Source organism: Thermobia domestica, chromosome 14 (assembly GCF_964235325.1).
Source record: "Thermobia domestica chromosome 14, izTheDome1.hap1.1, whole genome shotgun sequence".
Lineage (NCBI taxonomy): Eukaryota > Metazoa > Arthropoda > Insecta > Zygentoma > Lepismatidae > Thermobia > Thermobia domestica.
The window spans coordinates 150,553,326-151,706,758 of record NC_137467.1 but is presented as its reverse complement, the minus strand read 5'-3'; the positions used below and the strand labels follow the sequence as shown (position 1 = coordinate 151,706,758).

Sequence of the window (1,153,433 nt, the reverse complement as noted above, 5' to 3'; positions counted from 1 at the left end):
ATCATAAACACATAATATGCTACGAATACTCTTTTGTGAGAAATACTATTGCTGGTTGGTGAAGAAACAGCTTCACACCAGCAACGCTTACTTTCGAAGACACCGTTTTTAATCGAAATCATATAGATAGGCTTGAATAATTATATAATCTAAAATAATGTGTGAAAATTATATGATAAGTACTTCACCGTGCTCAATATCCTCTAAGAGAATATTACTGCTTCTATTTAGTTAGATATTTCACATGTTTGTTAAAGATATGAAGGTTAAAGATTCTCAGCAGCTTGATATCATCCAAGAGTCACAAGAGAACAGGAGTTTGGGCAGCTCTGTGCCATGTCTACCGAAAGCATTAGAATGAGCATGAACTCTGAGCATGATCTGAATTAGCATGATCTCTTCATTCTTCTTATTGTTCTTCAGGAATGATGTTTAGCCAATAACCCAATATATAAAATATCCAAGGACATGCGATGCATTAGTAATAGACATACTTTTTGTGGTCACAATAAAATATCAGACTACTATAGCAATGTGCATTACATGTTTATGAAAAATTTCACAGTAGAAATTGTACACATTAAAATGTTAACACAAATAAGGAATATCATCAAAGTAATAGAAATACTGTGGAAAAAAGCAAAACCCTCGTATTTTAATCTGCCATCACACGAACTTCTAACTGGAAACGATTCTGATGTAAGGTGCAGTTATATAAAACAGGAATTTAAGAAACTGAAATATTACACAATTAAACTTTAAGGGATTCAGTTCTAAGAGTGATTATAAACAGGAATATTTCGACTCTCCGAAACAAACCATATTTTGGCTGGTGGGGAGCGCGTAGGGTAATATACTCAACCTTATCCCATTGTCTCCCGATCCACATAGTTAGCTGTGTGAATAAATTCATTGTAATCCTGGATTATGATGGTACTTGCAGATAAAAATATAAGATGCTTTCGCAATATTAAATAATGATGTTATAACAGGCAGAGACACCTCCGGCATTATTCAGCAAAGAGTCAGTAGCAATTTAAATTTTGATGTTCACAGCATCATAGAGTCCTCACAATTTATCACTCTTCGGTGGAAACAAAGCAGATCTTAAGTTTTTTTGGTGTTCGACACACATAAACTTAGAATGTGGTTTGAAGTAAAGAAAACGTTGTTCTATCTGATCATATCTAACACTTTAAGACATCAACAATTTGATAGATATATATCAAACAAGCGAAAGAATAGAGAACTTTACGATGGTTTAACTTTAGTATATTGCTTACATCAAATTCAGATTTAAACCTCATTTACATTCGCACTTTTATATTTTATTTTCGGTTTTACAAGCTAAGGTCTCTACGGCATTATTATCAATCAAATATTTTAGTTCTCTATAATGTTAGCATTATAAGTAAGGTGTAAATAGTAATGAACATCTCAATTATATAAGTATCAAATACTATTGATCACGATACAGCATATTTCATACTTATATTAAAAAGATATTATGTAATTAAAAATAAAACATACAGTCTACCAGAAATCTTTATTTTGAAAACGAATCGATAAATACCACATAATATTCCGTTTGAGCAAAAGAAAAACTGAAAAAAATTAATAGTAATTTCATATATCAAACTAATCTTGAAATATGGTAAATGTGTGTAGCGAGTGCAGTAGTTGCTAAAATTATATATCTGTAGGCTGATTGGAATAAATTATTGCTTTCATTACCATCGATATCAGAAGAAGAGGGTTTTTTGCAGTTTTAATGGCAGATAGTTCTTAAGATGTAACTTTAAGCAGTTTTGCAAACTTAACCAATGCTCATCCCTTATCTGGACATATTTAATATCATAATTTGCTGAAACGACATTCTTAACATAACAAATATAGAAACTAAAATACCTGCTTGCATATCATACTTAGCTAAGCATATTTAAGAAATAATTTATTTTGTTAAAAGAGAAATTTTGGCTGTATATTTGAGTTATTACTGTTCTACGTGAATTCAGCATTTGTTTACTTATATATATTCGCTACATTCCTACACGCACGGTTTGTTGCGATGATGTAAAAAAGTTGAATTTTTGTTTTAGATTAAAGTGTTGATTAATATCTAAAAATTGACAGTACTGTTGTTTGAAAAATATAAATTTATGTTTCATTGTAAACACTTGTAAACTAGTAAACAAGGTAACTTTATTACAATATAGAATAATTTCAAGCTTAGAGTTTTCCGCTTATTTTTAAAACTTAAGTTATTGATTGGACAAAAAATATCATATCAGAATCATTGAATGTTTCTAAGAAGACAGTATATTTTTATGAAAAACCTAACATTTTCGTAATTGAGTAGTTTTATGTAATAAGGGCCTATAGCAAGAAACCATGTTCCGATAAAAACGTGAGAACGTTTCAAAGATAGATATATATTCGTTATGGAACTATATACATGTGTGCTGTACAAGACAAACACAGATTTGATCTTTTCGTTCTCCAAAATGCAAAGAAACTAACAGTTTGCTCCATTATTACATAAATATCAGTATCTTTTAAAAAAACAAATACTTCTATAGCGCCTTTCTAGAAAGAACGACTTTGCAGGATTCTCGCGAATACGTATCGCAATAGTCGTGTGATACACTTTGTGAAAACGAATAAACAAACTTAATTGCAAGGTAAGGAAGAAAATAAAAAGTAAGCAGAACAATATGTGTGTAACAGTAACAAATTAAAGTAGTCAATTTATTATGTAGAAACTAGAAATGTAACAATCCTGGGCACTGGAAGCAACTTGTGCATTATGTAGGACTAGTAAAACATACATAAGAAGATCACCTTCTGCATCCCCGTTGTTTGTATCTTGGTTTTCGGTTTGGGCTTGATGGAACATTTCTTCATACCAATCTACAGCATCTGCTTACAGAAAAGGGAACGAACTCCGTTCTTTGGCTTCGTATGTCTACTCTGTGGTAGGAATAACAGCAAAGAATCTTGTTGTTTCTTTGAATCACTTTCGTAAATTTAAGAAGACGACTTTTCTTGTTCGTCAGCATTTAAGTTCTTGCAAAACTTACCTGTACAGCATCTGTCCACTAATACTAATTGCTTTTCTGGAATATCTTTGCAATACTTGTTTTATAGCTCTCATTATGTTTCCTTTCTCTTTCTTTATATTGTGATTATTTTTTACTGTTTCTTCTGTTTCTCCTGATTGTAGTCGAACTCGGGCGAATTCGTGCCATTATACTGTGACATAGTGACATGTTCAACGTTGTTCAAACAACTTTCTCGACAACGTAACTGCAGCAAATACTCGCATTCGTCTCACGACTAACTCTACTCCTTCACTATAGCAACATGAAGATTTTCGATATCACAATGAAATTTTGTAGGAATGTACAATTAATACCAAAGAATTTTAAAATGCAATCATCTTAAAAAGAGTCTATGCTGCTATGGGCCCTTATTACATAGAACTCTTCAATTATACTACCATATTTCTACGTAATCTGTCGTGACTAACAACCACTTACTATCCTTGTCATTTTAGGTGAGACTTAGCTCAACAACAGCGTCAGAATATTTCACAAAGAGAACATTTAAACACTCACTTTTCTACACCCAATATGGATTATGCAATGCGTTCAACACTGCTTTTGTTTCTTCATTCAGGTAAGAAAACTAACCTTACATATAACTAAAACAATATTATTTGGTAACAAAATCAAACATTTTGTTTGAAACATTGTTATCGAAAAATTAAAATAAAAAATTGCCACTAACCATTTCTGAGTATAATCATAATTTGTAGATAACTTCTTAAAATAATTTCATATATATATATATATATATATATATATATATATATATATATATATATATATATATATATATATATATATTATGAATTAATATTATTATATATTAATTACAAATTATTATGTGTTACAATGGAGAATAAATTACTAATTTTAAATTAGAATTTATAGCAAAATTTCAAGGTCGTAAGATTAAACAAACCAATTCACAGCTATAACACTCCGCACTTTTGGTGTGTTATTTGTAAATGAAATAGTTTCTATAAATGATATTTTTGAACCTTTAATACTAAGTGATAAATTTGGAGTTAGGGCGTTTAAAAAGTATGAAAGTGCGTAGAAGCATCCTTCATATCAAACTTGAATACAGTTGTAGCTTTCGTTGCATAACACTTGGGATTTCTCATCTAAGATTTACAGTTCACTGCTGCTAATATATGCGGCTTCTTAAATTGAATAAACTTTTATGTCGGAGCTAGATTCGAAATCACTTATGCATTGTGAGAAAGTTGGTTTTCACACTTTGCATGCGTATTAAATATGCAATCCTGTGTTATGTGTGATTATTTACTCTTTGATATAACGTAACCGTTACTACTACTTAGAAGCTGCAAGCAATGAGTAATTATACAGTTGTTTCATGCTTTTGGATGACATAGCTCCAAAAGTGTTGAATTTTTCTGCACGTCCCTGGAAACATGGTGATTTAATTCTTACGTATTTCTTTTGTGTATCATGTTTCAGCGATATGAGTGACAGTACTAAACGAGAGAACGAAGTGGAAACTTTATTCAATATAGACGAATATTATAGAATATCTGTGTATTATCCAGTTAGGAAATCAAAGGTAACTCTATTGATAGTACTAAAATTCTAGTTCCAAAATAAGTACTTGATGCTCATCTAGAATACTAGAGTATGCATTATTAGAGTATACAGAAAAAATAGATGGCTAAACACTTACAGATGTAAAAGTTGTCATACATTTCATTCTCTCATGTAACTACACTCCTTAGCTTTTACATCATCTACCTAACACTGGTACAAAACTGGTAAAAAATGAAATATACAGTGTAAATCTGTGATCGTAACAAATATGTCAATTAATTACGATCACTGCTACTTACGAAATATATTTGGTACTCTAAGAAAGATCATAACCTTCGTGTTTATACTGGCCACCTTGAACTCTAACAAGGTTAAACGTCAGAGTGTCCATAGCTGTCGGAAAAAAATAAGCTAGTCATTTATGTTTTCCATTTGTATTGATTAAATTGTTGATTTTTGATTTACTGTTGGGAAATTCTTGTATGCGATTGTAGTACTTACCTCTTTGTTGTTCAAGGAAGCAATAGTCGAATTGTTTTTAAGCCTCCACGGAGGGTGACACACCAAAGTTATCTTAACTGTTGGCAAGTTCCCTATTCTCTTGTATTAAGGAATTATTTTGATACTCTCCTCTTCGGAGGCTGAGATTAGTGAAATCGGTTGACGACTTTTTCACCTCTACTGCCTAACGGTTACTCTTCTTGCTCCCTCTTCGGAGGAATAAGCACCTTACTAATTAATAAACTTAGACCATAACTCTACGAAGATACCATTTACAGGGAACGCCAGATCCTCCTTTGTAGTGAGCTGGCGTCGGCTCCCACTTTAGCTATAAAATTGGCTTCTCAGAAGTCACCAATCATATCTGAAATCACAATTGGCCAAATTCCCAGGAGCAGGGGCAAAATAATCAGAGCAACGTACAAACCATAAGGCTTTCTTCTGCTTTAGGCAATAAGATGCACACAACCAGCAAAGTTGAAATCTAAACAAACTACCCTTAAGCAGACAAATGATCCGCAACTATCAATGTAGAATAGCACTGATGATATGGTTTCCACGGTAGTAGGACCACTAACCTTGGCGAATCTTAACAAGGCAGAAAAGCTAACTAGTTGCAATAAAGACTATACGCGTCTTCCAATCATTTAACAAATTCGAATTTTATCATGAGAACAAACAGATAATGCTAATATCAACAACAATACTGCTCTTACTAATAAACTCTACAGTTTCAAGCCGCCTCCGACTTTGATATACGGAATAACCGACACATATACCTTTAAAAAACCTTGTCACGAGCACTGAAGGAGCCTCCCATAACACTGCCCAATAAAGAGCGCCTTCTACGTCAAGAAATTAACAAAGATAATTATAATTCTACTAAAACTTATTGCGAGCAAACGCAGACTAACTATGCCACAGGAGTCCAAACAAATTAAAGGCCTATTAAGGTAGTTTGAAAGTGCCTATTGACACCGACTTAGGTGACCTGAAGAAAGAACTTTCACACCTGGGCTACAATCCACCAACGGCCACAGAATGTCTCGCTAAAGCCAAACAGATGACATGAAACTAATGATGTCATTGTTTTTGGTTGCTTTGAAAGGAACTGCAGCTATTAAGGAAATATACGCTATAAACAACTTGCTCCATTACATGGTTCAAATTGAACCCTACAAGCCTCCTTCAGTTCTGTAATATTACAGATGCCAACGCTAGGGGCCTTCACAACACATCTGGCAAGCCCACTCGCAGTGAGTCAAATGTGGGCAGTTATATTTTACTATCTCCTGCACTAAACCAGAGTTATCCACACCCGCAACATCCGGTAACTATCAGGGAGATCACCCGCCAAATTGTCATGGGTGTCCGGTATTTAAATCCAGTTCTGATTAACTTGCAGGCTCTGCAGCTGAGGAAATTTCAAAATAAAACTAAGCAAAGTTTGTACGAACCAACAAAACAGGTAAATTCCATTCACACTGCTGTTATTATCCAACCTATGGTTACTGATGGAGACATTGAAACTCTTCTTCCCACACCCAATCAGCTCCTGTCCATCAACAAGAGAACACTAAAAAATCTGAACTTAAATTCCTTTCTTCCGTTTCTCAAGGTCTTACATTTTCGCCAAACAATAACTTCTATTAAACGTTATGTTTCCCTTTTCCGACAAGCAGCAGCCTCAAATTCCAAGGATGCAGCAGTAATAGAAACAATAGCGGAAATAGTTGACGTTAGCTGTTTCTAACTCCAGAGTACTACACCACATATCATTGGTACGTGGAATGCAAATGGTCTCTTGGGGCAGGAAAATGCTTATTAGATTTCTTACATACGAGTACCATAGAGTTGACGCCATAACCATACAAGGAAAAAAACTATACTGCTCGAGTCCCTATCTGGAAACTACCCAATCACATTGTGTACCGACAGGATAGAGTGGGCAGACAAAAAAGGATTGCTACTTATTATAAAAAAGGCATTCCCAGTCAAGTTGTATACAATACCACACCTACTTACTTAAGAGGCACTTGCTGTTGAGCTAATAACTGCAGGCGTTCTATTAATATGTGTCACCAGATGCAGGTCCCCGTTCAAAATTAGAACCCACAGACTTTGATACCATCGCTAACTTAAGGCCAAAAGTCATGGTAGCTTGAGATCTTAATGCTAAGCATAGAAAATGGAACTCCATTATTCCGAACATTGCTTTACATCAATATCTACTAACGTCCAACTTCATCATCATTACTCAAACAGATCCAACCCATCATCCACGATTCGGTGGACAGTCGATGTGCTTGATGTTGCTCTTTGGAATGGCGTATCCTTTGCTGTCCACCGTCATGTCATTTCGAATTTAGACTGTAACAATGATCAAGTCATTTTCTCGTCTCACATTGCAAAATTGCCCGCTCTGGCTCTCATCAAGCAAGTAGAAACAATTGAGATATACTTAAAAAAGAATTATACACGATGATTGATGTACTTGATAGGCCTACCAGCATTGAGGACATCGATGAAGTAGTTTCCCACATCACATTTGCACCGTGTATAGGACAGGCAGCGAGTTTCACTACCATAATTTCTCCAACACTACCCAGTCAATGCGACAGTATTCTTCTACAACTCTATATTTATATGCAACGATGGGCTAGGCGATAATGGCAGCAGACACTACACCCAGCATATAAGTCGCGACGTAAAACTTATAGATTTCGTTTCTTCTTTTATTGGACAAACTGTGTCCAAACCTAAGATGCTGACTACACGACAAAGTAAACAGTACTGGGAAGACACTTTTTGAAATGTCGCAGTAAATGATCGCAAAATTTGGAAGCACTCCAATACATTCCAAGGTACTGCAAACGATTAGAAACTCGAGTCATACAAGGACCTCAAGGGCTGATTCAAGACCATCCGACGCAAAGCGGATATTTTCGCTGACTCTTTGGAAGAAGAGTTTCATCCCAATAGAGCAGCTCTCGATCCATATTTCAAACAGCACCACCCAACCACATAATATGCCATAAGTTAACAAATTCCTACATATGGCATCAGGTTAGTAACACTTCGGGAAAAAATGGAACGCCATATCAAATGTGTATGGCAAAAACAGCATCAGAGCCTGATGTGATTTGAACTGAGATACTAAAACATCCAACTCGTAAATTAAAGGTCCTTCTAAAATATTTATTTAAACCATCTTTCAGTTATGCTACCTTTCGAAGACCGGGAAGGAAGCTCGTGTCATCAGCATCCTCAAACCTGGAATGAATCCTCTGCTTCCGGGAAAACTATACGCCAATAAATCTCCTATTTCACTTCGGTAAAATAATTGAACGTGTGTTCATCTGAAGGCTGAAACAGCATGTCGTCAATTGTGTTCTTCTACCTTTCCATCAGTTTGAATTTCGTGCTTAACATAGTACTAGTCCTCAACTCGTGCGAGTAGTAGATCACCTAACATTGGCTTTCAATATAAAACGTCATACCCTTGGAGTATACCTGGGTGTCTCAAAAGCATTTGGTAAAGTCTGATTAGCAGGATTCTTATATGAACTATACATCCAAGCTCTTTAGAGGGCCTTCTCCATTTACTTCGTTCTTACCTAAGCGGCAGAATATTTCATGCGTCTGTTGACATCGCAAATCCTAGTCAAGACCTATTAAATCAGGTGTTCCACAGAATAGTGTACTCTTACAACTTTTATATAATCCGTATATGGCCAATCTACTTACTCTACCACATTGCCTTTTCTCAAAGTACGCTGATAATACTGCCTTTTCCCCGACCAGTAGTTCACTTCAACATTGTTACATCTATATGGAACGTGAACTAAACGATTTTCAGGAATGGACCAGACGTTGGAAGTTTGAAGTCAATGCCGACAAAATTGTGCTGTCATACACAGTAGAAGACGTATCCAGTCATATTCACCCGATTGTAGCAACATGGGCACTGAACGCAACGTCCATTGCACACCACAGTAATATTATCTTATTAGAGCTCGTACTAATGTTACATTCAGCCTCTCTGCGAGAGTTGCAGTTGTAGTGTAACACATCTACCAACTCAATAGTAATACCCGCCTCCCCACCTGCACATCATTGTACCTTATGCGTTTCATCCTCTTTGTGGACTCAAAAGTGACCTCCACTACTTTTGTAGTGATTCACGGAGTCGACAGAGCTTACAGTGATCATAATATTTATGAAAAACATCATTACTGAGGACATACAATCACTGAAGTCATACGAATTTGTAGAAATGTTAGTCCCACTTAAGTGGTGCGCGTCCTTACTTACTCTCAAGACACAACTGAAAACCTGCTCATGGCAGTAACATTTTCAAAATATGAGTTAAAAATTTCTAGTTGACAAGTGTTCATCAATGTAGTGAAGATAACCCAACCCTCTTTCTATATATATATTTTTTTCTCCAAAAGAGCGTTTGGTACATAAATGTACAATACGGGTATTTTAATACAACTTATCGCATTATGGTGTTCACAATGTAATCACTACTTATATTACTTATGCTAATTGAAAATGAGAGTGAGCTTGCCTTTCCCTCTCAGTTTTAAACATACACTATAATAAAACTTTCCCAAAACCTAGTCAATTTTGTCACAACAGGGTACACATGTTTATTACTGTTTCTAGATATATATTCAATTATACACTGACAAGTCCTAATCCTCAACTGCTTGGAAATGAAATTGGCCCGTCAAGGAGGTAGTGATCTCCTCCAGGATTTTCGGTAAATAATATTTCATGCAATTATCTGTCGTATAATTTCCGGTAATAATAATAATAATAATAATAATAATAATAATAATAATAATAATAATAATAATAATAATAATAATAATAATAAAGAAGAAGAAGAAGAAGAAATAGTACAAATAGTTGATTATGAAGTAGTTAGAATGCCATCATAAATATGAAATCTAATTAATATAAAGTTTTCTTTAAGTCAATTTCTTTTCTCACTGAATGTTTCATATCCGCTTGCATGTTCAATGTTACAGAGCGTTTACATGAAATAATTTTGAGCTATGTTGCATTATATTTTCTATATAAAAGATTTTGATATTTTCTTTCTGGTTCTCAAAGTAGTAATCACTTAAGTTGAACATCTTATAATGGACCATTCTAGTTTGATGCATATTATTATTATTTGACACATAATACATGGCGTCGTAGGGCTTTGTAGGTGAGGTTCCTCTCTTTGACCGGGCGTCGTGAGAGGGGATAAGTTTTGTGTGATTTGGTGTCTCTCTCGGTGACCGGGCGTCGAGAGAGAGAAGGAACCCAATGGCCTGGCGCCTTAGGGCTTTAAGTATAGGTATCTCTCTATCGACCAAGCGTCGAGAGAGGGTAAAGTGAACCCAATGGCCGGGCGTCTTGGGGCTTTAGATGGTTATCGCATGATATGAAGACATGCGGAACCTTACAATATTCACCAATAGACGTAGCAAAATAAATAATTGTCTACAGTAAACGTTATTTTCATATCTGGAGAAAAGCTATTCACTTCCTAAATATGTTAATCGCACTCGATAATTTTTGCATTTTCCTATTTCTTTTAGATGTTTCTAGTATCACCGTACGAACTACCAAACAAACAGAGCTCACATATTTCCTACATGTATCACAAGGATGATCCCAACCTAGTTGGAGTAATTTTCCAAGTAATAGCAACAGTTACTTCTCCATCAGTCAGATATTTAAGCGTAAGTCAGAGAAAGTGCCTGTTCAGAGATGAAGTGAAATTAGGCATCTACAGTTTATATTCACTACAATCTTGCCTTACAGATGATTACTACGCACAGGCTATGACGACATGTAAGTGCTTCCTACCAGGATTCTTCGACTCAGGTAATTTTAACTATCAAATGTTCAGCACAAAATTTATTCTCGTTTAATTACTACGCTGGACGAATACGATTCTGAAATAAACTTTTCTATTCAATTATTTCATGTGATTAATGTAGCAGGAAAATTTATGTTGAAATGTATTTTATGAAATAATAAAAAATGTCACAAATATAAGTAAATATATCCTATGGAGATATTGAGTGTAAATAGAATTGATTATAAGTAAAATTCAAATAGAATGCAGGAATAATTTCTGAATGCATTTTAGCATTAAATATTTTGAATGAAATTCATGCATTTCTCATATTTCAATATTCAATAAACTGCTCCACTTACACTTTTCAAGATATATGATGTTTGGAATTAACATAACTGGTAATATCATAGGTATAGTGTAAGATAGTCTGATCCAACTGCAGAAATCTCACCGAAATTTATATTATTTTGCAAAAGAGAATATACTATTCTACACAAAAGATTGACTACATACATCATCACATGTTATGTCAAAGGACGAAAGGAAGCTTATAAAATCATCGGTCATAGCTTCGGTAGACATGAATCCCTCCAATTTGGAGTTAGTTTGCATACTCTACTTCTACATACTGTATGTACAGGTTTTCACTCTTACCGCAAACACCGTAAATTCCTTCGTCCGTCAATTGCTGGTGGAGTTCTCCTTGCCTTTGTTGCAGCATTTCGCAGTATCTCTCTATGGAAAACTTTAACATTGTGTCGACAAGTTATTCTTGCTCACTCAGCTGAGTATAAATGCTTCCTATTGACCACTCTAGGGCAGTGTGCTTAGTGGTACCAAAGGTACACCAACACTCGCACTGCGGCTCTACAAATAAGCTCAATCCATAGAGTTTAGCATTACACAGTGCATATCCTCTTACAAAGTGCAACAGGCCTCTCCTTGCGTTTAAACGGTTCAGAAGTAGACGGTCATCCAAATTTACATCAACGACGTGCATTCCATTTCTCTTATGCGAAGTATTACATTCCTCTTGCCAGATGCTTATTACTCGATTTCTTGTCTGTACTGTAGAAAGACGAGTTAGCCGAGTAAGTCAATTATTGTTTCAGATGAACTACCAGAGATCAATTAGATGGAACCTACTTCTAGTACCTTCAAACCAACAGGGACTATTCGCGGCGCAGCTTAGAGTAACTCTCTGGGGAAAGTCCTGTGTATTTCTATCAATCATTGCACGATTGAGCGTTGGGCACTGTTGGCCTTTGTGATGGCGTCATTGCGTACGGCAAGCATGTGAGCCCATGTGGAAGCAGCATATCCAGGCACTAGTATCCAAAAGCTGTCATTGAGCAATCTCATTTTGCTTCAATGGAGATATAACTTCCTTCCTCCAAGGAAGAAGATCGCCTTTGTGATATTATTAGCTTGGTTGCAGACAGAGTATATATTCTTCTGCATTTAACACACTACGCATTTAGTGCTTCGCACCCCTTTCATGTTTTGTCTTACTAATATGAGAAATGAATCTCACAGGTGCTGCCTTCACCCAAACAGCATGTAGATCGTTTTATTGATTTCGATAGTAAATTTATTCTTTTTATGCCTAGCATCGAGTTACTCAAAAAAACTTTGCCTCCATTTCTCTGCGGAAGTTACCTCCCTTGAGTATTAGCAAGTCATCTGCAAATGCTACAAGATCGAAGAAGTCTATCGTTTGCTAGTGGAGGCATACGGAGGGAATGGTCTATCGAAAGCAAAGTGTAGATTGTGGTATCGACGATTGAAAAACAATGATTTTGACTTGAGCCGAAAAGGTTTTCAGATTTGGACTTAGAGGCACTACAAGAAGAAGGTAAATTTCAGATGCTTAAACAGTTATCTCAAACTCTAAATGTTGATGAATCAACTGTTAGTAAGCGTTTAAAATCCATCGAAATGATCCAGAAAATGTGAACCTTGATGTCACATAAATTGACAGAAAAAGTTATTGCAAAATGTTTGACCTTCTTTGAAGTGCTGCTTCAAAGCCATAAATAGAAGTCGCTTTTGCATCGCATTGTAACCGGCAATGAAATAATAGATTCGTTACGACAATCCCAACAGCAGAAAATCATGGGTGTTACCCAGAGGATTATCAACGCCAACGCCGAAACCGGACATTCATGGAAAGAAAATCATGCTATGCATTTCGTGGGATCAAGTCGGTGAAGTATATTATGAGCTGCTTCCACCCGGTGAAACGGTGATTGGTGATCGTTACTGAATACAATTACTGCATCTGAATCAAGCACTTCAAGAAAACTACCGAAGTATGCCCAGAGATACGACAATGTGATTTTGCTCCATGAAAATGCTAGACTACATGTTCCAAATGGTATGTCTTACAACACCCTCTATAGTTACCAGACGTCACTCCTTCTGAATAACACTTGTATCGATTCATTAACTTTCTTATTAACACTTCAGAACTGTCGAACATATCCAAAACTGGCCGATGGGTGGATTGCCTCACAGGAACCTCCATATTTCTATCGCGGAATATATTTGGTACCCAAAAAGTGGGATAATGTTGTAGTTGCTGATGGACAGTACTTTCAGTACAAGATATTTTCCATTGTTGTGGAATGACAATTTATCATTGATATCAAAAACAGCAGGAATTAATTCAAACACCCAATAATATTAATATCCAAATCTATTGTATATTTTGTTAATCTATTGTCGTACTGAATCTCCATACTGGTTACCTCTTGTTTGCCTTCGTGTGTAATCTGTCGCAGTAAATGAAATTGAAATCCAGTCGATTTTATTATTAAATGACTTACATAGAAACAACATTTTTGCATTATTCGTCGCTCTTCTAGACTTAACATATTATAGTTTAAATTTAAAGATTGACTATTTTATGTTTTCGGTTATATTTGTGTTTCTTTATATGTCAAGTTCGTTAAATACTAAATCTGAATTTTTCTATATAACATATATTTTTTGTGTGTGAGGGTTCCATTAGTGGCTGCCATGTGTGAGGGTTCCATTAGAGGGTTCCATGTATTCGAGTTCTATACGAACGTGGAGCTCATATAGCTCTCGGATAGAGGTAATTCTATTCAAGTCTTTACTGATCTTGATAATGAATCCAAGATTTATGTATGTCCGGTCAATCATGTGATTTATGTGACTGTTAAAAGTTAAATTTCTCTCATACACCACATCTAAGTCCCGAACAATATCCGAGGTTGGTAAAGTGATGTAATTCATCTTGTACGAAACTTTCGTAGGGGTTCTGCGATTTGTAAAGGACATTACATTGCATTTGTTAATGATCATGTTCATGATGTTTTCTTTCAACCATTTCATCGATTCGTTCAAGTCATTTTGAAGCATTTTACAGTCATTTAATGTTTCTATTGGCATGTATATTTTAACATCATCTGCAAACATCAGCGTGTGAGAGTTTTCTATAGTTCTCAGTAGATAATTGATAAAAATTAGAAAAAACAGTTGCACAAAATTTTATCCCTGTGGCACCCCTGATAGTTGAACGTACTCCTGAGATTTACGCCTTCGTACACGACGAATTGTTTACTAATATCCAAGTAAGATTTAAATAGATCAATAAGTTCGCTGCTGAAGTTAAATTGCTTAAGCTTGCCGAGCAATCTATTATGATATAAGGCGTCGAAACGCTTTCGCGAAATCTATGTATATTATATCTACTTGTCCCCACAAATCTACAGTTTGACATATAAAAGTAGACATTAGACTAACATTTGTGAAAGTTGACTTGCCTGTAAGAAAGTCATGTTGTGATTATGATATGGATGGAAGCATGTATGCTATTATCCGCTGGTTTCATACATCTTTGCAAAGGTGCATATGATTGAGAAGGGTCTATAGTTTTTAATTTCTCTCTTATTATTGTTCGATTTCGGAATAGGTGAAACCCATTGTTTTCCACTCATTACAAATTTTTCTGATTTAATTCTAGGTTAAATATGATTTTCAACGGTGTTAGGAAGTGATCTATACAACCCTTATAATATAGCTTGGGATTCCATTAGGCCCTACCGTCCGATGTCATCGTTGTTTATTTATATACTCTTATTAGATAAGAATTCAGCATTTAAATGCCGTGTTTTACTTTTTACAGAATTCCATAATTCGGATGGATTTTGTTCTAAGGATTCCTCGGACATTAATACAAAATTGTTATAAGCATTTCGTATCTCATTTTTGATTTCTCTCCGTAATCTGTTGAACTCTTGCTGATGGAAGCTTTTATTAGCCTTCCTCTTTTTCATTTTCGTATGGTGATATGTTTTTTTTTAATTAATTTTCTTAATTATATCCAGAGTAACCAAGTTGGATAGTTTTACGGTGGGTTTGTTTTCTTTGGAACACAGAGGTCAAGTATGCTATATATATATATATATATATATATATATATATATATATATATATATATATATATATATATATATATATATATATATATATATATATAATCGTAAAAGCATTTAACAGCTTTCACATATATCATTGTATCTTGTAAGGTAGTTTCAGTTTACCCTTCCAAGTTCGTGGTAAAGTTTTTTGAAGTCTGCCTTTCTAAAATTATATCCCGTTACATTACGATTAGATTTTGCCTGTGATTAGATGACCCAATTGTATTTCAACGTTCAAAGTTGGGTAATGTTTATCTTCTTTTACAAAGGGATTCTATCCTCTCTAATCTAAAAATGTATCTTCCTGTCCTACATTTCGAACACATTTCTATGATACTGCTATCCTATGAGACTCCAGAAGTGAGTTAGCCACCAGATATTATTTCGAAGAAATGACCCTGAATTTTTGGACAAATATGCCAAACGACATATTTAGTCGTTGCTACCTTAATAACCCTCAACTCGTAGTTGATGGAGTCTTTATTTGATTTGCGGAAGCTATGCTGTTGAGCTACCATCCCAGGTCTCTGAGAGTCCAACGTCAGTCTCCAGATGAGCAACTTTTCTTGGAAAAGAACCAATGCGTTCAACATTGAAATTTGCCTGTATAATTTTAGATCCTAAGGATCCTTATCACTTTCGCTCAATACAGCAATTTCTGCCTCATTCCAGCCCTCCTGTACCCTTCTTTGATGAGTGTACACATTGTGCAGGATTGTCTTCGTTAGAGCAAGTTCCTTCTATCACTGCCTTACGACCTCATCTTTAATCACATCTATTCCTACAATTTTACCTATTCGGATTGATGAGATCGCCTCCTTGATTTCCGCTTCTAACAACACGGAGGTATCCTCTTCGGCACCGTAGTCGTTAGTGTTTTCATTATGCCTTCTTCATGATTCTGCATCATTCTCTCCAGACGACAATCTCGAAGAACTACTTTCACGTGGAGTTCCCCTGTCTCAGGTCTCTCACCGAGAACGAATATGAAATTTTTGAAGGCTTTGCATGACCTCAAACGCTATATTTTTTTCTGAAAATACTGTCCGGAACTTCCTTGGGATCGTGTCCTGATTTATCCTGAAGCAACTTTCCCTTGAGATGGCCATGATGTTTTTAAGGATATATTCGAATGTCCTCTTCATGTCCTACTTTGCTAGTCTTTCAATTCGGGTTCCCGCGTCTAGTTCGGTTTGATATTGTTTCTCTACCTTCTTCTAGTGGCTCGCAGCCTTGTCAGCCATCGCGTCGAGTAAGACATTGTAACCCCTCATATCTGGTGAAACAGGCGTTTACTACCTTCAATAGTTCGAACAATGGTTTCTCGCAGTCTTCTTGCCGACTCATCTGAATCAAGCACAGTAGCTTGGGTTAGATCCACAACATCCATAAATAATACCCAGGTCATATCTTTAGGGTTATATTTCGGTCTTTCTGGTACTTCTGTCCCAATAAGCAAATATAGTATGGCGGCGGGACGTTAGACTTGTGTTGATCGTGTTCCCAGGAAAATCACAGTATTTTATAGAATGCAGAACGAGATTTTCATGTAAACCTACAATTCTTTGTGTGATAGTGTGTGGGTGCTGTGCTTTCAAATTCGTGAGTTCTAAATATTCTAAGTGAGGACATTTGTCTTGATAAATATATTTCGAAAGCATGGCTCCACAGAAGAAAGTTAGCAGCCCATCTTGTCTCCCGGAGAAGCCCTCTCACGGCGAACTGGCAAAACAAATTTGTGCGGAGGTAAAATCAGTGATACAATCCCCCGAAGTAATGAAAATCATGGTGGACAATATCATTGAAACTGTGACAAGTCTTGTAGTGCAACGTATTGAAGACCTTTTGAAATTCAATACAGAAGTGGTGCATGACTTTGAAGAAAAGCTGAAGAAAAAGGAAGATACTATCAACGATCTTTCTGGAGAAATTTCCAATCTTCACGAGAGAGTACTTCATCTAGAACAGTATTCACGGAGAAATAGTGTACGCATTTTTGGTGTACCACACAAGGCAGGTGAAGATACTACAGAATCAGTGATCTCACTGTTTAAGGAAAACATGGGTGTGGAAGTTACACCAAGTGAAGTGTGTCGCAGCCATCGTGTTGATCCCCATGCCTCAGGCAAACTTAGACCTATCATAGTTAAATTCACCAATTATCAAACCAGGGCCAAGGTGTTTGCAAATAAGAACAAACTGAAAGGAACGAAAATAACAATTCGTGAAGACCTGTGTTCTCAGCGCTTGCAACTCTACAAAGCAGCATCAGCTCGGTTCGGCTTTAAGAACACTTGGACTTACGATGGACAAATTGTAGTGAAACATGGAAATATTAAGCATTATATTAATAGCTTTGCTCAGATGGATAACATATAGGTGCACTCCTGGTAGCACGTTTCTGTGAATAATTATGAACACTTTCTTGAAATATGTTTCTATTCAACATATTTTTTTTATTTGCTGCTAGTTTCGTGACTTATTTTTATAGTTCAGTGTACTTAATGTATCTGTCAATAACTATTTCAATTCGTATTTGTATTCCACTTCATATTGCAAAGCTAGGGATGTCTAAGTTACATATATTTTTCTTGTGCAGTGCCTACAAAATTATCCTGATGTGTCGGATATCTTGTGTGTGTGTAGTTGTGTTGTTTATGTATACAGTGTCGGCAGGAGACGCTTTGTTCTCTCTTTGTGTGTTCATGTTATTACTTTGGTGTTATGTCGGTGTTTTCGTCTTGTTTTTCTCTTTGATGAATATTCTGGTAAGTAGAACTACCGATTATCTTGTACGTATGTACAGTAGAGAAGGGATTCTTGTTAACATTTCAAGTATATTACAATACATTGCATCTGATTATCTTCTCAAGATAGGACAATGAATCACACATTCGCAGATTTAAGTATGGCAACCTTGATTTCTAACTGTTTCAGTGGGCTTGACACTTCCACCCTCATAGAAAGTGACAATGACTTTCCTCCCTCCCCTTTGGAAACTACCTCTCATCACCAGAAACCAGAATTTGCCTAAGGGAACTTCAACGCTATTCATTTCAACGCGCAAAGCCTTCTTTCAAATTTCGTGGAAATTGAAAGCATTGTATCCTCTTTTAAACATGTGCATGCAGTACTTATTTCTGAGTCTTGGCTACAGGATTCCCTCTCAAACAACCTCGTTCATTTATCAGGTTTCCATCTCTTTACAAACAATAGAAAGGGTAAACGCGGCGGGGGTGTGGCAATATACTTACGAGATAACTTCCAGGTCAAACTTCTGTCTCAGTCAGCTGGTGTATATAAAAGTAGTTCAGAATATATTATACTCGAAGTCACTGTAGGTCACCAGACATTGCTTTTGAGTGTTGTGTATCGTCCCTCCCGTACATCTTTCATAAACTTTGTTGACGATATTGCAAAACACTTACCCAATTACCAGCATTCCATAATAATGGGTGATACAAATTGGGATCTTTTAACAACGAAAGACGAAGTCTTGCTATATCGGGATACGATCTCGGGCTTTAACCTTGCTGTCTGTCCTCTTGGTCCAACCCATCACATAAGGACCTCAGAATCATGGATAGATGTGATACTGGTATCCAACGAAGAACACGTAATTAGCCACGGTCAAATCCACACACCCGGCATCTCGTACCATGATATGTTATATATATCCTACAAACTTCGAGTTCTGCAATATAAAACTAAATTCACATCATACAGAGACTTTAGATACATGAATGAAGTAGACCTGAACATCGACGCTGCCTGCTTGCCGTGGCACTCAATAAACTGCCTCCCTACAGTTGACGAGCAGGTAAATACTCTAAATTCTTTAATAATAAATTTGTATGATAGACACGCCCCTGTAGTTAAGAAACGCGTTTCGCGACCTCCATCACCATGGTTAACCGATGAATTACGTTCGTTAATGGCGCGGAGAGATAAAGCTTATAGAGCATACAGGAGACATGTGAAAAATAGTGATCCTTCCAGTGATAGCACAATAAGGCCCAATACAAAATTTGAAAACTATAGAATATTAAGAAACCGTTGCACTCAGGAAGGCAAAACGGCGCTTTGCCTATGAAATACTTGAATTTGAAAATAATGGAGCAGTTTTTTGGAAACGGCTAAAAGTATTAGGTGTTGGGAGAAACATAGCCAAGAACGCAGTTAAATATACGCCAGATGAATTGAACACTTTTTTCTTTCAAAGCCGTATGATACCAGCCTCCATGAAACTGCAAACAATGAATAATATTGTAGCTTCTGAAATTAACTCTCTGTTCTCGTTTTCTCACGTACAGCCTGCACATGTATTTAAAGCGATCCAAAGAATTAAATCTCAAGCCACTGGTACAGATGATATTTCAATAACCATGATCAGGAAAATCCTACCGCATGTACTTAATCCTATCACTAACATATTTAATTACTCTCTTGCCATAGGTACTTTTCCCACAGTATGGAAACTCGCTAAGGTCCGCCCACTTCCAAAGAAGAACAACGCTGACAATATCGCAGGCTATCGTCCTATCAGTGTCCTTCCCGTGCTTTCAAAAGTTTTTGAATATATTGTAAATGATCAAATTCGGGAATACTTAACAACAAATAATTTATTGGATACATTTCAATCTGGTTTTCGAAGTAACCACAGCACATGCACTGCACTAGTAAACGTAACTGAGGATATAAGATAGGCTATTGATAATAGAAAACTAACGCTTCTGACTCTACTTGACTATAGTAAAGCATTTCAAACGATTGATTTTGATATATTACTTCAGAAATTATCATTATTGTTTAATTTTTCTGAACCAGTGGTTAAATGGTTTCATTCTTACCTTCACGAACGTAAACAAAGGGTAGTGATCAATCAGGATCACATATCGACATGGCATTGTATCAACAGTGGAATGCCGCAGGATAGCGTACTAGGTACCCTTCTCTTTGCCCTTTACATTAATGATCTCCCTAAAATTCTCACCTATTGTAAATACCATATTTACGCTGATGATTTTCAGTTATATGCTTCTTTTCCCCCACAAGATATTAATAATGCGATTGAAAAAATAAATACTGAGTTAAACAAAATCAGCGACTGGTCTACGGCTCATGGGTTAAAATTAAGTGCAACAAAATCGCAGTACATCTTAATTGGCTCTCCAAGAATTCTCTCTTCTATTGATATCTATCACCTCCCGAATATAAAATTGTCAAATACTATTATTCCATTCTCCACAACTGTCAAAAATTTAGGAGTCATACTAAATCAAAATCTCTCCTGGTCAGATCAAATAAATGGAGTTTGTAAGAGAGCATTTGGTGCCCTGCATACGTTAAATCGACTAAGAAATTTCTTACCAATATCTCTGAAGATCAAACTTGTCAAGGTACTGGTGTTTCCACATCTTGACTATTGCGACTCAGTCTATTCTGATCTAACAGAAAATCAATCAAAGCGCTTGCAAAGAGTGCAAAATGCATGCGTTAGATTTATTTTCAATATAACTTACAGGGAACATCTCACATCCTTTTATAAAAAACTGTCATGGCTGACGTTAGTTGGAAGAAGAAATTTACATAATCTTACCCTATTGTACAAAATACTTACTACGTTAGAACCATCGTATCTTGCCCGTAGATTTTTATATTTATCAGACTTTCATACTAGAAGCACAAGATCACAAGATAATTTCTTACTCTCCATACCCAGTCACAATTCTGATTCATGCTCAAAATCCTTCACAGTAAGTACTACACGCCTCTGGAACAGTTTACCTCAATTAATACACAACGTTTCCACAGTTGCCAAATTTTAAAAATCTGTAAATTCCCTTCTCTTAAGTAAAGATAAGGATACTGGTAGCTCATGAGTCATCTTCGTTTTACGAGATTATTAATAACCCACATATGAACACACAACCAATAGATAACCTATGTTAATTTGTACAGCTTATATATTCATAGTTCTGGTACCGCTATATGATTTATGCATTTTAAGTTTCTCCGTGTTATTTTTGTTTCCTATATTGTATATTATATTCAATTTTTGTTTTTGAAGTGTTTAACTATTTTTTTTACTTAAGTAGTATATTCTTCTTTTTATGTGGTTCAAAAATTTTATTTTGTAATTGTTAATATTTTCTATATATTGGTGCTTTTTTTAACAAAAATGTATGCACGTGGTTAAGTGCTCGGAGAAGGCTGCAGAGCCTTAACTTCGCCACGTAAAAGAAGTCATAAATAAATAAATAAATAAATAAAGCAAGGTCTTTACAGTTACCAGGGAGAAAGTAACCGCATTGTGGTTACTGTATGTGATTGTGTTATATACCTACCAGTAAGTATGGTGTCAGAAGCAGCGTCATTGAACAGAGTTAAATCAATTTTGAAAATTGATACTTCTCTGTTAAATGAGCACGAATACGACTAGGTTCCTTAAGTGCAGTTCATCTATACTTAGTTATCAATTCTTCTATTCTCCCTCTTCTTTCATCTGTCAACCGTGAGTACCACGTGAGAGTTTGACGTTGGTGTTAAAAAAATTACATGCATATTCAGAAATATTTTCTATATCTTTCGTGCTGTTTCTGAACAGCTTGACGGGATGCCTCAACAGGAAGTATCTCATGCATTATTATTATTGTCGGTTGTGGGCTCTGTACATCCTTACAGGCAGTGTGCTTGCTTGCCTGATAATTTCGAGATAATCGTCATCAGAAGAAAACAATTCAGCAGTAGACATGAAAAAGCAGATAATGAGTATTAAGTACATGAATTTTTTTGAAGTTCTAGTTCTAAAGTCTTTACATTTGTCGAGTATAATTCGGTGTATATATTGCAAAATTATGACTATAATGTTTTAAATCATATATGAATTTCGTTCATTTATTCACTCTTCTTCATTTATTAACTCTCATTAAGTTTCCTTGAATACTGAAAGCAATAATCCCGTTATTTTTATTGCATGATGCATTCTTTATAAAATTAATTGATTATTCTGAATGACATCATATCCTGTAAATTATTGTAAAATAATATTTTGGCAGTGATTTAAAACAGTAAAGTTATAGAGATATAAATAGTGTGTGGTCTGATTCCACTAAATAGTAATTGGGATCGGCAAATGATGGTCATTGTGAACAATAACCTTACAAGCTTATTAACTGTAATTCTTATGTATATATTTGATATTTAATTTTGTAAGAATTCATTTTATTCCTATTATGTTAGATATTTTATTAAAATATATCGTGATTATTTTCCAGGACTATTTAAGGAGTGTACAATTGAAGATCTATTCTGCTACATACATCAATTGAGTTAGTAATATTAAACACTTACTATCTGTAGAAACAGCTGTTATTCAAATAAACTTAAATGAGTGCATGGGTCATCTCATAACACTTTTCTGTTGAATGCATGTATGTTTCAGACCTGATGTACTTTTCGAAGTAATTGGCCTCTTTTTTAACACTAGTTGTAACGCTTCATGTAATAAGTCAAGTAGTTATACAGATGATAGTTCGCATACAGGATTTAAGTTACAAATGTTGATTCCGATAAAATTCTATGTAATTCGTGGAGACTGAACTTATGTGTCTTTTAAGACGAAATAGTATACTAGTCATTCCTAGTACACTAGTAGATTTCCAAAGATAAGTAAATATGTAATTGTTAATCCTAATTCGGTATATAATACATGACAAGATTTAAGTGAAATGAGTTTTAGTTTATGATTAAAACATTACGCACGCATATGTTTTATGATTTGCAACTTATTATTCTCTTTTTATGTATCACACCACTATAAACGTAATTAAAATGTACCATTTTTCTTTAAATTTCAAAAAGTTCTTCTCCCTTTAGAGATTTGGATATTCAAATGCATAATGTTTTTCAGGATCAGGAAATCGTCACAAGAAAAAATGTCTTCCGGCATGCGAATACAATAATGTAATTCAAAGTATAGCCTTTGAAAGCAGGTGAGTCATTTCTTTGACTTGTAATAATTTAAAAAATAACAGTACATGGTCCGCTTATCTCAACTGAAATTGCATTATATATGTGTGTGTCCATTCGGTACATTTTTTTAAAATATGACTTGTAATGCAATAAAAGAACACAATACAATTATTGAACGAATTAATTACCTGTTTATGAATCTAAATATTTACGTTCTGTATTATTTTATACGTAAGGAAGGTGTACGTACTTAATAGGAAGATTTCATTTGGAAATTTTAAAGAGTAGATAATTGCAAAATATAATGATCATAAGTGAAGTTTAAACTATGTTTTAAAGTTTGCAATTTGGTAAAATGTTATTCTTCCGTCTATTCTGTAAAGAATGTAATTTGCTTCTCAGATTTGAATGATTATCTTATCTATTGTTTTGCCTTACAAAACACTTCTTCAATTTTCGTGATCTAGAATGAAGATGGCTAATGGTGTTGCGTATTTAATGGATGATTTTCCGAAAATTAGATATATCCGTGATATACTTTTTGGAAACCTGGAACTAATCGGTATGTTTTTTTGTGTGTGTATTATTTCCTATTCCAGTAACATGTGTCATTGAATATTAAAATATAAACCTAAATCTCATTAAACCCGCAGCGTGCGATGTATGTTGCATCCACTTTTATTTTTTAAAAAAGGAAAATAGGTTATATTAATATTCAGACACTCAATCCAACTGGAAAATCCATCTTGCTCATTTATGATATATTGCACAATCTTAAAAGTAAAATGTTTGAGTATTGAACTAAAACTCCGTAACGTTTAAAACAAATGTAATAAAGTAGTTTAAACTTTATGCTAACCATGTCTGGGATAAAATTAAATATATTGGTGTCATACTGTTGGAACTTTCTCTCTGATTACGTTATTGCTTACAACGAAATTTTCACGATATTTAGTTTACTTTATGATGTTTTAATTTTTCACAAAATGTACATTATAATGATAGCCCAATTTCAAATTACGATTTTCCCCTTCAGAAGTATAACAGCCGATCTCCATGAAAATAAAATAATATATTATTCCTTATTTTTGAGATGTATTCGATGTTGCATAATTATCTTTTGACTTATAATAGCTTTGTCTCTCTCATGAAGTTGATGTTCTGCTTTTAATTGTCATATGTTATTTAACGTAAGGCATTTATGATATTAATCTTAAATATTAGACTACAAACATAATTTCACAGATGGATTATATTACTTGTTTATTTGCTTTGTTTTCCACAGTGTCTTTTGGAGGACTTTGTTCGTTTTGTTTCAGTGGTAGTCTCCTCTCATTGGTGGAGTTAGCGTATTTTCTTATTTTACCTCTCCATAATTACGTATATAGCATAGCGAGACAAAACAATGGGAAAAGTAATAAACTCGGAATATTGCCACTACGAAAAGAAAAGCGTAGAATGCAAAGAGGTATGTTAAATCTTCGTAGGATATTGGGAAGTAATCAGGACAGTAACCAAAGCAGCTTGTCCACCTTATGGAGAAATTTTTTTACATATATGAGAGGACAAAACAGGTAAAATATTCATTAATACTGCTTTGTTAAAACTGATATTTGAAGACATACTAATGTCCATCTAGAAATAATTCTTTTTCAGTTACAAATTCTTTTGGATTTTCAAGTGAACTAATTAATGAAGTTTAAAATATGAACAAACTAAAACCTATAGATCAGTAAACTATCTTACTGAAATTCACAAAATACGTCCTTGAATACTCCATCAAACTTTCTTACCAATTTGAACACTTACTATTGCAAAACAACAAATATTGTACAGAGCTAGTAAATGTAGCCAGTTTCTAAAATTTTAGAACTTGAAAATTGAGAAGTACATAGTGTAGATATGATCTGATCAAAGAGGAGATTGCATAGTCTATTTACATAAATCTATTCTATAAATACATATTCAATACAACATATTTTTTTCTAAAACCTAGAATATCAAATACTCGTCAAAATTATAGAGAACAGTCGTGCAGATTATAGATAAGCATGCTCTTATGAACGGGCTAGAAGGAAATAGTGAATTTAAGTACGTTTTTTCTTATCTAATTTTAATTTACCAATAGAAACTGCAATACTGGCAAAGTTACAGTGAAAAATTATAAATATGCATATTCAAAGTATTTAATTTACAACCTTCTGACCAATATCACATTACTTTAAGGTTGAGCACCTAGTAACATTGTACTTATAGTGGAATGTACAATGTAAACTCGTTAATAATAATTTATTGCTACTTTTGTAGTGTGAGCTCGTGCATCAGTATTAATTGGAAAATGAAGTTGCAGAATGTATTTTCTTCACTCTCATGCCATATTCAGACAGTTTTACAAGAGTATCTTACACATTGCTCTATGGACGGTGTAAAGTATATTTTGAAAGCGCCAAACAGAATGTTAAGGTAGGGTCATTAACATGGTACATCCACTATATATTCTTTAGATTATAATTCTTATACGAGTGGAAACAAAAGTAGATTGTCGATTTGTGAATCAATAAGAGTTGTTTAAAAATATAAAGATATGAAAAATGTTTTAAGTACTAAAATTGTGTCATTTTAATTCTTAACCATAGTCAATTAAGATTTGCACTTGCTTTTCTTAAGCCATTGTCTGGATTATTGTATTACTGTAATAATCCTTTTATGTATGTATGTATGTATCGATAAATGGTATGGTGCGTTTGTATTCGCCTGTAAGTTTTTTGTGTGTCTGCAAGAGAGGATATCGAAACAAAATTACTTTGAACAGTAAAGTAATTGAACAATGCACCCATATGTCACATTTTTTTTTGTAGTAAACTCAAGCCAATTAAGGTGAATATTTAAATATGTTGAAACAATGGGATTAATGTTTCAATCGGAACATGAATCTTCTAATTTGTTAAAGCTACAAAGTATATTGCTTGCTTTATTTCTACAATTTGTTAAAGTCTAATATTTGCATTCGAAGTGGAATGAACTATTAACACCTATTTGGCCTAAAGAATTCATAGAACAGAAAATAGTTTAACACATTCATAAAATATGAAGCTATAAGTAAAGAGGATTGATCTTCATATTCGTCACAACGAACAGTTCCTAAATTGTTTGCATAATTCGTATATCTGTAGGTTTGGTCAGGACTAAGGAATAAACATCATACAGTCAAAATTGTATTATCGTCCCAGTATATGTTAAACTGTTATTTTGAGGTATAAACTGTGAACATTTTCCTTCTAGAGTTTTCTGGCTGCTAGTGTGGGTCACCTTTGCAGCAGTAAGTCTGATGGCAGCTAAATCATTGTGGTACAGCTATTACAATAATGCAGTGTCATATGTTATGGAGAGGAATGACAAGCTTTTCAAAACAACACTACCTGCATTCTGTAATTGTTTCGTTGAAGCTCAGGACACGTTAAGGTGGGTTTCTTTAATTATAAATACGTATTCACTAGAAGATTTTCTACTGTATAGGAACAGGACATAATTATTCTATTTTTTAAGGAATCTTTTATTAAATATTTTAATAAATTAAAATATTTTAAAATCTTACTGGTAATGTCTATTAACTGACAACACATGGTATCAAAAAGAAATTTACAAGTTTGAAAACTCTTATTGATTTACTCATTTATCTTACAGACAATGGGTTTTGTGTCATTTTGTAGAAACATACATAAGTTTTGTCTCACGTAGTACACTAGCTCAGAAACAAGACACCACAAGCGCTAGGGGCAGTTGTAGCAAAGGTGGCTGCTTTACTGGTCCCGAGCGTGCTGGCTCTTTGGTTTTGTTTGAAGAATTCAAGCCAAACACAACTGTACAAGATAATGTTCGTACAAAACGTGTAAAGATCCTCCCAATAGGAGTACTATTTATCAACGATATAGGTGTTTTATTGAAACTGGCTCTTTAGTAAGACACAACAAATCTTTGTGTCGTCCCCTTATGTCTGAAGACGTTGTAGAGAAACTGAGAGAAAGCTTTGTGAACAGTCATACAAAATCAACCCGGCGTGCTTCTAACAGCTAGGCATCCCATACATAACACTTTGGAGAGTGTTGTGAAAAACCGTAGTTTCTGAAACCATATAAATTACTAATGGTGCAAGAAAAAATATAAATTGATAGAAATCTTCGTAATGGTAACCGACTTGAGATGAAATGTGTGACGCTACATCAATAGAAGCAACATGGAGACATAAGGCCAATGAAGGAATGAGGGCAATGATGGAGCCTTTCCTTCACGCGCTAAATCCACAAGAAATAGCTTAATCTACCTCTTACAGTTTTGATGGTAGAGGACCGCGTCTGAAATCGGAACTTACATGAATACAGAAGCTTCCTTTTTTCGACTATAAATATAAAAGTAGAAATAGAATCTATTTCTAGAATACTAAGTACATATTTATGTGTTCTTTTAATTTGAATATATCTAAGATACTTAAAATGTAGCGATATATACATACTTACCACTCGGCGCTACAGCCCTGGGTGGGCTTCGGCCTGTTCCACTATTTACCTTCACTTTTCCTGATGTCTACATTTTTCTTTCCATCCTCGAACCTTCAATTTTTCCAAATCACTTTCCACCCCGTCCAGCTACCTGGTTTTTGGCCTTCCTTTCCTTTTGCTGGAATAGAGTCTTTCTTTCATGATTTTGTATGGTATCCTGTCGCTGTCCATTCTTATTATATGTCCTAGACAGCTTAGTAGATTCGATTTTATAAACCTGACTATATCCTGATTCTCTATTATGTCGTTGATCTCTTCGTTAGTTCTAATTCTCCAGCTTTCTTGTTCTTTAATTGGTCCGTAAATTGTCCTTACTGTTCTCCTTTCGAGGGTTCTGAGTTTTTTCTCAATTTCTTTTGTCGGTGGCCATGTTTCGGAGCCGTATGTTACTACTGGTCTTATTAACATTTTGTATATTCTCATTTTTGTTCCCCTGATTATGTTTTTTTTTTACTTTTTAGCAACTTCATGTTTGCGCAGTATGCTTTGTTACCTAGCTGTATTCTTTCCTTTATTGTATCTTTTATGGAGTTTTTATCTGTGATTGTTAGGACTGAATATTTAAACTTGTCTACTTTTTGAAATTCTTTACCTTCTATTATGATTGATTTTTGGTTTCTTTCTCTTGCGTTCGCTGTTATTGCAATGCACTTTGTTTTCTTTAAATTAGTTCGTAGTCTTATTTTGTTAACCTCTTTCTCTAGCTGTGTGCATGTTTTCCTCATGTCTCTCTCTGCGCGTGTTACTTTGGCTATATCATCGGCATAGGCGCATATTTGTGTGGTTTTCGTGAGTATTGTTCCTGCTTTTTATATGTTGCTGATCGTGGCGTGCAGTGCTATTATGAACAATGTTGTGGATAATCTGTCACCCTGTTTCACTCTTTTATAGTATTTGAAATCTTCTCTTAGACTGTCTCCTATTTTTACTTTTGCTGAAGTTTCCTCTAATATCATCCCTGTGAGTTTTATCAGTTTCCCAGGTATCTTGAATTCCACCATGGCTTTTATTAGTTGCTTTCTGTTCACGCTGTCAAATGCTTTCTCATAATGTACAAATAGGATATGCAATTTTACTACGTGTTTATAGTATTTTTCAACGATCTGCTGCAGCGTGAATAATTGGTCTGTTGGGTTTTTATTAGGTCTAAACTCGCATTGATATTCTCCTAGTAGCTTCTCCGTGTGTTTCTTTATTCTTTCATTGATTATCCCTGTCAGAACTTTATAAGTTGTGTTTAACAGCATGATTCCTGTGTAATTGGAGCATTAAGTTTTACCTCCTTTTTTGTGTAATGGTATGATTATTGTTGTTTACTATTTTTCTGGTATTCTTTCTTCTTCCCATATTTGTTTTATCAGCCTATGCATTTCTTCTTCCATTTGTGTTCCGGAGTGTTTTAGCATTTCCGCGTGATCTGTTGCTTCGTACTTTTCTGATGGCTTTATCCACTTCTTCTTTTGTAGGTTTATTCTCATTGTCATCATTGTCTGTATTATCTGTCTTTTGTTGAGTTCCTTCCTCACTGGAGCTGTTCTGTTCATCAATTTCACCATATTGTGTTTGGAAATATTGTGCCCATCTCTGTAGTATCTTCTTTTCATATCTTATCAGTTCCCCCACTTTTATCCCTGAATCCCATTATTCTTGGTAAGTAGTCTTTGTTCATTCTCTTTATTGCTGCATAGCACTTTCTTGCTTCATATTTTGTGCTCAATGCTTCTATTTCTTGTATTTCACGTTTCATTTTCCCTCTTCATTTTCGGCACATTTTATTAGCTTCTTTTCTTAGATCTCTGTACTCTCATAGTTTCTTGGTGTTCCCTCTGTAGAAGTTTTTGTCTTGCTTCATTCTTCCTGTTTATTATATTCTTACATTCTTCGTCGAACCAGCCTCTGGTTTCTTGCTTGTGTTTCTGTCCGATTGTATTATCTGCTGCTGGTTTCAGCGCCCTCTCTACCAGTTCCCATTTTCTTCTATTGTTGTTCTCTCGTTTGTTTCCCAGTTTTGCACTATTTTGTTTATTTTTCCCTCATATGCTTGTATGTTCTCTTTTGTTTCAAATTTATCTACGTTCCACATTTTTCTTACTTCGTTTTCAATGTTTAGCAACTTGCTTATTTTTTCTTTGAGTTTGACTTTAACTAGAAGGTGATCAGAGTCACAGTTATATCCTCTGTGTGATCTTAGTCTGTTATCGATGTAGCATGTCTTTGGTTGGTGATGATATGATCTATCTGGTTTATAATATTGCTATTTGGCGATTTCCATGTTCCAAGGTGTATTCTGTTGTGCGGGAAATAGGTGCTTTTTATGGTTATTTTGTTTCGTATTGCAAATTCTTTAGTAGGTTTACATTTTGGTTACTTTCATCGTGGAGTGAATATTTTAGAGTAACTTTGTCAACCGTGTCTTTATTTCCGATTTTCGCATTGAGGTCTTCTAGAATTATCACCATGTCGTATTTGGGTATCTTGTCACACGTTCTCTCATGTAAATAATAAAATTCTTCTTTTCTCACCTATTTCCTCTGTTGCAGCGTGTACTGATATTAAGGTTATATTTCTGAATTTTCCCTTGATCCTTAATGTGCACATGCGTTCATTTACTGGATTGAATTACAATACGCTTTTTCTGATTTCTTTCCGTATTATGAACCCCGTACCATATTGTACCTGTTCTTCTGGGTGTGTCACTGAAGTAGACTGTGAAGTTCTTGTTATTTATTCTTCCATGGTTGGGCCTCTTATCTCTTGAATTGCGGTTATGTCTATTTTGTGCTCTGTGACTTCGTTTCCTACTTCTTCCATTTTTGCAGGTAGTAGCATTGTTTGTACATTCCAGGTTGCCAGTATCAGGTCCGTTTTCTTCTTCCCGTCGTCTCCATTCTTCTGTCCTATCCTAGGCAAAAATTATGGAGTGTATGTTATTGTTATTACCGTTCATTAATGTTAAATATATATCGAAATATCACTGTAATTGATATGGTCAATTGAGGCAAGGACTGAAAATTTATTTACGATGAATAAAAAATTCTTACCTGCATCATTGGCCATACAACTCACTTCTACCCCAATCTCCACAATTCGACACAAATGACACTGTGAATAGGCATGACCACGAAAAGCTGACGAAAACCCGAATTCTATTTAGTAGGTCTAGAAGAAGGATATAACCCAATAATCCATCTTGATACGTATCAATCGTTGAGTAGGCGTGCAAGATGTAATGACAATGTAAAAAAATGAGTGGCATATTTCCACAAGCATCAGTCGTTCATTGATTATGAAGTTCACATTGATTAAACGTCAAAATAGTGACCCAGAAAACATTGATGTTGCCTATAACATTATAATTCAGAATCGAAAATCTTTGGTGTTTTACAGCAATTAATGGAATTTTCGTAATAATGCCTTACAAAAATCTTCATATGAGGTACTGAAGCGCAAATCTATGCGTGAACATGAGTGAAATGTTGACGAAACAGATTCGCAAATGTCTTAACTCTTAACACAACTACTGAGTTCAGTGTTGTTTCCAGATATATTCTTAGGCCAATTTTCGCCCCCACTTATTGTGATGTCTTCATGGTCAAACATTTTTTTTATAGGAAAACGTCTGAGTACTCTCTTTTGAACACATCATTTACGTTTTTACAGAAGTTACAAGCAGGTTCTAGTAGCATTTGTAACTGAGGATATAACTTACATCCCCATATTGAAGTGCGGTGAAAACAAGTTTGAGACTATAAGAAACCCCACCACACTGTACTTCCAAAATATTAATGTTATATTGTTCGGAATTGTTCCATGGTTTTTGCATGATATATCTATACCTTAATTGCAACTGCGAAATAGGCTTCTCCATTCAATATGACAATGGAAAATGACCAATTAAATGATAACAAATTTTTAATCAAAGCCCCCAAAAATACAAATAAAACAAACATTATTCCGCACTCAAACGTATGTGTGGCGAATTTTGATTGAATACAAGTGTTCCTCGTTAAATTCTTCAAGTGCCACTGAAATCAAAAATTTATCTTAAATATTCCACAGTTTGAACTTATATGAAAAATAAATCACAATCCACAACACTTATCAGATTCTGTTTCCAATTTCGTCGCCGAAAAGTCAGTTTAAATATTTTAATATACATTCACTGTGTTTCGAAGAAATATTTCTTTTAATTGCCACCGACCAATTCAGCTATTCATGTAGAATTTTGACTATAGTAAAGTCCAAACACTAACAACATATATGTCATTTAACAGTTCACATTGTGCAATTGAGGTCATAATTTCCAACAATAGAATTTAGTTGGATCCAGCCGGTAACATGTTCCTCTGTCGTATGAAGGTTCGTAGCATATCTTTCATGATCACACATTATTGATGTCAGCACCTGTAAGCCTACTTCTACCCACTCACCTGACCGCCAGGAGGCCAAGGTCAAGGTTGGTTTATATAGCAACTGAAACTAACTAACATCTAACTTCAACCTATATTGGCTGTTTTTTAAGGAAATTAAATACAATCACGCAACAGAGTGGGATGAAAGCACATATTTCATGGAGCTCTGGGAAATTCTAGTAATATACTGTGTAACAGACGGTGATACGTGATTAGAGTGTAATGTCAATAATTAATATGACCATAAGGGAAAACAATAAAACTTGATATAATCTTAGAACTAACTCCGAAAACGTTCTGGTGTAAAACTATTATCACCAAAAGGGCTCGTATACGGTAACTCCCGATTTGAAGCAGTATTCCATTTTCCTTACATTTATATATAAAATTATGTTTTTAGTAAGTGGGGATAATAGACCGCAATCCATTTATGGAAATATTTCTTAAATATATATTAAATTAATAAAAATATAACTTTGTTCTTTCGTCGCTCGAATGCGAAAATGAAATTAAATGAAATCTTTAGTTTTACGTGCCACGATAGGACGGTTAGGATTAAGGAGTAGGTGATGAGAAATTAATGTAAAGGGCGGAACGAACAAAGTGGGAGGAAACAGGAAAATCCGACGGAATCCACGCTCACGGTGTTTGTCCAGCACAACGTTCACTAACAGGATCTGTAATTGAACCAGAGACTGCATAGAGCAGAGGTGAACGCTCTACCACTGAGCCAACGCTGTACCGAATGTAAAAAAAAATAGACCTCCTACACCGATAAGTGATGTGATAATCTGTCATTCCAAAAATTTAATAAGTTATGTTTATTTGTTGTCGTGGTAGAAAAAATAGCTTATCCCAGTTTCTTTTATCCTTTTAATACCAGTTTTACGCTACTGTATATTTTAGGCGAATGGTATGATTATCATTCATACACACGTTCGTATTCATGTTCCACGCACCAAGATCTCTATAACTTACTGGTGATGAAAGAACGCATTCTTTATTCCTTACACGGACATGAGAGTATGATCGCATTTATTGCACTTGTGGGTATGACTCTTACCAAACCAAAGATTTTACAATACATTAAAAAGCAGAAGAATAATTTATCAGCATTTCTTATTCTTCTTTTCTATTTCATTCACGGTTTGTTGCTATGATAGTAAAGCTGAATGTTTCGTATGTTTTTCTGTTCCTGACTTACACAAAGGAGAAGTTAGTTGAAGTTGGTCTACTGTGCAAGAACGCGGGGGGAGGAGTAAGCATACTCTAGAAAATCTAGCATAATCTAGAAAAAAACGCTGTTGCCAATGGTACTCCATAATGACTAAATACGTAGATTAAAGGAAAATACGAATAAGTTATTTTCTTATTATATTGTTTCGATTCTTATGAACATGAAAATTATATACTTCGTATAATGCTCTATTAAAGACAACAAGGATGCGATGGGGCGGGATTTGATTTGGTGTCAAAATAGTAGAAGAACTTCTTGTCTGCCATTCTACATACCTAACCACGGAGATTTCTGTAGGTTTATATTTTATTTTAGATTCTTATTGTCTCGTATAGCCACGGAGGGTGTCACTTCCTACCTGAAGACAAGAGTTCTCCTGCTTGTTTCTGTATTTGCGTACGAAATCTTCGCTACAGACAAGAATTAATATTGAGAGACAATCTAGACACTTGATTTAAACTAGTGGATTCAATATTTTAGTGCACTTTCTAGTGCCTTGCCCTAGCTTTTTTATTGGTAATTGTCAATTTCCCTTCAACATTGTGCTTTACTACTGCACACGTCCCTCGAGAGCAGGATAGGCAGATTACACAAAACCGAGCATAGTTTTCTTTTCGCTTATATTTTCATTACTTTAATATATATTTGGGAATATGTCAATAAATGGATTGTTTTCTATTATCTCCACTTACTAATAACACAATTTTATTACAAATGTAAGGCAAATGGAATAATAGAGAAATAAATTGCCCCACGAGATTTAGTGCCCTCAAACCTATTTGTTTCTAATAATAATAATAATAATAATAATAATAATAATAATAATAATAATAATAATAATAATAATAATAATAATAATAATAATAATAATAATAACGTTTTGGAAGTGACCTAGGCATTACTAGAGCTAATAATTATTTCCTCAATTTCTGAAATCCCGTTTTATTTTCAGTTTTACGAAAATTTTACGGACTGATGTAAAAAGTGATTTGTACTAATGAAGAATCACATTGGGTTATATAGAAAAAGTGTTATGACTATGAGCGTTCTTATTTCTGGATACCTTAGAAAGTTGTCAATAACCATCATGTAACATATATACTATAAAATTGCACGGCCAGAATACTTAAAATGTTACACAATGTTAATAATAAGCAAAATTACTCCATGCGATTTGAACCAAGAAACTTAGAAAGTTATTAACCACCATCATGTAACATAAATACTATATAATTGTACGGGCAAAATAACTAAGATGTTACACAATATTAATAATAAGCAAAATCACTCCGTGGGATTTGAACCAGGTTCAAAAAAATGGAACTCCCACGAAAAGGAAAAAAACACACACGGTTATCGAAACTACTACAAAGCCACACTTTCTCCAGTCGTATGAATAAATAACTAACATTTTATTAATATTTGGTATGATTTAAAACGATTTTGGTTGTTGAAAACCGTGGGTGCTTTTCATAAAACCAAATCGTCTTTCATTTTTCCAAGATATTGTTTTATTGTATAACTACATTAAAATAACAAAAGAGAAATTTCGCATTTCATACAGCGAATTTGGTGATGTGTTTGAAAGTTTTGTTATTGTTTTCTAATAACTTTCCCTTCTATTTCTTCGAACGCATTGTCGCCGAACTGACAACTTTAATGCACTTAGAAAATCCAGATGCGCAAGTATACAGTATTTTGAAAAAGACAATATACACTTCAACTTATTTCTGTGAATCTTAAAATGGTAACTGAAATTCGTAATCTAAAGTCACTAGTGTAAAATTATTACTTGCAATTCGATACCTAATTATGAAAACCGATAAATATGCAACAGAAATAATATAAAACGTTTAGCTTTAGATAGGGTAACGTCATAGATGGGAAATTATAATTGGTTCAGTCTGGTAGGCTGATCGACTTTAACGTAAGTTCCATGAATTAGGTAAATAATAAAAACAATTTTCCATAATATGCTCAAACAGACGTCCAACTACTTGAAAAGTTAGTGGTTGAATGAATTTGGAATACTAGGAAAATTACTAGAAATGAACAGATAGCTCTGTTGGATGTACGTCATTTTGTTTTGGCTATCATATGGTAAGTAAAATCTATATTATCATTTATAATTTCGGATTACATTTCAAACTCTTTCAAGTATATTAATCTAATACTTGTTTTAAATAATGTGTGAGCCTCTCTTTGTGCCAAATTTTAGATTAACCCTTTTGGAGTTGTGGTGCTCATTTTTAGGTACTAAAGTACTGTTTTCATTATTCGATTAAAAAGCACCAATAAAACTTTTTAAGTTGCTCTTTTATTTCTTCAAGTCCAGAGACATTGTAGAACACGTTACATATAGTTTCAAGCCTTTCTCAGTCGAGAAAGCAGGTGTGATGACGTTATAACTTTCAAAAAATATTGTTGTTAGGCCAATTTTTATTATTTTTGGTGCTCTTACGTTTGCAACTACATGATTAAAATTTTGCAGAAATAGTCAGCCTACTGACTAGTGTTTATCAGATTTTTTAGATCTCTGAGTTAACTCAGGCGGATTCCAAATTGGCAACAATTTAAAGAAAAGGGGTATTTTTACAAAAAATCCCTTTTTCGGGATTTTCCCATCTTACATACATGCTAGAGACACGGAATTGGTCCCGTTTGAAAGGATGTTCAATTCTGAAGAGAACCATGATCCTACGGCAAATAGAATGTCTCAGGAAATTTTAACCTTGCGATTCTTAATTTTTTCGTTGGGCCTATTTTTATTACTTTATGGCGGGCTTACTTCTCTACCTACATGATTGAAATTTTGCACAAACATTCAGTGCACCGAGTAGTACTTAGCGGAATTTCTCAGATCTCTGTGTTAACACAGGGGCCTCCAGAACGAAAAAAAGTAAAGAGAAGGAATATTTTAACCACACGCCTCAGGTATATGATGGAGATATGTGAAAGGTACCGTTTGAAAGGCTGTTCACTTCTAAAATGACTGAGGTACAAAGTATGAGACTTTAATAAACACGGATCTCTCAGGATTTTTTTATCCTGAAATCAGGGCTTTTCACGGTAACCTGGGGCATTGTGGGGATCATTGGTAAATACTTTCCCGCTCTTACTATTCAAGATAGAACCTTGAAATTTTCTGCACACACCTCTTAGTATTTTGCAGTTGATTTTCAGATCTCTGTGTTAACACAGAGTGCCCAGACGGAGTAAATTTTTTTTTAAAAAATCAGATAAATATCCCGATTTTGCTGAAAATTTCCCGCCTCAGGGATATGATAAGAAAATTCGAATATTACTGTTTGAAAGGACGCTTATTGTAAAGAAAACGGGATATGGTCCATGATTTTGCGATGAACAGGGATGATGCAGTACTTGCTTAACTGAATGTCTATATTTTACTCCTCAAAAAGTCGGAATTTAAACGGATAAAAGCAGACATCAACGAATTCATCGTGTTCTATGATATCCGATATATTTTATAAAGACAAGGTTAATTCATATGAATATCCGTCATGCTAAAATTTCGTATTTTATTGACTAACTTGAAGCAAGCTTTCTGATGATGCCTTATTATAGAAAGTACCAGAAAATTTCTCGCTCTTTTTCCTAAAGAGGGATTTTTTATTTAAAATGTGATTGCTCTTTTAACCCCTAAGATTGAAATATATACACTTAAGTCATCAAACAATATTTGTCCCTCCAAGGCAAAGGTTTGCATTTGAATGACTGGGTAAATTTCAGGTTCTCTTCAATCAGATGAATTATATGAAACTTCGATTTACAGTTTAATGTGAGATCTGAACCACATGAACTCCTTTTCGAGAATTAGATTTGAATCTTCAAAACCTAAGGCACTGACTTTAAGAATATTTCAAGCAGTAAGGTCATGTTATTGCTACGTTTCGTTGGCCTTTATTTAATATTGATAAAAATATAAAGCTTGTCTAAATAAAAGCTAGTTATTTTTTAGAAATTACGAGTTTTGAGAATGACAATAGAGAGACAGAGAGAGGGAAAGAAAGAAAGAAAAATCTTTAGGTTTTACGTAACACAGTTATGCGGATTAGGCTAAAGGAGGCGGTGTTGATGAGGGATGAGTGAAATTGTGGAATGAAGAAAGTGGGAGGAAACGGGAGAACCCCGAGAAAACCCACGAGTACAGTGTTTGTCCACCACAAAGCCCAAACGGCGCGAGCTGGGATCAAACCAGGGACCCTAAGCTCGGAGGTGAACGCTCTACCACTGAGCCACAGCGCCCCAAGAAAGAAAGAGTGTGAGAGAGAAACAGAGGGAGACATCTCTTCATATAACAGATTATAATATATATATAACAGATCATAATCTTGCATGTAAGATAGGTGGCATAACATAAAATGTAAGATTGCAAGTATAAAGTCAAATCTAGAAATCATTCGTGAGGCATATTTACTTCTAATTATATAGTTAAAACGTTTGCTAATCGAGGGGTTGTAGCTTGGAGACATAAAATGAGAGAGCCCACTCTCTTAATTTCTTTTCACTCTCTCTTTACTAAAATAAACGAGTTTTCCTTCAAAAATGTCATTTTCTTATATGTCAATATATAAATTTTGTATAATCCATATAATAAAGCATGTACTATATTTCTTAATTGAGATTTTGTTATGGTTTCTCAATGGATGCTGTTTCTTATACTATTTACTCGTTCGACAGTTTTTTTATTATAATAGCTACTCGATACAATTTGCTTCATTGAATTAATATTCTGTTTTATTAGACCATTTTCATTGCTATCGGGTATGCAAAAATATAATATTGTAAATAGAATAACCAACTTTTTTTTACATTACAAAGTTGAACTTAATGACATTTGTGACTTATAAGTTATATGTATAGATCGTAATTTTTAGCTGCAAAATACATAAAATATATCTTTTTTATTCATTTAGCCCATGTGAAGATGTTATTCTTAAGTGCCGAGTAAATGGGGCGAGTTTTAATTGCTGCTCACACAATGATATCTTACCTTCCACAGGGTTTAATTGCCATTGCTTAAATTCTAAGCAAACCAGGTACGACATAACCCAAGTTCATATCGTACGTCAATTTAAAGATAAATTTATTGCATAGCATTGAAAGCTGATTTTCATGTGTTATAGCATCTAGGGTGTGGGTAATATAATGTTAAGCTACAGTTTGAATGGTAATTACTTGGAAATAAGCAACGATGTATGAATAGATGAATAATAACACTTACTTCCTTTACTTATGTAGCTAATTACTGTTTTAGTAATGCGATTACAAGGCACTTGTGTAAGGAAGTGTAATAAATAATCTTTATAACAATGCCGCGGCTAGAATTAGATAACATTTAATCTGACCAACGTGTGCTTTCCTTCGGAAAATATTGTTAATGATATATATGCGATGAAGAGACAAATGTATAAATGATTTAAAAAAGGACGTTTTCAGACATTTAGATGCCAACATGATAGTCCACGGTCGATTTAAATTCTAAGTTGAATGTTTCTTCTAAGTTGAATTTAGTTGGAGATGTGATTCTTGACATACTACATCAATTCTATGTATCACGAAATTTCTACTAGTTGAATCCATTCTAGATTCTTGGAGATTAGCTGTAGCTTTCACTACTTGTACAAAAATCAGTAACCCTCAGCCCAGGCCAAGTGAATTTTTGTGGTGGACAAACACCGTGTGCGTGGGTTTCCTCGTGGTTCTCCCGTTTCCTCCCACTTTCTTCATTCCACCATTTCATTCATTACTCATCACCACCGTCTCCTTCAGCCTAATCGGCATAACAGTGGGACGTTAAATTTAAAAAGATTTCATTTCATTAAAAAAAAATCAGTAACCAGCAAGAAGTCTATATTTATTTCCCTACAGAGGATCAATCAATAACAATGGGTTGAATTGTAATTCTGCTTTCATACTACGATTACATATGAACAATATGATGTGACATGGAGTTTCTAGATGTCCTATTGATTAATGCTGCATAGCTAGCTGCCAATGTAAAAATTTGTAATCCGAAAATAATATTTTAAAATATTTCAATGAAGATAAGTCATATATAAAACTCTGAAGAGATCTTGACTTAAAACGCCATAAAAATAAAAATTTTAGGGTTTTGAAAACAGACTATTCAAACTGGCACTATTCCTGCTAAATCTTAATGTATGGTAACATCGCGTAATTTAGAAAGTTTTGTGAAGGTATAGCAATTTGCTGGAAACGTAAGCAGTTTAGAGACTATAACAGAAGAATAGGGTAATTCGTTTGCTCTTTCGATTGATTCTGTTCTTGCATGAAGTCAATTAATTATTGAAAATATTCGCAATAATTTTCCAGAATAATAATCTGTTTTATTTTATTTATTTATTGTGTTTTAAATTGATGTCTTTATTATAAATAGTATTGTAATTCATTGAACGTATAATTAGATCATTAACGATTATAATACATGTTAAAACTTATATTCCAGGGTACCAACAATGAATATAGAACTGAAAATAAACCAGGTGGTAACCATCGAAACTATCGAGGCAGTAAATGGAAAACATACAATGGTACATAATTTTGTTTTTCACCCTCATTACATAACCTCAATACGATGGTAACATATGGTACAGAAGGTTAATAATTACTACTTTTATTTCTGTCAAAACATACGAAAACACAAGTTTCAGAACTTGGGTCGTTTTTTTTATTTAATAAATTACAACTTCCTATTCTCTTTTCTCTCTTCTTAACTAAGAAGATGGGTCGAAACCAATGGACCAAGATAATATTTATTAATAACATGTTAGAAATATCTATGAAAATGCTAATACTTGCTTATTAAAAATATACATGTAAAAATAACAAGCAAATTGAAGCCCATAAATTTAATGAATCTTCGTTAAGCCAGATGCTGCTAACTGAGTGAAAGGACTGCATAAGTAATTATTAGGTATATAGTATTATTTTTAACATTCTGGAAGTCGTTATACAGAATGTGTTTTGTAATGTTACCTACAAAATGTGCCAAATACCTAAATTTACCTTAATGGTCTTACTGCTAAGACGTCCTAGAATACTGCATCGAATCTAACATTTACGTATAAATATTAATAGTATCAAATATTGGATAATATTTTTCATAAACACGATATAATCAATGAACATATATATATATATATATATATATATATATATATATATATATATCTCAACCACTAATTTGTAACCGAATTATGTCCGGTTCATTCTTATTTCTTACTGACATCATTCACCTTTCAAACAACACCACAATATTAATTAAGGCATAAGTCACAAATTTAATTTGGAAAAGAAACATTTAGATTCAAGAGTATATCAAGAAACAATAGAAAAAATAACAAATACTGTTTCTTGATAAGGATACATATTTACTATTTTATGTTATTCTGAGTCTCTCACTATAGACTATTGTTCTATTTAATGAGCACAGACTTTTAAAAAAGAGTGTTTCTTTTGAAAAATTCAAGAAACTTATTAATGGTATTCTAATTAGAAAAATAAATATATATCCGCATTTTACACTAAGCTTGAATGGCACATATTACGGTTTAACTGGCTTTGATATATCACAGGTTATAAACTACGAAATTTACCGAATGATATGTATATATATATATATATATATATATATATATATATATATATATATATATATATATATATATTGAATTAATATTGTAATATTTCAACATTGAACAACTTAATCAGAATCACGCTTATGATTTTAAGGTAAATCTGTTCGAACGATTCTTGCGAATTGTCCAGCACCAAAGTTAAATAACATCAGCTGTTGGAAGAGGTTAACAATAAAATCGCCGGGTTTGTACCCAAGACATGCTAGAAGACATGAGAACTCCCACTCATGCTAGAATTAATAAAAAAAATCGTCTGTATAAGATTCAGTTTCGAAGATGGACATTAAATGACGTAATTCCATATCTATAATATATGGAATTATTAATCATAATTAATAAAATAAAATAATGTAATAATGTAAATAAAATAAAATAATGTATAATAAAATAATGTATCATGGCAAAATATTATGATACTTAAGATGGACTTAATCCAATTAATGTTCACCTATCTCCTCCTCTGAAACACACATATGGCTTCAAAAGAATTATAATGTATTTGGTGCAATAAAAACACTATTTCTTGTTACTTTTTATGGAGATCCATCTATGATCACATATAGCTTAATTACGCGGAGGTATGAGCTTTTACAAAAATCTACAAGGGGAGTTTAGTTCGAGACTAGTCGTACAACTGCGAATGGGAAAATATTACCCTAAAGTGTATATTATCCATCCATCTCTGATTGAGAAGAGTGAACGCATTCCGTAATTTTTCAAAATCAATCTCGAGAAATCCCGGCTTCCAAAGATGAAAGAAATATCACATTCGATTCATGAATTTATTAAATCAAGGGTAAACGTTCAGATTAAAGTGTCATATTTCTGTTATAATGTATTTATTCTAAATAGTGTTCATACATCTAAAGATTTTCAAATGACATACTAAATTTATATATAAAATTAATCTTTAATTTTTAGGACGAATCATGTAAGTATTAAGCAGGTTCTAATTTCGTCAATATAGCTAACAATTTGTATACATGTATGTGAAGACAGTCATAAATAAAATTAGCATATTAGTTTTTGCCTACAATATCCATATGGAGCAGGAATACCTCTGTGAAAAACTTTTGGAATTTAATAATATTAGTTTCATCATCAAGATCATATTCTTCCTTCTTGTAGTATGTTAGATTCCTATGTACAAAGATGGATTTAAAGCAAAACACCTACTGACTGCTATAACTATAAGTATGGAAGTGTGTGCCAACGACTAATAGAATTGGCATAGATTACATAGTTAAGCTTAGTTATGGAACGGTTTCCTAACAAAAAGCTGATTAGTAGATAAAAACTTAAATGTTTCTTTGCTTTTCTTTACTTTTCAAAACTAGATCATTCTTTTCAACTGCAAAACGTGATGTCAACAAAATTGGATTTTATGATGTTTCTTATTTCACCCAGTCGTATACAATACTAATTATAACCTGCGTAAAAAGTGTTAGGTTTTGATACATTATTGTTCACATTTTACTTTGGACGTATCATTCATTTCAGCTTGTATCTTTTGAGTTGCTTTAACGATATGTGGATAAAATAAAACAAATTCAACTGAACTTTGAACTTTCCTTAGTGATATAAGGCAAAATATTACAATAATGTTGCTATATCTACTCAGTTTCGAAGCAATTATTAGTATGTTTTGTTTGTTACTCTCTCAACATTATTAAGGGTTTTGAAATATACGAAAACGAATGGTAATAATTAACCAATCCAAGATTTATGTTTACTAGTATATTACGTTTCCATTATGTAATTATATATTCGGATCTGGATTGCAGATATACGTCAATTTAGTCTCGTTCCCAGTAAATTGGCCATCATAATCCGTCCCCTATCAAAACTATTATATATCATTGATCCTTCCACATTCTACGTACAACCCCTACACTGACTGGTCACGTTGGACCACTCTCACTGTGTACCAATCGCTTATGTTTGCCTGGTAGCTCCTACGTTAGTTAAATGATAACGTGTGTTAGAGCAAATTACTTAGAAGGCGGTATAAACGAAGTGCCCACCAAATTGACCAGACTGTGATAGCGTAATATAGACCCCCTGCCTCATTACCTAAAATGGAGAATTCCTATAACTTTCTATGTGGAGTGTGGCTAACGAAAGTGGCAAATGTTAGCTGCCATGGGGGACAGTATTCAATGTGACCACATTCTGCAAAGCCTAGGAAAATATTGAAGAAGTAGAAAACATTTTCTAGACAGTCAGTGAAATTCCACAGAACAATGCGGTTAATTGTCCTTAGTAACTATATAGTCTACTGGGCAAGTGAAGAAAGTATTCATGCAGCAACTTTCACAGACTCTATCAAACTATCAAAATACGCCTCAATTTACATGGAAAGTGCATAACCTACATAACAGAGCTCCATTGATGATATTGAGGACAAGGTACTATAATGGTTGTACACAATTCCAATGTAACCACGATCATACAACCTTGAAATATGGTGGCGTCTCTGTAATCCGCCAACTGCAATATCCGAGTTTTCATCTAGTATTTTGTTCACTTTCACTAGTATTTTCACTGACCGTGATTACGTTGAGTCTTGACGTACCATATGACATGTTACAAATCAGCGGCGGATCTGTTTAAGGGGCACCCGGTCACGTGCCGTGCCATTCATGATCTAAATACAACTGCAATTATCAAATCAGTACTAATACATTAACAGAAGCTTTTTTCTTGTATTTGTTCCGCCACAGCCGTGTTTGCGAGTACAGGAGGCTGTGGTTATGCGCTCTCGTAGGATAAACGAAACTTGGCAACACAGCGACGGTTGTTTTCTGGCTGCGGACTTACAATCTCTATGCTTTGATAGTAGCTCTATCACGAGAGGTAGCAGGGAATGTTATGGCTATGTCCATTGAAAATGGGCACAGTAATGTTGAGACCTGTCGCATGAGGCGCTGTGCTCTGTCTTATGGAACATACAGCGGTAAGAAGGCCGCGACAATTAAACTCAACTCTGTACAGAGGGGAACGGAAGGAGGGGGGAAGGGGAAGGAGGGTCAAGCCATTTTCAGAATTTGGGATGGAAAAGGTTTATATGCTTGGCCTTTCAGGGTATAGCGAATGACATATTAAGGGTTGCCACCATGGCGCAGTTACTTTACAATACATTGACCTTCTAAAGTTTACACGCATAAGTTACCAATCGGCATCTGCAATCGTATTTTCAAATAGGAGCTACACTTTACGTATAAAATGTTTCCCAGAAAAGTAATAAAGAAACCACACATAATTGAAGTAATGGACATATAGTAGTTGAAACAAATTGTTGTTGAAAACAAACAAATAATTCGTTACACAAAATATCAATCAGGGGCGTTTTTACACATGGGTCATAGCCTGGGACGGCGAGTTTTCTGAGACCATTTTTTTTTTAAATACCAGCTTTGGAAATTTTAAGTATTTATTTATTATGCATAGTTAGGGCTATATGACACGGGATTATTGCATTTGTAAATATCAAAAAAGAAGAAGAAGAATCTGCTTGGCAAGAAGTAAGTAATTAACAATCCAGTTATTAATTTACATCAATTATTTCCCTTCCCGTATTGCTGACACCTTATTCTTTTATCGTAATTTTAAAACATTTCCATTGTTGACAAGGGCGCCCATATTGTGGTTTCCAAGGGGGGGGGGCAAGTATAGGCGACATTTCAAATATGGGTTAAAATTTTGTTGTAACTAATGTAAAAATTCTATTGGGTTTTCGATATTCCGAAGTACAATTTCCTCTAGGGGGGCCAGCGCCCCACCTTGGCCTCCTGATAGGCGACCTTGATTGTTGATAAACTTCCAGAATTACCTACAGTTTTCAATCATATCAACCGAGCCGCTAACGCAAGAAATTTGAATGTTTCAATGTTGTATTATTATTCTTGAACTTGACTGATCTCATCAACTTGGTTTCATAATCAGCAACTGTCTCAGAATTTCTATACTGGTATTTAATGTATTGTTATTGACGGAGCGGCATTTTTATAATGGCTAGAAGGCGGCAAAAATGTTAATACGTCCCTGAATATCACGCTACTGATCTTCAACGATGACAGGATTCAAGAGAATGGGCACACTGTTTTCTGTCAGAAATTTAGTAGTCGTTTACTGTTGCAGTATTTTTTTTCTTTTCTTTTCCCCCCATCTTAACAATTGTTCATAACATGGCAACCCTTTAACCTGTCTTGAAATGTGTTCGCGATGGCTTGCACCCGACCGAATTAAACTGCCACCCCCTTAACAATGAAATAGACAGCGCGGACACTGGTGAGCGGGCTTTTTTTTTAAACTATGGTCTTATTAGCGCTTATTCCGGCCTAGTCAGTGTCAGTGTAGTGTGCTTATTTTGCGTAGTGTCATAATTCATCTGAGATGAATCAGGTAAGATACGAACTAAAAACCTAGATTATCAAGATCGTCTTTTAGCAAAAGAATTAGGCACACAAAGACCAGAGCTATCCATAAACCAAGTGTTCAAAGATAAAAATAATTTTCGTACACGCTTTTACTGAAACGTCTATTGTATGTTCTATTAGATTATTAATTATATATATATATATATATATATATATATATATATATATATATATATATATATAACGCCCTAGTATGTAGGTATTTTGGATGTGCCTTACCACTTTTAAATTCCACGAGCCGCTACTGTTACAAATATTGTTTCTGGTTAAAGAAGATACATATCAGGATCATAATTTTCGTAGCTGGACATTTTGCGGCTTGGTTTTATATACATGAAAACGAGGTTAATATCTCTCCCGGTGAGTACAATCACAGTCCTTAACGTACTGGAAAATTTGCAAACAATTCTGGAAAACAATATTGTCAATTCACTCCCAAATATTTCGGACACTATCATCTCTCTTTTTCTGCACTTTGAAAAGCTCAATATTTAACCTGTTACCTATTTAACCCTATTTATGATTTTTTAACCCTATTTTTGGATAGGATGACTCTTTAACCCTATTTATGATTTTTTCGCTTCTTTCTTCGTCACTCAAGAGTGATTCTCAATAAGAGTGTATTTCCTTTAATATATTCAATAATTTATACGATAACATCCATTGTGTAAGGATACTTTTACTAGTCACTATTAAGTATTTCTTTTACTTAGGTTTAGTATAAATTGACAATATGTTGAGAATATTTGATGTAGAGACTATTACTATTGATGTCAATTAATTTCAGGGTAAAGCAATATCTCAAGAGGACGTGATGATGATGAAGCATTTTATTGGTCATTCATTTGCATTCGTGAAAGAAGTGCATCTGCATTATAAAATTACTGAAGAAGTCGCAGATGAAGCAGTCCACAAAATCCCAATTGAGTCTAGAAAATGTAGATTTCCTAACGAGACAGAAGGATTATGGGCTTTTAAATATTATAGCTACAACGCTTGCATTTCCCAATGTATTATTGAAAAGAAAATGAAAAATTGCAATTGCACTGACAAATTAATTGGATATTCAACAGGTATTGACTCTTCTGTTATGCAGCATATTGCTCTTATACTTTAGAACATTTAAACGAAAATTTGTTTAGTTACATTCTGGAATGAAATTATTGTATTAAGTGGGATTGATATATTAAAAATAGTATATGGTTGTACACAATCCATTGCACACACTCATCAAATTTTTCTAAGTACGATTGGAAAGAGGATTTCCCGCGGGTCTATTGCCTAGTGACTATAATACCATAGTTGCGCTGGCATTTTTAGTTAGTTTTCCAGTGGAAGAAAATTGAAATGTCAAGGTATTATGTTGGTTGAGGTTACAACTTAAACACACATTCATGTCTTATATAGCCTTGTTGTTGAAAGCGACCACTAAACTACCAATAATTAACAGAAAGAAATTTTTTGAGCGACTCGTGGAAACATGCGGATATGTCACATTTTCTAATCTTTGAGCAAACTGAAGAAGATTATTGACCATTACAATGGAATCAAAACAATGACACTTATTAACACATTTTTTCTTTTCCTTCTGAAGTTACATTTCTGATATAAAACTACCTACATACTTTTCTGTCGTTCGATCATGAGACATAAGACTTAGTAACTCAATTTCATAAGGAAATCACGCTTACATCATGTTCGCTTGAGCATTTCATATGCAGAGTAGGAAGATTTACTTTGTCTCCATTTCACGTTTCATGGTTATTGTGACCATGGACCACCTAAAAGCAAGATATGTAAGATATGTCACTTAATAAGATTTGAGATAAGGGCGACTTCTGGCGGAAAATCAAAACATCAAAGTAAATCTTAAATTCTTTGAACACACTCTTAAATATATATGCAAAATATATATCACATCAAACCAATCACACTCTATAAGATTTATCTCTTTTAATTCCTTTTTCATATGGATGATAATCTTATATAAAATAGTAATACTGTGGAAACTTGAACTATATTAATAGTTTCACTGTAATAACTTTAATAAATGCATTTAATTTTACGATTGTTAAAATACACCTTCCCCATAAGGAGGTTTCGAATAATATTTAGATTTTACCTTAGAACAGTAATAACATCTAAAAATATTGTGACCTCTCCTGAATATCGATAAAACAAAATGCTTCAAATACACTTTATAGTTCAAATTTAATTAGTATAAAGAATGCGACCACTAATTTGGTATATTTCCCAAATTATAATAACGTGAAAACGGTGAGTATAATAATAAATATTCCAATGTCATGTTACTTACAAATTTCATAAATGCATATATATGTGTGTGTGTGTTAGGTAAATACTTAGAATCTTTATATTGTATCTATATCACTTTGTTGCATCTAACTTACTACAACAGTAAGCTACTCCAAATCACTACTTCATATATCTTCTTGAATCAATTGATTCTTAATCTGTGCCGTATTCTCTCTTCATATAACTGTCATTAGTAACATCAATCTTCTGAAATTATACCTATCTTATAATCGTAATCTGTCTTGTAACCTTATCATCTTAAATCATATATTTGCATAACATCATAAATCTATAACTTCATTACACCTTATATCTTTCTATTTGCACATACTTATGCCCAAATTACCTTAGAAACGGCTAGTGCACCTTTTTAAACACTTTCTATCTATGTACTCTTATATTCCAACATTATATATATATATATATATATATATATATATATATATATATATATATATATATATATATATATATATATATATATATATATAAATTCATTATGCCTCAAATTGGAGTCAATTTCAGGTTCTACACATAGTTTATTTAGATCATAGAATAGAACAAAATGCACGATATAAATTAATATCCAATTTAATTAATCATTTTAATTGAACCCAACTTTCCATAAAATTTAATGAATTATTCACTGTTCTTGTACTAAAACTTCGGCTGGCATATCAAAAGTTAAAAACTGTTGTAGACCTACCGTATTCAAAGGACTGTGTCGTTTCCTTGTACGCTTGACTCTTTCTTATTTCATCTTCAATCATATATACATGGTAGACTTCTTTTCTCTACCGCCAAGCACTTTGACATTGGAGGCATTTTCGTATTCCGCATCCATCTTGCTAGGGAGGATGACCAAAGCAAATGTATCATTCTGGTACCAAAACACCAAAATACCTTCAACAACTCAATGTTACAACGTACAAGATCTTACTTAACAAAATCGTAAAGAATGTTTATTAAAAAAAGAAGTTAGTAATAAGTTATTAATATTTAAAAAAGTTTAATAGTACCTCTTCTGTAAACACTACTATAATAGTATACTTGTATTAATTTTTGTCAGAAAGTCATGAACAGGTAATTACAAATTATTTCAAAATATTGCTGAAACGTTTATTTCTCTTTATTCTCAACCCTGATAATAACATGTTAGTAAATATCTCTTCAGGTACACCACACGATTTCAAGACTACACTACCCAAGTTGTTCTCCATAAATGACGCATTTCGTTCAGTGTTATTCTCTAGAACTAGTTCGTCCCAATAGCAATCCTTATGAATTCAATTACTTCAATTTACGGTAAAACGGAGTGATTTAATCAGGTAGAAAAATTGCTTTGGGTAGCTCAGTTATTACCAGTGAGGAAAAAGGAATTCTGAGAGATCATAGCTCAAAAGACTTCACCATCATTACAACTTGCATCAATAATAATTTGATTTCTTTCTTCTCTGTTATTCTATATAGACCAATTTGTGTATTTCATCATCAGTTCATTAATTGTTAAAAGAAAAATAACAGAGTCGTTTCTAGAAATGGCTATAATAAGACTGAATCTACATTAAGCAAACAAAATCTAATTTCAAAAATATCAAAAAAGCAAATTGTCATATCTAGTGGTTTAGAAACTTTTGAAATAATCTAATATTATAACGACGAAAATACACTACCCACACAGCACAAGGCGTCAAAGGTAATCCCGAGGTGCCAGGATGTTGGGAAGCCATAGGAAATTCAAAAACGTACCAGGCAAGACGTAGGATGTCCTACGGACGTCTCTATGTCAGCCTAGATTCCTGAAAATAGAATCATCCTTCAGGATAAAGTGGTACTATTTTAGGATAGAAAAATTCCCGAAATATTTCCGGTGGGACATCGACAGGGTGTGTGTTGGAAACAGGTCAAAACTCCCACAGCCAAAACCCCCACACTCAAGAAATGTCAAAACGCCCACACAATCGGTCATAACTCCCACAGAAACGGACAAATCTTCCAAATGCACGAACGGTCATAACTCCAACAGCCAAAACCCCCACACTGGTAATCGATCATAACCTACAACGGTCATAACTCCCACACATAGTAACGGTCACAATCCCCACATAAATGGACAAAAACCCCACACAAATGGACAAAACTCCCACATGCAGAAATTGTCACAACTGCCACACAAATGGACAAAACTCCCACACAATCGGATAAAACTCCCACACTCTGAAATGATCCTGGATGCATGTCGTGCCCTTGTACTTTTTAATAACATTTTTTATTCCACTTAAACTGATGTTTGCAACTATTCTTCTTGCACTGTTATCTAATGACAGAAACACTAAAGTGGGCGTCACAAAGAGCCACAACATAAACGTGCAATCACGATGATTTCAGAGTGTGGTGGATTTGTCCGATTGTGTAGGGTTTTTGTCCATTTCTGTGGCAGTTGTGACAATTTCTGCATGTGGGAGTTTTGTCCATTTATGTGGGGATTATGACCGTTGCTATGTGTGGCTTTTTTGTACATTTGGTGTGGGAGTTATAACCGATTGTGTGGGCATTTTGACATTTCTTGAGTGTGGGGGTTTTGGCTGTGGGTGATTTGACCGTTCGTGCGTTTGGGGGATTTTTCCATTTGTGTGGGAGTTATGACCGATCGTGTGGGCGTTTTGACATTTCTTGAGTGTGGGGGTTTTGGCTGTGGGGGTTTTGACCTAGACCCGTATTTCCCAACAAAGTTTCAACAAGCTATTCCACATGGATCCCATTTTGATTTACATGTTCAGAATTTTGGGAACTAAATAACTCCTCCCTAGGACCTCACTATCTGAGTAAACCCAGATAAAAAAAGGATGAATGCAAATTAGATTTCATTTTGCAATTTGCGCAATTCATAGCTACATATGTAATAGTGGGAAATTTGCACCGATTTAAAAATGAAGGATATTATTAATGTATTATATAATACTATATTGTAAATTTTATCGGAATTTTTGGCGTCTATTTATGATTTTAATATTGTTCTCACTTATCGCTACCAAACTTCATAAACAATACTAGTGTGGACTTTCTATTTCCTACTGGTCTATATATATATATATATATATATATATATATATATATATATATATATATATATATATATATATATATATATATATATATATATTACTACTATAAGCAAAATCAATTTAGTAGCTTCGGAGATAATTTGCGAAAATCAGTCATTCATCCAATCAAAGATACATACAGAAATACACTGTATTTTTGTTTAGAATGGTGCTTAAAGTAACATATATGAGTTTTTAAATGTTATTACAAACAAAAGGGTCCAATACATGTCTTTTTTTACAATGTTCATTAATGAAAAATGTAAAACCGAATGTTTCTAAGGCATTTTTTTTTATTTCATTCACCTGACAAAAATGCATAAAATAGACGTATAACTACACCGTGTACAAAAGTAGGTGGGAATATACTATCTCTAAGTTACACCTTACGTCAGTAGAACGTCTAAAATTTGCGTTATAGTTATACCACACGCCATTTGTTCGCACTAGATTTAGAAAACAACATAACTGACCATACATTAAGGACAGTCAAAAAAAAACGATGTAGTCTCTGACCATACGGAACGCTCAAGGAATACCAGTAGAGGAAAGGACTCCCTTCCTCGCCCTTTGGACTCCTGGAAGAAGTTGATTGACGCAACACGTCAGAAAGGTGTATCGTGTTATCATCAGGGTTAAACATGGCCATGATAATGCAAATTAAACATCTATTTTCTATGTAGATCTAAAACAGCAACACATTTAAGCAACCGTATTACATCAGCTCTTGTAATCAAAGCATCTAAGGGTCATTGAAATATGCTACACGTGGTACGTAACTACAGTATTCTATGCTAGATAATGATGGTTCTGGAAGATTGTAACGACAGAATGTGCTGAAAAGTTATCATAGATGCATATTTCTTTGCTGGTATGTTTTGTTATACGGCTGTCGGGCAGGTTATGATCACAAGTTTCACGTAATATTTGAAACCATTGTTACATTGAACAATTGAACCTGTAGCTGTCGGACTAAAATGTGATTCTATGAACTTTTCAGATGGAACGACTAGTGTAACCTAGAAGACATTTAAAGTACAGGTTGGACGACATCGAAATCTCGATACAGTTAGGTCAAAATAGTAGTGTACAGTAACATTGAGGTGAAACTGTAGTATAGTGGGTAATATTTTGTAGGTCAATGCAAGATTTCCGTTTTGAAGGATTCCTTAGCGCGTATTCACCCTGCTGTTTGAAATCCTTTCTGGAGATAACATTTCGAAATATAAATTTTCTAAAAATGCAAATGTTCTGTCAAAGAATGCAATAAAATTTAAATTAGTACGAACATATTATTTTCATTACTTCCTACTTTCTTAATTAGAAAATCACAACTGCCTTTAATACACCTAATATAATTGATCGTACTACGTATTTTGTAAAAGTAAGCAAACGTATCGAATGTTTTGTAAACGATGTAGAATTTGTGTCCCAAATCTTAGAGTACATGAGACACAGTGAATCATAAGGTTCTGACACCTGACAGTTCAAACTCTTATATATAAAAGTAGTGTATGATTTCATTTTCTAAGTATACATAAGCTGAGTAACCTTCCGAAAACTGCTTTCTTTTTTATAATTTTATGCCGATAAAGGCACAAATTCTGCACAGACAAGTGGCGATATGTGTACTGCTTATGAACAACAGATGTTATTAAAAACATCAAAACGATTATTCATTTGCCCTCGATCTAGACCTTTAAATATTCTAGTTGCTTCTTCGAGTGCGCGATCGATCACACCAAAACTGAATGCTATTCTCAAAACATGGATGAAGTGTATAATGTAAAATGTCATGCCGTTGAACTAAATAGTCAGTACCAAACATGTACTATTTTATAGTAAAATCTATGTACAAAGAGACTCTTGACGCTTGAGTGTCACACGGCTCAACTCAAAGATATTTACTTGATACAATATTCTCTTTGCTAATCTTTACTGAAATATAATAAACACCAGCGATTTCTGAACTAATTGATAACGAATACTGAAGAGTGGATATCCCTTTACATCAATTCACAATAAAATATCGTATCTGTGTACGTGCATTTTTTTCCAGGAAGGTTATGTTGTTCGTTTAATTTGATTGGAATAGCAACGTACATGACAAGGTGCAACTGTCGAGCAGATCGTTGAATTGAAACCTGTAATGTTCACAATTAGATAATCTTGAATGGTCAAAATAAAAAAAAAACTACATTGGAGAGTCTGTGTCACATTTGTTAACCATAAATCACATAACTTATACAACAACGGCATTCTTGTGTTGCCCAAATGATTACAGAAGAACATAGATCAAAGTAGTGAATAAGCCTGGAATTTTCAATTTGCAATAAGTGTGCTAAATTCTGACCTTAATGCTTAATGCGCCTAAGATAATCTGATATTAATGTGTGTTATTTATACTGACTTTGAATTCAGACATTATTCTTTTACGACTATTGTTTCATCAAATGACGATTTTCTTACTCGTTTTTGATTTGGTGGAAAAATACATATAATTGTAACAAAACTGTGATAAATTACATAATTTTCATATAAGTAATTTTAATCAACATGCTTGCTTTGCAGCAAACCAGAAATTGTGTGATGAGCAAGGCATTGCTTGTGTGCATGAACTAATGAGTAAGTATTTGCATTCCTAGTTATTTAAAATAATATAACGCGAAATAAGGAAAAAAATCTAAACGGATTGTGATAGTTCTGGTAACTCAGAATGAAGATTGCTCGAGTACATATTACATTATCAAAATTAGTAACTTCCAATAGAGTTTGATATTTTAATTGATAGATGAATAGTGAATATAAGGGCAAAATTGTTATGTTGGGACAAGGATGTATAGCTCTGCATAGACTTTGCAGCTGGCAATCGTCCAATTATTCTGCACCTCTAGATAATAAAGGTAGATACTTCGAATCACAATATGTACAAGTTAACTGAATATTATTTCAAACGATAGACATTGAATTGCTTCAATTGCTAGTTAAAAATAAGGTATTCCTTACAACTTGATTTTATTAAATGGTTTATTCAATTCAAATCGTACATTCCATAACATATCTTATTAGACTGAAATATAATTATCTATTATGTAATATTCATAGATCCAAATTAAATAAGTAATCCTTACTCCATATCGAATTAAATTCAATTTCAAATGAAACTAATTACGTGCTATTAATATTGACTACCGAGCATGCTTATCAACTCGAATTCCATTCCTACCAAATTCCAACAAAAGCAATGCGGTATATCTAATATAAAATTTTCTCAGAAACACGAACTTTTCCTAGATGTAGTATACTTTTTTTCATTCATATTTAGTATAATTTTGTATTTTATTCATATATTATTATTATTATTATTATTATTATTATTATTAAGTATTCTTACTTTCGGCAGGTCCTGGGACTATAAAGGTATTGTTGTTAATTTTTCAATTTCAGATTTAAGCCTGGAATAATACATCCAAGTTTTTCGATTTTCAGCTTGCTCTTTACTCCCAATATTTTCTTCTATTTCTCAAATCATCGGTTAGTTGTGTTCTTCTCCTTCCTATTCGTCACTTTCTTCCCATCTTTCCTTCTATGGTGGTATGAAGAAGGCAGTTTCTTTACAAGATATGTCCAACCCAACTGGCCTTCCTACGAAGGATGCTGGCCAGGAATTTCCTCTTCTCTCCTATCTGTTTTAAAACACCTTCCTTTGTTGTTCTCTCCGCCCATTTTATATTCTCCATCTTCCACCAACACCATATTTCAAAGCTGGGAAAACATTCTTCTATAACTTCTGTAATGCCTACGTCTCTAATTCCTACAGTCCAATGTTCCATATATGGCACTTGACCACCTTCTTCCTAAGTGCAAGTTCTAGCCTGTTAGATAACAGTGATCTTTACTTGTTGAACACTTCCTTGGATATAGCAATTCTTGTTCTTATCTCTTTGGTGCATTATGCGTCTCTAGTCAAAATAATTCCGAGATACCTGTAATTCTCGACCTATTCCAGTTCTCTTTCTTATACCCTGACCAGAATGGGCACGTTTCCTCGGTATATTCTCATGACTTTCTACGTTTCGACGTTGATTAAAATTTCATATTTAAAGGTAACCGAGAAAGTTCTCTTGCTTTTCGTAGAAGTCTATGTTCAATTCGCCCTCACACCATGAGTTACATATGACTCTAGATAAGGCAAAGGTCAGTTGTTGTGGGTATATCGAACAAACAACTTGTTTGTGACAGTTCGGTTACAACGTGAACTTGCATAAGTACAGAGTGAACATTGAATCTCCACAGAGCGTTATAAGAGCGTGTAGGCTAAACGAGTTTAAAATGGGGTCAAACTCCGCTCCAGTAAGGCGGAAAATATGTCAGATCTTTGGTGAGGGTGTTCTGACTACGCGGACAGTGCAGCGTTTGTTTAGGAAGTTTAAGGAAGGTGACGAAACACTCGAAAACACACAATGTCTTGGAAGACAAATACATGTACAAGATTAAGATATTCGGGCAATAATTGAGGTAAGATTTCACAGACATGTGAGGAAATTGACATACAATTCAGTGTGAGTGGAGAAACCATTTGTCACCAACCCCATAAACTTGAGAAGCACTACAAGTTGGGTCGATGTTTCCTACAAGATTTGACTCCGGGATAGAAGGCAACGCGAACAGACAAATGTGTTTCTTCGCTACCTTGTCTGAGGAAGGGCCTATTTCTTGACAGCGTGTTAACATGTGATTCAAAGTGGGTCCTGTACGAAGCTCCACGGCGTTTTCATCATTAGTAAGGTTCCCAAGAACCGGTTTCAAAAAAGCCGAAACGAGCACTGCAATAGAAGAAGGTCCTCCTGTGTTTTGGTGAACTGTTCGTGGCATTGTGTATCGGAAAATGCTATCAGCTGGTCAGAGTATCAATGCAAAATTATACTGACAGCACTTGAGCTGTGTTCAAGAAAAGCTCAACACTCTGAAGCCAGCACTTCTGAATCGCAAAGGGGTCCTCCTGTTACAGGACAACGCTAAGCACATGTGGCTAGGATGACCCGGGACATCATTCTACGCCTTTAAGAAACCACTATTGCGTCCACCATACTACCCGGACATTGCACCGTCCGATTATCACCTGTTCATTTACTTGGACAATCTCCTTAGAAGGCGGCAAGTTCAAATCCCTTTTGGAGGCGTAAAATAAACTTGATACCTTCCTTTACGGTCAGCCAAGGTGTACCGCGATGGAATCCATGGCCCCCCAGAACGTTGGCAAGAGGTCGTCGATACCCATGGGGACTATTTTTGATCTTCCAGGTACATCGTACGTGAAATATCGATGTTCGAAGATGGTGGGTGAAAAAGCGATACAACGTTCATTATTATCTGTATAGTTTTCCTGTGTCAACTATTTTGTCTCCTGTAATTCTTTTCGGTTCAAACTATATTAACTGTATAATCTGGAAACCTGATCTTCTTAATGATATGCCCTCCAATCTTGAAATCCTCAATTCCCATTAAGGCTTCTATCATTAAACATTCACTGTAAATGTTGAATAATCATACCGACATATTACATCCTTGTCTAACTCCAGTTCCAATCTCTACTCTATTGGTTTCTCCTTTATTCAAGTAAAACTTCACTCGTTGTATGACGCACAAGTTTCGAACGAGGCGTCGGTTTCACAAAATGTAAATAATTAGCACAGTCTTAGAGATAAATGTGAAATGCAAAATCAAAATTACTTTTATTGGTTTTCAAAGCATCAACCGCGTTCTACTGTTGCTTGAGCGTTTGAATATTTGCCTCATGATTGTTTGGAATTGTTTTTCTCATAATTCTCATGTAGAATAGATAGCCTCGAAAGCAAAATCAACGTTTTGGTTTCTACTGGGATACTAAAGGCGTGTCCCACTTAAGAATGGGATGCAATATAATTTAATTAACCTTATTTGTAGAGTAGAAAAGTACTGTAGAAGAGAAAAGTACACTGTTTCATAATAATCATTCTATCACTGGCAGGTATACCAACCTGTTCACTAGACTTTATTGTACAAGTAGGTCAGAGCGCTAGATTTATAGTTTTATGTTGTTTGTAATGCGTTAATATAAGTATTCGCAAGATTTAATCTTTTGTTTGAACTGGAGAATGTGAGTAACATATTATCTTTAGTATTCTAAATAAAGGGTGGGGCGTTTTATTTTTGAAATCAATGTCCATGCAGAGATGTTAATATATGTGACTGAAGAGAAGACCCTTTTGCAACTAAGTATAACGAAACAAAAATTGACAATTATTCTATCACTTAATTTTACTGCACCTTAGTTTCAATTATTAAAACAAATAAATGTCACAATTTGTTTATACTTATTTTTGTTTATTATTGTTTTATAGAAGGTTGAACATGGTATGTAATCAGGATTTGCAAAACAATAAAAACAAAGTAATAGGAAAACCCAGTTCATAAATATCATTTTTGTTTTCAGAAACTTTTAACATAAAATTATTTATTTTCATGTGGTATTGATGGAAGCCAAATTCGCCCAGACAATATTAACTGAATAAGCTAATGATAAGTTCTATTTCTTAAGTTTTAGTTGAATGTTTAATTCATTCTTGCTAATAAGTAAATAATACACTAAGTACAAGTTTTCATTAAAATATATCTACTATTGTCTAATTAATAACTCATATCTACTACGTATTTATATAATTGTTAACTTAATATTTGTTACCCTAGTTCTAAAGGCAAACTAACAAGGGAACAATCCAATTTAGTGAATTCAATTGTTGAAAATGATTGCTAGCACAGAATTCAGCACCAAAAGAAACAGAGAATAGAGGGTGTTTAATGGAAGACCGTATACAAAGTGGGAAATAAATTAGAGCAAAGTGCGAAGACAGAACGTAGAAAATGTCTAGAAAAGCCATGTTTAATTTTGAAACGAGCATAGGGATTGAGGCAAGGTGACCAGAACTTTTACTTGCAAAAACGGGACACATACGAATCGGCGACGCGGGGGGAGGGGGATAAATATGTGACTTCCAGATTGTATTTTGGGACTCAACAGTGGTTTCAATTTACAAAATACACAAGTAAGAATGATAACACAGCGTCTCTAACTTAAGTACTACCCAACAATACTTTTAACTACTTGAACACTCAGAAATCGAACTCAATTCCCACTTGAACCACAGAATATTCAATTCTCATTTGAACATTCAGAAGTACCAGACACAGCTCAACCTTCCCAATGAGTGTTGGTACGGAAGAGTGTAGAATTTGCATTGACCATTTATATTTTGAATAATAATTACGGGACACCTGGGTCATTTTTGCTTAAAAACGGGACATTTAGGCATCCCGTTTGAGAATCGGGTAAAAACGGGACAAGGGTTGAGAAAAAGGGACTGTCCCGGCTAAAACGGGACGTCTGGTCACCTTGGATTGAGGTCCAATGTTGGATATGAGGAATGTATGTAGAGCCCCACTGGCTAGATGTAATATGAATCATGGGGGCATCTGAGAAGCAGATTTGTTGGAATAAGTACAGAAAGAGTATACGGGAAAGGACTAATGTGACTTATGGCTCTTGACGCACACCGTCTATTGAAATCAATAGTGGACAATACAGTTTGAGACCTCTGTTTAATTGGAATTGTTATGGAACTTAAGAATGGTAGTGTGGTTGATACAAAAATGGACACAATCTTGGGTACATACAAAAACGATAAAAATCAACAATCGCGCTCGTCACAGCTGTCTACGGTATTGAGATTGAAGCAGTAGTCGACAGGTGTCATGAATGGGCCAAGAGTTGTTTGTAAATATTGGAGAAAGCATATCTAATCATGACCTGGAACATTGGTGTTGTAAACTGAAAGTCGGTGAGTGATTGCAAGTTAATGAAGCTGTCCTGCTATCATAGTTTGAAGCCAGATGACAGAAAAAACGTTGTGTGTTATATATTTTACGAAATTCTTACACGGACGGAAGAAGAATACATCCATCCAACGATTGTATAAGTGACGTAAAACAGTCAGAATAAGGAGTCGGGTAAGTTCAACATAATCAAGTTTCTGCACCACACCTTTATCTTTCAGGGTTGGATCCAGAGGGGGCGATCTTCCCCCAGTAGAGGAAACTTTCTTATTTTCTATATAAACAAAACCCATCCCAAAGTTTAAAGCTCTTAAAAGTAGCTCTAAGTAGCAGTATTACAGCCCACCGCCCTCCCAGATGTCCGTCATGGATCCGCTCTTGTCATCTTCATTGGTTCTCCATGAATGAACGAGGGGCACCAGTTTTGTCTGCTCTATAGAAGGCTAGTAAACGTCAGTAATATACTGTTTCGAGTTGTCCTTGGTCATATTCGCAGCTTTACCAGTATATGAACGAATATTGTGTGGATCGGGACGTTTGTTGGTTGGAAAGTGACCTCATTCACGCTTGTAGTTATTCATCATTCACGTAACCTTTACGACAGTATTAACACATTCCCATAGCATGGAACGCCTCCTGTTACCGAGGTCTCAAACTATATTGGACACTATGGATTTCAATAGACGGTGTGCGTGAAAAGCCGTATGTCACACGATCCTCTTTTTCTCTGTTTATCTTGATGCTGAATCCAGTGCTAGCAATCATTTGCAGAAATTGAATTCACCAAATCGGAATGTTCCCTTGTAAGTATATTTCTTGTTTCAGAGAATGACGAGTCAACGAGCAACTTTGGAAAACGACAACATACGGAATGCAACTGCCTTTCAAATTGTTTGGAGAAGAAAGCCACGATACATTATATGAGAACTGTTAAGTACGTTAGACTACCCTTATTTTATTTATTATTTTTAAAGGTTAATCAGAGGTATTTTGTACAAGTATAAGCAATACTTAAAGTAACATTTTACATGTAGTGAAACTTAGTCTAAAACATTCACATGGTATCAATATATCAGAATGTGGTCAATCATACTTGAGGCAGGTGTTATATATATATATAACATCTGGCTTAAAGCTTTGGGTATTTAGAATTTTTTTTAAAAAAAACTATTTTGTTGAAATTGCAAATTGTTTTCACTTTGAAAACTATGTTTCTATGCATCACAGAAACTGTGTGGCTATATTTGCGACGAAGGATGATAATACACCATTCATTCTCGTCAATAAATAATTTAAATCATATATATATATATATATATATATATATATATATATATATATATATATATGAAAGCGATTATGGTTCTGACTTCACACTGCTTGAACCCTGCGACCAATCTCGATCAAATTTTCAACATATATGAATTTAAGGACTGGAAATATTCTTTATAATTTTGCTTTTATGATAGAAGATGGTGCAGGTGGAGGAGATATACGGAAATAAATAAAATTTAATAGCTCTTGTACCACAAGACCGATCTGAATCAAACTTACGACATGGATGAGGTTTGGGCCTGAACTTTCTTTTGTCGTTTAACTTTTACAGTGCAATTTAGGAGGGGGAGCGAAGGGAATATGTAAAGTACGTAAAAATGAAGATTACTATCTTTTTAACTTAGTAACACTTGAATCACAGAAACTATCTTGATTCAAATTTTCAGCATAAATGAGTTTTGGACTTGTAATGTTTTTATAATTTCACTTTGACTTTTGGCGAGGGAAAAGATATTATAATAAGATCGACATTGAACGATATTCTGTCCATGCAGAGTATTGAGTTATATAAAGAATGGGTTTGAAACTGAACTCATAATGTTATTATGGTAGGTTATTTTTAGAAGTATACCTGCAGATGACATGCCAGCTTTCTTAGTGTATCATTACGTTACATTGCATGGAAGTTTAATTTTTTTTAATTTACTAGAAATTCAGTAAATCTTACATAGCCACGTAAGCCCCTCATATTCACAAACAAACACACACACGCACACACATGTCTCTCTCGCTCTTTGTCTAGTGAGAATTAAGTATTTGCACAAACTGCATTATCTTTTGGTGTCGAGTTATTTCATGGCTACAATATTTGATTACAAAAATAGTCGCCACTCATACTATTCTAATTGATTAGTCAATGATTTAGTTCTGAGTAGTTCTCTATGAGGTTGGGAGTTTGTGACTCGAGTAATCCATAAAGGTACAATACATGACTCGATCATAAGAAACGGTTTGCACTCAGAAGTAGCCAAGATTACGAAAAGGATTCTCAACGATAAGAGAGCTAACAGGAAGATACGGAAGGTGAATAATGAACTGAAATATTTAAGTTTTATGCCCAGTGATTATCCCGTTTAACAGTGGGAAGAATGAATAAATTGCTGGAATTAAAAGAAGGGAGGAAACGTGAGATCTTCAAGGAAACTTATTAATATAGTGTTTGTTCAGTTGATATTTTCTTTGGAGTTACATCGAATTGAAACAACAATGTCACATATTAGAGGTGAACACTTGAATACTAAGTCAACTTTGATTATTACAGACGTTCGTAGGAAATTACCTGCATCATGGAAACACTTCAAGTTTGAACCTTCTTTATGTTGTTTTTTTCGATGGTGACATTTGATACGAAGAAGTCATTGGTTTGTACATTTAGGCTTTATTTTGTTGTGCTGTCTCATCGGATCATATAATCATAAAAAATAACAGCGAATCGTGATCCTTTTGATTCACCATTGATTTTTCGTATGAAGTTCTCTTCAGCTTGTTGTGCAAATTGTTCCATTTCATAATGCCGAATAAAATATGACAGAACTGGGTACTATCGATGGTCTGACTTTATGCGTCATGGTTAGGCAACGCACTTCCTTTTCATTGTTCCAGTGCCTTAGTCCGCTTCTTTGTCATGCCAACAATTTATGATGTAAGATATAATGACGCTAGTCCATTTCTGATTCGTGTAACTGGAGTAAGATTACGAATATATGATAAAACAGATATTCAGTTCTCAGCAACACATAAACACCCCCCCCCCCCACATATATATATATATATATATATATGCAATGATTTCAATAATGAGATTTTTAATTACTTTTAATTATAGTGCAAGAAGTGAAGAGGAGAAGAAGTATATTAAAATGGCAAACGTCATAATGTTGGATCCCTACAAAAGAAGACTCATTGTAATCAGAGATTCCCTCAATATCGTTGGTAAGTTCTCTCTCTTTCACACACACACATATATATACATATACATATTATATATATATCTATATATATATATATATATATATATATATATATATATATATATATATATACATATATATATATATATATATATATATATATATATATATATATATATATATATATATATATATATATCTTACCTTTAGTTACTAGCAATAGTTATTTTCTAACAACATCACACATTAATGATTTTCATGTTTGACGGAGTAATTATTTCCAGTACCTAACTAGTATAATGTTTAGTACTTCTATTATACCACTATGTATATTAAACAATATGTAAAAGGTTGGTTATCTGAGTATATAACTAACTTAAATCCTTCTAATTTTTCAAATGTAAAAATTTTAATCGATATTGACTAGCCTCTCTGTATAACATCGTTCTGCTTATTAAGCAAAGGTTTTCAACAAAAATGAACTATAATGTAGAAGAATGTGCACATTGTCACGCGATCATCATAAGTATGAAGTGTCAACTTGTAAATTATCATGTTCCCACAATCTTTAAGACATATTGGAGTATTTCCCACAAGTAAACGTGGACAAAGTGCTCAATCTGATACTATAGAACACAATTTGCTATTCTCCCTGCAACCACTTGATATCTGGAAAACTGTAAAAACCATATTAAGTGAAAAAAGGGGGAAAAGGAGGGAAGCCAAGAAATGGTTGAAAATGAGTTAACAGCAGAATTATGTAGCCTATAAGGTGTAGTTTCACGGACTAAATCCCACAGTAAGAAGAAGGTTAGTCACTAAGAAATTTAATGCTAAAGATTTCGTGCTCAGGGAAAGAAGAAGATAAGCCAGTGGAAAAGAGGGCAGTTGTGTAAAGTCATAAAAGAACTGAGTTGCCTTCTTTTTCTCCTGTTGTCTTTAAACATGAACTGCCCTTTACATATAGTACATTTTAGCATTAGTGTATACTGTTTCCGGAATGTTACTCTCTTACGATGGCAAAAAAATATAGTACTGTCACGTGCTTATTTGGTGAATCATTTTTTTTTTTTTTCATATGATAGGCACGTTTCCGTGTGGGAATTTTTTAAATTATGTAATTCTTCTCGATAAAGGGCTTGTAAGCAATTCTCTGTTCAGCTAGAAATCAAATGCTTTCGTCATTATTATAAATGTTGTAAAATGATTGAAGTAACAATGGACGTATATGAACACTAACAGCTAGATATTGAAAATTCGTACCCTGAGTAATTGTGGATCGGTAATCATCGTGGTGATAATCACTTGGTCCTAAATGCCTTTTATACCCGGAAGCTTTAATACATATATCAACCAGTATCCGGGTGAGGCTGTGCTGAGTTGCAGCCGAAAAACACCTGAAAAACGAAGAAAATTACAAATGTATACAGGTAACCTGATAGCTACGGGAGGGTACACGTCACGAAGAACACGGGAGATGTGTTAAACAAGTAGGTTTGGCACCCCGATACAAACTTAGATTTTTTCTGAAAGAATGTATACCGTTTTATGACATTTAAACAGTTGGCATAAAAAGTGAAAGACAATAAGCTAAAATTGGGTTATCAGTGTTGTCAAATAAGGAAAATATGAGGCTCTAAAGTCGAGAAATTGTAGGGTCCGTACAATTACACGAACACATGTACAACAACAATAATACTGCTGAAGGAACAAATGTACAGTAGGGAGTAAATTACAGCGTGCACAGCACCAGTGACTAACGGGCTTGATACGTCGTATTGAGTGTACGGCTAGGGTGAGTAATGAAGATTTTGCCATACTATCTATTGCCTTTCTGTTGTACATGTACTGGTGTATTGTGTTAAAATATTTTGAACTTGTATTTTACTGGTAACCTAAATGCAGTGTGTTTTGTCATCATCGTTGTCTCACATACTAACGTTTCGTATACTCTCGACTGACACCTATAGCAGAAAATTAATATTTATGAATACAAAGATCTTTAATCTTAATTCTGACGTACTTTCTTCTCACACATTTCTACCTTTCGTGCCACAGCTTGTTTGTACTGCTTTTAGGTGCTACGCTGTCATTTCTATGGTATGCAAGGCATGCAGGATTTTATACAGTGTAGCAACCCCAAATAGTTCGTTTTATAGATCTCGGGAATGGTTCGAGATATCGATTGCACACAAACGTCATTGACATTGCTGCGCTACAAGAAGACTTACTGTTCACATTTACGAGTGACGTCACGAGTGACTTCTTTTTCCTACGGCTACTCTACCACGTGCCCTTTTTGGATGAATCCAGTACCAAACCCGTTAGTCACTGGATGCTGTGCATGCTGTAATTTACTTTCTGCTGTACGTTTGTACTTTTCGCAGACTTGTTCTTATTCTACATTTGTTCATTTCTCTGTACGGACCCCATAACTTCTCAATTTTAGAGCCTCCTTTCTCCCTGATTTTACAACACCTTTTGCTTCTTTTCTTTTACATTTTATGCCAACTGTTTTAAAGCCATAAAATGGTGCATATTCTATTTGAAAAATTATCAGTTAGAGCTGGGATTGCAACACTGCTTGTGTGACGCTATTGAAGTTTTCTTGGTCATGTGTCCTTCTCCCTTAGGTATCAGGTCACCTGTATACATTTGTCATTTTCTTTCTTTTTCCAGCGTTCTTGGAGTATAATTCGGCACACAATCACCCAGTCACTGGTTTTTATAAAATATGTATTATACGTATCGAATAAACAAGGCATTTCCGGACCGAGTGACTATCACCAGGGTGATTAGCGATCCACAATTAGGCAGGGTAGCAATTTTCATAGATATCTACTAATCTTGGTTCGCATATGTCCCTTGTAAGATATTTCACTTTCCTATAATGGGAACAAATAAATAAAAGTATATTAGTGGCAAAGAGCTTTACTCTGGTGCATAGGATTGCTGGTTGAATACTCCTCAAAGTAAGTTTGTAGTGCAGAACTTTTAGTTCGTAGGTATTCTTGGAGTACTTATACTATCATTTCATAATGATAATCCATGATTTATATTATCCTTTCTGCCATAATCACTCATAATCCGTCGTCCCTTAGGATAAATAGCATACTCGTGCAACGTTAAAGAGAAGGATTTAATTTCACATAATTTTGTACCAGATTGTTATACAAGATGGATATTTAAGTATATGTCCTATTCACCAATTTTTTAATCCCTGGAACTGTTTAAAATTAGTCTAGTACCTTTCAAACCATGCAGTTTTTATTAATATATTTGCAATATATATAAATATAAAAATGTCTTATTCAATTCTTACTTATTCAACACTTTTGTTTTTCATGATCAGTAAGGGATCACTTTACGGAGTGTGATCGTTGGATTTTCGAACATATTATATATAAAGAGTTTACTTTCGAAAAAGTGTACTTGCGTCTCCAGTTTCTTCCGGAATGATATTTAAGGTTTTCTAGAGTTTAAGAATGAGAAAGGCAGATATAATCCTTTCTTTAAACCACGACTTATTTGTACTGTGAATTCTACCAAAACATATTTGTCTGCATAAACAATATTGGTATGCAGACAACGATAATTCCATAGATTCTGGAGCTATCAAGGATCAATTTAGAAGACAATGTAAGGTGGAAACATCTTTTTTTTTTTTTTTAATTAAATCTCTTATATAAAGAATACTTATTTATTCAATATCATGGGTTATTTTATTGGCCATTTTATACCTTGCTTATGAAAACGTATAGTATAATTTTGCTTTTCTTGTAAAAATATTTAATTTATTAAATAAAGATGTAATTTTAAAATTTACTAATCAACCTATAAAACGAGTGAATCATATTTATAAAAAAGGCAACCAAGAAAGATGTGTCGTTTTTCTACTCACGATCTTCGAACATCGATACTTCATCTACGACATACCTGGAAGATAAAAAAAAAAAGTAGTCCCCAACGGCACCGGCAATCTTTTGACTACATTCCGGAAGCCAATGGATCCCATCGCAGAAGCTTTTGGTGGGCCGTGACGGGAAGAAAGTGTCAAGTGCATTTTGCACCCCTACTATCAATTTGAACTGGCGTCCTCTAAGGTGATTGTCCAAGAAATGGAACAGGTGGTAATCGGACGGAGCAAGGTCCACGGAGTATGGTGGATGCAATAGTGTTTCACATCCAAGGCGTGCAATGGTGTCCCGGGTTATCTAAGCTACGTGGGGCTTAGCAATGTCCTGTAACAGGAGGATCCCTGTGCGATTCAGAAGTGCTGGCACCAGAACTTTTAAACTTTTCTTGAACACGAATCAACTACTGACATTGACGACTACTACGACTACGACTACGACTACTGACGAATCAACTACTGAGTGCATTTATGCTCTGACCAGCTGGTAACAGTTTCCGATGGGCGATGCCACGAGCAGTCAACCAAACACACAGGGAGACCTTCTGTTGCAGTGCTGGTTTCGGCTGTTTTGGAACTGGTTCACGGGGCGACGCCATGGAGTTTCGTAAATGTTAACATAATGTCCATTAATAGCTCCTACCTCAGACAAAACGGGAAAGGAAAACACACATATTCTGCTCGCGTTCCTTTCTGGCCCGGAGTCAAATCAAGTGAGACAAATCGACCCAACTAGTTGCTGAAGTTGATTGAGGTGCTGACGAATAGTTTCTACACTCACATTGAATTTTAGTCCAAGTTCCTCACACGTCCTGCCATTGTTCGCCTCTAATTCCTGGTTGAAGATATTGATTTTGTATTTTTCCTTGTATTCCGACAAGTGGCACGTCTTCGACTGTTTCGTCAACGTCCTTAAACTTCTTAAACCACTGCTGCACTGTCCGCGTACTCACGAAACCCTCACCAAACGCTTGGCATATCTCCCATCCCGCTGCAAAGTCATTTTACCCTAGTTTGAACTCGTACAGCATACACGCCGTTATGACAGTCTGTGGACTTCCAATGTGCACTCTGTCCTAACGCAAGTTTGCGTGTAACGGAAGTACTACAACCAGGTAATATATTGGATATACCCACCCCAACAAATGGCCTTCGCCTTATCTACATTCGCACTGAACACACGGTGTGAGAACCAATTAAACACATACCTCAACAATCATCGACAGAAATTACTTGGTTACCCATATATATAACAATGGCGCAAAATTTCTAATGGAAATTTATCAACCATTTTAGGGGTATCTTCTTGCAGTGGTATGATTGTTGAGTTAAACTTCAAAATGGTAGTTTTCCAACAAATATTACGATTTGTTTTATAAGGCTTGCTACTATTCATTACATTGATTGGACTCAGAATCAAGGTGAATTGTGCCCAAAATAAAATTGGAAACAACCGTAAATTATTAAGCATTTATCGTGTTATATTCTTGTTGATATTTTCATGTGAGAATTGATAAAACTTGAAACTATATTCCACCTATAAGAACATAAGAATGTGACCAAAATTAGTAAAATCTCGAAATAATATTTCTAAGGATAATTAAAAATAAGTTTAATTTTTTTTGTTTAAACTTATGAGTCCTAGCAGCATATAATATGTTCTACTTTTTATTATCGACAATCTAAAAATTATCATTGAAAAGTTCCCAATGAAATCTTTGAATTACCTCTACAGTACGAGCAGCTGTGGTTGGGTGGACATTACCACGAATCACAATAACTCCATAACTTGTATTTTTCTCCACCAGGTACAAGTGACACATTCCATATTAGTTAGTGTTCGGCAATATATTTTTTGGTTGTTTTATTATGATTCTGAGAATTGCAGAAGTATTTCATGAGTAATGCACATTTGTCATGATTTGTTGATTCACAGTGTTTATTCGCTTTAATAGCACCAGAGAGCAACTACTAAAATGCTGCTGTTCGAATACCAAGTGGTGCAAGGTATATATATTCCGTCCGTATCAGTATGTATGAAAATACTGCATCCCCTTCCTAAGTTCAACTTGCAGATGAAAAAAAAAATTGCAGCTACAACCCTTTGTGACCTATATCATCAATGTTGAGGCTGACCTCGCACTCAGTTTGTGATAACGGAGGTTATTAGTCACAATTCGACACACTCACTATGATACTACACTTCGATACATTTCTGGAAACTCTCTAGGAAATTCAGTTCTTGTGAACTGAAGATAGTACCTAAATATCTTGTTTACATGTTGCAGCACATAGTACATTAGACATTCCTCTAAATTCATTGTCACAAAATTTGAACGCAATTCCGAAAACTCTCTGCACTGTTTTCTGACTTTCTCTTTTTTATTACTGTCAAGCTCATAATGGTACACAATTCCTGATGCATGCTAACTGTATTCTGTCCGCTAGCATTGAGAAATCATACGACAAATCCACTTTCGAGTGGGCGGTATTTTGCATTAAGACAGACCTTCCTACTAATCTCAGGTAAGCAATTACACTATTCTATCCTTGCTGCAAGCACAGCATACTACGGCATACTTGTGCATATGCTGTTGTGACAATTACGCTCACACACTAAAATTAATTGTTCTTATATTCAAATTAAAACATCTTTATATGTAAATTCAATTTATTTTAAAAAGTCAAGGAAAATTTTATTTTGTTTCATTTAGCAACCGAGCAACCTCTTTCATTTGTCCCAGGTAAAGAAGTTTCTCTGCTTTTCAGAAAAAAAAACATAAGACGGTAACCGCACTAATAGACCACCCACCGTTCTACCTCGCCAGTCGATGGTATTGTTACTCCAGCCATACTGTCGCACTACCTAAGTACCTCGATATCGCAAATATCACGTCACAGACACACAGGAACCAAAATTTTTTATCTACAATCTTCGCAAGTGCTTATGAAACTCTTTAACATCACGTACGAGCCCAGAACAGACGCTAGAAACCCAAGCCAAATTATCAACCGATTTTTGGGAAATGGTGTCACGAACTTAAAGCGGCGAATCAGAATCCGAAATTCAAAATTCACAAAGAGAAGAATGAAGCGTCTATTTTTTTAAAAAAATAAAGAAAGCTGGGAGAACGCCTACACGGAAGAGAGGTTACTCTAAGTCGACACTTCATCGTGAAAACATCACCAACACGCGATTCATAAGCGTACGTCAACTCATATGTACATATATATATATATATATATTTAAGTGTTTAAATTTCAGAAAAATGGCTAGCTAGACACCCGTTAGCAGCCAGTTACTTAAATCACGCGTTATCCACAGCAACTTCGTCGTTACAAGATTATTTATACAAATATTTAAAACATCGACAGATAATTCTTATCATCTTACGGTAACGCTACATAAATGGTGATGTTGAAGTGAGTCTGTGATTCTATATACGTTGATTTCCCGCATAAAGTGCAAAGACAGGAAAAGTAGTGCGATGTATGGCGGATATATATATAAACTGTGCGAGTGAAATTTAAGTGCAGATGGATTTGATAAGTGACGCATCGTTGCATTTCAACAACATGGAGATGAAGGACGGAGACACGGGTTCGATCCCCAATACTCGAGACAGATGCCTTGCCACAGGAAGACCCAGACGCTTCAGACAAACGAGGACCTCTTCTCCGGGAGTTGAATCCAGAGGACAGCGGGGTCTGAGAAGGGACATTAGGAAGCATTGTGACGGTCAGTTAAGTACAGTGCAGTTTTCTTCTGAAGTGTGGAAATATAAGCGGAAGGACTTATTAAGGTAGGACAAAGTATTCTGCTATTTTCTTTATTGAAGAAGGACTATGGCCAATATTTCCGTGATTCGTGATCTCCATACTCACCTTTTCCTAGAAACTTCGGGACATTGTTTATTCATACGGAACTGTCCGTAAACATTTAGAGCATTTTTTTTCTTTCTTTGTAAAAGAAGTAAACAAATAGCCTAATGCCTTGGTTGCATTTCCAAAATTAATTCACTGATATAGGAACTGTTAATTTCATTCTTGAATAAGTACCATAAAATTTTTGATTATTTTACTAGTGAAATTTGTATACTTTGATTTGATCTTCAATCATGCATTTATTTGTAATCGTAATGTGTCAATATTTAGATCCTTGAAGCCGTCATTATAATCATTTATATGCAATCCAGTATTTATTTATATCAAGTATGAATTATCTCTCTTTTAAACATAAATCGCGTTTAAGATGTGTGAATGTAATGTAATTTCTGTTTTGAGTAAACTATGATTTAGCGTCAAAGTCTAGTTTTTCAAATTTTAACATTTGTATAGGTTGTGTTAGGGAAATATGTGTCAGAGCGGTAAACAGGCTTAATATGATTTTATTGTAACTTGTCAATTTTTATTATACTCATTCTTAAAAGAAACAATCAATATAAAGGTTCCAAAGACGTGCTATGTTGAGTAAGTTTCAGACAAATAAGTGTAAACACTCTTATCCCGTAATATCGTTAGAGTCTCGTAAATAAGGTAAACAAATTTAAGATACTCGAGTAAATCCCTTCGGAGGTACCTATCTGAGCAACGAACGCAGATAGGGTCCATAGCTATGGAGAAACGTTTATTTGCAAAAGAAGGAATCACTGAGAAAATCAGAAAGCGTCGACAATGTAATTATTTTGATCAATTGGCCAAATTATAATAATAGTAGTACTATATATATATATATATTTCTGTGTAGTGCATTTGGATATGAAATATTTGTGTAGTTAGTGTTGTGTAACGATTTTTATTGTGAATGGTATTATTTTCCAACTGATATAATATGTATACAAAGCTATGTTTGGTTTATGCAAATCTTTTAATATTGAAAATTCAGTAGAGTTCATTAGAAACAGTGCACTAAATTTTCTCAAAAGCATACTATCGCTTCTAAACTATTTCTCCAGTAAGTCTTGCAAGCAACATAAACCATTAATTCTTTCATTCCGCAATCCGATTCTTAAACTTATTTCCATTTCTTTTATTAATAAAAAGAGGAGTAACTGTGGGCAAATTACTTAATAGTCGTTTATGCCTAGGGGAAAAACAATAAATCATTTTGTTAATTAATATTCAGTTTAATAGAAATTTTTGTTTGTATAACTACGTCATGGTAATTATAAAGAATCGAATATCGTCAGTTTAGTTGAGTAGAAATAGATTGTTGCTAAATTTTACAGTCAAGATTGAATAATTTGAATATTACGTTGTACAGTGAAGAATGTGTTAAGAGAAATCATATTATTTGGTCAAAACAGTCAAAAGTCTGATTCATTTTCAGTAAAGTCAATTAATTCATTTTTTTGTAAATCCAAATTAACTTTCTTGTTGATTTTTGTAAATATAACCTTCTTTCTCGTTAAATTTATTAAAAGTCTATTTGACGTTAGAACCAAAGCATTTATGTGGTTATCATTTCAAAGATATGCCTATTTCTTTAACCAGTATTAACATACCTAGAAGAACAGAAAAAGTTGAAGCACGGTTACATTGACCATCAGAAATTTTTTATCTAAATTAACTCATTTTTTTAACTTTAAATTAAACTTTCCTTGTTTGTTGCTTTTTAACTACTTTTGCTATCTCCACACACTTCTGTGACAAGGTGATAGTCAGTGTAGCCAACTGAACAAGTCATTAGCGAAAAATCTTTCTTTCAGCTTTGCAGCTTGTGAGATTTTTGCTCCGCATGTTTAAACCTATTAACTACGCACCTGTTTTCCTAGCGCCTTGGAGACACCGTTATGGGGAAAACAGGATCGATTAGACTTAGGTCATCTTTCGTTGTATATATATCATTTTTTTTTAATTCCTAACCATCTTAGCAAAACTGTATCTTTACCTTGGAGAACTGAAGTTCGAGCCCCGTGGAGTCAACTTCAATTCTCCAAACTCTCATTCATTTTTTTTTATTTGTGTAATAGGCAGATGAGTTGTCGCTCATCAATACCATTCACTTTTCAAGTACAAGGTCAGGTATTCATTTCTCTGATGCATATTAGGCTCATCCGTGAGTGCCTTAATTATTCGTTCTAGTTCAGATTAAATATGCGAATTAGAGATAAGGAATCGAATTCCGAAAACAATACGTTTCATATTCTTCGTCGCCCAAATACGTAAGATCTGCTTATTCGTAATATCACGCAGTAATTCTATTTGGCAGCCCGAGCAGAAATTTTCCTTTAATTATTAGTTATTTTCAATCGTTGCAAAACTTAGCGCCCGAGACAATAGCATTATCATTACCAAACTTGGCTTCCAATACCGGAACCCCCAGTGTTACAAGAAATGGCGCAACCGAACTAGGACCAAAGTACAGTGTTACAAGAAATGGCTTCCCGAACAGGAACCCGAATGCGTAGTTAATCTTATTTGAAGGACCAACATGCATAGTTAATTTTATTTCAGGACCGAAAAGCGTAGTAAGCGTAAAAAAAAAAAAAAAAAAAAAAAAAAAAAAAAAGGAGGAAATCTTGTTTGGAGAAGCATACATAGTAAATTTCGAACAGCGAACGGAAACAGTAATCAAGTCTATTCCACAATAGTAAACTTAAGAATGGGAAGCGTGATAGGAAATTAGGTAACTTTGTATTCAAAGAATCATTATTTCGAGATTACCCGTAGGGAACGATTAAGCGTTCTACTCCCCCTCGCAACCAATTTTATTTCATTTCAGCACATGCGTAAATAATAATAATAATAATAATAATAATAATAATAATAATAATTGTTCTTACCTCATGTTTGTTTGTTGGTTTGTGTGATTGGAAGAGAAAAGAGATACACCATTTTCTTTGTTAAAAAAAAAAGAAGAAAAGAAGGAAAGAAGAAAACAAAAAGGTAATGCACCAGGTAAGCGATTAATATAAGTGAACATGCAAATTTTTGGCATATTGATGCATAAATTTAGCTAAGTTTGTTTCTAGTGAATAACATTAGTATTAACATAATTATATATTCATATATATTCTATATATTCATATATAGATATAGGTTTAGAATAGGTCAGATTTAATATTTTTATTTACACGTGCATTTTATTACTTAAATATTATTGTGTTTTAGATATTTTATCTGTTAATTAATACACTATTTGTATATGCACATGAATATACATGTGAACAAAAAAAAAAAAAAAAAAAAAAAACAAGAATGAACTAAGTTGTTGTGGAAAACGTGTGGTGATAAAGTAGCTTGGCATGCTACATTGATGAAATAGTAATATTTTTGCGTATTAAGGTGAACTTAGAGTACGAAATTTAGAGTGATTGACAGCATAGGTCAGATAATTAGAATTAATTTTAGACAAATTTTAATAAGAATCATTCTGACAATCCAGTTATTTAAGTCTACTTGCAGATGCCACAGTTGAGGCCATCTACCTTGAGGCAACGACCAAGAAACAGGATGTCTGCCATGGAAGAAGCACAACGTTGTCGCACGTGTGGACGTGACCTATGGGAACAGGATTTGGATCCCACGGATGAGGCTCAAAATTGTCCTGAATGTGGTGACCAGAGGAATACAAGTCCAGTTATGGAAAATGATGTCACTCAAGGAAGTAGAGACAACATTCAACAGCATCACAGGCCGAACAGCACTAATGGCGATTTTCAGGAATCTCTTCTATCAGCGTTACATGAGTTCATGAGACAACAAAAAGAAGAAAACAAGAAAAACGAAGAATTTAGAGAAGAACAGAGGAAGAATATAGAAGAACAGAACAAGAAAATCGAAGAATTTCGAGAAGCACAGAGGAAGAAAATAGAAGAACTAGATAGAAAACTTGACAAGTTCATGGAAAAACAAGACCATTTGGCAGAATACCTCTCGAGGAAACGACAGGAGCAAGCCAGGAGGCTGGACGAACACGCGAAGTCGAACACGGAAGTACTGGAGGAACTTCCATCAGAAGCAATTGTGCAGGATACACACCAGGAAGCCAAACAAACCCCCGCACCTGTAAAGATAAGCACAAGTGTTTCCAACGCTGTGAACGCTCCAAAATTCAAGAGCAAACGTAAACTGTGTGGAAGAATGATCCCTGGTAGGACAAGAATACAACCAAGACGAAACAAAAATACAAGAATGAAAGGTTTCCACGACAAACGTACAGGATGGCAACGCAGCCATAACTACTGCAGGAGGAATAATCACCTGAAGGTACGGAGAAAACAGGCCGAAGACTCCAGAAATGTAGAAGGAAAAGGAGTACTTGAGTTCGAGGACCAAGACTCATGGACAACTTACAACGGCCAGAGAAATCCATGTGACCGGCAAGATACACACAGTCAGGCCAGAGCAGTAGAGACACAGGAGATAAGTGACGACAACTGGCAGAACGAAGCAAATCCGCCAAGAAGTTATTTTCATGATGAAGGCACCAGAGAAGAACACAAGTCAGAAGCAGAATGTAAAAATGGCCAACAGGATACATTGATTGCCAATAGGAAGGTGGTGAGCACTCAGGAAATGAGCAATGACAATTGGCAGTACTCACATTGTATCAAGGAAAGCCTGGAAAATGACAAGAATGGTATCGGCATTGTCACCATTCACCCGGCTATGACATTTGTATACTAAAAATTGACTTGCAACGGTCCAGGTTCGAGTCGAGGTTACGTGACAGCTTGCTGGAAAACAGACTAAGACACACAATGGCATGAAAACTAATGGAAGCACAGAAATACAATGATTGTAGGCAACAAGTAAAGAAAAATTGCAAGAAGATACTGCAAGAAAAGTATAAGTCAAGAATAAAGTACTAGCGCGAAGAAAGAAAACTTAGCAGGAAACTGATGAAAGAAATATAAGAGAATTTTATCTATGGCACAACCCAGTTGAATGTACCTGCATCTCTTATCCAAGCGGCTAACCCTAGAAGTTAAACATAAAGAATAAGAATGTGTACTATATGGAAGAATAATGCCCAGAAATGAATTTGTTTACCAGCATTTGTTTTAACTTTATTTCAGATATCGGATGTGAGGCAATCAAAATTACAGAGGAAGATTGGAAAAAGATGTTCACCAATGTGCGCAACCCAGCATTGAAACCGGCCCAGGAGATGTAATTTTTGTTATGCACGAAGAAGTGCCTTATACGGAGCAATCGGTAGAGATGGATTCCCGATTTGAACTCTCTGAAGTGGAGTTTTGCGTTTAGAGCAGAGACTCAACGCACCCCTTCGCCTTGGTGATGATACCTGCGAAAACGCGCCGAGCCAAAGAATAGTGAGCTACGAGCTGCGAGCAGATGACAAATCCACCAAGATGTTTGCAAGTTCCCACAAGTGGATGTTCGCGACTTGGAACTTTGCCTTAATCATTTTACTCTCCTTATATTTTAAAGTTATGGTACTGAAGATGAATCATGGCCGAAGAATAAAAGCAAAAGTGCGAGCAGTGGCTTTGCCCTCGCACATGGAGGAATTGAAGCTCCATGCCACCCTCTGTAACCCATGCTCTCTTTCCCGATGATACAAGACGCTGAAGATTATTTAATGTTGTTGTTTTGTTACCTAGGGCAGCCAGAACTTTGGAAGAAATAGAAGAAGTTGTATCCCGCGCAGAGAAATTAAAGAAGAACTCCAAGAGACGATTAAGAATAAGGTCATATTATTTAAAACATGCCTCATAAGCTTGTGTCCAGCAGCTTGAACTGACCACCAACTCAATACCTGAGACCTCTCATCCAGATTGAAGATCAGAGAACACGCGGTAAAGAAATAGGGTTCGGATTTTTGGTGAATTTATAAATTTTCTTCAACATAGATTAGGGTTAGGACTTTCATGTATTTGTACTTTTTATCAGAATTTGAACTTTTATATTTATCAAATGTTACTTCTCCTTAGATGCAGCCGTGCCTCACTCTGTTGCAGCACTTGCTACATCTTGGGAGGGGGGTATTGTGACAATTACGCTCACACACTAAAATTAATTGTTCTTATATTCAAATTAAAACATCTTTATATGTAAATTCAATTTATTTTAAAAAGTCAAGGAAAATTTTATTTTGTTTCATTTAGCAACCGAGCAACCTCTTTCATTTGTCCCAGGTAAAGAAGTTTCTCTGCTTTTCAGAAAAAAAAACATAAGACGGTAACCGCACTAATAGACCACCCACCGTTCTACCTCGCCAGTCGATGGTATTGTTACTCCAGCCATACTGTCGCACTACCTAAGTACCTCGATATCGCAAATATCACGTCACAGACACACAGGAACCAAAATTTTTTATCTACAATCTTCGCAAGTGCTTATGAAACTCTTTAACATCACGTACGAGCCCAGAACAGACGCTAGAAACCCAAGCCAAATTATCAACCGATTTTTGGGAAATGGTGTCACGAACTTAAAGCGGCGAATCAGAATCCGAAATTCAAAATTCACAAAGAGAAGAATGAAGCGTCTATTTTTTTAAAAAAATAAAGAAAGCTGGGAGAACGCCTACACGGAAGAGAGGTTACTCTAAGTCGACACTTCATCGTGAAAACATCACCAACACGCGATTCATAAGCGTACGTCAACTCATATGTACATATATATATATATATATTTAAGTGTTTAAATTTCAGAAAAATGGCTAGCTAGACACCCGTTAGCAGCCAGTTACTTAAATCACGCGTTATCCACAGCAACTTCGTCGTTACAAGATTATTTATACAAATATTTAAAACATCGACAGATAATTCTTATCATCTTACGGTAACGCTACATAAATGGTGATGTTGAAGTGAGTCTGTGATTCTATATACGTTGATTTCCCGCATAAAGTGCAAAGACAGGAAAAGTAGTGCGATGTATGGCGGATATATATATAAACTGTGCGAGTGAAATTTAAGTGCAGATGGATTTGATAAGTGACGCATCGTTGCATTTCAACAACATGGAGATGAAGGACGGAGACACGGGTTCGATCCCCAATACTCGAGACAGATGCCTTGCCACAGGAAGACCCAGACGCTTCAGACAAACGAGGACCTCTTCTCCGGGAGTTGAATCCAGAGGACAGCGGGGTCTGAGAAGGGACATTAGGAAGCATTGTGACGGTCAGTTAAGTACAGTGCAGTTTTCTTCTGAAGTGTGGAAATATAAGCGGAAGGACTTATTAAGGTAGGACAAAGTATTCTGCTATTTTCTTTATTGAAGAAGGACTATGGCCAATATTTCCGTGATTCGTGATCTCCATACTCACCTTTTCCTAGAAACTTCGGGACATTGTTTATTCATACGGAACTGTCCGTAAACATTTAGAGCATTTTTTTTCTTTCTTTGTAAAAGAAGTAAACAAATAGCCTAATGCCTTGGTTGCATTTCCAAAATTAATTCACTGATATAGGAACTGTTAATTTCATTCTTGAATAAGTACCATAAAATTTTTGATTATTTTACTAGTGAAATTTGTATACTTTGATTTGATCTTCAATCATGCATTTATTTGTAATCGTAATGTGTCAATATTTAGATCCTTGAAGCCGTCATTATAATCATTTATATGCAATCCAGTATTTATTTATATCAAGTATGAATTATCTCTCTTTTAAACATAAATCGCGTTTAAGATGTGTGAATGTAATGTAATTTCTGTTTTGAGTAAACTATGATTTAGCGTCAAAGTCTAGTTTTTCAAATTTTAACATTTGTATAGGTTGTGTTAGGGAAATATGTGTCAGAGCGGTAAACAGGCTTAATATGATTTTATTGTAACTTGTCAATTTTTATTATACTCATTCTTAAAAGAAACAATCAATATAAAGGTTCCAAAGACGTGCTATGTTGAGTAAGTTTCAGACAAATAAGTGTAAACACTCTTATCCCGTAATATCGTTAGAGTCTCGTAAATAAGGTAAACAAATTTAAGATACTCGAGTAAATCCCTTCGGAGGTACCTATCTGAGCAACGAACGCAGATAGGGTCCATAGCTATGGAGAAACGTTTATTTGCAAAAGAAGGAATCACTGAGAAAATCAGAAAGCGTCGACAATGTAATTATTTTGATCAATTGGCCAAATTATAATAATAGTAGTACTATATATATATATATATTTCTGTGTAGTGCATTTGGATATGAAATATTTGTGTAGTTAGTGTTGTGTAACGATTTTTATTGTGAATGGTATTATTTTCCAACTGATATAATATGTATACAAAGCTATGTTTGGTTTATGCAAATCTTTTAATATTGAAAATTCAGTAGAGTTCATTAGAAACAGTGCACTAAATTTTCTCAAAAGCATACTATCGCTTCTAAACTATTTCTCCAGTAAGTCTTGCAAGCAACATAAACCATTAATTCTTTCATTCCGCAATCCGATTCTTAAACTTATTTCCATTTCTTTTATTAATAAAAAGAGGAGTAACTGTGGGCAAATTACTTAATAGTCGTTTATGCCTAGGGGAAAAACAATAAATCATTTTGTTAATTAATATTCAGTTTAATAGAAATTTTTGTTTGTATAACTACGTCATGGTAATTATAAAGAATCGAATATCGTCAGTTTAGTTGAGTAGAAATAGATTGTTGCTAAATTTTACAGTCAAGATTGAATAATTTGAATATTACGTTGTACAGTGAAGAATGTGTTAAGAGAAATCATATTATTTGGTCAAAACAGTCAAAAGTCTGATTCATTTTCAGTAAAGTCAATTAATTCATTTTTTTGTAAATCCAAATTAACTTTCTTGTTGATTTTTGTAAATATAACCTTCTTTCTCGTTAAATTTATTAAAAGTCTATTTGACGTTAGAACCAAAGCATTTATGTGGTTATCATTTCAAAGATATGCCTATTTCTTTAACCAGTATTAACATACCTAGAAGAACAGAAAAAGTTGAAGCACGGTTACATTGACCATCAGAAATTTTTTATCTAAATTAACTCATTTTTTTAACTTTAAATTAAACTTTCCTTGTTTGTTGCTTTTTAACTACTTTTGCTATCTCCACACACTTCTGTGACAAGGTGATAGTCAGTGTAGCCAACTGAACAAGTCATTAGCGAAAAATCTTTCTTTCAGCTTTGCAGCTTGTGAGATTTTTGCTCCGCATGTTTAAACCTATTAACTACGCACCTGTTTTCCTAGCGCCTTGGAGACACCGTTATGGGGAAAACAGGATCGATTAGACTTAGGTCATCTTTCGTTGTATATATATCATTTTTTTTTAATTCCTAACCATCTTAGCAAAACTGTATCTTTACCTTGGAGAACTGAAGTTCGAGCCCCGTGGAGTCAACTTCAATTCTCCAAACTCTCATTCATTTTTTTTTATTTGTGTAATAGGCAGATGAGTTGTCGCTCATCAATACCATTCACTTTTCAAGTACAAGGTCAGGTATTCATTTCTCTGATGCATATTAGGCTCATCCGTGAGTGCCTTAATTATTCGTTCTAGTTCAGATTAAATATGCGAATTAGAGATAAGGAATCGAATTCCGAAAACAATACGTTTCATATTCTTCGTCGCCCAAATACGTAAGATCTGCTTATTCGTAATATCACGCAGTAATTCTATTTGGCAGCCCGAGCAGAAATTTTCCTTTAATTATTAGTTATTTTCAATCGTTGCAAAACTTAGCGCCCGAGACAATAGCATTATCATTACCAAACTTGGCTTCCAATACCGGAACCCCCAGTGTTACAAGAAATGGCGCAACCGAACTAGGACCAAAGTACAGTGTTACACTGTGCTTCATCAGTGTTGCAGTACCTGCGTAAAAGTTGTGTCCATTTGAGCATGCGCCTCGTATTATTAAATTGTTTATCTGAGTTAAAACTACATCAAATTTACTCTAGCTGATACTTAATAAATTATTTTATATTTCAGTATCCATTGCAGGTGTTATCACACTCTTCCTGGGAGCCAGCCTAACCAGTTTGGTAGAGTTTTTATTCTTCGTTCTTATTCGACCATTCTTTATCAAATACCATAGATCCTTAAAAAAACAATGAACAACGTTTTCGTCAATCTTTGTTGTCCCACTGAAACTTTTACATGAAGACAGGATGTTATTTCAAACATTACTAATGGGTCTTGAATCATATTTATAGAAGATCAAACATCCTAGTACTTTATAGTAGTGCATAGTAACGAATAGTTACTCTATGAAATTAATGTGCTTGTGCTGCAATTTGTAACTCTCACGCTAATATCGAGTTGTGTGTCAATATTTGACCTTTCGAAATGAAAAATGAAGGAAATTAAGTGAAAAATACATTGTGTTAATACATTGAATTGTTCATGGTAGTTACAAGATAGTCACAGTCCTGCTAGTTATAAGGAAGTTCACGCCTTTACTAAAGAAGATTTGTGGTTTGGAAGTAATTAAAAATACAAAACCTTCTCTTATAATGTCAACACTATTGAAATATTTTCGACGGATATGTCAATGTAGGGTTAAAAACAGATGATATCCCTGAGAGCGGAGATCGGTATTATATTTTGATGTTCACGTTTTTATCACCTAGATTATGATAGTTTTATGATAGTTATAATTTCCACTTGTTGGCTAGTTGGTCATGCAACATTGTGCAATTGATTAATGTGGCTTGCAGTCGGAACAGCAGCTGGTAAATAAGAGTGTTCTTTTCTTGTACGTCTGTGCTGTGATAGTTTGATCCGTTTGCAGAATCATTAATAAAATGGCAGTCACCAAACATTAAACATAATCCTCTTTGTTTGGAGAGGTGAGTTTTCCTTGTTGTAAGGTTATTTTTCCGCACCCTACCAACGAAATAATTTTCTGGAGTTTTCTTTTAATGCACAACCCATTTCTCATACGGCGTACAACACGATGCATTAGCGTACCTATCTTGATCATTGAACTAAGTAGCATAAACGCTAAAAATCAATGTTCTGTTGTTCTGTTAATTGTGCGCATATTTATGGATCCAGATAGATAAGCGGCGTCAGTGTTCATAACGTTGCACTATATATATATATATATATATATATATATATATATATATATATATATATATATATATATACTTATACAGTATAGAATGTCATTATAGATAAGAATACGTTGCACTTATAGACTAAATTCTTTCATACATAATTGTTGAACATGGTGTTTTCATCTATCTCTCACGAGACAACGGCTGAATGTACTGATAGAAAACACATACTCTTCCTTAGCTATATCTCGTTTCTGCTAAACATGCGCTTTTGCTCAATGGTGCATAACACTCGAGTTTCCTAAAAAAAAATATATGATAGAAACAAATGACGACATTTTGCTTGTTTCAAATTAAAAATTTCTAAATAGAATAATGTCGTAGAACAATATTTATAGTTTGATCTCAATATTTGCGTGTTTTATAGTAATATATTTTAACGATTAATTTTAAAGTTAAATTAATTTGCTTACAGTTAATTATTCCAGAGAAGGTAGTAGTAACAAAGAATTGACACAAGTTTTGCTGTTTACTTTTTTTTTTTTAGGAAAACAACCAGTAACTGTATTTAAATTTGAATATTGATTTTTATGATACTTTATGTTGGTTGGTATACGAAATAATGAACAACTTTAACTATGTTTTAAATAATTAAGAAGTATTTTAAAAAGCGTAACAAGATCTACAATCTCGTGCACAAAACTAATTAATGAAAAGCAGGAATGTTGTAGAAATGAGGAAAAAGTTCTTGAGTTTGTAATCCTTTTATATACAAGAGATAGCTTAAAAGACGTCTGTATATTTAATCACTTTCTCAGATTCAATACATTTCGTGACAACACATTCGTTAAAATCCAATAATATAGTATATGGTGATAGAGATGTAAATACAGCATTATGTTAGAAATATCATAAATCAAAGTAATATACGAAAGTAGTATTATTATATTGCTTTCAGATTAAATGCTGTTTACTGATAGTTGTATGTTATTACTATTTTGCACATTTTACTTCGTAGGCGTTGAAATAATATTACAAGTTATTACACTACCTATATAAGAAAATGAAAGCAATGATTATGTCAGTTTTGATAATTTCAATTTTTAAAACTCTATATGTAAATTCAGAATACCAGTTTTATAACCTAAAGGGGTTACAATCACTGTTTCTAATTTATGAATTGTGTCGCTAAACCTAGCGATTTGATAACATATTTAGAGATAAGATTTGTGTCGATTAGCATAGTTAAACTAGAAATCTAGCGACTTTTAAAATGTCGTACAGCCAATAAATCAGCATTATTTCCATTTCAGTTAATGCTTCAACGACTTTTCGCAGTACGTTTAGCGACATTATTGTTAAAGTTGTTGTCAACACTGTATAATTGCTATCCATTTGAAAAATGAGAAAAAATAAATGGTAAAATAAAGAATATGGTAAAATGTCTTTAACAGGGTAATCTGTTAACGTTCTCTACAAAATAACTTAAAAAACTGGTTTCAATATATCAAGATTTTGAGTTAGGAAGCATAGTATAATAGGTTATTACTCTGTTTTCAAGCCTAAAAATTTGATCTAATTGACTAAAATGAAACATAACAAAAGTTGTTGTGCATGTATAAATTTCATTAACACATGCTATTCCACATATTTACAAATTACATGATACATTTTTTATAAAATGTAAATAATCTGTAAATATTAAGGGACAATAAAATTCAAATACATAAATTTTCTATTTTTGTTTCGATTGGAATATTGAAAAATCCTTATCAAATTTCAATTTTTGTGTCCCATACAGAAATTAATGTAATTGTTTATTTTCCAAGCTGTATTAAAAAATCAAGAAAGAGAAAGATATGTTGGGAGCAGGTATGTGCGCAAGAGAAAGACATGTGCGAAGATATTTTCCATATGACATCTCTAACGTTTTTAAGACCTGGAAATTTGAAACAAATACTTCAACTTTTAATTATATTAGTGATTAATGTACTGAAAATGTGTTTATATTACACAAATGGATTACAATTACGAAAATATAAAAGTGTATATTAACTGCAACATTCATGTAATAAAAATATTTTCCTTGACAACTATACATTTCTGATATGTAAAATGATAATGTACACTTTATTAGTCTGTACTAAACTAATAGACTGTGTTTTTCATTTAACAGTCACTAATTGAGTACGTTTCCGCTTATAAACGTTTACAATTGCTACAATAATAAACAATGATTATGAATCCCAACCCTAGCAAGTTCAAGATATATTATTACAAATCTTGGAAGAAGGTTTGTTAAGTAGTGTTTCCATTTATATTTTGTTACTATTTATATTTATAATTTTTTTAATTAAATACCTTTTGAGAAATTAATTTGCATACTATTTTTTTTAATTACTTAAATAGTTTCGTCATAAGCTATTGTCCAACGCTAATACAATGCCATACACACATTATCATTTGCAGTAAGGGATAGCACAACCCTTTTTATCTCCTCCAAAAATTAAGCTCTGGTACTCAGAAATTACGCTGTTATAATCCCATCCCATGAATATTGAATGCCGAGAATAATGTTTCAGAAAAAAGTATAGAAGCTTTAAACAAAACAAAACGTGGAAGTGAAATCTTCAAACCTGAATAAATACATACGAATTATTTTATGTATGTAAGATAGTTAATTATTTTACCTTTCTTTTGTTTCTAATCGAAGTTGATTCAATACGAAGAAAACAATTCTACCAACTCTACTATTATTGTGGGAGGATCGGGTTCGATTCCCTTCGGGAGCTCATGTGGTTCGGTTTCCACGTTAATCAGTAGGTCCACGACTCATACAGCCTTGCAGCTGAAAAGGGACTTTAAACTCAAAATCCAACTGTACTATTATTGTTTGCTAGACACAATGGAAGTTCTGTTTTCAGCTGAATCGGATCTACAATGTTGTCTATTCTCAGTGTTGGCAAGTGAAAACCGTAAGAAAGATCTATAGCTAAAATTTACCGGAAAACCCGCTAGATTAGAAAACAGAAATATACGTGCATACCCAGACGCTCAAAGAAGAAAGCTTGAGCCTAATCCGCCAAATAGTAAATCCATGGGTAGTACAATTTGACAATAAGATTGGTTATGATACTGACTTATAAAATACCATATGGAGAGTGTTTTAAGATTGTAGGAGTCCGGGGAATGTAGTCTTGGTGACAGCCAGGAGGCAGGAGTAGCCACCAGGGTAGCGTTCGCCTCCCTTTCCCCCTCTGGCATCGTCGCTCATCTGCACATCATAATTCTTCATATAGATATTAGTCTTTGAAATTTATGATTATGTTTTAGCTTGGTCATTATCAGATGACTTTTATTCATAGCATACGATAAATAATATTCTGTCACTAAATCTAACTAAGATTTTAATAACCCGTAAGTCAGGAAGCAAACACTTACGGTCTTAGTATTATGGTCTATTTACAACTATGAAATACACCAATAATTCGGACCACTATCTTAAGTGTTCTTTGTCCCATCTACAGCTCTTCTCATTTCTCAAAATATATTGAATGTCAACAAATAATATTAGAGTTGTTTTTCGATTTACTTAGTATTTAGAAAATTCTATTTAATGAAAAAGTTTTAATTGTTGATACATTTCAAGAATAAACATTCTATTTTATTCTCAGGTCGTGTGCCTAGAAATTTAATTGGGAAGAACGAATTTCTAAATTATTACCTCAAGTGCTAAGTAGACCTGTCGCTTAAAGTCGCAGACAATAGATTCTATTGCCCTCTTAATTGCTTTATTACCTAACGACTTTTGATGTCAATATGGCCGTGTTGTCCTTGGGGAGGTTTTTGGGGGAAGTGGTTTTATTAGTTGTGCAATAGAGGTTGTTTGGAAAAGTGAAATGACCTCCTTTCTTGTTGAAACACGCTCCTATACGATTCTTGAATCGAAATTTAAAAATTATAATTAAATTAAAATTAAAACTACGATTTAGATAATTAGAGCATTGGTATACGGCTTTGAAAGCGATCCAGCACGTTTTTTTGATTGAGGATACGGCTTTGAACGTGGATCCTAGCTTTAAACATGAACCTATACGTTTCTTGAATCGAAATTTTAACAATTATAATCAAATTAGAATTAAAACTACGATTTAGATAATTAGAACATTAGTATACGGCTTTGAACGCGATCCAACACGATTTTTGATTGAGGATACGGCTTTGAACGCTGTTCCTAGCTTTAAACATGAACCTATACATTTTTTGAATCGAAATTTTAAAATTATAATCAAATTAGAATTAAAACTATGATTTAGATAATTAGAACTTCAGTATATGGCTTAAAACGCGGTACCTAGCTCCCACAAGCTTTTTCCCCATTAATTTAATTATGATCTGACTTGTAAAGCTCGTAACTAATTGAACACTCTTATTTGAACTAGAAAATTATGAATAATGAATATGATTACACCCTTTAAGCTCCAATGTTTAGCAATGATTTTTAATGGTGCTTTGTTTTACGTCGTAAAGTATTAAGATGGAAAAAAGGGAAGGAAAGGAAGAAATATTTATTTATTTTCATTTATTTTTTTCTTGCGAACTGCACTTCTTTCGTTTAGCTTGAATGGTTCTTAACTTTGCTATTTTTCAGCGCTGCTCAGTACAAAATTCGCAGATACGTAGACTGATGTGTTCTTTCTTTAACTTCCATTGCAATACTGAGCGTTGGGAGAATAACGTTTAGTTTCTCACACCCTATGCAAACAACTTTGCGATATGATTGTTCAGGAAAGACCAGTTTGTTCCGCCTCCAATGTTTAACCAAAGCGAGATAGTTACCTGCCAATCATGCCCTCTAGTTTTGAGTGAGTGGAAGATCCCACCCTCCCCCGCCTCTCTTTGCCTCATCAATGTTTTGTGTGAACAGGTTTCTACCTCTCCCCACCCCGCAACAACTGACATACATTCTTCGTCACAAAGGATGTTTACTTCAAACCACTTCTGGCGGTTGGTTCTGGAAACAACAACCTTCCCCGCCCATTCGGACAAACAAACAAGGTGATGGTTGCCAGACTGGCCTTGGACTTAATGGCGATAACCTCATATTGAGTTTGCAAAACAACACACAAAAAAAACTGTAGAATGGTTTCTGTGTATTGCCACATAAAATAATTGTGCTGTTCTTTTCGGCAAAATACAAGTTATTGAAACAGATGTTGAAAATGATAACTATATAGTTTTACTGAATAAAGCCGAAATTTTAAAATGTAGGAACATCGCCGCGTGATTCCAGCTAACGAACTTTATTTCTTTATTGCTTGGTAAACAACTATTTGCCGTGAAAAATACGATAATTTGGCGTCTTTGAGGTACGAATTCAGACATACTGGAATTGTTTTTCAAACTTTAGGCATTGTGTGAAAATTCTCTGGTATTACCTCTATAGAAAAAGAAAGAAAGAAATATTTCCTTCGATTCGGAAAGATACCGACAAACGAAATACCCCAATTCTTTTCTTCTTCTTTGTAGAGTGATGCAATTCTGTATTACAAGGCAAATTCGTTTACTTTATTTTTCTCTCCCCCTATTCCATTCCCCTTATGTTAATAAATAAATAAAAAATATATTATATAAATGCAGTACACATTTCCTGTATTGACAATCTTGCTTGCGAGGACCTTTGCGTTTGCTTCTTTAGTGTTTTTTTCTGGAATTTTTCTGTGTCCTGTTCAAAGAAGAAGATATCATATTCAAGTAAGTTTTATATTATTATAATTGATTAGATATATTTGCATAAGTATCGAATGGGGGACCCATCCTAGAAAATTATCACATATTGTTTTTCTTATGAAAATAATTAACACATTGTAGAAACGAACTAAGAGTTTGCCAATATGTTTCAACTTGTGGGGGACCATAGCGCCCCAAACAGGGGAACCGCGTCTGACTTATATTGACTTCCGTGTTTACCAAAATCGGGGGAACCATGCATGGGGCATAGCGCCCACAGTGTTTGCCAAAATTGGGGAACCACGTTTGACTTATATCACCTTCCGTGTTTACCGAAAATCGGGGGATCCATACATGGGGCATAACGCCCAACCGTGTTTGCCAACACCGGGAAAAGCTAGCTTCCTGAACGGGCTGGCCTACCCCCACGAAGGAACGAAATATTTGCTTTTTAAAAAAGAGATTAGCGCCTCATGAATTGTTTTACGAATAATTAAACTTTTGTTTGAAGACTATGTTTGAGTTTCGATTCCGTTTCGGTTGCGTTTTTGGACAAGTTAACCACAGGAAAGAGTGAAGAATGGAACTAGCATTATTATTATAGTTAAGAATATGTGGGGGAACTTTACACGAGAAAATATCTTGGCAGTGTTAATCTTTTTAGAGAAAAAATGCGTGGTAACATCCCTTAAGAATCGCCAATGACGGATGGACTTATAGTTTACTACAGAATTTTTTTGGCGTTTTTAGAAATGCGTGGTGACATTCCTTAAGAACCGTCAATGACGGATGGACTTATAGTTTACTGTAGAATTTTTGGGGTTTTTAGAAATGCGTGGTGACATCCCTTAAGAACCGCCAATGAGATACTTTATAGTTTTAGAAACGTTTGGCAATGTGCCTTAAGACCCGCCACTGATGGACTTTACGGCAAAAATCAAGTGTGCAATTTCTTTGAATCTTTATAACTGAAATTGTGATTAAACAGAATTGCGTACTGTCCAATATTTTTTTGATGGTAGATTTTATATAAATACATTGTGTCTGAATGATTTGTCGTGAATCTGTATTCATATTGGGAAGTCTTTTCGGAAAATAAGCAATTTACACATAAAGAACACTTTTAGAACAGATACATATTCAATATTTACTACAGATAATGTTCAAAATATATTGTTTAGTGTAAAATAATTAAGTTCAACAGAAAGATAGACATTTGTTTTGCTTGTATCCCTAATATTTAGAAAATCAGTCAGTATTAAGTGCACAGATGTATTCATAAAGTGTTCAGAACTGAGCAAAAGTGTTCAGAACCGCGCAAAAGTGTTTTATAGTGAAAAATGTACTTATATAAAGAGTTCTCACTTGTAGTGGATGCAATTTTCCAAGATACATGCGTATATTGCAATTTTTACGTAAATGTGTAGACTTTTCTTTCCCACAGTTAGACTCGAAAGAAAAGAACTACGTTCATTGGTTCATTTTGGATCATAGCGGCGGACTTCCCCCTTTGCATTCGTGTTAGAATAGCTTGTCTATCACGAAACGTAGTGAATACTTAAATGTTTCTTTTTTTCCAAGACATGACGAATAAACGAATGTAATTGAGTGAGAGAAATTTAAGGTAGATGTTCTTTATTTCTGAATAAGTGTTGGGAATATACTTGAAAAATGTAAGAAATATGAACTTGCGTATTTTAAACATGTGTTTCAGTATTCAGAATCTTAATCATATGCTAGTCACATGCTTTTTGTACATACTAACTTTATATTAAGCAAGGTAATGAGTGAGAAAAATAAATGTTGGAACTACAGAAAAACTAAATGATTGCAACGTGCCTTGTAAAATGAAATGAAATACGAAATATCTTGTTAGGGGGTGCAGAAAGAGAATCCAATGCAGTGTGAACGCTCTCTTTTGCGTAGAGAAGAGGGGGACTATACCCGTGTTTAAGACTGAATTTCCCCTCACAACTTTTCCAAATAGTGAACGCGCTCTTTTTGCGTGGGGAAGAGGGGGACTATACCCGTGTTTAAGACTGAATTCCCCCTCACAACTTTTCCAAATAGTGAACGCGCTCTTTTTGCGTGGGGAAGAGGGGGACTATACCCGTGTTTAAGACTGAATTCCCCCTCATAACTTTTCAATTACTGAATGCACTCTTTTGCGTGGAGAAGAGGGGACTATACTCGTGTTTAAGAGTAATGCCTCCCATTACTGAACGTTACTTGTTTTATACATGGATTTCGCAGTGAGAGAGATGGTGGTTTTACTCCGTCTTTTTGGCACTAGGATTTCAATGTAAACGTATGCAGCAATACTAGTAGAGGGGTCATCCCCCCTGAAATGAGGAGGTAGTGCTTCCTCACTGAAAGACTGGGCTTCATACCCCAGAAATGATGTGTTACCGCACCACTTAACTAAATACTCGTTCTGTCACTGAAAGACTTGGGTTTATATTCCTTATTTAACCCAATAGTTTTACTTATACGTGTTTGATTTTCAATACTTTTATAGAATATTAAGACCAACAGAATATACAAGCATGTGTATTTGAATAAAGTGAATATGTGCTATGGTTTATTACACATTGAAAACATATACTATACTCACCTGAGAAATATACGGAACTCTGTCACACACGCGTCAGCACTGCTCAACTTTCAACGCACAACTAATCTTTAATTATGACTTTTGCCGCTAGGTGTCACTAGTAGTAGTGGTTGTGCAATACATAATAGAACATAAAATAACATGCATTTGGCGTGTGGGGGTATCATTTCCTTTCACGGCAGCGTACGTGTAAGATCAAGGACGAGCTTTAGCGCATTTTAATTAAATAACTATATAGTTTTAATACTATTAAATAAAGTATTAAGAAATTGATTCAAGCGTATTGTATTCCAGACATTGAAGCTTTGCCGAACCTTGAGTGGTGGTAGCAGCACAAATAGAACACCCAGACATATTGTTGTTTAGCCTTACAGCGACGCAGAGTTAACATTTCTTCTTCTTTTTTCTGGTTTTGTGAACGAACAACTAAGGCTTGAAAGGTGTGTATTTCTTACGCTTATTGTGTTTTTATTAAAAAAAGAAATTATACATATTTGAGCTGTATTTAAACAATATTAATGAACAGAGAGAGACTTATTGTGTGTGTGGATATTTTAAAAGAATAGATTACATCTGAATATAAGTGAATACATTTTTCTGATTTTTTTCATAAATTAAACAAATTGCTATCTATTTACATACCATTATTTGACTATAGATTGAAAATAAGTGTTTGATTTTTATTTATATATCATTAAAATATAACTATAGGTTGAAAGTAATTGAATGTGCTCTCTCTCTCTCTCTTATTCAAGTGATATATTAACGTCAACTTGATAACTCAAAATAGTTTTTCTTTGTTTTATTTCTTTCAGATGGATTTCTTCTGCCCAACAGAAGAATTGAATATGGTTGATGAAATTTATCTCCAGGAATTGGTGCTCGGTTTCAACGACTACCTGGTAAGGGTCTTCAGTACCTGGAAAGCCATCATGGAATTGAACAGGCTGGGTTATCGGGGGTCGGGGAGATGCGACGCACTCCTACGCGCCCTTCGTGCCTTCGAAGGTAATGATACATTACTTCTCCAGCACTGCGTAAGCAGTGCTGATATAATAGATTTATTTTTGTATGGATTTTTCCGTACATATGATACTTACGAATCGGCGCAGTCAAAACTCTTTTATTTATTATCATGTGGGGAAGGTCAGGTGGATAGGATAAAAGATACAGAGTTATCGGACTTTTTTGATTTTGGCAAGCGGTTTGTTTTGGAACCGTGCTTAATCCCATCCGCAAATAATGCCATAGTCATGCCCCCTCAAGAAAATCATAACTTGAGTCCTAATAATCTATATCAATTAACAAATGAAGATTTAGCTTTCTTAGATGAAGTAAATGGGATTGGCACTCAAAATTCCGATGAAATACCAGCTGAAGAAATGAGGAGTTTGGTTCAAAACGAGGACAATGCTGTGGTTATACCCACGCAACAAGTCCAGGGAGAAAATCCTGTATACAATCCACCTGAATACTGTGTACAGGATAATCATGACTATGGGGACCAAATGTTTTTTACTCCTCAGCCTAACCCGTCATATGCCAATGTTCCACCAATGGTTGGACATGGCAACATAAACAACAATAGTACAACTGGTACTACTAGTAGTCCTAATAGTGGTAGTACAGGTGGTAGTGGTAGTGATAATAATAATGGCGGGGATAATCAAAGAAATAGTAATTTCGAAGTTGTAAGAGAAAGCAGACAAAGGTTTCGTAAGTTCCATCTTACGGGACATGAAATTGCCGTCAGACCTGTGGGTGATGAAAGGAACATTAATAACCCAGAGGCTTATATCGAAAGTTTAATTAATTTTGCGTTGGAACATGTGATCTCCAATGCACGGCCCTCGGACTACATTGGCTTATACATAGAGAGTAGTAATAGTACCAACAACAAACCAGTGTACGTTCCGTTTAGAAGAAAGGGCAATTTCTCTGCTAGGACAGTCCTCACTTCAATCGAACGTGTATTAAATTCGAATGAAGTGTTCCTTTTGGGGCAAGAACTATTGTTTCGATTCAATATAGCTGAGAGTATGCACGGCCAGGGAAGAAATACTACATCGAGCGCCGTTGACAAATATGCAAAATACCAAGATTACTTAGAAAAGCGATTAATTCGCATTGAAAATAGAAATATTTACTGTCTCCCTATGGCCATTGTATGGGGCCAAGTAAAGCTCCACGGTACAAAACATGATTTGTATAATTTAAAAAGAGAAAACTCCGATACATGGCTTCTTAAAGCAGAAGTTCTCTGCGAGATGGCAGGGGTTAACGTTGAAAGTAAGCAAGGTTGTGACTTTTCCGATTTAGACCTCTTTCAAACATATTAGAAAGGGGAGTATCAAATCGTAGTTTATGAGGAGCATGAAAAGAATAACCGGGAATATATAGTACGTTACCCGGGAGAACCTGCAGAAAATAAGATTTTTATCCTTTATCGAAGAGGTAACACTATTGGTCATTTTGAACCCATTCGTAACATTAGAACTTTCCTCAAGGCACGAAAGTATTGTTATTATTGTTTGGAAGCTTATGATGAAAGGTCACGTGCACACAAGTGTAAAACTCGTTGTACTTTTTGCGAACATACTCACGAACGTGATTATACTGCAAACAGAATTAAATGCAATGCATGCAATAGAGAGTATGCTGAAGGTGAATGCTTTAATAATCATGTGACACGTAATAAATCGGCTAGATCTGTATGTGATAATGTAAAGCTCTGCATCAATTGCGGCGTCATCTTTGATAAGAGAGGGCGAAAATCTGATCACATGTGTGGTGAACATTTTTGTTCAACGTGCCGTGCGTATGTTGATACAAACCATACATGTTTTGTTCAGAGACAGCGACCTGTTCATACGAAAAGGTTTATGTACATCACCTATGATGTAGAGACGATGTTGAAGGCGCCGAATGAGCGCGGTGAAAGGGAAAACGAAGTTGTACTGGTGTGTTGTCGTCATGTTTGTCATGCCTGTATAAGAAAAGGTATCGATGAGCCTTGTAAAACGTGCGGTGACAATATTGGAAATCGTTCGTTTTCTTTTAAGACAATGACGGGTTTTATTAACCATGTGTTAGTAGAGCGTCCTGTCTTTCAGAAGATCGTGGCAATCGCCCATAATGGTAGTCGCTACGATGGCCTCTTCTGTCTTAGAACTCTAATAGAAGACCAGCATATTGTACCTAGTGTCCTTCTTCAGGGTCAAAAGATTTTTAATATCAGCATAGGTAATCGTATCTTTTTCCGCGACTCTTTCCTTTATATTGGCGTGAAATTATCCAAATTACCAAAAACGTTAGGCCTTAGTCAAAATTTAAAGAAGGGAGATTTCCCATATTTGTTTAATACTAAAGAGAATCAAAATTATGTCGGTCCCTACCCTCCACTTGAGTACTATGACCCTGAAGGGCGAAGCACAGAAGAAAGAAAACAACTGGAAGCATGGCACCAAGAACGTGCGGAAAGTGGCGAGGAGTTTAACCTGCAAAGAGATATGCTGGCTTATTGTGAGAATGATGTTAGAATTCTAACAGAAGCGGTCATTAAATTTAGCCATATCATCGAAGAGAAAACGGAGGGTTTGCAATGTTTCATAACATCATCTACCATTGCAAGTCTCGCAATGCGGACATATCGTACCTTGCACTTACCGGAGAATACTATTCCTATCATTCCCCCGTTGGGATTTCATCATAAGACCAAGTATAGTACAAAAGCTTTGCAATGGCTTATGTATATGGAAGACCAATTAGGGATAGAAATCCAGCATGCTAGGAGAGGTGGGGAAAAGTATGCTAGGAGAGGTGGTAGGTACAAGGTCGATGGATGGCACGAAGGACTCAACGCTGCCTTCGACTTTTACGGGTGTTATTTCCATTCCTGCCGCCTTTGTTTTCCCTTTAACCGTGACGCGGTTTTGCACGATGCTCAAGACTCGTACAATACGATGGAGAAACGATATGAGCAAACCATGCGCCGCCGTAGGTACCTGAAAAGTATAGGTGTAAACCTATACGAAATATGGGAATGCTCTTGGGACAATAAGGTAAAGACGGATAAGGAAGTGCAAAAGTTTGTTCAAGAACGTTGTACTAATCTACCTGATTTTCTTATTCCTAAGAACTGTTACAACGGTGGTCGCACGGAGGTCTTTCGTTCCTACGTCAATTGTGCGAGTGATGAGCGAATTTCCTATGCCGATGTAACTAGTCTTTATCCATGGGTGATGGCAAGTAAACCTATGCCGGTTAAATCACCTAAGATTCACACGGGACCGGACTTTCCAGATGTGGAAAGTATTCATGGTGTAGTCAAATGCACAATCGTCCCTGCAAAGGACCTTTCCGATCTTACCATACGTTGCGGGAGGTCGATTACTTTTCGGCCTTTGCCGCACATGCATGGAAGAAGAAAACACTAACGAATGTACCCATAGCGATGCTGAGTGTGCTCTCACAGGAACATTTTGTACACCAGAGTTACACCTTGCTCTTAAAAAAGGTTACAAAATAATCGATATACATGAGATATGGGAATTTGAACTTTTAGATCCTGAAGAGGGGAATTCAGGAGGGCTATGTGAATTCCTTCCTTCAGATGAAGCAGGAAGCCTCTGGGTTTCTTGCTTACTGTACTACTGAAGAAGACAAACAAAAATATATCGATGAATATTATGCACATGAAGGCATACGATTAAATTATGACAATATTAGGATGAACCCGGGATTGAGGCAATGTGCGAAACTATACCTCAATTCATTGTATGGAAAGTGGGGGCAACGCACAGACATGTCGCAGAGTATAATCGTTAGTGATGAGGTTACCTTTCTTAGGTATTTAACTACGGCAAGGTATGAAATTCAAAGTGTGGTGCCAATTGATGATGACCATCTCATTCTCACGTACAGAGACATTGAAAATGAAAACGTTCCGTTGGAGTTTTCCAATGTGATACTAGCCGCATTTATTACTTCGTGGGCTAGACTTAGACTTTACGAACTACTGACGACTGTAGGACCTGACAGAGTAATCTACTGTGAGACTGACAGTATCATGTACTTACAGAAAAAAGATGAGGAACCCTTGTTACCGCTCGGAAACAATTTGGGTGATCTGACGAATGAAATTCCTGAAGGTTGGGAGTTTACAACCTTTATTGGTCTAGGCTGTAAAAATTATGCTATGCGGCTAACAAACGCCCAAGGGGATGTTCGGCATATATACAAAATTAGGGGGATAACACTAAATGATAGGACCTCTCAGAAAATTAACTTTGAGAGTTTCTATAAATTAGTATCTGGACAATTAGAGTCCACAGTAATAGAAAACCCAAATAGCATCCTTCGTAGACCGGGGTTCCGTATCTTTAGCTGTAGAGAGACAAAGACACACCGTGAGGTCAACAAAAAACGAAAACGGATTGACGAACCTGACGTAACCGACGATGAACCAATACGAAAACGTTCAAGTGTACCTTACGGTTATAGGCCCACGAATGAGTGAATGTGACTTGTATGAATGTCTCTTTCGTGTAATGAAACACCGAACCATCATCGAATGTAAAAATATTTATTTTTTAAATTTATTTTTAATTTATTTTAATTTATTCTTAATTTATTCCTAATTTATTTAATTTATTCTTAATTTATTATATTCTTTTTATATTTTCGTTTGCTGTGCAAACAATGTATAAACTAGTCACTTCAGCTTTAATCTTATATCCCAGTGATTTTTTTATCCATTTCATTACTATGTATACTCCGAACAATCAACGATTGTGAAAATATTAAAATTCCCATGGAAACTTGATATTCAATGTATGAGTGTGAGTGTGTATATATAAAGCAGAGTCTCTATTGTTTGCATTCATTTGATTACAAGATGTTAAAGTTTCAACATCCCTCTACTATTTTAATCGCTGGTCCTTCAAGGGCTGGAAAAACTTGTTTTGTAAATCGTTTACTTAATGAACATGATCAAATGTTTAGTATAAAGTTTAATGATATTGTTTGGTGTTATGGTGCAGTAATACCAAAATTAGATGCAAATGCAAAAATACGTTTTGTAGAGGGAATACCTGACATGAATAATTTTGAAATCAAAGAAAATTCATTATTAATACTTGATGATTTAATGTCAGAAACTAATGGCGATGTTGCTAATTTATTTACAAAGTATGCACATCACAAAAAGTTAACTGTAATATTTATTATTCAAAATTTATTTCCAAAAGGAAAACATGCACGTGATATTAGTTTAAATGCGCATTATATTACAATATTTAAAAATCCACGTGATAAATTACAAATACAATATTTAGCAAGGCAAATTATGTCTCGGTATAGTAAAGAAGTCGTGAGTGTGTTCGAAGAAATAACACGAGAGCCTCACACTTATTTATTATTTGACTTGACACAAAAAACAAACGATGCGTTGCGAATACGTACAAATATTTTTCCGAATGAAATCATGTATGTGTACGCTAACGTAAAAGACATGCATACAGAAATTTTTGTTTAGTCTGCATCAAGATGTTGAAGGTGAAACAACACTACACCACGCTCCGTGCGCTGTGCAAATGCAAGAATACCAAACGAAAACAAATTTTACAAAATGCTTCAGGGGATTTAATAAGAACAATATCTCAAGTAGCTAAGAACACAATAAAAGGAACACATCCCTTTAAATTCTCGTCAGAAGCAACGCTTACGTAGACATAAAAAGATCTTACGTGCTCTATCTCAGCAACGTACTGCATTGAATAAAAAGAAAAAGTTGTTACTACAGAAAGGTGGTGCTCTTTTACCGTTAATCTTGGGACCACTTCTTGCAGCAGTGGGAAGCAGTATTTTTAGTCGTTAAGTATGTCAGAATTACGTAAAATGATTTTAGTTCCTGAAAATGCTGTACATGAAATTCAATCGAATATTAAATCCATAGATTCACATCAGTCACGTTTAGATGAAGACATGAATAACATCTTAAAACGTCGTGATCTTAGTGTACAACAAAAATGAAAATTACATCAACAACCTTTGCATCGTTATTTACAGTATACATCTTCTTCACATAAACCTATTACTTTACCTATCATTCAAGAAGAAGAAGAAGAAAAACCATCATCATCAACTTTCAAACAAGATAGCAATACTTCTATTTACCATTTGTAACAGACATTTTACAATCAGTACCGAAAACACTTCGTATGAAAACAGATCTATTATTAAAACAGTTGACAAGTTGTAATAAAATTCAGTGGGATAAGTCTGGTACAGTACGTATTCATGAAAAAACAATACCAGGTTCAAATATTATAAATTTAGTAAATGATGTTGTTCGTACAAGAAAATATTCAAGAAATCCTATAGGTATTCATGAATTTAAAAATTTATTAGAAGATCTTAATGTTCCTAAAGAATTTATTGGTACACCTATTAGCACGCCAGCATCAAAAGTGAAAAGTAGTAGTAGTAGTAGTAGACAACGTATTCGTAAAGTAAGAAAATCTCCTAGTCCTGCAGTAGTAGCTAATTTATTTAAACATTGGAAAGAATATAGTATGTAAAATGACAAAATTATCAAAAATATATTATGATTATTCAAATCCTGATTCTTTATCAAGTATACAAACATTACAACGCAAAACAAAGTTATCTAAAAAGAAAATTAAAAAATTGTTAGCTTCTCAAGATGCTTATACATTACATGCACCAGCTCGTAAAGTTTTTGAACGTAAAAAGTATTATGTTAGTGCACCAAATGAAACATTACAAATGGATTTAGCAGATATGCAAAATATTGCAAAGTATAATAATAATTATAAATATATATTATGTTGTATTGACATTTTTTCACGTTATGCATATTGTGTTCCGTTAAAAACAATGAAAGGTCCTGAAATGGTAAAAGCAATAACAAAAATTTTTAATAATTTCAAGTTACCTGTGTTTAACGTACAAACAGATTTAGGTGGTGAATTCTATAATCGACATGTAAAACAATTGTTTAAAGAATATGAAGTTAATCATTATAGTGTTCATTCCGAAATTAAGTGTGCGTTAGCAGAATGCTTTATACGTACATTAAAAGAAAGATTGTATCGTTATTTTACTGCAAAGAATACTTATCGTTATATTAATGTATTATATCAAATTGTAAAAAATTATAATCATTCATACCATTCAAGTATTAAAATGGCACCTGCACAAGTAAATGATTCCAATGTGAATCAAGTGTGGGAAACATTATACGGAAATAAAAAGAATAAGAAAAATATAACTTGTAAATTTAGTTCGGGTGATTATGTTCGTGTTAGTAAGTATAAACATAAATTAGAAAAGGATATTTACCTAAATGGTCACAAGAAATATTTATTGTTGAATTGTTGACAAATGTATAAAGTCAGATCCTCTCACTTACAAATTAAAAGATTGGAACGGTGAAGAAATTAAAGGAATGTTTTATGCAGAAGAATTACAAAAAGTAATTATAAATTCAAAGAAAACATATCTTATTGAAAAAGTATTGAAACGTAAAAATGGGTGGATGTATGTAAAATGGTTAGGATATCCATCAAGTATGAATTCGTGGATTAGATCAGATTCTATTCAGTCTGCAAAATGAATTCGAACTTTACACACAACTTTTACGTTACTCTTCCTTCAAATGCTAGTAGCAATCTTTTTGATAATAATACAACATCATCATTTCGAGTTAAATTGGCACAACTTATTGATTTACGTGATGGGGAATGGGGTGTTGCATTAACAGAAATTAATATTCCGTGGAGTTTTTACAATGTTGGTGAAAATGAAGAAATTATAATTACTAGTGTTATCGATGGTCGAGTTGAACGCCATCATGTTCCAATAACACCTGGATATTATTCATCAATTGAATCTATTCTACAATTAATTCCTGAAAATGCTCGTATGTTACACTATTTAAAAAATAAAAATCAAATTGTTATTAAACATTCTTTGAAATTAGAAGATCAATGCATGATTGGTGTCACACCAGTATTACAACACATTTTCGGATTTATTAATGAAAATACTAATAATGTTAAAAAAGTTATATACACAAAAGTTAGAAATGTTGATTTAATATTAGCACGTGGAAAATTTCCATGTGATTTAGATTATAATATTCCCAATACAATTAATGTTTGCATTAATATTGTAAAACAACAACAAAATATAGGACCATTAGTTCGAAAACTTAGTGTATATAATGTACAACACGGTCATGTAAAATCTTTTATGTTTCACTCACCACATTATGTTAAAGTTGAAAAGAAATATTTTGATACGATAGAAGTAAACTTAAAAGATAAACACGGGTTAAAATTACCATTTCGTTTTGGAACTTCAAACCTAACACTTCACTTTAAACGAAAATGATTTCTGAAAGTATTGATGATAGTTTTTACATTACACTAGTTTCAAATGCTAGTGCAGATGTATATCCTACAAATAGTCCCACACATTTTATTAATCAATTAAAAAATAATATTCGTTTATCAGAATCCGATTGGCATGTAGGATTAAGTGAAGTACATATTCCATTAACATGTTATAATGTTACCGAAGGGGAAAATGTTATATGGTACAAATTCAAAAACGCAAAACCTATGAAAATTAAAATTCTTGTTGGATATTATCCATCCATTCATCATTTACTAGAGGAATTAAACGCGATATCAAGTTTTATAAGATTTAGTTTTTCAAATGTTGTGCATGTTGAATGTTATGAACGTGTAGAATCAGTTACATTGTCGCCTATATTAGCTTTACAATTAGGTTTTTCTGGAAAATCAGATCTTGTTAGAGAATCTCGTGGATTCGAACAACCATATGTAGATATCGGATATCCACATCAAATTTTTATTTATACAGATATTATACAATATCAATTTTTAGGTGATACAAAAGCACCATTATTACGTATAGCAACAATCTCTGATATTAAGTACGGAAAAGTTCAAACAATTACCTTTGAAGATATTCATTATATGCCACTTGCAAAATTTTGTTTTAACACAATTGAAATACTATTAAAAGATCATGCAGGGCGAAATTTGCCATTTCGTTCTGGGACACTGACCGTAACACTACATTTTAAACGCTCTCCTTCATCTGCTAAATAATAATTATAGAAAAAAGGTGAGAGCAAGACGTGTTACTTATCACCGTGGACGCGGAATACCATATTTTTCAGGACCTGTATATCAAAGGGGACATGGTATAGGTAGTTTCTTTAAAGGATTATTTCGTTTTGCTTTACCATTTCTTAAACAAGGTGCAAAAACTGTAGGACGTCAAGCATTACAAACCGGTATGCAAGTTGCGGGTGATGTATTAGAAAATCGACCATTTAAAGAATCTGTTCGTGCGCGTGTAAAAGAAACTGGTTATAGTTTAAAGACAAAAGCAATTAATAAAGTTGGGCAGTTGCTAACTGGTAACGGCAAGAGACGGTCACGCAAGAGGAAAGCTCCTGCAATTGTAAAGTTTGGACCACCAACAAAATTTAAACATATACACGACATCTTTTCATAATGGCGCTCCTAAATTCAAGTAGTTTTGAATGTTGTACCAATGAATTTGTACCAATGTTGTACCAATGAATGTTGTACCAATGACACAAACAGCTATTGAAGCAACTACAAATGCTGAATATCGTCCTATTTCCACATTAACCTCAGAAGGACCTATTGAATTTGTTATTCCAGGAGAAACAGGGGAATTTATTCATCCTGCATATCTATATCTTTATGTACGTTGTAAAATTACTAAAGCTGATGGTACAACTTTAGCTAATGATGATACTGTTGCAACAGTAAATAATTTCTTAGATTCTTTATTTAGTCAAATTGATATTTCGTTAAATGATAAATTAATTAGTTCTTCATCAGGATCTTATCCTTATCGTGCATACATTGAAACATTATTAAATTATTCTTATGATGCTTCTCAAACACATTTAGCATGTGCATTGTGGCATAAAGATACTGCAAAAAATTTTAATAAATTAGATAATACAAATGCTGGTTTTCAAAAACGTGCTAATAAGGTGAAAAATAGTAAATCTTTTGAAATGTATGGACGTCTTCATACTGATATTGTAAGTTTAGATCGTATGCTTCCTAACAAAGTAAGTTTACGTGTAAAACTACATCGTAGTAAAGATAATTTTTGCTTAATGTCTCCTGAAAATACAAGTTATAAAGTTGCACTTGAGGAAGTTATTCTTCATGTACGACGTATTGATGTAGCTGCAGATTTAGCTATGCAATTAAATACACGAATGGGTTCGGAAACAGCCAAGTTACCTCTGACGAGAGTGGAGACAAGATCTTATACTATACCTGCACAAGTAAAGTCTTACAACATTGATAATCTTTTCCTGGGTAATGTTCCTAAAGGCCTGGTTATTGGTTTCATCTCCAACACAGCCTTCAATGGGAAATCACATCTTAATCCCTTTGAATTTCGAAACTTTAACGTTAACAAACTGCAATTACAAGTCGGCTCAAAATCATTTCCTCCCAACCCCCTCACTCCTGATTTTAATAACAATTTATACCCTCTAAGTTACTATACTTTGATTTCAGGTACTGGTATATATTATCAAAATTATTCACATACTGTTAATCTTGATGAGTATCCAAACGGATATGCTCTGTATGCTTTTATTTTATCTCCAACAGGAACTTTAGATGATAACACGTGGGATGTGGTACGCGATTCCCCTGTAAATTTAAAAGTATCATTTTCAGAAACTTTAACTGAACCTGTTACATGCATTGTGTACGCACAATTCGATTCTTTAGCACAAGTAGACAAAGATAGAAATATTTATACTGATAACACCTTCTAATTTATTCAGTTGAGTACGATGAGGGTTGTTGTACACTTCTCGGCGTATCATGATAACGAAGATGACTTTATTGTAAAAGAATTAGCCATTGTAAATCCTGACGTTCCCTTTCTCCAAAATTGGATTTTTAAACCACCATTTCCTTTAAATAAGTTAGCTGAGCCGATCGTAAGTACAAACAAATATCTAGGTGAGAATGTGTATGGCATTACCTGGCACGAAGGCGATGTAGAATATTCCCATCTTAAGGAAATACTTCAATCATATTGTTCAAATACTACAACAATATACACCTACGGAATAAATAGAAAGTGTTTTCTTCAAGAAATTCTTCAAAGAGAAGTTACAAAATTAGAAGAAATAAACTGTCCAAAGTATACTGCATTAAGTTTTCACGTTCATCGGTGTGCACATTATAAGCATCGTTTCGGACAATATAGGTGCAGTGTTCATGAAGCATTACTGTATAGTGAATATGTAAAAGTGTATGACTATGTCTTACATGTGAATAACAGTGATAGTTACATACCTACTACAATTAAAAATAATAATCTTCATCATGTATAGTGACGAATTGTTAAAAGTGTTACTAAGTGATAAAGTGACTGGTGCAAGTGTTACTGGAATTTACCCTATTGACAGACTTCCTGTAACGGTAGAACCTCCAGCTGCACTTGTGATTAATCTTGATACATCTGATTCTGCTGGTTCCCACTGGGTCGCAGTGTACATCAATAAGAAAAAACATGGGTACTACTTTGACAGTCTTGCTATGGACATTCCCAAAGAAATAAAAAACTTTTTGTCGAAAAATACTAAAATGTACTTTACGAATAATCATCAATATCAACATGATAATTCTGTGTTGTGCGGGTATTTTGTGTTGTTCTTTTTGCATCATATTATCCGCACTCAATCATTTCAAAAGTGTTTAAAAATGTTTAACAAGAAAAATTTGAAAAAGAATGGATGATATCGTTTATAAACATGTGAACAATTTTTTTAAAAAAAGAAAACAGAAATTTTTTTATTTTTTATTTTTTCTTATTATATGTTTACAATTTTTTTTATTTTTTTTATCATATATACAATTTTTTATCAACTTCTTTTTCTTAAATTTTCAATAAATTTTTTTTAAAAACTTACATCCCTGCATTTTATTTACAATTCCTAAGAAAAAACATTACAATCTTGATAATGCATTAGTTAATGCTGTTGATCTTTCATATTTCCACCAATAATTCAACTGTTGTGCATTACGATATGCACATCCTGATTTCTTTGCAATATTTGTATGAAAATTACAATAATCATTAAATGTGTTTGCACATAATTCACTTAATGGTGGACAATGTTTTGTTTCTAAATCAATGACATTATCTAATGCAAATATTCTTTTAATCCAAAGAGATTTCTCTAAACCTTTACAATAAAAGGATGAATTCTTTGAACATAATTGATATACAAGGTTTCGTATGCATGATACAGTATATCCAGTTTTGCTATTCCATTTCAAACCGTGTAAATTTAAAGTTAACCAATCAATTTGTTTTTGACATCCTAATGATAATAAATTATAATCTATTGGTGATTTTACCAAGCAATTGAAATTTACTGTATCATCGCATGCAGTTAAACAAAACTCACGAATGATAAATTCATTATCAGACATTTTAAACCCTTGAATATCGATAATATTTTGATTTACACATGATGAAATTTCATTTGTGTGATAAATGAAAAACGGAATAATCTGTCCAACAAATTCTGTATTTTTTAAAAGATCACAAATTTTACGCATAAACCATATAAATGAGATTTCACTATGTTCTTGTTCAAAAACTTCAAAAAGTTCACTAAGAGTTTTATCAAGAGATAAGTACTTCTTTGCAAATGTTCCAGTATTATGAAGATGAGTACAATCATGAGGAAGATTTAACTTGCATTCCATGCATTCAATTGGATTGGTGTTACGTAAGTATACTTTTATAGTTTTTAATGCACAATTCACATTAATGTTTTCATCACTGCATAACACACATGAAACACTAACTCTATTCGAATACATTTTTTTTTCAATCTGGAATGTCAGATTTCCGTCTGTCTTTTCTTATGAAAATGTCCAGTAATTCCGGAAGATAGTCTGTATCACTTAATAATTCCACATACGTTTCATAGAATTTTTCTCTTGTTAATATTCCAATAATATGGGTGTTTGCATACAAGTAAAACACATCTTCTTCAACACTAGGACTAGCAATAATACTCCATGCACGGGTTTCCAATGACTCTGGGTGTACATTCATACAATCATGCGCAAAATCATGAGGGGCTCCTTCTCTACATCCATCGCATATTAATGTATCGTTGAAATCCCATTTTTCAATAGCCTTCTTTATACATTCACGGTCCACCTTTTGACTATTACAACAACAATCTAAACCCCAAAATTGTGATGTTCTTGATAATACTGCTGGTGATGACGGTGGTGTTGGTGAAACTGTTGTTAGCACTGGTGATTCTATATCATCAAAATCATATTCTTCATCTGACGATGATTCGTATATTTCTGTTTCAGCATCGGATATTGCTTCAGTGTTAACCTCGTAGTGTTCTTCTTTCTCAAAGAGATGCATTGTGTCTCTATATATATTTTCCGCTATGGCCCGTATTTAAAGTATTTTCATAGCCACAAGGTAATCACGTGTTCATGATTCGCCGCGGAAAACTTCTTTTCTATTACCAATTAGCATAGGGGCATGATTCAACATGTTTACCTGGCACAACCTCAATCCTCTTTGTATTCTTCGCCGACAATGTCTTGTGTTCACCTACCATGACGCCAAACTTGTTTTTATTACTCTGTCGGCACTCTGTGTTGTGTACTAAACACGTCGTCGGTTTTCCTTTGTATTTGTCTTCATGTTTTAACACGCATCTGTTACCCAACAACGCCATCTTTCCCTCTTGCCCAACCAGTTTCCAAAAAGCGCGCGAAAAGTTCAGTTCATGTCTTGAGTTCACCAGCGAAAGACGTACAAGAACCACACTCTGTATATGTACCAGCATTGCATATCGTACCGCACTATACATATTTTATACACGACGTCTTTCAGACGGAGAACCCACAATGTGTCCCGCATGAATAAAGTTTATTCCCTCCAATTTATAACAACGAGTATGCTTTAGCATACGATTCATTAAAATACAAGTTGCTATGCAAATGGTCAAATTAATTATTATAATCACAATCAGAGATTGTTCTATGGAGTATGCTTTAGCATACGATTTGGGAAAAAAATAATATGATCACAATCAAATTTAACAACGAGTATGCTTTAGTACACTCACATATTGTTCCGACTAGTTTATTAGGAGAATGCAAATAAGAATGAGCTTCTAATGAAGCGTAAGAATAAAAAAACGATCAAATAAATAATGAGCTTGCTTAGCAAGCGATCCAATAAATAAAAAGTTTGCAGGGCAAGCAATCCGTAAAATAAGATGCTCCGACTAATTTATTAAGAGAATGCAAATAAGAATGAGCTTCTAATGAAGCGAAAGAATGAAAAGCGATCTAATAAATAAGGAGCTTGCTTAGCAAGCGAACCAATACAATTGTTCCGACTAATTTATTAGGAAAATACAAATAAGAATGAGCTTCCTATAAAATAAAAGAATAATTAATTTGATCATAGCATAGCTGTTAGAAACAACCGTATCAAAATCACGTGATACATGTCCTTCAACCTCTTTTCTAGAAACTACTCCATCCCTCCTAACACTCAACCTTTTCCAGGAACCCATCTAACCACCTAACAAACAGGGTAATAAAACCACCTCCCCCTAAAACTTCCCCAAGGCCAGCACGGCCATATTGACATCAAAAGTCGTTAGGTAATTAAGCAATTAAGAGGGCAATAAAATCTATTGTCTGCGACTTTAAGCGACAGGTCTACTGTGCTAAACTGCAGTTTGAAATTTGTAAAAGAGAAATTACAAGCTTATTTATTCTTCTATTTGTCCTTTTTAAACAAGTAAGGATTGAACTAGTTAATACTACCTTCTCACCTGGTGGGTAATGTGGGATTATCTGGATGTTTTCTGGCTTTTCCATAACATTACTTTCGTAGCCAATAGTGTTATCAACAAATTTAATATAATTTTGTTAACTTGTACTGTAAAAGAGAGATCATAACAACGATTGTTAGGGAACATTTGTCCAAGGAGTTTCAGGTGTCCACATTTCAGTAAAGTGAATAGAGTTGTAAAGCTTTCCTTGCACTCCCTCCACGCCCTATAAACCTTAGATAGATAGATAGATAGATAGATAGATAGATAGATAGATAGATAGATAGATAGATAGATAGATAGATTGATTCATTGATATAGATATCTTCGTAGGTTTTACAGATCTAAAGTAGACTACATAGCTGTAATTTGCATTTCTGCCTAGATAGATAGATAGATAGATAGATAGATTGATTGATTGATTGATTGATTGATTGATTGATTGATTGATTGATTGATTGATTGATTGATTGATTGATTGATTGATTGATTGATTGATTGATTGATATAGATATCTTCGTAGGTTTTACAGATCTAAAGTAGAATACATAGCTCTCATTTGCATTTCTGACATGGATACTTCGCAATAAGGGACCCCAAACTTTCTTATTTTAAAAGTAGGGTTTTGTAAAAAAGAAGTAGATGAATAAACAAAATTCAGGCTACGTTTTCCTTACAATGTTAACAATTCTCCCTATCAGCATTGCCAGACTACAGAAACAAATTTATCGTCACAATAACTAAAAATTATCGAATATCGGAAGAAATTATCGTATTTCTCGTACACATGCTATATATATATATATATATATATATATATATATATATATATATACATGTGTGTGTGTGTGTGTGTGTGTGTGTGTGTGTGTTTTCTCACTGCATACTCTGTTTCCATCAAAGTACAGCATAAATGTAAAGACATGAATGTTAAATATTATATAATTTCATTAATATCGACAAAGGAAAAATAAATTATCTATACGTACCTTGTGAGATGTCAATGACATTGTCCAGAAGTTGGTGAACAATACTTGTTTCAATAAATCTGATGTGTTAAATTAAAAATAATAACTGTTTTTTTTAAATAAAAATATGTACACTATATACAGCACCAAGATTGTTCAGTTGATTTCTTCGAAAGCCACTTCCTCCAGTTCACTTTCTTGCAACTGGTTCCAATTTTGTGACCCGCTAACTGGAGTTCCATTTTTGTACAAGTTCGCAGAATTCATATAAGAGAGCATTGCTTCCGAAGGAGCGAATGCAGAACAGCCCCCTTGCGAAGCTACTAACTGCGACGTCAGTAGTAATGATGTTATTGTCTCAGATACAAGTTTGTTTCTTGTTTTTGTTTTCACTAAATTTACTTTAGAGAAAACTCTTTCACAAGCTGCATTTGCATGGGGCAATGCCAGAACTTCAAGGCAAAAGCGCGATAGTTCTTTAAATTCACGTGTTCCATGAAGACTTTCGAATTCACCTAACTTCACATAGAACTCTTCGGAGTCTAAGGTAATCATGTCGGACGGAAAAGTAGTAAAAGCCATCCTACGCCACTGGTCATCTAGGAGTTGCAGAGTTTCTACATCAGTTGGGGGTAAAATTTTTGGCACCAAAGAAGCAAGGGGGCTAGTGAAGCTGCTCTCATTTCTCCTTGCGAGAGAGCACTTGATGGGTGTAAAGTAGACATTTTCGCAAAAAAAAAGCGAATTCTGCCCAAAATCAAATCGCTTTTTAAGTTCTTTACAAGCAACAATGACAAAGTCGCGACATCGACGCCTAAAAGTATTTAGCTGTTGGTGGTTCAGCATGTTGTTTGATGTGTGGCAGTTGATTTTTTGATGTACTTTCACCCCCAAATATATGTTGGTGAGGGTAGAAAATACGTCTTCGTTTTCGGGTTCAATTTTTTCTATGTCCGTTTTTTCGATATAGTCCCTCTTCATGTAAATGTAAAGGAACTCTTTATGAGCGCCACATATCTTCTGGTGAACAACTGTCACAAGCGACTTATCACTTTGAAACAACTCATTTAATTTAGAGAATTTCGGAAGTATCCACTCCAAAAATAGAAAGTACAGCTCTACATCAAGATCATTCACCGTGTCAAATATAACTTTCGCTATTCCAAGTTTGTCACTTAATAATTATGCAGAAAAGTACAATTTAAGAGCTGGCCACTGTTCAACAATGCGCGTGACAACGTTGACAAGTGACAGCCAACGAGTCTGTGATGGTCGCAGCAATTTGTGTGGTTCGACCCCGCAAAAATCTTGGAAGTCACGAAACTCTGCTTGCCTTTTACTACTGTGCGAAAAGTAAGCGTAAATATTTCGCACAAGGTGTTCGCATCTAATAGGTAGCATTTTGCTATACATTTTTGAATAACTATACCAGGTAGAAGTTGCTTCAATTTCTGGGACACAGAATTATCTCCAACCATCATAGTGTTACACCCATCACTACCGAAACCAACTATATTTTCGACAGGAATATTGTCTTCATTGAAAGCTGAAGTTATTAGTTCGAACAGATGTTGGGCTGTGGCTCCAACTGCAGTTTTATCCGTGGGAAACACTTGAAATAGTTTCCAAAACTTTGTCAAAACTCCATTATCGGACGCATATCGGACACAAATACAGAGAGTCTTTACAGCACTTACATCTGTAGATTCATCTATTAGTATAGAAAATTTGTTCCGCGCAATTTGTAAGCCCGATGTTACAATGACACTACGACGTTCGCTCGAGCATTGTAAAATATGTAATGAACGCCACGAGATTAACTAGACAACTACGTTCTTCTAAACTCACGATACAACAATGCACTACACAGTCCACAATAATTTTAAACGTATGTTGGGACTGATTGGAAAAGTTTCTTTTGATATTTGATATGGCGTCGTCTGACCAATCTTTTTCTTTCAGCAAGCTGTTTATTTCCCTTACTAAAGCACGTATTGAACAAACGTTCTTTGTTATTGGTTTACAACCGAACTTCCCTTTCCTTCAAATTGATCTTTTCAAGGAAATAAGGCGGAAAATAAAAAGAACTCTGTTTGCGAATTAAGTATTCCCACCATGACTACATCAACATTTGGTATTAGCATCCTTCTTTTTTTTCCCTCTCTGCTCTCTACATATGACTTGCAAAGCTGCAGAGTGGGAGGGAAAACTGAAAAAGCAGTTAGGATCGTCAATTCGCAATATTTGATGTACCGCTATTCTGTTGGATTTGTCCACCGCCCGCTCCATCCTCTATAGATAGCGAGAGGAGACGGGTGACTCCAGCCAACACCACCTAGATTTGAGGTGGTGTTGCTCCAGCGGGTGGTGGATTTACCAAGCCTGCTCTCTGTTTCTTGTGTAGTGGTTCAAACAAGGAAGAACAACGCTACACTTGTTCCCCTTGCCCACCAAAAAGACAAGCGAGTTTCATTGTGATTTTATGATCATCTTCCTGACCTGAAATTTGTCCGCTGAAGCGGCAAGGGATTCAAAAAGAAAAGTGTCATTTTGTTCCCTCTTTCGTTTTACAGTCGATTTTTTTTTCTTCCTATCTCCGCACAAACAGCTGTTCTTCCTTTTGCACAAAGAAAATACCAATGGAAAAAATATATTCTATCCAATCCTTAAATTATCGTACGTTTGATAATTATTATTTTCTATCAACCGGAGCACAAAATTATCGTATGTTTTGATAATTATCGTACACTCTGGCAACGCTGCTCTCTATTAACTAGCTTATAACAAATTCATGTATAGCACCTTATTATAGAGCAAAGGCATAAAACACCCAAACGCTCCTACAAAAATTTACAAAAGACAAAAAGAGTATGGAGGGTAATGCAATGTTTTTTTTTTTTGTTTTTTTTTTTTTTTTTTTTTTTAGTGCTAGCCGAAGGCTAGCTCCCTTGCGAGGGTTACGCCCTCTATCCGGGGTGAGGAGTGCAGAGACTGGGGAAGGAAGGATATTGGAGGTGGTCTATGGGAAGTAAGAGTAAGCGGAAGGAATCATTTATTTTATTTAGATCATAATTTCAGTTTATTGCTTTTATTGCATTTTATTCAAATTCATTGGACATTATGAACTTTGTTCATAATCATGAGGACTGGGAAAAAAAATGACAATGAAGTGCATATGACAGGACAACACAAGGATATGTTAGTGAGACGAATGCAGATTATCTTCTTGTCCAGGGGCTGCTCTGGACAGTAATGTAGACAAGTGGAGCCCTGTTAGCACAATAGGTTACGGTGCAGCATATGTAGGTGATATATGAAATGGAAGGTGATCAGAAGAATAAGCTGAAGCGACAAAATGATCTGGATGGTCTGGTGGAATGGTTTTGAGATATAAAGCGAAGAGTAGGGATAGAGGGCAAGTAGAAAATTGATATCCTAAATCATAGTGGCGGTCGGCATCCATAGTATCTAGAAGTAATGGATGACGTTGCTGAAACCGGTTTGTGATGAACTTTAGTCGCAACTGTTCAAGATGACGGAGAATGGTAGGAAAAGAGATACGGTCGTAAAGCTCCTGTGTCGGACTGGGAAGCTTGATCCTATAAGCCAGACGAAATGCGTGCCTTTCAAGAACTTGTAATTTCTGATAGAAAAAAGGTAGTGCAGCAACCCAAGCGGGATGACCATAAGTTAGAACTGGACGTAAGAATACCTTATACGTATTAAGGATTGTAGTGGGTTGCAATCCCCATGTGGTACCAACTAGACGTTTTAGTAAATTGAGCCGAGCATACGCTTTACGAATGATTGCTTGAAGATGGGGCCGCCAAGTTAAGTGATGATCGATTATGATTCCAAGATAGGTAACCTGTTTAGTAGGTGATATTCGTGTGCCATGAACCTCTAGATTAAGTAGATTGGGGTTTTTCTGAACTCGAGAACGTTTTCGAGGTGGTATGAAGACGATAGCTTGAGTCTTAGTTGAGTTTATATGAAGGCGCCACTTAGCACACCATCGGAGAAAAGAGTCTATTGCTAGGCGGAGTGCAGAATTGATTTGTTGAATAGTTCTGGCTGTGCAAAGAAAGGCAGTGTCATCTGCATATTGAAAAGTATGAACATTGGGAGGAAGGGTTGGCATATCGGCTACAAACAGAAGGTATAGAAGAGGCGAGAGAGCGGAGCCTTGAGGTACACCAGAATGGATAAAGATCGGATGTGATGAAGAACTATTGATGGTAACATAAGATAGGCGGTTAGAAAGAAAATGGAAAATGAAACGGAGGTAGCAGAGTGGAAGCCTAAAACGGTGAAGTTTGAACATGAGGGCTAAATGCCACACTTTATCAAAAGCCTTCTCTAGGTCAAAAAGAATGAGGCATGAAGGCCGAGCAGTGTTATAATGATTTGTGATTAGGTTGAGAAGTCTGAGCAATTGATCATTGATGCTGAAATTAGGTCTGAAACCAGCTTGGTGTACAGGCAAGAGATTATATTGAGAAAGATGGTGATGTAGTCTGATGACAATGATGCGCTCAAGAATTTTGCTAAAAACGGAGGTTAATTGTATTGGACGGTAAGAAGCAACAGAATCTGGAGGTTTGTTGGGCTTAAGAAACATGAGAGTGGAAGAAGTCTTCCAGTCACAGGGGATGTAGCCGGTCCGGAGAATAAAAGAATATATATATGAAAGAAGCAGAAGAAGACAATAGGGAGCCTCTTTGATATGACGATAAGTTATGTGGTCGATACCAGGAGCTGTGTTGCGCTTGCGGTTTACGGCGGTGGCGATATCAGATGTAGAAATTGGAGCTGTGAGAGGATTGTCGTCTGGAAGAATGTGTGCTGCGCTGGGTTGTAGATATGAAGATGATAAGTTCAAGCGATCAGTAGGATGTCTTTGAACAAAATCAGATGGGAATGGGGTGAAGGTAGTCTGCAGGTGGTCTGCAAAGGCGTTCGCTTTCTCTTCGTCTGTGTGTAATGGTTGGTTATTTACTAACAGCGGATATGGTGTGCGAGTAAGCTTCCCAGTCAACATATGAAATCGCTTCCAATACTTAGTAGGGTGTGAAGTTTCAGCTAAGTTGTTACACGTCTTCACCCAGTTGCGAAGCTTATGTGCCTTGACGTAGTTACGTACAGTGCGCTGAAGTTGGCGATGATGACGAAGAGCCTCTAGGTTACCAGTGCGCTGATATTCGCGAAAGAATTCGCGAGAACGATGTATGAGAGGTAGGTAGTTTGGCGGTAAACGTGGTTGGTACCTGGTTATTTCAGTTGTGGGTATATGAAGGTCAGAAGCGTGATGAATGGAATGAGTGATTTCAGAGACCCGTGCGTAGAGATCATCTTCGGTAGTAGGAGGCTCGATGGTAACCAAATCTTCAGCAATAGTAGTGCGATAGTCATTCCACTTGGCTTTATCAAATCGTGGAACACGACGAGGTTCAGGGAGCGAACGAAGAGTAGGAGCCTGCGGTTGATCGATATGAAGTTTGATAGGAAGGTGATCACTACCTATGGAATCGAGCACTTCAAGAGTGCAACGCTGGAAGAGATTGCCAGAAGAAATAACTACGTCAGGTGTGGTATTCGTGATGGGTCTGGTTGCTTTAGGTATATCAAAAACATGGCCGGTGGTATGAGTAGTAATGAAGTCAAGGAAGCTTTGTTTCTGATTAGCTGGACGGCTGTGAATATTGATGTCGGCCATTATGATATAATATTTAAAGTTATTGGAGATGTAAAGAAAGAATGAGCGTGGGATGGGATGTCCAGGGCGTACATATATGGTAGCTATGGTAACGTAAAGGGAGTGGAAGTACAACGTAGTAATGAGATACTCTGGAACATTAATCAATGCTGGATGATATTGGCGGTGACTAATCGAAGGATGGAAGCCAATGGCCACTCCTCCGTTTGCTCGGCGTGCTGCAATGGTAGAATCTGAACGGAGTAGCGTATAGCGAGGTATCCTGAATGTCATAGATGGAGTAAGGAGAGTTTCGTTCAGAAGGAAAGCCTGAATAGTTTCTTCTAGAAGTAGCTGTTCGAAGAGAGTGTACTGGGAAGTAAGTGACCGAATATTAAGAAACAGTAATGAAATACCCATGATTAAGGTGCAGGAGTAGTGTTGGAAGTGTCGGAGGAGACATGTAATTCGTCAAGAGGGGTGGCATGAAAATAGACATGAGGTCCAGAGTAAGTAGCTTGGAAAGAATATTTAAAGATGATGCGGGCTGCGTGATTGACCACCTGGAGAATATGTTGACGTAGAAAAGGATGAATATTTTGCAATGCGATGGTAAAGAACGAAAGGAGTTGATGGATGGAAATTGCTTCGCCAAGAGGTTGGGGTGGTACATTGTGTTGAATGTCAGGCAGGACGGGTCGCAGCGGAACAGTGAGCTCCGGATTTAAAGGTTCGGCCGTTGGCCGTGCTTTGCAGCGATAGCTATATGTGGGGTGTTGTTCCGGGCACGTAGAGCATTGAGGTGGCTTCGTTAGGTTATTGCAAGCTTTCGTTTCGTGGTTTCCACTGCAGTACCCACACTTGCTTGGCTGCGTGCATTTCGATGTTGGATGTGAGTTGTATGCTTGGCAGCGCTCACATCTTAATGGTAAAGGTGGCGGTGATTTCGATGGCTCTACGCGATGTTTCTTTTTATAGATGAGGGCGCCATGAGTAAGAAGATCATCAATAGTGGTTTGAGAATTGGTTAATATTCGTACCATATAGGTAGCTCCTTGATCGTTTTTAATACGAAGGCATTTTACAATGGAGTGTCCCTCAAGAGTAAGTTCTTCCATGACCTCGTCGTCGGTTAGAGAAGGGTCAACCCCTCTAATGACAACCGAGAGAGCCGGTGTTTTACGTGGTGGCGGTGCTTGACGAAATGTCTTAGGTTCGAGGCGCTTCATATTGGCGTGCTTACCAAAAATTTCAAAGCTGCACTTATTTCGCACAGTAGTTAAGAAAGTAGAATCGTAAGATTTGAAAATGATTCCGTTTCGAGTGCGAACTATCTGTGCTACAGAAGCACGTGGCAGATATTTTACAAGTTGTTGGAAGGCTAGCTTTGTATTGTCAAACTTGGTGTCAAAATTGGTGAGCAGAAATGAATACAGACACGGTTTGGAGGTATCCTGAATAGATGGGAATTCTTTGTCGTCGTCTAGATTCATTGAACTGACAGATTGTTCAGAATCACTTACAGTATGATGGCGTTTAGTCGGTGGTTGATGAGAAGTGCTGTTGGCTTTATCCGGTGTACGAGAGCGGGATCTACCAGTATTCTTGCCTTGAGATGTAGTTTGCTGTCTGCGGTCGGCCTTCTTACCCACCGAGGTAGGTTCGATAGACGGACCCGGAGGTAACGGCGGCAGTCCCGGATGGCCACCTGATGCCATCCCTTGAGATGTTAGACGACTCTGACAATGAAGATGACAGGAAATGCAATGAGATGACGTGCTAGGGGAAGCCCACTGTGGCTCTCACTTGAGGCAGCAATACGTCCTCGCGGAGATGTCGGTCAGTGCGAAACACTGGCCCTCCACAAAATAGATGATGAAGAGAATGGATGATGATGGCCACGGGCTCCCACTTGAGTCAACAATACGGACGTCAAGGGGATGTCGATTGTCTGTAGCAGAGCAATCCTCCCTGAGTGAACAAAAATAATATTAGTAGCTCTCAGAGCGTTAGTAAATCTTCTCAGACCTATGAATCGAAATCGATTCTGACTTCTGAGTTGAGATGTGTAATGCAATGTTTTTTTTTTTTTTTTTTTTTTTTTTTTTTATTTTTTTTTTTTTTTTTAATGCTAGCCAGAGGCTAGCTACCTTTTAGAGGGCTACACCCTCTTTCAAGGAGGAGGTGTGAAGAGAAAAGGAGGCTGTAAAGGATAGGTGTTGGGCTAAGGGAGATAACTATATATCTTTATTTCAGAAACAAAACAAAAAAAAAATATATATATATATATATATATATATATATATATAAATTTGGGACATTATGATCTTTGCGATCATAATCATAATTAAGGTACGGATGATATACAGAATACAACGAATATATAGTTAAATCTAACAAATAATTGAACAAATAATAGTAGTGTAAGTAAGTGCAGGTATAGACTTGAGTAAACTATAAATTAAGTGCAATGTGAAATAAATAGTGCTGTAATAAAATATATATAAATAAATATATATATTGAGAGTAGAAAATAGAATGAGATTGAGGGATGAGGTGAGGTGCAATCACGCCACAACACAAGATGAGAGCGGGTTAGCAGAACGAATGCAGTTACCTTCTGCCTAGGGGCTACTCTAGGCTGATGAAGACGAGATGAACCCTGTTAGTCATGATGAGATCACTGTGCAAAAAAAGATGGAAAAATATGAGGAAGATGAGCATGCAAACGATAATCTTGTAGTATAAGATGGTCCAAATGGTCTGGGGGAAGTGTATAGCAATATAGGGTAAAAAGTAGATGGAGGGGGGTAAAGTGATAGCGTGGCGGTGATGAATAAAGAGCAAGATGGCGCATGGTTTCCAGAAGAAGAGGCTGATGTGTTGTATAGCGACCAGTGATAAATTTGAGACGGAGGGCTTCTAGATGTGAATAAAGAACGGGAAAAGAGATGCGTGAATAGAGTGCACGGGTAGGGCTTGGAAGAGTAATCCTGAAGGCAATGCGAAAGGCATGTCGCTCTAAGATGGCTAATTTGGTATAGTACGAAGGAGGTGCTGAAATCCAGGAGGTGAAACCGTAGGTCAAAACAGGTCGAAGGAAAACCTTATATGTATTAAGAACAGTATGGGGTTTTAGACCCCAGGTGGTGCCTGTTAAACGTTTTAGGAGATTGAGTCGGTTGTAGGCTTTAGTTGCGACATGTTTAAGGTGTTGCTTCCAAGTTAGATGATGGTCAAAGACAATGCCTAAGTATGTGACTGTTTTAGTGGCCAGAATAGGAGTATCTTGTACACGCAGTGACAACAGAGAAGGATTTCTATGGACTTTAGTGCGCTTACGTGGAGGTATGAAAACTATTGCTTGAGTCTTCGCTGCGTTGATCTTGAGATGCCATTTAGTACACCAGTGAACAAAGCGGTCAATTGAGTCCTGTAAGACGATGTTGATGCGAGAGATAGTGTTTCCCAGAGCTAGAAATGCTGTATCATCGGCATATTGCAAAAGATGCACATCGGGAGGGAGATGCGGAAGATCAGCTACGAAGAGAATGTATAAAAGTGGAGAGAGAGCAGATCCTTGCGGTACACCAGATAGAAGAAATATAGGGTGAGACAGTTGGTCGTTGATGGCGATGTAAGAAATGCGTCCAACGAGGAAATGATAGATAATGCGGATGTATGGCAGAGGAAGTTTAAAATGAATGAGTTTATATAGAAGGGCCAGATGCCACACTTTGTCAAACGCTTTCTCCAGATCAAAGAGAAGTAAACAAGAAGGTCGAATGGCGTTAAAATGGTTGGTGATAAGTGTGGTGAGTCGCAACAGTTGATCGTTGATTGAGAAAGCTGGGCGGAAGCCCGCTTGGTGAGTGGGTATTAACTGTCGGTCTAGCAGATATGGATGTAAACGTTTCACAAGGATCCTCTCGAAGATTTTACTGAATGTACTAGTTAATTGTATTGGCCGGTAAGATGATACAGCTGATGGTGGCTTATTGGGCTTCAGAAACATTAGCGTTTTGGAGACCTTCCATTCAACGGGGAAAAACCCAGTACGGAGGATGAATGTATATAGCAATGCCAAGAGAACATGGAGTACCACGGGTCCTTCTTTAATATGTCTGTAGGTAATATTATCGAAACCAGGCGCTGTGTTCCGTTTCCGTTGAAGGACAGATGTGATTTCAGGTACTGTAATGGGGCTGGTAAGGACGTGCTCTGGAAGAGTGTGAGTGGTATTTGGTTGAAGTATGCGAGAAGATGGATTGATTTTTTCGACGGGATGGGTAGAACCTGTGGGCTCTGGTGCTTGAGGTGTGAAGATTGTCTGAAGATAATCTGCAAATGCATTTGCTTTGTCCACATCGGAGTGCAAGGGTGTATCTTGGAGGAGTAACGGATAAGATGGTTTGGTATGCTTACCACAGAGAGCGTTAAAACGTCTCCAATAGCGCGTCGGATGAGAGATGTCGGAGAGATGATTGCAAGTTTTCACCCATTGCCGGAGTTTGTACGCAGAGATGTAATTGCGCACCGTTCGTTGTAACTGATAATGAAGCCTGAGAGCGTCGGGATTGCGTGTACGAAGATATTCACGATATAATTGACGGGATCGACGAACTAAAGCTAGATAGTTAGGAGGTAGTTTCGGGCGATAGGGTATAGATTCGGTTTGCGGAATATATAGTGTAGAAGCCTGTTGGATAGTACTAGTGATGACAGTTACTTGATGTGACAGGTCGCTATCGGTGGTTGGCTCTTCATAGTCGCTTAAGGCGTTAGAAATGTAGGTGCGGTAACCAGGCCAGTCAGCCTTATCATATCGTGGAGAGAAGCGAGGGGAAGGTAATGATTGACGAGTAGCTTGGCCAGTGTGATAGGTGACTTTGATAGGTGCATGATCACTTCCTAGTAAGTCTAGAACTGAAACTGTACAATGATTGACAATACTGGTGGAAATTATTGCTATGTCGGGTGTGGTATCTGAAATGGGACGGGTTGCCGAAGGAAGATCAATGAGTGTACCAGTCGTATTCGCTGTAATGAAATTGGTAAAGGCAGTTTTCTCGGTAGCCGAGCGACTATGAATGTTGATATCGGCAAGGATCATATAATGATGGTATGTGTTGGAAATGTGTGAAAAGAACTCGTGAGGGATTGGAACCCCAGGGCGAACATAAATGGTTGCAAGAGTAATTGTGATATTTTTGAAATAGAGTGTGGTGATGACATGTTCGGGAAGTTGCAGAAGAGGACAGTGGTGATGTCGAAAAGGTAATTTATTTGAGAGACCAATTGCAGCGCCACCATTAGCTCGGAGAAATGGAGGTCGATTATCATGTCGTAATAGTACGTAGCGAGGAATGCTGCATGTGGTAGATGGTTTCAAAAAGGTTTCATTTAAAAGAAAGGCGGAAACGTGTTCTTCTAAAAGTAGCGTTTCGAAGACTGTTTTGTTCTTGAGTAGAGAACGAATATTCAGAAATAGAAATACAATATCCATAGTGGAGGAAGTTAAACGGAAGTTTCAAGCCTGCTGGTATGAAAATAGACGTAGTTGTTGGAATAAGTAGCGTGAAGAGAAACTTGAAATACAGATTTGGCAGCTTGAATGATGTGATGAAGAACGTGTTGTCTCTGAAATGGATGGATGTTTTGGAGGGTGAGGGCGAGAAACTCGAGCAGTTTGCTGATAGTGACAGATTCATCTACAGAGTGGTTGGTAGAAGAATTTGAGGTTTCTGGAGTACGTAGTGGAACAACGAGCTCCGGGTGTGCTGTTTGGGCCGATGGTTTTCCCTTGCACTTATAACTGTAAGCAGGGTGTTGGTCAGTACAAGTGGGACACTTAGGGGGTTGCGTCATGTTTGGACAAGTTCGAGTGGAATGAGGTCCTGAGCAATAGCCACAAACATACGGATTTTTACATGCGGAAGTAGGATGAGAGTTGTATGTTTGGCACTTTTCACATCTGAGTGGTAATGGCGCAGAGGATCGAGATGGTTCAACCCGATGTTTACGACTATAGATATAAGCACCCTGGGTGAGCAGAGTGTCGATGGTGTCTTGCGACGATGTTAGTATCCGTACCATGTAGGTAGGACCAGAGTCATTGCGAATTCGCATAGCTTTGCTCACTGTGTGACCCTCATACTGGAGTTCCTCCTGTATCTCATCATCGCTATACGATGGGTCGACGCCTCGAATGACTACAGAAAGTAGTGGCGGTCGTTTTGGCGGAGGAGGTTGCTTCTGACGGGTAGAGTTCAGTGAACTAATGGATGCCTGTTTGCCAAATATCTCGAATGATGCTTTGTTACGAACCGTGATTGCAAAATTAGGGTCTGGTGACTTTAAAATGATTCCATTTCGGGTTTTAATGACTTCAGAAAGCTGAGCGCGAGGAAGATACTTGCGAAGCTGAATTGTGACAAACTTTTCGTTGGTATACTTGGTGTCGAAGTTTTGTAAGAGAAAGGTATAAAGAGTAGGTTTTTGAGATGAAGATGAGTTGCTTGAATGAGATGAGTGATGAATGGTAGATGGTTCTGCTTCCATATTGGAGTTCTGGTCGTTAACTAAATGCGGTTTCTTTTTTGGTGGAGAGTTTTTCACTCGATCCGCGTAAAGTTCCTGGCCAAGTGGAGATCTGGAACGACTAGATGCGTTCGATGCTGTGGAGGCGTTTGATCGCTCTGAGGCACGTCGTTGGCGTTGTTTGTAGTCTCTCTGCTTCTCCACCTTCGTGGAAACAGCAGGGGGAGCTACGAACACCGGTGGTAAGCCTTCGTGTTTACCAGCTGATGAGAGACCAGGTTGAGAGCCAGGATCCGTCATAGTAAAAACCGCAGACTAGGCACAAGGCCTAAAACTACTCCGGAAGCCGACTGATGAGTATGAGTAGATGAGCAAATGAAGGTAAGACGACCCGTTCGGATAGCCGTCAAGGTGGGATAGTCCCTCTTCTCAATCCCGTAGCTCTATACGCCCTTGGCTGGATCAGTCTGACGTACAGTGCTCTCAGGAATGATTAGAGAAAAGATCCAGGAAAAGGAACAGGAAGGTAATACAAAACACAGCTGATAGACGTTTGGTACGTCAGCAGCTGATGAGAATCGATATAAATATCGATCCTGAGTCCCTAATGCAATGTTCACATCCTTAAACCTAGAGTCCGAACTCTAATCTTTAACTTAGGTGTTTTCTAACATTTCACAAGTATGTGCTCAAATAGTAACACAAATATGCATTGGAGGTACACTCTCTAATTAGTACTATTAGAGAAAACAAAAATGCTGGAAAGAGAATGTCCAGATGTTAACATCAATCACACGACTTAAAATCAGTTGTTAGGTGAAGCGTGCTGCCATCTAGGGAGTACAAATAATACTTGAAACAAGCTATTCCTTTTACATCGTTTATATTAGAGGTTTGTACTCGTCTCATATTTCACGTGATTACTCGTTATTACAGAGTTGTGTCCTGAAAATTATTCCGTAGTTGGCAGACTTACGCTTAACGTTCTCATTCTTAAATTTAAAACCTGTAAATACCAATAAATTGATACTTTCTAAATTAAAATAGTAATTGTAATTGGAAATACTAGAGGCCTGATGCAGTAGTTGCCCTCCCCCCATTGAAACAATAATGGTCAGTTCTAGTGCAATCGTTAATGCTTCGTTAGTGCTTCTTAGAACACCAACTCCCAACATTAGTGCTTCAATAGTTTGGACGCTAGAAGCAAAAAACTTTGGGGGGAGGGCAACTTCACGTCAGCCCCCCAGAAAGCACTAACGATTAAACCTAGTGCAATCGTTAGTGCATCGTTAGTGCTTCCAGAAAACACGAATAGTTTCGTTAGTGCTTCACAATTAGTGTGGCTATGGCCAGTTACATGTCACGAAATTCCCTTAAGGAATACATGGGGAATTTTTAATTGGCTCAAATTCCCAACAAATTCTAAAGCACTAATGACCTCTTCTAGTGCAATCGTTAGTGTTTCGTTAGTGCTTCTGAGAACACAAACCCCAACATTAGTGCTTCAATAGTTTGGACGCTAGAAACAAAAAACTTTGGAGGGCAACTTCACGTTAGCCCCCCAGAAAGCATTAACGACTAAACCTAGTGCAATCGTTAGTGCGTCGTTAGTGCTTCCAGAAAACACGAATAGTTTCGTTAGTGCTTCACAATTAGTATGGCTATGGCAAGTTATATGTCACGAAACTCCCATAAGGAATACATGGAGAATTTTTAATAGGCTCAAATTCCCGCCAAATTCAAAAGCGCTAATGATCTCTTGTAGTGCAATCGTTAGTGCCTCGTTAGTGCTTCTTAGAACACCAACCCCAACATTAGTGCTTCAACAGTTTAGACGCTAGAAGCAAAAAACTGTGAAATGGGGCCAACTTTACGTTAGCCCCCCCAGGAAGCGCTAACGATTAAACCTAGTGCAATCGTTTGTGCATCGTTAGTGCTTCCAGAAAACACTGATAGTTTCGTTAGTGCTTCATTATTAGTGTACATATGGCAAATTGTATGTGACGAAACTCACGTAAGAAAAACATTGGGATTTTTTATTGGGTCAAATTCCCACCAAATTCAAAAGCGCTAAAAAATATCTTCTAGAGCAATCTTTAGTGCTTCTTAGAACACCAACTTCCAATATTAGTTCTGCAATAGTTTGGACGCTAGAAGCAAAAAACTTTGGGTGGCAACTTCATTTTAGCTCCCCCCAGAAAGCACTCATGATCAAACGTAGTGCAATCGTTAGTGCTTCCAGAAAACACTAATGGTTTCGTTAGTGCTTCACTATTAGTTTGGCTTTGGCAAATTACATGTCACGAAACGTCCGTAAAGAATACATGGGGAATTTTTCATTGAGACAAATTACCGCCAAATTCAAAAGTGCTAATGATATCTTTTAGTGCAATCATTAGTGCTTTGTTAGTACTTCTTAGAACACCAAGTCAAAACATTAATGCTGCAATAGTTTGAACGCTAGAAGCAAAAAACTTTGAAGGACAAATGTGAAGTACCCCCCAAGAAGCACTAACAATCAAACCTAGTGCAATTGATAGTACATTGTTGGTGGTCCTAGAAAACACTAATAGTTTCGTTAGTGTGTTATTATTGGTGACGAAACTCACGTAAGAAAAAAAAATGGGAATTTTTCGTTGAGTTAAACTTTCGCCAAATTCAAATGCACTAATGATCTCTTCCAGTGCAATCGTTAATACTTCTTAGAGCACCAAATCCGAACATTAATGCTTCATTAGTTTGGATGCTAGGAGTAAAAAAAAAAAAAGAGGGCTAACTTCACTTCACATTAGTTCCCCAGAAAGCACTAAGGACAAAATCTAGTGCAATTCATAGTGCATCGTTAGGACTTGTAGAAAACAGTAATAGTTTTGTTTGTTTCTCTATTAGTTCGATTTTGGGAGATGAATTTCATTATGTTTCTAATTTTTTCATATGAAAATGTAAACTTTTTTCCTTGGTTCATATATAAACAGTCATTTTATTATTTTTTTTCTTCTGCATTGTTTTACGATACGATAAAAATTAACTACAATTTTTTCCTAATTTTAGTATGTTTAATTCTGTTTGTTGAGTATGTAAAATGGTGTTTACGGGTTTTTGGAACATAACGTTAATTGATCTTTTAAAATAGTATTATTTATTTGTGAACTTTAGGCTTCGTGATTCAAAGTAGTATACGAAGATGAAAATGCTATGAAGACTGTAATTAAAACAATGTAAGTGTCTTTACAGTTAATTAATGTGGAGTAATTAAATAATGTGAAGTAACTGTTATTGATTAACCTTTTTCTTGAACAATTCTTCTAAAGAGATTCCTCTTGTCACCCCGGTTACCCTAGCAGACATCTCCTACGTCAAATACAAATTGTTAACAGGGTTACCAGCAACATACGAAATTTAATGCCATACAGTGTTCTACTAATTATTCAATATACACAAACCAAATAGAAACAAAGAAGGCATACTTCAGTAATTATAAATGTATCAACTTAATGGTGATATGTATACACGACACCAAAAGTGCATTACCACCTGCAATTCTCCTTTTCCTAAAATACCAGGCAACCCATAAAGCGGTTGGGTTGGTTGCAACTTCGAAAAGCGTTGCACTAAACCTCAATTTTCTCAGAAATATAGCAGTGTGGCAAACTGCAAATAAGAGAAAAATAAAAAACTTTCTTATGGTAAATTCTAGTTCAAAGTTCGAAGCACTTGCTTTTGCACTTTTTGTTTTGTTTCTTTTTTTTCAGGGAACAGAAAACTTCTGGCGTCTAAGAAATTATATAATATTGCAAATTTGCAAGTGGATGTATTTACATTGCAATTTGTGGTAATAAAGATATAATGATTGTAAAAAGTAACTTTAATTTATTCATCCATCGCAAGTCTTAGGGGCTCCTTATGGACCTCGTCGCCCCCCGAATATCGATATCGAAAATTTAGAATGATATATTCATGTTCATATATTTGCGATATCGAATGTTGATATATGATAACATAGATATCAACGATAACATTATCGACATAACACAGGCCTAGATCCGAGAAGTGATGCTTGAAATATACTGGAGTCAACAATCAAATTCTAAATAAGTTCTCCATTTCCGTATTCAATGTTGAGGGGAAAGGGTGTGAACCCGAATAGAAGTTTTAAGGAAAAATGTTAAGATAAAAGTAGGTTTTCCGTTTCCCTTTCCATACAAAACTATTAAGAGAAAACTATTACTGTAATTTACCATATACTTCTGTTTCTGATTGTTATCAAAAATAAGCGACAGTACACATACTTTACATAGTATACCAATACACTCTATAACTTTACACAACCAAGCAAGCCGGAAGATGAATTTCCTGTGATATTAAATTGGAATGTTCTACAAAATAGTCATAATTCATTGGCCATATTTCTGTCCGTACTTTGGTACGGACTAAGAGCTACAAGACTAAAAGGCTTCTGCATTTTCCTGTGATTTTCATTTTCTTAATATAAGTCCCCTATCCTAGGCTAATTCTGGCTACCGCGGTTTCGAGGTAATCGGTAAACGAGAGATAAAGTTTGTCGACTCTCAACCCTCGACAGTTTGTGAAAAGATATTTCACAGTTCATGTTGTTATTTCTTCGTTACAAAAACACTTCTAGTTGACTCTATTCATGGTGAATTACTGAAAAACATTTACAATTTTTTGAAAACTTGATAATTATTTTTAAACATAAAAATGTGTTACAGTTCAGTAGAATGCAGTAGTAGATGAAATGAAAGAAAATATTGTTTATTTGTTGAGATGTGCAAACTGAATGTGAATAATCAGTTTATTCACGCATACTCTTCTCGAGAGGCAGATTTACGATGGACTTCTGGGAACTCGGTGGTTTGTAATACTCCTACTTAGAGCTACTTTTAAGAGCTCCAAACTTTGGAATGTGTTTTATTTATATATCAAATAAGAAAGGTTCCCTTTCTGGGGGCAATCGCCCTGTTCGCCCCTGGATCCGCCCCTGCTCTTGTGTAGCATACTTTGAAGACACTTAGTTCGTGTCTACTCCTGACGATACTGATTAGGGATGGCCACATCCGGATAACTTTTTATTCGGATATCGGATAGAAACTTATCCGGATTTGCAATATGCGGATGACATAAAACGGATGCCGGATAATATCCAGATGACGGATAACGGATAATATCCGTATAACGGCTGACGGATAATATTCGGATCACAGATGACTGATAATATCCCGATAACGGATACTATCCGGATGCCGGATAATGGATATCCGGTGAACTTGAGGCTCCTGGAAGCGCTAGTTGTGACCACACATATTCGCATCCTTGATCATCATAAAATAAAAAAACAATTCATATTTCATAACATTCACACACGGCACGATGAAGCACTGACCCTATTGAAAACTTACTACGTAATAATTAATGAGTGATTGCACTTTTTCTTTTAAAGCTCATGGTATAGTCTATCATAATATAAATTGTTACCCATGTAGTGTGTACTAATGTTCAGAAAGATGGATTTCTTTAAAAAGAAGAAGGCTGAAAGGATTAAGGTTGTGTCGAACTGCCGCATAGAAGACATGTAATTTACTAACCTGTCTCGCAATCCACTTGTTTCTAAAGTTAACTGTTGCACCGAACGTGCATCATTAACTTGCTTATCTACTTATTAGTACGTTTCTACTTTTACTCGCTTTTTACTTGTTTAACTTGATTTTCCATTAAACTAGAACGACTGGGACACGCCCACAAAACATCGAGGACAGTTAAATTTCGAAAGCTCTCCCACACGGAATCAAACCCCGGGTCCCGTATACCAAAGGATTTTAAGGCAAAAAATTTGTTAAAATAAAAGTATTTATACTTCCCCATTATTAGAAAGCTATTAATAGAAAACCATTACTGTAATTTACCTTTTACTTCTGTTTCTGATTGTCATCCCAAATCAGCGACAGCACAGGTACTTTACATAATATAGCAATATACTCTATATTTTTTTGAACTAAGTAAACCGCAAGATGAAACTCCTGTGATATTAGAGTGGAATACTCTACAAAATATTCGTAATTCATTGTCCTTATTTCTATCAGTACTTTTGTCACAGACTCACGAGGAATGTCCATAAACCGTGAGAGTTGAATTTTGATGAAAATTTGTGACAAGATTCGGTTCGAGTTGCTAAGTAACATAGTAATAGTCACTCGATACGCAAATGCTTCGTTGAGCTGCTACACCGACGCCATCTTGAAATCCAATAGGCAATGTCCAAGAATACCCTTTCGGCACAAAAATGAAAAAGTTTTTGATAGATCTGACTTCAGTATTGTAAACCAAGGTGGAGCATCTATATGTGGGAATACTTCCAGTGCATGATCGCCATATTAAAAGGCGCCATATTGAATCGCAGTCAAATATGATAAAAGGCAAAGGGGTCATGTGGGGTATCAAATAGCACTGAAATTTATTCGTCAATCCATTTCCGTAACCAAAGTTTGCATATATGTTTTCACTTGAGAGTTAAGAGCTCTCTCGCTCACAGTAACATATAAAAACTGTGCAAGTAAAATTTGTGTTATGAAATGCAGTCGTGCGAGCACTTGCAGGATTTTAACTAATACAGTAGTAGTCACTTGATCTACAATAGCCGCTATACCAAACAGATCTTGAGACTAGTGAGAGAAATCGTTGATTAAATTGAAATTCCTGTAGTGAAAAACGGAATAGCAGCACTGTAACAAATTATAGCTATTTCAAAGTGTGCTATATACAGTATATATATGAGTCTATGTGTGTTGCCTTTATGCATAGCATTTAAATGCTGTAATATAAGTTATGTGCAACGGCACATATGCCTTTACAAGAATATGCCTTGAAGTTATTAGAAAATAAATAGAATAATTATTAGAAAAATAATATAAACAGATGCACATAAGCAAATATTAACCTACTAACTTTTTGCTCTTTAGTTGTGATGATGGAGATCCAAAACGAAGTGATTATCACACAGCATCGTAGAGCAGTACAAACACCTAACAAATGCACTTTCGTCAAAATCTTCATGACCAGAGACAGTATTTTCTACTAGTCTCCAGAACAGAGCTGGATTTCGGTTTAGTGGGGCCCTAATCTACTGAAGATAATGGGACCTTTTATGTGTCCAGATGAACGCAGGACCTTATATACAGAAATGAAGGAACCAGTGATATTTCAGGAAGCAGGCCAGCAGAAGGGACTCCATTACTTACATCATAGGGGCCAACACAAACTGTTGCTATATGTAGATGTTACTTTATTTATTGTTTTTCTTATATTTTAAAAATGTACATTCAATTTTTTCCTTGAATTTTTTGGGCCCCCAAGAGTATGGGGCCCTAAGCTATAGCTTGTTTAGCTTATACGTAAATCCGGCACTGCTCCAGAACATTTGTAAATGAACCAACTATTGCTCCTGTGACACCCACATCTCTGCCATGCATATGTAAGCATGTCCTTTAGGACTGGCGCATAAAATTGATGATACACAACAGAATGCATTTTCATTATGAAAATTCTGCCATATAACTTGTACACCGAACAAGTTAACACCTGCGACAATTAGTTATTTATCACAGTTTTGATATGAAAACTAGTCTTGCCCTTATTATAAGCAAGTGTTTTATCGTTAAAGGTGGAAAGTTGCAGATATTTAATTCTTTAATATTGAAGGATAAAGCAAGAAAGAGGCTTGTTTTATGGATTGCAACTTGGTATTGAATCTTGTAATAATCTTTATTGCCATCTATTCTTAGCTGGTGTGTATGCATTTTCTTATCACTAATAGCAGAACAGACACAAGAAAAGTGAATTCTAAGTTTCCAGGTGTATCTTCTTCTAAGAATGGGCTGTGAACTGATAATTTAAATCCCCTTCATTGTTTAATGCGTCAGCAACAAATCGATTGTATTTAGACAAACTGGCAAAAAATACAATAAAGTATTCTAACTTCGTAATATGCACGATACATTATAGGTTGTCAAGTATGAATATTGGAAAAGAACGCAATATTCTGCAACAATGATGGATTTTGCCTAAGGTTTCAAGATTGGAAAAGAAAACTTAACACACTAAAATTAACTAAAATAGATTTTTGATTTGATTCAGATAAACGTCCTACACTTATGCTTGCTACGCTAAAGGAGACGTGGACCTACTGATTATAGTGGAATCCGAACATTGTGGTCGTTGAACTATAATTCACCAGTTTATATCATTTTTCTAATATATATCAGAACAATCCCTTTGGTATTCTCTGCTCGTCAGTACTACTGTATTAGCCATGTGTTTCATCGACCAGAAGTCTATACCATCGCACTTTGAAATAGGTATAACTTGTAGCATGCTGCTATTCCATTTTTCACTACAGGAATTTCAATTTAATTAACGATTTCTCTTACTAATCTCAAGATCTGATTGTTATAGTGGCTATTGTACTGCATTAACTACTGCATCAGTTAAAACACTGCAAGTGCTCGCACGACCGTGTTTCATAACACAAGTCTAACTCGCACAGGTTTTATATGTTCCTGTAGATAAGAGAGATCGGAACTCTGAAATGAAAACAGATATGTAAACTTTGGTTGCGGAAATGGATTCAGGAGAAAATTCTAGTGCTATTTGATACCCCACATGACCCCCTTGCCATTTATCATATTTGACCGCGATTCAATATAGCGCCTTTTAAAATGGCGATCATACATTCGAAGTACTCGCACATATAGATGTTCTACGTTGGTTTAAAATACTGAAGTCAGATCTATCAAAAACTTTTTCATTTTTGTGCCAAAAGCTATTCTTGAACATTGTCTACTGGATTTCAAGATGGCGTCGGTGTAGCAGGTCAACGAAGCATTTGCGCATCGAGTGACTATTACTACGTTACTTAGCAACTCGAACTGAATCTTGTCACAAATTTTCATCGAAATACAACTCTCACGGTTTATGGACCTTCCTCGTCAGAGCTACAAGACTAACAGAACTAGAAATGAAAGATTTCATTTCTTCTTTTCTCTCAGACTTCTGCCTTTTGTTGAGAATGTCATTCTTTTAAATATAAGCTTCCTATCTCAGGATAATTGTTGCTACTGGATGTTTCAGGGTAATCGGTAGCCGAAAGTGTAAAGTTTGTCGACTCTCAAATCTCAACAGTTTGTTAAAAGACATTTCAAATTTCATGTTGTTATTTCTTCATTACAAAAACACTTCTGGTTAATTCTATTCATGGTGAATTATTGAAATTATACACACGATAAAAATAGTGTGATAGCTAACACCGTGCAGCTAGACTATCCAATATACCCCTTCTTATCCCACAGTCGTGTCTGGTAAAAAGACCACCCCCTTTCTTCTCGTTTCCCTTCTCCCGTATTAGAATCAACAACAACATGAGCACAATTCTAATTTCAAAATATACATGTATTAGTATCAATAAAGTGAAAGAATAAAAATGAGACGAAACGAGATTCGTAATTAATGTAGGGAGAAATTTAAACACTTCTCAAATAAAAATTAAAATGTACAAATATCTGTTAGAGGTACAGAAGTGAGACAGAGAGAGAAAAGGAGACAGAAGAAGAGAATGGAAAGGGACCACAGATAAAAATATTCGACGTAGTAAACGAACTTAACATTATAAAGTTCCGTTCCAGAAAGTCCACCGGTAATATGGGAATAGTTTTTTTTATATTTTTTCAGAACTATTGGAATAAAGAATGCTTGAGAGATTCATTAAGTCACTTTCAAAACGGATAGTAAACTTGGTGGTCAAAATAAATAATTTCCAGTGACACTGTAGTCTTCCGAGACACATCTAGGATCATGCCAAAAATTTAACACACACCTTTTCTTTCCCCGTGATTCGGTTGCAAATCCGGATATTACCGTCGTCGGTCATCCGGATATTATCCGTCAGCCGTTATCCGGATATTATCCGTTATCCGTCATCTTGATATTATCCATTATCCGTCATCCATTTTGTTATCTGTCATCCGCATATTGCAAATCCGGATAAGTTTCTATCCGATATCCGAATGTGGCCATCCCTAATCAGCATCATCAGGAGTAGACACGAACTAAGTGTCTTCAAAGTATGCTACACAAGATCAGGGGTGGATCCAGGGGGCGATCAGGGCGATTGCCCCCAGAAAGGGAATCTTTCTTATTTGATATATAAATAAAACCCAATCCAGAGTTTGGAGCTCTTAAAAGTAGGAGTATTACAAACCACCGAGCCCACAGAAGTCCATCGTAGATCCGCATTTGGAGAAGAGTATGTGTGAATAAACACTTATTATTCACATTCAGTTTGCACATCTCAACAAATAAACAATATTTTCATTCACTTCATCTACTACTGCATTCTACTGAACTGTAACGCCTTTTTATGTTTAAAAATAATTATTCAGTTTTCAATAATTGTAAATGATTTTCAGTTATTCACCATGAATAGAGTCAACTAGAAGTGTTTTTGTAACGAAGAAATAACAACATGAACTGTGAAATATCTTTTCACAAACCAGAGATGGTCATTTTTCCTAACCCTCCTACACCCTCACCCTCAATTGACGCCCCTCACCTTCACTCTACATCACACTCACCCCCCATTGACGCCCTCTCCTCATCCTCCCTCACACTCACCCTCCATTGACGGCCTCACACTCACCCTCCCTCACATTCAACATCCATTGACGCCCTCAACTTCACCCTCCCTCACACTCACCCTCCATTAACGCCCGCAACTTCACCCTCAATCACACTTACCCTCCATTAACGCCCTCATCATCAACCTCAATCGACGCCCACACCCTCGCCCTTGCTCACACCCACACTAAAATGACGCCCTCACACTTACCCTCAAGTAACTAAATTCATCAGGACACGGCAAACTTAAATGTGCCCAATGTAGTACGTGTAAAATAGTACGTACGTGTAATTTCCCTCTAAGGTGTGGAATTTTCAAAAAGCTAAAATAAAGTTACTTTTTATAATAAATTGGGTTCCAAGTTTTATCTTCCTAATTTCAGTTTTATCTTCTCACACTCACCCTCCTAAAATCTGGGAGATACAGTTCCTTAAAGAAAAATAACAACAACCATTTACTCTTTTGGGATACACGTTTCCGAAAATCTTTCCTTATCACTTGTTTTTGTGACAAAAGGATCATTTTATGTAAATTGAACATTCCTCCCTATAGAAATATGGTCTGGCTTATAATGAGTCACTCACTCACTCACTCACTCATATAATAGCATAGTATTGTTATTATTACTGAAGATTTGAAAATTAAATGCTGCATCTGAAATCCCAGAAAAGGCGTGACAAAAAGTACGTATGACAAACAAGCGGGCATTAAACGGGCGGAAAGTATGTAGTAATTACGAAGGGGGGGCGCCAGGTAAAACGATGGGAACCACTGGGCCCTAGGATAAATCTGATAAGATTATTTATTTTAAAAGTGATTGGCGGTTAACAGGAGATATCTTTCGTATCTATACCAATAGCGTACGCGCCTTTGGCCCGGGAGACACGGGTTCGATTTCCGACGGGACCTCATGTGGTTCGGATCCCATATTACGCTGAACGGGATGCTAACTCAAATAAAAAGAATGAAAATAATAGGCGAGGAAAAAGGCTAATTGAATTCGGTTGATTTATTTTAAAGTGAAGAACAGAACTAACTGGCTTTGTGTTGTAACACCAGGTGCTAGTCATTTTATCTTAATTAAATCTTTATTTTTTTTTACTGTGTAGTTAACCTTTCATTTTTTTACCATGTAGCAGGGCCGGCGCGAGGGGAAGTCGAACCGTGCCACCGCCCAGGGCGGCAAGTTTAATGCGTGGCAACATTTGAAGAAAAGAAAAGACTACTATCAAAATAGAATACTTCGTAATAGACCCACATGGAAAAATAAAATTGTGTTTACCTGAAAATGTAATTGACCTTATTTCATTCACATTCAGGAAAATACTCACTCAGGAAATTCAGAGTATCCCCTCATTTTTAATTATCAAACTACTAGCCACAGGTACACTATGTGATCAAAAGTGTTCGGACCCTAAGCCCCAAAAAACATACGTTTTTCATATTACATGCATTGTGCTGCTCCCTACTGCCAGGTACTCCATATCAGCGACCTCGGTACTCATTAGAAAAACTTTTTCTTAGTTACAATTTCAGAATGAATGAATATATGAATATTTATTAGTTTCTCTTCTGAACGAATATATGAAAGAAAAAACATTATTTCCTGAGATCTTCTAGTATTTTTAATGGTTTACTTTCGTTAAACTTTGAAATTTTCGGTAGCCAAAAACTTGCAGTAGATATTTTTATATATTTCGTAATTATTATTTCTATAAAGTGAAAATATATAAATATAGAAAAGTAATAAAGCTATGAGAAACATCTTGTCTTCGCGCATGAAAAGCGCCTGAAACTGATGGAATATTGATATGTCGATTTTCTGTGAACGACGATTAATTCTAAGAAACTACATTACATTTTCTAACATATTTTCCAGAAATGAAGAATTGCAAGATAATTAATTTTATGAACCCTTACCCCCACCCTCAATTGACGCCTTCACCCTCACCTCCCTCACCCTCCCTCACACTCACCCTCCATTGACGCCCTCACACTCACCCTCCATTCATCCTCTCACACTCACCCCCCATTGACTCCCTCACACTCACCCTCCCTCACACTCACCCTCAATTACTTTATCGCCCTCACCCTTAACTACTAAAATGATGGTGAGGTGAGTGTGAGGGCAGCCCTCATGAGGGCAAAATGACCGAGGATAACCATCTCTGTCACAAACTGTCGAGGGTTGAGAGTCGACAAACTTTACTCTCTCGTTTACGGATTACCTCGAAACCGCGGAAGCCAGAATTAGTCCAGGATAAGGGACTTATATTAAGAAAATGAAAATCTCTGGAAAATGCAGAAGTCTTTTAGTCTTGTAGGTCTTTGTCCGTACCAAAGTACGGACAGAAATATGGCCAATGAATTAAGACTATTTTGTAGAACATACCACTTTAATATCACAGGAAATTCATCTTCCGGCTTGTTTGGTTGTGAAAAGTTATAGAGTGTATTGGTATACTATGTAAAGTATGTGTACTGTCGCTTATTTGTGATAACAATCAGAAACAGAAGTAAAAGGTAAATTACAGTAATAGTTTTCTCTTAATAGTTTTGTATTGAAGGGGAAACGGAAAACCTACTTTTATCTTAACATTTTTTTCTTAAAATTTCTATTCGGGTTCACACCCTTCCCCCTCAATATTGAATACGGAAATGGAGGACTTATTTAGAATTTGATTGTTGACTCCAGTATATTTCAAGCATAACTTCTCGGACCTAGGCCTGTGTTATGTCGATAACGCTATGGTCGATATCTATATTATCATATATCAACATTCGATATCGCAAATATATGAACATGAATATATCATTCTAAATTTTCGATATCGATATTCGGGGGGGCGACGAGGTCCATAAGGAGCCCCTAAGACTTGCGATGGATGAATAAATTAAAGTTACTTTTTACAATCATTATATCTTTATTACCACAAATTGCAATGTAAATACATCCACTTGCAAATTTGCAATATTATATGATATAATTTCTTAGACGCCAGAAGTTTTCTGTTCCCTGAAAAAAAGAAACAAAAATTCACGTGCAAAAGCAAGTGCTTCGAACTTTGAACTAGAATTTATTATAAGAAAGTTTTTTATTTCTCTCTTATTTCCAGTTTGCCACACTGCTATATTTCTGAGAAAATTGAGGTTTAGTCCAACGCCTTTCGAAGTTGCAACCAACCCAACCGCCGAGCTGTTTGGGTTGCTTACTATTTTAGGAAAAGGAGAATTGCAGGTGGTAATGCACTTTTGGTGTCGTGTATACATATCACCGTTGATACATTTATAATTACTGAAGTATGCCTTCTTTGTTTTTATTTGGTTCGTGTATATTGAATAATTAGTAGAACACTGTATGGCATTAAATTTCGTATGTTGCTGGTAACCCTGTTAACAATTTGTATTTAACGTAGGAGATGTCTGCTAGGGTAACCGGGGTGACAACAGGAATCGCTTTAGAAGAATTGTTCAAGAAAAAGGTTAGTCTTCATAGCATTTTCATCTTCGTATACAACTTTGAATCACGAATCCTAAAGTTCACAAATAAATAATACTTTTTGAAAATATCAATTAACGTTATGTTCCAAAACCTGTAAACACCATTTTACATACTCAATAAACAGAATTAAACATTTTAAAATTAGGAAAGGATTGTAGTTAATTTTTATCGTATCGTAAAACAATGCAGAAGAAAAAAATAATAAAATGACTGTTTATATATGAACCAAGGAAAAAAGATTACATTTTCATATGAAAAAATTAGAAACATAATGAAATTCATCTCCCAAAATCGAACTAATAGAGAAACAAACAAAACTATTACTGTTTTCTACAAGTCCTAACGATTTCTTTTTTTCTTTTTACTCCTACCATCTAAACTAATGAAGCATTAATGTTCGGATTTGGTGCTCTAAGAAGTATTAACGATTGCACTGGAAGAGATCATTAATGCATTTGAATTTGGCGAAAGTTTAACTCAACGAAAAATTCCCAATTTTTTTCTTACGTGAGTTTCGTCATCAATAATAACACACTAACGAAACTATTAGTGTTTTCTAGGACCAGCAACAATGTACTATCAATTGCACAAGGTTTGATTGTTAGTTCTTCTTGGGGGGTACTTCACGTTTGTCCTTCAATTTTTTTTCTTTTAGTGACCAAACTATTGCAGCACTAGTGTTAAGAGTCAATGCTCTAGGAAGCACTAACGAAGCACTAAAGATTGTATTAAAGATATCATTAGCTCTTTTGAGTTTGTCGGGAATTAGTCCCAGTGAAATATTCCCCATGTATTTATGGGAGTTTCGTAACCAGGGGTGACCACTTTGACCTAACCTCACTCAACCTCACGGTCAAAAAATTAATTTCGACCTCAACTCACAAACTCATTTCGACCTCACGCTCACATCACCAGTCTGACCTCACGCTCAATAAACCAGCCTGACCTCACGCTCACTCAACCTCACGTTCGCATCATCAGTCTGACCTCACGCTCACATCACCAGTCTGACGTCACGCTCACCTCACCTGTCTCACTTAGAGCTTACTCAACCTCACGCTCACATTACCAACCTTATCTCACGCTCACTTCGTGAGGTTGAGGTCGAGTGAGCGTAAGTTTCGAACTCGTGAGCGCCGACCCCGTAAGTTTCGACATCTTTGTGACATATAAATCGGCACTTTACACTAATAGTAAAGCAAATCCAAACCAGTAGTATTTTCTCGAAGCACTAATGATGCACTAACGATTGCACCAGGTTTAATCGTTAGTGTTTCCTGGAGGGTAACGTGAAGTTCCACCCCAAAAGTTTTTTTGCTTCTAGCGTCCAAACTATTGCAGCACTAATGTTTCGATTTGGTGTTCTAAGAAGCACTAACAACACTGAGAGAAATGCATACTCCAGTCGGCATGTAAATGCTGTTTTTACCAGGTTACGCGCGTCACCTCATTAAGTAATGTTGTTTCATCCGTAGTACTGTCTACACCACCGTCCAGCGAAAATTTTGTATTGTAGGACCACCATTTCAAATCTAGAATTAACGCCATACCCATTCCGACGGTGGTAACTTACGTATATAATGTTGTTACCACCTTCCTACGATTGTTCCCTCTTGCTTCTTTCTAAATCTGTGACTCCCTACCTTACGAGAGTAATAGTTTTCAACACGAAACCAATCATGTGAATAAAATTATCCAATCACAGCGAGTCTAGTTCGACGCCGAACTCCAGACTTGGCATGGTGTTCCCACTTGCTGTACTTTTATACATGAAATTACATTACTTAAGGAGCGCACCCGCGTAAATACGATGTATCCACACGGAAATCCTAGTCCTTTTTTTCTCAGTGAAAGCACTAACGATTGCACTAAAAGATATCGTTAGCGCTTTTGAATTTCGCGGGAATTTCTCCCAATGAAAAATTCCCCATGCATTCCTTACGGACGTTTCGTGACATGTAATTCGCCAAAACCAAATTAATATTGAAGCACTAACGAAAACATTAGTGTTTTCTGTAAGCACTAATGATGCTCTAACGATTGCACTAGTTTTAATCAGTAGTGCTTTCTGGAGGGGGGGATAACGTGAAGTTGGCCCCACTTTACAGTTTTTTGCTTCTAGCATCCAAACTATTGAAGCATTAATGTTGGGTGTTGGTTTTCTAAGAAGCACTAACGATTGCACTAAAAGATGTCATTACCGCTTTTGAATTTGGCGGGAATTTGACCCAATGAAATCTTCTCAATATTTTTCTTACGTGAGTTTCGTCACATACAATTGGCCATATGTACACTAATAATGAAGCACTAACGAAACTATTAGTGTTTTCTAGAAGCACTAACGATGCACTAACGATTGCACTAGGTTTAATCGTTAGTGCTTTCTGAGGGGGCTGACGTGAATTCCCCCCCCCCAAAGTTTTTTGCTTCTAGTGTCCTAACTATTGAAGCACTAATGTTGGGAGTTGGTGTTCTAAGAAGCACTAACGAAGCACTAATGATTGCACTAGAAGAGATCATTAGTGCTTTAATGTGGGGGGGGGGCAACTTCTCGGCCGTGTAATAATAGTCCCTCAATCAGATTTAGTAACCAATAACAAAGCAAAAACAAGCCCACAGCCAGCCACAGAAGTTTGGGGCCTACCAGTGCGTTAGGGGAACAGATCTTTCAAAATTCTAAACCGCTCCACTTGAATTTTTGAGAACTTGTATGATAAGCGCTAATCTTGCTTTATTACTTTACTTTATCTTTCGAAAAACTTAAATGAAGTCTTTAAGTTTTACGTCCCAAGTTATGCCGGTTAGACTAAAGGAGACGGTGATTATGAGAAATGAATGAAATGGAGGAATGAAGAAAGTGGGAGAACCCCCGGAGAACCCGGAAAACGAGCACGGTATTTGTCCACCACAAAGTTCACACTGCGCGAACTGTGATCGAACCAGGGATCCCTAGCACCGGAGATGAACGCTCTACCACTGAGTCGAATCCAGTAATAACCAGTATTAGTAATAAGACAAAATAAGACAGGGCGGAGTTGCGTAAGAATGGCCTTTGGGGTCCCTAGGCAAAATACCTAGTGGAGCCTCTTCACCCTTCGAATAAGCCCATGCATGATCATCTATAACTTATGCGTACGTGCAGAAATTGCCATAAACCGAAAATTATCAAGGGAGAGTATTGACCGTTTTCTCTTTTTATATTGTTCTGGTATGTCCTTTAACTTTCAGTTTTTTAAATCGCCAAATTATATACAAAATCAGTAGCGTTCCTTTCTCATTTATTTCTGCAAATTCTTTCATCAAATCAGAGATGTACAATTCATGAGCTCATTTTCGCTTAATACTTAGCATGGCCACACCCGAAAGCAGTGGTGCTACTCTAATTTTTTAACAACCGGTTCTCTCTCTCTCTCTCTCTCTCTCTCTCTATATATATATATATATATATATATATATATATATATATATATATATACAAGGGGTTTGACAAAAAATCTAAAACACTTCATACAGGACACGTAAGTTTGGCCCTCCACTAAACAACACGTGCTGCGGTTGACGATCGCTTTTTGTTTTTAATGTGTCATGTGGACATTCTTCTTCCGTCAGCAGTAACCACTTTACCCGTGAGAGTCGTGGTGTGAAAGTGGTGCGGTAAAATGGACGAACTGACAGACTTCCAAAGAGGCATGGTCGTTGGAGCCCGTCTGGTTGGAGCTTCAGTGGCAACAGTGGCGAACATTGTGGGGGTATCGAAAAGCACTGTGTCCAATGTCACGAAGGCATACACAATTCATGGGCAAACGACGTCTGCAAAGCACAACAGTGATCGAAAGACAATCCTGTCAGATAGGGACCGGAGGGCATTAAAACGGATTGTAGAAACTAAAAAGAAAACCACTGCAATGAAAATTACGTCTGAACTCAATTCCGGCCTACAGAACCCGGTTTCATCCAAAACAATGCGACGGGAACTTCATAGAATGAAAATTCATAGCAGGGCCGCTATCGCCAAACCCCTGGTCACTGCAGTGAATCCGAAAAGGCATATCCAGTGGTGCAAGAACCACAGAGCGTGAACTCATGAGCAGTGGAAACACGTAATGTGGTCCGATGAATCAACCTTCACCTTGTTTCCAACAACCGGTCGTGTTTACGTATTGAGAATATCGTCGCAGGCCTATGATGCAGCCTGTCTGCTCCCAAGTGTAAAGCATGGGGATGGTTCTGTTACAGAATGGGCAGTGATATCGTGGTTTTCTGCAGGTCCCATGATAGCCCTGCATGGAATGATAAATGCTAAGGCGTATGAGGCCATTTTGGGGGACCAGGTTCTACCCATGACCCATATATTATTACCTGATGGTGATAGTATCTACGAAGATGGCTTGGCACCCTGTCACGCTGCAAAAGCAGTGAAATCATGGTTTGACGAGCATGACCAGGAGCTATCACGCCTTCCTTGGGTCCCACAATCACCAGATCTGAACATCATTGAGCCATTGTGGTCTGAGTTAGTAAGGTGTGTTCGGTCTCATTACCCTCCACCAGCGTCCCTTTAGGAACTGGAGCATGTTTCGGAATAACAATGGTACAAAATTCCACACACCACGATTCAGGAGCTGTATACGTCCATTCCACGTTGGATCCAAGCTGTTTTAAACGCAAAAGAAGACCCCCACAATAGGGACGTACGGAGAGGGGAGGACCTGGGGGTCCGGACCCCCTCCGAAATTTCGACTTTTTTAAAATTTAGCCTAATTTTAGGGGCAATTTTAGGAATTTTAATATAAAATACCTTCATTTTTAGTTTGGACCCCCCCGAAATAAATTCCTGGGTACGCTACTGCCCCACACCATACAACGTATGAATTTCACACTTTTCAAACATTTTAGATTTTTTTTGTCTAATCCCTGTATATATCCTGACATGGGTAACTGTTATTATCAGAGCTACAACAAAGTGTTAGAGTGGAAACCGTCTCCAATAATGACGTTTTCAATCTAAAAGTGAAGGATTTAAAAAAAAAAATCGGACGAATCGTTTGGGATGTACACTCTTTTTGCGCCCAATGTTAAATGAAAATGAAACGTTGCGATATACCTGGACCCACAACGTAAGTGAATGTATGTTATGCTAACGTGTCGAGGGCCATCCCCATTTTAAACATGCCCCCCCCCCCATTCACCGTACTTTTACAAAATTGGTCTACTTTCCGTCTCGTCCTTCCCTGCCCGAGTCCCAGGTAAATGGCAACGTTGCATTTTCATATAACATTGGGAGCATAAAGAGTGTACAGCCAAAACGGCTCGTCCGATTAAAAAAAAAAAAATCCTTTACTTTAGATTGAAAACATCATATTTGGGGACGGTTTCCCCTCTTACATTTTGTTGGAACTCTGATAATAGCAGAGTTACCCTATGTCAGGGGACTTTTGAGACACTCTTTATATATATATATATATATATATATATCTTACTGGAGTGATTTTTTTTTACTGGATACCACAAAATATACATCCTGTAATATACATTTTTTATTTTACCTTTACGCTAATTTCTTTCGTTAGTACACAAAAAACGTTCCAGCATTGGTCATGATCTCGAAAATATCTGCATAAAACATGCTTACATTTATTTCAAGTCTCAGGTTTTTATCATTCTTAGATCAAAAGAAATACGCAACCAAACTTTGGGTTGCGGGACTTTACGGACACTCTGTATATCCTAATCCTAATTATATATAAAATTACATGAACTGACATAAAATAACGGCTACCTTCTTTGAAATTTAGCATGATTGTAGCTTTTTCGGAGCAAACTCACAGGAAAATTGCCAAAGGTGAAGAATCTCATGTTTTAGCTATTTAGGAGTGAAATAAAAATTTGAAATTCAGTATGTTTGTACGTTTTCCATAGAACTATTTAACAAAATCACTACGAAAAAAATTCCAATTTTAGTGGCGTGTTACGTTCAATTGAAAAATCTATCCAATGTTATTTATATGGGACATCCTCTCACCCCCAGAATTATAGGGCACTTTCTGTAAGGCTATAATAATTAAATTTCGTATGATTGAAGCTTTTCCGGACTAACCTACAGAAAAATTGACAAAAAAGAATATTTTAAAATTTAGCGGGGTCTAAAGGGGGGATGAACCAATTCGCCATGTTATTTAAATCTGCCTTCTTTGGATATATAATTTCATATTTTAGGTACTTGGCAAGATTAGAATGGTGAAATTTGGCGTGATTGTAGCCTTTCGGGACTAACTCACAGGAAAATTGCCGAAAGTGAATATTTTTAGTTTTTAAGGAGTCTAAAGGGGGATGAAGAAATTCTCATGTTATTTAAATGGGCGTTTTCTTGGGATAAAAAATCTTATCTTTTAGGTAGTTAAAGTAGGAAAAGAAACAAACTTGAAATTCGGTAGAACTGCGGATTTAAGAAGGGATAGGCCGTAGTCCGAGCAAACGCGGGGGTTTGTTGGCAAAGCCCCGAGCTGGCCAAATTTACAAAATATTAAGAGAAACGTACGAAATTCACACTTGATGCAAAGGCTGGTAGATGCAAGGCCGTAGGCCGAGCAAGTACTGGGGTCTGGGCGCATAGCCTCCAGCTATCCAAAGGATAGCCCATATTATAAAATTGAAAGTAACTATGTTTGTGACTCTTAATCCCTTGAACCACCCGACCAATCTCGATCAAATTATCAGCATTGATGAGGACTGGGCCTGGATTGGGTTCAATCTATTTACTTTCACGGTAGAACTTAAGGAAGGAGGGGAATGAGGGAGATATATAAAAATAAATAAAACTTAATAACTTTTGCTGAAATCGACCGACCGACCTCGATCAAATTTACAACATCGAGAGTTTCGGGTCTGGATTATTTTTATTTCACTTTGAGAGAGCAGCATAGGGGGAGGGAGAAGGTGCAGATATATATAAAAATCAATATGTATAAAAATAAAACTGAGTATGTTCGTGACTTAATAACTCTTGATCACCTGATCGATCTCAATCTAATTTTCAACAGGTTAGGTTCGGATTTTTATCATTTTATCTTGACTGTGCAACATAGCGGATAAGAGGGATATATATATATATATATATCCCTCTCATATATTGGACTTGGACAAAAAGAATGTAAAACGTTTGCACAAGTGCGAAAATCATACCTAGTATGGTGTGGGGCCTCTTTTTGCGTCGAAAACAGTTTGGATCCGACGCGGTATGGACGTATACAGCTCCTGAATCATGGTGTGTGGAATTTTGTACCATTGTTTCTCCAAAACGTGCTCCAGTTCCTTAAAGGATGCTGCTGGAGGGTAATAAGACCAAACACATCTTTGTAACTCAGACTACAATGGCTCAATGATGTTCAGATCTGGTGATTATGAGACCCAGGGGAGGTGTGATAGCTCCTGGTCATGCTCCTCAAACCATGACTTCACCGTTTTTGCAGCGTGACAGGGTGCCAAATCATCTTCAGGGAACAATATTTGGGCCATGGGTAGAACCTGGTCCCCCAAAATGGACTCATATGCCTCAGCATTCATCATTCTATGCACGGCTATGATGGGACCTGCAGAAAACCACGATATCACTGCCCATACTGTAACAGAACCACCCTCATGCTTTAAAGTTGTGAGCAGACAGTCTGTATCATAGGCCTGCGGCGGTGTTCTGCATACGTAAACACGACCGGTTGTTGGAAACAAGATGAAGGTCGATTCATCGGGCCACATTACGTGTTTCCACTGCTCATGAGTCCACGCCTTACGCCAAGTCATTGCATCACTGGATACGCCTCTTCGCATTTACTGTTGTGACCAGGGGTTTGGCGATAGCGGCCCTGGCATGAATTTTCAATTTATGAAGTTCCCGTCGCACTGTTTTCGATGAAACTGAGTTCTGTAGACTGGAATTGAGTTCAGACGTAATTTTCATTGCAGTGGTCCCCTTTTTACTTGCTACAATCCGTTTTAATGGCCTCCGGTCCTATCTGACAGGATTGTCTTTCAACTAGTGTTGTGATTTGCAGACCTCGTTTGCCCATGAATTGTGTATGCCATCGTGACATTGGACACAGTGCCTTTCGATACCCCCACAATGTTCGCCACTGTTGCCACTGAAGCTCCAACCAGACGAGCTCCAACGATCATGCCTCTTTAGAAGTCTTCCAAGTCGCCCATTTTACCGCACCACTTTCATACCACGATACTCACAGATGAACAGGTTACTGCTGACGGAAGAGGAAGGTCCGCATGACAGATTGAAATCAAAAAATAATCGTCAACCGCAACACGTGTTGTACAGTGGAGGGCCAAACCTACATGTCCTGTATGAAGTGTTTTTTAGATTTTTGTCGATCCCCTGTGTGTATATATATATATAAAAGTGAAAATAACAGTTTTTGTGACTCCACCACTCTTGAACCACCCTACCGATCTCGATTGCCAAAGGTGAGGTTCAGTCCTGGGATGATTTGTATTTTATCACTTTGACGGTTCAACCTAGGGAGGGGAAGAGGGAAAGACACTTGAAAATGATCGAAAATGACCAATATCAATATCAATGTCGAGTCCATAGTTTTCGGGTCGCTGAGTTGAACAGTGACAATACCGATCCCATTTACATCTAAATTCAACTCATCAACTTTTAGGACGGAGAGAAACAAAAATGATAGAAAATAGTCCCATATTAGCATCGCATCCATAGTTTTCTGGGTCTCTGAAATGAACAGTGACACTTGCAGGGACGGCGCTAAGGGTGGGCGGGGGTGGGCAACCGCCCACCCGATGGATGGCCTCACCCACCCATCCGCCCACCCCAACAGAACAGGGGTGTCATTAAAGGGGGACAGAAGGGGGCAATTGCCCCCCGCAAGATTTTGAGGAATACATATACTTTATCGATTGTCTACTAATATACTAGTGCAAACTGTGGAAGTCTTATGTTGTTAGTGTTCTTGCCCCCTCAAGCGAAGTCTGGAATGACACCCCTGCAACAGAAGAAGAATAATAAAGGTGACCAGTGCCGGATTTCGGTTTGATGGGGCCCTAAACTATTGAAGATAATGGGGCCAATTTATTTCTAGCATTCTTTTTCAGCGACAAAATTTCGCCTTTTCTGTTTGAATATATGCTATATGGTAATTTATGGACCTAATACATATCTATTAAGTAAATACGTTTTCGTGTATATTTCGTTAACTTAACTTACTGTTTTGAATACATTACAGAAAAACTGTAAAATTTGTAAAATTAGCGGTAGTTTAATTTGGTACCAATAAAGTCCCTTGCCGATCTTTTAGCACCAACTATGATCCACGCTCCACGCCATGCTTCTACAATATGTGGAGACCGCATCATTTCTCATTTCAAGTTGTTTCTATTCAGTTTGGTAAAGTTTGAAACGTTTCCAGGGATCCGTGTAAGTAAATACAGTCTAAATATCATCCAGGGTTGGTAATTACTGCCTGAAGCTCAACTAATCGTGCAGCTATTTCCAGGTCAGGTTACTGGAGTAACTCAAAATGGAATGCAACCTTCGAAGATTACACAAGGTGTAATACGACACAAATTCGCTGGAACCAGAGGCGAACTTAGAAGGTTTAAACTGGAGAAGGGGCAACTAAAACCCAGATTATGATAGATATATCGTGAGTTTACTCTAAACTTTCAAAAATATGTAAGTAATGGCTTCAATTATTTTTGTCACTCAAAAAATTGGGATCATAGACCTCTCCGCCCCTGGATCCGCCCCTGCCTTTAGTGATCCATTATCGCACTCTATAGATCACTATATGAGCTCCTCCGTGGCTAAGCGGTTAGCGTACGCACCTTTGGCGTGGGAGACCCGGGTTCGATTCCCGGTGGGAGCTCATGTGGTTTGGATTCCACGTTAATCAGTAGGTCCCGTCTCATGTAGCCTCGCTGCTGAAAGGGACGTTAAACTCAAAATCAACTCAACTCTATAGATCACTATGAAAATCAGTGCCAAGTTCTGAAAGTTATGAAAATACTTCTGCAAACTACTTTTCATACTTACGTACAGCGAAATAAAATAGCTATAATTTCGCGATGTAAATATTATTGCCGCTTAGGGCTGTAATTCCTTTATATTTTACTATTATTTCGCGAGCTTGTCGTTTCATGCCTTCTTCTTAAGCATCCACTGTTACCAGATTCAATTTCTTGTCGAATTCCAAATAGTACAAGAAAGGGTAGCACTAGAGTTCTATCCGCATACAAGATATTGTATCACTTATGCTGTGAAGTCTTATTAAAGTAGCTAAGTGTAATGGCTGGAAAACAGGGTCCCGATTACAAATGGGGCTCTGAAACAAAATCCCCATTACAAGCGGAGCTGGGAAACGAGGGTTCCATTATAAGCGGGACTGGGCAACAGAAATCCCATTGCAGGCGCGTTGGAAAACAGGGTCCTATTACTTGCTTCATGAGAGCTTAATACATAACAGTACAGAACACCGTTGTTGTATGTGCGTTTTATCTTATTTGCTTTTTCTTATTATTTGGAAATGACATTACAGCCAGTTTTTCTTTAAAATTTTTGGGGCCCCCAAGAGAGCTATAGCTTGTTTAGCTTATACGCAAATCCGGCACTGAAGGTGACATCCTGTACTTCACAAGCAATAGGTATTACTTTCGATTGTAATGTAATAGGTTCTATGACTCTGTTTAACTCTGCAATGGACAATGATTTTAAGACAGATACTTGTAGTAATATAATGATGCCAAAAGTCGTGATTAATGAATTGAAGTTTAACACACACGCACAATCGTGCTATTGAAACGCCAGTGTTTGTATGTGCTGCACTGAAAAAAAAAAAAAAAAAAAAAAAAAAGTGCTTTCTAAAAAGCCAACTAAATAATGGACAGAGCTGGCCAGTATTATCTATTGTCTCATTTTGAGAAAGAGAGGGAGGAGAGTAGTGCTTTGTGTCAAGGGCGCCGATCCTGGGGGCCCAAGGGGGCCCGGGCTCCCCCAAAGCCCATGTGCGCCCCCGCATTTTATTTACGAATATACAATATTTGGCATAATTTGAATTCAATTTGTCTTAAAATCCTCATGCATGCCTTCTGCATCTGAATGCCCCCCCCCCCAAATTTACAGAGAAATCGGCGCCCTTGCTTTGTGTTGGCGCGATAGCTTCTTATAAGAGGGTTCCAACTTGCAATTGTTTACAGCAATGTACCACATGTCTTACCCGTGTGGCATTAAACAGATTTGTAAAAACCCTTATTATAGCATTGTTGAGTTGATCTCTGTTGCGTTCAGAAGTCTTGGCGGTCGGTGCTTGTTCAGCTAATATGTCGAAAAAAATTTAGCGATTTCTTCTCAGGCTCGGTGTCTTTCTCGTGTTCAAAGGAGCGCGATTTTCAAACCGTTGATGTTAGTGATAATCCTTCTTCTTCAATGGGGAAAAAGACAAAAAATACAAATATATTTGACAACCAGGATTCGCAATTTGAAGTGTTCGATTTCGAAGAAAGTGAAAATGAACTAGATGTTGGAGAGAGCGAAGACGACAGCATTGCTTCTGAAGTTACTCATTTATATTTTTTGTCTCTTGCTTTCTTGTAATAAATACTTCAAAGATAAAAATGTTTGCAGCAGCCTATTTTATCCTTGTTTTACTTTACCTATTTATTGGGTATTTTATGTTATTAACGAAAAGTAGAGTATTATCTGTTAGTCTGCGTTGTTTGAACCTTCTTTTATTTCTATGCATGCATGTGCATTCTTGGAGGGAGAGGAGTTAAAGCAGTCTTGAACTTCTTCGACTACACAGAACACACCGTTATTATTATTTAAAAAGGTGAAAGTAGAGGTAGTTTGTGTGCCACGCGGAATTCGGTAGGTCGAGCATATTGCCACGAACTCCCGCAGCCCATCCTAAGTCCTGCATTTCTTCAGTCTTACCAGGTGAATGCTGGAATGGCATCTTCTATAAGGCCAACACAGCTGTTTTCCACATCCTTGTTTCTCCCCTATTTCGGTCTGAGCCTTAGCTAACTAAAGAATATAAAAATTGAAATTTAATTATTGTCAAAAAATGTCTACATTGCCCAGTTCTCATTTTCGTTGTCCGCCCACCCGGGCCTCTTTCCGCCCACCCCATCAAGCGTTCCTGGCGCCGTCCCTGGACACTTGTGACAATGTTTAAATTCAAATTCAGCCCCCAACTTGGGGAAGGAGGGGATATATAGAAACTATACAAAGTGGCCAATATCAGTGTTGAATCCATAGTTTTCGGAGTCGGTGAGATGAACAGTGACACTTCCGATGAGGTGCAAATCCAAATTAAGCCACGCAACATGGGGGAATAGATTTAATTGGATTTGATTTTCAGTTTAGCGTCCCGTTCAGCAGCAAGGCTACATGAGACGTGGACCTACAGCTTAAAGTGGAATCTGAACCACGTCAGCTTCCGCCGGGATCGAACCCAGATCTCCCACGCCAAAGGTGCGTATGCTAACTACTTAGCCACGAAGGAACTCCGCAACATGGGGGAGAAGGAGGGAGGAGATATGAAAGTGATTGAAAATGGCATATATCAGAGAGTTCTTTTAATAATAGTAAAAATGGCTGATTAACGAAAGATATTGATATTTTTTTAATTTAACCTAGTGAAGCGGGGGTTATAATTGTAACTAACTTACTTTGCATCATTGTTTATTTATATTAAGATTATTTAGTCATGTAACATTAGCTTACATGTTAATATAGCTAATATACTATACATTATAGGAACATAACTCATGGCAAACGCCGAAGAAAGCTAAAGAAATATGCAAAAGCAAGAATTTTCTGGAAACCTAGAAAAACTTTCCAGCTGCAGACCAATGCAGTTGCACTCCGATCACGTACTTTTGGAAAACAGAGAGAAAGACTGCAAGTGCTTGTATCTAAACACTGTACTAATGTCTAGAAATGGTGCTAAATTAAGTTGGAAAATCTAGAGAGATTATACTAGCTAGTTTTCTTTAATTAAATGTTCTGAACACGACATTGGCGCTAGCGAAGAAAAGAGCAGTCTTTTTGTATTTTTCGTTGCATGGAAATAAGACTGAAGATGAACAATGAACTATGATATCTTCAGCTACTCACGCAAATAATTATTAGAAAACTAAATAATGTCTACCATAATCACAAATTTGGTCAAAATCGGATGAAATCTCGCAACTGTGTTTAGAAAAATCCTTGATTTCAATGAATCAAAACTAATTTTGATGCCTACGATTTTGCGAACGAAAGGTTTATCTACCAAAATATTTCATATTGACTTGGTACGAGCACCATTCTCGTCAAGATTTTTCACCGCATCAAATTTGGTTAACTTCGGATGAGATTTGTTAATATCAATTCAGTATAATTTCTTCTTTTCACTAAACCCAAATTTCATGATCAATAATTTCGTTGAGGTCTATCACCGTACAAATAAAAGAAATCTGATGACTACAAATCAGGAACCAAAGGCCAGCACCTCATAATGTTCCATATGTGTGCTAACCTTGTGAAATTCTATCACCATCCCAATTTTGGTAATGATTGGATGAGTTTTGCATCAAGTGCGAGTTAGAGATATTTTCTAAATTGACTAGATCAAGTCGCGTTTATGTCCAATGGTTCCGAACTAAAGATCTGTAAACCAATTCATACTATGCTCTAACGTATACACAGCTCGTAAACGTATGCTACTATGTAAGGTTACATCAAGATCGAATGGATTTTATCAAAAGCAATTGAACGAAATTTCTTCACTAAATCTAAATTAAGTTTGAATTATATCACTCTCAGAACAAATATATAGATCTATATATTGAAGTCTGAATTTTATAATTTTGCCAAGTTCGGTGAATATCCGATTATATTCGTTGATAGTATTCGATATATAATATCCATTCACTAACTGTAACTCAACTTTGATAGCTTAAATTCAGAAACTACACATCTGCACTCCCAATATCATCGTCCATTTACAACTACAAAATATACATGGGACACGGTGGCTTGCTCGTACAGTCCTTACTTCTGGTGCGTGAAGTTTCTAGTTCGACTCCTGGCGAAGTGGGTATGTACTGGGTAACATTGTGTTCGTGGGTTTTCTCAGGGAACTCCCCTTTCCTTTCACATTTCTATTCCACCAATTCCGTCTTCCTTAAAGTAAAGGATATAATTCTGGGACTTTAACCTGCACGTTTTCATTTCATTTGATTACATTTTTTACAGAATACACTAATAGTCCGTGACCACTATTTGAGGTCTCTTAAATGTTCTGAAGTATAGTATGAAATTTGTAAAAGAGAAATTTCAAAATGTATTCATTTGTTTCTCCTTTCTAAATGAAAGATACGGGTCACTGTACTAAACCTTCTCGCTTCAATTCCTTAAAATAAATTAGGTTGTGCTGTAGTTATTAATGAATCATTTTTATGTCAAGTTCTAACGAAATTATAAGGCGTTTCTGAAAACTTGGTCCAAGGAAAACTCACCTCAAAATAGAATACGCCTTATGTTTTTCATAAGAAATGGCTTATTCCATATGAAGAATTATCAATGGCATTATTTGTTTATCAAATAGTATCATGAATCATATGGAATTTATCATAATTCTTATTTTACAAAATATACATACAAAAATTAAAAAAATAAAAAATCTCACTCTCGAAAGTAAACTACCCCTTGCGAATGTTCTCGTGGATGTGAATTATATATTATTTTAGAAATATTAATGAAATAATAATTCATAAAATAAGAACAAGAGCGTCTGAGTTCTTTTCGGAGAAAGTAATCTGACTAGAAACTCACTCATAAGCGTGAATTAACCCTTTGAATTTTCAGTAAGGCCATACCGTTTAACATTGGATAACAGTATTGAGTTATTAAAAAAATACTTATTTATTAAGTAACAAGAAAAAGCCCTGAGTCGTTTTAAGAAAATCTTTGGATAAAATACCCAACTTAAGAATTAATTACCACTTATAGATTGTCTCAGGACAAATGAGTTATGGCGGAATGTCATGTTGATAATGAAATGTTTAAGAAATATAAACAAATTCGCCTAAATTATTTTTGAGAAAATCGTCCGAGATAACTCACTCTCAAGATTAAACTACCTGTCATAAATTCTTGCAGGAAGAATGAATTATGCCATATTGTTCAGTTATTAATGAAATAATTATGAATAATTTCACACACACAACAGAATTGTGCAATATCACGTAACACATTTCTGACAAAATCATCCGCAGAAACTCACATCTCTTAAACAGACTACCCCTCGTAGATATTTCCACGACAAATGAGTTTGCCATAATGACAGGATGTAAAGGAAATATTAGTTTTTGAATTATGAACAAAATCGCCTGAGTAATTTTCGAGAAAATCATGTTAAAAAATCTCACCACAAAGAATAAATTATCGTTCGTACATTTCTCAGGAGAAATGAGTTATGCCAAACTGTCACGTTATTGATGAAATATTTATTTTTGACAATTTAGTTAGTCATTTTTGAGACCAAAAAACCTAACCATTGAGAATAAATTACTTCTTCTCGAATTTCCACAGAAATGAGTTACACTACAGTATGAAGTTGTTAATTGAAAAATTAATTTATGAAAAATAAACAAAATCGCTGCAGCCGTTTTCCAGAAAATCGCAAATGATTTTTCACCGCGAATGATTTTAAACTAACACTGATTTTAGGGGTAGAAAGAAAAGTAGAAAATGAAAGAAGAAACCTTGAAAATCACATAAAAATCTTAAGTTTAAAATTTATTTGAGACACGGTATGGCCTCTATGAGTGAACTTCGGAACGTACGAACAGACGGACTAAGGTCGAAAAATCACGGCGTGTAAATCCGTTGAAACTCCGAATTCGATTTTTTTCACGATCACCATTATTTCTTCTCTACTTCCCTCGCTCAAAATAATAATAATAATAATAATAATAATAATAATAATAATAATAATAATAATAATAATAATAATAATAATTGAAGTTATTAACGTAAACTTTTGGGCTGGCGGGTAATGTTGGATTATCTGAATATTCGTTCGCTTTCCTACAACATTACCCTCCTACAATGTTGCCAGATTTGGCTACAAGTAGCGGGCTGCGCCATTTCGTAATTGTTCTCTCTACGAAACTATTAAATTAGGCAACACGCTACTTTTAATTATATGCTGGCTATAACTCTAATAAAGGGCTACTTTCTTATTTTTATATACGAAATCACAAACTATTACTTATATATATTACAATGAAAATTTGTTTGTCGAGTATTCTATTTACAATGAAGAATATAGTTTCACTAAAACTAAAATGTTCGATACTAGTTCATTTCTTGTTTTACAACTTTTTAATCTACAGACTGAGCACTAGACTTTTGTTGAGTTTCCGTTCTTGCACTATCACTGACTGTGTTGCTATCTTAGTTAATGCTTGGGCCTAATAGTTGTATAAAGCTGTGTAAACGTGAATATCGCAAATTTAATTTTGCTATTGTATTGTCTATAATAACATAATTAAAGTTAAAATAAAATCTTACAATGTTCATAGTCCCCAGATAAAGAAATTAGCAAATGAATTAAACAAGTGAGGAATAGTAGTAAAAAAGCATATTGTAAACGTTGTAAAATTTATTTCAGAGTCAAGAAATCTAACTTAAGGTAACATGTTTATTTGGAAATCAGAAAGGCCACTCCTTTTTACAGTATTGCGGTCTGTTCAGTTCATTGCACAATGCAGTTCTACTCCTCCAGATGCAGTATTGACTTTGCCCCAACACATCACTGCCAACGTCGGAAACTGCGATCGCTACCTAACCCAGATATGTGACGTATAAATAAAATTAGTAAAAGTGAATAGCTAAAAAGTAATTTATTTCCTTGTTTGAGTTACAAATTAGTGCATACACGATGCTTTTAGAGCATAACATCACTACTTTCTAATCTTCGGATCTGGTAACACTGTTCCTGTAGCGAATAGATGTTCTCGACATATTTGATACAATTTTGTAAACTTGTGTGGTAAGAAATGTTATAGCAGCGAGTAATTTTTAGGCACTAATTGCTCCTTAGCTTCACATATACAGGTTTCAATCAATTGTATAGTCATATATTGTGAAATAGTGAAACATTTATTATATGGTTGTAAAGTCCTCTCTTTACTATCCCCACCCCCTTACTAAATCTAATGAGTTCGTGACTTAAATGCTCGAATTTAGTTTCCGCTTTGGTTACTGGTTTAACTTTGCATCTATTGAAAATGCAACATATCTAACCGTTATATCTATTATAGTATATAGTGTTTCGTTAATTTACATTTATCTTTCTGTGTTTTATAGTTTAAAGCTAGATCGTGTAGCTCTCGTTTGTATTTATGTGACAAACATACGTTGAAATAAGGTGACCCACGGTTTTCTCCTTAACCCTGGAAGCACACCATAGCATTATCATGGCACAAAGTACAAAGTAGGGTCATATACGACACATTAAACAATGTATACTTTTACAAAACACCAGTCGAGTAAGAGCTGGTACCATATGCTACTTTATTTTAGGTAAGACTACAACATGTGTACGTCACACCTACACATCTGAAATTTCTCACAGTCTGACAAGAGCTTTGATTATTGAATACAAATATTGGGTTAATGGTTTACTTTTAAATTTTCGTTTATCTAACTGGTGACTTACCGACGTATATCTATAACTATAACCTATCCTAACATGTATTTTTGCAACTGGTTTGGTTGGTTTAGGTTAGTTTATGCTATTATTATAGATATAGCTCTGTACGTCATCAGTGAGAAGAATACCGATTTATCAGTTCATTAGTTATATTATTTGGATAGTCATACAAATGTTAATATTATTTTCCAATCCAAATTATTTGAAACAGCTACAAAATTTTTGAAAATTCTAATTTGTTCACACCATTAGTGGAAACTCACTTCACATCTTAACAATCACCACAAATTCCAAAGCGATGTTCAGCACATAAGCTGCGTGAACAATATGCAAATCTTGTTTGTCTATTTTTCTCCTTATTACAGGGACAGAAAACACACCGACCAGGTCTTCCACTTGATCATTCTTTCCCAGTTTTAGAATTCCCTATGATATAGGTCTAACTGTAGGGTGACCAAACGTACTAAATTTCGCAGTACAGTACTGTTTCTCAAAGAGCTCTCCTGCGTGTTCCGAAAACGCCTAGAAAATCGAGAAATGTCCTTTTTCTTAAACGTTCTGCGAAATCGCCTGACTCAACCTATTTGGAATACTTTAATGTTTCATTCTTTATTCAGAACATTTTGAATCAGAGAAACTCTTCTTCTCGATGAAACACCATTGTGTTTTTCGGAAGATTATTTAAATGTTTCATTAAAATTTTATGCTTCAACAAACTTAACTTTTCTTTCCCATTAAAATGACTCCTTTATGTACCCCATCAAATTGTTTTAAATTGTTTCACAAATCTTGTATTTACCATTCATGAAAGTATTTGGTGCAATGTTCAATTGCTTCAATACTTTCGTTGAGTATTCTTTTTAAACAAGAATGAATGATGAACTTAAGGTTAGCGTTAAATGAAATAAGGAAATACATATTACCGACGCAATAAATTATCATATATTATTATATCTGTGTCCTACTTTAAGCTTGTCAGAATCTAGTCACCCTTTCTAACTAGGGATGAATCCATACCGGGACCAAGCACCTGCGAAAATCGTATGTATCGTCTGAAAGCTCGTGAAATGAGAAGTACGAAACCGTTTTCAAATCACGGGCAAACCCGCAACCTGATCCTATAAAGAGACCATTTGTTGGTGTTTGTAACCCTAAGTAAGGCATATTCGACAGAAGTAGAAATGAATGTTACGTTCAGTAGTTGATTCAGAAAAAAAGTATTCCGCGGGGACACACTTAGTACTTCGGGGGGACACTATTTATTAAAATACATATTATAGATGAATTATTTTGGCTTACTCTGGGGGCTCACCCTCAGAGCTCCGGGGGAGCAGTGCCCCCCAAAACATGTGTGGAAGAAACACTGGTTACGATGCATTACAAACTTTCGTCAAACGTAAACGTACTTAAGCGCGCAGTATTTGACATTTTTGTTAGATATACAGTTCAAGAGGGGGGAAACTCATGTAGCTATTCTACATGATTTTCAAGAATTCTTGTGCTACTTCTGACAACCTGTATACATTATACAAACGCATATAAGACTTTCGTCAGGGCAACGTCAGTTGGTGTCATGAATGTCCTTGACACCTGTCCCTGATGCGACAGTGACACTCACAGCGACGGAGAAAACAATTGTACAAAGGATACACACTAACATGAAAATAATGATTGTGAAACGTAATCTTGAAGAGGTTGCCATCTGGATAGAAGACATTTTTCTCGTCGACCAGTACGAAAAACTTATGTATGCCTTTTTATAGATAGATAGATAGATAGATAGATATAGATAGATAGATAGATAGATAGATAGATTGATTGATTGATTGATTGATAGATTGATTGATTGATTGATGATTGATTGATTGATTGATAAATGGAAGTGACTATATTTGTAATTTAACAACTCTTGAACCACCCGACCGATCTCGAAAACATTTTCAACATAGATGAGGTTCGGGCCTGGAATGGTCTTCACCATTTCACTTTGAAGGTGCAACTTGGAATAAGGAAGGGGGATATGTATTGAAAATGACCGATATTAGTGTTGAATTCATAGTTCTTGGGGCCACTGAGATGAAATAATCAAAATGCAGCCCCCATTAGTACTCCTAAGGGGGTAGGGTGACATGTAAATGTAATAGAAAATAACCGATACTAGTGTCGAATTCATAGTTGTTGGAATCCCTAAGTTCATTTGTGACAGTTTTGGTACCCTTTATGTCCAAAATGAAACGTATTCTCTCCCTGAGAAGAACAGGTATTCTGGTAGTCTTTAATAATAACGAACGGAAGTTCCACATGTTAAATTCTTTGATTATTTCTCGCTGTTCAAGAGATATCTCCAACCTATGCACTGTTGACTCCCTATTTTTTTGACCAGTGAGTATTTTTTCCTATTCTTATACAAGAAACATAAATACTCAATGACCTTAACAGTAAACTAGTAAATATAAAGTATTAATCCAATGTTCTCGGGATTGCTGCCAGAATGAATGTTGCTGTGCTGAGCTTTCGTTACCGCTGTATGGTAAGGAAAGCTCAGCACAGCTTCACTTTAACGGAAGATCAGCAAACATCCACTCTGGCAGCAGTCCCAAAAACACTGGATTAATAGTAGACGCCAGCAAAACTTCAGGATCATCGTAAATATAAAATAGTTTCCATTTTAAAAGCATAATGTAGTAAAATAGAGAAAAATTTCAATTTTTCTCAAATTTTTTGTTTTTTCCCAAACCCGGGAAAGAAGTTGAAAATCTTTTTTTCTTTTAACCCAAAGTTTCTTTTTCCAGGCCTTCACAACACGAATGTCGACGCCAGCATGCCTTACCACTTTAAAAGATATGGAAAATTGAATGAGTAAATTAAGTTAGTGTCATTCATACCCGTTACTAACGCGAGAACTGAACATATATTTCTGAAGAACAATTACTTTAAAACAAAGGTATAAATCACCTAATTATGCTCCTTCAAATATTATCATTAAAAGGAGCAAAGTTTTACAATACAAACCGTCACGGTAACGGTTACGGTTATTTTTCAGGTTTTGATTCGAGTATCCGGCCGTGACCCTTGACTTGATGAGTTTTGGTTTTAAAAATTTATGGGTTGGGATGATTGATGAGTTGTTTTGATTACATTATTTGTTCTCTACCACTGATGTCTGAGCCAGCAACTGTCGCTGGTCAGGTAATATCAATCTTTTAATTAGTTTGGTGACGGACGGGGGAAGCGACGAACATTGTGATGCAAGTAGGTTGTGCCTATAGTGGCGAGTGCTGCATTGATATGCCTGGGTATTTTTCTCCAGAAGTTGACATGTAGATGTGTGAGGACCTCACGTATCCTCTGTAAGTCTAGATCTTCCTATATTTGGCTGTTTTTGGTATATCTCTCATGACCACGGGCATCTCTGGCTAAGGGAAAGGGGGGACGGATCCTCCCAAATATTTTGAGTATGAGATAAATGGATCAATGCTGAAAGTATTTAGCTGTATATGGAAAAACTAAAAAAACATAAGCAGAACAAATTAAAATTATGTCTTCTTAAACATTAGATTAATGTGATTAGAATGTCCGCCTGACGTGTGTCACTTTCAAAGGAGGATTTTAGAACCCTCAGCAGAGTAGGAATTCACCAGTAGGAATGTCGAGGTGAAGTAATTACCTAAGAACCATATTATATATAAACTTTTTTTTTTTCTTTCGGCAAGTACCCTCGGTAATCTACCGGTGATGGAAGAAAATTATGATGAATTCTGCTGCTAAAGGTAGAAAGAACGGATGCCATTAGTAAAGTAGATTCCAGTTTACTCATAATTTTGACGTAACTTTAGTTGGGGTCTACTAGAATTCTAGTCGTCACCGTCACCGAATAGGTTAAAAATTCTGTAGTATTATAGCTTTAAGGATATGTACTCTTGTTTTACGGCTGAGAGATGCACAGCGTAACATTACGTACAGGGCGGATAATTTGCAGAGTGCTCGTTGTTTAATTTCCGAGACATTGGTAGCAAATGTGAGGCCTTGGTCCAAACGGATTCGTAAATACGTTGCATGTAGGGATTCAGGTATTTATCTCCCTTCAAAGTATAATGTAGGATGATTTTGATGTCTGTTTGGTATTAACTGACATTCTCGGGTCTGGCGATACGTTAAATAAAAACGTTTTTTTTTTTTATGGAGAGAGGATTGGTTGAAATCTTTATTGGATCGCATAATATTTGGAAATATGAAAAACTGCCACTAGAGGGTTTCACCCTCTCTCTTGGCCTGAGATGTGGGAGCATCAATTAACTTTTAGTGCGTTTGTTGTTGGGCGATGAGCTGTTAGACAAAATGTTGACAAGTAACAATTACTAAAACGCAAGAAGTTGCAAACACATATATGTATATTAATCGCCATATCCCGACGAGTAGTATCCAAATTCAGATAATTTATTTGGGCGTTTCGTAGCATTTTCAACCTATGTACTAACATAGGAAAACCAGTCTGCATTCTTGATAATCATCTTTATATGGTACTAGCTGGTTTTGAAATCTACAATTCAGTAAATTTCCAGCCTTCCATTTCAATATCTAATAAAATCCTCTCATACTTTCTGTTTCTTTCTTTTTCTCCTTCCTTTCATTTATCTCTCTCCCTTTATTCTTCCTCGCTTCTCTCTATCTCTCTCTTTTAAAATAGATTTATGCTATAAAAAGTGTTGGATTTGGTATGCAAACATTATAACTAAAATTATGTCGAATGGCATATAGATTTTTCGGTGTACTCTTGTGCGGGTATCAAATTACAGGGCCCATCAGGGGTCACCCAAATCGTTAACTAGTATTTTTTCGTGATTTTTCTGCAAATCCATCAAATTTTCTTTGTCAAACATGTATTTGACTCCACTCGAAAGCCTGTTTTCATTCTGTTGACAACTGTGCAAGAGCTATAAATCCAAGATAATCATAGTGCGTGTAACACCTTCGGAAGTATTTTGGTTCAATTGTAGGAAACTTTTCTTCTATCTTTCATATAGTTCAATAAATCGTTTCGAGTACATTATAGAACCTGGGACGTGTAGACATTTTCGGGGTGCATATCATACAGATATTTAGACCTGAGCTCAGTTAGGAATACTTAAATCGAAGACGTTTCTCGGGAAAGAATCACGAATTTATCGTAAATTTACTTATAATGACATATATGCTAGGTATCGTTCGGAATTTTCCTACGGTCTGGAAACAGTTATGTACGATCCACGAATCTAAGGTAATTAGGATATAGGTTGGCTTGCTCAAGAGCACTTTTTTGTTATTTAGGTTGACCTTGCATTATATCGAACTACCGTATATATCAGACATATTTTCTTATGTTTGTACGTATGGCCGGTAGTTCAAATGTTCGTAAACAATATTGTGGTCAGGATCATTTTTGTTTTATTACTTGTTTTCCAAGGTAATTTTCGTGGACATATCTACCCAATGGGAATCCCTAGGGATGACACAATAGGTTTCTTATAATCATTTTGTTGAAAATTCCCGAAAGAGTACTTCTCCAATTTTAACATGTTATGCAGGAGTGCGTTACTAGAAATTGTGATTCATCTCAAAGATTATAAACTACAAATTCTGAATCCAAGATAATTATTGTACGAGCAGTTAATTACTAAGTTAAATTTTAAAATTATTCTTTAACTAGCATATATTACCCGCTTCGCTGGGATGAAATAAATAATTTAAATGCACATCTTTGTATCTCACGTATTTTATTGCCATTAATTTTTTTATTGTTTATTGCAGCACGCATCTTTACACAGTTTCTGTTAATGTTTGGAAACGGTTATGATGTAGTAACACTCTTTTCTCTTAGTTGTAAATTAAGTGTGATTCATGTTCTAATACTGCAGAAATAACTATTTTTTTCCGTAATTTAATTAGTGTCACTATTCACCTCAGCGACCGCAAGAACTATAGATTCAACACTAATATCGGTCATTTTTGACCATTTATATATATACACAAACTAGCAGCGTTCACCCCGCTTCGCTGCGGTCACCCCGGAACGCAATAAACTTTGTTACTTAGATAATTTTTACTTTTTCGCTTTCAAGTGATATGATAAAAACCATAGAAGATTGCAGTAAATGTTAACATTATATCGCCTGTCATTTATGTTAACCCGCCCCGCTTCGCTGCGGTCACCCCCGAACGCAATAAACTTTGTTACTTAGATAATTTTTACTTTTTCGCTTTCAAGTGATATGATAAAAACCATTATAACGCCTGTCATTTATGTTAACCCGCCGAGTGACACGGTCATGCGGGTTGCATATAAATACGTTTATTTTTATACCTATGATGAACTAACAAAGGATTTGTACGTAATGGACACCTGAATGGTCAATTATCTCAAGACACTGGTAATTGAAAATTAAAGTGATATGATAAAAACCATCTAGGGTCCAAATCCTAATAACCCCCCAAAAATAAAAGAAATTGGTTCAGCCGTATTAGCGTGATGAGCGGACAAAGGATTTGTACGTTCTCTTTTATATATATAGATTAATAACTTTACCTATAATATTAAGAAATCATGTTTACTCATTTTTATTAAATTTTTATTCCTTCACACTGCACTAACATCCACTAACAAGTTTATTCTCTTCAAGGCTCAAAATTGGCTGGTTAATAATCCCTCGTAAATGTTTTCTCGACAAATGATTTATGCCATATTGACAAGCTGTACATCAAATATTATTTTTTGAAATATGAACATTTTTTTTTAAATATGAAATGAAATATGAAAAACAGCACATAAGATAAAATATTCCTTGTACATTTGTTTCAGAATAAATGAGTTAATCCAAATTCTCGGGTCATTGACAAACTATTTACTAGTGACAATTTGCCTTAGTCATTTTTGAGAAAATATTCCGAGAAACCTAATCACTGCGGATAAATTACCCCTTCTCGATTTTCTCCACAGAAATAACTGATACTACAGTATGAATTTGTTCTTTATATATGAAATGAGTTCAATTTGTGAAATGACTAAAATCGTTAGAGCCATTTTAGAGAATATCGCATATGATTTTTCACCTTTCTGTAAATTAGCATTAATTATAAAGGTAGAAAAAATATATAAACTGGAAGATTACATAAAACTCTTAAATTTAAAATTCATTTTTGACACATTAAACGGTGTGGTTACTATGACTGAACATCAAGATCGAACGGACGAACAGACGGACTAGTGTCGTAAAATCACGGCCAGAAAATCTGTTGAAACTTCGATTTCGATTTTTTTTCACGATCACCATTCTTTCTTGTGTTCATCGAAAGTGAAAAGTACGGATGGACGTTATCAACGCATACTTGAGACCTCGTGGGTAATGTTGGATTATGTGAATGTTCGTTCACTTTCCTATAACGCTATTCTCATAGTCAGTAGTTGTTCTCAACATGTTTAATACAATTTCGTATACTTGTATTATGAGAAATGTTGTAACAACGAGTAATTGATAGGCAGTAATTCCTCCTGACCTTGAGATATACACATTTCAATCAATTGTATAGTCATATATTAGTGAAAAAGTGGAACTTTTATTATATAGTTGTAAAGTTTTCTCTGCATAATCCCCTCCCCATTACTAAATAAAAGGAGATAGGGATTCAATGGTCGAAATCAGTTTGCTATTTGGTTAGTGACCTAACTTTGCATCTACGAAAAAGGCAGCATCCTCACATTCTTGTAGTGCATCCTGGATACTGCCTTCATTGTAATGGAGGCTAATGAGGGTCTGGCGACTAATAACACCAGGATAAACATGTTTTAATGAGAGCGGGATGAGGATGTGTTCCTTGTTTTCGTTTGTTATGGCAGTTCGTGTTCGTGCAATTGTGTTGATCCTGACAGAGCAGAAACGCCTCATGCTGATATCCCCATTAAAATTATTAATAATAATATAAATTATCTTAACGTTAATTGTATAACGATATACATTTAGAGGAAGATTACCAAAGAACACGCACATAATATTCATCTTGAAAAAACTCTTAAAATAATGAATCAAAAATTACATAAATTGAACATAATTTTCAATGAAGTTTAGGCTATATTGTAAGAAATGAAAAGCTTTACTACTAAATGTAGAAATGGGAATATACATTAAAAAGTTAAAAAGTCTGAATGCGTACACTTAAGAACTACTGTCCCAAATAGTGAGTTTCGTGGTCTCAAAGAGGGCGCACTCAACACCTATCATACTTGAAACCAAACCCTCTTCGTAAGACGAACACTTCTCAAATCACCATCGTTTACATGTAATGCACTGAATTCATTCTTCGTCAATTGGTTCTTCATACAATTCGTGACGCATTGGACATGAAATTTAGTTGATCTCAGCTGCAGTTTTCTCTGTTGAAGTGAATGGTTCATTGGAATGATCAGAGTTTTCTCTTTTATTTTCCTTTGATTCGTTTGCTCTGGAGGACCTTATGTAATGGAGAACTAGTAAAAACTTCAGATTGATGTTTGGTACGTACAGTTTGACGTATTTTTTTTTTTTTTATTATTATTATTTGGAAAAGAGAATGTCGTATCTCGGATGAACAGATGTGCTTGAAGTTGAAGCTTCTGTATGTCTAAGAAGTTTCCCTTTCCCCATAATAATCGCAGCCATATTTCGATCAGCATCTTCCTCCGAAACTTAGGACGTTGTCATCATACCATGAAAGGTAACGGCAAACTACCATCGATTAACCTTGGCCGGGAACCTTCGGGCAGAACACCACATCGTCATCATGATCATCATCGTAATTTAAGAAATTCTGTAAATTGAAAATGAAATGAAATGAAATGAAATCTGTGAGTTTTACGTCCCACGGTTATGCCGGTTAGGCTAAAGGAGACGGTGATAATGAGATATGAGTGAAATGGTGGAATGAAGAAAGTGGGAGGAAACGGTAGAACCCCGAGAAAACCCACAAGCACGGTGTTTGTCCACCACAAAGTTCACTTGGCGGGGGCTGGGATCGAACCCGGTAAATTGAAAATACTTATAATAGAAGACTTACGGTTGGTGCTTGAATCGAAGACAAACAATTGCAAGTAATTCTACAATCCATTCATACATTCCATTAAACTCTGCTTTCTTAGACTAATTGTAAGAATAACCGTGTAATCTGTAATATGAATGCTGCTACCCACGCACACTCTCAAAGAAATTGTTCCAAAGAGTACTATTTGGTAAGCAGCAGTCAATTCGAGTGAAATTTATCCATCTGGCTGCATATACATGGTAAAAAAGTCATGGTAAAAAATTCTATCTGCATTCATGTTTACTACCATGCAACAAAGGTATTATATCAGAAATAAATTCTTAACTAATAGTACTAAAATATTACATCAAGAATTCAAAAAAGTTATTTTTATTTGTATTTTTTGTTTGAGGCTATACCTCTGTTTTCTTCCTATCAACTCTTACACAAAGACGCATCAAATAGCGTGGCAATAATAATTCTATGTGTTACAATTTCAGCGTAATTATGGCTACACCGCATCAAATAGCGTGGCAATAATAATAATTCTGTGTGTTACAATTTCAGCGTAATTATGGCTACACTCTCTTAGCGCATGCGTGCTCTTTGGTAACCCTCCTCTATGTTTTTGTGTTTTGCAGCTTAAAGGTAGTTAGTGAAACTCTTCTTTGTATTTCTGTGATAAGGAAACGCTGAATTAAGTGACTTATAGTTTGCTATTTAAAACTTTAAACAATTCAATAACCAAATTCAGTTCAAAGTCCGTGCAACTGGCGTCTTTACGATTTTAATTTTCGGTAGGCCCGCTCCTTCGCGTGTGGATACAAACATGGCCTATTAATATATATAGTTTCATTTGGAAATATAAAGTTTTTGTATGTATTTAGAAAAAAAGGTACCACGGTCTCTATAATATTTGCCGTTGGATTAGTAAGTATTGGATGTCTTCCCGTGGAGTTAAGAAAGCTACAAGAATTGCGTTTTAATTGCCACAAAAAATGGTCCAAAAATTTACCTATCGGAACGCAAAATTTCGAGCATAATTTCATTTCTTCTTACAAGAACTCGATATAAGTCCGATATGAGTTAATCTGCCGCTTCAATACAAATTGAGATAACATTTCGCAAAAAAAAAAAAAAAAAAATATCAGAAATCATTATTTAATTGACAGTTCGTAAAATGTCTTTTCTTCTTTTTAATAGTAAGAAATATCATGATTTGATTTGATTTTTTTGAGTTTAACGTTCCATTCAGCAGCAAAGCTATAGGAGATGTAGACCTACTGAGAAACGTGGAACCCGATGAGCTTCCGTCGGGAATCGAACCCAGGTCTCCCACGCCAAAGGCGCGTACGCTAACCGCTTAGCCCCGAAGGAGCTCAGTACGGAATATTAATTAAAAAGAGAGTAATAAGAAACAACTTCTCCTTTTTCCATTGTTTTGCAGTGTAATAAACGAGCGAAGTGCTGTGTTTAGGGGTGTACGAGAACGAACAGGTTTCAGGATTTCTTTAAATGTCATAGCATAAATTTCTTTAAATGTAAATGTGGTATTTACTCTTTTTCAAAGAGTAATAAACATACATATAATAACATGCGTGGAATTAACCCTTTATCAGTTTGTTTGCAATTGAGTGGGCAGAAAATTACGAAAATATGTCTGTGGGGTATTCAGAACACATGACAGCAATAGGCACGTACTTGACATGTTGCAGGAACGCAGCAAATCATCATAGCGGTAAATTAGAAAGCGAAAACAGAATAATACCGCTATCTTTAAAGGGTTGAAAATATAAGTTGCTCATTAACCCTTTTAAATTCCAGCTTTTTTTAGGTAAAGTATAGGCTTTCAGTCAAGTGGCTACAGTATCTTCCTTATTTATCATAGGATCATGGTTCATACCAGGGGCGGATCCAGAACGGACTTCTGGGGGGGCTGTGGGTTGTAGTACTGCTACTTAGAGCTACTTTTAAGAGCTCCAAGCTCTGAGATGGGTTTTATTTATATATATAATAAGAAAAAAATTTCTTCGTCTAGGGAGGAGGGCAATTGCCCCCCCTATCCGCCCCTGGTTCATACCTCCATTTTCAATATACTTTTGCAAAACAAGTCTCATTATTCATTACTGTAATTAATATTTTTATCTTTCTATTTATATGTTTTGCAAATTTGTTATCAAATAATCTAATCACCCAACTTTCCAGACAGAATTTTAAGACGTTCATGAGCGAGGATTCAAATCTGACATCTTCGTTTAAGAGTAGAAAGGGCTAGTACCTACTTGCATTGTCCTTGTCAATTTATTTAATATAATTTGAAATACGATATTTTAACTGAAAAAGATAATATCCTATTAGTTATACAACCTATCGTCAAACAAAGTATTAGAAGCAACCAGGGAAATTAACATTGATATACAACTTTTCCAGATCATGTCTTGTCCCCCTTTTAATGTGCAATTACCGCCACTGGATACATATACACAATTGTTTGATTATTCACACTAGGAAATTACTTTTATAATAGTTTTAATGCTATTCCTGAAATAATTATTATTTAATCATTTACTCTTTATCGTATTTTAGCGTTTACATATTTTTCAAAAAATTTATATAGTGTTTGTACATCCACTAAAACCGCCACTTTCACTTAGTCCGTGTTACAACGTCATTCATTCTTGTTATAAACGAAGCAACTAAATATATAGTTAGAAAAATCCTACTTAAAGCAAAGGCACATAAGGCCTATATATGCTCCTACAAAAATAACAAAAATGGGGCAAATAATGTTAGAAATAATCTTAAACATGCCACATCTTGTCAACTAGTGTCCGTAGTATTCCAATTTATATAGGAGTTTCGTAAGTTTTCGGCGTTATGTACCCAGACAGTACAACCAATATACCTTATAGATAAGGGTTATAAGCAGAACTATTAGAGAAAATGACAAACTTATGGCAACATGTGTAGACATTAACATGAGTAAAATAAGTTAGACTTAATAACAAGCTCAAATGTGCTGCCATCTAAGGAGTAGAATTACAATCCTGAGATTTTGAATATTTGGACTCAAGAGACGAGAATGGGGAATGGCGAAAACTTCATAACGAGTAAATACATAATTTATACGGTTCACCGAACAATTTTGGGGCATCAAGTCTAGGAGGCTCAGGTGGGCAGGTCATGTTGCCAAGTTAGAAGAAAGTAGGACCACTTTCAGTCTTAACTGGAAGACCAACGGAAAACGACCATTAGGAAGCCCTAAGCGCAGATGGGAGGACAATATTAAGATGGATTTCATAGAAATAGAAATACAAAGTAGAAACTGGATCCAGTTGGTTAAATGGAGAGCTTTTCTGAAAGCGGCATTGAACCTTCAGGTTCTATAGGCCATAGATTTTTTTTAGTTAGTTATTAACTGCTATATTATTATATGAGAATTTCGTATACACCTCATATTTTAAAGGATTGCATGTTATTACGATTTTGTTTTCCGAGAATTGTTCCGTAAATTGTGTATTTAAGTTTATCTTTCTCATTCTTAAAATTAAGTCCCAAGTACTAATACATTTTTAGCTTTCGTCATAAAATAGTCACCTAATTTGCCATACTCGAATCTTAACAGAATAGTGTCACTATCACACTCGGAGCTAATAACTAATAACAAAGCAGAACCGAGGATGGGTCCAACCTTAGAAGTTTGGAGATTCATCAATATGTTCGAGGAAACACAACTGTTAAAAATTCTAAACCTCTAAACATCAATAATTACGTAGATCTTGTATGCATCGTAGTAATAATTAATAATAATAATTATTATTATAATCAGTGGTGAAGCGTGCTATTAAGAATTGGATAGACCAACACCAGATACCTATCTATCTACCTACCTACCTACCTACCTATATATATTTGTCTGTGTGTGTGTGTGTGTGTGTCAATATATAATCTCTTGAACTCTTGAACTACTCGACCGATCTCGATCAAATTTTTAACGTAGTTCTGGCCTGGAAGCGTTTTTAACTATTCACTTTGACCGTAGAACTTAGGGGAGGGGGAGGACGGGGAATAATAACAGAAATAAATAAAATTTTATAACTCTTGAGCCAAAAGACCAATATCGATCAAATTTTAAACATAGATGAAATTTTAACATTGATCAACATTAACATAGATATGTTTACTAGACCAAATTTAAAATGAGGTAGTTCTTAAAAAGCTTAGTATGTATATAAAATATTTCTCTGTGAAGGTCTTTAATTCTTAAGTTACTGGCTATTAAACTTGTTGTATGGACTCACATAATTCCAAAACCAGACTTTCCAACTTGGACGGCAAATTATGCGAGAATTAAAGATGTTTCTTGCGAGAATTTGACCATGTTCAATCCTATTTGATGGCGAATAATTCGGGAACTTTAAAGTGTCTTCGACGAAGACAAATTTACTAAAATTCCTATGAATTAGGGTTGCTGAAATTTCTTGATCTCAATGAATCCACATTAAATTTTGATGAACAATGACTGGAAAACTTAAGAGTTGCACATCACAATATTTCATATTATATCAGCATGAACACCAATCTCATTAAGGTTTACCACCACATCAAATTTGGAGAATATCATATGAGTTTTATTAATAGCGATTTAGTGGAAGTTCTTCTTCTCACTAACAAGGCAGGGTACTCCGATGTAAAACGCCGATTTTGATAAGATTGCACAGACATAGAGAACACCGAAAAAGAAGCGACACATATCTTTTTATATCGGCCAACAAGGGCATTGAAACGGTCAAATAGGAGCATAAAAATGGGGTCAAATTTATATTATATGGAATATAGCGAGAACGAGACTAGTTATGGAAAAGATTAAACGTACAAAATACTACCCATAGTCGACACAAGGCATGATGTAGACCACACTCATACGAAAAAAGCAGAACATCCGGAAATGGACCAATCACCTGTACAATATTGTCATAATGTGTTACGGAGTGAAGAGGTTGGCAATGAGCAGGAAGAGAGAAGAAACGAACACAGAAAATACGTGTTTTTGCTTTGGGTACATATGTCGAACGTATGCGAAAGAGATGCAGATTCATCTCACTGCACGAAGATGGGAGAAAACGCAGGAAGGATGCAAATGGCGTTCATATAGACAGCCAGTGAGATAGTACTGTGCAGTGGGTTGCGTATATCGCGGAATGTGAACAACGATGAGATGGATGTTGAAAACGAAAATGTGTGTAGGCAGTAGTAACACAAAAACAAAAATGTTACTACTACTGTTATGTTGTACGTGTATTTTCATAGTGATGTAATGTTGATACTCATGCGTGGTACCAATACTACTGTTTCTGTTTATCTTATGTAGACTACCTGCTGTTACATTCTACTGTCCTATGCATTTTTGTTCCCATTACGCGATATATGCAACCCACTACGCAGTACTGTCTCGCTGGCTGTCTATACGAACGGCGTTTGCATCCTTCCTGTGTGTTCTCCCATCTTCATGCATTGAGATGAATCTGCATCTCTTTCGCATACGGGCGACATATGTATCCAAAGCAAAGAAAGGTATTTTCTGTTTTCGTTTCTTCTTTCTTCTTGCTCATTGCCAACCTCTTCACTCATTTCCGTAACACATTATGACAATGTTGTACACGTAATTGGTCCATTTCCGGATGTCCTCCTTTCTTCCATGATTGTGTTCTACTTCATTGCCTTGCGTCGACCGTGGGTAGTATTTCGTACGTTCAATCTTTTCCGATATCTTTTCTCGTTCTCGCTATATTCCATGTAATATAATTTTGTCCCCATTTCTATGCCACTATTTAACCCTTTTAGTGCGATTGTTGGCCGATATTTTAAAAAAATAAGTGTCGCTTCTCTTTCGATGTTCTCTATGTCTGTGCAATCTTATCTAAATCGGTGTGTTTTACCGGAGTATCCTGTCTTGTAAATGCTAACCCAAATTTGATCATCAGTGATTTCATCGAGGTCTATCATCAAATCAAGATTTTCTTAAACGAACAAGTTTCTTGGATAGAACGCAATATCTAACTTTGTTTCATAAAGTTAAATCCAAAATATGATGATTATAACTCAGGAAACAAAGGCCTGCATACCATAATACAAGTGTGGTTCAAATGAAAATCTTTAATGTGCTATAAAATACCGAAAAATTGTATAATGGAATTGGTATTTGGCAGTACTGTTCCTTGAGTTGCACAAAATGACAGATTGGTAGCGCAGTGATCTACAGCACAGGAGACGGTAACAGCATTAGTACGAAGATAGCCGCGCCACTGGCAATATGAAACGCCTTAGAGGAGATATCCATAATACGTTTTTCTGAATATTGAGCGGTGTTAAACCTACTAAAATTCGTACGGTGATTCATGTTCCTGCAGCAAGTATACTAGTGATGTACAAAGTTTCAGAACGCGTAACGTCTGTCACCGGTACAGGTTCATCGAGTAGTGACGGACGAAAACAGTGATTCAGTGGAAGAGCTTATAAAGAATAACAGGCATATTACTGTGAAGGAAATAGCTACCATTTTGAACATTAGTATTGGTTCAGCTGACAATATTGTCCATAAGGTGCTGCAGTTCAATAAAGTGTCTACAAGGTGGATGCCACGTCATTTGACAGTTGAATTGAAAGATCGTCGCGTCGATGCATGTGAAGAACTGTTACACCTTTTGCACATCGAAGGGTATTCATTTCTGGAAACAATCTTTACATGTGATGAGACCTGGGTTCACTATCACTAACCAGAAACGAGAAGTTCAGTCATGACCGAAACCCAAAACTTCCGCACTCAACCATCAGCGATAAAGTCATACTCACTCTCTGCTGGGATGCAAAGGGAGTCATTTTGGAACGTTATATGGAGAGGGGAGCAACAGTAACCAGCACTTCATATTTATACCTGCTCAAAAAGCCAATTTCGCCCGGCAGCTCGGAGTAAACCACGAGGATTTGTGACTTCAGATGTGTTGTTACAGCAAGATGATAATCCAAAATGCGAAAGACAGTGGCTCCCTCCGAATGAATCGCGATGGGCTAAAGCTAAGCCAGGTTTTTAACCCAGAATGGTGTTTTTGTGTATTTGTGGATTTTAGGATTTAGATTTCTGGGCTTTCAGACTATCGCCATGATAGCATGTTGCGTTTGAGGGATGACGTTCCTCGGCGAGCACACAATCCGGGGAAAGAGAAGGAAGAAAGAATTGGGGAAGGAAGGAAGCAGCCTTCGATAGATATGTTAGGTACCAACTCGGCATTTATCTAGTCTTAATGAGGAAAACCTCATTCAGTACAGCTAGCTCATTTATTATCCAATACATTCTGCTTTGACTTTCATTTTAAAAACAGAAGATAATGTTCGTTATCTTAACAAAAAGGGTAAATTATTACTACAATCAGGGCGTCATTTCAGATCTTACTTATGGAGGGGGGCAAGAGCACAACCGACATAAAACTTTCACGTTTTGTACTAGAATGTTAGTAGATATAAGTATATGTATTCCTGAAAATCTTTGGGGAGGGCAATTGCCTTTTTCTGCCCTCCCTAAATGATGCCTCTGACTACAATATATTTTCTTTCAAATTGATCAATGCTTTAGTACCATTTCACACACCCATATTTCATTCACACTTTATAACACGAATTTCCTGAACCCGGTAGTGCGAGCTACGGCACTCATCTTTGCTATGTGTGGTCTACGTATGGCAAGATAGCCCCCACCCACTTTAGAAAATTGAAACAATGCCTAGGTAATTTGTTTGTACTACGTTTGTACCGTTTGTAACGAAAATATTTTCGTTTGTACTATTTTACTTATAGGGTTATTTGAGAGGTCAACTGGGGGGCCTATCTTGGTAGCAAGATAACCCCCGTATCACAGCACAAAAAATTGAAACACACCATTCGAAAGCAAATCGTTTGTACCGTTTGTACCGAAAAAAGGTATGGTTTGTACCCTGAAAGTTTTCGAGATAGAGGGGATGATTTTTGGGGGACTATCTTGGCGCCAAGATTGTCCCCGCGTATCCCAGCACAAAAAATTGAAATACACCATTCGAAAGCAAATCGTTTGTACCGTTTGTACCGAAATAAGTTTTGTTTCCACCCTGATAGTTTTCGAGAAACAGGGGAGGAGATTCGGGGCAGGGGCTATCTTGGCGCCAAGATCTCACCCCCCCCCCACCCCGTATCATAGCACAAAAAATTGAACTACACCATTGGAAAGCAAATCGTTTGTACCGTTTGTACCGAAAAGAGTTTTGTTTGTACCCTGGTAGTTTCCGAGAAATAGGGGATGACATTTGGGGGCTATCTTGTACGCATGATAGGCCCCGTAATGTGTACTTTTTCCGTGCCCATTAATAAGTATTATGTGTTTATTCATGTGAATTTATGTGTATTTAGAATTCTGGTTGTGCATATCAAAACAAAAAAGAAAAAGAATTTTTCGGAAATAACTGAACGTTATAATTGAATAGGCAAGTAGGAAAACAGTGTGAGTGAAAAATAAGCCATTTTGAAGTAAAGGCAAAAATAACACTAAAGATGTAGAACTACAAGTTGTAATAAAGATCAGTACAATTTGCAAGACCTCGCACGTTATAGCAGAATGCCATAATGTCGACTGTACATTTGTGGCATTAACAAACAAAAGTTCTTTCTTCAAATATCTCAAAGTGCGTTTGAGGACTAGTAGTGTTTTTCCACTCACCGATTCAATTAAATTTTCTCTATTTCTGCCCTTTTTCGTAAGTAAATACGTATTATTCAGCAATGACCTACTTGCTTTTGGCTATTGTCCATGAAAGCTGCAAGCTTCTCGAACCGTTAATGTGACAGATATAAACAGTTAATTTCTTTAGTTGGTGTAAAGCTGAAAAGTGGAAGGACCCAGTTTAGGTGAGTAAACATTTATTTTTTTATTTTTCTTTGTTTAAGATTATTTCTGTAAATCCAGTTTCTTCCTGTATTTGTACACACTTTGTTATTCTTTTTACAATATTTATTTACGGAAAAGGGCAGAAATATAGAAAATTCTATTGAATTGGTGAGTGGAAAAACACTACTAGTCCACAAAACGCATTTTAAGATATTTGAAGAAAGAACTTTCGTTCGTTAATGCAACAAATGTACAGTCGACATAATAGCATTCTGCTATAACGTACGAGGTCTTGTAAATTGTACTGCTCTTCATTACAACTTGTAGTTCTACATCTTTAGTGTTATTTTTGCCTTTACCTGAAAATGGCTTATTTTGAACTCACACTGTTTTCCCGCTTGCCGATTCAATTTTAACGTTGAGTTATTCCCAACAAGCTCTCTTTTTCATTTGAATATGTACAACCAGAGTTCTAAATACACATAAATTCACATGAATAAACACATAATACTTATTAATGGGCATGGAAAAAGTAGACATTACGGGTCCTATCTTGCGTACAAGATAGCCCCCAACTGTCATCCCCTATTTCTCGAAAACTATCAGGTACAAACAAAACTTTTTTCGGTACAAGCTGTACAAACGATTTGCTTCCGAATGGTGTATTTCAATTTTTTGTGCTGTGATACTAGGGGGCTATCTTGGCGCCAAGATAGCACCCCCCTCAGTTGACATCTCAAGTAACCCTATAAGGAAAATGGTGCAAACGAAAATATTTTCGGTACAAACGTAGTACAAACGAATGACCTAGACATTGTTTCAATTTTCTAAAGTGGGGTGCTATCTTGCCAGACGTGTGTGGTCTAGAGGTTGCATCACCAAACAAGTTGGATTCAAAGTCCGATGTTTCGCATAGTTCGCCTCAATTTAAGTACAGTATCTTCAATTAGTAACAGTATTTGATAAAGTTGTAATGCGTTACATAAGCATATATGGAGTGCCATATCATAGATTAAGCTTATTCCTGAGCTCTCAGCAGTACATGCGATCTTTATTCGAGAAGACTAATCATGCGTTCATTACGTTGAAATTTTATATTGATTGAAAATTACTTGCGAAACATGGACATATATATTATATATAAGTATGTAGGTAATTCGAGCTATCTGTATCTATTTTCTCTCTCGCGCCAAAACAAGTGATTCTTAACTTTCTAGTTTTCTTTTGTATTAAAGTTCGTAGTTTTGCTACAATATGAATGATTGAATATTCAAAAATAATTTTCTAGCTATACGACTTTCGGTAAAATTTGGATCCATTGTTATCCTACCTTATCTAGTAAAAGTTATATGTATATCTGAACTTTACAGATAGACTATCCTAAGACACTTTAGGGTCGAAATAGAGCGGGGATGCGGCACAGGATCGACACGGCACAGGATCGACACGGCATACGACCGACAATTCAGCTCAGAAACCTGTTTCGGTCCTGTGCCGTGTCGATCCTGTGCCGTTTCGGTCCTATGCCGTGTCGATCCTATGCCGTGTCGATCCTGTGCCGTTTTGCTCTCACGCCGCTGCTCTGAAATAATTTAACTTTTAATCATGTGCCTAAAAAAATAATATTTTTATTATCTGTTTAATCTTTGCTCTTACAAATTATAAACTCCTGTCGATTCTATGCCTGTGCAAGTTATATGCATAGAATACGTACGATCGAAACGGCATAGAGCCGACACGGCATAGGAACGAAACGGCACAGGATCGACACGGCACAGGATCGACACGGCATAGGAACGAAACGGCACAGGATCGACACGGCACAGGATCGACACGGCACAGGATCGACACGGCACAGGATCGACACGGCACAGGATCGACACGGCGCAGGACCGAAACGGCATAGGACCGAAACGACGCACGATCATCCCCACTGCGTAGTATCTATAAAACCAAATATTTATTTCTCATAAAAGCAATCAGAGACCTGTCAATTGATTTTAAAATATAAGAATTATAAGATATTTACTATATGAATATTAATAATTGTGAGTGACAAAAGAATGATAGTGCTAAATGGACAAAATATAATTTCTTGTGTGCTTGGTCAAAAGCATTTCTATATGTATGGAATACTTATATTTATTATTATTATTATTATTATTATTATTATTATTATTATTATTATTATTATTATTATTATTATTATTATTATTATTATTATTATTACGTTTTAACTCGTTTTGAAATCATGGCCTGATTCCACTAGAAAGCGAAAGCCATGAGAAATGTAAGCTAAGTAGTAATATGGAATACTTTTAATGTTGCTCACTAGAGGAAACATGCTCGCATGTCTTCTCGTCTCGATATCGAGACCACAAGAGACTTTTTTAATAAGAAGCTCAGTTGGGAAGTAATAACTGAGCCGATGGCTCGAGCCGGTTCGCTTGGGGTGAACCATCGGCTCGAGCTGGCTTGATTGGATGAACCATCTGCTCGGTTCGGCTCATCTGGGCCGAAGGCTCTTGCTGACACGGTTCGGTGAGCTGTTGGCTCGGCTCACTTCTCGGTTCGGGTCCATAGTGAGTGAGCTGTGAGCCCAGCTGCTCAAGTTGTTTACAATTGTAAACCCGGGCCGAACAGTTTTGAAGATATTTGGCCAGTGCCCTATAACTTTTAACAATGTTTGGCTCGAGCCCGAATACTCAACCTAAACCCTCAACCCAAATTCACAAGCTCGTGAACAATATCCTTGACTCCTAGAATTCACGACTACCGAGGTTAGCAATCAACTAGTTTTTTAGTATTCAAACACAGACCGCGTTTCTTTCATGTTTAAACACAGTGTTGTTATAATTATAATTATAATTATTATTTATTATTATTAATAATAATAATAAAAGTTGTACTAGTAGTAGTACTAGTATCATTGATAACCTATATTGTCTATGCAAGATACTTGAAGAGAATACTCGAAACTACAAACCAGATTTGTTTCGACTCGACCCGAATTCGAGTCGAGTTGGAGGAAATTTTTCGAATCGCGTTCAAAGATGTCTGTTTTTAGTCGAATCGAGTTTCAAAGAATACTCGCTCGTACTCACTCGTGCCCATCGTAGGATGACCACATTCTAACAATCGAAAAGTAGGACACAAGTATAATAGTACTGTATATGATATCTTACTGCGTCGGCAATACGCATATCATTATTTCAATTAATGTTAACCTTAAGTTAATGAACATTTTTGTTAAGAAGAAGCACTGAACAAAATTATTAAAGGAATTAAACACAACTCCAAATGCTTTGATGAATAACAAATTGGTTTATTTTATGAACGTACAGTCAAAGTTCGTGTTGGGCTAAATAATAATAATAATAATAATAATAATAATAATAATAATAATAATAATAATAATAATAATAATAATAATAATAATAATAATAATAAAAATAATAATAATAAATTTCGAAGCGTGGTATTATTTTAAGAAATGAAAGAAAATTTAGACCGGCACAAAGGAACTTCTATTTAACTTGGTTAGCATCACTGTCATAAGTTCAATAAGAAACCTTTCCTACTTTACCGATATCTCAACAAGGCCTTCTCAGTAAAAGCGATGTATTGTAAAAAATGGTTTGTTGATTGTTCTCCATCCCTAGTCTTCTGAGGAGTGTTAAAAAACACAGCGGTTCATCATTCAGGAAAAGAGTGTGTTTGATTCAAAATATTGTGAATAAAGAATGAAACATTAAGATAAACATTAAGATGCAAATAAATTAACTCTGGACATTTCGCAGGACATTTTAAAGAAGAAGGATATTTCTCGATTTCCTAGACATCTTCGCAACACGCAGGACAGCTCTTTGAAAAACAGTACTGTACTGCGAAAATCAGTACGTCTGGTTACCCTAGCCCATCCGTACGAGTAACGCAGTATGGCATTTTAGCCAATGTTACCTTATATGAAAATATTCATAACTTATAGCTGTCAAGTAAAAATGTGTCCTTGCATTTACATAAAGCAATTCAGAAAGGGCAATAATAATAATAATAATAATAATAATAATAATAATAATAATAATAATAATAATAATAATAATAATAATAAAAGCGATAGTAATAGTAGTACGGAAAATTGAAGTGATAACATTTGTTCACATATTCTAAGTTTCAGACCTAAAAGTAACGCGTTACTTTCGAAGTAAAGTAACAGTTACTTTTTGGGGGCATGTAACGCGTTACATTTTAGGAAAAAGTAAAGTAACTTGTAACGCGTTACTTTTTTACATGTAACTTACCCAAAACTGTCCATGGGAAAATTGTTCACTGCTCGGGCCAAGATTGTTTCTGACTGTCGACAGATGGATGCCGTTTATGGCAGACCTTTGCCTGAAGTACTGCCCAAAGTTTGTAGTCCAACGGGTTAAGATCCGGGCTGCTAGAAGGCCAATCAATGGTAGAAATGAAGTGAGGGACGTTCCGCGACAGCCAGTCCTAAGTTGGTTTCGCTGTGTGGCCTGGAGCGGAATCCTGTTGGAAGGTCCACCTTTCTCCAGGGAACATGGTAGCAGATAGTGGTTACACTATAGGTGTTAGCACTGTGTTCTGGTATACCTTGGCAGATGTTTTAACACCTTGTTCGCAAAAATACAGCTGGGTTGTGCTTGAGTAGCTCACTCCCCACCAAACCATCACTGAGGCAGCATGATGTGTTGGGTGTCATCCAGAAGTCCTAAACGGCAGAACTCCTAAAAATATAGGCACTAGACCTGAATTTTAGTACTTCTGCAGTTTAGGACTTGTGGCACGGTATGATTTTTAGGATTTCTGCCGTTTAGGACTTGTGCCGCGATATGATTTTTAGGACTTCTGGCGTTTAGGACTTCTGCCTTTTAGGACTTGTGCCGTTTAGGTCTTGTGCCTTTTTCATTCACTTGCTTTAGTTCTGAAATTCGCCACCACCCCACGAAATTGCGACGATGCAGCAACTAGTTGGCAATAATGTCACGAACGTAGCTAATTCCAACAATAACAACTATATTTGTACTACTAAGATTATTATTATCACTATCTGTTCTGCACTTATACGTGAATTACATAATACAACTTATTTCATTCTAAGAATTAATTACATAATTAGTTAAGAAATTCGTTTCTTTCGAATGGAGATACGAGAATCCCAAGACAAATTCCTAAAACAAAAATAAATAAATAAAAAATTGAAAAATGTTTAAAAAGCATATTTTACCAGACTTCTGAAAGCAAGAAAACATTCAGAATTTCAATATATACTGTGTGGAGCGAATTTTATTAAGAGTAAGACAAAAATCCACCAAAGTTTACTTAATTAAGACAAAAGCTCACTAGACATTTCACGAGTGAACATTAAATACCAACGATATACATAAAGAACGCAGTAGATTTAAAATTGAACAAAGAACATTTACTATGCAATACATTGGGTGACATTCATAAGTTCTAAACGGCACAAGTCCTAAAAATATAGGCACTAGACCTAAATTTTAGGTCCTGTGCCATTTTTGCAGAAATTACTACATAGTCATTTAGGGGTGTAGCCTGCAATTTTTTCTAGGGGAGCTTGATTTTTATATATTAAAAGCAAATCAAAAGTTTATTTTCAGATTACAAAAGCTTCAATAAGACAATAAATTTATACATATTACACATGTACATAAATACATAATATTATTGTATTTCCAGTTACTTCCTTTTTGAAACCTGGACCTTGACAGAGCGTAAATTTAAAACCACAGCTTGTGGGAAATGTACGAATAAGTTAGTTATAAGAAATCGGAAACTGTTCATGGAAGTCCATTTGTTTGACTGTATTTATCTTCTGTACTCTTATATAAAAGAGTAAAGATGAGTGATTTTTGGGCATACTACTACAAGTAGAGTCGATAAATTTTAGTTATAAAATATAATTTTCTTATGAAAGCAGTACATAAGAAAGAATTTTTGGAAATAAGTATCGTAAAAAGGGCGGGGTAAGATTTTTTTAAAGGGTAGTGTATCTCGCAAGTTTCTAAAGCTAGTAAAATAAAACTTGGCATATAAGCTTTCCTATTAAAAAAAAAAAAAACTGAAAATTGAAAATTGAAAATTGAACACATAAAAGGGAAAGAGCAAAGGGAAGCACATTTTTTTATGTTCGATTTCCCCATTACTTACTCAGAAAATATGTAAATAAATTAAGGAAGGATTTGTTTAAGCTAGATGCGTGAAACTCGGCATTTGAACTTTTAACTAAAAGTAATAAAATACTATATGTTTCAGCGTCTTGAAAATTACACTTCTAAGCGAAAGGAGGGTCAGTTTCTATAATATTAAAATATCCCACTGCTTATGAGATTTGGGCAGAAAACTCTTTTTCCTTTAGGCCTCGGTTCATCCAGTTAAGCAAACGAGAGTACAAAGTGGCTGATTAATTAGGTTCTTTTAATTATTTTAACATGTTGACGTAGTTTAATTCTTTTAAAACTGTATTCTTTCACATTCTATTATAAACATATTTCATTTGCTGTAATTATTAAACACGTTTAATAAACATAAAACAGACTAACCTCCGGTCCCGGCCAGAATATGTTTTTGGTGTTAAGCCATCATTTGCCGTCCGTAACATAACCTTTGATTTAAACTTCACGTACTATCAAGACTCAAGTCTCAGAAATGTAGCATATATGAAATATACTACTTCTACTACTACTACTATACTACTACTACTACTACTACTAAATATTAATAACAATAATAATAATAACAATAATAATAATAATAATATAATAATAATAATAATAATAATAATAATAATAATAATAATAATAATAATAATAATAATAATAATAATAATAATAATAATAATATGTACTTCTGAAATACATATGTATCTATGTGTTATTAATTCTTTCATAATCTTGAAAGAAACTTTTGATTTGTTTTTAGTTTGTAAAAATGAAGGCCCTCTAGTAAAACTTGCTGGCTATACCCTGAATGACTATGTATTGGTTTCTGTACACGTATTGTGTTATCACTTACTAGTCTAGTGTTATTTTTAGAACAAGACAATGGTTCTTGTCTTGGAATATTACTAGTTTGGTTTGGTAGTACAGTGATAGAGTGTGACCTATGATTTTATTTCCCTGTAGGGTATGCTATCTGCAATGCAATAAACTGTATATGCTTCTTCTTCCTAACAAGGCTGGGCGATAAGCCCCTGCAATTCAATTACAAATAAGGACGATATTATTTTATAAACTACTTGGTGAACCTTTGTTAATATAACGCTATTAGTTCTTACAACCTTTTGTTAACCTTATTTAACAATTGCAAAATGGAATAAGAGAGAAAATATATAATGATGATGATAGTTTATTTACATAAGGTATACATACAACAAAAGGAAATCTGTTGGTCACTACTGTGTATCTGCTAAACCAGGGTCGAACTCTGTGTGTCACAAAGGTTAGTTTAACAGAGTTTAAAATAATAATAGATATTTTGTTTGACTTACAAAGATTATCATATTAGCAAAATGATTTGAAATAACACGCCAGACATAGGATAAGCCTTGGGCTATATCGCTTAGAATTGTTTTAAGAGTAAATATATCATTTATGCATTAAATTTCATTACTGGCTACTTACACGTTTCGGCCTCGTATTGGAAGTCAGTTTCTCGTGTTCTTTTCATATTCCACGATAACTGTTTTAATTGCACACTCCGCCAAATTACCTTTCCGACCTTACAATACTTTCTTGGAAAACTTCGGCTAACATATATCACCAGACGTTTCGAAAACCGACATCCTTTACTTCAGGATACAATGCGTTATTTAGCACTTCACCCAACACCTCACCGTTACTATCATTCTCCACTTTCGCTCCTATAATCTACCACCGTTAGATCCCTCTTTACTTATCATCGCCGATTACGTCATTCATGAACATCTTCCTCTCATTCACCCATCATTTCCAGCACAGTGATTACCATTATTTACTAACATGGGACTCATTCATTTTCATCATTGAATAGAGCAGCCTCTAGGCTAAAGATAAGCTCATTTGTCTAACTAATATCACCCACGTGTTGTCCTGTGTATGCATCTCGCCACATCATTCACGCCCATTACTATATCATACGTATCGTGCATTCTATACCTAATCCTTCGTTATGATCATTAATGTTCTTTCCTTATAATATACTGCCTGATTATTTTCTTATTTATCTTCTTACTAATAACAATCATATATATGTAAAGTAACTTGGCTTCAGTTATCGCATCCTTATTGGTATGCAACCGTGCACATCACATTGCATCAGTTTGAGGGAATATTATTGATGAATTGGCAATGGCTTTCATGTTCTTGACGCTAATCCTTACATTTCCGACGATTTGAACAAACGTTTACTGAGTATGAGTGCATTCTGGGGATTTTTCGCAAAGTGTTTCCACACATTTGAATCACCCTGCTTCACTGTTATGCTCTACCGACACTGCAGATGTCTTTCTAGAGCATTTGAGTACAAATTCGCTATACTTAATACTCAGAACATCACTGTTGTCCGGCATCCATACCTGGCGATTATGCAACCACACACAACGGGCATGGTGTCCCCCATTTTATATTTGTTCCAGATATCGACTTAATACAAACGAATTATTGTTACCTGGTACAAGCCTATCAATTCATATCCATTTAGACCAAGTTTCACTTGGAAGATTATCCGGGACTCCCTACGTTCCTTTGGGGAACCCTTGCGCGTGCATGGTAGGATTGTGAAACATGCAAAATTCAATGGAGCAGGTATGACTTCTTCAGTGAATTTTTTACCCGCCCTCTTTATGTTGGTTAGTTTCCGAACTATTGGCGTCCGAAACTCATTTTTCCACGCTTTGTAGATCCGAAACTATGTCCGATAGCCGAAAGTTCAAGAGAACTTTTTTTCTTGTCTCAGTGGCAGGAGTCACCTCTCAAGAGTTGTAACACTTATTTTGCAACACTCGATATCTATCTATCTATCTATCTATATCTATATGTATCTATCTATCTATAGTAGTAGGGGCCCCGTTATGCGCGAATGACTCATCCTCACTCTCTTTTATGACCGGGGTGAAAGGTCAATGACCTGGCCAGGGGTCAATGACCTAGGGGTACTTAGGACCACCCCCTCTAAATTTTGGCAGGGGTACCTTGGCCCACCCCCTAAATTTTGGCAGGGGTACATAGGACCACCCCCCTTAAATTTTGGAAATTGCCAAATTTAAAAATTGGGTGTGGTAGCCTAGGACCATAGTATGTACCTCTATCAGTATTGGGTGTCTATGTCGTTTCCTTTCATGGGTAAAAAATTGCCAAAAATTCACATTTCGGAGGTTTTTGACCTAATTTATCCCCTTTGATGAGGTGTTATTACCCTATATAGTTATATGGGCGTATACAGGGGTCCATTACCTTTCATAAGACATGGGTATATTAATGCACCCCTTGAAAAATTTGGGAGGGGTACCTTGGCCCACCCCTTCAATTTTGGAAATTGCCCAATTTCAACATTGGGTATTATAGTATAGGACCCTAATATGTATTATGATAAATTTGGGTGGTCCACCTCATTCCCTTCTAGGGGTACAAAATTGCCAAAACTATAAACGTAAGCAATACGTTGTACCACGTGTTTGGTTTTTGACCTAATTTATCTCCTTGGATGAGGTCCTATTACCTTATATGATTATATGGTCATGTATAGGGGTCCATTACCTATCATAAGACATAGGTACATTTGTGCACCCCTTTAAATTTTTGGGAGGGGTACCTTGGCCCACCCCCTTTAATTTTGGAAATTGCCCAATTTCAACATTGGGTATTATAGTATAGGACACTAATATAGATCACTATAAATTTGGGTGGTCCACCTCGTTCCCTTTTAGGGGTACAAAATTGCCAAAATTTTAGTACAACCACGTGTTTGGTATTTGGTACATTTTATCCCCCTTTGATGAGGTTCTATTACCTTATATGGTTATATGGTCATGTATAGGGGTTCATTATCTATCATAAGACATAGGTACATTGGTGCACCCCGGTAGGGGTACAAAATTGCCAAAACTATAAACGTAAGCAATACGTTGTACCACGTGTTTGGTTTTTGACCTAATTTATCTCCTTGGATGAGGTCCTATTACCTTATATGATTATATGGTCATGTATAGGGGTCCATTACCTATCATAAGACATAGGTACATTTGTGCACCCCTTGAAAAAATTTAGGAGGGGTACCTTGGCCCACCCCTTTAATTTTGGAAATTGCCCAATTTAAACATTTGGTATTATAGTATAGGACACTAATATAGATCACTATAAATTTGGGTGGTCCACCTCGTTCCCTTTTAGGGGTACAAAATTGCCAAAATTTTAGTACAACCACGTGTTTGGTATTTGGTACATTTTATCCCCCTTTGATGAGGTTCTATTACCTTATATGGTTATATGGTCATGTATAGGGGTTCATTATCTATCATAAGACATAGGTACATTGGTGCACTCCTTTAAAAATTTGGGAGGGGTACTTTGGCCCACCCCTTAAATTTTGGAAATTGAACTATTTAAACATTAGGTATTATAGTACCGGATCCTAACATGTATTATGATAAATTTGGATGGTCCACCTCGTTTCCTTCTAGGGGTACAAAATTGTCAAAATATAAACGTAAGCAATACGTTGTACCACGTGTTTGGTCTTTTGGCCCAATTTATCATCTTGGATGAGGTTCTATTACCTTATATGGTTATATGGTTATGTATAGGGGTCTATTCCCTATCATAAGACATAGGTACACTTGTGCACTCCTTTAAAAATTTGGGAGGGGTACTTTGGCCCACCCCTTAAATTTTAGAAATTGCTCATTTTATATATTTGGTATTATAGTACTGGACCCTAACATGTATTATGATAAATTTGGGTGGTCCACCTCGTTCCCTTTTAGGGGTACAAATTGCCAAAATATAAACGTAAGCAATACGTTGTACCACGTGTTTGGTTTGACCTAAGTTATCCCCTTGGATGAGGTTCTATTACCTTATATGGTTATATGGTTATGTATAGGGGTCTATTCCCTATCATAAGACATAGGTACATTTGTGCACTCCTTTAAAAATTTGGGAGGGGTACTTTGGCCCACCCCTTTAATTTTGGAAATTGCCCCTTTTACATGTTTGGTATTATAGTATAGAACCCTAATATATATTACTATAAATTTGGGTGGTTCACCACGTTTCCTTTGATGGGTACGAAATTGCCAAATTTTAGTACAACCACGTGTTTGGTTTTGGCTCAATTTATCCCCGTGGATGAGGTCCTATTACCTTATATGGTTATATGATCATGTATAGGGGTCCATTCCATATCCCCTTAAATTTTGGAAATTTTCCAATTTAAGCATTCGGTATCATAGTACATGACCTCAACATGTATCATGATAAATTTGGGTGGTCCATCTTGTTCCCTTTCATGGGTAAAAATTACTAAAATATAAACATAAGCAATATGTTGTACCATGCGTTTGGTTTTTGGCCCAATTTCTTCCCTTTGATGGGGTTCTATTACCTTATATGGTTATATGGTCATGTATATGGGTTCATTTCCTATCATAAGACATGGGTACATTGACGCACCCCTTGAAAAATTTGGGAGGGGTATCTTGGCTTATCCACTCGGTTTTAGAAATTGTTTTAATATAAGCATTTGGTATCATAGTACAGGACTTCAATATGTACCACTATAAATTTGGATGGTCCACATCGTTCCCTTTCATGGGTAAAGAACTACCAAAAATCGAATTTCGGAGGTTATTGACACCTATTTAGCACGTTATATGGTTTATTACCTTTATATGTTTATGTTCCCTTTTAAATTTGGGAATTATCAAATAACAAAATTCGGTAAACGTTTTCTAGGACCCATTGGTGTTCCTCTTATGGCCAAATATTCAAACTTTAAATGTTATTGACCGGCTTTATTATTGAATAAGTACAGGATTTATTACTTTTTTCATAAGACACAGGTGTATTTGTGTACCAATCTTAAATTTTGGGAGGGGGTACATTTCTTATTGTCATATCAATAATTGGTAATTGTTCTTTGGGTAAATCATTGTGATCACGTGATCAGTTATTGACCTATGATGGGATTAGGAGTCCAGGACATTGGTACATTGAAACTTTGTAGGATAATTTGAGAATGCGTCATTGGTATTGATTATTACAGCCAAATATAAACGTAAGCAAGACGTTGTACCACGTGATTGACCTTGATGAGGTAGTGTACAGGGATACATAGCTAACCTTATTGAAACTTATGACTCATAGTCTTAAGGGAATACATGCTACAACACTGGCAAAGTTATTGTTGATGCAATTTGATTGGCTGATCACTATCTTTCGTGCAATCTGATTGGTTGATCACTATCTTTCGTGCAATCTGATTGGTTGATGAGTTTCAAATCTTTGCTGCATTCAGTTTTAAGTTTTGTTTAACATTTAAAAATCTTGGTTTCGTTTAACATTTTGCACTCACTGATAAATATGATCAAAACCGTTTATTTGTTAATCGAATAGTTAAAAACCGGATAAAGTTTGACGGTTAACCGTGAAACGTAAATTTTTTTGCTTGAAACTTTTTGTTTGAAAATTCTTGCTTTCAAATTTTTTGTTTGAATTTTTTGTTTCTGAATTTTGTTTGAAATTTTCTTGACAACTTTTGTTTGAAAATTCTTGCTTTCAAATTTTTTGTTTGAAATTTTTTGTTTTAAAATTTGGTTTGAAATTTTTTTTCGTTTCAAAATTTTGTTTGAATTTTTTTCGTTTGAAATTTTTTTTTCGTTTCCAAGTTTTTTTCGTTTCAAAATTTTTTTTTTTCAAACTTTTGTTTCAAAGATTTTTGTTCGAAATTTTTGTTTGTACACTTTTTTGTTTGAAATTATTGTTTGGAAAATTTTGGTTTGACATTTTTTAAGTTTGTGCACTCATTAGTAAAGAACCTGAACTGTTTAGAGCAAAAACCTCTGGCAACATTATGGTGCAATAGTACACGTCAGAACATGATAATGCAACGTCATCAGTTTTGCATCATATATAAGTATCGTTCGAGTTAGTATTCATGATAACGTCATCATGGCTACTTGTCTGCAGTTTCTAAACACACGTGACGTGATGAAATCATTTACCAAGATTACTGATTTACAACAGAATGTACCTTATAGAATCTTAGCTAGCCAAATGATCCCTACAAAGTTTGGATTAAGAATCGTAGTGAAGCTTGGAAATGATAAGAATATAATTTTACCAGCAAGATATTTACCCATGGAAGCATCAAAACAAGAAGAACTGCTGCGTTTCTTAAATACTGGATCTGTATCTTTATGTTACAAAGGATTCTTGGGTCGAAGTCATCAACTTGAATTTAGTACACAGCCAGATTCGTCAGCAATTGTGATGAAATCATGAATTCAAACGTCAGCACATTAGACATAGTTGTATGAATATGGTTGGTCGGCATGACGTCAGCAACTGTGATGAAACCATGAATTCAAATGTCAGCACATTTCTTTTCAATGACGTCAGTAATAACTATAAATCAACCAATATAGTGAAATCATTTGAGCAAGTGCTTTTCAGGAGGAAAGATGTGTACTTCTAACGATAAAGAGTTCATCTTCGCAAGCTATTATCCAATAAATATATTTCAAACAAAACATGTGATGATTGGTATCAGTGCTAGAACATTTGAACCAGTGATTCGATTGGGCAAAGCAGAACAATTTGGTGTACAACTGACCTGTGAAGAATGGCAAATATTATGTTCACGAATCGACCAAATGAACGATTATTTTCATGATGAGCTAAATGTGACCATAGTCAAATCATTAGGCTCAAATCATGAAGTGGTGCTGCGTACAGTCCTCGAAGAGAAGATGGTGCTGTTACGTAAAAAGAGTACATTTCATGTCCCTCGCAATATGGTGTATCTAACGGAAACAGAATGGAACAAATTCATCAGCGTATTTCAGTGTGTGAAACATGCAGTGGAAGTGTGCAACAAAACAAGTATATTCCTGAAAAAGTACTATTTTGAAAAATGTGTTATGCATATTGTACAACATGTGTCTAGATATTGTGATGGTTGTCAACATCGTTCGTGGGTGCATACCTGTATTGATAAACAGTTTATTTGTGATCAAATGGACATTGAGTTTCCACCAATTGATATTGCATTAGACCTTAAAAGACTTCAACTGGAATTAAAATTATACGCTAAAGACAAACTAGTGCAAGAAGTTCAAAATACACTGTATCGACAATATCCAGAACCACTATCTGGTATGGATGTAATAAAATGATCCATTTCAATGAATTGTGTTTTTTCATTTCAAGTACAACCCCAGGTTCTGACGTGTACTATTGCACCATAATGTTGCCAGAGGTTATTGTTCTAAACAGTTCCGGTTCTTTACTAATAAGCGCACAAACTTTTAAAAATGTCAAACCAAAATTTTGAAACAAAATTTTTTAAAGGAAAAAATTTCAAACCAAATTTTCTTTTAAGCAGTTTCGGTTCTTCACTAATGAGTGCACAAACTTAAAAAAATTTAAACAAAAAAAATTTGGAAACGAAAAATTTCAAAACAAAAAAAATTTCGAACAAAAAAAAATTTTAAACAAAAAAAATTGAAACAAAAAATTTACAAAAAAAAATTCAAACAAAATTTTGAAACAAAAATTTCAAACAAAAATTTTTTCAAACAAAAATTTCAAACGAAAAGTTTCAAACAAAATTTTGAAACAAAATTTTCAAACAAAACTTTCGAAACAAATTTTTAAACTAAAAATATCACACGAAAAAATGTCAAACCAAAGTTTCAAACAAAAAATTCAAAAACTTTTTAAATGTTAAAACAAAACTGAATTCAGCAAAGATTTGAAACTCATCAACCAATCAGATTGCACGAAAGATAGTGATCAACCAATCAGATTGCACGAAAGATAGTGATCAGCCAATCAAATTGCATCAACAATAACTTTGCCAGTGTTGTAGCATGTATTCCCTTAAGACTATGAGTCATAAGTTTCAATAAGGTTAGCTATGTATCCCTGTACACTACCTCATCAAGGTCAATCACGTGGTACAACGTCTTGCTTACGTTTATATTTGGCTGTAATAATCAATACCAATGACGCATTCTCAAATTATCCTACAAAGTTTCAATGTACCAATGTCCTGGACTCCTAATCCCATCATAGGTCAATAACTGATCACGTGATCACAATGATTTACCCAAAGAACAATTACCAATTATTGATATGACAATAAGAAATGTACCCCCTCCCAAAATTTAAGATTGGTACACAAATACACCTGTGTCTTATGAAAAAAGTAATAAATCCTGTACTTATTCAATAATAAAGCCGGTCAATAACATTTAAAGTTTGAATATTTGGCCATAAGAGGAACACCAATGGGTCCTAGAAAACGTTTACCGAATTTTGTTATTTGATAATTCCCAAATTTAAAAGGGAACATAAACATATAAAGGTAATAAACCATATAACGTGCTAAATAGGTGTCAATAACCTCCGAAATTCGATTTTTGGTAGTTCTTTACCCATGAAAGGGAACGATGTGGACCATCCAAATTTATAGTGGTACATATTGAAGTCCTGTACTATGATACCAAATGCTTATATTAAAACAATTTCTAAAACCGAGTGGATAAGCCAAGATACCCCTCCCAAATTTTTCAAGGGGTGCGTCAATGTACCCATGTCTTATGATAGGAAATGAACCCATATACATGACCATATAACCATATAAGGTAATAGAACCCCATCAAAGGGAAGAAATTGGGCCAAAAACCAAACGCATGGTACAACATATTGCTTATGTTTATATTTTAGTAATTTTTACCCATGAAAGGGAACAAGATGGACCACCCAAATTTATCATGATACATGTTGAGGTCATGTACTATGATACCGAATGCTTAAATTGGAAAATTTCCAAAATTTAAGGGGATATGGAATGGACCCCTATACATGATCATATAACCATATAAGGTAATAGGACCTCATCCACGGGGATAAATTGAGCCAAAACCAAACACGTGGTTGTACTAAAATTTGGCAATTTCGTACCCATCAAAGGAAACGTGGTGAACCACCCAAATTTATAGTAATATATATTAGGGTTCTATACTATAATACCAAACATGTAAAAGGGGCAATTTCCAAAATTAAAGGGGTGGGCCAAAGTACCCCTCCCAAATTTTTAAAGGAGTGCACAAATGTACCTATGTCTTATGATAGGGAATAGACCCCTATACATAACCATATAACCATATAAGGTAATAGAACCTCATCCAAGGGGATAACTTAGGTCAAACCAAACACGTGGTACAACGTATTGCTTACGTTTATATTTTGGCAATTTGTACCCCTAAAAGGGAACGAGGTGGACCACCCAAATTTATCATAATACATGTTAGGGTCCAGTACTATAATACCAAATATATAAAATGAGCAATTTCTAAAATTTAAGGGGTGGGCCAAAGTACCCCTCCCAAATTTTTAAAGGAGTGCACAAATGTACCTATGTCTTATGATAGGGAATAGACCCCTATACATAACCATATAACCATATAAGGTAATAGAACCTCATCCAAGAGGATAAATTGGGCCAAAAGACCAAACACGTGGTACAACGTATTGCTTACGTTTATATTTTGACAATTTTGTACCCCTAGAAGGAAACGAGGTGGACCATCCAAATTTATCATAATACATGTTAGGATCCGGTACTATAATACCTAATGTTTAAATAGTTCAATTTCCAAAATTTAAGGGGTGGGCCAAAGTACCCCTCCCAAATTTTTAAAGGAGTGCACCAATGTACCTATGTCTTATGATAGATAATGAACCCCTATACATGACCATATAACCATATAAGGTAATAGAACCTCATCAAAGGGGGATAAAATGTACCAAATACCAAACACGTGGTTGTACTAAAATTTTGGCAATTTTGTACCCCTAAAAGGGAACGAGGTGGACCACCCAAATTTATAGTGATCTATATTAGTGTCCTATACTATAATACCAAATGTTTAAATTGGGCAATTTCCAAAATTAAAGGGGTGGGCCAAGGTACCCCTCCTAAATTTTTTCAAGGGGTGCACAAATGTACCTATGTCTTATGATAGGTAATGGACCCCTATACATGACCATATAATCATATAAGGTAATAGGACCTCATCCAAGGAGATAAATTAGGTCAAAAACCAAACACGTGGTACAACGTATTGCTTACGTTTATAGTTTTGGCAATTTTGTACCCCTAGAAGGGAATGAGGTGGACCACCCAAATTTATCATAATACATATTAGGGTCCTATTCTATAATACCCAATGTTGAAATTGGGCAATTTCCAAAATTGAAGGGGTGGGCCAAGGTACCCCTCCCAAATTTTTCAAGGGGTGCATTAATATACCCATGTCTTATGAAAGGTAATGGACCCCTGTATACGCCCATATAACTATATAGGGTAATAACACCTCATCAAAGGGGATAAATTAGGTCAAAAACCTCCGAAATGTGAATTTTTGGCAATTTTTTACCCATGAAAGGAAACGACATAGACACCCAATACTGATAGAGGTACATACTATGGTCCTAGGCTACCACACCCAATTTTTAAATTTGGCAATTTCCAAAATTTAAGGGGGGTGGTCCTATGTACCCCTGCCAAAATTTAGGGGGTGGGCCAAGGTACCCCTGCCAAAATTTAGAGGGGGTGGTCCTAAGTACCCCTAGGTCATTGACCCCTGGCCAGGTCATTGACCTTTCACCCCGGTCATAAAAGAGAGTGAGGATGAGTCATTCGCCCATAACGGGGCCCCTACTACTTCTATCTATCTATCTATCTATATATATATATATATATATATATATATATATATATATAGTAAGTAAAGATCTAAGGTCCCCTTCATTCGCATCCACTGAGTGGAAACACTGAGTTGCGCCACTGCTTATGAAAAGACGAGCAACTGACAGCAGGTACCAAGACTTCTTGTTATTTTCTGTTTCCCCACCCCTTTTATTGCCCATGTTATGAATGGTGTTGCCAGGACACATAGAAATACATGGAACACGCAGAAGCGCACATATAGCTATTCATGGTTCGAGATTTCAGTGTTCATTCGGCGACAATCCGGTTCATATAGTTCGTAGAAGCATTCCCACTGTCTGAAGTTATTCCACTTTGAGAAATAGCTGTTAATAGTAAGCAAGCACTTCTTATTTTGCTGCTCAAAAAGAAGAAACGTAGAGGGAAAAAAACGAATGTCCGTGCATCCTATGCTATCAACGAGATTGCAAACTGGCCTGTATCATACTTTGTATCGTGATCTCTGTGCACACAAAATGAAGTTCTTTAACTACTTCAGGAATGTCGAAAATTTTTCGATATTTAGAACTAAATCCTTTTCATTGAGTGAGTTCCCTGGGTTTTGAAGATGCTGACATGAAGGGGAATATTTTAGATTCCCCGGATGACAGTTGGCCTGAACTAGCTTGAATGAGGTTCCTGAGAATTCACAGGACGGCTCTCTTTCTGCTAAGAGATTTGCCTTAGAGGAGGATTTGCATGAGAGCAATCCTGTCATTAGGACTATATACATATGCATATTATTTCCATACTTTTTTTTTTTTTTGAGGTGTTGCAGTTCCAAAGTCAACATAAACTTTGTAATTAATTTCTCAATTTATATTCTTTTGTTAGACGCAGGTAATACTCTTCCACTTACCTATATTTTTGTTTATATATTTTTATTACTTACTCCGGTGCTTGTGGTCCCTAGTTCGATCCCAGCTCGCGCCGTGTGAACTTTGTGGTGGACAAACACCGTGCTCGTGGGTTTTCTCGGGGTTTCCCGTTTCCTCCCACTTTCTTCATTCCATCATTTCATTCATTTCTCATCATCACCGTCTCCTTTAGCCTAACCGGCATATCCGTGGGACGTAAAACTTAAAGATTTCATTTCATTTTACATTTTTATTACTTAGAGTTCAACTTCATTTCAACACGTACACTACTAGGCTACATGGGACGTAGATCTACAAACCACAGTACCTGCCACCGGAAATCGAACCCGACTCCTGCAAGGGTGCAAGTTCTAAGCATTTAGCTACAAAGAATCCCATAAATATATATTTGGTTTTGTCAACAACATATTTCCGTCCTTTACTTCTTTCCTTAATGATTTAATAATAATAATAATAATAATAATAATAATAATAATAATAATAATAATAATAATAATAATAATAATACATAATTCTGTAAAGACAATAAAGTGGAGCATGCCAATATTTTTTTCAAATTAGTCTGGAAACCAAAAATGGTACATGTGTACCAGGTTTGGTTTTAGTAAACAGATTAGAGTCGAGATGGAATATTATTCTTGGGACACAATTGATTACAGAAAACCGCTTCTCCCTACCTATTACTGTTTTTACCTTATAGTAATCAACGTTTAAACCGGAAGTAGTTGATTTATGCCATTTCTGGTTTAAATAGAGGGCTAAGAGGGGAGATAGTACATTTGAAATGCTAAATTGATTACAAAAACACTTTTCGCTATCTATTATCGTTTTTATTCTATGGCGATCAACACTGAAAGCGGAAATGGTTGATTTCTGCCACTACCGATATGAATAAAGTGTTAAAAGAGAAAATGCGAACTATTCTTAGAACGCTAAGTCGATTCCAAGGAAATCGAACTTGTTCTCTTATCGGTTTTCTTTATATACACCGTAGATTAATATTGAAACCGGAAGTCGTACTGGATTTCTACCACTTCCGGTTTTAATACAGTATTAAGGATGGACATGGAAGATATGCTTGGAACACTTAATCGATTTGAGAAAAAACCCTTTTCGCTATCTATTATGGCTTTCGCTCTATAATGGCAACGTTAAAATCGGAAATGGTTGATTTTTACCACGTCCGGTTGATTAATCGTCTCCATTAACGAACTCGGACGAGATACCATAATCGCTCCACATATCTATTGCAAAAACAGAATATAACAATTTGGCATTTGTCCAAGAGTTATCGTAGGAGTAACGGACGGACGGACTAAGAATATAATATTATAAGTCCCGTTACGTGATAATAATAATAGTTATAAACGTATCCGGAAATAATTCATTTGGCATAAGGGGTGGCTGCTAATCTGATGATGAATGACTAATACCCAAAGAACAAAACATAATAAACGACTAGGCAGAGTTGGATTTACTACTAGGCCCGGGGCGCAACGTTTTGAGGGGAGCGTGGGACGTAAAACTCAAAGATTTCATTTCATTTTCTAAAATATAGCTGTATTGATTTATTGATATATATTTACCTTCAGTTTGTTTGAGAGAAAATTATTACAAGAACTAAAAAGTGTTTCTCTAGTAAATACGTTTTCATAGTTTAGCTATTTACGTTACTAAACAAATTTGGTTTTTTTAATACATAAAATGGCGCCCGTATATATATAGGGTGTAACTTAATTAATATAACAAACGTCGTTAGGTGATTCCTGACACCGAAATAAAACAAAAACTATACAACAACCTGGGTGTAACACCCGAAAATTTGTCGGAAAAATGTATAAACCGCCATAACTCATGAACGAAACGTCGGATTGAAGTCGGGCAAAAGAATGTCCATTGTTTTTAGTCGTAGATTCGATTAGTGTACAGTGACGATGCAAGGATGACTTCCAGAGAAACTGGAGTATTCCTTTGAGTATTTTATCAAACGTTGAATGAAGAAATGATCAATCAAGTACAAGATTTAACATTAAAAAATAATAGTGCATCGTTCAAGTTAGAAGAACACTCAGAATTCGAAAGAAAGAGAGATACACATGTGTGATTCATCTATTTTGTCTCAGTACATAATGACGTCTCGGAAGAAGATTTTAAATGGAACGAAGTCTTTAACGTATCACACTTATATCTTCTAGGCTAATGGTAACGGATGATAAATGAACGGCTTCCTGTCCAAGAGTGTGTGAAAAAGGAAAAATAACTTTGATCCAGATTAGGTTTAAAACGACTGTGCATAGGACAGTCAGGCGGCATGTAAATAAATATAACATCGAAAAATGCAAAGATCATATGTGATGAACGAGTGTACAAGGAATTCTCCACATGACCCAGGGATTCCAAATATTGTGTGAATAGATATGGGGCAAAAGTAAGCTGCATTAAACGGTTTCTTCCTCGTAATATGTAATTCCGTGGAATATGGTACTTCTGTGCACAGAAGCAACAAAAGTGGGGAAACAAGGGATGTTGTACACGTTGCATAACGATACCAAGAAGTGCGCTGGAATAGTAGGCCTATACTTGATTTATCCGTTAGATGAATCTTCTCCCAGGAATACTTTTGATGGCGTTTTCCCCTTCCTTCGAGTTGGCAAACCTCAACTTTTCCCTGAGCTATGAAAAACTTCATTGCTATTGTGAATATACCAAAATACTATCCTAGTGTAGACCACTTACATTTTGATTTCATCATTACCGGAGAAATTTTCTCAAAGGAAGCTCGTTGAAAGTACATTTTAAAAAAAGGATAGTCTTTTTTCGACATTCTAATGTACATACCTTAGAGCTGTATGGAATACCTACACGGAGGAATACCTACGGAACTATCGTCCCTTGTGTGCCAATTGCGAGTGGCTTACAGAAGGCTGTCTTGAAGTTTTATTGTGGAATGGCTTCAGTTAGCATGGCTGAGTTGTAATAAGCATCTACGCAACTTGTGAGTGATATACATAGTCAGATGCTCTACTGTTACACGTGTAATTGCTGTATAACAGGATGGGAAATGTTGTGTTCAACGGTAGAGGGTTGTGTCCAGGTATTTAAGGTCGTGTAAAAGTGTAGACGTTGGTGTTTAAGTAAAATTGATTTTGTTAACCTGTACACGCCTGCGCGATGGAAGATTACCCTGTCCACGAGCTGGCAGATATGCAACTCATTTATGGAGTAGCAAAGTGCAATAGCCCAGAAGTGAGGCGTTTATATCGTGACCGTCGCCCTCAAAAGAGAGTAACTTTCCTTGTATTTTTCCACGCCTCCATATTCGACTTCGAGAGAGGGGTCCCTTCGGTTTCTCGTACGTGAAATCGGAGGAAATAGCCCCATATGGACAGCTGAACTTGAAGACAGCGTACGTCGAATGATCAAAACCGTCTTGAAACTATCATGTGTATGGCGTAAAAACCCACATGCAACTCTAGTAAACGATCAGCAGCAGAAATTTGGTGTGGTGTGGTGGATAATTTTGTGGTAGGATCTTATTTATTATCGGTCTGCCTGTGTGGGAGTACGTATCTTTTATTTTTACGTAATTGTCTCCCAAAATTGATAGAACATGTGCCCTTGAACATAAGACAGCAGATGTGATTTCAGTATGATAGTACACCTGCACATTTTGACAGGAATATGCAGACTTACCTAAATGAAACATTCCCAGATTGGGAGAGAAAAACCTGTGTTATGACAACCTCGTTCATTCTACCTCACGCTGCTTGATTTTTTATTTCGGGGATACGTATGAAACTCCGGCCACGACAGTCGAAGAACTTGTAGCTCGATGTAATATAGCTGCGGCAATCATCTACGAAATTTCAGATGTGCTTGATCACAGGCGGAAAAATTTGCTTCGCCGATGTCATCTTTGCAATGCGGTCAACGGTCGACAATATCAGACTGTGAACTGTTATTCTTCATAGCTGTCTCGTGTACACATACTGCATTGCGCAAATACTGTACAAGGTACCTCTGAGTATTTCACAGTTATCCTACCTTGTACGAAACAGAATAAATCGATAATTTGAAATTGTATTTCTTTCTTTCCTTGTGCAACACGCGCAACACCTTGAGTATCGTCGAATTTCATTCCTTCTGTACTCGTAGTTATTATCTTCCACGGATTTACGCATTACGGGGAGGAAATCTTTTAATCTAGCTTACTTTGGCTCAAATTATATTCACATAATTTGTGGGAATCACTGTTGTTATGTGAAGAATCCCTTATACTCTAGTTCATCGTACATGATCTTTTGCCCCTGACTGTCTTATGCACAGTCGTTATAAACCTACTCTGGATCAAAGTTATTTTTTTCTCATTTTTACACACTCTTAAGTTGGACAGGAAGCCGTTGATTGATCATCCGTTACCATTGGCATAGAAGTTATAATTATGATAAGCTAAAGACTTCGTTTCATTTAAATTCTTCTTCCGAGTCCAGGAATCACCTCCAGACGTTCATTACATTAATGAAGTTACACACTATATATATAATGATAAAAAATAATACCGATATTAGTGTTGATGAAATAGTATTTGGAGTCACTCAGACGAACAGTAACACTCCCGATGCAGTTTAAATCCATACTCAGATTCCATTGCCCTTTATGCTCAAAATGAAACTATTCTCCCCGTGCGAAGAACGGGTATTCTGTTAATAATTTATTATTAAACATCACACCATAAAATACAAAGTGTATCACGTAATGTACACGTTATACTGTTACTTGCTTAATGTATAAATGGAGGATGAAGGACTATTATTGGATCAAAAGATCCAATATATTTCAGACAATAAATCTCTTGTAGGCTTTATATCTGGAGAACAACATATAGTGTACCCAAACCTAAACTATGACTGAACTCAGTATGATGTGCTTAGTGCCTGAATAAAACGAAAGCTCGATTTAGGGGCCATTCAAAAATTCTGTTGCCCTTGATCCAAAAAATCTAATATATTTCATTCAATAAAAAAAAAAATCTTGTACGTCTTATATCTGAAGAACTACATATAGTGCAGCCAAACCAAAACTATCACTTAACTCAGCATGATGTGCTTATTCCGAAAGTAATACGAAACCTTGATTTAGGGACCGTCCAAACGTTTGTAGCCCCTGATCCAAAAAGTCCAATATATTTCATTCAATCAATAATTTTATTGTATGTCTTATATATGGAGAACTACATATAGTGTAACCCAACCCAAGATATCACTTAACTCAGTGTGATATGCTTATTGCGTAAAAAATATGAAAAGTCGATTTAGGGACCGTCCAAAAATTTTGTGGCCCGTTATAAAAAAAATCCAAAATATTTAATTAATCGAAATTTTTCTTGTACTCCTTATACCTGGAGAACTACATATCTGGAGAAAACTCGATTTAGAGACCGTTCGAATATTTTATGGTAACTGATCCAAAAATTAATATTAGCCAAGATCATAATACTTTGATCCATTTTTTAGATCATTCCTAAAATTCTTGTTTTTATCCAATCTTTCTTTTAAACAGTATCACTCTCTTTGTTCTCAATTTGAAATTTATCAAGCAATTATAAAGCATTGCTTATTATCCAATTTGTATTCGGTGTAGAGCTTCAATTTTCTCAAAGTTTCAAATAAGATAATAAAATATGATTTACTATCGGAATTCGTGTCAGGTATTATTATTACTTTTATTGGTGTTTTCCTTTCTTTCAATTGTTAAAACAAGAAACTTCCTTGCACTGTCATAAAATATGTGCTCTTTTCCAATAGCATAATAAGTGCTCATATAATTTTGAACTTAAAATTAAGGATTGAATCAGTACAAGAAGTACAATTTGGATAACGAATGACTTATAATTGATGTTTAGTGGCGTACTGAAGTAAAGGGATTAAGGACTTTAAAACCCCCCTTGAGCAAGGTATTATGCAAAATTAAGCACGTTTATCATATTAGCACGTTTATATATATAAACACTTGATATTATATAAACTTGTGTTCCTAAAGCCCCTGAACCCCCTAAACATTTGCGTAGAGTACTGATTGTGTTTCTCTTATTATTTTAACCGTTTTATGCTTTGAACGAAATTTGAAGTGCAGGAACCCTGTGAAGGTGACCACCTTTACTATAAAAATTTCTTTAATGGTTCTTAATTTTTCTTCAAAACAATCAATAACGAACGAAAAATAAATGATTGAGTTTGATTTTAAATCGAAATTTGAAATACCACCAAAAAGTTGGCCCACCCAACCTTATTTTGTAAATGACTCTTAATAATTTTCAAAACAAACTATTTCCTCTTCAAACCAATCAATACGAAAGGAAAACATGTTATTAGCTTGAGTATTGAATCGATATTTAAAAGCAGAAAAAACAGTATGAAGTTGACCACCAAATGTATCCTGGAAATAGATACATTTTACTGGTTGTTTTGAAACAAGTGATTTTTTCTTCAAAATAAGCAAACCGCCCCGAAACATCACCTTCATCAACATTATTTCTTAATTATATTCTTATGTTTTTCGAATCAAATTACTTTTCTTCCAAACAAGCAACAACAAATCCATATGAAACGATTGATTTTGGTCTTGAATCGAAATTTGTAAGTAAAGGAATCAGATTGAATTTGATCACATTCTAAATTTATTTTGTAAATCTCTTTCTCTATTTTTTCGAAACAAGCGATTTGCTCTTAAAAACAACCAATAAGAAACGCTTGGCTTCGGTTTTGATTCGAGACTTTAAAGTGGAGCCAATATGAAATTCCATCACCCATTTCTCTTGAAAAGACTCTTTATGTTTTTCGAAACAGACTATTCTTTTTCAAAATAATTAGTAGCATACGCATATCAAACAATTGATTTTGATTTTCAATCAAAATGTTAAGTGGAGGAACAAGGGTAAATTTGGCCATATACCAACTTTATTTTGTATACATCTCTTTATGTTTTAAGAAAGATACGATTTTTAATATTTTTCTTCAAAAAAGTCAATAACAAACGAAAAACAAACGATTGGCTTCCGATTTCAATTCGAAATTTGAAAGGAGGCAACTTAACATAGGTGCATTTCTTCGCTTAAAAAAAAGAAAAATCCAAACGCAAATTCTAAGCCTACAGTTTTAAAATTGCAGTTACATGTACATACTTCAACTTAGTATACATAAAAAATTACAGCATTATAAAAATATCAGACAAATAATATTATTTATTCGGTATTGAAAACCTCGAATCAACTATTGGAGTTATTTAGCGTATTTTTTTTTTAATATCACAAAATTAAAGGTGTATTTATTACGACATGGTTATATTACGCACAATATTTTTATATAATTTGTATATATATATATATATATATATATATATATATATATATATATATATATATATATATATATATATATATTAAAAATAGACCATTTAGAATTATTTATCCTTACAATTTTTTATATCCACAAATTCAAGGTGAGGGATATGCGATATTGATATTTTCAGAAAGTGTTGACCACCCTACAGAATGTCGATCCTGTGCCGTGTCGATCCTATGCCGTTTCGGTCCTGTGCCGTGTCGATCCTGTGCCGTGTCGATCCTGTGCCGTGTGGGCCCTGTGCCGTTTCGGTCCTATGCCGTGTCGATCCTACGCCGTTTCGTTCCTATGCCGTTTCGATCGTATGACGGTTCTCTCCTATATATCCTTGAGAAAATAATTGTTACTTAATATTGCGTAATTATAAAATAATGTATTTTTTATTATTTTGATCGTATGAAAGTTCTGCTGTCGATCCTATGCCGTGTCGATCCTGTGCCGTTTCGGTTCTGTGCCGTGTCGATCCTATGCCGTGTCGATCCTACGCCGTGTCGATCCTATGCCGTGTCGATCCTACGCCGTGTCGATCCTATGCCGTGTCGATCCTACGACGTGTCGGTCCTGTGCATGTAACCCAATAGAGCTAAGGGTATTTTTAATAGACTGTGTTTTTTTCTGGTGGAGTAATAATGTAACTCTAAAAGCATCCTACTCCTTTGTAACTACTTAATATATTTTGAAAAACAGTATTATAGGTCTTACTTAAGGAACTGGTATTTCGTTTCTCCCGTAAAGTTAAGGAATTATGACTTGGTAAATCTCCCTGGATTATGATTTCCAGATATGATAAAATCTGGATGAAAGTCTTTCCAAGTCTTCTCTACAACTATTTACCTTCAGCATTTTTTCCAGGTTACTCCCCACTGATTCTTGATTTCGTCACACCTTCTTGTATGCGGACGTTTCCTAGGCTGCTTTTGTCTCGTGGTATGGAGTCTAAAATTGTTTTCGTCCATCGATCATAATTTCTTACAATATGTCCAGCACATTTTCCAGTCTATGTTAACAATTATTTTATTAGTACCAGTCATTAGTTGCCAAATAATTCATTTCTATATATTTGTGCTAAAATAGTTCAAATCCACTACTTGTGGAGCACAGACGCGCTACATTTTATCTTGAGGTCTGGCAACACTGATTGGAAGATTTAAATCAACATAACGGCTAGCACGCTCTACATCGGTTCGCGTGGTCCCGAGTTCGATTCCCGGTGGAGGTACATTTAAATGACCGAAGTGATTCTGATTCTACTATAAGTAGTAGCTCCAGGTCTCCTTCATTCGCCCTAGCATAACCAAGGGACGTTAAACTAAAACAAAACAAACCAAAAATCAGCACAGTGTGTATTACTAAATATAAGTCTTTGAGTTGAGTTGATTATGAGTGCAACGTACTTTTCAGCAGCGAGGCTATATGAGACGAGACCTACTGATTAACGTGGCATCCGAACCACATGAGCTCCCGCCGGAAATTGAATGCAAGTCTGAATAGTTGCATATAGCTATATGATACCGGTATGGATCGAGTTTGAGGTGATTGGTGGTCAACTAAAACCAGTGAAAATGTAATTGAGGTGGAATTACAACTTTTAGTTTCACACGGTTTTAATCTAAAGTTTACACAGTGCCTAAAGATTAGGGGGATCAACTCGTGTTACTGAAAAGTTATGTTATATTTAATTTCAGATAAAATTTGTATTTACTTGTATTGCAAGAACTAAAACTTTTACATTAGCATTATAAGACTATTAAGAACGTCGTCTTTGGAAACATTATTGCTTGGTACAGCAAATTACGAGTAATTTAAAATATTTTGCAGTTTAGCTAGGTTATTTGCACTACATTTAGAATAATACTTAGCATTTTTTAAGTTGGCAACACTGCTTAAAATAATGTACTTGCGACTTGTTGTAATTTAAACCATCAAAAGCTATTGTTGTAGTGTTATAGAAGCAAGGGAAAGTAACAATCATTAAAAAAATATAACACAAATGAGTTAGTTTAAGAAGTATAGCAATCACTATCCATGTATTTGATATCTCTAGAACTGTTTGAAATAACAATTGTTGTAGATGTTGCTATGATCATTTAAGTCTTTTGGAACCTTCTACATGATGATTTGTGGTATGTCAGGACTTTTGGGAAGTAAAGACTACAGAAAATATTAAATTTTTAATTTCTTGTAACTTTGTTCCTTCATTCATTCGAAATACATTATACCATGAATATAGTAATTAACGCTAAGATGCAATTATTGCCCATTGCACCTTCCATGTCATTTGAGTTATTAGAGATTTCCAAAATGTTGAGGATAGTGATATTTTATCTAAATTAGACCTACGTAATACCTTACGCGGTGAATTTGAAAAAGATACAGCTTTATGTGTCATTGGCAACAGTGCTTGTTTATCTAGTTGTATTGCAGAGTACTTACAAGAGTTTCCATTTCAATATTTTACACAACATGGTACAAAATGTCAGCATTATACACATATATATATTTCGATAGATAGATAGATAGATAGATAGATAGATAGATAGATAGATAGATAGATAGATAGATAGATAGATAGATAGATAGATAGATAGATAGATGCTCTCAGATAATAATACTTTTTCCTCCAAGTGGAGGAATATCCTGGCATGTTATGTTTTCGGGAACGTATTTGCTGTCATGTTGGTTGTCCAACTATCAGACATAGAGTGAAACTATTCTGCTACTGGAAAAAGCTATCATTTCTTATGTATCCAACCTCCACTTATTACTGTCGCTGACTGTACAATTACACAGGAAATTGCATTTTATTACTATATAATCATTTCGCAGAAGAATACACCTGTACTCCAACAACGTAGTTTTGGAAAACAGAGAGGAAAAGTGCAAGTGCTTCTATCTAAACACAACACTAACGTCCAGAAATGGTGCTAAATTAAGCTGAAAAATCTAAGAAGACTATATTAACTAGTTTCCCTGAGTTAGAAGCAGGGGCGGATCCAGGGGGGGGGCGAACGGGGCGATCGCCCCCCCATAACAGGAAAACTTTCTTATTTTATATATATAAATAAAAACCATTCTAAAGTTTGGTGCCCTTAAAAGTAGCAGTATGACAACCCCCAACACCCCAGAAGTCGATTTTGGATCTGCCCCTAGTTAGAAGTTCTGAACACTACATTGGCGCTTGCGAGGAAGGGAACAGCCATTTTTTTTTTATTTTTCGTTGCATGGAAATGAGAAAGATGAACAATGAAGTATGATTTCTTCAGCTACTCACGCAAATTATTCGAAAACTAAAAAATATCTACCACAATCACAAACTTGGTCAAAATCGGATAAGATCTGACAATCGTGTTTACTAAAATGTCTTGATGACAATGAATCAATACTAAATTTTGATGTCCAAAATTTCGCGAACGAAAAGTTTATATACCATAATATTTCATACTAAGTTAGTACGAGAACCATTAACATCAAGATCTTCCACAACATCAAATTTGGCGAAGTTCGGAAGAGTTTTATGAATGTCAATTCAGTATAGTTACTTCTTTTAACTAAACCCGAATCCGATTGTCAATAATTTCGTTGAGGTATATCACCATGCAAAGAAAAAAATATGATGCCTACAAATCAGGAACCAAAGGCCTGCACAACAGAATGTAACATATGTGTATTAATCTTGTGAAATTCTATCACCATCCCAATTTTGATAATGTTTGGATGGTGCGAGTTAGTGATATCTTCAAAATTCACCAGATCAACTTACGTCTAAGTTCAATAATTCGGAAACTAAAGATCTGTAAACCATTTCATGCTATGCTCTAGTGTATACACAGCATGTAAATGTTTGCTACTATGTCAAGTTCCACAAGATAAATAGATTTTATCGATCACGATTGAACGAAATTTCTTCACTAAATCTCAACTAAAGTTTGAATGTATATCACTCTCAAACCAAATATATATATATATATATATATATATATATATATATATATATTGAAGTCTAAATTTTATAAGTTGTCAAGTCTGGTGAATATCGGATTATATTCATTGAGAGCATTCGATATATAATATCCGTTCACTAACTGTAACTCTACTTTGATAGCTTAAATTCAGAAACTAAACATCTGCACTCCTAATATCATCGTCTATTTACAACTACAAAATACACGCGGGACACGGCAGCTTATTCGCACAGTCCTTACTTCTGGTGTATGAAGCTTCTGGTTCGGTTCCTGGCGAAGTGGGTTTGTAATGGGTAACGTATGCATGAGTTTTCTCAGGGAACTCTCGTTTCCTTACACATTTCTATCATACCAATTTTTCGCCTGTCATTCACTTGCCTTAATCACCCGTCTCCCTTAAAGTAAGGGATATAACTCTGGGACCTTAAACTGAAAAGTTTCATTTGATATAGTCAGGAACCACTATTTAAGCCACCTTGAGTGTTTTTTGACCGGCGTATAGTTTATCATATTTCTCAAAATATGATGAAAGCCAAGAAATGATTTCAGAATTATTTTAAGCTTTTACTTAGTACTTCGAAAACAGTTTCATTAACTGTATTATATTGCCGATACATTCCCCGTTGCTACGTTATATGTCTTCTAGTTTAATTTAATGTCGTGAGCTTAGAAATTGAACTGGGAAGATGGAATACTTAGCGGAGAGTATTAACTTATATGTTCAAGTATAACTTATATGATAAACTGCAGTATGAAATTTGTAAAAGAGAAATTACGAAACGTATTCTTTCGTTCCTCGTTTCTAAATGAAAGATACGGGCCACTGTACTAAATTTTCACGCTTCAATTCCTTAAAATATATTAGGTTGTGCTGTAGTTATTAATAAAACACTTTTTTTGTGAAATACGAAAAAAATATTGAGTCGTTTCTGAAAACTTTAGTAAAGAACACTCACCCCCGAAAGTAAAATATCCCTCATATTTTTCATACGAAATGGCTCGTTCCATACGATAGAGATATTAATGGCATTATTTGTTTATAAAATAGTAACAAAATATCATGTATCGTATTTTACAAACACACATTAAATAAATATCTCACTATCGAAAGTAAACTACTCTTTGCGAACGTTCTCATGGAAGTAAATTATTTAATATTTTAGAAATATTAATGAAGTACTTCTTTATAAAGTAAGAACAAGATTGCTGGAGTTGTTTTTGAGGAAGTGCTCTGAGTAGATACTCGCTCATAAGTGTAAATCAACCCTTTGAATTTTTCAATAAGGCCATACCGTTTAGCATTATACAGGGTGCGGCACGTAAAACCGGCCCGTAAAGTGAACACATAAAATGAAATGTAATGTATTGAATATGACTACTCACCTTCACAGCAGCCTTCACAGCAGGTGCTGAAAGTGTCCTCCGCCCACTTCAACACACATGTGAGCACGATTGAGGAGATTCATATATACCCTTGTCAGTTCTTGTGTTGTAATGCTATTGGTGACATCCTGGATCCTGGTCTTGAGTTCTTCAATTGTGTGTGGATTTGTTTCGTATACTCTTCCCTTTAACAGTCCCCATAAGTAAAAGTCACACGTAGCAAGTCTGGTGACCGAGGAGGCCACAAGCCTTTGCTGATTGTCCTCTCTGGTGTAAACATCTCCTGCACAAGAGACAATGATGCAGCTGATGTGTAGCATGTTGCACCGTCCTGCTGAAAGTAACATAACTGACGCTCCTCTTTGGTCAAGTGTGTATAAAACTCCTCCAGGATTCCCATATACACGTCACTGTTCACTGTCGTCTCAAAGAATATGGGCCCAATAACGCGTGTGGCGGAAATGGCACACCAAACACCATTCTTCTCATCATGCAAGGGTACCAGGTGGATTGCGTGTGGATTTTCTGTCGACCAATACCGGTTGTTTTGGGAATTTACGTACCCAGACAGGTGGAACCACGCCTCGTCATTCATGATGAGCATTAGTATCGGGTATCGAATACGGCATTATCACACACTGACACTCACCCGGCTTAACACAACGAGGCCTTTTTCTCAACTGGTTTCGACAAGTTTCACTGGCTGCGGCTGCACGTGACTGCTGCAGGTCACGTAAGTCGACCCGACCTTGACACGCCATCTCTTGGTTGGAAGGTAGATTATTTAAGTGTTGCCAAAAACACAATATACCAGAATATTACGACGGGCCGGTTTTACGTGCCGCACCCTGTATAACAGTGTAGAGCTATTAATGAAATACTTATTTGTCAAATAACAAGAAAATCTCCTGAGTCGTTTTAGCAATATCCACGGAAAAATACTCACATTAAGAATAAGCTATCCCGTGTAAATTATCTCAGGGCAAATCAGTTAGGGCCGAATGTTCATGATGAAATGATTAAGAAATATAAACAAATTCGCCTAAATTATTTTTGAGAAAATCATTCGAGATAGCTCTCCCAAGACTAAAGTACCTCTCATATATTCTTTCAGGAAGAATAAATTATGCCATATTGTAAGTTATTTATAAAATAATTATGAATAAAATATGAACAAATTCGTGTAAGACATTTCTGACAAAATCATCCAGAGAAACTCACCTCCTAAAATAGACTACCCCTCGTAGATATTTTCACTGCAAATGGGTTGTCATATTGACAAGCTGTACATGAAACATTCATTTCTGAAATATGAACAAATTCGCCTGAGTAATTTTTGAAAAATCATCCGAAGAACCTAACAACTGAGGATAAATTACCCCTTCTGGACTTTTCCCAAACAAACGACACACTACTGGATGAAGGTATTATTAAAAAAATAATAATTTATGAAAAATAAACTAAATCGTTAGACCCGTTTTCGAAAAAAAAATCCATGGCAAATCATCTAATTTTAAAACATGACTATGCTTCAATGTCTCAGATTCACTTCAAAAATTTTTCATACATTAATACCAATGAAATTATGCTAAATAATCTTTTCCGATTTTTTGGATGAGAGATGGGTGGAGAAATTTCCGGTTTCTTGGGCGGAGAAATTTTTGAAAAATGTGTATTTTGCTTCAATTTCACTTTCCGGCATCAGAATCATGGAACTAAAATTACCATAACTTCCTTATTTTTTACGTTATTGGGCTCATCCAGGTGTCAAGTGAAAACTTAATTCTCTCTCTTTGAGCAGATTCTAAGCCTTGCAAAAAAATACACTGTCAAACATTAATGGACATAGAAATCAAATTTTAGGTATTTACAAATTGTGCCATTGCTCAAAAGTTACAACTATGAAACTTTTGAAACTTGTTTTATACATTCATCCTAACACGTACATGGTATGTTTAAAAGACAAAGATAGTTTTTTTTTTTTTTTTTTTTGTATTTTTGTAATTGTTATTGTTTTATGTACGGAAATATACAGTTTTAAATTTTGTTACAAACTGTGTCATTGCTCATAAGTTACAACTGTGACACTCTCGAAGCTTCTTTTTATAGAATTATTTTGTCAGATACATCATATGGTTAAAAAATAAAAAAAGCGTGCGTTTGGTATTTTACGATTATTATTATTATTATTATTATTATTATTATTATTATTATTATTATTATTATTATTATTATTATTATTTGTGTTTTAAATGTACATAAATATACAGACTTACTGTTGTTAACAGATTATGCCTTTCCTCTGAAGTAATGATGGCCAAATCCGGAATTTTTGCTTTCCGGATTCCGAAAAGTAAAAGCGGAAAAATTCGGAAAAATCTGGAATTCGGAAAAATTACCTATCCCTAAAGTGATATTTCCAAATACGGAAACTTTTGGTAATCTCTACTCTGAAGTGACAACTGTCACACTTTAAAACTTTTTCAAATTATAATCTTAGTAGGTGTTTAAAAATAGAACTGGTGTAATGTGTAATTTTGGTATAATCATAATATATATTTTTTGTACTTTAACGATGACTTTCAACTTTTTTCACAATTGTACCATCGTTTACAACTATCAAATTTTGTAACATTTTATAGGAAGAGTTTGCATTTACTAAGTATGATTAAATAACAGAAAGGTATACATTTTCTGTAATCATCTTGCTGTTTTGTGAATGGAAAATATATGCCCATCAATGTAAGTGGTTGAGGGATTATTACAAACCCTATCAACAGAAATGAGAAAAAATACTAATGTACATAGATGAAAAAATAAACATACATACCAGTAATATATCTTAGAATTAGATACAAAATGTTGTGTCCTATATTTCACATCTCATTCTTTTCATAAGGGGTAATTTGATAAGGGTGTATTGACCTATTTCCGGTGAAATGAGATACATGTATTTTCTGCAAGTTTGAGCTAGTCAGTATGTGTCTGGGTGTTTAGGTAATATCTATGCTCCGCAGCTAATGCCTATCTCCAAAAAAAAAATTTGTATAAACGTTGGTCAATTGGATAAGAGCGTTTGTTTTTCTGCTCTCATGAAAAATTGAAGAATTGCTAGTTACGCCTTTATCCAAATTTAACCTTCAATGTCTTCTTTTAATTTTGCTTTCAGTTGCTTAAGTCCGGGCTGATTGGCTTGTGAAAGATGGGACACGATCATCCCAGATGATATTTTTAAAAGGTATCCAAGAAAAGTCTTCATTTTGTGACTACTGGAATATTGAAGGCCCATAGCGATTCATGAATTGCACTCGCATGTACTAAAATAATAACTACAAAAAAACAAAAGCACACGTTTTAATTTTTAATCGTGTCATGTATGTGCTGAGATGATTCTACTTAAAAAGTTTCAGAAGTTTCATACTTGTAACTTTTGAGCAATGGCACTATTTGTAAAAACCCTAAAATTTCAATTCTATGTCCATTAGTGTTTGACAGTATAACCTTTTGCAAGGTTTCTTAAAATCCACTGAAAGAGCGAACATTAAGCTTTCATTTGACACCTGGATGAGCCCAATAACTTCAAAACTAGGAAGTTATGGTCATTTTGTTCCATGATGCTGAGTGCCAAAAAGTGAAATTGAAGCAAAATTCACATTTCCCAAAAAATTCTCCGCGGCCCATTTCTCATCCAAAAGATCGAAGAAAAAATAATTTAGTATAATTTCATTGGTATTTATGTATTTAAAAAAAATTGAAGGGAACCTGAGACATTGAAGCACAGCACTCTAGGTGATTTGACATGGAATGACCCACTATTTTTCACTCTCGTGTAAGCTAGCATTACCTCCATCGTTTATACTATGCCAACATTGAACTTCCACACCGTCTGCATGCAAAATACTTGGGAGTTATCTTAGATAGAGGCCTTACTTTTGGTCTTCATATCAGGGACATTAAACACCGAGCCCTTCGAAAATTGTCTGCCTTCTATACTATTCTGCGTTGCAGTGCCTTAAGTCATGAAACAAGACTCCACCCGCCTTATGCAGAGTCGTTTTGACGTAGATTAGTGTCTTACTAAATGCCTTACTACTGCAGGAAACATAAGTTAGTCGAACTCTTTAGTAGGGTACTAATCATGCTTCAAAACGACTCTGTATAAGGCCCCACGTCTTTAAAATGGTAATTTTGTCCACAATCACCTACGCATGTCCAGCATGGGAACATGCGGCACTCAGTCACTTGCGCACGGTCGAGAGTGTGCAAACCAGGGCAGCTCGTATCATAACAGGCCATGACCGATATACGCGTAATCGTCAACTTTTAGAGGACTTAAACATATATCCTATCCAGGATGTGTTACATCAACACCATACTCGTTTTTGGGCCAACCTCCCCCGCCACGTCAACCCCGCTATTGCAGCCATTGGCACAGTGCATACAACACCGACGAATTTACAGGACGCCAAGGTTGTAGCATAACTCTTTACCCACACTCTCCCCCTCACTGCGACAGTTGCAGCTGAAGGCTACATGACGTCGTCGTATCTCATATTCTAACTCACCCTTCCCCCCAAAGGTCTAATCAGGAGCGGATCCAGAGGGGGGCGATCGGGGCAATCGCCCCCCCCCCCGTGAAGAGGAAACTTTCTTGTTTTATATATATAAATAAAATCCATCCCAGAGTTTGGAGCCCTTAAAAGTAACATTATGACAACCCACCGCCCACCCATAAGTCGGTCCCGGATCCGCCCCTGGGTCTAATCATCATCTTTTCTATAGCTGTCATCGAGTCAGGGACTTTTGTCCGATAATCGACACAAAACCTCACTTTCAAGCTGAACTGAGCTGAGCTGAGCTAGTATTAATTTTAGGGATAGAAAGAAAAATTTAAAAATGATAGAAACCTGGAGAATCACATGAAAATCATAAATTTATAATCTAGTTTTGTAACTGTATGGTCTCTATGGGAGTGATCATCGGGATGAATGGGCGAGCGTACTTACAGGTGGTCTGGTGTCATAAATCACGACGTGAAAATCTGTTGAAACTTCGATTTTGATTTTTTTTTTCACGATCACCATTCTTTCTTCTATCCTTTACTCGAAAGTAACAAGTAAGGATGGAAGTGATCAGGGACGTACGCAGGAATTTATTTCGGGAGGGGTGTAAAGCGTTTCGGGGATTGTCCAAATACAATTTGAGGCTAAATTATTGTATGCCGCTGGAAGTGATTAACGCTTACTTCAGGCCTTGTGCGTAATGTTGGATTATCTGAATGTTCGTTCGCTCTCCTATATCCTGTTTCTCGTTGTAAGTAGTTATCATCAACGTTTTGGATAACATTTTGTGAACTTGTATTGTGGGAAATCTTATAAAAACGAGTAACTGTTTGGCAGTAATTGCTCCTTAGTGTGAGACATGCATATTCTAATAAATTGTATAGTGATATATTAGCGAAAGCTTTATTATACGGTTCTAAAGTCCTCTCTGCACTATCCCCAACAATCTTGTTAAATCTAAGGAGATCATGACTCAAATGATTGAAATCAGTTTGTGCTTTGGTTACTGGCCTAAATTTGCATCCATGTATAAGAAAACGTATCTTAACCGTTAGATCTACAACGATATACATTTATCTTTGTATGTTTTACAGTAAAGCAGGGGCGGTGGATTGTCATACTGCTACTTTTAAGGGCTCCAAACTTTAGGATGGGTTTTATTTATATATATAAAATAAGAAAGTTTCCTCTTCTGGGGGGCAATCGCCCTCCCCCTGGATCCGCCCCTGCAGTAAACGTAGACTGTGTAGCTCTCGTTTGCACTATTGTGACAAGAATACGTTGAAATAAGGTGAGCCCCTTTGACAAGAATACGTTGAAATAAGGTGAGCCCCTTTTGTTCGTTACAAAAAAATTAACAATTCTCAAAATAAATAAAGTTAAAGCTGTTTTACTTACACCGGCATTCATTTCCGCTATTAATGAAAGGCCTGAATATACATTTATGAAGAACACTTACTTTAAGGCCTGAATATACATTTATGAAGAACACTTACTTTAGAGCAAAGGCATAAATCACCTAATTTTGCTCCTTCAAAAACTAAATGCGAGTTTAATTTAAAAAAATACGCCGGCCCTTCAAATAGTGGCTACTAGTATCTAGATTCCAGAATTTCAGTTAGGAGGTTTATAATGTTGTCGCGCTACATATTTACATAATATAACCAAAATGCATTATGGACACATATTCTAACTAATACTAATAGACCAACCAATAACGTTAACAGAAAATATTCAGATATTACCATCAACAACATCATTGAAAATCACTTAATATACCAAATGCTCTGCCATCTTACGAGCTGAATAAATAGTTTTAATTTTATAACTTTTATATTGTTCCTAGCCTACGTATATTATTATGTGCGATTCGTACATAATGATGGGTAAATTCTCGGCAAGATATTTTTCGGGAATGTTCCCGGGAAGATTCCGAAAAATGGAATTTTCCCAGGAATTTTTTTTACAATCACAAAGAAAATTGCATTTTATTACCATATTATGATTTCAAAGTTAAATTCGTTTTTATATCACACTATATTATTACTGTTGTCTCCAGAGGAATTCTTAAAATGTGTATTCTGAACGGTATTATGTCATTTAATTAATGTTTTATTATATTTACAGAGCACTTATAAGTGTATATTTACTCACAATATGTTCCATACAAGTAATAATGTGTGAAAAAATGGTATAGTAAGCCCACATACTTTTAAACCTCTAATCAATTTAAATTTAGATGGATTTTCGAAATTTGATTCTACTGCTGATATTATAAAAATATTAACTTTTTTAAAATGTTATAAACAAATTAGGTTGCTTGCTGCTAGACAGTGGTGTCCTCCCCTTATGTCCATGACGCACCACCCCCCAATTGTCTATCCGTAGGTGTTCTTCCATGAAAAAAATATTCTTTTCGATTAATTTTTACACCCCCTCAAACATATTTATATAGATTTTAAACCCCCCCAAACATTTCAATGACGCACTTTGCGTCATAGCCCCCCTCTGTGGGCACCCATGTGCTAGAAGACACATGTCAAACAATTTTATCAACATTTGGATGTAAGTATTTATGTTCACAATTTTTGCAAGATATTGACTTATCTTTAGAATTTTGCACGTAACATTGCCACACAGGATATCTCTTCCTACCCATTTCTCGAAATTTCATGCGTTAACTTACATGTAAGAGAAGTCTGAATACCTCATCAGAAACTAGAGTCAGAGAGAGGAGATAGACCGACGTCTATTACTAACGGTGGTTCGGTTTTTGTTTGTTTTTTTTTAAGGCTAGCTCGAAAGCTAGCTATCTCTAAGAGGGGTACGCCCTCTTTCAGGGATGGGAAGTTATAGGAAAATTTTGTTGCATGGATTATTTGTGGATGGTCTAAGGGAGGCTAGAGTACTGAGTTATAATGTTCGTTATATACAGTTATTTATTTATTTATTAAAACAAAATAACATGGACATTATGATCTTTGCGATCGTAATCATTATAACATCGGTAGTGGAAGGAATTTGGGAACATAGACATATTATAATACAATACAAATATTATAGTACGGTACACTGATTATAACACATAATGTAAGCAGGGTATAAGAAGATATTTACGAACAAATTGAAAAGATACATGGGGATGGCAAGGACAAAACAATGAATGAAGCAAAGCGAAGAGAAAAAAGGCGGTAAGATTCTATTTATTCGGCAAGGAAAATATGTTATGAGCATGATAGATGACATGAGGTGCAGACACGTCACAACACTAGGAAGATGTTAAGTAAACGAATGCAGTTAACTTCTGCCTAGGGGCGACTCTAGGCTGATAAAGACATGGGGAAGCCCTGTTAGTAACAGAGGAAATCACTGTGCGATATAAGATGGAAATATACGAGGTAGATGAGCATGAATGCAAAAGTCCTCTATGAGAGCATGAGCTGGATGATTAGGAGGTAATGTGTAATAATATAGCGTGAAGAGTAAATGTAGAGGTGTATAGGTATAGCGTGCTCGGTAGGGATGGAGTGTAAGATAATAAATGGTGTCAAAAAGAAGTGGCTGGTGATGAGTGAAGCGGTCGGTAATGAACTTGCAGCGTAAGGCTTCTAGGTGATACTTGAGAATAGGAAAAGAAATACGAGAATAGTGGTCTTGTGTAGGACTAGGCAATGAGATGCGAAAGGCACTTTTAAATGCATGACTTTCGAGAATGGCAAGTTTTTCGTAATATGAGGTTGGTGCAGAGATCCAGGCGGGAAAACCATATGTCAGTACTGGCCTAAGAAAGATTTTGTAAGTGTTAAGAACAAGATTCGAAGAGAGACCCCATGTGGTACCTGTTAAACGTTTCAGAAGATTAAGTCTGGTATATGCTTTTGCTTTGACTGAATTGAGATGTGGTGTCCAGGTGAGGTGGTGGTCGAATGTGATGCGTAAGAGACCCCATGTGGTACCTGTTAAACGTTTCAGAAGATTAAGTCTGGTATATGCTTTTGCTTTGACTGAATTGAGATGTGGTGTCCAGGTGAGGTGGTGGTCGAATGTGATGCGTAGATAGGTAACTGTTTTGGTAGGATGTAACGGTACGTCATTGACTTGTAAGGATAGCTTGGAAGGATTCCCATGGACCGGCGTTTATTTATAGTACTTCTCTATTTCTACATAATTTCCACATTACTTTACAAACTAGTTCCTTTTCATCATTTGCAAATTAGTACTTTGGTACCTCTTAGTGCAAATGGAAATGGAACTTAAAAAATCATATTGTTAATATATAAAGTACAGTCAACGAATCTTAAATATTTTCACCACCAAATTATTTAAAATCTAGAGGTAAATCATAATAAATGAAAATAAAGTAATTAGTCATATGGTTCTTATAATTTGGAAGATTAGTAAATAAGTTGACATATATTTCTTCCCGGGAATTTATGTGCCAAAGGAAAAACCTGGGAATATTCCATTCTTTATTTTCCATCGGAAATATTCCTACTCCCCATCACTATTTGTACACGCTACATATTTTACGGAGTTACATCTTATTATCTGATTCTCTATTTTACACTTTACCATCGGAATTACCAATTACAGATCTGACAATTTATACTAGGTAAGTTCTGCTTTTCAAATTTAAAACATATAGTCTAAGTGCCAATAAATGAACAGCTTTCCTCAGAATATTGTCATACCGTTGGCAATACTCTAACGTTGAGAGAATAGTGACACCATTAGACTTGGTAACTAATACCAAAGAAGAACCAAGAATGCAACCAGCCATAAAAGTTTGGGAACCCATCAATATGTTAGGAGGATCGCAATTCGTTAAAAAGTCTAAACTGCTCTACTCAGATTACTGAGATCTTTATGCACGGAAGCCACAATTCTTATATTTCTATATTTTATCTTTTCAATCTAATAATAATAAAATTAGTAGTCTATATATGTAGTCACATTACTCATAATTATTTTTTATAAAACAATTCCCGGATGTATTGCATACTGTTCTCAGAATTAAAACGGAGACCATTTCTATAACTTTCCTTTCAGTTTTGTACTTTAAACTATTATTATTATTATTATTATTATTATTATTATTATTATTATTATTATTATTATTATTATTATTATTATTATTATTCAAAAATGTTAATTGAACCATTCTATCTATTCGATGCTTTAAAACGCGGGTGGGGTCGCGACCCCTAAGGCTCCCCAAGAGTGTTTCATGGGATCGCGAAGATAAGTGGAAGAGTTAAATATTACAATCTGATAACGAAAAATATTTTTAAAAATTATTTTGAATTTTGTTCTGCTAGGTATATTTTTATTTTTATACATACTACTGAGAACAACAAAAAAATGCGTCTACTAAACAGTTTCAACAGGTGCAGGGTTGTTTAAAAGTCAATAAAATGAAAAAGATATGATATGAAACCAGTGTTGGGCATAATCAATTGAAATCAATTGCAATTGATCAATCAATTGAAAGTAATTGCTCTGAAAATTAATTGCAATTGATTTCAATTTGTAATTGACAATTAATTTCAATTGCAATTGAATTCAACCATTAAATTTGCAATTAAATTTTCGTCAATTGTTAATTGTTAATTGGTCACCAGGCAATTGAAACTTTTAATTGTTAATTGTCAATTGCAAAGGGTGCAATTGAAACATTTAATTGTTAATTGCAATTGACAATTGAAATTTGTAATTGTTAATTGTAATTGTTAATTGCAATTGAAATCAGCAATTAAAACTGAAGATAAGAAAATGTGTGTACTATATTGTGTTGTCTACTTGTTACTGTTTTACATATTTCAAATAAGGTACTTATAAAAAATGCTGGATAACTACCATCCCTTCGCCTCCCTGGGAAGAAAGCCTTGAAACTAAGTATTTTTAAAATATGTTTATAGTTCTATCCCCCTCGAAAGAACTCTATATGCCCGTCATGCATACAATAGGGATGGGCACGTGCGGGTTCGAGCGACTTTTTTTTTAAAACTCGACTCGACTTGAAGCAGACATCTTTGAGCTCGACTCGAGAACTCGGCTGGAAAAATTTCCCTCAACTCGACTCGAATTCGGATCGTGTTTTCAGTCGAGTCGAGCCAAAACGAGCCAATTCGAGCTAAATCCTTTGTCTAGTTCCAAGTACTACTCTCTTCAAGTATCCTACATAGACAATATAATTATCAATGATATTACTACTACTACTACTACTATAACTAATTATTATTATAACACTGAGTATAAACATGAAATATAGGCGGTTTGTATCTGAATACTAAAAATTAGTTGACTGTCGATTTCGGTCGTCAAGAAATCTTCAGGAGGCAAGGACATCGGTCACGAGGTTCTAGGTTCGAGCTCAGGAGGAGCAAGTATTCGGGCTCGAGCCAAAAATTGTTAAAAGTTATAGGACTCCAGCAAACATGTTCAAAACTGCTCGTCCCGGGTTTAGGGTTGTCAACGACTCAAACGGCTCACTCACAGCTTATTCATTTATCGAGCCGAACCGAAAAGTGAGCCGAGCCAACAGCTCAATCAACCGAGCCAGCTCGAGTCGATGGCTCACACGAGCCGAACCGAACCGAGCTGATTGATTATCCCAACCGAGCCGGTTCGAGCCATCGACTCAGTTGAGCTGACTCGAACCCAGCCTATGGACTCGATTTAACGGAGCTGGTTCGAGCCATAGGCTAGAATCGAGCCAAGTCGATGACTCGTCCCTACCGAGCCGGTTCAAGCCATCGGCTCAATTGAGCCCAGTCGATGGGTCATCCCAACCAAGCCAGCTCAAGCTGTTCGCTCAGTTGAACCGAGCCGAGCCGGTTGACATCACTATCCCGGTTGGGATTCTACTTTGGCTATGAAATTGGACCGTGCAGTTCTCAGTCTTGATGGTAAGAACTACAGTATATACTTATTTGGTGTTCACGGCGTCATTAACTTGTTCCGACACCAATCACTTTCGAGGTACTTGGTTTTGCATCTTTTGTGTCGCTTTATGCGCCTATTCCCACATTTTGTGCGTCACCGTAGTGTGTCAAAATGGGCCTGCAAATATGGCGGAACAAGTTATTGCTATTCCGCCACCAATGAATTTTGATGTCGTTTCCTTCACATCGTTTTGTGCCGTTTTGTGCGTCTACTTCCACGTTTTATGCGTCATGGGAAGTGGGTTAAAATGAGTCCCCAAGGTGGGTTGAAAATGAATCACTGTTCCGTCACCAACGCATTTCGAGGTCGCTTCTTTGGCATCGTTTAGTGCCAGTTTCTTGCCGTTTTGAGCGCGAATTTTCAAGTTTTGTGAGTCATCGGAAGTGAGTCAAAATGGGCTTCCCAGATGGGACGAAAATGATCAAGAGTTCCGCCGATTTCTCTGTAACTTTGAGGGGCCCATTCAGATGCAAGAGGCATATATGAAGATTTTGAGACTAATTGAATTCCAATTATCCCAAATATTGTATATACATAAATAAAATGCGGGGGTTCACGTGAGTTTGGGGGACCCGGGCCCCCTGGGCTTCCTGGGCCCCCAGGATCGGCGCTCTTGTCCACCATATCGAATTTCGAGGTCGTTAATTTCACATCGCGTACCCTTTTGTGCCCTATTTCGACCTTTTGTGCGTCATTGGAAGACGGCCAAAATGGGCCTTGAAAGTGGGACGAAAATGATTCACTGCTCCGCCACTACTGAATTTTTAGGTCCTTCCTTTCGCATTGACTAGTGAATGTTTCGTGCCGTTTCGTGTCCTTATTTTCACGTTTTGTGCGTCACCAGAAGTGTGTCAAAATAGGCCTCCAAAGTGTGACGAAAATGACCCACTGTTCCGCCACTATCGAATTTCTAGGTCGTTTCTTTCGCATCGTTTAGGGTCATTTTTTAAAATTTTCTGCACCTATTTCTCGTCTTGTGCATCACCCGAGGTGAGTTAAACGGACCTTTAAAGTGGGAGTTAAATGGCTCACTGTTCCGGCACTATCGAATTTCGGGGTCGTTTCTTTCGCATCGTTTAGTGCCTATTTTGTACGTTTTGTGCATCACCGGAAGTGAGTCAAAATGGACCTACGAATATAACGAAACAAGTTAATACTGTTCCGCCACCAATGAATTTGGAGGATGTTTCCTTCACATCGTTTAGTGTGTAAATGCGTCAAAATGGTCCATCAATGTGTGAGGAAAAAGAGCCACTATCTAATTTGGAGATCGTTTCTTTCGCGTCGTAGTACCTGTTTTGTACCGTTTTGTGCTCCTATTTTCACTTTAGTGCGACAACGAAAATGGGTCAAAATGGCCTACAAGTATAGCGGAATAACTTATCGCTGTTCCGTCACCATCGCATGTCGAGGTCGTTTCCTTCACATTTTTTATACATGATTTTTGTCGCTTTTTGCATCAGTGGAAGTGGGTCAAAATGGGCCTTGAAAGTGGGATGAATATGTCTTTTTCTTACATATTTGTATGTCCTCTTTGACCCACTTTCGGTGGCGCACAAAACGTGAAGATATGCGCAGAAACGGTACAAAACAGGCACTAAACAATGCGAAAGAAGCGACCTCGAAATTCGATACTGGTGAGACAATGGGTCATTTCTCTTCTAACATTGAATGCCCATTTTGACCCACTACCATTGATTCACAAAACGGGGAAATAGGCTTACAAAACGGTAAAAAAAAAAGAAAAAAAACACGCACAAGATGATCTGAGGGAAACGACCTCGAAATCGTTCCTGACGGAACAGCATTAACTTGTTCCACCATATTTGTAGGATAACCATGACCCATTTACGGTGACACACAAAACGCGGAAATAGGCGCACAAAATGACACAAAAATAGAAATTTGGCTTAATTACATGGAAATTTTAAGTTTGTACGGTACGCTTAATTATATGAAGAAATTTATACATTTCTCCGTTACGTTGGTCTACTTTACGTTGCATTGGGACTTGCAAATTTTATTCTTTTTACCACTGAAAAGTATCTATAATTCAACAAGGAAATAATTATCAATGATAATTATAATAATTATCTATATAATTGAATTCATTGTAATTTGGTCCATGAGAAACACTTTACCATTTCGTACTAGCTGTTATGCCCGTTCTTCGCACGGATCAGATAAAATATCAATGTAAACAAACTGAACAACGGGAGAACAATTAAGAAACATTTCTAAAACTGGATATATTTTGTGTGAATATATATCCAACAACGTACATGTGTTTTCATTGGGAAGGACGATTGAGGCTGAATTTGAACGTAAACACTATCGGGAGTGTCACTATACATCTGGGAAACCCCGATAAATATGGATTCGACACAAATATTGGTCATTTTCTACTACTTTTATATGTCCCGGTGAACGCCCCCTCAGACCCCCTTAGTTCGAATTGTGAAAAAAATCTCCTCTGGCCCCCAGCCGATACCGCAAAAACTATAAATGTGACACTAACATCTGTCATTTTCTACTACTTTTTACATATGCCGGTAAAAGCCCCTATGATCCTCTGGTTCCAATTTTGAAAAAACAACGCCTCTGGCCCGCAGCCGATGGGGGCTGTATTTGGAAGTCAACGCCTGTGGAAGTATCATCATTCATCTCAGCGACAGCGAAAACTATGGATTTGACACTAATATCGGTCATTTTCCATTATTTTTACATGTCTCCCAATTTCCCAGCCCCAGTGACTCCCGGCCCGCATACAATGGTGGTTAAATTTGAAAATTATCGCTAATGAAAGTATCACCATTGATCTCAGCGACCGCGAAAACTATGGATTTGACACTAATATGGGTTGTTGTGGATTATTTTTACATGTCTCGTGATCCCCATTATAATGCCCCCGTTCCTTAGCTGATGGGAGCTAAATGTGAAAGTAAACGCGGTCTTGAGTTTCACTATTGAGATCAGCGACACCGAAAACTATGGATTTGACATTAATATAGGCCTAGGTCATTTTGGATAACTTTTACGTTTCGGTATCCCCCCCCCCTGTTGACGCCCGAATAGGGTGAATTTGGAAGTTAATGTGATCGGAGTTTCACCTTGAGCTCAGCGACCGCGAAAAATATGAAATCGACATTAATATCGGTCATTTTCTAATACTTTTACATGTCCCGGTAAACGCCCCCTGAGATCCCTGGTTCGAATTATTTCAAAAACGTATCGCCTTGACCTAGGGCCTGGACCAAGGTACCCGTGACCAAAATTTGGTTACTCTCGGTCAAGTTGTCTGGTCCCCAGGCCGGTCCCGTTAAACGTCCCCCCTGAGACCCCCTAGTTCGAAATTTGAAAAAAAAAACTCTTCGTCTTGATCTGGGGCCTAGACCAAGCTACCCGTGACCAAATTTTGAAAAAATTCGGTCCACTCATCTGGTCCACAGGCCGCACAAAGATAGACAGACAGACACAAACAAACTCTTTTATTTCTATTAGAAAGGTCAGATCCGCCGTTATTGTAATAGAGCGGTGCTAGAGCGATTGATCGTAGAAATTCAAGCTCCGATGAGTGATAATTTCATAGGCTTGTTTTATTACAAGCTTAAACTCTTTAGTCAGTAGAGAAGAGGGCGTGAATCATGGTTCAGATTTTATGACAATGGGTTTTAGTGGGTCTGTGGATCCCAGTGGGTGAGAGTGGTTCATGGTGGGTGGTGGCTAAGAGTGGGTCACGGTGGGTCGTGGGTCACGATGAGTGGTGAGTCAATTGGTCATGGCTAAAGTTTTAATTGCCCCACGCCCTCTCTGAACTAAAGTGTTGAAAATTAATCAGTGAAAATCAATTGCAATTGATCAATCAATTGAAAGTAATTGCTGTGGAAATCAATTGCAATTGAATTAATTGCCAATTAATTTCAATTGCAATTGAATGACTGAATTCAATTGCAATTACTTTCCACTGCAATTACTTTCAATCAATTGATTAATTGCAATTGATTTTTCATTATTAATGGCCAATTCCAATTAACAATTAGCCATTACTTACTTCAATTGTTAATTGCAATTAATATTTAAATTTACAGATTAATTGTTAATTGTTAATTCAATAGAAATTTGCCCAACACTGTATGAAACTAATGAGAACAGTATATTGAAATACAATAAAAATAAAATTGCAACAAAACCTGCATATTGAAATCCAATTGAAATTGAAAGCTATGAGATACGTGAGCATCGTGTGATTTCACAAGTGATTTTTTCAGCACTTTGATATTGAGATAATACAGAGCCAAAATATTAATTTGCAATAAAAGTATTGTGTTTATTGATAATCAACAATGGACAAATTATTATGTCGGCAATAATGAGGATTATTTTGTTTAGGATCTTTTGTTGTTCTTTGCAGTATTGTTCACCTATGTGCGTGAGCGAATAGTCTTTTTTTCAGCAAGTTGGCCATAACGAATGTATATTTTTGGTGTGGAATATTATTTGTTTCCTAAATTTTAATTGTAAACAAGTTGCTTTTAAAAGTTTTCGTTATTCTGAACACATATACAATAATGTACCAAATTCACAAAAATATTAGGTAACTCAAAGTGGTGGCCTCTTGATAATTAAATACTCAATCAGTGGGGGGGGCCGCGGTGGCTCAGTGGTAGAGCGTTCACCTCTGGTTCTTGGGGTCCCGGGTTCGATCCCTGCCCCCGCCAAGTGAACTTTGTGGTGGACAAACACCGTGTGCGTGGGTTTTCTCGGGGTTCTCCCGTTTCCTCCCACTTTCTTCATTCCACCATTTTCATTCATCTCTGATCATCACCGTCTCCTTTAGCCTAACCGGCATAACCGTGGGACGTAAAACTCAAAAATTTCATTTTTTTCAATCAGTGGTGCCCACCCCCTTCATGTCCATGACGCACCCCCCCTCAATTGTCTATCTGTAGGTGTTCTTCCATGAAAAAACCTTGTCGATTAATTTTTACACCCCCTCAAACATATTTATATAGATTTTAACCCCCCCCCCAAAAAATTTCAATGACGCAGTTTGCGTCATAGCCCTCCCCCCTTGTGGGCACCCCTGTACTCAATAATTTCTTAACAACAATCAAATTTATTTTTAACAAAATATAAATCACTGTATTTTTTTTTATCCTGTGACCAAAATTAAGGGAGTTATGAAGTTCTAAATTTTCAAACGGCCTCCATTTTGAAACAATGACGAATCGGATTTGAACTTGTAATATATGTGAATGATCTGATCAGATATCGTTCTAATCCGTTCAGTTTTAGGGAAGTTACTGTACCCACTATGTACAAGAAATTGATTCTACTGTTATGGAAATAGCTTGATATCGTGAGATCTCCGCAATATTTATACTAGAGTCCCACACAAGCTTATTATGGACCAGAAATTATAAGTGGGTCGTTCGTAAAAAGATGGGATAAGGTGTGATAGGAATGAGATTGGGAACCACTACTTTAAATGCTTCCCTTAATAAAATGGCCTTATCTTTTAAGAAGTTTAGAATTTCAATAGCATAATTGAACTAATTTTCTTTAATTGTCTTATAAAAGTTTTCGTTTTGTCACAATTTCTTTCGTCCCAAATATAAATACATTTTCCCTTAAGTAGGCAAGGTAAGTGCAATGGCTATTAATACTTTTCTTATTAATCTAGTGATTACAAAGCAGAAATTGATTGATGAAGCAAGATCAATATTCTTTACTACTTCAGCATTAATATCCCTGAAATATATTGCAATGATATTTTAAACAAAAGAAAGTCTACTAATGGCAGCAGAGAAGATCATGTGAAATATTTCCATGTATGGGATATGGATGGAAACTTTTAAAGTCACCGTTACCTAATATACGATTTTAACAAAATTTGGAATAATATGATTACCCTAGGTACCTGTTAAAAAATTCAAAACTTTGTTTACATGTATAAGATGTAAAATGTGCTTAACCAGCATTAAAGTCGATGCTGTCTGCTAACACATTAATGAGTTGACTCCATTTAAGAATAGGCCGAGATAATAGCTGTAGCTAGTTGTTGTAACGAACAGAGGTCATAAATTTATTTCCGTGTACGGAATATGGAATATTGATAGACAGCTTTAAACAGTCTATTACTGTTAAAATATTTATGAATTGTCTCCATTACCGTATAATTGACTGAGATAATCACTCTAGCTCTCTACTCAAGAAACAGAGAATTAAAAATATGTCTTTGCAGATATGGAATACGGGGCCTCAGATAGCCACCGTTAAACTCTCAGTTGTTAACATTGACTCTATTAACGAACTTAGTCGAAGTAATTGCTGTAGGTACATCTTCCAAAACATGGAGTTAAAAATTCGCTTACATATATGGAATACTGACACCGTTGAAGTCGCCGTATTCCTTTAATGTAATAACGGATTAAGTCTATTAAAGAATTCGGCTGAGACAATAGATTTTACTGTCTACTAAATAAACCTAAAATCAAAAATTCGCATCCGTTTCAGAGCTATCATGTAGAGTAAAAGGATAGAACCACTGTACTAATCTTTCTCTATTCCTTTTATGTAATTAAATCTAGTCACTAATAATTATTTATCAACTATATACGAATTATAATAGGCGATTTTACAAAACTTATCTTCAAGACTAAAGTTCTATTTGTTAATTTCTTATTTGAAATAACATGTGCCGTGCAATCTTATTATAAGAAGGAAAATATTGCAGTTTGTGAGTAGCCCAACAGTAATTCCAAATAGTTAACAATAGTCGTTTCACTTGAAGGCTCTACCTTCCTAACTGCCTACGTAGGGGAACGAGAAACGATAACAATTAAGATTTAGCGTTTTCGCAGCCTGAAATATTTTCCTTCCATACTAAGGATTATGAAAATTTGATTCGAAAAACAAAATCTGCATTATTTCAGTTTAACCATTTCAAAATAGGTCAAACACCTAACCATATCCACGTTTGACAATTAATATTTATGTAATTCTTCAGTAATATATTTTGACGATTTAGTTGCAGATTAGGCTGCATTGTTTGAAATTATTTGAATATAGGCGATGACGATACTCAATTTGAACCAGGTTGTGAGAAGTGTTGCTGGAGTAACTCCGTTAGTTGCAATGTAGTCGCACGAACGTTCTGACTAACCGTCCGTTTAAAAGCTTGATGGGCTTGCGAGCAAGGGTTCTTGCGATCATAGCTTCAGTTCGCCGATGTGATTTTTCTGTGAGTTTTGTGGAATGTCATCACGTTGAACCCTGTCCCTCGCTAAACAACCAACACATTTACCGCTTTCGTCGCAAGCGCACCACAATTTACCACTATCGACATCAAGACAGGTCCCTAATTTTACACTGTCACTACCCATTCAGTTAACTGCACAATAGGTTCTATTGTACATTTCACAGCCCAGAATTTGATATAACACTGCTATAAATAATCGATCGTTCAAGTCGCCGCCTGACCTTTTACAATCCAGCCTTCTTACGTGGGGGCCGCGGTGGCTCAGTGGTAGAGCGTTCACCTTTGGTACTAGGGGTCCCGGGCTCGATCCCAGCCGCCGCCACGTGAACTTTGTGGTGGATAAGCACCGTGTACGTGTTCTTTCGTTTCCTCCCACTTTCTTCATTCCACCATATCGTTCATTACTCATCATCACCGTCTCCTTTAGCCTAACCGGCATAACCGTTGGACGTAAAACTCAAAGATTTCAAGATTTCCTTCTTACGTGTTTGCAACTCCATATATTTTTATTATTTTGATAACTATCTGCACATGGTGAGAACTGGGTTTAAAATCTACAATCCAGTAAGTTTCCAGTCGTCTATTTCAGTATGTAAATGAAATGTTCTCATATTCTCTCTTTTTTCTTCCTTATGTTTTGTTTTCTCTCCCTCTCTTCACTGTTCGTAGCTTCTCTCTAGGTCTCTTTTTCTGAAAATCGATTTATACTATAAAAATTGTTGGAATAGGTATGCAAACATTATAACTACAATTATGTCACATGACATAGATTTTCACGGTGCATTCTTGTGAGGATATCAAATTATAGGGCCCATGAGGAGGAACAGAAATAGTTAATTAGTAATTTTCGTTATTTTTACGAGAATCCATTCAATTTTTAATTTGTCCAACATGTAATCCACTTCACTCGACAGCTTGGTTTCATTCCCTTGATAACAATGTAAAGACTATGAATCCAAGATGCGTAGAGCCTTCACAAGTGTCTGGCTCAATTGTTGGAATCTTGGTGGTGCGGTGGCTCAGTGGTAGAGCGTTCACCTCCGGTGCTTGGGTTCCCTGGTTCGATCCCAGCTCGCGCCGTGTGGACTTTGTGTGGTGGACGAATACCATGCTCGTGGGTTTTCTCGGGGTTCTCCCATTTCCTCCCACTTTCTTCATTCCACCATTTCACTCATCTCTCATCATCACCGTCTCCTTTAGCCTCACCGGCTTGACCGTGGGAAGTAAAACTTAAAGATTTCATTTCATTTCATTGTTGGAATCTTTTCTTATATCTTTCTTATAGTTCAATAACACTTCCCAGGTACAGTATATTATAGAACCTGGGACATGTAGACCTTTTCGGAATGCGTTCCGTGCAGATACCTAGACCTGAGGTCAGTTAAAAGGACTTAAATCGAAGACATTTCTCGGGGAATAATCCTAAATTTACATATAATGACAAATATGCGAAGTATCATTCTTAATTTTGCTATGTTCCAGAAGCAATGACATACGAACCACGAATCTAAAGTGATATGACTGGACTTACTCAAGGGAATTTTTTGTTGTTTATGATGACCTCGGACTACATAACACAACATATATACAGTAGTTCAGACATGTTTTCTTATCTTCACGTATCACTGATATTTCACCACTCCGTAAACCGTCTAGTTGTCAAAAAGTTTTTTTGTTGTTGTTGTTGTTGTTTATTTGTTTTCTGTTTGTTTTGTACGCAGTTATCCACAACACAAAATCCCTACGGAAGCCATAATAGGTTCCCAATCATCATTTTTTTAGAATTAATCTAAAGAAAGCTTTTTCCAATTTTGAGCCTGGAAAGCATGGGTGCGTTATTCGAAATTGTGATTGATCCCAAATAATATTATAATCTCCACACTGAGAATCCAAGATAATTATTGCATGAGCTGTCAATTACTAAGTTTGTAATGTGCCATTGCAGTCAAGGTAATGACATTTTTGTTTCGGGAGACCCATACTTTTCGAACGTACCGCGTACTGTGAATTTTTCAACACATAATTTTCGGTCTATGTATTAAATTAATTTGTTCTTTACTCAAACCAAAATCAATGTGGGAGCTCCGGAATAATCTAAGAAGAATTATATTTCAGGGAATAATTTCTTTATTTATATATTATTTCATTATAAACCCTGTATATGGGCTTTTCAAATGGATGATTATTGAAATTATACATCTTAATGCGATACAAAAACATAGGTCACCAATTTCACAGAAATTTTGAGATTGTCCACCAATCTGATATTTGTTAGAATAATTTAAACTCCCTTCGTCCTTCTGAGATGCCCATATCGTCCCGAAATCCGGTTCCATCCAGTTTTTACCATTTTTCTTTTGCTTTGTTTTCTAGTAATTTCTGCCGCCAAAATTCTTTGCTCTGATTGAATTATATTTTCCGCCTTACAAGGAAACCGATCCAAGTGTGACACGAAATTGTGGACGACCTTATGCGCAAATAAAGTGCTTTTGTGTAAAATTAAATCCATTAGAGGGAAAAACCCTCGATCTCAACCGTTTCGGAGATATAGAGGAATAAGGGAAAGGCTGGTGCTCCGATATGTTTAGAATTTTTGAATATGTAGCGATGATACAAGTAAAAGATACAATTTTAGAAATTAAGAATTATTTCATCCACGAAACTATAGTAATACGCCGCTTTGACATGAGGATTACAAAGCCGAAGAATCCATAAAAATTCTAGGGTAAGGATGTCTTGGACTGAGAAGGCGAAAATACCAGAGTTCCATTGTTCATGAGATATGCGTGTAAAGTGTCTAGGTTTGTTGGTATGTTGAATCGAATAAAAGCATCATCAGTCAAATAGGATGAAAGATGTAAAAAATGGTGGCTGTCCGGACTTCCCAAACATTTATAATTTCTATATATATTAATCAGGGGTACAGTTAGAGATGCAAGGGCTCGGAAAAAAACGGCTATTTTGGAAAAAACTCGGTTTTTTCTGCTTCGCGTTTTTGCTTGGGAAATTTTGGGTTTTTTTCAAAATTTTGCTTTATATTGATAAAGAAGACTTTGTTTCGCTTCTCTACAACACAAAAACTCATTTAATTAGTGGTTGATGCTGCTAATAATACAAAACCTCTAAAATAAACCATGAATTCGGAAAAGTTTTTTTTTTAATTCTTAACATATTTACATTATGAATTCCAAAGGATTAACCAATATATACAATAAGTTTTTAACCTCCTATATACAAAAGTAAGTACTTTTTTTTAAAAAAAATTATACACACATAACTAACAAACTTGTATGTAATATTTTTATTTCAAAATATCACATACCCTCTTTTTGAAACAAGTTGAGTTGAGTTGACTTTAGTTTAGCGTCCCTTTCAGCAGCGAGGCTATATGAGACGTGGACCTACTGATTAACGTGGAATCCGAACCACATGAGCTCCCGCCGGGAATCGAACCCGGGTCTCCCACGCCAAAGGCGCGTATGCTAACCGCTTAGCCACGGAGGAGCTCTCTTTTTGAAACAAGGAGGGCACGGTGGCTCAGTGGTAGAGCGTTCACCTCCGGTGCTTGGGGTCCCTGGTTAGGTCCCAGCTCGCACCGTGTGAACTTTGTGGTGAACAAATACCGTGCTCATGGGTTTTCTCGGGGTTCTCCCGTTTCCTCCCACTTTCTTCATTCCACCATTTCATTCATTTCTCATCATCACTGTCTCCTTTAGCCTAACCGGCATAACTGTGGGACGTAAAACTCTAAGATTTCATTTCATTTTTTTCTTTTTGAAACAAAAGAAAGTAAAACGAGAGAAATACATTTATATGGTACTCTTAAAGGCTGCACATCAAGAGCTTCGTACATTCACTTGTTCTGTACATTCTTGAAATTTTTCAGTTAAGTTTTAACTTTCATATACATTGTATGAATATTTCGAACGAATTTTTCATTAATTGATCACATACCTAATAATCTGTTACCACCCATCAGGTGCTATGGATCTGCAAAATCGGTAAAGATCCGAATTCTGTAATGCACTGACTGTTCCTTAAGCTTGTTCACAACCGGAAAAGTACCGAATTTTCTGTTCATGGATCATATGCGCGATAGACTGTTCATCTGAGCGTGTGGTTTCCTAGGTTCTAGAATATACAACCACATCACGGTTTACCCAGACCTGAAGGTTTATGAATTTTTAACAAGAGGAATTCAACATATCGTTACGTTTTTCAAAACAAAAAATAGGAAATCTATTCAATACATTCAAGAAGAGTGGAAAGAATCAATCAGTTTCAATTCACAATAAAGGCGACACATTTGATTGTAATAAATTATCGATGCATTTCTCTTAACATTCTATTAACAAGATTGATCCCATACGCAGATGAAATTATTGGAAATTATCAGTGTGGATTTAGTCGAAATCGACCAGATATTTACCATTCGACAAATACTCGAAAAGAAATGGGAATATATTACCCAGTACATCAACTGTTTATTGATTTTAGAAAGGCTTACAACTCGGTTAGGAGGGAATCATTGTACAATATTCTTACAGAATTTGGAATACCGAAAAAGCTAGTTAGATTAATTAAAATGTGTTTAAATGAATCTTAGAGTAAAGTCCAATTAGAAAAATGGGAGCTTCCACATCAAGCATGGCCTGAAACAAGGAGATGCGTTATCGCCATTATTATTCAGCTTTGTTCCGGAGTACGCTATAAGAAAAATCAAAGATAGCAAACAGGGCCTAGAGCTGAATTGTATTCACCAGGTCATGGCGTATGCTGATGATGTAAATCTGATAGGAGACCAATCGAAAGAAATGCAGAGTCCTTATTAAACGCTTGCAGCGACATTGATTTAAAAGTAAATGGAGACAAAACTAAATACATGAAAGTTCACCAGGATCGCAATACGGCAAATTACGAATGCGTTAAAATATTAAATAATAGACCTACTTTTAACAAAGTGGATACTTTCAAATATCTAGGACCAATATTACCAGACCAAAATCATATCCACGAAGAAATTAAATGTGGACTGAAATCAGGGAATTCGTGTTATTATTCAGCTCAAAACCTTTTGTCGTCGTGAATTCTGTCGAGGAATTTAAAGCTTAAAATATATAAAATGATAATCATGCCCGTTGTGCTTTATGATTGTGAAATATGGTCGCTTACGCTGAGGGAAGAACGCAGAGTCCAAATATTTGAGGAAAAAATCCTGAGACGAATATTTCGACCCAAGAGGTACGGGAATGGGGAATGGCGAAAACTTCATAACGGAGAACTGCATAATTTATACGGTTTACCACACATCATTAGGGTCAGAGTCTAGGAGGCTTAGGTGGACAGGTCATGTAGTCCGAATGGAATAAGGTAGGAACGCTTTCAAAGTTTTAACTGGAAATTCAACCGGAAAACGCCCATTAGCAATATCTAGGCGCAGATTGGAGGATAATATTTAGATGGATCTTGCAGAAATAGGATTACAGATTAGAAACTGGATCGAATTGGGTGAGGATAGAAGTCAATGGAGAGCTTTTGTGAACGCGGCATTGAACCTTCGGATTCCATAAGCCATAGAGAAAGAGAGAGAGAATACATTTAAGTTAAGCACAACTATTTAAGCACGACTTTCTTTCTTATTGTTTTTTTTAAAATCGTTGTTATTACTAACTACCAGCGGTGTCGGATTTGCGAAGGGGGTTAGGGTGGGGATGTCTTTCGGATTGAAACCTGTACCCTGAAATTGCGGAATTTCTAGAACAAACTAAATATTAGTTATGCCTTTACTCATAAACTTCAAGCTCTCCTGAAATAAAAAATTAGGAATTTTTAGAAAAACTAAACATTAATAAGAAAGACCCCTCCCAAAATTCTTTTCTAAATCCGTTACTGATTATTATCAGTATATAACGATCTTCAAGGTTGTATCCGGAACATTATTGCTACATATACAAACGAAACGAAATATTTAGTATGCCTGTACTCATAAACTTCAAGCTCCTCCCAAATAAAAATTAGGGATTTTTAGAAAAAACAAATATTAATCAGAGAAACCCCTCCCCAAAACTTTTCTACATGCACTACTGATTATTTCTATCAAATGGTATTCAAGGTTGTATCCGGAAGATTATTCCTAAATTATTGCACAGCTATAGTATAACAGAAATGTGGAAGTACGCTCTGACAGATATATTGAAAAACGTACGCTCTGATGGATATATTGAAAAAAATATGTTTAATTATGTGCTAGAAGCTAGAGTACTTAGCTCTAAGAAATGGAATACGGATGACTAAAAAGAAATGATCTAGAGAAAAAAAGCCGATAAGTCAAAACTTAAAATAAAGTTAAATAGCCTTTAAAATTGCTCTCAAATACTATGCATTTTATGTTCACTTTAATTCATAAAACACGTGCTCCATCCATCATGATGGTGAATTCCAGAGCGAAATATAGCATTTAGGTCATAAAATCTTATTTAACCTTAGAGTATACTATAATAAAGCTATTTAAATAGAAAAATCATGAAAATGAAAAAAGTCAAAATTTCCAAAATTCTCGTTTTTTCCCAAAAAAGCCGGCTTTTTATGTGCAAAAAACCATCGATTCAAAAAAAGCCGGCTTTTTTGCATCTCTAGGTACAGTACATAAGGTATAGAGGTTTACGTTTTTTAAGTGAAAGATACTTGCTTGTTGATTAATACTTTGCGCTTTAATATATGTCACACAACTACACACTCTCGTACTTAAGACTGTAACAATATGTGTTATCCTTCATATTATTTGATTTGTTTCTCCATAGCACTTTGTCACAGAATATGACCTTGTATTTTTGTGCCACAAAGCAGTTGATTTCTGTAAAAAGAAATCCATTTGAATTTGAATGGCACTCAATTTACTATTTGTCAATAAACGTATAATAATTATCACAAATGTAAATAGGACAATATAAAGCTTTCCTCTGTAATTCAGAGTTGACTGGGTTTCAAATACAGTCGGTTGGTTATCAGGCAACAAGATACAAGCATCATGATCATCGTGGGTATATATAGTACTTATGGTAATGCACAGTGTTATTAACCACTGTGGAAAATATATTTGGATATGTTTCTCATGCCACTTGCTTCGTTAGTAAAATTTACATGAGTTAGAAATCAATCAGCTAATAAATACAAGTAAAAAATTTAATGATAATGGCTGATATTCCAAAAAATGGACAAAAAATATATTTGAATTGTAGATCGACTTAATGATAACTTTTACTTTTTACGCAAGGTAGCTTTTCCACATCCTGGAAAGAAGTTTCTATAGTCTTTCACCACTTACAAAAGGAATTGTTTCTGTTCTTTATTTTTAGTTAGAACTGCATTGTGATTTTCCATTAACTTTACGCTCTTTCCGCTGCGTCATTTGTAACATGCAGCTTATCAACTACTTTTTTCCATGCAGCTATCAAAAGAAATTCATCATTTGTCGACCAACAAACCGGATCAAGATCTAGAAAACCTGTAGAAATCCGAAACCTTTCAAGGAACTTCTTCGTGTTTCCTATCACAAAATCAGAGATTTCTTTTTCTTCAATATCATCTATTTCACTAGCGCGCAGTTCAAATCGCTTCATCGTTTCATATGAACTGTAACTATTTTTAATTTTTTCTGCTATTTTGTGTTTTGTTCATTATTGATATCTTCGTCAGAAAATAAAAGTGCTCACACTCCTCTGAGATGTACCAAAGATGTTAGGAAAACTTCAATAAAGTCACTCTCGAGACATCAGAGTTTATGAGTTTGTACGTTTGAAGGTTCTTAAAAAATTGTAAATCTTGATGTGGTGAACGAGATGCACTGGGACAAGAAAACCAAGTAATCCAAGCTTTTTAGAACAAGAAAAGTGCACACTTGACGCAGTCCTTCTTCTTCCCACTCATTTAATTTAAACTGATTACTAAAAAGAAATATTTTTAAACATCATAAGGTTCTTCCCATCCACCTTGCCTGATGTACAGCTCCAGGAAAACGGAAAGAAATACCTCCAGGAGGCGTACTTCCTAGAAAAATTACTGTAAGCTCCAAAAGTTTTCTGTAATCTTTTCTGCATTTCCAAATTTTGAACAGCAAAAACTAGCTTATCTTTCTTCATATTGCAAAGAACTGAATTAACACTTCGATTAGAAATTCATGTAAGAAAATTGTTGTGTTGAAATCTCGGCCACTCTTTCTGGAAACCTTTAAAAATTGGCACCTCTGGAGAGGAAGAAACTGAAACACATTCTTCAAATACACACTTTAATATCAATTCAAAAATGTGATGCCTACACAGAAGATATAAAAGATCTTTTTCCAATTTTTGTTCAAGAAGAATACAAGCTCCATTGATACGTCCAGTATTAGGAGAAGTTGTGTGCCAATGCCTCTGCTGTTGCGATTAATATGCGCATGGAGCTCTATCAATCAATTTATAGCGATCAAAAGCCGCAACGAATCGTGGAGTAACAAAACGTACTTTCCCTCTTCTTCTCGAAGATCCTATCACTATATCATCAGAACCTACTCCTTCCATTGGAATTGTATTTTCTGTGCTATGGTGAGTATCCTTGATCGGTATTTTTGCTCTAGACCAAAACATTTCTGTTTCACGAATTGGTATCCGAACATTACCGAGCTCTAAAAGATAATTTCACATTCGTATGTTATAAAAGAATGCACCGACCAAGTACTTGTCTCTTGGACAGTAACTTACAACCCAATATCTATTCACTCATATTAAGAACGAAGTAAATACCACTACGATAACTGATTTCACTAGACACCGAATACATAATGATCACTTTGTTCATTTAATCACATGTGATGATACAAGACCCCACAATGAAACTTCAATTCCCTAAAAATAAAACGGATTTACAATAACAGTTGTAATTAAAAACAAACGAGACAACGATTTAGTCGTAAACAATAATTGTTTGACATTTATTTATTATTTCCAATTTAATTTTGTTCATAACTCTGCTCCAATTTACTTAAAAAATTGGATTAAATAGAATAATCTAAATCTGTGAATGTATTGCTATCTATAGGAAACTACTGTTTTCTAAATCTAACTCCTATAAATATTAAAATGTCTTTGCGTCACCATTTATCGTTGTCATAACGAACTCAAATTTACAGATAACACTTTTCTCATTAAAAGGAAAAAGATGAAGGGGTGCGGTCTCAGATATACACAACTTGAGAAATAAGGATCACCCTACTGTGCGATGCATCTGCCGATGATGCCGAAGAGCTTCTTCGTTTCTGGTATGTATATATTCTTTATAAAAATCTCTCGAACGTCGTATGAGAGGTAAGTATTGCGGAGGTAACGGAGGACGGCATGGAAAGTTAGCCTTGGTAGTAGGGATGTGTTTCTCCCCGGCGTTTTTAATTGTCGTGCTGATAGCATTTAGTGTATCATACAGTGCCTCTTCGGTTTCAGGACTAGGAGTTTCTGCCAACGCAGTAGTTATGTCATTTCTATAGGCGACCCAGTTCGCTTTATCGAAACGAAGAATGCGTCGAGCAGTAGAATTGGATCGGATTTGAGCAGATTTCGGACATGTAATTGTTAACTTAGTTAGTAAATGATCACTTTCCAGATTCCCCAGAACTGTAACTTTACAGCGATTATGAAGGGAGGCAGACGTAATCACAATATCTCGGGTAATTGAACAGTGTATTTTATTTAACAACCTAGCCAACGGCTAGCACCCTGTTAGAGGGTTGTGCCCTGTTTTAGGGAAGGGAATTTTATGGAGAATGAGTACTGGTTATATGAAGGATGGTCTATGGGAAGGTAGATATCAATTTTATCTTTATTTAGTAAGCTATAAACAAACACAGAACTTAAGGCTTTTGCAGTCTTAACATTTGGGTTGGTAGACATACAAAATAATACAAGATAACATATAATATACATAACATATAATGTACATAGTATGGGAAGAAAAATGTAAAACTCATAGAAAAAGGATAATAAATCAAGAAGCGATGGTTGAGAGACAATGACAGTTATTAGTCAGATGCAAAAGGAAATAATTTAAACACTAGATCAAAATAGTATCGATTTGTATGACGATGGTGGTGAGATATCAGATGAGGTGCAAAACACGCCACAACACATAGGAAATGTTAATTAGACAAATGAGAACATCTTCTTGCCTAGGGGCGGCTCTAGGCTACGATGTGGACAGGGGAGAGCCCATATTAGTGAGAGGAGAATCACTGTGCAGCAGATGGAGTTATGAATGGGTGATGAAAATGAGTATGGAAATCATCGTGGAGGTTTAAGTCGGGGTGATTTGGTTGCAGTGTGTAACAATACAGGATAAATAATAATGACAATGGTGTATGCATATATCGAGAAGGCGTGAGATGAATTGCTAAATGGTGCATGGCATCTATAAGAAGAGGATGATGATCGTGGTAACGTTTAATAAGATAAGTAAGTCTGAGTTTTTCGATATGTTACTGTAATGTAGGGAATGTGATAAGACTGTAAAGATGTTGGGTAGGGCTGGGTAATTTGATTCTATGTGCAATTCGGTGATAAGACTGTAAAGATGTTGGGTAGGGCTGGGTAATTTGATTCTATGTGCAATTCGGTAAGCATGACGTTCAAGTATTAGGAGTTTGTGGTAAAAACTGGTTGGGGCAGATACCCAGGCTGTGTGCCCGTGTGTGAGAGTGGCTTTATAATTAGTGAGACCAGTGGCTGGTTTTAAACCCCAAGTAGTGCCAGTTAAACGATTTAGTAAATTTGAACGATTGTATGCTTTACAACTAATTGATGCCAGGTGCTGCTTCCAAGTTAGATGTCGATCGAATGTTGCGCCTAGATATGTTGCTGTCTTACTGGCTTCTATTGGAATCTGGTCAACCTGAATGGTTAGTCTATTGGGGTTGCGGCGAATTCTAGTTGAGTTTTTGGGTGGTAGAAATACGACCGCCTGTGTTTCTAAACCGTTAATGTGAAGATGCCACTTCGTGCACCAGAGACAGAAATTGTTTATAGCTGTCTGCAGAAGCGTATTAATTTGTTGCATGATATTACCGAGTGCAAGGAAGGCAGTATCGTCAGCGTATTGAAATATGTGCACTTTGTCCGGTAGTGGAGGCATATCGGTGACAAACAGAAGGTATAGAAGTGGAGATAATGCCGAACCTTGTGGAACACCAGAGAGGAGAAAAATGGGATGAGATAACTTATTGTTGATAGAAACATATGCAAGTCGGCCAGTCAGAAAATTGTAAATGATTCGAATATAAAGGATAGGAATATGAAGGCGAATAAGTTTGTAAATGAGATCCAGATGCCAGACCTTGTCAAATGCTTTTTCTAAACCGAACAAAACGAGACAAGACGGTTTGATAGAATTATAATGGTTAGTGATCAAACTAGAAAGACGTAGCAGTTGATCATTGATGGAGAAAGGAGGTCGGAATCCGGCTTGATGAAGAGGTAGTATGTGGTGTTCGGCGAGATATTGATGAAGACGTTTGACCAAGATTCGGACCAGGATTTTACTGAATGTGGATGTGAGCTGTATGGGACGATATGAGGAAACATCGTCCAATGGCTTGTTTGGCTTTGGAAACATCAGGGTTTACGACATTTTCCAGGTGGTTGGGTAATACCCAGTGCGAAGAATAAAAGTGTGAATCGTAGCTAGAAAGGTTAATAAGGAGAGAGGACTTTCCTTGATATGGCGATACGTGATGTTGTCAAAGCCAGGTGCAGAATTACGTTTCCGGGTAACTACGGTTCAGATATCGTCAACAGTAATAGGAGAAGCTAATGGTGTGTCAAGCGGAAGAGAGTGAATTATGCTGGGTTGTAACTGGTAAGCAGCGAGATTGATCTTTTCGACAGGATGAGATGCATGCTCAGGAGGTTGTGTTGTGAATATGCGTTGTAGATTGTCAGCAAAAGCGTTTGCTTTTTCTACATCGTCTTGTGCAGGTGAGTTCTGGATTAAAAGAGGATATGGCGTCCTGGTGTATTTGCCACACAGCGCATTGAATCGTTTCCAGTACTTGGAAGGATGATTAGTGTCTGAGAGTTTGTTGCAAGTTTTTACCCAACATCGAAGTTTTTAAGCACGTATGTAGTTACGTACTGTGCGCTGTAACTGTTTGTGGTGACGCAATGATTCTGGATTTTGGGTGAGAGTATACTCACGATAAAACTGACGTGAACGTGTTATCATTGTGAGGTAATGAGGCGGTAAATTGGGCTGATATGGTCTAGAGGTACTGGTAGGTATGGACAAAGAACTGGCTTTCTGGATGGAAGATGTAATTGCGTTTATGGCAGCGTACATATCGTCCTCTGTTGAGGGCGCTGTAAGATGAGCGGTGGAAGTGGAAAGATGACTCTTGTATCTGTCCCAGTTTGCTTTATCAAAGCGAAGGCTTACGGAAAGAGTAGGTTGGGTTTGATGTGTGTTTGAGCTGTGAGTGTTGATAGAAAGTTTGATTGGGACATGGTCGCTGCCAAGTGGATCTAGAACTTCTATGAGGCTGCGTGAAGCAAGATTTGCCGACGTGATGACTATGTCTGGCGTTGTATTTGATATGGGGCGAGTTGGTTTGGAAAGATCGTGAAAAATCCCAGTGGTATGAGTGGTGATGAAATTTCTGAAGTTCGTTCTGTCCTGCTCTGTCCAACTGTGCATATTAAAGTCAGCCATAATGATATAATGGTTGAAGTTGTCGGAAATAAATTGAACAAATGCGGTAGGTAAAGAGTGACCAGGCCGTATGTAGATTGTTGCAACAGTGACAGTGAGGTTTCTAAAATAGAGTGATATGATAACGTATTCTGGAAGATGAGGAGTATTGCAGATGTGGCGTCGGTGAGGAATCTTATGAAGGAAACCTATGGCCGTACCACCATGGGCACGTTGAGCTGGTAATTTGAAGTCATTGCGTAACAAGGAATATACGGGTATGCGACATGCTATAAAGGGTATTAGAAATGTTTCGTTCAGTAGAAAAGCACTGGCATGTTCTTCCATGAGTAACGTTTCGAAGAGCACTTTGTTTTGTCGAAGAGAATGGATGTTAAGATATAAGAACACCAGAGCCATGGTTGAAAGTATCAGGTATGGAAGTATGAAAATGGACTGTGTTTCCAGAATAGGTGGCAGTAAAATTGATACTGAATGTAGATTTGGCTGCTTGAATGATCTGTTGAAGTATGTGCGGTCGTTGAAAGGGTTGAATGTTTTGCATTGCCAAAGTGAAGAACGTGAGTTGTTGATTGAGAGTGATTGGAGAGTCTGATGGATGATGATGAGTGATAGGTTGTTCAGGAGTACGAAGTGGAACGACAAGCTCGTGATGATCTTTTGTGGTTCAGGTTTGCCTTTACATCTATAACTGTATGCAGGATGTTGTTCTTGACAAGTGGGACATTTCGGAGGAGAGTTTAGATTCGTACAAGCACGTGTAGAGTGTGGTCCGGAGCAATAACCACATTTATGTGTGTTGCGACATTCAGCAGTAGGATGCGTGCAATACTCTTGACATTTCTCGAAACGCACTGGCAATGGTTGTGAGGAACGAGATGGTTCCACTCTGTGTTTGTGTTCAGCATAAAGACATCGCCTTCCGAGTATATCAAATATAACTAGTTACTACCTGGGAGAATTTGCATTGGTATTTATCGTTTAAAATGAGCAAAGCTCTGTGAAATATATTTGGCACTTATGCCAAGTAACGAATAATGTTCTATGTTTTCAGTAATCAGTCACAATAATATTGTTGTAAACCTGTGAATCGTCTGGCAACAGTAACACAGGCAACAGTTCTGCCATCTTCTGTTCATACTTCCTAAGACACAAAAATAACAAATAAAGAGAACAGATGGAAGCACAGCTATCTATGTGATTGTTGTCAGATGATTCACAGGTTTACAACAATATTATTGTGATCGATGACTGAAAACATGGAACATTATTTGTTACTTGGCAGAAGTGCCAAAGATATTTCGCAAAGCTTTGCTCATATTAAACGATAAATACCAATGCAAATTCTCTCAGGTAGTAACTAGTTATTTTTGATATGCTCGGAAGGCGATGTCTGTGCTGAAAGTGCGTCGTCTCCACGATCACTTACAGGCTCACGCTCTTCTACCATTGCATCAAGCAGGATTTCGCCCCAATTTCAGCATTCTGGACCCCCTGCTACGTCTCAGCACCTCTATATACAATCAATTCAACCAGGGTCATCCATCATGTCTGGTTACATTCGATCTAGAAAAGGCATTTGATAAAGTTTGGCACCAGGGTCTTATATACAAGCTATACTCTTTCCAACTACCTCTCTCATACATACGAACTATCCACTCCTTTCTCACAGCCCGACTTGCTTACATATCGATCAATGATGCTCTGTCATTTCCAATATTCCTTAATTCTGGCGTTCCTCAGGGATCTTCTCTCTCTCCTCTGTTGTATTTGCTTTATGTCTCCGACTTACCAACCACTCCTGGTATACAACTTTTCCAATTCGCTGACGATACTGCATTTCTCGCTGCTGGACGGACAATTGCTGGTATCCAACAACGCCTTCAACAGGCAATTGACACATTTGTTGACTGGTGCAACGTTTGGCGTTTGGCAATCAATGCTACTAAAACGCAAGCTATCGTCTTCTTACCATCTGGTCGTCGATCTCGAGTACACCGAAATCCTCATTTATTACGACTTCATGTTGATAACTCACCAGTCACCATCCATAACACTCTTAAGTATCTAGGCATTGTGTTCGATTCCAAGCTTACTTGGACACCGCACCTTCTCACTGTCATCGAAAAAGCCAAAAACAGACTTAACTTACTGAAACGACTAGTTGGTACCACGTGGGGTCTACATTCAAATCTCCTCCTAAACACTTACAAAGTTTTCATGCGTCCGGTCTTAACCTATGGTCACACAGCTTGGTTGCCATCTCCTCCGAGGTACTATCGAAAACTAGCAATACTCGAACGCCATGCATTTCGCTTAGCCTATCGTATCCAGCTCCCGCACCCAACCCGTCTACTCTACGACCGTATCCATTTTCCAACGCTCTTATCCCATCTTGAGGCTCTCCGCTTAAAATACATTACAAAACGCATTGAAACTGCTCATCCAGTATTCCTGAACATTCTCCGCTATGATAGAGACTTCGATACCCCTGCTGTTTATTATCCGACACCTTTACAACATCTGATGACCCTGTATCATTTGAACCTCGGCCGCGAGAACGTCGATCCGGAAGTTTTCGACATTTATCATCCTGGCACAGTTTCACCGCTCATCTATCCATCTCATGCACAGTAAATCAACCACTAACAGGGCTGCCTTTGTCTTCATTAGTTCCTGAGTCGCCCCAGGAACAGAAGCTAACAGCATTCGTCTTACTAACAATACCCATGTGTTGTGGCGTCATAGCACTTCATCCTCATGACATCTACCACTCCTCCTGTCTTGCCTACCGTCTATTTCTGTGATTGCACCGTATGTTTTATAGCTCCTGATGAACCTGAATCACCGCAACTGTGTTTTGGTATTTTCTCTTTATTTCAGGCACCGAAGTTAAGAAACGTCTACGACTTATATGTCAGCCAGACGATCTTCCTTAGAATCCATGGCACATGAAAATTGCCCCACTTAGTTGATGCCCATCCTTCTGAGTAAACTGAATAAAATGTTAAATAAAGATGACGAAACAACACCTAGACCCTCTCATATTAAAATTGATGCTCCTATACCATCCGACCTCTCCCCCGAAGAAAGGGCGCAACCCTTTAAGCGGGTAAACGTAATAAAAAAAAAATCTGTGCTGAATTGACACACAAGTAACACGCTAAAGTGGTAGTCATTTTGTGTTATTTCAACACCATTTTTTGCTGTGTAGGTAAATAATATGTTGAAATAGATCAAAGCTTCAAAGTGAAATGTTTCCCTCTGATATCGCAGACTTTTTGATTTATACATTTGGAGAAAGTGTCAAAATATACTTAACTTGTTTATTATCGGATATTAAATTTAAATAATTCTGGATTTTTTAATTTAGTGCCATCAGTATTACACATTACATTCCAAACGTGTAGGTCTACAGAAATAGTGTTTAAAACTTATGCGGAACCACTCAATTGGATGTTTTCTTGTGTACTGTCAGTGAGTATTTTTAAAGCAAGTAGGAAATATAAGGAAAGATCCAGTGGCGGATCTAGAAGGTAAAAACTGGGGGGACCTACCAGAACCCAACTATGACAGGTATATCATGAGTTTACCATAAACTTTCAAAAATATATAATACTTTAAATTATTTCTGTGACTCAAAAAGAAAAGAACTGTGTTTTCATCATATAATTTATATTTTAGTTACTATAATAAAGTAGGTTATGTTTTTAAAAAGTGCCTCATTTTACCATTACAGAGTTCTTTTGGTTAGATTTAATGTACGTAATATAATGGCATGATTTAACATATTTGTGTTAATGAAAATATAAAACATGCTACTTTCCAATAATGTTTTAAGTATTACAATAAACAATTGTGTGGTGACCTAAAAATATGATTTTTAGGTATGAAATTTCAAAATATTTGTTCTGAGTTTGGGCAGTATCTTTGATGGGTCGTCATTTTAAGGCTTGTCCGTATTTTGGATCAAAAAATTATGGCAACCCTTTAAATAGGAGTCCCATATTCTTAATCTCTTTTTTCCTGCCAACTTTACTTTGTTTTCAAAATATTCTAAAATTTTTATTAACTGTGTTTCTTATTAACAGTATGCTTCATAGTATTTCTATCGATTCATGCACTTGTAAAAAAAAAAAAAAAAAAAAAAAACATGGCTATCACCATGGTAACGAAGAGGAAATAACGACATCCCTATTTCAGTATATTATGTTCTAAACATGTAAGAAACCAAGCAATGCAATTGAAGTGGGAAAATAATAAGTAGAATAACACGCTTTAAAACAAAGAAACCAAACAATGTGAAACAGATTGGGATTTAAAGTGTAAAAATTACAGCAGAAATGGAACCATTATCAAAAAGGTTTACATGCTATGATTTAAACCATTGATAAGATTTAAACCATAAAAATAAATTTTTGATTACATTGTTAATTTAAAAAATAAAGTATTGGTAGTAATATTTAGTATTGAATACATAGGTATACACATAAAATGATTTCGTTAGGGAAATGTTTCTTCAAATTCACGTATTGTTATTTCCTTATTGAGTAGTTTGTGTCTTGTAGGTAACGTGTGTTTTATATCCTCTTAATCTGTGGCAGTCGCGTTTCTTTGTCATTGTCCTGTCCATGTCCAAATTAAAACTATAAATATAAAAATAAATAAATAAATGATGGAAAATATCCAATTATGATACCACGGTTTAAGTACCAGACTGAAGGTGGCTCTGAGAAAAAATGTAAAAAAAAAACATGTGCGCTCGTGTATTGATGGTGATGTGTTGAATTGGAAACAAAACGGTTAGCCGAAGTCTGACAAATACGTCATTTCGTATGTCATTATTTCAAAAGTGTACATTATACAAAAAAAAAATGCAGTTTAAAAAAAATCACTGCGCGTTTGAATTTTGCTGTGTGCGTCAAGGGCCTTTTTGTGCCTGGATACCCATTAGCGATTTCTTGAAAAATGCACTGGGTCTGCGCGGATGCGGATATATATTTGTTTTCTGTGCGGATAGCGGATAAAGTTGCAGATATGGATTCCTACATCTTTTTCTTACCTAAAAAAAAAAAAAAAAAAAAATACGCTATAAAATGTTTTGATGATGTTGGAAAGAGCACTAAGAAACGTTTGTTTTGAATTAAAAGTTTTAAAACCAGTTGAAAAATAACTAAAATCAAAATATAAGCGTGTTTGAAGCTTGTGACTCAGTGACAGCGAAAGGAGAAGACTTGACACGACAGAATTGTCCTTATATTAATCTTTTCAATATTTTTAGCAGTCGTTTAGTAGTGAATGACATCGACAGCAGATACCGAGGCTTCTTGTTCTTTTCTGTTCCCCCCCCCCCCGCTCTTTTATTGCCCATGTTATGAACGGTGTTGCCAGGACTCATAGAGATACATGGAACACGCATATATAGCCATTCATAGTTCGAGATTTCAGTGTCCATTCGGTGAATATCCGGTTCATATAGTTCGTAGAAGCATTTCCACCATCTCAACTTATTCCACTTTGAGAAATGGCTGTTAATAGTAAGCAAGCACTTCCTCTTATTTTACTGCTAAATTGATTACAAAAACACTTTTCGCTATCTATTACGGTTCTTATTTATGGCGATCAACACTGAAACCGGAAATGGTTGATTTCTGCCACTACCGATTTGAATAAAGTGTTAAGAGAGAAGATGCGAACTATTCTTAGAAGGCTAAGTCGATTCCAAGGAAATCGAACTTGCTCTCTTATTGATTTTTCTCTATAAAGATTAATATTAAAACCAGAAGTCGTACTGGATTTCTACCACTTCCGGTTTTAATACAGTATTAAGGATGGACATTTCAGTTATTTTTGGAACCCTCAATCGATTTGAGAAAACCCCTTCTCGCTATCTATTACGCCTTCCGCTCTATAATGGCTACGTTAAAACCGGAAATGGTTGATTTTTACCACGTTTCCATTAACAAACTCGGACGAGATACCATAATCGCTCCACATACCTATTGCAAAAACAGAATATAAAAAGTTGGCATTTGTCCAAGAGTTATCGTGGGAGTAACGGACGAACGTAATAAGAATACAATATTTAAGCCCCGTTACGTAATAATAATAATAATAATAATAATAATAATAATAATAATAATAATAATAATAATAATAGTTATAAGCGTAGATCCGGAAATGTTTCATTTGGCATAAGGGGTGGCTGCAAATCTGATGATTAATATAAATGACTAATACCCAAAGAACAAAACATAATAGAAGACTAGGCAGGGTTGGATTGGCAGGTCCTAGTCTAGGGCGCAATGTTTTGTGAGCACTTCGAATGAAAATTTAATTAGCAAGACAAAGAAAAGTGCAATAATACAATACAAGTACAATAATAATAATAATAATAATAATAATAATAATAATAATAATAATAATAATAATAATAATAATAATAATAATAATAATAATAATAATAACAGAAGTCAAATTAAACAGTCTCCAAATAATAATTGATTTAGCAACTCTATTGGCTTTAGTCATTGGTCGTCGAAACTAAATAGAATTTTAACGTTGTACTTGCAGTAGACAGTAGCAAAGAGGCAGATAATTATGGTATACTGCACTCCCCTCGCAACCCTCCTGTGCATGTGCTCCTCAACACCTTGTCACAATATAAATCTAGATAAATTTCAACTATCCGATTATTTTATTCCTTTTAATGAAATTCTTAGTGTTGAAATATTCAAACTATTACGGACGAAAATTCAAAACCAATTTCTTTCATTACTGCGCCAACGCATATTGTAAAATTCAAACTCATCATTCTCTGTAACTATTTCAAACTACAAGGAAAGATCGTGAATTTGTAGTAATTAAAGTCTTTCTTTACAGCATCTGTAAAATGAAAATTCATTGAAATTTATACTAAAACGAAATAAAGGTATGCATAAAATAAGTTTTTCATTATTACTTTCTATTGTGTTAAAAATTTCCCCCCATCGGGGAGGGGTAGAAAACCCGCGACTAGATCAGGTACGGAAAGATCAAGTGTGCATGTTTCGTCTGATCAGGACTTTTTTTTGATACATACATTAGCATAAAGATACACTGGCAACCTTGTGCGGTGATGGTCACTGCAGCGTCCCCGTGCGAAGACTAAAGCAATGCTTTTCCTCGAGTGACGGAAAATGAGAGTTTGCTCGAGACAGTTGTGCGAGAGGTGTCGGTGACGGCAACCGTTTTAGTGACGACAACTTCAGTTACCTCGTGCGAACTCAACAATTTAAAGCAATGCTTCACAAGCAGTTGTGTCACGGAGTTGCGTCACTCAGTGACTTCATATGAATAAGATCTAAGCTCTACCTAGACGGCAATCAACATTCTCTATATATGTATGATGCACTGTATGCAACAGAAAATCTTTTTACTATAACGCAACTCGGAGCACATGCACAGGAGGGTTGCGAGGGAAGTGCCGTATACCATAATTATCTGCCTCTTCGCTACTGTCTACTGCAAGTACAACTTTAAAATTCTATTTAGCTTCGACGAAAAATGATTAAAGCCAATAGATTTGCTAAATCAATTATTATTTAGAGACTGTTTAATTTGACTTCTGTTATTATTATTATTAGTATTAGTATTATTATTATTATCACGTAACAGGACTTAAATATTGTATTCTTATTACGTCCGTCCGTTACTCCCATGATAACTCTTGGACAAATGCCAAATTTTTATATTCTGTTTTTGCAATAGGTATGTGGAGCGATTATGGTATCTCGTCCGAGTTCGTTAACGGAAGCGTGGTAAAAAATCAACCATTTCCGGTTTTAACGTAACCATTATAGAGCGAAAGGCGTAATAGATAGCGAGAAGGGGTTTTCTCAAATCGATTGAGGGTTCCAAGAATAACTGAAATGTCCATCCCTAATACTGTATTAAAACCGGAAGTGGTAGAAATCCAGTACGACTTCTGGTTTTAATATTAATCTTTATAGAGCAAAATCGATAAGAGAGCAAGTTCGATTTCCTTGGAATCGACTTAGCCTTCTAAGAATAGTTCGCATCTTCTCTCTTAACACTTTATTCAAATCGGTAGTGGCAGAAATCAACCATTTCCGGTTTCAGTGTTGATCGCCATAGAATAAAAACCGTAATAGATAGCGAAAAGTGTTTTTGTAATCAATTTAGCAGTAAAATAAGAGGAAGTGCTTGCTAACTTATTAACAGCCATTTCTCAAAGTGGAATAAGTTGAGATGGTGGAAATGCTTCTACGAACTATATGAACCGGATATTCGGCGAATGGACACTAAAATCTCGAACCATGAATGGCTATATGTGCGTTTCTGCGTATTCCATGTATTTCTATGTATCCTGGCAAAGGACCTGTACTTCCAATAACAATCCTAACTATACTGTGCCTTGTAAACTCCAAAAAATTGAAAGCTGTGTTACTAAAACTACAATCAAACGCAGCACTCACAAGGATCATTAAAAAAATTAAATAAAAACAGCAGTAAATTCCATTCGTATCATTTGATTAATGGAAAATTATATAAGAAGGATAATATGAAAGCTAAGACTTGCCTACCCGAGGTGCCTGTAACTCCTATCTTGAAGTTATATCAGAACCAACGTGGTCACTTCAGTGCGACCAAACTGTATCCGTTAATAGTAAATAACTGTTTGGCGGAATAATGTAAAAGCTGTAATATATGTCAAAAAGCAAATGCACCCAGCTGTTATACGACTGAAAAAATGCAGTCAATAATAAAACAGTTGTGCAAAGACATTTTTTGTGAATATAAACTACAAAACAGAGATGGAGTGGGTCGGTGGTTAGTGGGTCATGGGTCAACATAATGTGACCCACCATCCACCGTGACCCACTGCGACCCATCACCCACTCTGACCAACTGCGACCCACCACCCACCATGACCCACTGCGACCCACCTACTCAGTATGATCTACCGACCCACTCTGTTCACTGCATTGTAGACAGTATCTTCTGAAGACTGGTAGATTTGTCTTCGTTTTATTTTCAAGACCTTCATTTCCCTTCCTTTTCCATTTGTTTCTGTCTACTTACCTAGGGTGAGTTTATCTAACCAAGTGAGAAAGGAACTCCAGGCACTTTTGGATATTGATATTTGTAATTGTAATAGTAGCAATAGGGCTTATACTACTACTTGGCTTTCGAGACCTGTGAGTTTTTAGAGGAGCTAACTACTGGAAAAAATACATCTTTGAATCACTGTAATATATAAATTATTATATAAAAATTGAATGTAACTATGTGTACCTGATCATCACGGTCAAATTGCAAAGTCAAATGAAATTACTTTTGTTAAATAGTTAGGCCTGAATAAAAACTGGGATGTTATATTGCTTTCATTATAATACATAATATCCTAAGGAGGTAGTGAGGATCGGAATTTTTGCGAAAAAAAAAGAGTATCTCGCAAACTGTTAAACTAACGGAGCTGCTGAAATTCAGTGTATTAACTCTTTATTGAAAATAAACAGAATATGTCCTAGCATTTTTTTAAATTCTCCTTTATGTGGGAGGAGAGCACTTTCTATATATGGAAACTTGGTAGTGAGTTGGTTGGTACCACGCTGGCATTTTTAGTCCCTTTTGTGAAAAGGTTGATACTATTCTACCCAATTCAGCACCATTTAACAAATACTTGCCACATTTCCAAAAGTGTCACTAAGATTTTCCCTACATCTCTTAATTTTGGTCTTTCAGGGAAGGTTCTAGGACCCTGTATCACGGACTGCAGACATCCGTTAGTGACGGTGGGTAACCAAACCAGCTTGGAATTCCCATCATCCGTCGTACCTGGACCGGCTTTACTTTTTTTTTTTACAAATGTCAGTTTACTTACCTTATACTCTTCTTACGTTCTATTATTCTCCTTCGGTCGTGAAATGAGCAAGAATAAGGAGCAATAATTTATATTTCAATATTTTATTATAACATACTATTTACACACAAACTCGATGATTTGTTTTTAGTTTTATATTTTTTCATACACTGAGAAAAAATTGAAGGTGGCGTACTTAAAAAGCTAGGTTACGTGCGTAATTCCTGTAGTTTTTGGACTTAACGTACAGCAGACATGTAACTGAAAACGTATGTTTTATAATACTTTCCGTGTAAGTGTTCCATCTATACGTACTTTCCATATGAAACAATATAGGCGTTCAGGATCTCACATACAAGTGGACGTATATAACATATAGCTGAGGAATGTAACATAAGTATATACATGTGATATACGGAAAATTGTTAGATGTTAGGCATCCTGCAACGGCATGATGTAACATCTAAGGGCAGTGCGTATGTAGCACATGGATAACGTATGCTCAATACTGATTTCTGTAGTAAGCAAGAGGATTCCGTATATTTGTACAATATAACGCTTCCGGAGAATGGATTTTTCTCAGTGTATATGGCCATCCTTTTTTGGTTTATTGGTCATTTAGAAATAAAGATGCGTTTGATTTCCTTACAATACATAACCGGAAATTATAACTGTTTTCCCTTTTAATTTGCGTCCCCTGTTAAACTTCCTACGTTCGATAACGATTGTTCGGGTTACTCCTATTTGGATGGTTTTAAAAAGTAATTTTTGAAAAGATTACTTTCTTGGTTTGCATTATTGGAAGAGGGGAGTGGGAGTGTTCTAGAACTTCATCTCTTTTAGTTTCGTGTTTCAGAGTTTTGCCGATAGATGACACTACTCTTCGTATCTCATGTATTTTTTACCTCTCACGAAAATTTACAATTTCTCTTACAAATTTCAACCTAGAGACTTCAAAGTTTTAGAGAAGGAACTTCATAACCAAAAGAAGGCAACAATCCGTGCCGATTTTTTAATTCAGAATTTTCTTCGTTGTTGAAACAATTCCATTGTTAAAAATTGGGATATCGGCCATTCCACGTAAATATGAGCCTAAGGACAGAAAATTGTTTTAAATATATTATGCTCGTTATTTATATAAAAATGACCAGAAAGGTTCAAAATTTACTATGCAGATCGATTTCTTGTTAAAAAGCTTTAGTTTTTTTGTCTTTTTGAGCGATTGAAATTCCTTGCTGTACGAAGCCAGTCGAAGGTAGAATTTACCAACAATATTGGACACCCCTAAACAACACATGATAGGCATTTGATTCAGTTGCACTGCGGTGTAGACAAGCACGTACACTTTAGGAACTGAAGCTCAGGAGTTTTAAGGTTGTTAGTATATTAAGTAGTCTACTATTTGACTACTTTTGGTACCAATGTAATTATGTAACGCCCGTTAGAAAAAATATATATTTTTTTCTATACAACTTGTACTAAAAGTCAGAAGTAGTCTATCTTTTGCAAAAATAAAAATGAGCACATGGGCAATACAACAAGAAAATGAATATCATTATAACTTAAAAGGCAAAAACTGCGTAACGGATGTTACATGTGAATTGTTAGCTTGGTTCGACAGTGATATTTTGTACACTTAGGCTAGCTCTAAGACTCTAAAGAGGGAATTTGAAGTTAGTAAAGTTATAGAGGGTCCTCTTCTGAAGACATGCATTATGGTAAGGGTGAACAGTGTGCGAATTAAGGGACATTGAACCAGAGGTGATGAAGTACACTCCAGAGAAAATAACATCTAGGAGATATCGTAGGATGGGGGACTCCCTCTCATGCCCTCGCTAATCGCACACTCAGGGTAGTGATTAAATGTCATAAAAGCGCCATATTTCAATTAAGTACTCATAACATACTAGAAGTCTACTTTTTTATCAGAAGCCCAATAAGCTGCTTTGGAAGTCTTCGTTTAGCAAATCGTTAGAGGCTGCAGCGCGACAGATTTTAATCAAGAAACCAGAAGAACCCTACACTACAATGATGTGTACACAGCTTCCGAATGAAGTTGTGATCAGCCCTCTGCGGAAAGATGTTTGTGTTGAAATGTTCTCTTGCTGGCAATGAAAGATGAAATAAGTAACAAAGACTATCATCAAGTTGGAATCCGTCAAGGACTTTCGGACGAAAATGGTGATATTGGAGTTATGTTCTTGAAATCTTGTGGTGAAAAGGAATACGAACTACGCCGAAGTTTAGAAAGTATACTAGTGACGTGCCGTAAGGGGGGCTTAGCGGGGCGACGGCCCCGGGCGCCGAAGTAAGGGGCGAAAAATTCGGTAGGAAAAGAAAAGGAAAGAAAAAAGAGAGAAAAAATACTTCACATATCAGTACAAATTAGTATGCACTTAAATCCTCTTCATGTTTTAGAAATTGGTCCTATAATGTTACTCATGTTAGGAAAATGCGTGTGCACATATATAAAATGGAAGGAAAAAAGTAATAAAAAAATCCTCGAAATGAAGGAAAAGCAGGGTTTATTTTGAAAAAGTTTCTTACGGTTTGCCCCAACCATAGTGTCGCTTCGCGGCTGGTCTGTCAACCTCACTAATATGTACGTGGGCGCCGACGTATACTCTCGCCCCGGGCACTGATTTTCCCAGCACGGCACAATATAATTCATTTTTATGACGTGATTGGTAAACTGCCAAATCCGCTTATGAAAATTAAAGAATAACGTAAAGTTGTGTAGCAGTTTAGTTCCAGAGTTAATGTCACTGAAGCATAAGAAGAATAGACTTTTGTTGATGATCAGTTGTAACCATACTTATATTACGTTAATTTCGGTATCTTTTTAATTTCAATTAAACCATATATAATCTCAAATTCGAAAACTAGCGTATATGTATGGGTGGGAGAGGAGAACACATCGATCGGTTTCCCCGATATTAATTATAGTTGTTTCGTAATTCCACTCTGAAATATAGAAAGGATACGTAATCTATTATCGCTACTAACAAGCAATACTATGAAAATAAATCTCTGAATAGTTGTAGTAGGATTTGAGTTCATAAAATAATACTCGTACAACCGATCTCCTTTAGAAATTTAAACAGTATATTTAAACTTTCAAGAACCCAATAATCAACATATATTTAACAATTCAACAATCAGTATTGCATTATGGTCTTCGACATAGCGGAAAGAGAATTTAAATGGATTTTATCTTCAATGGATTCAATCTTAAACTATTATCCAATTAGCAGCGTAAACTATTTGCCTCAGTGACAGCTAACTTGTTCTAATTAGTCACGCCCATTGGTAATTATGCAGGAATCTAATTCAATTGAGGAAAAGTAGAAAAGCTATAGGCAAAGTGCCTAAAACTAACAAAAGGCAAACTGTCCTTTAAATGTAAGAATAATATGATAAAGGAAGGAAAAGCATATAACTTACGTACCTCGCTGCCTTATTAAGCCAATCCGTGCAATCAAATAGAACAATCAGCCGACATGAGGTTACAGCACTCCACTTTAAACTTCATTAATACATTCGAATTTTAAATTTCAACAGAATTATACTTTGAATATCACTCGTAGATTATGTATATAGAATAACCTTTTTGATACAATAACTCGATCACAAATTATGATAATAGTAGCGCTCCCTCGGACGTTCCAGCACAACTATGGCCACCTATAATGAGAGCTCACCCATCGTGCTAGTACGTCCCACCAGAGGGCATAACCAACAAAAACAAAAGAATAGGCAAGAACGAAAAAGCTTTTTCGGTACAAAATAATATAATAATATAAATTATTCCTAGAGACACCTTTTCTAGAAATATCTAATAACCAGTGACATAAAATCCATAAAAACCATGGATTATAAGTTACACAGTGTATCAACAGACCTACATATTTAATACTGAAACTTCCTACATTCTTCTGATTTATATGTTTATTATTTTGTGTTTTTATTTCCTACACTGTACTACATGTGTAATTTTTTTAATCTATTAACATTGTAATATTTTGTTCTTTACATAAAATGTTCATTAAAAGTGAAGTTGGTTTAAGTTCATTCGCACTGTGTAACACCAGTTACAATTTGTGTAACACCCATTACGGTATTGAACATTTTTAAAATAAAAGCCATTACACTTATGGAATTTCTGATTGTAATATTCACAACATCATACTTTCAGAAAAGTGCACTAACGATTGGAAACAAATTTTGAGCTGGACGTTCGCAGAGTTGGGCTCAACTTTACATGCAATTGGAAAGTGCATGTCCAATTGCTGTAACGCCCGTTACGCCACATTTTTCACTCATTGAGTTGTGGTATCATGTATATGTAACAAATTAAGTGTTTACTAAAATACACATAAAAAACGGTGGTTTTGAGGCAGTTTGATGTGCTCTCAAACGGGTCGGGTCAGGTCAACTCGGGTCGGGTTGTCGGGTCGGGTCGGGTTGTCGGGTCGGGATATTCGGGTCGGGTCAATCGGGTCAGCTCGGGTCGGGTTATCTGGTCGGGTCAGTCGGATCAGCTCGGGTCGGGTTGTCGGGTCGGGTCAGTCGGGTCAGTCGGATCAGCTCGGGTCGGGTTGTCGGGTCGGGTCAGTCGGGTCAGTTCACTTTGGTCAACTGAGTTTAGGTTGAACTTAAACTCGGCTGGAGTCGAAAACTGCTGTTTTTCACTAGCTGCCTAATTAAAAATAGCAATTTTCAATTGATTTTATAGAAACCATAAATCTATTTTAAACGCTTGCAGCTAGTGTTTTTATATTAAATGCTTATTTTTGTACTTGTGTGTACTTTAATTTTTAAATATGGAAGATTGATTTTACCAATCGACTGTAATATTAATATCTACGCCAATATGGAGTCTGGATTTAGAACAAAACTAGAAGTTGTTTAAAAAAGGCCAAAAGAAAGATTGGATATGGACGACCTAGCCCAAGCAGGGCTGCGGTGGCTTCAGTGGTAGAGAATTCATCTCTGGTGCATGGTGTCCATGGTTCGATCCCTGCTTGTGCTAAGTAGGTTTTGTGGTGGACAAACGCCGTGGGTTTTCTCGGGGTTCTCCTGTTTCCTCCCACTTTCTTCATTCCACCATTTCATTCATTTCTCATGGTCACCATATCCCTTAGCCTCGGTGCACAATCGAGGGACCTTAAACTGAATATTTCATTTTATTTCACCAAGCCCAAGGACATCGATACAAGAACAAGATAAAGATTGGATATGCAAGACAAATTGCATAGTAACTTGCTCTTGGCCTTGTTTTGGTTATCACCAAGTAGCGATGAGCGTATTTTCTTGCTTTCCGTATAGTATGAAAGACCATAATCAAAATCACACTTAGTCTTCATTTCTACCGATGAGGCGAGCATTCTTGGCTCTTGTATAGCCTGAAAGACCACCAAGAGTACGAAATGCAGGACCAAGACTTGACTGTAAGACAAAGAATAAGACGCAGTATTGATGAGCAAGACCCAGGGAGCGAATTGTTTGAATTTCATTTGTTGGGCTCAAAGTGATGAAATAAAATTAGTACTTTATAATTAAATATCATACTGTATTTTTAAATTTTAAATTACAAAATTCATATTATGTATCTTCTTACGTGCAACTATATATACTGTAAAATACGTTTTAATTACCGAGAAAGAAAAATCTAAGTGGCACGAGTCCCGGAATCATAAGAACCTATTTTGGAATGAAAGTTGAACGGTTGGAAAGAATCACAGGTGTTCTCCTGTTTCCTCAACCCTTATCATTGTAGTTAAACGATTTCCTTTTGTCTCCGCCAAGAGACTCTTGACCAATTCCATTTCAAATCGTCCAGGCAAACCACAATTGGTCCCCATCATAGTCTCAGATTTCATTTATTTTTTATATGGGATCTACATGCAATATTATTAGACCCATATTTTTTCTTTTTGCTGAAAAAAAAATCCTTCGATATACAGCCTTCCAAAATGGCCGCCCTCTTCTTGGATTGCTCGAAAAACTGAAAAATATGTCAAATTAAAAGTTTTGTTGTAGAGAAACGAGAGTACTTTGTAACGTAATCGCAATAGCAGGAAGAATATAAAGTTGTATGTTTCGTTGGAGGGCCAAAATTCGTCCATTGGTCCAATAGGGATCGCGCAATTCACTCGCAATGTTGCCAACTTTGATAATTTTTTTGCTAACTTCAAACATTTTTTTCTGTCCTCACGAGCAATATCAACCATCTGCTTCTAGCATCGAAATCTACTCCATAAGGCCTCTTGAAAATGTAAAGGACTTAACGTTTCTGATTATTACATCCCACGTTATAGCACGATGAAAAGCTGAAAATTTCATTAAGACGCCATGTTTGGACGCCATTTTCTCAAAAAACCCACCTTTTAAAAATCTGAAATTTTTACATGTATTGGAGAAGTACCTAGGTATTTAATATCCGTTAAGCGTTCATGAGGCTGAAGCCCCTAACATTCGCAATTAATTATTGAAATTTCGATTTTTGTACTTGCAATGTAAATATTTCCTATGGGCACTTAGGTCCTATACACAAGACGATTTGAAAGGGAGTGTGAAAATTTTGAGAGATGAATCCTGATATCAAATCCAGTAGAAAAGTTTCTATAAACATGAGTCAAATTCCGCTTCGTTTTCGAGGTACAGGGTTTCCAACTTGGGACCCAAAATCGGCTCGCGACAATGGAAAATAAAATATAAATTTCGTGTTAAATCAGAAACTATGTGCTAAAGTTATGATGAAGTTCAGAAAGTTGATTTGTATCAATATGATAATTTTTACGTGCGTTGCAATTCGGTTGGCAGTGTTGCCAACTTGCTAGAATTTTTATTTGTTTCCAAATGACACTACGTGGTTTTTATTTGATATTTAGTATTCATTAATGAATGCAAACATCGCATGAAGCACAATTTTCCCCACATCACCACAGTTTTCGAAAACTTATGTATTTCATTAAAAAGTTTATCTCGTGCGTTATTGATAGTTTGCAACATTACTTGTGAATTTCATTTCACTTGATGTTTGCCATCATTAGTAAAACCAAAATGTCGAATAAAACTACGTCTGTGTAAGTTATCGTAATAATAATAATAATAATAATAATAATAATAATAATAATAATAATAATAATAATAATAATAATAATAATAATAATAATAATAATAATAATAATAAAAAGAAGAAGAAGAACAAGATACTTTTTTATTTTTGCAAAACCTCTCGTAACTCCACGCATCAAGTTCGAACTTAATCAAGAAGTTCTGCTGCAACCACAAAACAGTTTATTACGAGATTCGGTGTCGTGAACATCGTCCTAGTGTTCTCTGGAACCATGAAAATTGTTTTCACTGGTAACATGACATTGTAGTGCACTAGTTACAGTGTTTGTGTGAATAACAATGGGGAAGTTTTACACAGAGAAAAATCCGCTCTCCGTACAGCGGTATATTGTACAAATATACGGTATTCTCTTGTTTACTATAGAAATCAGTACGGAGCATAAGTTATCCGTATGCTACATAGGCACTGCCCTTAGATGTTACATCATGCCGTTGCAGGATGTCTGACAACTAACAGTTTTCCGTATATCACATGCATATACTTATGTTACCTTCGTCAGCTATATGTTATATACGTCCATTTGTATGTGAGATCCTGACCGCCTACGTTGTTTCATACAGAAAGTACGTATAGATGGAACACTTATACAGGAACTGTTATAAAACATGTATTTTCAGTTATACGTTTGCTGTACGTCGTCCAAAAATTACAGGAATTATGCATGTAACCTATCTTTTTAAGTGCGCCACCTACATTTTTTTCTCAGTGTATTACAGTAAGGACCGTATTAAATGTGTTGATGATTCTAAAAGGCATAAGATAATTGTGTACAGAAAGAATTCTTGACAAACATGTTATCTTGCGGTAAAGTATATGTATTGTGTACAGTGCGTCTGCCAAAACGTAGTATTAGGAGAGGATGATTATTCGTGTAAAGGGTGCTTTGAATATTTACCGTGAACAACGTGAATGTGTGTGATATATTGGTGATCACGAAAGAGGATGTAAATATGAAATTGTGCACCAGCAAGATAAAGAATTTGTTCCTCCGAATGTAGATTTGGAAACCATTAACCAGAGAGTTAACATGCTAAACATGAATGTGCCCCCATTAAAACGGCCGTTATCGGTGAAACCTAGACTAAGGTGAAGGATTCACATCTCAAAATTTTTCATACTGCCTTTCAAATCGCCTTGTGTACAGGACACAAATAATTATCCTCCTCTATAGTACTCGCGCCGAGTCGTGAAGCTTGACCTAGATCTACCGATTTCACCACCCAATAGAACGCGAGGGTGTATTCCAGTCGTCAACCCCCACCCATCAAATTTTGTCAGTGTCTTCTCTCGCGCTACACGGAAAACATCTCCCGAGAGTACAGCGTTGTCGGATTGGCGTCAAGTTCCGTTTTGTTAATTGTTTTTTGTTGCGTTATATTTTCGTTGTTACTATTTGTGCTATTGTTACCATTTTAGAATAGTTGTTACATAGTTATTGTTGTGCAGTGTTACTATTAGCAATTTTTAAATGCCTTTTTTATATACTCGTTTACTATGTCTTCAAAGTCTGGCAACATAGTTGGTGAATTTCAGCTGTTCGACGTTTCCTCAAGTGTGCGCTCGGGAAGCGGCTCCACGAATTGTACCGAAGTTTTCCGATGTTTTGAAGCTCAAGCAAAATATTTCTATGATTGGTTCAGAGCCCAAGCTTCACGACTCGGCGCGAGTACTATAATAGTACGTTTGGGCTGACACGCTGTACGCAATCCATATATTTTACCGCAAGATAATTTTTTTTTTTTTTTTTTGTCTAGAATTCTTTCTGTGCACAATCATCTTACGACTTTTAGCATAATCAACACATTTAATACGGCCCTTACTGTAATAGGACTTCCCCATTGTTATTCACACAAACACTTAACTAGTGCACTACTATGTCATGCTACCAGTGTAAACAATTTTCATGGTTCCAGAGAATACTAGGACGATGTTCACGACACCGAATCACACAAACTATCAATAACGCACAAGATAAAACCTTTTAATGAAATACATATAAGCTTTCGAAAACTGTGGTGATGTGAGGGAAAATTGTGCTTCGTGTGATGTTTGCAATCATTAATGAATACCAAATATCAAATAAAATCCACGTAGTGTCATTTGGAAACAAAAGTTCTAGTAGGGATGCATTCGAGTCGAGTCGAGTCGAGATTTAAGCCTGTCTCGACTCGTCTCGAGAAAATGTTGTCTCGACTCGTGTCTCGACTCGAAAATATGTTTCTGTCTCGACTCGTGTCTCGACTCGACAGTCTCTGTCTCGACTCGACTCGAATTCGAGTCGAGACGTCTCGAAATTCGAGTCGAGACAAAATGTACGAGTTAAAATATACGCACACATCAGCCAGACCATCATGACTACCTACCTAATTGTCAGTATGTCGACTTTTGGCATGGATAAAAACGGCGACACGTCTTGGCATACACGCAATGATCCTTGATAGGTCGCTGGAGAGAGCTGGCACCACATGTGCTCACTCAGGTCACCTAATTCCCGTAAATTCCGGGAAGGGGGGCGATGTGTTCTGACGTCACGTTCAATCACATCCCACAAGGGACATCACTCAAATGTACGGCTCCAATTTCAATGAAACTTTTTTTGCTGATAGAAGGCATGTATGCATCATTACTTGTGATGACAAATTTTTGCCATGGTGCATGTTTTCTATTTTTTTAAATAACTTTTAAGAGTTGTGATGTGGTTATTAGAGATTACTACAGAAGTCCCTTACTACCCTTTGTAAACGGAGCGTTAATGAAGAAAAGTGAAGAAAAACCATGTGGATACATATAAGTCCTGGGGGAAGTCGTATGGTAGATATGACCTTGATGGCAGCCATCTTGAAATCCGCCATTTTGAATTAAGGTCAAGTTTTCAAAATGGGAATAGGGTAATATGATACATAATTTCGGGCTAGAATTTAATTAGAAAAATAATGGTGAGGTTAGTTTTAAGATACACCCATTTGGGGGAAAGTTACAGGCATATTAATTGTTTTTACTTACTGTGTGCGTAAGTCCCTTCTTACTTTCGTCTCAAGACCTGTAAATCGATCGCAACGGCAAAGCCCGGTTTCGCACTAGTGTTTAGAAATCTTTAAACTCACTTGAGGCAATATTTGTTAATTATTGTATTGTATTTTGCCTTTAATTAAATTTGAACCCACTTCATGATCTTGTGTAAAGTATCATTAAAAGAGAATTTCTGTTTTTATGTAGAACGTAAGCATAGCAATTATAAAAGGTGAGTAAGGTGCGTATGTATTATAAGAAAGTTTATTTTACGAGTCTTTTGTGGTTCCGCCAACCTATTCTTTAGTTGTTTTTTTTAAATACTCATATCTCATAAATAAAAGAGCTATTATAAAATCTCTTACCACTATTCTTTAATACTTATAAAATTTTATTTATTGTAAAAGCACTGGCGAAATATTTCTTATCGCCCACTAAAATTATGGTGGAGCTCCTACGTGGCTAACGGTTAGCATACTTGCCTTTGGCGTGGGAAACCTGGGCTTGATTCCCGGTGGGAGTTCATGTGGTTCGGATTCCACGTTAATCAGTAGGTCCACGTCTCACATAGCCTCGCTGCTGAACGGGACGTTACATTGACTACATTATAAAATTGTAATTTGGGACGACTAAAATATCAGAAATTAAAGATTATTCTTTGGGTTTTGGAACATTTTGAAAAACGTGAAAAACTGGTACTGCACCGATACAACACACCTTTTGGATTTGTCATTGTGTAAAGTGATACAAACTAAGTGCGTTTGCACACGGCAACGATAATATCGGAGGAACCACCGATAATGTCGGCGGTGAAATCGACTTCAATGTATTCAAATCGTAGCTTGCACACGCCACCGATATTATCGGCCGATCCTCCGACACGCAAATGCTGTCGGCCAAGCCCCCGATACTGTCGGCGGTACCGCCGACACCGATTTTGTCGGGGGCAATGTTTTCTTATGATTGGATGCACACGCCACCGATAATGTCGGCCGGTCAGCGGGTTAGATGAAGAGAGTGAGTGACAAGGCGCTGTGTATTTTTGTTTCGTTTCTTGTCTTTGGAATTTTGTTGTTTCCATTTTTTCCATTACAATTGTATATTATTATTATTATTATTTTGTCCTATAAACAACGTCGGAACAGCTTATTATTTTTTTACAGTCTGTATTTCGGAGTAGCTATTTCCCTTTATTAAATAAATATAAAATGTGGGAAGTCTGAAGAGTACTGGTTTCCCTCTAAATAGCTATTACCAAATAGAATATAGGAAATTTAGATAACCAATTTCTTGATTATTTTCCACTCCTTTTTTATTTTTGTTCTTTCTCCCTCTCACACACACACACTCTTTGATGGTATATTTTTTAATCTATTAATGCTTTTAAATTTTAATACATTCTGGAAATTAATTTAAGCGTAATTTTTAAAGTTTGATACACTGTGAACATAAGCATATGGAAAAAATCCTGATTATTATTACTTTCTTTTATTTTCATCAGAATTGTTTGCAAATCGCTTTTCCCGGTTCCACTCAATAAGCAATGATTGAATAGAATATTTATTGACAAGTCAAAGTAGAATTATTATTATTTTGAAACGAAACCAGCACAATCAAACACTCTTTCCAAAGCTCCAAGGACAAGTTACTCATTTGGCATTTTCTCAACAATAGGGATGTGACTTCATGCTTCACTTGTTGCAGATTTTTTTCTCTCATTTCCAAAACTATCCCAAATCCCCCTTTTTAAAAATAATTTGTGGAATGGCAATTGAAAACAAAGACCAAAGCTATGCAAGCCTTGCCCAGGATTTTGAGTTCATGGACAAAAAGAAACGAGAAACGACAGGTATGTATGCAACAGCGCAAATCTGTCTTCAACATTGAAGTGGGGGGGGGGGGTAAGATCGTTCCCATATTATATATATAGCGATGTTCAAACTATTTCTGTAGTCGAGAAACAATGCTGTGGAGGATCAGGGGAGCAGAGTTGTCTTCAACATTGGGAGGCGGACAGATTTGAGGCTTATTCTGAGTGGACATTAATTTCATCTCCCTTTCCTGTCTGGCGATCGGACACAATCAAATTTTTCTCCCAAAAAACACATTTCAAATCGGATTATTGGAGGGGGGACAATCTCCCTAGTTCCAAGATTGGAGGGGACATGTCCCCTTCATCCCCCCGGGATTTGCGCCAGTGAATGTATGGAGCAATGTAAAACAGAATTACTAATTCGAATCTGATCATTTAATCTACTATGACATTAATATTAATTGCATGGAAAACAAAATAATATACATACAATATATAACAGTGTTCCAACAAAAATTAAAACTAATATAGTTTGCAATGTACAGCAGCATCAATTCTCATCGAAACGAAAATAATACGTTTACATCATCTATTTAAAACAGCACTGTTAAATCTAAACATGTTTAGGCATAGGGCTATTTTTTCTAAGTTTTGTACCGTCCTCCACACCTCTTCAGAACAATTTTTGTAGTCCTTGTTTTAAAAAATAATTTTCCCAATTATTATTTTTTTATTGGTTTTCATATATGGAGAAGATTTTTTGTGTGTGTCGCTTACTTCGCTCATCACCAGTAACGATATTGTCGGGGCTTCCACCGATATTGTCGGCGACGTGTGCAAAGTACGCCGACACCGACACAGATATTATCGGGGCTTCCACCGATATTATCGTTGCCGTGTGCAAACGCACTAAAGAAGAATTACAACTTTATGAAATTGTATTAGGACTTATTTAGAAATAAACACCAAATAAGTGTAATAGTTCATATCCGTATCAAATACCAAGTTTATGATGAATCAACTACACAACGTAGGATCCAAAAACGCTCATTGCAATTTGTTCCATCCTTCAGTCGAACCAGGAACTGAAACATAAAGAGTGACATTTTCTTTTTAAAGATACTTTGTCCAGCTAAGTATTGTGAAGGTTTATGTCAGTAGAAGGAATTGCATTCCATTATACAAGCGCAATTTCACAACTTTATGTACACATTACTAAATATCGAACACCCTTGTCCATATGATTAGCGTACGCGTCTTTGGTGCGGGAGACCTAGGTTCGATTTCCGATGGGAACTCCTATGGTTCTAAACCCACGTTAATTTGTAAGTTCACGTCTCATATAGCCTTGATGCTGAAAGGGACACTAAACTCTAATCTAATACTAAATACAAATATTTAAAGAAAAATGATGACGAACCAAGATGACGTGAATTTGGCTATCAAATCCATTTTGTGTTTTCAGTTATTTTCTAGTAGTATTTTTTCTAGGCATCCTTTCAAAAGACAGTGATGCAAATTTCGTAACTGCGAATTCCTGTTAGAAGCCATGAAATTATCCGATTAGATGCAAAATTTCCCGTCCACTAAAATAGATACCGTAAGTTTACAATATCTAACAATAAATAATTTTGAAAGGTATCGCTTTCGAGGGAAAAAATGAAGTGAAATCTTTGAGTTTTACGTCCCACGATTATGCCGGTTAGGCTAAAGGAGAGGGGTGATGATGAGAAATTAGTGAAATCGTGGAATGAAGAAAGTGGGAGGAACGGAAGAACCCCGAGGAAACCCATGCACACGGTGTTTGTCCACCACAAAGTTTACTTGGTGCGAGCTGGGATCGAACCAGGGTCCCCAAGCACCAGAGGTGAACGATCTACCACTTCTGTTAGTATGTTAATTATATTGTCTTTATTGTCTTTTATGGTGTGGAAGGGAATGTTATGTTCGAAAAAAAAGTCCTTAACACGATTCTTGTTGCTACACACTGCATGTTCCTAGCCACAGAAAAGATGCAGCGATAGGTAGGCTATTTTTCAATTGCTTTACATTAGTTTGATGTTTCAAGTCTTTTGTGTGTTTCTGAAGTTCACTTTTACCACAAAAGAGCTCAATATTGACATGTCTTACATAGCTTTGGTTCAATTCTCAACACGGACTGCAACTACCCGTTAAATTGTGCATCCGAAAGGCACTCTTTGTTAAACCTCGCTTATCACCGCTCATCTTAATAATATATATATATATATATATATATATATATAACTTCACCGCGAAGCAAATGTTGCATTTCTCTCTTTCATCCTAACACAAAACAAAACTAACCACAGCTGTGACACGAAGGAGCTATTTCGAAAAGAAACAAGCTGTGCTAATAGAGATGTGCACCAAATGATAGAAGTATAAAGTATTGTTTTCTTTCCTGTTTATTGATATCAGTTGGTGTTCTTAATGAGTTTACTCATTAGTTTAGAAATAGTATATATGGAATTTGGACATATGTTGTACGTATTTTCCTGAGAAATTGATGAGACCAGAAAAATTATAAGGACAGATGGAATAGGTTTAAGCGCATCTACGTGACTTTATCAAATATTTATTCTCCATAATGGTACCACGCGGAAAACTTGGTATACTATAATCTTTGCCTCCCTCTGTTAGCTGTTTCGTATCATATATATTGGATGGTTTTGATATTTCTTCTGATCATTAAAATATAGCAATGGTACCTGTGTGCGTGCAGAAATGCAAAAGCACAAGATAACTTCCTATTTGTTTTGGAAACAACAACACCCATTTCACGTGTGCGAGAGAAATTGAGCACAGCGAGATCGGGTGTTTATGTTTACTCACGGTCAGTTCGCAGCAGGAGTCCATGGTAAAAGATTTGGCTAACTATCTCTTCATATTGACGTAAAAACACTCGCAAAACCCTACAAATACAAAAGAATGCGCTTCAAAGAAAGTTTAGACACAGATGTTTCAATTTTCTCTTAGCATCTTTCTTCAGCAAAAGAGTCGGTTCATTGTATTCGAAAAAGGGAAGGGAGAAAGGGTGAATTTATATTTTATGGGGGGGTAACATTGTAAGTAGTATAAACAATACATACCGCTTCCGACTCGACCCTCATCCTACCTCAAGTTGTAAAGTAGAAACTACTAGAAAGGGACAGAAGTATTCAACATGACTGCGACTTGAGTTTCAGTTCACAATACTAAAACCAGTGAGCAAGTAAACAGTCTTTTGTAGGATCGTGTTTTACTTCTTGAATTTATTTTTGAACATTTCTGTGAATTCAACAACAGAACGCAGTAGAAATACGGACTAGTTTTTACTTCAACCATTACTTTCGCTCCAACCCAGGGATGCCACATTTATGATTTCGTATAATACTAGATTTAGTGATTTTACTATTGAACTAGTGATCTAGTACGTACTTTGGGTAAATAGGCACATTCTAGTGATTTTTTTGCAAAATGAAATGAAATGAAATCTTTGAGTTTTACGTCCCACGGTTATGCCGGTTAGGCTAAAGGAGACGGTGATGATGAGTGATGAATGAAATGGTGAAATGAAGAAAGTGGGAGGAAACGGGAGAACCCCGAGAAAACCCACGCACACGGTGTTTGTCCACCACAAAGTCCACTTGGCAGGGGCTGCAGACAAATGACAAGGAAATGGTTCTTAAAATAAAAGGAAGAAGTATATTGCAGTTCAAAACAAATGTAGAAACTTTAAATTATTTTTTTTTCTCTGACTGAGTGAAACCCCTGCTGTGTAACGACCTTAGGTAAACAACGGCTATCTTTGGTCCGCTACCTCCTTTTGTTAGCCGACATGAGATGTGTTACTTTTTTTTAAGAAAGTGAAGAAATAATTATCCAGTACATTTACGTTTTGTCAGGCACACAGACGCAGTCTGTACTTGTTTCCTAACGAATTTTAGCAACATAACATAAATGAAACATGTGTACCAGAAAATAGAGGCAGTACAAACGGACATTTTCATCTGTGACACATTTGATGTGAAATATAGTTAGATGTCACGTGCAAGCACTCTAAACATGTCCTATCCTTTAATTCTATTCGTATGTTTATGTAGGTGAGACTGAGAAATCAAGAAACAATAATAACTGGTTTTCTTCCAGGGCAAAAATCTAAATGTGAAGGGGTGTTACACTGGGACTTTAATTGCGTCCTTTGTACAAGATTGACAAGTAATCGCAATTTTACAAGATTAACAAGTAATCGCAATTTTTTAATTTATTAGTTCTTGGGGAGAGGAAGATGGAAGCGAACCCTCGTAAGGACCTCTGCAAGAAAACATGAATACTATCCGCCACTGTTTGTTACATTACACAAAATAGTTATATATATACAGGGGCGGATCCAGGATATGATCAAGGGAGGGGCTAAACCATATTTTTCCGTTTTATCCAGTGTAAAGCAGGATTGAAGTCCATTTTATCCAGTGTATACCGAGCGTCAAGGGGGGGGGGCTATAGCCCCTATAGCCCCCTTAGACTATAATATTGAGTTTTAGTCAGGGTTTTCATTCTGCAGGAGAGGGGAGGATAGTAATACCTGGCGAACATTTTCTATTCTCAGAGTGTTGCAAATGATAGCATTTCCTTCATTATAGCTTGGCCAAGCTAGTTGCATTATATATAAGGATTAAGTTAGCCTAAAAAGCTTAAATTTTTATGGCAGTTTTACTCTGTAGCCATGTTTCTCATTTTCGGTCTACGGGACTCTGTGTCCGGAAATTTTCGATGGCTTCCAAGTCGGAAAATAAGTGTATCAAAGGCATATATATTATATGTATGGTTATATGAGGCATGGATCTACAGTTTAAAGTGGAATACCGGTAACAACTTCATGAGCTTCCACCGTAAATCGAACCAGAGTCTCCCGCGATCAAGGTGTATGTGTTAACCATACAGCCACGAGGAAATTCACATAAGCACACACACATATATATTGTTGAGTTGATTTTGACTTTACCGTCTCTTTCAGCAGCGAGGATATATGAAGTGTAGACCTACTGATTAACGTGGAATCCGAACTACATGAGCTCGCGCCGGGAATTGAACCCGAGTCTTCCATGGCAAAGACGCGTACACTAGCCACGGAGTTCACACACACACACACAGAATCAGAGTCCTCACACACCAAGGGTGAAAGCTGTGCCACTGAGTCACAGCAGCCACGAGGCTAGGTCGAGTCCACTTTACGTTCATAGTTTCTTAGTACATAAATGTTACGATTATGAAATAGATTTTCCTTAATGAGCTGCATATAAACAAAAGCTCTCGAAATGTGTTAAACAATTAGCTCGATTTGAGTGTGAACTTAAAGTTATATCAGAGTGTAAATACGGATACGCACCAAAGCTCGAAAACTTAATACACTATTTCTCCTATATGGTCAGCATGTACCAAGCAATCGTTCAGCTTTCATTTGAGAGGATGGAAATCGAAGGCTCCTGAACAACTATGTTACTAATGTGCGGAATGTATTTATCTTACAGTGAACTGCTTCGATGCCAAGTGGCCTAACTCCAAAATTGAAATTTTCCAGGAGTGAAAGTTAAAGTTCAATATCTCATGAACAATTCATATTTCTTTTATGTTGGGAACCAAAACCATAACTACTGTATGTAGTTCATTGTTTTATAATTTAGTGTTTACAAAAATCCTTTAAAAAAATACCTATTCACAGAAGTGAAAGGTACTTATCTGTACTAGTTCTTGGCATCCAAGCAGTCCATTTACTGTAATACTAGCTTAATATACCCATTCTTCGCATGGGGGCTGTATTTGGAAGTCAACACCTGTGGAAGTATCACCATTCATTTCAGCGACCGCGAAAACTATGGATTTGACACTAGTATCAATCAATATGGGCTATTTATACATGTCTCGGTATTCCTCACCCGCTGACACCCGGCCCGCGTACAGTGGTAGCTGAATTTGCAAGTCATCGCTTATGGAAGTGTCACCATTGATCTCAGCGACCGTGAAAACTATGGATTTGACACTAATGTCGATCAATTTGGATTACTTTTATATTAGATAAGATATACTGTGTAAAATAGTCTCGTATCACAATATGTGATGTACAACAAATGTTTCATTATATATTATCCGTAGCTCTTGATATGCTGCAACATATTAAAGCCTCAAAATAGTTGGGCAAGCGAATAATCCAGAAGTTACGTAACCCTATTGCGTTCATGGGAACAAAAACAATAATTATAACTATGCTAAATTACTATAGACTATCAACTGCTCATTCAGAGAATTTATGAAGTCCACTTTATCGCAATAGTTCTATACAAACTAGATTTAAACTACGGATAATAGTTTTATACAAACTAGATAATAAATTATTATTATTATCATTATATTTGCAGTACAACCAAATACAACAACATTAACTATTAGTTCTAATTAACTGAATTGAGCTGAAAATTAAATCTTGATCTTTAAAGATTAATTATTAATTTTATGCGTTCTGTGCCTTTCTGAAGGAATAAAAGCTGGAATTGGTTTCAAGGCTGTTTCTGAGTGAATACTTTCTTCAAAATAATATTAAAAATTATAGAAAAATTTTCGAGACATTCGAGTCGAGTCGAGATTTTTAAGAGCCGTCTCGACTCGACTCGTGTCTCGACTCGAAAATTCGAGTCGAGAAATACGTTTGTCTCGACTCGTCTCGAATTTTACAAAGTGTGTCTCGACTCGAATCTCGACTCGAATTCGAGTCGAGTCGAGTCGAGATTCGAGACATGTCTCGACTCGAGCGCATCCCTAAGTTCTAGCAAGTTGACAACACTGCCAACCGAATTGCAACGCACGTAAAAATCATCATATTGATACAAATCAACTTTCTGAACTTTATCAAAGCTTTAACACATAGTTTCTGATTTAACGCAAAATATATATTTTATTCTCTATTGCCCCGAACCGATTTTGGGTCCCAAGTTGAAAACCCTGTACCTCGAAAACGAAGCGGAATTCGACTCATGTTCATAGAAACTTTTCTACTGGATTTGATATCAGGATTCATCTCTCAAAATTTTCATACTCCCTTTCAAATCGCCTTGTGTATCGGACCTAAGTGCCCATAGGAAATATTTACATTGCAAGTACAAAAATCAAAATTTCAATAATTAATTGCGAATGTTAGGGGCTTCAGCCGCATGAACGGTTAACGGATATTAAATACTTAGGTACTTCTCCAATATATGTAAAAAATTCAGATTTTTAAAAGGTGGGTTTTTTGAGAAAATGGCGTCTTAATGAAATTTTCAGCTTTTCATCGTGCTATAACGTGGAATGTAATAATCAGAAACGTAAGTCCTTTACATTTTCAAGAGGCCTTATGGAGTAGATTTCGATGCTAGAAGCAGATGGTTGATATTGCTCGTGAGGACAGAAAAAAATGAAATTAGCAAAAATTTCATCAAACTTGGCAATATTGCGAGTAAATTGCGCGATCCCTATTCGACCAATGGACGAATTTTGGCTCTCCACCGAAATATACAACTTTATACTCTTCCTCCTATTGCGATTATGTTACAAAGTACACTCGTTTCTCTGCAATAAAAGTATTAATTTGACATATTTTTCAGTTTTTCGAGCAATCCAAAAAGAGGGCGGCCATTTTTGGAAGGCTGTATATCGAAGAAAAATTTTCTTCAGCAAAAAGAAAAAAATATGGGTCTAATAATTTGGTATGTAGTTTCTTATTTTAAAAAAATAAGCTAAATCTGAGACAGTTGTGTGGACCACCCTGGACGATTTGAAATGGAATCACTCTCTTGCTACTGCCTTCCGAGAAGACTCCCTCCTGTCTGAGCAGTTGAGAACACTGACCTTGAAGAAAAATTTCGTCACATAGAACTAAAGCAAGAAAGAAATTCTCCCACGTCAGACATTGGTATCAGTTATAAAAAGAAATAACCAAACCTCAAAAGTGCCAAGTATTCATTATGCATATACAAATCCCCCGCTTGATCTAGCTAGTGGTTAACGTGTAAGACTTCGGTACACGTGGTCCGGGTTTAATTCCCAATCGGAGTGCATTTTGGCGTTCACCCAATGTCGTGACCATAGTGCTCAAACGGATCGCGTTGAGCCGACCAGACCCGACGCGGATCGGGTCAGCTCGGGTCGGGTCGGGTAAAGTCGGGTCGGGTTGTCAGGTCAGGCTACTCGGGTCGGGTCAGCTCGGGTCGGGTTATTCGGGTCGGGTTATTGGGCCGGGTCAATCGGGTCAGCTCGGGTCGGGTTGGGTTATTTGGGTCGGGTTGTCGGGTCGGGTCAACCGGGTCAGCTAGGGTCGGGTTGTCGGGTCAGGTCGGTCAGGTCGGATCACGCTTCGGGTCAGTCGGGTCGGACTTCAACCCGACCCGACCTGACCCGTTGAGAGCACTAATTGACCCAGTAAGGACATTTGTATAACAATTTCTAATCGTTCAAATGTAATACCCGTTATAGGACCCATACACGGTCCACGGTTTGTGGAAACAAGGCTGTTTGTACAAACAGTTTGATCGTGTATGGTGCTGTATGAACTGTTTGCGCAAACGTTTGTGCAAACATTTTCCACATCGAACTCGTTCGAAAATTGTTTACACGAACATGATGTTTGCGCAATCACTTAGACCGTGTATGGGCATGTTTTTGCAAACACGAGGTATTTTTCCGAGTAGGAGGCCTAGTGTACAAATGCTTATTTCTTGCGCAGTGGCGTCAATGAATAGCATTCCAGAATTCTGGCGAGAGTTTATTGAACTTTATCGAACTTTATCTGAAATGTGGAAAGTAAAGAGTGAAGATTATAAAAACAGGAATCTTCAAAATGTGGCCTCATATGTTTCTATAATAATTTGTCCAAGCGCCTGGGGTGCATTGTTTGTTTCAAATTTTAGACCTCGTAGTGTTTCCACACACAAGATAACGCAAAGTGGCAAACAACCTCTGCTTGGGAGATGTCACATCTCTCATATTTGTATCCAGTTTTCGAATAAGAGGTGAAACCATTTCCAATATTTCATCAAGTATAATTGAATCCATTCGTAAATAAGTCCACAGTCGAACTTATCTCAAGCTCGGCTATTATATTTTGATGACAAAACTAGACCGTTTCTTGAACCACTCTCATCCACACCCTCTTCTTCCTTTTTCGTTTCACGGGTCTTTCCCCTTCCAAAGCACAAGCGATTACTATCGCTAAATAAGCTGCTTCAGTGGACATGTTTACGCGATCAAACTAAAAATTGAACTGAAGTTTGTGCAAACAGTTGAACCATGTATGGCCGAGTGTTTGCGCAAACACAGTGTTTGCACAAACATGATGTTTGCACAAACCACGGGTCGTCTATGGGTCCCTTTACGATGGAAGGGCCGATATCCATTTCAACAATGAAGAAAATTCTAAATAAAAAATCACCACAGTCTGTTCCCTTCAATAGGTTATGAACTTCCTTCTCTAAAAATTTGAAGTCTCTAAATTGAAATAAGAGAAATTTTCGTGAGAGGTAAAACAATACACGGGAAAGAGACGAAAATTATAGTGTATCCGTTTACACCAACTTAATTTACTTTTACAAGATGCCACTTTTGTGAAGTCTCCGTCAATTTGCTGAATTTTGAGAAAGGTCTAGATCACTACACTCTTATTACAAAGGAGATAAAGCTCTGCGGATATTTCTTCGTTTTTCATTGGAGAAAGAAGCTACTTACCCCATCAGGATCCTGCCGCCTATAGTCGGACAATTTGTGCATGCCGACCAGATGCCGCGGTCGGATTGCCGGCGCCGGACACCGGCGTCTTTCCGCTCGATTTTCGACCGCGACGAGCAAAAAGAGATTCGTTCACCAATAGAAAACAAAGAGAGTTAGAAGGTAATTTGTTGCTTTAAAATACGAATTAGGGCTTATATTTCCCTCGTATAAAGCTTTCTCGAAACAGTCGGCAGACAGTCGGACGACGACTGCAAAAAGAGACTGCCGGCAATTTCTTGAAAAGCGACGTCGGCACGACGTCGGCGAAAGTTGCAATAACGCGTACCAGCGGCAAAGAGTCGAATTTTGGAAAATTAATAGAGCCTGTATCTTCTTTAATGGTGAAGTAAAAATTGAAACTGTCCGAAGGTTTTTCTTGTGGGTGGGCACTAATTCCATAAAATATGTCTTGTGAAAACGGAGTCGGCAGAAAGTCGGCATACAGCGGACGGAACGACATCGTCAAAGGATGGTTGTAAAGACGTCGAAACGTTGACGGCGTGCCGACCACGAAAAAGGTAAATGCATGAAAAGAAATATTGTAAAGGGACTGCACGTAAAGGGTATATGAGAAGTAAATACTTAAAATAAATTACAAGTACGAGAGGATCCTTGACAAACATTTTGCAAGGAGACGGCAAACAGCGGACCGCGACCGCGGCAAATATTGTCGGAAAGACGCCGAAACGTTGGCGGCGTGCCGACAAGTAAAGGAGCCGAAAGAAGGTCGGCAAACAGCGGATGGACCGACCTTGAAAAGATGCTCGGACAGGCGCCGAGCCGCCTTTGCCGCTGAAGAGCCTGATTGCAGAAATCGTAGTCTGGTTGCGCTGCCTGTATGTTCGGTTCGCGTTCTTCATTTGTCACATTGTGATGCAGTGTGGGTAAAGTCCTTCAAAAAAAAAAATTCGTTGAGATAAGTTTACAAATAGGGAAAATAATGTTTATCATAAAAATATTCATTCATTGGAACTGTACGCAGTTGCTAGTTAAGCAAATACCACGAAAACATGAAGTGAGAGAGTGGTGAGTTAATTTAATATTATTCATATACATTTGCATATATTATTGCACTTATTATGCATATACATGGGGTGAGTTAATTTAATATTATGCATATACATTTCAAATTGTCATGAATTTTATATGTTGTGTTACATATGTTAATTGTTGCTGCGCATGAAAAAGATTCGGTTATAGTATGTTCCCGCGCACTGGCGTCTCTGGCATATAAAATTGTTTGGGGGCGGGTATCAAAGAAAGTAATTTAAATGGTACTACCTAGCCCAACCTGTGTATTAACTTCGATTCTATTTGTTGCCTTGCTGCTTACCTTCACGAACCCCCTAAGGTATATCGGCAAGTCATTACTTTAGGCAAGGCAGTGACAATAACCAAGTCATCTGAACTGGTTCCCGCAATTATAGTTACAGTTCCCAAGAAGGAAAGACAGAAAACAAAGTGCCCTGCGGGGCTCTAACCCGCCTTCACTCGCTTACGCTCGTTCGGCAATACTATGTACTGACAGGATATCATTGCCTTGCCCAAAGTAAAGAGTTACCGGTATATCAAGAACTCGCTTACAATTGTAGGGTCCGCGCTGGCTCAGTGGTAGAACGTTCACCTCTGGTACTTGGGGTCCCGGGTTCGATCCCAGCCATCGCCATGTGAACTTTGTGATGGACAAACACTGTCTGCGTGGGTTTCCTCGGGGTTTTCCCGTTTATTTACACTTTCTCCATTCCACCATTTCATTCATTACTCATCATCACCGTCTTCTTTAGCCTAACCGGCATAACCGTTGGACAAAAAACTTAAAGGTTTCACTTAATTTTTATTTACAAAACGAGGGACAGTTAAGAATACATTATTTTCTTCTTGAAATTGCAAAAGTTTACATGTCTTAGTTTTTAAGATAAGTGTCTTCTAACTCAACGCCAATGTATTTCTGCACAGTGTACGAAAGCTGTATTTTATGTTTACAACTGAAGCGTTACTAGTATGAAACCATAAAAAGTGATATTGAAAAATGTATGATTACCAAAGCCCATATGTTTTCACTACCCTCGCTTACGCGTATACCCACCGTCGCTGACGCACTTGTTCCCTTCGGACACACCCCCGCGCTACCGCGCGGGCCCATCAGCGTTGCCCTGCTCTGACTCAGTTATATAGAATTCGTGCTCTTTAGTGGCCAACTAGCACCTGGTGCTAAATTATCTTAGAGAAACGTGGACAATTTCTCATAATGCTTGTGCCATGACAAGGTTTGTGTTCCTTTAGTATTCTCTAGTATTTAGTGTATCTTCAGTAACCTAATAAGATCCACTAGATTATATACTGCAGGACTTGTTTCACATGTGAGCGAAAACTTCCAATTAAAAAAAAAAACAGGAGAAATGAGGTAGTGGTTAAACGCTCTTGTGTACAGGTTTACTTGTGGCGCAATACTAAAAAAAAAAAATGAAAAATTATAATTCTTTCACCAGTTTCTTTTTTATTGTCCCCTAGTCGGTTTCAAATGGGCGGAATATATTTTACTTGGCATAAATAAAATTCAAGGGGACCTCTAGAAGTAATTGTTGAAAAATTATAATTCTTTTACGATTTGCGTATAAATAAGGCTTCCAGATGTCTAGCATAAAAACAGCGCAAAAAAGCACAAAACAATCTGTGCTGGGTGGCCACTAAATAGCACGAATGCTATCGAACCGAGTCAGATAGGGCGAAGCTGGTGGGCCCGCGCGGGAATACGTCCGAAGGGAGCAGGCACGTCTGCGATAGTGGGTATGCGGAGAAGTGAGGGTAGTGGAAGGAAGTGCGTTTTGAGAATAATACAAGTTTCAACAACACTTGTTGTTGTTTCATACTAGTAACTCTCCACTTGTAAACAAAATACAGGTTCTGCTCGCTGTGCAGAAATATGATGCCGGTGTACACGGTGCAGAAATAAGCCGCCCGTGGAAAATAACATCTAATAGAGCCATTTTTCATATGCACTCATTTGTTTTATTCGTCGTAAAGCACTTGTAATGGTTTAACATTAGTAAACGTAAGATACAGTTGTATTACATTGTATGTAATTAAGTTACCTGTAGAAATTCGTTCCTTATAAACATGTCTTTTCATGGAAAGTATTGAATTTTACCTGTAAATCTTCCAAAATGTAGTGCACCAAAACTACACCTGCACCAGACTGTCTTGTTTTGATTTTTTGCTGGCCGCGGTGGCTCAGTGGTAGAGCGTTCATCTCTGGTGCATGGGATTCCTGGTTCAAACCCTGCTCCTATCAAGTGAACTTTGTGGTGGACAAACACCGTGTGCGTGGGTTTTCTCGGGATTCTCCCGTTTCCTCCCACTTTCTTCATTCCACCATTTTCATTCATCTCCCATCATCACCGTCTCCTTTAGCCTAACCGGCATAACCGTGGGACGTAAAACTCAAATATTTCATTTTCATTTTCCGAGTGTTAACCCTTTCTCCTGACACTGTTTCACGATGTGTAGGTACAAAAACTTGGACATCGGAAGTTTGAAAAAATTTAACAATTTAACATTAACATCTGTAGAAAACCATTAGCGACTACTATTAAAACTTTTTTGAGGAGAAAAGCACATCATGAACGAGGGTTTGAAAAAACCCGGGCTTTTTTGAAAAAGCCAAACCCACCTGGGCCCATTTTTTCGGGTGTTTTTCGAGTTTAATTGGGTTTTTTCGGGTTTAATCGTTTTTTTTTTCGAAATAATTCAATGTCTCTGGGGTAAAAGTGTTAAAATGTGATTTATATTTCAATATTGTCATTGTCACAACTTGCAACAATTTTCTACTCACTGCCGTTTTGAAAAAATGGCCGCCATTTTGATTATTTTTTTTTTTTACATTGGACCGCCGAGAAAATCTACACAGCAAATTTAGCATATCTTGTGCTTCTACCGTCAAAATTTCAACTTAAAAGACTGAAAATTGCGCTTCGTAGCGTAGATACTCGTTCATTTGACAAAATGGCCGCCATTTTGATATATTACGTTGGTATGCCGCCAAAATCTAAACAGGGAATTTAGAGTGTCTTGTACTTGTACTCTGAAAATTTTAACTTAAAAGGCCGAAAGTTGAGTTGATTTTGTGTTTAACGTTCCTTTCAGCAGCGAGGCTATATAAGACGGGACCTACTGATTAAGGTGGAATCCGAACCAAGTGAGCTCTCTCCGGGAAGCAAACCCGGGTCACCCACGCCTAAGACGCGTACACTAACCGCTCAGCCATAAAGGAGCTCGGCAGACAAACGAACAAATGTAAAGTTATAGTTTTGTGATTTTTTTTTTTTTTTATAGCGTTTCTCAAAGTTATGTTCATTCGATTGAATTCTTATTACAGATGGTTTGTGTTTTAGATATGTTACTCAAATTGACTCCTAGGAGAACATAAAATATATTTGTTTTGAAACTTTTATCATTTTTGCCCACCTGATCGATTTTACCTGTAGTTTATTTAAGTATATGTGCATTTTATTTGTTCCATTAACAAGGTTTTATTTTAAGATGTAATATTTTGTAATCAGCCGAATGCAAAATTCTCAATTGCCAATACAATAGTGTCGCAAAACCCTGACGCGTATCGAAGTTCTATTTCAAAGTAATATAATGCTATCTTCACTAAATATAATATTCTATTTTAATACATCTTTTTGTCTGGTGAGGGACTTAGGGATTTATTGTTTAACTTGCAGCTTCAAGGTAATGTTTCAAAGATTTCTCAAGAAACTCAAATTCCTACCATTGGATATACTTCAGGATTTCTTTTCTTTTCTGATTTTCGTTTGGGGTGGCGACCGTACTGTTGTAATAAAGATTAAGTAAAAGTTAACTGTTTCGACGTAATTGAATTCTTCATCAGTGACTATAGTTTTCATTACTCTTACAGGTTTTCTTGTAACATATAGCGTCTAACATATAGCGTTGAAGCCGGTTCATTGCAACAAGGTCTATTACACTGTGTAGTTTGGTTTGGTTTTGGTGTGATGAAGTATATTTTCGATTGTAATAAATATACGTGATGTGCCAACGCCGTACACATTGAAGAGTATATTTTACAAAGCATTATATTTGTTCTATTTTAGATAGTTCATTTATTTCTGGAAGCAAGGGGAAATGTTGCTCAAGAAATACAGAAGTGTTGCAATGGAAGAAGACCCACAGAGAGCAGTAGCGTAGCCAGGATGTGTGTTTGGTGGGGCAAGTGCTGTTATAGGTACATATGGAACAATTCCAAACAAAAAATATATAAACATAAAAATATATAAAAAATTACAAACATCAAACTACATTGTCGGACCTCTTTGGGGGCCCGGCCTCTCTGGGCCCCCCTTCCCTACGCCACTAACGGAGAGTATTGACAAAAATCATATGTACTAACATCCTTAAAGATATTTGTGAAGAGTGGTAGGATATATGTGGGACTACAGTTTTTTTTTCCCCTTTTAGAACGGGTGAATTTCATTCAATCATAACATTTGTAAAACATTTCCCATTTTAATGCGGTTTATTTCAAATCACACGGGAATTATGGTCATCACTTACCTTTGAAGCGAATATTGATAATTACGGCTTTGAAATTGATTTTTGTTTTGCCAATATTGCCTTAGTCTCCCTATCCCAGTTTTTGTCGTTAAATTCTTTTTTTATTATTACTTCATCTTTTCTATGCAGTGTTGTAAAATTTTCTGTATCTCTCTATATTCTCACAATCCTGATTCTGAGCTATTTAAATTCTACATTACTATTTCATAGGTTTGAAGTTTTCTTCAATTATAAAGACAACTGTTGTTTGATATTGTTCTTAACTTTTTTTTTTTTTTTTTGTGGAATCAGTTAAGAGAGAAAGTGTAATTATATTTCTCAGAGTACAAGCTCCTTAACGGTGAAGTTCAGTACCATCGCCTCCTTTCTTTTCTATCCCATTGATTTGTAGGGGAAGTATTCTTCCTTTTCTTTGAAATGAATAAAATTTTTGATGTTCTGATTTTACTGATTTCTTCTGAATATCTATTTAAATGTCCCTTGCTTTGTCAAAATGATCTTTTAGTATATATAAGTATATTATTATTTAAATTAGATGTCATTTATGAATATTAAAAACATACAACACAGAATTTTATTTCCACAAAGTAAGAGACATTTAAATAGACCTGAAGAAAAATAATAAAAAGTAAAACCCTTAAAATCTCAAAGAAACAGAGGAAGATTTCCTCGTATATATCAATGGGCTAAAAGAGAAAAATGGCTGAGTTATTCACGACAAAATATGGATAGCAGGAATTCTTTAGAATAATATAGTGCTTTTTTGAACATTGTAATCACTTCATATATATTTGCTTTTCTGATTTTACATACTGTATGAAGGCTATCTGTGTTAAAACTCAATGTTATGGAATGCTACAAATTTCTGTTTAAAAAAAAAAAAAACTAGTAGTACATCCGAAGGTATATTACATATAACTTCTAAATGATTATAAGGTTCATTACATAGGCTAATGTATATAAGTTAATACGATGTGCATTGTATTTTGTTAATACAATTTGGTGTGTTTTTAGTGCTAATATAGACCAGAAAAAATTGTGATCTTCCCTTCATTTATTCTCTTAAAGAATTCCTTTAAAACAAAGGATCTTTGCAAAGTATTATGTTAAAACACTTCATTTTTTATGTAAATGACTTCATTAACCTTTTTTCTCTATATAATGGGTATGCACTATGAGTATACTGTACATGTGGCTGTTTCATTTACGATATAAATTATTTTCTCACATTTTTCTGCTTCATTGTATACAATTAATGTATAAATCATATAGGAACGCATTAAATGAACAATTAGTTACCTACTTAATTGTTATTTTATCTTAATATAATTTCCACTTTTAAAGTGTATTTAAATAAATATTTAAGGCATAGAGTTAGAACTGACAGCTTAGTCGTTAGAACTTGTGTTTAGTGCATTTCAGTGTTTGGTTTCTACGAATATAGTCATGGGTGTAAGCAGACAAGTGATCGCTCCGGCCACTTTTTTTTTTTCTTTTTAAATACCAAAGTTACAACAAATGCAGAGACATTTTGGCTTGGCTGCTTGGATACACGTCTCTGTTTTCCATATATTGACAAACTAACATGGTTACTGTCCACCTTTTCCTTGTTTACTTTAACCTTTTTTTTTTTTTTTTTTTTTGCGTGTAGGCTCGGTTTGAATCTCTCCGCCACCACATACCTTTTATTAAAGTATTTTTATTTATAATTTTTACTTCATTAATTTTTATTTAAATCTCATTTTCCATTGGGAGTGTGACCCCTGTACTTTAAAAAAATTTAGAAAATCATTGACGTTTAAAATCCTTTTCCAATAGTTGATGGGATAACGACAACCTAAAAAGACCGTATTTCCGACGGATTGCTGCGGCTTTTTTTTTTTTTTTTTCGAAGAAAGGGTTTGCAACTAGCAAATTTTGATTGCATAGAACAGTGTTGTTCCTAGTGGTCGTGATAGTGAAAGATGTGCTTTCAGGGGGAAAATGTACTGACTGTTATAAGTTTTTCACATTAGGCGCACAGACATGTTAATTGAATTATTCTTAACGTTCATTATTAGCTGCTCAGTTGTTATTTTTAGTTCGCTTTTAAGCATTTGTAAGTCATTCCCAGATACTTTTCCTCTATATAGCACTTAAATCGTACTGAGAATTGTAGAAATGTACCGCGTATGTACCGAGTGCAATATTACTGGTGAAGGGGGGGCGCGGTGGCTCAGTGGTAGAGCGTTCACCTCTGGTGTTAGGGGTCTCGGGTTCAAACCCTACTCCCGCCAAGTGAACCTTGTGGTGGACAAACGCCGTATGCGTGGGTTTTCTCGGGGTTCTCCCGTTTCCTCCCACTTTCTTCATTCCACCATTTCATTCATTATTCATCATCACCGTCTCCTTTAGCCTAGCCGGCATAACCGTGGGACGTAAAATTAAAGATTTCATTTCATTTTTATTACTGGTGGGAATCCGCCATGATTTTCATTGCAGTGCTACGCATCTTTTCTGCTGTCTGTCGACTGGTCGGAAAGGCAACTTTCCACCGGCGGCGCTGGCGCATTTTATGCGCCTTTCCGGTTGTTTGCCGACTGCTCGAAAGGACCTCTTTTCGATGTCAGCTTCTCAATTCTCCCACAGGCGGCATTCGACCTCTTGCCGCAGTCGAAAAGTAGCCCTATGCCGACTGGATATCAACCCTTCAGGAAGGCAAAATTTTCACCACTTTTTAGAGTAGCTTTGCCTAAGTTTGCATCCGTGCTATGATTTCTCATGAAGGGCACAATTGCTAGTTCTGAAAGTATATAATACTTCCATGTCCCATTCAATTTCTTGTTTTTTGGCTGAAAGTGCTGCAAAAAAGCAAAAAGAACAAATTTTGTACTGGGACACACAAAAAAATGCAAGTATTATACTTCAAGAACTTCCAAGGGTGCTCCTTGTCGAGAAATCATAGCATGGAGGAAGACTTAGGCAAGACTAATGTAAAAGCTGATGAAAATTTTGCCTTCCTGAAGCGTTGATTTCCAGTCGGCAAAGGGCCACTTTTCGACGGCGGCAAGAAGTCGGATGCCGCCAGTGGGAGAATCGTGAAGCCGACGTCGAAAAGAGGTCCTTTCCAGCAGTCGGCAAACAGCCGGAAATGAGCATTAAATGCGCCGGCGCCGCCGTCGGAAAGTTGCCTTGCCGAGCAGTCGGCAAACAGCCGTAAAGGTGCAGTAAATGCGCCGGCGCCGCCGTCGAAAAGAGGCCGGCATAAGGAGTCGGCAGAGGGTCGGAAAGAGGTCTTTCCGACTGTTTTGCCGACTCTGGTGGTCGGCAACAGTCGGCAAAGGGCATTATTTTTTACGATTTTCGACCGCTTGCCGCCTCGGCAAAAGGTCGGCAATTTTGAACAAGTAGATCGTCGTGCCGCCGCGGACGGGTGCCGGCTGCCTACCGGCGGCCTGCCACCGTCGACGGCGGCAATCCCTCTTGCCGACCGCGGCATCCTGATGGGGTATTAGCGCTAAAAGAAACAGAAATTCATCCACAGTTCTCACATAAAGCTAGCTTTTTCATATAATAATAAAAAAATGACTATCAAACGAAGTTTCCAGTTCCACTGTAATTTATACCTTTGCCCATAAACAAGAAATGGGCAAACTCCCAACTTTCAATATGTCGCCTTAGATCATGTTTCAGTATTAACACTATGTTAAAAAAATGTGAACAAAAAAATAATATAAGTGCGTTTGGCACTCTATCGGTGAACAATAAAATTCACCCTTGGCAGCTAACGTGTTAGTCGGAGAGCATTTCCATTTTGGAATTTTGCCAAAATATTCTTACCTTGGCCGACGGAAATACGGATTTCGCACACGCCAAGAGGCTTACGGCTCTCAAGACCGATGGAAATCTTCGACTGGATTTCCCACATATGTGCCGAGAGGCTTATGGCACTTAAAGCTCAGGGAAATCTTCGACTCCCCCCTGTCCCAAGATATAATATATTGATTTGGGTCAATATATTTAAATTGGCCGACGGAAATACGGATTTCCCAAACGCCAAGGGCTTAGGGCTCTCAAGACCGAGGGAAATCTTCGACTTCCCCCTGTCCCAAAATAATATATTTCTGTCAATATATTTTGGCCGACGGAAATACGGATTTCCCACATATGTGCTGAGAGGCTTACGGCTCTCAAAGCCGAAATCTTCGACTTCCCCCTGTCCCAAGATATAATATATTGATTTGTGTCAATATATTTAAATTGGCCGACGGAAATACGGATTTCTCACACGCCGAGAGGCTTACGGCTCTCAAGGCCGAGAGGCTTACGGCTCTTAAGACTGAGGGTACTCTTTGACTTCCCCCTGTCCCAAGATATAATGTTGATTTGTGTCAATTATTTTGAATGAAATTTCAAATTCCACTATAAAGTTAAGATCACATATGGTTATAAAGCTCCACCACAACATTAATGTGTCTGGGCACATTGTTTTGTAAAAACATAAAATCATACGTTCAAATATCACATTATAATCCCAATAATAATAATTGCAACAATAGACTCGTTGCTACCCAACGAAACCACCTGAATAATGTAACTAAAAGGCCTTTCTGAACGCTTCTCATATTAGTCTTAGGCAAGGGCGCCCATCCTGGAGGAACTGGGCCGCCGCATTGTTTTTATGAATAAATAATATATTTAGCATAATTTGATTTCAATTTGTCTTGAAATCTCATATAGGACTTCTACAAGCAAACACAATCTGAATGCCCCCCCCCCCCCCAAATTTACAGAGAAATCGTCGCCCTCCATATTAGGTCTTCGCTTTTGACATTTTCTAAAGCGCTTAGTGGATTCTGTCAGTTTTTAAGAAACACTTGTTGCTAACTAACGAAAGGTAGTAAGATTTGAAGCTTTCCTGGCGGCGTATATGATAAAGTTCTTCTCGGGCAATCAGCCAGGTGAAAACTGGTGGATAGGCCAACGTTTCGAGAACTGTCATCGTTCTCATCATTAGGGCAATTATGTAGAGATCAGCGGATGTAAGTAATATATACTCTGGACTGGCGAAAATGCTGGTTCCTGATTGGCTGAAAATGCTGGTTCCTGATTGGCTGATTCCATCTGAAGACTGGAGCTGTGGTTGGCAGGCTATGTTCCGTAGTTCGTGGTACTGATTGGCTGAGGGTTATCTGGATGTTTGTGTGTCGTTTTCTTTCCTGTGGTACTGATGACCGGGTTCCACAGGGGGCTATATATTACTTACATCCGCTGATCTCTACATAATTGCCCTGATGATGAGAACGATGACAGTTCTCGAAACGTTGGCCTATCCACCAGTTTTCACCTGGCTGATTGCCCGAGAAGAACTTTATCATAACGAAAGGTACTTTTCTGAGTTACGTGTTATTGAAGAGAGAACAAAGGTGGTAAAGTCTTGCGCCGAAAGCGTTTCACTTTTATATTCGACTAGCAGCGTTCACCCCGCTTCGCTGCGGTCACCCCGGAACGCAATAAACTTTGTTACTTAGATAATTTTTACTTTTTCGCTTTCAAGTGATATGATAAAAACCATAGAAGATTGCAGTAAATGTTAACATTATATCGCCTGTCATTTATGTTAACCCGCCCCGCTTCGCTGCGGTCACCCCGGAAGTTTTCGCTTTCAAGTGATATGATAAAAACCATAGTAGATTGCAGTAAATGTTAACATTATATCGCCTGTCATTTATGTTAACCCGCCGAGTGACACGGTCATGCGGGTTGCATATAAATACGTTTATTTTTACCTATGATGAACTAACAAAGGATTTGTACGTTATGGACACTTGAATGGTCAATTATCTCAAGACACTGGTAATTAAAAATTAAAGTGATATGATAAAAACCATCTAGAGTCCAAATCCTAATAACCCCCCAAAAATAAAAGAAATTGGTTCAGCCGTATTAGCGTGATGAGGGAACAAAGGATTTGTGCGTTCTCTTTTATATATATAGATTTAATACAAAGTACAATTTGAGGAAAAGCGGTCTAAATTATGTCGCTTAGCAACGAACAATCGGGATCTTACATTGTTAAGATACTAGCGTTAGTGTTTCAGATTGTGTTTGCTTGTAGAAGGCCTATATGAGATTTCAAGACAAATTGAAATCAAATTATGCTAAATATATTATTTATTCATAAAAACAATGCGGGGGCCCAGTTCCTCCAGGATGGGCGCCCTTGCCTAAGACTAATATGAGAAGCGTTCAGAAAGGCCTTTTAGTTACATTATTCAGGTGGTTTCGTTGGGTAGCAACGAGTCTATTGTTGCAATTATTATTATTGGGATTATAATGTGATATTTGAACGTATGATTTTATGTTTTTACAAAACAATGTGCCCAGACACATTAATGTTGTGGTGGAGCTTTATAACCATATGTGATCTTAACTTTATAGTGGAATTTGAAATTTCATTCAAAATAATTATATTGACACAAATCAACATTATATCTTGGGACAGGGGGAAGTCGAAGAGTACCCTCAGTCTTAAGAGCCGTAAGCCTCTCGGCCTTGAGAGCCGTAAGCCTCTCGGCGTGTGAGAAATCCGTATTTCCGTCGGCCAATTTAAATATATTGACACAAATCAATATATTATATCTTGGGACAGGGGGAAGTCGAAGATTTCGGCTTTGAGAGCCGTAAGCCTCTCAGCACATATGTGGGAAATCCGTATTTCCGTCGGCCAAAATATATTGACAGAAATATATTATTTTGGGACAGGGGGAAGTCGAAGATTTCCCTCGGTCTTGAGAGCCCTAAGCCCTTGGCGTTTGGGAAATCCGTATTTCCGTCGGCCAATTTAAATATATTGACCCAAATCAATATATTATATCTTGGGACAGGGGGGAGTCGAAGATTTCCCTGAGCTTTAAGTGCCGTAAGCCTCTCGGCACATATGTGGGAAATCCGTATTTCCGTCGGCCAAAATAAATATATTGACACAAATCAATATATCATATTTTGGGACAGGGGGAAGTCGAAGATTTCCATCGGTCTTGAGAGCCGTAAGCCTCTTGGCGTGTGCGAAATCCGTATTTCCGTCGGCCAAGGTAAGAATATTTTGGCAAAATTGCAAAATGGAAGTGCTATCCGACTAACACGTTAGTTGTCAAGGATGAATTTTGTTGTTCACCGATAGAGTGCCAAACGCACTTACATTATTTTTTTGTTCAATTTTTTTTTTAACATAATGTTAATACTGAAACATAATCTAAGGCGACGTATTGAATCAGCGTGCTTGAAAGTTGGGGGTCCGATCGTCCCTGCTCGTGTTTTTTTTTTTTTTTTTTTTTTTTTTGTTTGTTTATGAGCAAAGGGATGAATTACAGTTTTTATTATTATGTGATAAGTGTGGATGAGTTTCTGTTGTTTTAGCGCTAATAAGTAGCTTCTTTCTCCAATGAAAATGAAGAAATATCCGAAGAACTTTATCTCATTTGTAATAAGAGTGTAGTGATCTAGACCTTTCTCAAAATTCAGTAAATGGACGGGGACTTCACAAAAGTGGCATCTTGTAAAAGTAAATTAAGTTGGTGTAAACGAACACACTATAATCTTCATCTCCTTCTCGCGTATCTTTTTACCTTTCACGAAAATTTACAATTTCTCTTACGCATTTCAAACTTTTAAAGACTTCAAATTTTTAGAGAAGGAAGTTCATAACCTATTGAAGGGAACAGACTGTGGTGATTTTTTATTTAGAATTTTCTTCAGTGTTGAAATGGCTTGATTCTTGAAGTGGATATCGGCCATTCCATCGTAACGGGTGTTACATTTGGACGATTAGAAACTGTTATAGAAATGTCCTTGCTGGGTCAAGATATATCAAACCTCCTCGAAACATCACCGTTTGTCTGTGTATTTTAGTAAACACTTAATTTTTTACACATACCTGATACCACAACTCAGTGAGAGTGAAAAATGTGGCGTAACGGACGTTACAGCAATTGGACATGCACTTTCAGATGCATGTAAAGTTGAGCCAAACTCTGCGAACGTCCAGCTCAAAATTTGTTTCCCATTATGTGTGCACTTTTCTGAAAGTATGATGTTGTGAATATTACAATCAGAAATTCCATAAGTGTAAAGGCTTTTATTTTAAAAAATTTTCAATACCGTAAGGGTGTTACACAAATTGTAACGGGTGTTACACACACTGTAACCAATAACCGTAAAATAAGTGCCTCCTACATAAAAAATATCCGGTTTACCGTTTTTCTAAAATAATGGTAGGAGACCGTTTTCCTGTCAGATGCTTGTGTCGGGCATGCGCATTGGAGAGAAAAAGCACATGGTCAAAGCGAGGATTGATGGCGCGTAAGTTCGGATGTGTTGTACTTTGTTTTGTGTTGTTTTTTTTCTTTTGTTTGTTTGTTTAGTGTGTGGTTTTCTGGTGTGATATATAAATACTAGTGTTGAAGATATCCTGGAAATTCAACATTAAGCAAGGTAATGTATGGGAAAGCACCATGTTAATATTTGAACTTTGTTCGGTGACAAACAAAACTTTAGTTGGCTATCGTGGCAAGCAGATCGCTCCAAAGTGCAACGATTCGAAACCAACAAGCTGATGGATGTATAAAGTCTTATGATAATGTAGCCAACTACGAGTGGTGGTGAAGCTAGAATTAGAATCACAATGTTGAAATACCTTTTTTTTTTTAATTAGGAAAAGTGCTTCATAGTTTACCGTACTTAGTACAGGATTACATAAATTGTGTTGCATCAACTGGAATTTTTCATGTTACAGAAATAAAAGAATACTGTCACTCATGTGTGCCTGAAGGAGGGGCAGGGGGTCGCTCCCCTAGCTAATGAAAACGTATTAAATTTCTTAATACAAATAAAAAATATCAAATGTAATAAAGTATATAGTAACCAGGGAGATGAGTCCCCTAGAAAGTTTTCATCGGGCGCCCATGCTGTCATTAGTTTTTCTGAATAAATGAATTGTTAGATTTGAAAAATATTTCTGTAAATGTTTTTATCTTTAATTTTGTTCTGAGTACATATAATCTGTTCTGGTGTCTTGTTAATACATTTGAGCGTTTAATAAATATGAAAAAGTCCGATACTCTGGAAGTTTGGTGACTCTTTTTTTTAATAGCATTGATGCCACTGTTACATAATTATGCAAACACGTATTTGTTAATTTGGGATAGCGGATACTGGATACTGTAGGCAGTGTTGTGAGAAGTCATATGGTTTTACACTTGTTTAGTCGTAGTTCTGGCCATTCTAAGCTATGTTGTCGGGTGCCTGCTTGGTTATCTGAAACCGTAATAATGCGACTAATCGAATGAATCGCTGATTAGAATATTTGAGGTCTATTAGTCTACTGGTACTCATAGCGAAAATACATGCGATAAAGCTAGTCTTAACACTGAAACAGAATATCGATTTATGAATATCTTAAAAGGACATGGATGTTTGTTCCAACTACATTTTCAAAGCGTGCGAAAACTCAGCTATAAAATTCAAGAAATAGCTCTTTTTTTTTATGTAATATCGAATCCTCTTCTGGTGTTTTGTTCAATACATGACAAAATTGGTAATTTTGAAAAGAAAAAGCAATGTATGTTCAAGATGATATCAGAACAAGGGTTCGATATTAGAAACTAAGAATTAATTTCAACTTTTATTCTTATGGATATTATGCACGTCGTAGGTGCAACGCTTCTTTCGTTCATTTTTATGTTTTCTTTAGTTAAGTAGTCTTTCAGTGGACCAGCGTGCACTCTAGTTGCATCCATCCAGGAAAAAATTATTGCTAGCTAGTGTGTGTACTGATACAGTTCCAGCAATTCGATGAAACTTGGGTCAATATATATTGCCCAGCAAGAATTCTTACTGGATCTAGCAAGAGGGCACGCTGCACTGGCAAGGACCTCTAGATACGGAATCGGTGTGATAATTACCGTAAATCTTGTACGGTAATAACACACCTGTGCTTTTTTTTTTAAAAAAAAAAAAACGATCCCTAAATTTTACGGTAAATTACCGTAAAATATACGGTACCAAATGTGTTTCTAAATACGGTCAATATTATTTTGCTTCTAAATATACGGTCTGTCGTTTTTATGAAAAAACGATGGTCCGTAAAATTTAGGGTAATCGGATGGCAGCGAGAGTTGACGGTAATCGGTCAGTAAATTTAAGGCGAAATTTTTTACAGTGCAGTGCGAATGAACTTAAACCAACTTCATTTTTAATGAACATATTATGTAAAGAACAAAATAATACAATGTTAATAGATAAAAAATTACACATGTAGTACAGTGTAGGAAATAAAAACACAAAATAATAAACATATAAATCAGAAGAATGTAGGAAATTTCAACATTAAATATGTAGGTCTGTTGATACACTGATCATCAACAAAAGTCTATTCTTCTTATGCTTCAGTGACATTAACTCTGGAACTAAACTGCTACACAACTTTACGTTATTCTTTAATTTTCATAATCGGATTTGGCAGTTTACCAATCGCGTCATGAAAATGAATTATATTGTGCCGTGCTGGGAAAATCAGCGTCCGGGGCGAGAATATACGACGGCGCCCCCGTACGTATTAGTGAGGTCGACAGACCAGCCGCGAAGCGACACTATGGTTGGGGCAAACCGTAAGAAACTTTTTCAAAATAAACCCTGCTTTTCCTTCATTTCGAGGATTTTTTTATTACTTTTTTCCTTCCATTTTATATATGTGCACATGCATTTTCCTAACATGAGTAACATTATAGGACCAATTTCTAAAACATGAAGAGGATTTAAGTGCATACTAATTTGTACTGATATGTGAAGTATTTTTTCTCTCTTTTTTCTTTCCTTTTCTTTTCCTACCGAATTTTTCGCCCCTTACTTCGGCGCCCGGGGCCGTCGCCCCGCTAAGCCCCCCTTACGGCACGTGACTAGTATACTTTCTAAACTTCGGCGTAATTCGAATTCCTTTTCACCACAAGATTTCAAGAACATAACTCTAATATCACCATTTTCGTCCGAAAGTCCTTGACGGATTCCAACTTGACGATAGTCTTTGTTACTTATTTCATCTTTCATTGCCAGCAAGACAACATTCCAACACAAACATCTTTCCGCAAAGGGCTGGTCACAACTTCATTCGAAAGCTGTGTACACATCATTGTAGTGTAGGGTTCTTCTGGTTTCTTGATGAAAATCTCTCGCCCTGCAGCCTCTAACGATTTGCTAAACGAAGACTTCCAAAGCAGCTTATTGGGCTTTTGATAAAAAAGTAGACTTCTAGTATGTTATGAGTACTTAATTGAAATATGGCGCTTTTATGACATTTAATCACTACCCTGAGTGTGCGATTAGCGAGGGCATGAGAGGGAGTCCCCCATCCTACGATATCTCCTAGATGTTATTTTCTCTGGAGTGTACTTCATCACTTCTGGTTCAATGTCCCTTAATTCGCACACTGTTCACCCTTACCATAATGCATGTCTTCAGAAGAGGACCCTCTATAACTTTACTAACTTCAAATTCCCTCTTTAGAGTCTTAGAGCTAGCCTAAGTGTACAAAATATCACTGTCGAACTTAGCTAACAATTCACATGTAACATCCGTTACGCAGTTTTTGCCTATTAAGTTATAATGATATTCATTTTCTTGTTGTATTGCCCATGTGCTCATTTTTATTTTTGCAAAAGATAGACTACTTCTAACTTTTAGTACAAGTTGTATAGAAAAAAATATCTTTTTTTAACGGGCGTTACATAATTACATTGGTACCAAAAGTAGTCAAATTGTAGACTACTTAATATACTAACCCTTAGTCGGTAATATCCGTCTCCCAAGCGGATGTACGATATTCTTTTCTTAAGAGTTGGTACCCATATTCAAGGTATGATCTGGTATTTCACCTATGCTTCAGTTTAGGGTTGACTGTTATGTTTTGTGCAGTTGGTCGCGTGTCTAGCTCATTGTTGCAAACTTCGATGTTTATAAAGTTATTCCATCCCTATTCCGCGGTTTGCAAGCGGATATTACTGTAAAGTAAATATATTATGTCCGTCTAAGGGACGGATATTACGTTATACTGACAACTATTAATATTTGGGTGTTTCTTTCGTTTCGAAAATGTAAATATTTTAAGATGTCAAGTAGCAGATATATATCACAAAGAAGTAGGATTATATTACAAAAGACTACTAGCACTTAGAGATGGCTATAAATCAGAAACTGATTATGAATAGGGGTCCGATAATTCGTATGTTCCTGAACAAGATGATTTATACAAACCAGGTCACGACAGCAATCCAGAAATAGAGTTTAATGATGCCAATAACATAGCTGACGAAGGATACAACAATGATCAGAATAATACGCAAGTACAACAGAAACAGATAGTGTTTATTGCAAAAAATAGTTGTATCAGATGGAGTTGCAAGAAGCCAAATTTGGGTACTAAAACACCTAAGAAAAACGTGATAAAAATTAAATTGTCATCATGGTTGGGACCCCCGAATCAGTTACGGAATTTTCCAAATCTAGAGAACATCTGCCATTTATTTTTATAAAAATTTGGACCGCATTAGTGTAAAATGGAAGTGATTAAAATGAAGTTACTCCTCCTCAAGTTATAAGAATACTGGCAAGACTAAAATTGAAGCGGTTATTGCTTTGATGACTTTGTGCTCCATTTTCAAGTTGGGGCGTGAGAGCTTGGTGTCACTTTTATCAACTGACTGCATTGGACTTTATCCTTTTCGTGCAACCATGTCTCTCAAAAGGTGTGAACGTTTGCTGGCGGCTCTTATGTTTGATGGTTCATCTACTCGTGAACGAAGAAAATGAAAGAATCCTCCAGTAGCAGTATCTAAAGTTTTCAATAAGTTCATTTCTAATTCCCAAACGATATTCCATTGGGATGCATTTATGTGTTGATAAAACTCTATAAGTTATATGTTTAGAAATGGATTCTCAGTGTGAAGCACGTTGTAATGAACTCATGGGTACATCCATAAATGAATTAAGACGTGTTTCATATTCAGTTTATGAATTTTGTTACTTAGAATCAATTCTCTGGGTGTAACTAAACCTAACTGAAAACTGACTTCCACCACTTTGGCTCCAAGCGTCTCAATTGTGTGTGTCCGTCTCTCAGGCGGATGTTAACTGTTAAAGCTTATCTTTTAGATGTTACCAACTAAGGGCTAACAGCCTTAAACCTCCTGAGCTTCAGTTCCTAAGGTATACGAGCTTGTCTACACCGCAATGCAACTGAATCAAATGCCTATCATGTGTTGCTTAGGGGTGTCCAATATTGTTGGTAAATTCTCCCTTCGACTGGCTTTGTACAGCATGGAATTTCAATCGCTCAAAAAGACAAAAACTAAAACTTTTTAACAAGAAATCGATATGCATAGTAAATTTTGAACCTTTCTGGTCATTTTTATATAAATTACGAGCAAATATTTAAAACAATTTTCTGTCCTTAGGCTCATATTTACGTGGAATGGCCGATATCCAAATCTTTAACAATGGAATTGTTTCAACAACGAAGAACATTCTGAATTAAAAAATCAGCACGGATTGTTGCCTTCTTTTGGTTATGAAGTTCCTTCTTTAAAACTTTGAAGTCTCTAGGTTGAAATTTGTAAGGAAATTGTAAATTTTCGTGAGAGGTAAAAAATACATGAGATACGAAGACTGTAGTGTCATCTATCAGCAAAACTTGTCCCTTTAAACTAATCTTAAAGTCATTCAGAAAGCAACACGTAGGTCCGATCGGCCCTACAGAAAGTGCAAATACTTGTTAATTGGTATCAGTGTTGCCACAGTCCTATCTCTGGAGTGTGCTGAAAATTGAAACAAAAATGGCTGAATTCATTATCTTATACCAGCGTAATACATAGCTCTGTAACACGAAACTAAAAGAGGTGAAGTTCTAGAACACTCCCACTCCCCTCTTCCAATAATGCAAACCAAGAAAGTACTCTTTTCAAAAATTACTTTTTAAAAACATTCAAATAGGAGTAACCCGAACAATCGTTATCGAACGTAGGAAGTTTAACAGAGGACACAAATTAAAAGGGAAAACAGTTATCATTTTCGGTTATGTATTGTAAGGAAATCAAACGCACCTTTATTTCTAAATGACCAATAAACCAAAAAAGGATGGCCATATACACTGAGAAAAATCCATTCTCCGGAAGCGTTATATTGTACAAATATACGGAATCCTCTTGCTTACTACAGAAATCAGTTTTGAGCATACGTTATCCATATGCTACATACGCACTGCCCTTAGATCTTACATCATGCCGTTGGAGGATGCCTGACATCTAACAATTTTCCGTATATCACATGCATATACTTATGTTACATTCCTCAGCTATATGTTATATACGTCCACTTGTATTTGAGATCCTGACCGCCTATATTGTTTCATATGGAAAGTACGTATAGATGGAACACTTATACAGAAAGTATTATAAAACATACGTTTTCAGTTACACGTCTGCTGTACGTTAAGGCCAAAAACTACAGGAATTACGCACGTAACCTAGCTTTTTAAGTACGCCACGTACAATTTTTTTTCTCAGTGTATGAAAAAATATAACACTAAAAAAATCAATCATCGAGTTTGTGTAAATAGTACGTTATAATAAAATATTAAAATTTAAATTATTGCTCCTTATTCTTGCTCATTTCACGACCGAAGGAGGAGAATAGAACGTAAGAAGAATATAAGGTAAGTAAACTGACATTTGTAAAAAAAACGGTCCAGGTACGACGGATAGGAATTCCAAGCTCGTTACCCACCGTCACTAACGGGTGTCTGCAGTCCGTGATACAGGGTCCTAGAACCCTCCCTGAAATACATCAAAAGAAAGAGATGTAGGGAAAATCTTACTGACACTTTTGAAAATGTGGCAACTATTTGTTAAATGGTGCTAATTTGGGTAGAATAGTACCAAGTTTTTCACAAAAGGGACTAAAAATGCCAGCGTGGTACAAACGGGCCAATGAATGACAATAAAGTCTGAATTTGGTACAATTGTACCAAGTGTGGCAACAATGAATGATATTCAGCACCTCTAGCGGCCTTAATGAATAACATCTAACAACAAAACCTACAGCATAAATATCACCTATATTATGTGTGATAGAAACACTACAGTTTATTACAGAAATACTGTGGTTATCATATCAGGAGCTAGATCAGTCTAAACTATTTTACTGGCACCATAAATTCGATTATTAGCATAATAAAATGAGGATACGTTAGTTATTATTTTAATAACAAACTATGAAGAAATCTCAAGTTAAAGAATATTAAAAAAAACGTATTGAAGAAGATTTTACAATATCTACGTTCCTTCCTCTGTTCATTCAAATATAACAATTTTCCTTTCATTATGACCTCAACTATTATAAAAAGTACGTATTCAATAATGTCTTGAAAATATTTTACAATATATGCGTTCCTTTCTTTGTCGAATCAAATTTTAACTCCATTTAACTTTTTTATTTTTATTATTCTGTCACTACTGTGTGTTCCAAATGGCAAGTTGAAGGAACAGTAGAAAACTGTTTCTGACATAACATGTTTGATACTGCAGAGAAGCGATGATGAAAAATTTTTATTTTTAACGCTGATTCTTCTTTTTCCAGTTTCTTTTTGTTTCATCCTTCCTTAATTTTCATTTCTGGTTTCGAAGGGCACCACCCCATCCCTTGGCTACGTGCCTTTTTTTTTGCTTAGCATGATCAAAATATAATAAGCAATTAAAACATTGAGATGAAAGTTAAAATTTCTAACCTCCAAAACATAATTATTTGTTTCAAATGTATTTGTGCAACACAATTTTGTAGCAGAATTAGCGTGGGTCAATGAAAACGACCCACGACCCACCACCCTCCATGACCCACTACCCACCGTGACCCAGTCTGACTCACCACCCACCGTGACTCACGCTGACCCACCATGAACCACTCTCATCCACTGTGACATACTCTGACTCACCAAAATCCATCGTCATCAACGCTGAACACGATCCACGGCCTCTTCAGTACTGACTAAAGAGTTTACACTTGTAATAAAACAACACTGTCAAATTGTCACTAATCGGAGTTTGAATTTCTAGTCAATCGCTCAGGCACCACTCTGTTACAATAACGGTGGATCTGACCTTTAGAGTATCAAATGGTAAAGTGTTTATCAGTGAGGAAATTAAAGCACTTCGAGGTGGGGGAAAATTAGTGTGTGCCTAAAATATACTTGTACTAAGAAAGTATTCTTGCAAGTGTTAATTACTCAACGCATTCCAAAAGAAACTTCTATACACAGGAAAATACCCCTGTACAATATGGAAAAGTTATGGTTTGTCAGTTCACAGTATTTTTTCTTACGAAAGACTTGAAAAATCAGTTTTTCATAGTGTATAAAGGTGCTCGGATACCCTATGTGAGAGCATCTCCATAAAGTATGCTCATAATTGTAATTTGTGTAATCACTAAAACACCACGTTAAATTTAAGTTACAAATATGCATAATTGCAATTGTTATGCATATTTATTCAAAGTAGTTTACCTAAAGCAAAGAAGAGACTTATTAAAAATTAGGTACAAAGTTGAATAACAGAAATAAGTCATTAGTAATACAAGTATACATTTTCCATAAATCGTAATTTGCCACCTTAAAACAAATCTGAAATCGGGTTTTCCTGTTGGCCTCCAGAACTTTTTAGTGGTAAATCATCCGCAGCGGAATGATGTCCATCCTTCAGCCAAGAAATATGTAGCTCGTCTACTTTGAGCTTGAAATGAAAAATGAAATGAAATCTTTGAGTTTTACGTCCCACGGTTATGCCGGTTAGGCTAAAGGAGACGGTGATGATGAGTAATGAATGAAATGGTGGAATGAATAAAGTGGGAGGAAACGGGAGCACCCCAAGAAAACCCACGCACACGGTGTTTGTCCACCACAAAGTTCACTTGGCGGGGGCTGGGATCGAACCCGGGACCCCAAGCACCAGAGGTGAACGCTTTACCACTGAGCCACCGCGGCCCCCTACTTTGAGCTTGTCTAGCGGTGGGCCATTAACATTGATGAACAACAAGTTAGACAATGTTTGAGCACTTAATCTATTTCTAATATCAGTCATCTGTAAATTCATAAGGGGAAATCCTCGTTCGCACTCTGCCGTTGAAATTAATAACACTTCTACCCGATTCTGCAACTCCTCATCCATAATGTGCTTGTTAGACTTAAGTCTGATAACGATTTTTCTCTGTCAGTTTTGAAATACTCAGCAAGAAGTATCATCTCTCTATCACCATACAACATTTTTTTCCATATCGACCATGTCAGTTGGCAATTTCGACTCATGGAGAACAGAAACTTCATCTACCACATTTTCGATACTGAATCTCGTGCATAAATTATCAATTAAAGCCTGATAAACTGATGATTTCCTATTTGTTTATAAATTTAATTTTTGTAATTACACATGAAGGTTTGATGGCATTACGAAGTCCCCCCCCCCTCTAGAAAGCGAAAGGGAACGAGGTTCCTGGAAAGTGTTCAGAGGTGAATGGGAATTTCCCTCCTTCTTCCCCTTCAATTACCACACTGCTGTTTGGCATATCCCAAATTACGATGAATTTCAATTAAATTATCATAGTATAATTATTTCCTTGATGAATTATCGATACTTTTCAGTGGAAAAAAGGATGAAATTTGAATGTCCCAAATAAAGGTAAGTAGACCAACGTAAAGGGAAAAAAAAGAGTAAAATTTTCCATATAATTACGCGTACCATCCAAACTTCAAATTTCCGTGTAATTAAGCTTACAGTACAAATTTTATGCCTATTTTTCTCACAACTTTGTGGGTTGATTGCCCTGTGCTGTAAGCGCTCCATATAATAAACGTAAGCTTCAGCAATTATTATAGTAGAAAGCTATGGATATATGAAACAAACACTGTATTTTTTCTGATTTTTTTTTCTTAACTAATATCGATCGTTTTCGAATATTTTTAGAAACCAACTCACTACCAAGTTTCCATATATAGAAAATGCCAGTACACATTCTGTTTATTTTCAATAAAGAGTTAATACACAGAATTTCAGCTCCGTTAGTTTAACGGTTTGCGAGATACTCTTTTTTTTCGCAAAAATTCAGATCCTCACTACCTCCTTAGGATATTATGTATTATAATGAAAGCAATATAACATCCCAGTTTTTATTCAGGCCTCACTATATACCAAAAGTAATTTCATTTGACTTTGCAATTTGACCGTGATGATCAGGCACACATAGTTACATTCAATTTTTATATAATAATTTATATATTACAGTGATTCAAAGGTGTATTTTTTCCAGTAGTTAGCTCCTCTAAAAACTCACAGGTCTCGAAAGCCAAGTAGTAGTATAAGCCCTATTGCTATTATTACAATTACAAATATCAATATCCAAAAGTCCTGAAGTTCTTTTTTCACTTGGTTAGATATACTCTCCTCAGGTAAGTAGACAGAAACAAATGGAAAAGGAAGGGAAATGAAGGTCTTGAAAGTAAGAAGAAGACAAATCTACCAGTCTTCAGAAGATACTGTCTACAATGCAGTGAACAGAGTGGGTCGGTAGATCAGGCTGAGTCGGGGGGTCGCAGTGGGTCATGGTGGGCGGTGGGTCGCAGTGGGTCATGGTGGGTGGTAAGTCGCAGTGGGTCATGGTAGATGATGGGTCGCAGTGGGTCACGGTGGGTGGTGGGCCACAGTGAGTCACATGCTGTTGACCCACGATCCACTAACCCACCGACCCACTCCATCTCTGTTTTGTAGTTTATGTTTACAACAATGTCTTTGCACAACCGTTTTTACTATTGACTGCAATTTTTCAGTCGTATAACAGCTGGGTGCATTTGCGTTTTGACATATCTTACAGCTTTTACAATATTCCGCCAAACTATTATTTACTATTAACGGATACAGTTTGGTCGCACTGAAGTGACCACGTTGGTTCTGATATAACTTCAAGATAGGAGTTACAAGCATCTCGGGTATGCAAACCTTAGTTTTCATATTATACTTCTTATATAATTTTCCATTAATCAAATGATACGAATGGAATTTACTGCAGTCTTTTATTTAATTTTTTTAATGAGCCTTGTGAGATCTGTGTTTGATTGTAGTTTTAGTAACATAGCTATCAATGTTTTCGAGTTTACAAGGTACAGTATAGTTAGGACTGTTATTGGAAGTACAGGTCGTTTGCCAGGACACATAGAAATACATGGAACACGCAGAAACCCACATATAGCCATTCATGGTTCGAGATTTTAGTGTCCATTCGGTGACTATCCGGTTCATAGAAGCATTTCCACCATCTCACGTTATTCCACTTTGAGAAATGGTTGTTAATAGTAAGCAAGCACTTCCTCTTATTTTACTGCTAAATTGATCACAAAAACACTTTTCGCTACCTATTACGGTTTTTATTCTATGGCGATCAACACTGAAACCGGAAGTGGTTGATTTCTGCCACTACCGATTTGAATAAAATGTTAAGAGAAAAGATGCGAACTATTCTTAGAAGGCTAAGTCGATTCCAAGGAAATCGAACTTGCTCTCTTATCGATTTTTCTCTATATAGATTAATATTAAGGATGGATATTTCAGTTATTCTTAGAACCCTCAATCGATTTGAGAAGACCCCTTTCTCGCTGTCTATTACTGCTTTCGCTCTATAATGGCTACATTAAAACCGGAAATGGTTGATTTTTACCACGTCCGATTGATTAGTCGTCTCCATTAACGAACTCGGACGAGATACCATAATCGCTCCACATACCTATTTCGAAAACAGAATATAAAAAGTTGGCATTTGTCCAAGAGTTATCGTGGGAGTAACGGACGGATGTAATAAGAATACAATATTTAAGTCTCGTTACGTGATAATAATAATAATAATGATAATAGTTGTAAGCGTAGACCCGGAAATGATTCATTTTGGTATAAGGGGTGACTGCACATCTGATGATTAACATAAATGACTAATACCCAAAGAACAAAACATAATAGACGACTAGGCAGGGTTGGATTTATCACTAGATCCTAGTCTAGCGCGCAATGTTTTGAGGGGGGCACTTCGAATGAAAATTTAATTAGCAAGACAAAGAAAAGTGTTAAAGTATAATAATAATAATAATAATAATAATAATAATAATAATAATAATAATAATAATAATAATAATAATAATAATAATAATAAGAATAAGAATAATAATAATAATAATAATAATAACAGAAGTCAAATTAAATAGTCTCCAAATAATAATTGATTTAGCAAGTCTATTGGCTTTAATCATTGGTTGTCGAAGCTAATAGAAGTTTAACGTTGTACTTGCAGTAGACAGTAGCGAAGGGGCAGATAATTATGGTATACTGCACTTCCCTCGCAACCCTCCTGTGCATGTGCTCCTCAACACCTTGTCACAATATAAATCTAGATAAATTCAACTGTCCGATTATTTTATTCCTTTTAATGAAATTCTTAGTGTTGGAATATTCAAGCTATTACGGACGAAAATTCATAACGAATTTCTTTCATTACTGCACCAACGCATATTGTTAAACACAAACTTATCATTCTCTGTAACTATTTCAAACAAGAAAATATCGTGAATTTGTAGTAATTAAAGTCTTTCTTTACAGCATCTGTAAAATGAAAATTCACTGAAATTTCTACTAAAACAAAATAAAGGTAGGCTCCTATGCCTAAAATAAGTTTTTCATTATTATTGTCTATTGTGTAAAGCATTTCCCCTATCGGAGAGGGGTAGAAAACTTGCGGCTAGGGCAGGTACGGAAAGATGAAGTGTGCGTACAGAAAGATGAATATTTAACGAGACTTAAATATTGTATTCTTATTACGTCCGTCCGTTACTCCCACGATAACTCTTGGACAAATGCCAACTTTTTATATTATGTTTTTGCAATAGGTATGTGGAGCGATTATGGTATCTCGTCCGAGTTCGTTAATGGAGACGATTAATCAATCGGACGTGGTAAAAATCAACCATTTCCGGTTTTAACGTAGCCATTATAGAGCGAAAGCCGTAATAGACAGCGAGAAGGGGTCTTATCAAAACGATTGAGGGTTTCAAGGATAACTGAAATGTCCATCGTTAATATTATATTAAAACAGGAAGTGGTAGAAATCCAGTACGACTTCTGGTTTTAATATTAATCTTTATAGAGAAAAATCAATAAGAGAGCAAGTTCGATTTCCTTGGAATAGTCTTAGCCTCCTAAGAATAGTTCGCATCTTTTCTCTTAACACTTTATTCAAATCGGTAGTGGCAGAAATCAACCACTTCCGGTTTCAGTGTTGATCGCCATAGAATAAAAACCGTAATAGATGGCGAAAAGTGTTTTTGTAATCAATTTAGCAGTAATATAAGAGGAAGTGCTTGCTTACTATTAACAGCCATTTCTCAAAGTGGAATAAGTTATGTTAGTGCCAGTGAAAGGCAGTATCGTCAGCGTATTGAAATATGTGCACTTTGTCCGGTAGTGGAGGCATATCGGTGAAAAACAGAAGGTATAGAAGTGGAGATAATGACGAACCTTATGGAACACCAGGGAGGAGAAAAATGGGATGAGATAACTTATAGTTGATAGAAACATATGCAAGTCGACCAGTCAGAAAATTGTAAATGATTCGTATATAAAGGATAGAAACATGAAGGCGAAATAAGTTTGTAAATGAGACCCAGATCCCGGACCTTGTCAAATGCTTTTTCTAAATCGAACAAAACGAGACAAGACGGTCTGATAGAATTATAATGATTAGTGATCAAACTAGAAAGACGTAGCAGTTGATCATTGATGGAGAAAGCAGGTCGGAATCCGGCTTGATAAAGAGGTAGTATTTGGTGTTCGGCGAGATATTGATGAAGGCGTTTGACCAAGATTCGTTCCAGGATTTTACTGAATGTGGATGTGAGCTGTATGGGACGATATGAGGAAACATCGTCCAATGGCTTGTTTGGCTTTGAAAACATCAGGGTATTCGACATTTTTCAATACCCAGTGCGAAGAATGAAAGTGTAAATCTTGCTAGAAGGGTTAATAAGGAGAGAGGACTTTACTTGATATGGCGATACGTAATGTTGTCAAAGTCTGGTGCAGAATTACGTTTCCGGGTGCCTACGGTTCTAATATCGTCAACAGTAATAGGAGAAGCTAATGGTGTGTCAAGTGGAAGAGAGTGAGTTATGTTGGGTTGTAATTGGTAAGCAGCGAGATTGATCTTTTCGACGGGATGAGATGCATAATCAGGAGGTTGTGGTGTGAATATGCGTTGTAGATTGTCAGCAAAAGCATTTGCTTTTTCTACATCGTCATGTGCAGGTGAGTTTTGGATTAACAGAGGATATGGCATCCTGGTGTATTTGCCATACAGCGCATTGAATCGTTTCCAGTACTTGGAAGGATGATTAGTGTCTGAGAGTTTGTTGCAAGTTTTTACCCAACATCGAAGTTTATGAGTACGTATGTAGTTACGGACTGTGCCCTCTAACTGTTTGTGGTGACGCAATGATTCTGGATTTTGGGTGAGAGTATACTCACGATAAAACTGACGCGAATGTGTTATCATTGTGTGGTAATGAGACGGTAAATTGGGCTGATATGGTCTAGAGGTACTGGTAGGTATGGACAAAGAACTGGCTTTCTGGATGGAAGATGTAATTGCGTTTATGGCAGCGTACACATCGTCCTCTGTTGAGGACGCTGTAAGATGAGCGGTGGAAGTGGAAAGATGACTCTTGTATCTGTCCCAGTTTGCTTTATCGAAGCGAAGGCTTACGGAAAGAGTAGGTTGGGTTTGATGTGTGTTTGAGCTGTGAGAGTTGATAGAAAGTTTGATTGGGACATGGTCGCTGCCAAGTGGATCCAGAACTTCTATGAGGCTGCGTGAGGCAAGATTTGCTGACGTGATGACTATGTCTGGCGTTGTATTTATTATGGGGCGAGTTGGTTTGGGCAGATCGTGAATAATCCCAGTGGTATGAGTGGTGAGGAAATTTCTGAAGTTCGTTCTGTTTTGCTCTGTCCGACTGTGCATATTAAAGTCTGCCATAATGATATAATGGTTGAAGTTGTCGGAAATGAATTGAACAAAGGCGGTAGGTAATGAGTGACCAGGCCGGATGTAGATTGTTGCAACAGTGACGGTGAGTTTCTAAAATATAGAGAGATGATAACGTATTCTGGAAGATGAGGAGTATTGCAGATGTGGCGTCGGTGGGGAATCTTATGAAGGAAAACTATGGCCGTCCACCATGGGCACGTTGAGCTGGTAATATGGAGTCATCGCGTAACAAGGAATATCCAGGTATGCGACATGTTATAGAGGGTATTAGAAATGTTTCGTTCAGCAGAAAAGCATTGGCATGCTCTTCCATGAGTAATATTTCGAAGAGCACTTTGTTATGTCGAAGAGAACGGATATTAAGATATAAGAACACCAGAGCCATGGTTGGAAGTGTCAGGTATGGATGTATGAAAATGGACCGTGTTTCCAGAACAGGTAGCAGTAAAATTGATATTGAATGTAGATTTGTCTGCTTGAATGATCTGTTGAAGTACGTGCGGTCGTTGAAAGGGTTGAATGTTTTGCATTGCCAAAGTGAAGAACGTCAATAGTTGATTGAGAGTGATTGGAGCGTCAGGTGGATGGTGATGAGAGATAGGTTGCTCAGGAGTACGAAGTGGAACGAAGAGCTCAGGATAATCCTTTTGTGGTTCAGGTTTGCCTTTTCATCTATAACTGTATGCAGAATGTTGCTCTTGACAAGTGGGACATTTCGGAGGAGAGTTGAGATTCATACAAGCACGTGTAGGGTGTAGTCCGGAGCAATAATCACATTTATGTGTGTTGCGACATTCAGCAGTAGGATGCGTGTTATACTCTTGACATTTCTCGCAACGCACTTGCAATGGTGTTGAGAAAAGAGATGGTTCCACTCGGTGTTTGTGCTGATAGATAACGGCTCCGTTTGCTAGCAGATCGTCAATCGTTTTCTGGTGGGACGTCAATACCCGAACCATATAGGTAGGGCCTCGATCGTTCTTGATCCGAATGGTCTTGGTGATTGTATGCCCTTTGAATTTCAATTCTTCTAAGATTTCCTCATCAGTTTATGAAGGATCTACTCCTCGAATGACCACTGAGGGCAAGGGCGTACGCCTAGGAGGAGGGGCCTGTTTACGACGGTTGTCTTGTAATGATGTTAATTGAGCATTTTTGCCAAAAATGTCAACAGAGACTTTGTTCCTAATAGTGGAAAACAGAGATGAATCGGCAGTCTTGAGGATTATACCATTGCGCGTGTGAACTATTTCCGAGATGGTTGCTCGTGGTAGATACCTCCGTAGTTGAAGAGCAACATATTTTGCGTTGGAAAACTTTGTGTCGAAATTAGTTAATAGCATAGAAGAGGTTGATTTTAATGTATTAGAAGTTTATTCGTGAAGTGGATCGGCAATTATCATTTCGTCTGTATCAGAATTAGAGTCTGAATGCAAATGCTGCTTTTTTGCTGGAGGTGAAGCGAGGCGGGCGGCATAGCTCTGAGGAGATCTAGATCGAACTGAGCTGGTAGAAACAACAGAAGTTGTGGATGCTTGTGAGGTTTTCCGCTGTTGTCTATTTGTAGCGCAAGAGTCCGTCCGTGGTTCTGGCTTCGTCGCACGAACGGATGGTCCAGCTACGACGTGCGGGAGATTAGAATACCTGCCATTAGTCTTGGAGCCGGTTGTCTTGCCAGAGTCCGCCATAGTATTGAACAACCCGATGGGCAAGAGCCCAGGATAAAGAAAAAAGCTGAGTCAGATATTTTAATGAGAAATGAATGATTCAGGCGAGAGTACCCGTTTGGATAGTACTCAAGAGAGAGTGAAACTCCTACCAGATTCGTAGCACTGGAGACCCTTGGCTAGATCAGTCTGGACTACAGTGCTCAAAGAAATGGGATGGAGAATCACCCAGGATGAGGAACAGGTAGGAAGTCAAAGTCAAAAAACAGGTGTTCTGACGTCTGGTACGTCACAGCTGATAAATCGATTGATTGAACAATCGATTGGAAGTGGGGCTGAAGTGTTTTTTTTTTTTTTTGCTAGTCGTGGATGACTAGCTCCAGCAAAGGGTACCGCCCTTTATATCGGATAGAAGTGTCTTTTTTTTAAAAGTGCTAGTCGTATGGACTAGCTACTTGTAGGAGGGTTACGCCCTCTTTGAGGTGCGTGGTGGGAAGGAAGAAAGGAGAGCTATGGGAAAGAGTTGGTGAGCTAAGGGATTTTATTTTATTACACTATCATATCGATTTCATTATCTTGTAATAGGTAGGACTTAAGGAACTTCGTTCCATAACATAAGAAACATATCTATATTTATACATAGCGAACACATTACATAAAACATATTTATATTTGTACACAGTAAGCAATGTAACATATTATTATAATAATATAACTTAATAATCGCGAAAATAACGAAATAACAGATGATGTTGGAACATGGAGAAAACGGCAGCCACTATGATGAGAGAGCTAAGGCATGGTAATTGTTAAAATGTAACATGTAAAATGGAGATGAGGTATGAAGCGAGGTGCATTACACAGGACAACAGATAGGTTTTGTTAGTGAGTCAAATGAAGTCATCTTCTGCCTAGGGGCAGCTCTACGCGATAATGAGAGATGAAGGGAGCCCAAAACAGACACAAACGGAATTACTGTGCAGGAAAAGATGGATGAATGAAAGGAAGATGTTCGTGAAGAATGTAATCTCCAATGACTAATAATAAGGGATCTCCGGGCGGTAAAGCATAATGATAAAGGATGAACAGTACCGATAATGGAGGATGATGTCGGTGTGGTGTAGGGTGGAGTGCGAGGTGATGCATTGTGTCTTGAAGTAAGGGAAGCTGAGTGTGTAGGCGTTTACTGATATAGGTAAAGCGAAGTTTCTCGATGTAATATTGTAAAGTTGGGAATGAAATAAGGCGGTATAAATCCTGAGTTGGGTTAATTAATCGGATGCGGAAGGCGATGCGAAAAGTGTGGCGTTCAAGGACTAGCAGCTTATCATAGAATTTAGGTGGAGCGGCTACAAATGCGGTAAAGCCATATGTTAATATTGGACGTAGGAACACTTCATAAGTATTTAGAATGGTGTGCGGTCGAAGATTCCAGGTAGTACCTGTCAAGCGCTTTAACAAATTCAGCCTATTGTATGCTTTAAGGGTGACATGTTTCAGGTGTTTAGTCCAAGTTAGCCCTCAAGTACTATGGACGAAAATAATCACATAACTACTATGGAACGGTCTGTGAGACCGCATCGTTGTTTCACATTTTCTGAAAAGTAGTTTTATTATATAGTTATAAAAATGTTACCCTACATATTTTAGTTGCTTATAGAAGAAAAAGCATAGTAATTTCACTATGTAAAATGAGCTGTACATTTTTAAAACAATGGGAAAGAGAACATACTCAAACTTTGCAACAATGCTTTCACTGTTATTCTAAAATTTTAATTGTTGAAATATTCAATTTATTTCTTTGTTTCTATGTAGTCAAGACAACACTAATTCAAAATATATTGTTGTTATAAATGCACTGATAATAAAAAATACATTAAAAACGGAGAAAAGAACATGGAATTGTAGCTATTTCAAACTTGCAATAAAGTACTGTTATATTTTTGGTTAGTGAAACTAACTTTTCGTTCTTATATGATCGCGAAAGTAAAAAAAAAATGAATTTTATCTGCAAAGAAAACACTATTCTAACATTTCCGACTTCATGCACTTTCTTCGGGTAGGCACTTGGAACTTTTTTGTTACACTGAAAGTTCATGTGCACCCCACACCGCTGACATGAATATCTTGCTTTCCGCTTGGGACGCAGTGGACAGAAGACCACGATTTCCTCTTATCGAACTCTTCACTCGTCCGGGATGGTGGAAAGCTCACTTTCAATCTGCAGTATGATTTTGATTCAAAAACTCAGACTTTGTGCCAGATGTCAGATGAACAAACTTCGTTCCATTTGATGCCTAAGGAGTCCTTTTGCCAACATTTTCATGAAACCAAGTCTCTTCATCACTGCAGACTTAGCCTAGGCTTAATGCAAAACATACGCATTGACACCATACGCAACATCCAGCATACGCAGCAGAAAGAAAATTGTCAATGGCCATCGTCTTCTTCGAAACTTTGCGTATAATTTGTACATTTTTAGTTTACAGTATCCACTCCGCCTTTAGTCATTTTATAAGATATGATTATTTCAGGTTTTCCAGTCTCTGGCTCATTATTTGATGTGTGGGTCCAGACGAGCCACACGGTAAGACACAATCTGCTAATAATTGGCAGATAACGAAAGACTGATAAACCGTAAAATACTCACGTAACTACTATAGTACGTCTGTGAGACCGCGCGACCCCTCCAGTGCCGCGCACAGGGGATCAACTATAACATAAACTTCACAATATGTGTCTATTTGCTAGATAGGAAGGTAGACGAAAGGATCCACTTGTAATGGTAAAGGTGTAGAAAATATAATAATACAAAAAGTCACAGCGGTCTGAGAGACGGTCCATAGTACTTATGGGTTAGGTGTCTGTCGTATGTTATACCTAGATAGGTAACTGTGTGACGTGGTTGGATAGGAACGTGATCAACGTGGAAAGTGAGCAGTCGTTGATTTCGATGAACTCTAGAGTAGCGTCCACGTGGTAAAAACACTATGGCTTGGGTTTTGGCCGCATTAATTGTAAGTCTCCACCTAGTACACCAGGATGTAAAGCAATCTATTGCGGTTTGGAGGAGAAGGTTGATCTGTTGAATGGTTGTAGCCGGCGTAGTGAAATAAATGAGTATGTTCGGGCAGTCGAGGCATATCTGGGACATAAAGAAAGCACAATAAGGATGACAAAGCTGAGCCCTGTGATACACCGGAAAGAAGAAAAATGGGATGAAATAAACAGTCATGAATTGAAATGTATGCCAGTCGATTAGTAATGAAATTATAGATGAGTCGAATGTATACTATGGGCAATCTAAGGTGCAGTAGCTTATAGATAAGTCCAGTATGCCACACTTTATCAAAAGCCTTTTCTAAATCAAAGAGGATTAAACAAGAAGATTGGTTTGAATTGTAGTGTTCTGTGATACGAATTGTGAGTCGGAGAAGTTGATTGTTTATGGACAAGGATGGTATAAAGCCAGCTTGTGTGAAAGGAATGATATTTGGTCGTTCAGATAAGCATGTAAGCGTTTGACTAGAATACGTTCAAAGATCTTACTAAGTGTAGAGGTTAGTTGTATAGGTCGATATGAGGTAATATCCTGAGGAGACTTGTTAGGCTTTCGAAACATTAACGTTTTGCATGTTTTCAAGTGGAAAGGAATGGTATAGGACATACTTTAATATGACGGTAAGTGATAGTGTCAATGTAGGGGGCTGTGCTGCGTCTATTTTGAGTGACTTGAGTTATGTCCTATACGGTGATAGGGGACAGGATAGGTGTATTTTGTGATAAGACATGCTAAAGGTTCGGTTGAAGGAGTGGTGATGATAGGTTGAGAGTATCTGCAGCGTGTGGGGCGTGACCTAGCGCAGTTGGAGTGAAAGTCTGCTGTAAGTGGTCAGCAAAGGCGTCAGCTTTGTTTTTGTCTGTCGAGAGAGCATTGTTGGCGCTTAAGACTGGATACAGAGTTTTGGAGAATTTGCCACATAACGCATTGAAACGAGTCCAATATTTACTAGGGTGTGATATGTCGGAAAGAGAGTTACATGTTTTCACCCAACATCGTAGTTTATAGACATCGATATAATATTTAGTAAGAAAGCCGTTACGTGTTCTTCAAGAAGAAGTTGTTTAAATAGAAGTTTGTTTTTCGGCAAAGAACGAATATTTAGAAACAGAAAAACCAAAGCCATGATGAGGTTATGGGTTCGATATATTTTGTGATTTATGAAAGTGAACGGTGTTGCCAGAGTACGTAGCTCTGAAGGTTGTATGAAACGTCGTTTTGGCTGCATGGATGATTTATTATAGTATATGTGGTCGGATGAATTGATGTATTTTCTGTAGCAAAAGTATTATGAAAGTGAGAAGTTGATCAAGGGTAACTGGTGGTTCAAGCGGATGAGGTGTGTCAGGAGCCTGTGCCGGAGGTCGCAGAAAAACTATGAGTTCAGGATGTTCTTGAGCTGGTTCCGGATTTGCCTTGCACTTATAGCTATACGTCGTGTGTTGTTCGTTACAGGTGGCGCATTTTGGTGGCTGGTGGAGATTGGTGCAAGTGCGCGTATTATGTTGATTAGCACAGTAACCACATTTAATTGGATTCTGACAATCACTGGTTAGATGAGAGTTATAGATCTGGCAACGTTCGCATCGAATCGGCATAGGGGCTGAAGATCGAGATGGCTCCACTCGATGGATGTGATTGTAGATAGAGGCACCGTGTCCTAACAGCTCATCGATGGTGGCTACATGCAAAGAAAGTACTCGAACCATATATGTAGGACCTCGATCATTTTGAATCCGTAGCACCTTGTGGATGGTGTCCTTCGTACTTAGAGCACGTCATGAATTTCTTCATCTCTGTAGGATGGGTCAACCCCACGGATGACGACGGAGAACATCGGTGAACGTCTTGGTGTTTGAGGTTGCTTGCCCCTTGAAGAGGTAAGAGACTGAAGCTGTGCGTTCTTTCGAAAGATGTCAATTGGCACTTTGTTCTTGATGGTGTAGAATCAGAAGTCTTAAAGATTATTCCATTCCTAGTGTGCACTATTTGTGAGATAGCAGCATGTGGTAGATATTTGCGCAACTGGATCGCTACCATCTTAGCATTGCTGAACTTCTGATCGAAGATGGTAAGCAGCATGGAGTGAATTGGAGTTCAGAGTCCATCAGTGTTGGAGGTTCCTACGTCCATCCGGTCAGATTCGGAAGCCGTAGTGGAATCCAGGTGATGCTTCTTGGACGGTGGAGAGTGCTGTACTCTTTCGGCATAATTGGTATTTTTGCCGGACGCTGGAGGCGATCTGGAGCGGATGAAAGCGTTAGAAACGGCTGAGGCAATGGACTCTGCAGAATCATGGCGTTTGTGGCCCTTGGTTTTGCTGGAGCTGGCCGATAGTTGGTCCTTCTGTAGTTGCGCTTTTGTACTATTCCCCGATGCGCCGGTTACCAGTTGAGGGAGATCTGCATGTGTACCTTTCCCTTTGTAATCAGAGACTGTGCGCGGGTCCGCCATGGATAATCTGTCCGTGGGCTACTGCCAAAAGTGTGTATGTGTTAATGTCTGCTAATGGTTTGATGAAACGTGATGTTTGTGAAAGGTAAGACTACCCGTTCGGATAGTAGTCTAGGTGCAGCTAGCTTCCAGTCAGACCTGTAGTACCGTTCGCCCTTGGCTTGATTATTCTGACGAACGGAACTCTTCAGAATGACGAGGAAAGAAAGCCGAGGATGAGCAGCAGGAAGGCATTAAAAAAAAAGCATCTGTTCTGATGTCTGATACGTCATAGCTGATTATGATCATTTAAGCAATCGATCGGAAGTATGTAGAAAGGTATTTTTTTGTATGTGACTAGCCGTTCCGGCTACAACCCTGTTAGAAAGTTATGACATCTCTTAGAGAACTGAAGTATGGGTACAGTAAAGGTGGGTGACTTTAAGAGGGTCTCAGAGTTCTTTATTAAAGCTTCTTATAGCTATCAAAGACTTAAGGACCAGTGCGGGCCTTAATATGAGGCAGGGAAAAGGTGGCAGTGCAATTACATGATGTACATGAACGCTAAGTCTGAACATAGAGGACGAGTAAATAAGATGCATCTTAGTTGTCATTATATAGGTTGTACGCTGTGGAGATGAAGATGGTAGATGAGTCGCAGTGCGCGATTACATCATAACACGGGGAAAAGTTACTTGACGGGTGAAGTTATTCTGTTTTCGCATTCCAATGACTAAAGCTTTCACACCAGCTCTTTGATCCAAATTCAAAATCTACCTATTGGATACAATTTGAGCAAGTCAATAGGGGATGGAACCAGTTCCTTTCCAATCGTGTAAGCAGGTTCTGAAAAAATGAGTCTTTACTTTAGTTCAAGGGTTACGAAAAAATTAATGAATATAATAACGTGATGAAATTGTTGGCCCTCACAAAAGTAACAAAAAGACGCGAACTATCGTCGGCCCACTTGAAGCTGTCCCAATATCATCAAATACGACAGCGAACTTCGGATTACTACTGCTCATTTGTAACCGAAATTGACATCAAAGGAAGTGGCGACTGATTTTCATAAATACTCAGCACCTAGTACTAGCAGTAGTTTTTCCGGAACCTACTGGGCAAAACAACAACAAAAGATGAGGTAAAACTAACATTTTTCTTTGTAGTTTCGTTTTCGTTCACATAAAAAATATTTGATGAAAATCTGTTAACAGGAGGAGGTGGAAAACAAAAGTCAGGAAAGACCATGTCATAGCATTTTTTATTATTTCATTAGAGCCGTTGTACACTTGTAGTAGCCTAACTTCATTTGCTTAGTAGTGTTTAAACTTCCGTTTTGGGTTGACGAATTAAGAGTTGCTTCGCAATTTGAAAGTTGTCCAAAGAGATGTTAGAAAATTGGTTGAAAAGGTAAGGAGACAATAAATGTGTAAATTCCGTTGACGAAAATGTAAAAGCGAAGATATCGAGAAATAAGGAAGGAAAATCCAAAGAACAAGTTAATTTGACAGCTAAAAAGGCGTAAGTATATTAATTTATTAATTAATTGATTTCACATTATAAAGGTTGTTATGCCACCTCCGGCTTGATGACGAAGATGTCAGAAAAATAAGGTCCTTCTTTAAAGACATTGCAAATGAGACTAATTGAGGCCTATAAGTTAGGCACTATTCCGATATTTCCGTGGTGCAAAGAAGAAAAACCTGTGAAGATAGCTGATCTGCAAAGGGATTTCCACACCTTCTTCACTGATTTACTATTATTATTATGATTATAAGAATTTACCGCTGTGTGAACGGTCCAGGTTTAAATTTAGCTGGAAACAGCTATGCGAGTAATTCTATTTTTAAAAAATTGATAGGCGGCCATCCTCATTGTTCTTTCCAAGTTTTTCTTTGACAGATTAAGTGAATGCTGGAATAGTATATCAGCTTATAAGTTCGGACAACGTCCTTTTCCAATCCTTTTGTCTAACAGTGTGCTCAAGGTTTAACAATTTAATAAGTAGTTTTTTTTTACAGGCTAGCCTTACGGGCTAGCAGCCTTGCAGAGGGTTACGCCCTCTTTTAGGAAAGAGACTTGATGGTTAACTATGGAATGAGTATGTTAGATGGGCTAAGTGATTTTAAACTTTATTAGCAACAACATTTACATAAATAAGAAATTTTGGTGGTGGAGACTTTAGGAACATTAATCCTTAACATTTGGTGCAGGTATTTACACAAGGAAAATAAACATACAATATATTGTAAACAAATAAAGGATAACAAAATGAGAATGATCATTAGGTATGGAATTCATGATATGTACAAGTATAGCAATGGGAGTGAAAGATGTGGTGAGGTGCATACACAAGACAACACGTGGATGATAATAATTAGACAAATGAGATTATCTGCAGCCTAGGGGCTACTCTAGGCAATGATGAAGACGAATGAGGCCCATGTTAGTAAAAATGGTAATCACTGTGCTGGAAATGATGGGTGAATGAGAGGAAGATGTTCATGAATGACGTAATCTGTGATTATAAGTAAAGCAGGGTCTAACGGTGGTAGAGTATAATGACATAATGTGAAGAAGAGCGAAAGTGGAGGATGATAATAACGGTGAGGTGTTGGATGAAGTGCTAAATAACGCATTGTGTCCTGTAATAAAGGATGTCGTGTTTCGAAGCGTTTGGTGATAAATGTTAGCCACAGCTTTTCTAGGTAGTATTGTAAAGTCGGAAAAGTAATTTTGCGATATAGTTCCTGTGTAGGACTAGGCAGCTTAATGCGGAACGCTGTACGGAAAGCATGGCGTTCCAGAATTAAGGTTCCTGTGAACTACCCTTGTCCGAGCACTTCGCCTTTTCGCCACCAGATGCTCACTTTTTCATTTAGTAATCACTGCTGGTACCTCTACTGGGAAGAACTGAAAGATCGTACCGCTCAGTTTGAATGTGTCCGGGATATCCACACTTGAAGTGGGCGGGGAGAGGAATCCAACAGTTTTTTTTTTTTTTTTCGTGCACCTGCAGTCAGTCAGAGTCTATTTATACAAGCCGTGTTGTTCAGCCGCAGGGCAAAACCTCAACCATTGATGAGTAACATAAATCTTTTCTTTTTGCAGGTAGGAATAGAGTTTTGTACGAAAAACGGGAATTAGGTTGCAGAGAACGTCATTCACATCGCGTTGACAAATTATCTTTCGTACGTTTATCACATGAAACTCTTTTCTTTTTTTGATTATTACCAGAATATGAGATAAAAAGAACCTAAATGGTTCTTTGTATACAGAAAACAGACAAACAGTACTAATATTTTCTTACATATCAGTATTATATGATTTTTTTTCTGAAGTGTATGATGCATGAAAAATGGACAAAATGAATTTTGACTTTTCTATTTGTCCCTATTCTTCTGAGTAGAGAGAATGATGTGGCGCAACTAAAGGGCCTGCAGGGCCCGCAACATTGAGAGGCCCAGAACAGAAAGAGGCCCATTTCAGTTTCGAAGTTAAACTTTATAATGTTAAGATGTTAAAAATTATGTGATGTTCCAACTATATCTCATTTTTACCTATGAAGACGGTAACACCTGAGCGATTATTTAGTAAATTAAATGCCAACAAAACTTTTGCTGACCAGCGAAAACATTATGATCACTCGCTACTTTTTGAACGAAATCATCGGGCTGAGATAAGAGCTACAAGGCATAACACAACCGCGCGCCAAACACGACAAGAATCTCACTCGATTAGTCAGTGTGATGCTTGTGCCTTGAATGGGGAAGGACGACGATATATCAGGCTGACTAAGTGGCTGGGAGCTTCATTTCGGAAACAACGCGACTTGTCGAGTTTTCGCGATCTGCCGTGCTTATGTATTTCAAAGATGGGAAAAGAACAGTGAAACCAGCATCGAACCAAACAACAAAAAGTGGGACGACCACACCTCATTAAAAATGTCGGATGTCGTAGACTCTCGAATTTGGTATAGCAGAATAGACGAAAACTATAGCACAATATAATAATAATAATAATAATAATAATAATAATAATAATAATAATAATAATAATAATGTGCATTTTTTTTGCATATGAGCAAGTTGTGACTCACTAGATAGAACATAGAAAGTCAAAGCCCATTCGTCCTTACTTACGCTACTGAGAGAATGTAAGGTAAAATAATAACACCTATATATATATATATATATATATATATATATATATATATATATATATATATAGATAGATAGATAGATAGATAGATAGATAGATAGATAGATAGATAGATAGATAGATAGATAGATAGATAATCCTGGCGCAACAGTCCCTTGTGATCTGAGCCTGCAGCGGGCTTATGTTAGTAGTAAGCACAACCACACCCAACGTCGCCGGCTGTCTAGATTGAAGTCCGCTATCTTTTAGTTTCCCAACTTTTCTCTCGATATTTGGTCAACACAGAAATGTTTGAGTGCCACACCGGGAATTAATCCCTGGACGATGCACACCGTATCACTTTCGCTAATCATTTGGTAAAATTCAGGTTAGGGTGGTACTGAATTAATTTTGGAATATGCCATTTCTCATAAGATAAAGTTCAAAAGTATTGTGACATAATTAAAAAGCTCATTATCAACTACGTATTCTTGCCTCTAATATCTCTAAAAGTTTTCGAGTTATGTGTCAAAAATGGTTGAAACACTTGAAGTTAGTTTAGTAACTTGAAGAAGATAGTGGACTTATACATACATGATTAGAATAGCTCCAATTTTTATTTTTATTCTTCTTTCACGTAAAAAAATACAAAATCATAATTTCAACCATTTTGGTACATTTTTCATAATTTGAAGCGCGAACAGCCGGTTTCTTTCCTTACGTTTTGAACTTGGGATTTATATTCTCCTTGTCACTTATCGTGAAAGTCATATAATAACATGGGTCACAAAGCTAGAATATCTTATGCGACAGAGGTAATGACAATTTTTGTCATTTCATCTCTCAAGATCTGTTAAATTTGACATTTGTTGAATGATATCGGTTTTATAATACGAATAAATTTTTCGCAATAAGGTGCGTATAGTGGTCGTAAGAAATGGCAAAAGCTACCACTGACCTTTATAGTTTGACTCATGCTTTTTCGATCATGGTATTCCTCTTAAATTTTGCAAAGGACAGTATCATTTTAATTATCTTAACCTAATTTCCTAAAGCATCTCATTCGTACGCTAAAAGAAAGATTTCTATTTTTTATGTATAAGAATTCAGGGGATGCAAATTTATTCAAAATTCCTTTACAATTAAAGCCGCCTAAACAGATATTCCTTCGAGATTTCTGTATTTTGAAAACAATTCACGATTTCAGTTCTTTGTATTTACTTGTTTCCATGTTTATTTATATCAATACTGTATGATCAGTTCCCAGAATTATTTTAGTTCCCCGGTAAATCCATTTATAACAAGCTCCAAATACTGCTACAATTTAATGTGGTTTCAGGAGAATCTGCATATCTCATCCTTTTGTTACTCTCTATATATTCATCTACTACGTAAACAAACATCAGTGAAACAAAAAGGCTGAGAGCTAACATGTGCTCCGTGAGGAACGTTGTCATACCTTGCACTGATATATCTAGAGTCTAGTGTTGCCACGAGACGAAACGAGACAAGACGAGACTTCTGGCTGTGTCGTCTCGTCTAGAAAAGATGTGTCCGTCTCGTCTCGTATCGAATGGTTCTGTCTCGTCTCGTGGCAACACCAGAAAGGCTGAGGCCCACCAAAGAGCTGTTAAACCAAGTGGTTAAAATTATAACTTTTAACCTAGTTTGGTTAACAGAGCACAACACAAAACACGACTGCAATCCTCCAGCAACGACTGCTTAGTTTCGACTGAACCCGTAATTACTTCGATAGGAACATTTGTCAATACCGTCAGTACAGACGAAAGGCAAGATTTCCCCATTTATTCTGATATCCTTTTTTCAGAACCCCTGGCGCCACTTCAACAAATAAGGAGGCCTATGTAACTTTCCCATTTAAAAAATGGTTTATCTTCGAATAACAGCATAAAAGGATAAAAAAGATAAATTTTATTGTCAAATCAGAATCTTTTTCGAAACTCAGTGTCGAGAAAGGCTGACACGTTTCTGTCTTGGTTCGGAACGAGAAAGACCATGAAACAATAGTTAGTTACTGATAAAATTGCCACTTCTACGCATACTTGTACTTCTATTAAAGGATTTTTATACGTAGATATCTCCACCAGCCCCCGGAATAAAATCTTCTGAAACACTGATCTCAATGAACGCTTTACATTGTATTTGAATCTGGAGCACTATCACAAAATAATTAAACTTGAATCGATTGAAAAATGGAAGTGAAAGCTGTTTGTAAGAATCATTTTTAAAAAGTGCTTTAGGTATTCCCTGTTCTTTGTAGGGTTTGAAACGTTGAATCATTTGGATCATTTGAAATAATAAAAGATGGTATACATTTCGAAGGCAAATAATTTATTCCGAGTTAATAAATTTTTAAGCAAATTCAGAAAATGTGTTTGCATTTTTCGAGACACGAGACAAGACGTTTTACGAAACGTTTCGTATTGTATCGTGTCTCGCTTCAAAGAGTCCTGTCTCGTCTCGTTGCAACACTAAGAGAGTCTTACGCATTATCTTTCCAAGAAAATGAGCTAGAAACTTGAAAAGCACATTCAGTCAATTGTTATCATAGAATATACTATGGGCATAGCCGCTGATGTGTAGAAGGTGACACAGGCGGAATTTGTTTTTGGCGAGTTGGAGCCGTGGGGCTCTATTATTTGGATTGGAAACATTGGTTCAAAAATATTTTACATTTAGCCTACATACATATACACATATCATACGCACACACACACACATACGTACATGTGTGTTACATATACTTTAATTAATGTGTGGATCTAAGGACAAGGTCCGGTTCGCCCACCCAAAAACCGCCTCTGGGAGGTGGATTGGAAGCGCACCTCTGAAACATAGAATTTTGCTAATCGTAATCTTCTGAGATAGACTACCCCCCGAGGAATAAGTAAATAAATAAAAATAGTTTATTAATGTTTATCTTCCGTATACGATTAATTGAAAAATTTTAGTGTCTCAACAATGAGAGCCATATACAGGTGATCCTGCGTTCCTGGCGGAACTTCCCTAGTTGCGGACAAAATTTCATACTATAAACTCTTTTCGGCTCTCTCCCTCACGGTAGTTTTTTTTTTTTTATCTATTATCTACTCCCTTGGAGTAACTGTTGCTCTGTATTTTCACGGGCTTGCAACCGTCAGAATGAATATCTTGGCTGCCTTCCCAGCTACCCAATCAGCATGCAATAGATACATGCAATAACAATCAAATCCCACACAAACTACTCTACCCATCAAATATTTTAACATGGAAAGTTCTTTTACGCAACGTATTTCGTTTGTTTAAAATGGAATAGACCTAAATACATCTTTTTTTTTAATGTTCTTCTGGAGATTCGATAGCGAGACCGCTCACATCAAAAAATGAGAGAATTAGTGCTCTGACAATCTGGTAGAAATACAACATGCCATATGTACATTACTGTGATTACATTGCTATTTATTCAATGATTATTTTGCTTAGAGTTTTCTTACTCTCCAGGGTACTCTTCAAAGATATAAAATTACTCTTCACTTATGTCGCGAAAAAATATTCAGCTTGCAAATTTATTTCGAGAACTCCTCATTCCCTAATACATGTTTATACTCTCAATTTGTGCGTACAACCGACAAACTTACACAGAATCTCAACAGAGTTCAAATGTGAGGTGTCTGCTGTGAAACAAAGGTCAGTTATATGGGAGGGGATTTTAGAGTGCAGCTCTAGGAACACTGTGGGCTTTTAGAGTGTAATTCTAGGAACGCTGTAGGGGGCCATCACGCTCCACCTGAGACCAAAAAAAAAAAAAAAAAAAAGAATGAAAAGAAATCTGGCGGCACACAACTAATTCACACTGGTTACAAAGCAGGCACAACAAAGTTCTGAATGAAATATGTTTATTTTTTTGCACTATTCCATTTTCCGAACAATAACATTTACCGATGACTTGTTAGCCCCTCCACCACAGCCACCATGAAAACAAATTCAATCGGAATTTGGCCAGCTCGTTTGATCACGAATAATTATCGCTTGATCCCAAGCATAATGACGTATTACACACAATTTGGCTAGGGCTTGTTAGCCCTTGATAATCGGCATGTACCATTCCATAGACATTTCAATCGTAAATAGGTAAGCAAAGTTTCGTTAGTTTCTGGTAGAAAGTATGACAGATAAAGTTGATTGTTTATTTAACAATGGTGGCCTCTAACAATGAAACTAACAACAACTGAAATCGACAAGTACCATTTCATAGATAACTCAGTGGTAATCCGATGGGTGTGCCAAGTTTGGTCAGTTTCTGGTACAAAATATAGCAAAGTTGATTCTTTGTTTAACGATGGTGGCCTTCAACAATGAAACTAACAACAATATGTGGAATCAACACGTACTATTTCCTAGATATTTCAATCTTAAATGGGTGTGCAAAGTTTGGTTACTTTGTGGTAGAAAGTATGTAAGATAAAGTTGATTGTTTATTTAACAAAGAAGAAATCCAATGATTGTTTATTTAACAATGGTGATCTTCAACAATGAAACAAAAACAATATGTGAAATCGACACATACCATTCCATAGATATTTCAATCTTAAATGGGTATGCAAAGTTTGGCCAGTTTCTGCTAAAATGTATGGCTGATAAAGATGATTGTTTATTTAATAATGGTTTCCTCTAACAAGAAAACTAACAACAATATGTGAAATCGACACGTACCATTAAATAGACATCTTAATCGCAAATGAGTGTGCTAAGTTTGGTTAGTTTGTGGTAGAAAGTATGGCAGGTAAAGTTGTTTGTTTATTTAACAATTTAGAAATCCATCGATTGTGTATTTAACAATGGTGGTCTTCAGCAACGAAACTAACAACAATACATGAAATTGACACGTAGCATTCTCTAGATATTTAAAACTTGAATTTGTGTGCAAAATTTCGTCAGTTTCTGGTAGAACGTATGACAAAGTTGATTGTTTATTTAACAATGGTAGCCTACAACAATGAAACTAACAACAATTTGTGAAATCGGCAGGTACCATTCTCTAGATATCTCAGTTGTAATCCGATGGGTATGCCAAGTTTGGTCAGTTGGTGGTAGAAAGTGTGGCAGATAAAGTTGATTGTATATTTAACAATGGTGGCCTTCAACAATGAAACTAACAACACTATGTGGAATCCACACGTACCATTCCCTAGATATCTCAATCTTAAATGGGTGTGCAAAGTTTCTTCACTTTCTGGTAGAAAGTACGGCAGATAAAGTTGATTCTTTGTTTAACGATGGTGGCCTTCAACAATGAAACTAACAAAAATATGTGGAATCAACACGTACTATTTCCTAGATATCTCAATCGTAAATGAGTGTGCCAAGTTTGGTTAGTTTGTGGCAGGAAATATGACAGATAAAGTTGACTGTATATTTAATAATGGAGAAATCCAACGATTGTGTATTTAACAATGGTGGTCTTCAACAATGAAACTAACAACAATATGTGGAATCCACACGTACCATTGCCTAGATATTTCAATCTTAAATGGGTGTGCCAAGTTTGGCCAGTTTGTGGTAGAAAGTATGGCAGATAAAGTTGATTGTTCATTTAACAATGGTGGCCTCTAACAATGAAAGTAACAACAATAAGTGAAATCAACACGCACCATTCCATAGATATCTCAATCGTAAATGAGTGTGCCAAGTTTGGTTAGTTTGTGGTAGAAAATATTACAGATAAAGTTACTGTATAATTAATAATGGAGAAATCCAACCATTGTTTATATAACAATGGTGGCCTTCAATAATGAAACTAACAACAATATGTGAATTCGACACATAGCATTCCCTAGATATTTCAACTTTAAATGGGTGTGCAAAGTTTGGTTAGTTTGTGGTAGAACGTGTGGCAGATAAAGTTGATTATTTATTTAACAATGGTGGCCTCTAACAATGAAACTAACATAAATAAGTGAAATCGACACGTACCGTTTCATAGATATCTCAATGGTAAATGAGTGCGCCAAATTTGATTAGTTTTTGGTAGAAAGAGTGTAAGATAAAGTTGATTGTTTATGTAAGAATTTAGAAATCCAAAGATTGTTTATTTAACAATGGTGGCCTTCAACAATGAAAGAACAACAATATCTGAAATCAACACATACCATTCCATAGATATCTCAATCGTTCATAAGTGTGAAAAGTTTACTTAGTTTGTGGTAGAAATTATGACAGATAAAGTTAATCGTTTATTTAACAATAGAGAAATCCAACGAATGTTTATTTAACAATGGTGATCTTCAACAATGAAACTAACAACAATATGAGAAAACGACACATATCTTTCCCTAGATATTTTAATCTTAAATGTGTGTGCAAGGTTTGGCCATTTTCTGGTCTGAAGTATGGCAGATAAAGTTGATTGTTCATTTAACAATGGCGGCCTCTAACAATGAAAGTAACAACAATAGGCGAAATCGACACGTACCATTCCATTGATATCTCAATCGTAAATGAGTGTGCCATGCTTGGTTAGTTTCTGATAGAAAGTATGGGAGATAAAGTTGATTGTTTATCTAACAATGGAGAAATCCAACGATTGTTTATTTAACAATGGCGGCCTCGAACAATGAAACTAACAACAATATGTGAAATCGGCAGGTACCATTCCCTAGATATCTCAGTTGTAATCCGATGGGTATGCCAAGTTTGGTCAGTTGGTGGTAGAAAGTGTGGCAGATAAAGTTGATTGTATATTTAACAATGGTGGCCTCTAACAATAAAAGTAACAACAATAAGTGAAATCAACACGCACCATTCCATAGATATCTCAATCGTAAGTGAGTGTGCCAAGTTTGGTTAGTTTGTGGTAGAAAATATTACAGATAAAGTTAATCGTTTATTTAACAATAGAGAAATGCAACGAATGTTTATTTAACAATGGTGATCTTCAACAATGAAACTAACAACAATATGAGAAAACGACACATATCTTTCCCTAGATATTTTAATCTTAAATGTGTGTGCAAGGTTTGGCCAGTTTCTGGTAGGAAGTATGGCAGATAAAGTTGATTGTTCATTTAACAATGGCGGCCTCTAACAATGAAAGTAACAGCAATAGGTGAAATCGACACGTACCATTCCATTGATATCTCAATCGTAAATGAGTGTGCCAAGCTTGGTTAGTTTGTGATAGAAAGTATGGCAGATAAAGTTGATTGTTTATCTAACAATGGAGAAATCCAACGATTGTTTATTTAACAATGGCGGCCTCGAACAATGAAACTAACAACAATATGTGAAATCGACTGGTACCATTCAGTAGATATCTCAGTTGTAATCCGATGGGTATGCCAAGTTTGGTCAGTTGGTGGTAGAAAGTGTGGCAGATAAAGTTGATTGTTTATTTAACAATGGTGGCCTCTAACAATGAAACTAACAACAATATGTGGAATCCACACGTACCATTCCCTAGATATTTCAATCTTAAATGGGTGTGCAAAGTTTGGTCAGTTTCTGGTAGAAAGTACGGCAGATAAAGTTGATTGTTTTCTTAACAATGGTGGCCTCTAACAATGAAACTAATAACAATATCTGAAATCGACACGTACCATTCCCTAGATTTTGTAACGTCCATTAACCAGATTATATCCGTTTTTGCTTAATTTTTGAACTGTTTATTTTATATTTGATTGTTTTAATTTTATTAGTTGTATATGTTAACATTGGTGGCGGTGGCGCCATCTATCGTTTTAGACACAAACTGTTTGGACGTTCTGAATAACCTTAAAAGTTTATTGTAGAACTTAGTGGGTGCAGCTATCCAAGCAGTAAATCCATATGTAAGGACAGGTCGTAAGAATACCTTGTAGGTATTTAGGATGGTGTGTGCTTTAAGGCCCCAGGTGGTACCAGTCAATCGTTTCAATAGGTTGAGTCTATTATAGGCTTTTGTAGTAATGACTTTCAGGTGTTGGGACCAAGTAAGGTGGCGATCATAGGTAATTCCCAGATATGTGACAGTATTGCTGATTTGAATAGGCACTCCATCAACATACAGAGAGAGATTGCGTGGATTTCTGCGGACTTTGGAAGTTCTTCTGGGTGGTAGGAATATGATGGCTTGGGTTTTAGCTGCATTGATAGTAAGCCGCCAAAGAGTGCACCAAGTGTGAAAGCGATTAATAGCAGTCTGTAACTTAATGTTGAGCTGCTGGATAGTTGCTCCAAGTGCGAGAAGGGCCGTGTCATCCGCATATTGGAAGAGATGGACCTGATCTGGCAGGCGGGGCATATCAGCTACATACAGAAGGTATAGTAAAGGAGACAAGGCTGACCCTTGTGGTACTCCAGAGAACAGAAAGATGGGATGGGACAAACTGCCTCGTACTGAGATATAGGTGATACGATTTGTAATGAAATGGTAAATGAGGCGAATGTAGGAGATAGGGAGCTGAAATTGCAGAAGTTTGTATATAAGCCCCTGGTGCCAGACTTTATCGAATGCTTTCTCAAAGTCAAACAAAACTAAACAGGAAGGATTAGCTGAATTAAAGTGTAAAGTAATGAGCGTTGTGAGTCGAAGTAGTTGATCATTTATGGAGAAAGCTGGTCGAAAACCTGCTTGTGTGACTGGAAGTAGGCCGTGATCTGAGATGAAAATATGTAATCTTTTAACTAGGATACGTTCCAGGATCTTACTGAATGTGGATGTAAGTTGTATAGGCCTATAAGACGCAACATCCTGAGGAGGTTTATGTGGTTTGGCAAACATTAGCGTCTTAGATGTTTTCCAAGCTAAAGGAAAGAAGCCAGTTCGCAATATGAATGTATAGATATTCGCAAGAAGTAGTATTAGTGAAATAGGGCATTCCTTGATATGGCGATACGTCACGTTATCTAAGCCAGGTGCAGTATTTCGTTTATTATTGAGAACTTGAGAGATTTCGTGAGTGGTGATTGGGGCGGAAACAGCAGTATTAGGAGGTAAAACATGAGTAGTATTCGGTTGTAGTTCTGGTGATGAAGTATTGAGTCTGTCTGCAGGGTGAAGTGTTTTCTCAAATGGCGGTGTGAAGATACGTTGTAGGTGATCTGCAAAGGCATTCGCTTTATCGCTATCGGTACTAACAGGTGTATCACCCAATAAAATGGGGTAGGGTGTATTAGAGAATTTGCCACAAAGCGCATTGAAGCGGGACCAGAATTTAGTAGGATGCGATGTTTCAGACAGGGTGTTGCATGTCTTTACCCAGCACCGGAGTTTATATGCTTTGATGTAATTGTGCACTGTACATTGAAGTTGTTTGTGATGTCGGAGTGCTTCTGGGTTGCGAGTGTGGAGATATTCTCGATAGAGCTGACGTGAACGTTTGATCATGGAGAGATAGTGTGGCGGAAGTTTAGGCTGATATGGAACAGATTTCGTTGTTGGAATATACAAGTTGCTGGCTTCCTGGATTGCGGATGTAATGCGATCTACAGTCTGGTATAAATCGTCACATGTGGTCGGTTCTGTTATATCACTGGTGAGGTCCGAAATATGTGAACGATATTGATCCCATTTAGCTTTATCGTAACGCAAGCTCACTCGTACTGGTAAAGAGGAATGGGTTGTAGCTGAGTATGGTTTGTAAACAAGCTTGATTGGTGCATGATCACTACCAAGAAGATCAAGGATTTCTACAGTGCAATGTGAGATAAGATTTGTGGAGACAATGACTATGTCAGGCTTAGTGTTTGAGATTGGGCGTGTAGCTTGTGGAAGATCAATAATAACCCCAGTAGTGTGGGTTGTTATGAAGTTAATGAAATTTGTCCGGTCCCCATCGCTGCGGCTATGCATATTGAAATCGGCCATAATGATGTATCTGTTGAAACTATTGGAGATATACTGTACGAACTGCTGAGGTAATGGATGATTTGGTCTGATGTATATAGTTGCTAGGGTGATGATGACATTTTTGAAATAAACTGTGGCAAGGAGATATTCAGGAAGAGCTGTTGCTGTATACTGATGCTGGCGATAAGGGATGTGAGGTGAAATCCCTATGGCTACTCCCCCATTTGCTCGAAGTGCAGGTACAGGATTTGCAGAATGTAACATGGTATATCGTGGTAAACGGCAAGTACGAGAGTTTGTTAGAAAGGTTTCATTGAGTAAGAATACTGTAACATGTTCCTCCAGAAGAAGTTGTTCAAATAAAACTTTGTGTTTTGGTAGTGATCGGATATTCAAAAAGAGAAAAGTTAAAGCCATGATCTTAAACGAGTGAACTAGCATGTGATTTATGAAAATGAACAGTATTTCCGGAATAAGTAGCAGTAAAATTAACATGAAAAGTGGTTTTTGCTGCCAGAATGATTTGCTGTAGAATATGCGGCCTAATAAAGGGGTGGATGTTTTGCAAAGCTAGCGTTAGAAACGTCAATAGCTGATCTAATGAAACAGGAGCGTCAATTGGATGTGGATGGGTTTGAACTGGTGCCGGCGGTCGCAAGGGCACAACGAGTTCAGGATGATCCTGAATAGGGTCTGGCTTTGCCTTACACTTGTAACTGTAGGCCGGATGCTGTTCATTACAAGTGGCACATTTTGGTGGCAATTCCAAGTTATCACAAGTCCGGGTGTTATGAGGACCAGCACAATAGCCACATTTACTGGAACTTTTACAATCGGTTGTGTGATGGGAATTGTAGACCTGGCAACGTTCACAGCGGACCGGCATTGGAACTGGTGTTCGTGATGGTTCGACTCTGTGCTTGTGATTATAAATGTATGCACCTGACGCTAATAACTCGTCAATGGTGTCTTGATGGTTTGTAAGCACACGAACCATATAGGTAGGACCTTTATCGTTTCGAATGCGTATTACTTTCGTAATAGTGTGGCCCTCTAGCTTGAGCTCCTCTTGGACCTCTTCATCTGTATAGGAGGGGTCAACCCCCCGAATAACGACAGATAACAATGGTGGTCGCTTTGGTGGTGGAGGCTGCTTACGTGTGGAGGAGTTCAGAGATTGAATCTTTGCATTTGGACCAAATGTGTCAATAGGCACTTTGTTTTTTATTGTGGTAAGGAGAGTTGGGTCCGGTGTTTTTAAAATAATGCCATTTCTCGTATGAACAATTTCTGAAATTGCTGCTCGAGGGAGGTATTTGCGCAGTTGTATGGAAACAAACTTCGCATTGCTGAATTTTACGTCGAAATTAGTCAATAACATGGAATGAACTGAAGGTGGAGTGGATCCAATAAGCAGTGTTTTTTTTTTTGTAAGTGACTAGCCCGTCCGGCTAGAGCCCTGTTAGAGGGTTATGCCCTCTCTTAGGGAACTGAAGTGTGGAAATAGTAGCTGTGTATGACTTTGTGAGGGTCTCAGAGTTCTGTATTAACGCTTATTAGAACTATCAAAGACTTAATGACCTTTGCGGGCTTTAACATCAGTTAGGGAATGAGTGGCAGTTGTGGGTGGATTTATTGAGCAACATAGGATGGAAAGATGAGCGGAAGCTGGTCAGGAATTTTGTAGTCAGCAAGTAACTCCAGGTCTAGTGCATCAGGAGGTAGTGTGTAGCAGTACAGAGTATACAGGAGTGAGAGCGGCGGATGGAAATATCGAAATGCTGCTGGGTGGAGTGCCATATGATGCATAGTAGTCAGAAGTAGAGGATGGTGTGCTTCATAACGATTGTGTATGTAGGTGAGACGTAACTTTTCAAGATGAAACTGTAGAGATGGAAACTCAATGCGGTTGTATAATTCTGCTGTTGGGCTAGGTAACTTAATGCGAAATGCAATACGTAGTGCATGTCTTTCTAAGATTAAGAGCTTTTCGTAGAAAGAGCGTGCAGCAGCAATCCAAGCAGTGTGACCGTATGTTAGAGTCGGTCGTAGGAAAGCTTTGTAGGTATTTAAAACTGTAGTAGGTTTCAAGCCCCATGTTGTTCCGGTTAACCTCTTTAGAAGATTGAGTCTATTGTAAGCTTTGGCGGTGACTGTTTGAAGATGTGGTTTCCATGTTAGATGTCTATCGAATGTAATGCCCAGATAGGTCACTGTTGAGCGTGCCTGTATAGGTGTATGGTTGACATGAAGTGTGAGGCGGTTGGGATTTCGACGGACTCGTGAGGTTTTCTTAGAGGGAATGAATACAATCGCCTGAGTTTTCGTGGCATTAATTGTAAGTTACCATCTATCACACCAGCGGAGGAAATCGTTAATAGCTGTTTGCAAAGATTTGTTTATTGATTGGATAGTCGATCCCAAAGCAAGGAATGCAGTGTCATCGGCGTACTGAAAAAGATGGACTTTATCTGGTAGTGGAGGCATATCAGCAACGTAGAGAATGTACAGAAGTGGCGATAAAGCCGATCCTTGAGGAACTCCGGATAGCAGAAAAATAGGGTGTGATAGGCAGTTGTTAATAGAAACATAGGAAAGGCGACCCACTAAAAAGTTGTAAATCAGACGGATATATGTGAGTGGAAAACGGTGCCGTATTAATTTATAGATAAGTGCTAAGTGCCAAACTTTGTCGAACGCTTTCTCTAGATCAAACAGTACAAGACATGATGGCTTGACGGAATTATAATGATGTGTGACCATAGTGGATAAGCGAAGCAGTTGGTCGTTGATAGAATAGCCTGGTCTAAATCCTGCTTGATGGATGGGAAGAAGGTGACGTCTGTCGATGTATGCGTGTAGACGTCGGACAAGAATGCGTTCTAAGATTTTACTGAAGGTAGACGTTAATTGTATTGGGCGATACGATGATACGCTTTCAGGTGGTTTGTGAGGTTTTGGAAACATTAACGTCTTTGAAGTCTTCCACTGGATAGGAAAATAGCCTGTTCGGAGAATGAAGGTAAAGATGCTGGCAAGCAGAGTAAGCAATGGGAGCGGACTTTCTTTGATATGTCGATAAGTGATATTATCGAATCCTGGTGCACTATTACGTTTATTTCGAACAACAGTAATGATGTCCTGAACTGTAATTGGTTCTGTCAAAGGTTGATTAAGTGGAAGAGTATGGTGTGGATGAGGCTGTAAAGAAGGAGATGAAGTATTGACTGTGTCTGCTGGATGGTGATAAGTAGGAGGAGATCCGTTAGGTGTGAACATTGTTTGAAGAAAATCAGCGAAAGCGTTGGCTTTGTCTGTATCTGTTTGAATGCGAGATTCTTCTTGTAACAGTGGGTAAGGTGTTTTGGTGTACTTTCCACAAAGAGCGTTAAAACGTTTCCAATACTTCGTCGGATGATTGACATCAGAGAGAGAATTACATGTTTTAACCCAACAGCGTAGTTTGTAAGCAGATATGTAGTTTTTGACCATCCGCTGAAGTTGCTGATAATGCCGAAGTGATTCAGGATTGCCAGTCCTTTGAAAATCTCTATAAAATTGTCGAGAGCGAGTAACGAATGTGAGATATTGAGGAGGTAATGTAGGCCGGTATGGTGTGGAGGTAGAAACTGGAATGAATAGAGAACTTGCCTCCTGAATTGTGGTGGTGAGATTGTCTATGTGAGCATATAGTTCGTCTTCTGTAGTAGGTGGTTGTAATGGCTCTATAGCTGTCATGAGATGAGCTCGATACTGATCCCAGTTTGCTTTGTCAAAGCGGAGACTAGTGCGCTGGAAATGATTAGAGGAATTCATACAAGTTGTACGGAGCTGAAGTTTAATTGGAACATGGTCACTGCCGACTGGATCAAGAACATCGATATGTACTTGGGAGACCAGATTAGCTGAAGTAATGACGATGTCCGGAGTAGTTTGTGAGATGGGTCTTGTGTGTTTAGGCAGATTATGAATGATGCCAAGTGTATGAGTTGTAATGAAGTTTCGGAATGCGGTTCTGTCGTGTTCTGATCTACTATGCATGTTAAAATCGGCCATGATTATAAATCGTTTATAATTATCTGAAATATACTGAACAAATGAGGTAGGTAGTGGATGACCGGGTCGGATATATATGGTGGCAACAGTGATAGCTATGTTACGGAAGTATAATGTGAGTAGTAGGTACTCAGGAAGACCAGGTAAATTGCAATGATGTCTGCGAGATGGAACACGATGTGGAAAACCCACAGCTGTTCCTCCATTGGCTCGTTTGAGTGGAAGGGAGCTATCCTGCCTAACCAGTGTGTAGCCAGGAAACTGGCAAGAGATGGATGGAGTAAGGAAGGTTTCATTAAGAATAAAGACTGTGGCTCTTTCCTCTAGTAGTAACGCTTCGAATAAAGGTTTGTTTGTGTGAAGTGAACGAATGTTAAGGAATATAAACGTTAAAGCCATGATGAAACAGACAAAGCTAAACAGTGGTTTCCAAGCGAGAGGTATGAAAGTATACATTTTGTCCTGAATAAGTTGCATAGAAGTTAACATGAAAAATCTCTCTTGCTGCGTGAGTAATTTGCTGTAAGACGTGAGAGCGATGAAATGGTTGGATATTTTGTAAGGTAAGCGTGAGGAAAGAAAGAAGATTTCGCACTGTTATAGGTGAGTCCATAGTAGGAGGAACATCCTCGGAATAATTATGTGTGCGCAATGGTACTACATATTCTGGATGATTTACTTCAGGAGCAGGTTTTCCTTTGCATTTATAGCTATATGTTGGATGTGCTTCGTGACAAGTAGAACAAGTAGGTGGCCGTTCTAGATTTGGACAGGCACGTGTTAAATGCTCGCCAGTGCAGTAACCACAGACGTTGGTGTTAGTACAGTTGGCGGTAGTGTGCTGATTGTAAGCCTGACATTTTTCACAACGAACAGGCATTGGTGCAGAGGAGCGAGAGGGTTCGACACGATGCTTCCTGTTATATATATATGCGCCATTTGTCAGCAGACTATCTATGGTGCTTTGCGATGATGTTAAAACTCGAACCATGAATGTAGGGCCTGTAGCGTTACGGATTCTCAGAACTTTCTGGAGAGTGTGTCCTTCGTAGGTTAGTTCTTCTTGAATCTCCTCATCGGTGTAGGAAGGATCGACACCCCGAATAACCACAGATAGCAGTGGTGTACGTCTTGGAGGAGGCATTTGTTTTTGTTTAGATGCATTAAGGCTACTAAGTTGAGCATCTTTGCCAAACGTATCAATAGGCACTTTGTTCTTAATAGTGCTGAGTAAGTTAGGATCCTCTGTTTTAAAGATGTATCCATTTCTAGTCTTGACAATTTCTTTTAACGAAGCTCTAGGGAGATATTTGCGAAGTTGTATGGCGATATGTTTCTCGTTCGCAAATTTAGTGTCGAATTTCGTCAAAAGAAATGAATAAGTTGTTGCAGATGGTGGACTGGAATAATCAGAAGCTGCAGATGGTTCGGTTTCCATGTTGTTGGTACCTATCTGAATATCCAAAGTCTTATGTGGTTTTTTACTAGGTGGTGAAAGCTGCAAACGAGTAGCATAGCTACCTTGGATTCTTGAAGACAGTGATGCAACAGAGTTAATGGAACTTTGAGATGCGCTCCTGGTACGAGCAGTTAGGTCTTTTGAACGCTCTTTTCGTTTTTCCACCTTAGTCGAACATCCGGAAGGTCCTGAAATGAGGCCAGGTAACTTGTGTCGACCGGTTATGGATTTGCCAGTGTCTACGTCAGAGTCCGCCATCGTGAAAGCCGTCTGGTGGGCGAAGCCCGAGTATGAGATACCAAATAAACCGTAAAACCAAGAACAATAGCAGCGTCGTCAATAGATAAGAGCAGTTAGGTGTGTTAGCCTCCGTGGAGGCTTAAATCAACTCGACGGTTGTTTCCTTGAACCTCAAGAGGTAAGTAATCCAACCGTATTTAGAAGTTCGCGATTCAACCAATGGGATGGAAATATCAGGGACTTGCTTATTTTTCTCCGCCAGCTACGGATACCCTATTTTTTTACCTGGTTAGAGATTCCAGGTGGCCAGTTCCATAAGCAGTGTTGTAACACCTTTCAATATCTGAGAAAATGTCTGATCTACCTAGAAGAGCTAGACTTGTGGGTTTTCTTATTTGCTCCTTCGGTTTTAATTTCTAAAACATCTTAAAAATTCAAATTCAAAATAAAAAATTGAAAAAGCTCCTATTTTTTAGTTTACACCTTTATTATTTTTACAAAAGACTTTTAAGAGGAGAGGACTTTTTGTTTTTATCTATTTTTCAATTTTTTCGGGTGTGTATTTATTTTATTTTATTTATGTAACAATCACCAGATACAGCTAAGAGTCCATTCTACTGGATACCCTACAACAATACGAATAACAATGGAAAGGATTTGGGAAGCCATCGACCATGGCCTGTATAGTAGGTACTATCCCGGGATTTTCCTGGTAGGACAGAGAAAAAACCCAGTCAGAATGGTCGGCACTGGGAATCGAACCCACGACCTTCCGAGCAGTCTTACAGACGGGCCTGTGTTGTTATGGCAAAAATTCTGATGTGTGTTGTTACGGAATAATGATAATGATGATGATAATAATAATAATAATAATAATAATAATAATAATAATAATAATAATAATAATAATATCTGTGGTGTAGGCGGTGCCGTAATGCTAATATTTTAGGTTGGTATACCCTCCATCCTTTGTTACATACACACATAAGCAAAACACACACACACACACACATATATATATATATATATATATATATATATATATATATATATATATATATATATATATATATATATATATATATACGTGTTTTAGGGGTGTTATCGCGTGGGGATTGAAATTAGACACGAAAACAAGCACCACAGCGTTTATTACACCGAAGTCGAAAGCGGCGAACTTTCCGAGTTACAGAACTTTGAGCATTAACAGCTTAAAAACTAATAGTGTTAGAAGAAGCTGTAGTATTTGAATTTCAGGGGAAACCATAGCTGTATTTTCGAAAAATAGCAAATTCGAGATATTCGGGAAATTACGCAAGACTTAATTAAACCTTGCAACATTTAATCCACTATTATCTATGAGACCTTGACTCAGTTTTTGAAATTTTGTATCTATTTCCTCGATACTCTTGAACTTGGTATTCCCTGAGAACACAGCTGTGGTTTCTTCTGAAATTCACCACAACGCTTCCTCTAGTACTTATTAGTCTTTGAGCTATTAAGGTTCGAACAACCAGAATATATATATATATGAAGTAACAAAAATAAAAATCTGGATGGAGAGCTACATTTTGGAGAATACTTATGGAATCACTTAATCTATCAACCAGAGACTAAGAAAAAGATTACTTAAAGTATCATAGGTTAATTTAAGATCTTATTTAACTTTCTGCGTTAACTACACTGAGGAAAATCCGTTCTCCGAACAGCGGTATATTGTATAAATATACGGAATCCTCTTGCTTACTACAGAAATCAGTACGGAGCATACGTTATCCGTATACTACATAGACACTGGCCTTCGATGTTACATCATGCCTCTCTGATATCTAACAGTTTTCCTTATATTACATACATACTGTACATGTATGTTACCTTCATAAGCTATTTGTTATATACGTCCATTTGTAGGTGAAATTCTCACAACCTATATTGTTTCGTATGGAAAGTACGGATAGATGGAACACTTAAGCAGAAAGTATTTTAAAACATGCGTCTTCAGTTATACGTTTGCTATACGTTAAATACAAAAACTACAGGATTTACAAATGTAACGTATGATTTTACGTAAGCCACATACATTTTTTCTCAGTGTAGGTCAGGTTGTAGAAATGATTGCACTACCAATTCGAGAGCAATTTATGGCTGAATTGAGTCCTGATGCCAGCTCCGAAGTTAGAGTCGGGTAGTATCGATATACCCATCTAAAACATAAGTATAATAATATCTTTCGGATCGAGGCTTGAGTTTCCCGCAGAAGCAATTCAAAAAGAAAAAAATCACAACCATAATCTTACCGAGTAAAATAGCTCAATTGCTAGAGCGTTCGCCTCAGCTTCGGGAGGTCGTGTGCTCGATTCCCAGTGCGGCCCATCCTGACTGGTGTTTTCCTCAGTCCTACCAGGAAAATCCCGGGATAGTACCTACTAAACAGGCCATTGTCGATGGCTTCTCAAATCCTTTCCATTGTTATTCGTATTGTTGTAAGGTATCCAGTATAAAATGAACTCTTAGCTGTATCTGGTGATTGATACATAAATAAAATAAAATAAATACACACCCTAAAAAATTGAAAAATAGATAAAAACAAAACGTCCTCTCCTCTTAAAAGTCTTTTGTAAAAATAATAAACATGTAAACTAAAAAATAGGAGCTTTTCCAATTTTTTATTTTGAATTTGAATTTTTAAGATGTTTTAGAAATTAAAACCGAAGAAGCAAATAAGAAAACCCACAAGTCTAGCTCTTCTAGGTAGATCAGACATTTTCTCAGATATTCAAAGGTGTTACAACACTGCTTATTAAATTGTTAAACCTTGAGCACACTGTTAGAAAAAAGGATTGGAAAAGGATGTTGTCTGAACTTATAAGCTGATATACTATTCCAGCATTCACTTAATCTGTCAAAGAAAAACTTGGAAAGAACAATGAGGATGTCCGCCTATCAATTTTTTAAAAATAGAATTACTCGCATAGCTGTTTCCAGCTAAATTTAAACCTGGACGGTTCACACAGCGGTAAATTCTTATAATCATAATAATAATAGTAAATCAGTGAAGAAGGTGTGCAAATCTCTTTTGCAGATCAGCTATCTTGACAGGTTTTTCTTCCTTTGCACCACGCAAATATCGGAATAGTGCCTAACTTATAGGCCCCAATTAGTCTCATTTGCAATGACTTTAAAGAAGGACCTTATTTTTTTGATATCTTCGTCATCAAGCCGGAGGTGCCATAACAACCTTTATAATGTGAAATCAATTAATTAATAAATTAATATACTTACGCCTTTTTAGCTGTCAAATTAACTTGTTCTTTGGATTTTCCTTCCTTATTTCTCGATATCTTCGCTTTTACATTTTCGTCAACGGAATTTACACATTTATTGTCTCCTTACCTTTTCAACCAATTTTCTAACATCTCTTTGGACAACTTTCAAATTGCGAAGCAACTCTTAATTCGTCAACCCAAAAACCAAGTTTAAACACTACTAAGCAAATGAAGTTAGGCTTCTATAAGTGTACAACGGCTCTAATCAAATATTCAAAATTTGCTATGACATGGTCTTTCCTGACTTTTGTTTTCCATCTCCTCCTGTTAACAGGTTTTCATCAATTTTTTTAATCTGAACGAAAACGAAAAAACAAAGAAAAATGTTAGTTTTACCTCATCTTTTGTTGTTGTTTTGCCCAGTAGGTTCCGGAAAAATTACTGCTAGTACTAGGTGCTGAGTATTTATGAAAATCAGTTGCCACGTAGTTTGATGTCAATTGCGGTTACAAATGAGCATTACTAATCCGAAGTTCGAAGTGGTATTGGGAACGACGGTGAAAGCTTCAACTAGACCGACGATAGATCGCGCTGCTTTGTTACTTTTGTCAGCTCCAACGATTCTTCACGTTAATATATTCATTAATTTCCTCGTAACCCTTGAACTAAAGTAAGGACTCATTTTTTCAGAACCTGCTTACACGATTGGGAAGGAATGGTTTTATCCCGTATTGCCTTGCTCAAATTGTGTCCAATAAGTAGCTTTTGAATTTGGATCAAAGAGCTTGTGTGAAAGCTGTGGTTATTGCTATGTCAAAACAGAACAACTTCAATGTCACCACCTGGATATACGTCCTGCTCTTTACCCTCCTCAGCACTCAACTCTACCTCCCACTGAACTGTAGAAACAAAAGACTTTCTAGGAGTTTCAAGAAAAATGTTTAGAAACAGCTTGGCTTTATTTTATTATAGTACCAGAGGTTAGCTTTCAGAAGGTAAGGACAGCGTATGTGATATCTTGAGGAAAAACCACTGCAGGTTCAGAGTGATGTTTTCCATTATAGAAGGGATTCTCAGAAAACTCGATTCCCACACCCCGAAAACGCAAACATTTTTTTTTTTTTAATTAGACTTCATTCGCGACCACAACCTGACGACCAGCTGTTTAGTATTTTTTTCTTTTTTGTTTTGAAGTACAGTACATGAAAAGTAGTATTTGTTTTTCCCAATTAAGTCAGTATACTATGAATCGAAAGTATCGTATACCCACGTAGTTTCTGAATTTTAGGTGGCTATACGATAGTTTCCAAAACTAAGAGGTGGGTATACGCCGTATACCCTCGTATACCCTCCATTGCATCCCTTGGTGTAGGAGATTGTGGCAAAACAACAACTTAAAAAGTTGATTTGAAAGAAATAATAAAATGCTAAACTATTCACTACATAGGACTACTTCGTTATGAGAATCCTCTGAAGAATCCATTAGGGGATTAAGAGTGTTAGTTTCTTCGTACTTTACAATATATTGGACTAATGGGTGATAAAACTATTTAAATTATTCATTATTTATTTATTTGTTTATTATTAGATTAAAAAGATAAAGTGAAGAAATATAATAAGAAATTGTTGTTACCAAAAACACAAGATCGGAGTTATTGATGTACAGCAATTAATATTTTTTTAACGATTTGTCTTCCTACTTCATATTGAAGTGCTCCCCCCCCCCCCCAATACTTCTATACCTACTGCTGCCTCGGTTCTCCTTTATTTGTTTTCAAGTGCATTAGTGGAACTATTCTCTCACCGTTAGAGTATTGTCAATTTGTATGACTATTTTATCACGAAAGCTATCGATTTATTGCTACTTATAAGTTTTGAAAATAAGAAAGTTACGCATAGTCCACAATTAACGGGACAATTCTGAGAACACAGCATCATAGTGTCTAATAAGGTGTAATTACGTAAAATTGAGGCATGTGTGAATCCCTCATATAATATTGGAGAATAAGCGAATGTTACGAAATGTTATTAAAATATTACTTCTGCTCGAGAGATGGCAGCACGTGTGAGTAGTTAAGTGATTCTAACGGATGTTATCGGTTTTAAAGTTGTGAAAATTATGTTTCTAGGAGCTTGTTGCCTCTAATTGTCTTCGCTAGAATCTTTATCAGTAATGCATACTGATAATTCTGTTTAAACATATGGCCGAAAAAGTTACGAGACGCCCTACTTCTTTCGTAGCAAAATGACAGTAGTTGTCAGGACCTGCCACAGTTTAAATGTTTTTCTGTTACTGTCATGGCGATTTTTCTGGAATATTAAGTACTTTTTGTAGGAGCTTGAATAGGTGACTTAAACCTTTGCTCTAAAAAAGGTGACACATTCAAACATGGCCCATCAACCAGTGTCGGCTAATATTAGTGTTGCAGTGTTGAGCAACAACCAAAATATTTCAAGAAAAAAAATAAGCAGTATTAGTAAAGAACAGGAAAATGATACTTTCTAATACTCCCATTCTTTAAATAACTTATTTCTTACTTCTTTAACTGTCCGTTCCGTTAATCCATTTTAAAAAGCGAAAAACAATCCGTCACAAAGTCTGTAATTTATATTGTGTTGCAGCGAGCATACAACGACCAGATTCCTTCAGCGCAGCAATTGGAGCGAATGTTAAGTCTCCTTTCCCCTATCTCAGAAGCTAAAGGGTCTGGTCGTTGCAGTGCTTCTGCAATACAGCACGGTTTCCAGTGAACGAGAAGGTTTTTCGCGCTAAATAAGATTTCTCAATTTTATTTCACTACCAATTAACAAATGGAATTTGCTTTTATGCATTGATATTTTTTAATTATGGTACTATCATTCTGAAGGAAGCAAATATAATGAATACTAAAAAAAAAAGAAAAAGAAAGAAAGAAAGAAAAAAGAAAATGTGATTGCAGAATTACAAAATAAGAATGAAAATATGTAGTAGAGCAGAAAACAAATTAAGGTAAACACGCATTTACAAGTTAATTCTTAGCTTATAAAGATAATGAAGGCTTCTTGTACAGTAATTTGTGAAACAAATATTAATAAGGCAATATATAGAATCCACTCTTTGTGGATAGTATTTTAGTATATACTTATTTCTTCTATAAAATAAGTGTATTTTATACTCTTGATAACTTTCCACATAAAACTGTTTGATGGGAAACGACGCATGGAATTTGGCACAAGCTAGCAATGTTCAGGGGCGCAGCCACGAGGGGGTTTCACAGGGTCCGGACCTCCCCAAAATTTCGAAACTCGACTACCATTTGTAGACTTTCCTAACGAACTATACATGTTTAACAAAGATATTATTGATGTAGGTTAAGTATTTTATTTTACGCCTCATCATCTACACTTTCTTTTCTTATAAAAACAATCGTTCTATCATTTTTTCTTAAAATGTAGGAGACAGTAATTAAGAATCACTTTCTTATCGTTTTTTCGGGTGCAGAAGAAGACAGGATCGATATTGGACCCCCTTAAATACTTTGGATCCCTCCAAGCAAACATTTCTGGCTATAAAACTGGTAATGCGTTTGTTTTGATGTTTTTTGACTTTTGCTTCTGTTAAAAAATGAAATCTTTAAGTTTTATGTCCCACGGTTATGCCGGTTAGGCTAAAGGAGACAGTGATTATGAGAAATGAATGAAATGGTGGAATGAAGAAAGTGGGAGGAAACAGAAGAACTCCGAGAAAACGGTGTTTGTTCACCACGGCGCGAGCTGGGATCGAACCAGGGACCTCAAGCACCGGAGGTGAACGCTCTACCACAGAGCCACCGCGCCTCCCTGCTTCTGTTAATGTTGATCCTACACCTGGCGGGTTTCAAACTTTACTTTCCACAATGTATGATATTGATAAGCGTTGTTTCACCTCATGTGGAAGCATATTGTGTTCATCATGCATTGCTTAACAACCAAAAGGAATGATTTGGAATATAATTTTTTTTTACGCACGTGTGTGTGTGTGTGTCTGTTAATGTATGTATATGCACATTCGCAATTCAAATACCGGTACCTCTTTTGTATCACCTGTTTTTTTTAATCCGCTGTTTTGGTTTTTAGTTATTAGATTTAAATGTATTGTGTGTGCTCTAACTCTATAAATAACCTACAAGTTCTGAACGAACTCTATACCATGATTTCTGTAAATAACTTATAATAATAATAATAACAATAATAATAATAATAATAATAATAATAATAATAATAATAATAATAATAATAATAATAATTATTATTATTATTATTATTATTATTATTATTATTATTATTATTATTATTATTATTATAAAGAATTTGTCCAACTTTCAACTGAGGAAAAATGGGCAATTAAGGCTTAGACAAAACAAGCAAAGGGCAATTCAGGAGAATGTTCAGAAAAAATCTGGTTTAAATTCACAGGACATCTTATGGCAGTAATGTTGTTTGCACTAGATATATTTCCACAATTTATTTTTAATTTTTCTAGATAAACTGTGAATAAAGTGTGTTCAATTTACATTTTTTTTATAACACTAATCTGCCACGAACTGTCTTCAGTCTACGCTGCACAGGAATTCAGATCAATATCAGGGACTGGATTTACTAGAATGAATTGTTCGTAATAATCTAGAAAAATTATTCAGTGAATCTAGAAAACCTCTGCAATTTTTAATAACTCTACCTATGACGTCAGCAAAAAAAGAATGTTTTTTTCACATCGAAAAGAATTGACACTTTCAAGAAAATGAATGTCCCAAGAAAGGTTATCACCATTGGTTATGCTTTCCACCGAAAAAGACCTGACAATAAGAATACTAGAGTTCAATTAGCATGTATTAGGCAGATTTGCTCCAATCGAAGATAGGAAAATAAACTTACTAATGAAATAAGGAGATCAATCGGATAAAATGTTCCGCATTATTATTCTTTTTAAAAACAGAATGTTATTTAATTTTACATGTTACGTAGCATTTGCATCTAAAGTTATGCTGATTAGTCAACGAGTCCACTTTATATCTTCTGCCTCCGATCGTTCGTACTGAAACACCCGAAACCACAATCCACCGGCCGCCACTGCCTTTAATGAATAGAAAGTGTGATATTATAAGAAATGACAGAGCTTACTTTCGTTATTGAATCAATGCTAAATCGTCCCTTTTTTAAAAAGTAAACAAACAATGGATTACTTAATTTCAATGTATCCTTGTGACAAAAAAAAAAAAAAAACTAATGAGTGCCACGCGATCTCCGTTTAAGATGCATAGCATACAAAGATAAATGTATCCTCATCGGCAAAAGTTCCTTTACATAGGAGTGAGGGTACGTGACCGCGAAGTACTGCAAGGAAGGGGTGCTAACATAAGAAGTTGTGCTTAATTTTCAAGACTTTTTATTCTGACTAGGAAAATACCGTAGTTACAGCAAGTAAAGTCACACATTTGATACATCAGTTCACTGTCATCTCTGAAAAGATTTTTCACAGTTTTTTTTTTTTTTTTCGATTTATTGTCTTAAATGTTAAGTTAAACACATTGTCTTCACCACAACTAAGTTAAACATGAAGCGCTTTTCACTCTTCAGGAGTTTCCCACGACCTGTGCGCAGGACATTTTTTTAAGTCCTAATTCTGCGTGTGAATTATTTCATTCACCTCACTGTCCTAATTTGAGAATGGAAACTGATTATACTGAACGTGAATATATTTCGCTGTCGTAAAGCAAAGGCCGTAATAAATGTAAATAAGGGTCTAATTATTATATAAAACACAGAAGTATTTATTCCAATTATAGCAAAATATAATGTTGCAACTAAGCAACATAATAATCCAAGGGGAGAAAAAGACCGATATAGAAAAGAAAAGAAATGAAATCTTTGAGTCTTACGTCCCACGTTTATGCCGGCTTGACTAAAAGAGACGGTGATTATAAGAAATGAATAAAAAGGTGGAATGAAGAAAGTGGAAGGAAACGGGAGAACCGCGGGAAAACCCACGCACATGTTGTTTGTCCACTACAAAGTTCACTTGGAGGGAGCAGGGTTTGAACCCGTGCCCGCATGCACCAGAGGTGTACGCTCTACCACTGAGCCACCGCGGCCCCAAGACCGATATAGAGTTTCTGATTTATTGCCCATATATTAAGTTACAACTTTTGTCATTGTTAGCTTATATCGTCTTACTTTCTAAAATCGCCGTTGTAGGCTATTAGTCAGAACATTCATCCCCGGACAGAATGAAGAGAGAAGAGAGACGTATGGCCAGTGGAGTAACTAATTTCACTGCTACCTTGATCGATCGATCACCCATTTACTCATATCCGCCCCCTGAACCACGCTTTTCAGTAGATGCGTTATATATATAGTTCCATAAAGATGGGCTCTGACAAAAGGGCTAGGACAGAAAGGCCCTAGTCAAAACGGCCCCGCGTCAAAAGGCCGTGTGTCAAAAGGATCCGGGTCGAAAGGGAACCGCCACAAAAGAGCCTTGTAAATACCGTTCCACGGCCAAAAAACCTGAGATCAGGGCAGGAGTGGAAATCAGGTATGCACAAGGGGATAGTGTCCCCTTAGTAAGTTGAAGCGTTTGTGCAAAAGAAGGAAGGATAGTGTGAGCGTACTAGCATTCCATGTTCAAGTAATTGGTATAAAGCTGACTTTAGTCTCATTTGATGCAGAATCTACCCAAAATTAACACATTAAAAGTCCACCGCTATCCAAATTGGGATAATGTATACACGGTGGTCCAAAGTTCCTGAAATTACCATATAAAATACTTACATATAATATTGTTGTATAGAATAACTTTACGTTTTAAAAACTGACTTATATAAGGTATTTAATCCCTACAAAGCGGAAGATTGTACAGTTTTACACAAGTACATGTGACTTTCGTTCCTTTAAAGTTGCGTCCATGACCATATACAGGATGATATCAAAAATGACATTGTTCTTTGTATAAAAACAGTCACCAGTGCCAGTCAAACAATATATATACATTTTGGAGTCCAACCATATCCAGAGGTAATCCTACAGGTGGACAAACGTCTCATAAGTTGCAGTTCAGATACCAACAAAATTGGTAGGTTTCAGATGGTGGGATGCACAAGACTTAAAGTTTTAACATATAACGAAGGTCGGAATTATCATGGTACTCATTATAAAATCATTGCTACCCAGGAACTTGATGGTGTGAAAAAACATAAAGACTATCATCGTGACTACACCATCAGTAGAAAAATTAAATAATACAAGAAAGAGCTAAAATCACCGTCCTCTATAAAGAAACGCCTCCGATTTGTGTCAGAGTTCAACTGGAAGATGAAGTGTTTATATTCTTGTGATTTTCATAACCCAGAGCGCCAAACTGTAACATAGCTGTTTTACATAGCTGAACTTCTACAAATTCGCAAAAGTATTCTTTCCCACTACAGCAGCCGCACTGATAAGTAGGGTGGAAGTGACAGAGAACCTTCATACTTGTGATGATCACAAGGATTGCCATGATCGATTTAGCTTGAAACAAACAATGTCGTGTGCAAACGTATACAGAAAGTTGGAAAACGAGCAATCCATTGCAGCGTATACCTGCTTGGAAAAAGAGTAACGAAAAGACGAAGCATTTATTTTGTTTGTTTGTGTGAGTGACTGCAAAATAAATCAGACTGGAACTTAATGAACTTAATGATTGAATAAAAAAAATCTAGATAGGAAAGAAGAAATATTTTTCGTGTAATTGTTAACCCAAAAATTCATAGAACACTGTGTTGATAATCTGTATTTTAGTGCTGTCCCTGATACGCCAGAAGTAGTACGTTTCCGTGACATGGTGAGGTATTTGATCCAAAAATACTGGTACAAAAATTCATACAAAACTTATTAAAAAATTACAAAACTAATAAAAACATAAGAAAATTAGAGTAGTGAAATTAACAGCAAAGATTATAAATGCTTAAATTTGTGAGCACATGTATAATATTAATAGTTACCCAGAAATGGAAGAGATGGGAGATGCCAATTTAAGCAAATCATGGCTACCTACATCATTGCAAACATTGCTGCATGTAACATCCACCTGCACCTAGCCACATCAACTCGAATTCGAACCGAGAGTCTTATTAAAGTGAAATTAAATAATAATAATAATAATTATTATTATTATTATTATTATTATTATTATTATTATTATTATTATTATTATTATTATTATTATTATTATTATTATTATTATTATTATAAAACTGTAGATTTAAACTCATTGAGAAATGGGCCTGGCAGACGAAACTTGGTGACCAGATCACTCTCGTCTCGCTTCGTTAACAACCTTAAGATATGATCCAATATTTCCAAAAAATAATAATTATAAATCAGGGGAAAGACCACACATATACTCAATAAACACCAAAAAGATTTCAAGTATTATAACAATTTTATTCAACAACAATGCAAGGGTGTGTATGTACTTTTGCGTTAGAAGAACATATATACACCAACTATTCAACAAATTAATACCAAAAATATGCAAAATAATAGTGATACGGTTTTTAATTATTTAGAAATTTATTTAAATTCAAAAATTGAAAGCTAAGAAAATGGTAACTCCAAAAGTATAATACTGTATATATTCTCAATTTAATTATTCTGAAAATCTGAATTCATATCAAATTCAACTATTCCCTCTTTTTCAAAATACACCGTTTAATTTTTATTTCAAATTTACAGTCAATAATAAGTATCAATCGACAGTCAACAAGAAAAGGTAGTCGGCCTATCCAGCACAAGTTAGCAATAAATATTCAAAAATTTACAATGAATATCTGACAACTCAGTGCGCATTAAGTCCTCTCAATAATCATGAACAATCTGTATATAGTAAGACAGAATCTTTAATACTCCAGAAACTAATTCTCTCATTCAAGATTTAATTTAAATTTAAGGAGCAAATTGTTTAAACCTATAGACCAAATTTCTAGATTTAATATCACGACTAAATCAACAACTGCTGGAGAAACTAGAAAAATGAATTGCATTAAGCTTAGGAACCCAATTTAATCGTAATGAAAATTTCGTGACCAACAATAGCTGTAAGAAAAAATTATCAATCGAAAATATTGGATCATTTAGAAATATCTTTCAACCAATTTTTCACTTCTGTCCAAGATCGATTAACACAAAAATTCTCTCGTCAATTCTGAGGAAGGACAAAAAGTTATAGCAGTAAAAAACAAGGTCAAAATACTGAAATACTAACCCGAGCGAATTTGAAACAAATTTCACAAACGCACAAAAATATAGTATGATGTGACACTACTACTTGTTACTACAAACATTGATATATCACTCACCTTATTAGAAGTACAATAATGTTTCGTGTTACCTTCAATATTCGTGATATAATTGTACCTTCTGGCCTCTCTCGTCTAAAATTTCCTACTTTCTGAAGCTTGAAGACAATTTGGTATTTTAATGCCAGCGTATTTTTCCGTATAATTATCAAGAAGAATAAGTATATAGGAATTAAACAGAGCACTAAAACGACGCTATTTGGAATCAGCTGAGAACCAGAGAAACGTTCTGCATTTAACACAATTTCACTTTTACAAAACCAAATTTAATATTCCAATTATGGCTTAAAAATATCTTTACTTCTAGTAACAGGCACCTTTTTACAAGCCACAGAGAAATAACAACATTAACAAGAGACATTAACAATATTAATAACATTAACAACATTAACATATAACTCATGATGTCGACGATAATAAGCTTTTAATTCCTTCACATTGCCTGTAGATTGCAATCGTGAAGACCAACCATGAAGCAACCAATTATTTATCTGATTAATCGTAGAATCTAGAGTCGTTTCCTTGCATATTCTGGCGAACAATGGTGGATCAACTGTGATATTAGTAACAAAATTTTGAGATATTTCCCAATCTCCCACTTCTGTCGACAATGGGGACCGAGACAAACAATCCGCTACTTCCACATGTTTGCTATAATTTGTCACATAGTCATAATTAAGTAAGACTAATGCCCACCTTTGCAAGCGGGATGAAGCTAAAGTTGGTATGCATGTTTTCTCTCCACAAATCAATTTTGCTGGTAGCGAATCAGTCTGAATCTCAAAAGGTCTACCAAATAGATATTTGACTAATTTTTCTCAGCATCGGTTAAGGTTGCTGATGCGCAAGCTACAGTATACGGTTTCTCTTGTTTCCTGTTACAAAGTTGAGCTCAACTCCGTACGCTCTACTATCAGTGATCAGAACGACTTCCGCTGATTTTTGAAAAGGTTGGTTCCATTTTGCTTTCATTAGCATTTCTTTTGATAATTGGAATTCTTTATCATGCACATTTGTCCAAACCCATCTCTGCTTCTTTTTTAATAATTCAAATAAGTGAGGAAGTTTTAAAGAAAAATTTGGCAGATGCTTGTGAAATATATTTAACATACCTAAATACGCTTGAGACGCATCTTTTGGCGTTTCACAATTTAAAATTGTCTCTTGATGTTTCACCGTCGGTAAAATACCCCTTGGAGAAATCGTATATCCCAGATATTCAACCTCGGTTTGTAAAAGTTGGCATTTATCCAAACGTGCTTTAACGTGATACTCTTGTAAACGTTTTAGCACATTATTAGTGCGTTCAAAACACTCTTCTCTATCACGCCCAGCTATTAAGATGTCATCTAGAAATGCAAATACACCCGGAAAACCTTTTAAAATTTGCTCTATTACCCTCTGAATTATATGGGAACTACACGTCAATCGAAGTGGAAACCGTTGTGGTTGAAAAAGCCCCCAAGTCGTGTTAACCGTAAGAAAAGGTTTAGATCGATCATCAACCAATATTTGTTGATACGCCATCCGTAAATCAATTACCGAAAAATTGGTCATTCCCAGAAAACTGTTAAAATTATCTGGTTTAGGAAGTGGGTAAACCATTTTTTCTAGTACTTTGTTTAACGTCACCTAAATTATAAATTATAACGTTTAACGTCATAATTTATACATAATATAAATTCTCCATTCTTTTTCTTAACCAATACCATTGGAGTAGCCCAATCCGAGTAGGATACAGGTTTCCAGATTTCTTGTTTGGCTAAAACTTCAACATTCCTCTTCACTTGGTCATTAATTGTATAAGGTAATTGGCAATATTTTCTAAATATCGGAACGGCATCCGACCTAAATGGAATCTGATACTTGAATCCTGCGATTGGCAGACTAACAGAATCCGAGAATACGTCAGATAATTTCTGCTTTAATGTACTCCTAATATAATTCTGCATTTCAGAATTCATATTAACAACCGTATTGTCTACCGGCTTTTGAAACAATTCTCTCCAATTTTTAAACATGACATCAATCCATGGCCTACTCATAATCGGATGATTTAACTTATCTGTGACAATCACTATAATCATCTTCCAAGCAAATGTATTTTTTTGCACTAATACTGTGATTTGGCCTTACACAATTAAAGATGACACTTCCACTACCTTTACATGAATATCTGAAATTTCTAATTGAAGATCACTAAAATATTTGTAATATATGCTAATTGGTACTACTGTGGCTGCAGCTCCTGTGTCAACCTCAAATTTCAGCGGAATGTTGTTGCAAAATAATTGTATCCAACATATATTACTTCTATTTACCATTTGTTTCTCTACCAAACTACTTAAAAAGAGTGAATTAGGCTTTTTTCTATTTTGGTTCGATTTCATCATGCATCGTCGACAGTTGATAACTTTAGACGTTTTTATATAATTCCATAACATAGTAATACATTTCACCATCGATTTACTATAGAACAAGGTAAGCAATGGCACAATTTCACCGGTAGCGTAATAACAATCTGGTATTATAAAAAGCCATGGAACCAGGAATATACAGAAAAACCGTGGGCAAAACCCTTCAGTATGGTTACTTGAAAAGAACGGTGAAAATAGTAATTAATCATTTTACTCTAATAATTCCTTATTTATTCACCCAATAATAAACGACAAGCTCACAGACAAATTAATATAAACACTTTTCTTCTAAATTATTAAAACTTCTACTACCAAAATATGCAACCACTTTCCATCCACTACAGTTTGCAAAGATTTGTCTAAATGCAAGATAAATCAGTTATAAACTAGCTTCGAAAGTATTATTGTAAGAGGGCAAAACTTTAATCTAAGAGGATCTAATTAGGATTACGGAAAGCTAATTGTATGTATCAGAATTTTGACATTTGATTACAAGTTTCAAGTAAACGAGAAGGACAAGGAAACAAATGTGTTAAAAAAGGTGTTACTTGTGATTTGCTACAAGAAAATCTTAACAACTGAGAATTCAAATCTATTACTTTCTCAAAATAATTCAACTTTATGTATCAACAATTCGTGTCCTGAAATTATGTGTTCGATTTTGACTGGAAGGGCTTTCGCTAGAGCCTTCATCGGTAAAATTTTATTCTTCGTCACAATCAAGATAGAAACGGAAAGGAAGGTGCATTTTAACGAATTTCGTGAAGGACATAGGGCTAATAGTGCATTAAGTTCTCTTCACTTCCATTTTAGTAAACATATATTTCTTAATTATATAGTATTTATAACCTTACCTCTCTATATGGTAAAGTATTAATTCACAAAATTGCAGATAGTATTCTAGACGAAGTATATATATACATACCAGGTAAACACTTAAAGTATGTGCAGTTTTGTTCTAATTTCCAAGAACAAGGAAATACAGGAAATTAACCTGTTTCCATTCCTCAAAAATGTCTTCCTCTTTCTTTATGCACAGTTGTCATCACTCTGTCCATTTTGTGGTATGTGGCATAGTCATATTAGGGACTATCTTTCAGATCTTGGAAAATAACGCTTTTGGCCCCTGGGTACCTGACTCAGGACCCATGATCCCTGGCCCGGGGTCAATGACCTAGGGGTACACCCCCTCTTAATTTTGGCAAGGGTACATAGAACCACACCCCTTAAATTTTGGAAAATGCCAAATCTAAATTTTTCGTGGTAGCCTAGGTCCATGGAATGTCCGTCTATTAGTATTGTGGGTAGACTTCGTTCCCTTTCATGGGTAAAAAATTGCAAAAGTCAAATTTCGGAAGTTTTTGACCTAATTTATCCCCTTTGATGAGGTTTAATCACCTTATATAGTTATATGGGCGTATACAGGGGTCCATTCCCTTTCATAAGATATCCGTATATTGGTGCACCCCTATAAAAATTTGGGAGGGGTACATTGGCACCCCTTCAATATTGGAAGTTGCCAAGTTTAGACATTTGGTATCATAGTACTGGAATATAATATATATCACTATAAATTTCGGTGGTCTACCTCGTTTCCTTTTAGGGGTACAACATTGCCAAAAATAGAAACGTAAGCAATACGCTGTACCACGTGTTCAGATTTTGAACCATTTTATCCCTATTGATGAGGTCGTATTACATTATATGATTATATGGGCGTATACAGGGTTCCATTTTCTTTCATAAGACATGGGTATATTAGTGCACCCTTTTTAAAATTTGGGTGGGGGTACATTGACCCACCCCTTCAATTTTGGAAATTGTCCAATTCAAGCATTCGGTATTATAGTATAGGGCCGCAATATGTATCATGATAAATTTGGATGGTCCACCTCGTTCCCTTTTAGGGGTACTAAATTGCCAAAATATAAACGTAAGCAATACGTTGTACCACGTGTTTGGTTTTAGGCCCATTTTATCCTCTTTTGATGAGGTCCTATTACTTTATATGGTTATACGGTCATGTATAGGGGTTCATTCCCTATCATGAAACATAGGTACATTGGTGCACACCTTTAAGTTTTGGCAGGGGTTCATAGGACCACCCCCTTCAATTTTGGAAATTGTCCAATTTAAGCATAGTACAGAACCAGAATATGTATCATGATAAATTTCGGTGGTCCTTTCATGCGTACAAAATTCCCAAACTTTTAGCACAACCACGTGTTCGGTTATTGATTTAATTTATCCTTTTTCATAGGGTTATAAAGTTTGGTTATCTATTTAATTTATCCTCTTTGACAGGATTATAAGGTATGGACGGGTATCCCCTTTCAATTTGGTAGACCCTTAGGGTGTCAAATGCTAGTACGGTCACGTGATCGATGATTAGGTTTTGATGCGCTAGTGTTTGATACGACGACGGCTCCCTGGTCAATTTTCTCTGTGAGTTAGGTGGAAACTTTGAACAAGATTCATGGCATTTAAAACTTTTCCGTGTCAAACAAAAAAAATCACCAAAATTTTCAAAACAAAAAATTGTAACGAAAACTTTTAAACAAAAATCTTCAAACTAAAAAATTCAAAAAAAATTCAAACAAAATTTTAAAAAAATTCAATCAAAAGTTTTGAAACAAAAAATTTTCAAACAAATTTTGAAACAAAAAATTTTCAAACAAAAATTTTGAAACAAAAAATGTCAAACTAAAGAATTTTCAAAACAAAAAGTTTGAAGCAATATTTTTGAAACGAAAAAATTTTCAAATTTAAAATTTAAGAAACAATTTTAAACAGTTTTGATACAAAACATTTTCTACCAAAATTTTGAAACAAAAATTTCAAAACAAAGAAATTTCAAACGAAAAATTTTTTAAATAGAATTTAATATCAGTGATCAACTTTCACGTTTAGCCGTTAAACTTTGTCCGGTTTTTAACTATTCAATTAACAAATAAAGGGTTTGGAACTATTCGACTAACAAATTAACGGTTTTCAACTATTAGATTAATAAATAAACGGTTTTCAACTATTCGATAAAAGATAAACGGTTTTTCCGTTTCCCACCAACATTTACCAGTGAGCGCAAGAATTTACAAACTAAAAGAAAGAATTTCAAGTCTTTTTGAATACGCATCATATTTGAAACAAGGTGTTAGTGTTCATCATGGATACAAGGTGGAAACATCTATTTACCTGTATTCTCGCAGGACCTAGTGGGTGTGAAAAAACGTATTTTGTGAAGCTATTACTGTCACATCTCCGAACCATGATCAATGCGAAATTACGTAAGATATACTGGAATTATGCAGAATGGCAAGACGTGTATGCAGCAATGCCGGTTCCAGTAGAATTTCACGAAGGACTTCCACGAATGAAAGATTTTCACCCTCAAGATGAACCACTTTTGATTATTATTGATGATCATATGCGAGAAGTTAATAGTGATGTTGTTGATAAGTTCACGAAAGGATCGCATCATCGAAATATTAGTGTGATTTTTATAACACAAAATTATTTCATCAAAGTAAAGCAAATAGAAATATGAGTTTAAATTGTTCGGATTTGGTGTTGTTCAAAAATCCACGTGACAAGTCACAAAGCAAGCATATGAGTTATCAAATCATGCCTGAGCATCCACTGTTTCTACAAGAAAGTTATGCAGACGCAACAAGAAATCCACATGGCTATTTACTGATGGATCTTAAAAAAGATACACCCGATGAAATACGATTTCGTACAAATATTTTTCCCGACGATTTGCATCATTATGTTCACGTACCAACAAAACATGTTTAAATTATTGTGCATGTGAAAAGGATGACTTACTGTCACGATGTCTTCTACAGTAAAATACTCTTATCTGCTACGTGCTCTGCACAAAGCTAAACCAAGATTGCGTAAAGCTATTATTGCCAATGCAGACGCTTCATTAATTCATAGTATTTGTGAATGTTGTTATAATGTCTTAAAAGGCAATGTTCCACTGACAAGTGCACAGAAGGCAAGATTAAAGCGTTACAAGAACACGCTTTGGTATCTCGTGGACAATACAAAATCATTGGATAAAAAGAAGAAATATTTAGCCGTACAACAAGGAGGATTCTTACCTGCATTACTTGCACCTATTGTAGGAAGTGTGTTATCCAGTATTTTGTTTAAACAATAATCATCATGGAACATAGCAAGATGATGATTTAAGTGTCACCAGAAATGCTTCAACGAATGCATGCATCATCATCCCGTCCGAGTGAAAATCGAGAATCGAATCTCGATCGGGAAATGCTTTCTATATTGAATACATCGTATCCAAGTAATGAAGAAAAATGGAATCAGTACAATAAAATATTACAGAAATATCTTTACGTTATACGTAAACGAGAAGAACCAATACCACTTACAATTACATCAGTGAAACCTGATGGTGACGTTCCGAATGTTGATGATAGCATGAAGCAAGAAATTTTAGATGCAATACCTCAAATGTACGTAAGAAAGCCGAATTACTATTCCGTCGTTTAAAACAAGATGACGCAATTACGTGGGATCATAAAGGAACAGTGTACATTAACAGTAATAAACTACATAGATCCAATATTGTAGATTTAATTTGTGATGTGACTCAAGGCTGGGAATGTTTTGCAACTACCTTGCATCGTCAAACACACCTCAAGAATTGATTGGTAATTCACGAAGATTAAACTATATTGTCAAACATAATAGTACAACAGCATCTGAAGGATCTGCACCACCAAAACCTGCACCAGAATTATTTTCTTCCGGAGAAGAATAAGAAGAAGAAGAAGAAGAAGATGATGATGATGATGTTTTAGAAATCCGACCAAAAAGAATGGTCAATGTATCATTCCACAATGGTCAATATACAAACCATGAACAGAAAGTTGAAATCCATTTATTATAATCCAGCACATCCTGCATAGTTTTCTACTGCAAAGAAATTATGGCAAGCCACAGGAAAATCTATACCTCTAGCCAAAATAAAACTTTGGTTAAACAAACAACCTCCCTATACATTATCGTCCTGTACGTCGTCGTTTCCGTAGAGATCTTTATCTTGTCAATAATATTGATGATCAATGGGAATGTGATTTAAATGATTTACAATCACTTCAAAACTATAATGACAACTACCGTTATATTTTTACAGTGATTCATGTGTTTAGTCGGTACGGGTGGGCTGTACCACTAAAATCAAAAGGTGCCGAGGATATAGTGAATGCATTTGAAATGATTTTCCAGGACAGGAAACCAATTGTGCTACGTAGTGTTCAAGGAACTGAATTTACCAACAAGACAGTACAAAAGTTTCTCAGGAAACACAACGTGCAACATGTTACAACAAAGGATCCAGATATTAAAGCCAGCATCGCAGAAAGATTTAATCAGACATTGAAACATCGTATGTGGAAATACTTTACCAAATATCAAACATACAATTACATCAAAGTATTGCCTTTACTTGTAAAAGCATACAATGAAAGTCGTCATTCCATTGTTAAAATGGCACCTGCAAACGTTTCTCAGGACAATTTACTGGAGGTGTTACATAACTTACACGACAAAAACTACAACGTTCAAAACAAGATACGGATTTATCTGTTGGTGATACTGTTCGTATTAGTAAAACAAAACGTATCTTTGACAAGGGTTACCTCGAGAACTGGACTTGGGAATATTTAGAGTAAAAGCCATTGTATCAAGAAACCCACCAGTGTATCGACTAGAGGATTTAAATCATCAACTCATCGATGGTGTTTTCTACAGAGAAGAATTACAACCAGTACTGCTCCCTTCGACGTTCCTTATCGATAAAATATTACGTACAAGAACAAAAGGTCGCAGAAAGCAGTATCTCGTCAAGTGAAAAGGATATCCTACCTCATTCAATTCGTGGATCCCTGCGACTTCATTGAAGAAGAAGAATAGAGCCTGATCAAGACTTTTACGTCACACTTCCCAGTAATAGTTCCATGAATTATTTTCCAGAAAATACATTGACTTCGTGTACTAAGAAATTACAACGATGTGTAGAATTTCGCCAGAAATGGGATGTGACAATTGTAGAGATTAATTATCCACTTTTTTTTTACTGAACATTAACAGTGAAAACAGTAAAATATATTACAAATCATCAAGCAGTAATAATTAGGAACCGTGGAAGGTTGTAACGATCTCTGTGTTTTTGGTAGTATTGCAAGTACGGATCAGTCATGACGACGACGACGGAAATGTAGTTTTGTACACACCGTTCCAAAGGTGAATGGCATACGATTACCTGTGCTACAAACCAATTAGTTCAATAGCTGAAAATTCACCAATAGAATTTGTAGTGAGTGGTAGCAGTGATGAATATATTAATTTGCCACAAACCTTATTGTACATCCAAGCACAAATTGTGAAACCAAATGGTTCCTTCTTCACCGAAACGGATAAACCAATTGCACCTGTTAATGATTTTCTAAATGCTATGTTTAGTGAAGTACAAATCTACTTGAACAATAAAATGATTTCATTTCCGCCACATAATCATCCATATCGCTCGTACCTGGAAAAACTGCTCAATTATAGTGATGGAGATAAAAATACACATTTACAAACAGCAATGTGGTTTCAAGATATGGCTGGTCATATGAACGCAACCACCAGCGAGAACAAAGAATTTCAACAACGCTATGAACTGACAAAACAAAGTATGAAATTCGATATGATTGGACATCTTCATTGTGACATTTTTAATCAATATTTTTTTTAATTCATGGAGTGGAATTTCGTGTGAATCTTATCCCTGCAAAACCAAACTTTTGTCTCATGGCCAGTGAAAGTGGTGCCAATGCAAAAAATCAATATTCTAGATGCATCGTTGCAGGTGAAAAAAGTCAGCATTAGCCCTAGTGTCAAATTGGCACACAACAAAATTTTACAATCTACAACGGCAAAGTATCCTTTCACAAGGGTTCAAATGAAACAATTTACCATCCCGAAGGATATACAATCCAAAACTATTGATAACCTGTTTATAGGAACATTGCCAAATCGTATTATTGTAGGATTTACATCGAATGAAGCATCCAGTAGAACTATTACTAGCAATCCATTTGAATTTCAACATCTAAACATTAATTTCTTTACATTGTACGTGGACGGAAAAGCTGTACCTTCAAAACCTTTGCAACCCAACTTTGAAGAAAATCTCTACATTTCATCGTACCACACATTGTTCTCAGGCTCTGGCATACATTTTACCAATACTGGAAATACAATTTCAAGAGCCGACTACAAGAATGGATATACACTGTTTGTATTTGACCAAATTCCCGATTCTTCTGCTGGAGATTGTCACTATAGGAATTTACAACAACATGGAGTCATCCAATTGGAAGTTCATTTCCCAGAGAAATTAGCAGCACCTGCAAACTGTATTGTGTATGGGGAGTTTTCCTCACTCCTAGAGATCGACAACCAGCGCAACATTATCCTGGACTTTTAAATTACAAGGTACGTATACGTTATGTATCATTTCTATTCACGATGTTGAATACATTATAATTAGCTAGTACTTTAAACGGTAGTCCATTATTCAGAAATCATTTTACCGGGGTATTTGCAAGCGATTAGTTGCCCTCACGGATATTTCTTCCTCTGGCAATCATTGTAAATACAGATCCAACCACAAAATTAGGAAGCCATTGGATTGCAATTTATATTGATAATCGCGGTGTTGGAGAATATTTTGACAGCTATGGCCTTCCTCCTTATGTACCCTCGCTTATTTTTATTTGTGCTGTAAAGCTCAAGAAAAATCTCTGCGTGAAATTCAATACATGTTCACAACTGTACCCTCGATTAATTAATAGACTAGTTCAATATATCTTCCAGGTAATTTTATCATATTTATCATTGAGAGTGCATTTGTTTTATCATCATCTATTTCTATAAGGAGCAGGTCTAATGAAGAAACCCAGCTCAATATACAAACATTGTCAATACCTTAGTGTAACAATCAAGAAAAAAGGAAGAAACCAGAAAAAAGAATAAAATACAATTTATGCTTATCTATGTGTTTTTATTTTTCATTCCATTAATATGATACACACAACGTTATCAGATTCAAAGTAATGTTCTCTGCAGTATAAAACGAGAACATTCGTCATGAATCTTGTTCAAAATTTTCACCTAACTCCTAGAGAACATTGACCAGTGACCCGTACCAAAGACTCGCGCATCAAAACCAAATCATCGATCACGTGACCGTACTAGCATTTGACACCCTAAGAGCCCTACCAAATTGAAAAGGGATACCCGTCCATACTTTATAACCCTATGAAAAAGGATAAATTAAATCAATAACCGAACACGTGGTTGTACTAAAAATTTGGCAATTTTTGCACGCATGAAACGACCACCGAAATTTATCAAGATACATATTGAGGTTCTGTACTATGCTTAAATTGGACAATTTCCAAAATTGAAGGGGGTGGTCCTATGAACCCCTGTCAAAATTTAAAGGGGTCCACCAATGTACCTATGTTTTATGATAGGGAATGGACCCCTATACATGACCGTATAACCACATAAGGTAATAGAACCTCATCAAAAGGGGATAAAATGGGCCTAAAACCAAACAAGTGGTACAACGTATTGCTTACGTTTATATTTTGGCAATTTTGTACCCCTAAAAGGGAACGAGGTGGACCATCCAAATTTATCATGATACATATTGCGGCCCTATACTATAATACCAAATGCTTGAATTGGACAATTTCCAAAATTGAAGGGGTGGGTCAATGTACCCCCACCCAAATTTTAAGAAGGGTGCACTAATATACCCATGTCTTGTGAAAGAGAATGGAACCCTGTATACGCCCATATAATCATATAAGGTAATACGACCTCATCAATAGGGATAAAATGGTTCAAAATCTGAACACGTGGTACAGCGTATTGCTTACGTTTATATTTTTGGCAATTTTGTACCCCTAAAAGGGAACGAGGTAGACCACCGAAATTTATAGTGATATATATTATTGTTCAGTACTATGATACCAAATGTTTAAATTTGGCAATTTCCAAAATTGAAGGGGTGGGCCAGTGTATCCCTCCCAAATTTTTATAGGGGTGCACCTATATACCCATATCTAATGAAAGGGAATGAACCCCTGTATACGCCCATATAACTATATAAGGTGATTAAACCTCATCAAAGGGGATAAATTAGGTCAAAAACTTCCGAAATTTGACTTTTTGCAATTTTTTACCCACGAAAGGGCACGAGGTGGACTCCCAATACTAATAGAGGTACATACCATGGACCTAGGGTACCACGAAAGTTTTTAAATTTGGCATTTTCCAAAATTAAAGGGGTGTGGTCCTATGTACCCTCGCCAACATTTAGTGGGTGGGCCAAGGTACCCCTGCCAAAATTTAAAGGGATGGTCCCAAGTACCCCTAGGTCATTGACCCTGGGCCAATGACCATGGGTCCTGAGGCAGGAACCCAGGGGTCAAAGTTTCCTCAGGTGACCCCCTTACCGCTTGCATTTACACGGGGGGGGGGCAAAATCTGTCATAACTATACTATTTAAAATGAACATTTCTTATTTGGAACAGCCTTTATGAGGATGGCAGTTAAATTTACTAAGCTGACCTATTTGAATGCTACCTTCACAAATCATGTTTGTGTTGAATAAGTTGAATGTCACAAGCACAGTGTAGTGGTAAAGCAAATGATGAAACAAATCCCAGCACGAACTGCTTGATTGTTGTCAAACACAAGAACTCAATTCTCCAACAATAGGAACGCTTGTTCCATTTAATTAGTTATCACAGTTCTGATATGAAAACTAGTCTCGTCTTTGTCACAAACATGTTTTTTTATCATTGAAGGTGGAAACAAGCTTTTTTAAAAAAAATTTAACAGATATAAATGGAAAATCAAGAAATAAAGATAAAAGAACTAGTTGCATTAAAAATTGAAAACTGATATATTGAGATTGAGGCTCGATACTGAATTCTATAAGAAGGATTACCATCTTACCTCTACACGTGTATTTGTTTTATCTTTCACTAACATAAGATTATTATTATTTAATGAAAAAACAGACACGACAAGGTTGTAATTATAGTGTTTAAGCTTTTCTGAGTGCAAATGCTTTTTCGTTCCCTTCGTTATTCATGATAGGGTAGCATACTTGAAATCGTGACTTTTAAGATTTGTTCTTTCTGGAGAAAGATGGTTCGTCAAATGATATCATTCCACGGAAAGACAACTTGCCTAGGGCCGGCCCTGGACATTGAGTAATACCACTATTGAATGTTTTAGACGCTTCCTATATTGAAACAGTCTCATGGTGTGAGTAGTTTAGAGTTTTAGTAACATAATGAAAATAATTTTACTTAACCAAGGTTTTGACTTTTTGCTTTGTCACAAATTCTTTCGGGGGCTGCGGTTTTTCAGTAGTAAAGAGTTCATCTATTGTGTATGGAGTCCTTAATTTGATCCCAGCTCCCGCCACCCATGAACTTTGTGGTGGACAAACATCGTGTTCGTGGGTTTTCCTGGGGTTCTCACCCTTCCTCGCACTTACTTCATTCTACCATTTCATTCATTTCTCATCATCACAGTCTCCTCAGACTAAATAGCATAATCGTGGGACGTAAAACTTAAAGATTTTATTTCATTTTCACAATTTCAATCGGTCCAGACGTCATTATTATTATTATTTTTTTTATTATTATTATTTGTTCTAGACCTAAGCAAAGTAAGTGCGAGGGTCAGTAACATTGCTTCTATTAATGTAATGATTATAAAGCGGAAAAATATTTTATCTAATACGGACAATAGTGTTTACTATTTCAATAATATAGAAGAAATCTATAACGATGCGTTTTAATGGTCATAAACCCCGGTAAAGACAGTAAAAAGGATTATGTGAAATATTTCCATGTATCGGATAAGGATGGCAACTGTTAATGTCACCGTGATGCAGGATGATTTTAACAGATTGACTCTATTAACAAATTCAGTCCAGATAATTGCTCTAACTATGGGGTTTACATTCAAAAGAAAACAGAATATAAATATGTGCTTAGATATATGGGAAATGGGTTATAGGTAGACATCATTAAATTCACCTTCATCTATTAATGCAATTAAGAACTTGAAAGTACTCGACGGAAGTAACCGCTCTAGCTATCCATAGCTATATACAGAATTCAAATATCTTTTAACATGTATGGGGTAGCTGCCAAAGTAGCCGTTTTCCGTTAATAAGTCAACGTATTGACTCCATTAACAAACTCAGTCAAGATAGCCTTCTTGCTATTTGTTACGGAGAAGAGAACAGAAAAAGTTAACTTAGATGTATAGGGTACGGGCTGTAGATTTCTACAGCTAATGTTCCTGTTACCAATTAGTACATAAACACATTGACTCCATTAATGAATTAGGCCGAGATATAAACTCTAGCCCTCTATAGCAAAAACATTATTGAAGAATTCGCATCCGTTCAAGGGTTATCGTGTAGAGTAACGGATATTCGGCGTAAGCTCTAAACTCCGATAAACAAAATATTTGTATCCTTCCGCTTGTCACAAATACGATTGGCTAGTGATGTATCACTCCCACTCCCCACGGGGAGGAGCAAATTATACACGTGCATTTTGACGATACTGTCTCGTGTTGTACAGATACTTACAGCAGCAGCAGAAAAGAAAGAAAAGAAACTCGAAAGATTAAAAAAAGAAAAGTATGTGAATTTCGCTCGTAAATAATTGTTGCTTAGTGAGTAAAGGTTTGCCTTTCTGGTGTTTCACCACAACACTCGTGGAACAGAGATTCATTACAGCCATCTTTCAGACTTTAAAAGCAGAACACCCATCCACAGTTGAGTTGGCGCCAGAATTACTGCGCATGCTTAGTGTTTATTTCTATTGTTTCATTAGCCACACTCGATTGCAGTATTATTAGATAATCCGTATTACATTTTTGTCATTTATAATAATATAGCAGTTTTATATGAAGCTTCATAGTAAAAGTAATAATGCAATCACATGAACTATTTTGCGGAGGAGTACAAGCGTCGGTAGGACAACAGCAAATCAGCGAGATTTAGTTTCACGTGGCTTTGTTTATTGCAGTTTAGAGCTTACGCCGAATAATGTTATAGAAGTCTCACTGCGCGATCCTGATAAAGTAAAAGGATGGAACAACCACAATAATATTTGTCGTCCCCATTTATTAAATTAAAACTAGTCACTCTTCATATACTTCTTTATTTATGAATAATGAAGAAATTCTAGAAGGAGTTTTCAGAAAACTTATCTCGAAGATTAAAGTTCTATTTATTGATTTGTTATTTCAAATAGAATGCCATGTTGTTATTGTGTAACGTTATTATAGAAGTAAAATGAGTCCATCAATAAGTAACACTAATAACAAATAGTTAAAACGCGTCGTTCTAATAAAAGTACTGCCTGTCTAACTGCCCACGTAGCGGAGCGGAGCGGGAAACTTTAACAATTAAAACAATTAGCAATTAGCATTATTAGCAATTAGCAATATACAATTAGCATTATTCACAGCCAGAAACATTTTCTTTTTATAATAAGGATTGTAAGAATTTGATTGGAATTTAAAAACTTCACTATTTCAGTTAAATCATTTCAAAATTTGATCGAATTTCACAACTAACATTTGTGTCATACTTCAGTGATATATATACACGATTAAGTTTCAGGTTCGGCTGCATTGCTTGAAATTAATTATTAGAATATAGATAGTGACGATATTGAACATGAAGAAGACTAGCTCAGGGGAGTAATGCTCCCGGAAGTAAGAACGAAATACACAGTTCTGATTGGTTGGCGTTATCTATTTCGTGCCACATTACCTTCAAATAGCAGAAATCAAATAATTGTTGTTGTCGGTCTTCGTGGCCGAGTGAACAAGCGCTACATGCTAGTAACGAATATCGCTTTTAGCGTTAGTTCAAACCCGACCATCGGAAAGCTTTTTTTATTATTTTTCATTTTTAAGCACTTTTATTAAAAATTAAAATAATATGAAAATAATACTCAAAAAAGTGATTTAATTACTTTTATGCAGATAAGTAGTAATAGTAGTAGTAGTAGGAACGGGTTGGAAGCCCCGCAGGGCTCTTTTTGTTCCCTTTGAACTCCATGATAAAAATTTTGTGACAAAGCAGCTGGCTAGGGTAGCGCGCGAAAGAACGTACTTCCGGGAGCATTACTCTCCCGAACGGGTCGTACATGAACCACTTTTCTGTTTATTATTAAGACAAGTGCCCTATACATATTTAGATTTGAGTATTAATATTTGCGCAACTGATCAGGAAAGCAAATAAAACAAATAAAATAAAGTTAAAAACCAAAATTGCAGCATTTGGTTGAGGGCAATTTTAACATATAATGTGCAGGGTGCCGACGTCCTAGAGAATCAGTTATCAAAATATAAACAAAATTGCCTGCGTAATTGTTGAGAACATCTAAAAAAATAATATGCTCTCATTTCTCAGTATTTTAAGAGGAAACAACTTACGCCATATTCCACAACTATTTACAAAATAAAAATAGAATCAACTGATTAATTTTTGAGGAAACTGTCAAAGAAAGAAAATCCACAGAAAGATCATTAAGAACCAGGGGCGGATCCAGGACCGCTTCTGGGGGGAAGCGGTGGGTTGTCATACTGCTACTTTTAAGGACTCCAAACTTTGGGATGGGTTTTATTTATATATATAAAATAAGAAAGTTTTCTCTTCTAGGGGGCGATCGCCCCGATCGCCTCCCCCCCCCCAGGATCCGCCCCTGTTAAGAACTGACTCGAAGAATCTTGTAGTAACTCCGTTGTCAATACATATACAACGGATCCGAATTGCAACGTATTAATCGTGGCATTGTAATCGCAGATGCTGTGTAAATGGTCCGATATGTGGAAGGCTAATCCTCTGACACGTAACGTCGTTTATTCCACATAATTTGCAAAGGGCTATGGTCCCCAAGATCCTCCGACATCTACGAAGCAAATTTCTTTTTGTGAGGTTTACTCAACGACAGGTTGCATGTAAACAAAAAGTATGGTATCACAGTTGAGGAACAACATTTTGACAGATATCACTAACTTCACCGAACTGTATGCAACATCGGTAGCTGCTTGTGCGTGCTATAATGAATACTGACGCATTTCTACAGCGGTTGTAATTCCACTAAACTAGATATAGTGAAACGAAAGACTTATGCGAATTACACTACATGATTAACATGGGGTGCAAAACTTACATGCTTATGTGGTAGCTCATATCGTTCGGCTATACGTTAAGCTGTAAGTACATTTCATGTATACCCTGAGTGGTGAACAGTACACTGAATTCCAAACCCACTTTGCTTCCCTAATAGCCCCCTTCTTAGCAGTAGACATGTTACTTTTAATTACAGTAAATAGAATTACAGCTGCTTTATAAACACTTTAAGTTATGAAACTTTCAAAATTATTTTTGAACGCTATCGTTACGTGGATATCAATAAAGTACCAACATTTGAATTTACCACCAGGAAAAATAGACTCCTTTACTATAAATGGACGACAGATGTCAAATTACGATCAAGTCCAGGGATTGACATAGTGAAGAAGAGTATAAAGCTTCATTCTGATGGTAATCAAATTATGCTGCAACGCTCTAGCTGTGTGAATACGCTGATTCGTCCTGGAATATGGCATTATTTCTCGGAAAATATCCGGAGTATACGATGTACATGGTACTATAAAATGATAAGATAATCACAGGTACTGCTGAGACCTATAAGTATCAGCACAGAGCCAAGTGAAAAGTTGGATATTTCTATCCAGTTTATCAAATAGTCGTCGCAATATTTCACGGTTGGACAGAGACACTGTACGCAAAATGCTTCTTTGGGTGCTCACCACACATAAACACGTCCGGAGGTTTAAAACAGTGTGAATGATGATTTATTCTGCCATATCATATGGCCCCAATTATCAGTGGTCCATGTTGCATGTTCACGGCACGACTGTCTTCATGCTTGCGCTCTCTTATTAGTGGTATTGACCGTGTAACCCATACCCTTATATCCTTGTTATATAACTCACAGTGGACTGTGATACTCACTGCAGCATGTGCGATTTGCTCCATCAATTGCATGTTGATAGTAATTGACAATTCGTTTTAATACTCGGAGTGACTTACTGGTTATCACATGGTGACTACATCTGGTCAATGATGCTACATTGTGTTGACAGTTCCAATTCGACGATACGGTTTTGTCATGAGTTTCCTAGGTGTGATTACATAGAACACTGTCCTTCATTACATAGTCAACACATTTCTACTTTCGTCGCGCTAACATTCACATAACAGCGAGTCAAAACTTTGCCAATTTGGGAGGTCTCTTCATTTATACTATTACGGTCCGTTCACATCACTCCACACTACCATTCTACTACTCTTTGCGTAGCTGAGTTTGTCATAACAAACAGCCTGACACTGTGGTCACCGCCGAATAGTTCCCAACTATCGTAACAGCTGGTTATGCAACCTTCCACTCACCTTAGTTTACGGGATCAATTTCAGTATTAGTACTGCGGATTAGCTAACCTATTGTGTACTTTTTGATAAAAGCACCAAATTTGGCACAAAGGTAGATAGATATAATATGAACAAATTTGGATGTGGAGCCATCGGCCAACTGATCCCTGGCGGCCGTGGTAGCTATTTTCCAAACTGGCCGCCAGTGGACACCCGAAAAACAACATAAATTAGATAAAGTTTGTTGCTGAAAGTTTTAGTGAATGTTTATTGAATGTTTTGAATAAAAACATGCCGTCTTGTAAGATATATATATATATATATATATATATATATATATATATATATATATATATATATATATATATATATATATATATATAGGCGCAACATCTACAACAGTAATACTTCACCTTTCATTCCCATTGCATAACTACAGATACAACCACCATTTTGGAAAAGTTATAAAATACTTTCCCGGTGTGTCACTTGAGATATGATATTACTGGAGGGTAAATTTTGGTGCTTTTATCAGAAAGTGCATAATATGGTGAAATATCCAGCTAAACTGCCGGACTATTATAAACAATCACTAATTTGAGCTAGCTTTGCAATTTCGAAAGATGCTGCTTTTTAATACTAATTTACATATTTACTCATTCTTCCTTCTCTGTTTCGAGAACAATGTCGAAGGTCTTCAAACTCGTGAAGCCTCGTGGTGAAGAAGCAGAAACAGTACAGTCTACCTCCGGCCGAATAGCAAGAACAGAGATAGACTGGTCATTATGCTTCATATGCCAAGAAGTGACGCGAGAGTCGCTAACATGTCCATCCAGGAATACACGTAGAGACAAGGGGAGCAGCTACAGCATTCTCGCAGAATATCTGAAAAGGTTCAATGACCTTGAGCTTCTCCCCAAATCATTTCTTTTTAGCCGACTAGATGAAGAAAGTTGCATTGAAGCAGCATTGTTTGCAAACAATGCGCGATACCATAAAACCTGCATGCTGAGGTATAACAAAACGAAGTTAGAGAGAGCAGAAAAGAGGCACCTGAAAATAGGCGAAGACGATGAAGTACAGAAAGCTACTGACCACAAGTTAAAATGCAGTCTGTCACGACAATCACGTACTGAGCCTAAACAACGAGAAGCGAAATGTTTCTTTTGCGGATAATCTGCTGGTTGTGCCCCTCTTCATGAAGCTGCGACATTCCAACTGGATTCGCGTGACATGTCGTGTGCAATGATTCTGGGCGATATGGACCTACAAAACGATGAGGTATAACAAAACGAAGTTAGAGAGAGCAGAAAAGAGGCACCTGAAAATAGGCGAAGACGATGAAGTACAGAAAGCTACTGACCACAAGTTAAAATGCAGTCTGTCACGACAATCACGTACTGAGCCTAAACAACGAGAAGCGAAATGTTTCTTTTGCGGATAATCTGCTGGTTGTGCCCCTCTTCATGAAGCTGCGACATTCCAACTGGATTCGCGTGACATGTCGTGTGCAATGATTCTGGGCGATATGGACCTACAGACGAAATTCAACGCTGGGGACATGATTGCACAGGATGCGAAGAACCACCGCAATTGTCTCGTGAATTTCTACAACCGCGTTCGGATGATTAAGGAAATGTCTCGTAAAAGTTCAAATGATGAACAAGCAATAGAAGGGCTTGCCTTTGCACAGCTGGTCGTGTTTATTGAAGAAGTTTTAGCGAAAGGCGAGACGGCTCCGGTTTTAAAACTTGCAGACCTAACCCAGTTATATGTTTCGCGGATGGAACAAACGTTGGGAATCAAGTATGAAGGCAGAGTGCACACGACCCGTCTTAAACAGAGACTGCTTGCTTACTTACCTAACATGTTGTACAATATCAGGGGCGCGATGTCCTGCTTGCATTTAATGAAGACCTCGGCGATGCCTTGGCAAAGGCTTGTGAACTGGATACAGATAGTGATGCTGTCCATGTGGCGCGCGCTGCCCAAATTGTGCGTCGGAGATGACAATGTGTTCAATGAATTTCCTCCAGAATGTCAACAGGATTCCGTGCCATCCGTGTTGCTTACCCTAGTCACTATGATCTTGGAAGGATCAAGTATCAAAGACCTTAGAGAAAGCACTACACAACCGGCACTGTCCATCAGCCAACTCCTCAAATTCAATTGTGAAGCACCGAAGAGCCGACATAGGCGGTACATCTCGACCAGTCCGGCACGCCACCACGCAGGAGACGCCACTTCCCATTTATATCGGACTCATGCTACATTCACACACTCGTAAAAGTAAGCTAGTCGACAAGCTGTCACACATGGGAATTTCTGTTTCCTACGACCGAGTCCTGTCCCTCTCCGCACAGTTGGGGAACAGGGCCTGCCGCTCTACCATCAGAAGCAAGTAGTCTGCCCTCCCAAGATGAGAGGCAAAGTCTTCACCACAGCCGCAGTAGACAACATCGACCATAATCCAAGTTCTACGACTTCGAAACAGTCAAGTCATGCTCTTTCGCTGGTGCAACATCCTGCCTTCCATGGAGCCGGTGTTGACCGCTGCATCAATATCCTCGGAGTATCAAACGAAAGAGACCTCCAATCAGTTGACCGTTTGCCATAATACTATACAGACGTTCCATCCGTCAACAGCAGCATCAAGAACACGCAGGTACCAGTTACCAACGTAACATCCCTGAGAGGCAGGAGCGGCCTCAAGCAACATATTGAGACAGAGTATCTTTGGCTACAACACACCCAATTAGCCGTAAAAGAAAGTTTTCCATTAGAAAACACTTCATGGACTGCATACCACGCAAGTCTAAAGTCCAGTAACACAAGTCGGGCTATCTGCCCCACCTCACTACTTCCACTCTTCTTGGAGAGTACCCATACCGTCGCTATGATCAAGCACTCCATGGATGTTGTCAGGAACGCACTGGAACATCTTAACCCTGGCCAGATTCCAGTGCTCAGATTCGACCAACTGCTTTTTGCACTGGCAAAGCAAATCCAATGAAAGTGGCCACAGGTGTATGGTGAAGAGAAGTTCGCCATCCTCTTCGGAAGCCTTCATATCGAGATGGCAGCGCTAAAGACCATTGGTGACTTGTTGCGAGGGAACGGATGGGTGAAAGCACTGGTTGAGGCAGAGATCACCAGTGCCGGGACTGCGGATTCCTTCCTGCGGGCATCACATGTCACTCGAACCAGGAGAGCGCATGAAGTAACAACAGCAGCCCTCTTCACCCTGCAGCAGAACGCATACAACCACTACATTGACCAGTTGCGTGACGCCAGCACCAAGCAGCTTGAGTTCGCAGAATGGTGCCAGCAAAAGGCGGAGACTTGCCCCCAGTTCCACTACTGGGAAACTGTACTGGAATTGGAACTGACGATCTTAGTGTACGTGCGCTCTCTGCGCCAAGCATAGTTTGCTATGTACGTCGATGCCCTCAAAGAACTAGCAGTGTGGTTCCATGCCTTGGATCACACCAACTGCGCGCGCTGGATTCCTGTGCATCTGCGAGACATGGTGGAACTGCCGACTAAACAATGAAATCGCCGATGATTTTTTCGCAGGGAATTTCACAGTCCACAAAATGACTAGGCCGTTCTCCGCCATCCCTACCGATCAGGCCGACGAACAGAACATTGCAGCCATAAAAGGAGACGGAGGTGCAGTAGGTCTGACTGACATTCCCAGCGCAATGCGACGGTGGATGGTGGCAGGACCAGAGGTTGCCAGGCTCATCGAAGAGTTCCAGGAATAACCAAGAACGATCAAAAGACACAAAGCATCATGACCAGACATCGAGTGTGCAAACTGCTTTCCAAAAAGATGTACAGTCAATGATCAAAATGATGGAAGACTTTGGGAATCCATTTGAAGAGGATAGTCAAGATCTGTTGGTACTTGACACCAAGGAGATCGCGCCATGTCGAGCTGTAGACGATCTCCGTCGTGCATATAAAGTTGGACAGGTGCAGTTTGACAAATTTGTCAGAGAACGCCTAGTGGAGAAAACGAAACCCATACATGATCCTATCAAAAGAAACAATATCAAAATATTTGGCCAGCCTACAACAAAACCTCAAGCAAAGGGCAAGCAGCAAATGAAATCCCTCAGAAACGACGTGAACCTCTTCTCTCGTCTGTATATCGGATGCCAGAACCGGGATGGAAATCTAGACGAATTCTTCAAACATGAAAACCAAGCTTTCCCTCCTGCACTATCGGACGGCGGTGGCATCCGGTTTGGTGTAAAGAGTGATCTTCTCAGTTGTCTAGAAGACTTCAGTCAGCCTAGGTCTGAGGTTCCTCCAACAAGCTGCATTGTCCTAAATGGAGCAGTCATCATTAAGTTGCTGAAGACTGCTACTGCAAAAACCTTCAAAGAATATGCCCAACAAGTTTTTGTGCCTCACATACTCTCAAAATTTCAGCAAGCCACGCGACTGGACCTGGTGTGGGACCGCTACATAAGAAACTCGTTGAAAGGTGCAGCAAGAGCCAAGCGGGGAAAAGGGGTGAGAAAACGAGTGGTGGGTAATTCAACTATACCCGGGGACTGGGTCAGCTTCCTCAGAGTCTACGAAAACAAGACAGAGCTGTTCATCTTCCTCTCTGACATCCGTTTCGACTCATTCCAGCTTGAAGATAAGGAGCTGCTCATCACTAAAGGATATGATGTCTTGAGAAAGCCAGCGCTCTTGGATACTTCAGCTCTGGCACCTTGCAACCACGAGGAGGCCGATACCCGTATTATGTTGCATGCCGCCCACGCTGCTCACAATGGTCACAAGAAGATCCTCATCTTCACAGTAGACATTGATATTGTTGTCCTGGCGGTGGCTCTGGCACGCACCTTGAATGAGGAAACTGAAGTGTCGGTATCCTTCGACTCGGGGAAGACGTTCCGCTGTTTGGCAGCCCATGAAATTGCTCGGGCTCTGGGTCCTGAAAAAGCTCAGGCCCTATCGATGTTTCATGCTTTGACGGGCTACGACACGGTCTCCTGCTTCGCCGGACGTGGAAAGAGGACAGCATAGGCAGTGTGAACAGTGCTACCTGAGCTCACGCAGACGCACACTCTTCGCTCCACTGCACCAGATCGTATTAATGAAGACGCCATGCATATAATTGAAAGGTTCATCATACTGCTTTATGACAGAACAAGCACAGAAACGGACATTGACAAGGCACGTCACAAACTGTTTGCAAAGGAAAACAACGTCCAGCTGCTCCCACCGACAAGAGCAGCCCTGGACCAGCACGTCCGAAGAGCAGTATATCAGGGCGGACATGTCTGGGGTCAGGCCATGGTTCCTGCACCAACACTGCCATCATCAACCGACTGGGGTTGGATCAAAACCAGCGGCGTGTATGAACCTCTATGGACAACGCTACCCGAAGCATTCAAGATCTGCTGAGAGCTCGTCTCTTGTAAATACAAAGACTGCATGAAAAAGTGCAAGTGCAAGAAGACCAGTCTGGAATGCACACCACTGTGTGCTTGCGACGGTTAATGCTCTGAAATGTAAAATTATGAACTAAATATATATAACTTACAAATTATCTCTCATACTTTTCTTCAAAGCATCTATTAAAACCTTTAGCAACAAACTTTATCTAACTTCTGTTGTCTTTCGGATGTCCAATGGCGGCCATTTTGGAAAATGGCCACCACCGCCGCCAGGGATCAGTTGGCCGATGGCTCCACATCCAAATTTGTTCATCTTACATCTGTATAGCTCTGTGCCAAATTTGGTGCTTTTATCAAAAAGTGCACAATATGTTGAAATATCCTAGCTAAACTGCCGCACTATATATTATGTATATATTTATAAAAATCTTCATGTACTCTGTATCTCTATTGCTCTTCCTCGCTGCTCTCTCTCTTTCTGAAAATTGATTTATGCTATAATGATTGCTATTCTTGGTGGGAAAAACATTATAATTACGTCCTATGACATGTAGAATTTTCGGGGTACCTTTTTGGATATATCTGCTTCTAGACTGTCTCAAAATGAATCAGTAAGTGGAGAAACAGTACTAGTCCCAAATCAGCTATTTTGAAATAACTACAAAAAGTAACATTAGAAACATAGAACTACACTTGCAATGAAGAACCGTACAATTTGCTAGCCATCGCACGTTATAGCAGCCATAAAACAGTCATATTGCTGAATGAGTGGAAAAGGAGTATCTGTCCTGAACTAGTACTACTGTTCCTCTCACGTATAATCTGGCTTTCAGATGGCGCTAGGGGCGCAGCGCTTCTGGTTGAAAACTAAACTTTTGTATGTGTTGACGCCTATTCCGTCGCTTGCGTAATCCGTTATCGTTTCTCTTGTGATTGGAGTATGTTATTACATTGATGGTTTCAAAATTATGAACAATGAGTGATAGCAGCAGTAAGTCGTCGAGACAAGTTGATGAAGTATGTGCCTAACGAAGCATTACCATTCTACAATGGAATATTTACTTCGAAAACCACCGCAAAAGTACGTGCATTTGACATGGGAGACCCGGGTGTGATTCCCGGCGGGAGCTCATGTGGTTCAGATTCCATGTCAATCACTGGATCCTGTTTCATATTGCCTCGCTGCTGAAAAAGATGATAAACTCAAAATCAACCACCGTGGAAGATGAACACGTCTAAGTTTGTAACATTTTGTGTTTGTTGAATGTTTCACATTTTTCAAGTGTTTGAGTGCCCCGATATTGATTTGTTTACTAAATACTGCTTCATTTGCTTTGTTTAGTATCAAGGATGATTAATTTATTTTCATTAAATGTTATTTCTATATTGTAGTTGTATTATTAACAGTGAAAAATTCCTTAAGTGAAATTGAGTGGAATAACGGTACATGTCCCCCAATAATTAACATTTTATTTAAAACTTTTGGCATATGTTAAGTAACAATTTGGAATAAGCGGACATTCTTATGGGTTAGAATAACAGTTTTAAAAAGTTTCCATTACCATAATATCGACAATATTTATGGTATTTGCAATCAAAATTTGTTTTTGCAAGTACCCCGTTTTCCAAAAATGCGTTTTTCGGACTAGTACTGTTTTTTCCACTTACCGGTTCAAATGTTTTACTACATAAATTAGCTTCTTTTTCTTTAGTCCTCCTATAATCAATTTCTTTGTTTCTGTTACTTGCATAACCGTAAACATCCCTTTCTGTATAAAAAAAAATCTTTCTAAAAAGCAGACATGATTCCAGGAGTTCCGTAGCCCCCTTCTTCTTTATTTTTTGTCAGTGACCTTCCGTGTTGTATTACAAATTCAGAAAAACATTTGTTTGTAGACGATCTCAATATCTATGCAAAAAATCAAAACACGACAATACTTTTATTTATTACAACAAGACTTAAACAATATAATGAATTGGTGTAAAGTAAAAAATATTCCGATGAATGTAGATAAATGTGCATCTGTGACTTTCAATAGGAAAGCATTTTGTTGTTAATATTCGTATTCCATTGGTGCGTTAAATTTAAACAAATCAAACTTAGTGAAATATATGGGAGTAATATTTGATCATAGGTTAATCTTCAATTAACATGTAGATACAATAACTGATGAAGCTTACAGAAGGCTCGGATTCGTAATCCGAATTAGTAATGAGCTTAGAAATGATACAACAGTGAAGACTCTTTACTTTTCGTATGTTAGGGCTAAATTAGAATATGCGTCAGTTATCTGGAAACTATGCGTAAAAACTGAATACCAGAAAGTTGAGCAATTAGGAAAATAAATTTTTGAGATATTTTACCCATAAAAAGACCGATGCGTATTCAACATTTGAGCACTACACCAATCTTATTGATAATTTTTAATTTAGGACGTTAGAACAAAGACGAACATTAACTGACTTAATTTTCTCTTTAGACTCTTGTATAATAAAATCGACTGTCCAGCGTGTCGCAAAATCTATTTATTGAAGTACTGCCCCTCAAAACGCATGCAAGAAACAATAATATTCTTTTGCTGGAAAGCAAAGACAAATATACAGTTTATGTCACGTACTTGGAGGATTAGTGCTGCTTACAATACAATAAGAAGAAGCAATATTTGTTTTGATATATTCACTAATAAAGAACGTGAGTTCAGGAACCAAGTTTTAGATGGAATACGATTTATGGCTTATTTGTACACTATTGCGTTTTATTTGTCTTGTCCTACTATTGTATATTTAAACTCATTTATCATCTTTATTTTTACTGCTTAATTGAACATAAACAAACAGTGTTAACCTTCTCTGACTGGAGCTTTGTACTCCGTTGAGGGTACAAATAAATAAATAAATAAATCGGTAATCAATACTTGTCATTTTCTCGGGTTGTCACTAATTTGCCATTTGCAAAGATGTATTCAACTTTACTCGGAAGTCTGGTTTCATTCTAAAGACATTGATATAAGACCTATGAACACAATTTAAGTACTTTACGTTCAGGATCTTCCAAGTGATTTTTGATTTTTTTTTTTTAAGTAAACGTATATCAAAGAAAATTGACAAGAGGAGTATATAAGCTTGAATATGTAGATTTTCAGTATACAGTAGAATTTCAGTAAGACTCTTCAGTTAAATTTTCAGTAGATACATAATCCTTTTATTCGCCAGGACTGCCTTAATCGAAGCCAACATTTCTCCGGGTAATATCACGCATTTATACAAAATTATTGACACATGTCTGAGGTATCATTGAAAATCGTACTGCGTTCTGAAGACAATGATATACGAATCACGAATCAAAAGTAATTAGGATACAAGTGGTTTTGCTCAAGATTATTATTATTTTTTATTTTTTATTTTTATTTATTTTATTTATTTTTTATTTTTATTTATTTATTTATTTATTTATTTTTGTCGTTTCTGCTACTCTTGAACTATCGCACTACATACATAGTTCAGACTTATTTTTTATCTCCATACCTATTGCCCATATTTCAAATTTCACACAGTGTCTCCAGGTCAGGAAGATTTTGGTTTGTTTATTTCTGCACCGTTTGTTCCCCTAAGGACCCCAAAATAGCTTTGTGATATCGATTTGCTGAACATTTCTCAAAAACAAAACTCTCCAATTTTGAGCTTGGGAAGCATAAGTGTGTTATGAGAATTTGTAATTCATCCCAAATATTGTGATCTAATAATCTGTGAATTTAAGTTAATTATTGTAGAAACAATGTGCTAAGTTAAACTCTAAAGTTATTCTTTAAGTATTTTTTTTATAACAGAAAGAAATCATCTTTGAATAATTTTTATCCAATCTTTATTATAAATACACACTGCACCTACTTCTATTAACAAGCATATTTCAGACAAAACAAAACATTTGCTGGTTAGTAACTCGGTAAACGAAACGTCTTCACGGGAAGAAATTTAAAATGTTTTAGATTCTACAAAGTTAGTATGTATACAAAATATTTTGTGCCGGTATTTTATTCTTAAGTTATAGGTTATTAAAGCTGGAGTTGCGATTCAAAAAAGTGCAAAATCAAACTTTCGAACTTTGATGGCAAATTATTCGAGAATTAAATATTTTTTAACGAGAATTTGATAATGTCCAAACCAAGGATCCGCACACCATAATCTGTACTTCATATAAATATGAAGCTGTTTGAAATGCATCATTACGCAAATTTTGGTCAAATATTGAATAAATTTCATTAAGCATGCGATATATAATATTCCATTAATTCTTGCTCAACGTTAACTGCAGGTATCTCAGGAACCAAACATCTGCACTCCGAATATTATCGTCCATTTACAACTATAAAATACACCAATAGTTTAAGATCCCTATTTAAACTCTGTTAAGTTTTATTTTACCCTGATAGTGTTCTTCACATTTCCCAAAATATGACTAAGGTCAAGCAATAATATTAGAATTATTTTTAGTTTTTCGTGGTATTTTGAAAAAATATATATATATATAATGAAACTAGTTTCATTGTCGAAACATTTTCTGTTGTTAGAGAATACGTCTTCAAGTTTAGTTTCACATTGTGTATTTAGAAATCGATTCTGAAACTACAATGGAAAGTACTGATTTACATGCTAACCCGGAGTTTGAAATCTGTGAAGGAGAAATTACAAAATTTGTTATTTCGTTTGTTCTTTTTAAATAAAATTCACAGGAATTTGCACTAAACTTTCCCTCTGCAACTCTTTAAACAAAATTATGTAGTGCTTCACTTTTTAATGTAACATTTTCGTGTGAAATAAGAACAAAACTATGAGGCAATTTTCGAGAACCTTGTCCAAAGAGAACTCACTCCTAAAGGTAAACTTTTTCTCGTAGGGAAGACCGGGGTATTCCCGAACACTTAAGCTTTCATCAAAATAAACTCTTTTGTTTTTGGAGATAAAATTAAGATTTCTTGTGTATAGAAAGCTTGAAGACTTTCCGTTTACTAAAGTGTAAAGCAAAGCCAAAATTAATATTTTTCAGCAAATCAGTGAGATGTTTTAGAAATGTATCTATGTTTTGGATTGCCCAGTGGTCAGGGTAATCCCGAACATATTGTTTACTTTTAAATTCCTTTACGGAAGAAGCGAAATGCATTAAAATACATAATAATATGCCGTAATTAAGTATTTAAATCTTTAACAAGAATTATAATTACAAACATAACTCAAATTAATGAGAAACGTGACTAGACCTCATCATCTTTGAAACTATTACAAATGAGAGCTAATGCGAAATAGGCAAAACTAACTGTACTCTTATGAAACAAAATTCAGAAATAACGGTGCATTAAGTAAAATATTCGTTAAAATGAAAGCATTATTTCAAATGTAGAAATCACAGATATACACACGAAATGTTTTGCTCCCAAGGACAGTATTCTTTATTAGGTGAATGTTCAAAGTCGGTTAATTAGCTAAACAAAATGTTCTAACTGCTAATAAACGCTACTAGTCTAAATAAATTTGTAAAATACTTTTGTGAATCACATACAGAATAAAATTGCATGGGATATTTCCATGAAAATGAAAACATTATTTTGAAGTTGCCCTACAGAAATCAAACACATGTATGCATTAGTTTTACGTTTGCTGGAACTGCAAGTTTATCAGTCCAATTCGTACAATAGACGTTTGAACATTTGTACCATGTCCTCGAGGTCGCTTTTCTCTTCACTGACTTCTGTTGTAGACATATCTATTTCTTCTGAGGAAGTGTTGTGTGACATCAGAGAAGGCTTGAAAAGCTATTTTTTCTACAATCTTCGAGATTTTTAATGTAGGAGCTGATTTCGTCAAACTCTTCATTTTTTTTTCATTTCATTTTCTTCTAAAGCTTTTTCATTCGTGGGTTCCTGTCACCACGGCATGGCACGTCCTCAGGTTGCGGATCGAGGAGAAGGCCTCTAGATATAGAGGTTAGCTGCGAATATACTGAATAAGCAGTCGCGGACAGACGACTAGGAATGGTCCTCCAGCTTGGGGGTTTGGGTAAGGCTAACAACCTTATTCTGTAAAAACAAAAGGAACTTGTTCAGAAACATTCACAAAAGCCTCGGAAAAGGACTGATAACTTGGCACGACCTCAACAAAAAAAATGAACATGAGATTTAGAAAATGGATATTAGAAGTATTTATAGGGCAGGCGCGTTAAAATCCGTAACGAGTGAGTTAGAGAAATACATGATGGACCTAGTAGGAGTTCAGGAAGTTAGGCGGGAAGGAAATGGATCTGTAAATTCCGGAAATTTTACTTTCTTTTACGGGGAAGGAAGTAAAAATCGCCAGTTAAGAACAGGGCTTTTCGTTCACAAACGAATATTACCAGCAATTAAACGGGTGAAATTTATTACTGACAGACTTTCTTTTATTACTCTTAAGAGACGGTGGTGTGATATTATTGCTTTAAATGTACATGCTCCAACTGAAGATAAGGATGACGATATAAAAGACAGTTTTTACGAAGAAATGGATCGGATAATTGACCAACTCCCGCGATACCATATGAAAATTCTATTAGGGGATTTCAATGCGAAGGTAGAACGAGAGGATATTTTCAAACCGATTATAGGGAACGAAAGTCTGCATAAGGACAGTAATGACAATGGTGTTAGACTCGTGAACTTTGCAATATAGAAAAACCTAATCGTAAAAAGTACAAAATTCCCACATCGCGACGTTCATAAATACACTTGGACACCACCAGACGAAAAATACATAATCAAAATGATCACGTTTTAGTAGATAGAAGAAGGCAATCTAGCATAATTGTTGTCCGGTCATTTAGAGAAGCTGATTGTGACACTGATCACTTCCTGGTAGTAGTGATAATACGAGAGACATTATCGTTGAATAAAGGTAATATTCAATGTCCGAAAATGGAGTGACTTAATTTAAAGAAATTAGAAGCTAGCCAGGAAAGACACGACTACCAGATTGAAGTTTCGAATAGATTCTCGGTTTTAGAAGATTCGGATGGCACTTGTGTTGAGGATACTTGGATTGAAATTAGAGATAGCATTAAAAGTTCAGCAATAGAAAAATTGGGACACGCGGAAATACGTAGGAACAAACCATGGTTCGACCAGGAATGCATTAAATTACCAGAGAAGAGAAAACAGGCAAAATTACACTCGCCACAAAATCCGAATGAAATAACTACACAAAATTTCGCAGATATTAGGCGGGAAACTTCCAAAACTTTTAGAACAAAGAAACGAGATTTTTTGAAAGCTAAAATTAAGCAACTCGAAGATAATACTAAAATAAAAATATTCGGTACATGTATAAGGGGATCAGCGAATTTAAGAAAGGCTATCAACCTCGTGCTTATATATTAAAGAAAGATGACGGAACAGTTCTCACTGATACGGATAGCCTCTTAAATAGATGGAAAGATTTCTTTGATGATTTGTTGAACACGCAGCCAAAAACTAATGTGCGTGGAGAAAAGGAGATACACACTTTAGAACCGTATATTCCAGAACCCATCGAATAGAAGTAGAAACCGCTATAAAGAAATTAAAGAAACACAAATCTCCGGGTGTAGATGAAATCCCCGCTGAGTTAATTTTAGCTGGAGGCGAAAAATTGTAGAACAAGATACACAAACTTATTCTCCGTATCTGGAACAAGGAAGAATTGCCACAAGAGTGGAAAGAATCATTCATTGTTCCAATTCACAAGAAAGGCGACAAAACTGACTATAATAATTAATTATCGAGGCATTTCTCTTCTGTCAACATCCTATAAGATCCTTTCAAATATTTCATTAGCAAGATTGACCCAATACGCAGATGAAATTATTGGAGATTATCAGTCGGATTTACACGAAATCGATCAACTATCGACCAAATATTTACCATTCGCCAAATACTCGAAAAAAGGGGGGGAATACAATACCCCGGTGCATCAATTATTCATTGATTTTAGAATGGCGTACGACGCGGTTAGGAGAGAAACTACAATGGTACGTTGTATATTCGTATTGTTAATCTGTACTGTCTTGTAATTCTGGGTTATAAGATATTTTAAATATGTACTAAGCTGGCTGGTTGTTTGTACTATTAGAAGAAAAAAAGAAAAGATATGTTAATTATGATGTTAATGTAAAAAGATATTCAAGTGTTCATAAATAATGAGATTGTTAATACGTGGTTGACAGGACAACTATATATAAACAAGATATAAAAAATGGAAGGATTATGGTAGATGAGTTCGTCATTTTAAAGGCTTAATAGTAAAATAATAATTTATAAAGAAACAGTATATGATATTTTATCGTTATAAATGGTGCCGAAACCCGGGAGTGAAAAATAATTAGTATCTTTTTTTTTTTTGAAGAATAGTAAAAAAACGATCAATATTGTGCCCAATACTAACTATACTATTTTAAGAAGTGGCCGTGTTATATACAGAAATACCATGAGTGTCGCGCATAATGGAACGATGGACACTAAACTATGAATTCTTCCATGTTGAAAATATTACAAAAAATGTCCCGACAAATTAAGGATCACCAAACCGAACAGTTTACAAAAATGAATCAGCATTTTGATCAAAAATTAGAACAATTTCAGCGATGCAACGACAACAAATGGGAACAGATTCAGGAACAATTGAACCAAGTGAATTAGCATATTGCTGCTAAATTCGGACATTACGACGAAAATATGGAAAAAATAGTACAGAGATGCTCAGAAGTTCAGGACAAAGATATTATAGATATTATGGAATCGACGGTAAATGAGCAGGCAAATCAAATCAAACAGTTACGGGATGAAGTGGATTTTCTTAAAGAAAAGTGTATTCAAGAAGGTGCAGTGCAAGATGGTGGGCACATGAATCATGTATATACATCCTACCTCTGTCGATTGGGAATCTACACGTCATCCCAGAACAATTCTTGAAGATAACCAATCCTCGAGCTGTAAAGAAGATAGTAGAGAAGGAGAGAAAAGAATGAGGCGACCATCGCATCAGAAGCGTAAATACTACAGGTACTTGAGACAAGCAAATGTAAATCGTTAAAGTTTAGTGATGTAAAATCACTTACAAAATTTAGTGGTATACCTGAAGACATAACTGCGAGGGAATTTCTCGAAAAGTTCGAGGACGAGTGTGAACTAATGGGCGTAGACGAATCTCAAGCTACTACCCCATATGTTATTGCCACCGTGTCTAACCTGGTTTAAGGCCATTAGAATAATCTCCGTACCTATTCTGACTTTAAAACCGCATTGTTAGCTAACTATGGAAATGACTTTATGATAGCAAATAGAGATGCTTTGCTAAGAATGAAGCCCTTTAATCCCAAGTGACATAGAAGTATTACAGAATTTGTAGTTTCGACGTTTAACAGAGCGTTAAATCCGGATCATCCAGAATCACGAATTATTTCTTCTATCCGGATATTATTGCCTTTCAGATTACAACAGCTACTAATGTCTGCGCAATGTGTTAACTTTAACCATCTAATAATGCTCGTCCAGAATTATGAAAGCAAATTTGTAGTACAAAACTATAGAGAACAAGACAGAGGTCAGGGCAATTCTGGTCGTAATCATAGACAACAAGTTCCCATTCGCAACTTAAGTATGCAATCTGAAAACACTTTTAATAGTAGAAGAAATCTTTACAACGTTACCGGTAATCAGACGCAACCGAATCATGGAAACGTAAACAGGAATAACAACCGGAATTTCAGCAGGAACAACAATCGTCGCTCATTTATGCAAAATCGAGGTAGAAATGGCGCAAATAACATTGATAGGAGATTTAGAGATGGCAGTAATTACAGACATAGGAATCCGAGTGCTGTAACAATGCATAATCGCCAAGAAAGTACCCAAGAATGTGGAATACAATGTGATCTAATTGAAGCTTATGATCACCGCGGCCTGGGATAGATTGTGTTGATGTGAAATGGATTGAATCCGCGTTCAGGAAAAATGAACATACTTTATGGATATGTGAATCGGTTTATTGTATCTTATTTTATGTTATTTAATCTTGAACTTCATGGCTATGATCGTAATTATTCAATTTATATCACCATATGTCTTAGTGTTATGTGTTTTCCTTAATATTTGTGCTCCATATTATTTATGTGTTTTACTATGATTGCAAAACGCAATATTAATAGTATTATTCGTATTCCATGTTATTGAAGTATATTTAAAAGCATCTTTGTAATGCGAGGATATGTATTGAAGTTAATAAGTTTTGATTCCTATAAGGAATTTGTTGATCATGTAACTTAGACTGGGATTCCGATATTTGTGTTCCATACTATTTATGTGTTTTTCTTATGATTGCCAACATATAATATCAATCTCATTATTCATGTTATGATGTTAATAAGAAGACGTTAATTATTATGTTATATTCGATCATTTTTGTGTTCAAAGAACGACTATATGAATATCACATACATGTTTTTCAAAACCTTCTTCATGATGCCTAAATAACGAATTAATAGCTTGTAACCAGCATTTCATGGACCCGGAAAAGGACCTAAATAACTTGTAAATATAATTTCGAATGTGCCTTATCGTCGTTGAAATGTATAAATAAAGGAAAATAATGATAACGTTTAAAATAAATATGATAATAAATATGATATGATATATATGTATGTTTATATACGAATTGTAATTTCTAAATATACGAGGTGCATTCGAAAACTCGAATGATAAACAGGTATATGTAAACGGTCCAGAAATCTTTTTCTTTTTATAAAGTTAATGAATAAAAAGAAAAGTCCGTCGGACGCCATAATATACAGCGGTACGTTGTATATTCGTATTGTAAATCTGTACTGTCTTGTAATTCTGGGTTATAAGATATTTTAAATATGTACTAAGCTGGCTGGTTGTTTGTACTATTAGAAGAAAAAAAGAAAAGATATGTTAATTATAATGTTAATGTAAAAAGATATTCAAGTGTTCATAAATAATGAGATTGTTAATACGTGGTTGACAGGACCACTATATATAAACAAGATATAAAAAATGGAAGGATTATGGTAGATGAGTTCGTCATTTTAAAGGCTCAATAGTAAAATAATAATTTATAAAGAAACAGTATATGATATTTTATCGTTGTAAAACATTATACAACGTTCTTACAGAACTTGAAATACCGAGAAAGCTAATTAGATTAAATAATATATGTTTAAATGAATCCCAAAGTAAAGTCTGGGTAGGAAAATTTTTGTCCGAGAGCTTTCACGTTGAAAATGGCCTGAAACAAGGAGATGCGTTGTCGCCATTATTATTTAACTCTGTGCTGGAATACGCTATAAGGAAAATCAAAGATAGCAATCAGGGCCTAGAGTTGAACGGTATTCACCAGGCTATGGCATATGCTGATGTAAATTTAATAGCGGATGATAGGAGAACAATAGAAAGAAATGCAGAGATCTTATTAAACACTTGCAGGGACATGGGTTTAGAAGTAAATGCAGGGAAAACTAAATACATGGAAGTGCGTCGGGACCATAATACGGCAAATTGTGGATTCGTTAAAATACTAAATAATCCTTTTGATAAAGTGGATAATTTCAAATATTTAGGATCAAGGTTAACAGACGAAAATCATATTCACGAAGAAATTAAATGTCGACTAAAAGCCGGGAATTCGTTTTATTCTTCGGTTCAAAATATCTTGTCGTCGCGAATTCTGTCGAGGAATTTGAAACTTAAAATATATAAAACGATAATCATGCCTGTTATTCTGTATGGTTTCGAAACATGGTCTCTTACTCTGAGGGAAGAACATAGACTGAAAGTATTTGAGAACAAGATACTGAGACGAATATTCGGACCCAAGGGGAAAGAGAATGCCGGAAACTTCATAATGAGGAACTACATAATTTATACGGTTTACCCAACATTGTTAGGATTGTCAAGTCTGGGAGGCTTAGGTGGGCAGGTCATGTACCTAGAATGGAAGAAAGTAGAAACGCTTTCAGTCTTGACTGGAAGACCAATCGGAAAGCGACCAATAGGAAGACCTAGGCGCAGATGGGAGGACAATATTAAGATGGATCTAACACCAGGGGCGGACTGGCAACCATAGGGCCCACCCTGCTAAACTTAAATGAGGGCCCACTGTATAAAAATGTAAAAAAATATACTTGTCATTCTTCATATGTATTACATATAAAAGTCCATCTTCGAACCCATAAATAGTATCCCATATATTCATACAAAAGGAAAACATTAATTACAAAAAATCTGAAGTAGGAACATTTTAATAGTAACTCATACAGTGTGTAATTGGCATTATCATTTTTTATTGTAAACACACACAATACCGTATTTTGCCATAGCTGATCTGGGGCTCCCCTCCCCCTTGATACGTAAAAAATACCACTTACTTCAGTCGGGAGTCTGCTCGCGAATGTGCCGCAATCTCTCTCTGTACCTGTCTTTTTGGCGAGAAGAAAATGTTATAACCCACTTACACAAACTCGTCAAAATATTGCTGTATAATCTCGAGAAAGTACGCCCCGCTCTTAGCAGACAACTCCTGCCCCCCCTCAAGCGTGTCAGGTGAGACAACAGACATGGCGTCAGTGTTGGAAACTTGAAAAAGCTGTAACTTTGTGGCCTCAGTGCAACACAAAGAATGCGATTGGAGGTAAATTTGCGATAGATTTCGAAACGCAAGATTTTCCTTGTCATAAGTAAGTCATAATATCATATCTTCATGTCGCAGAAAGATTAGATATCGTCTATCGTCTAGTGTAGTCCGTCCATTCCTCGCCTGGTCCCAACCTCTCTTTTCATATGAATACCTACTTTGCACATCACAAATAATTTTTACATTTTACTACACTTTTATTTTAAATTAACTTTAAATAACTAAAGGGAAGTTAACATTTACACGATATACACACTGATTTGACTGACAGCATAAGTGTTCAGCACTTTTAGAAGTTACACCAACGCTTACTGACCTGAGCCCAGTGCCGGCAGCTAGTGCTTTCAAACGGGTCAGGTGAGGCTTCATTAGGTCAGGGCTCGAGTCGAACCTAGTTGGGTCACAGGTCGGGTCAGGGCTGCTCTAGCCACGGGTCGGCTAGGGTCAACTTTCTTATGCGTCGTTTCGGCTAAAACCTATTCGGGTCATGAGTCGGGTCGGGTCGACGTTCAACTCGACCCAACCCTCTCGACCCAAGGATTTAGCCGAAACGACGCATAGAAAGTTGACCCGAGCCGACCCGTGGGTAGAGCAGCCCTGACCCTAGCATAGGTGACCTGACCCGACCCGTGTCTCAAGCAGGTTTGACTCGATCCCTGACCCATGAAAGCCTGAACTGACCCGTTTGAAAGCACTACGCGGCAGCAAACAGTTCAGTTAATTTCGTGTTCGCCTGTTAAAGTTATGTAATTTCAAGTAAAAATAGCCATAAAAGATAAGCCACAATTGACTGAAATCATCCAAAGACGTGGTGTATACATTATAATTTATAAGCACCTTAGACAGAAAAATACCTGGCAACTGTTCTGCAGTACTCGAATGAATCACATAACGCTCATTTGTTTCTTGGGGCTTCACAGATTCAAATAGCCTACCGTACGTTGTTTTGGGTTAGATGCAGCTTTTTGTAAATCACATCTTCGTTTGTGTTCTCGCTTTTTAGCACCAATTTTATATTTTTCTTTACAGTAATCTTACAATCACTCCTACCATCCATACTGACACAACCACATCTGTCTTCCACGACAAACGACACGTAACTGGTGTTCCAATAATAGAATTGCTGCTATTGGATTTGCTCTTCGATGTAATATACAAATAAAACACGAGCCGAGGGCAGCAACGTCATAGTAATTGTTTGAGGTAAAAACAATAGTTGATAGTGGCGACTAATTTCTTTTCGCTTTACCGCACTGAAAAAAAAACAAAAAAAAACAACGAAGCCTGATCCGATTTCTTTCTTCGAAGCTTGGTCTGAGGACAATGCAGTTCAAAAGCGTTCCGGCTCCACCTCCACTTTCCACAATAACAATATCTACGAAACTATTGTTTCTTTAAAACATCGCCATTCGCCGGCTTGTAAAAGGACTGGAGTAGGCAATGATATCCAAATCCAATAATAGCCTGAAATCTACTGTCTTTCTTATATTTTTTTTTTCTTTTTAAAGTAGTAGTTAACGTGCTCGTTTTTAACAGCTGCTGTATCACAAACCCCGCAATGTTTTAGGGTCTGATTGTCTCATAGACGGAACCTTTTCAAGTCGATAAACGTGGAGAAGAATAAGGTCTGTTCATGAAAGTTTAACTTTACGTCTTTTTTATACAAAACACAAGTTTGCGGGAATTACCCTGCCATATTTTTTATGCTGGTAGGTTTAATTGAGCACATCTTTTTAAAATTGGTGGAGGGTTCCCAACTGTTTGGGGGGCCCACCCTGCATTTGCAGGGTAGCAGGGTGGGCCAGTCCGCCCCTGTCTAACAGAGATAGGAATACAAAGTAAGAACTGGATCCAATTGGCTAAGGATAGAAGTCATTGGCGAGCTTATGCGAACGCGGATTTGAACCTTCGGGTTTTATAGACCATAGAGTTATTTAGTTGCATTCGAAACATTTGAATGCTGGCTTTTTATCTCATATTTGAAAAATCACCCTTTCACCCCCGTTAAAAAATCTTTGCTAAATTTCCCTCAAACTAACATTACTGATTAGAGCATAGGCATAGATTGCCTAGTTATGCTCCTACAAAAACTTCAACGGATGAAGATTAAATTATTTTGTAACTACATACAACACGTTTTTTTTTTTTTTAGTGTAATAGGGTTAGGGATTGGAAGGTTGTACTTTATTCATCAGTTTGTAGTTCCAAAAGAAGAATAAATGCTTTTACAGTATGTCTCCTAACCCTAGCCAATAGAGGGTTACGCCCTCTCTTTGGCACAGTATTTATGACATTGATGGATTAAATCATGTAGGATGGTCTAAGAGTAGTTGTATAAACAAACAGTGCTGAAAAATTACAATAAACAAAATATTAGATAACTGAATAAAGAGAAATGTGCATAGAAATAGCAATGAACATCTAAATGGTGCAGGTATAAACAGAAAAAAAAACTTTGGTATAGAAACAATATGTTGTGCGTTTATGAAATAAAGATGATGATCTAAAATGAAATGCAGTGCATACACGCCACAGTCACAAACACAGTGTTAGGTATACGAATGCAGGTTAGTTCTTCTGTCTCGGGGCGACTCGAGACTAATGGAAACAAGGGGGCAGCCCAAGGTTAATATTGAAGTCAGACATTGTGCTACAATGGAAACAAATGAGGAAGATGATCGGGTATATGATATATATTAAAGATGTCGTGTTCTCCAGCTGTAGGATGTGTGGTTTTTAGATATAACGTGAGAAGAATGTTTAATGCTGAATGTAAATATTTATACGGAGCGTCAGTTTCCGCATCGGCTAGTAAAGTATCAAGAAGTAATGGATGGGAGGCTGATAGGCGGGATAGTATGTATTTCAAACGAAGGTCGGCAATGTGTTGAATAAGGTGAGGGAAATTGATATGTTCATATGTCAGGAAGTTCGGATATGGTAGCTTTATACGGTATGCAAGTCGGATGGCATGGCGTTCCAATATCGATAAACGGTCGTAGAACTTTGTTGGAGCATTGCACCAAGCAATGTGACCAAACGTTAAGATAGGCCTAAGGAACATTTTATATGTATTTAGGAGCAATGGGGCGTTTAATCCCCAAGTAGTTCCAGTTAGCCGACGTAGAAGGTTGAGCCGGATATTAGCCTTTTGTGATATTTTTTCAAGATGAGCCTTCCAGTTGAGTTTTGTGTCGAATACAACCCCGAGATATGTTGCCGTAGATGTTGTTTGCAGAGAATGTTCATTAAGCGTGACTTTGAGGTTTCGCGGATTGCGATGAACCTTGGAGCGGCGTTTCGGAGGTAAAAAGACTAACGCTTGTGTTTTATCGCTATTGATAGTAAGTTTCCAAGTTTTACACCATTGCATAAATTCACTGAGAGTGGATTGTAATCTCATGCTAATCTGATGCATAGTTTTGCCAAGAGCTAGAAAGGCCGTGTCATCGGCATATTGAAATAAGTACACGTTTTGCATGGGTTTAGGTATATCAGAGGCATACAGTATATATAAGAGTGGACTGAGGGCAGAGCCCTGTGGAACGCCACAATACGGAAAAATGGGATGTGAGATGGCAGATCCTATGTATACATATCCTATTCGATTAGTTAAAAATGAATATATGAAACGTAAGAAGCAGATAGGGAGGTTTAGTTTCTGTAATTTTTGTATAAGCCCATAATGCCACACTTTATCGAAAGCCTTTTCAAGATCCATTAATACAAGGCAAGATGGAAAGGCCTTGTTATATTGGTTTGTTATTAGTGTAGACAGCCGAAGTAACTGGTCGTTAATGGAAAAAACTGGTCGAAAATCTGCTTGGTGTATGGGCAGTAAGTTATGTTCTTGAATATGTAAATGGAGCCGATGGACAAGAATTTTCTCAAACAGTTTACTGAACACTGTTGTCAGTTGTATTGGGCGATAAGAAGACACAGCGTGCGCTGGTTTATGAGGCTTAAGAAACATGCAAATCTTTGATACCTTCCAATCCATTGGGTAAAAGCCGGTGCGCAGAATGAAGTTGTAGAGAGCAACAAGTAGTGTAAGCAAAGTGAGTGGGGCTTCTTTTAGGAGCCGGTAGGAAACATGATCGATGCCTGGTGCAGTGTTTCGTTTCTTACGAAGTGCGCGTTGAAGTTCTTGAGTAGTGATTGGTGCTGTAAGAGGATGGTCGTTATCTATGACGTGTGAGAGTGATGGTTGAAGAGCTGGGATAGTAGACAAATCTGCGCGGTTATGAGAAATATATGACATTGCAGGCGTAAAGACCGTTTGTAATTGTGTTGCGAATGCGTTAGCCTTATTTTGGTCGGTAAAAAGAGGGACATCATTGTCCAACAGAGGGTACGATAGTTTAGTGCTTTTTCCTGTGAGTCTATGAAAGGTTTTCCAATATCGGTTTGGTGAGGCTTCATCGGTTAGTTTATTACATGCGCTGATCCAGTTGCGACGTTTGTATGCTATGAGATAATTTGTAACAGTTCTTTGCCATTGTCTGTGTTGACGGAGACATTCTTGGTTGCCGGTTCGTTTATATTCTCGAAATTGTTGGCGTGATTTTTGTATTAGAGAAAGATATTGTGGAGGCAATTTTGGCTTAGATGGATAAATTTTCTCCACAGGAATAGCTTGTTGAGCACCAGTATGTAATGCATCTGTGATGTGGTTTACAACATTGTACATTTCGGTTTCTGAAGTTGGTGGTTGAAAAGTGGAAACACTGTTATTTACGGTCTGCCGAAATTGAGGCCAATCAGCTTTATCATAACGGTGGATAAGTTGTGGTTCTAGCTTTTGTAAAGATGGGCGAGTCTTTTTGATGGTTAGTTTGATTGGGCAGTGATCGCTTCCAATCGTATCAAGAACCTTTAACTCGCAGTCATTTATAAGTGCGAGAGACGTAATCACTACATCCGGGGTTGTTTGGCTGGCTGGTCGAGTAGGACCAGGGAGATTATGAATGTGAAGTTGTAGTGTAGTTGAAACAAAGTCTATAAACCGTTGTTTCTCCCTTGCACTTCTGCTATGAATATTTATATCAGCCATGATGATTATGTTTTTAAAGTTATGGGCTATATAATCGAAAAAGGTGTATGGTATTGGGTGGCCAGGTCGTATATATATGGTAGCTACATTAACAGTAAAAGAAGGGTAGTATATAGAGAATAAGAGATGTTCAGGAAGTTTTGCAAATGCAGGAGGATTGTATTGTCTATAAGGACGTTTGGGAGAAAAGCCAATCAACACCCCTCCTTGTGCGCGTGCTCGTACATCGTGGTAGTCGCAACGGTGAAGTTGGTAACCAGAAAGTCGTGCAGAAGAGACTGGTTTTAAAGCTGTTTCGTTGAGAGCTACGATATCAATTTTTTCTTCTAACAGAAGAGGTTCTAGAAGTATTTTGTGTTGTTGAAATGATCTGATGTTAACGAATAGTAAAGTAAGAGCCATAATGTATACTGCCATATTGGTTTTAGACTTATGTCTCTAGAGGTCCGATATGGAAGTGAACGAAAGATCCTGAATATGTAGCAGTAAAGTGAAGATTGAACAAAGATTTAGCTGTTGATATGGCTACACGAAGAATGTGCTCCCGTTGGAAAGGAAAAACATTTTGTAATACAATGGTAATATAACGAAGAAGATCTTCGACAGTGAGAGGTTGAGCAACAAATTGTGAGGGTGGTGTGGCTTTGTCAAAACTTTGTACTGGCACTGTCAGTTCTGGACGTTCCGGTTGTGCCTGAGGTTTTCCCTTACAGCGGTAGCTGTATGTTGGATGATTTTCTTTACAGGTAGAGCAGTGTGGTTGTTGCTGCTGATTTTTGCATGCTTTTGTGTCGTGAGATTCACCACAATAGCCACATTTAGATGGATTTGGGCACTGGCGAGTCAAGTGTGAGTTATAAGTTTGGCATTTCTCACACCGAATTGGCAAAGGTCCCGGTGTCTTGGACGGCTCGACTCTATGGAGTTTCTTATAGATAGGAGCTCCATGTGCTAACAGATAGTCAAGTGTTGTCTGATCTTGGGGCAAAACGCGTACCATGTAAGTAGGACCATTGTTATTTTTAATACGAATGCATTTGTTGACCTCAATGCCTTCTTGTTTGAGTTCTTCTAGAACTTCTTCATCACTGATTTCAGGTATTACTCCACGGATAACAACGGAAAACATGGGTGGTTTTCGTGGAGGAGGCGGTTGTTTTGTCTTCCGATCAGCTTGTTTGGTTAATTTAGCCGTTTTGCCAAAGATCTCGTATGACGCTTTGTTCCTAAGTGTGATACCAAAGTTTGGGTCTTTTGAGCGGATGATAAAACCATTTCTAGTTTTAACAATATTCTCTATACTGGCTCTAGGTAGATACTTGTTTATTTGCAGGAATACCATTTTAGGATGAGTATATTTGGTGTCAAAATCGGTAAGCAAAAAAGAAAAGATTGGTTCTTTAGCTGCATAGAAATTTGAACCTGAACCAGAGGTAGTGTCCATTGCCGAGTCCATGTTAGTTGCTACAGGAGACCGAGATCTGTCACGAGGTCGTTTGGTTGAATGAGCGGAGTCACCAGAATCAGTTCGATCTCTGGGTCTAGTTGCTCGCGAACTGGTTTGACTGCCCCATGAAAGGTGCCTGGTACGCCCAGAACGAGACGAAGTTTCACGTTCTAGTGGAGAGGAACCAGGAGCCGGTGGTCCCACGTACGGGGGTAGGTTCTTGTGCATCGGTCCAAAGACGTGCACAACCTATCCTTGTGATGAAGTGATGATAAAGTGATGACAGAGATGATAATGAAAACACTCCAAAAATATAAGCGACCCTCCGAAAGTGTCAACTTCCGTCAATCCTCTAAATAGCGTATGTCTGTGATGCTCTCAAGTGCGTATGCTACACCTGGTCCTAGCTAACAGATTAACAGCTATAAGAGAGGCTGGGTTCTGCTCAAAGGTAAAGATGTATACAACACGTTTTTTTTTACCGGCCCACCATCGGTGAGCAACTACCCGAAGAGGGTTACGCCCTCTGTAGGGGAAGAGTTGTGAGCTGAACATGAATGGGTTGTAAACATTTGTTGCTGGGAGCTTTGGGGTTTATACATATTTACATTTACCATCGGCTTTATTAAGTATATTACATCATTTGGTCATTATGATCTTTTGATCATAATCATGAGGAAGGGTAGAATTAAAGGAATGAGAATGAAGTGCACTTTCACATCACATCACAGGAGTAAGTGTTAGATAGACAGATGCAGGTTAGCTTCTCGCCTAGGGGCGACACTAGGCATTGATGAGAGACAGTGGGAGCCCTGTTAGATACAATAGGTGTCACTGTGCATGTGATGGCCAAATGTAAGGAAGAATTGCATCAGAGCAATATGGCTGGTAGTAAGCAAAATCTGGGTGGTCTGGAGGAAGAGTAAAGCGATAAAGAGTGAACAGCAGAGCGAGAGGAGTAGGAATAGCCGGTGTAAGCAATGGAGGGGGACTGCGAGCATGTGCTTCAAAAGTATCCTGGAGAAGGGGTTGATTGAGCGCAAGGCGGCGGCAGATATATTTGGTGCGAAGGTCTTCAAGATGGTATAAGATGTGAGGAAAACTGAGTCGCTCATAGAGTTCTCGGGTGGGACTGGGAAGCTTAACTCGATAGGCAATTCGTAAGGCATGGCGTTCAAGAACTTTGAGTTTTTCGTAATACTGAGAGGAAGCAGACAGCCAGGCAGTGAAACCAAATGTGAGGATTGGACGAAGGAAAACTTTATACGTTTTCAGAAGCGTGTCGGCGTTAAGTCCCCAAGTAGTGCCTGTCAGACGCTTCAGTAAGTTGAGGCGAATATACGCTTTATTAGTAATGTCTTTTAAGTGAGGCTTCCAGGTGAGGTGATGATCAAACGTAATTCCAAGATATTTAACTGTTTTTGTAGGTACTAAGGGTGTGTCGTCAACTGAAAGATGGAGAAGAGTGGGGTTGCGTTGGATACGGGAGCGAGCGTGAGGTGGAAGGAAGACTATGGTTTGAGTTTTAGACGCATTAATTTTCAAGCGCCAGCGATGACACCACGTGACGAATGTATCGGTGGCTTGTTGCATATAGATATTAAGCTGATGAACAGTTTTATATGTGGCCAGTAGGGCAGTATCGTCGGCGTACTGGAACAAGTGGACATTTGTTGGAAGAGGGGGAAAATCAGCGACAAACAGAATATAAAGAAGGGGAGAGAGTGCAGAGCCCTGAGGAACACCAGAGTGGATGAATATAGGAAAAGACAAGGTGGAGTTAATGCAAACGTAGGCCAGGCGACAGGTAATAAAGTTAAAGATGAATCGGATGTAAGAGATGGGAAGTTTAAGCTTATTGAGTTTGTAGATCAGTGCAGGATGCCATACCTTATCGAATGCCTTTTCGAGATCAAAGAGAACTAAACAGGAAGGGCGTGAAGTATTGTAGTGATTGGTAATGTAATTACTGAGCCTGAGAAGTTGATCGTTGATACTATAATATGGACGAAAGCCAGCTTGTTGAAAGGGGAGTATGTTTCTAGACGACAAAAAGATATGCAAGCGTTTAACTATGATGCGTTCGAGTATTTTACTAAATGTAGATGTGAGTTGGATTGGACGGTATGACTTGGTGTCGGCGGGAGGTTTCTGTGGTTTCAAAAACATGAGCGTCTTGGAGGTTTTCCATTGAGCGGGAAAGTAACCAGTACGTAGGATGAACGTATAGATGGCCGACAAAAGGTATAGAAGGGAGAACGGACTCTCTTTGATCTGGCGATATGTAATGCTGTCCAGTCCAGGAGCAGTGTTGCGTTTGTTTGCGAGAACGGAGGTTATGTCTGGAACTGTGATTGGTGCTGTTAAAGGAGTGTCAGGAAGTGTGTGATCTATATGGGGTTGAAGATTAGGTGAGCTTAGGTTCAGGCGATCAGCTGGATGTGGGCGATGTGGGTTTGTAGACGGCAGAGGAGTAAAGATATCCTGCAGATAATTAGCAAAGGCATTGGCTTTGTCGAGATCAGTATGTAGAGGTTGATTTTGGTCTATGAGAGGATAGGTGATACGAGTGTTCTGCCCAGTAAGAGTCTTAAAGCGCTTCCAGTACTGACTGGGATGTGCTGTAGTGCCTAATTGATTACAAGTTTTGATCCAAGAGCGTAACTTGTATGCCTTAAGGTAATTGCGGACTGTGCGAAGAAGTTGACGATGATGGTGAAGGGACTCGACATTGCCAGTATTTAAGTAATCTCTGTATAACTGACGGGAGCGTTTAATGAGAGGAATATATTGTGGAGGAAGGGGAGGGCGAGAGAAAGAACATTTAGATGAAGGGATATGTTGGGTTGTGGCAGAAGTGATAGCATTTGTGATAGTATCTACACAAGAATAAAGTTCAAACTCTGAAGTTGGAGGCAAAACAGTATTAACGGTTTTCTGTAGATAGAGTCTGTATTTTGCCCAGTCGGCTCGATCAAAATGCAGCCTAGTACAAGTAGAGGGGTTGGATCGATCAACGGTAGCTGGTCTGGAATGAAGTTGTAGCTTGATAGGAGCGTGGTCACTGCCTATGAGATCTAGAACATCGATTGTAAACTGAGATGCAAGATTAGAGGAGAGTATGACAACATCTGGGGTAGTTCGACTATCTGGGCGAGTAGGTTTCGGTAGAGGAAGTATTATGCCAGTCGTATGACCGGTAATGAAGTTACGAAAGCGGTTTCGTTGTGCTTCGGAACGGCTATGAAGATTAATATCTGCCATTATAAGATAAGTACGAAAGGTGTTAGATATATATTGAAAGAATGGTAATGGAATGTTATGGCCGGGCCGCACGTATATTGTAGCTAAGGTTATGTAGAAGTTCTTATAGTAAACAGTTGTGAGAAGGTGTTCAGGAAGGTTGAGGACAGGCGAAAAATGCTGATGATACGGAATGGTAGGCGAAAAGCCAATAGCAACACCACCACTGGCACGGCGTAAGATATGTGGATTGTCATGGCGGATAAGCTGGTACCCAGGAAGACGACAATGGAGTTTGGAAGTAAGGCAGGTTTCATTCAGAATGAATGTATCAACATGTTCTTCTTGGAGTAAGGCGTGAAACAGTAGTTTATGCTGTTGCAAAGAACGAATATTTAGAAATAAAAATGTAAGCCCCATAATGAAAAAGAACATGTATTGGATAATGAAAGAATTAAACTGCTGTTTCCTGAGTGCGGGAGTAGAAGTAAACATACGGTCCAGTGTATGTGGCATGGAGATTGGCATGAAAAACATATTTGGCAGCTAACTGTATATGATGTAAGATATTAGGTCGCAAAAACGGATGGATGTTCTGTAGTGATAAGGTGATGAAAGAAAGCAATTGGGAAATGGTGACAGGTGCGTCCAATGAAGGTGGTGGTGCTGGTTGAGCTTGTTCCGGGAGACGTAATGGGACAACATTCTCTGGTTTGGACTGATCTGGTGATGGTTTAGACTGACATTTATAACTATAAGTTGGATGTTTTTCTGGGCAGAGAGAGCACTGAGGGGGTTGCTGCATATTGGAGCATGTACGGGTCAGATGCGGTCCTGCACAGTAGCCGCACTTTGGTTGATTATGGCACTGATTAGTAGGATGTTGGCCATAAGTTTGGCAACGCTCACATCTAATTGGCAAAGGTTTAGATGTGTGAGACGGCTCGACACGATGTCGCTTCTTGTAAATATAGGCTCCTAGATCCAAAAGATCGTTAATGGTCTGCTGAGAATTGGTGAGAACCCGCACCATGTATGTCGGGACTTGGTTATTGCGAATTCTCAGGCACTTAAGAATATTATGACCTTCTTGGGTGAGTTCCTCTTGAACTTCTGTGTCAGTGTACGTAGGATCTACTCCACGAATGATCACGGAGAGAGTAGGTGATCTACGAGGTGGGGGTGGTTGCTTTAGACGTGAAGTAGAGAGCGTCTTGAGAGTTGCCTTTGTGCCGAAGATTTCGTAGCTACAGGAATTCAACAGTTTGCGAGAGAATTCTGAATCAGTAGTCTTAATAAGAATTCCATTTCGAGTACGAACTAATTGAGTAATAGCCGAACGTGGCATGTATTTGGTGATTTGCAGAAACAGACGTTTGAGATCCTCATACTTAGGATCGTAGTGTTCTAAAAGAAATGAGTAAATTGGAGGCTTGAGTGTCTCTTGCAAAGTTGGAAACTGGTTCGTGTCAGTCATGTCAACAGACATGCATGAAGTATCTGCTGGAATATTGTCATGAAGCGTGTGTGGTCTCTTGGCTGGTGGTTGTGGAGTACTATTTGAAGCTTTACTAGGTGAGCTTGAACGAGAATTACTATCTAGATTTTTCTCCAGAGATCGTGCCCTCCGTAACCCTGGTTTCCCAGAGGTTGAGGGGGCAAGGAGAACAGGTGGCAGATTAGAATGACGACCAGCCAAAGGTTGAGACGCTATGATGAAGATGCAGGCACTCCGGCCTGATATATGTGTTCACAATGAACCAGCTGAGGTAATAATGTAGGTAAAGAGAACCCCGTTTGGATAGGTTCTCAGGTAGGCTTGAAGTCGCTTTTAGTCTGCGTAGGTTTACTCTGGTATTGGCTAGATCAGTCTGCCAGAACAAACACACAAGCTATCAGCTTCTTCAGCCAGGAAGAGGATAGGATCGCAAAAAACAGCCGTACTGACGTCTGGTACGTCACAGCTGATAAGGGCAATAGTGATATTGACCTGAAGATCTACAACATGATTTTTTTTAAGGCTAGCCGAAGGCTAGCATCCTTTGAGAGGGCTACACCCTCTTTTAGGAAAGGGAGTTGAGAGGACCATTATGGGAAAAGGTATGGGTGGTTGGGCTATGGGCTATTATTTATTATTATATTCTTTATTATTTAACATGTTATTGGAAGGACATTATGATCTTTGCGATCATAAACATACTTATAGGCGTACTGGAACATAAATCATGGTTATACGTGAAACAAAATACTACATATATAATATACGAAATATAGGATACAGAATACAACATTTAATATAGCAAGAAATCTGAAGAACACACATAATATGGCAAGCATGAGAAATCAATCAAACAAAATATAAAGTGAAGGTATTAATAAGCGACATGTAGAAGTCATGATGAAAATGAGAGATGAGATGAAGTGCACTTGACGCCACAGCACAACACAAGAAGTGTTAGAAAGACGAATGCGGTTATCTTCTGCCTAGGGGCTGCTCTAGGCCAATGGAGACGTGGTGAACCCTGTTAGTGAAATGAGATTACTGTGCATATGATGGGAAGATATGCGGTAAATGAATATGCAAACGATAATATTGGAGAATCTGTAGATCGAGATGGTCGGGAGGGACTGTGTAGCAATATAAAGTAAAGAGAAGGTGAAGTGGAGTATGATAGTACCGTGCAGGAGATGAGTGGAGTGCAAGATGATGCATAGTTTCAAACAATAGGGGATGGTGATGTGTGTAGCGTTGAGTAATGAATTTTAATCGGAGAGTTTCGAGATGGTAGGTAAGAGTAGGAAATGATATTAAAGAATATAGGTCTCGAGTTGGACTAGGGAGAGAAATGCGGAAGGCGATGCGGAAAGCATGTCTCTCAAGAATGGCTAATTTCTGATAATGTGAGTAAGGAGCGAAAATCCAAGCTGGAAAACCGTAAGTAAGAACTGGGCGGAGGAAGGCCTTGTATGTGTTGAGAACTATGTGTGATGAGAGACCCCAGGTTGTGCCAGTTAGTCGTTTCAAGAGGTTGAGGCGGTTGTAAGCTTTAGTTTTCACACGGTTGAGATGTGGTTTCCACGTTAAATGATGATCGAATAGTATGCCTAAGTATGTAACGGTTCGGGTTGGGACGATGGCTGCATTATGAACATGGAGTGACAAAAGAGATGGGTTTCGGTGGACCTTGGTACGTTTACGGGGCGGTATGAAAACAATAGCTTGGGTTTTGGTGGCATTAATCTTAAGTTTCCACTTAGAACACCAGTGCGTGAAGCGATTGATGGCTATTTGTAATGAATGATTGATGTTGTGTATAGTTTTGCCAAGTGCGAGAAAAGCTGTATCATCAGCGTACTGGAATAGATGGACGTCAGGAGGAAGATGTGGAAGGTCGGCAACAAAAAGGATATACAATAGCGGGGAAAGGGCGGAACCTTGAGGAACACCGCACATGGGAAAAATGGGATGTGAGAGTTGTTCATTAATGGAAATATAAGATATACGACAGACAAGAAAATGATAAATGAGGCGAATGTATGCCATCGGAAACTGAAATTTAATGAGCTTATAAATTAGCGCCAGATGCCAAACCTTGTCAAAGGCTTTCTCAAGGTCGAAAAGGACGAGACACGAGGGTTGAATGGAGTTGTAATGGTTGGTTATGAGCGTGGTTAGGCGAAGGAGCTGATCAGTAATGGAAAATGAGGGACGGAAACCTGCCTGGTGAGTCGGAAGAAGTTGGCGGTCTTGTAAATATGGATGGAGGCGTTTCACCAGAATGCGCTCGAATATTTTGCTCAGTGTGGATGTCAACTGGATAGGTCGATATGAAGAAACATCTGACTGCGGTTTACCAGGTTTGGGAAACATGAGTGTCTTCGATACTTTCCAGTCCGTTGGAAAAAACCCTGTGCGTAAGATGAAAGTATAAATGAGTGCCAGAAGGGTGAGTAATATAGCGGGGCTTTCTTTTATATGCCGATAGGTGATCAAATCGAAACCTGGTGAGGTGTTGCGTTTGCGCTGAATGACACTGGTGATTTCTGAGACTGTGATGGGATTGGTAAGAGCATGGTTGGGGACTGTATGAGAGATATGAGGTTGAAATGAAGGGCGGTTAATATCGACTTGATCGACTGGATGAGCAATGTTGTCGGACTCTGAGGGTGTGAATATAGTTTGGAGATAGTCAGCAAATGCATTTGCTTTCTCGCTGTCGGAATGTACTGGTGTATCGTGTAAGAGAATCGGATATGGAGTCTTAGAGTGTTTGCCACAAAGAGCATTGAAGCGTTTCCAGTAGCGAGTAGGATGAGTTGTATCGGAGAGTTGATTACAAGTTTTAACCCATTGGCGTAATTTGTAAGCGGAAATATAGTTGCGGACCGTTCGTTGAAGTTGATGATGAAGTCTTAGAGCTTCTGGATTCCTGGTGTGAAGAAATTCGCGGTAAGATTGTCGTGATCGACGGACTAATGTTAGATATTGTGGTGGTAGTTTTGGGCGGTATGGGATTGATTCAGATTGAGGGATATGAAGTGCAGATGCCTGTTGAATGGATGTGGTGATGAGATTGACCTGATGTGAGAGTTCTTCTGGGGTAGTAGGAGCTTCGGAATCAGCCAAAGTGTTTTCGAGATACGTACGATATTGTGGCCAGTTGGCTTTATCGTAACGGAGTGAAATACGTGGTGAAAGTGTGGATTTGACAGAAGCGAGACCTGAATGATAGATTAGCTTGATGGGTGCATGATCACTGCCCATTAAGTCTAAAACATCAATAGTGCAGTGATTAATGATGGTATTTGAGACTATTGCAATATCGGGAGTGGTGTTGCTGATAGGACGAGTACAGCGAGGAAGATTGAGAAGACTACCTGTAGTATGAACTGGAATGTAGTCAGTAAAGGATGATTGATCGGCATTTGAACGGCTATGAAAGTTGACATCGGCCAAAATAATGAAGTGTTTATACGTATTTGAGATGTATGAGAAGAACGCATGAGGTATAGGAAGGCCGGGGCGCACATATATAGTGGCAAGAGTGATGGCAATATTACGGAAATACAATGTGGTGATGAGATATTCAGGGAGATGTAAAAGGGGACAGTTGTGAGAGCGGAACGGAACGGTGTGACGGAAACCTATTGCAGCTCCACCATTGGCTCTGAGGGCTGGCATAGGGCTATCGTGGCGAAGTAATGTGTAACGTGATAGGGAGCAAGATGAAGTGGGTTTCAGAAAGGTTTCATTCAGGAGGAAAGCTGTGACTTGTTCTTCTAGTAAGAGGGTTTCAAAAACGACTTTGTGTTTAGGAAGAGGTCGAATGTTGAGAAACAAAAAAACTATATCCATATTGAGTACAATTATACTGATGTTTCGAGGCGAGTGGTATGAAAATGAACATAGTTATTAGTGTACGTTGCGTATAATGATACATGAAACGTAGATTTCGCTGCGGCAATAATTTGTTGTAAGATATGCTGGCGGTGAAAAGGGTGAATATTTTGCAGAGTAAGAGAAAGGAATTCTAGTAACTTACTAACGGTGACAGGATCGTCAACGGAGTGATCAGTGGAAGTGGATGATTCAGCGGTTCTCAAAGGAACAACAAGTTCGGGATGGGTTTCTTGAGCGGAAGGTTTGCCTTTACACTTATAACTATAAGCTGGATGAGGTTCGGTGAAAGTAGGGCATTTCGGGGGCTGAGTCATGTTTGTGCAAGCACGAGTTTGATGAGGTCCAGAACAAAAGCCGCATACGGTAGGATTTTTACAGGCCGTGGTATGATGTGAATTATATTGTTGGCATTTTTCGCAACGTATTGGTAAAGGGGAGGACGACCGGGAAGGTTCAACACGGTGTCTACGTTTATAAATATATGCTCCTTTAGATAATAAATTGTTGATCGTGTCTTGAGAGGGCGTGAGTATACGCACCATATAGGTGGCACCAGCATTGTTGTTTATGCGGACAGCTTTATGAATGGTATGCCCTTCGAACTGGAGCTCTTCTTGAACCTCCTCATCGGTATACGTCGGGTCATCCCCACGAATTACAACAGAAAGAAGCGGAGGCCGTTTCGGTGGAGGCGCTTGTTTCCGTTTGACAGAGTTAAGGGATGTAAGGGTAGCTTGTTTCCCAAATATTTCAAAAGATGCTTTATTCCGAACTAAGATCGCGAAGTTAGGATCCGGTGATTTGAGTATCATGCCGTTGCGTGTTTTGATGACTTGAGACAGAGGGGCGTTTGGCAGATACTTTCGGAGCTGGATAGTTATGAATTTCTCGTTACTATATTTGGTATCAAAATTTTGAAGGAGAAAAGAATGAACTACCGGAACAGTTGATGAGGAAGATGAAAGATGAGATGAGTCATTGATGACTGTTGGCTGGGCTTCCATGTCTGAAGTATTTGAAACATTATCACGATGTTGTTTTTTCGTCGGCTGCTTAACAGAGTCAGCATAGAGTTGTTGACCGCGTGGAGATCTGGATCTCGTGGATACATTAGAATTGGTGGAGGCAGTAGAACTACCTGACTGCGTACGCTGTCTGTTGCTCATATCCTTCCGCTTGGTCACCTTCGCGGCCGAAGCAGAGGGAACGGCAAACACAGGAGGAAGACCATGATGGCGTCCATCCACCGAGGATCCAGTTGTACTAAGAGAATCAGCCATAATGGAGAGCCGTGAGCCTAAACAATGAAGCAGGAATGTATGAAATGAGATATGAATAATATGAGCAAGGTGGGACAACCCGTTTGGATAGTTGTCCAGGTGGGGCAACTCCCCTGGCTCGATCTGTGGATCCGGCTGCCCTTGGCTAGATAAGTCTGACAGACGGTTCGTAAGAAACAGACAGAAGGTGAGGCCCAGGATGAGGAACAGGAAGGTTTTTCCAAAAATCGTCACCATATACTCAGCGACGCTTCAGAGCGGAGCTCTGGAAAAGTATGCTACAACATGCAACAGCTTCAGCTCAGCTCAGCTTGAAAGTGTAGTTTTGTGTCGAGTATCGGACAAAAGTCCCTGACTCGATGACAGCTGTAGAAAAGAAAATGATTAGACCTTTGGGGGGTGAGTTAGAACATGAGATACGACGACGTCATGTGGCCTTCAGCTGCAACTGTCGCAGTGAGGGGGAGAGTGTGGGTAAAGAGTTATGCTACAAACGTGGCGTCCTGTAAGTTCGTCGGTGTGTATGCGCTGTGCCAATGGTTGCAATAGCGGGGTTGACGTGGCGGGGGAGGTTGGCCCAAAAACGAGTATGGTGTTGATGTAACACGTCCCGGATAGGATATATGTTTAAGTCCTCTAGAAGTTGACGATTACGCGTATATCGGTCATGGCCTGTTATGATACGAGCTGCCCTGGTTTGCACACTCTCGACCGTGCGCAAGTGACTGAGTGCCGCATGTTGCCATGCTGGACATGCATAGGTGATTGTGGACAAAATTACCATTTTAAAGACGTGGAGTCTTGTTTCATGACTTAAGGCACTGCAACGCAGAATAGTATAGAGGGCAGATAATTTTCGAAGGGCTCGGTGTTTAATGTCCCTGATATGAAGACCAAAAGTAAGGCCTCGATCTAAGATAACTCCCAAGTATTTAGCATGCAGACGGTGTGGAACTTCAATGTTGTCATAATATAAACGATGGATGGTTCTATTGCGTCTTTTGCTATAACAGACTGCAACGCTCTTATCCGCGTTGATTTTTAGGCGCCAGGTGGTAGCCCAACGTTGAAAGACATTGAGTTGCCGCTGCATGTAGTGGTAGGAAAGACGAAGATTGCTGCTGTTCGTGAAGAAAGCAGTGTCATCGGCGTATGTTGCAGGAAAACAGTGTGGCACAATGGGTAAGTCTGCGGTGTATAAGGTGTAAAGCAGTGGCGAAAGAACCGCGCCTTGAGGCACACCAGCTTGAATTGGTTTGGGAGCAGACTTGGTCTGTCCCACAGAGACATGGAAAAAGCGATGAAAGAGGTATGAAGTGAGGAGTTTGAGATAAGGTAAAGAGAAACCTTGTAAGCGAAGTTTATAAATGAGGCCTGGTAACCACACTTTATCAAACGCCTTCGAGATATCAAGGTATACACCTACAACATAATGTCTTCGATTAAAAGAGGTAGTCAGATGGTCGACTACCCTCACTAATTGGCTTGTTGTGCTGTGGTTAGCACGAAAACCAAATTGATGGTGGGGGAGTATATCTAGAGTGGTGACGTGCTCCTGAAGTCGGGCGAGAAGCACTCGTTCGAAGAGTTTGCTCACATGAGATAATAGGCTAATTGGTCTATAGTTTTCTGGGAGAGTCGGATTTTTACCTGGTTTAGGGAGAAGAATGACTTTCGCTTCTTTCCAAGCACGGGGAAAGTAGCAAACCTGAAGGATGCCTGTAAATAAAGCAGCAAGATAGAGGAGTAGCTTCCGTGTCCCATGTTTCAGTAGTTCTGGGCGGATCTGATCAACTCCAGGCGCTTTTTTGTTGGGCAAGTGACAAATTTGACGCTCAACTTCCCTTGGTGTTACGACCTCAGGCAGGGGAAGTATTGGTTGAAAATGGAGCATGCGCATAGTGGCCCGAACGTCCTGCCGAATATGAGGAACGACAGGAGTCGCATTAGGTGTAAACTGGCGCTCTAGAGATGCAGCAAATAGGTCTGCTTGCCCTTGGTCGTCATGTATGACCCCATGCGGACCTTGCAGTATTTGAGTTTGACGAGAAGTCTCTCGGCGCTGGAAAAGGCGGGAATACTGCCAGATTTTAGTGTCATTAAGTGTGACCCCACGAAAAAGTGTCTCCCAGTACTGCTCGGTTTGTCTTCTAGTGATTATCTTGATTTTGCGGCTTAAGGTGTTCCATAGTGTTTTGTAGAGCGGGTGTCTAGTGCGCTGCCAAGTACTTCGAGCCCAGCGTTTGAGATGGATATAAAGACGAAGTAATGGAGAGTCACAGTGTGGATCGGACTGCGAGTCAGGAATTATTGATGTGCTGAGGGAGTCAGCCGTACGTAGAGCAATTGTGAGATGGGCGACCGCCTGATCAATTTCCGCAGGAGAAGTTGGACGAGCGGCTATGTCGAGCAAAGAGTTTAATTCCTGCTTATAGACATCCCAGTTCGTAGTTCGGGAGATATGAGCGGGTGCAGGACGGGAGATATGACGATGCGATATTTTGAAAAGGACCGGATCATGATCTGAGTCCAGTGCTGAGATCACGTAAGGACGTGTAGCTAAGATGGTATCTTTGCTTAGAACTATGTCCAACACATCCGGTTCTCCGCCTGCTTTAGGATGGTGAGTTGGATCAGGTGGCCCATAGGCAATGAATGGAGATGTGTGCAGATACCGGTGTAATATTCGTCCGTTTTCGTTGGAACGTCTGGAGTGCCATTCCCCATGTTTTGCATTGAAGTCCCCTGCCAAGATGATCTTGGGGCCCAAGGTCGAGATGGCGTCGAAATCATTGGGATCTAAGTCATGTGCTGGAGAACGGTAGCCCGTGACCAATATGAGAGGAATCCCGGGGAGGAAGACTTCTATAGCAAGAGCTTCTAGTGTGTGTAACTGGGGTAAAAGGAGTTGTCTAGCCTTGAAACTTCGTTTCAGGGCAATCAGTAATCCTCCTTTCCGTCCTTGAACTCGATCGAGGCGAAATAATTGGTAGTTGGGCAGTCTCCAGTGTGTAACCTGGGCAGTGAAGTGAGTTTCCTGTATAAGTAAGATATCGACCTGATGTTCTGCTAGAAAACCAATTAGGAGACTCTTCTGGTCGGTAAGACCATCTGCATTCCAGGTTACAACAGTTATAGTGTGATGAATGAGTGGTTGGTTAGAAGCAGCCATCAGCAATCATGTCAGCAAATGTCTCTATGACGACAGCAGCCTTGGACGCAAGATCCGTGGCTTCCCGAAATCTAGTAAATCCTTTCTTGATATGAGAGATAATGCGGCCAAAGTTGAAGGTTTTGATGTATGTGAGGAGTGAATGGAGATTGAAGTCATTAACGGATGGTGTAGATGCACTATCTGGTGTGCTGGACGTAGAGGGAGCATCCTGATTTGGTGGTGGAGGTCGGTCGATGCGAGGTGCCTTATTGTCCAGTGAAGTTGATACAGTAGGACCGGAGCTGCGGCCAGAAGGAGTTGATTTCTTGAGAGCATCTGAGTATGAGCGAAAGACGGGACAACCGCGATAATTGGCTGGGTGGTCCCCTCCGCAGTTTGCACAGGTTGCTGGCGTAGATGCATCTGGTTTGGCACAGGCTTTCGTAAAATGACTTTGCCCACACTTGACACACTTAGGTTGAGCTTTGCAAGTGTCTTGTGAATGACCAAGACGTTGGCAGCGGTAACACTGCAGAACACTCGGCGGCCGATAAGGCTCAAATGAAACTTTATAATGAAGTAATCCTGATATGTTGTAGATCTCCTGTATATTTGGAGTTTTCTCGAGGGAGATGAGAAAAAGTGGCATGAGGACTCTATCTCCACCAGTGGGGCCCCGACGAGACATTTGATGAATCGTGAGCGGCTTAAAACCTAAAGTGAATAGTGCAGACTGAAGATCAGCGACGTCGGTATCGATGGGTAATTTGCGAACGACAACCTTTACGGGTCGGTCACTTTTGGCGATGCCAGTAGCGTATTCAGTTTTCGTCTGTTCGCAGTAGTTTTTGATAGTTGTGAAATCGTCCCTAGAAGATACCTGAATCACAATACGTTCTTTGTTATGCCGAACCTGAGGTGATTCTCTGAGGGTCTTGGAAAGGCTTTTGGTAAAGTTGTAAGTGTTTTTGATGCCGTAAATGTAAATAGGAGGTGGTTTAATCTCTTTGGTGCTTTTGGGCCGTGGCTCTATCACAGGAGACTCGTCAGCTGTGAGAGTAGATAGAGGCTCAAATCGGTTACTCATCGGTAAAGCAGGGAAGTCTGATGAATGTTGTTGGCTCAGTGTGGACTCCAAGGACGAGCGACGTCGCTTGGGTGTAGTAAACAGGGTAAAGTCCATGGCATTGTCGTCCTGCGGTGGAGCAAGGGATGGAACGTCTGTCGTCGACCGGTTAGTCGAGGATGATCCTGACTTGGCAGTAGTGCCGGAGGTGGAGGGCCGCCCCAGCGGAACAAGGAAGTCCTCAGGCCGGTATTGAGATCGGCTGACTATCTTCGTTGGGATTTTGGTCTTCTTTTTCGAGATGACTGGCTTGGACGTAGCCATCATAGGAGCTCAGATGACGAGTGAGGCTGAGATATCAAATGTATAAGCTACCCTCCGAAGGGGAGAGTAACTTAAGAAATCGTTTAGCCAATAGATTTTGCAAGGTCGTCAACAGATAATATCAACGTGGTGCGTTAACCTCCGTGGAGGTATTAAATATAATTCGACGGTTGTTTCCTCAGCCTCAAAGAGGCAAGTAATCCAACCGTATGTACGAAGATCGCGACTAAAATAAACCAATGGGGATGAATACCTAAGTGACTTGATTATTTTTCTCCGCCAGCTACGGATACCCTATTTTTTTACCTGGTTAGAGATTCCAGGTGGCCAGTTCATGCAACATGTTTTTTTTTTTTTTTTTTTTTTTTTTTTTTTTTTTTTGCTAGCCCGCAGGCTAGCTACCCTGTAGAGGGCTACACCCTCTTGGAGGGAAGTGGTGCAAAGGAAACTATTTTGGATGTGGTAGGACTGGCGTTGGGCTATGGGATGTTCTTTTATTAATAAATACTGCAGTTGGAAGGTCATTATGGGCTTTGCGTCCATAATCATTATTGAGGAAGGTAATACATAACATATATATGAACATATTATTAATCATAACTATAAATATCATATAATTACAAAGCAAAATATAAGAATATTAAAGAATGCAGGATAGTTTGATTATAAATTGTATGTGGGCAAGGATGAAGATGAGGGATGGAATGAGGTGCAGATAACGTCACAACACATAGGAGATGTTAGCAAAGACAAATGCTGGTTATCTTCTGCCTAGGGGCGACGCTAGGCCAATGAAGACGGGGGGAAGCCCTGTTAGAGACGGAGGTTTATCACTGTGCTTGATGCGATGGATATATATGCGGAAGATGAGCATGCAATCGATGGTCCTGCAAGAGTACTAAGTCGGGATGATTGGGCGGCAAGGTATAACAATACAATGTAAACAATAAATTTAGAGGGAGATGGTAATATCGAGGGCGTGCCGATGAAAGTGCAAGGTAGTGCATGGTGGCTAACAGGATTGGTTGTTGTTGCATATAGCGGACAGTGATGAACTTGAGGCGAAGCGATTCAAGGTGATAAAGGAGTGTAGGAAAAGTAATGAGTGAATATAAGTGTCGAGTGGGGCTGGGAAGAGAAATGCGATGAGCAATGCGGAAGGCATGGCGTTCAAAAGTGGCAAGTTTGTAGTAGTAGGAGGAGGGAGCTGATATCCAAGCAGTGAAACCGTATGTAAGGACGGGGCGGAGAAAAGCTTTGTATGTGTTGAGGATAATTGCGGAGCTGGGACCCCATGTAGTGCCAGTGAGACGTTTGAGAAGATTTAAGCGGTTGTAAACTTTGGTTTTAATGTAGTTGAGATGAGGAAGCCAGGTGAGATGATGGTCATAAACAATACCTAGGTAAGTGACTGTTTTAGATGGACGGATCGGTGTACCTTGAACTGACAGAGAAAGAAGCGAAGGATTCCGGTGAGTCTTGGAACGTTTGCGTGGTGGTAGGAATACTATGGCCTGTGTCTTGGAAGCATTGATATTGAGGTGCCATTTGCTACACCAGTGTGAGAAACGATTTATTGATTCCTGTAAGATGATGTTGATATGGCTGATGGTGCGACCAAGGGCAAGGAAGGCTGTATCATCTGCATATTGAAAAGTATACACATCGTCCGGAAGAGAAGGGAAGTCGGAAACAAACAGTAAATACAGCAAAGGGGACAGAGCTGAGCCTTGAGGGACGCCAGAGTTCAGAAAGACGGGATGTGATAGATGATTGTTGATATTAACATATGTGATACGGCAGGCCAAAAAGTGAAAAATAAAGCGTATGTAGGACATGGGCAATCTACATTTGATGAGTTTGAAAATGAGTGCAGGATGCCAGACTTTATCAAATGCTTTTTCTAGGTCAAATAGAACAAGGCAGGAGGGGCGGACTGAATTATAGTGATTGGTAATGAGGGTAGTTAGTCGTTGAAGTTGATCGTTAATGGAATATGACGGGCGAAATCCAGCTTGAAAAGTTGGTATGAGATGGCGGGCACGGAGATATGGATGAAGTCTGTTGACAAGGATACGTTCAAGAATTTTGCTGAAAGTGGAAGTAAGTTGTATAGGTCGATATGAAGAGACGTCGCTGGGAGGTTTATTTGGTTTCGGAAACATGAGGGTTTTGGACATTTTCCATTCAGCAGGAAAGAAGCCAGTTCTAAGAATAAAGGTGTAAATAGCGGCAAGGAGAAGAAGTAGAGAAATAGGACTTTCTTTAATATGGCGATATGTGATGGAATCAAAGCCAGGAGCAGAGTTACGTTTATGTTGAACAACTGTTGTTATGTCAGTAACTGAGATGGGAGATGTGAGTTCATGTGGCGGCAAAAGATGATTATGATTTGGTTGGAAGATAGGATTTGCAGTGTTGACATTGTCGACTGGATGACCAAAGATATGGGTATGAGAGGATGGTGTGAAAATGTCTTGCAGATAATCGGCAAAGGCGTTGGCTTTATCTTGATCAGAAGGTGCGTGGCTGTTGTTAATGATGATAGGGTATGAGGTTTTGCTGTACTTGCCACAGAGTGCGTTAAGACGTTTCCAATAACGTGAAGGATGTGCAGTTTCAGCAAGGTTATTGCAAGTTTTGATCCATTGACGGCGTTTGTATGCTTGGATGTAATTTTTGACTGATCGTTGCAGCTGACGGTGAAGACTAAGAGCTTCAGGATTTTGTGTTCTGACGTAATCTCGATAAGCTTGTCGGGAGCGTTTGACTTGAGCAAGGTAATTCGGAGGTAATTTAGGCTTATATGGTATGGAACTAGTAGTAGGGATATACAGCTCTGATGCATGTGTAATTTCTGAAGTGATGGTTGCAACATGGGCGTAGAGCTCCTCTGATGTAGTGGGTGGATGCAGATGTGCTGTGGCAGTTGTAAGATAGGTACGATAATGATCCCAGTCGGCTTTGTCAAAACGTGGCGATTGAATCGGCGGAGGGACTACATGGGGTCGAGCAGTGCCCATACGATAGGAAAGCTTGAGTGGAGCATGATCACTGCCAAGGAGGTCCAGAACTGTAAGGGTGATGTTAGCAGCAAGCGTGTTGGACGTGATAGCTACATCGGGGGTGGTATTTGTTATTGGTCTAGTAGGAGCCGGAGGAATATGAAGAATGCCAGTGGTATGAGTGGTAATATGGTCGGAAAATTGTGTGCGTTCTCTAGGAGTGCGACTATGGTAGTTGATATCAGCGAGGATGATATAATGTTTATAGCTATGAGATATGTGACTGAAAAAAGCAAGAGGGATAGGATGGCCTGGTCGAACGTATATAGTGGCAAAGGTGATCATGATAGACTTGAAGTATAATGTAGAGATGATATGTTCGGGGAGATGAGGAATGGGACAAATGTGTTGGCGATAAGGTATATGATTGCGAAAGCCGATGGCTACGCCGCCATTTGCCCGTAATGCTGGTACTGTGTTGTCCTGACGTAGAAGTGTATAACGAGGTATGTTACAGTGAATGGTTTTCGTGAGAAACGTTTCATTTAATAAGAATACTGATACGTGTTCCTCAAGCAGGAGTGCTTCAAACAGAGTTTTGTTCGTTGGTAGAGAGCGAATATTAAGAAAAAGAAAGACTAAATCCATGATAAGCATATCTAAACGGCTGTTTCTTGTGGTGATGTATGGAAATGGACATAGTTGTTTGTGTATGTGGCGTAAAAGTTGACATTGAAAACGGATTTTGCGGCCTTAGTGAGTTGTTGAAGAATGTGAGTACGCTGAAAAGGATGGATGTTCTGTACATGCAACATGCAACATCCACGCAACTAGGGTCCAGAAACTGTGTTTCTTCTTAGGCGTTGCGTTACATTTTTCCACAACGTGCTGAAATGGGATTTCAAATGTGCATTATAGATACATATTCTAATGAAACTTATTAGTGGAAGTACGGTACTGACGAGAAAATACCCAAACTGTAACATGTATAACATCAATTAAAATTACTGGCGTTAACATAGATGCTGCCATCTGTGGAGTAGAATTAGTAATTTATATTTTGTAATTATTAATTCCTTCTACATAATAATTTATTTTGTACGCATGGGCGGCGATTAGGGGGGGCAAAGGGGGCCAGTTGTCCCCGCACTTTTATGAAGTAACCACTAATGTATATATTTCATTTTAAAATGTAAAGATTTTGTATGTGTTACTGGTTGCTAGAAAAAAAATGGTGACATATAATAGTTGCCGTTGCGTAAATACGTATTGGTTGTCTTCCCGTGGAGTAAAGAAAGCTACAGGAATTGCGTTTTAATTGCCACAGAAAATAACCCCCAAAAATAACCTATTGGAACACAATTCCAGCATACTTTCACTTCTTCTTACAAGAGCTCGATATGTTAGTTAGCCGCTTTGAAACTAACTGAGAGAACATTATGCAAAAAAGTAGGGCCTATTTCACAAGTTATTCTTTAATTGCACAAAAATTGACAGTTCCTAAAGTGTCTTTTCTTCTTTCTAAAGTAAGGAATATTGATTAAAAAGAGCGTGATAAGAAACAACTTCTACCTTTACCATTGTTTTGTAGTGTAATATGCGAGTGAAGTGTTGTGTTTAAGGGTGTACGAGTGTATATACAATTAAATTTAGTACATTAAACATAATTCTAGGTTTTAAGGTTCTTTTGTATACCGGTAACTGAAGTGTGGATTGATTCTAAGTATTGTTGTGTTTTGATGTGTTTCGAGAAGTTGCAAAAGCAAATATTTCTTTAAATGTCGTAGCATATGTTTGTAGTATTTACTGCCTTTCATTTTCTAAGAGTATTAACATATATTTAATAGCATGTGTGGAATTAAATATTAAGTTTTTCATTAATCCTCAGTTTCGAAATAACTCTTGCAAAACAAGCATCATTATTCATTACTATGATTAATATTATCCTTTCTATTTATTTGTTTTGCAAATTCATTATTAAATAATTTGATCTCACAATTTTCCAGACAATTTTAAGATGTTCATGAGCAAGTTACACTTTCGTTGTTTCACAGTAAAAAGGGCAAGTGCCAACTGCGTTGCTCTTGTCAATTTTACTTAATAAAATATGAAATACAATATACGGTATTTTAACTGAAAATGATAGTATCCTATTAGTTATACAACCTTTCGTCAAACAAAGTGTTAGAAACAACCAGGAAAACTATCATTTATACACAAATATTCAGATCATGTCTTGCCCCCTCACTTTTAACGTCCAACCGCCGCCACTGTTTGTACGTGTGTCATATTTTACGAGATTATTCAACATTATGAGGTTGTGTCTGAAGAATTGTCTCCTAATGTGTGAATTTGCATCTAACGTTCATATTCTCAAATTTTAAACTTGTAACTACCAATAAATCAATAATTAGTGTTACCATAAAAGAGAAGGGTAAAAAAGGGCAAAGCGAACTAGTTAACTCGAATAGCCTCAAGTGACAACGAAAATTAGGACAAGGAAACTAATACTTTGAGGAATACGTATCAACAGTTCTTATTTAACAACACGCCTTAATGCTTCCTTTCGAAGAGTCAATGAACACTAAACAGTCTCCAGTATTTAATCTCATATGGTAGGCCTATATTCAACTTTTCCATCAATCCAGCGACATTGCAACAATATACTGTTTTCTTCTTAACAAAAGTAAGGAATTAAATCTCTTTTCCTTTTCCTAAATTAAGAAAAGTAAGTATCTGTTCCAAAAGTTTTTTCTCCAGTCGAGAACCCAGTAGCTATGCGCATTCCCTTGTAAGACTGAATTTCTAACTAAATCATTAAGTTATTCCTATGAAAATAGCTCAGGCTCACTGTTTCCTTCAACAGCTTCAAACTCGTCTGTATTCTGGTCATGATTTTCTCAGAACTGAAGTTGGTATCTTCTAATGTTTCTCGACGGATTGGAATAGATATTTCTGAGCAATGCTAAACGGTTAGTCTTGCTGAAAGTAGATTTTAGTGCAGTAGATATGAACCAAATAATGTGAAAATATTTCATGACTGGCAGTGTTGGGTAAGTTACTTGTAAAAATGTAACGCGTTACAAGTTACTTTACTTTCTCTTAAAATGTAACGCGTTAGTAACGCGTTACTTGCCCCCCAAAAGTAACTGTTACTTTACTTCGAAAGTAACGCGTTACTAACGCGTTACTTTTAGGTCCGAAACCTTAAAAATGTGAAACAAAATTATGACTTCAATTTTCCGTACTACTATTACTACCGCTATTATTATTATTATTATTATTATTATTATTATTATTATTATTATTATTATTATTATTATTATTATTATTATTATTAATTATAACAACACTGTATATAAAAAGAAAGATAGGTGGTTTGTATTTGAATACTAAAAAACTAGTTGATTGTCAACCTTGGTACTCCTGAAATCTAGGAGTCAAGGACATTGTTCACGAGCTTCTGAATTTGGGTTGAGAGTCTAGGTTGAGTATTCGGGCTCGAGCCAAAAACTGTTAAAAGCTCTAGGGTACTGGCCAAATATCTTCAAAACTGCTCGGCCCGGGTTTAGAATTGTCAACGACTCGAGCAGCTCGGCTCACAGCTCATTCACTATCGACCTGAACCGAGAAGTGAACCAAGCCAACAGCTCACCCAACTGACTCGGCTAGAGCCCTCGGCTCAGTTGAGCCGAACCGAGCAAATGGCTCATCACTACCAAGCCAGCTCGAGCCGATGGTTCACCCCAAGTGAGCCGGCTCGAGCCATTTTCTCAGTTGAGCCGAACCGAGCTGAGCTTGTTATAAAAATCTCTTGTAGTCTCGCTATCGAGACGAGACAAGATGCGGACCGTGTCCCCTCTCGTGAGCAACATTAAAAGTATTCCATACCTGTTTAGCTTACATTTCTCATGGCTTTCGTTTTCCAGTATAATCAGGCCATGACTTCAAGACGACTTAAAACGAACGAGCCATTTATCAAACTCGACGCGAAAAACTAAATCGGCTCGGAACTCGACTCGAGGATATTACCCTTGACTTGACTCGAAACTCGACTTGAATTCGAGTCGAGTCGAGTTTTAGCTTGACTCGTGCTCATCCCTATACGTTAGAAAAAATGGTTGCTTATTATTATTCTGCTAAACTAATTAAATAATAATAACAATGTTGTTATGTAAAATTAAAAATAAAGAATATAGAGAAACATTACACTACTCTATAATCAACGGGACTAGGATAAGCAAACTGATCTGAAAGAACTCGAATATTACATACCATCAGCAAACTATTTTCTAGTAATAAAGTAGGCCTGCTAATCAGAACAGTTTATTCATATTAACCCCTTACTGTAAATCGTTAATTATGGTACCCTAGTTATTGATAAATATTTTCCGTCGTGGCGCTTCAGACACTTTACTTTTAAATTCTGTCCACCATCATCCTCAGCTCTTAAGAAAACAGTATTCTTTCAAATGTTCGAACGGTGAAATATTTTCGTTCTCTATCTTTATAAAAACAACTCCAATCAAAGTAAAATAGACTACCGGTATCATTGCATTCGTAGTTCACTCACTGAATGTATTGATTTGGAGCTGTGAAAATCTACGACAAAATGTTCCAGATGCTTGCAATCAGTACACGTGATTTCCCTAAGGCTGTCCTCATCTTCAAAAACAACAAGTGGCACTATGAATTTATCTGTTTCTCTGTGTGTCTGTGACTGTCGGTCACTGACATACGTAATTCATGCTCGATTGTTTCATTCTGAGAAATTCACTTACAGGAAAGAAACATTTTTTTCCGGAAAAAAAATACATATATTGTAGTTACTCATCTGAAATGTAACGCGAAAAAAGTAACGCAAACTAGGTACGTTACTTAAAAATTTGTAACGCGTTACCGTTACAGTTACTTTGGAAAAATGTAACGCGTTACTAGGAAACGTTACCTAAAAAGTAACGCGTTACAAGTAACGCGTTACTTGCGTTACGTTACTTCCCAACACTGATGACAGGCTACAAGCGGGAAATTTTTCAGGATAAAAGTAGGCCTACACTTACAGCAAATGTGAAAAACACCGGGACACAAGCTGGTAGTGATGTCGCATGGCCACAGTGATATCACAAACATGGCGCCGACCATCAGAAAATTTAAATCATCATAACTCAGGAGTCATTGATCCTACGAATTTAATTCATGCACCGTTGTCACCGGAATCACAAGCTCTACAAAACATTATATCAGAGTTATATTCGTAAAATAATATCTTCATGGAGAAATTTGAATATTTTCATTTTTAACATTCATTTTAGTTTCCATTTTTGCATTTCAACACACAACGGACTCACAAATCAGAATATCTCAGAAATCTTCAATTACGAACACTTCTAAAAAGCTTTCAGAAGAACAAGAAAAATATGGACATAAAAAAAAGAGGGAACAGATATTTAGATCAGTTCTTCAACAAAACAATATTTTCAGTGCAACATTTGCATATCTTGATTTCAGCATGCTTATGCTAAACAGTAATTCCTTTAACTCTTATGATAAACGTGGAACAGTATGTGGATGTGAAATTACAGTTTTGTTACATTATGCTAACAGTTTTCTTATTTATTTACATGTAAATATTTTTTTTTTAAAATAGAAGTGACATCACTTTGTTTTTAGCAAGTACACTAGTCACGGAGAAACATCTGCAGATCGCTTTCTTTCCTGTAATATCTATTATCACACGAGTATCGGACTGGAGCTGTCGGAGCTAAGAGGAGATGGTAACTTAGAGGGGCGCATCACGGACAAATTTATGTAAACCTTTTTGCTTTTAAAATGTCTTTTTAATTTGTTCACAGCATTTAGCATACACACAAAACTACTATAGTATATTACATCTGACAAAAATGTGAATGCAGGATAGATATATTAGTAGTAGCTTACATATTCCAGCAAAGGCAGAAGGGGAAAAAATATCAGTAGGTACAATTGTATGACTATATTAAATTTCACAGCATGAGTAATCGTTTAAGACCTCTTGAGATTTCTGCTATTTCGCTTCCAATAAAATTGTAATCTACAGGAAAATTCTGGACATATTCAGTATTAAGGAGCATTAAATTTTACAGCAGATTTTGCCCCAAAAGTCAAATCAGTTTTATTCAATGATCTTCGCATTAGAAAATAAACGTTCACACGTTGCCTGGGTAGTTGGACGAGTCATACCATATTTGTACGCACAACACAAATTACTATAAATACTTTTATTTAAAATTACCTCATACAAGAGTGCAAACGTACAGTGTGTATGCAACCGCCTTTACAACGGGGAGGATTCAGCTGATCCAGAATTTCCGTTTTGTTTTCATCCCGTTCCTCCCTATTTTGGTCATTAATGAATTAAATGAAAAGGTATTAATTGGGCTAGATTTCTTGACACATTTACGTGCTACAGTGAAACCTCTACTAACGGACACCTCCCATAACGGACATATTTTGTAATCCCCAAACACTATAATAGGAAAAAAACATATTGGCAAACCTCTCTAAAGCGGACACTCTCTAGTACGGACACGGACAGTCTTTCTTGTCTTTTATAGGTATTATTACCTCCGTATTACGGACAGTTTCTCTAGAAACAAGTTGGAAAGTGCAGTAAAAATACACCTTTAGTAATTCATACGTGTGTCACCAAGGAAGAACATGTGGGTGTGACAACATTTTGCCTCCTCAACTGTTTATTCAGCAACCCAGAGGAAGGGTCTCTGTTTCACAACACCCTTATATCCTTTGCTTGCATTCCACTCCCACCCAACCTACTTCAGAAACAAAAGTGATTGACAGTTGCCTACTGTTTGGAATGACACATCATTCTACTGTCCCGCTGCAATCTCTAACCAAACAGAAGACAAGTTTGGTATTTTTGACCACGGGTACGCATATTGTCTTTTTAAAAAGTCATTCCTGGACTACAATTAATTTAGAAATTAAAGCAACACGCCGAAAACGTAGTAAGTAGCGATAAGTGTAAAGTGCAGAGAACTATAACATCTTATTCCCATGTCGTGCCTCGAATTGCATGGAGCAAAATAATGCAGGTACACTAACATTTTGGAATATTCATAAATACATGATTCATGCAAAAATATTTTCTTCTAATTGCATATTACCTTGTTTATTAATTTACGTAAGAAAATATTGAAACCTCTCTAATGCGGACACCTCTCTAATGCGGACATTTTTTCATTCCCCATTGCTTTCCGCTTTAGAGAGGTTTCACTGTATTTTAGATTTGGAAAGAAAACTTTTGCTTTCCGCACGATATTAAATGATATGATTTTCAAGCTTCCAGCATGCTAAACATGCATTTATACAAAAAGTACCGTGGTACTTTATATAACGATGAAATAATATTTTAAGTAAACAATTGGTGTTAAGATCTTTGATTAATGAAAGACAATTTACTTTTTTCTTCCAACAGCTCTTTCGGCGGCCCATGTAACGATGATTTAATACTCAATGCTTTTTATATACAACTTCTCTTACAATTTTACTGTCACACTTATTTCGTTGTAGTATGTATGCAATTAAAGAACTGCATTTCTTCGCGTATCCACAATTATCTTCTTCAACACACATTAAATGACAAAACACCAAACAAAAAAGGAAAATTTGTAGGAATATATAGTTGAGGTGGAAATTGCGTTTTGATCGCCCATATTGGATTCAATATAACGATTTAAAAAATGCCAAATGATATAGTATACAATACAATACCATACACTATATTGTATACAACACATTATTATTCCGGAAGAAAGAAATTTGTTCAGATGATGAGGATGGTTATTGAAATGGTCGAATGTTCCATGACTACACATGACTATAAAAGAAACGGACAATCGAGGAGGATAAGCAAATGCACTTGCCGATAATCTTCAACTCATATTCATACCACAACTTTCTGAGCATTCATCTCATCCCGTCGAAAAGTTCAATCTCACTCTTACCAATTACAACCCAGGATAATTCATTTCCTTCCTCTTGACACACCGTTAGCTTCTCCGATTACTGATGACGATATGAGAACTATAGTCACCCGAAAACGTAGTTCTGCATCTAGGTTTGACAACATCACGTATCGCCATATCAAGGAAAATCCTGTATCCTTATTAGCCCTTCTAGCACTGATTTGCACGTTCATTATTCGAACTGGGTATTATCCAACCACTTGGAAAACATGTTTCCGAAACCGAACAAACCCTTGGACGACGTTTCCTCATATCGTCTCATACAGCTCAACTCAACATTTAGTAAAATCCTAAAACGGATCTTAGTAAAACGCCTTCATACATATCTCACCGAACACCATATACTTCCCATCTATCAAGCGGGATTCCGACCAGCTTACTGTATTAGTGATCAACTGCTTCGTTTTTCTAGTCTCATTATCAATCATTATAATACCATCCGACCATCTTGTCTCTTATTATTCAATTTAGAAAAAGATTTCGACAAGGCTTGACATCTGCCTCTCATTTACAAACTTATTCAACCCAATATTATCCTATACACTCGAAACATTTACAATTTTCTGACTGGCTGGCTTGCATATGTCTCTATAAATGATAAGTTATCTCATCCCATTTTTCTTCTTTCTGGGCTTCCACAAGGTTCAGCATTATCGCCACTCCTGAATCTACTCTGTGTCACTTATATGCTCCACTACCAGACAGAATGCATGTTTTTCAATACGCTGACGATACTGCCTTCCTTGCACTAGATAATACCATGCAACAAGATCCTATAATAAAGATATAAGTATTCAATCATTGTTTTTTTATATACCATCCTGTAACATTGTCGTTTATTTAGTAGATAATATTGGAGAGTCTTGAAATAATTAAATATAGGTATTCATTTCGCTTATTTAGTAATAATAACCGCTTATTTAGTAGTAAATTTGTTAAATTCATTTAGTTGACTGGCGTGTTTGGTTAACACCATCTTTTTCAGGCATAAAGTGTTCTTTAGTTTTTCTTTCAGATGGATGACCTATCTAAACCATGGCCTGAGAAAAGTGCCAATATCATTCCAGTTGGTGAGATAATTTGATCAATGTTTATAATATTCTGTTTTATTTCAGCTATATACCGACTGCGTACAAACAAGTTCATAACTAACTCCTACACACACACACATATCATTGTGTATAGGCCTATATCCCACATTTGAAGCATGTTGATTCTCCGTCCTTGCACTTTGAGGTCCAATCAGTTATTGTACTAACTACCTGTACTAATTACCTTTATAGTTCGTTATAGTAGTTTCAGTAAATACTATTTAGTTAGCATAACAATATTAGCGGCCGCTTTATGTTAAGGTTCTTCCACTATATTGTAGGAATATTGACCCCTTATAGTGTATATTCATTATTCGCTCACGTACTCCTATTGTCCTTTCTATTAAGTTTTACTGTTTACTTTAATGTTATTTATCTTATCAGTTGTCAGCCACTTTGTATCCGCCATCTTGAGTATACTTCCGGGGGGTACAAACACATAGATATGTATATTCCAAGGCTTATGTATTACTTACACCACGTACCATTTTGAACACCCCCCTTGTTTCACTCCACGAACCGAGTTCTTGGTTCGAGTCCGGATCAGGACTTCCATTCTGGTTTCCGGCAGTTGTGCTTCTTTTATCATCCCTATTATTCCCTGCCACCATGTCAACTTGATACTTCTTGAAGTTCACCTGAGCATCTGAGTTCGAACCTTGTCGTGGTTACGCATCTTATATCTACTTACATACTAGAGATGTCCAGTGAAGGGCAACTTACATTTATACATAGTTATTTACAAACACCACCAAGTAATAAGTAAGCTGCCAAGCAAGCTTTGAAGCATACGTTCATAAGCACATATCTTACCTCGCACTGAAACCAAAGACAGTAAGGAAGATTGTCAAGAAAATAGTTTGAAATTGAGCAGTTGCAACTTTAGTTTAGTTTATTTGCTTATTTGGATTACATACGTTGTTATAGTTTGCTGTTTTAATGCCAAGTCAGTCTTATCAATTTAGTTCTATTTGGTTAATTTTATCAATTTAGTTATGAATTGTTTTCTTTAGTTTCTGCATTTCAATAATATATGATTCTAATGATTTATTATCTGCATTTGTGCATTACTATTTTTCTTAAAGGCAAAAAAAAAACAATATTTATATCTGGTTATTATTATGGTGGTTTTCCGTTTTCTTTTATTTTATTTTACTTATTTATTTCTTTACTTATGTTTGCTTGTTCGTGTTCTTTGAGTGTTACCAGCAGAGCGCAACAAACTAATCCAACCCCCCATGTCACTACTATCGTCAATAGGGTGGTGAGTTACTTGCCTCTTCGAGGTACAGTCCTGCTGTTCGCATCCGCCCATTTCTAGCGTATTTTGCTCTGTCTAGGCTTCATTCCACTATCCAGCCTCTTTTATGTTGCACATTTTATATACTGTATTTAGTATTATATGGTATCATATGGTACTGCATTGTTTTGTATAAATTGTGCTCCCATTCCTCTTTCGTAATAATAATAATAATAATAATAATAATAATAATAATAATAATAATAATAATAATAATAATAATAATAATAATACTTATTATTGTGTACAAATCTAATTTCGTTTTTGTTTTGGCCGCTTTGTATTTCAATTCCTGTACCGGAGATAGTGCTCCACAGTGGGAGCCATATTTTTTCCATCGTCACTTTCGTTAGTCGGCCGTTTCCTTCATAGGCTCGGCCAATCACATCATGTTTCTATCAACCAACTGTAATAATCCTCTTTGAGCGTTACATTTTCTCAAAGAGATTATTTCACAGAATCATTTAATTAGCTCTTAGTTAAGTATTATTTCTTTTCCATTTTTATTTTCCCAATTCTCGACCTTTTTGAAGGATTCAAGATGGTCGACAATTGGGCTAGTTTGTTTAGTTGAAGTACGCTACTTCTTTTGTTAGTCTATGGCCCGCATCGAGTTGAATCTTCAAATTTTACCACGAGATGGCGTCAGCAGTATTAACCTGGAAAGTTGTATTTTATTTAGATTGAGTGAATTGTTTGTGGGTGTATTTATTATATAATGATCTATATTAATTTTATTTTCGTTTCATTATATTCAAATCTATGTTAAAATCTTTATTTAGTTTTGCGTTATGCTGCGTAATTAAGAGCAGCCAATCAGAGAGCGAGCGGGATCTCTGAGCGCATTCTCTTTGTTCTACCTCTCTGTACTGAAAATATGGCGTCAAGTAGTAGTTGATAGTGCGCCCTTTTACTTCAATTGGGGACGAAGATTTGAAATACCGACGAAACGATGTAACCAGTTTCTATTAAGAAATTTTGTATAAGAGGATGGTGTAATTGAAGTGAGAATGTAAGAGCTACTTTTCGTGATTGACTGGCCAAGAATTTTACCAACTTGGTTTAACTACGTGCATGGTGATTTTCAACGTGGGAATGTGAGAATTATAATATTTGTAACCCAGTCTGTGGTGGACGTTCTCTGGAATTACGACAGGAACTGTCTTTCCTGTTATCGTTTGGTTTTACTCGCTGTTTTTTAATTATCTCGTCATGACGTCAGTGTAGACGTTTCTGCAATGGTATCAAGAACCATCCTCCTGTTCCAGTTCTGGTCTGGCCCCGCTGCATTTCCTTGGATTATTCGTCTGTGACGTCGTCAGTGCAAGTATTTCTCCGCAGTGGCCTCCCGTTTTCCTCTTACAGTTTGGTCTGCCCCGCTGCGTTTCCTTGGATTATTCGCCTGTGGTCGTCGGTGTGGACTATTTGCTACAGCGACTTTATGCCTACGGTTGACTTACGTCTGTCGCTGAAACTGAGAATATGCTTCCAGTTTATCGTCGATTTTTCTGAAGGTTGCCATCGGGTAAATCTACACCGGGGCTTGAAGTCTGCTGTTGCCTTACGTCGAGTGGCCTGGAAGACTGTTGGAGATTGGTTGTCGTCCGTGATGCTGCCGAAACTGTGCCTCTGGGACTGATCTGCTGTGCTGATACCGTTTCACCAGTGGGATACCGTGAGTAGCCGTCGGACTGGTTTTGATCATCCACTTCCAGGTAACTCTTTATGTTATTTAGTTTTGACGCAGTTGATCAGAAAGTGACTTTTATATTGGAACTGTCCAATGTTGCCATTATTCCATTAGAAAATTAATACTGTCTCAGTTCGTAATTTGTCAGTTAAGTATTATCAATATCGTGTATTTACTCATTTTCCTTTTTCCTACGATGTCTAAAATGTTGTCTATTACCATACGTTCTGTATGTAATATGACTGAGTAAACCGAAGTGAGTTCTCCATCCAGTAAGTCAATCCATACGCCGACGGGGTAGTCCGATGTCAATACCATTTCTCTCTTGCATTAAGTGAAATTAGTTCCTTAAGTCGAGCAGACGTATAATATACCATTTAGTTTATGACTAGCTCATGTTCGTCCCGTTAGTGGGCACTCCGTATTGTTTATTCTATAGTTGTCATGTTTTGGTAAAGTTAAGGGTACATTTAGCGACAGCTAGCTCATGTTCGTCCCGTTAGCAGGCGCTCCGTATTGTTTGCTACAACCCATAGTTTAAAATCCAGTAAGCCACGCAAGGAAAGATTCACGTTAATTCTTGAATATTTATATGTCCAAACTTTAGTTAAGAAGCTACGTTAAATGTAGTCGGACTCGTCGAAGACGGTGGGCATCGCTATTGTATTCACGCCTAGATTTGATGGTGTCAGGGGTAGAGTTCAGGTTGCTGGCTGGTCTAGTACCTCCTGTGAATGTTTCTGCTATATGTATTATTACCGCCGCTGTTTAATTGTAAGCCAGGTCGAGGAGTGGGGCCCTCTTAATACAGTTGGTTGCGGAAGAATAGTGGAAGCGTTATGTTCTTGAGAAGGGGGATTGGTCGACTCTGGCGCATAATTACTCCCCTATAATTACATGTCTTGTAAGCAGTAATGTACCTTTGTATTTTCCCTTCACGTATTACGATGTAGCTTACTAAAGTTATTTGTTTCGAATGTATGTTCAAGAGATGTAAACAATTGTCTAACGTATTATCAAGAATACCATTTAAATATTATTGTCACTGGTTGTTGCATTGCGTTGGTGTGAGAAGTTTCAAAAATCTGAGACTGAAGTACATATGTCAAATTACTTTTTTTTTCTGAACTATGGTTATTGAGTCCAGCTGAACTTTATAATCGCTAAGATTGATATAATTCCTGCAACTATCCGCTGTTCGCTAAAAAGGGTAAATAAATATAATATGCAAATTATATTATGTTATTTTGGAAATGGATTTTCTTTTCTTTCCTTTCATGGTACCGATGATACCATTGGTGTGCAAGAGTCTGGAAACAAATAGCGTTGTCCTTACTGGTCCATAAATTGTAGCATAAGGAAGAAAGTAGTTTCGGCGACCCAACATTTTTTCTTTTCCTTTCTTTCTTTCTTTCCCCAGTTCAGGATTCGAACTTGTACGTCTCAAGTTGGCTCTCCAGCCACAAGATTGTCATAAGGTCGTTACAAGTTGACGTACCCAGAACTTGGCGTGTTACAAGTTAGCTTTCCAGCCATAGGATTTAATTTAGAGCAAATGGCCCTCTTCACAACTACCTTCCGCTTTTCTGTCACGTATTTCGAGCCTATGTGGCCTGTAGCCACACCTAGGCGCCATGATTTTATTTTCGTCGCCCCTCCTTTCTTTCTGCATGACATTTTTCATAAAATTTTGTACTCTCTCTCTCTCTCTCACACACACACACACACACACACACACACACACACACACATATATATATATATATATATATATATATATATATATATATATATATATATATATATATATATATATATATATATATATATATATGTGTGTGTGTGTGTGTGTGTGTGTGTGTAGAGAGAGAGAGAGAAAATTTCATTAAATCTTGATTGATAAAATCTACTTGATGAAACTTGGCATAGTAGCAAACATTTGCGAGCTGTATATACACTCGAGCATAGTATGAAATGGCGTACAGATTTTTAGTTTCCGAATTATTTTACGTAATCTGGGTTTGAGCTAAAGAAACAAAAAGATCAGGAACTCGGGATTGATAGAACTTATCCGATCATGACCTGAATTTGGTTACTCAGAGGTAAGGGATTCAACTCTGGGGCGTTGAGTCCTTGGTTCAATCTCCAATCAAGTATGTTTGTGGTTGACAACATCCTGTCCGTTTGTTTTCTGGGGGTGCTTTCATTTCCTCCCACATTATCATTTCACTTTCCTTAGCCTAAAGGCCATTATCGCGGGACGTTAAACTCATATTTAGACTTATTCAAAAAGCATGCCAGTTTTGTTACATCAAATTATGAACTTTATTTTTTTCAAAACACACCAACAAAATTTATAAACATGTTCATCACACATTCCGATTTAAGGTATGGTGAATGACTGGAGAATTCTCTGTACTGAAGAACATCCTATACCAAATTCTTGGCAACAGCGAAGAATCGATTTCATTAGACTAAAAGCTACACTATTACGAACCACCGCAATGTTTTGCTCAGAACAACCACTACAACGAAATTCAGGACTTTTAATGTTCACTGTTGAACCCAGTTCGATGAACTTTTTCATAAGTCTGTAAACTATTGACTCATTTGGTGCCTCATTTCACCCTAGAACCGCACGAAGATGGCTGACATTTGCTGCATAACTTTCTCCGTTCTGATAAAAAGTTTTCATATTTAGGACACGTTGCGCTATAGTTAATTACTCCATGGGTAAACACACACTGAAAAAATGCAAAAAATCTCATTTTATTTTCATATTTCTCATTTCTTCAAACGTAAATCTGAAACTGTCGTTACCTTCAATTTATTCAAACAAAGTGAAAATATTTTTATATAGGATAGAAAGGAAAAAATATATATAAAATGCAAAGAATATGTACAAAATATTTACTTATAGTTTTCTAGAATAATATAGTTTTAGAATAAAATAGTTTTCTAAGTAAGAGTATACTCCAGAACCATTGTAGAAAACGAGTTTATTTTTTCTGATGGTAAACTAATGTTTTATACTTGAAGGATTGGCCAAATTATTATTGCATTAAATATTAGTTTTGAAGATTTGGTAACACAAAGTATTTATGAACCAAGGAAACGCTTTTCTATTTATTTTAATTAGTAACAACATGTCCACTACTAAGAAAGGGCCATAAGAGGGGGTGTTGATTCGGAGATAAGGGTTCTGTTTAGTACCGTGGCTATACGAGATGTGTACCTGAAGCTTAACGTGGGATCCGAATGACATGGGCTACCGTATGAGCGTGCAAAGTTTGTACACCACGTTATAATGTAATTTGCACAAGTCTTATATATATTACGTTTACTAGAATCCCAACAGATTTAGAAAATGAGGCAGTATTCATCATAGGAGGAGACGAGCTAGGGGCTGGTGCATATCCTCCGGTCAAGTTAATGATATCTGTCAAATTATTGTCATTCAACTGGTGTAAAATGCCTTTTTGTTATAGGTATGCCCTGTCCTCTTGCAAAACATCAACAAATAGAAATCTGCACAAGTCGGAAGATCTTCTGGGCCGCAAAGCTTCACACATGATGATGAAGGAGAAAAAACATTTCGTACCATAGGATTACGCTGCAACTTCTTTGACTATCTACATATCATTTGACCCCACAAGTCTGACAGATTAATATGTTGCAATTCGGACACGATGTATCGATTACGCTTTGGATAGACTCTATTAGAATATCTTTGTATTTTATTATTTTACCTTTGAAGAATGAAATATTAATTGTCGAATCTGAACGTGGTTACGCCCTTGTCTTATTTTGTAATAATTAAGCTGAAATATTGCAGTTTTTAAGTTCCAAGCAAATTTTCAGAATCGTAATTTTGAAAACAAAATGTTTCAGTCCGTGAATAACGCTAAATCCTAATTGTCAATGATCTACCCTCCACTACATAGGCAGTTAGGCAGCAACTCTTAACTGAACCTTAGCTAAACCCCCCGGACCCACCCCTTGGCTACGTGCCTGCCTTAAATCTCCAATATACGGGACAATTCTGAAAAGACAACCTCGTAATAACATGGAATCCCATAAAATATGAGATGTGAATCCCTCAAATAATGTGGGAGTTAACACGTTGCAAAAATTAAAGGAATTAATTCCACTCCAGAGATGGCAGTACATTTATTCTGGTAAGTGAATTTCTTTTATTTTACTGATGGTAAAACCTGATCATTTTTCTGTATGTTTCTTCCTTCTTTTGTAATAGCGTTCATTACAAATTGTATTTATAATGCAAATTGATTGTCTTAGTTGAGCACAGAGCGCGAAAAACTTACAAAATGCCTATATGAAATTAGTCAATTAGGACACTAGTCGTCAAGATTTCGCAGCGTAAGACTCCCTAATGTGCAGAATACTATATCCTTTATAATTTTTATAGGAGCATAAATAGGTGATTTAAGCCTTTGCTCTAAATTAATTGTAATTCTATTTTGAACAGGTTCGTTAATAATAGGAATGAACGACGTTGTAGAGGTCTACGTACTACGGAGCTAGAATTGAGTTTGCTAATTGAATCCCTTAATGTCTTAAAGAGCAAACTATGGGTCACCTTATTTCAACGTATCCTTCTCACAGAAATACAATTGTCACCTACATGAACTACCTTTAAGTTGTAAAACATACAAATATAAATGATATAGTTACAGATTTAATATTAAGATATGTTATATTATTATTATTATTATTAATTTTTAATTGGAACTTCAGCATGAAGCCATTTGCACCTGTTATGATCAACACAATTGCAGAGACACGGACTGTCATAAACACCAACACGAAAAAGCATCATCCCCTCCTCATTATAACATGTTTATTTACTATTACCAGTCACCAGTGCCTCATTAGCCTGCATTACAATGAATGCAATACCCAGGATGCACTAAGAGAAAGTGAGAATGCTGGCTTTTTCATAAATGCAAAGTTAGATCAGTAACTTTTGCACTACCTGATTTCGACCATGTTCGCGCCGTGTGGACTTTGTGGTGGACAAACATCGTATTCGTGCGTTTTCTCGGGGTTCTCCCGTTTCCTCCCATTTTCGTCATTCCATCATTTTATTAATTTCTCATCATCACTTTCTCCTTTAGCCTAACCGGCATAAGCCTGGGACGTAAAACTTGAAGATTTCATTTCATTTTATTTTGATTTCGACCATTTAAGTCACTATCTCCTTAGATTTATTAAGCAGGATAATGCAGAGGAAACTTTATAATCATATAATAGAAGTTCCACTATTTCCCTAATGTATTTCTTTAAAATTGATTAAAACTTGTATATCACAAACTAAGGAGCAATTAATCCCTAACAATTAGTCATTGTTATAGCATTTCTCATAATAGGGCAGTAGTATAGAGCCCTTATCTCACGAGAATTGGAGAACAGTGCAAGATTCTCACGAGAATTGGTGTAAATTCCCCTCATTTTTTACGAAAATTGGTGCAAATTTCCTTTATTTTTACGAGAATTAATGTACAGTACAAAAATCTCACGAAAACTGGTACAAATTTCCTTCATTCTCACAAGAATTGGTCAACAGTACGAATTTCTCACGAGAATCGGTGCAAATTTCCTCTAATAAAATGATCTAATTTTATGAATTTTATCCTATATTTTTTTCGTACAATTTATGGTGATTGCTCACTGTTTTTCCCCAAACCTTTAAGAAACTTGTTTCTTCCTTTCTTATTCCTCCCTCAAGTGTTGAAGAATAGCTAAAGGAACTTCAGAGAATGTCCACAGAGGTTTTTTGTTAATCTTAAATAGAATTGGTGTTGGTATTCAAAAAAACTAATTCAAAGAAAGAAGACACATATGGTGAAAGAATGGGAGGTCCTAAGGTGAGGTAACCAGTGGGGGAAGAGCACAGGAAGAGGGGGAGGAAGTAGGTATATTCCATTATCAGACTAAGCTACGCACTTAGGGGGTCCGGAAATAGGGGGTGGGAGATAAAGAGCCTTAGTATTGGAAATAATAGACCATTATCTAACTCTCACATAAATTTCACTGTTGTGGCTTTGATACAAAAGAAGATATTGATACTTGAAACTGACAGATAGCTTTTGGTGAATACTGTAACTGTGGGAAGTCAAAAGTTAAGGAGAATAGCCTTTTATGTATTGTCACATATGTTACTTGCTTCTATTTAGAAACAACATTACAGCAATTGTTTAAAATGACAGAGAATGATAGCTAAGAGACTGAGGAGATGTAGAAAAAATTGTTTGACGGCATGTAAACAAAGGAATACAGGCAGATATTTTAATGTGTGTGTTCCATAGGATTGGAGGGCGAAGTGTAATGTCCTTTCTTGAGTAAAGGAAGTCCTTTTAATTGGGTTGTGACTTTGTACCTTATGGAGAATGAATAAAGAACAAAAAATGCCAAGTTGAAGAAAGAAATAGCACTCATTATTGTGATGGACAGAGATTTTTAGAAACACATGATCAAATGTTAGATGTCAGTTTGTGAAAGTTATTGCAATGGAAACCGAAAGCCACATACTGGTGGACCACACATAGGATTGGGGAAGTGTGAAGTTGTTTTGTGAGTAAAGGACCGCTCTTTAATTGGGTTGGGACTTGTTACCCAATTGTTAGCGACCTTGCCACCTAAAGGCAGAGGAAGACTGTCTCCTTTTACCTGAGTTTCAATGGAATAAAGAACGAATGAAATTTTTACGTAAGGTGACTTTCCCTTTTTTGCTTTTGGAAGAAGTCTTCAAACAAGATTTCTTTAAGATATTTCTGCATAAATAATTTTATTTTTTAAAAACTAGATTAATGAATTAATTATTTATGAATATTAATGAGCTGGTAATGAAAGGGTTAGAAAGAATGATTTTTCTTGTTTTTCGTATATTTTCGAGGTATATTGGGATATATATAGTATAGAGTAATACATATTGCACATAAATGTATCAGATATTGTGGGAGGAAACGGCCGCAACCTTAAGAAACGTATTTTATGTATTGATATGGTATTTTCAGTAGCTGATATGGGATTTTAGCATAGAATATCATCTTTTGGATACTGTAGGGGTCTAATGGTGTACGAAGCTTAGATGAATGACAAATTAGATGTATATATGAATATATGATTAGTTTGTGAATGGGTACATGTTCCGATATTTGGACAAGAATATATGTATCATATTGTAGACATATTATCTTTCGTTTCCATGTAAGTGTTTTAAGCATGTGTTGTTGGGTTGCATAGCTTGTACCTCTTGGGTTGTATTGTATTAATATTGGATTGTATTGTAGAGTTATATATTGTGACTTTTTATGCATGTAGCCTTATTTTAACGTAATGTAGAGCTGTATATTTTGTTTTGGTGATATGCTAGGTTGCATAACCTCCAACTTTTCGATTATATTGTAGGCTTATATATTGTGACTCCTTATGTATATAAGTGTTTTAGATTACCTTGAATACAATGTTAGGATATATATATGGCGATTTTTACGTACGTAGATGCTTGTTAGCCATGTCCTAGTTGTATTTTAAGCACAAAGGATATCACTGTAGTATAAGCCATTTACTTATTGATATCTTTTAACTAGAGTATTCTAATGAAAATATTGGTACGGTTACTTGCTTCCAAGATGCTTCAGCTTGTAGAAGACATAACGTCAACATGGTTTCCAACTAAGGATGATTTATTGTAGGAACATAAAATATTATAAATACGTATAAATAACCTTATATGAAGCATACGTATTCTTCCTTTATCTTATATAGAATACACATACTTCGTAATATATCAATATTTGTTTGTATATAGGTATAAGAATAAAACATATTATTGTAAATTGTAACGCTTTATTGTGTTTATATCGTCTACAATATTCTATTTCCAATATTGGCATATATATTTCTATATTTTAAAATAAGATATTTACTATACTTAGAATATTCTGTAATAACTTATTCCCATATTTACATTATATATACGTAGAAATATCAACTGATAGGTCTTTTGAAAAAACTTATGGACATATTTGATGATATTATGACTATGTTACAACACCATGGTACCTTTAGACAGTCTACTATTTACATATTTACTTATATACACAAAATATCAATCATTTAACACACTTAATAATTTGATAACCATATGGCAATGTCCTATAGTCAGTAATACTGTTATGATTTAATCGTTGTCTTTTATTTTGAACTTTCTGATGTGTTTAAATTTCAGACTTGGATACGATGACAAACCCTGGTTTACGGACAATTCTCCCTGGATTGTGGACCTTTTTTTTTGTCAGCTTTATCCCGAACTAGTTGATAAAAATGTTCAAAGTTAATTTCTTGACGTGTACGATGATTTAAAGTTATTCCTCTAATTTTAAATACATAATCTACTTTCCCAATTTGAATTTCTTTCATTCTATAGGCATAATTTTTTGGTCCTAAGCCTATAAATGCATTAATTTCCCAGCCATCAGGAACTTCATTAGTTAGTTCCCCCAGATAGGAACCCAAAGAAAGTGGAGGCTTTTCATTACGTCGTTGTACAAACATAATACTATCAATGTCGCAGTACAATACAAGATCAGGATGTACAGCTGTTAGTAGCTCGTAAAGTTTTAGACGTGCCCACGAGGTGATGAATGCTGCAAGGACAACATTGGAAAATTTCCATGGTTTGTTTTTGTTTTCAATGTTTTTATATGATACAATGAGATGTTGCTCTCCAATAGGCAATACAGTTTGTACCTCATATTGTGGTGCCATTAGATAACTTAAAAATTTTTCTGGAGTATCTACAATTACAGATTAAGATAAATCTGTTCGCTGTCCCCATTTTCCGTATAAGGAATTGAGGAGTATTTTGGAAATATACCTTAGACCAGGATTTGATTAAATGTTATTTTCCGTTAACTGAATGCATTCATGGACATAATAGTCTGCAATATATTTCTCTTGGTCTTGTTTAGTTTTGCACCAGCTAGGAAATCCTGAAGACTCCTGTTTCATTTTAAGAAGGAATTGACAATCTTTAAACAGATTATCTTCTGATCCGGATAATTTGAATTCCCAAATTTCGATAATTTGTAGAATTTTGTATCCGAGATCTAAAGCTACATGAAGTTCAGGAGTACAATATGTACCAGTAAGGACAAGTTCGGTATCATTATGCATGCAATTGATGTCACTTTGTTCCATACACGTACGACATAACCCAAACAAAAGGCGTTCATTGCATGTATATGGTAAAATTGGAAAATATGTCTTTTGGAGGTAAGATACTACATTTGACTAATCCATGAATACTTTTTACTTGTGGAAAGTCAGGCCCCTTGTATATTTTTGGTTTGCCTATAGGCAATGGCTTACGTGCCATGACCCAAGGATATAATGAAGTTACATCATAATATGCCACAAACTCTTCGCTGGTACATTCGTACAATGCATTAAACATTCGGTACGTCCACCATGAAAACTATCTAGGTACCAGATGATCGATAAGATCACGACACTGTGTCTGAATAAACTGCTGTAATTTTTTGTCATTTTTTACCATGTGGTCCCATTCACACTCCCACATTTCAATGACATTAAGATTTAATTTTTTAAGAAATGCTATTTTTGTGATGGTGGTTTCATACCGATCTTGTAGTCATGTACCTTGCTTAGAGGTGGAATCTACGGACACGTGTCGTAGTGTAGGATAACAGTTTAAACACCCGTGATAGTAACACCCATGAAATTCGTAAACTGTATTTGTTTTACTTTCAAATCCATCAACCTTATACCTCCCAAATCGTTTTTCCAAGCCATATCCAGAATGAAGATCTTTATTACCAGTAGTACGTTCTAAGTATCGCAGCCAGTACATTGCCTTTAGACTTTGACGATCACGATGGTCAAACCCATAGGGTGGAATAATTGGAATAATTTTTTGGGTAAATATGAGGTACGATACCTTAGTATTGCCAAACTAGCAACAGTTGGCGCGACGATAAAACATTGGATACCATTTGTTTTGTCTTCAATTAAGTTTGAAAATTTAATGACAGCCTCTGCTAAAATTTTAACATCATTCCGAAAATATTCCATCATTTCCTTTTGGAGATTATACTCCTCATTACTTGCAACACGTTTTTCGTGCCAGATAATAAGTTGGTCTCGATCTTCAGTGCTCCTTGAATCAGGATCAAAATATTTTAGCTCAGGAATTTTGCCTATATAATTTTGATTTTCTAATGTATTAAACAAGTACGGGAAATCTCCCTTTCGTAAATTTGCAGAAAGACCTAACGTCTTAGGTAATTTTGTTAATTTAACACCCATATACAAATACGTGTCACGGAAGTAAATCTTTTGTCCTAAACGCATTTCAACAATTTTTTGCCCTGACATTATTACTTCAGGTGTAAAATGATGGTTTATTATCAAACTTTTAGCACAGAATTGCATATCATAATTACTGCCATTAGGGGAAAGTACAATGATTTTTTTAAACATTGGTCGAGTTATTAATACATGATTAACAAATTCATCAATGTTGTGGAAATCAAACGAAAGGAATCCATTTTTATCGCCGCATACAAAGCATGTATTATCAAGTTTCATGTCCTTACACTTGTAACAGGCATGAATACAATTTACGAAATTCACATGATGTTCTTGTTCTTCCTGTTCATTTTTAAAAAGCAACATTGTTTCTACATCAAACATAATGTACAAAAAGGTATCTATAAATACATGTTGCATCGTAGCCGTTTGAACAAACCAAATATGGTCATCGCTTACATATGTATAACACGTTTTTCAATAACGTTCACCACATTCATGTTCAGACTTACCTGAACGCATGTCAACCATATTACCACATTGAACGCAGATTTTTGTTTCGCATAAACTTTTTCCGCAAACAATCATCGTTTTATGATTAGAAAACATGTTTCTGAAGAGCAAAACATGTTGATATATTACGAAGTATGTGTATTCTATATAAGATAAAGGAAGAATATGTATGCTTCATATAAGGTTATTTATACGTATTTATAATATTTTATGTTCCTACAATAAATCATCCTTAGTTGGAAACCATGTTGACGTTATAATGTCTTCTACAAGCTGAAGCATCTTGGAAGCAAGTAACCGTACCAATATTTTCATTAGAATACTCTAGTTAAAAGATATCAATAAGTAAATGGCTTATACTACAGTGATATCCTTTGTGCTTAAAATACAACTAGGACATGGCTAACAAGCATCTACGTACGTAAAAATCGCCATATATATATATCCTAACATTGTATTCAAAGTAATCTAAAACACTTATATACATAAGGAGTCACAATATATAAGCCTACAATATAATCGAAAAGTTGAAGGTTATGCAACCTAGCATATCACCGAAACAAAATATACAGCTCTACATTACGTTAAAATAAGGCTACATGCATAAAAAGTCACAATATATAACTACAATACAATCCAATATTAATACAATACAACCCAAGAGGTACAAGCTATGCAACCCAACAACACGTGCTTAAAACACTTACATGGAAACGAAAGATAATATGTCTACAATATGATACATATATTCTTGTCCAAATATCGGAACATGTACCCATTCACAAACTAATCATATATTCATATATACATCTAATTTGTCATTCATCTAAGCTTCGTACACCATTAGACCCCTACAGTATCCAAAAGATGATATTCTATGCTAAAATCCCATATCAGCTACTGAAAATACCATATCAATACATAAAATACGTTTCTTAAGGTTGCGGCCGTTTCCTCCCACAATATCTGATACATTTATGTGCAATATGTATTACTCTATACTATATATATCCCAATATACCTCGAAAATATACAAAAAACAAGAAAAATCATTCTTTCTAACCCTTTCATTACCAGCTTATTAATATTCATAAATAATTAATTCATTAATCTAGTTTTTAAAAAATAAAATTATTTATGCAGAAATATCTTAAAGAAATCTTGTTTGAAGACTTCTTCCAAAAGCAAAAAAGGGAAAGTCACCTTACGTAAAAATTTCATTCGTTCTTTATTCCATTGAAACTCAGGTAAAAGGAGACAGTCTTCCTCTGCCTTTAGGTGGCAAGGTCGCTAACAATTGGGTAACAAGTCCCAACCCAATTAAAGAGCGGTCCTTTACTCACAAAACAACTTCACACTTCCCCAATCCTATGTGTGGTCCACCAGTATGTGGCTTTCGGTTTCCATTGCAATAACTTTCACAAACTGACATCTAACATTTGATCATGTGTTTCTAAAAATCTCTGTCCATCACAATAATGAGTGCTATTTCTTTCTTCAACTTGGCATTTTTTGTTCTTTATTCATTCTCCATAAGGTACAAAGTCACAACCCAATTAAAAGGACTTCCTTTACTCAAGAAAGGACATTACACTTCGCCCTCCAATCCTATGGAACACACACATTAAAATATCTGCCTGTATTCCTTTCTTTACATGCCGTCAAACAATTTTTTCTACATCTCCTCAGTCTCTTAGCTATCATTCTCTGTCATTTTAAACAATTGCTGTAATGTTGTTTCTAAATAGAAGCAAGTAACATATGTGACAATACATAAAAGGCTATTCTCCTTAACTTTTGACTTCCCACAGTTACAGTATTCACCAAAAGCTATCTGTCAGTTTCAAGTATCAATATCTTCTTTTGTATCAAAGCCACAACAGTGAAATTTATGTGAGAGTTAGATAATGGTCTATTATTTCCAATACTAAGGCTCTTTATCTCCCACCCCCCTATTTCCGGACCCCCTAAGTGCGTAGCTTAGTCTGATAATGGAATATACCTACTTCCTCCCCCTCTTCCTGTGCTCTTCCCCCACTGGTTACCTCACCTTAGGACCTCCCATTCTTTCACCATATGTGTCTTCTTTCTTTGAATTAGTTTTTTTGAATACCAACACCAATTCTATTTAAGATTAACAAAAAACCTCTGTGGACATTCTCTGAAGTTCCTTTAGCTATTCTTCAACACTTGAGGGAGGAATAAGAAAGGAAGAAACAAGTTTCTTAAAGGTTTGGGGAAAAACAGTGAGCAATCACCATAAATTGTACGAAAAAAATATAGGATAAAATTCATAAAATTAGATCATTTTATTAGAGGAAATTTGCACCGATTCTCGTGAGAAATTCGTACTGTTGACCAATTCTTGTGAGAATGAAGGAAATTTGTACCAGTTTTCGTGAGATTTTTGTACTGTACATTAATTCTCGTAAAAATAAAGGAAATTTGCACCAATTTTCGTAAAAAATGAGGGGAATTTACACCAATTCTCGTGAGAATCTTGCACTGTTCTCCAATTCTCGTGAGATAAGGGCTCTATACTACTGCCCTATTATGAGAAATGCTATAACAATGACTAATTGTTAGGGATTAATTGCTCCTTAGTTTGTGATATACAAGTTTTAATCAATTTTAAAGAAATACATTAGGGAAATAGTGGAACTTCTATTATATGATTATAAAGTTTCCTCTGCATTATCCTGCTTAATAAATCTAAGGAGATAGTGACTTAAATGGTCGAAATCAAAATAAAATGAAATGAAATCTTCAAGTTTTACGTCCCAGGCTTATGCCGGTTAGGCTAAAGGAGAGGGTGATGATGAGAAATTAATAAAATGATGGAATGAAGAAAATGGGAGGAAACGAGAGAACCCCGAGAAAACGCACGAATACGATGTTTGTCCACCACAAAGTCCACACGGCGCGAACATGGTCGAAATCAGGTAGTGCAAAAGTTACTGATCTAACTTTGCATTTATGAAAAAGCCAGCATTCTCACTTTCTCTTAGTGCATCCTGGGTATTGCATTCATTGTAATGCATCCTGGGTATTGCATTCCTTTCTCAACCAGCATTCGCAAATCGTCTCAATCATAATACGGGTATTTGCTTCCACATTCTTATGTATTGCTTGTCTAGTATGATAAGTCGATTCTTCACAATCACTTTGTAAAAAGTTTAACTTTGGCTGTAACAGGATTTGAACTTACGCTCGATAACTCTATTATTCATAAGTCCACTACATTACCCCTACACTATCGCGCCATCTGAAATTACAAGCCAAATATTACTTACTTTAGCCCTGTTCTTTAGAACGAACCAAAGTACACAACGAAAATTGACTTATTCGACGGCCTAGAGAGAAATTAGTGCCCACTAATAAAGGAAAAAACATACAATCGAGGAAAATATAAAGAAATAAAACATATTTTGCAGTAACTTCGTTGTGCAAGTTCAAAAGTACGTTAATAATAATAATAATAATAATAATAATAATAATAATAATAATAATAATAATAATAATAATAATAAACGTTCACATTCACAGTATAGTATATTATTATTATTATTATTAACATCAATTATCCGCTTCGTTGGGTTAAATTGAGGCAAAATAGTAATATGTTCTATTACTGAGTCACTGTTTAGGATTACTAAAGCGCTCTTTGATATCGCTCATTTTTTATGTGTTTTATATATCTCCTCCCCAACCTATGTTGTGGGAAACGGCATTTGCAGTGTCATTGTTCATCTCTGCGAATCGGAAAACTATGAATTCGACACTGATATTGGTTATTTCGATCATTTTTATATGTATCCCCCTCCTCCAAGTTGAGGAGCTGAATTTGGATTTAAACAGCATCAGATGTGTCACTGTTAATTTCCGCGACTCCGAAAATTATAGATTCGCCACTTATACCGGTAATTTTTCGTTCTTTTTTAAATGTCGCTCCCCCTCCCCATCTCTTAAGTTACACCAGGTTCGAACTTCATCTAGGTTGAAAATTTGATCGAAATTGGTTTGGTGGTTCAAGAGCTCAGTAAGTTTTATTTAGTTTTATATATCTCACTCTCCCATTCCCTTGCCCAAGGTCTCCCGTGAAAGTGAAATGATAAAAATCATCTCAGGCCCGAACCTCACCTATGTTAAAAATTTGATCGTGATTGATCCATTGTTTCACGAGTTATCAAGTTTTATTTATTCTTTTTAACTCGTCCCTCCCCTCAAACCATAAGCTATATCGTCAAAGTAAATAAATAAATACCATCTTAGGCCCGAACTTCATCTGTGTTGAAAATTTAATCGAGATCGGTCGGGTGGTTCAAGAGTAATGAAGTCAAAAGACAGTCACTTTTATTTTCATTTTGTTTTAAATATATATCTCCCTCTCTCCGGCCCCTACATTGCACCGGTAAACTGAAAGGATAAAAGTCGTCCCAGATCCGAACCTTATCTATGGTGAAAGTTTGGTAGAGATCGGTCTGGTGGTTTAAGAGTTATTACGTTTTATTCATTTTTATATATCAACCCTCGTCCTAAGTTTTACCGTTAAAATGTAATGATAAAAAAGCTTCCCAGGCCCGAACCTTATCAATGTTGAAAATTTGATCGAGATCGGTCGGGTGGTTCACGAGATTAGCAGTCACAAACATAGTTACTTACAATATTATAATATATGCTATTATTATTATTATTATTATTATTATTATTATTATTATTATTATTATTATTATTATTATTATTATTATTATTATTTGCGTACTTTTGAACTTGCACAACGAAATTATTGTAAATTTAACGTACCCTCGGTTTTGTTTGTCTGTTCACGAATGAATTTGTCTTTGTGAAATGAAATGAAATGAAATCTTTGTTTTACGTCCCACGATTATGCCTGTTAGGTTAAAGAAGACGGTGATTATGAGAAATGAATGAAATGGTGGAATGCAGAAAGTGGGGGGAAACGGGACAACCCCGAGAAAACCCACGAGCACAGTGTTTGTCCACCATAAAGCCCACACGGCGCGAGCTGGGATCGAATCAGGGACCCCAAGCACCGGAAGTGAACGCTCTACCACTGAGCCACCGCGTCCCCACTTTGTCTTTGTGAGTGCTTTATAAATTTAATAAATCGCTTAGAAGAGTGGACGAGATATATTTATTGCATTCCAATTCCAAGGAACTTAAAACATTCGTGACGAATTGAATGGGTCAAGAGAGGTTAACTGCACTTGACATGTTTTCGATAGAAAAATGTTCGATCAACATGCCAGATTTTAACTCCAGGGTGATAGAGAAGTTTGCCAGCATGAAGAATCAGAGGATGGATTTCATCTTCCGACTTTAGTTTGTAAATTACAAGTATGAACATTATATATATTGTAGCACGCTTAGTTAATGACAGCACAAGCTGCCACTTAGTCTCACTACTATTTTTCTTTTATGTTAGTTAAACATACCTCTTTTAAAGCGAATTCGCCACATTCGGACCAGTGTTGAAGTCAGACTTTTGTACAAGGGAAGCAATAAAAATTTAAGGGGTGGGGCTCTATTTTAAATTGTAATCGCGACTTGTTACTGTCTGGCCGGTTGCATTAACCAATATATTGCCATTTTTCCTAACTAACATTGTCAAGCGTTTGTGTGCGTCTGTATCTAATTTGCAAGTTTTTTTTATATTTAACTTCGACTTTATACAAAAACGCGGTTTGTTAATTAGAACAATAAGATTGGGCAAAAGAAAAAACTATTTTTCTTTTTTTTAAGAAATTGCTTTTAAAACCTTTATTTCCGTAAAAAAATTAAGCAGAAAAACCAAATATTTTAATGTAAGTATTTAGATACTCTAGAGGGACGGCATACATATTCTAGGGGGCCTCAGCCCCCCTTGAACATGCCTTAATTCAACACTGATTTGTACAGTACCTCTACCTTGATATCTTCTTCCTGAACTTCTATGATTGCTTACTCCCATGCTTGGGGTTCCCGGTTCGATCCCAGCTCGCGCCGTGTGGACTTTGTGGTGGACAAACATCGTGTGCATGGGTTTTCTCGGGATTTTCCCGTTTCCTCCCACTTGCTTCTTCATTTCACCATTTCATTCATTTTTCATCATCGTCGTCTCCTTTAGCATAACCGGCATAATCGTGGGACGTAAAACTTAAATATTTCATTTTCTTTTAACCTTTTAACGTAATTTTATTTCATTTTTGTTTTGTTTTAGTGTCTTTTATTGACATTTACACTTGATTATCGTTAGCAGAAGTTTTGTTTTGAATTTGTAATACAAAGAATGGGTCGGAGAATACTTTTATCGTGACAGGAAGAAATAGCCTCGATATTGATATCCCCATTAAAACCCCAACAATCAATCAATTAATCAACATCAGCAGTCAGTGGCGGCGTAAGGGCGGGACGAGCGGTGCCCCCGCCCCGGGTCTCACTTTGTGTGGGCCCCTGGACGGTAGATAAAAAATAGTAAAGAACCTTGCTGGCATGAGCTATACAGAGGCCGTCAAGATTTATAATCCGCACCGTCCCTAAAAGTAAACGTAATTGATTGTCAATCACTATTACACCAAATAACGAATGAGACAACATAAATATCTATCTAATAAAACTAATCAGTGCCAGATTTCCGTATAAGTTAAACAAGCTATAGCTTAGGGCCTCACACTCTTGGGGACCCGCAAAGAAATTTAAACAAAAAACTGAATATAGATTAAAAATAAATGAGAGTTTCATTATCTTGGAGACTCCCAAAGAAATTTAAAGGAAAAAGCTGAATATACGGGAAAATAGATAAAGTAAATGTTTCGCACCCTTAGGGGCTCCCAAAAAAAATCCGTCAAAATTTGATCCAGTTATGAAGGCACATATTGATTGAATAAGCACTAAGACGGAATAGAACACGATTATCTTACTTTTCACATGATTAGACTTTCTTGGAGGAGAAGTTTGGAGCACATACTTGAAAGCGTGAGAAGAGGAAGGCCGTGTCCAAAAGCGCATAGTGCACACTTCGAGGATGCACACTCAAAGTCTACAAATAGAGTGCACACTAAATAGTGTACTCTTCGTCTTTTGATCCACACTTGTTTACAGCGCCTCATCGTGGTGGAATGTTGAACATTGATAACAAAAGAAGGGAGAATATCAAGTACCAAAAAAATTAACGTGCTTTTTTTTTTTTTTAGATGAATGGCTTTTCAATTATATTAAAGATAAATATATCTAGGCCTACAGATTGACAATGTGGGGTAACCATAAAATGATTTAAGAGTTTCTTTCATGTATGCCAAGAGCTTCAGCTTTGCCGTATTTGCAAATATTTATCAGCATAAAAACCACTAAACTATTGGCGATGTTCTATTTTATTAGGCATGCTTGTGCGAGGGAATATTTATTAATCCCCGGGAGAAAAGTAGCACTGGTGGTTAGGGCGCTGATAACACTGTTGCGAAGTAGCTTAGGAGTTTTATTGCAGGCGAAAGTAGGCAATTTGCAAGAGCGTTAGGTACCGAGGGGAGCGCTATTTACAATAATGTGGCTCAAAACTACTTTGGGAGAGAGTTCATATTGAGTATAATTCCTTTATGTACGGTAGATACACAACAATGACGCTATAATTGTCGTCGTTCTACTATAATGCTTCAGTTACAGACATACTGATTAGTCTATTTCTACCATATTGTGCTAATATTGAGGTTCCTTATATGTTACTCTTTCTTTGTGAATATATAGATTTTACCCGTAAATCATCAAAATAGTGCCTCCATATTCTTAATCTACACCAAAAGTTAACACTTACAAGGATGACAAGGAAAGAAGTAGTGGAGCAGAACAACATGAGGCCCAAAATTTACAAGAAAAGCTATTACGGTATGTCACTATGAAATACCAATTTATAAGGGTCACGTGTACTCAAGGTGGATAACCCTAATTAAAATAATATGTTAAAAAATATATAAAATTACTATCTTATGAGCCCCGCTTATATGGATTCTGTACATTGTATACACTTCAACATTTGCGTGCACTTCACTATGCTTTCGGCGCCCTACATCTTTCTTGAAATATACCCGTTGTCTCTCCTACATGCTTCCCACTACGAAAATGGTTACAGTAACGAAACAAAACCCCTCGTCCAAATATAATCATAAAAAGCTACTATCAATCTAATAAGAATTTTATGAAAATTAAGAGACGGTTTTATGAAAAAATACAGTATACAATGTAGTGGCTCTCATTGTTCAACTATACGGAAGGAATTAGTTGTTCATAATTAATTCATAATGGGTACCGTAATGGGATTATATAAATTAAAAGGAAGGCAAGTCTTTACTTTGGCCATTTCATTCAATGAATCGTTCAATAAACTGGTTCGTAACCAAGACTGAAAAGAACGTCCCCTGCGAGCCTCTAACCTCCTTCACTCGCTGAAGCTCTCTCGGCAATAATATGTAAAATATTAAACTTTGGTATAGAAAGGAATCTAGTTACTAACTTATATATATATGAGCTAACAGGCAAGTTCTCAAAACCGGAACCGACAAATCGCTGAATCGAAGAATAAAAAAAATGAAATGGCCAAAGTAAAGACTTAGCAAGAGGAATTTGTGAAATCTTGGATAAATGTGGAGAAAGAAATTTTTGATCTGTATTTCACATTTTGGCAGCTGTCAAAAATCAAAATGTATGGTAATTGGTATATTATAGTTTCTTAAGTGCAAGGAAATATGGTACTTTTGAAAGGAATTTGTTTAGAATCAAAACTAGAAAATTAGGCCTATCTACCTACGAATTAATATTTGCAGCTTCAGCTGTAGCTGTAGGTATAGAGAAATGAATAATTTAGGTATTCATTATTCTATGATTGAGCTTAACATTTTAATTCATACGCCATTAAAATTTGTCATTTACGTGCAAATAGCTCCATTACCGATAGTATAATTATTTCAATTAAGCTACATAAACCATGTAATATTTAAACACAAATGAATTTATAGCATTATTAAAGAAACTATTTGGTTGCTTCCCCTATACTATTTTAAATTACATTGCATACTCAAAGAACACAACGTAAATACGTTTGTTATTTGCGTAACATTTTTATATTCCACTTGTAAAATCACTGATTTGTATATTTATTAAGTAAACTATTATTAGATCAGCTCACAAATATATTCACCTCAACAAAAGTATTAAGAATATGTCTTTTAAAATTTTACTAAGTCACTTTGACATTATTGTTGCTCCTACTACGAAGAACTCCCATCTTAAGTACGCAAGTGTTCTAACGTAGTGTACATCCTCGCACACTACGTACTATGCACTCGCAGACGTGTGAACTTGGACCTTTTGACGCACACTAGGTGACGTCAGTTCCGGAAATAAGCGTACTTCGAATGCACACTTGTATCTTTTGGACACGGCCGAAAATACTTCAGCATTATATTTGATTTAACTCCTGATTGTTCTCATGTGGAACAGTTGTCAGAAATCATTCGACTTGTTGACATACAACGTGATTCTGTTCAAGTTTGGGAAGCATTTATTGGTTTCAACTTTGTCGAAGGAAATACTCCTGAGAGGATTTCTGCTGAAATACTGAAGAAACTTCGACATGATAGGCTTGATATTCAAGATTGCAGAGGCCCGTCTTATGATAATCAGGCTACAATGGCCGGTCAATATTCTGGAGTTCAAACTTTGATACGGAATGTAAATCTTTTTGCCATTTTCTTTCCTTCTAACAATCATTCATTAAACCTTGTTGGCGTACACGCTGTGCACGTTGACGTTTTGGGGTCACTTTCTTAGGAGTAATGGAACGTTTATCTGTATTCTTTTCCAGATCTACTCACCGATGGAATGTGCTGCAAAAACACGTAAAGATTGGTCTGAAACGTGAAAGTGACACCAGATGGGGTTCAAAAGCAAAAGCTGTGGACTCACTTTCTAGTCAATTGGATGAAAAAAATAATTCGTGTGTTAGAAGAACTGCGCGACACTTCGACTGAAACGCCTGATACGCGAGGAGATGTTGGTTTTCTTCTTGCAAGTATCAAGTCATTTAACTTCATCGCTGTACTGTATTTCTGGTCTGAAGTTCTCCCATATATTGATCGGATCCAAAAATGCCTTCAATCTCAGAATATGAGTTTCAATCAGGCTCTTATTCACTAACAGACCCTGTTTGACAACACCATTGATACCTGGAGAATTGAGCTGGCCGAGGAAATCATATCCGCAGCTGAAGGAAATTCCAGAGAATGGAACATAACTGTGCGTGCACGCAGTAGAAGAAGGAGATGCATGTCTGGAGAATCAAAGGATGAGTCTCTTACAGTACAGGCCGAAGTAAAGCGCTCTATCAATGAAATTTTAGGTGAGATGATACAATAAATGTATGACCATTTTACTCAGATGAGTAACCGAGCTCCTTCGTGGCTAAGTGGTTAGCATAGGCGCCTTTGGCGTGGGAGACCCGGGTTCGATTACCGGCGGGAGCTCATGTGGTTCGGATTCCACGTTAATCAGTAGGTCCACGTCTCATATAGCCTCGCTGCTCAAAGGGACGCTAAACTAAAATCAACTCAACTCAGATGAGTGACCTGAAAGATAGATTTGGATTCCTGTGTTCTATCTCCAACTTTGTGCCGAACTAGATTATGAGAACGAAGAAAGACTAAAAGCATGTTGCTCCGATTCAACTTTATTCTACCCGAATGACTTGGATGGCGTAGAATTATTTCAGGATTGTAAGGATATAATCCGTTCACTAACGTGTGGTCAGAAAACTAAAGAGCAACTTGACTTTTCCTCATAAGGCATACTGAAATACGTGTCTTCAATGGAGCTTGAAGTTGACAAAAGTTTGGCAACCGCTCTTCAGATTTTGATAGCACTGCCCGTATCTGTCGCATCATGTGAAAGGTCTTTCAGCAAAATGAAGCTGATAAAATCATACTTGCGCTACACAATGATTCAAGAAAGACTCCCGAATCTGGCCATTCTTTCTATCGAAAATGAAATAGCATCAACTTTGGATTTTGATAATACAGTTGAGACTTTTGCAGCTACCAAAGCAAGGCAGGTAGCATTCTGAATGCTGGTGGAACACAGGCTAATAAGGTAGAGGAACTATCGTCCAAAGTAATTTCATGTTTCAACTTAAGACAACAAAAATACAAAAGTACCAAAAGAATAATAAAAAAAGCCGTCAAGATACCTGGTAATGGGTGCTAAGAAAAGCAGGATGGTAGACCTACAACCCGTAGTAGAATTCCGTGCTCACATACTTAATCTATGATATATCTCCAATTATTCAACATATTCAGGATTATTTGTTATAATATATTCTAGTACTAAGTATGTTAGTAAGCTGCAATTGAAACAGTCATAAGTGACACAATATAAACATGGTTGAATTATTAAATACAAAATAATATAATCACAAAACAAGTGTGAAATCTATAAACAATAGTAAAAAGACAAGCAGGAGAGAAACATTCTAGTGTTTAACTATCCATTGATATTTCGGCAAAAGCAGTGGGACTAAATAGATCGTATATTATTATCACTGGAGAGAAACCTAGTAAAAAATAAGTGAAGAAGACACGCAGAACAGAAATCTATTCCAGCCATTATTTACTGATAGTTCGGTAAAAAAAAAAAAAAAAAAAAGTATTTAAGTATCGTGTATGATCACTGGAGAGAAATTAAATATTAAAGCGAATGAGGCTAATTGTAGGAGAAAAATGTAATCGTAAACTCAAACAGGTGAAAAACCATGAATAAACTTAACTATATGAGAAATTGCACAAGAGAAACACCGTATCGCTATTTCTTTTTCTATCGTGACCTTTGTTTAAAAATGAATGCAATTATAGCCTTGGTTCGTTTTCTTTCTTTATTTCTTTTTTTCTTTATTTCTTTCTTTTTTTAGATAGCAGCATGAAAGCGGTTCTGAGGATTAAAAAAAAATAGACATGGATGCTGAATGTCACACCCATTTATTTAATATATCCCAGATTAAGATTGTTTAAACGCACACTTCAACGGGAAAAGGATGAGGAATAGAGAGAAAGAATGATTATGCAAATGCAATTTTTTTTTTTTTTTTTTTTACATTCGCTCAGTCGCGTTACTCTTAGTCGGTTACCTAGAGCATTCGAAAACCGACGAGTTATCATCATTGCGAATGATTTCTATAGTAGTTTTGTTTTTTTTTCTTTATTTCCATAAGTGAAAAAAGAAAAAATAGGAAAATTTGGGAGGGAAAGGATAGGGAAGGAAAAGAGACAAAAAAAAGGAAAAACTGCATATCAAAAATAGCAGTGTGCAAATCATGATTGTTCGAGAAGGGGCCCCGATCTACTTCACTGGCTCCGGGCCCCAGTTTGCCTTAAGCCGCCACTGTCAGCAGTACTGAAGACGCAAAGTCAAATATAGATATTACAATTAGGCAAGTACAGTATATTACGTTAAAAAATTTTTATTAGTGTTAATTATTCTTAATAGATGGCACGACATTCGATGTGGTAAATCATTATCAAATGTTTAACTAACATTAACATCCCTACAAAGATTTTTCTAAAATTTATTTCTCATTACACTGTTCATTAAGAAACATAAGTAGAATGTACACTTATGATCCTGTTTGAATACATTAGGAACCAAATCTAAAAGAGGCGTAGTTTTATTTACAACTAGTCAAATATACCTATTATTTGTGGTATAACCTCACGCCATACTTAAGTTGAAATACATTACCCTATCTTGTTACTTTTTGTAAGAGCCTATAGGTGATTTATGCCTTTTGCTCTATGATAAGCATTATATTTAATTCATTCAATGTTATGGGGCGTTTACACTTGGTCGGTTTAGTCGCACGACTAAATCGACGCGCTGCATTTGCCACTAAATCGAAGCAACTAGGCCGAATCAGACCGATGGATGTGTTAATTATTTCAACCACAGAAAATAGAACGTCTTTCAACTCAGTTACCAGTCGATTAGTCGCCTTCGATCAACAAGCGATTAAGTTGAAGTCCTGTTTACACGGTCGATTAAGTTGAAAGTGACGTCAATTCAACTAAATCGAACGCAAATCGACTAAGTGTAAACGCCCCATTACGTGCGACACACCGATTTACAGAGAGAAAGCTGTAAACTGTCTTTACAGATAGGTGCATAGGGGTAAAATTTTTGTAAGCACAAAAATCTGGTTCTGTTTTTACTAATTTGTACTGCGACTGTGTTACTAGTTTATATATTTATGAATGATGATTAATAAACGTAGTCTAATATATGCACAGGGTGGTCCATAAGTCTTAGTACAATGGATTGTTTTGGAAACAAACATGGATAAAGCAAATCTGACTCGCGGAGGGCAGACTGGGTAAAGAAGCTACCGACTGATGCATGCGTGGTGATGGCCGCCATCTTGGATCCAGACTATTTTTTTTAAATGGGAAGGTAGACATGTGACACATCAATTAACACTTATTTTTGCAGGGGAATGCAGTCCAGCAAGCAGGAGTGCATTATCATGTCCCGTTCCAAAGTTATGAGCCCCAAAGTCCCACCTACAGGATGTGTCCCACATGTTGCCCGTCCATTGCAACGAGTCTCTTAATCCAGCCCTCCTGAACCCATTATAACAAAGTGGGGGTGAGGCTATCACAGGCGTTATGAATATGTCCCTGTAGGTGTGCAACATCCCGAATCTTCTCCTGATACACCAGGCGTTTTAAGTATCTCATAAAAAAAAAACAAGAATGTGAGGTCCGGCGACCGGGCTGGCCACTCCACTGGGCCTCGGTGACCGATCTAACGTCCAGGAAAATGCAGATCCAAGCATTCCCGCACATGCGGTGCATAGTGCGGTGGACACCATCTTGCAGAAAATATCACGGCAAGATGGCATCAGAGTGGAGAAGCAACGGAAACACCAACTCCTGTAACATGTCCAGATATCGGACACCATTTAGAGTACCAGGAATGAATAAGGGTCCTATGATCGACGAGTTCCATATGCCACACCACACCATGATATGAGCAGAGGTAATCCTCTCGCAGGGATTGATAGCATGTGGGTTTGCATCCGACCAATATCGCATGTTCTGACGATTCACTTTCCCCAAGTCAATCGCAAAGTAAGAGAAAAGGTAAGCAAAGTAAGAGAAAAACATACAGAAAATAAGAACATTTAAACTTTAGGAGATAGGGCATTACCCCAATCAATTCAGGGGTGGCCAGGGGGTAATTCATCCCCGGGAGCTTTGAAATTTACCCAAACCGTTTGAGATCTGGGCAAAATGTACTGTAAAATACTTATTTTGACACGGTTTCGCTCCCAAACAATTGAAATTCCCCCCGGGGGAAATGCTCTGAATTCAACACTGATCACCCCAACCTAAATCTGTCCCTGATCTCCAAATAAACTTCTTTCCTGCACTAAAATCATGCAAGTTTTATAGAAACCAAGAAATAGAAAGAAGTTTTGCCGGAAATTCAAGACATCACATCCGCCCAATGTAACATATATGTCACAGAGCAGTTTCCGATATGGCTGCTAATTTCTTGATAAATATCAAAGAGGCAAATCAATACTAAATTACTGCCACATTATTCCAAATTACAAAATACACAATGAATTCGTTATGTCATTATTCTAAAACAGTAAAAAAAAATACTCACGTAAGACGTATGTCCTCGAAGCTCATCTTAAGAAGCACTGCTTCCAATCAATCGTCTTCCATTCACACCAACTTAGTGACGCAGTATAAATCACTCGGGTGGCAGACAGGACATCCACGTGACCGCAAATGAGCCTCTAGCCTTACTACGGGGCACTGTGAACATTGGGCGCTTTCTGCAAAAATGGATTTGTCAGTGTGACATATATGTCACATTGGGTGGATCCCGGTTAAATAAAATTCAGCCCTTACAGAAGACACACTAAAACCTTTGTATATATCTAAATAAAAGTACAAAATATTACACTTTAAATAATAGCGTTTAAAGTATACCTATTACGTAAGCTTTCCAAAAATATGCTATACAAACTTATTCAAATGAGCATAGGCTCATGTTCTTAAAAAGACCAGAGTACTGGACAAAGTATTGGTATATGCAGAGTCTCAAAAGTTCAAAAAAATGTTTGGTAATAGTTTACAACAGCTACTTCTCATCTCCTATGCATGTGCATACTTCTTACTGTTGTACTACCTACAGAAATGATTTTATATGATCTACAAGTGGTAATAGAACACACAACAAACCCAGATCATGTTGTGTTCACACTCCAACATGGAGTCTGAATACAGCGTGTTCTCGGTTTGTTATGTGTTCCATTACAACTTATACATCAAATACAATCATTTTGTAGATAGTACAACAGTAAGAAGTATCCACGTGCACGAGACATGCGACATGAGTTCAATCCCCCCACACATAGTCATACATTGAGTACAAGGGCACTAGACAAACATATATACTAAGTACAAGGGCAATATTCAGAAATGCAACGATAAAGAGAATAACGGCCAGGAAGCACTCATTTTCACATAAGTACAAGGGCACTAGACAGTACAAGGGCAAGGAAGTAGCTGTCGTATACTTTAACCTTTCCGTTTTCCGAACTTGGATTCATCTATCTGAACTGTTATCCCTGGACCACCAAGTTTAGTAGAGGAATCCATAGCCCAGCAAACGCAAACCTCACGACAGAAGCTAAACCAATCAACACATGTTTTTCTGCAAATATTCAGATTCATAGTAGCATTACTGATGTTTGGACGGCTATTCAAACACCAATAACCCATAAGGCGCACCACCGTTAAAAAATCGAGATTAGCCCTACAAAAAAACGTTCCCGTGAAAAGCGAGGAGAAAAAACGGCATTTCGTCTTCCTCCTCGAATTTCCAATGAAACGTGTTTTTTGACAGCGAAACACGTTCCTTTCTGTACAAATAACCGCATCCCAACAACATTTAGAACACAACTTACCTAGAGGAAGTACGCCATGCTCCTGCAACAAATGTATCGTATCCTCTTTGTGCTCTTTAGTCGTGATTTCGACCACGTAATACTCAGACAGCGTACAGCCCTCACAAGCCGGCATTTTAATAACTACACCACCTGCTGCCATTTTATTTTCTCTTCAATCTCTTCCCAGATACTATTATAAGCCTAATCACTTATGCCAAGATGGTCAAATTCCCTAGGTAAGAGGCAGAACCGGCACATGTACTCCACAACTACTACTGTCGCCACCTACATGTACAAGTTGCATAATTGACGTAATATCAAACATCTGAAACGCGCTAGTCGTCAAGAAAAATACAGAAACTTCAAAACACAACTTGAGGCGAACCCAGGTTTTATTTTCGAATCACTCAGTAAGTAAATCGAAGTCGCTATATTACCTACTTTTTACCATCCTTGATAGTCAATGAATAATTCCTAAAAGTATGGCGTTTCTCGTCCTTCCCTAAACGGGAAGTAGCTGTCGTATACTTTAACCCAGCATACTTTTTAACCATACGCAGGGCATACAAAATCTTTCCCGGATGCTTGATCATATGATAATTTGTTCATAGTTGTAAATTTTAGATGATACCAACGTTCACAGAAGTCGCATCCTATATTTTTAAGTTCATCTTCAATGTCTAATTAAGTCTTCGGTCCAAGCTGCACACTTAGCATGATCTTTAGATCGGTTCCTCTTCTAAATTATTCATGCTCCTTGGCCTTTGTGTTTTTGTCTTTTAGAAGATTGCTCGGATTTATTCTTAATTTCCAGTCTCCTTTGGTTTTTTTCCATCTTACGACGTGTTTTCTGTTCTTCAGCTCTTCCCTTCTTCAGTCTTTTTAAATCCTCGTAGTTTCTCCATGGTCTTGAAGAAATCACACTTAGTAGTTGTTTGCTAGTTAAAGCCGCTGGTGTCTTGTTTTTTATTGGTCCAAACCAAAAAAGGCGTTTGTTTCAAAATCTGGAAGCGGTACGTTCGTTAAAGATAAGTAGTTTCTTGGATTCTTAGAAATCTCTTGCTCTTCCAAATGGAATACAACATCTGTGTCATGCGTTACAATGTCTAATAATCATAGGCCTATTTCCCTAATAGCATGTTAGTTTGCAGCAAGTCTTTCACTATATTTGATTTTAACTTGCTAGACTTTCCGTGCACTGTTCACCTGCTGCAGGCGTTTTGAAAGAGTTACCCGCAAATGCCGTAATTTGATTTTCACTTGCTAGATTTTACTTGCCTCGAAGGCTTGCTGCAACTTTGTAGCAACTATGTCAGTTCTAGTTTCTACCAACAGGTGGCACAAAAGTCTAATCTTAGAAATCTCCCCGCCAGGCCGCCATTTGTATTAGGTGCAAAGTGTGTGAAGCATTAAAACAGGTGGATAATTACGATAATTACGTAAGTATCCAGTATGTAGAGTAAATTTATATTTTAAACGTTTATTGTTTGACAAAGTTGTTGACTGTGTAATTGTTCGTATACAGTACCGTAAATGTTCGGTTTGTAAAAGGCATGCAATGCAATGCAAGTATATACCTGCAGAAGACTTACTACACTCACTTGCTGAAGACCTGCTGTAGATTTGCAATGCAAGTATACACTTGCAGAAGACTTACTACAAACTTGCTGTAGACTTGCAGTGCAAGTGGTATCCTTGCACAGACTTGCGTCAAACCTGCACTAACTTGCTGTGCACTTGCAGTGCAAGTGGAAACTTGCAGTAGGCTTGCTGTGCAAGTAAATCCCTTGCAGAACCTTGCTTTGCAAACTTACCATACACTTTCACTGCAGGCGTGCTGCAAGTTCGAAGAGCGTCAACTAGGAAGTTTGCATTAAACTTGCATCAAACTTGCAGACTTACATTACAAGTCTGCTAGGCTTGAATTGCAAATCTGATGCAAGTTTGTTGCAAGTCATTTTTGCTATCTGGGTTCATCTGAGTTAATGTTCTCGTTTTCTTCGCTCTCGTTGATCGGGTTCCTTGTTCTGTCTTCATGTTTCTCACTAGGTACTACAAACCAGAAGTGAGTATTTCGTATGTCCCTGCAACAATATTTTCTAACACACCAGATGATACTTCAGTATTCACTATGGCACAGCTAAATTTGATCATCTTGTAAATTTGTGTTGATTTCGTCCAATGATGTGGAAGCAGTTTGAATTTGAAGTTTTCTAGTTTTTGTTCCCTCCGTAATGGAATCAGCAACAACAAATGTTTTAGCATTTGCGATTTCTTCAAGAATTAGATCAACATTCATTTCTTTCTTCTCAAGATTAGTTTTCAAATATTCAACGACTGCTTGCCCTTTAAATTTTAGAGAGAGAATTCAGACCAGCCATAAACCCTTCATCTTTTTTCCTCAGTTCGAGGAAAATACAAGAATTGAAATGGCTGATATTATAATTGGATTATTCTTGCATGAAGGTAAGAAGGCATGCATCTCAGGCTCAAGTCGAAGTGGTTTTGTCCGGTAATTCGAATATTTTTTGTGGAGGTGAAGGTAATGCCAGAGATGATGTTCATAACGAAGAGAATACTTTCGTTCCAGGTACTTCTAGTAGGCACAAAAGGAAGAGATGTTCTTCATGCACATGGAATAGAAAAGATCTTCGCGCAATGACTAATCCGTTTCCTGAGCCAGATTATTCTCATTTCAGAGGAGAATCGTGTGTTGATATGTTTGAGTTATTTTTCACAGATGAAGTGTTAGATTTTCTTATCACAGAAACAAACAAGTATGTCTTATTTTTGAATTACTCAGCCCTAAATGTGACGAAAGAAGAAATGAAAGTGTTTGTTGCAATACTAATACTATCTGGTTATGTTCACGTTCCTTTCAAAAGAAGTTACTGAGAAGATGCGGGGGATGTCTATAACATTATGGTGTCAGAAGCAATATGAGAAGAAATAGATTTCTTGACATTTGTAAAGTTATTCATTGTGCAAACAATACAAAACCTAACCGAACAGATAAAGTATGGAAACTGAGGCCTCTCATGGACTTGCTTAGAAATCAATTTAGAAAACATTTTGTACCAGAACAAAATCTGTCATTTGATGAAAGTATGGTAGCTTATTTTGGACGCCATCCTTGCAAACAATTCATACGGAGCAAACCAATAAGATTTGGTTATAAGATGTGTCTCAATACCCCAGGTGGTTATCTAGTAGATTTTGACATGTATCAAGGTACAAATCCTCGAGGAAACAGGGATTATGAAGTCTTGTATGGGAAGCGCGCTGCTCCTTTGGTATTGATGGTAGATGATCTTCCACGAAATGCCAAGGAATTACCTTTGAATATATTTTTTGATAATCTGTTTACGGGACTGACACTTCTCACTGATTTGGAGCAACGCGGCTACGGAGCGACAGGTACTCTACGCGAGAACAGACTACCAAAAAACTGCCCTTTGGAAACAGTAAAAGAGATGAAGAAGCTAGAAAGAGGTAGCTGCGAATTAGCCTCAAGCGACGGAATCATCATTTGCCGTTGGGTTGACAACGCTGTTGTAACCGTAGCCTCCAATTTCCATGGTGTGAATGGTGAATCCGATGCGAAAAGTTGAAAGATACTGCAAAGAAGAGAAGAAAAGGAAGGCAGTAAATCAACCGAATGTTGTTTGTGCATACAACAAGTACATGGGTGGTACAGACAGGATGGACAGAAATATTGAAGATTATTTAATTTCGGTGCGAGGAAAGAAATGGTGGTGGAGCATTTTCACGTGGCTGATTGATGTGGGCGTTCATAATGCGTGGCAACTGATGCGGAAATCTGGTTGTACTATTTCTCATTTAGAGTTTCGTAGAGTTCTAAGCCAAACATATCTGACCCGCTACAAAATATCAGAGATATGTTGTAGGCGCTCTTGGTTCAGAGGCAAATTCAGAAATAAGTTACGATAGGATTGATCATTTAGTAGACACGATTCCTGATGAGAAAAGGCGACGCTGTGCATCAGAAACCTGCAACTTGGTTGTAAGGACTGAGCGCGTAAAATGCAATGTTGGACTTTGTGCTGGTTGCTTCACTACATACCACAGGAAACAAGCTCAAGATATGTGTTGCTTTTTATAGATAGTTGAGGTTTTTTTGTTTTGTTTATTATTGGTACAAGAATATATGTAATGCATTTTTTAAGGTAAACTATTATCTTGGTTATATCTGCAGGATATTAAATTAAGTTCATAATCTTTCCTGTTTAGCAATTTCGAGGAGTGAACGCTAGTATTCTTTTCAAAATCCATGTATTGAGAATTTAAGTAAATAAAATGACATCATATCCGCCCAATGTAACATATATGTCACACCCCATATCTCGCAAACTGCTGAACAGAACTTCCTAAAACTTTACATTATCATCATACATCGAGTCATCATCACGCCCTGAAAAAGGCAATCTGATCCAAAAGAAAAAAAAAAATTGGGGCGGATCCCGGTTAAGCCTGTATATATACACATCTTTATTTGCGTTTAAATCCGTGATATTGAATGCGGCTAACTACTGGGGTGAATACTGCCTGACCTCTGGGTAACTGGTGGCCGATACTGGATTTTTACAGGTGATTTTCAAAAAATATTAAAAATCGAGTTCATAGTTTACTTTCGCGCATAATCATGTTATATATTCATCTTTTAAGCTTTATTCGTTGTACTCACGCAATGTGGAGATGATGTGATGAGAAAATCTACATGTAATAATTTTTCGAAATGGAATTCACCCTTATAGGACCAACTACTGGCACATTTACCCATGTTTAACTATATTTTTATAGTTTTCATAACCCTACTCATTGTTAGAGTGCGGGCTCGAGAAAACTTCAAGGTCATTTGTCACTGTGATTTGCATCCACTAAAGTGAACAGTGTGGTGTAGCCTCAGAACGGATCATTAGCCCTTATTTCTTTGAAGTTGCCGTAACAGTAACCGGGAAGTGGTATCGCAAGTGATCAGCATTTTTTAAGATCGGCCGTAGCGAATAATCCTGCACACTAGTTTCACCAAGATGGAGCCACTGCTCACACAGCACATGAAACCAAAGCACTACTGACACAATTTTTTTGGAAAGAGTGTGATTTTAAAGTACAAATATTTCATCTGGCCATCACGTTCCCTAGACCTAACAGCCCTCAATTTTTTCTACTGGTTATATCTCAAAGAATGTGTATACTCTATACGTCAACCATCCAGCCACCATAGACCAGCTAAAAATAAAAATTATTCGTACCGAAATTCGTTGAGTTACAACTAGTTGTGAAATACGAATGTTGCGCGAGCACACAACCAGTGTTTTCAAATTTCCGAACCATGTACTTCATATCTGGAACAGGAATAATTGCATGCATTTCCACACACACAAAAAGTTATACATTATTCAAACCCATGCGTGTCTTATGCCCCACCCTTTATATGGCCTCCATTAAAACGGGAATTTTCAGGAACACTAGGTCACGAGTCCTATTATTTTAACGAAAACTGAAAGCATCGTGAGACACTCCATTTTCGCATAAATTTTTAACTCTTCTCACTCCCCCTTTAGGATACTCATTTATTCAAAGTAGCATGATAGGTTACGCCATGGTTCTACAATGAACCAAACATCATCGCAAATCCGTCCCTCCAGCAACCTAGGTGGAGTTCATGAACAAACATCGTTATACTCATTTATATATGCATATAGATATATTAAAAGTGAGAGATATATATAAAGTAGCTTATCACATAATGTCAAATTTAAGTTTGAATGTCTGAACTTCTTCTCAATTTTCCCATTAAATAATTTTACTACGATGAATAAATATCTGAAAATACCACAATTGATAGTGCTTCATTAAGTAGTTCTTGAGAGATTTCGTCTCCTGGACGAACAGTATATTATATACATACATACATACACACACACACATATGTCCAGGAGACGAAATCTCTCAAGAACTACTTAATGAAGCACTATCAATTGTGGTATTTTCAGATATTTATTTCGGGAATAGGCAGACATATGTCCGGGTATAGGCAGACATTTTATTGTTTAGGTGCCTATATATATAGGGTGTTCATTTATTATGTAGCTAAAATCCACTGGTGAAACCTCACACCTAAACAATAAAAAAATTCCATATGAACATAAGGCGAAAAACGCGTTGCTTCAAAGTTACGAGATGCCGAAATCGAGAAAATTGTAACTTTGAGGCTGCCTAGCTAGAAAACTATGAGAGATATCAAAGGTGGTGAAATAAATAGGCCTATTAGAGGAACTAGTACACTGTCTATCTAAATAAACATGTTTCAGAGTTACGACATATCGGCGCAACGGTTTTCATAGAGGGAGCTGCGGTATAGGTTCCGCTCTTCCACCTCTCTCTCTAAAATCATGTGCGTCGTTATAACCAGTGTTTCTTTCAGAAACTATGTTCCGGGAGACACACTTCGTATTCCGGGGGATACTGCTGGTACTATTCTATTTATTATATTATAGACGCATTGTTTTGGTCTCCTCCGGGGGAAAGAAGCACTTCAGAGCTCCGGGGGGACAGTGCACCCCTTAAAACATGTCTGGAAGAAACACTGGTTATAACCCACTCTGAAACAAGTTTATTTAGATAGACAGTGTACTAGTTCCTCTAATAGTTTTCTAACCGCATTGATATCTCTCATAGTTTTCTAGCTAGGCAACCTCAGTTATAATTTTCTCGATTTCGGCATCTCGTAACTAAAACAACGCGTTTTTCGCCTTGTATTCATATGGTAGGATTTCACTAGTGGATTTTGGCTACATAATAAATGAACCCCCCCTCTATCTCCTTATATATATATATATATATATATATATATATATATATATATATATATATATATATATATATATATACAGTACGTTCCACGAATAATATTAAGGCCCGTCTCCTGGTGAAACCAAGGCAGATAGAAACATGAAACCTTTTGTAACCTTCAAGGAATATAAGACAACATTTTGCTGATAAGGATAATCCCCAAAGCGGGGGACTTCAGGGAGTTACGGGGGTAACTATAAAATTTTAAATAGCAATCCCTACCGTGTGGTATCTCGTTTGAAAGCTAATGACGTGTAGAGACCGTTCTAGAAACTGCTTGTCACTATCATGTCCCTATCCATCATGGCTGCCATCCGTAAGTATGGTCGAAGAACGCGTAGTTACCCCCTCGTAATCCCTTCAGGCCACCCTCATGGGGATTTTTCTTATCAGCATAATGTTGTCTTTTATGTCCCTTCAAGGTTACAAAAGCGTTCATGCTTCTATCTGCCTTGTTTTCTTCAGAAGACGGGTCTTACTGTTATGCGTGGAACGTACTTACAAATGGCCGCTATGTTGGACAGGGACACGCTAGCGATATGTAGTTTAAAAATCTGGTCTCTACACGTGATTACCTTTCAAACGAGGTACAACACACACGGAGGGGGTTGCTATTTAAATTTTTGTACTTACCCCCGTTAAGTCCCTTAGCTCCCCTCTTGGGGATTCTCCTTATCAGCATAATGTTGTCTTTTATGTCCCTTCAAGGTTACAAAAGGTGTCATGTTTCTATCTGCCTTGATTTCTCCAGGAGACGGGCCTTAGTGTTATGCGTGGAACGTACTTCGACCGTACTTTACGGATGGCCGCCATGTTGGATAGGGACACGCTAGTGACATGTAGTTTTCTAAATTCGACTCTACACGTGATTACCTTTCAAACGAGGTACCACACAGTGGGAGCTGCTATTCAAAATTTTGTAGTTACCCCCGTAACCCCCTTGAGCGCACCTCATGGTGGTTTCTCCATATCAGTATAATGTTGTCTTTTATATCCCTTGAAGGTTACAAAAGGTTTCATGTTTATACCTATGAAGGACGTTTTGGGATGCCAAACATTAACAACGAAGTTGAAAAGTTTTTTAATTTCCTAAATCTGGTCAAGTTAGGTTTGAAAGACAAAGAGAAAATAGAGGAAGTGACCTTGATGTGTGATAATTACTGAAGTACGAGGATGATTCAGAATGTAATGTCTCCAAGGCAATGCCTTTATTTATGTTTGATAGATAGCACCGATACAGCTTATCAGTGGAAAGTTTGCAATTTCAGCTACAAATGGTGGCACCATTTTAACATAGTCCCCATTACGGGCAACACACTTGCGTCAACGCGAAACAATGTTTTCATGCTGTCGGCAAAGAATTGTGGTGTCTCCTGGCGACACAATTGCCGAACTGCTGCTTCTACCTCCGTAACAACTGTAGCGTTGGCCCTTGTAAGTTAGGGGAAGAGCCAAAAGGAACAGGGCGCAAGATCCGGACTATAGGTAGGATGAGGCATGTCATCACTTTGCCAGCAGATGGGACAACTTTGAATTTTTTAGTGGAGGAGAGGACGTATGGCGGTACACCATCGACTGACGCCATTTCCGGGTCGTAATAGTCTATCCATGACTCGTCGCCGGCGATGAATGTTCCTGGGCGCACAACACTCCCCAGTCAGAAATTCAAACACAGACTGCTGTTTCAACCGGACGTCATTACTGGATGCCATGGATTGCTTCATTACTTTGGAACGAGAAGAGATGGGAAGGTGAAACAAGTGACTTTCTATAGCTTAAACATCAGTACATTAATGATAAACAGTTCAAAATGTTTGCAGTACTATTGCCCAAGTAGTGGGCTTGGAGGCATTACTTTTTGAATCACCCTCGTAGTATGAGATTATTGAAACGTAGGCTGACAAAACCATAAGTTTTAGTTAATAAAATGTGCTGATTAATTGTCGGTTTTACTCAACTATTATTTGTGTGTGTGTGATAAAATATAGTGTTGAGGTTGAATTGAGATGTATACTTCCTAGTTTTTACCATCAACACACAGGAAGTTTACTATAAAAAAAAAAAAAAAAAGAAACGGTGTCTTAAATTACTGTTAAGGCCATTATTCATTTCCAGGAAGAAGGCTATCGTTTCCCGGAAACGATACTAACTAATATACGTATGTTTTCAATACTACGGCATACAGAGGTTGTTTTCGATCTATGGTGACGATTTCAAACTACACTTACCTTAAGAGAAACCATGGTGAAACCATCGACGATGCTCTATTTGGTGGCCCTGCATCTAGGCCATTGCCCAACAGCGAAGTTTCCACTGCAGGAGACTGGCACGCAGTGTAGTCATGTCAAGCCTCAACCACTCCTCCTGACAGCCTCTCCATAGCCCTTCAACATTACGGGGTCCCCTGTGAGACAACGCTCATTTCAGGAGGCTGAAGGCGCAAAAGTCCATCGGTGACGCATCAAGGCACTTCACTGAAATGTTTGTGGATGGAATGGCACGAATTCCAGTTTCTGCTTCTATTTGTTGGAGGAAGAGGAGGGTTGAGCGAGATGTGACTTAACGCTTTGTCTAGATGAACGCACACACGATTCTTGTCCCTCCCGTAGAGGTGTGGAATGACATGGCAATTAAAGGATGTCAAGACGTTAGCATAATATTCCGAATTCACCTTCATATGTTTGGCTACACGATGTATGATCGGCATGCCTTGGTACGAGTATCCAGCAATGATCATGAAACCTCTGCCGAACCTTCCTTGCATTCAGTGAACCATCTTTAAAAGCTCCTGGCACCTGTCGATCGATAAAAAATTGCACATGGCTTGTGATAGTCATCCAGATAAATATATGCCTCGTCCAGTGTTACAACAAACTTCCACTTTTCACCGACCAGGTACAGCTCATACAGCTTTCGACGGTTGGTGCGACGTTCCTAGATGTGTTTTGGCAAGAGCTTATGAGCACGCCCCATCCGTCCCATTACCAACCTCAAATGGCAATGAATGATTGTGTGTACTGTCTTCAGTGATGTCTGTAACAGCTTCGCGATACTCCTTTGTGTGCGTGGATTCTCCCTGCTGACCAAAGCCCCGAATTCTAGCTTCCGTGCAGCTAGTGGCAAGCCGGGGTTTGGCCTGTTTCTGCCTCACACGCTTCGCCTTACCCACTCCTTTCAACATCCGTGATATGCTATTTTCGGACACAGTGAATCCACACTCCTTGCACAGTTTGATAATGGCACTATTTAGCTTAAGTTCACGTCGGAAAGGGCAGTTATATAGTCCTTCCAACAAGCATTTTTTTCGGCGGCATTTGTCTCGATATGTACTTACCACACTTGTCACGCACAGTCAATGGTCTAAAGTGCCCACACAACTAGTAGTTTCCTTCTCTTTCTGCTTGGTGGTGCTCCACAAGGTAATTTCGTTACCACAGATCGGAAACAACTGCTGTAAAACTTTACCGTTTTCCTACGAAGGAATTTTTGTGAATAATAATAATAATATTTAGTACATCTAAAAGATGGGTCAATTATTCCCCTTGAAAATCTGGTCGTCTTAACACTTCCATTAACCATGACCAAGGCACAAGGGAAATCCCGAAAGCTAGGCCATCATCGATTTTTGATCTAACTATTAAAAAGTATATTGCTTGGACTAATAAAATTCCCAACATGCCACAAATTTAATGAAACTGGAAAGTACGAACAGAGGTGAATAAATAAATAAATAAATAAATAAATAAATAAAAAACCTAGGTAACCCACATTTTGTAATTAAGATGTATATATATATATTTCTTACAAAACCTTTGTTTTACTATGTTTACATAAGTTGTCTCTCAACAAGAGAGCTCAGATTTAATCTGTCTATTACATACAACCATATACATTTACGAAGATTTGGAATATTGGAAAATAACTTCTAAGTATTAAAACAAATCTTTACACTGCACCGATAAACAGGTTTTAGCCACAATGTACACTTTTATCTTGTACTAAATAGAATATCCATAATGTAAAAGTTTTGTAAGGCTCATTTGGGAATAATATATTCACCAAAACTCACTACATTGCAAAAAACCCTTTGTTTTTAGTTCTTCGATACCAATAAAGTAAGCAGGATATGGCAAATACATATATACACACACACTGTATGTTCGTGTACATATATATCGATATATTTATATGTGTATCTGAATATATATAAATTCTCATTGCCTCTATCAGTCTCAATATTTAATTATATTTCACATAAACTATGACGAGATAAAAAAAAATGAAATAAATGATAAATTCATTAACATTAGCGTTCAAGTAACATGTATATGCATTACAAAACTAAATATGCGTACAATTACGTTTTAATTCACAATCGCCGAGAGAAGTGCATATTTTCTACATTAACTTCCTGTACCCTTGCACTTGTCAATAACTTAGAAACAAATTGACCAGTTTTCAATAGTTAATGTTTGTTCGAATGTTTTGCCCAATATTTAGTTCTACATCATTAAGCAAGGCAACTAAATCAGCACAGTACAAGTACAGTGGCTAGTTCCATTCCCTAATCCAAAAAGGTACATGGAAATCTAAACTTTAGGAATAAACAACCTGTTTACATACTTTTTTTTTCGTTAACTTGAACTTACGAATGCGTCTAAGTACTTACTTATTAATATAGAAATTTTCAATGGGAATCTTCACCTTCATCAAGTTTTTAATTTTATTTCATAAAGATATAATATCATCATATGTTATGGCTTCCAATATAATAATGGATGAACCACTACCAGTATGGTTAACCTTACCTCTAACATTTTGAAAACAAAATTTATTTATAAACCATAATGTTATAGATAAGCTTCACTACACCGGCAATGCTTATTCTTTATACAATCGAAGTCACGAGATGTGATTAAAACAGCACTGTGTGTTTACGTTAAAAAAAAACTGCTGACGAAGATCGGGTTTCACATTGAAAATTGCGGCATTAATAAATATTTACACACGTTCCTGAGCTTTGTCACAAAGTACACACGAAGAAAACACTTGAAAATAGATAAGTAGATTGTTTACTGATTGATATGATGGGATACATATCCACTAACTGTTAATAAAAATTCTCGTATCTCAAAGCATGCAACTACTTCCAGAAGAGAGATACGAAAGAAGTTATTAAAACAACAAGTTGGCTCATTGTTTGCATTTACAAATTGTTTTTTTACACAGCAAACTTTTCACGTTTAAATATTTCAAGTAATTGCAATATATATTAACACTTTATTGAGCGAATCGCATTTCAAGATGAGCTCCTCCGTGGCTAAGCGGTTAGCGTACGCGCCTTTGGCGTGGGAGGCCCGGGTTCGATTCCCGGCGGGAGCTCATGTGGTTCGGATTATACGTTAATCAGTAGGTCCACGTCTCATATAGCCTCGCTGCTGAACGGGACGTTAAACTCAAAATCAACTCAACTCAACGCATTTCAAGATGGTCTACTGTGATCTTACATAGATTGTACATCATAAGGATTCTTACACGAGATCCGAAGAGAAGTCTTACTATCAAGTTTTAAACTCTTATCTCATCACTTTTAATCTATGAAGAAACAATTTCATATATCCTATCTTTTATGTACACAGTAAAAAATGGTGGTTAATTCAACAATTTTTTAACAAACGCTATGACTACTAACGGCTTTGTGATACGATTTAGAAAACAGAGACGGTGTTAGAAAGCTAAGTGATTGCACGAAGAAACGCGGAAATAGGAACAACGCGATGGTGATATTGTGTTATTAGTCACACACACCAGCTACCATGGTGAATAGAAGCCACTAATATACTCATATTAACAATTGCATTTCAGTTACCTCAAAGGCATCTGTATCAGATAGGTATATCGTTATTGTAATTTATAGTGTGTACATGGCCTTCCGTCCATATTATAAATATTTACTAACTGATGTGAAAATTTGTAGTAGTTTTAAGGTTTTGCAATGAACAAATCTTTCAGTGCTTTATTTGTCGTTTATACCACGTAACGAACAACATACTTTTCCTGTAATTGTTCACGAAAATAACTTTCTGAGAGTATGAATTTTCTCACATTTACGTGTTCCTGTGTACCATTTTCTTCCTCTTAGTTTCCGACTGTATTTCGTTCTTTATAATCATTTATAAATAATTTATGCGATATATTATTATTCCTCCTAAGTCATGGTTGTTTAATAAGAAAAAAGAGAAGTTTTGTAAACGATATGTCTGGTAGCCCAATGGTGTGTTACTAAAGATTCCGCATCATATCAAGTACTGGATTTAACGACTACCATTGTAACAGTTCACTCCAAAATACGAGGGAGGGACTTGAGGTAACAATAGGATTATTGTGTCAAAATTTAACACAACTCAGGTGACACAATGCCACTGTGTTCAACTAACACCACCGGTTTTTACTGTGTAAGTTCCAAGTTTTCCTCAGATGGGTCGACGAAGAGGTGACCAGTGCCTCAAAACTGTACATACAGTTTATGTCTTTTGGACGTTTTAAGATACGAGAATTTTTATTTACAGTTAGCAGTTCACATATTTAATAATTCAAACCATGTGATCTTTACGTATTTTAACGAGTTATGGAAATACGGAAGCTGGAGCAAAGGAAAAACATAAGAAGTAGGATCAGAGAGACTTGTGTAATTATGGCTCATTACATACAGCAAAATACTTGCACATGTCGAGGAAGTCTGACTTCTTATAATGACAAGAAGTTAGATCCTTTATACCTAGAAGTGTAGAACATACAGAAAACTTTTGTATGTACTATGAACAAAAATTGTACCGAAATTGACCCATTTGTTTCGAAGTTCTTGACAGAAAAATATATTTATAGGGAAACGTATTCATTTGTCTAATAACTGCACAATACCATGCACATGTGATATTTGCACACACATATACATAAATTATTTACAAGAAACTTTTTTCAGACTTTAAAAGGGAACAAAAATTATTCAGACCACAGTCTTTCGGCTATGTTGATATATGTATAAGTTTTCGAGAAAGTTAACATACCCTTTTCGATTTAATAAGCAACAGCAGGTCGCGTTGTACATTGGTGTGGTATACCTTTACGTTTGGCGTGTGATATGCTGCAATTAACCGCTATTACAATAGAGTACGACCACTATTCAAGATTGCTATATGGACAAAAAATAAGCATCTTGCATAATATACGCAATCTGAAGTTTGACCTCATTCGTGGTTACAATTAACAAGCTCAACGGTGATGCGGAATACACGAGTCCGGTTTCTCGTGGAAGCTTATGTGGTTCAGATCACACTGTTAAGTGTAGGTCGATGTCTTAATATGCTGTTGGAGCTCCAAGACATTAAACTACAAACCAACAATGAGTTCGTTTTTGGTTATATGGCTAGCATACGCGTCTTCGGCACGGGAGACCCGGGTTCGATTCCCGGCAGAAGTTTGTGGTTCGAATCCCACGTCAAGATGAGGTCCAAGTGTCATGTAGGGTTATTGCTGAAAGGAAAACTGCACTCAAATCCAAACAACCAACAAACTGAGCACAATCTAGAAATTAGCATAATTTGCAAGTAAATGAGGGGAAAAACGACGACTCGATATTATTTTTGTAAATAGCATTGACGTGAATTAGAGGAAAGTCGGATAAAACCGGGACCTGGGTTTTCTGGCTATATTAATGCTGCCATCTGCCGCTCAACGTATGGAATTAGTTTCAAACAGCCGCCATGCGATTCTTAGTTTAAGAGAAAGCTGAGTAAGTGGTTCCTTTGTCGTTGGCGATGTGTTGAAGAATTTGTGTAGAAAAGTTCTGATTTGTCTCCCACCGATAATATACTGCTGTTTCTAACCACAGGAAGATTGATTTATGTAAGTATACGACATATAATAATACCTCCTTCTGCTGTTATTTCGTGTCTCGAATCAGGATTTTTGTGTTCTTTGAGAGCTGCTAGGCCTGTAGTTCTGAGTAATGGCGTGGTAGGATAAAACCAGGACCTCAACAGTCGGACAAAACCGGGTAGTATCCACCCGGTTTTGGACAACTACTCGTTTCGTAACGTGTGTGCAGTGAATGTGTTTATTTTCCTGCAGCGAGAAAAGCACATGTAATCCTTTCATGCTTCCCTCCTCATACGACACATCGCTTATAGTCACTTGATGTGTCTGTGTCCATTACGTGTAAATTATGAACAGGAAGTGAGGAAGTGGTTAATCCGTCACCCTGGTCGTGTTGTTACAATTCAGCGAAGCATATTTGAGAGTAGCGGATTGGCACAGACAGCAATAAGGGGGTTTGAGAAGAGAGAGATATACCCTTTCGACAATGATATATTTCCAGATCATTTGTTTACGCCTTATGACACAACCGAAAGGCCAATGGAAAACGGGTGTAATCCTGTGCCTGAACCATCTCCAGTTGATGCATCAAGCATAAACAATTCATTGGATTTGCAACCTAACGATGCAACAGTAATCGGCGAGAATCCTTTCCCTGGACAGCCTGAAATAGTCACAACAAACAGTGCAAAAACATTAGATGAACAACCTAGTCTCAGAAAGCCAACCTACTAAATGTGATGAATGTGCAAGCAAATGAAGGTCAACAACCTACAACTCTTTTTGGAAAAGGGAATACAGATCTAGTCAAGGTGTCGACTTCGAGGCCATATACACCATTGCTTCAATATACGGCTCAAACACAATATCAAATCGATGATCAGCTATCTTGTTACTCTCCGAGAGTGTAAGGCAGGCTAATATGTCTTCTTTTGCTATATCGCCAACGGAATTAATGCCTCCCCCAGTGCAACAAGGCTCACGAGTTGTGAATAGTTCGACAAGAGGCGATGGAAGGCAGTCATCCATATTTCATCCCCTTATAAGCAAGGATTGGAGTTAGAAGCATAAAAACCCAAGAAACCCCAACCCAGAAACCCAAGAGACAAACCGAAAGCGTAAACAGTTTAATGGCCTTGACTCAAAACCTGTCAAAACCAAGACGAATAGGAAGCCAAACATAGAATTCGAGAATTCAATATGAGATGACGATGACGAGGAAAGTGACTAATCATATATCTTTTGTAATAAATTGTATGTCCAATCAAAATCTAGAGAAGGTTAGATACCCTGTCTTAACTGTAAAGGATGAGCACACGAAGCTTGTAGTAATACGGACGAACATGAAACTTTTCCTTGTGATTTTTGTTCTTAGACGTAACAAAGTCGTGACATCAAGTTATTTTTTCTATGTTATTGGTCTATATAGTCTAGCCCTCTATATTTTCCGTACTTTTTATCTTCACATATTTTTTTCAATTGTATTCAGGGTTGATGTAGTAGTTCTTGGAGTAATTGCATATTTTTCTTGTGAAAGAAAGCATTTTTATAATTATTTTTCTAAATACCCAGTTTTGTCCAACGTGGTCGGACAAAACAGGGTTTTTGCATATCCTTTGAAAAAAAAATGTTTTTGCTCTCGAACTTGTGAGATTTTTCAACTGAAATAAATATTATTGTGTCAATAATAAATCTATTTAGCATTTGAAAACTAATTCAAGCTATACTATCCTTATGGATGCTGAGGAACAAGTAAAAACATTTTGGGACCCGGTTTTGTTCGACTTTCCCCCAATATAGTACTTATCAAATATTACAAAATTCTGTGTTTTGGATTTATAAATAAATAAAACGTAACCGTGGTTATGCCAGTTATGCCAGCCAAGCTAAAGAGACTGTGATGAGAAACAAATGAAATGAAGAAAGTGGAAGGAAACGGGAGAACCCGAGCCTCCACAAAGCTCACTTGGTGCGAGCTGGAATCAAACCAAGGATTAATTTGCATCAGAGGTGAATGTTCTACCACTGAGTCACGATGCCCATAAATAAATAAAAAATATTAATATTTCTAAATCAGTAACTTTTGTTTTGCTATCAGCTTAGTTGTTCCTTCATGCTGTATTTATTTTTTTTTTTTTTTAATTAAAAGTTACACGAAAATCTTACTGGGATGGAATTATAAACATCCCAGACGACGTAACTTTTATTTTGAAAATACTGGCCATTCTATATCGCAAACAAGTCCGCAACATCCAATATAATCGGTGCACAAGTATTATATATGTGAATATCGAACACAATTACTAACATTACGTGGTACACGAAATAAATAGAAATAAGATACTGAATGAAAATTTTATACCAAGGAAGAAAGAAAGAAACAGAGAGGAATTAATTGATCATGAAATTCCTGACATACTCGGATTATTCAAATCAGGTGCGATTAAAAAAAAATCTCGAGTTGATATCTTTATCTTTTGATGATTATGCCATATTTATAAATTTCCAGAAAGATTACTGTGGCTATTTCGTACACTTGAGTATATACACATAGAGACAGAGTGGTGGTGGTAGAATTACATTGTATTCACTGGTTCAATGTAAATACATACAGAATTTCTCCTTTAATTATACGGAAAGATACCTTTAGCTTGGCTCTTTAGGAACTCGCATAGTTCCACAATAAATTATGGCCATATTCTTGTCCGTATTATTATTATATCACTTACCATCAGGAACTGAAATTGTATATGGGGTTCGAGGGCCTGCCAATCCGTCACTAAGATGATCCATATATACTGGAATTACTCTGAAAAGAAATAATTTTTAAAATATAAGGTTCTGGCCTCTTCTGCATCTTGTTTGTTTCGTTTTATTGCAATTTAATATGGGATCCGAATAACATGAAATCCTGAGAGGCTACCAGGTTGACACCACGCGATACTTATGCCAGTCAGTAATATTAACAGGAATTCTCAGTGACTTTTATGTGCTGAAATATCTTAACATTAAGTAAAGATCCTTGAGGAAAATGTTTCGCCAACAAGTAAGTTAGATATGTTCATAAGTTTATAGGATGTTTCGCCCAGCAAATTTTAACGTATTGATATGAGTCATAAATGATAATATTTTCACTGGAAGTTTTCATTTTTAATTCAAGATTAATGTATTACGTAACTCATGATAATATTTTCAGGAACCTTCTCTGTGATACAAAATGTTGAAACACAAGATTGCATGGCTATGTTCAACACTGGTTTTCTTCATAACAATTCAGATTCTACGGTTTGTTCTAATTGTATTGACAAATGAAGTGAATTGTTGTGTACGAAAAGATAGGTGTCAGATCTTTCGATTGATACCAACTGTTGACTAAGTACAATCTTTACAGTTTAACATACAAAACTTCAATGCATTACTTTAGATAAAAGAGCAAAAACTGCTGTTGCGTATATGGTGCCTCGTGCACTTGTATTTTGTTCCAATTTTTTAACAAACTTCACAATTTCCTTTATGTATTAGGACTATTTATTAGAATTCCTTATCGAATTCCTACATATTCATGTTATTCTTCTTGTTTACGGAAAGGAGGATTACTTCAGCACCTTTTCAAGTCTAAATTAAGAAGATTTGTAACGTTTTTACTCTTCTGAGTATTGATAAACTGTACACAGAATGAAATTAAAATTTTCCCTTCTACCGGAACCAGTGCTCCCGCTTAACATTTCCCTTTTCACTATATTTCGTGCCTATCAACGTAAGTGACAAGCCAAAAAAATTAAAATGTTACTGCAGTAAAAAGTGAATAAGTATACAATGAAAAAAGTATTCAAAGAATACAATGAAATAACCATTGCCATTACACTACATAATTTTACAGATGGAATTAGTAGTAAGTGATGATATTGAATTTATATGTAAAAACAATTTACAAAAAGCAGCCGTAAGTTTTATGAAAGGGTTTGAATATAAAACTTGTTGAATTGAGTGTGTGTTTTCGGAATATTTGTGGCTATTTTTCTTTTACAGAACTAGAAACAAAACAACAAAATGTGAGAACAGTGATATTCAGACTTATTTTATAGAAACACGACAGTGGCCACAGAGAAAGTTGAAATATAGTTGAGTTGAATCCAAACCACATGAGCTCCGGCCGGGAATCGAACCCGGGTCTTCCACACGAAAGGCGCGTACGCTAACCACTTAACAACGAAGAAGCTCAAGCCGAAATATAGTAAAAAGAAAGATCCTACTAGAAAGCATCAGTGCGAGTACAAAGTAAGATTTAAATTTTAATAATATGTACTCTATAGAGTTTATTAGTGACTATGACAGAATACTTTACTACCAGAATTTCATCAAAGGAATGGGGGCAAGGGCGCCATTTTTATGAATATGTATTTTTTTATTCTTATACGTATTTTTTTAATGAATATACAATATTTGGCATAATTTGAATTCAATTTGTCTTAAACTCCTCATATATGCCTTCTTAGACCCTTGTCTGCAACCAAACGCACATCTGCTCCTTCCCCCTAAAGTTACAGAGAAATCGGCGCCCGGGAATGGAGTATATCGTCTTAGAATTTTGTACGCAAACTTAATATGACAAACGCTTATTTATTTAATATATTGTTGAAAAGAATGGGGTTAAAACCCGAAAACCCACTACTATGAACGCTAAAAGAGGAATATGACAGCTACCATTCGTTCTGTCTACAGTTATCAATTCTCAGAAGAAGACATACATACAAATCTTACCTGAGCCTTAAAATATGCTGAAGCAATCCTTCTTCCCGTAAACAAGAGGAACAACATGAACACTTAAGGGTTCGAAAAGAGATCCAAAGAAATTGGCCTGCTGTATAAAGCAAATAGTAAGTTTTGTGAAATGTAACAGCAATATACAACTTCATGACGCACCACACACGTAACAATACTTGCTCTTTTATACCCAAGTTTAGTTTTGTTTGAACTTTTGTCCTTTAGTATGCAAATTACGATTTGATATATATCCTCAGCAAATACATCTTGCAACGTATCACAGGCCAAACTACACTAGCCGTGTTCACTTATAATACGTACAATAATGAAGCTGCATATTCTACAAAAATATGTCATTCATTTGTAGGACATTTCTTACAACACACAATTCAATTTTATTCCAAAATTTGATTTATTTTAATCTTTAGTTTTATTGTTCCCCTCTAATATATGAACATATTTATAGTACACAAAATCTTACGTGGGAAATGTACCAGAATTATAAATATAAAATGCTTTTGATAGCTACCATGGAGAGCATTCCATTAAAGAAAGAAAAGTAAAGAAAATAACATTAGAAAACACTTAACACACAGAATATATAAACGAAGATAAATAAATGAATTTCATTTTTTTAAATAACACTTCGTTTCTTTCATAGGCAAATATGCTAAAACAAGTTTTTTTAGTGCTGGCCACGTTTGGTTTCAACAGGTTTTCCTGTACTTCATTCCATTTTCACTATGCAATAAAATAGCCCTACATACCTGACAGATTTCTATTCAACATTTCAATTGTTCTACGAGGGGCGTCCAACAAGTTATCTACCTAAACAGGAAGGAATGCAGATAGGCTCACTTGGTTATCACTGTTTTTCGATTTAGCCCCTTTAGAGGTCTTATGCAACGTCAACACTTTGTGGGCAGCGAATAAATCCCACAGAAAAATAGTCTTTCTCATGGCCTGCAAACCACTGGGAAATAGCCTGTTGGACTTCGTTGTCCGACCTTGGAGGCAGGGAACCGTGATATTTCCACTGCATGGACTCCTCTTGTACTCAGGATCCCAATGGTGGATCCAGATTTTGCTCCCTATCACCAATTGACCCAGGAATTTTCCTGGCCCTCTTCAAAGAAGCCCAAAAAGTCTTGGGACTGCTCAGGGCCAAGGTGTTGTTCCGACTGACCTCAAATTGCGCAGCGGGGTTCCCCACAGTGACCTTGGCGTGTGTATCAGGCGTCATTATTCTTTCTTGTCTAGGTAGATAACTTATTGGACGCCCCTCGTATTTTGGATAATGGTCTTAAAACAAATGATACTGTCAAAATTATGCCACTGAACTGATATGACAAATACCATTTTTATAACCATACATATGATCTTTGTATCTCACACTCCACTATTTCTCGCTAAATCCGCCTAACTTCTATCAAGCTTCCCAGCAATCCTCAGCGACAACCACTAATGAAAGTAGCTTTTTTTCTTTCTTTTTTATCGAGCCAAACACAATAAGCCAAAGTCGTCTTCTATTCTTAATTTCAACTAAGTTGACAGAATATCAAAACAAATAATCTTTACCCCCGCACTAGCTTAGGGGGTGTTTGCCAAAACTAAACATTTCTATATTTCTTACTCAAGTTTGAGCATGTATTCAAACGCGTATAAAATTTAATTATACCTTTCGTAATAATACTACTACATATTTTTAGAGACTTTAATTCATTCAATTGTATAACGAGATAAATAACCCATCTCTGTATTACCATTTATAATTTAACTGAACATCGTTCATTAATTAAGGACTCGTGGGTTGTGAGATAATGCTAGAATACTAAAACTTGCCTTGTTATATGAGTTAGAATTGCTATCGATGAAAAATGGAAATTTCACCATTATTTAGTATGCTCACTTTACTGGGCCCCAACTCGTTACAAGCTGGTGCTCACTAACTTCATTGGGGATTATATTCGCTCCGACTCAGGTAAGAGAAATTAATTCTCTTTTACCGTGTTCTCCTAATATGCTTGGACGACCCTGGGTAAAAATCGGCTAGGATTTCTTTCGATATAAATTGTTGCTATCTTCACTAACGTATTTCTAAATACTGAAGTTAGCATCACACGTTAGCCTTAATACGACGCTAGAAAAGCTTTGAATAGGGGGCCTTATCTCTGTACTCGATAATGTATTTGTGGATATGCTTACGGAATGAATCACTAAAACTTTTAGATGTAACTGTCAAAGCACAATCAGCGAAATTTCGAACTGTCTGTAAAACATCCTAATAGAAATGAAAATGAAATTAAATCTAAGTTTTAGGTCCCACGGTTATGACGGTTAGGCTAAAGGAGACGGTGATGATGAGAAATGAATGAAATGGTGGAATGAAGAAAGTGGGAGGAAACGGGGTCACGGTATTTGTCCACCACAAAGCTTACTTGGCGCGAGCTGGGATCGAACCAAGGACCTCATGCACCAGAGGTGAAGGCTGTACCACTGCGCCACCGTGGCCCCAGCATTCCAACAGAGTTCCCACAGACCTTGCTAATCAGGGAATGTGATTTTTGTCACGGAAAATCAGGAAAATTATTCAAAAGTTCTTTAATATCAGGGCTGGGATTTACAGATCATACAATAAAACAATATAGAATAATAGGTTACAGATGAATGAAGTTATATCAAGATATGCTGTGCCATTATTTGTGGCAGACCAAGACCAAGATAGAATGAGAACCATGTTTAGGTGGACATTTTCCTTACTCCTTCCGTAAGCCGGCAATTCGTTGAATATAAGCCATACATTTCCATTTCGTGAATCTCTATTCTATTTTTGGCATCCTGCTTCTTGTTTCATGTGACTAGGCCAATTAGGGTCTCAGCTACAAACATTTGAAAGTTACTATATGAAATCTGTGTACTCCTAAAACCCAGCCTTAGTTTGCTGAATTGGCTTAGTAACCAAAAAGTTAAACAAAATATTTTAACACTTAAAAGTGAAAAAGCATGGATTTCTCTATTAAAAGGTTATTAAAAGTCCGAGCCCATAGGCCAATTTCCTTATGAGTGATGATACGAAAAACTACGAACGTTAGAAACAGGTGGTTTCCTATTTAAATGGATTTTTTTCAAGTTGTCATGGGCGGAGCTATGGGGCGGGGGGATTGCCTTCCCAATTTTTGACAAAAAATGTTATTCATATTAATTCCACACTCCTCCAGGAAGAATTCCACAGGTCCGAGACCGAACAAAAGGTCCCCCCCCCAACAGACAATTCATAATTCCGCCCATCTAGTTGCCCAATTGTTCGGGCTCAACACTGATAAGGCGTCCTGTGTTAAATGAAAAAAGCAACATTTCTAATTCAGCAGTCTATTCGAACGAAACCTAAAGACATGCAAGAATGGCATGAGGGAAAACGTGCATACTTTTGTGTGAGGGAACCTAGACCTCCTCGGATTAGTTTCTCAGCAATGCTGTATTGTTGGTACGGTGAGGGATCAAGGGAAGAGCCTGCTGAACTGGTAACGTTGCTTGTTTTTTAAAACATAGGGCGCCTTACCAGTGTGGAATCGAAACCCCACCACCATTGATCCCAATTGACTTGGGATTGATTGCAATTATAGTTTCTCAAATATTTAGCTCGGTCCAGACTTTTGGTCACATCATGTGTATCAAACCACTAGCTAATACTTTGTAAGGGAGTATAGAAATCAGTGTATGTGGCTATAACTGGCACTGGGCAAGAGGAGCACTGGATCACAATCTCTACTCTTTCATGTCTTAGGGAAGAGAGAGGGTTCAAATACTTTCGACAAATGTATTCTCCCGTGAGAAGAACGGACATTTCTGCTATGTTTTATGCATATAGACCTCTGCAATCAATACTCTGTATTGTTACAATTTACTACAAAGAAGACGGTTTATATATCTCATGATTTCATTTTCTGAATATCTGCTACGACAGTATAAACACAAAGATATTTAATAAATAAAAGCAGGTGATATTTATATCATCTAGTACATTTCCCAATAGGAGATTCTCGAACATTATCAACAGATATAAGTCCACTTTTACACGGTCCGGATGTTCACCGGGAAAGGCAAACGTGGTACAGTTTCGCCCAGCTATTTTCCACAATTTTAAAATTTCTACACTATCTGTGCTCTTCATCTGTATTACGAGCTGCTGCCTTCCAAAGATTACGATCAAAGCGTTGTGTCATGTATTCTGCACCAAAGCATGCCAAATATTCTTCCGCGTCTCGCTAATTCAGCAATTATAATTGAGGGTTCATTTATTACATTTGGAACAACTTTTGTGCCAATTTTGGATGATACTGATCGACCAATCCATTAAAAATGTATCATTTCTTATCCGAATTCCGGACGTTTGTTCATGTAGGGTGGCTTTTATCAGCACCGTGCAAAAGTGGACAGATATAACATATCCATAATAAAGCTATATTTAATTAATTACATATGAATCGTAATCAACAACAGAGCTGTAACAAACAATGTCAAAAATTTAAATTTCACGCTCATTACATTTTCTTAAACTGCTTTTGTTCTCGTATTATTATTATTATTTTTTTTAATATACAACTTACATGTTAACAATGTAGACAGTACCAGGCTTTCCAATGCTAATGAAAAAAAATATATATATATATATAGGAAATCACGACGAAAAAATATAGGAGGTTTCGTGAAGCTGTGAAAAATTTCCATTATCCAATAAGTAGAAATAAAAAAAAAAAAAATTACACCAATTGTTATATGAATATACATTCTACTCTAAATATAACTAAATGGGTAATTATCTCGTTGCAAAATTCTATACGAGTTTCTTATGTTTTCGTACGTAGCTCACCAGTACTAAGCAAGGACCATAAGGTAATTGTAAAAAGGATCTGCATTAGAAAATCAGTGTTTGTAAGATGTGAATAATTTTATCACTGCAGCTGGCGCTTTTAAGGTAAGATTTGACTATGTGTAACATATTCTACAATTATTTGCCTACATTTAGTGCAAAAAAAGAAAAAAAAAGTATTGATACACCTAAATAAATTATTAATAAATCTTTAAAATCACTACTCCATAGACCTTTTAAATGAATATGACGAAACTAGTTTATTTTTTGCTCCATTTTGTAGGTGTAAATACTTTTTGCACTAACTGTATATTGTTTGGTGTAATTATCTTTAGACAATAAGCAGGAAATGACGAAACACAAAAGTCTCCATTTAACCACCTTACTGTGGAGACAAAAGGCCCTCCAACCATCCACACTTTATTTCCTTATGTTATTTTCACACATGGAAGTAGCAATGCCACAAAAATACAGGAGGTTTCGTTAAAATGTAGGAAATCTTATAGGAAGAGACGCAAATATATAGGATAAAATAGGAAACATAAGAGCACTGGAAAGCCTGCAGTACTTTAAAAGAAATAGTAAAAGAAACACTGCATTGCATTCTAGTCCATTACGACAGAAGATAAATACAGGTACGCAGCACTCAACAGCTTAAAATAATGAAAGGAAAGAACTACCACAAAAGAAAAAAATATATATATCAATACCAAGGAAAGGCTACTTCTTTCATATATATATATGTTCGCATATATAAATTTTTACTCTTGTTATAATAATGAATAACAAACCAACTCGTAGACTTAAAAAAAAAAACCGGAGCTACATTCTCACTGTTCTTATATGTATTCTTTATATATATTTAAATATTTGTGTATTTATATTTTTTTAATTCTTTATTTACCAAAGCACTAATAAAAAGAATCACATATCGTCATATTAAGGATATTTATCTATGGCATTGTACGTGGCCCACGGTTTTTAAGGGATACAAAAATTCCCTTCAAAGGAAGACTTTGGAGCTTTCAAGGAACATATTCCCCCTCTTTAGTGAAAAACAACTTTTCGTTCTTTCTGGCGGTTGATTTTATTTAAACAAAGAAAATGCACACATATGTGTTACCAAAGTTTTTATATACTATCAAATCTTACTCAGGATTTTAAGATGTCCTGATTTTAATCAATTTCATTACTTCTTTTTAAAGAATCCCTGAATTAATGCTTCAACTTCAAACCTACAAAATTCCTTTTAAAAAAAAATTACGTTTCTCCTTAACATAAATCCATTAGTAAATTTTGCTCTTCACGTATCATCAATTCATGATAGTGGATTTATTTTTTATATATATAAAAAAAGTAAACAACAAAAACATATGTAACTATTTACGATATAAAAATACACTTTGTATATGTAAGTGTTATTATATAACAATTATAAATAAAGGTTACAATTTTATAAGAAAGAAGCAATTTCTGTACAACACTGTACAATAAGTAAAGGGTTATTTAAATAAGCGCACCGGTTTTCGATCGTCTGGCAAATTTTTCTTTCTCCGTTGCCGACATTGTTTGGTATGGTTGCTCTACCCACAAACATTCCCATTGTCGCCTTAGTCTGAATTTCTCGAATTTCTCCAGTCTGTGTCTAGCCATGGAGCAGTTTACTATAACGCAATGTGTGCTAATTGTGAAAACAGGAAAAGTTATGCAGGAACTGTCAGGCGACTTCGCGCGGTTCTAGGGCGAAACGAGACACCGAATGAATCAACAGTTGGCAGACTTACGAAAAAGTTCATTGAAACGGGTCCAACAGTGAACATTAAAAGTCCTGGGCGTCGTCGTAATGGTCGTTCTGAGAAAAACACTGCGATGTTTCATGACAGTGTGGCTGTCAGTCAAGCAGTCATAAAGACTTTCACGAACAGAGTTATTGCATGCCGCGCGCAGTAGAGGTCATATGCCCGACGTCATTCACCATACCTGAAATCGGAATGTGTGATCAACATGGTTATGAATTTTGTTAGTGTGTTTTGAAAATTCATAATTTGATGTAACAACCGACGCGCTTTTTGAATAACCCTATATAATTACTATACTTCATTTCTGATGAATCGTAATTATCACTCCCACTTTACAGACCGAAAATTTCTTAACTACTGGACTAATTTAATAAAACATAATCACAGATAGCCCTGAACACATTACATGTTCACTGAACATACTATCGCATTTTTCAATGGTAACGAAAACATCAATTATATAGGTAACAATAAAATCACACAAATATTCGTTTCGTATCAAAAATGTAAGCATGTGAAAATCAAAGATGGCACGTATTTTCACTTCACAACCGAGGGATCATAGGTTCTAATCCCACGGACAGCCAAAATAATTCATATAAACAAGTGGTATTAGATAAGGAAACAATTTTCCTTCTCTCTGAAAAAAAAAAAAAAAAAAATCTTTTGTTACGCAAGTGAAACCAATTACTATCAGTGCGAAAATACTGTATTTTTTAAAATTATGTTTAACATTCAAGAATAATCTTGAATACGTTGAATTTACAGCTCACTTACTACCACATATGCAGTAATAATGAAACTGTGACATCAATTCTAAAATTTAGCTTTTATACTTTTGAGAAAATATATATATGAGTATTATGACATACAATATGAAATCATAGAAAGATTCTCTATTTACGGATGACTCAAACTTCATCGTACTTTTAGCTTCAAATCAAAGCGTCAAAAAGAGTAAAACCTGATTTTCTTACAAGTAGAATAACAGTATACCTGACTGATACAGGTATATAGACAATGATCAAATTGCCTGGCATGTGCATTTTCTTCGTTTAAACACGATCTTTCGAGCCACTATACACCAGAAAATATCTTCTTCAATAAGCACTATAAACTAACCAGGTATATACCAAAACTATTTACAATACAGGAGAGAAACGATAATATGTAACCTTCTTTCTACAGGATTATGTCATGTATATAGGCCACACATATAGTGTTCCAGCACCATCCCTCACAGTTTCTATCGTATCCCGTGCGTAGTGCAGAACCTCTTCTTGTACACTCTGTGTTGTCAACTGCTGCTGGTGGTGGCCTGTTCCCTGTGCTGCTAAGCTACGAGCAGGTACTACGTTAAGATTAATAGGCTGCGTTAAAGTATCGTCAGGCAAAATTGCTTCGGGACCCTCTTGGATTGTAATCTCCGTGACGGGGTTGAGATCCGGGATACTGTGATGAGGAGTCACAGAATGCGGGGTCGAAACAGCTATGCTGTGTGTTTGTGCTATACTGGGCAAGTTACTGGTATTTACTTGTCCAGAATGTCCTTCACGATTGTGTGTTTGCATATGCCGTTTCATGTCAGACCTCACACGGAATGGTTTACCACATACCTCACACGGATGTGGCTTTTCCCCTGAAAAATAAAATGAAATAATTGAATAAAGAATAAAGGATATAAAGTAAATACATTTTCAGTTGTTCGCTGAAATTAATCAAACTGAGCCTGACAACAATATGACTCATTGGAACACATTACAATAATAATTAAAACCAACCTGAATTAAGTTCTTTTCCTGTGTTTATTCAGGTTGTTCAGGTTCAACAGCGGTGTGTATACAGGGTCTGACATAAATGTGTCATAATAGTTAGGGAACAGGTTCCTCACATCAAAATAAATATTTAAAAAAAAAATATATATAAAAGTTCATATGGACCTGTGCTTAAAAAATAGTTTCGGAGTTATAGGGTGTCGAAAACGTGAAATAAGTGAATTTTAAAAGTTCAGAGCTCCACTACTATGGAACCTATCGTAGTCGGGTCAAAAGATCACTCACGAACTTCTATGTGAACTACCCAAATATCCATATTTAAGGTTAGTTTAAAGGGACAAGTTTTGCCGATAGATGTCACTACAGTCTTCGTATCTCTCTCATGTATTTTTTTACCTTTCACGAAAATTCACGATTTTTCTTACAAATTTCAACCTAGAGATCTCAAATTTTTAGAGAAGGAACTTCATAACCTATCGAAGGCAACAATCCGTGCCGATTTTTTATTTAGAATTTTCTTCATTGTTGAAATGGCTTGTTTGTTGAAAGAGATATCCAAACCTTTAACAATATAACTGTTTCAACAATGAAGAAAATTCTAAATAAGAAATCGGCACGGATTGTTGCCTTCGATAGGTTATGAAGTTCCTTCTCCAAAAATTTGAAGTCTGTACGTTAACATTTGTAAGAGAAATTGTAAATTTTCGTGGTAGGCAAAAAATGCATGAGAGAGATACGAAGACTGTAGTGACATCTATTGGAGAAACTTGTCCCTTTACATCAACCTTAAGAATGTTTCAGTACCTGCACACCGATTTTTACAGACGTAGGTGGAGAGTGATCAAGTACTCCCAAACAGCTTCTATAAAAATGATTGTGCAAGTACCGGAGGTTGTGAAAGATGGATATTTGGATAGTTCACATACTAGTTCCTCACTGATGTCTTGACTCGACTACGATAGGTTCCATAGTAGTGGAGCTCTGAACTTTTAAAATTCACTTATTTCACGTTTTGGACACCCTATAACTCCGAAACTATCCATTTTTGAGCACAGGTCCATATGAACTTTTAAATTTTTTTAAAGATTTATTTTAACGTGAGAAATCTGTTACCTAAATATTGTTAACACTTTATGTATATAGATTTTTTTTATGTAAGGACAAAGAATTTGGCATCATTGTGCATACAGGGTTTCAATTCACATTGTGTTGGAAGACATAATTTTATTCGACGTAGCAAATTACAAGATAAAATTCCAAAAATACATACAAAGACGTTTCATTTAGGTGTCAATACACTAACAAAATTATATGGTACTACAGTATACTGAATTTTGTATACAGTAAATATACACACACACCACTATTGATTCACAAAATATGTGAAGACCTGCATAGAAAAACGTCTTAAGCCTAAGCTCAGCGGGAAGCACTTGAAATATAGGCTTAAAAAAACACACACATGAGAGGAAAAATGTGAACAATAGCTTGTTTGTACTAAATTTCTAACTTTTGATCCTCTATACTCTGGCCAAAACTGATGGGTGATTCACCAAGTAGCTCTTCGAGATTTCTTGTTTCCCGGATGGACGAATACATGGACAGAGTAAATATATAAAAGAGTCTGACTAAACCGAATTAGTTAATAAGTCGCTTTATTTATGATTGTCAAAAAAACTGTCTCAGTATGTACTGGAATTTGGGGAAGATTTTTTTCTGGCTCTCGTTAAGGTTTAAATTCCATACTAAAACCTTAATATAATTAATCACAATTACCTTTTATTTAAGGTAGATCACCACCCGGAAGTCAGTACATATTTTAGCTCATTGCTTTAACTACTGCGCAATGAAACGTTGTATATTATAAATATTGTACTATAAGATAGAGTAATGTTTCAGCTACAGCACAACACACTCATTCATTTGGTTGTCTCTCCTGATATCGAAAAATGTAACGAATAAACGAAATTATTTGATTCGTTTTACAATGAGCACACAAGATGGCACTAGCTGTTAGATCTTACTAGAAGTGCTCAGTTTTATGAAATGTTTATTTGTATGTGTAAAGTATTTTAAAGTAACAATCTTATCACGAAATAGATATATTGTTTGAACAGTTTTCGTGTTATGTTTCATATTTTATTTAAATATTAATTTACATTTAAGGAAATAGATTTTGAGACGAAACTTGCGCAGAACGCCATTATGCGTTGTTGCCAAATTTGTACGTTTACTGTAGTAATCACAAAAAAGAAAATTCCTGGATTCTAGCATTGCAGTTCGAGAAGAGGAATCGCGGTAAGGGTCGAAAAATAATTTCTCCAGTAAGTATGTAAGTAGAATTCCATGATTACTCCCTTTATTATCTGGCATCAGTAAACACTCGATACTATCTGGCAATGCCGCACTATTCAAGCAGCGTTTAGCACAGCATCGAGAACACCTAGTGATCCACCTTAAAGAGTCTAACTCTACAGTGATAATACTCGTAAGCAATTATCCATCTTGTAATTAATCAACTATAATATCAACTAACTCTTTTCACAGACTGTGATTATATCGCAACATCTTTTAACTTAATGATCTTGTGATACTGACTAGTAGCTACGTTCCCATATTCACTAGACTTTACTTTCCAACAGATCTGAAGGCTTCTTTCTATTTCTATCGCGACAAATGTTTCTGAATTTAATGACCTATTTCAGTAAGACGATATATGTGACATTAACCCACAGCTAACCATGGAATACGAACAACAGTGGATCAGCAGGAAAGATTATCCGCAACCTCTCTAACAAGGAGGACTGCAACTAAATGTTCAGCGTAAGGAATTGAAGTTTTTCAATTTTACGTCCCACATTTATACTCGGTAAAAGAAACGGTAATGATGAGAAATGAAATGATAGAATAAAGAAAATGGAAAGAAAAAGAGAGAACCCCGAGAAAATCCACGCACAAGGTGTTGTTCATCACAAAGCCCACCCGTCGCGAGCTGTGAGCGAACAAGCGACCCCATGCTCTAAAACAACCACCGTGGGCCTGTTCGACATAAAGTATTGACAGTTATTGAGTATGTTGTTCCCCTGCCGTAACTAAAATGCGTAAATTAGAACGATCCCGAAGTTGTTCGACAATTTAAATTTAAAAAAAAAAAAAAAAAAAAAAACCCTAAAATCCAGATGATACACGAACATGAAAGCGAGACGAACGCGAGTGTACACAACACAAACTAAAATTACTTTATGCAATAAGAACTTTCAGATATGTTTCCTTCCATCTCAGTTAACGAACACTCCTGAACAAGTGTTACAAGGCAGTAATGCTACGATGTTTTTACCCTGTGGTTGACCCCTATCTCGGTAATCGTAATAACCTCATAAATAGATTTCCTTCTCAAATTTTCACGCTCTTTTCTTCCAGGTACTTTTCTTATTTTATTTATTTATTTATTTTTAAATTTCTGATAGAAGTCTGCACAGGCTCGGGCCTACAAAGCATAGATCACTTTAGGCTTGGACCGTAAATTTTTAAATACAGAATCATATTTTTCGGGCCTAACTTTGTAAATATACTTACAACGATATTTATTAGGTTATTCTTTCTGGGGAACTTTTAAAGCACATCTAAATTTGTAACTTCAGACGCCCACACTAAAAATCTATAATTGTGCAATTGAGAGTAACGCTAACTGTGTAGTGGAGACAAAAACTACAAAAACAGAAATAAACATGCTTAGCTTGTCCGTGAGTGAAAGTACTGTTTCTTACATTAAATTAAAGGAACAAAAGCATTCAGAATAAGCTGTCTTGCCTTTTTTTCTTCACGGTGATGTCATTTTATATTTTAGTTATTATTTCTTTCTTTTGCTGATATCGGAAGCATTTCTTAATTTCTGACACAAAACGTAACACGGAAAGTACACACTTTTGCTACACGACATGATATACAAATAAAATTATATTGGAACTTTACTCACCTGTATGTATACGTCTGTGATTCTGAAGATAACTGGACGCCCGGAAACTTTTCCCACAATACTCACACTTGTAATTCTTTTCACCTGTGTGAATACGTCTATGTACAATTAAACTGTATTTCCTCGCGAAATTTTTACCGCAATACTCGCACTGAAATTGCTTCTCGTCCGAGTGAATTGATATGCAATGATATTTGAGATCCCCCCATTGTCTAAAATGACGTCCACAGTATTCACATTTATACGGCTTGTCACCCGAGTGCAAACGCATATGAACTTTCAACGCACTGGCAGCAAAGAAACTTTTACCGCACACTTCACATTGGTGGGGACGTTCACCAGTGTGACTACGGAGATGGTACACTAATGAGTTCCGATGATTAAACACTCGACCACACGTGGGGCACGTCAAATGTTCAGACTTTCGGTTGCCAACTTTACGGACACGTTTCTTCATTTCCGGATGTTCATCTCGTACATGTTGGTTTAGTTCACTTCTTGATTCGAAGTTTTCCCCGCACAAATCACACAAATGATCCGCGGATTCGGAACCTAAGTTGTCCTGAATTTCCAATGTATCGCCGGCAGAATTTTTAATAACACCATCCGCAACGCCAGCAGCGGCCATCATGTCGTCCGGAAACCATTCTTTCCCTGCCGCCTCATCTGCTAGTTCCGCCTCCTCGTCGACTTCATTATGGGACAGCACCATGTGAGTTTCGAATGCCTTTTGTCTTCGAAATGTTTTGTTGCATGTGGGACACGTGAGTGACGTAGGCACTGTTTGTTTGTTAGCCTCCAGTTCCTCCTTCATTGGCTCCTCTCTGCTAGTTGTCTCTTTCTTCGAATTAGAGTTCGGTTCGTAATGAGATTTTAAGTGTTCGAAGAACTTTAGTTGATTGAAGAAACCTTTACCGCAGAGCTCACAGCCAAATGGCTTTTTCATGTGAGATAACTTATGAGCACTATACGTTTGCTGTGTTTGAAACTGCTCTCCGCATTTGTTACATTTGTAACATTTTGCATGGATACGATTGGATTTTTTCGGATGTTTTAATTTTCTAGAGATTCGTTTCTTATGCGGAAGGCTTTTCTTTGAAGATTTCATGTCATTCTCCATATCATAATCAGAGTCATCTTGCATCCCGTCCTCACTATCTTCGTCCCTATCCTCAATATCATCCTCAGCATCATCATCTTCATCTTTTTCACTCTTCACAGACATATTTCCATCATACTCATATTCTTCCTTCACTTCACCGGATAATTCATCCTCGTTTTCGTCATCTTCTAACCCTGGGATATTAATTCTCGGGTCTTGAGTGACTAGTTCAGTCCTAACTATACCTTCATCAATGGGACGCTTGAATCGGTTGCGCAGCGTCTGACTGGAAAGAACCTTTTTTAATGGTGGAAGCACTTGAGGTTTTAATTGTGGCACTAAATCTTGCTGATGCAGAGGGACCGTATCCCTATGTTTCCGCAGCACTATTTTATCGCTCTCAGTCAGTTCATCGCGTGGATCTTCGCGGTGATGCATATAACTGGACACCATCGTAGTCATCACAGGCTTCTCTATTGTCAACACAGAATGATCTGCGTCATGCACTTTTGTCAAAGGTCCAGTCATAATGTTTGATAGCCCTGTATTCATTATTACATTAGAATCGGTACTTGTACTAACAATAAGAGGCACATTAGGTGGCAAATCAGTTTTGGGCATCCCCACGTGTATCGAATGCTGCTGCTGTTTCTGTTGCTGCACCAATTGCACAGCCACTAACGCAGCAGCCAATCGGCGGTCTTCCTCCGTTAAATCATGCGCTAACAAGTCCTCTTCCACGACAGCACCTGTAGCGTCGTAGTGAGACGCGACAGCGGTCGCAGTGAGTTGAGAATCGGGAATGTATGCTTGGGACACTTGGGAGACAGGAATAGTTCGATCATCAGGATCGAGCATTTGTACTCGACCGTGAAGCTGGGCAGAAGCGGCGAAATAAGCCGCATCCTTAATGGCAGCAGTGTGTGTGGGATCTTGGTGTTGTGATTGCATAATATCGACAACCATTGCATGCTGACTGGGAGACATTTGAACAACATGTTGAATCATTTCGCTGTCTACAAGACTAGTTGTGATAGTTTGTGGCTGCGAACATGACACTATCGGCGGCGTGGACTGACTTTTCACCAGTTCTTGCGCCCTATGCACGCTTACAAACTCTGAGTTTACATTGTTGGCTATAAGCTCTGCTTGATCGGCTTCGTCCTGAAGATTTTGACTTTCCTTCAATGTATCAGAATCCAGCTTGGTTCCATCGTTCCTGAGATGAGAAACCATGTCCACATTACCTAAAATGTCCCTTGGCCTCTCGGTGGACTCCATTGTTCGTCCTACTCTTCATTACCAGGGTACTCAAGAATTACTCCACATGTCCGTGATCTGGAATAAATAAATAAATATATAAAAAAGATTAATAAACATGTAATTCAGTATTCAGTAGTTAGGTGTACTAAAGACAAATAGGTATTTACAACTTTAAAACATCCAAATACAAATTATATTATATACTTTAAAAATCATAATCAATGACTGTCACTAAAGGTGGATTTACATGAAACTTTTTTTTTTTTTAATTCTTGCTAAACACTATTAACTCCGTTCTCTTGTATTAAAGTAGCTTTCGGGACAAATAGTCACCACACAATGTGTCGGTCGTTACATTTTTAATCTTTCTCCTTGCACTCAAACTCAATGATAAATACTAAGTACTGATGTCATTTCATGTGAATCTGAGGTGGCTTATACATCTTACTGCAGAACTTTGTATCTTCATATCGCCTGTCCAACAAAGACACTCGTGTTGTACAAGTAGTACGATTAAAACTGAATAGCAATTTAATCTTAAATTACTTAACAGATACGGTACTACAAACTTGACAATTGGTTTGTCAGATATCTGCGTTTGAAGGGACCTTCAGTACGTACTACGTTTTCTATTAATTTCGTAATTTTACCATCATGAATTTTAATCCAAGTTATTCAGCGTAGTTGACTGAAAGGAAAAGTTTACAAAACAGTCGTGAGACCTGTCATATTATATGGATCAAAATTTTGGACGACAAAGAAGAGAGAGGAACAGACGTTGCAAGTTATGGAGATGAAAAATGAAATCTTTGAGTTTTACGTCCCACGGTTATGCCGGTTAGGCTAAAGAAGACGGTGATTATGAGAAATGAATGAAAGATGGAATGAAGAAAGTGGGAAGAAACGGGAGAACCCCGAGAAAATCCACGCACACGATGTTTGTCCACCACAAAGTTCACTTGGCGGGAGCAGGGTTTGAACCCGGGAGCCCATGCACCAGAGGTGAACGCTCTACCACTGAGTTGTGGAGATGAAAATGCTGCGGTGAATGTGTGGAGTGACGTGGAAATACAGAATTTAGAATAAACTGATATGAGGAACAGTAAAGGTGAGACTAATAATAGAAAAAAAATGCAAAGAAGCAACTTCGAAAAAATGAAAAAAAAACATGAAATCTTTAAGTTTAACGTCCCATGGTTATGCCGGTTAGGCTAAAGGAGACGGTGATGATGAGATATGAGTGAAATGGTGGAATAGAGAAAGTGGGAGGAAACGGGAGAACCCCGAGAAAACTCATGAGCACGGTGTTTGTCCACCACAAAGTCCACATAGTACGAGCTGGAATCGAACCAGGGACCCCAAGCACCGGAGGTGACTGCTCTACCACTGAGCCCCCCCCCCAGAAGTAACTTCGAGGGCCTGGACATGTACGAAGAAAACTTTCGGAATGCGTAGCTTACCGAATGGATGCTCTACAAGTAAGTGGAAAATAGCGATGCGAAAAGCCGACTCCAGCTAATTGGGAAAATGGTTAGAAGAGGAAAAAGAAGAATTAGTAAACATATACTGGATTTAGAATTCGACAGCAACATACATTCAAGGGCATTTTAAATATATTCCGAAATCAAGGTTCCTACTGATCTGGAGAAATCTATTTTACTGACTTTCCCTGACCTTTGGCAGGAAATTTCATGACTTTCATGATAGGTGTCGGATGACGTTGACACATAAATAAGGAATATTTATATATGAGAACATGTAATATATAGAGACAACTAGTAATCAATTGCTCATACGTTCATTCTGCTTACCTCCCCATAAATAGGTATTATAGTGGTTGGCTAAGCGGAAATTAGTGTACAATTAATGTTAGAAAAAACATATTTTATAAAATTTCCCTGAGCTTCCCTAACCAGCGAAATTTTTCCTGAGTTTTCCCTGGATTAACTGACCGGCAGGAACCCTGAAAATGACAGTAGGCAGGCATAGGAATTCGCAGTAATAGAATAAGTAAAGTGAATGCCATCGAAGATTGGTAATGTGATGCTCTAGCTGCGATTTCAAAATATTTATTGCTGATCTCGAAGTTTTCTTCTAATTTAATTGCCACACAATAACGTCAAAAGAATTATATGAAAGTATGCAAAACAATGAACAAATACGGTAAATACAATTTCCACTTTAATATACAACGATATACAGGGTGGCAAGTCCGGGCTGTATAGCGATCTCCCAGTGGAAGAATGCATCACTTTTTGTCATATCTTTTACCTCAACCATTACATTAGGGTTAGCTGACAGTCTATCACCGCTGAGTATCAGATAGACTGCGAAACTTACTAAAAAAAAAAGTTATATTTAATAAAGTCTTACACACACCAATCGCGTTTTTTTTTTTTTTTTTTTTTCAATTCAAGTAACATTATTTCGAACAAAAGAACGATAACATAAAATGTCCATGAACAATATGAACTTTATTTCTTCTTTGTGGTAAAGCAGCGGTTCCCAACCTGGAAGACGTAAAAGGCGGGTAAGGGGGCGCAAGCTACTGACAGTTAACTACATTCCTAATTACAGATATTACGAATACTGTAACAAAGAGGAGTTATCTTATATACCACACACACACAAAATAATTATTGAGAAAGAACTGTATAATTTGATTTGATTTTCAGTTTAGCATCCCTTTCAGCAGCAAGGCTATATGAGACGTGGACCTACAGTTTAATGTGGGATCCGAACATGAGCTCCCGCCGGGAATCGAACTCGTAAGACGCGTCTGCTAACTGTTTAGCTACGAGGGAGCTCAGAAAGAACTGTGATTTCATTAAGAACAAAGTTATAATAATAATGCACCATAGTGATATGCATAAATTTTGCTGGTAACAAACATAAAGTAGCAAGAATAATTATTATCAGTGCTCGAAACCTTTCTCCTGACTTAGTCGTCAGTTCTGAAAGCTAAGGGCCATAATAATACAAATTCAGTTTCATACATAAGCCTACATATTTTGATCTTAAATTAGCTACGCACCAGATTTGTATTTTCAGTCGCCATAGCGACCTCGCGTTCAGGAATTTCCGAGCCTTGACTATTATCACTATTGAAAATCTGAGAATTAAATGCTGCATCTGAAATCGCGAAACGAGCCAGACCAACGTGTGGCATAAAGTATGCACGGCTCATGAAGACAGCGTCAGGTAGACAGGGTTGGAATTACTATGCTAAAGGATAAATGCAGTGCAAAACTTACATTCTCTGACTTAGAAAGGAAATTTGGAAAGGCATTACTCCACTTTGCAAAAGAAGGAATACAACTTTGACTTTCCTCCTAAAAATAGATTAAGGAATTTGAAAATACAGTGACAGTGGCAGATCGCCGAAGATTTTCACACTGCTTTAAAAATTTGTTCACACTCGCGCCACATCATCCGAACACTATACTGGATTTTCATTCCCATTCTTTATACGTTGATAAATTTCTGATCTACTAATACCATCTACGAATAAAAGAAATAAATACATAAACAAGTGCTCCCTGGGCCTTTCTCAACCTGCTTCATTACGTGCAACCAAAAAATTATAATTGATTTCAGGTTTAAGCTGATAGGAGATCAAAACAAGTTGTATCCTATAACGATGTTGATATGGACAACAGTCCGTAACGTATGGTAGCATTTTCTTCTATGCACACACCTAAACATTTAATCTATTAAGTTTTGTGGCCAGATATGTATAAACATGTTTTCTAGACACTCCTGATATAATACGTAAAGATGCTATTAATAGTGAATGTATTCTCAATTATAAAGAAGGGATTTTGTAAAGAATAAAAAGGTAAATGCAAAAAAAATCTCCGGAAAATACATCAGTTTAAAATATATTTTATCATTGAACATTTAGTGACTAAACTACGTTTTAATTAGTTCCAGAAATTCTGAAATAACGAACAACAGGGCTAATATATAGATGCTATATAGATCCCTACCATGTTTACACACGTGGTCTGATGAACCTGAATTTTGGTGTTCCTCTTTTCAGTATCAACCGTTGTACACTCATGTCCAAAATTATTGTCGCATGTCTATAAATATGTTGTTGTAGGAATATAATTTGATAACGATTTCGCCCAGTATTTCTTATAATGTTAGCATGTGCATAATCGGCAAAGACATGTATGTGGCAAATTTCATGTCAAAAGAGTAGTAAATAAGAACAATAAAACGAAAATAAAACTTTCTTGTCCATTTAGCAACATTTTGTTTTACTCATTCTAATTTTCGTATTTATAATTCTTTTCCTATTACCACAAAAATGCATTTGCCCACTATACACATAGTATCAGTATTAAAAGTACCCTGCAAAATCATTATCAAATTATATTCTTACAAGAAGACAGTTATAAATATGCGACAATCATTTTGGACATGAGTGTACATGGAGCGGTAGAATATAACTAAAGAATTATTTATAACTTTCATGACAGAATATTTTAAAGCATTTTATAACATTATTCGGTATTAGTTAGATAAATAGCAATCTTTTATTAGGCGTAAATTTAACTAAATTTTTGTTATTAATTTAGTGGTCGAGCTATAATTATTGTACTGCGCTCTTGGGTATATAGCTCAAAACACCTGCTCATGAATAAGGTCCCGGAGAGGACTGACATATTCGAAAGTGAAATGATGCCTGAATGAATGTCTTAAAGAGGATCAGAGCTGAGGCTACATGGTAAGATCTTGAATTTTGGTCTCCGACTTATGCTGATGCTACATAATTCAAAATTCTATCACACTTAAATGTTGGTGCTCAGCTATTCAGATTACACGGATTCCATCACAACTCTTGTTATATTCCAACAGTCCTATATTACAGAACACCTTTAATGGTTGCATAATATATGTAATAAAAGCACCAAATGTTCGATTTCACATCACAACAATTTCTCTATAGACGCGAATTGGTCACTGCATGTCGAATCAACACAAAGTTTCAGATCAACTCTTATAGATTGCAGTGAAAATTTATATTCTGACTGTTATCATCAGTATGTGGAACAAGCGGTAAGCTCAAGTTGAATTATGAACCGGTTTAAAAATTACAGATTCCTATCTAAGTTATAATTTTACCAAGAATTGCGTCAGTGATATTGGTTCGATTGGCATTTGCCTAAAGGATCTACGGCACTTGTAACAAATGGTCCCAAAATAAAACTTTGGGGTTACACTGGTAACGGAGAGAATATTTCCTTTTTATATTTTTTTGAAATTTTTCAAAATACGCCTTCATTCAAAATTTTGCTTTCCCCAGAATTAAAAAAAAAAAAAAATCCCACACGAAAACTCTTCATAAAATTTAACACGAGACCTTAACTAACGACCTAGGTCCTTTAGGTCAGGCCAAATACCAATTGAACAAATGTCACTCATGCAATTTGTGGTAAATTTTGAGAATTTTGGTGGCCTGTAATTTCAAAACCAGTTCACATATCAACCTGAAGTATTAAAGTTTATAATTTCACAGCGGTAACAAGAACTGTCAGAAATCCCATCAAAATCTGACAAGGTAAGATAGGATAGGATTTGTTCGAAAATTGTGTTGATTTGAAATTGAATGACTCGAATTATGGCAATTATTTACAGTTCAACCGTCAAAGGTGTTGTGTAATGTATCGGGGTAGTCCCAAAACTACCCGACCTAACAAAGAAAACACAAAAAATTTCGAAAAACTTATCTTTATTTCTCAACTTGGTGTCATTTTAGTTCTATACACTTTCCAAGAGATGTTCAATAGCTTTGATATCCTGTTTATACTGAGAACCGTCGAGCTCCTCAAAATAGCCATTAATCGCAGACTCCACTTCTTCATTGCTGACATTTTTTTTTTTTTTTTTTTTTTTTTTTTTTTTTTTTTTTTTTTTTTACCACCGGGCCATTTTTTTCAAGTTTGGAAAGAGAAAATAATCAGATGGATTAAAGTTGGCGAATAGGATGTGTAAGGAAGCAATCCGAACTTTAACCCTTTGATTTTGTTCATCGTGATAACGGAAGTGTAAGATGGTGCATTGTCCTCATGAAAGAATACTTCTTTTCGCCAAATGCGGTCGTTTTTTCTTAATTTCATCGCTCAAACGTTGCAGTAACTCTGCATAATAGTCATCGTTAATTGCTTCTTCTTCTTAATAATCAATGAAAATTAGAAAATTATCCCACGTGTATCCTAAAAAACTGTCGCCATACCTTGTCAGCAAATGGAACTGTCTTCGCCTTCTTTGGAGTCGATTCTCCTCTTTCAGTTTAATGTTTTGACCTTTCCTTCGTCTCAGGTGTGAAGTGATGGACCCATGTTTCATCCATGGTTGTGAATCGACGCAAAAACTCTTTGTTTTATTACTGTGAAACATCGCGAAAACACCCGACTGAAACATCCTCACGATGCTGATTTTGTTCCAATGTGGTCAAACGCGACACCCATCTCGCGCACAGTCTTCTCATGTCCAAATTTTCAGTAAATATGCAATGTACAGCACTTTTTGAAGTGTCTCCATGTCTGCTAGTTCGAGCACTTTCAGTCGACGATCAACCAATACCATTTTATGGAATTTCTTCACCATATTTGGCGTGGTCACTTCATTTGGTCGGTCACTGCGATATTCGTCTTTACAGCTCGTACTGTCTCGTTTAAACTGGGCCACCTAATATTTTACTAATGTAAACTGAGGAGCAGACTCCCCTAGAATAGAATCTAGCTTGGCTTTGATATTGGTTGACTGAGACATTTCAAATGACAGAATTGTACCACATGACGATGAACTATTTTTTTCAATGTTTACAAATTCACTGAGAGCGTTCACTATTAATGCCTGCCAAACAAATACTAAACAGCATAGCGTCTTCAAACTTAAGCTTTATAAGGTTGGTACTTTCGACCATTTTTTTTTTTTCAAACCGCCATCTGTACGTCAGGTCAGGTACTTATGGGACTACGCTCGTAGATACTGGTTTGTTCAATCACAACTGTAATACAGTTCAGGGGCACTGGACAGCGTAATGGTTAACTCAGTGGCACCGTAAGCCGAAAATCCAGTTCGAATCCAGGCATCTTCTCGCTCCTTGTATACAGTGGTGTTCTAGAAGTTTCGAGAAGAAAGTAGGCAACAGAGATTTTAGATACAACTGCAAAATATGTTCAAAACCGGATAGCATTTGCACCGTGGAATTAATGGTTAGAAGTTCTGAGCTCAACTAAACCTCTAATTTCACACAACAGCACTCATTTCAATTTTAACAATTTTTACATTCATGTTTTAAGAACTATTGTTGTTCACTTCTTTCCTCAAAATCATTAAAACAATTGTCTTTCGCCCGAATATTCAAATCGGAGGTTATTTAAATCATCTATTTCCGATTTCAATCTTTATCGTCATAGAACAAGAACGGAAACAGTGACATTTTTTAAAATCAATTCCACGTCTTAATCCGCCGTGGTCACACTTATTTTTTGACACGGAAGTCACACTGGGGTCCGATGGACCTCAGAAACTTTTTTTTGTCTTGTTTAATGTTTTAAATATCTTTTTTACAAATTGTTTTATTTTTACTATTCTGTGATAGACGCAGTGTACCAGCCATAACAATAGGCAGTGTTGCCAATTGAATTTACATGGAAGAGAAAGGTTTCAAAAACAACAGGAAAAAATCAGAACTAAACGTAAATATTCTGGGGTCTGTCAGACCCCAGTGTGACCACGGAGGGTTAAGAAAGGGTTTTATCTTGTTTTGTATCTCTCTACTATCAGCGGAAGTATCAGAAATTTGCTGAAATTCAACTCTCACTTTCTTTCTACTGCAGCCGGAAGTTGTAGATCTCTTTCAGTATTGAATTCGCATAGTTTGGAAGTCTGCTGCAGTTTCATAACTGTGAAACGAAACGCACTTTTCTCTGTTAGTGTTTTGGGTTAGTGCGGGATATTTTTTTGTTAATTCTGGATATGTTCATTTTTCGTTTCTCTTTATTCTGAGCCATGTTCTTCAGACGAGGGGAATGATGGTTTAATGTAACATTCTCTTTGACCACGTCGGTTCCACACTGATTTTACGATGAAGGCATGGCTAAGAGAGTAACGTTAATCCTACTCGTGAATAATCCAGTATAACAGTAGTTCTCAAAGTGGGGTCCGCGGGACCTAGCCAGGGGGTCCTCGGCGCCTAAAAATTGAAATGTTGTAATAAAATGGAACTCACAGCTGTTATACAAGAAGTATTTTTTTCAGTTACTAAAAAGAAAGCAATTGGAAATTATACCTACGTTTGTAAATTTAAATGTTTTCCTATTTTACTAAATTTCTGTCCTGTGAATATGAAGAATTGTCTAAATGTGCATTACAACATTTAATGCCTTTCTCTAACACTTACTTATGTGAGCAGATCTTTTCTGCTCTTTGCAGTATCGAAACCTTAAGGCGAAATCTTCATAATGTGGAATCGGACCTAAGATTGATGGTGACAATACTTAAAAACTTATTCCAGATTTCAATGCAATTATGGAAAACACAAAGTATTTCATTCCTCACATTAGTGATCTCACATTTGAGAACGTTGTTTATCAAGTGGATTTACTAATAAATAAATAAATAAATAAATAAATAAATAAATGAAAAAAAGTCTTGAAAATTACTGTATTTTCAACTGAATTTTCAATCACTAGGTAGCAAGCATGTATGTTTAGAATAAATTACTTTTTGCATTATTTTTCTTGATTTTTTTATTGTCAGCGGTAATTCTAATTAGTACTTTTTTTTTAATACAATGTGAAATTTCAGATAGCATTACAAGGGGTCTGCAATCACTTTCCGAATGAACAGCGGGTCCGCGTTATCGGAAAGTTTCAGAACCACTGCAGTAAAATGTTGTGCCGACCTCACAGACAGAGATATATGAGCAAAAAGTCTTCAATTTCGCGTACGGAAGGAAGATTGAAATGATCTCCTGACTGATGACGTAGAGATGGATCAGGTGAAAGAGAAGTAAAGATTCCTTGAAGGTAATTAGCAAAGGTGTTTTCTTTAGTAATATTAGCAAGAGGTTGGTCTTTATCTTGGAAAGGATAACGTGTACGAGAAACCTTAAATCTCAGGTGATTGAGACCGAAACTCAACCTAGTGTAGAGAATGCGAAACAGAAAACTGTATTGATTCCTGTACTTTCATACCTTGTAAAGATACCTAAAAATAAGTTTCAAAAATATAAATAAAAATGGAACTTACCATCTTAATTTAACGATATAATACATGAAAACTTCGACTCCGAAATAATAATTCAGAAAGAATATGCTAACAGTAGAGTGTATCATGTTTGCCTTCAGTTTGTTTCATTGGGGTCCCGTGTTTCGTTTATCGGCTTACCTCAACAAATAAACAGAACGGGGGGGGGGGGGGAGTATTTCCTAAGGAAAACTCTCCAATTTTCTCTGCTTTCCAGTTTAAGTATTATTTTCCTGCACTTTTTAATACGTTCTTTTCCCTGACTTTTCCAGGATTTTCAAATTTGTAACTAACAAATGTTTTATATATATATATATATATATATATATATATATATATATATATATATATATATATAGTGATAGAGCCTGCTACTATCCTATCACAGATTAACAGGAGCCGGAGGAAGGAGCAATTAAAATTAACCTTTTGCATTTTTAGATATTAACTTACACTGATCTAAAAGTCTACGAAGATCACTTTTAATCACGGATTTAAAACCTGTGGGGTACAAACCGGATTTAAAACTCGAATGGAAAAATGTTTAACATCCGTTAAGAATAATCCTAATAAAGCAGGATGCAGGATATACTGTGCGCAACTAATAATTTTACTTAAGTAACATTGGAAAAAATGGTTTTACGTCCCACAGTTATGCCGGCTAGGCTAAAGGAGACGTAATGATGAGAAATGAATGAAACGGTGCAATGAAGAAAGTGGGAGGAAACGAGAGAACCCTGAGAAAACCCACGTACACGGTGTTGTCTACCACAAAGTTCACTTGGCGCGAGCTGGGATCAAACCAAGGACCAAATGCACCAAAGGTGAACACTCTACCACTTAGCCACCGCGGCCCCTTTTAAGTAACATTGGAGTACGGGCTGTCAAAAGTACCTCTAGAGTGCACTACATGTTTCTAAGTTTAAGATGTGTTTTGAGAAGCAGACTACTATGTCAAATCTTTTAAATCAAACTGTAGTGGTATTGGTTACTCAGTGTTCTGCCCTGCTTCCAACATGGACCTATGCAATGCAAAAATACATTTTGTACAATCTTCTGAACACAATGTTCTTCCATGTGGCAGTGAAACCACTGTAAACATGCACTAGTATAAAATATTGCTATAGCTGCTGAAATTATAGTGTTTCAGACTTGTTAGCTGTGAAGATAGTTACAATTCGTGTAGAGATGATGCTATTCTTTTTCAACCCATGTTTCTAGACTTAAGCAGCTCGGAAAAAGTGTGAACATTTTGTTCCTTCGTTTGAGCAGTCATTAAAAAAACTACTGGAAAAGGTCAAATGGAGCTGAATGTACAATTAGGGTACTTGACTACTAATTTTTAAAATCAGGGTTCGTACTGATCTAGAGACATATATTTCCCTGAACTTTGGCAGGAAATTCCCTGACATTCATGACAGGTGTCGGATGACGTTGACATATAAATAAGGAATAAATAATGGTGAATATTTATACATGAAAACATTTATTCTATAGAGACAAATAGTAATCAATTTCTCATACGTACACTCCACTTACCACCCATAAAAATCTGAGCAATGTTGCATACGGTGATAATTAATGGTTGACTAAGATAAAATTGGTATACAATTAATGTTAGAAAAAATTATTTTATAAAATTTCTCTGACTTTCCATGATTTCCAGTCTTTGCCCTGAGTTTTCCTGACCAGAACCCTGTAAATACAGAACAACTGCAAATTATTTGCTCTTGAAAATTAGAGTAGTTTTCGGGGGAAAAAAATGAAATCTTTTAGTCAGGGTTGGCTGGTAGGAATATATTCGTAAAAGTGTAAGTGTTCGTAAAATCTTGATGAACACACATTTGTGGGTTATCACGTTTCACTCCCGTATATTGTTTCACTCCCGTATATTATCTGTATTATATTCAGACCTATTAAATTCTCTATTCATTACTCAACGAGATTATACTACAAAAGCAACTTTTTTTTTGTACGTTTATGAATGCTTCTTTTGTGACTTTTTTTATAGTTTATTATTATTGTTATGCAATTGCAATCAAAGAAAAATTCAAAATATTGTTTCGTTTTAATAATGTTTACTATTGATAGAATACATCGAAATGCCATACTTTGGGGCGGGGGGGGGGGTCATACAAACACCACGAGAGGCATTTATTGAAAACAGAAATATCTTTGGCATCTATTTATGTATAAATGTGTCAGAGCCAAAGTGGACTCAAATAATTCATATCTTTATTCACTTTTCTTACTGCAAATTAAGTCGTCGTATTTCTTTAACTTGGACTAATAAAAGCCGCAGTGAACTAACTTGGACGAAATTAGTTCTTCTGTACTCTGCAGTATTTTGAAATTGTCCATATGTAATTCTGTATAATGGGTTCACTTGTGCAACTGTTTATCCTTTTGTCCTTCTGAGATGACTCTTGACAATTTTATTAACGAATATGTAAAGGTCAGTACAATGTATTTTTATAAGGAGTCCTTCGTAAGTGAGTCGGCAGACATATCGCATTTGTAGTCAATTAGTCCCGGTTTCGAGTTCAAATGGAGGACAATTTCTTTCGGATATAAGCTGAGAAGCGGTTTGGATTCCGCTTTACGCTTATATGACCCCTTCCAGCATAACCCGGTTGTTGCATAATATGACCAAGGAGAAACAAACTTATTTCTGTCCATGTGTGATATAAATACATACAACAAATTATTTAAACTTTTTTTTTTTTTTTTTAGTTATTTTCAATAAAAATCATGGTTTTTGCCAACCCTGCTTTCAGCTTAACGTCCTTCAGGCTAAGGGAGACGATGATTAAGGCAAATGAAAGATGAAAGAAGAATTGATGGAATGAGAAAGTGGAAGGAAAAGGGAGTAACCAGAGAAAACCCATGGACACGATGTTGTTTATCACGAACTTACTTGGCCGAGGTTCGAATCAAGGCTCCCACGCACCGAAGGTAAGCGCTCTACTACTAAGCTAGTGTTCCCAGGTAGTTATCGAATATTAATGAATTTTTGAAACATAAAGGCTACTTGAAGTTGAATTTTTATCCTATCACTTTCATTAAATTGTGTATCCTAAGGGGAGTGGGGATTTATAATTTACATTGAAAATACTGGGTCTCAGGAGCTTCTTGATCTAGCAAAATGAAACTCTGTATATTAGCTCAACATTAAAAATAATTTGACACGCGTTTTAGCGCTTCCGAAAATTCCGTTTTTAAAGTGGAAAATTTCTATATTTTTTTTATTTCACATTCAAGTCGACGTTGTTTGTCTTGCCAACATGAGTAAACGGCTGAACAATTGGAAATGGGTTTTTGAACACAGCAATTGACTGGAGTCGGAATTTTATCATCTCATTTTCATAAATGCGCATATTAACGGGGGGAAGTGTGTTTTAAGTGTATGCTAAAAATGGAGTATCTCACAATTACCTCACGTTAGGAAGATAAAGGCTCCAGTCGCATTTCAAAGTATATATATTCACTCTCTGTTAACATAAAAGTGTGCAAGCTCTCTTGCGACGCGAATCCTCCAAAATGATATTCGTTCACTGCAGAACTCACATGCAACAACTTGCTTTGCTTAGAGCTTGTAAATTCACCAATAAAAGGATGATTATATTACAGGAAATTGAAACTGCTCTTGATAAATGATCACATACATTTGATCAGCCCGACAAGACACGCTGGTTATCTTACAAAGGTAGCGTGGTCGTTATTTGCAAACCCTTCACAGCTATCTACTTATCTCTCGAACATATTTATAGCGATTGTGCGACTACTACTTTGGACTCTGTTGCCAAAGTTATTGAAGCTACCAGCAAGACTATTCCCTGTTCAGCGTAAACTCTAAACTCCGGTAAACAAAGTATTTCTATCCTTCCGCTTGTTACAAATACGATTGGCTAGTGATGTATCTCTCCCACTCCTCACGGGGAGGAGCAAATTATACACGTGCATTTTAACAATACTGTCTTGTGCTGTCCAGATACTTAGAGCAGCAGCAAAAAAGAAAGAAAAAAACTCGAAAGATTGAAAAAAATATTTGAATTTTCCTGGTAAACAATTGTTGCTTAGTGAGTAAGGTTTACTTTGTTGGTGTTTCACAACACTCATTGAACCGGGATTCATGCCAGCCGTCTTTCAGGTTTGAAAGCAGCACACACGTCCACAACTGAACTGGCGCCGTAATTACTGCGCACGCTTAGTGTTTATTTCTATTGTTTAATTAACCACACTTCATTGCAGTTTAATTAGATAATCCGTATTATATTTTTGTCATTTATAATAACGTAGCAGTTTTATATGGAGCTTCATAGTGAAAGTAATAATCAAATCATATGAACTATTTTGCGGAGGATTACAAGCGTCGGTAGGCAAACAGCAAATCAGCGAGATTTAGTTTCACGTGGCTATGTTTACCGCAGTTTAGAGCTTAGACCGAACAGGGTTTAAATAGGATTATTGAAAATACCACGAATAACATTTGTGAAGCCATATCGTTCGTAAATGCTGTTGTATCGGAAGTTTCCTCCTACAATATGGACGAAATTCTTTGTGTGTCAAAAGCAATGGTGTAATATCATCTCCAAATAATAGATGATCAAGATTGAGAGATGTTACAGAGAGAAAATAGTGCAAAATATTAGAGACAGGATCGATGACGACTATTAGGCTCTGGCCTCATTTCAGAATACCAAGCTTTCCCTAATACTGGATATATCTCTGGGAGACATTTCTTTTGATTAGGATTAGGAATTAGATTTCCGGGCTTCCAGCATTTATGGCTATGTTAACCCGTCACGTATGAAGGATGATGTTCCTCGGCGATCACACTATCCGACGAAAGAGAAAGAAGCGGCCTGGAACCTGTATATTAGGTACCATCCCGACATTTGCTTGGTGTGAAGGAGGAAAATCCAACACTCAGGAAGGTGGCCTGTAAAAGCTTTTACGCTTTTTCGACCGAGTGTCCTCACCGGGAATCCAATCCGTGACTGCTCGCACTAGACATTTCTTTTGAGTACATGATTCTACGATAACTACCAGATCTTTCGTGTATGCAATTTCTGTGTGAACTCGTTTCTGATGATCAGAAGAAACCGATGTTTCCATTCTTGTTCCCCGTACTGAAATTGATCTTACCCTCACCTGTTCACACAGCATCTGTGGAAAGGTCATTTTCCATGATGATCTGAGTTTTGTGTACTGAGCGGGCTCGATTTTCACCTGATCATGTGAACACATGATGAAACCCTCGATCAGGGGTCCGAAGATACCTGACGTAAGGGAACAGGATGATGAGGATCTATATAACAACTTCATATGAAAATCATACAATGAATAGCAAAACTCAACGCGCCGAGCGTGCTACCTCCTGGATGGTGTAGGAAAATCACGTAAAAAACGAAAATTACTCAAGCACTGATTAATTTAAGCTTCACTGTTAAACCATCCACTTATACATATAGGCTATGACAGAGTTTGGCAGCTTAGTCTTCCCTGTTCCCGCCACATGCTGTCATCACAACACGTACAGATAACACTTTAATGGGAGTTAAGGTAGTAAACAACGGAACGTTAAAAACTATCAACATGGTTAAAGTATAACGAACTTTATCTCAATAATCTGACAGAAACCATTCATTTTTTTTCTTGGTAATCATATGACCTTTCTGTAAAACCTTTCGGAATTTATGTAGGTCGAAAATTAAACTGGAATGTACACTCATGTCCAAAATAATTGTCGCATATGTATAACTGTATTCTTGTAAATATAATTTGATAATGATTTTGCAGGGTACTTTTAATACTGATACTATGTATATAATCGGGAAATGTATATTTGTGGTAAATTTTATAGGAAAAGAATTATAAATATGAAAATTAGAATGAGTAAAACAAAATGTTGCTAAATGAACAACAGAATTTTATTTTCATTTTATTGTTCTCATTTATTGCTCTTTGGACATGAAATTGCCCACATACATGTTTTTGCCGATTATACATATACTAACATTATAAGAAATACCGGGCGAATTCATTATCAAATTATATTCCTACAACATATTTATAAACATGCGACAATTTTGGTCGCGAACTAAGGACAGCAGTTACTGAAGCCGTGTTTCTTACAGCATATTATCCTTCTTTTTCTCTATTATTTACAGGAGCCGCGGTGGCTCTGTTGTAGAGCGTTCAGTTCTGGTGCATAGTGGTGGTTCGATCTCAGTTCGCGCCAAGTGAACTTTGTGGTGGACAAACACCGTCTGCGTGGGTTTTCTCGGAGTTCTCCCGTTTTCTTCCACTTTCCTCATTCCACCATTTCATTCATTTCTCATCATAACCGTCTCCTTTAGCCCAGCCGGCATAATCGTGGGACGTAAAACTTTCGTAAGATTTCATATCATTTCATTTACTATCATTTACAATACAATATATAGTTGTAGGGTAATTCACCGGGTCCTCAAACTGTCTTGAAATGGAAGAAGAAAGCTATAAGAGCAATAAAGGTTTGGTAAATACTGTATCATGTAGATCATTCTTTACGCAAATGTAGATCATGACAGTTCCTTCTTTCTACATTTATAGATGCCTTTAGAGAAAATCAAGATGTTATTGCAATACTGTTTACTCCTATAATGCAAGACAAAGACGATTTATATACCCCACATGTTACCCAACAACCCAAAGAAGCTATAAAATATACTGGTATGAAATTGTCCAGTGTATTACCAGTATCTATTCGACAGATGTGTAATGTCTATTTTCAAAACCATTTAAAGCATTTTTGTAAATAATTCTATTTATAGTATTAATGAATTTGAAGTATAAATGATAACAAATAATCTGGGTTTTGCATAGGTATTATTAACGCTGTCGGTAAGGATTCAGCTCTTTGGTCTAGCCTAAAAGGATCTGAGCGATTGGAACGGAATTTGCAAAATTCATAGCTTTTTGGCCTGCAATTAAAACGCGAAAGAATATCATTTTCTACTTACAAACACAAAGAAGGATGTTCAAATCGGATGAAATTTGCAAAACTTATTCTGTCTAACGTCCTGGGAACAATATTTTTTCTATCAATATTTAGAGGGAGCAGACCCTCCTTCTTGGCTAGACCCTAGAGCCAAACCATATGATTTCATGGGAGAATATGCACCCTCTAAATGAGGATAAAAGAAATGAAAAATTACTCCTGTTCCCAGGACGTTAGATGGAACAAATTTTGCATGTTTTATCCCATTTGGACAATTTTTTAGGGTCATGCCGACACCCTCTCTTTGTATGTGCAAATCGAAAATGCTACTTTTTTTTTCGCGTTTTAATTTTAGGCCGATGAGCTATGAATCCTGCAAGTTTCGTTTCAATCGCTCAACTCCTCTTAGGCTAGACCCAAGAGCTGAGCATTTACCACGCTGTCTATTGAAGCATCTGTTGTTTAATGACAATAAAAATTACTCTCTTCTACTTTGTTTATCAATTCTTCAACCCTTTGGCATGACAATACCTTGCCTTGAAAGCTTGCCACGGTTTTTTTATTGCTGAAGTTCGTGAACCTTCTAGAGTAGTTTTTATGGGTGTATTTTTCTGTCTATTAGAAACACAGGGTGAGCCCAAGTCCTTAGATACCCTTATAATTTGAAGCCGGAAGGGAATAAGTGAAAAATAAGTATGCCAACTGGTACTGGGTGAGAGACCGCAACTTTTGGGATATATGTCGATCATGCATTCAATCCGATTTTTTTAAATAGAAAGGGGGGCATGTGGCATACTAAATAACACTAGCTCAAGCTCACGAATGCAAAGTTTTTTTTTTTTTTTTGTTTTTTTTATATATATATATATATATATATATATATATATATATATATATATATATATATATATAGCGTTGGATAGTTCGGGATTTGTGAAGGATTAAAGGTGGAAAATGAATTGAAATTGACATTTCTCTTTGTTGCAGGTGATCTAAAATGGGTTTGACAAAGGCACAGAAAGTTATATTCGGGGAACGCAGTTACCGAGCAACTGCAGATAACAACAGACAGCACATACACAGAGAAGCGGTATCGCACATGTGATGACCAAATTCCAGGAGACTGGCTCTCTTGAAAATAGGTCATGTAGTGGGCGACCAAAAACTGTCACCACTGAGGAAAACAGCAACGGCGCTGACAGCATCATTTGTGAAAAGTCCTAAACGCAGTACCCGTCGTGTATCATTGGAATGTGGAGTAAGCCAATTATTCGTGATCCGGATAGTGCACACCTATCACTGGCATCCTTACAAGCTGCAATGCTACATAAACTTAACGAGGGTGTGACTGATTGCCAGTTAGAGTTCTGCATGTGAGTTACCGAACAACAGGAGCGGGATCCTTCGTTTCCGAAGGGCATACTGTTCAGCGATGAGACTTACAGTACTTCACTTTGAACGGGAAAATTGATCGGCATAACTGTCGATACTGGTGTGACGCAAATCCGCACTGGATTGATCCGAGTACAGAATAGTCCAGAAAGGTAATGGTGTGGTGTCGCATATGGGACACCAGCATCATTGGGCCATTTTCATTATCAACACCTTAGCGGCGCAACAGTAAATGATGCTGCTGCAGAATCTTGTGTTTCCTTCCATACTGAACGCAGACGGCAGCTTCCTATTTTATTTTCAGCACAATGTTGCACATCCCCTCCAACCCCCCAGGGTTGGCTGGTTTAAACCAAGGTGGTTTAAACCATGGTTTAAACCAAGGTTTAAACCAGCTGGTTTTTTCAAAAAAACCAACTGGTTTAAACCAAAAAACGAAAAATGTTCGTAAAAGTGTAAGTGTTTGTAAAATCTTGATGAACACACATTTGTGGGCTATCACGTTTCACTCCCGTATATTATTCGTATTATATTCAGACCTAAATTCCCCATTCATTACTCAAAAAGATTATACTACAAAAGCAACTTTTTTAAATATAAGTTTATAAATGTTTGTTTTGTGATTTTTTTGTAGTTATTATTGTTGTGTAATTGCAATCAAAGAAAAATTCTAAATATTGTTTCGTTTCAATGTTTACTATTGATAAAATACATCGAAATGGCATACTTTTGTGTGTGTGTGGGGAGGGAGTCATACAGACCCCACGAGAGGCATTTAGTGAAATGAGAAGTATCTTTGGTATATATTTATGTATAAATGAGTCTGAGCCAAAGTGGACTCAAATAATTCGTATCTTTATACACTTTTCTTACTGATATGCATATTAAGTCGTTGTATTTCTTTAATTTGGACCAATAAAAGTCGTTGTTAACTAACTTGAACTAAATTAGTTCTTCTGTACTCCGTAGTACTTCGAAATTGTCCATATGTAATTCTGTATAATGGTTTCACTTGTGCAACTGTGTATCTTTTTGTCCTTCTGAAATGACTCTTGATAGTTATATTAAGAAACATGTAAAGATCAGTACAACGTATTTTTATCAGGATTCCTTCGTGAGTGAGTCGGCAGACGTATCGCATTTGTGGCCAATTAGTCCTGGTTCCGAGTTCCAATGGAGGACAATTTCTCTCGGATGTAACTCGAGAAGCAGTTTTTATTCCGCTTTAAGCTTATGTGACCCCTTCCAGCATAACCCGGTTGTTGCATAATAACATCAAGGCGAAACAAACTTATTTCTGTCCATATATGATATGAATATATAGAGCAAATTATTTAAACCAAATAAACCTGGTTTAAACCAAAAAAAACCTGGTTTAAACCAAAAAAAAACGGTTTTTTTGGTTTTTTTAATAAAAACCATGGTTTTTGCCAACCCTGCAACCCCCCCACATACACTATGGAGTAGGTGTGTGTGAATGGTTAGACGCACAACTTTCAAAGAAGTGGTTTGGTCGCCGTGGTTCCATGGAGCGGTCACAGATCACCTGACCTAATGTCCCTTGATTTTTATCTGTGAGGGCATCTTAAGCAGAATTCGAAATTTGAGGCACGCATCCAGCACGCCTGTGGCCAAATTTCATCCGACATTCTCCTCCGTGTGGAGAGTGGTTTCAGCGACTAGTTATATAAGTTACAATGGATGGACACCACATAGATTATGTGTTGTAGCATGCACTTGAGAGGTAATTTGCCAAATTTGAAAAATCAAACTCCCGAATCTTTCAACATTAACAAAACAAAAACAAAAAAAAAAAAAAAAAAAAAAAATTACACCACTCCATTCGTGAGCTTGAGCTAGTGTTATTTAATAATTTCACATGACCCCTTCTCATTGAAAAAATTCAACTTAAGTCCAAGATATAGCTTTTAAGATGGTTGCCATGATCGACATACACCCCAAAAGTTGCGGCCTCTCACCTAAAATCAGTTGCCATACTTACTTTTGACCTGTTCTCTTCCATTCAAATTATAAGGGTGTTCAAGGACTTTTGACTCACCCTGTATAATTTCGTTTAAGTTACATTGTTATTCATGTATCAATATCGAAACACCTAGTAAGAAAGAAAAACACTGAAAATTCTGGGAAAACCCCTGACCAAGTCAATTGTGATGAACGAGCGTGTTGTCGTCCCACAAAGCCATTAAATCGGTGCTTAAAACACGTATGAGTGGAAGGTCTATACGCGAACCTGAAATCCTAATTAAGCTTTAAACTCCTTGACTCCCGATATGGTCAATTCCAGAAATTGGACCTGCACCGGTCAATTCCTCGCATTAAACTACATAGGAATCTTTGCAAAATTATTATAACTATTTAACCTGCACCGGTCAATTCCTCGCATTAAACTACATTGGAATCTTTACAGAATTATTATAACTATTTAAAAGAAAACTAAGTACACTTTAATAACTTGTTTCATCAAAGTTAAATAACAAATTTCATATCATAATCCCAGACGTATTTTTTCCCCGAATTCCGTACGTTGTGCAATCATTTTTAATCCTTCGTCAGAACTACCGGCTAAATAACGATTTTACCAATAACTCCTGAAAACATTGGTAGGTAACCACAAAAATATATTCATTTATGCACTGTCATGAAAGCAGTTTAAATCGGCGTGATGCAAAATTGGTTGTTAAAAGTCCATCACTAATCTGATTACAAAAACTTCTTGAAATACTACCTTGCACTACAATTTAAGGACAATGTTCGTGAAAAATATTTGCCTAACACGTTTATACGGAAATATCATAGTCTTTTATGATGATTTCTACTTTATTGAGCCTTAATCATTCACGCCGATCGCTGTTTTAATTTGTATTGAAAGAGTTAACATGAAACGCACGGACTCACAGACACGCACAAAGGACTTAGTTAACACCCGTAGTGGTCCTTTGTTTGATCAATATTTCAACGAAAAGAACATATTAGCTAAGATAGAAACTAGTTTATATCAAAAAGAATGTTAATAATGTTTATTTCTTTAGCTTAATTATAATAATTATTTATTCAAATTTCGCGCATAGTTAAAAAATCATTTTCACTTTGGAAAACTTAAAGGCAAGCCATCTCTGTTGACAAATGACAAGCGGGTGCAGTTGCAAGGTCACTCTTTCGTAGTTTAAAGTTTCTTAATTAAATGGCAAAATGTGTTTGTACGTTATGTTCAGTAAACAACTTACCTTATAGGAATGTTCCCTGTGTGAATTTTCAGTTCTTCTTTTACAAAATGAAGTTCAACAACGATTATTAAGCACAAATAATAACATTCTCTATAACATTCATAGCAAAATATGACAACAATGCCTCCATTAACCGGAAATGGTTGATGAACGCTGACAGAGGGCGACACAATGTGAAAACAAATGAAGTACGGGATAGACAAATAAGATTAAGGAGCGCGAATCACTGACAGAAGCCAATAGAAATTAATTTATAGACATTCTTAATAGAAAACTGAAATCAAAGTTTAAATTTTTCTTGCAGTGATCAAAGAAAAAGGTAGTTGCTGTGGCTTAGTGCAGTGCTTATAGTGTGCAAGGTAATATTTTCATTAATTGTGTGCCGGTTTTGGTTTCATCCCTTATTTACTTTCTCTTTGTATTAGCCAATTTGGTCTAATTAAATTACAATTTACCAAACAAATATCGTAAGGTAACTTGTTAGAGTCATGTTTCGTTTAGTTTTACGAGCTTTTGTCTACATACAAATTATTTTACATATATTTTCTTGCTAGTCTATTATACATTCTAGTCGTATCAGCGCATTACCAAATAATAATTGCGTAAAGAATGTTAATAATCCTGCAACTGGTATACCTTAAAAGCGAGGTGCAGATCTAGTTTTGGTGCACCACATTTTGGTAGATTTACAGGTAAAATTCAAACCTTCGTATGAGAAGACATGTTTATAAGGAACAAATTAAATACGGCGTATTTTAGGTTGACAAGTTTAGGGTTAATGATGTAAAATCAGTATAAGTGCTTTACGACGGATAAAATAAGTGAATGGATATGAAAGATAGTTCCATTAGATGCTATTTTCCACCGGCGGCATATATCTGCACAGTGTACAGAGGCTGTATTTTATTTTTGCAAATGGAGCGTTAGTAGTGTCAAACCATGACAAGTGCTATTGAAACTTGTATCATTGCCAAAAGCCACTTCTTTCTACTATCCTTGCTTGCGTGTATACCCACCATCACTGACGCGCCTGTCCCCTTCGAACGCAATATGCAGGTGCATCAGCTTAGCCCCGCTCTGACTCAATTAGCATTTGTGCATTTTAGTGGCCACCTAGCAGAGATTGGTTTGTATTTTTTCCGCTTTAGTTTTTATACTACACATCTGGAAGCCGTTTTTATACGCAAATCGTAAAAGAATTAGCCAGAGTGCACTTCGAGCAGAACATTCGTAAGGACCATGCCTAAATAAGCCCTGCGGAGTTTCTAACCCTCCTTTGCTTACTGTCGCTCTCTCAGCTGTTTCGTGAAGTAAGTGACACTGACGATCTTATATTTGCAATATTGGGGACGAAACTAAAAAACACCGAAATATCACTTGTTCTACTCAAAGTGCATTCTTACCAAAAATTGTAATTTTTCAACAATTACTTCAGGTAGCTCCCTTGAATTTTATCTATGCTAAGTGAGATGTTTTCATGTTGTACAGTGGAAACCTTTTAGGGGATAATAGGAAGGAAATTAGTGAAAGAATTGTAATTTTTCAACAATTCTTTGTAGTGGTACGTCCATAGTAAACCTGTACGAAAAGTGATTATTGACGCGAAAAGCATACACTAACTTGTGATAGGTCGTCACTACCAGCAACAAATGTATATATTCCCGCTCAGGTCAGGATAATGCCTGATAATGTGAAAAACAGACTCTTTCGTGAATTTTACAACATTTATGTGGACCTAAAATCAGGGTTGGCTAATTTAAACCAGCTTTTTTTTTTTTCCTACAAAAACCAACTGGTTTAAACCAAAAAAACGAAAAATGTTCGTAAAAGTGTAACTATTCGTACAAATCATGATCCTAGACAGGGTTGGCTGAAAAAACGAAAAATGTTCGTAAATCTTGATGAACACACATTTATGGGTTATCACGTTTCACTCCCATATATTATTCGTACTATATTCAGACCTAAATTCCCCATTCTTTACTCAAAGAGATTATATTACAAAAGCAACTTTTTTTATGTAGCCTTATGGATGTTTCTTTTGCGATTTTTTATAGTTTGTTATTATTGTTATGCAACAAAAGGAAAATTCTAAACATTGTTTCGTTTAAATAATATTTACTATTGATAAAATACATCGAAATGCCGTACTTTTTTGGGGAGGGGGGTCATACAAAACCCACTGGAGGCAATTATTGATATAACAAGAATCTTTGGTAACTATTTACGTATAAATGGGTCAGGGCCAAAGTGGACTCAAATATTTCGTATCTTTATTCACTTTTCTTACTGATATGCAAAGTAAGTCGTTATATTTCTTTAACTTGGACTAATAAAAGTCGTAGTGAACTGACTTGGACTAAATTAGTTCTTCTGTACTCTGTAGTACTTTGAAATTGTCCATATGTAATTCTGTATAATGGTTCCACTTGTGCAATTGTTTATCTATGTCCTTCTATCCTAATGGCTCTTGACGATTATATTAACAAATATGTAAAGATCAGTCAACATACTTTTATCAGGAGTCCTTCGTGAGTGAGTCGGCAGACGTATCGCATTTGTGGACAATTAGTCCCGTTTTCGAGTTCAAATGGAGGACAGTTTCTCTTGGATGTAAGCCGAGAAGCGATTTGGATTCCGCTTTAAGCTTATGTGACCCCTTCCAGCATAACCCGGTTGTTGCATACTAACACCAAGGCGGAGCAAGCTTATTTTTGTTCATAAAGTGATATAAATACATAGAGCATATTATTTAAGCAAAAAAAAAAAAAGGTTTAAACCAAAAAGCCTGTTTTTTTGTTTTTTTCAATAAAAACCATGGTTTTTGCCAACCCTGCCTTAAAATAGAATATCACCTATTTAGTTGTGTATCAATGTATGATTCCTAATGTATGACATGGCAATAAGTAAATAAGAGATACAAATATTAATGTATGTAGGCTACGCAGAATTATGTATATGTATAATCTCATATTTTAGATACTTGGAATTGGAATAAAAACTTAAATTCGGTATGCTTGCACGTTTTCGTTAGGGTTGCCTAAGTAAATCACCACAAATAAAAATCTCCAACTTTTAGAATGGTTTTATAGGGAATTGAAAAATCTTTGCCGTGTTATTTATATGAACATCTTCTATACCCCAAAATGTTTAAACACTTTCAGCAGGATCAGAACGATTAAATTTGACATGATTGTAACATTCCGGTATTAACCCACAGGAAAATTACCAAAAGTGAATATTTTTAGTTTTAAAGGGGTCTAAAGGGGGAAGAAGAAACCCCCATGTTATTTAAATGGTCGTTTTCTTGGGATACAAAATCTTATCTTTTAGATAGTTGAAATAGGAAAAGAAACTTGAAATTCCCTAGAATTCTGTCTTTAAGAGGTACGAGGCCGTAGGTTGAGCCAACGCGGGGGTCTGGAGGCGAAGTCTCCAGCTAGCAGAAGGCTAGTCTGAATATAAAATATGAATTCATTGATATCGGCTTTTTATCTTTCCGATGTGTGACTACGAAGGGAGCTAAAGCTGCAGAAGATATTTCAAAAAATACATTACTGAGTGATATCAGTTGAATAATTGTTTCATTTTAACGAAATTATTAATATTTTCAGAGGAAACAAAATGCCTTTGGAGGAGCTTAGTCACTTTGATGAGAAAAGTGGGGTGATTCCATGTTCAACCCCCTGGGGAAAGTGGTGGCAGACAGTAGCAGAGGTCCACATTGAAGTCAATCTACCTGAACAGACCAGAGCGAAGAACGTCAAAGTTTCCGCCAAGCCTAATTTTATTGAATGCGTTGTGCATGGGAATACAGTATTTAAGGTAAGCTTTTAAGACTTCGAAACTATACTATATATGGTTATCATAAGTACTGTAAAACGTCAGTGTCCGGCCGTACTTCAGTCCACAGCTACCAGAGTCAACATGGTAAGATGATAAGATAGAGTGTCTGCTGATATTTGGAATACTGGAAATTATTGTGTAATACTGGAGAAATCTCTTTTGAGACCCTTCAAGACATTCCACCACCTAGTCGTCGCTGTCTAATGGCCAACCACTGAAAAACTAGCTAATTCGAGAAGGAAAATAGAGGCACGGTGCCTCAGTTATAGAACGCTTACATCTAGTTCGTGGATTTTCTCGGGGTACTCCCGTTTCCTCCCACACATAGGCTTTTGTAACAACAGTAGTGTATATGTATATACAGGATGTCTCACAAGTCCCCTGACATAGGGTGACTCTGTTATTATCAGAGTTATAACAAAATGTAAGAGTGGAAACCGTCTCCAAATATGATGTTTTCAATGTAAAATGAAGGAATTTCTTGAATCGGATAAGGCGTTTGGGCTGTACACTCTTAATGCGCCCAATGTTAAATGAAAATCCAACATTGCCATTAATAAGAGGGGATGGGTGAAGGGAGAGCATGGAGGGAGGTGGATAAATTTTGTAAGAGTATGGTGAATGGAAGCATGTTTGAAAAGGGAGCTGGCCATTGACACGTTAGTGTAAAAGACAGTAACTTCATTCACTTATGTTGTGAGTCCAAGTAAGTGGCAACTTTGCATTGCCATTTAACATTGAGTACTTAAAGAGTGTACAGCCCAAACAACCGTCCGATTTAAAAAATTCCCTCACTTTAGATTGAAAACAATATATTTGGAGACGGTTGTCCCCTCTTACATTTTGTTGTAACTCTTATAATAAGGGGGCTATGTCAGGGGGCTCTTGAGACACCCTCTATATATATATATATATATATATATATATATATTGAAAAATGTTGTGTATATTGCAGTATTCTGTAGGTGAAAATCATGTAGACGGGAATTGAACCATTGACCCTTTTGTTATAAAAATGGCATATAATCTTTTGTACAGCGTTTCTGGGAGTTTTTCTTTTTAGTCTTCGATCAATAAAATGCCCTCAGTGTAGATTAGGAACAATCCCTTTCGGCATACGATGTTGCCTTGAGGTAGAAAGGATGTATGTCTTTGCTCACAGGGGCCGTAGACGGGATCAGTTATACTCCGTAGCTCATAGCAGCCCCGGGAGTAGGTACTAAAGGACACCTCCATAGCTCATGGCGGTCTCCGAAATAGGTTTTGTAAGTGAGTGATCAGCACTGGCACTGATAACCTCTTAGTCCCGTCGTATGCTTTTGGAAGGAGGACCTGTGGAAGGGTTGTCGAATTTCTTCTTGGATCTACGTCTCCTCTTCGTTTTTCCTGCAAATGTAGTTTCCTTTTGTTGTCTCCCACTGTTTCTTTACAAGTTGTAAAAACATGTGGGTATACGGATCATTGCAATATATACAGCATTTTTCTGTATAGTATATTTGGTTACTGCCCTAACACGTGCGTAAAGAAGTTCGAAAGAAAGTCATAATAATAATAAAAAAAGCAAATTAGAGATATAAATAGTAACAGATGTGTAGAGAATTGGAAATCGATATTAGACAGAAAACGTTACAAACAATATAACAATCCTTTTAAGAAGAAGAAGCATTAACAGGATTCCTACAAACTCGAAAGTCAGGGAAATTAAAGATAGTCTGGGGAACTAATTGAAAGTCAGCGGAAAATTTCAAGTTTCGTCGAACGTTTTTTTGTTTTGATATATGAAGAACACTTAAAAATCATAGAAATATTGTTAACGAAACTTCAAAACGATTTGCACGTTGCCACCGTGAATCACTGATTTATTATATCAAATCCGTCAAAGGCCCATATCTTGTGAGTGCGTGGATTTTACCACAAGGTATCTGAGCTGAGTCTATCATTGCTTCCACTTACTTATTTACGTTTCGTTTGATCCTTTTCTGTCCAAACTCCCTTCTCAGTTGTTTCACAGTTTATCTTTATTTGTATTTTGGAATTAACTAACAGCAAAGCTTGCCACTAAGTACTTAAAGTACATTGAATTCAGCTTTAAAAAAAAAAAAAAAGTGTGTACAAGTATAAAGAAAGGTCATTCAAAAAACCTTAATAGTTTTATTATAAAAGATGAAGTGTGTAAAGCCGAAATTATTTGGGCTCTTAACTCACTCCCCCCCCCCCCCCTCATAACTAAGGCTTGGGTTTCGGACATGTTATATTTTGTGAAAAACAGTGTCATTAAATTTGTGCAATAACTTAAATATTCAAGATGATGTTGCCCGATAACCAGATTGCCAAAGTGTTCAGTATTGGACCAGAAAAGGCTTTGTGTGTAATTGTTCATGGATTGGGACCAATTTTTCAGGACTAGTTGCTAGACCGCTTGAAAGCATGCGAGTTTCTTGTTACCTGCGTCGATAAGGCTTTAAATAAAGTTACTCAGAAGGCGCAAATATAGTGCTATTAAGTTGATCTGACAAAACCAGAAAATTTTATTGTTATCCAATTATCGACGTTGGATTTACAGCGAAACATTTTCTCTGACAAATAGAAACAGAGGCCGGGGAACACAGAAACTGTAATATTTACATTACTACCGCTGCATCTTCTATGATGGCCAGACTTCAATAGGGAAGTCAGCAGTACAAAGGAGTTCACGGTCTGCTTTCGTTAGATCCTTGAACTTCCTCGTGGTTAAGGGGTTAGCGTACGCGCCTTTGGCGTGGGAAATTCAAGTTCGATTCCCGGCGTGAGCTCGTGTGGTTCGGATTTCACATTAAGCTGTTGGTCCTCGTCTTATATAGTCTCGTTGCTAAAACTGAAAATCAACTAACCAGTTTATTAGATTCTTACGTAATCCAGCATTCACGTCATACAAATTAAAAGAGGTTCTCTCTTCTTCGTGATGAACTTCGTACGTCTGATGTCATAGATAATGTCCTCGCTCAGATCTTCAGGAAATAATGCATCTCTTTCGTCAGTCTAAACAACAGAACTTCAAGAAATCTTCCAGAGTTCTAACGAGTTAAGATTTGTCACTGTGCACAGCAAGTATCTTGCTAGTACAGAAGAATACAAACATTTGTCGAGGATAGCAAAAATTGAGTTGCCATTCTCGCATAGAAACACAACAATGGAAGAAGGGATTTCTCAATAAATCAGCCTTGCATGGAAAGAGTATTTTAGCATAAAGGCATATTCATAACTAGATATAAGAGGCAGGAGGTGTTGAACACGTGCAAATCGCCAGAAGGATGATACTTTACGTAAAAGGCTCCAGGAGACGATATGAATAGTACTTGTACCAGCAGAAGAAAGAGATGAGAGAGCGCAACGAAAAGGAAACTGAGAAGAGAATGTTGCTATGCGAAACTTAGAGCAATAGAGAATACATCTGAAACGGGGAAGTGATGAAACATAGCTAATCAGTGATACCTAACTTAACGTGATCAAGACAGAAAGGACTTCCTTAACGGAAATTGCAATAATTCCTTGCAGGGTGGATTGATTTAAATCAGTCTGATTTAAATCACGATTTTAATCAAGATTTAAATCACTTGATTTTTTAAATAAAAATCGTTGATTTAAATCAAATTCCGAAATGAATTAATTTAAAGTGAAAGTAAGTAAAATCCCGTTTCTCTTCTGTTATTCCGATTATGGAAGATAATAATCATAATACAGTGAGACTCAAATGTATGTAAGCCCAGCATGAAACGAGTATCATGTGGAAACTATCAGGGAAAATCCCGTTTGAACGGGTTACGGGTGAACCCTGCTTTCTTCTCTTTGTAACACAGGGTTTTAAAATTTCTGTTCCAACGGGGAAATCACCATGGACATTTAAGATGACAGCTCTTTTGTGTTCATGTCTATTTGTTTGTTTCCAGATAATAGGGGCGTATTTAGAGGGTTCGATCCCCTCTCCGAAACAAAAAAAAAAAAATAGATTTTAAAATTTTGGGCGAAATTTATGTACTAAATACATACAAGTTCCTCGGGATCGTAATACGACAAATTTTGGATGCGTTAAAATATCGAATAATACTTTTGATAAAGTGGATGCTTGACCCCATTGCAGAACATGCCGCGATCTGCGATGTGATCGCAGAAAATTTGCCGCGCCTGTGCAGGAAAAATTGTAAGAGGAAATAAAATAGCCAACAGAAAAGTATAAAAACGTGCCTGCTATGTATAGATGTGTTAAATGCACGGACAACTCGCATTTGAACTGTTTTTCACGCCACATAAAGCATATTTTTAACAATCACAAGTGTTTTTTCTTCTGGAACTGAGCATCTTGATTTTATATTTTGGAATTCCTGCAGGGAATTCGTGTCATTATTCAGTTCAAAATCTCTTATCATCGCGAATTGTGTCGAGGAAATTGAAGCATTAAAATATATAAAACGATAATTATGCCTGTTGTTCTGTATGGTTGTGAAACATGGTCGCTTACGCTGAGGGAAGAACGCAGACTGAAAGTATTTGAGAATAAAACCCTGAAACGAATATTCGGAACCAAAAGGAACGGAAATGAGAAATGACGAAAACTTCATGATGAGAAACTGCATAATTTATACCATTCACCAAACATTGTTAGGGTCATCAAATCTTGGAGGTTCAGGTGGGCAGGACTGTAGCGAGAATGGAAGAAAGTAGGAACGCTTTCAAAGTTTAACTGGAAGTCCAATCGGAAAACGACCATTAGCAAGACCTATCGCACATGGGAGGGCAATATTAAGATGGATCTCGCAGAAATAAGAATACAAAATAGAAACTGGATTCAGTTGACTAAGGATAGAGGTCAGGAGAGCTTTTGTGAACATGGCATTGAACCTCCGGGTTCCATAGGTCATAGAGTGAGTTAGTTAATTTTAGGCAAAATTTATGTACTTTATATGTATTTCGTGCCGCTAGCTAGTTCCAATTGTTTAAAAATATGCCCCTGCCAAATATCAGTAACTTTCGTGAAAAGAAAAGTGTCATGTTGATATACATTGCTTTACTTTTTCCTTAATGCTTAAGAAACATTGTTTGGGATTGAAATAGGTTAACGATTGGGATTTAATTCAAAATTAAAACCCAATACTTTCACTTAAATGACATAATTAACATTTAATACTAATTCCTAATGTTTTCTCTTCAGTTCGCGACTTGTATCATACGAAGAAAAATATTTGATTTAAATCAAAAAAATCGATTTAAATCAAAAAAATCAACAAAAATGATTTTTTTGAAAAAAATCATGATTTTTTTCCACCTTGATTCCTTGGGACGAAGGTCAGTATTTGGTCACGATTTTGTGTTAATCGTGTTTTTAGTTATAGCTGAATTAGTTTTAATTCAAATAAAGCTCTTGTTTTCCATTTTTATTTTAAAGGTTTTGCCATATTTATACGTATTTGGGTAGATATATGTAATCATGTGTATAGACAGTTGTGAAGTCTTTTTCAAAAACGAGAAAATAGTGACAGTACGGTATATACTCGAATTCTAAGACGTATCCTGGATATTCAATGAAGCAGCTCAGAATTTAACAGTACAAATTAAGTCACGCGGGTTTATTTGTTCAAACTAAACATTCAAATGTCAAGATTAAAAAGAGAACAACGGCTCTATATTACAAATAATGTAAGTAAAGGGCTAATAGTCACCTCAAGAAACAAACCTCGTCAGTAGGAAGTACTTTTGAAGAACATCGTCTTCATCGTCAGCCTACGTGACTATTAGCCTTTTACTTACATTATTTCTAATCATTATCACCGCTCGCAATATAATGATAGTTCTACCTTATAATTTTACTTACGGTGTGAACAGAGGACAATCTGCTTAAACACTTTCACTGTCTGAACACAATCTTCCACTATCATTTTGTATGCAATTGCAAGATGCATCTCCCATTTTATACCTGAAATTTTGGCAGGAAAAGCGCGTCTTGAATTCAAGTATATACGGTATACATGAAAATAAAAACAGAGTCAGTACAAGAAAACATGCTGAAAGGAAATTGTCAAATTGGTGATGAAAGATCGGCTGCAGGGAAGGAGGAGGTCGAGTTCACAGGAATTTCATGTGCTCATGGAATTCTTACGAAGAGTCAGGGAATTCCTATTTCTTTTATCAGAACCTGTAGGAACCGTGATTAATTTGTTTATTACGACTGTGTACGTGTAGTATTGCAATTTTTTTCTGTTTATTTCGGGTGCGATAATTTGTGTACTGGGCCTTATTAATGATTTGTGACTCCAAGGAATTTGGAGGATCAGAACCGGTAAGGAAGCTGAAGATGTTTAATATCCGAGAAGATATTTTAAGGCATCCATATTGAATAATAAGAATATTGAGCCACCAAAGTAGTATTAAGCATATTACTACTATAGATGGGGCAGAGAATTGTACTAATTTAGATGCCTTACAATTAATTATTATAGTTAACAGTTGCATAGAGATATATCAAAACTCGTCTCAGCAACGCTGACAACAAGACTTAAACCAAAACTTCTAAGAGTTTTTTTTTTTTTTTTTTTTTTTTTTTTATGTACACATTGCTACTACTAATTGTATATATTAATTTGTTTTGTAGTGAACGAGCCAGGGCTTTGGCCGGGAAGGAATTGATTTCTTTGTTTGACAGGTTCACGCTTGTGGTGGTGGAAGGAAACTTTATATATATATATATATATATATTTGGTCTAGGAATTAATTCGTGCGGTTGGTACGCACACATTGATGCTGTAGTACAAACACAAAATACATAAATACCTTAAGAAAAATATTGTCCATCGCTAGCCACCACTTTCGCCCATCTGTCAGGCAATGTACGGATTCCGTGGCGAAAGAAGTCCTCATCCTTGGAAGCGATCCAGTCAGAGACCCATGTTTCGATATCTTCTGAAGAAGTAAACCGCTGTCCAATCAAATCGTTGTTCATGCAATCGAACAAGTAGTAGTCCGAAGGAGCAACGTCTGGTGAATACGGCGGGTGGGGTAAAACTTCCCATCCGACATTTTCTAAATAGGTTTTGACCGGTTTTGCGACATGTGGGCGAGCGTTATCATGTTGAACAATAAGTTTATCATGTCTGTTCTCCCATTCTGGTCGTGTTCTGGCCAGAGCTTGCTTCAAACGCATTAATTGTCGTCGATAACGTTCTCCATTCATAGTTTCACCCGGTTGCAGCAGCTCATAGTACACCACACCTTTCATATCCCACCATATGCACAGCATAATCTTTGCACAGTGAATATCTCGTTTTGGTTGTGATGGACCTGGTTCACCTGGTTTCACCCAGGCCTTTTTTCGTTTAGGGTTCTCGTAATGGATCCACTTCTCATCACCCGTAATAATTCGATGCAGAAACCCCTTTCTGCTCTGTCGTTGAAGCAGCAATTCGCAAATGGTTTTTCGTCTTTCAACGTCTCTGTCTTTCAATTCATGTGGAACCCAATGTGACATCTTTTGAATCATTCCCATGGCTTTCAAGCGTTTGGAGACTGTTGTTTGATCAACGCCTAATGCTGCTGCAAGTTGTTCCTGCGTTTCACACGAATCCTGCTCGAGCAATGCTGTCAATTCTTCGTCTTGAAATTTTTTTGGCTGTCCAGCTCGCTCTTGGTCTGCCAAGCCGAAATCACCACTTCTAAACCGTGCAAACCACTTCTGACACGTTCGCTCAGCTAGAGCATGGTCACCATGCACTTCCACCAAAATACGATGACTTTCAGTCGCACTTTTCTGCATGTTAAAGTAATGCAGCAGGACACCCCGCAAAAACACTTTATCAGGCACAAATTGCGCCATGTTCACTTAACTACAAACTGGTGTTGTTGACGCTTTAATCCACTGCCCTATACTACGAACGATACGCGATGACAGGGGTTTGCAACACATGTGTGGATACACGGAACTGTGGGACGCTCCGTTCGTTGCGCCATCTCTTGTCCACCCGCACGAATTAATTCCTAGACCAAATAATATATATATATATATATATATATATATATATATATATATATATATATATATATATATTAGTGTGGTTCTTATTTTACGACTTCGGAGTTTTAGTTTTAGTTTTTAAGTGTTACTCCGTAAACTGGTTCTATATGACCAAAGTAACCTATTAGCAAAACGGCTCAATTGAATTATGTTAAATAATACCCCAAGCACAAAGTTTTTGAATGCTTTTATTGTGCACAATATATGAGATAAATGGTACCGTATAAGTTTGGAACGGGCTAGAGGAAGTGACATCGTATCTTGGATAGAACTAGTGAAGGAGGATCCGCATGTATTATTGTATTGTACCATCAATGCGGCCATCTTGATTTCAGGGATTTTAGGTACAAAACAACCGTTTTGGTATTTCGGTTATAAATATGACACATGAATTTCTTTTTCTTCGTAAGTCGTGTGAATGACGATTCACTTCAGTCGTAATTCTAAAAATGCGTTAAATGTCGTTTTCACTTGAATTCAAGAATATAATCTTATTTCACCCAATAGTGAAGAGTGACATGAGCTACTTGATGCTTTATTCCAAATTTCAAACTATCCGTTCCTAAAACCTTACAAATTGTTAGACTGTGTGAAATATTGAAAATGAATCTGAATGAAATGAAATCTGTCGATTTAACGTCCCTCGATTATGCCCTTTAGGCTAAGGGAAACGGGTAATTAAAGCAAGTGAATGATAATGGAAGAATTGGTGGAATGAGAAGGTGGAAGGAAACTGGAGTATCCCGAGAAAGCTCACAGACACATTGTTGTCCACCACAAACTTATTGGCCAGTAACCAAACCAGGGACCCCAAGCACCAGAGGTAAGCGCTCTATCACTGAGCCACCATGCCCCATTTAAACTATATCAGGGTGTCTACTAACCTGGAATTAGCCTGGAATTCACTTCTGTACCTGGAAAATGTGGGGAAAGCTTGGAATTTAACAACAAACCTGGACTTTTCTCAATATTACTTTTATCACTGCACATAATAGAAAAATCCTCTTTTCTTAAAGGCTTATGTTTTGTGAGTATGTTGATGGCAACTGCTGGGATACCTGAACTGAGTTCTACCACTGCTTCCACTTATTTGTGACACTTTTTTTTTTTTTTTCTTATTTCTGTACTCTTTCCTTCGGCTGAATTCCCATAGAAGTGGAAGGTCTTTGAGTAGAATTTCTGTCCATATTTATTGTGGCAGTTAGGAAACGTTTTTTGCTACAGCATAAATCTAGAAATCAGGGAAATATTGGAAAAGCAAATTTACGCAAAAATAAGGGACCATTGAAAATGGTACTTAAACTGGGAATCAAGGAAAATTGGGAATTTTCGCTCAGGAAGTGCAGTGCTCATGGTTCCTGCTTCAAAATCACGAGAGGCACCGGTTATTAATCACCATAAATTATGGCCAGTGAAATGCTTCGAGAGTCAGGAATCACACTTGCTCTTGAAGCATTTGTGAAAAAGCAGCAAATTGCACCTGTAGTAACAGACACGATGAAACGACGGTATTTGGAATTGTGTTCGAATTCTGAAATTACTCAGAAGTGGACAAATTTCAGTCAAAAAGAAACGAGAGATCAAGTTCTTTCCTACGTGATTTATTCACTAAAGAAGGCGTTTCTAATGCTTTTACAACTTTCATGCACAAAATTTATGTTCTTTTTCACTGTAACGCTGCAGTAGGAGGTATCTTCTCAGATAACAAAGAGTGCTTCGTGGAAAATCTACAGGACAAGAGCTTGGTTGCTCAAAGATGTGTGTTAGATGCAATGATATCCAATGTTAATATAACAAAGTACATGATTTATTATGTTAAAAGGCATCAAGCAGAGAAATGAGTATTTGAAAGACTATACTTAAAAAAAAAAAAAAAAAAAAAAAATCAAGTAGAAATAAAAAGGAAAAAGCTGTTGGATGAAGAAGCAAAAGGAGTTAAAAGTCACGTTGAACTCGTATAAGAATCAAGATTATAATTAGAAACCGGGTGTTTAGGCATTAAAAACCTGGAAAATAGGCATTACAATGTAACTCGAAATAATAAAAATAAATACTCAATGCAATTAAAAAAATCGATTCAGTCATATACCATGTTCAAAGAATATAGAAACATGCCTGCCTGTTAATACCTTCCTTTAATGTATATATAAAAACTAAGTTTCATATGCATTATATATATATGACCGGATTCAGGATTTTCTGGCGAGGAGTGCACCAATAACTACCACTACATTAAATTTGAAATTTTTAAGGTGGTCTTATACCTCTTCGATTAGGTTTCTAACTCTCCATTTGATAACACGTAAATTTTAATATGGTAATTTCTAAGTATTGCAGGTAATGGCTTGAATTTTTTAATAAAAATACAGAAGACCCATATAAATCCAACCACGGTCTCCAATTTACGTTACATGCGTTAGATTAATTGCAATATGTTCTTCAGTAAATTTGACAACAGAGAATAAAAAGTATGTTGTAAAGGGAAGAGGCGGGATTGCTGGCCATCTGTTTGCTTATTAGCGGCTTTTAAAAGGACGATCTTACCAGAAAAATCATGTTGTGATTCTCACTTCTCAGTGGTTAGAATGGACTGCACCAGGCCCGCAACCAGAAGGGGGCTAGGGGAGCTTGCCACTCGAAAACTTTTCGTTGCCCCTCCAGACCTTAACACAAAATGCTATTATTAATACAAAAAAACACAATTTAGCTATTGCTAAGAAAATGTTTAATGACTTGGCCCCCCCTAAACCTCTGTGGCTGGTTGCGGGTCTGGACTGGACTGGAAGAGCCCAAAACCACTTCTTTCTTCCTTTCACGGTTTGTTTGTTTCTTCCACCCCTTACAGTCACAAGAAGGAAACTTGTTTTGGTGAGCATTTTGAATTAGTTGCGTAAAAGCAAAAAGTAAAGGACGGAATGATACTACGGATGGATTAAAGGGAGGGGCGGTCATACCCTTTGAATAATCGGAGTAAGAAACTAGAAATTGCGTAATCTAATAAGAAAAGTTTGTTGAAGTGTACAGATCAAAACGCATTTCAAGTATCATAGCACTGTACTCCCTTCCCCTCCCAATCTCCTTCCAAAGGAGTTCTACGGGGATTTAGGAGTTAGATTTCTGGGTGTCGGCATCTATGACCATGTTAGCGCGTCACGTATGAGGGATGACGTCCCTCGGCCATCATACGGAAAGGGAAGAAGGAAAGAAGATGCCTGGGATTTATATATTAGGTACCACCCCGACATTTGCCTGGTATGAATGAGGAAAATACAGGAAATCCTCATTCAGGATTGCTGGTCTGAGAAAGCTTTTTACACCTACAGGGAAAGGCAAAAGGAAAACCAGGAAAAGGAGGACCAAAGATAGAAAAATCTTCCTTGGAAAAGTTGTACGTCCCACGGTTATGCCGGCTAGGCTAAAGGAGGTGGTGATGATCAGAAATGGTGGAATGTGAAAAGTGAGAGGAAACGTGAGAACCGCGAGAAAACCCACGCACACGGTGTTTGTCCACCACAAAGTTCACGTGGCGCGAGCGGAGATCGAACCAAGGGCTCCATGCACTAGAGGTGAACGCTCTACCAGTGCATCACCGCAGCCCGACCAAGGATTGATATCTTAATTCAGTTACGAAGAAGAGATCTTATTAAATTATAAAACAGTTCTCCCAAAGGAGAGAAAAGTTTTAAAATTTCCATGTTGCCCACCAATCTATGGTTGAGGTGATTATTATTATTATTATTATTATTATTATTATTATTATTATTATTATTATTATCAAGGATGTCATTCCGGGTTTCCTCCTATAAAAATATGCACACATTAGTTACAACTGTGGCTACCTTCCTTTTTACAAATTGGTCTAATTCAATATTGGTATAAATAGTAGTAGTTTTCAAGCTACATATATGAGTTCTTTGACTAACTGAATAGTGCACACCCTTTTTGGCTCACTCACCACTATTTAACATTAAATTTCAGATGCTCGAAATATTTGTATAAGTTTATTCATTTGTAAAATAAACAATATATAAAAAGTCTATTCAAATTGATATCAAGTTTTTCTGACATGTGTGTATTACGTGTATCTTTCTTAATCGCTTTACTCACATCACCACAGAAAACGAACAAATTTTAAAGTTCTGGATAGAACTTCTCTTACAATAATAAGGCTCGGATTTATATGTAAAAACATACTTTTTTTTCAAACAAATACAAGCCCAAAAGAAAGTTTACATATTTTAAACAATTTTCCGTCATTTTATCGTAAATTTCACGATTTCTTTTTTACTTTCACTCGAAAGAAATTAACATCTGGAAAAGAGTAGACTACATAAATATATCCATCGTATTTATAAGCAATTTCCCAGCTGCAGAAACAGCGTCGTCATACTTTTATGTACTTCCTTTCTATATCTTCACATTAATACAAAAATGGGATTAATTAGTGTTAACATATTGCAGAAATAATAATAATTAGTACTGTATCAGTATTGCCCCGACTTCGGGGCAATGCTGATATAGTCAGTTGAATTGCCATTATCTTGACGTGAGTGTCTGTCAGTGGGACAATACTGATACAGCAGAAACGTGCTATTTTAGCTGATTCTGTAGATATGTAATATGATATACTTCTGACAGATTTTGTTCATTTCCATACAGGTCACATGGAAAGTGGAAGTTGTGCAAGACAGAACTTGTATTAGGCGAATTGGGCAACAAAATAGTGTAAATGAACCAAAATAATTTCAGCATGAGACCTTAATGTACCAAGGAGCATGACAATTCTTCAAAAAATAAAACCTGACCAAAATTATACACTCCCAAAAAAAATGAACACTGAAAAACAAATAAAATTAAATACAGCTATCCTGCTTCTGTGAATGCAGTATATATATTAATGAACTTTTGGTGCTGATCCGTTGTGTACAATACCTGTGCCAAATGAAGAAACATGCAGTTCACACAGTAAGTGAAAGAATCAGCATATTACTCGTGCTTGTAAAAAATTACCAGTGCTTAACAGAAGCATAAATGAAACAAAATAAACAGGTTTGCCACAAAAACATTGGACTACCTATAAAAAAATAGCTTATGAACATTTATTTACTGTACATTCAGACCGTCAAATGTAACTAAAAAAGACATAGTAGTGCCCCGTCTGTCTAGCACAGGCTGAGTCAACAGCAGGACCACATCATCAGCGGAAACACTATCCATATCCTCTAGTTCTGGCCAGTAAAACATAGTACCATTCATATTTTTGCGAACAAATCTGACATCATAAAAAGAATAAACTACTTCAATTACTTGGCCAACGAAATGCTTCACTGAATTCTTTCTTAAGTATTTAACTAATAACAATTGTCCAACTTTAATTGCAGTACGATTTTCATGTTCATCATCACTCACTGCCGCATCTGAGTTTTCAGATGACGGTGAGTCCTGTACCATGGTGTATCCCTCTTCTTGATACGATGTTATGGGTCATTATCAGGCACAAAATGGGGCAAGTAAATTAACTAGCTATGAATACATTATTATTGTTCAGCATTGCTCCATTCCGATAACATTTTGCCCCTCTTTGAATAAGGTCATTTTTAGGGAATACAACATGGGTGACCACAACAGTAATAGTTGCAGATAGCGGTACTGATACATTTCCTACAATAATCTGCCTAGAAAACATTTCTAAATATAATTTGTGAGAAAAGTACAGACTTCTTAAATTGACCCACGAAAAATGGCGAAAATTGGCCCTGTACAAAACTTTCTTAGACGGGCAAAGTAGTGCTAAAAATGCCTGTATTACCTTGTTATATATCTGCAGAACTGGTGTATATTTTTAATTTACAGATTTATTGCATGTTTTACACTCAGGGTAAAAACGAAAACTTTTTCCCTTTTTGCTCAGGTTTACCCCATGCGTTCAGCATTGCCCCGGTTGACGGTATTGCACGTGAACTACACCCAGCGCATAGGAATAAGTGTCTGTCAGGAAAATTCGTAAATCAAATTGAAATTCAACTTTAAAACTACACACACTTGCCTTGCACATATCGAATGATTTCATTAATTCCATTTAATCCTACATTTAGAGTATTCTTTAAAGAGCATTGAACGATACGTTTGTGAAGAGAATAAAATTCAATATTTAAGGGAAACCATGATATAGCATATATTGTTACATAATGATTGACAAATATGACAAAATAACGAAAAATGCTAAATTTATATATATCTAAACGACATTTTTACTGGTAATTCTCTTATGATAAATGTGGTAATTAAACTGGCAACACTAACTTTTCAATAGAAATCCAGAAGCCTTTGTAATGGTTTCCAAACTGTAGAATCACCAAACCTACGAAGTAAAGTTACAACTCCATTGTTCCCGTTACCATGACAACCAGTACTAAACCTTCCACTTCCCAGCTCTGCGCAACATCTGAAAAGAATGCTTATCATATACTTAGATAGGTCGAGTCGTCATGTGGAACTAAAGCAGTAAAAGAATCAGTGATGCCAATAGTTAAGATTTAACGTGAGAATGGTTGGTTTTATGAGTATCTAATGGCAATTGGTTGAAAATCAATATGAAAAATACTCGTACTAAATGTAAACAATCACATATGTAATCATTTAAAAAAAAAAATTATATGACAGCGAGTCAATCGCATCAATAGAAGACCGCCATTGACATTAGGTGAGGAACCTCCCAGTCGGGAGAAATATAGTTGTATTTTTACATCATATATATAGACCTGAAAATTTGTAAATCATTTGGAAAATCTGGAAAAGTCGGGGAATTCGTGATCACCAAACAAGTGGGAATCCTGACTGCTGTTTACTTTATTTCTTACACTTCTCTGCTCCCGGTCACGATGTTGCACGTGTTACTTGTAATATGTACGATACTGCTCATAAACAGTTAAAAGAAACAAGATACGATATTATTGTTTCGTATGGCCTATTTAATTTTACAGATCATGTAGTATATAACTTTTAACTGTATTGTATTTCAGGGCAAGTTGTTCAGTAAAATTCATGCCGACGATATCATTTGGACGATTGAGGATGGCAAGTTACTGAGGATAGTCCTTTCCAAAGCCGACCATAAAACAAAAGAAGAAATTTGGGAGTCTTTGTTGGAAGGAGAATTTCTGGCGGATGCTCTAACTTTGCATGAAACAAGGAAGAAACTGGACCTCGAACGGTTCCAGATTGAAGTAAGTTAATTGATACATATATGATATACGAGGGATTTGTTTGCAACTTTTCTTAAGTCACAGTAGGAAAACTACGTGGGGTGACGAAACGGGGATGAAATAAATTGTTCCTTGGATATCGCTCATCCCCCGTACCGAAAGATAGATTCATTCGTTCATTATGGACTAGCAAACGTGAAAATTTAGCGAAGCGCCCGCCAAGTGTGGACTATCTGATGTTTTTCGATTCTCCAGGCGGATGCAGAGTTTCCTGAAATTCAAGATATTGACTGTAATTGAAGCATCCGCCAAGTGTAAAGTACGTAATGCATTCGATTTCTCCAGGGGGCTACTGAGTTCCCAGAAATTCCAGATCAGAGAGTTTAGATATTGACTGTAATCGAAGCGCCCGCCAAATGTGAACTACGCCGTGTATTTCGGTTTCTCTAGGCGGATGCTGAGTTTCGTGAAATTCCAAGATCCGAATTGAGATATTGACTGTAATTGAAGCGCCCCCCAAGTGTGAACTACGTGATGTATTTCGATTTTTCCAGGCGTATGCTAAGTTCGCTCAATTTCCAAGATCAGGCAGTTCAGATCTTAACTGCAATTAAAGTACCAGCCAAGTGTAAACTACGTGATGTATTTTGGTATCTCCAGGCAGATGCTGAGTTTTTTGAAATTCCAAAATCAGACGGTTCAGATATTGACTGGAATTGAAGCGCTCGCCATGTGTGAACTACGTTATGTATTTTAATTTCCCCAGGCGCTGCTGAGTAACCTTAAATTCCAAGGCCAGACAGTTCAAAAATCCTAACCGACGCCTTTCACGAATCACATGATTCATGCGTTGTCTGCCGCCACAGATTTCCAATATTGGCTTCTGTCGCGTACGTAAGTAAGTCCTTTAAATTCTCTGCCGCACTCGTGCACAGATCGATCACTTATAAAGTTCCTGCCACAAACCTTACGTATGCAACGATTATTTGTATCTGTATTATACCCTTCTTACTCTAGGAACTGAATTTCTTCGATTAGTTCGCAGTTGCCAGATGCTTTGATTGCACCCAATGCGTTTTTACGCTCGCTGCTACACAATAATTGAACTACAGAATCTGAACTAGTGTCTTTCGCTATGAGGGATGGACGATGTTCAGTGAATAATTTGTCTTCTGTGTTTCGTCACCTCACGCAGTTCTCTTCTGGTGGCTTAACGGAAGTTTAAAAAGTATACAGTACGAGTCAAAATTATAGTTCCCGATTTCAATGATTTTTTTTTTTGGTTTGTTTGTTTGTTTGTTTTTAATAACATGTATGTGAACATAAATTGCACACACTCATTAATCGACTCAAAACTTTTTTTTCTAACATATAAACTAGCGTCAATTGCCAACTTCAGCGGGTTTTAAATAAGAAAAATCAGTAAAATGTTCCGTTAGTCAGTCATTTTTTACTATTACTGAAGCGCTCTGATATCGGTCATTTTCGATTATTTTTATATATCTCCCCTCACCCAAGTCATGGGGCTGAATTTTCTTTTAAGCTGTATCGTAACTGTTACTGTTCATCTCAGCGACCCAGAAAACTATGGATTCAAAACTAATATCGATCAGTTTTATATATCTTCCCCTCCCTAAGTTGCGGGGATGAATTTGGATTTAAACGGCATCGAAAGTGTCACTGTTTATCTTAGCGACCCCTAAACTATGATTCAATACTAATGTCAGTCATTTTCGATCATTTTTATATATCTAACCCTCCCCCCCCCCCTTTCCTCTTCCCCGAAGTTCTACCGTCAAAATGAAATTATAAAAAACCATCCCAGGCTCAAAACTCATCTATGTTGAAAATTTGATAGTGATCGGTCGGGAGGCTCAATAGTTATTAAGTCACAAACATAATCACTTTCATTTTTATATATACACTATAGATGTTCAATATGGGATTCACAAGTTAAACGACACACATCTAGCCTACACTCAAGTTCCTGTCATGCCCCAACGCAATTCAACCACAGTAGCACAAATACGCGATCTTTGATGAAAACCCAGAGAAAGAAATCGCATGGGGTGAGGTCTAGGGATCTTGCTGGCCATTTCAAGAACACAGAACGTTTTTGCTGACCTGTAAAAGTCACATTGCTCACTCCGACTAAACTGCCTTCTGCTGGACCTCTACGTAACTACGCCTCTACGATAGAAAGAAAAAAACTTTTTGAGATCATATTCCAGAGAAAAGTTATATTGTCAAGAAAAGCTCATTACCATTCGAATAATAAATTAACGAAATCGGAAACATCATTTTGACCCACCCAATATATCCCCCGTATTATTATTCCATGTGAAATCTTTCCTCGTTTAGCACTTATTATCGGAGAAATTAGAAATAAAGCTTCTGTTTCCTGATCAATGCTGTAGGGTGCATACGCATATTTAATATTAAAAAAAAAAAAAAAAAAAAAAATGATGTCTTATCTTACATCGTTATCATAAATTTTAACACACTGTTTCAAGGCTTCACTTGTCTGTGTAGCTTCTTCAGCTGCGCTACTAAACGTATAACATGTTAATTAAATTTTTCATTCTGGAAAAATGTTGTAGTTCGGATGAAATGCTTCTTAAAATTAAACTGTGTGCAACTTCATTCTACACTTCCAAGTTTTGATGCACAGAGCCCCTCTTGCAAATTATTACAAGGCAGAAAAGCGTTTCACAAATAGCTGGTGTACTGGAAATATGTTATACTAGTATATTGGCGTACTAAAAATATTCTGTTATAATAGTAATTATAAATAGTCGTAATTGCAGGAAGTTTGCACTCAAACTTAAGTATCAAATGTAAAGTTAAGTTTGGCACTTCTTACTACTTCGTATGATTAAAGTTCATCCTCAGACTTAAGTAGAAAGTTAAGTGTACTTATATTTGCTATCAAAGCATCCAAATAGCAATTCTACCTGCAAACATTCCAGGGGTGACTTTCCACTTTCCGCAGTACGACCCTTTAAAAAGTTTACGTTGCTTGAAGAATTACGTTATTGGTAGCTTTCCTTCATGTAGAAGTATTATGCTAATGCTCGTTTTATTGCTTGCTTGTTACCTGTGTTTTCTTTGTATTAACTGTAAAAAGAAAAATCTCGATAGAAATATCGGTTTAGGGTTAATAATTTTGTAGTTTAACGTCCTATAATTATGTACCAAGGCTAAGGAAAACAGTGATGATAATGATGGAACGAAGAAATTGAGAGAATCATTGAAAAACCATAGAAAACCATCCACGTGGTGTTTGTCCACCATAAAGGTATAGTGTATTCCTTCAATACATGGACAGTTCGGCAAATTCTTTGAACTTTCCCTGCTGGATTTTACAGCAGTATCTCTTCCTCCCCCTAACCCTCTTTTGACCGCATTTACGGGGTTGCAATGTCGCAGCACCCACTGTGTCTCGTGTCTCTTACTCTCACTCCTAATACTATCACTAATGTGAAACAGATATCAGGCCTCCACATTTTGCTATAATCGAGTATAGTATATATGTATAAGAAAACTATATATGTTGAACAACAATCTTCTAATCAGTGACTGAAAGGACAGCGTTTGGAACTGTGGCAACTAAGTACCCCACGTGGACTTGACGAGCGGTTGTCAAATACTAGAAATGAGGGTTCTGTTGGCCATTTAGTTATCGGGGGGGTGTTTTCCACAAGTTTCCGCGGACGATGACTTATTTATGGCACTAGCCTTCACACGTAGAAGGCGGCATCCTTTATATACAAACTGCACACGTATAGATGGAATACACAATAACTTGGCGTAGGCTGGGGTTAAACTATATCGATAAAATATATTGCACAATATTCATTAGTTTATTACTGTTGAGATACGAGAACAATGTGAAGATTGTGCATAAAAAATACGACCTAAGCCTGTGTGACCCTGACGAAAAATGATGCATTTGAAATATTGAAAAAATTATATATTGGAATGAACATAATTTAAGTGCATAGATAATTATTACAATGTGTTCCATACGCTCAATGAGTAGTGATGATGTAGTTCTTTAAGCAACGTAATTTAAAAAAAAAAAAAAAAAGAAGAAGAAAAAAAGAAAGATACGCACTGAGGAAAGCGCAAACTCGCAGCTGAAATGTCTGCGTATAGAATTGCTATTTGGAAGCTTTAGTAAGTATTAAACCTTTGTTATTACATATGCAGCTTATCCATTCAGTAAGTTCAGGAATGTTCATTTTTGAATATTCCTTATTCTGATTTAACGACTGTTCGATGTTACATTGGTAGTTTAGATTTTGTTGCATGCTATGTTGTCATTCGAAAATATGATGAGCTAGAAACTCTAAGAAGGAAAATATTGGGCCGGTATGGCCACCAGTTTTAATAGCTCAGATATTAGATTCTAACTCATTACTCAATTACTGTGAAATCTTAGACAAAGGGAGGTAAGTGGGAATGAGAATTGATGAGTCACACGGAACTTATATAGTAAAAGAATTACGTTTTAGCATAAATAAAACTCTGTTAAATCAAATTGACAAAATTAAGACTAGCTTGGGTAGAAGGGAAAAGAGAGTGAGATTAACTAAAAGAATAGGAATGAGCACTAGCCTCAAATATTCATGGTCTTCGTTGAGTTCGTCGTCGTTCAGGATGATGAACAGACTTATCTCTTTGCGTTTTCCCACTTCCTGGCTGGAAATTGAAGTACCCAAATGAAATTCTGGAACCGTCTGGATCGAATTCTCGTCAAATCTGCCAGGGGCAATGACTGGAACTGCGTAGTGGTTTGTTGTCAGTTACTGGATAATGGTCTGGACACTCTTTTTGGATTGTTTCTGCGATGATGAATCTTGTCGCCTCTAATCCGAGTGGCCTACAGTACAGGGTGTCCACCCACCGGGAAACCGGGAAATAGCCGGGAATTTCATGAACCTGGAAAATACCGGGAATAAGCCATGAATTTCTCCAAAGAACCGGGAAACACAACGATAATAGCCGAAGAAGGCCGAAAGTTAAAAACGAAAGGCGTAACTCAATTGTTTTCTACCGATAAGTCACTCGGCGTTTCTGAATTCATGATCCGTTGGGTCGGATCTAGCGTCATCCTGTCGGTATCCACCGTTTGGGGCGTCCGAATTCAGCATCAATGATGAATCGCAAGTGAACGTGGCGACGGTGAAACAGGCCATCGCTTGAATCCTATGTTGAGGTTCGCTTATCGACCATGTTAGTTTTGTATTTAGAAAAAAGAATAGTGATGCGTCAAAGGGAGTTGTTTGAAACCTGAAAGAGCGCTATGTTGTAGTCACCAATCATGTGTGCGGTCTGTTGTTTTGGCCTTGGTCTTTTAAGAAAAAAAAAATATGGATATTATTTAACTATAATTCAGCTTTAAGTAGCAGGAATTTTTTCTTTGATATATTATTTTTGTTTAAAATGAATAGCAATGTAAAGATGAATGCGAACAGTAAATGGCGGGAATGAGATTGTCTAGTTGGCAGTTATGATTGCTTGTTTAGTAATAGGTCTGGTTCTGCAATCTCCTGATATCTTTAACCACCAGATAAGTTAGCAGTAATTATTTTACAGTGACGCTGCATCTCGAGCCTTATTAATGATGTTACCTCATTAAAATATATATATATATATAATATTGCGTGTGTCAAGAAGGACAAGAAAATACCTAGTTCGACAACGTTCTTAGTTGTAGAGAAAAAATGCACGACAAAATGCTAGCACCAAAATTAGCATTTTTCTCAACTATTGCTTCAATGGTGGAACCATTTCTGATCGAATTTCAAACAGACCAACCCATGGAACCCTTTTTGCATGAAGAGCTCACTTCTCTCGTACAAAGATTAATGGAAAAAATAGTGAAGGGTGATGTTCTTAATAAAACAGGTGCGTCTGTTCAAAAAATAGATATATATCAGATCCAAACAATCTTCTTCCTGCTAAAGATGTGGACATAGGCTTTGCAAGTAGGGATGCCATGCATGGAATCAAGGAAATAACGGATCTAGACAAGCTAACACTGCGACGAACGTGCAGAGAAGCTATCGCAGCGATGATTAGTAAAATAATGGATAGGTCACCATTGAAATACAAACTTACTCGAGCTATTTCGTGTCTCGATCCTGTGCTTTTGGTCACAACCTGCTCCTAGCGGAGAAGCGTTTGACATTATCTGTGGAGGAGATGGTAGCTAAACGATGGTTTACAGGAAGCAAAGCAGGTAAAATTATGGGACAATATCGGAAGGTATTTTCGTCACCTGAATCTATTCATCAGTACAAAACGTTTAAAAGAAAGAATAAGCGTCTGGATGCATTTTATGTTGAACTTCTTAGCGTATTCAGTGAGGACAGTGTACGAGAGCTCAATGATTTTATACAATGTATTTTGAACTGTCACACGGAAATGCATAAGTAGAGAGAGGATTTTCTGTGAATTCTGAATGCATTTTTGAGAATCAAACAAGAGAGCCTTATTGCCTTGAGACAAGTATATGATGGTGTGAGTGCATTAGGTGGATTGGAGTCAATTAAAATCAGCAAAGATATGATACATGCGGCCAGAAATACACATGCTCGATATACTGAACATTTGAAGAAAAAGGCGAAGGATTTGAGTGAAAAGGAAGAAAAAAGGAAAGAGAGAGAAAACGTGTAACGCGAGAAAGACTGGAATTGGAAGCTAAAAAAGCAAAGGTAATTGCTGAGGCAAAAACAGAAGCTGCTCTTCTAGAAGAAAAAAATCAATGCACTTATCGGGAAGTATCGAAAACAGGTAAGAGAATATAATTTCTTTCGATAGCATAATTTTATATTGTTCGGGTGGGAACTAAATAATAATCCTTCCGCCTCTTTCTTAAAATATTCGTCTTTTAGTGCCCGTTATAACCGGGAATTTATCTAGTAGAGCCGGGAAAACCGGGAATTAACCGGGAATTTGAAAACGCTTTGAGAGTGGACACCCTGCAGTAGAGTCGTCTCCAATTGAGTTTCGTCGTCTTGTTCATTGTCACTCAGATGAAGGATCTACTACGACTACCATTTGAAACATGTCTCCAATGGTTTTGTAGCGAAAGAACATTGACGCTAGCGTTCATTCAATTAAGAAACTTTTGCAATCGGAAGAGAACGTCATGTAGTAAAAAAATGGAGCACTATTCTTTCATTTATTGGCTAATTTACTATAAGGTGAATATACTGATTTACAAATACGTTGTCTGAGAATGTACACACAATAACAAGTTTTGTGAGGCTGAATTAATAAAATGAATGAATTTAAATAATCTGATTTTCAGAATGATTCAAACAGTCCAGTTGATTGTAGGTATGATTGCTTTTGTTAAGTTACAATATAGCAGTAACGTACATTACTGTGAGGTACTGCACAATATAGTGTAATTTGATGTACGTCGAGTATGTACGGTGATCAGAAGTTTTTGCTCTCGCATAGAGTGGAACTAGGAGTTTGAAACTGATACATATTATTTGTCCTTTTCTGCGTAGTCGTCGTGCAAAGTAACACCCATCTCCAAGTGACCTTTCATATACCCAGGCCCGTATTTAGGTAAGCGCTATTCTGTGCTCGAACACAAGCCGGTAGAATTTAGAGGGCGGCAAAATTTTGGATTTTTTTTTTTTTTTTTTTAAAGATTCACAATAAAGTAATATTTAAACCTAGCAACCCGCAGAGTCCTGCGCAAGCTCGAGAAAATATGTTAATGTGTTTAATTACAGTAGTTACTAATTATCTACCTTATCTAATTATTTTTAAGAAGTCATCCTCTCCCACTCCTACCCCAAGGAATGAGGATGAACTTGAACATCATGAAAATTGATACCGTTAAACTCAGAGACTTCGAAAACTATGAATTCAACACTAATATCTGTCGTTTTCTATTACTTTTAAAATCTTGCCCCCTTCCTAGGGAGTGGAGTATGACCTTGAAGTTGAATTGGATTAAAACTCTCTATTCATTTCAGCGATCCCCAAAACTATGAATTCAACTCTAATATTGGTCGTTTTCGATTATTTTAAAAATGCCCCCATGTTATTCTTATGGAGACTTTGCACTCCCATATCTCAGCTCCAGTGTCACTTAGGGACCTGAAACAGGCCATTTGGATCAATTCTCTGAGAACTTTAAAACCTATTAAAATTTCATGTTTCTATCTAGTATTGTTCTCGAGTTGAAAGGGCTACAGACAGACAGCTTATTGTATTATTAATATAGATGCTATTAACTCACTATAATCTTTTAATTATGTAATAAGTTGAGAATAAACAATGTCAAAAACACTGTATAGTTTTTTAATTCTATATTTTACTATTACAATGATAAGAGTAAATATTTAGGAAATTCAATAATAATTCCAAGTGAAATTATAAAATATAAAAATGACATAACGGTTAATTAAGAATTAATAGAATGCATTTTCTCTAGACAGTAAATTAAAATCTACATGAATAAATTTCATGCCACTATTGAGAGAATGTGTCCCCAATGGATAAGCGGTTAAGCTTGTCGCCTTGTAATCAAGGGATCCTGGTTCGATTCCCAGTGGGGACACAAGTAATTCGGATCCCAAGTTAAGCTGTAGGTCCCGTCCTTAGAACGTCATCATCATCTCGTGGAAGGCAATAGCAAACTACCATGGGTTCACTTTGCTCAGGGATCTCGCGTCAAACTCCTACCTTCGGGCAGAGCACCACATCATAATCATCATTGAGAGAGTTAGGCCATTTAAAATTACATTCTAATTTTTGTAACTTGTAGTAACTAAACTGCTACTCAACAAGAACTGGTGTGGTTGCAAAATCCAGCAGGCTTGTTTCCTTGTTTGAGACATAAGTTTGTGTGTGGGGGGGGGGGGCAAATTATGTAGAGCACAGGGGCGCACAATATATAAATACGGACCTGCATATACCATGGCTATTTTTTTGTAGAAAGTGTTACATTGGCTACAAAATCAGTGCTCGACAATGGAAACGTAAGAAAAACGCCTTCCTTTTGGCGATTGCTTTATTTTGGAAAACTAGGAGTCTGACAGCGAAATGTCAGGAAACTTGGAGAACGGGGAATTACCTAATTCAACATTCAGTGAAAGGCTTTGTACAAGATTCAATATTTCATCGACGTCATGAGTGGAAGCATTGTCGATTAACAAAATTTAATCTCTTCCGTAAATATTATTGTTACCGCAGTCGTTGTGTAAAAATATTCTGGAAGCTTCGTGTCTACATCTGTTGACAGTGTGCAAATTACAAGGGGAATGAGGGGGAAATCTTTGGTTATAGCAACATCTAGTATTAGCAAAAGGATTTCCCCCTCAACCCCTTTGTAATTCGCACACTGACAACAGATGTAGACAAGAAAGCGTCAAGAACATTTATTACACAACGACTGTCGTAACCATAATATAATTCGTGATATCAGTATATTTATGGAATAGATTAAATTCTCTTGCTAGTTAACATGGAACATTGAAAGATTTTACAAGTGATTGAAAATTTCTATTGTTTTAATACATTATAAACATATGGCGAATTAATATTTTACTTACAGTTACAAATGGCTACTTTATTGGTTGAAGCAAAAAAAAAAAAACGAAAATAAAAGTTCGACTCGAACCCGGGACCCTTTGCACTTGAGTCTCAGGTTCTTCTCACTCTGACACGCCGTCACTTAATAAGTTTACGCATCTTACGATATATGCGGCGAGCAGAAAACTTTAAGAAGGATTTTCTCGGTTATTTTTGGCCATTGCGCCCTCCCAGTTTGTAATATTAACTCTAAATGTGCACTACCACCTCGCAAAAAGTGGCCCCGAAATTCACTTACCAAAGTCTGCCTTCTCCTTGTGAGTCCTACTGTCTGTAATTCAAGAAGAAAAAAATAATGTCTGAACATAAAACTGTGACGAATTTAATAGTACAGTATAATACGAGATGGCAGCACGAGAGCGCAACAATATTTTAAAAGACATTTTCGTAGCTAGTGTAAAATATGTCTAAAATAGTTTATTACATAATAAATTGTTATTTATACTGGTCGGAGTTAGGTAATTAATGCTAAGATATACCACAATTTGATTGATAAAATAAGACTACCTAGAACACTCAGTGGTAATTGGCGTAATATCAACTACATAGTCGTTATGGTGTAGAGGGTTTTAAGACGAATACATTTAATGGGTTTATACCTTTAATAATTTTTGTAAGGGCATAAATAGGCATTTTAAGCCTTTGTCCCAAATTATCATTTCATCGTAAGTGAGTTTTGTTTGTACTCGCTACTATAGCTGTAGCCCACTTGCATCTCAAACCCTCCCTCCCCCGTGATCAAACTATCGAAATGATGACTGGCAACCGTTATTTGCTCAGACATCAGTGATACAGATCAAAACACAATCATCCCGGCCCATATTTTTTTGAAACAAGAAAAAAACACTCATTGAGTCAAGGGCCACGGCCCGATACTCGAGGCAAAACCTGAAAAATGACCATGACCATGGTGTTTGAAATTGGATGTTGCTAGATTAATTTTTAGAGTAGCACTTTTAGGTATTATGAGTGGTGTTATTCTAATTCTTTAACAACCGATTCTCTCTGTATATATATATATATATATAAAATAAAGAGAAAGATAGTAGGTAGATATAACTCTATTAGGTAACAAACCATACAAGATGGTGTGACGAAATTAAGAAGCACTGTAAATATCTTGGAAACGAATTATCCAAGATATATGGTTGTCAAAAAGTGTTGGAAAGGCCTTAATCCAGTAATGAATCGACAATATTTTGTGGATACTGGTATATACGTTTCAAATATAAATAACCCTCACCGCTACACTCATGTGGTCCCAGTTCTCATTCTTGATATCTGAGCATTATAAACAAATAGACGCTTATATCTTGTTCTGATACATCATCGGCCGTATTCACAATCGTTCTAACGCATGACTAGTGCCAAACGAAAGAGTTCGACTAACAAGTTTCATGCAGTAGTCAGACCCTTAGTATGATATTAATCACACGCTAAAATGACTCCGAATACGGCCCCATATGTTTAACCCTCTAGCTGTAAGAATGTCTGCTGTTCCTGGGTATAACTCAGTAAAATTTACTGTTATGTCTGTGTATAACAAACGTTTCTGCGAACTAGAAATATTTTAACAACCGGGTGAATAGCACCACTGGGTATTATATTCCCGTGCTACGTATGTACAGCAGATGTATAAATTTATTGGATACTCTCTGTTTCGTAAGTTAGGACCTGTAACACAGCATTGCCAAAGTGGATGATAATTGTCGGATCATACGATAATTTTCCATCATGGACAATGTACGATAGTACGATGAATCTCTATTGAGAGTGTATGTGTGTATGTGTCAATGTATGAATCACTGTTAGGAGTACGTAAATGAAATGAAATCAAATCTTTCAGTTTAACCTCTCACGATTATGCCCTTAAGGCTAAGGGAGAGGAATAGCTAAGCAAATGGATGATGATGGAATAATGTTGCCCACTAGAAACTTACTTGGCGTGAGACCGAACCAGAGGTAAGAGCTCTGTCACTGAGCCACCGTGTCCCCTTGTTAAGAATATGTATATCGCTGTTAGTACTACATGTATTGCTGTGAGGAGAATTTGAGTCATAATTACGAGTGTCTGTCACTGTTAGGATTATGTGTATCATTATTAGGAGAATATCTGTCACTGTTAGGATTATTTGTATCACTATTAAGAGAATTTCTGTCACTGTTAGGATTATGTGTATCACTATTAACCCTTTCCAGATTCTGGCTTTTTGGGCTATTTTTTAGACTTTCAGTCAAGCAGCTACTTGTAACGGATGAACGATACACATATAATCTTTAAATAGCCCCACTACTCACAGTCCTGCAAGAACGGACGTCACCCCACTTCCCCCTTTAGAATACAAGAATTTTAAAAGGAGAGAGAAAGGAGAATTCCACTCCCCCACGGCTGAGAATAATGACGACGTGAAGAGTGAGGTTCAATACTGGAAAAGGCTTATACTGTATGCAAAATATCACTATTAAGATAATCAGGAAACTTTCTAGAACTACTTGTAAATGTAAAAAGTTTTCTAACAAAATGGAAAATTTTATTATAACAAATCCGAAACGTGTTATATAAATAGTAATATAGAAAACATTCAACAATTTTAACAAACAATAATATCATTAATCGAAATCGCCGTTAGCAAGTAACATTTTTCCCAAAAGGATTTTTTTTTTTTTTTTTTTCAAGTGACATAAATTTCTGAAGTAAATATTATAACCAATCGTAAATCCAAAATATAGAATTTAGAAACCTATACAACAATTTCATCAAAAATGTATGGAACTCGAAGTTACTGCAAAGTGGCTTTCTTTGGAATGAAAATGTGGGAGAAATGATTTCTTAAATATGGGTCAAAATGCATGAATTACGAGCAACAGCTCAACTGTAATTCTATAAAATCCTTTTTTTTTCTTTCCTTTTCAAAGCGGACCAAAGACATAAATCATTCATTTGAAGTTTCCACTAGCCTTAATATTTTCCGTAATTTCAATATATTAAACTTCCTGACTAGCGACTTTACTCTAGTTTTATCAAGGAAAACAAGAATCAACGTTTTAACTCAAGGCATAACTCTGCCTACACAAAACCAGTAACATGAACTATTCAGTTAACTATTTTTACTTTCTTACTTTTCCTTTCGCAATATTTTTAGAAATAAGTGCTTCTAAATATATTGAGTAATAATAATGTCTTCGAAATAATAACCATAGTCAGGAACTGTTATAGTTCTTAAAAGAAGTTAACTAAACTATACGATTATACGGAAAGAATATTAATTTAATGACCCATTCTCTATTTCGAAGGACCTAACACCCTTACCTCATTTTATACACTGCAAAGCGCTTTCGTCTTCGAGCGAGAACCTCGGCTGCAACGTGACGTCATCCCGATCGCCACGACTCGCGCAATCCAACCGAAGGTTATGCAGTGCTTCCAACTCCAAGAGAAATAACCAACTTAACAGTAAACTGGAGTTTCATCTCACAAAATTTTCCTTTTACAAATTTCATTTTATTATGAAACTTGGGTGGGTTACATACTGCATCGTCACTATTTATCCTACGATCATTGTTCATACCTCATTCTCTTCAGAATAGAGCTGGCTTTCAAGTGGTACCACTTGCATGCTCATACCATTTACCAGGAGCGGGAAAAATGATGTCAAAGAGAAAATTTCGGAGGGAAAATTTTTTCTCGCACTTTGCCCCCCCCCCCCTGGAGCGGCCCTGTGTGAACGTAGCCATCTAAAAAATCTGATAAATAGTACTTGGTATACTGAATGTGTGCGCCAAATTTCAAGTTTCTATCTTGAATACTAAGGGCGGGAGAAATTTTATCAAGAATTCCCACAATGCCTCAAATTACCACAAAACACTATGATCTCAGGGAAAAAAATTCCTGAGACATCCCGAATTACCCTAGGGTCATGTTTCGCCCATCATTCTCTTCAGAATAGAACTGCCTTTCAGGCGGTACCATTCACATGTCTCCATCATGTATCTAAGATGGGAAATTCCCGAAAAAGGGATTTTTTGGTCTAAATATCCCTTTTTTCAACTTTTAGCCCCTCTGGACCCACCTGTTTTAACGCATAAATCCGGAAAAAAATCTGTTAAATACTACTCGGTGGACTGAATGTTTGTGCACAATTTCAATCATCTAGGTGCAAAAATAAGCCCGCCATAAAATATATATACCGACATTGCCCCATATTCCTCTATACAGAAGTACATTTTGATAAAATTTCCCTGACACATCCCTAATTACCCTAGGGTCATGTTTCGCACATCATTCTCTTCAGAATAAAACTGGCTTTCAGACGGTATGACTCACGTGTCTCCATCATGTATATAAGGTGGGAAAATCCCGAAGAAAGGGATTTTTTGGGTCTAAATGTCCCGTTTTTCAACTTTTAGCCCCTCTGGACCCCCTGTTTTAACGCAGAGATCTGAAAAAAATTTGATAAATACTATAGGTAGGCTGAATGTTTATGCACAATTTCAATCTTCTTTTACAAAAGTAAGCCCGCCAAAAATATATATATGCCGACAATGTACCATATTCCCGTATACAGAGGGATTTTTTTAAAAAAAAATCCCTGAGACATCCCTAATTACCCTAGGGTCATGTTTCGCACATCATTCTCTTCAGAATAAAATTGCCTTTCAGACGGTATGACTCACGTGTCTCCATCATGTGTATATAAGGCGGGAAAATCCCGAAGAAATGGATTTTGCGGGTAAAAATATCCCGTTTTTCAACCCTTTGACCCTCTGGTTCCCCCCTTGTTTTAACTCACAAATCTGAAAAAAAAAAATCTGGTAAATACTACTCGGTGGACTGAATGTTTGTGCAAAATTTCAATCTTCTACGTGGAAAAATAAGCGCGCCAAAAAATATTGAACATAGGCTTAATAAATGAAAAAATATATATTAGACTTATGACGTCATCACGTCCTATGTCTGGACGCAGGAAGGTGTGAAACCATACGTAATGTCTTCTACAATGCCTCTGGACTTGAAAAAAAAAAGGACGAAAAAGCTCAAATAGGAGAGTTATAACGCAATGTACCATGAAAAACGCGTATGGTACAAATTGTACCATAAAATCCCCAAAGGGTTAAGAGAACTTCTGTCACTGTTAGGATTATTTGTATCACTATTAGGAGAATTTGTGTTAGGATTATGTGTATCATTATTAGAAGAATTTGTCAATGTTAGGATTATGTGTATCACTGTTAGGAGAATTTATGTCAGTTAGGATTATGTGTATCACTATTAGAATTTATGTCACTGTTAGGATTATGTGTATCACTATTAGGAGAATTTATGTCAGTTAGGATTATGTGTATCACTATTAGGAAAATTTCTGTCACTGTTAGGATTATTTGTATCACTATTAGGAAAATTTCTGTCACTGTTAGGATTATTTGTATCACTATTAGGTGAATTTGTCAATGTTAGGATTATATGTATCACTATTAGGAGAATTTATGTCAGTTAGGATTGTGTGTATCACTATTAGGAGAATTTGTTAGGATTATGTATATCACTATTAGAATTTATGTCACTGTTAGGATTATGTGTATCACTATTAGGAGAATTTGTGTCACTATTAGGAGAATTTGTTACATTTCACAAAATATTTTTTGCCGTAAAGGAATCGAAATTAAAAAGCTATTTGTGTGCTCAGATACAGAGTAAAATTACTACAAAAATTTTCAATTATTACTGGAAATTAATTCTGTCATGTATATCGAACATTTAAAAAAACAGTTTCTAATGTATTGAAATTTCATTTCTTATCGATAGTATGAAATAGTTATAAATTTCCATAACTGTTCTCCAAGTGGACCTGTATACAACCAAAAGTAGTTTTGTCAAGAATAAAAAAAAGTCCAAAATAAGCCTCGTGAAAACAGCTCTTATTTGTAAAAGATTATATATAATGATCGCTTTTGGCTGTTGCAATGGTCTGCCCAACAAGCTTGATAAAATTTCAGCGTAGCATAAAAACAAAAGCTGCTTCTCCTATATGTATATATATTAAAAAAAAAAAAAAAACGGTTGGTAAGGTAAACGTAGAGGGCGCCGAATTCTACTTCGCCCCGGGCGCTGTAATCTCTAGGCACGGCTTTGAGTATCATTGTAAGAAAAATTTCACTCTTTGCAGTACTTATGTTACTTTGGAGTATGTGTGTCACTTAACAGTGTATATCACTCTCAGCAGTACGTGTTACTAAGATTAGGATTAGGAATTAGATTCTTGAGCTTATGTCCATTTAGGATGTCACCTATCAGGAATGACGTTTCTTTTGGAGCACATTGCCCGAAGAATTGGGAGGAAGGAAGCTACCTGGGACCATTGTGAAGGGTACAAATCTCGCATTTGACTTATGTGCATGAGGAAAACCTCTCAGGATGGTTGGTCTGAATAAGCTTTGACTTTTTCGACCGACTGTCCCTACCGGCAATCGAACACGAGACAACTGTTAGGAGTATTTATATCACTGTGTGTCACTCTTAGGATAACGTGAGTCACTGTTGGGAGTGTCACTGTTAATAGTATCTGTATCACTGTTATGAGTACGTATGTCACTCTTTGGAGTATGTATATCACATGTTGGGAGTATGTGTGTCACTGGGATTTGGAATTAAATTTCTGGAGTTTTTGCGTGTATGGCCATTTAACCTGTCACTTATGAGGGATGACGTCCCTCGACAAACACACTGCCTTTGTAATTGGGGATGAAGAAAGTAATGGGGATCGAAGGAAGCAGACTTAGACCATTATATTAAGAACTATATCAGCACTTGTCTCGTACGAATGAGGAAAACCTCACACAGGATGGGTAGCTTGAGTAAGATTTTACATTTTCTCGACAAGTGTCCTTGTTGGAAATTGAACCGAGGACCTTTTTTCCCACCAAAGACGAGAGCGTTAGCGACTGCGCTACAGAGGTCAGTGTGTTCCGCTGTTAAGAATATGTTCGTCACTGTTAGGGTTAAGTGTATCACTGTTAGGAGTATGTGCATCACTGTGACTATTTGTATCACTATTAGGAGTATGTATGTCGCAGTTAAGAGAATGAATGTCATTGTTAGGATTCTGTGTATTGCTGTTAGTACTTGTATCACTGTTAGGATTATATGAATCACTGTTAACAGTGTGTGTGTCACTGTTAAAAGTATGTTTTTCAGTGTTAGGAGTATAACTGTGAGGAGTGGTATATCACTTAAAATATGTGCGTCACTATTATGACTGTGTGTCACTCTTACGAATGTATGTGTCACCGTAGAAAACAAGCAACAATGCACTGAAGCTACTAACTTTACTGCATTTTTTTACGTGTACTTCATCAATACCTATACCTTACAGAATTGCAGATGATGATCCAGATCGTCGTCTGCAATCTGCTGAATAGGCCACACAACTTTTTCGAGAAAATCTTACATTCGCCGTTGACGTACTATTTATTGATGAGACACACTTTTACATGACGGGCGAGATTAACGAAACTAACGTGTGTTACTGGTCGGTATCCATATAGTTTTGACGGATCCACAGGTGTTCCCGGCAGCGAGTTTTGAAAATGCAGCAGACTTTCCTTGTGGGGACTGAATTGAGCCAATCAGGAGTTGGACTGGATATATCATCAAGCTAGTATAAGAAATTTATGCATCAAAAAGTCTCGCGCCTAATAACAGTGAATGTCTGTAAAATGAAAGTATAGATGATAGTTTTACAGCTGTTGTGTATCCATTGAAGTTATTTCAGAAAATAACCAGACTTCTTTCATTTAACACTCGCCTATCATTTTCCAAGAATTTGATTTTATGAGATTTTTACATTATAAACATTGGATTATTGCTTCATCATGAATTAACATTAAACAGGGTAGTAGTACTTGCAGTTTCACCTTGAATTATTTATTTCGTTACTGCTATAAGCGAGCTCTTATATAGTTCGTATTCATAGCACTGTTTTTTTTAAGGGTCCTAAATTGATGGCTGTAGTTTAGGTTCAGCAATACTTCTTATGGTGAAGGTAATAAGTGTTGAGAATCAATTGTCTATGTAAGACCGCGTGCGTTATTCGAAATCATTTTAAAAGGTATTTAAATTAGGTTTGTTCATCACAAAATTACAATTACAATGAAATTTATGATAATTTATGATTTACAAAGAAATTTATGATATTTTTTACAATTACAATGAAATAAAAATATCAATAATAGAGAAAACTTCTTTAGCAAATTGTAAAAACAAAAATATTTCTCCAATTGTAAATTAAATCTTTCAATTTTAGTTCCACGATTACATACCCTGGAAGTTGAAGTAAATGAATGATTATTGAAGTATATGATAACGAAATATATTTATGGAATGAGAATGTGGATGAAAATGTGCAAACTCAGAGAAAAACTACGAACACGATGTTGTTCACCACAGACTCATATTGTTTGGACTCGGACCAGGGACGCCTCGCACCTTAGATATGTATTTTAGCCCTGAGCCACCGTACACCCATTCTTCAGTTGTAAGTTAATATCTTCTCACGTCGTAAACTAATACTCGACTTAACTTACATAGTACTTCCAACCAGTAACGGACGCAGAAATATATCGTGGAGAGCACTAATAATTACCGTAACAAAGAAATACACTTACACATATCCATATACACACACCAAACATTATGTAGTATCACCCGCTGAAATGTGGGCTATATTGTCGACCAGAGTACTTCATGGGCTTTTGTGATACATAGAATTGAGGCGAATTGCACTTGAGATATAAGAAATAAATGATTTTTTTCAGTTTTCTTTAGTAACACATAAAATTTGTATGAAGGTAATAAATTAAAGTTCCTGATGTTATATCCATGAAAGACTGTCCAACCAGATGGCTCACGTTTTACTGGGAGATGAGTTTCAGTACATCGGTTCCCAGATGCCATTATTTCTGGCTGTTTGCACCGGAGTTCGCTACACCGCAATCGCCTCATGATGATGGTTCAATACGAGAAAATTTAATGTTCCTGCCAAGACTTTAACCAGAAACCGTGTACACTGAGGTCGCGCACGCTAACAATTCGCTAAACCGGAGGTAAATAATAATACCTAAACCGGGGAGAAAAAAGTATCATAGTATTTGCACCAGCAGATGATAAATTTTAATGGTTATAGTAACGAAAAAGAGCTGAAAAAGATTAAGAATACAGTATATAACGCTAAAATCTTGTCTAGGTTTAAGAAATGAAGTTACAGGTTATAAGAAGAAAGTTTTCCTTTAAACATGTCTGTGTAACGATTGTTTTTCCGTGACTAATTACAGTCGTAACATGCTTATGTAAAAGTCACCGAGCGGAGTAGCTCAAGTGGTAGAGCGTTAGCTTCGCATTCGGGAGGTCGTGTGTTCGATTCCCGCTGCCGACCATCCTGACTGGGATTTTTCCAGGGTTTTCCTCAGTCCTACCAAGCAAATGCCGGGATGGTACCTACTAAACAGTCCCTGGCCAATACCTTCCCAAATCCTTTCCATTGTTGTTGTTGTTGTTAAATATCCAGTATAAAATGGCCTCTGAGCTGTATGTGGTGATTGTTAAATAAATAAATAACAAATGGAACATAGTGTACGAAAGCAGGATCCATTTCGGTAGCACTGTACTAAGAGGAGAGGACTTGGGCCGAGTCAGCCCTGCCTACGCCATTGATACTGATTAATCAAATTTTTAAATCTTAGTTATCTAGTTGGATGTACACATTAGCTATTTATTAGTCTACTATACTATTGCACAACTATCTGAGAATTATTATTTATTTATTTTTTTTTTCGATTTTTCTCCATTTTTACCATTTTACTTACAAGTGACAATAGGAGAGAAAAAAGTAGGTGATCGTGAAAAAAAGTGGAATTCAAAAATTCAGTTGATTCACACATTTCATTGCCTCCATATGTAAAAATACACTGATTATTAGATCTGTTCGTTCGTCCGGGTGTAAAGATGTTCGTTTGCGTAGGTGTCACAGCGTTCAACATATCAAGGCCAAATTTAAAACTTAAAAGTTTTTATAAGATACTGCAGAGTCGTTATTTAAAAAAAAAAAAAAAAAAAAAACTCTATACCAAAAAATAAGGGTAATCTATTAGATGAAAATTAAAATTTGCGACTTTCTCAAAAACGGCTCTAACAAGTGCGTTCATATTTCATTTTTTAAAAAAATGTTCCAGTCGTGTTTCTAAGACTAAGTCGTAAGACTAGTTTTAGAGGAAGCATTTATGGTAGCAAAAATCGTGTCATCGATATCGTACCGTGTAAAGTAACAAATGCTATAGCATTTCCCATGCCATGGCGTATCCTATGGCATTTCTTGTCGATAGAACCTGCTCTATTTCGTACAGGGTGTCTACTGGTCATGAAAGTCATGAAAGTCATGAATTTTGCTTAGTGGTCATGAAAGTCATGAAAAAGTCCTTTATTTACCCAACTGGTCATGAAAATCTGAAATCTCAGAGTATATTTTTATACTTCATACTTTTATATCTCATACTGCATGTACTGAAACAGTTGTATCAGGTCAGTAATTGTGAGAATTTCCCCCACCAGTTAGTGCTGGCTAACTGGTACTTTACTGTCTTCCTAGCTGCTCCCCATTTCATCTTCTAGTCTCTGTAATATAGTAACAACTTTTTACTGTCCAACTTTGTGATCTGCTATTTCTTTACTTCTAAGAAATGTAAATTGTGTATTTTCGGGCCTTTAGACTTATGCAAATAATATTATTCGTTTCAGTTTGCAGATTTTAAATTTGATGATCTATTTTTTTTAAAACAAATTTCTTTTATAATTTGTTTTGTCTTTGGGCAGTTCTCTGAGTGCTTAATTTTAGACAAATTTCTGCTAGATGGATAATTATACTCAGAATTAAAACTTCAAATACAGTATAGAGTGATTAACTGGTAAGAGCAGGCCCGTATTTAGGTAAGTGCTATTCTGTGCTCGAGCACAAGGCGGCAGAATTTTAGATTCTTTCTTTAAGATTCACAATAAGTGACATTTAAGACTAGCAACCCGCATAGTTCCGATGCACCACTGATGGTAGGGGTTTATTATTACTAATGGTAAATTTTTATCGCCATGGTCATGAAAATTTGAACAAAAAGGTCATGAAAAGTCATGAAAAAGTCATGAATTTACTTTCTGGTATTCCAGTAGACACCCTGTCGTAGCATTTTTGCCAGCATTTCTGATGTGATTGCAACGCCGTGGTGTGTTAAAAGGAAGCGAAAGATTTTGTGCCAAATGTCCATGCTCTTTGCCCACATACTTCTTTGTGGTTGTCGTTTTTTTTAATATAACCGGCGAGAACTGTTGTTACAACCACTATAACTTTAGCTACCTCACGCTTTAGTTTCGGAGCCATAATTGCGCTCTTCTCCAGTGATTTGTTTGCTACGTCACGACAAAATGCTTATCAAAATGCTACGGTGTAAAAGCACCATATTCTCTTGATGCCATAGAATATTATACAAGATTTTTGGCAGCTCATCTGCTACAATAAATGCTTCCGTCTAAAACTAGCCCAACGCACGAAATATTGAAGACATAAATTAAGTTTTGCAAGACGAGTCTTCAAAATAGACAGTAGAAGTGTATAATGTACCGATAAACTTGTTTTCGAGGTCGAAAATTAAAGTTTGTTCAGGTATTAAAGTTAGAAAACGTTGGTAAGATTTTATTTTATACAGAACAATAATAGGTACACCCACCTCAACCTATATTTCTTAAGTACAAGGGGCATAATGTTACTAAATATTATTTCTCTTATCATAAGTTTAATTTATTACTTTTGTCCCTTGTGCATAAGAAAAAGGTTCAGGTGTGTATATCTATCACTGTTCAGTACAAGGTAAAATCTTGCCAACCCTTGTACTTCCATCTTGTTTCAACGGAACTCTCGTAGCTCTTCTACAAGTAAAAGGGACAATTTATTTGGTTCAAAAGTGGCAACACACACAAGTAATGTTCAAGATATAAATTAAGATTTTTAGGCGAAAATTCCCGACATAGAAGTCACAAGTCCATTTGTATTATATACTCGGTGAACAAATTATCTACACATATTGACAAGAAAATACTGTAATTAGCGCACAAAGTAAATTAGAGTATTAACAGAAACGTTCCGATTATAATTCTCTCTTGTACTATATATAGATGCTTTTTCACTTGCTTTTCGATCATATTGCACGTTTAGATTTTTTGCGCAGAACTACTACTTGATTTTATCAACCTCTATCAATGATTACCATATCATTCTAACTTGTACAGCACTCAATTCTGCCTCAAAACAGTATGTGTCAAAAGCATGTTTTAATTGTTTCATCATTCTCGAAGCTAAATTTTATTGGTTTCTGCAAGAATTCCCACCCCGCATTTTTGTTTGTGGTCTCGAGTAAATGAGACTTTTTGATGCATAAATTTCTCATACTAGCTTGATGATATCTCCATTGCAACTCCTGATAGGGTAAACTCAGTCCCCATAAGGAAAGCCTACCGCGTTTCCAAAACTCGCTTCCCGGCAAGGTGATGGTATTGTGTGGCTTATGGAACTCGCGTTGTGAGTCATTTATTTAACAATGGGGCCGTAATGGTGATGGGTTATCGGTGCATGTTAGAAGATAATATGTTGCTGTCAGTACGGTCGGAGGATAGGTCATTTCCTAAGTTTTTGCAGTACAGTACCTGTGTCCGTGAGTATCTCGATCAGCAGTTTCCTAATGCGTGGATTTGTCGGCTAGGTGCTGTGAAATGTCCACCTCGTACCCATGACCTGACCCACTGAATTACTACCTGTGAGGCCTGTGTAGTCTGTTGTGTATACAGTGAAAATTAAAGATGTTCATCATCTCAAGAAACGAATTTTGGTCTAATGCTCCAACGTTGCAACACTTTGCGCAAGGTATTGCCTGAATGGAAACTCAGAATGGATCTGACACTCGACTGGAATGGGGAATGGGTTGAACACGTCCTGTAACAATAAGTGTTCCTTGTCGTATGACTAATCTATTCTGTTCAGAATACAACAAAGAAACAATTATAGCTTCGTAATGGGTAGCTCTAGAGCAGCAACAATAGTGCACTCCACATTCCACGAAAGTTTAGTATTAAAATGTTATATCACATGCTATGGTTTCCAGTTAAGATAACTGCGTAAAATTCAAGATGGCAGACGTCATTGCTGTGTATTCTTAAACATTTTCTTCTACCCCTATTCACAACCTACATTGTTACTTTCGTTATAATTTGCTACGTTCATCACTACTTAGAATGTTTCCAAAGTTTTGGACCAACCTGTATATTAAAATGTAATAATAATAATAATGTATACCATGCAAGAAGGTTACAAAATAGAGGATCTGCCCATATGTGTCTTCATCCTATTAACTCAATGAAGCAAAAAAAAAAGCATCGGCACGTCTCATTGGCTACTTTCGTTTCCACCATGAATGTTGGTCAAAATATTGCGATCTCATTGGGTGGAGTAGATAGATTGGGGTTGGCGAAACTGTTACGTATGGTTTCAAGTTTTTTTTTTTTTTTTTTTTTTTTTTTTTTTTTTTTTTTTTTGTATAGGCATATCCTCTATTTTATAACATCCTTAATGATATGTTAAACTTATATGAAATACCAGGTATTCTACACTAATGGTGATTTTTTTCGTTAAAAAGTCTGTGAGTACATAATCCAGACTTCAATGCAAATTGATGGCATTTTGAGAGGAAAGAAAAGCCTACCGCAGTCTACTTCTGTAGTGAAACCGAACCACTCGTGAAGTTTTTGAAATAATCCACAGAAATCTCATTACAAAAACATGTTCAAACATTATGGTTTTCGAATACAATCTTCACTAACTCTTTTTAACGATTATTCATTAAAAATTAACTCCTGCAAAATTTAATTCATTGAATTAACAAGTAACAAAATTTTAACGGATTGTTATTTTTTAACGGATTAATTCAAAGCGTATAACATATATATTATAAACGAATTTTTTGTTTGTTTCAGAATCCTGGTTTTGATTTTAGTGGCGCCAAGTTGTCCAAGTGCTACGACAAATTACCAGGCTGGTCAGAGGATGCTCTTGCAAGCAAGGCACAAGAAGAAGCAGTGCAGTCTAAAGACTCCTCGGAAAATAAAACAGAAGATAGTTAAAAGTGAAAAATGTACATAACTGCCTATAAGAACTCATTTTTGCAGTATTTCAGTAGAAATACGTTCCGAAATAAACAGTGCCTGGAACTTTTTAATTATTTATTTTCTACATTCATACTTCTTGGTGTATAATGGATGGATGTATATGTATATAGATGTAATAATGTATAAAGAAAATATTGTGAAAGATGAAAAACTAGTTTATTTTTACTAATTCCCAGTGGAAACTCAAAATTATTTCTATCCATTCAGTCCCGTTCTTGAAGCATGAATTAGAGTTCAGCGCTCTTTCAGCAGCTAAGCTATATGAGACGCGGACCTAAGAATAACATGGAGTCTTAACCGCATGGGCTCTCATCGAGAATCGAACCCGGGTTCTAAATGTGTTTGGGTTGAAACCTAACTGAGCCTGCCTATAGAGCCAGTATTAATGATGGTGAGAATTGATTAACTGTGTCTGGTCTACCAGAGCATTTTGTGAGCTATATGCGAGAGAGTTTCAAAATTCAAGTTTCAGTTGTTTGGTAATCCATGATAGCTTTCCACTTCCAAACTGTGCTATGCATCAGGATCGGAAGCCTTATAGAACGGCTATGTCCCTCTATCTGTCGACAACAGAGCAAAAACTGTAACAGAGATCGAGTAGGGTTTTTTTTTTTTTTTTTTTTTTCAATTGATTTAGCGTCCCGACATTGTTCGAACCAAAAGTAGTTGAAATCAATCATTTCCCGTATTAACATTTTTGGCCGTAGAATGAAGGTGGTAATAAATAGCGACAAGCGTTTGTCTTTTTTTAATCGATTCAGCATCCCAACGAACATAACATTCTTCTAAAACCAAAGTGGTTGACATTTACTAGTTCTTTCGGTTTCAATACACAGCAAAAAATAAGGTGTTAAAACAACACAAAATTACTACCATTATACTGTGTTACTTGTGTGTCAATGCAACACCAAGCACATCGCCTTCCGAGCATCAGAAATAACTTGTTACTACCTGAGAGAATTTGCATTGATATTTGTTTGTATGAGCAAAGCTTTGCGAAATATATTTGGCATTCATGCCAAATAACGAATAATATTCTGTTTTCTGTAATCGGTCACAATAATACTGTTGTGAATCTGTGAATCGTCTAAGAACATTACAAGGATAACAGTGCTTTCATCTGTTATTCTTGTGTTTTAGCACGTAAGAACAGAATATGGCAGAACTGTCAGCCATGTAACTGTTGTCAAACAATTCTTATGTAAATTCTTAAGACTGTGATGTACAAAATTCAAAACGTATTTCCCGTAAGTTGTACCTACAACTAGAGATGCAAAAAAGCCGGCTTTTTTGAATCGATGGTTTTTTTCACATAAAAAGCCGGCTTTTTTGGAAAAAAACCGAGAATTTTGGAAATTTTGGCTTTTTTCATTTTCATGATTTTTCTATCCAAATAGCTTTCTTATAGTATATTCTATAGTTAGATAAGATTTCCACGACCTGAATGCCATATTTAGCTCTGTAATTCACCATCAAAATGGATGGAGCACATATTTTACGAATTAAAGCTAACATGAAGAATGTAGTATTTGAGGGCAATTTTACAGGTTATTTAACTTTATTTTAACTTTTGAGTTATCGACATTTTTTTCCTTCTCTAGATCATTTTAGTTTGTCATCCGTGTTTCATTTCTAAGAGCTTAGTACTCCAGTTTCTAGCACGAAAGTTAAATTTACGTTTTTCTATATATCCGTCAAAGCATACGTTTTTCAATATGTCCGTCAAACCGTATTTGCACATTTCTGTTATACTGTAGTTGTGCAATGATTTAGCAATAATTTTCCAGATACAACCTTGAATACTAATTTATACAAATAATCAATAGCGGATTTAGAAAAGTACTTTGGGAGGGGTTTCTCTGATTGTTTCGTTTTCTAAAAAGTCCTAAAATTATTTGGGAGGTGCTTGAAGTTTATGAGTACAGGCATAACTAATATTTCGTTTCGTTTATATGTTTAGCAATAATCTTCCGGATACAACCTTGAAGATCATTTTATACTGAGAATCAGTGGCGAATTTAAAAAAGTGTTTTGGGAGGGGTTTTCTTACTACTAATGTTTAGTTTTTCTAAACATTCGTAATTTTTATTTGACGGGAGCTTAAAGTTTATGAGTAAAGGCATAACTAATAGATATTTCGTTCGTTTTAGACATTCCACAACTTTGGAGAACAGGCTTCAGTCCGAAAGACCGATCCTCTAACCTTCGCAAAACCGTCACTGCTGGTAATTAGTAATAATAACGATTTAAAAACAATAAGAAAGGAAGTCGGCCAACTCCTACACTCCTAGTCGGCCAGTACACGCACTATTTCTACATTCTCGGATGGAATGAAGGAAGGCTTTGTCAGAATGGTCGAATGCTGGGTTGAATCCCGGACTTCCCGATAGAAGCGCAAAAGCCAACCACTCAGTCACGTTTGTTGTGCAGTTGTATTTAGCTTAACTTAAATATATTCCGTAGTCTTTTTTTTTGTTCCGTAATGATATGTTGAATCCCTCTTGTTAAAAATTCAGAAAACTTGAGGACTGGGTAAACCGTGATGGTGGTCAAGGGCGCCCATGTTGTGGTTTTCAAGGAGGGGAAGTATAAGCGACGTTTCAAAAATAGTTTCAAATTTTGCTGTAACTAATGTAAAAATCCTATTGGATTTTCAATATTCTGAAGTACATTTTCCTCTAGGGGGGCAAGCGCCCCCTTAACCCCCTGATGGGCGCCCTTGATGGTGGTTATAAAAAACTTCACTGTAGAATTTCAAGAATATACAGAACCATGTGCAGCCTTTAATTGTATCATACAAATCTAAGTATTTCTCTTATGTTTTATTTTAATTTTATTTTGTTTCAAAAAGAGGGTATGGAATATTTTGAAGTAAAAATACTACATACAATTTTGCTAGTTATTTGTGTATTTTTTGAAAGAAGTTTTTACTCTTAGGGTTGGCTCGTTTACACCAGCTGTTTTTTTAATAACTGGTTTAAACTAAAAAAAATTAAAAGAACAAAAATGCGAATCGTGTGAACTTCATAGTGACGTTTCACATGTCAAACCATCTGCATTAGTCTTATTTCCTTTTCACCTTTTAATCAAGGTGTCCCATGTTCAATTGTCGGTCGAACCACAACCCTTCTTTCATGTGTAAACCAAGTACTCTTTCGGATGTCACTTTAAGCGAAAGTCTTCTCCTTGATAACCTCGGTATTACGTAAGGATGTTAAGCCTAAACATACAAAACGAAACCAAATTATATATTTCTGCATGCCTGTTGTTTTATAAAGAAGCGAAGGTTGCTTAAATATATTGATTAAAATTGGTAAAATTTATCGATTGCCTATTTAGCTTCCAACATTAGCTTGGATTGGACTTTCAATGATACCTACATACTAAATTTGTAATTTAATACCTCAGTTTTAGAAAAATAAACACACTGCTGAACAAGACTGCACTTATTTAATATAAAAACACATTTACACGTGACGTTTCGATCTTCTATCCAAGATCCTCATCAGACGTACACTCACGTCTGATGAGGATCTTGGATAGAAGATCGAAACGTCACGTGTAAATGTGTTTTTAAATTAAATAAGTGCAGTCTTGTTCAGCAGTGTGTTTATTTTTCTGATTTTATTCGCAAGACGTTGACTATGATTGTGTGTCACTCAGTTTTAGCGTACTGATTATAATACGTTGACCTTTAAATTTTACATGCAAATTAAATTTTACAGGATTTTCCCGTTATTGTTTTACATTTAAAAGAATGACGGGATTTTCCCGATGGCTAGGGCGGGAGGTTCTCAATTTAAGAAATTTACTGACCGGACTTCTTTAAGCTTATGGGACCTCTTCCAGCATAACCCCGTTGTTGAATAATAACACCAAGGCGAAACAAACTTATTTCTGTGAATATGTAATACAAATACATAAAGCAAAATATCTAAATCAAAAAACCTGGTTTAAACCCCAAAAAAGCCTGGTTTAAACTGCCCCCCCAAAACGGGTTTTTGGCATTTTCAGAAACAACGATGGTTCTTGCCAACTCTGCTTACTTTTGTATATAGGAGGTTAAAATGTGTTTATTATATACATTGGTTAATCCTTTGGAATTCATAATGTAAAAATGTTGAAGTAAAATTGTTTAAATTATCTTTTCGAAATTCATGGTTTACTTTCGAGGTTTTATATTCTTATCGGCATCAACCACTAATTAAATGACTTTCTGTGTTATAGAGAAGCGAAACAAAGTCTGCTTTATCGATTTAAAGCAGAATTTTGAAAAAAGCCCAAAATTTCCCAAGCAAAAAAGCAAAGCAGAAAAAACCGAGTTTTTTTCCAAAAAAGCCGGTTTTTTTCCGAGCCCTTGCATCTCTACCTACAACATAACTGAATTTTATGGAAGCACCCACGGTTGGGATGGGTGGGACCGATGCCCGTTAAGGTTTTCTGTACTTAAAACAGTTCTTAAACTGCAATGTTATGTTATTGACACAATACGTCTATTATATAAAAATGACAAGAATCTTGTAATCATGCCAAGGGAAAACAGTTGAACCGTTTAAAATTAATTTTTTGATATAGTTATTAACACCTACTTCGAGTTCAATTTTTATCATGTTACTTTGATTTCATTCAAGTCCGTATCCACGGGGGCCGGGGCACTTCTAAATTTTTACTATCTCCCCTAAAATTTTCACTGTAGGCTTGCAGATGACCTATAATATGGATGGATCGCCCTCCCTAACATGTACCGAGCCCCCATACATTTTGGAGCTGACTACGGGCCTGATTTGGTTTGGTTTTGAGTTTAGCGTCCTTTTAAGTAGCGAGGCACTGTAGCTCAGTGGTAGAGTGTGTGGGGTCCCTGGTTCGCTCCCTGGCCAAGTAAATTCGTGGTGGACAACATGTCCGTGGGTTTTCTGAAGTAATCCGTTTCCTCCCACTTTCTCATTCCACCAATTCTTCCATCGTCATTCAGTTGCTTTAATCATCGTCTTCCTTAGCCTACAGGGCTTAATCGTTTGCCATTAAACTAAAATATTTCATTTTATTTCCGCAGCGAGGCTATATGAGACGTAGGCCTACTGAAAACGTAGAACCCGAACTACATAAGCTCCCACCGGGAATCGAACGCCGGATCTCCCACGCCAAAGGCGCGTACGCTAAGCGCTTAGCCACGGGGGAACTCGTTACTTTGATTAAAATGTGTATTGTAAGGGGGATCTGGTCGCCATCATTTTTAGGAAAAAATTAGTTTCTCACGATGTTGTAATAAAATTATAATATTTTTGGCATTGAATTTAAAGTTGTAACACTTTTGCAGTAATTCTAAAAATGTATTGCTATAGCAATTGAGTCTAAAGTTGTATGATAATATTTTGCATTCCGTATTTTGATTCGTTTAGACTGTAATTTGCATATAGCTTTTTTGCATTTGTGATTTATTTTTTCACACTTATTAATAGTAATTTTATTTAGTCTAATTTGTATGTGTATTTTGTATTTAAATTGCATTTTTGTGTTACATCTGTTAATTTGTAATTTGCATTAGTTTAAAAGTGTAACTTCCTGTGATTTTTTAAAAGTTTAATTTGTTAATAGCAGTATGCTTGTAATCTAAAATTGGAGTTATACCTTTTAAATTCATTTTAAGTAATGCATTTAGTCTGATAATACAATTTCAGTTTTTAACTTTCCCCTCTCCCCGTTGTAAAAATATAAGTGAGTCACTGAGTCGTTCAAATGAACCGATTCATTTTAGTGAGCGAACTATTGACCGATGATCTCACAGGTGAATCGGTTTGCCCAACACTATCCCTAAGTGCAAGATTCCAAAAGACACATTTTTGGGTTCCAAACAATACTGTGTTGGGTGAAAGCATAGGCCGCTGTGTATTTTACTTCATTTTCATACAAATGAGTTGCCTTTCCTACCTTATTTTTAATCCCGTAATTGCTTCTTTCGGAAAGTTAAACAAAAATTGCAATTCTTCCTTTCTTTATAGTATTTAGCCTATAAGTCAAAGCATTACGTAACCATTGTATGTCACTTACGTAGCTCACAGGGCAGCAACTATGGGGGGGCAAGCGAAGCATGTGCCCCGGGCGCGTGGTTGGAGGGGCCCCTAAAAGGGAGGTTTATTAGTATTTTTTCTGTCGGTATTTAATATTTTTTTTATCAGAGTGCGAACTAATGAAATCGAAGTGGGAGGAAACTGGAGGACTGAAGAGTAAGAAAAAAATCTCTGCGCACTTTTACACTTCCAAGTTTCAATATAGAAAGTTCACGTATTTGGGCATACATAAGTAGTAAACTATACAAAATTAGGTATTACGAATATACCGCTGACAACTAGTTCACCTAATAATTAAATATGAAATACACGTTGATTATATATGAATTACTGTAATTATTTTGCGAACTTCTGTCATTATTTCATTGTATTATTCCAACAGCGGGGTTTTAGTGGGGGAAATTCCCCCGTTCTCCAAGCAATTGCCAAAGATTTCGCACCTTGGTTTTCAAAATAAATTCCATTATTTCAATTCGATAATGAATAATGAATTTAATGTAGAATCAAGCATTAAAATATGTATTATAATGCATTTTCTCTTCTCAAACCACAGACATTATTCATTGTGGTAGAAAGTCATTCTACAAAGACATTCTCTCAGGCTTTCTCCTCCTTTGCCAGATCCTTGTTCCGCACCCTACGCAAGAAGCTCCAGCGTTTTGCCAACGTCCTTAAAATATTAAGTAGATGAGCTAAGGAGGTATTCGTGTGCAATATTATTCGTTGGGAACAGCATTGACCTTTACGATACTGTTAACTAAAGAGTGGGGCGATAAGATATTTTTTGGTTTGATTTAGTTTAATGTCCCACGATTATGCCCAGTAGACTAAAGGAGACGTGGACCTACTTATTATACGAATCACTTCGGTCGTTCAATGCTCTCCCACAGGAAATCGAACTCGGGACCCCAAGTGCCGAAGGCTCACGTTCTAGCCACTAGACTAGCGGCGAGGGCAAGATTGTTTGTTGGTGGCGATTCAAAGGAGGGAGTATGTTATAAAAATGTAAAAGTATGTCAGAAAGTGAAGAAATATTTCCAGTGAATATTAAATATATGCACAATAAAACATTCATATGTTTCATTCACAATTCAATTCAGGATCCTCTCCATAATATCGTCATGGGTTCAGATTGATTGATTGATTGATTGGGGGTTATAATGGGGACGTCAGCATCAAGGCCATTTGTCCCCGTCCCAGTAAAAAATGTTGTGATGGACGAAAATTGAACTCGAAAGTGGAACAAGGGCTGTTCGTATTCGTATCTCCCACGGGGCATGGAACGGAACGAATATGAAAATAAGGTTGCTGTAATAGTTTTCTATGGGGTTTGTAAAAGTGACTGAGATTTTCGAAACACTTGGCATTTCTTTTTTTATTAAGACTTGGCAATTTCAAGTTTCATCCCTCCTCCCTAATTTTGTAATGCTCGCTACGGCGCTGGGTAAGTTTTCGTACCATAATGCACTGTTGTCTTTAACAGCTTATTTAGGTCCCATAACAGGCATTTAAAGCAGAAATTTTTCTTTTGTTGCTCAAACAGATATGGACTAACACTCCAGATGCATTTTGGAACTAGATGATCAACTTGTTGGCGCCAAATAAGGGCGGGAAGTGTGACATCGCATCTTTATCTTGAGGCAATTTTCAAAAAAAATTCCCACCTTTAGCTTCAAGATATCACACGATTGAAGTTTTGCATACGCATTGTGTACACCTCTAACTGTTTATCAAATTATTTTGAGATCTCTACGTCAACCCGGGCCCGAGGCGCTCAAAATTTTCGAAAAAAGGATATCTTCGGAAAATTGCCCGGATTTTCCCTAATTTTCCATTTTTGTGCGTGATATGGGCACGCGAGTGATTTCCTTTGAACGGTAGCTTTATTCTGAAGAGAATGAGATATGAAGCATGATCGTAGGACAAATAATAACGATTCAGTGAATGTTTACATTATGTGCTGCGTATATAAATCGTACATATGACGTTGTGCGAGCTTTATATATATATAATATATCCTGCACTTGCAATTAGTTCTCAATATGTCAGATAGAAATTTTGTACAAGCATTGTCTACACCACTAAGTACTTTTTTTTCTTGATATTACGTCAACCCAGGCTCGAGCCGGAGGGACCCAAAAGTTTCAGAAAAGGGATTTTTTCGGAAAATTTCCCGAATTTTATTTATTTTCCCCTTCCTAGTGTATAATATGGACAAGTGAATGGTACCGTTGGAAAGGTTACTCTACTGTGGAAAAAAAAAGCTAGGTATAAACTATGATCCTGCGATAAATAGCAATGAAGCAGTACCTGCTTGACTGAAAGTCTAAAAACGAGAATCGTAGTTTTTATAAAACTATGTGTAGTACCTAACAGACATGAGACACGAATAGAGCCTAACTTTTTCTAAGACAGTATCACTCGCTCGTCATTGCATCTCCTTTCGTATAATTACACAAAAATACTGCAAAAAAAAAAAAAAAGGGGGCAATGTTTAGTTGCTTGAGGCCAGCCTTTTTTGGAAGGAGGCTAATTTCTATTAATATTTCATTAGGTTAGTTTTAGTATAAGTTCCCCCCTGGTAATGTCCCACGATTAAAATAGAACAGTGCTAGAATCTTAATTTAGTGAACATACGTGCTCATTTCTTACGTAAACATTAACCTGGCTCCCTTTAACTAACCTCCCCCCAAAAATATACAATTAAGGTATGCGCTTAAAAGAGAAAGGTGCTACAATCTTAATTTAGTAAACATACTGTACATGCCCATTTCTTACAAAAACATAAAGCTGGCACCCTTTAACCACTGGCATCGTTAGCTTTTGTCTTGAGGGATCTCAACTGTAGCAGATACCTTATCAAGATGCTAAGGTATCAAAGTAAAGATTTTTGAAGCAAGGGCATAAAATACCCCTAGCTGCTTCTTCAAATATTATTATAGAACGTGTGAGATAAACCCAATTATACTCTACGCAACTTCCGTTGATGTATTAAAAGCGCTAATATATAAGTAACGAAAATTTAGATCAATGTTCATATTTGTGAGTGAAACGTTAAATATTTTCATATAATTTAAGTTTCTTGAATCATAGTAAATAAATTCTTTACGATTTTGTATTATTTTATGAAAATGTTTTGTACTGTTTATTTACAAGTTATCAATCTTTCTAAACTCATTTGTGCTGCCATCTATTTATCGCACAACACTATTTTCTTTGATAAATTCTGTACGTGTTTTTTTTTCTTCTAAAATGAGGCTTTTGAATCTGCGACTTTAATGGCCAGCGTTGAATTCAGGGGGTGTCCCGGGGGAATCTCCCCCCGAAGAAAATTCATTCCCCCCGGGAGAAACTCAAAGAATTTTAGTCACAAAATGTAGAAATTACTTCACATAATTATTTGCTTTCTTTCCGTGCACGTGCAGACGAAATCCAATCTCTCAATATACACATAAATGACGCAGACTCATTCTATATAAATATTAAACATGTACCGCCTTATGCAGAGTCGTTTTGACTTATGACTAGAGTCATACTAAACGCTTGACTACTGCAGGAATCTTATGTTAGTCGAACTCTTTAGTATGGCACTAATCACGCGTCAAAACGACTCTGCATAAGGCCCGTAACATCTAAGATAGAATACCAAATAGCCAATAAAACTTGTATTTCTTAACGCTATGACCGAGTTTGGCAGAACATGAAATTGTCAACTGTTGAAGAAAGGTTTGTATCTTAGTAGGTAATATACTCTCGCCCTATATTGTATATTTGTAGGTAGCACTAGCACAGGTTGAGATAGGAAAGGAAAGATAGGAAGATCTTTCGATCATTCCATATGATCTCTGATGTCAACAGATTTCAGTTCTTGAAAATGTACAGTTCTTGCATTATTTGAAATAGGGCACCTAAATCCCATTTCTCGCATCGGAAGTAACAGACGTAAATGTGTTTTACGATTGTTAAAGTAAACACACCTTTCTTTAATTAAAAATAATTAAGTTAAAGAGAGAGATTCAGAGGACGTCATTTAGAGGGATCAGGGAGGAACAGTTATCCCTCCTGGATTAGAGACTTATATAGAATTTATCAATATGATAGTAGTATATAAGTGAAAGATCGCTATTGAAGGTGTTGAAGATCCTGCTCAGAGCCGTGCCATGGGGGAGGGGGAAGCGGGGCGACGGCCCCGGGCGCCGAAGTAAGGGGTGCAAAATTCGGGAGGGAAAAAGAAAAGAAAAGAGGGAAAGAAAAACAGAGGAATAAAACACATGTGCACATATTATATAAAATAAAAGAAAAAAGTAATGAAAAGTGCTCAAAATCAAGGAAAAGCATGGTTTACTTTTTAAAATTTTCTCACCTTTGTGGCTGGTCTGTCGACCTCACTCATATATACAGGGGTGCCGTCGTATACTCTCGCGCCAAGCGCTGATTTTCCACGACACGGCACTAATCCTACTGAAGATTTCGTAAACTAAACTGTTGATGTGTATGCAGTGAAGAAACCAAGGCTAATATGCTTGATTTAGAATCAGAAGTGTGAGAAAGAATGATAACTTTTTGTTAAGATATTTCTGTGTGTGTTTGTTTTAGGACAAAAAATATTTGAGTTAATTTAAATCTTTTTAAAAACTTCTACATTAGTAACAAACAATAACTACTGAATATAGGAAATAATAACAAAAATAGCTACTGTAAATAGCAGTTAAAGTTTAGTCTAAAATACTTTTGCCAGTCTTTATTTAACGCTTTAGATGAAATCAAACGATTGTTTTTTTGTTTTTTTTAATTATTATTTCACATTGAATATTTATCAGCAATTAGTCTCAATATTAGGTAAGATGTGTATGTGAATGGAATTGTTAAATATGCTGCTGCTTTCTTGCAAAAATACAGAAAAACAACCGTCCCCCCCCCGAGGAGTTGACATTCCCCCCCGGGTGAAAATGTCTGAATTCAACACTGTTAATGGCAACTCATAAATTAAACTGTATTTAAAACTAGAAACGTTTGAAGAAGCACGTGGTACGCTGTTGCCACTTTGTGCGCATCCCGGTAAGTCATCAACTGGAACTGTCCTGTGAGTCTTAACAAAAAAGAAATATCTCTAAATATTGGTATGTTTGGATGGATGAAAGGGTATATTTGTCGTCCCGGTTTGTGCATGTTGGGAAGGACGGGGTGGTTGTGTGTGGGGGGAGGGGTGTTTGTATATATATATATATATATATATATATATATATATATATATATATATATATATATATATATATATATGCATGCTTTCTAATCACTTCCACGCACAAAGAAAGACTAAAATAGGTTCTTTCCTTCAGAAAACGCGTTTACTAGCGGCAACATTGGAATGTTAAGGTCTGTAGCCAAGGAAACCCTCCACCAGGCACGTAGCCAGGATTTCGTAATAGGGGGGGTCCGAGACATGAAATACTGTGGTTATCACACCAGAGTTCGATTATTCTAAACTATTTTATTGGTAACATACATTTGTTCGTTTAGTCTGGATTTCGTAATGGGGGGGGGGGCAATGTGACATGAAATATTGTGGTTATCACACCAGGGGCTTGATCAATCTAAATTATTTTACTAGCAACACATATTGGTTTGTTAGGACAAGAAAATGCGAACATGTTAGTAAGTATTTTAGTAACAAACTATGAAGAAATCTCGAATAAAAGAATATTAAAAAGATTTAAAAAGATTTTACAATATCTACATTCCTCCTCTGTTCATTCAAATAAAACAATTTTCCTTTCATAATGACCTCAACTATTTTTTTTTTTTTAAAAAAGTACGTATCCAATAATGTAAAATATTTTATAATATCTGCGTTCCTTTCTCTGTTGAATCAAATGTTAACAGAACTTGCTTTCCACATAACTTTTTGTTTCTATTTTTCCGTCGCCTACTGTCTGTTCCAAATGACAAGTTAAAGGAGCAGTTGAAAACCGTTTCTGAAATAACATGTTTGATACCCTACAAAGAAGCGATGATGAAAAATTATTTTTATTTTTCGCTTTTATTTTTAACGCTGATTCTTCCTATTTCTCGTTTCTTTTTGTTTTATCCTTCCTTATTTTTTTAAATTTCTGGTCTTGAAGGGGGGGGTTCGGACCCCCCGGACCCACCCCTTGGCTACGTGCCTGCCTCCACCCACTGTTACTAAAATGACGTTTATGATTCGACCCTCGCTGAGTGACCGCAATAACTATGTGACGTAGATTCCCTTCTTCAAAACAAATCTGACGTGTTTTTGAGCTGTCAATTTGTTTCTAGTTTTGAAAGCACTTTAAGTTTTAGTTACTTAAACTGGATTGGATTAAATTTGAATTTAACGTCCCTTTAATTACATGTGGACCTACAGCTCAGTAGCGTAACCAGAAATTAGGACTGTAAAAAAGACCGAAACCGTTATCGGTACTTTTGATAGGCCTATAGTACGAAATTATGGTAAAACCGAAATATCGATACAACGAAATCCGAAATTCTTCCCCACAAACAAGGCAAAATATATCATCTTCTTTGCAGGTCCGTATCCAGGGGGTCTAGGGGGGCCGGGCCCCCTAAACTTTTTACGGTAGGCTTGCAAATGAACTATAATATGGTTGGATCCCTTAACTTCTACCGGCCCCCCTACATTTTTGGGCTGGCTACCGGCCTGCTTTGTATGCATAAATACATTTTATCAGAACACGACTCCTGGTTCTTTCGTTTTGTTTTATCTTTTAACTGACATATATTGCCTGAACAACGAACGAGTGCGTGCGGCCAGTTTTGAAATTAAAATGAAAGCAGCAGTGTTTCTAACCGGATTACTTGTAATCAATCTATTACAGTTATTTTTGTACTGTTCGTAATAAACCACATCACGCATATGCTCAAGTCAGGGGCGGGGTCGGGACGATTGCTCACCCCCATAATAGAATTTTTTTTTATTTTAAAAATAAAACTTAAGAATTTTCATCTTTGTATTATAAATGTAAAATGAAACCTAAAATAGGTAGCCTAGGCCTTAATTTTTTTTTTTTTTTTTTTTTTTTTTTTTTTTTTACATTGCAGGAGTCAAAGAAAGCAATAAATAACAAGAAATTACTTATAGGAAAGGAGGGCAAAGCGGATCACTTAACTTCAAAGGCCTCAAATGGCAACTAAAATTAAGACTAGGAAACCAAAGTTTTGAGGAAATATTTTATGATTATTAAACTTTCAAATAACAATACAATAGTAACGAGAATTGCATATACATAAATGATATTGCTTAATTACTGAACTACTGCAATTTATTCACTTTGCCCCACCGGTAGGGCAAAGTGAATAAGCAAAATCTCATACATTAAAAGTCAGGGTTTAATACAGATATGCAAAATAGAAATTGTATAGAAGGACAATATATGTGTACACAGTCTAAGATAATTAAAGAATAACATCTAGATGAACTGCTTTACCTACCAGAAGATTAAAATGTTTAATATCTTGTGAGTATTAGCCTAACACATTTAAATATAGAGTTTAGTCTAGACAAAGCTTGCATACACATGATCCCTAAATATGTTTAAAAAGCTCAAGTCCATAGAAGTCTATTTTCTTATCAAGTAGGCATCTAGTATCTAGTTTCTTTGAATCTATAGTAACCCTAGTGAGTACAATGTACTACCATGAGCAAAATAAATGACGCGTCTCTTTATTCTGAAGTTTTTTGAAAATATCTCCATTTTCTTTATATGTTCGAAATTTCGGAAGGTTTCCCCAGCAGGACAGGTTAATAACAAACCCGTTTTTAATATTTGTGTTAGATATTAGCTTAAAATAAATAAATTAGAAGCAAAAAACTTTAAATCGACAGAAATCTCGAGAATTACCAACTCTGCTAAAGTGGGAAATTTTCAAGAACACGAGGGAATTCTGCAGTTCAACACGAAGCAGCGACATCTATGTCATTGAGAGAGACGTGGATTAGATCTACAAACGAAACTTTTAACAAAACATTTCTAATGTGTCTTATTACATGCATTATCAGCGAACTCCAAATATATGAACCTATGCTAAGTATTAACGTATAGATAGAGCAAATAGTGGAAATTACCTATGGAAAAAGACGAATTCTTAGCACAATCGTAATGAAAAATCGTCTTTACCGTAGAACAGGTTCAGTTCACGTAAGAAAACAAGTAGCTCAGTTAGTTAAAGCAACTAGTCTGTATGCCGAAGGTATTGGGTTCGAACCCCATGGAAGTGCCGTTGTAATTTTTATTACTGTGGTTATTTTATTTATTTTTTATGTGGGAAAAATCAAATTGTAACATATGTGTAAAACTCATGACGATACCCCAAAAAATGCCGTTCTCGCACTTGCATTAGTGTTTCTAATTTTTGTTTGCAAAAAGTTTCGTAATAATTTCCCCTGTGCTCACTACTCACTACATGCTCACTGGTGCATAACGAATGTTTTCCAGTAAATGTTAATTCTAATTTGGAGAATTTTATAAAGTTTCACAATGTTTCTCGCTTGATAGTCTTCTATCTACTTTTTGGACACTTTGATAACAGATTTCCCTATTAAATGTTTAATTTCCCCTATATATATTTAATTACAGAAAAGTTTTACATGTATTTGTCTTAAATTGAAATTGTTTTGAATTTACCACATGAGGTAAGTAGCCCGAAGGAGGAGAACTGAAGTAACTGATATTCTACGTAAACGCAACCTATTGTAGAATTATTATGCTTCTTAACATCAGCACATAATCTTTACGTTGGTCAGACAGAGAAAAACCCTGTTTTTTCCTCTCCTGTGACCACTCATCTTAAAGCTCTACATGTAATGATTCGTGTCACATAATTTCGGCTCTCCAAAGACATTTATTATTATTATTATTATTATTATTTTTATTATTATTATTATTATTATTATTATTATTATTATTATTATTATTATTATTATTATTATTATTATTATTATTCCTGAATATGCCACCCTTACATAATGTAACTTTAGATATCTTGGTTTAAAGTGCTTTCTTTAGTAATAATTTGAGCAACCATGTAACAAAATTTAAAATGTATGAGGGGGCACGAAGTTTTATTTCCCCCCCTCTCTCTCTTTTCAGCACCGTCCCAACAGAAAGTATATAATTTCTGACAAGCAGAGTAGACAAAATGAATAAGAAATATATTTAAAGTAACCTTTCCTCCTTCGTGAATGGAATATCACGTAACATTTTTTATTCTACTGAACACGACCCTAGGCCGTTATGGTTAGGTAACAAAAGTTGCTGTGACCAACTGAGTTTCGATTTCTTACGCGAAAGAAGTCTGTTATATTACGAGGCATGCTTTTCATTAGCAAAACTGTTCGAAGTAATACGAACATGGCTCAAGAACAGAGACGGAACTGAGTTACCACTCGATTGACCTTGAGGCCAAATCACCAAAGAGTAGCTATAAACGTAAGTTCAGCATGCATTTCTGTGGAGTTCTGTTCAGTATTCCTATCTGCCAATCACGCTTGTTTGTAAGAGTAATATTTTACAAACCTAACCTTTCGATAGAGCACAATAGCAGAAGAATAAAAGGGAAGGAATTCTTGCCCTTGTGAACGTTGGATACCACCATGTGCAATAAAACTGTCGCGTCTCCTTGAAGTGATATTTTATCGAAAATAACTCTTTTCCCTTTATATATCCGAAGTTTTTGAGGGTTTCAAAATGAGGAAACATTACTGACAAACAAGGACGCATTTAGGGGTGGGTACAGGGGGTCTGGACCCCCTCTGAAATCCCAACTTTTCTGTAAATTTAGCCTAATTTTTGGGATTATCTTTTAAAATTTTATTATAATTTATCCTAATATTGAAGTCGGGCCCCTTCCGAAATAAATTACTGTATACGTGCCTGCTGACAATTTTCAATATATTCGTTAAATAATAAAGTAAAATAATTAAATTAGGAGCAAAAAGCTTCAACACGGGCTAACTTTTGTCCACTGCCAATATTGTTAGAAGGGATATTAATAGCAAAAACTGCTAGTCAATGCTGAACCTTGAAACTTCACCCCGAACAGCAAGCCTATTATTGAGAACTACATATGAAACATTTTATCAAAACTTATCTAGCTTTTATCTGGCATGAAATTATTATATACACTAAAATGCACTATCCTAAAATGTGTATCTAAACATTGCTCTACGTATCTACGAAGCAATGAAAATTTTTTATCGAAATATTTGGGAAAGAAACTCTAACAGCCAGCCATTTTATTTAAATCGTAATAAACCCTGTAACCGTGCGTTAACGTGAAGACAAAGCTTGGTCCATTGGTAATGTGTTGGAAGAATGAAAACTCAATGTTCGTAGGTTCGAATTTATCCACTCACCAGAACATTTTATTCTTATGTGTAACGATGAAATAAGAAAGAAAAAAATGTATAACCGTTAAGACAAAACTCCAACCAAGTCTGAAGAGAACAATACTAAAGTAGTAACACAATGACGTCAACCAAGAATTATTTCATGTAGCGTTTGGACGAAATTACAACTGTCAACAAGTAAAAACAGGCTGATAGGCGTAATGTAGTCTAGACTTCTGAATGCATTTACTTCCTCAAAACTTCCGTCTCGTCATTGGTATGCCGTTAGTCATGGTAAAACCTTTCAATTGGAAGTGAAATGACAAACTAAAACAGTTTTAAATCAATAAATGTCTATGTGTAAAAGTAGGTGTCTCTTATCTGTAGTTCTGAGTTCCTTTTACTTTGAAGTGACAAATGAGAGAAGAAAGTATGGTGATCGAAAAAAAAATCAAATTTGAGATTTCAACGAATTTACACGTATTATAGCCCCTAATAACGAAAAAGTTATTTTTTGATACATGTCTATCTGTTCGTCCGTCCGTTCGCTACACTTTTCTGTGCACTCGCCTAGAGGCCAACCGTTCAACTTATCTGCACCAAATTTTAGTTTAAGATTTTCATAGTATTTCCTATAGTTTCTTTTATTTCCCTCCTACTCCCAAAACAAGGGTAGTTTCCTGTACGATGAAAATAGAAAAAATATATTTTCTAATAACTGGCTCTAACGATCTTGTTTTCTTTCTTTTTTTATAAATCAATATTTAATTAGCAACCCTATTTTGTGGTATAAGGCATTTATCTGAGAAAAATCTACAAGGGGTAGTTTATACTTAGGGGTGAGTTTTTTCTCAGTGATTTTCTCAAAATGGACTCAAGTGTTTTCGTTCATATTTCATAAATAAATATTTCATTAATAACTTAACAATATGGCATAAATAACTCGTTTGTCCTAAAAAAAATGCGAGGGGTAGTTTATTCTTGGTGGAGTGTGTTGTCTGGGTGATTTTCTCAAAAATGACTCAAAAGAGTTTATTCGTATTTCAAAAATAGATATTTCGTTAATAACCGAACAATATGGCAAAACTCGTTTGTCCTGAAAAAAAATATACGAGGGGTAGTTTACTCTTGGGGGTGTTTTTCCTCCACGGTTTTCTCTAAAATGAGTCAAGCAATTTTGTTCGTACTCGGAAATAAATATTTCATTAAAAACCTAATAATATGGAATAACTCGCTTGCCCTGAAAGAATCCTCAAGAGATAGTTTATTCGGGGAGTTATTTTTCCCTCACGATTTTCTCAAAACTTACGTGGACAATTTTATTGATAATTCATAAATAAATATTTCATTAATAACCCTATATTTTAGTATAAGTCATTTCTATGAAAAACAATTACGACGGATAGATTATTTTGGGGGTCAAGGTTTTTCCCAACAATTTTCTCGAACGACAGGCGATTTTGTTCAAATTTCGCAAATAAATATTTCATTAATAAGCAAAAGTATATCTTAACTCATTGTTCGAAACAATTCACAAGAGGTAGGTTACTTCTGACGTGTTCTTTTTGAACGACTTTCTCGAAAATGACTCATTTGATTTTTTCATATTTCATAAACAATTATTGCATTAATTGCTCTATTATATGTCTAATGAAAATGTGCTCAAAGTGTGAGTTAGTTTCGTAGTGTGGATTTTCTTCAATCGAAGTTTTTTATTCGATAATCTGACATTCGATGTATTTGAATAATACGATATTTTTTTTTCGTATTATCCAAATACACACTTCAGTAACAACTGCGGCCTAACACAGTTAAGAAATTGAATTGAAAAAGTTTAGTGCGGTGGCCCTGTAATTGAATATTTTTTTGGTAAACACCCTAGCTATTTGTGGTAAACTCAGGCTTTTCTTTTTCGAGCGACAAAAGAGAGAAGAAAATATGGTGATTGTGAAAATAGTATATCAAATTCAGATTTCAACGGATTTACATACTTCATGGCGTCTACATACCGGAAATGTGATTTTTCGATACCCGTCCTTCCGGTCCGTCCGTTCGGTACACTCTTCTGTGCACTCGCCTAGAGGCCATACCGTTCAACGTATCTACACCAAATTTTAAACTTAGGATTTACATAGTATTCCTACAGGAGATTTTCCCATTTTTTCCCTACCGCCTAAAATAAGTGTGGTTTACTAACAGCCGAAAATCGAAAAAAGCTAATTTCTCCAAAATGGTTTTAACAATTTTGTTTATTTTTCATTAATCAATATTTAATTAACAACCCTATATTGCAGTATCAGATATTTCTCTTAGAAAAATTTACGAGGGGTAGTTTATTCTTGGAGGTGACTTTTTCTCGACGATGTTCTCAGAAAGGACACTGGCAAATTTTGTACACACTTCATAAACAAATATTTAACCTTGCAGCATGGTATAAGTCAATTGACCTGTAGTAGCTTATTCTTGGAGTTGAATTTATTTCCAGTGAGTTTCTCAAACACGACCAGTTGGCAACCCTGTATCTCGACAACGAAGCTGAACTCGAAAACTGCAAGAGGGCTATTTGTCTCCTTTTGATGTCACGAATCATCTCCCGAAGTTTGTGGACATCTTTCAGGTTCACCCTTAATGAAGCTTCTTTTCGAAAAGTTAACTATTAACTTTAGACATTGTTTATTGTTATAAAAAATCACAAATGCCGTTATTAATTTTAAGGCAGAGATCTACTTTTGAGAGAATATATCTTTAAAAATAATTTTAAAACTTAGACTTTTGTTTTCGAGACATTCCAGACAAGACGAGACATTTTAAAAGCTATCTGGTGTCCAAAACATTTGTTACGTCTTCTTTTGGATGTCACAAAGCGCGTCTCGTCTCTTTCTCGAGACATGTCTTATCTCGTGCGCATTCGTTAAGACTTGGGAAGGATTATCTTTCTACTCAAAGCATTGTTTTTATAATGCTTGCATATTTATGATAATTGCCGTCAACATAAATTACAGTTCTTTCAGTTGAATTAATTGTTTATTATTATTATTGAAATTAAAATTAAATGGAATATCTAGTTTAACGTTGCACGATTATGCACCTACGCTAAGGGACATTGATGATGAATGAAATGATGAAATGAAGAAAGTGGGAGGAAAATGGAAAATTCCAAGAAAACCCATACCCATGCACACGGTATTTGTCTACCTCAAATTTCACTTGGCGCGAAGTGGAGTCGAGCCACGGACCCCATGAATGCTCTATTATTATTATTATTATTATTATTATTATTATTATTATTATTATTATTATTATTATTATTATTATTATTAATAATATAATAATAATAATAATAATAATAATAATAATAATAATAATAATAATAATAATAATAATAATAATAATAATAATAATAATAATTAAAGTGAGCTTAACGAGTTTCAACCGTCCGACTCAACCAATGTTTGGGTGCCTGTTCGTTCGTCTACTCCATGACAACTTTTCATAAAAGACATTTCCTTTTAATGAAACTAGTAAGTGCCTTTTAGCTTTGAGAAGTAACTATGCTTGGAATTTGAAATCTGCAAAATATAAGAGGTAAAATTAACCAAATGGTGCAAGTTTACACTAATGTATACAAAACAATTTTGCAATATCAATTACGTGAATCTTGTCCCATAAAGAAGCCGAAACCCCTACACCAAAGAGCCCTCCGAGATTTGATAATTGCCCACAAGAACTGAAATTGTCATTTGAAGCCAAGACTTTAATATGAAGCCAATAATTTCTTTAAAATAGACGAAAAATTCAAAAGTTAGAAACATTTTAATATTTTTGCCTTTTCTCATAAGGGGCCCGTATTAGCCTACACTGAAGAGCCCCACGAGATTTGATCCTTGACCACTGGGACTGAAATTTTCATTTGAAACCAAAACTTTAATATGAAGCCAAAAATTAAACTTTTACATCAATTTAAACTGGCTGGGTTCCAGTTCACCCCACTATTATGTTTAGTTTAGTTAAGTCGTAATTTGTGACAGCTTCACATCATCAAAAGAATCTTTCACTACCCCTCCTCCCAGAAGTTTGTGCTGGATCCGCCACTGGATTCAATAGACATTTTTCCTATTTTTTTATCACCTTGTTGGGGCTCCCTCGTACAAATAAAGAAGCGGTAATATTACAATCAAGGGGCGCTATATATTAGGTATTTCTTTAGTTACCTACCCCTAACCGCACAGGGCCATCTTTGGTAGAATAAAAAAATGCTACGTGATATTCCAATCATGAAAGGGGAGAGGATGCTGTAAATATATTTCTTATTCATTTTGTCTACCCTGCTTATGAGAAATTACTTTCTGTTGGAAGGGTACTGAAATGAGAGGGGCAAAATAAAACGCCGTACCCCCTCCTACATGGATGTTCAATTAATTACTAAAGAAAGCACTTTAGACTAAGATATCTAAGATTTAAACTAAGAAACTAAGATATCCTTACATTATGTAAGGATGGCATATTCAGGATTATTATTATTATTATTATTAGCCTATTATTATTATTATTATTATTATTATTATTATTATTATTATTATTATTATTATTATTATTATTATTATTATTATTATTATTATTATTATATGAATGTTTTTGGAGCACCGAAATTTTGTGAGACGAACAATGGAATGTAGAGGTTTAAGATGGGTGGTCATAGGGAGGAAAAACCAGATTTTTTTTCTGTCTGACTCTCTAACGTGAAGATTATGTGCTGATGGCAAGAAGTATCATCATTCTACAATAGGTAGCTTATACAATACGTAGAATATCAATTACTTGAGTTTTCCTCCTTCGAGCTACTTATCTCATGTGGTAAATTCAAAACAATTTCAATTTAATACAAATACATTGTAAAACTTTTCCGTAATTAAACATCTAGGGAAAATTAAACATTTAATAGGGAAATCTGTTATCAAAATATCCAAACAAGTAGATAGAAGACTATCTAGTGAGAAATATTGTGAAATTTTGTAAAATTCTCCAAATTAGGATTAACATTTACTGGGAAACAACGCGCCAGCGAGCATTACGTATAGTGAGCAGTGAGCACAGGGGAAATAATTACTAAACTTTTTGCAAACAAAATTAGGGATGCTAATGCAAGTGCGACAACGACATTTTTTCTTTTTTTGGTATCGTCATGAATTTTACACATATGTTACAATTTGATTCTTTCCCACATAAAAAAATAAATAAAATAACCATAATAATAAAAATGACAACGGCACTTCCATCTGGATTCGAACCCGCTACCTTCGGCATACAGACTAGCTACTTTAACTAACTGAGCTATTTGTTTCCTTACGCGAACTGACCCTGTTCTACGGTAAAGACGATTTTTCATTACGGTCGCGCTACCAATTCGTCCTTTTCCATAGACAATTTCCACTTTTTGCTCTATCTTTACGTTAATACTTGGCATATATTCATATATTTGGAGTTTGCAGATAATGCACGAAATAAGACATATTAGAAATATTTCGTTAAAAGTTTCGTTTGTAGATTTTATCCACATTTCTCTCAGTGACATAGATGTCGCTGCTTCGTGTTGAACTGCAGAATTCCCTCGCGTTCTTGAAAATTTCCCACTTTAGCAGAGTTGGTAATTCTCGAGATTTCTGTCGATTTAATGTTTTTTGCTTCTAATTTATTTATTTTAAGCTAATATCTAACACAAATATTAAAAACGGGTTTGTTATTAACCTGTCCTGCTGGGGAAACCTTCCGAAATTTCGAACATATAAAGAAAACAGAGATATTTTCAAAAAATTTCAAAATGAAGAGACGCGTCATTTATTTTGCTCATGGTAGTACGTAATAGCAAACATATTGAAAAAAAACAATAATAAGGCTTAGGGTTGAAAATAATATCACATCACACGCTTGGTTTGCACAGATCACAAATGTAAATGTCTTGTCCCTTATAATAATCGGTACATTTTTCGTGAAACCATGACAGACAAATAGAACACTGATTCCAGTCTTCATTAAGTGGATCTGAATAATATTCATGACAGAACTTGCATTGGTAACTACCGTCTCCTTCTGGTGATTTTGAAGGTTTTTTCTTTGTAATTCCAGACGTACTTGGTAGAGCTATAGCCGCAACAAAACCTTTCTTCTTGCAGGAGAACCTTGAATGGTAGATTTCCTTCTTTTCTCTGGTAGTTCATTTACGGAAGTTGCACTAGTACTTGGTTCGGTAGACATAGTAGAATTGCTATACTTCTTCGCACTCTTCTGTTTTAAACATTCCTTGATAGGGGTACTCGTTAGTTTCTCTGCACGTAGAGACCTCGAGCTCCCCCCCTCCCCGAACAAAATTTTACCGTACGCCACTGTAGTCATTAGTACTAAACATGTATGGAACATTTTACGTAAATTGATTCGAGGCAAAAAGTAGAGAAACAAAGAAACAAAGAACTGAAGTTAATTAAAATCATTTTACAAGATGTAAAATCAAATTAATAGTTTCTTAACAGTGGTATAGAATTACATAGTGTAATATAGGATAAGTTGCGTTAATAGCCGCTGCGATTATTTAACGGAACTCCTATCCTAACCCAACTTACTACTACAACAACTACTGATGTTACTCTACTACGACTACCAGCAATACTACTATTACTACTGCTATGTTTTTGTTCGGCGAGTGTTAACGGAACAAATTCAATATGAATTTCAATATTCAAATTAACTGTGTTGCAACGTATACGTACCGTCAATACCACATTTAGTGCCAAACAGATGTTCTAAAACAGTACTGCATTATGCTTGGGGCAAAGTGAATCGCTATTCGCTTTGCCCCTTCTAAAATTATTCTCTTTGCCCCACACTACCACATGAGACAAAAGACTGTCTACAGCATATGGACGACGTATTTACGATAACTCTCAAACATGATAACAAAGGTAAGATCCCACCCTATCCATGCATAGTGTGCTCGCAAACATTCTACGGAATAGTAAGAAAAGATTTCAAAATCCTTACCTCCTGAATTTTTTTTTTTTTTTTTTTTTTTAGCAAAATGCGTATTTTCTTTTCTTCTCCTCTCTCGTCGAAACAAAAACACGTACACACAAAACACCAACGTCCTTCTCTTCTTTCACTAGTGACGTCATAAACTGGGGCAAACATTTCCTGCCCTCTGTTTTCAGTTGACTGTAAATTGCGTTATTCGCTTTGCCTCATATATCCACTTTGCCCCCCTTTCCTCCACCCTGGCGTTCTTGCTCAAAAAATGCCCACCTTCGAAATCGCAGGTGGTCATTTCTGTTCTAGAAATTGCAGACAATAGCTTCTTCCTCTTTTTTAAATTTGTTTTATTTATTTATTTACTTATTTATTTTTGCAATTGCAATACACTCTTACCTTGATTTGACTTCGAACGACCGCCCCCTCCAAAAACATTGAGCCTGGACCCGCCCCTGGCTCAAGTTAAGATAAACAGTTTCAAAAGTTATTGAAGTTATTTGCAGAATATTTTAAGTAACAAGAAAAAAAGTACACCCTTCATATTAACTTGCGAACAAACTAACCTCAGTATTGAACAAAAGATCAGATGCTTTTTGTAGCAACAAATTAAAATTGGTCGATTCGACTCGTTCCGAAGTTTTTGACGAGAGGATATGTAGGATGTGTATTTATTATTTTCTGTGACTGTCTCTAGTATTTTTTTAATTCTATAAAATATGCATAGGGACAAATTCAAAGAAAGCTCGAGGCAAAAAAAAAAAAAAAAACATCGGAGGAAACAAATTGTGGAGTACTCATAAGAAACATTAGAACTTTTGGTATACATACGATCTCCCGTTTTCAAAAATATAGGGTATGCTTACCCTCATATACGCTCCTTCTTCCGTAAATATAAAGTGAGACGAGAATTGAGAAGAGGCGAGAAAATTCTTGAGTCTTGTAGGCAAGACTAATTCACCCAAATGTTACTCCCGAACCTCAAACACTGCTTAATATTTATAATTAGATCAAGTGATTGTATCAACACAATAAAGAGCATTTATCAACGTTTAAAGATACGCAAGTCATTACACAATTTGCTTCAGTAATAAATATAGTTTAAATGTTGTTATATCAATCCTTCCTGGACTCGTCGTAATGTGGAAGAATTCTGATAAATTCTGCATGAAACTAAGACGAAAATGAGGACACATTTTGTACATAAATTTACAAAACGAGACAAGAAAATTTTGATTCGAGGCGAGACTTCTACAAACATTTATGACATGAGACGAGAAAATCTGAGTTTTTCGTTTCGTCTCGTGAACAACGCTATGAGCAAGTGAGTTAGAAATCAAAGAAGCACTATCATGGTTCCTATAATCTGCGCTATCTAAGTAGATAATTGTATTAATTTGATATTACCTGACCAGCGAACGAGTGCGGGTGGACAGTTTTGGAACTAAAATACAAACAACAGTGTTTCTAACCAGATTATACTTGTAATTAATCTATCACAGTTAGTTTTATCCTGTTCATAATAAACCACTTCACGCATATGTTCAAGTTAAGGCAAACACTATTTCAAAAGTAAGTTGTTTCCAGAACATTCCCAGTGTTGTACAAAGAAACACTAAGAATTTCGTAGCATTCGAGTGTAAGGAATTTCTACTTCTCCTATTAACAAAACATGGAAGTTCATCTTTGTGAACGAAAGTTCTATTTTAGCAACTGTGCTTTCATTGTTTAAAGCAAGTTCTATTGTGTAGTTTTGAGATAAGACGTATTCGAAATTGAGATCAAGTTGGACCATGTGATCTCCGATCAATTGTCTAAGCAATATATTGAGTAACAACATTCTTTTGCATTGAAATTATTTTCGGATGCGCTGAAGTCTGTTCAGAGAGAAACTGATAATCTTTGACCGCCATACTCCTAACCACCACCGAAGGAGACTTGGATCCGCCCCTGATTGAGATGGTAGATAAAGATAACTTTTACTGATGTCTAACCTGTCATTATTTAGCATGGTTTGGTAATTTGAAAATCAAGTATTTTTGCCATATTTTGAAAACTTTATTTAAAAGAAATATACCCAATGTTAATTGTGGGGGGTAGGGGAGCGATTAAAGATTAAGTTGGGTACCTGACAATTGAATGTTCCTTATAACTCCAGTGAAATTCAGAAAAATATAATTACGTATTAAAAAAGAAAACATACAAAACACATTTTCAGGGTACCTCTCCCAAGTTTCAAAATTATTTTGTCTATGAATACATTTAGTAGAGTTAATTCTTTGTCACCTGAAACCTAGAGTCTGAAAGAAATTCAGACGGAGTTCAAGGGAAATTTATGTATTCATAAATAAAAGTTGTAAATTTATTATGTGTTGAAGTAATGATACTTATGCTTACATTACTCATACGCTGATGTTTTATCAATACTTTTATTCCATATTTACCAAAAAGCTGGATTTCGGTAATAATCCTAAAAGAAAGATGCATTGTAATCAGATTTTACAAATCAATCCCGAAAGGCAAGCTATCCAATAGCCCTTTAAAGAAAATGAAGGAAAAATTCTTCTTCACCTCCTTTTTCCCAAAAGGGTTTATATTCGTTAAAAAAAAAAAAAAAAAAAACACTAGTTTAACGTCCCATGATTGTGCTCTTTATGCTAAAGGAGACAGACGACTAATGAAAGTGAATGATTATAAAATTAATTTTTGGGCTTTCATTGGGATTTCAACCCAGAACCACGTACAATAAAGGCACATGCACTAGCCAATAGATCAACGAGGAGAACTTCCACAGTTCTCGAGTGGAAACGTATCGATATTCATCCTTTGTTAAAACTCGAGAAAATAATTTGTCAACCGATAAACGTACACTTAAACACAAAAATTGCGAACCTTAACTTGATTTAAACTTACAGTTACAAAGTATTGCTCAAATCTCTAAGCTATCAATCCTACATTAATCTTTTAGTCATTGGCATCGTCATTCCTGCGTTCTACAGGTTGCACCTGTTCTATAATGAAATCGAATAAAACGTAATCAATTTTTATACACATTTGCGTGCTATGTTGTTTTTAAATTGTTAATTTCCGTGCATATGTCATTATACTTAATACATCTGCATTATTACAGGAATGATGAATTTGCATTCAATAAATACTATATAGTTTATGGCGTTCTTTATTAAGCGCAAAATATAGGCTACTTAATAACATGTAAACTGCAAGTTTCAAAAATCGCTGGATACACTGCAGAGCAAGGATCTTATAAAATAGAGGATCTACCCTTACAACAAAATCTTGAAGCCATACATCACAGTTTCGCCACCCCTACTCTGCCCACTCCGCCCAATAAGATCGCAATGTTTTGAGCCAACAATCATGGCGGAAACGAAAGTAGCCAATGAGACGATGGCGGAAACGAGAGTAGCCAATCAGATGTGCCGATGCTCCGTTGTTTTTTGGCTTCATCGATTTAATAGGATGAAGATACATATGGGCAGATCCTCTATTTATAACATCCTTGCTGCAGAGTGACGCTCTCCGCTCCCTGTCCCGCCGCGCTTACAAGGAAACTGATGTAAACACAACAGCAGCGCCATCCTCCAAAAACCGCACTAATATCCTGGTCAGGTAATACAAGTTAGTAAGAAATGATACACACGTCTGAAGGAAGAGAGAAAGAACAACATAATAACCAAATATACATACCTAATCCGAAAGACACTGCACATCTGATAGTCCTTCTTCAGCCTGATTGTTCAGATCTGTTGAACTATCACTTCTTCCTTCACTGGCCATCACAGTTTCACTGTTGTCACTTTCTGAAGAATGGCATTGCATATCACTCTCTTCATCACTACTAACAAGCCCAATATTAACTACAATTCTTTCGATTTCTTTCTCCATTAGTCCATCTCTGCGCCAATATTCATCTTGATTTATCCCAAATTTACATGCCTTCGACCAATCATTTGCAGTTAATTCGTTGATGGCTTTTCGACTAAGCTCTTTCAGTTTACTTATGGGAATTTTAGACATGTTCGCAGCTGCGATCTTCTGTTTTTATCTAATTCCAGATTAATTCTATTGTGTTGAAATCACAATGATAATGGGGAAGTCTGAGAACAGTAAATCCGTTTTCTTTCAAAATTTTATCGGCTGAGTATATAGGTTGTGGTCAAGGGCGCCGATTTCTCTGTAAATTTTAGGGGGGGGACATTTAGATGCAGACGGTATATATATGAGGAGTCACAAATTCCAAACTATTCCAAATATTGTATATTCACAAATACAATGAGGGTGCCTACATAAGCTTTACGGGGGGCCCGGCCCCCTGCCCCCCGGGATCGGCGCCCTTGGTTGTGGTCTGTTTTGTCGTACAATTTCTAAGAGTTCTGTTCTAATCATTTGGTGATCAAATATAATGCCCAAATTTTTTAATGACCCTTCTTTGTTAATATCGATGGTACAAAAATATTCGAAAATTCGAGCTGATTAAAATTCGAATTTGAAGATGTACTCCAGATAATCGAAGTGGCCGAAATTTTGAAATAGCTCTCCCTTGTTTATTTGAATTGTACAATTTTTTTCTTGGGCGGACAAAAATAGGCAAAACAAAATGGACATGATTCTGAGCTAGTTAAATTCAAATTTGAACATGTCGCAATACAACTAAATGGCCTCAGATTTTTCTTTTGATATTCTTATACTGCCACACAATTTCAAATCCACACAACAGTAGCAACTTCCGAGATGGGTAACATGGAAATTTTGTTGTAGGTGATTTGACACCGTTATTTATATCTTCTTCCAAAAAGGTGACAGTTATACATATTGCCGGAAGATGAATCACTCATTCCTTTCTTATTTTCCTTTCATATGACCTTGGTAGATATTCTAAACTGACAACAAGGAACCATTTCAAGATCTTGAATCCATTTATAATTAGAAACTTGAAATTCTATTTATGAAGAAAGTTCTTGGACGTTAAAAATTATCAATTTGGTCGTTCCTTTAAATATGTATTTATATGCAGTAACGACATAAACATGCACCAACCTCCGAAATATGCAAATATATGCACTATAAAACTCTGCTATTTTACTCCAAAGCAGCTGAAACGAATTTCTATTTAAAGAGCATATCAATATCACCTCAGGAAAATAACATGCAAATATGCAAAAATCCGAAGTCTAGTAATGAGAACAAAAGACTGGTCGAAGAGTGATGGCAAGGCAAGTGGATGGGAAGAGGGTTAGAAGGAGACCAAGAAGGAAGTGGATATGATTAAGAATGAGTTCACGGAGAAAAATCTGGCAAGGGAAGAATTCCGGGACAGGACGTAATGGAGAAGACTCATCAGTAACGTCGATCCCACAAATGGGAAAAGGCGGAGAGAAAGAAGACTTGTCTGAGATTATTAGTAACAATAAAGATGGAATGACTATTACGAATAGGTAATTGAACTTAGTTCATTGAACGGAATACATAATTACAATATTTCCGATTATTATTATTATTTAACCTAATTATTAAAAAGTGCATTTAAGTTATTCTTTATCTTTTGATCTTATCTTAAACATTACTTAAAACGAGATAAGGATTTCGCTGAAGCAACATATGCTGACCAAGGCTGTACAGGATCAATGGCCTTTATGCCTTCTCGTGCTCGTAGGACAACGCCCTTTGCAAGAGAATAAACAAGTATTTTTCACTTAGAGAAATGAAATGAAATGAATTCTTAAGTTCAACATTCCTGTACGAACAAACGTCCCATATGTGTCGAGCAGCCCCATAATGGATGTCGTATAGATGTAAGCTCAAAAAACAGTTGAGAGCATCTCGTCTTGAATGTGTGTTGTGAAATCGCTCTCTCGTCTCGAAAAATGTATTCTTTTCTATTGAAAAGCTCTGTCTTGTCTCGAAATATATATATATATATATATATTTAGAATCGTTGTTTCGTTTCTAAAATGTATCTTTTTCTATTGAAAATCTCTTTTCTCGAAAAATGTATCTTTTTCTATTGAAAATCTCTTTTTTCTCGAAAAATGTATCTTTTTCTATTAAAAATCACCTTGTCTCGAAAAATATATCTTTTTCTATTAAAAATCGCTCTCTTCTGTCGAAAAATGTATCTTTTTTCCTATTGAAAATCGTTGTCTTGTCTCGAAAATTGGATCTTTTGTATTGAAAATCGGTCTTTTCTTGAAAAATACTGTCTCATCTTGAAAAATGTATATTTTCTATCGAAAATTGCTGTCTCGTTTCAAATAATGTATATTTTTCTATTGAAAATCGCTGTCTCGTTTCGAATAACGTATCTTTTTTCTATTGAAAATCGCTGTCACATCTCGAAAAATGTGTCTTTTTCTATTGAAAATCGCTGTCTTGTCTTAATCTTGTCCTCATCTCTTGCATAATTCTAATATGAAATATTACCATTTAAAAAGCAAATTTACATGGTCTGTCAAAAAAAGAATTATCGAGAAACATAATTTAGTGCAGATATGCATGCAATTTGTTAAAATTCCTTAAAATACGATCCTTTTTGTGTCAATCTTCTGCCGCTCTTGGTACACCTTCTGGAAATCTGCAATCGGAATCTTCTTCAGGCATCCTGCTCAAGTTGTTGGTACTCTTTTCACCGTTCTATAACGGTATTCTTTCAAGTACCATATCATCAGAAAGATCACAAATACGTCATCTGGGACCAGGTCACGAATGTAGGGAGGGTGTTGCGGTGTTGCCATGTTGTGCTTCGCCAAAGTCATCACTAGAGACCGGATCAAAAATGACGTTTTAAAGTTGATATGGGAGTTATAGTTTCAATGTAAGCCAATTTTATTTTTGGCTATTTTGGCCTATTTCGCCCATTACTGCCTAAATAATTGCTTTAGTATCTAATGTTACCTATTCTATGTTTTGTCTTCAAAATAAGAGTTTATTGGAGGAAATGTATAACTTAGTATTTCAAGAAAGGTTTCTGCTTCTTCCGAGAAATATACGTGCTTTTTGTACTGATAAAATCTCGTAAAATTTTGGACTGCTATGTGTACTGATAAAGTGCTGTAAAACTTTGGACTGGTGTCTAGACTGATAAAATGTATAAAATTTGGATTGTTACATGTAGTGATAAAGTGCTGTAATGAATGTATTTTTCAAATATACATGGAATACATGTCAAGCTTTGTTTTCATATATACAGTAAAAGAAGATACTAACAAACAGGTATGTTTCTATATTCTTTGAACATTATCTATGACTTGAATGTATTCTTTAATTGTATTGAGTATTTATCTTCATTATTTCGAGTTACATTTTAGTGTCTATTTTTAAATTTTAAGTGCCTATTTGCCTGCCTATTTTCCATGTTTTTAGTGTCTAAACATCCGGTGTCTAGTCATCACAGATTCTCACATTGTCCCAAAAAATTAGGCTCAAGGTACACATGTTCCCAAAGTTTATTCTATGAGAAATCGACAAGAGCTTCCTCCTGTTGTACATACAAAATCTTTGGTAACCAATTTAGGACACATTTTCCACATCTGCAAATCGTTTGACACTTTGATTCTTGACGACACTACAACCCAAATGGTCATTTCGTAAACTCTGTAAACACTTAAATGTAACTGATGCGGGTCGCGTTATATACCTGTTATCCTCGACTAACGCCCCGGTCTATGAAGCCCACCTTCCACCCTTTCCTTTTGGGTAAAAAGAAAAGAAAACATTTCCGATACTTTCTGGACACTCTCTGTATGTCATGTAGAAAGCCTAAACATCTTTTATTTATCTAGACTTTATTCGACACATTTTATTTATTTACCATAAAGTCTTTAATAATAAATTAAAATCAATTTTAAGACAGAATGTACCAATCAACACCTACAATGGCAGAAACCATGAATTCTAACCTGATCTAATCGAAGAGTGGTCCAATTCCATGGACATTCATACAGTCAAATGTCTTGTCAGCCTAATAAGGTTGCGAAGCACCATTATAAACCAATGTCCAACCTAAAAAGGACAAGTTATAAAGATTATTTAAAATGAAATGAAATGAAATTTTTGAGTTTTACGTCTCACGGCTGTCCCGGATAAGATAAAGAAGACGATGATGATCAGAAACGAGTGAAATTGTGGAATGAAAAAAGTGGGAGGAAACGGGAGAACCCCAAGGAAACACTCGCATGCGGTGTTTGTTCTCCCATAAAGTTTACTTGGGGCGAGCTAGGATCGAACCAGGGACCCCCATGCACCAGAGGTGAACCCTCTATCACTTACCCACTGCGAACCCTAAAGATTATTTGAAAAATGGTATAGGTGTATCTAGGGTTGCCAACCATGAAAAATAAAATTCCCAGCACCCTCTCATAATCCTTAAAACGGGTGAAGAATATTTGTATTTTAAATCTTGAAGTACATATTGATTGTCAAAGTCTGAACACTCTACTAATATTTCAGAATTGAAAAAAAAAAATGTATCCATATGAAACCTAGTTTGTTGGACTTGTTCTGTAAAATAAACATCATCGCTCATATAAAGAAATTAAAGCATATAATCTTGATGCTATTGAGATAAATTTATTGAGTGTGTTCGCGTTCAATGAAATGCCGAAGCTTAACTGATAAGACCTGTGCAAATTCCAGGCATTTCTAAGCTTTTCGCAGTATGTTTGGCATTTATATCAAGCAACAAATAACGTTCTATGTTCACTGTAATTAGTTACAATAATCATTTTTTTTTTTTTTTTAAGCTTGTGAATAGTCTGACAACAGTTATACGAGTAACCGTTGCGCCATCTATTGTTCTTATGTGCTAAGATATAAGAATAACAGGTGCACTTATCTGCCAAAGTAATTTATCAGTGATTTTTATTCCCTAATAATAAATATTACTAATACTAAGGACAAATATGACAGTACTGCTATTCATGCATTGTGGCTTTGTTGCAATGTTCTTTCTTTTCGGCAATATTTTCTTCGCCTACAGCCTTCCGCTTGGGCTGGAGCTAACGTTGCTATAGTAATCGTGCTCAGTCAAGATATAACTCTGCGTAATTTCGACTGAATAGACAGTAAATAACAAATATGTGTTGTAATTTTTCTAGTACTAAAGTGTCCACGTAAATCAGCTTCTTTTATACTATATGTTTCACGGATCATGACACTTTCCGTTAACCAGGTATGACTCAAGTGTTGGTTTAAAATATTCTACAGTGACATATAGTCATTTTGTTGACCCAACGGTTTATGCAGTCAGAGGCGGAACCAGGACGAACTTCTGGGGGGGAAGGGAGGACACTGGTTGTGATACTGCTACTCAGAGCTACTTTTAAGAGCTCCAAGCTCTAAGATGGGTTTTATTTATATATAAAATAAGAAAATTTCCTCTTCTGGGGGGAGGGGCAATTGCCCCCTGGATCCGCCCCTGTATGCAGTTGGGTTGCAAGTGACCACCCATCGTTCCCAAACAACCAAAAATGGGAATATTCCGGGAATTTATTTGCAATCACAAAAAAGTGGATTCTATTACTGCATTATGATTTCAAAGTTAAAGTTGTTTCTTTATCACAGTGTATTATTACTGTTGTCTCCAGAGGATTCTTTAAAATGTATATTTTAAACGGTATTATGTTATTTTATTAATATTTTATTATATTTTGATAGTACGCATAAATGTATATTTACTTATAATATGTTCTATACAAGTAAATATGTGAGAAAAATGGTATAGTAAGTCCACATACTTTTACACCACTAAACAGTTTAAATTTATATATAAGTGGATTTTCTAAACTTGATTCTACTACTGACGTTATAAACATATTAAATTTTTAAATGATATAAACAAGTTAGTTTGGGTAAGTACCAGAAGACACATGTCTCACCATTTTATAATATTTGCGCATACATTTTTATGTTCACAATATTTGCAAGATACTGACTTACCTTTATAATTTTGCATGTAACATTGCCACACGACCTTACGACCTTTCTTCCTACCTATTTCTCGAAATATCATGCGTTAATTCACATATAAGAGAAGTCCGAGTACCTCTTGAGAAATTCGAATCAGAGACAGGAGACAGACCGACGTCTATTATTAACGGTGGTTCGGGGTATATTGATGCTACACATCTATTTCTACAGAAATTCTACATTACTTTACAAACTGGTTCCTTTTCATCATTTGTAAATTAGTTGTTTGCTATTTTTTAGTGCAAATGGAAATGGAACTTAAAAAGGTCATGTTATTAGTTATATTAAGTACAGTCAACGAATTTTAACTTTTTTAACCTCCAAATTATTTAAAACTTAGAAGTTAATCATAATAAATAAAAATAAAGTAATTAGTCATATGGTTCTTATACTTTGGAAGATAAAGTAAAGATATGGAAATAAATTCCTTCCCGGGAATTTATATGCCAGGAAAAAAAAAACGAAAATATTCCCATTTTTTTTATTTTCCTTCCCACCGGGAATATTCCCACTGCCCATCACTAAGAGAAGCTCTCCAATGGTTTTGAGTCATTATGTAAATAGAAATGTAACCTCTTTGGCAACATACTCTCTTCCCAAATAGAGGGTGTAGCCCTCGCAATGGGTGCTAGCTACACCATAGCTAGCTAACTTAAAAAAAAAAAAAAAAAAACTACTCTCACTGAATTTTAACATTTAGGTAGCCAGTATGTAGAGTCAAAATCGCAATTAAACATACAGCCTCTGTTTTTTTTTTTTTTTTTTTTTTTTTCACTTCGAACACTGGATGAAAGTGCTCTCTGGAACGACGACGCACGAACTTCAAGCATTGAAAGACGAAAAGTTCGAGCTTAGATTTGTTTGTCCAGAATGCTCTCTGTCATTGTTCATCGTTCCAGTCTTTATTTTATTTTATTTTATTCTTTCTTTGGCCCAAGAGTATTTTTTGTAATGTTTCCTGCTTGAAGGAATGGTTTCTTTACCGCAATTCTACTCCAAGCTTATAGATTTGAAGGCGCTGGGCCACCGTCCTATTTGACACCGAATGGAAATAGCATTTCCATAGTTTTGTGAAACAGGCGTAAGCTAGCGGTAATGTTCTTGCTTCCCATTCCTGTAGTCAGAGCAGGATTGACATACACTTGCGACTTAAGGGAGCAGATTACTAAAAACGATAAGCTAACCATTTTTCGTAAGTGAAAAGAAATAATGAAATGTAACTTACCACAATAATAGATAATGTTATGCTACGCCCGCAAATATGAATCGGAATAATTTTCAGTGTTGCCATCCATAGATATTACAGTGTGGCCAGAATATGAATTACCCAAAAATCTAGGTTAAGGCAGCGACTAGCAAAATTAACTCAACGGTAATTGATGACTTATCATGTTGTCTTGGGTTCTTGTTAAGTACTTTTTAAATAATATTTGTATTTATTTTGTAATAAACAGAAAGTTATCAAAATTACACAATAAATTTCAAACGGTTCAGCAGTTTTCTTGTGAAGAAGCCGCATGTATGTAGTTTTCATTCTTTATCTAGAGGGATTTTTAAGCCTGTATAAAATTTTACCACGATATTTGTAAAAAAGAAAATGGTTTTCCATAATCTCTTCAGTTCCTTTACATTATTTGTATGAGTAAAATACAGTGCTAGGATCTTCGTTAATTACAACTAAAGATTAAAAAGTATGTCATTGACTTTTGAAAGGAAGAAAACATGATAAAAATAACATGTTTTTCATATGTAGGTTACGTGAGCTGAGGAGATTGATTGTTATCACAACGGCTACTGATATGTTGATGATATTAGAAAGTACGAAAAGATATTGATAAAAAGGATTATTCGAGACCAAAGAGGAATGGAATGTCCTTGCTAAATATTATAGATGTCGATTAGATATGGTTTTAAAAAATTATGTAATTGTATTCCATTAGCTATAGTTCAGTAACCCTTCAATTTCTTTCTGTACTTCTAATGACGCAAATAGTTTGCATATATAAAAAATCAAGTAGTTAGTCAAAGAACCAGCTTTCTCGATATGACTAATGGTTTTCCAACATAAACACTTCATATTTCTGAAGGTTTTACCACAGATTCGTTACGTGATTATACAGAAGTAATAAGGATACCAGAGGTAATACCAATCTTTCGTTGATAAGCAAATATGACATCAAGCGTTCGTGTCTTGCAATCAGGGCCACTGTAAGTCATTGCATCGAATTAAATGAGTTATACTCCCCGCCGGACTAGTCTTTAGAGCCTTTGGTACACGAAGCCCTTGGTTCGTTCCCTGTGGAAGAACCTTAATTCAAACACATTATGACGGTTAAGATTAACAGTATCTATCTCCCATAAGGGGTTTCATTGTTACATCCAAAATTACCATTTTGCCACCAAAAATATAGTTCCTTTTAAAAATCTGAATTAGTCCTAGAAGTAACAGTCCTATTAGCGACAGAAATTGTTATCTGTCCTATGAGGGCAACCAGCGGGCAAAATAAAATACAAATGTTCCTCTGTTTTGAATATTATGAGAAAGTGCTGGGAATTTTATTTTTCATGGTACACCTATACCATTTTTCAAATAATCTTAGGGTCCGCAGTGGGTAAGTGATAGAGGGTTCACCTCTGGTGCATGGGGTCCCTGGTTCGATCCTACCTCGTGCCAAGTAAACTTTGTGGGGAACAAACACCGCATGCGTGGGTTTCCTTGGGGTTCTCCCGTTTCCTCCCACTTTCTTCATTACACAATTTCATTCGTTTCTGATCATCACCGTCTCCTTTACCTTATCCGGCATAGCCGTGAGACGTAAAACTCAAAAATTTCATTTCATTTCATTTCAAATAATCTTTATAACTTGTCCTTTTTAGGTTGGACATTGGTTTATAATGGTGCTTCGCAACCTTATTAGGCTGACAAGACATTTGACTGTATGAATGTCCATGGAATTGGACCACTCTTCGATTAGATTAGATTAGAATTCATGGTTTCTGCCATCGTAGGTGTTGACTGCTACATTCTGTCTTAAAATTGATTTTCATTTATTATTAAAGACTTTATGGTAAATAAATAAAATGTGTCCAATAAAGTCTAGATAAATAAAAGGTGTTTAGGCTTTCTACATGACATACAGAGAGTGTCAAGAAAGTATCGGAAATGTTTTCTTTTCTTTTTACGCAAGAGGAAAGGATGGAAGGTAGGCTTCATAGACCGGGACGTTATTCGAGGACAACAGGTATATAACGCGACCCGGATCAGTTACCTTTAAGTGTTTACAGAGTTTACGAAATGACCATTTGGGTTGTAGTGTCGTCAAGAATCAAAGTGTCAAACGATTTGCAGATGTGGAAAATGTGTCCTAAATTGGTTATCAAAGATTTTATATGTACAACAGGAGGAAGCTCTTGTCGATTTCTCATAGCCTAAACTTTGGGAACATGTGGACCTTGAGCCTAATTTTTTGGGACAAATGTGAGAATCTGTGATGACTAGACACCGGATGTTTAGACACTAAAAACCTGGAAAATAGGCAGGCAAATAGGCACTTAAAATTTAAAAATAGGCACTAAAATGTAACTCGAAATAATGAAGATAAATACTCAATACAATTAAAGAATACATTCAAGTCATAGATAATGTTGAAATAATATAGAAACATACCTGTTTGTTAGTATCTTCTTTTATTGTATATATATGAAAACAAAGCTTGATATGTATTCCATGTATAATTGATAAATACATTCTTTACAGCACTTTATCACTACATGTAACAATCCGAATTTTATACATTTTATCAGTCTAGACACCAGTCCAAAGTTTTACAGCACTTTATCGGTACACATAGCAGTCCAAAATTTAACGAGATTTTATCAGTACAAAAAAACACGTATATTTCTCGGAAGAAGCAGAAACCTTTCTTGAAATACTAAGTTATACATTTCCTCCAATAAACTCTTATTTTGAAGACAAAACATAGAATAGGTAACATTAGATACTAAAGCAATTATTTAGGCAGAAATGGGCGAAATAGGCTAAAATAGGCAAAATTAAAATTAGCTTACATTGAAACTATAACTCCCATATCCACTTTAAAATGGCATTTTTGATCATTTCTTTAATATTAAAGAATAGGCATTTTGCCTAACGTCCGGTCTCTAGTGATGACTTTGGCGAAGTACAACATGGCAACACCGCAACACCCTCCCTACATTCCTGACCTGGCCCCAGATGACGTATTTTTGACGTTTCTGATGATATGGAACTTGAAAGAACACCGTTATGGAACGGTGAAAAGAGTACCAACAGCTTGAGCAGAGTGTCTGAAGAAGATTGCGATTGCAGATTGCCAGAAGGTGTACCAAGAGCGGCAGAAGAGCTGGAAACATTGTATTGACACAAAAATGATCTTATTTTAAGGAATTTTAACTAATTGCATGTATATCTGCAATAAATTATGTTTCTCGATAATTCTTTTTTCGACAGACCATGTAAATTTGCTTTTTAAATCGTAATATTTCGTATTAGGATTATGCAAGAGATGAGGACAAGATTCAAGACAAGACAGCGATTTTCAATAGAAATGACACTCACTTTTCGAGATGATACAGCGATTTTCAATAGAAAAAGAGAGTTATTCGAAACAAGACAGCGATTTTCAATAGAAAAATATACATTATTTGAAACGAGACAGGAATTTTCGACAGAAAATATACATTTTTCAAGACGAGATGGTATTTTTCAGTAGAAAAACATACATTTTTCGAGAAAAGACCGATTTTCAACACAAAAGATCCAATTCTCGAGATAAGACAGCGATTTTCAATAGCAAAATAGATATACATTTTTCCAGACAAGAAAGCGATTTTCAATAGAAAAAGATACATTTTCGAGAGGAGACAGAGGTTTTCAGTAGAAAAGTTACATTTTTCGAAATGAGATTGCAATTTTCGATAGAAAAAGATACATTTTCGAGAGAAGAAATTGATTTTCAATAGAAAAAGATACATTTTTCGAGACGAGAGAGCGATTTTCAATAGAAAAATATACATTTTTCGAGACGAGGGAGCGATTTCACGACACACATTCAAGACGAGATGCTTTGAACTGTTCTATTGAGCTTACCTCTACACGACATCCATTATGGGGCTGCTCGACACATATGGGACGTTTGTTCGTACAGGAACGTTGAACTTAAGAATTCATTTCATTTCATTTCTCTAAGTGAAAAACAAGAAAAACTTGCTTATTCCCTTGCAAAGGGCATTGTCCTACGAGCACGAGAAGACATAAAGGCCATTGATCCTGTACAGCCTTGATCAGCATATGTTGCTTCAGCGAAATCCTTATCTCGTTTTAAGTAATGTTTAAGATAAGATGAAAAGATAAAGAATAACTTAAATGCACTTTTAATAATTAGGTTAAATAATAATAATTGGAAATATTGTAATACTATATATTCCGTTCAATGAACTAAGTTCAATGACCTATTCGTAATAGTCGTTCCATCTTTATTGTTACTAATAATCTCAGACAAGTCTTTTTTCTCTCCGCCTTTTCCCATTTGTGGGATCGACGTTTCTGATGAGTCTTCTCCATAAAGTCCTGTCGCGGAATTCTTCCCTTGACAGATATTTCTCCGTGAACTCATTCTTAATCATATCCACTTCCTTCTTGGTATCCTACTAACCCTCTTCCCATCCACTTACGTTGCCATTACTCTTCGACCAGTCTTTTGTTCTCATTACATAGCCATAACACTGCAGTTTTTTTTTTAATGTTCTTTGATCTCACTACAACCCTGGTTGTTCCCCTTTCCCTCGCATTCCCTGCTCTGTCGCTTCTTAACCGAAATAAAGAAAAAAAAATAAGACCAATGTATTTATAAAATTGCCTTTTTAAAAAACATTTAGAAAAGTGCGTAAAAAGGAATATGTGTTTGAAGTAAAATTAGGAATTGGTTTTCACACTAGAAAGCATGGATGCGAACGAACTACTTCCCGAATATCCATAAGAACTTTATGCCACCTATTTCAAGAACATATTTTCAAGAACCTATTAAACGTATCGTCATCAGGAATACAAAATATTGAAGAGAATACATGTAATTGTTTTCATGACAATTTGGTTACAAATGCTCTGTGTGGGAACCGTAGATGAATTGACAAATGTCTACAAGATCATCAAAGTACTACCAAACTCACTTTCACATGTCCTTTTTAACTGTGGCTGTTACTTGCTCAATCCTCTCCCTAAGTTCCACATTATAACGTGAAAGAGGAAGAGATAAAGTTAAACAAAATAACAAGGTTCTTCATAAATTCCCACAAAATAAATTACAGGAGGTTAATATAAGACCGCCCAAAGGGCCACTTCATCACACATTGTCATCATTTCCTGCATGATCAATCCAATCGTTAGGAAGCTCTGCGTTTAGAAGTGGTCAAAATCACGGTGAAAATGCGGAGAAACTTCGTCTACTTTCTGGGAGAAGTTTTTATGCTAGGTCCTAAATTTCCGTTGGTTATCTATAACACTTTTTGATTTCTCAAATTGTAGCACACAAAAGCCTTCTTAAATTAAAAAAGCGCCATGATGAATCTGGCACCCTCTAGTGGCAGGAAATGGAACTACTGGAAACACTTCCAATATAAAATAAAGCCAATTTGTTACTCGACAGCGCCAACATTTCCATTTTTTCTTAACTTTTCTTATTAAGGCCATAACACTGAATTACCCCACCAAATGTCCATAAGAAACGAAAGTTATAAAATTTAGTAATTTGACCCGTGTCTACCCTAGCAGTACACTTGGAAGGCCCAAGGTCGGTTGATAGTCTGCATGGTTGGCAATTGGTAGTTGAAAAATAAGCAAGTTAAAAAGAATATGTTGGTCCAATGTAGTTTCAAGTGAATGTTGGTCAACCTACAATTTGTCGTCATTCATCCAACAGTTTTCACCTCGCACTCCCAGTTGCAAAGCTGCAGTCTGACAATCTGTTTGTTTGGCAAATGTTCTTCAAAGTAGTTACTGTTGGCCAACGCCACGGGGTCGCCACTAGGTGATTATCTTATCATTATCAGTGTTGGGTCTACTGTCTATGTTGTTAGGGTTTTTGCCTATACAGAGGTTGCTTTATTTACATTGAGCCTAAGTCAATGTGCAATTATACAGTGCATGAATAATCCATCGTCGTGAGATTGCCACAAGGCAAGCAACAGTATTTCGTTAGTCCCGTATTAGAGCACTGTGTTCGATCGCCTGATGCTACCGAAACTGAACAGATTCTCGGGGTGGGGGCGTTGTGATCCTTTCTGACGCTAAGTTCACGGCGTCATACGTCGTAGAAATCTGTCACGTGTGTAATTTTCGTGTAGGTCGTGCCACTGTGAATCGTATTATATGGGAATATGCGGCACAGAGTCCTGTGCCCATCACACCGACGCTAGCAGCTAGAACCATTTCCCAAAAGGATTCATGATTGTGATCAGTTTCTCGTGTAGGGCGAACTGTGTCTCTGAAAGGTGGAGCGAAACATGAAAATAAATGCTGCGTACTACTATACTGATGTCTTGACTGAAGTGTGCTAGCATGATATCCCAACATTGTACGGACAAGATGTGAACCAGGTTGAACGGCGCCAAGACAAGGCATCCAGCTACACGGTGAAGATATCGCTGCAGTTCTACCACTGCATAGTACAGGAAAATGGAATTTAGGAAATTCTCTTCCCTGACATCTCTGTCAAGAGTCCAGATACCAGTCCAACGGAGTATTGTGCATTTGGACTCCTCAAACGGGCCTGTTCCATCATCGAGTCCAAATCATCACCGTCTGTGGAAAGGATGTAAAGATGAATGGGATGCAATACCCATAAGCCAGCAGCATTGCAGTACCGTGTAACGGAAACTCTTATGCCGGGCAATAGTCAGTAGAGCAAGGTGACCAGACGTCCCGTTTTAGCCGGGACAGTCCCTTATTTTCAACCGTTGTCCCGTTATTTTCTGATTCTCAAACGGGACGCTTAAATGTCCCGTTTTTAAGCAAACATGACCCATGTGTCCCGTAATTATTATTCAAAATATAAATGGTCAATGCAAATTCTACCCTCTTCCGTAGTAACACTCATTGGGAAGGTTCAACCGTGCGTAGAACTTCTGAATATTCAAATGAGAATTGAGTGTTCTGTGGTTCAAGTGGGAATCGAGTGGGAATTCTGAGTGTTGAAGTAGTTAAAAGTATTTTTGGGTAGTACTTAAGTTAGAAACGCTGTTATCATTCTTACTTATGTATTTTGTAAATTGAAAACACTGCTCAGTCCCAAAATGCAATGTGGAAGTCCTTCCCCCCTTTCCCCTCCGTCGCCGATTCGTATGCGTCCCGTTTTTAAAAGTAAAAATTCTGGTCACCTTGCAGTAGAGGTGGCCTGCATATCGAATACAACGGAATTTCCTAGGTAAGTGGCATATTCAAATTCGCCTCAATATAAGTAAATGAACCTCTGCATTTGATTTGATATGAATAGAATAAAGTATTTAATTTGATGGCACTTTGTCTATCTGTTGCACATATGTGTAATGTCGTGCATGTGCATAGAAGACGATAACGAAACAATAAAATAAAAAAAAACACGGCATTTCTTTTGATCATAAATGCACTACAAGAAACCCAGCAACAACAACTATTCACGGATAATTCTGTAACAGTGTGTAGTAGAAGCTTATAAGCAAGGAGTACAGAAGCTGTAAAATATGCATACAAAGTAACACGGAAGCTATTAATAAGTATTCAATAATTGTTGAAAAACATAGAGGAAAAATTTAGGAGATAGTAAAATTACTGAGCAGCTTTGCAAAAATCCTTGTTCAAATTCAGTTACCTTTATGCTTTAAATATACTGCTATTTTTTTTAAGTATTTACACTATTATTTCCGCTCTTTGAAACACATCTAGAATGAAGTTATGGTTGGTTATAAGAGGCTCAGATTGAATTACTGGTCATACCAGCTTGTGGCAGTCAATTACTACTTTTCTATCCAGCACTGTAACCAGAGGAGAAACAAGAATGTTGGCCTCTGCTGGAAACAGGCCTATGGCTAGAGAGGATGCTCTGAAAGGAATTGAAAACCTAAGTAAATATCCAGAGATACAGGTCCTGCAAATGAAGATAAGACAAATAACATGAAATATTTAACGTGCTACGCTTGTGCTCTTGAAGCTAAATAGACGGATGGTTAATGAAAGTGAGTGGAAAAAGGAAAAGATAGAAGCCTGAGAAAAGCCACGGACACGATATTGTCTACCACAAATCCATTTGGCAGGGGATTGAACCAGGGACCACTAGCATTAGTGTTGCCCATGAGATGAGACATACGAGACATGCTGATAATTTTTGCCTCCTATTATTTTTATGTTTTCAGGTGCCTTCAGAAATCGTCGAATGAGGGCAGCAGTGTGACCTTGAGGAGTACCAAGTTTCAGGCCAGTGTGACGGTATTCTGGTGAGCTATAGGTGTAAACATGACAACATGTTTGGATATACGGTTAAAACAGCGGGGGTTTCTCACAGCAGAGGGTGTTTCACCTGTTGATATTAATCGTCGAATGGTGCAAGTGTATGGTGCAGCATGTGTTTATATGAGTAAGAGTAAGGCGTTGGGCCCGGAAGGCCAAGGACGTAGATCCGGGCACGTTATCACTCAGCGATGAACCCCATACAGTAAGACGAGTGAGTGTGACAGATCATCATTATAAACAACGTGTTGATGAATTGATTCGACAGAATCGAAGAATCACACAACAGGAAGTGTCCAATACCCTTGGCATCTCACGTGAAAGGGTGGCAAATATTATTCAATGTTTAGGGTACTGCAGGGGTGCCCGTTGGGTGCCTCGTCTGTTGACAGAAGAAATGAAACAGAAGTGGTTACGCATTTGTCAACGAGTTCTGTAGAGGTTCGAGGTTGAAGGTGATGCATTTCTGCAGAGAATTCTCACAGGTGATGAGTCATGCACCCATCATTATGACCCTGAAAACAAAAAGGCAATCCATGGAATTTCGCCAAAGTGGTTCTCCAAAAACGAGCAGAAAAAGCCAAAACAGTGGCATCAGTGGGAAAGGTGTGCTCCTGATAGTCTTCTGGGATAGTCGAGGTGCTGTTCATTGTGAATTCTTGCACAATAGGAAAAGTGTAATCTCTGAGTCATATGTGGCAACACTGAGAAGATTAAGGACACGTGTCAACAGGGTTCGACAGGGAGTGGGTATCCTCCTACACCATGACAATGCAAGGCCAAACACAAGTACATGACTACAGCTGCTCTTCAAACCATGACGTTTCCTGTGCTACTCCACCCACCTTAAAGTCTTGATCTTGCCCCTAGTAATTTCTTTTGTTTCCAAAATTAAAGGAGCATTTTAAGGTTAGACACTACACCTGTGATGTAGAAGTTGAGACTGTTGTTCACTCTTGGTTGCGGTCACATGACCCTGAGTTGTACGCCGACGAAATGAACTGACTTGTTTATCGTTGGCGCAAATGTATTGCAGTAAATAATGATTATGTGGAAAATGAGTACACAATCTTGTAGAAAATTGTGTAAGCTTTCATTTGATAGTAGATGCATACTCGGCTCTGTGATTTGTAGTTTCAAATTTCAAATTTGAGACGAGAGAAAAGTTTCTCAAATCTCGTGAGCAACACTAGTTTACCCAAATGTTAGACCTTAGACACTGTCTTAGTGTTACGTGATTTATAGTACAAAAATTATAAATTGATAAAGTGATGGTACTAATTGAAAGAAGAGCATTTATCAACGTTTAAAGATAAGTAATTCAGTACAGAATTTGTTCCAACCTAGTATAAATAAAATAAAGAGTTTGTTTGTGTGTTAGTTTGTCTGTCTGTGTGCGGCCCTAGAACCAGACGAGTGGACCGAGAGTTACAAAAATTTGGTCACGGGTACCTTGGTCCAAGCCCCAGATCAAAACGAAGCGTTTTTTCTTAAATTTCGAACCAGGGGTTGTGTCAGGGAGTGGCGTTTACCGGGACCGGCCTGGGACCAGACAAGTTGACCGAGAGTTACCAATGGTCACGGATACCTTGGTCCAGGCCCCAGACCAAGGCGAAACGTTTTTGTCAGAATTCGAACCAGGGGGGCGTTTACCGGGACATGTAAAAGTAGTAGAAAATGACCGCTATCAGTGTCGAATTCATAGTTTTCGCGGTCGCTGAGATCAATGGTGAAACTCCGATCGCATTAACTTCCAAATTCATCATATTCGGCTGTGGGTCGGGGGTCACCGGGGGGGGATAGCGAGACATGTAAAAGTAATCCAAAATGACCGATATTAGTGTCAAATCTATAGTTTTCGCGGTCGCTAAGATCAATGGTGACACTTCCATTAGCGATGACTTGCAAATTCAGGCTACCATTGTATGCGGGTCGGAGGTCAGCGGGAAAGAGGGATACCGAGGCACTTAAAAATAGTCCAAAATGACGATATTAGTGTCAAATCCATAGTTTTCGCTGTCGCTGAAATGAATGTTGATACTCCCATAGGCGTTCGCTTCCAAATACAGCCCCCATGCGAAGAATGGGTATATTCACCTAGTATTAAATATGGTTTGAATGTTGTGATATCATACGCTTGGTATCCTCTCGCGATGATGGTTTCTGACAACTTCTAGATGAAGTAAAGAAAAAAATCAGGGCATAAATTTACCATACGAGACAAGAAAAATTCGAGACGGGATGAGAAAGAATCGAGACGAGATTAGAAAAGCTTATTTCTGGTCTCGTCTAGCCTCGTAGGTAACACTACCTAGCACACATAAAGATTAAGGTTATCATAGGTACACTCATGTCCAAAATTATTGTCGCATGTCTATAAATATGTTCTTGTAGGAATATAATTTGATAACGAATTCGCCCGGTATTTCTTATAAAGTTAGTATTTGTATAATCGGCAAAGACAGGTATGCGGCAAATTTCAAATCAAAGAGCAGTAAGTAAGAACAATAAAAAACGAAAATAAAACTTTCTTGTCCATTTAGCAACATTTTGTTTTACTCATTCTAATTTTTGTATTTATAATTCTTTTCCTATGAAATTTACCACAAATATACATTTCCCCATTATACACATAGTATCAGTATTAAAAGTACCCTACAAAATCATTATCAAAAAATATTCTTACAAGAAGACAGTTATAGATATGCGACAATCATTTTGGACATGAGTGTACGTATACAGGAGGTAGGGCCCGGGGGTCCGGAGCCACCGGAAATTCTTATTTTTCTATAAATTTAGTCTAATTTACTCTGATTTTACAAGTTTTAGAGTAATTTATCCTCATATTGAATCTGCACACCTAGCGAAATACTGCATAGTGCATACATGCCTGGCGTGATGTATCAATTGTCTAAGTGCAATCAGAGACGCTAAATGCAAAACTTCGGTAAAAACCTTGAAGTAAAATTAGGTAGTCTAAAGAAGACAGTGTGAGCAATTTACGAATGACATAAATCATTTTAAGAACGACAAGGTACTGATAAGTATCAAATAAACAAAGGAGAAAGTAAAACTAGAGGAATTTCCGATACTAATTTAAGAATTTAAGGATTACAGTATAACCTCGTTTATCCCACCTAACTGGGACCAAAGGCAATTAGGAAAATCATAAATCCGGGTAATATGGGTAATAAACAAAACAAATCCTTAAATAAGGAAACACCGTTTATTACAATAACGTTTCACGTCATTTCTTACGAAAGAATTGGTTCACTGTCTTCTGTTCCAAAAATGTGTGGCATTTAAATGAAGCACTGAAGTGTTTTCTTAAACTCGACAAAAAAACATTTTATGTACAGTATTTCCATAATTTATTATACAATCTATGAAGGAACTATACATTTAGTCAAAACAAAAAGCGAATATTTGACGTACTTATAGTTACGTTCTTGCTATCATAGTTAAACATTATTATCTATCTGAACATTAAATTTAAAAAATGTCTACAAATCTGACCTAGATTATCCGGACATCCGGATGAACGAGGGCCGGATAAACGAGGTTATACTGTACTTCAAAACTGGAAAGACGTTTGAAATAGCGTGATGTGCTATATAATCAATCTACTTCGCAATACAGGAAATAGAACTAATATCGTCTAATGGATGCACGTTAGCTGATAACTCGATATTCTGTTCTCGCAGTCGTGGAAAAACCCCTGAAAAGACATCCGTGTCAAAATAGAAGAAGGATCATGTTAATCGTTTTCGTGTGTACGTGATATCTGGTGGCCTTGATTACTGTTAATAAATTATATCTACTACACATTCACCTGAAAAAAGGATTTTATCAGAAGAAAATAATTTAAATTTGAGAAAACTGATGGGTCAATGAACTGTTATTCAAGAATCGCATAACAGATCATTGACAAAGGCCTCTGATCGTTAAACAAGTATGAAAGAGTAACATTGTTATCTCAAGAAAATCTGATAAGAAACCATTACCTTTCAGAATGATTCTGTCATAGCATCTGTTTATAACCTATAAAATGTCCCTGCAACACAATCGATGCATTCATTAGTGACAGAGAAGTGTTAGCTACAATGTTGCTCATCAGAGATTTCTTCTTGCCACCGCACGGGATGGTTTCTTTATATTTAGTTTGTATTACTATGCTGCGCGTGTGTCTATCTTTACCGGCCGCACCGATCAAGTACCGGCCAGTGGATTTATCGCAGAGGACGGGTGTGGAAGATGGATTGCTACTTGCAGCTAAAGCCCCCATAGATACATTGCTGAGCATTTTAATGGAATTATACGCACCTGTTACCTCAAAAAACGAATTGTGTAGAAACCACAGTTTGGCATACAAGAATGCAGTGCTCCAGAGGACAGAGTGGGGATTGAGAAGTAAGTTAATTAATTAATTAGTAAATTTGCTTAAATATGTTCGTACAAAAAGAAAATTTAATGCATTAATTAAAACGATTCTTACTGTTTGACTCGATTGGAATTTCTGCGCCTGTCCGCAGGGGCGGCCATTAGGAGGGCAGGAGGGGCAGTTTCTTCCCAGTTTTTTTTTTTTTTTTTTTTTTTTTTTTTTGAAGTGACCAATTAATGTACACAGTTTCATTTGGAAATGTAAAGTCTTTGTACGTATTACTGGTTCATAGAAAAAATGGTGTCATATAATATTTGCTGTTGAGTGAGTACGTATTGGTTACTTGTCTTCCCTTGGAGATAAGAAGGCTACAGGAATTGCGTTTTAATTGCCAGGAAAATGGCCCAAAATTAACCTATTGCAGTGCATCAATTCCAGGGTACTTTCATTTCATCTTACAAGGGCTCGATATGTTAGTTAACCGCTTTGAAAGTAATTGAGATAACACGAAATTTTATGATTACGTAGGAAATGACGTCAGTGTATGGGTCGCATAACCCTAGTTGTTTAAGAGTACAAAGGGCTAGTACCTAGTTGCGTTGCTCTTGTCAATTTATTTAATAAAATATGAAAGACGATATACGGTATTTTAACTGAAATTGATAGTACCCATTAGTTATACAGCCATTAGACAAACAAAGTATGTTAGAAACAACCAGGAAAATGAACATTGATATACAAATATTCAGAACGTCCAATCGCCGTTATTTCCTGTCCGGCTTATCTGTTTCACAATTACTCTTGTAAAACTTATTCGATTTTAATGAAACTTGAACAGTTCTACACGAGTTCTGATTAGGAATCCACTCTGGTTGGGTTAAGTCTGAAGATATATTTTCAACCCGTTTGACATACATAGCTACCATCTATCCCTTTTGTTAAAGTAAAATCACAATAATTAGCTAGGGTCGAATTTAAAGCGATTGAGCAGATTGCTCCCAATTATACCCCGCGTTAGAGTGTATGTATCTTCCTCCAACTTTCCGAAATAAGCCTATTGTTTGGGGTCGCAATCTGTGAAGGAAAAAAAAGGACCGTATCTAACTTATGTTGCAGGATTGAACAAATGCATATAAAACAATTGTTGCAGTATAAGCTACGTAAAAATTATTCGGTTTTGATGAAACACAGTGCATCCTAATGATCCGTACAGCTTAGTGTTAATTTCTGATAAGAATGGAGGATTTGAATTTACCCTTCCTCAATTAAAAAAAAAAAAAAAAGCGTTTATCAATAATTTTCGTAAAAGTATAGATATTTGATACAATACATGGTGTATATTTTGGTAGAAGCTCCCTAATCATTCGATCTCAACGAACTTTAAATCAGTGACAAAAAAAATGTGTGGATTAACCAATGGCGTATGCAGAGTTCGTCAAGGGAGATTTTAAGATCCTAAATTCATTTTAATTTCAGATGTTTATATACATAGCTTATCTTAATATAATAAATGTTATCTATTAGCGGCAGGCAGGCAAGCAATAGTGCGTGTTGTGACATCTATTATGGTCAGACAGGAAAGTGATAGCGCATGTTGTGACATTTATTATCATTGCTGTTTACTAATAGAAATTAGCGTGACGCACAGACCGAGACGTTTACCATTTTTATTACTAGACCATTCTTAACAATTTCAATTAAAATTGTTTCCGATTATTTCACTTTTCTTTTCCTTTTATTAAGACCACGCAATGACTACAGACCAGACGTACTGATTTCAGCAGTACAGTACTATTTTTCAAAGAGCTGTCCCTCGTGTTGCAAAGACGCCTAGAAAATTGAGAATAATGTCTTTCTCTTTTAAAATGTCCTGCGAAATGTTTTGAGTTACCTTATTTGCACTATCTTATTGTTTCATTCTTTATTCGCAACATTTTGAATCACAGACACTCTTTCCCTGAATGATGAGCTGCTGGCCCGTATCCACGGGGGCTAGGGGGCGGGATCCCCTAAACTTTAACTGCCCCCCACCCTAAAATTTTCACGCCAGGCTTGCAAATGAACTAAAATACAATGATGAACTATAATATGGTTGGGTCGGCCCCCCCTAACTTCTACCGGGCCCCCTACATTTTTGGGCTGGCTACGGGCCTGAGCAGGTGTGTTTTTAAACACTCCTCAAAAGATTAGGAAGGGAGAACAATCAATAAACCAATGTTTAACAATACATTGTTTTTACTGAGAAGGGCTTGTTCAGACATCGGTAAGGTAGGAAAAGTTTCTTTTTCAACTTATGACACTGATGATAACCAAGTTCAGTAGAAGTTCCGTCGTACCGGTGTACATTTTCTCTCATTCCTTAAAATAATACCTCGCTTCAAAAACCGATAAAAAAAAAGTCTTTAGCCCAACACGAAATTTCGCTGTACGTTCATAAAAATAATCCACTTTGTCATTCATCAAAGCATTTTGAGTTGAGTTGAATTCCTAAAATACTTTTGTTCAGTACTTTTCCTTTTTAACAAAAATAAATGAATAACTTATGGTTAACGTTATCTGAAATAAGGACATGCGTAGGCTATTGCCGACGCAATGAACTATCATATATTATTATACTTGTGTCCTACTTTTCGCTTGTCAAAATCTGGTCACAACTAGCAATGACACTTATAAGATTGTGATTAATTCATCCGTCCGTCCGTTACTCCACACGATAGTTCTTGAACGAAAGCGAATTTCTAATTCTGTTCTGTGTGATAGACAGCTAGAGCGAGTATCTCGACGAAGTTGGTTAAATTGCTGTTTCAAGCAAAATAATGAATCCGTTAACATCTTCACGAGAAACGGTGACGTTAACGGTGGTTATCCACATCCTTATTCATTCATAAATGTACGTTTCACGCTACGCTTAATATACAAACCTCGCAATACGAAAGTTACGCGGTTGTATAAACATCTACGATAACCTATTTTGATGTTTTTGATACGCAAGCCCAATCATTCATAAATGTACGCTCCGCGTGGTTCCTTTTACTGTCTTTAGCAGAGTTTATTTATGTATTTATTTATTTATTCGAAAAGTACAAATTAGATTTTGTAATATTTAAACATCAATAACAAATAGTAAAAAGACCTTTCTTGTCCTTCGTGAGAGCTCATAAAATTCAGTTTCTAGGTCAGTATATGTAGAATCATGCCTCTCTAGCTTTCTACGAAATATTAGACTATGCGCTGGCATTCAATTATCCATTGTGTAACAAGTTGCTACCATGACTGAGAATCCAGAATTTATATTATAGTGCTCATACATGAATATGATATGCAAATATGTGTGACCAATGTGATTTGACACAATTGAAAAATCCCCACTTATGAGCGAATGGTTTGTAGCAATGTAATGAAACAGGGTTAAGGACACAAGGAACAAATCGATAAGATTGGAGTTAGTCGAGTATTTTGTATCATTCTCATACTTTCTCTAATGGAACGAGAAAGCAAACACAAAATATGTTTATTTTATTGAACACTAGTAGATATGCCCGTTCTTCGCACAGGAGCAACAATGCGTATGAGAAATCTTCGAAAGTGAAGTAATGTGTGAAACATATAATGACGAGCAATGTCTTTCATACTGCCCTTATCGAGTTTCGGATCATGCAACCTGTAACACAGCAGAGTAGTGTATGTTATACATATACGTATTATGAAACTTGATCTCCCCAATCTCTCTTGAGTTGAAAATTGAAGGAAACGAAAATCGAAGAAGACATACTCGTATGCTATTAACTCTGCTGAAGATCTATATGTATACAAAATTTGAAAGTGGTCCCTGGTTGGATTCGATGGGAACACTCGGCCGGTAAGGTGTAAATGCCTTGTAAGGCCATTCACCCTAAGTGAAGTTTCTCCATAACTTTCTTCATTCACACCAGGCAAATGCCGGGATGGTATCTAACATACAGGTCCCAAGCCACTTCCTACTTTACCCACTCCCCAGTAATCGCCAAGGAACGTCATCCCTCATACGTGACGGATGACGTCATAGATGCCGATGTACATTATTTTAGACATTAGACTGGATTAAATATTCACCCTTGGAGACCGAAACTTAACAATAAAACTCATAAAGCTATGTGATTGCTGGTTTCATACCTTCAAGTTTTGATAATTTGTCACTGTCACTAATTTTCGTTATTAATGAATGCTGGCAGCATATCTGTGATATATTGCATAGAAAATTTTAAGTAAACGTTGAAAATGTCCTTCAGAGTCTACTCTAGCAAACTACGCCATACATTTCAAGAACATTCTGTAATTCCTACGAAAAACATGGTGGTTAAATCCTTACAGTATGCATAGCACATCTATACTAGACTAGATAGTAGAAATGAAATTTTACATATGTTATATTAAAATCAATGCTATATTTGAAAGAAAATATTGGATTACGAAGTTTTCAAGTCTACATTAATAAATTTAATTAAAATTCTTATGTTTTGGACAAATCACTCCTCCTATTACCACCGATTTTTTTTCGAGTGGACTTCGCGGCTATTCGTCACAAAACAAGTGTCTCAAAACTATTTGGTTTGCAGAGCTAACCTCTGTTCATCAATCAGTGAACTATATTTATACTGAATTCTCAAACCACTTCTAATTCACTTGTTAATTTCCAATATATATATATATATATAGGGTGAGTCAAAATAAGTGTTACAAGCCAATATCTCGCAAACTATACATCATATAAGAAAAATATTAAGAGACAATGTACAATACAGAGGGGCCTCAGAAATGAGTCAAACATTAGGTTTCCCCCGCCCCCCATTTTGGGGGAGGGGTGAACGTGAAATTTTCAAATGGGAACATAGGTCGAGTGATACTTCGTTCGAAAGAGCTAGAAAAATTGAACAATTTTTGTAGGAAACAATTTTTGATATGGGGCACCGTTTTCAAGATGGGCCCCAAAAATGGTCCTGTATCCGATAAAATTTCCAGTACTTATAAATCGGAAACGTATGAGTAGGAAACGATTAAACAAAAAATGAAAAACGAAAACATCATAGGCAAAGTGGAATGATGTTGTCGTGGTCTCCCCACGGCTCTAATCATGGAGCCCCGGGACCAATTTCAAAATTTCAAATGGGAATATATCTGTAGGTTGAGTGATACCTTGTTTGATAGATCGTGGAAAGCCAAACAGCTTCATACAAAATTTGTTTTCATTTTGGGCAATCCTGTTTCAAAATTGCCGCCAAAAATGGTTCCACATTCAGATAGAAAGTGCAGTGTTCAAATTGAGTATTACACGCAATATCAAGCGAACTACGCATCAAATAAGAAAAGTATTAAAGAGTCAATGTACAATACAGAAAGCCTGAAATTTGTGTTAAAGAAGTTCCCTCGCCCCGCTTTTGTCTGGAGGGGTGTACATGGAATTTTCAAATCGCAACATAGGGCGAGTGATACCTCTTTGATAGATCGTGAAATACCAAACAGCTTACTACAAAAGTTGTTTTGATTTCAGGCAAGCCTGTCACAACAGCATTACCACAACCTAATACCCTGTAAAGTAGTAGAATAACGTTTAGTAATTCTACGGGTATGTGCGATGTTAAAAATTGTAATTTCAATCACTGTAAAGCAAATAATTTCAACACTTACCATGTTACAAATAATGCTCGATATGTCCTCCATCCTGCTCCACACACCTCCGTAAGCGGCGGCATAGGGATGTTCGTACATCATGTAGCATCTCTGGAGTGATAGATGCACACACACCTTGGATACGCGCCTTCATATCATCAGTAGTTGTTGGTACGTTGGACATTACCCGATCCTTAACATAACCCCAGAGGAAAAAATCAAGTGGGGTTAGGTCAGGAAATCGTGGAGGCCAGTGAATAGGACCTCGACGCCCAATCCATTTATTCGCCATACGATGGTCCAATAAGGCTCTGACCTGGCGTGCGTTGTGTGCTGGAGCACCATCATGTTGATACCACATTCTTATACGTTCAGCGAAAGGAATATTCTCTAACAACTCCGGGTATAGTACATCACTGATAAATGCGGCATAGGTATCACCAGTAAGACCTCCATCAAAAAAAAATATGGCCCAATGATATGGTTACCAAGGATGCCACACCATACATTAAGAGATCACCGATGCTGATGAGCAACTTGTCTCTGCCATAGTAGATTTTCCCTAGCCCAATAATGCATATTATGTCGGTTTACGTGTTCTGTGTTTGTAAATGTAGCTTCATCACTAAACAAGATGGTGGATATGAAGTTGCGCTGTCTGTTTTCCATACCTTCCAACGATAGACAAAATTGCAATCTGGCATGAAAATCATTGTGATGTAAGATGATATGATACGGATGAAACATGTACTCGTGCAAAATACGCACTACAGATCTTTGGCTAACTCCACTGGCCTGAGCAAGATGTCTCGTGGTAACATGTGGGTCTACATGCACTGCTGCCAATATTCCTGTTGCACGTTCTTCATTGGTTGCAGAGCGGTAACGACCCCTACCTCGTCCCCGGACAAGACTACCATGTTGCCGCAAACGTCTCTCCAATCGCAGAAATGCCATGTGAGATGTTTGTTGGCGTTGGGGATAGCGCATTGCATACATTAGTGCCGCGTTACGATAGTTTCTTCTACATTCGCCCAACACCAGCATCATATCTACACAATGATCAAACACCGCCATTGCTCTATTCAAACGCTACCCAAACTAATAATATTAATGCGATAGTGTTCGTTTCCTTGTACGGAAAACTTATCACCAAAGTTGATATCCTGTTCTTTCTACGCTTTTGAACCGTTCAACACACAACTACAGCCCCTACCTACAATATCCACACTGCCACTTCCCTTTAAGTCACTAACACTCTCACTAACAGCTAGGCAATGTAACATCAATGATGATTTTACGTTGAACACTACTACTCAACAAGAAAAAAATAATGCCATACTAGTCACACTCAGGGGTGGACTGGCTATGTAAAAAGGGCGCGGTCACATACTCTGGGAGGGCGCCGTCCATCTGAGGCTTTCGCTTGTATGGAATAACCCCTCCTAATAAAAGAAAGTGCCGGGGGCTTCCCTCGGAAAATTAGTACACAAAAAACAACAAAAGATTATGTAGCTATTGCAGTTAATCATGATAGAATTATACAAATTCAATATTTTCATAAACAAACAAAGAGACTTTGAGTACTAAATACGAGGCGTGTTTTTAAGTAAGGTCCGTTTTGTTGTAGATACTAGTAGTTCGCGCGCATACCGCAACTAGCGTGTGCGTCGTGTACCGGCATGCCTCGGGAACAACTGTGCTCAGTTTCAACTCTGTAGCTGACCTGTACGGTTGTGTTCTGTGCTTTCACAATGTTTAAGACTATCAAGTCACCTGCCACGTGTGAGGTTCGCTCAGTGATACGGTTTTTGTCAGCAAGTAACCTGTCTGGTGCAGAAATTTATCGACAGATTTGCGAACGGTGTACGGTGATACTATTATGAGTGCAAGCAAAGTGCGTAAGTGGGTACGAGAATTCAAAAATGGCCGTGACAACGTCCATGATGAGGACCGCTCCGGTCGCCCTTCTTCGATTACAGACGATTTGGTGGCTTCAGTTGAAGCGAGAGTTCGTGAGAACAGGCGCTTCACAATTACGGGTCTCTCAAAAGAATTTCCTGACGTGTCGAGATCAGTGCTTTACAAAATTGTTTCTGAACACCTAAAGTTTAGGAAACTGTGCTCCCGTTGGGTCCCGAAACTCCTAAAGAGGACCACAAAAACCAAAGATTTGAGTGTGCCATAAAGTTCTTGACTCGTTATCACGAAGAAGGTGACGGCTTCTTGAGTCAGATCGTAACTGGAGACGAAACATGGGTTTCGCATATCACGCCCGAATCGAAGCAACAGAGCATGGAATGGAGACACACACACTCGCCTGTAAAGGTAAAGGCCAAACAGACTCTGTCCCAGCGCAAAATCATGGCGTCGGTGTTTTGGAATAGGCATGGTGTTTTGTTGGTCGACTTCATGCAACAAGGAACCACTATCAATGCAGACGCATACTGCCAAACACTGTGAAAGCTAAGCAGAGCGATTCAAAACAAACGACGCGGCATGCTGACAAAGGGAATTGTTCTTCTCCATGACAATGCAAGACCTCACACTGCAGGTCAGACCCGCGATTTGTTGCAGTTTTAGACCACCCACCCTACAGTCCTGATTTTGCGCCGAGCGATTACCATCTGTTCCTCCACCTCAAACAACACCTCAGTGGCAACCGTTACAATGATGACGACGATGTGAAAACGGCAGTGAACTCTTGGTTATCAGAGCAGGCGGCAAGTTTTTATGAAGAGGATATTTTGAAATTGGTTGAGAGGTATGATAAGTGTTTGAACATTCTTGGCAACTATGTCGAAAAATAGAGTAAAGTATGTACTTTCTGAAAATACATTTACTTTTTTGAAATAACCTTTCGTTGTGTACTTATGTTCAAACGGCCTTACTTAAAAAACACGCCTGGTATATTAGGCCTATATAAATCTGCATACTTTAACTGAGGCTACAAAAATCACACCAGTTGTTTGAATTCTTCGGCTACATTTGTTAACAGCCTAATTATAACTGAAGATTTGAGTTAAGTTTGGGGCTTATGCTATTTTTCATACTTCTGTCCTTTTAAAGCTATGTTCATCATAATATTAACTTATTTTTCATCTATTTTTAAAACCGTTAATAAAAAGTATACATGAAACATTTACTACAAATTAACAAAAGTATATTTAGAATTATATACCTACCTAGCGAAAAAAGAAATTCAAAAACGAAACTGGAAAATGAAAGTAAAGTCACTGCTTCATGCTTGAAGGAGCCTTCGCATCTCCTTACTTTTATCACACACTTTGTCAATAATAATATTGTTGTCTTTTTTGGTCAGAATGTCTCTTTCTGAGTTCATCAAGAACAATGATTCCAGATGTTCATCTGTAAGTCTTGAACGGAGTCTTGTTTTTATGTAACGCCACTAGCGCCTCTAACGGCGGGAGTGGGAGGGAGAGACATGTAAAAATGATCCAAAATGACCAAGATTAGAGTCAAATCAATATCTTTCGAAGTCGCTGAGATCATTAATGGTACCACTAAAGCCTAAAAGAGAAAGGGCAAGGCCGTAGGCCGAGTAAAGACGGGATCTGGGGGCGGAGCAGTGGGGGTGAGAGGGTTGATATATAAAAATCATCCAAAATGACCGATATTAGAGTCAAATCTATAAATTTCAGGGTCCCTAAGATCATTATAATGACATTCCCAAAGCCAAAAACAGAAAGAGCGAGGCCGCAGGCCAAGCAAATACTAGGATTTGGGGCGGAGCGTGGGGTTGGTAAGGGTGATATGTAAAAATCGTCCAAAATGACCGATATTAGAGTCAAATCTATATATTTAGGGGTAAATCTAATATCATTAATAGCATTTCCACGCCGAAAACAGAAAGAGCGAGGCCGCAGGCCGAGCAAATACCGGAGTCTGGGGTGGAGCCCTAGCTGGCCAAAGGCTAGCGAATTTATAAAATAATTATGTAGCTTTTTTTTTTTTAATGTGTTCAGATAGGAAACTGTGCGCCTTCCCGAGACTAAGACGGGTCTTAGCCCCTCCCGAGGAGGGCGCAAAGGCACTGATGTGAGGAGGGCGCAGCGGCCATCGGGCCGGTACTTGATTATGGCCAGTCCACCCCTGGTCACACTGCATGAACAAACAACACACAGGTACAGTCAAATGTTCTCAGTAGGACAATGAAAATCACATTCCCCGTCCCCTGTGTGATCGGCTCTATTGACACTTGTGTATACCAGCCATTATTAAGGAGGTAGAGTACTAGCTATTGCTACGTTTCTAATGTCTATTTTCGGGTTTCCGGCACCAGTTAATAACACGTTAAAATGTCTATTTTCTGGAGTTGAGACACCACTAATTTTACTACATTTATTTCTAAGTAGTATCTAGATTGTATCCCGGTTCTTAAACTACGTGACAAACACAATTTACAATTTTCTTAAATTGGTTTTAATACTTAATCTTGAGAAGCGTTTGCATTCCACATTGACATATTTAACAAGATGTCTGCACACTTACACTTACATTTATTACGTTAGCGATTACATTAATAGTTGACGATCAAAAATAATCTAAAGATATTTCTTTGCAACTTTCTTTTCTTTGTATAAAACGGCTCAAATAATTCGCCTTTGATCCTTTTTTTTTTATAAGATGGTACAGATTGTTAATGCAATATACAGCGTTATCGTTGTACTATGTTCCGAAGGCCATCGGTTCCATTCCCCAGGCAATGACGTTGCCGGGCTTTCCTTACTCTAACTGGGCACATGATGAGATGTTGCCTACAAGTAGGGCCTAATAGGTACCTTCCTATCCCTTTCTCATAGGATTGTAGGGATTGAGAAACGACGTCTCTTTGCGCATACGTATTAGTATTAATCATTGTCTTATTATTTTCATTCATATTATTATTATTATTATTATTATTATTATTATTATTATTATTATTATTATTATTATTATTATTATTATTATTAGTTTTATTATTATTTTTCGTAGTAGTATCCTCCTCCTCCTTCTTCTTATTATTATTATTACGTTAACCCTTATAGGTCGATTTTGCCCCCGAACATTTTACTTGTTATTCACCTACAGTATGACGATGGAACCTCGTGTTCGACATATTTTTAGGCCTGTTTGTATTGTACATTGACTCTTGACACTTTTTATTTGATGCAATAATTCGCGGGATATTGGCTTGTAACACTCAGTTTGAACACTGCACTTTCTATCTGAATGTGGAACCATTTCCGGCGGCCATTTTGAAACAGGCTTGCCCGAAATCAAAATATTTTTTCTAATAAGCTGTTTGGTTTTCCATAATCTATCAAACAAGGTATCACTCGACCTATATTCAGATTTGAAATTTTAAAATTGGTTCCGGGGCCCCTTCATGGGGCCCTGGGGCACCACGACAACACCATTCCACGTTGCCTATGGCGTTTACCTTCTTCATTTTTTGTTTCATGTTTTTCTACTTAGCCGTTTCCGATTTATAAGTACTGGAAATTTTATCTGCTACAGGACCAATTTTTGGGTCTATCTTGAAAACGGTGCCCCATATCAAAAATTGTTTCCTACAAAAATTGTTCAATTTTTCAAGCTCTTTCGAACGAGGTATCACTCGACCTATGTTCCCATTTGAAAATTTCACGTTCACCCACCTCCCCCAAAAATGGGGGGGGGGAACCTAATGTTTGACTCATTTCTGAGGCCCCTCTGTATTGTACATTGTCTCTTAATATTTTTCTTATATGATGTATAGTTTGCGATATATTGGCTTGTAACACTTATTTATAAGTACTGGAAATTTTATTGGATACAGGACCATTTTTGGGGCCCATCTTGAAAACGGTGCCCCATATCAAAAATTGTTTCCTACAAAAATTGTTCAATTTTTCAAGCTCTTTCGAACGAGGTATCACTCGACCTATGTTCCCATTTGAAAATTTCACGTTCACCCACCTCCCCCTAAAATGGGGGGCGGGGGAAACCTAATGATTGACTCATTTCTGAGGCCCCTCTGTATTGTACATTGTCTCTTAATATTTTTCTTATATGATGTATAGTTCGCGATATATTGGCTTGTAACACTTATTTATAAGAACTGGAAATTTTATCGGATACAGGACCATTTTTAGGGCCCATCTTGAAAACAGTGCCCCATATCAAAAATTGTTTCCTACAAAAATTGTTCAATTTTTCAAGCTCTTTCGAACGAGGTATCACTCGACCTATGTTCCCATTTGAAAATTTCACGTTCACCCACCTCCCCCAAAAATGGGGGGGGGGAAACCTAATGTTTGACTCATTTCTGAGGCCCCTCTGTATTGTACATTGTCTCTTAATATTTTTCTTATATGATGTATAGTGTGCGATATATTGGCTTGTAACACTTATTTATAAGTACTGGAAATTTTATTTGATACAGGACCATTTTTGGGGCCCATCTTGAAAACGGTGCCCCATATCAAAAATTGTTTCCTACAAAAATTGTTTAATTTTTTAAGCTCTTTCGAACGAGGTATCACTCGACCTATGTTCCCATTTGAAAATTTCACGTTCACCCCCCTCCCCCAAAATGAGGGGGCGGGGAAACCTAATGTTTGACTCATTTCTGAGGCCCCTCTGTATTATACATTGTCTCTTAATATTTTTCTTATATGATTTATAGTTCGCGAGATATTGGCTTGTAACACTTATTTTGACTCACCCTGTATATATATAAACATTTAATATATTTCTGCGTTATACAGGGTGTATCAAAAGTATGGGGCCATAGTCCAACACCGTTATGAATAAAAATATTTAAAAATGGACAAAGAGAAAGTTGTTGTTGGAAATGTGTGCTTTCTAATCTCAAATGGTGGAATTCCTTCAATCACACCAGCCGTTTCGGCTCCACATTATTAACACACACACCCTATGTCAAATGAAAAAGCAACGTTGCCAGTTCGGCAGGTCGTTCCAAAGGAACGTAAGGGCAAGCAAAAATGACACGGTGAACGAGCACATTATGTGAAGAAAACCTAGAACATTTCAAATCCGTTTTCAATAATGCTGTATTGTTGGTATGATAAGAAACCAAGGGAACATATTGCTGAACTGATAACGTTGCTTTTTCGTTTCACATAGAACACCTTACTAGTGTGTATCCCAAACGGCTGGTGTGATTGGAAAAATTCCACCATTTCCAATAATTTTTCTCTCTTTAATTTCGTCGTATCTGTACTCATTACGAAGTAATGCTATGGACCGGAATTTTGACACATCCGGTACAGTTGTTATTCATTGTTGCTTCGTTACAGTGTTGGACTCCTCAACGAAAATCTCGGATGGTTTTTTGGATGGCAACATCAGACAACTGGGGGATTTTGACGAGTGTTTGGAAGTACAAGTGCAACTGGATAAGGAAGAGTTTCCGGATAGCAAGGAGCGAGCATTTGATGGACAATATTGTTTGGCCATGTTTGGAAGTATCAAGGCGAAATACAGCTCTAATACCTCAACTTTTTTCACATTTGTTGCAGAGAAACTTCAGTTAGATAATACTGAGGTAAGTAAATTTATCATCACAATAACTACGGTCACTAACACTTGATCTATAGATAATTAAAATTTTTACACTTTGCCATAGTTTATTGTAAGTCTTGTCGATATATGAACCATTTTCCAATCACGTAGCACTACCATCTAAAGCAGAAGACAGCCCGCTTCTCATTGGCTGTTGATGACTTCCATGTCCTTGAAACAAGGATGTTATAAAATAGAGGATCTGCCCTTACAACAAAATCTTGAAGCCGTACGTCACAGTTTCGCCACCCCTACTCTGCCCACTCTGCCCACTCTGCCCAATAAGATCGCAATGTTTTGAGCCAACAATCATGGCGGAAACGAAAGCAGCCAATCAGACGATGGCGGAAACGAAAGCAGCCAATCAGACGATGGTGGAAACGAGAGCAGCCAATCAGACGTGCCGATGCTCGGTTGTTTTTTGGCTTCATTGATTTAATAGGACGAAGATAAATACGGGTAGATCCTCTATTTTCTAAGATACTTGCCTTGAAAGCACTTGGCTGTTGCCACGTCACCCCAATAAACAAAAGCCGTACAGCTGGGGAGATTCAGGGGACAGTTACTAATTATAAATACTTACCTTAAATCCTATATTTTTCATACTTCATTCTGTATAGTTCATTCCAGTTTTTTTTTTTTTTTTTTTTTTTTTTGCGGGGGAGGGGTGCTGGGCACACTACTATGCTTGTTGATGTAAGTTTAGTTTTACTGGAGTTACATATAAACTCTTATTGTCCCTAAATAACTTTTTACAACATTAAGACCCAGTCAAATCATTTCTTCGCATTCTAAACGAATGGATTCGCCCAATTCATGGAAATCGTACCGAAAGTAAAAATCGAAAATTAGAATATAGTAATAATAATAATAGTAATAAATGTCTCTTTCCAAGGGAATTTCTGAAAACGCTGCAACACATATCGAGTTATTTTTAATGAGGGGTACCGCGTTTCACCTGTCTAGCTTGAGAAGGTCGTGAAATGTTCAATTTAAGCAAACAATTTGAACTTTTATATTCGCTTAGGATACACATTTTAATCAAAACCAAGTTATGTTAAAATACTTTGTAAATTTGATGATAATGTGTTCAAAAATTAATTTGAATCAGTTGGGCCATTTTGTCGTGAAAAGGCGATCATATAAATACAAGTCATTGACATTTCTGCACAATAGATTGATTCGTTGTGTACTTTTTAGAACGTCAATATCATATAATATTGGAAATGTAATCAGCAAAATTACAAACAAATTAGTATTTCTATGAAATAACTTTCTATTACACTTGTATTTTTTAAAAAAAAAATACCTTATTTTCACTACCGTATTATATTGCGTACATCGTACCTAGATATAATGATTTTACATGCCATCCTAATCGGTCAAACTAATACTTTCACCCTTTCTTTGTTGCATGTAACACATTAACCTATATTTGAATGTGACCACGTGTGAGCTTTTATATATTATAGAAACTTTTACGGTAAACAGACTGTTATCAGCATGTGTTTATCAATATTTGCACGAGATATTACTACTATCCTAACATTATACCTTATCACTTTCAAAGATTACATTGGCACATTCTAACACTGTGGATTGTTCAAATTCATTCACTAGCTGATTGTCGTAGTAACATTATTTTGATTGATATAGAGAATTAATACAGTGTGTTGTTCATGTACAGTCAGCGACAAAAATTCTTTCTGTTTGGTGAAATTTATTTTGCGAATAACGGTGGTATTGGCAGGAACGTACAGAAAATTACGATCTTTTCAATCTAGTAAAAACTATGCTCAAATTGTCCTTCCATTCTGAAGTTATTTACGAGACTAATTTCAACGAACGGAAAGAACTTTTGTCGCTCACTGTACAGGGATATTTCACTTTTTGAATAAAACATAGTAAAGTGTTCCCGGTTTGTACACTTCTTTCTTAGAGGCCTGATTTACCAACACTCCTTCATATATTTACTTTGTGCCCCATGCTGTAAGCGTCAGTGGACCACTGATGGACAACTAGCGACATCTCGCAAAAAAATGGCGGTCCCGGAGCGACGATCCGCAGTGGCCCCACTTCCGTTTTGAAAATTATACCACCAGCGGCAGAGATGCGACGAAACGCCAATAAACCACAAAATTATTCCCCGAAAATATGTTAAATCGTCTATATGTGATTTGTTTACATTAAGAAGAGTCTAAAAAACACTTAAGAAAGTACCAAAAAAGTACCGCGGGATGGGCGCGAACCACCAACCTTGTGATTAGAAGGCGAGTGTTCTTCAGACTTCGCCACTGAGGCGATGAAGGAAACCTTTCTTATAGAGAGATAAATCGTTGAGGTCTTTTAAATCTGGTCAATCAGAGTGCTCATTTTACTGTGTATATTTGACGATAACCGTTTGGGATCAGATAAAATGCGTTTGTTATGTAATTTTATAACAGACGAACGCACGTCTATTGACTTTATTTCATAGTTCTCCCATACTCATTTTCTAATGATCGGCGACAGTTGTCATCTAAAGGCATACAATTATACGCACTCATCTCAAGATTTTTCACTTCACGATGTAGAGGCATAGGTTACTCTTGACCCTGGAGCTTACTTTAGGAACAATTTGTCAGGAAAAGAATAATATATAATAATAACCACATGCACATGACTGGCAATAGTTCGTGTTGGTCCCTTTGCGGTTCTCCGTGACGAATCGAAGGAGCGCGGACCAAAATGAAGTTCTCACTGTTACGCGGTGATAACTTCAACACCCCGACTGCAGATATCTAATTTCGACTCGACAAAACCCTGCTGCCAGTGGCACACTAGCGGCAATCCTTCGGCGCGTCGCTGTATCGACGATTGACGTTTACCGGCAAGTTGGGCAGTATATGTTGGCGACGTTTATGGCATGGGGTACGTCCGTGTGTCCATCCGAGAGACAAAATGTCCTAAAAACCATTTTATGGGTCACCGTCAATTTTGTCCAAAATGTAGAGGGTCAAAAATTAGTAATCAAGGTCATTGGTGGAGGTTATGTTCAAACCGGAAGTGGAGGAAATAAACAATATCAAGTTTTCACGTTCATCACTATAGAGCTGAAACGATAATAGATAGCAAGAAATGATTCCCTTTAATCAATTTAAGTGTCCCAAGAATACATTTTAGCTGCATTCCTAAATCCCTACTCAACGAAAGTGAAATCCGTTAGAAATCCGTTGTAACTTCCGGTTTCAATATTGATCTACATAAGAGTGAAAATGATTAGAGGTAGCGAGAAGCGTTTTCTTGGGAATCGACTTAGCGTTCTAAAAACAGGTACAGGCCACAGATGACGAGAAGAATCCTAAAACAGGGGAAGCGGGGAAAGGTCAACGACATGGTCAAGTCCATTTTCGGTTTTTGAGGTGCGGTCTATACTTAAATGTCGTCTGCTACTCCGGGTAAAGTTATATGTGTGCTATTCCGTGGTGTCATTTGAAATCCCCGTGCGAAAAGTGGGCGAGCCCATACCTACGTCACACTACTTCTGCTAGGGTTCTTCTCGTCATCTGTGAGCTTTACAATCTTCTCTCTTGAACCTCTATTGAAACGTTTTAACGTTGATCACTATAGTGTGGAAACGGTAGTAGATAGCACGAAGAGGTTTCCTGCAATCAATTTAAGCGTCTCAAAAATATATTTCATCTGCACTCTTCTCTCGTATATTAAAAGGGGAAAATCTAATACCATTTCCAGTTTCAATATTAATTGAGAAAAAATCACGCCATACACACCAAATTCCTTCATGTGGTGTACACTTAATGTTATTTATGTGTAGATTCTATGGCCAGAAATCATCTTCATTCAATTTTCTTCTCGGCCTATCCAACAATAATTTTAAATAAAGATTTCATTGGATAAAGTATGCTCGATTTTCCACACTCTGGCCTGATGGGTGATAGCGGATTATCACCTACTATAGTAAAGCCTGGGGCACTTCGACCGAGGCGTAGGATAAAGGCTGACGTGTTTTCAACCATCTAGAGAACTACAGTTACAGCTGCCCTACCGGGGGAGGAAAGGCGCCATTTGGTCCCGAAACGCATGTGGTACCTTATTAATAAAAATTAAATTAGGCAGAGCTGCGATTAACAATCCCCCTTGCGTCTCCGCCGGGTTGTGGTCATACCGTAGGATACGGTACCTTGCAAAGCCAAGATGTCTCCTGGTACGAGGGACACGAGCTTGTCTTGACACTCTAGTGCCGACGCTGCAAAACCTCGATGGATTCCCACTCATTAGGTGAGTTCCCTCCACCAGTAGATATAACTGAGAGACGGGACTCAGTCCATTACGAGTAAATGAGTACGGTCCAATGATTCTTATGCATTGACACGTGACGAGCCCATTGTTCTCCCAATATTAAGAGACTAGTCTACAGACTATGGGGTATTCCTTATTCATAACAAATACAATGTAACAATATGAATAAGTTTACGAGGTATTAGCAAATTCTTAATTACATTTTCCATTCATGATGTATTTTAAAGCTTCCTGGGGTATATCAACAATCATTGGACAGTGCACTTGGAGCAGTAACTCCTCAGTGGGCGATGTGTATTCCTTCATCCTGCACCGCTGAAGATTTGCAAACTCATCTACAGTTAAAGCTGGGACAGAATATCAACGTTACAGTCAGCCCTAAAACGTGTACTGTGAAGAAACAAGTTCCGTTTGAGTCCAGAGATTGGGGAATGATGTAAGTATTGAAGGGATATTTGCAGTGCTGTTATTCAGATAATTTAAAAACTGGTTCTATGATTAGGATAGGAAGTTGATTTAATATTATTATGTAGAAGGTGTGTTCGAAAAGTATCAAACCTTTAGTTAGCGAAGGTACATTTATTGATTTGGAAATCCGAAACACTAATCCTTGGTAATGCACACACTTCTCTCAGCGCCAGCATTGTTGGAAACACTTCTGAAACGCAATATTTGCAATGGTGATCAACCTGGCAGCTGCATACCGCATGATGTCTTCTCTTGATTCAAATCGGACCCCTTTTTGTGGCATTTTCAGCTTGGAAAATAACCAAAAGTCACACGGAGCCATGTCGTGGCCAGTACGGAGCCTGACGACACTCAGGAATATTGTGTTTGGCGATAAAAGCCTGAAACAAAGTTCGCGGACACTCTCCTCATACCCAAATTCTCATTAAAAATGTGAGTGTACCGATTCGATTGAATTATTTCCGCTTAGGTATCACCAAGCTTTTGGCAACATTTGCTGTAATATCGTTGCTCGACGACCGGCGAAAGCCAGAGACTGATAGTTTCTGCGGACGGGAAAAAAATCGCGACTGGGCATGAGTGTCCCCTCTGCATCCTCACTGAAGAAAGAGTCTCCCACGCTTCATTGGTTTACGCGGGGAAAATTAAGATTCGGTACGTTTTGAACACACCTCATATTTGTACATTATGATTATGATTATGATTATTATTATTATTATTATTATTATTATTATTATTATTATTATTATTATTATTAATAATAATAATAATAATAATAATAATAATAATAATAATAATAATAGTAGTAGTAGTAGTAGTAGTAATAATAGTAGTGGTACCAGTGGCTGGAGACATTCCTTTTACATTTCTCGGAAAAAATGTTATGAATCAGCAATGGCGTATTTAGGAGGGGCTTCCGGGCTTAAGCCACCCGAAATCTTACTTACTATAGTAAAGAAATATGAAATATCTTCAGAATTTTCATATTTTCAGACAAAGCCGCCCTCCCCGGAACAAAATCGTAAATACGCCACTGTGAATCAGTAATAGTTCTGTATTTGAGGAAGAAGAGGAATGTTAGAACTGCATTCTTCTATGTTGGGTAGTAATGTATGAATCTTCTCGAAAGTGTAAAGATGTACGGTAGGTATTTGTCGGTTTTCTGTAATTCGTGATAGCTTGTGATACCTTTTTAATCTAACCGAGGACAGATTTTAATTGAGCTCATCACTAGATTTGGGGAATAAAAAGATGTTTCTCTCTACAAATTGTATATTACCGCTATCGTATACAAACAACTTAATTTAAACATTTTGCATAATTGAAGTTATTATGCACAACATTTGTAACAAGATGTTACAGCAATTTGCGAAATTTTATGATAAGTAACTAAAAAAAAAAGTCTATTGTGATAAGAGAAAACTGGTATGCTTCAATTTTCTTTCCTTAAACAAGACAATTGATGCATGTTTTTCATTACTTATGTTAGTAAGGATTTTTTTTTTTTTTAATTACAGATCATAATTTAGTAGGTCTAATAAAAGTAATTAATTGTGATAAGCGAGAGATTAAAGCTTTACATTGTATTGATTAATCTTCATAGATATGTTACTATCAATAAAAATGCCTCTATAGCCTATGAAACAATTGCATATATATATATATATATATATATATATATATATATATATATATATATATATTGAAGTTTGATTGACAGATAGATTAGGGTTAACTAGGAACGACAGTAGGATGACTATATATTCCTGTCATGGTAAGCCTAATGGTCAAAACAAAATTTTATAAAAATACGTCAAATAAGACTTTAAAAAAGTATTAATCAAAAATAAGTTAAGGGAGCAGACTACTAAATATTTTTGAAAAGCTAACAATTTTTCTTTTGCCCGTTCTTTGTAAGTGAAAAGAGATAATGAAATGTAACTTACCAATATAGCTAATGTTATTCTATACCCGAAAATACTAATCGGAAGAATTATCAGTGTTGCTATCCATAGAAATTACAGTGTGCCCAGAATTTGAATTACCAATCTAGGTTCAGGATGCGACTAGAAAAATGAACTCAACGGTAGTTGATGACTTATGATGTTGTCTGGGTTCTTTATTTACTACTTTTTAAATAATATTTGTATTTATTTTGTAAGAGCTTACACTAATTATCACAAAATAAATTAGTTATTACAAAATAAATCCAAACATTATTTAAAAAGTAGTTAACAAGGAACCAAGACAACATGACAAGTCATCAATTACCGTTGAGTTCATTTTTCTAGTCGCTTCCTTAACCTAGATTTTTTGGCAATTCAAATTCTGGACACACTGTTATTTCTACGGAGGGCAACACTGATAATTCTTCCGATTCATAATTTCGGGTGTAGAATAACATTATCTATTACTGAGGTAAGTTACATTTCATTATCTCTTTTCACTTACGAGAAACGGGCAAAATAAAATTTGTTAGCTTTTGAAAAATATTTAGTAGTCTGCCCCCTTAAGCAGGATAATAGGATCTAACAAAACAAGAATTTTAGGAATGACCCCCCCCAAAAAAAATGGATCAAAAGATTGCGATCTTGGCCAATAATTAGTTTTTGGATCAGGGGCCACAAAATTTTTGAGCGCCCCCTAAATCAAGTTTTCGTATTTTCTGCGGAATATGAACATCATACTGTGATAGATTTGGTTACACTGTATGTAGTTCTCCAGATATAAGGCATACATAAAATTTTTGATTGAAATTTATTGGATCTTGGATCAGGGCGCCCAAAATTTGCGTACGCTAACCGCTTAGCCACGGAGGAGCTCGATATCAAAAACGAGGACATGTTTTAAACTATTGAAGTGTCAAGTTCCAATTGTTTATTGTATCTATTTATTTGAGAATTTTCAAAATAATATTCAATCAGGTCTGATATAGTGCTTTACGTGAGATTGATCCTATGCTGCATGGAGGACATAAACAAGAAGTAATAATAATAACAATAATAATAATAATAATAATAATAATAATAATAATAATAATAATAATAATAATAATAATAATAATTATTATTATTATTATTATTATTATTATTATTATTATTATTATTATTATTATTATTATAAAAGACTAACATTAGTGCATCACGCTAACTCCTAATAGTAAATCACATTCATACTCATTGTAATAATATAATGCAATAATTTAGATTTGAGCATAGCAACGTATTCTTTAAAATAAAATTATATCCCTATGTGAACCCAGTCCCGGGCTAGAGGGGCTCAAAAATTTCGAAAAAAGATCGGAAAATCTTCCTGTTTTACCCGGTTTTCCCGTTTCTGGTATACAATGCAGACAAGCGAGTAGTACCGTTGGAAAATTTGCTCTAGCTTGAAAAAAAAAAAAAAAAAAACGAGGTATGAACCATGATCCTACGATAAATCGTAAGGAAGCAGTAGCTGCTTGAGTGAAAGTCTAAAATTTACCTCAAAAAGTGGAAATCCTAAAAGGGTTAATAGTATGTAGTGAACAAGTATGTAGAATACGAGACTGTTTAAAATTATCAGCAGTGCGGTGCTGGTTTATAGTGGTAAGCATATCGATGAGCCAGGATAGTATCATGAATTCCCACAGATCAACATGGTGCCTGTCGTCGTGGACCTTTGAAACCACAAGCAGAGTCGATAACGGTCTGCTCAAGTCTACGGAAACACATTCAGCAAAATCACAGGAGGATTAAACTCACCTTGAACTTTCGAAATGTTTTCCAATCAGTACGCTTCAAGATGGATCGTGGAAAATTAGATGAAATGGTGAAGCAAATATTCAATTATTAAATGAAAATTATTGCTGTCACAGAGATTTGGATACATTCTCCACGTCAGGGAACACACGAGAGAAACCGTACTCAGAGATAAGTCAATACTAGAGTACCAACCTGGTTCAGTACGAAAATAAATGACAAGCATGCTTCTTTTTTGAAGGAATTCAGTTATCTAATGATCACGATCGCCAGGTAGGAGAGACTTCCACAAACGAAGCATACTTCGAGATCTGGTACAATCAACGAAAGAAGTTGAATAACAAATAAGTAGTGAGCGACAGGGGAATAAAATTCGCACCGCAACAACTTAGCCTGGAAACCGTGTTAATAGCAAGGATCTTATAAAATAGAGGATCTGCCCTTACAACAAAATCTTGAAGCCATACGTCACAGTTTCGCCACCCCTACTCTGCCCACTCCGCCCAATAGAATCGCAATGTTTTGAGCCAACAATCATGGCGTAAACGAAAGTAGCCAATCAGACGATGGCAGAAACAAGAGTAGCCAATCAGACGTGCCGATGCTCGGTTGCTTTTTGGCTTCACCGATTTAATAGGATGAAGATACATATGGGCAGATCCTCTATTTATAACATCCTTGGTTAATAGATTGAGAATAAAAGTCATCGAATACAGTGATGACTATGCCGTTAGCAACGCGACTATGAGCGTGCTTATCGTACCTGCAAATCATGTAACGAGACAAAATAGAGGAGTGGGTAGGCTGAAACGAATTTCCTGCAAACTGATAACACAAGAGCGCTCAGTGTCTGCGAGAGCTTAACTAGGGATGGGACTTGGGTATTTACCCACTGGGTAGGTAAACAAAAATTGGGCAAATACCCGGTAAATACCGAAATTTTATTTTCCTACCCCAAAATGGGTATTTATTACAAACTGCAAGATTACATAATAAGAAGATGTCGTGGGTTCTAAAATAACACTTGAAGTGAACATGGTACCAAAGAAAGGAAAACCCTTGACGAAGACAATGACATGACACTTTTTCCGTGTGTGAGATAGGTGGAGACATCAGCGGTGATGATGCCATATATTCATTCCATATATCCGATGAAGCTGATGAATAATCTTCGTAGAAATGTCACCTCATAACAAGATAACGTTTTGCACTTAAGCGTATAGCTAGAATATTTCGAGAACGCTGCTAATTCTTTAATGTTCTGTAACTCATTTGTCCTTTTATTAGCTTTATGATAGAAATGCCGTGAATGATGCTGCCAAATGAGATGTTAGAAACCAGAGTGAACTAACGGCATTTTGCCGAATTCTAAATTAAAGCTTGAAATCATTTGAATTAGGCGTATGAATCTGATGCCATCCAATAAGAAACTAATTAAAGAAACTGACGTAATCGTCATGAGAAGCCCATTTTCCAATGGCATTTTATCTATCTTGTTTCCAAGAATGCTAATTTCATGCAAAACATGAAAATACAATTACTTCATTCTGGTTTAAGATAGCTCAATTTTTATTACATTTTGATGTGTAGCTGGCAAGTGTAGTGTAAATGTGAAAGTCACCACTAATACTCCAACTCCTACTGTGTTTTATTTGTAGTTATTAAAGCATGCATAATGTAACAGAAATATATTTCAAATCATGTCAATTTTAATAACTTGTCGCCCATAGTCACTTGTAGAATGTAGATTAAAAGAAAGACACTTATTCGCGTACCATGTTCTATTTTAATTTCCTTATTTGTAGAAAAATAACTGTGGTCTTTATCAGAGTCAACAGTTTTTAAAAATAAGTTTTCTAGAGAAACATACTTGTTTTATGTTACTATTATCAAAACAGGAACGACCACATAACTTATTTGTATTAAGGAAAATAATAAATTTACTGACTTTTGACATTTGTTCTAGTTTCTATTGAATCTACTGTTACTTTTTAATTACTTTTACGTACTGCGAAAGAACGCCTGTCTCACATATAGGGTTGAAAAGGAAAAAAACCGTATATTTACCCAATTTGGGTAAATACCTGGGTATTAACCCAAGGTATATACCCAAAAATATATGCCGGTAAATATCTCATCACTAAGCTTAACAGCCAGTTGTTTCAACTGCTAAAAGTGACAACTGAAGTTGTTAAAGTTCTGTCATATTTGAAAGATCGCCGTTTGAGTTGAACCTTGCATCATGAACCAATTATTTATTCCACCAGTTAGTCTTCCTCTATATCGGATTTCAGCATAACTGAAGGTGGCTTGCGCACTGATGAAAATTTCGATTTCATCTGAAAGACAGCAACAAGGTAGGGAAGACGATGACGTACATGTTGGCTTAATTTGATGCTAGCTAGCATTGTATGTTGAGTTACAATGAGGTGGCGTTAGCCTGACACCACCGCTACGTACAAAACGAAAAGCTGTAAAAGATTTTTTAGATAAAGCACCATCTGAGGTTTCTAGTTCAGTACTCTTATATGCAGCAGCTCAGTTTGCGTGGAAACTGCGGATGTCTGAGTTTAAACAGATTTTCTAAAACTAGTGATAACTATGGCAGACTAGCTCAAGGATAAAGGTGGATTAAGGTTAGGGTGATTTCTATCAACAACACTTAATATCGGCAGCCGAATTTTTTTTTAACAATCATCATATCTCGGACACTCTTTTCTCCTTGAAAGGATTGAGAATCTCTAGCGCAGGCAGAGCAGACGGATTTTCTAACAAAATCGTGCTTGGTCGCTGGACAGAGCACTGCATCATGACTTTCCTAGCCATAGTAAGCAGAAATAGCAGACGACCATTACAGAGCGTGTTCGTGTTCCCGACGCAAAATCCTGGTATTGAAGCAGCGAAGAGTACTGGCAATATAGGAATGAAGTTTGAGATAATAATAAGCAAGCTTAACAAGTTCCAGGAGGTGGGAAGACTGAAGGCAAATCAGTGACTGAGTTGCAACCAGTTCACCAGTTACTTTTGATCCGAGTAACGTCAACATGTTAGTCTGCTAGCTCCTCGGTTACATTGAGGAGATCCCTCCGCGACTGGTATTTAATAGACAATATGCTTTCATTATACCGCGAAGTTGTCCAATGATGTCCAATTTGATGTCCAGCTTCAAAGTCTGTCTTTTGTTTTTAGTTTCCACTAACAGAATACCAATATGAAGCTTTCGAACATCCTTAACCCACCATGCAGCGTAAATAATAACTTCGTTAAATACAAAGAGTGATAAACCATTAATATCGCTGGGACGATTACAGCTAATATATATCCGCTTTCATCAGGATCCTTCTCCTTTATCTCAAGGTAGCACACTGCTGGAGTTGCAACACTTATCTTTCCCACAACGTCTTTAGGAGTAGATATATCTTATTCTTGCTTTCGTATTTTGGACTTCAATCGGGGAAAATTCGGTTCCAAAGAGGTGGAAGAAGATTCCATCTACCGTCCATATTATAAAACTCCACCAACCACCCGCTAGTCCTGTGGCGGTATTCGCAGTACCACAGGCAGAGAACATGCAAATGAAAAGGTGATCAATCCATAATAAAGGAAACCGCCGTCTCAGCTCAATCCATTCCCCAGTACATGGATAAATATTAAAGGGAATATACTGTACATACATATATGTATGTGATTAGAACCATAAAGTTAGATAAAGTTTACAATTGTGATTCAGAAGTTCAGTTGATTAAGTGAATTAACCTCAACGCACATCAATGTGTTTTTCTTAAACTCTATTTTAAGTAAATTTACACATGAATTATAAATACTGTAATATTAAAACGTTGCTCGCAGATTGCATATATTGAAATTAATGATTTTAAACTTTCGTTTCAGGGGATTTCTAATATTTTTTGCCATACTTGTTATCGGAAGTACAGGATACGATTTGCTTGTCTCCGGTGGAAAGAATCAGACCACAAAAGGTAAGAACTTTTCAGATCCAAGAAACCTTAGAGGAATTTACAAAAACAAAGAAAAAAGTTTTACACGTGGGATTCTACTAACGGTTTGGTTTCCCAAATCTCCTTTATATTGAAATGATTTGTAGGTAAAGTCAATAATGAATCAGGAATCTAGCCCTTCACTTCAGAGCAGAATCCAGGGATGTTAGGATAGGTATAGCCCCTTAGTCCAAAGCGACCTCCAGAACTGTAGTGAGTTGGTGATCACGGGTCAACTGATGCCTCCTTCCTCTGTGGTTCCTCTTTTATAGGCCCTCTTCGGGTGGCTCGTCTTCTTTCGGTTCCCTTCGTGTCTTCCTTGTTTGTAAACGTTAGCACGTGTCATCCATAAGCATGTGCTCATGTTGTGATGTGAGGATCCTTACAATATATTTACCCTGTCCGCCAGTTCGGGAGACAAAAATTAGTTAACGGATCGCCATCAATTTTGGCCTGAATGTAGAGGGTTAAAAATTAGGAAACGAGTTCGTTCATGGAGGTAATATTCAAAGCGAAAGTTGTAGAAATAAACCTTTCCGGCTTTACGTTGATCACTATAAAGCAAAAATGGATATAAATAGTGAGAATTTGTTTCTTGCAATCAATTAAGTATCGAAAGAATACATTTCTTCTGAAGCCTTAACTCTCTACTAAAACCGAAGTGATATAAATCCACTACAACTTCTGGTTTCAATATAGATTTACATAACACAGGGCGATAAGAAATCCCAAGGAGGGTGGTAACGAGACCAAGTAAACGAGCGTCAATTTAGAACTAAAAATATCCGACGAGTATGAAACTAACTAACTAACTCTATGGCCTATGGAACCCGGAGTTTCAATGCCGCGTTCACAAAAGCTCTCCACTGACTTCTATCCTTAGCTAACTGCCTCCAGTTTCTACTTTGTATTCCAATCTCTGCGAGATCTATCTTAATATTGTTCTCCCATCTGCGCCTAGGTCTTCCTAATGGTGAAAACAATACAAAAATTGGTTTTGTGGTTGTTGGTTAGGAATCTCTTGCCCGAAGCAGTGCAGAGGTGGGATAGATAGTATCTAATGCCCAGTGCAGCGCGGAGATGGGTTAGAAACCTCTTGCCCGAAGCAGCGCAGAAGTAAGGGTAGGGAGTCTTTCCCGCCCCGAGCAGCTTGGAGAGATAGGTAGGATATGATCAGAGAAACTCTCGTCGTGAAAGTTTAAAACAACGTGAAAACGATAAGAGGCAGCCAGAAACGGTTTTTCAAGTCCATTTAGAGTTCTAAAATTGGTTATAATAGTCTCTCTTAACTCTCTATTCAGATCGGAAGTAGCAGAAATCAACTACTTCCGTTATTAAGATTGATCGCTATAGAGTAAGAACCACAATACGATAGACATAATCAATAAGTGATTTCCTGCAACGAATTAAACATCCCGAGAGTATATTCTATCTCCACTCTAATCTCTCTACTAAAACCGGAAATAGAAATCTACTACCAGTTCCGGTTTCAATATTAATTGAGAAAAGACCATATAAAGTATCAATCGAAAGAATTTCTTTTAACATTGTTTAGAAAATCAACTCGCTGTCACGTCACACAATGAATCAATCAGCGCAAGTGCTGAATATTGTAAGATGTACTAAAAAATTAGCTTCACCTTTGAATGTAGCATATTCTTTTCTACCAGCAAGTTAAATTACCTTTGTTTAAATTTAAGACAAATGGTAAACCATCAAGTTTTTAGTGCTCCCGATCACGGACTCGATATCCGGTGCAGATAGATAATATTAGATTTGTTGACCTGTTCCTTATGCAAACGCGTACAAATAAATACAACTGTAAAATATGTATATCCACTTATACATATATTTCTTTACAGGTACAATGACAAAATACCTTCTTGCATTTTCCTTTTACTCCAATGGAAAACGGCTGCTAAGCACAAATACTTCAGCAGATACCATGGGTTGCATAAACGGAATACGCTTCCTAAGCATGGCTTGGGTTATTCTTGGCCATAAATTCTACTCTATTATAATGAGTCCTGTGATAAATCCATTCAAAATTTTAGATGTAAGTATTTATTTCTTCAGAATTATTTTCTTTTAAAAAAAATCTTTAAAGTAATGGTACAGAATAGGAAAATTTCTGCATGTTCCCGTGAAATATACTTCATTTAGAAAAGTGTCCATTATCCAAGACAGGAAATATTTTACGTTGTAAAACATGTACTTCACGAATCTTACTCAATTAGGTAAGTATCGGTATATCCATACCTACTGTGTATATACAAACGAAATCGGGATGTTACATAGGTAACCAAGAAAGTCCTGTCGCTTTTTCAACCACTAGCTGCGAACATTGTTATGCCATCTGGAATATGAAAAATAGCCCCATCAGCATTGACGACTTTCTGCCAACGTCCTCGGAGGCCATGGACTCCATCCCGATAGAACTTGGTGGGCCCTGAAACGAAGAAGGTATCAAATGCATTTTGCACCTCTACTAGGGATTTCAACTGGTGTCCTTTAAGGTGATTGTTTAAGGACTAGAACAGGTGATAATCGAACGGGTAATGTCCGGGGAACATGGCGGATGCAACAGTGTTTCCCATCCAAGGCGCAGAATGGTGTCCCGTGTCATCCTAACCACGTGGGGCTTGGAGTTGCCCTGTAACAGGAGGGCCCCTTTGCGATTCAGAAGTCCTGGCTCCAGAGTTTTGAGGTTTTCTTGAACACGGCTCAACTGCTGACAGCACACAGTTGCATTGATGCTCTGACCAGCTGGTATCAGTTTCCACGAGCAGTCCATCAAACACACACGAGGACCTTCTTTTGGTGCAGTGCTGGTTTCAGCTGCTTTGGAACCGATTCATGGGATGCTAACCAATGATGATGGCGCCGTGGAGCTTCGTACAGGACCCACTTCTCATCACATGTCTACACCCTATTTAGAAATGCCTTCTTCCTCAGACGAGACAGCAAAGAAACATATATGCCTGCTCGCGTTGCCTTCTAGCCCAGAGTCAAATCATATGGGACTCATCGACCCAACTTGTAGTACTTCCAAGTTAATGGAAGTGCTGCCGAATGGTATCTCCACTCACACTGAATTGTAGTCCCAGTTCCTCACATGTCTGGCCACTGTTCGCCTAAATTGCTGCATGAAAAATCTTCATTTTGGACATGTGTTGGACTCCTGGCACGTGGTGCTTCTTCGAGTGTTTCGTCACCGTCCTTAAACTTGTTAAATCACCGCTGCACTGTCCGAGTAGTCACGACACCCCTACCAAAGGCCTGGCATATCTTCCGCCCCGCTGCAGCGGTGTTTTATCCCAGTTTGAACTCGTACAGCATACACGCCCTTCTGACTTTCTGTGAAGGTCCCATGTTCACTCTGTCCTTACGCAAGTTTGCAGTGTAACTGAACTACCACAACCAGGTATTGTGCTGCCAAAATGTCTTGAGCCGTGGCAAAAATGCAAACTAAAGCTCACACCCTCACACACCCACGCGTTGAGCCAATAAGGGTTCAGCTGTTTCTAATCGAGAGAAAGCGACTGAAATTCCTTCAGCCGATAGCAGCGCTTGCAACGGAAGACTAGGGATCAGGTCAATGTGGTATATCTTTAGTATGTTGGATATATCCACACCAACAACTGACTTTCGCCTTATCTCCATTCGCATTCAATTCACGATATAAGGGCCAATTGAACACAGACCTCCACAAACAGCGACAGAACTATCTTAGTTACGTTTATACGTGTCGCATTTGCGCGAGAAAACTGCCGAATCCTCTGAACTTAATTCTAGAACATAGTTGTACTTGGGTCAAGCAGGATTTTCATGATATTTTCAATGAAATGCGAATTCTAAGCAAAACGTTTAAGCTATTTGTAATAATAATAATAATAATAATAATAATAATAATAATAATAATAATAATAATAATAATAATAATAATAATAATAATAATAATAATAATAATAATAAAGTATCTCAAGAGACCCAGAAATTAGACAGATGAAACTCAATTCATAAGCTCCATGTTAAAAACTAACGTAAAAAACTACTGGGATAAAATAAGAAAAAATAGTAATGTGTTCCGTTAGTCAGTCACTTTTTACTATTACTGAAGAACTCTCTGACATGGCGAGGTGAGAACAGTGACCCCGATTTGGAGTTCGAAACTGAAGAGTCTAGATCAGCGTTTCCAAACCTTTTTCAACTTGCGGCACACTAGGAGTGTAACTTGAATTTTCGCGGCACATTTATAGATATTTTTATTTGTAAATATAAAATACCGTGATATTTTTTTCTGTGACTACTGATCTCCTCACAGAGAACAAAGCTCGATCACTGGTTTTCCCTTGTGGTAAATCATTATACTTATTTTTCATTGTAATTTTAAAATAGAAAACAATTGCAATGAAATATTGAACTAAGGTTTTCAAATATAAGCTTTCTTTTTCGAAAACTGTATCCAACTTTTCACTAAGAAGGAAGATCACTAAATAACGAACGAACAAACAAACTTCTTTTACTTTTGAAACACAATGTAGGTAATTTGTATACATGTTTGCTTTATCGAAAAGATTGAATGATATTTTAAATTTTCAAGATACGAAATAGTCTGCAACAATAAAGGTGCAATATAGTGGTCATAACAATGATAACAAATACATTTTTTAACATTAAAAATATACAAAAAAGTAACACGGTACGAAACAAATTTGTAGATTCATAGTAGTGGTTCATAGTAATGTGAAATACAAATATATATTTTTCCCTATGTTTTGCAATGTGATTGCTTTGGAATTAATCACTTTGTTCCGATTTGCTCGCGGCACACCAGCGGCCCATTCAGGGCACACCAGTGTGCCGCGGCACACCGGTTGGGAAACGCTGTTCTAGATAGATGTGTTATATATTATTGCTATTATTAGTAGTATTATACTTGTTTCTATAATTATCACGTGCATAACGGATACGATAATTTTAAAGACGAAAGTAGATAATTTTGTTTCTCTGAGTTGGCAACTCTGGTTAAACGTCAGTACGTTTGAGCCAGACTTGATTGTAAGTTAAAGAAAAGCATGTAAAAAGGAGTACTTCAAAAACTTACATTGCTTTTCTTAGGATCAGTGATCGAAGTGAGGCGGTATGCGGTGGTATGCCATACCGCCTCTGGTTTTTCAGTAATGAGGACATACCGTCTCTGGTTTTTCAATGATCAAGGCAATATTTAAATAACCGGTATATTGAGTCAAAATCATAATAAAACATATCTGCTTAGGATGATATAAGATTTTGATGATTTTTTTAGGTTGATATATATTACGCAGTTAAGGTTTAGGCCTATTTAGTTCATATTGAGTATCTTATTTATTTATTAACTCTTATTTTAACAAAAAAAACACTGACCAAAGCTTAAAACACACTTTATTTTAAATTATAATAACAGTTTCGGATATCTAACATCGGACTGTTTCAAGAAGGATATGTTAGATATCCGAAACCGTTATTATAATTTAAAATAAAGTGTGTTTTAAGAGTCTCTATCACTGCGAAATTAAAATACCGCTAATTTTGCAGTAATTATGTGATATCTTCAAATAGATAAAAGATAATCGAAAAGTGGATCAAGACCTCCCTAGACGATGTTATTTTGCATGAGTTACCGTTATCACGAGTCACCTAGTAACTTTTCGTTTACTGTTATTTAGAAACGCGAAAATAAATGCCGATATTTTAAATGGCTGGAAATCGAAAGCAGATAAATGAGTCGTGATAACGGTATCTCACGCAAAATAATACTGTCTATGGAGGTCTTGTTGCACTTTTCGATTATCTTTTATCTATTTGAAGATAGCACCATTACTGTAAAATTAGCGGTATTTTAATTTCGCAGTGATAAGACCTGTGTTTCTTTTGTTAAAATAATCAATCCAAAGCCATGGATAGTCTTCTTATTTTAAACAAAGAAGTTAAAGCACGTTGCCTTCTTTTACACTTAACCATTTAATAATTTCATGTGAAAACAGCAAATACAAGAAAAATGTAGAAATCGCCTAGATTGAATTTTAAAATTTTAATTTTTTATTGTTCGAAACTAAGGGAACAAAAAGAATATAGATAAGTTTTCTTTCCTTAGTTTGATGAGACAAAAGTTAAATTTTTACCGATGGACTTCTCTTGAGAGCCGCCACTATAAATGTAAATCAATATTATGAATTCCATAGCTGTGTAGTGTTTACTGTGAAAGATTTCGAATAAAATGTTTATATTATGTCTATATGATTTTATTTTCTCTCCAGATACGTAACCATTGGTACAACATGATTCTGATGAATGGCTTTTTGGCAGTGGACACATTTCTTTACATAAGTGGGTTTCTTCTTGTTTACCTGTTTATGAAAGAAGTTGACCGCTCCAATAGATTCAACCTAATTTCTTTTTACATTCATCGATATTTAAGGTAAAGTTATTTTTTTTTTATTTTCTTAAATAGAAACAAGCTTCCTCGTCGATAAGCTTTTAGCGTACGCACGGCTGACGTGGGAGACCCGGGTTCGATTCCCGGCGGGAGCTCATGTGATACGCATTTCACGTTAACCTTATCTCATATAGCATCGCTGCTTCAAGGGACGCTAAAATCAAATCAAAAATCTTAAATACAAACCTATTTTATTCTCTTATACAAAAGAGCTCCTCCGTGGCTAAGCGGTTAGCGTACGCGCCTTTGGCGTGGGAGACCCGGGTTCGATTCCCGGAGGGAGCTCATGTGGTTCGGATTCCACGTTAATCAGTAGGTCCACGTCTCATATAGCCTCGCTGCTGAAAGGGACGCTAAACAAAAAAAAAAAAATCAAATCAAATCTCTTATACAAAAAATTTTAATGAGTCGTCGTCATTAGTAAGGAGGATTCAGTCTTCTTCACTGAATTTGCTTGGCACAGAATATTATATTATCCATTTGCAGTGTTGGGTAAGTTACTTGTAAAAATGTAACGCGTTACAAGTTACTTTACTTTCTCTTAAAATGTAACGCGTTAGTAACGCGTTACTTGCCTCAAAAAAGTAACTGTTACTTTACTTCGAAAGTAACGCGTTACTAATGCGTTACTTTTAGGTCCAAAACTTTGAATATGTGGAAAAAATCTTATTACTTCAGTTTTCCGTACTGCTATTACTACCGCTATTATTATTATTATTATTATTATTATTATTATTATTATTATTATTATTATTATTATTATTATTATTATTATTATTATTATTAATAATAATAATAATGATAATAATAATAATAATAATAATAATAATAATAATAATAATAATAATAATAATAATAATAATAATAACACTGTGTATAAACATGAAAGATAGGCGGTTTATATATGAATACTAAAAAAGTAGTTGATTGTCAACCTCGGTAGTTGTGAAGTCTAGGAGTAAAGAACATTGTTCACGAGCTTCTGAATTTGGTTTGAGAGTCTAGGTTGAGTGTTCGGGCTCGAGCCAAACGTTGTTAAAAGTTATAGTGCACTGGCCAAATATCTTCAAAACTGCTCGGCCCGGGTTTAGAATTGTCAACGACTCGAGCAGATCGGCTCACAGCTCATTCACTATCGACTCAAATCGAGAAGTGAGCTGAGCCAATAACTCACCCAACCGAGTCGGCTAGAGCCCTTCGCTCAGTTGAGTCGAACCGAGCAAATGGCTTATCCCAACCAAGCCAGCTCGAACCGATGGTTCACCCCAAGCAAGCCGGCTCGAGCCATCGGCTTAGTCAAGCCGAGCCGAGCTAAGCTTGTTATAAAAAATCACTTGTAGTCTCGCTATCGAGACGAGACGAGATGCGAGCAGTGTCCCTTCTCGTGAGCAACACTAAAAGTATTCCATATTACTGCTTAGCTTACATTTCTCATGGCTTTCGCTTTCCAGTGTAATCAGCCCATGATTTGAAAACGAGTTAAAACGAGCGAGCCACTTATCAAACTCGACTCGACTCGAAACTCGACGCCAAAAACAGTGAATCGGTTCGGAACTCGACTCGAGAATATTACTTTTGACTCGACTCGAAACTCGACGCGTTAGAAAAAAATGGTTGCTTATTATTCTGCTAAACTAATTATATAATAATAACAATGTTGTTATGTAAAATTAAAAATACAGAATATAGAGAAACATTACACTACAACTGACAAAATGAGAACACATGAACTGGGGGTGAATCAAAATTGCCAATTACTCTAAAATCGATACATGCTTTTTAAAGCTAGTTGTTCCAAACTCTATAATCAACGGGACTTTAGGATATGCAAACTGATCTAAAAGCACCCTAATATTACATACCATCAACATTACATCAATAAAGTAGGCCTGCTCATCAGAACACCGTTTATTCATATTAAACCCTTACTGAATGTCGTTCATGATGGCACCCTAATTGTTGATAAATATTTCCCGCCGGGGCACAACTTTACTATTAAATTCTGTTCAGCAGTGGCGTACTTACGATTTTGTTTCGGTGGGGCTTTGCCTGAAAATGTGGAAATTCTGCAAGATATTTTATATACTTTACTATAGTAAGATTTCGGGGGGGGGGGGGGCTTAAGCCCGGAAGCCCCACTCCTAAATACGCTACTACTGTTCACCATCATCTTCAGCTTTTAAGAAAAAGTATTCTTTCAAATGTTCGAACGATAAAATATTTTCGTTCTCCATCTTTATAAAAACAACACCATTCAAAGTAAAATAGACTACCAGTACCATTGCACTCGTAGTTCACTCACTGAATGTATTGATTTGGAGCTGTCAAAATCTAAGACAAAATCTTCCAGGTGCTTGCAATCAGTACACGTGATTTCCCTGAGGCTGTCCTCATCTTCCAAAAGCAGCAAGTGGCTCTATATTTTGTTATGTAAATAAACAAATCAACTTGTATCTATGAATCAGGGGCGTCATTTCAGATTTTGCTTGGGGGGGGCAAGACCCCTTGATATAAGTAAAAATTCGCGTATTTCACTGATTTACTACTAGGTAATTGATAAAATCTATAGAAATCTCAAAATCAGGGGAGGGCAATTGCCCCTACCTGCCCCCCCTAAATGACGCTCCTGCTATGAATGTATTTGCAAGCCTACCAACGTAAAGTTCGTAAGGCGAAACGGGAAAATGCACATCGAGATTTCCCGTTCCACCTTGCATTAAGATGAAAAGTGATAACAGGTTTTAAATGCTAATTTCATTGCTAGAGGTCATAAGGCGAAACGGGAAAAGGCGAACAGTGCAGGAATTGTCAGTCACTGACATCGTTCATGCTCCATTGTTCCATTCTGAGAAATTCACTTACAGGAAAGAAACATTTGTTTCCGAAAAAAATATACATATATTGTAGTTACTCATCCGAAATGTAACGCGAAAAAGTAAGGCAAACTAGGTACGTTACTTAAAAATTTGTAACGCGTTACCGTTAGAGTTACTCTGGAAAAAATGTAACGCGTTACTAGGAAACGTTACTTAAAAAGTAACGCGTTACTTGCGTTACGTTACTTCCCAAGACTGTCCATTTGTAATGTTTCTATGCTGTGTTGATTAACTTTCCAACGTCTTATAATATAACACGAGACATTACTAAATAGGGTAAATGCGCGAGTAGTCAGCTGGTTAAGGGTAAATTTCTAACTACTCTTTGGTCTTCATAATCAAGAATTAGAAGGAGTGAAAATTTCAGGACATATGTATAAGATCTTTGGCTGAGCGGTTAAACTGTCGACTCACTAGTGAAAATCCAGTAGTCGCTCCACTTGTTTCTCCGCAACTTTATATCCTGCACATTTAAAATAACTAATAAACACTCACGCACCCTCTTCCCCCGGAAAATGTTATTAAAGCTGAATGTAATAAGGGAAGTTTAACTTTCGTATGAAGTAAAGACGTATATCTAATAATAATAATTATGATGATAATAATAATAATACCGGTAATAATAATAATAATAATAATAATAATAATAATAATAATAATAATAATAATAATAATAATAATTTAAAGTAAAGACTGCCACTTTACGCAATACGAGGCAGGTCTCCTTCACAAAAACTCATTCCACCAGGTGGTACAACAAGGCAGAACTTCTAAGGTTGACTTTCCTAAATTACCATAAATATCTAATAACTGTCAGTGAATATTTGTATTAGTTATTGCTTATTGTTATTAGTAAAATTTTACATATTTGACATGTCTAAGTAATGAACAACGTTTTATAATTCCTGTAATTCTTCACGAAAATAGGATTGTAACCGTATGAATTTTGCAACATTTACATAAGTGCTGCCATCTATTGTTTCTATGTGCACGACAAAGGTGATGACTTTGGTGTTAAAATAACATGCTAACTGTAGTAGATAACTTAAATTGTTTCAACAGCATCGTTTTTTGCAGTTTACGAAGCCTGTTTAGATTTTTATTTTGAGATACGTTTGCTAAGAAACTATGATTTGTTTGTGTTATAACCGACTACTAGGGGATGGCTGAGTACTACCGCATTTGATCTACTTCTTGTTAACTTTTAATTATAAATTATTCAAGCATTGTCGTTAACTAACATAATAAGCACAGTTATTTTATGCCGTTACTCATATCAATGCAGAAGGAGTAATCTTCGTTTATCTTCGGATTTAAGAACATATCAAAAAATATACTATGTACACCCATGTCCAAAATTATTGTCGCATGTCTATAAATATGTTGATCTAGGAATATAATTTGATAATGAATTCGCCTGGTATTTCTTATAATGTTAGTATGTGTATAATCGATAAAGACATGTATGTGGAAAATTTCATGTCAAAAGAACAGTAAATAAGAATAAAGCTTTCTTGTTCATTTAGCAACATTTTGTTTTATTAATTCTAATTTTCATATTTATAATGCTTTTCCTATGAAATTTACCATAAATATACACTTCCCGATTATACACATAGTATCAGTATTAAAAGTACCCTGCAAAATCATTATCAAATTATATTCTAACAAGAAGACAGTTATAGATATGCGACAATCATTCTGGACATGAGTGTACCTACGAGCCAAAAACGGGACACTTAAAAAAAGCGGACATTTACGTCCCATTTACACTTTACCTCCCGTTTGAATTTTACGTATCGTTTGCATTTTACGTCTTATTTACATTTTACGTCCCGTTTACATTTTACACCTCGTTTACATTTTACGTCCCGTTTGCATTTTATATCCTGTTTAGCTTTTACGTCCCGTTTAAATTTTACATCCCGTTAAAAAAACTGTATGTCTGGTCATCCTATATTAGAACCTGCTTTAAATGTATCAATCATGTAACAAGAATGTATCATTAATTGATTAAAAGAGTACCGGTATCTTTTTCCAAAGAGGTAAATCTGCACGTATAGTATTATGGTTTCTGGTTAAGCTAACAATATATTATTCTGTATGAGTAATGACCAGTAACATCCGTGTACTACTCACCATACACTAATGGTGTGAATTATCATTGCTTCAACAATAATTTTTTATACTTTTATCTTTTGTACTTCCAGATTAACTCCAGTGTTTCTAGTAGTAATTGGATTTAACGCTACTTTGATGTATTACTTGGGATCAGGTCCAAATTGGGAAAGTTACGTTGGAGGCACTCGTGAGACTTGCTCTGCAAATTGGTGGAAAAGTCTCACTTACTTAAACAACTATAGATTTCTCTCAAGATATGGTAATCCTGCTGAGGTAAGTCAATCATTTTTACCCATTATGTGATAAAAACGGATATTTGATAAACTATTGTTTAACATTAAGAAACAAGAGTTACACAAAATACTATGATATGATATGATATCATGTACGTTTATTTGACCAAGTCTCTCACTTATCCTCTATCCTAACTTTAATATTTTCATAGAACTTGTAACTACTCGTAAGACATTACGTATTGATATGCAAGATGGCTATATACTATGTTACACACCCTGTTTTTCAAGTAAAACGCTTCCTTCCGTTTTTTTTTGTTTTTTTTTTTGAATGAAAGAAATGATAGTTCTGAACGCTTTTAAAATATTTTTATAATTATTGCGAGATAAAATAATTAGAAGAACTAATATCTCAGACATTGTCAACAACCGAACACAACGTTGCAACTTACAGTATTCAGGAAGAAAGTTAAGATTGATTTGATTAAGGTTTAATGGGGATTTCAGGAAGAAAGTGCAACAGGTTGCGTTCTTATCTCCTATCTAATTGGCGCCCCAACCTTGTGTTTAAGAATAGTTTAGTTATAGCATCTTAGCCTTCATCTGTCAACGCCATCTCGATCATAATGCAGTTTCTGTCGATCGTGGTATTCCATTGACTCCATAACAACATAAAACCTCCAATTTTCAATTAAAATAATTGTACGTTACTATTTGATACCATATATGTGTTTTTATATGTAAATCTTCAATATACAGTATATCGGTAAAACTTTTTTAAAAATCTTCCGTTTTTTCTCTCTGAAAAATTGAAAGTATTCCACTCTTTTTCTCTTAGAAAAATCTGAAAAAAAAAAGTCCGTTTCTCTAATAAATCTGAAAATCGTATTAACTCCAACGTTTCAGCGCTTTTAGATATTCCCCTATAAAGGAAGAAAACGAGTGGATGTTTTAATTGTTAAAATAAGATAATCATATCTCGAACTTTTAGGTTACAGACATGAAAATTGCTATTTAGGCTTTTAATTTAAAATAATTAAAGACGTGTTTCAGCGTTTCTTGATGTTTCCCTTAGTACTTCGGCTATTTGGGGCGATCACAAAGCGCATTTATTGCTCATGCGTACACGTGGAATACGCTGACCATGTATTTAAATATAGTTGGCTAATCACAAACGCGAAAGCAATAAAAACACGAAGAAAACGTCGGCTCGAGCGTATTTGGTGCATTTCGGAACAATAGACTGCCTGTTGAAAGGAAGAAAAAAAAAAGGAAAGACGCGTTGCCAGGCAAAGGGATTGTAGCAAGAAACAGCTGCTTGGAAGACGATTTGCGTAGAGTATTGGAACTCTGCTATTACACACCTGGACCTGGCAAAAAGGCTCGGAAATCCTGACTGGCTCACAGTATGATTTACAACTCTGGTGAAAGTAAAATTACTGAATAGCCACCTTGGCCGCGTTCGCTACAGCCGCTTGGGGGGTAACGATTTCTCGAATAGCCTAAGACTTGGAAGGGAAGAAGAAAGGTGAAAAGAAAAAGGGTGGAGTTGCAATTGTTGTAATAAGATGGACATAATTTAGATTAGAGATAGAGATAGGAATATTGGAGGTGTAATTTACTGGGCCGAGCGAATGCATGGTTGTGAGGGCGAAGTCTCCAGTGAAGTACCCGGCTATTTGAGGCGATCGCAAAGCGTTTTTATTGCTCATGCGTACACTTGGAATACGCTGACCATGTATTTAAATGTAGTTGGCTAATCACAAACGCGAAAGCAATAAAAACGCGGAGAAAATGTCGGCTCGAGCGTATTTAGTGCATTTCGGAACAATAGGCCGCCTGCTGTTTAAAAGATTTCAAAAGGAAGGTAAAAAGGAAAGACGTGTTGGCAGGCAAGGGGATTTTTAGAAAGAAACAGCTGCTTGAAAGATGATTTGTGCAGAGTATTGGAACTCTGTTAGTATAGACCTGGACCTGGCAAAAAGACCCGGAAACCCTGACTGGCTCACATTATGATTTACAACTCTGGTGAAAGTAAAATTACCGAATAGCCACTTTGGCCGCGTTCGCTGAAGTCTAACTGAAGTCTAGTGCTACGGAGTACTGACCGTAGAATTGACGCCAAAGAGATTATGTGGATTTCTACATTTTTTTTAGCACTTCTACATTTTTTTTACAAGATAAAGAACATATGTTTTATTACGTGAATTAACTTAAGGTTTTCTTATTTTTCTGTAGTGTTTAACGCAAGCATGGTATTTGTACGTGGATATGCAGTTATATTGGCTTTCACCTTTATTTCTGTATCCTTTGTGGAAATTGCCTAAATTTGGATTGACTGTTCTTGGAGTTGCCATCTGTGGTTCTATAGCAATTCCTTTCAGCCTTACTTACGCCAAGAATCTACCATGGACCACGGACTATTTTAAGTAAGTATAGGTTATAATAACAGGTTAAATAATTCAACTATAGGCTATGGAGGAAGGGATGCTGTTAAAAAAAATCAGCATGGGAACTTGATAGAAATTTGCCGAACTGCACTTCTGTTGAGTAAACGCACTATATATGTGACAGCTTTTCGAAGTCGGTCGACTCTCAGAAACGCGATCGATCCTTCTAATCTTGACGTAAAAACTTCTTCCTTTCTAATCTCCTACACAGTGCAAAGTTTGACGATTTTTAAAAGAAAATTCTAGGACAAGTATTATGACAATAAACGCACAACTACACCCGAGAATTCTTTTATTTATTTCCTTAATAAATATTGATAGTTCGATACATCGATTTGAACTCTGTCTATTCCTTACAACTTCCTTTCAGTATTGAAGTACAATGTTTACTGTTTCTACTTCAACACTTAAAGCTTGGAATTAACAGATCATAATTAAGTGTAACGTAAATTTAACTCATCCCCATTGATTGATTCAAATTGCAGGGAATGGTATAAAAATTCAGGGTCTTTATGCATTTTTAATAGAAAGACATTTTCTCACAGTATTGAACGTATAACTTAAATTTGATATTAAAATTGCTTTAGTCCGTATAGCAGTTGTAAATTCACATTAAACATCTTATTTTCTTTCTTATTTTTATAGTGCAGAAAACTTCATGGTTTATATGGAGTTTATCTACGTTCCTACATACTCCAGAGCGACTCCATATCTTGTAGGTGCTGTAGGAGGCTACCTTCTTTATCAATACCGAAAGAATCCGGTTTCAATACCGAAAGTAAGTCTAAAATATTTACACATAATTGTGTATGTTTACAATATGTATGTGTGTTTCCTACAAATTACTTTTTAGCATTTCCGGAAATTTCCGTTTCAATACCTAAGTCTAAAACAGATAATTGTGTATGTTTACAACGCGTGTTTCCGACAAATTGTTTTCTCTGTAACTCTTACAAACTGTTGGAATATAAGAGTACGTAGGTAAAAAGGGTTTTAAAATGTCACACTAGCTAAGAAAGGTAGTTATGAGTATGTGCAAATATAGAGATTATGTAGAGATTATAGAGATTAGATGGGAGTTCCGCGGTGATCGTGACAGTGTAAGCATCTCGGATAGTGAGGTGCTAAAGAGGAAGTGGTTAAAGTGGAAAATTTTCATCATTCACCATTTACACTCATCACATTAGAACACGAAAACATTTACACACAATTATAAATAATATACACGCACTCATTTCATTCCTTTTTCACTTTATCCAACATTTCCACCCCGATCACCTGGGTAACAGGCCCTCTTCTTCTCGCTGGAACTCCTTCCCGATTTGACATTTTCACACCAGACTAAGACATTTCAATTATTACCTAAATTTGTCTAATTGATTCTTTATACACCTGACCTTAACTAACGAACAATTATACTTAAAAAACACTTAATACTATATGTTACAGGTAATACGACTAGTAAGTCGACCAAATAAAAATAAAAATGCAAATGGCGGCTTCCGCCATTTGCACGATTAGTTACAAAAGCAATACAAACTTGTCAAATTAATCGCATTTTTAGCATACTTGGCGTAAGCTGATGCTTTTTAATTACACCGATAATGGTGAAGAAGAAAGAAAAGAAAAGAAAGAAAGAGGTTAGATGCATGGAAGATTTTAATGAAGATATTTGGAAGACATAGCTAAGAGGCCGTTGGAGATATTTGAGATATAGTATACGTAAAGCCGCGTCAGTTCCCGAAGGAGCTGGACGCTCATACTTTTAGGGATTATTCATTGAGTATCTACGAACTTACCAAGGGGGTAACAAAGCGACTTTGATTTACTTATCGACTGATACGAAGTACCTGTACTTTATATCTGCATGTGTAGTGCCCTTGTACTTTATCTATGACTATGTGTGTGTGGGGGGGGATTTAACGCATATCGCATGTCTTGTACTCATGGATACTTCTTACTATTGCACTACGTAGAAAATTTATGGTATTTCATGTAGAAGTGGTAATAGAACACAGAAGAAACGCAGATCACGGCGTTCTCATGTATACTATTACCATGATAAATATGAGTAGAAAGGCGGATTTTCAGCCCGCGTTAGAACGGAAGCATCACATGTAGCGTATTCACCGTAAATTATTTTCGTTTTCATACATCTGTGCGTGTATTGCGCCAAATTACTACTCCCTAGCTAATGCGCATGCGTAAAATAGAAAGTTTGCGACTTCCGCCATGTTAGTCAGTGAATACAATAGTGTACGCGCGCTACTTCCGTCAGAATTGAACAAATTTCTACTCTGACGCGAGTGTAGCGCGCCATCTCCGATGCGTGATTTCATTGGCTGTTTAGCACAATCGCTCGCAACTCACGGAGGTAAAGGACACATGAAAATCCGCCTGAAGAGTGTATGATGGTAATGAGTTGTAAAGAAGATAATCAGATAGGCTCTGATTGAGAATAAAGCAACTTGAGAAGATTTGTGAAGTAGTGATTTTGTAGTAGCATTGCTGTAGAAGCACGATAGACATTACTGAGGACATTTTAAGAAAGATCACGAGTCTATAGAAAGAAACTAGAACCTACGGAAAGAAATAATCCCAACACAAACTTATAATTAACTACGTCATTTATACCATTAAAATCTTTTAAAATTTACTTAAATAATCCCAACACAAACTTATAATTAACTACGTCATTTATACCATTAAAATCTTTTAAAATTTACTTAAATAATCCCAACACAAACTTATAATTAACTACGTCATTTATACCATTAAAATCTTTTAAAATTTACTTAAATAATCCCAACACAAACTTATAATTAACTACGTCATTTATACAATTAAAATCTTTTAAAATTTACTTAAATAATCCCAACACAAACTTATAATTAACTACGTCATTTATACCATTAAAATCTTTTAAAATTTACTTAAATAATCCCAACACAAACTTATAATTAACTACGTCATTTATACCATTAAAATCTTTTAAAATTTACTTAAATAATCCCAACACAAACTTATAATTAACTACGTCATTTATACCATTAAAATCTTTTAAAATTTTCTTAAATAATCCCAACACAAACTTATAATTAACTACGTCATTTATACCATTAAAATCTTTTAAAATTTACTTAAATAATCCCAACACAAACTTATAATTAACTACGTCATTTATACCATTAAAATCTTTTAGAATTTACTTATGATGACGATGTGAAAGGTGGAAAACAATGATGTAATAACGCCACATTAAATTGGTTAGTTATTTCGTTTGTCTTCTTCATCATCATAATTTAGAGTAGCATTCGAAAAGAATTTAACAAAAGGTGGATCAAAATATTAGGGGACATCGTATAGTATAGTGGTTAGAGCGTTGAATCTAGTCTATCCCTGGCTAAGCCCTGCCACCAAACACAGCATTTTTTTTATTAACTTGGCTATGGGCTATTTGCCCACCAAATTTGATTCAGATTCGGCCAGGCCAATAGAAACCGAGAAATGAAGTACCACATACACACATACTATACAGTGTGTCCGTAAAGTTGCGTAACCCAAAGTTTGATTGGGTATATCTTTCGATCTAAGGATGATAAAAACATGAGACTTGAAACAAATGTAAGTAGACCTATGTTCTGTGTAGATATTTTCGAGATCATGACCAATGCTAGAACTTGTAATGTGTTTGTGTAGTAACAAAAGAAATTACAGTAAATGTAAAATAAAAAATGTGCAAAATGAAGAAAACCGATATCCAGTTGCAGAAAACTGAGTTTATCATTCGTTATATATACACTGTAAACTTAGAATAAAACTATAACCACAGAGCAAATAGCCCATATCATCCGTGCTGAAATGGGAATCAAAATACTAAAACTTTATTACGTACAATCTTTTTTTAATTATTTTTTTAAATATACCCATCTGTCTTTGTAAAGCCCCGCGCCCTTACCTACAGCTGGAATTCAAACAAATGTGCATTTTCTTTGACCAATTGACATCTTACATACAGTAGTGAAGTATTAGAATGCATGTCTGCCAGAATATGGTTTTTCAAATCAAGTTGGGCTGCCATGATTTTTTTGAACAAGACTGTAGTGAGTAAAATAGACAGTTATATAGTTTTACATTTAGGGAAGTTGTGAGCGTATTTTTGCCAAAATTTCACGTAAATAATGTTCTTTTTTTTTAAAAAAAAAAAATAGTAGAATGAAGACTCAAAATTGTCTTCGTTCCAAGTTCTTGAGAAAATAAAGTATGTAGGTGAATACCCACTTTGTTGGTAACTTAGCAGACACCAAACCTTGGAAAGCTAATCCAGACATCTCGTTACTTCGTCACTGTATCTCAGCAGGGTTTCCTCTTTTTCTTTGAAAAATATGTATTACAGGCATCCCTCCCTAAGTATTGTGTTGCCTTTCCTCTATTCCTAGTTTCCATATATTCTAACATCAGAACATTAATCGCGGCAATTAGAGACCGCCAGGGATATACAGTGTATTCCTTCCGAATTGTAGGCAATTTCCAGTATCCTCGACTGTAATTCGAACCATACATATAAATCTCCTACATCAATATTGAAATGTATGTAGAAAGAGAGGGAGCTCTGGTTACGTAGTAATACTTGGTGAACGACCTAATTTTGATTCGAGATGGAATGGGATCTCTATTTATTTCTCGTTCTTCCTTCATTTCAACTGGACTTCCGAAATTCATCAATTCCCTGGGAGATAGTACCTGGAGAACCTGAGTGGTGCTGACATCAAGTGTAGAGGTTTACTTTCACCACGCCAATTAGCCTTAATGGCCTGAGGAGCATAGTTTTAGTTTGCTTTTATACGGAAGGAAAGAACGAAAGAAATATTAGCGTCCAATAATCGCAGTTTAAAGAAAAGCAAAATTCAACAGCGATTCTTGTTTTCACCAAAATTAATTTAGCATGAAGTCCTCCTTGAACGAATTTGCAAGCCATTCCATATCAGAAGAATATTGCCAAAATTCTTCCGCCTTTACATATGTAACAAATAAACAAACACATCAAAATAAACGGAGTTATAGAGTGTAATAGGATTATGATTTTTGTTTCTACACTCCAGAAATAAAGTATACCTAGGCATTTAAAATATGTATTCAAGTACCAAAGTGTATATAGTTGTATGATAATTTTCATTTTGTTTTTAGGTTTTTGTTTATATGGGTTGGACAATATCCACTGCTGTATGTTTAACTGTCATTTTATCTCTTCGCATCTACTACAGAGAAGAACACGTTTATAATAATATAGAGGCAGCGTTCTATGCAAGCTTCCATCGCTTTGCTTGGGCTGTTTGCATTGGATGGATTATTTTTGCATGTGTCACAGGACACGGAGGTAAGTGTATTCCACATACAATCTTCTGTTAGATGTAAACGCAGACCTTTAATACGTTTTATCCAAATAATTTACTCTTGAATTGTGGAAAAGCAAGTATCCATATTGGTTAGACAAATAGTTTGAAACTTTCTACACCAATCCGCAAGCTCTATAATCGAAGTATTCATGATGATCGAAAACTGACGTTATTTGATTTAGCTGGTTTTACTAGTTCTGGGACATATAATAGACCTGAAATATAGAATAGAATGCTTTTGCAAATTTCGTATGTTGTTGCAACAGTTAAACAATTGTAATTAAATTTTAAACAATCGAATATTATTGGTAACCTAGTAACTATTCGAATTTCGTTTCACTGTGATTTGTCTTAGAAAATAGTTGAACTAGTAGAATAACGCAACCGAGAAAAAAATCGTCCTTTATTGATTTGAGAAAACTTTTATTTTGAATATACAATGTAACAGAAGATTAATCAACATAGGCAACTATCATACGTGTAAAAGTCTACAGTTTCCCACTTGGAAATGCATTTTAATGGGTAGGTTCACAAGGAATTTGAAGTTGATTTCAATACAATATGGCTTCCCATCGTTTGGATCCTTTCTGTTCATTGTGAGTGTACTGGATCCTAAGAGATTCATTGAATTGCGTCCAACAATAAAGATTTCATTCTTACCAATTAATGCGCATGACACCGTACTGATTTTCGGCTATAATTGAAGTGTTGTTCTTGATTTTGTTACCTGTGTGCAGTTTGTGGTGGGTACATTGTTATTCGGATTCAAGCATTTTCATTTTCTGTACCTACAAATAAGCAATAAGAAATGTTTCTGGGCCATGATGAAGAAAACCTAAGAGGTTAAGTATTGGCTAATTTTGATTCGGGTATTAGAGAGTAAGCAGCTCAAAGTCAGTAACTACGCTAAGGTTAGTCAAGGTCGGATGAGTTTTGCTGTACTGAAGCTTCTTGATTTAACAAAGTTAAAACCTAAGTGCCGCTGTGTCCACCTTCATACAACAGGCGTTTAAACTTTGAAGTCCTGTAGAAAATAGCACAATGCTTGAGTAAACATCGTAGTTGATTCATGTCGATTCTAAAGTTTCAAATTTAACACGGTACGTTACTTTAACACTACGTTTGAATTAATGTTGTAGTTGTAGGTTACATGTTGATTTGAAGATATTAACATGTAAATTACTCCAATAGTGAAAATGAATTAATATTCTATTGTGTTTGGGTTTGTTTGATGTTAATATCAAGGAATTTATAAACTTAAACATGTATGGTATGTATGCCCTTCAATTAACATCGAAATTTCGAATTTTCGTATGTCGATTTCAAAGTATTAAATTTAGCATACAAATCATTTTAACTCTTAGTTATATTCAATTAATATTGTAAGTCTGCATTATTTCATGTCGGTTTCAAAGTTTCAAACTTCAACACCTAAGTTATTTCAATACTAGCCTTGAATAATTATTGTGGTTCTTGGATATCCACTTCAAAGTTTTAACATCAAGCTACGTCAGTGACACGCATAAATTTATATTGTAACTGTGGGCTATAGGATGTTAATTTGGAAGATTTTAACTTAAACATCCAAATTACTTAACCAATGTTTAATTTAGTATTGTAAACGTGTCTTATTTCATGTTGATTTCAAGATTTTGGGCGTTAATATGCAGTTATTTCAACGCTACGCTTGAATTAATACTGTAGTTGTAAGTTTTTTTTTTTTTTTTTTATGGAGTTTAAAGTTTTGAAGATCAACAAAATAATATGAATCATAAAAGTTAATGGGCATCATATTCTATTTTAATGATAAATATATTAAAAACAGTAATTGTAATTCTCTTCTAGGTCCTGTAAATGCTCTTTTGTCATGGAAATTATTTCAGCCTTTGAGTAGGCTTACGTATTGTGCCTATCTCACTCACTTTATGGTGTTAAACTACGAAATGGGGGCGACCAGAATACCTAACTATTACTCCTCTTATAATGTGGTAAGTTATACTCAAATCATGCCTTGTTTCAATAAAAAAAATATTTTTTAGTATTAGTAATGTTCCGAGAGAACAAATCCGAAAACTAAAGTTATGCTGGCAGAGTTTTTTTTTTTTTTTTAATAGTTGTTCTTTCCCCAGGTCTTAGGCTCGTACGCAAATTGCCTCCAGATAGCGACATATCTTGGCGCCACGTAGGAGACAGCGCAGCTAGTAACAACTATTAGCCTGACTGTGAACTATTGGGAATCTTGAGTTTATAAGGATTAAAAATATCTAAATATTTTAGCCTAGATGTTCATGCATCTTGTTACTTAAATGTTTTGAAGTTTGCATAGGCCTATTAGAGTTACTCACAGACATATATGTTTTTGCATTAATATCACATATATATTGTAACGATAATCTGTATAAATATTTAGGCCTATATGTTGTTATTGACAATGGTTCGGTACGGAAGAAATCATATTCTTTTACGTTGTACATGTGGCCAGACAGATTCCTAGGCAGTTAAGATATAATACGAAAGGACGCCATTGTGAATGGATGAATGTTTAATTTAAAAAGAAGAAATATTGTAAACAAAATATAAGCTAAATGTTGAAAAGTCTTCGGAAAATACAAAAGTTTAAATTTATTTTATTTTGTGTGAATTACGTCTTAAGTAGTTCAATAATCATATTCTGACGAATGTAGGGCAAATATGTAACTAACTGTCCAAAAATAGTTGAAGTTAGAATCAATGTTACAATATATATATAGTGGCGGATCCAGGATATGATCAAGGGAGGGGCTACACCATAGTTTGCCGCTTTATCCAGTGTATACATGAGCATCAAAGGGGGACTAGACAAATTAATGATTTGAAGAAACTAACTATAGGATTTAAACAACGGTTTGTGTCATATAGTTTTACAGATATGGGTGATAAGTTCAGGTAGATGTTTATGAAAATTTGGGAGATTCAGAAAGCGGAAGAAAACTTCAAATCCCGAGGAAAATCAATCAACAATTTCTATTACAATCCTGTACAGCCTATGATCAAACTTGATGTCTCTCTGACCGACAGTAAATAATTTACCTTTTGTAGTGTGTAAGATTGGAATGTTTGAGCTAGATGGGCATGCAATCCCGTACGACAATGATGTATGAACAAAATATACAAAGGAGTACAAAATAGGATAGATGAAGAATTACTTTTAACCAGGGGCGCCCGAAGAAAATTTTCTAAGGGGGGCATCTCCATAGTCGCTATATTACCTCTGGTATTTGATATACGTGGTTTGCTAAATTACGTATACATTTTCGTGAACCAGGGGGCCGGACCACACCCTGCCCTCCCTCCCCTTCGGGCGCCCATGCTTTTAATATATAAGGAGCAGTAATGGATGGTGCGTTTAGTAATTAATTTTGCTTGTATTTCGTTCAGATTAAACTTAACAATAACATAGCATATGATATACTCGTATCATACAAGGCTTAACGGTGAAGTATGGAGGAAAACGTTCTGACAAAGAATTGTGTATTTATCGAAATAAGAAGTCAATAATGAAACATGTCCCGGAAAACAATATATTAGTACTCATTTTAGGATCACACTGTGGTTGTTGATAACGATGCGTGTTTCTTGGGAACTCTAACATTTCAAATCACGATTTCCTGAAAGAGCTGGGGATTATGGGAAGAAAAAGCACTTTGACCACTAGGGGGCCTAAACGAAATAAAGTGTTGATATTTGTACTTATTACAAGAAAATATTTGCAGGTCTTCACCAAGTTAAAGCTGAAATCTTGATTTTGAATTTTAGTACTGTGTGGAACTCAATGAAACTTCGGTAAACTATTTTCCATTGTGAACACTTTTAATCTAAATATAGATCTACCTAATAAAATCAATACAAGACTGCAATGAGAAATATATTGTTACTTAACAAGGTACTTTCCTACATTTAGTTTTATGTATAATTTGAAATTGATTATTTAATAATATATTGTTAATGTGCAAAGTATGGGAAATGATTTACCTGTTAATGATTCATACCATACTACATATTATTTGCGTATAAAGATAAAACCAAAATTATACACACTTTTCAACTCTTATTAAGAATATTTTTTTTTTTTAAACTAGAAGATAACTTTGTTTAACATAAATGTTGATTTATTTTTACAGGCAATTACCTACATCGGAAATCTAGTTTATGTTTTGGTAGTGGCAACCCTGTTTACATTGACATTTGAGTCACCAATTCTTATTATCGAAAAGGCCCTGCTTAGAAAAGGTAAGGGGATACCAGAGAAATAAAATGTAATGCTAAATTTAAGAGAAAAAAATCACGTAAAAAGTCAATGTTGTATTCTGAGTCGTAAAATTCTTTTTGGGATTAAAAATTCCAATATATTTAAATAAAAAATTTTCTTGTACGCATTATATCTGGAGAACTACATACAGTGTAGCCAAAACCAAACTCAGTACGATGTGCTTATCCCGTAGAATATACGAAAACTCGATTTAAAGGCCCATCAAAAATTTTGTGGCCCCTGATCCAGAAATTAATTATCGGCCAAGATCGCAATCTTTTGATCCATTTTTTGGACCATTCCTAAAATTTTTGTTTACTTCAAGTAAATGATCATACTGAGCTACAAAGAATGATATGAAAGTGCTAATATTTTAATGAAACAATAATTTTATACAAGTTCGAAATTTATTACCAACTACTTCACCATCATTCATTAAATCAGTTAACGATAACTTAATTAGTGACCCGTTAAACGTTTAACGTGAATGTATGATTTATTCTACACTAGAATAATTCATTTACGAGATCTTGTATGCTAGCAATCATGCAATAAATTCTATTACTCATTCCTTTTTACAATGAAAACATAATCTATTATTATTTTCAGGAAACGCGACCAAGGCTGTATCAGTGACGGGACAAAGTAATGAAGTTCGCAAATTGGAAGGAAAAATCAACCAGGCATTTACTCCAGATGAATCCAAAGACGTGAGAATGTCTTAAACTGATCTGTATTTTGACTGACTGAAGTGATATTATATGTGCTCGCAATAGTTCATATTGTATACAGAAGAATGTTTTAGTTCATGAATATTGTACAAATTGTTCTCAAAACTAAACTTCTTTATATCTTAGACTCTCTGATCGACATACTCAAGACAGAATTTTTAAATGCAAGTAAATCATTGGTTGCTCGAATGAACAAAATGGGAGATACTTACGAATTATCCACTCAAAGGTCGTATGTACAGTCAGCGACAAAAGTTCTTTCGTTTGATGAAATTAGTTTAATTAATAACATCAGAATGGAAGGACAATTTGAGTACAGTTTTCAGAAAATTAAAAATAATTTAATTTTCTATACCTTCCAGCCATATCACCGTTATTCCAAAAATAAATTTTACCAAATTGAAAGAACTTTTGTCGCTGACTGTACTATAAGCTCAAAAACCGTATGCAACCTTTTGTGGTTCAGAAATTTAATGCATCTGACTGTTCTGTTATGAAAGATGTATTTGTCCAAAAGATTATAGGAAAAAAATGTTTGTTTACTTTCTAATATGTTACTTTGTTAATTTTTGGTGTAAATATCTATTATCTTTTTTAGTATTTATGACTCAAAATATGCTATCGTATTGTTGAAAAGTGAGACAATACGTGTGTGTGTTTCAAAGGAATAGTCTAAGCTTAACTTCTTAACGCCCAAGAGAAATGTAGTTGAGATATTTTAACGGAACTTATACGTATATATACTAATAACACTATAATTTGAACATACGTATTTATTCATGATAATATCTTATACCCTTCCGGAGATATAGATGTGTACCTTAAAAGGGACACTGGGCTTTTAAGGTGACATTTTTTAACATTACATACTTTCAAAAGACCTTCTGCTTTCTGTGAAATTCTTCGAAACATTCTCTTTCCTGGCACAGGTATACATCGCATTTTTTGCATTCCTAGACATTTCTCATATGTCACAGAACGCACCTGCAACGATTTGCAAATTTGGCGGCAAAGTGTCCAAATGAGCTAAAGAGCACAAACTGTGGGATATTTACTGGCAATTTGCTCCGCCCACCTCCATATGTTACTTGGCGTTTTCTTGTTTATTTTTACATGAAGATCCTCATCCAGAGACCAATATTGCCTTTCCCTCTTCAATGTATGATATCCCGATAAGAGTAAAATAAAAATGAAATTTCTAATCAAGTCTGCAATAACAGTGAACTCGTGATTGTTTTTCTGCCGAGCGTATAGATTTGTCTGCTCGGCAATATGTTCAAATACTTCATCGATCATAAACAAACAAAATATTTCATAGGGCAAAAGATTTTCAGGTTCTCCGTTCATTTTCTGAAACCTTTGTTCACCTCCATTTGTACATTTACATTCCCAATTACTCCCATATACAATATTTCCTTTTCTTCCACTTCGAGAGAGGTTCACTTTGCGAAGTTTTATTCTTAGGTTTGGAACGTTCTCTGTGTTCTTTGAATCATTCATTGTCACCTCCTTCTTCATCTGTGAGCACATTAGCCTTAGGTGGGAAGGAAGTCACATCAGTGGTATCACTCATTATCCACAGAAAAGGTTTCTAATTCATCTAAAACTTCTTGCAATGATAGGAAGCGACGCTGGTGACAAACTCGGCTTGTGTTAGCCAAGTGTGCCAATTTCGCTGTAACTTTGGTGGGGGTGGGTGGGAGGCATTCATAAAAAAATACGGATAACAATAACAAATACTTATAAAAAATACACATTCATAAAATACATGGGAGCCAACATGAGCTTTGGGGGTCCCGGGCCCCCAGGATCGACGCCATCTCCATTATAAAACATCACCGAATGCGATGTCAGAACTGCTGTTAGTGCTAGTAATAGTGTACACAATATGCTCTCACATATTTACGACCAAGAGGAAAATCTCAAACTGATATCGTTAGTGACCAGTGTACCTTTCGAGGAACACCCTTCTTTCTCGCTATCCCACTGGCATACAACACAAGTGAATACTGTATTAACACAACTAACACCACTACAGAGACCTTACAAACATATCTTGATTATTAAAGACAATTGTTCTTATCTTTCTACGAAATTATTGTAAAATTTTTAAAACAAGATGGCGAAATTGAAAAAGATTGACTGTTAAGGAGAAAGTGCCGTCTACATCTTCTTCATTCCAAATTCCAAAGTTTAAAACACAAGTATGAATTTCAGTTATCTCATTTACAAAATTTTGCAAGGCAGTGACATATATGGAGGACTCTGTGTACCAAAATATAACTGTACCTTTAAAGGTACACTGGGCGTTAACGAGTTAAAATTGACAGTTATCAAATTTATCTAATCCTATGTAAAACCTAATTAACAGAAAGAAAAGTGGCAGATTTATTCGTGAGTATATATGTTCCAAGGCCTCTTTCACTGCACAATTTCTACAAGTGACACTCAAAACACAATAAATACGATTAAATGAAGCTAACTGGGGAAGTTTATCGCAAACCAAACGAAATGTTCCGACGATAGGTGCTAAATTTCTCCATGTTATTTAAGGGTTAAGAAAACAAAACGTTTCGTTGACGACAATCTCCTGTGGGATTAATGAATTTAGTCAATTCAGTGAAATTAAATACACTCCACTCACAGAAAATATTGTTAATGAGATTTACTATATCTGTACAAAATTTATCTTAATTATTGTCGGTCCAACTTAGTATTACAAATGACTCTTGCACTGGAGATGCCTCAGTCTGTTACCAAAACATAATATGAAGATCAAATATTTGATTTTTGATGCTGTAAACATAATATGAAGATTAAATATTTGATTCTTGATGCTGTAAACATAATATGAAGATCAAATATTTGATTGTTGATGCTGTAAACATAATATGAAGATTAAATATTTGATTCTTGATGCTGTAAACATAATATGAAGATCAAATATTTGATTGTTGATGCTGTAAACATAATATGAAGATCAAATATTTAATTGTTGATGCTGTAAACATAATATTGATCTTCATATTATGTTTACAGCATCAACAATTAAAAATTTGATCTTCATATTATGTTTACAGCATCAACAATCAAATATTTAATCATCATATTATGTTTACAGCATCAACAATCAAATATTTGATCATATTATGTTTTGGTAACAAACTGAGGCATTTCCAGTTGATTGTTGATGCTGTAAACATAATATGAAGATCAAATGTTTGATTGTTGATGTTATAAACATAATATGAAGATCAGATATTTGATTGTTGATGCTGTAAACATAATATGAAGATCAAATATTTAATTGTTGATACTGTAAACATAATATGAAGATCAAATATTTGATTGTTGATGCTGTAAACATAATATAAAGATCAAATATTTGATTGTTGATGCTGTAAACATAATAAAATGAAATCTTTGAGTTTTACGTCCCACGGTTATGCCGGTTAGACTAAAGGAGACGTTGATTATGAGAAATGAATGAAATGGTGGAATGAAGAAAGTGGGAGGAAACGGGAGAACCCCAAGACCCACGCACACGGTGTTTGTCCACCACAAAGTTCACTTGGCGGGAGCAGGGTTTGAACCCGGGATCCCACGCACCAGAGGTGAACGATCTACCACTGAGCCAACGCGGCCCCCGCTGTAAACATAATATGAAGATCAAATATTTGATTGTTGATGCTGTAAACATAATATGAAGATGAAATATTTGATTGTTGATGCTGTAAACATAATATGAAGATCAAATGTTTGATGTTTGATGCTGCAAACATAATATGAAGATCAAATGTTTGATTATTGATGCTGTAAACATAATATGAAGATCAAATATTTGATTGTTGATGTTATAAACATAATATGAAGATCAAATGTTTGATTGTTGATGTTATAAACATAATATGAAGATCAAATGTTTGATTGTTGATGTTATAAACATAACATGAAGATTAAATATTTGATTCTTGATGCTATAAACATAATATGAAGATCAAATATTTGATTGTTGATGTTGTAAACATAATATGAAGATCAAATGTTTGATGTTTGATGCTGCAAACATAATATGAAGATCAAATATTTGATTGTTGATGCTGTAAACATAATATGAAGATCAAATATTTAATTGTTGATGTTATAAACATAATATGAAGAACAAATGTTTGTTGATGCTGTAAAGATATGAAGATCAAATATTTGTTGAAGCTGTAAAAGGAACTTGTTCTATTTATTTTACATACTAGCGTATAAAATGCACAGATAATTCTTCTGTATCACGTGATGTTAACTCCTCGCTGATTAGGTGCAAAGTCTAGCTATTCAAGAGAATATTCCAAGGACGAAGTTGAATTTCGCTTCAATATCACGTGACTGGGATAAAATTTTGGATTAGTTGAAAGCAGATCAACAACATTATTGCCTAGGAAGACATTGGGAACAGCCAATAAGAATAGAGCGAATTAACATTACCTTATCATTAAAATTAAAAAATGAAAAAGAACTAAAAGCTATGTTCAAACAATGGAATCTTACGAACTAACAAACGAAATATGAACTCTCAAAATTTAAAAAGAATTCTTTAAATTTGCTTAAACTTGAATAAAAGTTTACAGAATTTCTATTTATGATATATGAACGTTAATTTGTAAAAATCATAACGAAAATACTTAAATCTTAAGAAAAATGGAAAATTATTTTTAACAGTTACGATCATGCTAGACGATGGAAAAAGCTGGGTGATTCCAAACTTGTTATCCTTATGTCAACTCAGTGTATCTTACTACGTTCAATTCAATATATAATGAATACAAGGATATAAATGAATATACGGCATGTTATTACCAAGTACAAAAAAAAATATATGAGCACATTTAAGAATAATTGTGCCAAGTAAATATGCAATGATAAATTATAATACATGGTGTTTCAAAAAGAATGACCTTATTTTAAAAGTCCATATGTATTGATAAAAGCACTACAAAAAATGGGATAAATTGCAAAATACACACAAAATCTTCAAGTTTTAGCTATGCTACTACAATGCTCTATGTGTCCACCAAAAGCAGCACCACCATTTCATCGAAATGCGAGGCCGATCTGGACTCTTAACCTGAGCACAAGTATCATGTCTCTTCAAATTAGCGATACCAACGACGAATGATTTTGGGTGCATGCAGGTCAATGCCAAAACGCCGACGAAAAGCACGCTGGATCGAAATCACTGACTCAGTCTTTGCAAACTGCAGCACACAAAACGCCTTCTGTTGAGTGGACGCTATCTTACTTCTGATCGACTGCAAATTGAGAAGACGCATTGACTGACATGTAACGGCGATTTTCTGAAACTCTAGGCCACGCTCATTCAAACAACACTCATTTTCTTGCCGGCACGTCCCATGTTTTGTAATTATTACCGTCCAAAATCAGGTAATTCTTTTTGAAACACGGTGTACTTCTTTATGTGCCTTGACAATGTCTTTTTTATGTTTATACCTGATAAATATGCTTACAAATCTACTTTATCGAAGGTGCTACAATCAAGCATATGATATTTTGTGTCAGAGTTCTTTACTACTAATGCACCTTTCTTTTGTGTAAGTAAAAAATAAAAATAAATAATAAATGTTTTCACAAAATTATACAGCTACCTTTCATTATAATATAAAGAATTATTACTAAAATAGTATTATTACTAAAAACGAAATTTTGGTATTTCTGTAATGTATGAGGAAAATTAAGACAGTCCTATCACTTTTTAATAAAATTGAAACGAAAATGCAAAGATCGAACTACACTAACTTAAATAACCAAAATGGTCCGATTAGCGCTACTTTCTAGTTGAGTTGATTTTTCGCGCGTAAAACAACTTTGGGACACAAGCATTTTCTTGACATATTGCAAGTGATTATTTACAAATATTAGTCCTTAGAGAACACGGAGTTGAGTATTAACAATATGACAGTATATTGTAATACTTTCGTACAATTTAGAAATCTGAAGGCGAATTTAATGGTATCCTAATTGTTGGGACTCAAAATTCCCGTGTAATATCCAAGATCTTGAAAACCATGATTAATTCACTCAATAACTTTTTTAAAGTGCTAAAAGCTTAAGTTCCAGGATTTTGGTATGGTACATCGTCATTTGTTATGAGCGAAATTCGGAAAAAGTGAAACATTTTGAGGAGCCTCCATAAAATGTTAAATTTCAGGAAAATCGGTTGTAAGCTAGAAAGATATAGCATTAGAAAATAATAATAATAATAAAATAAAACTGTATTGCGAGGTTGCATACCCTCATATATTAAAGTTTAAAATCGATACCGAAAATATCAGTGCTAATTGATAAATCCAAAATTTATTTATTCAGGGGGTAATTTTGAAAACGAACAAAATCTTTCATTTAAATGTCTCACGATTATGCCTGTTAGGCTAAGGGAAACGGATGATTAAGGCAAGTGGATGATGATGGAAAAAATGGTGGAATGAAAATGTGGAAGAAAACGGAAGTACCCCGAGAAAAACCTACGGACATGATGTTGTTCACCACAAATTTACTTGGCCGGGAATCGAACCAGGAACCCCACGCATTAGAGGTAAGCGCTCTATCACTGAGCCACCGTGTCTTCTGGGGGTAGTTTTGGCATGTATTGCGAAAAAGTTATTAGCTTCATCTGAGAAAAAAAATCAACAAAAATCTTTAAGTTTTCCGCCACACGGTTATGCCGGCTAGACTAAAGGAGGCGGTCATCATCATAGGTTTTCTGCCCTTACTAGCAGGTCACTTGCAGCAGCTGAGAAGCTTCCATGCTCCACGGTCCTCCGCTAACCTCTTCATCTTCAAGTATGATCTTCCTGTTTTAATATCATTTTTTAATTGTAGTCTCCTTCCCCCCTCCCTCTCTTTCCAGCCACCATACCCTCTAGGACGTCCCTCATGATACAATTTCTTCTTAGAAAGGAGACGGTGATGAGAAATAAATGCAATCATGGAATGAAGAAAATGGAAGGAAACGGGAAAAATCCGTGAAAACCCACACACACGGTGTTTGCCCACCATAAAGTTCACTTGGCGCGAGCCAGGATCTAACCAAGGTCCGCAAGCACCAGAGGTGAACGCTCTACCACTGAGCCACCGCTGCCCCAAATTATCAACGATTAAGCTTAAAGTCACTTAATAAGAGAAAGTAGTATTGTCATCGTTCTGGCTACTACAAGACACATCCAGAAACCATATGAGACAGAATATACATTTAAATTATTAATTATGATCTTATTTAGAAAAAAAATGCTCAGTCTATCACGTGCATACAAAGATTTATTTCAAAACAGATATCATGATAACAAAATAAATAATAATTTAACAAGACACTTCTTTAAATTACTCTCAAAAATATGCAAAAAAAAAATCACTAAATTCAATGCATTGTACATAGTGTTACATGACTAGATAAAAACAGTAATAAATTAGATTAACCAACAAGGAGCAAAAAGTATTCTCCTTATAATGTTATCACTAAAGAGAGGACTTCCAGTTTATACAAGATTTTAAAATATTTACTTTATACCTATCAAAACTACAGAAAATAAAGATGGTCAAAAGTATAAGCTGTCAGGAATTCGGAGTATGTCCATTACAAATTAAATAAAACACGTAATTGGACGGCTTACGAAATGTCATATTTTTTTAATAGACGAATTATTTGAATTGAGTAGAACATAATTACTAAATACAACCTGGGAAACTGCCACTAAATAATGAAAATGGCAAACACGTTTATCTTTTGCCTTGTAACTCTTACAATCGAAAACCAATGTACGACACTGTTTTCCGACACAAATCTTTCGGTAACTTTATATGGAAACCGGTGAATATCAGATCAGACTGCAGATTTATTAATAAAGACAATTCTGAGATTCTCATTTCACTTTTTGATTTGGACAGTATTTGACCGTTTTAATATTCTCAGGTTTGCGGATCTTAGCAGGATGATGCGTTTTCTAGTTAGCCATTTGTCCAAATCTGCTGTAAAACTATAAATTTTCTTTTTGCTCGAAACGGACATTGTACAGATTGCGACAAAGGAAAACAGCATAGTGTATATGAAATATTCTTTTTCCATCGTTGAGTGAACCAAAATCAGAGATTTACGTCTGTATTTAGATCCTCTACAACACTCCTTATTTTAGAGAAAACCAGTAATTTCGTATTTTTACCTCTCGCTACCAGTCAACCTCTCATCTTCTCTGCCATTTCATAAACAGCGCATATCTCATTGCTGCTGTGTCTAATCCGATCTGTGGTGCCATCTAGAAGATTTTCCACGAACTCCGACAGTGAATCTCTCAGTTCGAACATTGATGCTGAAATGATATATCTGTAATGTAATAATGATTGTATTGTATTGTATTTATTTTCGTCCTTTTTTCGTATGTTTAGTGCTGTATTACAATGCATGTGAAGTGGACACGCCATTTATATATAAACACAAAAGTAAAAAGAAATAATAATAATGTAAATTACATGCATTAACAGTGAATGCAGCATTTTTGCTACATAATCTCTTTACAAAATTTCGTGATTGTTGTGTGTGTGTGCTAATGACCCAATTGTACATAATTTCCTGCATAACTTTTTCTCGTCTTGAGTTATCTGTTGCGTTCTCTTCAAGAAGGAAGGAAGATATGATTAATGCTTTACATTTTTATTGTAGCCAAATTATAAAATGTTTAAGTTCTATAGTTCTTCCCAAGTTAGCTTTTATAAATGGGCAGACGAGTCCAGGGGCGAAACATTTGTGCAAGGAAAAAAAGAGAAAAATTAGAAAACGGCCTTATCCTTTAAAAAAAATCGTTAAAAATGACTTAAGTTGGAATAAATATGGAAGATGTGAGACACGTTTCTTATGAATTTATTTTGTCTTACAGTATTCATAACAGTGTACTCTTATTAGGAGTGAAACTGACAGGTAGAAAGTCTCGGCTCTATGCATAGCTAGAATGAGGGCAGCTTGGCCGCACGAATAGATAAGATCGCAATCGGCTAGCCCCTCCTTTCCTTTCCGAACTTTCCATCATCACTTACTGCTTTCACCGAAGAAAGGTCCGTGATCCCGCAAAAAAATAAATATATTTTCATCACCATTACATGAATAATATAAAACTTATATACATTTATTTTTAAAGTTACTGATTTACATTTCCGAAGATGACGCGTTTTTAGACATGAAAAGACTCTTTGCAGGAAAGAAGAGAGAAAATTCAACTCTAAGCAAACTCACAAACTGACATGTCATTGTTCTTATTTGTTGTTATTGTAAGGACTGGAAAAGACATGGTGGGGGAGGGTGGCTGGTAGCAGTGTGACCAGAGAGCTGCTGATGTCAAACGCGGTCGTGGTTTCTCCTTATTCTTTGATTAGATAGTTGTATTTATTAATGCAGGCTACAATTTTGGTACTACTATATACTATTTCACTAATTATAAAATTTCTTACATACCAGAAACTTTAGGAACTGTACAATGTAAGGTAATGCTGAATTTCACTTCAGTGTTCACAAATAAATGTACCGACAGTATTTTGTAATTTTACTGTAAAGTTCATATAATTAAATCAGTAAACAGTTAAATGGTATGACAATGCGTGCGCCATCCTGTACATACTAACCACTGGAAAGCAGGACTACAGTGAACAATAAAGATTAATTTCAAATTATACATCGAAATGCACGGCACATATCTCTGAGCAATAATTTTGAGGTATGGCCATGACTAATTTATCAGTTATTTTTCTCCCACTTATTCATTACAAACATAAACATGTCATTTTTGTTTCATGTGGACAGTCATCTTCATCAAATATAAAGTATATGCTTTCTTCTATTATACCTCGTTCAGATTCCAAATTATGCTCCAACACGAAAAATAAATAAAAATATATTTACATAAAATATGTGCATTCCACATTCTTCAGCAACTATATATGTTTTATGTACTAATACTACCGTTAAGTATTTTTATATCAAACGAAACTTCAAAAACTACATTGTGTGTATACTTACGAAAATACTTCTCTCTTTAATTCTTGCGTTCGTAGGAAAAAAAAATATTTTATTACCTTACAAATATTGGACGGAATGGTAATTACTGCACTTGAATAGGTATATACCTTTGTTAGATTGTGCAATTGACTTAGATTATCACTCAACTGTATTATAAACAATGACACAAACATCGCATTAGCGTAAATTACGCCAATATTTGGCGCCTTTTCATTAAATCTAATACTGTTTTCCTGCCTCTTCTCCATAAAGAGATTGACACCATTGTAAAATAACTCTTCTAAATGATCAACCATTTCTATACAGTTCTCTAATTAGAGGAACATGTTTGTACTACACAATCTTAAAAGGATCAAACGCAACTAACAATATGCAGAATAGACAAAATATATCTTAAGGCAATAATATAATTTCATTATACTTACTCATCTAATTCCTCAATCTGAATTATCACACAATTTTTAGCACTTTGAAGTGTCTCATATCCTACCCTGTAGCTATAAGCAAATACTAAAACATAATTAATTCCTAAGAAAAAATGCTGCTCCTGTCTGTATCCATTTATCTTGATCTCCTGAGCACGGGACATCTAGACTAGCAACAACTTTTTCGCGATCCGCTGTGAAGTAGAGTGGAAGGGTTATCGTCTTTTCGTGCTGATGAACGTCTTGAGTAGACTGAAAAACAGAGAAACGTTCTTGCAACGTGAATCATTATACCAAACAGAACAAGCATGCAGTTATAAATATAAAAAGCCAAAAATTAAAGAATCTTGATTTTTTTCGTTAAATAGATGGCAATCTTCAACTCTCCACTGCTTTCCGTATTTTCAAGGTATTTTCACATATGCAGAAAATACTAGGTAAAAAGTTCGTGCAATCACTTAGAAAGTGACGAATTACGAACCCCTTCGGACATGTATTTTATAGTTAGGTCCTTGTATGTTAAGCATATCAATTCTGGGCTGGTGAGTTTTTTTTTTTTTTTTTTATTTATTTTTATTTTTTAAAGGTAAATCACTGAAGGTGCGAGATAAACTTGAGGCATGGAGCGTTATTAAGTTCCTCCATCTTGATGGGAAATCAGCGAAGCAGACCTACGAAGAGACGAAAGAAGTCCATAGGGATGAAAGACCATCCTGTGACATAGTATCCAAGTGGAAACGGCAATTCTAAACTGGACACATGACCACTGCGAACTGGACGCCTCTAGATCTGGAAGATCATCTTTCACTGATGATGCCACTTTAACGGAGAAAGTTGAGAAGATCATAATGGAAAAGAGGAGGAGAACCATTCAAAGTGTTATGTGCGTAATAGGTCTGCCTAGAATATCATTCAGAACCAGCTGCATCTTCAGAAAGTGACAGCATAGTAGGTGCCACGACTGCTCATACCTTTCCACAAGAGATATCGCGAGGGCGCTGCATTATATGTTGCATCGCTGTGAGATAGATGAAGAGGACTTTTTCGTTAGACTAGTGACAATGGATGAAAGTTGGGTTTATCTTTACGACCAGAAACAAAGGAAATGAGTAAACAATGGAAACGCCAATTCTTCCCCACCCCTAAAAAGGCACGAGTGCCGAAGTCTGACACCAAGGTGATGCTTTCCGTTTTCTGCGACTGTGAATGGGTCATCATGATTGATTACCTACTACAGGGGCAAACTATTATTACAGGATTCGAATTTAGAACCGGCAACTTCATTTACAAAAAAAATCCAGTCAGTCATCCATTGAGAGCTTAACACGCTTCGCTGTTGGAGTTATCGCCTTTAAATGTTACTTACACCGACCATCGACATCGCCAGCTGATATCGTATTTTACAACAAGAAAATAACTAATTACTTACTGTTTGCATTACTACAAGGAAGTTCTTGTATTTGTAAATGATTTGTAATAAATAATGATAGCACTTCCCATTACCTTTTTCCCCTTACGACTCATTACTAAAGTTTCACACGTGTTAGCTTGAAATTAAAATTTGTTTAGATCAGATGCTTTCTCAAGTTTGCTTTTACTGAGCCCTCATTGTCATGCACCAACATCGAATCACCACTTGCTCTGATCATTTACCTGTTAGACACTAACACAATAAGGAAGTATTGTTGTTGAGTAGTAGGTACTTTGTCTCGGAAGTCGCTCTCTTCCTGCTTTTGGTCTATGTCATCCTTACTATGTTAGCAGCCTAGTAGGAAGTATAGCTGCTTTATGTTGTATCATCGACATTGGACATATGCACTTTGGCTGTGCTAATTTGGTAATTGACCATGTGCATGTCCCCTTGTGAGTGTCACCACCTTCGCTTCCTTCATGATGCCAGAGCAACAGTCGAAACAAAAACACCTGAGAAAGTTTGATCGTGGTCTTTGGATCTCAACCACTAGAGAACGCATCGACGTCACCCTGCATTCGATGATATGGTTGTTGGACAAGTCTTCATCATGGATATCATCAAGACGTCTCGAACTACTAGTCTTTGGACAGCGTCTGTCATCACCAATGAGTAAGAGGGAGATGATTGGACAGCTTGGGGTGAGACTGTTCGAAATTAGTTGCTATTTCTTTGCTCTACCATCTTATTCCTTACGCCCTTATAGCTACCATTCAATATCATCAGAATTATGTGTTTCATTTCAATCAAATCTGTCAAAGTTATCCCGCAACTCGTGGGTGCTTTTCATAACGATCCCAACAGGTAAGTCGTTGTTGTTACACTATTATTTCCATCTCCTGACTAAGTTACGAGAGGAACTGAAGAAGGAACATCGTAGATTGGTCACAAAAGGGGATGCGGCTGTTGGCAGACAATGCACCAGCTCATTCCGCCCATGCGTCCATAATGAAGGTAGTGGAATTAGGATACGAAATATTGCATCACCCCCATACTCACCGGACCTAGCATCAAGTGACATCTTTCTCTTGCCAGAAATAAAGGGTCCAGTCAGAGGACGCCATTTTGACAGTAGGGATGACATCATTTCTGAGGTTGAACTGTGGTTTCAAAGCCAAACTGCATACTTTTACAAAACGGGCTTACGGAAAGTAAAGAACTGCTAGGAAAAATGTGTCGCTACACAAGTGACTACGTAGAGAAGGACAAATACTATCATGGTGTTAGAGTTTTCCAGAGTGGATTTCTTCTAAGTGATTGCACGAACTTCTTGATACCCCCTCGTAGTTTACTCAATTTGAACTTACAACACTTGGAAAGAACAAGACAGTGTATAAGTGTTTCGATTGATAAAACTAACCAGTACTTCGTATGTTCCATCATGATTTTCCACCATTAGAAGGAAAGTGTATTATATATAAAATTTAGAATTTCCTCCCGTATCTTTCAATTATCTCATTCTGAGTTTAAAACACCTTCCTTATTATTATTATTATTATTATTATTATTATTATTATTATTATTATTATTATTATTATTATTATTATTATTATTAGAGCAACCCAAAAGTATAAAACGCATAACAGCAGTTTACACATACGGTTGGTACCTTAAACATGGTTGTGGTTGTCTAAGGGTCCAGAACAAACTAATTTTAAAAGCATAATTTTAGAAAATAAAGCATAAAGCATGATTTAAAATATATAGCACAATTCCTAAAAAAAAATCTCTTTAACTACGAGTTTAACATACTGTATTAATATTTTTTAAAACCAATATTTGCAATACAAAATCATTGAGAACATAACAATGCAACAATGAAAAGCTTATTTTTATTTCTGTAAATTTTTTGGTGTAATCCTTTGATGTGGAGAGAAGAAACAAGGAGAAGATGAAAAAAACTTCGGCCAACAATGAATAGTACAGAAGAATTCCACACTATATTGTTATGTGTACCTCTTGAACTTCTTGAGCACTTTCTGTACTTTTTGGTGGCATATTTTATTGTCCCTTTCTGTACATATGCACCTCTAAGGCGCACACAAGTGATAAAAAAAACTGACTCGAGTAAAGCATCTCTTGACAGTACATTAAGTAGAAAGTTCGTTAAATATGAAAGAAACTGGTTGCATAAAATACTAATAAATAGATCAAGATATTTAGAATATTTAATGTATAGTAAATATTATACATTATACACGATTAATGTAAAACAAAAATTGAAATTAATAATAAAGCATAATTAAACGAAAAATAAAGCATAATGTGGGTGGCTTTAATTATTATTATTATTATTATTATTATTATTATTACAATTACAATTAAGGTTGCTACAAAATAAATGATCAGTTTATTATTATTTTTAATTCCCAATTTCTGTGCAAATTTTCAAGCGTATGAGGAACTAACCCCTAGTACATACAATCTGTAATAAAGAAACTTTATTTCTATATCAGAATATTGCGAGCAGGAATGATATTTAGTAAGAAACAAACAAAAAAAGGCTAATACTCACCGCAAAAGAGAGCAGAGTTTTCTTCTCCATGTAAGAAGCGCTTTTGCAAGAACCTTCTTTTATCTTCAGCTTACTTAAAATTCAAAGAGGATTTAAAAACATAAAGGAGAATGTGGAAAGGCAACAAATGGTTAAAAGGATTAAGGAATGTAAAACACAAATCTTTTGTCAAAAATTAAACACATGCGAATAGACACTCACTGATAAAGTGAATAGAGTGAAGAGTGATAGTGAGTGTCTATTCGCATGTACTTAATTATTGACAGAAGATTTGTGTTTTACATTCCTTAATCCTTTTAATCATTTGTTGCCTTTCCATATCGTCCTTTATGTTTTTAAATCCTCTTTGAATTTTAAGTAAGCTGAAGATGGAAGAAGGTTCTTCCAAAAGCGTTTCTTTCATGGAGAAGAAAATTCTGCTTTTCTTGCGGCGAGTATTAGCCTTTTTACTTCTTTCTTACAAAATTTATTTCTATGGGATATAAATGCAATCATCTTCGAACATGATATATTAGTGCACTTACACAATAAGCGTCTGGTCCAAACATCTAAGAAAAGAAAAAAAAAAATCAAATGTATTACCACAGTCAGAGATATTCCGTTACGTAGACACTTGGCTGTACAAGCACAACAAGATCCAATACAGTCCATCTGGCATTAACTGAGCGCTGAGTTCAACAGTGATATATGGCTGTTCAGGAAGCGGATTGGGTAGCGTAATAATTAGCAAAATGGCACAGTAAGCCGAAGACCTAGATTTGATTTTCGATCCAGGCGTGCATCTTTTTCCACTTCTTGTCAGTAGTGCTATTCTAATTTATTAACAACCGATTCTATATATATATATATATATATATATATATATATATATATATATATATATATATATATATATATATATAGGGTGTTCCACCAGGAAAGGGTCATATTTTGAGAAATGATATTAAGAATCATAACAAGCAATCGATCGAGTTATCGATGAAAAGACCGTTCTATTTTGTACACATTGCTTCGAAGGCGCATGTCGCCGGAACTAATAAAGACATCGGAGCAATTAAAAAACAAGTAGGTAGCACACGTAATAGGCATTAGATACGTATCACATTTATTACACTCACAGATCGCAGTATTCCGGTCAAAATTCTGGAATTCATATTCAAATTTCTGTCTGCCCATTGAATTGAAACAATTCAAAGTTGTTTGCTGTCACAACAATGCAAGCGAGCGGAGAAAGTACAAAGGTGTTTTTACAAATTTGTTTGGCTTTTTTCTTTCACTTTTGGCTAGGTATATATATAAATGCGTGAGTGTGTTTTTATGTCTGGGTATAACAAACGGTTCTACTAACTCGAAATATTTTAACAACCGATTATAGCGAACCGACTGAATAGCACCACTGCTCTTTGTATATTATTCTTAGTGTCATTAATATTTTATACCTAACGCAAACGGAATCAAGTCAACATAAAACCTCACCTTAGGAATCCATGCTACAGTACACAAAGGAACAGAAGAAATACTAGGAGAATCTCTTGTATTTGCTGCTAGACTCAAACCGTCGAAAGTAGCTCCTTCCAACTGCAGCGAAGATAACTGTACACTCAACTTTGCTTTTGCTATTCCTGTACGAGCCCAGCTGCTGCTAAGTTTTAGTTCATTAAGAGAGAGTTGATATTCCCTGAAATACAAGTCAGTAATTAACATGATTTGTTTTCATTTCGTTTGTGTAATTATGGTGTACTCACTCCATTATTTTATTTCCTATTCTAGACTACTAGAATCTTTCAAATATAAATTCCTTCGAAAGTAAAATGTGGGGTAGCTTGGAAGGATTATTAATATTTCTATTTTGTCGGAGATCATAACGCCACTCACGAGAATCAAGAAATATTATTATAAAAATAAAATATAGAATTTATAGTGTCCAAATTTCTCATAACCATAATTTACTATCATAAATTCAACATGTTTTAACACTTATTTTATCTTTTTAAATCCCCAAATCCTTCTGCCGATACTAACTGTTATAAACACATTAGGAACTTGGAATTGTTACCTGTTAGTGATTCGCTGTAAGTGTTCCCCGAAGTCAAAAAAGTTTTGAAAAAAAAAAACTTGAATAAAAAAAAATTCTGTTACGACTTTCTTTTTAGCAAGTCGTAGTATAAAAACTTAATAGTTACTCGTACATAAATACACATTGTTATGGGATATTAAGTTCTATTTACTTTTGTACAGCTGTAGTGAACTGTGTTACACGTGTACAAGGGTACGCATCGATGGGATAATTATATTTTCGTTTCAGTACATTGAATAGTTTAGTTCATGTGTAAAAGTAAGTATAAATGTATAATTATTTTTAAATGATTTGCTCGGAGTCGTCAAAATCAGCATATAAATTAACCCCTCAGTTTCGGGTTAAAGGGGGGATTAATCACTGCTTGACCGGACGAGGATTGATCGTATTAAAAGTTTGTATAGTGTGCTTTCTCAATTGGAGTGCAGTTCGACAAATGTCTTTGAAGTTCCCATGCTGAATTTTACAACGGAACTCTGGAAACTAAGAATCCACGTGGATTTGTCAAGCAGCTGTCAATAGTTTGAAATGATGGATCTAGTTGGCCATTTAGTTATCCGGGATGTTTTCCACAAGTTCTTGCGGACAATGAGTTATTTATGGCACGATTCGCCACTCCTAGAAGGAGGCATGCTTTATATACGAGCTGCACTTCAGTTGAAGAAACAAACTATATACCTTTCACTCACATTTCCTCTTTCAAATGCTTATAATTTCACTGAAAATATTCTATGCGAAAGCCACTACGACGTAATGGTGTCGGAGCATGTGAAGAACAGGACGTTGTTACTTCGTAGATAGGTTGTGGCCTGGTGTAGCGTAGTCGCTGACGATTTCGCCTTCGGTGCGAGCGGTCCCGGATTCGGTTCCTGGTAAGGGCAATCGGTCCAAAAGGCCAGGCCAAACATCCTGAATGAATTTTTCCAGAGTTTTCCTTATTCTTACCAGGAAAATAGACCTATGGACAGAGGGTGAGATATTTGGGTAAGAATGAATTTTAGGATTGTTAAAATTATAAGTAATATTCAGGTTATTTTAATCCAACTATGCACATCCCAGACCGCTTCCCCAAATAGTATGCTCGACGAGGGACATCATCCCTCATATGTGGCAGGCTTAGGGCCATAGATGCCAATAATAAACAGAAATATGTATAAATAAATAAATAAGAACCACATAAGTAGTTCGTACTGAGATGTTAAACATGAAGTCAGACACAGATCGTGGTCATCACTTCAGAGTACAACGTAACACTTTATGGAGATAATATCAAAGCCCAAGAAAGGGAACCTTAATTATCATTCAGAAAATATTGAAACTAACCTTGCAGTTTGCTGTTTGAGTGCACAAAGGAAAGTATCAGGATGAAACAAGTCCGCCAAGTCTAGTGGCTCCCTCAAAAGAGAACCCTGCTGAGCTTTTCCCACCCATTTCTCTGTAGCGTGCGTTCGAGTAATGATGGTCCTTAAATAATGCATAGGTTCTTCTGGTCCTTCCCATTTCTTCTGCCAAATTGCTGGAGTCTTGGAAAAACAAAAGAAAGCAAATATAATTTAATACGGAAAATCATGTCAGTTAGAAAGTCCTATCGTTTAGGTAATACATTGTTTATCTGCTAAGTAACGAAAATGTCAATTGTTGTTGAATTAACCAATTAAAAGGAATATAATATTCTTTTTACAAGAATAAAAATGTTCTTACTTATCCCAGAACAAAATGTGCCCAGCTACTTGCAGTGTTTGTGTAGATGTGCATTCCATCTTCTTCTACTATGAAACAGTATTCAATACGCGAGGTTTACAGTAGTTGCATACATTGTTTGTGATGTTCGCGAGGAATTCTCCAACAGTATTCACTGAAATATTATCATATCCTATAGAAATAGAAGGTTTGGGGAAAATGCTAAATTTATAGTATGCCATTGAAAACTAACATTACATTTCTGTATAATGTTACCAAGGATAACGTAGGAAGACTTTTAAGTCAAATCAAGGAATGAGGTCGTGATGGCTCAGTAGCAGCGTGTTTATCTCTGGTCCGTGAGGTCCCTGGTTCAATCCCAGTTCACGCCAAGTGAACTTTATGGTGGACAAACAATGTGAGAGTGAATTTTCCCTGATTCTCTCGTTTGCTCCCCCTCCATCATTTTACCATTATCAGCCATCTCATTATCACTGTCTACCTTAGCTTCAGTACATAATATGTAACTTTACACCCCCCCCCCCCAAAGAAAAAGTCAAATAGTCAAGGAATGTTTTATAAATATGACGGATTTAACAAGTGCCTGTACATTTAGTAGTCATTATATGAAGTAAGAAGTTTATATGAACTGCTGTTGATGAAACGAAGAGTATATCTGAGTAAAATTAATGTTTATAATTTTTTAGTAGAATCGATACTATTGAGGTTTGGAAAAACCGGTAATAGATGAAGGTGTGCTTTATATTACATATATATAACGCGCAGAAAGAAAATTGTACTTCTGACTTTAGAAAGTGCAATACATAACGCAATTGACAAATGGGCAACAGTAAAACAGTACAAAAACATAAGACCACATAATATATAAGAACTATAAAAAATTATTGTAAGAAATCAAGCATATAAATATTTGACTCAGCAAAATGTACTTCTGCAGGCTCATTATGAATTTAGACCTGAAAAATCCACTATTTGTACAGCTGAGTCGCTAATAAATATAAAGGTAACCAAGAAAGTTCTGTTGGTTTTTGTGGAGGTATGTGTTGAATTGGCCCTCACACCGTGAGTTGAATGCGAATGGAGATAAGGCGAAGGTCGGTTGTTGGTGTGGGTATATTCAACATACTACATGGTAGTGACAGTTCAGTTACACCGTGTACTTGCGTATGGACAGAGTGAACATGGGACCTCCACAGAAAGTCAGAAGGGCGTGTATGCTGTATGAGTTCAAATTGGGGTCAAACGCCGCTGCAGCGAGGCAGAAGATATTCCAGACCTTTGGTGAGAGTGTCGTGACTACACAGACAGTCCAGCGGTAGTTTAACAAGTTTAAGGACGGTGATGAAACACTCGAAGACACACCATGTGCCGGAAGACCAAAACATGTACAAAATGAAGATCTTCAGGCAGCAATTGAGGCGAACAGTGGCCAGACATGTGAAGAACTGGGACTACAATTCAGTGTAAGTGGAAAAACCATTCGACAACACCTTCATCAACTTAAGAAGCACTACAAGATGGGTCCCACATGATTTGACTCCGGCCAGGAGGTAACGTGAGCAGACACCTGTGTTTCTTTGCAGTCTCGTCTGAGGAAGGAGCCATTTCTGGACAGGGTGTTGACATGTGATGAGAAGTAGGTCCTGTACGGAGCTCCACGGCGCTGTCATCATTGGTTATTATCCCATGAACCGGTTCCAAAACAGCCGAAACCAGCACTACACCAGATCTTCCTGTGTGCTTAGTGGACTGCTCGCGGAGTCGTGCATCGGGAACTGCCACCAGCTGGTCAGAGCACCAATGCAACTATGTACGGTCAGCAGTTGAGCCGTGTTCAACAAAAACTCAAAACTCTGGAGCCAACACTTCTGAATCGCAAAGAGCTCCTCCTGTTATATGACAACACTAAGCCCCACGTGGCTAGGATGACCTTGGACAGCATTCTACGCCTTGGATGGAAAACACTATTGCATCTGCCATACTCCCCGGACATTGCACCGTTCGATTGTCATCTGTTCCATTCATAGGCGGAGCTAGGAACTGTCTGCTGAGGGGAGGGCGAGAAGACCTTTTGGTCGGTCTCGGAGGTCTTGGTAGGTGGCCATCTTGTAGTTGGCATTTTTATCTTTTGTGAAAAAGTTGGGGGGCAATGCCCCCCATAACTCCGCCCATGGTTACATTCCTTGGATAATCACCTTAGAGCTCAAATCCCTGTTAGAAGTGTAAAGTGCACTTGATACTTTCTTCGCTTCACAGCCCACCAAGTTCTACTGCGATAGAATCCATGGCCTTCCAGAACGTTGACGGAAGGTCGTCGATGCTGATGGGACTATTTTTGATTTTGCAGGTACGTCTTAGATGACATATCGATATTCGAAGGTGGTGGCTGAAAAAGCGACAGAACTTTCTTGGTTACCTTTATAATATAGCATGGTTTCCATATCAATAGTGTGACCTTTATTAAATCATATTTAGAAGAGCGTAAACAGCACAAATTCAAACATCTGGAAGTAAAATATGGGGGTCCGCAAGGTTCTGTCTTGGGTGTCCAATCTTTTTAGTAATGATAAACGATTTACCTCTTAATACTAATACTATATCAATTTTATATGCAGATGATACTACACTACTAATAAGAATACAGGTTTTGAAGAAGTGTATACAGAAGCTGAAAGTGCATTAATGGAAGCAGCAACATGGTTTAAAACAAATGGAGTATCCGATCGAGACAAAACAAAAGGAGTAGGTTTTAGCGTTAATCATTTTAACGATACGAAACAAAAATATAGAAATAATGAAGTTAAAATTTTTGGCATATATTTAGACAGTCAACTGACATGAGAACAACATGTCAAGTATGTATGTACAAAACTTTTCCGAGTGCTTTGCTTATTAAAAAGTCTAAATAACAGTTTGTAAGGGGTCTGTCCTGGTTCGTTTTTAGTAATCTTCAAAATAATTCAAACGTTTTAACACTTTCTTAGCTGGTTTTTAATACTTAACCATGAGAAGCGTACATAATCAACTTTCTGCATATACAACAAGATGTCTACACCTTTATACACACACTTATTTTCTCGACAAGATGTCTACGTACATGTACATTTATTTACGACGTTGCTATAGTAACCACTCTCTTATTTTAGTTACCGATTACAAAAAATAATGTCTCGAAATCTCTATATGTCTTTCTTTTCTTTATACATAATACTGCTCAAATAATTCGCCTCTGATCCCTTTCTGTAAATTGGCACAGATTGTTAATATTACATACAACGTTATCGTTGTAAGTTTTTCATGAATGCATGACAAATTTATATTCATATTTCGCAGTTGGATATCTAGTTTTGCTTTGGAGTAATAGTAGTCACGTGAAAAGCAAAACCTTACAAATATGACAATCAGGGAGGAGGTACATACATATAATACTAGATGGTGTAAGAAAATTGATGTATTCTTTAGTAGATTAACCAAAGTAAGAAACAGTTATTTGATTGTAGGACTGAAGTTGTTTTATAATCTAACAACCTCCATACAGCATTTGCCATTAAAAGCTTTCAAAGAAGTTATATAATTGGTTAATTTTGAACCATTTTATACCAATAAAGAGTTCATTGAATATATGCTGAAAGTATGTTGTAATTTTTATCATATTATTTTATTTTAATTACTTTATTATTACGAAGTTTACTATATTTTGTTATTACATTAACCATCACTGAATTTCATGTATTATGATTGATTATTATTACTGATCAATAACCTTATTTATATTTATATACTAATTGGATCTTGTCTATTACTTGTAAACTTAACAATAAAATACCCTATTCTACTCTAAATCCGTAATATGTGAAAAAAACGTTATAGTTCACATCATAAGCGCTACGGATATTTAACGGGTTCCGTTCGATACGGATACAAAAGCAATTAAACTCACTTGTCAGAATAATGTGCAGAGTGAGAGAAAAAGTGTCGACCAACAATGTGTTGGCTATCTCTGTAGGGTTAGTTTCCAGAGCCCTATCTTCTGGTAACGCAGGCACACTAGAAGTAGTATTATGGCCATTGTTTTAGTGTGTAATGTCACTACGTTACACGAAGTAATTACAACTGGTTGTTAAACTGTTATACGTTAAGTTATATGTAAATTAATTTACTGTTTTTTTTTTTTTTTGTCAAGTTACAGTTGTTGTTGTTATGTTATTTACTATTAGTTAATTTGTAACGTTATTTGTTTCCTATGTCAATTCAATTTTGTATAAATTTATTTCAACTGAGTTTCACTTATTACGGAATTCCGAGCAACAGCATACAAACTATTTTTTATTTATACGTGTGAGTCATAGGTTGCTAGGTGACAGATTATTATTGAACTTAGAATTCTGAAAAACACAATTTGTGAAAGAAATGTGGAACTTATTTTGTTCATAATTTAAAACCAATAACTCTGAATGTAATAATCTGAATAGTAATTAAGAAAGCATAAAAAGGGTAATATTTCAAATTTCTTACTTAACTTCATGTAATTTCCTAAGTTTAAATTACTAATATTGCCTGTGTTTATATACTTTTGCCCAAATAACTGATTAAACATTAATCGCTTTTGGAATTTAGACCAATTTAATGAAGTGAATCATAGTTTTGAGGATCTTGCTCATTAATTTCGACATGTGCCACTAAAAAAGAAGAAATGTCCTCTAAGTTTCAAACTTCACACCATGACTTATCAAGTAACCTACATTTAAAATGTTGTCTAAGTCATGAAAGCTATCTTGATTATACATAAGCTGAATTTTATTACTTTATTGTTTTGCGAAATGAAGTTAATGATAAGATATGCACATTTAAATTTGATTCCGATTCAATAGCTAAATGTAGTGCACAAGATTACTGTTACCAATCATAGTTAATAAGACTTACGATGAAAACTTCCTTCCTGTACTTTAGCAATTAAGTTACTGGATCAAAAGATCCGTTATATTTCATCAAAAATTATCTTGTAGGCCTTATATCTCGAGAACTACAAATAGTATGATGTGTTTATTCCGTAGAAAATACGAAAACTCGATTTGGGGTCCGTTCAAAAATTTTGTAGCACCTAATCCAAAAACTCCAATATGTTTCAATCAAAAATTTTCTTGTACGCCTTATATCTGGAAAACTACATATAGTGTAGACAAACTCAAACTATCACTTAACTTGGTATTATGTGCTTATTCCGTAAAAAAAAAAAAAAAAAAAAAAAAAAAAAAAAAAAAAAAAAAAAAAAACTCGATTTAAGAACCATTTAAAAATTTAATGGCCCTTTATCCAGAAATGCATCAAAAGATTCAATATACATTTTTTTATGTCTGGAGAACTACATATGGTGAAGCCAAACCGAAACTATCACTTAACTCAGTGTGATATGCTTATTCCGTAAAAAAAAATACGAAAACTCGATTTAGGAGCCGTTCAAAAATTTCGTGGGCCCTGATCCAAAAATTAATTATTGGTTAAGATCGCAATCTTCTGATTTTTTTTTTTTTTTTTTAAGCATTCCTACAATTCTTGTTTTCCTGCATTACAATAAAACACCTGTCAAATGACAATTTTATGAACGATTGATCTTTTAATTGTTGTTGTTCAGGATAGCTTTGCTGAATTTCACGTCGATAAATTAATAGGAAATACTATAAAGTTTTTTTTTTTTTTAAATAAAAATTAATATGTACGTAAAAATGAATATATTATGAGTGGAAATTAAAGTAAATTAAACTAGAATAAGCAAAGAAAGTATGAATTTGATTACATTAATAACAGAGCAGCTACGAAACAGTTATGAAAACTTTTTATAATAATGAATCAGGTAGGGGATGAATGTGGGCAAGTTATTACTTTGGTAATTTCATTCAATGAATCGTTCAATTAATCGATTCGTAGGGAACTAGTTCCTCGGAACAATCCATTAAATACTACTAGGAAATAAAATCTGAGTTTTACGTCCCACGTTTACGCCGGGTAAGCTAAAGGAGACGGTGATGATGAGAAATGAATAAAGTGGTGGAATGATGAAAGTGGAAGGAAACGGGAGAACCCCTAGGAAACCCACGCACACGGTGCTTGTCCACCACAAAGTTCACTTGGCGCGAGCTGGGATCGAACCAGAGATCCCATGCACCAGAGGTGAATGCTCTGCCACTTATTCACCGCGGCCCCACATATTACTAGGAAGCAGCTCCTCACCTAACCTAACTAACTTTACCTACACATTAAAGTCACCACGTGACTTTAATACCGGTAACGAATCTACAAGATATATTTTCTCAAAACCGGAACTAAACGATCCAAATCACTGAATCGAATAAAATGATCAAAATAAAAACTTGCCTGAATGTGAAAAAAAAAAAGAGGGCTTGAGACAAGACTAGAGATGCAAGGGCTCGGAAAAAAAACCGGCTTTTTTGAAAAAAAAAAACGGTTTTTTCTGCTTCGCTTTTTTGCTTGGGAAATTTTGGGCTTTTTTCAAAATTATGCTTTAAATGGATAAAGCAGACTTTGTTTTGCTTCTCTATAACACAAAAAGTCATTTAATTAGTGGTTGATGCCGATAATAATATAAAACCTCGAAAATAAACCATGAATTTCGAAAAGATATTTTAAACAATTTTACTCCAACATTTTTACATTATAAATTCCAAAGGATTAACCAATGTATATAATAAAAAAAAAATAAATAACCTCCTATATACAAAAGTAAGCAGAGTTGGCAAGAACCATGGTTGTTTCTGAAAATGCCAAAAACCTGTTTTGGGGGGCAGTTTAAACCAGGCTTTTTTGGGGTTTAAACCAGGTTTTTTGATTTAGATATTTTATTTTATGTATTTATATTACATATTCACAGAAATAAGTTTGTTTCGCCTTGGTGTTATTATGCAACAACGGGGTTATGCTGGAAGAGGTCCCATAAGCTTAAAGAAGTCCGGTCAGTAAGTTTCTTAAATTGAGAAACTCCTGCCCTAGCCATCTGGAAAATCCCGTCATTATTTTAAATGTAAAACAATAACGGGAAAATCCTGTTATTGCTTTCCATGTAAAATTTAAAGGTCAATGTATTATAATCAGTACGCTAAATTGAGGTATTAAATTACAAATTTAGTATGTACATATCATTGAAAGTCCAATCCAAGCTAATGTTGGAAGCTACGTAGGCAATCGATAAATTTTACCAATTTCAATCAATATATTTAAGCAACCTTGGCTTCTTTATAAAACAACAGGCATGCAGAAATATATAATTTGGTTTCGTTTCGTATGTTTAGGCTTAACATCCTTACGTAATACCGAGGTTATCAAAGAGAAGACTTTCGCTTATAGTGACATCCGAACCGCTACTTGGTTTACACATGAAAGAAGGGTTGTGGTTCGACCGAAAATTGAACATGGAACACCTTGATTAAAAGGTGAAAAGGAAATAAGACTAATGCAGATGGTTTGACATGTGGAAACGTCACCATGAAGTTTACACGATTCGCATTTTTGTTCTTTTTATTTATTTTTTTTGGGGGGGTTTAAACCAATTAAAAAAAAAAACAGCTGGTGTAAACGAGCCAACCCTAAAAGTAAAAACTTCTTTTAAAAAAATATACAAATAACTAGCAAAATTGTATGTAGTATTTTTGCTTCAAAATATTCCATACCCTCTTTTTGAAACAAAATGAAATTAAAATACGAGAAATACTTAGATTTATGTGATACAATTAAAGGTTGCACATCTGGAACTTTTGGTTCTGTATATTCTTTAAATTCTACAGTTAAATTTTTTATAACCACCATCAAGGGCTCCCATCAGGGGGGCAAGGGAGCGCTCACCCCCCTAGAGGAAAATGTACTTCAGAATATCGAAAATCCAATAGAATTTTTACATTAGTTACAGCAAAATTTGAAACTATTTTTGAAACGTCGCTTATACCTGCCCCCCCCCCCCCCCTTGGAAACCACAACATGGGCGCCCTTGACCACCATCACAGTTTACCCAGTCCTCAAGTTTTCTGAATTTTTAACAAGAGGGATTCAACATATCACTACGGAACACCCCCCCCCCAAAAAAAAAGGACTACGGAATACATTTAAGTTAAGCTAAATACAACTGCACAACAAACATGACTGAGTGGTTGGCTTTTGCGCTTCTATCGGGAAGTCCGGGATTCAACCCAGCATTCGACCATTCTGACAAAGCTTTCCTTCATTCCATCTGTGAATGTATAAATAGTGCGTGTACTGGCCGACTAGGAGTGTAGGAGTTGGCCAACTTCCTTTCTTATTGTTTTTAAATCGTTATTATTACTAATTATCAGCAGTGACGGTTTTGAGAAGGTTAGGGTCGGTCTTTTGGTCTGAAGCCTGTTCCCCAAAGTTGCGGAATGTCTAAAACGAACGAAATATCTATTAGTTATGCCTTTACTCATAAACTTTAAGCTCCCGTCAAATAAAAATTAAGAATGTTTAGAAAAACTAAACATTAGTAGTAAGAAAACCCCTCCCAAAATACTTTTCTAAATTCGTCACTGATTCTCAGTATAAAATGATCTTCAAGGTTGTATCCGGAAGATTATTGCTAAACATATAAACGAAACGAAATATTAGTTATGCTTGTACTCATAAACTTCAAGCACCTCTTAAATAAAATTAGGACTTTTTAGAAAACAAAACAATCAGAGAAACCCTCCCAAAGTACTTTTCTAAATCCGCTACTGATTATTTGTATAAATTGGTATTCACGGTTGTATCCGGAAAATTATTGCTAAATCATTGCACAACTACAGTATAACAGAAATGTGGAAGTATGGTTTGACGGACATATTGAAAAACGTATGCTTTGACGGATATATAGAAAAACGTAAGTTTAACATTTGTGCTAGAAGCTAGAGTACTAAGCACTTAGAAATGAAACACGGATGACAAACTAAAATGATCTAGAGAAGAAAAAAATGTCTATAACTCAAAAGATAAAATAAAGTTAAATAGCTTGTAAAATTGCCCTCAAATACTACATTCTTCATGTTAGCTTTAATTCGTAAAACATGTGCTCCATCCATCTTGATGGTGAATTACAGAGCTAAATATGGCATTTAGGTCATGGAATTCTTATCTAACTATCGAATATGCTATAAGAAAGCTATTTGGATAGAAAAATCATGAAAATGAAAAAAGCCAAAATTTCCAAAATTCTCGTTTTTTCCCCAAAAAAGCCGGCTTTTTATGGGAAAAAAAACCATCGATTCAAAAAAGCCGTTTTTTTTTTTTTTTTTTCATCTCTAGACAAGACACATAATATAAATTCTAGACCTCCTTTGATGTAAAGTTAATTGTAGCCTATCATTTTACTATTCAGGCAATTATTAACAGGGAGAATAGCAAGATATTAATGCTACGTAAAACTGAGGTATAATTTTGATAAAGTAACAAACATGTAAACTAAGACTTGTTTTCTATACTGACTAACGTAAATTTCCCTTGAATTCTGAAGAGCCGTTAACGAAATCTCTTTAGCCAATACAGGCAGACTGTGGGAATATGATGATTTGTGAATACGATTGTATAGCCAAATCTAACAAAATGAATAAATTTGAAAATATTTTAAATATCAAAACAGTTTCAAGGAAATAATTTCATATTTTAAATTTATATCAATTATCTTCTAAATTAATTACTTGAGTGATTAAGTTAAGAAGGACAAAATTCCAGAGATATCTTACGATTTTGACACGTACTTTACTAAATGTTATATGAATAGTCTATAATCACTACAAATTGAATAATTCTGATACCAATTCTATTACTTCTGAGAGTACTTCCTTTCATGGTAACCCTGCTTGTCAACGAACTTAAGAAGTTCGTCACTGAATTCTCCATGTCTGTCTGTGTATGTGAGTGTGTGTGTCCGTTATTAGCTAGTTTTTCAATTTTGAGCCCTCCATTTGATACAGCGTGAAAAACTATCTTAAAGAAGTCATGGAATTTTTCGTGTCACACTTACCGTTCCCGAGATATTGGCCAAAAAAGTTTGGATTTCGGGAGATTTAAGGAGCCATATCTCGGGAATCGTAAGTCATAGAGAGATGATGTTTTGCCAATTTTTCAATTTAGAGCCTTCCATTTTGAGCATGTGTCTTCGTAAAACAACATATCGTAAAACGTTTTAACAGAACTCTTAAACAAAACACGAGGAAAAAATTTAGTACTCAAGGAAATTCTAAATGGATAGATATATTACAAGAATCGTTTAACGAGTATAAAGTACACAGAACAATTGGTATAAAGCCTGTAGAAGTTAATTCTTTTTAAGTTCGTTCTGGTAATGCTCTTGAAACATTCTCAACTGGTTTGTTTTAAAGATTATCGTAGAAATTTCCGTGCTGGGCATGACATGGGATCGATAAGTGGAAAGATTATGTTCAAGCAAACTCGACGACACACAGCAGACATTAATATTCAACTACTGAGTGACAAGACATAATTTTTACAACTCGGACGCTTCGAAGATTTAATAAGACAACGGGCATGAACATGGAAGCGAGCGGGTGTGGCTCACGGATACCCGCGGACCACAAAGAGATTCGTCGTTGTGGATCTTCGTTTCCGGAAAGAGTGATTGAAGAAATGTGAAACATTAGATCAAATTCTTGCGTACTTCATACAATTATTTCAAGCATAATTTTAAAGTGCAATGACCTATATTGTACAGTAAGTAAAACGCACTTACCTCATTATGCATAAGGGCCTCGGCTAACTTAACCGTATCTGCATTGGGAAGCCATGTTCCTCGAATCACTTTACTTAATGCGGCTAGAGATCTGTGAACATGCTGCACAAGTAATACTGCGTTATAATATTCCAATTCAACAAATGCCACCACAGGTCCCGACTTCTCTTCATTCGGAGGGTGAATTTTCTTTTTGATCAGAGACGAATCCTGTAATAAGATATGCAAGAATTTTATGATTAGGTTTAATTAGTCAGATCAGTATATAATGATGACTATAGTATTCTTTATTAACACAGCACTCAATTGAATCATATCTAATGATTAAAAAGAGGTCTACAAGGTTTTAAGTTTGTGATACTTGAGTTATGATGTCAGTTAGGGGTGCTCATTCTCTTTCCCCAATCTTACCATTCCCCAAAATGTTATCATTCTGTTCCCAAAAATTACCATTCTCCATCCCAAATCTATCATTCTTTTCCTAATATTTACCATTCTTTCCTTGAAATTTACCATTCTGGCACCAAATTTACCATTCTTTCCTCCAAATTTAACATTTTGGCACAAAATTTACCATTCTTCCCTTGAAATTTACCATTCTGGCTCCAAATTTACTCTTTTATAGTTTGACTGTACAATTTTCATTGACACTTTGTTTGTTTATTGAAGTTTAATGTCCCTTTTCAGGGAAGAGATTTTGTGAGACGTAAACCTATAAATTAAAATGGAATCCCATCCACCGTAATGCGTTCAATACTCTTCCACCGGAAATCGAACAATTCTTAAAATAGCAATGTAGGAGTTGTGCAGCACGCAAAGACAAAAAAATCATGAAAAGTATGTCTTGCTTGTTATCTAGCTACAACATCAATTCTCTACATTCTAGCCAAAATTCCATCATTCTTTCATTATTGACCACTTATGTAAATAATATTTCGTATCTTACCGGATTAAGTTTCTTCCATAAATTTAAGAAGGGTGACAGCTCAGCATCCCATTTCTTTTTATCGAATCTTATGACACCTTCAGTAGACCTCATAAGAACTGCAAAGGAAAGATTACAGTCAGAAAGTTAAGATTATTTTTTAATCACACGAAATTTCATTTCCAAGTTTCTTCGGTTCTAAGAACTTTTCCACTAACAAACACTTAGGTAAAACCTGCGGTCAATTTACAATGGAATAATTAACAATTAACAACAATGAAAAAGGAAGTGGAAAGAAGTCGCAAAGACTTATGTCTAAAGACACTATGCCGGAAATGAAAGATAACCCTGGAAAAAGTTCAGTAAGGATAGTTCGGCATCAAATTTGAAGCCGCGATTTCCAACTGCGAAGTATGAACGGTAACCACTAGACTATGTTCACTCGATTCATTCTGCTAAAAGTAATTAGATCCACAGAGCCACATCTCCATCTTGTTTCCAAAAAACGTTCCTATTATTTCTTTCTTGTGACTTTCTTTTGACTCACAAATGACAACACTATGGTTCATTCCAGATAAGGTGATAGATAAAACGTGTATTTTTTTTTTTTTTTAACACGCACACCCATATTACCTGACTGATGTGAAATTTGGTGTTCCTCTTTCCACCACCAACCCTTGGACGTGGAGGTATAACACACACACACATGACACAAGTGATTTTTGTGCATGCCTATGACAGCTTACGTATTATAGGTATTTGCCATGAAGACATGGTCTCGCAACAATAGTTCTTACATAAAGTTTTTACAAATCGGTATTAGTACACACAGAAATGAGCAGCATAGAAATGGGCAAAAATTAAGAAACTTACATAAAAATGTTTTCCAGCCGATTTCCTGCGAAACTTTACCTCAGGAAAGTCCATCGTAAGATCCAGCAATAGTCAAATAACATTGATGCACTTCACTTCCCTTGACAACGCTTTTCCATTTGAGAAATATCCTGGTGAAAGCGTTCACCATGTTCGTCACTAATGCCACCAAGGTTATTCAGGAAGAAATCCAAATGGTCGTTCAGGAAATGCAGTTTAAGTGATATGTTACATCCCATACGGTGATACGATCTCACTAGTTCGTGTACAATATCGCCATAATTCTCTGCCTTATGGTTGCCTAAAAAGTTCTTGTACACACTTACAAAGGACAGCCATGCCATTTTCTCAACATCACTCATCAAGTCAACAAAATTCTCATCATTCATTAATTCCAAAATTTACGGTCCTACAAATATTCCTTCCTTTATTTTAGCATCACTGAACTTTGGGAACTTCTGTCACAAGTACATGAATGCACGTGATGTTTGGTCCATACCTTTAACAAAGTTTTTAATAAGTCCCAATTTAATGTCCAGTGGAGGTAAATACACATTTTTAGGGTCAACAAGAGGACTGTTCGCCACATTTATATGACCAGCACTGCAAGCAGGCCATTTTTTCCACAATAGCTATTTTTTATCTGTCCCTGCTGTCCCACTCGCATAGAAAGCAGTAGTACTTTGGGTACCCCGGCTGCATGCCAAGTAGAATAGCAATTACCTTTAGATTTCTAGATATTCCATTTGTATTTGTCATATTGGATAAGAGTGAGAAGCAGTTTAAAAGTCTCATAAGTCTCCTTAAGGTTAACTGCGTGAGCAATCGGAACAAAAGGGAAGTTTCCATTGTGGAGTGGAACTGCGTTGATACTCAATTTACTGGAATCTATGAACAGGCGCCACTCATTTACACTGTATACATGGCCAAGAGTCTCCATAACGGATTCGATATTGTTACAAAAAATCACGTCACCTTCCTTCGAGAAATATTCAGAAAAAACAGAATGGCGGTCACGAAAAACACTTACTTTTGCACTGGAAGAAAGAAGATTCCATCCTTTCAATCGCGAAGCTAAAAGCTCAGATTGCTGCTTAGACAAATTTAAATCGCAAACAAGATAACTAAGATCACCTTGTGTCAAAATGTGAGGTATTTGATTCACAGGGCAATTCAAATGTTGGGTCGGTATGAGTGAATCCCCCATCTTCTGAACCTTCTTCATGCTCGTTACCAGATTCATCGTCACTTACTATTACATTTTCTGGAGGCACTGGTACCGGTAATTCCTCACTGTGGCATACAGGTCTCATAGCAGATGGTAAATTCGGGTATTGCACACTCTCCTTTGTTTTCGACGTGATTCCAGCTATTTTTGTTAGACAAAAATAACAGTCTGTTGTGTGATCCATTGGGTACCGCCAAATCATGGGAACAACGAACGGTATATGTCATGAACCTTTTGCCCAGCCTGTCAGGAGTCAAGCAGCATACGCGGGTGGCCCATTTCTTGTCTTGGTCACCAATCTTGTACCCGAAATAAAGTTCATAGCACTTCTTTACAAGCGGGGTCAACTGTCGTTTTTGCGACTTGAGAGTCACCTCTCCACATATGCAACAGAAAGAATTTGCACTATTGATACAGATATTTTCTTCTTTTGAATAACTACAACACTCGAAGTTCACAAACCTAGAACATGCAACCACTTCCCACTCTATCAGAACTCACAATGCTGCGACACAGGTGGCAAGAATCACAACGCAATTCTATATGATTGAATATAACTCACTTCCTGGAGTATGTTCCTTGACCTCAGGGAGAATGCACCGGAATTCCTTGCACTTTCCTCGATTTTATCTCACTTTCTCTCAAGTTTATTTCAATCAATAAATCTGCAAGTTACTTAAATTCAGGCATGGTAGAATATACCATATGCAGCGTTTTCACCGATTTTCAAAGATTCCAATAAGGAGGTGGTAGCATGCCACAAGAAAACTGAGCGCGATAGACAAAAAACTAATTTCATTTTCGAATTTAGCACCCTCGACTTAGCTTAGAACACCATTCAGATTCCTTAAACAAGGGTAAAATACTACGTACAAGGGAAACATCCGATTCCCTTAAAAAAGTTATGTGTGTGGAGTCTGCCGGAAAAATTATGGCTTCAATTTTTTGGGATGCAAAAGGTATTTCAGTGTATCTTTTCGATATTGATTATCCTTCACCTGGTAAAACAATCATCGTTGTAAGACTTTTGAACCAACTGTAGAAGAAAACAAAAATGGATTTATCTAAGTATCTGACTGACAACGCTATTTCAAACGGTGACAATTGCATGGACTTTTATAAGTGAGTGAAATTAATTTGAATAAAATCCATACCGTAAGCCAGTATAGAAAAATGAAGCAAAATGGTACTGTTATCAACTAATCATTACTACGTTTAAGAGGAAGACTGAAAGTAGTTATGTGTATACAACACTGAGGTAATGCGATATACAGATTTTATCTTTAAGCTAATAATACTGCCATCACTGACAACACAGACTTTACAAAAATATAATAACATTCACTTTCTGCTATTTACCTTTAATTTTGCTGATCACTTCCTGACTTGTAATACGTTGCCATGATCGGTCCACGTTGGCTGGCAAGCCAAAGAATTCTGGATTATCTGTTTCTGATAGGTGGCTCACTACGTCAATGTAGTCCTAAAATATAATAAATAACTAAATATATAAAATATTAAGTTCCAAAGTAAAATTCATAATTGTCTAAATTTATTATCGTACATTATAATTCAAGTTCGTTTTAATATACTTATTAAGGAAATAAAACATGCCACAAGTATGGGAAGTATAACATATTCTTCATCGCACTCAACATTTGTTCAGAGTTTTAACATAACTTTTCAACACTGAGACTACACAGATATATCGAAAAGTTCGAGATTAGTTTCACAGAGATTTGATCCGCCGACAGACGACTGAATGTGAATGAATACAATGTAATTAGGAACAGAAATTATCGGCACTCAATATTCCGAGTGGTATTATTATGTGAAAATTGGCAGTTGTACAATACGATTGTTTGTGACCATGAGTGCCCTCACATTTTCGATTTCTGCATGAGCGTGAAATTGAAGCAAAGATAGTTTCTGAGAGGAGATTTTTGAAATGTTACGATGTGACATTGAAATGGGCCCGTGAGTTGGGCGAAAGCAAAGTGTTTCGAATGGCACGTGCTTAAAGGCAAAACATCACTTGAAGCTAACTAGTTTCATGAGTTCAATACCTGAAAATATGTAAATATTTCGATGGGGCATAGTCGGATACCTTGCCACAATAACTGTCATACGTGACAGTGCAAGCAATTCGCTGCTCAGTAACAATGTTTCCTCTGACCGAGCTCTTGTGACGAAGCATGGAAGAGATCATATGGAAACTGCAGAAGGTTCTTTGGTACGCTTCGAGAACAAAATTTTCAGCATGCCTTCCAGTAATTATACCGGCCCTGGAATGGATATATTCCTGTACAAAGGGATATTTTGAAGGTGATATTGTTCAAACTTAAACCAGGAATTACATTCTAATCCTGGTCTCATAACTTCTTAATACATCCTCGTATATATATGACATGAACCTGTAGTGAAACTTTCTTACCTTTGGGCTACAAAATAATCTGCAAAGTAGGTCTTCGCATTCTCTACATTAAATGATTACAGAAGGATTACGAAATACAATTATTACTAGAGTGCACATTCAAAATAGTAACTTACCCTAAAGTTGGCAGTCGATGGTAAGTTGATGCCTGGACCAAGTGGTTTTCTCGCATGGCTCTGTCCACCTAACACAGAGTTGCTGAAAAACTCGCGTAGATATGATGCTAATACTCGTATATCATATATGTTATCTACTCGACCACCATAGATAGCTTTCTCAGACAAGCCATGAATAAAGTTCCAGTCGATACCACCAGTTTCTAAGAAAGAAAATAAAAAAATGCTTAGAAACTGAGAAGAGGAAGTTTAAACATTACCCTTAAGGGATTTAAATTTACGGGTAAAGAGCCATTCTGGATATTCAAAATCTTCACGATATAGTGGCAACATTATTTAATACTAAATTTACATTGTGAAGAGATCGTTATTAACACATGTTTTCGTCACTATTCTTCTAATATTAACACACTCCAGCAGTATTTAGTTCATATTCAATTGACGCCTCTGGATATATAACCTTGAACTTAAAGCCGTGCTGACCTACACATATCTTAACTAGCTTTGGTAGTGATTCGCGTGATCGTCTAATTTGGTTAACTAACTTAAGTCTAGCGGACATGTGTACTAACGAACGAACTTAAGTCACCATTACTCGTTAAAATGTTAATGGACTGACTCCACTAATGGATTCAGCAGAGATAATCGCTGTGTGTCTATCTATTGCAAGAAAAGAATTCAAAAATTAAACTTTGTTCATGAGTTTTAGCGTGTACTAACGGACGGACTTAAGTCAGTGTTATCCGTTAAAATGTCAATGGATTGATTCCATTAATGAACTCAGCAGAGATAATCGCACTATCTATCTATTGCAAGAAAATAATTCAAAACTTAAACTTTGTTCACGAGTTTTAGCGTGTACTAACGGACGGCCTTAAGTCACCGTTATCCATTAAGATGTTAATGAATTGATTCCATTAATGAACTGAACTGAGATAATTGCAAAAACAGAATTTTAAAAATGGCTTGCTTCAAGAGTTATCATGTGGAATAACACACATATTAACATTATAATACTGTCAGTCCCACTTGCGTGATTCTGATTCACCCTTAAATATGAAGAGTCAAATTTGCACATTTCAGCCTCAGTTCGTCCTCAAGGAACGGAACACGATTCTTAAACACATTTTGCCTTATTTTTATTTATGTTTTTAATTAGTTTATTTACTATGACAAGAGCATAAAGCATACAGCACAGTGAACCAAATTTACAGGCGCAACTTAACATTGTATGCCAACAGCTTGTGTTAATACATTGACTGCCACAATAGAAGACAAAAAAATCTTTTTCTAGGGGGCACGGTATTTTATTACGAAAATAGATTAGCTGCAATTTCGCGAATAAAACAAAAACAACCTTTATACCTCAATAAAAAATATATATATTTTGTTAAGACTATCACAAACAAATGGAGTATTTTGACTAGAGTGCCAACCACCATGTAACAGAAATGATGTTACAGTATGGTAGTGTGAGTAACATGCACATCAATGTACGCCCGTATCTACGAGGGGCACGGGGGCCGCCCCACTAAATTTTTACTGGCCACCTAAAATTTTCAAGGAAGGCTTGCAAATGAACTACAATATGGCTGGATCGGGCCCCCTAACTTCTACTGCCCCCACCCCCCTCACATTTTTGGGCTGGCTACGAGCCTGCACCAGTGACATTCAAGTTAAAAGACACCTGTGACTTGTATCTGGTTCACAAAAACACGGGTCTAAAACTAGCGTGAGTAAACTCAACTCATATGGCAGGTGATGTGTTAAAATTCTCAAATTAATTTCACTTTAGAAATAAACCAATATTATAATGCTAACAGAAATAAAGCCATATGTTCATACACTATTAATATCAAGACTACAATTAAAAGAAAAGAAGAAGAAGAAGAAAGAATGAATGCAAAACTTACTGCTTTTCTGAAATAACTGATCCATCACTTCAGCGCCTGCTTTCAAATCAGAATCACTGAACTCATAAAACTTGCACCATCCTTGCGGAATATAAGTTCGTCTTTCTTGTACAACAGCGTGGAACCAAGCTAAGGCGAAGAGCGCTTGTGCTCGAATGACGTTATTGGCTTTCCCAACGAACTCTGGACCCCAGCCAGTGTACGTTCTCTGTAGATTTTTCTTTACTCCCTGGGGAGCCTGAAATTTCAACGATTTTACGGTAGGATTGCATAACGAAAGAAACTGGAACTATTTCATTCTGGAAAGTTACTGAACAAACTTTTTGACAGTATTTCTTGTGTTAATACAAATTAGTTCTATTACCACTATTTGACACATGTTACGTGATATTGATTTGCTCATTTCAATATTAATGTACAAGGTTGTAGAGGTCTATAAGTTAGTACCGGTACATTCCTTAATCCTATCTAAATTTGTCATATTAAGGTTAAATAAATGACAAAAACCTTAACCGTAGCTACTTTCAAGGATTGTGGTTCAATGTTTTTACAACTTTCTCATTGTATTTACATTGGGAAACAAACTAATACTTTTGCACATGATTTTTTCAGAGCTAGAGCTAGGCATACAACTGTACATACAAGGGCCAAGTTTTACGTCCCACGGTTATGCCGGTTAGGCTAAAGGAGATGGTGATGATGAGAGATGAGTGAAGTGGTGGAATGAAGAAAGTGGGAGGAAACGGGAGAACCCCGAGAAAACCCACGAGCATGATGTTTGTCCACCACAAAGTCCACACGGCGCGAGCTGGGATCGAACCAGGGACCCCAAGCACCGGAGGTGAACGCTCTACCACTGAGCCACCGCGCCCCCTACATACAAGGGCAATTTTGCAAAAGTACAGCTAAGTATATATATATATATATATATATATATATATATATATATATATATATATATATATATATATATATATATATATATATATATATATATATATATATATATATATATATATCCAATTCTGTCATACTATGCTCAAATGACTGTAAAATCGTACAATGCAAGAATTTGCACACCAATTTGTTTTAAAGAGCGTTATTCATACAACAGAAAGAAACTATATGATTATTCACTAAAAAGTCAAGCTATACTTCTTGAGGGATAATTCAACAGGTCAATATAATGACCTTATGTGACTTGGCTAATACATAGTAATAGAGCCTTTCTATTTCAACTGTGCCCCTGCTGGTGCTGCTGTAGATATTTGATTTCCCGTACCTTTCTCGAAAGAGAAGGGACAAGTTGCTGCGGCCGAGATCTTTCAATTGTTGGATGCGGAAGCGTTGCCACAACGTATTATTTCACGGACTTCGCTGCGTTCTGTGTTGTTAGCCACTCTAACTGAGGTCATTCACTTCTTTTCCCTAAGCAAAGGAAAGATTTCGTCTGCCAGACTATGGTGGGGGTGGGGCTGAAGTATAGTTCGCATATTTACCCAGGGCACAGGTGGAATAGACAGGCTCTAACAAAGAAGTCAAGTAGAAATAACGCTAACGCTGTAAGCACGTACCTTATGGTACATGCTTACGACGAAACGTAGCATGTCTCGTAATTATTACTTGCAATTTATCCAAATAAACAAATTCATATGTAAGATTGTTAATAAAATCTTGATTATGAAGTATAAGCAGAACCGTTATAGGCGATTAAAAGAACGAAAATAAATAAACAAATAAATAAAGAAAGAAAGAAAGAAAGAAAGAAAGAAAGAAAGAAAAAAGAAAGAAAGAAAGAAAAAAAGAAAGAAAAAAGAAAAAGAAAGAAAAAAGAAAGAAAAATAAAAAGAAAGAAAGAGAGAAAAAAGGAAGAAAAATAAAAAAAGAAAAAGAAAGAAAGAAAGAAAGAAAGAAAGAAAGAAAGAAAAGAAGGAAAGAAAGAAAGAAAGAAAGAAAAAGAAAAAAAAGAAAGAGAAAAAAGAAAACAAGAAAAAAGAAAGAAAAGAAAGAAAGAAAGAAAGAAAGGCCCCCGAGGCTTGGTCAAGAGTACGCGGCAGTCCAATACGTTCTCTGAAAACTCAAGACATTCGACAAAAATGTGCTGAATGCTCAGTGGGAGCCAGAATCAGCACATTTCACAATCAATCGAAGTCTCACGCGCGCTTTCGCTCGGTCCTACTCTCACTCTCGACTTGCTCGAACTGACGCGTCTCCACCTGACTCCCAGGTTTTGTAAACCTAGTTGCCAGGTGGAACGCTCTGATTGGTCGAAGGTAGTCGTAGGATCGAGCCAAAGGCTCGTGAGACCCCATTTGCTTTATTTTCCTCTGATGGTACATGAATCACATTAAAATTGTTCAATAAGAATACAATATGTGCAATAGGTAACTAATAATATACACGACATATACGTCTTTGATAACAGTACATAACTGCCATATTATCAGAGGATATTGTAACATTATATGGAAAATAGATAAGAGCAGCGAAAGCTGCAGCTAAAAACTCCGTTACAAAAATTGGAAGTTCACTTCTCTATTCAGTGGGAGCCAGAATCAGCACCTGACTCCCAGGTTTTGTAATACAATCTTCACAATACGACGGTTCAAAGCACCTAACAAATTACTATATGAGAGTGTTAGATAGTGTCTGATACACAAACGCGCCAGAAGTCTTCATTTCTGCGAGTAGAACGAAAGGATGTCTGCCAATATCTCAGGATTGACTTAGTTGAAAGCAGTTTATTTTCATTTGCCTGATTCCAATCTTATCAATGAAAGTACATTAAGGATTTAAAATAGCTACAGAGGTCGGCGGAATGGCGAGACGACGCTCCAATGCAACCTTGCCAAAATGACGTGCTCGACAGCTGTGTCAGTATGTTCGTTTCCCCGAATGCCGACATGATCCGGCAGCCAGCAGACAACAACATAACCCTATTGCTGTAGTTGATGGCATCTCACAAGAATGTTTTGAACAAGGCCACGCTTACTGAAGACAATCTGCAGGCTCATAGCAACGCTCTCAGAGTCTGTGCAAACCAGCACACAGTGAAACAAAAGCGTGAGCGTATAGCTGAAGGCAAGCTTAACTGTAGTGAGTTCAGCAGGGAAAACGAACATAGGCGATGTACACTTATACCCTGGCCGGTGAACGATGATTTCTGACAGTTCAGCTCGCGAGGACGACTGAGGAGTGCGGTGTTGCCATGTGCTTGTCGCGTAAGGGAAGAATCGTCTGCTTCCTCGTTGAGGGTGAGATGGGGTGAATGAAAGTTTGGCAATATATGATGGTTACCATGGAGACGCGACAGGTTCTGAGCCTAAGGTTGGTTGATCTGCTGTCTTCTGCTCGCTCGCCGTGGCCTTGTGCAAACCTGTCAGAAATCATCGTTTACCGGTCGGGGTATAATTCCGAGCTGGCTTCATTCGTGACAAAGGCACAACCAACAAAATTATCATTATTAGAATCGTCCGTATAGAACACATTAAAATTGGGGTACTGAGTGATTCCACAAAATAATGGTACTCTGCATATATATATATATATATATATATATATATATATATATATATATATATATATATATAGCTATATGAGGATAGTGTATATGCATTTTCATTCTCGTAATAAGATAAACCCCAGACAGTACATTCCTGGCGACACAAAGAACAAATAGGTCAGGATATTGAAAAACATTTGATTAAATACAGTATGTCGATTCCAAATAATCTGAAGATCGTGTGTCGACAATCCTTTTCACTTCTCGAGATATTTAACGTTACAGGCATAATAACGAATACACGAAGCGAATGTAAAAGCAACTTTCCCTTTCAGAGCCTATAAAAAGTAGCATCAGCATAAGTGTTATTAATAATAAGTTAAAAGTAAGAGAACATTTGTTTAAATTTTATACTCACCTCGTATGTGATCTTGAGGCAGGATTGAGCTAATATAGGTGAGAACTTTGGATGTGCCTCAGCCGTGAGCCACAATCTAAAGTTCTCGTGGGGTTCAAGCGATTTCAATTCCTTCTCCAATGTTGGAAGCCAATAAGTCATTAGATGAAGATTCTTTAAGCACAACCAATGGCCTAGTTGGGCTGCTGTATACAAGCGATTCAGTGCTAAATCTACCTGTCCTTGTCCCATTGCAACCTGAAACACGAAACAAGTTTATGGATTTAATACCTATAAAACCTGTCTTTAGCGGAATCGAACGGGACTCTCAAAAATTTTCGTTAAGGATAGGTTTCCGGTAACGAAGCTAGACCTACTCAAAAAGAAGTGCATGAATATAATGGACATACTGAGATAAAATAAGTTACTGTACGTACCTTAGTCAATTTAGTATTTATTTTTACTATGCATTAATACAAGCAAAACTTACAATGAACAGAAAAAAGTACTATATACATGTTAACTTAGTTTTTCCAGTAGTCAAGGAGGATTTTCTGTGTACATCGCTGTTTGTCTGCCCAATTTTCCACAAAGACTTTCGCCTGAGAAACCACACTGAACAGTGTCATTTTGACGTAAGGCAAATGCTGCAGTTCCTTTAAACTTTTGACAGAATCTTGATAAGTCTTTAGCCTACACACTTCTTCCAACTCAATGTCTTATTTCTCTTGTTCCTCCACTTCCTCTTCTCCTTTCACATTTTCCGTATACTTCTCAATTAAAGCATTATATCCGTCGTGTTTGCTTCGGTGTGCACATCACTGTCTGTTTTCCTAAAAATATATCTAACCTCTCATAGATGTCTAAAAACTTATAAATCGTGCACTCTGAAACTTGAAAATTTCCGTTAATAGGCTTATTTTGATTTGGTTTGTCCGCGTAATACAGGGTTCGTTTAATGAAGGGAATTTAACACGATTTTTGCCAGTAAATTCACGGAACCGTGAAATATTTCAGTTTAACACAAGTCTCCGTTTAATAAAGGGCCCGTTGAAGACAGGTTTTACTGTATTTTGAAAATTAAAGTTCGAATAATTCTGATTTGAACAGAAATATTATTTGATTAGATATAATAAAATAGTTTACCTTAGAAACATTACAAGCAGTCGACTGGTTATTCTGAGTACAACTACACGATTATGTTTCCAGTAAAGAAATGAAATATTGTAGTGAAGATAACTACTCAAAGCTTCCAAGGCAAAATATTTTATTAATTCTAATTTAGAAGGCGTTACCATGCATTCTTTACTGTTTTATTATTTTAATAATTGTTCGAGCAATTTATTGAAAAAAAATTAATTGTTCAATTGTTAATCAAACAATTTTTGACATTAGTTTATAATGTCACCTTGACAATAATTTCGAAACAATTGAACTAGCTAGAATATAAAATATTAAAATAATTGAACACATACAAGTGTTCTGATTTTTCAAACTATAGGCTGGGAAATCATAAGTTACGTGATACAATCTTCTTTTAAGCCAAATACTAAAATGGGTTCGAAATTTAGACTACTTCTGTGTTAAGTAAACGTAAGACACACAAAATATTACTCAATTTTCAACATTAATTACATATGAATTAGAGCTGAATGTGTTGTGATTAATTTTGAATTTAATAATTAATTAATCTATCTATCTACTGATTGGGACTCCCCCCTGTAACTTGTGCCAAGTAGCAGTTTGAAATGTTTGTTGATGTATGCATTCAAATAGACTATAGTACTATCAAACCCCACTAAATGGTTTTGTTTCTTTCCGTAGGTAGCTCATTGTAGCAGCAGTTGTTCCAATTTGCCAGGACGCTGGTGGACAGCAAAAAGACAGCATGGAAGCAGACACACATGGGCCACGGTGGACAGTGTGGTTTCTCTGGAGGGAAGGATTGAATACTTCAGACATCCACAACAGATTATTAGCTGTATGTGGGGACACAGCATCAAGTCGCAGATCCGTGTTTCGTTCGGTATCTGAATTCAAAGAAGGCAAAGACAGTGCTGCAATAAACAAAAGCACTGGGCGTCCTGCAACTGCACGCAGACCAAGCAATGCCGCGCGAGTGAATGACTTGATAATGGAGCACAGGAGAATCACGTTTGATGAACTAGAGAAAGAAACAGGTCTATCACGGGGTTCCCTCTACACTATCATTCATGAGAATTTAAAGCTGCACAAGGTGTGTGCACAATGGGTGCCTCATGACCTCACCGTTGCACAGAAACAAAAGCGTGTGGAGATTTGCCAGCAGTTGATGCAACAGTACAGTGAAAATCTGACCGAGTTCTTTGAGCGTCTGGTCACCGTCGACGAAAGAAAAATACTCTAAAAATAAACATAAATATCAAAAATAAGTCTTCTAAACAATGCATAAATGGCATATCAGTTTGGTGAAACAAGCTAGAAAACTATAAAAAAATAAAATAAAATAGGAGAGAGGACGTGAAAAGGCGAAAAAAAATTAGTGAATATGAAGACAGAAAACGTAACCGAAAAACAACTAATAACAATAGAACAACGCGCGTCAAAAGTTGCAACTGATACTGACGAGTTACGAAGAAATGCCTCAGAGAAAGATAACTATATCAATCTTACAAATACAAGGGTGATTCAGAAAGCAATGCCTCCAAGCCCACTACTTGGGCAATAGTACTGCAAACATTTCGAAATGTTTATGATTAATGCACTGATGCTTAAGCTATAGAATGTCACTTGTTTCACCTTCCTATCTCTTCTCATTCTAGAGTAATGGAGCAATCCACGGCATCCAGGGGTGACGTCCGGTTGAAACAGCGAGCTGTCATTGAATTTCTGATTGCGGAAGGTTGTGCGCCCAGAAACATTCATCACCGGTGACGAATCGTGGATACACCAAACGGACCTGGAAAGAAGCGTCAGTCGATTGAGTACCGCCACACGTCCTCTCCTCCGCCAAAAAATCCAAGTTGTCCAATCTGCTGACAAAGTTTTGTTGACATTCTGCCTAATCCTGCCTATAGTCCGGATCTTCCGCCTTACGACTTTTCGCTCTTCCCCAAATTTAAGGATCACCTTAAGGGCCAACGCTACAGTTGTGACGCGTAGGTGAAAGCAACAGTTCGGCAATGGTGTCGCCAGCAGCTTTCACAATTCTTCGCCGATGGCATGAAAAACCTTGTTTCGCGTTGGCACAAGCGTGTTGCCCGTAATGGTGACTATGTTGAAAAATGATGCCACCATTTGTAGCTGAAATTGCAAGCTTTCCATTAATACCTGTATCGGTGCTATCTATCAAACACAAATAAAAGTATCGCCTTGGAGGCATTACTTTCTAAATCACCCTCGTATAAGTGAGAATACGTTTACTAAAAACAGGATTACCACCCAAATCCTGACTAATACTGTTCTTTAATTTTAAACGTTCTCTAAAATAATAAATATATCAGTCTCATCGAAACTTATCTATTGTATTCATATTTCCCATAACGAAGATTTGTGTAATACATAGAGCGAGGAGTTTCAAGTACAAAATTTAGATGAAAGAAGTGCAAAATTTTGGTAAAAAAGGATGCAACCGTTTTCGGCTCGGACCTCTCTGCCCTCGCTTTCTGTAAGGGCCCTTCAGACGTGACACCGCCATTCAGAGCACTTACATTGGTAATTGTATATATTACAAGTATAAACACTTACTTCGTAATAATTATCCTCGCCAACCATCTTATGTGTGAGTATTCTCAGTTCTTCGGACGGATCAGCACCAGGCGATATAACTAACAGAATTGGCTCTGTAGATACAGTTTCTTCGAAGATTTGTTGCAAATTCAAAGCAGGAGGCGACAAGTCTTTCAAGCCTTAAAAAAAAAAACAACATGAATTTCAAATGTTGAAACTATTAAGTACATTATGTGTTGACTGACATAAGTGAAACCTATTTAAATTTGTCTCAATAATTCAACAAATTTAACAAGTATCGTGAAACATGAGTTTTCGTAACATGTAACGTGTTTTTCTTCCCCACTGCTCTAGTTGCTAGCGCGCCTTTAGTTCACAGGCTCCCAAGTTTGATTCTCAGTAGAAAAGTCATGAAATATGAACATATTACAATGGTTCCGACTTGATCTTAATCTGTACTTCCATGTTTCATATTCTCGATTCTGAAACGGAATGGTAAACTCCAACAAATACACGGTGTTACAAACACGTGCCACAATATTTTGGGAACAGATTTCTCACATGAAAATAAGAAAAAAAAGTTCATATGGACCTGTGCTCAAAAGTGGATAGTTTCGGAGTTATATGGTGTAAAAAACGAAACAGGTGAACCATTAAAAGTTCATAGCTTCACTACTAGGGGACGGATCGTAGTGGGTCAAGACATCCATGAGAAACTGGTATGTGAACTATCCAAACAAACATCTATGTTTAAGAATGCTCCAGAACTTGCACACAAATTTTTAGAGAGGTAGGTGGAGAGTAATCAAGTACTCAGAAACTGCCTCTCTAAAAATGATTGTGCAAGTACCGGAGGTGAACGTAACGTAGCATATCAAGAAAGTTTTTAAATGGCTTATCATTTACTTGCTTATTTTATTTTATTTTTTTTAATTTATTATTTATTTTGTATGATTGCGGAAACTGCAAGCATAAATGACTTTGGACCATTAAGAAACTATGCTAAATTTCGCCCCTCTGAATTATTATAGATTGTTTTAAAAATTACATTAAACGTCGAATTTTTGTGAATAGATAGTATGGAAATTAAATGTTTACACTCAAATATAAAACACCTCGTTGTTTCACTCCGGAGAATATACATGTCAATTTTCTTCTTCTTCTTCTTCTTCTTCTTGAGTGGTAGGTGACAATGCTATTATCCCAACTTTGGTAGGGGGCACGGTGGCTCAGTGATAAAGCGCTTACCTCTGATGTGTGGGGTCTCTGGTTCGATACCCGGTTTATGGTGGACAATATCCTTGCTCGTGGGTTTTCTCGGGACACTCTCGTTTCCTCCCACTTCTCCATTCGTTAATTCTTCCATCATCATTCACTTACCTTAGTCATAATTTCCCTTAGCCTAAAGGTCATGATCGTGGGACAAACTGAACGATTTCATTTTTTCCAAATTCTGTCCAAAGTGCCCTTATCCAAATTTAATTTTAATCCCTTCGTCCGAATGAAGAAAGTCTTGTATGCCTGTGTTTCTATTAATGATGAAAGCTTTTTCACAAATTTGACATTATCGATGTTGCAGAAGTGTTTTCAAAGACATGATATTTGAAAATTGTTGTATTTGGTATTCTGAATATGTTCTTTCAGTTATAGTATTTGTATGTGCTCCCTTCATCATTCTTATGTAAGTGACAGGATGTACATGAGACTTCAGAGACATCTGGGAGCTCAAGTGTATTAGTGAAGAAACTCTTATAACATAATAAATTTTTCTATGCTTCTTGGAAACATTTTGTAATGCGTCCGAATGACATAAAGGCATATCTATCCATTTTATGGTATCATCCCCCGTTGTTTTAATACCGTCCATTTGGAATGGTATATTGTGATCTGATGTAGCCACTTTTGCAAAGTATCATTTCTGTAACCATTTTTCTTTCCTAGCATATTTAAAAATTCTTGATTACACTATCTCCTTCCCATTTATGACCTCATCCACCTCTTTGAGTCTCTAATGCTTTCAGATAGAATGTTCATTACTACGCCAAAGATAAAGGCACTGAAGGAAGAAATGAAATCTTTGAATTTAATGTCCCACGATTATGCCCTTGAAGCTAAGGAAGACGATGATTAAAGCAAGTGAATGGTGATGATGAAGAATTGGTAGAATGTGAAAGTGGGAGGAAACAGCAGTACCCCGAGAAAACCCACGAGCACGATGTTGTTCACTACAATCTTATTTGGCTGGGGATCGAATCAGGGACTCCGCGCACTAAAGGTAAGTGCTTTACCACTGAGCCACCGTGCTTCCCCTCACTTTCAATATTGATTTACATTGCGAAAAAAAAAAAAAAAGGATAAGAGATTCTGAGGAGGCAGGTAACAAGACTACGCAAATGAGTGTTAATTTAGAACTAAAAATACACCACGTATTCCTGAAAACCGTAGAGAGAAACTCGTCGTGAAAACTTAAAACAACGTGAAAATGAGAAGTGGCAGCGAGCAGCGGTTTCTTGAAATTGATTTAGAGTTCTAAAAATGGATATCATATTCTCTCTTTACTTTCTCAAACCGGAAGTGGCAGAAATCAACCAGTTCATCTCTCTTTACCTTCCCAAGCCGGAAGTGGCAGAAATCAACCAGTTCAACCGACTCAAGGGAGAATCTTGATATAAACTAACTTTTACAGGTATCCAGTTCGTGAAGCCTATACTCTTCTCGACACGTTTCTAGCTCCTTCGCATGGGCGCCCAAAACGGGGGCAGGGTGGTCCACCCCCTGGCTCTAGAAAATGTATACGTAATATAGCCAACCATGTATAGTACCAGACGTAATATAGTAACCGCGAAGATGCCCCCCCCCCCCTAGAAAATTTTCTTCGGGCGCCCATGCTCCTTCGATATATTTTGAGTGAGTGAGGTACGGGCGCATACTTTTCTTGGACACTTCTCTTTTCTCAACACAAATAGAGATCTTTTGGCGCGGTATCCTGTTATAAGTCTTCTCCAAGTCGACAAGCACGAGACACACTGTGACCATATCCGACAGTCTAGTAACTAGAGCGTGCGCCTTTAGTGTATGTCGTTCCGGGTTCGATTTCTGGTGAGAGAGCATTGAAAACATTGAACGCATTATGATAGTTCGCATTCCAACTTAAATTTTAGGTCCTGGTCTCATATAGCCTTCCTGAACTTCACAGAAACGAACAACAAACAAAGTAAATGCTCTGTCCGGATACTAAAAGAAAACATTACATTAACAATTTATTTGTACAACAGTAGTTACAAAGATACGTACCCAATGCCTGAAGTGCGAAATGCGTGAGTGAGCTTTGTAGTCGATCGGGACGTAAATTTTGGACAACCAAAACCTGTTGAAATGGCGTCAGCTTCTTCGCTAGTTGAACCGGGAACTCCTTTTCACACTCACCGCTCATGGCAAAATGTGACCACACGGAACGATCGTCTAAAGTCAGTTCTTTGTACAGCTCAGGTAATGCTTCCTGAAAATCATCAAAACCATACAATATTAAAACCTAGCATTAGACCCTAAATTACGTTTAATCTAATTGTTAACATGTATGACTAAGGTTCGATTTCCAATTACCTAGCATAACGATACAATTTTTGAAGATACTTGAATTAAAAGATAGCGAACGTCAGTGTGGAAAGTAGAAATTACGAATGATGTGTTGACACACACAATTCAACTGTCACTTGCCCAAAAACAGATCTTCATAATGCCAGGAAGCTTATTGCGTCAGATTTTTGGGTTAAGTTTAGAGTTACCCCTCCGCTTTTTATAAAAATCAGGAAAATTTACAGAAGAAATGAGGTAAGAAATGATAATTTAAAGTATTTATTTGATGTTTAGGAATGTAAGTTAGGAGGGAGAGTTATGTTTAATACGAGAAAAGATATGTGGAAGTTAGTACTATTTGCCGGATGCGGAAACATTGCGGAAGGTTTCAACAGCATGGTAGTTGTAAAATATGGCGAATATGGCGAACAGGTGTAAGGGATGCGCAAAAATAATGAAGAAAACCTTTTAAATTTTTTGTGAAGCACACGGAGTACTGAAGTTAAGTGAAATGTAACAATTTTTAATATTTTAAGCACTGTTTTTTGTATGTTGCAAAGTCCAAGGGCACCTTCAGACTGGAGGGGCAACTCTAAACTTAAGCCAGATTTTTACATATACAGAATGTATCAAAAAAAGACTTTACAACTTTCAAAACTCATATTGTTTTATTTATTTAGGTTATAAACATGGTTTTGGTGTCATTTCGTAGCAGAATACATCAAGGTTATTTTTTTTTAACCTTATACCTAAAGAGTTGAGTTCAGTTGATTTTGGGTTTAACGTCCCGTTCAGCAGCGAGGCTATATGAGACGTGGACCTACTGGTTAACGTGGAATCCAAACCACATTAGCTCCCGCCGGGAATCGAACCCGGGTCCTCCACGCCAAAGACGAGTACGCTAACCGCTTAGCCACGAGGGAGCTCATTGTACCTAAAGAGGTTCAATGTGACTTCCTTTGGTAATGCAGCACACATCCCATCTGAAGTCAATATAGCATTTCTACACAAAGTTCCTTACGAGCAATCTATCAGTGTCTTTTAATTCTTGTACCATTTGTAATTTGTATGGTTTGAGAGGCAATCAGTTCTTTAACACACGCCAAGTATCATGTGTGGGACATCCAGCTGTCGAGAAACACGCCGGGTTGATTTTGTAGGACTGTTAAAGCTTTGTCTCAGTTGCTCTACAACGTCTTCAGACGTACGGGGACGACCTGAAGATTTATTGTGTCTTACCGAACATCCAGTTTGAATAAAACATTTATGCCACTGATAAACAGTAGGCCTACTGGGAGGATCTTTGCAATAATTTGTACGAAAAATATGTTACACAAACCAAAACACATAGCTAGCACGCTCGGAACCAGTAAAGGCAGCCATCTTTGCTCCAACTGCTGCTAGCGCTTGCGATGGCTTGTTTCTGAACTAGTGTACTACATGAGTCAAAACTATATGTACTTTGCTACAAAATGTCTCCAAAACTGTCTGTAAGATAAATAAATAAATCAAAATGAGTTGTCAAAAGTTGTCAGGTCCTTTTTGATACACCATGTATAACACAAACAGAAATCTTAAATTCTATTAATAAATGAAGTTAGAACACTGACATATCCAGTCATGAAATCGCATTGAACAGAGCCTTCTTTTCAGAATTTACTACATACTATGTGATTCAACGGAACATATCTCTAGTATCTATCCTCATTACTGCAAGATTTACCAACAATAATGGCATAGGGTTTTAGTTTTCAAAGTAAGACACTACATTTTATGAATTAATACTTTTTTTTGCAGTAATACTTTTCACGATACAGCTGTGAAAGAGATTTTTGTATTAAGAAACGCAAATTTCTTATTTCTACACCGAAAACTTTACTGTATCTGTAAGCTAACTTTTCCACACCCTATAATAAACTTACCTTAAACAAGTAAACGGCCAACGCACGTTCTTCATCAATCCATGATGGAACACTACTACGAAACACACTCATGTCAACTTTCATATCCGACATAAGCTTTCCAGTGAATGCATCCCATTCCTTAAAAATAAACAAAACAGAGAATTAAACCATCATTTGGAATTAAGTGTTAAAATTCATATTTGTGTCTGTCAATCTACAGATTCGCTTAAGTAATAAAATCATAACATTATGGACTATCCCAGACTTGAGAAAATGTCATTGTGCTTATGCGAATAAAACAAGTGTCAAACACAAGGCACTAGGATTAGCGCTGTCAACGTACAAGTGATATTCAAGGCTAATTGAGAAAATATTAACGAGAAAGTACTTGAACTTCCGTGTGTGTTATGGTTGATTTCCTCTTGAAAAAATGTAATTACTTTATAGTTGTATTACCACTGGATTCTGTTTCATTTATCACCCAACTGACACTTTAGTATGGATTTCAGTTTCTAACGGTAATTGTCACTCGTTTGGTGCAAACTGCACTAGAGGACATAATGGTTAGATACGTATCTGGAGTTCCTTATTGCTAGAGAACCGGAAATGGAATTCTACATATCCTTTCGAATATTCAACAATTTAACATATAAACTCAAAAAAACTGCACGTGACATCTCTCTCTCTCTCTCTCTCTCTCTATATATATATATATATATATATATATCAAACAAATGAATATATCGAACGGTTAATTTTATTTCCTAGTGTCCAGCGATTCACGGTTTGACGTTGCATAAAGTGGATTTTCTACTGAAATAATTGCAATTTTGAGGTTTCAATTTAGATAATGTTTTACCAAATAATATGAATATATCACACAATAAATACCTAAATTGAAGAGTGAATTTATGGACAATGGGAATCCGACCATACGTCGAATAGAATCAAAGACTACAAGTCAAAAGGAACCAATCACTAAAGAAATACAAAAAAGATTATATATATATAATTGAAAATCACTATGTTTGTGACTCTAAATCTCCTGAACCGCTCGACCGATTTCGATCAAATTTGTAACAGGGATTAGGTTCGAGGCTGGGTTGGTTTTAAGCTATTCACTTTGATGGTAGAACTGAGGGGTGGGGAGGAGGTATAAAAGTAAATAAAACAACTCCTGAACCACTCGACCGATCTTGATCAAATTTTAAACATAGGTTCAGGCTTAGGATCGTTTTTATGATTTAAATTTGACGGAGCAACGTAGGGGAGGAGAAGGAGGGGGGTATAAAAATCAATTTATACAAGACTGAAAGTGACTATTTTTGTAACTTAATAACTCTTGAATTATCGGACCGATCTCAATCAACTTTCCAAGACATACATAAGGTTCGGATCTGGAAACATTTTTGTGATTTCACTTTAACGGTAGATCCTAGGGAAGGGGGCGTATAAATAAAACCTAATAGCTTTTGAACACCCAACCAATCTCGATCAAATTTTCAACATATATGAGGGACGGGCCATGGGTGTTTTTTTTTATCGTTTCCCTTTGATGAGCCAACATAGGGAAGGGGGAGATATATTTAAAAAAATAAAAATAAAAATGACTGCCTTTGTGAATTCATCACTCTTGAACAACCCGACCGATCTCAATCAGATTTTTCATGTGTTCAGGGCAGGGATTACTTTAGGCAACGTAGGAGAGGGGGGGGGGGGGAGAGAAATTTAAAAATGATCAAAAATGACCGATATTAATGTTGAATCCATAGTTTTCGGGGTCGATGAGAGAAACAGTGACACTTCTGATGCTGTTTCAATCCAAGTTCAGCCCTGGATAGTTGGGGAGGAGGAGTGTACAACGTAGGGAAGGCGGATAAACATTTAAAGAGATCGAAAATGACTAATATTAGTGTCGAATCCATAGTTTTAGGAGTAGCTGAGATTAACAGTGACAATTCTGATGTCGTGTGCCACAGCACGGAGGAGGAGGAGGGGGAGTTATATATAATAATGATCGAAAATGACCAATACTAATGTCTAATCAATAGTTTTCGGAGTCATTCAGATGAACAGTGACATTTCCAACCCGGTTTAAATAAAAAATCAGCCTCACCATTTGGGGGAAGAGGAGAAAGATATATATACATATAAAAATGATCGAAAATGACCGCTATCAGTGTCGAATTATAGTTTTCTGGGTCGCTTAGGTGAACAGTAATACTTTCGATCCCGTTTAAATTCAAATTCGACCCCAATTAATAGCAATAAAATACATCAGACACAAAGATGTGTCTTTAAATTATTTATTTCAACCCAGCGAAGCGGGTAATATATGCTAGTATTATAATAAATATTCTATATACGGTTTGATTCTGATTCTCCATAAATCTTCGCACATACAAACCCAATTTTTCTAAGTCACTTCACGTATTTTAAACCAAATATTTAATAATTCCACTGCAACTTGTTAGACACTAAGATATTCGAACCGTCCTGCATGCATTATTTTGCTATAATGCAAGGAGACGAGGGGTGGCATAGTTATAATTTACTTCCCCTAGGTGGCAGCACTATCATGTGGAACTTTTCAATCAGCAAGAGAAATTGATATTTATAGCTAAAATTGTGCAAAATAATAAAAGGATGGACCTGTCAAACAAAAAAGCTGTTTCAATTTGCAAGAATCAAATTTTCAACGGAGTACGATTTGTCTTTCTGTATTTCTGAGCACAGTTAGCTCTGCACTTCATGACTTGTAGTCTAAACAATCAATTTTGCTTTTAATTTCCAATATCTTTCGACTGCATCCAACGAATTCTCTCTCTCTCTCTCTCTCTCTCTCTCTCTCTCTCATATTTTGTTTTTAGTTTACAACCTTATTGGGGAGTGTGCTACACTTTAAGCAGCGAGTCTAATAAAATCACAATTTGTATCATTTCACCATATATTTTTCATGAAAAAAAAAAAAAAGAAAGAAAGAAAGAAACCCTTTCAAAATTTTAACTGGAAAGCCAATTGGATAAAGACCATTATGAAGACCTAGGCGCGGACAGAACGAAAATTTTTAAGATGGATCACGAAGAAATAGGAATACAAAGTAGAAATTCGGTCCAGCTGGCTAAGGACAAAAGTCAATAGAGAGCTTTTGTGAACGCGGCGTTGAACCTCCGGGTTCCATAGGTCACAGGATTAGTTAGTTAATGCATTCCTCATGCAGAAAACCCAAACAGAGCCAAGATTTGACATATGTTTATGAAATATGTCATATACTTCAATTGTTGTCTTTGAAGAGGATTAATAGATTTATATCTTGGACTTGCAGTAAATAAGGTAAATATGCATTTTTTAAAATAACGCGTCATGTAAGCAGGGAAGCGATTGGTTGTAGAAAAAAACACTCAACACGCATAGTAACCACTGATATTTTATCCGAGTAACTTGTAGTTTACAATGCTGTTTTTCCACTGTGCGGCCATTTGAAATTCAGTTGGAATAAACACGTTAGTAGAAATGTGATCCTATTTTCTCACTGTGAATACGTTTGTATTCCATTCATGATTTGAAAGTAAACAATACTCAACATTATACTATGTGAATTGTTTCATATGGAGAGATTGAGGTTTCGAAGCGACTACTAATAAGATACCATAGTATTTTCTTAAAATTGGATTTAATAAGCACTCACCGTCTAGAAAAATCTTGACCGTAATAATTATTCTGTCCTAAATTCTCTCAACTCTCCAAATTTGAATACAATACTCTGGTAAGCTTTATTTTTGACACAGATATATAATATGACAAGAATATATCAACTCTCCAAATTTGAACACAATACTCTGGTAAGCTTTATTTTCGACACAGATATATAATATGACAGGAATATATCAACTCTCCAAATTTGAATACAATACTCTGGTAAGCTTTATTTTTGACACAGATATATAATATGACAGTTTTATTTAAAATCTCCAAGTTTGAATATAGATAAAGACAAAGGAATATACATGTAAAACGACGACATCATAAACAGCATTACATTAACCCACCAAATTTTGATTTCTGCACGATAACTCAGTATAGATTGTTTCTACAGTGCAGGAAAATTAAGCACTGATAAAAACAATATGTAATTGCCGAAATGTCTACAGAAGAAGATATTTTTAGTCGGGTGCTTACAGTGAGTGCATACTTTGTTAATATTAGAGTCTCATCCTATAAATTCCTCATGTAATCAAATTGGTTATTCATTTTTGTTCAAGTGTGTTTAAATGTCTGAAATGTTCCCCTGATTTTTAAGATAATTATATATTTATATTTTGATTAGGGAATAGGATTTGACGACGATATCACACAGAAGTTCATATGATTATTCAGACCAAATTCACTACGTTCAGAAGGAGTACCATTTTCTTATATTTGATATAAAACGTGCCACTTGCGAAAACATTCGCATATACTATAAACCACGTTAGAAACAAACTCTTGTTGTTAGTCACACGTGTTAATCCTAATAATAAACGGCAAATGTTTCAGACCGTACGTCACGCTAATGCTAATAATATACAGTCACACTAATAAATGTCACTATCTGCAATATCGGGTGTTAAACTGCACATGAAACTTGCCGATTTAAAATTGCACTAATCTTAATAACAAACAGTCACGCTAATAAATATCGATATCTGCGCTATCGGGTGTTAAATTGTGCAAGCAATTTGCCGATTTAACATCACGCTGATTCAATTAAACACTCGCGTTAATACACGTTGCTACTTGGCTAGGGCTTGCAAATCAACACAATGTTGTGTATAATTAAGTCCTTAAATAACTACATAAATATAGTATGGAGTTTAGAATGGTTGGTGGGCAAACTCGAAATAAATACCTAAAAAAAAAAGTGTAAACAATTACATTTTTTAATTAAGCACGATTTTATCTTGCAGTGTACAGTGAGCCGAAGGCTCAGTGGAAACAATTAATTTATAAAAAACCAAAGACGCTAGTGCTAAAGGAAAATTAGAGAATAAATTTAACAATATAATATTACATAATACTCACATTTTCCTTCATCAAGTTCGGAAACATTCTGTGGGCTAAATGCAAGGCGAACATTAGTCTATCCGCTTTGAACAGAGAGCGACTCACATAATGATATGTCAAATGTAGAAGTTTCTTCTGCAGGATTTTTGTTCTTAATTCTGTACTTTCGCCGTCCTAAAAAAAAGTACACATTAGGCTTTATGAATATTAGACAATTCATAATATGATGCTGGCTACATCGCTAATTATTACGCACCTTTCAATTAGGATATCTTGTATGAATAAAATGGTAGTTTTGGAATACTCGTTCTGTCAGAAAAAAAAAAAAAAAAAAAAAAAAAAAAATGCGAAAAGCACTTCTGAAGTTCTTGCAAATTCAATGTATCAAGATACTTGTACATTTCTTACGGTTGACTTTTTTATTCTTTGCGCAACTGAAGTGAAAAATTCTGTTCTGTCAATTTACTGTCAAGACAATACTACGGTGTTGAATACAGTGGAGTCTAATTATCCGACTTTCGATTAACCGAGGTTCTCTCTTATCCGAGCTTAATCCAAACAAACAAAAATTTTAAAAAGTAATCTGATTACAACGATAATCAGTTTACAGGCTTTTGTTCTAACAACAAAGCAAACATAAAGCTGGCATAAAGATGATGACTCCGCCCAATATCGCCACGAATAAGCTTGCGAGCCTTAATTGTTGCGTGTCTTGAGTAGTGATGTGAACCCCTGAAAAAAACGGAAATTTTGGGTATAAAAAAAAGTGTTTTTCTGAGCTTGAAAAAAAAAAAAAAACGAAAAATTTGGGAAAAATTGAAACTTTCGAATATTTTACTACATTATGCTTTTAAAATGAAAACTATTTGATATTTACTAGTTTACGGTTAACCTCACTGAATACTTATATTTCTTGTATCAGAATAGGGAAATTTTGTGGCAACAAATATATGTGCACCACTCCTTTAAAGCTAGCACCGTGATAGAATGGAGTTATGGTTACACAAGATACTAAAATATAATCCTAGTTGGATTAATTAACATAGACGCATTTAAATTATCTTAAGCAATCTTATGAAGTTCCCCTTGGTGGCAGGGAAGTGTTATAATAACGGGACCAGAATCACTTTAGTTCATATTTAAAATCAATATATATATATTTTATAGCTCATTGATTTTTCAAACAGGCCTAACGAGACTACCTGTAAGCTTTGTAACAAATTGTGTGTTAGTTTAAAAGGCCTAGCAATTCACAATAGCAAATGCCAGTGTGATATCAATAAAACCAAACCATGCTCGCTTTCACGAAAGTCGCAATCATCCACTGACAATGTCGATTACCCAAGAAAGATTTTGATCTCCAAATGCAATAAGCTTCTAGCAAGATAAAGTCTTCTACTCCAATGTTGCGCAGGGTACCTCGAGGGGCTAGAGCTACAGTGGCTGACTCTCTGTGCGAGGTATTGCAACAGATACAAACGACCCAGAAGCTTGGATGAATCTTTTCTTTTTACCTTACGTTACACTGTGCGTTCCATCAAAAGCTGACAAAGTGAATAATTTAACATCATGGGTTAAACAAAGAGTGCGATGTTGGTCTGATTCTTACTGTGAATCCCTTCCTAACCACAGTAAAAAATCCTTCAAAGCTCGACGACCAGTAAATTCCACTTTTAACATCAAGAATGTTGAGAACAAATTAGTAGATGGTGATGTCCGCAACGCAGTACGGCTTCTCATCTCAGAAGATATTACAGCTTCTCCGAATGGATCTGTATTGGAAGCATTAAAAGAGAAACATCCGGCTTACAGCCACCCTTTTGAACCTCCCAATCTCATTGAGCCAAGTATTGTAGCGCCTAGAGTATTAGCTGACCAGTTTACGAAGGCATTTAAATCCTTTCCTTCCGGGTCATCAGGAGGTATGGACAGTCTCCGTCCTTCAATATTAAAGGACCTCCTACTCTCCCAAGACTGCAAAACTAAAGACCACCTGACTAACACCATCTGCGATTTTCTCCACCTGATTATTTCCGGTGATGTGCCCACGGAAATTAGACCTATTTTCTTTGGAGAATCACTAATAGCTTTGAGGAAGAAAAGTGGCGGCATTCGTCCCATCGCAGTAGGCAATGTGTGGAGGAGATTGTCAGCCAAAATCATTTGCCAAAGAATTTTCTATCCCCACACCAACTGGGGGTATGCGTCTCACATGGAGCAGAAGCAGCAGTCCACGCTGCTCGTATGTACTACTCTTTTCCACACCAGCAGGAGAAAGTGTTCCTGAAAATAGACTTCAGAAACGCATTTAACGAGTTGAATCGTGACTCTATGCTCATACAGGTTAAAAACAGTTTTCCATCAATTTATCGATACGTCCACCAGTGCTACTCGCAACCGAGCAACTTATACTTAGGAGACGAAATAATCCTGTCTCAGCGTGGCGTACAACAAGGTGACACTCTTGGTTTGTTCGCACTAACTTTACAATCCAACGTTAACAGTATCAATACGGAACTGAACATATGGTATTTGGATGACGGGACTATAGCTGGAGACAAGGATAAATTACTAGAGACATTAGAAATGATCCGTAGACGGGCTAAGATCCGATTGCAAATGAATTTCTCCAAATGTGAGGTCAGCTTTCTCGGAGTCTCCAATGAGCAGTGTAATAACCTTTTGAAGCTGCTTAACGGAGCCGCGCCTGGGATTCAAAGAATGTTGACAGATGACGCCAGTTTATTAGGAGCAGTATTATCTAATGAGGCAAGACGAACAATATTAAAAGACAAAATTTCTAAGTTAGAATTCTTCTTTACACGTGCCTCATTGTCCATGCCAAGGCTACTATACTTTCTTCGCTGTGTTCCTTCTTGGCGGGATGTTGATCTTCTGGAATGCTATGACAACACCTTGAAAACCGGTCTAGAATCTATCCTGAATTGTTCACTCAACAATAACTCTTGGTTGCAGGCGTCCCTCTCTGTTAACCACGGAGGTCTCGGCATTTGCCGCGCCATGGACCTGGCTATTTCATCCTTTCTGTCTTCATTCTATGGCGCTAAGACATTGATCGAGACCATTCTCCAACAAGATCTTAGCCTAGCATCGGATTCGGATGTCAAGACAGCATCTCTAAGTGGTCATCTATCGTGGGATCAGATCCCTCTGATCTTGATAAGAGAGGACTACAATCCTCTTGGGACGATCCTCTTATAAATCATCACTTTTCAGCTCTACTTCAGTCATCCGATAACCCAGAAGATAAGGCCAGACTCCTAGCTACATCATCTCCAGAAGCAGCTCCACGCTATCCCGTCACCTTCTTTAGGATTACATCTTCCCAATGAGTTTTCGAATTGCCAGTGCACTGTGTTTGGGAGCAGATGCTTGCGAGCAACACAGATGTCCTGCCTGTAGAAGTGTCGTAAACAAGAAGGGCCTTCATGGACTCTCCTGTGCCAATAGTTCGGGCAGACATTCACGCCACTTCAGCGTCAACGACATTATCATGAGGGCACTAATTTCAGCAGGCGTTCCTTCTATACGCGAACCGTTAAGATGCAGTCGTGCAGACGGCAAGAGTCCAGATGGTATGACCCTGATACCGTGGAAAAAAGGAAAAGCACTTCTATGGGATTTTACTTGTTCCGACACCTTCGCTCCTTCAAATCTACATTCTTCCTCAGCACAAGCTGGCAACGTGGCTGCTCGCCGTGAAACAGAAAAACGCAAGAAGTACAGCAATTTACTCGACTTTTTTTTTAAAGCCTCTTGACTTATATGGGGTGCCAGACGGATTCAGTATTTCGTTTGGGTATTTGATGTCACGAGATTTGCGTTTACAATATAATTAGTTCTTTGGTTCGTATATCTTTGTTAACGGTTGTGGAGTAATTCAAACGCTTACACTGTTAAGAAAAGTACACAACCTCTACTAGCATTACAACACGCTTACTCTTGAGGTATAAAATAATATATTCTATATTGGTTTCATATACAGTTGGATGAAAAACAATAAATTATTTCGGGCCTTATGCAGAGTCGTTTTGACGTATGATTAGCGTCATTGTGAAGGCCTGACTACTGCAGGAAACATATGTTAGTCGAACTCTTTAGTATGGTACTAATCACGCGTTCGAATGACTCTGCATAAGACCTTAGTGTTTAAACATTTTTTAAGTTTCAACCCACTTGAGATATTTTGTGTGTCCCCAGCTTGCTATACCACTGTTTAAATTATCTCTACTGAAAATCAAATTATTACTTCTAACCATACATTACCTGAGGAACTCTGAATATTTTCTCAAATAATCTCATGAAGGCTGCAACCGAGAATCGATACATATTGTTAACCTTTCCAAGATCTGCCAACACAAAATACAGCGTACTCCCAAACTCAGCCAATGGACGATAAGCATCGCACTCCTTATTTAATTCAGCTTGTAAATGGGTTGATTCAGCGAGGGATTCCGAAATGGCAGCACTGCTGGCCTTCGTTTCATTCAACGATTGCAGTAGTTCCTATAATAAAATGTAAATACATATGAGTCCAAAAACTGTACACACTTCAATACTTGGTTATAAATTGATCTTGGAAATTTTCTCCTTTGGGCTAATAGAAAATGGAAAATCAATACGAAGTCAAGGACAATAACTACTGAAATTTATGAATATGTTCTAAGAAATGAGTGATATTATATTAAATGTTGGGAATTTGCAATTAAAATAGTTTTACAAAATATTTCGATTGGAACCTATGGAAGCGTGTATGGCCTTAAATCAATCTATGAGTCTCTCCGAGATGCACCTTTAGGCCATTAAATGGACGAACGCCCACTGGATCGTCATCAATATTGTCATAACCCAAAAAAATGAACTTAATCTATTGGTATAACGAGAAACCTGCTAAAGGCGTCGATTTTAATGTACTAAACGCATGCTTGTCATGAGATTATTAGTATCCACAGATTTATTCATTCCACCCCTCAGGTTTCAGCAAATAGAAGAGTCAAAAAGTTTCAGGATCTGAATACAGACCCGGTAAGTTACAAAAAAATGAAGTAAATAAATAAAAATGACAGATTGAAGCAATGGAAACGTCGCATCTTGTGGCGTAACTGGACATGTGCGAACATGGCCAACATTTAACGTAAGTTGCTTACAGAAATGTATTGAACGTATTGTGAATATCACAGAAGTAAAAGTGCAATGTTAGGCTGTTCCTCATGTTATAACCTTGACTGTATCCATGAATTTGAATACGTAAATTTAATGGAATAAACACTATAGTAACAATTTGAACATTATCCATTTTAACTTCAGTATGACGCATGTATTAAGTAAACGCTATAATCAAATAGCTTGTGGAAACGAGCGAAGAACTCACGGCAGTCGTCATTAAACTCTGAACTCAACCTCATTGAGCAACTGTAGAATGAGTTACAACGATGTTTGAGATCAAATAAAGCCGCTTAATAAACACCTTAAAGTTGTCTGTTATATTGATGGAGGTTGGAAACAAATGTCTGCAAAGTACTAGTAAGGTAAAGGGAACTCTCGCAACGGAAAAAGAATGACATAATATCTGGTTCAAGATAAACCAATAGCCAGATAATACTGCGAATAATTCTCTATTAACTTGCAATACTAACATATTATCGTTACACATGTGAGAATCCACATTAGAAGCCTCCAGATATTTGTGTTTAGAAGTGTTTAAGTTAGTGCTCATAGTTGAGATGGAAATTGTTTAGTCATTACAGCTAACAAAATACAGCATTTTTTTAAAGCTTTCAAATAAACTCTGTACTACTGTTTTCCACAAAAAATTACTACTAATGTTTTTTGTTGTTTCATTTTGCACCAACCAATTTGTTTCGTAGCCTATTGAGTATACTGAACGAGAGAATGGATGGATTGGAATACAGCGTCTCTGTCAGCAGCGAGGTTGTATGAGACGTGAACCCACATCTTAGCATGTGATTCAAACCACATGAACTTCCACCGGAAATCGAATTCCCTAGCTAGGAGCTCCCTCGTGACAATATGGTTAGCGTACACACCTTTGGCGCGGGAGACCCAGATTCAATTCTCGGTGGGATTGATGGTGTAGCTAATAGGGTTCGGATCCCACATTAAGCAGTAAGCCAACGTCAGATATAGCTTCGTTTTTAAACAGGACTCTTGAATTCAAAATTAACCAAGCAGCGAGGGGAGCTCATGGGCGACAGAAGGCAGGCGAGTAGCACAAAGGAAAAATGAAATGAAATTTTTAGTTTTACGTCCCACAGTTTGGCTAAAGGAGACGGTGATGATGAGAAATGAATGAAATGGTGAAATGAAGAAAGTGGGAGGAAACAGGCGAACATCGAGAAAACCAACGAACACGGTGTTTGCCCACCACAAAGTCCACACGGCGCGAGCTGGGATCGAACCAGGCACACCATGCACCGGAGGTGAACGCTCTACCACTGAGCCACCGCACTTCCGTAGCACAAAGGAAATAGGGCACCAAAAGCGCAGAGGCAAGCAGAATTTCAAGTCACTGTAAAATAATATATAATGGGAACTGAATTTAAGCAACTGAGTACGTACATTGCCTCTCTTGTGAAGAATTATATGAAGTGACCCTTAAATTCTTGTTTCTACTGCTAGCTTATTAATTTAGTTATATGCACGTACCATGCAAAAATAGACCCCTTAAACATTCATCCTTCTCTGTGAAAAAAAAAAAAAAAACATTCCAATGATGATTTAAAAGAACATTTTACACAATCAGCAGGCAAGACACTGAACTTCCAATTCAAATTTTTATTTTTATTTTTTTAATGAAATACGATGGAAGCAGATATCTGAATACTTTATCTATAGTTCGCGCTCTCTCATTATATCATCACTCTCTCTTTACGTATATTTTGTAGAGAAATACATCTGATGGAAAGAATACGCAAGGATTGTTGTCACAAGAAATGGATCTTAAACCTGCTGGATTTGCGTCTGTTGTCTATGACCAACACCTATTTATTCTTGTACTATAAATTTCATAGTATAGTAGAAACGAGAAATAGAATAGTCCCGAATAAGCAATTAACAGCAATAGTTAATAATCTGGGAGCAACATTTCATAGTCGTCAGTTATTTTTCTCCCCAAGACACACGCTTGTGTATGTGAAAGGAGACAGATCATAGATGATCAGTAGACTTTAGAAATCAACCTATATAATAACGGATTCGAATCAAGTCAGAGGATTTCGGAACACTATTGTCCGACCGCATTAGTCGTTTCCATTAGTCGTTTCCATTAGTCGTTTCCATTAGTCGCAGATGGGAGAAGAGTAACGTGAAACTGAAAGATTCATTTTCGCTTCGTGAACCGATTTTTAAGCTGAAACTATTCTTCACTGATAATATCAACAAGACATCCATGAATCACGACCTTACCTGCCTCAAGACAAGATACGCAGTCATCCCCAGTATTTCATATTTAGTGTTGTTTACAAGTTAATTTGATATGACATTTCAGCTGATTCAAACCCCAGGTGTCGAAAGTTTGCGACTGGTAGAGAAAACATCACCGACAAAAGGCGCAGTGGCTGATCCAACAAGGCATACGCAGCTGGGAGATCATAGTCCACCCTCCCTACAGCCCAGTCCTCGCTCCAAGAAGCGACTTTCTCCTGTTCCCACACTTGAAGAAGCACCTAGGGGGCCGTTGCTTCGCTTTATACGTGAAAGTAAAACACTTCGTGACAACGTGACTGAACATACAAGGAGAGGATTTTTACCAGGAAGGAATCCTTAAACTCATCGCACGATGCGACAAGGCCTCAAGCGATATGGAGGTTATGTCGAAAAATAACCTAATATATGTACTATCTGTTGCAGGCACGTAGCCAGGATTTCGTGAAGGAAGGGGGGATTCCGTGACATGAAATACTGTGGTCATCATACCAAGGGCTCGATCATTCTAAACTATTTTACTGGAATATACAATATATTGGTTCGTTTAGCCAGGATTTCGTAACGTAAGGGGGGTGGATGGGGGAACATGAAATTCTGAAGGCCCAGGAGCTCGATTAATCTAAACTACTTTACTATCAACATATATCGGTTTATTAGGACAATAAAATGAGGGTATGTTGGTAAGTATTTCAGTAACAAACTATGAAGAAATCTCGAGTAAAATAATAAAAAAAATATTGAAAAACATTATACAATATTTACGTACTTCCTCTGTTTATTCAAATATAACAATTTTCCTTTCATTATGACCTCAAAATATTATAAAAAGTACATATTCACTATTATAAAAAGTACTCTACTCAATAATGTCTTGTAAAATATTTTACAATATCTGCGTTCCTTTCTCTGTTGAATCAAATATTAATAGAACTTTCTTTCCACATAAATTTTTGTTTTTATTGTTCCGTCAACTACTGTCTGTTCCAAATGACAGGTTAAAGGAGCAGTAGAAAATTGTTTCTGAAATAACATGTTTGATACTGCAAGGATGCGATGACGAAAAATTATGATAAAAAATGTCCACGTTGTTACACAACGGCACTATGCCTTCCGAAGCTTGAAGAAATTTCAAATTCTCTGACTCTTCAAGGATATCTCGCTCACTTCGCCACCATGTATTGCAAGTAATACAAATATCCTCATAAAAAGGGTAACCAAAAGTTTCTTGTAGTTTATTTTTTACTCTGATCCTTCTCTTTCTCATTTCATTTTGTTTCATCCTTTCTTAATATTTTCATTTCTGGCCTCGAGGAGGAAGGGGGTCCGGACCCCCTGACCCCCCCTCCTTGGCTACATGCCTGATCTGTTGGCTGTATTGGTTGTATGAAATAATATATACATGTTTTAACTTCGTAACTTTACTTTCTGATCATTCCTCGTATTATTATCGTATGGATCGGTGCACAGTTTTTTTTTTTTTTTTTTTTTAATATATATCAATGTTTTATGCTATACACTGATATTTTCAAACAGAACTTTAGATTGCTATTAACGAATACATATGATTCGATTTAGTTAAACTAAATATTACCTTATTCTGAAGAATATCTCCTTGTGCATTGGCAAGCTCATGAAGCAATACTTCCTGCAGCTGATCTAATTTCATTTTTAATTCCTCTTCTTGTCTTAATAACTGTCTCCTCCTCTCTTCGAGTTCAGGTTTCTCGTTTTTCAACACTGTCGCCAGTAGCTAGTCAACGAAACAACAATATATTCATACACAGTACACATTGTTACAATAAAATAACATTGAATTGTGACAAAATTCCGAACAACGTGCAAACATATTTTATTAGCATCCAACTGCATAACATAAATTTAGGATTTCTGGAAACTAATTTATGAAATAAACGAAGCGAAATGAAATGAAGGATAGAAAACGTTTCCACTCAGTTTTAACCGTGGTAGTGGTGGTGCTGGATGGTGGTGATGATGATGGTGATGTGCTCTTACAGGGACACCACTTATTAAACAAAAGAAAACCGCTAACCTGTCCTGTGAGACCAGCCAACGTAGTGGTGAAATTAACAAACGTCACAGCCGAAGCGGCATCTGGAGAAATCTCTGGATCAATATCCCGAGTTGCAAGAAACAACTGGAAATTATCGTTATAGTCAATAAGTTTGTCGCCAACTTGGACAACTCTTCGAGGACCTGAAATAGATCACAACACGATTATATACATATATTTAGTACATCGAAGTATAGTTATCACAGAGCTCATTTATTTATTTATTTATTTATTTATTGCAATATCACCTCCCATGCAGCATTGTGATACGGTATTACCTTCAAAAAGAGAGGGAGAGAAGTGGAGTAATTACACGTATGCATTCAAACCTTGAATAGCCACTGTTTCATTTCATGTGAGACACATATTTTTCGTGCATGTTCAAATCAAGTATGGCTGCTTGCAACTCCTCCAATCACTTTGAGTTTCAAAGTTATTAACTTTAGATTTTTTAAATCTCTTGGATAAAATTTCAAGATATCATCAGTAAATCACTAAAAATCTTCAATAATTTTATTATTATGCTGAAGTAATTTAAATACTTTCCTGAGTAGCAGAGCATAGGCACTCAATTACCCGTCTGAGGGATTAAAAAGAACGATCATATTCAAATCTTATTGTGAGTTATTATTTTGCTTTCTATTTTAAAAATGACACGAATGTGTTCCAAAATTATGAATTTGAAGAAAACAACGCAAAAAATAAATAAATAAATAAATAAAAATAACTAAATAATAATAATAATAATAATAACATTCCCTATTAATAATTCTTACTTTTATTACAATAAAAGAAATGAAATCGTATTTAAAATAATAATAATAAATGCTATTTTTCAAAGAGAAAAAATCAGGAAATAGAAGTGTTGGAAGTAAGAAGCTATTAGTAAAATTTTGTAAATAAAAGCAAATAATAATACAGTAGGAAGTCGAAAATCCGAACTAATTGGGACCACAGGTAGTTCAGATTTTCGAAAATGATCAAGAAAATGATATTTAGGCTTAAATATACTGTACGGTATGCTCTTTTACTGATACAGTGGTTATACAGTACATACAGTAATTACAATACCGTACGTAAGGCTACTTACATTTAATGTTTCTGCTCGTATACTAAATTACACTGTTCTGTTAACTCACATTTAAAACTTAACTTGTATAGGTCTAAGGGAAAATAAAAATAAAAATATGCATGACAAACAGTTACATATGAATAAGCTTTTGTAAAAACACTGATTTCACACAAAGAAAATCGAATTAGTGTACTGTCATTAGCTTCTAGGGACCACGTTCGGATTTTTGACGTTTCGGATTATCGACGTCCTACTGTATTATTATCACTGAAATTACTAAATTGTTAGGACGTATTTTCGTATTCGAATAACTGATTAAATATATTCAGTGTTGCAGGGTTACAGTGGTAAATTTGACTACTTACCTTGATTAATGAAATCACCTCTAAGAACTGGAAACAGAACAGGATCTATGGTATCTACTTCTTGAATCACCAAAGTCTTCCCAAACCTAAAAGATAAGGAATTCACCATTATTTTATCATGTGCAATTCTTAATATTTATACGGACCGCGGTGGCGGTAGAGCCTTCACTTCTGCTGCATGGGGTTATTGGTTCGATCTCAGCTCGCGCCAAGTGAGCTTTGTAGTAAACAAACTCCGTGTGCGCGGGTTTTTCTCGGGGTTCTCCCGTTTCCTTCCATTTTCATCATTCCACCATTTCACCCATCCCTCATCACCGTCTGCTTTAGCCTAGCCGGCATAACGTGGGACGTAAAACTTAAAAGATTTCATTTCATTTTTTGTTTCTTAATATTTATAAGTAGTCAGTGTGGAAATTAAGACATCCACTGTAAGATGAAAATGTAACTTTGATTAAAAATTGGGAATGTGTGGCTTTGTCCCCTCTTATACGTAAACTTAACTACAGACAGTACTAGTAACGGGGAAAAGATTCAATGAGAGCTTGCGAGTACCAAGCCACACTGATTTATTCACCCATAAATTACCAGGTGATCAGATTTCTGAAAGCGACAGTATCATTCATAAATGATTTGTGGCATAGATTGCTGTGGGAAAGAAAGCAAGTGTTTTCAGCGAGGACGGGGTAAGCTAAGAACATAATTTAGACGAAAAGGGCAAGATATGTTCCATATTTAGAATTATAAATGCGTACATATGCAAGCGAAGACTTTTACTCATTACACAGAGGGTGTATTTAATGCACTAATAGATTGATTATATGTTTAATGGGAAGTCAGCGTCGAGGTTATTTGTTTCCGTCATGAAAAGAAAGTGTTCTTGGCTGGTGTATCAGGACGCTTATTTCCTCGAAAGTCGACACATCATGGTACCAAGCAGATAACGATGACACAGCCCTGTAGCAAGAATATAAAGAATGGAAAAATGAAATCATTAAGTTTTACGTCTCACGGTTATGCCGGTTAAGCTAAAGGAAACGGTGATGATGAGAGATGAGTGAAATGGTAGAATGAAGAAAGTGGGAGGAAACGGGAGAACACCGAGAAAACCCACGAGCACGGTGTTTGTCCACCACAAAGTTCACTTGGCGGGGGCTGGAATCGAACCCGGGACCCCAAGCACCAGAGGTGAACGCTCTACCACTGAGCCACCGCGCCCCATATAAAGATTGGAATTTATCACTATTATTTACATTATAGTATAATGAATAAATCCTGAAATTTTATATTAGTTTTCGTCAAAACAAACGAACACGTTTCGACGTATAGCACCATGAGCGAAACGCTGAGACAATAGGAGGTAAAGGAGCCTAGGAAAATGAAGTATTAAAATAAGTCAAAAACTCTTTTGTACAAGCTTCCGTAATTGGAGCAGATTTAATTACCAATACCATACACCATATAGATTGGCTACTTCTTTATTCAGTTACACGAAGTTAACGTATCTTCCTGTCCGATAAATACAATGTACCTTTTGTATCATTAAACTAACAGAACAAACCTACGTTTGCAGGTTGATCAACAACACAAGAAGATTTCATTAGAAGCAAACATATTACACTCCTTGCGTAGATTGCTTAATTATGCCATATAACGTTAGTAAATAAACAACGATTGAAGGATTTACCCACAGGCAGAAAAAGATAATCAAGCAAGGAAATGAAAAAAAGTAATCTTCGGAAGATAAAACCCAGCGACCTCGGGATAGTATAGTGATCTTTATTATGAAACTTATTTGGAAAACACTAATTTTACACTGATCCACAAAACTTAAGCAACCCGAGAGAACATGGTAAAAGTGACGTGTGGGGCCCATTCAACACTGGTTAGTGGCATGCACATACACAGAGACACAAAAGCAAGGCGAGCACCCACTCTATCGCATAAGCAGCATCGTTGCAAGCGCGGTGAACAACTTATGCCATGAGGCGTATACCACAGCCCAGTAGTGTCCGAGGCTCCAAGCATTGAGTTAGTGGTTCTTGTGTGGGGTACACACCTTGCAATGGCTGGTAGACGACATTTGAGTGACTTTGAGCGTGGGCGAATAATTGGGCGGTTGGAATTGGGCTGGTCGCAAGTGGAAGTGGCGCAGGACTTCAACGTGAACAAAAGTGTTATGTCGAGGCTGTGGAATCGCTTCCAAAATGGAGGTGAAGTCAGTAGATGTAATGGAGGAGGCTGTCCGAAGAAGACGTCGGCCGTCGAGGACCGATTTCTCACAATTTCTGTCAAATGTAACCGTCAAGCTTCATGCCCTCAACTGGCCAATGTGTTGTTTCAGGCTACAGGACAACGCGTGAGTCGTGAAACTGTTCGTCGGCGGCTCAATAGAGCAGGACTGTATGCAAGAAGGCCTACGCTGTGTGTGCCATTGAAACTGGAGCACAAACGTGCGCGTTACACATAGTGTCAGGAACATGTTGCATGAGGAGAACACCAGTGGGCGCGTGTCATGTTCTCCAATGAGTCGAGATTCAGCCTGTCGTCAGATTCTGATCGGACTTTAGTGTGGAGAGAGCCATGAGGACGCTACCATCCAAACTTCATTGCTAAACGGCCGTCCTATGGCGGTGGTTCCATTATGGTGTGGGGTGGAATTATGCTGAATGGGAAAACGGCCCTCCATATTGTGCAACATGGCACTTTGAGAGCACAACGGTACCGGGATGAAATTCTCAATACACATGTGTGCAGTTTCCGCGGAGCATTTGCCCCAGACTTCCTGTTCATGGATGACAATGCCCACCCACACCGTGCACATCTTGTGTCCGAGTATCTGGCGAGAGAAGACATTACGCGTATTGCATGGCCTGCATATTCACCGGATTTGAATCCCATCGAGCATGTGTGGGATGCTCTTGGGCGGCGAATACAGCAGCGCAATCCACCAGCACGCACTCTCCCTGACCTGCAAAGAGCTCTCCTCGAGGAGTGGCGCCATCTGCCGCAAGATTTGATAAACACTCTGATTTGCAGCATGGAGGCCAGATGTCGTGCCTGTATAGCTATTCGTGGTGGTCACACGCCATATTGACGGCCTATGCCCTCGCACAATCCAGCTTCACCTGTTGAGGTATCGTTGTGCTGAACGTTTTGGTCACCCTGTACATCCTAACTGTATTGTTCGTCTTCACTTGTGTTGCATTGTGCATCTGGACCGTCTGTTTGTTCATTATACTTGGTCCAGTAATCGTGTCGTTTTATTTTCTGCCACTTTCTTCGAGTTGCTTAAGTTTTGTGGAGCAGTGTATTTTGTGCAATGGACTTAACTTACATTACAATGTGCTCTTTGTTCACGTTTAATCCTCACCCGTGTGAATAAAGATGATAACGTGCTCTCATAGACTCTGCTAATACGTCATAATAAGGCTCCAGCCAATGAGAGTACATGAAATGAATAAAAATTTGCATGTGCTGAGGGTTCCGAGATTATATTTTACGCCTGGTTCTAGAACCCGTGGGCGAGGCTTTTTGAGAGAAGCGGGAAGAGTGATATATTATTCTTCAGTATGGACACGAAATAGTGAGACCTGTATATCTTTGTGCTCAAATATCTATGGAGTAATCGAACTTGTATCACATTTTGTATTTAATTACTATACAAGAATATTTTTTAAATCTTGTTAACCGAAACCAAGCAACGTAAGTATGTAGCTGTTATAAACTTGTCAAACTGAATTGCGGATGCATTGGATTCATTGATCCTCTCGTTGTCTATTGTGTGCATAGTCCGCCTATTATAGGTTTCTTTGTATTATGTCTTTCAAGCGAACGAATCTTGCTGAAGTTACTACTTATTCCATAACTTCTAATATAGTGGTTTATTACGGTTGTTTGTGGTGTGGTATACTTCGTTTTGTTTGAATCGTATTACAATTGGCGGGGAAACAGCATTTGTATGTAGAAAGCTTTGTATGTATTCAGGTCGATATTAGTGAAGCTATCAATGCACAGGTGCTGAACGGATTCCAAGTTCGATTCCCGAGCTTGGTTATCACGTTGGTTTCTTTTGCCATCCGCAGCTATTATTATAATAAGAAAGAACAGGCGCTAGCACTCGCGCCACTTTCGCTCGCAGGATATCTTACGAAAAAAGTTAGCCAGTTTGGCTATTGAGAAAAAAAGTTCCAAGGATGAACGTTCAATAATCTATATCTATGAAGCATTGAACAGAAGTATCTATGACGAGTTTAACGGTTTGTTGTGGACAACACGTTCTCCACATTTGAACAGGGTCGATAAAACCACTACATAGCTTATCAGTGTAAGATAACACGTAACTGGCATCATGTTGCTCTCAAAGTAAGTTTTAATACTTCTACTTCACTTGAAATTAATACTTCTTATGAAAACATGTTTAATAGCAAATGCTTACCTAATAGCCAATTCAAGAATAGTTGTGAATTTTTCATTATATTGTGTAGTTACATCAACAGTTTTGTCCTGAAGGTGTACTTTTAACCATTCACTGGCTAACGATGATGGATCTATTAGGAACGGTCTAAGAGTCGTCTGAAATAAAAAGAAAGAAAAATCAGTAAAATAACCGTGGCAGAAAAATGTAATTCATTAAATCGTTAAATCAAGAATTAAAATTCTTTATAGAGCTCCCCTTTGAATATATGGTTAGCGGAAGACCTCATGTGGTTCGGATCCCACGTTAGGCTGTAGTTCCAGGCCTCATATACCTTCATAGTGCTGAAAGGGTTGATAAACTTGAACTGCAACTTAAAATATATAGAAGAATATAGTAGTACTATATACATTATTCTTTCAATCAGTTATCTACATTTCTTTTTATCTCAATTTCTCGTAATGAAAATATACTAATGGAACAAACAAAATTACGGCTTTCCAAGGACGTACCAAGGGGAATGGGAGGTTTAAAACCTTACCCAGAGATTTTTAAGTTAATGCAGAATAAAATAAAATTTTAATTTATTTTCAAGACTTTTTTTTTTAAATATGTATAATCTCTGATTTTTCTCTAGGCTACGGTTTTTTCTATCTAAATAAACTAAATGTTTGTAAGAAAAGCGAATAACTTATCAAAATATGCTGTACTTGGTAAAATTGCTACAATGGTAAAATCTTACCTTCTGTATTGTGGGAACCTGAAGGAAATTTTGGATTTGTTATTTTTTTAATATTCATCTTTAACACATGCAAAGTAGAAAAAGACGAGTATTGAGATTTGCAGTAACGTACGTTCAGCTGTAACCGGAAAGGTTTTTCCTTTGGAGGGGGCCCAAACAGTAATGAAGTGTCTTGAGATAACAATGCAAAAGTACATGAACAAAGCGTTCCTAATTAAAGGTGCCTCTGCAACTATCATAATAATTTGATACATTGCATGTTTCATGTATACTGTTAACAGTTCACTAAAGAGCATACATTGCAATTCAAATATACGAGTTGAGTTGATTTTGAATTTAGCGTCCCTTTCAGCAGCGAGACTATATAAGACGGGACCAACTGATTAACGTGGAATCCGAACTACATGAGGTCCCTCCGGGAATCGAATCCGGGTCTCCCATGCCAAAGGCACTTACGCTAACCGCTTAGCCACGAATGAGCTCTTCAAATATACGAGATAGCATACGTTTGCAGTCTTGATACTAATGGAGATTACATTTAGTATATTGTGAAATTGATGGTGAGTCTGTAGAAAGGGAATGGCATACAATAAAATTCGTGAAAATCATAGCAAATAATCAGAAATCGACTTCAGAAACTGAAAGTTGTGTTACCATATTAAAGAATATGAAAGCATTTAAAGGAGTACTGTAGCTCAAAATCTGTACCTGAGAGCATGAAGTGCGTAAGTCACAAATCCTTGTTTTCCAGAAAACAGCAGAAACATTTTCTTAAGCACTAAATACATATTGGACATACTACATTATATACTTGGTTAATTACCTCATCAACCCGTATAGAACAAAATACAACCAACCATTCGTTGCAGACTTCCGAAAGATATACAAAACTGCTTTTAACTCATTTTCGAATAAATTGGACTTACGCACTTCAAGCCCTCAGGTACAGAATAATCTCAGTGCATTAGCTATAATATCAACAGAGAGAAATTAAAAAAAAAAAAAAAAGAATAAAACTAAACTTCAGAAGAGTTATTGACAAGTTGATTGCCCAGAAGAACATGAGAAGTAATTTCATATAAGAATGGAATGGATCATTTGTTTATAAATTCGTACCTTCATTATGCGTAAATATATATATGATTACTTTCATTGATTTTTTACAGTTTTTCTTATTTAGAATACTGAAAGAATTCTAGAATAGAATTTTCTAACGACTGTGAACTACCGAAAAATTGTCACGAGTCGCCACTGGATATAACGTGAATTTGTCTACGCACTTGCTGCTTAGTGACTGTAAAAACTGTTGCCCTGGGTGACATGAGAAAATATCGTTTATGGATTGAGCCCGGAAGGAAGATTCGTGTATGACTGGCCATGGCAATCCATGATTTGATGATATATTTATCTTCGAGTGTAAAAGTTTCACGGATAGGACACATCACACTCTTTGGACCTGGACACTATTTGCAGACATGTGACAGCAAATAGATTTGTGAGCGAGAAGTCCGGACAACCCTGTAGTCTTATCTTTCTCTATCTGAAATATTTTCTACTTTCAACTTTGAAAAACTACTACATGATTACAGCACAACATGGCGCTTCTCTGAACAATTCACAGCTGTTGTTCTGTTCTATAATTTTTTTCCCCCCTATTTCTTCTCTTTATCTGATAAATCACTAAGCGAAAGTGCTTACAATACACCATTTTAATATTACATAAAACTTTTCGATGAAACGAAGCACTTTATATTATTTTTCTTTTGAGGTTAGTGTAGAAATATTGTTTCTTGGTCATAAATATGGTGCTTCTGTGGATTTACAATTACACTTTTCTGAGAAAACACACAGAAAAGTTTTATTTCTTAAGAAGAGATCAAAGTTGACTCGCCCTTCTTATTATAATTTTCAATATATTCAAAGACAAAAAGGAAACATCAAAAATTAAAAATTAGTCAAACATATATATTATTATCTGACAGTTTATTCCCATTTTTTTTGTGCGTTAGTGCAGTACATGTGATCATACTAAAAAAAAAGCTTAAATAACAAACAAATGTGTTAATTACATTAAAAGCAGCTATACTGATCAAACTATATATATGAAAAGGAGATCATCATTTAAAAAAAATAAATAGATATGTTCCAGGAACAAAAGCAACTGAAAGAGATAGTAATATTTTCTATGAAATTTCACATTCGTTTTCAGACTGCAGTTTTGAACTATTACAATCAGAGGAAAAAGATTTATAAAGATAAATTTTCTAGCTTCATATAATAGAAAAACTACCATGTTCTCGAAATTTTAGTTTTGTATTTCGTCTTAAATTTGATATTAAAAAACAGAAAATGAAAAAAAAGAACCAAAGAAATATGGCCATTTGATAGGAAAGAAAATAAGGCAAATCAGTGGATATATGAATATGTGCCCTATTGCTTCAACCAGTAAACAAACTATTAGGATAATGTTCAGCGACGAATATGTTTTAGTTCATAACAGTCAACGAACATAAGAGGTGGGGAGGAGTTGAGAAGTTTCCGATTTAACATGGGTACAAAAAAGCTGAAAAAAAAAAATATTTTAACTTGAGCAAAAAACAGTAAGTAAATACAGCTTTTGTAGTAGAATTGACCAAATAAGATGCTTTAAACATATGCTTTTTAATTGAGTTTAGAAGTGAGTACGAAACTCAGGAACATGAATTTTATGAAGACAGAGAAGAAAGTTTTGATAACTCATTCTCAAAAGGGAGGTACTGAAAAAGGAACTGTTAAGAATGGCGCTAAAGAATAGATTGCAGTCTTCATGAAAGAAAGGACTTCTATCAAAGATCAAAACTGTTCTGGAAAACTAAAAGCTACTTATCCTCTGAAAATGTCAACTTAGTGCATGAACTGTCAACCCGATGCATTAGTCTCAAACGCATTTCTGATCGTTTACGTATTAGTTTAGGATAAGTGTATCATATTGTACTGCTCGATTTGGCATTGAGAATTAAGATATGAACAGAAAATCCAATCTATTTCAAAGATTTAGCTTCATTTGGGTATTATCTGTTCTTTCAGTTTCTTCTTCTTCTTCTTCTTCTTCTTCTTCTTCTTATTATTATTATTATTATTATTATTATTATTATTATTAATATAATAATAATAATAATAATAATAATAATAATAATAATAATAATAATAATAATAATAATAATAATAATAATAATAATAATAATAATAATAATAAACAACTCAAAGTTCACTTTTATCATAATGAAGACGTATCATTAGCTGCAAACACTTAGTTTGAGGAACAAAACTTTTTCACTAGTATTATTTAAAAGATAATTACGTTGACGAGTTGGCAAGAGTGCTGAAATATCCCTATGAATCTTCAGGCGTAGTACGATAAATTATTATATAAAAAAGTTATCTTTTTTACTTTCGATAACGATGATGATGATTTACTTTCGACATACGGCCGGACACTTTTCAAGCCCTTTTCTTTGTACTTTTATATACACTATATACCAAAAAGTCACCGGTCAGTCTGTTAGGACATCGCCGTAAGGAATCCAGAGCAACCTGCACGACGCCAGTCATTTGTTTCGGTGCAGAAGGCATTATCAGTGATCGTGCGTCATGCGAGGAGTCAGTTTGATAGACAGACAAGAACTGGCTGGCACACTTGAGAATGTTCGATAAGGGAATCATCATCGCCTGTCATATTGCGGGTTTGTCGAATCGTGCCATTAGTATCCGATTATGCCATCCAAAATCAAGGGTGGGTGATGTAATCCTGAAATGGAAACGTAACGGTGTCACCAGTGTCTCTAAACGGTCCGAAAGACCCAAGAAATTGACGGACAGGGACCGGAGAGTGCTGAAACAAGTGGTATCCAGCAATCACCGTCAAACTGCATCTGCCATCCAGACTGAGTTCCACACTGCATCGGGCATATCAGTTTCACTGAACATTGTCAGGACAGAACTCCATGCACTTGGTTTTCATTGAAGAGCAGCTGCCCACAAGCCACACATCACTCCAAAGAACAAGGCCAGAAGGTTGGCAGGATGTAAGGCTCATCGAAATTGGATCCAAGACCAATGGAAACGTGTATTATGGAGTGGTGAATCACGCTACACGTATTTCATGTCAGATGGTCGGGTGTGGATGTGGTGACAACCCTGGGAACGTTATTTACCACACTGCATTGTGCCAACAGTGAAATCTGGTGGTGGCGGTGTAATGGTGTGGGGTGCACTTTGTTGGTTCGATCTAGGCTCGCTTGTTGTTGTGAGTGGTAACATGACAAGTTCAAATTATCTGGGCATTTTGGACAATTCAGTGCTTCCCACATTGTGGAAATTCTTTGGAATTGACCCATGTTACTATCAGGATGATAATGCCCCTTGCTATAAAGCTGCCAATGTCATGTTGTAGTATGACGAGAACAATGTGCCACGACTCCAGTGGGTTGCTCAATCGCCTGATTTGAACCCCGTGGAACATCTGTGGGATGAATTGGAGCGGCGTTTAAGGTCCAAACCAACTCGTCCAAATTCCCCTGCCGCACTTGGAACCGCTTTGCAGGAGTGGACTGCCTTCCTCGGAGGATACATGCTGTGTAGTCCAGGCCATAGGAGGCCCTACCCGATATTAGTTACGTCATGATTTGCTTCATTTCAAAAATTGTTGGGTGACCGGTGACTTTTTGGTAGATAGTATCTATATATATTCATTGTCCTAAACTTTCTTTGAAAGACGTTTTAGATTATGAATAGAAACATGTAAGGCTTGTGAAGAAAGTTATGGAAGCATTCAGGTGAATATTGAGTTTACAGTTTTACCTCATTAACACACACGCAAGTAAAATAAGGAAATCTTGTAACTGTGCATATATTAACACTGGCCGTGAAAAAAATCTAGTTTAACGTTGAACTTTGCAAGAAATTTTAACTTTGCATATGCACTTTATTCGTGCTAAATCTGACTCACGAATTTACCTTTTATGCAAAACTAGATTAAATTGCAAGTTTTTCAAACAATACTCCAGCAACTCAAATGATATTTCCATTCTCACACAAATAAATATGGCAAGGGAAAAATAAAATATAAAAGGAAAAGATTGCATCTGAATTCTGAGTAAATTTAGTGCAAATAAAGCATAGGTGCGGAATGTTATCAATCTTACCCCAGCAGCCAAACATGATATCTGCGAGAAGAAGATACAACAAAATATCACATTAGTTTCTATAACTATACTCTATAACAGTGGTTCTCAACCTTTTCTGACTGAAGACACATTTTACTGAACGTCCGGAACACCACGACACGCTTGTTTTATATTTTTATTATAAATAACAATAATAGCTATTATAATAGTGAAATCGATTAGGTTTTATACTGACTCTATATATCACTCAATATTATTGCCACCGCTGGAGGAGTTGACTGGTACAGTCTATCTCGATTTTAACTAATTATTATTAAATTCTTCATGATTTTTAAATTTTAAAATTTCGCGACACACCTTAGGGAACTGCGTGACACACCAGTGTGTCGCGACACATCAGTTGAGAACCACTGCTCTATAATATATGCAGTAGCTGAAATTTTGTACACTAATTTTATGATGTCACCTCCTACCAATAATGTTACATTTCACTTCTTTTTCCCATTAAGTACAAATGAAGTTTAAAGAAAGTTTACATGAATATTTCATGGTTATGGATAATAAATGTCAAGTGAATTGGTGTAATGGGAATGTGAAAAAACATCATGAAAGCCTCATGGACACAATGTTGCACACCGTAGAATCGAGCCAGAAATGTCTTCCACTGAGCTTGACCAACAATAACTACCTATTTCCTTCAGTAGAATTCTTCTTTCATTTAAAGATGGTACGGTGACTCAGTGGTAAAACGCTTACCTGTGGTGCGAGGCGTCCATGGTTGAATCCCAGACCAAGTAAAATTGTGCTGAAGAACATCGTATCCGATTCTCGAAGTGTTCCCGTTTCCTCCCACATCATCATTCCACCCATTCTTTCATTATAATTCACTTTCATTAAACTGTAATTGATACTACTTGTGCTGTCTGACAGCTCGCTGCGCGCACATGGTGCTCAATGTTATGTTGTCAGCTTTATCGTCGGGTATTGAAACACGAAATTATTCACTGACTGCTAGTAAATCTGTTTTATAAAATTAAATGACACAAAGGGAACTAAAAAGAATGCTCTCAATAACCAGCAGGTCCACTACTCAAGTTGACATTCGACTATGCATTTGTTTATATTTAAATTGGCAACGTGCGGAAAGGGTGTAATGTTTACCATTGCAGACAGGGTTGGCACGGTAATTTACTTGTTACGTATTTTACGTAAATTACGCGTAATTTACTAGTAATATACGTCATGTAGAAAACCAGTTTTTTACGCAGACGTAGAAAACTATATTTCTTTCATTAAAACTAAGATCATTTTGAATAGTCGGTCATAATGTAAGCTTAGTTTTCTTATTTAAGCATTAAAACATTATTATCTTCTAAACATTATATTTAAATGGAATGATTTCATGCCAAATTATAGTAATAAAAGATAATTTTGGATAGCCCTTCGCCGGCCCACTACTACTTTCCACCTATTAGCGCACACCCAAGCACAACCACCCAACATATAAGCACACACATTAAAAATATGTGTTGGTTCGGATATGTTTGAAAGTATCAAGTAACCTTTTGATTATAACAATGTATTGTTGTACCTTTGCAGCTTTTAATATAAAACTCGAAACATTTCAGTATACTTTGAAACTTCTATTAGAAAAGAAAAAGAGATTGAATGTTAGGCTCATTTCACCTTCATATTACACACTAACACACACACATAACTGATACGAAAAATGCTGATCAGAATATTGAAATAATGAAATTTTAGAATAAACTGATCTGTTTTTCTTCCACGTCTCAACGATACTATATATATACCACTTCACTTAGCATTGGGACATATTGAATTTTCGATGTAAAAGTTATTAGATTCTCATTTTAAACACACACAACTGAAAAAATATAAAAGCACCCAACAGATTATACTAAATTTTTCGGAATGAACTCATTTATTTTGCTCTTTTCTTCCAAGTCCAACAACAACACTAAATAGGCCTATATTTCTTCTCTTAGCACTTGACAATCATTTGAATATATAATGAAGACATTTTTCATGCTCATAATAAATAGACAAAACTGAAGAAAATACTCAACAGAATATTGAAATACTTGTTTCTTCGTTTTTTTTTTTTTTTTTAAAGAAACAATTTGTCTTTCTTCCTAGTTCGAATACTGGATATATTTCACTTGGTTTCAATAAAACTGCGTATATCATTTCATTTAAAACTTAGCCATTATTTTAATTCTTAAAAAAAAAAAAAAAAAAAAAAAATACATGCCATTTCCATTATAGTTTAGTACAATTCCAACACAATACTCTTAATCACACTAATATTCATAACTTGAGTGGTCTTGTAATTTGAGGGTGTAGTATATTTGAAGTAGTTTCTTCGAACGTTCGAAGCTGAGCCGGCTTCTTGTGACGTTATGGACAAAGGACCAATTTGAGAAAAAGTCTTTCAATTTGCGCTGAAGATGCTAGGATGTTCAGTAACTTCATATCAAATTCCGACAACTTCTTATGTTGCCGAGTAGCGAAATACCAGAATGTGCGTGGTGTTGTAATTCCCTTCTTCATAAGTTCTTCAAAATTTCCACATTTTCCCCGATTTTGCTGGTAGCTAGTTATTCCTGAAGGGCCGAGGTTTTCTAACAGAAACTCCTCTACTTATTCGTGATGCTTTTCTCAGACATTGCAGAATGTCGTCACAAATGGAGACCACGAAGGCTTACCATTGTTTTTATATTGCACAAGTTTCTTCCATGGCTTCTCTGGCATAAAAATTTTCTCGATTACAGAGGGTTTAAAATATGAAACATGATGAAATGGGTTTTGAACAGTCACGCATGCAAACCGTATTATACAATGCTACTTTACAAAGCCAATACAAAATTCCCAGTTTATGCCTACGGATTTGCAAAATCCAGCTAGATTCCATACAATTTTAGGAAGAATTTTTTTAAAGTTCAGCGCATAGAACGTTTTCTTTTAATTTGTAGACTTGTTTCTAATTTTTTACGTACTTTACGTATTTTACGTAAATTACGCGTTTTTTACGCGTATTTTACACGTCACGTAGAAAACCTTTTTTACGCGTAATTACCCAACCCTGATTGCAGAGCGAGAGAAATGACAGTAAGAGCACTATAATTGGCTGAACGTGCTGTTGCCATAGAAACAATTTTTCTTGCCTGATTGTTATGTCCACGTGCAGGAAGAAGAAAAAAAAAAAAAAAAACAGAAAAGCAACTGTCAGAAAGGAGAAGTTGAATCTAATGGACTATAATCATTCTTTTTTTTTTTTTTTTTTTTAAATCCTAAAGGGTATAACTGTAGAACGTAAATTAGGAATTTACTTTTTTTTTAAAGATGGTATACAATCTTCAGAACAAATACAGTTGCTTTGGTACTTTTCACGTCAATTATTACATCCGTTTCCTGAAAAGCATCGTAAAAGAAAAAAATACTGTTGTTTCGTTTCACCATCTAAAGCTAGGTTTAGGATTTTGTTTATGGTTCTGAATCATTAGTTACTATTCCGATATCAATTTTATATATAATATAAAAAGACAAAACCCACAACAGAAAATTTTCTTAACCAACGTCCCAACCAGTTTCTCTTTCTCTTCTTAATAATATCTAAAATTGTTCTTGTCTTCCCCACTACTTCTAAGGACTCTCTCATTCGTTTTCCGCTCGATCCAGCTAATTCTCTCCATTCTTCTCCACACTAACATTTCGAAAGCTTTCAGTTGTTTTTCATCAGTTTTGCGTAATGTCCATGTTTCTGACCCATACAGTACAATATTCTTCACGGAGCATTTTATGAGTCTTTTTCTCAACTCTTTATTTAAGGTCCCATAAAATAGTATTTTTCCTCCTAAACGTTTCTTTCGCAGTTCCTATCCTTGCTTTTATTTCACGTTCACATTTCATATTATCACTAATAATACTACCCAGGCATCGAAAACTAGACACTTGTTTTATTTCTCCTCTCTTACTTCTATATTTGACACCGATTCCTTCATTTCAGTCACCATGGCTTTTGTCTTTCTAACGGTTATTTTAAGTCCATATTCTTCACTCGCCATACCAGATGATGGAAAAATATGGGTAATCAGACAGAGCTTATGCTAGTTCCTGTGCAATTCCTTCAATCGCTTGAGATAGGCCCCATAGATAGCCAGGGCGTTTTAGAACGTGACGTTTTGCATTTTCGGCGGTGTATAACTCTGAAACGAGGCGTTTTTGATCCATGTTTATTAAATCAAAATTCAAATCTTTCAGTTTTACGTCCCACGGTTATGCCGGCTAGGCTAACGGAGACGGTGATGATGAGGAATGAATGAATTGGTGAAATGAATAAAGTGGGAGGAAACGGGAGAACCCCGAGAAAACCCACATGCACAGTTTTTGTCCACCACAAAATCCACTTGGCGCGAGCTGGGATCAAACCAGGGACCCCATACACCAGAGGTGAAAGCTCTACCACAGAGCTACCGCGGCCCCCATGTTTATTAGAACTATTTTCTTTCACCTGACATAAGGAATTACCTCCCGATGTATTTCTTTTTTAAACAGCATTCAAACTAAACCACAAAAAAGATAGCGTTTTTCCTTTCTTTCGTATGAAACACGGTTCATTCAAGAACAGACAATGTCTGGCTGGAATAGCAGGCTTCAACATACTTTGTTAGATCTCATGAACTTTTTCTACTTTCCCCTTCACTCTCTCACTTTATTGTTTGCAATCAATATTACGTGGGTTGTTTAATATATAAGTTTCCCTAACCTGTAAAAAAATTACTTTTAAGACACAAAAATTACTTTTTAAAAAAATTATACATACATTGTAGGTGGGTCCTTCCTTACCCCTCCACATAATCCCCATTGACATTCTGGCATTTGTCTCACTGTTGTACCAATTTGTCCAAACTCTTTGAAAAAAAAAAAAAAAAAAAGCAGGGCTCTGCTTATTTAGCACTTTCCTCACATTCCACTCCACTTCTTCATCACCAGTTGACAGGAGACCAGATCGCTTATGTCAAACTTGAACTCTTCTTCACGGAAACGCAATTCGACATAAGCGCCCTGATTTCTTCTTCTTGACGATAATGCCCATCCCCATTCAACACGAAAGCAAGACACAAAATTGAAGAATTATGATGGGAACGGTTGCCCCACTCTTCATACAGCCTCAATTTAGCACCGAGTTACTTCTATTTTTTTTTCGGTGTTAAAGTCTGCCTAGCAAGATGAACGTTTCGGAACAGATGAACAAGTGAAGTGGAATATGAGGAGAGCCCTGATTTGTTTCAAAGGGTTTGGCCAAATTGGTACAACAGTGAGACAAATGCGTGAATCTCAATGGGAATTATGTAGAGAGGTGAGGAAGGGCCCACCTATACATGTATGTTTAGTTTACAAATGTATCTTAAAAGAAATATTTTACAGCTTATGGAAACATATACAGGGTGTCTCAAAAGTCCCCTGACAGGGTAACTCTGTTATTATCAGAATTACAACAAAACGTAAGAGGGGAAAATCTAAAGTGAAGGCATTCAGGGGCGTCATTTAGGGGGGCAGGAGGGGGCAATTGTTCTCCCCAAGAGTTTGAGGAACACATATACTTTAATCAATTATATACTAATATACTAGTACAAAACATGAAAGGCTTATGTCGGTTGTGCTCTTGTCCCCCCCCCCCACGAAGTCTGAAATGACGCCCCTGAAGGATTTTTTTTAATCGGACAAATTTTTTTAAAAAAAGATCCTTCACTTTAAATTGAAAACATCATATTTGGAGATGGTTTTTCCTCTTTTATTTTGTTGTAACTCTAATAATAACAGTTATCCTATGTCAGGCGACTTTTGAGACACCCTGTATATTGTACGAACAGTGCCGGATCTAAACCGCAAGACGGACCCTAAGGGGCCCAAGGGCTTTCGAAGGTCCCTCTGCGCCTGTAACTACTAATTTTTTAACACTTAAAAAGGAATGAGATTCTACACAATAGTTTAATTACTTGAACCAAGTAATAAGCTAGTAGGACTGACAACGACGCACGAGATGTCTCTTACTTTCACTAATCAGTCTACGCAAAGGCCAGATTAAATATTTCAGCCATGATATTCAAAAACAAATCGTCCATAGCCTGTCTTCAAACTTAGAAGCTAATTTTTTGAAGAAAATTAACAGAGTACCATTTTTCTAATTAATCATTGATAAGTCTCAAGTTTTATCAAAGATCAAATGAGTTTCATTACTCGCTATGTAAATTTTACAGAAGTAAACGATTGCTTAGAAAACGAAGTTTCTAGACGGATCAAGATGGAAGAAGTGTTTTTAGGATTTTTACATGTAAGAAGAAATCCAACTGCATCCGGACTTGCAAGTCTAATATTGGAGAAATTGGGATTGTCTGTGAAAAAATGCAGAGGGCAGGGATATGATGTTGCTTATGTGATGAGTGCTGCATACTCAGGTGTCCAGAAGAGACTTCAGGAAATTGACGAACTAGCTATATACATTCACTGCGCGTTACATAACCTAAACCTTGTCACTAATGATGCCATCAAAGGTCTAAAAGAAGTTGCCAGTTTCTTCACAAGCTCCAGGATTTGTATATATTTTTGGCCAAAGTATAAATAGGTAAGATATTCTGTCATCATTGACGGGAGAATCAGATGTCATTGGAAAAGTTCAATCCAATCAGATGAAACTCACGGTATCAGTCCATTGTAGCTATCAGGTTGAGGTATGCTGATGGAATGAAAACTTTCCAAAAACTTTCACTCACAAGTAAGAAGGCTAACGAGGTACCAGAAGCAGAGTGATTGCGAAAGTCATGGATTCTTTCGATTTTGTGTTTCTGACTGTGGTGGTCAAAAATCTTTTTACAACTGAGCATCGGATCGTAACTTCTTCAAACTAAAAATTGAGAAAGCTTTACATACTCTTGAAGAGAGCCGAGAAGAATTTAAGAAAATGAGAGAAGAATATCAGCAAATAAATCAAGACGCCACAGCTGTTGCTGCGTGGTGGAAAGTCAACCCTGTGTTCCTAGAAAAAAGGCAACCGAAAGTGGAAAAAATAAAAATACGATCAACTAGTAGGAGATCATTGGTTTTTTAACACAGAGGCTTGCTTCAGGGTTAATGTTTATAATATACTTCTAAATATCGCATACAATGAAACAGAGAACCGAAGTACAGACAATTCTTGATAAATTTTCAATCATATTCCTGAAGGTAATTGTGAACCTTTCAGGCAAAGAAATTTTAGTTAAGGCTGAAGAACTACAAAAGAAGTACCAGCAAGACATTGGAGCGTCGCTACGATTGGAATTAATTTCCCTTTGCACTGGACTTAAAAACCATATTTCAAAGATCAACAAATGTTCTCGAATTGGTCATATTACTGTACGCCGAGTTTAATACAAGTTATCCTGAAGTTTTGACCATTCTTGCTTTATTCCTGACTTTACTCGTGCCTGCAGCTTCCGCTGAAAGGTCATTGTCAGTCTTAAAGAGGATCAAGAGCTATTTAAGGTGTTCAATGACACAGGAGGGAATGAGCAACTTGGGAATGTTGGTAATCAACCATGAGAGGCTTCGACCATTGAAAAGAAAGATCTTATACGGGAGTTTGCGGAGATGAAGTCAAAGGGGAAGGATTTCTTGTAAAACGTAAGTATTTGAATCTCTGTTCCGTAGCAAATACAACACTAGAAATATTTCATTAAAATGTATTATTAAAAAAAAGTATTGAAGCCTTTTCAAATTTTCTTGCGGGGCGGGGGGAGGAGGGCGAAATTTCTAGATCCGGTACTGTGTACAACCCATGTATATCACAGTAGTACTTAAAATCTACATCTCTGAGACTGATAATATTACCACGTTTTTACCAAGCATCGAATCCTACATAGAAAATAATCATGTACCTGTAATATAACCAAAGCATTCTCTACAGAAAGTTCATCTGATGGCAATCCTTCGGACAACCACTGAAGTTGTTCTCTTTCGCTTCCCAGGAACTTCTTCAGTGAAAATTCTGTCACTCCAAGCAATGACTTCCACGACTCCATCTTCTGCTTTCTTGTATCTTCAGATGCCGCAGACAAATATGTGATGAAGGCTGCAGCCAATAGGGAGTTGCGAGGAAGATCTTCCACATCATTAGACAGCTCAGCTAGCTACAAATGGACAAGAAAGAAATTGTACGGAACACTGATATTATCTTTTGTATTGGTGAAATTAAATTCAAACGCACAAAGTCTTCCTTTTGTAAACTGTTATCATTAGAGTAGTTTGCGCATCACTACTAAATCACTACTGCGGATAAAAGATTGCATGCATTATTTATTATATTATTTGGACTAAGTATTTAATTGAAAGCAGCGGCGGATCCAGAGGGGGGCAATCGCCCCCTCCCAGAAGAAGAAACTTTCTTATTTTATATATATAAATAAAACCCATCCCAAAGTTTGGAGCCCTTAAAAGTAGCAGTATGACAGCCCATCACCCCCCCCCCCCCCCAGAACTCGGTCCTGGATCCGCCCTTGATTGAAAGCTGCCATCTTCGGTGAAGGAGATCGGTGTTAGATTTCCGATTGATTGACTGTAATTGAATGGGAACGTCAGCAGCAAGGCTATTTGTCCCCGCCACCAGGGACATACGCAGAGGGTGGGTCGTGGGGTAAGGACCCTCTTCCGAAATTTCAACTTTTGTATAAATTTAGCCTAATTTTAGAGAAAATTTTAGGAATTTAAGTATAAAATACCCTCATATTGAGTTTGGACCCCTTCCGAAATAAATTCCTGCGTACGCTACTGCCCGCCACCATATATACGACAGCTCAAACAGAGACTGCTCGCCACTACTCGACACAAAGGATTAAAATGAAAGTAATAACATATAAGAAAAGAAATTCATTGCTAAAAGAAACAAAATATGAGTTAAGATAATAAATACATGACACAAAACATAGAACAATAACAATAAATAAAAAAAACAATATGAGGGATAGAAAAGTTATAATTGCAGCAGCGATAAACCTAATTATTAAAATGCTTAGAGAACGTGAGCTGGGTCGGATGCGTAGACAAAAGAAAGAACACGGTTAATAAAACCAATTTCATCCGCCAGTACAGAGTCAAGTTCACGAGGCAGTATGTGAGGTTCTTTGACTTGTGAATATTCAGGTCATTCAATAAGGATGTGAATAATACTCAGTGGGACAATACAGTGTACAGAATGCAGGCTATTCAAACCACACAGGAAATAATTATGCGTCACATGAGAGTACCCGACACGCAAAACTGTCAGGAGCACTTCATCTTGGCGACGAGGGCGAGACGATGTTTGTTACTCTCCAAGGAGTGGCTTCATTGTATGAAGATTTTATTTTCATTTCCCTATTCTCAATCTGCTTACCAATCAGAGCGCATCAAGATCGGAAAATAGCTACATGGATCAGAGCGAAAAACAGTATACTCCAATGCAACTCCGGCCAAGGCGGCGTGCTTGGTAGCTGTGTCAGCAGGTTCGTTTGTCCAAATGGAATAGGTGGGGGGTTAATGGGGACGTCAGCATAAAGGCTATATGTCCCAGGGTTGAAAAAAAACATGTTTTTTTTAAAAAAAATCATAAAAAACGTTTTTTATGTTTAAAACATGTTTTTTTTGTTTAAAACGTTTTTAACGTTTAAAACAAAGTACTTTGTTTTAAACAAGAAAAAAACATGTTTAAAACGTTTATTTTGTTTAAAACAATAATCTACATAAGCATATATATTACATTTTTACACTCTTAGGTACTGCTTGCCATCTATATTCAACCGCTATATCAAATTTCGGGAACTTCCCTAATCTCGATCCGCCCAAATGTTCAATTCCGGAGAAAAAATCGGGATTTTCCCGATCTCCGTTCACAGAATATGTAGTTTAGTTTCTTTGTGTTACGTTCTACTGGTCGTCTGCATTCTTCATCTTTAAACTCCCATTGACGCAACTGCTGTGTCAGGGCTTTAAACCTCAATGGCTCAGTCTTAAACCTCAAATTAAGGCTGGAAGATGGTTTTGGTACTAATTTATTCCTCAAAGATGCAACTTTCCTGGTGTGCATTTTATGTATGTGGGAGGAGGGTAAATATCGTTTTCTTTTTGTTTTCAACAGTTTTTTGGGGGCCGTTCCCCCTCTTGGGGGATAGATTCATAAAAATTGTTACATGAAGCAATGAAGTAGGTTACTACATGGTAATATCGTGTTTTTGTACCAGGGTTGGCTGGTTTAAACCAAAAAACGAAAAATGTTCCTAAAAGTGTAAGTGTTTGTAAAATCTTGATGAACACACGTTTGTGGGTTATCACGTTTCACTCCCGTATATTATTCGTATTATATTCAGACCTAAATTCCCCATTCATTACTCAAAAAGATTATACTGCATAAGCAACTTATATATATATATATATATATATATATATATATATATATATATATATATATATATCTAAGTTTATAAATGTTTGTTTTGTGATTTTTTTTGTAGTTATTATTGTTTTTATTTAATTGCAATCAAAGAAAAATTCTAAATATTGTTTCGTTTTAATGTTTACTATTGATAAAATACATCGAAATGCCGTACTTTTTGTGTGGGGGGGAGGAGGGTCAGACCCCACGAGAGACATTTAGTGAAATGAGAAGTCTCTTTGGTATTTATTTATGTATAAATGAGTCTGAGCCAAAGTGGACTCAAATAATTCGTATCTTTATTCACTTTCCTTACTAATATGCAAATTAAGTCGTTGTATTTCTTTAATTTGGACCAATAAAAGTTGCTGTTAACTAACTCGAACTAAATTAGTTCTTCTGTACTCCGTAGTACTTTGAAATTGTCCATATGTAATTCTGTATAATGCTTTCACTTGTGCAACTGTTTATCTTTTTGTCCTTCTGAAATGACTCTTGACAGTTATATTAAGAAGCATGTAAAGATCAGTACAACGTATTTTTATCAGGATTCCTTCGTGAGTGAGTCGGCAGACGTATCGCATTTGTGACCAATTAGTCCTGGTTCCGAGTTCAAATGGAGGACAATTTCTCTCGGATGTAACTCGAGAAACGATTTTTATTCCGCTTTAAGCTTATGTGATCCCTTCCAGCATAACTCGGTAGTTGCATAATAACATCAAGGCGAAACAAACTTATTTCTGTCCATATATGATATGAATATATAGAGCAAATTATTTAAACCAAAAGAACCTGGTTTAAACCAAAAAAAAAAACGTTTTTTTTTGTTTTTTCAATAAAAACCATGGTTTTTGCCAACCCTGATTTGTACTTCTTGCTTATTATGGGGAGCAGGGAGGGGACAAAGTTAGCCAATTTTTGGAGTTTCAGTTTTTTGACGTAAATTACATTTATTTTTACAACAAACATCAATAGCTCAGTCATTAATTAAGCTAGAAAGGTGATTTGGTACCAAAGTATTTTTGAGAGATAAAGCTTTCCGTCACTTGCATTTTATGTATATACGGGGTACGTATGTACGGCCGAGAGGGAGGATGATTTTTTTTTTTTTCATTAATTTTTTTTCATCAGGTTTTAGCGGGTATTCTTCCCCTCTGTGTGATACATCCATAAAAATTGGTATGTGAAGCAATGAAGTAGTCCCCTACATGATAGTAACCTGTATGTGTACTTGTTGTTTATAGAGGAAGAGGGGGTCAAATTTGGTTAATTTACATTTATTTTCGGGACGGTCCCGTATAACACAAGATATATTTCACTGAAGTGGTCTAGAAGCATAATTCTTGTTCGTATACATGATGTGTGCAGCAAAAATGATTTGCATATGGACGTGGTACTATAGTGGGGGAGGGGAGAGAATGTCTAATTCAATGAATGTTTTTCTGCGCATATTTTTTTAAAAAATATTTCCTACATAAAACGAATTCATTGCGCAATGGCAGCAATGGCTACCATTTCTTATATTATTGTCACAAGTATGTGGCCTACACATTAGCATCATTTTGTCAGCGCAGGTAACTGCAAGGGTTGCCAGGGCCCCGCAAAGTCAATATTTTCATATTTTTAATGATTTTTTATGTCTGTTCTTTTTCTACGAATACGGCGGGAATTTGACGCATATTATCTCGTTGGAAGTTGTGGTCTATAAGCTTTTCAATGGTGTATATCTCATGAAATGTTCAAATACTTCACTTGAACTTCTGTTGGTTTAGTTATAAGCACACTGATGTGCAGAATTTCGTTCAGTAATTGCTGTTATAATAAGAATATAACTCTGCTTGTAATTTACTCCATGCACAAACCCTGCGGAGGATGGGTTGTTTGTTAGAAAATTAAATTAGCTTCTTCAATCTGATATTTTAGTTGTTTTAAACATGTCCAACCAGCATCGAAAAAAATCACGTTTAAAACAATTTGTTTAAAACGTTTAAAACAAACTGAATAAAACAACAGCCCTCGTTTTAAACATGTTTTAAACACTTGTTTTAAACATTTTGTTTTAAACATATCAACCCTGATATGTCCCCGTCACGATAAACACGGTTGCTCAGGACGACAAGATTAAAAAGAGAAACAGGCTAAAACGAATAGAATCCGAAGAAACAAAAGCGCTGCTAAATGACAAGAAAAAAATGCAAAGAAGAGGGTAAAAGAATAAATAAGATAAAATATATAACAATAACAATATATAGAGAAAAAACAATACAACCACAGAGAAGATATAACAATTTAGCAGCCGTAAAACAGTAACAACAAACTAAAAAAGCTCAGAGAGTGTGAGCAACCCCAGATGCACGAATAAACTGAAGTACCAAGCCAACAATAACACTAGTATCCCCCAAGACACGGGTAAGTAGAGAAGGCAGTTTGTAACGCTCTCTGAGATTTGAGTATTCAGGACATTCAATAAGAATGTGCTGAATATTCAGGGCGACACATAATACGAATGGACCGTATACGCAGCAAATAACTATGCGTTAGATGAGAGTGTCCGATACGCAACCGCGCCAGGAGCACCTCATCTCGACGAATGAGACGGGAAGACGTTCGCCAATCCCCAAGAACTGGCTTAACTGCGTGAAGTTTATTACCATGTGCTTGGTCCCAAACTGCTTGCCAGTGAGTGCGCATCAAGCTAGAAAAATGACGACAAACATCGGAGCAAGGAAGGCTATGCTCCAGTGCAACTTCAGCCAAGTCGGCGTTCTTGGCAGCCGTGTCAGCACGTTCGTTTCCCCGGATGCCGACATGACCCGGCACCCAGCAGATAACGAAGACACAGTTCTGTTGCTGTAAGTGATGGCATCTCACAAGGATGTCTTGAATGAGGGCATGCGGACTGAAGACATTCTGTAGGCTCATAAAGACGCTCAGTGAGTCGGTGCAAATGGGCACACGATGGATGGAAAGCGTGAGAGCGTGATCCACGGCAAGCTTAAATGCAGTTAATTCAGCGGTGTACACTGAACATAGATGATGCTGTTGGTACTCTGAGCTGCCTTCGTTGGAAACGAAAGCACACCCAACAGAATTCCCATCCTTACAACCGTCCGTATAAAACACACTAAAATCGGGGTACTGGTCGAGTAATGCTGCGAACTCCTGCTGGTAGACCTGGGAGCTGGTATCTTGCTTCGAATAAGAACACAATCGTAAATCAATTCGTGGTGGTCGAAGCATCCAGGGCGGGACAGTACAAAACTGGACTAGCGAGAAAGAGGGCCACACGAAATCAGCAGTGAGAGGACTATCACACGCCCGGACGTACCATGGGCGTGTACCACGAGGACGTGCAGCATAGCGCTCGTAAATCCGACCATCACGGAGACATGATCTACAGGAATGGCCAGGGATACAATGCACACATGCAGAATAATTTAACAGAAGCCTCTCACGACGAAATGTTAACGAAGGTGCGTTGGCCTCAACATATAAGCTGACAACAGGACTAGTACGAAAATCGCCAGTAGCTAGTCGAATACACAGGTGATGAACTGTGTCTAGTTGCCGCAGCAGAGAAGAGCAAGCAGACGAATACACAATACAGCCATAGTCTAACATGGACCGGATTAGACTACGATATAAGCGATGCAGAACAGTTCGATCAGCACCCCATGTGCGGTGGGAAAATAAACGAAGGAGGTTCAGAGCACAGAGACAAGAATACTTAAGAGAGCGAATATGTGATGCCCATGACAATCGACGGCCAAACAGTAGACCCCGGAAACGGACAGTATCAACGAATGACAAACGAGTGCTATCCAGATACAAGTCCGGAACAACAATGCAAGAGCGTTGGCGGCAGAAGTGGACACATTGAGACTTCTCTGTGGAAAATCGAAATCCGATCTCGCTCGACCAGCGAACAAGACGATTGACTCAGCTGAAACTGGCGAGTAATGCCGCGGAGGTGGCGGGAGCGACGGAAAATGAAAATATTGTCAAGATAAAGCAGATCAGAACAGGAGCCTAGATCTGGGAAAGAACGTTGTTGATGGCAACAGCAAACAGCGTGACGCTCAGGACACTGCCTTGTGGAACACCATTTTCTTCGACAAAACGCTTTGAAAGACTGTATCCCACACACAGTCTAAAATGGCGATCATGAAGAAAATTCACAATGAAGTACGAAGATCCCAGTCATATAATTGTTTTAAGATCCCGTTACACCATGTGGTGTCATAAGCCTTTTCGAAGTCAAAAAAATAGAGCTACAAGATGGTCTTCGTGGTGTGAGTGGTCCCAGGTTCGATTCCCGGTGGGGGCACTCGGTCGAAAAAGTGTAAAACGCTTTTTCAGGCCAGCCACCCTGAATGAGGTTTTCCTCATTCACGCCAGGCAAATGACGGGGTGGTACCTAACTTATAGGTCCCAGGCCGCTTCCTTCCTTCCCCAATCCTTTCTTCCTTCCCTTGCCCCGGATTAGGTGCTCGCCGAGGGACGTCATCCCTCAAAACGTGAAGGCCAAATGGCTTTAGATGCCGAAAGCCCAGAAATCTAAAATCCTAAAAGATGGTCTCCGCTGAGAAAGGCGCCTTGAATTTCACGCTCAAGATAAGCAAGGTTGACGGTAGTGGATCGGAAACAACGAAATCCACTTTGAAACTTGCTTAAAAGTGAATTCGATTCCAAATACCACACAAAGCGCTTGTTGACCATGCGATCAAACAGCTTACAGACGCAGATCGTAATAGCAATGGGTCTGTAGCTTGTGGGGCTAATTGCGACTTTTCCAGGCTTTAAGATGGGAAGAACCACAGCCTAACGCCAAGCAGGTGGAAAAAACTCCTCTACCCAGATGCGATTATACAGTTGCAATAAAGCAAGCTGAATATCGCGGAAGAGATGGCGCAACATATCGTGCGAAATAGGTCAAGCCCTGGTGCAGTATTGGAGGATTCACGAAGGGCAGAATCGAACTGAACAAGCGTGAAAGGGGCATTGTAATCCTCACTGTCGGTGCTACGGAAGTTTAACGGGTTTTGCTCTAACCGGGTCCTAATACGATCGAACGCTGGAGGGTAGTGTCCAGTTTTAGAGATAAAAGCAAAATACTGGCCCAAATGGCAGATATCCCTGAAGGGTTAGTCTCTAATACACCATTGACAGATAAAGCAGGGACTCAACAGAATAATTAGTTCCAGTAAGAGAGCGGACTCGACGCCACACAATAGACATCGATGTGCGACTATTGATGGACGAAACATAATTCCAACTTTCGCGCTTCGAGAGCTTAATAAGACGTCTAACCCGAGCACGTAGAATGCGGAAACGCTGGAGATTTTCGTCAGTGGGATGACGATTAAAAGTGGCAAGAGCGCGCCGACGCGACAGAATAGCCTCACGAATGTCCGCAGACCACCATGGAACAGGCCGGCGGGAGACCTCGCCGCCACATTCGAGAATGAAACCATGAGCAGTCAAGAACAGTCTGCTCGAAATCCTCTGTTACAGCATTTGCAGGGAGATCATCACGACAGTGAAAGCCAGTCAGCACGCTTCAGATTGAAGCGCCGCAGAGATAAATGAGGAGTAACAGGGAGAACGTCGAGAAACAATGGAAAGTGATCACTGCCACAAAGATCAGGATGCACTCTCCATGTGAGAGAGGGCGTGGAGAAGTGAGTAAGACTCCCGTCATTAAGGAGGAACAAGCCACTCTCCTCAAGAAATTCCGTTACTTGACGGGCACGACCGTCAGTACGGACAGAGCCCCACAGAGGTGATATGCATTAAGGTCTCCTACAAGCAAGACTGGCAGCTTGAGCTGATGGAAGAGCTGAAGCAGATCGGCGGTTGTAAAGACTTCTGAGTGAGGAACGTATATTGAACAAATTGTAAGCGGACGAGAGAAGAATACTCGCACCGCAACGGCTTGCAGTCGCGATACAATGTGAATCTGCCAAGAATGAAGAGAATCGGAGACACATACTGCCACGCCGCCAGTAGCGTGGTCAGCATCTGTCTTATCACATCGATACATAGTATACCCAGAAAGAAGGAAGGACTGGGTAGGCTTAAAGTGGGTTTCCTGCAATCAGATGAGTACAGGCGAGTGGTCAGTGAGTGGTTGGTAAATTAACTTCGGGGTCGTTTTTTGCAAGGTGATAGCGCACATTTAAAGTGTTCATATTAAATTGAAAGAGCGCAATGGCCTAATATAGCAGAGAAAAAGCGTCTTAAAGGTTTCGACTCGCTGCATATGACGTACGTTACGCAAATTTATCAAGCGACGGTATGGCAGAATCAGTAGCATCCGTATCTCACGTGCCAAGGGTCCCAGGTTCTATTCCGCTGGAGTCAACTTTTTTGTTTTTTGGTTGAACCAATAAAGTAGCCACTTGTAGCTACAAGTAAAATGTTAATTCAGCATATGTTTATAATGAATTTAAAGAATAGAAATATTCAAATCAGTTGTAAAATCTTTTAATGTTCCACTTAACTAACAACGAAATGTAATCTATTTCGTAAATATTTTGATATCACGAGTTATATTATGGTTACCACAGTTGTTGTGTAAAAAATGTTCTTGACGCTTCGTGTCTACATCTATTAACAGTGTGTATATTACAAGCACTGACGCAGATGACAGGGGGGATGAGGGGGACATGTCCTCTCCTATCTTGAAACTGAGCGACTGTCCTGCTAAAAATCAGATTTGAAATATGAGTTTTGGGGAGAAATGTGATGATTTGTGTCCGATTGCCGCAATGGAAAATGACATGAAATTCATAACCCCAGAATAAGCCTCAAACCCGCCCGCCTCCCAATTTTGAAGAGAACTCTGCTCCCATGATTCTCCACAGTTCTGTTTTTCAATTTCATAAATATTTTTAACATCGCTTTAAAAAATTATTGGAACAGTCTTACCCGTCCTCCCCCCAAATGTTGGAAACAATTTTCGCCGCTTATTGCAAGGGAAATAAGGGGGAATCCCCTTTGGTTATAGTAACATCCAGTATTGGCAAAAGGCATTTCCTTCTCATTCTCCTTGTAATTCTCACACTATCAACAGATATAGACACGAAGTGTCAAGAACATTTTTTAACAACTGTGGTAGCCATAATATAACTCGTGATACGAAGATATTTACGAAATAGATTACATTTCGTTGTTAGTTAAGTGGACCACTAAAAGATTTTACAACTGATTTGAATATTTCTATTCTTTAAATTCATTATAAACATATGCTGAATTAACATTTTACTTGTAGCTACAAGTGGCTACTTTATTGGTTCAAGCCAAAAACGAAAAAGTTGACTCCAGGGGAATCGAACCCGGGACCCTTGGCACGTGAGTCACAGATGCTACTGATTCTGCCACGCCGTCACTTGGTAAACTTGCGCAACGTACGGCATATGGGAGAAAATTTTAAGGCGCTTTTTCTCTGCTACATTAGGCCATTGCGCTCTCTCAGTTTGTAATATGAACACTTTAAATGTGCATTATCACCTTGAAAAAAATGGCCCCGAAATTCATTTACCAAAGTATGCTTTCTCCTTGTCAGTAACTTGTCTCTATTTTCTACTCGGTATACACGTTTTAGTTATTTTCAGTAACCTTGAACGACAGGGACACGAACACAAAAACATTGAGGACAGTTAAAATTACAAACTTTCTCCCAGCGGGAATCGAACCCGGGACACCGTACACCAAAAATACACGTGCTAGCCACTATACCGGAGGGGAGAGTGAAATGTATTTTGTAGTGTCTGAAGTTTAAGCCTATTTCACTCTGATGTAATATATCTATTGATCGTATGTTTATGTTCACCGTATTTCTTACTTTGAGGGATGATATAGGTTTGTATACCGACATAATAAAAATAAGTTTGTATACCTTTAGTGTATATATATATATATATATATATATATATATATATATATATATATATATATATATATATATAACGCATCAAGTGAAATGTGTGCGGCAGGGGGTTGGTATGAATAAATTAATGGTCGATCGATCCAGGGCGCAGTAAAACTAGTTACGCCAGTAGTTTCAAGGCATCCTCTTAAATCCGTTTGAAAGCGTTCGAGTCCACACTTAAGTAAAGGCATGGGAGACCCGGGTTCGACTCCCGGTAGGAGCCCATGTCGTTCGGATTCCACGTTAATCAGCATGTCCACGTTTCACATAGCCTCGCTGCTGAAAGGAACGTTAAACGCAAAATCAACTCAAGTAAAGTCAAAAGAATGAGAAAGTTTTCAACTATTTTGGCGTATGCAATTCTACGTTAAATAAAACTATATGTTTGGTAATGGAAGCATTGTCAGTGTTAGCATGTATTTAAATTTCTCACACTTGCTGCAATAGATATTTCTATAAGAAATTTGCATATAAAGTTAGGCTTACTAAATAGGCCTAACTACACAAAAGCATTATCATATATAAATTATAAAACAATCCTGCAAAAGAATCATTAACCAAAATGTACCACTAGACACGTACTTTAATACCAAATATGATTTTCACTGAAAATGACATCAATATACACTCATATATGTAATTTGGTAATATAAACGGATACTTAATATACTCCTGTAAAAGACATATAAACGAACATAAAAAAGCACAGTGAATACAATGCTTTCTTCTTTTAATATGTTTAGGTACATATTGCCATTTCTAATTCACTTAACACATCTTGCCAATCTCCCAACATCCCTCCCCCGGTCTCTGCAAGACAATGTTTTGTACCATCTCCTTTCTTTCATCCTTGGACCAAATTGATCGTCGACCTCTGCACTATCTCCCTTCTTGATCACATACCTTGCCATACTAATTTTGAGCACTAAGCTCCCACTACTTCTGAGCATATAGCTCTTGTTGAGCACTAAGCTATCTGAGCACACAGCTCCACTTACATTTTCGAGCACATCGCTCCTGTTGAGCACTAAGCTCCGAGCACACAGCTCCACTTAAATTTCTGAGCACACAGCTCATGTTGAGCACTAAGCTCTTTGAGCACACAGCTCCTGTTGAGCACTAAGCTCCCTTAAAGCAACTGATAGGGATGCATGCGAGACGAGACGAGACGAGAAATGGAAAAGTCTCGTCTCGTCTCGCAGCCTCAAATGTTGGTCTCGTCTCGCGTCTCGTCTCGTCTCGCAAATGTGAAGTCTTGTCTCGCCTCTCGCATAAAATCTTCAGTCTCGTCTCGCGTCTCGCGCGAGACTTTCTCGCATGGTCTCGCAGTCTCGCATATATTCTAGTCAAAATTTTGCAATGTGTTATTCTATGGCTGTTAATGAATGATGATGTGATATTCTGTCCGAAGGCAGATATTTGACCTAAAAGTCCCTTGGCAAGCTGAATCCTTGGTGATTTGCCATTGCTTTGCATGGGAGGAATGTTCATAACATCCTAAGGAGACGGAGCCTAAAGTTCAACATGGTATCCGAACTTGTGTCCCCTCCGCTCCAAATTAAAAGAAAAGTTGTGCTGGAATTTGATTCTTGGACCATTAGTTTTCGTCAAATTAACCCTTTCCGGTACCCGGCTTGTTGGGCTATTTTTTTAGACTTTCAGTCAAGCAGCTACTGCATCGTCACTATTTATCCTAGGATCATGGTTCATACCTTATTCTCTTCAGAACGAAGCTGGCTTTCAAATGGCTTGCATGCTCATACCATATACCAGGAGCGGGAAAAATGATGTCAAAGGGAAAATTACGGAGGGAATTTTTTCTCGCACTTTGGGCCCCTCTGGAGCGGCCCTGTGTGAACGTACCCATCTAAAAAATCTGATAAATAGTACTTGGTATACTAAACGTGTGTGCCAAATTTCAAGTTGCTATCTTGAATAGTAAGGGCGGAAGAAATTTTATCAGAAATTCCTACCATGCCCCAAATTACCGTAAAACACCATGATCTCAGGTAAAAAAAATCCTGAGACATCCCTAATTACCCTAGGGTCATATCTCGTCCATCATTCTCTTCAGCTTAGAACTGCCTTTCAGGCGGTATGACTCACATGTCTCCATCATGTATCTAAGGCGGAAAAATCCCGTGAAAGGGTTTTTTTGATAAAAATTTCCCTTTTTCAACGTTTAGCCCCTTTGTACCCCCATGTTTTAACACAGAAGTACGAAAAAAATCTCGTAAATACTCCTCGGTGGACTGAATGTTTGTGCACAATTTCAATCTTCTAGGTGCAAAAATAAGCCCGCAAAAAATAATACCGAAAATGTCCAAAATTCTCCTATACAGAAGTATATTTTCATACAAATTCTCTGACACTTCCCTAATTACCCTAGGGTCATGTGTCGCACATCATTCTCTTCAGAATAGAACTGCCTTTCAGGCGGTACCATTCACTTGTCTCCATCATGTATCTAAGGCGGGAAAATCGCGAAGAAATGAATTTTTTGGTAAAATATCCCTTTTTTCAAATTTTTGCCCCTCTGGATCCCCCCTGTTTTAAAATCTGAAAAAATCTGATAAATACTACTCGGTGGACTGAATGTTTGTGCAAAATTTCAATCCGCCAAAAAATAATGAACATAGAGCGGCCCCGCAATATTAAAAGAAAATATATATTTTAGAATTATGACGTCATCACCTCCTATGTCTCGACGCAGGAAGGTGTGAAGCCATAGTAAGATCTTCTACAATGCCTCTGGACTTGAAAAACAAAACAAACAAAAAAAAGGACGAAAAAGCTCAAATAGGAGAGTTATAACGCAATGTACATGAAACATCCCGTATGGTACAGATTGTACCACGGGATCCCCAAAGGGTTAATACCATAATTCACAGCAAAACCAGCATAAATTGTTGCTGGATCCAACATTGTTTTCCAGCTTAGAGGTCTCCAGCAATATTTGGCTCTTCTAAAATATCGTCGCCACTATCAACATTTACACGTTTTGGTCGTTTTCTTGAAGGGTGATTTTCCATTATAAAGATGATTTTATACCACCAAAAGCGCTTGTAGACAACAAAAGAACTCCTCAAAACACAATACGACCCAATTCTTTTGGTTCGTTCGCGCTTGTAGCAATGTTGCATTATCGCATTTTATCAACTTTCGCTTTCAACTTATATAGTGTTGCCAGATCTAGAAAATAAAATTACTGACAGATATAAGGCCATTCATACCATCTCGCATCAAACCTATAGGGCCATCCTACCAAACCAGTGTTTGAATTAAACTTCCGAACTAGAGGGGGATGTTTTTGATAAATATATAGAAAGAAAATACTTATTCCATGTAAAAATATCATGTTATTTCTGCGAGCCGGACCCGGGATAAACTTTGACGAGAGGGGATTTCCCCGCCATCCCCCAACATAAATCGCTAGTAGTAATGTGAAAAAAACAGAAACAACAGAAATATCACATTTTGCAGCAATAGGGAGTCTTATTCGCTTTTCAGACCAAAAAACAGAAGTTCATGTATTCGTGCGCGCCCGCGTGTATGTGTTTGTGTCGCAAAATAAAGTCCTAAATCGATGTTGTAATAAATTTCCAATTTACAAGTAATAAATTTCCAATTTACAAAGCCTTTCTTTTTTAATGATGTTTAGAAACTAAAGAAGGCTTTAATTCTGAAAATCAACCTTGAATAATAATAAATCTCATAAAATGTCTATTGCTCTAATCACATTTTTATTCCTGGAGGCATTAACGCTCAACTTAGAAAATTCAATAAATGTAAAATCACTAAATATATAATTACATGTAATTCATAAATGTTGCGAGACTGCGAGAAGTCTCGCGAGACTTCTCGTGCGAGATTTAACTGAGTCTCGTCTCGCGTCTCGTCTCGCGTCTCGTCTCGCGTCTCGCTTAAAATTTTCAGTCTCGTCTCGAGTCTCGTCTCGCAAATGCGAGACGAGACGAGACTTCTCGCGTCTCGCGTGCATCCCTAGCAACTGAGCACCAAGCCTTTTTTTTAGCACTAAGCTTCCTAGCTTGCTTGTCTGAGCACACAGCTCTTTTAATCACCTGAGCACACAGTTTCTTTTTGAACACCTAGCTCTCATTTTTTCTAAGCACAAAGCTTCGATATCTACACATGCTTCGGATATCATCTTTTTCCTTATGCATCTGGTCGACCTGAACTTTACTTCTGCAGTTAAACTTACTTGCTTTATCAAACTTCATAGCAATTCCCGTGAGCCGATTCCCAAAAGTTATAAGAATGAAACAGGTCCGTCTCAAGCAGGACTGCACCAATGTTAAAATGTCAAAAATTTCATGGGTTACTGCTCCTAAATGTTATTTATGCAGTTTTATCTATTTTTAATGTTAGGCTTATTTTTTAGGCCTAACAATCAGAAATACAGTTTCCAATAGAGCAAACCAGCGACGAAGGTTTGTCTCAATATAAATATACCCATTGAAAGTAGTTGGAAAAGTTACGTAATGCAGAAATGCAATATATCGCGTGTGAACTTGAGGCTTCTGACATAGGAATTTTCATCCATGTAGTGTATGCTAATGTAATTCGTGATTTACAGTCTTAAAAAAATTAAGGAGTGAGGCGGACTCGAACTGCCGCGCAGAAGACATGAAATTTACTAACTCGCCTCGCAACCAACTCAGCCAAATACTTAGGTTACACTGTTCACATTTTTTTTTTCATTCTATCTAAAATAGGTTACTCTTAAATTCGCATTACCGATTCGGGTCTTCTAACGAGAATTATTATGTTGAACCTAATTTGAATGTAAAAGCCTGACTTAGTTAGTATTTAAGGACTTTGCAGTACTATATGCATTAAAATTAAAACAGAAATATTGTGAAATCTCGGTTTCAAATTTCACGTCTACATTGATTCCAAATACCTGTGCTATCATTTCTTTGTTCAGCCAATGTTTGTAGGAGCCGAAAGTTGCTATTGATTTATATTTTTCGCTTATATTATCTTTATTTCCCACTATTTTTGCATAACGTTTTAAAGAAGTATTAGTTACTAACTTCTTTCTTCCATGAACACCCAAAGAAAAAGTAATACATTACGATAACAAAGTTATTGCATAAAAATGTAAGTTACAGTATACGCACCGTTTTTTTGAACACGGTGGCACGTAAGTAAGTAAGTTAGTACTTTGCCCTAACACCACCGCCACAGACCGGCGATTCGGCTGCCACCTAGTTATTGGCAATTGAGACATCTGACGTGTTTTCATTAAATTGAGAAATATTTGTATGTACATGTATGTATGTAAGTTAGTTAGTATAGTTATTTTCTTTGGTTAGATGGTTAAGTTAGTTCCGAGTTTTGCTCCTGGAAATGGAACAATCTGTTGCCGTTCCCTGTACTGTTTCAATAAAAAAAACAGCACAGGAAGGGTTCTGGAGTACTGGATGGCACCCGATCAACAGAGTAATATGTGGTAAGTTCACCAACCCCAACACCATTGTTTTGACCTTCTTAATTCTTCACTTCCTAATTGAAGTACGGTAGCTCAACTGCCTCATGTTGCTCGATAAACACCAAAAAGTGTAAATCTCAACCAAGAATGAAACCCGAGATAGCATTTACCAAAGACACATGCACTAAGCACAATGTTATACTTTAAAATATGAATCAATATTCACTTTAACACGAGGAGCGTCCAGTGAGTTAGTTACCTAGACAGAAAGGGAGGGGCGTAGCGTAATGCCGCCTGACACACACACCAAGGCCATTCTGGGTAATCCCGCTGTGCAATTTAAGGTCAGTCAGAGTAATGCAGTGAACAATGGATTTCCAGAAGTTGGAGCACCGCTCGGTCACCATGTTTCCCACTAATGAAGGGTAAGGATCAAAGCAGATCCACGAGTGACTGGTGAAAGTGTACTAGGATGCAGCACCGTCAGAATTCCAGGTCAAATACTGGTCGAAGCAATTCAAGTGGGGACGGGAGTCCATTGAGGATGACCCTTGCTCCGGGAGATCCGCAGATGGAGTCATCATAGAAATGTAACGGAAAGTTGAGGATATGGTCCTGCAGGATCGCCATATGAAGGTCGCCGAGATTACAGTAGCATGTGGCTTATCCAAAGGATTCGTCCTGACGATTCTGTATAACCGTTTGGACATGTCAAAGGTCTGTGCTCGTTGGGTCCCCAGAATGTTCTCTGGGATTTCCTTTGCTGCCCACGAAGTGGCGACGGTGCATAAGACCTTCATGGGGACTACATCAAAAAATCAGTAATGACCAGGTGAGCCTATCTTCATTTCTTTCTGTCTAGGTAGATAACTTATTGGACATCCCTTGTATTATTCGAGAATTAGGTTCTTCGCACCACCAAGATTTAAAATCATTGCTTCTGATATTGAAGACATTTATATATATATAAACAAGGCGTTAACCTATCATAAATACCTGGTGTTTCCACCTTTCATATTCATCATCAAGCTTCCCCACTAAGCCTTCTGCTGCATTGATAGTTTCCTTGGCTTTGTTTAGGTGGATTTCAATCTCAGCGCCTTCTTTCGTATACGTATTCAGTTGATCCTTCAGTTCAGCAACTTTATTATCAACGTCTTGGAGACCAGTACTCAATTTACCTATTTGATCCTCAAATATTTTCAGGTTTCTGCAATCAAACAAATAACAAATACCAAATGTTAGTTATTTACTTATTATTTACTTACTAACCTACACAGTTCAAATTCTTTCTACTCAAGAAAATCATTTAGCCATTATGATTTTTGAATAAATTTTTATGTTACATTAACCTTCAGAACAATAAAAAAAATTAAATAAAAACATTATATTATTATAAAGGTAACCCAAGAACGTTCTGTCGCTATTTCACCCACCACCTTCGAACATCGATGTGTCACCTAACACGTGCCAGGAACATAAAAAATAGTCCCATCAGCATTGACGACCTTCTGCCAACGTTCTGGAAGACCATGGATTCCATTGCGGTAGTACTTGGTGGGCAGTGAAGCAAAGAAGGTATCAATGCATTTTACACCTCTACTAGGGATTTGAACTGGCGTCCTTTAATTAAGGTGATTGTCCAAGGAATGGAACAGGTGATAATAGGACGGTGCAATGTCTGGGGAATATGGCGGATGCTATAGTCTTTCCCAGCCAAAACGTAAAATGGCTCCAGAGTTTTGAGTTTTTCTTGAACACGGCTTAACTGCTGGCAGTACACAGTTGCATTGATGCATCTGGTAGCAGTTCCCGTTGCATGATGACACGAGCAGTTCACAAACACACAGGAAGACCTTCTTCTCACAGGAGGAACTCAGACCAATCTCAAAATGGCGTAATTTCGTTCTGCTTGGATCAGAGTAACTAGTGCGCATGAGCGGAACTGTGATCGTAGCGCTGCCGCGGAGAAAAATCGAAACGGAACTTATTTTACGAACTTCCTATCGTATTTTCCCCACTTTCAACTGCAGTAGCCAAAAAGGTCAATTGTAATGTTTAATGATCAACTCAAAATAAGCCTACTACATTCTACTCAAAGCAAATACAGTATTTAAACAGAAAACTATTTATACTATATATATAATAGGTTATACTTAACCCTCCACCAGCCCATAGTTTTGCCATTTGGCTACGTTTTGTACATCTTGCTATAGCTGCAATTGTACAACTCCAAACGGCTATATCATGCGTTTACTATGCTCTGCTGTGGTTCTAATTGTAATTTTGCAAATTAAATCTCATGCAATTGAAGTTTGGTAGCGCGTAAATACTAAATGGTAATATAAAAATAGCTAAATAAATAATTTTAAAAAATTCATTCACTGTAGGGTTAATTATATGTAGAAAGACGAATATGGATACTTTCTGGGAAGATTGTGCATTGTGTCTTTCAGTAAATATCTGTCCAATTAAAAAAAAAAAAAAAAAACATTTGCTTACATACAACAAAGCTTAGTGGTACCTAGCTTTCACTTCACCAACTTGAAATAGACGTGAATATACAAATGGTTTTCTCTTAGGAATATAGATCAAGTGAAGATTTCAGGGTTGCCCAGAGGACAAAAATCCCACCGGGGATAATAAGTTTTCCCAGGGACATTTCCGAGATCGGGTTCAACTTGGGTTACCAGTATTTTTTTCAGCCCCTGAAAAGCACGATTTAGGTTTGATTAGGCCCTAAGCTATTGGAGGTAATCCGGTCTTTTATGTGTCCAACTGTCCTTTGTCAACTGATATTTTAGGGGGCAGGCTAGCAGGAGGAGGCCCATTACTTACTTCATAGAAGCACACTGTTGCTGTATGTAGATTTTATTGTGTTTATTTTTTATCTTATTTTTGAAAATGTACATCCAATTTTTTCTTTTAATTTTTTGGCACCCAAGAGAGTGGGGCCTTAATCTATAGCTTGCTTAGCTTATACGTAAGTCCGGCACAGATATCCTGATAATTGGGGTCGCGGTAGCTCAGTGGTAGGGTGTTCATTTCTGATGGTAGAGGTCCCTCGTTCGATCCTAATTCGCGCCAAGTGGGCTTTGTGGTGAACAAACACCATATGTGTAGGTTTTCTGGAGGCTCTAACGCTTTCTCAAGGTTCCTTTATTTCACTATTTCATTCCTTCTTATCATTATCATTTCCTTTAGCCTACACGGCGATAACCATGGAATGTAATACTGAAAGATTTCATTTCAACCCCTGCATATTCAAAGTATCCCTGAGGAAAACTAGAATCATGACAATATTATTAAATGTATGTTGACGTGTCAACTCCCTCTCATTTTCTCCAGCCAAAGGCATTAAACAAGATTAATATTGAATTGAGTTGATTTTGAGTTTAACGTCTCTTTCAGCAACGAAGCTATATGAGACGAGACCTACTGATTAGCGTGGGATCCGAACCACATGAGCTCCTGCCGAGAATTGAACCCGGGCCTCCTACGCCAAAGGCGAGTGGCTAACCGCTTAGCCACGAAGGAGCTCAAGATCAATAAGAATAAAATAGGGCATATTTTAGAATATAATAGGATAAAACAAATATTTCAGTTTAACGTCCCACGTAATGTCCCTTAAACTAAGGAAAACGAATGATTAAGGTAAGTAAAATGATAAAACAATCTGTGGAATGAGAATACGGAAGAAAACGAGAGTACCCCGAGAAAACCCAGGGACATGATGCACACCACAAACTTACTTGGCCGGACATTAAAACCAGAGACACAATGCACCAGAGATAAGAAGTCTACAAGTTAGCCACCGTGCTCCCCATGATAGAATAGAACGGATTGTGAGATAATTTACTTTCATTAATCATACGCCTCTTCTTTACCCTACACAGCATAACTCTAACCAGCGCCAGCGATTAGATGTTAAAAGTAGGGGTAAGATATGATTTGAATATTTGTATATCAAAATTAGTTTTCCTGGTTGTTCCTAACATACTTTGTTTCTCTAATGATTGTATAACTCTTAGGATACTATATTTTTCAGATAAAGTACCGCATATCGTATTTCATTTTCTATTAAGTAAATTGACAAGAGCAACGTAAGTGGGTGCTACCCCTTTGTATTCTTACACAACGGTGTTATGCAATCCATACACTGGCGTATTTTTTTTCACGGAACAATAAAATTTCATGTTCTCTCAATTAGTTTCAAAGCGGCTGACACATATCGAGCCCTTGTAAGAAGAAATAAAAGTAACGCTGGAATTGTTGTGCTCCAATATGTTAGTTTTGGGGCCATCTTCCGTGGCAAGTAAAATATTACTATGGCTTCCTTCTTTCTACAGGAAGACAAATAATAAATACGTCCTCGCGTAACGGCAAATATTATATGACACAATTTTTTTTTCTATGAAGCAGTAATACATACAAAAACTTCACACTTCCAAATGAAATTGTATACATTAAGGGGTCACTTCAAAAAAGTCGGGGACAACTGCCCCCTAATAGCCTCCCCTGACTGTACATGATGTGTCTTTAGAAAGTTTATATGACCTGGGAAAATAACACGTATCAGAAATGAATACAGTAAAGCACCGATTATCCGCGGAAATGGGTAGCGAGACGACCGTAGATGCTGAAAATCGTAGTAACCCGAAAAAGACTATAAATGAGGTTCAAACATCTCAAAGAAACCTAAAACACGACTGAACCCTAAGCACGCTTACTGACAACTGATACCACGGGCAGGGCGAGAGAATACGTAGAAGAAGAAGATTAGTGAACTTGAAAGAGCGGATTGACGCATTCACCCGCTCGGGTCATCACGGTCAGTGATCAGAGAATGTGAAAGTCATGGCCAAAACAAAAGAGCAAGAACCTATCACTTATAAAGAGAAATTGAGAGAAGGCTTGTAGAATTACGATGTCCAAATAAACCTATCAGTAATTTTCGACCTTCGCACTGCAGGGCTTGTATTTTCCCGGTTATTGGCTTCGCAATTAACCCTCTAGTGCGCACCCGCGGATCCCCCACTCCGCTGTCAAAAATTTATGTAATTTGATAGACTACCACGCAAATCACTCTTTCGTTTCCCGTTTTTCATACCTTACGACAATCGGTTTCTGCTTATGAGGGTAGATCTGCACTTTGAAACGTGCACTATTGTTGGAAATATTGATCTTCTCAATGCAATTTGAATGCTGAGTGTCAGTCCGCAGTGACTACATATGAACTACTTACGAAAAATTATTAAGCGGGATTGCAGCAGGGTTTAAAAAAAAATTCACAGTACTCGCGGATAATCCGAACAGCGGATCACCCGGTCGCAGATAATTGAGGCTTTACTGTGTTTCGTTTCATTTATTTACTCCATCTAACCAATACATGGTGTTTGGAGGGTTCAGTTTACATGTACACAGAGCCGTAGCTAGAGATTTCGGCGCCCGGGGCAAGTAGAATTCGGCGTCCCCTACCGTTTTTTTCCTTTTTTTTTTTTTACTTACTTATAAGAAAAGCAGCAGCTATTGTTATACTACACTGAATTTTTATCAAGCTGCTTGGGCAGACCATTGAACAGCCAAAAGTCATCATTATGTAGTCTTTTACAAATAAGAGTTGTTTTCAAGAGGCCTACTTTGGACGTTTTGTTAAACTTGACAAAACTACCTTTGGTTGTATACAAATCCACTTGAAGAACAGTTACACAAATTTACAATATAACTATTTGTAACGTTTTATACTTTTGATAAGGAATGAAATTTCAATACATTAGAAACTATGTGCTTTTAAAATGTTCAAAATGGGTGACAACATTAATTTCCACTAATAATTGTAAACTTTTGTAATTTTATTCCGTATGCGACCACACAAATAGCATTTTAATTTCGATACTTTTAATATCAGCAATTAAACGGGTTGAACTTGTTAATATACTTTCTTTTATTACTCTAAAGGGTCGGTGGTGTAATAATATTGTTTTAAATGTACAGGTCCCAACAGAAGGTAAGGATGATGATATAAACGACGCATTTTAAGAAGTATCACGGGTATTCGACCAAATCCCGCGATACCATATAAAAATTCTATTAGAGGGTTCAATGCGAAGGTAGGGCGACAGGATATTTTCAAACTGGTTATAGGGAAAGTAAGTCTGCATAAGGAAAGTAATGACACCGGCGTTGGTTCCGTGAACTTTGGAACATTCAAAAACCTTATCGTGAAGAGTACAAAATTCCCACATCGTGACGTTCATAAATACACATTGTCCTTGCCAGATGAAAGAACACACAATCAAATTGATCACGTCTTAGTAGATAGAAGAAGATAGTCTAGCATAAGTGATGTTTGCTCGTTCAGAGGACCCGACTGTGACACTGATCACTATCTGGTAGCAGCGATAACGAGAGAGAGGGAGAGAGAGAGATATTATCGTTGAGTAAAGAGAATATTCAACATCTGAAAACGGAGAGGTTTAGTTTTAAAAAATTAGAGGAGAACCAGGCAAGAAGGGAATACCAGATTAAAGCAACAGAGAAATTGGGGCACGCGGAAATAGTAGGAACAAATCATGATTCAACCAAGAATGCACCAAACTAACGGAGAAGGGAAAATAGGCGAAACTGCGTTGGCTACAAAATCCGAAAAATACAACTACACTAAATTTCGTTGATATCAGACGGGAAACTTGCAAAATGTTAAGAGAGAGAAAAGTGATTTTTTGAAATAATTAAATTGAAGGTAAAAGAAAAATCGAGATATGTTCAAGGGCATCAACGGATTTATGAAAGGGTATCAACCCCGCGCGTATATATTAAAGAGAAACGATGGAACAATTCTTACTGATACAGATAGCATCTTGAATAGATGGAACGACTTCTTTGACGATTTGCTTAACACGCAGCCAAAAACTAATGTTCGTGGGGAAAGGCAAATGCAAAGCAGAACCATAAATTTCAGAGCCTAGCCGAACAGAAGTAGAAATTGTTATAATGAAATTAAAGAACCACAAATCTCCGGGTGTAGACGAAATTCTGGCTGAGTAAATTTTAGCTAGAAGCGAAAATTGTGGAACAAGATACACAAACTCATTCTCCTTATTTGGAACACGAAAAAATTACCGTAAGAGTGGAAAGAATGAATCATTGTTCCAGTTCACAAGAAACGCGAAAAGCGGATTGTAATAATTTTCGAAGAATTTCTCTTGTGGCAACATCGTTTAAAATCATCTCAAACATTTTATTAACAAGACCGCTTCCATATGGGGATGAAATTATTGGAGATTATAAGTGTGGATTTAGACTAAATCTATCAACTATGGACCAGATATTTACCATTCGACAAATGCTCGAAAAGAATTGGGAATACAACACCCCGGTACATCAAGGCTTACGATTCTATTAAGAGGTAAATATTATAGAACATTATTGCAGAATTTGGAGTGTGGGAAAGAGCTAGTTAGATTAATTAAGATGTGTTTAAACGAATCCCATATTAAAGTCCGAGTAGGAAAATTCTTGTCCACGAGCTTCCTTGTCGAAAATGGCCTAAAACAAGGAGATGTCGGCATTATTATTCAATTTTATTCTGGGGTACGCTATAAGGAAAATCAAAGATAGCAACCAGGACCTAGAGCTGAATGGTATTCACCAGGTTATGGCGTATGCTAATGATGTAAATCTGATAGGAGAAGATAGGAGAACAATAGAAAGAAATGCAAAGACATTATTAAATGCTTGCAGATTTAGAAGTAAATAAAAAAAAAATCACGGAAGTAAACTGGAATCGTAATACTGAAAATTATGGATGTGTCAAAGTATCAAATAATATTTTCGATAAAGTAGATATTTTCAAACAGGATTGGCTGGTTTAAACCAGCTGTTAAAAAAAAAAAAAAAAAAAAAAACTGGTTTCCACAAAAAAAAAATCGAAATAGTGTAATTGTTCGTAAAACCTTGAAAACACATTTGTGAGTTATAACTTTTCACTCCCATATATTATTCCTATTATATTCAGACCTCAATTCCTCATTCATTACTCAAAGAGATCATACCACAAAAGCCACTTTTTTTTTTTAAAATAACTTTATGAATGTTTCTTTTGTGATTTTTTAATAGTTCGCTATTATTGTTCTGCAATTGCAATCAAAGAAAAATTCTAAATATTGTTTCGTTTTAATAATGTTTATTATTGATAAAATACATCGAAATGCCATACTTTGGGGGGGGGGTCATACAAACCACACGAGAGGCATTTATTGAAATCAGAAGTATCTTTGGTATTTATTTATGTATAAATGGGTCAGACCCAAAGTGGACTCAGATAATTCGTATCTTTATTCACTTTTCTTACTGATATGCAAAATAAGTCGTTGTATTTCTTTAATTTGAACAAATAAAATCGTAGTAAACTAACTTGGACGAAATTAATTCTTCTGTACTCTCCAGTATTTTGAAATTGTCAAAAAAATATGTAATTCTGTATAATGGTTTCACTTGTGCAACTGTTTATCTTTTTGTTCTTCTGAAATGTCTCTTGACAATTATATTTACAAGTGTGTAAATATCAGTACAACATATTTTTTATCAGGAGTCCTTCGTGAGTTAGTCGGCAGACGTATCACGTTTGTGGCCAACTAGTTCCGGTTTCGAGTTCAAATGGAGGACAATTTCTCTCGGATGTAAGCCGAGAAGCGGTTTAGATTCCGCTTTAAGCTTATGTGACCCCTTCCAGCATAACCTGGTTGTTGTATAATAACACCAAGGCGAAACAAATTTATTTCTGTCCATATGTGATATAAAACATAGAGCAAATCATTTAAACCAATAAAAACCTGGTCTAAACAACAACAACAAACTTTTTTTTAAAAAAATAAAAACCATGGTTTTTGCCAATCCTGTTTTCAAGTATCTAGGATCAATATTAACAAACCAAAATCATATCCACGAACAAATTAAACGTCGACTAAAAGCAGGGAATTCGTGCTATTATTAAATTCAAAATCTTTTGTCGTCGCGAATTCTGTCGAGGAATTTGAAGCCCAAAATAGATATAAAACGATAATCATGCCTGTTGTTCTGTATTGTTACGAAGCATAGTCGCTTACTTTAAACAATGAGAATAACACCACTGTATATAACTTTTTTAAGTAATAAGTAGAAACTTGTTGTGACAATTACTGAAAATTTTGGGTTGCGACCGGAGCGAGCAAGAAAATTTTTAACAAATATTTATTTTTTTTCAAACCGACAATATTGATTTAATAGAGCGCCAATTCTTTTAAGGGGCACCGCGTCGTTTACTCTTTTCCGACATTTACTTTCCTCTTGCTCGTTCGGCGCCCCTTTGCTATCAGCGCCCGGGGCAACCACCCCGCTCGCACCCCTCTAGCTACAGCTCTGCATATACATAGAATTTGTATAAGAAAAAAACAATATGATTTACAAAATGTGATTATATTGTTACACATATATTCTTAGATATTCTTTTACACTATAATATTCTTTCTCTGAGATACGATTTTAAGATTTCTTTGAATTTATTTAGGTTTTCCTGTTTTTATATGATTGGGCAAAGCACTAAATATTTTATTTGCCATATGTCTGGGTCCTATCGTACAAGTGTTAATCTAGTAAAGTAAGACTTTTTGTTTTTATCTCCAGTATTATAATGATGAGTTTTCGCCTCTTCACTTTGTGTTACTACTACGGATCAGTCCTACTGCCTTCTGCATTTAGAACCAAATACATGAATCTAGCCTATACATTGTGCTTAGAGTTTATATTCCTCCCTATTAAGATGGGACCGCGATGGCTCAGTGGTAGGGCATTCAACTTTGGTGCATGGGGTCCTTGTTTCGATTCCAGCTCGCGCCAAGTGAGCGTTGTGGTGGACCAACACTGTGTGCGTGGGTTTAATCTGGGTTCTCTCGTTTCCTTCCCCTTTCTTCATTCCACCATTTCATTCATTTCTCATCATCACCGTCTCCTTCAGCTTAGCCGGCATAACCGTGGGACATAAAACTTAATTATTTCATTTCATTTTCCATATTAATATGTACCACAACAAGAAGTTAAAAGGACACTGCCCGTAACCCGTGAAAACCTGATAGAATTAGGGATACCAACTGGCCGATTTTTCACCGGCCCGGCCTGAAATGTTGCTGTTACTTTGATTAAAGACGGTGACTGGTACGAACTTCTTACCAGCCTTTATATGGCTTTTTTTTTTTTTTTCAAATTTGTATTTAGTTCGAAGCAATTTCATTCTGTAACCTTTCACCACCTATCAATCTTTAATGTATTTTGTTCATCTGTTTAGATAATTTTAAAGAGATGGCATGGACTGTATCAGGGAAAATTTGAAATTTACTTGTAAGGAATTTTATACATTTATTAAGAGTGAAAAAGGACTTCTTAACGAAATTTCCTGTAGTTGAGATATAAGTTTAAAGAATAAATTTCATTTTCCAAATTCAAAATTGTCACGTAAAGATTAACATACTTTTGTTTATCTGTTTCGATTATTTTAATGAAATAGTACTTACTGGTAAATACAGTATAATAAAATGTTCAATGCCGATTTCAGTTTCTCATTTATAGCACAATGTATTTACTAATCTTATTAGTGAATGTACTGAGGATATTCAGAATACATGTCGTAATAGTACATTTCCTTCCCATGAGTGGATACGAACAAAGATACTTCACACTTAGACGTATATCATTAGAAATTTTGAGGGGGTGCGAGTTTTTGTTATTTTCCAGAGTTGGCAACCCTAGATAGAGTATATTTCAACAAAGTATATCCTTGAAAACTGATGTTGGAAAAGAAAGAATTAAAAAAAAAAAAAAAGTGGAGATTGCAAGAGCTTTAGTTTTTGCCTGAAACCAGTATGCAAAAATAAGAACGATGAGAATAGAGTAACAGCATTGAAACGTCATAATCCAAGTAAAGCTTTCAATGAATTCCTGAACCACGCACTACCAATGCTGACGGTGTCACTCGGTAAAGATAATACACGAGACTGATTTCGTTACAAAGAATTTATTAAGTTGTGTAGAAAATAAGTGCAGTTACCCAAGCGATTCATATGATCGAATGACTCATTTGTCGAATACAGATGCATAGAATTACTTTTCTTTTTCCGATTTAGGAGTATATTGATCGAAGCAAGGGCATACATTACCCATTATTTGCTTCTCCAAAAATGTTCTAAAACCAGCCGAAGCTGGAAGTCGCATACCGCCAATGTGATACTGACTAGTAGTATCCTTAACCGGCCCTTTCAAATGCGCTTATTTTGTAACTCTTTTCTAATGTTTGTAAATACGAGCTAGATCTTTCTTATTTAGATACATTTGCTTACAGAGACTATTATATAAACTACGAAACTGGTAACATTTGGCTGTAGGCTACGCCTTTGACAGTAACATTAAAGATTTCGTACTAGACACAATGTGCCGCCATCTATTAGACACAATTATACTAAGTAAACTTTTGACATTTTATTTTGCATTTTGAGTGTTGAGCGCAGGTGCATTAAAGGGGAAAGAGGAACATCATCTCACTTGACACTTTTTTTTTTTTTTTTACTTAATAGGAAAATGGAAACAACACAAGCAATCTAATATTTCATTTTCATATAGCACTAGCGTAATTGAATTTTTTTCAGGGGTGGGGCAACGAAGGGTCGGGTATATATCGGGTGATTCCGTTAGTACGTACCAGGCCTTTAAATCGAAAACGGTCCGAGATATCTACAAAGTGAAAAACAAGTATCCCATTACTTGCAAAGGACAACAAAGAAGTAAAGAGTTTCGTCCCAGGGTAACAGACGGGGTCCAACTCAAAACTGTCAAATGGAAAGAGGGGTCAAGTGGTATATCGCTTGAAAGCTCTTGTAAAAAGAAAGCTACAAGTCCCGATTCTCTACGATTAGCCTATGCAAAATGGCGGCGCGTCAAAATGTCATCAAAATTTGCATTGAAAACAGGCCACCCCTATAAATCTGAAAGGGGCAGCCAGACGGAAAAACTGAAAAACAAGTGTCATATGATGTTCAAAGGACAACAGATCGAAGTAAAGAGTTTCGCCGCAGGGTCCCAGGCGGGGTCCACATTTAATTGATTATAGAAAACTGCGTCTCGCTATCTGTGACCGCTATCTGTAGCAATCAATGCTAAAACTGGAAGTGGTTGAATTTGGCCACTTTCGGTTTAATTAGAACTTTAAGAGTTAATGTGGCCCTTACTCTTACAACGCTAAATCAATTCCCACGAACAGCTTGTCACAATCTCTTACAGTTTATGCTCCATTAGATTAAATTGAAACCGGAACTTGTAGTAAGATTCTTCCACTTCTGGCTTTAGTAGAGCGTTAGGGATGAAGATAAATTTATTTCTGAAACGCTAAATCAATTGCCGACAACAACTTGAAGTTATTTTTACCGTATATCTATTACCGTTTTTGATTTATAGTGATCGTTAAAACCGGAAATGACTCATTTCTACCAATTCCGGTGTACGGATCACCTTCATTAACGAACTGCTACTGGATAATCACTGTATGCATCGATTCGCAAAAGACAATTACGAATTCGTATTCATTCAAAAGTTGAGCTCATTCGTAGCTAAGCGGTTAGCGTAAGACCCGGGTTCGATTCCCGGCGGGAGATCATGTGGTTCGGATTCCACGTTAATCAGTAGGTGCACGTCTCATATAGCTTTGCTGCTGAGCGGGACGTTAAACTCAAAATCAACTGAACTCATTCAAAAGTTATCGTCCGGAGTAAGGGACGGAAAGACGGAAGTAATATTACAAGTCCACTTCGTGATCCTAATAATAATAATAATAATTCTGTAGTATTACTTCGGAGAATTTAATATATATATAGCTATATTTTTTCCTTCTCAGCTTCCAAAAGGTTAAGCTGACATGGCCCTCTTGCAGGGTACGTGGCCAGCGACGCTAAAGATGTTTCAACAGTCCAAATGTGCAACAATATATTAGACTGACATCTGTGCTTTTCACAGGAATGCCTTCGAAAAGAATAACACTAACTCAGTTCCTCTGCCACGTCCTGATAAAACCGTAGTGATGTCCTTGCGATATTATTCGAAGTCTTGTCCTGGACAAACAACCTGCTCGTGGGTTCTCACGGGGTTCTCCTGTTTTCTCCTACTTTCTTCATTCCACAATTTCACTCATTTCTTATAATCACCGTCGCCTTTAGCCTAACCGGCATAACCGTGGCACGTAAAACTCACAGATTTCATTTCATTTTTTTTTTTTCGAAGTCGTCCATATGGATCATCACCTGGTTCGCGTCCATTCCATACAATTGTGGAATGTAAGCTATCTCAGATAGATAGGTGTCAAAACAGATTGTTGGATGGATCCTTTACGTCTTTGTCCACCTTACGTATCATCAACTTACCTTCATATCTAAATTCCGTAACCATAATACCAAGAGCAAAACTTTACCTGCACTGACGAAAAAAGTTGCTGTGCCTCTTACCGTCAATATCATGGTATGTGATCGCTGGAATGTGACCATCAGCAGTGGGATGGACTTATGATTATAGTGACAACTTTCTTCCATTTGGAATCCGCCAAGTACTTGAAACTTAAGGTTATTGTGCCCACCCTTTTGTCCGAGCACTTCGCCTTTTCGCCACCAGATGCTCACTTTTTCATTTAGCAATTACTGCTGGCACCTCTACTGGGAAGAACTGAAAGATCGTACCGCTCAGTTTGAATGTGTCCAGGATATCCACACTTGAAGTGGGCGGGGAGAGGAATCCAACATTTTTTTTTTCCTTCGTGCACCTGCAGTCAGTCAGAGTCTATTTTTACAAGCCGTGTTGTTCAGCCGCAGGGCAAAATCTCAACCATTGACGGGTAACAGAAATCTTTTCTTTTTGCAGGTAGGAATAGAGTTTTTGTACGAAAAACGTGAATTAGGTTGCAGAGAACGTCATTCGTATCGCGTTGACAATTTTTTTTTCGTCCGTTTATCACATGAAGTTCTTTTCTTTTTTTTTTCGATTATTACCAGAATATGAGATAAAAAAACCTAAATGGTTCTTTGTATACAGAAAACAAACAATACCAATACTTTCTTACATATCAGTATTATGTGATTTTTTTTTCCTGAAGTGTATGATGCTTGAAAAATGGACAGAATAAATTTTGATTTTTCTATTTGTCCCTATGCTTCTGAGTAGAGAGAATGTTGTGGCGCAACTAAAGAGCCTGCAGAGCCCGCAACATTGAGAAGTCCATTTCAGTTTCGAAGTTAAACTTTATAATGTTAGGATGTTAAAAATTATGTGATGTTCCAACTATATCTCATTTTTACCTGTGAAGACGGTAACACCTGAGCGATTATTTAGTAAATTAAATGCCAACAAAACTTATACTGACCAGCGAAAACATTATGACCACTCGCTACTTTTTGAACGAAATCATTGTGCAGAGATAAGAGCTACAAGGCATAACACAACCGCGCGCCAAACGTGACAAGAATCTCACTCGATTAGTCAGTGTGGTGCTTGTGCCTTGAATGGGGAAGGACGACGATATATCAGGGTGAGTAAATGGCTGGGAGCTTCATTTCGGAAACAGCGCGACTTGTCGAGTTTTCGCGATCTGCCGTGCTTATGTATTTCAAAGGTGGGAAAAGGACAGTGAAACCAGCATCGAACCAAACAACAAAAAGTGGGACGACTACACCTCATTAAAAATGTCGGATGTCGTAGACTCTCGAGGTTGGTACAGCAGAATAGGCGAAAACTATAGCACAATATAATAATAATAATAATAATAATAATAATAATAATAATAATAATAATAATAATAATAATGTGCATTTTTTTGCATATGAGCAAGTTGTGACTCACTAGATAGAACATAGAAAGTCAAAACTGTTCTCTGTAAATTTTACATGACTCATGAATGTGGAAAGAGGGGGTCCGTTTAACATTTTTGCGGGGAGGCCCATTCGTCCTTACTTACGCTACTGAGAGAATGTAAGGTAAAATAATAACACCAATATATATATAAACTGGCGCAACAGTCCCTTGTGATCTGAGTCTGCAGTGGGCTTATGTTAGTGGTAAGCACAACTACACCCAACGTCGCCGGCTGTCTAGATTGAAGTCCGCTATCTTTTAGTTTTCCAACTTTTCTCTCGATGTTTGGTCAACACAGCAATGTTTGAGTGCCACACCGGGAATTAAACCCTGGACGATACACACCGTATCACTTTCGCTAATCTTTTGGTAAAATTCAGGTTAGGGTGGTACTGAATTATTTTCGGAATATGACATTTCTCATAAGGTAAAGTTCAAAAGTATTGTGACATAATTAAAAAGCTCATTATCAACCACGTATTCTTGCCTCTAATATCACTAAAAGTTTTCGAGATATGTGCCAAAAATGGTTGAAACACTTGAAGTTAGTTTAGTAACTTGAAGAAGATAGTGCCCTTATACATACATAATTGCTCCAATTTTTATTTTTATTATTCTTTCTCGTAAAGAAATACAAAATCATAATTTCAATCATTTTGGTACATTTTTCATAATTTGAAGGGCGAACAGCCGGTTTCTTTCCTTACGTTTTGAACTTGGGATTTATATTCTTCTTGTCACTTATCGTGAAAGTCATATAATGACATAGGTCCCAAAGCTAGAATATATTATGCGACAGAGGTAATGACAATTTCATCTCTCAAGATCTATTAAATTTGACTTTTATTGAACGATAGAGGTTTTATAATAGGAATAAATTTTTCGCAATAAGGTGCATATAGTGGTCGTAAGAAATGACAAAAGCTACCATTGACCTTTATAGTTTGACTGATGCTTTTTCGATCATGGTCTTCCCCTTAAATTTTGTAAAGGACAGTATCATTTTAATTATCTTGGCCTAATTTCCTAAAGCCTCTCATTCGTACGCTAAAAGAAAGATTTCTATTTTTTATGTATAAGAATTCAAGGAATGCAAATTTACTCAAAATTCGTTTACAATTAAAGTCGGCTAAACAGATATTCCTTCGAGATTTCTGTATTTTGAAAACAAATTCACGATTTCAGTTCTTTGTCTTTACTTGTTTCCATGTTTTTTTTATATCAATACTGTATGATCAATTCCAAGAATTATTTTAGTTCCTCGGTAAATCCATTTATAACAAGCTCCAAATACTGCTACAATTTTAATGTGGTTTCAGGAGAATCTGCATATCTCATCCTTTTGTTACTCTCTATATATTCATCTACTATGTAAACAAACATCAGTGAAAGAAAGAGGCTGAGAGCTAACACGTGCTCCGTGAGGAACGTTGTCATTCCTTTTACTGATATATCTAGAGAGTCTAGTGTTGCCACGAGACAAGACGAGATTTCTGGCTGTGTCGTCTCGTCTAGAAAAGATCTGCCCGTCTCGTCTCGTATCGAATGGTTCTGTCTCGTCTCGTGGCAACACCAGAAAGGCTGAGGTCCACAAAAGAGCTGTTATACCAAGTGGTTAAAATTACAACTTTTAACCAAGTTTTGTTTGGTAGCACAACACACAACACGGCTGCAATCTCCCAGCAACGACCGCTTAGATTCGACTGAACCAGTAATTACTTCGATAGGAACATTTGTCAATACCGTCAGTACAGTCGAAAGGCAAGATTTCCCCATTTATTCTGATATACTTTTTTCAGAACCCCTGGCGCCACTTCAACAAATAAGGAGGCCTATGTAACTTTCCCATTTAAAAAATGGTTTAGCTTCGAACAACATCATAAAACAATAAAAAAGATAAATTTTGTTGTCAAATCAGCATCTTTTCAAAACTCAGTATCGAGAAAGGCTGACACGTTTCTGTCTTGGTTCGGAACAAGAAAGACCATGAAACAATAGTTAGTTACTGATAAAATTGCCACTTCTACTTGTACTTCTATAACAGGATTTTTATACGTAGATATCTCCACCAGCCCCCGGAATAAAATCTTCTGAAACACTGATCTCAATGAACGCTTTACATTTGTGTTTGAATCTGGAGCACTATCACAAAATAATTAAACTTGAATCGATTGAAAAATGGAAGTGAAAGCTGTTTGTAAGAATCATTTTTAAAAAATTCTTTAGGTATTCCCTGTTCTTTGTAGGATTTGAAACATTGAATTATTTCGATCATTTGAAATAATAAAAGATGGTATACATTTCGAAGGCAAATAATTTATTCCGAGTTAATAAATTTTTAAGCAAATTCAGAAACTGTGTTTGTATTTTTCGAAACACGAAACGAGACATTTCACAAAACGTTTCGTATTGTATCGTGTCTCGCTTCAAAGAGTCGAGTCCCGTCTCGTTGGAACACTAAGAGACTCTTACGCATTCTCTTTCCAAGAAAGTGAAACTTAAAAAGCACATTCAGTCAATTGCTATCATAGAATATACTATGGGCATAGCCACTGATGTGTAGAAGGTGACACAGGTGGAATTTGTTCTTATGGAGCCCTTGGCGAGTTGGAGCCGTGGGGCTCTATTATTTGGATTGGAAACATTGGTTCAAAAATATTTTACATTTAGCATACATACACACACACACACACACACACACACATATATATATATATATATATATATACGTACATGTGTGTTACATATACTTTAATTAATGTGTGGACCTGCGGACAAGGTATAGTTCGCCCGCCCAAAAAAACGCCTCTGGGGGGTGGGTTCGAAGCGCACTCCTGAAACATAGAATTATGCTAATCGTAATCTTCTGAGATAGACTACCCCCCGAGGAATAAGTAAATAAATAAATAAATAAAAATAGTTTCGTAATGTTTATCTTCCGTATACGAGTAATTGAAAAATTTTAGTGTCTCAACAATGAGAGCTGTATACAGGTGATTCTGCGTTCCTGGCAGAACTTCCCTAGTTCCGGCCCAAACTTTCACACTATACCCTCTTTCGGCTCTCTCTCCCACGGTAGTTTTAAGAATTTTTATCTATTATCTACTCCCTTGGAGTAACTGTTGCTCTGTATTTTCACGGGCTTGCAACCGTCAGAATAAATATCCTGGCTGCTTTCCCAGCTACCTATTTAGCATGCAATAGATACATGCAATAACAATCAAATCCCACACAAACTACTCTACCCATCAAATATTTTAACATGGAAAGTTCTTTTACGCAATGTATTTCGTTTGTTTAAAATGGAATAGACCTAAATACAACTTTTTTTAAATGTTCTTCTGGAAATTCGATAGCGAGATCGCTCACATCAAAAAATGAGAGAATTAGTGCTCTGACAATCTGGTAGAAATAAAACATGCCATATATAAACATTACTGTGATTACATTGCTATTTATTCAATGATTATTTTGCTTAGAGCTTTCTTACTCTCCAGGGTACTCTTCAAGGGTATATACTTACTCTTCACTTATGTCGCGAAAAAATATTCAGCTTGCAAATTTATTTCGAGAACTTCTCATTCCCTAGTACATGTTTATTCTCTGAATTTGTACGTACAGCCGACAAACTTACATAGAATCTCAACAGAGTTCAAATGTGAGGTGTCTGCTGGGAAGCACAGGTCAGTTGTATGGGAGGGGCTTTTAGAGTGCAATTCTAGGAACACTGTGGGCTTTTAGAGTGTAATTCTAGGAACGCTGTAGGGGGTCATCTCGCTCCACCTGAGACAAAAAAAAAAAAAAAAAAAAAATCTGGAGGCACACAACTAGTTCACACTGGTTATAAAACAGGCGCAACAAAGTTCTGACTGAAATATGTTTATTTAATTATTATTATTATTATTATTATTATTATTATTTTTTACTATTCCATTTTCCGAACAATAACATTTACCGATGACCTGTTAGCCCCTCCACCACAGCCACCATGAAAACAAATTCAATCGGAATTTGTCCAGCTCGTTTGATCACGAATAATTATCGTTTGATCCCAACGCATACTGATGTATTACACACAATTTGGCTAGGGCTTGTTAGCCCTTGATAATCGACATGTATCATTCCATAGATATTTCAATCGTAAATAGGTAAGCAAAGTTTGCTTAGTTTCTGGTAGCAAGTATGGAAAATAGTTTACTGTTTATTTAAAAATGGAGGCCTCCAACAATGAAACTAACAACAATATGAGAAATCAACATGTACCATTCTCTAGATATCTGAATCGTAAATATGTCAAGTTTGGTCAGCTTCTGGTAAAAAGTATGGAAAATAAAGTGAATCGTTTATTTAACAATGGTAGTCTCCAAGTCTCCAACAACGTAACTAAAACAATATGTGAAATCGACATGAACCAAAGGATAGATATTTCAATCTTACATAGGTACGCAAAGTTTGGTCAGTTTCTGGTAGAAAGTATGACAGATAAAGTTTATTGTTTATTTAACAATGGTGGCCTCTAACAATGAAACTAACAACAACAAGTGAAATCGACAAGTGCCATTTCATAGATATCTAAATCGTGAAGGAGTGTGGTAAGTTTGGTTAATCTGTGGTAAAAAGTATGGCAGATAAAGTTGATTGTTTATTTAACAATGGAGAAATTCAACAATTATTTATTGAACAATGGTGGCTTAAAACGATAAAACTAACAATAATATGTGAAATCGACAAGTACCATTCCCTAGATATCTCAGTGGTAATCCGATTGGTGTGCCAAGTTTGGTCAGTTTCTGGTACAAAATATAGCAAATAAAGTTGATTCTTTATTTAACAATGGTGGCCTCCAACAATGAAACTAAGAACAATATGTGAAATCAACACGTACTATTTCCTCCAAATTTCAATCTTAAATGGGTGTGCAAAGTTTGGTTAGTCTGTAGTAGAAAGTATGGCAGATAAAGTTGATCGTTTATTTCACAATGTAGAAATCCAACGCTTGTGTATTTAACAATGGCGGTCTTCAACAATGAAACTAACAACAATATGAGAAATCGACACATATCTTTCCCTAGATATTTCAATCTTAAATGAGTGTGTAAGGTTTGGTCAGTTTCTGCTAGAAAGTATGGCAGATAAAGTTGATTCTTTATTTAATAATGGTGGCCTCTAACAATGAAATTAAAAACAATAAGTGAAATCGACACGTACCGTTCCATAGAAGTCTCAATTGTAAATGAGTGCGCCAAATTTGGTTAGTTGTGGTAGAAAGAGTGTAAGATAAAGTTGATTGTTTAGGTAACAATTTAGAAATTCAACGATTGTTTATTTAACAATGGTGGCCTTCAACAATAAAAGAACAACAATATGTGAAATCGACACATACCATTCCATAGATATCTCAATCGTTCATGAGTGTGCAAGGTTTACTTAGTTTGTGGTAGAAAGTATGGCAGATAAAGTTGATCGTTTATTTAACAATGGAGAAATCCAACGAATGTCTATTTAACAATGGTGATCTTTACAATGAAACTAACAACAATATGAGAAATCGACACATATGATTCCCTAGATATTTCAATCTTAAATGTGTGTGCAAGGTTTGGCCAATTTCTGGTAGAAAGTATGGCACATATAGTTGATTGTTCATTTAACAAAGCTGGCCTTTAACAGTGAAAGTAACAACAATAAGTGAAATCGACACGTACCATTCCATAGATATCTCAATCGTAAATGAGAGTGCCAAGTTTGGTTAGTTTGTGGTTGAAAATGTGGCAGGTAAAGTTGATTGTTTATTTAACCATGGAGAAATCCAACGATTGTTTATTTAATATTGGTGGCCTCGAACAATGAAACTAAAAACAATATGTGAAATCGACTTGTACCATTAAGTAGATATCTCTGTGCAAATCCGATGGGTGTGCCAAATTTGGTCAGTTTGTTTTAGAAAGTATGCCAGATAAAGTTGATTGTTTATTTAAGAATAGTGGCCTTCAACAATGAAACTAACTACAATATGTGGAATCCACACGTACCATTCCCTAGATACTGCAATCTTAAATGGGTGTGCAAAGTTTCTTCATTTTCTCGTAGAAAGTACGAAAGATTAAGTTGATTGTTTACTTAACAACGGTGGCCTCTAACAATGAAACTAACAATATGTGAAATCGGCACGAACCATTCCATTGATATCTCAGTCGTAAATGAGTGCGCCACGTTTGGTTAGTTTGTGGTAGAAAATATGGCAGACAAAAGTTGACTGTGTACTTAACACTGGAGAAATCCAACGATTCTGTATTTAACAATGGTGGCCATCAATAATGAAACTAACAACAACATGTGAAATTGACACATAGCATTCCGTAGATATTTCAACTTTCAAGGGGTATGCAAAATTTGGTCAGTTTCTGGTAGAAAGTATGACAGATATAGTTGATTGTTTATTTAAAAATGGTGGTCTCTAACAATAAAACTAACAACAATAAATGAAATCGACACGTACCATTCCATAGATATCTCAATCGTAAATAATTATGCCACGTTTGGTTAGTTTGTAGTATAAAGTATGGCAGATAAAGTTGATTGTTTATTTAATAATGGAGAAATCCAACGATTGTTTTAAAATGGTGGCCTCGAACAGTGAAACTAACAACATGTGAAATCGATTGGTACCATTCGTAGATATCTCTGTGGTAATCCGATGGGTGTGCCAAGTTTGACCAGTTGATCCCTAAATATTTCAATCTTAAATGCGTGTGCATAGTTTGGTCAGTTTCTGGTAGAACGTGTGGCAGACAAAGTTGATTGTTTTTTTTTTTTTTTTTTTTTAATGGTGGCCTCTAAGAATGAAAGTAACAACAATAAGTGAAATAGGCACGTACCGTTCCATCGACATCTCACATAGAATTCCATAGATATTTCAACTTTAAATGGGTGTGCAAAGTTTGGTCAGTTTCTGGTAGAACGTATGGCCATTAATGTTGATTGTTTGTTTAACAATGGTGGCCTCTAACAATGAAACAAACATCAATATGTGAAATCGACCCATACCATTCCGTAGATATCTTAATCTTAAATAATTCTGCAAATTTTGGTTAGTTTGTGGCAGAAAGTGTGGCAGAAAAACTTGATTGTTTATTTAACAATGGTGGCATCTAACAATGAAAGAACAACAATATGTGAAATCGACACGTACCATTCCCTAGTTATTTCAATCTTAAATGCGTGTGCAAAGTTTGGTCAGTTTCTGGTAGAAAGTGTGGCAGATAAACTTGATTGTTTTTTTTTTAACAATGGTGGCCTCTAAGAATGAATCTAACAACAATAAGTGAAACCGGCACGTACCGTTCCATCGACATCTCAATCGTAAATGATTGTGCAAGTTTGGTCAGTTTGTGGTAGAAAGTATGGCAGATAAAGTTGATTCTTTATTTAACAATGATGTCCTCTAACAATGAAACTAACAACAATAAGTGAAATAGACACTTACGGTTCCATAGATGTCTCAATTGTAAATGAGTATACCAAGTTTGGTTAGTTTGTAGTATAAAGTATGGCAGATAAAATTAATTGTTTATTTAACAATGGAAAAATCCAGCAATTGTTTGTTTAACAATGGTTTCCTCGAACAATGAAACTAACTACAATATGTGAAATCGACAGGTACCATTCGCTAGATGTCTCTGTGCTAATCGGATGGGTGTGCCAAGTTTGGTCAGTTTGTTTTAGAAAGTGTGGCACATAAAGTTGATTGTTTATTTAACAATGGTGGTCTTCAACAATGAAACTAACAACAATATGTGAAATCGACACGTACCATTCCCTAGATATTTCAATCCTAAATAAGTGTGTAAAGTTTGGTCAGTTTCTGGTAGAAAGTACGGCAGATAAAGTTGATTGTTTAATTAACAATGGTGGCCTTCAACAATGAAACTAACAACAATATGTGAAATCGACACGTACCATTCCCTAGATATTTCAATCTTAAATAAGTGTGTAAAGTTTGGTCAGTTTCTGGTAGAAAGTACGGCAGATAATGTTGATTGTTTACTTAACAATGGTGGCCTCTAACAATGAAACTAATAACAATAAGTGAAATCGACACGTACCATTCCCTAGATTTTGTAACGTCCATTAACCAGATTATATCCGTTTTTGCTTAATTTTTGAATTGTTCATTTTATTTTTGATTGTTTTAATTTTACTAGTTGCATATGTTAACATTGGTGACGGTGGTGCCATCTACCGTTTTAGACACAAACTATTTGGACGTAATGAATAACCTTAAGTACGTACGAAAACTTAACATGGAAAATATTCATTATTTAACTTCCCCTCGGAATTCAGTTTTACCCAGTTTTTCAGCACCCGTTTTAGCGTATTCCTGTACTATAGGGCCCGATATGCGGTCATTTTACGCTTTGACACTAACAAACCACTCCCATACTATTCCATTAATTTCTTATTTTTCAGTTTCCTTAACTTCTATTTTTATTTTCCCATTACTGCAGTTTTCTCACTCCTTCAACATTTATTTTATTTTATTTATTTATTTATTTTTTAGAATCTTGTACCCCTGGGTTTTACCGACGTTGAACATCATGATTTCTTTACATTCAATTATCTCGTTCACTAGCATGAATACTTTTATCCTGGTGTTAAAATCAAACAAAACCCTTGTTTTACAAGCTATAATGACTGCTGCGGAACCAATGTAAAAATGTAAGCTTACAGCTGTATTGGTAAAAGTTTTATTTCAATGTGATTGATCAGGTGTAAAACCGAGAGTTCAGAAGGTCAAGGAAAACAATAAACAGGAAATTACTGTATACTTCTGGAGTATTGGTGGGTCAAGGAACATTTTGTTTCCTTAAATCTGGTATGTACATGTATATGAGATTTCAGAAGCATACCTGCTGAGAGCAAGGGAGAGAGGGTATCAGAAAGGGCAAATGAGAAAGAATGACATAATTCTCTTACATGATTTTTGCTTCAGAGCGAGGTGCATTTCGTCTAAACCTCGCGCGGTATACTTTAGGACAGAAAGGTTTTCTTTGGAATTCTGAAAGTCCTCTGAATTCTTCACTGCTTATCTTCAGGACTCGTTATAGACATTATAACTCCTGCTTTGTTGCTTCAATTCCTTTTTTCCAGAACCTTGTTTTGTTAGTTTTTTTCTCATTTTTGTCGGCTGTCGCTAGTCGCTATACAATCGGAATAAAAGTTCCACCTACAAAAAAGACTGATAGCTGACATGCTTCGTACGTCTAGCGGAAAATTGTGCGAGTGAATATGAATAGTGGCTGGGGAAGGTCAACACTGTCCAGAAAGATATATGTATATAAACAGAAGAACGAGCTTATCACAGACATTGTAATGTATATGTTTGCCCTCTCACAGGATGCCTAAAATTTTTTTAAATGTTGTAGTCCAGAACTAAGAATTTTCGGTTAAACGTTTGTTTTGCTTTCCTTTGTCCACATAACATAGTTTCTGCTAAATGAAGGGACTTTTAAATGCTTTTACTCGAAACTTCATGGGAACGTGAAATATTTTCCTTTTTAGTAGTAACAGAAACCATTTTGTTCCGGTAATTAATTACTATATAGTTATGATAACGTAAAGTTAGAAAGTCCTGGGAATAACCTATACAATAACAACGTTAACGTTATTGATACATACTATATTTCAGTCAATTTTTCTTAACGTTATTTAGTGATAACGGAAAGTATTTCGTTCTTCTAATTCGTCAGAGGCGGATCCAGGACCGACTTCTGGGGGGCGGTGGGTTGTCATACTGCTACTTTTAAGGGCTCCAAATTTTGGGATGGGTTTTATATATATATATATATATATATATATATATATATATATATATATATATATATATATATATATATAAATAAGAAAGTTTCCTTCTCATTGGGGGCGATTGCCCCGATCGCCCCCTCCCCTGGATCCGCTCCTGTAATTCGTCACTATGTAGTTATGCGAAAAGTATAGTAACATTATTATTTTATAACAAATGTAAAAGTTATAAATGGTACACAGCGAAAAAAATTTAAAAATATATTGCTATAGTTAGCTGGATTTCCATCTATTTAGTAAGTCTTGGGAATATCCTATAAAATAATTATGTTATTTCAATATAACATATTCCTATCAACCTTTTCATAAGGTTATTTAGTGATAACATAAAGTAGTTTGTTCCTTTAAGACGTTAGACTACCATTATAGTTATCTGATAAGTATAGTAACATCAGTGTTTCGTAACAAATATATGAAGTTACAATCGGTACATAACGCATTGTGTTAACAAATATATTACGTTACTTCCGTTTATTTCGTTATGTTACAGTTATGTTAAGTTAGAAAGCCCTGTTAGTTAGTTCTTTTACGGCAAATAAATAAATAAATAAATAAAAAATAAAAAAAATTGTGAAATATAACGGAAATTCGGAAGGTTTAGACTGTATGTAGAATGTAGATAGACAAAACAGCACAACTGATATGTATCCTAGCACAGCACAGAAAAAAATATCCTGGCAATACAACTAGTTGATACAACAATGATCCCTTGCTTACCGCAAGCTTGCCTGTCGCTTTTATTTGATTTTATTTCGCTTTGGCTTATAAACAAAAGCTTATTTCTGCTTAGCGCAAGCTGTAGTGCGGGCAACCCATGCTTCACTTGCGAGACGCTTTTCTTTAGATTGTAGTAAAAAGCCAGCGCGCGTTCGATTTTCAGTTGTTCTCAAAAACCACGTGACGCTGACCTCTTAACTTTCGGCGACAAGGTAGTGTTCGCGTTGTTAGCGTCTTGTTAGCATTCAGCTTGAATAAATGACAAACTTAATTATTTTTTTAATTGTGCCGTCTAGTACTCTAGTACTCTAATCCCATGTACCTATAATATCACTCTTTATTTTCTCATATTTCGGTAACCATGAGGCATAACGAATTATAGTATTTATATATAAAGCATAAATGTGAACATAGATGGCAGCAGATATGACCCTACTTATTTTGCGAAAGAATACAGAACTGTTGCAGATATTTTAATATAAACTTCAAGTTTAACTTACAGTACAAACTTTATCTGAACGCTGTGTTTCAAGTATAAACATTTTTCTGCGTTTTTATATAAAAAGGTAGAAATTTGAAATACTCGCGGCTAATATAACAACGTTTTAGATATTTGTAAGAAGCAACGGCGCGTTGCTTGTCACAACTAAAATGTAATAATTATGTTTATTTTGATGTTTTGCAGAAGCGGATCCGAGACTTGGGTGTTTTCACGGTTGTGCATTTGCTTCAATAATTGAGAAGGGGAGGGAAAAACATATTGTAGCATAGATTTAGTCAGACAGTCAGATTATACTGTTTTATCTAAATTCGCTTACTGAAATTCCATATAACTTGTTTGGCGTGTTTTTGCTTGCAATAAGCTTAATAAAGCTTGCCATTGATGAGAATACGCTTATACTTGGATTGCCTTTGAGATAATTTGACTTGTGTTTAACTTGTAAAGACAAGCTTGCGCAAGCCTTGCCCAGATGTAACTAACTAGCTTGCCACAAGCTTGCAGCAAGCTAATTGGCTTGCATAATATAGCTTGCGGCAAGCTAATTGACCTTGCCACAGCAAGCTTGTGGCAACTTGCAGCAAGCTTAAATTGCTGTCTAATAAATTCATTTAAATTGGAAGTATTTCATATGTCAATGGAATTTAAAAAAATCACTGGTTGTGATTAGTCTTTGATAAAGATGAAATTCGTTGGGTTCTGACCCTTTTAGCCCCTGTTCTACGATTTGGAGTATGTTATTATTACCCTTGTTACCCTTGTTTACCTTCATTTTTAACATTCCCGTGCAAACAGCAGCTTGTGTGTACCTCTTCACTCCTACCATTTTCATACGCCTACGTTTATTTTCACCGTCATGATTAATCCGATTGGGTAGAAAAGCATGATTAACTAAGCAAACTCAAAACCATCACAACGCTGAACACGTATTTCAGACTTTGACCGTTTCCGATTTTGAAAACGCTCCTGCGCACTATAAGTCATTACTCGACACCTTGTATATTACATCGTCATTAACGGATCGTATATAACAGTGGTGCAATTAAGCCGGTTCGCACCGGTTCTTTAGAACCGGTAGTTAAAATATTTCGAGATCACAGAACCGTTTGTTATACCCAGGCATAACAGTAAATTTTACCCAGTTATATCGTAATATCGTCGTTTACTCTTTTCCGACATTCTCTTTCCCCTTGCTCGTTCGGCGCCCTTTTGCTATCAGCGCCGGGGGCAACCGCCCCGCTCGCACACCCTCTAGCTACGGCTCTGCATATACATAAAATTTGCATAAGAAAAAAAAACAATATGATTTACAAAATGTGATTATATTGTTACACATACATTCTTAGATACTCTTTTACACTATAATATTCTTTCTCTGAGATACGATTTTAAGTTAACTTTGAATTTATTTAGGTTTTTCTCAGTTTTTATATGATTGGGCATAGCACTGACTATTTTATTTGCCATATGTCTGGGTCCTGTCGTACAAGTGTTAATCTAGTAAAATAAGACTTTTTGTTTTGAACTCTAGTATCATAATAATAAGTTTTCGCATCTTTATTTTGTGTTACTACTACGGATCAGGCGTACTGCCTCCTGCATTTAGAACCAAAAACATGGATGTAGCCTTTACATTGCGCTTAGAGTTCTATACGAGGGTCACTACGAAAGTTTTGAGATACGAATTGTTGAGCACAGTATTTAAATTCCAACAATTGCGTTCGATAATGGTATCCAGAGCGAAGAAGCGAAACGAAATTCAACTCGCCTCGCTTATCGGCGTCGCCGTATCGCCTTCACTTGTCTGTTGATGTGAGCAGTATTTAGCTGTCTAGAATGGAGCTCGAAATGGAACATTTTCGGGCAATGATCCTTTACGGTTTCAAAAGTGGTTTGAACGAGACACAAAGCCTTGACCGTTTGCAGGGGGCATTTGGGGACCTTGCCCCTTCGCATGCTACAATCTCTTAAAGATGAAGAGAGAACTAAACGTACGCCAAAAGCTGTGTCAGATGAAAACATTGTCGCTGTAGAACAAATGATTCGAGAAAATCCTCGAACAACTTTCAAGGACATTGAATCTACAATGAACATTGGATCGCCAGCAGTAACAAAAATTCTTCATGATCATCTTCGGCTCAGTAAGGTTTGATCTCGTTGGGTGCCTCACACATTGACTGAACAGCAGAAGCGCATGCGTGTGAAATTGTGCGAAGAAATGCTTGCAAGATTTGATGGAGGCAATTCTCGACGCGATCTCTGACATTGTTGCTAGTGATGAGACTTGGGTCTATCAATTTGACCCTGAAAATAACCGCCAGTCTACAGTTTGGATCTTTCCAGACGAAAATCTATTCACGAAAGTGAAGCGACCGCAAAGTCAGGGGAAGAAGATGGTCGCTACTTTCTTCTCCAAATCTTGCCGTGTTTAAACTGTTGCACTTGAAGAACAAAGGACTGTTACTGCTCAGTGGTACCCACTGTTTGCCTAACAAAAGTGTTCCAGAGCTTCGGGAACGGCGTCCAAGTACTGGATTGCGTGGGACCTTGCTTCATCATGACAACGCGTCCGCACACACGCCCAACATCACAATTCAGTTTTTAGAATCTACGGAGGTCAAACGTATGACTCATCTGCCGTATAGTCCTGACCTGACCCCGTGTGATTGTTTTCTGTTCCCCAGGATCAAAGATCGCATGCGTGGGAAGAGATTTTGCAACCCTGAAGAAGCTGTAGTGGCTTACGAGAATGAACTTTCAACACTTGAAGAAAAAGACTGGCAACACTGCTTCCAAAAGTGGTTTTTGAGGATGCAAAAGTGTGTACAGTGTAATGGTGAATACTTTGAGAAAATGTAAGTGTTGAATTGATTTTAAGTATGTAAGTTATTTCACATCTCAAAACTTTCGTAGTGACCCTCGTATATTCCTCCATATTAAGATGGGGCCGCGATGGCTCAGTGGTAGGGCATTCAACTTTGGTGCATGGGGTCTTTGATTCGATTCCAGCCCGCGCCAAGTGAGCGTTGTAGTGGACGAACACTGTGTGCGTGGGTTTAATCTGGATTTTCTCGTTTCCTTCCACTTTCTTCATTCCACCATTTCATTCATTTCTCATCATCACCGTCTCCTTCAGCTTAGCCGGCAAAGTCGTGGGACATAAAACTTAATTATTTCATTTCCTATATTAATATGTAAAACAAGAAGTTAAAAGGAATTTAAAAGGACACTGCCCGTAACCCGTGAAAACATGATAGAATTAGGGATACCAATTGGGTGATTTTTCACCGGCCTGGCCGGAAATGATGCTCTTACTTTTATTAAAGACGGTGACCGTGAAAACATGATAGAATTAGGGATGCCAATTGGGCGATTTTTCACCGGCCTGGCCGGAAATGATGCTCTTACTTTTATTAAAGACGGTGACCGGTACGAACTTCTTACCAGCCCCTTTAAGGCTGTTTTTTTTTTTTTTTTTTTTTTTCAAATTTGTATCTAGTTCGAAACAATTTCATTCTGTAACCTTTCACCATCTATCAATGATTAATGTATTTTGTTCATCTGTTTAATTTTAAATAGATGACATGGACTGTTATCAGGGAAAATTTGAAATTTACTTGTAAGGAATTTTATACATTTATTAAGAGTGAAAAAGGACATCCTAAAGCAATTTCCTGTAGTTGAAATATAAGTTTAAAGAATAAATTTCATTTTCCACATTCAAAATTGTCACGTAAAGATTAACATACTTTTGTTCATCTGTTTCGATTATTTTAATGAAATAGTACTTACTGGTAAATACAGTATAATAAAATGATCAATGCCGATTTTAGTTTCTCATTTATAGCACAATGTATTTACTAAGCTTATTGTGAATGTACTGAGGATATTCAGAATACAGGCCGTAATAGTACATTTCCTTTCCATGAGTGGATACGAACAGATACTTCACACTTAGACGTATATCATTGGAAATTTCGAGGGGGTGCCAGTTTTTTTTTTAAATTTATTTTCCAGAGTTGGTAACCCTAACAAAGTATATCCTTGAAAAGCGAAGTTACCAAAAGAAAGAATTTTTTAAAAACGTGGAGATTGTAAGAGTTTTAGTTTTTGCCTGAAACCAGTATGCAAAAATAAGAACGATGAGAATAGAGTAACAGCATTGAAGTCATAATCCAAGTAAAGCTTACAATGAATTCCTGAGCCACTCAGTACCAACAATGCATTGCTGATCGTGTCACTCGGTAAAGATAATACTCGAGACTGATTTCGTTACAAAGAATTCATTAAGTTGTGCAGAAAATAAGTGGTTACCCAAGCGATTCATATGATCGAATGACTCATTTGTGGAATACAGATGCATAGAATTATTTTCTTTTTGCGATTTATGAGTAGGCCTATATTGATCGAAGCAAGGGCATATATTACCCATTTTTGCTTCTCCAAAAATGTTCTTAAATAGCAGTGACAAAAGTCCGCATATCCTCAATTTTTTTTGTCGTCATCCCGTTTAAAGGGTAACGCCCTTTCTTCGGGTTAGAGGAGTAAGGATTATCAGGAGAGGATGAATTATTTGTTGAGGGGTTTGGGTAGTTTTCTTTAATCATTATTATTTTTTATTTTTATTTTTTTATTTTATTTTGGAATATGGGCAAGGATTTGGAAGGTTCTTTCGGCCGGGGCCTATGTTCGGTACCATTCCGGCATTTGCCTGGTGTGACTAAGGGAAACCCTGGAAAACCTTAGTCAGAATGGCCGGCCACAGCAGACATGTGCCTGCTCGACCTTTTGGTTTAGGAAATTTTGGGTGTTCGGTATCCTGGTATAGATTCATGCATAAGACGGGTAGATGTCGGATGATAGTTCTTGAGATCTATAGATGTTTAGAATTTCGGGGTCTATGGTAGCGGGATCTTGGGAAAGATAGCGTAAAGTCATGTAATGTTGGATAGGTGAATCCTGATGGATTGGCGGCGCGTCGTGGTTTGCATCATATTGGATGATGTCTAGGATCATGGGATGGGCGGTTTCGGTTCTATTGTTGATGTATTTTTGGCGAAGGGTTTCAAGGTGTAACAGGATGGGAGGGAAATCTAGGTCGTAAAGCTCTCTCGTTGGGCTGGGCAGGCTTATTCGGTATGCGAGGCGGAGTGCGTGCCTTTCTAGGATGGCTAGTTTCTGGTAGAACTTGTGGTTTGCTGAGGTCCATGCAGTATGACCATAGGTGAGAACAGGTCTTAAGAAGGCTTTGTAGGTGTTGGTGGTTATATGTGCATTGAGTCCCCAGGTTGTGCCACATAATCGCTTTAAAAGGTTTAGTCGGTTTCGGGCTTTTGAGGTAATGGTTTGCAGGTGTGGATTCCAGGTTAGCTTTGAGTCGTAGGTGATCCCAAGATAGGTGAGTGTGTTTGTTGGAGGGATTGGTGTATCATTGACGGTGACATCTAGGAGTCGGGGACTTCTCCGGATCTTGCTACGTGTCTTAGGGGGTAGGAATACTAAGGCTTGGGTTTTGGTAGGATTTATCTTTAGGCGCCAAGTGGAGCACCACCGGGCAAATGTATCGATGCTGGTCTGTAGTGTTTTGTTTATCTGTTGAATGGAGTTTGCTGTTGCGAGGAAGGCTGTGTCGTCTGCGAATTGGAAAAGGATTAGGTTATTTGGGAATTCCGGGAGATCGGCAGCATACAGTATGTAAGGGAGAGGTGATAATGCAGAACCTTGCGGAACTCCACAGTGGAGAAAAATAGGGTGTGAGAAGGCTTCATTGATGGTAACATATGCTATTCTGTCGGTTAGGAAGGAATGTATGAGCCGAATGTAATTGTGTGGTAGGAAGAAATTGTGGAGTTTGTGAATCAGTCCGGCGTGCCAGACTTTGTCAAACGCTTTTTCTAGGTCGAAGGTTACAAGGCATGAGGGTTTTGATTGGTCAAACTGGTTGTAAATTGCTGTGCTAAGACGTAAGAGCTGATCTAGGATGCTATAGTTGGGACGAAAGCCTGCTTGTTCTCGTGGCAACAGATTGTGTATGGATAGATGGGTATGTAAGCGTCGGACCAGAATGCGTTCCAGTATTTTGCTGAATGTAGACGTGAGTTGGATGGGTCGATAGGATTGGGGGTCTTGGGGAGGCTTTTTTGGTTTCAGGAATACTAGAACTTTCGAGACTTTCTACTCAGTTGGAAAGTATCCAGTTCTGAGCATGAAGTTATATATTGCGCAGAGGAGAGAGTACATGGAAGGGGGTGATTCTTTGATATGGCGGTAGGATATGGAGTCACGTCCTGGTGCGGTGTTTTTCTTTCGGGTAATGATGTTATGAATTTCATTTGGTAATATAGGAGCTGTGAGAGGATCTTGTTCATTGGCGGTATGATAATTGCTCGGGGTTAGAGTAGGTGAGTGTGGATCGGATCTTTGGTTGATGATTCGGGATAGATTGCGGGGTAAGGTGCGTCCAGGAAGGGGTGTAAATATATCTTGCAGGTGATCTGCGAATATGTTGGCTTTCTCGGTGTCTGTGGTTGGAGCATGTGTGGATGTGGATAGGATGTGGTGAATGGTTATTTTTGCCTGTAAGTTGGTTGAAGCGCTTCCAGTATTTAGTGGGGTGAGCTTCTGTGGAGAGTTTGTTGCATGTGAGTATCCATTGTCTGCGTTTGTAGGCTATTATGTAATTATGGACTATTCGTAGGTATTGTCGGTGGAGGCGAAGGGCTTCAAGGTTTCGGGTCAATAGGTATTCTCTGTAGGCACGGCGAGAGGCTGTGACTAGGGGTAGGTAATTTGGGGGTAGTTTGGGTTTATGAGGAGTGATATTTTGAATTCGAATATGTTGATCTGCTGCTGTTTGAAGGATATCTGTGATAGATTGGACGGTTTGTGAAAGTTCTTCGGAATTTGTAGGAGGTGCAATATTTGCAATGGAGTGATCTATTTGTTGTCGGTATGAGTTCCAGTGAGCATGGTGGTAGGCGTATATTTTTCCCTTGGTTGGAGTTATCAGGGGAAGGTGGTTAGGAAATTCAAGGGTAACTTTTATAGGAACGTGGCCGCTGCCAATTGAGTCCAGGACCTCGAGGGTTGTATGTTGAGAAAGCGTTGAGGAGGTTATAACTATGTCAGGAGATGTACTGCTAATTGGTCTGGTGGGTTTTGGTAGTACATGGAATTCTCCGTTGGTTTGTTGGTCTATAAAGGTAAGGAAGTCCTCTTTATCGGCTTGGGTTCTGCTGTGGAAGTTAATGTCAGCCATAATTATGTAATGTCTATTGTTCCTATCAATATGTGTGAAGAAATCAGTGCTGATCTGGTGTCCAGGGCGGATGTAAATTATTCCTATTGCGATAGTACGGTGTTTTAGATATAGTATTTCTATGTTGTATTCTGGTAGGGATAGTTGGGGAGAAAGAATGATTTTTCGGTGTGGTATGTAGTTTTTAATGTCTATCAATGTTCCGCCATGGATTCTGTTTCTGTGGGGGCCATCGTGTCTGTTTACGTTGTATTTTGGTATGTAGCAGGATATCTGGGGAGCCAAGTAGGTTTCATTTAGGGCGAAGACAGTTATGTTGTGTTCCTGTAGTAGCTGGGTATACATGATTTGGTGAGTAGGTAGAGATCGGATGTTGAGGAATAGGAAGTTGTATGTTGAGAGAGCTTGAGGTCTTGCCATCATTTAGGATGTCTCGGTAGAATGGATTTCAAAGTGTACATTCGGGCCGCTGTAGGTGGCATGCAGCTGGAGGTTGTACATGCTTCTGGCGCAGAGGATGATTTGGGTGAGAATGTGGTCCCTGTGGAAAGGATTGATGTTTTGGAGTGCAACAGTCATAAAGCGGAGGTCTTCGACTGTCACGGGGTCTTTCAGAGAGTTGCTAGGAGGAGTGGGAGTGTCTATAGGGCGGATTGGTACCACTAATTCGGGTTTGGCTGGGTCGGGAGCAGGTTTACCTTGACAGCGGTAACTGTAGATGGGGTGTTTTTCTCCACAGGTGTTACATTCTGGTGGGTCTTTGAGGTTGGGACAGTTTTTTGTTGGATGGTTTTGCGCGCAATAGCCACATTTGGTTTGGTTGATGCAGGATGAGGTGGTGTGGTCGTTGTAAATCTGGCAGTTTTCGCAGCGTACAGGTAGTGGGGCTGGAGTTTTGGAAGGTTCTACTTTATGTCGGCGTCTATAGATATAGGCGCCGTTGGCAAGAAGATGATCGATGACATCTTGTTGGTTTGTTAGATACGGACTAGGTAGGTAGGTCCTCGGTCGTTTTTGATGCGAAGACATTTCTTCACTTCGAGTCCTTCTAGACGAAGCTCGTCATGAATTTCGTCATCGGAGATGTCGGGATCTACGCCGCGTATAACGACAGATAGGAGTGGAGGCCTTCTGGGAGGTGGAGGAGACTTTGGAGAGCTAGGATTTAAGGGATTCAGGTTTGCTTTCGGTCCAAATATTTCAAATGTGGCCTTATTGCGTACGTGGATGTGGAAATTTGGATTTTGTGATTTCAGAATGAAGCCATTGTTGGTTTTGATAATTTGGTGAAGTTCGGCCCTTGGTACGTACGTTGAGATTTGGAGGAAGATTTCTCTCTCGGATTTATATTTTGAGTCATAGCCGGTCAGTAGGAAGTTGTGAACAGAGGTTGGAGTTGTTGGTGTGTTGTTGGCAGTAGCAGAGGTGGATGGGTTTGGAGATGCGGTATCCATGGGTATTGGAGTTTGATGAAGCTGTTGGTCGGTGGTCTTAGCCTTTTGATGGTAGCGGTTGGAATGGTAGTGTCCTGTGGTGATGTTGGTGTGGGTTGCTTGGAGCGTATGACATTGGAGTACTGGTTTGGTCCCCCCTTAACCCCTTTAGGAGGTTGGTTGGAAGGGTTGACACACGGGGGAAGTCCCTTGTGCATCTTTGGATGGATGTAGGTTTTTAGGTAAAAAGTTAGCCGTTCGGATACTAACTTAGGTGAGCTGACACGTCACACAGTCAAGCGTAGATACTTTCTGCGCTTCACTAGCTCAGTCTCGCAGAAAGTACACACCGCCTGGCAACACTGTGGCAACCAGGATTGAGGACTATGCCTCGGGTGGGTATGCATATCCTAATTTTTTTGTCCCAATGCTGGCGATTAGACAGCATCCGTGAGAAGGTTGCGCCTTCTGTGCGGTACTAGATTTAAACGTATTATTGGATTTCTATATTTTCGATGGGCTAAGGGATGTTCGGAGAGCTGGAGTAGAAGTTTCTATTTGATTGCATTAATAGGGATTTCGGCTGTATAGTATTGGTTTACTGTTGCATTTGTATCCTTTATCTGTAACAGGAGAGAAGAGAATGAAGAATGAAAATGGGAAACATGAAGTGCAGTGTAACAACACAACCCATAGGTAATGATTAGTGTGACAAGTGAGATCTAGCTTCTGTCCAGGGGCGATTCTGGACGTAATGAAGACAAAATGGGTTTCCTGTTAAGACATGAGGTTCTTACTGTGCAGTAAATGAGGGTGCTATGTATGGAGGAACTATGAATGTTGAAAATGCTGCAACTGCGTCCAAATCCGGATGATCAGGAGGGAGTGTATATCGGTAAAGTGCAAACAGAAGGGATAAAGGCGTTTCCAATAGCTTGCGAGGTGGATTGTATGGAATGTCTGCTTGCATGGTTGCGAGAAGTAATGGATATCGGGACTCAAATCTGCTAGTAATACACTTCGATCGCAAAGCTTCAATATGAAATAGAAGGTGTGGAAAAGGCAGGACTTCATAAAGCTCTTGAGTAGGACTCGGGAGCTTTATTCTATAGGCTAGTCGTATGGCATGGCTTTCAAGTATTTTCAGTTTTTCATAATGGGGTTGGAGGGCGGATATCCATGCTGTGAAGCCATATGTCAGGACTGGTCGTAGGAATACTTTGTAGGTATTAAGAACAGTATTAGCTCGTAGTCCCCATGTAGTACCTGTGAGACGTTTGAGAAGATTAAGCCTATTATATGCTTTCTGTATTACATTCTGAAGGTGAGGGCGCCAAGTGAGGTGTTGATCAAAAATAATTCCCAGATATGTGACATGTTTAGTTGGATGAACCCGCGTGTTATGTACTTGGATGGTAAGGAGCGAAGGATTTCGATGTACATGAGATCGCGTTTTGGCGGGAGAAAGACTATAGCTTGGGTTTTATCTGGGTTGAGTTTCAAACGCCATTTCGTACACCAGGTGAGAAAGCTTTGAATTGCTGCATTAATTTCAGTACTGATGCGATGGATTGTTCGGCCCAATGTTAGAAATGCAGTATCATCTGCATATTGAAAAATGTGTGTGTTAGGTGGCAACGGCGGCATATCGGCTACATATAGAAGATAAAGCAAAGGTGATAAGGCAGACCCTTGTGGTACTCCAGAGAAAATAAATATGGGGTGTGAGAGAGTGTCATTAAGAGCGACATATGCAATACGGTTGTGAAGAAAATTATAGATAAATCTGATGTATGATATGGGAAGTGTTAGACGGATAAGTTTATATATGAGAGCTGCATGCCATACCTTATCGAATGCCTTTTCCAGGTCGAAGAGCACTAGACAAGATGGAAACTGTGTATTAAACTGGTTGGTAATAATATTAGACAGACGGAGTAACTGATTATTGATACTAAAACCGGGGCGGAAGCCAGCCTGATGTAAAGGGATGATGTTACGTTCCGATAGATAAGAATGGAGGCGTCGGACAATAATTCGTTCAAGAATTTTGCAATACACGGAAGTAAGCTGAATAGGTCTATAAGAGGAAACAGTATTTGGTGGTTTGTGCGGTTTGAGGAACATGAGAGTTTTTGAGGTCTTCCACTCACAAGGAATAAAGCCTGTACGAAGGATGAACGTATAAAGGATAGCTAGAAGGTATAACAACTGATAGGGCGCTTCTTTAATATGACGATAAGTAATCTCATCAAAACCAGGTGCTGTATTTTTCTTGTTCTGGACAGTGCGAGTGATATCAGTTACGGTAATTGGTTTAGTAAGTTCAGTATTGTGAGAGATAGTATGATGGATGTCAGGTTGGAGACGGAAGGTGTCGAAATTAAGTCTCTCAACCGGATGATGACGCTTAGAAAAGGCAGGCGGAAGCGGAGTGAAGATTCCCTGGAGATACGCTGCAAATGCATCGGCTTTATCCTTGTCATTTTGTAGTGGAGTGTCGTTATCTATTAACGGGTATGAAGTACGGGTGGTTTTCCCTGTAAGCTGATGGAACCGTTTCCAGTATTGTGTAGGATGAGCTGTTTCAGCAAGTGAGTTACAGGCTTTTACCCAGTTTCGGAGTTTATATGCTTTAAGGTAATTAGAGACTGTGCGATGCATCTGCCGATGATGCCGAAGAGCTTCTTCGTTTCTGGTATGTATATATTCTTTATAAAGATCTCTCGAACGTCGTATGAGAGGTAAGTATTGCGGAGGTAACGGAGGACGGCATGGAAAGTTAGCCTTGGTAGTAGGGATGTGTTTCTCCCCGGCGTTTTTAATTGCCGTGCTGATAGCATTTAGTGTATCATACAGTGCCTCTTCGGTTTCAGGACTAGGAGTTTCTGCCAACGCAGTAGTTATGTCATTACTATAGGCGACCCAGTTCGCTTTATCGAAACGAAAAATGCGTCGAGCAGTAGAATCGGATCGGATTTGAGCAGATTGCGGGCACGTGATTGTTAAATTAATTGGTAAATGATCACTTCCCAGATTCCCCAGAACTGTAACATTACAGCGAGTATAAAGGGAAGCAGAGGTAATCACAATATCTGGGGTAGTTTGAGAGATGGGTCGTGTATGCGACGGGAGTGGTTGTATGATGCCTGTCGTGTTTGTTTCAATGAAATTAATGAACCGTTGTTTCTCTCTCGCAGTTCTACTGTGAATGTTAATATCTGCCATAATGATATAATTACGGAAGCTATTGGAGATGTGTTGGAAGAAGGTAAAGGGAATATGGTGACCTGGGCGTATATAGATGGTTGCAAGAGTGACATACAGTTGGCGAAAATAGGTCGTAACTATAAGATATTCCGGAAGATGAAATGAAACGAAATGTCGGATGGCAAGAGAAACAGGGTAGCCAATAGCGACGCCGCCATTCGCACGTTGCGCTGGAACAGTGTTATCGTGACGTAGAAGTTGATAATGTGGGATTTTACAGCTTTGCTTGGATGTAAGGTATGTTTCATTCAATAGAAATGCATTAGCTTTTTCTTCAAGAAGAAGATGCTCAAACAAAAGTTTGTGCGTTAGTAGCGATCGGATATTTAGAAATATAAGTACAAGTTCCATAATCACGTTATGCTTAGACTGCTGTTTCGAGTGGTGCAGCATGGAAATAGACAGATTGTCCTGAATATGTAGCATTTAGGTTAATATGAAAAACATTTCGGCAGCATATTGGATTTGTTGAAGAACATGTGGCCTATCGAACGGATGTGTTTTGAAGAGCGATGGTTATGAAAGAGAGTAGCTGAGCCACATTTACAGTTTGTTCCGTTTGTGTAGGAGGCATTTGAATTTGCTGTGTGGTATGAAGCCGAACTGGAACGACTAGACTTGGTTTTGTGGTGTCAGGTGCTGGGCGTGATTTACATTTAAAGCTGTAGGTAGGATGACTCTCGGGACAGGCAGAACAAACAGGGGCCGTTTTCAAATTCGTACATTGATTAGTAGCATGGGGACCGGAGCAATAACCACATTTCGAGGCGCTCTTACAATTAGCTGTAGTATGGTCGTTATATTTTTGACACCTCTCACACCGAATCGGTAAGGGTTGTGCAGTTCGAGAAGGTTCTACACGGTGGCGTTTCTTAAAGATGTATGCGCCATTGGAAAGTAGGGTGTCAATTGCATCTTGCGAATTGGTTAGCACTCTCACCATGTAGGTCGGGCCTTGGTTATTGCGAATACGCATGCATTTATGGATGTCAATGCCCTCTAGCTTTAGTTCTTCCTCTACTTCGCCATCTTGGATGATAGGGTCGACGCCACGGATAACGACAGACAAGAAGGCTGCTTTCCTAGGCGGCGGAGGTTGTTTAGCAGTTGGTGGTTGTAGATTTTCAAGTTTGGCTTGCTTGCCGAAAATTTCGTAAGAGAATTTATTGCGAATGATGGTTGCAAATCGAGGATCAGTAGATCGAATAATGATGTCATTCCGGGTTTTGAAAATTTCCGATACAGCTTCCCTTCGAAGATATTTAGTGATCTGCTGGAGTAGAAGTTTTGGATTTTCGAACTTAGTATCGTAGTTTGAATGGATACCACTTTGGTTTTAGAGTCGACTCAAGTGTTGGGAAGTCCTGATCGTTATCGATAGTGATGTCATTCGCGTCTCGATTGGTGTGATGGCGTTTTGATGGAGGTGTACCTGGTTGCACAAAATTATCGGAAACAAGTGGTGATCGAGAACGCGAGCGTATCGAACACGATTCGGTATTGCATGAAGAATTAGATGATGTAGAATTTCTTCTGCGAGCTTTGCGTTTTTCACTAGCGGGTGGATCAAAAACCTGAGCAGGTAACCCTGGATGGAGTCCCGTTGCCATGATTGGAAGGATTCGTTAGCCGCATATCCTCAATGTGATACTGACTAGTAGTATCCTAAAGCGCCCCTTTCAGCTGCGCTTATTTTATAACTCTTTTCTAATGTTTGTAAATACGAGCTAGATCTTTCTTATTTAGATACATTTGCTTACAGAGACTACTATATAAACTATGGAACTGGTAACATTTGGCTGTAGGCTACACCTTTGACAGTAACATTAAAGATTTCGTACTAGACACAATGTGCCGCCATCTATTAGACTCAATTATACTAAATAAACTTTTGACATTTTATTTTACATTTTGAATGTTGAGGGCAGGGGCATTAAAGGGGAAACAGGAACATCATCTCACTTGGCACTTTTTTTTTTTTTTTTACATAATAGGAAAATGGAAACAACACGAGCAATCTAATATTTCATTTTCATATAGCAGTAGCGTAGCTAGAATTTTTTCAGGGCGGGAAACGAAGGGTCCAAGAAAATTTTGAGGGGGCCATCTCCAATAAATGTAATATTTTATTTACATAAATACACACACACACACACACACACACACACACACACATATATATATATATATATATATATATATATATATATATATATATATATATATATATATATATATATATGGTATTGCTAAATGATATGGACTCCTGTCACTGACGCCAAAAAAAAGTTCTCTTGAACTTTCGGCTATCGGACATAGTTTGGGATCTACAACGTGCCGAAAGCGTGGGAAAATGACTTTCGAACGCCAATAGTTCGGAAACTACCCTATGTAAAGAGGGCGGGTAAAAAATTCACTGAAGAAGCCATGGCTGCTGTATTGAATTTTCCATGTTTCAAAATCCTACTATGGATGCGCAAGGGATTCCCCAAAGGAACGTAGGGAGTCCCGGATAATCTGCCAAATGAAAATTGGTTTAAATGGATATGAATTGATAGGGTTTCTACCAGGTAGCAATAATTCGCTTGCATTAACTCAATATCTAGAACAAATACAAAATGGCGGACACCTTCATGCCCGTTGTGTGTGGTTGCATAATCGCCAGGTACGGATGCTCGCCAACAGTGACGTTCTGAGCATTAAATGTAACGAATTTGTACTCAAATGCTCTAGAAAGACATCTGGAGTGTCGGTAGAGCACAACAGATGAAGCAGGGTGATTCAGATGTGTGGAAACACGTAACGAAAAATGACCGGAAATGCACTCATACTCAGTAAACATGAGTTCAAAGCGTCGCAAATGTAAGGATTAGCGTCAAGAACATGAAAGCCATTGCCAATTCACCAATAATATTCCATCAATCCGATGTAATATGATGTGCACGGTTGCATACCAATAAGGATACAACAACTGAGGCCAAGTTTAACTTGTGCAAGGGGACTCACAAAGAAACTTAGTAAAGTAAAGGAATGTCACTAGTGGGATCGCATGATCGAAATTGAAATGTTTCCAATGTGTGCGTTGATAACGACATGGACAAATGCAAACATGTCCCACTACTGCTGGGACACCGTCCCACGTGCGAAAAATAGGAAAATAACTACTCGGGTCTTAAATCTGAGGCCGTGGGCTCCCAGTGGTATTGGAAACCGCGACCACGCGAGCGAAGCGAGCGAGCGCTTTAGCCCTGAGGCTCGAGGGAGCCTCACTTTCTCTCCATTCATTTCTTTGAGGAGTACCCACTTTGTTTGGCAAGCGCTCTTCTACAGCCTCCCGACATGCTTATGTGTTTCATTTTGTTAATCCTACTATACAGTTGTAAACAATCAGAGCTTTAAGACGTTTCTTCCTATTTCTCATGTCGTTTTATTTTCCATATATATTGTGTTCCAGCCGTAGTGTTACATGTGCCAAATTGGTTCAATTTCGTCTTTGTCTTGGCATGTGCGTGCACTGTGTGTAATATACGAATTTCCGGAGGTATTTTCCTATTTTTCGAGTACGTCATATATGCCAGAAGACGTGGAACATGATACAAGTTTGTTATTTTCACGCTCTATCAGAATTTGAACCATGGATTAAGAGATTTCTTTTCATGTGTCGACTCTGGGACAATGTCCCAAACAAAGAGGGACATTGATACAATCGTGTTCTAGTTACGTTCTACCAAAAAGTGCACCAGATGTAATAGCAGAATGTACAACGTTATTTTCCTAGTTTTCGCACGTGAGACGGTGTCCCAGCAGTAGTGGGACATATTGACATTTGTCCATTAGCTACATGCTGATATCAACACACACATTGGCCCAGGGGCGGATCCAGGACGGACTTCTGGAGGGGGCGGTGGGTTGTAATACTGCTACTTAGAGCTACTTTTAAGAGCGTCAAAAATAAACTATATATTTTATTTATATATAAAATAAAAAAGTTTCCTCTTCTGGGGAGGAAGCGATCGCCCCGATCGCACCCCCCTGAATCCGCCCCTGCATTGGCCACATTTCTCATATTGATCATGAGATCCCACTAGTGACATTCCTTTACTTTACCAAGTTTCTTTGTGAATCCCCTTGCACAATTTAAATTTGGCCTCAGTTGTATCTTTATTGGTATGCAACCGTGCACATCATATTACATCGGATTGATGAAATATTATTGGTGAATTGGCAATGGCTTTCATGTTCTTGATGCTATTCCTTATATTTCCGACACTTTGAACTCATGTTTACTGAGTATGAGTGCATTTCCGGTCATTTTTCGTTACGTGTTTCCACACATCTGAATCACCCTGCTTCATCTGTTGTGCTCTACCGACACTCCAGATGTCTTTCTAGAGCATTTGAGTACAAATTCGTTATATTTAATGCTCAGAACGTCACTGTTGGCGAGCATCCCTACCTGGCGATTATGCAACCACACACAACGGGAATGAAGGTGTCCGCCATTTTGTATTTGTTCTAGATATCGACTTAATACAAACGAATTATTGTTACCTTGTAGAAACCCTATCAATTCATATCCATTTAAACCAATTTTCATTTGGCAGATTATGCGGGACTCCCTACGTTTCTTTGGGAATCCCTTGCGCGTGCATGGTAGGATTTTGAAACATGGAAAATTCAATACAGCAGGTATGACTTCTTCACTGAATTTTTTACCCGCCCTCTTTACATTGGGTAGTTTCCGAACTATTGGCGTTCGAAAGTCATTTTCCCACACTTTCGGCACGTTGTAGATCCGAAACTATTCTATGTCCGATAGCCGAAAGTTCAAGAGAACTTTTTTTCTTGTCTCAGTGACAGGAGTCACCTCCCAAGAGTTGTAACACTTATTTAGCAACACCCGATATATATATATATATATATATATATATATATATATATATATATATATATATATATATATATATATATATATATCGGGTGAGTCCGTTAGTACCTACCATGCCTTTAAATCGAAAACGGTCCGAGATATGTACAAACTGAAAAACAAGTATCCCATTACTTGCAAAGGACAACAGAGCGAAGTAAAAAGTTTCGTTCCAGGGTCCCAGACGGAGTCCAACTGGTCCAACTCAAAACTGTCAAATGGAAAAAGGGGTAAAGTGGTATTTCGCTTGAAAGCTCTTGTAAAAAGAAAGATGCTACAACAAGTCTCGATTCTCTACGATCACCCTATGCAAAATGGCGGCGGGTCAAAATGTTATCAAAATTTGCATTGAACACAATATGGTTACCCCTATAAATCTGAAACGGACAGCCAGACGAAACACTGAAAAACAAGTGTCACATGATGTTCAAAGGACAACAGATCGAAGTAAAAAGTCTCGCCTCATGGAATCCCGCAGGGTCCCAGGCGGGGTCCACATTTAATTGATTATAGAAAACTGCGTCTCGCTATCTGTGACCGCTATCTGTAGCGATCAAAGCTAAAACTGGAAGTGGTTGAGTTCTGTCACTTTCGGTTTAATTAGAAGTTTAAGAGAGAATGCGGCCCTTACTCCTACAACGCTAAATCAATTCCCACGAACAGCTTCTCGCAATCTCTTACAGTTTATGCTCTATTAAATTAAATTGAAACCGGAAGTTGTAGTAAGCTTCTTCCACTTCTGGCTTTAGTAGAGCGTTAGGGATGAAGATAAATTTATTCCTGGAACGCTGAATCAATTCCCGAAAACCACTTGAAGTTATCATTTTTACCATATCTATTACCGTTTTTGATTTATAGTAATCGTTACAACCGGAAATGACTCATTTCTACTAATTCCGGTGTACCGATCACCTTCATTAACGAACAGCTACGAGATAATCACCGTATGTATCGATTCGCAAAAGAGAATTACGAATTCGTATTCATTCAAAAGTTGAGCTCCTCCGTGGCTAAGCGGTTAGCGTAAGACCCGGGTTCGATTCCCGGCGGGAGCTCATGTGGTTCGGATTCCACGTTAATTAGTAGGTCCACGTCTCATATAGCCTCGCTGCTGAACGGCACGTTAAACTCAAAAACAACTCAACTCATTCAAAAGTTATCGTGCGGAGTAAGGGACAGACAGACGGAAGTAATATTACAATATTATAAGTTCACTTCGTGATCATAATAATAATAATAATAATAATAATAATAATTCCGTAGTATTACTTTGGAGAATTTAATATATATAGCTATATTTTTTCCTTCTCAGTTTCCAAAAGGTTAAGCTGACATGGCCCTCTTGCAGGGTACGTGGCCAGCGACGATAAAGATGTTTCAACAGTCCAAATGTGCAACAATATATTAGACTGACATCTGTGCTTTTCACAGGAATGCCTTCGAAAAGAATAACACTAACTCAGTTCCTCTGCCACGTCCTGATAAAACCGTAGTGATGTCCTTGCGATATTATTTGAAGTCTTGTCCTGGACAAACAACCTGCTCGTGGGTTTTCACGGGGTTCTCCTGTTTCCTCCTACTTTCTTCATTCCACAATTTCACTCATTTCTTATAATCACCGTCTCCTTTAACCTAACCGGCATAACCGTGGGACGAAAAACTCAAAGATTTCATTTCATTTCTTCTTTTTTCGAAGTCGTCCATATGGATCATCACCTGGTTCGCGTCCATTCCATACAATTGTGGAATGTAGGCTATCTCAGATAGATAGGTGTCATAACAGATTCTTGGAAGTATCTAGCATTCACCTTCACGTCTTTGTCCACCTTACGTATCATCAACTTACCGTCATATATGAATTCCGTAACAACCATTATACCAAGAGCAAAACTTCACCTGCACTAACGAAAAAAGTTGCTGTGCCTCTTATCGTCAACATCACGGTATGTGATCGCTGGAATGTGACCATCAGCAGTAGGATGGACTTATGATTATAGTGACAACTTTCTTCCATTTGGAATTCGCCAAGTACTTGAAACTTAAGTACGTACGAAAACATAACATGGAAAAGGTTCATTATGTAACTTCCCCATACTCGTTGATTTTCGGCGCCATTTGATAACACTCACACACCTACAAGGTGACACACAACACCACTCCCGCCTGCAGACCTATAGTTCCAGTATGATACGATAATGCAGCACCGAATCGAATATTGTCGGATATAAGTGAACGACCTATTGTATACATTCTTTTTTAATTTCGTGGACGATGAGCTACTTTCTCACCAAATATAGTTGATATCCGACCAGCAGTTATCGAAAAATAAAACACCACATACAGACACACACATACACCTGGTAAGAACCTATAAGCCCCCGTATACTTACACCTGCATCTAATAATACACATACCTGCAATCATTATTGTATGCATTTTTGTGCTGTTGTATATACATGAAGAGCTACTGTTCTCTATATTTTCTCGTTCTAGCTCGCAATATTTTACCATGTGCAATAAGAACGATATTACAGAAAAGTGAAACCTGTCTGTAGCGGAACCGAGCGGGACTCGCAAAAATTTCTGTTAAAGTCAGGTTTCCGCTTAACAGAGATAGATTTTAACTTAAACAAAATACAATTCAATTTCATGTTCTTCTATTATGGAATGTAGTTTTGCAATACATTCATTAAATATTTCACTCTTTACATCATACGATCACCACAAAATTGGTAAAAAAAAAAAAAAAAAAAAAAAGAAGAAAAAAAACACCTTGATAAATTTTGCGTCAATTTTCTAACTAAACATTGTATGCCTTGAATTCAGTTTTATCCAGTTTTTCAGCTCCCGTTTTAGCGTATTCCTGTAATATAGGGCCCGATATGCGGTAATTTTACGCTTTGACACTAACAAACCACTCCCATACTATTCCATTAATGTCTTATTTTTCAGTTTCCTTAACTTCTATTTTTATTTTCCCATTACTGCAGTTTTCTCACTCCCTCAACATTTCCATTTTTTCTTTAGAATCTCGTACCCCTGGGTTCTACCGACGTAAAACATCTTCATGATTTCTTTACATTTAATTATCTCGTTCACTAGCATGAATACTTTCATCTTCGTGTTAAGATCAAACAAAACCGTTGTTTTACAAGCTATAATGATTGCTGCCGAACCAATGTATAAATGTAAGTTTAGAGCTGTATTTGTAAAAGTTTTATTTCAATGTGATTGATCAGGTGTAAAACCGAGAGTTGAGAAGGTCAAGGACAACAATAAACAGGAAATTACTGTATATTTCTGGAGTATTGGTGGGTCAAGGAACATTTTTCCCCCCTTAAATCTGGTATGTCCATGTATATGAGATTTCAGAACCATACGTGCTCAGAGCAATGGAGAGAGGGTATCAGAAAGGGCAAATGAGAAAGAATGACATAATTCTCTTACATGTTCTGCACATGAATTTTTGCTTCAGACCGAGGTGCACTTCGTCTAAACCTCGCGCGGTATACTTTTAGGACAGAAAGGTTTTCTTTGGAATTCTGAAAGTCCTCTGAATTCTTCACTGATTATCTTCACGACACGTGATAGAGATTATGACTCCTGCTTTGTTGCTTCAATTCCTTTTTTCCAGAACCTTGTTTTGTTAGTTTTTTCTCATTTTTTCGGGTGTCGCTAGTCGCTATAAATCGGAATAGAAGTACACCTACAAAGAAGACTAATAGCTGACATGCTTGGTACGTCCTGCGGAAAATTGTGGGAGTGAATATGATTAGTGGCTGGGGAAGGTCAACACTGTCCAGAAAGATTTATATATATATATATATATATATATATAAAACAGAAGAAGGAGCTTATCGCAGACATTGCAATGTATATGTTTGCCCTCTCACAGGATGCCTAAAATTTTTTTAAATGTTGTAGTCCAGAATTAAGAATTTTCCGGTAAACGTTTGTTTTGCTTTCCGTTGTCCACATAACATAGTTTCTGCTTAATGAAGGGACTTTTAAATGCTTTTACTCGTAACTTCATGGGAACGTAAAATATTTTCCTTTTTAGTAGTAACAGAAACAATTTTGTTCCGGTAATTAATTACTATATAGTTATGATACCGTAAAGTTAGAAAGTCCTGGGAATAACCTATACAATAACAACATTAACGTTATTGATACATACTATATTTCAGTCAATCTTTTCTTAACGTTATTTAGTGATAACGGAAAGTATTTCGTTCTTCTAATTCGTCACTATGTAGTTATGCGAAAAGTATAGTAACATTATTATTTTATAACAAATGTAAGTTATAAATGGTACATAACGAGAAAATTAACAAATATATTGCTATACTTGGCTGGATTTCCATTTATTTCGTTATTTTAAGGTTAAGTTCAATTAGTAAGTCTTGGGAATAACCTATAAACTAATAACGTTATGACAATATACCATATTCCTATCAACCTTTTCATAAGGTTATTTAGTGATAACATAAAGTAGTTTGCTCCTTTAAGACGTTACCATTATAGTTATCTGATAAGTATAGTAACATTAGTGTTTCGTAACAAATATATGAAGTTACAATTGGGACATAACGCATTGTGTTAACAAATATATTACGTTACTTCCGTCTATTTCGTTATGTTAAGTTAGAAAGCCCTGTTAGTTAGTTCTTTTACGCCAAAAAAATATTTTGTGAAATATAACGGAACTTCGGAAGGTTTAGACTGTATGTAGATAGATAAAACAGCACAACTGATATGTATCCTAGCACAGCACAGAAAAAATATCCTGGCAATACAACTAGTTGATACAACAATGATCCCAATAAATTCCTTTAAATTAGAAGTACACCCTCCATTCCAAAAGAAACCGAACGTTTTAAAAAACAAAAAAGCAATGTACATTTTGGAACAAATCATTTTTATTAATCAATGTATTCCTCTTCTGCATCGATACACATATTTGCACGCTCCAACAAGTTGTCAAACGACTTCTCCATGTCCTTTATTGGAATGGTCTTTAGGACAGCGGTCGTCGCCTTCTCAATGGCATCAATCGATGCGTGCCACTTTCCTTTCATCGCCAAATGTAGTTTCGGGAACAGATAGAAATCGCACGGAGCGAGATCTGGTGAATAGAGCGGATGATGCAACCGAATAATGTTATTTTTGACCAAAAATTCAGTTACAAGTCGCGAACGATGTGATGGTGCATTATCGTCCAAAAGAGTCCAACTGCCGATTTCGCGATATTCGGGCAGCAAACGCTTCATGACGCCTAAGTAAAACTCTTCAGTGACTGTCTGGCCGGGTTGAAGAAATTCTTTGTGGATAATTCCTTTTGAATCGTAAAAACAAATCAGCATCACCTTAACTTTTGACTTCACCAAGCGACTTTTTTTGGGTGTTCCTTCATCCGGCGCTCTCCATTCAGCACTTTGCCGCTTTGTTTCGGGCTCATATTCAAAACACCACGTCTCGTCACCAGTTACAATCGATTTCAGGAAGTTTCAATCCTGCCGAGCACTTTTAACGATGTCTTTGCAATGCGCAATTCGATCAACTTTCTGGTCTTCGGTGAGTTTGTGTGGTACAAACCGCGAATTAACCTTCTTAAGGCCCAAAACTTCGGTCAAAATGCGGTATGCGGTTGTTTGAGGAATGCCTAATTCCATTTCAATAACTTCCACCGACGATTTTCTGTTATGTTTGATGAATTCACGCACTTTTTCGATGTTTTCTTTCGATAATCCGGTTCTGGGACGGCCTGATCTTTCGTCGTCATCCAGCGTCTCTCTACCCGATTTGAATCGCCTGAACCACTCGTAAACTTGCGTACGGGATAGACACTCATCACCATATGCAGTTTGTAGCATTTGGTGCGTTTCACTAAAAGTTTTACCCAGTTTAACAAAAAACTCAATTGCAGCTCGTTGTTTGAAACTCATTTTCCGACCGATGTACACAACACACTGACAGTTGAAACGCAATAACTTTGTTGCCATGCATCCAAATGTCATGACATTTATACCAGTTGTCAATGAGGGACTACGCCATCTACCGGTAAAATATTACAACAGATGGTACTAGTGGTACTATTTGTTTTCAAAAGTTCGGTTTCTTTTGGAATGGAGGGTGTACTTCATATGTCAATGGAATAAAAAAGATCACTGGTTGTGATTAGTCTTTGATAAAAGATTAAATTCGTTGGTTTAAGTTCTGACCCTTTTAGCCCCTACTCATGTTATTATTCCCCTTGTTTATCTTCATTTTTAACATTCCCGCGCAAACAGCAGTTTGTGTGTACCTCTTCACTCCTATCATTTTCATACGCCTACGTTTATTTTCACCTTCATGATTAATCCGATTGGATAGAGAAGCGTGATTAACTAAGAAACTCAAAACCATCACAACGCTGAACACGTATTTCAGACTTTGACCGTTTCCGATTTTGAAAACGCTCCTGCGCACTATAAGTCATTACTCGACACCTTGTATATTACATTGTCATTAACGAATCCTATATAACAGTGGTGCTATTAAGCCGGTTCGCACCGGTTCTTTAGAACCGGTAGTTAAAATATTTCAAGTTCACAGAACCGTTTGTTATAACCAGACATAACAGTAAATTTTACCCAGTTATATCGTTATATCGTCCTTTACTCTTTTCCGACATTTTCTTTCCTTTTGCTTGTTCGGCGCTTCCTTGCTATCATCGCCCACGGCAACCGCCCCTAGCTACGGCTCTGCATATACATAGAATTTGTATTAAAAAAACAATATGATTTACAAAATGTGATTATATTGTTACACATATATCTTAGATATTCTTTTACACTATAATATTCTTTCTCTGAGATTAGGGATGCGCTCGAGTCGAGACATGTCTCGAATCTCGACTCGACTCGACTCGAATTCGAGTCGAGATGCGAGTCGAGACACACTTTGTAAAATTCGAGACGAGTCGAGACAAACGTATTTCTCGACTCAAATTTTCGAGTCGAGATACGAGTCGAGTCGAGACGGCTCTTAAAAATCTCGACTCGACTCGAATGTCTCGAAAATCTTTCTATAATTTTTAATATTATTTTGAAGAAAGTATTCACTCAGAAACAGCCTTGAAACCAATTCCAGCTTTTATTCCTTCAGAAAGGTACAGAACGCATAAAATTAATAGTTAATCTTTAAAGATCAAGATTTAATTTTCAGCTCAATTCAGTTAATTAGAACTAATAGTTAATGTCGTTGTATTTAGATGTACTGCAAATATAATGATAATAATAATAATTGATTATCTAGTTTGTATAAAACTATTATCCGTAGTCTAAATCTAGTTTGTATAAAACTATTGCGACAAAGTGAACTTCATAAATTCTCTGAATGAGCAGTTGGTAGTCTATAGTAATTTAGCATAGTTATAATTATTGTGTTTTTGTTCACATGAACGCAATAAGGTTACGTAACTCCTGGATTATTCGCTTGCCCAACTATTTTGAGGCTTTAATATGTTGCAGCATATCAAGAGCTACGGATAATATATAATGTAACATTTGTTGTACATCACATATTATGATACGAGATTATTTTACATAGTATATCTTATCTAATATAAATAAAATAAAGTTTGTGTGTTTGTCTGTCTGTTTGTGTGCAATCTGGGGACCAGACGAGTGGACCGAGAGTTCCCAAAATTTGGTCACTTGTACCTTGATCCAGGTCCCAGTCTAAGGCGAAGCGTTTTTGTCAAAATTAAAACCAGGGGGGTCTCAGGGGGGCGTTTACCGAGACATGTAGTAAAAGTAATCCAAATTGATCGACATTAGTGTCAAATCCATAATTTTCGCGGTCGCTGAAATGAATGGTGATACTTCCACAGGTGTTGACTTCCAAATACAGCCCCCATGCGAAGAATGGGTATATTAAGCTAGTATTACAATAAATGGACTGCTTGGATGCCAAGAACTAGTACAGATAAGTACCTTTCACTTCTGTGAATAGGTATTTTTTAAAAGGATTTTTTGTAAACACTAAATTATAAAACAATGAACTACATACAGTAGTTATGGTTTTGGTTCCCAACATAAAAGAAATATGGATTGTTCATGAGATATTGAACTTTAACTTTCACTCCTGGAAAATTTAAATTTTGGAGTTAGGCAATTTGGCATCAAAGCAGTTCACTGTAAGATAAATACATTCCGCACATTAGTAACATAGTTGTTCAGGAGCCTTCGATTTCCATCCTCTCAAATGAAAGCTGAACGATTGCTTGATACATGCTGACTATATAGGAGAAATAGTGTATTAAGTTTTCGAGCTTTGGTGCGTATCCGTATTTACACTCTGATATAACTTTAAGTTCACACTCAAATCGAGCTAATTGTTTAATGCATTTCGAAAGCTTTTGTTTTTATGCAGCTCATTAAGGAAAATCTATTTCATAATCGTAACATTTATGTACTAAGAAACTATGAACGTAAAGTGGACTCGACCTAGCCTCGTGGCTGCTGTGACTCAGTGGCACAGCTTTCACCCTTGGTGTGTGAGGACTCTGATTCTGTTTGTGTGTGTGTGTGAACTCCATGGCTAGTGTACGCGTCTTCGTCGTGGAAGACTCGGATTCAATTCCCGGCGCGAGCTCATGTAGTTCGGATTCCACGTTAATCAGTAGGTCTACATTTCATATATCCTCGCTGCTGAAAGAGACGGTAAAGTCAAAATCAACTCAACAATATATATATGTGCGTGTGCTTTTGTGAATTTCCTCGTGGCTGTATGGTTAACACATACACCTTGATCGCGGGAGACTCTGGTTCGATTTACGGTGGAAGGTCATGAAGTTGTTACCAGTATCCCACTTTAAACTGTAGATAAATGCCTCATATAACCATACATATAATATATATGCCTTTGATACACTTATTTTCCGACTTGGAAGCCATCGAAAATTTCCGGACACAGAGTCCCGTAGACCGAAAATGAGAAACATGGCTACAGAGTAAAGCTGCCATAAAAATTTAAGCTTTTTAGGCTAACTTAATCCTTATATATAATGCAACTAGCTTGGCCAAGTTATAATAGAGGAAATGCTATCATTTGCAACACTCTGAGAATAGAAAATGTTCGCCAGGTATTACTATCCCCCCTCTCCTGCAGAATGAAAACCCTGACTAAAACTCAATATTATATATATATATATATATATATATATATATATATACAGTGGAGTAGGGAAGCGGGGGGAGGGGCCGCCCCCCAAAAGAGGTCCCACAATGTACTTTGGTACTTTGATCTTTGCAATGTTTTATATATTTTTATGTTTATATATTTTTTGTATGTAATTTTTCTATATGTACCTATAACAGCACTTGCCCCCCCCCAAACACATCCTGGCTACGCTACTGTATATATATACAGGTATAAATATTTTGTGTAATGTAACAAACAGTGGCGGATAGTATTCATGTTTTCTTGTAGAGATCCTTACGAGGGTTCGCTTCCATCTTCCTCTCCACAAGAACTAAGATAAATTAAAAAATTGCGATTACTTGTTAATCTTGTACAAAGGACGCAATTAAAGTCAATGTGTAACACCCCTTCACATTTAGATTTTTGCCCTGGAAGAAATCCAGTTATTATTGTTTCTTGATTTCTCAGTCTCACCTACATAAACATACGAATAGAATTAAAGGATAGGACATGTTTAGAGTGCTTGCATGTGACATCTAACTATATTTCTCATCAAATGTGTCACAGATGAAAATGTCCGTTTGTACTGCCTCTATTTTCTGGTACACATGTTTCATTTATGTTATGTTGCTAAAATAAAACAAGTACAGACTGCGCCTGTGTGCCTGACAAAACGTAAATGTACTAGATAATTATTTCTTCACTTTCTTCAAAAAAAAGAAAGTAACCCATCTCATGTCGGCTAACAAAAAGAGGTAGCGGACCAAAGATAGCCGTTGTTTACCTAAGGTCGTTACACAGCAGGGGTTTCATTCAGTCAGAGAGAAAAGAAAAAAATAATTTAAAGTTTCTACATTTGTTTTGAACTGCAATATACTTCTTCCTTTTATTTTAAGAACCATTTCCTTGTACTTTGTCTGCATCAGAAAAAAAATGCAAAAAAAAATCACTAGTGCAAAATGCTATTTACCCAAAGTACGTACTAGATCACTAGTTCAATAATAAAACCAATAAATCCAGTATCAAAATCATAAATGTGGCATCCCTGGGTTGGAGCGAAAGTAATGGTTGGAGTAAAAACTAGTCCGTATTTCTACTGCGTTCTGTTGTTGAATTCACAGAAATGTTCAAAAATAAATTCAAGAAGTAAAACACGATCCTACAAAAGACTGTTTACGTGCTCACTGGTTTTAGTATTGTGAACTGAAACTCAAGTGCGCAGTCATGTTGAATACTTCTGACCCTTTCTACTTTACAACTTGACGTGGGATGAGGGTCAGGATAGATCTAGTGATATACCGCTAAAGGAAGTGCTTCAGTGCAGAGTCGGAAGCGGTATGTATTGTTTATACTACTTACAATGTTACCCCCCTCATAAAATATAAATTCACCCTTTCTCCCTTCCCTTTTTCGAATACAATGAACCGACTCTTTTGCTGAAGAAAGATGCTAAGAGAAAATTGAAACATTGTGTCTAAACTTTCTTTGAAGCGCAGTCTTTTGTATTTGTAGGGTTTTGCGAGTGTTTTCACATCAATATGATGAGATAGTTAGCCAAATCTTTTACCATGGACTCCTGCTGCGAACTGACCGTGAGTAAACACCTGATCTCGCTGTGCTCAATTTCTAAAACAAATAGGAAGTTATCTTGTGCTTTTGCATTTCTGCACGCACACAGGTACCATTGCTATGTTTTAATGATCAGAAGAAATATCAAAACCATCCGATATATATGATACGAAACAGCTAACAGAGGAAGGCAAAGATTATACCAAGCTTTCCGCGTGGTACCATTATGGAGAATAAATATTTGATAAAGTCACGTAGATGCGCTTAAACGTATTCCATCTGTCCTTGTAATTTTTCTGGTCTCATCAATTTCTCAGGAGAATACGTACAACATATGTCCAAATTCCATATATACTCTTTCTAAACTAATGAGTAAACTCATTAAGATCACCAACTGATATCAATAAACAGGAAAGAAAACAATACTTTATACTTCTATCATTTGGTACACATCTCTATGAAGCATAGCTTGTTTCTTTTCGAAATAGCTCCTTCGTGTCACAGCTGTGGTTAGTTTTGTTTTGTGTTAGGATGAAAGAGAGAAATGCAACATTTGCTTGGCGGTGAAGTTATATATATTATTAAGATGAGCGGTGATAAGCGAGGTTTAAGAAACAGTGCCTTTCGGATGCACAATTTAACGGGTAGTTGCAGTCCGTGTTGAGAATCGAACCAAAGCTATGTAAGACATGTCAATATTGAGCTCTTTTGTGGTAAAAGTGAACTTCAGAAACACACAAAAGACTTGAAACATCAAGTTAATGTAAAGCAATTGAAAAATAGCCTACCTATCGCTGCATCTTTTCTGTGGCAAGGAACATGCAGTGCGCAGCAACCAGAATCGTGTTAAGGGCTTTTTTTCGAACATAACATTTCCTCCCACACCATAAAAGACAATATAATGTTTGTTAAAAGAAAGTGCACATAATATTTTTAAATTTTGTTTGTGATCCTATCATGCATAATTATAAATAATGCCTTTCATACTACGAGAATGAGTTCGACTATACTTCATGGCCCCTCTAAAGCGGGGCCGCGGTGGTTCAGTGGTAGATCGTTCAGCTCTGGTGCTTCGGGACCCTGGTTCGATCCCAGCTCGCACCAAGTGAACTTTGTGGTGGACAAACACCGTGTGCGTGGGTTTCCTCGGGGTTCTTCCGTTCTTCCCACTTTCTTCATTCCACGATTTCACTAATTTCTCATCATCACCCCTCTCCTTTAGCCTAACCGGCATAATCGTGGGACGTAAAACTCAAAGATTTCACTTCATTTTTCCCCTCGAAAGCGATATTTTTCAAAATTATTTATTGTTACATATTGTAAATTTACGGTATCTATTTTAGTGGACGGAAAATTTTGCATCTAATCGGATAATTTCATGGCTTCTAACAGGAATTCGCAGTTACGAAATTTGCATCACTGTCTTTTGAAAGGATGCCTAGAAAAAATACTACTAGAAAAAACTGAAAACACAAAATGGATTTGATAGCCAAATTCACGTCATCTTGGTGCGTCGTCATTTTTTTTTTAAATATTTGTATTGAGTATTAGATTAGAGTTTAGTGTCCATTTCAGCATCAAGGCTATATGAGAAGTGAACTTACAAATTAATGTGGGTTCAAAGCACACGAGTTCCCATCGGAAATCGAACCTAGGTCTCCCGCACCAAAGACGCGTACGCTAATCATATGGACAAGGGTGTTCAATATTTAGTAATGTGTACATAAAGGTGTGAAATTGCGCTTGTATAATGGAATGCAATTCCTTCTACTGACATAAACCTTCACAATACTCAGCTGGACAAAGTATATTTAAAAAGAAAATGTCACTCTTTATGTTTCAGTTCCTGGTTCGACTGAAGAATGGAACAAATTGCAATGAGCGTTTTTGGATCCTACTTTGTGTAGTTGATTCATCATAAACTTGGTATTTGATACGGATATGAACTAAAAACGTAGAAATATAAATTTAAGTCATCCAAGTACCTTTAAACAAAAATTGAATATGAATATATATATATATATATATATATATATATATATATATATCGTTCGTGAAAGAGTCATGTTATTTCTTTAATACAAGTACATGAATACAGTTAGCTCCTCTTAATGAAAATAAGTGGTGGTTGGTCTTTAAAACTAGTGTGGAAAGATTAGTAAAGAATCTGGCATAATTTAGAAAAATATATGGTAATTCAGGCCCGTGTTTGGCATCATCGATTGTCTCAAGAGTGGCAACCCTGACTTAAAGGTTTCGCTTCGAGAATAATGGATTCTCTGGGGTATATCAGATATACAACTCGAGTTGGAGCAGTTTTCTCTATAACAAGCTTTGAAGCAGGCAGCATATCTGTTGAAATAAGTTATTTCTGAGTATATGAGTGGAATATAGAACTATTTTGAGTCAGTTCGACTTGTTTCTAGTTAAGGCAAGGTAAATCAATCCCCGGATAGAGAAATAGATTACTCTTATGCTATTTCTTAGTAGGGAACATCTAACATTTTCACGGGAGACAGTGTCTTTTTATGGATATTGACATTTCCACGTATATTTAAGATTGCTAGCAATACCTGGTTTCCATAGTAACGGAGCAAATCGTAGGGATTTTAGAGTGAGAGCCTTATTTGAATCGTGAGCAAGAAGGATGCTTGCTTGCGTGGTTCAAAGACTGTTTTTAAACCACAGTCTGACTGTATTCAACTGAGTGTGAACTTAAAGAATACTGAACTAGTTCTCGATGCGAACCTAACCTCAAACGAAGATTCTGCTGAAGGCGCTTCACTTCTCTGGTGAGAGGAATTTTCTTATATTCAACCAACTCAATCCTATAAGTAACAGAATTAGCCTTTTTGATGGAGAGTCTGTTTATAGACCATTCCATGTTTAGGACTTTAGGCCAGACAGCTTTCTGATTATTGAAATTGTCTTTTAGATGTTAGGGAGTATGATGTAAGAAAACACATGTTCTGCTCTCTCATGATTAAAGCACTGCTTAGCTGCGTTAAAGAAAATTGATTTGAAGTTATAGTTTCATGAAGGCTTAAGTAGGCGACTTCTTCTCCGGACTGAAAAGTTGGTCTTTTATTTCATGACAGTTAACTTAAAGGAAATTCTTCTCAAATCAGAGCACCATTCTTAAGCACCAAAATATCCTGTATGGACTGTGGAAATGCTTTATTTATCAAAGTTTCCCTAAACATGTGGTATGTACTACTCTGTGCTTGTTAATTACCCTAGACAAACTTACCGGGCAGTTCAAATTTTTACAGTTAAAGAAAACATTACAAGACTAATAGTTATTTACTATATGTTATTTTAAATGCGACACTAGTAGCAATAGAAGCCACGAACTCATTTTCTTTTCTTTTCTTTCTTTCTTTTTTTAATCGCACACACAAGAACACCTGTACACCAAAACGATCATGTTCGACAATGTTCCTGGGTTCATTGCGTGTTTCTATCTCTTGGTAGATGAATGCTTGTCCAGAATCACTATTGGAAAACGGGTTGCAAACCGCGAAATGCATGTTTAACCCTTTGAGACCTGGTGGTAACATTTGCGTACATCATATTTGCGAACACAAAATACTACTTAGTAAATAACCAGTAGTTTTGAAATAGCCTTTGTTACTACTTAGTTTATTATCTAAACAAATTAGACAGAGCACTATGGCTCAGTGGTAGAGCGCTTACCTCTGGTGCGTGGGGCTGCGGTTCGATTCTCGGCAAAGTAGTTTGTAGTGGACAACATCGTGCTCGTGGGTTTTCTCGGGGTACTCCCGTTTCCTCCCACAATTTCATTCCAACAATTCTTCCATCATCATTCACTTACTTTAATCATTATCTCCCTTAGCCTAACAGACATAAACCTGGGACGTTAAACTCAAAGATTTCATTTCATTTTTTTAGAAACCAATTAAATCATAATTAAATTGAAGGCTTATTCTTTTAGTATGGGAAACATATTGACACCCATGGCCGTAATCAGGCTTGAAGATTTGGTCGGACAGACATCATTTAGGGTCAGTCTCTTAAGTATTCTTTTAATTAACAATGCTGAACAAACTAGACAATCGTGTATTAGGATTGTAGAAAACGACCGTGAATTATGTTCAAACACAATGATTATGATATTTATTTCTCTGACTATTGAATCTTTACACAACAGTATTAAACAAAAGAGAATAATTGTTTGTATAATAGTATTCAAGAGTTTTCTCATCATGATTAGTTTTGTAAACAATTCAATTACACTTATTTGGTGTTTATTTCTAAATAATAAGTCCTAATACAATTTCATAAAGTTGTAATTCTTCTTTAGTTTGTATCACTTTACACAATGACAAATTCAAAAGGTGTCTTGTATCGGTGCAGTACCAGTTTTTCACGTTTTTCAAAATTTTCCAAAACCCAAAGAATAATCTTTAATTTCTGTAATTTTAGTCGTCACAAATTACAATTTTATAATGTAGTCAATGTTTATAATTACTGGGCAGTTGGGCGTTTAAACTAATGACATCATAATAAAGTCAACACCATAATTTTGAGTTGAATTGATTCTGAGTTTAACGTCCCGTTCAGCAGCGAGGCTATGTAAGACGTAGACCTACTGATTAATGTGGAATCCGAACCACATGAACTCCTACCGGGAATCAAGCCCAGGTTTCCCACGCCAAAGGCAAGTATGCTAACCGTTAGCCTCGAAGGAGCTCCACCATAATTTTAGTGGGCGATAAGAAATATCTCGCCAGTGCTTTTACAATAAATAAAATTTTATAAGTATTAAAGAATAGTGGTAAGAGATTTTACAATAGCTCTTTTATTTATGAGATATGAGTATTTTGAAAAAAAAAACTAAAGAATACATTGTTATTGGCGGAACCACAAAAGACTCGTAAAATGAACTTTCTTATAAATACATACGCACCTTACTCACCTTTTATAATTGCTATGCTTACGTTCTCCATAAAAACAGAAATTATCTTTTAGTGATACTTTACACAAGATCACGAAGTGGATTCCAATTTAATTAAAGGCAAAATACAACACAATAATCCACAAATATTGCCTCAAGTGAGTTTAAAGATTTCTAAACATTAGTGCGAAACCGGGCTCTGCCGTTGCGATCGATTTGCAGGCCTTGAGAGGGAAGTAAGAAGGGACTTACGCACATAGTAAGTAAAAACAATTAATATGCCTGTAACTTTCCCCCAAATGGGTGTATCTTAAAACTAACCTCACCATTGTTTTCCTAATTAAATTCTAGCCCGAAATTATGTATCATATTACCCTATTCCTATTTTTAAAACTTGACCTTAATTCAAAATGGCGGATCTCAAGATGGCTGCCGTCAAGGTCATACCTACCATACGACTTCCCCCCAGGACTTATATGTATCCACATGGTTGTTCTTCACTTTTCTTCATTAACGCTCCGTTTACAAAGGGTAGTAAGGGACTTCTGTAGTAATCTCTAATAACCACATCACAACTCTTAAAAGTTATTTTTAAAAAAAAAATAGAAAACATGCACCATGGCAAAAATTTGTCATCACAAGTAATGCATACATGCCTTCTATCAGCAAAAAAAGTTTCATTGAAATTGGAGCCGGACATTTGAGTGATGTCCCTTGTGGGATGTGATTGAACGTGACGTCAGAACGCATCGCCCCCCTTCCCGGAATTTACGGGAATTAGGTGACCTGTGGTGTCAGCTCTCTCCAGCCACCTATCAAGGATCATTGCGTATATGCGAAGACGTGTCGCCCTTTTTATCCATGCCAAAAGTCGACATACTGACAATTAGGTAGGTAGTCATAATGGTCTGCCTGATATGTGCGTATATTTTAACTCGTACATTTTGTCTCGACTCGAATTCGAGTCGAGTCGAGACAGAGACTGTCGAGTCGAGACAGAAACATATTTTCGAGTCGAGACATTTTCTGCGACCCACCACCCACCGTGACCCACTGGGACCCAACACCCACCGTGACCCACTGCAACCCACCACCCACCTTGACCCACTGCGATCCACCAAAAACCATGACCCTCTGCGACCCACCACCCACCGTGACCCACTGTGATTCACCAAAAACCATGACCGTCTGCGACCCACCAGAAACCATGACCCTCTGCGACCCACCGACTCAGTATGATCTACCGACCCTCTCTGCTCACTTCATTGAAGACAGTATCTTCTGAAGATTGGTAAATTTGTCTCTGTTTTACTTTCAAGACCTTTATTTCCCTTTCTTTTCCACTTGTTTCTGTCTACTTTCCGGAGTGAGTATATCTAACCAAGTGAAAAAAGAACTTCAGAGAGTTTTGAATATTGATATTTTTAATAGTAATAATAGCAATAGCACTTACACTACAACTTGGCTTTCGAGACCTGTGAGTTTTTAGAGCTAACTACTGGAAAAAATACATTTTTGAATCACTGTAATACATAAATTATTATATAAAAAAATGAATGTAACTATGTGTGCCTGATCATCACGGTCAAATTGCAAAGTCAAATGAAATTACTTTTGGTATATAGTTAGGCCTTAATCAAAATTGGGATGTTATATTGCTTTTATTATAATGCATAATATCCTAAGGAGGTAGTGAGTATCCGAATTTTTGCGAAAAAAAAAATGAGTATCTCGCAAGCCGTTAAACTTACGGAGCTGAAATTCAGTGTATAACTCTTTATTGAAAATAAACAGAATATGTCCTAACATTTTTTAAAATTCTCCTTTATGTGTGTGTGTGTGGGGGGGGTACTTTCTCTAAATGGAAAATTGGTAGTGAGTTAGTAAAAATGATCGAAAACGATGGTTGTTATCGAAAAAAAAATCAGAAACAAAAAATACAGTGCTTGGCTTCATATATCCATTGCTTTCTGCTATAATAATTGCTGAAGCTTATGTTTATTATATGGAGCGCTTACAGCACAGGACAACCAACCCATAAAGTTGTGAGAAAAATAGGCATAAAATTTGTACTGTAAGCTAATTACACGGAAATTTGAAGTTTGGATTGTATGCATAATTGTATGGAATATTTTACAGTTTTTTTCTTTACGTTGGTCTACTTACTTTGATTTGGAACTTTGAAATTTCATCCTTTTTTTCCACTGAAAAGTATTGATAATTCAACAAGGAAATAATTATACTATGATAATTTAGTTGAAATTCATCGCAATTTGGCACATGGCAAACAGCACTGTGGTAATTGAAGTTGAAGAAGGAGGAAAATTCCCATCCACCCTTGAACACTTTCCAGGAGCCTCGTTCCCTTTCGATTTCTAGACGGGGGAGGGAACTTGGTAATGGTATCAAACCTTCATGTGTAAATACAAAAATTAAATTTATAAACAAATAAGAAATCATCAGTTTATCAGGCTTTAATTGATAATTTATTTACAAGATTCCCTATCAAAGGCGCGATAGATGAAGTTTCTGTTCTACATGGGTCGACATTGCCAACTGACATGGTCGATATGGAAAAGATGTATGGTGATAGAGAGATGATACTTTTTGTTGAGTATTTCAAACCTGACCAAGAAAAATCGTTATCAGACTTAAGTCTAACAAGTAGATTGTCGATGAGAAGTTGCAGAAATCGGGTAAAAGTATTATCAATTTACACGACAGAGTGCGAACGGGGATTTTCCCTTATGAATTTACAGATGACTGATATTAGAAATAGACTGTGCTAAAACATTGTCTAACTTGTTGCTTATCAATGTTAATGGCCCACGGCTAGACATGCTCAAAGTAGACGAGCTAGTTATTTCTTGGCTGAAGGATGGACATCATTCCACTGCAAACGATTTACCGCCAAAAAGTTACCAACAGGAAATAAATCCGATTTCAGATTTGTTTTAAGGTGGAAAATTACGAGTTACGGAAAATGTATACTTGTATTACTAATGGCTTATTTGTGTTATTCAACTTTGTACCTCATTTTTAGTAAGTCTCTTCTTTGCTTTAGGTAAACTACTTTGAATAAATATTCATAATAATTGCAATTATGCATATTTGTAATTTAAATTTAACGTAGTGTTTTAGTGATTACACAAATTACAATTATGAGCATATTTTATGGAAATGGTCTCACATAGGGTACTCGAGCACCTTTATACCCTATGAACAACTGATTTTTAATCGCTTTTGTGAGAAAAATACTGTGAACTGAGAAACCATAACCTTTTCCATATTGTACAGGGGTATTTTCCTGCGAATAAAGTTTCTTGTGGCATGCGTTCAGAAATTAACACTTGCAAGAATACTCTCTTAGTACAAGTATATTTTAGGCACACACTAATTTCTCCCTACCTCGAACTGTTTCAATTTCCTCACTGACAAACACTTTACCATTTTATATCGTAAAGGTCAGATCCACCGTTATTGTAACAGAGTGGTGCTTGAGCGATTGACTAGAAATTCAAACTCCGATTAGTGACAATTTCACAGTGCTGTTTTATTACAAGTGTAAACACTTTAGTCTGTTCAGATGAGGCTGTGGATCGTGTTCAGAGTTGATGACGATGGATTTTGGTGAGTCAGAGTAGGTCAAAGTGGATGAGAGTGGTTCATGGTGGGTGGTGGGTCAGTGGGTCGTGGGTCAAGATTTCATTGACCCATGCCAACTCTGGTAGCACAGTATTTAAATTCCAACAATTGCGTTCGGTAGTGGTATCCAGAGCGAAGAAGCGAAACGAGTTTCAACTCGCCTCGCTTATCGGCGTGCCCGTATCGCCTTCACTTGTTTGTTGATGTGAGCAGTATTTAGCTGTCTAGAATGGAGATCGAAAGGGAATATTTTCGTGCAATGATCCTTTACGATTTCAAAAGTGGTTTGAACGAGACACACGAGACACAAAGCCTTGACCGTTTGCAGGGGGCATTTGGGGACCTTGCTCCTTCCCGTGCTACAATCTCTTAAAGATGAACAGAGAGCTAAACGTACGCCAAAAGCTGTGTCAGATGAAAACATTGTCGTTGTGGAACAAATGATTCGAGAAAATCCTCGAACAACTTTGGAGGACATTGAATCTACAGTGAACATTGGATCGCCAGCAGTAACAAAAATTCTTCATGATCATCTTCGGCTCAGTAAGGTTTGATCTCGTTGGGTGCCTCACACTTTGACTGAACAGCAGAAGCGCATGCGTGTGGAATGGTGTGAAGAAATGCTTGCAAGATTTGATGGAGGCAATTCTCGACGCGTCTCTGACATTGTTGCTGGTGATGAGACTTGGATCTATCAATTTGACCCTGAAAATAACCGCCAGTATACAGTTTGGATCGTTCCAGACGAAAATCTATCCACGAAAGTAAAGCGACCGCGAAGTGTGGGGAAGATGGTCGCTACTTTCTTCTCCAAATCTGGCCATATTTCGACTGTTGCACTTGAAGAACAAAGGACTGTTACTGCTAAGCGGTACACCACTGTTTGCCTAACAAAAGTGTTCCAGAAGCTTCGGGAACGACGTCCAAGTACTGGATTGCGTGGGATCCTGCTTCATCATGACAACGTGTCCGCACACACGGCCAACATTACAATTCAGTTTTTAGAATCTACGGAGGTCAAACGTATGACTCATCCGCCGTATAGCCCTGACCTGGCCCCGTGTGATTTTTTCTGTTCCCCAGGATCAAAAATCGCATACGTGGGAAGAGATTTTGCAGCCCTGAAGAAGCTGTAGTGGCTTACGAGAATGAACTTTCAATACTTGGAGAAAAAGACCGGCAACACTGCTTCCAAAGGTGGTTTTTGAGGATGCAAAAGTGTGTACGGTGTAATGGTGAATACTTTGAGAAAATGGAAGTGTTAAATTGATTTTAAGTATGTAAGTTATTTCACATCTCAAAACTTTCGTAGTGACCCTCGTATATTCCTCCATATTAAGATGGGGCCGCGATGGCTCAGTGGTAGGGCATTCAACTTTGGTGCATGGGGTCCTTGTTTCGATTTCAGCTCGCGCCAAGTGAGCGTTGTAGTGGACGAACACCGTGTGCGTGGGTTCAATCTGGGTTCTCTCGTTTCCTTCCACTTTCTTCATTCCACCATTTCATTCATTTCTCATCATCACCGTCTCCTTTAGCTTAGCCGGCATATCCGTGGGACATAAAAATTAATTATTTCATTTTCTATATTAATATGTACCACAAGAAGTTAAAAGGACACTGCCCGTAACCCGTGAAAACCTGATAGAATTAGGGATGCCAACTGGCCGGTTTTTCACAGGCCTGGTCGGAAATGCTGCTGTTACTTTGATTAAAGACGGTGACCGGTACGAACTTTTTACCAGCCCCTTTATGGCTGTATTTTTTTTTTTTTTCAAATTTGTATCTAGTTCGAAGCAATTTCATTCTGTAACCTTTCACCATCTATCAATGATTAATGTATTTTGTTCATCTGTTTAGATAATTTTAGAGATGACATGGACTGTATCAGGGAAAATTTGAAATTTACTTGTAAGGAATTTTATACATTTATTAAGAGTGAAAAAGGACATCTTAAAGCAATTTCCTGTAGTTGAAATATAAGTTTAAAGAATAAATTTCATTTTCAAAATTCAAAATTGTCACGTAAAGATTAAAATACTTTTGTTCATCTGTTTCGATTATTTTAATGAAATAGCACTTACTGGTAAATACAGTATAATAAAATGATCAATGCCGATTTCTGTTTCTCATTTATAGCACAATGTAGTTACTAAGCTTATTAGTGAATGTACTGATGATATTCAGAAAACATGTCGTAATAGTACATTTCCTTCCCATGAGTGGATACGAACAAAGATACTTCATACTTAGAAGTATATCATTGGAAATTTTAAGAGGGTGCCAGTTTTCTTATTTTTATTTTCCAGAGTTGGTTGCCGTAGATAGAGAATATTTCAACAAAGTATATCCTTGAAAACTGTAGTTGGCAAAAGAAAGAATTAAAAAGAAAATGGAGATTGCAAGTGTTTTAGTTTTTGCCTGAAATCAGTATGCAAAAATAAGAACGATGAGAATAGAGTAACAGCATTCAAACGTCATAATCGACGTAAAGCCTACAATGAATTCGTGAGCCACTTAGTACCAACAATGCAATGCTGACCGTGTCACTCGGTAAAGATAATACACGAGACTGATTTCTCTACAAAGAATTCATTAAGTTGTGAAGAAAAAAAGTGCAGTTATCCAACCGATTCATATGATCGAATGACTCATTTGTGGAATACACATGCATGGAATTACTTTTGTTTTTCCGATTTATGAGTATATTGATCGAAGCAAGGGCATATATTACCCATTTTTGCTTCTCCAAAAATGTTCTAAACCCTTTAATCAATGTGATACTGACTAGTGACTAGTAGTATCCTTAACCGCGCTTATAACCGTTTCAACTGCGCTTATTTTATATCTTTTCTAATGTTTGTAAATACGAGCTAGATCTTTTTCATTTACATATATTTGCTCAGAGAGACTATTATATAAACTACAAAACTGGTAACATTTGGCTGTAGGCTACACCTTTGACAGTACCATTAAAGATTTTGTACTAGATACAATGTGCCGCCATCTATTAGACACAATTATACTAAGTAAACTTTTGACATTTTATTTTACATTTTGAGTGTTGAGGGCAGGTGCACTAAAGGGGAAAGAGGAACATCATCTCACTTGGCACTTTTTTTGACCTAATAGGAAAATGGAAACAACACAAGCAATCTAATATTTCATTTTCATATAGCAGTAGCGTAGCTAGAATTTTTTCAGGGGAGGGGCAACGAAGGGTCCAAGAAAATTTTGAGGGGTTGGTCTCCAATGAATGAAATATTTTATTTACATAAATAAATAAACACAACCACACACACACACACACACAAACATATATATATATATATATATATATATATATATATATATATATAGTTGGTGATCAGAAAAATGGAAACACCTGAACGAAATTACAACTTACCAGATTAATATGGTGTTGGGCCACCTTTTGCCTTCTGAACAGCCTTGATGCGACGTGGAATGGAGGCATAGAGCTCGTGAATGGTAGCAAGTGGAATTTTACACCACTCCTCGTGCAGGGCATCGGCCAGTTCTCTGAGAGAGGATGGAGGTGGAAATCGTCGCCGGAGTCGTGTTTCCAAGAGGGACCACAGAAGTTCAATTATGTTGAGATATGGGGATTGGGCGGGCCAGGTGAGGTGTTAAACTTCATCCCGATGTTCCTCAAACCACGCTGCAACAACGCCAGCTGTGTGAATGGGTGCATTATCATCCTAGAAGATGGCGTCATTGTCCGGGAACAACATCTGGACCATAGGATGCAAGTGGTCTCCTAAAATTGCGACATAATAGTTGGCAGTGATTCGTCCGCTGAGTGTGACCACAGGACCCAATGAAAACCATCATATTACGGCCCACAGCATCCCCGAGCCGCCGCCATGTTTCTCAGTTGGGCGGAGACACTGCAGATCAGAAGCTTCTTTGGGCGTTCTCCACACATAAACACGGCCCGTGGTTGGGAATAGGGTGAAGGATGACTTATCCGACCATATCATATGCTTCCAGTCCTCAACGGTCCAAGTTGCATGGTCGCGGCACCATTTGCGGCGTGCGAAAGCGTTATGGTCCCTGATGAGCGGTTTGGCCCGTGCAACACGACCCCGTAAGTTCATGTCATGTAATTCGCGGCGGACTGTGATTGTCGAAACAGGTTGGGGGAGGAGCTGATTGAGTTCCTCCGTCACTTGCACCGCAGTGGCACGAAGGTTCTGCGTGACAATGTGCTTTAATACCCGGCGTGAACTGTCACTCATGATTTTTTTTCCGCCCACTGTTCCGCTTCCCCGATGTGGTTTTCCCGTGTGTTGTGTAGGCCGTCATCATTTTCGACACTGTCCCACGCGACACACCTAACACAGTAGCCACCGCCGTCACACTCACTCCACATAACCGCGCACCATCAATTCGCCCTCTTTGAAAATCTGAGAGGTCTCCCATTTTATACTACCTCCGTCTGCTCCAGCCACTGGACAGTGCTGTTCCACTGCGTCTGACGTAGTATGGAGACCGACCTAACACACCACCACCAGCGGTCCGGCGCTGCGGGCGCCACGACACGACTGCCAACCCATACATCTGACGTGTTTCCATTTTTCTGATCACCATCTATATATATATATATATATATTTATAGGGTGATTCCGTTAGTTCGTACCAGGCCTTTAAATCGAAAACGGTCCGAGATATGTACAAACTGTAAAACACGTATCCCATTAGCTGCAAAGGGCAAGCGAGGGAAGTAAAAAGTTTTGTCCTAGGGGCCCCCGCAGGGTCTCTGACGGGGTCCAACTCAAAATTGTTAAACGGAAAGAGGGGTCAAGTGGTATATCGCTTGAAAGCTCTTGTAAAAAGAAAGTCGCTACAACAATTCCCGATTCTCTACGATCACACTACACTGAGAAAAATGATTGGGTTGAAACGTGACCATGCGGTGTGGTTAAAAAGATTTAAACCAAATTGGGTTTTTTAGGAACGATGGGTGGTCACTTGCAACCCAACTGCATTAACCGTTGGGTCAACAAAATGACTATATGTCACCGTAGAGTATTTTAAACCAACACTTGAGTCATACCTGGTTAACGGAAAGTGTCATGATACGTGAAACATATAGTCTAATCGAAGCTAATTTAAGTGGACTATTAAGTACTACAAAAATTACAACACATGTTTGTTATTTACTGTCTATTCAGTCGAAATTATACAGAGTTATATCTTGACAGAGCACGATTACAATAGCAACGTTAGCTCCGGTCCAAGCGGAAGGCTGCGGAGGGAGAAAGTAGCGCCAAAAAGAAAAAAAATCATTGCATCGAAACTACAATGCATGAATAGCAGTGCTGTAATCTTTTTTCCTAATGTTATTCTTATGTCCTAGCATATAAGAATAACAGATGGCGCCACAGTTACTGTGTAACTATTGTCAGACTGTCCACAAGTTTAAAAAACGATTATTTTGGCCAATTACAGGAAACTTAAAACGTTATTTGTAGCTTTGCACAAATGTTAAATATACTGCGAAAAGCTTTGAAATAACTACTTACTGGCTATGAGAAATGAAAATATTCACAGCCAGTACGTAATTATTTCTGATATACTCGGAAGGCGATATCGTTGGTGTTGAATAAAATTCCAAGTAACACGATAAAGTAGTAATCATTTTATATTGTGTAGTGTTGGGTCACTTATGTAACCAACGCATGGTTTGTTAAATACCGTAACGGTTAATGTGATATTTACTCTTTTAACCCATTATTTCGTCATGTTTTAACTCAACCATGGTCAATTTTATCTCATTGGTGGGTTATTTACACTCCCCTTCTCCAAGCGACTCCACACTGTGGTCATTTTTTACCCCATGTTTATTTACTTTTAACTACACGTTTGGTCAAACGCATTATCGGGTTAATGGAATTTACACTTTGTTGGGTCATATTGTACGTCAAGTTGGGTTAAATCTATTAACCGGTTAAGCGATTTTAAACCAATTGGGTCGTTGGGTTGGACTCCTATATTTAACTACACGTTGGGTTGAATTTATTTCAACCCAATTTAACTAAACGCTTTGACCCTATTTGGGTCGGAGCAGTTTTAGCCACGTGATTGGGTTAAAATATGCACCAATAGGGTCATTTTCAACCCAATCATTTTTCTCAGTGTATGCAAAATGGCGGCGGGTCAAAATGTCATCAAAATTTGCATTGAAAACAATACGGCCACCCCTACAAATCTGAAACGGCCAGCCAGACGGAAAAACTGGAAAACAAGTGTCATATGATGTTCAAAGGACAACAGATCGAAGTGAAAAGTTTCGCCCCATGGTCCCCCGCAGGGTCCGCAGTTTTTTCACTCCTTCAACTTTTCCATTTTTTCATTAGAATCTCGTACCCCTGGGTTTTACCGACGTTGAACATCTTCATGATTTCTTTACGTTCAATTATCTCGTTCACTAGCATGAATACTTTCATTCTGGTGTTAAAATCAAACAAAACCCTTGTTTTACAAGCTATAATGACTGCTGCCGAACCAATGTAAAAATGTAAGTTTAGAGCTGTATTGGTAAAAGTTTTATTTCAATGTGATTCATCAGGTGTAAAACCGAGAGTTGAGAAGGTCAAGGACAACAATAAACAGGAAATTACTGTATATTTCTGGAGTATTGGTGGGTCAAGGAACATTTTGTTTCCTTAAATCTGGTATGTCCATGTATATGAGATTTCAGAACCATGCCTGCTGAGAGCAAGGGAAAGAGGGTATCAGAAAGAGCAAATGAGAAAGAATGACATAATTCTCTTACATGTTCTGCACATGAATTTTTGCTTCAGACCGAGGTGCATTTCGTCTAAACCTCGCGCGGTATACTTTAGGACAGAAAGGTTTTCTTTGGAATTCTGAAAGTCCTCTGAATTCTTCACTGTTTATCTTCACGACACGTGATAGAGATTATGACTCCTGCTTTGTTGCTACAATTCCTTTTTTCCAGAACCTTGTTTTGTTAGTTTTTTCTCATTTTTGTCGGGTGTCGCTAGTCGCTATAAAATCGGAATAGAAGTACACCTACAAAGAAGACTGATAGCTGACATGCTTCGTACGTCTAGCGGAAAATTGTGGGAGTGAATATGAATAGTGGCTGGGGAAGGTCAACACAGTCCAGAAAGATATATATATATATATATATATATATATATATATATATATATATATATATATATATATATATATATATATAAACCAGAAGAACGAGCTTATCGCAGACATTGTAATGTATGTTTGCCCTCTCAAAGGATGCCTAAAATTTTTTTAAATGTTGTAGTCCGGAACTAAGAATTTTCCGTTAAACGTTTGTTTTTCTTTCCGTTGTCCACATAACATAGTTTCTGCTTATTGAAGGGACTTTTAAATGCTTTTACTCGAAACTTCATGGGAGCGTGAAATATTTTGCTTTTTTAGTAGTAACAGAAACCATTTTGTTCCAGTAATTAATTACTATATAGTTATGATACCGTTAAGTTAGAAAGTCCTGGGAATAACCTATAAAATAACAACGTTAACGTTATTGATACATTTCAGTCAATCTTTTCTTAACGTTATTTAGTGATAACGGAAAGTATTTCGTTCTTCTAATTCGTCACTATGTAGTTATGCGAAAAGTATAGTAACATTATTATTTCATAACAAATGTAAGTTATAAATGGCACATAACGAGAAAATTAACAAATATATTGCTATACTTGGCTGGGTTTCCATCTATTTCGTTATTTTAACGTTAAGTTAAATTAGTAAGTCTTGGGAATAACTTATAAAATAATAACGTTATTACAATATACCATATTCCTATCAACCTTTTCATAAGGTTATTTAGTGGTAACAGAAAGTAGACTGATACTGTAATTCGTTACTCTATAGTTATATGATAAGTATAGTAACGTAATTGTTTCGTAGCGAATATATAAAGTTACAATTGGTACATAACAAAAAAGTTAACAAATATATTGCTATACTTGGCTGTACTTCCATCTTTTTCATTATTTTAACGTTACGTTAAATCAGCAAGCCTTAGGAATAACCTATTAGGTAATAACGTTATTACAACATACTATATACCTATCAATCTCTTCATAAGGTTATTTAGTGATAACATAAAGTAGTTTGCTCCTTTAAGACGTTACCATTATAGTTATCTGATAAGTATAGTAACATTAGTGTTTCGTAACAAATATATGAAGTTACAATTGGTACATAACGCATTGTGTTAACAAATATATTACGTTACTTCCGTCTATTTCGTTATGTTACAGTTATGTTAAGTTAGCAAGCCCTGTTAGTTAGTTCTTTTACGGCAAAAAAGAATATTTTGTGAAATATAACGGAAATTCGGAAGGTTTAGACTGTATGTAGGTAGATAAAACAGCACAACTGATATGTATCCTAGCACAGCACAGAAAACATATCCTGGCAATATAAGTAGTTGATGGAGAAATGATCCCAATAAATTCCTTTAAATTGGAAGTATTTTATGTCAATGGAATAAAAAAAATCACTGCTTGTGATTAGTCTTTGATAAAGATGAAATTCGTTGGGTTAAGTTCTGACCCTTTTAGCCCCTAGTCTACGATTTGGAGTATGTTATTATTCCCCTTGCTTATCTTCATTTTTAATATTCCCGCGCAAACAGCAGCTTGTGTGTACCTCTTCACTCCTATCATTTTCATACGCCTACGTTTATTTTCACCTTCATGATTAATCCGATTGGGTAGAAAAGCGTGATTAACTAAGCAAACTCAAAACCATTACAACGCTGAACACGTATTTCAGACTTTGACCGTTTTCGATTTTGAAAACGCTCCTGCGCACTATAAGTCATTACTTGACACCTTGTATATTATATCGTCATTAACGAATCGTATATAACTGTAGTGCTATTAAGCCGGTTTGCACCGCTTCTTTAGAACCGGTATTTAAAATATTTCAAGTTCACAGAACCGTTTGTTATACCCAGACATAACAGTAAATTTTACCCAGTTATATCGAAGAACAGTAAGTTTTAGTTTAGCTATCTTCGTTTTTAGAAGTTCTTACAGCTACAGGGTTAAACATATGATCTTTCAGAACAAGGAATATGCATTTATTTCTCAATCTCAAATATATCAAGAGCTCCTTCTTGGCTAATCGGTTAGCGTACGAGCCTTTGGCGTGGGAGACCCGGGTTCGATTGCCGGCGGGAGCTTATGTATTTTGTTTTCCACGTCTTATATAGCCTCGCTGTTGAACGGGACGTTAAACACGAAAATCAAACAAAAATATCAAGAATGAGAACTGGGATCACTTTAGTGTAGTAGTGAGCACTATTTATATTTCAAACGCATGCATACCATTATCAACAATTGCCGATCCATTGCCGGATTAAGGTGTTTCCAGTACTTTTTGACAACCATCTATCTTGTTTCCAAGATTTTCGTATTGCTACCTAATTTCGTCATGTCACGTTGTATTAGAAAACCGAGAGAGAGAGAGAGCCGGTTGTTAAACAATGAGAATAACACCACTGTATATAACTTTTTTTAAGTAATAAGTAGAAACTTGTTGTGACTCTTACTGACAATTTTGAGTTGCGACCGGAGCGGGCAAGAAAATTTTTAACAAATGTATTTTTTTCCAAACCGACAACAATCCTGATTTAATAGGGCGCCAATTCTTTTAGGGGGCGCCGCATCGTTTACTCTTATCCGACATTTTTTTCCTCTTGCTCGTTAGGCACCCCTTTGCTATCAGCGCCCGGGGCAACAGTCATGGTTGTATATCATTCCGCGTCGCACATGCGCTGACCATGTGGTGAAACACGAACAAAGACGCCATTTTGCAATTTCAAGAACGAAGAGTCTTACCAATTGTGTATATGTCCCAAAAAAACTAGCAAGCATTTATTAAGAACACGGACTCTACATGACCTAATAGAGAAATGTGAAGTTTATTTACGGAAGTTTATGTATTTTCTGGCATGTAAATGACTGTAACATAATTAGCCATGTTTCTAGTACAAATAAGCACATTAGATGGCAGCACTATTACTCTTGTAAATGCTGCCCAAAAGTTCACTTCATAACATTACACTCAAAATGATTACAAGACATATAACACGTTTTATCTTCCGTAGTACATTTTTGAAAAAAAGATATATCTCATAAAGCTTTGCTTATAACAAAAAGGTACGACCAACTCAGATTATCACTGTTACAAGATATTTCAGGTATGAATACAAGGAGTATTGCTAATTTATATATAACAAATATCGTTGCACTGTTTTTTTTACTTGCTCTTGCAGCATTATAGCAGTGTTGTCAGATGGCGGGAAATTCTGCTTGAAAATGAGAAATTCTGTGAACTCTTTCATGCCGTCTCTTTCTCACTCCTTGTCTTCTTCACTTTGCACATGGAATAATATACGGATTGGAAGCGTCTTTGAAGGTCAAAAGAACCAGAACATCAAGATGGGAATCCAAATGGAACTGAGTGTTAATCGCGCAAATATCCATTTTTTGCGAAAAGAAAGAAGGGAAGGAGGGTTTATGGCCCTTTGCTTAGTGTATTTGTTATGGCCAGTCATTCACGGAATGTAAGGGTGAAGTGAGTGAAAAGAAGAAAGAATATAATGTTTCAAAGTAGCACACACACGCATACACAAATGTATATTTCTCTCTATACCAAATCAATTACTAATAGAAAATAGAACGATGACGCTATAATAGATTTCTCCTCCCGGAAGAAAACATGTACTTCTGATTGATTACTCTTAGTTATTTCATTTTAATTTGAAATTATTAATATAATGATTAATTAATTAATCATTAATGATTAATTCAATAATTAACGAATCATATTCTTTCATGGCGGGAAATTTTGCAAGCAGTAAGTACGCCAGAAATTTTTACTTGGGGGGGTGTTCAAAATTAAAGGAGGGGTGTGCTCTCAGAATAGTGATATATTTTTTAAACAAAAACAAGAAATCAGTATATTTTGTTACGCAACTATTTCAATACTACTACTACTAGTAATAATAATAATAATAATAATAATAATAATAATAATAATAATAATAATAATAATAATAATAATAATAATATCAGCTCTTCGCAGTGGTAGGTTCAATAAAGTAAGTTCACACATTTGAGCATTTAATACAGTGAAACCTCTCAAAACGGACATCGGTGGAACCGATTATTTGTCCGCAAATGAGAGTTGTCCCTAAAAGGAAGGGTTCTCTCTCATAACACCACACCACACATATTTATGGCATGGACGAATAAGAAAGTTTGTCCTCTTATGAAGATGTCCACTATTGAGAGATGCCCGTTAAAAGAGGTTTCACTGTATTAGGAATTAACCTCCATTATTTTACCCAGTAATTACATGTGAATTGATTACATACGAATTATTGTAATTATTTTGCGAAATTCTGCTATTATTTCAATTTATTCACCCCAGCAAGTTTTAGTGGGTGATTTTTTTTTTCAAAATATTAATTGGGAAAAAAATTCCTCGTCCCATGCTGAAATCACATTCGTTTAGTAATTAATACTGTACATAGTTTCAATTTCATTATTTTAATATTCTAACTCTATTGTTAACGTTAATCGTTGTAATATTATTTGGTCTCTTAATATCCGTTCCTGCCCCTTCCTGGCTACGTTATTGGCTCTGAATATCTTTCACAAGAAAATTATTCATTGATTTAGTTGTTCCAGAAATCCAGCTTTTCAATTTACAAATATTTTGTATCTTTCTGTTTTGTCTTCTTTAATATACCCTAATTTTAATAATCCCAGCGCTCATAGTGGTCTAATATCTTGTAAATAGTTGAAAAGTGACTAAAAATGGCCAAAAGCATACGAAAAAGTTACCAAAATCTCATCATGCCCCTTTTTTTCCTTGGCCAATTTCTCCATCACCTCTCTCTATGTTTTTTGTTTTGCTTCTTCTTTACTTCTTCTTCTCCTTTCTTAGGTTTTCAGAGTAAGCTTTGTAGTTACGGTAAGCAGACTTAGCAGATGTAAAAAGCTTCTGAGTAAGTGGAACCAGTTCTCGCCTATTAACGAATTTCTTCATCCCAGACATTATATTTTACTTCGCATTAAGAGTTCTCAAAAAAGTGAAATACTCAAATTCATCACCTACTCTTAAGAAGAACATACGAGAAGCATACCACAAGACGAACATGATGAACCACACAAACACACACACACAACGTTGAACGGAACGTTAACTATTACGAGGAGAAAACTAAAAGATTATTATGATAGAAGAAAAGAATAAACACAGAAGGGTTCTCAACCCCGCCTTGAGAGCTTAAGCATCCTCAACCGTCCACTGTGCTTTAGAAAGAATAAAAGCTGAAGTGAGAATAAAGCTAACTGTTTTGCATGTGGCAGCAAGTACTGAAGCTTTCAGAAGAGTAATGAGTAACAAGTTTTTGCCTTTTTCCATTTACTTTTATAATATTTTTCTTAGAAAACTGCCAATGCAAAACATAAAACACACGAAAAAGTCACTTTACCTCTCAAAAAAGTAACTTTTAGTGACAAATTTGAAAAAAGTAACTTTTAGTGACCAACTTAAAGAAAAGTAAATTTTAGTTTAAAAAAGTGACTCGCTATGAGTCCTGTTCCGCTCAATGAATTTACGTGAATAAAAATATATTTTACAAAAAATTAAGCTAGCGCCAAATGCGTTCCTGTATAACACTAGATTCAGTCTAAAATATATATAATTCTTACTTCGATCGATCTCTTCATTTCTAAAAACGTTTTGACTACACCCTTCTAACGTCCGTCCGTTGATACACCACTTGCAGAGCAGGCTCGAAACCAGCCACAGAGCTTTGGGGGGCCATGAATATATTAGGAGGGGCCAAGTCATTAAAAATTCTCTTATAAATATCTAAATTGTGCATTTTGTATTGAGGTCTGGAGGGGACATGAAAAATTTAGGAAGTGCCAGGCCCTCCCTAGCTCTCTTCTGGTTGCGAGCCTGTTGCAGAGTAGCACTTACCAACTGAATCTGTTATAGGCTTATTACTATATTGTCACATTTTTCCTTCCTTGTCACATTTTTCCTTGAGGAGGAGATAGGTGAATGACCGCTCAAGACGTTGCTAATTTCAGTCATCTGCATCTGTCCATCAATCTCTTTTCTCGGAAACGACCGCGGAACCCAGGAGGGTAGGTATCAGCGGTCTGTTTTGTCAATTGTTTCGATCGAAACACCGCCCGAAACAATGAGGTCATGTGGTTCTCGAAGCCGTGCATGAGAAAGAGGTCACTTCGTATTTCGAAGTGAAATAAATAAATAAATAAGAATATTGCCTTCCTTCCTAAACACCTAAACCTTTTTTTAACTTGATGTAATAAATAACCTATATGATACTGATTGATACAATTGGATTTGGCGGAGTATTTCTTTTCCATCCAGGGGTGTGTGTAAAGAAATTTGGAGGGGTGTTAGGGGGGTGTTGGGGGGGGGGTGTAGATTACTCCCTGTTTGCAAGCGATCGAGAAATTTCAAGGCTTTGGGCGGGAAGTCTGTTATTCTGAACCTGACAACACTGCATTATAGTGTGTTTAAAGAGACAATACCGTTCGAATCTTATGGTAAGTGCAGCACCAAATAGATTATTACTATAGCAAGTGCGTACGTTGCAGCAACCATTTTAAGTATGGTTAAAGCAACATGTCTTACATTGCTGGGATAGCTATAATAATTCTTGTGATGGTCTCGACAACCATTATATATGGTATTTCCAACTATATAGCAGCTGTATAGTTGCAAGTACAATAATTGGCATAGTTGTTAATATCATAAATATGTCTAGGACAACCATAAGTTTTGTTGACCCAGCTAGAGTTTTTTAACAATATAATATTGTACTCCCAGTCAGAATTCTTGCTGGCACTATATTAACAATACTGTATAGTTACATTCAACCATAATTATGGTTGAATATAACAATACCGTTTTTAGAGTGTATAAGATACGATTTTAAGTTTTGTTTGAATTTATGTAGGTTTGCCTCAGTTTTTATATGATTGGGCAAAGCATTGAATATTTTATTTGTCATATGGCTGGGTCCTGTCGTACAAGTGTTAATCTAGTAAAGTAAGACTTTTTGTTTTGATCTCTAGTATTATAATGATGAGTTTTCGCATCTTCATTTTGTGTTACTACTATGGATTAGTCGTACTGCCTTCTGCATTTAGAACCAAAAACATGAATGTAGCCTATACATTACGCTTAGAGTTCTATATATTACTCCATACTAATATGGGGCTGCGGTGGCTTAGTGGTAGGGCATTCTGGTGCATGGGGTCCTTGTTTCGAATCCAGCTCGCGCCAAGTGAGCGTTGTAGTGGACGAATACCGTGTGCGTGGGTTTTCTTGGGGTTCTCTCGTTTATTTCCACTTTCTTCATTTCATTCATTTCTCATCATCACCGTCTCCTTTAGCTTAGCCGGCATAACCGTGGGACATTATTTCATTTCATTTTCCATATTAATATGTACCACAACAAGAAGTTAAAAGGACACTGCCCGTAACTAGTGATGGGTAAATTCCCGGGAAGATATTTTCCGGGAAGATTCCCAAAATGGGAATTTATCCGGGAATTTATGTACAGTCAGAAAGAAAATTGTATTCTATTACTATATTATGATTTCAAAGTTGAATTAATTTTTATATCACAGCATATTATTACTGTTATCCACAGAGATTCTTTAAAATCTATATATTCTGAACGGTACTATGTTACTTTATTAAAACTTTACTATATGTAGAGAGTAGGCATAAATTTATATTTATTTACAATATGTTCTATCAATTAAATATGTGTGAAAAAATTATATAGTAACAGTTTAAATTTATATGTAAGTGGATTTGCTCAGCTTGACTCTATTACTGATATTATAAACACATTAAATTTATAAATGTTACAAACCAATTAGATTGGGTAAATGCTACAAGATACATGTCTCGCCAATTTATCAACATTTGCGCATACATATTTATGTTCACAAAATTTGCAAGATACTTACTTATCTTTATATTTTAGCACGTAACATTGCCATACACGACCTTTCATTCTACCTATTTCTCGAAATTCCATACGTTAGTCCGAATACCTCTTCAGAAATTCGAGTCAGAAAGAGGAGACAGACCGACGTCTATTACTAATGGTGGTTCTGGGTTTATTAATAGTACTTCATCTCTATTTCTACATAATTCTAAATTACTTTACAAAATGGTTTCTTTTCATCATTTGTAAATTAGTACTTTGCTAATTTTGGCTGTTCTTTAGCATTCGAGGGCAGCTTTTGCACGTACTTTTTTTGCGATATTCTATTCCGATGGGGTTGTTTTATAGTTTCATACGTTAAATTACGTTGCCAACATTAAATTCAGACATTGCAGAGCGAGCGTTAGCGAATGAAGGCAGGTTAGAGCGCCGCATGGCACGCTGTTTTCTATCATCGTTACCAACAATTCACTTTCTTTTCTCACATAAATCACTTACACTTACCTTTCCGTTTTGTATAAATCCCCTACTGCCTTAAAAATATATGTTCGATACTTTCTTGACTACTTGAACATCACAAACAACTCATTTCCATAAATCATCCTATTTTTAGATAGTTTTGACCTCCAGTACTAAACAATTACCCTACTTTTTAGTGCAAATGAAAATGGAACTTAAAAAATCATATTATTAGTTATATAAAGTACCATCAAATAATTTTAAATTTTTTAACTTCCAAATTCTTTAAAATCTAGAAGTAAATCATCATACATTAAAATAAAGTAATTAGTCATATGGTTCTTATAATTTGGAAGATAAAGTAAAGAAATGGCAATAAATTCCTTCCCGGGAATTTATAGGCCAGGGAAAACCCCGGGAATATTCCCATTTTTAAATTCCTTCCCACCGGGAATATTCCCACTGCCCATCACTACCCGTAACCCGTGAAAACCTGATAGAATTAGGGATGCCAATTGGGCGATTTTTCACCGGCCTGGCCGGAAATGATGCTGTTACTTTTATTAAAGACGGTGACCGGTACGAACTTCTTACCAGCCCCTTTATGTTTTTTTTTTTTTTTTTTTAATTTGTATCTAGTTCGAAGCAATTTCATTCTGTAATCTTTCACCATCTATCAATGATTAATGTATTTTGTTCATCTGTTTAGATAATTTTAAAGAGATGACATGGACTGTTATGAGGGAAAATTTGAAATTTACTTGTAAGGAATTTTATACATTTATTAAGAGTGAAAAAGGACTTCTTAAAGCAATTTCCTGTAGTTGAAATATAAGTTTAAAGAATAAATTTCATTTTCCAAATTCAAAATTGTCACGTAAAGATTAACATACTTTTGTTCACCTGTTTCGATTATTTTAATGAAATAGTACTTACTGGTAAATACAGTATAATAAAATGTTCAATGCCGATTTCAGTTTCTCATTTATAGCACAATGTATGTACTAAGCTTATTAGTGAATGTACTGAGGATATTCAGAATACAGGTCGTAATACTACATTTCCTTCAAATTAGTGGATACGAACAGAGATACTTCACACTTAGACGTATATCATTGGAAATTTTGAGGGGGTGCCAGTTTTTTTTTATTTATTTCCCAGAGTTGGTAACCCTAACAAAGTATATCCTTGAAAACTGAAGTTGGCAAAAGAAAGAATTTTTAAAAACCGTGGAGATTGTAAGAGTTTTAGTTTTTGCCTGAAACCAGTATGCAAAAATAAGAACGATGAGAATAGAGTAACAGCATTGAAGTCATAATCCAAGTAAAGCTTAGGCCTACAATGAATTCCTGAGCCACTCAGTACCAGCAATGCAACGCTGACCGTGTCACACAGTAAAGATAATACACGAGACTGATTTCGTTACAAAGAATTCATTAAGTTGTGTAGAAAATAAGTGGAGTTACCCAAGCGATTCATATGATCGAATGACTCATTTGTGGAATACAGATGCATGGAATTACTTTACTTTTTCCGACTTATGAGTATATTGATCGAAGCAAGGGCATATATTACCCATTTTTGCTTCTCCAAAAATGTTCTAAGCCAATTACGCACATGGGATTCCGATTATCGTCAATGTGATACTGAGTAGTAGCATCCTTAACCGGCCCATTCAACTGCGCTTATTTTATAGCTCTTTTCTAATGTTTGTAAGTACGTGCTAGATCTTTTTCATTTAGATACATTTGCTCACAGAGACTATTATATAAACTACGGAACTGGTAACATTTGGCTGTAGGCTACACCTTTGACACTAACATTAAAGATTTCGTACTAGACACAATGTCCTGCCATCTGTTAGACACAATTATACTAAATAAACTTTTGACATTTTATTTTACATTTTGAGTGTTGAGGGCAAGCGCATTAGAGGGGAAAGAGGAATATTATCTCACTTGGCACCTTTTTTTTTTTTTTTTTTTACTTAATAGGAAAATTAAAACAACACAAGCAATCTAATATTTCATTTTCATATAGCAGTAGCGTAGCTAGAAATTTTTCAGGGGAGCACAAGAAAATTTTGAGGGTGCCATCTCCAATGAATGAAATATTTTATTTACATAAATACATAAATATATATGTGTGTGTTTGTTCAAGGTGGTGAATGTTTTCATCTTTGTTGTTCATGATTTTACTCTTTTACGGTGAAAATGTAAGAATTTACTATTTCAAACATCTAGGATACATTCATAAAATTGATTTCTAATATAAGTACTTATTTAAACGTTGTCTTTAAAATATGTGTGCCTGGTTGATTTAAGTGGAAGCAGAGAAATACACTTTTACAGGTCAAGAAAATAACTTATAGGTTCATGCCTCTACTTAAAAGAGGATCTTTCTATTCTTGTGGGCAGCTGCAAACTTATCAACTTCTCCAAGATCGAACGATTTAGCAATTAACTAAAAAGTAATCATAAGTTTAAAGTAATCCTAAGTTTTTCAACCTATCATCAGTCATTGAGTGAGTAAGTGAGTAGGGGGTTAATGGGGACGTCAGCAACGAGGCTATATGTCCCCGTCACGATTGGTTTGGTTGCTCAAAACTGCACTATTAAAAATGGAAAGGGCTAAAACCAAGAGTGTGCAATAGACGAAAGTGCTGCTAAAGAATAAGGAAAAAACAGAAGCTAAAGAAGATAAAATAATAAATAAGTTAAAAGAGATAACAATAACAATATAACAATATGTTGAATAAAAAATTCAACAATCTAAAATTGCTCAGAGAACGTGAACAACCCCAATGGCAGATACGAACTTAAGTACCCGGCTAACAATATCACTATTATCCCCAAGGCACGGGCAAGTAAACAAGGCAGTCCAAATCGTTCTCTGAGATCCGAGTATTCAGGACATTCAACAAGAATGTGCTGAATACTCAGAGGGACAATATACTCTTCACAATACGAACGGTTCACGTGACAATAAATAGCTATGTGTGAGATGAGCGTGTACGATACGCAACGCGCCAGGAGCATTTCATCTCGACGACAGGAACAAAAAGACGTACGCCACTCTCCAAGTACCGGCTTAACTGCATGTAATTTATTCTCAATGGCCTGGTCCCAATCCGCTTGCCAGTGAGAGCGTATCAAAGAATGGAAATGATTCTGAAGGTCGGAGCAAGGAAGGCGGCGTGCTTGGCAGCTGCGTCAGCACGTTCGTTTCTCCGGATGCCGACATGGCCAGGCACCCAGCAGACAACGACGACACAACCCTGTTGCTGCAACTGATGGCATCTTATTTAAACGTCCTGAGTGAGAGAGTGCATACTGAAGACATTCTGTAGACTCAGAACCACGCTCTGAGAATCGGTGCAAACGAGCACACGACGTAAAGAAAGCGAGAGAGCATGGTCCAAGCTTGAGTGCAATTAATTCAGCTGTAAACACGGAACACAGGCGATGCAAATGGAATTCTGAGCTGCCCTCGTCAGTGACAAAGGCACAACCGACAGAATCACCATCCTTAGAACCGTCCGTATAGAACACATTAAAATCGGGGTACTGATCTAACAGCGCAGTGAACGTCTGCTGGTACACCTGGGAACTAGTAGCCTGTTTCGAATGTAAAGACAAACTGGTATCATAACGAGGTATACGAAGCAGCCATGGTGGAATAGCACAAAACTGAACCAACGAAAGAGAGAGCCACAAGAAATCAGCAGCGAGGAAACTCTCACACGCCCGGATGTACCATGGACGTGTAGAACGAGGACGTGCAGCATAGCGCTCGTAATTCCGACCACCACGGACACGTGGTCCACAAGAGTGGTCTGGAATACAGCGCACATGTGCAGAATAAGTAAGAAGGAGCCTCCTGCGACGATACGCTAAGGAAGGTTCATTGGCTTCAACGTACAGGCTTGCAACGGGACTAGTACGGTAGGTGCCAGTAGCAATCCGAATACCCAGGTGATGCACTGTATCAAGTTGGCGCAACAAGGAATCACGAGCAATCCATAGGCAATACAGCCCTAGTCTAACTTGGACTGAATTAGACTACGGTACAAGCGAAGCAGAACAGTACGATCAGCACCCCATGTGAGGTGGGAAACGACACCAAGGAGATTCAGAGCTCGAAGACAAGTATACTTAGATGACGAATATATGGTGCCCATGTCATCAGTCATTGAATTGCTTATATGTCTTTAATGTTTTCAAAGATGAGAATGGCCTTTCACATGTAGCATTAGAAACTACAGTCTGATATAGTGACAGAGATGATATCTAGCTTGTAGGTTCCTAGGAATGCGTTTTTGTAGACGCAAAGATCAACGAAATTAATCAAGAAATCAACTTTGGTTTTCTCTCGTCTTCATACAACTTAATTGTGTTTGGGAGGATTTTAAGTTCACATTTGAATATTTTCAGATCACTTCCATAATGCTGAGCCATATGCTCCACAATGTTGTAATTTAGAAAGTTTTCACCTTTTGGATGTAGAGTGGTGATTGATTTAATGATTGTGCTATATGATCAAAAGCGTTTTTCTGTCTCAGTGATGGCCTTATCAGGCAGAAAGTGTCTCTTAGTATATTATCTTTAGAAAATTCGTTTTCTGTCTCCAATGAAGGAGGAGATTCATCCAAAATGAATTTGTGATATTTCGATGGCGAATGTCTAGTTCGTTTCCACGAGAAACCCCTATATTCTATCTGTTTCCAGCTCTGGAAATTAAAGACCATTTTCTTTGCATATCCACAAATCTCCTTGATAAACTTGTTCGAATGTTTTTTGTTGAGAGTCATATTCTCCAGACCAGAGCCCTGCACGGGCCGGGCGCGCCCGGTTCGGCCCGGCCCGGCCCGACCCGTTTCAAGTAATATCAAACTGGACCGGGCCCTAACCGGGCCGGGCACATTCCGGGCCGAACCGGGCCGGGCACATTTCGGGTCGAATCGGGCCGGGCACAATTCGGGCAGAACCGGGCCGGCCCGGCTCGGCCCGGATACTCTGAATTACAGTTCGGAAACTAATGTTGTCAGCCTATTTGTTTTTTTTAACGTCCTTCACTACCTCTATTTTTGCCGTGTTTGTACGGTCTTACTGTCAGAATATGTTAATCGTAATGTGTTTGGGAAACTGACTCTTTATTCAAGACTGCGATGTGCTGGTAATACTATTACTATTACTACTTCTACTACTACTATTACTACTTCTACTATTACTACTACGACCACTGCTAATACTACTACAAGTGCTACGACTTCGCGTCAGAGTTGACATGTGTGTTGGTACCGAATTTACCTTCTAAGTACAGAATAAAATGAAGAAATGCTAGTTATTATGGCCGGTCTGCGTAGAATGTGAACCGATACTTGATCTACGAGGAACAACAGTGGCTCAGTAGAAAAAACACTCACATCTGGTGCTAGAGGTCGTTAGATCAATCCCTGCTCATGCTATGTGAGCTTTGTGGTGGACATACACCGTGTGCATGGGAGTTTCTGGGGTGGTCCCGCTTCCTCCCACTATTTTCTTTCCACCAATTCATCCCATCATTATCCGTACAGCCTGAGCCGTAGTTACCTAAAGAACGTATGATAGAGTCAAGTACTTGACCTAGTAAGTATAATTTGGTACGCTACCATTAGACCACGGATGCCAAAACCATGAACTGGCGTGGTCATAAGATCAGTGCAATTTGTAGTAATATTCAATTAGGAAGGCAAATATCGAATGGTGTTACATGTTCATGTATTGTTTACATATAGTATGATGCTACAAATATAACAAAATATCATGATCAAATAAATCACCAAGAAGCCAGAGTCGAGTAGGTGTTCCTGGGACGGTGGCTCAGTGGTTGAGCGTTCACCTCTGGTGTATGGGGTCCCTGGTTCGATCCGAGTTCTCGCCAAGTGAACTTTGTGGTGTACAAACACCGTGTGGGGGGTTCGCGGCGTTCTCCTGTTTCCTTCCACTTTATTCATTCCACTATTTCATTTATTTCTCATCATCACCGTCTCCTTTAGGCTAGTCGGCATAACTATGAGACGTAAAGCTCAAAGATTTCATTTTCATTGTTTTGTTTTCGTATTACTAGTAATAGCAGTAGTGGTATTCGCTGTCGTATTAGTATAGTAACGAAAACAATAAAATCTTACAGTTTTACGTCCCATGCTTATGCTGGTTAGGCTAAAGGAGACGCTGATGATGAGAAATGACTGAAATGGTGGAATGAAAAAGTGGAAGGAAACGGTAGAACCCGAAGAAACCCACGGGCACGGTGTTTGTCCACCACAAAGCTCACATAACACGAGGAGGGATCGATCCGATGACCTCTAGCACCAGATGTGAGTGCTTTACCTACTGAGCCACCATTGTCCCTCGTAAATCAAGCATCGACTCACATTCTACGCAGACCGGCCATAATAACTAGTATTTATTCGATTTTTTTCTGTACTTGAATTGTAAAGTATGTACCACTAGACATCAGGGGTGGATCCAGGGGGGGGGCGATCGGGGCGATCGCCCCCCCAGAAGAGGAAACTTTCTTATTTTATATATATAAATAAAAAACTCATCCCAAAGTTTGGAGCCCTTAAAAGTAGCAGTATGACAACCCACCGCCCCCTCCCCAGAAGTCGGTCCTGGATCCGCCCCGGCGGGTCAACTCTGACGCGAAGTCGTAGCAGTTGTAGTAGTAGAAGTAATAGTAGTAGTAACAATAGTATTAGTAATAATAATAATAATAATAGCAGTAGCAGTAGTAGTAATAATAAGAGTAGTAGAAGTACAGTACTTTACAGTCTTGAATAAAGAGTTAATTTCCCAAACACATTACGATTAACACAGGCTGCCAATATTAGTTTCCGATGCATCTTTCACAGTGTTCGGGCCGAGCCGGGCCGGCCCGGTTCGGCCCGAAATGTGCCCGGCCCGTCGGGCCGGGCCGGGTCGAGCCGGGCACAGAATTCAGATCCATCCGGGCCGGGCCGGGCCGGGCCGTCTTCGGGCCTGGGTTTGCAGGGCTCTGCTCCAGACCTCATCTTCAACAGCGTTTGAACTAGTGAATCTACAAGAATCAAAACTCCCGACATGTCTGCATCTACTTGAGATAAGGTGAAGCTTAAAGTTACAGCATGGCAGCAGTCATCTCAAATTTTAACAGCCCGAAAACCAGGGGCGTCATTTAGGGGGGCAGGGAGGGACAATTGCCCGCAATGCGTTTGAGATTTCTATAGATTTTATCAATAAAATCGTAGTAAATCAGTGAAATACGCGAATTTTTACTCATATCAAGAGGTTTTGCCCCCCCCCCCCCCCAAGGAAAATCTGAAATGGCGCTCTGAAAACATTCCCTGTCGTACAGATCCCACTTATTTGCCGGATGGAATGATCGAAGTAAATAAATATCATAAGTTCCAGATTTGGTTTAATACCGCATAATAATAGTTGTTTGGTAGATAAACTGTATTATTAATAATAATAATAATAATAATAATAATAATAATAATAATAATAATAATAATAATAATAATAATAATAATAATAATAATAATAATAATAATAATAATAATGTAGAAAGTGATGTACAAGGACAAAAGTGCTTACGATACAAACGTCGCACAGAAACAGGAACTGAACTCGAACAAGACACTGATTTGCCGTTCCAGCCCACTTTTAATTATAAGCCTAGCTCTTGAATCTTAAGAGTCACTTTAAAGAAAACTGCCAATAATTATCATGTATTCTTAATATTTCAGAAAAATGTCCCGATTTCACGCTGTAAAAATATGGTAGCCTTATCAGTGACGAAACTAGACATTTGGTGCCCAGGGCAAATTTTTCGATTAGTATCCCTTTCATCTACATCTACACAAATAAATACACATATTAGTTTGCTGGCGCCCGGGGCAACTGCCCCGGTTGCTGCATCTTGTTTTGATCTGTCCGTACTTCAATTATTTTTGGTTACTTTTACCCTTGATTTTAAAACTGAGTAATGTATGTGCCTTTACTTTATTAAAATGATGAAGTGAGCACTCTTTGAAGCAAAAAGAGGAAATGTGTTTTTCTTTCCCTAATATCAAACAGTGTTAGAACATACATTTCAATCGGGAGTCCTTACAGCAAAAGGAGTATACGTGGCCTTTTTCTTTCGTTTGCTTGTTTACTTTTACTAGTTTTTATAATTTGACGTGAATTCAAATACACAAACACCGAATGGCTAAAGTTCACCAGTATAACATCAGCTTAAGATGGTGTGATTGATCCCTCGTGGATAAATATTTCAACTAAGATTACCAAGAATCTTCCTCGGTGTCACAAGGGAAATTTTTATGGCCCTATTGACTCATTTCCCTTATTTCTATCCTCTGTATCTCAGATGTTTCAAAGCCTTAAAATAAATTCAAATGTAGTTGAAAGAACTCTACTATCTTGTAGTCGATGCTAAATTAATATTGTAAGTTTTGAGATTTGATTTGAAGGAGGGGCATTAATTAGTATATCCTGTTGAAAATTCACGTCACCACTGATTTACTGTTCTGCATAATTCCTACAATGTAATTTTCTCAGAAATGCTCAATGCTTAATATTCTCAGAAATGCATATTTTGACGAAGAACAAATATAAATCTGCGACAAAATTTGGTATTCACTGACTGAACTTACTGAATGGAATATCTGTGGGCCAGTTACACAAACTCCTGATATCTCTCTGATTACTAAACATCAGGTAACAGGATGATACAACCTGGTCATGGGAATAGCTACCACTTTTACTGCCGCGAACAAGTTGTATCATCTCGGTATCTTGCCTGATGGTTAGTAATCAAGAGATTGTAGCACTGACTCTGTGATAAATTTCGGAATCTCTAGTAGTAGCAGTTTTGGGATTAAGCTACTGTTAAAATCGTTTAAAAGAAAATACTTCTGAACAATTTATTTATAAAGAATCAGTGATTTTTGTTAGCTTCATTTCCCCAGGCTTTACTTATTAGTATAGGCTCACCAAGTGCTGACTTCGTTTTTCTTGGAGATTGCTAGTATCGCTTATCACAGGGGCGGATCCAGGGGGGGGGCGATCGGGGCGATCGCCCCCCCCCAGAAGAGGAAACTTTTTTATTTTATATATATAAATAAAACCCATCCCAAAGTTTGGAGCCCTTAAAAGTAGCAGTATGACAACTCACCGCCCCCCCCCCAGAAGTCGGTCCTGGATCCGCCCCTGGCTTATCAGCAGAAGTTTCTACTTAGTTCCCACGGCCAAGAGCGTCAGGAAACTAGACGCATTGGAGACAAGACCAGAAGATAGTCGAGAAGGAGAGCCAGTATCAATAATATATAGTAGGTGTTGGTAGTATTCAGTATTTTAATTTTCTCGAACCGCAGAGAGAATGACAGAAATAATAAAAACTTCTGCTCTCTTCTTTTACTGTATATTAAACAAGACGGCTCGATGTTATTTAATAATAATAATAATAATAATAAATTATTTAATGGATGCTATGCATTTGTCCTACGTCGCCAGAATCGATGGAAATTAATTACTTAGTGTACGAAGACTTCTTTCGTCCAACACGAGTGTAAAGCCTCATTGCCACGTTAAATGAATCTTGTAGCTGTCATAAAAAAAGCTTTGAACCCGATATTTCTATTTACTCTTTACATGTTACAACTTCTTGAAGGCAAGAAAGATTTCTCCGCACATGCAGCACTGCTCTAGTGGACATACAGTGAACCTCCTCATTAAAAACGTGTATTTTGGCACACTTCCCCTCCCTGTCCAAAAAAAAAAAAATCAGTTGTTTCGGAAGCGGCGAAACTGGTTTTTCTTTTGTGTCAGCGGGAGGGCGATAGCAGGTAGCAAGCAAGACGTCCCAGAAAGTTGCGCATCGTTCAACTCCTTGCAAGATGAAAAAATGTTTAATGACCCTTTCAAGACTATGTGTATTCTGTGAAATATGGTAGGGTTTCAAGATTTTTTTTTTTATGACAGCTACAAGTTCTTCTGACGTGACAATGTGTCTTAATGTTTTACTGCAGTGCATGCACTGAGAAAAAAAATGTAGGTGGCGTACTTGAAAAGATAGGTTACATACGTAATTCCTGTAATTTTTGGACTTAGGCTAGTTTTAGACGGAAGCATTTATCGCAGCATTTCTCGTAGCAAAAATCGTATCATCGATATCCTACCGTGTAAAGTAGCAAATGCTATAGCATTTCCCACGCCATGTCATATCCTATGGTATTTCTTGTCGATAGAACCTGCTCTATTTTGTAGCATTTCCCCCACCATTTCTGATCCGATTGCAGCGCCGTGGTGTGTTAAAAAGAAGCGAAAGATTTTGTGCCAAATATCCATGCTCTTTGTTTTGTGTGGGAAATTAAATTGTAGTAAAGAAAAATGAATTGGAGTAGGGATTTTCTTTGCCCACATACTTCTTTGTGATTTTCGTTTTTTAATATGACCGGCGAGAACTGTTGTTACAATTACTATAGCTTTAGCTACCTCACGCTTAATTTCGGAGTCATAATTGCGCTTTTCTAGAGTGATTTGTTTGCTACGTCACGACAGATGCTTATCAAAATGCTACCGTTTAAAAGCACCATATACTTTTGATGCCATAGAATATTATATGAAATTTTTGGGAGCACATCTGCTACGAGAAATGCTACGATAAATGCTTCCGTCTAAAACTACCTTAAGGTTATTGTTCCCTCCCCCTTCTCCGAGTACTTTGCCTTTTCGCTACCAGATAATCATTTTTTCATTTAGCAATCACTGCTGGCACCTCTACTGGGAAGAACGGAAAGAACATAGCGCTCAGTTTGAATGTGTCCAGGATATCCACACTTGAAGTGGGTGAGGAGAGGAATCCAACAGTTTTTTTTTTTTTCGTGCACATGTAGTCAGTCAGAATCTATTTTTACAAGCCATGTTGTTCAGCTGTAGGGCAAAACCTCAACCATTGCTAACGTGTGGTCAAAAAAAAAAAAAAAAAAAAACAGAGACAAAGGTTTCAGCAAGTAACTCTTTATTATACACTTACAATAATGTGTCAATGAAAGCATGTAAATGCTGGACATGTACTGCAGACATAGACATCAATGGATTGCACTATCCGGTCCATGTTTAGCAGCTGAGCGCACCTTCCTATGTATGCCTGAGAAAGAGTTTTGCCAATACTGGGAAGGAAGTTTGGAGAAGGTTTTCTTCCACCTCTTGATCAGGGTTTGCTTGGAGTTTGCTTCCCATCCATTGACGTAGACCAAAGCCTTGTGAGTTGCCCAGAAATCCTCAATAGGGACACTTGGAGGGTTGTCTTCTTTGCGAACGTACCGAATTCCCAACTCGTCAAGTTTTGCGACAGTTGCCCTCGCATAGTGTTGCCACGAGACGAGACGAGACGAGACTTCAGGCTGTCTCGTCTCGTCTCGTGCAAAGCATGTCTCGTCTCGTGTCTCGTCTCGAAAAAACGTGCTCGTCCCGTCTCGTGTCTCGTCTCGAGAGGTTCTGTCCCGTCCCGTCTCGTCTCGTTTGTCTCGTCTTGTCTCGTAAAAAAATATAGCAGCATACCATGGGAACGAAAGTAAAATGTACCAGGCTGCACCATGCTAATCAAGATACAACTAAGTTATTACCCAGAACAAACAAGACAAGAAATGTCACGGTCAGAGTTGGCGTGGGTCAATGAAAACTTGACCCACGACCCACTGACCCACCACCAACCGTGACCCACCACCCACCATGACCCACTCTGACCCACCATGACCCATCACCCACGGTGACCCACTCTGACCCACCACTCACGGTGACCCACTCTGACCCACCACCCACCGTGACCCACCACCCACCATTAACCACTCTCATCCACTTTGATCTAGTCTGACTCACCAAAATCTATCGTCATGAAGTCTGAACACGATCCACGGCCTCTTCTGAACTGACTAAAGAGTTTACACTTGTAATAAAACAAGACTGACATTGTCACTAATCGGAGTTTGAATTTCTAGTCAATCGCTCAAGCACCACTCTGTTACAATAACGGTGGATCTGACCTTTACGATATAAAAAGGTAAAGTGTTTGTCAGTGAGGAAACAGTTTGAGGTGGGGGGAATTAGTCTGTGCCTAAAATATACTTGTACTAAGAGAGTATTGTTGCTATTCTTGCTAAGAGAGTATTCGTTAAATTTAAGTTACAAATATGCATAATTACAATTATTATGAATATTTATTGAAACGTAGTTTACCTAAACCAAAGAAGAGAGTTACTAAAAAGTAGGTACAAAGTTGAATAACACAAACAAGCCATTAGTAATACAAGTATACATTTTCCGTAACTCGTAATTTTCCACCTTAAATAAATCTGAAATAGGATTTATTTCCTGTTGGTAAATTTCTGGCGGTAAATCATCCGCAGTGGAATGATGTTCATCCTTCAGCCAAGAAATAACTAGCTCGTCTACTTTGAGCTTGTGGGGAATCTTGCGAATAAATTATCAATTAAAGCCCGCTAAACTGATGATTTCTTATTTGTTTATAAATTTAATTTTTGTAATTACACATGAAGGTTTGATACCATTACCAAGTTCGTTCCCCCGTCTAGAAAGCGAAAGGGAACGAGGTTTCTGGAAAGTATTCAGAGGTGAATGGGAATTTCCCTCCTTCTTCAACTTCAATTACCACACTGCTGTTTGCCATGTGCCAAATTACGATGAGTTTCAGTTAAATTATCATAGTATAATTATTTCCTTGTTGAATTATCAATACTTCTCAGTGGAAAAAGGATGAAATTTCGAAGTTCCAAATCAAAGTAAGTAGACCAACGTAAAGGGAAGAAAGTAAATTTTCCATACAATTATGCGTACAATCCAAATTTCAAATTTCCGTGTAATTAAGCTTACACTACAAATTTTATGTCTATTTTTCTCACAACTTTATGGGTTGATTATCCTGTGCTGTGAGCGCTCCATATAATAAACATAAGCTTCAGCAATTATTATAGCAGAAAGCAATTTATATATGAAGCCAAGCACTGTATTTTTTGTTTCTGATTTTTTTTCTGAAATAACATCGATCGTTTTCGATCCTTTTTACAAACCAATTCACTACCAATTTTCCATGTATAGAAAGTGCGCCCCCCTCCCCACATAAAGGAGCATTTTAAAAAATGCTAGGACACATTCTGTTTATTTTCAATAAAGAGTTAATACACTTAATTTCAGCTCCGTAAGTTTAACGGCTTGCGAAATACTCATTTTGTTTCGCAAAAATTCGGATCCTCACTACCTCCTTAGGATATTATGCATTATAATAAAAGCAATATAACATCCTAATTTGGCTTAAGGCCTAACTATATACCAAAAGTAATTTCATTTGACTTTGCAATTTGACCGTGATGATCAGACACACATAGTTACATTCAATTTTTTTATAAATAATTTATATATTACAGTGATTCAAAAGTGATTTTTTCCAGTAGTTAGCTCTAAAAACCCACAGGTCTTGAAAGCCAAGTTGTAGTGTAAGTCCTACTGCTATTATTACTATTAAAATATTAATATCCAAAAGTGCCCGAAGTTCTTTTTTCACTTGGTTAGATATACTCACCTTAGGGAAGTAGACAGAAACAAGTGGAAAAGAAAGGGAAATGAAGGTCTTGAAAGTAAAACGGAGACAAATTTACCAGTCTTCAGAAGATACTCTCTACAATGCAGTGAGCAGAGAGGGTCGGTAGATCATACTGAGTCGGTAGGTCGCAGTGGGTCACGGTGGGTGGTGGGTCACAGTGGGTCATGGTGGATGGTGGGTCGCATGCTGTTGACCCACGACCCACTGATCCATTTAGAAAACTTGACCCACTTGACCCATTGATCCACTCCATCTCTGGTCACGGTAGCTACATCGTGAAGCATTTACCTCTGGTGTGTGTGGTAGTCGGTTCGATCTCGGTTAGTGCCATGTGAGCTTTGTGGTGGACAAACATGGAGTGTGTGTGTGTGTGTTTTCTCGAAGTTGTCTTGTATCCTATCACTTTCTTCATTCCACTAATTTCCCCATCATCATCTATTCGGAGTGGGCCAAAGTTGCCTGAAGGTCTTAAAAATAAATTCAAATAAGCTGACAAGGTAAGGGCAAATAGTTTACAAGATAATATATCTCTGCTGTCTGAGGCTTCTCGACCCTGGCCTTTTATTTATTTTTATTTTTTTTCACATTTTGAAACATTGAAATTTGTTTTACCAGTTTCAATACACGAATATATAGTAAATTGCTCATAGGTACGTGGAAGATGAAGACACTAATGTCAAATGATGTTTTCACGACAAGCAAAGTCCGATGTAAAGGTGTCACCATCCCCGACACTACCGTATACTACCAACCACCATATAGAGGCCCACTTGCTTTATAGTGTCGGTATATATATATATATTAGATAGATAGATAGATAGATGTGTGTGTACACTTTGATTTCATATATTCCAGCCTTTAGGTTTCACAGTGTTAACCCATACCAATCCAAAAACTACTTTCCATTTTAGCATGTTTAGATTTGTTGCAATTATTACATATATATATATATATATATATATATATATATATATATATATATATATATATTTTAAAAAGGCTTGGAACCAAATAATTTTATTGAGTAATGGAAAGTATTTGATTGAAATTTTATAGGTTACTGCACAGTAAGCTCTATTTGACACATCGGAGGAAAGAATGCTTGGGGCCAGTCTACACCTCCATGGTACAAATCTCTTCCCATACCCGCGGGGTGTGTGCCCCTATATGGTGGTTGCCCCGTTTGTGTAACAAACTCATGACAGTATACCCAGATTAGCTTGTGGTCTAAAAAAAGGATTTTTGGGTGGCCATTTTGGATTAAAGTTTCTTATATTGTCGTGATCTATTCGTAATCATACAACGTACATCTTCATACCAAACCGAGCAGTCTGCGGTGATAGACCATCGGCTTGAAGGCCATGGGTTGAGTCCCGGAAGGGTCATGTGTATGGATTTTAACAGCATTTGTTTTTCCGTATTGTGTCAGGGGGCGAAATCGTACGGAATAAACGGATTTCAGTCTGAAAAATTTGGAGAGAATATCCTGGCCAGGTTACTTTCATGGGAGTACGGAATTAGTAAAAATATAGGATATACATTTTATAGCAGGGTTAAAAATATGGTTTGGGTATCCTATTTCTTTTCTGTTAATTATGTTCTTCAATGTTCGAATTTTGATCATTGTCATAATATTTTCTGCTTTCAACGGAGTTCCATGAATATCATACCAAATGTTCTTTACATTTATTAAGTTCGAAAGGCTTAATGCGCCTGTAAGAAAACATTTTTGAAGATAATTCAGGTCCTAATGAATATTTTTCACTAGGAAAGTGAAGTATTCTTCTCCTCCCAACATAGAAGCAGAGGGCAATTTCGCACTCTGGTCAGATAAAACATTTCCGCGTAACAAAAGGAAGGCCCCCCTGTAAAACCTCTTCAGCTCCAGGGTTATTGTTACTATAGGGGTACCATAAATTTGCTGAAAGCAAACAATTTGAAGGGTTCGTCGACAATATGTTTGCTTTCTTTGTCCTTCGCCGGCTTCCAAACGAAGATGTGAATTTTTCAACATGACTGCTGTAAGCGGGCGATTGGTAAAACGGTAAAAGTGTATTTTTAAGTGTGTGTGTGTGTGTGAGGGAGGGAGGGAGAGAGAGAGGACAAAACTTTAGTTGCAAGATGTACTTCAATTGCCGTTTTCAGTTCATTTAGTAAAAAGAATACCGCCGCGCCACCAGGGAATAAAGACAAGTGTTGTCTGTTTCTTTTTGCCACCTCAGCCAGAACTTTCAACTACAGCCTGTGATGAGTATAGACCTTACCCAGTTTTCAAATTGAATAGCTGGTGGTGGTAGTTCGGTTTCTTGACCTTGTAAAAATCTTCCCTGTCTTTGTTTCGTTTGTCATCATTCCAGCCAGAAATGAAAAAAAAAAAGAGAAATCCTTGGTTTACAGCAAGGAGAATTTGGGACAAGAGACTAAGGATGATATTCCTGGAAGCTCACGTATCACGATTGTTTCATTCAATAGACAGAGGACACTTTTCTATGAAGGCTTTTCAACATGTTTTCTCACAAAGGGGATTTTCCTTTTGCAATCTATATGACCACTGGCAATTTCAATCTTGTCCATTCCCGCCAGCGTTTTGATTTTCGAGACACGAGACGAGAACGAGACATTTCACGAGACGTCCCGTCTCGTCTCGTGTCTCGTCTCGTTTTCGAGACGAGAAAAGTAGTCTGTCTCGTCTCGTGTCTCGTCTAAAAGGGTTCTGTCTCGTCTCGTGTCTCACGAGACGAGACACGAGAAATGTCCCGTCTCGTGGCAACACTACCCTCGCATAATGAGCTGATGCCAAATCAGGCCAAAACACGTATCCCTCATTATTTGGGTAATGTTTCTGTATGTATGATACCAGTCGGGCCTCGATACACTCCGTTATGTATGTATTCGCGTTGATGGCACCCCCAGAGGTCATGAAAAATGGCTCCGAAGCCCCTTTGGGTCCAGCAGCGAGGCATGCCATCAGTTTTGGGCCACAGTTTAGCCTTCCTGTTATATTTGATGTCCGAATTTGTATCCTTTCCTTTCTTCGTGAAGTACTTCAACGGCCTGTTGCATTTGAACGGATAGTAACTCTCATCATCGACGATGACATCAAGTGGAATTGGACGTCCTCTGGTTCCTTTGAAAAGAGTGGCGAGCCTTTGTCGTTGTCTCTTTGCTTGGCCCTCGTTGACTTTGGGGGCATTTCGCTGCTTCCTTTGTATGTACCCCATGCTCTGCACTACTTTTTTCATCGTTGCATGGTGATGACCATACTTCCGTCTCATCCACCTGTACGATACACCAGGCCCTGATGACATTCTGCGTGCAAGAGACCGCCTTTGGTTTTTATACAAAATAGTCCTTGGGCGTCCACTTCCCGCATTCCATTTTGACCCTTGTCCACTCTTGACTCTTCCTATTGTTTTATAAACCCATGACCTGGCATATCCAAGCCATAGGAACTTCTTCACCACTTCCGCAACTGGAACATCAGGGTGCAGTTCAAGGAACAATTCAACTTTTTTCCGCCTTTCCTCTTGTTCCGACGCAGCCATGGCTCTGCACGTGTCTGTTTCCTTCTGAGTCTTTCCTGTTTACTTGTCAAGATATCACTGTACACGTAGGCGTGGCTACGCCCACCACCCTGTTCCCTATACCAGTGTTGCCACTCTGTTTTTTTTTACCACACGTTATGAACAAAAACATAGCAACGGTGACAAAATGGCTGGCGGATAACATAAATCTTTTCTTTTTGCAGGTAGGAATAGTTTTTGTACGAAAAACGGGAATTAGGTTGCAGAGAACGGTCATTCGCATCGCGTTGACAAATTTTCTTTCGTCCGTTTATCACATGAAACTTTTATTATTATTATTATTATTATTATTATTATTATTATTATTATTATTATTATTATTATTATTATTATTATTATCAGAATATGATATAAACAGTGGCGTATTTACGATTTTGTTTCGGGAGGGGCTTTGCCTGGAAATGTGAAAATTCTGCAAGATATTTCATTTACTTTGCTATACTTAGTAAGATTTCGGGGGTGGCTTCCGGGCTTAAGCCATCCCCCCTAAATACGCCACTGGATATAAATAACCTAAATGGTTCTTTGTATACAGAAAAGAAACAAACAATAGTAATATTTTCTTAGAATTATCAGTATTATATGTTGTGAAGTGTGTGATGCATAAAAAATGGACAGAATGAATTTTGACTTTTCTATTTGTTGCTATCCTTCTGAGTAGAGAGAATGCTGTGGCGTAACTAAAGGGCCTGCAGGGCCCGCAACATTGAGAGGCCCAAAACAAAAAGAGGCCCATTTCAGTTTCGAAGTTAAACTTTATAATGTTAGGATGTTACAAATTATGTGATGTTGTAACTATATCTCATTTTTAAATGTGAATATGGTAACACCTGAGCGATTATTAAATAAATTAAAAGCAAACAAAACTTATACTGACCAGCGAAAATATTATGAACACTCCCTACTTTTTGAACGATATCATTGGGCCGAGATAAGAGCTACGAGGCATAACACAACCGCGCGCCAGACGGTGACAGGAATCTCACTCGATTAGTCAGGGTAGTGCTTGTGCCTTGAATGGGGAAGGACGACGATATATCACGGTGACTAAATGGCTGGGATCTTTATTTCGGAACCAGCGCGACTTGTCGTGTTTTCGCATTCTGCCGAGCTTAGTGTATTTCAAAGGTGGGAAAATGACAGTGAAACCAGCATCGAACCAAACAACTAAAAGTGGGGCGATCACACCTCATTAAAAATGACGGATGTCGTAGACTCTCGAGGTTGGTACAGCAGAATAGACGAAAACTATAGCACAATATAATAATAATAATAATAATAATAATAATAATAATAATAATAATAATAATAATAATAATAATAATAATGTGCATTTCTTTGCATATAAGCAAGTAGTGACTCACTTGATAGAACATAGAAAGTCAAAACTCTGTTCTCTGTAAATTTTACGTGAATCATGAATGTGAAAAAATGGGGTCCGTTTAACGTTTTTGCGGGGAGGCCCATTTGTCCTTACTTACGCTACTAAGATAATGTAAGGTAAAATAATAATAATATTAACACACACACACACACACACACACACACAGTGGCGGATCCAGGATATGATCAAGGGAGGGGCTAAACCATATTTTGCCGTTTTATCCAGTGTAAAGCAGGATTCAAGCTCATTTTATCCAGTGTATATCTGACAAGTAAACCTTACGTTTGGGTGAATCGAGTTGCTGACTGAGACACATATGAGAAAGTAGTACTAAATGTGGTCAGTATTTCAGTGAAGTTGTAGGTGCGAAGCTCCAGGGGTTTAGGAGATACAGCTACTAGAACATCACATGGAAGTACAGAATAGTCTTCATACAGTTGCAGGTATAAGCTCTGTAAGACCTCTTGTAACGACAAAAGGTGAATAACAAATATATGGGTACATATTAGGACTAGGGAGAAGTCATATAGTAATGGTATACCTGACGGCGGCCATCTTGAAATCCGCCATTTTGAATTAAGGTTAAATTTTTAAAATAGGAATAGGGTCATGTGATATATGATTTAAGGCGCAAATTTAATCAGAAGAACAATGGTGACGTTAATTTTGATTTACGCGCAATTAGTAAAAAGTTACAGGGAAATTAAATATTGTTGCAGCATATGTATTAGTCCTTTACCCCACCTTGTAAATTTTGTGTTAATGATAATAATAAAATAAAAAGCAGGTGGACAAATACGTATTAGGTCTATGGTAAGAGTTGCCTTGATGGCGGCCATGTTCAAATCCGCCATTTTGAATCAGAAAAACGTTTTAAACAAAACGCATAACATTGACACCTTATTAATAGCAAATTTTACAATAAATCAAACGGTATAACCATTTTTGCTTTATCATTAACCAGCATTTTAAAAACTTTTGTCTGATTCAAAATGGCGGATTTAAACATGGCCGCCATCAAGGCAACTCTTACCATAGACCTAATATTTATCCACCTGCTTTTTATTTAATTATTATCATTAACACAAAATTTACAAGGTGGGGTAAAGGACTAATACATATGCTGCAACAATATTTAATTTCCCTGTAACTTTTTACCAATTGCTCGTAAATCAAAATTAACGTCACCATTGTTCTTCTGATTAATTTGCGCCTTAAATCATGTATCACATGACCCTATTCCTATTTTAAAAATTTAACCTTAATTCAAAATGGCGGATTTCAAGATGGCCGCCGTCAGGTATACCCTTGCTATATAACTTCCCCCTAGTCCTAATATGTACCCATATATTTGTTATTCACCTTTTGTCGTTACAAGAGGTCTTACAGAGCTTTTACCTCCAACTGTATGAAGACTATTCTGTACTTCCATGTGATGTTCTAGTAGCTGTATCTCCTAAACCCCTGGAGCTTCGCACCTACAACTTCACTGAAATACTGACCACATTTAGTACTACTTTCTCATATGTGTCTCAGTCAGCAACTCGATTCACCGAAACGTAAGGTTTACTTGTGAGCTTCAAGGGGGGGGGGGCTATAGCCCCCCTTGGATCCGCCCTTGCACACACACACACACACACACACACATATATATATATATCTACCTATCTATCTATCTATCTATCTATCTATATATATATATATATATATATATATATATATATATATATATATATATATATATATATATATATAAACTAGTGGCGCAACAGTCCCTTGTGATCTCAGTCTGCAGCGGGCTTATGTGAGTGGTCAGCACAACTCCATCCAACGTCACCGGCTGTCTAAGAATTGAAGTCCGCTATCTTTCAGTTTCCCAACTTTTCTCTCAATATTTGGTCAACACAGCAATGTTTGAGTGCCACACCGGGAATTAAACCCTGGACGACGCACACCGTATCACTCTCGCTATTCATTTGGTAAAACTCAGGTTAGGGTGTTACTGAATTATTTTTGAAATATGCCACTTCTCATAAGGTAAAGTTCAAAAGTATCATGACATAATTAAAAAGCTCATTATCAACTACGTATTCTTTCCTCTACTATCTCTAAAAGTTTTCGAGATATCATGTCTCAAAAATGGTTGAAACACTTGAAGCTAATTTAGTAACTTGAAGAAGATGGTGGACTTATACATACATGATTAAAATTGCTCCAATTTTTATTTTTATTCTTCTTTCTCGTAAATAAATACAAAATCATAATTTCAACCATTTTGGTACATTTTTCATAATTTGAAGCGCGAACAGCCGGTTTCTTTCCTTACGTTTTGAACTTGGGATTTATATTCTACTTGTCACTCATCGTGAAAGTCATATAATGATATGGGTTCCAAAGCTAGAATATATTATGCGACAGAGACAATGACAATTTCTATGTCATTTCATCTCTCAAGATCTGTTAAATTTGACATTTATTGGACGACATCGGTTTTATAATACGAATAAATTTTTCGCAATAAGGTGCATATAGTGGTCGTAAGAAATGACAAAAGCAACCATTGACCTTTATACTCTGTAGTTTCACTCATATTTTTTCGATCATGGTCTTCCTTTCAAATTTTGTAAAGGACAGTATCATTTTAATTATCTTGGCCTAATTTCCTAAAGCCTTTCATTCGTACGCTAAAAGAAAGATTTTTATTGTTAATGTATAAGAATTCAGGGAATGCAGATTTATTCAAAATTCCTTTACAATTAAAGTCGGCTAAAAAGATATTCCTTCGAGATTTCTGTATTTTGAAAACAAATTCACGATTTCAGTTCTTACTTGTTTCCATATTTTTTATATCAATACTGTATGATCAGTTCCCAGAATTATTTTAGTTCCCCCGGTAAATCCATTTATAACAAGCTCCAAACAATGCTACAATTTTAATTTGGCTTCAGGAGGATCTGCATATCTCATCCTCTTTGTTACTCTGTATATTCATCTACTATGTAAACGAACATCAGTGAAAGAAAGAGGCTGAGAGCTAAGACGTGCTCCGTGAGGAACGTTGTCATTCCTTTTACTGGCATATCTAGTGAGTCTAGTGTTGCCACGACACGAGACTTCTGGATGTGTCGTCTCGTCTAGAAAATATGTGCCCGTCTCGTCTCGTATGGAATGGTTGTGTCTTGTCTCGTGGCAATACCAGAAAGACTGAGGCCTACAAAAGAGCTGTTATACCAAGTGGTTAAAATTACAACTTTTAACCAAGTTTTGTTTGGTTAACAGAGCACAACATACAACACGACTGCAATCTTCCAGCAACGACTGCTTAGTTTCGACTAAACCAGTAATCTATATATATAAAAGAGAACGTACAAATCCTTTGTTCCCTCATCACGCTAATACGGCTGAACCAATTTCTTTTATTTTTGGGGGGTTATTAGGATTTGGACCCTAGATGGTTTTTATCATATCACTTTAATTTTTAATTACCAGTGTCTTGAGATAATTGACCATTCAAGTGTCCATAACGTACAAATCCTTTGTTAGATCATCATAGGTAAAAATAAACGTATTTATATGCAACCCGCATGACCGTGTCACTCGGCGGGTTAACATAAATGGCAGGCGCTATAATGTTAACATTTACTGCAATCACTTGAAAGCGAAAAAGTAAAAATTATCTAAGTAACAAAGTTTATTGCGTTCCGGGGTGACCGCAGCGAAGCGGGGCGGGTTAACATAAATGACAGGCGATATAATGTTAACATTTAATGCAATCTTCTATGGTTTTTATCATATCACTTGAAAGCGAAAAAGTAAAAATTATCTAAGTAACAACGTTTATTGCGTTCCGGGGTGACCGCAGCGAAGCGGGGTGAACGCTGCTAGTTACTACGATAAGAAAATTTGTCAATACCGTCAGTACAGTCGAAAGGCAAGATTTTCCCATTTATTCTGATATCCTTTTTTCAGAATCCCTGGCGCCACTTCAACAAATGAGGCCTATGTAACTTTCCTATTTCGAAAATGGTTTAGCTTCGAATAACATTGTAGAGTGTTTGCTTCGCATTCGGGAGGTCGCGGGTTCGAATCCCGCTGCCGACCATCCTGACTGAGGTTTTCCAGGGTTTCCCTCAGTCCCACCAGGCAAATGCCGGGATGGTACCTACTAAACAGGCCCTGGCCGATACCTTCCCAAATCCTTTCCATTGTTATTGTTGTTGTTGGATATCCAGTGTAAAATGGTCTCTGAGCTGTCTCTGGTGATTGTTAAATAAAATAAATAAAATAAAAAAATAAAAAAACATCATAAAACAATAAAAAAAACTAAATTTTATTGTCAAATCAGCATCTTTTCAAAACTCAGTATCGAGAAAGGCTGAGACGTTTCTGTCTTGGTTCGGAACGAGAAAGACCATGAAACAATAGTTAGTTACTGATATAATTGCCACTTCTACTCGTACTTCTAAAACAGGACTTTCATACGTAGATATCTCCACCAGCCCTCGGAATAAAATCTTCTGAAACACTGATCTCAATAAATGCTTTACATTGTATTTGAATCTGGAGCACTATCACAAAATAATTGAACTTGAATCGATTGAGAAATGGAAATGAAAGCTGTTTGTAAGAATCATTTTTTAAAAAATGCTTTACGTATTTCCTGTTCTTTGTAAGATTGGAAATATTGAATCATTTGGATCATTTGAAATAATAAAAGATGGTATACATTTCGAAGGCAAATATTTTTTTGCGAGTTAATAAACTTTTAAGCAAATTCAGAAACTGTGTTTGTATTTTTCGAGACACGAGACGGAACATTTCACGAAACGTTTCGTATTGTATCGTGTCTCGCCTCAAAGAGTCCTGTCTCGTCTCGTTGCAATACTAAGAGAGACTTACGCATTCTCTTTCCAAGAAAATGAGCTAGAAACCTGAAAAGCATATTCAGTCAATTGTTATAATAGAATACACTATGGGCATAGCCACTGATGTGTAGGTGGAATTTGTTCTTATGGAGTCCTTGGCGAGTTGGAGCCGTAGGGCTCGATTATTTGGATTGGAAACATTGGCTCAAAAATATTTTACATTTTGAATACATACATACACACACATATATACATATACACACTTACATACCTATATACATACATACATACATGTGTGTTACATATACTTTAATTAATGTGTGGACCCAGGGGTGCCCACAAAGGGGTCTATGACGCAAACTGCGTCACTGAAATATTTGGGGGGTTAATATATATATATATATATATATATATATAAATATGTTTGAGGGGGTGTAAAAATTAATCGGAAAGATTTTTTTTCATGGAAGAACACATACGGATAGACAATTGAGGGGGGTGCGTCATGGACATGAGGGGAGGTGGGCACCATTGTGTGGACCTACGGACAAGATCCGGTTCGCCCGCCCCAAAAACCGCCTCTGAGAAGTGGGTTGGAAGTGCACCCCTCAAACATAGAATTATGCTAATCGTAATCTTCTGAGATAGACTACCCCCCGACGAATAGTAAATATATAAACAAATAAATAAATAAAAATAGTTTGTAGTGTTTATCTTCCGTAAACGAGTAATTGAAAAATTTTAGTGTCTCAACAATGAGAGCCGTATACAGGTGATCTTGCGTTCCTGACGGAACTTCTCTAGTTGCGGCCCAAAATTTCACACTATACCCCCTTTCGGCCCTCTCCCCCACGGTAGTTTTAAGAATTTTTATTTATTATCTACTCCCTTGAAGTAACTGTTGCTCTGCATTTTCACGGTCCTGCAACCATCAGAATGAATATCCTGGCTGCTTTCCCAGCTACCCATTCAGCATGCAAATACTGTATACATGCAACAAAATCAAACCCTACACAAACTACTCTACCCATCAAATATTTTAACATGGAAAGTTATTTTACGCAACGTACTTCGTTTGTTTAAAATGGAATAGACCTAAATATAACTTCGTTCTTTTTTAATGCTCTTCTGGAGATTCGATAGCTAGATCGCTCGCATCAAAAAATGAGAGGATTAGTGCTCTGACAACCTGGTAGAAATACAACATGCCATATATACATTACTGTGATTACATTGCTATTTATTCAATGATTATTTTGCTTAGAGCTTTCTTACTCTCCAGGGTACTCTGCAAGGGTATACAATTACTCTTCACTTATGTCGCGAAAACATATTCAGCTTTCAAATTTATTTCGAGAACTTTTCATTCCCTAATAAATATTTATTCTCTCAATTTGTACGTGTGTAAGCTTGTCTAACAGCCATCAAACTTACACAGAATCTCAACGAAGTTCAAATGTGCTCTGTCTGCTGTGAAACACAGGTCAGTTATATGGGAGGGGCTTTTAGAGTGCAATTCTAGGAACGCTATAGGGGACCATCCCGCTCCGCCTGAGACAAAAGAAAATCTGGCGGCACACAACTAATTCACACTGGTTACAAAGCAACCGCAACAAAGTTCTGTATGAAAGATGTTTTTTTTTTTTTTTTTTTCACTATTCCATTTTCCGAACAATAACATTTACCGATGATCTGTTAGCCCCTTCACCACCACCAACATGAAAGCAAACTCAATCGGAATTTGGACACATCGTTTGATCACGAATAGTTATCGTTTGATCCCAACGCATACTGACGTATTGTATTACACATGATTTGGCTAGGGGCTTGTTAGTCCTTGACCACCGACATGTACCATTCCATAGATATTTCAATCGTAAATAGGTAAGTAAAGTTTGGTTAGTTTCTGGTAGCAAGCCTGGAAAATAAACTTTACTGTTTATTTAAAATTTGTAGCCTCTAACAACGAAACAAACAATAATATGGGAAATCGATATGTACCATTCACTAGATATTTCAAACGTAAATAGTTACGCCAAGCGTTGTCAGTTTCTGATAGCAAGTATGGAAGATAAAGTTGATTGTTTATTTAAAAATGCAGGCCTCCAACAATGAAACTAACAACAATATGTGAAATCGATATGCACCATAGGATAGATATTTCAATTAAACAAGGGTGTGGAAAGTTTGGTCAGTTTCTGGTAGAAAGTATGGCAGATACAATTGATTGTTTATTTAACAATGGGGGCCTCTAACAATGAAACTAACAACAATAAGTGAAATCAACACGTACCATTTCATAGATATCTCAATCGTAAATGAATGTACCAAGTTTGGTTAGTTTGTGGTAGAAAATATGGCAGATAAAGTTGATTGTTTATTTAACAATGGAGAAATCTAACAATTGTTTATTTAACAATGGTGGTCTTAAACAATAAAACTAACAATAATATGTGAAACTGACAGGTACCATTCCAACTAGCGTAGCCAGGATTGTTGTTTGGGGGGGGCTTAGTGTTCATATATATATGCGTTTGTTGCGTCAGAATGTTTACTTTTAATAATAATAATAATAATAATAATAATAATAATAATAATAATAATAATAATAATAATTATTATTATTATTATTATTATTATTATTATTATTATTATTATTATTATCTTTTTCTGAGGTGCTGACTTCTCTAGACTTTTCTTCGTTGCTTCTCAATTGCTGTTTTTGCACACTACTACTATCATTTTTTCGTTCCAGCCGTTTTTCTAAAGCGTTTTGCGAGTCTTCCTCTGAATTAATATCTTGTTTAGATTTTTCTCCGTTGTTTTTTAGTTTCTTTGCACATTTTCCTTACCGAAATTAACACAATTGCCTTTTTTCCCACTGTAACCACTTTTGTAAAGCGTTTTGTGACATTTTGCAATTGCAAAGGAAGTTCCTATTTCGACACACTGAACTCATCTAACTTATGGAAATCTTCTGAACTGCTCCAATTAACTAAACATCAGAGAGTGCTGTGAGATAGTTACATGCTACAAGTGTTTAGTATTGTTCTTCACCCTCTCCTGTTAACATTTTTTCCTCAAATATTTTTCATTTGAATGAAACCAAAACATCAAAGGAAAATCTTTATTTTTATCCTTCCTTTCTTTTATTCAGCTTGTCTACAAACTGTTTAGTGACATGTTTTGTTCTGAAATAGAGTACGTGGAAGGCAATTGCTGTTTCTTCAGAAAAAAAGTACAAACATCAAAAAAACAAAGTAAATTGTCGGAACCCTTTTGGGGGGAGGGCTCGGCCCCCCTGGGTCCACTCCTTCCCTACGCCACCCTAGATATATCAGTGGTAATCCGATGGGTGCGACAAGTTTGGTCAGTTTCTGGTACAAAGTATAGCAAATAAAGTTGATTGTTTATTTAATAATGGTGGCCTCCAACAATGAAACTAACAACCATATGTGAAATCGACAGGTATCATTCCCTAGATATCTCTGTGGTAATCCGATGGGTGTGCCAAGTTTAGTCAGTTTGTGGTAGAAAATGTGGCAGATAAAGTTGATTATTTAACAATGGTGGCCTTCAATAATGAAACTAACAATAATATGTGAAATCAATACATACCATTCCCTATATATTTCAATCTTATATGGGTGTGCAAAATTTGGTCAGTTTCTGGTAGAAAGTATAACAGATGAAGTTCATTATTTAAAAAAAGGGGCCTCTAACAATGAAACTAATAACAATATGTGAAATCGACACACACCATTCTATAGATATCTCAATCGTAAATGAGTGTGCAAAGTTTGGTTAGTTTGTGGTAGAAAGTGTACCAGATAAAGTTGATTGTTTATTTAACAATGGTGGCCTTTAACAATGAAACTAACAACAATCAACACATATCATTCCCTCGATATTTCAATCTTAAATGGGTGTGCAAAGTTTGGTCAGTTTGTGGTAGAAAGTATGGCAGATAAAGTTGATTATTTAACAAAGGAGAAATCCAACGATTGTGTATTTAACAATGGTGGCCTTCAACAATGAAACTAACAACAATACGTAAAATCGACACGTAGCATTCCCTAGATATTTCAATCTTAAATGAGTGTGCAAAGTTTGGTCAGTTTCTGGTAGAAAGTATAGCAAATATAGTTGATGGTTTATTTAACAATGGTAGCCTCCAACAATGAAACTAACAAGAATATATGAAATCGACAAGTACCATTCCCTAGATATCTCTGGTAATCCGATGGGTGTGCCAAGTTTGGTCAGTTTGTGGTAGAAAATGTGAAATAAAGTTGATTGTTTATTTAACAATGGTGGCCGTCAACAATGAAACTAACAATATGTGAAATCGTTGTATGTGTACTGAATTCTCTATGTCTGTGTGTCCGTCTGTCTGTTATTTGCGATTTTTTTCAATTTTGAACACTGCATTCGATAGAGCATCAAAAACTATCAAAGAAAGTAATTACATTTTTCGCGTCCCTCTTACCGTTCCCGAGATTTACAGAAAATTAAGGACCAATACCACGGGAACCGTAAGTCATAGAGAGATTATATTGGTGTTGATCAATATCTTTAAAAAATGGTAAAAATTTTGGTACCAAATAGTAACCGGTGGCCACTGTCCAACTGGCCAATGGCCACCAATTAATGTTAGTACGAAAATGTTTAACGTTCTATTAGGGATTGATTACCACCAATATCATCTCTCTATCATCTATATCTTACCATTCCCGTGATATTGGCCAATTCTACATATTTAACGAGCCATAACTCGGGAACCATAAGTTGTAGAGAGATTATATTGATGTTGATCAATACCTAAGAGGATGGTAAATATTTTGGTACCAAATAGTAACCGATGGCCACTGTCCAACTGGCCACTGGTTTGGGCAATGGCCAGTTCGCTAGTGGTCACCCATTACTATCGGTACAAAAATGTTTACCATACTCTTAATATTGATTAACACGAATATCATCTCTCTGTAACTTACCGTTCCCGCGATATTAACCAAGAAATGGCCAATTTCTAGATATTTAAAAAGCCATAGCTCGGGAACCATAAGTTGTAGAGATATGATATTGATGTTGATCAATACCTAAGAGGATGGTAAATATGTTGGTACCAAATCGTAACCGGTGGCCAACCGGCGGCTTTTTTTCCGAGATGGTGAGCCTGGACCGGATTTTAAAGTTTTGTTGGTATCCATAGAAAGTTTGTATTAAATATACATTTATAAATAGAAAATGTGTGTGAACGCCGCAACTTCACACCGGGGCGCTTGTAAGAAGAACTTACGCTACTCCTCTGGCTATCCCATAAGCATGTCCTCACTGTAGATCACATTGGGACCGACGCGGTCAAGCGGAATGGTACACAAGAAAACCATTTCCGTCAACAGAAATGCATGACACCGGAAGAAGAAGAATAGGACCTGTCGAAAAACAACAAAGAAAAGACTCCACCAACCCACAAAATAACAAAATGTGCGGATTATTTACTTTTTTTTTTTTACTTTTTATGTATTATTATTTTTATATTTTCAGACTTGAACAAAGGATAACAAAAAGTGGACGCATACAACACCAGGCCGGGATGGATGCACGTCCACCCCAGATTGGGGAATACGTTTACAGATCATCCAGTTCCCAACACTCCCACCAAATACCCATGAGTCCGGTACCGGTATTCGCGGCTGAGAAGGCATGCAAGAACATGCGGATGTAGAATGATAAATGAAGCCGTCCTCTCAGCTTCAGCCCCTTCCCGACGTTGAAGGTCCTCTACATGGAGGGGGTGGGTATATATTCGGATAATGGATATATCCAGATGGCGGATAACAGATAATATCCAGATCATGGATATAAATATAGATAAATACATACAATGGAGTACACAAGGAGAGTTTTAGAGTTGCAACCTACATCTACATTGGCAAAATGTTGTGCAAAAATAAACGTCTAGTATATTAAGATATACAAAAAATCGTGTATGTTCTGAAGGGATATGAAGTGAAATCTTTCAGTTTAACGTCCCACGATTATGCTCTTTAGACTAAGGGAATTGAAGATTAAGGCAAATGAATGATGATGGAAGAATTAATAGAATGAGCATGTAGGAAGAGACAGGAGTACCCGAAAAAACTCACGGACATGATGACACAAATTTACTTGGTCGGGGATGAAACTATATGAAATTGAGTGCTTGTCCTCTCTCTCTCTCTCTCTCTCTCTCTCTCTCTCGATATATATATATATATATATACAGAGAGAGACAGAAATGAAATTCTGCGTATGCCACTGTATATATATATATATACCATATTTTAAGAAACTCACCAACATCATTTACCATACAAATTTCTTAAACTCAAGAGCCCAAAATGAGTCTACATTGCAGAGTTAATTTGATTTTGAATTCTTGTAACGCAAACTACACTGCATAGTCCATGTATCAAAGAACGAGAAGTAGCATAGGGAACCGGAAACAAAGGAAGAAGGAACTTATCTCCAACAAAATACAAGTTGCTAACAAGTTTTAACATTACTAAGGATAACTTAAACATTATTAACTTAATAAATTCATTGCTATATCTGTACATCTTCCCTTTCGCAGACAAACACCACAGATTAACTAGAAATGTAAGAATAGCTGAACCTCCTACTTACCTATGAAGTTTGGATTGTTCCTTCTCCAGAGGTTTGATTTTCTCTAAAATTCGAGCGAAAGCAACATTTGCACTAACCCATGAAGCTAAAGGAGCAGCCGCTGCGGAAGCTCTTCTGATATTTTTAGGATCGAAGGAATCTTTTCTTTCTTTTAACAAACTTTCTACTGAACGGAGACTTTCTGGACTGATCTGCCTTGCATCAAAAGACCTGAAAGGTAAAAAAACATAATAAATAAATCGAAATTTGGCAACATAAATATTTGTTTCGTGATGTATGGTTTACATTTATAAAATATACATAAGTAGAGATGCAAGGGCTCGGAAAAAAACCGGCTTTTTTGGAAAAAGCTCGGTTTTTTCTGCTTCGCTTTTTTACTTGGGAAATTTTGGGCTTTTTTGAAAATTTTGCTTTAAACTGATAATGCAGACTTTGTTTCGCTTCTCTACAACAAAAAAACTCATTTAATTAGTGGTTGATGCAGATAATAATATGAAACCTCGAAAATAAACCATGAATTTCAAAAAGATTTTTTTTAATTCTTAACATTTTTACATTATGAATTCCAAAGGATTAACCAATATATGTAATAATATTTTAGACTATTATATACAATAAGTACTTAAAAATGATACATAAATAACTAGCAAAAATTGTATGTAGTATTTTTACTTCAAAATATCACACACCCTCTTTTTGAAGCAAAATAAAGAAAAAAATGAGAGAAATATGCACATCAAGAGCTTCGTTTCGGGTAGCTCTGCACATTCTTGAAATTTTTCAGTTAAGTTTTAATTTTTATATACATTGTATGAATATTTCGAACAATTTTTTCACTGATTGATCACAAACGTAATAATCTGTTACCACCTTTCAGGTGCTTCGGATCTGCAAAATCGGTAAAGCTCCAAATTCTGTAATGCACTGACTGTTCCTTAAGCTTGTTCAGAATCGGGAAAGTACCGAATTTTCTGTTCATGGATCATATACGTAATAGACGGTTCATCTGAGAGTATGGTTTCCTAGGCTGTAGAATATATAACAACCTTCACTGTTTACCCAGTCCTGAAGGTTTCTGAATTTTTAACAAGAAAATTCAACATATCGTTACGAAACTTTTTTTTTTACCAAAAAGAAAAACTATGGAATACATTTAAAAAGCGGAAGAATTAATCACTGTTCCAATTCACAAGAAAGGAGACAAAATTGATTGTAATAATTATCGAGGAATTTTCAACATTCTATTAATAAGATTGACCCCATACGCAGATGCAATTATTGGAGATTATCAGTGTGTATTTAGTCGAAATCGATCAGATATTTACCATTCGACAAATACTCGAAAAGAAATGGGAATATATTACCCAGTATATCGACTGTTTATTGATTTTAGAAAGGCTTACAACTCGGTTAGGGGGAAACATTGTACACTCCGCATAAAAAAATGCGACAGCTAACGCCCTGCAGTTAGACCACCCAATATACACCTCCTTATCCCATAATCGTGTCAGGTAAAGAAACCCCCCTCTCTCTCTCCCTTTCTTCTCTCCTATACTAAAATTAGCTAACAACATGAGCGCAATTCTTATTTCCTTCTCAGAAAGAAACACCACAACATTTGTTAAACAAAGTTGGGCTAAAGAAATCGGTGGTGTAGTGGTAACGTGCCAGACTTCCAAAACGAAAATCTAGGTTCGATTCCCCATCAATAAGTATGATTTTTTCGCATAAAATAATGGCTGCAGAGATTTATCTTCTGATGGAGAACTTACAAGGCATCACTGGCGATAATTAAAATAAACAGTGTGTGCGTTCCATATCATACACTGTAATGATAAGTGTGTTTCATATTTTTATTCGTCCCCCTCTTTCTCTGTCTTGACGTTTCCCTATCCTGTCTTTGCATCTTTCACTTCTGTCCCTCTCACACACACACGCACTTATGTTCCAAAGTTAAAACGGAGCAAGAGCCTGATATACCTGGTCTGGAGAAACTAATTAACTGTTAACTTGGGCGTCGTGTTTTTCGTGCTCTTGGGATGACATCTCCAGTCCTGGTCATCTTTGACAGAAATACTGTTTAAACGCAAGGGAATAAGTAAAATCTCTTTTAATATCCTCTGGGTTACCGAGTACCAGTCGAATTACCGGGTCACTAAGGATTTTGAATTCTCGACCCAGTGGTGGTCTGTAACCTAACTAACATCATCCGACTGACACGATGATCTGTTTGAACTCTTAGCGTGTTCATTCTATCTGTGCAAATTACGTTATATCCGGAAGAGATGAAATCAGTGCTGGATGTTCGGAACAGATAAATCTTCGGATAAGATTAGAAAATGGTAACTCTTTGGTTATTTGAAAACAAAATTTTATCTATACTATTTTGACACAAAATTTGTTCCCATCCTATAATTCAATGTGTTTTATTCACGTTGTAATTTGAAACATGCTATATCTATGAGGAATATAAACTTTTCCTTTCCAACATTTGTAACTTTTCATTACTATACAGTTTGAACTTTTAATATAGGGTATTTCTGATAGAAATTTAGCAGTAAAGTATTACTCTTCAGTTTTCTCTTTCTTTCTTTCTTTTCTTTTTGTTTCGTTTCTTTCTTTTTTATTCATTTTGCATTAGTAGTCTGAAATGGAGGATATGACCAACGCTATCTACTGGGTATATTAGAATGTATTTTGGAACAGTACGTCCAATGAATACCGAATTTGCAATCGAACCACGCGGAAACAAAGCATGTATGTTAAACTTTTGCCATTATTCTGGATTTGTCTCGGAGATCTACAGTTCTACTTCAAATTCAGTATGCTGTCCATTATGAAAGTGACATAATGAAAGTTTGAAGCATCCTCTATATATTCGAATAGTTCTGAAAAATTATGTAAAAACAAATGTTATTTCTATATTACTGTTGGATATCTGGAAGCGGAACATTATAATGTTAGATTCTTTTCTTACTACGTTTGAATTCCACAGTTTTATCTGTTCTCCCTTTTCTTTTTTTTTCTCTCCTCTTCTCTCTCTCTCTCTCTGCCTCATTTCTGAATCTCTGTGTTATAGACATCCATTGGTTTCAATTTTTCATTGTGTGTGTTTCATTTTCTCCCTACATCAACCTATGAATCTTGTTTCGTCTCGGTTTTCTTATTTCATTTTATCGAAACTAATACACGTGTAGTTTGAAATGAGAATTGCGCTCATGTTGTTAGCTAATTTCAGTGTAGGAGAGAAGAAAGGACGAGAGAGAGGGGGTCTCTTTACCTGACACGATTATGGGATAAGAAGGTGTATATTGGGTGGCTTAACTGCAGGGTGTTAGCTGTCGCAATTTTTTGATGCGGAGTGTACAACATTCTTACAGAATTTGGAATACCGAAAAAGTTAGATTTACTAAGTATTTAAATGAATCCCAGAGTCAAGTTCAAGTAGAAAAATGCGAGCTTCCACGTCGAGATTGGCCTGAAACAAGGATATGCGTTATAGCCGTTTATTATTCAGCTTTGTTCCGGAGTACCCTATAAGAAAAATCAAAGATAAGAACCAGGGCCTAGAGTTGAATGGTGTTCATCAGGTTATGGTGTATGCTGATGATGTAAATCTAATAGGAGAACAATCGAAAAAAATGCAGAGGATTTATTAAACGCTTGCAGGGATATGAGTAAATGCAGAGAAATCTTAATACAAGGAAGTTCACAAGGATCGTAATATGACAAATTGTGAGTGCGTTAAAATATCAATTAATACTTTCGACACAGTGGATACTTTCAAATATGCTGAATCAGTATTACCAGACCAAAATCATACCCACAAAGAAATTAAATGTTGACTGAAATCAGGAAATTCTTATTATTATTCAGTTCAAAACATTTTGTCGTCGCGAATTCTGTCAAGGAATTTAAAGGTTAAAATATATAAAATGATAATCATGCCTGTTATGCTTTATGGTTGTGAAACATGATCGTTTACGCTGAGGGAAGAACGCAGACTGAAATTATTTGAGAATAAAATTCTGAGACGAATATTTGGACCCAAGAGAAACGGGAATGGGGAATGGCGGAAACTTCATAAGGAGGAACTACATAATTTATACGGTTTACCAAACATTGTTAGAGTCATCAAGTCTAGGAGGCTCAGGTGGGCAGGTCATGTAGCCAGAATGGAAAAAAGTAGGAACGCTTTCAAAGTTTTAACTGGAAATCCAATCGGGAAACGTCCATTAGGAAAACCCTGGCCGAGATGGGAGGACAATATTAAGATGGATTTAGCAGAAATAGGAATACAGAGTAGAAACTGGATTGAATTGGATAAGGACAGAAGTCAATGGAGAGGTTTTGTGGTCATAGAGAAAGAGAGAGAGAGAATACATGACAAACATGAGTGAGTGGTTAGCTTTCGCGCTTCTATCATGAAGTCCGGGATTCAACCCCGCATTCGACCATTTTGACAAAAGTTTTCTTAATTCCATCTGTGAATGTAGAGGTAGTGCGTATACTGTGAGTCCTGGCCGACTTCCTTTCTAATCGTTTTTAAATCTTTGTTATTACTAATTACCAGCAGTGATGGATTTGCAAAGAGGGTTAGGGGTGGGGATGTCTTTTGGATTGAAGCCTCTACCCTGAAATTACAGAATTTCTAAAACAAACTAAATATTAGTTTTGCCTTTACTCATAAACTTCAAGCTGTCCTCAAATAAAAAAATAGGAATTTTTAGAAAAACTAAGCATTAATAAAACAAAAGCCCCTCCCAAAATACTTTTCTAAATCCGCCACTGATTATCAGTATAAAATGGTCTTCAAGTTTGTATCTGAAAGATTATAGCTGAATATACAAACGAAACGAAATATTTGTTATGTCTGTACTCATAAACATAAGCTCCTCTTAAATAGAAGTTAGGAATTTTTAGAAAAAACAAACATTATTCAGAAAAAAACCCTCCCAAATATTTTTCTAAATCTGATACTGATTATTTCTATCAAATGGTATTCAAGGTTGTGTCCGGAAGATTATTGTTAAATCATTGCACAGCTACAGTATAACGGAAATGTGGAAGTACGCTCTGATGGATATATTGAAAAACATAAGTTTAATTATGTGCTAGAAGCTAGGGTTCTAAGCTCCAAGATATGAAACATGGATGACTAAAAAGAAATGATCTAGAGAAGAAAAAAATGTGGATGATTCAGAAGTTAAAATAAGGTTAAACAGCTTCTAAAATTGCCCTCGAATACTACGTACTTTATGTTTACTTTAATTCATAAACCATGTGCTCCATCCATCATGGTGAATTCCAGAGCGAAATATGGCATTCAGGTTATGAAATCTTTTTTAACTTTAGAGTATACTATAAGAAAGCTATTTAAACAGAAAAATCATGAAAATGAAAAAAGCCAAAATTTCCAAAATTCTCGTTTTTTTCCCAAAAAAGCCGGCTTTTTATGTGCAAAAAACCATCGATTCAAAAAAGCCGGCTATTTTGCATCTCTATACATAAGTATCGAAGTCAGTACAGGATCAGTGTTCAGGATGAGTAGGCTAAAGCCAGAGACGGCATATTTGGCTATTCTGCCTCACCTTACACATTACGGAATACATTAATTTATCATACTAGAAATTTCCTGGCGTTTCTGCATAATAAAATCAAAATGATCCTGATTTATGGATAACCTACCAGGACTTTACGCCACTAGATTTCTTTTAGTGAGGTTCCTAAAGATAAAAGTTATCAACACATACCAAAAACTCGTAAAAGCACAATGGAACGAATCAGAAATTAATGTAGGTAATACAGACATCATCATTCTCTATTACCTACATTAATATGAATATACATATTAACGTCTGGGGAAGATAATGTTACGTTATGGAAACTGTTACGAAATATTTCAAATTGTAATAAAGAAGTGCATACTCTGGTCAGAAAAATATTGACTGAACCCTAAGCCCATCTAGTAGGTCTCCGTGTCATTTTTCTGCCAATAGAATTTAGACTTTTTTTTTATTAGGATGACTATATAAATATGACTATCTTCATTTATGTTCTATAGTGTCTAATGAAGGATATGGTAGGTATCCGAAACTGTAACACATTATAGTTTATAATATTGTGTGTGTTGAAGCTTTGATAAGTATTTCTTTGTTACAATACCCAATCCAAAGCCATTGATATTGTTATTGTAGAAGTAAAATCAACATACAGGGGATAGACAAAAAAAAAAAAAAATCTTAAAATACTTCATACAGGACACGTAAGTTTGGCCCTCCACTGTACAACGCATGTTGCGGTTGCCGATCGTTTTTTGTTTTCAATGTGTCATATGGACCTTCCTCTTCCGTCAGCAGTAACCCGTTCACCTGTGAGTGTCGTGGTGTGAAAGTGGTGCGGTAAAATGGGCGACCTGACAGACTTCCAAAGAAGCATGATCGCTGGTGCCCGTTTGGTTGGAGCTTCAGTGGCAACAGTGGCGAACATTGTGGGGGTATAGAAATGTATTGTGTCCAATATTACGAGGGCATACACAATTCATGGGCAAACGACGTCTGCAAAGCACAACAGTGGTCGAAAAACAATCCTGTCAGATAGGGACCGTAGGGCATTAAAATGGATTGTAGCGGCTAAAAAGATGACCACTGCAATGAAAATTACGTCTGAACTCAATTCCGGCCTACAGTACCCGGTTTCATCGAAAACTGCGACGGGAACTTTATAAAATGAAAATTCATGGCAAGGCCGCTGTCGCCAAACCCTTGGTCACAGCAGTAAATGCGAAGAGGCGTATCCAGTGCTGGAAGGACCACAAGACGTGAACTCATGAACAGTAAAAACACGTAATGTGGTCCGATGAATCGACCTTCACCTTGTTTCCAACAACCGGTCGTGTTTACGTATGGAGAACATCGTCGCAGGCCTATGATACAGAATATCTGCTCCCAACTGTAAAGCATGGGGATGGTTCTGTTACAGTATGGGCAGTGATATCGTTGTTTTCTGCAGGTCCCATCATAGCCCTGCATGGAATGATGAATACTAAGGCGTATGAGGCCATTTTGGGGGACCAGGTTTTACCCAAGGCCCAAATATTGTTCCCTGATGGTGATGGCATCTACCAAGATGATATAGCACCCTGTCACGCTGCAAAAACGGTGAAATCATGGTTTGAGGAGCATGACCAGGAGCTATCACACCTCCCCTGGGTCCCACAATCACCAGATCTGAATATCATTGAGCCATTGTGGTCTGAGTTAGAAAGGCATGTTTGGTCTCATTACCCTCCACCAGCATCCCTTAAGGAACTGGGGCATGTTTTGGAGGAACAATGGTACAAAATTCCACACACCACGATTCAGGAGCTGTATGTGTCCATTCCACGTCGGATCCAAGCTGTTTTGGACGCAAAAGGAGGCCCCACACCATACTAGGTATGATTTTCACACTTTTGCAAACGTTTTAGATTTTTTTTTGTCCAGTCCCTGTATATTTACTTGCTAAACAAAGATGAGCTTACCTGATTTCTTCTTTGACTCCACGTTTCGCCAAGAACGTTTTCATGCTATTCCACGAAGTATCCATAATTCCCATCAGCCTGAGAACTGCTTCTAGTACATCTCTAATAATGTCAGGAGGAGCACGAAGAGAGCGAATTTCAGACAATGCTTCCGATTTTATATTACCAACAGCTGACCTTGCTTCTTGGATCACAGGCTCAATTTCTGCTAACTCTTTATCTATCTCCTTTTTTCTGAAAAGAAATTGAAGAAGAGATATTTTTAAATTATGCCCTACAATGTCATGTAACAGAAACGTCGATTATAAATAAAAAATGGACAGGAATACTGGATTTAAATTAGATCTGAAGGCTATCAGATTAGCTACTATCGACATGTTGGAACTATGCCTAGAAAGCCAAGGATAGGAAAAGTGGATTTAAATGAGATCTGAAGGCTATCAGATTAGCTACTATCGACATGTTGGAACTATGCCTAGAAAGCCAAGGATAGGAAAACTGGATTTAAATGAGATCTGAAGGCTATCAGATTAGCTACTATCGACATGTTGGAACTATGCCTAGAAAGCCAAGGATAGGAAAAGTGGATTTAAATGAGATCTGAAGGCTATCAGATTAGCTACAATCGACATGTTGGAACTATGCCTAGAAAGCCAAGGATAGGAAAACTGGATTTAAATGAGATCTGACGGCTATCAGATTAGCTACTATCGACATGTTGGAACTACGCCTAGAAAGCCAAGGAAAGGGGAAACTGGATTTAAATGAGATCTGAAAGCCATTAGATTAGCTACTATCGGCACGTTGGAACTAAGAATAGAAAACCAAGACACAAAAAACACATTACAAACTCCTGTTTCGCTTTCTACTTCGATTCATAGCAATTTACTGGTTATTTATTAGCTATAATTCACTAGTGAAAATGAAATGAAATCTTTGAGTTTTACGTCCCACGGTTATGCCGGTTAGGCTAAAGGAGACGGTGATTATGAGAAATGAATGAAATGGTGGAATGAAGAAAGTGGGAGGAAACGGGAGTACCCCGAGAAAACCCACGCACACGGTGTTTGTCCACCACAAAGTTCACTTGGCGGGAGCAGGGTTTGAACCCGGGACCCCATGCACCAGAGGTGAACGCTCTACCACTGAGCCACCAAGGTCCCCCGAATTCAAGTTCCTTCATTCAATTCAATTCTCTTCAATTTCCTCACGTTTCTTAGTTTGTCACAATATACCCGTTCCTTTACAATATCTATACAAAAAGAAGTTTGCAGGTGTAAGATCAGGAGATCTTGGAAGCAGCCCCCTTGAGTTTATTCTGTTCTCAACAAAAACTAGCCAAAACCTCCATAAGTTGCAGTTCAGTTTGACAGTGAACCAGTTTTGTCTTCTTCCACTTCTCTGCCCCCAATGAGCGGTTTATTTTCAATCGCGAGTGATGATCATACTGGCAGAGAATTACACATCACAATGTTACTATATGTCTCTTCATCACTTTACAAGATCACGTATATATCGATATTTGAATAATCCTGAAGAATATTAAGAATATTATTCTAATGAATATTTATATGTAGTTAACGGTTTACATATAAATATTCATTAGGAACGTACATTAAGAAACAAAAATTATTATATGACAAGAGAATGTCAGTACTTTATAATTCTCACCTGATCATCAATTGTTCGTTCTCTTTCATTGTCTGCTCCTTCAAAGTCTCCATCTCTACCTTTTGGCTGTTAGCATTTTTCATGGTCTCTGTAATCATCTGTAGAGCAAAATTAGCCTTTTCTTGTTTCTCTGCTAGTTTCACTTCTTGCTCGGCAGCCTGGGACTTCAAATGATCCACCACGCTCTTAGCCTCAGTTAGTTTGGAAACTCCGGTCTATAAATAAACAACACATTTGCTTTGGAATTCATCTTGGAAACACAACACGTACATTTATCAAGTTATACACATTTACACCAATCCTGCTGAGCTTTAAACAAGACTAAGATTAAAACAGGCTTACACAGGAAGTACCAAAAAGTTAGGACTCAAGGTTGACGCTTTTTCTTTCCAATTGGATCTTCCTTGTTAATCTTCTGTGACATGTTGCTGCCTTTTATAAGTGTATTTTAATAACAGTACTTTTAAACAACCTTAGAAAATCCAATCAGATTGGGAAAAATACAAGGTGCGGCCAGGGGCGAATCCAGGGCGGACTTCTGGTGGGGGGGGGGTTGTAATATATATAAATGAGCTGACAACCTTTCACTACAGAAAAGCACACACAAATTAACCCCGCCATATTACAGTGTGTTGTTCCACAGTATGATGAGGGACTACCAGCTTTGAGAAGATAATTTTTTCACTGTTTGACTCTGGAGAGTCCGTGTCCTTTATTTTCCTCACGTTTTTATTATTACTTCTTCTCTTTTTAAACTGCATGTTCAAGGGTCTTGGGAAAGGCGGATGCTAGGAAATGCAAGGTGTTTTCAGGAATTACAGCTACCTGTAAATAAAATTATCCTCAGAATTCCTGAGTGTGCCAATATATTTTGCGTGAAGCTTTCAATTATATGCATTTTATCCAATTCCAATCACCTAAAACAATCCAATTCCAATCCCTAAACTTTTTCTATATCTCAAGTCTCAGTTTTATATGTAACGAACAATTCATAAACTGAAAGGAAACATGGAAAACACCATTGATAATTTACGAAACAATATATGTGCATAGTTATATAGGAGAACATTTGAACATCATCATCTTTAAAAGCCATTGATTGTCTTTCTAAAAAGAAATAAATAAAAGTAAAGAAAAGGCTACTTCATTTTAAATTCTGATGTTCCTACTTGCTAATACAAGTATTTCGCTCACTGCATTATGATGGTTGGTTCACAATTGAAAATTATTTGTCCCAACAGGAAACTGAACTAGAACCCACAGGCGTTAAACATTCTGGTACACAGACTTACTTAGCATCAAATCAGGGTGTCTATTAAAATTCCAAAATGAAATTTCGTGACTTTTTCGTGACCTTTTCTTTACCAAATCATAAAATCTTCTAACATTTTTAAGAGCGAATTTGGGTGCGAATTAGGCCGAATTTTCATCCATGCGATACAAACGTATCTTGCTTGCGATTTGGTAGCGTCTAAAGCCGACCATAGACATTTTTGGTGGTGAATTTTGACGTTTTATAGAACAATTTTTTTTTCAATCTGTACTTACATTTGTACAGATTTTAAAAAATCGTGACTCAAAAGCTAAATTTAGTGACTTTTTCGTGACTTTTATGACCGTTTTTTGATTTCGTGACATTCGTGACTTTCGTGACCGATAGACACCCTGCAAATAAATAGAAACAAAAATTATGAAATTACGAACCTGAAGTCGTTGCTTTCGTTGCTTAATTCCTTCTTTCTTGGAATTGTAGATATGCATATACATGAATATGAATGAGATAAATCTTCGTGGTGTGGCAAACTTTTCTTCTGAGCTCCTGTGAATGTTGAGAAACCCATCCATCAGTTCTTCGCCTCCAGAGATTTGATGAGTTAAAGACTTTTTCTTCTCCTTTGAATTTCCTTCTTCGGCTCGACTAGCTTCTCTGTAATATAATGAAAAGTTGTATTTCATACAGCAAAATCAGTATTTTTTTAACAGATCTATAAATCTATATAAATGCGCAATATCACTAATTGAATCGTCGAGTTCCAAAACAGCTATTGTCCATATACAATCCTAGAAACCGATGCGTTTTGTAGAACTGGAAATATTTGAGGATGTTCAAGTTTTTTACATGAACACACTCAAGTATTCCCAGTTCTACAAAACATGCAGATAATACATTTTTCTAAGTTTTCTGGGATTTTCTGTAAATGGGCAGGAGCCGTTTTGGAACTAGACTACTCAACTGATCGCTGTACCTTTGAAACTCCTTGATATAGTGAGATAAATTTTGGAATGCCATAATTTACCAAAACGTTATTGTGAATCGTACGCATTGAACATTTAGCGTAATAACCTACAAAAGTGTTAAAAATGGTCAACAATTACGGGAAAATGCTAATTCTTGTACCTCCTAGCGTTTTCCAATCCCGATATTTACAAACTACGGTTAAGGGCCTTCACTACAGCGAAATTAAACTACCGCTAATTTTAGAGTTTTTCTGTAATATCTTCAAAACAAATAAAAATATTCGAAAAGCAGAAACGTAGTGAACTAGACAATATGATTTCGCATGTGATACCTTTACCACAATTCACCTATCTGTTTTTGGTATGCCGCTATTCACAGAACCTGCAAAAAATGCTAAATCTATCTACAGTTGCAAATCGAAAGCAGATAGATGAGTTGTGATAACGGTATCACATACCAAATCTTATTGTCTAGTTCACTACGTTTCTGCTTTTCGAATATTTTTATTTGTTTTGAAGATATTACAGAAAAACTCTAAAATTAGCGGTAGTTTAATTTCAGTGTAGTGAAGACCCTTAAGGTGATACCAAAAATGTACACTGAAAATGACACTCTGAGCTTAATTCCGTATTCTTTTTTGCTTACCAGTTGTTAATTCTTAAATTTTAGTACACTTATCTTGCCAATGAATTACCACTAGCTTTCCTTCATTAATTACAAAATCAGTGATTTTTACGTAATCACAAATAAAACTCTACAACTTTCCGCCTACAACGTGACTACTTTGTAATTTTGGAAGAAAAAAAACAGCATCAACTCTTTATATGTGGTCATATTACTTTTTTATTATTCGTTAACAAGATTGCAGAAATAAATATAAAAGCCCGTTACATTTTAAATATTTATAATGCTAATAATATTTATTTATTTACGAACGTAATTCCGGATACAGCTGAACGCCAGTTTACAATGGAATATCTAACAAATCTAAGAGATGGAACAATATATTTGGTCTAGGAATTAATTCGTGCGGTTGGTACGCACACATTGAAGCTGTAGTACAAACACAAAATACATAAATACCTTAAGAAAAGTATTGGCCATCGCTAGCCACCACTTTCGCCCATCTGTCAGGCAATGTACGGATTCCGTGGCGAAAGAAGTCCTCATCCTTGGAAGCGATCCAGTCAGAGACCCATGTTTCGATATCTTCTGAAGAAGTAAACAACTGTCCAATCAAATCGTTGTTCATGCAATCGAACAAGTAGTAGTCCGAAGGAGCAACGTCTGGTGAATACGGCGGGTGGGGTAAAACTTTCCCATCCGACATTTTCTAAATAGGTTTTGACCGGTTTTGCGACATGTGGGCGAGCGTTATCATGGTGAACAATAAGTTTATCATGTCTGTTCTCCCATTCTGGTCGTGTTCTGGCCAGAGCTTGCTTCAAACGCATTAATTGTCGTCGATAACGTTCTCCATTCATAGTTTCACCCGGTTGCAGCAGCTCATAGTACACCACACCTTTCATATCCCACCATATGCACAGCATAACCTTTGCACAGTGAATATCTCGTTTTGGTTGTGATGGACCTGGTTCACCTGGTTTCACCCAGGCCTTTTTTCGTTTAGGGTTCTCGTAATGGATCCACTTCTCATCACCCGTAATAATTCGATGCAGAAACCCCTTTCTGCTCTGTCGTTGAAGCAGCAATTCGCAAATGGTTTTTCGTCTTTCAACGTCTCTGTCTTTCAATTCATGTGGAACCCAATGTGACATCTTTTGAATCATTCCCATGGCTTTCAAGCGTTTGGAGACTGTTGTTTGATCAACGCCTAATGCTGCTGCAAGTTGTTCCTGCGTTTGACACGAATCCTGCTCGAGCAATGCTGTCAATTCTTCGTCTTGAAATTCTTTTGGCTGTCCAGCTCGCTCTTGGTCTGCCAAGCCGAAATCATCACTTCTAAACCGTGTAAACCACTTCTGACACGTTCGCTCAGCTAGAGCATGGTCACCATACACTTCCACCAAAATACGATGACTTTCAGTCGCACTTTTCTGCATGTTAAAGTAATGCAGCAGGACACCCCGCAAAAACACTTTATCAGGCACAAATTGCGCCATGTTCACTTAACTACAAATTGGTGTTGTTGACGCTTTAATCCACTGCCCTATACTACGAACGATACGCGATGACAGGGGTTTGCAACACATGTGTGGATACACGGAACTGTGGGACGCTGATTTTATGACGAGTGTCAGCTGGTTGAATATTTTTCTAGAGAACAAATCAGAATTTGAACGTTCTATTTATGAATTCGAAATGCCACCAAGTGGATCCCATCTAATTTTGATACTGGGTCGACGTTTCGAAGAGCTCCTGTACAAGATGAATCAAAATCCAGAATCTGACATTCTCTTTGCACCGCATCTTTCATGATCGGCATCCTTGCAATTTTCCAGACTTCCCAGAAGATCGTTCTATATCAACACTGAAGACGTTGACGTACGAGGTAAATATAAGAGTTACACTTATAAGAGTATAAGAGTAAGTAAACAATCCACAACGAAATAAATTTATGTACCACACTATCGTCGCAGACGGAAGAAATCGCGATAAGCGGCATATAGGACCGAGCCATCAAGCACTCCAAGAAAATAACGCAGCTCCAGACACGAATGAAAAGGGCTCATACCCGTGGAATCGACCATATGTACAGCATCTTCCAAAAGTCCTGCAAAAAAGTAAAAAGCTGTAAGCATTTTTTCAACGCCAAACCTCCAGCTGAACACCATTTACGTCCAAACATTGCTGAAGTCTTTTCGGAAATCCAAGAATGGCATTTCCACGTGCTCCATCCGTAATACTCCCAATCACATCACGTATCTTCTTCCGGATCTCCTGAACATCTTTCGGCTTTTGCTTGTAAACTTCTGTATCATTTTCTTACGAATGATATTATGTAGCGTTATCATTGGCACTCGCAGCTCCAAGGATATGCGTTTCAACGATTTCTTTGGACTTCGCAACACGCTTTCCTGCACGGACTACTTTCACTCGTTGTTGGCCTTCCCCTACGAGGCAAGTCCAAGACACTTCCAGTAGCTAAGAACTTATCGTGCCATCTCTTGATACTTGAACCTGCAGGTGGTTGTTTCTGATATTTTTGTCGGAATTTTCTTCTCACCAAAACACTAGATTTTAACTCACAAAACCACACCACACACTGCGCTTTCTCTTGAGTAGACGCAATCTTTGTCACGTGATTTGCGGTTATGACGTCAACGTTTACATTCGCTCATTGTTGCCAACAAAAATTTTAACATTTCCACTAAACATTACAAACAAAATACAAAATTGTAAGTAGTACTTTCAAAGTTACAGCTTTTTACTTTTTTGCAGGACTTTTGGAAGACTCTAACCTTAGCCTAATAACATAGATAGCAGAAATGACCAAAAAAAAATCTCAAATTCAAAATTATTGTTTAGGTTAGGTTACGTTGATTACCTTTTTGACTCCTAATACCTTCTCTTCTATAAATCGTCGCATGAGAATCAGAAGAACCTAACTCCAAAAATGCTGTTTTCGTTTTCTGTATGTTTGGACACAAATTTGAAAGCCTCACTTGGTGTAAATGGAACGGAACGACATCTATTCTCCTTGTCGATCATATGTTGTAATGTAGCTCAATTACCATCTTATTAAGAACACATCTTTCTAAGAAAATAATATTTTTGTCCTCTCGCCTGTAAATCTATGAAAACGCAGTTATGTTCCTTTGGTTGTCATGCAACGAAATATTATTTTGACTTGCCTGTCCAGTAACATCACAGAAACATTTCTCATGCTTGATTCACTCCAGCCTTCCATCCATTGCACTGAACACAATTTGTAAAGAGCTGGATTACTCTCGCAATTGGCTGTGAAATTGGCATCAGTATAATCCATTACCAGGACGACATGTAAATTTTTCTGCACACCTGCAACAGTAATACACAAGAACTGTGTAATAAATGTCACAGAATATTTAACTTTATGTTCATGAGCTCAAGAAACGTGTCAATCTGCAACTTTTCAAGAGCAACAAAACAGCATTAAATTTGTATAGCTATTGTTGGAATAAATAAATAAATATCCTTTCTGAGTCACTTATCTTGTGAAAATAGAATATTTTTTCGAGTTCCGTCTGACGTCGGTTAACTAGCAAAGAAAGGATAGCTTTAATACATTTTCCTCATGTTTTGCAGTTGCACTTATGTGTGAAATCAAAATAACACACATATCCTTGATTTACTGATTATTTGAAACGAAATTAAAATTTAAAAAAAAAAAAAAAAAATGGCATTCAAGTCTCGTACTTCTACTTTGTAGGCTAACGGAAGCTCTGTCCAAAACAGGCATCGTAATCCGGTAAACGTGAATCGAAAACGATTATGAAAATATATGCATATTGGATAAGAGAAAGCTATGAGTTTCAATTTTTTAAATTTTAATTTTAATTTTTCTACGTTGCGGATCGCGGATCCGCGCGAGTACAGGTCACGGATCGTATTTCCTAATTGTAGTTGAAATAGTGAGCTATCACTCGCATTAGAAAATAAAGAGAGAAAAGTAAGTATTCTAACTTTAATAATTGATAGCTTAGACATGACTGACCACATTGCTACCAATTTTCATTCAAACCTCCCAAGTTTGAGTGGCGATTCGCAATGCATATGTTGCCCTGGTGAAAGAGACGATTTTGAACTCCATATCTATCTTACGTCTTTATTATAGTGCACAGGTGAGATTGACGTAGTCTCTCACACCAGCGATAACATGTCCCACCATAATTCTTCAATTTTGTGTCTTATTTGCGTGCTGAGTCGGGGTGGGCAAGAAATGGCCACGTCGCTTATGTCGAATTGCGTTTCCATGAAGAAGAGTTCAAGTTTGACATAAGCGACTTGGTATCGTGTCAACTGGTAATGAAGAAGTTAAGTGGAATGTGAGAAGAGCCCTGATTTTTTGCAAGGATTTGGACAAGTTGGTACAACAGTGAGACAAATGCGTGAATCTCAATGGGAATTATGTCGAGAGGTGAGGAAGGACCCTCCTATACATGTACCTTAAAAAATATTTTTTTACACCTTAGGGAAAATCATATATTGAACGATTCACATATATTCAAACAAGAAATCCAGGGTTAAATACAAAGGTAATTTAAACAAAGATTGAAACTCTTTGATAAAAACTGATTATCTTAACTAAAAAAAAATGGGAATATGTAAATCTTCATGGTTGCACCAGGTTTTCGATATCTAAATTGTATATATGTTTACCTGTTTATCTGTTTACCTCTTTCTTTTCATTTATTTTTACCAATTTAACTATTACACTAAATTTGACCATATTGAAAAACAACTGAAGATAGTGGTAGTGATGAATAACGGTCATAATTTTTAAATAAAAATATTTATCCTTACTTCTGTTTCTTGGCTTTACGACAAAATAATAAACAAATATTTTTATGCAAAAAATAATTGTTTTTACAAAGCAGTACGTGATCCAATAAGTAGCAGTGTCACGTGTACACAACGTAAAGGAATTTGGTCAAATATTGAAAGTTAAGTGAATGGTATGCAACCAAAATGACTACGTACATTTGTGTTGCATGCTACCAATGGGCAGTTCACCTATAATAACTCCTTACGAGGATACTTTGGGGGTGAGAAATATCTTCGGATCAACTGGATTAATCAACCCTAACAACCAGCTCGATTCCTAACTTTTGAATTTCTATATCTTGGCCGAAATTGATGCCGATTCATCAAGTACGAAGGGAGACACAAAAACAACCGGAGTCGTTATCCTGCACATCATATACTTCTAGTACGAGATTGTGCCGCTATGGCGCTCTGGGAGGACCTCTTCAAGTCAGTACACGAAGTGGCGTCAACCAAGAATGACGCGTGTTATTCCTTTGGCAGTTCTGTGTGTGTTTGTAGTGCACTCGTGACAGAAAGAAATGTCAGATTCTCACGAACAACAAGAGGCTGCGAAGTTTTGTTTTTTTAACTCGGCCAAAACGTTCCAGAAACTATTATAACGATGCAAGCAGCTTACAAAGAACAGGATCTCAGTAAAACGCAAGTGTATGAATGGTTTGCTCGGTACAAAATGAAAAAAAAAAAAAAAAAAAAAAAAAAAAGACCATTGAAGATCACTCCCGTTCCGGTCGTCCTTTAAATGCGCGAACTGAAGACATCACCAAAATCCAGAGAGGATTGACGCATAACATCGACCAATTCGAAGACTTATCCTGGTTATCCTGGTGCTCCATTCAAAGCATTTTGCACGATTTGGGAATGAGACGAATGGCTGCTATATTTGTGCCCAGACTTCTCACCGAAGAGCAAAGGAATCGTCATGTGAAGCCTGTCGTGCAATGAAGGACGCGGACACAGACGATCCACGAGCCTTATTCGCCAGATTTCGCTTCCGGGGACTTCTTCCTGTTTTGCCGGATGAAAAGGGATTTGAAAGGCAAGTGTTTTGCCAATGTCGACGAAGTCAAACCCAATATCACGACGGCTCTAGCAGGTATCAAAGGAGACGAATTTGTAAGGCGCTTCCAACAATGGAATGAACGTTTGGATAAGTGCATTTGTACTAATGTAGAGTACTTTGAGGGTGATAAAGTAGTATTTGAGATAAAGTTGTATTTGATAAAAGTTGTACTAAAAAATTAATAAATAAATAAAAAAGTTAAGTCTATGATTTACATCAGGAAATTCTGGTTGTTTTTGGATCCCCCGTTATATTCTTAATATTTAGTGTTTCGCTAACAGATGGACATAGGACAAACAGGATAAGTATATAAAAGAGTTTTGGTTGGTGAATCAAATTCCTTAGAAAGTATATTCTTTAATACTATACGTAAGATGACATTTCTTTTCAATAAAAAAACCTCGGCTGGACTCCATAGACAGACGTTACAGCAAAGTAATTGAAAATATAAAATTGTATTAAGCAGAAAAACAACTTCTAATATACGAATACTAAAGGTTAGTTCAACTTCTTGCTTTCTATATTTTCCCAATCTTCAGTTTTCAGTTGGACTATGATAGACGCAAAAAAGCAAATTGCACGCCACTTATTTATTTATTTATTTATTTATTCTTTGATGATTTCGAAAAAAACAAATTGTGTAGGATTTTTCAGTTTTTACTATCAAAGCAATATTCATTTTGTGAAATTCTATTGTTGTAAATACAATAAAAGGGCGCATCAAGCTGTATATCAAAATTTCGAGGTTTACTGCAAAATTATGGTACAAGAAAACAAGGGACTTATGCGAGAAGGTTTAGTATAGTTAGCGTTCTTGCTTCATAATCGAAAGTTTCAGGATTTGAATCCATCCTCACTGAGAACGCCGTAATATTACAGTTCTCGCCGACTCCTTCCTTATTACTATAGTTTTCGTAGATGGTTGCTAATGAATCGTAGGATGTATCTGAAAGCTGGCTAAATAAACAAATAAATAAAAATTTATGACCTTTACCTGAAGTATTAGATACAAAAAGAACACAATGAATTCCTACGTCTCTGATTCACTTTACAAGGCTCTTTAATAGTATGAATAGATATCTAACAGTGCTATACTTATAGAAATGTATTATCACTTCCATTTTCAATATTAATTAAGCAAATATCATGCCATAGAAACCAAACTCCTTCAGGTGCTGTGCACGTAACATCGCTACTTGTTAATACATATGAATCTTGCAGAATCCACACATAAAACATAACCTATCCGTAAATAAATTACATAACTTATTACAACTACATTACTTATGCTTATTAATTACTGATACATACGATCTGCGAAATAAGCTGCTGGGCTTCCAACAAAGCCATCCTGAGCTGCCATGTCTTTCAAAGGCGAAACTATAGGTTCCAGTTCCTCAAGCATGTAAAGACCAGGTACCTACGAACAGTCAAAATAAATGATTAATTTATCGCCATTCAGATTCCACCATTTTAAACAAATAGAGACATAAATTTACAATCAGCCTTTCTACAGTATTACATATTAATCATAACTTTCTACCGTAGTTTAAATACTGTTATTACTAATCTTCAATGAAGTGGATTTAAAAATGGGAAGGCATTCAGAGTGATCATTCATCCGCACAAATATTTGCTTTTTAAAAAGAAACTCGCTTATTTCCATACTCATTTCCAAGCTTTGAAACACCAGGAACAGATGTGAAATTAAAGCCAACAGATCTGAAGGAAAAAAAAAAGCACATGATTATCAGAACTGTCATCTTGCCAACGGCCATTTTGAATTCAGTTAAGTGATTTTTAAATGGAAATTGGATAATGTGAATTTCAAACCTTTTCAAAATATTCCTGCTCTTATATTTAAGAAAAATATATAAATAAATTACAGGTAACTGCAACTGTAAGTCCGAAGACACTTTTGAAAAACAGCTTATTAAAGTTTCATTGATTACCGTATAATTAGGTAGACGGTATCATGAGCTGATGTGCATGGCCATTACTAGCACAATCTAGAAACTGCACACTTTAATATCTCAATATAGCATAATCTAAAATCTTGGAATCTGTGTGCCGGCATATATTTACATCACTTGGGGGGGGGGGTCCTAAATAGTTTATTGATACAGCTATGAAGCTGAAAAATAAGGAATTATACGTAACCGATTGCAAAGAGAACTGCCAGTAACAGAATCTCCACTATCTCATTTTAATTTGTCATGTTATAATCCCAAAATGTAGATTTTGGTGGACAGAATTAGTGGATTACCTTAATATTATTAGTCTTTTACACTTATTACATTGACACATTAATATACAATAAGAACATTTTACTCGAAAGTCTGTATATTCAGACTCAAAATTGCTCTTGGGGGCACGGTGGCTCAGTGGTAGAGCGCTTAACCTCTGGTGCGTGGGGTTCCTGGTTCGATCCCCGGCGAAGTAACTTTGTGGTGGACAACATCGTGCTCGTGGGTTTTCTCGGGGTGCTCCCGTTTCCTCCCATCTTCTCATTCCACCAATCCTTCCATTATCATTCACTTATTTTAATCATCATCTACCTTAGCCTAATCGGCATAATTGTGGAACGTTACCCACAAAGATTTCATTTCATTTTTTAAAATATTGCTCCCTTTTATTATGGTTTGATACATTCCCCTAGAAAAAAAATCTTTCCTGCAGTAGAATGTTCAATACCTAATATGGACTCTAGCCGCTGTTGTATTTGCATTTCTCCACACATATTTTGCTGTCACAACCCCACGCGCTGTCACAACCCCACAAATCGTTTTTCATAACTAGTGCAAGCTTTAGACTTTGATTTTTATAGTTGAAATTAGAAAACACAGCTTGAAGATTGCTAAAATTATAATGTTGATAATGCAGTTAGTTTCATACAACAAAATCACGAACTCTGGTGTTGAGCAAATTATAGTACTACTACTACTACAGTCGAAAGTTTCATAATTTAAAATGTCATAGTATTACCACTACTAGTCTTAAATTGTTCGTATTGATTTCCTTGAAATCTCAAAATATACTAGTAACACCTAGTAAATTATGAACTGCAAAACCGTTAATATTAAACCGAAACCTTTAACGCGAAGAGAGAATGTCGCAACTCAAATTATGGATCATATTTTATAAACACACTAGCATCAATAACCCGCTTCGCTGGGATAAAATAATAATAAAAAAAATTAATATGTTTCGTTAGTCAGTCACTTTTTACTATTACTGAAGCGATCTCTGATATCAGTCATTTTTCGATTATTTTTATATATTTCTCTCAACAGGCTTGTGGGGCTGAATTTGGATTTAAACAGCAACGGAAGTGTTACTGTTCATCTCAGAGATCCCGAAAACTATGGGTTCGGCACTAACATCGGTCACTTTCGACCATTTTTATTTATATCCTCGCCCTACTCCTCCCGCAAGTTGCGGGGCTGAATTTGGATTTAAATGGTATTGGAAGTGTCACTGTTCATCTCAGAGATCCCGAAAACTATGGGTTCGGTACTAATATCGGTCATTTTCGATCATTTTCATATATGCTCCCCTCCTCCTCCCCCAAGCTGCGGGGCTGAATTTGGATTTAAACAGCATCGAAAGTATCACTGTTTATCTTAGTGACTCCGAATAGTATGGATTCGACACTAATATCGATCACTTTCAAATGTCTCCATCCTTCCCCTCCCCTAAGTTGCACCGTCAAAATGAAATGATAAAAAACTTTCTAGGCTCGAACCTCATCTATGTTGAAAATTTGATCGAGATTGGTCGGGTGGTTTGAGAGGTATAAAGTCACAAACATAGTTACTTTCATTATTTATATAGATAGTTGAAAATTTCCCACTGGATTGCCTAAATGTATTTTCCAATGCATTTTTATTTTGACTTGTCTATCAAGGATGAGAAAACAATGGAAATAGGTTTTGAAAGCTGATTATAGGATTCTATGAAGAATTCAACACCGTAACAATACAGGAAAAGAAAAAATGTGAAGAAATGTGAAAATGTTGCAAACTTATCCTGCCATTCTTGTGAAACAAATATTGGAAAATGATAATGACGACGAACGTTCGAAAAGTTCTCATTTAAATCACATCAACTTTTATCAGGCGCAGATATAATCAATATAACTTTCATTACCAATAGAATCAAAGTTACAATGTGATTACAAGAATCAGACTCTAACGTCTTTTTATAAATAATATACTATACTTGAAGTTGGTCCTTTTTTTTTTTTTTTTCAATTTTACTATTATTTATTCTTCTATTACCTATTTTAGTTGAAGTGTAAAATGTTATCCAATTTCTTCGTCACTAGTTGTCCTTAATATTATACTGTTGAAAATGTATGTAGCTGGATAGGTGAAATAATGTAGTAATAATAAACTACCTCCATATCCAAGATTATTAAGGTACGAGGGACAGTCAAAAAGTTCTCGGAATGTTGTAGTTTTGGTATTTGTGATGCAATCATAATGAATCTTACACAGTACAGTCCTTAGGTTGTCTAATTATGAATTTGACAAGTATTAACAGTCATAACAGGCAATGTACGAGTAATGTAGTTGAACAAAGGAGTGTGTGGTGATTAGTTGTTGCAATTTTACAGATAGAGCAACGCGCAAACATCAACTTCATGTGCAAATTAGAGAAAATCTGCTTCAGAGACTTTGATAACCTTAAAAACAGTTTAGCATTACCAGATGTTTGGCTCTTCCCAAAGCTGAAAATGGACTTTTTTCGTTTCGCCAACGTAGAAGAGATCAAAACCAGCGCGACGCCTAAACTTCGGAAAATACCACAAGAAGACTTTTCTCGTTGTTTTTACCAATCGCAGGAGCGATGGAAGAAGTGTGTGTTTGTGTTTCGAAGGTGCCAACTTTGAAGGCGATTAAGTAAATCTGTACTTATATTGTGGTAGTAAAGAGCTACAACAGAATTCCAGAAACTTTTTGATTGTCCCTCGTATTATCAGATTATACTAACTAGCTAACTCACTCACTCTATGGCCTATGGAACCCGGAGGTTCAATGCCGCGTTCAGAAAAGCTCTCCACTGACTTCTATCCTTAGCTAATTGCATCCAGTTTCTACTTTGTATTCCAATCTCTGCGAGATCCATCTTAATATTGTCCTCCCATCTGCACCTAGGTCTTCCTAATGGTCGTTTTCCGACTGGTCTTCCAGTCAAGACTTTGAAAGCGTTCCTACTTTCTTCCGCTACATGACCCGCCAACCTAAGCATCCTAGACTTGACGACCCTAACAATGTTGGGTAAACCATATAAATTATGTAGTTCCTCGTTATGAAGTTTCCGCCATTCCCCATTCCCGTTCCTCTTAGGTCCGAATATTCGTCTCAGGATCTTGTTCTCAAATACTTTCAGTCTATGTTCTTCCCTCAGAGTAAGTGACCATGCTTCGCAACCATACTATACGCACATTATACTAAGTATTATTAATAAAATTTTTATATTTTCTTTCTTATTATTTTACTAGTTGTTTCGTCCGAGCTTTCAGCTCCTTTAATCTATAAGTCACACTTAACTAAAAGCCCTAACTGGTTATATTTAACAAATTTATTATTTTTGTGTTTACCTTCCAGGCACTCCAAATTCCATAGCATATGTAAGCAATTGCTCAAAGACTTTTTTGGTGGAAGTTTTTTTATTTATTTATTTATTTTTTATTTATATCAGACTCCAGGCCCCATATATGCTCTTCCTTATATAATTATCACTTCATATTCTTAGTTTCTGCCATAATAGCTCTCTTATCCGTTTTTTGAATAAAGATTTTGGTTTCAACTGTTTGTATTCAGTTGGAATTTAATTGAAGGATTTTATGAGATAGTTCTTAACCCCTCCTGTTCCGTATGTTTTTGAAGAATAAGATTCCGCATGTATTTGTTCTTTATATCTTGTCTCATAATTATGAAAGTGACTATTTTTATTTACTATTATATTATGATGTATATTATTATTCATAACATTAAACATATAATACATAGCTGATTTTTTAGCTAAATAATCTATTGGTAACACTTTAGACGTACTATAGGTATTTACATTTGGGTTCAAGCGTGGCAGATTGTAGAGGGTACGTAATGCCCTATTCTGCGAAATTTGTAGTGGATGCAGTGCGCTTTTGTTCGAACGTCCCCATAATATGTTCATGTAAGTTAGATGAGAGTGTACATAAGCATAGTAGATATTTTTTAAGGTTCGGCGATAATATATTTCTAAATCTATTAAGCACCCCTATTATTGGTAAGATTTTTTTTCTTTTTTTTTTTTTTTTTTTTTACATAAAAATGCTGTGTGGTCCCCATTCAAGATGCTGATTAATTATTATTCCTAGGTATTTAGTTTCAGTGACTCTTCTTATTTGTTGACCTTGCAAATAAATATTTATATTATGGTCTACATGAATATCTGTTTTCTTATGGAAACATATATACGGTTTTTTCTACATTTAGTGAAAGTTTATTGCAATTCAACCAATCCTGCAGTAGATTTAGATCCTGCTGTATTATATTTTCTAATGTATTTTTATTTTCCGCTGTGTATGATACATACATATCGTCAGCGAATAATACTAACGTACCATTTAGTTTGATATTTGCTACATCATTTATATATATTAAAAATAGGAGAGGCGCCAAACAGGAACCCTGTGGTACCCCACATGTAATTGTCTGTTCTGCAATTGTGAAACTGTTTACCTCAACATATTGCTTTCGTCCATTTAAATAACTTTTAAACCATTGCAATGCAAGTCCTCTAATTCCTAAATTACTAAGTTTGTTAAGCAGAATGTCATGGTTAACTCTATCAAAAGCTTTGCGAAGGTCAATAAACAATCCTGCTGATGCCTGTCCTTTATCTGAAGCATCTTCTTTCTAAACACTAATGTCTAAAACTGCTGTGTGTGTTGAGGAAGCTTTCCTAAACCCATACTGGTGTTCGTAAAGGAAATTGACAGATGTTTAGTAATTTTCTGGAAATTGACAGATGTTAAGTAATGTTCTAATCTAAATTTTACGCTTTTTTCAATTATTTTTGAGAGCACAGGCAAAATTGATATAGGTCTATAGTTATTTAGTTCTTCAACGTTTCCGTTTTTATGAACTGGAAGCACTTTAGCTATTTTACAACTAGTGGGCATTGTTCCCGAGGTGAATAAATGATTTACAAGATGAGCAATGTATGTGCTTAACTAATTCTTGTAATTAATCATAAATTTATTGTTTATTTTGTCTTTAGCTGCACTATATTTCGGTTTCAACATTCCTATTATCTCCCGAATTTCGTAGGCTGTGACTGGGCTTAGGAAAAACGAATTGTTATTTATTGACTCTTTCATATATTTAATAGAACTTGAATCGTTAATACTTTTAGCAAGATATGAACCTACAGTGACAAAGAAATCATTAAAAATACCTGGTACATGTTCCGGAGGAACTATTTTACCTTCCATTTTTATTGTGAAATGTTGTTTTACTTCGTTATACAAACAAGCGATAGCGCGATCAGAGGTATCTATTAACGTCACTTTATTATTAGGATTAACGTGATGCACAAACAAAGACATTTACCTTATATTAATGAAAGGAGGAAAGAACCGATATAAACTTGCACACGAAATCCTCTGCAAGTGCGAATTCAATAATACACAAAGAGTGAAAAAGTGCATGGATGGACTGGGACTCGAATCCGGGATCTTCGGTGTACCGTGGCGATGCGTTAACCACTACGCTACCCAGTCCACTCCCAGAACAGCCATACACTCTCCTATTCTTCGGTTCTCTTCCACTCAGACTGGCTGTATTATCATTATATTTAAAAAAGGAGGAAACAACCGATTTAAACTTATTTTTACACACTAAATCCTCTGTAGGTGCAAATTCAATAATACACAAAGAGTGCGCGAATTCAATAATACACAAAGCGTGTGCGAATTCAATAATACACAAAGAGTGTGCGAATGCAATATTACACAAAGAGTGTGCGAATTCAATATTACACAAAGAATGTCCGAATTCAACAATGCAACCGTTGCAGGTATTCTGAACATAGACACTGGATTTGTCCAAGCACAATAGCTAAATTGTGGTACAAGCCACGTGGTCTGAATGGAAGAGCACCGAAGAATTTTAAGAATCAAGCTTTTAGGTGTTCAGAAAGGCCTGAAAAGAGGGACAAGCATCTCATTATTTTTAAGTCTGTTTTGTTGCGGTTTTTCTTTCTTTTTTTTTGTATATATATATATTTGGTTTTGTCATGCTAGAATAGTTTTCATTGTACTCGCATATAGCTTCATACATAGCTGGTTAATAACACTGTCCAACAAACTTTTAATAGAAGTGTGGAGAATGAGTGTTTCCAATTCACTACCACCACCTGATAGCTGGAAACAATGCTAAAAGTTTGCAGCACGCACTTTTTTTTTTCCACAGAAGATAATTTGTCGTGTTGGGACTGTTGAAATGCATTTTCATTCTGTAAGGAAGCTTATGTAAATCAGTGTGTGGCTGGTTTTGTCGGAGGTAGTTACAAGCAAAGCGGGTACGCAGAAGACCTTGAACGAAAACAGGACACTTACACATACGCCCACCCCTCCTAAACTTCCGTCGATCCTAGATGTATGAAGCATAAGTACTGATCACTATATCCTTCTATAAGTGTGTGTGTCAGTCTGAAAGTGGGTTGTCAGAGAGTGAACAGAACATTTCTGTGTTACAATCATGGAGCACGCAAGATGTAGACGTTGTAAACCTTCCCCGGACAGTTTCTGTTACGTGTGCGCTTCATATGTCACAAAGATACAGAAGAGACCCATCGGAAAACAGTTCAAAAAGCTTACAAGTTGTATTTTGATTGAGACGGTAGGGATCAGACGAACAACTTCGCCCCTCACGTCTGCTGTAAAAGTTGTGAACTGAATTTAAGTATGTGGCTCCATGGTAAGAAATGTGCAATGCCATTTGCAGTACCTGCTATTTGGCTAGAACAAACGAATCATCTCAATGACTGTTATTTTTGTATGACAGACGTCGCAGAGTATTCTCGGCAGAACAAACATAGTGTAATGTACGCAAGTTGTCCTTCTGCAACGAATCTCGTGCCTCATGATGACAGTATGCCTGTTCCAGATGCACCAAGGGAACCTGTAGGTGACGACAAACATATAGTAGTGTTTTTACATGTGTCGGTGTCCTCCGGTGATGAAGTTGTTCCTGATTCAGCAGACACTCCACATCTTGAAATATTGGCCTCAAGACTGAAACACTGGGATATGTTAAATGCAGAAACGAAAGTGACGTTCTACAAAAACCGACACCAGCAGTTTTCCCGGTATTACCAGATGAAGGGTTCATTGTGTGTGTGCAGGGTGTCTACTGACCTGGAAAACCTTGAAAACCTGGAATTAGCCTGGAATTTACTTTTGGACCTGGAAAACCTGGAAATAGCCTGGAATTGGACGAGGAACCTGGAAGTTTTAAAATTATTTTTCAAATATTGTTTTTGGGATTGGTATGGAATAAGTATATTTTTGTAAAATAGAAGAAAGTTATATACTACAGCGTAAGTTAAAAGCCAATAATAACTTATTCAGTGGAGATGTAGTTGAGAAAGACAGACAGACGTGAGCAGAGTGCAGGCGGTGAATGTGAATTGTGATTTTTTTTTGCAGTATCGTTCGACGAAAGCGTAAACACTATCTCACAGAAAAGTCAAATGGACTTAGTAGTTCGTTTCTAGCACAGTGACGGAAATAAAGTTTTAACACGTTATTTAGCATTAGTATTCCTCGGACATGGTACTGCCCAGGATTTGGTAAGTACATTTATAAATACTTTCAGGGACAAGGGTCTCGATATCTGTAAGTTACTTTAGGTTTCTCTTGATGGCCCCAACGTTAACTTGAAATTTCTGAGTGATTTGAAGGCCTATCTGAGTGAAGAAAATGGTGAAGGTCCACAGCTTTTGGAGACAGGAACGTGCTCTTTACATATTGTTAATGGGGCTTTTAAGACTGCGCATACCAAAGCTGGTTGGAATGTGGCAGAGTTTTTGAGAGCGTTGTACTATTTATTCAAGGACTTCTCTTCAAGAAGAGCAGATTTCATGGCAGCATCTGGAACAGCAGTTTTCCCTCTTAAGTTTTGTTCTATTAGGTGGGTGGAGAATTCTAGTTATCAACCGTGCCATAACTATGATTCGTGCTTTAAATTTTATGTTGATGCAGTGAAAACAAAACCTCCTGAAACATCAAACTTGTCTGAAAGCAAAAGCCCACATCTCTGATGTACTGTTGCCTGCTAGATTAGGGTTCTTTCAGTCCGTATCTGTAGAACTAGAAGAATTCCTCACTAAGTACCAGACAGACAGTCCATTACTACCGTTTCTATGGAATGACCTAAACACGTTGATTCGTAGTTTAAGCCGCTTCGTGAAAGATGATGTCTTAAAAGTAGCTAAAACTTATCAAAAACATCTATTGAGGTCAGTTTTTTTTTAATAAGGACATCTTAAAATCACTTAATCTAGTTGATGTTGGATTTTCTGCGATTACATCGCTTAAAAGAGTGAAGAATGTTGATATATTGAACTTTAAGAAAGAATGCAGAAGATTCTTGCAAGAACATGTAAAAAACTTATGCTAAAATGTCCTTTAAAATACAGTGTAACAAGAGCCGCAAATTGCTTGTCTCCAGAAACTATGACCAACGAAACCCGTCGTGAATCACGTATCACACTCGCCCTGGAGACATTTGTCGAGAAGGAGCAAATAACACCTGTAAATGCTGATATGGTGAAACGGGAATATTTAAAATTTTGTTCAGACCAAGACACAGCACGAGAACTGTCAAATTTCAGTTACAAAAATGACAGATTAGACGTTTTTCTCCATGGAAGTCTGTTAAGTAAAGGTGTCTCCAATGCGTTTAAAACATTCATGTATAAGATGTGTACTTTTCCATACCAACGCAGCAATGGAAAGGAGTTTCTCCATTAACAAAGAGTGCATTGTTGGAAATCTCCAAGATGAGTGCTTGATTGCCCAGAGAAGTGTGTTGAATGGTGTACGTGTTGCTGGTGGCATGAATATCACAAAGGGTATGATCCAGTATGTGAGGAATGCATCAAGCAGAAGAAATGAATATCTGAAAGACCGCGGTGAAAAAGAAGACAGAGTAGCTTGAGAAAAGAAACATTAGGAAGAAAATAAGAGTTGGAATTAAAGAAGAAAAGAATACTAACTGACGCCGAAGCAGAAGTAGATGCGTTGGAAGAACAGACGAAAAAGTTAAAAGGGATGTTGAATTCTAGAAGTTAAATGTAAAAAACTGCTCACTGTGAAAGCTGTTTTCTATAATTGTTCATATAATGTGTGTGGTTCCATATTTTTTTTCAGTTTTTTAAACTTTCATGTTACAATAAATTTTTAAATGTAACTGATGACCAGTCCCCATCCAAGAAGAATGTGCAGTAACGTTTAACAATATAGACTACTTTGCGTCAAGAATTTGTATTATATATGATCATTTTCTTTTTACTTCTAAACTAATACTAGTTTGACAAAAATGGCGGGAAAATAGCTTACTCACCGCTAAGTCCTACCAGTACTTAGCATAAAATACCACAAGAGTACTTTAAAGGGTGTGCTTGTAGTAAAATACTCTTGTGGTATTTTATCCCATAACTTAGCGGTGAGTAAGCTATTTTCCCGCCATTTTTGTCATTATTCATCAACACTCACGTGCTACTACTATAATATTAGTTTATTTGAAGTAATGTTTTTGACGGAAATTTACTATTATACAGGGTGAACCTTAACTAAACCGATAAACTTCGGGAGGTGATTCACGAATCCGACACAAGAAAAAAAATCCTCTAATTTTTCTCCACGGTACATAGTTTTCGAGCTACAAGGTGCCGAAAGTGTGGAAAAATGAACTTCCGATGCCTATATTTCCAAACCTATCCAACGCAGGGAGTGCAGCTTAATATCTCTTTAAGGAAGTCTTATCTGTTCTGAACATATGACTTCCTTTGTGAGATTTTAAGCAGCACTCTCTACTTTGGATAATTTTGGAAATGCAGGCGTCGGAAGTTCATTTTTCCACATTTTCGGCACCTTTTAGCTCGGAAACTATGCGCCCTGGAGAAGAGTTAAAAGGACTTTTTTTTCTTGTTTGGGTGCCGAGAATTATTTCCCGAAGTTTGTCGGTTTAATTAAGGTTCACCCCTGTATAGTATTCCTACATAAGGATATTTAAAGCTACTGCACATTTTTCTCAACCGGCCTTCTGGTAGTGGATATTTTAATTAAACATTTTCTTGTGTAAAATGTTTTGAGAACCTACATTTCAATCAGTTTTTTTCTTTTCATCTTGTCACTTAAAGAAACTATCACTTGCCATATGCATTCTCTAATTATAACCAGTTTTTGTTAAGAACTATATAAAATTGCATTAACTTATACGTGTTACAATAAATGTCACTCTACTGAATAGACCTGGAAAAAAAGGAAAAATAAACCTTGAAAACCTTGAAAAAACCTGGAATTTGAAAATGAACATTTAGTAGACACTCTGGTGTGTGTCGACGTTGATGGAGTGATGACGGCTTTGGGCTTTGTACTCTCCTACAGAATGGTGTTTATTCATGTACTCATCCAAATACAGTATCAAGGGTGTTCTGGTAAACAATGGTAACGAAAAGACTTCTATCCCCATAGCATATTCGGCTGGATTGAAAGAGACATATGAAAGCATGTCGGAGGTGTTAAGAGGCATTCAGTACAAGTACAAGTGGAAAGTTTGTGTAGACCTAAAAGTTGTTGCTTTGGTTCTGGGTGCAAATTGTTTTCAACAGCGGTGTATATTTCTATAGCTTCCTTCTCTTTGTGTGCGTGTGTGTGTTTTTTCACACTCTTGTATTCTTTGCTGCTTACATTATTTTCTGTACCACGACTATGCCTTCACTCTGTACAAACCTGGATATTCTATCGGGATATTCACTATGTTAATATGTACCATCTTATTTTTGAATACCCTGTAGCAACAAAATGTGACGTGATGAAACATTTTTGACTACATTCGCGGATTCAGAAGGCCGAAATTAGCTAAGATCACCCATCAGTGTAACTTCTACTGAACAAAAGTTAAAATTTGTTGGATAGTGTTAGAAGTTAAAATTATATGTAAAAAGACATTTATCAATCCTTGTGTCGCCATTACCCCCAACAACAAAATAAGTTGTGCTTAAATATCATGATATTTTGTCACTGTTAGGTCAAAACGTGCCTTTTCATAAATGTACACATGCACATCTATACCATATTGTTATACCGTACCTCTCCTGAAGACAGAAGGCTATTGATCATATCCAGAAACGCACAATCAACAATTTGGTAATCTTCCAAAACAAAGTAAACTTGTTCACCATCAACTCCAGCCATCTGCATCGCCTGGAAGTAAAATAATAAACTTACAAATTAATCACGATTGGACAGAGGCGTACGCGAAGGAAGATTCGTGGATTTAATATCCCCCTTGAGCAAGACAAATATTCAGAAATCAACATTTATCATATTAAAAAATATAAACATCTGAAATTATATTAATTTGGGGACTTCAACTCCCCACTGACGAACTTCTGCGATTTAAAACACTGAAATATTCTAAAACGATTATTCTTTTATATTCTAAAACAGTTATATTGTAGATTTCCAACAATTTTGAAAGCTAACCAGCATTATGGCTAGGGATTAAATTCAGGAGGGGTGGTCCAAGCGAACTAAGTTCCGGACCTATTTTATAAAGGGAGCTGCCTACCCAGTTACAACTGAACGCCACTAGTCTCAAATATTTATACAGAACGTTAGTGAACTCTGTGTCATAAATTCAGGAGATGACTCCTTATATTAATTAAAAGAAAAAAGTTCTAATAAACAACGATGATACTACTTCGTAATACACATTCTGTTCTATTGTGTCTCTGACATATAAATAAAAATGAGGAAGAACAAAATATGAAATACGTACCGTTTTTAAATCGTTTTTGAAAGTCTTCAAATTATATCCTTTTCCCATTTTCAGCGTATACAATCTGGCGTTGTGCATAGCAGAAACAATTCGAACGGCTGACTTCCTGCCAACGCCTGTTCTTCCAGCCAGTAACAATGAGCTTCGAGGGGCTGACAGAACACGGTCTACCCGAGAAACATTCTCCAAAACTTCCTTGAATATAAGAATATCCAATGTTTGGTTTTCACGACCTGAATGAAAAGGAAAACCACCCTTGAACTATCAAATTGTGAAGCGATATTCTGACAAAATAGAAGTCAACTAAAGTATATGAAAGATGTTTACTTATGAATGCTAGAGTATGCATATTTAATAACTAAAGTAGAAACAAATTATTCCTACCTTGTATCCTGCAACTAAGTGTCAAAAAACATACGGTTTTAGGGATTGTCTAGCTCTTTTTCAATGTATCTTCATTCGCTACGCTACCAACTACAACATGAAGTAGTGTTGCAAAATTACTGATAAGCCACGATGAACACATGGGGATGAAGCAGTCCTATAAAAATATTGATACCGCACGTTGAATACAAGGGGTTGAAGTAATGCTCCAAAATTATTGATAACCCACATTGAACATGGGGTTGAAGTAGTAGTGCAAAAATACTGATAACCCATGTTGAATATAGTGGATTGAAATAGTTATACAAATATACTTATAACCCATGTTGAGAAAGTGCTGCAAAAATATTGATAACCCACGTTGAACACAAGAGATTGAAGTAGTGCTGCAAAAATATTGATAACCAGCGTTGAACACAGGAGCTTGAAATAATGACGCAAAAATATTGATAACCCACGTTGAACACAAGAGATTGAAGTAGTGCTGCAAAAATATTGATAACCAGCGTTGAACACAGGAGCTTGAAATAATGACGCAAAAATATTGATAACCCACGTTGAACACAGAAGCTTGAAGTAGTGCTGCAAAAATACTGATCAACGTTTAATACAGGAGGTTGAAGTAGTGTTGCAAAAATACTGATAAGCCACGATAAACACATGGACATGAACCAGTACTGCAAAAATACTGATACCTCACATTGAATACAAGGGGTTGAAATAATGCTCCAAAATTATTGATACCCCACACTGAACACGAGGTTGAAGTAGTAGTGCAAAAATACTGATAACCCACGATGAACATAGAGGATTGAGGTAGTGATACAAAAATACAGATAACTCACGTTGAATGCAAGGGGTTGAAGTAATGCTCCAAAATTACTGATAACCCACATTGAACACGGGGTTGAAGTAGTAGTGCAAAAATACTGATAACCCACGTTGAACATAGTGCATTGAAGTAGTGATACAAAAATATTGATAACCCACGTTGAAATAGTGCTGCAAAAATATTGATAACCCACGTTGAACACAGGAGCTTGAAGTAGTGTTGCAAAAATACTGATAAGCCACATTAAACACATGGGGTTGAAGTAGCCCTGCAAAAATACTGATAACCCACGATGAACACATGGGGATGAAGTAGTTCTGCAAAAATACTGATATCTCACGTTGAAGTAATGTTCCAAAATTATTGATAACCCACATTGAACACGGGGTTGAAGTAGTAGTGCAAAAATACTGATAACCCACGTTAACCACAGGGGACTGAAGTAGTGTTGCAAAGATACTGATAACTCATGTTAAACCCAGGGAACTGAAATTGTGTTGCGAAAATAGTGATATCCCAAGTTGAACACGGTCGTAGATATGCCCTATGGAGAAATTTAGTAGCTCTCGGAGGGAAATTCCAACTGTAATCAAACCCTAAAATTATAACTGAGTTCCACTTTTCTATCAGTGTACAATTAGTGTACTTTAGAAGAAATTACTTCCTCAATATCAAGATGTGAGCACTTTTCTGCTTTATAACGTCTTTCCAAATAATGCAGTTTCCACATCTTTAACCATCGTATTTAGAAAGTTAGGGTTAAACATACTTATCTATCCTCTGCAAAGATTTCTATTTAAGCATGGCTTTCCCACGGATAGACATAATCTATCATCATGTTTAGCTGGTAGCATAGCAGAAGCAAATTCATTGACAAAGGGGCCAGAGAAGCTGAAATTGTATGTTTTGAGATTTAGTCCCAGAGGCAACGTAAGAATATTTTTTTCCTCTACTCTAGTTATATAAAAGACATATACTCAGAATATAAAACAGTAACTAAAAAATCATCAAGTTAAAAGTTAAACTTGTAGTTCTTTAAATGGTTCTTTAAATGAGGCTTTTTTCCTCTCTCTCTCTCTCGATGTAGATAAGAGATCTAAATTGGTCATATTAGTGATCTTAATACAATTTGCTCCGAACATTCAGTTTATAAGTTGATACAAATTTTTCATCTCTCCAGTTGTTACTTATATTAATACGGAACTAAAAGTTTTGAACACTAAATGTAAAACGAACTAACCAAACTGAATCATTCCCTTTTCGACCATGGTTGTCCAGTCTTCCACTTCAAGCCTGCCTAATGGTTTCCCAAACGGTGGTAAAGGCGCTCCCGGCGTGAAAGAAGACACTCCTGCTGTTACATACATCAGGCCTATTAAATAAATAAATACACGTAATTATATAGACACTTACAAGTGAAGTTCAAGATATGGTACATTTTAATAATTAACTAACTTTATTGTGCTGAAAATTACCATTAAGAACTCATACTTATTTGTCCATATTAAACATACAGAAAATAACCATGTTATTATCTTAAAATAAATTAATAATTATTTTCAAGGAAATCCGAATGTAACTGATTTGTTATAACAGCGTAACACAAATCTAAGTATAACTGAAAACACTTAAAAGCAAAGTAACGATGAATGTTCACTGTCCAGTAGGCATTTCCTTAAGGATAAAAAAAACAGACACAATATAGTTAGGGCTTTAATTATTAGGTTAATAATTTCATCACTGTATATAGTACACTGTTCTCTGAACTAGGGGCAATAAAATTCAATAAACCAACATAAAAAGGATAATTTATCTACCGTTTTGCACAGTGGAATTTCGCTATTGAATCAGACTTAAGTTCTCTCGCAATTGCTTTATGTCAGTCTTAGTTTTCCTGAATTTAACTCATAATTTTCTCAAATTTTCCAGCTCATGAATTAGAAATATTTTATAACCGCTTCCCGGTTATATGTACTTTTTTGTCCCCGACTATACAAGGCAACTTTAGAAAAGTCCATTTTAATATATTCGTATGTTCTTTAATAATAATTAAAAAAAAAAAAAAAAAAAAACTTTATGTTGGTGAACACTGAAGAGAAACCAATTTCCTTCCATCGTCGTAACCAGCAGAACAAAGCAGTCTTTCTTTTGAATTCTCTCTTCATAGCACCACGTGCGAGCAAACCAAACACGCACCAGTCCATAATCGACACTATTGCTAATCACAGTTTATTTGAACTAAAGCACTCTTATATGTGGTATTTATAAGCATCTAGTGAGTTTTTAGATATTTTCATTTAGTTAGTTAGCAACATTTACATGCTTGAGAAACTGAAATCAGCAATTCTCTCACGAACCGTAATGCTCCGATAAGAGAATCAATGTTGCTGGAACTCAATATTTTACTTATAGCATGGTTTCTATGTTTTACACGTATACGCGTTTGCCCATCCTGAGCATTTGAACAAACTACCGTGAACCCTTCGGGATTTTCCCTATTGAAAGAACAACTCATCAGCTACCTGAGCAACTATGTTCTCAACGAACACTCTGCATTTTACCTTAAGAAGAAGTAAACAGGGTGAATGAGGAGTTCTTCTCTGTCGGATAAGCTGCAAAAATCATCAAGAAATCACATCTACACTAACCTCTTCGCTAGGAGGTACTTCATTAGAGTTGTTACTCTCCCTTTTTCCCTCTGCAAGTAGTGCAAATAGTGTGGAAAAGTGAAACAATGAAAATGTAAAAGTTTATAAGTGAACCACGATCATAAGGGCATTTCATAGAAATTCGTTATCCAGGCAATGTATTTTTTTAAATTTATATATTTATTTGTTTATATGATTGACGATGTTTCGTATGTCATACTGAATTGCATGCATACATTTTAACATTCCAAACCACGGATGAAGAACTGTGGAATTATAGCTATAATTGTTGTCTTCCAGAGAACAAATGGTTGCAATTTAATTACTTCTAACTTCCAGTTTTGCTACCATGCCATAACGAGTTTTCTTTAATTTCTATGATGACAAACAAATGAATCGCAAAGTAAGTCCGGGTAGGAAAATTTTTGTCCACGAGCTTTAACGTCGAGAATAGCCTGAAACAAGGAGATGCGCTGTCGCCATTAGTATTCACCTTTGTGCTAGAATACGCTATAAGGAAAATCAAACATAGCAACCAGGGCCTAGAGATGAATGGTGTTCACCAGGTTATGGCGTATGCTGATGATGTAAATTTTAATAGGGGATGATAGGAGAACAATAGAAAGAAATACAGAGGTCTTATTAAATGTACGCAGGGACATGGGTTTCGAAGTAAATGCAGAGAAAACTAAATACATTGAATTTCGTCGGGATCGTAATACGGCAAATTATGGATGCGTTAAAATTTCAAATAATACTTTTGATAAAGTGAATACTTTCAAGTATATAGGATCAATATTAACAGGCGAAAACCATATTCACGAAGAAATTAAATGTCGGCTAAAATAAACATGGCCGCTTACTCTGAGGGAAGAACGCAGACTGAAAGTATTTGAGAACAAGATGCTAAGACGAACATTCGGATCCAAGAGAAACGGAAATGGTGAATGGCGGAAACTTCATAACGGGGAACTACATAATTTATAGCGTTTACCAAACATTGTTAGAGTCATCAAATCTAGAAGGCTCAGGTGGTTAGGTCATGTAGCCAGAATGGAGGAAAGTATGAGCGCTTTTTTTCAAAGTTTTAACTAGAATCGGAAAACGACGATTAGGAAAACCTAGGCGCAAATGGGAGGACAATATTAAGAAGGATCTCGTAGAAATAGGAATGCAAAGTACAAGGATAGAAGTCAATGGAGAGCTTTTGTGAACGCGGCATTGAACCTCCGGATTCCATAGGCCATAGAGTTAGTTAATTAGATAACAAACCAATCGCTTCGCAATACTAAGGAGTTCATAAGTAATTTTTTCGAGAGTGCATCTTTCGAAAATTCTTATTTATATTATTCTTCCACTCCACCTCTCTCTCTCTCTCTCCCTCCATTTTTTTCAACTGTCTTCACAACTAGAGCCCGCACGTATTTCTTATGTAAGCGACACCCCCTCTTATCTAATGATTCATTCATTCAACCATGTTGCTTATTCCGTCGTTTGTTCTTCTCTTTTTGCGTCAAATATCTTTCTCGAACTTTGTTTTACAGGGTTCCTACTGATCTGGAGAAATCTATTTCCCTGACTTTCCCTGAACTTTGGCAGGAAATTCCCTGGCTTCTCCCTGACTTTCCCTGAACTTTGGCAGGAAATTCCCTGACTTTCATGACAGGTGTCCGATGACGTTGACATATACACTAAATAAGGAATAAATAACGGTGAATATTTACATATGAGAACATTTACTCTATAGAGACAAATAGTAATCAATTGCTCATACATACATTCCACTTACTTCCCATAAAAATCTGAGCAACATCCTATATAATGGTTGGCTAAGCTGAAATTGGTGTACAATTAATGTTAGAAAAAATATATTTTATAAAATTTCCCTGACTTTCTCTGATTTCCAGTCTTTTTCCCTGACCTGCACCATTTTCCTTGATTTCCCTGACCAATAATAATCCTGTTTTAGAAAACTATCAACGAGGCGATTAATTTCCTCAATCATACTATAGATAGAAATATGGTTTTATAGATTTTAAATGACATTTTAGATATTGTTACTTCAGAGCTTTTAAGTAATATTTTACACACTATAGTCAGATTTCACCTTTGTTCAAGTTTCCTAAAGCTTTAGAAAGAGTTAATACAAAAAGTTTACATATTTGAGAACAGCAAAAATTAATTTATGCCACCTTGGAAAATAAACATATTCCAGAAGTTTAAGGCATTCGAAATATTCATCTGCACAGGCCGTCTTTTACCTGGTAGTTTATTCACTATATCTCCTTTGCTCCAGTCTGAATCCACTATTCGGGCAACAAGAGCATCAAATCTTGACCTATCGTCATCACTGACTAATTTATCGCGGAACAGTCTTGCACCTTCATATACCATCACCTGTGTAAACAAAATATCTAATATACTTTCAAGAATGTAAAAATATACTAATTCCGTATAATTCTAGTCATTACAATGAATACCGTACTTTTATCGTTTTTTGGGGGGAGTTAAATCCTTACGTAACAAAGAGTAATGCATAGTTAAGTTGCTATTTAAGAAGTTACTTATTGCTTTCAACTATTATTTTTCAACTATGATTTAAAATGAAATTTTCCAGGTTAACGTCCCACAATTATGCCCTTTACGCTAAGTGAGACGGACGATTAAGGCAATTGAATGCTGATGGAAAAATTGGTGGAATTACAATGTGGGACGAAACGGGAGTACCCCGAGGAAACACACGGACATGATGTTGTTCACCACAAACTTACTTGACCTGGAATCGAACCACGGACCCCATAGGTAAGCGCTCTACCAATGAACTACCGTGCCCTCTACTATTACCTTTAGTGCGTTTAAATATTTGTGTGTGAATTCTGAACTGTATGAACTACGCTCTTTATTTGACTAAAAATATTGAAATACTGTCGCATTGTTAAGCGTCACTTACGATGGGTTGCCACGTTAGAAGAACTTGTAGCTGTCATAATAAAAAAAAAAAAAAAAAAAAAAAAAATGAAACCCTACCATATTTCACCGTGTAAACATAGTCTTGAAAGGGTCATAAAACATTCTTTCCATCTTGCAAGGAGTCGAACAGTGTCCAACAACTTTCTGGGACGTCTTGATGCTTGCTACTTGCTATCGCCCTCCCACTGACATAAAGGAAAAACCAGTTTCTCCGCTTCCGAAACAACGGATTCTTTTGGACAGGGAGGGGGAGTGCGCCAAAATACACGTTTTTAATGAGGAGGTTAATTGTTTGTCCACTAGACTGCAGTGCTGCATGGGTGGTGATACCTTTCTTGCTTACAAGAAGTTGTAAAATCTAAACAGTAGATAAAAAAGATCGGGTAGCAAGGTCTTCTTTTTTATGACAGCTACAAGATTCATGTAAAGTGGAAACGTGGCTTTATTCAACATCAATGGAACACGAAAATTAATGTATGATGCAATTTTCACCAAGAATAATGCTGATACGTATGTGAATAATGATAATTTCTGTTTTTAAGAAAAATTATTTTTAGTTATAATAATTGCTTTGTGTATTACACTTTGTTTATCAAACTAACCACTGGCATGACAGCCATTATGGGCCCAACGCCATCTGTCAACAACGTCCAGCATAGTGACGAAGACCTGTCTCTAACAGGCGTAGTACGAGCATTCTAGACCTAGTAGCCGTCACATCTTTTATTCACGTGACTCCCCAGTTTGCCTCACAACGCTGGGTCCGCCGAAAATTGGAAAGCACCGGTCGGGAATCGAACCCGGAACCATGCGGAAATGAAAATTAAATGAAATCTTTTAGTTTTACGTCCCGCCGGTGAGGCTAAAGCAGACGGTGATGATGAGAAACGAATGAAATGGTGGAATGAAGAAAGCGGGAGGAAACGAGAGAACCCCGAGAAAACCCACGAGCACGGTGTTTGTCCACCACAAAGTCCACACGGCGCGAGCTGGGATCGAACCAAGGACCCCAAGCACCGGAGGTAAGCGCTCTACCACTGAGCCACCGCGCCCCCACACGCGGAAATGAATCCAACGCTCTAACCACTAGACTAGTGTCCCTACTTTGTTTATCACCTAATTACTTTTACGTTATATTTTTTGCTTTTCTTTTATTTTAATATTTTCTTACGTATCTCTGTAGTGCTGTATTATGTTATATTTATCCTAATGTGTAACTTGCGAGAAGATTTAACCAACAATCCCTATTACCTCATGTAGAAATACATGGAATTTTGGTTTAACTTGTAAGTTAATCTAAATAGTAAATCATATCATATTAGTTCATATTCCCTACAGAATCTCCAAATACTTCCTGAAATCCGAAGTCTTTGGATACAATTCTAAAGTAGAATCAAAAACTTTACAACAGTCTTCTTTAAGCTACATTTTTCACGATTTCGAATTATTCTTAAGTTACAGTTTCACATAATTACTTACATAAATTGGAACTTCACTTTTAACCAAACAGATTTACTTCGAAGTAGATGAATTACAGTAAATAAAACGAAGTTTTAAACTAAATTAAAGAATTATTTGATAACTGCAGCTATAGATACGGTCTTTTTATCTCTAGGTTAAATTAAAGTAAACACTTGTGCTACCGGTAGATATATGGCAAACATTCAGTTGAGTGGTGAGTAGTCAACCCACACTTACCCCCAACGTAATTGTTCCTGGTCTTCTAAGCTAGAGATCGATATCTCTTAACTTAAGCTACTTTCGAATCACCTCACGATGTTGGAAAACAAATTACGGAGCATTAAAGACATATAAGATACAACAACTTTGACTTTAAAAAATACATAGCGTACAATTATTATCACAGCAGAAATACAAAACATTTAAACTGCAATGTTGCATATCAGCATACACGAGGAGTTATCAGAAAGTAAAGTTATAAAGCCTGCACTGAAACTTACATATACTGTATATACAGGGTGCGACACGTAAAACCGGCCCGTAAAGTGAACACATAAAATGAAATGTAATGTATTGAATATGATTAACTACAACACATAAATGAAATGTAATGTATTGAATATGACTACTCACCTTCACAGCAGCCTTCACAGCAGGTGCTGAAAGTGTCCTCCGCCCACTTCAACACACATGTGAGCACGATTGAGGAGATTCATATATACCCTTGTCAGTTCTTGTGTTGTAATGCTATTGGTGACATCCTGGATCCTGGTCTTGAGTTCTTCAATTGTGTATGGATTTGTTTCGTATACTCTTCCCTTTAACAGTCCCCATAAGTAAAAGTCACACGTGGACAAGTCTGGTGACCGAGGAGGGCACAAGCCTTTGCTGATTGTCCTCTCTGGTGTAAACATCTCATGCACAAGGGACAATGATGCAGCTGATGTGTGGCATGTTGCACCGTCCTGCTGAAAGTAACATAACTGACGCTCCTCTTCGGTTAAGTGTGTATAAAACTCCTCCAGGGTTCCCATATACACGTCACTGTTCACTGTCGTCTCAAAGAATATGGGCCCAATAACGCGTGTGGCGGAAATGGCACACCAAACACCAATCTTCTCATCATGCAAGGGTACCTGGTTGATTGCGTGTGGATTTTCTGTCGACCAATACCGGTTGTTTTGGGAATTTACGTACCCAGACAGGTGGAACCACGCCTCGTCACTCATGATGAGCATTAGTGGATCCAAGAAACCACTGGCAACATTGCTCAACAGCCATGAACAGAAATGCACCCTCTTCTGCAGGTCAGGCTCCTTCAGTTCTTGCACAACACTTATCCGGTACGGTTTTAACTTCAGTCCCCTTAAAACACGTCTGCAACTTCTCTCACTCGCATGAACCTGTTGACTCAATCTCCTGGTTGACTTTCGAGAACTTCTTGTCATTATCTCCTCCACCTGCATCTTTAATTCAGGTGTGCAGACAGATGGTCGTCTGTTCCTGGGAGCATTTTGAACCGATCCTGTACGCCGCCATTTTTCAATCAATTCCTGAATGGTGCTTTTTGCTGGCACAGAACGTCCTGGAAATTTCTCCCGAAACAAATTCTTTGTTTTCACAAAGATCCAGTGAGAATGAACCCTTCAACAATGGCAACACGCTCGGGTATCGAATACGGCATTATCACACACTGACACTCACCCGGCTTAACACAACGAGGCCTTTTTGTCAACTGGTTTCGACAAGTTTCACTGGCTGCGGCTGCACGTGACTGCTGCAGGTCACGTAAGACGACCCGACCTCGACACGCCATCTCTTGGTAGGAAGGTAGATTATTTAAGTGTTGCCAAAAACACAATATACCAGAATATTACGACGGGCCGGTTTTATGTGCCGCACCCTGTATTATTTCATACAGCTAATGCAGCCTACAGATAGTACATACATTAGGTTATTTTTCGACATAGTCTCTATATCGGTTGAGGCATTTGTTGCACTGTGGAATGAGTTTGAAGATTCCCTTATGGTAAAAATTCCGTCCTTGTGTGTTCAGCTACGTTGTCACGAAGTGTTTCACCTCTTCATCTGAAGCGAAGCGACGGCCTCCTAGGTGCTCCTTCAAGTGTGGTGCTCCCTATTCTGCCATCAGATGCCGTAACGTGATCTTCCTGTTCTCCTGAATCAGCTTCTCCACGCGAGCTGTGTTCAAATCTCTTGATGCCGTGCAGGGTCGGCCATTTGCGCTCCTCATCGGTGATGTTTTCTCTACTAACTGCAAACTTTCGAAACCATTCTGCGACATCGACATGCTAACCTGACATTACACTCTCTCCGTAAACCTTTACCAGCTGCCGGTGAATTTCAGCCGCGGTTATATGTTTCGTCCACAAAAATCAAATAACTAAGCAGGCTGATCTTGATAAGAGAGGACTACAATCCTCTTGGGACGATCCTCTTATAAATCATCACTCTCCAGCTCTACTTCAGTCATCCGATAACTCAGAAGATAAGGCCAGACTCCTAGCTACATCATCTCCAGAAGCAGGCGCTTGGTTCCATGCTATCCGGTCACCTTCTTTAGGATTTCATCTTCCCAATGACAGTTTTCGAATTGCCAGTGCACTGCGTTTGGGAGTAGATGTTTGCGAGCAACACAGATGTCCTGCCTGTAGAAGTGTCGTAAACAAGAAGGGCCTTCATGGACTCTCCTGTGCCAACAGTGCGGGCAGACATTCACGCCACTCCAGCGTCAACGACATTATCATGAGGGCACTAATTTCAGCAGGCGTTCCTTCTATACGCGAACCATTAGGATGCAGTCGTGCAGACGGTAAGAGGCCAAGAGGCCAGATAATATGACCCTAATACCGTGGAAGAAAGAAAAAGTACTTCTATGGGATTTTACTTGTTCCGACACCTTCGCCCCTTCAAATCTACATTCTTCCTCAGTACAAACTGGCAACGTGGCTGCTCGCCGTGAAACACAAAAACGCCAGAAGTACAGCAATTTACTCGAGAAATATCATTTTGTCGCTATAGCTATCGAATCAGATGGTTCCTGGGGTCCCGAAGACCTTAACTTTATAAAAGAAGTCGGTCGCCGCATTTATTTATCGTCAGGAGACACTAGAGCAGCCTCTTTCTACTGCAAGGCAGTACAAAGAGGGAACGTTGCATCAGTTTGAGGAACGCTACTCTCTGGTAAGGAACTGGAGGAGATCTTTTTGCTGTAATCATCTCGGCGAAAGTTTGAAAGTGCTGTTGCAAAGCTTTAATATATATTTTGCATAATGTACTGTAAATAAACTGTCGGTATAGTGTGTATATAGTAGAGAAATACTTCACAGTCAAAATATAAACGTTAGAAGCATCCATAAATAAAATGAAGAATACAATATGGGAAAGATGTAAATACAAATTAACTGTACTGTTGTATTGATAATAAATTGCTTGTTTTTCTACTCAGCAGACTTCTTCGCGAGACCGGTTTTCCACACGAGTATTCGTTAGTGTTTACTTACAACTAGCGCCATATCTGTCTGAAACTCTGAAGAGTTGCCAACTCCATGGATTAAAATTACTGCACATTCCTTATTCCTCTATAACAGACGAAACTCTCGAAATATCGGCCTTGTAATCTTTGTTTCTGAGCCTCCCTCGTGTTTGAAAATAATACACCTCATAAATAAGAGAAGAATCATCTAAGTTATTTTGTTTCAAACCATTATTGAGGCTCTTTTTCAACTACACAGCCAACAACTTACATAATACTACATGGATCGACAGCAATAATTATTCTACTTTCGATGCTAGAATTCCTAATATATTTACCTCTAGAATATCGTCCAAAGCAATGCTCCCTTTGGAGTTCATATCGTATCTCATTAATCCGAGGCACCACCGTGTTAAATCTCTTGGAGTAAACAGATAATGGCTCTGGCTCATGGGAGTAAAGGAATTTTTCACCTAAAGAAACACAAACAACAAATTGCATTAGTACATTGCGAAAGCTTATGTTCCTGTCTAGGGTTATTTGTTGATTTTTGCAGCAAATATACACAGTTGTACTCCTTTCGAACACTCCTGACGGTTGTTGTATTATCATTATACTAACGAATGGAGGGAACAACACGTCAATTCCTTTATAGGTGCGACGTACCGTGGCGATGTACTTTTTTCTTTCTTTGAGTATCATTGTATTCGCACCTATAAACGAATTGGTGTATTAAAAATCAGCTGTTTCCTACATTCGTTAATATAATGATAATACAACCGTCACAGGTGCTCTAAAGGTGTACACTAGATTGTCCAAGCACAACAGGAAATTGTGGTACAAACCAAGTGATCTGAACGAAAGAACAATGAGATCAAGAGTGAGAAGGTGTACGACTGTTCAGAGAGCGAACTAGGTAGTGTTGTGGTTAACGTATGGGCACGGTAAGCTTAAGGTCTCGGGTTCGAGTTTTCGGTAAAGTGATGCGCTTTTTTACTCTTTGTGTATCATGATGTTAGGTAGGTTAGTAGAGTAGAGTAGTGTAGGTTATGATTTGTATATTGCATTTACAAGTATTCGCAGTGCTACGAGTTCCTATTGTACTTGCACTGGTTTCACATTAGTAACGCTACACTTATAAACACAAAATACAGTCTTTGTGCAATGTGCAGAAATACTCTGCCGGCGGAAAATAATATCTATTACAGTCTTTCTTTACATGCACTTACTTGTTTTAGTCGTCATATATTATTCGTAATAACCATACACTTGAAAATATAAAATACATGATTAACAAATGAGTTACTGGTTGGAAGACTACACAAATAAATTCAAAAGTGAGATAAGCACTCTACCAGGAAGCACTGCCAGCCTCTCAGTACGAAAAAACTAACTAATCAATTTACTTATATTTGCGAGCTGCTGTAACACAATGTGTGGGGAACTATAAAAAATGACACGCCCATGAGAGAAGGAGGTTTTCTTGACCAAAAACAGAGGAAGAGAATCTGGAATCTAGTTCTTAATTGACATATTTCCCGAAAGTTCACTTAAAATGACGGAAAGTATATCTGAGTCTCAAAAAAGTAGAAAAATCGTAACTTCCTGAACTATTTTATTACTCAGATATTCCTCGTGAAATTGAAATGACTTTACGACTGTCTGACTGATTACTTACATACATGCATTACAGACATACATACATACATATACACATACATTACTGATTACTTACATACACTACATACACACATACATACTTATATACATACAAACTCAAAAATATTTATTATTTATCTTTTAAGTTTAACGCCTTACAATTATATTCCGAGATTACGGGAGACTGATGATAATGAACAAAATCGCAGAATGAAGAAAATGAAAAGAATCTGAGGAACACAGCGGAAACACACGTTAGTTAGCATTTGCGACGCGAGAGACAGGATTCGATCTCCATTTATTTATTTATACATATTTGTGAGTATTACTGGCATCTATGGCCTTAGTAAGTCCGTCACGTATGAGAGATGACTTCCCTCGGTGGGCACACTATCCGAGGAGAGGAATAAAGGACTGAGGGAGCAAGAAACAGGCCTGGAACCTGTATGTTAGGTATATACCCGGCATTTGTCTAGTGTGAATGAGGAAAACTCAAGAAAAACTTCACTCAGAATAGCTGATCTGAAAAAGATGTTACACCTTTTCGACCGACCCCACCGAGAATCAAACCCGGGACCGTTCGCACGAACTGAATCCCCAGTGAGTGAAACAGCGATATGTAAAGTTTGGATTAAACGTTAAACTATAAGCTGACATCTCACAAGTCAAGTCTTGTCACGTTTGAAATGAAATGAAATCTGAGTTTTACGTCCCACGGTTATGCCGGTTAGGCTAAAGGAGACGGTGATTATGAGAAATGAATGAAATGGTGGAATGAAGAAAGTGGGAGGAAACGGGAGAACCCCGAGAAAACCCACACACACACGATGTTTGTCCACCACAAAGTTCACTTGGCGGGGGCTGGGATCGAACCCGGGACCCCAAGCACCAGAGGTGAACGCTCTACCACTGAGCCACCGCGGCCCCAACACGTTTGAAAGACACCTTACATTTCAAACAAACAATAAAAAGTATTGTATCAAACAAATTAATATTGTGTACCTTAATTTTACCCTGAATTTCGCAAATGCAATCATTCTTAATATCACTTACCTCGTCGTAGATCTGAATCATCGTGGAAGCCAGCTGAGAAACTCTACTCGCAGACATCCATGATGGTTGTTCAGGCAAACATTCATTCATAATGTGTGTTAAATACGTGGTATATATAGTCCTCAGTTGTTCCTTGTCGGGATAACTGAAAATAAATAAATACGATAAGTATAACTACTAGAAAGAAATAGATCGAATGAATTGTTGCAATACTTACTTACTTATTTTAGTAATTCTTGCAAAAGTTGTATTTTCTAACTTTCGGTCCTGACTCCATACCTCTTTGCTAAACCAACTGCACAAGAAAACTTGTAATTCGAGAACACGTGACAAATTGCTGGAACAGCTCGAAACTACTTTGTTTTTAATGAATTTTTCTTACATTTTAAAACTATTCCTCGTTAAAACTTACATCTAACAATAATTTTGACAAAAAGTCACAAAAAATGGACGCTTTAAAAAATAAAAAACTTCCGAAGAATTAGTGAAGTATGAGTGTATTTGAACAGTTCAAGTACCTGCATCACCATGGCTTCCTTGTTCCGGAAATCAACAGAACGAGAGTACTGTTAAAATAGCATTGTTGTAACAATTTATTTCCTAAAAAATAACAATATTTTAAAGCAGCCAGTATATAGTGTTTACACTAGGATATAGAGTATATAGAGTTGTATCAATCAGCAAGAATTAATTCAAAAGAAGGGGGAAAGTTAACAACCGTGCTGTCTACCAACCAAAAGACTAAAGATAAAAGAAAGAGTGTACTACGAGAGCGTTTTCAAAAGTTTCCCCTCTTATCAACTTTGAGAGGTGATAGAAAGAAAACAGTGGTGTTACTTTTCGACATAATTTCCCTTGAGTTCAATACACTTTTTATATCTTTTGACTAATACGAGGGTCACAATTTATATTTTCAGCCTAACAATGAAACAAATGAAAAAAAAAAAAAGTAATCTGTCATCGAAAATTGATTTGTTTTTCCAAATATTCTCCTTTATGATCAATACACTTTTGCATTCGTTCAAACCATTTGTCAAAGCATTTTTTCCGATCTTTTTGAGACAACTCCATAATATGGTTTTCACACACCAATGGCTTCTTACGCCGACGAAAATCGTTGTCCACGCAATTTATTCTTGACATTCGGGAACAAGAAGAAGTCATTGTGTGCCAAATCAGGACTGTACGGCGGATGACCCATGAATTTGATTTTTGAGAGTTCAAATAGTCAGTTGTTGCACGAGATGTGTGAGAGCTCGCATTGTGTTAGTGAAGAATGATCCGACGGCGCTTGTTTGTTTTCCGTATTTGACCGAAGACCTCCGGCAAACAAATTGTTGTGTACCATTCAGAGTTGACCATTCTACGTTCCTTGAAAGGGCCAGTTGCCATATAACCAGTTTTCTCGAAAAAAAAAAAAAAAAAAAAAAAAAAGACCGTTTGTTTCGATGTGCTTCGAGCGCGAACAACTTCTGTTAGATGTGGTTCATCCTGAAACACCCATATAGTCGACTGCTGTTTACGTTCCGGCTCATATGCATATATACATGATTCGTCACCTGTTACAATCGTATGTACGTGTTTTGAAGCACCGCCATTGCATTTATTGAGCATTTGAGTGCACCAATCGACGCGAGCTTGTTTTTGAGATTTATCAAATTATGTGGGATCCAACGAGAACAAACCTTTCTCACAGCTAAATGATCATGTAATATTTTATATATGCTGGTGGAACTAATGCCTGGGGTTGCCTCAATCTCACAGTATGTCATATGACGATCTAGCAGTATTAGGTTGTGCACAGCATCATGTTTTCTTGAATAACAACGATTTTGGACGACCTAAGCGAATTTCGTCAGTGAGCGAATGGCGGCCACGAGTAAAATCGTTATATCAGCGTTTCACAGTGGCAAAGGATGGGGCTTCATCGCCAAATGTGGAAGTAAGTTGATCGAAGCACTCTTGTCTTGATAATCCACGTCGAAAATCGTAATAAATCATCGAAAATTTTCACGAGTTAATTCCACTTTTCTGTTGCCACGCAATTTTCAAATCAACGTAAACAACACAAATAAAGCTATTGACATAACATTTGAAATACGTTATGGTTAACCATATCAAACGTTTCTAGGCAAACAAAAAATAGCGCCTAACTACAATCAGTGTTGCCAAGGCTCAAAATATAAATAGTAGCCCTCGTATGTGTATCCCTGTGAAAAAGTAATCAGAACTCTTGTCTGCCAAATGGTTTATTAATGACGTCTTTCAGTTCATTATAGTCCAAAAGTTTTACTCCTCGAAGATCTCTCTTCAGTTCCGAGATCGCTTGGTGTTATATCTGGACCCTAGAGTGGATGCTGAATCTTCTTGATGCCATAGTTTTTCACTGCAGTCTTGGCAGCAACAACCGTGTGGACTGAAGCACTGCCATGGAGATATAAACACCGCAACTCAGTTTTGTTACAGCGACTGATTTAGATAACTATCTCCAATGAAATGACTCAGCTAAACACATGAAACTTATACACTATTTCTCTCATAGATGACATTATATACAATGAACGACTTATTAGCAGTGGTGCGATATTTTAATATCAGGAACTTTCGAAACACCCTCGTAGAAGTAAATATGCCACCCTTAGTTATTAAAGCAACAACACCGAGAGTTTAACATGTCTTGGAACCCACTCTCACGACAAAGAGATTGCTCGAAAGGTACACATTACGAACAGCATATTTGTTCTACAAACAAGAGATGTAACTGAAAAGATAACCAATTTATATTATTGCTCAACTTAACAGTTAAAAGTACGAAAGAAATGAGAAATACAATGAAACTTGTCAAAATAGTTAGCCACATTTGATTATACAGAAAATGTTCAGTTATTGAGGTGGCCAAGTTAACGATGTAATATTAGCATTAGCTATCTACATTGACCTACAAACAAGTGACATACATTTAAGAAACGAGAAATAGATGAAACTTGTCTAAATAGTTGGCCATCCTTAGTTTTCTAGAAAATGCCAACTTATAGAAGGTATCAACTGAACAAAATTCTAGTAGCAATAATTACCTAAATGCTTCAACACGTATGCGACATAACTGAAGAGGCAACCAATTTAGAATACAGGACGAAAAAATGAAATGAAATCTTTGAGTTTTACGTCCCACGGTTATGCCGGTTAGGCTAAAGGAGACGATGATGATGAGTAATGAATGAAATGGTGGAATGAAGAAAGTGGGAGGAAACGGGAGAACCCCAAGAAAACCCACGCACACGGTGTTTGTCCACTACAAAGTTCACTTGGCGGGGGCTGGGATCGAACCCGAGACCCCAAGCACGAGAGGCGAACGCACTACCACTGAGCCACCGCGGCCCCTAGAATACAGGACGAATTAACAGGTTGAAACGTATTGAAGAAATGATAAGTAAAATTAAACTTGTCTAAATAGGTGGCCTCCTTTGGCTTTACTGAAAATGCCAACACACACAATTAGCCAATTAAACAAATAGTAGCATCAATTGCCTATATGGATGTATACATATGAGGCAATATTCATGCCACCTCAATAGACTTTAATCCATCTTTTATGAAGTTATTAAGTACTTACTTGATTGAATATATGTTGACAACAGACGTAAACCTAGGGCTTAAAAGGTGTCTTCCCATCTCACTTCCTGCTGTCATCGTACCCACAATCTGTACTTTCTCTAGGCCAACCCATTCAAGGTTGTTATCATAGAAGCCATTGTACGTAATCACCTATGAAGTAAAAATTACAAATACACATATCTATGTATATAATTTTAAAACATCACTCTTACATTTGAATTCTCAACACAGTATACATAAACGCATATATAAACCTAAATAAATTCATGAAATTACATTTGAATTCCCCCATGACTAACGCAGGGCCGGTTCTACCATTTGTGCAAAACGTGCATTTACATGGAGCGGCAAAATCTGTCATAACTATATTATCTAAAATAAATATTTCTTGTTGGAATCATGTTTAGGTCTCATTACTTTAAGGTCACATGGACAGTAGTAAAGTTAATGGTCAAAAAAATCCCAGCATGAATTTTTTGATTGTTGTCAAACACAAGAAATCAATTCTCGTACAGTAGCGAACACGTTAGTGATCACAGTTTTGATATGAAAACTAATCTTGTCTTTGTCACAAACAAGTTCCTTATCATTGAAGGTGGAAACAATTTTTTTTTTTTAAATTTTTTTAACTGATGTAGAAGGAAAATCAAGAAATCAAGATACAAAGACCTGTTGCACTGGAATTGCAAACTGATATATTGAAATTGAAGCTCGATATTGAATTCTTTAAAAAGGATTACCATCTTGCCTCTACAGATGTGTTTGCTTTATCTTTCACAAACATAAAAGATTATTATTAAAAAAAAGAAAAGAAAAGAAAAGAAAGAAAAGAAAGACAGACACAATTTGTAGTGTTTAGACCTTTCTGAATGCGAGTGTTCTTTCCCTTCTCTTCGTTGTTTCATGATGGGGTAGTAAGGAGGCAGCAAATGATGCCATTCCAAGGGGTGGCAAATTAAGTAGGAGTGGCCCTGACCATATGGTTAGCGTATTGGCCTTTGGCGTGCTAGACCCCAGTCCGATTTTTGGTGGGAGTTCATGTTCGAATCCCACAAAAAGCTGACGGTTTACATCTCATGTAGCCTGGGTACTGAAAGGGGCGTCAAACCCCAATCAAACAATTAATTAAATAATTAATTAAACTACAACTAAAAATTAACAATTACCCTAAACCAGTGTTTCCCAACCTTTTTCAACTTGCGGCACACCCATATTTTATATATATATATATATATATATATATATATATATATATATATATATGGGTGATTCTGAAATTAAGGGGAATTTTCAGTCCCTCTGATTTTTCAGCCTCTAGATATGCAATATTAAAGTAACAAAGTTATTATTAAATAAAAAGTAATTAGTACTTTGTGTTCCCAGATTGTATTTTAACATTTATTTTATTTTTCTGCTTTTAAAAAAGCGAAAACTATGTGAAATGTAACCTCCGTGGAGTGTCCCCACCAGCATTTTTCAACATTAACAGAGGAGAAAAATATGTTTTCACTAGAAAATTCGTGAAAAATCCGCATAAGTTACTACTGTAAGACATCAATAATGAAACTACTTAGCAAGAAATTAAATTTTAAGGTTATTTTCATGGCCTATTTAATGCGAAAATATTGTCCCTGGGTTGTGAGGTAACCTCCATGGAGTACCTTTAAAATTACCAGAAACTCTACTAGGAAGCAACACTGTCCAGTCTCTAGATCTGAAAGTGAAGCTCAGAGCAGCCATTTTGTGAGTGATATGTTGATAAGTGTGTATGCAGTATTGTGTTCGTGAAAAATCTTCACATCTTGTGGAAAATAGGTGCGTACTCTTTGATCTTGTAACCTCCATGTATTTGCTAGTTTTATTATTAAAAATGTTGAAAATGTTTTTTCAATTGATTATTGTTAAAATAGCAGTTTTCCTACTAAAAATGAAGTCATTGCATATATAGTCTTCTAGCTTTGAGTATCAGACTGTCTGAAGTGCACTTTCGTAACCTCCATGGAAGTAACCTCCATGGTTTCTATCTAGCATGGAGGTTACACATGATCCATGGAGGTTACCATAATGAGCATTTCATGATATTATTATAAAAAATAGTTATATATTTGAGTTACTATGAGCTTCTTATTGAAATGCTACCTATTAGAGCTACCCGGAGGAAAAAATCCAAAAATTCCATCATATGTTTGGTAAACATGCTACTATTAATATAAATTACATGTTGTTTTCAATAATATATGATTTGGTTGATGAATATTGAATTAAAATTTAATTAAATGTTTTGCATGAGTAAAATTTCGAAATAGAACATCTGTACCATTTGTTGTTGCTTATCTCTTTGAACAAAAGCACTATATGTTTGAAGTTAGGTGTTAGGATGTGCACTTTGTAGAGTCCAAACTAATAAAAACAGGTTTGTTGCTGATTAAACCTGGATTATTAAAATTATTGATTTACTTTTTTATTTTATAGAGAGAATGGCACCAAGAAAAAAGGAATGGTAGTGAAAAGGTAACAATGGAATCAAATAAAAGCGTTAATTGTGGAGAGGAAAAGCCAAGTAAGGTATCAGAAATAGAAAAATGAAAAGAGAATCAGAAAGACGAAGAAGAGAAAGAATAAAAGCAGGTCCTGTATTATACGAAGAATTCAAAATAAAAGAGAGAGATAGATACAAAGTCAGAACTACAAGCGGAATGATTTTAAAAAATAGCAGACATGAGTAAACGAGAGAAAAGAGCCCAGAGAAAAAAATATGTAAAAAAGTTAGAATGCATAAAGAAAAGAAGAAACGAAGAAAACAAGGAAGCAGTAAATAAAATGCTGGAAGAGGCAACTCTTCCTGACAGTGATAATGGTGGTAACAATCGAAATGTCGTAACGAATGATATTGTTGGCCCTAATTTTGAACGGGTAGAAACCAGCCGAAAGAAAAGTGGTCAGAAAATTGCAAAACGAAATAAAACTAACAAGGAGAAAGCTGACTTTGGTAAATGAGCTTCGGGGTCATTTTTCGCGAAGTGCTAGTGCTTATTTAAAGTGTTAATATTACAAACTGGGAGAGCGCAACAGCCAAAAATAACGGAGAAAAAGCGTCTTGAAGTTTCCGACTGGCCGCATATATCGTACGACGCATGAAGTTATCAAGTGACGGCGTATCAGATTGAGGAATATCTACGAGTCACGTGCAAAGGGTGCCGGGTTCGATTTCGGCCCGAGTCAACCTTACTTTTTTTGCTTCAACCAAAAAAGTAGCCATTTGTAGCTACAAGCAAACCAATTATTCTCCATATGTTTATAATGAATAAAACAATAGATATGTTGAAATCAGTTGTAAAATCCTTTAATGTTCCATGTTAAATATCAACAAAATGTAATCTATTCCGTAAATATATTGGTATCACGAGTTATATTATGGTTGCCGCAGTCATTGTGTAAAAAATGTTCTTCACGCTTCGTGTTTACAACTGTTGACAGTGTGCGAATTATAACTGAAATGCGGGGGGGGGGGGGCATCTCCTTTGGTTATAGCTACCAAAGGGGAAGGAAGTGCCGTCAAGTGACATGGGGGGGAAACACATTGGTATTAAATATGCGCAGACTAAGCTGCTTTCAATGTAATCCTAACACTAAATGCGGTCATTTTCATGAGGGACAATACAACTCTGTGCCTGTTGCACAGAAAAAAATCCGTTCTCCGGACAGCGGTAACAAATATATGGTATCCTCTTGCTTACTATAGAAATCAGTACGGAGCATACGTTATCCGCATGCTACATAGGCACTGCCCTTAGATGTTACATCATGTCGTTGCAGGATGTCTGACATCTAACAGTCTTCCGTATATCACATGCATATACTTATGTTACATTCCTCAGCTATGTGTTATATACGTCCGTTTGTATGTGAGATCCTGACCGCCGGCATTGTTTCATACGGAAAGTACGTATAGATGGAACACTTACACAGAAAGTATTATAAAACATGCGTTTTCAGTTATAAGTCTGCTGTACGTTAAGTCCAAAAACTATAGGAATTACGCATGTAACCTTTTTAAGTACGCCACCTACAATTTTTTTCTCAGTGTGTTTCAACCATAGAGTGTTAACAGCATTTATGAACTGCTACAACTTGTTTTCAGATCTTCGTACTCTTACTCTAACCTAACGATGTTCAGAAGTTTCATTATAGTTACGTGTTAAAAGTTCCGTATTTTTACTTAACTACTGCACCCAGTACCAAATAAATCTCAACAAACGTTGTGTTATCAAGATGTGTAATCCGCCAGTGACAACGAAAACTATGCCAATTTTGGGGGGGATATCGACAGAATTTACACAGCAAACTCTTTTGATATATTGAAATTATGTATTCCAGAAACACCATCAGACATTACGTGGCCTTAAAATGTCTACTAACATCGAATAAATTGAGTTTTTTATTTCTTCAGAATAGAGGCAGAACTCATAATTGTGTTTCCCTGAAAAGCAAATAGAGCCACTTTTTATACTAAAGACCTTGTTGCGGGATTGGAACAGCTTTTCTTGGTAAATAGAACATTCCGGTTTACGTTTACTGCAATTTTAGTTATGCGCACAAATCTATATTAAGCATTCAATTCAAAATATTACATTGTCTTACATTTTACCAGTGAATAAAACTTAAATATATCTTCACTGGGTATGTTTTGTAACCTCCGTGGATATTAATGTAACCACCGTGTTTGTCAAAATAATAAATTACCATTTTTTTAAAAAAAATATATATATATTTTCTTGACCTCATCCACTGTAATGATTGTATTTGTTTAGCCCTTAGGTGTGTAGAAAATAAATTATACATTATTTCTCCGATTTTTAATTTTAAGATTTTTCCAATGCTAAAATTCCCCTTAATTTCAGAATCACCCATATATATATATAAAATTACTATTATTATTTGTAAATATAAAATATTGTGGTATTTTTATGTGATTACTGATCTCCTAACAGTTAAGAAAGCTCTATCACTGATTTTCCCCCGTGGTAAATCATTATGCTTATTTTTCATTCTAATTTTAAAATAGAAAACAATTGTAATGAAATATAGGACTCGGGTTTTTAAAAATCCACTTTCTCTTTCGAAAACTGTATCTAACCTTTAACTAAAAGGGAAGATCACTAAATAACGAATAAATAAACAAATCTCCTATACTTTTAAAACACAAATGTAGATAATTTATATGCATATTTGCTTTGTTGAATTTATTGAATCATGTGTTAAAATTTCGAGTTGCGAAATAGTCTGCAGCAATAAAGAAGCAATAATGGTCATGATAATGATAAATGCGTTTTCCAACATTAAAAATGTACAGAAGAGTAACACAGTATGAAACTTAAAATTGTAGATTTATAGTAGAGGTTCATAGTAATGTGAAATACAAATATACATTTTCCCTTGTCTTGCAATTTGATTCCTATAGAATTAATAATTTATTTCGATTTCCTCGCGGCACACCGGTTGGGAAACGCTGCCCTAAACCATAATTCAGAACTTCTTTTTTAATTGTTTAATCAAAACTTTAGCGAATCAATTTTAAAAAGCAGATGATTTATAAACAAAACATACCTGTTGCAAAAATGCAATTAACATACTCGTTCCCCATTTGTCTGGTCTGGCCAAGTTTAAATCTTTAAAATATAAAATAAGTCGGTCACAGTTCCTTGGTCTATATACACGTCCAGTGTTGCTGGAAATCACCATGCAAACCTACAACAATGAACAAGTGCGTTTATTACAGTTTTAACTTCTTAAAAAGAACTGAAAGAAATAAAGCAAATATCAAATAATATAGAAAATAATGCATAGAAAAATAAAATCAAATAGAAAATTGTCTATGCTAATTATTATGTTCTATTATAACATACATTACAGTAGAAAATCTCATGAAATTAAGAAATTAATTACAAAACAAGCTCGAATAAAAGTATATATATACCTGACTCAATTTCTGTAGCACATGTTGAGGTGTAATTTCTGCACTACAATGTACAGTTGCAACTTCTGTAGACCTCAATTTATCAAAGCAATATTTCAGTATCATACTGAAACAGAATAAAAGTACATAGTATGAAATATATATTAATGCACGTTATCAACAAACTACAATGACCAATATGTTTGTTCTACTAATTTATTAAGGTTTGTTTATAGGCAAAATTGAATTTAACGTATAAATGAAATGCAGAAATTCCGTAATGAGCAAAGAAGATATCAGGATGCACTGTGATTGCTGGACTCGGTATACAGTTGTAAGGAACATGTAGTTTAACAGAAAGCACTAACATTCTTAAGGAATTATAACCATGAGCCTCTTATAGTTACCGTCATTCATGTCTGTCTGTGATACGAAATTCGGATTGGTAGAAATAGTGTAGGTTCACCGCTGATTAGTTGTTCAGAATGCAAATAATCCTATTATTATGTGCATCACTATATACATAGGGATTTTTGGCATTTTTCATTATTGCTAACTTTGAATTTGTTGCAGCCTTCAAATGTATTGTACCACCATCTCACCACAAAGAACTTAAGCGCATTCATTTTTATCATATCTTTAACATTAAGAAATAGGCGTCTTGCTTAACATCCAGTCTCTACTTATTACTGTTCTATGCCACAATAAATTATTTCAAATAAAAGATGAAGAGTAAGTATATTCACAGAATAATAATATAAATAATACACTTTACGAATGCAGGGTTCCCACCTATTTGGCGAGTCAAATTACCTGACTTTCCCAGGTTTTCCGGGTAACAATTTACAAATTTTCAGATCTATATATAATGTGAAAAGGCAACTACGCTTTCCCGACCAGGGGGGTTCCTCATCTACTAGGTGTATACATGTACATAATGTATATGTAGGTAAACACATTTTGAAAAAGAAACTAATTTATTTTACAAAGTATGTCTTAATAAATATCCGGGTACGGCGAAAACTTAATACTCTATTCACATAGTAATGCCGAGCAAGCGATAGCGAGTTAAGGCGAGTTAGTAACCAGGTTGTTTTCTTTCTTTACTAAAATTCAATGGGAATGCGGGCTAATGTTCTAGAACTATGCCATACTATATTTATTGTAGTAAACAAGATTAAAATCAAATACAATTTCTGAATTATAACAGAGATCACATTGATATCCATAATGTGACACGTACCTTTGCTAAAGCTTTGCTCTCTACAATAATGTTCAAAAACTTCTAAAACTCTGTCGCTAGATCGTAATGCACGTAAAGGCGCAATAACTATGCCTTCCAGAAACCAAAACTAAATGATTTTATGGATATTACTAGTAAATGCCTTGCTCTGAAACGTTTCTTCAGAAAATAAATATTAAATCACTCGCTGCAGTAGGAAGAATCGCTATATCTTTCAGGCATTTCTTATGTAATACAAAACAAACCAAAATAAAGATTTCAAGCAATGGGTTCTGGGAAGTTAAAACCCGATTTAAAATTTCCTGACTTTTCCAGGTTTTGTTAGCTTTAATTACATTCCCTGGCTTTTTTAGGACTTTTCTCGAGTAAGTTGAGTACCCTCACTTTTCCAGGTCAGTGAGAACCCTGAAATAAATAAATAAATAAATAAATAAATAAATAAATAAATAAATAAATAAATAAATAAATAAATAAATAAATAAAAATACCTTTTTCCACAACCACCAGGCCCAACAAGTAAAAACGGTTCTCTTTTGTCCGATTCAAGCCATGGTTGTAAGTGATCGATGGCCCTTTTCACATTTGTCGTCAGCACAAGTGGCAATGCATTCGCAGAGGAATTGATTTTAAATTTATTGTCATGGTCCATTGTATATATGTCTATACGATCCTTTCTTGCGTTGTAATAGCAGTCTAGAGGCACATCAAAGTTTGGATGGTATTCTCTGGTCCACTCGAACACCTGTTGAATCGTAAAAAACGTGAGTTTTACAAATTGATATTATTATTATTATTATTATTATTATTATTATTATTATTATTATTATTATTATTATTATTATTATTATTATTATTATTATTATTATTAATGTTAATTTATAATCCTAGGGACAGCCATATTCAGAACTTCCTCAAAATGAGAGTTAGTACATTCAGAAGCGTAAATATGAAAAAAGAAAAAAGAAAGAAAGAAAAGAAAAGATGTTCGTGTACTTATTTTAGCTTCAAATCGGTAATAATTTACAGCTTGACCTCTTATTATATATTCTACTCTTAAAGACATTATACTAATAAAGAAAGGAGATACCAACCTTTTCTCACTGGAAGCTAACTTCATAACTTTGTTCCTATATAAAATATGATTAAATAAATTTTATCACAAAATATAATACTATAATGCTAGTTAGACATTACACTTAAGTTCAATTCAAAATTTAACTATTAATCTTACCTGTTTAGTAAATTCTTCTCTTATGTTTTCTGGCAAGTTCCCACCAAGACCTCTAATAAGTGCAATAGTAAAGTGAGCTTTGTTTGTGACTCCTCTCAATTGTGATAAGCCATTCAAAACTACTCCCACCAGTGAAGTTCCAACCACTAATTCTCCATTCTGTTCCACCCACTGAACACCTGAAAAATAAAATTCCGTTTCGTGAATCATTTGTACAGTCAGCGACAAAAGTTCCTTCTGTTAGGTGAAATTTATTTTGGGAGTAACGGTGCTACAACTGCAATGTACAGAAAATCACATTCTTTTTAATTTACTGAAAAATGTACTAAAATTATACTTCCATTCTGAAGTAATTTATGAAACTAATTTTATCAAACGAAAATAACTTTTGTCCCTGACTGCTCAACACCTCAAATAACGCCATAAATATCATGTGTCAAATTTTGACATTATTTCCAGAATATCCCTGCATGGTTTATTTATCTATTTATTATTCTTATCAAGGAAAGCTTTCCATATCAACAGCAGAGGCGGGAAACTCAGTAAGGATGGTCCTAAAGACGTCCTACGCCTCAAACTCTCTCACCATCAACCTTAAGACGCTGAATTACAATAAAAATGTATTTTGAAATTGAATCGGCCTTTGAGCTAGTTTAACGTTCCTTTTTAGAATTCTGATTATATAAATGTGAATGTATAGCTTAATGTGTGATCCAAGCAATGTCAGAGATTCAAGCGATCTTGAATGATAAAAGATTTTTTTTTTTTTTTTTTTTTAAGTAGGAATAAGTAGGATTACTGGTATACATCTTTTCTGAATGTGCTTACACACCTGGACTCTTTTTCAATAAATGTGAAATGTTTCCTTAGTTATATGATGTTTATTAATTGTTATGTTTGGCCAGAGATGATCGATTCTAGCGTATTTTCTTTCTCAGACACATAAGGAACTTCATGTATTGCCTTTCCTTTTGAGCGCTTTTTAATACTTTTAATCCTACTATAGTTCCCGGACGACAGCCTGTAAACTTATGTTAAATCTGAGTGTCGTTCAGGAATGACACAGCTAGTTAAAATTTAAAATACCAACCAAAAATGAATTTTGTATACTTTTTTTTATTTAAGAAAGTAATTTTGAGTGCTTTGTGAATTATCTACTGGCAAATCTGATACAAGAATGCTTTTCAGGCATTGTAGAAAGAGAACTAAAGAAAGTGTATCATTATCATTCATTACATTCAAGCATTATTACTTTGCAAGAAATAAAGTTCAGGCATTGCAGAAAGAGAACTAAAGAAAGTGTATCATTATCATTCACCACACTCAAGCATTATTACTTTGCAAGAAATAAAGTTGCAATGATTATTCATATATGTCTTGCACGGAAACCGGCATTTTCTAGTAAATTGGTATTTTTTCTTTCATTTCTGGAAGTTTCAATCATTTAGAGTAAAAACTTAAAAAGATATTATTTTTTAAAATAACCCTTAGTTTTTACCAGGACACAGGACTTTGTCAATTTAAATATCCCTAGGATCGAAATTGTTAATTCTTGGCCATTCTGATATATAAAATATAAAATCAGTTTTTTTTATATAAAATATAAAACAATATACATAAAATCTGGAATTTGTTACTTTGTAGTATCTTCCACACATCTCAGTGAAGTAATTGCTGTAGAAGACAATGTTTCACGTAAGTTATGATAACACGATCGGTCAATCCAAGTTTAAAATCGCATGTTCTGTGGCGTACTGATAAAAACCTTTACATTCCATGTAAGAAAACAGATGTTTCTAGAATTCTTCCTTGTTTCTGATTCCACTTCCCGTTCAGTATCATTTAACTTTAATATGAACTTGGGAAATTTTGTGTAAATAAATTCTTCAAAACACTTTGAACTAAACCCACTGAGGTTTACGAAGCGACCTTTTTGAAAAAGATATAAGCTCTTTTATGAAGTATACAGATTTGTGTCATCTTTTGCTGAAATAGCTTTAAAAACTTATTAATGACGCATTCACTAGAAAATGCAACTAATTAAGAGTTTTCACAGGAGAATCTTTTGCATACTGCAGTATCCATTTACATCAGTTTGTTCTAGCTTTTGGTCTCGTTTGGGAAGTACTGAGATAATATACTGTTTTATTGTTGGCCACTGAGTTATAATCCAACGTCCTATAACCACAGTAGAATTCTAGTTCTCCTAAGATCAGCGAAGTCAAGCAGTATCAGATCCAGTCTGAGAAAAGATTGGTGACCACTTGTACTCCCCTCATTTGGCGTCCACTCAGCATACTTCAAAGAAAGAACTAGCTTACTCCAGTTTAGAAAGTCAGTATTAACGGCAACGGGGGCCGATGTGCTGACCACACATCTTCCCAAACGCATGAGTGGAACAAGCCAACTCGTAGGCCCAGGCTTTCTAACGGCTGTTCCGTCAAGATTTTTTTGTTATAGAGTTATGACCCTTTTAGCAGCCAACTGTGTTTCAACAAAAATGCAACGTAAACTCCATGAACGTATTACTTTTATGTACTTATTTCTGATTGAATAGTATCTTTCTATTTTCCTGCTGACAACCTGAATCTCTGCACCAATCCTACAAAACGACTTTCCCATACCAAAATCTATACTATTAAACATTTAGCCACGCGATAACTTACTTTTAAAGTTGAAATTAAAGGACCCATAAATGACAGAAGGCTGAGGACTTACTCATTCCTGGTATCAAGGTCATAACTAAAGACCGGATGTTCAGACAGTAAAAGCATGGAAAATACGCAAATAAACAGGTACTTTTATATATATATATATATATATATATATATATATATATATAAATGGCCACTAAAAGCGTGGAAAATAGCTATTTATGTTTTAAAAAGTAGCAAATAACAAAGTCATTAAAAGCATGGAAATACGTAAGCAAACAGGCGCTTATTTTAAAAAACAGGAAGTAACATAGGCACTATTGAAATTAAATCATACGTACTGTTTTAAATAATCTAGAAAAATATCACTATTTTTTAGTTTGTACAGAATATTCTAAATGGAGAAGCATAAGACGCTTTCCATGTGTATCTAATAAATCATCTACTTCTTCACACAACAGTCCAAATACCACTGTAGCATTTTACTATTTTATAGAACTATACAGGCAACAAGCCGAAAAAAGAAATTATTAGTCTGTTTCGAATGAAGGGATCTAATCCATTTTGCTATCCACAAGGAATTACTAATTGCAATTCCACATGATAACAATATATATATATATATATATGTGTGTGTGTGTGTGTGTGTGTGTGTGCGTGTGTGTTTCAACTTGTAAATTGATACTTGCGTTCTTAATCGCACAGTACGTGTAAAAAAAATTACAATGTTTTTTTTTAATTTACGGATATAACTGGAGCAACGTAAAAACTACAATGAAATTATAAGGACGGAGTATTAATAAATTTTATTCCAATGTTAAAAAAAGGACATTGAAGTGGACAACATTATTTTGTACTGTTTTTGGAAGTGTGAATTGTTCAAAATCAGAATATATTTCGTTAATTTGGTGATGGATATCTTGATGACAAAAAAACAATTTTTTAGGTAAACAGTGTAAGTGCGTTGATAGTTAATTAGGTTTCAGGCTGAAGTCTGAATGTAATCAATATTCGCAGGTGTCATTAAAAAAAAAAAAAAAAAAAAAAAAAAAGTCATTCTAGAAAACGTCAAGGTTCAAATTAATGTAAATTGTTCAATATAAAAAGATGCGCAAGAAACTAACCAAAAGCGAATTGAAATCCTAACTGAAAAAACGAGTACATAAGTGGACATCGAAAATCTCGTTGTGTCGTAAGACAACTTTTTTTTTAAATGTAAGTTGTATTTTTTCTTTTTTGTATACATTGTTACTTTCAAGTCCAAAGCTTAACGTTTAGTCTCCTGAATGATTGCTGAAAGCTGTCTTTTATGTTAGCTAATTCCTTCTCTGTGCGACATCATTTGTCTCAAACTAAATCCTATAATTACATGTAAATAAAACTCTATATTTATTTTTGTGAAAAGAAAGGAAACAAATAAAAAAAAAAAAAAAAACGCTTGCCTTTTATTTTAATTTTACCCAACATCTTTTTGAATTAAAAACAGGCAAAAATACTTGTCTTTTAATATTTTTACTTCCTTAATAACTTGAAAATCAAAATCTTATGTAACCCATTATTTAAACAAAACATCTGGATTGGAACATTTTGACCTTTGATATTATTGTCCATTAAGGCATCTGCCAGAATTATTCCCTCATATTTCTTGCGCCAGCACTTCTTTCATATATCATTTTGCGCTAAACAAAGTTCGTTTCATTTACTTTTCATTTCCTAGGAAGCGACACAAATCTTACAGAAGTAAGAGCCCTAGGTAAGTACTAATATAGACAACATAGAGCAATAGGCAAAATTAATGTTGCTGAAATTGAAGCATAAGCACTCTGTAAAACAACTTCAGCGCGTTCATTTTTTATCATATTTCTAACATAAAGAAACAGGCATTTTGGCTGAAACCCGGTTTCTAGTCATAACAAACAATCATTCTAAACCACTTTTTTACTAAAACTACAGCAAAGTCACGATTATCCGCGAGTGCCTCGAAAAATAAAAAAAAAAAATAACCTTGCTGCATTCGCGCTTAATTATTTTTCGTAAGTAGTTGCTGCGAACTGACACTCCACATGCAAGTAAGTGCTATGTTCTAAAACATGAAAATAAATTGCATTGTAAAAATCATTATTTCCAACAATAGCTTCGCAGTGCAACTCTACTCTGATAAGCAGAATCCGGTTGTTGTAAGATAACAGGAATTGGGAAGAGTGATTTGCGTGGTAGTAATTTACATTCATTGTTCACTGCGTAGTGAGAGTCCGCTGGCGACCACTGGAAAGCTAATTACGAATCTTACAAATACCATTTTAATTAAGTCAACAACCAGGAAAATACAATAGGCCCTACAATACGATGGTCGAAAATTACTGACAGGTTTACAGTGCAGTTTTTTATTTGTTTGTTTGTTTGTTTTCTGATCTTTATTTTAGTGATTTAGATGTAGAGGAAGGGAATTTTACAATTTTTAAATGTTTTTCTTTTGTACAATAGAATTGTTGTAATGCTAATATATATATATATATATATATATATATATATATATATATATATATATATATATATATATATATATATATATATATTTCGTATTTGCACCTAATTTTAAGTCATTTTCGGGTTATCCACGATTTTCCTTATCCGCAATGCCCTTGCCAAGCAATCCCGCAGATAATCGGGGCTTTACTGTATTTCGTTCCATCTAGTGTAACTAATCAGATGTGCCAACAGATGGGTTTTAGGGCGCGGTTGCGTACGTGAGATTTTTTTTGGGGGGAACACAATTTTTCACTAAAATAATAAATTTTGGGGAATCATGCATTTAGGGGGAAAAATGGTAGATTTTGGGAGGATAACAATACTTTATGGGGGGAGAACGATAAATTTAGGAGTTGCACTCAAGCCCTTGAGGGAATACCTCATACTCATAACTAAACATCATTCAAAGTTTATTCTCGCATTTTTCTTCTACGCTACATAGTTGTTCTTAATTTCCTTACCTTTGTAGAAATAGTCGTCAATATACTGTTCAAGGAATTTCGCCGAGTCCTCATCTTGTGCTCGAAGCCAAGCAGTCACAAGCGCTTTTATATCAATGTCTTCATCGCTAGCAAAAATAAATTAATAAATAAGGAATTTTGAACTCGACAGAAAATTGTGTGTGTGCAATGTTTATAACCTAAAAGTATATGACATAAAATGAAAGCATGAATATTTATTAATTTATAATCTAGAACGAAGATGGATGTAACCAACTGCAGCAGACTTATGGCATTAAGAAATGAAAAATGCAATAAAAAATAGTATAAAAGAGACAAAAGAAAAAGAATTGTAAACTTGATTCTGACTAAATAACACATGTAGAGGTATTATATCTTAAAATAATAGGGAGCACGGTGGCTCAGTGACACAGCGCTTATCTTTAGTTCGAACCCCGGTCAAGTAAGTTTGTAATGGACAACATCGTGTCCGTGGGTTTTCTCGGGTACTCCCGTTTCCTCCCACATTACAATTCCATTATTTTATCATCATTCACTTGCTTAAATCATGCATCTCCCTTAGCCTAACGGGCATAATCGTGGGACGTTAAACTAAAGGATTTCTTTATGATTGGCCGAACAAGTTGTTTTAATTTTTTAGCGTATCATTTTGTTGAGAGATTAAAGTAGGTTGGGGTAAGTACCACATGAATTTTGCACGGTCTTGACTGAGGACGTGAAAACTGTGATGGCTGTCCAAGCTACGACAAACTGGGTTTAATGTGCTGAAATAAACAAATACCTATTTTACCACATCGGTCTTACAATTAATATCAACAGTGCCGCATCGAATACGGATCTACGCAAATAATGGCCTATTTATCTTTTTAGAGCAATTTGATTTAGATTCAGGTAATATACAAGTGTATTTAGAAAGATTTCAAGCAACCTTATACGAGGGACGTTCGGAAATAATCTCCGATTGGTTAAAAAAGAAACACCAAAGTAAATAAGAAGATTTATTATATACAACATCTGAAAACTATTTTTTTGACTAATTTTTCAATATAATTTCCATAAACGTTCAAGCACTTACCATATCTATGCATTAGCATAGAAATTCCATTAGCATAAATATCTCTCTCCTGTACCTTCAGCCAGCCTGTGACTGCATGTTTCAGCTCCTCAAAATCACCAAAACGCTGATGTGGAAATTTATCCGAAAGCTCCAAGATTGTGAAACGTAGATCTTCACGAACTTTTCCATCAATTTTCTGAACGAGTTCATCAGTGACAACTGATGGCATGTCACTCCTCTCTTCGTTATGAATGTTTGTTCGTCCAGTTTTAAATGAACGAATCCATTCAGGAACAACTCCTTCATTCATCACATTCGGTCCATACACGGCACAAAGTTCCCGATGAATAGCTGCTGCCGAATACTATTTTGAAGTAAGAAAACGTGTAACAACTTGCACCTCGCACTTGGCGGGGTTTTCTATTGCAGCACACATTTTGAGACGCTACAAAAAGAGGAACTAGTGATCAGACAACCTTCAACCTATCACAGCTGGATGCAGACTGATCTACCGTGTACGTTTGTGCAAATCACGGACTGTTACTACCACATCACTACTTCACGCACAATGACCAATCGGAAGTTACTTTCCGAACGCTCCTCGTACACTGCTGACAATACTTTGTACACAATTCTTTGAAGATGTTTAATATTTTGGAAGAACTATAATTTTTATCAACAGTTAAAGAATAAGTTTTCTCTTTAATAGGAAAATTCAAAACCAGCCGAAAAAAAAAAATGAAATGAAATCTTTTAAGTTTTACGTCCCACGATTATGCCGGTTAGGCTAAACGAGACGGTGATGATGAGAGATGAGTGAAATGGTGGAATGAAGAAAGTGGGAGGAAACGGGAGAACCCTGAGAAAACCCACGAGCACGGTGTTTGTCCACCACAAAGTTCACACGGCGCGAGCTGGGATCGAACCAGGAACCCCAAGCACCGGAGGTGAACGCTCTCCACTGAGCCACCGCACCCCCTTCAAAACCAGCCGACATTTAATCTAATTTTCACAGTTACTGATGTTAAGATTTCGTCTATTAAGGTTATATTTTAATTATTACAATATTAGAAAACTATTTTGGATTTGGACGGAGGGAAAAAATTACTGGATACAAAAACACAAAATTGGTACATTGTAGGAGAATACAGGTTTACAGGAATATTTTTACTTACATGTAAGATTCACATTAATAGTTCTATTTTGACTTTCTTAAGTTGCAGAGGCAATCGAGTAAAGAGCTTTTCGCTTATTTGGTAGCACTTTTGTTTTCTTAAACAATCCACATTTCAACCACTTGTTGTAGTATTCTTTACAAACATACTATTAGTTTCAAATAAAACATACTTTATGTTATATGTTGTGTATATTTTAATTATAAACAAAACTAATGATAAATATGCACGACGTAAAACGTACAGTTGTTGCACTTCAAAGAATATTTGTCACGAAAGCTTAAAGAAACAACTTTTCCAAAGTTAGTAAGAACTAGAAAAAAAATGAAATCTTTTGAGTTTTACGTCCTACGATTATGCCGGCTAGGCTAAAGGAGACGGTGATGAAATAATGAACGAAATGGTGGAATGAAGAAAGTGGGAGAAAACTGGAGATCCCCGAGAAAATCCACGCACACAGTGTTTGTTTACTACAAAGTTCACTTGGCGCGAGCTGGGATCGAACCAGAGACCCCAAGTACCAGAAGAGGACGCTCTGGTATTGAGCCAGAACTAGAATATACATATATGTACACTCATGTCCAAAATGATTGTCGCATATCTATAACTGTCTTCTTGTAAGAATATAATTTGATAATGATTTTGCAGAGTACCTTTAATACTGATACTATCTGTATAATCGGGAAATGTATATTTGTGGTAAATTTCATAGGAAAATAATTATAAATACGAAAATTAGAATGAGTAAAACAAAATGTTGCTAAATGTACAAGAAAGTTTAATTTTCGTTTTATTGTTCTTATTTACTGCACTTTTGACATGAAATTTTCCACATACATGTCTCTGCCGATTATACACATACTAACACTATAAGAAATACCGGGCGAATTCGTTATCAAATTATATTCCCACAACAACATATTTATGGACAATCGACAATAATTTTGGACATGAGTGTACATATAAAAGATTACTAAAATATGATCTAGATAACAGAGTAAGGGAACGAAAGTAAAGGGTGGGTTTTTTCGGGATTTTCCCGTTTCCTCTCGCTTTCTTTATTCCACTATTTCATTCATTTCTCATCATCACCATCTCCTTTAGCCTAGCCGGCATAATCATGTGACATAAAATCTAAAGATTTCATTTTTTTACGCGAGGAATGTACTCAACATTTTCACAGAATGTGAAACGAGTGTAACATAAGTATTCTCATTATTTTGCTTGTTATATGATCCGAACGCACTCTCAATGTCAAAATATAAAGATGAAGTGTTAAAAGTGTTTGAGCTTGGTAAGTCATGAAACGGCGTAAGATTCAGGGGGAAAAAAACGTTAAATGAATTTGGTATTATGAAAGTAGAAATGAACAGAGGAAAAATGGTTATCTCTCCCCCCCCCCCCCCACAAAAAAAAAGATTAAATCTTTCATTTAACGTCCCATGGTTATGCTCTGCAGGCTAAAGAAGATGAGTGGATAATAAAAGTGAGTGATTATCAAAGAAACATTTAAACATTTAGAATGAAAAAATGGTAAGAAACGGTAGAATCCCGCGAAAATTACGGACTTGGCGATATCCACCACAAACTCACATAGCTCGGGATCAAACCACGGACTCTCGTCCCAGAGGTGAGGTTCTACTGTGAAGCCAGCGTGAGCGTGTCCTGCAACTTTTGTTTCAGCTTCTGCCCGAAATAATTCTGGTATAATCTACGACCACTATCGTGTAGACACTTGTGAGTTAAGCTTGCGAGGTGATTACAATAGAGACGAACCTTTGCTAGAAAGTGCTTAAAACTGTGATTAAGCACTGTTTACAGAAATGATGAGAATATGAACATAGAAAAAGTGTTTTTAGATTTATACTACAATTAATACGGCAATGTAGTAAATATCTGAACATTACTTGGGTTTGCATCTGACAAGTAAACCTTACGTTTGGGTGAATCGAGTTGCTGACTGAGACACATATGAGAAAGTAGTACTAAATGTGGTCAGTATTTCAGTGAAGTTTTAGGTGCGAAGCTCCAGGGGTTTACGAGATACAGCTACCAGAACATCACATGGAAGTACAGAATAGTACTCATACAGTTGAAGGTAAAAGCTCTGTAAGACCTCTTGTAATGACAAAAGGTGAATAACAAATATATGGGTACATATTAGGACTAGGGGGAAGTCATATAGTAAGGGTATACCTGACGGCGGCCATCTTGAAATCCGCCATTTTGAATTAAGGTTAAGTTTTTAAAATAAGAATAGGGTCATGTGATACATGATTTAAGGCGCAAATTTAATCAGAAGAACAATGGTGACGTTAATTTTGATTTACGCGCAATTGGTAAAAAGTTACAGGGAAATTAAATATTGTTGCAGCATATGTATTATTCCTTTACCTCACCTTGTAAATTTTGTGTTAATGATAATAATTAAATAAAAAGCAGATGGATAAATATTAGGTCTATGGTAAGAGTTGCCTTGATGGTGGCCATGTTCAAATCCGCCATTTTGAATCAGACAAAAGTTTTAAACAAAACGCATAACAGTGTCACCTTATTAATAGCAAATTTTACCATAAATCCAACGATATAACCATTTTTGCTTTATCATTAACCAGCATTTATTATCGCAAATACAAGTTGCTAATTTAAGGAAAAATGATCAAAGTGGAATTGAGTCATAAGTGAACTTGGGTCTTTCTTCCAGAAAAGTCCTCAATTAGTACAATCAGTATGTAGTTCAAAAAAAGAGTGCATGACTTGCACAAATGCTCTGCTCATAGTGAGCACACCTGACAAAGGCAATCCAGTTACACTTGACACATTTGTCGTTACCAATTCCGTCAAAGCAGTAGTCGTAAGGAGCGATCCATTTAATTTTGTGCTGGTTAATGATAAAGCAAAAATGGTTATACCGTTGGAGTTATGGTAAAATTTGCTATTAATAAGGTGTCACTGTTATGCGTTTTGTTTAAAACTTTTGTCTGATTCAAAATGGCGGATTTGAACATGGCCGCCATCAAGGCAACTCTTACCATAGACCTAATATTTACCCACCCGCTTTTTATTTAATTATTATCATTAACACAAAATTTACAAGGTGAGGTAAAGGAATAATACATATGCTGCAACAATATTTAATTTCCCTGTAACTTTTTACCAATTGCGCGTAAATCAAAATTAACGTCACCATTGTTCTTCTGATTAAATTTGCGCCTTAAATCATGTATCACATGACCCTATTCATATTTTAAAAACTTAACCTTAATTCAAAATGGCGGATTTTAAGATGGCCGCCGTCAGGTATACCCTTACTATATGACTTCCCCCTAGTCCTAATCTGTACCCATATAATTGTTATTCACCTTTTGTCATTACAAGAGGTCTTACAGAGCTTTTACCTCCAACTGTATGAAGACTATTCTGTACTTTTATGTGATGTTCTGGTAGCTGTATCTCGTAAACCCCTGGAGCTTCGCACCTAAAACTTCACTGAAATACTGACCACATTTAGTACTACTTTCTCATATGTGTCTCAGTCAGCAACTCGATTCACCCAAACGTAAGGTTTACTTGTGAGTACTCCCATCCGGGCAATGACGTAACTAAGGGGAGGGGGAGCAAACCAGGCTTGTGCTCCGGGTGGCGGATTGGGGGTCGCAAAACTGAACAGATATTTATTTTCACTATAAGGCAAGGAAAGGAGTTTTGACAAACTAAAGATCATTAACAATTACCTTAGAACTTAACAGTACAACAAAGACTCATCAACCGTAGGATCATATTATACCTTAGGATAGAATATAACTTAGCTTCAAAGCTATCTTTTGAGGACATTGTAAAAACCTTTGCAGCCGAAGATCCCGCAAAATTAATTTTTTGTTCCAGTTTCTTTTGTGTTTTCATTCCGCTTACACTGATTTAAGACACCTGCAAAATGTCCGAATATAATACTCGAGACAACAACTTGACTTTATGTTATAATTAAATATTCTATTCTAAAGCAACAGACTGTTGATTCATTCTACACATATGGACATCCAGATATTATAGTTCTAAAAACATTGTGATTTGCAGTTATTATGAAGAGACTATAAGAATATCTCAAACATGCTACCTCAGATTATTTGGCAATCAAATACTAATTAGTTTGATGTTTTGTCTTGTACTAAAAATTAAATTATGTATTGCAATTTTGAAATCAAGCTTTACCACTTGAAGAAAAAATGGAATACGAGAATTAATATGTGATGCCAATATCAGGTGTACTCGGGGAGCGTTTAGGTTTGGTTGGTTAAGGGAAGGTGGGGGGAGGCGCTAAACCGAGTTCTTGCATCGCTGCATCCAGGATCGTACCCAGAATTATTGAACAGTAGCCACTAGGATACAAAAGGGCACACGGCGATGAATGGAAGTTATTGTAATGTTAAAGAGTTTCCTCACGTAAAAAGATAACGAATTTTGAATCCGTGTATTTATATGAAGATTAGATGGAGGTTGTAGCGTCGTCTACTGTACAAGATGCAGTCCTTTTATTGTTTGGTTGCAGAAGAACATATGAAGTAAAAAGTTCTCCCATCGAGCTTGCAATAAAAAAGCATCCGTTACCTTATTACAATAAGAAATAATATTAATTTCTGGAACTTTTAAAATTTGATAGCAAGCAACCTTAACCTTATTTTTTCTCATTATTAGCAATGACATTAAGGTTGAAAAAGGGTCACGACATAGTATTAGGCTAACACTCAGAGGCCGACACAAAATTTGGAAAAAAAAAAATGCCACCTCAAGAACAGAAGAATTGCGACTGATTATGTCCCTGAACAAATCTTACTAGAAGTGACTCTTCTCTAAACATTATTTAAATGAAATTTCTTACCTCAAAAATATCATTCCCATCCTTGATATAGTAGCAGGTGAAGCATAACTTAAATCGTGCGTTTCAAAGATAAAATTAACGTTCGGACCAAACTGGATTCTCCAACCGGAAGGAAGAGTTAACAATCTGTTGTCATCTAGCACAGAGTTTAAAGATTCGATCCATTCTGGATCAATATCTCCATCACAAACAATCCATGATGTTACCTCTAGAAAAGAAAAGAAAAAAATATACAATGTATCTTTTCATTTCATCTTTCAAATTTTTGCACACAGGAAAAGAAGTTACAGGAGTGAAATTTTGGTTTAAGGTTCCACAGTTATGCCCTTCAGGCTACAAGAAACGGATGATTAATGAAAAGTGAATCATTGTGAAATTATTATTTTTTTTTTTTTTAGAACAATTATGATAATAGTTCTATCAATTTAAGTATTACTTGATCGTTCACTTTTGATATTTACATTTAGCATTATGCAGATACAAGGTATCAACTTCACTTACTAGCTTGTACGTATACAAAAGGTGTTCCTGTAGTCAGTCAGTGACTATAGTTTTATTATGTTTAGTGTCACGAACCTCAGTCCTCTATCCTCTGGACCGTAAAACCTTTCTAAGAAGACCCAATACCATATTAACACTCTGTCAAGGGATCTTAATATTTTATTCTCATTAATTAAAAATATTTTAGTTTCAGTTGTAGAAATATTAAAGTTTGTTTGTTTTGGTCTTGGTATTTGTAATGTCATAAAACATAGTCTGCGAACGTTGTGAATGTTGTAAATTGTCTGAAATGATGTTATGTAAATGTAAGCATTTTTGTAATTCTATGTTAACAGAAAACATATAGCAACGGACAGCGTTATGTAAGATATGTAAAATGCAGAGTGCTGACATGACGCTAAATTTTAAGAGGAATTGGTTAACTACGGTGTCTTCAGAGAAATCTCAACACCCACATGTATGATTTTGATCCGAATTTTGGGAGATACGAACTATAATGTAAGTATCTTTGTTGTATAAATACTTCAGTCTATTTTGTCAGAGTTAGTGGAAGTTTGAGTCGACGTCAGAGTAACTTTTTAAGTAACAACGTTGATAATCACAATAGTTAGTACATCGCAAAGAGTCATTTTATATTTCGTATTCATGAAGACATAAAATAGACTGTTAGTGAATACAATAGAGATTGCTGCATTTTGCTCAGTGCAACTTCTTGAATTTGATTGTCATCGTCATCTGCGTTTCAGGTATGATCCAGTTCACTTTTCCTCTTCTACACTGAGAATTGTCATACACTCCGACTTACATATCTGACATTTCGCAACACGAACATACACTCTTACATACCAAATATGATACGAAATACATGTTAACTACTACTTTAAAAGTGTTTCTTATCCACACATACGGTTCTGTTTTGCCGATTCGAAACAGTGGTGAACAATCCCCGAAAGTACCTCAAAAGCACATCATAGGTGCGTTTATCAAATATTAGCAAGATAGATAATTTAAGATCTACCTTGAGCTAATGTAAATAATTTGAGTTTACTCTAAGTGCTCTATTAGTAATAATGCTACAGGGTGGTCCGGAAGTGGGCGTACCCCTAATTGGTCTTTTCTGACGGTTTTAGGTTTCATCCACATTTATTTGGTAACATTGCTTGGTATTGTCTAGCAACACTGCTATCCATGTTCATTTGTTTTCTGTTTCGTAACAGTTATTTGCAGTGATGTTGGAGTAATCAACAATGTGTGATCAAAGTCCATATAGCATTGAACAAGCATTAGTTATTGCGGTTTGGCTTCACGAAAGGCGTTAAACATGTGATACCATGGAAAGTGTTAAAGTGAAATTTACAGACCGCTTTGGTATTAATCCACCAAGAAAAGCAACAATGTTGGGGTGGGAAAAACGTGCATTTGCTACGGGCAGTGTGAAAGACCTTTCCCGAGGCGGTCGACCGATAAAATGGAGGGAAACGTGCCGTGAAGTGGAAGCATCAGTGCAGCAGTCGCCTTCAAAATCAACACGCAAAAGGTCTTCGGAGCTTGGTATTCCTCAGACCACCATGATCAGGCACATGAAAGAAGATCTAAAATTGAAGGTTTACCGTTCAATGCATGTGAATGAACTGAGTGACGCCGTCATGAATGCGCGGAAATAAGCATGCAGAACTCCTTAAGGTGTCCCCTTCCAAACGATCCCGTGATGCAGTCCTCTTCACAGAGAGTGTGTTATCTACCGAAGTATGCATTCTCGGAATGTTGTAATGTAGTGTAAGGAAAACCCCCAGTTTTACAAAGAGATGGAGAGAAACTCACCACACGTGATGGTGTGGGCTGGAATGAGTGCAACACACATTTTTGGGCCTTACTGCTTTAAAGACAATGTTAATGGACATTCTTACGTGGAGATGCTTAATGAGCAGTTGGTGCCTCAACTGGAAGAAAATTGTTGTGATACAGCAGGCTGGAGCTCCAATGAACTTCGCGATTCACGTGTACAATTACCTGAATCAGACGTTTCCTGGCCGCTGGGTTGGAATATGTTGTGCATTTTCACCAGCTCCTTTTGCCTGGCCTCCAAGAAGTCCCGATCTGACGACACCAGACAATGCTCTCTAGGGTTTCATGAAGCAACAAGTAAGAAACACTCGATATCACACAACGCAGAAATTACGAGCAGCTGTGGAACACGCCTTCACTCTCGTGACTCCGGAGTATCTCCGCAAAACATCTGCGAGAACTTGGCGCAGAATTCAGCTGTGTTACGACAGCATGGTGATCATACCAATGTTTATGACTCTTAAAAGACTTCAAGGTAACTGTGTACAGACATTCTACCATATCTAACACTATACTGTTGAAACTAAAGGAGGGATACTCCCACTTCCGGACCACCTTGTACACAGGCCGGTAGCCAGACCAAAGATGTAAGGGGGGAGCGGTAGAAGTTAGGGGTGTCCCGATCCAACCATATTATAGTTCATTGGCAAGTCTACGTGAAAATTTTAGGGGGTCCAGCAAAAATTTAGGGGGCGGCCCCTCTAGAACCCCCTCCCTGAATGCGGGCCTGCCTGCACATTCCAAACTCAACTTTAAGTGAGTGCCAACCCAGGTTGACAACTTATTCAAAAATCAATCGCCCTGATCATATATACTCGAAAGCAAAACTACGGACAATATGGGGTAAAATACTTTTGTTTGGTATGTTTTTGTCAATTAGGAGCTGAGATACTTTAACTTATGTCGAACCCTCCAAAAGTTCTGTAAAACGCTTCTAGTTATACAGGTTGCATCACTTTAAAGGCTCGCGTCTTAAAGACGTTGGCTTACAGGTCAACGTAAGATCCAAATCACACGTACTTACTTCTGGATCGAATTCATTTTTCTACGCAGAGAGAACGTTAACCGTATAGATAAATACAAGAAACTAATGACGAAAGAATTTTTGAACTCATGAAACATGACGAAAAAGAAAAACCACAATAAGACAAAACACAGACATGATACAGTCTACCAGAAATGAAAGCCACTGTACACTCAACCATCCCGTTCCCACACAAAACCTTTCGAACAATAAGGAACACATGTAAAAATGAAAACTTCCACACAATTCAGACTTACACGAAGCTACTTTGCTAAAGTATAAATCTCTAAGGAAACAAAATCACGTAAGTACCTGCTGGTTCTGAATATACTTGTTGTGCACTAAGAGTCAGAACGCCATCTGTCCACTGTCGAGTATCCAAGTCAATCTGTCCAAGAAGTTGTGTCCTTGGCATAGCTTTGGGGTTCATCGTATGTTGCTTGACAATTTTACCTAGTTTCAGCAATGCCTAAACAAGAAAAAAGACAATCAAAAAATAAATAAATAGTTTGACATTACGACCTAATAGAAAAAAGATAGAAAATACACAAGTATTGTTATATTGATAAGTCATAATTTGTGGATACAAACTTAATAATGAATTACCTAGACCCATATTAGGACATGAGGGCTGCAAATGCACGTCAGATCTAGAAAAATAAACCGAGCCAAGTAACGCACACAGTATATCATAGTGCATTTGCAAACCAACAGTTCAAACTGTCCTTTTCACACCGTCCGCGTTTACGAGATTTATAAAGGAGACTGTTTGAATAAGTTTATCGATGTTGTCTAAATTATGAGTAGAAAGCCACACGACCACCTTTCCTTTCCCCCCTTCTTTGCCATATAAGATTTTTTTTTAGTTCCTGGAGCATAGGGTGGTTATATATATATAAACAGGGTGATTTACTTGAGTTGATTTGAGTTTGACTTTAACAGGAGGAATGTCACATAATTTGTTTTGTACATGTGAAAATAAACTGTAAAAGTCCTATGAACATGTGCCCGCTTTTTGATCGTTACGGAAGCGGAGCGACTTGAAGACTACACACATCCATGATTGATTATGAAGCTAAATATGAATATTACTAACCGAAATACTGTGTAGGCGCTGTGGTGGACAGATTAATGGTGGGACAGATGACTGATCCATTCTATAAGAGGCCTGGGGATTCTCCAACAGATGGCAGTATTGTGACGTCGCACCGAGCCAACAGCTGCAAGCGTACCCAGTGTGCAATCGTGGACTGGATCAGTGAGCAGTCGTGAGGCCGTGTGATTGTCGTGCTTGAGTGTTGCACCGATTCACTGTACCAGGAAAGTATCCCAGTATCTGAATAACACATTTCCTCAACGGTGAATTGGCCAGTACGGACCAATTAACCGGCCTCCCAGATCACCCCACCTAATCCCATTCGACTTCTGTTTATGGGTTTGGCTAAAGGGGTATGTGTACGCTACGAAGGTGGATACGTGAAGAACTTGTCGCTCGCATCAACGACGCTATTACCCATATTAAAGCCCGACGAGATGATGTTCCTTGTGCAACACAACATACCCTCCAATGCGTTGACAAATGCATTGAGATGGATGAGGGACGTTTTGAATAGGATTACCACATTTTCCGGATAAACGGAAAATATTTTTCCGGAAACCGGAAAATTGAAAACGGAAAATTTTCCGGGAAACGGGAGACGAAAATTTTCCAAAAAAGCGGAAGACGGAAATTTCCCAGAAAAGCGGAAGACGGAAAATTTTCCGGAAAATCAGAAGGTGGAAAATTTTCTGGAAAAACGAAAACGGATTTTTTCGGAAAAACGGAAAATGTGATTTCCGGAAACCGGAAAACTTATTTTTCTGGAAATGGCCATCCCTAGTTTTGAACACCTCTTGTAGGATGGATCAATCATCTGTTCCACCTTGGACAGATGATCCCCTGATATTCTGTCCACCACAGCACCTATACACCATTTCAATAAGTAATATTCACACTTGTCTTAATAATCATTCATGGATGTGTGTAAGTGTTCAACCTGCTCAGTTCCGTAACGATCGAAAATCGGACTCATGTTCATAGGACTATTTCGGTTTATTTTCACATGTAGAATTACCTCACAAATTATGTGACATTCCTCCTGAATCACCCTGTATATAAACTCGTCTGAAAACACGTAAATGTGGGTTTCCCTTGAAGGGGTTTCAGATTGCGACTGATTATTTCACACGTTTCCAAAATTCATTATACTAAGAGAAACACACGAGTTCCCTTTTGGCTATATGGTTAGTATCAGCATTTCTGATGCGGGAGATCCGGGTTCAAATCCCAGAAAGAGTTCACGTGGTTAGGATCCCACGTCAAATTAGAAGTCCACATCTCATATAGCCTTGCTGTGGAAGAGACGTTAAACCCCAAATCACCCAAACAACGGAGAAAATACTTAATTTTTTGTATTAAACCAAACCCAAGAGGAACGGGAATGGGGAATGGCGGAAACTTCATAACGAGGAACTACATAATTTATATGGTTTACCCAACATTGTTAGGGTCGTCAAGTCTTGGAGGCTTAGGTGGGTGGGTCATGTAGCTAGAATGGAAGAAAGTAGAAACGCTTTGAAAGTCTTGACTGGAAGACCAATTGGAAAACGACCATTAGGAAGACCTAGGTGCAGATGGGAGGACAATATTACGATGGGTCTCGCAAAGATTGGAATACAAAGTAGAAACTGGATGCAGTTAGCTAAGGATAGAAGTCAGTGGAGAGCTTTTGTGAACGCGGCATTGAACTTCCGGGTTCCATAGGCCATAGAGCTAGTTAGTTAGTTGTTAAACCAAACCACTTGGCATAACTGCCCACTTATGAGCCTAGGCCTACTCCAGCGCCATCTGCTAGTGACCGGCTGAACTACGTCCAACCTACCGGCGAGTACGTTGTTAGCGCACTGCGACGCCCTGTCCCTAACAGATGCATCAGGGGCTTTCTAGACCTATTGGCCGTCACGTCTTGTTTTCACATAACTCCCCAGTTTGCCTCACGACGCTTGGTGGACGCCAAAAATCAGGAAGCATCGGCCGCGAATCGAACCCGGAACCACGCGGACACGAGTTCAAGGCTCTAACTACTAGACTACGATGTTCCCATAAACTGTTGTATTCGTAAGGTGAACTTTTGAATTTTTGGCAAAATATTTAATGCACGAAGTAGCAGCTACAGCTGCACTGCAATCCCGAAAGTCAAAATAATGACATAAATTTCAAATGATGTAGTAGGTATCGGAACGTCTACTGTTTAAATTTAGAACAACTTTGGCCGATCTCTCATCACGATCTAGATAGGCAAGAGACAACTTCTGTCGGCTGAAGAGCGTTAAACTCCATGTCCTGATTTCCAACACAAATTCATGTTCTGTGTAGATCAATTGAGACACGTCGATGGCACACTACTGTCTTTCAGGCTTATCATTAACATAAATCTGTTGTAGTGCTTTGGTTTTTGTAGGTACGTAAGTCTAATTTGCAAAGCGATCAGGTATGAATTTCCTGAGTGTTCTACTACTACTATACTACCAACTACTACTACCTACTTGAAGAATAGACTTCTGAGGAATAAGTTGAAAATACACCTTGATCCTTTCGTACATTTTCGTCCTACAAACGATATTGCTAACTCTATAGTTTTTAAAACTCATTAACACGAAAAAAGTTGTTCCTCCTATATTTGCTTATCATGAAAGGTATCTTCTAGACACACGACAGAAGTTCAAACTAAATTTGTGGGACAAAGCTGTCTTCGCTTACTATCACAGGTTTAAACTTTCTCTGAAGGAAACACTACTTTTTCGACTGTGTTCTCTGCAATAACTATTTCATGTATTACGTCACTTTAGAAAACTACGATGGTTTCTCTAAACAGTGAAGTGTATCAAGTATTAAGGAGAACAACTATATATTTATCCAATTAACTTGAAGTTTCACTGGATTTAGTTTATCATTTTCGTCCACTATATAGTAGATAGTAATCAGAAAGACAAAGTATATTATATTAGTACAATAATAACATACTTAGGTTTACTTTTGCATTTTATAGAATACTTTTTAAATATCTCTTACTGAATGCTTTGCAGAAAATGTAAATCAAGATACGGTGAATAAGAAGGGTAGAAAACGTACACTACCCTACCTGTACACACACTAAACTTTTGCGTTCATTTGTCAAGTGGGAACCGACATTTAATTTTGTCAGTACCACTCCGATATCGAGTCGCGCTCGACATGCTTTCCTGTGGTTAATTCCGTCCAATACAAGTGCTGGTAGCTTGATTTTTGTTACTACATCTAATGGGCAATCTTTAACCTATGATTTTTCACTCTTGATTTAATACACGCTGTTAGTAGGTTTGAACTTTCAAAACCTCATTATATACGAAACACTGTAATTTGGCAAATTCATTCAGATCAGTTCACATAAACTCGGGAAGTATAGAGGAATCCAAATGGTTAGGAAAAGGAAAAAAAAAATATTTAGTTTTCATTGCTAATAATATTTGTAGCGTAGTCTCAAACTATAAAGAGTTACGGCTTATTCTATCTGGAAAATGTACTTCTATGTGTTTTCAGATCTACGTTAAATTTAACTTGTTTTCTTGCAGAAAATAATTCTAATATTAATGAAGTAACTGTTCTTTATAACTTTAAGAAATTATCGTTTGTTTTATGATTTTTGAAATGTTTGAAAGGTATTTACACCGATGTCTTAGAAATTTTTTCTTTGTATTAAAAAGAAGTATGAAACGAGCTTTATAGAAAATTGTGTTTTAACTACTTCAATACAATAATCAAAATATTCACAATTTCAAGATGGCAATACCGTAACTAGTTAAATACATATACGAAAGGGTGGTGATAAAGTTTGAGCCTTACCAAAACAAAAATTGAGCTAGGAAGAGCAGGGTACATAGGGCAGGATCTGTATAAACTAAATTGAAAAATGCCATGTTCTATGATATTAACATCCTTCTCTTTTTTATTTCAGAAGTGAACACGGCTGCACTTCCAGCAAACTTCAGTCCAGAGGAGCATAGGACCATCATGAAGTTTCTCTTCATCCAAGGGAAAGGTGCGACGCAGATCTTCGATGAAATGAAACACTGTCATATGCAACTGTCAAACGCTGGGTGACAAACTTCAGAACTGGCCATTTTGATGTTGAAAGTGCGAAACCCAGTGGCAGGCCTGTTTCTGTGTGTTCCCGAAAATGTGCAAGCCATCCAGGACATGATAATGGGAGATCGTCGAATATCAGCCAAAAGGTTCGCTACATGTTTGGGATTATCAAGTGAAAGAAAATGAAATGAAATCTTTGAGTTTTACGTCCCACGGTTATGCCGATTAGGCTAAAGGAGACGGTGATAATGAGAGATGAGTGAAATGGTAGAATGAAGAAAATGGGAGGAAACGGGAGAACCCCGAGAAAACCCACGAGCACGGTGTTTGTCCACCACAAAGTTCACTTGGCGGGGGCTGGGATCGAACTCGGGACCCCAAGCACCAGAGGTGAACGCTCTACCACTGAGCCACCGCGCCCCCCTATCACGTGAAAGAGTTGGTATCATTATTCATAATGATTTGGATATGAGGGAGGTTGCAGTAAAGTGGATCCCCCAAACTTCTGACGAAGGAACAAAAGCAGGAAAATAAGATAACTTCGCGGGGACAGTTTTGGAACATTTTGCAAGAACTAAGGTTTATTTTTATTATTATTATTATTATTATTATTATTATTATTATTATTATTATTATTATTATTATTATTATTATTTATATAAAGAACTCGTAACTGGTGATGAGACGTGGATCTATTACTACCATCCCGAGACTAAAGAACAGTCTAAGGAATCGAGGCACAGTTCTTCTCCTAAACCAAAGAAGTGCCGTGTGCAGAGGTCTGCACAGAAACAAATGGCAACCATCTTTTGGGATAAGGACGAAGTTCTGCTGGTGGACTATCTTTCAGTGGGTGCAACCATTAATGCAGCATATTACTATCGAAGTTGCTCGACTATGCCTCCTCACACATGAAATCTGAAACACAGGACACATTGGCCACCCTAGGCTTTCAAGTGTTGCCTTATCCCCCTTATTCACCTGACCTAGCTTTATCCGATTATCATCTGTTCTCAAATCTCAAAGGTAACCGTTTTCAGTGTGTTCAAGTGGCAACTGATGCTACAGAGGAGTGGTTACAGCAGCAGACAAAATACTTTTCTATTTACAAGGACTTAAAAAGTTGCAAGACAGATGTCACAAATTCTTTGACCTACTAGGGAAATATATGGAATAGTGTGGGAGTTTCAGCTTCCTAGCTCATTTTTTTCTTGGTAAGGCTCAATCTTTATCGGTACCCCCTCGTATTTAACTATAGAGTCTTATCTAAATTTGTTGAATTTAAGTTTGGAAAGCTCAGTACTGACGTTTTATTTATTTATTTTTTAAAATATTAATTTACATGAATTATGCGACTTCTCAAGAAAGAAAGAAAGAAAGAAAGAAAGTTTTCATATAGAAGCATGGTGTGTTGTCGAATAAACGGTTATGTTCAGAACAATTCAATATCAACCTTTTTTTTAAGCAGACATATATATGTTTCTCTAAATAAAATTGTTGAAAAAATGCTTCCTTTGGAAAACTTTCTTGTAAACCAGTGAATGACTTAAAGCTAACTACCTACGAATTCAAGTAAGGTGTTAATGGTGTTTAAGTTTTAAGTAAGATGTTAATGCTGTTCCATATATATTTTAAAGAAGGTACGCAGAGAGTCAACACAACATCATACATCAAACACCTGAGTAATCCTAGACAATAAGGATTTTGATTAGCACTCTAATATTTTCGTCTCCCAGCTAAAGACATCATCAACAGTATAATACTTATAAAGAAACTATATATTTTCAAAATACGTATTTGTATATTATAACACTATACATTTTTATTACATCTAGTGAGTTTACCTTAGTAGAATATTATCTGGGCAAACGAAAAGGAAAATTACTCACGTGTTTTAATATTTTGCATATTGTGGTCTTCCCTGAACCTGATGGTCCAACCACTACGACTCCCATTCTTTGCTGGAGCTGCTCATAAAGTTCTAAGCACTTCTTGATCTACGAGAAAGTTATAATATAAATACCACTTAACAGGCTCATAAAGTTCTAAGCACTTCTTGATCTATGAGAAAGTTATAAAGAAATACCAATTAATAGGCTCATAAAGTTCTAAGCACTTCTTGATCTACGAGAAAGTTATAGTATAAATACCACTTAACAGGCTCATTAAGTTCTAAGCACTTTTTGATCTACGAGAAAGTTATAATATAAATACCACTTAACAGGCTCATAAAGTTCTAAGCACTTCTTGATCTACGAGAAAGTTATAATATAAATACCACTTAACAGGCTCATTAAGTTCTAAGCACTTCTTGATCTATGAGAAAGTTATAATATAAATACCACTTAATAGGCTCATAAAGTTCTAAGCACTTCTTGATCTACGAGAAAGTTATAGTATAAATACCACTTAACAGGCTCATTAAGTTCTAAGCACTTTTTGATCTACGAGAAAGTTATAATATAAATACCACTTAACAGGCTCATAAAGTTCTAAGCACTTCTTGATCTACGAGAAAGTTATAATAAAATACCACTTAACAGTGACATGTCAATAATATAATATACAGAACATCGCTTCAGGTTTGTAGTAATGAATTGAATCCTAGGTAGCAATACGCATGAACACGTCTAAGAATTTATTGAGGATACTTTGAAATTGCTGTGTCGGCTTGCAAAGCAGACGGCTGTTGTGCGAGTAGAAACTTTCTGGGAGGGTTACATTTACGCCCTTTCTGACACTGGTCATAGGTAATCAAATAAGTAAACAATTTGTGACAGGAGGTTTTCGTGTGTCAAAACGGCAGGGGATAGCACTGTGCTGAATAAACAAAACTGGCACCTCTTTTATTACTGATACCTCCAATACTGAGCAAGGTAAATATTAGGGTCCAGGCTTATTCTAAAAAGTGCATTCCTTCGAGCAAAAAACGCGGTCCTTGGTGCAACGTGAGAATCTCTGGTCAATAATGTAGCTGCGCAAGATTTACATCTGGTAGAGAAGCATAAGGCTTGATTTTATATGCTCCGTATCATGGAAAGAAAGATGAACAGTCAAAAGCTGTACTGGTAAAAGTTTGTAGTGCCTCTGGACGAGGCATGAGTGTATCTATAAAAATGTGACAAAAAGAGATCTCTTGATTCCAGAGGTTGTTCTGACTGGGTAATGTGAATGTACGGAAACTTTTCCATGCGGTTTCATGGTTGTTGGTGGTTACTGCTAGAACAGGGAAATTTACACTCTAAGAACTAGTCAAAAACGCTAAAATCAATGGAGACAAACATTTTGGAGCTACTATACTGTCATGATATTCCATCAGTATATGGTAGCACCACACCTTGCGTTGTCATTCACCAGGAACGGCGTCCATTTACGCAAGAAAGTCAACAGTGGCGCAACGGAGCGGAGAAACTCATGCAATCGCTCTTACAGACATTTCTGTGAAATATCCCTGGAGCATTCCTGATTGATTTTGTAGATTTTCGTTGCTGAAATGAGTATTGGGCCGTCGAGATCAGTGCACAATTGAAAACATTCAGAAAGTTTGTTAAGATGAATGGAATAGACCTGATCAAACTGTGCTTCAACGCAGTCTTCTTCCGTGAAAATTGAGTTGCAGGACATAGCTAATAGACAGAGCTTCCACATCGAGCACAATCATTGGTTACATAGCGGTATCTCTTAAGTTGGTCAGGATATACCGAATTCGTTATCATGAACCTGAAACGACCTTCTGTACTTGTTCTGTAAGTAAACCACAGAGTAAAAGAACAACAGAAAATAAAGGTGTTGAAACAACTCCCTGAAGTTACCCCTTGATCATGTTATTTTAGTACTCTTGCATCCTATCAGAAATATCTAGTAACAGACAGACAGAAATTGTGTTAGTTTTAATTTTTTGCTACAAGCAAAGCTTTTACGCGGTATAATGAACATTTATACCATTATACCGCCGTAGCGTACAACGCATTAGGGTCAATCCATGCAAAGTGATCGAGAAAAAAAAAGAATTGCCGCTCGACCTTTTCAAAAAAATCTAATTTTTTCATCAATGTTTAACCTATATCAGGGTACTTCAAAACCACAATTAATTATTTTTTACAACATCGCATGGCGACAGCTGCTGCGTCGCCATTTTATGTTTTTTTCGATTTCAGGCGTTTACATTGTTTTGGATATCTCAGCATGTATTTGTCCTACCAAACAGAAAATTACTGGACGTCTCCAAGTCGTGCAGAGCTAAAACTTTGATCTCTTAACATTTTTGCCTATAACCACTTGAAGGGGGTGAAATCCGGGCCTATAGTAGCAACATTTTTGGACATTGAAAACATGTTTAGGAAGAAGAAACTACTGACATAGAGGTCTGAATTTGTATGTGCATATAGTCCGGGGTCATAAGTTAATACACAAAAATTTACAGAGCTATAGCTCCTCCCAAAGACCTTAAAAAAAAAAAAAAAAAAAATGTAAAGTTTGAGAATTATGCCAATTTAGCATGTATCACTGTCCAATATCTCCAATGGGCCTATATGAAAAAATCTAAAATTTTGGGAATAGTTAGTCCTTTAGTATATCATAACACACAACTAAGTGCGTTTTGTGTTTTTGAGCAGAAGGGGGTCAAAATATTAAATAATGACGTCATATTCTAGGAGGTGTTTTGTTTATAAATTCAACTGGAAATTTGTTGTTGTGAAGTAAAATAAAGTAGGATGAAGTCCTAGTCCTAGTAGGTTAGTAGGTTAGTCCACTCAAGGTTCTCAAGCTCGTTTCTTTCCTCTAGTTGTAACACTGTCGTATCACACCCACAGCAACTCTGGTGAAGAATGCCGCTATCAGCAGAAGGCGAGGAAAGTCAAAATGCACACTTGACAAAAAAAAATCCGTAAGTACTCCTTGCTCTTGCTGCTTGCTATATTAATGATATTCAATTATGTTTATTCTTGTTTTAACTGTCAACTCATGCAGGAGACTGCTGTTTTTTCGTTTGATCTACATTCCGCAGTCAGTGTTCACAGCAACAGCGAGTTTTACGTCCCACGTTTATGCCGGCTAGGCTAAAGGAAACTGTGATGATGAGAAATGAATGAAATGGTGGAATGAAGAAAGTGGGAGGAAACAGGAGGACCCCGAGAAAACTCACGCACACGGTGTTTGTCCACCATAAAGTCTACTTTGCGCTAGCTGGAATCGAACCAAGGACCACATGCACCAGAGGTGAGCGCTCTACTCCTGAGCAACCGCGGCCCCCCAATTTGTAACAGAAAGTTCTAAGATAAATTTCTCTGTAGACATTATGAAAGATATAATTTCTATGTCTTAAAAAATAAATAAAAAATAGACCGGTGAGGAACCCCAGTGTTCAGCGACACCTAGTGATCTTATAACAGATGTCATATGAAAATGCCTTAAAAAAATAAATAAATACACCGATAAGGAACCTCAGTGTACCGAGACACCTAGTGATCTTATAAAAGATATCATTTCCATGCCTTAATAAATAAATAAATAAATAAATTGGTAAGGAACCCCAGTGTACCGCGACACCTAATGATCTTATAAATGATATCATTTCCATGCCTTAAGAAATAAATAGACCGGTAAGGAATCTCAGTGTACAGTGCCACCTAGTAATCTTACAAAGATATATGACATTTCCATGCCTTAAAAAAATAAATAAATAGACGGATAAGGAACTCCAGTGTACAGCGGCATCTAGTGATCTTATAAAAGATTTATATATAGTTAGGATATCATTTTCATGCATTAATAAATAAATAAATAAATCGGTAAGGAACCCCAGTGTACAGCGACACCAACTGATCTTATAAAAATATCATTTCCATGCCTTAAAAAAATTAATTAATAGACCGATAAGGAACCCCAGTGTACAGTGACACCTGGTGATCTTATAAAAGATATCATTTCCATGCCTTGAAAAAACAAATAAATAAGACCGGTAAGGAATCCCAGTGTACGGCCACACCTAGTAATCTTACAAAAGATATCATTTCCATGCCTTAAAAATAAATAGACCAGTAAGGAACTCCAGTGTACACCGGCATCTAGAGATTTTACACAAAAGATATCATTTCCATGCCTTAAAGAATAAATAAATAAACAGACCTGTAAGGAACCCCAGTGTACAGTGACATATCTAGTGATCTTATAATGGCGTTGACACGCTAGTTTTAAACATACGGACTTGAATCACTTTTAATTTTTATTATAGAAAATAAATTATTACATTTTCCTTACCTGGTTTTCGTTTTCTTCATATCCTAGTTCTGAGCAACTCTCCTTGACTGCTTGTTTCAGTTCTTCGTATCCAGAATTAGTGAAAGATACACCAGGAAATACATCTCGCACAAGGGCATCAAATCGTTTGCAGTCACTGAATGTTAATTTGGACAAAGTGTTCAACCGAAGTGCCTGTACTACAATTTCTGTCTCAGCTTCTTCATTCAATTTCACATCCCTTCCTTCACTTGCCAAGGATTTCTTGGTCATTTTCAAAAGACTTCCACAGCCTCGCAGAACCGTCTTCAAAGCCCGCAGTCCCCAATCATAGTGTTGCTGTGGTGTTAGTAGTCTCCTGAAATGTTAAAATTCATTGACAATAATTACATACAAGAAGCTGAATTTTATTGCTATATTTTAAGTCAGTGATGACCAAATGCCGGCCCACGAGACTGTTTCATCAGGCCCGCGAATAAAAACGAAAAGTGTTATGATTTGTTTCTTCCTTTGATACCATGTGCTGGTCATCCTAATATACCTAAATCGATACTTAACTTTTAACTCTACAATTATTTTCTTTAACCTTCTGGTTACGAAGTCCATACTGACACTTAAGGCCGTTCCTACCGGGTAAATTTTAGAAAAAAATTAATTTCATATAGTTAGTTTTAAATACTTCTAGTTTAGACCTAAATTGGTCTAGACATATGAAACAAGAACCAGGTGCGTAGAATAGAACAAAGACTCAGAAAGTAGATGACTTACTTACATAAAGCAAACCGTCGCCGGAGAAGAAAAAATGAAATGAAATCTTTCAGTTCAAGTATATAATGTTTGTTTACATTGTTTCTCCTCCTTCAGACCTAGTATTTATGAAAAAGAAAAGTTCTCTATTTTTTAGATTGTAGTATATATATATATATATATATATATATATATTATTCCTTTTCAGCTTCTAAAGATACAATTAATACATGATGTAACTGAGGAATAACACTTCAATCTGTAATAAACTTATTTATGCGTTAGTTTTGGTGTGCCCAGCTCAGACTGTTTCACCTTTTATTTTCAAAGGCTGCTACCTTTAAACAAATAGTGTAATTAATCGTTGTACGTTCTCGCAACGGACGTATATCAGCAACGAGGCAAGTGAAGCAGCCGACGGCCTTGCGCCAATCACAGCCCTACCTGCGCTTACGTCACTTTGGTAGGTGGGACTCACGTGAGCAGCGGCGACAAAGCGAAAACTGCGTGACGTAGCTGGCATTGGGCACCGAGACACTTTCTATGATAAGTTTTTTTTTTCACTCGCTGCGACAACAGTTTATATAGCAATGTAAAATTTAACATATCCGTTTATAATTTAGAAATCTGAATACATCTACATTATTTGTTGTCAGAATATTACCTATCACTTGTAAAGATATGTAAGTATCGTAATCTGTATCAAATATAAGTTTTATTTATGCGTATCATTGGCGTTATTCTGACCCGAACATTGCCGCCTCATGTTCGTTCGCTTCGTTGCGCATTGTGCACAATATACAGTATATTAATGCTAGCAAATTATTGTTGTAAGTTGTTTTTCAGTCAAACGATGCTGAAGTTTTGTCCTATTTGTAAGTTTAAGGTTGTTGTTTGAATTTTCGCCTATGTGTGGTTAGCGGCGAAAGAAGCTATTGCTTTTGTAATAACTTGTTTCGTCGTTAACGCTCGTGTGAAAAATTCGATTAATAACTATCTAATGTAATGTTTGCTCTACTTGGATTACCATCTATGGAGTAAACATCACAAATTTTCTAAAGTATAACATAAATTGAAATGTAATTCTGTCGATGTGTAGACAATTTGTTTCCGTTGTGTTTAGTTTCCCATCTGGAACGAAAATCTGCTTTGCGCTGATGCAAATCGATAGGAAATTAATTTCAGATGTTCTTTTGTTCGTTTGTTTGTTTGTTTTGTTTTGCCACGCACACAAGCACAGCTGCTACATTTCAAAGATCAGAAGAAATATCTATTTTAGTTGGCGGGAAATTTTGCATCTAATCAGGAAATCACATGGTTTTCAATTTTGTCATATCGTTTATGAGTCTTATTAACAAAATATCAATATAAGAACGCTCATTAACAACCCTAGTCACTGTTGCTACTATCATTGGAATAAATAATAATTATAATAATAATAATATAATCATATAAAATAATATTAATACTAAGTCAATCTACTACACTAGTCATAGAACCGGTTCTCACATTACTTGAATGACAGCAAAGCCTACATTCACGAAATTTTACATAGCTTTATTCACTGGGATGTTGTAACGTAAATAAAAAATGTTAACTTAATTCTTAAATGTTATTAGTAGCTTTAAAGATTCTTTTTCTCAATTAGTCCCTATAAATTTAGTCAAAATAAATTTTAATTACAACTTAATATTACAAAAACAAATTAGTATATTCACTGATGTAATAGCTGCAGCAAATTAGCAAACCCTGTCCCTTACCTGGATAAATCAAATATTTCCACCAGTTTCTTCCCAATGGTCTTAGCAAACTTGAATCCTTCCGTGTAAAGAATTACTTCAGCTATAAGCTCGTTATCGGGTCTTGACATGACAACAGGCCTGAAAAGCTGTTTCAAGTTATCAGGAAGTTTCTGCCTTCCACCGTAACCTTTTCCAGCTGGGTTTAATGTTACAAATATTCCAGAGTTGGGATCAAGGTCGACCTAGTAAGAATACAGAAAACAAAATAATTTCTTGCAACTTGTCCATGAAAATCTGACATATTTTCGACTTTCCGTCAAAAGCTTTTTAATTTTATTTTATTTGAAGTTGTCCGCTGTTATTTGTTAAAGGTTAGAGTCCATTTTCTGCAACAAAACTATATAAAGCATGGGCGTGGACCTATAGTTTAACATTGAATCTAAATCAACCTAATCCGTTCAAATTTCAATGTTCTCCCATCGGGTATCGAACTCGGGATCCCGTACACAAAAGAAGCGTTTTAGCTATTAGACCAGCGGAGGAGACTTTTTCTTGCCACACAATGTATTGGTATTTTTTTTAATTTCCCATCCATTTTATTATTACTATTATTAGCTTCTTCACGGTTAAATTATTCGTATTTACACCTGTAGCGCAAAATACTCTATTCGATTTCCAGTGAGAATATATAGGGTGTTTCAAGGTAGATGGAGGTAGTTGGTGAGTACTTCAAATTATATGCCCGTAGCCAAACTCCCTCTATAAAAATTTTTGCGGAAGTACAGCAGGATTCTGAAACATGTATTTTTGGATACAGCATATATTAGTTTCTAAGTGAAGTCTTGATCCGACATGGTAGGTTCCATAGTGTTGGAGCTACGGGCCTTTCAAGTTCAGTTTTTCATGTTTTCGGCAGCGTGTAACTCCGAAAGGAAGCATTTGTGCACCCAGGTTGGTCTATACCTTTTGTCTTATCTTAGTGTCAGGAATCACCTTATAAACGTTGTCGGTGTTGTTTTGAAACACACTGTATATACATTCCATCTCACATTAAACTGCAGGTCTACGTTCTAAATAGTCTCGGTGTTGACTAAATTGCTTTATTTGTTTATTTATTGAAATTTAACATCTCTCTTCAGCACCGAGGCTATATGAGACATGGACGAGACTATGAGTTTAAGGTGAAATTTGTACTACCGTAATGCGATCAATGCTTCCCCACAGGAATCGAACTCGGTCCCACGCACCAAAGGTGTGCGTATTCCAGCTACTAGACCAGCGAGAAGGGCTACTGCTTACTTAAAATTCCAATGAATGAATCAATCAAGAAATGTTTTACAAATATTTCTGAAGCAAAGGTACAATTTACACCAAAGATCAAATATACAAAACACAGCAATAAATCTAATTTCAAGCAGTTATTAACGCTGGCAAAATTTTCAAAATATTTATTTTAGAATGTCCTGAAGAAAACTTACTGTTTCATCCATTAATTTTACTGTTTTATGGTTATTTTTCAGTGCAGTTTGAATAGGTTGGATCTGCATTGAAATAGCAGATAGCGTTGCTTCCTCCAAACGATTAAACTCATCGAAACATCCCCAAGCACCACACTTCACTAAACCAATAAAGATGCGAGACATAGATTTCACATCAATTCCCTGTGAAATAAAGATAGTACTACTTTATTCAATATTTTACATGTTTACAATATTATTCAAGATGATATATATTCATGCAAACTGTAAATACAGTATATTTACTATTATGATAAAAAGGCCTTGTGTCTATCTTAAACACAAACTAAATACAGCCTTCTTACAAGGCTGTCTATAATATTTATTATAAATTAACTAGAAATGTTACAGTTTCGGAAGTATATCACTTCCTTCTTCAACTCTGAAGTAGTAGTCTGATGAAGGAAGTGATATACTTCCGAAACTGTAACATTTCTAGTTAATTTATAATAAAGATTATAGACAGTATTTTAAGAAAGTTGTATTTAGTTTATATTTACTACTTTTGTATTTTCGGAATGCTTTTATATGCCTAAGGTGAATACAATAAAATAATTATAAAGAACAATCTGGATATTACATCTGCGCAGACATGAATCCCGAAATCATTTGACTTATCCATTGTTTTATCCCCTTCAATATTAGTGACAAAATAAATTGTACAAAGGATATACTCACTTTTGCTGGTACATATTTATAATTTATAAACAATTCGAGAGTCTCTCCTATCAAAAATCTTATAGATTTTTGAAGTTCCTAAAACAAATGTTCATTTCTTTCACTTTTTTAAACTACAAGAAAATGTTATAACAAAAGTTGAAATACGCACGACTGGGGCAGAAACTGAACCTGGATCCCCAGCTTACCGTGCCAATATGTTCCCTGAACAGCCATACATTCTATGACTCTTTTAGTCGGCATTTAGCCACTCTGAACTCATGAACTGTATCACAAATCTAATGTTGCTACATTCTCTGTACACAATTAAAAATCATACTTAAAGATGAATTTATGTGATGCAAAATCGATAATTATTTTCAACACATAAAAAAAAAGTCTATCTATAAGTAACTTCTTACTTCATCACAGTTGAACACAAGAACTTGTCTGCCAAACAAGCCACCAAGAGCTTTCACTGATTCAGTCTTTCCTGTTCCTGCGGGGCCATACGGATTACCTCCTAATCCCATATGCATGCCCTGGAAAACAAAGGTTTATTTTACTACATCAATAAGATGAATTACCACAAGGTTTAAAACTAGACTATATTTCTACACTGATTTTAAGGAGTTTGGTTTACCTACATTTCTTTTTATATTTACTCTCTCCGTGTGTTCGCCCGGGAGAAAAAAAAAAAAAAAAACTTGCTAATCATGATCAATTTCCGCCAGGGTGTATGGGTTAAAAGTTCGTAATCGATCTCGTTGATGAGGGCAATACTCAAACTAAAAGTAATAAAAAACCAACTATTTCCGGTTTTAAGTTGAGTACTATTGAGCAAGAACGAGAAGCGATTTCCTGCACTCTATTAAGCGTCCCAAGGTTACTTTCCATCTCTACTCTTAACTTTCTACTAAAACTGGAAATGATATAAAATCAGTACTATTTCCGGTTTCAATATTGATTGATTGATTGAGGATTTTATTGGGACGTCAGCATTGAGGCTATTTGTTCCTGTCACGATTAACACAATTGCTTAAATACGGACTGCCGGAAATAGAAGTGAAAAACGAACAGAGCACATACGAAGGGAAGTCAAAAAGTAAAGGGACTTCTGCAATTTCTTGTACTAGGGTTTGTTAATACTGTTAATATCCAGCGTTGAATTAGTGTCGTCTGTAACGTGTCACTCTATGCAACGTGTCACTCTTATTCTCGCGTTAGTCGTTGGAGTGTAGTAGACCGTAAAACATGGCAGCTCCATTGTCGAAGATCTGCACCAAGGAGGAAATGGAAACAGTGATTCGCTTTTTGTTTGCGGAAGGTGTTAAATGTGCGGAAATTATTCGTCGAATGCAAGTGCAGTATGGTGATAACTGTTTATCGCGAAGCAAGATCTACGAATGGATAGAGCGTTTCAAACAGAGAAAAACTTCTTTACGTGACGAGGAAAACAGACGTATCACAGTGGACGAAATCGCCAATACTTCACATTTCAGTCATGGTTCAGCGTATTCCATCTTACATGACAGGCTAAATTTTCGGAAAGTGTGTGCAAGGTAGATCCCGAAAGAATTGCAACCGAAAAACTTCTTTTCCTACAAAATCAAAAAACTTGTGAAACGTTATGAAAAGTGCGTTGAAGTACAGAGAGATTATGTAGAAAAATGTATGTTTCAACTTTCTATCATTAGAATAAATGTATCTTTCCTCAGAAGTCCCTTTATTTTTTGACCTCTCCTCGTATAAGGAACAAAAACTGCTGCAAAAAAAAAAAAAAAAAAAAAAACCTAAGACATAAAACAATATATGAGAATAACAAATATATAACAATAACAATAAATACGGAAAAATGAAATGAAATCTTTGAGTTTTACGTCCCACGGTTATGCCGGTTAGGCTAAAGGAGACGATGATGATGAGTAATGAATGAAATGGTGGAATGAAGAAAGTGGGAGGAAACGGGAGAACCCCGAGAAAACCCACGCGCACGGTGTTTGTCCATCACAAAGTTCACTTGGCGGGGACTGGGATCGAACCTGGGACCCCAAGCACCAGAGGTGAACGCTCTACCACTGAGCCACCGCGGCAATAAATACGGAATATATGATAACAATAAATAGTAAAGATAGAGCAATAACAATACTAATAATAGTAACAATAGGGGAAACATATAACAATAAAAATAAATAGCGAAAAAATAATAAAAAGTTAGAATAAAAGATAAAAGTGTAGCAACAATAAATACACGAGCTACGGACTAGAGAAGCCCACAGAACGAACCAGTTTCAATATTGATCTACATACAGCAAAAACGATAAGGGATACCGAGAAGCGTTTTCTTATCTGATTTTGCGTTCTAAGAACTACCATCTTCTCTCTAAACCCTCCATTCAAACCGGAAGTGGCAAAAGTCAATCAGTTCCGATGTTAATATTGATCAGTATAGAGTAAAAACGGTACTAGATAGCGAAAAGAGGTCTCCTGCTATCAATTAAGTGTCTCAAGAATATATTTCAACTGCACTCTAATCTCTCTACTAAAATCGGAAGTGGTAGAAATTGTTAACATTAATTGAGAAAATAATCATGCCACACACACCGAACTCCTTCACGTGGGGTATATATGACACTTGTTTGGTCTATCTGTGCCATGCTCTTTTTAGTAAGCTTTTTGGAGACTAAACTCGTATTTTACCGCGGTAATACAGGGTGTTTCAAAAAGAATGACCTGATTTTAAAAGTCCCTATGTATTGACAAAAACATACTACAAAAATGGGATAAATTGCAAATAAAAGCTTTAGCTATGTTATTACACATACTCTACATATCCAGCAGCAGCAGCACCAACAGCATCTAGACGATAGCAAAATTCCACCATTTCATCGAAAGTGCGGGACCGACCTGGACTCTTACCTTTGCATAAACATCCTCTTTCTTCAAATTGACGATACCAACGACAAATGTTTTGGGTGCAGGTGGTTCAATGCCGAAACGCCGACCGAAAACCACGCCGGACCGAAATCACTGACTCAATCTTTGCAAACTGCAGCACACAAAACGCCTTCTGTTGAGCGGAGGCCATCTTATTCCTGACTGCAAACTGAGAAGGGGCAGTGACTAACATCTAACGACGATTTTCTGAAACTATAGGCCACGTCCATTCAAACAGCACTACTTTCCTTACCGGCACGTCCCATGTTTCGTAATTATTATCGTTCAAAATCAGGTCATTCTTTTTGAAACACGGTGTATTTTGATTCCCGTCCCCGGCTTTTGAGTTGTCCTTATTAAATTGTGTAAATGAATGAGATAAAACAATCTTTGAAGAATGAAAGAACCAAAAAAAATCAGATAATAAATTCCCTGCTAATGCTTTCAGTAGTTTAAATGAAAGACGTGTAATGTAGGAATATTACACTTCATATTCCATTCCATGGTGGGTGAATTTTAAAAATCTTATACTAAAATCCTCCTATTGATCGATGTCTAACGCCATGCTAAAAATTATTAGAATGAGTCAAGCAGTTTCTGTGAGTGCTCTATCGAATAAGAATTAGCGCTATGTGTCATACTATATTTAGTAGATACAGGGTTTGTAATGTGAAATAGTGTCTGCTTAATTTTACTAGCAATAATTGGAAAATAAACATGTCTAAGGAAAGCCCCAAGTGCATCGGTAAATGAGATAAATCTGAAATATTACTTTTTATCTTTTTAACTTTTAATTTATTTTCTACCCTTTAGTAGTCAAAACATCAAACCTTCTTAGAAAGTTCCTATGAGTTACGATCAAGAACCCTGCTATATATCACTGATCATCTGATAAGTCAGCCAGAGTCTCCGCCACTGATTAACAGAGTAAAACAAAAATACCTCTTTGCCTTCATCATACTGTGATGTTAATACACAGTACATTGCTTTATTTTTTACATTTTATTTTACTACTTGAAGTGGTTAAGAAATCAGTATAGGGTTATTCAAAAAGCGTGCCTGTTCTGGATCGTCTGGCAAATTTTTGTTTCTCGGTTGCCGACATTGTTTTGTATTGTTGTTCTACCCACAAACATTCCGATTGTCGCCTTAGTCTGAATTTCCCGCATTTTCTTAATCTGTGTCTGGCCATGGAGCAGTTTACTATAACGTACAACGTGTGCTAATTATGAAAATTTTTTTCAGAACGGAAAAGGTTATGCAGCAACTATCAGGCAACTTCGCGCAGTTCTACGGCGAAATGAGGCACTAAATGAATCAACAGTTCGCAGACTTATGAAAAGTTCATTATTCAACAGTGAACATTAAGAAAGTCCCGCGCGTCGTCGTAGTGGACGTTCTGAGCAAAATATTGCTCTGTCAGGCAGTCATAGCGAATTTCACGAACAGAATTATTGCATGCCAGTGTAGTAGAGGAGGTCATATGCCCGATGTCACTCACCATACCTGCAATCGGAATGTGTGATGAACATGGTTATGAATTTTGTTAGTGTCTTTTGAAAAAATAAAGTTCATAATTTGATGTCACAAAATCGGCGCGCTTTTTGAACAATACTATATTTTTATAAAAGATTCTAAAATTTGTGTCTTACCTCAGTCAAAGTTAGGTAGCATTTATCCGTTAAAGGTGTATGTACTAGTTTGGGTGCATTTCCTTGATATTCATACGTGTATTCAAACTCTGCGTCCACCATCCTTGCAACTGCCACACCATCCTTCCTCACATAAAACCTACAGGTTTGGAAAACATTACAATTGTCCATTTTGAACTTTGAAATAACAGATAATACGTATCTTATATTTTCAGAAAAAGTAATAAAATGCAAATATGGCCATCCTTACAAAATAAAGTAAGTATTTATAAAATACTATAAATTATTCAAGTTAAGTTCATTATTTTCAAATATATTTAATTATGTATCAACATTTTATTTGTACATAACTACTTCGCTTCTTAAGCAAATAAAACTAGAAACGAAGATACCATGCTACAGCCGCACACAAAACTTGTCGAAAGTGTTCCTAAAGAGAAATATATATATATATATATATATATATATATATATGGAATATAAAACATTTCGTAAATGAACTGAAGTAAACGTGAGGAAGAAACTTACACCGGAAACAAAATATTTAGAAACAAGAAAAAGAAACACATCAACCAGAATTCAAGAACTACAATAGATGAAAAAAAAAAAAAAAAAAAACTATCTTCTGAAGTACATCGACATTTAAAATACAATAATTCACACAACATTAATGCATTTTTTTTTTTTACTTAAATCGAATACAATATAACTACTTCTTACTTTAATAATAATAATAATAATAATAATAATAATACATAAATAAATAAATAAATAAACGGGATTAAACTTGGACAAGGGTCGATTGGACTAGGCCTAGACCACAATTCTGGATGTATTCTCGGAATGCAAAAAGTGTGTTTCATCTCTGAACATTGGAACTCTATAAGACCAAGCCACATGGCAGCACTATAACTACACAGGAAGATAAACTCTGTGAGAACTACCTACAGTGACACGGATTCATGCATGTTTTTTCTTTTTGTTCTAATGTTGATTGTAGTCTGCTTTTTTTCTCTTTTTACTTGTTCAAAAACCTGATGATGGACCCGTGTATCGTTGAAACATACTTGTTTGCAGAAAGATACGAGTGGTAAATGCAAAAGTAATTCTACATTTGATAAACAAATAAAATAATAATTTTAAAAATTATTAATAGACGTTTAAAGTAAGCATATTTTCATATTAGACAAGCTGAAATGATCATTCTTTTTAAGGGAAGGTTGTGTAAAGTGTTTTAAAGGTACATTTGAAGCTCTTTAATCCCTTAGGATATGTATTTCAATCGAAGTAAAATAATAAAAACCTAGCTACACAAACACAAATGCTAACAATGTTCAGAACTCCATTTTAAATCCATTGCAGCCGTTTCTTTACATTGGGCATTTTATGAATGCGAAATTGGAAATTAAAATATAGAAAATTCCCTCTTTTCCTCTCTAGAACCAGAATTTTCATAAACGCTGGGATATGTGCTCACTTATTTTTAATCAGGAATTTAAATGCGAAATTTCATCTTCCTAACTTCACGAACTCCTTCTACCCCTGTCTCCATCCCCAACAATACATATTTTAATCAAAATGATACGATAAAAATCCGGGCTTAAGAAGTTCTAACTATGTTCTAAAAGTCATTTCATACGGTTCAGCTACTTTTTCGTGACAATGTAGATATCATTTTTAGTTACATATATTGATGTATATATTTATAGATTAAAAGTTTATAGACTATAGACAATGTATAGATTTAACAGGAAGTTCCGATTTTAGATATCTTCTACCTTGCCACTTTACACGAGCAATGTGTGTTATTTCAGCTGCACGCTGAATCCACAACATGTAGTCGTATGTCTCAAAAATATTGCAGTACTTAAAGAACAATGTTCCAGTACAATTTTAGAATATACCTTTCAATGCTTTCTTTTAAAAGATACTTTTCTTCGTTCAGTAGTGGAATAAACAAGAAGCATTTATTAATCTGGAGAAACATTACTCAGCAATGATACCGTTTTCGTGAACACTGTCCATTTTTAATTACAGTATTTTCTGAATACGATGATAAAAAATAAATAAAAACATAAATAAAATAAAAATCGAATTATTAATTTAGTTAAGATTTTTGTATTTTTGTGTGTGTTGTTCTCTTTACTGAATGAAAATTGACCTCAAAATTATCAGTTCCTTCCGAACTTGTATGAAAACTTGAAAAGAAGAACAGATGCAAGAAGATATGCAATTTTGTTGGCATTTGTGCCACATTACTTCAGTGTATTTTGTAACGACTGAAAAAATTACCATTACATAAGCCTACGATTCAATGTAAAATATTTTTAACAATCACGTGTTGATGATGATGACAAGGCGTTCGAAATGTATACGATTAAAATATTAAAACTGGTGTTTAAAATGAAGTTCAAAGTCAGTATTTCATTATATTATATACATATCTAGTTAACTGATGAACTTTTCATGTAGAACCAATGAGTCTTTAACTTACTTGCTCATTTCTGACTTAATTCAGAACTTACCGCAATTGCCTCTGCCATTCCCATTCATCAACAGTCTGCACACCAGCATCAATGAGGCTTTCAACGATTGAAATATGATGGATAATATCCAGAATTAGAGCTTTCAATTTCAATTCCAAAACATGGGCGTCACTATCGTCCCCATCGCCCCATTCCATTTCAAGTCCAGTGTAGTGTTCCAACTGAGCCTATAAACATCAATAACAATATTGTAAAATTAATTACATTACTCGCTAAACTATATTAGTGAGGAGCAGATATAAAACAAAATAATTTTATTCAATTGTAAGCTTGTATGTATGTTTAAGACTTATTTTATTTTAAAATAAATAACATTTAAAAGAAATAACTTATATGAACTGACTTCAAAACAGAATTAAAAACAAAATAATAAAAGCACTAAAAACTACAAACTAAACATAATAAAGCGCTTAAAACGGACTTGAAAAACAGCATTAAAAACAGAAAATAACAAAAGCACTAAAAAGCAGAAAATTAAAATAATACAGCACTTAAAAACAAAAAAAAAAAAAAAATATAAAAGAAATGTGAACCGAATTTAAAAACAGCACTAAAAACAGAAAATAATAAAAGCACTGTAAAGCAAGAAATAAAAATAATAAAGCTCTTAAAAACAGAAAATAATAAAGGAAATATGAACAGACTTTAAAAATAGCGCTAAAAGAAATAATAAAAGCATTTAAAAGCAGAAAATAAAAATAATAAAGCGCTTAAAGAAAGAAAATAATAAAAGAAATATAAACAGACTTCAAAAATAGCACTAAAAACAGGAAATAATAAAAGCACTGAAAAGCAGAAAATAAAAATAATAAAGCTCTTATAAACAGAAAATAACAAAAAGCAGAAAATAAAAATAATATAGTGCTTAAAAAACAGAAAATAATAAAAGAAATGTGAACCAACTTCAAAAACAACACTAAAAACAGAAAATAATAAAAAGCACTTAAAAGCAGAAAATAAAAATAATAAAGCTCTTAAAAACATAAAATAATTGTAGACTGAATCTAAAATCCATGCTAAGTGCCAAATATCGAAAAGTTCGGTTTAATGTTAAAATGTGACCTATATGCCTAACACTGCTCAGTGTAAACGGGCTATTTACTATTCATTATGGAAGTAGTTCAAATAATCCTCAAAGAATGAGCGTGGGTATATATATATACGAGTATATATATATATATATATATATATATATATATATATATATATAGATAGATAGATATAGATATAGATATAGATATAGATATAGATATAGATATAGATATATAATCAGTTCTGAAGTAAAATCTAGGCTGTTTATTCAACATTTTCGTTTTGGCACTTCGCACCGATTTTACAGTCAGTCTACAATGTATTACTATTATTCATTAAAAAAAATGAAGTCGTACCAACCCGAACAAATTAATGCTAATATAAAATTATTTCTATGGTAATTTTATGAAGCAGGCATTAATAGGTATGTTTGGCTTCGCAGGCCTTAAAAAAATCATCTCTGTTCTAGATTGTGAGAGACAGGTAAACTTTGGTCTAAACGTTTGCATGTTAATTGAGGCAAGATAGCAGTTAAATTACTTTAAACCTTATTCTCTTGGTAATACTGAAATATGCGTAAGGATAATCTAATGATTGAACTTCACGCAGGGGAATTACCAATTCAATATGCTGAGATTTAGGGGGACACCGTAGTCTAGTGGTTACAGCGCTGGACTCACGTCCGCGTGGTCCAGGGTTCGTTTTCCCGGCCAGTACTTCCCAATTTTTGGCATCCACCCTGCGTCGTGAGGAAAACTGGGAGATACCAAACTATAAATGAGTCCGATGGGACAAATCAATCCTTGAACCAAGTGAACTCACGATAACCTATTAGCGAGGTTTGGTTGTATGCTTTCTATTTATTTTATGAATGAAAAGAAATAAAAAGAGGAAGATAAAATGTTACGCATGCAGAAAATACAAGCTGCAGGAAATGAATAACCATGAATAACTTTGCCTGGAAAGCATCCTGCTTTCCGATCTACAGAATTGTGTCAATCTGCCTGCCATCTTCTTGCAAATTAAAAGTAACTGAAATATACTTGTTTCCCAAAACTCTCTATATAACTTATTTAACAGAGAATAGCACTAAGCATATTTACAGCTAGAGACACTTACTTTTAACGACGTATGAAATGACTCCAGACCTCTTGACCTTATTTCCGCTTCGCATTGCTTTGTGAAATTGATGGACTCAGCCAGGCAAAGAATTTGAGAAGGATATTTCAATGGATCTGGCCCTGAGCCATTACTTTCGTTCAGACATTCATTTTGCAAAGTTTTCAGAGTATTCTTCATTTCATACGCTAATTCGCTTAACCAAACCTAGAAAAGAATACATACATGCTGTTAGTTATTATTTACTATTTAGTACTATACGTTTTAAGTTAACAGATTGGAAACTATGCTTAATGGAATCCTATGATACTGTATTTTACTAGTATGTGTGTCACTTAGAAATCGCCTGAATTTTATCAAAGGGCATTCAAGGCATAGAAAGAACGTTAGACAAGATAAGTCACAGCAGATGGAGGCAACATTGAGTGACATGGTTTTGTAGTCAAAGGATCAAAGTATATTCTCCTGAAAATTTCATCATCATATTACAATATTATAATCATCTGTGCAACTTTTGAACGCAACTTGTATTCTAGAACTTTATTGTTAACAAGTTTCCGCTTGATACAAATTACATTTAATACTGTACTGTGTGTTTCAGATGTAAAGCATCACGGGCAGCAGCCAATGGTGCGCAATATTCCGCGTGGTGTTGCCGAATTGCGGACTCCCTTTTCCCTTCTCGCTCTTCCTCCAGTTCAGATTATGACACATACATTGGCAACATTATTCACAATGTAAATATACTATTCCAGCAAACTCAAGAAGTTTTACTATGCATCGTAGAAGTATATATAACAACTAAATTACTTACCTGTTAACTTTTCCAGTGGAAATGCTAAACACTAGTCTTCAACACTACTTTCATTATCGTCTATGTCAGTTAATTTTTCGTCATTGGCTGAATTTGAATCTTGTAAATTTATTATTATAAGTTCCAAAATTGTAAACACAAAAAATAACTCTTCGAGCTTGACTTCGTCCGCACTTATACTCGGTTTGCTTAAAGCCATTGCCAACTATAATTTTGGAGAGCAAACGAACTACCACGAAAGAAAGCAACCCAGACACTGATGAATTATGTTTATGCTAGAAGAGAAGTTACGTTCCTACACAACTAGCCTCTTTGTTTCCTTATCAGTTTTCATAACAAATAACACTCTTGGGCTTGGTGTAGGTGTTACAAAAGCAATCCGTCTGATTTCTAAACAACTCGATATGCTCGAGTTTGTTTTGGGTTACGATAATTTATGACACCATTCAGACAGTTGATGCTTTTGAATCCCTCTAGAGGAGGAAAGGGAGAATAAAAGTCGAACATAATAGGATAGTGAAACGTGAAAGAAAAAAGAAACAGAAAACAAACTGCGTTTCTTCTGTCGAATAAGAAAGAATCTATCTCGAAGTAAATTTCAAAACAATGTTACGAACTCTCCATACCTTGTTCTTACGATGTTAGGCGTATATATATATATATATATATATATATATATATATATATATATATATATATATATGAATCAGATTGCAAAGGGGTGAGCCACGGGGGAAAAGGGGGTTGTCTTTCCAAACTATTTCCAGCTCCAAAATGAGGTTTGTCTGGTATATGGGTATATGTTTAATAAACTTATTTAATAGATAATGCAAATGAGGAACGTTTATAATAAAATATGAAAATTAAACAAAAAAAATCAAACATCATCAATACAGTTTCTGTACCTAACTAAAGCAACTAAAATTAATCATATGCTTTATATTCTCATTTCTCTAACTGGGCGCACTGTGACCTCACTACTATATTACTGCATAATAATATCTGAGTTGATATCCTTTCGAGTTTATTTCCCTTTACTATTTTAACCCACATAAACACAAAGTCAGATGAGCAGACTGCTATAAACAGCATTTGTTTTCTTATGAATAGCTTATAGATTCTACTCTTACAATCTGGTTTCAACTTCAGTATTGTCGAGATTCGTCTTTTGATAAGGTAGCATCGTGAAAATATAATGTGTATAGTATGTACAGTGAGTTAAAATGCTTTCATATTCTGAAATGGGTCATTTGTTCTGTTTTTAATGTGTGAAAAGCTTTACTCCCGTGAAAGTAATATTCCTTAGAACAACCTGTTGGTTACATCCCTGATTATCCCGTAATAAAAGTCGAGTTCTATTTCCAAATCGAAGAAAAATCCAATGGAAATTAGACACGGGACTCAAACGCTCGTTTTACTAATTACTTTATATGGAAACCTTTAAAAGCGTCTATCATGACAATCAGTTGACATAAAAAATGTACTTTTAATGTATATGTTCGTAATTATTTTCTCTACTTCGTAAAGTGAACAGTTAATGTGTTAATACAATATTTTTGCTAAGCGCCTCTGGTATTGTCGAGATTCGCATTAGCGCGAGAAGTCAGCGTGCAGAACTGCTAGTCGCGAATTGTCAACACCGCTCAAAGCCAATTGGATGCCGCGTGAAGCCTACTCAAGGTCATGCCGCTTGTCATCTGAGACACACAGTAATACTGTATAACACTTGAGTAGTACGGCTAAATAACATCTAAAAAGATATTACGCATAATTTGTACTACATAAATATTTTGTATTTACTACATATAATCATTTAATAATATTCAATATATACAGGGAATAAATATTTTAAACTTTCGAACTATGCTATGAAGAAGTATGGAAAATCCTAGAGAACGGTTTGGTTCGTTCGTCTGTCGAAAATTACAACACGAGCAAAAACGATAATTTTACAGGGCTATAAGCTGTCACAAGTATGAGACGAAAGATTTTACAGTGAACAAACATGAAAGCTATGTGACGTAATAAACATAGTTTGAGAAGCTATAAACAAAGAACTGAAGAATATAAGCGATTCCAAGGACTAAAATCTTGCATTGTTTTGGATTGTCAAAATATTTAGCATCTACAAAGCCCAGTATTAACCATGTGCAAATGCTCCATACGACTAACTTGGAAATTGAAAGATAAACATTTGAATCTTACTACATTAGAACCACAGCACTAGAATTAAATTTCGATCACGGGATATCGGATAAAGCTAGAATCACACAACTAAGCTTTTTGACTCTACCGAAAAGACTCATAATCAATAGACAGGTTAAGTGTTAACCATTCAAGCATATCAGTTTGATATTACCATTCACATTCAAAATCATTATACACACAGAAAATATAGGTTGGATCATTCGGGAAAATCTGAACTAATGGAAGTTGGATTTACAACGATAACCTATATTCACGTTGTTTTTTTTATTTAATATGTAGGGTGAAGATGCTTAAATGTACGCGCTCATTACACAATAGAAGAAGAAGACGAAGAGGAAAAAGAAGAAAGGAAATAATGACATGAATAATCCTGTTTGTATATGTTTTATCCTTCAGTTGGTGGATATAAAAATGTTTGTTGATTGGTCGTTAGGACAGCAGTCTAGTTATTAAAGTAATAGTTCCGTTGCTATGTATTTGTATGTAATTAATACGTTATAACTCAAGAATATGCCAGTTAATCTGCAAATATATTGAATTGCTCCGAAGTATATTGAAATATAGTGTTTAAATAATCGAAACTGGTGTGTGATTCTTCAATAATCATCGTAGTAAGTAAAAAATTATTTTATATAAGTTATTAATACTACGAAATAAAAGTAAAAGCGAACTGTGGAAAATTATCATTTAAACAGGAAACACAACAATGAACATAAGCTGAAACCACACGATTAATACAATACACCTATCATCAAGAGGCGGAGTGACCAGAAACTTAGATCACAGAAAGCACCCTCATTCTTTGCCTACCGACGTTGCTCCGACACTGTTTTACATACAGTTGGCTGACTAGTAAGACTATCTCTTCAGGATTTTTATTTGAATTTAGCGCATATATTAAACCTATCAACAAGTTAATACTCTAATATTGTAGCAGCGGAAGAAATTTTAAATCTGAAGATGGACAACAGCCCAGAATGTAAGTAAACAAGCTTGGGTTTTCCAATAAATAGGGAAGCGGATTTGACAAAGGCTCCAGCAAAAATAGGAATGTTATATCCCTCTTAAGGAAGGAAAATACGCAGATATAATACTTAACATCTTCTATTGTATACACGCGTGTAATGCAAAAATGAAGACATTAACATTTTATACACAAAGAAGTACAAATCGTCTACATGTTACTGTTCCAGAATTGTGATGTATTTTTCTCGTGACTTTAAAAGATTCTCGAAGTATTTTAGCATACTCTTCATGTTTTCTCTAACTGCTTTAGGTAGATCTCACAATATTAAGGCCAGGGAATTTAAGAATTTTTTCCCCGCCCTTTCGGCAGGTTACAGAACAAAAAGTTCTAGAAGGAACTCCTTCGTAGCTAAGCGGTTAGCGTACGCGCCCTTGGCGTGAGAGACCCGGGTTCGATTCCCTGCGGGAGCTTATGTGGTTCGGATCCTATGTTAAGCTGTAAATCCACATCTCATATACCCTCACTGCTAAAAGCCACGCTAAAATCAAATCAACGAAGTTTTACGTAACTGTCCTACAGTGAAAAATTAACACACAATTCACTGCATCTCTTAATGAAAAGCACCAGAAAAATAAAATTTTGTAATAGAAGCATTGGTCTTTACCAATTTTTACTTTCTGTTGTTGTAGGTAAGTCCCCGTGGATGATCAACGGCTATAAGATATAGATATTCTACTACGCCAACGTGTACTGATCAAATTCCTCTACAAACCCGTGGATAACTTAGCAACATCGATTTACAGAAAGCTGTCGCTGGCTTATGATTACATGACAATGAATGGAAGTTATGTGCGTCGATGGCTTCAGATGTTTCGGACTGGTGACTGTAGTATCAAGAAAGCCATAGTCAGGTCAACCGCCACAACTGATTACTCCTTGAGGAACTCATCCACAAAGACAGGTGTATCAACACGAGATAGACAATGGACCACATATACGGCAAAAGGATCTGTGTTAAAGCTAATCCAACTCCTGGGATACAAAAATATTGTACTTGCTGGGTTCCATGGAAATCAGGAAGATGTTCCACAACCCCATACAATCCCGACCCAGTGTCATCAGGTTTCTATCTGTTTGAATGAATGAGGTCTCATCTGCGTGGGAAACTGTTTCGAAATGACAACAATGAGCTCAGTGCATGTATGAAAACGTGATGTAAAGACCAATCTCAAAGTTTTACGAATATCCGTGTCATGGAAACAAAGATATTTCCAGTCCAGTGAACCAAGCGAATCACATATTAACTGACATTTTCAAAGGGGCAAACGACTATTGCTTCAACATACGAAAATTAATTTATCTAGTGCTTACCACTACCGAGCTACAATAGACTGTGTGTTATTTCTTAACCGAGCTTTGGAAATATATCTAGTTGTTCGAGCCGAACCAACACAGACTGCTATTGGTGTTTTACAGAAATTACACAACAGAACTACAAGAAACCTCGAGCAGACTCTCAGTAATCACTTTTGCATTCTTATGTTACTAGTTAAGACAGAAGGGAAACTGACCTTGAAGGCTTTCAGAACTCTGTGATAGATATTGACCACATAAATTACAAAAATTGTAGTTTTGAAAGAAAAAAAAAAAGTGCAAACGCCAATAACAAGAAATTGAAGAATACATTTGGTGGCTGTTCCCACAAACTGCGGACATTCAAGATATGAATAAGAAATGCAGTGAAGGCAGAATAAAGTTATATAGGGTGTAGAAGAGCCCACAATGTTGACAATCATAGGGTTGAAAAAACTAACCAAAATAAAGGAAAAATCTCTTGCGTCAATCAAGAGTGAACAAAAGCTTCACCACGAATGTGAACTTCCAGAGAGTTTTGTAGCATTTTCCTGTTTATTATATATCAAAATAAACTTAAATACATGCTTGACTCGGAAAATCCAATAAAATGAATCTGAACGTTTGCTACGAACAAGTTCAGACATCTGCTATGAACTTAATCAGATTTTTTTTTATCACCTGTGTGTACCCTGATATTTTTTTTTTCTTAATCATCAGCGACAACGTATATTGTACAGAAAAAAATATTGTTCTTTTACTGGCAACAACGAATGCAAAATTATAAGCTACTATTTTTGTCTACATTACTGATACATTGCAAAACCCTAAAAGTATCACCAAAGAAAGAAGAAGAAAAAAAGACTAGTGGCAAAATGATAACTACATTTGAAATAATAAACAAAGAAAATAACAATGGCAGACTCCATATCATCGCTTGCTGCATTTTTTTTTAATTACAAGTATTGCAGATTTACCAAAATAATAGAAACACCTGAAGAAAATGCAAATTACGTGATTGAGGCGTGGGAGAACCATTAACCTGTAATAAAGCTTAGATATGTCGTGGAATGAAGCATATATATCATTAATGCACACCAGAGAAGTAATGTACCATTCCTCGTGCAGCACTCCGTTCCATCTACAGAGATGTAGGATATTTGCTAGGGAATCTGACCTCAAAAACTGATCACAGGTATTCAATAATGTTGAGGTGTGTGAATTGGGTGGAACACGGAAGGTATCGAAGTTCATTTGATTGTTCATGAAACCACAACTTAACAGCTTATATTCATGAAACCTTGTAGCAGTGTGAATTGTGGCATTGCAACCTTAGAAAATCGCACAATTTGCCGCAAATAACATGGGATGCACGTCGTCTCCGAAATTTCTACATAATACCTTCCATCGTAATCACAGAACCTACTGAATTCCAGAGATAGCCCGCAATATCACAGGCCACCGCTTGTGTTCCACAGAGGTACAGAGGAAACTGTGCCGAGAAATGAAATGAAATCTTTGAGTTTTAAGTCTCACGATTATGCCATGTAGGCTAAAGGAGATGGTGATGATGAGAAATGAATGAAATGGTGGAATGAAACGGGAGAACCCTGAGCAAAACCCACGCACCCGGTGTTTGTCCACCACAAAGCTCACTTGGCGCAAGCTGGAATCGAACCAGGGACCCCACGAACCAGAAGTGAACGCTCTACCACTGAACCATCACGGCCCCGAGACAGTTCTGAGCTTTTTTCGACGTCTGCCATACATACAACACCACTTATTGCTGAAATAAGGTGAAAAAGAACTCATTCCAGCATATTTTGCAATTCTAGTAATCGACAGTCTACTTTTCGTTTTCACGATACCATTTTTGTCGCGTTCTTAGTGGTTATCAGCGACTTGGAAATTGTAACCCTACCGCAAATGTTCGGATTATGCAATTCGTGGTGGACTGTGACTGTCACAATAGACTGTTTTAAAAGCTGATTGAGTTCCGCAGTTTCTTTTGTCGTATTCGCCCTACGGTCCTTGGTAGCAATCCACTTCAGTGCTTGACAATTCTTGTCACTGAGGTTTCTCTTTCGTCCACTGTTTCACTCTTCGCCCAGTTATTTTTCATGAGTTCTATAAGCTGTCACTATCTTGAGCACTGTTCCTCATGACACACAGAACATACTGGCTACCTTTGATACATTTGTGTTAAGTAATCTCGGACTCACAATTTTCCTCTTCGAGCTTCAGAGAAGTTCTTTCATGTAGCAGCACCATCGTCTACCTGCTTCAACACATCCTTCCATCCTACCTCTCCTGACGTACTAAGGACGATAACCTAACCTAACCTATCACTAACAACAGCAGAAAGACGATGAGCATACACACACTTAGTGTTTGTTATCACTTCACACATCTTGCGTGTTGCAAATTTCAGGTATTTCCATTGTTTTGATGTTTATCAGTAAATCAATGTTAATTACAAACTGGTATAGTTGATGGATTTTGTTCATATACAATTGTTTCGCTGCGTAATAATTTTTTTTATTTATTTACGTGCGTCTAGAAGTACTTTTTTTTTGGGGGGGGGGACTAATGAGGGAGCACGTCGGTTACTATTGAAAGTGCGTGTTTATTCTGTAGTTTTTCTTTACATGCTTGGTGTGGTGTCCATTTTATTTCAAGACTATATAATTTTCTTTACACGCTTCGTGTCCTTCAAGATTCTATAGGTTTCTTTACATACACGCTTCGCGTTCATTGTCTTTCAAGGTTCTATAGTTTTGTATGCATGCTTCGCATTCATTTTCTGTCAAAATTATTAGTTTTTCTCTCGACTCTTACAAGAAAGTATATACTTTTAAGAATTTACAATGTATCAGTAATGGGAAACAAACATAATGATTTTAATTTGAAATTTGTCGCTGCCAAAGAACGAAAAGTACACATTGCAGATGATAGCCCATAAAAATATCTGTCATTAAAGAGCTTAGAGACGAATAATAAAAAAATATTAATTTTAATATATGTCCTTATGTTCATTAATTAACTTATTTAGTACAATTTCTTTAATCCTACCTCCACTTGAGGCGTGACTTTTACTTTATTTTTCAAGTCTACTGTCTCGCCTTCTAAAGATTTCATGGCAATAATATGCGTTCCATCATCATTAAACACAACACTGTGTATCCCAGCGAACAGCTTCTTCAGATGAGCCTGAATTACGTTCTTCTTTGTTGATTGACCAAGAATTTCCAGCAAGTCCTCATCTCCAATAAAATAAAAGCGCGGAAATCCGGATCTCTTGGACTGAAAAAGAAAACCATTAAAATTATAACGTAAAACCGCTTAAAGAGGAATCTTATCAACAATCTAAATATATATATATATGGTGTAACGGAACGTTTCAGCTTTGTTCATTTTATTTCAATGTTAACGTTTGAATGTTTGGTTTATGTTTATTCAATATGCCGACGTTATGTCTATCTGCGCTGTTGGGTTTAAGTTTACTACTTGTTAAGTACCTCATGTTTATGTTGTAAAATTGTCTCTCTGACATATAAATAATCTTTGAAATTTTTTAGTAATTAAGTTTAAAAAGAAGAAAGTAAGTGTGATATATAGTGTATTGCTTTAAAACAAGACTACTAAATAATTTTGAAAAACAATCTTGTGTAATTTTAAACCACCAAATAATCATCTAAAAATATAAACTACAATTATTTATTCTTCTGCATTCTATATTTTGTGAAAAGGGATTTATTGCCAGAAAGTTTAAAAGAAAAAAATGATGTATATGTAAACCAATGTTCTCCGGAATCTGCAGATAAGATTAACTGTACGAAAATACACTGGATGTAAGATTCATTCACGTCTGAATATCCAAGTTTTCTTTCATTGGTATTTAGATTAGCGTAACTATGTCTACGATATTTATCAAATTCGTTAGCTACATCCAATTAGACACTTTCTTATGAGAGCACAGCGTCTTGTTTCCGAACCTGTAACCTAGGAGTAACACAATGGTCAGGTTCTGAAAATTTATACTATTGTTAATTTCAGTTTCTTTTGCTTCTTTGAATTTGGAGTGTATTGCTACAGTAGGAAAATACGGATAAATAAACCATGTTAAGGAAGTTGTGGTACAAATCATGTGGTCTGAGTGAAAGAACACCGACTTCAAGAGTAAGAGGGTATATGGCTGTTCTGGGAGTGAACTGGATAGCGTAGTGGTTACCGAATCGGAACGGTACGCCGAAGATATCAGGTTCGAGTCCCGGTCTTGTCATATACTGTTGTACTCTTTGTATCATTGACTTCACAGTCATATAGGAATTGGTGTATTAAAAATAGGTTGTTTCCTCCATTCGTTGATATACTGAACTTAACTTCCTTAATATTTAAGAAGTGTTAACATCCCTACATTCAATTCGTACTTCTTTTTATTATTTACTAGCATCGATTACGTGCTTCGCTGGGTTAAAATAAAAAAAAAAAAAAAGTAAATGCACAACTCTTTATCTCATGCGTCTGGTACCCGTGAAATATGCTATCTTTATTTTTAGTTGCATGGATTTAAACGACATCGGAAGTATTATGTTTGTTTCAGCGACCCTGAAAACTATGAATTCGAGACTAATATCAGTCATTTTTTATTATTTTTATGTGTTTTCCCCTCCCCCACGTTGTGTGGCTGAATTTGGATTTAAACAGCATTTGAAGTGTTACTGTTAATCTCAGCGACCCCGTAACTATAGATTCGACAATAATATCGGTCATTTTCGATTATTTTTAAATGCCTCTCCCCTTCCTCCCCTACATTGAACTGTCAAAGTGATATGATAAAAAAAAAATCCCAGGTTTGAACCTCATCTATGTTGAAAATTTGATCGAGATCGGTTGGGTGGTTTAAGAGTTATTAAGTTACATTTATTTTTTATATCTCCCCTTCTCCTCCCCCTCCCCTAAGTTCTATCGTCTAAGTGAATAGACAAAAAACATCCCAGGCCAGAACCTCATCTATGTTAAAAATTTAATCGAGACCGGTCGGGTGGTTCAAGAGTTTAAGAGTCACAAACATAGTCACTTTCAATTTTATAATATAGATTTGTTTACCTCTATTCTAGATACAATACATTATTATTATTATTATTATTATTATTATTATTATTATTATTATTATTATTATTATTATTATTATTATTATTATTATTATTATCGTCAAAGTACTTATAACGTTTGTTACTCCTACCTCAAGAAACTCATTCAAACTTTTCTGACATCGAGACAGTTGGTCTAGAAGCGTTCGCAAAGTCTGTTGCAATCCACTTATTTTGCACAATGAAACAACTTTATTATCTCGAGCTATTTCTGCCATTATGTTCTTAAAATCATTATCCACTCTTTGGAAACGTGCTTGGTCCTGGGACAATGTACCCGCTCCGAAAATTGGTTCCAAGTAAACCCATCTGAAATATACAAAATATCGAGTAAGAACATTGCAGTATTATGTAAGAATTGATTTGTGCAAATATGTCTCTAGTCAAGAAATGCTATGAAAAATAGTAACCAGATCCGACTTATTTCTAAACGTCAGTAAAGAAAGCCGTGTATAACTAAAGCATGTTTATAATGTTACTGATACATCTAATGCAAAATAGTTCATTACTAAAGTACGAGGGTCGTCCAGAAATTAAACAACGTTTTGGCATGGTTAAATGAAAACAAAAGATATCAGAACAAAATTTTATTTACAAAGTCACAGAACTTGACTTGACTTTTCTTATGTAATCCGCATAGTTGTCACGACTTGTTATAACGTGGGATCAGTTTTCAAATGCCGATGTTATACACATCTGCCACCAACGATCTGACCCAGGCTATCACTGCTTGCTTGAGTTCCTCATCGTTTGCAGTCGTGAAATTTGTGGAAAAGATTCGTGTACTGTGCTCAAAGTGAAACGTCGGTTTTCCTGAATTTTTCTTCGACTTATTCTTTCAGTTCATCCGTGACAAGTGATGGCCTCCCACTCCGATCTTCATCATACACTCTGGTCCTTCCTTGATTGAACTTAATGCACCATTTCCCCACTGACAACTCGTTCATTGCACTATCACCATAAACATTCTTTATATGCCTATAAATTTCAATAGGCTTAACTTTTTGCATGTTCAGAAAACGAATAAAACTCCGTACTTCAAATTTGGCGGGATTTTTTATTGGTGCCATCGTTTTGAGTCGCTGCAAAAACATGTAGCGTGACGACACAGCATTGAGACTCGGCTCACATTGAGGTTGAAGCAACGAGCTAATTGCTACGCACGCGGTCGCAGTGGTGGAGGTCGGCGCCGCGTGCGATACGCAATCGTTCTTTACTTTCTGGACGGCCCTCATATTATTCTAACAATAAAACAACCATATAAAACTAACATAAAATCAAAGTGGCAATAACAAGATACAAATTAGCTAATAACAATTGAAATCAAACACGTTTAAAGAAATAATGTAAGTGTTGCGTTTAAGTTTGCACAATTATAACGATATTGCACAACTTCCCCTTGGTGCCAATTCAACTATACAAGTTTTGCTTTTAACTGGGGAAGATATCTGACCTGGATCCAGATATCCATAAGTGCTGAAAATTAAATAACAAGTGTAGTCTTTCGTATTGGTAAAAAGCAGCTTCTAAATGTATTGATTCCTGAGTTATTTAAAGAAGGAAAGAAAGAAAAGAAGGAAGAATTCGTACTTTTTCTTCGTCTTCCTGTTGCATGCTTTCTACACAACTTAGGCTTATTTAATACAGAAAGAAAGTAGAAATTGTTCCTCTCCTTGTGAGAATAAGAGTCATGTATCACTACCAATTACATGTATAGCAGAAGGATGCAGACATATTTGTGGATTGCCGACTACTCGAGACAACAGTCTGACTGTTTGTCATAATTAATTATTCTATTCTAAAGCAACACACTGTTGATTCATTCGACAAATATGCACATCAAGATATAGTTCCAAAAACAACATGATTTGTAGTTATTATGAGAAGACTATAAGAATATGTCAAACATGCTACTTTCAGATTATTTGGCAATCAAATACTAATTAGTTTCATGTTTTATTTTGTACTAAAACTTAAAATATGTATTGCAATTTTGAAATCAAGCTTTACAACTTCAAGAAAAATGTAATAGGAGAATTACTGTGTGATGCCAATATCTGGTGTAGTCGGGGAGCGTTTTGGTTTGGTTGGGAGGGGGAGGGGGGCGCTAATGCGAGTTCTTGCCCTTGGCGAGAAGTAGCCTAGTTGCGTCGCTGCCTAGAGAATATAGTAAATTCATTCTGTTTCTAAAAAGGTAAATTTTTATAGAAAGCGAATTCGATAACTTAACGGTGTACGTGTGTAGCTACACATGTTTATATATATATATATATATATATATATTTTTTTTTTTTTTGAGCTAAAAAAATGTTTTAGAAAATATGCGTATTTTTGAATCATGAAATAGTGAAACATTACGTTAAATATTATTATTATTGTGATAGGCACTTGTGTTGTGATATTTTTACCGTTAGTATTTATCGATTTTTAAGATACTGATTTTAATCATCAGTTTGTATTAACAGATACTACATGCATGTTTTATATAATTAATGTATTTGTATGTATTATACTTTTCCGTTTTCTTACATTTTGTATACTTGTATTTGTAGCTTCATTTTATTAATGCATTTTAAATATATATATATATATATATATATGTGTGTGTGTGTGTGTGTGTGTATTTTTATAAATTGTATTTTATCTTAGCACACATGTAGGTGCCCAAGCTGTTAGCTGAAAAATGAACTCCTTCGATTATTATTGACATTAATATAATAATAATTAAGAAAACTAATACTTTATACTAAAATAAATATTATAAATAAATTATACTATACTATAAATAAATTATATTAAGTAAAACTGTAAGCTTAACAAATCTCCAAAAACCCTCTAATCTTAATAGTGTGACAAGCAAGGATAGAAATCTATATCTAACCCTCACAAAAAAGTCTATTTACTTTTAGTTAAAAAAAATCCTTAACTCTCCATTCCCCGTGATGAATTCTTATATAAGATGTTCGATGCAGTAATGTTTTAGGCCGTAGAGTAATATATATATATATATATATATATATATATATATATATATATATATATATATATATATATATATATCGGGTGTTGCAAAGTAAGTGTTACAACTCTTGGGAGGTGACTCCTGCCACTGAGACAAGAAAAAAAGTTCTCTTGAACTTTCAGCTATCGGACATAGTTTCGGATCTACAAGTTGCCGAAAGCATGGGAAAATGACTTTCGGACGCTAATAGTTCGGAAACTATCCAACGTAAAGAGGGCGGGTAAAAAATTCACTGAAGAAGTCATACCTGCTGTATTGAATTTTACATGTTTCACAATCCTACCATGCACGCGCAAGGGATTCCCCAAAGGAACGTAGGGAGTCCCGGATAATCTGCCAAATGAAAATTGGTCTAAATGGATATGAATTGATAGGGTTTCTACCAGGTAACAATAAAGCGTTTGTATTAAGTCGATATCTGGAACAAATACGAAATGGCAGACACCTTCATACACGTTGTGTGTGGTTGCATAATTGCCAGGTACGGATGCTGGCCAACAGTGACGTTCTGAGTTTTAAATGTAGCGAATTTGTACTCAAATGCTCTAGAAAGACATCTGGAGTGTCGGTAGAGCACAACAGATGAAGCAGGGTGACTCACATGTGTGGAAACACTTAACGAAAAATGCCCAGAAATGCACTCATACTCAGTAAATGTGAGTTCAAAGCGTCGGAAATGTAAGGAATAGCGTCAAGAATATGAAAGCCATTGCCAATTCACCAATATACTCCCTCAAACCGATGCAATATGATATGTACGGTTGCATACCAATAAGGATGCCACAACTGAGGCCAAGTTGAAATTGTGCAAGGGGACTCACTAAGAAACTGGGTAAACTTAATGAATGTCACTAGTAGGATCGCATGATCGATATTGAAATGTGGCCAACGTGTGTGTTGATATCGACATGTAGCTAATGGACAAATGTCAACATATCCCACTGCTGCTTAGGCTAAAGGAGACGGTGATAATGAGAAATGAGTGAAAATGGTGGAATGAAGAAAGTGGAAGGAAACGGGAGAACCCCGAGAAAACCCACAAGCACGATGTTTGTCCACCATAAAGTCCACAGGGCGCGAGCTGGGATCGAACCAGGGACCCCAAGCACCGGAGGTGAACGCTCTACCACTGAGCCACCGGCCCCCATATATATATATATATATATATATATATATATATATATATATATATATATATATATATATATATATCCGAGGACTGTCCGGAAAGTAACAAACGTTTTGAAATAAAAAAGTGACAGAATGAACAAATCAAATTGTATTATATATAGCGTGACCCAAAGGTAGGTATACAGTCCCGTACTGATCGGCTCATGGCATTTTATATCATTTACTTATTATTATCCATCCAGGTATTGACTTAGTTTCTTAATTATTTGTTCTTCATTTCTTTTCACTTATACCTGAAGCTCGGAAGAGACCGAAACAAATAAATGCATTATCTTAATAAATTAAAACGTCATACTTGATCGTTGCTGGTCTGTATACCTACTTATGGGCCACCCTGTACATTTGAAAGGTACACTCTTAAGCTATTTTTTCACGTAATCGCCATGCAAATTAAGGCACTTATACTGTGGCACACGTTTTTCAATACCGTCGCGGTAGAAATCTCATGCCTACGATTTCAACTAATGGCGATTTCAACCAGAATTTCATGCACCAAACTCCGTGAAATTTGGGGAAAATGTTCAGTAAGTTTCGTAATTATGAAACGACGATTTGTCGTCGATTTGCCTCATCAGACACGAGGTTAGGCCTACCACTACGGTCCTCACCATGAACATTGGAACGATCATTTTTAAAATCAATGCACCACTGCCTCACTCGGGCATCACTCATTATTTCATGTCCGTACACTTCACGCACTTGGCGATGGATTTCAACTGGCTTGTGGTTTTTTGCCAACCAAAACCTAATCATGAAACACACCTCACAAGAGTTGGGTGGGATTTTCTATTCCAGCGCACATGGTAATACGTCACAGAAAGTACAGTAAGAACGATGCAGTCCTCACGCTACAACAGATGGATTCGTACTGACAAGTAAAGGGTCCAAATGGATGAATCGAGTTGCGGGATGAGACATAGTGCACCTGATAGAGGATATAAAAATATGTGTATGTGCGAAGTTATAGCGGCTGAGCGCCATAAGAAACGGAGGAGGAGGGGGTCAAAGTTAGTAGGAAAGGGCTATCCTATGTTACAGAAATACATAAAATGAACTGTTGAATCGTAAAAATAGTCAAAGATAGACAACGCAAACGGGGTAGTTTCACATAGCGGCAAAAGAAGAATGGGCAGAGTAGATCACAAACCTCCGCAGACCTAAAAGATTATCTTAAATCTTCCAAATAAGTGCAAATAATGCTCACTAAAGTTCATAATTGACTTTTTGAGAACACGTTGACCCTACTTGATATATCACATGACAACCTTTCCATTTAAAAAAAAAAATCACATATTTCAAGATGGCGGCAGAGGTTTGTAAACTACTGTGCAATTTCTTCTTTTGAAAATATGTGGAACTACCACCGTTTACATTGTCTATCTTTCACTATTTTTATGATTTAAGAGTTTATTTGATGTATTTCTATAACACAGCATAGTCCTTCTTCCACCAACTTTGACCCCTTCCTCCTCCGTTTCTTATGGCGCTCAGCCGCTATAACTTTGCACATACACATATTTACACATCCTCTATCATGCGCACTATGTCTCATCTTGCAACTCGATTCATTCATTTGGACTCTTTACTTGTGAGTGTGGCAACGCTCTGACACTAAAATGGCGACTCTAGCCCTGCCCACTGCTGCGATAGGTCAAAACATCTGGTACTTTCTGGACAGCCGCCGTACACCACACTATATATATGTATCTTAAAGTGGCGGTCACATATGACCGATGTAGCATAGACAGAAAGACCTACGTTGGCCGCATATGACTATAATAGCAGTCAACGTGTTATAATTCAAGACTTTATTATTAGTGAATACTTACTTCCTTTGTATTTGATTCAGATTTCGAAGATATTCATCTACATCGGCAAGCTTATTTTCCCATATAGAAGCCCTGTCACTGAAACTGGCGTAATTTGGTGAATTCTTGATAGACTGCAGAAGACATTGATTGTCTCCTATCTGAAAAGAATAAATAAATAAATAAAATACAACAAAATAAAATAAAATTAGAACATGTGAAATGTTTGAAGGACGATCAACTCGATGGTTTTTCTTTCTCTTTGGTTGTAGCCGAGACACACAACCTCCCATCTCATTCTCATCATTCAGAGATGAGTGCTGAAAGCGTTATGAAACACAGTTTAAGAGGTCAATTGGTACTCTGAATTTGATATAGACTAAGATCTGAAGCCAATGCTTACTTCTACCTGATTTATTGTGTATAAAGGGGGATGAGGGGGTCTTTATTATTCTGTAGATTTTTTTTTTAAAATCGTGATTAATAATAGACAACTGATGTGCTGAACACGAATAAATTATATTATAATAATAAGTAGACATCGGATTTTTTTATGCAAATCCATATTTTGTTTGCTTATATACATCTCTGTTAAACTTGTAGGGGTTTCTAACGACAGTAGTAAAGCTCGAATTTGAAATTTTATAATGCATATAAATGCATATTTCAAATGTTAGAGCATATATTGGTGCTTAAGAGCATATTTCGCATATTCTAGAAGTTTTTATTTCAGATGTATGCTTATAGCATGAAATAAATCCAGTTTTAGTTTATATTTTCCATGCATTTACATGTCTATGCAACAGAAAGGCTTTTTCAATGCAAGGAAGGAAGAATGTCTAGTTTACAGAGGACAAATAATGTTAGCAACCGATCAGCAGAGCAAAGACACATACAATTGCCAAGGCGTCAAAAGAAATCTGATAATGATAAAGACATAATATCGTGTTCACATCAATTCAGAAACAACAGACACAGGGATTGCTACTCAGTGAATGCTCAACTCTAGTTGATGAAGTTCAGCACGAGCTGCAGTCAATTCCTGGTAAATTTGGGCACTCTGTGGAAAAGAAACGGACGGATTATTGTCAGACTACAAAACAGTTGATGCCACGGGAAAGTACCCTCAAAGGTTAGATTTCAATTTGGCAAAAAATATTAGATACTAAACTTGCTCCTCTCTATAAATAGATGTCCAGTAACATCTATTGATGTTAGCAGATCATTTTCTAGCTACAAATATCACAAACTGACACCAAAAATGAAGAGAAGCACCTTGTGAGATTTCTATAAGGATAATTACGGGAAGAAGGATCCTTTAAAACCTTTGTTGTGCAGTGGAAACGTATAAAAAGAAGTGAGGTTCGTATTATTTCGTGTAAAGTAAACGCACTCTAAAATACAAATGTGAGGAAAAACTAGAGATTGTGTTCTCATAACCAGTGAGATGAGTTTATTTTTATCTAATATTTTTTTGTGTTTTAAAAAGTTAAGAGTATATAAACTGTAAATGTCATAGAAATAAATTCTGAAGAGAAGACCCTGCAAGGCAAAGCATATTTTCGATGTTATATATCACCTACAAAACTTTTGTCACAACTTTGCTACATGTTTGAAAATGCTCTTTTATTACATTGTTAGTGCATATTATCTGCATGTTCTAACACTAACTGCATAGCTGCACGCCATATGCATGCAATATAAAATTTCATAAATTTTAAGTGCATAAAAAAGCCGATGTCTAATAATAAGATAGGTAACAATACATTTACCTTGTTCAGGATATCTTTAAAATCCTTAATCAATTTGACATTTTGACTCTGGCAATCCGTGTGATCTGTCAGAGAGAATTTTGCCTCTATTTCCCACTTATCCAGTTCAGCTAATGCCTGTCTAATGATTATTTCTCCAGCGGCACGGGCATTCAGATCCTGCAAACAAAAGCAAAACCACCGATAAGTTAATTAGAATTAGAAACAGGACATGATCTTACATATCGTAACATACTAAACTCCTTGGCGTTGCATCTCATAAAGAATTACAGTCAGTTTTTGGCTTGTAGGTGGTGCGAAATTATTGTTCTAAATGTACATGCCCCAACTGAAGATAAGAACGACGATATAAGAGACAGCTTGTAGGAAGAAATAGAACGTGTATTTGACCAACTTCCACAATACCATATGGGTTACTGGAGGATGTCAATCCGATAGGACGAGAAGGTATTTTCACACTGATTTTACGATACGAAAATCTACATAATGAAAGTAATGAAACGATATTAGACACGTGAACTGCGTAACATCAAAAACTTTATCCTGAAGAATACAAAATTCTCACATAGAGATACTCATAAATATACTTGGACCTTACCAGATGGAAAAACACATAATCAAAATGTTCATATTTCACTAGATGGAAGACAGTCTAACATAACTGATATTCTGTCGTTTAGAGAAGGTGACTGTGACAATGACCACTGTCTGGTAACAACAATTATAAGAGAGAGATTCATCGTTGAAAAAAAAGGAAAGGAAAGGAAAGGCAAGGAAAGGAAACAAAGGAAAGGAAAGGAAAAGAAAAGAAAAGGAAAAGAAAAAAGAAAAGAAAAGAAAATAAAAGAAAAGGAAAGGAAAGGAAAGGAAAGGAAAGGAAAGGAAAGGAAAGGAAAGGAAAGGAAAGGAAAGGAAAGGAAAGGAAAGGAAAGGAAAGGAAAGGAAAGGAAAGGAAAGGAAAGGAAAGCTAAGGTAAGGAAAGGAAAGCTAAGGTAAGGTAAGGTAAGGTAAGGTAAGGTTAGGTTAGGTTAGGTTAGGTTCAGCATCTGAAATCGGAGAGATTTAATTTATAGAAATTAAAGACGGGTTGGGCTGAATATTTAGGTTCACCTGTTTCAAGAATAATGATTTGGACGTGAAAATAACACACAGAATGCAAGAGGAATAGCGGAATCGGAAGAAAGTATGTGGTGTTCTCTGTGATTGGAGAATCACGATAAAGAATGAAAGGACGATTTACTAAACAGTGGTTATAGCCCAGCAACGATTTATGAAGCAGAAACATGGCTAATAAAGAAAGCACATGAAAAAAGATTAAATGTTATCGAAATGAGAATGCTATAATGGATGTGTGGGATAACAGAACGAGACGGAATGAAAGAATAACGAGTAAACCAAGGTGCAAAGATGTCTAAGAAGATCTAAGAAAGAAGACTGCAATGGTATGGTCATCTAGTGGGAAGAACAAACGACTATTTGGTCAGAAGAATGATAGCAATGAAAATGGGTAGGAGAGAAATAGAGGGAAACTAAGAAGAAAGCTGATGGATATGGTTAAGAATGATTTCACGGAGAAAGGTCTAACAAGGAAAGAATTTTGGGATAGGGATTTTTGGAGAAGACTCAACAGAAACATGGGCCCCACATAAGTGGGAAAAGACGGAAAGAAAGAAGAAAAACAGGAGGATTAGGTAAGAGGGGAATACCAGATTCAAGTGTCCAATAGGTTCTAGGTTTCAGAAGGTTTGGAATGCACCAGAGTTATGATTAGGAGATAGCAAATCTGCCAGACGTAGGTGTAGACGAAGTTCCGGCAGGTTTAATTTTAGCTGACGGGGAAATAGTAAGAAACGAGATATATAAACTCATTTTCTTCACCTGAGAAGAAGAATTGTCACAAAAATGCTTTTTCCGTGTCCTTAATTGATGAGAATTAACTACTTTCTTTGAACTTACATTTTTATTGTTGAACAGTTTAACTCTCATGCAGAGTAATTCTAAGAAATATCTTAGTTATCTTCGAAATATTACAAATTAAAATTACTTATTCTCTTCTGATAGACTGCTACTTACCTTAAGTTCATCTGCTTTGGCTACAATATTGTCCTTGACCTTGAGGAAATCACCAAAAGTAAGTGCTTCCACTGATTTGCTTGGCATTCCAAGAATACCGAACATTTCCAGCCAATGTTTCTCACTGAACATGTCGCCTCGAACATACTTCAACAATGGCAACACATCCTACAAAGATATTTAAAATGATTAAATGTAATATAATGCTTACAGTTCCGTTGAAAGAAGACACACATTTCTTCCAAATATTTTTCGGTATTATGTGATAACCATTATTAAAGATTTTATTATTATTATTATCAGAGAAAACTCAGGATGAAATTAGGCATCTTCTTGGTCTACTTAAACTATCTGAACAAAGAATAAAATAATATTATCTTATATCGTTAAATAATATTAATATTTTTCTGACCAGAGTATACTTCTTCATTAAAATTAAAATTAAAAAAAAAATTAAATAACAATTAAAATTGTATATCAATAATTTACTATTATGATGTTTGTATTACCTACATTAATATGAACATATACAGGGTGTTTCAAAACAACACCGACAACGTTTGGGAGGTGATTCCTGACAGCAAGACAAAAAGTATAGATCAACCTGGGTGAACAAATGCTTCCTCTCGGAGTTACAGACTGCCGAAAACATGAAAAAATGAACTTTAAAGGTCCTTAGCTTTAATACTTTGGGACCTACCGTAGTCTTGTCAAGACTTTACTTAGGAACTAGTATGTGACCTATCCAAATGTCCATGTTTCAGAATCCTGTGGTATTTCCGCAACAATTTTTATAGAGGAGTTGGTGAGTACTTCAAATTATATGCTCATAACCAAACTTCCTCTATACAAATTGTTGTATGAGTACCACAGGATTCTGAAACATATATTTCTGGATAGCGCACATACTTAGTTCCTTAGTGAAGTCTTACCCAACTACGGTAAGTCTCATAGTTCTGGGGCTATTGATCTTTAAAATTCATTTTTTTTTCTTCGTGTTTTCGGCAGCTTATAACTCTGAAAGGAAGCATGCAGAAAGGGGTGCATTCAATGGCTACCACGTTGCAGAAAGTCAGTTTGCACTTGATGACTGGATCGTTTGCTGCCTTTTTTAGCGTTTTTATAAATCTCATCTCTGGCAGTTTTGCTTATAGAAATTTAATTACAAAGTTCCCAGCTTCCAATGCCCTCTAGAACTAACTCATTTTCCAATCAGCGAACTCTGCATAACGTCACAGAAAATTCTGTACATCCTGTGATCTCTGTAAACTTTCCTCGACGAGCTGGAAAGTCAATGAATAAGCAGCGAAAGTCATGTATTATGCTACACACGTTCCAATCCTCCGATTCATCACACCTTCGATGGTCCACAATGGTATCATATGCAAAGAATTTTGAAGTTACATTAAAGATATTTCTGTAATTTTTAAGTGTTTTTTCATTTACCAAAACAAAAAAGTCCGACAACAAAGCTTCAAATTTTCACCTGACTTTCCCTAACTTTCAATCGGTTTTCCTGACATTCCCTGACCATCTTTAATTTCCTTGACTTTCCTTGATTTTCCCTGACTTTCCAGTTTGTACGAACACTGAAAGCAATACATTAAATTATTACACACGTTAAGGATTATGACGGAATAAGTAGCAAATTAATTATTTCTAAAATAAACCTGTTTTCCTAAAATATGAATTTAAACAGAAACCTAATCTCTAGTTACTATACCTAAAGGTACAAAATTTTATAACCAAGAATTATTATTATTTTTATTTATTTATCTTTCAGAACAAGCTCTGATTGCTATTTCAGATAATTTACCTTATACTTCTCGACTTCCTGCAGAACTCTTACTGTGACAGAAGTTGTCTCTTCTCCAGATTTCAACTTGTCCTGCCACTGAGAGAGAAATTCTTCGAATCTATAACTTTTACTACGGAATACAACCCACTCTTCATTGTTCATATCTTGAAGACCTGTCGAAAATAAATAATTTTTTCACATTAAAAATGTACCAACATTTTTCAGTACATAACCAAACCGTTGTCTTCTTGGACTTAGCTAAATTACGGATTTCCTTCGTTTATAGTGGAGACTGTGAGTTTTATACGTTTCATTTTTAATTATTATGTGACAAACGCCCTCGTAATATGACATGTAACATGATAAAAATTATTTGATAAGGGTAAAAAGATATTTTATTAAATAATGATCTCAATACTTCGTAAAATTATTCATATTTTAAATAGAAATAAAATTCAATTCCCAGTCTGGTGCTGTTAGGTCGTTCACATTTTTAGAACAATCAAGGAAGTCTCGTAGCCACTTAAAACTATTCAGATAAAAACATTCCTTTTAATAGAGAATAAAACTTATGTTATGTAGCAATATGTCGATTCAATAATAAATACTTTTTACTTAGAAGCAATAAGGAAATTCTAGTAATGTAAGAGTATGCGGAAGAGAATGTTGCCACCAAAACTAAGAAGAGAAGGTACGTGGAAAAAGGAGTAATGAACGCGAGGGAGTATTTGAGTGACCAACACAAAGAGGAGTTCGACCTCATCGTCCTCTCCTATCAATCTTGGTGAGTACAAGCTGGATATGAATTTTTAAACACATTGGTAATATTCGACTTAAATTGATAACCGTTATTTCCATCAAAAATCCTACTTCTGTATGAACATGTTAATCATGGCCATAAGATCACAACACAGTTTTGGGTAATTATCTATATCCGATGTCTCTCGTTTTATTTGATAAATTAACTCATTTCCAACCAAGTCAATTGCCTGTACTAATCTTAACTAAGCTACTGAGGTTGTTATAAATATAGATATTAACCCCCAAAACGTAACATGTTTATTATTTTATGAGCTACGTGTGGATAAACACATGCATGTCAGAATTCGAATTTCGTCCCAAATTGTTGGCATACGTTATAGTACTACAAAAAATTCAGTTGTGAATACTTTCACGGCATTCTAAAGGGACTGAAATATCTGATTTCGAAAATTATTGTAGTTAGCTATTCTTCGAATGTTAAGTGATTCATGATTTTACGCCCTAGTAACCTTTCTCTTTCCCACTAATCTAGCTGCTAGAGTGCGCGCTTTTGTTGCACGGGAATCTGATTTAAATTTCTGGTGGAAAAGCCTTGAAATCTGAACGAATTACGATGGTTCAGATTCCATCGTAAATTATAGATTCATGTCTCATATAGTCACGGTGCTCAAAAGAACACTATAATAAACTCAAACCGACCAACTAACAAACTGAAGTCAGGAAACAGAATACTACTACTTGTAGTAATTAGGGATGGCCACAAAGTTCCGGTTTCGGTTTTGGAACCGGTTCTGGACATGTATCCAAAAACCTCGATCCAAAAACCCAGTTCCAGACCTGGATCCGAAAACCCGATCTTAGGGACCGGTTCCAGATCTGGAAACCCGGTTCAGAACCGGATCTTAGAAACCGGCTCCAGACCTGGATCCGAAAACCCGATCTTAGGGACCGGTTCCAGATCTGGATCTGAAAACCCGGTTCAGAACCGGATCTTAGAAACCGGCTCCAGACCTGGATCCGAAAGCCCCCAAAGAGCCGTAAAGAAGGCACAAAGTTCACCTTCAAAACACTGCAAAAAGGACCATGCGCTTGTGCCCTCCCCGCACAGACCCGCTTGTGCTCCCAGAAAAAAAGATTTGGTCCACCAGTGGGTGTTTAGCCAAATGAGTTGGCCAGTTTTCCTGTTTAGCCAATGAGTTTGTCAGTATCCCAGTTTATTTAGCCAAATGAGACAAGCGGCCGGCGCCTGCCTGTCGCTTCCATCACTTCATGTAGCACACTGTTCACAGACTGCCAGCAGCTCGGGTTTAGCATAGAGATGGTCACAAAGTTTCGGTTCCAGCGGAACCGGTTCTTAGAGATCTGGTTTTTAGAACCGGTTCCAGACCTGGATCCGAAGACCCGGTTCCAGGCCTGGATCCGAAGAATTGGTTCCAGACCTGGATCCGAAGAACCGGTTCCAGACCTGGATCCGAAAAAAGTTCCGGAACAGGATCTTCTAGAACCGGATCCGTTCAGACCCGAAAACCGGTTCCACCAGGAACCGGTTCTGGCCATCCCTAGTAGTAATACACAAAGAGAGAAAAAGTACATGACTGGACCGAGACTCGAACCCGAGATCTTCAGCGTACCGTGTTGATGCGCTAATCACTATGTACCCAGTCCGCTCCCAGAACAGCCATACTTTCTCCCTCTCTTCGGTGCTCTTCCACTCAGACCATGTGGGTTGTACCTCAACCTACCTATTGTGCTTGGACACACCCAGTGTCTATGTTCAGAACACCGCCAACGGATGTATTATCACTATATTAATGAAAGGAGGAACCAAGTCGAGTCCTGGTCCAGTCAATCACTTTTGCATTCTTAGTTTATTATTGAATTCGCACCTACAGAGGATTTGGTGTGTAAAAATACGTTTAAATCGGATGTCTCCTCTCATTAACATAAATACTACTTTCGCTTTGATGATTTTAGATCAGGTCAGGTTACATGTTTCCCACTTATTTGGCCATCACAAGTTCCCTGACTCTTCTAGGTTTGCCAGAGCACGATTTACAAATGTCTACTATGCATATATATATTGAGAGAGAGAGAGAAGTAGAGAGGTTATGAAAAATAATTTATTTTATAAAATATCCCGCTACCAAATAGCCAGGTAAAGTAAAAAGAGAAATCCAGCAGACCTACAATTGTCACGTATTTTAAAAAAAGAAAACAAATAAGTACAATTTTCGAGTTATAAGATTCACATTGATATCCATTTTGAACATGCACCTTGCCAGAGCTTCGCTCACTACAATTATGATCATAAATTTTTAAAACTCTGTCGCTAGGTCATAATGCATGTAACGGCCTTCCGAAAACCGAAACAGGAAAGTATTTTAAATTATAATATGTTATGGTTTCAGATATCTACCATATCCTTCATCAGCCAGTATATAGAACATAAATGAAGATATATATATATATATATATATATATATATATAATCATTCTTATGAAAAGCCTAAATTCTATTGGCTGAAGCCTTCAGCAAATTCCGTAGGTCCTCTTGTCCATTTTCCTGCCAATCACACGCCGCCATGTTTGGTCCTTATAAGTGCCTTTTTCAATTCCATCTTCCTGTCTATGCTATCCAAAATTCTCTGTCATAATTCATTAATAGGTAAGCAGCCTGTCCAGTTCATCAGCTTACCTCTTCCTACCATCTTTATCCAATCTGTTTTTTACCGCTTCCTTATCATTTTCTTCTCTATCTCCAATACTTCCGTCTTATCCCAGTTAATTCCGTGATTAGTCTCCTTAACATGTTTGTATATCGCATTGGTATCTTTCTTTCTCCTCACGTAATCTTTATGTTGTTTTATCCTTTCTTTCATTCTCTTCCTGTCTCTCCTACATATGACATATCGCAGTCCCCACACCATATTCTGTAGATGACTCCTTATTCCTCTTCACTAATCTTTCTGGTGCCTTTTCTATTCTTCTTCTTTATAGATCTCAATAAGTTTTCTCCATTCCTTCTATAGGCTCTGACCCCTCCTCACTTAATTAACTTCTTCAGTTCCTCCGTTTCTTCTCCCAGCTTTCTATACCATGCCATCTTCCACTCATCCTTTCCCTTCTTCTTTCTCCTTAAAAAAAAAAAAAAGAAAGAAAGAAAGAAAGAAAAAACTATGAGAATACTACATCACTGTTTCCAGTTGCAAGAGTCTCCATCTCTTTCAAGCATTTTTTATTATGTAAGAAATGCTTGCCGTAATAAAATGAAGGTTTAAAACAATGGTTTCTCAGAAATAAAACTGCGTACTTGAAATTCCTTGATTTTCCAGGTTTTTTTTTCAGCTTTTGATTACATTATCTGGATTTCTCAGGTTTTCCAGGTTTATGAAAACCCTGGGTTAAACAAAACATGTAAGATTAGCCAATATTATTAGGGAAAATTAGAAATAAATTTTCCGAAAAATACTGGCTTTACTTCATACCTGTAACCTTTCTGTTCTACTCCATTTTAGCTTGGTCTATCTACCGGTAACGTGGTCCTCTAATCCACCTACTTAAATGCGAAATAGTATGGTGGGGAACGGCAAATACTGTGAGGACTTATCTTGCATGACGTTTTCTATGAATCGGATTTAAGTCCCGGTCGCGTTAATAGAAGGTTCCTTCCTTCATAACCATGGTGTTGCATAAGGATGTAAAGCACAAAAGATCTAACTCTATCCTATCTTACGTAAATCTAACCCAAACTTATCTTAGCTAACGAATTCTATCATTCCACTTACGGATTTCTGTAACTCCTGAATATTCTTTATACTTTCGAACTGTCGACGCTCTCTGAAATCTTGCTCACGAAGGTTAAAAACAGAAAGAACAATAAATTTTAAAAAACAAATCTCTCTACTTCATTTCTAGCACTTTTTTTTTTAAATCTTTAACCTTCTGTTGGTTTCTTTTAAATGTTTCGACAAACCTGACACCGGATTTCCCGCTTTGAATCTCTAATATGCTGCTTGACATGGACTTTTAGATTTCTTTGCGTTTTGCCTATATAACTTTCGTGGCAACTGCATTTTATTTCATAAATAACGGATTTTTCATTGGGATTCGTGTAATAACTCTTAAATTGGGTAATATTCTTTTCTAAAGTTTTGGGGACTTTTAAAGCTGTTCCAAAATCGTATTTTGTATAAACCTTATTCAATGCTGTTGTAAATCTGGAAAAAATAGGAAATCTCACCCATTTTTTGTCTTTCATGTCGGTTTCAGGTTTATCGCAACGTAAATTACTTTTTACCTGGTTGTACCAACTAATTAATTAGTAGTAGAATGATAGAATTCCTGAACGTGGTGTCACATTCTCTGATATTAACAAATTCTAGCCTAAAAATATTAAATTGTTTGTCTTTTTAAATGAGAAATGAGTACTTAAATCTAGATTGAAAATATCTTAGTTTTCACTGCTAACTGTGGAACAGCATATAATCCCTTTGGGAACATAAAGGGTGTCGGTTGGCCTTACTGCCACGATATATAATATTTGAGTTTCGTACTCCGATCAACAAAGTAACCACATGAATATTGCAGAGAAAGTTGATAAATGATTTTTTTTAAAGTAATTATTGAGTTGAGTTAATTTTGAGTTTAATGTCCCTTTCAGCAGCGAGACTATATGAGACAGGATCTACTGATTAACGTGGAATCCGAACCACATGTGCTCCCGCAGGGAATTGAACTTGGGTTTCCCATGCCAAAGGCGCGTACGCTAACCGCTTAGCCACGAAGGAGCTCAAACAATAATTATGTTTAAATTTTACTATCAGGAAGATTGATCCTTCTACACAAAAGTTCGACTATACCTTTGTTAAACTCATCAAACAGTGACCACATTGCTAAATGTTTGTTCAGATCATTTTCTATCTCTTCTATTTGAGCAATTTCCGGAGCCTCCATTCCGAATTGACTGTAGTCCTTCCTGCGAAAGAAAGAAACAGAATAAGTGAAACACACTAACTTACATATTCGTGAACTCTTTTACTTTTAATTATTACGTAGTCAACATTTAAAAATGAAAAAGAAAAAAAAAAAACACAATTCTACGAACGAACACAACAAAAACAAATTGTTAAGGTGAATCAAAATATTTTCAAAGAACTATCAATACAAATTCAACAATTTATTTCGCATGAGGAAAGGATGTGAATAATATGGAATGAGGAAGGGATGTGAATAATATGTTAGTTACAAAGATAAAAGCCACGGTGATTGGAACGAAGCGATCGGTTTCAAGTAAGTAAGTAGGAGAGGAGAAAACAAAAACAGGTGAATAGTTTCCTATACCTCAGTTTTATTGGTGATGACAAAAAATGCGAACGTGAAATAAAAGCAAGGCTAGGAATGGTGACAGAAGCATTTAAGAAGAAGAAAGTATATTTTGTAGGTCCTTGAACAAAGAGTTGACAAAGACTCGTAAAATGTTTCGTGTGGAGGTGTTGTACTGTATGGGGCAGAAGTATAGACATTGCGCGAAAGTAATGAAAAGAGATTGTAAGTTTTTGAAACGTGGGTGTGGCTAAGAATGGAGAGAATTAGCTGAGTCGAGCAGAAAATGAATCAGAATATATTAGAAATGGTGGGTAGACAAGGAAGAATTTTAGATGTAATTGAAAACAAGAAGACAAAATGGTGGGATATTAGCTAAGAAGAAATGTATCATGATGAACGTACTAGAGGATATGATGGCAGGAAACAGAGGGAGAGGCGTAGGAGGCTACAGTTGATGAACGATACCAAAACAGAAAAATCGTACGTGAAGACGAAGAGCCTCTCGTCGTATACGCCATATCTTTACGTTGAAGACCATGGAGCATGGAAACTTCTCAGATGGGGCAAGTGACCTGCCAATGATAGCAGAGTATCTATGATGAAGATGATCGATAAAACTCTCCCCAATTAATTATAGTAACTGGTACGAAATCAAATACTTAACGCGACATCGAATGATTATGATCTGTTGCTTTAGAAAAAGTAATGCGTAGATCGTTTCTTTCAACATAGGCCATGAAGGCCCAAGGGCTGTGTGTGGACATAAAGACTCCACACTTTCCTGACTTGACTACTCATGCAAGACGATATAGTTACACCAGGTCCAGCCTATTTTACTTCCCCGTGTCACCCCAGGTATCTATTATAAAGAAGCCGATCGTCTCCTTAGCCTGAATGGTTTAATCGTGTGACGTTAGACTGAAGTCTATTTTAGTATATAGAGCCTGTCTTTATGCTTTAATGCCTACAAACGCCTTTTCTTGTAAAATCTGAACTTCATTTTTGTAACTTTTCTCCTTTCTATTAAAAATATTCATCATCTGTTTAGAAGAGTACGTTCAGGTGTATCGCATCAACGAACTTTCCTTCCGCGATATGTTTACTTTGTTCAACTAAAAGTTTCGGCTTTGGCTCTTTGTTCTTAGTTCGTCAAGTGATTTTGTTTGTTTTTTGTGTTAGGGTGATGTATTAATCTAACAATGCCTAAAGAACCGGCATCGGTAAGGATTAAACTGAAGGGGCCGCGGTGGTTTAGTGGTAGAGCGTTCACCTCTGGTGCTTGGAGTCCCGGGTTCAATCCCAGCCCCCAAGTGAACTTTGTGGTGGACAAACACCGTGTGCGTGGGTTTCCTCGGGGTTCTCCCGTTTCCTCCCACTCTCTTCATTCCACCATTTCATTCATTACTCATCATCACCGTCTCCTTTAGCCTAAGCGGCATAACCGTGGGACGTAAAACTCAAAGATTTCATTTCATTTTTCATTTCATTAAATTGAACAACTTCGTAAAACCATTTAGTTTGGATGTGATTTCAACTAATGTATCAATAATCTTTCCTAAGTTTTGTGGTACGTCAGTGAATTGTGTGAAAAAGTGTCACACTTCATAGCATTTGCTAACAGCCAAACATAAATGTGTTGTGCATAGAAAGACAAAAATAGGTGATCCAATATCGTCTCATTTCTTTGTATGTAAGTTATGTTCGTTAATTGCAGTTTTCCCTGGATTTGTGTAAGGCATTTATAGACGCTGGTATTCCCTTTTGGAAATTGGAAAAGCCGTCTTTGAGTAATTTCTTGTCCAAGTACACAAAAGAATAAGTACTATATGAGTCAACACTGCGTACGGAAAAATTACGTTAATGTATTCTATACAAACGTCATTCAAAAAAATAAGGAAGAAATTTTGGGTTTCTACTTATGAGACGACTGATGTCTTGGGGTGATGGATTGCTAATACTGTGGTTGGGACAATGAATGTTAATGAACCGTCAAAAGTATATTTGCTTGCATGTGAACAATTAGGAAAAAAAATGTACAAGCATTGATCAAATCATTACCAACGCTTTGAATTTACTATGGCTAGATAGAGTCAAACATGAGGACATTCTTGTTATTGACAGATGCAGCGCCATATATGAGGTTTCCTCGTATTTTTAGTATCACGTGCATAAGTCATGTACTCCACAGAACCACAGAATAAATCCGTAGTCTATTTCTAGATGTGGATTCTTTGATATCCAACACGAAGAAAATACTTTTAAAAGATCTACCACGAATTCAGATCTTCAAAGAAACTTCACCTAAACTAGAATTATCGCCAAGCCCAATTTTAACATCTGGCTTTCTGCAGCAATATCTTAGACCAATACCTTTGAGAAGATAGCGGATTATTAACAATCTATCTCAAAATGACGCCTCCTCAGTAAGAATTTTTAAACAGTTATATTTCAATGAAATCACACAAAGTGAACTATCTTTTATTGCTACAAACTATTCTATAATATTCGACACCTTCTTGAAAAGTGAAACTATCCATTAATAAAATGGTTCAAATTTTTAATGTTGTACAGGAGATTTCCTCGGTTTCGGGTGAAAACGGATGTATCGTGCGCGAAAAATGTGAGTGTGTTCTTGCTGGACTTTCGAAAATTAGAAGTCATCGTACTGATTCTTAGAGAAAACTGTTTCAACCAACACTGATCCAGGCACCGTATATATATATATCTATATATCGTAATAACTGAGAAACCAAAAGAGGAAGAAAAGCGAAACTGTGCACGAAGCAATTACAAGGAGGGGGACATCTTTGCACATATTAATCAGAAACACCTAACTAACAGTGTTGTCAACTTAATATAAAGTTGTTTTTTTTTCAATGGCACTTCGTCAGATTACTACATATTTCAAATCAACATATCAAACGAAAACTTCAAATACCACTATAAGTGTTGCTACGTACGGATATTATAGTATCATACACATCCAAAGTTTGGAAGCCTCTATAACATATACAGCACAACGGAGATGGACAGGAAAATGCACATCGAAAGTACCTTACCGTTGGATACCATGGTCATGATATGACTTGTTTCGAATGAATAGGAACGAACTTACCAGAACTTGAAAATTAGAATTTTTTTGAAAGGCTCTATTTCGAAACATTACTAAGAAAAGTATCACATCTAGTTACTTCTGTGATTTGCAATGAACGTATAAATTATTTTGCCGTCTACAGCACTTTGATATCTCAAACCGTTCCGGAAATGTGATAAATATTGATAAACTTTGCAACTTTTATATATATATATGCACATATATACATCAATAACGTCAGAGGAAGTGGAAAGATTATTCTGTCTTGAAGAATATTACTGACTGATAGACGACAATGTCTAACTATGGATAACTTGAAAAAGTAGTTTACAGTTATTACAACTAGTAAGTATTATAGTTTCGTGATTGACTAATAATGTTAGTGCATACTCACAATTAATGCAAGAACTGTGAACAAACTGGTCCTGGAATCAATTAATAGACTATTAACATTGTATTTCAAGTACTTCAATAATGCTCAGGTTCCTGTGCAGGCGTACTCGTATTAAGGTATGTTTAAGTTCAAAGTGTAGAATATAATTTTCTTATTTAAGTTATGCTTTCTTATTCAGCTCTTAAAAATGCCTATTTTAGTACAAATTTTCAAGATTTTTTAGTGCTTAATTACCTGTCTATTTACAAGGTTTTTAATGCCAAAACATCCGGGATCTAATGATGAATTTAGTAATATTCTGCGAAATATAATTTTAAGATGACTACTTTAATTTTATTCTATTTTTGTCTGTTTCTTTTTAATCAGTCAAAATGTTTTAACTATGCGATAAGAAACTAATTATTTGATTTTTTCATTTTTAATATGCGAGGGACGTTCGGAAAGTAAGCTTCGGTTGGTTAAGAAAGAAACATCAAAGTAAATAAGAATAATTTATTATATACATCTGAAAACTACTTCTTTGTTCTATTTTCAACATAGTTTCCATAAACATTCAAGCACTTATGATATCTCTTCACTAACTTAGAAATTCCATCAGCATAAAAATCTCCCGCCTGTACCTTGAGTCAACCTGTGACTGCATCTTTCAGCACAGTACTTCTTGTAGCCTAACCTCAGTATCACTACGTCAGATATCACAGTCCTGGAAATTTGTGGAAATTCATCGGAAAGCTCAGAGATCGTTAGAAGTCCATTTCCACGAACTTTTCCATCACTTGTCTGAACGAGTTCATCAGTGAAAATGATGGCCTGCCACTCCTCTCTTCGTCATAAATGTTTGTTCACTTTTAAATGAACGAACCCATTCACGAGCAACTCATTCACTCATCACACTTGGTCCATACACGGCACAAAGTTCCCGATGAATAGTTGCTGCCGAACATTGTTTTGCCGTCAGAAAACGTATGACAGCTCACACCTCGCATTTGGTGGTGTTTCCTATTGCAGCACACATTTTAAGACGCTACAAAACTGGAACTAGTTTTCAGACTATCTTCATTCTACCACGGCTGTGCAAAGCCCCCACTACTTCACGTACATTAACCAATACTTTCTGAACGCACCTCGTATAATATTAGTTATTTCCGTTTTACTTTTATAATGTGTGTTTTATTTCCTGATATCGTACAAAGTGTCGTATTTTTGCTCTAAGTTGTTCGCACCACTCTAATCAGTTTATTATTATCATCCGAACAAACTAAGATAAATGAAAATGAAATGAAATATTTGAGTTTTACGTCCCACGGTTATGCCGGTTAGGCTAAAGGAGACGGTGATAATGAGTAATGAATGGAATGGTGGAAAGAAGAAAGTGGGAGGAAACGGGAGAACCCCGAGAAAACCCACGCACACGGTTTTTGTCCACCACAAAGTCCACTTGGCGGGGGCTGGGATCGAACCCGGGACCCCAAGCACCAGAGGTGAACGCTCTACCACTGAGCCACCGCGGCCCCCAACTAAGATAAATGAAAAGTTCAAATCTAAAAAGCTATGTATTAAGTCCTAGCAATTCGAAATAATATTAAAGATATATCATTTCAAATTGACAGCTCTTGACGCTTAGCAATTTGTATTCATAATTTTTACTTTTTTCCTTTGTCATGTAATAATTACCAAAACCCAATATGAGATACAACCTTGATTATTTACAGAAATGCACACTTACAGCAATTTCTCTTTATTTTCCATCAACGTATTCCACTCGTGTTTCTTCTCTTTAAGAACATCAAGACTCTTATGAAGAACTTCTGGTCCTCCATCTTGTAAATCTGTTTCTCGAGGTCTCATTTGTTCCCATCTTAACTTAAATTTTTCCACTTCTCCTTCTAAATTTCCAAACTGATTCGAAAGATTGGCTTTTATAGTTTCCACCTGGAAAAAGAAACATTTGGATACACATTTTACAGAAGTTTTGTTGATTATGTTTTTGAGTGACTGAAATCATCTTTTTTCAACTAGTTTGTTCTTTTTAAAACGAAAATATATTTCATATCGACATCGAGTTTTATCTTTCAATGTGTTTTTGCAGTCATTTCCAAAAGTTGGGTTTCCAATAATTCTAGACCGACTTCACTCACTCATACAGGGGTAGACAAAAAAATCTAAAAACACTTCATACAGGACACGTAAGTTTGGCCCTCCGCTGTACAACGCGTGTTGCGGTTGTCGATCATTTTTTTGTTTTCAATGTGCCATGTGGACCTTCCTCTTCCGTCAGCAGTAAGCAGTTCACCTGTGAGTGTCGTGATGTGAAAGTGGTGCGGTAAAATGGGCGAACTGACAGACTTCCAAAGAGGCATAATCGTTGGTGCCAGTCTGGTTGAAGCTTCAGTGGCAACAGTAGCGAACATTGTGGGGGTATCGAAAGGCACTGTGTCCAATGTCACGAGGACATACACAATTCATGGGCAAACGACGTCTGTAAAGCATAACAGTGGTCGAAAGACAATCCTGTCAGATAGGGACCGGAGGGCATTAAAACGGATTGTAGCAGCTAAAAGGAAGATCACTGCAACGAAAACTACGTCTGAACTCAATTCCGACCTACAGAACCCGGTTTCATCGAAAACAGTGCGACGGGAACTTCATAAAATGAAAATTCATGGCATGGCCGCTATCGCTAAACCCCTGGTCACAGCAGTAAATGCGAAGAGGCGTATCCAGTGGTGCAAGGACCACAAGGCGTGGACTCATGAGCAGTGGAAACACGTAATGTGGTCCGATGAATCGACCTTCACCTTGTTTCCAACAACCGGTCGTGTTTATGTATGGAGAATACTGTCGCAGGCCTATGATACAGACTGTCTGCTCCCAACTGTAAAACATGGGGGTGGTTCTGTTACAGTATGGGCAGTGATATCGTGGTTTTCCGCAATTCCCATCATTTCATAGCCCTGCATAAATGATGAATGCTAAGGCGTATGAGGCCATTTTGGGGGACCAGGTGCTACCCATGGTCCAAATATTGTTCCCTGATGGTGATGGCATCTAGCAAGATGATTTGGCACCCTGTCACGCTGCAAAAACGGTGAAATCATGGTTTAAGGAGCTCTCCTGGGTCCCACAATCACCAGATCTGAACATCATTAAGCCATTGTGGTCTGAGTTAGAAAGGCGTGTTCGGTCTCATTACCCTCCACCAGCATCTCTTAAGGAACTGGAGCTTGTTTTGGAGGAACAATGGTACAAAATTCCACACACCACGATTCAGGAGCTGTATACGTCCATTCCACGTCGGACCCAAGCTGCTTTGGACGCAAAAGGAGGCCCCACACCATACTAGGTATGATTTTCTCATTTTTGCAAACGTTTTAGATTTTTTTGTCTACCCCTGTATATATATATATACGAGGCGCATCCAGAAAGTAACTTTCCCAAAGGCCTTGAACAGAAACAAAACACAATTGAATGGAAACATTTATTGCACCAAATACAGGATGTGTGTAGCTACTTTTCAACATGTTCACCACATAGTCACCGAAATTCAGACATTTGTCATACCTTGGGACCAACTTGTCTATACCTGTGTCATAGAACTCGGCCGCCTGAGATTGGAACCACTGTTTGACTACCCCCTCCGCCTCTCCGTCATTTTGAAAATGCTAATGCTTATTCCGTTATTGTGAAGCGACGAATCTGCATGATGCGTTCCCGAACAAGGTTCACAAGGTCGTCTGTGATGACGGTTGGCCTCTCACTGCGCTCCTCATCATGCACATTTTGGCATCCTTCTGCAAAATTGTCTACACCACAGCAACGCACGATCTGCTTGCTCATGACGTTAGACCCACAAACATGGCACAGTTGACGATGGATTTCAATCGGCGCTATGCCCTGTGCATTCAAATACTTTATCACTGCTCGCACTTCACACGCGGCGAGGGCTGAATAGAAACGTCCATCTTAACCACTGCCACCATGCTACTGAAAGCACTAGGGAAGTTCCGCTAGAGAATGCGGCATGTTAGGACTTTACTCTCTCATGTGCATGCAGTCATTTCGCGCAACATATGGTTTCCTAGCTAATGGGACGCGTGAGAAAATTATTTCCTGGATGCACCTCGTATATATATTCAGGTTGTCCTTATTTTTCGATTTCCAAGTTTTTTCTGAGCCTCAGTCCCTAAAATGGTTCCATATCATACCAAAATAACCCACATCAAACCAATTAACCTCAATTCGATAATATTAAATGGTGTCCGAAGAGTCCTCAAGTTTTTAATGCATTTACATCTATTCAATATAACATGAGTATGTAGGTAATTTTAATTTCGAAAATATATCTGAAGATGGCAGAGAAAGTTTGTTTGGTATGCGTCATTGCATTGAATTACATAGAAATATTGAACCTTCTTTCCCAGTAAAGTTCTGGTGACATGACAATAACATAAGCAACACAAGTATTTCAAGATATTCGAAACCAAAGAAAAATGAGAGAAAAGAAACATCAAATTCACTGTATTACATTGTTACATAAATAAGAATTATAAATAGAGGAATCAACTTTCAAAGCACATTATATCAAAAAACAAAGAATCACAAATTAAATACGGATCGAAGAAATTGATAAAAAAATCCCCACCATTTAAAAAATACACACATTTTGTAATACAATTTTAATCCGGCTAAATTTTAAATAAAAATATATATTTACTTATTTGGAAACTGTCAAAGAATAAGGAAGTCCTCTCTTCGTTTCCTCAGAAAACACACACAAACAAATTTTAAAGAACATGTTTTCCTCACACTGAACATAAGAAAATTATATCCTTACCTGTTTGCTAATTAAGAATTCATAATTCTCCATAAATGATTGGAAATTATCCCATGTAGTTGCTATTCTACTAATTTGTTCCACTTTTTCCTTTGTCCAAGTAGTTAACGTCTTATTCTTCCTTTGTGCTTGCTGGTATAATGCTTGCATCTGGAACAAACAATATATTTATCATACGCTGAATTTCAGAAATATATATACACACCAGAGCAAACGATAATATTGTTAAATCTCTTCACCACTCCCAGCTCTGTATTACCATTATTATAAAATAAATAACTTTATAAGAACGAACAAATAAAACAACCGCCAAGAACGTCGACTTGGCAGGGGTTGCATTGGAACATAGTCTTCCTTGCTCCGATCTTTGCAGCTATTTCCACATTTTGATGCGCTCTCATTGGCAAGCGGATTCGGACCAGGAAAATGAACTTCATACAGTTAAAACACTCCTTGGAGAGTAGCATACATCCTCTCTCCCTAGTTGTCGAGATGAAGTGCTTCTGACGCGCGTATCAGACACTACCATCTGATGCACAGTATTTGCTGCGTGGTTTGGACCGTCCATATTGTGAGGAATGTATTGTCCCACTGAGTATTCCTAAATACTCACATCTCAGAGAACGTCACGGACTGCGTTCTCCACTAACGCTGCCTTGTGGGGTGATATTGATATTGTTAGCCGGGTACTTAAGTTTATTCATAGTTCTGAGCTTTTTTAGTCTGTTGTTCCTTTTTTTATTGCTGCTACACTTTTGTCTTTTATTCTTACTTTTTTATTGTTTTTTTATATATATTCTTATTGTTATTTATTTTAGTTCATTTATTTATTCTTTTATCTTCTACTTTTGCTTTCTCTTTTTAATTTGAAGCGTTTTTTTTCTAACATATTCGTTTTAGCTTTTCTTCTTCCTGTTTTATTGTTACAGTCCGCGTTAATCGTGACGGGAGCATATAGCCTCGATGCTGACGTCCCCATCACCTCCCCTCTCCCCCTACTCAATCAATCAATCAATACAAGAACCGTGGCAAGTAAGCCGCTAAATATAAAACGAAAATCTAATTATAATACAAAATCAATTCAGTCTGTGAGTAATGCTAATTCCTAATAATTAAATATCGTCGCTCCGCTACGTTCGCTGCCTGCCTACCTGCTTGTAATTATTTGAACATGAATAGTGATGACGCTGAGCATGAACGTGCTCGGCTAGGCCATATTAAATGTACAGTCAGCAACAAAAGTTTGTTGTGTGATAAAATTTATTTGTTCGAAAAAAAAAATCCAATTTCAGTGGCTTAAACCTAAAGCTATAGTAACACTTGTTGCTATAGGTATATGTTAGCTGGCTACCTTTATCATATGATTGAGGCATGGGACGTGGTGCCTTCTATGGACTTTCGTGGATGAGTGTCTGGTTTCCATGCATCATACATGTGGAAAAAGTAACGTATACTACATCTTAGTTGTCGAATGTAGTAACTTAGCATAAGGAGCATGTGGAAATTAAATTATTTTGCCAAATTGTGAATTATAAAGAGAAAAAATGTGTGCAGTGTTTGTTAATAGTGAAAGAAGTTCCATGTTTAGTATGTGGGTAAAATTAAACGAAATTGAAGGTGATAACACTTGCATTCAAGAGAAAAAAGAACTTCGGATTTCATTCGTATTGGACTTTGGTATGTATGTTTTCTTTATATTATTTGCATGGACCTGAAGATTTACATTAATTGGGCTAGTTTTATATATATATATATATATATATATATATATATATATATATATATATATATATTACATGCTCCTGTTTGAAAATTAGCCCATTTGAAGGACATTTGCGGATAGTCAATTCAAAAATCTTGAAATTAAGAATTATATTTATTTCGCTGTTTGTTAATATTTTCTTTTGTTTAATATTGAAAAAAAAACTGTTAATATTCGTTTAGTTCAAAATCAACTTTTCAATTGGAAATTATACTTATTTGAGATAAACCCTGTTATGAAAATTTTTGAGGAAAAATGCAATGTTTTGTACATGGAACTGCCTGTAAAAGCCTGTCAGATTTTGACAGGCATTATACAGGCACCTGTTTCGGCGTAAACACATGTAAAGAAAATATTACAGGCACATTGTCTTCAGGTGATATGCATGTCGAAAAAGTATTAAACTTCTGTTGGAAATTTTGCACAGAAACATGCGTTGTACAGAGCCTGTACATTAAAATGAGAACATGCAATGTACACGTAGTCACCCACATGCGTGTAAATGGAGAAAATATGTGTATGTAAAGTACCTTGAATGGATTGTTGATAACATTCGCAATACAGTAAGAATGAAAAGTATAAGGAAGATCCCTGCTTATCAACATGTAATATACATGTGTGACATTCGCATTACATGTAAATACCATGTATTAGCGTATAGCATGTAAAATGCATGATGTAGAATATGTTATTTACACGCATTTTTTACGTTGCAAGGTTACAACCCTATCAACATGAAAACTACCTGTTTCCGTGAAATAAACATGCAATGATCTTTTAAAAAAATCGATACCTATCTCATGCGTTTAAAAGTGTTCTATTTTCAGGCGAATGTACAGGCGCCTGTAAAAATATGCTTGTTTATGCATGTTTCACAGGCGTCTGTAAATCACCTGCATTTTCTGTCTGGGCCACAAAACATACTATCCGAATCGGTTACTTTTTTATAATAAAAACCACATCAAGTTCTTTCCGTTCGATGAAATTAGTTTGGTAAATAACTTCAGAATAGAAGGAAAATTTGGGTAGTTTTCAGTAAATTAAAAGAACGTAATTTTCTGTACGCTCAAGCCACACCACCGTTATACGTTCCAACTATACCACCGTTATTCCCAAAATAAATTTTACCAAACGCAAAGAACTTTTGTCGCTGACTGTACATAAGGTTGTAATTACTTATACATGCACAATTTTCAGAACTATATTAAATTTGATCCATAATTCTTTTGGTCTTTTATAAAGAGCAAGAGAAAATCACACGTAACCTGTAACCAAATGAAATATGGTTTTACTATCCTTAGTAATGAAAGTCAACGGTTAATGGGGTTGCTCATTGCTTTGGGAGAGGGGTGTTCATTCCACCTTCTACCCCTTTTTACTAAAGTACATGCGACATGTAAAATGCTTGTATTTAAACTATTAAACATTAACTGTTCAACGCATTTTTGAGAGCTTGTACAGTGCTTGTTACTTTTTTAACATGTTGAAGGCGAAACCAGTGTCTGTACATGCATTGTACATTGATGTTACCGACTTCACTGTACAGCGTATGTCCGTTTACCTCAAAATAGATCTCAATACATGCACTTACAGATCAAGAAACGCGTGTTTTCTTTCATGAAACAGGTACGTAACATGCAACATGCATAAAACAGGACCTGGAAAAATGTAACACATGCACTAGACATGCGTTTCCAGTGCCTGTACAGTACCTGTACAGATTTTTCATTTTCGTATGGGTATGGATGTAATATGTTCGCAACAATAATTCTACAATATCTTAATATAAGATACGTCTCTCTTAAAGAATGCATAGTATCAATAAGAAAATTAAAAACATCTAAGTCTAGTGGACCCGATAGCATTTCCACTTACATTTTTAAAAGTTGTGCGGATATTCTTCAATATACATTAACTTTCTTTTAAAATCTGATATTAACTACTGATATTTATCCTGATCTCTGGAAACATAGCAAACATGTATATTTTGGATCTGGTTGTAACATAGAAGCCGCACTTCCTTAACTCAACTATTTCTTTCGCTCACTGTGCTCTGTTCGTGGTTTTAGTGCCCATCTCTCACGTTATGTTTATTTGATGGTATGTAATTCCTTTTTTCATACCATATTTCTATCATCGATTTTTGTCCCTTGTTACCTTACCATTGAAGATGGAACTAGCTTGTTGTTTCGATACGTTTGGAGAATATTTAATTTTCCCACGGGAGGATTTATTGGATCACTGGTTGTTTCCGATAATTTACAGGACATAAAACAAAGAGAACGCTAACATTTAAATCGGCTCTCTGGGTAAATTTTGTTCTTATATTTGAATTTGTTTCTGATATAGTAAAGGACAGACCTAACTATATAGCAAGAATGTCAACGTTAATCCACGTAGTTCCTTCCCATAAATTCTCACATTTATTTGAATTTCTGGTTGTCTCTGACATGGTATTTCAGCATCGAACTTGAACGTCTATAAAGTAGGAAATTATTGCCATCCCCACCGGCAATCCATCAGCCTCTCAAATTATGTCTGTTCATCAAATGTTCTACATCAGTCATAAGGACCGGTAATGTAGGTCTACCTCACCCATAGATTGAGGTACGCAGTGGTTGGGACTAATACCGAAAGAAAGTTTCCTTTTCATTTTCAAATGATGACCTACACGTACCACTGGGCCCCGGAGATGTACGTAGCACCTAAATTGTACGTGCTGCCTGGAGGTGGGTGATGGTGTGTATGTATTAACTTAAGTCGAAATTTGAACGATTTGAAATAGGCAGGCCCAGGAAATAGCAAGCCACTTTTGGAATTTCAGGGGTTCCCGCATTTCGGTTGATTTCTGTCGGATTGTGCTGATACCATTGTATTTGGTACATGGTGTTTTGTCACTAAGGGGAAAGTAAACATGTCTTAACACCCGGGTACCAACACTGCAGAAATCCCACAACGGGAAAACTAGAGGTGAAGTAGACACTCCACAGGTATTATATATCTCCGATGTCCTAGCATGATTGATCAGATCAATGCTTTCAAGATCACTGTGAAGAAATTCGAGCAAGTACAGTAAAGGTAGTGAAGGTAGTGATACTGCACGATAAGCAGGTATTGATGGATGAAAGTTTTTTTTTTTTTTTTTTTTTTTTTTTTTCATAGCAGACGTGTCTTGATAATGCACACTATCAGTGGACTCTACCTAATGTATTGAATTTCAACGTGTAAAACTCAAGTACGCATGAGTAATGGTAATGTTCTACGATAGGTGGTAGTGGTGTCATACAGAATAAGGTATCCCATGATAGTAAGGACTGATATCAACTCAGAGAAGGAAACAGTTTGCCATTGATAATTAGATCAATCGATGTCTGCGGTGCCCTATAAGGCGTAACAGTAGCACCAATATATCATCATAAAACATATTAAAAGTACATATATAACCAAAAGAACAAAAAAAAAGATGATTTTTACGGCTACTAACATTACTGAAAAGGGTTATTTAAGCTATATTAGCTAGAGGGCGAGACCAATAGCGTCAACACGTCTGTATTGATTTGCTGAAATTCAAAAGCACAAAAGGACTACCTATTATTTTAACACTGCCGGGTTTAGTATAGTTAGTATTTTATTCTATCTTACTCTAGTATTAACTCAGATAAACAAACAGTACCTCAGGGGTCTTCTGCATGTATTCTACGTATTTTCCATTAGCCTCTCCTATTTCTTCTACGCTTTCCCGCTGTTTCTGTAAAGTTTCCATGGCATCTGTGGTAAACTTTTCAACGGTCGTCATGTCCTGAATAATTGATCTGTGTAACGAACTCACTAGCGTATCCCAATATCTTGTATTGTGTATCTCAATTTCAGCTCTCAACGGTAAAATGCTCACAGAGAAGCAGTCCACCTTTTCTTCAGTACTGGAAAGGCCAAAATGACAGATATACGTTTGAATTGTTTAGAACACATAGTAACTAACAAACTTAGCCTTGGAGTCACGAATGAATCCTCGTGAGAGTGTGAACAGAGAAGAAAAGAAAAAGAAAGTACAGATACACAGATGTCAACTTTAAATATTAATAGCACATGGCTATGTAAAAACATACAGAATACCCTCCATTACGTGTTTGTTTAATTCATTGTTCCAGGACTCTTACAATGAGTTTAAACTTAATTTGATCAGGACAAAAATTTGGGTTATTAAGCAAGTCTGAATATATATATATATATATATATATATATATATATATATATATATATATATATATATATATATATAGGGTATTTCAAAACAAAACCCGACAAGTTTGGGAGGTGATTCCTGGCACCAAGATAAGAAGAAAGTATAGGCCAACCTAATACTTCCTTTCCTAAGCCATAAATGGTTCCTTTCGGAGTTATAGGCTATCAAGAACATGAAAAAAATGAACTTTAAAGGTCCACAGCTCCAAAATTATGTGACTTACCGTAGTCGGGTCCCAAGACTTCACCTAGAAAATATTATGTGGCTATCCAAAAATACATGTTTCAGAATCCTAAGGCACTCATGCAATGATATTCATAGAGCAGTTTGCATATAATTTGAAGTACTCACCAACTCCTCTATAAAAAATTTGGCGGAAGTACCGCATGATTCTGAAACATGAATATGTGGATAGAGCACATACTAGTTCCTCAATAAAGTCTTGACCCGACTACGGTACATCCCATAGTATTGGAGCTTTTGAAGTTCATTTTTTTTATGCTTTCAGCAGCCTATAACTCCTATAACTCCGAAAGGAAGCATTTGAACACAGAGGTTGGTCTATACTTTTCGTCTTATCTTGGTGTCAGGAATCATCTCCCAAACATTGTCGGTGCTGTTGAAACACCCTGTATCTCTCTCTCTCTCTCTCTCTCTCTCTCTATATATATATATATATATATATATATATATATATATATATATATATATATATATATTTCTGGGCGTTGTTTTACGGCAATGTCCAGAAATATTCTCTTTAATGTGTACCTTCTCTTTTCCTTTCTTCCCTCTTCTTGTTTTCTTTTACTGAGATGGTGAAAGAAGTGTTCTATTTAGAACGTTTACAAAAATAGAAAACTGTATTAGGTTCGAGAAGCATTTGACTATAATGTAGGTTAGGAAATGATTGTCTGTGTGGAATTAAGTTTTATTCAAATGAATATATATATATATATAACATTTTACAACACAGCAATGAATAACAATATCCTACGTGTAGAATCAATGATGATATATTGTTGAATCGTTGCTTACCAACATGTTTTTCATAAAATAAAATAAAAATAATAAATCAAACAAATTAGTTGGAGAACGGCACAGATTTCTACTGAACGCAGTAAGTACTTGAGCTCACTCATTGATATTGCAAACTATGAAGTAGTATTTAGACAAATAACGGTATATTTATAAAATCGTAATTGTCTTGTCGGTAGATCTGTGCAATTTCAATCATTTATGATGTGTAGAATGTCAAAGTAGGATTGGGTTTCGAAATTTGCCTGTGATAACAGGATATAGGTGCACAAAATGCACAGTTTTTTTAAAAGACAGTTTTTCATTAGTATTTTAGAATATGTATTTGTTTTACTATGATCAAGCACTAGTGCAAACAAATACTAAGTTACAATATTTTTTTACAAATAATTCATATATATATATATATATATATATATATATATATATATATATATATATATATATATATATATATATATATATATATATATATATATATATATATATATATATATATATATATATGTATGTATGTATCTATGGCGTATGCTGATGATGTAAATTTAATAGGGGATGATAGGAGAACAATAGAAAGAAATGCAGAGATCTTATTAAACGCTTTCGGGGACATGGGTTTAGGAGTAAATGCAGAGAAAACTAAATACATGGAAGTTCGTCGGGACCATAATACGGCAAATTATGGATGCGTTTAAATATTAAATAATACTTTTGATAAAGTGGATACTTTCAAATATCTGGGATCAATATTAACAGACGAAAATCATATTCACGAAGAAATTAAATGCCGACTAAAAGCAGGGAATTCGTGTTATTCGGTTCAAAATCTCTTGTCGTCGAGAATTCTGTCGAGGAATTTGAAACTTAAAATACAAAACAAAAATCATGCCTCTTGTTCTGTATGGTTGCGAAATATGGTTGCTTACTCTGAGGGAGGAACATAGACTGAAAGTATTTGAGAATAAGATCCTGAGACGAATATTCGGACCCAAGAGAATGGGAATAGGGAATGGCAGAAACTCCATAACGAGGAACTACATAATTTATACGGTTTACCAAACATTGTTAGGGTCATCAAATGTACAAGGCTCAGGTGGAGAGGTCATATAGCCAGGATGGAAGAAGGAAGGAACGCTTTGAAAGTCTTGACTGGAAGACCAATCGGAAAACGACCATTAAGAAGACCTAGGCGCAGATGGGAGGACAATATTAAGGTGAATATCGCAGAAATATGAATACAAAGTAGAAACTGGATCAAGTTGGCTAAGGATAGAAGTCAGTGGAGAGCTTTTATGAACGCGGCATTGAACCTCCAGGTTCCATAAACCATGGAGTTTTATATATACAGGGTGTTAATGAACTATACCGACAAACTGTAAGAGGTGATTCCTCACATCAAAATAAGAGAAAAAGTTCATATGGGCCTATGGCGAAAAGTGCATCGTTTCAGAGCTAAGGCTGTCCAAAATCGCGAAAAAGCTAAAGTTCAACAGGCCCTATTTCGAATGTGGATGGTGTTCCTTATCAGCGTAAAGGAAGCCACGCATACACAATCCAAAAGTGCATATTTCATCAATTTTCAATAAGTGTACAGGGTATTCCCTACAGGGTGTAATTCTCAGATATGTTCTCAATAGAATTTTCAGATATACCCTGACTTCAAGGAGGGTCCAAAGTAGGCAGGAGGTAAGCCTTGACAACAATGGACATCCAATGCTTCGGAGGGGAGTCGGAAGTGTTGAGAACCGGCAGCTCCATTTTTTTTTTTTTTTTTTTTGTATGTGTGTTCGGAATAACGTGTGATACGAGGTATTTCGTCATGGTATAATTCACGTTTTCTCCACTTATAAGCGTGAAAGAAAACATCCCAGCATGCGTTTTCCCGAGTACGAGAGACCATGCTGCTGACGATCCTTAATACGTCCGACATTGGGCCAAATGATTTCTTGCTCACTGCTATCAAGGCTTATCATTTGCCTACTTTGGACCAATCATAAAGTCAGAGTATCTCAAAATTCGGTTGATGGCATGTCTGGGAATTTCACCCTATAGGGAATACTCTGTACACCAATTGAACATTAATGAAATTTGTATTTTTGGATTGCGAATGCGTGACTTCCTTTACGCTGATAAGGCCCACCATCCACAATCTCTCGAATTCGAAATAGGGCCTCTTAAAATTTAGCTTTTTTGCGATTTTGGACAGCCCTAGCTCTGAAACTATGCACTTTTCCCCATAGGTCCATATGACCTTTTTCTTTTATTTTGATGTAAGGAATCACCTCTTACAGTTTGTCGGTATAGTTCATTAACACCCTATATATATGTATATATATAATTAAATAATACAAAAAACCCTTTCATACATATATTTTTAGATAAAACAAACTAAAAATATTTCTTTAATTGTAAATGAAAAATGAAATCGTTTAGTTTTACGTCTCACGATTACGCCCTGTAAGCTAAAGGTCACGGGAATTGAAGAACTTCGAGAAACCCAGAACATGATATTGTCCACCACAAATTAACATTACCTGGGATCAAACCTGGGACTCTACGCACCAGAGTTGAATGCTCTATCATTGATCCATTGTAACCCATTGTTCAGTTGTACATATCGTCATATCACAAGCCAATACTCGACTCGACTTACACAATATTTCCATCTATACAAGAATATGTACTACGAGACGCACCCAGAAAGTAAGCCAACACTTGACTCGACTTACACAATATTTCCATCTATACAAGAATATGTACTACGAGACGCACCCAGAAAGTAAGCCAATACTCGACTCGACTTACACAATATTTCCATCTATACAAGAATATGTACTACGAGACGCACCCAGAAAGTAAGCCAACACTCGACTCGACTTACACAATACTTCCATCTATACAAGAATGTGTACTATGAAACGCATCCAGAAAGTAAGTTCCGAAAATGCTCCAAGATGTCACGAGAAGTCAGAGTGGAACGTGCTTGAGTAGGAAAGGAAGAGGAACATGTAGCCATAACCGGGGGCGAGTGAAGTTGCGTGGGGCGAAAGAACTATGACACCGTAAATATGGATGCAGTTTCCCGAGTGATCAGATTTCTCCATGCTAAGAAACTGTCGTTGTTAGAGATCCGCTGGAAGTTGTGTAAAATGTAAGGATCGGACACTTCATGAGTAAAAGTATCGTCACAAGATGGTACAGACTACACCAATGTGAATTTCAACCACGAACACTGTAGTGGCCGACCACGGCTGTTGGGATCTCTAACCATTTTTCCTCCTACAGTTACGACTTCCCGCTCAGCGACTTCTACCTGATACGATTCCTGGCCGGACAACGTTTCGACAGCGCAAATGAATTGCAGATGGTCATGACATCCTCCTCTTGGTGAAATAATTCTTTGACGCAGGTATACAAAAGCTGGTGCCGTATTATTACAAATGCCTTAACAAGGTTTAAGGTTTATGCTTACATCGAAAGATAGAGTATGTATCACTAACTCCAACGTAATATATATATATATATATATATATATATATATATATATATATATATATATATATATATATATATTAGTCAGAAATTTTCTTGTAGGCCTTATATTTGGAGAACTACATACGTGTAGCCAAACCCAAACTACCAGTTCAGTATGATGCCCTTAATCCGTAGAAAATACGAAAATTAGATCTAGGGCCATTCAAAAACTTTCTGGTCCCTGATCCAAAAATGCATGAAAAGATCCAATATATTTCAATCGAAAATTTTCTTATAGGCCTTATATCTGGAGAACTACATATAGTGTAGCCAAACCCAAACTATCAGTTCAGTATGATGTGCTTATTCCGTAAACAATACGAAAACTTGATTTAGGCGACAGTTCAAAAATTTTGTGGCCCCTGATTCAAAAACTAATTATTGGCCAAGATCGCAATCTTTGGATCCTCTTTTTCTTTTTTATCATTCCTAAACTTCTTGTTCTGGTGTTCGTCTTTCATTTCCCAGTTCATCAGAACTTAGTTTCCACCTTTGACGTGAAAGACCCGGGTTCGATTCCCGGCGGGAACACACGTGGTTTGGATCCCACGTTAATAGGTTCACCACGTCTCATATAGCCTCATTGTTCAAAGGAATGCTAAACAGAATATCAAATCAGTCAGGTAAGATAATCCCTTTTCAATTTCTATTGTGTTTATGATTTATTTTTTATCGTTTATTATGGATTTATTTCTACTTATTGTATCAAGGAAAGTATAATACACTACCAGTGTGATTATAATCAACTTCGCTGAACACTTTAGCTTTTCTTATTTTGTTTTGCCCATTCAAATGTAATGCGAAAAACTCTTCTGTTTATATTTTACACACTTAATACATATGTCAAAAATAAGATCACTTTAACTATCATTAATATATATATACATATTCAGAAAATTTCAATATAACTTGTACTTTGGTTTAAATTGGAATTTCAAGGATTTTTTTTTTTAATGAACGAATACACAGTTTTAAATGTATTTTTTCTTTAATTTTCTGATATCCATTCGAATATTTGAAAATTCGAATGATTGGAGTTATATATATTGTAATTCGAGTTTTACCTGGGTAATTTGGCGATTTCTTGTCCCCAGTGCTTTGAAGCTTTGAAGTTTCTATCCCAATCCTCCCACGTTTTTAAATGTTTCTCGGCCAATTGGTCCAAATTCACTGAGCCTAAAGCTACCCAATCATAAAATCTCTCCTTCACAGCTTCTAATTTCGTGAACAGTTCCTCCGCCTTAGCAAATAAGTGAGCAAAACGACTGGCATTCCTGCAAAGAAATGTGTGTTAGTTTAACTTAAAATAAATCAATGTATATCGTCATGCTTAAATAAATATACCCGTACGAGGAGGAGGAGGGGATGATAATAATGATGATGGCGGTGGTGGTGGTTATGATGATGATGATGATTATTATTATTATTATGATGTGAAACCCGCTTAATGAATACCTTTCAATAGCGAACACTTTCATCACACACACACGGATAATCTTATACTCCCAACGTTCTACTAACCTCTTCATAATGAATACGAAGTATTCTCAGCTCAAACGTACTTAGCCCAGAAAATGCTTTCAACAATTTGAAACTACATTTTCCATTGATCCCTTTGACGGATCTAGAAGTTACAAGCATTTATCGATTAGAAACTAGTGGCTGTAAGATTACACGCAGATAACTAAATCTGTAGGATTAGACGGCAGGCAACTATAGCACAACTATAGCACATTTTTTTCCTCAAGAAATTCACAAATCATCATGATTGGTTAGTTCTGCTCACATTTTCAGTATTTTATAATAATACTGCATGTTCTTAATAAGTTACTTTTACTAGAGTCAGTAAACGAATTAACAAACTTTACTAAACATATGACTTATGTTTGAGAACAAACTTATCACACAAACACTATATGTTAGCAGTACATGTCCATATAAACATATCCCCAAGCGACACTTTGTTCCTATACAGAAGGACATTTCCCCATTATGCCCTCAGTAATTCGAATGCAAAGTACAGTATTTTGATAGTAGCCTACATTTACTAACTAACTCTATGGCCTACGAAACCCAGAGGTTCAACGCCGCGTTCACAAAAGTTCTCCATTGACTTCTGTCCTTAGTCAATTGGATCTAGTTTCTGCTTTATGTTCTTATTTTCGCGAGATCCATCTTAATAATAATGTTTGGTAAACGGTACAAATTATGCAGTTCTCGTCATGAAGTTTCCGCCATTCCGCATTCCCGTTCCTATTGAGTCAGAATATTCGTCTCAGAATTTTATTCTAAAATACTTTCAGTGTGCGTTCTTCTCTCAGAGTAAGCGATCATGTTTCACAACCATACAACACAACAGGCATAATTATAGTTTTATATATTTTAAGCTTCACATTCCTCGACAGAATTCGCGTCGACAAAGGATTTTGAACTGAATAATAACACGAATTCCCTGCTTTTAGTCACATTTAATTTCTTCGTCGATATGGTTTTCGTCTGTTAATATTAATCCTAGATATTTCAAAGTATCCACTTTGTCGAAAGTATTAATTGATATTTTGACACATCCATAATTTGCAGTATTAAGATCCCGGCAAACTTCCATTTGTTTAATTTTCTCTGCATTTAGTTCTAAACTCATGTCCCTGCAAGTGTTTATAAGACCTCTGCATTTCTTTCTATTGTTCTCTTATCACTGCCTATATTTACATTTATAACAAATGTATTTACTGTAAACTGCATATAATTACATGAGATGTGAGTAATCTAAATTTGTGTAATCTTTTCTTAACGGACACTTTTAATTTACAGACAAATAATTGGTGTCCGTTATTGAGAGGTTTCACTGTAATAATAATAAGTGACTCAGAATGCAGATTTCTTAAATAAAGAAACGGATGTCCGCATAACTTTTCATCCGCAAGTTTTGATTGATTAGTGACACTGCAATAGTAGACAGATAATTTGTTTTAAGTACCCATAGTGAATGAAATTCCAAAGTCCCACATAGGATTGAAAGGAACCATATTCCTAAACAGAATCATAAACTATAAAGAATTAATATGAAAAAAATAGTTATAGACTTTTCGAAAAAAAAAAAAAAAAAAGTGTATGCAAACTTGCCAACACCTATACCTCCCATTCCGTATGTTTTACATAAGAAATGTATTATACAACATTATACCGTGTAGGTTACTTATAAAATATTCATTTAGCATAGCAATTTAAGGAAAGAACAGAACAACAGAAAGTAATGCACAGGTGTTATTAAACGCTTGTAGGGACACGGGTTTAGAAGTAAATGCAGAGAAAACTAAATATATGGAAGTTCGTCAGGATCGTAATACGGAAAATTATGGATGTGTTAAAATATCAAATAATACTTTTGATAAAGTAGATACTTTCAAATATCTAGGACCAATATTAACAGATCAAAACTATATTCACAAGGAAATTAAATGTCGACTAAAAGCAGGGAATTTGTGTTATTATTCAGTTCAAAATCTCTTGTCGTCGCAAATTCTGTCGAGGTATTTGAAGCTTAAAATATATAAAATTATAACCATGCCCGTTGTTCTATATGGTTGCGGAAAATGGTCGCTTACTCTGAGGGAAGAAGTAGACTGGAAGTATTTGAGAACAAAATCCTGACCTAAGAGGAACGGAAATGGGGAATGCTGGAAACTTCATAACGAGGAACTTCATAATTTATACGGTTTACCATTGTTAGGATCGTTATATCTAGGAGCCTCAGGTGGGTAAGTCATATAGCTAGGATGGAAGAAAGAAGGAACGCTTTCAAAGTCTTAACTGGAAGACCAATCGGAAAACGACCATTAGGAGGACCTGGGCGCAGATGGGAGGACAATATTAAGATGAATCTCGCAGAAATAGGAATACAAAGTAGAAACTGGATCCAGTTGGTTACGGATAGAAGTCAGTGGAGACGTTTTGTGAACGTGGCATTGAACCTTTAGGTTCTAATGGCTATAGAGTGAGTTAGTTTAAGGGAAATCGCTCCAAAAAAAAGTTATCTATTTTAAAAAATCTTCCTGAATTTTTCAGGAAGAAATTGTTAATGCCAATTTATAGGATATTTTACGATACATCTATTTATGATATACCTACTTATGAAATATTAACAAAATTCTTAGAACAGTTCTCGAGAAAATCTCAATTTTTAATTTTTACCCCCTGAACTACCCTTACTAATAAAACCACAACTGACCAAAGCAGTATATATAATCTTAAAATATATATACTGCTTTGGTCAGTTGGAGTTTTAGTAATAATCCTGAATTTTCCAAAGCTACAATGAATAATTTACAAATTGAACTACCCTTATTTCTGAACGTACAGTAGTGGAAACATTCAACTTAAAATGAAAAGTCTGAGAAGTCTCATACAAAAATCTTGAATTTACAATTTGATCTTGATACGTTAAACGGTGTAGTTTCTGGATGTTCAAGTGACATGAATAATGTGGAAGAAATCTACTTTTTACGTAGAACAGATAATTTAAACGGGTATGTTCCACTTACTTTATAAAAATGGCAAATTTTAGTTTACAGAGTAAAAAGGCACAGTAAAAAGAGAAGAAAAGCGCAAGTGGATTAATATTCCGTTGTACCCATGTACCACTAATAGACTGAAAAAAAATCACGGGAGCCTCTTAAACTTACAGCTGTTTTCCCCCAAAATGTTACGAGGGTGATTCAGAAAGTAATGCCCCAAGCCCACTGCTTGGTCAATAGTACTGCAAACATTCTAAACTGTTAATCATTAATGCACTGATGTTTAAGCTACGGAATATAACTTCTTTCACTTTACTATCTCTTCTCGTTCCAAAGTAATTATCCAATCTATGGCATACAGTTGTGACATCCGGTTGAAACAGCGGACTGTCGTTGGGTTTCTGACTGCGGAAGGTTGTGCGCCCAGGAACATTCATCAGCGGCGACGAGTCGTAGATACACCATTACGACCCGGAAACGAAGCGTCAGTCGATGGAGTACCGCCACACGTCCTCTCCTCCACCAAAAAATTCAAAGTTGTCGCATCTGCTGGCAAAGTGTTATTGACATTCTGCCTCATCCTGCTTATAGTTCGGATCTTACGCCCTGCAACTTTTGACTCTTCCCCGAACTTAAGGATCACTTCAAGGACCAACGCTACAGTTGTGACACGGAGGTACAAGTAGCGGTTCGACAATGGTGTTGCCAGCAGCCATCACAATTCTTCGCCGATGGCATGAAAAAATCTTCTTTCGCGTTGACGCAAGTGTGTTGCCCGTAATGGGGACTATGTTGAAAAATGATGCCACCATTTGTAGCTGACATTGCAAGCTTTCCACTGATACCTGTATCGGTGCTATCTGTCAAAATCTTTTTAAGTTTTACGTCCCACGTTTATGCCGGGTAGGTAAAGGAGACAGTGATGATGAGAAATTAATGAAATGGTGGAATGAAGAAAGTAGGAGGAAACGGGAGAATCCCGAGAAAACGGGAGAATCCCGAGAAAACCCACGAGCACGGTGCTTGTCCTCCACCAGCAAGTCCACACGGCGCGAGCTGGGATTGAACCAGGGACCCCAAGCACCGAAGGTGAGCGCTCTACCACTGAGCCACCGCGCCCCACGGTGCTATCCATCAAATGCAAATAAAGGTATCATCTTGGAGGCATTACATCACCCTCATACAAAAGAGCTTCATAAACCATACGCGTTATTTCATGAGACCCTCATCATTAGCTGATATACCTGAAAATATCCTCTGTGAAATTAATCCTAATTTAAATACGTGATACAGAAATATGATAAAGTAAGATACCTGTCAATGATCACTGGAAAGATTAAGTTCTCCGTGGTATCTTCACTAACTCCTCGAAAGTTGTTGGGAATAGCGAGAAATCTCTTTAGTTGTCCGTAATACTTCATTCTTATTTCCTCCATTGGTGGATTGAACTGTAGCTTCTGCTGCCTGAGAATATAATTACACAGAAATAACGACAATTACTTATCATCCGTAAATTTCATTATTGTAGTGTAAACAATACTAGTAGAAATTTAAATAACATTTTGTTACCTTAGTTGTAGAGACCTGCACGGGCCGAATCTTTCGGCCCGAGCCCAATCCAGCCCAAATGTACCTAGGCCTGGTCCAGCCCGGGCCCGGCCTGATAAGTTTTTAAACTTCTTGGCCCAAGCCCGACCCGGGCCCGATAAATTTTAAAAGTTTCATTTTGTAACATTTTTCACGGGCACACTTCTTCAACGTTTACCTTTATTCTAATTATCGTTTAACGAAAGCCAATAATTATTAAAGAATTGCAATTAATCGGCCCCAGCCCGGCCCGAACTGAAGAGAAATCAATGGCGGCCCACCCAAGTCCGGTCCGGCCCAAAGAAATAACAGAGTCGGCCCGTGCAGGTCTCTACTTAGTTGTGTTAAAGTTTTATTGTTCCAATATTTTGTTCATCTAAATTGAATACCCTGCGGACATGGATATCATCGGGGCTACAACTTTTTTCTTTAGATAACTACGAGCTGTGATCAAAAAATACGGTGAATAATTTTATTAGAAACAAAATAATAAGCTTACATGGAATTTGATTTAATCTCCTTCAAAGTACTGTCCTTGGCTAGCAAAACACTTATCCCAACATTGAATCCATGACTGGAAGCCTTTCTGGAAGGCTTCTTTTGGAAGGGAGTTCATCAGCTGCTCCGTCGTGGCCCTCTCAATGTCAGGAATGGTGTCAAAACGTTTTCCTTTTAATTTTTGGGAAGAGCTAGAAGTCGCATGGTGCTAAATCTGGTGAGTAAGACGAGTGTGGACAGACAAGAAGACTTGTATTTGAAAAAGAACTCCCTAACTTTAATGTGTCCTAGAATCTGTATAAAGTGACATACACTATTCTAGTTTGTGGTGTTTGATTCATCAACTCTCCAAGTTTGGCTCCCCTGCAGTTGGCAGGTCTGCTTGACCTTGAGACGACACCAGTGCTGTTTTTTTTTCCCTCAGTTTCCTCAGTTCAGTCCAGGCAGGCGTGCAGTGCAGAGCAACTCAGCAACAATGTGTTATTTGGCTTGTGAAAACTGAGTCAGTTATAACAGTGCAACGTAATTTTAGATGTCAGTATGGTGGTGAACCACCTACAGCAAAAACTATCCGTCATTGGCTAAAGTTTTGGTTGGTGAATACGTGGCAAGAAGTGGAATATCGTCTCGACGTGTGCAGAGCCACAAATGGATCCCACGTTGAAGTTTACCAACATTAAACAAAACTTGAAGGAATTCTCTTTCATACTCATTGATGTAAGTTTTCATTCATTTCCCAATTAAATTTATACTTAAAACTAGGGAGTTCTTTTTCAAACACCCTGTATTTCTTCGGCCAAAACTCGTGGATCAAAAGCAATGTGTTGTACGGTGAATTTTTGTGATGAAAGAGGAAGTCATTTCCCCATTTAATCGGCGGTTAAAATGGTTTTCACGGACCCGTACAAGATATTTAGTTCTTCGGAAAGTTCTCGTATTGTCATTCTCCTGTTTTGAACGAATCATTTGTGCCGCCTTTATGGAAGTTTTCATCTGTTTTTGACGTCGAAGGACGTCCCGATCGTTGCTCGTTTTCAACCAACTTCTTTCCACTACTGAATCGTTTATACCACTTGTAAACAGTCTTCAAGTTCAGTTAGCCTTCAACAACACTGCTTCATCTTCATACGCTGATTTTAACATTTTGCGAGCTTCTATGGGACTTGTTTGCAGCTTAAAACAAAACTTAATGTTGGCGCGGAACAGACTCTCTTAACACGTCCTCACTGTTTTTCCTCTAGAGGTCAACTGACACGTCACAATTCGTTCAAACTCGAAACTGACTATCCCAAATGTTCAGGCTATAGGACTTCTTCAAATTGATAAAACGTTGATAGATGGGGCTTGCAACTACATTCATCGTATTCTTTGATCACATCTTATATGATTTTTTGTTTTTTTCATTTTCTTATTACTTTCTATTGGTGACGGTTATCAACATTTTAAGTGTTTTCTTACAAATTTATGACAAAAAAAATTGTTCTTCCTCTCCTGTATTCGCTTTGCGCAATACCAAATTCATGCATAATATCACTACTAGGAATTAATGTAATTAATCTTCGTTACATCATTACACCAATCAGAAACCTTTAGTAGTTATAGTTAAAACAAAATTATCTTACGTAATCGCTATTTGTACTCAAAAAATAATGAGAATTATACATTGGGAATAGCTTAAGCAACCACAGCGAAGCTTCCATTCGACTAGATCGCCATTTATCTGTCTGTCCATCCCTTTGTTGCACGATAACTCTTGTAAAGCTTATTCGATTTCGAAATTGGTATGTAGCTTTCTTCAACACAAATAAATAATACTGTTGTTTGCAGTTGTAATCCATTAAGAGTAACGGGTAAAACGAGGCAAAATTCACTCCCGGGGAAATTCGTAGAACAATCCAGAAGGACTGCAGATAAAATTATGAAATTGTACAACTTTAGAGAACATATCTGTGTATGTACACAGGCAAAAGAAAATATTTGACAGTTGACAATTTTCTTTTGCCAATAACTCAGGAACAAATAAATTAATTTGGATCTTTTGTTGTTATCCTCAGAACAGTTATGATTTGATAAGTTGACAAAATCCGTACCTTAATAGGTAAATTTATTGTTGAGTTATTAGGAAAAGAAACGTTGTCAACTGAAAAATACTTTCTTTCGTGACTATACAAACAAATTTTTATATTAATAACGAAATTCTCATTGTGTCTTTCAAGCTCCTGAAGTGATCATGTGTTCCCGACCAGCGAATTTCACGAATTTCGTGATCAAAGCTATCATGAAATTTTTGTACCACTACGGGAGGTCACCAAAGAAAATTCATGAGGAAATCAGTGAAACACTACAGGACTCTCCTCCGTCATACGCAATGCGAAAAAAAGTGGGTAGCACAGTTTAAACGTAGTGATTTCTCAACAGATGATGCTCCACGTGCAGGAAGACCAAAAACAGTCCCTGTCCTCGAAATAGTGGATGAAATTCATGACATTATTCTTGAAAATTGCAGAATCTGAGCTAAACGTGTGGCAGAGATTGTGAGCATTTCTCAGAAACATGTCGGTAGCATAATTCATAATGATTTGGGCATGCGCAAGCTCTCGGCAAAATGGGTTCCCAAAAATCTGTCAGCAGGTCAAAGCGTGAAAGAGTGAGCACATTAAGGGAAGTATTCTACCATTTTGAACGCAATACGACCAATTTCTGTCACTAATAGAACCATGGACGAATCATGGTTGTCCCACTACGATCCTGAAACGAAACAACATTCAATGGAATAGTGGCACCCAGATCCTCCGCGCCCCGAGAAGTTTAAGAGACAGAAGTCAGCTGGAAAATTGTTCCCAACATTCTTCTGGGAAAAGGATGGAGTCGTACTCATACACTGTCTGCCCAGTGGTCACACATTAATGGAAAGTATTACTCTGCATTACTCACAAAACTGAAAGACAAACTGAAAGCGCAACACCGCGGACAATTGTAAAAAGCAATTCTGTTCCTTGAGGACAATGTCCCTGTCCATCAAGCACTACAAACACAACTAACACTGCATAATCTAGGACTTCAATGACTAGATCATCCTCCTTATTACCCAGATCTAGCTCTGTCAGACTACTACATATTCAACAAACTCAAATAACACTTAAAAGGACGCCATTTTGGATATGATAAGGAAGTGATTAGTGCTACGGAATAAAGGTATGAAGAACAGTATTCAGAACTTTTTTTTTGTTTTGTTTTTTTTAAGTGGTCTTTAAAAATTGAAGCATTGTGCAAAGAAGTGTATTGAAGTTAGTGGGGAATGATCATCCTTACAGTTAACATAACATGGCTTGGTCGCTGTATAAGACCCCGCACTATGACTAAGAAATGCTGACAAATGAGCGAAGAGAATTTGGTACGTATGGTTGAATTTTGAGGCGATAACATTCACCCTTCCCAATACTGTAAGTACGTAGAATGAAAATAAACTCGTGATTGTGTTGGAAGTAATTCAACATGTCATTTTACTTATAATTCGAGCTAATTTAACACGTTGTTTCATTAGGTTCGATTTAAGCTCCTCATTGGTTGCGTTCAGAAGATTTTTAAGAATGGGAATTTCAACAGATGACCACGCGAGACTGGCAACTATGGAAGTTTCTCTTATGAAATGAGAACTCTCCATGGTATCATTTAGAACTCTTGGAATGTATTTTTGAAATTCCATTCCAAAAATGGGTCCCATTGTGGCTGAGTGACTGGTATGCGTGCATTCTGTACATAACGTCCCGTGTTTGATTTCTAATAAGGGTACTTGCTTCAGATACAAATTAGAGCAACGGTTCTATTTCCACTTTACATTGTAGGTCCAGTCTCGTATAACGTCGGTGCTGAAAAATGACTCTAATATACCAGGGTATGGCAATTGTTATGTGTTTATCCTGTATCGTTGGATATGCATGTATCAAATTTTGTATGTGGATGCTTCTTGCTTCAGGGAATAATAATGTATCTTTCCCTTCCATGGATTCAATATGGGAGACGCGGAAGAATAGGAAACAAGAAGAGGACAAAAAATAGCGTTAACACGAGAGACCGCTTTCTAGTCTTTCTTATTGCAATGTTTTGCTGGCAGGCACAGAACACTGCACATACTATTATATTTCTATGAGAAAAAGCGGAAAGGCTATTACTCACCGCAAAGGCTATTACCTTTCCGCTTTTCCCCATTGAATATAATCATCGCTCGCAATATTGTGATATTATATTTCTGTTTATAATAAAAGCGAGCCTAGCGAAGCTTCTACCATTTATATATCCGTCTGTCCGTTCTACTACAACTCTTCCATGTTTGGTCCACGATAACTCTAGTAGAACTCACCCAATTTTAATGAAAAATGTTATATACCTTCCATCAACATGCAGAAATAAGCCTATTATTTGGTGCTGCAATCCATCTAGAATAAGAGGATAAAAGGGCTAAAATTCACTACATTTAAGTATAACGTAACTATGTAAGACAGTTTTCCAATATACAGGGTTCCCACAAAAAAGTGAAAATCGATTTCTCTGATTTTCCCTGACACAAATTCTTGTTTTCCTTGACATGCATTCTTGAATATAAATGGGAAAATATGGGGTAAGTTCTATCATACACTTTTTTAACGACCTCCTCCATCTTCATACCTGTCCAACACACTCTTTTAATTTCCATTTACACATCTGTTATGTTCAATATGAGTAACTGTTATTTACTCAAAATTTATCATGTAAGCATATAATAATATATGTATGATCAGTGATCAGTATGATCAACACATAACTTGACATTGCAAATTAGACTTTTTTGCTTGAAAAAACAAAAAGCAATATAACATGCAGTTAAGAATATATCGCCAACTCTTCCTGAGACCTATTACTATCAGTCCTTAAATGAAATGAAATGAAATGTTTAAGTTTAGTCCTACAGTTATGCCGTCTAGGCTAAAGGAGACGGTGATAATGAGAAATGAATGAAATCCTGGAATGCAGAAAGCGGAAGGAAACGAAAGAATCCCGAGAAAACCCATGCACACAGTGTTTGTCCACCACAAAGTTCACCTGTCGCGAGCTAGGATCGAACCAAGTGAACCCATGAACTAGAAGTGAACGCTCTACTATTTAGCTGCCGTGGCCCACTATGTCCTAATATTACCAACTCTAAGACATGTTAATCCTCACATTTATATTTTTTAAACAGAATTCTGTTTTGCTTTCAGTTCTTGAATTTGTTCTCCGAGTGTGTCTTGTTCTTGTTGGTAACATAATTCCATTTGTTTCTTCTTAGCTTCCAATTTCTTAACTTTAGCACTTAGTTTTCTTTCTTCACCTTTGACTTTACTTTTCTCTGCACTTTTAATTCGTTTCAGTTTAAGGTATTCATCATAGCGTCTCCACGCCGAACGAACTGATAGAAGCATTCTTCGATCAACAGGAACAGATTCTATACTTCCATAGTACATAATTGCATGCACCCACCTCTGTGCTACCGAGAATCTTCGATTTGGTTTTCTACAATAAGTGTCTTATTGACTAAAAACCCGCCCTCCTCCGAGACATTGCCGTGAGATGAAATTACACATTTTCACAACATTTCATAAATCAGAATATTCTTGTTTCTTGGACATTACCTTTGCAAAGAAGTTATCTAACCTGATGTTGCCCATCTTCTCTTCGTATTCTCTGGTCATGAGACCCCTGAATTTCAGTACAGGAGGTCATAAACTGACACTTTGCTTTCTCAGTTACAGAATCAGATATTTTGTTATGCTCATGCAGAGCTTGTAGGCTGCACTTCATCCTAGTCTGAGCAAGTTCTGGATTGTTCTTTTGTAGCCTGGAGTCCAAAGCTGATAGAGCACATACCAGTTTGTACTTCAGAGAGCCCCTTTCCACAATCTTCTTGACTGTGCCCAGCAAAAAGTTTCGACAGTCAAGCCTGAAAGCTAGTTTATCTTTATCTGATGCTTTCAGTTCTTTCAGTAGTTTTTCTGTTTTAAAACCGATGTCCACGAAGATGACAAGTCATACTTCGATTTCTGCTTTTACGTGATCGAATATCTCTCTCACACACACAAACATATATACACTTACAGTACCTCAATCCTACAGCACGAAATAGCAACACTTCATCACTGTCATTATCGGGATACTGTATCATTGCGAACCTCTTCACATGTCAACCTATATAACTGATAGAGAGGAAACAATGTTAGACTGAAAAAAAAAATGTTACATTTGCACATTTACGTTCCCTGATTTTCCATGACTTTTTACGCAACATGTGTGATTTCCCTGACTATCCCTGTATTACGTTATCCGGGCTCGATCCGTGTACCTTCCTGATTGGGACTTTTGGCCCTGTGAAGGGCTTAGCCATTCTATTACGGTCCTGGGTTCGATTCTTGTCTGTCCCTGTTCGGCAAAGCCATTCTATTACGGTACAGCATTGCGCCGCCCGGTACGCACCATCCTTAACCGGCCACCACGGAGAACTCTCTACTCTTTGCCCCCGAATAATATAGCTTTGCACTATTTCATTAAGGGGTTCAGAAAGTTGGTCCCCGCGACAATCGTTCAAGGAAGGCACGATACACCTTACCGTAATGGTCCAGATTCGGACGGAATCACCTGGGAGGAAACCTAAGGCGTGTTATGGAAAATAGATGAGAGCATCACCTACTTTCATGGATTGATCACAAGTAATTCAACAACCATGTTCTCGTCTCGTCATGCAATCTGCGAAAAGAATGAACTGACAAACTACATATTATAGTGCCGTTTATTAGAAATAAATAAACGTACCTGTAACAAATATGTTTCTTACATTACGTTGCCCCAGTTACGTAGCGAATTCGTAAATATGCTTTACTATTACTCACAAGAACAGTTTTAGTTCACCATGGCGCGCCTAAATTCGTGATCACGTTCTTAAGTAGAACACTAAGTATCCGACGAATCCACTCGTAGAAATTGTCCTTTCTTCCAATTCAAGGAATTTAATAAACAGTCTTTCCAGGCAAACGTGATGACATCATTATGTTGCGATTTCTGTTGAAGAATTGACTTGTTCTGACATTTTTTGTGTTAGTCGGTGATCAGGAGTCCATTACCTTCAAGTGCACCTTGCCAAGTCCTTTGTTTTACTCGTAATCTCGATCACGCCCCCTTGTCGTTATAAAGTATTACTTGGGGCTGATTTACTTTAACAACGACTTGCACAACACTTACGAAAAATACTAGTTTCTGCATTATTATTTTCACAGATCATTTATGGAGCTTCAAAGAAAGCTCTAGTTTTTCTAAAACATAACATAATTTAAATCATTAAAATGCTTTCTGGCGTCGAGATAAAACTATGATCAGCGAAACTTGCTGAGTCATACTTCACACACACACACTAACACCGAAACCAACTATTGCGTTTCAAAACTCTCCATTCTTTCCTTTTCCTTTTCTTCTACTCTGTCTTTTAGCACCACCAGGCGGCAGCACAATCAATGAGAAGCATATACCACACAAAGCGTACAAATTCAGATGAACGTCACATAATGCACTAACGCAGAATTTGCGTTTTAGCGAAAAATGTATTAAGCAAAATTTTGGTACAGTTACACCTGATTTCCCAGAATGTGGGAACCCTGAATATAGATCACGTTAAAAATATTCGATTCCACCTCCACTCTCTCTACTTCATCGGGTTTAGAAAAGATTAGGATTAGGAATTAGATTTCTGAGCTGTCAGCATCTAAGGCCATTTAGCCTGTCACGTGTATGAGGGATGACGTCCCTCAGCGAATACAATATCCGATGAAAGGGAAGGAAGGAAGCGGGCTGGGACCATTATGTTAGGTACCATTCCGGCATTTGCCTGGTATCAATGAGGGAAATCCAGGAAAAACCTCACTCAAGATTGCTGGCCTGAAAAAGCTGTTAGATTTTTCGACCGGGACTCGGGTTTAGAAACAAATGTTCTATGATAAATACAGTGTATGTGTTTACTGATCTTTCAACATACTCCCCCAGTGTTTGGAGTTGAAGACAGTCAAATATGAAAACTCACTTAACTCTCGGGGGGCACGGTGGCTCAATGGTAGGACGCTTAGCTCTGGTGCGTGGGTCCCTGGTTCGATTCCCGGACAAGTAAGTTTGTGGTGGACAACATCGTGTCATTAGGTTTTCTCGGAGTACTCCCGTATCCTCCCACATTTCATTCCACCAATAGTTCCATCATCATTCTCTTGCCTTAATCATCGTCTCCCTTAGCTTAAAGGGCATAATCTTGGGAGGTTAAACTGAAAGATTTGTTTTCACTGAACCCTTCCCCTCATGATTTTAAGAAGTATTCTATGATAACGATCATAAGAGAAAAACAAGTCAAAAATGGCGTAATATTGTTTGAGAATTTATGGGCCAATAATAAGGCAGTGTTGACATTTTCTTATATTTATATTACATATTATCGGTAAAAACTTATTTAAAAACTGATAATTTTATAGAACATTACATGTGTTTACTTGGAGAATAGATTCTTACTTTAATAGATTTGGAGTTGAAATTATTGAGAAAGAAGAGGATCGTTCGCATCAACAATGTACAGCATCACTAGTTTATTTCAATTTGATTTTCACTGCTAGTTCTCTCATATGTCTGTAGATTGCAGCATAGATGAAGATATGAGTTATGATTTAAACAGTCCAATTATACGTACCTGTATACGAGTTCAACTTTCATTTCTGCCAAATGTTCGTTTAAGGCTTCCAATCCCACTTGGTACTGATGTTCCAAAGCTTTGTACAATTGCCTATCCCAATGGGCCTTCCAAGATTTCATGTTCGAAAAATTCTGTAATTTAATCACAAAAAAGAACACACATTAGCCACTTGCGAACTTTATACAAGTTATGTAATTTATGAAACTTAGATGAAAAATAAATAAATGAATATTAATTTATTCATTACTGAAAACATTACTAACGATTTTTGTATATTAATATATTACTCAATATATTAATATATCACCTTACTTAATATACCAATACTTAAGGGAGCAGACTACTAAAAATAATACAAAAGCTAATCATTTTTCGTTTGCCCGTTTTTCGTAAGTGGAAAGAGATAATGAAATATAACTTACCACAATAATAGATAATGTTATTCTTCACCCGAAAAGACGATCAAAAGAATTTTCAGTGTTGCCATCCATAGAAATTACAGTGTAACCAGAATATGAATTACCCAAAAATCTAGGTTAAGGCAGCGATTAGAAAAGTGAAACGACGGTAATTGATGACTTATGTTGTCTTGGCTCCTTGTTAACTACTTTTTAAATAATATTTGTATTTATTTTGTACTGTTTATTACAAAATTATATATTTTGTACTCTTTATTTCAAAACAAATTAATGGATAGAAACACTGAAAATTCTTCCGTTTCATATTTTCGGGTATAGAATAACATTATCTATTATTATGGTAAGTTATATTTCATTATCTCTTTTTACTTATGAAAAACGAGCAAACGAAAAATGGTTAGCTTTTGTATCATTTTTAGTAGTCTACTCCCTTAATATATTATCTTAGTGTATTAATACATTATTCAAATACTTAATAGATGATACAAGAGTAGCTACTGACGTATCAAATATATTAACATTACACTTTATACATCTTAACAAAGTTAAAATAATCATGTATTTGTATTAAGACGGTAAAAAAAAAAAAAAAAAAAAAAGTTTCTTAAATCTCCTTAATGCAATAACAACATAACACACAATTAGCACTTAACTCTTTCACATCCCGCATTTGAGGTGAATACTTTTAGATAGGTAGATTCCATCGCGCAGAATAAGCCTGCTCAAATCACCTATGTCGGCATACTATATTAATTACAGAATTTTCTAGTACACTCAAACTTGGTACACTCAAACATATATACAGGGTGTTTCAAAAAACACCGACAACGTTTGGGAGGTATTCTGACACCAAGATATGACAAAAAGTAAAGACCAACCTGGGTGCGGAAATCCGTCATTTCAGAGTTATAGGTTGCGGAAACAAGAAAAATGAACTTTAAAGGTCTATAGCTCCAATACTATGGGACCTACTAGTCGGGTTAAGAATTCACTTAGAAACTAGTATGTGCCCTATCCAAATATTCATGTTTCGGAATCCTGTAGACTTCCGCAACAATTTTTACAGAGGTAGTTGGTGACTACTTCAAACTATATGCCCGTTGCCACACTCCTTCAGTTGTCACTCAAAATTGTTGACTGAGTACTGCAGAATTCTGAAACATGTATTTTTGGATAGCGCACATATTAGTTCCTACGTGAAATCTTGACTCGACTACAGTAGATCTCATAGTATTGAAGCTATGAACTTTTAAGTTCATTTTTTTAATGTTTTCGGCAGCCTATAACTCCGAAATGACGGATTTCTGCTCCCAGGTTGGTCTATACTTCTTGTCTTATCTTGGTGTCAGAATACCTCCCAAACGTTGTCGGTGTTGTTTTGAAACATCCTGTATATTGCAACTAAATAAACTAAGGCAAAATCTATAGCCCCTCATACTAGAAGTAAGAGTTCTACGACCATCACTACTCCTTCTTTTTGTTTTCAAGTACGTGAATATATTTCGTAATTGAATACTACGAAAATACATAGAATATTCAAGAAAATGAAAGTGACATTTAGATATACCATAGTAACTGAACTTTTTTAACTTCTATTAACTCAACGAATTTAAGTTATTAAAATCTGGGGAATTCTTTCCATTTACCGAAACATTTGAGAGAGGAAGAACAAAAAAAAAAAAAAAAAAAATATAAAAGGAGCGAAAGCGGTCAACTAGTTAAACTAATACGAAAGAGTTAATGAAAACGACTCAGTATAACAATGAATAAGCTCTAATACATGTAATAAGCTCTAAGCTGAATAATACATGTAATTGACGTAACAGAAAAGGCAAAGTACATAGAAACGGGTTGGGTATAAGGTAACAATATAACAAGGAAGAGAATAATATGACGTAAAAGAAGAAATATGAATACAAAACGGAAGCAAAGTCCTAAGTTCGTCATATAACTGCTTGAAATTCCGTATGAATATTATCAAGGATTGAAAAAATGAAAGTGAAAGAAGACATGAAGAATCTTTTACTCAGCAGTAGATAATTTCAATTAACGGTGATAATTCATTTACAGACATTCTGTCTTAACAGATGAGACCTTTTAATTTCCTTACCTGCGATTCAACTTCTTTCACAATGTCGCGAATACTCTTCAAACCCTCTTTCCACTGTTGTTGGTGCCGAAGCAGGTCGGTATTCATCAATAACACAACCTGTAAAATTACAAGCTATATATAAGAGCTATTCATTTTTACTTAATAAATTTACATTTCTAGTTTCATCTGTTTCTATTATGTATTATAGTCATACGGTTACGTTCTCTGCCCTAATAGAGAAACCATGGTAAATGAAAAAATGAAATAAAATCTTTAAGTTTTACGTCCCACGGTTACGCCGGTTAGGCCAAAGGAGACGGTGATGATGAGAGATGAGTGAAATGGTGGAATGAAGAAAGTGGGAGGAAACGGGAGAGCCCCGAAAAAAACCCACGAGCACGGTGTTTGTCCACCACAAAGTCCACATGGCGCGAGCTGGGATCGAACCAAGGACCCCAAGCACCGGAGGTGAACGCTCTACCACTGAGCCACCGCGTCCCCTACCATGGGAAATGAGTCTGATGATTTAAATAACAGTAAAGTGATAACAGTAAGGGACTCGAACCAACGATTGACATGTCTTGTGACCGCAAATCTTACGTCATACACCATTTTATTTTACCAGCCAGTGGCGTACGCTACAGAAGAGGTTTCGAGGATTAACCACTCCACCCCCTGAGCAACATATGAAAAAATAAGCATTTATTACATTGATATATATATATATACAGGGCCGGATCCAGGATTCTCTGAGGGGAGTGCACCAATAACTACCAGTACATTTGAATTAAATTTGAGTTTTTTAAATGCCTATAGACATCTGCGATGTGAATGAGGAATTCTTTTAGAAATGCTGTGTGTCTGCTCTCGATGAATTCTTTTCCTTCAACCTTCAGAAAATTGACTTAAACTATTGATTTTGCAAAACTCACTGCTAGCTTCTCATTTTAGGTAGTGTATATTTACAACGAAGGGGGGTGCACGTGCACCTTTGCACCCCCCCTCTAAATTCGGCCCTATATATATATATATATATATATATATATATATATACAGGGTATATAAAATAGGACTTTACAACTTTGAAAACTCATATTGATTGATTCATTTGTTTTACAGACATGGTTTTAGTATCATTTTGTAGCAAAATACATCAAATTTTGACTCACGTAGCACATTAGTTTAAAAACAAGCCACCATAAGCGCTAGCGGCAATTGGAGCAAAGATGGCTGCCTTTACCTTTACTGATCCCGAGGGTGCTAGCTGTGTGCTTTGATTTGAAGAGTCCAAGTCTGCGACAATTGTACAACGTAATTTTCGTACCAAGTATAGTAAAGATCGTCCCAATACGCCTACTATTTATCAGTGCCAGAAGTGTTTTATTGAAACCGGATGTTTAATAAGATACAACAAATCTTTAGGTCGTCCCCGTACGTCTGAAGACGTTGTAGAGCAAGTAAGACTTCAGATGGGATGTGTGCTGCATCACCAACGAAAGCCACATTGAACCTCTTTAGATATAAGGTAAAAAAAACTTGATGTATTTTGCTACAAAATGACACGAAAACCATGACTGTAAGCTAAATAAATAAATCAATATGAGTTTCCAAAATTGTAAAATCTTTTTGATACACCCTGTATTAATACACAAAAATAACGCTTGTGAATTTCTGAAAGAATATGAGACTGAGCACTTAAGCTCCCCTCCCCCTGATTAAATTCTGCATTTTCCACTCTTACAGCTACTTAACTTTACTTATATCTATGTTTCCAGTCCATCGCAACACTGAGAGATTATCTTCCCCAAAAGTACATACTACGACAAAGAAACATTGAAAGAAAATCACCACGATTTTTATTGAAATTAACATCAGCATTTGTCGAGCAGTAAACAAAATTTCAGATATTCATTTGGACTAATGTTGGTATATACTGTATGTCATTTAGTAATTGCCCAAACTTTTAATGAAAACTTTCATTTTCCTCTAGGGAGTTTTTATTATTAGAAGAAACGTTTTCTGTTTTGATACTTTTATATCATAACGATGGATACTACGTAATGTGATGAGAGTACATTAGATAATTTAAGAAAACGCCATTAGAGGAGGTGGGAGTTGCCACTGAAAACTATGGCAATTGCTAAATGACAGACGTATACCAACATTAGTTTAAGTGAATATCTGTAATTATGTCTCAATTTAGTTCCTCAAGTTGTTAAAAATCTAGAAAATGTTTCTTACAATTAAGAGTTTAAGCAGGAATCGAACCCACTTCATACTGAAAACTAATAAAATAAAAATAAAAAAAACTGCATGTGAATATCTAATATAAGAACGCATAATAATAATAATAAACTCTTTATTACATACTACTGTTAGTTGTAACAACCACTGAAGATCTACATAGGGAAATAATTTAAGCCCTTTGCCCCGAGAAAAATTGAGCGATAGTTCAATTGAAATATAGATTAAAAAATATATACTGAAAGTATATTACAGGTGAGTCATTATACTACGTTGTATTATTATTGAAATGTTTTGCATACGCTTAATAAGTTCTCACAGTTACACTTACCAACAGTTTCACGCCAATCGCTAAGTGAAGAAAAATCGTTCAACATTCTACGATTTTTTTTTTCGTTACTTCTGGTAAAGCAATAAGTGGATTTCAACTGGTCATAGTAATATAACCTTCCTGTACACAATCTCCCCACAAAATTTCGAGGTATGAAAAACTAATTCATGAAAAAACGGTTGGCCTTTGTAATAAGCAAAATACCCGAGGCCACAAAAGGTCATAAATGTCGTCTGTAGTTCTCGTATATTCCATGTTTCCCATCACGGCCATGAATTGTCTATGGAAATTCTAAAATATGCACCTTAGATCAATACCATCTTTTTAAAGCACATCCAACATCCTAACGGCACAGGTTTTCTCAAGATATTCCCCAGTGAAAGGCAAGCATTAATATTTTGTAGAAATATTCACCATGTACTCCAAGCTAAAGGCGAGAGATATTTTGCCATCCCTACAGGAGGAAATGAAATTTTGGGGGATGAAGGGGGATGAGCACTTATGTAATTCAAGTCAAATTAAACTTCCATCAAACAAAATCTTTTTCTTGCCGTGAAAAAAACAGGCGTCCTGCTAGTAAATTAATAAAATTCAGCTGATGCCTGAACAAAATTACAGACTCTTAGTTTGGTGTCTCCAGATGTGATCCAAACCTTTGCATATATAACCCTCCAAGCTTGTCTAGTCGTTAGCACGTACGCATCTGGTGAATAAAGTCTGAAGTTCCATTCCCGGTGGATAGCATTACATTATTTGAACGCATTCCAGTTGTTCAGATTACACCTTCAAAACCGTATGTTCATGCCTCATATAGCCTAGATGGTATATAATGACGCCAAATCTCTACTACAAACAAACATCTCATATCTCTCGAGCAATGCATGTGATGCTTTGATTTCAGTAGACCATTGGTTTGATACCATAAAAAACAAAAGCCGGCACATCATCTTATCATGTGCGAAGACGATTTAGTTACGATCATTCTTATCCACTTTCCAGTTTTATATTATCCTCCTGTCTTTTTATATAGCTCATAGATCTCTCCAAAAAGCTTTCATAGCAGAAATTATACGCGAACGACGTTTCGTTTTTATTAGGCATTTCTATCTGAAACTTTCTATTCATCCCTGCAAATCAGTGCTTAACTTTCGCATCCAGAGACCACAAAGGCAAATTATCCTTTCAAATGTCTTTCTTTTACCATTAGATTTTACAAGTAATATCATTACTATTCTTTAAACACAAATCTTACTGTGGGATCTTGCTTGCTATTACTTCTATTTGATGGAGCACGGCGGCGCAATTCAAGATCGTTCACCTCTGGTAGTAGGGGTCACTGATTCGATCTCGAAGCATGTGAATTTCCTCGAACTTCTTCCGCCTCATTTCACACTCTCATTCCACCATTTTTTTTCCACAATTATTCATTATCATTAATGATCCGTCTCCTTTAGCCTATTTAAACGGGACGAGATGTTATGTTTGTACTTCTTTCCTTTCATTAAGTTTTATTTGAAAGGCAAGCGCTTCTCAGATGATAACATGTTGATTACTGAGGTGACATCATGACACCTTAGCTAACCTGTTGATTTATACAAAATACGTATATACAGTTGCATAAACCAATGGAAGAAATGCGGATTCTGGGTAGTACCAATGTAGGAAAGAATTACTACTGTCACCTTGTGTACTCTCTGTGCACAGTAAGTACCCTTTGTGTACTGTAATATCCCGCATCGTTGTGTTTACAAACACTCAACATGTGATTCTATTTATAAACATCAACCATGTGCGCTCTACTACGGTCACGTGACATCGGAGGAACAACAGCGCCACCGCCTCACCTGGAGCATCTATATAACCGAGATTTCCATGACTGACATCAGTTTCGACCGGTCAAATCCCCTTTCTTGGCTTGCAATGGAGCTTTGCGGGAACCTTATATATATATATATATCTGCTTGTAATAGAGCATTGAGACATTCCTTATCACAACACTGGCCTATCTTGTTAGTACTCTAACCCCTCTCTGCTTGCCGTCGAGAATTGAGTGTCCTACTCCTCTTCACGTAGCTCGCTTACTGAGAATTCCTTCCCGAGACCATCAGGTCGAAGGGACACCTACTTCACCTAAACATTAGACAATTTCTATCTATTTTTGTATTATAGCAGAATTTTGTAATAAAACTGGTAGTGGAAGAAAATGATTCCGGACTGTAATTTGCTCTACCAACACCGACACAAACAAAACTTTACAATACTAATATTCTAGCCCGTCAATTTACGAAGAACAATCGTATTCTTACGAAAGACAGCACAATAAATTAATGAAAGCCAATTGAATGAGCAATCTTCCCTACTCCTTTTTCCAATCTAACCTTAAGGTACGCTGTTTGTTAATCAGCCGCAGGCGAATCACTACTGTTCTCCCTTTGTAAAAGGAGGACTCTGTCTCTCTTGGCCATATTTTGACAAACTATTTTCAGATTTCTCCTCCAACCCACACGAAAAGGTACCGAGAGTATCTTTAGATCCTGGTCAATTTTTTAAGTTTGTTGATTTGTGGTGTGAGTGTGTGTGTTTGTAGTGTAAAGTGGCTATATATATATATATAAATGAAAGTGACTATATTTGTAACTTAATATCTCTGGAACCACCCGACCGATCTCCATCAAATTTTCAACATGGATGAGACTCGGGCCTGGATTTTTTTTTTTTTTTAAATCATTTCACTTTGATGGTCCAACTTGAGGAGCGGGAAGATAAATAAAAATGATCGAAAATGGCCGATATTAGTGTCGAATCCATATTTTTCGGAATCGCTCAGATGAACAATAACACTTCCGATGCCGTCTAAATCCAAATTCAGCCCCGCAACTTGGGAGAGGAAAAGGGGGACGGAGATATACTGTATATAAAAATGATCGAAAATGACCGATATCAGACAGCGCTTCAGTAATAGTAAAAAGTGTCTGACTAACAAAGCATATTACTATTTTTTCTTAACCCAGGGAAGCGGGTAATTGACGCTAGTTAACTATATTGGAAGTTTACTAATTAATTAACAAGCAAACAAACAAACAACCTTTTCTGTAACTTGTCTGTGGTAATTTGCTAATTTATTATTCTCCCTCGATAGCCTTTCCACTACAGTTTGAAGGCGTCCAATATACTGATCCACAGCTTCGGTGTCACTCCATGTGACGCCATTTTGTTCCTGTACAAGAAGAGCAAGTTCACGTGCTGCCTCCAACATCATCGGTCTTTGAGATGGAATCATTCGGTCGCCAATCGTATTGTGGAAATTAGCAACCTAAAATCAGAAGAAATAATAATTATTAAAACCTTGATTTACGAGTTTACTGTTGTCAAGAAGTTACAAACTGCACTATTCTGATCTAATTTCCTAGAAAGTATTAAATGTAATCTTAGGGATAACATCTCACGAATATCTAATCAGTTATAGAAAGAAATATACGTGGGTCAGTCAGAAAGTTAGTTGCACTCCTTCGTAAATATTTTCGGTCAAAGGCTACTTTGATGAAACTGTGTGACAATACGGTTTTCACGAGGCAAGTGGAGGTGTTCTGATAATCAGTCGTAAACATGTCTCGACAGCTGCAAGTTGCGTTCAAATTGGAAATGCGTGCAGTGATTCGTTTTTTTTTTTCCGAAAAGGTGTAACCGCACTGACATTTATTGGCAGGTACATGAAATGTATGATGAAAATGCAATGTCACGTCAAGCTATCGCGAAGTAGTGCAATATGTTTGAGAACGAACGTACAGATATTGACGATGCTGAGCACGAGGGAAGACAATCAACTGCGACAAATCCAGAAATCGCTGCTCGTGTGAATGAATGCATTCTTGCAAACAGACGCATAACAATAGACGAACTTTCAAAGTGACGATACCACTTGGACGACGAGGTGAAAGCTGCAGTAAGGGGCCGCGGTGGCTCAGTGGTAGAGGGTTCACCTCTGGTACATGGGGTCCTTGGTTTGATCCCAGCTCGCGCAAAGTGAACTTTGTAATGGACAAACACCGTGTGCGTGGATTTTCTCGGGCTTCTACTGTTTCCTCCCACTTTCTTCATTCTGTCATATTCATTCATTTTTCAAAATCATCGTCTCCTTTAGCCTAGCCGGCATATCCGTGGGACGTAAAACTGAAAGATTTCATTTCATTCCATTTCATTGTGAAAGCTGCAGCCCAAGAATGGTTATCGGGCGTTGGATAGGATTTCTTTGCAGAAGGCATAGAAAAACTTGTACCACGCCTTGACAAATGCTTAAATAATGGAGGTAATTACGTTGAAAAGTAGACTATGAATAGAACTTGTCGATACAAATAAAGTTATTGTAAAATTTCCAATCTGTTTTATTTTCTGAAGCAGTGCAAATAACTTTTTGACTGACCCTCGTATATAATTCAAGATAATATAAATGGGATATAAATCGGAAACACCTGAAAAAAAAAAAAAAAAACATACATAAACATTTATTAATGACAAAATTTTGTGGTCAGATTTGAATTATGAAATGCTCTCTACTTGTTGAATGTAAAACTATTTGCACTTGTCCCCTTAAGTTAAATACAAATTGGTTACCGGTAGAATGTAAAATTGAAAACGCTCGCTTGCTACCGAATGGCAAAGTCGTTACACATTACCTGTTGAATGTAAAAATAGTTACGCTTTGCATTAAATTTTTTTACCCCCTTAATACCCACTGTGGTCAGTTGCTAATTATGTTTTACCTGCCGAATGTAAATTTAATTGTCCTTTAACTTTCAACGTAAAATTAAATATGATCTGCCTCTGTTGAACGTAAAATTAAATGTGCTTTACCCGTTAAATGTAAAATTAGTAATTAATTATATCTGTGGTGAATGTAAAATTAATTATGCTTTGCTTGTTGAATGTAAAATTAAATAGTCGTGAGCCTCATCGGTTTCCAGCTTGCGGAGATCAAAAATGAAATGAAATCTTTGAGGTTTACGTCCCACGCTTATGCCGGTTAGGCTAAAGAAGACGGTGATGATGAGTAATGAATGAAATGGTGGAATGAAGAAAGTGGGAGGAAACAGAAGAACCTCAAGAAAACCCACGCACGCGGTGTTTGTCCATCACAAAGTTCACTTGGCGGGGTTGCGGAGATCAAGTTAACTAACGTGGCCTGCATGGCCTTTCATGCATGAAGAACGCTGGTAGATACGTTCGACATTCCTGCGTTAATGATGATATACGACGAGCCCTTAATACTGCAGGAATTCCTTCAATACGGGAACTTTCTGGTTGCTGTCGTTCGGATGGAAAGTGACCCGATGGCATGGCATTGGTTCCATGGATGAGAGGTAAGCGCTTATTATGGGACTTTACATGCGATAATACCTAGGCTCACTCAAGTCTCCCTCTATCTGTAATGAACGCTGGAGATGTTGCTAATCGCAGAGAAGCTGAAAAGCAAAGAAAATACAACAACCTTCTCGAAAGTTTTGTTTTCACTCCAATCGCTATTGAAACCAGTGGTGCTTGGGATGTAAGAAGTCTTGAATTCATTAGGGAGGTAGGAAGACGCATTTCTTGTATTTCCGGCGAAGTTCACTCCATATCTTATCTAATACAGCACATATCTATTTCTATCCAACGTGGTAACGTCTCGTCGGTCCTTGGCACTATACCACCTGGAAAGGAACTTCATGAGGTGTTTTTACTCTAACAAAAATAGTTTATATATACTACTCCCTGTACAGGTAATATCAAATCCGTTCTGGTGATTTTATCTTGTGTAGGTAGGAAAATGACTTATTTATTTGATATTTTGTACATTCGTTTACATATTTTGATGTTTTGATAAGCTGGATTTTATATTAACAATTGTTAAAAAGCTTTGTTAGATGCATAATAATTGTTTTTGATGCAAATTGATCAATAATCACAATTTGTTGCTAGGTTTCGATTAAGGAAGAAATTTCGAAATATTGTAAAGTACCCAAAATCCTTACATGTGTTTGTCTAATTTATGTTGTTTATTATAAAACAAGGAAGTTATAGTCATACTGCTTAGAAAAGACTGCTGCATAGAAGTTTTCCTATACTGCATAGAAGTTTTCCTATACGGAAATAAGGAAGTAAGAGATTGCAGAAAGAGACCTGAGCTAAGCTCTTCGCCACAACCAGGAAGCACCTGAATCCCGGAAAGGGGTTGTGCTGGTTGAGGACGGAGACGAGAATCGGGGAGTTGTAATTAAGATTGGAGAGTGGAAGGACATCGTTTGGAGTTGAACTGAGCTGAACTACCTGTGAGTACTACATCTATTTGCGATGTTAGATAACCATAATGGTTAAGTTTCTGTGCCATTACGATGTAGTAGATTTCTATAATTAAGACCATTTCGAATCCTAATAGCTTGTGGTGTGATGTCGAAAATATCCAAAAGTAATTGAGTATTTCATTTCTTATCCTAAGACGATTTGTTAAATTCATCCTCGAGTTGTCTAAATACACGGTGTTACAAATTTCAGATGAGCTACGCTCTGCCCCCAAATATAAAAAGTTTCCAAGATACTAAATCATTCCGGTTAGAAATTTGTAGCACACGTTATGGTGGAAGCATCCGGTTTTATCCATTTATGGGTAAAATTAAGATTCCGGACAACATTAATTAGATTGTGGTCATTTACCACATATGTTTCGATTTCGGAGATCTCGCTTATTTTATAGGCCATTCAAGTTACATTAAATTAGATACACCATGCTTGATTCCGATGCCTCATACATATGGGAATGAAGCGTATCACGCGTAGTTTAAATTATTTAGACGATAACATCAGTTTGTCAAGTTGAGTAAAAGGAGTTTCATGTTTTTTTTTCTCTCTCTCATAGTATGCTGAAATTACAGACGTCAGTTGTTATAATGCTATATAGTCTTGCGAGATTCATTTTCTCTTGTTACTAAAGAAACGGACAATACACCAAGTTTCTTGTTGTCATATAGGAATTTGCTGCATTTACAAACTAATGGTCAGTGTACTTTGCTTAGGTTGCAAAATTAGCCGCAATGAGAAGGTTTATTTTCTGTTCGTATATAGGATATGAATAATACTTCCAGCAGTGATACAGAACATTCAGACGGACAATTTAGAACGTTAAGATACAAAAAGATTCCAATAAAAGTAAAAATCCCTCCCCTAAAACGGAAATACAATAAGTCTAAGAAAATGCAGGGACAACACAGTGAAGGTCAGGGAGCTCAAAATCCTATTGTTAATGTATACAATTCCCATTATCCAGTTCCGAAATTTAAACCCCACAAAATCACGATACAGCAGTTCTTTGATGAATATGATGACTGTGTACGGTTAAATAATTGGACTGATAAAATAGCAAAACAAATGATAATCACCGCGTTTCCAGGGAAACTAAAAGAACAATTGCGAACTTTGTTAAAGAGAAAGAACATTACAGATGAAACAACCTACGCGAATATTATATTGTCATGGAAAATTAAATTTCATATTAAAATTGTATATCAGTAATTAAAAAAAAAAAAAAAAAACTTCAAAATCTAGAGTCAAATTGGAAAAAGTAATATTTATATCTCTGTTGAATATAAAACTGATTACGCTTTCTTTACTTATTGAATGCAAAGTTAATCACGATCTATCTTTATTGAATATCTAAATGTTCCAGGGAAAACATTATAGCCCTTCAAATGGAAGATACTGGAATATCCTCATATAGTCTAGATCTACCCCCTGTAACTTTCATAACATTGGGCTGATAAAAAGGTGTATAAAGGTGCAATGATTCAAGTTCATTTCGGAAACTGAAAGATGCAGCAGAACAGCAATTTCTGTAACAATTGGGTTAAGTAGTGGAGTGTTGTATTAGTAACGGACGGAAGTAACCCTTGATTTATGATTCTAGTAACGGACGGAAGTAACCCTTGATTTATGATTCTATTAACGGACGGAAGTAACCCTTGATATATCTGATTGTATTAACGGACGGAAGTAACCCATAATTTATCTGATTCTATTAACGGACAGAAGTAACCCTTGATTTATCTGATTCTATTAACGGACGGAAGTAACCCATTTATCTGATTCTATGGTGTGTACAGAGATACTTTATATTCTTCCATGTGTGATACGAACCACACTGTATACTATACATGGTATTCCAAAATGATCTTTCCAACTTTGATCGCGTATAAGTCAAAAACTGGGATAGATAGAAAGGTGCGGTTTGGGGAATAAGTTCACACAATCTAAAGATTTAGCAGCCGTTTAACAGAATTCAATGTGTACGCCATCTGTAGTACGCAGGATATATAAGCGATATTCCAGTTTCTCCCACGCTCGGTCTAGCAAGTTCTCCGTGGTGGGTTCAAGTGCTGCACTGATGCGAGCTAGCAGTTTCTGCAGATCACGCACTGGGGTCTTGTAGTCCACATCCTCCTCAAAGCCCCAAAGACAAAATCTGGAGGGGGCCACGCAATGAGTTTTCCTCGACCAATTCAGTGACCTGGAAATGTGTCGTCCAAAGCCTTCTCAACGATCGCAGTCCAGTGAAGAAGGGCACCACCCTGCTGCAGCAAGGTGTCAGCTTGCATGTGGTCGACCTGTGGAAATGCAAACTCTTCAAACATGGCCACATGAACAGTGATGGTGGTTGACGTCTCTGCAAAGAAAACGGTCCCACCACACGGTCATGAAGCAGACCACATCATTGTCGTCCACAATTTCCCGGTTTACGTTGGGGTTCTCCAAGCCCTATACCCGCACACTGTGTCGGTTAACTATTCCAGACATACATGAAAGCATGCTTCGTCCGGGAACAACACCTTTGTCAGAAAGTCTTGAGTCCTCGTCAATACGCCGTCTCCTTTAGCCTAACCGGCATAATCGTGGGACGTAAAACTCAAAGATTTCATTTCATTTCATTTCCTCGTCAACACGATTCAGAATTTTAATTGTAAATGATTTGCGCCTGCTCATCAGGTTGAAAAGCATGCAGCAGTTGCAACTTCTAGGCATGCAGTTTCAGTCACGTGTGAAGCACACTGTACACTGCGGTCGTTGGTAACTGCAACTGTCAAGACGGTTATGGACTGATTTGGTTGGGCTCCGGAGAAATGTCTGTTAGACCGTTTCATATCTGCTTCACTCGTGCTTGAACGTCCAGAACTCGTCCTCTTCATGATACTTCCGGTTTCATTGAATCTCGTGTACCACTGCCGGATAGTCGGATGTGATGAGGATGTGCGTTGTAAAGCGCCCGGAAGTTTCGCTGGATCTGGGTGGCAGACTTGGTCTCTATCCACCATTTGACGCACTGTGCCATCTTCTAGGGACGGCCAATTTCGTCAATGTCTCACCTGCAAAGAAACAAACAAAAACAAAAGAAACTAGAGAAGAGAAGTTTGTTGGAAGTGTTGGTATAAAGCAAAACTTTTGGTATGTGTGAATATTATGCCATAAACCGCACCTTTCTACCTATCCCAATTTCTGACTTATACCGATCAAAATTGGATAGGACAGTTTGGAACACCTTGTATTTGTATTCTGTTTTTACAAGTCTTGAACTATAGAACGCTCTTTCCAGTATGTACGTACCTGATCCAAAGATTTCGCTTGTCTCATGAACTTTTTGGCTAACTCAGTGACCTCTACGATCTTAGAAGGAATTTTATATCCTAACACACTTAGCTGCCTCACTTCTCGTATCAATCCCACGAGTCGAGGATTGTAATTCACACGCATCATGTTTCCTTTATCAAATTTTACCACTGGAAGATCAGTTCGCAAGCTGGAAGATAAGGGAAAAAAATATGAACTGATAGTACTTAAAATATTAGCACAACAACAAATAACAGTATAGTAACAAATTTTATGTAATACTAACACTAACGAACTACGATTATTATCAATTTTCAGTGCAAGAAAACGAACATTGATGAAAACGTGGATATTTTGTACAAACAATAGTACGTGTGCTAAAGACAAACTGGGAAATGTAATAAGAAATACCTGTGAATATTTAACTAAATTGTTTAAATCATCGCATCAAAAATTTAAATTCAGATTTCTGAAAATTTCTTGCACTTTCCAGCTTTCGGTTTCACCTGGAACTTGCATTAAAAAAAATAAAAAGATTATATAGTGCTACCACATACCTCAGTTTCTTGCTGTTGATATCATTTAAAACATCCCTGGTCCAGTTGTCAAATTGACTTGTATGATATTCTTTCAATTCTGCCAAAAAGTCGTCAACATCTCTTTGCAGATCAGCATAACCTTTCAAGTCAGACAGTAACTTTGAACTTGTCTTCTTGATATCTAGTACCTGCAAAAATAAACATAATTTTATTTAAGGCAAGTATGCAAATAATTAATAGCATTTAGAAATATAAGAAAACTGACAAGGAACTGAACTCCAGTCCTATTCTTTATCTTTTTCTTCTACACCAATTTAACGTTTTATGCAAGTTTCACTGTTGAGTAGTTATTAAGTGTATTAATCGTATAATAAGTTAATAAAAGCGTATTAAATAGTAAAGTATTAATAGTAAATAGTGGAAAAATATAGGATGAGAAGTGTTACTACCTCCCATGCCGTGACACGAAATGAACTCCGGTCTCCTGCTGGCCGGACAGAAATATCAGCGACACGGTTAGTTTTCTACCATATTTTATGGTAGCCCAATTAATGTATAGAAGATAATTTTTATTAACAATTTGAATGATTGTTTTACTAGTACTAGAGACGGGCGTGGCACATATACTTATAGCTAATGGTCCCTTTGAGGACGTGTGTAGTAAATAAACAGAACATCTTGATGGATAAACCTTATTTATGTTTAATGTGTGAATTAAATCATTCAATATCCAATCATAGGCTTGGGTGGCTTTTAAGGCTTCTTTATTTGCCTCTGAAGAAAGACTGATACACCCATCCCTAAAGGACTGAAGAGATAGTGAAAAAGAGCTTACATAATGAAGATGGCATTTCAGTAGGAGGTAGAATGATAAGGTGTATGCGGTCTACAAATGATATAGTGCTTGTTACAGAGTCTGAAGAGAACATAAATAAGATGTTAGAAAACCTAAGGAAGGGCTCTGAAGAATATGAGATGAAAATAAATGTTAGAAAGACAAAAGCCATGGTGATTGGAACGAAGTGGTCGATATCAAATAGACCACAAGTCTAGTTTCCGATACTTGGATAGTATTATTAGTGATTATATTAAGTGTGAAGGTGAAGTAGAAGTAAGAATAGGAATGGCGAAAGAAACCTTTAGGAGGAAGAAAATACTATTTTGTGGGATATTGGATAAAATTTGACAAAAAAGACTCATAAAATGCTTCATGTGGAGTACTGTATGAGTCAGAAACATGGACATTACGCAAAAATAATGGAAAACGAGTGGAAGCCTTCGAAATGTGGATGTGATCTTGCGGAAAACGAATGAAAGGGTCTTAGAAATGGTAGAGAAGAAAAGAACAATTTTATTGGTTGGGAGATTGGCTAAAAAGGAGCTATATCATGAAGGATGTGTTAGAGGGTATGGTGGCAGAAAAGAGAAGGAGGGGGCGAAAAAGACCACAATTAATAGAAGATATCAAAACGGAGAAATCGTACATGAAGACGAATAGATTAGCGGAAGACCGTGGAGCATGTAAGTTTATTAGCGGCGGCAAGTGACCTGCCAGCAATGACAGAGTATCTATAATGATGATGATGAAGTGAAGGTGATGATAAAAGAATTGAACGCCAATACAGGTAAGTTTTAAATTCTCCACAAAAATATAGGTACGCTCCAGGCAATATTTGCACAATACCAGTATGTGCAATAACGTTTGGGAAAACAAACCAAAACAAATAAAGAGAGAAGTAGACATTTAATTCTTTACTACATCAGATTTGATCGTTTCACTTCATCTAAAACATAACTGATATAGCCAATAGTACTTTAGTTGCTCTATACTGATTCTTACAGCTCTTACACGAAACTTAATAAAGCATGCCTATGATTTGGATTAATAAGATTATAAAATATGGCGGGACTACAAACTAAACCGTCAGCAGCAAAACCCAAAAATAGCATTAGTGCAAAGCGACGACCACCAATGAGCATACTGTTGTTTACATATAAAAAATAAAGATAAACCTCTTTCGATTCTTAGCAGGAGACACAAAGGAGATTGGTTTTCCCTTCTCTTGAATAATGACGCTTTTGTCGTGAGAAACTCGGGGTTTGATTCCAAGTGGGAGCTCATGTGGTTCGACTTCCACGTTAAGATTTCTCATATAGCCTCGCTGCTGAACGGGACGCTAAACTCAAATCCAATTAAATCTTGAATAATGTTCACCTTAGGTCTTGACATTTGAGGATTTTTTTTATTTCTTTTAGTTTAACGTCCCACAATTATGCTCCGGTAATAAGGAAGACGGCGACAATAACAATTAACGGAATAGTGGTATGAAGACAGTGGAGAACCCCCAAGAAAATCATGCACACCGTGTTTGTCCACCACAAAGCCCATTGGGTTTGGTGAGAACTGCGACTGAATCAGAGACCTCACACACCAGACGTGAGTGCTCTATCACTGACCAATCATTAGAATATTTGTAGATGTTGAACAACTCATTAGTTTTATTTTACTCTCTTGCTTACCACGTATAAATTGTTTTACCAATTGTCAATCGGAACATTTCTTCTTTCTCTATCCTCCCAATGGAATCTCCTATATCCTATTCTCTATCTCCCGCGCCAGTTTTATAAGGGTAGCCTTGTCCCCCACCACTACCATCAAATCACTTAGTTACAAATAAACCTCATCGCTGTCAAATATGTATTTACGTACGTACGAATTTTGTAGTAATAATTTTAACAGCATCACACCCTACAAGAAGTAAGTCAATTTGTTGGTATTGGGTTTTTACATCTGTTTTTCCCATTTTGCTCGCTCCATATATATTTATTTAATATTTAATTTATTAAAGTCAAATACTGACATAAGGTTAAATATGATTTAAAATACCCTCTCATGGCAAGGTAACTTTTGGTCAACGGCCCGGCATCGATAGTATATAATTTAAACTTTCTATATAATTATTTCCATACTGTACTTCGGGATTAAGATTAGGTACGAAATAATAATATTATTTTTAAAAAATAGTTCCCAATTTCTGATAAAAGACGTAAAACTAGATCATAAAATTCTATGACTGTAAGATTTAAGACTAAGATCATACGATAAATGAACTAATTTAAAAGATCAGAAGACTAAAGTTATGAGATTGTACGTAAACAATATTTGAAGATTATTTAAACTACCAAAAGATCATCTGACTACAAAGTATAAATAATGAAGATTTTAATGTAAAAATGGTAAATTATAAGAAAATATATATAATAGGATTACTAGGCTAGAAGTAGATTAAAAAACTAATGGGTGTCCCAAAATTCAGGTAAGATTTGAATTTTGCACCATTTGTGCGGTAAGGTGTTGCCGACGAAAAAAAAAAAAAAAACCGCGTGACAACTCAGGGTTATCAAAAATGGAGCGCTAAAGAACAACATGATTCAGGCGTTTTCATTGTTGAGCAATATTTTAAAAACAATGAAGGTTTGGCAGCTACAGTTTATAATTTTCGTACAAAATATGGTCAGAATAACGATTTAACTTCAACTGTGAAGAGATTCTGACGAATTGCTTTCTTAATCGACAAAGTTGTCGCATTTGGGATTCAGAAAATCCGCAAGTCACTGTTGAGAAACAAATGTATCCACAACGTGTCACTGTTTGATGTAGATTTTGGGCTGCTTGCATCATTAGACCATTCTTCTTCAAAAATGCGCCTGGTCAGGCATAACAGTTAATGGTGCTCGCTATCACAACATGACTTTTTTTTTTTTTGCCTAAATTGCAAGCTATGGATGTGGATGACATATGGTTTTGACAAGACGCTGTCACACGCGATGCAGCCCGAGAAACAATTAATTCATTGCATGAGTCATTTCTTGGTCGTGTAATTTCCCGTTTTGGTGATTAGAATTGGGTACCCAAGATCATGGATTTAACATCATTGGACTTTTTTCTATGGATTTTTTTGGAAGTCTAAGGTTTATGCCAACAAACCCACGACCACCCATGCCTTGAAGGAGGAAATTGAGCGCTGTATCAACAAAATGTAGCCAAATTTATGCAAAACGGTCATTGAAAATTTCAACAAAAGAGTACCTATGTGCCAGCAAAGCCATGGAGACCATTTACCCGATATGCTATTCCATACATAACCCTATACTGTATACTTGACAAATCAATAAAAATTTTACAATTCTTAATATTATAAATCTTTTTTTTTCTATATAAATATATATATATATATATATATATATAAATATTTCTATCGTGAATTTTGGGAGACCCCTTGTAAGACTGTAAGATTATTACATGATAAGATTATAGGGATATAAGATTTAAAATTACATATTATAAAGTATAAAATTTTAAGATAATATGATTAGAAGCTTCTTTTCGCTATAATATTATTAGACAAGTAGATATAATTGACATAAAACTATATGATGTAATGCTATAAGACAATAACCTCTTTTACCTTTGCTTCCAACTGGCGTACCCAGTAGAGAGTAGCAATCACTTCTGGTATGTCCAATAGCTTTCCAGGCACTTTGTTCTTGTTCCTATCAAAGTCTGCGTTCGCGCTACGTACGTACTCACTCACAAGACCTAACAAATTCTCTCTCTCTACAACCAACGCTTTGCTCACGCTTGGTCTCTTAATTAGTTCCTCGTACCTTTTGAATTCTTGTAACAGCTATAAAAAAATTAAAAAAGAAAAAAAAATAGATCATTACGCTAATTTTCATCAAACATTTGGCTTCTTGTCATTTTATTTTATTTTATTTAACAATCACCAGATACAGCTCAGAGGCCATTTTACATTGGATATCTAACAACAACAACAATGGAAAGGATTTTGGGAAGGTATTGGCCAGGGCCTGTTTAGTAGGTACCATCCCGGCATTTGCCTGGTAGGACTGAGGAAAACCCTGGAAAACCCCAGTCACGATGGTCGGCAGCGGGAATCGAACCCGCGACCCCCCGAAGGCGAACCCAACGATCTACTACTTCAGCTACTTCGCTATAAGAAGTGAGACTCTCCTATATCGGCGGAATAGTCATTGGCGTATACAAGTAAATATTTGTTGTCCGACGCCATTTCTTATGTACGAAATCCATGCTCAATGTATTCTCACTTTATCTCCCAAATTGCAGTTTTTAATATACAGGATGTTTCAAAAAGAATAACGTGATTTTAAAAATCCATATGTATTGATAGAAACCTACTACAAAAATGGGATAAATTGCAAAATACTCACAAAATATTCAAGTTTTAGCTATGTTATTACAAATGCTCTACGTATCCATGGACTTTCGCGGACTCCGCTCAAGCGTTTGATGAATTGTTTCCTCCATTTCATCGAAAGTGCGAGGTCGACCTGGAATCTTACCTTTGCACAATCATCCTGTTTCTTCAAACTGGCGATACCACCGACAAACGTTTTTGGGTGCAGGCGGATCAATGCCAAAACGCCGACGAAAAGTACGCTGGACCGAGATCACTGACTCAGTCTTTGCAAACTGCAGCACACAAAACGCCTTCTGTTGAGCGGACGCCATCTTACTTCCGATTTACTGCAAATTGAGAAGACGTATTGACTGACACGTAACGGCGATTTTCTGAAACTCTAGGCCACGCTCATTCAAACAACACTCATTTTCTTGCCGGCACGTCCCATGTTTTGTAATTATTACCGTCCAAAATCATGTCATTCTTTTTGAAACACGGTGTACTACTCTGAACTGGACAAGAAAATGACTGACCATTCTTGTTCTACTGGTTAAGTAACTTTACCCTGGTATTGCTTACATCAACTAGTCTTTGTTCGAGCAGAATACTAATATACTATTATACCTTTAAATGTTAAAATACTGTAGAGTTATTGGATTTCCCTCATATTATTAATATTCAGTATATAAACAAATCAAGATTTAAAAACGATTTTATTTTTTATATATTTTTATTTTCTTTCTTTCTTTAATTTCTGTGGTTGATGAGAGACAGACACAACTTGGAATAATAAGTCAGCAAACATTTCAAAATTCTCTTTAGTAGACGATTCCTCATTCTTCATTCTTGGTAAATTTATGTAACTTATGTAATCTGATGTAACCAAAGAGTTCTGTAACTGTTGACAAATTATTAAATAAGTCGAGAATTCCATTTACCTTGCACTTTCCTGAATCCTACACGTGCGTACTTTGGATGTTTTTCCGTAATTTCGTCGGCCATCTTCCTACTTTGGTTCATATAAAAACGTCCCAGGACCCGGAAGATGGGAGAGCACTCGAGAAGCGGTGAAGTACACGAGGAGCGGAAAGTTCGCGAGGAGCGAGTGTGAGCAACGGCAGGAGAAACCTATACCAAGTTCCACGCCAATTCGACACAGAAGCCGAGACATGGAGACCACCAGTCGACAACCAGGAACGGAGGTACGGAATACACATCCAAGGTTCTAAAACGCCCAAACAACCTTCCTTTTCTTTCTTCCTATACAAACTCTCGACTCTCTCTTTTTTTAAATATTTGTTTTTATTTATTTCTACCCACATGCCCTATAAACTAAAAACGCTCGTCGTCTTCTCAGTTACCTCTCAATTCTACCAGTGAGCTATATTTCCCAAGTTAACGATTATAGTTTCTTTTCTTTCTTCAAAACGACGACGAAAGCATTCCTTCCGAATGCACAAGCGTAAGATGATGGAGATGCTGATCTTTTTTCTCTCATCAGCGTAAGATGGTGATCAATGCTAGTTTTCTTTCAAACCTCTAAACTGTTTTCTCTTCATTTTTAAGGCTTTTTAGAATCACCTCCAACTTCCCCGCCACCAACCCTCTATGAAACTAGTTTTCTTCTCTTTTGTTTTTTTATTTTTGAGCAATCTTCCTTATGATATTCTATAATTACCTTTCTTTTTCTCTCCTTTTTGGAGAGTGGTGGAGCCCCAATACCTCTTGTGTATGTTTTATGTGTTGTATTTAGTTTTTAGTATAGGTATAGCATATTTAAGGTCTTGACTTGTGCCCAATAGTTTTATTACTTGTGTTATATGTTGCGAAGACTAGCGGACGAATTTTTGATACCTTTAGAGGATATTTTTAACTTAAGTGATACTGTCTATTTCGATCCCGCGGCCTGTTCGTCTCCTAAATCAACTAAATTCACACGTAATTATTTAGAGCAACTTGAAAAGAAGTTAGAATTTTCGGAATCATTTTCGGATATTTCTCCTGATTATTTAGACGTAACTGTTCGTGGTTCTAGTTCTAGCAGTATGGCTACAGGAGGAAATGATCCACCTCCGTCCATGCACGGCACGATTGTGAAACCGGAGCCTTTTTATGCTCGGTTGGGTGACGATGTAAACACGTACATCAGACGATATGAGACCATCGCTAGCATTAATTCATGGGATGGTATGAGACGAAAATTGGTGCTGGGGAGCCTACTCCGTGGCCCCGCTGAAAACTGGTTTGCTGGCATAGAAAGAAAGCCAGAATTTGCCCAAATGACTTACGACCAGTTCAAGCAAGCTTTTATAAACGCTTTTAAGGACAATTTGGTGCCACAATTATCTGAAGCAAAGATGCGAGCCCGTGAACAGAATGAATCAGAATCCGTTCTAGAGTATGTTTATGCGAAGCAGGATTTGATTTTACGCGCAGACCCGACTGCCGATGAAAAGAAACAATTACAATTCATCGTGGAAGGACTTTTACCTGATTACTTTAAAGTTGTAGTACGAAAGGAGTATAACACGGTCAGTGACCTTTTGAACGATCTCATTATCGAGGAAAGGACTAAATTGTTACTGAAGCGTAAGGAATTAGAGAAATTCTTGAAAAAGAATTCTGCTGTTTTGCAGTCGTCTTTATTTTCTCCGGCTAGCATAGATGCTCATACTCAGAATAATGCTGAAGTAAGGGTTCAAAGTCCGATTACTGTTCAACCGTATAATACACAGTCAGCATACTTGCAAAACCAGCAGACTCAACAGAACCAACCGGTAATCGACCCGTTGACTGACATACAGCAACAACTGTCAAAGTTGACGCTGCAGATTTCAGCCTTAGCTCCTTCAACAAATTGTGAAAGAAGCGATGATTTTCAATATAGGAAAAAGCAGTTTAATCAGCCGAAAAATGTAGGTCAGGATTACCAAGGAAAACGGAACGGTAATCAAAACAACAGAAGTCAGAATAACAATGCTGATACTAATAAAAAGTCTAGCAGTGATTTTGCGTCCTCAAGTAATAGCAATTATTCGCCAGGTCAGGGTTCGACTCCGGATAGAGGCCAAATTATTTGTTACAAATGCAAATTACCCAATCATATTGCGAGATATTGTCGTATGCCTTCTTTAAACACGCAGACAGAGTAGATGATCGGGACGAATCTACTCAAGGTTGCGTTATAGTCCCTATAGTGTTCTTTAACGAATTGTCAGCTTTTATGAACGGGAAAGACGTAGAACTGATGATTGACAGCGGCAGCCAGATCAGTTGTCTGGGGGAAAATTTGGTCCCGGAAAATGCTAAACGTTTCCGTATTAATACTAGACTTCGGGGAGTAACAGGGAAGTCTATACAAGTTTCTGAGATAGCTTTATTAAAATTTATGATTGGTAAAAAATGGTTTACTCATGTATTCAGAGTTATTCCAAATTTTGATTATGGGCCTTTGATTGGAGCCGATTTTTTGGAAAAGCACAGGGCTGTTTTAGATTACAATAAGCAAAATTTAACTATCTTTCGATTCGGTCGCCCTCCTTCGAAAACGTTACCTCCGAGGAATTTAGAAGTCAATTTGTCAAAGGTCTTAACATCTAGGCTTCCGCAGGGATCTCGGGCTATTTATAGAGTATTGGAAAACACGATTTTACCACCTCGCTCGCATACTCTGGTGAAGCTACGCAGTTGTTGGGATATTTCGGGGAAGAAGTTATTATTGTCACCCTCTCGCCGGATAGAAGAAATACTGGACATTTTTATTCCATGTGCGATAGTGAATGGAGGATGCCCCGTGGTGTATGTTACGAATCCCACCATTAAGGAGATCAAACTGCGACAAAGTACACATATTGGGGATGCTGAAGATTTTGAGGAGGTCCCAGAGGAGCCTGAGGAGAGGAGTTTTTCGTCGGTAGAAGAAAGCCTACCGTCCCAGGAGAAGATGGAGCTTTCCAGGCGACTTTGTGATCCTAGTCGTGTCGACGTCAACCCCGAGCTATCTCCAGAAGACAAAGAAAGATTCTACAGTCTCATACGAGAATTTCCTGATGTTTGGAGTTGGTCTGAGGAGGAAATAGGACTCGCACGAGGTTACCTTCATGAAATTCGTCTATCCGATCCCACACCCGTGAATAAGACGCCCTACTCAGTGCCTTATCATCTCCGTGGAATACTCAAGCAGCAGTTAGACACGATGCTTCGTCAAGGGATTCTGAGGGAAAAAATCTCGCCCTGGAACCACCCCATCTTGCTGATTAGAAAGCGTAATAATCAGTTCCGATTCGTAAGTGATCTGAGGGGTCTAAATCAGCAATCCCATCCTTCGAACTTTGCGACACCGTCGGTGGATGACATAATCAATCGTATGGCAGGACATCTTCTTTATACCTCGAGCGATTTGACCAAAGGATTCTTCCAAATTCCGATTACAGAGGAGTCGAAAGAGTGTACAGGCTTCTCGATACCAGGAATGTCAAGTTATCAATATTGTGTCCTACCTACGGGACACATTTCTTCCGCAGCAGCGCTTAATAGACTGGTCAAATTGACGTTAGCAGGCGTTCCAAGTACAAATATTATGCATTATGTGGACGACTTCTACATTATCGCGTCATCTGTAGACGAGATGGTGCATTGGTGCAAGGTCCTGTTTGAAAAACTTAGAGAACGGGGACTAAAATTGTCTCCCGAGAAGACAAAGATCGCACATTATTCTTTGATAGTGTTGGGACATCGTTTATCAAAATTTGGAGTACAAGTGTCGGATCGAATGTTAGCCACGATTCAGAATTTCCAACGTCCACGCACGAAGAAGAATTTAAAAAGTTTTTTAGGGGTGTGCTCCTTTTTGCGAAGGTATGTTACGGATTTCTCGGAAATCGCTTATCCTCTTCAAACTCTGCTTCGAAAAGACCAAGATTTTAAGTGGGAAATCCAGCAACAAGAATCTTTTGAAGCTCTGAAAAAAGCAATTTTGGAAGCCCCAACATTGATGGCATACAAACCAGAGAGGGATCTACATATCTACACCGATGCGTGCAAGAAGGGCCTCGCAGCTGTAGCAAAACAACCTATTTCAGACGATCCTGAAGCTGAACTAGTACCGATCGCATATGCCAGTCGAGCAGTTGGACCTTCAGAAAAAAATTTGTCAGTGTACCATTTGGAACTCTTGGCTCTGCTGTATGCTCTGCGATCTTTCAGATATTTCGTAGTGGGTCGACATTTCTATCTTCATACGGACTCCAAAGCTATTACGTTCCTTCACCACAGTAAGAACCTGACAGGTAAATTAGCACGCTGGATGTCTAAGATTGATTGTTACGATTTTACCATCGCCCACGTGAAAGGTACCGACAACATAGAAGCCGACAGTTTGAGTCGCTTTGTTAAACATAGTCGCGACAAGGAAGATGAAGAAGAGAGTGCCTCTGACCCGAGAATTTTCCTAATCGAAGACATGGACCTCATTGATATCGCAAAAGAACAGCGAGAAGATGCAGTACTGAAGAAAATTATTGATCACTTGGAGGATCGAGCAGAAAAGGATCCAGCCTATGAAAGACAGGCATCGTATTTTGTTTTGAAGAATAATGTAGCATACAAAGTGAATAAGACACCATTCGGTAAAGTCTATTTGTTAGCAGTACCATCGAAATTGCGAGACATTGTATTTGAGAAACTGCATTGCGGGAAACTGGGTGCGTGCCATGGTGGATTTTCGAAAACATACAACCTTTTAGTAAAGTCTGTCTATTTCCCTAATATGAAAAAAATTGTATATGATAAGTGCCAATCTTGTGTGACTTGTCAATTACTAAAAAAGAGGAGTAAAACAGTTCGGTAGTCTTCAGACACATCCTAGCGTCCATCCTTTCTTTAGAATTTATGTGGATCTTGGTGGGACCTACCCTAGTAATAATATCTTACGCCACAAATTTCTAATTATAGTCATAGATGAAGGAACTCGTTTTTGTATTACAGGTTCTCTACCAGATGCTTCTGCAGCTTCTGTTAGTGCTTTCATATATGACAACGTCATATTGAAGTATGGGATACCAACTCAAATCTGTTGTGATAGAGGTGTTGCATTTACCAGTCAATTATTTAAGGAATTATGTAAAATACTGGGGACTCAAATACATTTCGTTGACGTTCAAGGGCATTTTTCTATTGGGAGCGTAGAAATCGCAGTAAGAAATATAGAACAGCAATTGAAGATCGCCTTAGACAAAACTGACCAATCACGTTGGATTGAACTTTTACCAGAAGTGACCTTTGCCTATAACGTCACGTGCAATTTGAGCATGAAATATTCTCCTTTCGAACTCCTACACGGCTTTTCTCCTCGATTGTTGCATTCCGCCATGTTGGGTACGGAATGTCAATTTTCAGAAAACCAAGACAGATTGGAACGACTGAAGTATATACGCGAAAAAGCCCAAGAAAATTTGTACAACCGACGCAAGGAATGATATGTTGCTGAACGTTTTTATTTCTCACTTTTTGTTCACACTAATTTTTTTGATGCACGTAAAACTCACCTTATCACACGTCACGGACATAAATAGTGCAACTATAAATATATTATAATTATACATCTTCAAGCAGCTCACAGCCATACCCCATCACGCCCAGCGTCATCCTTCCAGCTCAGCCGATAACATCTGCCATCTGGTGACAGCTACTTCAACTTCACTACGTCCTTTGCATATGGTCAACGACCAAGCTGGAGTAGATTATCTTGCAGCTGAGACTCTGCCGATTCAGCATTCTACAGTTTCAAGTTCAGTGTTATAAACAAGACCATGTGCTTCAGTATCTTAACGATTACGTCAACTATTTATACGGGAGAAAAAACAGGAACTATCCAAGACATTGAAAGATGATGCTTTCAAGATACATATACTTACATATTGACAAATCAACTCTTTCTTGTGTGTTTATTCTTCGTCTATTGGTGAAATATTGATTGATCGATTGGTATAGTGTTACATTTTATTATCTGTTTACGCTAGTGATTTAAGTGTTTTTTTAGTGCTGTGTGATTAATTATTTTTTTTATATGTATTTAACATACATAAAGATATACAGTGCGTTCAATAAGTAATTGGACCTGAAACGACAGCGTTCCTCTTTTCGTCGTTCAGTAAGATTTAGTGGCGGGAATGTAGAGATATTGGATTTCCCTCATATTATTAATATTCAGTATATAAACAAATCAAGATTTAAAAACGATTTTATTTTTTATATATTTTTTTTTCTTTCTTTAATTTCTGTGGATGATGAGAGACAGACACAACTTGGAATAATAAGACAGTCAGCAAACATTTCAAAATTCTCTTTAGTAGACGATTCCTCATTCTTCATTCTTGGTAATTTTATGTAACTTATGTAATCTGATGTAACCAAAGAGTTCTGTAACTGTTGACAAATTATTAAATAAGTCGAGAATTCCATTTACCTTGCACTTTCCTGAATCCTACACGTGCGTACTTTGGATGTTTTTCCGTAATTTCGTCGGCCATCTTCCTACTTTGGTTCATATAAAAACGTCCCAGGACCCGGAAGATGGGAGTAGCACTCGAGAAGCAGTGAAGTACACGAGGAGCGGAAAGTTCGCGAAGAGCGAGTGTGAGCAACGGCAGGAGAAACCTATACCAAGTTCCACGCCAATTCGACACAGAAGCCGAGACATGGAGACCACCAGTCGACAACCAGGAACGGAGGTACGGAATACACATCCAAGGTCCTAAAACGCCCAAACAACCTTCCTTTTCTTTCTTCCTAAACAAACTCTCGACTCTCTTTTTTTAAATATTTGTTTTTATTTATTTCTACCCACATGCCCTATAAACTAAAAACGCTCGTCGTCTTCTCAGTTATTTCTCAATTCTACCAGTGAGCTATATTTCCCAAGTTAACGATTATAGTTTCTTTTCTTTCTTCAAAACGACGACGAAAGCATTCCTTCCGAATGCACAAGCGTAAGAATACTTTTCTCGTTTTCGGGGTTACACATTGTAATTCCGCGAAAGAGGCTTACAAGATCATAAGGTTGGTTTTCTATACTCAGTGTGTTTTATTTTTTTCTAAACACACACCTTGTTAGTAATATACGTGTAACTTTTTTCATTTCTATTACTCATACATGCTTATAGGTATATTTATTTATTTATTTAGTGCTATGTGCAATACTCAATTTCATGTTACTTTTATTCTAGATTATTTGAAATGCCCGTTTTCACACGGGGAGAATACGTTTATGTAAAGTATTTAAACCCTTTTCCCCCTTAGGACACAGATTTTAATGGAAGTCTAATGATAAAATTCTGTAATGTCGCCTCCTTCTCACAAAGACGAAGATAGAAGAAAGAATAGACACAGAAGGGTTCTCAACCTGATAGCTTAAGCATTCACCAACCATCCACTGTGCTTTAGAAAGAATAAAAGCTGAAGTGAGAATAAAGCTGACTGTTTCACATGTGGCAGCAAGTACTGAAGCTTTCAGAAGAGTAATGAGTAGCAAGTTTCTGCCTTTTCCCATACATTTTTATATTTTTCTTAGAAAACTGCCAATGCAGAACATAAATCACACGAAAAAGTCACTTTACCTTCCAAAAAAGTAACTTTTAGTGACAAATTTGAAAAAAAGTAACTTTTAGTAACCAACTTGAAAAAAAGTAACTTTTAGTTAAAAAAAATGACTCGCTATGAGCCCTGCAGTCTCGAAATGCGACAATGGGAAATCCGGAGCTACTGCTTATCAGTTGCAACTAAATCTGACCGGGATCAATTCCAGTGACTGAAGTACATCTGATAAATCTGACTGGGATCAGTTCCATTGATTGAAGTACACATTTCTGGCATAGAGGGCTGCCGAATTAGCGAAAGAGTTTGATTACTGGCACGCTTAACTTATTTGTTTGATTCTTGTAATAGAAGTCCCAAGTCAAAATATTCTACATTGGCACAGCAAAACTTAGTATATTCAGCAACATAAATCTGTACAATACAGCATGAGCATAATACACAAAATTTCTCTTTTTCTTCGGCTCTTTTACTTACTCAATATTTGAAGGAAAAAGAAGGAACGTTACAAAACAGCATTTTCGAGAAAACGCGTTTTAATATTGAAAACTGCGTAAAAAGAATAGCGTTAGTTAAATCTTTTGCCCCTTTTTACATAGACATTTCGACAACTACGCATCGTATATACAGTCAAATAGTACCAAGTCACCAACAGATCGGACAAAGCATTCGAAAAAGCACTAAAATGGACATTCCTTGTTTTTTCCCTTTACCCTTCATTTGCTTTGCGTACTATCGAAGTTGATTTTTTTTTTTTTTTTTTTTTTTTTTTTTTTAATTGTAGTGTTATGAAGAGTAGCACTCCTATATTGTACTCAGAAGCAATGGTTTTCTGAAAGGACTATCTTGGAACTTCTCTAACATTCTCCAACTTCTTCTACAAAGCTGCCGTTCCTTCTTTCCTTTCGAATACTATGACTGATCCCACTAATTCGTGATAACAACATTCTACGTTTGAAAATCTCAACTACGAATTTAAAATCTCATACATTGTTGGCGTGAACTCATACTGTTGTCTTGGTAATAACGGCAATGTAAAAGAAAGCAGTTTTAACAGTCGAATTACTTTGAGTGTGATGCAGCAAGATTCAATTTATCCATAAAATAGAATGCAACTGACCCCAAGCGTCCAATATCGGTGCAGCTGACCGTAAGTAACTCTTTTTCCATATTTCTCAGAGGTATCTTTGTAGGCTGTTATATCCAATGTATTGCCCATACAAACATTTTGACACGTCTTTACTAAAGTAATAAGAAACGCAACAATATGCAGTCATTCTTAAAAATACACGATATCATCCTAAAATATTTTCCGACGTTAGTCTTGTTATTTACAAGTCTGAACAATAAACATCTAAGATAAATCAAGAACCATCATGAAAGATCGCTAGGATTTCAAGGGAAATCTAAATTAACTACAAAGTTTAAAGTGAGAATTACCTGCAATGCGTTACCGCTTATCTTTCTCAGTTGTGACTTAAGTTTCCCTGCTACCCGTTCCTCTGCAGGCCCCAACATGTTCTCGAATTGCCGCACAGCAGCAGTCCACAAAGGTTGAGTATACGGGTTGTACTGAACAGGATTAAGGCCTGCAAAAAGAATATAAATATACATATATCAAGATAGAATGGACGTGACAATATGAAGAAGATAAAAATGGTAATAACATGTAACAAATAAATGAGCTAATTACAGACAACTATAAATACAAAGCTGAGTATTTACCAGAGATCAAATGTTCATCTAGAAAGTACTATCGGAATTAACTACATTCAGCATAAGTAGTTCGAAAGAGAAGACTGAAAAATGTGAAAGAAACACACGATAAAAAAAAGAAAAAAATCAGGTTAAAAGGAGTAAAAGATATGAAGTAAACACTATTCATCAAAAGAAACTTGTGCCTCTAGGTGATTCTTTTTTATGAGAAAAGTTGATGACAAACTGTACAAAATTTAGTGCCTGTGTACAAAATTTAGTGGCTATAAGTGATTCTGTTTCATGCAAAACGTTGATGACAAGTGTACAAAATGTAGTACCTCTAAGTGATTCCTTTTTATGCGAAAAGAAAATGACAAAGTGTACAAAATTTACTGCCTGTGTACACAATTTAGTGCCTCTAAGTGATTCTTTTTTATGCAAACACTTAATGACAAGATGTACATAATTTAGTGCCTCTACGTGATTTAATTCTATGCGAAAAGTTACTGACAAAATGTACAAAATTTTGGCTCCCTAAGTAACTTTTTTATACAAAAAGTTAATGAGAAAGTGTACAAAATCTAGCGCCTCTAAGTGATTTTTCTTTATGCAAAAAGTTAATGACAATGTGTCCAAAATTTAGTGACTCTAAATGACTCCTCTCTACGCGAAAATCTAATGACTAAGTGTACAAAATTTAGTGGCTGTAAGTGATTCTTATTTATGCGAAAAATTAATGACAAAATGTACAAAATTTAATGGCTCTAAGTGATTTTTTATGCGAAAAGTTAATGACAAAGTGTACAAAATTTAGTGACTCAAAATGACTCCTCTCTACGCGAAAATCTAATGACAAAGTGTACAAAATTTAGTAGTTGTAAGTGATTCTTATTTATGCGAAAAATTAATGACAAAACGTACTACACCTGGTAGCTCTAAGTGATTCTTTTTTATGCAAAATGTTAATGACAAACTGTACAAAATTTGATGGTTATAAGTGATTCCTCTCTATGAAACGCTGATGACAAACTGAACAAAATTTAGTGCTGCTAAGTGATTCTATTTTAGTGCCTCGAAGTGATTCCTTTTTGTTCGAAAAGATAATGACAAAGTGTACAAAATTTACTGCCTGTGTACAAAATTTAGTGCCTCTAAGAGATTCTTTTTTATGCAAACAGTTAATGACAAGATGTACATAATTTAGTGCCTCTACGTGATTCTATTTCTATGCGAAAAGTTAATGACAAAATGTACAAAATTTAGTCTTTCTAAGTGACTTTTTTATACAAAAATTAAATGACAAAGTTTACAAAATTTAGCGCCTCTGAGTGATTTGTTTTTATTCAAAAAGTTAATGTCAAAGTGTACAAAATTTAGTGGCTATAAGTGATTACCCTCTATGCGAAAAATTAATGGTAAAGTGTACAAAATTCAGTGCATCTAAGTGATTCTGTTTTAAAGCCTCTAAGTGATTCCATTTTATGCGAAAAGATAATGAGAAAGTATACAAAATGGACTGCCTGTGTACAAAATTTACTGCCTCTAAGTGATTCTCTTTTTATGCAAAAAGTTAATGATAAAATGTACAAAATTTAGTGCCTCTAAGTGAATCTTTTTTATGCCAAAAGTTAATGACAAAATGTACAAAATTTAATGGCTCTAAGTGATTCTTCTTTACGCGAAAAGTTAATGACAATATATACAAAATTTAGTGGCTCTAAGTGATTCTTTTTTATGCGAAAATTAATAACAAAGTGTCAAAAATTTAGTGGCTATAAGTGATTACACTCCATGCGAAAGTTAATGACAAAAAGTACAAAATTTAGTGCATCTAAGTGATTCTGTTTTAGTGCCTCTAAGTGATTCCTTTTTATGCGAAAAGATTATAAGAAAGTGTACAAAATTAACTGCCTGTGTACACAATTTACTACCTCTAAGTGATTCTTTTTTTTATGCAAAAAGTTAATGACAAGGTATACAAAATTTAGTGCCTCTAAGTGATTCCATTTTTATGCGAAAAGCTATTGACTAAATGTACAAAATTTAGCGACTCTAAGTGAATCCTTTTCTTTTGCAAAAAAATTAATGACAAAATGTACAAAACTTAATGGTTCTAAGTGATTCTTTTTTATGCGAAAATTTAATGACAATATGTACAAAATTTAGTGGCTCTAAGTGATTCTTATTTATGAGAAAAATTAATGACAAAATGTACAAAATTTAATGGCTCTAAGTGATTTTTTATGCGAAAAGTTAAAGACAAAGTGTACAAAATTTAGTGACTCTAAATGACTCATCTACGCGCGAAAATCTAATGACAAAGTGTACAAACTTTAGTGGCTGTAAGTGATTCTTACTTATGCGAAAAATTAATGACAAAACGTACTAAACTTGGTGGTTCTAAGTGATTCTTTTTTATGCGAAATGTTAATGACAAACTGTACAAAATTTGATGGTTATAAGAGATTCCTCTCTATGAAACGCTATTGACAAATTGTACAAAATTTAGTGCCGCTAAGTGATTCTTTTCTTTGCAGAAAGTTAATCTCAAAGTGTACAAAGTTTAGTAGCTCTAAGTGATTCTTCTTTATGCAAAAAGTTAATGACAACATGTACAAAATTTAGTGCCTCTAAATGATTCTTTTTTATGCAAAAATTAACGACAAAATGTACAAAATTTAGTGTCTCTAAGTGAATCTTTTTATGCTAAAAGATAATGACAAAATGTACCAAATTTAGTGACTCTAAGTGAATCCTTTTTTATGCTAAAGTTAATGACAAAATGTACAAAACTTAATGGTTCTAAGTGATTCTTTATTTTTCCGAAAATTTAATGACAATATGTACAAAATTTAGTGGCTCTAAGTGATTCTTTTTTATGCGAAAAGATAATGACAAAGTGTACAAAATTTAGTGGCTATAAGTGATGCTGTTTTATGCGAAATGTTAATGACAAACTGTACAAAATTTGATGGATATAAGTGATTCCTCTCTATGAAACGCTGACGACAAATTGTACAAAATTTAGTGCCTCAAAGTGATTCTATTTTAGTGCCTCTAATTGATTCCTTTTTCTTCGAAAAGATAACGACAAAGTGTGCAAACTTTACTGCTTGTGTACAAAATTTAGTGCCTCTAGGTAATTCCTTTTTATGCAAACAGCTAATGACAAAATGTACAAAATTTAGTACCTCTAAGTGATTTTTTATACAAAAAAGTTAATGACAAAGTCTTCAAAATTTACTGCCTCAAACTGATTCTTTTTTATGCAAAATCAATGACAAGGTGTAAAATTTAGTACCTCTAAGTGATTATTTTTTATGCAAAAAGTTAATGACAAAATGTACAAAATTTAGTCCCTCTATGTGAATCTTTTTTATGCTAAAAGTTAATCACAAAATATACAAAATTTAGTGTCTTCAAATGATTCTTTTTTATGCGAAAAGTTAATGACAATATGTACAAAATTTAGTGGCTCTAGGTGATTCTTTGTTATGCGAAAAGTTAATGGCAAAGTGTACAAAATATAGCGGCAATAAGTGATTCCCCTCTATGCGAGAATGCGAGAAGTTAATGACAAAAAATACAAAATTTGGTGCATCTAAGTGATTCTGTTTTACTGTGTCTAAGTGATTCCTTTTTATGCGAAAGATAATGAGAAAGTGTACAAAATTGACTAGCTGTATACAAATTTTACTCCCTCTAAGTGATTCTATTTTCATGCTAAAAGTTAATGACAAGGTATACAAAATTTAGTGCCTCTAAGTGATTCCATTTTTATGCGAAAAACTACTGACTAAATGTACAAAATTTAGTCTCCCTAAGTGAATCTCCTCTTATGCTAAAATTAATGACAAAATGCACGAAATTTACTGCCTCAAACTGATTCTTTTTATGTAAGAAGTTAATGACAAGGTGTACAAAATTTAGTGCCTTCAAGTGATTCTTTTTTATGCGAAAAGTTAGTGACAAGGTGTACAAAATTTAGTACCTCTAAGTGATTATTTTTTATGCAAAAATCAATGACAAAATGTACAAAATTTAGTGACTCTAAGTGATTATTTTTTATGCTAAAAGTTAATGACAAAATGTACAAAATTTAGTGACACTAATGAATCATTTTTTTTATGCTAAACGTTAATGACAAGATGTACAAAATTTAATGGCTCTAAGTGATTCTTCTTTACGCGGAAAGTTAATGACAATATGTACAAATTTTAGTGGCTCAAAGTGATTCTTTTTTTATGCAAAAAATTAATGACAAGGTTTACAAAATTTAGTGCCTCTAAGTGATTCTTTATTTATGCGAAAACTTAGTGACAAGGTGTACAAAATTTAGCGCAACTAAGTGATTCTTTTTTATGCAAAAAGTTAATGACAAGGTGTATAAAATTTAGTGCCTCCAAGTGATTCTTTTTTATGCGAAACGTTAATGACAAAGTGAACAAAATGTACTGGTTCTAAGTGGGCCTTTTTATGCGAAACGTTAATTACAAAGTGTACAAAATTTAGTGCCTTATTCAGCTAAGTTAATGAAAATGTGTACAAAATTTAGTTGCTCTAAGTGACTTTTTTTATACAAAAAGTTAATGACAAAACGTACTAAATGCAACGCCTCTAGGTGATTCTTTTTTTATGCAAGAAGTTAATGGCAAGATGTACCAAATTTAGTGCGTCTATGTGATTCTCTTTTTATGCGAAAGTTAATGAAAAAGGTACAAAATTTAGTGGCTCAAAGGGATTCTTTTTTTATGCAGAAAGTTAATGACAAAAATGTAGAAAATTTAGAGCCTTTAAGTGATTCTTCTTTACGCGAAAAGTTAATGACAATATGTACAAAATTTAGTGGCTCTAGGTGATTCTTTGTTATGCGAAAAATTAATAACAAAGTGTACAAAATTTAGTGGCTATAAGTGATTACCCTCTATGCGAAAGTTAATGACAAAAACTACAAAATTTAGTGCATCTAAGTGATTCTGTTTTAGTACCTCTAAATGATTCCTTTTTATGCGAATAATAATGAGAAAGTGTACAAAATTCACTGCCTGTGTACAAAATTTACTAATTCTAAGTAATTCTTTTTTATGCAAAAAGTTAATGAAAAGGAATATAAAATTTAGTGCCTCTAAGTGATTCCATTTTTATGCGAAAAGCTACTCACTAGATGTACAAAATTTGGTGACTCTAAGTGAATCTTTTTTATGCTAAAAGTTAATAATATAATGTACAAAATTTAGTGACTAATGAATCATTTTTTTATGGTAAAAGTCAATGACAAAATGTACAAAATTTAGTGGCTACAAGTGATTCATCTCTATGCGGAAAGTTAATGAAAAGTGTAAAAAAATTAGTACACCTAAGTGATTCTGTTTTAGTGCCTCTAAGTGATTCCTTTTTATGCGAAAAGATAATGAGAAAGTATACAAAATTGATGTGTGTACAAAATTTAGTGCTTCTACGTGATTCTTTTTTATGCAAAAAGTTAATGAAAAGTTATACAAAATTTAGTGCCTCTAAATGATTCTATTTTTATGCGAAAAACTACTGACTAAATGCACAAAATTTATTGCCTCTAAGTGATTTTTTATACAGAAAGTTAATGACAAAGTGCACAAAATTTACTGCCTCAAACTGATTCTTTTTTATGAAAAATGAATGACAAGGTGTAAAATTTAGCAGCTCTAGGTGATTATTTTTTATGCAAAAAGTTAATGACAATATGTACAAAATTTAGTGGCTCTAGGTGATTCTTTATTATGCGAAATGTTAATGACAAACTGTACAAAATTTGATGGTTATAAGTGATTCCTCTCTATGAAACGCTGATGACAAATTGTACAAAATTTAGTGCCGCTAAGTGATTTTTCTTTATGCAAAAAGTTAATGACATTGTGTACAAAATTTAGTTCCTCTAAGTGATTCTTTTTTATGCAAAAATTAACGAGAAAATGCACAAAATTTAGTGTCTCTAAGTGAATCTTTTTTATGCTAAAAGTTAATGACAAAATGTACAAAATTTAGTGACTCTAAGTGAATCCCTTTTTGTGCTAAAAGTAAATGACAATATGTACACAATTTAGTAGCTCTAAGTGATTCGTCTTTATGCGAAAAGTGAATGAGAAAGTGTACACAATTTAGTGCCTCTAAATGATTCATTTTTATGCAAGAAGTTAATGAAAAAAGTACAAAATTTAGTGTCTCTAAGTGAATCTTTTTTATGCTAAAAGTTAATGACAAAATGTATAAAATTTAGTGACTAAGTGAATCCTTTTCTATGCTAAAAGTTACCGACAAAATGTACAAAATTTAAGGGCTCTAAGTGATTCTTCTTTATGGAAAAAGTTAATACAATGTGTACAAAATTTAGTGGCTCTGAGTGATTGCTTTTTATGCGAAAAATTAATGACAAAGTGTACAAAATTCAGTGGCTATAAGTGATTCCTCTCTATGTGAAAAGTTAATGACGAACTGTAAAAAATTTAGTGCACCTAAGTGATTCTGTTTTACTGCCTCTAAGTGATTCCTTTTTATGAGGAAAAATAATGAGAAAGTGTACAAAATTGATGTGTGTGTACAAAATTTAGTGCCTCCAAGTGATTCTTTTTTATGCAAAAAGTTAATGACAAGTTATACAAAATTTAGTGCCTCTGAGAGATTCCATTTTTATGCGAAAAGCTAGTGACTAAATGTACAAAATTTTAGTGCCTCTAAATAATTTTTTATACAAAAAGTTAATGACAAATTGTACAAAATTTAGTGTCTGTAAGTGATTCTTTTTTATGCTAAAAGTTAATGACAAAATGTACAAAATTTAGTGGCTGTAAGTGATTCTTATTTATGCCAAAAATTATGACAAAACGTACTAAACTTAGTGGCTCTAAGTGATTTTTTTTTATGCAAAATGTTAATGAAAAACTGTACAAAATTTGATGGTTATAAATGATTGCTCTCTACGAAACGCTTATGACAAAGTGTACAAAATTTAGCGCCTCTAAGTGATTCTTTTTAAGTAATTCCTTTTTTCTGCGAAAAGTTGATGAAAAAATGTACAAAATTTAGTGGCTCTAAGGGATTCTTTTTTATGCAAAATGTTAATGACAAAAAAGTACAAAATTTAGTGCTTGTCAGTGATTCTTCTTTATGCAAAAAGTTAATGTCTAAGTGTACAAAATTTAGTGGCTCTAAGTTATTCTTCTATATGCGGAAAGTTAATCACAAAAGTGTACAAAATATAGTGCCGCTAAATGATTCTTTTTTATGCAAAAAGTTAATGAAACATGTACAAAATTTAATGTCTCTAAGTGAATCTTTTTTATGCTAAAAAGTTAATGACAAAATGTACAAAATTTGTTGGTTATAAGTGATTTTTCTCTGCAAAAAGCTGATGACAAAGTATACAAAATTAAGATTTCTAAATGATTCTGTTTTAGTGCCTCTAAGTGATTCCTTTTTATGCGAAAATATAATGAGAAAGTGTACAAAATTTAGTGCCTCTAAGTGATTCTTCTTTATGCAAAATGAATGACTAGGTGTAAAGTTTAGTACCTCTAAGTGATTCTTTTTTATGCAAAAAATTAATGACAAAATGTACAAAATTTAGTGCCTCTAAGCGAATCTTTTTTTATGCTAAAAGTTAATGACAAAATGTACAAAATATTTTGCCTCTAAGTGATTGTTTGTTTATGCTAAAAGTTAATATTAAAATCTACAAGATTTAGTGTCTCTAAGGGATTCGTTTTTATGCGAAATGTAATGTCCAAGTGCACAAAATTTAGTAGTTGTAAGTGGTTCTCTTTATGCGAAACATTAATGACAAAATGTATAAAATTTAGTGGCTCTAAGTGATTCTTTTTTATGCCAGAATTTGATGACAAAATGAACAAAGTTTAGTGCCTCTAAGTGATTCTGTTTTATGCAAAAATTTAATGACAAAATGTACAAAATTTACTGCCTCTAAGTGTTTTTTTACACAAACAGTTAATGACAAAGTGTACAAAATTTAGCGGCTCTAAGTGATTTCTTTCTATGCAATAAATTAATGAAAAAGTGAACAAAATTTAGTGGCTGTAAGTGATTCTTTTTTATGCGAAAAGTTAATAACAAAGAGTACAAACTTGGTAGCTCTAAGTGATTCTTTTTTATGCGACAAGTTAATGACAAACTGTAAAAAAATTGTTGGTTATAAGTGATTCCTCTCTGCGAAAAGTTCATAACAATTTAGGGCTTCTAAATGATTCTGTTTTAGTTACTCCAAGTGATTCCTTTTTATGCGAAAAGATAACGACAAAGTGTACAAAATTTACTGTTTGTGTATAAAATTTAGTGCCTCTAAGTCATTCTTTTTTAAGCAAACAGTTAATGACAAGGTGTACAAAATTTAGTGCCTCGAAGTGATTCTGTTTTATACAAAAAGTTAATAGCAAAGTGTACAAACTGTAGTGGTTCTAAGTGATTCTTTTTTATGCGAAACATTAATGACAAAATGTACAAAATTTAGTGGCTCTAAGTAATTCTTTTTTATGCAAAAAGTTGATGACAAAGTGTACAAAATTCAGTCGCTTCAAGTGATTTGTATGCGATAAGTGAATGACAAAATGTACAAAATTTAGTGCCTCTAAGTTGTTCGTTTTTATGCGAAATGTTAATGACAAAATGTACAAAATTGAGTTCCTCTAAGTGATTCTTTTTTATGCAAAAATTTAACGACAAAATGTAGAAAATTTAGTGGTTCGAAGTGATTCTTTTTTATGCGAAAATTTACTGAGAAAATGTACAAAATTTAGTGCCTCTTAAGGGATTCTTTATGCAAAAAGTTAATAACAAAATTTACAAGATTTAGTGCATCTAAGTGATTGCTTTTTATGTTAAAAATTAATGACAAGGTGTACGAAATTTAATGCCTCTAAGTCATTCTTTATTATGCAAAAAGTTGATTACAAATTGTTCAAAATGTAGTGGTTCTAAATGATTCTTGTTTATGCGAAACGTTAATGATAAAATGTACAAAATCTAGTGCCTCTAAGTAATTCTTTTTTATGCAAAAAGTTGAAAAAGTGTAGAAAATTTAGTGCCTCTAAGTGATTCTGTTTTATACAAAAAGTTAATGACAAAATGTACAAAATTTAGTGACTTTATGTGAATCCTCTCTATGCGAAAAGATAATGACAATGTGTACAAAATTTAGTGACTCTAAGTGATTCCTCTCTCTGCGAATATCCAATAATAAATTGTACAAAATTTAGTAGCTCTAAGTGATTTTTTTTATGCGAAAAGTTAATGACAGTGTATAAAATTTGTTGGTTCTAAGTGATACCTCTCCATGTGAAAAGTTAATGACAATCTGTACAAAATTTAGTGCCTGTGTACAAACTTTTGTGCCTCTAAGTGATTCTGTTTTATGCAAAATTTGATGACAAAATCTACAAAATTTAGTGCCTCTATGTGGTTCCTTTTTATGCGAAAAAATAATGACAAAGTGTACAAAATTTACTGCCTGTGTACAAAATTTTGTGCCTCTAAGTGATTGTTTTTTATGCAAACGGTTAATGACAAGGTGTACAAAATTGAGTGCCTCTAAGAGATTCTTTTTATGCGAAAAGTTAATGACAAGGTGTACAAAATTTAGTGTTTCTAAGTGATTCTTTTTTATGCTAAAAGTTAATGACACAATGTACAAAATTTAGTGGCTCTAAGGGTTTTTTTTATGCGAAGAGTTAATGACAAAGTGTACAAAATTTAGTGGCTCTAAGTGATTCTTTTTTTAGGCGAAAAGCTGATGACAGACTGTTCAAAATTTGGTGGCTCTAAGTGATTCTTTTTCATGCCAAAAACTGATAACAGAGTGTACAAAATTTGGTGGTTCGAGATGATTCTTTATTTTATGCGAAAAGCTGATGACAGAGTGTACAAAATTTGGTGGCTCGGGGTGATTCTTTTCTATGCGATAAAGTGATGACATACACACACACACACACATTACTTTACATATAAAGAAGATAAGGAATCACCTCCTGAAGGTGAGTCATCGAATTTTTAAGCATACTGTAATTAAAACATAATAAAATATTTTCGATTTCTGTGTGGGAAACATGCACTTGTGCTAGGTAAAAACAAACCATTAAAAAGAAACTATAATGAAGTAGTATAGTTATAAATTATAAGAAAACAGGATACCACTACAAAAACAAAACCACACAGTGCTAGTTCATTAAATATGCTCATTGACGTGATTTGTATGTTATTCGCGACTCTGCTTTAGAAGCATTAGCATTAAGAATAGTGCCCTTAACAGGGTAGTATGAACAGTAATAATAATAAGGTTGTAATTACCACTAAATGGACGGAATGCTTCTGTTGTTTTTAACTCTTCTTGTTCACTATTGGACAGCAATCGTGTCAACTGTTTGTGAAGACTTCGTACATGAAGGATCTGCAAATAAATAAAAAATAGTTCAAAAATACGTAAAATAACATATAAGTACACAAGAACGTTTATAAAACACCATGCTTTATTAATGTTTCATTACTGTAGTACAAACTTTAATACTGGATTTTAACCCATTCATTTATCACAATTTTTACTTTCTTTACTCACAATGTCTCATGAGTTTTAAAATCTTCATCATTTTTCACTCTATTTTATTCAGGGCCTGATTTAGGCCTACGGTGCCTAGGCTCTGGGGCTCAGAATTTAAGGGACCTTAAATTCATTTTGAAGGTATGAATTTTCAAAAGAAAAAGGAAACCTAATTCATTTCCTTCCTTAAAATAGGCGTACTTTCACTCCTGAAAAATGGTATGTGTTGTTTTCTTTATCCTTTCTTTGGCAATACAGCAATGCTTATCATCATCTCATTCTTGGTTGGTAACAATGCATTGCTTATTAACGCTTCATTGTCGGGGAAGGGAATTGTTGTTTTGCGTCCTCAGTTCCCACGCCAGGTGTGCAAAACAAACAAACTAATAGTTTTTAACTCTGTTTCTTTATAGAAGAAGCTGTTGACACTTGACAGCACTTGTGGTGTCTGATGTGCTATTTGTCTCTAGAAACAACGTTTCAAATACTCACGGCATTCGCGTAATTTTTGTAGGGCAATTAGTGCTTGTGTTTTTGTGTTGTTTAGAAAGTTTTTTGAAAGTGCAACGTTTTTCTTTCAATATAATAGCACTACCATAGCTGGTAGAAGAGCTATGAAAGTGTGGTGTATTTCGAGAGCTCGAGAGTCAAGAAAAGAAGAGAAAAAATTGGACTCCCTTAGCCTTCTTTGCATTGAAAAATGACGTAACAAGAGCTCTGGGCTTCAAAGATGTAATTGATGTATTTTCAAAAGCAAAAACAAGGAAAAAATCATTTTAGGTGAGTCTGTGTAATTTTTATTATTGCTTTTACTATTATTGATGTTAATTATGGCAATAAATTAGTTCTTGGTAGATATACCTATACCTAATGCAAGTTTTTGTTGGTTTTCACTTTAAATCCAAGTATAATGTAAGTTATGATACGCTATATTGTTAATAATGCCAATATGATGATTGTCAAATGTAAGAAGGGGTCTCATGCAGGAAATCATGCTCCGGACCTCAGAAAAGATAAATCAGGTCCTGATTTTATTAGCTATTTCTACCCATCTGTACTTTTACCATATATCTACCTATTATTTGTACAGATTTCTCAACTTCTTCGAACCGCTTTCCCTCAATCTACTGTATTTTAAATTTTCATGAAACCTTACTCCAATATTGAACAATCAACATATTCTTCCGTCACAGTACACAAATGACTGACAATGACATATGACAAACCCTCTTTCTTTCCCTTTTTTTTTTTTTTTTTTTTTTTACATTTCACCCACGAGCCACTCCAGGATTTAAAGCTCAAGCGCCTATTTAACTTTATTGTATATTTGTGTCCTAAGCCATTATTAAATACCGCGTATTTAGATTTTACAAACTCCTTAACACTGAATTTTATTGGCAAAAGAATTTGATGTTTGAACTCCCCACTTTAACTATTCAATTGTACTACGAATAACTACTACAGCTTCTCATGAAAATAAACAGGCAAAGGACGCTATTATTACTTTACGAGTGTATGGAACGCATTATAACATACCAAATTACTAACTTCTAATGTTCCTCAGCCAATTTTTCTTCCAAAATTTCGAATGCTACACTCGGGCACTCCTCCTCAGGGAAAAATATATCTTAACTCCTTTTGCACATCAATGGAAATTGAAGAACAATTACGTGAATTTTATCACTACAGGTGGTCACTTGCTGTTCCCATATTAAACTGTTGGCTACTACTTCTATTATCTAACTACGACGGGCTACTGAAAAATTCGTAGCCAACCCAGGAATGCACAATGAATAATGAAATTTTACAGTTATTCTACATACTTCCCCCGAAGTTCAATTCATTTCCTTGCACTGTGCTCCAAATCTTGCAGACAAGTTAAAAAAAAAAAAAATCTGAAGACTGTCCCTCACACCACTGCACAGTGGCCCCAATTACTCTAAAACGCGGTCAAAATTATATTTTGCTACATTTCGTGTTCTGGTTGAATATATTCTAATTCATCACTTATAGTACGACATAAAAACCATAATGAGGTACTTATAAGTATATAAAATCTCATTAGAGGGACAGACAGATATACTTGTTTAACTTTATCACTGGCATCGCTGTCAGTTTCAGGGATAGAGAATCCCTTCTGTGACTTGGTTGCTTAATTTAGAAGACCGATGACCTCTTGAGGAAGACCGGCTTTTTGGTTTCATCTGGAGTTACAGCCTTAGTGAGGAAATATGGGGTCTGAAGTTTCTAATAGGCGATGCATGATGTCAATAGTTGTTGCCTCTTTTGAGGTTTTCTTGGAGTGAAACTACTTATATTCTTTAAAATGTTTATTCCTGATCTTGTATTTCTTCTGACATTTGTCCCATGGGGAGCACTGCTGCAGAAACAATGACTGCACCGTGAACTAGAACTTTGTGGACAGAGGTAGGCATATAATACCAAGGATATAGGGAAACGAAGAGTTCGGCTGATTCATTACAGTAATTATTAAACGCATCAACTTTGACGGAAAAGCCACTTAATAATGTGCCCAATATAACACCGAACCTGTGAATCAGTTCATGATCTGTTCTGCTGAAACTTATTATTTCTCAAAACAATAGCGGTATTACCGTCATTTGAAGAACCACTTCCTCCAGGTTTTGGTTGGTCAACAATGATACTTAGATTTCTTTTTGAAGTTTTTCTGGATTGCTTGTTTTCGTCTATAAACTAGTGTTTCCTCTTGCTTGCTACTGCTTGACTTGCCGTCTATATGAAACATGACGTAAATATTCAAAAAATCTTATCCAAATATGGAAAGTGGAAATTCCAAATCTGAATGAGAATTAATTATGTCTTTTCCTATCAGGATATCCAATTGGTTCATCATCTCCGAGGTAGCTCCGCAAATATAGCAATTCTGGGTGGATGTTGAAGTTATGGCACTGCATACTTTTCCAACTACCATCGTTAATGAAAATTGATGTTCTATTTGTATCATTTAGCCCTTAATTGCATATTCAGTTTTGCTGAGATTCTTAATTTGCTGTTCGAAGTTGGAAGCTTCTTTTCTCACGAGGTCCCGGGACTCTTTTCGAAACTCAAATTTAATAGGTCGACAAAAAATGTGTGGAAGATGGTTTAAGGTTGTGTCATATTACTGTTGGCTCAAATTGGTTATTCGTAAAGTATAGTTGTAGTGGGACAAATGACGTTAAGAATATGTCGTTATCTGAAAATTGATCTTGTTCTGCCATTTGCGTGTACTGTGATTGGCCACTACTCCCATCAAATCCCCATTTGGACAAAAGTATCAGTGACTTGATAGTCTTTTGGGATTTGTTCCAATACTGGCTCTTGCACTTGTAGCAGTTAATGTGTGGTATGATCTAGTATATCTTGAATATTAACTTCAGAGTATTCTAATGGTTACATTTTATGGATAACACCGCTTTTTAGCAACCAGAAATTTTTTATACTGTGTCATGAATTCAGCATTTAGAATTCATCCCTTGCCTGCCTCGAGAAACAGAGCTCATGCGTTATCTTTTGTGTAGCTCCCAATAGGTCGGCTTTTCGAAACAGACTACTAAGCTCTCCTAATTTTGATTGCTAACGTAGGCGATTTCTGCATTTTGTCAATTAGTTTTGCAGAGTCTATGTTCCCAGTTTCTCTTTCCTTCATAGCTGCTACAAATGTTAAAGATTCTGCACTCTTGAAAACTTGCAGGTCCACAGTTTCCCTTCTCTTCATTCTAACGCTGCTGTCATCGAAGTCTGCTTCAGTCGTCCTCTCTTAGAAGTAGAAGAAGATGGAATTTCAACATTAATTTTAGAAGTAAAGTCTTGGTCCAACCACCTTGCGTTGTTTTTCAGAAATGTCTGTGAATTCCTTCCCGCCTTGCTCAGTTGGCGAAATAATTCGCTACAAAATCGCGAAATATCCTTATCAATATGTTTCCGCTTCTTTTCTGAATCTTCTGTCCCTATTTCTTGTATTACGTGGCTTAACAAGAATGCCTTTTATTCTTTCCTCCCACCAGATTATAATTGTAAAATCTTTTATACAACGTTTCTTGTAGACGTCGATATTCCATTTTCAACCTACGTTTAGGAAAATTTACTTGTAATAACATGCTGCTGCAATGCTTAATTCTGAACAAAGACAGTTTATATTCAATTGGAAACGGAGTATAACCGTGCTTACATGAAAACCAACAGAAATGACTTTGTTGTTTTGCTACGGAGTTCATCTCTCCTCCTGTTTCATTTGGTATAGGCAGATACTATTTACAATATAATTTAAAATCGCAGGACACCGCAATGTGTTTTTTAGGAGGTAAATCTAGAAGAACCATATAACATATAACAGCAGATTTCAGCATCGGGAAACACCGGGAAAATTTTACAGCTCTGTATAATTACAAGAATAGGATTTTAAATTAATTTATAGTCACATTGCTATGTATTAACTCATCAAGAACCAACTGTGTACCTTAAAATGCATTACTTTATGGATATAACTAGAGAAAATATACAAGTCAATTCACATAACACGATAATCACCAGAAATAAACGGATGCCAATATCTTGTATTGAAACAATGGGTATTTTACCACACTAACGCTGGAGAGCAAACCACACACACATAACGTATCAGCTATCAGTACTCTTTGGCGAGAGGCTTATCTCTTCATGCCCTTCAGTTTTATTAGTGTCACACATACTAGAGAAAATATACAGTCGAAAAACGAGGATATTCGTACTTTAAAAATTGCAATTTTGTCCGGGTTTTGGGCCTGTTAGAACCACTGTGCACTGTTCTGCAGCACTAATCACCTTATCAGATCCAAAATGCCGTCTCTTCAAGTGTTATTCGAGTTCGGGGAATAATTGTCAGACGGAGCTAGATTTGGGGAATAAGGAGGATAATCTACACATTAAAACCCTAGATCATGCAATGTTGTTTGTGTTTGCAGTGCTCGATCGGCAGGGCATTGTCCTAAACAGAATTTCCTTTTCAATTTTCCGCGCCGTTGCACTTTCAATTGTCTTTCAGTTTTGTTAATAATGCAGAGTAATACTGAGCATTAAATGTCTGACCCTTGAGCAGGTAGTCTATGAGTACAACTCCATCCATATCCCAGTAAAATATTGCAACCACTTTCCCAGCCGACTTCTGTCCCCTGAATTTCTTGAAGCGATCGAAACCTCAGTGCTGATACTCCACTGATTATTACTTCGTTTCAGGATCGTAGTAGTACAACCATGATTCGTCCATGATTATTACTCGTGACAGAAATTGGAAAGTATTGTGGTCAAAATGGAAGACTACTTCCTTTAATACACTCACTCTTTTATGCTTTTAATCTGTTGACAAATTTTTCGGAACTCATTTTGCTAAGAGCCTGCTCATGGCCAAGTCGTCATGAATTATACTACCGACGCGTTTCTGGGAAATGCCTACAATCTATTTGGCAGAGATTTTGAAATTTTCAAGAGTAAGTCATGAATTTCATCCATGATTTCGGGAATTATTCACTGTTTTTCGTTTTCCTGTACGTAAAGCATTATCCGTTGAGAAATCGCCAAATTTAAAATGTGCCACCCACTTCTTCACCACTGCATATGATAAAGGCGAGTTCCATAGTGTTTCATTGATTTTCTCATGCATTTGCTTAGACGACTTTATTTAGATAGAACAAAAATTTGATTACATCTCTGATCTCGGGCACATACGATCACTTCAGGTGCATGAAAAACCCAATGAGAATTTCTTTTTTAATACGAAAATTTGTATTTGCACATATGTATATAGTATTCTTTAAAACTGTACAATTTCATCATTCTATCTGCACTCCTGGGTTGAGCTATGAATTTTTCAGCCCCTTCTATATAAATTTTTGAATATCAGGTAGTCTAAAAAGTAGTGAGCCTTTTGCGCACGAGATGAAGTTAGTGCGCTCAAATAGCATGGTATATGAGTCGCAGCAGATCCAGCTTAACGTCATTTGATGGCTGACAGTTTATGCTATGGTAAAACAACAGCCCGTCTACTGTTCTATTACTGACATACCGTTTGAAACCTCAAGCTCCTTTGGCGGCTCATCCATTACGTACAATTCTTACCTCTTCAAGTCTGTCCCTAAAATTCAAAACATATGTGGGTTTGTAAGAACTCCCCTGCCATTGATGAGGGGTGTAGTTTGACCAGAACAATGAAGTTAACTTCTCACAATTGTCTACCCATTTATTACAGGTGTTCATTCCCTGAAATCAAGATAACAATTTCAATTAATTTATATCATCTGAAAAACTAATCAACAGTATTTAAAGCTACAGGAAATGATACACATAGGCACTAATATATAATAATACTAACTCCTAAGTCCTAATGCTATTGGCTGATTGGTTTGGAATTTAATGTTCCTCTCAACAAATGGGTTATACGAGATGTGGACTTAACAGGTTAACGTGAAATTCGTGCATAAGATCCCACCCGCTATAGAATCTGAATCCACAGCGTCAAAGGCACGTATGCTAACTGCACAGACAGAGAAAGTACTTCAAGTCCGTATAGCTCGCAAGAAATAGAATTGGAATCAGGCCAACAAAATTTCATGAATCATTGTATTTCTATGCCATTTCTGTGCGGTACATGCAAAAAGTTAGATGGTCAATAAAACTATAATTCATTTTATTTTCCACAATTTCTTTATATGATAAGCAACACCACAGGGTGGATATAAAGCAGGATGTGAATTACCGGGGGAGATATTTCCCCTCAATCACACTTCGATCTCCTGTAAAGAAACTAGAGCCTGTCTATTCCACCCGTGCCCTCGGAAACTATGCAAACTATACTTCGGCCCAGCCCCCGCCGCCCTCTGACGGACGAAACCCTCCCTTTGCTTAGGGAAAAGAAGTTAATGGTCTCAGCTGTGTTGCCAATTTGTCATTCAGTCGCTTGATCTTGACGAGTGAAGATCATAGGCTACTTAGAGCGGCTAATAAGACAGACCACAGCGAAGCCCGTGAAATAATTCATTGTAGCAACGCTTTCGCATCGAACAATTGAAAGATATCGGTTGCAGCAACTTATCCCTCCTCTTTCGAGGAAGGCACGGGAAATCACATAGCGACAGTTGCGCTTGCAGGGAAACAGTTGAGATAGAAAGGCTTTAACTGAAGAATTTCTGCAGGGGATGCTTGTTCCACCCTTCCATAAACCATGTTTAATGATTAAAAGTTTGAGTATATTGTCAAATTTTATTGGGTTTTGTTTTTTCATGTTATTTTAACCTTCTAGCTGTTTTCTGAAATGAACAGTTGTAAACTATTCACTTTTGGCTTCTAATTTTATACTTTTAGTTACCATAATAAACAGAATTATTTTTCCTGTTTTAACCACCGCCAAATTTAACTGTTTTATTGTGACTATAGTTGTCAGTTGCAATTATATTCTCAGACCCTTTGGTCGGAAGTGAATTTTGGATGACGTTATACGAACTACGTATATGAATTTGCAAATGTTTTACAGTACATATATATAAATGAAAGTGACAATGTTTGTGTCTTAATAGCTCTTGAACCACCCGATCTCGATCAAATTTTCAACATAGATGAGGTTCGGGCCTGCAATGGTTTTTATCATTTCATTTTGACGATGCAACTTAGAAATGAAATGAAATGAAATCTTTAAGTTTAACGTCCCACGGTTATGCCGGTTAGGCTAAAAGATACGGTGATAATGAGAAATGAGTGAAATGGTGGAATGAAGAAAGTGGGAGGAAACGGGAGAACCCCGAGAAAACTCACGAGCACGGTGTTTGTCCACCACAAAGTCCACACGGCGCGAGCTGGGATCGAACCAGGGACCCCAAGCACCGGAGGTGAACGCTCTACCACTGAGCCACCGCGCCCCCCGATGCAACTTAGAAGAGGAGGTATTTAAAAATGATCGAAAATTAACCATATTAATATAGAATTCATAGTTTTTGGGATCGCTGACATGAACAGTGACACCTCCGATGCCGTTTAAATCCAAATTCAGCCCCGCAACTTGGGGAAGGAGGAGGGATATATATATATGATCGCAAATGACGATCGATATTAGTATCGAATCCATAGTTTTCGCGGTCGCTGAGATGAACATTGACACTTCAGATACCGTTTAAATCCAAATTCACCTCTTTACGTCCAAAATGAAACGTATTCTCCCCGTGAGAAGAACGGATATTCTGCTAGTATGTACCACGTAAGAGACTTTCAATTCTATACACTCAAATACATTCGGGACGGCAGGTGTGAGCATTTCAAGCAATATATACAAATTAATTATTACTGCTAAATTTATTGATTTAAGAAATTCCTTGTTTATTATTGTTCTTAGATAATCATATTTAAAGGTGTGTTGGGAGAGAGTAGTGTCTAATTGTCCGGTTATTGTATCTTAAAACCTCTGTGTTCTGTTGAGCCTCATTCGTCACCACTCCCCTCCTCAATATCACCAACTTAATTCGCACACTAGTGTAAAGTCTAGAACCCACGGAAAAATCAAGGAACATCATATTATCTTAATATGAAAGTATCCACATATCCACAACCATTCTCAAGAAACACCCACTCTCAACGTTCCAATATGCTTCTTTGAATTCTCTTAAAAGTTCGTTAAAGTTTAGTTCTAGAATATCTGTTGCAATATTATCCTCTACTGAATTCTTCATATCCTAGATTTTCACAGCATATACTTCAAATTTCAAAATTCCTTCTACGGCAAATTCCATGCGATTGAAATCAGGTGATTGTGATGCCCTTTCCACAGGAAATCTTCTCCTAATCCAGGATCTGGCACACACACTATGCAACAGCTTTTTGCCAGAGAACAATACTACAACTGGAAATAATGTAAGTAAAAGAATAATAGTCTCCGCAAGAAACAAACCACGTCACTAGGAAGTACTTTCGAAGAACATCGTCTTCGTCGTCAGCTTAGGCACACTTCAAAAATAATTTAAACCATAGGAAAGAAATTATGGATAGGTAAAAATGCTTTAAAATGTGAAAAATGCTTTAAAAGAATTTTTAAAATGTGCGAAGTCAAAGCAAACTTCAAACAAAAAGGAAATATTGTACCAGAATCTCTGAGCACATTCGCATGTCCAAATCTCGTAGCTTAAAACAGTTATCAGGATTAGCATCACATCTCAAAGGAAATAACCACAATATTGTTAATACATATTTGATCAAAAAAGCAAAAACAGCAACTGAAAGGAAAATTAAAGAAGCTTATTACATTCATAAGGAGAAACCGGCACTCCATTCGTATAAAGGTTACAGAAATGCCATTTGGAACAATGTTTTTGCTACTGATTTTCGCCGTCTGGAAGATAACGAAAAAAGAAAAACAGTAAACAACAATGAACAGTGACAAGTGCATTACTATTAATATATGTCTATTTCTAATGACAAGAAGATTTTTACTTCTCAAAAAAAAAATAAATAAAAATAAAAATAAATAAATAAATAAATAAATCAAAATAAAAAAAATAAAACATTTTTACCTATCCATAATTTCTTTCCTATGGTTTAAATCCTTTTTGAAGTGTGCCTAGACTGACGATGAAGATGATGTTCTTCGAAAGTACTTCCTAGAGATAAAGTTTTCTTGCGGTGACTATTAAAATTGGTTTAAAATTTACACTATCTTAAAAAAAAAATGTACATGCAATTATTATTATTATTGGCTATTTGGCCAAGAGAAGTTGATAAGAGCAAAGTTTATATATATATATATATATATATATATATATATATAACGAATACATAAGAAATGAATTAATATGTTATTGAAATACAGACCTGAAGTAAAATTTCCTCGATTTGGTTGAAAGGCCCTTTCCATAGATCCACAGCACTAAGCTTACTTTGCACGAATCTCGCTATCGCATTCCCTGAGGAAAGAAAAGAAAAGTAAATATAACATTAGAAGAAGAATTATCTGACAAACTGATGAATTTATAGTTGCCTATAGTAATCACATCCCTTTCTATTAAGTGGAATGCATCAGATGATACAATGTTTCCTTCTTAATCGGAATATTCTAATTTCACTTTCTCAAACCACCTGAACGTAAAACACCCTAACTTTCACTTGACACAATGTGCTAACTTGGTCAGGAAACATTAGCAATAACAGCACTAACTTTAAATTCTGACTCCCAAATTATTCTGGCACGTTTAAGTTTATCGGCTCCCCTTTCAACCTTGTTCACAGGAGTAAAGAGAAATAAAATCAACAAAATCATCAAAAAATACAAAGGAACGAACTTGACAAGGAAAAGTATGCTTTCCTGTTGTTGGTGTTATGTTAGTATTTTTAATCCTAACAATTGGGACCTGTAAATTTGTTTCTTTATTTAATACTTTATTCGTTACGCTTTTAGTAATGTAATATTGGGAGTACAAATTAGTTTGATCCGTTTCTTTGTGGTCAAAAATGCATTTATTTCAGAATAATGCTCCAATGCCATTTAATCGAAGTATCAAGATTAATCAAAGTATTGTCCATCTCTGGCTACGACTTTTTCCAACCTCTCAGGCAAGTTTCAAATTCTATCTCGATTTTTTTTTAATGCAATCCAAGTTAGGAGCCAATTTTCGATTTCTGCGCAAGAAGTGAACCGGTGACCTTCCAAATCGTGCTGCATCTGTCGGAACAACCAGTAATCAGAAGGAGCAATGTCCAGTGAATACGGCGGGTGCGGTAAAATATCCCACTTGAGAGTTTCCTTTTTTTCTTTTTTTTTTTTTTTTTTTTTTTTTACGATTTCTGCAACATAGCGTAGTATTTTTTCTTCTTGGGGTTGTAGAACATCCATTTCTCATCCCCAACTACATTCCGATGTAAACAAACAAAAAAAAATCTTCGTTGCCTTTGAATCAGCTGCTCGCAAGTAAAAAATCGTCTTTCAACGTCTCTTTGTTTCAGTTCATAAGGCACCCAATTGCTTTGCTTGTGAATCATCCCATGGATTTCAATCGTACGGAAACTGCTTGCTGCGTAACTCCCAATGATTCTGCAAGCTCCTCTTACGTCTGACTCGGATCTTCATAGAGAAATGCCTCCAATTCTTTGTCTTTGAATTTTCCTGGCTGTCCAGAGTGACGCTTGTCTTTAACGCTGAAATCATCATTCCTGAAACGTCGAACCCATTCCCTACATGATTTAACAGTTGAAGTATTGTCACCATAAAATTCTACAAGCATTCGATACGCTTCAGCACTGTTCTTCCAATTACTTAAAATTAAAGCAGAAAACTAAAACCTCCCACAAATGCTGCTTAGTTAACTCAAAATTTGACATATAATACAGTAAAAAATAGGAATTTTGTATGACATAAACTGAAAATTACTGACATCTAACTTCTCTGAAACCACCGAAACTAGCTGTCATTATGAAACATTCATAACATCCAGAGCCATCTTTTGAAAACGGACCGAACTAATTTGTACTCCCAATAATCTGGTCGCTGTTCGAAACAAGCCATTTCGTGGATATGAACGAATAAACGATTTGTTACAGTAGTACTCAAACACTACTGGGCACAAAGGGATACGTTTTAACACCTTCCTTTTGTTATATATTCTAAATGAGGATCCAGTGTAGTATTTGCACTTTTTAATTTACATACTATAGTACTTTGCACTTCTTACCTGTAATATCTATTAAATGTTCCATGCGTGCTTGAGGATACTCCCATTCGTCGTGTTTCCAAAGATCATCCAAAGCATTGTTAGCTGTTTCCAATGCGTCTTCAATGTCGAACAGAGAAACTTGATCCAGAGAGCTATTGCAAAAGAATATTAATAGAATAAAAACTGAACTTTTAAGATTCAAAATGCAATAAATCAATGATTAAAATATGCTAACACGCTTAGGGTTCTTTTCTCTTCACTTACTTGATATTCCGATTCCTGTAATTCTCTGTGCTTACAAAGTTTTCGGGACTACGTGAAGCCTTGTTCACGAAGGATAAAAGCAGAAGTAAAAGTTTTAATTATTATAATGTAAGTAGCTTGTACAGCAATTTTATGAATACGACGGCCACTATTTATATTTTGAGCCTTGGCAACACTGATTGTAATTAGGCGCTATTTTTTGTTAACCCCTTATACAAATGTGTGTTGGAATGTATAACTCGTAGGATATGATTATGTACTTTTCTAAAATTTCAATACTTCCAGTGTACCCCTAAAAATGTAACAAAGAAATAACGGACATTTTTTAAAAATATTAAATTAGAACTGAAAAATCTACACAAAATTTGCAATCGATCAGTGAACACGGCATCTTTCCCAAGAACTCACTGTCGAAAGGATTGGCCACAAACATATAAACTTTTTTTTGATCACAAGCATATAAACCTAGCATTTTAATATATATTAATAGATTAAAATGAAAAAAAAAAGTCGTAGTAAGAAGATAAAACAGGGTTTACCTGAAGTCTTTGCTCATGGGTTCCAAAATATCGTAAAATGCTTTTCCTTTGGCTCGATCCTCTCTTGAGGGAGACGAATTCGCAACTTCTGACCAATATTGTATTTCATCTTGTGGAGTCAATATTCCTGTAAGGAAAGAAGAAAGAACTCTCAAGTTTCAGCCTTAACAAACGTCACATGAACAGATTTCCAATCTTGCTAACATTCTTTTCAGGAAGGTTAAAAGAAACAACACACAATTGTTTACTACTGTAAACAACACTGAATTATACTATTGTTCATGTGGTCTGAGTAAAAGAACACCGACTTTAAGAGTGAGAAAGTGTATGGCTGTTCAGGGAGCGGTCTGGGTAGCGTAGTGATTCACGCATCAGTGCGGTACGCCGAAGATCCTAGGTTCGAATCCCAATCCAGTCATGTACTTTTTTTACTCTTTGTGTATCATTGAATTCGCACCGACAGACGAGTTGGTGTGTTAAAAATCGCTTGGTTTCTCCTTAGCAGTATGTATGTATGTAATAATAATACTTGAACGCTCAGATCAAAAGCGTTGGTTAGTTTCAAATAATACTGTATAATGAGGAAAATCGTCCTTGAGTCTTATGCTTTGTAAATTTAATCGAAGAAACTTTTTTCTACTCAATAAAAATAACGAAAAAGAAGTTGGAGGTATGTAACTTTCGTTACTAATTATTTATGGTCTTCTAAAAACAAGTTGCTCCTATATCCATTATTCCGCTGACTAATATATATATATATATATATATATATATATATATATATATATATATATATATATATATATATATATATACAGGGTGGCCCATTTTAATCTTTACACGGATTTATCTCGAAGACAGTTGAACATAAATGAACCAAACAAGAACTCAAACAGAAAATGCCATGGGGCACATCGAATGGTCTTGTCGTGATGTCCCCCGGGGCCACCATTCATGGGGTTGATTTATTGATTTTGAGTTTTACGTCCCGTTCAGCAGCGAGGCTATATGAGACGTGGACCTACTGATTAACGTGGAATCCGAACCACATGCGCTCCCGCCGGGAATCGAACCCGGGTCTCCCGCGCCGAAGGCTCGTACGCTAACCGCTTAGCCATGGAGGAGCTCCACCATTCATGGGGGTCCAGGGCCCAACTTTAAAATTTTAAATGGAAACATGAGTCGAGTGATACCTCGTTCGATAAGCTCCAAACACTAAATAGCGTTCTGGCAAAAGATTTTTCATATTGGTCACCATTTTCAAGATGACCGCCAAGACATGGTGCCTGTATCAGATAAAACGTTCAGTATCAATAATATGAAAACGGTTGGAGATAAAGGAACAGAATAAAAAGTGAAACAGGAAAATAGCATGGGACACACCGAATGATGTTGGAGCGGTGACTTCCAGGGCCGCCTTTGATAGGGGCTCAGGCCCAACTTCGAAATTTTAAATGGAAATATAGGTCAAGTGATACCTCGTTCGATAGATCTTCAAACATTAAACAGCGTTGTGCAAAATATTTTTCAGATGCGTCACCGTTTTCAAAATGGCCGCCAAGACATGGTGCCTGTATCAGATAAAACGTCCAGTGTCACTAATATGAAAACGGTTGGAGATAAAGGAACAGAATAAAACTCGTATAGGAAATCAGAGGGTATTTATCATTCTACGGCTCGAGAATGATGCAACAGGGAAAAAGATGAAAAAGATTATTAAAGTGCCATAATGCAAAGAAGGAAATCTAATTCTCAGAAAAATATCTTTCCCACCTTCCTCCAAAAGTGGGTGAAACGGGAATGAACGGAACAATCTCAAATGAGAACCTCACTTTTACAATAGGTACGGTTTGTCTGAAACATTTGTGTATACAGTTGACTGGTAATGTACTGAATAAAATAAGTTGAAATTCGGTTCGAAGAGTAACATTCATTTGTATTGCAAAGTGTGATTTGATAGAAAAGAGGAAGCAACTGAAATGCGAAGCAAAGGTTGAAATAATACATTTTTGGAACTTACATTTTGCCTGCTCCTGAGAATTTAACGCAATGCGTGCAAGATGTTTGGGATGCATCTGCATCAGTATGTACCGTTTCGTTACTGAGGTTCATCGCTAAAAGTTAATCGGGATGTAACTGTGGGCAATATCTCAGTGGACCTTATATTCTCTTTTAAATTTCCCTCGCAGGTGGTATTAGGTAGATTAAAAATGGGCATGCATCCTGCTCCGCCAGTTATAACTGAGATTGTCCTTGTCTTTCTGTTGTACTAAATGAATATCGGGATGGTACCTTCTGTACTGCCATGACCGTTGACTTTCCATATCTTTGCCCACTAATCTGCGGTCTATGCATTGGACAACTGCACGTCATAAAATAAAGTTATGTCATGTCAATTCACGTTCCTGAACTTTACGCAAGAAAACTGAAGTTCCTATCTTTTTTCACAGTGATTTTAGTTTTTATTGATCTATTGAACGAGGTATCACTCGCCCCATGTTTCCATTTAAAATTTAAGGGCGGTCCTGTGGGTCTCTGCGACAACACCGTTCGATATGCCTCATGGCATTTCCTACTTGAGTTTTGTTCGGTTAATTTACTTTCAACCATTTTCAGATTAATAGTACTGGAAGTTTTATCGGATACAGCATCACGTCATGGCGGCCATTTTGAAAGCCATGACCCATATAAAAAAGTATTTTGCAACAACGCTTTTTAGTTTTAAAGGTCTATCGAACGAGGTATCACTCGCCCCATATTTCCATTTAAAATTTTAAAGCTGGGCCCTGGTCTCCCATGAAGGGTGGCCCTGGGGCACCGCGACATTATTGGACGTTCCCCATGCTATTTCCCTGTTTCACTTTTTAATCTGTTTATTTTCTCCAACCATTCTCATGTTAGTGGTGGTGGATGTTTTGTCTGATACAGGCACCATGTCTTGGCGCCCATTTTGAAAACGGTGACGCAAATGAAAAATATTTTGCCACAAGGGGCTATTTAACGTTTGAAGATCTATCGAACGAGGTATCACTCGACCCAAATTTTCATTTAAAAATTTTAAAGTTGGGCCTCATCGTATTTCCTATTTGTGTTTTTGTTTGGTTCAATTATGTTCAATTGTTTTGGAGATATTTCCGTGGAAAGATTAAAATGAGCCACCCTGTATATCGAATGTTCTAAAAATGACGCCCACGGACAACAGAGCGCTATTCTTTAGGTCAATGTACAGCGAAAATGTTATATAATGGTATACCATTTGGGCCCTCTTTCAGCCGCTATGGGGCAACGTTGCACATTAACTTGGAATCATTAGCATTGATCTACGTAGGTCTATCGACTTAAACTGCCATCTTGAACTATTTGATGGATTAGTAGATCTAATCTATGGTTCTTTATCTGCGACGTTCCCACATAGTGTAATTTGCGTCTCTAGACGAGGGCCAGCAGAGAAATTTACAATTATATATATTTCTTTGATTTATTTTGCCTTGTAAAATAGTGTTCTGTAATATGTGGGCACCATTCTTACCATGATCGGACTTGGTATCAAGTAGTGGGTTCTGGTTTAAATACTTGGTTCCACATAGCGTTACACTGAAACACGATAGTTACAACCAATATCTGCAGAGTAGTTCTACATAATTCGAATTACGAAGAAATTGTAAACTAAATCTGTCAAGATGAGTACAGAATTTTTTGCTTCTAGTGCATTAAATAATTTGAACGTAGACACAACGTAACCCTGGTAACTTACAGCTTACCGAAAATTGTAGCGACACTTAAAAAGTTCAATAAAATAAACTTCTATTTCAGATGCAAAAACAACTACATTTAGCCAGCTGGTAGTGTAACTAGACACTTGTGTGACACTATAATCTTCCATTTGTTGACACTTGCCAGCATCGCATCATTTGAAGATATCTTAAATAATTTAATAATTAATCAAATCACTGATTTACCTAACTACATCCAAATAAACGGAAAGTACAATTTTTTTTTTTACCTGCAAAGTTACCATCTTCCGAATGTCTTTCACGTGACGCTGATCCCGATTTGTGTAGAACACTTCTTAGGCCTGTTTCTAACTGAGTTATTAATTCTTGCAATTTAGGATCAACGTAGTTACTCCATTTCTCATCCTAGGAACAAAAGTGTAAATTGAATTGACATAGAATTATATAAACGAATAATAATAATAATAATAATAATAATAATAATAATAATAATAATAATAATAATAATAATAATAATAATAATAATAATAATAATAATAATAATAATAATCTCCTCCTGGTGTTACAGTTTGGTTCCAAGTGTATGTGTGTGTGTATAGGTGGTACTTTATTTCTTGGTAACTAATGGCTGAATTTAACCATCGTGTAAAGCATAAAGTTCGCTATATTGGTGGTCGAGCGCGAATAGAGACAGAATCGGCTTGTATGTGGTATCTTGGGGGAGAGGTAGCTCAGTGGTAGAGCGCCTACATCTTGTGCGTGGGGTCCGTGGATTTTCTCGGGGTACTCCCGTTTCCTCCACTTTCCCATTCCACCAATTTTTCTACCGTCATTCATTTGCCTTAATCATCGTTTCCTTTATCCTAAAAGGCATAATCGCGGGATACTAAACTGAAATATTTCATTTATTATTATTATTATTTTATTATTATTATTATTATTATTATTATTGCTATTATTATTATTTGCCTAGGAACAAACTTTTGTATGTATCAGTGAAATACTTCCTTTTTCTGCAGGAGCGATTAAAATCTTGCCGTTATGCTCCCATATATCAAAATGAAACAGCTCAATTCGTTCACATCAATTGTGACTTTACACAGATATTCACTTGCCTGCGTAATTAATATTCTTTCGATAAAAAGAGCATTTCTTATCTCCAAGCAGCAATATCGTTGACAGGAAATTAATAAAATTTAGCATATATAATTAAATTTTCCGATAAACTTCCATATGAACCAGAAAGTTGAATCTAATTATCCAGCAACAATCATTTGAAATCTAACTGCAAGACCCATAACTCATATATTCAGATACCCACACAAAATATCAAGAAACAATGTTGACCATGACTGCAGATGTTCCAGCATTACGCTTAATTCGATCCTAAAAACAAGACATATGCTTAAATTTTAGCACTAGTGAGAACATCAGAAAAAAGAGATTGAAGAGCATTTATAAATATTCTTGAACAAATACATCATTATTGCAAGTACTACTAACATTAATGTTTATTTTCTCTCATTGTTTGGAAATAAAAGAGAACTTCTGGATTTTTGCATAAACACAAAATTTAACAAAATGATACACAAAAAAAGCACAAGTCCTCTGTACAACATTCACATAAAAAGTACATGATTTATTGGCATCAAAAACTACCTACTGGAAACCCTAGCTAGTAATTCACTGACGTCAATATTTCATAATTCTTTACTTTGTATTGACTTTTGTACAAATACTTTTTTCAGTGAGGGACGTGAGGAGGGGTGAGAAAATCAAAATTAAATCTATTTAATTTCTAATCTTCAAAGTTTAGACAGAAACAAAAAATTCAAGGGAAGAAGGCTAAGTCTCCTACTTCCTCACTTCTGCGAGCGCAATGAGAAGAATGGTCTTATAATGAATATTACGGATGGCAAAAGAAACCAACGGGATAACCAAGCTCGGAAATCGAACTTGGAACCCGTTCAGCACCCGTGCATTGATCGCATCACTAATGTCAACCTGAATGCATACAAAACTATCTATATACAAATGCTGTTTTCTTGCAATCCGTGATGCGATTCAAACAAAACGAAATTTTGTTCCAACCTCACCACAAACAATTGCAATAAACCACTATATTGGAAGTTAAGGATTAATCAATTGTAGATAAAACATACTACAACGAACTATTACGAACTACTGCACAAAGGAGAAATCCTGAATTAAACACACACATGATCCAATTTACTATATTTATATTATGCATGTTTTTAGCTTTCTACATACTTACACAAAGGTTAAGAAGAATATTTTAAATATTTAATAATAGAAAAATTGCACAATTATTACACGCAGGTCCATACGTTATGCAGCCATCTTTCTGAATAGTTTATTGCTCTTCTCATTTCTCTCACGAAACTCCACCCATGGCATAGAACCCAAGCGTAAAATGAAGTCTCAAACTCCTCACAACATACGAATTTTTATTCATTTCGTCTGCACATGTACTCTCATTGGCTGGAGCATTATCATGACGTTAAGTTATCAGAATAGTTCTCACGGGTGAGGTTCAAACGTGAACAAAGAGTGCATTATATTGTAAAAAGAAAGAAAATGCAGAAATGAAACGAAATGCACTTTTTAAAGTCTAATGCATAAAATAAAATGAATATCCTTCAAATTAGTTAGGTTATATGAAAGAACAAATAAAGAAGTTGAGGAGGAGCAGTTCGGGTTCAGAAGAGGCAAGGGCACAACAGATGCAATTGGATTATTAAGGGCGATCGGTGAAAGATTTATAGAAAAAGGGAAAGAGGTGTATGTTATATTTATTGATCTAGAAACGGCTTTTGACCGCGTGAATTGGGAATTGTTGTTGGGAGTTCTAACAAAGATAGGGTTGGAATGGAAAGATAGAAGACTCATAAGAAACTTATACATGAACCAACAAGTAAGTGTTAGGATAGGGGAAGAACTGACGGTAGAGAGTGCAATTGGAAGGGGAGTTCGACAAGGATGCTGCCTCTCGCCAACACTATTTAATGTCTATCTAGAAGAGATAGTGAAAAAAAGCCTACATGATGATGATGGTATTTCGGTAGGAGGTAGAATGATTAAATGCATAAGATTTGCAGACGACATGGCGCTTGTTGCAGAATCTGAAAAGAAAATCAATAAAATGTTAGAAAAAATGAGAAAGAGCCTTGAAGAATATGGGATGAAAATAAATATTAGAAAGACAAAAGCCATGGTGATTGGAACGAAGGGGTCGGTGTCAAATATAAAAGTAGGAGGGGAGAAAATATAACAAGTGAATAGTTTTCGATATCTGGGTAGTATTCGTAGTAATAACATGAAGTGCGAACGTGAAATAAAAGCAAGGATAGGAATGGCGAAAGAAGCCTTTAGGAGGAAGAAAAGTCTGTTTTGTGGGATCTTGAATAAAGAGTTGAGAAAAAGACTCATAAAATGCTTCGTGTGGAGTGTTGTACTGTATGGGGCAGAAACGTGGACATTACGTAAAGGTGATGAAAATCGACTGGAAACCTTCGAAATGTGGGTGTGGAGAAGAATGGAAAGAATTAGTTGGGTCGAGCGGAAAACGAATGAGAGAGTGTTAGAAATGGTGGGTGAGAAAAGAACACATTTAGATATTATTAGGAAGAGGAACTGGTTGGGACATTGCCTAAGAAGAGATTGTATCATGAGGGACGTCCTAGAGGGTATGGTGGCGGGAAAGTGAGGGAGGGGGCGAAGGAGACTACAATTAATGGATGATATAAAAACAGAATGATCATACGCGAAGACGAAGAAGTTAGCGGAGGACCGTGGAGCATGGAAGCTTCTCAGCTGCGGCAAGTGACCTGCCAATAAAGGCAGAATACCTATGATGATGATGATCAAATTAGTTTATAATAAAGATCACTATAGTCTCATTTAAAATAAAAAAATAAATAAACAAATAAAACTGCAGAAAGCACAACTACGCTCTCATGCATGGAAATTATTTCACGATACAAAATCAATTTTCGAATCATATCTTAGAAGAATATCTTGCGTGCCTTACCTTGAGTAAAACAGGAGCAAATACTTTCTGTAGTGCATGGTATAAAGCGTTGAGAGGAGAATCAACCATAGACGATACAAATATATTTTCGTGAAGGTTTTCAGGAGTAATCACTTCCGGACGGATCTTGAAGAAAACAAGCACCTTGTCTTTGTTATCACCTGGTAATACCTGTTCAAGGAAAATGCAACAATTAACTACAATCATTAACGCAACAATCACTCAGAAAGTATATAAACCACTTGGCGTAACGGCCCATTTGTGAGCCTAAGCTTGCTCCAGCGCCATCTACTAGCGACCAGCTGAACTACGTCCAACCTAGCGGCGAGCACGTGGTCAGCGCACTGCGACGCCCTGTCCCTAACAGACGCATTAGGAGCTTTTTAGACCTAGTGACCGTCACGTATTTTATTCACGTTACAACGGTGCGTTGTATATTTATATATTTAGTAACTTTAGGGCGTAAGATGTTTTAATATATATACTAGACTGATTATGCCATTCGAAGAAGAAAAAGAAAAAGATATGTGTAAAATATTATTATGTAAGATCGATATAAAAGGATGTTCATATGTCAGTATATGTTCTAAAATAATAAGGTTTTGGAGACATCGTTGTCAGGACAACAGAAAAACAAGATATAAATAAATGGAAGGGATTGCATAGAAATTGTCGTCATTTTAATGGCTCAAGTTAATAATTAAAAGGAATCAGTTTATCGTTGTAACGTGACTCCGCAGTTTGCCTCACAACGCTGGGTGGCCGCCGAAAATTGGGAAGCACCGCCTGGGAATCGAACCCGGGATCACGTGGACATGAATCCAACGCTCCAACCATTAGACTAAGTATATGGATTCCACAAATTCATACAAGTTATACACAAAGTAAACTCCAACTTCAAAAATTAATTTTGAAACATTATCTGTTATAATAATAGTCCCGGCTAATATACAGAGAGAGGGAAGGGTGGACGGACAAACAGATAGATATCTTAACGCGGGGCGCAAAATTTCCGGTCCCTAGGTCGCCATTGGCGACTAGAAAATTAGAGTTGAGTTGAGTTGATTTTAGTTTAGCGTCCCTTTTAGCAGCGAGGCTATATGAGACGTGGACCTACTGATTAACGTGGAATCCGAACCACATGAGCTCCCGCCGGGAATTGAACCCGGGTCTCCCACGCCGAAGGCGCGTACGCTAACCGCTTAGCCACAAGGGAGCTCTAGAAATTTAGAGTTGATGACCAGTGTTCAGTAGGAATGATTTCTGCCTAAACTCATAGGGCTTCGCAGTTTATGTTTCGCACAAAAATAATTGTCACTGAGTGGGAGAAAACACGAAGTGTGAAATCCTCACAACGGACATGGAAATTACAGTCTTCACAACGTTGTAATTCGCCCCTCCTTTCCTCCCTCAATTGAAATGATCACATTTTGTGTAGTTTTACCTGTAAATACTGTTTCATGTCAGAGAGGCTTCAGCAGTCTCAACAGAGTTAAGACTGCCTACAGGAATCCACTTAAAACTGACACACAGGATGATTTGCTCACAATTTCCATCAGTGGAACTTCACTTAAGGACTTTGATTCGAAAACTGCAATCGACAGCCGGTATTTCTGTGCAGAGAGAGAGCGTTACATAAACGTGAAGTCTCAAGGTAAGATATTTTTTAACATGTATATGAGTTGTCTAATTCAAATTGATTACCCTGAATTTAATTGTCTATTTTTAAAATATTATGCCCTGATGTAATCTCTTTCTTTGTCAAAGCAAAGGCTGTGGGGGAGGGGGTCATAATTTGTACGTAGAAATATTGGCGACCATCATTTTTGGATTTTCGAGTGCGTCTGACTTTGAAATTTTGCACCCTGTCTTAACGTTTAGCAAGAATACATGATACCACAGTTGGAAGATTAGCAACTACATTTTCCCTACAAAATGGTACACCATACCATTCAACTTGAAGAATTCATGAGTTTATACACTGGACTGAACAAGACAGTCCTTACCTTTGGCGAATTCGTTCTTCTGATATCACGCCTCTGGGACTATGTACGAGATATCGTCTACCGAAAAACCTCCTAAAAATAAGAATATAATGACAAGAAATAAGAGCAGCAGCTTGATGCCTTAACCGCAAGGAATGGTAGTTATGTATAAATATATTAATACATATACAATACCCCGCCCTGCCTTCACTTTCTCGTCAGTTCCCTGCTTTGAGGTCAAGGTTTAGCTTACAGATCGAATAGGAATTTTTCTTCTTTATTATTTTTTTTATTATGACCCTTAATTCAATAGAACTTGCACTACTAATAAATGTATAAAAAAAAGCATGAAATGAATTTTCTTTAACATCCGCAAACTTCATTAAAATACCTAAAATAAATTAAAACTGGTGAATTTATTATGTTCTGATGATAGCATATATTGAGGGTAATATTTAGTACAGTAAAGAACAAATAAACAAGTCAGTCAATGCCGAATTGTAAATAATTGAATATCAAACTGTTAATAACACCAAGTCACTGAATGTTCTACTCTTAAAAAAGACCAAGACATTGAATGTGATATTGATTATAAAACCAAGGCATCGAATTCACACTGCTAATGAGACCAAGCCATTGAATGTCTTACTGATAATAAGAGCAACTTTCAAATAAACACGACACGTCGGTCGGACGAAAAATACGAGGGTAGGTTGATAGTTCTCAGCCTACCCAGGTTCAAACAAAGCTAGATATAAAAGTTATATACGTTTATAAGGCTTATAATTTGTGAAGCTATACGTGTTTGACTAAACCAAATTAAATTTGTTTTTTTCAGGTCCAAATTGAAGATGTCAGCCCACCTCCCAGAAATTAGTAAATTTGAACACCGTGCATTCATCAAGTACCTCTTCCTAAAGAGACTCTCGCCGAAGGAGATCCACAACGACATTGGGAGACAAGGCACTATCGTATGCCACTGTGAAGAAATGGGCAACGAACTTCAAAAATGGACAGTTTGGTCTAAACAATTATCCAAGGTGTGGTAGACCAATTTCAGTGATTTCTCCCGAGATGATTGACGCCATTCACCGGATGATTCTCGACAATCGCCGAATCCCGTTCAAACAGATAGAGGTAACATTGGGCATTAGTCATGAACGGGTGTGGAAAGTTATCCATGAAGACTTGGGTATGAGGAAGGTCGCGGCAAAATGGATTCCGAAACTTTTGAACGCAGATCAGAAGCGTGAACGAGTGGAGATAACTAAGGTAGTTCTGTCCCAATTTCAATAGGATAAGGCCAATTTTTTGCAACGGCTGGTAACAGTGGACGAAACCTGGTTGTATTTTTACGATCCCACGACGAAACAGCAATCGGCGGAATGGCGCCACAGCGGTTCTTCACGTCCGAAGAAGGCTAGGACACAGCGCTCCTCTGCTAAGGTCCTTGCTACGGTCTTCTGGGATTGTGAAGGAATTCTACTGCTGGATAATCTGAAATCGAGTGAAACCACAAATGCAACTTATTATACATCTCTTTTGGACAAACTGAAAGCAGAACTAAAGAAGAAGAGACGTGGAAAGCTGTCAAAAGGGGTCATCTTCCTCCAGGACAACGCGCCCTCACACAAGGCACGTCTGACGTTGCAAAAAATTGAAGGATCTTCGGTTTCAAATAAAGGAACATTCATGTTATTCGCCTGGTTTGGTTCCATCAGACTTTTATCTCTTTCTTAAATTGAAAATGTTTTTAAAGGGGACGCATTTCAATGGCGCCGATGACGTCATTTCTCAAACAGAGGCCTGGTTTGCAGAGCATCCATCAGACTTTTATTTGACTGGCTTGCAAGCACTGCAGCAGCGATGTGAAAAGTGCATTGCACTACAAGGGGAATATGTTGAATAAAAACCCCAAGCTTCGATTTCTATCTACTTATTTTCTTCGTGAGGCTGAGAACTTATCAGCCACCCTTGTACTTCCAATAGTATAGAGTTATCGGTGGGAAGTTAAATGCAGATGGGCTTTAAGGTTGTTGACAACAAACAGGATGAATTAGATTACCACAATATGGAAGTATGAGTCTTTTCTGAGACGATAAACTTCTGGGGTTTTCAAGACATGCTTGGTGATAACTTATGAACATACACTCATAATGGATAACTTTACGGTATTAAGTCACGTAAGTCACGCACCAGAGGGAGCGCTCTACCACACCGTGGCCCCTCTGGATGCGCTTTGTATAAACCTGTAAATGGTCTACTGATCACAATAGTAATTTGCATACCTTCCGACCTAAACCCTGAGGAACGTGTAGAGAACTTACCCTGTTTTCTAGAAGGATTCCTTGGCCTCCGTTATACTCATGCAGCGTTGCATTAAGAACATAACAGTTGCCATCGTCCAAGAAATTGTTAAGATTAACATGACTATATAGTTCATCATCAACTGATGATAAGGCGAAGTAATTCTCTGTAAAACAGAAGAAAATGTACATTATTATTATTATTATTATCTGGTTCAAAATTGGCATTTGAATATGAATTTATTAGATTTACGTTACGAACTGAAAACGAAAATTAAAGGTTTAAAAATTACACTGTCTTTCTTAGTACAATATAACCTGTATATAACGGAACCTGTTCTTTGAGAAATTTTTGTTTGATGGAAAAAGTTTAGAGACTTGTTGAATATTGTAATATTCCACATGGTTGTGTTTACAAATAACCAATATTAACTGTTTAGTGTTATTTCCTCTACCACTATTTCAATGTCCCCAGTATGATTTTTGAATGCTTTATGCCTTCAGTGCTTTTTTAAAATAAAAAAAACAAGTATATGTTCCCCAGTCTCTCTTTCTCTCCCCCCAAAAATAACCTTTTGGCTTATTTCTTAAACTGGCGTGAGGGTGTAATATCCCGCATGGTTGTGTTTGCAAACAAATAATATGCGCTTATATTTACAAACGTCAATCATGTGCATCTTACTACAGATTATTATAGCTGCACTGGTCATGTGATAACGACGAATCAAGAGCGCCACCGCCTTATCTGGAGCAACTATATAACCGAAAAGATTTCGACAACAAGCATCAGTCTGCAATTGGTCACCCTCTTCTAGCCATAGAGGTCTCGGAGATACCTAATCCAAAGCCTCTAGTTTGTTAAAACTCTAAGCTTCCTCTCTTCTCACTCAGCTTACTCAGAACTTTGTTGGGACTCCTAACCTCAGTCACTTAGCTTGCTTCGGAGCTCTGTAACTTCTAACCTCGGTCACTTAGCTTGCTTTGGAGCTCTGTAACTTCTAACCTCGGTCACTTAGCTTGCTTCGGAGCTTTGGAACTTCTAACCTCAGTCACCTAGCTTGCTTTGGAGCTCTGTAACTCCTAACCTCGGTCACCTAGCTTGCTTTGGAGCTCTGTAACTTCTAACCTCGGTCACTTAGCTTGCTTCGGAGCTCTGTAACTTCTAACCTCAGTCACCTAGCTTGCTTTGGAGCTCTGAAACTTCTAACCTCAGTCACTTAGCTTGCTTCGGTGCTCTGGAACTTTTAATCTCGGTCACTTAGCTTGCTTCGGAGCTCTGGAACTTCTAACCTCAGTCACCTAGCTTGCTTCGGAGCTCTGTAACTTTTAATCTCGGTCACTTAGCTTGCTTCGGAGCTCTGGAACTTTTAATCTCGGCCACTTAGCTTGCTTCGGAGCTCTGGAACTACTAACCTCAGTCACCTAGCTTGCTTCGGAGCTCTGGAACTTTTAATCTCGGTCACTTAGCTTGCTTCGGAGCTCTGGAACTTCTAGCCTCAGTCACTTAGCTTGCTTCCTTGCTTTGTAACTTTTAATCTCGGTCACTTAGCTTGCTTCGGAGCTCTGGAACTTCTAACCTCAGTCACCTAGCTTGCTTTGAAGCTCTATAACTTTGAACCTCGGTCACTTAGCTTGCTTCGGAGCCCTGGAACTTCTAACCTCAGTCACCTAGTTTGCTTTGGAGCTCTATAACTCCTAACCTCTATGGAGCTTTGGGGATCCTAAATCCACTCCACCTAGCTTGCTTCGGAGCTCTGTGAAGATCCTTTCCTACGCTGCTCGCGTCTGGTGTCGCCTTTCTTTGTCCAGTATAAAAAATTTACATTATGGTAATATTTCTAATATACTGTTTATAGTAAATTTTGTAATAAAAGCTGGTAATAAATAAATTTCAAACTGTAATTTGCTTTACCTATTTCTGCACAAGTAAAACTTTACAATATTCATGTATTATTCCGTATAACTACACCTGTAACAACAGGAATCTGTCAAACACGGAATGGAAAAAAAATTGACACCGAATAACGGGAAAGTGTTTGGTCAATTTTCCAATTCTTACTTTGTATGTATTGAAAATGCCAGTAGGTGGTAGTAACATGCCAAAGAATAAAACTGAAAATGGTAGCCAAATATTGCCAATCCCCTCCCCCAGCCATATAGTTACTACAAATGGAACATAATTAGAGAATATGTAACACAACATGAGGACAATCTGCACCTAACCAGAATTGATGAACATATTATAATTAATACTGAAAAAATCTACACTAAAAATGAAATTCTACGTAGCGGTATGACAAAATTAACCAAGTGGTCTGACGTGAAAGAAGTACAAAGAAGTTCATGGGTAGCCAGGTGGCGTGACGTTGAGGATTAACGAAGTGGTCTGAGGTAGAAGCTTCACAAGTGCCGAGAGGTTGGAAGATAGTCAGGTGGCGTGGGGTAGGATTGGAAGATCCAGAACTAGGACTAATTTGAACGTTCGGAAGTATAGTGAAATTTAGGTTCAAAACTGCTAGATGTGACTTGAAGGTTTAGAACTAATTAGGATAGAGAATTGGATTTATGAGCTTTCGGCATCTACGACCATGTTAGCCCGTTATGTATGAGGGATGACGTCATTCAGCGATCACACTATTGGAGGAAAGGGAGGGAAGAAAGAAAGCGGCCTGGGACCTATATGTTAGGTACCATCCCAGCATCTGCTTGGTGGGAATGAGGAAAACCCAGAAAAACCTCAATCAGGATGGCTGGCCTAAAAATGCTTTTACACTTTTTCGGACTAGTCTCTCCAACGGATCAAAGCTGAGACAGCTCGCAACATTGACGAGAGAGTTAGCGACTTCTCTACGCGGGACCACGGGTCTAGAAATGAAATGAAATGAAATCTTCGAGTTTTACGTCCCACGGTTATGCCGGTTAGGCTAAAGGAGACGGTGATGATGAGAAATGAGTGAAATGGTGGAATGAAGAAAGTGGGAGGAAACGGGAGAACCCCGAGAAAACCCAAGAACACGGTGTTTGTCCACCACAAAGTTCACTTGGCGGGGGCTGGGATCGAATCCGGGACCTCACGAACCAGAAGTGAACGCTCTACCACTGAGCCACCGCGCCCCCCTAAAAATGAAATGAGTACAGGTTGAAGGATAACTGAGAGGCATGAGGTTGAGTATCTGAAAGTTCAGTGATGTTGAGGAACAGCAAGATTTAAGATCCAGAAGTTCAATGAAATTACGCATAGAAATATCATACCACTTTTCAGATAGTATGACATTAATTTACGTAATATTCAGCGCTGTCGTAGAACTATCGACCTGTTCTCTATGCGCAATATTCAAATTTACGATCACTGAACAATATCAAATACATTCCACAAATTTTCAACGCTTCTGACATTTGAGTTGTTGTTTCTTTTTATTTTATTTTGAAAATAATAATATTAAAGGAAAAACTCTATCAGCGAAAGAAGAATAAAATAATGAAATTTGATCAAGTTTACTTACTGGTTGTTGCTAGGATAAAATCCTTTCTCACATCCCCGCTACTGGACGGCATGTTTCAATTTCTACACCGTTCGCCTACCTGTGAAAAGCAAGAAGGAAGTTACCAAATTATTTTAAAACAAATATTATGATCAAGGTAATATATTCTATATAACTAAAGTATTTACCTATCTGTATTCCTTAAAGCAGAATAAATGCCAATATTTCGGATACATATATATATTACCGTACCCTTTAATGAGTGTAAAAAAGGATTAATACTTCTTGTATCTTGAGATCTTTACATGCTTATTGTTTGTATATCAGTGGGTATTTCACATATTTAACCTATTGCAACTCTTAATTATTTATCAGCCATATAGAAAAGAATTGTGTCCTCCACGAACCTTGATTTAACTTCACGTCTTCTAATCACTAAACAATGTGGATTACGACTGCAGTTTCTTGTTCAACTCTTGATTCTAAACTTGTTTGTTGTAACTGTTAATTATACAAAACTTTTTTTTTCGGGCTGGAGAGTATTAAGAATACGATGTACTATAACTTTGTTAATATTAAGCCAAACTATTTGGTGTAACGGCTACGTAACTCCACGCCATCTGTTAGCGACTGGTGAAACTACATCCAACATAGCGACGAACGCGTCGCCCTATCGCTAACGGCGTATCAGGAGCCTTCTAGACTTAGTAGCCGTCAACGTCTTTTATTCAGGTGACTCCCGTTTTGCTTCACGACGCTGGGTGGACGCCGAAAAACTGGGGAAGCACCGACCGAGAATCGAACCCGGGATCACGCGGATATGAATCCAACGCTCTAACCACTGGACTACGGTGACCCCCTGTGTTAATATTGACCTTTTACAAGTGTATATGTACAGTCCACAGCAAAAAAAAAAAAAACAAAACAAAAAAAAAAACAAAAAAAAAAAACGGCAACATGAGCATGTAAGTTTATTGTGAAACAACGAAGTCTTTTGCTCCAAAATAAGTGTGCGTGGAAGGACGCCGAGGTTTCTCTGGCGTGATTCGCGCCACGTAGACATTATGTTGATTCCCTGCGCCATTAGGTGTAGTTTCACAATAAACTTACATGTTCATGTTGCAGGTTTTTTGCTGCTGACTGTGTAATTCGACTTTGTAAAAACATAGGGAATACTGGAGAAATAAAAGAAAGTATGTAAAGATATACATATATATCTACTACTTCATTTATGTAAAGATATACTATTAATTTTTGTTGATGAAATCCGTAACGATCTTATCCCATTTCAGGGTCCAGGTTCCCTTTTTCGGTGTTAAGTTTCGGGGTTTTCTCATCCTAATGAAATAGGCCTCAAAAACATTCCCACTTATTAATGACGTAGCACGATGTAAAATTTTTGTCCTCCACATTTAGTAGATCACCTATCTATACTAAGGAAAACAACAGATATAAAATAAACCCACATTACAGAGTTATCAGGTTTTTATTTGACAAACACATGCAGCGAATAATAATAATAATACGTTAATTTTTATTTTAATGCAGCGAATAGCTTGCAAGCAAGAATACCGCATTTTGTCTGGTATCATACTGTAACATAATAGTAACTAAAAATGCAAATAATACAAAAGGGGGAAAAATAAAACTAATATATAATTCTAATGTGTTAACAGACAAATTAAACAGGACAATTCCCTTGTAATTATGTTAAAATATTCAAGCTCTCAATCTGATTAAAAACAAAAATAAACAAAGAATACGATCACAAGAGTAATCTTAAAATTATAGTTTTGGCAGAAAGTTACTATAGTTACTTCTTAAAAGAATAATACAAACCTTTTACAAGTTTACTTGTTTCATAGAGTTCAACTAAATCTATTTCTTTAAAAGATATGCCAATCTTCTTAAAAATTTCATATTTACATATTGAGGAGCTAAATTCCTTCCATTTCTTATACTATGACCTGGCACTTTCAAATCAATATTGTAAGGATCCCCACCTTTCAGTGTATATTACTTCTTTAAGCACATGTTATAATTGTAAAGCAGACGATACGGAAGAAATCAAGACTACACGAAGTTGATGCGGTGAACTCCGAGGATGGATGAATCACCCAAAACTCTCCTTTAAAAGAAAACACAGGAGAGGACCAAATTATCAGTTGACTACTGATCACTTAACCTACAAACACCTGCTCCTGAGGTCACATTGGACAAAGAAGTTCTCCTACCTACATAATTTTCTATAGCTACATTGGGCGAAGAAGCATCCCTATAAACCGTCTCCCATAGCTGTGGAGATTACTTTATAAAACCCTGGACGCTGCATTGGGCAAAAGGGTTACTCGGACATACCTAATTCCAACTTTCATCAACCGAAGCTACTTTACGTGCTGAGGACTAATATTGGAATATTTATTTTGTATCATTACAAAGAAACTTTGTAATTATTCCATAGAGGATTATATATATAATAAAACTGGAGGAGGGCTAATCCCGGACTTATATTGACTCTACCAAGAAACATTACAATAATATGTAGAAGTATTCGTTTTTTTATCCAGTATTTTTTTGCATGAAAACCTTATCAAAAAACTTTTCTTCTGTTAATAAAGCTTTCTTAGACCCTAGTAATTATTCCAATATTCAGAACTATAGAAACAATATTGGCATTACTCGAGCAGACGGTTGTACCGAATTTTCATACATTTATTGCACTTTAAGGTTCCTTTTTGCAGAACATGCACTAAATGAGGAGCTAGTGCACAAGCCACGAACCAACTTGTGCTAGGTGGCCACTAAAAAGCACGAATGCTATCTACTCGGGTCAGCGCAGCGACGGGGTGTGTCCGTACGGAACAGGCGCGTCAGCGACTTGGGGCATACGCATAAACGAGGATAATGGTAAAATACATAAAATATCCGAAATAATTTTCACCTTCAAGAACACTTACATCATGGTAATAATTCTTACCTTCAAAATGGCTTCACTGGTTTCTCGGGTACAAATGGCCCGTTGCGAGGAGAAATTCGTCTGTTTTGAATTTTTACGTCTTTTCCACACTTCGCACAGTTGATTTTAGGTTTCAACATACCATGACGATGCAAAAATTTTATAATATGTTTTCATCACACAATTCCTTGCAATAAAATCGTATGTTTACATTATATCCATCGCAAATGTCCATTGCTAACACGAAAAGAACATTTCCACCGTTTAGTTGAGTTGAGTTGATTCTGAGACTAGCGAGGCTACATGAGACGTGGACCGACTGATTAACGTGGAATCCGAACCACATAAGCTCCTGACGGGAATCGAACCCGGGTCTCCCACGCCACAGGCGGGTACGCTAACCGCTTACCCACGAAGAAGCTCATTTCCACCGTTTATTTCCACTTTTTTCGCATTCTTGTATTCTTCCTCCTTCCGCTTCGGTAAATAGTTACACTTAGAATACGTTCACTCCCATTCAAAATGTATTTCAATATGATATCTAATGACAGAAATTACTTATATTCACACTCTACTTTTTTCACGAAAAGTGATTCACATCGTATTTCACCTATAAATTTTCTTTTCGGTAGGACCATCTGCTCGAGTGGACCCATAATATCATTATTCTTACAGGTTGATGGAATTCCTGAAATAATACTTGCATTGCTGAGCTTTTGACTCTCTCCTGGAGTCTTGTCACGGAGGATAATAAAAATATGAGGGGCAAAAATAGAAGGACCAGACTTACTCAGAGCAAAGCAATGCAGGAACGTACTTTGTCAAAACAACAATCGTCCATTTTCATATTGGAACAATAATCTTGTGAAACATTTTGCGAAAATTCTATTCTGTCTGTAAAGTTGTAGAAATGCTATTCAATATTAATCATCTAAATTTGGCCTGAGAACAAGCTGGAAGTCTGCACGGGCTCGGGCCGTAAATTTTTAAATATACAATCATATTTCTCGGGCCTATCTTGCTTGTGGGATTACCCTTCGCCACTGCGTACAAATATGTTTTTAAGTGCTGCTTGTGATGGACATCTAGCACAGCTTAGTAAGGATTCTTCGCATCATGATTATTCATTTTTACGCACACCTACCGTCGCTTCATGTCTACTTCCTATGGATATACTCCCATGCGAGCCCATCGAATTCGCCCTGCTTTGACGCGGATATATCTCTTGCTTGTAGTTTCCACTTCGTAGAGATTGAAGCCCTTTCATTTCTGTATAAATAATTTGTTTTGCATCGATAGTTCTTTTACGTATGCCCACCTCGCTTCGCAACTGCTCTCTCGTGCGGGGTAACTAGTTTCGCTCTGCCCTGATGACGGAATAGATACAATTCTTACTTGTAGTAGCCACCTAGAAGAGGTTCGTGTTTTTCGCATGAAGTTGTTTTTATGGCCCATCAGTTTGCACACATTATGATTCTGTACGCAACTATTTTAGGTATGCTCCAGGAAAATAAAAGAGCAGAATGTCTTGAGGAAGAATGGAAAGCAAGAAAGGTGAAGGATTATTTTTAAATATTTAATTTAACGACCTAATGTAAACGTGCACGTAACAAAATAAATAAATAAATAAATTGCAGCTAGATTGAGTGCACTGTAGAAAATTTCTACGTAGGCCTCGGTTAGTATTAGGAGCATAAAAATAAGTGAACAGTGACACTAGAGAGAAGTAAAACAAAATTTCAGTTGACAATACTATTTTTCCTGTGCAACTACACTGGAATTGATTGTTTTTGTTATTATTATTATACATTTATCTCTAGCAGCACATAAAAAACTTGTCAATATCGGCATAATAAATCACACGCATTAAAAAGTATATATATCCTAACTAATGGCTTACCTTATTAATATAATAGATATCCCATACACAATAATCATTTCCTTTGGTGATATAAAAGTAATATTCCTTTCTATTTTAAGTGCATCCATAATTTCCATGGTTTTCTTGCTTTTGTTTACACCGCTTTCGCTCCGCAACATTCAAACATTTCTGCTGTGGAATGCAAACCAAGAGCCATCTATTGCAAATAATCTGAAACATCTAGCCTGAAATCGTCTTTAGAACGCGATAGAAGACGCCATTCTTCGTCTCAGGCGGAATTTTGGGTCAATTTATGTATTTGACGAATGTGGACAAGAAAATGTCACGTCACCCTTCACTCTATAGTAAATCATTAAAATCCATTTCAGAGCCGGCTCGTGAACGAATTCACACCCGTAAAAGTTAAGGTATTATTTCTTTTAACTAAGGGAACAGTGGCGTAACTAAAAGGTCGCTGAGCAAGTAATGAGAGGTGAGTCACACGTCGAAAAGGAGCCCAGTTAAGTTTAGAAGATTACGATACTAAAATCCACTTTTCATGGTTTATATTGTTTCACATAATTTCCTCAATGTTGTTCTCTAGCCTAGCCTTCTAATATTTTCAGGCTGGTGCTTAAAAACCATTTAATTTACCGCGAAGAGTCAATAGGAATAACAAACAGAAAGAATATAAAAGAAGACATTCTGAGTGATTAAATAACTGAAAACTGACTGACTGATCAACTTCCAGGACAAACAACTTGAAATGAACAGCACATATCATTTATGACGTAAGGTACCACTAAGGAAGAATTCTTGGAAATTCAACGAGGAATGGAGGAAATAGGGGTCGAAATTATTATATTAACATGTCCATATACCCGAATCTATGAATGTTAGAACCTGAAATTTGGTATTTGAACCTCTCATTTAAAATAACTGGACATGTGTTTCAGCATTTTTTGACATTTTACCTAGAAAACAAGAAAAGAAAATGGGTGTGAGGAAAAAAAGAGGTGAGGATTACAACTACAAAATGTATATATATTCGACTCTCTTGGAGATATGAAAGTTGGTATCTAGGTAATTCTGCACATACTTAAAAGTTTTCTTTTATATTTGACCTAGAAGGGAAGAAAGGAGAGGGGATTGCAATTATTATAATATGATGTTTATGTCTTGGAATCTCTTAAAGTAGAGGCATGAAATGCGATTTCTGGACTTCTCGTTTAAATTAATTGGGCACGTGTTCCAGCGATTTTTAATATTTTAACTAGAAAGGAAGAAAGTGAGAGGGGAAGAAAAGCGGGATTGATTACAATTATAATATGTCCATATCTTGGACTCTCATAAAGGTAATTTGGTAATTAGTCTTTTCATTCAAAATAATTAAACATGTATTTCGGTGTTTTTAAATGTTTGACCTAGGGGGGGGGGGAGAAAAGGGATGAAATTGATGCACTAACAAGGGATGTGCGTGATCTCGAACGCTCAGATCCGCACGAAAATGTGTTTAGATTATAAATCGCTCATCGTAAAAACAGTAGTATCAGTCATTCCCATGCAAAACGTGGCAGTTGTCTGTTAGCTCTATTTGACGGTGGTATGTTGTACCTGCAAGAACAAATACTGATCCTAGTTGTGTGAAGAGTACAGCTGCAGTAAGAGTCCTATTTTTGAAGTGTTCAATTCTGGGTTAATGTGTAAAGAGTATACATGAGCTGAATTAATCCCTTGAATGTTGTTAAACTGTTAGAGGCAAAGTTGCGATGTGTTAAATATGGAAACGTAATCGGAGTTGAGGATGCAATTCGCGAATATGTTATATAGCATAATAATTCACAAATACAATGGGGACGACGCAGAAATGCATGAAGATACGCTGGATAGGTATAGAGATTTTGATAAACAGGCAGAGTCTGTTCCTGAAGTTAACCCGTCAAACAGTACAAGACTCTCATCTCCAGAGCAACAGGATTCTTCAAGTGAAAGTCAGTACGAACCATCTCCGCTCAAAATGTCGAGGGTCAGTATATTACAAGATATTGATGACAGACTGGAGAGCATTTATGAAAACTATTGCAATCGTGGCTTCAACTCCTATAGGAAACTTATTTGGCGCTATAAGTGTATTCGAAGTAAATCAAATTATTATATGACTACCAAAAGGCAAGATCGACCTCAGTTCAAAAGAAACAAGCTGTCACAATTGAAGGGTTTGGTGCAAGAATGAGGCAGCTCCACTTTGTGCCGCTATTGAGTTGCACACCCTATCACATACAAAACAAAAAGGCGCTTCGTACAAGAATGAGGCAGCTCCACCCGCTAGTTCCAAAGAAATGCGGCAGATGGAGCTACAGACCTTGCGCCACGGGCAAGAAATTGATAACGCCAACCAATCAGAACTGTGTTTTTTGTTCCTATTTCCGGGAGCATTACTCTCCTGAGTAGTGATGAGCGCAAGAGTCTTGGTCTTGCAGTTTTTGCAAGAGTCTTGCATGCAAGACCAAGACCAAGACCACGAATAGCGGTGCAAGACCAAGACCAAGACCAAGGTGTGCAAGAACAAGACCAAGACCAAGACCATACCTGCAAGACCAAGACTCTTGCGCAAGAGTCTTGCACAAGTACTGGTACTACTTGAATTTTTTTATACAATATAAAAAAGGAGAAAATTCATTACATCTTTACTTGAATATTTTGAATTCAGTAAAAGTGACACTAGAGTGAATGTGTTCCCGGTAGTATGATGCAATCCGTGTGAGTCGATCTGCCCCTGTAGCATATAGCTACAGTATATCGTTTCCTGAATTGGTTGTTCGCGTTTTCTGTAGATATTGCTCGTTCTCAAGCCACACAGGTGTTATCTTGCGCCATGTAAGCTATTTTAGTGGACAAACATCGTGTGCGTGTGTTTTCTTAGGTTTTTTCCGTTTCCTTCTAGTTTCTTCATTCCACCATTTCAGTCTTTTTTCATCACCACCGTCTCCCTTAGCGTTGGTGCATTACTGTGGGACGTTAAACTAGATACTTCATTTCATTTCAAAGCATACTAGTGGTGTTCTTCTTCCAAAACTGAAGAGAAATGTAGTATTGAACATCGGTAATTCCGTACACCATAGGTGCTGACTACATGATTATGGCCTTGGCTATGAGACTCAAGCATCCGTTGTAAATTTTTAATGTGTGCTCATAAAATTAATATCGAAATAACATTTTCATGACATTGACAAAAACTTAGTGCATGTGACCGCAAGTTTGATTTCATGGGCAGATGCTTATACGTTGAATAATTGTTTATTCATATAATTTTTAGCCTCCTTAGGTATACGGCACATCGGGGATTGAGCGATATAACATTACACAACAACAGTAAATCTATATTATAAAATTGAAAGTGACTATGCTTGTGACTCCCAATCTCTTGACTCTTGAACCACCAGCTCGAGATCGATCAAATTTTCAATATAGATCAGGTTTGGGCCTCGAATGTTATTTATCAGTTCACTTTGAAGGAGCAACGTATGGGAGGAGGAGGAGGGGGAGGTATACAAAAATCAAAATAAATAAAAATAAAAGTGACTAAGTTTGTGACCTAATAATTCTTGAACCACCAGACCGACCTTAATCAAATTTTTAACATGTATGAGGTGCCTAACTGGAAAGTTTTTTATAGTTTCATTTTGATGGTAGAACCTAGGGGAGGGGGAGGTATATATAAAAATAAATAAAACTTAATAACTCTTGAAACACCCGACCGATCTCGATCAAATTTTCAACATAGATGAAGCTCAGACCTTTCACGATTTTTATCATTTTACTTTGACGGTGCAACATAGGGGATGGGGAGGAGGGAGATATATGTAAAAAATAAAAGTATAAGTGACTGTATTTGTGACTTCATCACTCTTGAACCAGCCAATCGATCTTAATGAAATTTTCAACATAGATGAGGTTCGGACTTGGGGTGTTTTGTATCATATCACTTTGATAGTAGAACTAAAGATATGAGGAGGGGAGAGGAAGTGTACAAAAATAAATAAAACTTAATAACTCTTGAACCACCCAACCGATCTCGATCACATTTTCAACATAGATGATTTTCGGACCTGAGATGGTTTCTGTCATATCACTTTGACGATGGAGCTTAGGGGCCGGGGAGAGGAGAGATATTTAAAAATGATCGAAAATGACCGATATTAGAGTGGAGTCTATAGTTTTCGGGGTCGCTGAGATAAACAATGACACTTCCGATGCTGTTTAAATCCAAATTTAGCCCCTAGCTTGGCGGTGGGAGGAGAGATATCTAAAAATGATCGAAAATTAATATTAGTGTCGAATTCATAGTTTTTGGGGTCACGAAAGTGAACAGTGATACTTCCGATCCCGTTTAAATGCAAAGTCAGCACCGCAACTTGGGGAAGGGGGAAGAAGGAGATATATAAAAATTATTGAAAATGACCATTATTATCAATGTCAAATTCATGGTTTTCGAGGTCATTGAGATGAACAGTGACACTTCCGATGCCGTGCCTTGCAACATGGGGGAGGAGGAGATATATAAATTTATTGAAAATGACCGATATTAGTGCCGAATCCATAGTTTTCGGTGTCTCTAAGATGAAGAGTGATGTTTCTGATGCCGTTTAAACCCAAATTCAGCCCCGCAACTTGGGGAGGAGGGGGAGAGAAATATAAAAATAATCGAAAATGACCGATATCAGAAAGCGCTTACTAATAATGAAAAGTGACTGATTAACGAAACATATTATTATTATTATTATTATTATTATTATTATTATTTAAAATTTAACCCAACGAAGTTTGTAATTGATGCTAGTAATCCATATTCACAAGTGAGACTGATTTTATACAGTTATTTTAAATAACTTGTACAGTGAAACCTGTCTATGTTGGCCACCATCGGTTCCAGCGAAAAGTGGCCAACTTAGACTGGTGGCCAACTTACAGAAAATAAGTGTGATTTGTGTATTTTTAGTATAAAATTTCTAGTATTACTTGATTGTAAAATTTTAATAAGCAGTGGCACGACAGCTATTTATAAATAATGTATATAGAGTAATCATAAAAATATACAGTACTAGAAAATAGTATGTTTAATATATGTGCATACCTTTCTCTTCCTGAAAACTAGTCTGGTACATTGGATTATTCGGATTGAAAACACAATAACACAAACAACCATGAAATAGAAGCGTATGTACGCAGTTTATTGAAATTGATATTATAGTACACTGATTTATTCAGATTGAGAACAAGAAAATTTAAGTTATAAATTGAGAAATTCATATGCAATTTATGGCTTCTTTTCAGTTGTTACTGAATGGTGGTTCATTCTAGACGTATTTGGTTTATTCTTTTTGGCAGATATGCACCTCGGAGCAAAAGATGTTTTGAAAAATTCTTGAGGGAATTCATATTTCAAAAACTCCGTTATCTTTTGACAAGCCGACAGGTGCCAATAGTTGCCAATTGAGATGGTTAGTTTTAACCTTGAGAATTTTCCGGAATTACTAAAGCTCCCCACTGATGAGAGAAGTTGATATAGCTAATGATTTTACCAAAATAGACAAGGTAAACAAATACGTACAACCATTTCCTGAATTCCTGTACGGGCTTTTTCTTATTCACATCTTCCTTCATCACCCCTTTACGAGGGTAGTGTTCTAGCCATTGACCTCGAAGAACAAATCGTGCGAATCTATGCTTCTTTGCGTCCAGTCACAAATACAGAACATCTGCCTCTCATATGGGAATTTGAAAGAGTTAAGAAAAATAACAAGACTGTATTTTGCGTGGCCAAGATACGCAGGTAAATTTATAGTTATCATCATAGGGTAAACATTGTTTCAGTGTGGCCAACTTCCAAGATAGACAGGTGGCCAACTTATAGAGTAGTAAGTAACGAATGTCTTATGGGGAATTGCAGGTTCAAGACGAACTAGGCCAAGATAAGCAGGTGGCCAACTTAGAGAGGTGGCCAAGTTGACAGGTTTCGCTGTAGTTTGATGTCATTTTGTATTTCTAGTATAGACAGACAGACAGACAGATGAGTCGTTTTTAGTTTTCACTTAAATTATTCTAAAATATTAAGTTTTGATTATAATAATTATTTTATTTTTTCTCTCTTTTTTGTCGATATGCTAAACATATCATCATAACCATCACCAAAGCTATTCTGCCATTATCGGCTGGTTGCTTGCTGCAACTGAGAAACCTCGATATACAGTGGTCCTCAGCTAGTCTCTTCGTCTTAATGTAGCAATTTTCTTAATATCTTCCTTCAACTACAATTTCCTTTTCTCCCTCTCTCTCTTTCCTTTCACCATACCCTCTAGCACGTCCTCCACAGCCAATATCCCAACCAGTTCCTCTTTCTCCTCTTATCAATATCTAAAATTCTTCTTTTTTCTCCTACTGCTAACATTTCTAACACCTTCTCATTCGTTTTCCGTTCAACACAGCTAATTCTCTCCATTTTTCTCCATGCCCAGCTTTCGAAAGTCTGTAATTTTTTCCATCGCTTTTGCGTAATGTCCATGTTTCTACCCCATTGGAATCAGTAAAACAAAATCTCAATATTTAATTATAAGTTTGTTTAACACAAAAATTAGTTAATGTGGTTGAAAAGAAAAATCTGACGCCTTTAGAGTGTAAAAATAATTTTGCATTTCATGGTATTTCAATTATCTGTACCGTTTTGATTTTCTTTCATTCGTCTCAGGGGTAGCCTCCCCAGTTTCGGAACCTGTGGAGTGTTGGATCTGTTAAAAAATGTAAAAAGATTAGCGAAGCGTGGGCACCCAATAAAAAAATAAAGGTCATCACTTATGTTGTACACTATTATCATACCTACACCAAGATAAAGTATGTTACATTTAAAAACATATATTGTATTTCCGTTACTATTGGAGCATTGTAGAATTTATTATCCCTTATATCCAGAGTAAAATTTACCTATGAAAAACAAGATTTCTTAAAAGCAAAACTTGCAAGACTCTTGCAAGCAAGACCAAGACTGAGTGTGCAAGACCAAGACCAAGACCAAGACTGGGTATGCAAGACCAAGACCAAGACCAAGACCGAAGGTTCCAGTGCAAGACCAAGACCAAGACTGAGTGTGCAAGACCAAGACCACCCCGGTCTTGGTCTTGCATTTGCTCATCACTACTCCTGAGCTAGTCCTTTCATGAGTTTGCTGTTGATTCTGGATCTGAAACTGAGAATTCAAATAATGACCCAGATTATGTTGCCGGCGCTTCTATAGCGTTTCTTTTTTTAACTTATAGCTTATGACGACTGACAAATAAGGATGACTGTAATATAAGCATTTATGCGAGTTGGTGGGAAATATCTCTTTATAATATTTTCCTAGGTACAACAATCGTATTTATTTATATTGTTATACATTTTCTGGCAATGGTAGAACGACTGAAGAGCAAATGCAAAAAGGACGAACGACAAAAGAGCGACACCAGGCAAAAATAGAAATAATCGGTCTTGCACTATACTTTTACTTTCTACTTATGCCTTTCTGCCATTTCAAGGTATCTAATGTTTGTATTGATGGTTTGTAACATTTGAAAGGCTGTAATGCGCCAAAAAGCTCATATATGCATACTTATAATCAGTGGCGTATTTAGGGGCGTCTATCGGGTTCAAGCCCCCCGAAATATATAAATTTATAAATATTATATATAATAACCATTTACCTACATAGACCCAGTACATATACACTCACTCAGGAGAATGTGCATAGTCCCCCCGAAACAAAATCCTAAATACACCACTGCTTATAATCAATTATATTGCTTGTCGGTCTTTTTTTCAAAACTGAAAAAGGTACATTTATTATATATATATATATATATATATATATATATATATATATATTGTGACTCTGGGTCCAAAAATATGCTTACATCTTTATTGTAGGAATTGAAAAAGGCTATTTTGGATTAATGTGCATTTACAAAACAGTTTTCTCTTTTAGCTTGTCAAAGCTAGTAACAGAGAAAGGAAATACGCAAAACCTCGAAGGTGACTGTGGTTGCTTTTACTGCGCAAATTTCGTTGGATGTTTACTTGTTGAAGGTTATCCTCGGTTACTAACAGGATACACCATCACGATTTTGACAACGTGACCCCGCATTAAATGCGGAAATTTAGTTAATAGTTAAGGATCTATGGACAAGTCATAGATAGATGTGGATAAGTCTAGAAATCATGTCATTGAAATCTTCCGGCGGTAACAGTCACGCTGTCCACGTGTGTACAAGTGTATCACGCCATATATCCTGGGTGCGGTTCCTTGTTAATAGCCAATCAGAACGCAAAAGAGCAGTAAGTTTCCATATTTGTGGATCTGACGAAAAGGGATGTACTGACTGATAGAGGTTTGGGTGTGTCCCTCGTAAAATAATAAAAAGGGACCTCAAGGTCTCAATGATTGATTCAGATGATGACACTCAGAGACGCAGAGATTCGGAGATTCCGAGCTTCGAGAACCAGCAATTCGGGACGTCGCTTATCAAGTTGCTAAGTGTTAGAAGACTTCTACTGCAAGGTATGTACGAGCATTTGTTGCATTATTAATTTCAAGTTAAGAGATGTCATGCAGTCATGATAAAATGATTTGTCAGCCTATCATGGAACTTTCGAGATTGAGAACTGAAGTCGCATATTCGTATTTCATCTTCCATTTCCAATAACTTAAATATTTGAATATCTAGCATGTTAATCAATCTAAATTAATGTACCTAACTATCAATGAACTATCAGATATCAAATTACTCTTGTTAAATCATTCAAATATATGTTGTTGTATATTACTCTTTTAGTTATGTAATAAACTTACTTAATAGAAATTATGTTGTTATTCCCCTAGAATAAACCACTTTCTCCCATGTAAATCATGGTGTAATTTAGGGCCGTATGCATAGTTATTCTGCGGGTTACTTAGGGGCTACGTACGGGACACGTGATAATTTGCGTTGCAGAGTTCTCCCGCAGGGCCAAACAAGCCCGCAACCTTCCCGTAAGTCAAGAGGATGGCTAGGGGTGCTTCAACTCACCCTTTACTAGCCCGTAGCAGTTTCTGTTGTTGTATAAAGTGCATATGATCCATGCTGACAAAATATTTGAGTATGTTAATGAGTTTACCGAATTCGTTGAGCTGATTAAGCGATAATAAATGACATATTGATGGCAACCAATTTAAAAATATATACCAATTCCTGAAAGAAGATTACAGGATATTTTGCTTTCGCTCGTACAAATATTGAATACAAGGTCATAGAATGGACTAACAACTTCTACCTGAAATAAAATAAGCGAGAGATACTTGTTGTTACAGTATTGGTACTGAAGTAGATTTTAGATTAGATTGTAGAATAGCTTCAGAATTGATTCTAGGGGTCCAGTGGTGATTTCAAGGATCGGCCGGTGGGGGGGGGGGAGAAATTTCTCCCCGAGAACCATGACATTCCCTCAGGACCACATAGCCTATCGTGCTCAATGTGAATTCTCAGTATTTTCGTTACTAATACATTTCATCCGCAGTATATTGAAATCGCCACAAAAAAAAAAAAAAAAAAAATCATTACTGATGGGAAAAATTGACTCAATAGTTACACATATTTCATCGTGAAAATGTTATTCTAATGTGTTTTACATCCTTCTCCCTGTTGGTGTTTTCCTACATTTCTCAGTTAGCATAGGTAAACTTGAGGAGCGCTAACTTCCCTTTTTTTTTTTTTTCACTAATGATCTAACGTCTTCTGCATTCTTGGTTTCTTACCTGACCACCAGCTGCGTACACATTTATAATATGCTTGCAAACTTATGTATTATAAATAAATAAGTGCGAAAAACCATGCTCAACACAGGATAAGTTTGCATTTATTCCGATTCCAAGCTGGGCACAATTTGAAGGATCACGCATGATTTTGTCCGCGGAAGCAGGCACATTAGTGTTGGTGATATGCGTATAAGGAAAGACAAGTGGAAATCATCGAACTCCTATTTATCGACGCGCTGTAATTGCTCAAAGTATGCATCGGTTCACGTGATTATGGAAACAGTGTTAAGAAGTATGGCTCATAATTATGCAATTATAATGGAAAACTAGGTTCTAGTGACCACCTACTACAGATAGATGCATATTTTTTATACTAATTTGATCATTATTCGATTAAACAGTTCTATCAAATTTTGACACATTTCTTATATTTTCAGGTTAGGTTAGAGCTTTGTATTTCTTTTAGCAAAGTATGTCTATATGAAGAGCTCCATTACTACTTGCAGATTAACTTCAGGAGGGCTCAGTATAAATACAGTGTGGGCGTATAACATAAAAACTACAGTACATAAGATACGAATCAATTTGTGCTATGTGGCTAAAAGCACGAATGCTACCTAACTGAGTTATGGTAGGAGCGCATCAGGCGACTCCGGGTGATAATGAGCGGGTGCGTCCATAGGAAGAAGGCGCGTCAGCGATGGGGGTATACGTATATACGAGGATAGTGGAAGAGTACACTTACACATACAATACTTTCATTATCACTTAAATCATTTCAATATGCTGCCATTGTTGGTAATTATTTATATTTACCCTTTCATTCCTTCACGAAAAATGTAGGGCTTCACATCGTATTTTACCTATAAATTTTCTATTTCGTAAAAGTGTCTGCTCGAGTGAACCCCTAATTCGTTTACACACCATCGCAAACTCGCCCGTTCCCTACGGACGGACCTCGACTGTAGCTCTCCAGCTTCACCTTGGCATTAAACCGTAGTAGATGTAAAAATTGCTTGTAATAAGCAGCTTGCAAAGTTTGGTGCGTGGTTTTGAGACGTCTGGCTTTCACTATATGTATGTATGTCTTATACAATTGTACGCAATTAGATGATAACACTCTAGGAATAAGTAGATAAGAAGTTTTACGCTATTTGCATGGAATATCCCCCCAAAAGTACTGTATTTACAGACATAACTTTTATGCCCTCCTAAGGTTAACTTTTACGGCAAATTGTTTAGAAAATACATTCACAAAAATACTATGGGCTGATTTTGTCCACAAAAAAATTACATTGTATATGTAATTTATTTCTAGTGGGATCTCTATTGTAAAGCTACAGCCTCACACGTTTTCTAGCTACATATCCATATTTCTTTTTGCGAGTTAACAGACTTTACCTGAAAATTAAAAAAGAAATGTAATGCTAATCTACACCGATATTTTTCCACTTTTCTATATCACTTTATAACTATTTTCAAGTTAACAAACTTTATATGAAAATTTTAAAAAAAATAGAACTGTATCCCTAATCTACACCATTATTTTTCCGCCTTGGCAAGAACAAAGTTCAGAACATTTATTTCATTTTTTTGATATAGCATACGTTGTATCCATGCAGTTGCTGCTTCGATGTTAATTCTTTATCATAGCACAGATCAACCTACCCTAACGGTTGATAGTAGGGGTGATCATAGTAGAATTGAGTTTCGGAGTTCTACCTTCAACTTTTTTTTTGACAAAATTTTAGCCTCGCTCGAGGTGTACTAGACCAATCAGCTCTCAGTGTTAACCGTACCTGAGGGATCACTTTGGAAGCTTTATGCATTGCACAGTCAAGGAGAAGGTTGAGGAAGCCCACAGGTACGGTTCGTCTAGGGGACCCTTACGTGGTCGACTATGCATATGGCCCTTAATTATATTTCATTTGTGACATCTGCTACGGAAATTACGTGAGCAGTTCTCTCATGAATGTGGAATTTAACGAGCTAAGTAAACAGAAAGAGACCTGCACATCGTCACAATATATATATATATATGTACATAAAAATAAGAAAACAGGTTGGTAATGTATTCTGTAGTACTAAGTTCATATTTCAAGAAAATAAATATTTCATTGCTCTAACATTTTTACACTATTTTCTATTAAAATCGAGAACAAAGAAACGCGATTTTTTGAAAACTGAAATTAAGGAACTTGAAGAAGATAGTAAAAATAAAAATATTCGGGGTATGTATAAGGGGATCAGCGAATTTAAGGCTATCAACATCATGCTTATATATTAAAGAAATCTGACGGTACAATTCTCACTGATACGGATAGCATCTTAAATAGAGGGAAAGATTTATTTGACGATTTGCTTAACACGCAACCAAAAACTAGTGTGCGTGGAGAAAAGCAGATACACACCGCAGAACCGTATATTCCAGAACCCAACCGAATAGAAGTAGAAACCGCTATGAAGAAATTAAAGAAACACAAATCTCCGGGTGTAGATGAAATTCCGGCTGAGTTAATTTTAGCTGGAGGCGAAAAATTGTGGAACAAGATACACAAACTCATTTTCCTTATCTGGAACAAGGAAAAATTGCCACAAGAGTGGAAAGAATCAATCATTGTTCCAATTCACAAGAAAGGCGACAAAACTGATAATAATAACTATCGAGGCATTTCTCTTCTGTCAAAATCCTATAAAATCCTTTCAAATATTCTATTAGCAAGATTGACCCTATACGCAATTGAAATTATTGGAGATCATCAGTGCGGATTTAGATGAAATCGATCAACTATCGACCAAATATTTACCATTCACCAAATACTCTAAAAAAGTGGGAATACAATACCCCGGTACATCAACTATTTATTGATTTTAGAAAGGCGTACGACTCAGTTAGGAGAGAAACATTATACAACGTTCTTACCGAACTTGGAATACCGAGAAAATGTGTTTAAATGAATCCCAAAGTAAAGTCCGGGTAGGAAAATTTTTGTCCACGAGCTTTCACGTCGAAAATGGCCTGAAACAAGGAGATGCGTTGTCGCTATTATTATTTAACTTTGTTCTGGAATACGCTATAAGAAAAATCAAAGATAACGACCAGGGCCTAGAGTTGAACGGTATTCACCAGGTTATGGTATATGCTGATGATGTAAATTTAATAGGGGATGATAGGAGAACAATAGAAAGAAATGCAAAAATCTTATTAAACGCTTGCAGGGACATGGGTTTAAAAGTAAATGCAAAGAAAACTAAACACATGGAAGTGCGTCGCGACCGTCATCAGGGCCGTGCCGTGGAAAATCAGCACCCGGGGCGAGAGTATACGACGGCGCCCCCATACATATACTCCAAACAATTTTTCGTATCTTTTTTCCTCTTTTCTCCCGAATTTTCGCCCCTCTTACTTCGGCGCCCGGGGCCGTTGCCCCGCTCGCCCTCCCCCCACGGCATGGCCCTGACCGTAATACAGCAAATTATGGATGCGTTAAACTATTAAATAATACTTTTGATAAAGTAGATAATTTCAAATATCTAGGATCAATATTAACACAGGAAAATCATATTCACGAAGAAATTAAATGTCGACTAAAAGCAGGGAATTCGTGTTACTATTCGGTTCAAAATCTCTTGTCGTCGCGAATTCTGTCGAGGAATCTGAAGCTTAAAATATACAAAACGATAATCATGCCTGTTTTTCTGTAGGGTTGCTAAACATGGTCGCTTAGTCTGAGGGAAGAACATAGACTGAAAGTATTTGAGAACAAGATCCTGAGACGAATATTCGGACCCAAGAGGAACGGGAATGGGGAATGGCGGAAACTTCATAACGAGGAACTACATAATTTATGTGGTTTACCCAACATTGTTAGGGTCATCAAGTCTAGGAGGCTTAGGTGAGCGGGTCATGTAGCTAGAATGGAAGAAAGTAGAAACGGTTTCAAAGTCTTAACTGGAAGACCAATCGGAAAACGACCATTAGGAAGACCTAGGCGCAGATGGGAGGAGAATATTAAGATGGATCTCGCAGAGATTGGAATACAAAGTAGAAACTGGATGCAGTTAGCTAAGGATAGAAGTCAGTGGAGAGCTTTTGTGAATGCGGCATTGAACCTCCGGGTTCCATAGGCCATAGAGTTAGTTAGTATCGCAAAACCCACCGGCTTGAGGGAAAAACATCGCAGGAATAGGCCCCAACTCGAATGTGTTAAATTATTCTTATAAAGAATATGTAGAGTGTAGTAAGTTTTATAGTGAGGAAAAATGTATCCCTTGTGACTACTAACGAATGACAGTATTTAAGACGTTCTTGCTTGAAGAGGGGACACGTTCATAAATGTCAGCAAGGACACTTCCGACAAGGATATAGACCCTATGCGGAGGTGGGTCCTAGGGGTACGGACCTCCACAAAATCCCGACTATTCTGTATATTGAACTAAAAGAAACAAGAGGGTGGGAATTAGAAAATTTCATTGCATACGTATATACAGTACAGATGGTTTTAAAAGAATAGCGTAACATTTAGGAATTATATAGTATAGTATAATTGTTCGTAGTTGAGTTAGTGCGCAATCAATTTATTTTTTTCGTATTACTCCAGGGGCAAAATTGGATCTGAGAAAGTATGGAACGGTAAGTAGCGGCATGACGTCACGCCGCCCTTGCCTATCTTTGTCCATTGTAATTTTTTAGGAACTGAGGGAAGCCGTACATATTTTTGGAGGTGGAGAGACAGCGTCCGCTCGCGTTCCCCCTCACTTCTACCCTTGAAAAGAATCACTAAATGATTAAAAAAAAAAAAAAAAAGTGACAGCTCTTCTAAAATTTTAAAACAGGGTAGAAACGTTTTGTTTATGTTTAATTTCTTGGATTTAAAATGAAAATATAGGTATTTCTCTAAATAGTTTTATGTTTGCTGTGAACCCAATGATTTGTAATTATAGAATATCATCGTAAGCATTATTATTACTAGTTTATCAGCCGCAGTCAATAAAGAGCAGCCGTGCCGCAGTAGTAGCGTTACGGCTCTGCATTCGGGAGGTCCGAGGTTCGATCCCCGAGGCCAGCCATCGTAACAGGTTATTTCACGGTTACAATCAGGCAAATGCTGGGATGGTACGTTCTTTACAGGCCGTGACTTCCTCTTCTAATTACTTCTTCCTTTCCTTCCTCTGTTCCTTTTCCGTGTTATGTGCTCGCCGAGGGACATCATCCTTTAGTCACGTCAAGAGCTAGCTTGCTGAAGGGCCCATAAAAACTCAAATCCTATCCCATCCACAAAGTCAATGGTCTCATTACTAGTTGGCGGACCTTAGCAACAATTTTTCAGGCATAATTATTATTTACAGAGTTGAAATTTTGGTTCACGTGATATTTTGTTTGGATTCTTTTATCTTTGAATTTGTATTGCTTTACCAACACAACAGAAAGCAAATTGAACACTGCTTAAGTTTTCGGAAGGAGCATTCGGTTTACGCATTAACGATCACTTGAATCCCCTAACTACTCTAATCACATAACGTTCACTTAGGCCATATAGGAGAGAGTGCTGAAACCTGTAAATCAGTCTGACATTGAAATAAGAGTGTTAACTTTGCGTTACTACATCGTTTGCTGTTTATGTAGGGATGCAAGGAAATACATATGTTACGCATGTGTCCCTTACTTTATGCCTAACCGCAAAAGAACCCTTCTTGACACATGGTTAACATCAACAAAGAAAGTATCGAAAAACACAAGTCTTCCTGGTGTTTATGAAAAAAACTTCATCAACAACTAGTGCCAGCATTGGTACAGAAAGTACAAAACAAAATACATCTCAGAATTCTCTGCAATGTGCCTGACTTGAAGCACAGGATTCCACGAGCACCTCCAAGCAGCAAATTGAGCAAAGCGTCAGGCAAATTGGCGACAAATTCCCCCAACACTCCCATACAGGACTTGCCTAAAGAACTTGACGGAAGATCTTGTGTAACAGATCAAGGAAAAAAAGTTCGAAATTCCTGTTTTAGAAAATAAAACTCAGCCGACTAAGGATTTTAATTTTTCACAAACTGCACGCCGACTTGTCGCGAGGAATGGTTTCATTCATTGGTTACATTATGATAGTCAGAAATTATGTTTTGTGTTTTGATTGTATAAGGCATATCATTTGACAGCTAAAATGCTGAAACAAGGAACTGGATTGACTTTTCTCGCCACAGGGTTCAAGAACTGGAAAAAGACCATAGGCAAATTTAGAGCACATTAGAAAAGTGGACTTCATTGTCAATGTCTGTATAGGCATTTCCAACACAGTTAAAAATATGTACAGGGTTTTCATAAAGTCTGGACGGATTTAATTTGCTTACAATTTTCATAAAAATGCTCATAATGAAATCAAATAAAGTGCAAACGGTAGCGGAAGGACTAAATTTTTAGTTGGCAACACTGTTAGATAAGCGGCAACTCTGAACACGTTGAGAGAGGGAGAGGGAGGGCAAGGGTCAGTTTCTTACCAAATTCCATCCATTGTTGTTTCAATGTTGACTCTTAAAAGTAAGTTGTAAGCTGTATTGGTGTGTGTGTCTTTTAAAGAAATAAATAAATGAAAAACTCCTCTGAGAAGACTCTTTTTTTTACCGTATCAAAGATGGCGTCCGTGAAAGAGAAAGCGCAATGTGTTTTGTGGTACGCAGAGCTAAAATCACCAATTCTGGTGTGTCGAAAGTTCAGCAAAGAGTTCAAAAAGCCGGCACCGACTGAGAGTGCAATCCGAAAGTGGCATGATAAGTTCTTGGAGACAGGAAGCGTCCTGGACCGTCCTCGAAGTGGGAGGCCGCCAACATCGCCTGCAACAGTGAGCAGGGTAAGGGAAGAATCATCAATACGCGAATGTGTGGACGTAAATGGCGCCCAGTTGGAGATGTGGCGGTGAATGAACTGAGCTGGTGCAGATTACAGGTAAAAATTTAATCCTTCCGCTACCGTTTGCACTTTATTTGATTTCAATATGAGCATTTTTATGTAAATTATAAGCGAATTAAATCCGTCCATACTTTATGAAAACCCTGTATATAAAATGGTAAAAATTACAGTTACAAACAGGCATTTTTTGTAAGTAGTACAATTTTTACTATTTTATATGTTTTTAACTGTGATTTAAATGGTTGAAAATGTTTGCACCATACCAAAATCCAGCACAAAACTGGCACTGGATTTATTCATCTTAAAGATGTAAACCAAGATGCTTTTCGTAGATGGAAATTTTACCCTCACGAAACTGTTTATAGCTGCATTATATTATTATTCTTGTTGTCCAACCATGTTACATTACGAACATATATTCGTATTATCTTACCTATGTCACATTTCCGCGTAAATTTTGAAGATAATAGTTCAAAATCAGTTTGCCCCCCCAGCTGAAAAATACTTTGAGGCCACTGCAAGTGCCTATCTTATCTCTGTCTTGACTGTGAATGATTCATCCCCGTCCTACCTAAAGGCTCTCCAGCACTTTGTAGAAAATATTTTCAATGATCTTCTCTTTAGGCAGAACGGGTATTCTCGTTCTGTCTAATCTTTGGAGACAAGGTATTTTATGCGGGAAGAGAAATTTGAGGGAAATGCAGCAACGAAATTCTTGACTCCTAGCGTATTATTACGCAGATCGGCACTCATGTATATAATGGCTGTAATATAACGAGGGCAGAGACAAAATCCAAGGAAAATTCTGACGAGACAGTAAATTTGAAGGGAAAGAATCATAGGAGGATATATTGGATGTAACAGTGCACATACTATATAATTATTTTTTCTTTCAATTGGTATATATTCTAAAATGTTATGTGTAATATTTCAATGTACTGAAATAACTTTTTAAAAATACTGAAACCCCAATAAAATGTAAAAATGTTATAATAAAAGGGCAGATTGGCTTTAATTACTTGCACACACACCCATATGAAAAGTTCTGGTTACTCGTATTTATTATACACTTAATACTTTTGAAATAGGTTCAGCATATTACTGTAAGACCCAGGGACGGCACTAAGGGTGGGCGACCGCCCACCCGATGAATGGCCTTGCACACCCAACCGCCCACCCCAACAGAAGTAGAATAATGAAGGTGATATCCTGTACTTCAAAAGCAATAAGTATTACTATTGATTGTAATGTAATAGGTTCTAGGACCGTGTTTAACTCTGCCATGAAAAATGTTTTTCTTTACAAACCTAATTCCAGATACGGGAGAATGGGGAATGGCGGTCACCTAAGCAAAAATCGTTATAATCTAGCTCCTAAAGCACGAAAAGTTTCCGCGATAAGTCGACCCTATAGGTAATTCTGTTTATTTTATTGTGACCAATTTCAAAATACATCTCTTATTTCATTACCAGGCTAAAAACGAAAATATGAGCATACTCAATTGACCGTTATTTCCCACACGGTTGGGTAATGGCAGTCAGGGATTACCCCATGCTTTACACATTGAAAAAAAACTTCAACACTATTAAGATTTCAAATTTATTCATTAATTTTAGAATAGTTGTGTTTTTACAGGGACAGATAATAGACCGCAGTTTTATATAAAGAAGATTTCAGAAACTACTTATTCATTAAAGTTACATATATTTTTCGTCAACACCTTAATATATTTGAAATATAAATCTATAGGTATTGGCAAAAAAATCATCAAATGAATATATACGTCTGGATCCAGTGGAAGTTCCTTGTTCAACTTCATCATCTCTGGCCTCTGAGTTAGATTACACTTGATGAACTTTGTTTAGGGGTTGGCTGTCAAAACTTATTTATTATCGTTTATTTTAATGTCGGGGAGCCCTGGTCACTGACTGCCATTTCCCTATCCGTTTGACCGGGGCTACCCAAAATGCATGTTTTGAGTTAAACACAGTCAACACCAACATACAAACAAATAAATGTGTTAATTTATTGATGCTTTGGAACTATATATGCATAGTGTCTACCTAAAAAGTCACTTAATAAAAATATCAAATGGAATAGTACTTACAGTGTAGAAAATTTTTCCTAATATTACATCAACGCAGCGAGAAATACAACACGCCTTCATTTAATGCCTATCACTCCTACAATGGCGTCGCTCTCAAAATTACTTTATCTGACAGCTGCCAGTAAGGCGCCATCATCTGCTTTTATTTACTACAAGTTTTTCACGCTATATCGAACTAACCGGGGTTATCTCCTGACCGGGGCTACCCCTCTTTCCCCTACAGCTGAACGCCAATTTACACTGGAACAAGCAGTCTTCACCCTAAAAGTGAATCCTCTCATTTGAGAAAATTGAACCACTTGCACGCCATTATGAATGTGATGTCGATATGTAGAGGTGGAAATGAAACTTCTCCCGAAAGTTTTGAAACGTATTGAGGAGGAAAAGCAATGCAAAATTACCTCCGTTTCTCAGTTTACTGAAATGATGGATCGTTTCAAAATTGCTTTTCATGAAACTCACAAATTAGCAGTAATTGCTGTCACCATTCCTGTATCTAGTTCACCATGTGAACGTTCCTTCTCGTGTCTTAAAACGGGTTAAAACATATCTAAGAAACCGAATGGCAAACTGTCGCCTAAGCGATCTTTGTTTCCTTTCAGTAGAAAGAAAACTTGTAATGAATATTGCTGTAGAGAATGTGGTAAAATTATTCGATGTTGGACATAGCAATCAACGCAATGTACTCCATTAAGGTGCAGGTATAAAAGTTTATTGTAAGCTTGTTCGTACCATGTGATCAGCCCTTCATAGTTTAAAATACATTGTTGTTTCTGTGGATCATGATGAAGTTTTAATTGCTATTTACTTCTTTATCCAATTTATAATTGTTTTATTTTTTTTTTTTCCAACTTGAGTTTCAATTTCAAAAATTTCTGTGTAAGGGATGATCAAACAATTATGCTGTCGAATTTCCCTATTCTTTTAGTAACATAGATCTTTGCTGTTGCATATAGAGATCACGTCAAAAAATCTAATGTGCACAAATTAAGGATATACGAGAGAAAATATAAATGATTTATTTTTTCTCTTGCTTTTTTTTGTAATAAATGTTTCAAAGATAAAAATATTTACAATAGCCTATTTTATTTTTTATTTTACTTTACTTACTTATTGTGTATTTTATGATATTAATGAAAGGTAGAGTATTATCTGTTAGTCTGTGTTATTTGAACCTTCTTTTAGTTCTATGCATTCATGTGCATTCTTGGAGGGAGAGAAGGTAAAGCTGTCTTGAACTTCATCGACTACACAGTACACACCGTTAAAAAAAAAAAAAAAAAAAAAAAACTATTGATTAAAAAAACTGGAAGTAGAGGTAGTGTGTCTGCTACGCGGAACTCGGTAGATCGAGCATATAGCCACGAACTCCCGCAGCCCATCCTAAGTCCTGCATTTCTTCAGTCCAACCAAGCGAATGCCGGAATTGTACCTTCTATAAGGCCAAGACAGCTGTTTTCCACATCCTTGTCCCTCCCCTATTTCAGTCTGAGCCTTAGTTAACTAAAGAGTTTAAAGATTGAAACTTAATTATTGTCCAAAATGTCTACATTGCCCAGTTCTTATTTTCATTATCCGCCCACCCCATCAAATGTTTCTGGCGCCGTCCCTGGTAAGACCATTCAGTTTAGTTGCGAAAAGTAATGTGATGTTATTTGACTTTCTTAAAAATTTTCATCCTTATGAGGTAGCATATGGCAGTCTTTTAGTTTAAGTGTTGTATATATATTTATTTATTTTAATTTTGAAATACTTTTTTTTTTTTTTTTTTTTTTGGCAAAGATCAAAATGTTGAGTTGTGGTCGCCGGCTCATTTAATTAAAATAATTTTGAAGAGATATTCACATTAAATGATCCGGGGACCCACAAACCCTCACAACAAGTGAAAATTTCACCGTTGTCGGCCAAGGCAGCTAACAGCAGGAATACGCTTCCTAACTACTTACTTAAAACGCAGGTAAAACACATGTACGGAAAGCTACAGCTAAAGGCATGCGATTCAAGCAGGTGGATGGACGAAAACAATTGAATATAAACAACAATTTTTATTAGGCTGATGGCCTCAATATTTAAATATACAATTTAAAATGTTTATATTTCAAAGTATTTAACTAAATATTTGTCCACTGTTCAGATATATTGGGATACTTATGAAGTTTAGTCTGCCGAGTAGCACGTCCTATTCTTCCTTCTTGATTAGGAGCTCACTACTTGCTCCTGCCTGCTCCAGCAAACGTCCTATTCTTCTTTCTTGATTAGGAGCTCACTACTTGCTCCTGCCTGCTCCAGCAACCGTCGAGTTCGAAGTGGTCGAGCCTCTCTCGCTGCTTTCCGTGTATATCCGCTTCGTAGGCTCGCCGACTGGACAGCAGTGTTGCAAACCCTTTGGGTGACGTCACCTGCATGGTTCTGTGGGAGGGGACTACCACAGAGTTGATTTTAACTTCCCTTTCAGTAGCGAGGCTATATAAGACGGGACCTACTGATTAACGTGGAACCCAAACCACATGAGCTCCCGCCGGGAATCGATCCCGGATCTCCCACGCCAAATTCCCGTATGCTAACCGCTTAACCACGAAAGAGTTCGAAAGATCAAAATGTGGAATGTACATTTACTATAACAGTCTTACGTGTTTTATTGGGTTTTCAAAATATTTCAATAAAGTGAAGAATTATATATAACATTTTAGATGCATGACAGTTGAAGAAAAGAAAATAATGATCCTTTTATTACGTTGGGCCTGTGATTTTGTTTGTTGAATTTCTTCCGTCTTGTCAGGATTTTCCTAGGGTTTTGTCCTGCATTCGTAATAATCTGTTTAGTAATTCTAACAGATTCTGTAAGAAGAATAACTATTTCTTCAAGTTTCGCCATAACTTTTAGATATTATTCTACATGTTCTTCTCGGAAAAATGACTAAGATACAGTCCTGTTATTAGCAGTGTTATTCACGTCTGCTTTAGTAAAGATGGATGTTATTTTTTTAATACCTGCAAGCAAATGGAAAATTGATTGAGTCAGTTGCAAAACAGCCATTTGACATTGTAACTGAAATGACAACGAACATAAAACAAAGGTTCTTCGGTCTAGTATCAAATCATTTCACAACAAAATTTTATTGTTTTCCAGTAGTTCATCTCCAACATGTTAACAATAAGTTTCGAAGTACGTAAAAAGTGCCACAGTTCACATCCTCAAGAAATGATTGACCATATATTCAACAAACAATGCAAGATAATGCATAAGGTGGCCCTTAAGAAAGAGTCAGTCTTCTTACACCACAGCACCTTTCGGCATCACCAAAATACAACGAAGGAACCAGATCTTAAATATGGGTGAGTTAGAACAGAAAATCAAATCATGTAGAAGGCTGGCTGGAATCACGTGTAACAGACTTGGTGGCTTCCGTAGTTGCGGTTGCATACTGTTTATATTTAGAATAGAAGGGTAAGGGGGGAAAAAGAAGGAATGTCACGAAACATTTTCGAGAAAACGGCTTCTTAATATTGAAAACCGTGTACAAAATGAATAGGGTTGAATTACACAAATGTACGCAGTGAAATAGTAGCAAGAGTCACAAACCGATAGGCCACAGCACTCGTTTACATTCGTTGTTTTTCCCCTTACCCTATTATAGTAATGGTGAGAGGCTGTTTTTAAATTGTATTGGCTATATTGATGATATATGGTATTTAGTATTGCTAGTATTTACATTAACAGTATGTCTAAAAAAAAAAGTTGTGATGTACAAGACAAAGACACTTTTTTTCAAAATGGCTGTCCTATGCATCCTCTTGCATTGTTTGTTTAATATATAGTCAAACATGTCTTAAGGATGTGAAGTGTGGCACTTTTTTTAGTACTGCAATCCTTAGCATGCTTGAGATAAACTACTGGAAACCAGTATATATATATTGTGAAATGATTTAATAATGAACTGAAGTAATATTGTTTTGTGTACGTTTCAATTACAATGGCAAACGGCTTTCTTGCAAATGACATAATGAAATTTCCATTTCCCTGCACACATTTTTAAAAAAATTACATTCTACTGTAGTGAATTAGATGGAGTTCCGCGGTGCATCTGAGTGTCAACATTTCTTAAAGTGAGATACAGAAGAGGAAGTGGTTAAAGTGAACATTTCTCATTTTACACTTTTACAAACACTCATGAAAACATCTACATTCAACTACAATCACTTTACACGGCTTCATTTCATTTATTTTTCACTTTTTGCAACTTTTACACCCTGACTATCTGGGTAACTGCCTTCTTCTTCTCGTTGGAACTCCTTCATGACTTTGACTATTAATACACCCTATTGTGACTATACGTCTCTTTACCTGACTTTGACAAACTGTTTTTCCTGATCTTGAATTTGCACAATTACAATTTTTACCCTACTACATTTTCTTTACTATATATGACAGGCAATTCGACTTGCAAGTCGGCCAAAAAAAGGCGGAATCCGTCATTTGTAAACTTCAATACAATTTTTAATCCAAACAATTTTCGAATAAGTAATTCAGGTTACACACATTTATAGCATACTTAGCTAATAAAGCTGATGCATCTATTAAAACACCGTTAATGATGAAGAAGACAAGAAGTAGATGTGAATAACGCTGCTAATAACAGCGTCCCGTTTTTCTGAAATCTTTGAGTTTTATGTCCCGTGGTTATGCCGGTTAGGCTAAAGGAGACGATGATGATGAGTAATGAATCAAGGAAGTGGGAGGAAACGGGAGGACCCCGAGAAAACCCACGCACACGGTGTTTGTCCACCACAAAGTTCACTTGGCGGGGGCTGGGATCGAAGCCGGGACCCCAAGCACCAGAGGTGAACGCTCTACCACTGAGCCACCGCGACCCTTCGTTTTTCTAAGAACAATTAGAATCATATCTAAAATTGGCTTTAGTGCTGTATCGCCGGATTAATTTGAAAATCGAAAAAAGTACGAAAATGTACTGTATTCGGTTATGGGCCTATTTAGTTGGATTACATTAAGTTACGTTACATTAGGCGTGCACCATTACTATACGGATCCATAGCAGTAGTAGCAGTAGGAACGGGTTAGAAGCCCCACAGGAGTTGGTTAGGTTCTGTTCTTCTAAGAAAGAATGGGTTTTACTTCCCGACGAGCGGCTAACGATTTCTTTACAGCTGCGTCGCGAAAGAATACCTATTCAGGCTATCGCTATGATAAATCTAAATTAAGAAAGAATGGTAAGTTTTACTTACCTTCACGCCTCCATGGATAATGGTGTCTTTGTCTCTGCGCCGCCAAAGACAGAGTGTTTCCCCATACTTGGATTTCGAAATTACTAGACACGAAGCCCGTCCCGATACGTTTTTCGACGAACTTAAGTCAGGAGCGTCATTTCAGATTCTGCTTGGGGGGGGGGGGCAAAACCCCTCGATATAAGTAAAATTTCGCGTTTTTCACTCATTTACTACTACTTTATTGATAAAATCTATATAAATTCAAATTCAGGGGGGAAATGCCCCTCCCCCCCTAAATGAAGCCCCTGACTTAAGTAACTTTGATAGGCTTTTGATTAATGTGGGTATCAGTTATTACAGTCAATAGTAATTAGATGAGTTGTATTATTATTATTATTATTAATGTTAAATTGTTTTGCTTTTTGTTTATATCATTACATTAAGATTTTTCATTGTTTTATTGTACGAATATGGGTAAAAAGCATGGAAGTAGATAAATGGGTTAAACTCGTAGCAGCCGGTAGATTGTGGTTTCGGGTGTTCTAGTCCGAATGATCGGAGGTAGAAGATAAAGAACTGGATTTCTTGACTAATCAACATAACTTTAGATGCAAATGCCATGTGACGTGATAAAAGAAATAATTCTGCTAAAAAAATTAATGCAGAATATTTTATCTAATTATTCATCTTATTTAAATAGAAAGTCCATTCTCCTCTCTTCCATTGCAGCAAATCTGTCTGTAACAAGCTGGTTAAAATCTGACAACCCCATTATCAGATCTTTTTTGATGGAAAGCATAGGCAATGCTCATAACCTTTCTTAGCACATCAAATTCCTTTAAAATGTCTTTAATTCTTTTCGATGTGGAAAAAAGTTTTTCTCCTTTTGTGGACGTCATAGGTAAAGTTAATATTAATTTCAGAAGTTTTGTAGATCACTAACCGATTTTTCTAGATTATTGCGAACAATTAATTCTAGCAAACCCAAAGTTGTCCTTTGGTTTTGGGCAAAGACGACGACCACCTTCGGAGCTTATTTTGTGGGGAACGAGCGCAAGGCTGACCGAAGAAGTGGAGAGGTTGTGTGAAGAATGGTACTGTGTATTGTGGTGTCAGATTATACAGGGTGACCCGATAAAACTTTCCACATTTTAAAAGATAATAAAACAAAACTTATTTCAGATAGAAAGTTGTTTCCTGAAAAATATAAAATAGTACTGAAAACACTTTGTAATTACTTTAATCTGTTCTTACACTCTTAGGAAGCCCAACAGCTGTTGCATGCTTTCTTGCAGAACGTTATGCGGATTGCAAAATAGACCGTCTCACAACCTCGATATTCCAACGATGAACCTGTTGTTCGAAAATTTTTCACCCAGTGCAAGATAGTCTTCCGATCAGAAACTTTTTCACTACATGAAATAGCAAACTTTAAGCGAAGAGCTCTTTGCACTGTAATCACAGAACTGGTGCTTCTAACATACATTTCGACGGCGCACACGCGATGAACTCCTGGCCAAACGATAATAAGTGCTGTAAACGCTACAGCCGATCCAAAAATGGATGATTTTACTTTGCGTTATACACAATAACTGTATTGCAATTCCTATGTAATTTCAACACATGATAGAACAGAATAATTACAAACTGCTCTCAATACACTACTGAATAAACAAATGTTTATCTTCAGTACTTTTTGTTTTATTAAAATGTGGGGTTGTATTGAGTCCTCTGTACAACATTCAAACAGGAGAAGGATAGCGATCAACAAAACCGACTCCAGCTAATCGGGAAAAAGGTTTGAAGTTATTATTTAACAGAAAGAACCTTTTGAAATTTTATGTTACAAGTGTTAAAAATACTTGAAATTTAATACGAGGGTGGATTGGAAAGTTCGTGGCCTGACTAGAAGGAAGCAATTATTTTATGTTTGTATGCATTAGCTGCATAGCTATATCTGTTGGTACTCACTGTGTAAATTTCATTTCTGTATTGTTTCAAGTGAAGAATTTATAAGGCGCTAAGTCGGCGAAAGTGACATGGAGAAAATCGAGCATCGAACTGTCATTAAGTACCTGCATAAAAAGGGCTTAACACCACAAGAAACTGATATGGACATGGTAGACACACTAGGAGACTCTTCACCCCGTATTCCATGGTTGAAAAACAGTGTAGCTTAATTTAATTGTGGCAGAAACAGTATTGAAGATGACTCCCCCAGTGGCAGGCATTCAACGTCGACCACTACAGAAAATGTCAATAAAATATGTGACCGCAGAATAAAAATCCGAGAGAGAGTTGAGACTGTCGGTATTTTCTATGAGCGAGCACAAACATTTTCGTACATGAATTACGGTTTTCTAAGGTATCCGCGAAATGGGTACCCAAGTTGTTTTCAGTTGAACACATACGCAATCGACTCACCCTTTTCCCATAATTGTTTGGAACTGTTTGAAAGTGATCCGGAGGAGTTTATTGGCAGATTTCTGACTATGGACGAGACATAGGTACACTATCATACACCAGAAGCAAAACAACAACAAAAGAAGCAATGGAAACGACCTAGATCTCCTGTCCCAAAGAAAGCCAAATAATTTTTGTCGGCAAACAAGTTTATGACATCAATTATTCTGGATGCTAGAGACACTATCCTGATTGATTTCTTGGAACAGGTACAGACTGTCGATTCTGAAACAACTGCACCGTTCTCGACGTTTGTGTGAGAAAACCAGAACTAAAAGGTCAGGAATGCTGCGAAGAAAGGTACTGTTTCACCAGGACAATGCGCACGTTCACACGTCCCTTCCATCCATGGCAGAAATTCCTGTGGGTTCGAACTGTTGCCGCACCCCTTCGGATGCAAAAGTGAAAAATGCTGTACTGGGATATTTTTTGCAGGGCGAAGAATCATTTTTTAAAAGTTAGAGGCGTTACCGGAGATGTGGCGTAAATATCTCGGTCAAGGGAAGGGGGGGGGGGGGGGAATTGCGTGAAAAAATAAAACACAACGTATCCAAATATTTTCTAATTTTGTAGGCCAGGACATAAACTTTCCAATCCACCCTCGTATAATTTTCAGTGTATAGACCCTACATGGAGAATATATTCAGGTACGGAATGAAAAACAGTATTTTGAAAGAAGGAAAAATATTAAAGCAATGCTTGGCATATGATGCAAACTTACTTGGCGAATTTAATTTTCTACCGATTGTAATTTGTATTAAAATTTAGTTTACTCATACTCAATGCCAATGTACATACTTAGTATTACTTGCTATTCTAGGAATTAAACTAAACGTAATAGTGATCTCTCTTTATTCTGTTTACAAATTTTTATCTTAAGACAGAAGATTGCAATACTGATGTGGAGAAAAAGACAGAGCTCATTCAACGATGTACTACCAGTTGTCAAGAGATCTGAAATGCGATAGTTACTGAATGAAAAACTGAGAGTGTATTTGAAAATTATAGAGAGAATATTGCGTCCCACTCAGACGGTCTTTGACCCCCATGTCAATATATTTGGAGATACTGTATCTTTGTATATGGGAAGTTTTGCTAAAAGAAGAAAGAGATAATATTTTAAATTTTATTACTATTATAACAATCTACATTTTTAATGGTAATTATAATAATTATATAATACATCATTAAGATAGGCGGAGAATAATAGTCTTTTAACGCGGCTAAACTTCTACCAACAACGTGGAATGTTAAGTTAGGCAAGATAGATATTCAATGTATAGTTACAATAATCATATGGTTTTTGTTACGCATATCACCAGAAAAATATACATACAAATTATATTAATATATACACTTATAATCGCTTCAAATTTGGTGGAGTTTGCTTCAATTGGAGAATTATTGAGCGCATTCTTGAGACGTCTTTGCTAGCCTTGCTAGATTTAGGATTAAAGTCACATAGCTTGGCAATGCGCTCCCATTCAGTGCCTGGTTCAATCTCATCCGCTTCGGCAACAAACTGCTTTTCGGCACTCCTGAAATAAAAAAAGGTCATCGCATTATATTCAAATAATGGACAAAATTTTCCGAGGGAGCAGGAGGAGCAGTTATGCGTACAGCAAGTATGGATTAAGAGTTCCGTTTAACATAGACCATAAGCACTTTGATTATGTATTATACAGGGTGTTTTAAAACAACATCGACAACGTTTGGGAGGTGATTCCTGACACTACGGTAAGACAATACAGACCAACCTGGATGTACAAATCCTTCATTTCGTAATTATCGACTGCCGAAAACATGAAAAAAATGAACTTCAAAGGTGCATAGCTCCAAAACTCTGGGACCCACCTTAGTCGGATCAAGACTTCACTTAGAAACTAGTATGTGCCGTGATATTCATGCAATACTTCCGCAACAATTTTTATAGAGGTAGTTATGAGTACTTCAAATTATATACCCGTAGCCAAACTCTCTCTATAAAAATTGTTGCGTGAGTACCGTAGAATTCTGAAACATGTATTTTTTGGATAGCGCACATATTAGTTTCTAAGTGAAGTCCTGACCCGACTACGGTAGGTCTCATCGTATTGGAGCTATGGATCTTTAAAGTTCATTTTTTTATGTTTTCGGCAGCCTATAACTCCCGAAATTAAGGATTCCTACACCCAGGTTGGTCTATACTTTTTGTCTTATCTTGGAGTCAGGAATCATATCCTAAACGTTATCGGTATTGTTTTGAAACAACCTGCATATTATATAACGTGGACTATTTATCTTGATACGTCCTTCTAACTTTTAAACTAATGGACAAATACCGTTAACATTTCGTACCATGCAAATGTCAACAGAAGAACATTGTTTGACATACTCTGCGACACCATCAGGTTAACACTGTTGCCACTCCAACATAAATTTATATTATTTTTCAAATGGCATTACGTGAGCTTAATACACACTTCAAATCTTCATGTCACACGTAAACTTACAATATCTCATTTGTTATTCAGTGCTGCAAACTAAAGACGCTATAGATTTACAAACTACTTCTAGAGTAGCAATAACGAAAGTAAGATAGGTAAGTCAATGCGCATGTGAAGTACTTTCGTGTCTAATACTATTATCATATATGATATGATGGGTTTCGAACGAATAGGAACAAAGTTACAAGGAACTGAAACTTGACTTTTTTTTTCGAAAGACTTTATTTCGTAAAAATACTTGGATAAGTACTTCATTTAATCACAGAGATGATATTCAATAGATGTACAAGTCATAATGTCAGTTACAGCAACTTGATATCTCAAATCGTTCTGAAGATATGATAAACACCGGTAAAGTTTGCAACACGCTTAAAATTATGTAATTCTGGAACTAGTTGTAATTATACCTGTCAGAAACTATTGTCGGGATGTTATAGAAGCAAAAGAAAGCAATAACTATTTTAAAAAAATGTTCACAAATACGCCATTTTAAGCAATATAACTTTTTTTTTTTTTTTTAACATCTCTTACATCTCCGAAACGGTTTGAGATATCAGATTGTTGTAATAAAGAGATACGTATCTAATTACTTTTTGAAATAAGGTCTTTTGAAGAAAGTCAAATTTTCAATTCCTTGTAACTTTATTGTTATTTGTTTGAAAACCTCATATGTTAACCATAGTATTTCACTAAGGTACTTTGGATATTGTAAATGTACCCACGTGCTTCTGTGTACGAACAATGTCATATTCTCCTATTTGCAAATATTACCACATGTACTCACATCGGAGTACTATACAACACGTGGGATTACTACAACAAGCAGACGACGGACCAGCAGCACCTTCTACAAGTCACATCACAAGACAGCAGCAGCACCACCGGCCGCTCTGAGACGTCTATATATTGGATAGCAACCAGTTTTCTGTCTTCCTCTTCTTGCTTGCCTGGAGCACTAGGAGAACCCTACCTCAAAACCTCTAGTCTGCTTCGGGGCTCTGTTGGGATCCCAACCTCAGTTGCTTAGCCTGCTTTGAGGCTCTTTAGCGGGGCTCGGGGCAAATTGTACAATATGCATTGCCCCGTCCGTCTCTCCTTGCGTTATTACTGTTGTAGAAGCCTCCAAAATTTGTTTGCTTTTGGATGTTTGTGATATTGTAATGTCCTTAGTTTTTTTAAAAAAAAGTGTGGTATTATGAGTTCGTCTAGTTCATGTTCGATTGGCAACACTATTAATTCGGTTGTATTGCAGCATATGTCAAACGATGTTTCCCTGTCGAAATTTCAGCAATTTTTATATATTAGTTTAAAAGTTAGAGGAGCATACCAAGATAAATGTTCCTCCTGTTTATATATACACACAGGGTGTATCAAAATGAATGTTGGGGTTTTAAGGCTTTGTAGTATTTTTTTTACAATTAACTTACAATTATACATAATATATCAAATGAAAGAGCAACTCAAACAGTTGCGTAAGTACGCATGAGCATGCAGTTTCCTCTGTCTGCCATTAGAAAGCGCTAGTAACAAAGATGGCGACTAGTGAGCAGAAAGCTTTTTGTGTTTTACATTTTGCAAAGACTGAATCTGTAGTTACAGTGCAACCGTCTGTGAAGAATTTTGAAGAAACGCTTACAATTACATCCTTATCATCTGCAGTTGCTACAAGCTCTAAAGCCTAAAGACTGCAACTTACGTGCTAACTTTGAAAATAAAATGTTGCTGAATGACGGAAGATTTTCTGGATTGTGTCGTCTTCAGTGATGAATCGACATTTCAATTAAGTGGCGATGTGAACACTCAATGTTCGCATCTGGGGGTCAGGAAATCCCCACGACATGGTACACTTGCAACGAGACTCCCTTAAATTGAATGTGTTTTGTTCCATATCCCGACGGCTTTCTCGCCTATCGATGTGTGCCGTGTGATGAATGGGGCTCACAGTGAACACCTGTAGTACTGTTTTAGTTGCTCTTTCATTTGAGTATAATATAATATTTAACAGTATAATATTTAACAAGCTTTAACCGCCAACCCACATGAAGCATACCACAATTAACACTCACTATTATAAGGAAATAAGGTTGAAATTACAAAAAAACTTTTATTTCCATCATATCAAGCAGAATATGATTTAGTAACTAAACATAAAAACAGTATATACACTACAGACAACTGATTATCCAACACAGCCCACTTTTAAGTTATTAATTATATTCTGGAATCGAAAATTACTATTTCAATTCAAGAAATGTTATACATCTATCTATAACTACATATCTCTATGATGCAGATTAAGAGTAGATGAACAAATACAAAATAATTATATATATATATATATATATCGCCTTTTGGACAAGATATACTCTTGATATCTTCAAAAATAATATTCTATGTGCAACGTTATATTCTCAGTGCAGGTTTACTTTATAGGTGCCTGCATCATTATGGATATAAACACAGCGTTTTCTGGACTGGTAATGTTCGACTGCACTTGGCTTGAGATCGAACTACAATTATTTTTACTATAAATTTTTCTCAGATGATGATCATCATCATAGGTATTCTGCCTTTATTAGCAGGTCACTTGCCGCAACTGAGAAGCTTCTATGCTCCACGGTCCTCCGCTAACCTTTTCGTCTTCGCGTATGATCTTTCTGTTTTAATATCATCCATTAATTGTAGTCTCCTTCGCCCCCTCCCTCTCTTTCCCTCCACCATACCCTCTAGATACAATCTCTTCTTAGGCAATGTCCCAACTAGTTTCTCTTCCTCTTCGTAATAATATCTAAAAGTGTTCTTTTCTCACCCACCATTTCTAACACTCTCTCATTCGTTTTCCGCTCGACCCAACTAATTCTTTCCATTCTTCTCCACACCCACATTTCGAAGGCTTCCAGTCGATTTTCGTCACCTTTACGTAATGTCCACGTTTCCGCCCCATACAGTTCAACACTCCTCACGAAGCATTTTATGAGTCTTTTTCTCAACTCTTTGTTCAAGGTCCCATAAAACAGACTTTTCTTTCTTTTAAAGGCTTCTTTCGCCATTCCTATCCTTGCTTTTATTTCACGTTCGCATTTCATGTCATTACTAAGAATACTACCCAGGTATCGAAAACTATTCACTTGTTCTATTTTCTCCTCTCCTACTTTTATATTTGACACAGACCCCTTCGTTCCAATCACCATGGCTTTTGTCTTTCTAACATTTATTTTCATCCCATATTCTTCAAAGCTCTTTCTCATTTTCTTCTAACAGATGATGACAGCGTCAAATATATGGATGGACAGAAGAATGTGTGCATATTCCAGCGTAACTCTGTAAGGCATGGAGCAATTTCAACCGAACTTGGTACACATGTGACTTAAAATCTGGAAAAAATACTATGGGGGCTAATACACTTCCTGTGCCCCCTTACGGGATGGAAAGCGCGTGACAGAAACAATGAAACCCGTGATTCATGACAGTTACAATAGCATTTATCACGTTTAGTAGAGGGGGAAGACATCTTTGGCATCGCTGAGTAGGAAGGGGTAACATGTAAAAATAACCACATGGATTCGATACAAATATGGAATCCACAATTTTCGGGGTCGCTAAAACGAATAGTGACACTGTTAATACTATTTAAGTCCAAGTTCTGCTCCCATCGATAAGAGGTGAATGTCTAAATGACCAAGACTAGTGTCAAACCCATATATTTTTTTTTTCAGAGTCGGAAAATCGACTGATCTCTTTGAAATGGCTTTCGGAACATAGTTATTATCCACATCATTCTGGGAGTTTATCGTGGCACTTGTATTAAAGAACGTATTCCACGGAAATAGGGTGTTTCAAAATTTATGGCAAAAATAGAGTATCTTAATGGATTTTTACAATTACATTTTCATTCTGAGGAGGAAAGAGACTCGAATATTTCCAATACACCTATTCTCCTAGTGCGAATATATTCAGTCACTGCGATATTGTTTAGTTTGTATGCTTGACATATTTTGATATGAGAAATGTGTTGTATTAGTTTGTAAACTACTTCGTTCGGATATTCTTTACAAAATTATTAAAATATTTTATATCCTGAGAACATTGTTAAGACAGTGTGAATACTTTTGTACTTGAGGTTAGGATAACTTTCTTTGGAACTACTTCAGTCAGAGACCATTATTTTTTTTTTTTTTTTATCGTGTGCTTTGCAATTTCTGGATCAAAGAAGTAGCAATCTATCTCCTTTCAAATTACTCTTAGCGTTTCCAATATTGCTACGTATTGGAATTACGTATATTTTTATTCAACACTATCCAGACATTCTAAAAAAATCTTTCAGTTTTACGTCCCACGGTTATGCATGCTAGGCTAAAGAAGACTGTGATAATGAGGAATCAATGAATAAAGTGGGAGGAAACGGGAGAACCCCGAGAAAATCCACGAACACGGTGTTTGTTCATCATAAAGTTCACTTGGAGCAAGCTGGGATCCAATCAGGGATCCCACACACCAGAGGTGAATGCTCTACCACTGAGCTACCATGTCCCCCTCAAACATCTTAAAAACGTAACAACAACATGACGTGGTGGCATTTGAAAATAATGAAATCCATACGGAGTTGACAACACTGCATTGATTATGCTTTTCGATAGCCTCTATAGTAGGTATAATATTAGCAATTTTTCTCAGAGATTGCTTCAATATATTTAAAAATATTTCACTTTATTTTAAAATTTTATTATTGTCTGGGTTCACGTTTCTCGAATCTTATTGTGCCATAATTTCACTATTTATGCCCATTTAGCAAGAAAACTTTGGAATACGTTACTTTCGGCGGATCTATTTAAATATTTTCACATAATTCAAAACGCGTTTTACAGTTGGAAAGCATTCTTGGTCAGTCAAATTCAAGGAACGAGTTGAGTTGAGTTAATTTTAGTTTAGCGTCCCTTTCAGCAGCGATGCTATATGAGACGTGGACCTACTGTTTAACGTGGAATCCGAACCACATGAGCTCCCGCCGGGAATCGAACCCGGGTCTCCCACGTCAAAGGCGCGTACGCTAACCGCTTAGCCACGAGGGAGCTCAAATTCAAGGAACGAATATTGAGTCGCCTTCAACTGAATCAATAATTACTAGTTAACATGGGCACGGTCTTTTTTTTTTTTTTTTAATTACTTAATAGATTACAAAGAGCAATTAATTGTACACTTTACTATTATGCTTTTAATAATTATACACTCAATTATGAACAAAGCAAAATACCAAGCAAGTGATCGGATCATTCTCTGCACAAACTCACAGTTTGTAATAAATTTTACACTTCTTCCCTTGGTTCGTTGTTTTGTTTAGTTTAAGTATTTCTTTCGTTTTGTATTACTTGACGTGTAATATGTATGGTATTCACAACGAAATTATTTGCTTCTGCTTTGTCCCTTTAATTTTGCATACCAGTACATATCTGAAACTGAACTACACTATTCTTACAGTCTAATTCTGTTACACTACACTGAACTCACAACATTTATTAAAACTTACTTGGCCGCCTCTCTGATGCACAAAAACAAAGTGAACAAAAATTAATCGCTGAATACTTGCAAAAAGCAGTTAAATTACGCAATAAAACAAAACACTTTATTGCATACAAGCCATATTCAATAGAAATATATATATATATATATATATATATATATATATATATATATATATATATATATATATATATATATATATAAAAAAAAGCACAGTAGCTCAGAATACACAGTAGTTTACTAAACTGTTTGAAGTAATATTGCAGAAATTCCATCTAAAATACAGATAAATGTTATATTCATCTTAAAATAGAATGTTCAGAGATTTACTTGCTATGTATCTCGAATGCCTACTTTTATGTTTACTAAATGGTCTACATATTTTAAAAATGAAGTAAACTGAAAAGAAGGTGAAATCTGTATATCAGCTTAGGAGGAAATTGTTGGGGTAGCATAGGCAAAATAGGCTTCCTACGCAACAAAAGGATTACTAACATCAGTGACAAGGGAAAGTAAGGTATGGCACTTCAGAAATAAAAGATATTTAACAGTATTATTGTAGGTGAATGCTGTGTGTACCATGGATAGACTGAAGTAACAAAAAATCATACTAAAGAGACTATCAAAACCGATGTATTTCGGCCAGGATATAATAAAATGCTGTATGATTGGTCATTTAATGCGCTATTGAGAATGGAGTAACATACTACTGGAAGCAAAAGGACAAACACGAATCAGATGTGAAAGCCCGAGAACGCAACTTACGGACGACAACAGGAGAGAAGAGTCTTACTAGAATGTTAAATAACTAACACTAAATAGACAGGAAAACTGAAATCTTCCTTAACGCTTACCAAGACTATGGTTGAAAAGAAAAGATTATATATTCTTGAAGTGAAAAACACATTAAAATAATAATAATAAATTCTGCTAAAGACAGTTGAAAGTATCACGTCGTAGAAATTTGTCCGGTAGATGTCAACCACTGGAGATATCTGTTGCCATCTTAGGGTGCACCCCTTCCTTGAGCCACTGTTAAAGTTGCCGTTAGTTGTTATGATGTTAACCGATTAAGATCGGCCAAGACACTCGCTCTAAATATCTATTCCAGAAGAGAACTTTCGTTCAAGTTATATAGTGCGGAGTAATGGACGGACATAAGTCACTTTTATCCGTGAAGATCCTAATGGTTTCACTCCATTAACGAATTCAGCCGAGATAACAACTCCAGCTATCTACTGTAACGAGCAAAATTCAAAAATTCACTTTCGTTCACGAGTTTCCATGTGGAGTAACGGATGGAGTAAGTCATCGTTACTCATTAAGATGTTAACGGATTGACCTCATAACGAACTCTGCTGAGGTAATCGCTCCAGCGTATGCTAACCGCTTAGCCACGAGGGAGGTCGACGATTTTCTATATGATGCGTAAAACAACACACCTTTTCAAGGGAAAGAATCTATGTTATCGCTAGCATGTGTGTTACACGTTTCTCAATAAATAAATAAATAAATAAATAAATAAATAAATAAATAAATAAAATAATAACACGTAAAATTCACGTTTTATCATTGCACATAGCGATGTTAACTAAAACACGTTTTTCAACATAATGTGAGCGGACATAGCAATTTTACAAGAGGAAGGATACGCATATGTATATATTTATGTGTGTGTAATTGTGTGGCAAACTTCTGTCTTCAATTTAAGAGTGAACTAATCCACTGGGAATGCAGTATATATATTCTTACCTATTAGCAGCTTTCGTCTTAGCAATTTGTTCTTCATGATGCTTATACCACTCTTCCAACTCCTTCTTAGCAGACTCTTTCCATTCTTCCTTTTTCTTCTCTTCGGCAGCATCTACAAAGAAATGTAAGCACAATCAAGCACAAGGTTACGTTAAGAGTCTTCATCCCGGCGAAATTAAAATACCGCTAATTTTATAGTAATTATGTGATATCTTCAAATAGATAAAAGATAATTGAAATATGGAACAAGAGCGCCCTAGACAATATTATTTTGCGTCACGTACCGTTATCACAAGTCACCTGGTGGCTTTCCGTTTTCAGCTGTTTAGAAACGCGAAAATAAGTGCCGATTTTCAAGATGGCTCGAAATCGAAAGCAGATAAGTGAGTCGTGATAACGGTTTCTCATGTAAAATAATATTGTCTCGGACGCTCTTGTTCCACATTTCGACTATCTTTTATCTATTTGAAGATATCACATAATTACTGTAAAATTAGCGGTATTTTAATTTCGCCGGGATGAAGACTTAAGAAGAGGGGAAAATTTGTGAATCATTTTTTGTATGTGACTGTTTAATTTCCCTGTTTTTAAACATCTTACTAGAACTAAACTTAAGTGATTTGTTTAAAATCTCAATTATATATATATATATATATATATATATATATATATATATATATATATATATATATATATATATATATATATATATAACTAGCTGAAATGCCTCTACTTCGCATTTATGGAAAATATTTAAACTCCCTTACTCACACAGTATACGCATTTCAATGAAAGTGGAATTATAAGAACCCTCACGATACGCCCGTTAATCAAAGTTACATCATAAAAACCTTCAGGCATTAACTACGAGGGCCGTCCAATAAGTCATCTACCTCGACAGGAAGGGAGGGGCGGAACATAATGACGCTTCACACACACGCCAAGGCCACTGTGGGGAACCCCGCTGCGCAATTTGAGCTCAGTCGGAGCAAGATAGTGTCCATGAGCAGTGTTTGTGTTACGTCGCGTAGTGAATGTTTGTGTGATGCTGCGAACAATGGATTTGCAGAAGATGGGAATGAAGCCTGAATCCACTACTGGGATCCTGAGAGCAAGCAGAAGTCCATGCAGTGGAAATATCACGATTCTCCGGCCCCGAAGAAGTTCCGGACACAGCCTTCTGCGACGAAGATCATGGTTTGCAGGTTATGACAAAGACTGCTTTTTCTCTGGGATTTCTTCGCTCTTCATAAAAGTAGCGACGATGCATAGACCTCCACGGAAACTACATCGAAAAGCAGTGATGACCAGGTGAGCCTATCTGCATTCCTTCCTGTTTAGGTAGGTAATTTATTGGATGCTCCTCGTAATAATGTTCCCAGATTCATTTCGAACGGGTAAACCGTTTTCCGTGGTGTGATCACAAACAACAGATAACGTCTATTCCAGGGTGACGAGAAAAATACAGAATCTGCACTTCCCCCAACCCGTAACACAGTAATTTTAGAAAATACTCGGTCACTAGGGGCACGAGTTTTTCGCACTAAGAATTTGAAAATTTCGCGTTTCGTTTTTCACATTTCGTGTTTTGTCGCATTTTTCAAATAAAGTTTCGCATTTTGTAGCTCTTGTGGAAAAGATATTTCCCGACATTTTTACAACTGTTCCTTTTATTCATAGATCACTATAGAAATAACCATTAATTACCTAAACACAAAATACAGTTAATATTTCACTTGACATTGTAAATTTCACTTATAAAAAATTACCTTTTTTTAAACCGAACTAAACGAAAATCAGTGACTAAACTTACTATGAACAGGAAAGTTTGCGATGATGATAGCTAATGCGTGACATGTTCTCTATAGCCGTGTCCTAATCACCAAAATGAACCGTTCATGCCACGTCCTACCATTTCGTCAGCGGAAAATTGGAGTTTTAAAATTAATGAAAACGTATTTTTAAAATTTCGCGTTATTTCGCGTATTGTTAGAAATTTCGCGCAAAACTGTCAATTTCGCGCTTTATTGCGCAACGGAAATCAATGAAAACACACAGAATATCATAAAAAGCCAAGAAACTAAAAATTACTTAATTCTGACGGATTTCGTTTTATCGCGCATTGCGAAAAACTCGTGCCTCTATCGGTCACGTATTCGTTTATATGTAATGAGGAGTTTATATCAGGATTTTAATCTTTCTAATTTAAGGATGTCATGAGACTATTCTTCGCATTAATTTAAAACCTCATACTTCTTTAGGATGTCCCTTTAAATCAAACTAAAATCTTTCAGTTTAACGTTTCACGATTATGATCTTTAGGCTAAGGAAGAGGGATGATTAAGGTAAGTGAACGATGATGGAGGAAGTGGTGGAATGAAAATGTGAGACGAAACGGAAGTACCCCTAGAAAACCAAATTGACACGATGTTGTCCACCACATACAGCCTCCTCGCTGCTCAAAAGGGACGCTAAACTCAAATTCAAATCCTGTGATGGGATCACAAACAACAGACATCGCTTTCAATGTGGAGGGGGAAAAAATAACAGAAAATGCCTGCTTCCTTTTAATACTGACACTTTTAGAAACGTTCGGACATGTGTCCGCTTATTCTTTAATAAGGTGTTTATATACCGAGTTTATCTCCCTAACTTCGGGATTTATGTGGTACTTTATTCCGGGCAAAATATTTGAATCCCTTAGAAAATGTACTTAGAAAAATTCCTTTTTTATTCATTGCTCTCATTAAAAGAGCACGGTTCCTGTCCAAGTCTCACGGCAGCAACATTCACGAATATGCATCACTATGCTGAACTGTGTATACAGGTGGGAGTAGGTCACTTCCAGCACCTCTTATAATGTACCTCCTTATTTCTCAACCATAAAGTTATGTCATGTACCAATTTGGTTTCATATCCTCTTTTATTAAGATTTTTATAACACTTTTTCCGGGGATCCTTACGAGTCGAACACCCTATATAAAGGTGTTTTGGTATACTACACTCTTTAAAAACTCTGTTCTTGCCTTCTCTTACCGTTTGTGCTCCATGGGAATCAATAGTAGAACCGAAAGTGGTAGTAGTCTACGACTTTTCGAATCGGTTGACAGATAAGGGCAGAAATAAAACCTATTATGATAACATTGAACCAATAATAATAATAATAATAATAATAATAATAATATAATACACTGAGTGCTCACTGAATTGCGACCACCCCTCCCCACAAGAAAGTGTGCCCAGCAGCTGAGCTGATTACATGACCACCCCGATGATAGTATTGCAGAGAAAGAACACACTTGAGGCGGACAGCACAGTTACAATGGGAGGTGGGCATGATTTATCCGCATTTTAATTGGGCATGATTATGGGTACCGAACAATAGGTGCGTCAATTAACTCAGACAGCAATATTTGTCGGATGCATTCGTTCCTGGGTAGTAAAAGTGTACATGGAGAGGCGAGAAAATGGGGTAACGGTCTCCACTGGACTGGAACCGTCGGTGTGTATAGACCACAGCAAGTCATCCGTTGTGTACCTACAGATGTTAAGAGAATCACGTACACCCTACAAAATGCAACTCTTTTACCCACACGAAAACGAGATTTTCCAGGACGACAATGCACGGTGCCACCAAGCCAGGACTCGATTTGCTTGGCTTGCATTGCACGGTGCTACAGCGTATGAATTGGCCCCCTAAGTCATCGAATATTAAACCTATAGAACATTCATGGGATGTTGCGGAACTAGCTCTTCGCACGATGACTCCTGCAGCAACATCTGTTCTCATTGTGGGATACCATCAGGAATATGTGGTATCAGATCCCCGTGGAAACATATCAGCAACTACCAGAATCCACGTCACGCCACGTCCAGGCCGTCCTCTGAGCCAGAGGTGAACCAACCACGTATTAGATAGGTGGTCGCAATTCAGTGAGAACTCAGTGTTGTTGTTGTTGTACTACTACTAATATAATAATAATAATAATAAACCCTTCTCGTTATCTATTGCACTTTTTGTCTATGGCGATTAGTTTTGAAACCGGAAAGAGCACTTTTATCATACTGCTTTCTGTTTCAACAGAGGCATCAGGACGGAGATGGAACCTGCTCTTAGGACATTGAATTCAAATCAGAAAATTGCTTCTTGCTACCATTTACCATTCTTGCTCTAACATCTGTCGACAGACAGACGGATGGACATATTCCACAAGACTTCGGATTACTTATGAGTAACATAGAAGTCTAAAACTCATTACCGATGTTATTTGTAAGCTTTCTCGTCACTTACCTTTCTCTTCCAGCCGTGTTTTCTGCTCTTCTCTCCATTTACGGATCTTTTCTGGTTCTTCCCTCACGGGTTTTGGTTGCGAAGGAGGAAATGGCTCTTTAAAATAAACATAAACCATTATTAACATATTACTTTCACAATGAAATAGTTCTTTTCTTAAAATTAACTTTATTTAATACTTTCCATACTTGACAAGTTTTGAAGTTTTTTCTTGCTTTAGTACGTCACAAGAGAAGACTCTCTTAGTAAACAGGACACTAATAGCTGTTGAAGGTAGACTCATTACCAAAAACATGCATATACACTGAACGTATTACAGATTCAAGCGAGTTTTAATGTTAAAAAAGAAGGATTTTTTAATGAATAAGTAGAAGTAATCACTAGATACTAGTAAGATCACTAGTATACATCCTTTCTACATGGACTCTAAACTTACACACTTGAACTCCTCTTGAATAAATGCGAAGGGTGCGTCCGTAATTTGCTTAACGTTAATTAATTGTTATGTTTGCCTTGAGGGGTAAATCCGTCAACTGGTCCAATCATGTTGCTCGACAATTATGTAGTCTTTTCTGTGCACTTACCTTACCATGTCGATAGTTCAAAATAACAATTAGTTTAATTGTAGTGACTGTACGTTTCGAGTGGCAGCCATTTGTTTACAAAAAGGCGCCATTCTGTGGTGTCTAAAGAGATTACTGAATCTGAAGTTTCTTAGATCTTCATTATCTGATCGATGTGGAAATAAAAACCGAAATGTTCAGCAAACTTTAAGCTAAAAGACTGTGTATTAAAGGTTGTCATCCAAGAAATATAAAAGAGTAAAACTGAGGTTTGAAAAAGTATGTCATGGACAAAAAAGTCCCGACTTCAACAGATTATTTCTGCAAGAACGAAAATGGCCACGAATCTGAGCTTTTCTGGATGAAGTCCTCTAACGTAGATATTCTCATGCTTTAAGTTTCAGCCCTTTGACGTCCGTCGTTGTTTTGCAGGATGTGAAAATTCAAAAAGAAAACAAAGTACATTTCACAGGTAGGGGTCCTGATAAAAAATATGCAATTGATCTCCATGAGAATGTTATTTACCAAAAATATGAGTTTCCGATTTCGCAGCGAGTACTTTTATTATTAAACAAAGTTAAGTCGTACAAATAAGCATATCTAGAAGTACAGCTAAACGTAAGTACAGTATCTAGAAGTACAGCTATCGGAAATCAATTGAAATGAATGATTCACAAAGGGGTGAATAAAAACAAAATATGCATGAGCACGTTTTTTTCCTATCTATATTTCATATACGAGAATGGATAAAACAAAAAATACAAGCAGCAGCACTGGGAAAGCACGCATTATGGAGGAAATACTGTTTTCTAAAAGTGGACAGATGGCGCTTGTGCGAGTAGATATTGCGAGTCCGCAGACGCATCAGAGCAAGTTAAATGAAAATAAGTTTAGAAAGCTGGTCTCGCTTGGAGTTGCGAGCTGTGATTTGTTTTTTGTAGGCAAAGAATGTGTCGCCATCATCGGACACTTACAGTCATATCGTGGAAGTGTATAGTGAAGAAATGAGCAGAAAACGTGACGAAACGGTATCATATTTTTCAAGCGTGCAAAGAGGAAGTGGAAAATTGCAATGAGGCAATGTGCGGTCGTTCTAGTTCTGCAAAGAAAGATCGAAAGTTATTTGAAAAATAAATAAAAAAGAATGTATACACATTTTTATTTTATGACTCCACAATCGAAACAGAAAAGTAAGTAGCCTGAATTTATAAATGCTAGTATCTTCGGAACGACTGCCTAATTTCACTATTATCGTCTAACTTTATAAAATAATTATATTCTAACACAAATATATATACACAAAAGTGAGTTGCGTTCCACTTCGGTTTCAATACTGAAACAAAGCGATAGATTTCTCACTTCCGGTTGAAATAGACTGATAGGTTCGGAGATGAAATCTGCTCTTGATTGATTTATTTATACATATTTCTGGTGATTACCGGTACCTACAGCCTTGATCCCTTCACGTATGAGGAATGCCCATTGGTGAGTACACTATCAGATAAAATGGGAAGGAAAGAATCGGCCTGGAACCTGTATGTTAGGACCCATCTCGGCATTTGCCTGCTGTGAATGAGGAAAATCCAAGAACAACCTCACTCACGATGGCTGGACTGGAAAAAGCTGTTCCACCATTTCAACTCAGTATCCCCACCGGGGAACTAGTACTTCAGACGATGTATCCATATGTATAATAATTTCTCATGACCTATTACCCTTTTCCTGATCTAATAGATATCTACACCTTACGGATTTTCTAGAACGGTACGAATTAAATACAACATGTTTATCCGCACTGAATCAATATCGTAAAACCGTTTCTCGCTACGATTTGTAGGCTTATTTTTTTTTTTTTTTTTTTTCGATGAGTGTTGGAACCAGAAATACCTATATTTTTTACCACTTCCGATATGAATAGAGGGAGATGAAACGTTCTCTTGGGATCCACATGAAAAAGTCATTTTTCGGTATTTCCTATCAGTTTTCTTATATGGAGATAAATTATGAAACCAGAAATGGTAGCCATTTTTTTATATGATCTGGGTTTAGTAGAGAAATAAAGGTCGAGAGGAAATCAACCCCTGTTACTCTGAACTCATTTCAAACAACAGCTCCTTGTAATTTATTATTGTTTATATTCTATGGTAATAAAAGCCGAAACCGAAAATAATTTATTTGTATCATTTCTGGTTTAAATAGAGGATTCAAAGGAGAAACTACTTTTGCGGCACTGAATCTGTATATAAGTACCACTTCTCAATGTCTATGGCAGATTTTGCTCTATTGAGATCTGTGTTGAGATTGGAAATCATAGATTTGTACTAGTTCCCAGTTTGAATACAGAGATAAGGGTTGAAATCAAACATATTCTAGGGATACTGAATCCATATCAAAAATCAAATTCTCGCATCTTTTACCGTTTTGTTCTATGAAGATTAATACTGAAACCGGAAATAGTACTAATTTCTACCACTGCCAGTTTTGGTAGAAGATGTGGAGGTAGAGACCTGCACGGGCCGAACTTTTCGGCCCGAGCCCAATCCAGCCCGAAAAGTTTTGGAGATTTTCGGCCCGATAAGTTTTTCAAAATTCTTGGCCCAAGCCCGATAAATTTTAAAAGTTTTCGGCCCGACCCCGGCCCGATAAATTTAAAAAAAAAATAGCTCGAGCCCGAATCTTTCTCAAAATTTAGTACTAAATTTGACCTAACCCTCAGAAACATTTCCTAAACTTTGGTTCACAACCTGACGCTTGCCTTCCGAATGGTACCATTGCCTCCTAGAACTTTGTCTGTCATCGAGAGAGCAAAAACTCCATTCCCTGTAACAAAAATCTAACTTAATTGATATTTAGCATAAAGTGAAGATGGCAATATTGTTTAGCGACAGGCAAAACATTCTCATCCCTTCTTTTTATATTTTGAGTTCAGTGAAGGTCAAGGTCAGAGCTCAATTTACCGCATAATGCATGCAATCCTCTATAGTGAAAGTGGAGCCGCTAAGCAACACAAACTGTAAATAGCTATTGCATTCTTTGTAACATTTTTCACGGACACACTTCTTCAACGTTTGGCTTTATTCCAATTATCGTTTAATGAAAGTCAATAATTATTAAAGAATTGCAATTGATCGGCCCCAGCCCGGCCCGACCTGAAGAGAAATCAGTGTCGGCCAGTCCAAGGCCGGCCCGGCCCCGCCCAAAGAAATAACAGTGTTGGCCCGCCCAAGCCCGGCCCGTGCAGGTCTCTAGGTGGAGGTGAAACCTATTCTTCGGAAGCTGAATCCACTTTATGAAATGCTTTTCCCTACCTAGTACTATGTTTTGTTTTATGGTGATCTACACTGAAACCAGAAATATTTTTTATCACTTCGGGTTTGTGAAGATATGATTAAGAGAGGAGATGAAATCCCTTATAGAAACACTAAAACTATTTTTTTTTTTAATTCTCGCTACTTTTTTACCGATTTTGTTCTGATACACGTCGACATACAGGCGGACGGATGTAACAGTTCCGTAATACTTCATATACAAATGCATAACAGTTTTGACCGAAGAAAATCTGAGCTTGCGTATCGCAAGCAAGCACTGCTAACGAAGTTACGAAAAAGCCTTATAGAAAACTCACGTATCGTATTTGATTATCACGTTATAATGCGTAAGAATCTATCTCAAATGTTGATTTAGTTGACAAATACGCGAACTATATTTTAATGTTGAGCGTCAATTTGTATTTAATAATGCATAATGATTTTTTTTTTTTTCAATGTGGAAAATAATGACTTCCAAACATGATTTTGATATGCCACTGCATAAACACTGGAAATTTTAGTGTTCATGGTGAAGATTTATATAATAACTTGAAAGAGTTATCCATGATTACACCTGATTTATTTCATAGTTACGTTGATATCAGTGAAATCTTGTGCAACGATTTTATACACGGTTCTATGTTTCAATTTTGTCAAGCTGACATATAGTCACAATTATTGTATAGGCCATACAGATAACTGTAGCAGATATGCAGTAGGAACGGAAAGAATGTGCACCTAGTCAGGAATGATGATAAGTTAATATTGAAATAGTTTGCAGTATAATAAAAACATTGCGCATTAATAAGTACAAATTTGCACTCAATAGTATAGATATGCACAATTTGCAGTTGTTATTAATTTAAATTTTTAATGTAATTATGTTAATAATAGAAACTACTGAATTATGGACTATCTGGACATTCCCAAGGATAAATAAATCTAAATTATATTATTAATAAGTCTACTTGCGAAAGTAATCAATACATTAACTTCATAAACAGATCAATTCAACACAGTTTACGTAAAGGACGCAAGATAAAAAGGAATACAGAACACTACACTGACAATTTATACTGAAGTGCAAGTGCGTTTCCGGCAAATGTTTAAATAATATTTAATGGATTGTAAGAAACAGCCAAGATCGAATATAACTTAAGTAACCTATTTTCATTTCAAAATAACCTATTTTATTTACTGATTTTCGATTTTACTCTTACAACAATCTCTGTAAGAACTACACAGAATTAACTAGCCGTTCATTTACTTTGGCAAAAGGATCGTTTGAAAGACTAGTCCGAACGCCCCTCAAGTTGGAGATACGTTGGCCTTGACTGGCGGAAAGTCAAAGACACTACACAGTGAAGTCTACCTTTAACACTTTGACTGCCCATAGTCATTTTTGAGGATGGATGACCAACTCATGATGCCAACGTATATTTGCCTTATGGTCACCATCAGGCCACGAAGCGATATTCAAATAATACGTACCTAGAGACCTCAATATTCAATATTCCAAGTTCTTTGGAACCAGGTCTGGCTCCTGGCGGGAAAAAAATGCGTCAGCCACATATGACTCACGGGGCCTCAAAGTAACAAATTTATGTCTAAGCCCTGTGAGCGATATGTGGCTCACAGAGCCTAGAAGTAAATTTGTTCCTCTGAGGTCCCGTGAGCCACATGTGGCTCACGCATTTTTTTCCCACCAGGAGCCAGATCTGGTTCCAAAGAACTTGGAATATTGAATATTGAGGTCTCTAGGTACGTATTATTTGGATATGCTAAATTGTAAACTGCGAAGTACCACAGCTGAATAAAAGCACAAACAAGTTGCATTTTCGCATTTTCAGCAAGTTAACATTTTCACATATTTTCCGTGGATATGGATGTATAATTCAAAAAGCTAAAAGTCATGCAATATAGTTACAAACTTGGCCCAAAACATCATATTGAAAAAGAAAAGATAATCCTTTTCGTAGGACCTCAGATAAGTGCCAAACAAAAGTCAACGCGTGAGCCATATATGGGGGCCTTAAGGAGCAGTTTAGTGTGAAACATATGGCTCACATGGCGGTCAATGTGTTAACGGTATCGAGTGGTGCAACGGTAATGCCCACTGTACATATATTTCCTGTTTACTGCAAGACTCAATGGAAACACATATGTTTCATTAAAGTTAGGTCTCACTGTATAACAAAAGTTGTAACATGAAAATAAGCAGACACCAGCATTTTACATTAACAATACAAATTTTCCTATATTTTTTCTACACAAAATTTATCTAATTCTACTACCATTAGACCATACAACACCTCAATGCGTTCTTTTACATAAACAAAAACCCGAGCAGTGGTTATTCTCCGTTTTGCAATATGTGTAATTTTACACAACACGAGTGTTTCTATTTACAATTATACAAAAAGTTAAACGGTAATGGAAAAGAAAAAGAAAAAAAAGGTGAATACACACCAATGAATATATAAAATGAACAAATAACTAGTGGGAGAGAATATCAATTCAAAGGGTATTGGTAAGCTTAGAATTTCAAGCTGAATAGCAAAGAAAGATGGTATGCGACACCGTCAATACTCTTTGAATTTCATTCAATCTACATCTTCAGAAGATCTGGTGTTCCGGTATCGGTTGTTCTCTTATGCTGATGACATTACCATAATATAAATGTAAAACTACGTTATGTAAGAAAAATAATGCAATTATGGTCTCGCAACACACTAGGAGAATGTCCAACTATAAAAAATGGAGCAATCCATACAAAAGGATTTTTGAAGATCACACAGCAAATTATGACTTCCGTCAATCTTAAAGAACCACCATAATATACAATAACGTGACAATTGTATCTGTAATAGGCTCTGGACAAAGCATTTGAAAACCAAGACAAAGAAAAAATTCTTGTGAAACGCGCAACAAAATAACAATGATGCAGAAAATTATCCAACCTCTAAGCGATAACGAAATTATCAGCACGTTAATGTCTAATATAAAATAATATTGAAACTATGACAACGGATGTCCTTTTGGAAAAGAATGATAGGGGCAAGAGAACGTCAAAATGAGAACGAAACTGGAAATGACCTAAATACAAAAGCTACATGAATCACTTCTGAATAAACATTACTTTCAAATGTACAATATAATTAATTTTTGAAAAGTGCAAATATAGAGTAAATGAGCTGCTAAGCAAGAAAAACAAACACACAGACATAAGTAGTAATCATGGAATTACACCTCACGTTTCTGATGCTCCTAACTAGTAAGTTAAAAAGAGATAGAAAAAAACAAAAAGAACAAAAATAAATAAGCAAAGAAATGAATAAATAAATTATTAGCCATAATATTTCAGACGTTTATACAACAGATCGAAGTCAATCATTATGCCAGACTGAAGTAAGTGCCACTACGATCAAACCATTATGATAGGTTTGATCTTAATCGGGTGAGTTCGGTGTGTAACTTTGTTTTCAAAAAAGAAAAAAAAAAAACTCAAAATTTGACCGCTCATAACTCGGGCCTGGGGCAAGGTATTTCGTAAGCTTACATAACACGTCCAAGTCTACTTCCGTGCCAAGTTTGATAAGTTCGGTTAACCTTGTATGATGTATAATCCTGGATTTTTCAGAGAATAGTCAAATGAAGGACGAAAAAAAAAAAAAAAAAAAAAAACTGGAAATTACATCTAAACTCAAGAGATTGGTATCGGAAAAGTAATACAAGAAACTGATCTATGAGAAAGGAAGTAAATGGTATATTACGAGCTCTAGTTTGTATTAAATTTGGAAGAACTAAGGGAGGAGTAAACAACATGTATGTTATGTATTGCGTAAGTGTGATTATTCTATAATGTTTTTATATATAGGGTGTTCTAAAATGGCGCCCACGGACTACAGAGCACTATTCTACAAGTCAAAATAAAGCAAAACATACATACATACATACATACATATATATATATATATATATATATATTTCTATACCTTTCTAAACCTCGTCTGGAGACACGAATTGCACTATGTGGCAACGTCGCAGATACAGAACCTCAGAGTAGATCTACCAAATCTATCAAATAGTTACATCGATTCTTTCCAGAAGGAAGTTGAAATCGATATACGTTGACACTAGCACTACTTTATTAGCATAACAATCAATATAACTGCTTAATGGATTCGTAGATCAACCAAGTTAACCTGCGACGTTGCCACATAGTGAAATTTTTATTCACTTTAGTGGATGAAGGAGGCCCTGCAAGGTATGCCATTATATAGGATTTTCGCTTTATTTTGTCTTGAAAGTTATATATAAATATATATATATATATAAAGGAGGGCTGTAAAATTATCAGAATCACACTATAAATAAACTCCACTTCAACTGCCGAGACAAATGTAAACGGAAGAGAGGGCACTATAAGGAGAGTACAACAGAAATTAGAAGTCAGGGGGAGCAGCGTCTGTCACAAGATACCAAGCAGGGGACAATGGAGGGTTCAAGAAAGAAAGAAAAAAAAATATCAAAATATCTCCTATATAGATAAAGAGACTTTTAAGAACGACGATCATCCTGGCACTTCAGGCTCTGAGTCTGACAGAGCTATATTTGTGTCTGTGCAACAACAATGTTGCAAATTTGCTGTACCTCTAACTCTACGCTCTATACAAAGAAAAAATATTCCAGAACATTCAGGGATTAACTCTCGAGGTCTCCAATTGCGACATTTTCTTGTTTCCAGAACAACGTGTTGGCAGCACAATCATTTATAGGAGGTACTGAGGAAGGATCAGGACAATATTATTCCATGCTTTCTTATCTGCGTATCTGTCGGGGTCAAAGATAGAACAACCAAGGCTTAATTGATTCTTGAAGTCGTTTTGAAATTAGTGCAAACTATGTGCAAAAATTATATATGTCAACTGTAATTTTGATGCAAATGCAGGTTATTAAGATTCTCGGCCACTTATAATATTTTGCTATTTTGATTCTTACGGTTCATGAAGAATCAGTGTGAATGTATAACACTGCAATCACATAAATAACATTGAATTAAATAGTTGAACAAACCTAGAGTAGAGAAAAAATACATTAAACAGAAAATACTAGAATCTGTAATTTAGTTGTACTATTAGCTATAAAGTCAGCTTGCTAACTATGATTCTGCATTCAGTTGAACTCAAATGTTAATCTAAGGTTTTTTATTCCTACGCTATTAACTACACAACATTACTGTTAGTACACATGTAGAAACTTACAGAAAAACAATACATCTACATAAATTCAGTTAGTACAACTCGGAATAGTTTCCATAATCACTTACTTGGAGGTTCCGCCGGTTTTGTTTCCTGAGGTGCAGCAGCTTAGTTGCAAAATAACAACATTATAAATGTTCTCATTTAAATTGGATAACACACAGAAATTTAGCTTACATAGTAGTAGTTAATAGTTACTAATAAAACAACCTATTATAAATGTAGATGTTGAGAACTATTGTTGTAGAAACTGAACTATTGCTATGACATACAGTGGACTCTCGAATTGCGAACTCCTTGTTTTGAGAACAAGGTTTTATCCCCGCTTACGAACAATACTTCGGGATACGACCGCGTCCCGACAATTACGCAAGCCTATGAATGCATTTGCACGTTTGCTGAAATATCTGTCAAGCAGTATCGTGCCGTGCAAAATCATCGACCGGGGCGAGAGTATACGACGGCGCCCCATACATATTGAGTGAGGTCCATAGACCAGCCGCCAAACGCCACCATGGTTGGTGCGAAGCGTAAGAAAAATTTCCAAAAATAAACCCTGCTTTTTCTTGATTTTGAGCACTTTTTATTGCTTTTTCCCTTCCATTTTATGTATATGCACAAGTATAAATCTGACCTTGGTCAAATTAAATATTAGACTGAAAAATATTGCTCTTAATTTAAAATATTCCAAGTAATTATTCCTCTCTCTTTTCTTTTTTCCTCTTGAATTTCGCGTCCCCTTACTTCGGCGCCTGGGACCGCTCACTCCCCACGGCATGGCATAACTGTCAAGAGTTCTGTGTTCAAAAACTACTTTTTGTTCCTTTTTTGCACCTTTTGTGTTTTTCAGTTCTTATCCTGTTTTGTTTAATTAGCGTTAATCATTAATCTTTCAAAAGGATAATGTTATTGCCATCCTATATTTTTCATTACAGAAAAACACTTAAAAAAGTTTTAAAAATACATATGATACCATGTTTTAATGGCTAGAACAAACGAACGAATTGTACTTACATTAATTTCAATTGGAAAAATAATTCCAAATTACAAACACTTTAGTTTATGAGCGTTACAGAACGGATGGAGTTCTTAACTTGCGAGTCCACTGTATTTAGTATGTATTATCTTCTGTAATTAGTCCGATAAACAATGTATCTACTTCTCCTCCTCAATAGAAAAATTCACAATAGAAACGATTTCATTTTTTCTCCGAGGAGGATGTTACCAGGAAATATCCAATAATTTTTCTCTTTAAAATGGAACATTATTTACAGACTATCAAAAGTAATAAAATGTACGCAAAGAGTGTGTTAGAAAAAAAAAAAAAAACTTTGCAAAAACTGATGATACAAACAGAGTATAACATATATTGATTATTCTAAAATGTCTGAAAGAATATAAGATTAGTGAGATTAGTTTATGTATTTATATAGCTTTAATAACAGCTCTTTAAAAGTAACATAGACGACAATCTGTTTGTAATAAGTTGTTGGTAAGGCACGATTGTACACAGCTAAAATTTTATCGTAACAGAGTATTTCAGTATAAAAATATCTTGTTGCGTATAGTATTAAGCAACTGAACGCAATTTCTTTCTTACACTATTACTATCAAAGATTAAAAACGTACGAAGAACTGGATAAAAGGGTCTATCCTGGTGCAGACAATTTAATAGCACATGGTGGAAGGTACGGAAACTATAAAAAATGTGAGTAGACTTGACAGATAACCGTTACGGAAACAGTATGTTACACGATTCTTTAGTTGAGGATGTTAAAATTAGAAAATATATATTTGCTATTCATTAATTTTTATGATTATTATTATTGTTCTATACTTAGATTTCTGCGTTTAATAAAGTAATTCACGAGTTTCTCATTGTACATTTAGATGTGTGAGATACAGCCTGATGACCTTGAAATGTATTTACAGTCTGTGGCGAAGCTCACACTGACGTCCAGGAGGGTTACACTGTGCATTTGGTGGGATTGCAAGCGCACCGTGTATCACGAGCTGCTACCTCCGTGCAGAACAACAAACTTGGAACTGTACTGTCAACTACTAGTGCGAAAATGAAATGAAATCTTTGAGTTTTACGTCCCACGGTTATGCCGGTTAGGCTAAAGGAGACGGTGATTATGAGAGATGAGTGAATTGGTGGAATGAAGAAAGTGGGAGGAAACGGGAGAACCCCGAGAAAACCCACGAGCACGGTGTCTGTCCACCACAAAGTTCACTTGGCAGGGGCTGGGATCGAACCCGGGACCCCAAGCACCAGAGGTGAACGCTCTACCACTGAGCCACCGCGCCCCCAAAACTACTAGTGCGAGTGCCCCTACCAATTCAAAAAGGACCAGAACTGCTCAACAGAAACAGTGTCGTATACCACGCTGAAAATGCAACACTGTATACATTAACAACTCGTCAGAAATTGAGAAAACTTGGCTCCGAGATGGAGGTGCCCATTGTTACTCCCGCCAAGTGCGAGATTCGTTCTGTAATTCGCTTTTTGCACGTCAAAGGGACTCCACCCGTGGAGATTCGTCGTCAGTTGAGATACAGTTGCCGGCGAGGCAACGCTGCTTCACAACAACGCCGGACCTCACGTCTCCCGTCAAATCCAAAACCTTTTGACAAACTTCGGGTGGACTATAATGCCTCACCCACAGTACAGTCCAGACCTCGCGCCTAGCTATTATCACTGTTCCCGAAGTTAAAGGAACACTTGAGTTGCCAACGCTTCCGAAGTGACGATGAAGTCAAAGACGAGGTGAAAGCTTCCTTAACAAGTTGGCGGCGGAGTTCTACGGCATTGGGATACAGGAATTGGAGCACCGTCTACAAAAATGCGTAGAAAAAGATGGCGATTATGTCAAAAAATAGAGCAAAGTGTCTTCTTTCCAACGATGTACATTTCTATGAGAATAAACAATGTTGTCTACTTGTAAAATTGATGGGAACACTATTTTTGGAGCAGCCCTCGTATTTTTAAGTTTGTGTTTTACGATTTGTCCTTTAAGCTAAACCACACGATGAGAAATGAATGTTGAGGAGACCTAAGGGGGATTTGAACCTGAGACAGCCATGTCTCGTGGGAAAAAAATGCAAATAGTCACTGCATCTTCAAAAACCATCATGCAAAAGTTCAAAATTGTATAAGAAAGAAAAGTGAATGCACTGTTTTTACTGTTTGCTCGGTTGCAGGAAAAAAGTGCACTACTGTTACCATTTTAACAAAATTACCTATCTGTTTTTGAGAACAATTAGCGGAAAACGATGGGAGCAATCTGACCGCAAAACCACATGACGAGTTTTGTTTATGACGTAATTACCCCTCATATGAGCGATTTCGCATAACGGTCTTTGCAGGAATATGCCCTAAAACAAGAATCACATGACCTCTGTTTCCGTCTGAAGAAATACAAGTGATTCCAAAAATCACACATCAAGATGATGAACGATGCTGAATCTGTAGTACTCATATTCAGAGGCGGATCCACGACGGACTTCTGGGGGCGCGGAGGGCAGTTTTTCAGTTTTCTCTCACCGGGCTTTTGTAGTACTGGTTACTGTGCCTCTCGTCCTCCCTCTCCCTGGATCAGCCTATGCTCATATTATTACTTCCCCCTCCCATCACTGATTTTGATCCTACAACTATCTCTAATAAGCAGTTTTCGTGTTAAATGACTCTGTCCATATTTCTGGAATACTCTGTAATTTTTTCACCGACATTAAGATGGTTATTTCAAAATTCTCAATATAGCATAGGTTTGTGCTTGTTATGAAACATCCTGTAGATTATTTCACTTATGACAGCCAGAGTATGGTGAATCTTTTATACAAAGAAATTACATATCTTCAAATCAATTGACGTTTAAAACATACATGTTTCATTATTCGTTCCAATATGAATGATTAGTTTGCACAAAATGTTTATTAACATTAATAAATCGCCAATTAATATCAACAGTGACCGATTGATATCTTTAATACAGAAACCAGACTGGAACATAGATCCTTATATTAACGCTCAATACAAAACGGGAAGATGTTGACACAAAATTCATACTTTAATTGCTACAGCTTCATTTTGATTTCTAATAATAAAGCCCTGACAGCTTTGCAACTAGATTAGTTAATAGAGCATTGATTTCAGCCTTCTCAAATTTTTGAAATCTTTTAATGTTTCATAATTATTTCCCGTAGGCTACAGAAGATGAGTGAACAATGCAAGAATATAACTATAAATCCATTGCTGGCACAAAGTGAGTGAGAGACTAACTGTTGGTGTTATCTACGCATAGGATTAAACCACTGGTTCTTGGAATCAGAATCGGGTATTCTACAGTGAGCCACTCTGAATGTTTCTTAATTTCTAAGTACTTTCGTTGAACTTAAACGTAATATTTAAGTACTTAACCAACGATTTTGACTGCTTTCCGCCATTGCAAATATGATTTTTCCATCGTTCTAATGCTGATGATAAAACTCAGTAAGCATATGCTAAGCAGTTTCATCGAAGTTAATAAATTGTACCTGATTAAAACAATTATAAAAATTTACAAATTAACAGTTGATAACTTAGTAAAACATTTTAAACATCACGTTACCTATTTCAAAGTATTCACTTTCTCCGTAATTCCTTACTATAACTCCTTACCTGAGCCAACTTAAAGAAAATGATCAATTCACACACCGAAGTTATAAAGCAACCGTATGGCATGCTGTAGTTAAGAAGTAATTATATTAGATAGGTTTTAGTTCTACACGCCTACAAAGAGTATACTATGAGAAGCCTGCACACAAGCAGAAGCACCACTGAACTTACCGTTCTCATTTGTTGATTCCTCGGTCTTTTCCAGCAATCCAGGAACCTCTGAAGGAACAAGGCCAATCACAATAAGCATATAGTTGTACACAAGCATACAATTTAAATATGTTTCATCTACATAAGAAATGTCAAGCTTATTTAACCTTTAATTATTAATATTTTGATGAATTAATAACATTGAAAGCATATTGCATAAAGAAATTAATCCTTCCAGTCCTCGTTTATATACGCATATTCAAAGTGTAACAAGATGTAATTGCAATTACATCAATCTTTAAGAACTCTCATGGGACATTGTTAAAAGTAACATCAATTAACTCTAACTGAAACTAACAACTTTTCGACACTTGTATAACTTAATAGTGCATAATATAAAATGCATAAAAATTTACTTCGAAATAATATAGTTTATAGACTACTTGATTATACAGAGTGAATTTTATTCACGTTTTAAGTTACCAAAGGAACGAAATATATCATATTGCTTAGTTACAGGGTCTTCAAGACAGCCTCAAAGCAGAACCCTTTTCAACTTTGTGACGACTCACGAAAAATAAAATAAAATAAAAAATAAAAACTTTCTGCAAGCATTTTAGTACTGGCGTAATAAAATTATAACAAAATGTTCATCAAGCGCATAAAAGCAAAAAAAGTTTTTACAATTCTATATTTCTAAACTTTTATTACTTATAGGTTTTTTATTTATAGATAAATACACATGGAGCTTATAGGGTTGTATAATAACTGAATAAGTAATCAATCAAGAAATCTCAATACATATTTACTCAAAAAGAATTAGATTGCAAAGTCTCCTTGCATCCTTCTTATAACTTTGGGTGTCATCTGTTTAGACTAATTTGTCTCCAGAAACATGCTTGAAATGGTTGAAAATCCATTTCAAAGACTTCCTGTTACTCCTCTAACCAGTAAATGGTCCATTTATCTCAATGTGAGTCAACATATCAGTTGTGCCAATCTCCTCAAACGAAAAATCACTAGCTGCACGGCGGTTAGTCATAATATTGCTAATTAGAGACCCCCATCTTTTACAACTTGTCCTGACGTAGCTATCACAATTACGTTAAACCACGACGGCAGCGCTACCAAGCAATACGCAATGGCTCAGCAAGCACCGGAGAGCTGTCTGCTAGGGTCTCGACTCGGCTGCATGTACTGTAGCACTCGTATTGGCGACTGTACGTTTCGCTTACTCTCCCCTTTCGCGCTTCTCAAGTTTTATCGGTATATTATCATGACTATGAGACGTTGATGTGTTCTGAATCATGTTCTATTTACGAAAAAAAAAAAAAAAAAAAAACTTTCTGCAACCGTAATTTTCGTCTAGCAGTAAGCCAATCTTTCTGCAGCCTGCATTTTCTTTCTGCGACATTGTTGCATTGTCGCCTGTTGTTCCGCTTTGAGGCAATACAGGAATATCTTATGCTGGAATTCCAAATACTTTTTTTTTTTTTTTTCAGAGTCAAAATTTACATTTACTGAGTTCAAATTTTGAACATGGCACTTTTCGAATGAACAGACAGTAAGAACAATGACATTTCAGATAAAGCCAATTCGACGTTTGAATATGGTAATTAGTTCAAATTGGCGTACACATAGTGGCCGAGGAATAATGCAGTGCTAGAAAATTGATACTACTTTCTGCAAAAGGAGTTCTTACATTTTGAAACACCCTATATGAGGCTGGATACAAAATAGTATAGGGAACATACCATTGATACACACATACAGGAACTTAAATAAAGAAAGACAAATAAATACGGAGCTAAGCGATTCTCGTCAGTATAGGCTCTTTAAGACTTACATAGTTGCTGATAGATTGCTATACGACATATCTTAATATATCACAATGTGCTTATTTTTGCACCGTGGTCCTCTTCGTTTATGTTACATTTCAACTCGACGCGGGAGTCACAGTCGTAATCGTTTCTTCCCTCTTGCAGACTGGAACTTACATATTATTCTCCTTAAGTGCTTTTGTAGTTGTGTAAAGAAAATGACCCAAAATAATTCCCCGACTAAACTAGTTTCAAAGACTCATTACACTTTTAATATTTCCGTTCGATTATTATCCATCCAACTAATAATTCGGAGTATTCTGTGAAACCAGTTTAGTCCGGAAAATTATTTAGGGTAATTTTCTATACAAGGCAGTAAAAAGCATTGATAAGAATATAGAAGTTCCGGCCTGCAAGAAATAATAAAACGGTTGGCGAAAATGGTTCCCGCGTTTGTCGAAATATCAACATAAAAAAAAAAAAAAAAGTGCGAAGATAGGCAGATTGTTATATGTTCAAGGCTTGATTTGTGTATGTAGAGTATATCTTTGTAAGTATCCCGTATACAGGGTATCCAAAAAATAAATAAATAAAAATAGTGAACTCATTTGCTTCGTTTATATAAAATAGATGCAGATATGGGACGTCTATAAATGAGGTTGTGTGTTATTAGATATACGATCATCATTTGTAATAATTCTAGAAACCTAAAATTGCAAAGCCTTCTCCAAAATTCTTAGACAAGACCTTCTCCATTAGGAACGAGGCTACCTCGGATAATACGCAAGTGAAATGCATTTTGAGATTATTTTATAAGTAGATCTTTCTAAACAAGTAAATTAATTTTAAACACCTTTATTATCAATACATCGAGTGTTAAGTCTATAGTGAAATGATTTGAAAGAAAGAACAATTCTAAACAAAAACAGTTTTAAGAATCATGCAGTAAAATGAAATTGTTTATGAACAAAACTTCACTTCACAAACACTAAATTTAAATTTAATTACAGATACTATAAAACCTCTCAATTGTTCTTTGTTTCAGTTGTTTTCCTCGCTTCCATGCGACAATATGACTCCATCGCTTGAACAGGGATAACATCATGAAGAGTACACTCTTCTTGTAGTTCGAAAAATGCCAATTACGTGTTCGTCTTCCATGAGTGGATTTTTTTTTTTTTTTTTTTTTTGGCCGAGTACAGTTTTATACTAAAGCATAAAATTAATACTGTACGTTTCTATCCAATTATAGTATCACAGTACGAAATTCAATGAATTATAATATAAAATTTAGAAAATTATATATTAGTTTAAGTTCCTTTAAAAATAAGATTTAACACTTAACTATTACCTTCAAGTTGAAAATATTTATAGGTAATCACCACCTCGGATAATCCGTAGGATCCGATAACCGAGAGTGTACGTGTTTCAAAACAACACCGACGACGTTTGGAAGGTGATTCCTAACATCAAGATAAGACGAAAAGGATAGACCAATCTGGGTGCACGAAATGCTCCCTTTCGGAATTATAGGCTGCCGGAAACATGAAAAAGTGAACTTTAAAGGTCCATAGCTTTAAAACTATGGGACTTACCGTAGTCGGGTCAAGACTTCACTTAGGAACTACCATGTGCCCTATCCAAATATCCATGTTTAAGAATCCTAAGGTACTCACGTAACAATTTTTATAGAGGAAGTTTAGCTACAGGCATATAACTTGAAGTATGGTAGATCCCATAGGTTTGGAGCTATGGACCTTTAAAGTTCATTTTTTCATGTTCTCGGCAGCCTATAACTTTGAAAGGAAGCACTTGTGCACCTAGGTTGGTCTATACTTTTTGTCTTATCTTGGTGTCAGGAATCACCTCCCAAACCTTGTCGGTGTTTCGGTGTTTTGTAACACCCTATATATATATATATATATATATATATATATATATATATATATATGATCATTTCATATGGATTGAAACAGTTTTAAAGAATTAAATATAGGAATTTGAAGAGTTATTGTAACATAAAAAGACCAACAAAAATAACATTTTTCATAATGTTGGGAATGAGAAAAAGTGTTAAAAATTTATGATTTTTAAAGAAGAGAAACTCATTTCTTTAAAATTTTCTGCTTATTTATTATTATTATTATTTATAACCTATTCCCCTTGCGTTATAACTTTAATAATGATTTCAGAACACACAATTTAAATATTTGGAAACACGTTTCTTTACTTCACGAGTTATTTTTTTTTTTTTTTAAATACTGGGATAATGTTCGCTAACTCCAAATAAATCAAGTAATTTCAAAGATTCATGCTTTTCTTAAAGCACCTACATAAATTTACCAGCAAAATAAGTTAACATGCAATGAAAATATTAACCACTTCCTGTATTTTATTGCATTCATTCTGAAGTTAGTAACTTCCGTTACGAAAAACGATCAATATAGTTAGATGTCAGATGCTACTATATTCTGGACAACACTCTACAGACGACATATCAATATCTACCATGCTGTCTATGTCTTTAGTGAAAGACAGTTTTGAGTCAATATACAAACAAGTAACAAAAACATCAAGACACTGAGTTTTGAGGTGACATTATCAAGAGACGCTGACAATAATTTTGAGGTGTTAATTAAAAAAAAAAAAAAGTAAAGTCGTTCCTTACCTGCTCCACTCTCGAAGCCATCCTGCTGTCCAAAATTATCAATCATCTCAAAGCTGCCCGCGTCTTGGGACGAAAGATTGCCCGCGCTCGCATTTTGAGTTCCTTGTGAGGCGAAGGGATCTAGCAGCAGAACAGAATCACAACATGCTAACATCAATCAACACCAATTTTTGCTTCTCACACCCGACTCCTTCCTTCTTTTCATTGTCTCAGTTTATACAAAAGTTTTACTTTTTAACAGAACTTTTTATACAGTATTTCATGCATACAGCACAGGAAAGTATTGAAATTAAATACATCAACAATAGGGCGAATAAAAGTTTCAAGAAATTATCTAGAATGCCAGCACAAAGGACGTTCAGGTCAAAACCAAAGTTTTCAGTTGAGTGTCTATCATTACATTAAAGTAAGGGTCAGATAACTTTCAAGGAAGTATTGTATATAGCACATCGGTCCTTATGACTGTTGTTTGACTATTTAGTACCTCTAAATTGCTGAGTTGCCTCTAAAAGTACCGAATTGCCTCACAATTGGTAAACTCAGAAAATTCTCTGGCTTCATCCAAAGGCCCAAGTAGTTGGATACGAGTTTAGCGTTCCTTTTAACACCGATACTATATGATGCTTAAGAAAACAAGAGCTTAAAAAAAAAAAAGTTTTTTTTTTTTTTTTTTTTTTTTTAAATAAAATGTTTCTTTCTACGACTTATTGTCTGGAAAATTTTGGTTTCCTTGAACACCTCGATTTTAATGAAGGAATGTGGGTCTGTTCTAGTTTCCCTTTTCTACTATAACACGAAAGGACATTACTGTATTCTGAAGAAAGAAAGAAAAAGTCAAGAATCAAAGAAAATTGGTCACTCGATTATCATCACATTGTGTCTTTAACGGCAGTTCACTTGACGAAAGAGAAGATTCCATGCGCCACAGTCTTTAGGTAATCTTTATGTCTTTACGTACGATTTTTCTATTTTGATACCGTTCTCCGTTCCTTCGACCTCTCCGTTCTCCACCTGCCACGTCCCTTATGATATAGTTCCTTCTCAGCCACTGTCGCAACAAGTTCCTCTTTTCAATTACATCTACAATTGTCCTTTCCTCTCCCACTACTTCGATCATTTTGTCATCTTTGTTTTTCGTTCGACTCAGCAGATGGCATTTAGTATCTTTCCCAAATCCATCGACGGCTCCGGAGTCGGTACTGTGATTTATAGTGAGGAGTCGTGAACGACCTCATTTATACGCATATTCACCATTGTTTACGTGCCTGCTCCCCACAAATGCATCTCTTCGCTTCCGCTCCGCCCCATGCTGCGTTTCTGTCTTGACTCGGTTAGATAACATTCGTGCTTTTTGATGGCCATTTAGCAAAAGTTGGATCGTGTTCTATACACTAGTTTTTGCGTTCACACTGTATTAATAGTAATCACAACAGCAAATAACGAACCGTAATCACTACTAAGTGAGCCGAGTCACTACCAAGTAATTTGGGGAAGAAACTAAATAATACCCGATTCAGCTAATTCTCTGCATCCTTCTACACACCGACATTTTGAAGCCCACTAGTCATTTTTAATCGCTTTTCCGTAATGTCCTTGTTTTTGTCACACGAAGCAATTTATGATTTGATAGAAAAACAAATGTTTTAGTAAAATATTCGGAATTCTGAAAGCGTAGAAATTTCGTTAACATTATCATGTACACATAGACTAACATTTCCGTTAGTAGCGTTTTAGAAACTAAAGACACATTTTATACAGATTACGCGACGAAGTATAGCTTTTCTACAGGACTAATAATTTGACTTTTTTAAAAAATCAAAAAACTGCTTAGATAAGTACCTCGTCTAATTGCATAGATGGTTTTCAATAGATGTGAAGTTCACAATATCATTCATAGCAATCTGATATCTGAAACTGTTTTGAAGATATGATGAAAACTGTTAAAAGTTTGCCACAGTGCTTGAAATTATGTAATTCCGAGAATTTATCGTAATTATACCTACCAAAAAGTATTGTTTTAATGTTATAGAAACAAGATAAATCAAAAGTATTGTTTTAGAAAGTTCCCACAGATACACCATTATAAGTAATATATCAAATTGCTGTAAACGGCATTATGATCTTCATGCCTATTGGAAACCATGCAAGTAATTCGATGTGATACTCAACATTTTTCGAATTAAAACCCTTTCAAAATGATAATAAAAAAGTAAAATTTTCAACTCCTTATAATTTTATATCAACTTGTTCGAATTACGCCATATGGTGACGCAGCATTCGACATTACAGATGGATATGCATTACTCCGGACTTGCGTTATTGCTGTTGTACAACCCTTCAAAATGTGGTTGTTTTGCGATGCTTGTGATACTATAACGTCCTTAGTTTTCAACATCACATGACAAACGTGATACTACAAGTGCGTTTGAGATATAGATTTGAAATATTAATCTGACGTAGTGCCATCTGACAACGCTGTTAACGTTATGATATCACAAAGTATGTAAATCTCTCCCTGCCAATACTTGCATAGTACAAAATTTTATCTTTTTTGTCTATTAGTTTGAGTAATAAGAACGTATCAAGGTAAATGATCCACCCTTTGTATATAATATATGCACACTAGTTAAAATACCCGTTCTTCGCACGGATTGAATAAGTTTATGAAAACAACAAATAACGTAGATTTTGGGCACGGTATTCTCACCCCTTCTCACCGCCTATGCCGATGAGTGCTGAACTTGGACTGAAATGCCATTTGGAGTGTCACTATTCATATTCAACCCGAAAATTATGAACTGGACACTACTATCTATCGTTCTCTATTATTCTTACATGTCACCCTTTCCACCCTCTACCCCTCACTACCTGAACTTGGACTTAAATGGCATCGAGTGTGTCAGTGTTCATCTCAGCGACCCCAAAAATTACGGAATGAATACCAATATATATATATATATATATATATATATTTCGATTACTTTTTATGTCACTCCTCCCTCCTTGCCTAAAATGTGAGAAAACTAAGTTAGGCCAGGGTCCAATCATGTATCAAAAGATTATTCACATCGATGAAGCAGTCTAGGAGATAGCCGTAAAACATATGTAAAGAATTCAAGGGCCCCAAAATTGATTTTAACTTTTTATTAAAGGCTTCATATAAAACGATAATCATACCTGTTGTTCTGTATGGTTGCGAAACATGGTCGCTTACTCTGAGAGAAGAACGTAGGATGAAAATATTTGAGAACAAGTTCCTAAGACGAATATTCGGGCCCAAGAGGAACGAAAATAGGGAATGGCATAAACTTCATAACGAGGAACTACATAATTTATAAGGTCTACCAAACATTCTTAGGTTCAGCAAGTCTAGGAGATTTAGGTGGGCAGGTCATGTAGCCAGAATGGAAGAAAGTAGAACGCTTTCAAAGTTTTAACTGGAAATCTAATCGGAAAACGTCCATCAGGAAGAGTAAGGCGCAGATGGGAGGACAATATTACGATGGATCTCGCAGAAATAGGAATACAAAGTAGAAACTGGATCCAGTTGGCTAAGGACAGAAATCGATGGAGAGTTTTTGTGAACGCGGCACTGAACCTCCGGGTTCCGTACGCCATAGAGTTAGTTAGTATTAAAGGCTTCGTGGTAAAAATGAGTTGTGTCTTGTAAAATCCAGACTTAAGTCTTTTGTACGACATGAAATTAACTTTTAAATTATAAAATTTCGCAACACAATTATTGGGAATCGCTGCTGTAAATGTTACATAACGGCACTTTCAGATGCCAGACAGTTATTATAATAACGGAATAGCATGGACAAATAAAGTAAAAGAGGCAGGAAAGCGTCCTGATTCCTATAGGGCACAAACAATCCAAAGCCCGTCCTGCTATGAGTTAACATCCAGAAAATGTAAGCTCTCGTCATTGAGAAGAACCCAGTTATAGAGGTATTACCAATCGTGTTGGAACATTCTCCAAGACAAGAGATTCTGCATCGTTGCGATCATTGAGACGTAGACACACATATGCTTATATTGTTAGTATTAAGGCGCCGATAACTAAGTAAAAAAAATGGTGCAATTAGCTGAAAACTGTATTGAAAAATAAGTGCTGTTTTACTGGTTCTAATCTGTTATTTGTTTAAAAACTAAGTTTTGCTCTTGACCTGAACGACAATTGTATTTCACTTTACTACCAGAGAGAAAAATAAAAATACATAAAATAAATACACATATACTGGTGAAACAAGAAACACATACACTGAAATTTTACACAACACCAAGTACAGAACAATGTCAGTACGAGCTCGGTATCACCGGAAAGATTTAACGATTTTATCTTTTGTAAGATTTCAGCCATGAAATAAAAAACGACCATGCAAACTTCATACTGTTACACACTAAATAATAGCTGTAGATAAAAGATAGAATTAAGCAGCAATAGTCTCTGGTGCAGACATTGACTTCATTACTCAACGCAAACACTAAAACTTACCCTACAGACACGTTTACTGGATAGGTAACTACTTAGGAGAAGGAGATTTACCATTCTTAACTACAATATGAGCGCAAACTGTAAAGCAGTCCATGAAATAATACAATTCTAAGGGTAACTCTTAACAACAGAATAAAGTCATTTATGGATCTACGCCAATGCATGATTATATACAGCAATTTGATTCAACCTTTTTTTATATGTCGATATACAAGATGTCTTTAAAAGCTTCATCTGATTTCAGAGTGTTATAGCTTAGAAACATCTAACTGTATTTGAATGAAATGTCTACAGCTCGAAATAGGAAGTGTTTAAGTTTGTATGCATATACCTATATCAGCCGATTTTACAGTGCTTGATTGAGTTACATTGACGAACTCGTATATTCGAGAGAGAGAGAGAGAGAGAGAGAGAGAGAGAGAGAGAGAGAGAGAGAGAGAGAGAGAGAGAGAGAGAGAGAGAGAGAGAGAGAGAGAGAGGGGGAGTCAAAAGTCCCTTACGACCCCTTATAAAATGAAAGTGCGTGTAGATAGCCGGAGTTGATAATTGTAGGGACAGGTTAGGTCGAGGGGGAAACCTTTATGGTGCATGTCAGGTGAACGGCCGCCATCCTGCTGTCTGCCATCTTGAATCTTGCTCAAAAATTTTAAATGGCTCAGGTGATAAATGAAGCAGGGCTAGAATGTTAAGAGAAACTCAATGGTATAATCAGATTTAATGTAACTGTAATAACTATGTAGTTACAGTCACATGAAACTCAGACTGAGACACCTTACAAAATGTGTTCAATGTGCTGGCCGCTTAAAGCTCAAGCTGTATGAACGCGGAACAATGTCTGAGGTGTGATTTGTGCACATGTATCCTGTACCCGTTGCTCCAAATGATCCAAATTCCTAATTTTTTAGCCATATATCATTTCATTTAGATGACTCCACAGGTAGAAGTTCAATGATGATATATCAGGTAATCTGGCAGGCCATTCCACTGGCCCACGTCGATCAATCCCTCCACCACAAAATTGTTCATTCAGATACTGACGAACCTGCAATCCATAATGAAGCAGCACCCCATCATGTTAGTAAAATAAGGGAAAACTGCTATCCACAGCCGTCTTGAATGAGTTGTTCTAACATGTCTAAGTAACGTTCTGCGGTTAAAGTGCCAGGGATAACAAATGAGCCAATGTTACGTGTTCTGCCAAATCCATGTCCAAACTATAATTTTCCCTGCTCTACCATTTTACACGGGCCTGTCCACCTGGGGTTATCTGGAGACAGTAGCGTAGCTTTTGTTCGTTAACCTCCCCTTTAGCATAAAAATTTGCTTCATAGGTTGTGAAATTTGCATTGCAAAGTTGGGGTTCTGCTACACTGCCCACTGGCAAAAATGTACTCTCCGATCTGTATTGTTTGGACAGATTAGGATTCTGTTTCTGAGCATTATATTAACCCACTAATATCTTCAGCACTGTAGTACAGCAAGGATGAAACGCACAACTTCTCCGATACGAACATATGGGAAACCGATTTTGTTGTTCAGGTCTTGGGATCAACAGAACTGATCACATTCACCAACGAATTTGATCCCTAACACTTCACCCTTTATATCCTGGTCAAAACTGACGGTGATCTCTGAAGTAAACGGTATCCCGTAAACAATGCACCTCTTTGAAATGCCAGCCATTTCTGATCTAGTAAGCTGGAAGCACTGAACGTTACATAATCTTCCTCTGTTGTCTTTGTAGTTAGAAGTCACGAAGCGACGAATAGCACATTAATGTTGTGTTTTTTGTATGGATAGGAATGAAGCACTCATGACGGAACAGCGTGTTGTCACAGTCAAAACTTATTACAAATGCGGTGAATTCCTGTCCATACTGTGCAACGTTCAGTGCTGCCAACTTACTCGAACAGAAATGGCGGATATTTCAAAAGTTGAGTTCTTTATGAAACACTTTTAGTTCTTGAGATATTTTCTGTCCCACACGGACACCGTGCACACGCACACACACAATAAATATATAAGGAAGTTTTACGTAAATCAAACTCTACAAAACTTTTCCCAAATATAAAAATGAAATGAAAATGAAATCTATAAGTTTTACGTCCCACGGTTATGCCGGTTAGGCTAAAGGAGACGGTGATAATGAGAGATGAGTGAAATGGTGGAATGAATAAAGTGGGAGGAAACGGGAGAACCCCGAGAAAACCCACGCACACGGTGTTTGTCCGCCACAAAGTTCACTTGGCGGGGGCTGGGATCGAACCCGGGACCCCAAGCACCAGAGGTGAACGCTCTACCACTGAGCCACCGTGGCCCCATTTTTTTTTTTTTTTTTTTTTTTTTTGCCAAATATAGCAGCTCCCACATAATAGCGAAGTTGACAATCCAACTTCGGGTTGAAATATCAAGAAGTCTTTAAGTTCGACATAGGAGAAAACAAATCGGTTCTTAGTATAAATTAAATTACGTTCGAATTCGACAAGTGAAATGTTACTCTCTGAGATTTGACTAAAATTTTTCTGAAATAAGTTTGATATTTTCAAAATTTCTTCTGATGTCGGCAACGAAGATAAATCAACATCAACTCCATTCTTACTGAACTCTGAATTTTCAAACATTTAATTATTATCAAATTCACGAGTATTAAATATCGATACTCAAATTACAGACTCCAACAAGAATGCATTTTCATTATTAGTTCTGTAGATGTCATTTCTAAATTTATTCTATACACAGTTAGTTCTACCTAAGAAGAAAACCCACCTTTGTATGTTTTTATACTACAATGCATAAAGAGTATCTCCGATTCAGGAAATGACAAAGTATTTCATACTCCAAATGACTATATAGTTTTAAAAAGTGCACTTCAAAAATCGATAACGTCCTCACTGATTACACTCACATGAAGTTTGTACTATTATAACGAAAACATCGTAGCCACGGTACCGCCTGGTCCTGGTCTATTAAACGAAATAATCGACTATTTCTTAAGTCATTTTCTTACTCATTTTTCTTTACAAATGAAGCAATTACAAAAGGCATTTAATAATAAAGACTCTACAAAAAGACACGGAAAAAGTAATTCTAACAAACAAATTACAGCCGACATTAAGTACTACAACTAATACACGTGTTAGCTATCTTCATACGCTGTGTCCGAAGAAAGGTACCGCTAATGGTTTACGCAAGTATGTTACTTATAACTCTCAAAACGGTAACAATAACTAGTTTTCCTACTTCGATAGTCAGGTAGTTGCAGTTTAATGGGTAATGTTTCTTCATGATCAAAAATACAAAGTAACTTCATATTTATTATGCATTTTTTTTTCACAGATTTGCTGTGAGATTTTTGACTACACAGTTAAAATACCGAAAACTAAAAAGACTGAAAAACGCTGCTATAGATGATACTACATTAAACTTCAAAGACTGAAGAATGTTTACGTTTAGGCCGGAGAGGCTGAACTTGCCTACCATGCCGTGTGTCGTTTCCCCAATCAACCAGACAGATACATTTTCGACAGCGGTATTCAATGTTATAAGTACTGAAAAATTTGTTGCTACATTTTTTTTTAAAAATAAATAAATAAATATGTGTATAATTAATTATTGATGCTACAGGATTCTGGGTACATATTCATAAGAAAATTAACCTACTTTTGTACCTCCAGGTGTTACGAATTCATTCAATTTGCTTGAAGATCTTGGTCACTAACTGTTTTGTATTGCGTTGCTGGAAACTCATATCTCATTATTTTTAGGTGAGTAGTGTGCTATAAAATACAAGTTTAACACAGAGCGTTCCATAAAACACTTGTTCACATTACGAGCTAATACCTAGTACCTCATTCTTTCAAGTTAGCTAATATTAAAAATTCTAGTGACAATTAGTAGGTACTAATTAGTAATGAAATTGAATCAATGGAATACTTTGCGTTCAACTTGTATTTTATACGAAAACACACTACGCAGATAAGACGATGTGAGGCAAGTTTCCAACGATGCAGAAAAAAAAAAAAAGTTGGTCACCAAGATTTCCGAGCAGATTGAAATTATACAATAAATATATAAACCTCCAGGTACAAAGATAGGTTTACGTTTCTTATATATATACACACAGAGGGTTGATTAATTCGTGTTTCAATTTCATTTGTTTACTGTGCAAAAGTGGTATGAGGTAAAGCCGTGCAATTTGGTGTAACTTTAGACGAAGGACATAAGTTTTGTTTCGCCATAGAAGCATGTCACTTGTACTAAAGATTGAAGAGATATAGGGTCAAAGGTCAAATTTCGATTTTTTCCTTATGGGATTGCAATGGTAAATTTTGAAAGAGCGTGAAAAAACGTAAATCGAAGTGGTAAAAAAGAAAAAGCTGTATGGTATGATTCTATGTCGCAAGACGACCAAATATGCGTCAATCAAGTGTCAAGGTCAGAGGTCACGGTCAGATCAAGATCACAGGTCATCTTGAGAACCCATTTGAATACACTGAAAACAACGCAATGTCCGTACCTGATCATGTCAAATGGGTTCTCAAGTTGACCTGTGACCTTGATCTGAGAATGACCTCTGACCATGACACTTGATTGACGCATATTTGGTCGGCTTGCGACATAGAATCATACCATACAGCTTTTTCTTTGTTACCACTTCGATTTACGTTTTTTCAGGCTCTTTCAAAATTTACCATTGCAATCCCATAAGGAAAAAAAAAATAATCGAAATTTGACCTTTGACCTTATATCTCTTCAATCTTTAGTACAAGTGACATGATTCTATAGCGAAACAAAACTTATGTCCTTAGTCTAAAGTTACACCAAATTGCACGGCTTTACCTCATACCACTTTTGCACAGTAAACAAATGAAATTGACACATGAATTAATCAACCCTCTGTATATATATATATAAGCAAATAGTCACTGGGTTGCACAACGGACATCAATTGTAAATCAAACCACATGAACTAACTAGTAGAGAATTGTTCTCAGGAGTGAAAATGTCTGGAAGGACCGGAACGCGTAGTAGTGAATAGTAAGCCGAAAAGTCGGGTGCAATCCTCAGCCTAGTTGGACATTCTCACATACTGAAAGACAACTGTAAATACTTATTTCCTGCGTTCAGTGTACGCCACGGTCACCCATAAAATAAAATGTCAGAAAGAGCGGCTGAAAAAATTTTTTCATTTCGGTCATTCAATTACGATTTTTTCAAATTTGAAAGTCCCGTTGTACAGCCTATGGTACACGGTCATGGACACGTCAACTCTGACGCATTCTTTTCACTAAAACTATTTAAGTTTTTAAATTTCTGATACTACAAAATAACCTCAAGAAACAAAGATATGTAATCAAGGCTTGAAAAATCCACTCGCCTGTTCGGCAGTGGCGAGTTCTTTTTTACATTTGGCCAGTATAAACACTGTGACTGCAAAATGGTCTGGCTGACTCGTACTTGCAATGAAGATTTTTCAAGCCCTATCTATAACATAAATTTTACAATAAATATCAACAATCGATCGTGATGACTAACCACAAGTACCGTCAATTTTAAAGGTAAGTTGCTGTATTGCTATGTTTCCCAACGACAAAATGATTAAGTTGAGAAATCTCACAGGAAACTTATTTACGGAACCAATGAAATCTACGCGTGATCCTCTGTACGCATACCAGACAATATATTTGTTATAACACAAACTGACAAAGGAGACCCCATATAAAGCGAGATAACTTTTATCTTTCTTTAAATCTTTCTTAAGAAAAAAAAAGTTACCAGATAAATCGCACATCCATTTCATATACGTTGGTCAATTCTTTTGAAACTATTTTTTAACATATTTTTGATACAGATAATTTGCTATAGATTATTGGCAACTGAATTTCACTCGGGTAATTCAATATGGACATTTTAAAACAAGACTCAAGAGATAGGAGATGACTGCTACTGATTAAAGTACAATATACAAGTTAGTGGTTTCCACCGAGACACATGAAATTAACTAACTGCCTGTAACCAAGAAAATTGTATATTATCAGAATATATATTCATAAATCTGTTAAAAAATATCAGAAGTTTTATTATTATAGTCGTAACTTAGTAAATACCTCCTCCAGCCACAGGAGCTGCTGTTCCAATCGTGTTCAAATCGTCTTCAAGTCCAGCAAGTTGGTCCTGTTCGCGAGCTAAGAACTCAGCTGCGGGATCCACCTCGGGCTGGTCGAAGTTGTCGCCGAAACCGTCCATTTCTTCAAACTAAAATAAATAAATAAATAAAATGAAAATAACTTACTAATTAAGTAGAGATTAAGGGTGTTGGTGTACTTGTGCCACGCTTTGCTTTTTTTAGCCGATTAGTATAACCAGGAATGAGCAAAACAGATTTTTATAGAAACCGGAAATTGGTTTGTGGAAAATCATACACTTCGGTTTTCTTTAAAAGCGGTTTTTGATAAACTTCAAACTATGTTAAAATCAAAACCAATTTTCGTTTTTCAAAAAACAGAAAACCGCTTTTTTGTGTCTACCACTACCTTATCCGCTGAAGCATTCTTCTTTCTTTGAAATGGGCTGGAAGTTCTGATTTTACTGATAATTTCCTAAAATATAGTTAAACGCCCCGTTTTTAAAAGCAAATGTCACGTGTATACCACGTGAAGAAGTCTGGTTCCTCACAGTATACGCAACATGAAAACTAAAGTTTGAAGTTTTCGCCCACAATATGCTTTCCACTTAAGAACTTTAGAAAGTTAAATAAATATTGGGAATATGAAAATATTTACTTTAGATTTGTAGAGCAGAAAGCCAACTCGTTTTATTTTAGCGTTGTATTCCACGGAGAGATTACGAGCCATGTATCCTCAGGATTATACCAACCCCCTAATTTCAACTACTGCGGGTGGCTTATCAAGCAAAGATAATATTCATAATTACTATTGCTTTCAAAAAATACGTAATTAATTATATCCCAAGTATTTAACAAATACACTAATGGTATTATACATTATTATCTTACTCAACTATCTAACAATACTTCTGTCATCCATCAAACCTTGTCTGCACACGTTCAACCTTTTGTATGCACATGATATTTCTATTTCCAACTCTCATAACCGTATCTGTTCTTTTTGAAAGCATTTCGTGTCAACAACTGCCAACACTCTGCTCCTTTTGGTAATCCTGGACTATGTTCCCTGAGATTAAGTATACTTTCCATCTTTCTCGTGGGTTTGTTTTCCGACTGAATCTTTTCAGTCCCTCGTTACTGGCTATTGCTGACTTTATCTCATTTGGAGAATATCTTATAGACAGATGGGAATATTTCCTCCAACGATTAGGTACCCAAGGTTGACTAAATTGATTTGCGCTCGCTGTCCCTGTTTCGTCTGAAATTACAAGGCATATTTGTAGGTGTCCATTTTCAAAGCGCTTTGTGCCCACTTCGTGCCAACTACCATTTACTTCCATCGGAAAACATGCAAAATCGAGTTTTGATTATCCGTTCTTGGGATCACCTCCTTAACGAACTCGACTCCAATCTTTGGCCCTCAACATCCTGGTCAAAATGGAGTCAAGTAGTTACGGATATTCTGCATCTCTCAAACAAATACAGTAAATATATAAAAGATATCTCATACACCAAACTCCTTAATAAATATGCATTATAAATAAACTTATTGCGGTAATGATTAAATTGTACAGTGAAACCTCTCTAAAGCGGACAGCCGTGGGGAATCAAAAATCGTCCACTTTACACTTATCAGTACATCCTTCGTTTTCAGTATGACGCTTTAATTTGTCTGGTAATTGCAGTCCCGAAGTGTCCTTTTTGAGGCAATATACATACCTGAGGGCAAAAAATAATATGAGGTCTCTAACCTGTCTTCTGGTTGGTTAGAGACTCCAACGGGACAGTAGCATAACGTGTCATTCCTAACGGCGGGCAACTACCAATCACTTTTGTGTCTAAAACAGCTTGGGTGGGAGTGGGATGCAAGCAAAGGACATAAGAGTGTTGTTAAACACAGACGCACAGTGGTCCGAATAGCGGAAAAGGGGGACAAAAGTCCTTTTATGAAATTGAAGTTACAGATGCAAAAGAGGTGTAACAGTCATCATCGAGAGTTAGTTCATGAGAATAACATGATATTGACTGAATTATCTCTTAGTACTGGTAATTATAGACGTCCCAAAATGGCAGAAGCTTCGTTGCAGGAAATTAGCAAATTTGTGACTTGAATTTGGGAAATTGTTTTCCGAGCAGCTATGAGAATGAGGGGCCATATTGTAATTATTATGCACTTGGTGTAGTATTATGTACATGACACAGTTAGAATGAGCAATGTGTATTGCATCGTAGTAATTGTAATAAATACATATATTAGTACTCCTATATATTGGAGTACTACAGTCTTCTTGTAGAGTTTTTAAAAAATGGATACATATGTATACCACGAAATTTAAACATGGATAACAGTCGATAGTTGTCAATAAGCTGCATAAGTTTCATTGTCTACTTCCGTCTACTCCAGGAAATATGACCTTGGAATTATGATATTGAAGGTGTCCGCTTGAGATGGCGAGACGAGCAGAAGATAAGCACGTAAGTTATAGCGTTTGTTTGACAGTGCAAGCACGCGGAGTTAGTTGAAAACGACAGAGCCGTGTGTACGGTAGTTATCAAAAAGCTATCGAGAGTTTGCAGTGTATGTTTCACAGCATTGTGTAGTGTGGGGAAGTAAACAATGGATATACATATATCGTGTCTGGAGTTGCATGATAAAATACAAGAAAACAGAAGGAAGACCCGTGTGCAGCAAGAAGAAAGTGTTGTGCAATATGTTAAAAATAATTGTGGATTAGATATAGATAGCGAAGCCACAAAATCGCTGTATCATTCAATGAGGTTGCATTTCTTTATTCCGTATTATTGGCGCTGGAATAAGTGTCGGAGTAACGAAAGTTATTTTGTATGTAAATATTCGGGCTGGTTGAAGCAAGAAGTACATCTTACAATCACAGATGTTCCTTCCACTCCGTCGTCGGCAACAACTAGACGTCCTTCCAAAGAATTTCACGAAGTGTGTGACAGAACTAAAAGACGAAAAACGCAATCGTTAAGAAGTAATACAAGTACGCCTGAACTTGCATATGCTACGGTGATGAAGTTGCGATCTGACGGGGATGAACAAGCCGCAAAATTATTGCAAGAAGTAACCACAACAACACCGACCAGGGGTAAAAGAATTCGTGACACTTGGATAAAGGAACGACAAGAAGCAACGAAGCTATCAGACGAGGAAGCGTTATCGATGATTGTCTCTGCGAATTTAAGTAAACACCAATATCAAGCAATTAGAACCACGGCAATTAAACATGGTCACTCGCTATATCCCAGGTACTACGCTATTCTGCAAGCAAAAGAAGCAACATATCCGAAAAATATAAGTGTTAGTGAAAGCGAGTGTGAGGTGAAAGTTCAAGAGTTACTAGACCATACTGCAAACAGAATTTTGAAACTTTTGTCGGACAATGGGCCATCATTAAGAGAGAAAACGTATATATTGCATTGTAAGTGGGGTTTTGACGGGAGTTCTGGTCACTCACAATTAGAGATGCAAGGGCTCGGAAAAAAACCGGCTTTTTTGGAAAAAAAACTCGGTTTTTTCTGCTTTGCTTTTTTGCTTGGGAAATTTTGGGCTTTTTTCAAAATACTGCTTTAAATTGATAAAACAGACTTTGTATCGCTTCTCTATAACACAGAAAATCATTTAATTAATGGTTGATGCTGATAATAATATAAAACATCGAAAATAAACTATGAATTTCGAAAAAATATTTCAAACAATTTTTCTTCAACATATTTACATTATGAATTCCACAGGATTAACCAATGTATATAATAAGAATTTTTTAACCTCCTATATACAAAAGTAAGCAGAGTTGGCAAGAACCGTGGTTGTTTTTGAAAATGCCGAAAACCCGTTTTTTGGGGGGATGTTTTAAACCAGGCTTTTTTGGTTTAAACCAGGCTTTTTTGACTTAGATTTTTTGCTTTATGTATTTATATTACATATTCACAGAAATAAGTTTGTTTCGCCTTGATGTTATTATGCAACAGCGGGGTTATGCCGGAAGAACTCTCATAAGCTTAAAGAAGTGCGGTCAGTAAATTTCTTAAGTTGAGAATCTCCCGCCCTAGCCATTGGGAAAATCCCGTCATTACTTGAAATGTAAGACAATAACGGGAAAATCCTGTTATTGCTTTGCATGTAAAATTTAAAGGTCAACGTACCATAATCAGTACGCTAAAACTGAGGTATTAAATTACAAATTTAGTACCGGTACGTAGATATCATTGAAAGTCCAATCCAAGCTAATGTTGGAAGCTACGTAGGCAATCGATAAATTTTGCCAATTTCTATCAATATATTTAAGCAATATTGGCTTCTTTATAAAACAACACGCATTTAGGCATGCAGAAATATACAATTTGGTTTGTTTCGTATATTTAGGCTTAAAATCCTTACGAAATACCGAGGTTATCAAGGAGAAGACTTTCGCTTAAACTGACATCCGAACCGCTACTTGGGTTACGCATGAAAGAAGGGTTGTGGTTCGACCGAGAATTGAACATGGGACACCTTGATTAAAAGGTGAAAGGGAAATAAAACTATTGCAGGTGGTTTGATATCTGGAAACGTCACCATGAAGTTCACACGATTCGCATTTTTCATTCTTTTTATTTTTGTGGTTTAAACCAGTTATTAAAAAAAAAAAGAAAAGAAAAAAAGTTGGTGTAAACCAGCCAACCCTAAAAGTAAACACTTCTTTTTAAAGAATACACAAATAACTAGCAAAATAGTATGTAGTATTTTTACTTCAAAATATTCCATACCCTCTTTTTGAAACAAAATAAAATTAAAATAAAACATAAGAGAAATACTTAGATTTATAAGATACACTTAAAGGCTGAACATCTAGAGCTTTTGGTTCTGTATATTCTTGAAATTCCACAGTTAAGTTTTATAGAACCACCATCACAGTTTACCCAATCCTCAAGTTTTCTGAATTTTTAACAAGAGGGATTCAACATATCATTACGGAACTCCCCCCCCCCCCAAAAAAAAGACTACGGAATATATTTAAGTTAAGCTAAATACAACTGCACAACAAACATGACTGAGTGATTAGCTTTTGAGCTTCTATCGGGAAGTCCGGGATTCAACCAGCATTCGACCATTCTGACAAAGCTTTTCTTCATTCCATCTGTGAATGTAGAAATAGTGTGTGTACTGAGAGTTGGGCGACTTCCTTTTTTATTGTTTTTAAATCGTTATTATTACTAATTACCAGCAGTGACGGTTTTGCGAAGGTTAGGGGGGCGGTCTTTCGGACTGAAGCCCGTTCCCCAAAGTTACGGAATGTCTGCAACAAACGAAATATCTATTATTTATGCCTTTACTCAAACTTTAAGCTCCCGTCAAATAAAAATTACGAATGTTTAGAAAAACTAAACATTAGTAAGAAACCCTTCCCAAAATACTTTTCTAAATCCGCCACTGATACTCAGTATAAAATGATTTTTAAAGTTGTATCCGGAAGATTATTGCTAAACATATAAACGAAGCGAAATATTAGTTATGCCTGTACTCATAAACTTCAAGCACTTCCCAAATAAAATTAGGACTTTTTAGGAAACGAAACAATCAGAAAAACCCCTCCTAAAGTACTTTTCTAAATCCGCTACTGATTATTTGTATAAATTGGTATTCAAGGTTGTGTCCGGAAAATTAATGCTAAATCACTTCACAGCTACAGTATAACAGAAATGTGGAAGTACGGTTTGACGGATATATTGAAAAACGTACGCTTTGACGGATAAATAGAAAAACGGGCAAGTTTAACTTTTGCGCTAGAAGCTAGAGTACTAAAAGCTCTTAGAAATGAAACACGGATGACAAACTAGAGAAGAAAAAAGTTGTCGATAACTCAAAAGTTAAAATAAAGTTAAATAGCCTCTAAAATTACCCTCAAATACTACATTCTTCATGTTAGCTTTAATTCGTATAACATGTGCTCCATCCATCTTGATGGTGAATTTCAGAGCGAAATATGACATTCAGGTCATGGAATTCTTATCTAACTATAGAATATACTATAAGAAAGCTATTTAGATAGAAAAATCATGAAGTTGAAAAAAGCCAAAATTTCCAAAATTCTCGTTTTTTTCCCAAAAAAGCCGGCTTTTTATGTGAAAAAAACCATCGATTCAAAAAAGCCGGCTTTTTTTGCATCTCTACTCACAATACAAACAGACATGGACTGAAAGTGGCATGAGTGACGCAAGTTTATTTATGACAGCGATCGTTCTCTTGCGATTGGTTGATAATTAAACAGGAGAGTGCGTGTGGAGAAATGAAAGACCATCATCAAGACGTTTCTGCAGACCTATTCATCTCCGTTGGATTCACGAAACCACTACTGTTGCCCAGGAAGAAAGAGACTATATGAACAAACAGATAGAAAGCTTACAGCCATTAAGAAACAATACCCTCACTGTACACTACTCCCTTATACTATCAATGGTTGATGGCAAAATATGCAATGCCATCACCAACACATCAAGCCTGAAATGTTACATCTGTGGCGCGAAAATTTCACAAATGAATGATCTTAAGAGAATGACACATGTGCCACAAGATCTATCCCATTTGGAGTTCGGACTTTCCATTCTCCATGCACATATTCGATTTTTTGAGTGTATCCTTCATATCTCCTATAGATGAGATTTTCAAAAGTGGAAAGCGAGTACGAAAGATGGAACTCGTCAAATGTTCGAAGGCAGGAAACAAATTATCCAAGAGAGGTTCAGATGCATACTAGGCCTTAGTGTGGATATTCCCAAACCTGGTTATGAAACTACCAATGACGGTAATACCGCCCGCAGGTTCTTTGCAGCTCCTGAAATAGCTTCGGAGATAACAGGAGTGGATCAGCAGTTAATCACGCGTTTCGGAAATATCTTGACAACAATTTTCTGTGGACATGACATAGATGTTGCAAAATTCGACACGTACTGCATCGAAACTGCTCAGTTATTTGTGAGATTATATCCCTGGCACTACATGCCACCCACCGTGCACAAAAATCTTATTCACGGGTCAGTAATTGTGCAGGCAGCTCTTTTACCGATTGGGGAGCTTTCAGAGGAGGCCCTTGAATCTAGACACAAGGATGTGCGGAAATACAGAGAACACAACACTCGAAAAACATCAAGGGTAGCCAGTAATTTGGATCTCTTTCAAAGGCTGTTGTTGAGTTCGGATCCAGTAATTTCCACCTTGGTAGGACTCCCAAAGAAGAAAAGCCATAAACTGCCTCAGGATGTGACTGCGCTACTGAAAATAACCGCACAAAATGACGAATCTGCAAATACTTTGTCTGAAGACGAGTTAGGCTTGTAACCAGGTGAGTGCTTATTAGCATAATCAACTACTTCTCCTTTTGCTCCGCTATATTAGATACTTTATATTTAATTTTACTCCTAATATGAAATTCGTATTTGCCTCATACCAATTTCAGCTCCGTAACATGGATTTTCTTACATTTTCCACCATATTGAATTCGCCATTTTGAAGTTTACAATTTTATCAAACTTCATAATCTGTGACAGTGTAAAACCCTCTGTGCCCAATTTGAGATCCATACTATGAATTTGTCACCTTTTGGTCCGCCATTTTGAATTTTTCATTTTGATATCAAATTCGTAATCGTCAACCTTACAAACCATTATATACACAATTTCAAAACATTTCAAGAACTCCTTCCTTTTTTGTCCACCTTTTTCGCTATTCGGACCACTGTGAGACGCTTCGTCTGGGTTAATGAGCAGACAGTTCAGGGGGCAAAATGTATTTTTACTACACTTTTCAACTTATTTCTAGAGGAAGTGTCCGTAATACGGAGGTAAATAATACCTATAAAAGACAGAAAAGACTGTCCGTGTCCGTACTAGAGAGTGTCCGCTTTAGAGAGGTTTGCCAATGTGCTTTTTCCTATTACAGTGTTTGGGGATTACAAAATTTGTCCGTTAAGAGAGGTGTCCGCTTTATAGAGGTTTCACTGTATTTATTTTTTGTAAGTATTAAAATTACCTAGTTCTGCCACAAACATCAATTAGGATAGATAATACAATAATTGAAACACAAAGGTACCAATGATATACATTTATCACTTGAAATACAGAAACGTGCTAAAACAAGTATTCATTCGAAGTGGCCTCCTTCGTCCTTGACACATGCTGCAAGTCTCCTGGGCCATTCAACTGCAGCACAGATGGTCCAAATGGGCATCTCACTTTGCTGATTTGAAATGGTCCAAACTTCGGTCAGGCTTACTGCAGACATTCCTCTCAAGAACGTCTACAAGTAGTAGTCCAGCGGACTAAAATCCAGACTGCCAGATGGTGAAACCTTCAACAAGAATAAATGTAGGAACATTATCCCGCAGCCACTGATGTTTCGTCTGAACCTTGTGGGATGGACCGCAGTCTTGCTGGAATACCCATGGCTTCCTAGCATACAAAGGGTTGTTCAAAGGCCTCACGACATTCTTTGCTAGCTTGTGTCTAGTTTTCATCCTTTATGGACAGAAATGTAAAGATATTACCCCTTGATGCAGAATGATGACATCTCTTCGTTCATAGTGTTCGTTCCTTCGCTTTAGCAGACGCTTCGCCCTGGCATAGATTTTATCACGCTTTTTGTTAATTTATTCCTCTACGGTGAAAATTTTTTCATCTATGAAAATAATATTGTTGTATCCATTGTTTGTTTGCATGTCAATGGAGCTGGTTTTTTTCTCGGCAAGTCTTTACTTTGACTCAAACAGTGACTTTAATCGGTTCTTATAGATTTAGTCATTTGTTGGAACTGTTCGTGCCTTTGGTGTGACATCTTAGTTCAGATTGGTGGTAGTTCATATTTTTCCCGCTAGGTGTCTCAGTAGTTATTTGGTAGTTTGTTAGTGTGATGTCACATGTTCTGCCTGCTTGTATGTGTGTGCTGTTGCTGGTGGCATGCGGGGAGCGCGTAATTGAATTTTCGTTTCATGGCGACGATCGAGTTAGCAAATGCGATTGAGAATCCGTTTCATGAATTTAATACAAGAATTTGAACTTGTCGTTTTTAAATAAGTTTGTATTAGATTCGGATATTAACTCATATCGCTTTGCAGCACTAATTGAGTTAGAGAAAACCTGTCATGGTTGTGGTCGAAGGCTGAAGATATTTCCGATGTATGGTAAAAGTGGGCGTTTATTAGTTTTTCTTGTATGTAATAATAGCAAGTGTGCTCGCTTTAATAAATCCACTTGTGTGCGGAAAGGAACATTTTTCAGTAATGTGAAGTAGTTGAGTATTGCGCATGTGTTCTTGCTATCTTATTTTTTCGTGTGTGCAGTCAGTAATTATGAGTTCATTATTCATGAGTGTTCTTCTATGGCGAAAGGGTGAGTGTTTTCATTTTTTAATTGATATTATTTTTATTCTTGATTTGTTTTGCATTTGAGTATTTGGCAAAGTATTTGGTTTGCTGCTGGTTGTTCTATTACATTCCTGAGATTTAATTTATTTTTCTTTGTCATGCTGCACTGATTTATAATTAGTGATGTGTTTTATTTTTTTTTCATTCTTACGTTACCTTTATAGTAGTGGTTTGATTATTTATTGTTGTTTTGGATGTTTTTATGGTACTTGAGCGGGAAGTTTGGGGGGGGGGGGCGGTAGCCCCCCATTAAGATGCCAAAATTCATAGTCACCGCTTCAACTGAACTGATTTCTCGGAAAGTTTAGGAAATGTGTTTATTAACATTTTGTCCCTTCTACTTATAGTATAATTCTTAACATTGGATATTACTTTGACTCGGACAGTAACTGAAACCGATTCATCTGATACGGTTCGGGGAGCAATTTAGGAATGACTCCTAAACTGCTCCGGAAATCGGATCAGATGAATCTGTTGCAGTCACTGTTTGAGTCAAAGTAAAGATTTGCCTTTCTCTCTCTCTCTCTCACGCCCGATGGATTTGAGACTATCATCCGCGCGACAGTCTGTGATTTGATGATAGGACCTTATATGAAAATCATCTCTGATGACCAGCCACATCTTTCGTCTCAAAATCTGTTTTCTCTGGCTATAATGTTCTGTTTCCAAAGTGGATTCCCGCGTATGCATTCTCGCACAGCTTATTCCTGGTCTGTCCTGACCTTAGAAGTCCGTATCTTGGCCGATTATTGACAGAGAAAAGTTCGGCAATTTTCACCATCCCCTTCCCCAAGTTCTGGAGCTGAATTTGGATTTAAACGACATCAGAAATGTCTGTTCACCTCAGCGAACCAGAAAACTGCATTCAACACTAATATCGGTAATTTTTAAACATCCATAGAAGAGACCATAGAAGTGTGAAAAAGTTATGCCACACACAAACCATCATTTCTTCCACTATTTTAGTTCATGAGGATATCCACCATCACCGATGCGCCTGCTCCCTACGGATGCACTTCATGCTACTACTCGGGCTCAGGTCCTGCGTTCCTGACCTGACTCGGTTAAATAGAATTAGTGCTTTTATTTGCCACCTAGCACAAGTTGGTTGGTGTTTTACAGTTGACTCGTGTTTTATATTCAACCCTCCCAGCCAATATGCACGCAGTAAAGCCTAGCCCTTAAGGAAAATTTTCTAAGGTAAAATAGTGCATCTTGTATGAAGATAATATAGCATAAATGTTTGTGTCTCTCTTAAAACCGAATAGGGTAATAGTATACATGAAAACCCCCTGATCTGCGTTTCTTCTGTGTTCTATTACCACTTCTACATGAAATACCATAAATTTTCTACGTAGTGCAATAGTAAGAAGTATCCATGTGCACAAGACATGCGATATGCGTTAAATCCCCCCCACACACACACATACATAGTCATAGATAAAGTACAAGGGCACTACACATGCAGATATAAAGTACAGGTACGTTCTTTTTTATTCTCGTATCAGTCGATAAGTAAATAAAAGTCGCTTTGTTACCCCGTTTGTAAGTTCTTACATACTCAATGAATAATCCCTAAAAGTATGAGCGTCCTGCTCCTTCGGGAACTGATGCAGCTTCATGTATACTATATCACAGAATGGTACCGTGAACGAGACGTAACACAACCTTACGTGGACTATCACCAAAACTGGCAACGGTTTCGGAGGACGATTTGTAAATTTTGATCAGTTACTTTTGTCGGCCTATGTTTAGCAGAAGGGGTCCAGCTCTTTTCTCTAAAAAATGTTACAATTTTGGTAATTTCTGTTTACATTCGGTTAGTTTAGCGTAGGATTGGTTAGTTTAAGTTAGGTTAGGCTAGTTAAGGTTACGTTAGGTTAGTTTAGTTTGTGTTATATTAGTGTAGGAGTCCCGCACAATTTTCCAAAAAATGATAGAATTTCGCTTATTTCTATTAATATTACGTTAGTTTAGGATAGTTCAGGGGTTAAGTTCCAAACTTGGGCGTCCGTTTCCAGCAAAATTTTTAAAATTTACAGGAAAGATATGTATAATTTGATCGTTTGTGTGCTTGATAATATATAAGGGTCTCGAAAAATCTGTTTATTTGTTATATATAAGCGGTTATAAACATTTGACTATATTGCGAGCGGAAGGAACTACTTGGCGCAAGGTAACCAAACAGTTGCATTGTGGGAAAGTAACGAGCATTTATGTTACCAACATGGCGAATGTACAAGGGCAATGAACTAATAGTTTTAACATTTGTGAAGCGATTCGTTGATAACGAGCAAAATCTTTCAAAAGTTTGTGAAAAGCACGGATTAATGAACCTAATAACAAATTGTAGAAAATGTGGAAAGGAGATGACAGCAAAAAAACGTGGCGAAAGCGGACGCCCAACTTCGGAATAAATGCCTAGTTCAGGTTAGCTTAAGTTAGTTTATGGTAGTTAGGTTAGATTTGATTACGTTATGTTACGTCTAAGTACTTGCATCACTCATTTCTCCTGTAAATTTTGTGTTTTTTACGTGCTTCTGGACCCCTTGTACTAAACATACCCCCTTTTGTCAACTAACTGGTGGGGCTTAACGAAATAAACGTCGAAATTTCATTTCAATTTGCACTGCTTAGTGTCCCAACTCAATTTTGGCATTCCAAGTAAGCCTTATTTGTGCCCAACCCTTTTACCATATATTTACATGTAGCTTCAAATTTTTATCAAGTTAGATGTGTATACTGGCGAGTGTGAAATGTAAATACGTTGGTCAGAAAATCTAATTTCTGAAAAAAGCAATTTAACACAGAAATGCTTAATCTTCATCGCCAGTACCGAATACGTAATACGTCAACATGATTAACAAATTAGCCCCAAAGATTTTTTCTTTTTAGAAAAAATCATTTTAAAGATAAAAAAAGTTCACTACTTGACGGTACTTACGGTTTTATTCACTCCTCAATTAAGGTATATTTATAACAGATATCGCAAGAAATTATTCTTTTCCCCTGAAATGTAGGTAGGAGTAGGTTGAGCGCACTCTTGATGACTTCCCATTGACTTTTAATCAAGCGGCTCAGAGAAGTTTCCGTAGTCTTAGCGAATTGTGATCAACGTTCACCTTCCGTAACGGCTTGCGTCAACAGAACGCAAAATTTGCAATAAATAGTTCGTTTTCGATAATCTGAGTATATGACATTCGTGTTTTTTGTGTTTCTTTGCTGTATGCTGAATTCTATGCAAACTACTACGGAATGAACATTTATTCAAGCTCATTCCATATTACTCTTCATAAGAATTGCTGACCGTTATCGAAACGCAAAATCAAATATGTACAGAAACTGGTACGAATATTTTCAGTTAAGGCAACCTGTTATTTCAAATGTTACAAGAAAGTTATACACAACCCTCGAATTACGCACATCCACGAATTATTCCGTGCGTTTCCAGGGTCGTCGGAACCGGAGAAACAAGGATGCAGCTGCCCCCTCTGAAATTTACATGGACAATATACTCGTTTTGCCCCTCCACATTCAGACTGTAAAACCATCACACAAGAGTGATTAAATGAACTTTTTTTTAATGATAATGTCAAGAAAATTCTCTATTCCTGATTCATCTTTCTCTTTGAAACAAGGGACCACGCG

The 1,153,433-nt window shown here is 36.5% G+C and overlaps 5 protein-coding genes and 1 long non-coding RNA gene across 12 annotated transcripts; 2 read left to right on the top strand and 4 right to left on the bottom strand.

Moving 5' to 3' along the window:
- Positions 1–405,949: 405,949 nt before the first annotated feature.
- On the bottom strand, positions 405,950–430,834 carry LOC145670731 (uncharacterized). Of its 2 annotated transcripts, XR_014128399.1 has the most exons (3): positions 430,605–430,834; positions 429,293–429,467; positions 405,950–406,464 (listed from the first exon to the last, which is right to left on the bottom strand). It is a non-coding gene; the product is annotated as an uncharacterized LOC145670731 (long non-coding RNA). The 2 variants fall into 2 exon arrangements; XR_014128400.1 differs by lacking the exon at positions 429,293–429,467.
- A 10,397-nt stretch (positions 430,835–441,231) lies between these two features.
- Positions 441,232–485,916, bottom strand: LOC145670399 (uncharacterized). Of its 2 annotated transcripts, none has more exons than XM_081739031.1 (3): positions 485,773–485,916; positions 462,522–464,961; positions 441,232–458,409 (listed from the first exon to the last, which is right to left on the bottom strand). In XM_081739031.1, exons 2-3 carry the CDS (start codon positions 464,902–464,904, stop codon positions 457,961–457,963), a joined length of 2,832 nt encoding a protein of 943 aa, XP_081595157.1. In that variant the 5' UTR covers positions 464,905–464,961; positions 485,773–485,916; the 3' UTR covers positions 441,232–457,960. The 2 variants fall into 2 exon arrangements, with proteins under 2 accessions (XP_081595157.1, XP_081595158.1); XM_081739032.1 differs by lacking the exon at positions 485,773–485,916 and adding an exon at positions 485,274–485,716.
- Positions 485,917–485,932: 16 nt separating this feature from the next.
- On the top strand, positions 485,933–528,871 carry LOC145670400 (nudC domain-containing protein 2-like). Its single transcript, XM_081739033.1, has 4 exons — positions 485,933–486,131; positions 489,387–489,597; positions 504,679–504,882; positions 528,548–528,871. The coding sequence occupies exons 2-4, from the start codon at positions 489,397–489,399 to the stop codon at positions 528,692–528,694; spliced, it is 552 nt and encodes a 183-aa protein (XP_081595159.1). The 5' UTR covers positions 485,933–486,131; positions 489,387–489,396; the 3' UTR covers positions 528,695–528,871.
- Positions 528,872–575,787: 46,916 nt separating this feature from the next.
- On the top strand, positions 575,788–629,354 carry LOC145670398 (nose resistant to fluoxetine protein 6-like). The gene is made up of 13 exons (XM_081739030.1): positions 575,788–576,098; positions 589,020–589,267; positions 593,811–594,019; positions 601,683–601,771; positions 603,652–603,845; positions 608,089–608,249; positions 613,354–613,537; positions 615,736–615,926; positions 616,593–616,725; positions 621,135–621,324; positions 623,189–623,331; positions 625,504–625,612; positions 626,241–629,354. Exons 1-13 carry the CDS (start codon positions 575,792–575,794, stop codon positions 626,354–626,356), a joined length of 2,274 nt encoding a protein of 757 aa, XP_081595156.1. The 5' UTR covers positions 575,788–575,791; the 3' UTR covers positions 626,357–629,354.
- Positions 629,355–633,665: 4,311 nt separating this feature from the next.
- btv (dynein cytoplasmic heavy chain beethoven) lies at positions 633,666–1,071,012 on the bottom strand. 2 transcript variants are annotated; one of them, XM_081739028.1, is made up of 78 exons: positions 1,070,788–1,071,012; positions 1,065,953–1,066,031; positions 1,062,471–1,062,616; positions 1,058,159–1,058,329; positions 1,054,377–1,054,512; positions 1,050,374–1,050,500; positions 1,049,589–1,049,722; positions 1,047,736–1,047,827; positions 1,044,004–1,044,144; positions 1,037,643–1,037,742; positions 1,027,056–1,027,204; positions 1,016,268–1,016,486; positions 1,011,817–1,011,986; positions 1,011,257–1,011,449; positions 1,004,718–1,004,945; positions 999,076–999,174; positions 996,544–996,677; positions 987,045–987,194; positions 982,281–982,490; positions 976,075–976,321; positions 970,640–970,789; positions 967,532–967,737; positions 961,852–961,967; positions 956,249–956,403; positions 954,433–954,600; positions 952,360–952,518; positions 950,609–950,748; positions 944,659–944,875; positions 942,486–942,716; positions 934,072–934,278; positions 931,900–932,087; positions 929,375–929,513; positions 925,208–925,327; positions 924,090–924,272; positions 922,630–922,853; positions 920,144–920,480; positions 915,772–915,879; positions 909,031–909,187; positions 905,349–905,556; positions 898,241–898,347; positions 892,597–892,775; positions 891,854–892,107; positions 890,144–890,249; positions 889,774–889,914; positions 884,165–884,316; positions 880,552–880,696; positions 878,178–878,312; positions 872,174–872,309; positions 868,505–868,636; positions 866,049–866,281; positions 865,358–865,471; positions 853,297–853,405; positions 849,251–849,416; positions 844,901–845,123; positions 843,197–843,411; positions 841,526–841,759; positions 834,004–834,213; positions 727,132–727,345; positions 710,220–710,471; positions 702,298–702,318; positions 696,394–696,530; positions 691,959–692,044; positions 690,501–690,664; positions 690,042–690,200; positions 685,271–685,510; positions 681,002–681,157; positions 675,959–676,078; positions 673,755–673,959; positions 670,479–670,639; positions 666,774–667,010; positions 662,854–663,091; positions 660,941–661,143; positions 659,750–659,873; positions 656,311–656,408; positions 655,365–655,574; positions 644,240–644,439; positions 642,316–642,517; positions 633,666–637,105 (listed from the first exon to the last, which is right to left on the bottom strand). In XM_081739028.1, exons 2-78 carry the CDS (start codon positions 1,066,002–1,066,004, stop codon positions 636,950–636,952), a joined length of 12,885 nt encoding a protein of 4,294 aa, XP_081595154.1. In that variant the 5' UTR covers positions 1,066,005–1,066,031; positions 1,070,788–1,071,012; the 3' UTR covers positions 633,666–636,949. The 2 variants fall into 2 exon arrangements, with proteins under 2 accessions (XP_081595154.1, XP_081595155.1); XM_081739029.1 differs by lacking the exon at positions 702,298–702,318.
- A 27,371-nt stretch (positions 1,071,013–1,098,383) lies between these two features.
- Clc (clathrin light chain) lies at positions 1,098,384–1,152,885 on the bottom strand. Of its 4 annotated transcripts, XM_081739023.1 has the most exons (8): positions 1,152,730–1,152,885; positions 1,140,347–1,140,494; positions 1,129,745–1,129,864; positions 1,125,278–1,125,325; positions 1,120,518–1,120,556; positions 1,111,318–1,111,413; positions 1,107,027–1,107,138; positions 1,098,384–1,098,809 (listed from the first exon to the last, which is right to left on the bottom strand). In XM_081739023.1, exons 2-8 carry the CDS (start codon positions 1,140,483–1,140,485, stop codon positions 1,098,629–1,098,631), a joined length of 735 nt encoding a protein of 244 aa, XP_081595149.1. In that variant the 5' UTR covers positions 1,140,486–1,140,494; positions 1,152,730–1,152,885; the 3' UTR covers positions 1,098,384–1,098,628. The 4 variants fall into 4 exon arrangements, with proteins under 4 accessions (XP_081595149.1, XP_081595150.1, XP_081595152.1 ...); XM_081739024.1 differs by lacking the exon at positions 1,120,518–1,120,556; XM_081739026.1 differs by lacking the exon at positions 1,129,745–1,129,864.
- Between the last annotated feature and the right edge of the window lie 548 nt (positions 1,152,886–1,153,433).

Coding starts and splice junctions, on each gene's coding strand:
- LOC145670398 (XM_081739030.1), top strand. CDS start 575,792: ATGTTGCTCATCAGAGATTTCTTCTTGCCACCGCACGGGATGGTTTCT. Junction 576,099..589,019: donor GACAGAGTGGGGATTGAGAA/GTAAGTTAATTA, acceptor GCTTCGTTACAG/TGTTGGACTCCTCAACGAAA. Junction 601,772..603,651: donor AAAGAATCAGACCACAAAAG/GTAAGAACTTTT, acceptor ATTTCTTTACAG/GTACAATGACAAAATACCTT.
- Clc (XM_081739023.1), bottom strand. CDS start 1,140,485: ATGGACGGTTTCGGCGACAACTTCGACCAGCCCGAGGTGGATCCCGCA. Junction 1,125,326..1,129,744: donor TGGCTTCGAGAGTGGAGCAG/GTAAGGAACGAC, acceptor TTGTTCCTTCAG/AGGTTCCTGGATTGCTGGAA. Junction 1,111,414..1,120,517: donor AAAACCGGCGGAACCTCCAA/GTAAGTGATTAT, acceptor TTTATTTTAAAG/AGCCATTTCCTCCTTCGCAA.
- btv (XM_081739028.1), bottom strand. CDS start 1,066,004: ATGCCGTCCAGTAGCGGGGATGTGAGAAAGGATTTTATCCTAGCAACA. Junction 999,175..1,004,717: donor ACAGACAAGTTACAGAAAAG/GTTGTTTGTTTG, acceptor GTAATTTTACAG/GTTGTGTTATTGATGAATAC. Junction 961,968..967,531: donor GAAAATAAAGAGAAATTGCT/GTAAGTGTGCAT, acceptor TTTCTTTCGCAG/GAAGGACTACAGTCAATTCG.
- LOC145670400 (XM_081739033.1), top strand. CDS start 489,397: ATGCCTTTGGAGGAGCTTAGTCACTTTGATGAGAAAAGTGGGGTGATT. Junction 489,598..504,678: donor ATGGGAATACAGTATTTAAG/GTAAGCTTTTAA, acceptor ATTGTATTTCAG/GGCAAGTTGTTCAGTAAAAT. Junction 504,883..528,547: donor TCGAACGGTTCCAGATTGAA/GTAAGTTAATTG, acceptor TGTTTGTTTCAG/AATCCTGGTTTTGATTTTAG.
- LOC145670399 (XM_081739031.1), bottom strand. CDS start 464,904: ATGGAGTCCACCGAGAGGCCAAGGGACATTTTAGGTAATGTGGACATG. Junction 458,410..462,521: donor TCACAGACGTATACATACAG/GTGAGTAAAGTT, acceptor TTTATTTTTCAG/GGGAAAAGCCACATCCGTGT.